A 1,023,790-nucleotide genomic window follows, 5' to 3' on the forward strand; every position below is an offset into this window, starting at 1 on the left:
AGAATAAGGATAATGGTATCTTGACACTCCAAGTCTGTCTTTAATTGAAAGAAGTACTCTTGTTACTTCGAATTAACAACCATTTTCCAGTATCTTAGAGAGAGAGATACTGAGGCTTGGTGTCAGCAATGCCTGAATTGGGATGCTGGATGCGATCCCTCCCAATTGGATGTGCACCAAGAGTCAGCGAGCTGTGTGATTCAATTGCTGTTGTGCACGATGGAAAAAAAATAGCTGCCCATGCAACTGAATTTCCAGGCAAGTAATTTGTCTAAATGATGGAGACAGTGGAAGGAAAACTTCATACTGTCTTTTAGCAGATAAACCAGAACAGATTAAAGTAAAGATGTTATTCCATCCCATTGATCACAAGGAGAGAGAATTATACCATATCACAAAGCCATCAAATGAGCCCCTGGAGAAGGCACTGGATGCACTACAAGCACATTTCAACCTGCCTAGAAATGAAACAGTTGACTGTTACCAATTCTTTAGTCATAATCAGTAGTAGGGAGCATCCTTTGATGCTTTCTTAAAGAAGATGAAACTGTTGGCAGATAATTGGAAGGCCTTGCTCATCAAAGATCAGATTGTTTGTAGAATCTGGGAATTCAGCCTAGGAACATTTGGGAAAGAGTGTGTGTGATATGGATTGGAAAACCATTTCCACAAACAATGAATAATGAAAGGAACATTGAAATCTTATGCAGGAACAGAAAAGTCTCAGATTCAGGGCATCAGTTTAAGGATAATATAGCAGGTGCCAAAGTCAATTCTGTGAATGGAAGACCTACTCAATGTACCTATGCAAAGGTGTTGGTGCAAGGAGCAACCCTTAACATTTCAGCTTGACTCCAAAGCAACATGTAATTTCCCCATGAAGCAAGCGATTGATCTCAAGGAGGTGCAGTTAAAACCAAAGTCAAAGTCAAGTTTATTGTCATATACACAAGTACATGTATGCACAGGTGCAATGAAAAACTTACTTGCAGCAGCATCACAGGCACATAGTATTGCAGACACAATACTCACAAGACATACATAAATTATACAAAAATTATACCAGAAAGAAAACAATTAGAACAAAAAAAAGCAAAGTCCATTGTAGTGCAAAGTGGTCAGAGTGTTGTTATACTAGGGTTGTGCAGGTTGGTTCAAGAACCGAGTGGTTGAAGGGAAGTAGCTGTTCTTGAACTTGGTGGTGTGGGTCTTCAGGCTTCTGTACCTCCTGCCCGATAGGAGCTACGAGAAGTTGGCATGGCCCGGATGGTGGGGATCTTTGACGATAGATGATGCCTTCTTGAGGCAGCGCCTCATGTAGATACTTATGGTGGGGAGGGATGTGTCAGTGATGCATTGGGAAGAGCCCACTGCTCTCTGCAGCTTTTTATGTTTGTGCATTTGAATTACCGTACCAGACCATGGTGCGACCAGTCAGGACACTTTCAGCAGTACATCTGTAGAAGTTTGTCAGAGTGTTTGGTGACAAGCTGAACCTCTTTAACCTTCTAAGATAGTAAAGATGCTGGTGCACTTTCCTTGTGATTGCATCTATGTGCTGGACCCAGGTCATCCAATATGTAAACATCCAGGAATTTAAAGCTGCTGACTCTCTCCACCACCCATCCCGCAATGTAGACTGGCTCATGTTTGTCCTCCTTCCCCTTCCTGAAGTTAATGATCAGTTCTTTAGCTTTACCAACATTGAGCAAGAGGTTGTTGTTGCAGCACCACTCAACCAGGAGTCCTATCTCGCTCCTAGACGCTGACTCATCACCACCTGTGATTCGTCCAACAACAGTGGTGTTGTCGGGGAATTTGTTTATGGCTTTGGAGCTGGTCTTAGTCACACGGTCACGTGTGTATAGGGAGTAGAGCAGGGGGCTAAGCACACAGCCTTGAGGTGCACCCATGTTGATGGTCACTGAGGATCACAGGTGTCACATGCTGTCTACGTGCAACAAGACTCCACCAAGGCTGTCTGGTAGATGGTGAACCCAAAGTATCAAGAGGGACATGATGTCAATTTCATCACAGTTATCATGCCCAACTTGAAATCATAATCATCTGCATTGTACATGCGTCTGTCAACCCTCATTGCTTCAGCTCATTTGCAAATAACGGCCACTGGGTGAGTGAATGGGCATGACCTGGATGAAAATGGAACTCTATCCAAGGAGGCTGACAGTAGGTTCAGCAGAAGAGGGGACAACTACTGAGGGAAAAGGGAGGTGGAAGGGTAGAGGTGAACGTGAACCAGAATGGTGTACTGGTAAGAAAGTGGCCAACGTAATGTTTACAATATGACCCTACCAGAAAGAAATTTAAGTTACTTTTACCCGTGTTGTAAAGGTAAATTACTAAATTTAAAAAAAAATAACTTATACTGACATGTCATCTTTACACAGTGAAATGTTCCTCAGGTACTTCTCAGCAGCTTAATCAAACTGAATTTGGTGCCCTCCCAGAAGTGAAACAAAGACCTGGTTAAAGAGGTACGTTCTAAGGAGGGTCTTGAAGGAAAGGAGATGGGGGTGAATTCCAAAACCTAGGGCCAAGCTGATAGAGCTGCTGCCTCACCGCTCCAGCAAGCTGGATTCTATCCTGAGCTCTGGACTGCCTGTATGGAGCTTGTGTGTTCTCTCAGATTTCCTCCTACATCCCAAAGACATGTGGGTTGGTAGGTTAATTGGCCACTGTAAATTACCCCTAGTGTGAGGGTGAGTTGGGGCGGGGGGCGGGGGGTGGGGGGGGTGGGGAGTTAACGAGAAACTTTGGAGACTAGAATGGAGTTAATGCAGGTGTGTGCTTGATGACTGGCATGGATACAATGGGCCGAAGGGCCTGTTTCCATGCTGTAGGACTCTGTAAAGGAAGTATAGAGGCCAAATGTGCAACACAAATTTCTCTGACAGAATTGTGATCTGTGAATCCATATTTTTAAAGATGATCAGAGATTAGTTGAGAACAGGATTGAATTCAGCTTTAGTGGAGCATCACATACAATGATTGGGTGTCAAGTAGGACATAAGAGTGGGTGTCGTTGACGGGATGGGGTGGGGTGGTATACGTGGTGAAAGTGCCTCTGTAGGTAACGCAGCCCAGGATGAATTGGTCTCACACTCTGCAATGTAAGTGAGATTAAAAAATTTTGCTTTTGAGGCTTACTTTTCTACTCCAATGAAAGATCCTATGATTTATAGAGCCTGCACCGAGCTGTTGAATTTTGGCCTCCTGGACAGAGTATTGATTGTGACATAATTTCCTGTGCACGGGAGCTTTTATTATGTAATCTTCTGCACTGTTTTTGTGGGCTTTTCTCCAGCTTTTCATATGGCAATTTATGTTTATATAGTTTGCTTTTTCAGCCCACAGATTTACAAAAATTTCTTATATTATTACCTCAGGGAAGCCTAAAAATATTAGAAATGCCAATGCTCCCCTATCTGGGGAGATCTGATAGAAGTTTATAAAATTATGAGAGGCATAGATAGAGTAGACAGATAGTATCTTTTTCCTAGTGTCAAAGTATCTGATATTAGAGGGCATGCACTTAAGGTGAGAGGGGAAAAGTTCAAAGGAGATGTGCGGGGCAAGTTTTTTTGACACAGAGAGTGGTGGGTGCCTGGAGTGTGCTGCCAGGGGTGGTGGTGGAGGCAGGTACAACAGAGGCATTTAAGAGGCTCTTAATAGGCACATGAACGTGCAGAGAATGAAGGGATATGGGCATCGTGTAGGCGGAAAAGATTAGATGTCATTAGCTTAATTAGTTTGGCACAACATTGTGGGCTGAAGGGCCTGTTAAGTGTCTCTTAAGTATTCTACTTAGGAACTTGATTTTACATCAGATACATTCTTTCCTTTGAAAGTTCTCCTCTCCTCCCATTGGTTTTTTCCTCCTGGTTCTTTCTCCACTCCCATCTCCTCCTCCAGTTCCTCCTCTACTCTCTCCTGTCATCTGTCCTTTCCACTTTCCATTCATCTGCAGCTCACGCTGCACGTAGTTGTTTTGGGTGAGATGTTACACCTTTTCCCTCTCTCAGCCCAACGTAAAAAAAACTCCCATGTCACCACCCTTAAGAAAATGCAGGATGCCAGGTAAACAATAATCCCTCAGGCAGCAATCACACTGACAGATTACCCCCGGCCATTATCACAGAATGTTTTGGGGGAATCTGCAAATTGGCTATCATGTCTTCTACGTTGAAACAGTGACTATAAATGAAAATTACTTCATTGGCTGTAGAATGCTTTAGGCCTTCCTGCAGATTTTAATAAAAACTTCTTTTATCAGCTATTATTTTTATTCACTTGCCACAGCCTGCGACAGCAAGAGTTTAGGTACTTTCCTTGAGGATGTGAGGGTATGTGGAGGTAAAGTCCCTCCTCTATATTAAGGCACACTGCTTGCCTACCTACTTTTATCTCACCTCAAACCCATTCAGCCATCAAAATATTGGTTTATCAAAAACACTGGCCCTACATTTTTCTCTCACAATTTCCCCCTGGATATTGCTATTTTCAAGGAGAAATGGTAACCATTTTCATTTTGATCAGCTGGTGTCAGTGTGAAGCCTTCCCCTATCAGGTTGTGCAGGCTTTGTAAACCTAACCATCTAAACTCTGCTATTCTTCTCCTAATCCATGCCAAATCCTGTTCTCGCTGACTTTGAGGGGGTACATCTCAAATTTTAAAATTCTTATTTTCAAATCACTTCATCCTTTTTTAATCTCCAGTCTTATGACCCTGAAATGTTTCTGTGTTTCTCCAATTCTATCCTCTTGAATTCCCAGAATTGAACAGTTCTGTCGTTGGCTGGGGCTTCACTGCTGAGGCTCTAAGCTCTGCAATTTCCTCCCTAATTTCCACCTCATTTTCCTTTTTAAAAAAGGTACTCCTTGCCGTCTCCTTCTATGACCAAACCTTTGGTCATCTGTTATCTTCTCATGTGGGAAGTATCACATTTTATTTGCCAGAACAACTGTCTATTTACCACATAGAGGTGCTTTAAAAATGGAAGTTTAATGTTACTTTACCTGCAGAGGGAAGCTCCCAGTACTGTCTCAGAATGTGCCATAATTCCAATGTCAATAGAGCACCCTCTACTGCAGTATTCTCAACAACAGCCATCTGGAGTAAAGCGGACAACTTTGTGTCAGTTTTATTTCCCAGTCCCTCACTACAGGATAGATACAGGACTTTGAAGCCATTTTGACAGGTCTCCCAATAGCTATTGGACTGTGCTGGATTCAGACTCCAGAGGCTTGCTTATAAATACCTGTTTCTCCCTCCAAATTCCCTGCAATGAATAAAAATGCCAAATAAGCGATTTCCTTTCAAACATACTAAAAAAATTTAGTGCAAAAGCCTATTAAAAAGTATAGTTATTTACATATAATATCCAGGGCACACAACACATTGCAGCTCTCGTTCGAATCAATTAGTTCAATATTTTAAGGGCTATCAATTCTAACGAAACTATAAACGCCGATTGCCGGTGCAGACAAAATGCAGAACAGTTGAAAATATGACCTTTCAATCTCGGGCCGGAAATTCATTTCGCGTTGGATTGAGGCACCTTGTAGCTTTCGAGCGTGCGTTTTATTTAACATACCGGCATAAGATTTTCATTTTAGTGAAGCAGTGTATTTATTTCAGGAGCGGAGAAATTTGCCTGGGATTTTGTTTCAACCAGCCTGGCGCTCTGACCTACAGAACGTCAGCGCAGATATTGGGGAGGAGATTGCATTGAATTTGCGGAAGTGTTAGTGGGTGTGGTTTTAAAAGACACACACACATACACATATAGCCAGCCAGGGTATTTTATGAAGATTTTGTTTTTTGCCTTGTGTGTCGCTGCAGAATGCTCGGTCCCGGGACGTGGGGAGAGACGGCAGCCTAAGGAGAAAGCGATGGAAAGGGCTGGTGGAGGCGGATAAATAGTTAATGCAATAATCAGGCAGCACAGAGAGAGAGACACACACACACAGAGACAGACGGAGAGCGGGCAGCGTGCGGCGGCTCTGCCAGGATGAATCCGCAGGCTGCAGCGGGGTTTGTGCTGCTGCACGTCGTGGCTCCGGACCTGCAGGAGGGAGAGGCGGCGGCGGCGGTGGGCTCGGGGCTGGGGTTGGGGCTGAAGCCGCTGCCCTTCGACGTGAGCCGCCGCCCGGCCAGGTTGCTGCAGGATGCCGCCTGCAGGCTGCAGCACCTGGAGCTGCCCGCAACAAAGGGCTCCCGGCCGCAGCTGATGGTCTTCCGCAACCTGGCGCCGGCCGCCGAGCCCGCTGCCCGGGCGGTGGGGGGCGGCAGCGGCGGCGGGGGGCCGGAGCGGCCCAAGCGGGCGGCCTCCCCTCGCCTCTGCCCGCGGCACCGCCGCTGCTCGGGCCGGGCCCGCAACCGGCGCGACGAGCGGGGGGTCTCCGACCTGGCGCGGGACTTCGGCGACTTCACGGTGGGGCCGGGCCGGGAGGAATGTCCCGGCGACGGCCCGGGTCCGGGCCCGGGCTGCGAGTGCTCGGGCCTGGGGCTGGCGGGGCCTCGGCCTCCCGCCGAGGAGACCAGCGACGCGGTGCTGGTGCTGGGGGCGATGGAGGAAGCCGGCGCCGAGCTGGAGGCCGAGGCCGGGCCCGGGGCCGACTGCCCCCTCCGCATCCTGTGCCGGAGCCTGGGCGAGGAGCCGCCCGCCGCCTGCCCGCTGCACCAGGAGCCGCAGCCGGGCCCCGGCCCACCCTCCGCCGCCCCCCCGGCCGAGCCCGACGACCCGCTGGCCGGCCGCTCCCGCAAGACCTCGCTGAGAAGCCGCCTCACCAAACTCTTCCGAGCCCGGAGCTGCAACGGCGCGCCGGAGCCCGGAGCCAAGCGACACTCGGTGCAGCTGCAGGGCCCGGCCGGCTGCCCGCTGGACGGGGCCGCGCCGGCGGAGGGCCCGGACACCAGGTACCGCTCGCTGCCGCCGTCCGCTCGTTCACCCGCAGACCCTTCGGGCCGTCGGGGCGCTGCTTGCCGCTGAGCTCCTTCTATCCCTTCCACTGCCTTGTATGATTTATGTTGTGTGTGTTGTCTGAACCCACGATGCTGCTGCAAGCAAGTTCTTCGTTGTACCTGTACTTGTGCACATGACAGTAAACTCAACTTAATTTGACATGATCCACCCCTGAAACCACTGGGCTGAGACGCTCAAGTCCCGACCCATCACCAGGCAGTGCAGTGGGAGTGCAGCACTATTGGTGGCGGAGCTCTTGAACCAAGTTGGTTTATTATTGTCGCATGTACTGAGATACAGTGGAACGCTTTTGTTTGCCTGCTATCCAGGCATCAGTACAATCGAGGTAGTATGAAAGGAGAGCAAGTAACGGGACGCAGGATGTAGTGTCAGAGAGAAAGTGCGTTGCAGGTAGACAAATAAGGGTCATGAACAGATCCCCATCCGATGGACGTAGAGGATGACAGGTATTCCTTGTAGTGTCAACTGTTCATTCCCATTGTGTGGTTATTTAATAGTTGTTTCTTGTCTGTACATCAACTGTTGTGTTTACCACTACATCTCATTGTACGTTGAGGCATTCGGAATGAGGTGGGACAGGTTCCACATAAATGCAAGCCCTTTTTTTAATGGAGGCATTCCTTTGAGTTGTAGTGCTTGTTGGGCCATCACCGGAGGTGGTATTGGTAGCAGGTCACGAATTGAAAGTTATCACAAAGGCTGTGACGGCATTGTAACAATGCCCCAAATCTGTTCAAAAGCATCAGTGGTTACAGTGCAGTTAATAAGGAGAAATTGCTTCCTGTGGCAGAAGAGTCGATAATGAGAGGAAGCAAGTTTAAGGTGTCTGGCAAAGGAAATATCTTTACGTAGTGAGTTGTAATTTGGAACACAGTGCATGAAAGGAAAATAAATGTCGATTGAATATCATTCAGAAGAGAGCAGGATAAAAGTTGAAGGGGAAAAAATGGAAGTGTGGAGAAAGAGCAGGAGGTGGGATTAATTGACACTCTATCAAAGAGCCAGTAGGCTGGGCAGAATGGCTATCCCTGCTGTACATTTCAGTAATTCTCTGGCAAGCCCTGTGGAACAGCTGTGTTGTCATGATGAGTAGTGATCTCATACACTGTCTGCTCGCCAAACAAGCCTGTCACCTGCAGGAATGCTGTAAGATTTCGGCAACGAGGTTTTCGTCTTTAATTCAGCAGAAACTTCTCAGGCTGCTTTTCACAGGATGAAATGCTGGATATACTCAGCAGGTCAGGCAGTGTCTTTGAAGAGACAGAAGTAATGTTTTTGGTTGAGATCTTATTCTGATAAAAGGTCTTGGGATAGTTATCAAACATTTAATGTTAAGTCTGATGACCAAAAACATGACCAAGGAGGAAGGTGTTAAAGCTGGAGAGAGGTGAGGGTTTGGGGATACAATTCCCGGACTTGGCTAAGGACAGAAGAGAGTTGCTCTATTGCCCACAGTTCTTTAAAATCAATAAGTGAAAAACAGAAACTGCATATACTGGAAACACTCCACAGGTCAGGCTGCAAGAGCCTTCGATCTGAAATGTTAACTCTTTCTCTTCCCACAGATGCAGCCTGACCAGCTGAATGTTGGTAAATTTATTATTGTCACATGTACAAAGATACAGCGAAAAACATTGTTTTGAATGTCATCCATACAGATTGTTTCATTACAACAATGCATTGAGGTAGTACAAAGGAAAACGATAACAGGATGCAGAATAAAGTGTCACAGTTACAGAGAAAATACAGTGCAGGCAGACAATAAAGGTGCAAGGTCATAAATGAGGTAGATTGTGAGGTCGAGTCCATCTTTTCGTACTAGGGGACCATTCAATAGTCTTATAACAGCGGGATAGAAGCTGTCCTTGAGCCTGGTGGTACGTGCTTTCAGGCTTTTGTATCTTCTGCCTGATGGGAGGTGGGGGGAGAAGAGAGAATGTCTGGGGTGGGTGGGGTCTTTGATCATGTTGGCTGCTTTACTGAGGCAGCGAGAAGTGTAGACAGAGTCCATGGAGGGGAGGCTGGTGTCCGTGATGCGCTGGGCTGTGTCAACAACTCTCTGCAGTTTCTGGTCACGGGCAGAGAAGTTGCCATACCAAGCTGTGAACCTTTCTAGCATTTTCTGTCTTTAAAATTGGTGGTGAACGAGGCCATGGTTGTAGCATTGTGGAGAGTTGCATAGGTCGGACGTGGGGTGAAGGAGAGGAGAAAAAGAGGGATGAGGTCATAAAAGGGATTTGAAAATGAGAATGGATGTTTTTTGTTAGGCTGCTTTTGTAGAAACTATTTCGGCATCCCAGCTGTGATAATATCAATGAATTGGATTTTTTGTTTGGAAGGGAGTGAATGAAAGAGATTAATGTATCCATTCTCACCCATTTTTGTTAGAAATACAAACTGGTAAACCACCCGGAGACAACTTTCTCTTGAAAGCTGGGTACGTGCTAAGTTGTTAATTAGTTCCCCAGAGGTGGGCAGCAATGGCACCTTGGCATTTATTACCCTAACCAGGTTTGGTGAAAACTGTGTAGTGTGGTACTGGCATCACACATAGGGCACTGTATAGCAGTGGCCTTGGGCTCTTTTTCTTAAGGACATTAGTGAACACTGCTGTATTTTTGCAACAGCTTCTGTACTTGTTTCCTGTAGTGTCAGCTCACCAAGGAGCAGGTTCGTGGAATCTAATTTCATTGCCAGAGCAAGGGTTTTATTAAATTTGATTTTGGAACTGCTCCTGGAATGAGAACTTTTTTAAGGGGTTGGCCACGGTAAAAGTGAGCACAAAGCTGTTGAATTGTAACAATCTACCTGATTTATTAACATCCTCTGAAAACAGAAATCTGTTACATCTTACCTGGTTGAGTCACTGTGCAATTCCAGTGTCAATGGGTTGACTTTTAACTGCCCAATGGTATAATCAAGCAAGCCTGACAGATGCATTCTTCTTCTAAGTCTTAAGGTAATATGGAGAGGGTCCATTTCAACCCATTGTGTCTATGCTAGTTTACTGAGCAATCCCATTTTCCCTCTAACTTGTTCTCCCCACATTCCACCACTCTTCTATATGCTAGGGACAGGTTTATAGTTGCCAATTACCCTACCAACCTGGGAGGAATTAGGACTACCTGGGGGATATCACCACAATCACAACAACACCAGAGGTCAGGATCGAACCTGAGTCACTGGAGTTCTGAGGCACGATCTCTTTTATCAGGGATAAAAGAGGAAACGTGTGCCTGGAGTCAGAAGAGGTAGGGGAGGTCCTTAATGAATACTTTGCTTCAGTATTCACCAGTGAGAGAGATCTTGACATTTGTGAGGATATGAACAACAGGCTGATGCATGTTGATGTGAAGAAAGAGGATGTGCTAGAACTTTTGAAAAACAATAGGATAGATAAGTCATGGGATATATCCCAGACGGGATATATCCAAGGCTATTAAGGGAAGCGAGGGAAGAGATTGTTGCGCCTTTGGTGATGAGGATGCAAAGATCACTGGCCACAGGAGTAGTGCCAGATGATTGGAGGGTGGCAAATGTTTCTTTGTTCATGAAAGGGAGTAGGGATAACCCTGGGAATTATAGATCAGTGAGTCTTGCATCAGTGGTGGGCAAGTTACTGAAGAAGATTCTTAGAGACGGGATTTATGGGCATTTGGAGAAGCGTAGGCTAATTAGGGACAGTCAGCATGGCTTTGTGAGGGGCAGGTCGTGCCTCATGAGCCTGATTGAATTCTTTGAGGATGTGACAAAGCACATTGAAGGTAGAGCAGTGGATGTGGTGCACATGGATTTTGGTAAGGCGTTTGATAAGGTTCCACATGAAGGCTCATTCAGGAAGTCAGGAGGTATGGGATCCAGGGTAACTTGGCTGTGTGGATTCAGAATTGGCTTGCCCATAGAAGACAGAGGGTGGTGGTAGGTGGAGCGTATTCTGCCTGGAGGTTGGTGATCAGTGGTGTTCCACAGGTTCTGCGACCCCTGTTCTTCGTGATTTTTTTTATTTATATATATATATAAATGACTTGGATGAGGATGTGGAAGGGTGGGTTAGTAAGTTTGCAGATGATACAAAGGTTGGTGGTGGTGTGGATAGTGTAAAACTTTGCTGTAGGTTACAATAGGACATTGATGGAATGCAGAGCTGGGCTGAGAAGTGGCAGATGAAGTTCAACCTGGAAAAGTGTGAAATGATACATGATGGAAGATCGAATTTGAAGGCAGAATACAAGGTTATGGCAGGACTGTTGGCAATGTGGAGGTACAGAGGGATCTTGGGGTCCACGTCCATAAATCCCTCAAGGTTGCTGCACAGGTTGATTGGGGTTGTTAAGAAGGCGTTTGGTGTGTTGGCCTTCATAAGTCAGGGTATTGAGTTCAAGAGCTGCAAGGTAATGTTGCAGCTCTATAGAACTCTGGTTAGACCACACTTGGAGTATTGTGTTCAGTTCTGGTCGCCTCATTATAGGAAGGACGTGGAAGCTTTAGAGAGGGTACAGAGGAGATTTACCAGGACGCTGCCTGGATTGGAGAGCATGTCCTATGAGGATGAGTTGAGCAAGCTAGGGCTTTTTCTCTTTGGAATGAAGGAGGATGAGAGGTGACTTTGTAGAGGTGAACAAGATGATAAGAGGTGTAGATCAAGTGGACAGTCAGAGACTTTTTTTTTTCCCATGGCGAAAGTGGCTAACATGAGAGGGCATAATTTTAATGTGATTGGAGGAAGGTACAGGGGGATGTCAGAGGTAAGTTTTTTTTTTACAGAGTAGTGGGTGTGTGGAACACACTGCCGGCAGGGGTGGTGGGGGCAGATACATTAGGGACATTGAAGAGACTCTTAGGCACATGAATGATAGAAAAATGGAAGGCTATGTGGGAGGGAAGCTTTTTGATCTGTATGATTCAGAACCTGGGAAGATTGTAATTTAAAGTTTGGGTGGTTTAAGTGTTGAGTTCTTGTTAGGGCAATGATTACTTCGGCTGAGGTAAAAAGAACTGGCCCATCCTTCTCTTGATAGTTCAGAGATTTGCACAGGAAAGGAAAGCAGAATAAACCTTGCCAAAATAACTGGTAGGGACACGTTATCTTGTTGCTGTGGAAATATAGATTCTCAAATATTTTACAAAATATGAAAGTTAATTAGCCCCATAGCTCATTGGGTATGTTATTTACAGAACTATCAGATACAAGTTGGATTTGGCTAGGTTGATCCCTTCCCCTACAGCCCCACCTTGCTGTCCGTGATCTGCAACCTGTCAACGTTCCACAATTCGGTCTGCCTCTTATGAATCCAGACTCCATGGTGAACCAATGGTCATCCAGCAACACTTTGACATTATCTACTATGGGGAGAGTGGGAAGACAAGGAGGTTTGTTCATACAGCACTGAGCAGGCTCAAATATTAACATCATAATGTTGTCCAAAGAGATTATTTCCAGGTGACAATAAATTGGGTGGCGTTATCATTGAACTGGCCAAGCTGAGTGAATTAGCAAGAAGGATTCCATACGGACAATTGTACAGCCTCGATCGAATGACAGTGTGGAGTAGATATCAACCAGCAAAGTAAACTGGGCATTGCTAGGTCTGCACTCATGGGATACCACTAGTGATGTGCATTACAGCTCCAAGGGGGGTGATTTTTGAAAATCTCAGGCCTTAGTATCACAAGACAAGGGAGCAGAAGCAGGCCATTCGGCCCATCAAGTCTGCTCCAAGGAAGGGGAAATAGAAATGAGAAATGGGGAATGGGGGAAGAAGAAGAAAAAAAAAACTATTCTAATCCCAATTACCGGCCTTATCCCCATATCCCTTGATATCCTGACTATTTAGATATCTATCTATCTATCTCCTCCTTGAACGCCCCCACTGATCTGGCTTCCACTGCTGTACGTGGCAAGGAGTTCCACAACTTCACCACCCTCTGGCTAAAGAAATTTTTCGTCATCTCTGTTTTGAAACTGTACCCTCTAATTCTAAGATTGTGCCCTCTGGTCCTGGACTCTCCCACCAAGGGAAACAGCCTAGCCACATTTACTCTGTCCTTTCCTATCAATATTTTAAATGTCACTATGAGGTCCCCTCTCATTCTTCTGTACTCCAGCGAGTACAGTCCAAGAGCCGACAAATGCTCCTCATACTTAAGCCCTTTCATTCCTGGAATCATCCTCGTAAAGTATGGCTGTTTATATTGTAACAGGGCTTGTCACTTTGTTTTAGTGGCTTTGTGGGACTGAGTGTCAGGAACCATTGTACACATTGGGATTTAGTACAATGAGGAAGGATGATGAGCAGTGAGGTTTGACATTTCGCTACTTTGGGAACCCTTGGCATGTCCTAACTTGCTGGGTCCTGTTCATCTGTATCACCTATGACCAGACCAGCAAAGCTTTGGTTTTTAATCTTCATCAATTTCCAGTCCTTCATATCTTTGTTTTATCTCAGGCCTTCTCCATTACTGTAAACTTTCCTGAAGGATGCTGCTGGCCTCTTGAGGATCCCCCGCTTCCTTCGCTGCACTATTGGGTGCTGTGGTGTTAGAAATCCAAAACTTCCCTGGTAGACTTCCCCATACAAAAAAAAACCTCTGCCTTGGAAACTCTAATTAAACTTGACCTTACTAAGAATTTGGTTACTTGGTCTAACATCTCCTTCACTGGTTTCGTGTCAACTTTTTGTCTAATTAAGTGTCATGAAGGGCTTTGGAAGCTTTAGTGTTTCCAAATACAAGATGTTCTTTATCAGCCACAGAATTCAAGAACTTGGCAACAGATTAAGTGTTTAAAGAAAAGTAGAATATTTTGATAATGTATTTGGGAGGGTGAGCTAGATGGAGCAGGGGTCTAAAACATTGTGGTACTTGTTAATTTAAACCTTTTGTTTCCATATCACCTTTTGAATTGGTAAAACACTCCATTGGTCAATTTTGTATCCATTTATTGGGATCTTGCTGTGTGCATAAATTAGCTGTTTCCCGCCCCACCCCCTGCCACCCCATAGTGACTCATCTTTTGATGGTTGTGAAGTGCTTGGGTGTATCTGAGTGTCACAGAAGGGAAAATGTGTTATAATGTTTCAGGAACATGTGGGGCAATTGCCATTTGACCTCTTTATTTATGTCTGATGGAGTTTTGTATGTGTCCAGATTGACTGCAGTGGGGAAGGAATAGTGGTTAAACAGGATGCATAACTTAGAACATCAGACTTTTCTAAAATAGAAAATATAGGCTGTGGATTTGGGCAACAGCCTTTCCTGCTCGATGAAGGGACCCACCCAGATTCCTCTTGCAGACACTGCCTAACCTGTTATCCATTTCTAGCCTAATGGTTGTCAGAGCCAGCAATCGCCTCAGCATGACAGCAGCTATTGATTACTATTATTACAAATAGTCTCTGCTGGTTATGAAGTTATTGCAAAGTAAAGTGTGAATTGGAAGAAAGGAGAGAGAGCCAGCAGCAAGGTAGTTTTCTCAGATAATTGGCAGCATAACCAGGGGGGTGAAACAAGAATATTTCTCTTCATGAAGCAAGTTATTTGGATGTGGAAAACCTGCAGTAGATGGGAACTCAATAGTAGCTTTCAAAATAGAATTCATAAATACGTGCAGAGGGTAAATTTGCAAGGCTATGGTGCAGGAGCAGGGGATTGGGTCTAATTGGAGAATTGTAGAGAGGGCAGGCACAGCCACACTGAGACAAATGGCTCCTTTCTGTGCTGTGTGATCCCTGAGCAGAATCTAAAGGTTGAATTTTACACAGAGCATTTCTAAATTGGCGGCAGTGTCCTCCCTTGCTCTAGTTCCTGATCCTTCGAAGCCCCAGGGAAATTAATTGGGGAGGAGGCAGTTGCTTCAGACATTTTGCAGCTTAATATGATTTAATTCAGGGTAAAGTGTAGTGAAATGATACAAATATCTCCCATGTAATCACCCTGGAGTTTGACATGGGTCAAACCGAGTTGGTTATGGAGTGGATAATGTAGTCAGCAGGAATTTACAGATTTATACAAACAGTGATGGACTGGTACAGACCCTCTGTTCTATGTGGCCTGACTCTCTCAATTTACAGAATTGTATTGTAGCACGGAGGAGGTGAATTGGTCTCTCTGATGTGCACTGCCTGTTTCAAAAAGAGCAAGCTCGCTAATTTTTTTAAGGAGTTTGTGCCGGATACTTGTCTCAGGACTCTGAGAGTGTACTGATTGGAAAGACCTACAGTGTTTAGTGCAGACCAATAGCCAATGAAAGGTGTAGCCAATAATTGCACATTGTACTGCAGCCAGTTTTGAGATGTGAGGCAAATTTAAATCTTTTGAATATATACAGAACGACTAGAATTGCTGAGAATCAAATTGCCAATACTATTCGATCAGTGGTTTATGCCTGTAGAGTGCTCCCTTTAACCAGTAATCTTTCAGTAAGACCTTGTAATATTCCAGTGCTGCCTTCATTACTAATTGCCCATGAATTTCCAATGATTTGGAAAGGAAATAAAGACTCTCATTATTTATTGTCTTTCATATCCTTGGGGCATTGCAAATGTTTCCTTTTGTATCCTAACATGCCCCACGATGTCCAAAATCAGTTGATACCCAGAGAGCAGCAAGAAACCATATTTAAAAAAAAACCAAGCTGGTTTGGGAGGAGAAAATTATGGGAAATTTTTTTATCCCAACTTGCTGGCACACAACCTAGTCTAGTAGATTGTCTGGTTGATAATCCTATGCATAACCTACTGCCTCAGTGCTGGTCTCCACCCTAGCTAGAAATGTTTGAAGGAATTCAATGACTCAGCTTTCAGACACAGCATTATGCATCCCTTTCAAATCTTTCTTGGTCAGGAGTGATGATTGAGACGTTGTCTATCATTAGTTTCCTTGGGTTGTGATTCTTTTTTTCTCTCTGGCGTGTTCATAATCACTTGAATGGGGAGGAAAAGGGGAGGAAAAGGGAAGGTGGCATTTCTTCATCAAGCCATTTCTTACCCCGAAAGTTGAATGGAGAGCCTGTAGAAGAAAGAATGAGCTGATATTTGTATAAAATTGGATTATAGACCAAGCACAATAGAAATCAGCTATTTCACTCAAGCTAGTCCTGTGCTTGTTTTTGTTGTCTTGCCTTAATAGAACATAGAACACTACAGCACAGTACAGGCCCTTCGGACCACAATGTTGTGCTCACGTTTCATCCTGCTATAAGATCTATCTAACACTTCCCTCCCACATAGCCCCCTATCTTTTCTATCATTCATGAGTCTATCTAAGAGTCTCTTAAATTCTCTCCAGTCAGAGTAAAGTTTCCATTTAACCACGTTTGCATCTGTTGTCTCTGCTACTCCATCCAGTACCCAGTTCCAAATTCATGGCACACTCTGGGGAAAGAAGCTTCTCCTATTTTTGCACCTTGCACAAGTTCGTAATGCCCAAAGTCCTTGTCATCGGCACCTCCCTGGCTGTGGTGTAGTTTCTGTTGCTATCAGTAAACATTAAGTTTGATCACAGGACTGACTGAGAGATAAGCCACCTGGCCTCCCTGAATGAATTTTCTTTGGCACTGATAATTTGCATGTCTTTGCTATCTCCTAGTTTGTAAGGGTGGGTGGAAAAAAACACTTGTAATTCTTAGCTGCCAATATTTGGATCTTGCTGCTAAATCAAAAATAAGCATTTGGAATGTGGTGTTGATGTTAAGTCTGTGTTTGCCCTTCACTGGTCATGGATTAGTTGGAAGCATTCTTGCTGCTTGAGTGAGAATGTCATGGGTATGTCAGCTTCCAGCAACTCTAATCCAACAATCCAGATGGATGGTGTGGTGTGATACTGAGGGAGTGCTGCATTGCCACGGGTGCAGTCTTTTGGGTGAGCTGTTAACCTGAGACCCTGCTTAATAAGTCGGGAAAAAGTAAGTGATCTCATGACTCTATTTCAAAGAACATAGAACAGTTCAGCCCACGATATTGTGCTGACCTATATAAACCAACTCCACGATCGATCTAACCCTTCCTTCCTACACAGCTCATAACCCTCCATTTTTCTTACATTCATGTGCCTATCTAAGAGTCTCTTGAATGTCCCTATTGTATTAGCCTTCCCCACCACCCCTGGCAGTGTGTTCTAGGCACCCACCACTCTGTATTTTTAAAAAAAAAACCTACTTCTGACATCTCCCCTAAACTTCCCTCCACTCACCTTGAGCTGATGTCCTCTGCTATTGGCCATTGCTGCCCTAGGCAAAAGGTGCTGTCTATCTATGCCTCTCATAATCTTGTACATCTCTATCAAGTCACTTCTCATCCTCCTCTGCTTTAAAGAGAAAAGCCCTAGCTTGCTCAACCTTTCCTCATAAGACATGTTCTCTAATCCAGGCAGCATCCTGGTAAATCTCCTCTGCACCCTCTGTAAAGTTTCCACATCCTTCCTATAATGAGGTGAGCTTCCATGTCCCTCCTATAAGAGTAGGGAGTCATTCCTAGTGTTCTGGCCATTTGTCTGTTTTTCCTTCGCCACCAGAAATTATCATGATTGCAATGTTTCTATCTCATCTTCCAGATCGGACTGTGAATTGGTGTCTGATGTTTTCTTCTGCAGTTTTAGCACTTATTTGTTTTTTTGCGATCTGGGTGTTGCTGGCAACACCAGAATTTATTGTCCATCTGCAATTACCCTTGAAAGCAGTATTAAGCTGCTTTGAATTGCTCTAGTTCTTCTGATGAAGAAACTCCCACAGTATTGTTGGGTAGGAACTTCTCAGAATTTAAATCCGATAGTGATGTGTTTTCAAGTCAGCATGGTGTGCAATTTGGAGGTGGTGGCCTGCTGCCCTTGTACTTGCAGAGATCAAGTTTGGAAGGTGCTGTTGGCTCAGCCTGGGCAAGTAACTGCAGTGCATTTGATACATGTGCATTTGCTGTGTGTCATTGTTAGAAATGAATGCTCATGGTGGTGGATGGGGTGCCAATAGGTCACCTTCTCCTGAACAGACACCATCTACTTCAGAAGCCTTGTTTGTTACATGGCCTTTTCAATTGATCTTGTTGGCCTGGGGCAGTGTGGGACTGGACTAGATAATGTGCCATGGGATGGAGATGAGAATTAAGCCTCATCTGAGGATTTCCTCGTCAAGAGGTGTCTAGGGAGTCGTGTTCTTGAACAGTCTCAAAGCCTCCTGGCCATCCGTGGCTGAGTCTGAGAGTCCCACATTTTCTTCACTGGCCAACTCGGAACCTGTAGAACTGAAGTAGAAACAAGTCCTCTGTGGGGGACTGGCTAAGAAAAAAAGTTCAGAAGGATTTCAGTACTGTGAAAACATTGTAGGTTGTCTTGATGTCATGAGAAGTGATTTTTAAGTAAAGTATGTCCTTTTTTTTGCACCCACACTCTCTCTGAAGCACTCTATTAACCTTTCACAATCCCTTTTGTCTGTCCACCCACCTTAGTTTTAAAAACAAAAGGGTGGGGTGGGTGGGAAAATTGTAAATGCTGGATTTCCATAGCTGGCCAATGGTTGTGTTGAGAAACTGGTTTTGTGTGTTGGGCAAGTGTTTACTACTTCCTCACCAGATCTGATTTTTTTTTTGTTTAGAAATGTGGACTCGCTGTTAACTTTTTGATCACAGGCTAACCCATGTTGTCATCATTCTGGAGGTGAATGTTGGGAATTGAAGATCCAACTGCAGTAGTCCAGGAATATTGTAGAATCTTGTAATCCAGAAACAAGTCATTCAACCCATTGGGCAGATGCTGGCCTTTTGAAAACTCCATGCAATTAGTCTGAATTCCTTGCCCTTTTTCCCCATATCTCTGCAGAATTTTTCTCTTGCTATATGTTACTGTTAATCATGCTGCTAACATCCTTGGCAAGTGTTCTATATGATCAGAAATTGTTTTGCATCATTTCCTTTAAAATCTGGCTTTTGGTTACTAAACTTCCTAACGCGGTAAACAATTTTGCTTTTTTTTAAACTCTATAATAAAACCCAATTGTGATTTTTGAAGCCTCTTTTAATCCTCTATCTCGCTGAGGAGTCCCTCATTTCTGGAATTCCTACGCATTTTGTCCATGACCTCTTCCTAAAGTGTGTGGGGCAGATTTGGAAATTGAGACATAATCAGAGATTTATAAAGGTTTGCCCAAATTATGCAGTATGTCATACCCATGTCACCAAGGAGTGGCGGCTAAGTGGGATAAATGATGATAGGATTCTTGCCAAACAGTCTACAGATTCTACTTAGTTGCTAATAGATGAAAGTAAACAAATCTTGTAAGGAAAAACTATGGCAGAATCACTTAATTTAAAACCAGAGAGATTTCAAATGCACCATATGAAGGAGGGTGTGTACAAGTGTATAATATCAATCCTAATCTCTTGCAGCTCTGTTGTTTTCAGGCATGATTGACAGGGGAAATTACCTAATCTCCATCCTGGCCAGGAGTAATGGTGTCATGGTTCACAGTTTAAAATGTATGGGAAACCTGATAAACTGCAGATGGCACAATGACACTAATGATGACTGCCTGCAGTGGCAAGAGCTTGTTTAGAGATTTCGGAAGGCAGACAGTTAGCTAATTGTAAATATCTGCAGTGCATCTCTCTGCGTTTGACATTTTGAGTGGCTACAGGGATGGGTAAAATTTAATTGGGACACGTGTTTGCCTTGCAGTGCCTGCCTCTGGGGAACTTTATTGGCACAATGTCTTCGAGTTAGTGCTGAGCGTAGAATTAAAGGTGGCCTTGGTCACGCAGTATTTTTTTTAATTTTTTTTTTCTGTATTGACCTTGAATGGGCTTTAATTCCAGGGTTGTATACTGTCTTCAATACATCTTCTGTCGGTTATTCTAACTTGGTGACCTTGGATAAAGCTTTCACCTATAAGGGACCTTCCAGATGAAAGTGAGAAACACTTTCAGTTTGTGTAGTGCCTTTTGCAGCTTCAACATTCCTTAAATCCTGTGAAGTGTTTTATTGAAGTGCAGCCACTCTGGTGCTGTAGGAAATGCAGGTGCCAATTTACTCATAGCAAGAGCCCACAAACAGCAGCACGATCACCAGATAATCTTTTTAACAAAGTTGGTCAAGGGATAAGTATCGGCCCTGAACTGAGTGGTGCTGCTACCTCACCACTATAGTGACCTGGGTTTGAACCTACCCTCTAGTGCTCTCTGTGTGGAGTTTGCATGTTCTCCCAATCGTTTTCCTTTGGGATGCTCTGGCTTTCTCCCACATCCTAGAGATGCTGGTGGATTAATTGGATTCTGTAAATTATCCTTAATGTAGATACCTACCATTGGGCAGGAGGTACAGAAGCCTGAAGTCCCACACCACCAGACTCAAGAACAGCTACTTCCCTTCAACCATTTGGTTCTTGAACCAACTGGCACATCCCTAATCACTAGTTTAGCAACACTGTGACCACTTTAATCACTTTGCACTAAATGAACTCTGGTTTTTGTTCTAACTGTGCTCTTTCAGTAGACAGAAACACTCTATACCAGGAGTTTGTCAGTTGAGGTCCTAGCTAGGGCAATGAGCTCAAAAAATCAGTGCTGAGACTGCACTGCACTGTCAGAAGGTTCCATCTTTGGGATGTGATGTTTAACTGAGACTTCATCTGCTGTCTCGTATGCCAGTGGCTCTACTCTTTAGTACTGGGAAGTTATCCGCGATCAACATCACACAGATCTGATTATCTGGGCGGTCATCTGGAACTCTGTGTACAAATTGGCTGCATGTCTGCTGCATTACAACCTTGACTGCACTTAAAGTGTACATCATCAACTGTGTAAGTGGTACAGATCCATCACCAAATATTGCCTGCTTCCTGCATCCTTTTAACATGGGTCTGGTCAGGTCAGAGATGGATTTATTGAAGCAGTGAGCATACACAGAACAGTAGCAGCAGGAGTTTGTTTGGGTAAGTGCTGTCTGCTGTTGGTGAAGGAACTGTCTGTTATTTAAGATAATACCTCGAGCACTGCCACTATTGATTCATTATGGCTTGACCAGTGGTGGGGAGTAAGACCACCACCCAAGAAATGGGATACTATCAAAATGCCAAGAGGCTGACGTGTTCACCATGGAGTAAAACAAATTGGGCAGCATCCCTGAAGAGAGAGAGTTAACACCCCCAGTCTTTTCAGAACTTTTCTGATGAGAGGACATTGACCTGCAATGTTAACTGTTCCACTCTGCACAGATGCTGCCCGACCTGTTGAGCACTTTCCAGCATTTTTTTGTATTGTTTATCTCCAGAATCTTCGATCTTTTTATTCCCCCTTTTGAGTCGACGGCAAACACTAATCCAATCATTTGGAACTCCCCATCTTAGGGCTACGTTGCCTGTGCTTGTAAGGCACAAATCCTATAGTGTGCACAGTGACACTAAACCACATTCTGGGATTTGAAGTCTTTTAACCATTTCAAATTTCTTTAAATGCAGGCCATAAGCACAAAGAAACTGACTTCAGTAGTGAGATTCAACCAAGCACTAATTTATTTTTTGTTCATGGTATCGTTCCCTGAACGGAGTAGTTTGCTGGGCTGTTGTCTGGAGTCTCGCATGGGCCAGACTGGGTAAGGACAGCATATTCCCTTCCCTAAAGGACATTAGTAAACCAAATAAGTTTTGACAACAGTCCAATGGTTTCACAATTGCCATTGGTGATGCTTAAGTTTAATTTCCCTGGTTGTGATCTGTACTAGTGTATAAGGGGATATCTTTATGCTTTTCCTTTGGTTGTGAAAATGCTCCATAATATGGATCTTTCCTTCAGTTGATTGTTACTAAAACCACCTTCAGTCCCTAATTTAGGTCAGTAATGTGTCCCAGCACATGGTTCTAATAGTTGCTGGAATCTTTTGAGAACTGGATGTATCAGAAAGGAAATAGCTTGGCAATGAAAGAGTTAAGGAGTCAATGTAATACCATGTACCAGTCTGTTGGTAATGCTGCATTTTGCAGTCCAAATGAATCAGTAAGTAGCTTTGTGTTCTGAAGTTGCATTGGAGGGAGCCATGCTTGACCTCAACTGGGCCTTTGAGCTGTTTGAAATCTCACTGTAACAAAAAGCTGTCCTCTGCTTTTGCATTGATTGCCTGCTCACTCACTTATTCATCAATTCAGCTGAGAGATCTGAAAGGACTCACTTTCACTCTGAGATGCTCAAATTGCAATCTGAGGATCTAATACACTCAACCATTTTGAATATTGCATTTTTTTAAACAAAGAACTCTGAATTGCAAATGAGAGCAAAGGAATAGTAAGAACAATGTGTAATTTTTTTTACCTTAAATTTATATTCCAAAATGACCACCAGGTGTGTCCAGAATATAAAATGGCTCTCTGCTGTTGCAGAGTGTTTTGAAATGATGTAAGATGTTTAAGCACATTATTTCCTTTCTGTTCTCCAAGGTAGCATTCATAGGATCATAGAGCATGGAAATGGGCCATTCAGCACAACTGGTGCACACTGACCAGTGGGCACCCTTCTGTATTAATCCTATGGCCCAGCACTTGGTCGACAACCCTCTGTGCCCAGAAAAGCTTAAGGGTTTTGTGTTTGAAGCTTTGACTTTTTTTCAGAATCAGTTGAAGCTAAATGCCAAGCTCTTTACTGGCTGAAACCTTAATCACACTTGCAATCGGTAGCCAGCTAGTGAGAGAATTCTAGTGACCTTTGTGGTCACTGCAATGACTTCACTGGTGGGAAGAAAGCTCTGAATTGTAACCTGTCACCAGCATCTGAACAGGTTTGTGTGTTACTGAAAATACGGGCAGCACTCAGCAGGCCAAGCTGCATCTGTGGAGATTGTTGACCGGAAACACTAATTGTTGCGCTCTCTGCAAATGGAGTACAAGCATTTCCAGAGCTTTCTGTTTTTGCCTCAGAATTGCAGTGCATAAATGTTTTACCTTTTTATAATCTTTATAGTTTTAGTGAAGTGCTTGGGAACTCCCTCATTAACTGTGCCAACTGTGGATTAATACATAGCACTCTCCCTGGGGTCAGATTTCTCCACCTGTGCCCCCCCCCCCCCCCCCCCCCCCAAAATTTCCCTCGCGATCTCTGTAACTTCCCACAACCCTCTGAGCTTTCTTTACTCCTCCTTTGACATACCCATGATTTTAATCACTCCACCTTCAGCTGCCTACTTCCTGAACACGTGAATTTGTCTCCTAAAACTGCCTGCTCCCCACCTCTTTTTCCATCCTTTAAAAGACCCTTTAAAATTTGCACATCTTCCCTTTGTCACCTCAGATCCCCACAAGATGGATCGGTGTTTGGTGATGCACCATGGAATGTTTTTCCCAGAGTAAAAGTTAAAAATACAATCTTTGCTAGGATTGTGTTAAAAGGCAACAGGATAAATTCTGAAACTAGGTAGATGCAGAAAGTGTTTGCTAATTATCAGGATGCATTTGAACATCCTCAGGACATTCAAAAGCACTGCCTAACCCAATTTTTTGGTGTGTGGTCTGAGTTGCAACGTGGCAATCAGTTTGTGCTCATCAATGTTCCACAAATGGCAATGACTAGATAATCTGCTTCAGATGTTGGTTGTAAATATCACCCAGCACTTGGGGAGAACTCCCGTGTTATTGAAATTGTGTGGCAGGATATTTTACTTTCTCCTGAGGAGACCAAATGACATCTCCATCAGTACTCCAGTCCCTCAGTACCTCATGAAATGCTTGAACATATGTCTCAGTATACTGAGAGAACACATTGTCTCAGTATCAAGGGTCCCTCCACTGACAGCTGGCTTTTCTGTGGTTTGGAAGTAGGAGGTTTTTATGTAAATCTTTTCCTTGAAAAGTTAAATGGTGGCAGAGAGTCCACAGTAAATTCCACCTCTGCCATTTGTGTGGCATTTTGAACAACTATCCAACGTCAGTGACTTGAGTGCCAATTCCACAATGGATTTGGCTGAAATATTTCTACCTTTTAAAAGTGCAGACGATGGCTGGGCATTACTGGTCACACAAAGGACAAATGTGACTTAAGTTGACCTGACTTTGAATGCAGTTCAAAGAATCAAACTGCGATTGGCAAGGTGGAGCAGTTCAAGCAAACCAAGTCAATCTCCAGTTTGGAGAGAAATGAAAATATAAAGAAAGCCAAGGAGAAATTGATGGAGCATTTGGTTTTTTCATTGGTAGGAGGGTATAGGACAAGAGGATGTATCCTTAGAAATGAAGCCAAGCTGTTCTGGAGGGGAGTGAGGGAACATCGCACAGGGCACTCGACCACAAAAGATGGTTGGCAGCAACTCAATCAACCCAAGATTTACTTTGAATTAAAGTTTAAGTTTAAAAATTTGAGATGATGCAAAAGTAGCTCCATTTGTAATTAGATCACAAGGAGTAGAAGAGGTGGCTTGATTAGGGAAAGCCAGTATGGCTTTGTGCGGGGCAAGTCGTGTCTTACTAACCTGGTTGAGTTTTTGGACAAGGTGATGAAAAAGATTGATGAAGGTAGAGCTGTGGATGTCATCTATATAGACTTCAGTAAGGCATTTGACAAGGTCCCACATAAATAGGTTAATCAAGAAAGTTCAGATGTATGGGTTCAGTGGAGAATTGGCTGTGTGGATCCAGAACTGGCTTGCCTATAGAAGATGGATGGTGGTGGTTGAAGGGACTTATTAGGGCTGGAGACCTGTGAGTAGTGGTGTTCTGCAGGGATCTGTGCTGGGACCTCTGCAGTTTGTGATGTACATAAATGACCTGGATGAGAATGTTGATGGGTGGGTTAGTAAGTTTGCAGACGATACCAAGCTTGGTGGAGTTGTGAATAGTGTAGAAGACTGAGGACTGATACAGCGTGATGTAGATCAGTTGCAGACATGGGCAGAGAAATGGCAGATGGAGTTTAACCTGGATAAATGTGAGGTGTTGCACCTTGGTAGGACTGACATCAAGAGGCAGTACACTCGTAAGGGCAAGACCCTTAACAGCATTGAAGAGCAGAGACCTTGGGGTTCAAGTCCATGGCGAATTGAAAGTAATTACTCAGGATGATTAAGAAGGCTTATGGAATGCTTGCATTTATTAATCTGGGTATTGAGTATAGGAGTCAAGCAGTTATGATGCATCTTTATAGAACTCTGGTTAGGCTGCATTTAGAATATTGCGTGCGGTTCTGGTCACCTCACTCTGGGGGGGATTGTTGAAGCTTTAGAGAGGGTGCAGAGGAGGTTTGCTAGAATGCTGCCTGGATTAGAGTGCATGTGCTAATAGGAGAGGCTGGACAAACTTGGGTTCTTTACTCTGGAGTGGCTGATGGGTGATCTGTTGGAAGTGTATAAAGTTATGAGGGGCATAGACGGGTGGACAAGCAATATCTTTTCCCATTATTGAGCGACCCAATACCAGAGGGCATATATTTAAGGTGAGAGGGGGTAGGTTCGGAAGAGACGTGAGAGCTAAGTTTTTTACTCAGCGAGTGGTGGATGCTTGGAATGTGTTGCCTGATAGGGTGGTGGAGGCAAATTCATTGGGAGCTTTTAAGAGGGGCTTGGATGGGCACATGGATGAGAGGAAAATGGAGGGATATGGGCATTCTGTAGGTAGGATGGATTAGCTATGTCAGCACAACATTGTGGGCCGAAGGGCCTGTTCTGTGCTGTACTGTTCTATGTTAAAGGGGCTGAATGATTTCTCTGCATGTAATGATTATCTAAATCTACAAAAAATGTAAATGCAAGTCTTTTTCACTGCTGTGTGTCCAAGGGAGGTGGTCACTCCACTGATGTTTACTTTCTTACGTGGTTTATATCCATGCTCCCCTGCACCATCTGGTATCGGTTGCAGTAAGGGATTGAGTCTGCAGGTCTTGCAGCAATACACAGTGCTGTTAGAGAGAGACTAGAGACTGCAGATGCTGGAATCTATCACAACAAACAATCTGCTGGAAGAACTTGGTTGGGCAGCATCCATGGGAGGAAAGGAATTGTTGGGTTGAAACCCTGCATGAGTCCTGATGCAGGGTTTTGAACTGAAATGTTAGCAATTCCTCCACAGATGCTGCTCGACCCACTGAGTTCTTCCAGCAGATTGTTTATTGATGTAGTGCTATTACATCTGCAACTCCCTGTTCCCCAGCTCAGCAGTAATAAAAACTTCCTTGTCCTATTTCCTCCCCCTCCCAGCATTCATACTCGAAATTGCCACTGGTAGGAAGAGGTTCTATTGTGGTTTGGGTGTCTCATGGGACCTTTATTTAATAAACTTTCCTGTAACCTGGCTCTTGCTGCGATTGGAGTCCTGCGGACTCTAATCCTGGAATGGAAAGACTTTTTAATGTAAATTTAATGAGAAATCTTTTCTCTGATGGATGTCAGGTGTGTAATTATATGCAGCAGTGAGCTACCAGTTTCTATCATTTGGCTATTGGAATGTGCACATCGATGCCAAGGCAGTGCTAATTACACACTGCTGTCAGGAGGTGAACGTCGGCTGTGGTCACCCAGCAGTGCCGATGCTGATTGGTCTGCCATGATTGTCAGCTCCCAGGATTTTACCTTCTACACTCTTCAGATAATATTAGCTACCTTAAACCAAAGTTCCTTGCCTTAGTGAAGCATGGGGATTTTCCCCCACCTTGTGTTCTATAAGTTTTGAAAGAAAGTTAAGGTTTTTTTTTATAAAAAAACAAATACTTTGGATTCTCTGAGTCCCCTGATGGTCTCTGACCATCACAAATAACTGGTGAAGAAGCCCATTTGCAGAATGAGCTTACACAGAACAATGGACTGTTGATTTTGATTGAGCAATAGATTTTGGCCAGGGCAGTGGAGTATAACTTCCAATTTCTTTCTAAAAAGAGTGCCACAGGCTATTTTAAGATCTTTTGATGAATCAGGTAGGCCCTTGGCTTAAAAGTTTCTCCCAAAAGAGTTCAGCAGTAATGGTTCCATTAGTGCTGCACTCCCTTGGGACTGCAGTTGGTGCAGAAGTAGTCTCATTTCTGTTGTGTCTTTCATAGGACAATCCATTCACGTTTCACATCTAAAAACCACTTCTTGGAATGTTGTTGCCATTGTAATATGTGGAATCGAGGTAGCCAGCGTGTATCCAACAAGATCTTGTGGACAATTGGACAAATGGTTGACGCATCAGTCGGTGATTTGGTTGAGGGACAGAGGTTGGTCAGACTGGGAGGAGAGCTCTTGTGCTCATCATTAGAGAGCTGCACTGGAAATTCTGTCTAGGTATAGAGAAGTCTCCTGAATAGAGCTTGAGCCTACCTTCAGCAATGTGCTGCCTCCTGGAGCTGTAGCTTTCTCATAAGATGTTGAATGTTTACAGATTGGACCGTGGGATTGCACACTCCGTAACATCCAATTTTCTAAAACCAGAGTCCTGTTGTCTTTGGTTGAGATGTTAAATCAATTCATTTAGTTACCCTTTAAAGAATGCCCCAGACCATTTCAAAGAATCGCAACAATTTCTGATCTCCCTCACCAATTTATTTCCTCTATCGTCACAAGAATTGGGTTGAATGGGTTTCTGCCATTTTGTCATTTGTGGAGCCTTCGTGTGTGCAAAAGTTTTGCTCGTGTCGTCAATATAGCAATAATCCTTCGCAAATTGATCATAGGACAGTTCAAACTTGCTCTACCCAATGTGAAACTGACCAGACTGAGGGCAGTACTGGTTCTACATCCATGCAGAATTATACTCTTAAATCAGTGGAGATTAATATTGGGCAGGACTAGGGTTGTATCACATAATTTTGTGGCTTATCATCCAGCAGTAAGGGTTAAATATGCCCCCATTACACGTAGAAGTGTTTTTGATTACTGTATAGCAAGGGCAAGTTGATCACCTACAAGTAAGTGTAAGTTCCATTTTGATCAATAAAATAACTTTACAAGCCTCTGTCATGGATGAACAAACTTACAAACCTATTGGTCATGCACATAATTATTGTTTACACTGTAGAAGTTGTCACAGATCAATGTACAAGGGAATAATGCATGATTGGCCATTGATGAATTAAGGAGATGGACTGAGTATGTGTAATGGCATTTCATTTTAGCAATATTTAGTCTGTATGAGATGAGGCAGATCAAAATCTATCTAGCAATTTAAAAACCTTATTTTGACTTTGTGTAGATTCCACTAGTCGGACCACAAGTGGAATATTGTCATGTTCTGAGTGACTAACCTTCTTCAAAAGGGCATTCTTGAAATGGAAATGCTTTGGCACTTGTTAGTGTGTTGAGCATGAGGGAGACTGTGATGAAAATGGAATGGATAGGGGCACCTTCCAAAGATGAGGACAGCAGATCTAGTCTCCAGGAGTGTGGCGTTGTGTGGAACTGTCCTTGGATGCTAGCTTTTCAATTAGAGGATTTGTCGTTTTTAAATCCATTTGAGAGGCATCCAAAGCTAGAAGCCTTTGACATGAGGTGGACACCAAATCCAGCATAGAATTTGGAAGAAGCATATTTGCTGAAAAAGTGGTTAGAATGTGGAATTTTGTTCCTCTGGGAGAGGTTGCAGGAGATAGCATCAATGTACTTGAGAGAAAGCTGAATAAGCACCTAGGGGCGAAAGAAATGGAAAGATGTGTTACTTGGGTGGAGGAAGCTCATGCAGAACACAAATGTCATCATGGATCAACAGAGGTGAATGATCGGTGTAATCTGTGGAGCTGAACTGTTCCTGTGCAGCAAGAACCCTTGCTCTGTGGGTTCTAGGCTTCCCAGCTGGTGAGTGAGCTTGTATGAAGGTGAGAGTGTCCTTTAAGCAAAGACTGACCTCTGGCTGATGGTTCCCTTCACTCTCCTGCTGTTGGGGGCCAATTTTTGAATAAGAGTCAGCTTAACTAATAACTGCAGTGAAATTTGAAATAGAAATGGGTGCATCAAAGCAGAGATTGGGATAAATGCCGGTTTTTGGGAAGTCTTATAGGGAAAGGGGAAGAGCTAATCAGACTGGAGACGCTGTGACTGGAAGAGTTCTGTAAATGTGTGATTGCCTGACATCTGTGTCAGTAATCTGCTGTCTCGAAACGCCTTTAAAATGCAACCAGACAGCTAGCTGATTAGAATCAAGATTGATGGATATCGGAACAAGAATGGACACTGAAATACAAATACTGTGCAGGAAATTGTTTCCTATCCTGCTGGCTCCATGAGAATACTATTTGATTGGGGCTGAGCACTACATCTTACTCGGGGACTGTATTTTTGTTCTGTTATCTTCACAGCTTGGGGATATAGAGTGATCATTGCTGCTGTTTGGCCTTTGCTACCTCTGGAAGATTTAAGGGTAGTGGGATGGGTAAATGTCTTTTAACATCCCTTGTATGACTAAGCCAAGGCTTGGAATTTGAGCAGCTGTTTAGAGCTGAAAGGAGAATGCAACAACCATTGCATTTTAGTAGCATCCTTCACAGCTTTGGCATTATAAAATGCTAAACAGCTAATGAAATACTTTCTGAAGTGCTGTTAGTGATGCAGTTGGATGGATTGGGAGGAGGTGTTAAATCAGAACTGTCCACAAGTGGATGCAAACGTTGTTATGATGATTATTCCAAGGAAGAACAGAGGAACAGGTTACCCCTATTTCCCTGGCTAGTATTGTCCCCTCAGTCAGTATCCTCCCTGGGACATCTTGAGACTGGTGCAAGGTGCTATATAAATGTTTTTTTTAAAATGCAGGATGTGTGGCAGTGATCATACCCAGCAGGAATACAACAACCACGTCACCTGTTTCTCAGTAATGTTCTTTGGTGTGGGATTTTGTACTGCTAGCATGTTTCATGTGTTTCTCAATACTTCATTGGCTGTGATGTGGGTGGTGATAGGTGCCACAACAATGCCACACACTTGGATGATGTGGGGCTCTTTGTCAGGGAAGGCTGAACAGGATGGGCCTTGACCTAATCAAAGGTCTCTTAAAATGAAAGTGCTTTGGAGCATACGTGCTAGTGGATAAGAGTGACTCCAGAGGCCATTAATGTAAGAACATTGAGGTCAATGGAGAATTTGCAAGAAACCTCTACCAGTAAAATGCTGAGAAAGTAGAATTTGCTCCCTTGGGAGTAGCTGAAAGGAACAATGAAGGAGCATTTAAGGAGCAGCTGGGGAAAGACACGAGAGAGAACGTTATTGTGATGGGAGGAAATGCCAGCAATGCTTAAATCAGGGACTGCCTTTACCCTGGTGATCAGTAATACATGCACAGAAAACTCATTCAAATGGCTAAAACACAAGCAAGCACATCTGTCTTGCAGTCCCCTGAGACCCCCCCCCAGATGTTGGTTCCAGCAGGAGGGGTGGGTCCTAGATTTTGGGAAGCGGGGTAGAGGTGGGGATATGTAGACATAGGTAGGACCAAGGGGCAGGGATAAGAGGACCAGGATTCCAGCAGGAATAGGGTCCTGACAATAGTGCAAGGTCCAAAATGAACAATCTGCAGTGGTCTTGGGCTGTGTGGAACGATCGAGGGGAGACTGGAATTACTATGGCTGGGGATATTAGAGGATGTTGGGAGTGAGCGGAGAGTAGCACTAGACTAGGAACTAGATGTAGACCAGCTTGAAAATGCAACTTATGCAATGGTATGATTCCAAAATATTAAAGACTTTGGTAAGTGCTGATACAGACAAGTTGGGCAGAATGGCCTGATTCTGGGTTGTAAAGATTGTAGTTGGGGGGTGGCAGGGGGGGGGGGGGCGCGGGGTGGATGTTGGAATGTGGCCCAAGAGAAGCAGGAGGGGCACACGGGGTGAGGCTGCTGGCCGTCACATTGTAGATGCCTCCTCCCAAGCCTTGGGTCAGACACCCTTGAATGCACCACGCATGTAGTAACTCCACACACCAACACCAACCGCGCAGCCTGGTCTGTAAATTATTTATAGCCTTGCTAAGTGTTCTGAGCTAATGTTTCTTGCTGTTTCTGTACTGTGAGTCATGCAGCCTGCACATGCCTCACTGTCAGGGGGGCTGTTCATCACAGCACTTCAGACTCTGGACCGGGCAGAGCATTTCTAGGTGAGCTATTTATAAACTTAATTTTAATAGCTGTGCTTTGAGTAGTAAACCAGTTAATTCTTTAAATGTAGGCTAGCTGATGGATGTGGGCACATTTCCTATTTAACTGATAATTGCAAAAGGCCCATCTGCTGTAAACGATAAACCAAGTGACTTATGCAGGTTTTGATTCTGGTAACTGCCCATCTTTCTTGAAGTTGATGGGCATGTTGCCAGCATTTGTTTAGCACCCAAGACGTTCCCTGTGGTTTTCTGTGTCTCCAACCTGTCCCAGGGAGCATTCTGTGGCTCTGACCCATTTCCCCACGTGGTAGGGGGAAGTCATTCTGTCTGTTCTGTCCTTGCTCACTGTTCAAGAGTGTCCTGTGCTCCCTGCTCATTCCCTGCAGTCATTTTTGGAAGACCATCCCCATCCGTTCCTCCCACTGTGGGGGAAAGTGACAGGAGGGTGCAGAATGGTCCTCGTGCTGAAGGTAGAATGTGTAGCTAAGTGGGCTGGAGATCCAGAGTCTGCTTCTAGGACCTCAGAGCATGAAGACTTGCCACCACTGAGAGGAGGCAAGAGAGTGAGTATGGATTCAGCAATCACAGGCAGGCTCCTGTGTTGGGGAGTTAAAGGTTTACTGACTTCAGGTATTAACTAGCTGCGTGTGTCTATGGGATGTTCCCCTCCCTGATGTTTCTTCTGTTCCTTTGCAGCAAACCCAGACTGACTCGGACACAAAGTGCCTTCACTCCGGTGTCTTTAGCGCCACCTTTCACAGGTAAGAAGTTCTCAAAAGCAAAATCCTCCAAATGTCGGAAAGTATAAATTCTGGCAATAGCTGGCAGGTCAGGCAGCATGTGTGAGTGTAGAATGTAGAACAGTATGGCTTAGGAACAGGCCCTTCAGCTCATGATGTCTGTGCCAACCATGATGCCAAACTTAACTGAACCTATCTGCTTGCATGTGATCCATTCCCTGCATGTTCATGCGCCTGTCTAAATATCTCTTAAACCCCACTGAGTCTGCTTCCCACCACTGCGGCAGTGTGTTCCAGGCATCTACCACTCTGTTTATTTAAAAAAAACACATCTGCTTTAAATTCCCCCTCTCACCTTAAAGCTATGTCTTCTAGTACTTGTGTGGAGAGAGAAACTGTTAATGTTTTAGGATGATGACCTTTTAAAACTCTGAACAATCACTGACATGAAGGATTAACTGTTTCTCTCTCTGTGGATGTTGTCTGATCTACTGAGTGTTTCCAGCACTTTCTCCTTTTTGTTTTATATTGCGGAGCTTTCAAACTCTGGTCACTTGTCTTGCATCACATCCACGGCCATTGCTTCCTTCTCCACTTCTGTGTCCTCTTCCTCCACCTTGTTTGTTCTCTCCTGCTTTCTTTCCCTCCACTCCTGTCACCAATTAAACAGACACTGTTCCTACATTGATCTGACACAGTGTAATGTCCTGTCCTGAAGTCCATTGACTTCTAACTCCTGTTGTTCAAAGTGTGACTTGCTGTTTTTAAAACTTGCTTCGCTTCTTTCCAAAAAGAAGTTTTCCCATGCTTATGCCATTCTTGGCCTCTGAGTGAATCACTTTGCCCAACCTGGGCAGGGCAGGAGCACACTCTATCTAAAGGTTGCACGGGGCTGTTTATTGAAGGAGTACATATCCCATAAGGATGGAGCTTTGTGAGAAGGAACCGTTGACCTATTGAAGGAGTTGGAGAATGTGCCGCATTTTAAGATGTATGGAGAAAAGAGCCTTCCCTTTCCTTTTTGTGATCTCAAAATTCTTTATACCTCAACAGCATTTAATTGGCTGTAGTCACTGTTATGTTGGAAACAAGATGACTAGTTGTGTGCACAGCAGGGTCCCACAAATTGTAATACAATGATGTGCAGTGATGTGATGTGGTGTTATCTGAGGAATAAACATTGTCAGAGAGAACTCCCCAGCTCTAGTTAAATCATAGTTTTTAAATCTCCATGTATTGTCTTATCCAGATTTGGTACTGCATTGGCATTTTGATCTGTTTTGTGCTTAAAATCTTGGGCTAGAACCCACAATCTTTTGGCTTCTAGGACTTATCAGACTAGACTGACCAAGGGAATGTTGGAAAGTGACTCCCGGCCTATCACTATATTATTGCTGTTGTTCTGGAATTTTTAAAAGGAATGTGGCATTGGCTATTTTCTAAGTTGGTATTTAAAATGCTGGGTTAATAATGAGATGGTACCAGATTGTAATGAAGCAAAAGGATTGTGGAAGAAGGAAGAGGAGCCAGAACACTTGTCACGTGCAATGATCATGTGAGTGGAAAATTGTAGGATTGTTTTAGAAGATTCGGGTGTTTAATCTGCTGACTCTTCCCCGTTACTGGTTCTGCAGTGGAATCATCACGGATAGATGAGCAAATCCCAGGGTTGCTGTCTTTGAATTATTTCACTGTTGCTTTGGGGATGAGGGATGCTTTGGATCCCCAGAAATGGGGGAAGACTTTTGTTCAAAAACCCTTAACTCAAACCAATTAAGTTCTGTCTCTCTATTATTTACTCCTTTGCCTCTCCCAAAGATCCAACTAATTGCCTCCTCCATTTGTTTTTCCCTGACAACTTCATTATTGTCTTGGTCTCACTCCAGGTTCTTTACTTATAAGGTACTACTAGTATCTGTGAGCTGTTTTCTGTGACCTCTGTACCTGTTACACTTGATTCCAATGTTTTCCTGGTGGACCTCATTCCACCCTCCGTTAACTTAAGATATTCAAAACTAGTCACTGGCCTAAGCTCATTCCGGCCTCTCAGGGCTGCACTGCCATTCAACAGGATCATTGATCTTTTACCTCAGCCTCACTTTCCTGCTCTAACCCATTGATTCCCTTAATATCTAAAAATGATCTCTTCGAAATCATGAATATACTTTGAGTCTCTGCTGCCCCCTGGAATAGAAAATTCCAAAGATTCATTTCCCTGTGGTTGAAGAAATTTCTTCTCATCTCTATCCTAAAAGATTGTCCCCTATTTTGAGATTGTGATTCTGGACCTAGATTGCCCCAGCCAGGGGAATCATCAACCCTGAATCCACTCTATCAACACCTGTAGGAATTGTTTCAATGAGATCACCACTCATTCTTCCAAACTCGTGTGTGGTGTGGGTCCACTCAGATTTACCTACCCTTGTAGGCATTTCCCCCATCCCAGGACTCTTTGTTGTACTCCTTATTGCAAGCATAAACTTCCTTGGGTAGGGAGATCAGTTCTGTACACGCCATTCTAAGTATGGTCTTGCCAGAGCTCCATGTAATTTTAAATAAGATGTCTTTGCACACACTCAAATTTTCTTGCAATAACATCCAAAATACCTTGCCTTCCTAATTGCTGCTGTACCCCATATATTAACTTCCAGTGATTCACGTACGAGGAACCCAACTCCACCTGAATGCCCACAGCTTCCATTCTCATTTAAAAAAACTTCCTGCCTTTTCTATTTTTATTGTTATTTGTTGACTGAGTATTTGTTCTATCTGCTGTATATTCACCCATTCTTTTATCATGTCTGTCTCCCCTGAAGGCTCTCTGTGCTCTCCTCACTGCTTTATATCCTCAACAAACTTAGATATATTGCACACGATCCCCTCGTCCATCTCCTTGATAGTGAACAACTGGGCCCCAGCAACGATGCCTGTGGTACTCCCATGGTCAACCCTTCCAACCTGAAAATGACCTGTTTAGTTCAAATCTGTTAACAAATCCTCCATCCACGACAGTATGATGTCCCCAATATCAGTCTTGTTTATCAAAGGCCTTCAGAATGTCCACCCGTGTCTATTTTGCTAGCTGCAGCCTCAAAAAAAAAAATTTCCAACATCTGTCAAGCCTGATTTCCCTCTTGTTCTGCCCAGTCCTATTACTATTTTCTAAGTTCCCTGTTACCACTTCCTTAATAGTTTCTAGCATTTTCCTTACCACTGATGTGAGGCTAACTGGTCTGTAGTTATGTTTATTCTCTCCCTCTTTTTTTTGTTAAACAGCAGGGTTACATTTGTGACCTTCCAATCTGTGGGGACAATTCTCAAATCTATGAAATTATGCAAGATAACCTGAGGTTCCACCTCTCCTTGCCCACTTGCTTCAGAACCTCATTCCCTCTAGACCTGTAGTTCTCCATTATTTCTGGGTGTTTTTTTTTCATTGTCATCTTGTTCTGTGATGAACCATTGTGACTCCAATGGGTGCTCTGGAGATAATTAGAGAGATGAGCAATTTAGAGGTTGTACCCAGCAAGCCAGTGGGAGTTTTGTTTAAAAAATCAATAGGCCTCTTCAAACTTGAGTCCTTCCATATTCTTAGACAATGAGGCAGGTTTGTGCTTGTCTGTCATATTAACTCTGTCTGGGCAGAGTATTTATAACCACAGGGACGTGGATGGTAATTATCACATCATAAAAGACAAAAACAGGGCACTTGGTCTGTCACTAGTGTCAGTCCTTTGAAAGAACTCTGTCTAGTTTTGCACCCCTACTTTTACCCACATAGCTCTGCAAATTTTTCCACTGAGTTCAGCATACTGTCGATGCTGATGGAGAAATCCACGCAATCAGTATTTCCACTTCCCATTGGCAAGTTGCCTTTGAATCAGTTTCTAGTGCACTTGCAGGCACCATGCCCCATTTAACAAAGATCCTGTTCTTTTATCTTCTCTCCTTCTCTGAGTTCTTTTGCCAAAATGTCTTGAGTCTCAGTCCTTTTGTTATTTAGTGAAGGGAGGAAGGGAAAGTGGGGGCGATCTTTAACTCTTCAAAGATGGAATTTGCAGATGCTGGGGGTGCTAGTATTTTAGTGGGACACAACAGATTGTGGGGGTGAGGGAGAAACTGATTCTCATGGGGATGGGGGAATAAAAGGGTTAATTCTCTTCACTGATCTTCACTTCCATCTGTAACCAACAGGAGAAACTGTGTCACTGGTCGACCTGGATATTTCTCGTCGTGGACCACCATCTCCTCATCCTCCGACACCACCACCCCCCCCTCGCAGAAGTCTCAGTCTTCTAGGTACAGTATGTAGATGTCTGTGTCACAATAGCAACTAGTAGCTGTACGTGGGAATTACATTGTTACAGGCAGCTGTTTACATCCGGAATCCCCAATGTAAATGTTAGAATTGATCGCAGATTTTTGGATTGAAACTTTTGACGTGTAACCAACTATTGTGACAGCAGATACTCAGACGTATGTATACAGAACTTGTAAATGTATTTGCATACTTGGTTAGGCAATCTTACCAAACTAAACCCAGTGAATATTCTGGAGACCCAAGAGACTGCAGATGCTGGGAATCTGGAGCAACAAACAAGATGTTGGAGGAACTCAGCGGTCGAACAGCATCTGTGGGGCGAAATGGACAGTTGATGTTTTGAGTTGAGAAATGTTGGCTGTCCATTTCCTTCCACAGATGTTGCCTGACCTGCTGAGTTCCTCCAGCATCTTGTTTGTTGCTCCAGTGTATATTCTGCCTTCCAAGGGTTGCCATTCCCCAGTGTCCTGGTTTGACTGTAGCACTGTTGTAAATCTGTGGTTGTGGTTCTGAAGGAACTTGCATTTCTAAAGAACCTTGCACAATCTCAGGATGACTCTGAGAAATTTACAATCAATCAAGTACTGAAGTTTAGTTATTGATGGCAGGAAAGGAAGCAAGAAAGGAAGCAGAAAATGTGTGCACAGCAAGACCACACAACAGCAGTTTTGCAATGACTACATCAGTTTCATTATATTGATTGTAGTATGAATGTCATCCCAGACACCAGGGAGAGCTTCCCTGTTCGTCAGAATTGTGCCACAGTATCTGTTGCATCCACCTAAGTGGACAGACAGGCCTTGGTTTTATTCAGGACAGTGCATATCTGACAAAGTAGTACCACATCGGTTCTGCATTGAAGTGCCAGCCTTAGTATTGCGTTGATTCTCTGGTGAGAGTGCTACAACAGTGACAGCTGATGTCCTGTTCTACATACTGCTGTGAGGTCTACCCAGATACCAGCTGAGTTGCCACCACTTTTTTTTGGAGAGCTTGGTGTATTTGTAGTGAAACAGTTTCTATTCTGATGATTCTACTGGGAATGAGGAAAGTCTGTTGTCAGTCGTGTGTATCACTGGTGTGTGCTCCTACTGTGTGACCATGTAGTGTTTTACACCAGCATGCATGTAGAGGGTCCATAAGTATGACTGAGGGACATGCCAATTCTTAACTCCTGTGGTCACATTGTGACAATTATCTGTCAACATCTATCGAGTTTCGTTTGGGAACCAGGTGGTTTATTTGAGGTAGGGTCCATCTGTTGCATATGCCGTGTTTTCCAACACTTGTACCTCCGTCCCATATTGCACCAACTAACACCAGACGAGCAGCCTCCACCTGTGCTCCAGGAATGGCACAAAGAGTCCAGGTGCTGTGAGGTTGAGATCACTGCCTTTCAGGGGTGTGAATCTGGTGTTTGTCCCACCCCAGCCACTTCTGTACATCCTCCTCCACTGGAGGCCCTGCCTTCAGCAGTTTGGGCTCTGAACTCTAGTTCTGTAAACCTTTCTGCCCCCTCCTCCTCTTCCATTGACGCTACAGCTCTGACCAAGCTTTCGGTCACCTGTCCTACGGTTGGCTTATGTAGGTCAGTGAATGTGCTGCTGTGGAATCTGTCAGGCTATCCATGGTTTTGGTGAATTGAGAATATATTAATGATCTGGTTGACCATGGAGACCTGAGAGTGCAGGTGCGGGAATCTGGAGCAACGATCCGCTGGAGGAACTCAGCGGGTCGATCAGCATCAGTGGGAGGGAAAGGAATTGTCACCATTTTGGGTTGAAATCCTACATCTAGTCCTGATGAAGGTTTCAACCCAAAATGTCACTTGTTCCTTTCCCTCCCACAGCTGCTGCCCAACCCACTGAGGTCTCCCAGCAGATTGATGCAGTACTCTCCACTTGCCTGGTTGGGTGCTGCTCCAATGATTCTCAAAGCCTGATGCCATCCTGGGTGCAGCAGCTGACCCGTGAGTAGACATGTGCTCCTTCCAACTCTAGCAGCACCTCCCAACATTCTCTCTCTTCTCCCATCAGGCAGAAGATGCAAAAGCCCGAAAGCATGTACCACCAGGATCAAGGACAGCTTCTATCCCGCTGTTGTAAAACTATTGAACAGTTCCCTAGTAGATGGACTCTTGACCTCACAATCTACCTCATGATGGGCTTGTGCCTTATTGTCTGCCTGCACTGCACTTTCTCTGTAACTGTAACACTTTATTCTGCATTCTGTTATTGTTTTACCTTGTACTGCCTCAATGCACTGTGTAATGAATTGATCTGTATGAACAGTATGCAAGGCAAGTTTTTCACTGTACCTCGGTACATGTGACAATGATAAACCAAAAAATCCTCCCCCATTGTTGGGGGGGGGGGGGGTGGTCAAGTGCAGCAGATGGTCTACACGGCAACAGCACCACCCCATGAATCACGGTTTGCTGACTAGTTCCATCCCTGGGCCCGTATCCTGGAACTCATGACCCAACACCACTGGGAGTTTCTTCACCGGAGGTACTGCAGCAGTTTGGGGGCACAGCTCTGCATCACTAACCCCCAGGGCAGTTGTAGGAAGGTGGATACAGCCAGGGATAAGAATGACTGTATCAAAATGTTTCCCCCACCACAGCTTCCATCCCACTGTTCTAAGACTTTTGGACAGACCTCTTGTATGTTAAAGATGACCTCTAATTGGTATTGGTTTATTATTGACCTTGTCTTGCATACTGTTCGTACAGATCAATTCATTACACAGTGCATTGAGGCAGTACAGGGTAAGAACAATAACAGAATACAGAGTAAAGTGTCACAGCTACAAGGAAGTGCATTTCAGGTAGACAATAAGGTACAAGGTCATAAGGTATATTGTGAGGTCAAGAGTCCATCTCATCATATAAGGGAACTGTTCAATAGTCTTATCGTCGTGGGATAGAAGCTGTCCTTGAGCCTGGTGGTACGTGCCCTCAGGCTCCTGTATCTTCTACCTGATGGGAGAGGGGAGAAGAGAGAGTGACCCAGGTGGGTGGGGTCTTTGATTATGCTGGCTGCTTCACCAAGGCAGCAAGAGGTACAAACATCTGCATTGCACTTTCTTTGTAACTGTAACATTATGTTCTGCCTTCTGTCCTTGATTTTGCCTTGTACGACCTTAAAGTACTTGTGTTTTGAAATGATCTGTATGGATGGCTTGCAAAACTAAACTTTTCACTTCACCTTGGTACATGTGACAATAATAAACCAATATGGATACCAATCCAGCTGCAGCATGTGCTTCAATGTTGGTTTTTGCATCATTTGGGGGAGCCTGTAGATCTTAATCTTGTTGCCCTGGAGTTACCTGGAGAGGGGTGGAGCAAGACCATAAGTTATCGGAGCAGAATTAGGCCATTCAACCCATCAAGTCTACTCTGCCATTCGATCATGGCTGATTTTATTTTTCCTTCTCAACCCCATTTTCCTACCTTCTCCCTGTATCCTTTGATGCCCTTACCAATCAAGAACCTATCAACCTCTGCTTTAAATATACCCAATGACTTGACCTCCACAGCTGCCTGTGGCAATGAATTCCACTGATTCTCCACACTCTGCTTGAAGAAATTCCTCCTCATCTTTGTTCTAAAGGGACATCCTTCTATTCTGAGGCTGTGCCCTCTGGTCCTGGACTCTCCCACTACTGGAAACATCCTCTCCACGTCCATTCTATCCAGGCATTTCAAGGAGATCCCCCCCCCCCCCCCCATCCTTCTAAACTCCAGCGAGTACAGGTCCAGGGCCACCAAATGCTCCTCGTGTGTTAACCCTTTCATTCCCAGGATCATTCTTGTAAATCTCCTCTGGACCCTCTCCAACCCATCCTTCCTTCGGTATGGGGCCCAAAACTGCTCTCAATACTCCAAGTGTGGTCTGACCATTGCCTTGTAAAGCCTCAGCATTACATCCTTGCAGCACCTCTCCTTGGAGCAGTTGATGGCTAGGAGCCATACAGCACGGAAACAGGCCCTTTGGCCTAACTCATCCATGCTGACCAAGTTGCTCATCTTAGCAAGTTCCATTTGCCTGCACCTGACACGTTCCCTCCAACCGTTCCTATCCCGGTACCCGTCTAAGTGTCTGTTTAAGAGACATTTCTAGCATCTAAAAAAGTCTTTTTGAGACACTTAAGTTGCAGTATTTAATTAGATATTTTGAACACCATTTTTCAGCACTATTTTTACTGGAAGATTGTGTTTTCTGTCCTAGAAACAATATAAATGTTAGAAGTGAAATTTTATTGTTAAATCTCATTCCCTTTTGGGATACAAGGATCAGAAGCGAGGGAAATCTGAGAATTATATTGTCACAGCAGAAGCTGCTGGAGAATGGGTTCAGTGGGCTGGGTCTCCCTCTTGGGGATCTAGTTCAGTTTAACCTGTCTGCCTCTTGCTTGCTGTGTCCCTCCTTTTCCCTCTCCAACAGTGTATCCAGTGTAGTAGTTGAACCGGAAGGTAGAGGTTGAGGGTTGTGAGGAATGGCAGGTACCATTTCATTGCATGAAGAATGCAGGGGCATGAGGTTGGCTCCTGGCCTGACCAAGGCCAATTCAGCACCAGCCTGTCGGACAAAAACACTGCAGATGCTAGAAATTTGAAATAAAAACAAAATGCTGAAAGCACTCACTCATCAGAACCTGATGAAGGACCTTTTAACCTGAAATGTTAACTATTTCTCTTTCAGCAGATGCTGACTGACCTGTTGTGTGTTTCCTGCACTTTGTTTTTATTCCAGTCTGACTCTCTTCTCTCTTCATGCCTTCTCCTGCTGCTCTCTGCTTACACATTATGGCACGACCCAAATGGTTCATGGGAAAACACACCCAGCCTGACGCAGTTTAGCCCCGTTGGGCTCGGGTTGCGTAACTAGGATCCGGGGAAATCAAAGGCTGTTGAGCTGGGAACCCTGGATTTGTCTGGGAATTTGCTGTGTTTTCTGTATTAGAATAGTGACTGCACTTCAAGAGTTACATCATTGATTTGAGAAATCCTGACATTATTGGTACTGGTTTATTATTGTCATTTGTACTGAGGTACAGTGGAAAAACTTGTCTTACAAACCGATCGCACAGATCAATTCATTACAAAGTACAGTTACATTGAGTTAGTACAGAGTGCATTGATGTAGTACAGGTAAAAACAATAACAGTACAGAGTAAAGTGTCACAGCTACAGAGAAAGTGCAGTGTAATAAGCTGTAAGGTCACAACAAGGTAGATTGAGGTCAGCGTCCATCTCATCGTATAAGGGAACTGTTCAATAGTCTTATCACAGTGGGGTAGAAGCTGTCCTTAAGCCTGGTGGTATGTGCCCTCAGGCTCCTGTATGTTCTACCCGATGGAAGAGGAGAGAAGAGAGAATGACCCGGGTGGGTGGGGTCTTTGATTATGCTGGCTGCTTCACCAAGACAACGAGAAGTAAAGACAGAGTCCAAGGAGGAGAGGCTGGTATCTGTGACGCGCTGGGCTGTGTCCACAACTCTAGTTTCTTGAGGTCCTGGGCAAAGTAGTTGCTGTACCAAGCCGTGATGCATCCAGATAGGATGCTTTCTATGGTGCATCGATAAAAGTTGGTGAGCATCAAAGGGGACAAACCGAATTTCTTTCGCCTCCTGAGGAAGTCAAGGTGCTGGGGAGCTTTCTGGGCTGTGGCATCTACGTGATTTGACCAGGGCAGGCTCTTGGTGATGTTCACTCCCAGGAACTTGAAGCTCTCGACCTCAGCACATAATAAACCAATACCAATTATTGAAAAGTTGGTCTTTTACCAAGAGTTCGTTGCAACTGATGGACACCCTTGTGTGAATAAAAATATTGATGTTGGATCTAAATAACATGGGGGTAACTTTGACCAGACAATCATGTGAAGCAGGTAATTTTGGCGCTGCCTTCCCTGCCTCTTTACCGCAGCCCCATTAGACATCCCTTCCATTTGTTATCCTAAATCCACCCAGGCTGAGTTTGAAGTTGCGACCCAGATTCATCAGTGCACGAGCACTTGTACTCCAGCATTCTCTACTTTTGAGCAGCCTATAGCAGGAGAAGCAGCAAAGGGGGAATTCACCTCATTTTAAAAATAAATGCTCTGCTCTCTGAATGATTGGTTGATGTAGTTTGCCCTGCTGTTCTCTCCTGTTGAAACATCCTGCAGGTATCAACAGCAAGCATTTGTGGAGCCACATTATTGTTTTCAGTCCCAATATGTCTGTCCAGTGCAAGGTGTCCAAAGACTGCTCTCCAGGCATGACTTTGACATTTGTAGTGAGTAACCTGCACTCCCCAGTGTCCATTTTTTTAACCACTATTGCAGGGGAGTTTCAGTACTCCTGAGGGAGGGGTGATGTGGTTGGGGCTTGGCTAGGGGTGTTTGTAACATCTCATAGATCTCATCGGAAGAGGGGAAGTTTAACCCAGGCACAGTAAGAAATGGGTTATCTGACACTTGCTGGATTTGACTGCAGTCATTCCATTATGCCAGTTAACCAGATGCTGGCATTACTGAGGTGCCAGGTTAACAAGCTTCCACTACTGTGACTGGGAGCCCTGCTGCTGGGGATTGGTTCCTGCCCAGTCCTCACCCAGGAGTCGTCATTCTAATCCTAAGCCTCCTTGTGTTGTTTTTCAGATGATATTGGTGGGCCTCAGCCTCCGTCTTACCCAGTCAGCCCGGCCGCTGCCAGCTTACAGTCGCTACCTTTGCCACCTCCACCTCCACCTCCACCTCACACCTCCATCCAGCTCAGTCTCAGCTTGAGCGGTAAGAACCTGCCCTCACCTTCTGAGAAAACTGTTTAGTAAAGGATTACAAGCTGGCATTATTTCTGACCTGTAATATTTGGCATCAAGATCCTTCAGGCAAATAACTTGTTCTACCAACACTGACTTTGATTTTTTTTTTGCGTCAAGTTTCTTTCACCCCAACTGCCAATCGGCATCAACGTAACAGCAGGGAAACTAACAGCAAGGCTTGAGGCCAAACCACTGGTTATCTTCCTAATTTAAGACGAAACTGAGAGATCAGTTGCTTCACTCTGCAGAGGTTTCCTCCCGCACAGGGAAATTTGTGGCAGCTTTAGTGCACTTAGAATTGTGAGGGTGGTATGAAGGGAGAAGGGGGCACTCTGTCGAGTGAGGGGGGAAAGGGCTGTTTCGCAGAGGACCTACAATGTGCTGCCTGAAAGAGCGTGAGAAGCAGCTTCAGCAATAACTTTCATAAAAGAATTGGATTAGTACCTAAAGGGGAAGCATTTTCTGGAGTGTATAACCAACAGGTTAACTTTTAAAGAGTGTGTTGGCCTGAAAGGTCTCCAGTGCCACCAGAATCTGATTCTCAACGACTTGATAAAGAATTCTCCTCGTAAGTTGAGCACTTTAAGGCGAAGCCTTGTTGAATTGTTAATTGCTAACAAAGGCTGATGCTTTCTCACTACTTTTGTGAAAGGAAATGATGCTGTTCCAGTTGTACAAGTCGTTGGTGCGGCCATACTGTGTATAGTTTTGGTCACCCCTGTTGTAGGAAAGACGTGGTTAAACTGGAAAGAGTGCAGAAAAAAAAATTGAGGATGTTGCCAGGACTAGAGGGTGTCCATTATAGGGAGAGGCTAGGTCTTTATTCCTTGGAACATAGGAGAATAAGGGGTGACTTTGTAGAAATGTTTAGAATTATGAGGCATAGATAAGGTAGATGGTAACAGTCTTTTCCCCAGGGTAGGGGAGTCCAAAACTAGGTGGGTATAGATTTAGGGAAAAGTTTTAAAAGGGACCTGAGAGGCAACTTTTTCACGCAGAGGGTGGTGAGTATGTGGAAAAAGCTGCCAGAGGAAGTGGTTGAGATGGGTACAATAGCATTATTTAAGCACTTGGATAGGTACATGGAGGGGTGGGGGTGAGAGGGATATGGGCTGAACAGAGGAAATTGGGACTAACTGGGTGTGTACCGTGGTTGGTGTGGACTTGTTGGGCTGAAGGGACTGTATCTGTGCTGTATTGCTCTGGACTCTAATTCAAACCAGTTCCATGTTTGGTGGTTGTAAATTCTGCCGCACAACAATTTGTATTTATAAAGTATTAACTGAGTAAAATTTCCCCATGTATCCAACAAGAGCATTGACACCCAGTTTATATTAAGACAGGCAGCCAAAGGCTTGGTGAAAAAGTTTTAAGTAGCATCGTGAAGGATGAGAGAAGTGTAGAAGAAAAATTAGTGACAGCATCACAATGATCAGTTTTAAACACTGCTGCTAATGGTTGCACCATGGAAACTGGAGATTCGGAGGAGGTGTGGTGTTTGAGGGTTGTAGGATGATAAATGTTAGAGGGAGTGGTGAGCCCAGGGAGAGAGGGGAAACCACAGTGAGGATTCAGAGCATTGTTGAGACTGGTAACCAGTGTAGTCATAGAGTTGAATGGCATTTGCCGTAAGCTGGAACGTGGCCAGTAGAGTTTTGAACCATTTCGGTGGGAATGATTCCTCAATGACCCTTGGACATGTTCTGCAGCCACCATCTGTCCTGAAGCTCCTCTGTGAAAGAGTGAAATTGTTTATTCCTCTTGCCCTGCAATGAGAATATTGCCTTGCTCTCTCTCTCTGTCTGCTGTCTCAGGCGCTAATTAGGATTCTTCTTCTCTTGCCCAGACACTTTGCAGAGGAACTTGCCCCAAATCCGACCGATGACTCTGCAGCCTCAGCACTGCCCATTGACCAGGAGAGACTCCAACAGCTTTGCAGCCAGCTTACGGGAACTTGAAAAGGTACAAAACTTCACTGGTGCAAATTCTCTCTGACGGTAGAAAGTAGTCGCAGGGGGGTGGGGGGAGAGAGGTGGACAAAGAAAGAAAACAGTTGCAATCTGTTGGTCCAAGTCAAAAGAAACCGTGGCTTCAAGTCCCTCCTCAGACAGCTGAGCAAATAATCATTTTAACAACACGAAAACAATCATTTTGGTTTATTGGGGAGTAGAGGCTTATGGGGATGGGGCAGGAAAGCGGAGCTGAGACCAAGATCAGTTCAGCTACGACATCCCTCGTGTGGTGTTGAGGGAGTGCTGCTCTTCCAGATGAGACGTCTGCCCTCCAAGATGGATGAAGCTAATCCCAGGTCAGTATTTCCAAGAAGAGGCAGGAAAATTCCTCCCAGCCAGTAGTTACCCTCGAGCAAGATGGTCTGGTTATTGCATTTGGCGGGAGCTTGCTCTGCACCAGTTGGTTGCAGCATTCCCTACATCACAGTACACATCATTAGTGGTGAAGCATCCTGGGGGTGAGAGGGGTTGTGGAAATTTTGGCTGTGTGTGTGTGTGCCCTGCCCAACGGTCTGATGCCTCCTGCAGTGCGGCTGGTACTGGGGTCCAATGAACTGGGACGACGCAGAAATGAAGTTGAAAGGAAAGCCGGATGGTTCGTTCCTGGTGAGGGACAGCTCAGACCCCCGCTACATCCTCAGCCTCAGCTTCCGCTCCCAGGGGATCACCCACCACACCAGGATGGAGCACTATCGAGGTGAGGACATTGAGTTTCTGCCACGTGGCCCCAGTAAGGGAGAGGGGGGTTCTAATCGAGGACAGTGGGAGGTGCTGTTTCTTGCTGAACAAGGACCCTTTTAATCCGAGGTACGGGTGCTGATTTTGGGGCTATGATGCTGGATGAAATGGGAAGGGTCCGATTGGACAATAGGAAAGTGAATTTAAAAAAAACTGAGGCAGCATGGGTCAATGAGTGCAGGAAGATGAGTGCACGGCACTTGTCCTGTCAGCTTGGAGTAGAAAGTGAGGGAGAGTGGCAGGAGGACACCTGGAGGTGTTCAGTCCAGGGGTAGTGGATGGGTCAATAATGTCACAAAGTGTGGGTGACATTCAACAAGTGAGCACCAGCCTTGCCTTAAAATTGGCTTCCATTGTGTTGGGCAGTGGACTGGGGCACAGCTCGGCCCCCACCATGGGACTGGACCCAGATTCCAGTTCCCTCGTAAGGGAACTCCACCGCTACACATTGGGGGCAATGGGGAGGGTAAAATGGAGGAGCTGGTTGGGCTTTGCCACTTCAGCCAGCCTGTTGTCAGGAGTGGGTGTGGTTCTTGTTTCCTGAACCAGGATCCCACCTATCAAACTGAAGGGTTAATAATCGGAGGGTCTATTTCTGCAGATACATTCCGAATAAGCTGACGCCCCAGCACTGAGAGTATGCGTGGAACATAGAACAGTACAGCACAGGAACAGGCCCTTTGGCCCACAATGTCTGCACCGAACACGATGCCAAATTAAACTAAATTTCTCCTGTCTGCACATGACCCATACCCCTCCATTCCCTGCATATCTGTGTGTCTATCTAAAAGCCTCTTAAAATGCTGCTATTATATTTGCTTCCACTGCTACACCTGGCAGTCTGTTCTAGGCACCTTCTGCTATCTGTTTAAAACTTGCCCCACACAGCTCCTTTCAATTGACATCCCTCCCCCCCCACCCCCACATTAAATGTATGTCCTCTAGTATGTGACTTTTCTACCCTGGGTGGGGTGGGGGCTAAGATTGGGATCTATCTAATTGCACTGGGACTTTATTTCAAAAAGGGGTGTTAAACACTCCTTTGGTGATGTAGTGGAACGTCTCATTGTTTGAAGAGGAGTAGGACAGCTCTTCCAGTGACTAGTAAATTTTTATTCTCCACCTACCATTAAAGACAGATTTCTAGGCTGATATCACATCGATATTTATGGCAACTTGCTGTGAAGGTTGAGCCTGTTGCATTTCATATGTTCCAGTGATGCCTACATTTATAAAGCATTTGGTTAGTTGGAGCATCCTGAGAGCTGTCATTAATTTCAAGCTCTTCGATTTTACAAACCTTGTGAAAGATGAGTTCGTTGGCAGGGGTCAGTCTTGGTTTCCATTTCCGAAGCGGATGAATTTTTCATCTCCACTCCTGTGCAGCAGCCTGCTGGGTGTGTGTGGAGGCTGCAATGTGTAGGTGACAGGGTAGCAGATGGTACTGACAGTCTTTGTACTCTGGTGTTGTGATTGATAAGACACTATTACCGGGATTGTTTTCAGCAGCAGGAAGCCATCTGTGCTCTCTGTATTCCATCGTGATGTTATTTATGCTTTCTGGAAAGGTCTGCATTCAGTGCCTGTCACTAGTTGCCATGGGAAAGCCATGATGGTCTATCTCCTTTATGAGCACTGTAGTCCTTGTGATATTTCAGTGCCTTAATATAATTGGATGGTTACATGATAGCCATCATGTTGCTGTGGGGACTGGTGCTGTGTATAACCAGACCAGGCAGGGACGGCAGGTTCCCTGACCTGAAGCATATTAGTGACTGCTGAGTTATCTTGCCAGGCTTCTATCACTTCTACAAATGTTTTGAAAAGCATTTGTATTCTCAACTTGTCAAGGTGAGATTTGAACTCTTGGCATGAGGATTATTACTCCAGTAACACTGCCATTGCACCACCTTATCATGTGCATCATTTATTGCAAGGAATGTGAGCACTTCATCTTCCTGGCAATGTCCCAGTCCTCCACAATAATGTCTGCAGGAAATCCGTAGAAATCACAAGGTGAAATAGTGGGTGTGGGGTCGGGGGGAGGGGGGGGGGGGGGCGCAGGAGAAATCAGAATATTCCCATGGGAATTGATCTATGCATTTTAAGCCAAAAGCTTGTAGGAACACCCAAGTCTCTTGAGCCCTCCAACCTGTTCTTCCAGTCAGTTCAACAATGGCTCCTCTGTCTACGTCTACCCATCGTGGTTTCATGATCATTTTCTTTATTTGTATTTTGGGATCTGGGTGTCACCGGTGAGGCGAGCATTTGTTGCCCTTCTCGGATTGCGTGCCAGGTGGTGGTGAGCTGCCATCTTGACCTGCTGTATCTCTTCCAGTGAGGGTGGCCCCATGATGCTTTTGGGGATGGCGTTCCAGGATTTAGACCTGTAGACAATGAAAGGATGGCTGACATGTTTTCAAGTTCACTGCTCAGAAGGAAAGGGAAGAGAAGAGGGCAGTAGTGATAGGGGACTCTATAGTCTGGGAAACAGGAGGTTCTGTGGAAGTGAGCATGAATCCCAGATGGTATGTTGCCTCCCAGGTGCCAGGATCCGGGATGTCTCTGATCGGGTCCACAGTATTCTTGAGCGGGAGGGAGAACAGCCATAAGTCGTGGTACATGTTGGTACCAATGACATAGGTAGGAAGAGGGATGAGGTCCTGAAAAGTGAGTTTAGGGAGCTAGGCAGAAGGCTGAAGAACAGGACCTCAAGGGTAGCAATCTCGGGACTGTTGCCAGTGCCACGTGATAGTGGAGGTAGGAATAGGAGGAGATGGCAGATGAAGGCGTGGCTGAGGAGTTGGTGCAGGAGGGAAGGTTTTAGATTTTTGGATCATTGGTATCTCTTCTGGGGAAGGTGGGACCTGTACAGAGAGGATGGGTTACACCTGAACCAGAGGGGGGCCAATATCCTTGCAGATTTGCTAGGGTGGTTTGGGAGGGTTTAAACTAGTTTGCGAAGGGGATGGGAACCAGAGGGGTAGGTCAGAGGAAGAAGTGGATCTGGAAAAGTCAGCTCTAACATGCAGAGAGGGAGGAGAAGCAGAGGACAGGGTATAAAAGTAGTAAGGTGGATGGGCTAAAGTGCATTTACTTAAATGCAAGAAGTGTCAGGAATAAGGGTGATGAACTGAGGGCTTGGATAAGTACATGAGACTATGATATTGTGGCTCTTGCAGAGACTTGGCTGTCACCAGGGCAGGAATGGCTATTGAATATTCCTGGATTTCAGTGTTTTAAAAGGGATAGGGAGGGGGGGGAGTGGTGGCGTTACTGATCAGTGATACTATTACAGCTGCAGAAAGGGTGGATAATGTAGAAGGATCCTCTCTAGAGTCAGTATGGGCGGAAGTTAGGAACAAGAAGGGAGCAGTTACTGTACTGGGAGTATTCTATAGCCCCCCCCCCCCCCCCCCCCGGTAGTAGCAGGGATACAGAGGAGCAGATTGGGAGGCAGATTTTGGAAAGGTGCAAGAATAGCAGGGTTGTTATCATGGGAGACTTCAACTTCCCAAATATTGATTGGCACCTGCTTAGTGCCAAAGGTTTAGACAGGGCAGAGTTTAAGAGTGTCCAGGACGGATTCCTGTCACGGTATGTTGTCAGGCCGACTAAAGGGAGTGCCATATTGGATCTAGTATTTGGTCACCTGACCCGGTTCATTACCTATCTCTTGGTGGGTGAGCATTTGGGGGAAGTGACCACCGATCCCTAACCTTTAGCATTGTCATGGACAAGGATAGGAGCAAAGAGGATGGGAAGATATTTAATTGGGGAAGGGCAAATTGAGGCTATAAGGCTAGAATTTGAGAGTGTAAATTGGGATGATGTTTTTGAAGGGAAATGTACTATGGAGATGTGGTTGTTGTTCAGGGATCTCTTGCAGGATGTTAGGGATAAATTTGTCCCGGTGAGGCAGAGAAAGAATGGCAGGATGAAGGAACCATGGGTGACGAGAGGTGGAACATCTAGTTAGGAAGAAGGCAGCATACATAAGGTGTAAGCGGCAAGGATCAGACAGGGCTCATGTGGAATATAGGGTAGCAAGGAAGGAACTTAAGGTGCTGAGGAGAGCAAGAAGGGGACATGAAAAGGCTTTGGCGAGTAGGGTTAAGGAGAATCCCAAGGCTTTTTTCACATATGTGAAGAGCAGAAGGATGGCTAGAGTAAAGGTAGGACCGACTAAAGACAAAGGTGGGAAGCTGGGCCTGGAAGCTGTGGAAGTGGGTGAGGTTCTCAATGAATACTTCTCTTCAGTATTCACCAAGGAGAGGGGCCTTGATGACGCCGAGGACAGTGTTGGTAAGCATGTAGATATCAAGAGAGGATGTGTTGGAGCTGTTAGAGACTATTAGGACAGATAAGTCCCCGGGGCCTGACGGAATATTCCCCAGGCTGCTCTGTGAGGCGAGGGAGGAGATTGCTGAACCATTGGCTAGGATCTTTGAGTCCTTGTTGTCTATGGGAATGGTACTGGAGGATTGGAGGGTGGCGAATGTTGTCCCCTTATTCAAAAAAGGTAGTAGGGATAGTCCAGGGAATTGCAGACCAGTGAGCCTTGCGTCTGTGGTGGGTAAGCTGTTGGAAAGGGTTCTAAGAGAGGATCTATGAGCATTTAGAGAATCATGGACTAATTGGGGACAGCCAGCATGGCTTTGTGAAGGGAAGATCATGTCTCACAAGCCTGATAGGGTTCTTTGAGGAGGTGACCAGGAAGATTGAGGGTAGAGCAGTAGATGTGGTCTACATGGATTTTAGTAAGGCGTTTGACAAGGTTCCTCATGGTAGGCTTCTTCAGAAGGTCAGAGGCCAAGGGATCCAGGGAGGCTTGGCTGTGTGGATTCAGAATTGGCTTGCCTGTAGAAAGCAGAGGGTTGTGGTGGAGGGAGTGCATTCAGATTGGAGGGCTGTGACTAGTGGTGTCCCACAAGGATCGGTTCTGGGATATTTATTAATGACTTAGATGAGGGGGTGGAAGGGTGAGTTAGCAAGTTTGCAGATGACCTAAAGATCAGTGGTGGTGTGGATAGTGTGGAGGACTGTCAAAGCTTGCAGAGGGATATTGATAGGATGCAGAGCTGGGCTGACAAGTGGCAGATGGAGTTCAATCCGGAGAAGTGTGAGGTGGTACACTTTGGAGTATAAGGTTAATGGCAGGATTCTGGGTAGTGTGGAGGAGCAGAGGGATCTGGGGGTTCGTATCCACAGATCACTGAAAGTTGCCTCACAGGAGGATAGGGTAGTTATGAAAGCTAATATCCCCCAAGCTTTCTTAAGTCGTGGGATCGAGTTTAAGAGCCGTGAGGTACTGATGCAGCTCTACAAAACTCTGGGTAGACCACACTTGGAGTACTGTGTCCAGTTCTGGTCGCCTCATTATAGGAAGGATGTGGAAGCGTTGGAAAGGGTGCAGAGGAGATTTACCAGGATGCTGCCTGGATTGGAGAGTATGGATTATGAGGAGAGACTAAGAGAGCTAAGGCTTTACTCTTTGGAGAGAAGGAGGATGAGGGGAGACATGATAGAGGTGTACAAAATATTAAGAGGAATAGATAGAGTGGACAGCCAGCGCCTCTTTCCCAGGTCACCAATGCTCAACACAAGAGAGCATGGCTTTAAAGTAATGGGTGGGAAGTTCAAGGGAAATATCAGAGGGGAGGTTTTTCACCCAGAGAGTGGTGCATGGAATGCGCTGCCTGGGGTGGTGGTGGAGGTAGGTACTTTGGTCAAGTTCAAGAAATTGTTAGCTAAGCATATGGAGGAAGTTAAAATAGGGGGATATGTGAGAGGAAGGGGTTAGATAGTCTTAGGCGTGGTTTAAAGGTTGGTACAACATGGTGGGCCAAAGGGCCTGTATTGTGCTGTATTGTTCTATGGTTTAAGTCAGGAATATGCATGAGGTGGAAGGGAACCTGCATGTGGAGGTGCTGCCGGTGTCTTTGGAGCTAAAGGTGGTTTGGGAAGCATTGTCATCTGAGAAGCTCGGGTGAATAACTGCGGTACATTCTACTAATTCAGCATTGTGGTAGGGGGAGTGAATGTTTGGGGTGATGGACTGGGTGTCAGTCAAGCAGGCTGCTTTGTCCTGGGTGCTGTTGAGATTCCCGAGTTTAGATGGAAACATTTCATACCCTTCGTTGCCCAAAAAAAGGTGTCACTCAACTTTGTTTCTGAGTGAGTTGGTGGTTTGGGGGTAGGGGTATCTGACTGGAGTTGGAAGATGAGCTGTGGTGTTGAATGTTGGAGCAGGGATAAGGGACTTTCTCTGGCCAATCTGCTCCTTGTACTTTCCTCTGGTCTCTGGATGCCTTCATTCTGCAGCCTGATTCTAATTTGTAGTCAGTATCTTGTGTAACTTGGTAAGCTCCCACCTCCCGAGGAGATGAAGACCCCATTCCGACCCTTGAATATGCTTGTCATTCTGTTCAATCGTGGGTGATCTATTACCTTAACATCATCTACTTGCTTTGGTACCAAAACCCTTAGTGCTCTTGCCTAATGAATCCTGCACTCCGTGTTGACATTTTCATGGATGCTCTGTTTTGGCAGGTTATTATCACACATTTTCAGTGTTCTACCTGTACATCACTTTTGACTTTAATTTCAAGATGGTTTTCTCCATCTAGTGTATTAATCACAAACTCGTCACTCTGTGATTTTCTACAAATGAGGGAGTAGTGCAAAGTGATCACTCCAGTCAATTAAACATCAAACTTTCAACAAAGTTTTATACTATGACAATTTAAAGTATAAAGGTTGGGTAGTTATGCTGTAAATTTACAAAACATTATTTTAGACCACATTTGGAGTAGAATCTTCAGTTCTGGTTGCCACACTACAGGGGGAATGCAGTTGCGCTGGACTACTCTGTTCACCAGGACGGTCACTTCTAGGCCCAGGGTAAAATGGCTGGCTGCCTTGAAGCCTGTTGGTGTGGCTAACGTGACAGATGGAGACCTTGCCTGAAGTAAATTAGCAAGAGCAGGCTGTGAGTGATGCAACTGTGTACAAGCTGTAAATGTGGGTGCTGTCAGTAAGATTTGGTTTGAGTTTCCTCATCCTGCCCTATTTGGTACGGGTTGTCCATTAACTTGACTGCTGCTTGAACAAAGGCCTGTCCTGCCCACTGCCTGTTTGGACCCTGTCCCCTGTCACATCCGAGGAGAGCCTGTGGTTTGTGGCTTCCTGGCAGTGCTGAGGGGGGGTGGGGGGGGAGGGGAGGTGGGGAGCGAAGATGAGAAATGTAGATGTGGTTGGCCTGTTGCATTGAGGGAGAGCAGGGCGAGTACTTTGGGTGGTCAGACTTTGCTCATCCTCTGCAGTGGCTGGCGCCAGCTTCAAACCATAAAGGAAGGTCTTCACTTGAGTCTGAGCTTGTGGGTTGAAGCCTTGCTCTGACGTGTCACTGCAGTGCTAACAGGCACTGGTCATCCAGATGGCTTCCAGCAAGTTCCCTGAAGGTTAGATGCAGGAACTTGGGCTGATTTTCCCCAAACAAGGAACCAGCTGTACATAAGTTACTGACACCCAGGGAGTTGAAACCCTTGTCTGCCTAGTTTGCTACTGGTGGGGGTTAAGGCTTCAGTTTCTGTGGCCTTTTTGAAACTCAGGATGCCCCAAATGGTTTACAACTGGGGAAGAATTTTAAGGTGTGGTACCAACTGCAGTGAACAAGGCAGCCAAAGGAGGAGCTGAAAATGTTGGGAAAACTCAACAGATCAGGCAGCATCTGTGGAAAGAGAACAGTTCATGTTTCAGAGACTTTTCATCAGAACTGTAGTCTGGCTTGCTGGGCACAACCCAGTAGGTCAGGCAAGACAACATTAGGTAAGATTTCTTTATTAGTCACATGTACGTCGAAACACACAGTGGAATGCGACTTCTGCGTTGAGTGTTCTGGGGGCAGCCTGCACGTGTCGCCACGCTTCTGGTGCCAACATAGCATGCCCAAAAATTTCTTAGCTGTACGTCTTTTGGAACGTGGGAGGAATCCGGAGCATCCGGAGGAAACCCACAGACACGAGGAGAATGTACCAACTCCTTACAGCAGCCAGAATTGAACCTGCGTCGCTGGTGTTGTAATAGCGTTATGCTAGACTTTACAACATTAGCAACTCAGTACACAGACAAGGGAGCTTAACTGCCCCTTAAAAGCTGCATTATTTCAACTTGGCAGAGAAAGTCTCATTGTCCTCAAATTCTCTGTTGTATCGAATAACTTATTTTTCCTCGTAGTTCTGATGAAGGGTTGTGGAAGCACTGTTTCTCTCCACCGACGCTGCCCAATCTGTTGGGTTTTTTGGTGGTACTTGTTTTTATTTCAGATTTCCAACATCTGCAGGATTTTTGATCTTCACCTCCTGGAACAATGTGGCAGAGACCTGATTTAATCAGGTTCTGAGCAAGTTGGGTTTGGGGGGGGGGGGGGGTGTGGTTTTGAAGAACTTGTTCCTCTTCAAAATCATGCCATGTTTTTTGTGTTAATGTTCACCCAAATGAGCAATGCTGTCATTGGTTTAACATCAGTACTGAAAGGTTGTGTGGTAGTTTCAGAACTCTGTACCACACTGTAGTCTTCGCTCAGATTTTATTCTCAGATTGCAGTAAATGCAAAACTTCACAATACCTGGAATTAACAAACTGATGCATTTCAAAAACAGCCATTATGACTTTGGTGTTTCAGGTTGATTGGCAGTAAATGGGCTCTCTGCCTGTGGCTGTTGAGACTTCTGACCAACTTTGTGAAAGTTGAGGTTTTAAACACTTAGAACAATATGGCTCAGGAAGAGGCCATTTGGGGGCAGGCATGGTAGTGTAATGGTTAGCATAACGCTATTACAGCACCAGTGACCCGGGTTCAATTCCCGCCACTGTCTATAAGGAATTTGTACGTTCTCCCCGTGTCTGCGTGGGTTTCCTCTGGGTGCTCTGGTTTCCTCCCACATTCCAAAGACATACGAGTTGGAAGTTGTGGGCATGCTATGTTGGCGCTGGAAGCGTGGTGACACTTGTGGGCTGCCCCCAGAACACTCTACGCAAAAGATGCATTTCACTGTGTGTTTTGATGTGCATGTGACTAATAAAGAAATCTTGTATCTCTTATGTCTGTGCTGGCTCTGAGAGAGCTCTCCAATTACTCCTAACACCTTGCTTTTACCCCTTGGGCAGATGGTGTTTTTTCTTTCCCCCTTTGTCCAAACATTTACCAGTTGTGTAATTTGGAAATTCCTGTTAAGTCACCTTCCATTGTCCAATCAGATAGTGCTTTCCAGTTCATTGCAACTCACTGTGTGAAAACCTTCCCTCGCCCCCAGCTCTGGCTCTTCACTCTGCCACCTTGGCCTCTGGTTACCAACCCATCTGTCACTGCAAATGGTTTCTCCTTATTTACAATTGAAAAGGAGTGTTCAAAATAATCAGTCTGCTCTGGGCTTTCTCTCTTAAAGAGAACAACTGTTCCAGTTAAATGGAGTCTTTCATCTGGTACTATTCAAGTAAATCTTCCTGTTCCCTCTTCAAGGTCTTGGACGTTAAAGGCTTTAAGAGCTGAAATGAACAGCATGCCATAATCATTGAGCCTACCGGCCTAACTTAGCTGTGTTGGGGAACAGTGCACAGTTGTGTTGGGGTTATCTACAAAGTCTCCTGAATTGTCTTAGTGGGTTTAATTGTGTGTAACTGGGGAAGAGAAACTTGACCTTCCCTTGAGGTGGTGATACAGTAGCCTTGGAAAATGGCTGGATTGCATCTTGGGTGGTGTACACACTGCACCTACAGTGCACTGGTTGTGGAGGGAGTGAACGTTCTGGGCAGTGGATGGAGAGCTGATCATTCAGGCTATTTTGGAGGGAGCTGAGCTTTAAGCAATGCTGTTGCTGCACTTCGGGTAATTGGAGAGTATTCCATCACACCCCAAACTTGGGCTGAATGAAAATAGCTGAAAGGATTTGGGGAGCTGAGAGGAGAGTCCCTCACCTAGCTGCACAGTCTGTTTCTCTGGTTTAGTGTTGATGCTGTGGTCAAGAGTTTGTGTACAGTTGGGAGTTTTGAAGGATAGAAACAGGAAGGGAAACTGTTTCAACACCAGAGTACTGGGGAGTTGGGAGATATTTGCCTTGTTAACGTTTGCAACAAATTGCCCTGGATTATTAAAATGGCTGTGACCCCACTGAACTGCTCGAACAGTACTGATTCAGTTCACTGGCCTTGCGTTCACTTGTCTCTGCTCACTTTGCCCTTTCTTTCACTTGCAGGTACCTTCAGCTTATGGTGCCACCCAAAATTTGAAGACCGTTGCCAATCCGTGGTTGAGTTCATTGAGAGGGCCATCATGCATTCCAAAAATGGGAAATTCCTCTATTTTCTGCGTTCCCGAGTTCCTGGTAAATTCATCCTTCCCACCTTTTGTGGCTTGGATTTTTATTTTTTTATATATAGCACATGCTTTGTGTAACTTCTGACCTCCAGGTCCGTCCTGGGCTGTGCCTGAGTGGAGCCTGTGAGGGAGACCGTGTCTGGGATCCGAGTGTGCTGCGCACACCCTGTGCAGTGTTTGCTTGTGCACATCTCTCATCTCCCAACGTTTTGCACTGGTGTTCACGCACACACTTATCTGTGTGCGTACTCTTAACTCTGCCTCAACTTGTTATTGTCACTTTGGCATTTTCTTTTGCACTACAACCTTTGCATCATTCTGTTGTATTGGTTTACTGTTGTACATGGAACAGTGAAAATCTTGTTTCGTAAGCCATCCACACAGGTCACTTCAGAACATAAGTATGTACGTCAGGGTAGTACAGGAAAAGCAATAACAATGCAGACTATAGTGTTACAATCAGAGTGCAGTGTAGGTAGACAATAAGGTGCAAGGCCATGATGAGAGAGATCGTGAGATCAAGAACTCTTGTCACTATTTATTATTACCACATATTGTTTACTCTGAGCTTCATGTGAACAAGGAATTTCATTGTGTGACAATAGTCTAATCACATGCCGTGAAGCCCATGCGCTGCGGTCTCTCCACATCCTGCTGCCAGTGCAGCTCCCTTATCTGCCTGTGTTTCAGCCCCGTGTTGAGTCAGGGTTGGAGCCGGTCACCCTTTGCTCTGACTGGTGGCACAGCTGGTTGAGCTGCTAACTTGCTGGGTCAGAGACCCAGGTTCAATCCTGATCTTGAGTACTGGCTGCTTGGAATTTTCCTGTGACTATGCAGCTTCCCTCACAGATGCTCTGGTTTCCTCCCACATACCAAAGACGCGGAGGCTGGTAGGTTAATTGCCCTCTGTCAATTGTGCCTAGTGTGTGGGTGAGTGGTAGAATCTGGGGAGAGTTGACAGCAATATGGTGAGAATAAAAGTGTAGGATTAGTATAAATGGATGGCTATTGGTTAGTGTGGACTCACTGGGCTGAGGAGCCTGTTTCTCAGTAGTAACTCTCGAGCTCTGGCTGATTTGAATGGTTGCAGCTCCTTAGAGGCAGATAAGGAGCAATTCTTGCCCCCTCCAGTGGCTCCAGCAGAACTCTGGGAGCTTAAACTAGCTGGGGATTGGAGGCCACTGAGAGGCATCCTAAGCCGTCACTCCCACAATACTTGACTCCCTAACATGCCCCAACTGAGGCTCTGCACTCTGAGCTGGTCAAAGGCTTGAGGTTTAATCTTTGAGGAAAGCTCCCATTTTATCTTTGGGGTTTCACTAGGTCATTGGACACTGTCTTATTAAAGCTTCACCTCAACACTCATTTTGCATGGCTGCTGGGCAGGAGAAGGCCGCTGTATCATAGTTAAATTTGGGAAAGATTGCATCATCCACTTAGCACTTTGTGACACAGATGTATGTTGCCATGGGGAAAAGGAATTGGTCTTTCATCTATCTAAAGTCTGTTCCATATTTGCAGCTTGTGGCTGATCATCTTACTCCAACAACCAACTCAATTCACTGACACCTCTCCTCGTATAAGTTTAGGTGTTAATTCATTTAATTAACCAGATTTCCAATGCCCTCTACGTGAAGCAGTTTGCTGACAAGCCCTCCACAGTCTAGGTAATAACCCATTCCCTCCCCACAGTGAGGAAATGGATTCTCTGCAGCTTTTCCCAGGGAAAAACAGTTCAGGTCTCTGTTCAAAATTTTTTTTGTTCCAGTTTAATCTTTAATCAGGCTCCGAGACTGAAGCTTCAGCTGACTGGGCTGCATCTGGAGGTGAAGGAAGAGATTGTCCTCGCTCAAGTGTTTGGTGATTTTCAATGAGGAAGGGGAGGTTGATTCCTGGTTTGACCCTTTGTCATTAAGTTGAACCTGAGCAAACAGCACTGTCAAGCGCAGCTTCTTTTCTATATTTTTAGACGTGTCCTTTTTGTTGAGGTCAGTGTTGATTTGATTGATTTTTGACTGGCTGAGTTCCTGCCCAGTGTATGACCTGAGGTTTTGGAAAAGCTTATTTGTATTTTCCCAGTCCCGACTTCATTAGATGGAGTTGTGTGTTCCAGGAGTGCAGTGTCTTCACGAAGGCTGCCAGTCAACTCAGCGCAAGGCTTTAATTGTGCTGCGGACTGACCTTGTGGTCTGCTCTCCTGCCACGCTGAGCTGGGCGCTGACAGAAGGTGCAGAGAGGAACCTGTGGGAGGCAGGTTTGATGGGCTGCTGTGACCTGACGATTGCCTGCAGCATTTTGCTTCCGTTTCTTCCCCCTCCACTTGTTTTGGGGAAGATGCTGTAAATGAACTTAAGATGAAACTTGATCAAACAAAAAACCTTGGAAATTGGGTGAATTTTACAATCTTTGATGCCAAGTAGAGCAGACACTCTTGGGTGGGAACTCTTGCCACTGGGCTATTCTTGGCTGTAATTTCATCCCTCCCTTGTCCTCTGGACCAGGCGTCACTTGCTTCTAGACTGTTCATGATACGTGACCCCGGAGCAGGGAGGATGTTGACATCTGGTGATGGGTCTGCAAAGACACTTCACACCAAAGATAGGGGCAAAAAAAATCAGGATAACTTCAAATTAGGGACTGAACCATTTGCTTCCCCTTGTACAATTATTTCCCCATAGGGATTGGGAACGGGCTGTTTAGTTCCTCAAACCCACTTGGCTATTCAATTACATCATGGCTGCCCTGTCTCTCAGCTTCATATCCCTCCATCCTTACCCAAGGACAATATATTGATCTCGGTCTCGTCAATTCCAGTTGACCTCTGCATCCCTTCCTTAGGGTTCACCCTGAAGGTTGCAATCAAGTATGACTCCTTGTAGTTTGTTGATTTTCAGTGTTTGGGCATTGGCTGCTGAGGGGCAGGCAGCCTTTGCACCATAGCAGTGCCAGGCAATGACCTATCGAACAAGAGAAGGTCTACCCTTGACATTCAATGGCATAACCATTTGACCAATCCTCCTCCGTCAGTATTCTGAGGGTTACCATTGACCAGAATCTCAACTGGATCAGCCATGTAAATACTAAAGCAGGTCAGAGGCTGGATATCCTGTGGTGAATGACTCACCTCCTGACATCCCAAAACCCTTCCCATCACCCACAAGGCACCATTCAGGAGCATGATGGAATACTGTTGACTTGCCCGAGTTGGGGGAACTGATGAGTTCACCAAATGTCAAGAGGTTTGACACCACCTGGAACACAGCCCACTCAGTCAGCACCCCTTCCACCCCAAGTCTTCACTTCCCCCACCCCTGGCACACAGTGGATTTGGTGGGTACCATCGATGAAAGTTGATGCATTTATTTGCCCAGTCAGTTCCCAGACCCATGACCTTGTCCACCAGGGACGACAGGTGAGCTGGCAGATGGAACACCACCAGCACCTGCAGTTCCAAACTATTGTTTGGAAATATCCCTAGTGGGTCTTCACCATGGGGTCCAAATCCCTCCCAATAGCATGGTGGGAGTACCTTCACTAGACAGACGCAGCAGTTCAAGAGGGCAGCTCACCACACCACCTTGAGGGCAGAGAGGAGGGCAAGAAATGCCCAGATCCTGGAAAATGAATGAGTTTTAAGGTCATTGGTAGGTGCTATCTGACCTGTAAGGACCAGAAACATCAACTTTTTGATTTATCCAGTTTTTATTTGTGGTGTTAATTAAGGAATAGGCCATTTGAGTGAGAGGGCCACAGTTGATCTGTGTACACGGAGAGGAGTAGGTTACCTGTGGTTGAGTACAGTGCAGTGATCCCAGCAGTGGGCAAGGATCTGGTTCACTGGTGTCTTATGAAGAGAGGTTGGATGGTCTGGTTAAAAGTAACTGGGATCCGTGGATTCCTTGCTGTAGGGGGTCCAGACCTTCAGAGAAGGGATGACAGGAAAAGACCTTTGTGATGTATTTAGAAGCAAGCTAACTGTGCAGTAAAGTCTGGTGACCTGGTGACCACAGACCTGCAGGAAGGTATCACTGCCTCATCTCCAATTCTGTCTTCAGTGCTGCACCTTCAACTGAAACTTTTTAAGCAGCCTTCAGTGAATACAGGTAGTTTTTTGCCCAGTCTGAGGCTATTTGGATTTCTTCTAATCTCCTTAATATACTAGTAATGCTCACCTTGCCTTCTCCATTGATGTTAGTCTTGCTCCCTGAGCTGAACTCGCACTGTTTACTCTGAAATGGTTTAGGGTGAATGTGGTAGCAGAACAGACAGCAAGGAGGGGGGAGTAACTCATTCACTCCACTGAATTACCTAACAGGCTGAACATAAGAGCAAAATAAGAATGTTATGTTCTCCCCACCCTGTTGCACTCTCTCTCAAGTGTACCATCGCGCAACTCTCTGGTATTCATGTCCCTCCAATTCTGGCCCCTTGTGTATCTCCTAATGGTAATCAAGCAGCAGTGCTGCCTTCTGCTGAGGTCCTGTGCCCTGGAATTCCCCCCCCACCCCCCTCGCACCAGACTTCATGTCACCTGCCCCAATATCACTTTGCGTGTGTTGGTGTCCAGGTTGGTAATGCCCCTGTGATGTGCCACAGAATTTTTAACTACATTAAAGGCACTGGGTAAATGTACACTGTTATTGGGTTCTGTGGTACATCAGAGTGGGATTGGGGGTTGTTGGAAAAAGACCTTGGATCTCGCCATTTATAATCCCTATCCCCGCCCCCACTAGCACCAATGAAATGGAGATCCCAAATTTTGGCCAACCTTCAGTGGGATCCCACCAAATGGTGTGTTGTTCCCTCACCCAAATGTACAGCACTCTCCTGCCCAAACCCCTCCCCCCACCCCCCCCCCCAGGTCTCTACCAGATCCACAAAGACGTGAGAAATTGTAATAACACTTCCTTACCGCACGTGAATCTCCCCCACACCCCCAGGGCAGGGGCCAGCTGAGCCAAGAAAGCACGTGAGAGGAGTGTGCCGCTCTCCAGGGTATGACTCCCTCCACAGCAAGGGACAACTGGGAGCAGGCAAGGTTTGTTCCACATTCCATCAAATCTTGTCTATTGAATGAGGAAAATGAATTTAATTTTTGGATCAAAAAATTAGCCTTGGAAGTTGAATCATAGACAGTTTATAAATATTCAGACTTATCCTACTTGTAATTTTTAATAGAGGTTTTAGCCCTAGGGGACTAGATATATTGAGCTTCAGTGTTCAGACGTTATATTTCAGACCCTTAATGATTCAATTCTTTTAAATCATTGAGGATTAATCCTTTAAGTAAATGAACACAGTGTTGGGGGCAGAGGTGAGAAATGGGAGAGGTTGTTGCTGGACCAAAGGACACAAGAAAGTAAGAGCAGGAGAAGGTCGCCATCCCCTCCCAGTTTGCCTATCATTTAATGATTATGGATGAACAACTCTTTGGGGCCAGGTCCCCTTAACTGTCAATTCCTCAATCTTTCAAATCTTTAGATGTACTCAAGGTGGAGATAGATAATGATATGGCCTCCACCAGCCTCGTGGACAGAATTCCAGAGATACACTGCTCCCTGAGAGAAGAAAGTTCTACATATCTCTGTTTTAAATGACCAGCTCCTTATTTTGTAGCCATGTCCCCTTGTTCATGACTCTCCATTAGTGAAGACATCCCAACACCTACCCAGTCAAGTCCCCTTAGCATCTTGTGTGCTTAAATAAGATCACTGCTCATTCTTCTAAACCCCAAAGACTATAGATCCAAACTGTCCAGCCTCTTTTGATAAGACAAGCCTCCTCCTAGGAATTAGCCTGGTAAATATCCTTTGGACTACCTCTTTTTTTTAAAGTAAGGGGATCAAAACTATGCCGAGTATTTCAGGTGTGATCTCACAGATACCTGGAACAACTGCAACAAAGCCTCCCTATTCTTAAGTTCAATCCCTTTGCAATAAAGGCCCACGTGCCGTTTGCCGACTTAACTACTTGTTGGACCCGCCTGGTAACGTGATTCATGCATTGGCACACCTAGATCCCTCTGAACTTCACTTCCTAATTCCAGTCCAGATGAAGGGTTTTGACTCAATGCTGACTGTCCATTTCCCTCCATAGATGCTGCCTGACCTGCTGAGTTCCTCCAACATTTTGTCCGTTGCTCTTTCTAATTCCTCTTACCGAAGTGCATGACCTCACACTTCTTCACTGAAGTACTAGGTCAAAAAGTGGCCTTTTGTGGATGATAAACACTCTACCTTTTAAAGTAGCCCATTCGGTCCATCTAGTCCATGATATTGTTTATCCTCCAATTGAGCTCCACACCCCTCACTGTCTTCCATAATTACACCTTGTAATAAACATCTGTCTCAGAGAGCAGATGAAGGGAGCAGCATGAACTGAAGTGGTTATCCCTGAGTATAGCCTGTAATTGAAGCAGATCTGAAAAAGGATTGACAGTCAGACAGGTTGATTCCTCCACTGATCCCTGGCCACAGCTGCCCACAGAGTGTCACCAGAGATCAAGATGAGGGACGGTAGGTCCCTGTGGTGAGTTTGCCTCAGCAGTTCCTGGTTCCTCTCTCCACAAGCAGCCATTAGCAGTTTTAAGGTGTGATTGCCCATGCTGGCTTCCAAGCTGCTGACCTATTCCTGTCAGAATTTCATCAACCGGTAATGAGTTCCTGTGAATTTATTTTGCTGAGCTTCTGTCATCTCAGCCACATGGGGCCAGCACACTGGGGTCAACGTGTGTGAATGCTGTTTTTTCCCCCAAGTGCCTACTGTAATTTAGGCTGGAACAGCATACAGTCTGACACAGCTCAAACCTGACCCTCAGTTAAACACCGCACAGACTCCAAGCAGCATTGCTGACACAGCAGTAGAACAAGCCCGTGGTTTCTTCAAACCTGCTCTGCCCAAGAGCTCATACCTTTTCTTGTACTTGGTTTAACCCTTAATGATCCTGTGGATGTTTTATCCATTGTGATGCTTGTCAAATGCATTCCCCTTGATGGAATAAAAGCAGAAAATGCTGGAAACACTCAGTAGGTCAGGCAGCATCTGTGGAAGGAGAAGCAGAATTAACATTTCAGATCCAAGGCCCTTCATCAGAACTTTATTTCAGATCTCCAGCATCTGTGGTCTTATTGGATTCTCCCCTTGACCACAGCAGGAGCTGTGCAGTCTGCTTGACTGGCAGCCCATCTACCATTCTGATCATTAACTCCCTCTATCACTAGGGCACCTGGGTTGCATTGTCTACACTCCGCAGAATATACTGCAGTATGACGCACAGCTACTCTGACAGCACCTCCTGCCCCATGCTCTTACCACCTACAAGGGCAAGGGAAGCTGTGCAGGCAGTCCTTGCATTACAGCAGTTTGGGTAACTGAAATTTGCCCTCCTGGATTTCTCAGATCACTACCAAAACATCTGAGAGACAGAATAAAAATTCACTCTCGCAGTATTTGTGTGTCAATTTTTACTTTACCTCTCATTTCTTGATGCATGCATGGATGATGTGGCTTTGTCTTACAGAAAATCACGATGTGGATTGTTTTCTGGGAACACAGTTCCCCCCCACCCCACCCCATAACACACGGGTCTCCTGTGCGTGGGAAAAAACTAACTCCTGCAAGTTGAATATCATCCTGACTTAGAAATGTACCATCATTCCTTCAGTGTTGTCAGGTCTAGATGCTGGGACTCCATCCCCAAAAGCACTGAGGAGGAAGCTCTTCACCAGGAGGTCTGCTGCTAAACATCACCTTCTCTCGGGCATTGAAGGAGAGACTTTACATCTGGGCTATTCCTGCTGGCAGTGTTGGACTATTCCCACCCTATCCACCTCCACATCCCCATATTGGTTTAGTACTGAGATACATTGAAAAACTTCTGTTTGGGTGCCATCCAGGCAGATCATGCCATACATAAGTACATTGTCATAGTAAAAAGAAAAACAGAATGAAGAATAGTGTTAAGGTTGCAGAGAAGGTGCAGTGCAGGTAGACAATAAGGTGCAGGGTCATGACAAAGTAGACAGAAGTTCATCCTTAGTGTACGAGAGGTCCATTCAAGAGTCTGATATCAGTGGGATAGAAGCTGTCCTCTAGTCTTGTGTTACGTGCTTTCCAGCTTTAGCATCTCCCTAAGGGGAGGGGTCCTTGATTATGTTGGCTGCTTTGTTGAGGCAGCGGGAGGTGTAGCCTGAGTCAGTGGAGGGGAGACATCTCATTACAGAGTCCATGTGATTATTGTGGGCATTGAAAATGGGGGGCACTGTGTAATAATCATCTGAGGGATCATCCAAATGAAACTCACCTTGACGTGACGTGGTATCCATTGTATGAAGTAATCAGCCACGATCAATCAAAATGCACTCAAAATTCCTTCACCTAGATTGGATGGTGGGATTTGGAAACCAGAAAGAACTCTAAGATCAGCTCTTGCTGTGTCAGGAGACAGAACAAAACTCCATCCAGAGGGTTGAGCGCACAATTGCGGCTTCTTCCCCTGCAGTGTTGAGGGAGTCCAGGATACTCTGCGCAGAGCAGCAGCTCACAGAAGCCCCACTCTAGGCTGATGCTCTCTGTGTTTCTTTGCTTGACTGCAGGTCTCCCTCCCACCCCAGTCCAGCTCCTCTATCCAGTCTCTCGCTTCAGCAACGTGAAGTCTCTGCAGCACCTGTGCCGCTTCCGGATCCGGCAGCTTGTCCGGATAGACCACATTCCCGAGCTCCCGCTGCCAAAGTGAGTAGACGTCAGTCCGAAATGGGGAGGGGCAGCTGGGCAGGCGTGAGTGTGCACTGGCCTGTGTGTGTGCATGCAAACTGACCGGGTGTGGGGGTGCAGTCTGGAACTAGAGACGCAAGACCGCACGTGCTGGAGTCTGGAGAAGAGACAAACTGCTGGAGGAACTCAGCGGGTCAGGCAGCATCTGTGGAGGGAAATGAACAGTCGACGTTTTGGGTCGAGACCCTTTGAGTCCAGATCCATCTCCCCTCAACAGGTGTTGCCCGACCTTCTGAGTTCCCCTAGCAGTTTGTTTTTAAGCCTGAATTAGTGAGGCCTGACTGATGGATCCTTTAGACCTCAGCAGCAGCTGGGACCTGGTGCACAGCCCGACAGCTGTGGGATCAGAAGGCTGTTGGGTACATTCATAGGGCTCCAGGGAAGGAGCTGTGGGTACTGGGAATAAATTGGATTGGTCAACTAGCAAGCCTGCAGAGCTGGACTGAATGGCCTCCCTCTGCCTACTGAGCTGCAGATTCTCTGTGCTTGGCTCCCACTGACTCTCTCACTCATCTTGTTCAGACCCCTCATTTCGTATCTGCGCAAGTTCTACTACTACGATCCCGAGGAGGAGACGTACCTGTCTCTGAGGGAAGCTCGTCTCAGCGTGGCCCCTGAACAGGATATGGACACCCAGACGTAGCTGGTCGAGAGTTGCCGCTTGAATCGTCTACAGTAAGTGAGCGGGGGGTATTGGCCGGGGGGCTTTTGTTGAAGGTTGTTTTGCCTTGATTCTACGTTGTTTCCTTCTAGTTTAGGATAGGTTGGCTTTTGCTTGGTGTGTAATAATGTGGGACTGTCTAAAGCATGCTGTGTAAGATGATTTACATCCATTGTAATGTCATAGCCACATCAGGCTAGTATGGGTTTATTTGTCTCATTCGAGGAATGGAGGATCAAGGAACCAGTCTGGGCTTGGGGAGAAGCTTGCAACCAAATCAAGAAAGGTCATGCTGGGCTTGTACTGGTCTGCAGTGCAATGGGGTGTCCTGGGCAGTGGGTACAGCAAGGAGAGTAGACAGAGCTTCGGCTGGCGTCTCTGACAATGCAGCACTCCCTCTGTTGCTACATGGGGAGCAGTCTGGGTTTCATGCTTAACCCTCAGAAGGTGACTTGCTCCCTGCTCTGTAGCTGGGAGATCAGTCGACCAAGCCAAAGATCACTCCAAGTCCCATTTTGGAAAAATTGACAAATCTGGAGGGTTTTTGAGGTTATAACAAGTAGAATAGATAAGGCAAGTGGTTTGATATGTTATACTTCAGCAAGAAATATGGTATTGGGGTTAGTATACTGGAGTGGAGTGACTGTTGGTTATTCTAGGAAACAGTGGGAACAATCGGGTCACTTTCAAGTAAGGAGGCTGTGACCAGTGAGATGTTGCAGGGATTCGTGCTGGCGACCCATCTGTTCACAAGCTATGTCGGTGATTGGAATGATATATGGAGTGTAATATATCCGAGTTTACTGATACAAAGCTGGGTGGGAATGTGAGCAGTCAGGAGGAAGCAGAAACATCTCAGGGCTATGGACAGGTTAAGTGAACGGGTCAGCACGTGGAAGGTGGAGAATGACACGGGAAAGTGTGAGGTCACCCGTTTTGGTAAAAAGGAATAGTTTCTGAAACAATGAGGGACTGAAGGTTGATGGTTTTCAAAGGGATCTGACTGTGCTTGTACACAAACCAATGAAAGTTAACCAGCAAGTTCAGCAAATACCTGGCAGGGCAAACGGCGTGCTGGCTTTCATTATGAGAGTTCGTGAGTACAAGATTAGAGATGGCTGGCTCCAACTATACAGGGCCTGGGGAGATGAGACCTGGGTTTTTGTGCACATCTGGTCACCCTATCTAAGGAAGGATATTCTTGTGGTAGAGGAGGTACAGCAAAGCTTCACCAGGATTAAGCAGACTGGGCCTAGGTTCTCTAAAGTTTAGAAGAACGAGAGGTGTTGAAGTGTAGCTTGACGGGATGGATCGAGGAATATTTTCCCCAGCTGGGGTGTGTAAAACCAGGGGTCACAATCTCAGAGTAAGGAGTCAGAGGTTCAGGGCAGATGAGAAGAAATTTCTTCAGTCAAAGGGTAGTAAATCTTTGTAATTCTCTACCAAGAGGGTTGTGGAGGCTCAGAACATATGATTGAGAATAAAAGAATTTTAGATATTGAGGGATATGGGAAGGTGAGGTGAAAGATCAGCCATTAAAGTGGCATCACAGGTAGACAGGGTGGTGAAGAAGGTTTTTGGCACCCTGGCCTTCATCAGTCAGGACACTTGAGTTTAGAAGTTGGGATGTTGCGATTGTACAAGACATTGAGGCCATACTTGAAGTAATGTGTTCAGTTTTGGTCACCCTGCTATAGGAAAGATGCCTTTAAGCTGGAAAGAGTGCAGAAAATACTTACAAGGGTGTTGCCAGGACTTGAGGGACTGAGTTATAGAGAGAGGTTGAGCAGGCTAGGACCTTATTCCTTGGAGGTAAGAGACTGAGGGGTGATTTTACAGAAGTGTATAAAATAATGAGGGGCATAGAGTGAATGCACAGTCTTTTTCCCAAGGTTGAGGAATCAAGAACTAGAGGGCATAGGTTTAAGGTGAGAGGGGAGAGAGTTAATAGGAACCTGAGGGGCAACTCTTTCACACAGAGGGTGGTCTGTATATGGAACAAGCTGCCAGAGGAAGTGGTTGGATGGCAGTTACAATAACATTTAAAAGATATTTTTACAGGTACATGGATTGGAAAGGTTTAAAGGGATATGGGCCAAACATGGTAAATGGGACTAGCTTATATGGGCATCTTGGTCAGTATGGACGAGTTGGGCCGAAGGGCCTGTTTCCGTGCTGCATGATTCTGACTATGATGGTGGAGCAGAAGTTGGGGCCTTCTCCTGCTTGTGTTTCTTGCATTCTTTAACTGATTTGCTCCAATTTATATTAAACTCTGCTCCTCTCTGAAGAGGGGGTTTCTCTGCGGAAACCTCTGTGGAGCGCGGAGGTCTGTGTGTAACCTGCTCGTCGTTTTAAGATGTGTTTGAACTGAGATGGGGAACAAAGGGCTCACCCTGCCTCTCTGCTTCGTAACAGGTTGGATCATTACTGTGGGCAGTGGGCACAGCAAAGTCTGACGGGACTACTACGCCAGGACTGAGGGGGCTCATCGATTTCCCGGAAATGCTCCTTATTCCCGATGCTAATATAGACCCATCGTAAAGGTGGTGCAAGGGGTTGGTGGTGTGGAACAGGGGCTGGAGTATGACCGAATTCCTCCCTGGATGGTGAAGATGGAACAGGACAATCAAACGTTTGATGATGGATTTGCACTTTCTACCAAGAAAGACTGGTGTTGGTAACTAACAGCTTTATACTGGAAGGAGAGAGAGAGAGAGACAGACAGTGTTCTCCCTCTTTCAGAGACATTCTCAATGCTGAGATTCCTGATTTGGAATGAATGCCTGGAAGGGTTATATTGCACAATGTTTTTGTTTTGTTAATTCATGGATTAAACTACTGGTTATATTTGCAGGCTATTTAACTTGGTAATTTAAAGAAATCATTTATAAGTAACTCCTTTATCTGGCTGGATTTCAGTATTGCTGCAGGAGGTTCTCCCTGTGTCATATTCCACAGAAGCTGAGGGTAAATGCAAGCAAACTCTTCCCACAGCAGAGTGCAGCACCAAGCCACAGTGTGTGCAGTGACTTGCCCTCGTGTTTTGCTCCTGGTTTTCTGGGTGCCCAGTGTCCTCTGGACCCACAGCCATTGGTGTGAGGAGGGTTGGGGTAGAATTCCTGAATTCCCTGGTTGAATGTATTCATTGAGGTTTCTTCATGTGACCTTTCAGCTGCCCCGCCTCCTTCACCTTGCTATTGGTCACTTGGCACATCCATCCTCTCAATGGCCAACTAATCAGAGAATAAGACTTGTGCAATTGGATTATTTCTGATGCAATTAAAACAGTTGTTTGACTAGTCATTACAATCTTCTGTTTGAGGAAGTGTTCAAAAAAAGGAAATAAATCTGTTTTGAGATTTTTGAGCCCCATAGCTTTTCACCAGAGTGTTGTTCAGAGGGCCCTGGACATTACTCCCAGGAGATTCCAGGACATTACTGGAGTGTTAGTAACCCCAGTGGCAGTGAGTGCACAGTGTACCAGCAAACTGGCTTACTTCCTCCCTCCTCTTTTCCCCCCACCCCCGGCACTGGCATACTCTGGGTCGCTAGATCAGATCCAACTGATTTTGTAGAATTCCAGCAACCTTTTGGAAAATCCCCCAGTTGGTCAGTGTGACTACAAGGTGCTCATTTTTTTTTTTGGAGTGGTCTTGCTTGAACCATGAAAAACTGGCATCAAATTTATACTGTGTGGACCCCCAACCTCCTCCTCCACTCCCCAACTAACTGGACCCATGGCCTACCTGTTGTACAGTATGCATGTGTGTGCATTAATTGGATCAGGCTGATTCTAATGACATGAAACACCAGGACCTTCGTGTGCAGTGGCAGTTATTGATTTGTTGACGTGCTCTGCACAGCCAGTTTTTAGCCTTTGCAGGCACTGAAGAATTTCTAGACCTCTGTTATAGAGTCTTATTGATATTAGTCTTGAATATATCCAATGACTGAGCACTTACAACCCTACAGGGTCAAAGTTGAGTTTAAGTACATGTGTGCACAGATGCAATGAAAAACTTACTTGCAGCAGCATCACAGGCACATAGCATCAGATAAGCAGCGTTCACAAGAAAAAAACATAAATTAAACAATTTTTACAAGAAGAACACAATTAGAACAAGAAAGAAGGCAGACTCCATTTTAGTTCAAACTGATCGTGTAGAGGATTCCCAAGACTTTCAAACCTTTGAGTGAAGAAATTTCTCATCATCTCATTCCCAAGCACTTGACTCCTCATTGTAAGACACGGTGATCCCCTGCTCTGGAAGTCCAGCTGTCGCACTCTGTTTCCATAGGTCACCAACTCTGCAGCTTTTCCAGGCTGTTGGGGGCTCCCACTCTTCCTGAATTGCCCTGGAGTCGACTGGAATTGAAGACTGTTCCCTCAAGTAATGCAGCGCCCTGCTCCTGGGGGAAATACTGGGAGGAGGGACTTTTTTTTTTGATGTCAGGAAAGACACTATTTCTTCCCCAGGGTTGATTCTGTAAAGGGGTGGAACCAGCAAAAATCTCAGCTCATTGTGGAACCAAGTTTAACCCTTTCAGTCAGCCTGTAAGAGGCTTCTAACCCTTGTGACTTCAACCTTGTTTCACAGTGAAGCTCTATGGTTAAATCATTGATCAATAGCTTCCAAGCTGCACCCAAGAGTTTGAGTGGTGTAGATCTGTGACCCAGGACATCCTGTCAGTGGGCATGTGTCCCACGGAAGGTCAGCGACAAGAACGACTGCTTGCCAGGTCTCCAGGACTCTGCTGTGCTCTCCAGGGATTAAAGATTAACCTACCAATGTTCCACCAATCAGCACATTTAAATCGCCTCCAACACCTGCTCCTGTAACAGAGTATAAGCCTCTCTGTATTCCTGGGAATTCACCGCACTGTGCCAACCTCTCATCCACACACTGAAAGCTGCTTCCAGTAACCAGCGATTCAGTGAGATTCTTGCACACAGACTAGTCGACTGGAATTTCAGATCATCAAACTGCATAAACACCAAGACAATTATTTACAGGCAACCCCCTCCCCTGTGTGATGGGGGTGGGGGTTATACTCCCGGCAAATGGTCCATATCGCAATTTTCTGTAACACTATCGGGTTTCTTGACACACGCACAGGTGACTCGAGTTGGGTGGGGGTAGAAAAATAATTTTTGTTTTTTTTTCTTTCTCAAATTCCGAGAGGGAAAATTTTATTTCGTTTCATAAATTCCTGGGTAGTGAATTGTGCAAGGGCAAATTTTCGTTACCCAAATGGGCATTGCACAGGGGTTACCTGTACTACTGTTACTAAAAGTTACCCCTGTGGTCCATTTGTCAGTTATCTTAAATCTGTGCCTTCTGGTTAGAAGCAGCGCAAAGGTCCCTCGAGCACCCTGCTCTGTCCTAGAATCCTACTTGTAGCATATAGAAGTTTTTTTCCATAGCCCACACTGAGTTGGAATGGGAAAGCACCTCCAACGCATCCTCGCCAAGCTGTTTGGGTACCAGTTGGTTGATGCATTAGGTGGGCGTTGGGTTTTGTACTGAGACATAGTACAGGGGGAGCTGTGGTAGATGCTGCAGTGAGTCCACCAGCACTGCCAAGGAGGACATTGTTCCACCAATCCAGGCAAGAAATCCGTAACCCAGATCAAAGGACAAGTTCTGCTACAAAATACTGTTCAGTGTTTGTGTGACTGGTTGACCTTTTTTCTAGTGTGAAAATTAGTCCCGGTCAAGCCTCAAAACAAAAAGCTGTACCCGTTTAAGAATGGCCTTGCCTGTTAAATGGAGATATATTTTGTGATTGTTGCAAAACCAATGCAGACGGATGGTAGCTGTCCAGTCTACTGTATCTTGTACATACTCTGTTAATACGCATGTATGTTCTTTCTCAGTATATACAGGACCATGGAACAATCAGTGCTAATGTCAGGGGGAGTCGAGTGTAAATGTTTCAACCCATGTTTTGTAAATGTTGAACAAAGGCGGTTGATTATTGTATTGTGTATTTGTATGGAATTTCTATTCTTGAAACTACTGGCATAAAAAAATTACTTGTACAGATTGGAGTCAGAGTAAAACTTCACTGAATTATAAACCAGTTGATTTAAAGTTGTGTTGGGATCTGTGTGTGTGTTTTTTTTGTAAACACCCAGAATTAGTCTTTTGGTTTTTCTTTTTTAATGTTTCTTTATTAAATCTCTCAGAAGGCTTGGACATGGGGTACACTGGACACCAGCCTCCCTGTTCCATTCATTTTAATGTGAGTACAGCTTCTGTCTCTTTTTACCTTGTTCAACTTCCTCTTTTTAAATTCATCATTCCTACTTGCTTCCTCTACTTGCTTGTGGCGGTGAGTTCTAAAACAACAAATTTTACGTCATGTAAGTCAGTCATAATAATTCTGATTTTATATATATAAATATAAAAAAAAATCACCAACATTCCTTTGATTTATCAGAGATTCTCTTATTGTAGAGGAACAAAGGACTGCAGATGCTGGAACCTAGATGAAAAACACGACGATGCTGGAGGAACTCAGCAGGCCAGGCAGCATCCGTGGAGAAAAGCAGGTGGTCAACGTTTCAGGTCAGGACCCTTCTTCAGGACCTGAGGAAGGGTTCTGACCCAAGACGTTGACCGCCTGCTTTTCTCCACAGGTGCTGCCTGGCCTGCTGAGTTCCTCCAGCATCATCGTGTTTTTCGTCTCTAGTAATTGTTTCCACTTAGGTGGGGGAACACTTTCTGTTTATCCCATCAAACTCTTTCCTATTGGTTCGCTGTTATTAGGCTCCAACTGCCTGTATTCTCTCCCTGCCTTCCCCAAATTATCAGGATGATTCCCAGGATGGGTAAGTTTATCCAATGAGTAGAGTCTGCAGACTGCGATACTCTGCGGAATACTGAGGTGTGGTCTCACTGAATGGGGCAAAATACTTACAGGGCTTACGGAGCACGTAAGGATGGCAGCAGGTCTCTCCTTCTGTTAATAGGAACCAGACAGCAATCTGGTAGTTTTCAAATCTGACTTGATTTTTGTTTCCCGCCACCCCTAAATCCCAGATTGTAAAGCAGCAAACAATCTGCTGGAGGAACTCTGGGTCGAGCAACATCACTGGGGGTGACTTCTGTCATGAAATGTGTTGTTTTGCAGCAGCAGTACAGTGCAAAGACACAAAAATTACTATAATTTACAAAAATAAATATAGTGTAAAAGAGGAATAACTAGGTTGGGTTCATGGGTTCAGAAACCTGATGGCAGAGGGGAAGAAGCTGTTCCTAAAACGTTGAGTGTGGGTCTTGTCAATGTTTCAGGTTGAAACCCCACGTCAGCAGTCCCTTCATCCCTCCCTGTGTTTTCTGCATCTTAAATGTTAATTTAACTATAACAAGTCTGATGAAACATTAACTCTATTTCTCTTTCCACAGATGCTGCCTGACTTGCTGAGTGTTTCTAGCACTTTTGGTTTATATTAAAGATTTTCCAGCATCCATGCGATATTCCTTTTACCCTTCATTTATCACCAGCAGTAGAGGAAATAATGTTAGAGAGTCTGTGGAAAGCCCAGACTGTCCAAACCAATTAAACCCAGGGCAGGAAGGTAAGAGTCCAGTTGGAGTGTGAGCTTGGAGCCTGTTAGTGTCCAGTTTATAAGCAGAAATTGTTTGATGGAAACAGCGGGGCAAAGTTTTTCTTCCTGGACAGGCTCTGAGTGCTGTCACTGAGTACTGGGGCTGTGGTTTGCTACTGAATGTGACACTTCTTCCCATTTACAGATATCATGGAAGTGATAGATGATATAGATCTAAAGTTGTTGATTTGCAGAAGGAGGTGACTAATGCCTTTATTTAAGTTGCAGAAGTCACACTAGTCAATGCCAACCAATCAGAATAAAACTAAGAGCAAAGGATTGGATTGGACTTCTGAGTCTATCTCTTCATTGGCAACTTGTAACATGGAGCCTGGAAGCCTGAGCTTCAACTAAAACTGGACCTCAGGATACCCCAGTACATTGGTGACAAGCTGTGCACTGCACTTTGGATGACCAAGGACAGTACAAGGGTTCTGTGAAGACAATATCCTGCTGACAGCAGGGGACAGGTTAGTCTGAGGATGAGGAGGAGAGGGGGGCAGGGTTAAGCTGGGGTCTCCCAGCAAAATGGAACAAAGTGTGGGTTGGGGTGAGCTGATTCCTGGGATAACAGGGTTGCCTTATCAAGAAAGGCAAGGCAGTTTGCATTTGTATTCCTTGGAGTTTGGAAGAACAAGAGGTGACGCTCCCTGTCCTTGGGCTCAGGAGAGGTTCAGATGGGCTGTGGTTCAGTTCATTTCTGGTTTTAAGCTTGGACATGAGCAGATTTGCAGGATAAACATAAAGTGATCCTCACTATAAAATGTTGTAGATCACGACACTGCTAAAAAGTCTTCATTGGCTGTAAAACATGATGTGAGACTGCGAAAATGGTTTTACAAGATGGTCTTTTTTTTAAAAACATCCAATGACCAAAGGTTACTCTGAATTTTGAGATTTCTAAGTATTGCGATGGTTTGGACTATACAGACCTGAAAGTTCTGGGTGGGGTTGGACTGGACCATGTACTGTGTCGAAGTAGTCCCTAATTGTCCTCGAGGAGGGGCTGGCGGTCTGCCTTTAGGTGAAGACACTCCCATCATGCTGTCGCAAAGGGAGTTCCAGGACTTGGACCCAACCATGGTGAGGAGTGCAGAAGGTTATGCCAGAAACAACACCAGGCATCCTTAAAAAATGATCAGGGGCAGCCAGGTGACGTGGCATCCAAGAGTATTCCCGACCTCAACGATGTCGGGGTCCAGCATAGAACTGCTCGAGACATGGCTGAAGCATTTGCAACCAAGTTGAGCCAGAAGTACTGAACAGATGATCCATCTTGGCCACCACTACAGAAGCCAGTCTTCTGCCAGTTTGATCCATTCCACGTTATATCAAGGAACAGCAGAGAGCACAGGATGCACCAAAGGCCATGAAATCACAGTGCATGAAGACCTGAGCAAAACTGGCTGCATCTCTAGTACAGGGGTTTCAATTCAGTAACAACACCGGCACCTGAAATATTGACCAGGTGTGTCCTGGTTGCAAAAATCAAGACAAATATAATCCAGCTAATTACCACCCTATCTTCAGCGAAGTGACGGAAGGTGTTGAAGGTGGTATTTCACCAATAACCTGATCACAGATGCCCAGCTTGGGTTTTGCCAGGATCACTCGGCTCCAGCCTTGGCCCAAACATGACCCAAGGAGCTGAACTCTGGAGGTGAGCTGGGAGTGACCGCCCCTGACTGCAAGGTGGGAGTTGACTGAATGTGGTGCTGTGGTGGTGGATTTTCTGCGCTGACAGATGTTCATGCCCCTGAGCCTTTTTCAGTCACTCTTCTTTAGATGTTACGCAGTGTGTTATAATTTCCCAGTGAACTCAGCAAGTTTAAAGGGAGTCCTGGTCAATTTAAGGAGAATGGGGAGGAAACCAGGGCTCCAGTGAGTGGAAAAAGAGTGTGGCAGATTTCACATTAGTTTATTGTCACGTACACCAGGGTGCAATAAAACTCCTTGGTCACGTAAAGCTCACAGAGTAAACAATGTATATACAGCAACGAGTGCAAAACAACAGAATGGTGTAAAGATTGTAGTGCAAAAAGAAATGCTGAAGTGTCAGTAACAGACTAACAGAGAGAGGTAGAGTTAAGAGTCTGTGAATGTGGCAGAACCACTGGTAAGGGGGTGTGAAAGAGGTGATTGTGAGCTGGATGCCAGACCATCAATATTTCCAAATATTTCGATAGCAGGTGATCAGAGTTTTGCTGTACCACTTTAGGGTGTTGTGTGATATGATGTATTGTTGGGGTTCCATCGGTGGGTGCTTGCTGCCAGCAGCTCAGCTCTCTGAGATCTCCCCGCACCCATGGAGCATCACGTTTTCCTATTTCATTCACCGCCTCTCCCCTCACACAGATGTTTGTGGTTTCCTGGTCTGTTTTATTATTGGAACTGCAGTCACTTTGAGACTGTCCTGACTGAGTGTTACCCAGTGAGACTCTTCATTCTATTGTACACTTCAAACTGTTCTGGATGTCAATCAAACCTCAGTAAGATCATAAAAATAAGTTGTGTCAGGAGAAAGAAACTTGAATTTCTAAAGCAACTTTCCTAACCTCCTAAAGACTCCTACAGCCAATAAATTACTTGCTGAAGTGTGGTCAACATTGTAATTTTGGGAACACACTGGGCCATATCTACACCTACACAGAAAGATCCCACAAATAGCCGCAAGAAGGCTAGATAATTTGTTTCATTGATATTGGTTTAAGGATAAGTGTTTTAGCGTTATACTAGGCAAAGCTTTCAGTTATAAGTTTAACGAAAAATCCCCCATCCTATTTGCATGTGCCTCTTCAAAGCATCACTCAGTGTTGGGCAAAACGGTTGATCACGGAGCTCAATGTTATTCAGGCACTTTAGCAGGAGAAACTGTGCCTGTCTCCGTGTGTATATTAAATAGTTACCACTGTACAGTTGAAGCTACATGAACAGAGCTGTTCACAGTAGATGAGTCTTAGGAGTGACATTTACAACTCACAAAGATGGCACATATTACTAACCCACTTAAAGATGGAGAGCTGTGTTTATTTTTAATAATAAAATACATCAAAATTGGTGACAGTTTTAAATGAAGCTGAATATTGTAACTTCTATTGAGTGACACTTGTCAAATCTGGTTAGATGCTCATGGGGATTGAGAGATTTCTGCATTGATGTTTGATCCCATTCTGCCTGTTCATCTTGTGTTCCTGTGAGTGCTGTCAAGCTAAATGTCAAGGAACAAATATTGATCATTCATTTTATTTATCGCTCCATTCTTTTGAAGCATAATGGAGAGGTGTCTAGACTATAATTCACAGTCAGCCCACGATTTATCTATATTTAAAGGACTAATGCTGAGAATGGGAAGGTTGTCTAATGAGCAAAGGTTGGACTGGATTGGTTTGTATCTGCTGGAGTTTAAAAGGGGGAAACATAATTTAATTGAAATTTATAAGATCTTGAGGGGTCGTTACAGGGAGGATATGAAGAAAATGTTTCCTCTTGTGGGAGAATCTAGAACTTGGGGTGACTGTTTAAAAATAAGGGATCATCCATCATCTGACTTAAGACGTGAAATTTGTTGTTTTGCAGTAGCAGTACAGTGCAAAGACATAAAATGACTATAAATTACGAAGATAAATAGTGCAAAAAAAAAGAGGAATAACGAGGTAGTGTTCATGGGTTCATGGACCGTTCGGGAATCTGATGGCAGAGGGGAAGAAGCTGTTCCTGAAACATTGAGTGTAGGTCTTCAGGCTCCTGTACCTCAATGTCGTCAGTCTTCAGAACTCTTTTCCTCAAAGGACGATGGAAGCAGAGTTTTTGAATATTTTTAAGGCAGGTGCTTATAAATTCTTGATAAGCAAAGGGGAGAAAGGTTACTGTGGGCATATGGGAATGTGGGATTGAGCTCCCAACCATACCAGCCATGATTTTACGAAATCGTGGAGCCAGTTTAAGGAGCTGAGTGGCCAACTCCTAATCCGTATATTGCGTGTGCTTGCAGAGTGATTAATTCTCCCAACAGGCCAACCTTAAACCAGAGCAGCTGCTCTGCGATTTACTGTGGGGCTGAGAGGTGGCATTAAACTGCGTTACTTGAGTTGGTTGTTTAGTGCGATGTAGCCATGGATCTTGGGTGACCGTGGTCCAGGACCGGCCTCGGATCACTAGAAACAACTGAGCCACCCAGCAAGAAACAACTTAAAAACATTACAGAAGTGTTTTTTTTAAAGAATTTTTGAGCACTTTGGTTGCTAGTAATAATGATATTAGAACGTGGAACATAGAACAGTACAGCACAGGAACAGGCCCTTCAGCCCACAATGTTGTGCCGAACTAATTAAGCTGGTGACACCTAATCCCATTTGCCTGCATGTGGTCCACATCCCTCCATTCCCTGCACATCCATGTGCCTATCTAAGAGTCTCGTAAACACCTCTATCGTATCTATCTCCACCACCACCACCCCTGGCAGCACATTCCAGGCACCCACCACTCTCTGCGTAATAAAAACAACTTGCCCCACACATCTCATTTGAACTCTTTTCCACCCCCTCTAGTATTAGGCATTGCAACACTGGGGAAAAATGTAACGGCAGTCTACTCTCTCTGTGCCTCTTATAATTTTATAAACAAATTATTAAGGCAACTTGAATCGTCCAGTTGAGGAATTAACTCAGTTGGTGCAGGAAGGGAGGGAACCACAAGCATTGACACATCAAGCAAGTGAGAGCAGGGCAGTTGGCAGCAGGAACCTGTCCAACCATTGCTGGTGAGGGTCCTTGGGAGTGAATGGTGTGAGTCTGGGCATCCCAGCAGAAATTACTGGAGGAGTTCACTGTACTTCACTTTAATCATAATGATGGGGGGACTGATCAATGCCAGTAACCTAAAATAAGGTGACAGTGATTAGCTAATGACATCATTCAATATCATTTAACCCAATATTATACAACTCTCTTGTTTTTTAGACAGTGGGGGAATGGGCCACAGTTTAGAGGTAAGCAAAATTCAGACTGAAAACCCTGAAACTTGGTTTGTTTGTTTGAATGTAGAAAATTGCATTTACATAGCCCTTTTTACAGCCTCCTGATGTTCAAAGTACTTAATCAATTGACTACAGTTACCTCTGTAATATCTATTAAGTGGCCAATTTGTGTGCATTAAACTCCCATTAGCAGTGAGATAATTATCTAATAAATCTTTTTTTTACTGTGACGTTGGTTGAGGGATAAACACGCCCATAACTCCTGGTTCCTCTTTGAAATACTGCAATGGGATCTTTTGCAAAGTAAAAAAAAATAGACACAGAATGAATTTAATGTGAGCAAAGTAAAGATTTCTTGATTATTTCAGGTGGATTCAGCTGGGGCTGAAATGGGTGTATCAGATAAATCGGTGCCTTTGCAGCACGAAGCTGTCGCTAGGTGCATTCGTTAGGCAGGTTTTATAATGTGTCCACATTGGGAGAAATGTAATTGTTATCAAAGGGAAACTACTTCCAAAGATCATTTGTTTCAATAAATGGTGAGGACCTGCCAACACGAGTTTTAATTGGCTTTTTATTAAAACTCATTTTTCTACTTTGAAATCAAGTCTCAGCTGTTTCTGTTGATAGTTCTGTCTTATTTCAGCAGGTGGAGATGGATCCAGGGCACCAGTGTCTGAAACCTTCAGTGAAACTGAACGGGGCCTGCCACCTAGTGGACTCACTTAACCATTACAACTCAGAGATGAAATTGATCGACCCTAACCTAAACCAATTAGGATCAAGGGGAATCTGTTTTATGCCACACTCTTCTTTCATTTGGAGGTTGTGTAAAATAGGCTGCCAACTGTTTGTCAGTCATTAGTCAACAGGATCACTCTCATCTCTGAGTGAGAAGGTTGCTAGGTCACTGGAAGCCACCAAGCAGGTACAAGAAGCCATGGTGCATTGGCCTTTATCGTGAGCAGATTTGAGTACAGGAGTAAAGTTGCCTTACTGCAATTATACAGGGCTTTTCTGAGAATGCACCTGGTGTATTGTGTATAGTCTTGGTCTCCTTACCTAAAAAAGGATGTGCTAATCTTTGAGGAAGTGCAGCATTGAGGAAAAGCAGGTTCCTGGGATGGTGGGTTTGCAGTTTGAAGAGTAGACTGGGTATTTCTTCGGTGTTTAGCAAATGAGAGGAGATCCCATTGAAACTTGTAAAATATTACAGCTTGAAGGCAGAATGGAGGGTGAGTATTTCTCTGGTTGAGGAGTCTGGAACCAGGGGTCACAGTCTCAGAATAAGTAGAAGTCTATTTAGGATGGAGCTGTGGAGGAAGTTCTTCACACAGAGGGTGGTGAAACTTTGGAACTCTCTACCCTGGAGGACCGTGCAGTCTCAGTCAGAACAGAGATCAACAGATTACTGGATGTTAAGGGATATCCAGAATGGGGATATGGGGTCACTGCAGGAAAATGACATTGACATAAAGGATTGACCATGATCTTGATGAATGACAGAGTAGGCTCAAAGGACCAAGTGGCTTACACTTGCTCCCCATGCTTGTGTTCAAATCCTGCTTCAGACTATGGGCTGGTACCCCCAAGGCAGTGGTGACGCAGTGCTATATTGTTAGTTGTCTTTTGAGATTTTGAACACAATAACAACCTACTTCATTAGGAGTTTGAGGAGATTTGGTATGTCACCAAAGACTTTTGCAAAGTCCTATAGATAGAGAGTATTCTAACTGGTTGCATCACCGCCTGGTACGGAGGCTCCAATGCACAGGATTGCAAAATGCTGCGGAAGGTTGTAGACTCAGCCAGCTCCATCATGGGCACAACCCTCCCCACCTACGAGAACATGGTCAAGAGGCGGTGCCTCAAGAAGGCAGCATCCATCACTAAGGACCCTCACCATCCAGGACATGCCTTCTTCACGGCACTACCATCAGGGAGGAGGTACAGGAGCCTGAAGACCCACAGTCAATGATTCAGGAACAGCTTCTTCCCCTCTGCCATCAAATTTCTGAACGGTCCATGAACCCTACCTCATTACCTTTTTTTTTGCACTATTTACTTATTTTGTAATTTATAGTAATTTTACGGCTTGCACTGTACTGCTGCCGCAAAACAACAACCTTAATGTCGTACAAGTCAGTGATAACAAACCTGATTCTGATTTTGGAAGAAGTGTTAAACCTGAGACCTTGCCTGGCATCAGTTATCCCACAACACCATTTTCAGAGACTAAAGGATTTATCCCTTGTGTCCTGGCCAATATTTATCCCTCAACCAAATTCATTTGTACAGATTATTTGGTCATCAAAACATGCTGTTTGTGGGAGTTTCCTGTGCACAAATTGGTTGCAACATTTCATGTATGATAAAACTGAGTTCAAAGGTACTTTGTTAGAAGCACGTTGGGACATCCTGAGACTAAAAGGAAATATTTCTTTCCTGTTCATTATATCTCTTTCCACAGTACTGGGAAAGGTTGACTTCACCTTGCTACTCTTTTCCATTTCATTTAGAGTCTATTTTAGGATATCCCAAGGTACCTCCTGAGTTGCACTTGAAGGACTGCCACTGTTCTTTCTTCACCAGCCTGTACTAGGTCTCTCTTCTCTGACTGAAGCCCTATTGAACTGATTTGAAGACAAAATCTACCCTGAGTGAGAGACATTGCCCACACATTTTGTGAAGAATAGTGTGGTGCTCTCTCCAGGGGCCATGAGAAAACACCATTTGTCGTAAAGGTCACTTGGTGTAACTTGCTCCTCTGTTTTATTGTTCAGGAGAGCACAGGGTGCTGCCGGAGGTAATGTAGGCAGCTCCAGGTGAGGACACAATGGACAGAATTCTGATGGCACTGCTGGGAACATGGAAGGTTCCAATTTTGTTTCCGGATCCGGTGTGGAGGGAGACCTGACTGTGTATGAATCGACTCTCCTCCAACACTGAGGTGAAGATGGTAAGCTAAACAAAGGTTAATATTTAATTCCTAGGCTAATTGATAAATTTAAGACTCAAGGTATGCAGGAAGATGAAAGGAGACAAAGACGTTCCCTTCAGTTTTGCTTGATTTTTTTATTTGGAAGATGTGCACATGATCAGCAAGGTCAGCCTTTGTGTCCCATCCCTAACTGCTCTTGAGAAGGTGGTGGTGAGCTGCCATCTTCTTGCATAGTGCAGCTTGTGAGTTGAAGGAACTTGCCCGGTGCTGTGGAGCCAGGAGTTCCATCAACAATGAGGGAACAGCGATATCATTCTAAATTAGGGTCGGTGGGAACCTGCATGGTGTTTCCACACACCTACTGCCCTTCTTCTTCCTGATAGTATTTTGTCATGTCTAGAACCTTGGTCACTGGTGGGGAGTCCGTCAACTTTTGCTGGTAATAATCAATTCATTTGATTATTGCTGACAACTCTAATTTATCCATTGATGGAGATGACCTTCCAGCTCCAAACGCCTCATCCAGTCAAGTGGCCTTCCTCCCTCTCCAGTTGTCTTTGGCCAAGAAACAGAGGTGTTCAAAGAAACTTAAAAGAAAACACAATCTTTTTGGCAACTCTCTTTAAAAAAAAATCTAAGGTTTTAATAAACTTGTCAAAAAGCCCAAGAAATCTGTGTCTTTGAGGTGAACAGAGATTTTTCTAACTCTCTGTAATATTTAAAATGTCCAGGTATACTTGCCATTCAATATTAGACATATTGTACATTTAAAAAGTAATTTTAACTACAAATGCGATTCTACACATCTGATGAAAGGACTTTGTCCTGATTCTTTTTCTTGTTCTCCACAGATGCTGCCTGACCTACTGAGTATTTCAAGCACTTCTTGCTATTATTTTATATTCCCAGCAATTGCAACCTCTACCAATCCTGCAACTGTAGTCTTCAGTTTCATTCCCTCCTGTCTAATCCATCTTTCACACTCCCATCAACCTGAAACATTAACTGTTTCTCTCTCCACAGATGCTGCCTGACCTGCTGAGTGTTTCCAGCAATTTGTTTTTATTTCTAATCCCCTCACTATCGACACCTTCATCTACTTCTCATACAATCTGCAGAGGGGAGCAAGTTTTTGGAGGAGCCATCTTTCATTTCCTGATCAAGGTCAGCCTATTAATCAGCCGGTGGCCTGGATTTATAACTCTGGCTCATATCGTTGCATACTTTAGAAGTCAAACCAAGATCAAAGAATATTTTCACCATACGATCGTAGTTACCAGCTCTACAAATTTGTCCTGAAACCTCCAGGAATTAAAATCAAATCTCCAGGAAACTGCAGTAAAGACCCAGGACAAAAGTAACAAAGTTTATTAAATGAAACTTCTCACGTTTCCTTTGAATGTTTATGTTCATTAGTCATACAAAAATGCAGGAAAAGACCTTACAGAAATAGCCAATGAGCTCAAGATGGCGCTGGAGTGTGGTGACTCGTTGCAAGCTGCTCTCTGCAGATCTACTCATTATTTATGATGATCATTCTACTCTTTCAAATTTAAATTCTATGTCACTAAGTATTAATAATCTGTTATTGTTATTACCCAATCACTTAGTGACTGCCTGTGAGAAAGTTGGGTGTTGTGAAGATAGATGTGTAAGGAGACCAGTAGGGGAGTGTGAGGGGCATACAGTTGGAGGCAGGGGATGCTGTGGTGAAATCTCTTTGGGAATATATCCAACCAGAGTTGTTAACTTACTGCGCTGCAAAACTATATTCAGGCAGTGGTTGACAATACATGAGAAATGGAGGAACAGTCAACTGTTAGGTGTATGCCTGAGCCATAAAACATGAAGAGAGAGAAAGGGGCCAGGCAAATCTAGCAGCAGATGGATCACTGAGGTTTGCTCCATCTCGTGGTTCTAGGCTTCTGATATTCATCTTCTGAGACAGCCCCTGTGAATGAGAATGACTTTGATCATCCTGGTGCTGAGTTGGTCCAAGTGGAGTCAACCCGGTGCAGTGCCGACCTTGTGGCCTCAGTGAACGATGTCAGATGGAGATAGGTTTGGATATGGAATTGGAACCCAATCCAACCACAGCCATTTCAAGCCCATCACTGGCCTCGACTGGGCATATTTTGATACCTGACATGGGGAAGTGGGGTTGTGTTACAAAACCTGTTGGTGGCGAGAGGCATGGTGTGCAACACCTTTTGGTCTTCCCACTGTTCAACAGCAGCTCAGGCACAGTTCAGGATTTAGCCAAGACCAACTCATGGGCTTTGCATTGTATGGAAGATAAATGACTGATGGATGGACACATGACTGGTGTCAGCATACTGCAAGGTACTACAAGATTTTCTGTCCATTAAATATCAGTCTATTGTTGAATACAATCACCTGCCAGCGGTGGACTGCCACATCCCTGCTAACTTCCTGACTGAAGCTTCCCCTTATCTCATCAACAAGGCCTTGTGTGTTGGCAGGGAGCCACACGTCAACATTGTCATGGAGATGTGGTGGACCCATCAGAAAATTGGTGAACAAGCTTTGAAGGTGGGTGAAGTCATGACCCCTGACCATTGCACGTTACTTAATCTGTCAGAAACTGAAAGTAAAACTTTTACTTTTCCTCCGCAGTCGTTCCTTTCCATTCCATTCGTGATGCGGCTCCTACGCCAGGTTGAACCTGCTGTCGATTCTGTGGATGGATTCCCCAGTGTGATTGCTGGAGAGTTACTGCTATCTTGCACTCCGCTATCGGTCTACGTTGGAGTGCAGCTGGGAAATGCTGATGAAGTGTGGCCTGAAAATTCGGGACTTGTGCCTTCGCATCCCCATCTGTTGGAATCCCAAACCTGGCAACAGTTACACAGGAAATGCTGGCAGATCCATGTGGAGATCCCAGCATTTCCCCCACAACAAAATCTGGACCAATATTGACATCTGGTGGCAGAAAATAAATCTCACCACATCTTTTATTTTTATTTGATTAACAGAAGTGGCTTTGAGGTTTTAATCTTTTCTATGGCATCTGGCAGAGCGTTAATCATTGAATGTGCGTTCTCAGATCTAACAAAGTTTGTTAACGCCCTCAGCAAAGCTGCCTTGCTATTCCCTCTTGACCAAGGAATATGAACCATATTTGTGCAAATCTTGCGTTGTTGATTATAAGGAGGGCTGGATTCTATTACTGCCTCACAAAACCACAGGGCAAGCTCTTGTATCCAAAGAAACACAGAATCACAGATGCAGCCCATTTAGCTCAATGGGTAAATGCTACTCATGAGCCTCTGCCCACCCTACATCATCTCAACTTGTCAAGATAACCTTCTGTTCTTATCTTCCTCGTGCACTCATCCAACTTCCCCTGAAGCACAGCTGCAGGAGTGGCCTCAACCATTCCATGTGGAAGTGAGAGCTACAATTTAAGCACTAAGTGATGAAGTTTTTTGTTCTGTGAAAACTTATTCACAATTTCTTTTATTTATACTGTATAATTTTAGATGTCCCCATAACAGACACCCTTTCCCTCCATGCCATCTATCAAGCCATGGTGTCTTTTAAAAGACATATATTACAACACCTATCAGAACATTTTTTATATATTAAAGAGCCACGGTCTGCTTAGCCATTCCTGAGTTATAACATATTTGTTCTACTATCTTTCCAGTAAATCTGATTTTGCATTCACAATCTATACCACCTTTTATAATATCTATGCAAATGCTGTATTTTTGTCTATCATTCTGACTCAGTTTCCTGCATTGATCTTGGTGTGGCTGTTAGGAGAATTTCAAGAGTGGTCTGAGATGTCCTGCAATTATTTACTTTTTTTTGCTATGGAGGTGAGCTAAGAGGGATTCTCTTGGCACTTCTCCCAATAGAACGGCTGTAATAAGAGGAAAAAGATATCAGAATCAGGTTTATTATCACTGACTTATATGATATGAAATTTGTTTTTTGGCAGCAGTACAGTGCAAAGACACAAAAATTACCATAAATTACATAAATAAATAAATTATGCAGGAATAACAAGGTAGTGTTCATGTGTTCATGGACTGTTCAGAAATCTGATGGCAGAGGGGAAGAAGCTGTTCCCAAATCATTGAGTGTAGCTCTTCAGGCTCCTGTACCTCCTCCCCGATGGTAGTAACGAGAAGAAGGCATGTCCCAGGTGGTGAGGGTCCCTAGTGATGGATGCCGCCTTCTTGAGGCACCGCCTCTTGAAGATGTCCTCAATGGTGGGAAGGGTTGTGTCCATGATGGAGCTGGCTGAGTCTACAACCCTCCGCAGCCTCTTAATAGCACCTATGATACTGTTAGCCCTGATTGTGTGTACTGCTTTCGTCTGTATCAGACCTCGAATCCCACTACAAGTATTTAAGTATATAACCACGGCTGACCCTTCCAGTGCAATGCTGAGGAACTACTTCTCTGTTTGTATACCTTAAACATAAGGTTTGTATAAGATCTCAGAGCACAGATGAGAGAAGAGCAGACGTGTTTGCCCTTTCTCTCCAAGGTCCTGGAATTTTTTCTTATTATTCAGTATCACTAAAACAAAAGATCTGGTCTTCATTTCATTGCTATTTGTGAGAGCTTGCTGAGCTCACACTGAAGTGGAACCACATCAGAAGCAGTCAGTCGGTTGTAGAGAACTTTGGGACACCTTGAGATTATGTAAGGTGCAACGTAAATTAAACTTTCACCTTGTTTTCCTCTTTTGGGAGTCCCACTGCTCTTTAGCAGCCAGTGAACTATTTTTTTAGAGAACTTGTATCAAAGTCTTATCAGGAATTCATAGCATGAAAATTCAGAAGCTCAGGTCTCTTTGTTGCTGGCCGGACTTCCTTTTGCTGTTCTTCAGTATGTAGATTATTGTGTAGAAATTGTGAATTCTCAATGAATGGATTAATTGGTTCATTGATGACCTTCCTTCTGTCAAAATGTCGCAACTGGGGATGTTTGCTGATCATCGCAACGTGTTCAACTCAATTTGCAACTCCTGTCGGTGAAGCAGCCCCTGCCTGCGTGCAGCAAGATCTGGATAATGGTCGTGCATGGGATTTATAAATGACAGGTAACATTTGCACCACAAAAGTGACAGGCGATGGCCATCTTCATGAAAAGAGAGTCTAACCATTTACTCTTGACATTCAATGGCACTGCCATCTCCCAGCCTCTAACCTGGGGATCACCATTGACAAATTTACCTTGAGATAATATAAGGTGAAACATCAATTAAACTTCTTTGTTTTCCTCTTTTGAGTGTCCCACTGTTCTTTAGCAGCCAGTGCCAGTTGCAAGAAACTGCAGAGAGTTGTGGACACAGCTCAGCACATCATGAAAACCAGCCTCTCCTCCATAGACACTTCTCGCTGCCTCGGTAAAGCAGCCAGCATAGTCAAAGACCCCACCCACCCCAATCATTCTCAAAATGTCCAGGGTGGGTGGGTGACTTCTAATCCCTTCCATTGGGCAGAAGATACAAATGCCTGAAAGCACGTACCACCAGGCTCAAGGACAGGATCTATCCTGCTGTTATAAGACTATTGAACAGACCCCTAGTATAAGATGGACCCTTGACCTCAAATCTATCTCATTATGACCTTGCACCTCACTGTCTGCCGGCACTCCACTTTCTCTGTAACTGTAACACTTTATTCTGCATTCTGTTATTAGTTTCCCTTGTACTATCTAAATGCACTGTTGTAATGAAATGATCTATATGGATGGCATGCAAAACAAAGTTTTTCACTACGTGACAATAATAAACCAATTTACCAATTTTTATTTAATTTAACAGTGAACTTTTTTTTAAGAGTAGTTGCATCAAGGTCTTTTCAGGAATTCATAGCATGGAGAATTCAGAACATTAATTCTCTTTTTTACTGATCAGACTTTCTTTTGCTGTTCTTCAGTATGTAGATTATTCATGAAACTGTATTCTCAATGAATGGATTACTTGCTTCATCAATATAGCAGCTGGGAAAGCAGGTCAGAGGCTGAGAATTCTACATTGAGTGAATCACTTCCAGAACCCCAAAGCCTTTCCACAATCCACAACAAACAAGTCAGGAATATGATGCAACACACTTCACTTGCATGGATGAGTGCAGCCCCAACTACAAAAAGCATAACACCATCCAGTACCTGTACCTGCTGCCTTGTTCCTCTTGGTGGTAAATGTCATGGATATGGGGGGGGGGGGGGGTGCTGTCATTAGTCTAGGTGAATAACTCAGAGTGACAGTGCATGAAAACAGGCCCTTTAGCCCATCGAGTCCACACAGACCATCAAGCACCCATTTACACTAATCCCATGTTATTCTTCTCACATTCCCATCATTCACCTACACGGGAGGGACAACTTATAGTAGCCAATTAATCTACCAATCCTGTTGTGCGTTTTGTGGACGGTACCTACTGCAGCATGGTGCCTGGGTGGAGCAGGCAATGAAGGTTTAAGTAGTGGATGAGGTGCCAGTCAAGCAGACTACTTTTTCCTGGATGGTGTTAAGCTTTTTGTTGTTGCAAAAGAATGATTTGGTTTCTCTGATCTAGAGAGCTTTGCTGCTCAGTCATTAAGTATCTCCAAGACTGAAAGTGGTGTACTTTTTGGACACTAAAGGAATCCAGTGATATAGCAAGCGGGAGAGCGAGATGAGTTGGGATAGATTACCAGCCATGAATTTATTAAATGGCACAGCAGGCTCGAGGAGTCTTGTAGTTATTTTCTAGTTATTCAAGTTATTTCCTTCAAGTTATTTTCCTTCTTAGAAAGATGACAATATGACAATATGACTGTAATAAGGGATTTACAAAACATTTAGAAAAACTCACTTGGTAACTAATGTTTGTTACATTTTATGACGGAATAAGAAGAGGACGGGTTGGCATGCTTCTGTCTACCTGAGATGATGGATGTGCAGTAATTGAACCTTGGTGAGGCTGTGACACGTACTGCATTTCTGCTGGTGATTAAGTACACCAATTCTGGAAAGATGCAGTCTGCCACATTTGCCGCAGTTTGGTTGATGGCACAGGTTGATCTATGATTTCACAGTCTTGCTTATGGTACTGGTACATACTGTGTTCTAACAGGGAATAAGGAGAGTCTGTTACCAAACCTCTCCACATAAAACCACTTGAAAGCCAGACTTTGGAGTTGAGGAACTGATGCTTCACCTTTCAGCTACCTCAGATTTATTTTAATAATTACACTGTCACTACGTTAATAGAATATGCCCTGTACTAAAATATAATTTGAATAGCATTAATGACAAAATGTAATTATCCAGAGATAATTTCAATGTGCTCTCACTGTGCAGGAAATTAGAGACCTGTGTACTTGTAGTTCTTGAGCTGTTATCAATATAACCCAGAACAATAGAGTGTCTCCAGTAATAACACAGTGCTGTTGAAAATCAAATGTTCATGCATGCGCCAAAGACAGTGGAACTAATGGCTACTCAAAACATTTTCATTTCAGGTTATCTATTTTTATCTTCCAAAAACATGGATATAAATTGAAACCCAAACAGCACAATTAACCTTTAAGACCAAGGAAAGGGTCGTCGAGCTGTCACACTGGGAGCGGGGAGGGGGTGGCATTAACTGACTTACCGCTGCTCATTGAGTGTAAAAAGATCAGTACATCAGTGAAAGGATACTTGAATAGAAAAGCTAAAGCACAAGGGAGTTTATACAATGCAATAGTGCATTTAACCATCTTCTTAATTATTCCACATGAATCGATGATTACTTTTGCATCCTTTTATGTTATTTCTCAGTGCATCGTATTTTCCATTTAATAGAGAGGTTTAATTAAATAGTTGTGCAGCAGTACATATGACGTTATTAATTTATATTTATTGGGAGTATTTCATGGGCAGTAATTACATTTCAAATATAAGAAATCATTGTGCATTTCTTCAGAATAACAATGTGGATTTAGATTCTTCAATTTAAATCCCTAGATATCATTGTGTTGGATGTGTTTGCATATTTTAATTATAATTTCTGAGCACACTGAGTGCAATTAATAAAATCAATTGCTCTTTCTGGTGCAATCTTGTGTAGTGGTGCAGAGTGACACCAAGGGGAATGTGCCCAAAGTGCTTTCCCATTACATGATGGAAGAATCAAAGAGAGTGTCAGGCAGTGTGGCTACTCATGCAACTTCTCATGTATCTTCTAAAAGACTCTTTTTTAGAACAGCATTTGTTATGGAGAGATACATACATCATAATAGCAATAACTTAGTGATGTATTTCCAGAAAATACTGACGCATACTCCTCTAGAAAACTTTGAAACCTCAGAAGAATAATGTTCCATTCTTATTCATTTTAAGCAGTTTTATTTCAAGAACAGGGAGTTGTCCCATACTTGTCCTGTCCCAGAAACACCGCACATCTAAAAACAGATATACTGGTTATTATAAAATATTTGTTTGTAGGAGTCTGTTGTGTACAAATTAGTTACCATCTTTTCCTCCGTTACAGTAGTGAATACAATTTAAAATTTCTTCATAAACATTAAAGTACCTGGAAACATCTTGAGGTCATGAGATACTATTGAAATACAACTGATTTGAAAGAAGTGATATTGGATTGCAAAACTGCCAATGTGACACCCCTCTTCTAAAAAAGGAAGGCAAAAAATGGGTAACTACAGGCTTATTAGTCTGACATCTGTTCTTGGAAAAATGTTAGACTTGACTAATAAGGAAGTAATAACAGCACATTTGGAAATTTTTAATCTAATTAAGCAGAATCACATAGCTTCATGAAGGGGAAGTCATGTCTGACAAATTTATTGGTTTTTTTGGAGGAAGTCTCAACCAGAATGAATAGAAAGAACCAGTAGACGTGTTGAATTTGGGCTTCCAAAAGGCATTTGACAAGGTGCTTCACAAAGGTAAGAGTCTATATTGGTAGAGATAACATATCAGCATTGATAGAAGATTGGCCAACAGACAGGTAGGGATGAGCGGATCATTTTCAGGTTGGCAACCTGTGATTAGTGAAGTACAAGAAATAGTGCTGGGACCACAACTGCTTATAATATTTATCAACAACTTGGAAGATAGATATAAATGCACAGCAGGTAAATTTCCAGATGGCATAGAAATAGGTAGAAAGGCATTTTGTGTTGTGGATGCAAACAGTTTACAAAGAGATATTGATAGATTACGGAATGGGCAAAAAGTTGGCAAATTGAGTGTAATGAGGGAAGATAGGAAGTTGTTCATTTTGGAAGGAAGAACATAATATTATAGAACTGGAGAAAAACTGCAGAAAGCTGCAGCACAAAGGGATTTGGGGTTCATTGTGCTAAAATCAGAAAACTCATGCACAAATACTGCAGGCATTGGGGAGGGCAATTGGATGTTGGCCCTTATCTTTTTGGGGGTTGGGGTATAAAAGTAGGGAAGTCTAACTGCAACTGTACAAGACAGTAGTGAGACCACATCTGGAGTATTGTGGACAATTTTGGTCCCCCATTTAATGAAAGATATTGTTTCATTAGGGGCAGTTCACTAGGATGATCTGAGACATGGCAGGTCTGTCCTTAGAAGAAGAGCGAAATAGGTTTGGACTCTACTCCTTGGCATTTATAAGGATGAAAGGTGCCCTTAGGGAAGTATGATTCTTAGGAGACAAAGCAGGGTAAATGTTGAGAGGATGTCTCCTCTCATTGGATCAGAGGGCTAGTCTCAAAATAAAGGGGCCCCCATTTAAGACTTAGATGAGGAATAATTTCTGTTCCTGCAGGGTTGAAGCCACTTGCCACAGAGAATTGTGGGGCAGAGCCCGTAGCTACCTTTAAGGCTGAGATAGATAGATTTTCAATTAGCAAAGGTAATCAAGGATTACGGGGAAAGCCCAGGAATGTAGACTTGAGGGTTGTGGGATCAGCAAAGTAGGCTTGAGGCACTGAGTGGCCTACTCCTGCTCCCACTCCTTGTGGTTTTATTCTTTAAGAACAAAAATCTTGCCTTTAAAAGCTCCTTTCAACACTGCCAACAATCCACTAGGGTGGAAAACTTCTGGTATGTCCTGGGAGCAGGATGAATCCAATTCAGCTAATTAGTATCTCATCAGTTTTGGCTCAATAACCAGCTTACTGAAGAATAGTCTGGCTTTTGCCAGAACCATCCAGACCTCCTTACATCCTTTGTCCAAAAACAGACAAAAGAGCTGAATTCCAGTTACTGCCAAAAAATTAGTATAGGTTTATTGCATAAATGCTATGCCCCCTCACCCACAAGTAATCATAGACTTTCACTTTCACACGTGTAAATGGGATATTGGCACTACCTGTCGATTTCCATCCCACCCTTTAAGACCATTGATACAGCCATCTTTAGGACTAACTCTATTGGTGAGCATTTAACAGAATGTGGCATTAAGGGACCCTTATAAACCTTAGGTCAATGGAAATCAGGGAGACACTCTTCACTGCCTGGAGTAACACCCAGCACAAAGGACGATGGCTGTGGTTGTTGGTGGTTAATCATCTCAGCCACAGGTCCAACCATCTTCAACCACCTCATCATTGGCTTTCCTATCATCGTAAAGTGAGTAGAGATGTTTGCTAATGATTGTATAATGTTCAAGTCTTTACTTCCTTGGAAACTGAAGCAAACCATGCCTGCATTTAGCAAGAATGGGACAACATTCAGGTATGGATTGATGAATGGCACGTGACAATCACACCACACCGGTGCCAATTAATGACCAGTCAACAAGAGAGCCTCATCAACAGCTTTGCCACTGAGGAGTTCCTCCACTATCAACAATCTGAGAGTCAACAATGAAAAGAAACATAAATGGACCAGCCACACAAATGCTGTAGTTACAAGATTAGGTCAGGGGCTAGGTATCCTATGTGGAGTAACTTACCTCTTCACTCCCCAAAGTTTTTCTTCCATCAACCCATCACGTATGAGGAATTTGATGGAATACTCTCCACTTGGAATGGATGAATGCATCTGCAAAGGTTTGACACCATCCAGGTCAACATAGACCATAAACAGCACCCTGAAAATTTAGTTTTTGCATGATGGGTACATTGCAATACACAGTATATTGTCGACAAGGGTATTGCTGCAATCCACTCAGACTGCTTTATCAGCATCCCCCACAAAAGACAACAGCAGCAGGCACATGGGAACACAACCACCAAAGGTTTCCCTCCAAACTTCCACACTATTGACTATCTATTCCTTTAACTCCAAGTCAAAATAAAACAACAAGTAAGGAAGGAAAACAAATTTAACATTTTAGGTTGATAAACTTTCATCAGAAATCTACTTGCAGGGTCTAAATACTTAATTTCTTATTTATTAACACTATAGGAGTACCTTCAACACTTGGACTACAGAATTTCAAGATGCCTCACCACCATATTGTCAAAATGACCATTAAAAGCTAGTTATGCCCAAATTCTTTGATAGAAAATACTCTTGCTATCACTGCTGATTTTGCAATGAGATGAACTGGATTTGTTATGCTTTTTGTGGACATGACATAACTAGTCAATTTGCCAACGCTGTTGTTTTACTGGAACAGCCTGATTATAGGTGCAGCTAATTTGAAGCAGCAGTCCTCAGCCCTATAGTTTATTGGTTTATTATTATCACTTGTCCAAGATGCATTGAAAAACTTGTCTTGCATGCTGTTCATACAGATCAATTCATTACACAATGCATTGAGGTGGTACAAGATAAAACAATAGCAGAATGCAGAATAAAGTGTAACAGCTGCAGAGAAAGTGCAGTGCAGGTAGACAATAAGGTGCAAGGTCATAACAAAGTAGATTGTGGGTTCAAGAGTCCATCTTACCGTACTACCGAACTGTTCAATAGTCTTATAACAGCAGGATAGAAGCTGTCCTCGAGCCTGGTGGTATGTGCTTTAAGGCTTTTGTATCTTCTGCCCAAAGGGAGAGAATGTCTGAGGTGGGTGGGGTTTTTGGTTATGCTATCTGCTTTATTGAGGCAGTGAGACGTCTAGACAGAGTCCACGGAGGAGAGTCAGGATGCTGTTGGGGCCTATTGTTTCTCTTGTAACAAATGCATTTAACCGTTTCTTGGTATCAGAGTGAACTGAATTGATTGAAGACTGGCTTCTGTGGTAATGGTGTTTATAGAAGGGAACTGAGAATTCCTGTTTGGTGATGGTCATCATGTTCTTCAGTTTATTTTTACTAATCCATTGGACAATCCCACAACCAGCTGAACTAGAGAGTGCTACCATCAACTTGAATTCACAACAAATATGCATTTACAGAACACTATTAATATTAGAAAAATGGCCCAAAAATCAACATATTGGTTAGTGGGGTTAACCAAATGAGTCATTCCAAGATACAACCTTAACAGATGGGATGGAAATGGAAAGGTAATGCCAATATCCCAAACATGGGTGTTTTAAGTGAATCACTATAATCATCTTGCATGTGGGCGAGAATGCAAAGCATTTATGCAATAAATCGACACGACTTTTGGCAGTCATAGGCAAAATCTCAAGCAGGTCTAAACCAGTAATGTGCAGGCTTAGACAGTTTCTTCTGCAAAAGCTAAATACCACAAATGCTATAAATTTGAAATAAAAACAGAAAATGCCGATAATATTTATCGAGTCAGAGAGCACCTGCACAGAAATGTATCAAAATCAACATTCAGGTCAATGACCCAAAGGTTTTCGCACTGTTTTTTTTCCCCTTGGTAAATACTGCCTATTATTCAGTAAAATGCTAAGCTTCTTCCTTCTACGGGAAAATTAAAACTGTGTTCTGGGGGAACTCACAACACACCAGCCTCACACATGGCGTGACTTGGAACAAGCGCTCTATTGTTGTTTCACGTTTTATTGTGTACAGAGGGTGCCGCCCATCCCAAACTCTCAAACTCTATTGGATGAACTGAATGTTCATCAAAAGCCATTTGTCGCTTAATGCCCGCCCAACCTTAATCCTTCATTGTGATTTGCTAACTGAACCATCAATCACTCTCAGCTTCTTAACTCTAACCTGTGCAACAAACTTTTAAAGGATGATGAACACCCATTTTCGCGGATTCTACATTATTTCCTCTAATTTACCATTTGCATTTCTTTAATTTTAGCTTTTTATATCAAGGACCATTGCAAATCTTTATCCTCTGCTCGCAGCCCGCTGTGCAACGATTGGGCCATACGATTACCCAATCAGAATGAAAAGTTGCTCACGCCCACCGCCGCAGGGAAAATCCCCGGTCGTCATTGGTCAGTTGGCCCGTCGGTCATCTAGCACCGCCAGCCCGCCGAGTTCAATTGGTTGGCCTGAGCTGGCGGTCGGGGCGGTCCGTGAGCCTGGGCGGCGAGCGGAGGTGTTCGAGGGAGTGGTGGGGCGGTCGGTGAGGCGCTGCCGCGGGAAAAAAAGGACGGAGCTTCTCACCGGGGCTCTCGGCGCTGTTCATGACAGAAACTTGCACCGTAGCACCGGATGTCTGAGGCTGATTGGGCTCCGGGAAGGGGTTAAACCCGGGCGTGCGAGGTGGGGTGGGGTGCGATTCGGTGTCGGCCGTCGACTGACAGCTCGGGCGCTGCCTGCCTCCCCCCCCTCAGCTCCCGCCGCGGCACAAAGGCGACGTGAGTGGTCAAACTTTACTACCGTTCAACGCACGGGGTCTGCCCGACTGCAGACGTGGGTGCTGGGCGCGTTGAGGCGACTTTGTGAGGGGATCGGGTGCGATCGAGTGAGTGACAGCTGCCAAATGCTGGCGCCAAAACAACAAGAAGGGAAAGTTGCGCCCTGGGCTGAACGGCCGGCTCATCCCCCCCCCCCCCCCCCCCCCCACTCTCATGCCCTGCACTCACTCTCACTCCCTCCTCCCCTGGGCAGCCCCTCGGAAGGATCACTTCCTTCCACCTCCCCAGCTGGGACAGGGGTTGGTGAGGAGGTGTGACCCTACCCTCGCATTGGGCACACCTCCTCACAGACCTGGGGACTCCAGGTTCTCAGTACTGTCCTGAATGCCCCTTCCCCACCTTGTGGGCCGGTCAGTGGGAGTGCTGCATTCCTGCATTGGAGGTTTTGAGCACATCCTTGACTCTTTGCTTCTGTCTGCCTCTCTTCACTGAGCAGAGCGTGGCATAGTGTGTCCTCCTCGGCAGGCTGGTGTTGGGCATGTGAGTGATGTTGAATGTCCAACAGAGCTGACTGAGTTGGGGATCTTGGCCTGGGGGAGGATGCTTCTCCTTCTTTATTATTGGTTTATTATTGTCATATGTACCAAGACATAGTGCAAGGCTTATGTTTTGTGTGTAATCCAGACAGATCATGCGGCACATAATTACGTCAAGGTAGTAAAAATATTGGAGGATTTCGCAGAGAAAGTGCTGTGGTATCATTCCAGTACTTTGGGTCCTGTAGGTAGACTAGCTCTCAGAGGGCATGGAACAGTGTTGCCTGGTAGACCATGAGTTTTGTGCCAAGTTTGAGGTCTTTTCACTTTTCCGCAATTGACTGAAGGCTGTGCTGCCGCATTGCAATGATGGTGAGGTTTATCATCAATGTCTGCTTTCATCGAGTGGCTCTTGAAATATGACATGAGATATAAGTTTTCCAGGGTCTTGCCACAAATGTCTATTGTCAGAGGGCAGTGTTGTATGATAGGGGCAGGTTGGCAGATGACATTTGTTTTGAGTGTAGAGCCCATCCTTTCCATGTGCTTCAGTGAGTGAATTGACAATTGCTTGGAGCTCTGCATGTGTCATATGTATACTGCCGCTTGATGACTAAGGTTGAGATTGCTTCTGGTTTGGGGTTGAGTCGCTTCCTACTGGCCATCACCAGGTAACGAATGGGTTCCATTTTTGCAGCTGTCCATAAGTCATTTTTGTCCATAAGCCAGGAAATATACAAAATTAATTCAATATGGTAACCATACCTCCACAGTGTTGTAATGAATGGCATCAAAAGCACTGATAAGAAAGAATAATTGCTAAAAGTGGAGAGAGGAAACTAGTTCTGCTGTTAATAGGAACGAACATTTGTACATACTTTTGATTTTTGAATTTAATAATCGTAGGGGAACTTGTTCGTATGCAGGGGTGTTCATAAATCGGGTGTTTGTAACCTGGGGACAGCCTGTAGTTCTGAAGATCAGCTCCACTCTCATGGTGAGTTTGTTGGAGGTGAGGTGCAGCATTGCGATGATAAAGATTGAAAAAAGTGCTGGAGCAACGGTGTATGTTTGTTACGTTTGTTTTTACTGAGCTCATTCAGGATCACTGCATGCCATCATGAAGCAAATGTAAGATGGAGGTGAATTTGTGTGGGCAGTTGAATTTGAGGAGAGAGCTCCATAGTCTCTCTGCAGTTGATCGAGTCAAAGCCTTTAGTGCATTTCTTTAATAAGCATACACAAACAAATTAGGCTCACGTTTCATACTTCCTTCTGAAACAATTCGCTGGTGAAATACCTTTTGTGTTTTAACTTTAGGTTTACCTGATTTGATCATTTGTTAAGTGCACCCTTGTAGTTCTGTCATTTAATTGGCAATTGTTCAGTGACTAAATACCATTACATGAACCTAAAAGGAAAAAAATGAATCTTCTGTGATGGTGAATTTGCTGTCTTGTAGCCTAACTCCTGACAAATTACATTAATGCTTTGATAATCAATGTTGGTTTGTTAAATCTAGTGTTGAGTGACTGAACCATTTTATTCTTATCTTCTAGAATCCCTTATTTTCAGATGATGAACGATTGTGCTGACTGGCAACAAAGAAGGACTTTCAGCAGACGGAGGAAATAATACACAGACGTTAATAACCAATAATAAATTGCTTTCAATGACAATCAAGTTATTGTTTCAAAGAAAAAAAATAAACTTATTTCAAGAGGTGACCTTGGGTTGATTGTCCATTTTATTTGGTGTTTTTAAAAAAAAACACAAGCTGAGGATGAAGGTGGTGAGAATTACAGAAATTACTGAGCTCATTGCGATTGAAAAATGATGGCTACTGGAACAGAACTATCACCAAACTTCAATCAAGCAGGAACATCGAACCTGACTGGAACAGTTAATATGGTATGAGAAATCAAGTGTAAAGTATTTTTGTTTTGCTTTATTCTTTGTTCGTGGCGTTAATTTGAAAGGTTGGAGGAATCTCTTTGCATCATTGTTGGACTCTTGTAGATTAGACTTCTCCATTCTTTATAATATCAACTAATATACAGCAAATGCACCATAATTAAGTGCACCAAATTATATAACAGGGTTGTCAACAGACTAAAGTTTGACACTAAATTACAGATATCAGGGGTGACACTGGTGCAAAGCAAGTGTTGTTTCTCCATAGCTGCAGGGACCCAGGTTTGATCCTGTCCTGGAGTGTGGGGTTTGGATATCCTCCAGTGACATGTGGGTTTCCTCTTCCAAATCCCAAAAATGTGCTGATAGGTTAATTGAGTAATGTATATTACTCCTCAGTTTTGGTTAATGGCAAGGCAAAACAAATCAAACAAGGGATTGAAAAACACGGTGACGCTAGAGGAACTCGGCAGGCCAGGCAGCATCTGTGGAGAAAAGCAGGCAGTCACATGTTTTGGGTCAGGACCCTTCTCCAGGACTGAAGATATGAAAAGGGAAGCCCAATATATAGGAGGGGAAAGCAGAGCAGTGATAGGTGGACAAAAGAGGGGAGGCGGGGCGGGCACAAGGTGGTGGTAGGTAGATGCAATTAAGAGATAGTGATAGGCAGGTGCGGGAGAGGAGGGGAGAGCAGATCCACCGGGGGATGGATCAGAGGTAAGGAGAGAAAAAAAAGTGGGTAGAAAAATGAGAGAGAGGCTAGGAGAGGGAAGAAATGAAGAGGCATGGTTGGGGTGGGGGGATTACTTAAAGTAGGAGAATTCAATGTTCATGCTGTTAGGCTGCAAGGTTCCAAGACAGAAAATGAGGTGCTGTTCCAAACAAGGGATTGTTTGGATTTGATATAATTTCATTTTGATACATGAAATTAAATGTATGGTTCATTTTGATATATTAGGACAAGGGATGATGGGGAGGGATGATGGGGGGGGGTGTGGGGGGGAGGTCCTGTATCATTATAAGATAAAAATCTTATTCAAAGTACTTGATGATAATTCAAAGACGATGAAAAAGGTGGATTTTTAAGGAGCGTGTTAAAAGAGAGAAAGAAGAGACAGAAAGGCAGAGAGTTAAAGGAGGGAATTCCAGTGGTTGAGGCATTGGCCGCTGAAATCAGGAGAAAGATTTGGTGGAATGCAGAGATTTTGGTGGGTTGTAGGGGTGGAAAAGATTACAGAGGTGGTGTGGAATTTAAACTTAGTTAGTTTGGAACCAAAGTGAAAGCTAGTATTACTAATTATAATTATAAAACTACTGAAATGTTGAGAAATTTCAATTGGTTCGCTAATGTAGTTCAGGGGAGAAAAGCCATCCTTTGCTATATTTTTAGCAAAGGGTGAAATTTAAGCTAAAAATTGAATTAGCTGATTACATTTCTCTAGACTGAGATTATCTTGTCAAATCATCAGGTTTGCAACACTATTTTGTGAATTATTCTTGAGTTCACAAAGCGTCTTTTAATTTGATTAAAATTAAGGATTCAGTAGGAATGAAGTTGGATAAAAATTTGAAATGGAACCAGAAGTCGTAATATTAGGCTGGTGACTAAAAGCTTAGTCAAGGAGAGAGATCTAAGAAGTAGAGAATTCTGTTCCATTTGGAATATTTTATTTGTGGAGAGAACGAAGGTGAGTAGTATTTTGCTGTATTCTTTATATTTTGGGGAACTTTGAAAGCTTGCCTATTGGTATTTACTATTTATTACATGGAAGAATTTTGCATGTGGTAAAAGTATCTTGAATTTTTGTTGTCCATTTAGACAGTGCCATTGACTTGTGGGAGGAGAGTTTCAGATCTGGATTAGTGGCAATCTTATTCCCTTCAGAGGAATTTTGCAACATTGTCATATATTGTACGAAACTGGTTATTTGCATTTCTGTAAATTTGCTGAACTATGGCTGATCTTTTTTTCTTCTCCCACCCTAACTTAGAGACATTGAGGCCAATTGTAGTGTCTTTTATTATTATTCTCCTTCTTGGGCAGTCCCCTGTGGTTGACTCCATCCAGTTCTGTGGCTTCTGAAAAGTCCTATGTGGGCTCTGCAGATCCTGACACAGATGGTGCAGTTGGGTAGCTTGGGATATTGGGTCCTCCTTCCACTGTTTGCATCTGGTTTTTGAATGGTCCTGTCATTGTGCCTTGATGTACGCATTTCTGTCCAAGATGCTACCTCTCCATTTTGATATTAGGGGCTAAGGATTCCAGTGAGCAAGTAAGGATGTTACTTTTTTCTGGAAGAATTTGAAAACGTCTTCAAAATATTTTCTCTGTGCTATTGGAAATCTTTTCCCTTGACGGAATGCAGAGTGCTCGTTTTAGGACTCTGGTACTGGCCATGTAGATAGTGTGGCCTGTACAGTTGAGTTGGTTGAGTGTGATCAGAGCTGGGATAATGGCCTGAGAGTGGATGCTGATATTGATATAATCTATCGTGATGATCAGTTTGGAGGATTTTGAGGGTATTTTTGGTATTTTTCTGATGTATTGAGGTTGTCCATAAGTCACAGAGAATTGAGAGTATCACCTGCTCAGCAGTGTTTTGAGGTCTTGGTTTTTGAACACCCTTTTTCATTGTCAATAGGCTGTGCTGGAGTATAGGTAGTGGTGATGAATTTTGTCATCGATGCCTCCTTTTATTGAGCGATAACTGAGGTATCAAAAGTGATTCAGGTTTTTTAGGTCTTGCTTGACTGTGATTGTCAGAAGGCAGAGCTATGTGGCGGGGATATGTTGGTAGACAATTTTTTGCTCTCCAGCTATTTAACTGTAAGACCAATTCTTTTCCTATACTTTAATGAAGGATTCAATAACACATTGGACTTCAGTCTCTGAGCATGCTTATACGTAAGTATTGTCTGCTTACTGTGATCTGATGATTGGTCCTAGAGTGGAGATGATGAAGGTTTACAGTTGACTCTTGTAAATTAATTCCACTCCAGCTGGAAGATTGTTGGGGTGATGGGAAGTGCACTGATGTCAGGTCTTTAGTGAACCTATTATAGTTTGCATGTTGTCATGTAGCAGGTATAGAGTGGAAATGATTGTCTGAGGATAGGCATAATTGAGGAGGCTTCTCCATAATTCCTCTTGGTTGCTGGAACAGCTAAGTTGGGATGACTGGAAATTAAACCTGGAACTTTTACACACTTTATGGCTGTTAACATAAAGGCATAGGGAATGTGTTCATGAAAAGAATGAAGTTTCCCAGCACTGAGCATTTGACTATCAGCTTATAGCATGACAGATTGGAGTGGCATAAGTTTGATATCCTTACTCATGAGTTACTGATCTCAGTTTGCTGCATAGGAAGTGCTTCTCCACAAGTGGAAAACAGTCCTTGTTCAATTTTTGGTAGCCAGGCAAATAGTCCTTCGAACATTCCTGGTCACTTATCTATTTTTGTTTTAGGTCTCATTTGATATGGATGCCAAGATCTTAGAAAGATGAAATAACACAGTGGTTATGTATACTTACTAAAATGGGATGCTTTCATTAATGTTTTGGTGCCCTTGTAAATCAGATTTAAAAAACATAAAAAACTGAATTGAAATTCCATTTTGTAGCATTTGATAATTTGGCATTGTGTGAATGCAAGTATAAAGCTAGCAGCAAAAACAACGTAAACTAATTGGTCTAGATTGCTTAATTGCAACTTCATACTTTGTTTTATGGTGATATGTATGCAGATAAGAATAATACTTCATACTGTTCAAATAATCTAGATTTAAATTTATACCATACAATAATATTCTATTTGTGAGAATCCACTGTCTTGCTCTGTGGAGAAGCTGTTTTGTTGTACTTAGTGAAAATAAGTAAGTTGGCTCTGAACTGTCACACATAGCTAAATTAAATCAAATGGGTTCTAACTTAAGTATTGCCCAAGTGCAAATAGATAGAATTATGTATATTGTGAAGGTTCTGGTTAGAAATGTCACATTTTCAGAATGAATGGAAATCTCCATTATTTATATTCTGCAGTGAAATTTAATCAAATTCAGAAGCAGTTTTAAATTAACCTTTTTATTTTGACATCTAGGATTTGATCATATGCTGTACATGCTTTTATTTTTTCCATAAATCCTGCTGAAGGTACCAAGACAAAATTATTCTATAATCATGTCAAAAATTAATTGTACACTGCAATAGAAATTGCTAGACTACAACCACAAGAAGATGCCTAGTATCCTAGCACAAGTTTTGAAAATAAAGTAAGTTGAATAAAGTAAAAGAAATATCTTTTTAAAAAATATGTCACTAGTAAGAATTCTGTATTATCAATTGCTAGCATGGTTGATTTTGTAGAACCACAGGTTGTAAAGGACACGAATAGCTGAGGGCTGTAAACAACATTTATCTGTCATTTCTATTTAAACATCTCCAGTGCTTGGACAATGTAATGGAAAGGACAACAAATGTATTAATAATTTTTTTTGTTGAATTTGCAAAAGATATTTTGAAAGAGTGGATAATTGTTTACATTTATATTTGAACTAGTGGTTAGATACAGACTATAAAGTTCCTGTTTCAATTCAATTCACCTGACAGTATTGTTCAGCTCTAACTAGTGGACATGAATTTCTAAGTAACCTTCAATTCTGCAACAATATTAAGAGAACCAATAGCAATTTACAACTGATAGGCAGATATCTGAATGTTATTGAGCTAAAAGACACCAGTTAGGTTGGAGGAGCATTTCTTACTCTACAGTATTTAATACCTTGCAACTTTCTTAAAAACAAAATGTCATTCTACTTATAAAAATAAAATTTAACTTATTTAAATCATCTATTTTAATACTGGCTACTGTTTTTGCACTTTTAAAGACAGCAGAGTAAATAATCCTCAATATGAGGTATCACCATGATTTTGAATAAGATGTACTTTGGATTGAAAGGAGCTTGAGAGAAGAGTTTCCTTCAAACTGTTGTGAAACATGGAAAGGGTGGAAACATTTTTATTTCAAGTTAACAGCATTGGCAAAAACACATGATTCAGACAGCACATTCAGCAACATTCCATTCTGATGTTGACTCATTCTCTAATGTGGAATACACCTATATGTAAATCCTAAGATACTTTTACTCTGTTACTGGTACTGAAGGGATACAGCACTTGAGTGTTGACTTAAGGCCCATGCTTATTGTTTGTGACTGATCTCAACTCTGAGGATATTTGTTAAAATAATAATTGGATTCCTGGCTTCTCAAAGACAACAAAAACGACTCCAGGTTGATTTTTTTTTATGGTTTTGCCTGGTGTTCACAGCCTCAAAATGAGATGGGTAGGCTTCTTCCCTTGTTACCAACTGCAATGAAATGGGCATTATTTTGAAAGATATCTGGAGCACTGAATGGTTCACATAGTAGTCTTGACACATTTTAAATATAGAGATTAGGATGCTCTGATGTAAGATCACAATTGCCATTTTAGGTCAGAACTGGGAGGAGACTGCATGCTTACACTGACATTCTTCATGGGCTTTGTAACTGAAAGAAATGCATCAAATGTAACCACTAAACTGTTTATTTGGATCCTGAGTAGCAGGAATTTATTTTAATATTTAATATCTCTCCTATAAGGCAATGTCAGTTGCCTCTTCAATAAAGTGCCAATTATTTTCTTGGTAATATTAATGGCAGTTAAAATATGTTAAAATGAGAACTCAGCTTGAAACATTAAATAGTGTTTAAAATTACACCATGATGATAAGGTGATAGGTGAGCTAAAATTAGATAAAGAAAAAAAATCCAATTTAATTTCTAATTTAATGCCTCATATATATAAAAAAAATTCCAAAAATGATTTCATGTGATAAGTTCATTGTAAAACTTGAGTTCAAGGTCAGTGGTTATGGAAGCAAATGAATTTGTATATTTATTATTACCATTTGGGAGTAGAATTAGTTCTCAAGTTTGGTTTTAAATTGGTTTTAAAGTAGTTGGTTTGCTGTTACAGTCTAGGTAATGTCTTGTTACCTTAGACTTTGTTAATTCTCAAAATTTGTCTTCCATTTAGACCATTCTTTGCATGTTCCATTATTGGTTTTCGTCAATTTGCAGTGGGACAGGAGTGAGTCTTGCAGTCAGCAAGTTTTGATGTCTTCAGTTAACATGTTTTATCATCAGCTCTGAAAGAAATCCTGTAGTTCTGTTGATCCTTTATTTTAAGCTGCCGCTGCAAAATCTGTTCATGTATATTTAAGAAGGAAGTTGCCTTAACTGTCCATGGAGTTGTGGAGTGGTGTTAATTTACTTTGATTCAGAACCTGGGATAAGTAGTGGACTTTTGCTGCCATTGCTCGAAGGACTACTAAGATTTCATAGGGATTAGTTTGGAACTTCCGTAGCGCAGTAAAGATGCCTCCATTTTACGATCTTATTTGAAATGTGTAATGCCCTTATTTTGTTATTATAATGATTACGTCGCTGACGCTGACACTGACAAATGGTTTCAACTATTTTGAATAACATTATTTCATTCACAACTTTATGACGTTTTATTGGTAGTTATGCATGGATTCTTAATTTTCATTCTGGTAGATCTGATTATGTTTTTAGTAATATGAATTCTAACAGTAGTGCAGTGACATTGTCTGTTACAAATTGCATGATGAGATATTATTTTTGTAAAAGAAAAGACCATGACACGATAATATACAATGTGTAAGGTAAGGCCATATTTTGATCAGGTCGTAGTCTCGGATGTAAGTTATAAGCAGACTGGCAATTGAAGAGAATTTAGGAGATTGAAACATGTTTGTACACTTCAAACACTGAGCATTTTTTAAAAAAGGATAATTTATTGCATCATCAAAAATATTGCAGTTGGTGTCTTGTGACAAAAATAATAATGAAATTTTGATAAAATATGATGCTTTGATAATGAGGGATATAAGGCTTATGATTTATGTAAGTGTCCTGTCGTTTTCATTTTGTGGGTTCTGAGGTGGCTAATGAGGCCATGTGGGAACTGCAGATTCTCCCTTGAATGGGGCAGGAAATGTCTGACGTGCTGAATGGCTGAGTAGTATGTTCTTTCCGCCACTCGTGCAGAGCTTCTGTTCCTGATCCGAGGCCTTCGTTCTCAATACTATTCTGAATGCTGCTTCTCCACTTTGTGCAGTCATGGGCCAAAGTTTCCCAGGAGTCCATGTGCATCTTGGATTTCTTTGAGGAGGCTATAAGCATATCCTTGAATCTTTTCCTCTGTGTGTCTAGGAGTCTCTTTCTCATTACAGAGCTTAGAATAGTTTTGGGAGTTTGATGTTCGGCGAGCAAATGATGTAGCCTGCCTAACATGGCCAACTGAGTGTAACTAGGGCTTCAATGCTAGGGATGTTGGCCTGGGACAGGACACTGTAGTTGGTTTGCTTATCCTTCCACTGAATTGAGCATTTTGCAGAGACAGTGTTGATAGTATTTTTCTAGTGCCTGGAGGTGCTTGCTGTAGGTGGTCCAGGTCTCAAGCATGAGGAGGGCAGGGATCACTGACACCTGGTAGACCTTGGGTTTTATATCAGGTCTGAAGTCTTGCTCTTCAAGTACCTTTCTCCTCAATTAACCAAGGTGATGGAATTTTGTTATTAATCTGTGCCTTACCGAGAGACTGTTCCCAAGATGGGGGAAGCAGTCTATGTTTTCTAGCATCTTGCTATGAACCTTTGTTGTCAGAGGGTAGTGTGGTGGAGCAGGGGCAGGTAGCATTTGAAATCACATGTGTAGCTGCATCAATATGATTGGTATCTATAAAGTTGACAGCAGCTCTGTGTTAACATAGTTGCCTTGAAACTGTAGATTACAGCCAATAGATAAAGTAGTTTCTATAACATAATCGGTTGTTGAAGCTATTCATAGTATTTACAAATACTATTTACAATCATGGAAATAGAACCCTATATGCTGTAATAGAAGTGCAGTGTGGGAAACCTCTAGCTCTGAGTATGTATAACTATTCACTACTATATTCAAAATAGACCTCTATTGGTTGCAGCAAAATGTTAGCTCTGGAAGTACATAAAGTGTTGTGAAGTGATGTTATAATGGAGAGAATGGATTAAGCATGTGGTTAGGAGATCAGTATAAATAACTTATGTCTCTGATTTTGATGATGATCCAGGAAAAAGTGGTATCATTATAGCAAGAAGGTGAGGAGGTTGATGAATCTTCTGAAAGTGCCGATTCACTTAAAGGCAGTCATGGCTGGTTTGAATATTTCAAAAAGAATACAAGCCTGCATAATATTTGTCTTGTGGGATTGGCAGGAAGTGGAGATACCGTGGTGGCAGAAAATTTTCCCAAGAAGCCAAAGGGAATCATCGAGGAATGTGGTTACTCTCCTAAATAAGTATTTAATGTGGATGAGATGGACCCCATTTGGAAGAGGATGTTCCTGTACACATTCATCTTGAGGGATGAGAAAACTGCACCAGGCTTCAAGGCAGCTTTAATCTTTTCCTTGGAGACAATGCCAAGGGTAATTGTAAGCTTAAGCCTTTCTTAAAGTACTACTTTTGGAGTACCCCTGGGGTCTAAAGGGATATTCCAGTGGTCAGGTGAAAAAGTCTGGATGATGGCACTTCTCTTCTGAGATTGTTTCTCTTCCACATTGTTTCTCCTCCCCAGTTGTGAGAGGAATAACTTGAATGACAGAACCATACACATTGAAAATGCCCCTGGACATCTTGTGAATATCAAGATGTGGTTGACAAAATACATGTAGATTTTGTGTCATCTAACACCACTTCATTGTTGCAACTAATAGACCAGGCTGCTAATGCTACATTCAAGGCTTACTATCTGCAATGTGTAGTGAGATGTGTCATTTTGGAATTCGGGGTCAATTGACAACCCATCATTTCAGGAAAAAAATGGGAGATGTACAGTGCCTCTTGGGATGATGTAAATCCTGCATCAACGAATGGTAAATGGGGAAAATTGCGCACCACTCTCATGTGATTATGAACCTGAAAAATTGCCAAGAGGACATTGTTAAATTGGTAAATGGCCTGGATTTGACATGGAAGAGTTATTGAAGGAACATGAAGGACTCACAAGTGAGGAGCTATTGGAGTTTGAACAATGTGGTCACAAAAGGAATAAGTAGCCACTGACCAGCACCACCACAACCACAAAAGACTTTTGAGGCATTCTGCTAATCAGGGAAAGTAACAGCCATCTGTAATCCTAGTATGGAGCAAAGTTTTAGATAAGGTGGCTGGATAGAAGATAACATGCTTGCTGTAAGGAGCATTATCAGATCAAAAAGGGAGCCGAAATAAAAACACATATTGCTGTTCAGGCAGCACCTATGGAAAGAAAAGTGGAGTTAATATTTTCGATTGAAGCCCCTTTATCAGAACTGGGAAAGAAAGAAAAACAAGTTGGGTTCGTTCCAGAGAAGTGTGGGGGTGGGGGATAGATTAAGGAAAAGGAATGTGCCCATCCTGTCAAGATACCCAAGGATCTTCCATGCTTAATTTGGTGAGTACCCTTAAAGGATGCACTATATATGTTTCTATTATCTTGATTTAAGTTTTGATTGTTAATAAATTGATATTTCATTCAATTAGATACTTATATATTTTTAAGTGGTGAGTTTTTTGACGAGATTATTGAGCTTTGGAGTACAACCAGAATTTTTACATTGAAATGAATGGGAAATAACTTAGTGATTTATGAATTTTTGCTTTACATAACATTTTCCTGGAATGTAATGCTATGCAAATCAGTATACAATTTTTTTTTAACATGAACACCATACTGTGAAGTTCCTTGTTCAACTAACAAAAATTCTGTAAAGCAGTAGTTCCACTGTGTTCACAAAATAATATCATTGGGTACTGTAGTGATCATGAATTTAGGACTTTGGTTCACTTCATGGTTTAATTTTTCAGTCTTCTGCATGTTTGTAAGAAACCGAGCAGTGTATGAATAGCTTTGTACAGGAAGAAAAGTGAAAAGTTGAGGAGCATGAAATTATTTTCTGATGATTTCTTGTGTATAAATAGAGATTAACAAAAAGTTAGGAGCAGGGTCTTAGTTTGGACACTGGATTGTGGCAGTACAAGGGGAAGAGGTAATGTCACAAGAAGACAAATCAGATTGCCTTATCTATAGAGAGATCCTCCTGTGGTTTGCCACTGGGAAAATCATTACATGGGTTTTCCTTGTGTATTTCCTCCAAGTGACTGAGAAGTCATTCCCTGAATTGCAGTGTGGATTCCTTCCATCTAGAGGCATAAAGGACATGATCTTTACTGTGTGATGTTTCCAAGAGAAAGGCAAGGAGCAGCACCAACTACGTGACCTTTGTTGACTTCACTAAAACCTTGATCAATTGAGAAGGATTGGAGTATCCTTCTCAAATTTGTCTGCTGCCAGAAATTCATCTCCGTTCTATGTCTGACAAAATGGGATGCAAAATATGATTTTAATGAATGGGTCCATGTCAGACTCCATCTTAGCTTAGTTTGGCTTTAAGAAAGGTTGCATTATTGCCCTATCACTTTTCTCAAGCTTTCTTGCAGCAATAATGTCTCCCCTCAAACAGGCTTCCTGCTGGAGCTAATCTAAAGGACAGATAAAGAAGTTTTTCAATGTACGTTGCCTCCGGACCAGAACCAAGAGTAACTTGAACTTTGGTTATTGAGTTGCAATATGCAGATAATCCTGGGTATGCATACAAGCTTCATGTCATTGTTGACTCTGTCACTGAGTATGGGCCTTGAAGTAAACACCTTCAAAACAAAGGCCCTCTATTAACCTAGGGGCAGTACAGTGATGCAGCAAACCTCAGAGTTCCAATGATCCAGCTTTGATCCTGATCTCTGCTACTGTCCGTTTGGAATTTGCATATTCTTCCTGAAACTGTGTGGGTTTCCTCCTGTTGCTTTGGTTTCCTCTATTGCCTCAAAGGTTAATTGGCTACTGTATATTAACCCTTGTGTGCAGGTGAGTGCTAGAATCTGAGGGGGGGGGGGGTGGAGGGGGGAGTTGATGGAACTGTGGTGAGAATAAAATGGGATAAGTGCTGAATTAGAGTGATTGATGCTGGTGTGGTCGAAGAGCCCATTTCCATGTTATGTGATCCTTTGACTTTAACCTGCACCTGCAGTACAACACCACTCTGATAAAGATTTGAAGCAGGAACGTTAAGAAAATGTGGATCTTTAGCTGGTAAGCCATGTCGCAACATAAGTAGTTGTTGATTTTGAAATGCATGGTCACTTTCAGTACACCAGCACAGCATTTGGCCATCTGAACAGAAGAGAATTTGAAGGTGACAACTTCAAATTTATTACAAGGCTCATGTCTAACAGGCAGCAGTGCTGTTTATCCTCCTGCTTACTTCTGATACACGGGCCATCTCCAACAGTCGTCTTCACAAAATCCTCCAAGTGCTCTGGCAGGATAAGTGAGCTAATGTAGGCATCCTCTTGTAGGCCAACATCCCCCAGCATTTGAGGCTCTAATTACACTTGGATGGCTCCAATGTATAGGCCATGTTCTTCACATGCCTGAGACCAGACTTCTGAAACAAGTGCTCTACTCTGAGCTCCATCACGTTATCAGGAAGACAGAGGAAACATTTGAGGATGTTATCAAAAATTCAGGTGGGGAGGGGTGCGTTAAGTGTAACACCTGCTTGTGGGGCTCTTTAGCCCATGACCACGTAAAATGGAGAAAGACCGTTTGGTGATGACACTGAGAATCTTGAATCACTTTTGGGAGCATGCAGAAGTCCAGCTTAAATAATGAAAATACCACTTCCTGTGCTACCTACCCACCTATTCTGTCAAGCACTTCTTGTCCCACCTGTGGCAGAGTGTGGATGTTACATTGTACTCGGCTACCTTGTAACCCCCTGAATTGGAGTGGAAGCAAGTCATCTTTGACCCAAAAGACTACCTCAGAAGATAGCATAAATCCAGTCTTCAAATACTCATTATGATGTGTTATATGTATTTTGATTTGCATGGATATTTGCTTTGTAAATTGTGGTAGGTTCAATGCAGTCTTCCTCCTCCATCTGGAAGCAGCGGTAACTTTGCCTTTTGTGGCTTCAGCTAATCCTAATGGAGAATAACTTAACAGGAGACGGTGGTTTCTTTTCCTCTTCTTTCTGCTTTCTTCCCGAAAATGGTGTGCTAGTTTGACAGCAGGGATCTAATGACCCTTTTCACGTGCTTGTCGTTTATTTTTGAGTTAGAACTTTACTAGATTTACAGGCTACATTCTACAGCCTTTGGTCAGAAGGCAAGTATCCTATTCCATGCCCTACTTCTGTTTGTCGCTCTGATTTATGTTAATTTTATGAACAAAGAAATTAGAAATAAGAGTAGGCCATTCAGTCCCTTGAGCCTGAAGTGCTGCTTGGCAGGAATGCAGAAGTATCAATGCAGCCCCACAAAAAAATATAGGCATACTCAACACTTAATTCTGGAAAATTAACAATAAAATGTTCATAAGTAATCTCTGGTTTTTAGGAGAACAAGACAAAACACTTCTTGGGTCTTATTATTTAATTCTGAACCTCTGCCACATGACAAGAGATAAAGATATATCTCCTTGTGCTGCTTATAAATGAGTATTACCTCCCTCGGGTGGCATACCTTGCAGCCATTTCCAGAAAACAAAAGCTGCATCCCACATGCTTGCAAATTTGCTGGAGCTCTAACTTAAAAGGAATGACTTGCAGTTCTGATACAACTACAAAAAAAGGTCATTAGATCCCTGCTGCAATGTCAAACTGGCATACCTACCTTAGATTGTGACAGGTTTCATTTTTCTTATGTATAATATTTCTATGACCAGTAGATATAAAATTTGGATTTTAGACTGCAATGAAATATAAACATTCTTATATTGAATTCATACATTAAAAATTGGGGGCTGGATGCTAAAAGCTCTGCTGATGTCTTTTTCCTCTAAATAATTGACACTGAAAGAGCCAATTAAATTTGGTGGGTTGTATTGCTTTCCTAAAGTATCCAGGTACACGGAAAGATTAAGTACATTGCTAAAATTCTCAGATGAGGAGAATGCAAAATAAATATTTCCTTGTAGTCCTGCAGTTAGTGGAGTTTGCTGATCACCATCTGCTGACAGAAATTCCGCATGACGTAATTTGTTCTGAATTACCTTGTCTTTGAAGATAAACTTGATGCCCTGGAAATTCCACTGCATTCAAATGGGTGTGCTAGTTATACTTCACAGAAGAGCTCTCGTGACCTTTTGGTTGTGGGATCCTGGCTGTAAGTTTCAGTTTTATGTTTTTGTAGTTAAAGTTGTTTTGCCTGGGAATGAGGCTGAGCTTGGGAACTAGGATGTGTTAGAAAATGAGTATGTTTTAAGTTGCAGAGAAAGGGTGAGTTCTCTTTCTAATTCTGACAGAAGGTCATTAACTCAGTTTGTCTCTTCACAGATGCAATCTGATGTGCTGAGTATTTCCAATTTTCTGTTTTTATTTCAGATTTCTGACAGCCTTTTGTTGGAAATTTGCCTTTTCTAATTTGGAGTTTGTGTTTGTTTGCTCTTGGCCTTGCTGACAAATTCTGGTTATTATTATCCATTTTGCTACTCTGCACTATCATATTGTCATTACTCCTTAATTTCTTTAATTTATCATAAGGCATTTATTTTCCTCTTTGTGCCCTCACACACCCTAAGCTACTTAGTTTAAAACCTTATCTGGAGCCTTAAATTACTCAATTTGCTGGGACACTGGTCCCAGCCTAATTCACTCGAAGCCTATCCCAATAGAAGAGCTCTCTCATTGTGTTGTACATGAATTGAAACTCCTTTCTTTCACCAATTATTCAACCATACATTTGATTCTCTGGTCTTATTGGTGGTATGTGAATTTGTATGTGGCTCAGGTAGTAATCCAAAATTGTTACCTTTTGTGCTTTTGCTTTTTAATTTAGACCCTAGCTACTTGTACTTCTTCAGCAGAACCTTCTTCCTTAACCTATGTCAGTGGTTCCCACATGGACCTTGACAGCTGGATCTTTCCCCTTCCACTCCCAAGTTGCTCTTCAGCCCCAAGGTGTCCTTAACCCTGGCACCGCGCAGGCAATGCAGCCTTCTGGGCTGTTTGTAGCTGTAGGAAACAGTACCTATCCCCTAAATATACCGTCCCTTAGTAGCACTACATTGCTTTTCAGTCCCCCAAATTGAGTGCCCTGCCATCCATCCACCACAGTGCTGTTTGCCATTTGTTCATCCTTCCTGTGGTCTTTGTGCTTGTTCACATCAGTTGCAAGAACTTTGTACCTGGCGAACAAATGCAACAGCTGAGGACATAAAGCAAAATTGATACCAAGTAACTGAGTTGTAGGCTAATACAGAGATGTAGAAGACAGCATAAAAATCCATCCAAAATTTGGGAGAATTTGAGGGAGGGTGAGTGGTAATATTGGACTCCATATGAACCATGTCTTAGGAGATTCACAGTTCTTAATGTAATAAATTATCTTCATGCTTTTCTTGAAAAGAAAGCATGCCATTTCAAAGGAAACAAAACTTGGACCTAAATAGATTTCCATGCCAACCCTCTTGAGTACAAGATGTTCATGCTGTTTGTACTTGTGTATTCTCTAGAAAATTACAGTGTTGCTTTGAAAGATAATAGAGCTTTCAGATATACTGAGGCAACTGAGCCTATCATCAACACAAGCATATAATCAGGTTCAACAGAACTGCTGACAGAATTGTAACAAAAATTCAGATGAAAACTGTTTTCCTATTATTGTGCAATATATTAGTTAAATTGTAACTAGTTGGGCAACTCATAGTTTTATCTTTTTGCCAACTAATTTAAATACCATAAATTTTTTGGTAAATTATGTGATCTTTCCCTTTTATTCTACCCTCCTGAAGGTTTCCTTCTATCACATACATTTCACATTTTTAAAGGATATACTTGAGACCCATTTTCAAGCTTCCCCAAATACCAGTGTGCTATCGTTCATAAGGAAGTTCATAACATTGCTTGGGAAGGGCAACCCTTTCACTTTTTTTATTCACCTTTCTCCCTTTAAATCTTGTTCTGAGATTTCATTTCCTGATGGGCTGTGCTTGGAGGATGCTCACTGTCAAGAGAGGAACACTTAGTTGAACAAATGTGCTTTATCTGTGGCAGCTCAGGGATGCACACTGGGAGACTAAGATGGAAATGATAAGTTGTCTTGTTCAAATTGAGATATAAGCGACTGTAGATGCTGGAATCTGGAGCAAAAAGCAAGCTGCTGAAGGAACACAGGAGGGTCAGGCAGCATCTATGAAGGGTAAGGGATAGTCGATGTTTTGGGTCAAGACCCTTCACCTGGGCTGGTCATTTGCCCCTTTGGTCTGCATTCAGATGAAGGGTCTCAAATCCAAAATGTCAACTGTCTATTTCCCTCCACAGATGCTGCCTGACCCCATTGAGTTCCTCCAGCAGCTCATTTTTTTGGCTTATACAAATGACTTGTCACTGTAAAGATAACTGTAGGTGTAGAAGGTACTATGGCTGGAACAGTGATAGGAATTGTCCTTTGGAAGCATTACTTTGCAAATCCCTTCACAATATTAACTTTCGGGAATACTTCAGTTTCCCAAGGCTCAGAATGGAAAAGCACATTCTTTGAAACATCTCTCTAGAACCCATTCATTAATTACCAGCATAAATATGGCTACAGGTGATGGGAGATGTATTCCATTAAAATGTTTGTGTCATTGGTATTTGAAAATAATTTTTTAAAAAAACTGCAAATGCTGAAAATCTGAATTAGAAAATGCTGGAAACACTCAGTGGGTGTTTTGATGAAGAGCCTTTGACCTGAGATATTAAATCTGTTTCTCTTTCCACTGCTGCCTGACCTATTGAGTGTTTCCAGCATTTTCTGTTTGTTATTTCACTATTGGTGAGGCCGCTAGATTCGAGGAGCAGCATAAGGTCCAACCCACATTATAGTCAGGTCACCCACTTCCCATTTGGCCTTGGAAATAAGTTCCAGTAATAGAGGTAGCTTAACTGCTAGCCATTTGGTATTGGTTTATTATTGTCACTTGTACCGAGGTACAGTGAAAAACTTTTCTTGCATACTGATCGTACAGGTCAATTCATTACACAGTGCAGTTACATTGAGTTAGTACAGAGTGCATTGAAGTAGCACAGGTTTGCCACCTGTTATCAAAATTTGCCTTTATTTCTTTGCACATTTCCACATTTTCACCTTCAGTGGGCCTAACATCACTTTAGGTGGGATTGCCAGTGTTGTCCACAAACATCCTGTTTCCGTTCCATTCAATAGGAGATGTAATGTCCAAACGAGTGATGCTGACGTCTTCTTCACTGACAAATGCATTGCCTGCCTTGAATGCTTCAACTATAATGCTGATGAAACACTAATTGTGTCAAGGCTCAGCTGTTCCAGTATTCTTCTATCTGTTTTTCCACACCTGCAAACAAGCCCATGTACAATTTCACTTCCTTTATCCAATCCTACATATATTGGTTCCCAGTTCCTCAGTGTTGTAATTTTAAATTCTTATTCTCATACATAAATTCCCTCATAACCTTACTCTGAAGGAGTTGCATTACTCCCTGAACTATTCAGCCTGGCTTTGGTCTGCATCCTCTGCTTGACCTGCATCTTAGGGACACTTGCCTATCACTTCTGAGGCTTTAAACTCTAGAATTCCCTCCTTAACTCTCTCCACCTCTTCCTTTAAAACTCTCCTCTGTGACCAAGCTTTGTTATGGCTCTGGTATGTTTGGTTAGGTATCTTTTTATAATTCTGTGAAGCAGCTCGCAATGCTTTTCTGCAGTGGGAATATTACATAAGTACACAGTTGCTTGGCTTTCATTTTTTTTTAAAATAGCAAAACTGTGAAAATGCTGATGAATCACAGTTAAGTCCCAGCATTAGCAATGGCACATGGCAGAAGATTTCTTCAGTGGCTGGAATCTTAGCGCAAGAAGATGATTGCAGTTTCCACAGGCCAGTCATCATAGCCCAGTACATCACTGCAGGAGTACCTCAGAGAGACAAATCAGACTCGAGTTTTATTTATAGAGGGAAGGTTCAGTACTTTTTGTTTAAATAAGCCTTGGCCTGTTGCAAAAAATTGGCAATAACGTTGGTTTTGTTGTATCACAGCTTGTATTAATGTAGCAGCTTTTAGTGTAATAAAATGTTCCAGTGGCACTTTGCAGGAATATTATTAACATGTGTGATGATCTCCTTCCATGAACTTCATGCTCTGCCCTACCACCCCCAATCCTTTTCCACTGCAGGGTCTTCCACAATGTTGATAGACATTTGCTAGTGGTATTCCTGGTGAATGCTGTTGGACTTCCGACTTGTTGGAGATGGTGGTTGATTTCCATTTGAGTGCCCTGATTGTAACTTGTCACAAGTCAAACCTTGTCTAGTCTTGCTTCATTTTCTGAGGAATTGTGAGTGGAATTGAACATTTGTGTAATCATTCATGATTGTTTACTCTTCAAATCTTCTGGCATGAAGGTTGTTGAAAGAGTTGGAAGACTTGGGTCTCTGCAGCAATGATGATTGGCCTGCAGCCACTGCAATCTCATTTTTATGCTAGGTAAAATTCCAACCAGTGTAGATTCCCTTGATCCCCATTGACTTTGACCTTGGGTAATTTGAGAAAGCTCTGCTGTGAAAATAGGACTGATCTGATGCCCAGCTCCATTAACTGTGTATCCCTGTGGAAGTACTAGTTTCCTGCACTGGTGTCAGCCTAACCTAGCACCAGCATTGTACACTTAGCTGCCACTGGCTATGGCTGCCAGTGCTGCTGTGGTTGATTTCTCTTGAAGTTGAAAAGGGCAATGTGATCTTCCACAAGCTTTCTAACTCTTATGCTGAGTTAATCCAGTGCAAGCTTTTCTCCCTGAAGCTGACAGCTCCCATTTATTTGAAAACTTAAAAAAAAATGCGGATGCTGGAAATCTAAAATAAAATCAGAAAATTTGGAAATACTTGGGTCGGGCCACATATGTGGGTAGAGAAACAGATTTATTGTTTCAGGTTGAAGACCCTTTGTCAGAACTGGGAAGGAGACAAATGAAGCTCATTAAGCTATAGGAGGTGGGATGTCTCTGACAGGGTAAAACTGGAGTCACCATGGGGATAAGCAGTAAACAAGGTTATCTGGTCAATGAGTGAATGGAAGTCAGTAGAGAGTGAGAAGGTAGACAAAAGAATGTAGGAGTTGCAAAATGCAGAGCAGGAAGACATGCCTGGTGGATCAGGCTGGGTGTGTTCTTCACTTTCAGAGGGGGAAAAAAGGCAAAAACAAACTAAATTGATATCACAGATGGATGACTGATACAGGCCCATGACTGTCTGGAAGACTATGGCCTTGTGTTCGATGATGGAGTCAGGGTCCATACAGAGGTATGAGGAGGTACCCGAGAGCTGATATTTGGCTTCTGTGAGATAGTCAGTCAGTTTGCCAGACCACAACAGAACCACACTTGTCAATGGGCTTGATGACAATCTCAGGGTTGGTTCTTTGTGGATGGAGTGCTGGAAGTTCAGAAGAGGGTAGGTTGGAGCATGAGAGGGGAGTGGAAAAGTCAAGATGGTTATGTCGAATAGATCTAGAAAGGTTAAGTAGCCAGAGGGAGGGATCCAGGTGGATCTGTACTGAAGATGAGGGAAAGGGTCCATGGTTTGGGGTGAAGGTTCCTGGCCAAAGAAATTGGCACAGAAGTGGAGGTGGCAGAAGAAGAGTTTGGTGTCATGTTGAGCTTGGAATCCATTGAGATGGGGACATGGGGGAAGCTGAGGCCTCTGTCGGGGATCAGAGAGGGGAAGGTGAGAAGGGATGGTGAAAACACAACAGGGGCTGGGGCTGGGACTGGGGGGAGAGACGAGTTTCGAGGAATGTGAAAGGGGAGAAAGATCTGGAAAAATATTGGAATGTAAGAGCTGTTGGAATTTATGATCTTTGACATGTGAAGGGAAGGAAAAAAGTCACCTGTTGTAGCACCAAATGTGATGAAGAATAAAGTGGAACTGCAGATGACATCTCTGAGAGAGTCAGTCAAAGATGCTAAGAAAGAGGTGTGGCTGTCAAAGCAGGTTTTGGTCAACACCTTATCAAAGACGAGAAGGAAAACCGATATCAGAGGGTGAACAAGGTTACACATTCCTGGAAGTGGCAGTGATTTCAACAAGTTAATGAAAATCAAAAAAAAAACTGCAGATGCGGGAAATCTTTTTTAAAAAAAACAGGCTGGAAATACTCAGCAGGTCAGGTCGCATCTCTGGGAAGTAAGACAGAGTTAATGTTTCAGGTCAAAAGTGGGAAGGAGAGAAATAAAGCTCATTGAACTGCAGGGAGGATGGTGAACGGGGCTGTCTATGATGGGGGAGAGGAATGTCTCCTGTTTATTTGAACAGGGACTCTGTGCAGTAGTTTTTTTACATGTTACTTGTTAGTTTAAATGATCTTTAGTTGGATTTTAGTATGTGAATGTGTTTTAATGTTTTAAATGTAAAAAGAACATTTAATATTTTTCCATTCTTTTATCGGTATGTTAATGTTTCTATATGCTGTAACTGAATATTTAAATGTCAAAGACCTTTATAAATATTCAATTGTCCTCTCCACACTGAGAGCTTTGACAGCAATGAGTTTGGGTGGGCAGAGAATTGGTGGCTTTCAAAGTGATTCTGAGAGTCCTAAACTTGGCTGCTTTTACTGAGATAGCCCCAATGCATTCAGCCATACTGAAACTGTTGGAGCTGAACACCCAGAGGAAAACTCTACTGGATGCCAGGCTGAAACAAGTAGTGTAACATGGGCAGTTGGTCAAATATTACAGTACAGTGGAATATCTATCCCTTTTACTTTGAAAGGGCAAGAAAATGAAAGAGAAATGCCAAATAAAAAGTAGTTACAGGAAATAGCTGGTCAGCATCTTTGGAGAGAAAAAAACAGTTAATGATTCAGGTCAATGACTGAACATTTACAGAAGCTATCTTTACCAGTTGGGTAATTCCAGTATTTTATGTTTATATTTAATATTTATAGCATCAGTAATTGCTTTCAGTGAATAAACATTGACTGATTACAGATCATGAAGGCAGAAACTGGTGGGCTCAATACATCGTTAGTTAAGAAAAGGTTTAAAGCTGAGACTTTTCATGGAGATGGGATATTGATGGGGATGCCATTGAGCACTAGAAATTGAACACAAGAACAAGCTAAGCTTGACTAAGCACTGCTCAAACACCATCTATAAATTTGCCGATGACACCACTGTTATTGGTAGAATCTCTGATTGCAATGAGGAGGCTTACAGGAGTGAGATTGATTGGCTGGTTGAGTGCTGTCACCGCAACAACCTCCTATTCAACGTCAGTAAGACCATGGAACTGATTGTGGACTTCAGGAAGGGGAAGTTGGGAGAACACACACCTGTCCTCATTGAGGGTCAGCGGTGGAAAGGGTGAGCAGCTTCAAGTTCCTGGGCGTCAACATCTCAGAGGATTTATCCTGGGCCCAACACATTGATGCAGTCACGATGAAGGCATGCCAGCGGCTCTTGTTTATTAGGAGTTTGAGGAGATTTAGTATGTCATCAAAGATGCTTACAAATTTCTATAGATGTAAGGTGGAGAGCATTCTGACTTGTTGCATCACAGCCTGGTGTGGAGGCTCCAATGCATGGGATCGCAAGAGGTTGCAGAGGGTTATAGACTCAGGCAGCTCCATCATGGCACAACCCTCCCCACCACTGAGGACATCTTCAAGAGGCAGTGCCTCAAGAAGGCGGCATCCATCACTAAGGACCATCACCATCCGGGACATGCCCTCTTCTTGTTACTACCATCAGGGAGGAGATACAGGAGCCTAAGACCCACACTCAACAATTCAGGAACAGCTTCTTCCCCTCCGCCATCAGATTTCTGAACAATCCATGAACACTACCTCGTTATTCCTTTTATTTTTGCACTATTTATTTATTTTTGTAATTTATAGATTTTTATGTCTTTACACTGTACTACTGCCACAAAATAATAAATTTCATGTCATATATCAGTGATAATAGATCTGATTCTGAAGAATTAGCTAAAATGACAAGAAATCCTCAGCCAAAAACTCAATGAAACTTATTGCTTTTTTGTTTCAGAAACGTACTTTCATTGTTGAAGTAGGTCAATACAATCGTTCCCCTGAGTACTAGTGAATAGATTTTTGAATGCTTACATTCAAAGTGTTTAATTGTATTTTGATTCCTTGTTTTTTTAAACGTATTATCCTTTATGGGTTTTTTTTGTGTACTATCTCCTTGAACTTATTACCTGCAGGTTCAGAATTTTATATAACTGAACCATTGTGTTCCCAGGTGACGTCAATTTGGGTGAACAGACATTCTTAAAGTTATGGCTTTAATTTCTTAGCAAGATGCTCTGTTCAGCAACAATGTTTGGTTGAGAGCTCACACTTCCTAGAAGAACCACTTGAGAACAATCTAGTATGCAAAAGTGGACGAATCTCCTGTTCCAGAATGAAATTTGAGTGTGCTTCATTATTTTTGTAAACTATTTAAATGTGAGATTCTTTTGAACAGATTGTTAAACTGTGTAATCTCATTTCCATGTAGGGGAACTGAAATGTTAAACAGTGATGTTAGTGGATTTTCTTTGTTGCAGCACTTTCAAGAAGTAACTTGGTAATTCATGGTCTAGATTTTGCAGCAAAATGATTAAATTAATAAATTTGAACAGTTGTTAGAAAGAGTAGATAGAAACTAACTGAAGGATCTAAAATAAAGGTATATTAAAGTATGAGATTTAGGGTGGAGAGCACAAGAAACTTTGCATTGAAGGTTTCAGGAAATGTACTATTATAGCTAGATTTGAACTGGGGCAATATTAGATGATTGAAGGAAATGGGAATGAAGAGAAATGGCCACTCAGTAAGCAGATGGCAGAAGCAAAACAACTGATGTGGAAGGTAAACACCAACATGAACTGGTTAGATAAACTGCTAGTATAATAGAAAGTTAAAGTAATAGCAATCTTCTTTCTTTTTCAATCTTTTTATTAGTTTTCAAATTAATACAGAAGTAATAGCAATCTTGACCACACCCTTGGTTCCTGCCTGTAGGATTGTGAAAGTACGTGTCGGTTAATATTGACAGTCAAAGCTTGAATCTTTGATCCATGAATATTTGTTTGGATTGGCCTTCTGAGTTGAGTTGTCTATAGCTATTCTCTTTATAGATATATAATACACACACACACACACACACACACACACACACACACACACACACACACACACACACACACACACACACACAGTGGTGGGAACCATCTGTCCTTTGCAAAAAAAAATGTCAATCTTTTTAATTGCCAACCTTTATATAACAGATAATTTAAAATAAGTAAGCCTAGTTTTGAGCTGTTTTGCAGAAGTAGGTCATTCAGAATAATTGAAGTCTGAAAATAGGAACTGAGGCAAAAGCTGACAACCTTGGCTTGGGTAGTGGCATTTATGGCCTATTTTTCTCTATGCACTTGACATTGTTCAATAATAGATTACTGATGTCATTGTGACTGGAATAAACTGGTCAAGGAGAGCAAAATGGTAAAATTGTCTTTGTTTTCTGTTTGAGCACCCATCACTTAGACTAATTTTTAGAATTGATCCAAATGTAATTCAAAAATATTTACATCTGTGATTTGACTTCTAACCAGTTGGTATTTTAAAATGTCACTGATTTAAATAATGATTTAGAGTTTAGTAATTTTACCACTAAGGAGAATGTTACAAGTGAATTAGAACATAAGAATTAGGAGCAAAAGTAGGCTATCTGGCTCCTGAAGCTTGCTCTGCCTTTCCACTTTTTACTGCACTATCCCCATATCCCTTGACTCACTTGATATTTGGAAAATTGATCAATTGCTGCTGTGAATGATCTTGGTGATTGAGCTCCCACAGCCCTTTGGGATAGGGACTCCAAGGGATTTACCACCCTGAGTGAAGAAGACTAAATTGTCTGTTTGTGAGCAGAAAATGGGAATTAAAAGAAAATGTTTTAACAGAATCTTCTGATGGTTCATTTGCTACTATAGATACTTCCCAGCTGAGAGTTGTGATCAGACACTGTGTTCATTGCTCAGTGTTGAGTGAGTTGATCTTTGCTGAGTTGATAACATAAGTAGTTCAAGTGCTTTTGATTGATTACTTTATTTGATCAGGTTTACTTGTTCTGATGATTAACTTGTGAATGTTAGATGAAGATAATGTCTCTTCATGGTCTATCCCCTGACACACCGGCTTGGCAACTTGCAGAGTTGTGGTAAAGTGGGGTGGTTAGTGAATGTGCAATTATCCCAGTCTTTTGCCCTGTAAAAAGAGAAACTGAGGCTGAAGACCTTTGTCAGAACACAAGTTAGTTTTATGTTGCAGAGAGGTTCGTGGAGGGATGAATCTGATAGGGTGAGGTCAGAATTGCTGTGGGGATAATCTGTTGGTGAAACAATCTGCTTGAGAGATTAATGAAAGCAGTTAGAGCAGAACTGGCCAGCTCTGATACAAACTGAAAGAGCAAGTTACCTAAAAATGTTGAATTTGATATTGAGTTTGCAGTGTGTACAGATGGAAGATGAAGCTCGCATTGGGTCTCAGTAAACTGGTGCTGGAGGCTACAGATAGGTCAGGATGGGAGTGGTATCTTTGCAGGAGTTGGAAATTTGATAGCTAAGAATGGAACCAAACAAAGGTAGTTCCACCCAGCTGGATAACAGGGAGGTGTTAGACAATGATGTGTGGAAGGGGCAATTTACTTCTGTTATAGACAAAAAGAATGATGCTGGTAATTCTTGCAAGGGTTAAATCACTTAAGTGGCAAGATCTGAAACTTGGAGGAATTCAAAAATATGTTTTTGGAAAAGAGGGATGCACACTGGGAAATGATGCTTTCAAGGACTTTGGACATTAAAAGGGAGGTTGGAGATAAGGGAGCAGGATGCAAGGGTGGAGAGGGTCAGAGTGTGTTTTGTTTTATAGTGAAGAGTATGCATGGTAGTTAAGAATCTGGTTCTGTTCCGGTACACTGCATGGCAGCTGGATGTTGAAAGTTTATTGAGCTGATTTTATGACCGGATGGCTTTCCTATGTCTAGAAAAAAAAAGCACTTTTCTCAATCATAAAACACCCCAAAGTGGTTTAGTTAAAGACATTACTTTGAGGTATAGTTTTGTAATGTAGGAATACAGCTGCTAATGCACGCCCAAGATCTCACTGTTAACGACTGTCAATCAGTTCTGACATTGATGGGAGGATAAGTATTGGCCAATGCATTTGCTCCTCTTTTAGGTATCATCATGATGCCATTTTTTATTCATCTGAGATGGCAGAGAGGATCCTGGTTTAGAATCTCATCTGAAGGAAGCACTTGTCATTTTGCAACACTCCTTGAGTAGAGCACTGAAGTATCAACTTAGATTTTATGCTTATTTCTCTGGAGACCAACTCAAAGCTACTTCTGAATCAATGGTGTGAATACTGCCAATGGCCATGGCTAATATTTAAGTATGTTTGTAGCACTTTTCATGTGCGTGCCAGATTAGGTTACTGAGGCAGTATATGTTACTTGCTATTGATCACCCTGTTATAGTAATTCTGTTATTTTAGTGGAGATACCTGATTAGGATAATCCTGACAAATTATCACTAGCTTCCTGTGCTTTTGAACTTTAACTGTTCTGCTAATAGAGAAAAGAGGATTTTGGTTATTTACAGTTAACCATAATAGTTTCTAAAGTTATCATAACTGTGTTAGGCCAAGAGGCCTGTTTCCATGTTGTATGACCTGTAATGTGTAAATATTGGTAGTGTGTGTGATTCAAAGAGTTCTGCTTTGAAATATCCTGAAATTTGCAGTTATTGACCAAACAAGAAGCAGGGAAATTGTTTTTGTTTCAAATCACTACTTTGACGTCCATTAAGATTCCTTTTTGGAGGTGTAAGCGATTGTAGAATGTTTGCCACAAAATGATATGAGTATGATGTCCATAGAGTGTGAGCTTTTGTGAAAATAGGACAGCAGAATGAATTTGTACAGCTAACTTTCCAGTAGGTTGGAGTCCACAAAGAAATACTCCTGTGGGAGTGAAATTGCAAGTGTTATGATTACTTCCAAGTGCTTTTTAAAAATTATTTATTTTGAAAGAAGCTATTAAGGCTGTGTGAATTTATCTAGTTGCTCAATTAGTGCTTGGTTATGAACATTGATCAGAAGGGTGTTGAGTTCATCCACTGGCAATTGTAGTGAAGAATTATTATTTTGAGGAACTTGTTCAGCTATAAAAATGTGCTTAGTTAAGAAATTTCAATCAATATTTCTCACCAATTAAGTCAAAGCGATACAGTAATCCCTTTAATGTGGATCTTATTTAAGCCTGTACTTTCTCTAGACTATTATTGCTAATACATTATCCTCTGGATTTACATGTTAATACTTACCGCAATTTGTAAAAACAGATAATGGCTTATTCACAATTTGTAGTTGAAACTCTATAACGTAATACATCCTTGGTTGAATTCATAAGTACCAATTGAAAAGGGAGGGCACCTTTCAGGTTGTGGTACGTGAGAATGAACTCCTAGTTGGAATGAACACCTGAAACTCTGGTGCATTAATAAACTGCATTTAAAATAGTGCTTGTGCATGGGTCCAAAATTTTATTCCTGTTGTGTCAGCTTTTCAATGTAAATTCCTAAATTTACTTTTACAATAGAAACTTCCTCCTCTAACTTTTTGTACTGAAATTGCACAGATTTCTGCTTGTGGCATTTAGTTGGCGTTATTAGGTAGCTTTTGAACCATGAAGTTTGTCTGACTAATCATGGACAACTTGAAGCTTAACTTATTTGCTGCATTGGCTTTGAAGCTAGGTTTTGCCACATCAGAACTATGGTATTCATTTGTTGAATCACCTAACAGTCAATTTTGGGTCAGATTAAATTTGGTAGTTTTTAAAAAATTGGTACTTAAATGTAAGATGCTATAATAATTAAACATGAAATTAGAAACCAGTAGCTTTTAAATGAGAAACACTGGGGATTAAAAATGTAAATGTAATAGTAACTTGTTCATTGTTTTGGGTACAAGGTTGTCTGGGGAAAATGCCTGAGCAAGCATGAGGCTGTGTTCACTCAAGTAACCAGATAGCACACAGTTATTGAAGATTCTATATAATCTATGGTTATGGAGTCGTAAAGGGATGCAGCATGGAAATAGGCCCTTTGGCCCATCAAGCCATACACCAGCCATCAAGCACTCATTTTTACACTAATCCTACCTTAATCCATTTTTATCCTTTCCACATTCCCATCAACTCGCCACAGATTCTAACACTCACCCACACACTTTTTACTGTGTCCAATTACCCTACCAACCTACATATTTTTGGGATGTGGGAGGAAACTGGAGGAATCCCATGTGGCTTTCTGGAGCAGGTATAGACTCCACACAGGCGGCACTGGAGGTCAGGACTGAACCCAGGTTGCTTTAGCTGTGAGGCAGCAGGCTCTACTAACTGCACCACTTGCACCACTGTCATGTGAAGTCTAATTTTGGCAGATTTCTCTGCACCTTCTCCAGAACCTTCTAATCGTTTCTGAAGTGTGGCACCTAGAACTGGATCCAGTACTCCACATGTGACGTAATCAGTGCTTTATAAAAATTCATTATGACTTCAATGTTTTTATACTATGTATATAAAGCCTAGGATACTGTATATGCTTTTTAACTTTTTTTCTCAGCATGTCCTGCAACTTTCAATGAGCTATAGCCTAGAATATACCTTGTATAAGCCCTTTATAGGATTGTGCCCTCTAGTTTATATTGGCTCTTATTCTTACCGCCAAAATGTATAAACACTTCATATTTTTCAGCAATGTTGCATCTTTTACCTGTCCACATCTTCTTGAGTCTATTGCTCTTAAAAGATCACTCCAAACATATACTGTAATTCCTCTGGATTGTTGCGAGTATTATAAAGCAGACATTTATAAGTGCTACATTTCTTTTAACAAAATAATGCATTATTTTATTTGTGAATTGTAATTGGATTTCCTGTTAATAGCCTTGCAACATTATTTTGGTTTTGTACAGATTTTAATTGTTATTGTGCTACAAGTACAAGTGTTCCTTTTAGAGCTGTGTATCATGTGGTATGACCTTGGATAAATTCTCTACTAGATACCAGCCAGTAGTTGAGAGTTACTGCCTATGTAAAAGGATGTTCTGTTGATTAGTTACATTTCTGTTACTTTTGCAAGCTGGATAAAGAATTAGCTTAAGGTGAGATATCGCAAGTTTCTCCAACCAGGCCAGTGAATGACCATCCATTGTGGGAACCCAAATAAAAGGCATCTCCTTGATTGTGACTTAGCATTTTATGATGGAACTTTATACAAACCTCAGTGATAATCACTTCAGGGAAATTGTTCTTAACTGTATACCAGACCAATAACCAATACCAGAGGGCATGCATTTAAGGTGAGATAGGGTAGGTTCAGAACAGACGTGAGGGGTACGTTTTTTACTGAGAGAATGGTGGCTACCTGGAACACGTTGCCTGATAGGGTCGTGGAGGCAAATTCATTGGGGGCTTTTAAGAGGGGCTTGGATGGGCACATGAATGAGAGGAACATAGAGGGATATGGGCATTATGTAGGTAGGAGGGAATAGCTATGTCGGCACAACGTTGTGGGCCGAAGGGCCTGTTCTGTGCTGTACTGTTCTTTGCTGTATATGAGAGAGAGCTAGGTCAGAGGTTTTTGTACAATAGCTGTGTCATAACGTGTGTTCACAAATAAGGTGAAAAGCAAAAGGCTCAGCATAAGATTCTGTATTGAGGTAATATTGATCTGAGTCTGGAATAGATCCATACTGATGGAGAAAAGAAGGCAGTATAAGTTTTGTGGAAGAGCTTGGTCTTTGCAAGACTCTTACTAACACAATTGCTGAATGGCCTGAATTGTGCAGGTTAGGTTGTACATTTTAAGAAAGGGCTGCATTGCAATACGGAGGCAATTCAAAAACTCTGCAGCATGTCACAGCAGGTATGGTTTTACTACTGTTAGCACATTATATTGTAGCCAGAGCACAGCAAGATGGACTGAAGTGGTGATGGCAGAGTTGAAATTCTTGGAAATGATGTAGAAGGTCTTCAAAAAGGATGGTAGAAAGGAAACGTCTGGTGTCTGCAGGAAATCAGAATGGAGAACCATTTAAAAAGCAATTTGAATTTAAAAAAAAGTTGCAATTAAGTTTGTGGTATTCAGTAATTGATTGCATACAATGAGTTGAAATGAGTCATTAACTTCTGTGTTACATTTTATGTGGACAATTTAGTGTATACAGGTCAAACCATGAAAATGGTGGTCAAGAACATGTCATAACTGAATAGATTGTATTATGACAACGTTGGAGCAACAATTACAGAACAGGATGTGAGGCCAGATGTGTATTAGGCCTGGAGAAGAGATCCATTTGAATTAATAGCACTTGCATGGATAATTCGGAGAATGACAAGACCAAGAAATTGAGTGAATTTAGACTGGTAGAATTTACACCTGTATATTGATGTAAATAGTTAAGTATATAATTTCATGTATTTAAGTAGCTGATATTTATGGGTTTCCTACTTGTGTTAAAGGGGAAGTAGTGTAATGTATAGAAGTGTCAATGTACCTCTTCAGGCTTTGATTGTATCTTGATACACTGCCGTTGGTTGTTTTATTTGACTTGGCAAAGAGTAAAATGAAAGACCCCACAGGCACTATGCTAATAGTTTGTTTCTAACCTTCTTTGCAACCTTTCTCTTTGCTGACAATGTTGGTACTATTTCTGTAGGTTGAGTCTGGTGCTGCCTGACCTGTTGAGTTCCTCCAGCACTTTGTGTGTTGCTGAAAGTATTCATATTGGGTTTGCCAGAGTTGTCAATTAAACATTTATTATTATAACTAAGAAAGCCTGTGTGGGAGAAATCAACTTAACTGCAGTGTATCTAAGTTTTTTTTACTGTCATTAATGGGATAGCATTTGTCAATATTTCTCACCATTCTATATGGAGGAAGTGATCCTCAATGTGCAACCTGATGTTGTGCTCACCAACCATGGAAGTTTTCTTCTATGAAACTGTGCATTGAAGCTAAGATTTTGGTACTTCAGGGCAGTTTTTTTACAGTTGATATTTAAATGTCTAAAGGTTCTGCTTTGTTCTTTTGAAGGTTTAAATTGCTTTACATTTTGTATGACTAAGCTACTAAATGTCACTGAAGGTGTCTGCTACCTTGGGCATTCTGGTTCTACAAATGTTAGTCTGGATTTTGGATCTCTTCAGAGGCTATTATGTTAAATGTGCTTTTTGAGGGGGGTAACACATAAATCCTATAATATATATGAGGGCTGGTTGAGTCTACAGTGATTTAGTCGTTCTTTTGTAATCAACATCAGGACTTCCCCAGAAGTAATTCCTGGCTGCAGTGATTTGAAAGAGAGTAACTGGAGGTATTGGGATTTGGCTGATTTGAGTTCATGGTTTTATCAATCCACTTTAATTAAAAGTACTTTTTGGACCTGATTCTTCTTGATCAAATTTTTCTGTTTTGTAAGTTGGACTTAACCACACCCTCCCTTTGTTAACTCTGTTTCACTTCCCATAGATACGGCCTGACCTGCTGAGTATCTCCAGTATTTTATATTCTTATTTTAGATTTCCTGTGTCTGCAGCTTTTTTAATTTTCACTCCCTTCCTCCTCCTCCTTCTCCATGCCATTCCCCCTTTCCACTCCTTTCTACTGCTGTGGTAGTCATACTTTTGGTTTCAGCTGCCATTGTAAATAGAGCTTTTTGATTTTGTGAGGAAAACCCTAAACGTGAAAATACTGTGTTCTTTACTCCTCTGAAACACACGTAAGGTTTTCTGTCCAGTGCTGCTAATAGCTCAAGACAAAAGTGATCCTGTTTTTTCTGAAATCTTGACATAGCAATTAATTCTTCACTGTTAAAACTATTTATATCGTGATTCTACCCACATTTGCCTTTTAAGAATTTTTCTATATTTCTACACATTAATTCCAAGAAACGTTTAGATAGAATATTCTAGTTTATTTATAACTTAGTTAGAAGATGTGTCAGAAAATGAAAGCCAGCACAGAAAGATAAAATCCTCAATTATTTTTTTAAAAATTCAGTAAGATGTTTAATTTTATACTTTTAAGACCAAATACCCATTGTTACAAAATTGCTGCACTCATTTGCAAGATATGCAAGAAATTCCATGCTATAAATAGCAGTTGCTAAACAGCAAAGTGTTTTGTGTTGGATTTAATGTTATTGACCTTCCCCTTTGCCCCACGTCGTGCTGAATGTGATCTTTGCCTTGTAGATTTACTGGGTACTTCAGTTTTGAGATCATGTGAATGGAAAGTGGTACTTCACTGCTGAAATGGCACAGTGGGTGTTAAACGATAAATTGTCTATTTAGTGATGGCAGCCTTTTCCCATGTGGTATTTGCAACTGTTTTTAAAGAAAAATCTTTGTTTTAGCCTTCGTGAATTGAAGATTATGGTATCTTATTTAAGCTGTTCCACATTGTGTTACTCTGCCTTTACAGTGAACTCAAGAGCTTCTTTGTCACATCAGATACAGCAGTTCCATCACTGAATGCAAGCAGCAACAAATATCTCTACTGTCAAAACTGTTACAGCCGCCTTCTGTAAAACAGATCACCTATTAACCCGGGAAGTCTGTGTGCTTGCTATAATCAGAGTAGACAATCAGATTCTATAATTTATACAATAATAAAAAGTAATTGAATTAATTATGCATGACTCATCATCCATTTAATCAATTATTTACTCTGAAGCTACTCCATGCTTTTTCTTAATAGGTGACTGCAGTTATCCAGTCTAAGGACAGTTCTTCCGGCTTTGAAAGACCATGGCTGTTATTTTGGTCTCACTGCAAACTCCCATTTGCTTGTCATTGACTTCATCCCACTCCCTACTCATTCAGTTGGACTGAACTATTAGTTAAGTAAAGTTTTGTTGATGTGTTTCATTTTAAACTGGGTCACAAATTCATTTCCAACATATGTATTCACATGATGTCTGTAATTGTTTGTCTGTTATCCTAATAAATTGTATCATTTGTGAACTCTTCTTCAATGTCCATCCTTCATAAACTTTAAGTGATCCCAAATACAAGTTGCCTGTATCCTGCCTCCAAGCATTTAAATTTTGAATTCTTTTGTAAATGCCCATTTAACTGCCTAGCCACCTTGAGCTTTTTCTGTACCCATTGATCCTCCAGTTTGGGATTTTGTGTATTTCCCTCTGAAAATTTGGCAGTCTTTAGACACCTCAATTCTGGAACTCATCCATTAACTGCTCCACTTCTCTACACTTTCAAAAATCTCAAAACTCATCTTTGGGCAGTCCTTTTAATTTTCTCCTGCATGGCTTGATATCCATCATTTGGCCTCTAAGATACATTGGAACTTGTTTTACTTTTGAAGTATTGTATAACTGATTGTAATTTTCATATCAAAATATCATAATAACTTGAGTATTGTGAAGCAACGTGAGTGGTGTTATTCTTGTGAATGTGGAATGGGATTAGTTTAAAAGCAAGTAAAACTCTGATAATCCAGCACCCTCTAGACTTTGGTGCCTGACTAGCAGATTTACTGGACTGTTGGATTTTACTTTCATTGATATGTCAACACACTTTTAATTTACTTTTTTTATAAAAAGATATTATATAACAGTATAAAAAATTTTTCATTAAACTAGGTGAGTTTAAAGGAAATGTGGGAAACAGGGCCCCTGGTGAATTTAAAGGAAGAGCTGGAAATGGGGCTTCAGTGAGGTTAAAAGGAGCCGGGGAACAGGACCCCAATGAGATTAAAGGGAGTGTAGGATAGGGCCTGGGTGAGGTTAAAGGGAGTGCTTGAAAAAGAACTAGGTGAGGCAGATGCTGAAGCACTGGGATTTCTGAGCAATGGGACAGTGGATTATCAGATTTAACTATAGTTAGTCATTGACCATTTAACAAGTGATAGAAACAGAAACTCGAGAACTGCTTGTATGAGGGAACTATGGTCATGCTGCTGAGACAAATAAACAGTTACTGATTTGGTTTTATGATGATGTCAAACATTTTTTTAAGGAGGGCAGAATTAAAATGTCATGAATGTTTAAAGGTACTCATTCTATTTAGTTCACCAAAGTGAACAGGATTAATTATTTAAATACTCATGACTTTTTAATCCGACCTGAAGTGACAAAAATTTTTTTCTATATCACTGGGGAAAAATAGAATGGATTTTATTTGGCTTTTGTTTGTTTATGCAGTGATGGTGACTCTCACCATTACTGCAGCATTGTTAAATACTTGACCCTACCTTAAAAAGTATGTATCTCTAGCCCACTTAACCTTAAAGTTTTTTTTCTCCCCAGAGGAATTTGACCTGAAATATGAAGTGGCTTTCTGCATTATGGGAAAATATAATGATAATCAGAGTATAGTGTTTGTTAATTTCAAGTTGCCGGTACAATGTTAATTGTATAGTGCAAAAGAGATGATTATATTTTCAGGAAGACTTGCAATCATTATCAATAATTTATAATTACTGAAATAAGGTGTTACATAGTGAATTGACATCACCAAAGATGTGAGGCTTTGCACTTTTATTTCCTCTAGCCTTAAAATCCCTCAATAGAATATTACTGTTCTCATATCTGCAAAATAATGTTTGATGTCTATTATAGATGTTTCTTGATTTGATTTTTGAAATAAGCTATAGGCTAAGAGGCGAGATTCTAATTTCTTTTCCTTCCCTCATCTCTGAGACATTATTTACAATACTGTTCTGTAAGTTCCATTTCAAAAACAAAACCATAGAACAATACAGCACAAAACAGGCCCTTTGGCCCACCATGTTGTGCTGACCTTTAAACCACACCTAAGGTTATCTAACCCCTTCCTCCCACATATCCCTCTATTTTAAATTCCTCCATATGCTTATCTAACAATCTCTTGAACTTGACCAATATATCAGCCTCCGCCTCCACCACCACCCCAGGCAGCGTATTCCATGGCACCAACCACTCTCTGGGTGAAAAACCTCCCCTCTGATATCTCCCTTGAACTTCCCACCCATTACCTTAAAGCCATGCCCTCTTGTATTGAGCATTGGTGCCCTGGGAAAGAGGCGCTGGCTGTCCACTCTATCTATTCCTCTTAATATTTTGAATACCTCTATCAGGTCTCCCCTCATCCTCCTTCTCTCCAATGACCCTCTTCTCTTCCCTGTCCTTTGTCTTAACATCCCTATAGCACCATATGTCAATATTAAAGTTAAAGGAACTTGCGTATAGAGATGTCCATTTATCACCAAAAGTACTTAATCAGCAAAATCCTGATGAATTGTTAGGTTGTAGAGAAATGTGATGTTTTCAAGTGGGTTCAAACACATTTGAGTTGCATATAGTCTACGTAAGTAGTGCTACAAATGTAATTAGTGAGTTAGAGGGGCTGTGAAGCTTCAAGGTATAATTACACAGCTCTTTAAAAGTAGGTGGAATGGTTGATAAAGATATATAAAAATAATCTTATATTCTATATGCTTTATAATTAGGTGCAAGGAGTGCAAAACCAAGGTTGGAATATTTATGTCCATTTTTTCCTGCCCTACTTTAGAAAGTACATCAAGATCATGGAGTGGACATTGAAGTGATTTACTTATGATTCCAGTGATGAAGGTCTTTAATTTTGAGGAATAATTAGAGAAATTGCAGCAAATTTTATTAGAATTGAATAGTATAGGAGGTAATATAAAAGTTTAGGATCTTGATAAGAGAGGGATGGAAATCTTTTAGTTTATCAGTTACTAGAAGGCATATATTTAAACATAACTTAATGGAAATGTTAGGCAAATCTTACTTTACAAACAAGGTTTGTAGGATGTTAATTGTTCCATGTGAAATAGTGATGGAAAAAAATCCATGTTTTCTATTTAGGAATTGAAATATAGAAATAGGGAATAGAGCTTAGTGGGCAGTTACAACAAAGTATATGCGTTTGCTTTTTTTTCTTGCCAGAGTTTGCATAAGAGATGTTTATGCTGATCCAAGATTAAACTGTTGACTGTCTTTTGATAGCAAGGATGATGTCCAAAATATTCCCTCAACTTTTGCAGTGAATCCTTTAATGCCCTACAAGATCAGTTATTGCTCAGAACGAAATTGTTATACATTTCACACTGCACAGTGGATTCCAAAAAACAACAGGTTGGGAATTGTCTTTTTTCTGCCAAGTAATTATTCGGCTGGTTGAACTTGTATTTTGCGTCATAAATTCAATAGTCTGCGCAGAAGACAATGACTTTGTGAATGTTTTTTTGCTGTTTTCTTGCAAAGTAGGCAGTGATCTCATGAATAGTTTCTAGCCATTCCACATTGTTGTCAATGAACATGTATAGTTTTAAGCCATGCTTTCTTACCTTGAACAAAGTGTCCGCACTAAGATGTTGTATTTTGCACCGTTTGTGTCACTTTTGAAGGATTTTCATATCCTTTTGTTCGTAATAAAATTGCTTCCCAGTCATGAATTTTCAAAAAAATGTTTTGGATTTGTTCATCAGATGGTTGCATCAAATCCAGGCTACATAATAGTAATGCCTTCCAGATCAAAGGATCCTTAAAACTGAGTTTTGCTTTTTGAATTATTGTAGTTGCAGATAGTTCAGGAGACAATGATTTAGTTTCCTAATGTAGTAGGACTTAAAGCAGATAGAACATAGGAAAGTACAGTACAGGAACAGCCATTTGGCCCACCACATCCATGCTGATCACAATGCCAAATTAAACTAATATCATCTGCCAACACATGGTCCATATCCCTCTGTTCCCTGCACATTCATATGTCTGTCTAAATGTTGCTATCGAATTTACTTCTACCACCTTCCATGGCAGTATGTTCCAGGCATCTACCACTTCCTGTGGGTGTGGGTGGGGGGGGGGGGGGGGTGTAGGGGAACTTGCCTCTCAAATCTTCTTTAAACCTTCCCCCTCTCACCTTAAACCTATGCCCTGTAGTATTTGACATTCCCGCCCTGGGGGAAGAAAAGACTCTGACTGTCTACCCTATCTATGCCTCTCATAATTTTACATACTTCTACCAGGGATGTCCATTTTTTTTGATTACTTAGCATTTTTTTTTAGCATTGCACTATTTAAAATTGACTTCACTCAGAATGAAACTTGAACTGCCACTTCCAGTTCTTTCTGTGACTAGGCATTTCCTGGAGTGATTCACCCTAATGACCTTGACCTGATTACTGTTATTTGCATAACATCATTCCTTGCAATGTACCTTTGCTCCCATAATGCATGAGATTTGTCATTAAATGCTCACTAGAACAGTTAGATTTCAATAATACAACTTGTTATTTATTAATCTTCAGGCCACCTTGCCCTCTCCCTCTACCCACTGTTTTCTCTTCCTCCGTTCAGCCACTGATCATGGTTGCTGATCCAAACCTAGACTCTGATCTAGGCCTATGGCCGATGGCCCTCACTGCCCATTGGCCACTCGAGGCTTTTTGCTCTGGCAGCACATTTTCATGATTGCCCCTCCCTGCCCTCATAACCTGCCCATCACCCACAACTTCCTCCTCTGGTTCCTGATGTCCTTCCCTTTATTCCATGATTTACTGTCCTCTCCTATCAGATTCCATCTTGTTCAGCTCTTTGCCTCTTCCACCTATCACCTCCCAGCTTCTCACATCATTCCTACTTCACCCCTGCTGCTGCCCCTCCCCCCACCTACCTACCTACCTTCTCCCCTTCACCTGGATTCACCATCAGCTCGTGCTTCTTCCCCTCCACATCCTCTCATCATTTTATTCTGGCTTCTGTCCTCTTTCTTTCCAATCCGGAATAAGGGTCTCGGCTTGAAATGTTGACTGTTAATTTCCCTCCGTAGATGCTGCCTGACCTGCTGAGTTCCTCCAGCATTTTGTGTATGTTGCTACAGTCATCCAGTGATTCCATTTGAGTTCAGTGATTCCATTTCTATTTCGATTTCTAAACCAGGGTTTTTAAGAATGGCAGCAAATACTTTTTGATTGTCAACAGAAATACTCACTGAGTCTACTATAGGCTAAGCTGACTTTGATGATTCTGCAGGAAGGCTCTGCACTGACATTTACTTTGCTAGACTGGGTGTTACCTTGTAGATGAATCCATTTGAAAGCCAGCTGCATGTGATCACCAATTAGCATTGACAGGTGAAGTATAAACCTTGCCTCGACAAGTTGGAAGAGAGCCATTGTCTTTTCAAAACCTCTAATAATACAAGCGAGTTGGTCCAAGATTTAAAAATGTATGGTGTGTGAAAGAAAATGGGGCAATTAATTTTCAAATCCTACCTCGGCAGAAGTTGCCAGCTTCTGCTGCTACTTTCCATTTTTGCTTTATTAGGTTTATGACAACTGTCAACTTGCATTTCATCATTCTAAAAAAAACCTAGCAGGTTATATAACGCATTAGCTGAGCCATTCAGTGCTATTAAATATCACTGTTTACACCAGTTCATTGAATGATACAGGTTGCTGAAAGTATAGTTGGTTTGTCTATTCAGCTGTGCATAGTAAGTAATGAAAGAGTTCTGGAAGAGCTCTACTTAAAAGTGCACCACTGTCTAAAATGAGTTGATGATTTATATGTTACATAACCATACATCAGTGTAAAAGAATAATTGGAAAATAAAATTCAAGGTTAGTTAAAATTCATAACCTGGATGTGGTTGTTACTTGTTGGTGCTTATTGATCATTTCATAATTATCCTTGAGAAAATTTTGATCAGTCGTCTTGAACCACTCCAGCCTGTGTGATGAGGAGGCTTCCAAAATTTGCAGGTAGGTTGTTCTATTTGGAAAAAGTGGAACTGCAACTTCCTATGACTCAACTTTTTATAAAATAAAAGCAATAAGATTAGAGAAAGAACTAAAGATGCAAAGTATGAGTAAAAAATAAAATCAAAATAAATTAATGCATTGGAATATATTGCTGAAATACCCAAAGCTCTTTAGGACCACTTTGGATAGAGTTCAGATACCAAAGCTCCCTCCAATGGAGAAGCTGATATTTTCTGGCCCTTGGTCAGAGCAGTGTAAACCTGAAGTAGCAGTTTGTCTTTTTCCAAACCCTGATCTTTTGAAAGACAGTACACCTGCTGGGATCAAAAAACTTCATCTATTGTCACCCTTTCATTTTTTTTTTACAAATTACTTTAACATCTACCCATCACTGAATATATTAATTCATGGAAAAGATAAAACTTCAACATCACTTTGTTAACATGGGATATAGAACTGTACAGCACAAGAACAGACCCTTTGACCTGAGTTAATCCTGTAAACATATTTGGTAGCTGATCAAGTAGAGGGGAGATTATCAGATGGATCTCATTAATCAGCATTCCTTGGTAAAAGTTATTGTATACTTGTCTATTGAAGAGCCAAAACAATTTAATTTGGAACTTAAAAGTTTGTTAACTCAGACATTATTTTATGGAGCATAAGCAAACAAAAAATTACACTGGGCTAAAGAAAAGTATTATAAACTGATATATGTGAAGATATGAAAAGAGCCAGAGGAAGCCACTTGGCCCATCCTGCCTGCTCTATCACTTAAAAAGATCAAGGCTGATTTGATTTTAACCCCAACTCTGTATTTATGTCAATGTCTGGTAAGCTTTTGCTGTTTGTTTATCATGAACCTGTTCCTTTCCAACTTGATATTTAAAGGCTGCTTCTGCTGCCTTTTGGGGAAGAGAATTAAAAAGACTGACAACCCTCAGAAGGAGACCACTTGGCCCATGGTGCCTTTAAAAGAGCTCTTTTGGTTAGTCCCATTTCCCGTTTCTCATTGCTCAAAGGGTTTTTCATTTTCAAATACATTTCAGATATCCCTTTTGGCTGTTACGGTCAAAGCTGCTGCCACATTTTTTTTTGTTACCCTTCTGATTATTTTACCAATCAGCTTACATTTCCATGCTCTGGTTGCCAACCTTTCTGCTGGTGGTAATGAATTTTCCTTGCCTTCTCTATCAGAATTTCCACACAAGGCTCACACCTCTAACCCCACTTAGGATACAATGTAAAATTATTTAAAAGACTGAAAACTTTAAATTAATATGCATAACACTATCACATGGTCATTGGAAGCAAATTTTATCGACAAGGTTGCATTTGATAAGGATCCTCATCAAGGATTATAGTGGGCAATGAAAACCTGTGGTGTAAGATATAATATATTGGTGCGGAAAGAAGATTTAACTGGCTAACAGGAATTGCAAAGTAGGAACAAATAGATTGGCAAGATGTACCACAGGAATTGATCTTAAGACCTGGACTTCTTACAATTCATATAAATGACTTGGTTGAAGGGGCAAATGTATGGTTGCTAAACTTGCTGATGATATGAAGATGGGTAGAAAAGTAAATTGTGAGGAGGGCATGAAGCTTTATTAAGGGATAAAGGTAGGTCACATGAATGGGAATGAACTGATGAATGGTGTATAATGTGAAAAATGTGAAACTGCCCATTCTGTCAGGACAAATATAAAATGCGTATTTTCTAGGTGGTGAGTGATTATAAAGCTCTAAGTTGCAAAAGGCAACTGAGTGTCCTAGTGCATATTTACAAAGGGTTTGTATGTAGGTACAGCAAGTAATTAGGAAAGATATCAATGTTATTATTTATATCTAGGGCAATTGAATACAGAAGTAGGAAGGTTACGCTTTGGTTATTTAAGACATTGCTGAGTCCATCTGAAGGATTGTGAACAGTAGTAGTCTTATTGAAGGAAGGATGCAAATACTTTGGAAGCAGTTCAGTGAAGGTTTATGAAACTAATACCTGGTATGAGCAGGTTATTTCATTAGGAAAGATTAGGAAGGCTAGGCTTGTATCTGTTGGAGTTTATAAGACTGAGAGAGAACTTGATTGAAACACATTAGGTACATGAGGGATCTTGACAGGGTGAATGTAGAAGGGGAGTATGCTAATAAGGGGTCATTGTTTAAAAAGATGAAATCATCAATTAAGGTAGAGATGAGGTGAATTTTTTTCTGATTGTTGTGAGTCTTTGAAATTCTTTTCAAAGGCTGGTGGAAGCAGAGTCTTTGAATTTTGTTTAGTTATTAATGAATGGATTTCTGAAGCAAGAGGGTGAAAGGTTACCTTGGGTAGATGGGAATGTGGATTTGAGGTTACAGTAAGATTAGCTGTGATCTTATTAAATTGTGGAGCAGGCTTGAGGGACCAAGTGGCCTACTATTGCTGCTAAATTCTATGATTAAGATGGGTAACTTAAAGGTGGTAGAAATTAAAGGGATTGAAGCAATTCCAGAGTTAAATGAATGAGGCTATGTTTCAAGTGATAGGCTAGTGAAATTATAGCAGGAATGTGGATGCACAGGAGACCAAACTAAATGGATTGCAGAATTTTTGAGGACGTAGTAGAGCAGGAAGTGGAACAAGAATGGAGGATTTATTACGAAGATGAACATTTGAAATTTGTGATATTGGTAGACAGGAGCCAATAAGGTTAGTAAGCAAATTGGTGATTTTTTTTTTAAGTCGTTCATTCTACATTCATATGATGTGCATGTCACTGGAAATGCTGGAACCTATTGTCCATCCTTAATTGCCCCTGCCTTGAGAAGGAACATACTACATGTGAGTTAGGATAGAGACAGCAAAGCTTTGGATGAGCACAGCTCAACAGGGATGGAGCTCTCAAAAACAGCTTTGGAATTTCTGTGGTTGGAAGAATTAAAAGCATGGATGAAGATCCTGGAAACAGATAAACCCATCGAGGGAAAAGAACAATCTTCAACCTATTTGGGATAGAGAGTGATGTTTTGTTGGTGAAAGCAGGTGATTTTTGTGTTGGGGAGATATTAGATTTAGAACCTTAGCTTGGGGTAATATAGAAGCAGAAATTTTGCAGTTTTGTTAGTCTGAAGGGGTTGCTCAGAGATGTAATAGAATATGTAATTGGGTTTTGAGGCAGGGGTCAAAGGTGATGGCTTTGATCTTCCTGTTTTTGGAGGAAATTATGGCTTGCCCAGGACTTTGTTGGACAGGCAATCCGATAACCCAGAGGAAATGAAAGGTTAAGAAATACAGTGTTGAGGTGGATGTTTCTGAGAACAGCATACATATTGTCAGCATAAATAGATCTTGGGAGTGGTGAGAAGCCAGTGTAGGAGATTCTCGAGACATCAGAAGCATCAATAACTGCAAAATCATCTTGGGCTGATGCTAGCTTTTGTCAGAAATGCTTAAAGATATGTGATTCTTCAAGGAAAGCCTATTGGGTCCAGCAAAGCTGTATCATTTTCATAGATCAACGTGGCTTTTTGCCATATCCTTCAGACTGTCCTCTAAGGATGCTGTGAACCTCTGTAGTCTGCTTTAATTTTAAGAAATCATTCAATGTTGTTCAATGCAAAGGGATAGTACTACTTGAAACATTTTCTGGCTGTGTGGAAGGAGGCTGCTATGTGAGGCATGCAGTGTATTTGGCAACAGTGCTGAAGCTTGACATAGTGTGGATTGTTTTCAGAGAAGGTACTTCATCTGCTGTGGTTGGTAAAGGACAGTAGGTAAAAGTAATATGACACAAAGAAAAGCTGAAATTCTTAATAGAATGTGCTGAAATTGTCCCAACTCCTCCATCCATCGGCCAGTGGGCACCCTTCTATATTAAGCCCATCTTCCAGCACTTGGCCCATAGACTTGTATGCCTGAGCGATTCAAGTACTCACCTAGACGCTTGTTAAATGTTGTCAGCAACCCAGCTTCAACCACTGTCTCCAGCAGTGCATTCCAGGTACTTACCATTCTGTGGGTGGACATTTTTTAGCAATAGTCTTGGCACATACTTTATAGTGTGCTACAATCTAATTCCTAAATTCAGTTATAACATTTATTTGTAGTTTTGTCACTTGTTAATCTAATCAAATCTCCCGCTTCTTTGATATGAAATACCTTACCTTTACCTTTTTGAGACGTGAAGTTAATAAAAATTCATATCTAACTAACTTCTAAGCAATGATTTTTTTTAAACTCCCATCTTTGGTACAATTCATTAATGTGCCAACAAAATGCACCACTAATTTTAGGAATACTGGAAACTTTCAACATCGGGCACTTGAATTTCATCTAAGAAATGAAAGACTGGTAGAGGAATATCAGTGGGGGACTGTTTCTCACCCGACTCGTTCTTCTGACAGGCCTTGAAATGTTGGGCACTTGCACTAAAGATTTTCATCCTGAAGATGAAAATCAGGAGAGATCATGCATGTGCCGTATGTGCGCGCGCGCAATATATTGTAATTTTAACATTGCGTCAAGGGTTGCTGTCAGATTATTGCTGCTGTCAATTCAACCTAGTTCAATTTTCATTAATATATTTTAGTTCATGTGGTCCTAGTGGTTTTCTGTGAATCAGTAATTCCTAGTAGGCAGCCGTGGTTCTATGTCTTCAGTTTCAAGCTTCTAATTTCAATTCTTGGAACTTTCCTACACGCTCTCTGTGAGCTCCCCAACCTTTCTTGCCCTCCCCATCACAGATATTGTCCAAAATGATGAGTGGAATATGAGATTTCAAATCAGTGATACTTATTTTGAGAAGTTCAACCCTTGATTCAGGAATTCTGTTCTTGGTGTGCGATTCCACTTGACAATGTGATGCCATGACACTAATAACAAAGGATCACTGTAAACTGTATGGTTGCTAAATGCAGCCTATTGCTTTGTGGTGAATAGTTGTACTTGTGGCTGTCTGCCTCATGAAGTTGTATCCCTCCTGTGAGGGAAAACAAGCATTCTACTCAGTAGTTGGAATTCCACTAACTACCCTTGAATTAGACTCAAATTTTGTTTTTAAAGGAGTACATTCATGTGATCGTAAATTTGGTCTGGAATGTCTTTGCTATCCTGTGGGAAACCATTGTGGTGGGGTCAGGCTGGACAAAGTAGGGAGTTTGCTGAGTTCACGTGAAAAATTAGACCATAGTACAATAATTGTTCAGTATGAATGTAGAAGACAGTGGTGATTAGGATTGGGGAGGGGGGAGGGTGGGGAGTTTTTTTTATCCAGTCATCTGTAGAGATTGTTCACATTGATGATTATGAGCTGAGTAGCTCGGAATACTCTTTGCAGAGAAGACCAGATAATATTTGTATCTTGCTTGGTAAGAGTATCATTGGTGAAAGTTGTCCAGGAATGTGTCTGAAGAAATCGAGGTATGACCTTCGAAAAGCTATCAGGGATGCCAAGAGGTAATACCAACTCAAAATAGAGTCCTTGACCAGCTGCCAGTTATGGCAGGGCTTACATGCCATAACAGGCTACAAGGCAAAGTCGGGCTGCATAGCTAACAACAACGCATCCCTTCCTGATAAACTTAAAGCATTCTATGCGTGTTTTGAACAAAAGGGAAGTGGATTCTCACCATCCACCCTGACAGCCACCAACGCAGCTGAACCTGTGATCACAGTGGAGGACGTAAGATCAGTCTTCCGGAGAGTGAACACGAGGAAAGCACCTGGCCCAGATGGTGTCCCGGGCCACGTGCTCAGATCTTGTGCTGATCAGCTGGCAGAAGTATTTGCGGACATATTTCAACCTCTCCCTGCTTCAGTCTCAGGTTCCCTCCTGTTTTAAGAAGACCACTATCATCCCAGTACCAAAGAAAAGCAAGGTAACATGCCTCAATGACTACCGACCAGTGGCTCTGACATCCACCATCATGAAGTGCTTTGAGAGGTTGGTCATGGCATGCATCAACTCCAGACAACCTGGACCCATTGCAATTCGCCTATTGCCGAAACAGGTCTACAGCGGATGCCATCTCCTTGGTCCTACACTCAGCTCTGGAGCATCGGAACAGTAAAGACACATACTTTAGACTATTGTTTATTGACTACAGCTCTGCCTTCAATACAATAATTCCAAGCAAGCTTGTCACCAAACTCCGAGACCTAGGACTCAACACCTCCCTCTGTAACTGGATCCTTGACTTTCTAACAAACAGACCGCAATCAGTGAGGATAGGCAGCAATACCTCCGACATGATTATTCTCAACACTGGTGCCCCACAAGGCTGCGTCCTCAGCCCTCTACTCTACTCCCTATACACTCATGACTGTGTGGCCAGATTCTGCTCTAACTCCATCTACAAGTTTGCAGATGATACCACCGTTGTAGGCCGTATCTCAAGCAGTGATGAGTCGGAGTACAGGAAGGAGATAGAGCTTAGTGGAATGGTGTCATGACAACAACCTTTCCCTCAAAACAAAAGAGCTGGTCATTGACTTCAGGAAAGGGGGTGGTGTACATGCACCTGTCTACATCAATGGTGCTGAGGTCGAGAGGGTTGACAGCTTCAAGTTCCTGGGAGTGAACATCACCAACAGCCTGTCCTGGTCAAATCACGTAGATGCCATGGCCAAGAAAGCTTACCAGCCTCTACTTCCTCAGGAGGCTAAAGAAATTTGGTTTGTCCCCTTTGACTCTCACTAACTTTTACCGCTGCACCATAGAAAGCATCCTATCTGGATGTATCATGGCTTGGTACGGCACTGTTCTGCCCAGGACCGCAAGAAGCTGCAGAGAGTTGTGGACACAGCCCAGCGCATCACGGACACCAGCCTCCCCTCCTTGGACTCTTGTCTTTAACTCTCGTTGTCTTGGTGTAGCAGCCAGCATAATCAAAGACCCTATCCACCCGGGACATTCTCTCCTCTCCTCTTCCATCGGGTAGAAGATACAGGAGCCTGAGGGCACATACCACCAGACTTAAGGACAGCTTCTACCCCACTGTGATAAGACTATTGAATGGTTCCCTTATACAATGAGATGGACTATGACCTCACGATCTACCTTGTTGTGATCTTGCACCTTATTGCACTGCACTTTCTCTGTAGCTGTGACACTTTACTGTTATTGTTTTTACCTGTACCACATCAATGCACTCTGTACTAACTCGGTGTAACTGCACTGTGTAATGAATTGACCTGTATGATCGGATTGTAAGACAAGCTTTTCACTGTACCTTAGTACAAGTGACGATAATATACCGATACTCTGAAAATTAAAAAGCATTTCTGTGAGACCCTCTCCCGTGGGGTTCCTCCAGCAGTTTTTTTGCTCCAGATTCCAGCATCTGCCATCTCTTTTCGTCTCCAAAGCATTTTCAATATTGGATTCTGAATTGGTCTTGAGGATATCTTCTGCTCAGCAGATCTTTGATGAACAAATGCTTTCTCTTATTGAATTTTACCATCCATTTGTGTCACTGCAGTGACTGATTATTTTTAAATATTTAACATTTAAGTTAACCAGTGAATGGATCATTTTCCCTTGTGTGCTAGTTGGTAACTTTACCTTGTACAATTACTTGTAGTAATATATCACTTCGATATATCACTTAGCTACTCTGTGAATGTTACTTCAGTTAGTATACTTTTATTTGTGGCAGGAAGGAATAAGAAGGGCTTTATAGCTTGTGGATAGAAAATGTGGTAATATCATAAGTGAATGTTCATTAAAATGGGTTGCTGTTTTATTTTTTCACTCCTTTAAAATCTTGGTGTATTCAATTTTTTTTAGAAAACAATTCACCAGCATGATTGCTCATGCAACCATGCATTTCAGTTTGACAGTTTCCCTGAAATGGCTTGAATAAAAGGTGACAGCCTTTAGTCCTCTGGGAATCTGGTGTAATTTGGAAGTTGTATCCTCCTTAGATTGAGTTTCCATCTCAGCAAGGAAGAAGATGAAAACCTCCTAGAATGCAGCAGCTTTCAAAAAGAATAGGTTTAATTCTGAATTGGGTTAATTTTGCGGTGGCTAATATGTTTGTGCGTTTTTTTTAAATGTTAGATTTTGTTCAGAGGGAATAATTTTACAGGTCTGTGGGAGCTGAATGGGATGACAGAATTGCTAGCTTTGAAGGATGGATTAGGTAAACTGAATGACCATCCTTTATGCCATGATAATTCTGTGAGATGAATATAATAAGATTGTGATTGGAAAAAGTTTTCTGTTTTCATTAAGCTTCTTGGCTTCCTTGGATGATTTCTTCAGATGTGTAAATGTTCTATAATTCTCTGTTTAAGTCTTTATTCCTTTAGGCTAGAATTCGTTCTAATTTTATTATGTTCCCATAAAGCATATGAGATAGTTCACTAACCTAAAGGTAATGATTAGCTGTTTATCAGGAACAATAGTTCAAATGCACTACTTCTATAAATTCAATTAAAATATTGCCTTGGAATCAATTTGTAAGGTTTAAGGGTATTATCTAATGGGGCAAGTTTTAATTTGTTTAAGGTCATTTTTGTTTATTTATTTAAACCTTGTGGCTTTATAAATTGGCAAACAGTACACTGAAGGGAAAAGTTTCTTCTTCTGTGCTCCTGGCAAAGTCCGTGAACACATTCGGAAATTATGCTCCAGGGGCTTGTGATTTTTCCATCCATTAGTTTTAAGGACAGAAAGTTTACTTTTAAATCCTTTGAGTCAAGAAAATAAAAATAGGATATGGCTGACTGCAAATGTTATTGTCTAACTAAGGCTGTTCCCTTTTAAAAAAAAATACCCAAAGCTTTGGAAGTGCCATGGAAAAGTGTGTGATACACAGGATCGTGGTGATGACTTTAAGGAAGCTCAAGGCTTCCACCCAGAAGACAGTCAGACAGCATGAAAACAGGCCATTCAGCTCGCCATAGATGCCTATCCATGATAATCTCATTTTCCAGCATTCCATGACATTTTGGGTGTTCATCCAAGTACTTAATTGTGAGAGTACCATAAGCACTGTGTTTCAAATTTCAAACCGCCCCCAAGGTGGGGAAAGAAAATCTTCCTCGGATCCTCTTTAAATCCCCTCCCCCTTATCTTAAACCTATGACCTTTGGTTAGAGATACCTCTGCTACGGGGAAAAGTTTCTCAGCATCTACCCTATCTAGAAGACACAACAGATGCTGGAATCTGGAGCAACAAACAATCTGCTGGAAGAACTCAGTGGGTCAAGCAGCATCTGTGGGAGGAAAGGAATTATCAAGGTTTTGGGTCAAAACCCTGCATCAGGACCTTGCATCATCTACCCTATCTATGTCTTTCATGATTTTGTATACCTCAGTCGGGTCCCCCTCAGCATTATGCACTTCAATGAAAACAAATCCAATCTATCCTCTAAGCTGAAATGTTCCCTCCCAGGCAACATTCTGTTGAACCTCCTCTTGACCTTCTCCAGTGCAGTCACCTCCTTCTTAGTGTCGCAACCAGAACTATACAGTATTCCAGCTGTGGCCTAACTAATATTTTGCATAGTTGTCGATAACCTCCCTGCTCTTATATTCTATGCCCTGGCTAATGGAGGCAAAGTATATCATATGTTACCTTCATCATCTTATCTACTTGTGCTTCAAGGATCCATGTAAGTATACACCAAATTCTCTCTGTTCTTCACTACTCTGCAGGGTCCCACCATTTTAAAAATTTTGACCTTTCTAGACTTTTCAAACTGAGGTAATCTCACTTAATGCTGGGGAGTTGAAATTTCCTACTACTATTAACCTATTACCTTTACACCTCTGAGATTTGTCTGAATATCTGCTCCCCTATCTCCCACTGACTGTATGGAGGCCTATATTGCAGCCCCAGAAATGTGATCACACCCTTTTTGTTTCTGGGCTTCACCCATGTGCCTCATTTGAAGAACCTTCTATGATATTCTCTTTCCGTATTGCATTAATAGACTCCTTTTATTACAATACCACTTCTTTTATGCTCCTGTCACACCTGAAGATTTAATATTGTTTAATATTTAACATTAATAAGATTTAATAATGTTGAGTTTTCTGTCCCGCCCATTTTTTTCAACCAATATTGTGAGAGTAGCAGTGTCATATTCCTATATTTTAATCAGCATCCTTAGTTTGCCTGTCTTGCTGTTGGACTGCTTGCATTAATTAGGTGCAGTCCAGCCTTGTATTCTTCCCATGTGCCTTATCAAGTCTATGTATACTCTGCAGACCAGACTGACTTAATTTGCCTTCTGTTAGTTGGCCCCTACTTTCACTCTGTGTCCTATTCCCCTGCCTACTGGACTGAATTAGTTTTCCTTCTATATTTGTCAAATTAGTTTAAATCCACCCCAACAGCACCAGCAAAACCCTCTATTAGGACCTTTACAACTTCAGATGCAACCCACATTCTTCACCAGAAACCGTCCCAGTGATCCAGAAATCTAAAGCCTTTCCTCCAGCTAAGCATTCATCTGACTTATCCTCCTATTCCTAAACTGCTAGCACATGGCACTAGAACGAATCTAGCAGTTACAACTTTAGAGATCCTGCTTTTAATCTGCTACCTAGCAGATTCAGGCTGCAGGACCTCATCCCTCATTTTACCAATGTGCACTACAAGCTTTGACTGTTTAGAATGACCTGCAATCATTGACATCTTTAACCCTGGTACAACATACCATCCTGGATTTGCATTTATGGAGTGCCTGTCTATTCCCCTCATGCTCGAGTCTCCTACCTCTTATGCCCTTGGAATCTTGCTCATCCCCCCAAGTGCAGCTGAATCAACCACAGTACAGTGAACTAGACTCTGGTTGCATTTCCCAGAAGAACATTCACCTCCACCATTTTCCAACATGAGTAAACAGTTCTGGAGTGAGATGTACATATCTGTCTCCCTTTTATAATTTCCTTTTTCATCACCTAGCTTCCCCTGCCCCCTTCCCCCAAATAGGTTTTACTCCAGCAATTCTAAACGCTCACTCTGACTTTACCAATTCTGGAACCTAATTAGTCTAATCTACACTCACGGAGCTCTGAGAACAGTAGGCTACAATACCATTCTTCTTGACCCTAGATTGCCCTTCCTTCCCCCACTGTAGTACTCTTTTCTGACTGATGCCAGTCCTTTGCAGTGTTTCAGGAGCCCTGTAGAACTCTTCTCTGTTATGGCCTGGCAGATCCTGCATTCCTCTCCACACCCACCTCCTCCTTGCAACCCACCCATGTTCCCAGCTCCAAGCTATGCTCCAGTCTAGCCCCTGATCTTGGCTGCACAACTGGTTCATGTTCCTGACCCCATCTCCAGCTACGCACCCAATTCCCACTGTTGCCACCCTCCAGACTCCTGGCTCTGGCCGCACTCTTACCTAGTTTCCCAAACCCTGGCTCCTCCTGCTTACTGATCCTGGACTCTGGCCACATACCTGGCATGCCATTGTGATCCCTGCCTTCTGCAGTATACTTACCCATGTTCCCAACTCCTCCCTCTGGCTGCACAACCACCCAAGTTCCTGAGCCCTGGTTTATAAGGCCTGCAGGGTAGTAGAGTTGGAGAGGGATGGGACAATATAGGGGTTTGAAACCAAGACAGTAATTTTAAAACTGAGTTTTACCAGAACCCATTACAGAGTAACAAGTATGGGGTGATGAGTGAATGGGACTTGAAGTGAGTTTGGACAGGGGCTGCAGGGTTTTTGAAGATCTCATGTTTATGTAGGAAGAATGAGAGGTAGTGGGGTGGTGGATTTACTTGATGAATGACAATCAATATGGTAAAAGATTCTGTTAGGTGTTGACATAAGTTTTTTCGATATATATTTTGTAACATTATGTGCCAAGTTAAAAATAATGAAAATGCTTCTATATAATCCTCATTCCTTGTAATCTTTTGGAAACTATTAAAAGCAAACAGAACATGCAATCATCATGTTAATCATAACAGCCATCTCTGAAATCATAAATTACTGAAGTTAACTCTATCCTTGTGTTTAACAAAATTAACAAATGGGCAGTTGTAAGTTGTGGAGCAAGCTTTGAGTCTGTAGTTGGAGCACAGGAATTAAGAATTCTTCCAGAGTAGTGTTAATTTGCAACCGTTTCTAACTCGGCACATTCTTAAAATGATTCTTTTGTATAGTGAAATGTATCTTAGAAAGCATCACTTTGTTCTGGGAAGCAAAAGCAGTGGGTATACTTGGCACTATAAACAAAACATTTCTAGGCTTGACTGTGGTTGACCCAAGGACTATTAAATCAGAACTTTTGCAGCTGGGGTTATAAAGAAGAGAATTCTGTTTCTACATAATGGAAATATACAAAGATAGAAAATGGAAGCAGGAGTAGGCCATTCAGCCCTTTGAACCTGGTCCACCATTGAATACAATCATGTCCAATCATCCGCTTCACCCTTTTCCTGCCTTCTCCATTTATCCTTTGGTTCATTTTGCATTAAGAAATACATCTACCTCCACCTTGAATATACTTAATAACTTGGCCTCCACTGTCTTCTGTGGTAGAGAATTCCACATGTTCACCATCCTCTGGGTAAAGAAATTCTCTGATCTTTGTTCTAAATGGCATACTCTGTATCCAGAGGCTGTGACCCTTAGTTCTGGACTATTTAGCCATCAAGAACATCCTCCCTGTATCTAATCTGTTTGTCCATTAAGAATTTAACAGGTTTCCATGAGGTCCCTTCTCATTCTTTTATACAGCAGTGAATAAAGGCCTTAACGACCCAATCTGTCTCCAGGAATCAGTCGAGTAAACCTTCATTGCACTTGCTCCATGGCAAGAATATCCTTCCTCGTATAAGGAAACAAAACTTCACACAAAATTCCAATTGGTGTCTCAGCAAGGCCCATTTGCAGCACGGTGTGACTCTACATTCAATGATTCAATACTTGCAGTTTCTGCCACCTTCAATGGACATCAGTCACATCTACCTTTCCCCTCCCCTTTCAGCATTCCTTTCTCTTCACAACTTCCTGATCTGCTCTTCAGTCTGCACCAACTGCTCGCCTTCTCACACCACTTTCCCATGCGACCTATCCTTTTACCCCTTCCCTTCCCACCATCTAAGGATCAAAACAGTCCTTGTAGATGAGGAGTGCACTTGCACTTTTTTCAGAATAGTGTCATGTGTTTGGTGTTGATGATTTAGTCACCTCTGCATTGGAGAAATCAAATGTTGATTGGTTAACTGTTTTGTGGAGGATCAGTGTTCAATCTGCATGGTTCTTGTTGCTTGCCACTTTAAGGTTCCATTCCACTCCCCCTCTTCACCTACTTTGTCTGTGTTCTCATGGTGTCCAATGTAAGCTTGAGAGCACCTCTTCTTCCATTTGGATGTCTTGCATACTTGGTATTAAATTCTGCAACCTAATGTAATTCACTTTCTTTGTTTGTATCAGAACTGGCCAGTTCTGCTGTAGGTAATCCCTCTGTAATGTTGGCTCAGTTTTTCTTTCTCCATTAGCACTGCCTGATCTGATGCATATTTCTACAGCTCTGAATTTCACAGCTTTTGTATGTTCCTTTACTAATGCTCTCTTTCTAAATGCCCTCATTAACCTGTCGACTGGATGATTCCATCTATGGCAACCCTGACTATCAGAGCTATTCCCTTTGTCCTGTCCATCCTATCCCCACCATCTCTGCAACTAAGACTATCTTGGTTCCTCTCTTTCTCAGTTCTGATGAAAGGTCTTCGACCTGGAACATTAACTCTGTATCTTTTTCTATGGATACTGACTGACCTGTTGAATGTTTCCAGCATTGTTTTTATTTCAGATTTCCAAAATCTGCAGCCTTTTTGATTTTCTTTTGCAACAAGACATTTTTGTGCCTGTAATCAAATCCTCTTGTAAGAAAATATACCATTTGCCTACCTAACTGTGAGTTGCATTTAAACATATGCTTTCAGCCACTAATGTGCAAGGGCACTTGGGTCTCTTTACACCACCTTTTCCCAATCTATTTCCATTTCTCACACCACAGTGGATAACCTTGCATTTATCCACGTTAAACTGCATCTGCTGTGCATTTATTTGATAACCTAACTTTTCTAAATCACAGTAGTCTCCTTGTATCCTCCTCACAGCTCACATTTTGTTCTTTCCTCCCCCAATCCTCATTTCTCCCCAGATTTGTGTTATCTGTAGAAAGATTAAATTTAGATCCCTCAACAAAATCGCAGTTATATATTGTGAATAGCTGGGACCCAAGCACTAATCCTTGTGGTATCTCATTAGTCACTGCTTGCCACCTGAAAAAAATATTTATTTCTACTCTGTTTCCTGTCTGTGAACTATTTCTCAATCTATGCCAGTACATTGCCCTCAATTCCATGTGTGTTCATTTTTCACAGTAACCTCTTGGGTAAGTGCTTATCAAAAGCCTTCTGAAAATCCAAATATATGACATCCACTGGTTTTCCCTTATCTATTCGATTAGTTACATTCTCAAAAAAAGCTTCAGTAATTTTGTCAAGCATGATTTCCCTTCATAACCTCATGCTAACTTTGTCCAATCCCAATAATGCTTTCCAGGTTTTCTGTTATTGCATCTTTTATAAATAGCATTTCCTGCACCTACTGATGTTAGGTTCACTGTTCTGTAATTCCATGTCTTTTTCTCTTCCTCCTTTAAATAGTGGGGTTACTTTTGTTACCCTCTAATCTGTAGAAACTGCGTCAGAGTCTAAAGAATTGTGGAAGATATTCACCAATGTATGATAGTTCATGTCAAGGATCTTTTTAAGTTGAAAATTCTCAAAAACCACATTTGAGTCTTTCCCCTATATCCTATTATACTTCAAAGAAAAATACAAATAGATTTTAAGAGGCAAATTATTTTATTCTGAATTGACCCAATATTTTAAAATGTGGAATTAATTTAGCCAACACAGTAAGCAAACTCATTTTTGAAGATTCTTAAAAACTCCCCTGGGGGTCAGTGGTTGTTGTCTAACATTCCTTAACATGATACTGTTACTGCAAATAAAAATGTATTATCTCATTGTGAAAACTCCTTGTTTTTTATTTTTCATTGGTAGTAAAGGAAGAAGCTGTTATTATAAAATGTGTGCAGTCAGCATTGTGCCACCCTAAGATAAGTACATAAAACCTGAGGGCTACATTAATTCTTGTATGTGGAATGACTGTAGATTTAGATATAAATAGCGTGGAACTTTGAGGCAGCCAGTTCAGAGCCAGTTAGCCCACTCAGGTTTCGGTTCATGGATTACAGAAGTTAAAGATAGTCTTTTCATTGCATTTAATACTTACTGCTTTTTCTAGCAAATGTGTAAGTGTGAGGATTGGGAGTTCTTCAGAATTCAGCAAAGGATAGCCGAGTAATTGATAAAAGGAAAATAAAATATGAAAATGAACTAGCAAGAAACATAAAAGCAGACTTTAAGAGCTTTGTGGGAAAAGATAAGAGGACAAATGTGGTTCCTTATAGATAGAACTTATAATGAGGAAATGGAAGAAGAACAAAATACCTCTCAGAACTATACTGGAGAACCAAGAGTCCAGTGCAAATGATGCAATAAAATAACTATCAGTAAAGAAATATGACAAAATAAATTAATGAGCCTGAAAACTGAGATCTGATAAAGTATAACAGAGAAAGAATCTGAAGATCTAGATGCCGGAGCTTTGAAAGAGATGGCTATAGAGCTGGTGATTGTTCTTAGCATCTTCCAAAAGAATGTAGGATGGCAAATATGATCCCATTACTTAACAAAGGAGGGAAATAGTAAACTGGGAACTACCAACCTCTTTGCCAGACATGGCGATGGAAAATGCTGAAATCTATATTAAAAGATGTAACATCATAATATATTCCCCCGAATCTTGAGGCTGTGTCCCCTAGTTCTAGTCTCACCTACCAGTGGCAACAACCTTCCTGCCTCTATTTCATCTATCCCTTTCATAATTTTAGATCCCCCTCTCATTCTTCTGAATCCCAGCAAGCATAGTCCCAGGTGACTCAATCTCTCCTCATAGGCTACGAAGAAGATCAACCTGTCTCTCTCCTGATAAAGATTTACTCCTTTGTTTTCAGGAACTGAACTCTCCAATAGTCCCTGCTTGACCTTCCAATGATACGATATAGAATTTGCAACTGATCCCGAACTCTACTCTTTTGTATGCTGAACTCCACGAAGTGTTACTTATCTATCACAATTTTTTTTTGGTCTCCACTTGCTCTTCCACCGTCAGAAAAGTTGAATGCCAGAGGAGCAGTAGGAGTGGCATCACCACAGCATTTGGCATTTGACCAAATATGGTAACAAGAGATTATTAACAAAACAAGGAATGGAAGTTAAAGGGGGAAACGTCCAGTGGTCAGAGTTCCAAAATAATGCTTGGTATTTTGAGGAGCCAGTCATTGCACCCACAGCAAGTTACTGTAAGATAAAAATTTCACTTTTTTAAAAATTTTTTTTAATATTTTATTTACAGCGTGGTAACAGGCCCTTCCAGCCCAACGAGTCTGCGCCACCCATTTCAAACCCAAATTAACCTACCTGTACGTCTTTGGAATGTGGGAGGAAACCAGAGCACCCAGAGGAAACCCACGCAGACACGGGAGAAAGTACAAACTCCTTACAGACAGCGACAGGAATCGAACCCTCATTAACAATCTTTCTCATTTCTTAAAATGAAACAAATTACAGGTAGTTCTCCTGTAATGTGTTTTCCATTACACAAATTGATGATAATGCGATTGATGGACGTGGGAACACATTTTGAATTACATGGGCAGCATTGGTTATAGCGTGATTGGGAAACCTATTTAAATTTGTGCATTAAAGGCAACTACATCCTGTTCTGCTATACTGTGACTTCCTATAACGCAAGATTTCATAGGAACATGGCTATTGCATTATAGCAGAACTATCTGTATTCCAACCAATTAGAGGATCTGGACAACGAACAGACTTATCCCATATACAATGATATATTATCTTCACTGTATATTGTCAGATTTATGCTTAATTTGGGAGCTGACCCTGTCCTACCTAAAACCTGTGCACTGTCTGAGGAAATAATCTATAACTACATGCTGTGGTCTTATTCTACCTAGTTGTTGTCTCACAGCATTGGTTGTGAACATTTTGAGATTTTTAGACAAGAATACTTGGATTTCTTTTTTTTTAATATACTTTTTTCCCTGAAGGATGTAGTATTTGTATTCCCAACTTGCATAGCACTACGTTCCGAAGTTAAACGTCATTTTCTAACTATAAAACCAATTCCCCTGTGATGCTTACCTCAAAGAATCAGATCAGCAATGTCGTGGAACAACATCACATTCAAATTTCCTTCTGAGTTGCATGTCATCCTGTTTTGACCAAATGCCACTGTTTCTTCATGGCTACTGGGTCAGAATTCTGGAATTTTCAAGATGATATCATTTGTGAGAGTACCATCACCACGAGAACTACAGCTTTTAAGGCTCAGCTTGCCGTTGTCTTTTTTGACCAATTAAGGTTGGCCAATAATTCCATCCTTTCCATATCCCAATAAGAAGTCAGACAAAAACTAAAGTCAAACATCTTGATTTAAAAGTTCTGTTGTCACGTTATCTTGAACTTTCTCTTCACTATCCTTTAGCATTTCTTTCTTCCCAAGTTATGTCATAGGGGAAGATCATCAGCTGCGCCAAAGATCACTGACTGTTGCTTTATATTATGCTGTTTCAGCATGCCCAAGTGCAATCTTCCACTGGGAACCTAGCTCCCAGCGGCACAGTGCAGCAGAGAGACTGTCTTACTACAGGCATCTGGCTGCATTTACAGAACCACTTTGACAGCTGGTGACGCCCTGCCCCCAGACTTAAAGATTGTTATAGCTCTCCTTGTGGTCTGGGCTATTACCTGTAAATCTCTCTGATAGTCAAAAAACAAATATAAATAAAAGAACTGTTAAAATTTAAGGTATTAATTTTTCCTTATAAAATTGAAAGCACACCCACTATCTAAAACTCAATTAAAATCGTTAAAAGTAACTTAAGTAAAAAAAAACATGTCTTTCTCCTGTGAGCTGATGCCTCCCATTTCATTGAATGCTGACTGCTATGCTTGCGTTAAGTTTAGTGCAGCACAGGTTCGAGCATGTTTTCCAGCTGAGAGCTAAGAAATCTGTGGAAGAATGTACTACCTGTTGCAGTCCATAAGGCATTTATGTTGCCATTAGGGCAGAAGATTTGCTCAATTCTGATTCTGGCTTACCTATCAACTTCAATCAGTTGGATATTCAATTTCTCCACCATCGGGAAATCCCTTGAGCATTTTCATTTTATTAAAATCTATGCATTAATGCATGCATTGGTCATTGCTTCTAACTTCTGAGTCTGCATCTTCTAAAATAGTCACTTAATATGTTTAATTATGCATGTAGTGCTATTCACCAGGCTAATTCCTAGGATGAGAGGATTGCCCTACCAAGGGAGGCTAAACAGGTTGGGTCTGATTTCTTTAGAGTTTAGAAGATGTGGAGTGATATTATTGAAACATATAAGATCGTAAGAGAACATGACAGGGTAGATTTTGAGATGTTTTCACTAGTGGGAGAATCTTGAATAAGGGCCCAGTTATTTAAAACTGAGGTATGTAGAAACTTATTGCAAAGAGTGGAGAATCTCTGGAATTCTCTGCCCCAGAGAGTTGTGGTGCCTGACTCATTAGAAGAATTGTGAACTAGTGGTAGACTAATTTTTGTATAATCAGGGAATTATGACTATGGGGATCTGGCACAGAGAAAAGGATGAGGCCGAGGGTAGATCAGCCATGATCATATTGAATGGGTGGGACAGGCTTAATAGGCTAGGTGGCCTACTGATGCTCCTGTTTTCTTGATGACAAAGGGAGATGTTGTCAAAGTAGCCTGGATAAGTAACTGTGCTTTTTGTAAATGATACATATGGCATTCTTGGTGCGGTGGAGATGGAGGGAAAGAATGTTCAGGATGGTTGATGGGGTGCCAGTCAAGCAGGCTGCTTTGTTCTGGATGATGTTGAGCTTCTCGAGAGCTATTGGCAATGCACTCATTGACACAACTGTAGAGTATTCCATGGCACCCCTGACTTGTTCTTTGGTATCTCTTCTCAGGATACCTAGCCTCTGACCTATAGCACAGTATTAATGTGGCTGATCTAGTTGAGTCTTTGGTCAATGGTGACTCCCAGGATATTGATGGTGGGGGACTCAGTGATGCTAACGCCATTGAAAATCAGGGTAGGTATTGGAACTTGTTGGTCCCTGGCACTTCTCTGGTGTGAATGCTGCTTGTCACATATCTGCCCATGCCTGAATGTTGTCCAGGTCTTGCTGCATGTAGGTATGGGCTGGTTCATTGGCTAAGGAATTGTGAACAGAATTGAATATTATGCAATCATTAGTGAACACCCTCACTTCTGACACTATGATGGAAAGAAGGTCATTGATGAAGCAACTGAAGATGTTGGGCCTGAGGAACTTCTATAGTGGTGTCCACTTCACAACCACAGCGATCTTCCTTTGTGCAAGGTATAACTCCTTCGATGTTGATTGATTTCTGTTCTACCAGGGCACTTTGATGGGACAGTCAAATGCTGCCTTGATGTTAGGACAGTCACTCTCGCTTCTCCTCTTGAATTCGTCTCGTAGGTCCATGTTTGGGCCAAACTATGATGAGGCCTGGAGCAAAGTGCTTCTGGTACAACTGAAACTGGACATTGATGAGCAGGCTGTAGGTGACTAAGTGCCACTTGATAGCGCTGTTGATGACAGTTTCCATCACTTTGATGGTAATTTGACAGATTGTATTTTCCTGGTTTTTGTGAACAGGACATAGCTGAGCAACTTTCCGCAACTTTCCACACTGTGATTTAGATACTAACCAACTGAGACAATGGCTGAGTATTCCACAATACAATGAAGTAGAACATTCCAAAGATTTACAAATCTCTGAGTTAGTAATTTTTTTCCCTCCTCTCTGTACTAAATGGTTTCTTGTTTATGATTTGTCTGATTTGTTGCTCAAGTAAATAGGACGCCAAGGAATGTAACTAACTTTTGACTGTGATAAATGAGCAGTGCCTATGGATGAATTTACTCATCGGCTAAGTTTGGCATTCCTTATGTATTCATTGTCAACCTAGTAATGTTTTTTCAGTGTAGTATATTAATAATAAATATTTGCATTTGTAATCTGATCATTATAAAGTTTGTTTGAGTGAACCTTTTGTTGTTCTTGTTCTATTTGCTGCTTTATATGATACATTCTTAAGAATGTTCACAAAGGACAAACCCTTTAAGTTCCTATTATCAGTTTAATTTTTTTTAAACAGCAAGTAAGGTTTTTTTCATGCACACGCACTTGGTTATTACTAATTCTGCCTTCTAAATGTCCAGGATTTAATTTGGCTTGAGGTTTTCAAGCACATGTATTGAACTTGGGAATTAATTTCTAAGCAAAATGAATTCTCTGGATTGTTTGGCATTTATGAGGTTAAATTTATTAAAATTTCCAGGCTAAAGCTAGAATGGGGGCGGTAGGCAGAGGAGAAATAGTTTACTGAGTAACAAAAGACCGACAGATTTTAGGGGCTTTAATCGTGTTTTATTTTGAGTGAACTTGGCAGTATTTGGGAAGAATACACAGACCAAATGAATCTGTGGAAGACCTTGCAGCTAAAGGATCTTTCCTTCCCACGTAAGCAGCTGTCATGGTTTAGAAATGATGGGCACATCATATGACCTTCATTACACAGCTGGGGGGAGGGGAGGGGAGGGGGTGGCTGGAGCAGCGAATGTTGCCTTGTGATTTCAAGAGGCTGTATGAGCCATGTATTTGTTGAAATGAATCTGTTGTGTCCAGGCAGAGAAGTCCCATGGAGAGTGCAGTTGTATTTTTCGGTTTGTTGCAAGTTGTATGGTAAAAGTGATGGGACCTTAAGGCTTCAACCTGGATAAACAGGATGGCACAGGTAAGTGGCATTATATTTGCATGTTCTTAAGTTTGTTATAAAAGTAAAAGATGTTTTAACCTGTGGTGTTGCTGTTGGGTGTTGCCTTTAGCTAGACAAATGCATGCTGATCCAAGATAATTGAAAGTTAAATGTGTGTACATAGATTCCAAGTACATTTACCTCCCTCCCCCACATCTATAAGCTGACAACTGTAAAATTAACTATGTGAATAATGTGCAAAAGCTGTCAAGTCCTGTTTTATTTGATGTTCCCAGAGGAATGAAACTGCCTACTCATACCCTGCTGCATGTTGTTCAACTGCAAGAAGTTCATTCTAAAAAGCAAAAAACTGCAGATGCTGGAAATTGAATTAAAAACAGAAAATGCTGGAAATAATCAACAGATCAGGCAGCATTTGAGAAACAGAATAAAGGTTTCAGGTCAATAGTGAATGGTTGTCTGGACTGTGGTTTGGAGTAGGAAGATCTGAAAAATTGGAACCTGGGAAAGAGAGGGTGGGGAAAGTTGTGAAAGAATCATGGTTGCAGGAAGAAGTATAATCTGAATTGAATGGGTCCTGTGATTTGGGTGAGGATGGAATGAGTGGAAGGATCAGTGGGGAAAGGGTTGTGAGGAACTTATGGGTTAATTGGGGCCTTTGGTTGTGGACTGATTGTCTAGCTTAGCAACGCTCTACGATTGGGGAGTGATGAAGAGGAAGTGGTCAGAGTTCAACGAGGACACCTGGAAGTCCTTCTACAGTTGTCTTGGGGCATTAAAGATAAGTAAAGGAATAATCTAGAGGTCACTCCTGCTTGGCTTTACTAAAATTTGGTTGCTCTGAGAGTGTGAATGATGATTATTCCTAAAAGAGCATTGCACAAGGACTGACTTCACCCCGTGTACAACAGATGTGGGAATTGAATTGGGGCTTTTTGACTCGTGCATGGAAATGCCTGGTTAAATTTCTAGAGAGAGGCAAATTGACACTGAAATGGCCATAATCACAATTCACTCCCTGAAAATTTGATTTTTTTCAATTACATAGTACTGATAACCAACAGTAATGCAATTAAATTGCTAGGTGATTGACTTGTATAGCTTTAGTTTCTTAAATTTCCTTTTTGCCATTTCGATGGCCAGCTGTATTGAGACATGAGTGATCTGCTCCTAGGGATGTGCCAAAATTTCTGCATAATTTTGTGTGAATAGCCTACATTGACTGCCCTTGGATCTTGCATTCTTGTGATAACTATTTAAAAAGCAACAGGCCCCTAAAATGAATTAATTTGTTTACCCCAATGATTTTCTATTGCCTGTTTAACATATGTTTTGATTGTAAGATTACTTGATAAATTTTGTGGATAATGGTCTGCATCTCAAACATTTTGTGGGTGGCAGAGCTATAGAGTGTTGCAAGTGGTATTTGATTTTTTCAATTTCTCTTTGGCTTGGTATGTAATTTGACTTAATGATTTGTAAAAAGCCTAGATTTATCAGCCAAATTTATTCTTTGGATTTAAGTATTGAGCTTTGATGCAAATCTTTCATTTTAATTATGAGATGGTATCACTGATAAGTGCTTGGTGCAGTAATACCTTTGCTTTCAAATTCAGTAGATTCTGGGTTCAAGTCCGACTCCAGAACTGCCTTTTCAGTACACAACTGAGGAGGCAATGTCAGAGGTGTCAACATTTGGAAAGAATGGTAAACAAAACATTCTCTTGGCTGGATGTAAAAGATTTCATGATGTTATTTTGAAGAAGACCAGGGAGTTCTCCCTAGCCTCTCAGCCAATTTTAAATTTTCCAACAGCATCACTGAAACAGGAATGTGCTGAGGACGAGAGAATCTGTTTCTGGAACTTCACTGCATGTAATTTAGCCACCCCTTTCCTCCAATACAACAGTAACTGGCAGCAGCAGATAATTCTTGAGGGGAGAGTAATAATGGGAAACTCAAAAGAAAGAGGTTCTAGATAATTATTTTGGACTAGTCCTTATGGTAGAAGGCACACAAAAGGTTCCAGTAACAATAATCCAAAGAGCTTTAGGGAGGGAGGAGATTAAAGACTGACAAGTTCCCAAGACATAATGGCTGGCATCCTATGTTGTTAAAGGAAGTACTAAAGAGATAATGGATGTGTTGATTGTACTTTTCCAAAATTACTTGGATCCTGGAGAGGTCTCCAGAGGATTAGAAGACTGCAAATGTAACATTACTATTCAAGAAAAGAGGGAGACAGAAGCAGTTGGCTGAATATCCATTATAAGGAAAATAATTCATTATTAAGGAGGTAATTTAGAAAATCATGTCAATCAAGCAGAGTCAGCATGGTGAAAATCAACAAAACTGCAGATGCTGGAAATCTGAAATAAAAAAAACAGAAAATGCTGGAAGTGCTCAGCAGGTCAGGTAGTATAGAAAGAAAAATAGGGTTCATGTTTCAACTTGGAGACCTTCAGAAGAACCAGGACCCAAATCCTTGCAGGAAGGTTTGGTCATGCTATGGTAGGGAATTTAAGCTAATTTGGCAGGGGTTGGGCTCAGAAAAGGAGAAAATGTACAAAAAGGATTGGGAGAGATAAATAGCACCAAATAGGAAATTGAAAGGTTTAGACAGGGCAACGTGGATAAATGCAAGAAGTGTATTAAAGGAGATTGGTGAGCTTCTTGTGCAGATTATAATGTTTGGTAATAACTGAGACCTGAGTGGAAAAGAGCAGGAATGAGTTTTAAATATTCCTGGATACAGGTTGTTCAGGAAAGGTAGGGAAGGAAAGAAAGGGTCGAGCAAATAGCTGTATTACAGTGGAATATTAGTGATGGAAAGAGGGAATGACTTAAAACAATCAAAGATAAAATCTATTTGTCTAGTTTTAAGAAACAACAAGGGTGTAATTTCATTTCTGGGATTACCCTGCAGGCTGCCAAATAGTGAAAAGGATATCAAAGTGCAAATTTGGGGGGAATTTGGAGAGATGTACAAAAGCTATAGAATAATGATAATTGGAAAACTTTGACTATCTAAATATAGACTGGGAGGGTAACGATATAGTGTGGGGGAAAAGGGAGGGAGGAATTTCTAAAATATGTTGGGAGAACCTTATTGATCAGTTTTTTTAGCCCAGCAAGAAAGGTGGCTGTGACTGACTTGGTTCTGGGAAGTAAGCCAGCCCAAATGGAGCAAGGTTTGGAGCAGTTACAGAAAACAAAAGAGACCACTCCTAGGTAAAGGAAAGCCTATAGGTAAGACTGACTTAATAATGGGAGGCCATTATGGTGGAGTTTTTTCACCAGCTTTCACGATGTATTCCCATGAGGAAGAAGGGTAGTGTTGCTAAAGCCTTGACTCTCTGAATGAGCAAAACAAAATAGAGAGTAAAATAGCATAGGCCAATTCCAAACTTGGTACCTGTTATATTACAGAAAATTCAGGGGGGAGGTAGAAAAAGAAATGAGAGAGTAAAAGAAAATACCTGGCCCAGTTGGAATGCATCCTAGGGTTTCTAAGGAAAGTAAAAGAGAAATGGTAGAAACCCTGCTCATCATATTTTTAAACATATATTGATTCAGGGGTAGTGCCTGAGAACTGGAAAACTGCAATTATAGAACCATAGAACAGTACAGGTCCTTCGGCCCACCATGTTATGCCGACCTTTAAACCTCTCCTAAGACTATCTAACCCCTTCCTCCCACATATCCCCCATTTTAAATTCCTCCATATGCTTATCTAACAATCTCTTGAACTTGACCAACATACCTGCCTCCACCACTGCCCCAGGCAGCGCATTCCATGCCCCAACCACTCTCTGGGTAAAAAACCTCCCTCCGATATCTCCATTGAACTTCCCACCCTTACTTTGAAGCCATACCCTCTTGTATTGAGCATTAGTGCCCTGGGATAGAGGTGCTGGCTGTCTATTTATTCCTCATAATATTTTGTATACCTCTATCATGTCTCCCCTCATCCTCCTCCTCTCCAAAGTGTAAAGCCCTAGCTAGCTCCCTTAGTCTCTCCTCATAATCCATACTCTCCAAACCAGGCAGTATCCTGGTAAATCTCCTCTGCATCCTTTCCAACACTTCCACATCCTTCCTATAATGATGTGACCAGAACTGGACACAGTACTCCAAGTATGGTCTAACCAGAGTTTTGTAGAGCTGCATCATTACCTCACGGCTCTTAAACTTGATCCCACGAATTATGAAAGCTAACATCCCATAGGCTTTCTTAACTACCCTATCCACCTGTGAGGCAACTTTCAGTGATCTGTGGATATGAACCCCCAGATCCCTCCGCTCCTCCACACTACCCAGAATCCTGCCATTAACCTTGTACTGTACCCATTTCAAAAAAGGATGTTGGAATAAATCCAGTAACTACAGACAGGTCATTTTAATCTTAGTGGTGGGGAAGAGTTTGAGAAACCATGGCAATCACTTGAACAAATATATATTGATTAGAGAAGGTGAGCAAGGATTTTTTTTAAAAGGCACATCATGTCCAACTAATTTGATACTTTTTCTTTGAAGTGACGGAGAAGCTGTTGTGGGAAGAGGTTCTTTTGGGTCTCAGAGGCAGAGGAATCCGGACACAGTCTATGGATTTTAAAAAGAATTTATTTACAAAGACAAATGTGGGAACAGAATGAACGGGAACGGATGCACACTCACACACATGCACTCGGGTAATCGCAGAACGTGAGGGGAGTCACAACAGGGGTGAAGTACACACACACACACACACACACACACACACACACACACACACACACACACACACACACACACACACACACACACAGAGAACTAGTTTGAACTAGTTACAAATAGTCAGGTAAAAATGCAATGCGGTGCCTGAACCCCCTGCTTCTGGACAAGCAACAGCTCTACGCTACTGGGAATCTACTTAAAAACTCCCCTAAACCCCTGTGGATGCGCACACTCTTACCAGCGGTCCTTCGACGTGGTTTCGACCCTGGCAACAATCAAAAGAGGAAGAGCCACGCACATGTGGCATCCTTTGTGGTGCTGGAGAGCTGGGTGGAGCTAGCTCAAGTAATTCAACAGGTCCAGTGGGTCATGGCCAGGTATGAGAGGTGTGCACAGGGATCGATGGCCAGCAGTGTGCTGCTAATGGCTGGGTGGAGCTAGACCCTGATTGACAGTGGTGTCACTTTCGATCAGTACTCAGTGGTGTCACATGACAGCCATGACCTTTCACATTACAGAAGCTAGATGTGGAAAGTACAGACACTATTTATAAATATATGATCTTCCAAAATGAAGAAGTGCTTTTTCAAGATTGAAGTCTGTGGATTAAAAAGGTCTGAAGCAGCATAGATAGAAAATTGACTAACAGGAACCAGTAATAGTGAAATGGTGTTTTCTTGGCTATAGTGCAGTTGAATTCGTCAGTGTCAGTAGAGGTGGGTATTAGTGACTTGGATTTGGCTGTGCAAGGCACAATTCCCAAATCTGGCAGGTGGGACAAAATATGGAGGTATAGTAAACTGAGGGGGATATAGAGTTTAAAGAGATTTAGATAGGCTTTTGGCATGGGTGAATAGGTGGTAGGTGAAATTTATTGCTGAGAAATGTGAAATGTTACATATAAACTAGAAGACACAATTCTAAAAAGGACACAAGAACACACGTCTGGGGGTATATGTGCCTAGTTTGTTGAATGTAGCAGCACAGGGTGAGAGTGGATAAGTTGGAATATAATATCCTTTGCTTTATAGGGACATAGAATACAAGGGAAAGGAAGTCAAACCTTTTATAAAACACTGTTTTGACCACAGCAAGAATGTTGTGTTCAATTCTGGACACCTCATTATAGGAAGGATGTAAAGACTTGAGAGAGTGCACAGAAGAGATTTACTCCAGGAGTGTGGGACTTCATTTATGTGGATGGATTGGAGGAGCTGCGGTTGAACTCTTTGGAGCAGAGGAGGTTGTGAGGGATCTGATGGAGGTATTTAAAATCACAAAAGTTATAGATAGCATAGATAGATGGAAACTGTCCCCATTGGCAGAAGGTACATCGAATAAAGTTGATAGGCAAAAAATGTGAGGGGAGAAAAACCTTTTTATGTAATGAGTGGTTAGTTTCTGGTGCAACTATGAGGAAAAGATGGGGCAATGAGATCAACTGGCTTGCTCTTGCATGGAGCTGCTTTGATCTTGAGAGGCCAGATGGCTTCCTTCCTTACTGCAACTATTTTGGTGACTATTCTGTTTACTGTATTTTATTGGCTGTAAAGCTGCTTTGGATATCCTGAGGTCTTGAACATTGCTAAATAAGGAGTTTTTTTAATGAAAATTATTTTTGGGTATTCTAGCAACTCAAAATCCAATAAGTGTTTTTGTTAATCAATAAAACTCCTTTGTCAGCAATAAGTATCAGCCATGCAGGTTTTACATTTTCATTGGTCTTGCTTTAAGAATGCTGCAAGTAGCTTTTAAATTGTACATATAAACTACTGACCAATACACCTGTTTGTTGAAAATGCTGATCAGTGACTTGAACTAGTAGACGCCAGCAAATTTTAGTTTATCTTTGAGTATGCATGTTTTATTATTCCCAATTTGAATTTTGTTGTCCTTTAGAGAGACCGTTGATGAATCTCTTAACTGCATATTACTAATAGCTGAAAATACCTGTTTACCAAAATGTGAAGTATCACCTTGAATTAAACCATGAAGAAAAACTGAAAATTTCAAGCCCTGACCATAACATGTTATCACACTGAATCTGGAAGACAGGCGAAATATACAAATTGTCCAGTTCCAGTTCATGACTTACTCAAGCTCTGCAAAGCAAAGAAATTCATGATCAGTGGAGTTAGAATTTTCAAGTATTGTATAATGATAAAAGGTTGCCTCAAATTACTAGATTCTTTGTTTCAAGTATATTAAATTTGCTAGTATTCTGGCAAGACTGCAGTGAATACATTTTGATAGTCCTGCTTTATGGTCATTGCTTGATTTGTGCATGAGCTCAGTTAGGATAGTACTATTGAGGATTACTGCTGATCTTCCACTATTTTCCAGTACTATCCCTGTATCCCTCAACTCCCTTAATTATAGAATAGAATCATGGAATGGTACAGCATAGGAATGGGCCCTTTTGGCCCAGCTCATCCATGCTGATTATGATGCCCATCTACGCTAATCTTATTTGTCTGCATTAGGCCCATATTCCTATCCAAGTACCTGTTCAAACATTGTAATTGTGCCTGCCTCCACCACCTCCTCTGACAGCTTGTTCCAGATATTCATTACCCTCTGTGTGGAAAAACTCACCCCTCAGATCTCCTTTAAATTTCTTACCTCACATTTTAAAACTTTGCCCTCCAGTTCTAGGCTCCTCTGCCCTGGGGGCAGAAAATCGATTCTGGCTATTTATCATAAGCTTCTATAAGGTCACCTCTCAGCCTGCTATGTTCTAGTGACAATAAACCCAGTTTATCCAATCTCTCCTTTATAATTACAGCCCTCCATTCCAGGCAATGTCCTGGTGAACCTCCTCTGCACTCTTTATTGCTATGCATCCTTCCTCTAGTGTGGCAACCAGAACTGTACACAATGCTCCAAGTGCAGACTAACCAATGTTTTGTACAGCTGCAACATCATGAACCAACTCAGTGCCTTGGCCTATGAAGGCAAGTATACCAAATGTCTTTTTCACTGCCATATTCACCTGTTTGGCCACTTTTAGGGAGCTATGGATGTGTACTCCAAGGTGTCTCTGTACATCAGTGCTCTTAATGTCCTTGCCATTTACTCTATATGTTCTACCAGAATTTGACTTCCCAAAGTGTCTCACGCTTTTCTGGATTAAATTCTATCTGCCATTGCTCCACCTGACTTTCTAGCCAATCTATGTCCTGCTGTATCCTTAGACACATTCTTTGCCTTCAATGACTCCACCAATTTTAATGTTGTCTGCAAATTTACTAATCAGACCACCTACATTCTGAACCAAGTCATGTGTATATGTGTGTGCCCAAGCACCAAAGAGAATTACCCATCAACCTTTCCCTTATCACCAAGCCAATTGTGAATTCAGTTTGTCATCATGCCTTCTGGATCAGCCTACCATTTGGGACCTTGTCAAAAGCCTTACTAAAGTTCATGTAAACCACATCTACCACTCTGCCTTCATCAAGTTTCTTAATTATCTCCTCAAATAGCTCTATCAGATTTTTGAGGCATGATCTCCCCTGCATAAGACCATGCTGACTCCTCCTAATCAGTCCCTGCTTTTCCAAGTGAACATAAATCTTGTCTCTCAGAATCCTCTCCTACAACTTCCCTACCACGCCAATGTAAGGCTAGCTGACCTGTAATTTCCAGGCTTATCCCTGATGCTCATTTTGAACAAGGGGACAGCGTTAGCTATCTTCAAGTCTTTTGGTACCTCACCCATGGCTAACGAAGCTGTAAACATCTCCATCAGAACCCCAGCATCTCCTCCTTGCTTTCCTTTGCATCCTGAGATGGATCCTGTCAGGTCCTAATGTTCTCCAACATTTCTACCACTTCCTCCTTTCTGATGCAGACATGCTTCAGCCTCCATGTCCTCCCTGTTGAATACCAAGGACAAGTATTCATTTAGGATCTTGCTCATATCCCCTTGCTTCACACATAGATTTCTTCACTACCCTCTTGCTTCTATTATACTTATAAAAGCTTTTAGGATTCTCCTTAATCCTACTTGCCAAGGCCACTTTATGGCCCCTTTTTGGTCTCCTAATTTCTTTCTTAAATTCTCTCCTATATTCCCTATAAACCTTCAGTGTCTTGTTTGATACCAATTTCCTATACCTGACATACACTTCTTTCTTTTCCTTGATCAATGTCCAGAAAACTATCGATTTCTATTTTGAATAAAGACAATGGCTGAGCCTCCAGAGCCCTCTGGGGTTGTGCATTCCAAAAGTTCATCAGCCTCTATATGAAGCTATGCTTCCTCAGCCAGGTGAAATATCATGGCTGCCTTTGGCCTGTGAAACCCTTTTTGTATGTTTCAATGAGATCTCCTCTCATTTTTCTGAACTCTAGAGAATACTGTCCCAGTCTAATCGATCTTTCCTTGTACCTGCATCGCTGGAACTGGTCTAGTGAATCCCTACTCCACTCCCTCTATCCCTCTCTGTCAGGTAAGTCCTTAGATTGGGAGATCAAAAATATACACAGTACTCCAGGTAGTATCTCACCAAACCATATACAATTGCAGTAAGACTTTCATCTCCAGGATATTACAAGTTGGAGTTGCAGTAATCTTCAACAGCTTCATCAGTGACCTTGCATTCATTATTTCAGATGTGGGGATGTTCACTTCACAATTGCACCTCATTCAATTTCATTCACAACATCTCAAAAAATGAAGCAGATAATGTCTACATCAAGACCTTGACAATGTATAGGCATAGGCTGATAAGTGGCAAGTAGCATTTGCACCATCATGCCAGACAATAACCATTTCTAATACGAATTCAACCATCTCAGCTTGACAATCAATGGCATCATTGTCATGGAGTCCTCCACCATCAACATTCTGGGAATTGCCATTGACTAGAAACTCATTTGGGCCAGTTATGAGAATTATGTGGCTGTGAAAGCAGGTCAGAGGCTGGGTGTATTCTACTGCTCCAAATCCTTTCCATCATCTACATGATACAAGTTTTGGATGCATGCATCTTCAATAACACTCATTCAGAAAAGCAGTTTGCCATCACCCTAAATATTTACTTGCCATCTGGAAAATAATCTGCATTTACTTATCTAGTTTACCACAACTCCACCTCCCAATCCATGAACTCACCTTCCAAGAAAGATGAAGATAGTAGGCACATGAGAACCCCACTGCCTACAGGTTCTCACCAAGCTGCACAACATCTAGACTTGGAAATATATTATCTTTCTACAATGATGGGTGTACTTTTGCCAGGAAGATTGAAATTAAAGATGATGGTTTGACACCATTTTCTCAAGACTGTTTAGGGATGTACAGTAATTGCAGGCTTTAGCAGTATGCCAACATCCCGTAAATGAATTAAAAATAATGTGAACCATAATCATCTCAAAACTTAATGATGATCATTCTTTGTATTGTTTGAAAAGAAAAAAACTCAGAGCATAGACATACAGAATTTGAATTTGCATTTGCTTGTTTGTAAAACACAATGTGTAAAATATAGAAAACGCATTTCTGAAATAACCTTGGTGTTAAACAAAGAAAAGTTACACTGAGCCACATAGGAAGATTAAGGAGGTGATTAAAAAGCTTATTGCACTGGGCAAGTTTCAAGGAATCTTTTAAAGGCAATTAGAGAGGCTTAGGAGTGGCTTAAAGGAGGAAAGAAAGGTTTGGGGTAAACCAGAGCACAAGCCCTGGGTAGCTTAAGATGTCACTATCAATGATGGAGAAAAGGTAGTTGGGAGTGTCCGATCTTCAAAGTGGGTTCACTCATCATGTGATACATTACATCATTTTAATAAATAACAGTTTGCATAATACGTAAATTCATTCAGGCTTTCCAACAGTATTTGACTGATTTAATAGGTTATTGCCAGGCAAAAGGAACAGATAGCTATGGCACCACATTTTTTGCTGTAAAATCATAGCCAGCATTGACTTTGAATATTAACATCAGAAATTAAAATATTGACTCTAAATGAATTAAAAGTAGTGGGATATCTTCCTAATTCACTTTCTATAGTGGGGGACACAGGGTGAAATTGGTCAGATGAAGTCAGATCAGAGGTGAAAGTAGGCTGGTACAGGGTATTGGTAAGAAAGTGGCCAATGTGATGCTTGCAATATGAACATACTTGTATGCAATTTACATGACTGTACCAGGAAGAAATTAAGTTACTCAACCCCAGATGAAATCCTAAAATAGATATTTAACATCCCACATTTTGTAGTTTCAATGCTTTATATTTTATGTACCATCAAATCTGCTGTACCTTGTGAAGTGTCGAACATCAATCCAGCATCGGACATTGCATACCTTTCAAAAGTAGGAATTCTAGCCAGTAATTGATCCCATTTCCTGCTTTGACAGCAACCTCACCCACCCTCAGCTCCATCCCATGTAAGATTGTGGTCTGAAGCATGAAAGGAAGAATCTTTAAGTGACTTTAACTTTCACCTCTACTTTTGCTTTCAGCTCCCCAGCCCCAGCCCTATCACCATCACCACACCCAACCTGCAATACGAAGAGTTTTCCAGAAAATATCGACTATAATGCTATGCTCCTGTTTGTAATTCAAGGAATGTAACTAAAAATAGCACAGGATATGCCTTTTTTTTCCCCCAAGTAATTTTAATAAAAAGGTACTCATTGTTCATGACTGCATGTGGTTGACCAAATCAAGTTGAAAAAACATAATATTATGGAAACAATGTTTTTATGCCACTTTAAAATGGCATTTATGAGTTATGTTGTTGATGGGATCTCTAATCATACATTTAATTAACTTTAATACAGGGATTTTCTTCATATTGAAGATTGTGATCTAAAGCAACATGAAAAGTAGAATCTTTAAGTGGCTTTAATTCTCATCTCTATTTTTGCTTTTATCTCCCTTCATGGCCTTGCTGAGTTCATCTTGTCAGTGATACTTGCCTTCCTCTTTAGCTGGCTAGGATTGTAAATTGTGTCCTGCTCCACAGGTATTTATTTTAAAATAAAGTACCCCTTGGCTCCTCATCCCTGATAATTGTGTCCTTGCAAACTATTGCCCATCCCTACCTTCCCTATGTCCATAAACACATTGTCTCCCTATTGTTGGTTCTCTTCCTCTACACAAAGCCTGTGGTGATGTAATCCACCGATATAAGCTCAGCTACCAAATTCACGATAATCAGCCCCCTCTCTCTACCATCTGTCTTGACCCCTTCATGGCCAGTTTGCTGGCATCAAGTTGTTGATAAATCATAGATTCTACCACATTAAAAATGGGAAGACCTAAACTGTTGTTTTTTGCCCTGCTTCCTTTATAAAGTGTGTATCCTGTGACTTGTTCCATCCACTTTCATGTTCACTATCTTGGCTGAACTGGACAATTGTTTCCCACAACTTCTTTCCCTGTCCTTTTTCTCATCATTAGCGTATTGCCTTCAGTTATCTGACTGCTTCACTGAAATTCCATCATTCCATCTCTCTTTGCTTTTCCAGTTTTAAGGTCCAACGTAAAACCAACCTTTTTGACCAAACTTTTGGTCACCTCTTCTAATACTTCTTTCCTTCTTTGATATCCAGTTTTTATCTGGGCTATACTTCTGTGATCCTCTTGTTTTATTTTACATTAAAACTGCTGAAAAAAAATTGGAAATTTTCTTCATTGTCAGTTGAAGAACCAGTTTAAATCCATTTCCTTCATCTTATAAAGAAAAAAATATATTTAGTTGACTGACATGTTGAGCAAAGTGAATTGTCATTTTAATCAGCATTGGATGATTTATTTTTCTTTAAATATGTTGCTCCTTGACACTATAACTTAAACTTTGAATCTCATTCTCCACATTTCAGTATTCAACTGTTGCATTTTTATCTTGGTCAGTGTAACCTTGGTTTAGTTAATCCAATATTGCCACTGACTGATACAGGTAGAGCAGCATAAGATTTACAACTTATGGAGCAAAAATAATAAACAAGGACTTATGCTTCAGGACTTGTAATCATTTCATGCCATTTTTCATCAAAATAAAAGTAGCCACAATGCCAGCATATACTAATAAATTACTCAAAACCTGGTTTGGGAGAAACTGCTCTGTCATTAGCAGACTTTTCAGCATTTCATTGTTGCTTCTATCGTGCCCATTAGGGGGAGTCATTCTGCTTCATAATGCAAAGACTAAATGGTAAACATCAATTGTTTTGTTGCAAATTCCAGAATAGACTTGTTGCTTTCCAAAGTTACAAAAGCAAGATTGATGTGTGTTTTCTTTTTGCATGAAGTTGGCTAATTTCAGAATAACGAATTGTGTATGTCGTTGTTAATATATTTACCAAAGTGGAGCTTCAGAGGTAAAAGGGGGGAAAAAATACTGGATCACAAATAGATTTTGGGGAATGGGAGAAGCAAGTGAATATTAGGTAAAGGGAAATGAGCGTGATAGAGCGGTTTATAGAGTAAATGCCAGAGGATAAGGCTGAAATAGCTGAAGGCATTTCCATCACTAATGAATGAAGAGGTAGGACGCACACAAACTGAAGATGTTAGCTAAAGGGGGGATGGAATCATTTGCAGGGTGGGCATATTGTTGTAGGAGGTGGAGCCAAAGGCTATGGCATATTCCTGCCCAGTGTTTAGCTGGAAGAAACCTTGGCCTATTCAAGAGAGGAACTCAGATGAGCAGAGATTTGCTGAGAAAAGCATCGGATAGTTTATTTTTCTTTAAATATGTTGCTCCTTGGCACAACTAATTTCAATTTGTAGACTTGGTCTCCACATTCTAGTATTCAGCTGTTGCATTGTAATCCAAAATGTCATAGGGAAGCTATGACACTTTGGATTACAATTTATATCTAACAATCTTGTTGAATATTTGAATTAATAATTATAGGGCATAACTTTAACATTATCAAAAACAAAGGGAGGGGTTTGGAGTTTTTTTCTTATGTTGGCAGAAGGTTTTAAGGTTTTGAAATGCTCTGACAAAATTTAATTTGACCATCCGAACAGCGACATACCTTTATATACAAAGAGGCCTTTCTAAAAAAAAGCAGTATAATGTATGACAATTCTAATTATTCTGTATGCCAAAGTATACAAGTTGTAGGTTTGTTGGCAGACTACATAATAATTTAGTATCATTGAAGTTTGGAGTGAAGGTTAGTTGCTTAATAAACTTTCACTATGGGGACCCAGATCATGCATTGGGTATTTTTCTGATGCTTTTTGTTGTTGGCTTAGGTTATTTATATTATGAAATATGTGCACCAATTTTCTTTGATTGAAGCTTAGTTTAGAAAATTAGGGCAGAGTGTCCCCAGGAGTGCTGATCTTTGCAGTGCCCACACAGTTTGAAGTTTCTGAATGCAGCAGAAAGTTAAAAGTTATCTTTTCTATCTATTGCAGTGACAGTGGCTTAAAATAATATCTTCCATGAAACCTTCAGGAGGGAGAAATATTACAATGAAGACTTATGGGCTGAATGACCATGTTGTTATATTTTGACTCTCTGTTAATTATGAGACCTCATAGATGAATGAAGACAAGTTATCCATTTGTAGAATGGTTATAGGTCAGAAGGAAGCCATTCAGCCCAACATGTCCACACTAGCTATCTCTCAGAGCAACATGTAGATCCAGCCACTTGCCCCATTTGCTGTAGCCTTGCAAATTTTTCTCTATCATGTATTGATCCAATTCCCCCTTGAAGGCTACAGTGGAACAGCCTTCTGCTATCCACCCTTTCCAGACTTCTCATTGCTTTATATACTTCTTTCAAGTCTTACCTCAGTTTTTTTCAAAAGAAACCGTTCTTGCCTCTCACATCTCTATTTGTAACAGTCATCCCTCATCCCAGCAACAATTCTCACAAATTTTTGCAGGACCTTCTCGAATGCCTTCATGTCCTTCCTATAAAATGATGACCAGAAATGAACACAATACGATAGTTGAGGCCAGGCCAATGTTTTACAAAGGTGTAGCATGACTTCCCTGCTTTTGTACTCTGTGCCTCTATTGATAAACCCCAGAATCATGTATGTCATGTTAACTGCTTTTTCAACTTGCCATGCCACTTTCAATGATTTGTGCATATACACCTCCAGTTCCCCTTTAGAATAGTATCCTTTATTCTATATTGCCTCTCCTCATTCATCTTAACAAAATGTATTACCTCATATTCCTTCACATTAAACTCCTTCTGCCACTCATCTGCCCATTCCACCTTCCTGTTTATATCCTGCTGTAATCTATCACTCTGCTCTTCATAGTTCACAATACTGTTTTTTGTATCGCCTGCAAATTTAGAAACTATGGCTTACATCCGCAACTCTAACTCGTTAATGTAATTTTTAAAAAAAATGGATTTAACACACATCCCTGGGGAATACCACTGTATACTTGCCTCCAGTCTGAAAAATGACTATTCACCACGACCCTATGTTGTCTTTTACTTAACCAACTCCATATCCATGCTAAACTCAATTTGCCCTCAACAAATCTGTGCTGGCTTGCCTTAATTAATCCATTGATCCAGATCAATGTTTCTAAAAGCTTTTCTGTGACTGAGGTTAAACTAACTGGCCTTTATTTGCTGGGCTTATCCTTGCTCCTGATTTTTAACAAGAGGAACCGTATCCAAGGAACATTGGTCAGTTATGGTCAGGGCTGGTGTGATTTCCTCCCATACTTCCCTCAAAATATAAGAACATAGGCATAAAGAGCAGGAGTAAGTCACTTGGCCCCTCAAGCCTGCTCTGCCATTCTCTGTGATTGTAGCTGATCAGACTATAACCTTGGCTCTACATTCTTACCTACCTCATGTAAACTTATGCCCCTTGTTTATCAAAGTCTATTTACCTCTGCCTTAAAAATATTCTGACTCTGCTTCCACCACTCTTTGATGAAGAGAGTTCTAAAGCCACTTGATCCTTAGGAAAACAAAAATCACTTCATCTTTGTCTTAAATCGGTGACCTTTTATTTTTAAATAATGATCCCTTAATACATTCTACTTCAAGAGAAAAACATCTCTCCACCCTGTCAAGACTCCTCAGGATCTTCTACATTTCATTCAAGTCACTTCTTACTCTTCTAAGCTCCAGCTCCAGCTCCAACTCCAAGCCTGGCCAACCTTTCCTCACAATAAGACTGTCCATTATATGTATCAGTTCAGGAGACCTTCTATGAACTGCTTGCAACATGTTGACGTGCACTTCAAATAAGAAAACAATACTATACTGTACACAGTACTTTAGTTGTGCTATCACAAATGCCTTGTAGAACTGAAGCATAACCACCATACTTTCGTATTCATTTCCCCTGGCAATAAACAATTACATTTTGTTAGCTTTCCTAATTACTTGCTGTACCTGTATACTAGCCTTTTGTGCATCATGCAGCAGGACATAAATCCCTCTGCATCTCGGAACTCTTTAATCTCTCACCATTTAGATTTTGTATTTTATTCCACATTTTCCCCGATCATTGCCAAATCACTTAACCTTTCTATATCTCTTTGAAGCCTCCTGTGTCCTCTTCACAACTTTATTTCCTACCTGCCTTTGTGTCATCAGCAAATTTAGCAATCATACCTTTGGTGTCTTCATCCAGGTTATTGATATATATTGGAAGAACGAATTGTACATTGTGAAAACAATCTTGGAACCTAAATTTGACAAACCTTTTCCGAAGCCTTCTCTCACTAAGATTTGGCTACGAATCATTTTAAAATCCAACACTGTACAGCTTTGAAGCACACTAACCCTGAGGCAGAAGTCACATTCAAATCGTTAAAAGTTTAAGCTTTACTACCAATCCCTGTGGCACACCACTAGTTACGACTTGCCAACCAGAAAAAGACCAATTTATGTCTATACTGTTTTCTGTTGGCAGCTAATCTTCTATCCACCCTAATGTTATCTTCTACACCATGGCTTTTATTTTCTGTAATATCCTTTGATGCAGCATCTTATCAGATGCATTATACAATTCTAAATATGGCATACCACCGGTTCTCTTTTATGCACAACACAAATCACCTCTTCTAGGAACTTTAATAAATTGGTCAAACATGGTTTCCTTTTCAAAAAAGCATGTTCACTTTGACTGATTACCTAGAATTTTTTCTAAGTGCCCTGCAGTGATGTATTTAATAATAGCTTCTAACTGGCCTGTGGTTTCCTGCTTTCTGCCTCCATTTTTGAATAGAGAAGTTACATTTGCTATTTCCAATCTAATGAATAAAACAAAATCACACACTTAGAATGTAGTCAATAAAAGGATGACAAAAGAGATATGAAAAGATTAGGAAATCAAGTCAAATATATTGTTGAAAGGAAAGAGAATGAATCTGAAATAGTACAAATGATTTATAGTTACTTAGGGCTCTATTAATGTTGCACAGCAGATTTGAGCAGGGCAATGCTGGGCTAAGTATCAAGATTTGTATAATTAAACCCACCCCGTCTCATAGCCAGCTGCTGCCATTTAATGGTGGCTATTCTCAGGGCATTTGAATGTCCCACAGCTGTTGTGAGAGGTAGGAGGTTCACGAACATATTTAAATCAAATGTAAATTGAAATTAACTGCTGTGTTTCTGGTTTCCTAGGGGTCAGGAAATTCAATTGTGCAAGGAAGGTGGGATAATTTCCCATTTTATCAGAGGGAGCAGTAGGCAGGAGAAGCAAAGTGAATAAAGATTTTAGTGTGATTGGAAGATTATGGAGAACGGACAGGAAATTGGAGTTGAGACTAAGATCAGATCAGCCATGTTCTTAATAAATCTCAGAGCAGGCTTGAGAAGTGATATGGCTACTCTTGTTCCTTTTCGTGGTATTAAAGGTTCAGAACCCATTTCCTTGTGGCTGTTGGTTTTGAGAGTACATGTTGTGAGAAATTGAGAATTTTGTGGAGAGAATTTTCAGAGAGCTCATGATTTTTAGTATCAAGAATGGAATCTAGTGCAACTATCCTATATTTCTGACTGGTATGGCAGATTGACCTAGTTATGGAATATGCATGCATTTAGTACTTGGTAGTGGTTATCTGAATTGACTATTATAAATATTTAAAGATTTGTTTGTGGAAATGGTCCTAGTTGTTAAGTTTTCACTTTAAACCAAAGTTTTCCTTTACTTCTTGGGCTAATAGAGAAAGGAGAGTTGATTCATCTGACAACTGCAGGAAAATATTCTATGACCTTAATGCTTAATAAATAACTAACTGGCAGAATTATTTCACTGCTTAAATTTCAGTATCCTAAAACAGATCCAGTATTGAAGTAATGCAATTGTGCATTAAAAGTAATGCAATTATTTATTCAACGGTTGGCCTGTACTGTACCTCTACAATAGTGTAAATTAACAACAAAAGCATATTTTACTTTCTCCTTTTTTTTAGGCATATTTATCTTCTTCCTTGGGTAAAGTTTATTGAGCATTGGCATAGTGCATTTTTTCTAAATGGCTATTATTCATCCACAGTGGATGGAAACTGGTCTGACCTGACATGTGGAATTAATACAAGGGGCAATATCTTGCTAGATGGCACTGCATCCATACCCAGAATAACTTTCCATAGTTCCCACCATGTTGGCACTTGTCTGTATGCAAATAGAGGGCCCATCTTGCTGGCCCTCTGCCTCCTGAAGTCCAGAAGGTGGCAAGGCAGGTGACAGAATTCTGGGACAAAGACAGGAGGCTCTACCCTGAAATGATTTTAACATATTGGATGTACAAGTTCCAATTAACCTTAATAGTTTTAAAATGACTTCAGTATTAAAAGACAAATACAAAAGATTAAAATTGAGGTAAATAATTAAACAAAATTGTTTAAAATTACAAAGATAAAGATAGTCAACTAAAACATAATTAATAAATTATTTAAAAAAACACTTACTTTAAAGTAAACATCCCTTTTGCCTCCTTGAAATTGGTGGGGTCTGGGATTCTGTGCTGGTTCGATAACAAGATAACGATGAAAATATTTCACTTGTGCATTATCTACACTTAGCAGAGAATTGCAAGAGGGTGCAATGGAACCAGAGCAAAAATGGATGGTTCAGTAACTAAAAAAATGGCTTTGGGCCAGTGGTGGAATGAGCAGGGAGTTAATTAATTAATTCCATTAAATTTCAAGTAGAAGTAGATAAAGTTGTAGAATAGGCCATTAAATTCTGTTTTCATCAAATCAGAGTAGAATAAGTTGTTTATTTGGTTGTTAGTGTGTTTTAACTTGAATTCTTTTTAAAGTATGTGACGTTATATCCTCTAAAGGTAGACTAGAAACTTAACATTCCTAAATCAAAAATGCCTGTTGCTGAATGTATTTAATTCCACAGAAACCAAACTGAGTGCCTGCAATTAGAGAATCCTCCTGAACAACAACTATTGACTCGTAGAATCTCTCAAATTTCAAACATGAATAACTGCAATTCTTTCAGATGATATACAGGAATCAAAGGAATAGCTTAGCTGGTACTATTCTAAGATTACTTTTTTTTTCATAATACAGATTTGATATTCCTTGAAGGCAGAGAGAGCAACTCTCTCTTGGAAATACTAGCTTTGTTCCTTTTTTTAATCACAAAACCACCACTTCACGTGACTTGGCAATAAAATGGCATCAAACCACCAAACTACTACTTAAGTAATAACCTGGCAATATAACTACATTTATACCTGGGAGCTGTTTATATATAGTAGCAGGGGAAAAGAAAAAAAATCTATTATAAAGCTCTATATCTAGATTGAAAAGTAGTGCCAGGAAAAATTGCAACTGGGTCAAAATGTGACTTGGAAGTGTTGCGACTTGAAAAATGTGTCGTGAAGGCGGTGCTATTCCGAGATTGCTGATTTTTTTTTTAAAAAGATTGGAATAAAGATGGCAGTTCCTAGAGAAAGTAATGAGCTTAGCTCTAATAATTTTATCTTTAAAGTTCCTGGAATAAATGAACTATCATAATTATCAGTTTTTAACATTGTATGAATTCATAGTCAAAACATATTTTGTGTAAAATGCTAACCATACAAAACAATTTAAAGTCTTCCAAAGCCACATACTTTTTACCATTCCATTGTTGAAATATTCCCTGATAGCTGGGAATCCGTTATTCCTTTGCAGTGATGGGACAGGCAATATAGCTACAAAGGATCAGAGGTTAAAATGATAATTTCTTTTAAACTGTGTAGCAGCACTATTAAATTAAGTTCTAAAACTATTATAACTACAATAAAGAACTGAAGCTGCTGAAAAACTCTTATTTTTGTTTCTGTATGTAATGTTTTAACTGTGGTGTGGAACTCCAATTTCATTTTGGTATATAAACATAACATTATGTCATATATACAGATATAGTCTTTGATTTCAGTAAATTTGCCAATTCCATTCACTGCAAGTCATGATTTGTTTAGGAATCACATTTTTACAACTTCTTGTATGTATAAGATTTTAGTATGGATAATATACATTGTTCTTTTGGCTGAAGTTGGTAAATGAGACTGACCATGATGAAGGATCAAGGACAGTGAGTGGTTGTAGACAGGAATGTAGAGCTGGATGAAAGCCAATGACTTAGCTAGGCCTCTAGGAATTTGGAAGTGAGTCTAATTATGGACAGACGTAGAGCCTAGGATGTAATGGGTGGTGATGTTGGATAGTGGAACGAGTGTGTTCACACAGCAGTTAAAATAGTAATGTCTGGAGGGCTTGCCCTAACAGTTGGTGAAGGCAGTATTTCATATGAGCACAGAAACTGATGGTGAAATGTCTGTGGGTGTAGCTGAGGTTGTAAACTGATTGAAGATCCTGGGTTAATTTGGGTAGGCCATTATTGAATGACTCAATAAAATGATAGGAAATTCTGCATCATAACTTGCTTACGTATGGTAATTTTGCAGGAGGTGGGTGATGGGGTGGTGTCTGTACACTTAATGAACAAAAAAGAAACAATAGAATTCAACCTTGTTTATTCCTGTTTCATTCTTGTAAAAAAAAAATCCTTTCATATAAACAGTGATAACATTGCTGTGGGAGCTGGTTTAGCTGAGTTATTAAACCTAACTGTGAAACTTAAATGAATTAACATACCATCTATTGTTGATACAAGCTGTGTATAACTTAGATAAGTCCCTTGAAATTAGATTCAAGCATTGTGTTTTGAGTCTTGCATTTGGCTCCATTATAACAGTGGTATAAAGCAAAGTTTAAAGTCTTCCACTGAATTGGCCTATTGACCATTTCAAAGGTTAATTTAAAACTAGTGATCTCTGCCTAGGAAGGGTGGATGGACAGTTCTCATTAACAGGGAGCATAATCATAACATAATAAGAATTAGGTGAAGGAGTTGCAGCATCTGGACCTCTGTACTTGCTCTGCCATTTATCAAGAACAGAGCTGATCTTCTGCCTCAGCAGCATTTCCCTATTCCTTTACTACTCAGAAGTCTATTGATCTCTGTTTTGAATGAATGAACATCTACAGCCCTCGGGGATTGAGAATTCCAAAGATTTACCATCTGCCCATCTCTTACATTGCCTATCCTTTTTCCTGATACTGTGACCTCTAGTTCTTGATTCCTTAGGTAGGGAAAGCTTCATCCCTACCTCCAATCCTTCCTGGCTGTCCAAGAATTTTATAAGGTTTCAGTGAGCTCTCATTCTTTTAAACTCTAGAGAATTTATTTGACTTGAACCCACCATTCCAGGAACCAACATCAGCATTTTTGCTGCACCCCCTCTAGGGCAAGTATATTCTTTTTCAGATAAGGAGACCAAAACTGTCCACAGTACTTTAGGTGTAGCCTTACCCAGGCCCTTTATAATTGCAGTTAGATTTGTTAACAGTTGCACTCAAACTCCCTCATAGTGAAACACAATACAACACTTCAACAACCTTTCCCAATATGCAATCGATTAATACAATAATGAGGGAACTTCTGTACTCAGACAGGCGAGGTTCATTTCCATGGATAGAGAACAGCAGGCAGTGTGTGCATGGTGAATTGTCAACATTGCATGCTAGGTGCCTGATTATACCCAAGTTGGTTTTTGGGATTCGCCTTGTAGCTTGTGGGGATTTCATTCTGGAAATGTTCAGTTACTTTAACCACTTTGAGAAAATGCTAATAGCCAATGCCAGACTATCAAGCAGCTCACAGGACACCTACACGTTACCCTCTTGAGCCACTCCACCAACTGGTGGCTACTTGCGTTGAAGCGCTATCTGCTGAACCCCTAGTCCTTGACTCCAGTGAGGGTTCCATGCACAAGTGCATAATTTTCTCATCGTGGAAGTCTTGCAGTCATGTTCAGTTACTGAAGTGGTGGTACTGTACTCCTGACTTGATTGTTCTGCAAATCTGTTTCAATGAACTGCATAGAGCATTTCTTAATCTGTGATGGCTTGCTACATCGTGAGCAGCGAAGCAATTCTGTACATGAAACTTTACCATCACCTGAGGAGGAATTGGAGGTGGCAGCACTGACTGACGTCCTCTCTGCTGTACTGCCAGGAAGAAACTTAGTACCTTCTGACTCCAGTGAGGAGAAACCTAAGCTTATATTTGAAGCAGTCTGTACACTCACCGGTCTGGACAATGTTCAAGCTTGAGCTGATAAGTACAAATTAACATTTACATTGCACAAAGGAGAGGCAATGAGCATTTCCAACGAGAGTGTAAATGCCTCCTTTGACATTTAGTAACATTGCATGGTTTATTGTGTATATGCGTGTAGAGGAAGCATTACTAACAGTGATTGGTTATACTTGTTTCTCAATCAACTTCAAAGTAAAAGCAGAAAATACCAGAATTACTCAGCAAGTCGAGAAGCATCTGTGGAGAGAGAAAAGTGGAATCAATGTGGGCCAGTGACCCTTCACAGAGTCAACTCTCAGAACAAAGGATAAGCCATTTAGGGCAGATGAGGAGAGATTTCTTTACCCGGAAAGTGGTGAATCTTTGGAATTTTTTTGCCCTAGAAGGCTGAGGAGGCTTGCTTATTGAGTTAATTCAAAACAGAGGTCAATTGATTGCTGAATATGAAAGGAATTGTAGGATCTAGGGATAGTGCCGGTAATTAGCTCTAATAAAGAAGATCATCCATGATGTTGAATGGAAAAGTGGAGTCAAACAGCCAGTTAGTCTACCCCTGCTTCTAATTCTTACATCCTTATTATGATGTGAGATATATGGACTTCCAAAAGGTGTTTGATAAGGTGCCATGTAATAAATGTAATCAAGGTCAGTAAGATTGAAAGAGTGCAGAGAAGATTTACTAGAATGTTGCGGGGTCTTCAGGAGTTGAGTTACAGGGAAAGATTGAATAGGTTAGGACTTTATTCCTTGGAGAATGAGGGGGGATTTGATAGAGGTTTACAAAATTATGAAGGGTATAGACAGAGTAAATGTGAGTAGGCTCTTTCCACTTAGATTAGGAGAGATAAGTATGAGAGGACATGGCTTTAGGGTGAAAGGGGAGAGGTTTAGGGGGAACATTAGAGGGAACTTCTTCACTAAGATCAGTGGGAGTGTGGAACGGGCTGCCATCTAATGTGGTAAATGCGGGCTCACTCTTAAATTTTAAGAATAAATTGGATAGATACATGAATGGGAGAGGTCTGGAGGGTTATGGACTGGGTGCAGGTCAATGGGACTAGCGGAGTAAAGGTTTGGCACAGACTAGAAGGGCCGAATGGCCTGTTTTCTGTGCTGTAGTGTTCTATGGTTCTGAGACAAAAGCCATGGAATAAAAGGGAATATTGAAGCATGGACAGAAGATTAGTTAAGCAACAGAAATCGACCACAGCTCTGCCTTCAATACTATAATTCCAAGCAAACTCATCACCAAAATCCGAGACCTGGGACTCGACACCTCCCTCTGCAACTGGATCCTTGACTTCCTGACCAACAGACAGCAATCAATAAGGATAGACAACAACACCTCCGGCATGATTATTCTCAACACTGGTGCCCCACAAGGCTGTGTCTTCAGCCCCCTACTCTACTCCCTATACACTCATGACTGCGTGGCCAGATTCTGCTCTAACACCATCTATAAGTTTGCAGATGATACCACCGTAGTGGGCCGTATCCCAAATAATGATGAGTTGGAGTACAGGAAGGAGATGGAGAGCTTAGTGACATGGTGTCATGACAACAACCTTTCCCTCAATGTCAACAAAACAAAAGAGCTGGTCATTGACCAGGGGGATAGTGCACATACAGCTGTCTACATCAACGGTGCTGAGGTCGAGAGGGTTGAGAGCTTCAAGTTCTTAAGAGCGAACATCACCAACAGCCTGTCCTGGTCCAACTGTGTAAATGCCATAGCCAAGAAGGCTCACCAGTGCCTCTAATTCCTCTGGAGGCTAAAGAAATTTGGCACGTACCACCAGGCTCAAGGATGGCTTCTATTCCGCTGTTATAAATTATTGAATGGTTCCCTAGTACAAAAAAATAAGATTCTCAACCTCACAATGTACCTCGGTATGACCTTGCACCCTATTGCTTACCTGCACTGCACTTTCTCTGTAGCTGCGACACTTTATTATTCATTCTGTATTGTTTTACCTTGTACTACCTCAATGCACTGTGTAATGAATTGATCTTTATGAACAGTATGCAACAAATTTTTCACTACCTCAGTACAAGTGACAATAATATTCCAATTCCAGAATGGTTGTTATTCACACTGAATGGAAGTGTATAGTGGAGTTCCCAATGGGTTGGTAATAGACCTTGGCTATTTTGCCACATGTATCAACTACTTGGTACACAGGGCACAATTTTCTAGTTTGCACATGACATAAAACCTGGAGGTGCAGTGAACTATGAGGATGGTAGTAAAAAGTTCAATCAGAGAGAGAGAGAAGTGTTACATTTTGCTAGGAAGAATGAGAAGGCAATAAAAATTTGAGGGAACAGTACTCTAAGTGGCACATAAACAAACAGGTCTGGGGATGTGTATAGTTTGTTGAATGTAACTGGGCAGATTGAGAATGTATTTTAAACAAAAAAGATATGAGATCTGAGCTTTATGAATAGAGGCACAGAATTCAAGAGCAAAGAGGTCATGATGAAACTTTTATCAAACATTGGTTGAGCCATAACTAGAGTATTGTGTCCAGTTCTGAACACTCCACTTGAAACATAAAGGCTATTGAAAGTGTGGAGACGAGACTTGCTGCTTCTGTGAAATACCAGTTTTATAAGGAGCAAATACTTAAACATTTGAGATGCAATTGCACTCTGACACAGAATTATTAACTCATTTTCAGAGAAATATAGATTCAAATGTGCACCAAATCGCAGACATGTTAGCCCAGTTACATCGGTATGTTATTTTTACTTCCATTTTCACTGCTATCCTTGTTATAGTAAACTGTTAATGTTATTGTTTTACAATTTTTATTATCCTTGTAAACTGGGTTGCAAACAAGATACAAACACATCCCATTACATTTCCACTCCTATTTTCTCCATATATTTCAGAGCAAAGATTTTTCCATTTAATGTAATTTTGCAATAATAATAAGGTAATAAGTGAAGCTTGTAATAAGCTATTTTATCATGAGCCTTCTAAAACCCTCTGAAGAAGTCAGTTAATTTCTTCAGTCCTCGTTCCAAATAATCGAATCATCAGGAGTCTCTTACTTGGTGAAAGGGAATCAGAAAGGCCTGTAGGTCTGCGACACTCCCATTCTGGCACCTGTTGGGGTTAGACAGGTCCAGACCTGCGAAAGTACTGGGTTATGTATCTATATTTTCTGCAAGCAGAATGGCAATGGGCAGAGATCAGCAATTGGCAACCCAGCTCGCTGTTTAATGTGGATTACAGGATTCTATCCAAGATCATTGCCTTTGCAATTAGGTTCTTCTCTGTAACTGGAGATACACCTGGATCAAACCTAATCCTTATCTGGCAGAAAGGTTTCTAACAGCCTTGCTTAAGAGATATAATAGCTTATGTGCAGGATTGTGGGGTGTACACTTGCTTAACCAGCTTAGAGCAGGAGAAGGCCTTTGCCAGAATATAGAACCTCAGCAATGGAACACTGTGGGCCACCTCTTGCACTACAATGGACTTGTCTCTGATTGTGACTTTATTTTTGCACTTGGGTCTTGTTTTTACAGTGTTTTTTCTTTCTTGTATAATTTATGTATAATTTGTATTCTGTGTGTTGACTGTACCTATGTGCTAGTGATGCTGTTGCAGGCAAGTTTTTCATTGTACCTGTACCTTGCTGTACCTGTGCACATGGCAATAAACTTGACTTGAATGATTGAGATGCAGAAAGAGTCCATTTGATTCATCATGTCTACAAATTGAAAAAGAGTTACCTTGTTTAATGCTACCATTCAGCGTTAGGTCTGTGGTCCTGCACTTTACAGCTCTTGATGGACACATCAAAGTACTTTTTATTGGCAGATTCCTATCAACCTTTGGGTGAAAATATGTTTCCACATCTCCCCACTAATCCTTCTCACAGTTCTTTTAAAACTATGTGCTCTTACTTTTGAACCTTCTGGTAAGGAAAAAAAAGTTTTTTTTTATTTATTTCATCTGGACCCCTCATAATTTTACATACCTCATATAAGTCTCCCCTCTGTCTCCTTTGTTCCAAAGAAAACAGTCCTAGCTTACCCAATCTTTCCTTGTTGCTGTAACTTCCTAGTGCTGGCAACATCCTTGTAAATCTCATCTGGACCCCAACCAGTAGGGTCACACTCTTCCAGTAATCTGATTAGAACTGTAGCAGTACTCAGTAGTCTTACTAGTGTTGTATGTTGTACTAGTTTAACTTGCATGTTCTTATTCTCTATGCTTAGTGCAATGAAGGAAAGCATCCACTATGTTCATTAACTTGCCCAACCTCCTGTAAGAACCTGTAAATGTATGGTCCAAGGTTCCTTTATTCCTGCACACCACTCATTATCCTCCATCTGCTGTACATTGTTTTGCCTTATTGCACCTTTCCAAATGCATTACCTCTCACTTCTCTGGATTAAATTCCTTTTGCCACTTTTCAGCCCAACTGACTAATTCCTTCATACTAAGTTATAGTTGGAAACAACTGCTTTACACCATCACCAGCAGCATAGCCCTAATTACTATAGAAAGAATGGACCTTGCATTGAATGTAAATAAAGCAAAGATCCTCTCCAATATGTCCCTGCTGCACAATGTCCCATGACAAAATAAAGGTCCATGACAAGAGCCTGTTTAAAACAAAAAGGGTCATTTTTCATGTCTTGGCCCATCTCTCAGCAAAGACAGATGTTGGTGATGAAAGTCGCCGTTGCCTTCGCACACCTTGCTGCTGTTTGAAGAGTTTGAGGAACAGGACCTTAAAGCTGGCCCTAAGCTTAGAGTTTCCCGGGCAGCAATGGTCCCCTCCCTCCTGTGCGCATTGGAGACATGGGTATTCTACAGCAAAGCACCTCAGAACACTGGACTTCATTTTCACAAGATCCTCTAAGATATTCACTGGGGCAGGAGATTTATATGAAACTATGAAATACTGAAAGGATCCTAATTAAAATTTTTAAATTTCTCTTTTCACATTTAGTATTCTGGACCTAACACCACTTATAGGAATAATGTTCAGCAATAGCAGCAGAAAAACAGATCTGGATTCCAAATCATTGCTACTTCATCTACAGCACTGAAGTTCATGGAATAAGTTTGATCTTACATTTGGTCAAGAAGGAATACTAGATGTCTAGACTGCATCTGCAGGTCGAGGTTTTAGTGATTAAAAATAAATGAACAATACGTTCATGACTAAGGCTGTGATATAGTTACGCATTCAAAGAGCGTTGACTCTGATGGTTAGTTGGCATATTAGCATTGGGGCAGAACTGGCTGACGCAAGAGGGAAATTTGCTGCAACAACGTCAGAATTGCAAGAAGCAAAACTGATAAAATGGAAATTGTGAGTGGATACAGTATTGTAACAGATGTTTGTGAGCAATGCAATGCATTTTTCTCTTGGGCAATGTAATTAGCTGTACGTTACAGGCAAAGCTGATTATTTTTTTGCCTTGGTTTTACTGAAACTATGGTATTTCAGAAGAGCATTGCTTGAACTTGTAAAATTACAGGGGGTGTAGTTCAAAAAAGTCATTTGGAGAATTGTTTTTTCTTGCAGTCAAACATTTTTAATGGCACAGTATTTTATGGGAGGGTTAGAAGAAGAATAAAGTCCGGAAGTGAGGAACTCAGCAAGGCTGTTTCCTTAGCTTCTGCAGTCAGCAAACACAGGAAAGCAGTAACCTGTTACAGACGGAAAACATTGCTTTATTACAGTAAAATGTGGTCGAAAATTACCAGATTGGAGATAAGTCACCAAATGCAGAGCTATTTTAAGAAGGCGCCATTCAATTTTAAAACCAGCAGATTATGTTATTGAGGTAGATGAAGTAAGTAGCAATAAATTGGAATCCAGATCTATTTTTCTACTGCTGTTCCTGAACACCATTCTTATAAGTGCTGTTAAATCCAGAATATTTATTATTAAACAGCTTTTAGAACTTCATTTAATGTATTTTGTTTAAAGTCAAACCCCACATGAAGATATCCCCATATATACAGAATAAAGTATTGAGTAGTTCTAATAGTGACCTGGAGAATTATCCGACAACCTTTCTACATTTTAAATAAGTTTTATCATCAGGGTAGGAATTCCTCCTTAGTTAGTTAGATTGAGCATTATAAGTTAACTCCTTCTGCGTGGAATTTATGATGTTCTTTTACTATATCTATAATTAGGGTAAAAATATTGAATAATAAAATGCTCACAAATGAGTTTATGATATCACTACAAATAATGACAAGAGCAATTATTTCCCCCAGCTCTATTTAGCATAATAAATAATGAACGCTTTGGTTTGAAACATTATTTTAAATTATTCCATTTTCAGTTTATTTTTACTCTGTAATTTGATTGTAGTATTAGTCATGTTGAATACAGCAACTGAGTTTTCAAGTTGAAGGAATGAATTGTGAACTCAATGGATTTCATTCAATGAGTTGGCCCATAAATGAATTTAAGATTTTATTTTGCCTGATTTTCTGGTGTATGTGGAAGAAATAATACTTGAACATATATGAAAACAGGGATGTTTTGAAGAAGTCAAATGAAAGTCTTCTTGTCCCACCCAGCCTGTTTGCTCGTAACATATTAATGGTGTTATAGTTTTTAAGTTAATCTAGTTTATTAAAGGAAAGCTGCTCTCTAGTCACGGAGATACAATGATAACAATTGCTATGTTGAATTTTTAGCTTTCTCTTCAAACAGGAGCAATGGAATGTAGGGATCATGCATGTGGCATATTGCACTGGTGTGGCTAGAAAAAAAACCTCAAACCAGTTGTTCATCTATAATTCTAGGGAATGTTTATGGGTGGGTATGGAGAACATTGAACACTGACACGAACGTTAATTGTAGATAAGTTTTTCCTCTGTTAACTCATTTAATCATAATTTATATCTCCGATGGGGATTTTTATGTGCTGAGATATGGAAGGGCATGGGAATCCTTAACGGTTTGTGTACTCCATCCAATATGTAACATTTGACTGCTATGTCTAAAATCTGAGTACGGACCATTTGTTTCCAGATTCTTTTTATTTTAGCCTCTGGCAATTGCTTTAATAGACAAAATTCAGTTCACATGATTAAAGATAATCATGTGTTTGGAAAACATTTTGTTTACAGAGATTTTGTTTTTGGCAGTTAGCAAAGGCCTTGGGAAGAAGCTATCCAGTAATGAAAACACAAGATCAGGGTTATAATGAATTCACTAGTACCATATGTAGAATTACCTGCTTTTCTAGTCTGGAGAGAAAATATTTGAGAAGGAATAATGTATTAAATGTAGTTTTCAATTGTATGATATTTAGAAGAACTTTTTGCACAAAACATTCTTAATTTTTTGGAATGTTTTCCAAGACAAAATACTGGACACTTTTGAAATAGAGCTTCAAGAAAATTACATGACCAAAGAGACATGCTTCATTAGGCCAAATGGTCTTTTGTCATCCTAGGTTTTCCTCGCGTTATTGTGGCTTGTCAGAATAATCTCCTCACTTTCACTAGTCCCCTGCATCTATTGGTCTGTTGGACTAGTGGTCTATTGGAATAGTGCTTGTTGTGTCAGCCTTTAGTGGAAAGTAAACCTGTATGATTTGTTTAGAATAAGACATTAATGACAAACTAGGAAAACAATATGATGTTTCTTGATATCATGTGCAGTTTACTGGAACAGAAGATAAATATATTTAATAAGATGAACAACTCATTCTATTTGTAAATTTAATCCCATAGTAATGATAGTGGATAATATCTTTGCTTGAGAACTTGGTGCCAAGCAGAAGATGATCTTGCACAAAATTACTGTTGAAGTGGAATCACTTGTAATGCATGGAATTAATTGCAACTTCATAATTTGCATAAGTTATTATAAAGTTCAATATAAATATAGTTTTTTTACCCTGAAAAAATCCTTAAAGATTTGTCTGTGTACTTTATTTTTCCATTGATTCATCTTCTAGATTATTGTGTGATTGTGTTTATTTGATATGACAGTGCGGGGCTAGTAATCTAGAGTCTTGGACTAATATTTTAGGGAACGTAGGATCATAGTCATCATGGCCGTTTGCAAGTTTGACATTTGTAACGCAAAATAAATCTGAAACAAAGAACCTGCTATCAGTAAAAGTGGCAATAAAGCTGCTGGACTGTTCAGACCAATTGATTGACTAATGTCCTTTGTTGAAGGAAATCTGACTCTAGTTCATGCCAAAGTGGATGTCTGTCCTTGGAAGTGGCCAAGAAAGATGAATCAAACAGCTGTGAAAAAAACAGCATTCTGGAAGTGACTTCCCCCATTCTGACTTCAGCAATTCAAGAATATCAATCACGATTTTCTCAGAGCAATTAGGCTTGGACAATTAATTCCAGATACCAGATGAGTTTTTAAAAGCATATTTTTCCATCATAAAATTTGTACATTTCCTTTAGAACTTTATTAGCTGAAGGAGCATAGTTGAAAATAACATTGTGGAATTGTTGCATCAAATGTGAATGTACTGGTAGAATTTGAACTGATGAATGTGACGCTGAGGGAATACTGCAGTTCTCAGTTTGCCGCCTTGCCTGGAATGCCTGCTGTTCTGGCAGATGCATTGTGGGAGAATTTTCCAGTGTTTGCACAAAATAACCAGAGAAGCAATGTTTGTGAACCAGTAACTGTGTTTTGGTCAGAATGTTAAATTGTGTAATCTTAATCTGAAGACCACTCAAAATTGTATCTAAAATTCCTTGATTTAAAAGTAGCCATCTTTGTTAAATTTAGTGGGGTTGTCAAACACAACAACAAGCTACAACTGGGGCATTGATGACCACAAGGATTGAGTTGGGGTGTAGTCCTGCTTCTAGTTATATCGGAATGCTGAGAACATAGTCTTTGGCCCAAGATGTCTGTGCTGACCATGATGCTAATTTTAACTGCACATCTCCCTCACATGGTCTATATCCTCTATTCCCTGCTTGTTCATGTGCCTGTCTAAATGCTGCTTAAATGTTGCTATTGCATCTGCTTCCTCCACCTCCCCCGGCAGTGCGTTCCAAGCACCTACCACTCTCTGTGTAAAAAAAAAGTGCCTCGTAAATCTCCTTTAAAGTTTCCCCCTCTCATCTTAAAGGTATAATATTTGACAGTTCCACCCTGGGGAAAAAAGACCCTGACTATTGTTACAAACCAGCAACAAGAGAAACACTCCACGTCATGTATAAGTGTTTAAAACTACTTTATTAATAACTACTTATGATAATAAGAAAAATAAAAGTAAAAGTGTTAGAATGTTAGAAGTAAAAAAATGTTAAATCTTAAACATTAACCCCAAAAACTAAACTCGTAGTGTGTGTGTGGCAAATTCCCAAACTCCAAGTCCAGGAATGGTTCTTAAAGTTCAGTTCAGCAAGCCATAAGGTAAAACGTGAGCAAAGGCTTCTTCAACAACCACCATTGACTGAAGACAAAACGTAGATGTAGAGAGAAAATAGAGAGTAATTACGAAATCCAAATGTTCCACGATGGAACCCAAACGACACCTCAGTGTTTACTCAGCAGTGACCACCCAACTGCTTTGTTCCGAAGCACCTGCCACCCCGAAAGGCACTGGAATTGTGGCCGTCCACACAAATAGCTGTTTCCTTCTACAGGTTAACGACAAAAGTGGACTCAACTGCTTTGTTCCGAAGTATCTGCCACCCTGAAAGGCATCTGAGATGTCGCCGTCCACACAAATACCTGTTTCCCTCTACAGGTTAATGACAAGGTGGACTCCACTGGATTACTCCGAAAGTTCATACGTGGATTGTAGTGACAGACACAATTACTGTTTTTCATCCATCGATAGAGACTAGTAGGCTGGTCTCTCTCTCTCTCCCTCTCTTCCTTCTGACTGACTCCAACTGTCTGCCCCAAAAACATCATTACGTCCTTATCTTCTGTTGTCGTAACCACGCCAACACACACACACACACACACACACACACACACACACACACACACACACACACACACACACACACACACACACACACACACACCACTATGCTCTATCTTAAAGGGACATTCACCAATAGTAACCCAGTCCATAACACTATCTACCCTATCTATGCCTCTCATAATTTTATATACTTCTATCAGGTTAACCCTCAGCCTCTGTGCACCAAAGAAAACAATCGGTTTGTCCAACCTCGTTTTATATCTCATGCTGTCCAATCCAGGCAACATCCTGGTAAACCATTTCTGCACTCTCTCAAAAGCCTCCACATCCTTTTTGTAATATGGTGACAACAACAGCACACGATACTCCAGATGTGGCCTAATCAAAGTTTTATACAGCTGCAACATAACTTCCCAGCTTTTATACTCAGTGCCCTGACCGATGAAAGCAAGTATCTCGTATGCTGCCTTTACCACCTTATCTACTTGTGTTGCCACTTTCAGGGAACTATGGTCTTGCATCCCAAGATCGCTTTATACATCATTGTTCCTAAGGGTCCTGCCATTTACTGTATACTTTCCTCTTACATTTGACCTCCCAATGTGCCAACACCTCACTCTTGTCTGGATTAAACTCCATCTGTCATTTCTCTGATTATATTTCCCACTGGTCTATATCCTGCAACTGCTCTGCCCAGGACCGCAAGAAACTGCAGAGAGTTGTGGACACAGCCCAGCGCATCACAGACACCAGCCTCCCCTCCTTGGACTCTGTCTTTACCTCTCGTTGTCTTGGCGAAGCAGCCAGCATAATCAAAGACCCCACCCACCCAGGACATTCTCTCTTCTCTCCTCTTCCATCGGGTAGGAGCCTGAGGGCACATACCACCAGGCTTAAGGACAGCTTCTACCCCACTGTGATAAGACTATTGAACGGTTCCCTTATACAATGAGATGGACTATGACTTCATGATCTACCTTGTTGTGACCTTATTGCACTGCACTTTCTCTGTAGCTGTGACACTTTGTACTGTTATTGTTTTTACCTATACTACTTCAATGCACTCTGTACTAACTCAATGTAACTGCACTGTGTAATGAATTGACCTGTACGATTGGTATGCAAATCAAGTTTTTCACTGTACCTCGGTACAAGTGACAATAATAAACCGATACCAATACCTTTTGAACTATCCACAACTACACCAATTTTATGTGGCTTGCAAACTCACTAATCAGCCCACCTACATTTTTGTCCAAATCGTTTATCTATATCATAAACAACAGAGGCCTTGGCACTTATCCCTGCGAAACAGCACTGACCTCCAGTCAGAAGAACACCCCTCCACCACTGCCTCTGTCTTCTATTATCAAGCCAATGTTGAGTCCAATCTACTAGGTCACCATGGATCCTGTGTGCTTTAATCTTTTGGATCAGCCTACCATGAGCGACCTTGTTGAATGCTTTACTAAAGTCCATATGTACAACATCCACTGCACTACTCTCATCAATCAATTTTGCCACCTCCTTAAAAAAACCCTAAAGTTTGTAAGACATGATCTCCCCCTGCACATGCATGCTGGTTATCAGTAATAAGTCTATGCTTTTCCAAATGTGAGTAGCTCCTAACCTTAAGAATCTTCTGCATTAATCTCTTTACCACTGATGTAAGGCTTACTGGCCTATAATATGCTGGTTTGTCCCTCCTACGCTTCTTAAACAAAGGTAGAACGTAGGCTATTCTCTAGTAGTCTGGGACCTCACCTGTTCCTAAAGAGGATACAAAGATCTCTGTCAAGGCCCCAGCAATCTCTTCTCTTGCCTCTCTCAATAACCTGGGATAGATCCTATCAGGTGCTGGGGACTTAATCATCTTTTGTTCTTCAAGAGAAAATGTAAAAATGTGGCCTGACTTGAAAATAGACCTAACCAGAACCAATTTTGTTTGCAGGGTTTTTTCTTCCCTCATTCCTTGATTAAGTGATTTTGCACTATTCTGTTTAGCTAACCACCTTTGCCACATATTCCGAATAGTTAATTTAATTTCTTGTCATGTTGATTTGGATTTCAAAACATGATTCTGGTTTCAGTTAACATCTAGCATGTTTAGTTGAATATTTTTGCTGACTTGATTGCTACCTTGAGTTAAATCTAGAATAATAATTATGTATGGAACCCATCTATTAAATTACTACATTTGTCATGTTGTAGTAAGGAAAATTATTCTGGAGCATTACAGATCACATTTAAAACATTTTAACCAGCTTGCCATCTTTAAATTGCACTTACTAACAATGATCTTTTTAGATTTTAGTGCAATTAATTGCAAGCTCTCTTGCTTATGATGCCAGATTATTATCTATTGAAATCTCTCTGTGGAATGTCAGCTGGAGAGTTTATTTTAGGGGTTATTTTGATAATTGCTTACAGTGAGATAAAGCAGATATCTTGAGTTTATAACAAGATAGCAATTAATTTTGTACTTTATATGATGTCTTACCATTTGGGTACTTCTAACAGATTAGTTGTGGCTCAAATGGTGATACTCCTGTTTCTGTCTCAGTAGGTTGTGGGTTCAAATCCCACCATATACATTTAAGCACAAAAATCTAGATTCATGCTCCAGTGTAATGCTGGGGTTGCTCAACTGTTAGAATTGTTATCTCTTAGGTGCCAACATTAAACCAAAACACACTGTACTAGATATAAAAGATACTCATGGCATTCTTTCAAGGAAAAGCAGTGAGTTTTCCTTGATGTCCTTACCAATATTTATCTCAGAATTTGCATTGCTGAAATTTAGTCACATCGGATCTCTGCATGAGGTATTTGATCTCTATAGATTGCATTGTTTCCTAAATTACAACAGCACTGGAAATGAGAAAGACATTACATGAATGTAGTTTCTCTTTCAGCATTTATCTTAATTGCGAGTTTTAATTTCCTCATGGGCAAGTGTCTCCCTAAGTCTGTATCCTCCTCCAGTTAGACAGCCTCCCTTTCCTTAACCCCCTTCCAACCTCTGCCCCAGAATTCCTTTGTGTTTGGCATTTTGTGCATTTCCCCATCCTTCATATAGAGGCACTTGTTTTGACTACTCTGTAATTTTCTGGGCTACTTGACATTTCACATGATAGAAGAAAGAAAAGAATGTGGGGTAAACCTGTTAAGTAGGAATAAGATCAGAACAGTTGTGAGAATTGAACGTGGAATCAGTTTGGGTGGAGATAAGAGAATGCAAGAGGAAGAAGTCAATGGTAGGAATAGTCTGCAGGCCTCCTAACAGTAGTTATATCAGAGTATAAGTTAAGAAATAATGGGGGGCTTGTAAGAAAGGTGCTGCATTTATTGTAGATAACTTTAATTTTTTGTAGATTGGACACATCAAATGAACAAAGTTGGTCTTGAAGATAAGCTTGTAGACTTGAATATGCAGGGCCTTATTTTGAACAATGTGTTGTGGGACCAACCAGGGACTAGGCTATTCTAGATCTCGTCATGTGTAATGATTAATGATCTTGTAATAAAAGATCCTCTGGGGAAGAGGGATCATAATATAGATCTTCACATGCAGTTTAAGATTGAAAAGCTTAAATCTGAAACAATTGTTTTAAATTTTAATAAAGACATTAACAAAAGTATTCCATAATTCTCAATGAAAATATATTCCATTGAGATTCTAAGAAAATGATGATCTGTTCATGCTAATGAAGGAAGTTAAAAGTAGTATCAAAGTGAAAGGAAAGAAATAAAATGTTGATCAGATTAGGTGTAGGTCAGAAAATACCAAAAAAAAGGATAAAACAGATTGAGAGTAAATAAGCAAGCAATATAAAGACCGTAACTGTTACTCTGAGAATGTAAAAAAGGAAGAGTATCTAAAGCAAATGTTACTTTGAGAATGAGTGGGAAATTAATTATGGGGAATAAGGGAATGGGAAACATGATGAACTAATATTTTGTATCTGTGTTCATAGAGGAATACACTAAAAGCATCCCAATATAAAAGAAAATCTGGGGCAAAAGGGAGGGAGGGACTTAAAACTATTATTATCAATGGAAAGAAAGTATGAATTAAACTAATAGAACTGAAAGTCCCCAGACTGATTCCAAGAGTCTTAAAAGAAGTAGCAGTAGCTGCAGAGATGGTGGATGTAATGGTTGTTCCAAAATTTAGAAGATTCTCGAAAGGTCTTAGCAGAATGGAAAACGCTAAACATTTTCAAGACTAATTTTTCTTGCATCTGTTGTTGAGAAATGCTTTTATTAAGAAAGTGGTAGTTGGATATTGGGAAAACAAAAATACAATTCAGCAGAGTCAGTGTGGTTTTATGAAAGGAAAATCATGTTTGATAAATTATTAGAGTTCATTGAGGATGTGACTAGCGTGGTGGCTAAAAGGAAACCTGTGGATGTTATATATGTATTTGTGTTTCCAAAATTGCTTCAGTAAGATGCTCCACAGGATCACTGTATAAGATTAGAGCTCATGAGGTTGGGGTAATATCTTCACATTGTCTTGTCTAAATAGCAGGGAACAATGTTGGGATTTTTAGATTGATAAACTAGGCTGATGGATGCTATGGGGATCATTAATATTTCAACTATTTATATTCTACATTCGTAATTTGGGTGAGGGGCCAAGCATATATAACCAGATTTCTGAGGATACAAAGACTGCTAGTGTTGTGCCTTGTTTAAGAGGCTTTTAGACAAGCACATGAACAGGCAGGGAATTGAGGGCTATAGACCATGTCTCGGCAGGTGTGCAGTTTAAATTAGTGCTATGGTTGGCACAGACATCGTGGGCTGAAGAGCCTCTTCCTGTGCTGTACTGCTCTATGTTCTATGTTTGGAGGCCACAAGGAGCCTACATAGAGATATCATTGGAGCAAAAATGCTTCAGGTCAAGGACCCTTCATCAGAACTGGAAACACAAGGAAACAAGTGTGTTAAATTGTAGTGAGGAAAGGAGTGACAAGAACAGAGGAAATGGTTGTGGTAAGATACGTACCGAAGTTGTCAAGTTATGGACCGAAGTTATCAAGGTAACAATTACTATAAAACCTGGCAGATGGAGACAGAAAAGAAAAAAGAAACACATTAGAATAGAGAGGTGCAACCATATCTGTAGAGCACAAAAAAATGAGCTAACTGAAATTGTTAAAATCAGTGTCAGGTCCCAGGGGCTTCAAAGCACCCAGTTATCTCGCCCTCACCTCCTCCCACCCTGTTTCCTATAAGGAAATTTGGCAGATGCAGTACAATGTCGGGAAATGTGAGGTTATCCAATTCGGTAGGAAAAAAGGAAAATGAAAATATTCTTTAAATAGGGAGGGACTACAGAATATCGCTGAACAGAGATCTGGATGTCCTTAAAGTTAGTGTTCAGGAACATGAAGAAATTAGGAATACAGATGGAAAATTGCCCTTTATTGCAAGGTCATTCATTATTACAACTGTACAGAGTGTTGGTGAGACTGACTCTGGACTACTGTGTACAATTTTGGTTTCTTTTTCTTTTAAAAGGGAAGATATAGTTGCATTGCAGGCAGTTCAGAGAAGGTTAACCAAATTAATTCCTGGATGAAGGGTGTTTATTTTATGGGGATAGGTTGAGCAGGTTAGGCCTGTGCTCACTGGAGTTTAGAATAAAGAAAAATGATCAAAAAGTTATTAATCAAAATTAAATTGGGGGTAATAAATTGGTGTGGCTCAATGATTCATAAGAGACAGGAAATGGAGTACAGGAATAAATAGGTCATTTTCGGGATGGGAGGATGTGACTGGTAGAGTATTCCCAGTATTGGCGCTGAGGGTTCAGCTGTTCCTTTACATTGGTGGTTTTGATGAGGGGACCCAACATGACAGCCAATTATCTGAGTTTGCTGATGAGATAGAGCTGTGTGACGTTGTGGGTTGTGACAAGGATGCATAGAGGCTTCAGAGGTATGGGTTAGGACATGGAATGTGATGTGGAAAAATGTGAGATCATTGACTTTGATGGGAAAATTAGAAAAGCAGAGTATTTTTCAGATTGAAAGGTGTTAGTGTTCATGGGAACCTGGGTGTCTTTGTACATGAATCATTGGGAGTTAATACACAGTACAGTAACAATGAAGAGGGTAAACCAGACGTTGGTTTTTATTGCTATAAGATACAAGTATCAGATTGAAGACACCTTACTGCAATTAGAAAATACTTTGAATTTTCACCTGGAATTTTTATTTAAAGATCTGGTCCCTCTTCCTAAGGAAGGATATACCTATCTAAGTATACCTATCTAATTCCGTTTATGCAATGACAGTTCATCAGGTTTATTCCTAGCTTTGTGGGTTTGCCCTATGAGGAAAGATTAAGCAAACTGGGCCTTTACTAAGTTTACAAGAACAAAAGGTGATCTCCGTGAAACATACAAAATTCTGAAGGGGCTTGACAAGATAGAAGCAGGGCTGTTGTTTCCCTTGGCTGGGGTGTCTAAAACCTGGTTCAGGCTAAGAGTTTTAACATTTAGGACAGAGATAAGAACACATTTCTTCAACCAAAGGAAAGCGAATCTTAGGAATTCACTACCCGGCAGAGCTGTGGAGGCCGAGTCAATTAGTATATTCAAGACTGAGATCAATAGATATTTGGCTGATAACAGAATCAAGAGAGAAGTTAATGCAGGAAGGTGGCACTGAGGTAAAAGGTTGTCCATGATTTTATTAAATGACAATAAAAGTGGGGGGTGAAATAGCCTACTTATTCCATTTTATATGTTCTTAAATACGTTCTGAAGCTGATAGAATTCTGAGGAAAATTGACTGAGTATAGGTTGATGGGGTATTGAGAACAAAGGGGCTTACATTTAGTATAAAGGTTTGCCATTTAAAACTGAACTGGGAAGGAGTTTCTTCAACCAAAGGGATGTGAATTTTTTGAATTTTCTTTCTCAGAGAACTGAGGAGGCTGAGTAATTGAATATATTCAAGGCTGAAATAGATTTTTGAACCATAGGGGTGTCATGGGTTGTGCAGCTTAGACAGAAAAGTGGATTTGAGGCCAAGATCAGATCAGCCATGGTCTTATTGTGAAAGAAGAAACTGAATGCTGGAAATAGGAGACATAAGACTGATTAGCTGATTATCTGAAATTGTTGAGTTCACTGTTGTGTCTCAGATTCAATAATTGAATTCAGAAAGTTCATTTATTTCAACAATTTTGGACGATCAGCCATTTTGATCATGCATCTCACATTTCCAGTGTTGTTTTTTTCTCTCTCTTTTGGCAATTTCAGATTTTGTTTGACCCCTGCTACTTGCACCTCTGCACGCACCTCTTTCTACTGGCTCTTCTGTCATTCAGCTTATCTGCTTGTCACATCACAGACCTTCCATTATGTTACCTCTGCTCCCTCCCACATTTCTCTGCAACTTAAAACTTTCTACTTTTTCTACCTTTTCCAAGTTCTGCTGAAATGCCATGGACATGAATGGGTTAACTCCATTTTTTTTTTCTCTCTCTTCCCCCCCCCTCTCTCTCTCTCTCTCCCCCCCTCTCCCTCTCCAAATGCGAACTGACCTGCTGAGTATTTCCAACACTTTCTGTCCTATTTTGGATGCATTGAAGAATTACCTTTTATCTACGCCGTTGTGTATTTTCAGTCCCTGCAAAAGCAATATCTTTTCTATACTTATCCCATTGAACCTTTTCACTATTTTATCACATTGACCCTCCCTTCTCTTTTTCTAGAGCAAACAGTCGTAGCATGTTCATTCTTTCCTGATAGTTGTAAACTCTGTTCCAGTATCATTCTTGTAAATCATTTTGCATCTTTTCCAGAGATTTATAAACATTATGTAATATAGAGGTCAGAACTGTGCACAGTATTTTAAATGTGGCCCAACATGTAAAGGTTCACAGACAGAAGTCTTATTATGATTACTAATTTGCATGCTGAATTGATTGCTTAGACCTTAGTAATTCTTGCAAAGCTGTTTCCCTGATGTCACCAGAATTCAGTTATAAACAAAACTATCAGAAAATCAGTTGATTGATTTTTTTTACATACAATCTAAATACTTTAACAAATATGTTTTTAGGGGTATTGATGATGAGACTTTTAAAGAAACATTTGGTTGAGCAGTGTTATTTTTCTACTTGTGTTTTGCCTGCTCAGAAATGGTGCTGTTTATATTAAAATTGTATATTTTTCCAGTAGTTTTTTTCTGTTTAAAAAAAAATGGGCTTTATTTTCTCTCTTGAAAGAGAGTTCTTGTCCTGTGGTTAGTCCATTAGAGCCTGGTACAAATCTCCATGTATGTGGTCAGTATAACTGTTTGATTGCTTCAACAGGAAACCAGCATGAGAACTATAACCATAGGTTCCTCCAGGTCAGTTTATTTTTGCCTACAGTCTGGGTACAAAATACCTTGAGAGCAAGTCACAGACTTGAATAACAGGAATTTCAAATCTCTTTTCTAAGCAATAAAGTTTCCAGAAGAAGGTTCAAATTATTTGTGATAAACATAGCATTTCCACTTAGCATGGGAGGATCAGAGATTGCTCTGGGCAGTAAGTTTTCAAGTTTCCATGTTCCACCTACTCCAACAGTTGAATGCTAAAGTGTACTTGGTGGGTGTGCTGACATTTCGAACTTCCTTAGTAACTCCACAAGGAAATGGCAGTTGCTCTGGGAAGGGAAATGACAATTTTGAGCAAAATAACACCCGGCACAGGGAAGAGTGTGATGGTGGACTTGAAGGAAGTTGTGGCATGTACAGCTACGGTTGTAGGGCTGATTGAAAGGACGAGTTTTGACATAATATGCTCTTTTTACTAATTTACTTAGATGTTCACAAAGTAGTTATAATGATTTAATCATTGGTTGTTGTCAATATTTAAAAAAAGATGTATCTAATAATCTTCATCAGTCTATTGTGACCATTCTGCTGTTATTGATTCTATTAGTATGTTGTCTCTGTCACATCATAAGCTTCTTCATGGTGTCTTGTGCCTTCACGGTTTCAATAATTCATCTTAAAGCCCTGTTGTTTTTCTGGCCAGTCTTAAGCTCTGCTTATTGATTGCACATTGTGACTTTCAGCAGTTGGTATAAGGCCTGATTTTTTTTTTAATTGAAGCCTCATTTTTTACCAATAGTTTGTCCAGATCCAGCTGTGTGACTGTCTCTACTCTGGTTCCCCCCCCCCCCCCACCCATAAAGTAACTGAGATTGCTCTGCTATTCAGCAATATCATGCTGATTTGATACTTAATCACTCTGCCATCCGATTCCCATAATTCTTGATGCCCTATTGTTCAAAAAAATCTGTCACTCTCTAATTTATTTTGTATCTACAGCCCTATGGAGTAGAATATTGCAAAAATTCACAAGCCTCAGAGGATTTGAGCCCTTTTATTTCAGTTTAAGTGGCCAACCAATTATCTTCAGATGATGCTCCTAATTCTGGATTTCTCCTATTACCACCTATGTTAATTAAACTCCTTCTGAATCTTCCAGGGATTGCCTCCTATTTTTCTGGACTAATTTTGCTCAGCTTTTCTTCATAGGTCAGTCCCCTCAACACAAGAAGCAATGTAGTGAATTCTGGCTGCACTCTCTCTAAGACAAGTATGTCCTTCCTCATAAAGAGACCAAAACTTTATGCTGTACTCCATGCGTGTTCTCATCAAAGCCCTTCACTCTTGAATCCTATTACTCTTATAGTAACGAGAACAATTCTGTTTTCTTTCCTAATTAGTTGCTTTATTTGCTAGTTTTGTATTTCTTGTAGGATCTCCCTATTAGATGTGGATTTAAGTTTCTGCATTTCTGTTCTTTTGGCCAAAATGGATATCTGCACGCCTCCCATTTGACATTTCTTTTGTCACTCATTTTAACCATCCTCTGCTATTCTTCAGCTGAACATTTGGGCGGCACGGTAGCGTAGCAGTTAGCACGATGCTATTACAGCGCCAGCGATCGGGGTGCAATTCCCGTCGCTGTTTGTAAGGAGTTTGTATGTTCTCCCGTGTCTGCGTGTCTCCACATTGCAAAGACGTATGGGTAGGTTAATTTGGGTTTAAAATTGGCGGCGCGGGCTCGTTGGGCCAGAAGGGCCTGTTACCACGCTGTAAATAAAATTTAAAATTTAAATTGAAAACTTGCGTATACCCTTGTGTTCTACACTTCCTTTGTTCTGTCAGCAAACCTAGGCTTGTTTCCTTCATCTAAGGTGTGGATATAGATTACAAATAACTAAGCCCAGCACACAGACACCCTATTAATTACAACTTGCCATATTGAAAATATCTCTTTAACCGTACTGATCAGAGAAACAAAGGATTGCAGATGCTGAAATCTAGATGAAAAAAAACAAGAAGATGCTGGAGGAACTCAGCAAGCCGGGCAGCATTCGTGGAGAAAAACAGACGGTCAATGTTTCAAGTCAGGACCCTTCTTCAGGACAGGAGAAGGGTCCTGACCCGAAACGTTTACTGTTTTTCTCCACGGATGCTGCCTGGCCTGCTGAGTTCCTCCAGCATCTTCTTGTTTTTTTTTAACCCTACTGATATCTGCTTGTCATTCTGAACCCCATGAACCCTTATTTTGTGCAGTAACTTTCTTGCGTGGATTGCATGGTTTTTTGAATCATTCGTACCAGGATTTCTTTGAAACACTGATTTTTGATTCATCTGTTTTTCTGTCCTTAGTTAGAACTACATGTCCATACTCCAAAGGTTCGTTTGACATTAGACATGGTAAGTTGGACATAATGCTTTATTCTGTGGTACATTTAGTATCTAAATAAAGGATTAGGACTACTTTGGTTCCTGATGCTTGAATAATGTTGTTATTTTGTTGTAAGGAACAGCAAAAAAGCTCAGAATGAAATTAATTGAAAAGATGAAATGATCTATAGGAAGCTCGCATGTTATACAACTTAAAAAAATTTTGTACATGTACAGCTTTTTAAATTAAAAGGCAGCTTAGGATTTGGGAGCATTGTATATTTTAATTATGTTAGTGTTTGGTATGGACGGCTGATAAGCAAGTTCTTTATCTGTTTCTGATCACTCTTCTCCTTTACCATCTCCTCAATCTCATATCTGTGACCACCTGACGCCCGGATTCTGACTCTGATTTCCTGAAGTTTACAGTGCTACTGTCCCTTTGGTCTACTTTGAGGCCATGATCTCCCCCTCCCCACAACCCCCAATCACCATCTGAATTCCTGCCAAACATACAACCAATCAGCCTGTGCCCTATATTGTTTCCAGTTTAAAGGCAGCTGTTAAGCTTACTATTTTCTGCCCTAATATTTTATGTGGCTCAATGTACGAATTTTCTTTCACACCATACCTGAAAAATATTGTACCCTGATGTCAGAGATTTCTCTTGATGGAGACTCCAATCTCCACACCTGCCCTCCTGTGCCACTTCCCTCCCCACTGATTCCAGACCCCGATCCTCAGCAAATACTCTTCTTGACCCCAATATTTCTTTAAGGCACCATCCCACTCTTGGGGACTTATCTCACTTGGTGACCTAACCTGAGAATTTCTTGATATCTGCTTCCTATAAATAGATTGATAACTTATAGGTATATTGTGTCTTCAACATAGCACATTGACCCACAATATTTTTCAGGTATGGTGTCAAAGAAAATTCTTACATTGAGCCACATAGGAAAATATTAGGACAGAAAATAGTAAGCTTAACAGCTGCCTTTAAACTGGAAACAATATAGAGAGCATCAGTGAGGGATTTCCACTGTACAATCACTGGCAATTAAAGGAGTTGTTATTGAGGGAAGTGTTAAAATTAATGGCACTTAAGAGACTAAAACTGGATAACTTTGGAAGGTATGGGTTTGTAGTTACAGAGAGAGAGAGGTAGGGTTAAGGCTATGGATAGATTTGAAAACAAGGATGAGAATTTTAAAATCAAATTATGGCCAGAGTCATGGTAACTGGTAAATACAGATGTGATGGATAAACTGGTCTGGGTGTGAGCTAGAAAATGGACACACATTTTGGATAAATGCTTATGGAGTGTGGAAGACAGGAGGCTGATCGTGACTAGTTGTAGTGAATAAATAAAGGTCTTTGCATTTTGAGAATGCTAGATTGTGGAGGAACTGAAGTACTCTTTTTTTGGACTTTTGTATGAAAGATGACGAGCAAATAATTTAAGATTAAGTTTTAATAAACAGTAAAACATTATTCTGGCATACTTGGGACTGGTGCCAGAATATTGGATGATATTCCAATTAAATCTTCTACTACTTTTAATTCACTTTTTTGTTAGGTGTTGTACTGTAATATAAGCTTTCCAGTGAACTTGGTAGTTTTAAAGGGAGTGTGGGAAATGGAGCCCTGGTGAGTTTTGAGGGAGCACGAGAAACTGAACCTGGTGAGTTTCAAGGGAGTAGGTGACAGAAGCTCAGTAAGTTCAAAGGGAGCGTGGGAAACATAATCAACTGAGTTTAAGGGGTGCACGGGGAAATGGGCCTGATTAAGTTTAAAGAGAGCAGGGGGAAACGGACCTGGATGAGTTTTAAGGGAATGTGGGAACTGGACCCTCGCTGTATTTCAAGAGAGTGCAGGAATGAGCATCCAATGAATCAGATGCTGAACCACTGGGATTTCTGAACAATCGGATAGTGGATTATTGGAGTTTTACTATAGTTATGGAACATGTCAGCAGTATTTAGTTACCAAATTTACATAATTGATTATGAATTTTATATAGATTTTGCTAGTTATTGACTTGACATGTCAATATTTTAACTATGATATGGATAAACTAAATATAAGCATGGCTATGTCTCTTTAATTCAGTTCATTTTTGACCAACTTGAGTTAGGATAAACTATGTTCATCCTCTGTTACGAGACTGGATTAAAGCAATGTAACTTCAATACTTTCAATACTTTGAATAGGAATCTGTATGATGAACATCCTAATTTACAATGTGCATCACATTACATTTTCCTTGAGGTGTATTTTGTTGTTACTATGGCATATAATGGAAAGTATCTGAAAATACAGAAGAATATTAACATTATTCGTATTGGATGATAGGAATTTGTTCATTGGGATTGATAACTTTAAATGGTGGTTTTGCAATTATTTAGATGGCGTGATTTATAAAGCACATGAAATGATCCGACTAGGAAGTGAACTCTTGATTCTTACTGAAATGTTGAAATCTGTTTAGTATTATATTTTAAAAGCTTTCTGAAGATTATTTTTTATCATTTAAACTAAAAGCCAAATGCCATATTAAGCACTCTTGTTATTGTAAAACAGAATATACAGAATATGAGAGCATATATAATAAGGAAGCAATATTAACTGGAATGACATATGCTGTACATCTACCCTAAGCTAAGCTGGCAAAATGACATCAAAAATACAAGTAAACATTATCATCGTTTCTAACATATTACTACCTTTTTGTAAAATAGGCATTTGGTTAAGTGTGATATGTGTGTGTATACATAGCTTGAAATTCCAATAGACCATACCTGGACACTCTGCTGTTAGTTTATTCATGTGGTATATGTTAACATTCTATAACAAATGGACTACTGATTTGGAGGGAAGTGTTTATATGGCACCAACCACACAGGCCATATATTTTACAGTGTACTTAATAGAGATTATGGAGTCAGTTCTGTTCTTTGATTCCCAAGCAGCTGATGGATGGAATACCTTTGACAAAAGGCAGATGGGATGTGGAGTGATAGTTTGTAAGTACAGTGTTTTTTATTGAATAAGGTGGTAATGGCTATTAGGAAAGTGTTCGGGTGGGAGGAGAACATTGCCTCAGAAATAAATGTCACGTGGTAAATTGGATGATTAGTAGCTTCAACAAATGCATAGGGAAATTTGAAGTGGTTTGGATGGGAAAGTGGATTTGAGGCATAGGATCATCCATGATCTTAATGAATGAAGAACAGCCATGACGAGCTCTATGGTCTACTCCTTAACTTGTTAGAAGCTCAGTGAGGATATTGACAGAGAAGGGAGAGGAGTGAATTCAGAACAATGGAAGGAGCTGGTGGGCAAGCCCTTGGGGTAAAGCGTTGGCTTGGTGAAAATGGGGAAAGCAGCTGAGGCACTTGTTGAAAGTGAGATTAAAAAACAGGTAGTAGAAAAGAGAAAGATAGTGGGAGCAAAGAAACTAGAATTGCAGGATCATTGTAACATAGAAGGTAGCCATTTGGCCCATAAATATTAGTGCCAGCCCTCTGAATCAAGTACATCCTCCAGAGGGCTGAAGATTTTCATACCTTTAAATATTTATCCAAATCCATTTTAAAAACTACAGTTAAAGATTTTCACCCAGTACACTTCAGAGAGTAACCACTTGCTGCATGAAACAAAAGCTTTTCCAAACATCATCCTTGGATCTTTGGCCAATCACTTTAAATCTCAAATCTTCTGGTCTGTAATGTTTTTACTAATGGGAAAAGTTTCTTCTCCATTTGCTCTATCTAACCCCATCAGGATTTGGTCCTCTCTCCTGTGGACCATTTCTTCTCCAATGAGGAGCAACTGCAGTTTCTCTAGTCTATCTTCATAATTGAAATCTCTCATTTATAGAAACACGCACAAAATGCTGGAGGAACTCAGCGGGTCAGGCAGCATCTAAGGAGGGAAATGAACAGTCGACGTTTTGGGTTGAGACCCTTCGCCAGTCCTGATGGCTCGCGACCTGAAACGTCGACTGTCCATTAGCTTCCTGACCTACTGAGTTCCTCCAGCATTTTGTGTATGTTGCTACAGATTTCCAGCATCTGCAGTCTCTCTTGTGTGTCCTCATTTATAGATCTATTCTAGTATATCTAATCTGAATGCTCTCTAAGGTCTTCACCCTAAAGTGCAGTGACCAGAATTTTAAGCAGTACTCTAATTGTGGCTCATCTTTGTCCAAAAGACCAACAAATTGTGAAGTTTTTTGTTGCTCAAGGCCCCTTATGCTTTTTTAACTGTTAAATTCAATGCTCTTACAATCACTGAAAGTTATCTTTGGTTTCCAGAATGTTCCTTTACAATAGCACTCAAGGCCCTGGAATAACAAAAAATTATATTTATTTTCAAGAAATGAGCACTGCAATGAACCTTGCATGTATTACCCAACCCTGAATGCCATTGGTATGGGGTGCTAAAGTTTTATTGACAGTGATGAAGGAATGATGCTAGGTTTACAAGTCAGGATGATGGGAGGATTTTCAGATCATGAGTTGGCTGTTGCTGCTAAGGAAGCTTAGGTGAGCTGCTGCAGTGCACCTGCAGTTGGTTTAAAGTTTGTAACTTTAGAACTATGTAATCATGCTGTACATCAGGCCATTTGGCCCTTTATTTGTCCCATATACGTACATTTCTGCCATTTATTTTAAATCTGCACCCTCTTGTCACTTATTTGATAATCAAAACACTTTCCCTCTTTGCAGCTGACAAAACCTCTCAGTTTTGAATGTCTTTATTAAAATCCTTCCATACTTTTCCTCAAGGAGAACAGCCTTTCCTTGCCTCTCTGTCAAGTTTCTCATCCCCAGTACCATTCTGTTTAATCATCTTTAAACCCTTTCCAGGGTCATATCCTTCCTAAAATTTCATGCTCTGAATTAGATACAGTTCTCCATCTCAGACTTGCCAGTGAATTATAAAGCTTTCTTACTTTGTAAATTATTCCTCCATTGGTAAAGCCCAAGGATTCTGTGCTATTTTCAATTTCTCCTGCCATCTTTAAATTATGTGCCTTTTAGTATCAAGAAGATAACTATTTTGCTTGAATCAGATATCAGATTAACTTTAATCAGTTATGGGAATATATTTTCTTTTTTAATTACAAAACTAAAGATCCATATAGTATTTTCAAACATTTTAAATTTTCTATTTTCAACAATAATGTGAGACATGATTCTAAATGTGTCAATATTCAGCATCTTTATTTTGGAGATTGCTGTCTAGATTTGATTGATAGTGAAAAGAAGTATCTATGCGTCGTCTACATTGCAGAATGTAGTGCTTAGGACAGATGGAACTGAACATGTGATTATTAATTTGTTGATGTCATCATGCGACACCAAAAGCATTTGACCTATTTTTAATCAGTATGCTATCCCTTAGAATTCTATATATTGTGATGCTTTATTCCACATCTGCTGTAAAAATGCATTAACTAGCCAGCTGAAATCCAATTGACATTGAATGCATAAAAAAGCTAGTAATATTAAAGTATAGACTGCAAATGGTGGACTGTAGTAACTAATAAAACAAGTTTATAATACATTTTATTGCAGATGCTGATTTATATTTTCACTTTGCAATGATATTAAAATAGGAGTAAAAACTGGATCAGTCTACATTGGTGCTTTTATAGGCTAATTGTAATGTTTCACCCCACAGGAAGTAAAGCTGATGGAACATTATAAGAAAATAAGACTAAAATTATGTTACAGGACCACTTTTGTACTGATAATAAGTGTAACAGGAGGAACATATAAATTTATATAGTCTTCCTGATCTCTGAACACTTTAATGTTCTGTAAAACCAGTTAACAACTTCTGAAGAGTAATCATTGTTGTAATGTAGGAAACGCAAATCAATTTTCATGCAGAAAAATTCCACAAAAATGTAATGTAGTAAATTCCAGTAAACACTTTTTTTTTGGATATGTTTATTGAGGGATAAATGTTGACCAGGACACTGGGGATGACTCTCCTACTCATCAAGATAGTATTTGTGTATTTTATGTTCCCATGAGAAGAGGGCTTTGGTTTAACACAGCATTCCCACATTCCACAATGGAGTAGTGCATCAGCATAATTTTTTTTGTTGTAATTTCTTGAGTGAGATTTGTGCTCACAACTTTATAAACCTGGGCTAGAATGTTACCAACTGAGCCACAACTGATATATTGTGATTCCATTCTGGTTATTCTTTTACTTGTAACCTATATATAGAAAAATCCACTGTATGTGTGATTTTGTTTCAGATGATTGACACCATTAGTTCAATACATCTTCATATATCTTCTGTCTTTCTGTAAAATAGAGAGCAAATTGTCAAAAGTTTTCTATCTTTTCCAGCTTTAACCATTACTTGTATTAGTGACAAAGTTGGCAGTTATGTACTTCATATTTGTTTCTGAACTTTTTCTTTTCAGATGATATGATTTTGATCCTAACAGAAAAAAGTAATTAGTCTGCTTGCATTCTTTGGTACTATGTAGACAGGATTTGGGAGCAGTCTCTGTAGCCCATGTGCTGTTCCAGCATTTCCGTCACATGTTTCCCCTGTCAGTTGGAATGTTTACTGGCAGGGAGCCTCCTCTTCTTCCCATTTTAGCCTGCTGTTTAAATCGCAGCAGTAATGTTTTCAATCTGATTTAGAAAAAAGAGGCTCCTGCTAACACCACTGCTTTGTGTTAGGGAAAGCGGATAAAAGGAACAAGCGTGGTAACATGCTGCTGCTTTTAAATGTTTTATTTGGCTGGTACATTTCAACTTTGTGTTCACAGTAATGCTCTGACAGATTCCCTGGTGCAGAGTACTGGAAGTTGATTTTGCTTTCCCCTTTGGCTGTGGATGGGATGATAATTAGAGGACCAATGTACGCTCTTCCGCAGAGCAGATAGACGGCTTTAGCCTGGGGAGGGGGGAGGCTACTAACTGACTTCAAATTAAAAGCTGTGTAGGGATATAGGTTTGTGAGGCTTGGTACTACACTCTGAAAACTCGGAGGCATCTTTCTCACAGATGAATGGCGTGGCTTTCTATCTCGTTGGAATTCCACCCTACGTGGAGGCACAAGTAAGTAATAAATACAGAATGCTGGGCCCTACTCTGCCGTCTGCATAGTCTTAACTCGGGCTGCAGTATTTCTTTTAATTATAATGCATTTGTGACTAAGAGGATTAACATAGGGGAATGCAAGGCCTTTGAGATAGAACATAAGCAGGAAAAATAAAGGCAAATTGATTGTGGCTCTGAGATAGCTTTTCACAGAATGTTGCTGTGAAGTTGTGAGTTCTCTTAGCAGGATTTCAGTCTTTTAACTCTTGCCTTTAGGTAAGTGAATTTCTGCTTTAAACACTGTTGCTGTTCATTTGGTTTTGGTATGGTAGTAATGTTTTCTGTTTGTGAGTGGGTGCAAGCACAGCCGTGTCCACTTACTTAAAATCAGCAGCGCCTTTCTCTTTGAACAATGCTGCTTTGTAATAGGCACTAGATCGTTCAAGCTTTCTCTTGTTTCCCCTTCTCTCTCTATTCAGAGTTAAAAGAGCAGAAAACAAAACCACGTGTTTTGTGACAAGGATAGGCATTCATCAATCTTTATATCCTTGAAACATTAGTTCTCAAATATAGTTACTCATATTGTAACAATTTGAAGTGACAATCTAGAAATTCATTGGTGGGTATATGGAAATTATTACTGATGTTAAAGTGACCATTCTTGATAGCAATATACTATTTACATTGTTCCTTTATCCTCTAAAATCTTTAGTCAAATGTTACATTGTGCATTTTGAAGTGGTTGATGACGAATCTTCTATGAGGCCATCTGTGTGACTGAAGGTATTAAAAATTCTGAAATTTTTTATAATTATGTAGAAGAGTTAAATTCTTGATCTAAATGTTTTTTGCTTTGTTTTGTTGATTAGACGGTCTTTATCTATGTTATGTTTTCTCCATGAAAACTGTACAGAGTTAAAGAATGGCATATGGCATAGAAAGTGGCTATTCAGCCCTTTGAACCAATTGAAAGCCATAATTAAATCTGCTTCCACCACCCTTTGAGATCGTGCATTCCAGATCATAACTATTTGCTGCATGAAACTTAATGTCCTGTAGTCTTATTTGGTTCTTTTACTGGTCTTAAATCCATATCCTATAGTTCTAGACATTTCTGACAATGGAAACAGTTTCTCTTCCTTTACTTTGTCTGGACCCTTTATGATATTGAGCATGTTTGTCAAATCTCCTTCAACCTAGTATGGCCTAAGCGAGAACCCTTCTCCAGTCTATCCATGTAATTGAATTCCTCATTCCTGGACCTATACGAGTAAGCATGTGTGAAAATCATTCTGCTTTTCATCTTGTATCTCATTGCTGTTATGTAAATTTAATTTATTTATTGTGGGGTTTAAAAAACATTTACCCATGTCAGAAGATACAAAGCAAAGTCTGGTGTTGTAAATGAGATCTGCCTAACTCAAAGCTTGAGTATTGATAGATGCATGAATTGCTAGTCAGTACAATTTTCTGTTCTTAACCTTGATTACATTAAATAGTATAACTTCTCCAAAGTGAATTTTCTGATGCTTTACACTTTTATATTCAGAGCTTGTTTGAGTAACTCCCTTGAGGTTGCATCTGTTTAGTGCCAGATAAGTAACCATTTTGATTCTTGAAATGGTGAACAGTTTTGTCTTTTGATGGCTTTCCTGTAAATATTCACTTGACTTAGCAGTTGTGACCAAGGTGCCCTAGATACTGCTAATTGCAGTAGATGCCGTGAGCTTTACAAAAATGCCAAAAAGAATAGCACTTGTTCTGCTTTTTTTCCCCTCCTCCCCAGGGTGACTTGACTGGCTCAGTCTTAATCCACTCCCCAACAATAAACTCAAGCCTGCAAAATTGATGGTTTTGAGGAATTACTTGGTGCAGCATGTCAGTGATTTTAACTTGCCGTACCATCTGTGCCACTTCTAGTGTTGTAGATTTGTGCTAGTAAATTTGTTAAATTTTTTACTCCTGTTTAGAGCTTTGAACTTATTTTTTTACAATGGAAACATCTGATGTAAGTGCTAATTGCAGGGGAACATGCCAAGTATTCGGAACAGAGCTGTCTGCAAAGAAGCAAGGATATATATCATGAATATTTAATCAAAGTTGCACAGTGAATTATATTCATGTACATCTTGTAACATCTTAATGTGTATGTCTTGGTTTTTTAAAGACCTTTTACATTGATACAGGTATATTGAGTTAGTTTTAAAGGGATTAAAATGTTGTTCTGTATATGGAATCTTTGGGATACACTATATAAAGGACATAGGTGTAGATAATGTCAAAAGATGATCTCACTTTGAAAGTCTTTGAAGTTCTATTGGTCTGTCTGGCCAGTATTCCCATATGGTGGTAATTATTCTTTGGAAAAAGTCCATTTAAGAGGTGTCTGGGTCTACTAAAATACAGTATTAACAGGATGCATGTCAAAATTGTATTGAACCACAAGTGACTATATTACATTGGTGGCATAGTGGTTAATTTACTAGATTAATAATACTAATTATTATTGACTAATGATCCAAAGGTGAGGGTTCAAATCCTGCTATAGCAGTTGGGGAATTTAAATTTAGCTAACTAAATAACCTAGAGTAAAAATCTAGTGTCAACAATTGTGACCATGAACCGCATTTTCCTGAAGACCCACCTGCTTCATTAGTATGCTTTTGAAGAAGGAGGTCAGCAGCATTTTCTGGTAACGTCTGCATGTGACTTTAAATGCCCAGAAATGTAGTTCACCGTTCATTACTCTGCTGAATGCTTCAGCAAGCCACTCATTTGCATCAAATACACTACATTAAAACACAGTAAGAAAGATATGAACCATCTGGAATAGATGTAAGCACTGGATTTGGACACACCAAAGGCACACCTTGTCCACTTAATCCTGCAAGATCGTCCTCACTAATGTCTGGGGACTGGTGCCTAAATTGGCAAAGCTGCTCCACAGATTAATGAAAGAAAAGCTTGACATAATTGCACTCACAGATTTGTACGTTTCAGCCAATGTCCCAGATTTCTCCATCATGATCACTGGAGATGTTTTGTCCCATTGGCAACACAGAATGTGATGAGGCACTTTCTCTTACTTAGAGAAGTTAAAATCCAAAAATACTTCAAACTTGACACCATTCAGGACAAATCAGCCTGCTTGATTGATACCCCATCCACCCCAGTCTAACCATTTACTCTCTCTTTCTTGATCCATCGTCACACTGCAATGTATACCATTTACAAAATGCACTGCAGCAGTTTGCCAAGCCCTTTTCAACAGCACATGGATTTAGGTGAGATTTTACTTGGGTACAGTGTGTACTTTTGGTCATTGTACCAAAGAAAGGATATATTTCCCTTGGTGGTGGTTCAGGATTGACTCACTGGATCAGTCTATAAATACTGGAATTTAGAAAAATGAGAGATTCTCAATGATATAAGATTTTGAGAAGGATTGATAGGGAAGACTGAAAGGCTGTTTACTCAGGCTAGACAATCTATAACTCGAGTGTATAGTCACAGAAAAAGGATTTTCTTCTAGAATAGAGATAAGAAAATTCTTGTTCAGGTGTAAATCTTTGGAGTTTACTATCCCAGAGGGAAGTGGATGCTTGGTTGCTGAGTATATTCAAGACTTTTTGAAAGATTTTAGGCAATGTGGCGATCGGGTGGGAAAGTTGATTTGAGGTACAGAATCAGCCACTATCGGGTTAAATGACACAGCAGTTTCAAGGCAGCTGAATGTTCTATGTTTTCCCAAAACTGCAGTCTCTACCACCAAGAGGACAAAACAAGAGCATCATATAGAACCATGGCCATCATCTCCATGTTATTCTTAAATTTGCACATTATCCTCACTTGGAAATAGAATATTATTTCTAAATCTTTGCTCACTAGCCAATAGCACTGAGAGAATACCTTTACCATATTTTGACTGCAGAAATTCAAAATGATGAAAATTAGGGAGCAATAAATTATAACATTAATAAAAAGGGCATTTCAATATTTTACATTTTTTGTCTTTATTTCACTCAATGTAGATAGTGTATGCTGTTTTTTTTATCCCTTTGTTTCATGGATAAAACCTTGAATTGTCGAAGAATTATATTCGGTATATACTGGGGAAGGGACGTGACTGCTTCTTGGAGCAAATGGTTCAGGTGACTGATGCCTTGCAGTGTCTGTATCTCTGCTCCAGCTCTTAAACATAGAGCTGAAGTTGGTCAAGAAGCAGACATTTATTACAGTTGTTTCCCGGACAAAATTGTCCGCAAACTACCATGTGTTATAGCAGCAACACATTGGTCCTCCCATTCTTATGCTAATATAATTAATCTTAGTGATTACTTAATTAATTATTTTAATGGTAATTTATTAATTGTGTTTATTAAATTGATATTGGTTGTTAAAAATTTGAATGGTACATCTAAACTTGGCTTGTCACTGTGACCGTACACTCACTTGCCTCATCTGCCACATCACACAGCCAATTTCTCATATTGCAGTGGTCACTCTCCAGACCTTTCCCAGACTCTTGCACTTTATTCAGTGGGCCAGTGACTGTCTGCTCTCCTAGACTCCTGATCTTTATTCACTGGATCTGTGTCTCTGCCCTCCCAGACTCCTGCTGTTTGCTCATTTGGCCTGCGTCTCTCCACTCTCCTGGTCTCTTAAATATCGTACTTACCCTTTTTCACTGAGTCTCTATTGTGGCAGAAGAATAATGAGATGACATTATTAATGAAAATTACTTTTTTTCTCAGCATGATGAAATGTTAGCACAAAAGTTTCATAAACTGCATTGATTTGTATGACATATATTCACAGTTCTGTTAAGTCAGCATGATGTTTTGTTGTTTCCATTTTACTATATGTACATAGTTTGTTACCTTGAGATGCATGAACATTTGCAAAGTCTATGCTTTTTGGAAACAAGAATACAGGAATCAGTTATTTTCAGAAACTTGAAGCAATGTATCTAACATTTTTAAAATCCTAGCATTCTTGCATAAAAAACATTGTTAATTCATTATGAATGATAAAATAATAATTATTTTCTCTTTTGTACATCTTGTTGCAACTTATCCAAAACTTAACATTTGATTCAGATGCCTAGCACCGGCAATAGACTTGAGCTGATGGATTTAGCAAAAAAATGGAGACTTGAGGTGATATGCTCCATTATTTGTGCTGAATGACCACAGTCACATACTTGAAGAGGGTTTGGCCATGGTTCCCATGAGATATCCTGATGTGTTCCAGTCTCTCCAATGTTAATCAGAATCTGCTAGCTTCTCAATTGGATAAACAATGAGATGTTTGCTTCTAGCTGTTGAAATGCTCCACCGGGTGCTCCAATGTGATGAAGCAGCAAGGATGGTTGTGAGGACCTGCATCTGGTATTATATAGGGTTGCAGAATTATACTTTTGCCTTTGGTGAGATCCTCAAGTCACTGTGCAGTGGAGTCCTTGCATTTACATTGACATAGTTGAGGATAAGCGATGTCTGAAGGCTCTTCTGGTTTGTGAAGGCAAGAATCAGGAATCAGTTGACTGGAGTTGAATTGAGTTTCCTGACATTCTGTGCATATGGTTATTGAGTTTTCAACTTAGAACCATAGAACAATACGGCACAATACAGGCCCTTCGGCCCACCATGTTGTGCCGCCCTTCAAACCACACCTAAGACTATCTAACCCCTTCCTCCAACATATTCCTCTAACTTAAATTCCTCCATATGCTTATCTAACAATCTCTTGAACTTGTCCAATGTATCAGCCTCCACCACCACCCCAGGCAGCGCATTCCATGCACCAACCACTCTCTGGGTGGAAAACCTCCCTCTGACATCTCCCTTGAACTTCCCACCCAATACCTTAAAGCCATGTCCTCTTGTTTTGAGCATTGGCACCCTGGGAAAGAGGCACTGGCTGTCCACTCTATCTATTCCTCTCAATATCTTGTATACCTCTATCATGTCTCCCCTCATCTTCCTTCTCTCCAGTGAGAACAGCCCTAGCTCCTTTAGTCTCTCCTCATAATCCATACTCTCTAATCCAGGCAGCGTCCTGGTAAATCTCCTCTTCACCCTTTCCAACGCCTCCACATCCTTCCTATAATGAGGCGACCAGAACTGGACACAGTACTCTAAGTGTGGCCTAACCAGAGTTTTGTAAAGCTGCATCATCACTTCGCGGCTCTTAAACTCGATCCCCCGACTTATGAAAGCTAACATCCCAAAGCTTTCTTAACTACCCTATCCACCTGTGAGGCAACTTTCAGTGATCTGTGGATATGAACCCCCAGATCCCTCTGCTCCTCTACACTGCCCAGAATCCTGCCATTTACCTTGTACTCCACCTTGGAGTTTGTCCTTCCAAAGTGTACCACCTCACACTTCTCTGGATTGAACTCCATCTGCCACTTGTCAGCCGAGCGCTGCATCCTATCAATATCCCTCTGCAAGCTTTGACAGTCCTCCACACTATCTACAACACCACCAATCTTTGTGTCATCTGCAAACTTGCTAACCCACCCTTCCACCCCCTCATCTAAGTCATTAATAAATGTCACAAAAAGTAGAGGTCCCTGAACCAATCCTTGTGGGACACTACTAGTCACAGCCCTCCAATCCGAATGCACTCCCTCCACCACAACCCTCTGCTTTCTACAGGCAAGCCAATTTTGAATCCACACGGCCAAGCTTCCCCGGATCCCTAGGCTTCTGACCTTCTGAAGAAGCCTACCATGCAGAACCTTGTCAAACGCCTTACTAAAATCCATGTAGACCACATCCACTGCACTACCCTCATCAATCTTCCTGGTCACCTCCTCAAAGAACCCTATCAGGCTTGTGAGGCATGCTGTGTGTCCCTAATCAGTCCATGTTTCTCCAAATGCTCATAGATCCTATCTCTTAGAATCCTTTCCAACAGCTTACCCACCACAGACGTAAGGCTCACTGGTCTGTAATTCCCTGGACTATCCCTACTACCTTTTTTGAATAAGGGGACAACATTCGCCACCCTCCAATCCTTTGGTACTATCCCCATTGACAACAAGGACTCAAAGATCCTAACCAACGGTTCAACAATCCACTCCCTCACCTCAGGAAGCAGCCTGGGGAATATTCCGTCAGGCCCCGGGGACTTATCTGTCCTAATATTTTCTAACAACTCCAACATATCCTCTCTCTTAATATTTACATACTCTAGAACATTACTCTCACCTACACTGTACTCAGCATCATCAAGACCCCTCTCCCTGGTGAATACTGAAGAGAAGTATTCATTGAGAACCTCACCCACTTCCATAGCTTCCAGGCACATCCTCCCACCTTTGTCTTTAATTGGACCTACCTTTACCCTAGCCATCCTTCTGCTCTTTACGTACGTGAAAAAAGCCTTGGGATTCTCCTTAATCCTACTCGCCAAAGCCTTTTCATGTCCTCTTCTCGCTCTCCTCAGCCCTTTCTTAAGCTCCTTCCTTGCTACTCTATATTCCTTACACCTTATGTATGCTGCCCTCTTCTTCCTAACCAGTTGTTCCACCTCTCTCGTCACCCATGGTTCCTTCACCCTGCCATTCTTTCTCTGCCTCACCGGGACAAATTTATCCCTAACATCCTGCAAAAGATCCCTGAACATCGACCACATCTCCATAGTACGTTTCCCTTCAAAAATGTCACCCCAGTTTACACTCCACATCTCCATAGTACATTTCCCTTCAAAAATGTCACCCCAATTTACACTCCCAAGTTCTCACCTTATAGCCTCATAATTCGCCTTCCCCCAATTAAATATCTTCCCATCCTCTTTGCTCCTATCCCTGTCCACGACGATTCTAAAGGTTATGGAGCAATGGTCACTGTCCCCCAAATGCTCACCCACCGATAGATCTGTCACCTGACCCGGTTCATTACCTAAAACTAGATCTAATATGGCATTCCACCTAGTTGGCCTGTCAACATACTGCGTCAGGAATCCGTCCTGGACACACTTAACAAACTGCGCCCCGTCTAAACCTTTGGCACTAAGTAGGTGCCAATCAACATTTGGATAGTTGAAGTCACCTATTATAATAACCCTGTTATTTTCGCATCCCTCCAAAAACTGCCTCCCAGTCTGCTCCTCAGTATGCCTACTGCTACCGGGGAGCCTATAGAATACTCCCAGGAGGGTAACTGCCCCTTTCTTATTCCTAACTTCCACCCATATTGACTCTAGGGAGGATCCTTCTACATTATCTACCCTTTCTGCAGCTGTAACTTTGTCCCTGACCAGTATCGCCACCCCTCCTCCTCTTCTCCCCCCATCCCTATCCCTTTTAAAACACTGAAAACCAGGAATATTCAATATCCATTCCTGCCCCGATGTCAGCCATGTCTCTGTAATAGCCACAATATCATAGTCCCATGTACTTATCCAAGCTCTCAGTTCATCTCCCTTATTTCTGATGCTTCTTTTAAAACACTGAAAACCAGGAATATTCAATATCCATTCCTGCCCCGATGTCAGCCATGTCTCTGTAATAGCCACAATATCATAGTCCCATGTACTTATCCAAGCTCTCAGTTCATCTCCCTTATTTCTGATGCTTCTTGCATTCAAGTAAATGCTCTTTAGCCCATCCACCTTACTACTTTCATACCCTGTACTCTGGTTCTCCTTCCTCAAAGCCTCTCTACCTGTCAGATCTGACTTTTCCCCATCCCCTTCTTCCTCTGACCTACTCTTCTGGTTCCCTTCCCCCTCGCAATCCAGTTTAAACCCTCCTGAACCACCCTAGCAAACCTGGCCGCAAGGATATTGGCCCTCCTCAAGTTCGGGTGTAACCCATCCTCTCTGTACAGGTCCCACCTTCCCCAGAAGAGATTCCAGTGATCCAAAAATCTAAAACCCTCCATCCTGCACCAACTTCTCAACCACGCATTTATGTGCCATCTCCTCCTATTCCTACCTTCACTATCACGTGGCACTGGCAACAATCCCGAGATCGCTACCCTCGAGGTCCTGTCCTCCAGCCTTCTGCTTAACTGTAGGTACCAGCATATTTCTGTATAACGTCTATAGTAAGAGTATTGAAAATCCTCTTTCATTGGCAATTTTTCATTTTGATTATATTGTTGTCACTGCATTTTGTATAAACTACATGGGAGAATCTAGTAATGGTTAAATTTTACCTAGAGAGATGCCAAGTTCAACCTTTCTGTTTTTAAAGTGGTGTAAATACCCATTGAAAATTTTGGGCAGATATTTACAACACTCAAGTAAAGAAATTTCTTCTCATCCTAACTCTAAATGACTAAGCCAGGATTTGCATAGAATTTCCACAATTTTCTATTTTGAATACTTTATTTACTTGTGAACAAATGTATCAGATGGCAGAAGTAACAAGTCTGCAACTTTGTTATAGGAAAGTGTTTTCTGCATTGTCCACTAAAATTTCAGAGTGGGTAAAGGCCAAAATTTAAACTCATTGAAGGTTTCCTCTTGTGCTTTTACCCTTCCTTGTTTCCCTCTCCTTTGTGTGGTCCCACTGATTCCGGAGGTTTGCTGAAGTAGCAAGTGCTGACCTCGCAGCATATCCTGAGGAACTGACGATTCCCGGTGCATGAAAACTAACCTTACTAGGCTTGACAAAGGTATAATATCTTGTGATGATAAGCACAAAATGTCTTCTCCACTTCTTTTACTGGACCAGTATATTTTCATTCCTGTCTGTTCTTGTGTGGTTTGTAGTAAAGTTGCCATCAAAATATGAATTATCATTAATCAGTTTATCAGACAATGTCTGGCTTTGTTGAGTAAATTTCCTGTTATGCATATTATAATGCAACAATTGCTGCTGCTTTCTGTAATACAGTAATAGAAACGGGACATGTAAACAGGATTTCACTTGGGTCACTTTCATTTCCTGTTTTTGGTCACTTTTTACACTGATTTCCAGATTTGTCCTACTCTGAGATTTTCCACTATTGATTGCGACTGACATTGAAAATTTATATTCAATGAAATATTTCATATATAGATGTGTAATTCAGATGATCAACAAGAATTTTAATCTTTGAATCACAAACTAACAAATACACACATTTCATTTAACTCAATCAAGATTTAATATCTTAAAGAGATAACAGATCATGGCTTTTGCTTTTGTATAGAATCAGTAAGGCATAGAAACAGTTCAGTAAGGAACATAGCAATTAAATTACTAGACAAGGAATTCAGAGGCCTGAGCTCAATTCCCATCGTGAGAGTTATGGAAGTTAAATTCAGTTAATAATCTGGAATTCTTGTAAAAACCCAACTGGTTGTTTAGTGACCTTCAGGGGAGAAAATTTATTGTCATTACTTGTTCTAATACTTTGTTTTGTCAGCCCCCTACCCCTGTATTATCTTATGTAATCAAGAGTTTTGTTTTCAAACCCCGCAACCCCTCCCCAGAGGGGTAAAGCACGATTAGTAACATTTCTGGGTCAATTTGTCATTTCAGAAATTTGACTGGGTACTTCCAGGTATCACTCGCCCTTGCATGCCTGACTTCATTTCTGCATAATTTATGCAGGAGGTGACTTTGTTTCCTGTGAGGCATTCCTTTGGGAACATATCAGGGGAAATTTGACTAAGTTGTCCCGGGAGTGCCCACCATTGAAACTAGATCATCACAATTCTCTTCAACTTCACCAGAACTTACCTTTCCAAAGCTTGTCTGCCATATTAAGGCTTTGAAAATATTTTGAAAAATCAGTCTTGGCTTGGTTTCTTGGTATTTAGCATTAAAATGATATGGAAAATGGCATTCTTGTATTGTCCTCAAGTTTCAAGCTGCAAAAGCAATTCAGTTCAGCAAATTTTGATTGTATTGTGGATGGACTGATGTGGGGGGTGCAGCAGGATTATGTTAATTATATACGTTCTACATGTGTTCTCATTGTAGGTCAGCAACTACTGGACTAAATTACCACATCATTTTAGAGGATGAATGATTGCTTTGGAATATGTAATTTAACAAAATTTAATTGAATTGTACTTTCAGATCAGTTGACTTGTGCATGAAAGCTGATCATTAAATGACAAAATAATTCCAGACAAATCATTAAAGTGTAGATTGTGAAATCAGTTACAGTGTTGTGTTGTTGATTTAAAAATTCAGAATTCAAGATGTGGCCTTCTATCAGGAACACATTGGTTTTGAGACTATGTTGAGTCTCTGTACATAAATTGCTTTCTTTTGAGGAAAGATGTGATTTTTGAACTGAGCAGTGAAGGATATTTCTGCATGGAATTGGAACACTTTCCTTTTCAGATATCTCAAGTCTGGCATTGTGTGAATTAGACCGTAAGACATAAGAGCAGAATTAGGCCATTCGGCCCGTCGCGTCTGCTCTGCCATTCAATTGTGACTGATTTATTTTTCCTTCTTAACACCATTCTCCTGCCTTCTTCCTGTAACCTTTGACACCCTTACTAATCAAGAACCTATCAACCTCTGCTTTAAATATATCTAATGACTTGGGATACACAGCTATCTGTGGCAATGGATTCCACATATTCACCACTCGCTGGCTAAAGAAATTCCTCCTCATCTCTGTTCTAAAGGGACACCCTTCTATTTTGAGGCTGTGCCCTCTGGTCCTAGACTCTCCCACTACTGGAAACATCCTCTCCACATCCACTCTATCCAGGCCTTTCAACATTTGGTAGGTTTCAATGGGATACCCCCTGATCCTTCTAATCTTCAGTGAGTAAAGGCCCAGAGCATCAAACGTTCCTCATATTTTAACCCTTTCATTCCTGGGATCATTCTTGTAAACCTCGTCTGGACCCTCTCCAATGCCAGCACATCCTTCCTTAGATATGGGGCCCAAAACTGCTCACAATACTCCAAATGTGGTCTGACCATTACATATAAAGCCTCAGCATTACATCCTTGCTTTTATATTCTAGTCCTCTTGAAGTGAATGCTAACATTGCATTTGCCTTCCTTCTACCGACTCAACCTGCAAGTTAACCTTTAGGGAATCCTGCACTAAGACTCCCAAGTCCCTTTGCACCTCCGATTTCTGAATTCACTCTCTGTTTAGAAAATAGTCTCTACGCCTTGATTCCTTCTACCAAAATGCATGACCATACACTTCCCTATGCTGTATTCCATCTGCCACTTCTTTGCCCATTCTCCCAACCTGTCCAAGTCCTTCTGCAGACACCCTGATTCCTCAACACTACCTGCCCCTCCACCTATCTTTGTATCATCCGCAAACTTGGCCACAAAGCCATCAATTCTGTCATCTAGATCATTAACATATAACGTGAAAAGTAGCGGACCCAGCACCAACCACTGCGGAACACCTTTAGTCATCAGCAGCCAACTAGAAAAGGCCCCCTTTATTCCCACTCTTTGCCTTCTGCCAGTCAGCCAATCTTCTGTCCATGCTGGTACCTTTCCTGTAACACCATGGGCTCCTATCTTGTTTAGCAGCCTCATGTGTGGCACCTTGTCAAAGGCCTTCTGAAAATCCAAGTGAACAATATCCACTGACTCTCCTTTGTCTGTCCCGCCTGTTACTTCCTCAAAGAATTCCAACAGATTTGTCAGGCAAGATTTCCCCTTAAGGAAACCATGCTGACTTTGGCCAATTTTATCATGAGCTTCCAAGTACCCCGAAACCTCATCCTTAATAATGGACTCTAACACCTTACCAACCACTGAAGTCAGGCTAACTGGCCTATAATTTCCTGTCTTCTGCCTCTCTCCCTTCTTAAAGAGTGGAGTGACATTTATGATTTTCCAGTCCTCCGGAGCTATTCCGGACTCTAGTGATCCTTGAAAGATCACTACTAATGCCTCCACAATCTCTTCAGCTACCTCTTTCAGAACCCTGGGGTGTAGTCCATCTGGTCCAGGTGACTTATCTACCTTCAGCCCTTTCAGTTTCCCTTAGTAATAGCAACTACGCTCACTTCTGCCCCCTGACTCTCTTGAATTTCTGGCATGTTGCTGGTGTCTTCCACAGTGAACACTGACGCAAAACACTCATTTAGTTCGTCTGCCATTTCTTTGTTCCCCATTCAAACCTCTCCAGGGTCATTTTCCAAAGAGTCCAATGTCCACTCTCGCCTCTCTTTTACTCTTTGTGTTTCTGAAAAAAACTTTTGGTACCCTCTTTTATATTATTGGCTAGCTTACCTTCAGGTTTCATCTTTACTCCCATTGCTTTTTTAGTTGCCTTCTGTTGGTTTTTAAAAGCTTTCTAATCCTCGAGTTTCCCACTAATTTTTGCAATATTGTATGCCCTCTCTTTTGCTTTTATGCTGTCTTTGACTTCCCTTGTCAGCCACGGTTGGCTTTAGAATGTTTCTTCTTCTTTGGGATGAACTGATTCTGCGTCTTTCGAATTACTCCCAAAAACTCCTGCCATTGCTGCTGTACTGTAATCCCTGCTAGGGTCCCCTTCCTACCAACTTTGGCCAGCTCCTCTTTCATGCCTCTGTAGTTACCTTTGCTCAACTATAACACTGATGCATCTGATTTTAGCTTCTCCCTCTCAAACTACAGGATGAATTCTGTCATATTATGATCACTGCCTCCTAAGGGTTCCTTTACCTTAAGCTTCCTCATCAAATCTGGTTTATTACACAGTGCCAAATCCAGAATTGCCTTCTCCCTAGTGGGCTTGACCACAAGCTGATCTAAAAAGCCATCTCATAGGCATTCTACAAATTTCTTCTCTTGGGATCCAGTACCAACCTGATTTTCCCAATCTACCTACATATTGAACTCCCCCATGACATACTTGACTGTAACATTGCCCTTTTTACATGCCTTTTCTATTTCCTGTTGTAATTTGTACCCCACATTTTGGCTACTATTCAGAGTCCTGTATATAATTCCCATCAGGGTCTTTTTACCCTTGCAGTTTCTTAACTCTACCTACAAGGATTGTACATCTTCTGATCCTATATCACTTCTTGCTAAGGATTTGATTTCTTTTTTTTGCCAACAGAGCCACCCCACCCCCTCTGCTTACCTGTCTGTCTTTTCGATAAGATGTATATCCTTGGATGTTTAGCTCCCAGCTATGATCTTCTTTCAACCACGACTCTGTGATGCCCACAGCGTCATACCTGCCAATTTCTAACTGCGCTATGAGTTCATCTACCTTATTTCGTATGCTGCGTGCATTCAAATATAACACCTTCAGTCCTGTATTAACCGCCCTTCTTCTCAAATTTGTCTCCATGTTGCCTGAAGTTAATTCTTATCCCTTTTTAAATTCTGTTTTTATTTTATTCTGGAGACTTCAGTAACCTCTTCTACACCCTCCTACTTTATCCGTACTTTTCCAATCTGTTGAACCCACTCCCCTTCAATGCAATGTAAAGCTGCCTCCACGCATTGCCAACATTGTGCTCCAACTGAGTTTCTAAAGACTTCTCCCTGCTGTGTTACTGGGAATTTTGTTTTAATCATCACACCTGCCTCCTTGTAAAGACGGGAAACAACCAGACTGATTTTAAAAGATCTTACGGGCATGCAAAGCTGTGTAAATAATAAAAAGCTATGTTATGGCGATTAAGTTGAAGTGGCTTAGGACATTGTCATTATTCATCTCTTATTTTAATATTTATTTTAGTAATACTCTTAAAAGTGCTCTGCTCACTTCGATTTAAATAATGATTGATTTTATGGAAGTATGACATTCCTCCATTGAATTGTACTATAACAATGTTGTCAAAGGTATGGTCTGAAAATCTAACCCTAAGAAACAACATATACTTTTTATTCGCACACACCTTGTTAATGTAAAAATTCACAATTTTATTCAATTTTGTTTTTGGTAAGACATGAGCAGTATCAGAATTTAAGATCAGAACTATCGTTGGTTGGATTCTCCTCTGCTATATATTTGAATCAGAACAGTCATAAGCTTCTATATTAAAGGACTGAGAAGTTATTACCACCCAATTTGTTTTCAGCAGCACTGGTACTAATCAATCCTTGTCACTTTGGCCTATACAGACTCTATGGGGACACAAAAACAAAAAGCGCTGGAAGCTGGAATCGGGTCAGGCACTGTCTGTGGAAAGAAAATCAGTGTTAATATATTCAACTTGAAACGTTAAGTCTGTTTCTCTTTTCACAAATGTTGCCTGACCTGCTGAGTGTTTTCAGTATTTTATTTTCAGATTTCTAGCAACTGCAGTTTTTACTTTGATTTTCATCTATGCGGCTACAGATGAGCTAAAAAGAAATGATGCAAAAATAAAAGCCACATTTTAGTGCTGATTAATGAGATCTGTACTTGTGTGCTAAAGATCTGTACTTTTAGAATTGAAGTGAAGCAGCCAAAAATTTTGCTTCAAAATTTCTTCTCTGTGTACATATTTCTTAAAACATTTTTCTAGTTGCAGTGCCATTGATGTGTGCTATAAATTTTTTATTTTACATATTTTTTATGTTTTCCAATCAGGGAGAAAAGTATTTTGTGAAAGTGAGTACAATTTGGGTTTGTATATTCTTTTGGGAATCTTTTAATTTTTGAACAGTTTAAGAAGTTCACATTTAGATTTTAAGTTTGAATAAAAAGAACAACTTCTGTTCTTCAGAATAAAACTAAGATTATGAATACAATTTTTAGAAAACCTATAATGATGATGTGTGCACAGATAGTGTAAAATTGGTATGATGACTGGAATAGAGACCTGCCTGTTGGTTTGTTTCCATCTATGAGCCAGGTGAACAGTCTTAAAAGAAACGTAAAGGAAACTGGGTAGGGAGTTCCAGGATTTAGATCCAGAAATGATTATATATTGTGTGATTTGGAGGCAACTTCCACATGGTTGTGTTCTCTTGGGAAGGATGTGGAAGCTTTAGTGAGGGTGCAGAGGAGATTTGCTAGGATGCTGCCTGGATTGGAAAGTATGTCTTACGAGGATAGGTTGAGAAAGCTAGGGCTTTTCTCTTTGGAGTGATGGAGGATGAGCGATGACTTGATAGATGTGTACAAGATGATAAGAGGCATAGATTGAGTGGACAGTTAGAGACTTTTTCTCAGGGCAAAAATGGCTCACACAAGGGGGCATTACTTTAAGGTGATTGGAGAAAGGTATAGGGGGGATGTCTGAGGCAAGTTTTTACAACACAGGAAGTGGTGGGTGCGTGGAATGCACTGGCAGCAGAGGTGGTTGGGGGGCAGATACATTAGGGACATTTAAAAGACTCTTAGATAGCCACATGAATGATAGAAAAATGGTGGGTTATGTGGGAGGGAAGGGTTAGATAGATCCTAGAGCAGGATAAAATGTCGGCACAACATCGTGGGCTGAAGGGCTTGTACTGTGCTATTATGTCCTATGTGTGTGCTGGTTCTATGTGTTTGCTGCCCATGACCTTGGTAGTAGAAGTCGCGAGTTTGGGAGGTTCTATCAGAAGTCAACCAATTAGAAAATCAGATGGTGGATTTGTGGTCATCATTTAAAATGACAATTTTTTAAATTCCATAGCTATCATGCTGTGAATTGAACTCTGATATCTGGATTGTTAGCCCAGGCCTCTAGATTACTAGTCTGCCAATTCAACTGCCACACCACCACCATGCCCTAATGATCCTGGATATCCTTGCTATCTTTTCTTTCCTCTTTTTCCCATTTTGGATTTTAAAAGTTGATAACTTTGCTCCAGAAGAAGGGCTACAAAGATATGTAGCTTAATCTCTGCGTTTTATGTAAGTAATGTATGATTTGCAGTAAGTATACATGCCTTGCAGATACAATATTAAAAGAATAACTGCAGTCCCAAAAGTGGATTACGGAAAAAAATATAAAGCTTAAGATTTCTAAACTTGCCAGAAAAAGCAGCAAACCTGAGGATTGACCGGCAATTTAGAATTCAGCAAAAGATGAGCAAAAAATGATAAAGGGAAAATAGAATATCAGAGTAAACTAACAAGGAACATAAAAACCATACTATGAAAGAACTTACAGGTTTATTTAGAGGAAAGATTAGAGAGGGCAAATATGGATTCCTTGCAAACAGAGAGGGGAGAACTTATAATGGGAATAAAGACAGGGCAGTGCTGTTATATAAATAGTGTTTGTCTTCATGGAAGACACAAAAGCCTTCGGGAAAACTGAAGGTGCAATGGTCTAATGCAAATAAAAAAACTAAAAGAAACATGTATTAGTATAGAATATGACTAGAGAGGTTGATGAGATTTAAAACTGATAAATCCCAAGGACCCTGACGATCTATGTTCCAGAGTTTTGAAAGATGTGGCTTTTAGAAATAATGCATGTTCTGGTTATCATCTTCCAACATTTATATGTTCTGGAGTATTTTCACTAGATTCGAGGGTAGCAAATGTGACCCTACTAGTCAAGATAGAAAGAGAAAGAAAACAGGCTATGCTGACTTGTTGGCCTGCCATTGGTAGTGGGGAAACTGTTGGAATCTGTAGTATAAGATTTTTTTAATTTAGAAAATAATAATAGGATTGAGTAGAGTCTATGAAGAAAATCATGTTTGACTAAGCTATTGGACTTCATTGAAGAAGTGCCTAGTTGAATAGATGAGGAGACACCTGCAGATTTCAGAGGGCTATTGATAAGGCCCCACACAGGAGGTTGATGATCAAAGTTAGAGCATGTGGAATATACTAGGATTGAAAGTTGGTTAACTGATGGAAAACAAAGATTAAGAGTTAACAGGTTGTTCTTGGGCTGGCAGGCTGTAAACTAATGGGGTTACTGTAGGAATTAGTTACTATTTTGGGATCTATCCTTGGACCCCATCGCAATCCATATCACTGATTTGGCTGAGGGGATTCATATATAATATTTCCAAGTTTGCTGATGACATAAAATTAAGTGTAATTGAGTACTAATGAGGATGCAAAGGGGCATCAACAAAAACAGATGGAGTACAACTTGGAAATGTGAAATTATCCACTTTAATAAAAAAGACAAAAGTGCTGAGTATTTTTAAAAGGTGAGTGATTGGGCCATGTTGATTTTGAAGGGAACCTGGGTGCTCTTGTGTACATGTCATTGAAAGTTCCCATGCAGATGCAGCAGGCAGTTAGGGAAGGCAAATGTTATATTGGTCTTAATTGCAATAGGATCTGAGTGCCAGAGCAAAGATGTTTAACTACAGTTAAGTTAATCTTGGAGAAACAACCATGAATTATTGTGTACAATTTAGGTCTCTTTATCTTAAAACAAAATTCTATCGAAGAGTGCAGTGAAGATTCGCCAGACTGATTTCTGGATGGAGAATCTGTTACATGAGAAGAGGATGAGCAGGCTAGGCCTTTATTCTCCAGAGTTTATTCAGAGTGAATTCTTAAAAGGCTCAACAGGATAGATGCAGGAAGGATGCTCTCACAATTTGAAATGAGATTTTTTTTTCACGCAGAGAATTGTAAATCTTTGGAATTTTCTACCCTGAATGGCTGTAGAGGCTAAGTCGCTGATCACATTCAAAGTGGAGATCAGTAGATTTTTGGATATTAAGATATCTTTATTAGTCACATGTACATCGAAACACAGTGAAATGTATCTTTTGCGTAGAGGGTTCTGGGGGCAGCCCACAAGTGTCGCTATGCTTCCGGTGCAACATAGCATGCCCACAACCATACGTCCTTTGGAATGTGGGAGGAAACCAGAGCACCCAGAGGAAACTCATGCAGACACGGGGAGAATGTACAAACTTCTTACAGACAGCTGGTTGCTGGCGCTGTAATTGCGTTACGCTAACCGCTATACTACTGTACCTGCCTTACAACTGAATGAAGATAGGGCAGAAAGTAATGTTTGAGAAGGAGGGTCATCCAAAATCTTTTTTGAAAGGTGGCTAAGTAGCCTATTCCTACTCCTGTTTCTTATGTTTGAAAGCTATTTTTGAGAAAAGATTATGATGTGATGCAGAGTCAACAGAATATCATTGTTGCAGGTTAACATTCAGAAATTTTGCAGAGATTATCAGTGGCACATCACTGTTGTTTAATTTTTCTGTTTGAGCTGAGCTCCACTCCTGCAATCTCTAATTCTCACACGATTGGCAACATCACCTGCCCTTCTGTCTCATCTCTTCCCCCCATCCTGTGTGCACGGTGTTGATCTTCTTCCACTCCCTGCAATCTGTTCTTCATGACTCCTGAGCAAAACTCAGTCATCCCCCGATCTATTCAAAACTTGGAAAGTATATGTGTCTTAATATAACATCATACACTTGAGTTTCTAGATAATCTTTCTTTGGTATCTGCATTCTTCAATATGATAATGCATCACAGTGCGTGCTAGCCTTTAATGTGCGGAGTGTTGAGTTATTTAATAGTATAACTGTGAATATTATTGTAAATAATCTGCATAATATGTCTCCTCAGATCTAATATCACTGGTACATAACCTATTCAAAGCTGTTGGTTTATTCTTTGTAATGTAGAATAGCAAATGAATATGATTTATAAATCATCATTTAATTCTGGACACCTCAATTTGTACACATAGTTTAATCAGTTCCTTTCACCCTTGGATTAAGTGAGTTTTGGACATTTTCTGCACTTGGAATGTATGTTAGGCAATATAGTGATGCAGCTGTTTTGGACATTATTATTTAGTGATTACTTTATAGGTTACTCCCTTCAGTCTTTTAATAAAACTGTTGACTTCAAGTATTTAAATTTGTGCCTTTCTACTGGTACGTGCATTGGATATAGATTTTTTTGGATAATTTTATTGTCTTTCCATTGAGTATCCACTTGGAAAAGATGCATGAGGAGTCCTTTTTCACTTAGTTGTGTCACCCTTTCATGATGCAAAGGGAAGAGGAAGTAATTGAGTGATGCTTGATTTGGCTGTTATGTCTGATTGTAGGTTGTTTTAATGTACTTGCTTATTTAGTAGGCAAATTGTTAGGGAATGCATTGCAGAAGTGTCATTTTTAGACTCCTCCCACTCTTGTTGTGCTTTCTAAAGCAAATCCTCAGTAATACTTGTTGCTAGGCAGGCCTTTATTGGGTTTCTGTCTGCTTGGTGGAATTGTAGGAAAAGTGATGTGGTTGTGGCAGTTAAATAAACTTTGATTCTTTAAATTTTTTTACTGGCTACTACCATAGCAACCACTAAAATACAAGGATTGCTAAACCTATAATCTGTTGAAAAAGTAGAGCGTTTATCATCTTTGATTATATGATACTAATTTGGAGAAACAAGGCTCATGGATGAGTCATGTAGCTGGACAAACCGTCCCTCCTCAGTACAGCAGTTCTGCCAGCAATCCATTCCATGGTGTATTCTGGATTTTATTTTGTGATGCATTGAAAGTAACTTTGTAAAGGGTGGGATGGCTAACGGTTGGGCATCAAAGATGTAAAGAGGTCAAAAAAGCAAAAATTGGAGATGTTGGAAATCTGAAATTAAAACAAAATGCTAGAAATGCTCTAAGTCAGGTAACATCTGTGGGGAGAGAAACAGGCGCAGTGTTTGGGTGATCTCTATCAGAACTAGGAACATTTTATTTGATTTTTTTTAGTTGATTGATTACTGTTTAATTGATTACTTTTTAATTGATTACTTTTGGGAGTTGAAAAATGTACATAGAGGACTCTGGAAGAGATGAAATACTTGGAAGAGAGTCTGTGAAAGAGTTACATAGTACATGGTACAACAGGAAAGACTCATCATTTGAGTGTGTGTTTCTGCTGCCCTCTATCTTGTATGATAGGCATCTTCCTCTTTGTGTGTGTGTGTGTGTGTGTGTGTGTGTGTGTGTGTGTGTGTGTGTGTGTGTGTGTGTGTGTGTGTGTGTGTGTGTGTGTGGTGTGTGTGAGATGTCAGACTGCATGGAAACAAGTGTTTCAAGAGTTTGTTCTTACTACGACAGAACAGGAAAAGATCTCATTCAAGGTTAGATAGTATTTATAACTTTGGTGTTTCCCAATCATGATCAGTCTTTTCCTGTAAACCATGCACTCTTTTCCTGTCGTTTAGCGATATCATCATCTGGGAATTGTTAGGAGTGACCAGTGTTTAAAAGCTCCAAAAGGAATGCACTGTAAAGTGACAGCTTTGTTGAGAAATCTTATTTTATCTACTTTTGGTGGGTTAAACAATCTTGTGCTTAGTACCAGTGCCAAACTGGGCCATCCTCAAATGATCATGAAATTGGTCAGAAAGATATTTGGAACAGTGTTAGGCTGGTTTACATTCAGATAAGAAGCTTTACAATAGTACCCACAAATTCTGAGGAGACCACACTCAATTCAGCATTGCTGTTGACACTCTTCATTGCTGTTGACACTCTTCATTGCAGCCAGAGGACAACAATATACAGTATATTAAAGTGGCTTCAGGTCAGAGAGAGTCTGCTTCAGGGGAGAGCTCCCAGATTCACCAAAAGGGATATAGTTATTCTGGTCAATGCGAAATATAGTAGGATGGAGGTCCAGTGCACACATACAAGTCTATTAAGGCTTATACGCGCACACAGAGGGAGGCTACACAAAGTCTTTCAGCTTTGCATTCATAATCACACCTAGTCCAGGTCTAGGCTCTGCCACAAGAGAGCAGCTTGAAGTGAACAGTGATATGTTACGAGGAGGAGCTTAATGTCCTCATATGTGAACAGATTATTTCTCTCAGTGGACACAGGTATGCAACCATGAGCAGCCTGCGGTTCTAAAGGAGAAGCGGGTGCTACACATGAGGAGCTAACTGTTTCTCCTTGAACAGAAAGGTATTGTATGTCAGCTGATGCCTTCCTGCATTAGTAGATGGCTGGCACACTTGAACAAATCTCTTGGCTTCAGACACACTGGAGAGCAAAAGAAGCATGAGGAAACTCATTTCACTTTTGCAGGAGCATTTGCATGCTCCCACAACTGAAACACTCCCTTCCAAACCACTCTCACCACATTTTCCTACCCACTCACATGCATCCTCTTACTCAATTGTACAGAGAGCTCTGATGAGAAATGCAAAGAGAGCTGGATCCATGCACCTGTGATTCAGGATCTATCATTTGGGTTGTTCTGCATCTTAATGTTAAAAAAAATGGTAGAGTAGTCTGTGCCAGCAGTTCATTATACCATTAGCTACCATGTCCTTGAGAGGTTGCCTTGGTATGCAGGTCCAGGAAGTGATATCCCTATGGCACCACTTTGCTTCCCACCATAATCTCTTGTGGACCACATAAATTTGTGCCTTGCAGCTAGTTATCCCACACTGCTTCTTCATTTGTCTTAGGCAGTAGTGTGCAGCTGGCCCATCTAAAGCAAGAGCTTCTTGTGGATCACCAAGGATATCTGTATGGAGTCGAAGTGAATGGGACCAGCCAGATTGCAGCCCCTGAGGGAAACACTGCAGCATAATCTAGGACATCAAAATACACCTACCAGGTTATTAAATTAAAAAGACACTGTTATATGAGTTTATGGAAAAAATATTATGATTTTCCACTACCATGTCATTTGCTGTGACTTTGCTACAAATGTTCTTCAGGTGTTCTCATTTGTCAAATAACATACTTAGTTGTGCAGAGTTAAGTCACTGTGCTGCTATCATTACCGAATAACTTGCCATTCCTCACTTACAAAGATTGCTAAGTGTCATGTGTGTCATGTGAATGTTCAAACTAAACACTGATTGTGGCCAAAAATTGAATGATGATTTTCACTCAAAAATTACAGCTTCATTGCAGCAAATGATAACTGCGAAACATTTAGATGTGCCACATCTGCCAAGTAATTCTAGTGAATGATGGCACAAAATTCTCAGTGCAAAGTTGATTATTTTTTCTAGCTTGTTCTGCTTTTACAATATTTATCATGGCCATGCAATGAGATGCAGAGAAATATGAGAGAGGTCCATGGTGAGAAGAAACATCTGCTCTGTGTTGCCCTTTTCTACCAGTCTCCTTTTGCTTGGGGATTGTGAGGTGATGGGATTAGGTGAGAAAGTATTACATATGAATTGGGATAAGGGGCATGAAGAGGGTTGATCTGATCGTAACATCAACTCTGCATTTCTCTTCTCCCAGTAATCTTTTACTCCATTGCTTACCAAAGAATGTCTATTATTGCCTTCAAAATATATAAAGGCTCTGCTTTCACTGCCTATTGAGGAAGAGAGTTCCAATGATTACCATTCCAGGTCAGATGATAGGGCCTTGAGTACAGAGGTCATAGTTGTTTAAGCAAGATGTCAGTCATTGGGAAACACACATGTTTATAACAGGCCATTTAAATTGCAGGATGCAGGAATCTATCTTAATGTGTAAAATTCAGTGCTGTTGGATCTGCATTGCAAGAATTGAGGGATTTTGTGTATCGTCTAAGCTCTGCTGATTGCTGATTATTTGTTTACTAGGTTGGTGTTAAGGATTGTAGTGGGAGAGGTTTGTACCTAGGAATATAATTCTGCAGGCTTCTTCTGAAAATAGTCAATCTATCGTGGTCCCTTGAAGTCCTGCAGGATTCCCCAAGGTTGAACACATGATTTGCAGAAATGTGGAACATGTGGTAAATATATTCAAAGCTGAGAGAGATTTTTGATCAGCAAGGGAATCAAGAGTTATGGGAATAGAGCAGGAAAGTGGACTTGAGGAAAGCTGGATCAAACATGATCATATTGAATGGTGGAGCAGACTCGAGGGCTGAGTGGTTTACTCTTGTTCATATTTATTATGGGCTAATAAACTTTGCAAACTATTCAGACACCTTCTAAAATGTTATGAAGCTGCCCATTGGGGTGTCTCATTGTCAAGAAGTGAAGGATCACTGCTTCCTGGTACAACATGAGCTTTATGAGCTGGCACACTGAAGGTGACGGTGGTGAGTACCTGGAATACACTGGCCGTGGGAGTGGTGGAAGCGGGGTTGCTGACAGCATTTAAGTCTCTGGAGGAGCTCTTGAACTGTTTAGGCATAGAAGGAGATGGGATTAGTGCAGATGGATGCTCGCTGGTCAGGATGAATATGGTTGGCCGAATGGCCTGTTTTCATGCTGTACGCCTCTGTTAATGAATTGCTGAATCCTATGGGCAGAACATACATTAACTCCAATGTACTGCTGGTGGGAAGTAGTAATGTGGTACTTCGGAATTCCAGGGGAGGATGGTGAAACTTAATGTGCTGTGAATATTTGCTGTTTATCAGCCTGAGCATGGATGTTCAGAGTGTAGAGTATCACTCTAGTAATGTAGTATTAGTATAATATAGTAATAAATCATTGAGTAATGCAATAACAACTTGTTGATCGAGTTGGCATTCAGTGGATAGGTCAATGCATTGAAGGGCTAATATTTCAAACCAATGAAGTTCACCGTTATTAAAAAAAATATATAGACTAACGTGTTAATTTTTTTGTCAGATAAAATGAAAATGGAGCTAACAACAAACAAGCAGCTTTATTCTTTACTCTTGTAACAATGAGCAATTCTTCACTTAAGCAGCTGCAGATGATATGGCCAAGGATGTCATTCTGAGGAACTCTTGCTACAATGTCCTGGGCTCTGATGATTAGCCATAGTGCCTTGATTTTGAGTTATTACCTTCCTTTTTGTCTTCTTCTCTGGTGTCATCTATTTTGACCAGGACTGTGATAAGGTCATCAGTATCCTAATATTGACGGGACCTAAACTGGGACCAACGAATGAGTTAATGATGATCAAGAAGGCTTAATGGTACTCTCTTCATTACTGTGGTGGTAATTGGCTGGACTAGATTTTACCACAACTTTGTGGTTAGGACAATCTGGTCAATTTTCCATAACTAAGTAAGTACAATTGCACTAGAGCAGTTTGGCTATTCCAGTGGCTGTTTCTAATAGTCACTGGCACTACAGCCAGGATTGTTAACTTCCACCATGTAATGTGAACCTGAATGACTTATGAACCAACAGGAATTGAGTGAATTAACTAAACAATATTTGCTAAACCATTGCACAGGTGAGACTATTTGGCTGATTGTGGCTATGATGGCTTTTTGGAGACTATCACATTAGACTAGCTCTCCAGTCCTTTCTTCATAGTCCTACATTTTTTTCTTTAAAATTACCTAAAATATTAGTTTTGAGAATACTATTAATTCTGCTTCCTCTACCCTAACCCTACAAGTAGTTCAGATCATATTAACTAACCGTGTAAAAATAAAATTCCATTCATAGAGTCATAGTCATAAAGCACTACAGCACAGAATAGGCCTTTCGGCCCATCTAGTCCATACCAACCTGGTTTTCTGCCTAGTCCCATCCACCTGCAGCTGGACCATAGCCTTCCGTACCTCTTTCATTCATGTGCCTATCCAAACTTCTCTTAAATGTTACGATTGAACCTGCATCACCACTTCCACTAGCAGCTCATTCCATACTCGCACCACTCTCTGAGTGAAGTAGTTCCCCCTCAGATTCCCCTTAAATATTTCACCTTTCACCCTAAACCTATGTCCTCTAGTTCTAGTCTCATCCAAGCTGAGGGGAGAAAGCCTGCATGCATTCACCCTAACTATATCCCTCATTATTTTGTATACTTCTATAAGATCTCCCCTCATTCTCCTCTGCTCCAGGAAATAAAGTCCTAACCTATTCAACCTATCCCTGTAACTCAGGTCCTCAAGTCCCAGCAAACATCTGTGCAAATTTTCTCAGCAGTCTTTCAAGTTTATTGACATCTTTCTTGTAAGTAGGTGTCCAGAACTGCACACAATACTCTAAGTTTGGCATCACCAATGTCAATATACAACTTCAGCATAACATCTCAACTCCTGTACTCAATGCCTTGATTTATGAAGGCCAAAGTGCCAAAAGCTCTCTTTACAACGCTATCTACCTACAATGCCACTTTCAAGGAATTATGGATCTGTATTCCCAGGTCCCTTTGTCCTACCGCACACCTCAGAGCCCTACCATTCACTGTGTAAGTCTTACCCTGGTTTGTCCTCCCAAAGTGCAGCACCTCACATTTGTCTGCATTAAATTCCATCAGCCATTTTTTCAGCCATTTTACTAACTGATCAAGATCACACTGCAAGCTTTGATAGCCTTCCTCACTATCCACTATGCCCCCAGTCTTGGTGTCATTCGCACATTGCTGATCCAGTTTACCACATTAATGTAGGTGATGAATAACAATGGACCCAGTACTGATTCCTGCAGTGGACCACAAGTCACAGGCCTCCAATCAGTGAGGCACCATTTACTACCACTCTCTAGCTTCTCTCGCTAAGCCAACGTTGAATCCAATTGACTACTTCATCCTGAATGCCAAGCGACTTAACCTTAGATTAGTTAGATATGACCTGCCAACATAAAGCCATGTTGACAATTCCTAATCAGGTCCAGTCTATCTAAATACTTATATATCCTGTCCCTCAGAATACCTTACAATAATTTACCCACGATTGACATCAGGCTCACTGGCCTATAAATTCCCGGCTTATTCCTAGAGCCTTTCTTAAACAATGGAACAACATTAGCTATCCTGCAGTCCTCCAGCACCTCACCCATGGCTAAGACGTTTTCAATAATCTCTGCCAGGGCACCTGCAATTTCTGCACTAGCCTCCCACAAGGTCCAAGGCAACCCTTGTCAGGCCCTGGGGATTTATCCACCCTAATTTGCCTCAAGACAGCAAGCACCTCCTCTTCTGTAATCCAGATACGGTCCATGACCTCACTACTCTTTTTCCTCAGTTCAATAGACTCTGTGCTGTCTCCCGAATAAATACAGATGCAAAAAGTCCATTTAAAATCTCCCGCCCATCTCTTTCGGCTCCACATATAGATGACCACTGGGCCAATTTGTCCTTGCTATCCTTTTCCTCTTAATATAGCTGTAGAAACCCTTGTGATTCTCTTTCACCTTGTCTGCCAGAGCAACCTCATGTCCTCTTTTAGCCCTCCTGATTTCTCTCTTAAGTGTTCTCTTGCATTTCTTATACTCAAGCACGTCAAATTATCCTAAATGCCTATACCTGATATGCACCTCCTTTTCTTTGCCAGGGCCTCAATATCCCTTGATAACCAAGGTTCCCTAAACTTGTTAGCCTTGCCTTTTATTGTAACAGGAACATACAGATTCCGTACTCTTAATATTTCACTCTTGAAGGCCTCCCACTTACCAAGCACCTCTTTGCCAGATAACAAGCTATCCCAATCAATGTCTGCCAGATCCCTTCTGATGCCATCAAAATTGGCCTTCCTCCAGTTTAGAATCTTAACCCTCAGACCAGTCCTATTCTTTTCCATAATTATCTTGAAACTAATGGAATTATGATCACTAGATCCAAAGTGTTCCCATACACTCACTTTTGTCACCTGCCCTGTCTCATTCCCTAAGAGGAGATCCAGTATTGCATTCATCTTACCCCAAGTTCTTCTGACACCCTCGAAACCCCTAATATTCCAAATCCCTATATTAAATCTTTCCTTAACCTAACTTTGAAAGAACAGTTCCAGTTTCTCCACTCTCTCTAACTGAACATCTTCAGCACTGGATATCCTGCTGGTAAAGATGTTCTGCATCTAAGGTATGACACCCAGAATTAGATACATTAGCTGAGGTCTAACCAATAATAAGGAGGGTTGCTACAATTAAAAGTTGACTCACCTGACCCTACTAAAAGTACAGAGTGTGATTCTCTGATGGACATAAATGTTACAAATGAGGTGATGCTGAGAAGTGCAATGCAATAACTGTGCAGTGTGCAAGTATATTTACATAGATGGGTATGAAGTATTGCCTGCCATCTGTAAATGAGTTCTGAAGCCTGTTTGGTGTCCAACTCAGTGCTGTGCTATCGCTTTATTACTCTCAAAAATGTAAATTTGGAGCAAACCAGCTGAGTAAGGAGCACACGTGTGACAGTGGAATGACTTTCCATCAATTGACATGACAGCCTCGTGTCTTAAGACGCCTTAATAAGCTTCAACAAATGGTGGTGGTGCCCATGTGCTGAGATTCAGCCCATGCCCTTTAACTCTGAAAATTTATCTCAGTACATTGATGTGAGAATTTCCATCCTAAACTATATTCACACAAATAAGTCGTCTTTAACATGTGGGAATATATTTCTTGTGTGCTTCTACCACCTACAAGCCAAAGAATTTGCAGGGACTGGAATAATTACTGCAGCTCATGCACATGGTTTCTTTGATCTCATCCTGGCTGGAGAACAGTGATTACAGAACCTTCCCAGGGCAGAATTTTTGTCATTAAAGTGTAGAGAGCAGGAGTTTGCTCGTCCTTTGCTTCCTAATTGTATTTTCAGGAAAAAAAATTTTCAAAAAATTTTTTCTCGTCTTCTACTGGTCACATTTCATCCAATATCCTGTGTTCTATTTTTGTTTGCTAGCATGTACTTTCTTCTCCAGAACAATATACAGAGTGCTTCTATTTGTATGAAGGGCAACCTTTACAATGCAAATATTTTCTTAGTTCATTGTTTGCCTTGTAACTAGAGAGGCTTGTTACATGAGCAACTGTAAATGCAAACTTTCCATCTACCCCTTGTTAAGGTATGTGCTTTGGACACCAGTAAACTGCTGCACTACAATAAAGAATGGGCTATAATGGAACCTGTTCAGATGGACAGATTTGAAGTACGTGCAAACATAAAAAAACATATTGTAAAGAAATCGAAAATTATAATTGATTAAATATGTATTTTTGTGTATTTGAGGGTTTGTTTTAAAAAGAGCACTTACGGTAGCTGTCCTAAATAAATTTTACATGAACATATGAATTAGGAGAAGAAGAAACTTCTTAGCAGAGCTTTCTCTGTCATTTAATAAGATCAGACTACAACTTAACTCTGCATTCCTTTTATATGTGTTAATCTTTCAACTCCCTTACTCATTAAGTGTGTATCTACCTTTGTGTTATCAATATTCAAAGACTCTGCTCCTACCAAGTAAGAGACTTCCAAAGACCCTCAAATATTTGGGAGGAAAATTTTCTCGTGAAGATGATCTTTTATTTATTCTAATTATGATGCTTGCACTGATCCTTTGACAGAATTTCAATCCCATATTCTTTAAAAAGAAATAATATTTTTAAAGTTATTTTGGATTCTGCTTCCCAAATGATTTCTGGCAATACAGTATCCTATAAGGTCATCTGAATAGTTAACCTGTCACTTCTTTCTTTTGGTGATGAACTTTTGTCCCTCAGTTGCTGATTCACTAACCAGAGGAAAATGGTTTTCCATATTTGTTTCTTAATCTCTGTTCTAATGAAAAGAGCTCCTTTTTAATAAAGGCACATAGCTCAGTAAATCTTTTCTCTACCCTTAGTTTTGACTGTGATGAGTGTTGAAATGACATAGCCTTGAGAATGAATTGGTTAAAATGCTATGTAAATTAGAAGTAACGAAACAAGAACTAAATACAAGCCATTACCATACAATAATATCTATATAGATACTATGTGCTGCACTTACACCTCTCAATATTTATAATATTTATACTCCATGAAAGGGACATTGAGAAATGAACAACACATTATATTGAAATGTGTTTGTCAATCCCACAGCACTGTTGGGGAGGAATTTATTACAAGTACATATAAGGAAACAACAGGCTTTATTCTTGTTATCTTTAGCAGTTTCAAGGAATTCTATCAGCATCCAAGGGAAAAGCAGATCCAAGTTTGAGCTAAAACATAAATGCTGAATTTCAAATTGCTGGAGTTCATTTTTATACCTGTGGTAAAAGGTCTAGGCTGGTATTTGATGAGTCACTGTTAGAAAGGCTTCAAGACCTATTCCCATCATTGGCAGCACCTAGTGTAATGCACAATATATTAAGAAAGGAAATTTGCTATTTGGGGCTAAGTTTCATCATTACCCTCTTATTAGAGAAGTTGTATTGGCTTCCTGTTTTAAAAGTCAATTAATATTCCTTATTTTATAGAGAATTATATGATGGGGAGTCTGTATCATATTAAATTTGATCTTTATTTGCATTTAGGTGATTTCTAAACCATCACCTTAATCACTAGGAATATTGTTCTGTGGTCAGAATAATTCCTTAAGCAATTCTTATGGAATTCATTTAGATATATTTATGAATTGAGTTAATTCACTAGGCTGGTACAATGTTTTGAGTGCCCATGCATGTCCCTTTAACATGGATAGATTTAGATTTGTACTGAGTTTATTATTGTATCACAGAGGTGCAGGTTTGTCATCGTATAACATTGGGATAGGTACTGCTGGATACAGGTCTGTCACTGTATAACATGAGTACAGTATTGATAGATCTGTGCTTGTGCTACACAGGAAAATCCTGTAATGCTCTGCAAAAGACATCAAGTAGAAAGGCAATTGATGGAGAGGTGCTGTTGTCAATGCAATTCAGTGTGGCATTAGTTGAATTTATTGTGTTTACCTTCCTTCCTGAAATGTATCCCCTATAGTCACAACTATATATTGTCTTTTTTTAAAAAAATAATGGGTTTTGCCTTTGTTTCAGTTAAAGCATAAGCACTCCAAATTACTGCAGTTTGTATGATTCGGGTCTGTACGTCCACACAAATCTAATGGATGCCCGAATGTCTTGCTTCGTCAAAATAAGTTCCTTTTCCATCTTTGCATTTATTAAGTTACTATGTTTACGCATTGTTGATAGATGACAGTTACAAAATGCCCCAGGAAAGAGATGCGCTCATGTGGAGACCACTTCCATTTTCATCTCAAAAACAGCAGAATTTAGTTAGTGGTAACAGCAAACAAACAACGACTTCAGTCTGGTATCCAGAAATACAAGTATGATATTTTGCTGGAAAATGGAAAGTAATACCAATGAATAAGACACTCCAGACAACTTCGGAAATGCCACTTTACATGCAAATCTCAAGCTACATTAGCAAAAATTATGAGTACATTAGTTTCTTGCTCTCTATCATAAAAACAGATTCTACAGGAAGAGAGCTTATAATTAGGTTTTAAAATGAGTCAATAATAAAGTCTTCCCTCTTGACTGGAACAGTAACTGTTCCTTTGCAACACCCTCTTAGTCTTACCAGTTTTACTGTTGACTGAATCCCAAGTTCCCAAAAGAGGGCCCCGGTTCTCCACTAACTAATTCTTGGTTAATTTACAATGAGATGCTCTAAATGTATATGAGACTTTAATTTTAATGTTTATGCATTTAAGATTTAAAAAATACCCAGATTACCTTAGAGTTGCAATCATAAGTAAAGTAGGTCAGCAGAGATGGTTTTAATGGGGTATTAAAAGGAGAGGGAGCTGGAGGGAGAAAGGAGGAGAATATGCATAGATTTTCATTTTTTAAAATTCTAAATAAAAATTGACCCCAGTGATATTATGGAAAAATGGCTGATATAATTAATGTCAAAATCAGTAAACAATAATGATCTTTATTTATGGTGCTAAACACATTGTAAAAGTTCAAAGCAAATACAATATGGAATCCTTTTGCAGACCATTCCTGCAGAACCTCTGTTTGTTCCTCCTACTTTAAGATGGTCCTTGACATCTACTTCTGATGAAATCAGTGGCTATCTGTCCTGATCGTTTTTCAATCACTGCTGCAGTGTCTAATTTTGTTAACTGTTCTATAAAGTGCCTTGAAATGATTTATTGCATTAAATGTGGTATTATTAATTTAAGTTGATGTTGTTTAAATGTATTGCCTCAAAAAATGCAGTGCTTCAGGCTGGATAGTTTTGAAAAAAGGTAATTGTCATAATAATTTCAGTAACGCATGTGATTAAAATATCAAAGCATTTTCAGAGGAGATTTTATTTTTATAGGTGGTTGATGCAACATTAGCTGGATTTGATGTGAATCAATTCCTCAAGTTCTCCACATGTGGACAAATTTTCTTAAATTTTTTATGTTTGCAATTTATTGATATATATATTTTGTACTTTTATGCTCTTTATTTTCAGAGCCTAAGTGAAATAACTCATTGAAATCCACATTTATTCATTCTTTTTATTAATTCAAGCACCAGTGTGATGTGCATTTAAAAAAAACATAACGTTCCACCATGAAAAGTAATCAATTTGCTGAATCACTTCTTGTAACTTGAAACCCTAAATCCTGGAATTCTTACCACTGTTGTCTTGCTCCAGTCCATTAGTTCCATTTGTAGATGTAGTGCTCATAATTGCTTTTAATTATTTTACTTGTGGTCTTATCAGTGTCTTTTACTTTTGATGTTCATCTGTAGTATTTGACTAACTTTTAAATTTGCTGCTTTAAATTGATTCCATGCTTCCTGTGGCCCATAATCATAGCCCATCCTCTTCCCATTGCATTTAAGATCATGAAAATTATCTTATTATCATGAATATCTCTTGTTCAGGTGTGTGCCGTATTAAGTTTACTGCTTTTTGTCAACTAAAATTGCTTGGGATGTCTGAATGTTTCAAGACGTTGCATGGTATGAATGACTAGGGAAAGAACGAATCCAGTGGGTGAACAAGAACAGAGACAGATTAATGCATGGGCCTGCACTAATCAGCGGTCCCTGTCACTGTATGACCTGCGTACATACTGCCAGCAGTCTCTCATTATGTTACATGGATACATTACTGGGGGGAAGAGGGGTGCAGGTCTGTTTGTAAAATCCTGGGGTACAGTATTAGTGGGCACAGGACTATCCCTTTATAAACCTGGCGTTTAGCCCTGATGGATACAGGCCTGTCACTGTAAAACATTGGATTCAGTACTGATGGCAAAATCCATTCATTGTTTTTCACTGGAGTACAATGCAGGTACACGTGTCTCTCTGACACTAAGTGCAATTTTAAAGAACTCTTTTGAAAAACTGACATAGCCGCAATGGACTGTGGTTCTTTGAATTACCATCCCTGTCATATGCTCACTTCCAAGTTTTACCCTTGTTAGAGAAAGGGTGGATGAGCAGGAAATGTGACCAGCTTCCTGACTTGAGGAAGTGGAAAATGTTGGTCCTGTGAGAGGAAGGAGGAAGGTGTTAAAACCTAGCTTTAAAAAAGATGCACACTTAGCTTTTACTTTTTTTTTCTGAATGCACTGCACTTTTAACTTCAGCATTTACCTCTGAATATAACTACGTATACTTTGAGTTCTGTTGGTACTTTGAAAAAGTGGTTAGGTTTTAGAAATGAGTAACCAACAGCTCCTATATTTTTATTTTCTTCTTTCACTTATTAAATATTATTCCATACAGTGTCTTCAGTTATGGGATTCAGTTTGCCCATTGTGTCTATATTGTCCCCAGAACTTCTTGTTAGAGTGGTGTGCGTGGCCTCCAATTTGTTCTTTGCCTAGGGCCATAGTAAATCTTAATATAACTCTGAACAACAGCAAGGGGATCTCAGAATAAATATTTACACTTTGACAGTACCATTCACCTCCCTTTCAGGATATTACAAACTGCTTGAAATTAATAAAGTAGTTTTGTTGTGGTGGTTGTTGCTGTAATGTAGGAAACAAAGCAGTCAGTTGTGCACAGAAAGCTCCCACAAATGCACTGTGATAGTCACCAGGTAATCTGACATTGCATGAGGGATGAATATTATCTCAAATACAGATAATAACTCCCTTGCTTTTCTTTGAAATAGTGCGAGGGGATTTTCTGTTTCCACTTTAGAGAGCAGATAGGGTGTCATTTAAATTTACATTTGGAACACTGATTATAAGTAGACAGTAATCTAAACGATTACTGTGTTTACCATAGCAGCTAATGATTTGGAATGCTACTTATTCTGGCCTGCCACCTAAAGCGATGTAAATCACAGCTGAAAATAAATTCAGTTACACTGTTAGTGAACAAGTTTCAGAATCTGGAGCAAGGTCAACAAGGCTTGGATTAAGACCAAGTATTCTGATTAATTTAGTCCTCAAGTACTCCAGTGCTAAAAAGTTTGAGTACTGAGTTATAATGTTGGACAATATTATTGTAATGTTGAAGCAAGTCTATATCAAAATCGAAAAACTCACCAACTATATGTGTATATGAAATATCATCAACTTGAAACATTAACTCTGTTTCTCTCTGTTGATGCTGTCTGACCTGCTGAGTATTTACAATATTTTCTATTTTAATTTCCAACTGCATATGTTAGTTTAAAAATAGAAAAGAAAAAAGAATGCATGATCAATTCTCATTCCAAATATTATCTTGTTACAACTCAAAGCTGTACAAAGCAGTTTCTAATGAAGTTAAGAACACACAAGAACAGGAATAGGCCATCCAGTCCTTCAAGCTTTCCTTGCCATCAATATGATCAAGGCTGATTAAAGAAATTTTATATATTTTTTGAAAAAGAGAATTTCTAGATGATCTGGTGACAGTTGATCACAAAGTCTGTTGACTATAAGCTCTGCAGTGGAGAACACACTTTCTGCTGGAACTGACATTACAAACATATGGATGTCATTTGCCATTTGATTAAATTTCTTGTAATGTTCGTTGTCGACCATACAAAAGGATTCTGATCAGGCTGCATTGTGTTTTGTTTCCATTTGACTTGTTTCTGGAGGAATCCTCTCCAAAGAGTGTGCTTTTGGTCATTTCTGTGTTTGTGTGGTGAATTGTCATTGTTACATCTGTGATTGTGACCACCTTCTTAGCATCACTAAACTGATCTCACAAATTCTGAATGGTTGCTTCATTTTCATATAAATCATTCAGTTTTTCTTTCATGGCTTACTCTTAAGTGATAGAGAAACTTCAGATATTTGTGTCTGCATTCCAAGGCTGAAGCTATAAGGCATTACATTTCCTGCTGACCCCATGCTGGCAGGAGGCATCCACCTCTGCAAAGATTTGTAAACATTGTCTTAAATTCTATCTCTTTATTGGACTCCTCTTCGGTTGATTTAAGATATTTAGAAATCATCATACTGTTAACAGAGATTTACTACCCAAAGCTGTTGTGTTACACTTCAGGGACTGCAATGCCAGCAATAATTCTCCAGTGTTTGCCAGCTTTCATCTATTAATTCCAGTGTTTTAGTGGTGATCAGTTTTTTAATTAATCTGCCAGATAATGTGGCAGCCACAACCCAACTTGGTTCTTGCAATCAATCAATGAAATATATTTCACGCAGCATTCCAATGTATTTGCCAATACTAGAAAAGCTATTGGTCTGGTATATGTTAATATTATTTATGTACCAAATAATATGTTTATTATTTATAGTGAATATGCAACATCGATAAGCAGGAACCATCCTGTCAGTGTTTGTCAGCTGAAGAAAACGAGTGATGTGTAGGACTGACCCCTATTCAAGTAAATTGTGTTGTCTAAGACAAGGTTGTTGACATTCATTCCATAATTTGACCTTTAGGCTTCTAAGAATTGGCAGCTGCATTTAACATACCTGCTATGTTCTGGGCATTGGGTTGCTCTACAAATCTCCGACTCTGCAAAACAATTAAATGAACTTAATGAGTTTAAAAGCAGTGCAAGACACACACAAGTTTATAGAGAGCATAGAAGGCAAGAGGCCTTGGGAGTTTAGGGGTAATGTGGGAAATAGTCCTGGGAATTTAGTCATTATATATCCTGAATAATGATGGTAGCTGGGTGAGATGCTCCTATTGCAGGTTGAATCCACCTCCAAAATCACTTGCTGTGCCCCAGGGCTCTGTGAAACTGTTCTTTAGGAATTAGGCAACCCAGGGTTGACGGTGAATGTTCTTTTGATGTTCAGGCATAGGCTTCAGGCAGCATGTTTGCTGGGATGGGGATGGTGTGTACGGAGAAGTGTAGACAGAGGTGATTGGGGGTGGGGGTGGGGAGGTGGTGAGTGCTGGCAGTCAGGGACGGGCAACTTCACTTTAGGAGAGACCGAACAGCTGGAGTTAGTGGGGAGAGAGGTCGTGGTTGATGGAGAGCGGAGAAGCTGAGGGGGAAGAGACTAAGAGGCAAGGGGCTGAATGAAAGCAGACCTGAGAGGGAGAGAGATTAAAGGAAAGGGAGGGTTGAGGGTGGAAGTTAGGCAATTGAGGGAGACGAAGGTAGTGAATCTGAGGGTGGTGCCACTGAAGCCCAGAAGGGATCAAGGTGGGGTGAAGAAGGGTTGCTGCGTGTTTTTTATGTGTGAGGGAGTGAAACTTGGGTGTGTCTGTCCACATAATGTATGTTTGCTAAGTCTATGCAGCAGACCCTGATCTCCAATTTTCTCGGACCTCATTGCAGTTTAACTATGACCTGCTCTGCTAAGTTTACTTGGTAGCTGGTCTGCAATGGCTAGCCCACATTAAAAGAATACATGAACAAATATCCATCGCTCCTTGGAATTGGAGAGGAACCAAGTAATTCTCAACCACAAAAGAGATGAAGTATCATAAAATCCAGTGTGTAATTTGTACCAATATAGAAGTTACCAACCCAACTCGCCACCCCCCCCCCCAAATGGGGACTTAAATTTTAGAAAAAACAGTGTTCCTGGACTTCAGATATATTTAGCTTTTACCCTATTAGCTTTAGATAAATAATGAAGAAAACTTAATTCAATTTCTACAAGTAATGTACTGCATTATGTTTTATACTTCCATTGTTTCAAAATAAGGATCACTGTTTAAAAATAAAGGTTTGCCCATTTAAGGCCAAAATGGAAAAATAATGTTTTTCTCTGAAGTTCCTGAATCTTTGGAATTCTCCTTCTCCAAGGGTGGTGGAAGCAGAGTCTTTGGATATTCTTAAAACAAGAGTTAAATGGATTATTGGTAAACTAGTGAGTGAATGTTTATTGGAGGTAGGTGAGAATGTGAAGTTGATGTTACAATCAGAGTACCAATGATCTCGTTGAATGGTGGAGCATGCTTGAGGGGTTGAGTAGCCTGATCCTTTTTTGGATCTTCATAAGGAAAACTTTTTTTTAAAAAAGAACAGAAGTGTATATAAACTGTAGTGTATTGTAAAATCAGTGTTGGTATTTACCAGTCATAATTTAGTTAGACAAACTGGTGTACAAATGTCTCCTCTCGCTTCCATTTATTCCTTTCAGGATTACCCAGACAAAAGACCCATGCATCAGATCTTCCAGTGATTGCATCCTATTCATGATGACAATAGCAGCTTGAGTCAACATAGCACTTCTATAGAGTAAATGAGTCAAATTGCTTCATATCTATTGTTATCAGATAGAATTTGCTTTTAGGGTGAATGACCAAAATGAAATAAGCATGTTTTAAGAAGTGTTGTAATCCATAAAGGAAAGGTTCAGGAAGGGATGATAAAGCCCAGGATGTTGATGTAAGGGAAAATGCAAAAATGGTTTTTGAATGCTTGATGATGCTTTGGTATTCTGTGTTTGTATTTGTTGTATGTTTTCTTTCAGAATTGTGGTGCATATTCTTAAATAGAATTGTTCTGCATATTCTACTAGGAACACCCACAAGGTGGCAATGTAATCACTGGTATTTTCATAAACCACAGTGCTAGTTAGTAAATAACTTGACAATAATTGCATTCATTTGATAAGCAGAGCTAATGTGAAGCAAAACAAAACTCATAGCTGGATAGTGAGGTGACTACTGAGGTTTGGAGATACCTAGCTGCACATCTTAAATATTGCTGCTGATAAGCAAATATGAAACATTCAGCATTATAGTTCTTATATATTTAAGCCTTGATTCCCATGCATTTCCCTTTGAAGGTTAGCTAATACAGCTTTTAGTCACTAAGCTACTGTGAAGAGTTATATAAATGCAGACTGTACAGCTTCATCAAAGGTAAATTTTGGATGATGGGGGAGTGGTGGTTAGGGAGAGAAGGACACTATTATTGTGTGTGTTTGATTTAAAAATCTAAACATTCTAATGATTTTAAAACTGTTTTGTGCAAAAGGAGCTCAGATTTTGGGTTAACCAATTTACTGTATATTTTTGTCAAATATATTTTGGCACTGACTTTTCATTCACTGTGTCACTCTTTCCTAATGTTTTACTTCCAAACATAACAGTTTTGTCTTGGGTCGTGCTTTTGTTTCTTCTGTCAGAAGGTTAGCTATTAAACTCTTATTTCAGATACTTGAGCAAATATAACAAAGGTTAACATATAAGTGCAGTACTGAAAAGTGTTGCATCACCAGAGCTGCTAACTTTTGGAGGAGATTTTAAATGGATGTTTGCCTTCTGCAATAGTTTGCATGGTTCAACCCAAAGAGTAAGGAATGATCTTACACCTGTCTTGAACAATGTTTGCCCCATTACATATTTTAAAAAAACAGAATATCTGGATTTTAAGGTGTTTGTAGGAGCTTGCTGTGTGCAGAACTTGGCTGTCATATTTCCCACATTACAGCAGTTTCTTTAGCTTACTGAAATATTATCCAGATGGCTGGATTATTAAAAATACAAGCAGAAAATACTGGAAATACTCAGTACGTCATGCTGTGTCTGTGGCAAGAGAAACAGAGTTAACGTTTCAGGTTAAACATGAACAAAAGGTCTTCGGCCTGAAATGTTAACTCAGTTTCCCCTTCAAACGTGAGTTTGAATCCTGGCATGACGCCTGGAGAATTTGAATTCAACTAATTAATGCTATAGTTTTAAAAAAAGATCAATGATAGTGACCATGAAGCCACTGGATTGTTGTAAAAAGCCATCAAGCTCAGGAAAGGAAATCTGCCATTCTTACCAGGTCTGCCTTTCTCTGACTCTTAACTCACCAGTGCCATACCCTTGGCCTAACTTGTCCAAGTCAACCAAGGTGCTTTCCTGAGCTAATCCCATTTGCTTGCGTTTGCCCCATATCCCTCTGAATGTTTCCTATCCATGAACCTGTCTAAATGCCTTTTAAACATTGTAATTGTACTCGCCTCTACCTCTTCTTCTGGCAGTTCGTTTAATGTACCCATTACACTCAGTGTGGGGGAAAATCTGTCCCTCAGGTCCCCTTTAGATCTTTCTCCCCTCTAGTTTTAGACCAGCCTACCCTGGGAAAAAGACTGTGGCAGTCTATCTATGCCCCTCATGATTTTGTATACCTCTTATAAGGTCGCACCTCAGCCTCCTTCACTCCAGGGAAAACATCCAGCCTATCCAGTCTCTCCTAACCCAAGCCTCCAGTCCAGGCAGCATCCCTGTCAATCTTTTCCGCACCCTCTCTAGCTTAATCACATTCTTCCTATAGTATGACGACCTGGACTGCACACAATATTCCAGGGATGATCTCACGAACATCTTGTACAGCCATAACGTGACATTCCAACTCATTGACCCATCCATTGAAGGTACTCCTTACCTTCCTGTGTCGCCACTCTCAGGGAACTATGTACTTGTACCCAAGGTCTCTGTTCTATAACACTCCCTAATGCCCATTTTATTCACTGTGTTTGTCCTGGTTCTTTTTTTGTGGTTGACTTTTAACTAACCTCTGAAATTGTGTTTAATTCATGGGCTAAGCAGGGACAGACAGTAAACAATGAAGTGTGCAGGAAAAAAATGCATTGTCTGTTGAAATATTTATATAAGAGAATTACAGTACATTTAACTAGTGTATTAGAATCAGAGTTTGTTAAGCAATAATTACGGCTTTTATTATGTCATTGAAAACTCACTTGTACATCAGGTGTATGATTTTCAGGGTATTTCACCATCTGGCTAGTTCGTAAACAGATTGTTCATATAATTTCCACTTACTTATTCACTTTATTCAGGTCATGGTGACCTGCCTCCTTAAACTACTGCAGTACTTCTGGTGAAGGTTCATGGGTATGGAGTTCCAGGATTTAAACATAGCAACAGTGAAGGAAACTTCCAAGTCGCAAAGTATCCTGACTTGGATGCATTTTGCAGCTCAGGATGGTATTTGATTCAGAAGGAAATCCAGAGGTGGTGGTGCTCCCATGGCACTTGCTACCCTTGTCTTTCCTAATAGTAGAAATTGCGGAGTTGGGAGGGACTGTTGATGTATACCACAAATGGTGGAGGTAATTAAATGCTTAAGGTGGTGGATGTGATCCAAATCAAATGAGTTGCTTTGCTGATCCAGACAAACAGAAGAATGCAAACCTCATGTGTTCATTTCATAGGGTAAGCAGGGATAGTAAATGATGGGTGTTGGGAGCAAAGTCATTCGCAACAGCATACTCAGTCTCTGACCTACTCTTGTGACAACAGTAATTATGTGGCTGGCTTCTTGTCTGTGCTAAGCCCCCAGGATGTTGATGACAGGATCTTGGTGGTGCTTGTCAAGGGTAGGTAGTTCCAACCCCCTCTTGTTGGAGATGGTCATGGCCTGGTTTGGTATGGCACAGATGTTGCTTGATCACTCACCAACTTGTCTGAACATTGCCTAGGTTTCATAACATGTGGGCATGAGATCTTGTTTTTGATACCCTTACCATAGGAAAGAGATTTTGATTATCTATACTTTCTATGTCTCATAATTTTGTATACTTCTATCAGGTCACCATTCAGTCTCCTTCACTCATGGGAAAACAAACCCAGCCTATCCAGTCTCTCCCCATAATTAAAGTCCTCCAGTCCAAGCAACATTGTGGTGAATCGCCTCTGTAATCTCTCCAGTGAAATCACATTCTTCCTATGCAAACAACACAACTGCTGGGAGTAACTTAGTGGGTCAAGCAGCGTCTGTAGATGCAGAATGATAGGTGACATTTCAGGTTGAAACCCTGCATCGCATCTTTCCTCTAGTCTGTACATAGAAGTGTACACAATACCCCAAATGTGGCTTAACCCATTTGTAAAATTGCAGTGTAATGTGCCAACTCTTATTTTCTGTTCCCCAACCTATGAAGGCAAGCATGCCATATGCCTTCTTCACCATCCTATTTACCTATGTTGCCACTTTCAGGAAACTATGGAGTTGAACCCCAAGGTTCCACCGTTTATCAACATTCCTTAGCTTCCCACCATTTACTGTATATGCCCTCCCTCTAGTTAACTTCCCAAAACGAATCACTTTGCAGTTGTTGGGGTTAAATTCCATCTGCCAATGCTACACCCAACTTTCCATCTGATCTATATCCTGATGTAGCCTTAGACAATCTACTTCACTATCTAGAACACCACCAATTTTCGTGACATCTACAAATTTACTAATCATACCTCCTATGTTCACATTCAAGTCATTAATATATATCACAAAGAGCAAAGTTCCCAGCACCAATCCCTGTGATGTACCACTGGTCACAGACTTCCAATCAGAAAAACATCCTTACGCCACTACCCTCTGCCACCCATCACCAAGCCAATTTTAGATCCAATCAGCCAACTCATCTTGGATCCCGGGCACCTTAACCTTCTGGATTAGCCTACCATGTGGAACTTTGCTAAATACCTTACAAAGTTCACATAGACAACATCTACTGCCCTGCCTTCATCAATTTCCTTTGTTACCTTTTCAGAAAAAGTCAAACAAATTAGTGACACAGGATTTCCCCAGCACAAAGCCATGCTGAGTCTCCCTGATCAGTTCCTGCCTTTAAAAATGTACATAAATCCTGTCCTTTAGAATTTTCTCCACTAATTTCCCTGCCATTGATGTAAGGCTCACTGGCCTGTACTTACCTGATTGTTGAGTTATTGTGTTTGAACTCTGGAAAAAGTGGGCATTTTTGGAAGCAGTGAGTCTTTCTGGAGTTGTGGAGGAGAGGAAATTCAAAATAACACATTGAGAGGGACATTTAAAAAAATAAATCTTTTCAGTGATAACTACATGGAAGTTGTCAGCCATATCTGAAAAACAGAGAAAAAATGAAAATTATTTCCAGTGAAAGTTGCCTGCCAAAATGTTCATTTTTCAATTGCTGACTTAGCTGCTGTATATCTGTAATTTCCTTTTATTTGTAGCTTTGTTTTTATTTCACTGAAGATATTATGCATTTACAGCAGCATATTTTTCTCTTCCTTTCCCTGTCACTTGATGCTTTCATTATAGTATGCTTTAGATTCAATTTGTTGAAGGTTTAACAGAGCTAGGCTGTTGCCAGTATTTTCAAATTGCAACAAATAAAGAAACATTGTACTCCTTTATTTTAACAACAGTAAAATTATAACTTCAGATGACTGATCTCATGAGTGGCGAGTTCAGTTCAAGGTTGAAACTTGAAGTAAAATGTTTCCAAGAAAGCACAGTGATCAGTTCCCTCATTTCCAATCCCACCCTCTGGGAATGAGTTTACCTTTGTTTGCTTTTGATTTTATTTGTTGGGAAGCATTTAAGGTATGCTGTTCAGTCAATATCTATAATCTTAGCTTGGACTAATGTAACTGAGACAATGCTGAAATAAATGGATAGCAGTTCAGAACTACAAGTTTTCTGAACATTCCAAATGCAGTAATTCATCCCATTTACGATGGGTTTGTGTTCAGATAGTGAAATTTCTGCTTTATCTTCAGTTCTAGTTGATTTCTCTCTTGTGGAGAGAATTAATGATTTTTACCAATTAAATACAAGAGCATGGCTTTGAATGGTTTAAACTTTTGAAAGAAAGGTCAGTAATAAAGCACAACTTAAAAAAAAATAAAAGTAAAACTGGAAATTGCTTCAAATTCACAGTAGCCATTCAGCACCTAAAACCTAACATAGATATGCATTCTGATGATGATGCTCATCTGGAAATGCACAAATAACTGCAGTCAGACTGTGCAAAAAATGTGTTGTCTGAACTTCCCCACTATTCATTTAATCAGGTGAGAACTACTGTATGGCTCTCCTGAAACGTGAACAATCTTACAGATATACAAGCTATGCAATTGGACCAGATCTACATTTTGGTCATTTTCTGTTTTGTTTCATAATTTCAAATTTCTGAGTTATGAAAGTTTTTTTCTTTTGATCTAACCCGGAAACTTGAGTGGGATTATATTTATTTGATCCTGTAAAACAGACCTGGTTACTCACTTCCCTGAATGCACGCAACTGATACTCCACTGGAAAAGGGGAAAAAAATGGATCTTGTCTGCCCACATAACAGATGGTGCCTCAGGAAACAAAAGTGTTATTCTTGTTTTAAACTTCAAAAGATGAAGCCTGCCTCAGCACATCCTGAGCTGAATCAAATGAAATCTATTCAGAGATGTAACATCTGGAAACCTTGGAACGTTGCAGAATAATTCTGTTTGAGCAATATTTCCATTTTGTTTCTTGTATCATTTAGTCTCTAAATTACAGGCTTTCTTAGAGGAATATGCAAGTCTAGATTTAAGAAGGCAAATGGTTATTATTAAAGTGGTATTGATAACTAAATTATGACAAATATTGAAAATGTATTAGCTATAATATAAATTGTTGATTTCAAAATCTTATTTATTTTTTGCTGTCTGCTCTCATCATTTTGCTACATTATTACTATGTACAGGGAGAGATGCCATGGTCTGGTGTTAAAGGTCTTTTTGCTGCAAATTAGTATGAATTGCTTGTCATCGGTTCATGATTTGTGCTAAATAACTAAATAGATTGAGTATAATCAAGTGTATGCTGTGATTTTACCCCTCAAAATGCAAATATTATAGGATGGCATGGCTCATCTGGTTAAGTAAATAATTGTGCCATATGGGGAAATTGTCTAATAGTCGACATAGTGATAGGAATGCTGCAGTTTGTCTATGTACTCATTGATTATTAAGCAATGTAATGGACAAGACTTTACTCCCTTTTGTTGTTCACCAATTGTTATTTGGTGTGTGCAGGTGAGAACAAGATTGGCTCAGCTCTCACACCCATGGTAAAATAGTATGCAGGCAAACAACACAAAGAACTACTTGGGCAAAATACAGGAGCTTACCTACTCCTGGTGAGCTGAATCTACCTTGGAGTTAATTCTTAAAGGAAAAGAAATTATCAGAAAAAGTAAAAAAAACTTAATATGAGTTTAAAATCAGAATACAACTGAAATAGGTTACTTAATTTATTTAGTGCCCTTTGCCATACTTGAACAGTCCTAATGTTGTATTCACCCTGTCTGGGTTAATTGTATTGAATATTTAGCATTCATTAAATTTGGAAGTTATGTAGCCACAGACATTTATGGTACAGAAGCAGGCCCTTTGGCCCACGGAGTCTACACTGGCTGTCAATCAACCATTTACAATAATCCTACGTTAATCCAATTTTTAAAAATTCTCCCTACATTCTCATCAACTCTCCCCAGATTCTACCACTCACCTACACACTTGGGGCAATTTAGAGTAGCTAATTAACCTACGAACCAGCCAGTGCATCTTTGGGTTGTGGGAAGAAACTGGAGCACCCAGAGGAAACCCACGTGGTAACAGGGAGAACATGCAAACTCCACATAGACAGCAACCAAGATCGGGACTGAATCTGGATTTATGGCACAGTGAGGCAGCGGCTCGAGTAGCTGTGTCACTGTGCTGCTCTGTAATGAAGTTAAAACTTTAAAAAACTCTATTTATACAGTGAGGTAACAGGTCCTTCTGGCCCAATGAGCCCGCACAGCCCAATTACATCCATGTTAACCTACTAATCCATACATCTTTGGAATGTGGGAGGAAACCAGAGCACCTGGAGGAAACCCACGCAGTTACGGGGAGAACATACAAGCTCCTTACGGACAGCGGCGAGAATTGAACCCCGATCATTACTATAGTTATTATTTTATTACAGAGATACATTCTAAATCTACTGTTCACTCATTTACATTATTTTGTTGGGCGGCCTATGTCCTGTTTTAGCATGAATAATAATTTGGATTAATTTCTTCCAAATATTGGTTAATACTTTTAATGATGTTTCTCCTTATTTGTCAATCTTCATATCAAGGTTCAGTCTTGCTCTTTCTCCATGTAACCTTTAACGCAGAGTATGGTTGTGCTGGGTTGTGTAGCTTTTTTTCTGTTTGAGCAATGTGAAACACTTCTGGTTTTATATGTGGCCAGGTACTTTATCAACCTTTTGATGAGGAAATGCTTTAAAGCTATTCTGAAGCAAATCTACCTTAATTGACAGGCCTTCTAAGGCTTAGCTAAAGATCACGTTGTGCAGAATGTCACATTGTACACTTGGATATTGGGTTAATAGTGGAACAATATAGTCAATCAGTCAATTCTCATTGTGTGATAGTTTCATATCCGATGCTGAATATAGCTTCATATTCTGAATATGTGTGTTGCAATTTTTCTTTAACTGACTTAAACTATCTTAAAATGTGCAGCTGTTACAACAACCAGGTCTAACATATTCCTGTAACTAATCACTATTTTCTTGCCTGCATGTAAGAAGATAAACAACACAGGACCTTTAAATACATAAGAATGGCAAAGACGTTCAGAATTGAAAGGACCACTCAGAATCAAGTAAACAATAGTTATAATGGTGAAAGCTACAATATTATAGTGTTGGAACTGCAATAGGATGTGAGGGATTGGATTACCTCAACTGGAATTCACATATAGATTTTCCCTAGATGGCAGATTGACCATGAATGACCTTGTCTGTGTCAAAGCTCTGTCGATAAACCTGCTTCCTAATATTGAGAAAAATATCACAAATTCTTAAGAGAGTTGAAATGAAGAGTGGTTAAGAAAAGGAAAGATTCCAACTTGTAAAAATAGAAATAACTCTGTGGTGGCTTATTTGGTGCCCAGATTGGAAATGAGCCATGCAAACCTAGAAGGCTTTGCTAAATACCTAGAGATTGCTTTAGAGTTGCAAAAAAAGAAAAATAAAGACATTAATTGCTCTGATGTAATTTCCATCAAAATATGCAGATATTGGTATTGTATGAGGGGATTAGGTTTTTTCTGATGTTTTTTGTTAGGATAACCTGCTAATTTTATGGTCTTGTAAATAGTAACTAGAGAGATGCAGTACTGGAGGATTGCCGATGTGTAAAACTGGACTTCAACAGGAACACCACCACCTGGAAGTTGCCCTCCAAGCAACACAGCATCCTGACTTGGATATATATTGCCGTTCCCTCACCCTCGTTGGGTCAAAATCTTGGAGCTCTCTCCCTAACAGCAATATGGCTTTACCTACACCTCGAGGATGCAGCAGTTCAAGAAGACAGCTCACTGCCATCTTCTTGAGCAACTTTGGATAGGCAATTAAATGCTGGCTCATGCTGCGAAATCCACTTTCCTTGAAAGAATTTTAAACAAAGTAATTGTATTCAGAAATGGAGAAGAGAAAATTTTGTTGGGTGGGGGGAGTGGTAACAGCTTTGGTGCTGTACATGTGGTCTTTGCACATCTAGGCTAGGAATGATCTCTGATTTTTGATCCAGCAGTATCTGAACCTGCAAGTTCTGGCCAGGTAGTTGATCAGCCATATACTATAAAATGATAATTCATTTATTTTGTTACTTACCACATGTTAATCTTTGAAAACTCTTACTTTTATACTAATTATTTTACTTTTGATGAATGCTAAATTGTGATCTTGACCAGTATATAAAGCCGTGTTGAGAATATTGTTGATTATTGACAACTGCGGCATCCAGCCAAGTATTTGAATTTGCTGAATGGTCTGCCATTACTCTTACTTAGTTCTTGTTAGGATCTGATGGGCTGTTCCAAGGAGGTAAACTAGAAAGCGATTGTATTCATTAAGATTGTAGTTCTTGATCTTACAGAATTACAGAATTCATATTCTTAATAATTGCTTATGAAGAGCCAATCAGTTTACTGCACCTCTGAGGGGATGACTTTGTGCACTGGAAGACAATGGCAAAGTAGTACTTTAAAATTGAATGAGTTGGAAATCTTGCCTCACCCCCTAACCTAATCCTCCCTGTGACCAGAGAGGTTCAGGGGTTGATTAAACATTTTAAAAATGGGTAATGTGAGCACAACCCACAATGTTCCTACTCATTGTGGTTTATATATTAATGCGGCTTAGTGTTTGACTATATCAATGTAGACGCAAAGTGCTGCAGTAAAGTTTTCACACTTGCCATGTGGGATTCTCAGGGGTTGGGAAACATGGGTGTGAGAGGGAAGTGGAAACTCCTCCATTCCTCTGTGGGTTTCTGCTGGATGATTAGCAGAAGTAGCAGACAAGTAGTCATACTACTTTGTTTAATATTCCCTGCTTCTGATTTTACATCATTAAGTAATGATTTAATATTAACAATAACAAATTAAATGTTTTGTTAATTTTTACATCATGATGGGATGGATTGTTGGGACATTGACTAACTTGCTTCTCATTTGCACAGCAGTTAATTCTCCTGCTCCTTCTGTTCAACTTAGGACAGGAAAGAACTGTTTTAGAAAGAAGCGTTATGGGAACTAGAAGCAGCAAGTGTAGGCTGTTGATTCCTTGGTGCATAACAATGCTAAAAATGATTTTTACTCTTGTTCCTATTAGGATGTGAAAGTTCTTGTTGTGAAAGGTGCTACTTAAATACAATCATTAGATGGGTGTGAACTTTCTGTGGGTAAGTGTGTTTGAGTCAAGGGGTGGGGAGATGAAATTTTGAGAGGTGTGGAAAGCAAGCTTGTCAGGAATTTGTTGACTTCTGCATTTAATTGGAGTGTGTGAAAATGAATTGTTGGTTTCAGCGTATCGCTTAATTACAGTAATATTAATGTGAATATTGTTGTTAAGCATCAGAATCATAGGTTTCTTGCAACTTGCAGCTGAAAGCAAGGCAAAAAACAAACAAAAGCAAAATATTTAGTACTAAGGATTCAAATATTTTCTTACCAGCCTCTGGGAAACAGTTTGTTCACATTACTTGTGCTAAGAGACTATTTTACTTGTGCTGTGCAAATTTTATAAGTCTGGTCTAGACTTTGGAGCCCTGATCTAAAATATCACCATGGAGGCCATTTACGCTGAGTTGTGTTGATCTTGCATTAGAATTAAGGTGATCACAAACAGCCGCAAGACCTGTGCTATCAATTGCCCATTCCCCACATTCCATGAAAAGAGGGTACTAGAAGAAGGATCATAAACAGCACATAGTGTCCACAGCCATCTTTGGTAGAGAATATACCAAAGGTTCTTCACAGGTGAAGAAATTTCTTCTCATCTTAGACCTGAATGGCTGATCCCATGGTTGAGACTGTGACCCATGGTTCTAGACATCCTTCACATCTGGAAGCAGAATTACTGGCTGGCAGCATAGTGATGGGTCTTACCCACTTAAAAAATGGATGGTGACATTTTCTTGCAACCAGTGGACTAAGTCATGGGAACAATATGTGTGGCTGCCAGATAAACCAACAAACGAGTCATTGACATTCTGAAGATGCACTCCTCATGCCTGGTCAGATTAGGAGACACACATTTCAGTAAGCAACTTGAGCACCATCTAGGGTTTTCAGAATAGTTATAATTTGCTATGCTTTGATCGACCTTGAGCACTTGCAATTTTTGAACCTGCAGGGTCAAAAAGATGCAGAATGTAGTCTTCCTCAGATGATTCTCAAGGGAAAGAATGGGGTGAAATGTCATTGACATGAGGTGTTAACTCTGTGTCTTTCTGTCCATTGATGCTACCTGATCTTGTGAGTATATCCAACATTTCTATTGTACTTCAGGAGGAGATTGTAATATGGGCAAAGGATCATCAAAGGCATACATTGCCAAGTGGGCTGACCTCAATATTGTGAGGTGTACTTGGGTTCCAGAATTACATCATTTTGTAGCCTTGATGCAGGTGCCACTTTTGCTCACTCCTTTCAATTTTACTTGGTCGATTACACAGCACAAGTAAAATAATGGCCCAGCAGGCTACTAAGCCACCACCACACCCCACTCATTGCTCGTTGCCAGTCCATTTCTTCCCATTCATCAATGTCCAACTGAAATGGCCAGTTGTCATCTACCAACCAACAGTGGGAAAGTAATAGAATGGATATTTAAGTGGCTAACGTATAAAACAGAAACTTAACAATGTTCAATTCCGGCCACTGTCTGTAAGGAGTTTGTACGTTCTCCCCGTGTCTGTGTGGCTTTCCTCCAGATGCTCCGGTTTCCTCCCACATTCCAAAGATGTACGGATTAGGGAGTTGTGGGCATGCTATGTTGGTGCCGGAAGCGAGGCAACACTTGTGGGCTGCCCCAGAACACTCTGAGCAAAAGATGCATTTCACTGTGTGTTTCGATGTACATGTGCCTAATAAAGAGATCTTATCTTAATAATGTGAAACTAACTTATGTGAATCCTTGTGTGACTACAGATCTTTATTCTTCCTTCTCCTACCACTTTACCTAGTGAAACTCTAGCTCCGCCATGCTGCTCTGACTCCTGCATTGACAGCTGAGATGCTCTTTGCCAACATCATCTGGGTTTTGAGATTTAGACAGCCTGCCCTATCTGCATTTGTGCAGTCACACTATTGGGAGATTAGGTAATATGGACTACTAATTAAGGGTGCTGGAGTAGGATGGGAAGTAGAAGTCAGCAATAGTGAAGAACAATAGTAGGTTATAAACCAGACCTTTGTTCACAGCTGTATAGGATATAAATTATGAATTTTTAATACTTTAAATATGTGTATTTTATGCCTAATTTTGTATTTTTTATTCTTAAATATGTAATTTATTTTTCTTTGAAGGCAACATAGAGGTATATGTTTCAGATAATAAATGGTTAACAGAAAACTTGATGGAGCTAGAAGTCGGGTCTGATTGTCTTTCGACCAATTAGCTCATCTCAGCTGTAAAAGGGAACTTTGTGCAGCAACGTGACATCATGTGTTTATTTAAAAGAAAGCAGCCAAGCTCACAGAAGATTAAAAAAATAGTTGAGCATATCTCATTTGTTTGACTGTTTAGTTTACTCACTTTGCTCTGGCATGTGACGGAATTTACAGCAATGTGAAACTTCCAATAGTCTTCTGCAAATGTCAGCTGGTGACTTGGGTCGGAGGTCAGGGGCTGGGGCTAACAGCCCAGAACAGCTGCTGGTTCACAGCATGCTGTGTATAGGGAGGTGGCTGCTCTTTCAGTTTGTGTTGGAGTGTCTGACATTCCAGTTAAAGATTTTGTGCCTGGCAGTCTGCAGTTATGCCCTGCAGCGTAACTTTTAACCATCTTTGGAATATATTTGGGTTCATTGTTCAAAATGAATGAAAGGAATGAGGAAGAGTAAAAAATGTTGATTTATGCATTGTCTCAGATACGAGATGTACTTTCACTGTGATATATGAAGAGTAACTTGTTGTGAATGGATACTGGAATGCAACAAGCGTCTTGGACTAATGACAGCCAGATCTGAAAAGATTACCTTGAAGTGGGTTGGGAGTTGTTCTTCAAACTGGATTAAAGTAAACTGAGAAACAGGCACAGAGTGATCTGTGAAAGCATGTCCAGTGCTGGAAAAACTGCCTGCAGCCCAGGCTTGATCTACAGACACTGGAATTGGGAAAGACCAGTGGGGATTGACTGCAGTTCTCCTGAGCCCCGTTGTATTTGGCTGGCTGCACTGAGAAATGTGACCTTGGAGGTAAACCCCAGGAAGGAGAGGGACAATGATATCTCAGCTGTCAAAAGAAAGCACAGTTTTCCTGTTTGGGAAGAGGAGGAAGAGTTGCTGGTAAAGTGTTTGATTTGAAAACTGTGAACTCTTTGCTTGTATGTGTATTGTGTAGGAGAAAAAGTGGATGCAGCCGGATTTAATTTCCTGGATTCTGCATTACCTCAGGAAATCTTTAATAGATGATAAATGCAGACAAATCCTTGTCTGTACAAACATATTGGAATAACAATGCTTCATGAAACTTCCTTGAATTTTGGTTTTACAGCTGCTCTCAAGTGTTATTGGCATCTCATTTCATGGAGAGTTAACACCAATCAGATTTACACAATTCAGATGCATAAAATAAATTTTGAATTGCTCACCTAAACTTCAGTGGATATAAACCTGTTGCTGTCTTTTATTTGTGAGACGTAGACATTGGTTAGAGAAGTCCAGCTGGTTGTTTTAAAAATTCTTAGCTGTTGATTTCTTCTTGTCTATTAACATGTCACATCATAGAATCCTTTAGTCTACTTTTTACAGAAAATGCAGCTAATTTTTTCCCAATAAAACTAGTATGTAAAACAGACCTGTTAATATATTATTGGAAATTATGTTTATTTATTAAAACTGATACTGATATACGCTGAGCTCTGCTTTTTATATCAGGTACTGCCTTCATCACTGGTAGGAATCCAAAGTATAAATCACATTTTTAAAATTAGATTTTGTCGTATCTTAAAATAATATGTAGTTTCGCAGAAATGTTTGCTAATGGGTGCACTTTCTATTCTGTTTGTTATAAGGTAAAAGTCTTTGTCTGGCCAATAATCTTGAAGATTCATGCTACCAAGAATGTGAATTCAAATTCCACAATGACAATTTGGGATTTTAAATTCAGTTTAAATTCAGTTCAATAAAAGCCAGGAGTTTTTTTTTATGGCTTTTGGACTGTCATAAAAGCTCAACTTGCTCATGAATGCCTTTAAGAGATGGAGGCTTGCCACCTTTACCAGGTGTGGTCAGGGTGTTACTTCTGGCCTAAACCACATTTGTTGATCCTTAACTGACCTCTGGCCAGCAAAGGTGATTGCAGTGATTTCAGGCAAAGGAACTCAAAACATTTTCTGAGGGTACACAGGGTCTGGAAATAAATGACAGCCTTATCAAGTAGCACCCCCCCCCCCCCCCCAAGAACTTCATGTCATGAGAATGAATGTTAAAACTTGAAACTTTATTTATATAGCACGGTAACAGGCCCTTTCGGCCCAATGGGTCCGCTCTGCTTATTTAAACCCATGTTACCCTACCCGTATGTCTTTGGAATGTGGGAGGAATTTTTTTTAAATAATCATGAAGATATTGTATAGTATCACAACTTACTGATGCCAATTTCTGTTTCTAGATTTTCTGAACTGAACTTAGTTTTCTCAAACTGCATGGTAGAATTTGCACTCATTCTCTGAATAGTCTAGGCCTCTGTATTACTACTACAACAACAACCATTGTAACTCAATTTTACAAAATGGTGTGAAAAGACTGTTTCACAATGGCATTAAGAATAGCGGTCTGCAGTCCGGTAACCATATTTTACTTGCTAAATTGTTTTCTTATATTTTATGTTTTTGCCCTCTTCATATTAATGAATTAAAAATAAAGTATCTGTGAAATATATCAGTCTGATAGTAGCTATGCATTTTGGTTAAAAAAAACTTATTTAGTTTGCTTGTCCATAGATCTGAAAGCAGATGGTGCTTGTGATCTGGAATCTGCCTTTTACTTCTATTTCTTTGCTTTCCAGAAATATCATATCCCAGAGCTATCACTTTACACTAATTGCATTAACTTGCTTAATTGAATTTACATTGGATTTTCACTACAATGGCTACTAAGATGGAATTTTCACTACTAAGATGGAAATCCTTGATGGAAAACCAAGTTCATAAGGCTTAAATGGCCAGCTGAATTTATTTTCAATCTCATTTACTGGAAAATTTACTGGGCAAAATTAGTTCCTTTAATGCTACTTGCAGTATATTAAAATAGCTTAATTTAGTATTAGTACTTCTATAGGGGATATTTAAGTTCTGTCTTACATTTCAACTGTAAGACAGAACTTATACTTCAAAAATATTTAATTGTTTTGAGCCGTCTTGAAGTTGTGACTGTCCTAGCATGAATCAATCTCTCTCGCTAAATAACTAAAAAGTACAAAAGACCTTCTGGCTTTAAATTCTTAATTGCTTTGCAGATGAGCATTGCAATCAATTTGTGATCAAAGCAACAATCTTAGGATGGTATTTAGTCTAAAGTATAGATTTTTGTACTCTTTCTTTTGAGGTTAGATCACAAAAATGACCTTGCTGAATACTGGTGGAATGCAAACATGCACTGTGGAGTCTCAGCTGGTTTATTTATTAGTTTCAGAAGAACAGTAATGGTTCATTCAGCACCTTGAGCTTACCATTCACTTGGACCATGTATGATCTGTATCTTCTATCTATCTTTGCACCATAAACATTGGTGCCTCTATCTAACAAAAATCTATAAATCACAATTTTGAACATTTTAATTGTCCTAAATCCACAGCCTTATGGAGGAGAGTATTTGAGATTTCCATTATCCTTCATGTAAGAGGTAAAAGTCCTTCCTGATTTCACTCTGCAATGGCATTGTTTTAATTTAAAGATGGTGCCTTCCTGTTCTTTATCAACATTCCCTTTCCCTTCCTAACTAGAGGAAATAACTTCTCTATATCTATTCTACTAAATTTATTTAATCTTATAAACAGTTGGATTATCTCTCAACCTTCTGAACTAAAATATAATAAGATTTTTGAAACAAAATTTATTTCTTTATGTTTTTTTTCTGATGAATCTCTGCAGTGTGCAAACTGAATGCAGTATTCAATTTTGAGCAAGACTCAATTGACAATATTTGATTTTGATGAAATTGATATATATTTCAAGATTCTGCAGTTAATGACAACATCAATTTACAAAGGAGCAACTCTTTGACAAATGTACCTCACAGGATTGTGTAAGCACTAAGCATGTGAACTAACTGAGCCGAAAAAGAAAAAAAATATACTTACACTACTTGACTAACTGATGTTGTTAAAGGATTGTTGATCAATCCACTTGTAAATTCATGTGGCATCATATTCAATATCTGTCACTTTGCACTATCAATTTGGTGCTGGCACTCAATTGAATGTTAGACTTGGGACCTAAATTAAATGCTGTAGAGTTTTCAGCATTTTCTTTCTATTCTGACTGAGTCTCCAAAAAATTCGTGAGAAAGAAGGTCAGATGTATAATTTTCCAATTTAAAAATAAAATCCAAATCACAGGACTGTAAATGGTCAGTGGGCTGATGCAGTATACTGTGCAATTTTAAATCATAGTGATTAACGGGAAACTTTTCAACCTGTGGTGACTGCAGTCTAAAACCAATGACACCCAAACCATCATATTCAAGCTCCTGTATGCAGATTACGCTAGTGCTTGTCCTAGCATGGAGGCCGGGCTTCAAGAGATTGCCACCTCATTCACCAAGACATACACATAATGTCTGCAAGACCAAGGTCCTTTACTAATCTCATCCTGTTCAGTGATGAGACCCCAGAAAAAATGAACCATTTCCCATATCTTGGGCACTACTTCTTGGTGAATGCAGATATTAATGATGAAACTCATCTGTTCCTTCAATGAAGCCTTTGATCAATTAAGGAAAAGGATATTTGAAGATCAAGATCTCAGACCTGGTGCGTAATTCATGATCTACCAAGTAGCAATGATCCCTATTACATGCTTCTAAGGCCATGTTGACTACTTATTTCAAGGCATGGAAAAATGCTGCCTTCGCAAAATTCTCCAAATTTACTGGAAGAATGGGCAAACCAATGTCAGCATGCTCTCCCAGGCCAGCATCCTAAACATTGAAGACCTGGTTACTCTCAGTTAGGTATGTTGGGCAGATAATGCCAACCTCTTGAAACAGGCGCTCTTGAGGGAGGACATTATCAGGTGAACAGCGAAAAAGGTTCAAGAATGTGTTCAAAGCTTCCTTGAACAAGTGCATCATTCCTATCGACGCCTGGCTGATGACCACTCAAAATGGAGAAGCAGCGTTGGGGATGATATTAAGAATCCGAAGAAATGTTCCACCTCACAAACTACTTGCCCACCTATCCCATCAGCCACCTCCTGCCCCAACTGTGGAAGTGTATGGTTCCCATATTGACTTCATAAATCATCTCAGAACTTCCACCAGAGTGGAAGCAAGTCATCCTTGATTCTGGGAGATTGTTGAAGGAAGACGAGGGAACAATGTCCACAATAACAATGATCCATCTTATTCATTAAATCCCTTTTGGGAAGGGAAAACGCTGTCCTACCAAGTCTGGGATTCACAGATGTGACTCCACAGTCCTAACCAAATACCGTCAGCCCACAATTGGTAGCTTTTCCAGTTCCTTCCACATCCAATGAATGAGTAAGAAATATGCTGAAATGGTGGACGCTTCATATGTAATGAAGTTGCAGGGGAAGTTTGGAGTACAGGCAACAGATCGAGAGTCCCACTGAAATATGGAGAAATGGTGAAAATGTAATGGCCAATTAAAACTGAGAGCTGTGAAAGCAAACTACTGTGGATGTTGGAAAGGTATTTAAAACAGAAATTTATTAAAGCACTCAACAGGTCAAGCAGCTAGTGATCCTTCATTGAACTTCATAATGTTAGAAATGTAAAAGTATTTAAGAAAATACAGAAGCAATTCAAGAGGGAAGGAAGATCAAAAGAGTCTGCAAAGGTGATCCAGCATGTCCATTTTCTTGTTGCTTTAATTCTCCATCCCACAGCCATGCTGACCTCTTTCCCTTCGGCCTATTAGAAGGTTCTAACAAAGCCCAGTGTAAGCTTGAAGAAGAGCATCTCAATTTCTGATTGGGCAAGTTACAGTCCTCAGCACTGAACTTTGAATTCAACAGCTTTGGATTACCAGCCTTTCCGGGTTGTATTGGAACTGGCTAGTTCCCATGAAAGTGCATTAAACTGTAATTGTCACTCTGTTTTTCTCTCTCCCCGAGTTTCAGGGTGTTTCCAGATTCTCTTTCATTTAGAATTACAGCAACTGCTGTTTTTCTCCCAGTTCTAGTTTTTACATTATTATCTCTTTGATTATTCCTGGTTCTACATAAACTCAAGTTTATTTTTGTTCCTGAGCAGCACTGGTCTCCAGTCTATCACACACGTTGTGTTTGTCCTCTCCCCTCCTCTCTGCAACTTAAAAAATATTTGATTTGTAACTTCTACTAGTTCTGACGAAAGCTTGTCAACCTGAAACAACCTATCACCACCTTGTGCCACCCCACCTCCCCTCTTTTGTCCACCTATCATTGCTCTGTTTCTCCCCCTATATATTGGGCTTCCCCTTTTCCTATCTTCAATCCTGAAGAAGGGTCCTCATCTGAAGCGTTAACTGCCTGCTTTTCTCCATTGATGCTGCCTGACCTGCTAAGTTCTTCCAGCAGCTTGTTTTTTCGTAATGTCATTACTGTCTCCATAGATGCTGTCTGACCTGCTAAATATTTCTGCCATTTTCTATTTCTGTTTCAGATTTCCAGTATCAGCAAGTTTTTGTGGTTTAGGAACAAAAGGAAAGTTGTGTTTATGTAGAACCAGGAATAATTAAAGAGATAATAGTGTAATGCAAAAGGGGTGATAATGGGTTGCTCATTAAATCATCTTTTAAAGAGGTTCAGTGATTTGCCTTTGCTACAGCTGAACTTTTCCAGGCTTTGATCATCAACTTAAAGGAACAGCTTTGTGTTTCTATTATTAATTAAAATTGTTTGCCATGTTTATTATTCAGTGGTTACTGTTTTTTTTTAAACCCCAGGTTTTAAAACAGTTGAAACTGAATCTTAATTGTTAATGAATCAATAATATTTTTATACAGATATCTGTAATTTTTTTGCACATAATCAGAGAGATAAGATACTATTCAGTAGAATTTGGTTATCATTGAAAATGTAGATATCTGCAACAGCGGAGAAAAGTTGATCCACAATAAACTTTCTGTAAACCTTAATCTGATAACTATTTTACTTTTAATTGGGAATGTGACAGTTGTAAGAAGTTTCAAATGAGTTTATTTAAGTTTCTTTTTCCTCTTTGTTGCAGTTGTAACATCCTTTACATGCCGTTCCTTTACATAGCATTCCTTTACATGCCATTCCTTTACATGTATTCACTGTATGTTCTGAATATGACAGCCTCACTTTTGCCAAGTTTCTGTGGCAGTGATGATATTTACTTTGAGTTTATTGAAGTGTAAGGGACCAAAGAAAGAGTTCAGAGTGGGAGCCATGACATTTCCTTCCCCACTAATTTAAACTGAATGTTTTTGGTGAATGAAATGAAGTATCATCAGGAGAAATATAAATTCATGTTTTCTACTTGGAGGATTCTTGTCCTTCTTTAAAAGGACACCTTAAGGTTTTTTTCTGCAAATTACACATGAGCGTGCAACAGTCTGGAAGTTTTGATCCTCTCTTTTGTTTTTGCTGGTTAATTTTTTTAAAATTTTTAGTGAAAGTAGGCACATAAAGCAACTTGCCACAAATTTTAAATATACAAATGACGGATAACATGGTACACAACTTGTATCGCCAATTTGTTCTCATTCAGTGTTGCCTGGTGTTGCTGAGGATCTGTTGGTGTGAGGGTTCTTTCTTTTTGTATGTTTCCTATCTGGCCGTTACTTTAATTGGAGGTTATGAGGGTTATAGGACTTTTTGATTACTCTATTTGACAAGGAAGTATCATGGAAAATGCATTGCACAGATGGAAGCCATTTTGTCAATTGTGTTTGTGTTGGTGAAGAAGCACCTTCCTGTGCTAGGCCCATAGTGCTGCAGGGCACAGCTGTTCAAGTTCACAGGTCTGAAGTTCATGACCTCAGATCCAACACAGAGCTGATGGTCTGCCGATGATCCCTTCCCACCAGAATGCTTCTGCTTGTCTGAGAATTGAACCACTTACACCAGGCATATCAAAGCATTGGATAGATACCACCAATATTGTTTCTACAAAATCATCTAATTGCACTGGCATGATAAAGGAACCAACATAAATATGCTCTCCAGGGTCAATGTTCCCAGCCTTGAGCTCCTAATAACACTCAAGTTGGCAGGCTACACTGCTTTTATACCTGAACCTCAAAGCAGACACTCTCAAAACAGAGTCCATTCCAAAATAACCAGGTGGACAGAAGAAACAATTTAAAGGTGTTCTCAAAACCTCCTTGTGAAAGTGCGACATCCCTACCAACTCCTGGGAATTGTTAGACTACTACCACTGAAAATAGCATTGGAGATGGCACTGGAATCATCAGGAGCACACTGAAGCTCAGCATAAACAGCGGAAGGCACTCATCCCCTCCCAAACTACACAACCGCCCACCCTGCCACTCGTAGCAGAGTCTGTGTGTCCCACATTTGTCTCATCGATCACATCAGAACCCACACAACTGGAGTGAGAACAGGTTATCCTCAATCTCGAGGGACCACCAAAGAAGATGATGAACTTTAGTCCTGTGTCAGCCAGTGATTTCCAGATCTCTAATGCCATCTGGATGAGAGGTTTCCTCATCTCCCCTCTAATTTTTATAACATTACTTTAAATCTATGCCACCACCAGTTAGGGAAATAATTTGTTCCTGTTTACTCTGTCCAAACTCATAATTTTATGAACCTTCATTAAATCTCCCCTCTGCCTCCACTGTTCCAAAGAAACCACTATTCCAATGATCCTAGCTTATCCTCATGGATACACTTTTCTACTTCTGATGATATCCTTGTCAATCTCTGCTGTATCCTCTCTAGTGAAATCATATATTTCCTGTATTTTAGTGACCAGACAAAATGCTTTATTCAAACTGTGATCTTGCTAGTGTTGTCTACATCTCCCCTAGCATATCCCCTTTGCCTCCTGTGCCTTGTTTAATAAGGAAAATATCCTGTATGCTTTTAAAACCACTTTACTGATCTTTTCTGCTGTCTTTTAGGACCTGTGTAAGTACACTCCAAAGATCTTTTTTTCCTCCATAATACCCATTTTCCTGCCACTTATTGTACATATCTTATTGCATCTCCCTAAATATATTAACGCGACTAGATTAACTGGATTAAATTATATTTGCCACTTGCCTCCCCAACTGAGCAGATCATCTCTACCTGTTTTATGAAGCTGGCTTCCTGTCTGACTACTGTGCAGCAACTTTCATATCATATATTTATTATTGTGTCCCCGCAGTTGGGTCTAAACCACGAATATATATCACAAAAGTCAAGGGACTGAATTCTGAGTCTGGTGAAACCCCGGTGGCAGCAGCCTTCTAAATACAAAAAAAATCAACAATTACTCTGTTTCCTGCCACTGAGCCATTTTTGGATCCAATTTTCTGCTCTCCCTTAGATCCTAAGGATTTTACTTTATGACTAGACTACCATTTGGGACCTTGTCAAAAGCCTTGCTGAAGTCCTTGCAGACTGCATCAAATGTACTGACTGTCCTTATTGACCCTCCTAGTCACCACCTCAAAAAATGTTTTCAAGTTAATTGGTTTCCTTCAGTTCTTATGTACCACTCCTGTAAGCAGTGAGGAATGAAAAATTATAGTCAGAGCCTCTGAAAATTTCTCTTTCATCTTTTAACAGTTTGAAATAGATTTCATTTAGGTTTGGTGATTTGTCTACTTTCAAAAATGTTAAATTCCTTAATCTTTTATTGTTTTTATCCCTTCCAATATTTCACACATGCCCTGTTTTATGAAGACAACAGTAAATATAAGAACCATACCTACATCCTTTGCTTCACACATTGGTCACTCTTTTAACCCCTTTAGCCCTACCTTTTCCTTTCTATTTTTGTGCTCAAAACACATTTGGATTTTCACATGTCAGTATTTTTTCATACATTCCTTTTAATTTCACTTTTACCTATCCTCTTCTCTTCAAGGCATTTTTCTGTATCGTGCTCTCTGTGTCAACACCAACTTCTGTTTTCTTCCTATCACACCCTCTATGCAATTGGTCATCCACAGGGCACCGGATTTAGCATCCCATTCTTTTTATGTAAGGAACATATTTATTTTGAACTTCTTGAATATCCTTTAATGCTCAGAGATTGATTTATCTTCACGTAGTCTACTTTGCAAAACTACTCAGTCTACTATAATTGATTGTAATGGGATATAGACAGGATGCAGAGCCGGGCGGAGAAGTGGCAGATGGAGTTCAATCAGGAGAAGTTTGGTGATACACTTTGGAAAATCGAACTGGAAGGCAGAGTACAAGATTAATGGCAGGATTCTTAGCAGTGTGGTGGAACAGAGGGATCTTGGGGTCCAAGTACGTAGATCCCTCAAACTTGCCACACGTGGATAGGGTGGTTAAGAAGGCATATGGTGTTGGACCTTCATTAGCTGGGAGATTGAGTTCAAGAGCCAAGAGGTAATGTTGGTTAGACCACACTAAGAATATTATGTTCAGTTTTGGCCACCACATTATAGTAAGGATGTGGAAGCTTTGGAGAGGGTGCAGAGGAGATCTACAAGGATGCTGCCTGGATTAGAGAACGTGTTTTAGGAGGAGAGGTTGAGCAAGTTAGGGCTTTTCTCTTTGGAGTGACGAAGGATGAGAGGTGACTTGATCGAGGTATATAAGATTATGAGAGACAGAGTGGACAGCCAACACCTTTTCCCCCAGAGCAGTGACGGCTAATACTAGAGGTCATCTATTTAAGGTGTGTGGAGGAAAGTTCAGGGTAGATATCAGAAGTAGGTTTTTTTTACACAGAGTGTGGGTGCTTGGAATGCACTGCTGGGAGTGGTGGTCAGGGCGATACAATAGGGTTATTTAAGAGACTCTTAGATAGGCACATGGATGAAAGAAAAATAGAGGGTTATAGGAGGTGAAGGAGAGAGCGGGATAGATTGAATGTGGGTAAGGTTTATATAGGTCAGCACAACATTGTGGGCTGAAGGGCCTGTACTGTGTTGTACTGTTTTATGTTCTTTTTTTTTGGTATTACCTGAATTTAGAGCATATGTTAACTTTAAGGTGGTGGGCAATGTCCCATGTGTTGTGGTAAGGAAGGAGTGGTGGTGGAGTTGGTGGGCAGCAGGGCCACCAGAATAAAGGCAAGATTAGGACTGAATCTTGCAGGAGTCCCAATCCAACACTTCATTATTAAGCCAAATGCAGATTGTGTGACCACTGCCATTCAGCCTGCAGTGGTGAACCCGAGCTGCTAGTTGCCAGTCATTTTAATTGTCCATCCAACTCCCACTCTGACACCTCTCTCTGTGGCCTCTTACACAGTTCTAACCAAGCTCAAGGAACAGTGTTTTAACTTATGACTGGATATGTTAACCCTCAGAATTCAATATTAAATTCAACAATTTCGGATAATCAACTTTTCCCATTTGCATTAGAGCTAGCCATTTCTGTTGAAAGGTCATCAACCTGTACTGTTGATTCAGTTTTTCTTTCTCCATAGATGCTGCCTGTGCTGCTGGGTATTTCCAGAATTCTTTTGTTTTTAATTTAGATTTCCCACAACTGCAGTGTTTTCTGTCACATGGTTCCAGCAGTTTATTTTCACCCTGTCCTCTGTTCTCATTCATTTACCATATAATTTACATCTCCTCCAATTTTGCATCTCCTCTAGACAGTTCAGCTGTGACTAATAAATCTTCAGACCCATGTTCAGTTAATGGAGCCCTCCTCCATTAAAAACCTCCGGCAGTTTGTTTTTAGCAGCACCACCATTTGTGTTGGTCTCTCCTATCACAGACATTTGCTTTGTTCTCCCCCATCCTGCACATCTTAAAGAAAGTTTATCTTCTGACATTTTCTATTTTCGATAAAGGGTTATTGATTTCTCTACTGATGTTGTCTGCTTTGCTATGTACTTCCATTCTTTTCTGTTATTAAAACCGTGTGATCCTGGGATTGCCCAATGATGGTTGATCCTACAACAGTGTTGTCTACTTTTCTCCGCATTACACATGGAGCATTGCATGAGGAATGACAACATCCTCTGCATGACTGATGCAGAAATTATGTCAGGCATGCAATGGATGAATCACACTGAGAACTGACTGATCAGATTTCCGAAGTGGTGTGAAATAACTCATTCACTGTTTCTCCAGCCTAAGTAATTGATTATTGTTCTGAACTTATTTCGTAAACTCTTAGAGCCTTCTACGGTGCACTGCCTTGAATGGGTGAATCTGTATGGTGTATACTTGCTGAAGTTACCTGGCCCGAATGCATGTACTGAACTTTTCTGCTTTGAAAGACATTTGTCACACATGTCCTCATTGTCACACATTCGCAAATGCATTTAGATCTACTCTCCAGACTATTTTGTCTAGAATACTCATTCATGCATTTTTATGGCGATCAGCAAACCTGCTTTAATCCAGATTGTTAATAACGATCACGAAGATCTTGCATAAATCCTTGGTTGCAGTGGTGACTGACCTCCAAGTGCAACTGGAGCTGTTAGTGATTTTGCTCTGTTTACATTCAAATACAACAAATTCTCTATCAAACCTGAAACTTGCTGCCTAGCACATAAAATGCAACATTTGCTCGGTAGTCTTTTGTACAGCACGCCACTGAAGGCCTTTTGAAAATCAAGCTATATTTGGTCAATCAGCCTACATCACTGACTGACCTTGAAACCTCAATACGTTCCAAAAGTAGCTAAGTCAAGACTCCTTCTGCAGAAACCTTGCTAACATTCTCTGATATTCTCTGTTCTTTCTGGATGATCAGACATCCATGTTATCTTCCAGCAAGCTGCCTGTAACTGAAATTGCTCTGAGTAATTTATATTTTTAGGAAGTTTTTCACATAGGAAGTGATGAGCATTCAATGTTAGCAGAACAGTGCATGTGAAAACAATTGAATCATTTAAGAAACAGCTAACAATGGGGGAAAAATTCTGAATGGCCATATGAAGTTGGATAGAGTGGTCTTCCACATGAGTGAAAGTTAAATGAACATTGAATTCCCATGATTTTTCTCCCAAAAGAAAAAGACTAAAGTTTATGTCAAAAAAAGGGAGTGGCAGCTGAAATGCTTTCCAAATATGTAAGCAGAACCTTTTCTGACTCCCAGTGGAATTTTTACATGTTCTAACATGGTTAATAATACTGGAGATATGTATCAAGATATGTTACCGCAGCTGTGAGGTTAATTGTAAATGCATGAATTTTAAACTCAGTAGAAATGTTTAAAACTGACTGTTTGAAATCAGTATCCATCAGGATCCAACAAATGAATTGTTGTAATTTTTTAAGCCATTGGGTTAAACGAGCTGCATTTGTTTGAGATTTCTCTAAACTCTTTGAGTTTAGTTATTGGAGGGAAATACTATAAATTTATGAGACATCTATGCAAAGTTTTCAGTCTTCAGCTGCCTCTAATTGGAATTATAAAAATATTAACTACGTTCATAGTAAAATAAACAGATAGCAAACATGCTAGTTGTGAGAAGTAGATTAGTCAGGTGATTCTATTTTTCTCAAGTGATCTCTAGAACTTTGTTTTGCAAGGCATTAATGTTTCATAATAATGCTTATTAGTCATTCATTGCACCAATAAGGAAAAGGCATTGTTTTTCTATAGATCCATTCATGATCTGAGGTCATCTTTAAAAACACTCCTCAGCCAGCAAAGTACTTTTGAAAAGATTGGTCACTGATGTAATGCAGGATTGTTTCTCGCAAGGGGTAAGTACATAACATTCCATAATAAGCAGGGTAGGCAGGTAGAAATAATGTTGTTTAAATTGTCAAAATTTCTTTGCAGTTACATCAACGATCAGTAAGCAGCAGAGACTAGAGTTTGTCCTGCTATTGTATATATTGAGCATTTCTGGGTGGAGATCTGATAACCTGAATGAAATCCTAGTAAATGATGTTGCTCATGTCATTAAGAATCAGGTAATGACAGTGAAAGCCATTTATTATTTGGCTGCAACAGATAATTTATTGGTTCCATCAGATTCAAAGCAGTGGTGCAGATTCTTCTGAATTGCAACGCTGGCATTCTTTCAGATGCCTGGGTTAAAAGATTTTCCCTTCACTAATATTTAAAAAAAATACTTTGCATTAACTAGTATGCAACCAATATCCCAAAAACATGAAACATTTTCTTTCTCTTTAGATGTAGTAGATGAGTGTGATAATCATTGAAGACTTTTCTTTCTATTCATTGCAGTAAGTATCCTTGCTGTGTTTATCATATTGTTAAGTTGAGCATATAGTTGAGAAATTCTTGCCAGATGACCAGTGTAAATTCAGGATCGATTCCATATTTCAAGCTTCCTTCAGTTGCAGCAGATCTAAGCTTGCTCTGTTTGTATAGTTAATTGCGTTCCTGAAAGCTTTTATTTTATTGTAAATCTGCTTTCAAGCAATCTGAGGAATTTAACAGATGTTCTTCACATTTTTCTGTTGAGGTCCAGGGACCTTAGCTAGCAAATGATAACAGTTGTTGTTGTTTAACGTCTTAGAGAAAGATAACATTGGGAGAAAAAGAGTTACACAGCTTTTGGAATCATCTGCATATTTTCTCTGGACCCTTTGCCTACATTAGCACGTAGTAGATACAATGCATAAGGCCTCTAGTTCTGCCCTGTAGAAACAACCAAAAGATGATACGGATATATTCAGTCGTGCTTGGTCCTTTAAAATGTCTCTGGAAACAATGGTTTGGAAAGGGGAAGTTTCCATACCAACTTTGCATCAGATTCCTGGTAGCAAAGTTCACTAGAAAATCGCAGTATTGAGTGTTGCCTTCACAAAGTTGCTGTCACCGATTAACTGAATGAATTGTCTTAGCTATTGAAATGCTGCCATGACTACACTGCCAGCAAAAGAAATATAGCAGTGGAGAAAGAAATTAAACTATATTTGTCCTTAACAAATTATATGGGAGATGTCCTCTGTAGTATATAAAAAAAAATAGAAACAGGAATAGACCACTTATTTCCTCAATCTGCTCCATCATTCATTAAGATCATGGCTGATCTTTTACCTCCAAGTCACTTTCCTGCGCTAGTTCCATTTCCCTCAATATTTAGACTAATATCGATCTCTTTCTTGAATTTAGTAGGTGACTGAGTCCTCACAGCCCCCTTGGGTAGAGAATTCCAAAGATTGCTACTCCTGAGTCAAGAAATTTCTTCTCATTTCTGTCCTGAATGACTGGCCTCTTATTCTGGGACTATAACCTCTTGGTTTTAAACACCCCACCCAAGGGAAGCATTACCCCTGAATCTACCCTGTCAAACTTCATCAGAATTTTGTATAATTTAATTGATATTACTTCCCTTTTCTAAACTCAAGAAAGCAAAGGCTTGGCCTGCTTTATTTCTCCTCATATGACAAACTGCCATCCCAGGAATCATCTGGTGAATCTTCATTGCACTCCCTTGATCACATGAATGGGGATGCGATATCTGTGCTCCGTATTCCAGATGTTGTCTCACCAGGGCTTTATGTAATTGGGGCAAGATGTCTCATCTCAAATCCTCTTGCAAGGAGGCCAGCCTACCATTTGTATTCCTAACTGCTAACTGTTCTGTGTGTTAACTTTCAGTGATTCATGTACAAGAACATCCAGGTCCTTTTCAACATCAACATTCTACTCTTTGCCTTTTTTATTTTTTCTACAAAAACGGATAACCTCACATTTTCCTTGTCTAATCATTATTCCCTGTTAACTCATAGTATAGAAGATACCATTTGGGTGTGGATAGAAGATTGACTTGTTAACAGAAAACTGAGAGTAGGCATAAGTGGGTCTTTTTTGGTTCGCTAAATGCAATAAGTGGTGAACCACAAAAATCAATTCTGGGGTCTCAATTGTTTATAATTGTTACTTGGATGAAGATTAAAAAAAATGTGATTGCCAAATTTGCTGTGACACAAAGAAGAGCTTTAAAAAATAAGTTGTGAAGAGAGCGTAAGAAAGCTACAAAGGGATTATAGATACAGTGAGTGGCAAAGATCTGGTGAATGGACTGCAGTATGGGGAAAATATGACATTACCCACTTTGGCAGGAAAATAAAAAAAGAGAAAGATATAAATGGTGAAAGAATGCAAATCTCTGAGATGCAGAGGGATCTGGGTGTCTTTGTGTATGATTCACAAAAGGCTACTTTGTAACTGCAGTAAGTTATTGGGAAGTTAAGAGAATGTTATAATGCAATTAGAATTGAAGACAAATCTAAGAGTGTTATGTTTCAGTTATAAAGTGCTTTGTTAAGTTCATATCTGGAATTGGAAGCAGTTCAGAAAAGTTTGAAACCTGGAAAGGTGGGTGTCTTATGAGGAAAGGTTGGATGGGCTAGTTTTATATTTTCTAGAGTTAGAAGGGTGAGAAACAATTTAATTGAAACACACAAGGTACTAAGAGATGACAGGATGGTTGTGGAGAGAATGTTTCCTCTTGTAGGAGAATCTAGGTCACTGTTTAGAAACAAAAGGACTGCTCATTTAAGACAGAGATGAGGCAATTTCTTTTTCTCTGAGGGTTGAGTGTTTCAGGAATTTCTCAAAGTCCCAATGCCCTCCATCAACTTGCTTGCCTTTATCTGTCCTGCTGGTTACAACTTGAAAAAAATTCAATAGTTTTGTCGAATATAAATTCCCTTTCATAAATCTGTATAACTTTATAACTATTTTGTAATACTCTGTTACCATTTCCGTAATTATAGATTTTAGCATTGTCCCTGTCTCTGATGACAGATTCACTTCTCTGTAATGCCCCGGTGTTCTCTCCTTTTTTAAACAATGGGGTTATACTTATTATTATCATTATTATTATTTCTTTATTTGTCATTGTACTGTTGCAACAACAACGCAACGAGATTACGATGGCACTCCCTTGCCTAATAAAAACCAAAACAGTAAATTGATAAGAGAATTATAACTATAAAAATAAAAACAAACATACTTACACAAATATAAAGTATAAAAAAGAATTAAAAAGCAGTGTGCAAATGAACCATGATAATATTAATGATAATCAGCAGCATATCAATATATTAAATAACACCATGATGAATCCAGCCGGTAAAGGTGATCACAAAATGACTTGCTGCGAAGGTGATCACAAATATTTGTCCAATTTTATTGTCGTAGATGATGTCACTTATTGGGGAAAAAATATTGGCCCAGATGAGAGCATTGAGACCAATGCAAAAATGATAGCCTCCCCGTACATTTCCAAAGCTTCGACAGCCTGTTTATATTTGACAAACTACCAATAGTTTGATTTTTCCTGTTAACACTTCTGAAGAATTTCTAGGTTATAGTGCTTGTATCAGTTGAAGCTGATTTGTAATGCTGCTTTCAAATGTCAATATTATTATTGAGGAAATCCATGAGTGAGGTCCAGATCTTTTGTTGATGATCCTCTTCCTATTTCTCCTGTTTTAGCTTACTGTTTCGGTGTGTTTTTGCATTCCAGACTTTTCCATGCAGATGGCATGTTGTGATGATGTATCTGCGCTTAGAAAGAACAATAGAGAATCTCTTAATTTTAACCTGACACTCGATTTATGAAATGGACTTCAGTTATTGAAGTTAGAACTTTGAGAAGCTGATGAATGTGACTATACCTTATTCTACTGCTGGTTACAGAAACAGAAGTATTTTTTGATATTGATGCTTGAGTAAATTTCAGTATTGATTAAATATCAAAATGAATTGAATCTGTGGCTTATTATTGGTGGCTGAAGCTTTGTAAAACTTATTAATTGGGAAACCTGGATGAAGTGCCTTAGAAAAGGTAACCATCAAAATTAAAGAGAGTAGGGCAAAGTACAAGCTAGCAGCAAACTTAGGTTTTTTTAATGTAAAGAATTCACTTTTGTAATAGATGGAGAGAAGGATCAGAGAGATGGGTTAACAGTTTTGAATTCTTGGGAAATATTGTATTGATTTAAATAACATTAGGTTCTTTTCGTTATGCTTTGTGGGTTAGAGTAGGAGTAAGTTAAAAGAAATGAGAAGATGAAGCAAAAAGAAAACAATTTATAAACAGTCATAGTTGGTCCTTTGTTTTTCAAGTCTTTGATGTTGTAACCCTGCTCTGTATTTCTTACTCTATGGATGTTGTTTATATAGACTTTCAGAAGACAATAAATGAAATCCCTCAAAAGAAAATGTTGAAGTTTGTGTAATTGAGGCCAGATTATTAATGTGGTTAGGAAACTGTTTCAATAGTAAGAGATAGAAAGTGGTGGTAATTGGCAGGTTCTTTAATTGACAGGATGCGATTGGGGTTGACATCAAAAATGTGTTTTCTCACTGGAATTTAGAAGGTCGAGGGTTGATTTGATTACAGAAATATTAAACAGAATTGATGGAGCAGTTAGAGAGAAAGTATTTCCACTATTAATGACTGAATTTAAAAATCAGAGCTAGGCCTTTCAGGGAAATACTTCCATGTTACTACTGTTCCTTCCTCCACCGCCTCCTCTAGTAGCTCATTCCAGATAACAATTACTCTTCGTGTAAAATAAAATGTACTCCTCGGATCCCCTTTAAACCTCCTTCCTCTCATCTTAAACTTATGCCCTCTAGTTTTACACACCCCTACCGTGAAAAACAGACACTGCCTATCTCTGCCTCTCATAATTTTGTATACCGCTATCTTGTCACATCTCAACCTCCATTACTCCAGGGAAAGGAAGACCAGACTATCCAATCTCTGCTTATAATTCAAGCCTTGAAATCAAAGCAAATCCTTGGGACTGTTTTCTGCACCCTCTCTAGCTTAATCACATCCTTCCTATAGTGCGGCAACCAGAACTACACACAATATTCCAAGTGCAACATATGGTGGAAGTTTGAAATGCTCTTCTGCACGATTAAGTTGATGCTGGGCCAGTTGATTGGTGGAATTGAGAGAAATAGGGCAAAGGTATATGGAATTACCGCAGATTAAGCATGATTTCATTTAATGTGGAATAAGTTTGAATGGTGAATGGCCTACTTCCGTTCCTTTGTGGCAACTCTAAAGCACTCTAGTGCATTCATTGCAGACATAATATGTGCAATAACACAAATCCAGCCAAAGAATAATTAATTTTTGGTCTTTCTGAGCTGTTTCCTGCTATTGATGGATGTTATTGTAATTGGGGAAGTAGCTTTAAATTGGTGTGTTTTCATTAGAAAATGAAGCAGCATAAATTAGCTTTTCTGACCAAGTAAGCTAATTGACCGTGCATTTAGCTGCACAGAAACCAATGTTATCATAAACATTGGTAAGTAATAGGCTTCTAATTAGAATTGGGGTTAAAGACAGAAACTGATCAGGAGACTAAAGGAAAAATTGGGAATAACAGGAAACTGTACCTGATGGGGAAATTACTCAAGTGTTTGAAATATTGGATTGTCTTCGGTACAGCGTTGTTCATTTAAATTTACCATAAGCTTATTTGCTGTACTATTTGTACAATGCATGAGGTGCTTTAGTAATTTATGTATAATTTTTGTGGAGATATTAATTTCTTTATGATAGACTTCAGATTGACCTCCTAATGTGGATGCCTGTGAAGTGATATCAAACTTTGTACTTAAGTTATTGTGGTTATTATCCAAGATTTAAATGATTAAATTCAATGCACAGCATCTTTTGCAAACTACTTCAAAGTCCCCTAGTTAAAGCTGTTTAAAATCTGTCGAACAGATGAGGTACTTGCAAATGACTTTGATTATAACACAAGCATGACAATAAACTTCAAATAAATTGAAAGTTTTTGGAAGTAGCTGCCACTTAATAGACTGCTGCACAATAAGCAGTAAGTTCACATCAAGAACAATTCAGTTCCTGGGCATTTTGAACTGAATGTTAAAGTCTTTAATGTTCGTTGGGTCCAGCTCAGATGAGTGATTTTAAACAGCTTGCAGTTGTGCATATTAACAACATGCTAAGGGGGAGCTGGAAGGATGGGCTTGAGATGGGGGATACCTCTGAGTTGGATTGCAAGTGCTCAATCTGCGCACTGCCTATACTTGCTCTCCTTTTGTTGCTGCAGCTATTCATCAAGATAGAGCAGTCCATGAGCATGAATTAGAGTTCAGATGGAGGTTCCTGGGGTCTTGCCCACAGATCGCCCTGATGGTCTTTTTTCAACTTGTTTTTACACGTGCAGGATGGCTGGTGTTTGTGCTCTACTCTGGACTCTGGACTCTGGTACTTGATCGAGTGGCAGAGCAGGAGGTCCCTTGTGCTGACTTCTGACCTTCAGATTGTTTCTGACTGATGTGTCACAACGTGCAGGTGCAGAGGTCAGGAACAAGCTAACCACTACAGCTTTCTTTATAGTTCTTTATGAATCTACCAACTGAAGAGCAGCACAATCTGACCCATCATGCCATAGAGTTGTACAGCATGGCAACAGGCCCTTCAACCTATCTTGTCCATGCTGGCCATCAAATATAGTTTTCATTTGTTTTCCATAAATTCAAATTTGGTTTGGGAATATTGTGGTCGGGTATTGCAAGGGCCTAAAAAAATCTTTATTGTCTTTTATCTATTAAATTGTATCTCTTTTATAAATTTCATTTTTGCAATTGCTAGTATTTAATTAAGAAAAGCAGTTGTTGCTTTTCTATAGGAACATCTTCCAAATGGCCAAATGATTGGTTGAAGAAATGGATTTCTTTGACTCTTCTCATTTGGTAAAATAGTTGGCGCCTCCGTATTATCCATTCTCTTCTGATCATGTGTTTTTGTGTGATGATGAGCCCTCAGCTGGCTCAGTAACTGTCTGGTTAGATAGTGGACTTCAATCGGTCTATACTGAGTTAACTGATCTAAGTCAGGACTTAAGTTGTGATAGAACTAACCTTCAGTGAGCTTGTGCTGCTTTCAATCAGTATGTCCTGCTGAGGACTGTTGCATCAACACCTGGGTTAACCCCCTGTGAGTTGGTGACTTGACTGTTGTCTTTCTGAAGTCACTTATGAAGTATGATGACTTAGGCAAGATTACCAGATAAATGTACCCAACCTGGTTTGAAGCCTTCAGCAAAGAAACTAGAAGACATGTTGTTTGGCAAGTGTGCATTTCAATTTATTTCACACCTGTACAATTAATGAGACTTGTTGAGCCAGTTTTGAGCTTCTCCACTGCCAGTCAGATCCAGTCCCTTATTTTTTCACTGCAATCTGATGCTATTTAGTTCTAAAATGACTGCATTCTGTGCAAAATCTTTGTATAATGGTTTTGGACCTAAGCTAGCAAGTCATTCCCATGGGAAGTTTTATTTCCATTGATGTAAAAAGAAATTGTATATTTAAGTTAGTATATTGTTGATTGTTTGTTTGCATTTTAACAGATCAGCATGAGAACCTGGGGTTTGAACATTTCTATAATCTGATTACAACAGTATGTAGGGCAGTTTAAGTGTTAAATTACATTTATCTGAGATTTTCCTGTGGACAAAAGCTGAGGTAAAATAAGACAGGCTTAAATGTCAGTGGGGAAAATATTGTCAACAGGAAAGTTGATAAGCTACTTTAGTTGTTGAGCTTTAATTTAGTTGTGTGCAGTTAGATTTAAGCATTCTCTGTGCATGCTATATTTGTGAGTTGCATACCACTTTGTTATTAAATGTATGCTTTTGCTATTGAAAATGCTCAACTGAGGATTTTTTAAATTATTGCTTGAAGGCTATATATTTCCAGAAACCTATTTAAATAGAAGAGCAAGGTGATTCTGAGTGAATCAAAAGGTGAACAGAATGTGGGTCAGGTTTCTAGCTGGAAATTTTCCTTTTTTTTAGAATGCAGCCAAGAAAGGACAGAACCAATATGGCGAAGATGAAAGCTTTATGGAGTTTGAGGATAGGACGATTAACAGTTTAATTATTAATGCCAAGAAATGAAATGTTCACAAAATCCAATCCAGGTTTTATTGAATTTTTGACCACAGTGGTTGACAAATGGTATATTTTTCTAAAAATCTATATAAGTTATGGTATTTTCACATCTTTTTGTATTGTCCTGAAGAGTGTGACATTTGTGTATCTGGCTCACCTAATAGTTTCAGCTGGTTTCAGTTTGATATATTCGGAAGAACTATTTAATCCCTTCCATCCACTTAACCAAGATGTATGTGCATTAGGAAGAGGGGCCATTAGATGTACTGAGTATCTCTTTACAGAATGGTAAAATAATTCAACACAGAAGGAGGCCACTTACCCATCAAGTCTGCACTGGCTCTTTCAAAGCAATCCAATTAGTCCTACTCCTTTATTCTTTTCCACATCCTATAATCTTCAAGGATCCATTCAATCCCTTTTGTAGGTTGTTAATGCATTTTTGCTGGCCACTCCATCAGGCAGTGCATTCCAAATCCTAACCATTATTTGCCTTAAAAGAAAAATTCCTCCTCACAGTGTTTCTGGTACTTTTTTCTTAATTATCTTAAATCTATTTCGGTTAGAACAAAGAACTTTACGGCACAGTACACGCCCTTCGGCCCACGATGTTGTACTGACCTTCTTGTAGTATTGACAACTATTAGAAACACTTTCCCTTCAATTCATACCCTTAATCACATGTAATCTCTGCTCTAAGGAGAGCAAATCCAGCTTCCCCAGACTACCATATCAATAAAATCCATCAGTCTACTGTGCCATCTCCAAGATGTTACATTCTGTGGTGCCCAGAATGGGACAAAGTATTCTGACTGGGATTGACTGGTTTCTGTATAGGTTACTGTAAATTTCTGGCTATTGTATTCATTATCTCTGTTTTTTCCCCCTGTGATCAAAGAGATAGTGGCTTAATTTGTCTGTTTTTGGAGGGTGGGGGTGTTTGTTCATATCCATATTAACATCAACTCGCATTTTCATAGTACCTCTGAAGCCCTAAGGACCTTCACAAATGGGTGATGTTTGACAACATTTCAACTTGTACCAACATTTATTTCCTAACTCTTTCCATCATGTAAAGCAAGACAAGAAAAATACTTGTTATCATGAGATTATATCAGGAGGAACTCCTGTGCTTTTTTAAATGAAAGAGAAAAAGATCCTTAAAAATGCTGTTTCACCTTCCACCAGCAAGTAATGTTTTACCCAGAGCAGTTTTTGCAAATGTATTATCGTATTTCATACCAAAATTTAAACTGGTCTGTTTTAAATAATGCTACATTATACCCAAATTATTATCACAGAGTTTTGTGTTCTATGGGAGATCTTAGCCTTCTACAGAACAACACCTAAATGACCAGATCAGTGTAATATATGAACAGTACTGTTACTTAACAATCCATCTCCAATTGGCAACAGTAATTGGCCTATAGAGTAGCAGTCATGTGTTACACTTACGACATTTATTCCTTTGAAATTAAAGTCCAAAGTGCTCACATTACCACTGAGAGATAAAGTTCTAGGGAATTGTATTTTCAAGGATCAACTCTGCTCTAGTGTGAACAGTGCTCCCTTTTATAAATAACTTCTATTAAGTTATTTGTTGAACATTTTAAAAAAGTTTCTATAAAAAAAGTATCTCATTTCAAAAAAAACAGTTTGCTTGTATTTTTAAATAATTTTACTCTGTTTTCCTTGACAGACTAAAAGCCAGCGAGATGAGAGATCCCCCAGTGAAAATGCTAACACGGTGCAGGATGAAATATTTTCATGGCCTGGCCCAAAGACTGTGCTGCTCCACAAGAACTCTCAAGGTTTTGGTTTTACGTTGAGACACTTCATTGTCTACCCTCCAGAGTCAGCTGTGCATCCGAGCTTTAAGGTAGAATTGGCCCTTATAGATAAAAATGCATCTCCTTTTATATAAGAATAAGAATGTTTAACTAACAATGGACTATCTGGTTTAGTACTTTTTTTTTAATCAATCATTCATTGTTTCCTGATAAAGCCCACAAAGGTTAACATTTGTAGGAGATACAAGAGACTGCAAATGCTGAAATCTGGAGCAACAAACAAGATGCTGGAGGAACTCATTTGTAGGGTTTGACTATCTGTATGTGGGAGGCACTTTCATCAATAATTCTGTTCTTAATGAAAACTGCTTTTATTGTGCAGACTGATTGCTTGGGGGGTCAAGGATAATTCGCTTCCACTCCAGTTCTCTGGGTTTAAAGGCGATTGATAAGGCAGACTCTGTCACAGTTGGTGCAGAAATTGCTTCACAGGATGGATGGGTGGGTAGTTTGGGAGGTGATGTGTTCCTTCCACTGTTATCACGAGGCTTGTATGTGCTCCAGATAAAGAGGCTCAAGGTTTTCAATGCCATCTTGGGTGCTCCTCCATTTTAAGTCATTTGCATGACTGACATCAGACTCCCAAAGCAGACACATATTTCATGGGAAGAGATTACCAGGCAGACAGCAGAAACTAAGGATGTTCTCAAAGGCTCCTTGAAAAAATACATCATCCTTGCTGACTCCTGGGAATCCATTGCCCATGGTCACTCATAGTAGAGAGGTGTATTTGGGATGGCACTGAGAACCTCAAGTCTGCATTGGGAACACACTAAAGCTCAGTGTAGGTGATGGAAGGAGTGCACCACTTCCCAAACTACACACCCACCTATCCTACCAAGTACCTCCTGCCCCACCTGTGGCAGAGTCTGCTTGTCCCCATTTTCCTCACCAGAATTCTCAGAACCAGAGTGGAAGTAAATCATTCTCAATCCCTAGGGACTGCCTAGGAAGATTATTAAGGGCCTCAATACCAAGGATATTGGCCCACGAGGAATGCTGATGTTGGCTCACTTCTCCTACCAATGGATTTGGAGGATTTTGGGACATCATCATTGGTTGTACCTCTCCACTACTTTGAGATGCCTCTTGTAAACTCAAGTCTTTGAAGTGAACAGAAAGGCAGGGATCATGATTGTTGGGTAGACCTTCAGGTTTATACAGAGTTTTGAGGTTTTGATTCCCAAGCACTCTTTTCCTCGGACAGCCAAAGGCTGTGCTAGCACACAGGAGAAAGTGGTTTAATCAAGTAGACACCATCCCCACAAACATTTCTTTCTTTTTCTCTGCTAATTTGCAGTCTTCAGGGTGCAGCATTCAATAGTGCAATCATTCTAGTCCAACGAGTGCTCAGAGGGATCAATATCCTTGATCTTTCATTATTTGATTATTGCTAGCCCAGTGTCTAAAGTCAAATAGCTCTGCTTAATAGATTAACACTAGAACTATTTGTGAAGTAATATAACTGGTATTATGCTGCAGCTCACTTGTTTCTAACTATTGATGGGGTTTTCAAAGTATTTTTGTGGTTTCAAAATTACATATATGATTTAACTCGTACCTTGGGAATTTTCATCTTTGCATTGCTTATATTTATATGGAATAAAGTCCAACTTCAGATACTTCAGGCTGAAACCTGAATTCCGTGGAGAAAACTTCGAGTGTGTTTCATGATTAGGAATAAGACTCAGGTCAATATGCTCTAATGCTGTATAAATTTGGATTATTTTTATTAAATCTCCTTTTCAGTGCCAAAAATAGTGGCATGTTGGTTTCCATAAGAGTTGCTAGTCCTGCACTAATTGCAGTTGAGGGAGTGCAGCAAAGGTTCACCAAGCTGATTCCTTGGATGGCAGGATAGTAGTATGAGAAGAGATGGAAGATGGAAGACTTGGCTAATGTCCCCCAGACAGGCTAATTTCGAATAATGCCGTAAAGCTTACAAAAATCCCATTACGAGGGATAAAGTATTGGAGAAACTCATAAAGGTGGACAAGTCACCAGGACCTAATGAACTGCACACTAGAGTTTTAAAGGAAATGGCTGCAGAGATAGTGAACCCACTGATTGAAATTTTTCATAACTTGCTGAATTCCAAGAGGATACCAGAAGATAGCAAAAGAGCCAAAGTGACTCCCTTGTTCAAAAATGGAGAAAGACAGAAGGCAGAGAACTATAGGGTGGTTAGTTTAACATCCATTATTGACAAGATGCTAGAGTCAATAATTGAAGAGGAAATAGCTAATCATTTGTGAAAGCTGAATATAATTAAATCTAGTCAACATGTTTTAAGAAAGGTAAACCATGTTTAACAAATTTGCTGGAATTCTTTCAGGATTTAACATGGAGAGTTGTTAGATCATAACCTATAGAAGTAGTGTATTTGGATTTCCAAAAGGCATTTGACAGGATGCCACTTAAGAAACCAGTGCATAAATTAAGAGCCCATGGTATCGGAGGAAGTGTGTTAGAATGGATTGAAAACTTGGGTGTCTCTTAGAAAACAGAGTTGGAATAAGTGGGTCCCTTTCAGACTGGAAGGAGGTAACCAGTGGAGTACTGCAGGGATCAGATCTTGGGCTGCAATTGTTCACCAGTTACATTAATGACCTGGAGGAAGGAACTCCACCTACTGATGCTGTAGGTGGAACTGCACCTTGTGATAAGGATACTGTGATTCTGCAACGGGATATATATAGATTGAGTGGACACAAGACTGGCACATGGAGTTTAATATGGGGAAGTGTAAGATCATGTACACCAGTAAGAGAAATCAAAAGGTAGATTATTATCTAAATGGAAGGAGACTGCAAGTGAATGAAATACAGAGGGTGTTCTAATGCATGAATCACAAATAGCTAGCTGGCAGGTCCAACAATTAATTAAGAAGGCAAATGGTATTTTGGCTTTCATAGCAAAGGGGTTGGAGATCAAAATTGGGGAGGTTTTGTTGTAATTGTACAGGGTGTTGTTGCGGCCTCACCTGGAACACTGCGTACAGTTTTGGTCCCTTTACCTAAAAAAGTAGTAACATTGGAGATGTATAAAGGAGCTTCACCAGGCTATTTCCTAGAGTGAGATTGTTGTCCCACCAAGTTTGGGCCTGTATTCCTTGGAGTTTAGAAGAATGAGGGGTGACCTTATTTAAACATGGGATTTTAAGGTGCCTTGAAAGGATAGATGTTGGGATGCTTTTGCTGGTGGGACAGTCTTGAAGAAGGGATCATAACTATAAGTTAAGGGATCTGTCATTTAAAACTGACATACATAGAAATTTCTTCTTGCAGAGGGTCGTTCTCTGGAATTCTTTGCCCAATGGGTACTTGATGCTGGATCATTAGAGATATTTAAAGTGGAGGTGGATAAATTTATGATAGATAGAGGGATGTGGAGAAATGGCACAGAAGAGGAGTTGAAGCCAGCATTGATCAGCCATGATCATATTAAATGGCAGGGCAAGTTTGAAGGGCTTGATGGCCTACTCCTGGCTCTGCTTTCTTGTGTTCTTGTGTCTGGTAATAAAGTTAACTAAAAATATTGTCAGTGTACTGACCTGCTCAGTAAAAGTTCATGACTAAGGTTGAGAATATTTGCTGACAGAATAGGTGTTTAGATTAGACTGTAGAGTCTGAAGTGCTGGCCAAGCAGGGTATAGGGTGAACCAGAGTGCAAAGCAAGCTGCTGGCTCTCACTGCTCACAATAGTTACAGCTTTGTGAATTCAGGACAAATGAATTGGTTTTGTCAGCTGAGTTAAAAGCTTAAGAGGTTCATTTAAAATATTTTTACATTTGTTTTGTAGTCTAGCCTTTGGGTCTTCTAAGTTAGAATGGTGACTATGAAGCCTTGGTCTCCAGTGAAACCTTTGTTGGATCAGCCCCTTCTTTTAGTTCCCTGAAGTTTAAAGGGTATAGACTTGTGTACTTTCAGCAGCAATTGTGTAGCCATCCATCACCAGATCTGGCTGGACTGCATTTCAGTTTCTCATCCATTCAGTACTGCTGGATCATTTCATTGAACAAAGATAGCTCATGTTTTCTGTAATCCACTACTGACTCCTGCTGTAATCCCATGTACTGTCCGTATCTTCCTGTTTAACAACAAGCATGAAGAAATTCTTTGTCATCTGTCTATTCTCTGTTGCCTTGTCTATTAAATCAGGCCTCTGTTCAGACATACTCATTTCCTTGACCTGAACTTGCATCTTTCCCTAGTTTCTGTCCTGTCACCCTCATACAATTGCAGAACTCAGCTTGTCCACAAAATTCTGCTTTGAACCCTTTCCCAATAAACTGCTGGACAATTTTCTTCACTTTTTGTTCCCTATGCTGGCAGATGTTACAAAAGTATACTTGAGGCACTAGTCCTTGCCCCTTCCCTTCACTCCATTCAAACATCAGTTATTTCTAACTCGGGACTATTTCTTTGCTGTGACAGGATTGGAAACCTGATAGAGTTTAAAAGATACAGAGTTTAGATTAGTTGGTTGTCATATACACCAGAGTGCAATGAAATTCCTTGTTCACATGAAGCTCACAGAGTAAACAGTATACACGGTAATAATAAATAAAACAATACATTTTAGTAAGGCATTTGATAAGGTTCCTCATTCAGAAAGTCAGGAGGCATGGCATCCAGGGAAACTTGGCTGTGTGGATTCAGAATTGGCTCACCCATAGAAGAAAGAGGGTGGTAGTGGATGGAATGTATGCTGCCTGGATTTCAGTGACCAGTGGTTTTCCGCAGGGATCTGTTCTGAAACCCCTGCTCTTTGTGATTTTTATAAATGTCTTGGATGAGGCTGTGGAAGGGTGGGTTAGTAAGTTTTCTGATGACATGAAGGTTGGTGGTGTTATGGATAGTGTAGAAGGTTCTGTAGATTACAACAGGACATCGATAGGATGCAGAACTGGGCTGCAAAGTGGCAATGGAGTTCAACCCGCAGAAGTGTGAAGTGATACAGTGGACGGATCCAGTGGACAGTCAAGAGACTTTTTCCCAGGGCGAAAATGGCTCACATGAGGGGGCATAATTTTAAGGTGATTGGAGGAAGGTATAAGGGGGAAGTCAGAGCTAAGTTTTTTTTACACCGAGAGTGGTGGGTGTGTGGAACGCACTGCCGGCAGCGGTTGTGGGGGCCGATACATTAGGGACATTTAAGAGACTCTTAGATAGACACATGAATAATAGAAAAATGGAGGGCTATGTGGGAGGAAAGGGTTAGATAGATATTAGAACAGGATAAAATGTCGGCACAACATCGTGGGCTGAAGGGCCTGTACTGTGCTGTAATGTTCTATGTTCTGTAATAAATACAATGACAAGTGCAAAATAGCAGAATGGTGCAAAGATTGCAGTGCAATCTGAAGTTGTGCAAAAAAAAATGACTTACGTGACAATAGTGGAATAACTAAGAGAATTAAGAGTCCAAGAACATGGCAGAACCACCGGGAAGGGAATGTGAAAGGGGTGATTGGTTCAGGAGTCTGATAGCAGTGGGGAAGAAGCTGTTCTTAAGTCTGGTCGTCCAGACTTTCAAGCTCCTTATTCTTCTCCCAGAAGGTAGAAGAGAGAAAAGGGAATGGCCAGGGTGGCCGGCACCCTTAACGGTACTACTAGTCTTCTTGATGCAACGCACCATGGAGATGGACTGGATGGAAGGAAATGATGAGCCTAAGATGGACTGGGTTGTGTTTACCACTATCTGTGGGTGCTGTCGGTCAAGAGCAAAGCAGTTGCTATATCAGTTGTATCATCAGTGAACTTAAAGATCGAGTTGGCACTGTACCTGGCTACACAGTCATGGGTATAGAGGGACTGAGCACATAACCCTGAGGAGTACCAGTGTTGAGGGTCAGAGTGGATAAAATCTTCCAACTGACAGGTCTGCCAGTCAGAAAGTCTAGAATCCAGTTACAGATGGGGGCCCTAAGGCCATGGTCCAGGAGTTTAAAGGTGATCTTATTTGGTATTATGGTGTTGAAGGCTGAGCTGCAGTCAATGAATAATATTCTGACATATATATTCTTATTGTTGAGGTGATCCAGAGCTGAATGTATTGCAAGGGCGATGGTGTCCTCCTTAATGGAATTTTTCCTGTACACAAATTGCAAGGGGCCTAGATTGTCTGGAAGATTGACACTGATGTAGGCCATTACTAATTTTTCAAAGCACTTCATTATGGTTGATATTATAGTTACTGGTCAGTAGTCATTGAGCCAAGACACTTTACTTTTCTTGGGGACTGGAATGGTGGAATCAGATGGGGACAGTAGACTGTTGAAGTGAGAGGTTGAAGATGCCAACGAAGACAGCGGCCAGTTGATTGGTGCGCAATTTCAAAACTAGTCCAGGGACTGCATCTGCGCAGACCGCTTTCTGAGAGTTTACCCTTATGAAAGCAGATCTGACTTCTGCCACCGAGATGATTGGGACAGAGCCAGCAGGGGATGGGGGAATGTGCCTGATCAAAAGGGGCATAAAAAGCATTGAGTTCATCCAGTAGAGAGGCACCGTTGTCAGAGATCGCCTCCGATTTCAGTAAAGGACAATTTCCATCACCCCCTTGTACTCAGTGACCAACATTGGCTCCTGTTCTTCAGCAATTCTTGGTTAAAATTTTCATATCTAAATATTTTCATGTCCCCCCCCCCCCCCCCCCGCATATCCCTGTAATTGCTTCAGCCTTGTACCCTACCCTAAAAAAACAATCAGTGTTTCTCTGCTGGCCTCTTGTGCAGTTACTAACTGACAACCTGCATTTAGCCTCCAGAACTTTTGAAGTTCCACCTCTTACCTCACCTGTTGCTCTATCTCCCTCCTACTTTGATCTCCTTAAACCTTTCTGCTGATTAAACTTTTGCCAGCTTCTGTCTTTTTTTAGAGCTGAGCATCCATTTTAGCTATATTACATGTCTTAAAAAAATCTTTGGTTGTTCTTTTGTGTTAGTAATAGCAAATGAATGCTAGTTATTGTAGTTTTGCCATGTCAGCTCAGCCTGTACAATGGAGGACTTTGTTTTAGCAAGCATTGGTACTGTTCTGTGTCTCTGCTGACATAAGCAGGAATGGAACTTGAGTCTTAGGCATTTATTAGAACCCCATTGTTTCAAGTCTGTTAAATGATGTCCATTGTATTTGCTGTTTGCTCCTATTGTATCCTATCAGTGTATGGTAGTTCTAGTATGAAGATATACTAACTGCTGGATATAGGTTCATATGTGCATAATCTGATTATAAACCATAAAAGTTTTTGTCTGAATCACAGGATCTGATTCTGACATTCATCAACACTTCCAGGTATTCACTATAAGAAATTGTTTGTGATAAACGTAAACTCCTCTAAAGATTGGTCCATGAAGCCTCCTAGCGGCCCGAATTTGCAATTACACCTTAGATGTTAAGGTAGCAAAATTGAATAGGAACTTGAAATGAAAACATGAAATGCTGGTAAAACTCAGAACTCAGCATCTGTGGAAAGAGGAACATTTAATGTTTTGGGTCTGGAACCCTTCAACAGAACTGAGAAAGAGAAAAACAAGTTAGTCTAGGTAGCCGAGAAGGTTGGAAGAGCAATAGGTGGAACAAAGGAGATTTCTCTGATGGGGTAAAATAATGAGGCAGTTAAAATGTGATTAAGCTTCTTTTGTCTATGTAATGTGTTGCTAGTGTTGTATAGTCCAATTATACTTAAAAACGGAAAAGATGAAAGGATGACAGGCAAAAATGACTAGTTCTCATACCAACAGAAATAAAGGATGAGATAAAAGGAAATGAACAGGAACTGTGTGCAGTTATCAAAAGGGAATGTTAACAGCAAAATATAATTTAAAACAAGGGGAAGTAAGAATTGTGGATGTAGTGTGTACTCAAAAACAAAGTTTTTAATGCGTAGGTGAGCTTCTATTCATTACTAAAGGAAAATAATATTGTTGAACTATTTAAATGTGAATTCATTCTTTCTGACACACCTTGGAATTTTTAAAAACATTTATTAGGTAAAACCTTATTAATTAATTTTCTGCAGTTGTAAGGAAGTGGAATGCATTGAATTAAGAATTTATTGAAGTCCCTTAGCAGGGACAAATATTTATTTGATTATTGTAATATCGCACTAAGAAGTGGAGTGCGGGCATTTTAGCATAACGATGTTTAATCGTAAAGATATTTGGCAGTCAAGCAATATTGTCAGCATGTCAACATTGTCATACTCATGAACTCTGTATGTTCTTTGTAAGGGGCTTGGCATTGTCTCAGTGGTGGTTCTGGTTGAGAAAAAACAGCATGGAATTTTGTCCTAATTCCATTATATTGATTTTGCATAACCTGAATCCAATTTCATTTATTCCAAGAAAATTTTTTTGTTAACTCTCGTTTATCAGTGATTGAATATTGATTTCATAATACAGATGGGTGTTGCACTTTAACATGTTGGTGAGACAGGATCAAAGGTAGATGCCTGTCCAGACAGTTACTACCATTGGATAGATTGATAAAATTATTTCTATGAACAAGATTGTCTTGAATCACAAAATGGAAGAAAAGCTCCTTACACAACACGTGGGGCAGTTTCAAATGAGTTTCTCTTGATTTAGTTACATGAAGAAATCTCAATGGTTTGGCCAAATATTAGTCTCTGAATCTTACTGGGCAGGATATATAATTGTTTTGCTCAGTGCTCAACCTGACTATGCAAGCAATCCACCTCTATTTTGTACTGTTTTCTCATTACCCCATTGCCTTCTACTGTATGTGGAAAGCTGGGAACTCATTAATAAATTATAAAGCTTTCTTGCAATTCTTTGCAGACTCTTGCTTTTTTTTAGTTCTGAGTACAATTATTTTGAAATTACACTGATAATCAGTAAACTCCTCAAAACATTATTATCATTCACTTTTGAAGTTTCCACATGCATGGCCTTTAAAGAATTTCTTTAATTTTTCATTTCTTTTCTCATTGGACCCTTTTCTCACTGTTTTATTAAGGTTGTATTCCTCCAGCCCACCTGACAACTCCCCCCCCCACCCCCCCCCCCCCAATGGTGAAACTGAGGGTCATGTGCTGTCTGGAAAAATTGGGTCTCCAGAGTCTACAAACAAGAATTACATGAGGATATATATAGATATATAGCATATTTTCCTTTGCTACAGATTGCCTGGTGAAATTAAGGACTTCCTATTATGGGGAAAAGTATTTCTTTTTTTATTTGACTTTCAAAAGGTGTTTTAATTTTATTAATTTAAGTGGTATATATTCTATCTCCCCTTTCTCTTAAACGGCATGTTCTCTTAAATGTGAGTCATTCCTAGTAACTCCACACTTGAGAGCTTGGCTTTTCTTATGCCCTAATCTGTTTTTAAAGAGTTTTTTTTTGTATACCTGAAGCTAAATTCACTTGAGATAATTTTTAATTCTCACTAAATATTATATTTAACTCGCAATTAATAATGCACCAAAACAATTTTTTTAAAGTTGTTTTTATTAATTTGCTTTTTCTCCCTAATTGGGAATTTTCTCTGGAGCTTGTCCAAACAAAAGTTTCCCTCAGAGGGTCAACAAAGTTGTCCAGTGTGTAACCCATTCTTAATGCTTCTGTGAAGAATGCTGACTTTGTTGCCAAATATTCTGGTTTTGATTTTATACAGGGGTGTAACTAGCCCTGAAGTAAAAAGCATTAGCATTCAAATAGTCCAGGAAATTAAACAATTTTTAACTGGAGTGGTTGAAATTTATTAATGAATTTCATTATGCTATCTTCAAATATGTTTAATAATAGCTCAGAAATAAACAATCAGTTTAATCATTGCTCATGAGCATTAATTGTATTCATAAAAGTGTGGTGCATTGTGTGACTCACACTTTCCATTATTGCCATATTTCAAATACAGAGGAAGAGAAAATAATGGAATCATCCATTAAATGTGCAAGTTTGAATGAGTTTTTTGCCAGGAGGTATTTTAACAATATTTTTAGAAATGAAGTTTTATAGAGTCATAGAGTTATACAGCACAGAACCAGGCCATACGGCCCTACTGGTCCATGCCGACCAAGATGCCCCATCCTAACTAGTCCCATTTGCCAGCATTTGGCTCATAACCTTCTAAACCTTTCCCATCCATGTACTTGTCCAACTGTCTTTTAAAAGTTGTTATTGTACCTGCCTCAACCACTTCCTCTGGCAGCTCATTCCACATAGGTACCACCCTTTGTGTAAAAAAAAGTTGCCCCTCAAGTTCCTTTTAAATCTTTCCCCTCTCACCTTAAACCTATGCCCTCTAGTTTTTGATTCCCCAACTCTGGGTAAGAGACTAAGGGCATTCACCCTATCTATGCCCCTCATGATTATATACACCTCTATAAGATCACCTCTCAGTCTCCTTTGCTCTGAGGAACAAAATCCTAACCTGTCCAACCTCTCCCTATAACTCAGTCCTTCAAGTCAAGGCAATATCCTTGTAAATCTTTTCTGTACTCTTTCCAGTTTAGTAACAAAATTCCTTTAGAAGGGTGACCAAAACTGAACGCAATACTCCAAGTGTGGCCTCACCAGCATCCTGTACAACTGCACTGTGACCTCCCAACTTTCATGCTCAATGCCCCGACATATGAAGGCCAGCATGCCAAAAGCCTTCTTCACCACCCTGTGTACCTGTGCCTCCACTTTCAGTGAACCATGTACTTCTATTCCAAGGTCCCTCTGTTCTACAACACTCCCTAGGGCCCTACTGTTCACAGTGAAAGTCCTACCTAGATTTAACTTTCCAAAATGCAACACCTCGCATTTATCTGAATTATACTCCATTTGCCATTCCTCAGCCCACTTACTCAGCTGATCAAGATCCCCCCTGTAATTTTTGATAACCACCTTCATTGTCCACTATACCACTTATTCTAGTGTCATCTGCAAACTAACTAATCGTGCCCTGTACATTCTTATTCAAATCGTTGACAAACAACAATGGGCCCAGCACCGACCCCTGAGGCACACCACTAGTCACGAGCCTCCAGTCCGAGAAACAACCTTCCACTGTCACCCTCTGCTTTCTACCATTAAGCTAATTGTGTATCCAATTCACCAGCTATTCCCTGGATTCCGTGTGATCTAACCTTGTAGAGCAGCCCACCATGTGCAACCTTGTCAAAGGCCTTACTGAAGTCCATATAAACCGCACCTACTGCCCTGCCCTCATCAACTTTCTTGGTCACATCATCAAAAAACTCAATTGATTGTAAGACATGATCTCCCATGCACAAAGCCATGCTGACTACCTCTAATCAACTCCTGCCTTTCCAGTTGTCTGTATATTTATTCTTCAGAATTGTCTCTAGTAACTTACAGATGTTAGACTTACTGGTCTCTAGTTCCCAGATTTTTCTTTGCCGCCCTTGTTAAATAAAGGCACGACATTCGCTACCCTCCAGTCTACTGGCACCTCACCCGTAGTTAACGATGATGCAAATATCTCAGCCAGGGATCCCGCAATTTCTTCTCTTGCATCCCACAGTGTTCTTGGATTTACATGGTCAGGCTCCAGAGATTTGTCTACCTTCATACCTTTTAAGACATCCAGCACCTCCTTTACTGTTATGCAGACTCTCCCCAAGACCTGCCCATTTACTTTCCTAGTTCCAAAGTCTTCATGTCTTACTCCATGGTAAAAACAGAGGAGAAATATTCACTAAGGACCTTGCCCATCTTCTGTGGCTCCACACAAAGATGTCCCCTTTGGTCTTTGAGGGGCCCTATTCTGTCTCTAGTTACTCTTTTTCCCTTAATATATTTATAAAATCGCTTTGGATTTTCTTTAATTTTCTCTGTCAAAGCTATCTCATGCCCCTATTTGCACACCTGGTTTCCTTCTTGAGTACACTCCTGCATCCCCTATACTCCTCCAGGGATTCACTTGATCTTAACTGCCTGTACCTGACAATTCTGAACGATCCACGAACCCATGAACAGTACCTCATTATTCCTTTTTTCTGCACTATTTATTTATTTTTGTAATTTATATCAATTTTATGTCATTGCACTGTATTGCTGCTGCAAAACAAGAAATTTCAAGTTATAAGTTGGTGATAATAAATCTGATTCTGATTTTGATTCTTTGTGTGTGTCATTCTATGCCCAGCTCCACTATGTCAAGAAAAAAGTGACAAAACTTCACTCTGGTTAAAAGTTTATTTGTAAATTGCGGTCAATGTAAAGCAGGGAGCCAAAAAACCTCGTTTTGAAAGCAGTGCAGTTCTCCATGTCTTAGTCAACATTCCTCCCTTAAACAAAAATAAACTGCTTTTCATTTATCCCACCACTACTTTTTTGGACACTGTTGGCTGCTTACTGCCATTTTCTATCACAAAACCGTGGCTATTTTGGTTGTAAATGTGTTCAACATAAACAGGACAAGCATATTTCCTTTTATATATTCTCATGAGTTAGACAGGATATCCTACATGTGAGCACAGAAAAAACTTTAAATTTGTTGAAATTAATAGCAAAAACTGTTACTGTCACATTTACTAGCATGTTTTTATATGAAATACTCAGAATCTTTTGTCTCCCTCCTGGTATTTCTGTATTTCTCTACTTCTAGCATCTTTCTCTCTCTTATCTTTAAACTTCTATCCTTGTTCCTTTTTCTTGCACGTAGTCTTCTTGGTATGAGTCCCTCACATCTGTTTCATTATTCATGGTTTTTCACATCTTCTGTCTACTATTTAACTCTTGTAAGTTAGATTTTTTTCTCATTGCTGTTCATTGTGCTTCACTTCAACCAACACAAGAAAAAACTCAGTGGCATTGTTAAAATATTTGATGAATCACACGACAGTGGGAGTAGTTGATGGTTAAATTCTGTTGTCAAACGTGCAACTATTCACATTACGTAAATACGTGTTTAAAATTGTGAGCAGTCAATTCCAAGAATAGCTCAGTAATCAAGAAAATTGCATTTTTGGCAGAAGTCAACTTCTTAAATCTTTCCAGACCTTAGCAGCAATATTTCATTTACTGGCCAACAAAACAGTTGATGGAATCAAGGCCACTTCTATTTTACTTTCCATATACGAATCACAATTAGAATCAGATTTATTATCACCGACTTAGATGATGTGAAATTTGCAGCAGCAGTACAGTAAACAGTGCAAAAAGAAGGGAATAACAAGATATAGCATTCATGTGTTCATGGACCGTTCAAAAATCTGATGGCAGAGGGGAAGAAGCTGTTTCTGATTCATTGAGTGTAGGTTTTCAGGCTCCTGTACCTCCCCCCCGATGGTAGTAACGAGAAGAGGGCATATCCCGGACGGTGAGGGTTCTTAGTGACGGATGTCGTCTTCTTGAGGCACCACCTCTTGAAAATGTCCTCGACGGTGGGGAGGGTTATGTCTGTGATGGAGCTGCTGAGTCGACAACTCTCTGCAGCCTCTTGCGATCCTGTGCATTGGAGCCTCCATACCGGGCTATGATGCAACCAGTAGGAACGCTCTTCATTGAACACCTATAGAAATTTGTAAGAATCTTTGGTGACATTCCGAATCTCTTCAAACTCCTCACAAAGTAGAGCTGCTGGTGTGCCTTCTTTGTGATTGCATCAATATGTTGGGCACAGGATAGATGTTCTGAGAAGTTGACACCCAGGTACTTGAAGCTGCTCACCTTTTCCACGCTGACCCCTCAATGAGGACTGGTGTGTGTCCTCCCGACTTGCCCTTCTTGAAGTCCACAATCAATTCCTTGGTCTTCCTGGTGTTGAGTGTGAGGTTGTTATTGCGACACCACCCAACCAGCCCATCTGTCTCACTCCTGTACACTTCCTCATTTCCATCTGAGATTCTACCAACAACAGTGGTGTCATCGGCGAATTCATAGATGGTGTTTGAGCTGTGCTTAGCCACGCAGTTTGAGTATAGAGCAGTGGTCTTACGCACACATCCTTGAGGTGCACGTGTTGATTGTCAGTGAGGAGGAGATGTTATTACCGATCTGCACTGACTGTGTTCTCCCGATATGGAAGTCGAGGATCCAGTTGCAGAGGGAGGTACAGAGATTCAGGTTTTGAAGCTTGGTGATTAGTACTGAGGGGATGATGGTGTTGAACGCTGAGCTGTAATCGATAAACAGCAGCCTGACAAATGTTATGTGGTTGGCTAGGTGCTCCAAAGTAGAGTGGAAAGCCAGTGAGATTGCGTCTACTGTGGCGGTAGGCAAATTGCAGCAGGTTCAGGCAGAAGTTAGTTCCAGCCATAATCAACATCTCAAAGCACTTCATTATGGTAGATATGAGTGCAACTGGGTGATAGTTGTTGAGGTAGCTCATCCTGCTCCTCTTGGGCACCGGTATGAATGCTGCCCTTTTGAAGCAGGTGGGAACCTCAGACCACAGCAGTGAGAGGTTGAAGATGTCCTTGAGCACTTCAACCAGTTGGTCGGCACATGTCTTCAGTACCCACCCAGGTACACCGTTGGGGCCTGACACCTTGTGAGGGTTCACCCTCTTGAAGGATGTTCTGACATTGGCCTCTGAGACAGAGATCACAGGACTGCTGGATGCTATGGGATTTGCACAGGTGTAATGTTATTCTCCCTTTCAAAGTGTAAATCTATTTTCGAAGAACCATTTTGTGAAAGTATATTTGAGTGATTTTTTCCTTTTTGAGTTCAGTTCAGTTCTACTCCCTGAACGTCTCTTAACTGTATTTCATGAGCAGGTTGCCTTAATTTCAATAAGTACTCTATGAAAACAATTGTATTTAAAATATAGTTGTCCCAGGTTTTAATATTTCCAATGTAAACTGTTATTTCCATTGAAATTCACCTCATACAAATCTAACCACAATGCCTGGACCTCATATTGTCTTTTGACTGTTTCGTTCAGAAGGAAAATCATTTTAATTCTGTTCAAATTAATAGGTACCATTGCTTTATAGTTCCAGTAAAGTTTTTTCAACAGTCTTATTTAAAGTGTCAGTATGTGACATACCATGCTCGAACTTAAAAAGAATTTTTATAATGTGTTGCCTTTATGTGACCCAAACATAATATCACCTTCATCCTATCATGTTTCTTCACAAGCCTCACTGTCTGTTCATATTTCCTATGCACAAGGAACACACAGATAACTGTTGTATAAATCAAGGAAAGAAAAATAATGTGGTTAAAAGTAAGAATATTCTGGCTATCTAACTTTTTTAAGCATGTACACTCGTGCTTTTTATAATAATGTGAATTTTGAGGGACTGTAGAAATGTTTTACAGATTGAGTCACAGAAACACCTAGGAAAGTTTAATTTCTTAGGATCTTTTAGGACAAATGAATTTGTGGTGTAGAATTTGTCATGGTGTAAGACACCTACATGTTACAAGGTTCCACAAACAGAAGTGATGTAATAATAATTTGTATTTAATGATATTGGTTGAAGAATAATAGCAAGGCCACAGTAGGTTATTTTCCCAGTTCTTGAACTTTAACAGTTGCATTGTTTCCTTGTGCCTTACATTAAGGGACATTGCTCACTCATATGTGATTCATTTATCAGAAGGCGACTTTTTTTATTGGAATTTGACATTACAGGTTGAAACTCTGTAGTCTGGCATTCTGTGATCCGCAACTCCCATGGTCTGGCAAGTTTTGGGTCTGTAGTACAGATCTGTTCTAATTAACTAATTCTAATCTGTACTAGTCTGTAGCTAATTAACCTACCAGTGCAACTTTTGCAATCTCAGCCAACAGTTTCCAATTTATGGCAACTTTGGGTTATGGACAGTTCTTGGAACCCTTACATGACCCAGGGAGTATCCTGCTCAGAGGGAGATGACCATGGGGCAATTTCTGGGGTCTGGATTTTCTGTAGTTCAGCATCAGTCAGATACCAAGGGTCAGAGAGTTTCAACCTGTATTAATGGTTATGTACTCTAAAGCCAATTCAATGGAGAGTAAAGATAAATAGAAATAATATTTAATTTTCCTAATATTTCAGGTCCTTAAGGACAGCTGTAGGTAGCAAGACAATTTTATTAGCAGTTGTTTGAGTGCAGCAAGTATTCCATAACATGTATAAAAGATGATATTTTACTTAAGTGAGAAAGAGGTGGTACTCTTTATTTGCAACTGACATTTTGAAGGCATTTAAAAGCAAATGAATTGCTATAAAGCAGATGAGAATACTTGGTAAAGGAGTTAGCATGGCAACCTATATACAGTTATATCAACTACACAAAAAACCTGGAGTAATAATAGTCTCTTTTTCACAGGGGCTTTAACCAGAATGTTTGCAGTGTAGCCAGCACTAGGTTTCTACCACTAGAAGGAGCTTCAGCTTTCATTAAACCAAAGGAATTTACATTTTGAAATAACTTCAAAGTTCTTGGGTATATGAGAATTTTTTACACTATCAGGTATTAGACAGCAATAATGTAAGAATGAATGAGTTTTTGGACTCAATATCCGTGCCATTATGGGAACCTATATTTGCACCTCCATGACAGTGCCGCACTCTTTGCCTTAGCTTCTCCTGAATTCTTCATCTGGTCATTGTTGTTTCGAAACTTGACTATTTTAATTTACTGCTGAATGGCCTCTCTTGTTCTTCCATTCATAAATTTGAGGGTATCCAAACTTTCCTTTGGATTAAATAAAAGGACTTGGTGGGCATTAAGGTTGCCCATAGAGTATGAAAGGCCTTGGCATATAAAATATATTTTCACTGCAATTCCTTTTTAAGCAGTTTTCTTCATAGTTTTTTAGGGATTCATGTAAGATAATATAACAATACCACATTTCAGATAAAAGTTTATGAAGAAAAAGCATACAAGACATCTGTAATGCTTTCAATGTCTATTGAAGTACATTGAAACCAAATAAAACTGCAGATGCTGGAATGTGAAACAAAATAGAAATCTGGAGGAACTCAGCCAGTCAAATAGTGTCTGTGGAAAGAGAAACCAGTTAACGTTTCAGATTGGAGACTCTTCATCAGAACTGAGAGAGAAAGCAAGTTGGTCTAAGTGGCAGAGAAGGTGGGAAAAGGAAATGGGTGGAACAAGGGGAATGGCTGTAATAAGGTGAAATGACGTAGCCATTGAATGGACAGTTAAGCTCTTTTGTCTGTGTTAATGTGTTGCTAATGTTATATACAGTAGTCTGGTCTACTTGGTTCTCTTTGAGCAGGCCAGAATATACAAACGAAATTACAAAAGGGGGGAAGAGGAATGGCAAGCACGAATAGGCCAGACTATAGATGTTTATGATGTTACTTGCATCGTGCAGGATTTTGCATCATTGTCATTGTGCATTTATACATTTTAGCTTTGCTAAACATTTGAACACTTGTTATTTCACATGAGTAACATGTGAATTGGCCCATGTACATAGCTTTAATGTGACATTTCATTATCTCATTCATTAGAAATCTGTGGACCATTTAGTGCAGTTGCTTCACTTCGCTATTCTCAACATTGTTTTGAATTGATCTGGTGGCTGGTGTTTTATTTATGAAATAAAGTAGTAATTGCATCTTTATATTTTTTGCATCAACTTTGCTTTGGTAAAGTTAATAACATGATGTCCCACCTCTAAACCAATTATTTGTATCTTTTGGGGAGGAGGGACTGACATTGTTAGGGTTGCATTTTCTAACACATTTCTGTGCCCTGAGTTCAAATTTCTGTGTTAAGAAATTGTGAGGGGTAATATTGATGGTCAGAAACTTAACCTATTCTCAAGAGTGCAAGTGAAGACTTATGTGGTGATGCTGAATGAAACTGTTTAAATCATGACTAGCAGACTGTGGACTAAACTGATCTGTTTGCTTAGTGCTGGTCTTGATTGCCAGTGCTGGTATTTAAAGTAAAAGCATAAACAGAGTTTATTGGTGCTGAAAGTTGTTTGCACTTGTGCTTTCAAAGTAGTGGAGTAACATGATACTGTTTCAGCCCCATTTTTACCATTCAATTCAAGCTGTGGTAGCAGAATTGATAGAAAATTGGTTAAGTAACAGGAAATGGAGAGTAGTGGTGAAAGTCTGTACTTTGAATCGAAGAAAGAGTTCCCCAGGGATTGGTATATTGCTTTATTTTGATATTGGACTTGGGTATATAGTACATAGAACATGATGGGAGATGTGAAGCATTATGTTTTGGTGGAAGAATGAGAAGAGACAATATAAACTAGAGGGGGCAATTCTAGAAAGAGTGCAAACACACTGATCTGAGGATGTATGTGCATAATTCATTGACTGTGGCAGGGTAGGTAGAGAATGTGTAAAGAAAAAAGCATACAGATACTGGGATTTATAAATAGGGGCGTTGATTTCAAGAGCAAAGAAGTCATGATGAACCTTTTATAAAACAATGGTTTGACCACAACTGGAGTATTGTATCCATTTCTAAACCTGGACACCACGCTTTAAGAGAGCTCTAAAGTTTTTAAGAGAAGGTACAGAAGAGATTTTCAAGGGTTGAGGGACCTCAGTTACGTGGATCGAGTGGAGAAGTCAGACTTGTTTTCCTTGGAATAGAGGAGGTTGCAAAGAAGTCTGATGAAGGTATTTAAAATTATGAAGAGTATAGAGGGACTAGGTAGAGATAAATTGTTATGATTGGCAGAGGTTAAGAGCTAGGAGACATTGAATGAAGGTGATTGGCAAAAAAAAAGTGAAAGTAAGGAAAATATATTTTACCACAGTGAGTGTTAGCGTCTGGACTGCTCTGGGATACTAGTGGAAGCAAATTCAATTATAGCAATCAAAAAGGAGCTGGATAAGTTTCTTACAGGGAAGTAATAGCAGAAAGAGACGGTGAAGTGGGGCCAGCTGGGTCATCAACATAGAGGTTTTTTTATTCACAAGGGATGTGGGCTTTACAGGCTGAACCAGCATTTAATTGCCCATCTCTAATTGCCTTTGAGAAGGGAGTTGGCACTAACTCAGTGGGCTGAATGGCCTCCTATGTTGCAACTTGATGGTTCAAATTGTTTTGTTCAGCTGCATCTAATTAAGTTGCCATAGTTCTGCAGTGCAGAATGTGATTACTCAGAATCTCCAATTATTTGTAACAAATACATCAAGGTCACTGGCTAAAGGAGGACACTCGATTATATAGGTTAAGACTTATGTTAAAATAGCAGAGTAGGTATTTGGATAGAAATGATTTAAAATTTTATAGCCTCTACAATCTGTTTACTGTCCTGTTTCCTTATGTCTTGCTGTCGATGCTTTAAATGAAGATTGGGAGACTTCCGTATTCCATAATTTGTTAGGGATGAGCTCTGAGGAAATATTTCTTGGAAATATGTGCTTATATTTTAGGTGCTTTTTTTGAAGATATGATATACAGGAGACCTATCAGCTAAGATTCCATCCTCAAAAGAACCGGATAGAAATAAAAGATTTAATTTTCTTGACATGAAAAGGATGGAACCTCCCATTTTACATAAAGTGTTTAAAGTTAGGTTGACAGGCTGCAGACTTAACAACACAGAAATGTACATGAGAAAATGGAGAAAGGATTTATATTTTTATAACGTCTCCCATGAATTATCTTTAAGAAGTGTAGTCATTTTTGGATTATAGGAAGTAATCCTCCCCCACCCTAGTCCCACCACCTGAGGCCCATGGCCAAGTCCAGACCTTCCAAACCTCCCCCCAGTAAATCTTGGAGAATTTCAACTGATGTTAGAACACTGTGTTTTATCTATGATCTTCTGTCTTTTGGTTATTTGTGACATGAGTTCAATACTGCCAAAGTTCTGGGGGAATTAATTTTTTAGATAAATAATCTAGAATTATAAAACCAGTGTCATTATTGGTCACCATGAAACTACTGGGTTGTTGTAAAGATTCAGGGAAATAAATCTTCCATTCTTTCCCTGTCCGATCTTTGTGCATCTCTAGATTTATGGCTCTTAATGGCCTTGTGAAATGGCCACTCAAAGATACGTAATAAATGCTGGCCGTGCTACCAATGCCAATATCCCATGAATGAATTAAATAAAAATCACTACTCTCTTTCAAAATCATTTAGGATCATCTTGAAAAATGACACTAACTACCAGCTTAGGAAACCTACCAATAACCTTCTTAAACCCCCAATCCACTTTGGAAGTATTTCTCTGAAAGGCAGTAAGTTGTTGACATTGACATGCAGTGAAATGCAAAGCTGCTTCTGTACGTTTGAAGATTTTTTAACTGGATTGTGGGGTTTTCCATTGGAGCCTATGCAACAATAATATTTAACCGCAACAGGAATCCTGAATTATGTCAATGTAGGGTTTGGTTATTAAGTACCAGATGTGGTAAACTCAGGTGGACTATAGTTATGCAAAGTTCACTTTCTGTTCAGTGTATAAACTTATAAACCAAGAGCTGGAATACATAAAAGAAATGTATGTTTTGCCATGATAAATAGTGTTTCCTTTTTCAGCAGTTTCAATGTTTAATCTTTTGGTTTAAATTTTCCATTTTATTTACTGTGAAGTCTGTAGTGACTTCATAAAAATAATTCACAAAATCACTTAGATGCTCATTCAAAAGCAATGAAAGGAATAAATTGCTCAGACTGTTAGAATCAAAAGAGTGCTGTAGTTGTATTTAACAGAGTATTATTTTCATTCTTTTGCAGGATGAAGAAAATGGGAATGGAAGAGGTGAGTCTTGCTTTAATTATTGTTACAGAATATGATCATACATATGTTATCAATAAATCAGCAGATACCATTCATCTGGAGAACACTTTGGATTGGTTTGTTTTGATTGCTGTGTTGATCTCAAACCCAGTGAATTTTGCGATTGCCTAAGAGTTCTTGTCAATACTTGCAACGGAAACTGAGCAACATCACCCATTTGATTGATGGCTATGTATTTTTAAGGACAGAACCTATAATCAGATAACGCTACTTGTTGAAAATGATTATTTGCACAAAGCTGCCTTATGCATGCGGCAAGACTTGACCTGAATAAACCAAACAAAATAAATTTGAGTTTGACATCTGTTTCAATACGCTGAGATAGATTTTCAACTTGCCAGCTGACATTGCAAATCAGCCTTTAACAAATCAGGTGATTTCTGCAAAGGGTAGCAGGGCTAGTTGAAATTCTACCTCAATATAGCAGCACTTCAGAAGCTTCCCAGATTTTTAGAATAAGGTAGTATCAATCAATTCAAAAGATAAGTAGATCTGGTAAGGGAGAAATCCTTGATCCTAAAATGATTGGATATAAATCAGAAGTCACACAATTTCAAATTTAAGTTTAGTTTCTCTTGTACAATACAGAATATAATTGTCCAGATTTCCAAAGAAAAATCAGTCTGCACTGCTCATTATTCCTCAAATGTTGATGTTCAGAGAAGCATTTCAGAATATTGCTAATTTATATAACAAGTCATCATTCAGTAATGAAAATGTTAGGGACACTGTTGTTCATTGTGGCTGGATCATCACTTGAATTAAGCAGACTGGTTTAAATCATTTTGGACTGAATATTAATCTATGCTGTAAACAAAAATGTTGTTGAAAATAGTCTTGAACCTCGATTACAATGAATAGATCTGCAGCGAGCAGTTTGCTATGAGTTTCCACACTCCAGTGCCATGTTCTGTGAACTGTTCAGTGAACTGTATATATCCAGTATTTTAGAATTCTTTTCAGATTTCCAACATTGCCAGTTCTTATTTCTGTTCCTTTCTTAAATACTGCTTTCTTAAAAAATCCACACTTAAGTCTTCTATTTTCTCACGTTGCTGCCATTTTACTAACCTGTCATTTCTCTCCATTTATGACTTTTGCTATTGATTATGTGCCACCTGTTTTCACTCCATTTCATGTTTCTCCAAGTAATTTTGAATGCATTTATAATGGAGCTATTTTTGTTCTAAGGAAGGAAGCAAGAACACTGCTGGATTTGTTTGAGTCACATGAATCATTGTGCTACCTTGCATGCTATTGCTCAGACCATTTTCCTTCACTGATAATTACCTTTGTATCTCTATTCTGATTTAATTGCTACAATATCACCAGATTTTTTGCAATAATTATCTCATATTCGTGTGGTCATCTTTGTGCTGTGACATCAGCATTAATGGAAGTATTGCTGCAGGGATATTAATGCTCAAGCTCTCAAGGACCCCACAAAGGCAACTCTTTTCGGACAGCACCGCACAACCTGTCACCTCGTAGCTTACAGGAACTGCAAAGTGTCCACAGCCTAAAGTCTGCCATAATTGGCACCTGTGAAGAGGCATTTGGCTTCTCAACCAGGAAGAATCGGGACTAGTTTGGTTAAAATGGTAGGAAAATTAATGAGCTAATCAGCCACAAAGGTACTTCTGGAATGGAAGCTCCAGCTTTATTCAAGGGAAATGAAACAGTTCTACAGGCACCTGAAGGCAGAGGGCCAGCAGTAAATTATGAGTGAAAGAACTGATGATGGATGGGGAGAGCACAGGAAGATCAGCAATTTGCTGACTGCCGTGACTTCAGTGCTGTAAAAGCCATCTATGGCCCAGACATCTAAGCCTCTATCCCACTGAGAGCCAAGAACAGGGGTGAACTCATGATGGAAAGAAAGGTAGTCAACAGCCTCTAGAAGGAGCACTTCGAAGATCTCCGTCGCAACTCTCTCCTTGGTGTGAGCGCCCTGGGCCTCATCCCATAGCAACTTATTCCATCCACGCCGACCAACAATAAGTCAAGAAGGCCATATCTCAACTCAGAAATAACAATGGACAAGTTGAGCTGAAGATCCTATTCCTGTGCTGTATAACTCTATGAATCTATGAATAATTACAAATAAAACAGAAGTTTATGCCTTGAGTCCTTCTCCATATTAACTGCTACATACTTATCACTTTTGTTTTTGCCATTGCACCCTATACCCTGCAAATTGACTGAAAGATCATTGTCTTCACATTCTTCCATTGTGAAATCTTCTGTAACAAATTTTTCTACCAAATCTTCATTTCCTTTGACTCTAGGTTGCTGCTGAAGTTTCACCCTTTTCCACCATTGGATAAATCCTTGCACTTCTGAATTCTGCTCCAAATTCATTTCATTTTATAGCCACTTAAAATTCTGAAAAATAGAACTCAGGTTTTCCTCCTTCTCTTCCTCCCCCTCGGGAAGAAATGATGCTAGAATTTGCCATTCACGGGTCACAAAGGTAGCACTAGAAATTCTTATTTTTAAGCAATGATTTTTATCTTATTCCTCTGAATATTTGGTACAATAATTTATTTCAAGCGTGGCTTAAATCCTGATGAAAAGTTGTGAAGTTGGCTTCTAGCATGCTAAAAACACTGAAACAAATATCTCCCTGGTGGATGAAAGTTTCACTGGAGATCCATTCTATCAGAAAATCTGGTTGATTGGTTATTGTTTTGAAAAGAATCATTATCAAAAGTTATCCTAAGGATATAACATTACAGAATTCTTTTATTTCACAGGGCGTCAGAAAGGTCAAACAGAGCCTATGGATACCATTTTTGTTAAAAGTGTAAAGGAAGGGGGAGCAGCACATCAAGCTGGGCTTTGTACAGGTAATATGAAATAGCTTGAATTTGAGTTGTTTCTTTACCTTTCTCAATAGGATTAAGCCAATGGCACCAGAAAATGTATGTTAATAGTTTAATTTGACCAAGCTACTGAAATTCTTAGCATCATCAGTTGGCAGTGGACCTAGAAAAAAAAATACATGTTTGTTAATTTAACATTAACTTAATTTTTTTTTCCCTGATGATATGTTTTCATTGTGTAACTATAATAGCAATTTCTTCTCATACAACACCAAATAGTTGTATAACTATTTTTGAATTTGATTGCTCTTATGAGTGGAATCCCCTGTTGGAAAGTGGCAGTTGAGTGCTGATCAAGAGTCATTTTTGCTTGATCTTCTCCTTGGCCAGAAGTGCAGAGATTTAATGCTTTATTCTTCTGCTTTTTCAGACACTATTGGCATATAGTAGCTCTAATATTAATGTATATAATGTACATATATTGCATTTTTATTAAGTCGCTCATGACTGAATATTTGTTTCACACCTTATAGGTGGTGTAATGTTAACTCCATATTGTTCATTTAAAAGAAGCTGTTTAACATTTAAGATAATATAGTATATCTGGATTAATGAATTTGTCATTTTTAACTCCAGTTGGTACTGAAGTACTCAAAGCTAGGTTCTTGGGTTTGATCCCTTCTGTGTGCTAAGGTTGCTGATCTAGGTTTATGTGATGTTAAGGAAGGACCACAGTGGTGTTATTACCCTTGGGATGATGGAGAGGTGAGAAGCATAGGTAATTTTTCGGTGACCTTGGATGAAACTACACTGGATTAGGATAGAGATGTTGTTGTGCATGAAATTTCCCAATTTCATATAGCTCAGTCACAGAGATTGAACTTGTAAGTGAAGGATGCATCAGGCACCTTAGGCATGATAATGCCTATTATGTCATGACCAGTCCAGAATAAAAAAAGTGCTCAAATCATGGTTCTGTTCAAATGCTTTGTACAAGAGCGATAATCTGTAAATTGATGTCACTGGAGCATAATAAAAAAAATTGACAAAGCAAATAAATAGTAGGTCAGATGGAGGTAGGTCTTATTAAAAGTCTTACAGAACATAGCGAGGCCGTGAGGTTTACAGAGGTAATTCCAGAGCCTAGGTGCTTGACAATTAAATGTGGGGCAGCCAATGGAGGCATCATTAGAATTGAGGATGCTCAAGGCCAAAACTGGAGAAGTGCAAAGAGTTTTGGTGCTGAAGGAAGTCTCTGTGATGGGAAGAGATAAAATCATGGAAGGAATAGAAACAAATATGAGAATTTTAATATTTTAAACAGTGAGAACTTTTTTATCAGAATAAAATTAGTTATCAATATTTTCTTTGAAATAGACTTTATGATAAATTGAAGCGAATCTGGAAAACACCTACAGAAAATATGCACTCTGTTTTTGAGGGTTTTTTCACTGTGGTTGGATTGGATCCAGCACGACTAATCTTTAATGTTGTTCGGTGGCAATGTAGACTTTGGTTCAGTTCTACATTAATAGTGGATGTTTTGGCAAATTCCCAGCAGACATATTGTACCAGGATGATGATTAACTGGATAGAAAGGTAGTAAAGCTAATTTATCTTTAAAGTGAAGTTTTTTTTATAATCTGGTTTTGGCTGTTACATTATGCAGATATTTTTATTTGTACATTTTTTAGCAAATGGGGATCGCTGGCAAGATCAACATTTATTGCCCATCCATAATTGTTATTGGGAAGGTGGTGGTGAGCTGCCACCTTGAACTGTTGTAGTCTTCTTAGTGAATGTACTCCCACAGTGCTTTTGGGAGGGAGTTCCAGGATTTAGACAGAGTGATGATAAGGATTGACGATATATTTCCAAAATACAATGGTGTGAGACTTGGAAGGAAACCTGCAGGTGGGGGTTTTGCCATGTGCCTGCTGCCCTTATCCTTCTTGGTGGTAGAGGTTAACAGTTTGGTTGATGATGTTGGAGTAGCCAAGGTGAGCAGCTGTTGTGCATTTTGTAAATGATACACACTGCAGTACACTGAATGTCTTACTGAATGCAGACATGAACTGGTTCATTTACTGAAGAATTGTGAATGGAATTGAACCTTGTACAAACATCAACGAGCATCCCCATTTTTGACCTTGTGATGGAAGGAATGTCATTAAAGTGGCAGAGAAGATGGTTGGACAGAAGGCACTACACTGAGGAACTCCTGTAGTCATGTCTGAATTGCAACAACCATAATTATCTTCATGTGAAATATGGCTCCAATCATTAGAATGTTTTCCTCTTGGTGCCCATTGACGTCAGTTTTACCTGGGCTCCTTGGCACCATACACTTCAGCCATGCTTGGACTAATGCTGTGAGGAGGTGTCGTAAAACTAGACATCACCATGAAGAAAATAATATCAAAAAAAGAGGGAATGTACAGCTGACTACATTTACTTCAGATATTCACTGTACCAATATCCATGAAACTCCAGGATTTTTTGAGAATGAAAAATGAAAGGTGACGGAAAGATCAGCCAAGTCCAATTTGCAAAGGGGGTTAGGGGATAATATTGTGAGTAATTACACATTTTAAATTTGTGATCCCTCTGTCTAAGGAAGTATTGGGAAGTAATGTACAACCCTTAAAGGGGGAGGTTACATGTTGATCAAGAAAATTTCATAATGTGTCTATGACCTAGATATAACTGCACCATGAAGCATTGGGAATATTAAGTTTTAATTATGAAAATTCCAATAAAGAAGCTTTTTAATTACATATTCACTTTCATGAAATCAGCATCATATTGTTACCACCTTGAATTTCAGTTTATAAATAATTTTGCTTTATCAAATATTGTTGGGGATGCATTTTAAACTTCACAAGATTTAAAAGCAATTTTGTTTTTGCAGGAGATCGGATTGTAAAGGTGAATGCGGAGAGTATAATTGGCAAAACATATTCTCAAGTGATAGCTCTAATTCAAAACAGGTCAGTTAACATGTAGACTAAAAGTAGCTTCTTGATTCATCCTATATAAATGATACAAGCTTCTTGGTATACATTAGTTGACAGACAACAAAGATGTCATTCATGTAAGCACAGAAAATGCTGGAAACCCTCAGCAGGTCTCAGCTTCACTTTGATCTGCTGAGAGTTTCCAGCATTTTCTGTTTCTATTTCAGATATCCAGCATCTATACTTTTTTTGATTTTCTTACCATTAATATAGGTATTTTCCTGTCTGACTAAAGGAACTGTTGTGATATGGTTCCAGTACAAAGGGTATCATTTTATTGCCATTCCTTCAATTGTCTGTTGATCAAAATCCTGGAACTTTCTCCTGAACAACATTGTGGTTATACCCACACCTCAATGACTGCAGTGGTTCAAGAAGGCAGCTCACCACCACCTTCTTAAGGGCAACTAGGGGTGGGCAATTAAGTGCTGGCTCAGCCTGTGAAGCCCACATTCCTTGGAATGATTATAAAGCATATCTCAAGTGCCTTAGAGAACTTCAATAGAATGGGTAAGTTGGAGGACAAGGCAATACACCCGTCCTTCATTTTGTTGACATTGATCACTTGGCTGGAAACACATGCCAGGGATTAGCCTAGTGACTCTCTTTTGAACTGCCTCCTATGCCAGTATATCCTTTCTTAAATAAGGGAACAAAACCTTGCATTTTTCCAGGTGTGGCCGCACCACTGTACTGAACAATTGTACTTCCCTATTTCTAAACTTCAACCCTGCTGCAATAAAGACCAAAGGTACTACTGGTGCATTTTGGGTAGGACCACTAATCCAGAATATTTTAGGGCCCTGAATGAAGCTAATGAAAAGTTAGCATGCAGACTATCAGAATCCTTTCTGCTGATGGGCTACATTGGGTATGCTAGGTGTTCCTTTTTTGCCTCAAGACTTCAGCATCTGACAAATGATGAACAATAGATTGCTGTCACTTTTTAACCTTCCCAATAATCACAACAATTTCCCTTCATAGATGTAGACAATTTATTTTCGAAAATAAACAGATAGAGGTTGTATGATTTTGCTGGAACTGTTCCTTTGAATACCAAGTTGGCGGGCAAATATTTGTTTTATTCTTTGGTATGTTTCCTTTTTATGAGACCATGAACTCACTAATATAATTTTTTTTTACATAGTCCCATAGATTGAATGAGAAAATGTTATTAATGAAACTTTATGTCAGTATTTTATAAACCATTGCTTTGTTATCTTCTCTGTATTTAGTGAGGATGTATTGGAACTCTCAGTTATGCCCAAAGATGAAGACATTTTGCAGGTGGTAAGTTACAACCCCTTAATTTTTCTTCATGCTCTATACTAGGTCAATTGAATGAATTTTGATTCATTGGAATTAACCCAGAGTTACTGGTGGGAATACTGTTGCTGTTGGTCGTATTAAACTCTTGAAATGGAAAACAAGTATATTAGAAAACTGGTATTTGGATGAGATCCAAAGTGTTTTATACCAATGAGAGTGTTGAGCTCACATAAGGCATTGTTAATGTGTTTGTAACTAAAATTTCAGATTATGTGATCAATCAGCAAACCTCAGTTTCCTTTTAGATTGTTTTTGAATCTTACAAACATACCAATGGAGGCCTCTATTTTCTTACCTCATTATTTCAGAAAATTGCTTGTAAAAAGATACCATCTCACTTCTGGTAGCCAAACACGTCTGTATTGGTAAATCAACATCTTTAGTATAAATTTAGTCATGGCTGTTTGACCTGGAGGCATTCTTCATATCCAGAGAACAAATTATAAAAAGGTTTTAACAGACTCGATATCTGATGAACTGAGCTGTAAATTTCCAAAGAAAACATTTTCAAATGGCTTCAGCTCAAGATAGACAAAGTAGATTGTCTCCAGATGCCTGTTTAGATGTGTGGCAGAGTATGCTGATAGCTCAAGACTCACTTCCTTTTGCATGTTTGAACTTGACGTTGAGTTTCACTTTGGTCTCAGACAGACCTTAAACATTTTAAGGTTGTTTTCTTAGTTGTTTTGTGTTCTGTGCACTGCCTAGTTAAAAATCTGCTTTGATACAAAATTAATACCCAACCTGATGTCAAGCTGACTGCAGACAATCTGAACCTGATCCAAGCCCAAGGAATTATAATTTATCTCTACACTTGACCCAATCATAGTTGTAAATATAACAATCTCAAATATACTATTCACATGCAGTAAAATTAAACAAATTATTCTGAACTGTTAAAGTACTGAACCAGGCTGTTAGGGCACAGCCCAACCCAACCTGAACCAAACTGTTTTATCAGAATATACACCCAACCCGACCTGAACTGAAGACATGCAGTTGGGTCCCATTGGACTTGGGTTATGCAGCCAGGCTCTCTACCAAGTGTTCCTTCTTTTCAGTCCAGATTTTGATTTTTGTTAAATTACTCTCTGAATCTTTGAAGTTGGAATTTCATGCACAGTGGCCAAGTAACTGCGAGCAAGGTCCTGCATCTGATTTCTGCTTAGGTACTTTTAGATGAGATGGCTTAGAAATTCTCTCATGTAGTACAAGTTTTATGTGCTTCGCAACACAATTTCAAGAAATCTCTAACCACAAGATATTACTTGTGTACTTAGTGTGTCGATCGTGTATTTCTGGAATTTTCTTCTGTTACTTTGTTCTGATGGTGTGAATGAACTCAGAGACCACTGTGAATATGATGTGACATCAGTTACAGGCAGCGTTTGCTTTGATGTCACTTATGCAAAATTGTTCTGTGTATAAGAGAAATCCAGATATTGCAGGCCTCAAATACTGCTGCTAGCTCTAAGTAGAGGTTTGAGTTCTGCTTCATTTCTTAAATAACAATCTAATCTTACTGGGACCACTGCTTTGGACCCCAAGGCACCCTCATAGATTTTCCTGTGAGCATTTTGAATGGCTAATCCTATTCTAGGCCACTTGCCCTACTTGCTTGGTGCTGATAACCTCAAGCTCCACCCAATCCTTGCTCTGACTGTAATATATGTATGTTTGCCACTCACATAAAGGTGGATGGTAATGTGAACTGCGAGAAGTATGCAGAGATGCTTTAGGAGGATGTTGACAGGGACATGAAATGGAATTTTTAAAAAATGTAAGGTCACCCACAGATAGAGAAAAAATAGAAAGGCACTATTTTTTTTAAATAGTGAATGTTTGAAACAGATTGTGTTCGGAGAGACCTAGGTGTCTTTCTACAGGAATCACCAAATTTCAACATGCAAGTATATAAGTGATTAGGAAGGAAAATTATGTGTTGGCCTTTAATGCAAAAGGATTTGACTACAAGAATAGTTATATGATGCAATTGTAGAAGGCTGTAGTGAGACCAAATCTGGAATATCTGGTCTTCTTCCCTAAGGAAGGATGTACTTGCAGTTAGGGGAGTGCAGGAAAGGTTCACCAGATTGAATCCTGAGGTGGCATGTTTGTTACATGTGGAAAGATTACGCAGACTGAGCCTATACTCTCCTGAGTTTAGAAGAATGTAATGTACAAAATTGACAGGGTAAATACAGATGATGTTTCCTCTGTCTGAGTTGTCGAGGACCAGGGGTCACAATCTGAAAATAAGAGTTTGCACATTCAGTACAGAGTTGAGAAGAAGTTTCTACACCCAGAGGTTAATGAATCTTTGGAATTCCTTACCCGCAAGAGTTATGGAAACTCAGCCTTGAATATATTCAGACAGAGATTGATAGATTCTTAGATCTGAAGGTAATCAAAGGATATGGGACTAATGCAGGAAAGTGGTAATGAAGTAAAGGTCAACCATGATCTGATCCTTTAGTTACCTTTATGATTCCACAGCATTTGCAGTTGAATAGTTTCTAACAAGAACAATGCAGGAGGTTGAATATTAAAACTGGGATCTTATGCAGAAGAGCTGAATATTCCTACAATACTGGAATAAATTACATCAATTTTAATCTGATGTATTTTTTATTTGAATGTTCTAGTGAAAAAATAATGATACTAGACTTGTTAAATGTTTCCACACTGGAGTTTGAAAAGGGAAAAGGGATGTTGGATATAGGAAACAGAATCAAAGAATGCTGCAAGTTCACAAAAGGTCAGCATTTGTGGAGAGAGAAATAGAGTTAAAGTTTTAGGTTGGGTGTTTAAAAAGGTAAATTAATCACTGGTGTAAATTTTAGCAAAAGAGACCATACATGATTGAGTGCAGATGTTAAATATGGAAACATTCCAGGTCTGTCGAATCCAACTTCAACCCACCAACTTTGCTTTTTAAGATTAGAAAAGGGAATGGGCAGCCAACCCTCTCTCAGGAGGCAGTTTGGCATTTTCAACTTGTTACTAAGGCTGGATTGAGTTATATTCTGATTGGAATGTTGGGTGATATTTCATTCTCCCTCTGTTAAGTCACTTTTTAATAAATTATTAACTCAAAGGCTCCTGAGACCGTATTATTGTTGTTGAGATTAATGTGCATTGATCTTGTTCACAGTTGGTTGTCTTGTGATCTTATAATTATAGGATTAAAATAACACAGGAAGTATATGATAGGCTATGAGCTGTGCATCATATGGACTCCTATCAAAATTTTAATCCTGAGAAAATATTGTGTCACTGTAAAGTTGTTTGAGAAAAGTCACTCGAGCACATTTTAGAAGCAGGGTATTAAAAAAATTGCTTTTAAGAAAATATACTGTCACATGCTCTGAAGTGAGAGTCAAAAGGAGAGATTGGGGGAAACTCTGTGTACAAATCTCATGCCGAAATTTGGAGTATAACTGTATTTTTGAAAGTCCTTAGCAACTTTTTCCAAATAAATCTGTATGATTTTCTGGCGAAGCTAATGAAGGGTGTGACTACAACACCAGCCAAGGTGAACTGCCAATGAATTGCGTATGTAGCTGCGCTTGTCCAGATCCGACGTCACTTTGCAAATTCTGAGAAAGCTCTGATGGAATGATCATTAAGGGAAACTGCTGCTAGTCAGTTCCAGTACAGGAAGATAAGCTTGAACGGTGACAAACTAACACTGGCGATTTACTTCACTCCAGTTTACAAATCTGATTTAGCAACGGGATTTTGTAAGAGCTGGTACAGTTAAAGCGAGGAGGAAAAATTGACTTGAAGTGAAGAGAAATTAACCAAGGTAATCAAAACCGCTTTGGTACTGTTTTGTGATCCTTAGTGTACTAGACGCACTGTAGCTTAGCAGTTAGCATGACGCTACTACCGCCCCAGCTGTCGGGTTCAATTCCCGCCGTCTGTAAGGAGTTTGGACGTTCTCCCTGTGTCTACGTGGGTTTGCTCCGGTTTCCTCTCACATTCCAAAGACGTACGGGTAGGTTAACGTAGGTTTAAGTGGGCAGCGCGGGTTCGTTGGGCCGGAAGGGCCTAATGTTAAAAAAAAAGTTTCAATAAACGATTAGCATTTACGTTTTGTAACTTTATAGAATCAACAGCATGGGCTAGTTCCAGGTAGTTCTAAAGTACTTGGTTAAAAAGATCATGAGAGTTTTTGATCTATTCTGAACAATATGCTTCGTGATATTAAAACAGGGTGTAATAATTTATAAGTGGTTGTAAACAGTGGGCAATCCATGGCTGTATTGTACCCCATTGGTTTTATAGCAAGTGTTAAACAAGCCCGTTGAGAGATGTTGAACGGATAGCAGAGGCTTTTACTTTCTTAGCAGGCAGGAAGGTCACAAAGCTTTCCCATGCTTGCAGTTCTCGTGGGTTTCTAGGCTGCTAATTTCGGAGTGGATTTGGAAGGTCAGGGAGGAGATCACCCTTTTAAAGAAGAGTGATTTATGAATAGCAGCAGGGATGAAAGGAAGTTTTTAAAGAACGATTTTTTAATCCTTTTGTTCTTCTTTTTGTATGGCTAACAATTCCTACGTGTTATTTTATTGCTTTTTTTTAGTAATTGTGATATGGTGCTACTTCTGATTAACTAAGTCTCTTTTTAGAAAAAAAACAAGTTTAATTTTATAAATATCATTATAGTTTTGTGATGAACTTGTTTTTCCTTTTAAAATAATCCCAAAAAATCAAGAGAGGACAATATTTAGTGCTGCATGGTATATATTTTGTTTAATTTTTACATGCATATAATTTGGTTAATTAGTAAATATTTGGTTTTATTTAGCCCTTTACATTTGTACTGCCTTTTTTCAAAGTATGAGGGATAAGCAGATTTATATACTTCTATTCTTAAGTACCCACAAAATGTTTAAGGAGGATGGATATTTCCTGTTTGTGTGAAAACGAACCTTTCCTATGCATCAGGGATGAGGATAGATCACATGCTTAGGATCAAGGACAGTATGATCCCTACTATAAACCATCAGGGATTCCAAAAAAAGCTTTGCAGGTATACTGCAGTGGTTTGTAAAACAGTAGACCTTGTAGTTCCAGTACAAATATCTTTCTTTTGGATATGAAATACAGTTATTCATGTAAAAATTGTTCAGAAGCAATTATCAGAGAAAATGATGAAAACACAATGTTTGACTTTGCATATTCATGGCACAGTTTTTTTTTGTCCTTTGCTATTTTCATAGTTCAGTGATAGCGAATGAATGAACATATTATATCTCCCACTCTGCTGTCTTAGTTGAATATATCACATTATAAACCTGTAATTTGCAACATGTGCCTGGCTTCAACTACAAAATTTTAAATATTAAACTTGGATCTAAGGATCAAAGTTCGTTTTGCTACCTTCCCTTTTAAACAGTGAAAATCTTGAATTTTCTTGATTAATTCTTTAAAATATGATATTCTTCCTGTGATTGAATCTTTGACATCACTGTTTATGTGCCATGGTATGATGTGAGCTTGTTTTATATTTTTCAGTGTTTCTTTAAAGCTTTTTGATTTGTTTTGATGTGGATAATGCAGGATACATATTCTTATTTTAAAATATTTTTGATTGGGAGTCACCCTATAGACTGGTCAGAAAAGTGGCAAATAGAATTCAATTCAGATGATAGTGAATAAGGCAAGCTAGGCAGGGAAATACATGTTAAACGACAGTGTACTGGGAAATGTTGACTGACAAAGGGATATAAGTGCGTGTATCCACAAATCCTTGAAGGTAGTAGGACAAGTAGGTGAGGTGGTTTGGAAGGCATACCAGATCCTTGCCTTTATTGGCAGAGCAAGGAAGTCATAAAATAGTAACAATGCCGCAGTCAGAAGTCTGCATACAGTTTTGGTCACTACTTAGCAGGAATGTCATGAAGGCAGTAGAGAGGGCGCAAAGAGGATATACAGGGTGTTGCCAGATGTTTTACATAGTGGAGAGATTGTCTATGTTTGCTTAGTAGAGTGGGGATTTAATCAGTGTATAAAATCAAGAAGCTGAGATAGGTTCTTTAACCTATTTATCTAAGCAGAGGGTTCAGAAAAGTGAATGAGTGTAAATATAAGGTGATTGGTGTCAGGATTAGAGAGTGGCTGGGTAAATAGTTTCTTGCACTCAAAGAGTTGTGGGGTCTAGAATTCACCACTTAAAATGAGGCAGAAGCCCACGTAACATTTAAAGCATACCTGAATGTGCCATGCCCTATTTGACTGTGAGCTAAGCTGGCATGGACTTGATAGGCCAAATAGTCAAAGTCTGTGTTACAAATTTCCATAATACTCTATCAGGATCAAGATTTTTTTTATTTTTCAGCCCGTTTCAGTTAATTTTCTATAAAATTATAACACATTGACATTATTGAATGAAATAGCTTCTTTGAAAGCTTTTCTAAGTGATTTTCAATATACTTAGTCGTTCTGAAGTGCAGTAACTGATATAATGTGGCACGTGGCTTGGATGATTGAGGCAGCAGAAACATCTAGAGATATTTGTTCCTTTAATATCATTGATCTGCTGCCTCTATATTCTCGATGTTTCATTGATGCTACAATTCAATGCTAAAATATATCAATTAAAATTAATATTTTCTCTATGTTATAGGTATTGTTTTTCAGTTGTGAAATTATATTTTGTGTATGTGATTTTCAAATAAATTTGTATTAACTGATTTCTGTTTTGCTTACAATTCAATATGAAATCCTTGCTTTTGTCTTTTTTCCTTGCACCTCATGCTTGTCGTGTTGTTTCTTTTCAATCATAACTGCCCTCAGAAAGCTGAATGTTTCAGGGGTATTCTTTAATTGTTTCCCATTGTTTCTCCTCCTTCTTGCCTCTATGCAGCCTCCTTCTATTGGGAGGGCAGGCGAGCAAGCTGTGTACTTCTGCCTGACTTCAACACCTATGCCATCCCATGCTCAGCTGACAATAGACAATTGTGAGGTGAGATGATGAGAGAGCCCTTAATTTCAACTAATGCTTTCCATTTCATCTTTACTACCAGAGGTTTCCCCCATTCACCTCCAACCCATCCACCTCCACAAAGTGTCCTGACCTAGAAATGAAGAATCACATCACAAGAAAATGTAATTCGTTTTTGTTACCAAGCCAATACATTTAGCAAAATAACAATAGACTGATGCTTTAACAGGCAATATTTTCTGCAAAGAAATAAACATGTTTATGGCAGTCTTTTTTTTAACATTTCATATGCCTAAGGCATAACAATAAGTATTTTTGATGGAATGTGCTGCTTCTGTTTCTGCTACAGTTGTTCCACTGTAACCACTGGTTAAAACGGAATGGGGAAAAATTAGGGTAAAGTATAGGGCTTGTTATACTCATGGCACACTGAAATAAATGGGACATGTTCTGATATCTACATTCCAACAGCTTATAACATTCACTTCCTTTGTAACCATCAGTTTGTGTGAGAGTAATGTGTGGAAATTGTTTTGTTGGTGAAATCTAACGATCTAACTGCCTGGTCAGTTACAAAGCCTTACAGTATATGTTGGTGCTTAAACCTCAATAATAACATGTTTGTATGTATGTGAGCGTTTGTATCTAGTAATAATTATATTTTCTCATCTCTTTGGGTGAAGTTTTCAATTAATGGAAATAATTCAAAGTAAAAAGAAAACATGTTAGACCAAAGGCCTGTCAGCATCGACAAAGTGAGAGAGGGAACATAATAATATTTTAGGAGTTTATTTTTCTTAAGAACTGAAAGTAAAATTGAAGACCATTATAGCTATTTAATCAAAAGAGAGTTATAGAATCACAGTGGGTCTGAATCTATTAAAATGTAATTGGTTTACCAAGTACACTGGCTTGCCTGAGTGAATGCCTCTGTCTTAGTCAATAGTAATGTTTCATGTTAAGTTTATGAAGCTGTTAACATAATTATAAGATTTCGAAAGATTTTTTAAGATAGCATAACTGCTGGTGTTATTAATTCTCACTCAGTTATTGTAAGCTAAATTTTTAGTGAGTTTAACTATCTATACTTAAATGAGTTTTCCCCCTAAATCTTTGAACATACAGTGATACCAGGTTCTGGGATTTTATAACCTTAATTGTTTTGTAAACATGAGATTTAAGCTTGGAGCTTTTGTTGATGGTGTCTAATAATCTAACCATTTTAAATAATATTTTATGGTATAAATGAGAACATGAAATTATCAGTTACCATGTACACAACCATCATTTTTTAAAACATAATCACATTTGTTTTCTTTAATTTTACAGGCATACTCTCAGGATGCTTACTTGAAGGGTAATGATCCTTATTCCGGTAGTGCTCGCCACATACCAGAGCCGCCACCTGTATGCTACCCTAGACATTTGGCTACGACCCAGACCAAGGAACCTTTACTGACAGATTCTTCCCGGGGAATGCTAGTGGACAATAGGAATTACAATGCCGGCTCAGGTTCTGACAGGGGATTCTATTCTGATCCATCTTCGCCATTGGATATTAGTGCCACAACTAGTCCACCTGCTAGCATATGGAATGAAGGACGAGGTAGAGCACGATCATCAGATCTGTTGGCTGAGATTGGAATAAGTCAGTCAAGCCCCATGCACCACGTGGAGGAGGTGCAATATGGAATAAAACCAAGATCAGTTCTAGCGAGAGAAATGACTGTGTCTTCTTCAAATTCTGTTGTACAGGGTCCAATAAGCAATAAATATGGTTCAGGTTCAGCTGCTATGCAAGATAGGTATAGGGGACGTTCTAACCAAATTCCTTTTTCATCAGTCTCAAACCACAATGTTTACTCGGGTCCTAAGAACAACATGGGTCAGAGAAATTACACTAGTTCTATGAACAACAGAGAAAATGACTATTTTCATTCCGATATTAGGACATCATGGGAACGACTTGGCAGCATTAATACAAGCAGACATCAGTATAAGCCACCTAGTTGGCAATCTACACAGTTACCACGTCGAAGCTCATCTGAAGATCGTTGTTACACTGCTATGCCCCCAAAATACAGGAGTTACTCTCAGGACAGACTTGAGGAGACTTCATTACACAAACATTGGCATCATAGTGCTTCCCAAGACACTTTACTTGCACCTATGAATGAGCCGTGGAGTTACAGGACTCGTTCAGAAGATTATCTGGGAAAATGTGACCGATCTTTGGAGAATTTAACACATAATGCCTTTACAACAGGTGGGGACAGGTTTTTATGGACACATTCAAAGACTGGTACAACAACTGGTGGTTTTTCTAAGTCTGGTGGGCAAGAACATTTGTTTTGGCAGCATAGACCAGCAGGATACTCTTCAGGTGATCCTGTAATGCATGGTCAGAAACACTCATCCCATCAGAACTCTAGCAATAGGAGTGCATTTTATAAAAACATGAACTCCAGAATATCTATTCCTCCTCAGCAGCAGTGCAGAAATGAAGCTGCTCCTTCTCATTCTGTAAAGAGAACAGATATTGCACATGTAGGGCAACAGACTACCAATGTTTCTCAAAGTAAAATATCTCATCTTTCAGATAGATCAGTGTATGTTTCTAGTTTGAATGCCAGTGAGTCCAAGGCTGAACGTTGTGCACCCTATCAAGTTAAGAGAATTGATGTGCCCGTTGTTCGAGACCAAAGACTGACCAATCATGATCGGCAGGGTGGCTTGTACCCAAAACAGACAGACAGAAACTCTGGTAAGGAGGCAGTCTTTCAACAAGACATTCAACCATTTCCTACTGCAAAGTCTGGAATTTCCCAAACCTCCGAATGTGAGATACAGAAGGAACAAGAAGTGCAACAAACAAACAAAGCTGCCTTTTTGAGGCAAAAGCCTCCCACTGGCCGTAGAGTACCACACCCTCTCAGGCACCCAGCTTGTATAGATATGTTGGAACAAACACCTGCAGTTTCACCACCAGCTGCCACATCTGAAAATGCATCTTCGGAACAAACAATTGAAAAACTGGAAGGGACAGCTGTAAAATCTCCAGAAGACTCCTTGGCCTCAATTCCATATATTGGTATGTAAAACAGCCAAAAGTGAATTGGGGAAATGAAAATACTATGCTCAGATACAGATTAGTTTATTGTCACATGCAACAGGGTGAAATGATTGTATTGTAGAAAATGTAGAACTTGTAAGGTTAGTGTTATGAAGAGAGCAACGTGAAATCATGCCTTTGAGCATTTCTGGCTGTGTTCAGAAGCAACACGTAAGGCATGCTGGTACCTTAAAGGAGCCTCTGAGAAGGGGGTATCTCTGACTTCAAAATCTTAACTATGTTCGGGTGGGCTTCCCAATCCACCCCCAATCTCCCCTAACTGCAACTTGTCTCCGACTCCACACGATCACATTCCCAACAGCCATCTCTCCTACTGCTGATTGCCCTTTCCTTGTCCTGATGCCCTAATTTGATCAAGTATATTTAATTGTTTTACTACTGCATATGTCTTGGTCTGTGCTCAAGTTTGGTTTCTATCTAACTAATGTAAGCTTTGTAAATGGAGTGAGAAAATTGTACAAAAGTCACTTGTGTAAGTTTTGATTCAAACAGCAAGAAACTTGTAATTATTCAAACGGACTACAAGATGTAAGTTATTCCATCATATAACATTTACAAAATGTTCACTAAATACAAATATTATTAAAAATAATTCTAAAGAGCGCAATAGATTGAGCCATGTTTGATCTTGGAAACAATTCAGGTGGCACAGTGGCACTGCAGGTAGTGCAGTTGTCTTACAGCTTCAGCAACTTGGTTTGATTCTGACATCCAGTGCTGTCCGTGTGGAGGTTGCATGTTCTCCCTGTAAGCACGTGGGTTTCCCACGGGTACACTGGTTTCCTCCTATATCCCAAAAATGTGTTGGCTATTCGGTTCATAGGCTCCTGTGAATTACCCCAAGTACAAGGGGCTGGCGGGTGTGTTAATGGGTGTATGTGAGAGAGTGAGTTACAGGAAGATAAGAGGGGGGATGAGATTGTTGGAATTGTTCTGAGAGCCAACATAGACTTGATGGACCAAATGGCTGCTTTATGTCATAAAGAAATAGTTGTTCAAGTAGAATTCCTTGTGCTTAAAGAAATTACAGAGGAACATGAATGGGCTGTAAAACCCCTTGAACTTGTACTACTACTCAGTGAAATTATGATTGATTTTTGACTTAACTTTGTATCTGCCTTTTACCTATACTGTTTATTACCTTTGGATAACAAAAAAAGTCTATCAATCTGACACTTAAAATTAACAGTTGATCAGTCATTGATTGTCATTTGCTGAAGGGATTTCCAAATTTCTGCCATCTGCTTGTAGAATGTTTTCTATGTTTAATAGCTTTACTCTTAGAACATAGAACAGTACAGCACAGGAACAGGCCCTTTGGCCCACCATGTCTGCACAGACCATGATGCAACACTGACTAATGCATCTGTCTGCCCATGGTGTGTATCCTATTATCTGTCTCTTCATGTATCTGTCCAAATACCTCCTAAATGTTGCTTTTATACCTGCTTCTACCACCTCCCTTGGCAGCATTACACATCTCCTTTAAACCTTCCCCCTCTCACATTAAATGCATGCCCCCCTCTAGTATTAGACATTTTGACCCAGGTAAAAAGATACCAGCTATCTACTCTATCTGTGCCTTTTATTAGGTTACCGCTTAGTCTCCGACGCTCCAGAGAAAACAATTCAAGTTTGTCCAACTTCTCCTTATAACTAATACTCTCTAATCCAGACAACATCCTTGTGATGCTCTTTTGCACCCTCTCTTAAGTTCTCCACATCCTTCCTATAATGTGGTGACCAGTATTGTGCACAATACTCCAAATACTTCCTGCTGGTTCTTGCTCCCTTTATAAAGGGAAATAGATCCTTCCTATTTACTCTCAGTTCTCTCATAATTTTATCCATAATTAAGTTTCCTCTCAGTCTCCTCTGTTCTGAGGAAAACAACAACAACCTATCAAATCTTCACTCAACTCATAAATTAGCCCTGCCCCCTCTCCAGTGCAATCACACATTTCCTGTAATGTGTTGACTAAAGCTGTACGCAAACTGTGGTCTGAATAATGTATAAAATACCAGCATAACCTCCCTTTTCTTATATTCTGTCCCTTGGCTCAAAAAAGCACACCCTGAAAGCCTTTGTATCCACTTTATTGACTTGACCTGCTACGTTTAAAGACCTGTGGATATATACTTCATGGTTACTTTGCCACCAAAGCCCGATCATAAAAAGGGGAAAAAAAAATTGAGAGGCAAAGTCCTGTGCTCTGCTGAACTCATTCAGCCCTCCAGTCATCAAAATGTCAGTTACCATTTTCCCTTGGATCCACTGCGCTTTTACTTTCTTGATTATTCTTCTATGTGAGACTTTGTTAAGCGCTTTGCTATAATCCATGTATACTACATCAATGCTCCAACTAAATCAACATCCCTTATTGCTACCTTGTTAAAAAAAATAAGTTAATCAGACACAATTTTTCCTTAACAAATCTATGTTGACTGCTCTTGATAAATGTATACCACTCTAATTATCAATGTGTGCTGTCCCTTGGAATATTTTTCTAACAAACTGCCCGTAACTGACTTGACTTGCCTATACTTGCTCAGTCTATCTCCCTTTCCTTCTTTAAACATTAGCAGCCTTCCAGTCCTCCAGCACTCTGCCAAAGACAAAGAGCATTGGAAAATTATAGTCAGAGTCTGTTCTATTTCTCTCTATGCTTCTTTTAAAAGTCTGGGATACATTCTACTCCTTTCTCATGAAGAGTCATTGACATCGCTCCAGAGATGTTGCCTGACTGCTAGTATTTCCACCATTGTCTGTTTTCATTTAATATTTTATCAGAGCCTGGAGTTTTATTCATTTTTAAAGATGCTACACCCCTTAATAAGTCCGCGTTCTTTATGTCTATAATTTTAATACATCACATTCTTCTTCCTCAATATCAATGACCACACCATCATCCTCAAAATATCGATTTGGAACTTTGCAAAATATTTTTAACCTCCATCCTCAGGCTGCCATTTTGGTCTCTATTAGGACTCACTTTCTGATCCTGTTTCTCTTGAAGAATTTTTAGACCATTTTAGGTTTTTTTCGGTTTTCTTTGATATTATCTGTAATGCTTTTCCAAGCACCCTCTTTTCCTTTGTCATTTCCTTTCTAATTTCACCTTCTACAATTCTTCAAACTTTCTGCTATGTTGAATTCTCAATATCAGAGTCATTGGCAAAGTTGGATCTCCTTAGGAAGACCCAAGAAATTCTGCAAATGCTGGAATCTGGAGCAATACACAAAAAGTGCTGGAGGAACTCAGCAGGTCAGGCAGCATCTATGGAGGGAAATAAGTAGTCGATGTTTCAGGCCGAGACCCTTCATCAGGACTGGAAAGAAGAGGGCAGAAGCCAGAATAAGAAGGTGGGGGGAGGGGGAGGAGCACACGCAGGCAGGGGATAGGTGAGTTCAGGTGATAGGTGAGTCCAGGTGAGAGGGGGAAGGTAGGTGGGTGGGGGAGGGAGGGAGATGTAATAAGCTGAGATGTGATAGGTAGAGGAGGCAAAGGGCTGAAGAAGAAGGAATCTGGTAGGAGAGGGCAGTGGACCATGGAATAAAGGATGGAGGAGAGGAGATGGGCAGGTCATCAAGGCAGGGGAAGGGAGCCACAGGAATAAGGGAGGGTAAAGGAGTTGGGGGGGGGGGGCGAAGAAAAAGAAAGGGTGAAGTTACAGGAAGTTTGAGAAATCGATGTTGAGGCCATCAGGTTGGAGACTCCCAAGGTGGAATATGAGGTGTTGTTCGTCCAACCTGCGTCTGGCCTCAACGTGGCAGTAGAGGAGGCCGTGGATAGACATGTCAGTATGGGAGTGAGATGTGGAATTGAAGTGGATGGCCATCGGGAGGTTCTGGCTGTGCGGCAGACGGAGCGAAGGTGCTCGACGAAATGGTCACCCAATCTGTGTCGGGTCTCACCGATGCACAGGAGGCCACACCGGATGCAATAAATGACACCCTTGGACTTGTAGGTGAAGCACTGCCTCACCTGGAAGGATTGTCTGGGACCCTGAATAGTGGTGAGGGAAGAGGTGTAGGGATAGGTGTAGCACTGGTGCGGTTGCAGACATAAGTGCCAGGGGGGCTATTAATGGAAAGGGACGAGTGGACAAGGCGGTCGTGGAGAGAGTGGTCCCTGCGGAAGGCAGGGAGAGGGGGTGAGGGGAAGATGTGCCTGGTGGTAGGATCCCGTTGGAGGTGGCAGAAGTTGCGGAGAATGATGTGTTGGATGTGGAGGCTCGTGGGTGGTAGGTGAGGGCAAGGGGAACCCTGTCCCTGTTATGTCGGGGGAGGAGAGGGGGTGAGGGCAGGCGTGCGGGAAGTGGAGGGGATATGGGTAAAGGCAGCGTTGATGGTGAAGGAAGGGAAACCCTGGTTACTGGAAAAGGAGGACATCTCTGATGTCCTGGAATGGAAAGCCTCATCATGGGAACAGATGCAACAGAAGTGGAGGAACTGGGAGAAGGAGATGGCATCCTTACAAGTGACAGGGTGGGAAGAGGTGTAGTCAAGGTAACTGTGGGAGTCAGTGGGTTTGTAGAAGATGTCTGTGGTTAATCTGTCTCTGGAGATGGAGAGAGATCCAGAAAGGGGAGAGAAGTGACGGAGATGGACCAAGTGAATCTGAGGGCAGGGTGGAAGTTGGAGGCAAAGTTGATGAAATTGATGAGCTCAGCACGAGTGCAGGAAGCAGCTCCAATGCAGTCATCAATGTAGCAGAGAAAGAGTTGGGGAGCGTTACTGATCTAGGCTTGGAACATGGACTGTTCCACATAGTGGACAAAGAGTCAGGCGTAACTGGGGCCCATGCGAGTACCCATGGCTACACCTTTAGTTTGGAGGAAGTGGGAGGAGCTGAAAGAGAAGTTGTTAAGGGTGAGTACCAGTTCCACAAGACAGAGGAGGGTGGTGGTGGAGGGGAGCTGGTTGGGTCTGTTATCAAGAAGGAAACGGAGAGCACTTAAAGCCTTCCTGATGGGGGATGGAAGTGTACAGAGATTCAACGAGCATAGTGAAAATGAGGCGGTCAGGGCCGGGGGACTGTAAGTTGTTGAAGTGATGGAGAGCATGCCAAGTGTCATGGACATAGGAAGGAAGAGACTGAACCAAAGGGGATAAAATGGGGTCAGGATATGAGGACGCAAGTTCAGTGGGGCAGGAGTAGGCAGAAACAATGGGTCTACCAAGGCAGTTGGGTTTGTGAATCTTGGGTAGGAGGTAGAAACAGGCAGTGCGGGGTAAGGGAACTGAGGTTTGAGGCTGTAGAGGGGAGGTCTCCGTAGGTATGTTAGTAAAACTGCTTTACAAGATTCTGCACTCTTGTGACAGAAGCTTATAAAAGCCATTTTTTTGGTGACTGTAACTGTTTATTAGAATTACTTCTATTTATGGTAATATCAGAAGCAGAATGAAATTCCCAATGTGCACTACATGCTTTTTAATGAAAGGCATGGACAGAGTGTTTTTCCAGAAGTCCGTGCAGCAATATTGCACCATCTATGGAAAAAAAGCAGATTTGTACTGTCAATAAAATAGGAAACACTGTAAAATAATTTTTTCTGAGTGAAAATGTTTGTAGATATAGTAAATGGCAGAATAATTATAGCTGAAAGAATTGGAAATGGGGCTGAGGGAAAGAGAGAAGAGAAATTATTTTCATTTTGACAGCACTTTCCATATCCTCTCAAATTAATCCAATGAATTTGAAGTGGTTTCTGTTATGTGAAAAGACGTTGCATATTTGTGTAAAGCTAGGTTCTGCAAAATCAGAAGATATTTATAACTAGTTTGTTATCTGAGGAAGAATATTATCTTGAGGTACTTTCACAACATAAAATCTCTTATCCCCACTATAAAAAGGAAAACTGAGCTTCAGTTAAACTTCAGGTCCAAAATAGAACAGCTCGGTCACTCTCTTCAGCTGAAATTACCAGACTAGGTTGTGTGCTAGTGTCTGAGGCTGTACTTTAAAGCTCCAACCTTCTGTTTTAGAAGGAGCAGTTTGACATCAGAATCAGAATGACACATGCAGTAATGTTCTGATTTTTTTCTTGTTGATCCTGAACTTAGAATCCAAGACACATTACAGTTAATAAATTGTAAATTTTATCTGGGTTGTTCTCATTTATCAATAATAGAAAGTATAGAAACTAAGATAATTTTCTTCTGTAATCACTGCACCAGAGACAGACCAAGTCAATTTATCAAAGTGTAGTGTTTGTTTTGCCAGTCTGGAGATTGGAAACAAGGTTTGCAAAAATAATTAAAGCTATTCACTTCAGAGTTTAGTAATTGTGGTACAAAATATGTGTTAGTTTGAGGCTGTTAATTTTATTTATAGGTACTAAATAACAATCCGATCTGGCTGGGCTTAAATAAACCACAAGGTTGTACTGCAACAATTTGAAAGATAGAGTAGGTAGGATTTTATTACATACTTTACAAATTTCTATTTGTCCAGCTTGATTCCTTGTGCTGGCTGTGGTAAAACTCATGATTGCAGCTTTACTGGCCTGAGTCAGGCAACACAAGAATTAGGTTGACATATGTAATCCAGGATCCTTGTAAGGCATATTTTTAGTTTTGCGATAATCTTATGTGCCATGCTGACAGGCTGATTTATTTTCTGAAGTGGTATGTTTTGTTTGATGAAACATTTTACCAATCCCTTTTTGTGTACTTCGAGTGATGCATGTTGCAACATACTAGCTCTTCCATTTTATTAAAAAATAGCTGCACTTTAATAGGAAGCTCTTGAGTTGGAGATTGTTTTAATACCCATGTTTCTACTTCCACTGAAATTTAATCTATCAGATGGTGAAGGTAACACAAAATGAGTCTTTGCTTCACATTTCTGTTCACGTATCTTTGAAAAAACAATGAGTCACAGTGAAACATTGCACAATTCCGTCATGGCAGGTCACCACCAGTGTAGGATGTAAAATCTGAATTTGTCTCTTCAGTAAAATTATATGGTGTATATTCTGGTGAAGTTCTTCAGTGATATAAAGTACAGAATCAAGCACTGATGCAATGAATCTATGTAGGTTTAATACCTTCATCTGAGGGAGTAGGAGAAGTTCATTGCAGACTTCACAAGGCTAGTGCGCATTGTTCAAAATGCTTTTATCTGTTTCTCACATAAACAAGTTAAGAAACAACCTGCATTTATGTAGTGCCTTTCAACTTGAGGGCTAACAGGTCCACTTCAAGGTAGCTCCAGGGTTTGTTACGTAGTATTTACATCACAGGAGCTGGTCATTTTACATAGTGCCTTCAACCTTGCGAATGGTATATCCATTTCAAGAGCACTGTAGGGCAAATTACATAGCATTTATAGCACAGACATTGGTCATTTAGTTGACCTTATTGCTTTTGTTCATGCTGCCTCACATCTCCCAAAATACTTCATTTCAAGTATTCAACAGACTAAAATAAACTATTAAAATGATAAAAGGAAAATCCTCCCAACATAGAGAGATGAAATTTATGTCTGTATTTGCTTAGCTACTTGCTTAAGAAGCTGGTCTATGTAGTGTGGTGTTAAATTACAGGTGATTTTTAGGTTTGCAGCAGGTAGTGCTGCTTCCTCATAGCTCCAGCAACCAGTTTTCGATCCTGAGCTCTGTTTATGTTTGCACCTGCTCCCTGTGACCACGTGGGTTTTTTCTGGGCGCTTGGGTTTCCTTCCACATTCCCAAAGGTATGCTGGTTGGTAAGTTAATTGGGTATTGTGGATGTCCCCTCAATATAGGTGGCTGGGAGTTGATGGTCACGTGAGGGAATAGGTTACAGGGAAGTAAGTGGGGGAATAGGATCATTCTGAGAGTTGACGTAGACTTGATGGGTTGAATGGTCTCCATCTATGTCATAAGTATTATGAGATTTGCATGGCCCAGTGGTGGTGTTGGTGCCTTGCAACTCCAGTGACCCAGGTTCAGTCCAGACCCTGCATGCTGCCTGTGTGGAGTTTGCATGTTTTCCCTGTGACTATGTGGATCTCCCTGGGTTCTTCAGTTTCCTTCCACATCCCAAGGCCTGCAGATAATTTGCTACAGTAAATATCCCCTAATATTAGTTGATGACAAATGAATGAAAAGGGAGTTGATGAACATGTGAGAGAGAATTATTTGAAGGGTTAAAGGACATTAAGTAAGGGAATGAGATGGAAGGACTGCTCTGCTTGTAGCTGGCATGGATCTGTTGGATTGAGTGACCACCTTCTGTGTTGTAATAAGTAAATTACAATATGTGTCCATTTAAAATTAATTGGGAAATTTGATTCTTGAGATGCCACTCCCATCAAGATCTTCAGTTTTAGCTCATGGCATTTTTAAAAATATGCATATTGGGCTGCAATGAAGTCATTGTGCCTGGGCTGTTATTTTAATAACAGGATGCTTCCAGGTAAAAAAACAAAGTAGAGTAATAGAGTCATACAGAACAGAAATATGCACTTCAACCTACCATGTCTGTGTTGACCATCAAGTACCTTATTAATGCCATTTATCAGCAGTGGTCTGCAGCCTTCCATGCCATAGTGATTCAAGTGCTCGTCTAAATACTACTTAAGCATTATGAGTAGCTGTCACCATCTTCACTCCAGGAATGCGTTCAGATTCTACCCACACTCTCAACCCCTCTAAATCTTTTACTTTGTTTCAACTTAGAGTCTTACAGCACAGAAACAGGCCCTTCAGCCCAACTTGTCCATGCTGACCAAGATGCCTACCTACACTAATCCCATTTTCTTGCATTTGGCCTATATCCCTCGATTGCTTTCTTATCCATGTACCTGTCCTAGTACTTTTTAAATTCTGATAATACCTGCCTCTACCACCTCCTCTGGCAGCTTGTTCAATAAAACCATCATCCTCTGTGTGAAAAATTGGTCCCTCAGATCTCCTTTAAATATTTCCCCTCTGACTTTAAACCTCTGCCTCTAAGTTTAAGATTCCCCTACCCTGGGAGAAATACTGTTACTATCTACCCGAATGTAAGTCCCTCATAATGTTATAAATCTCTACAAGTCACCCCTCAGCCTCCTGCACTCCAATGAGAATAATCCCAGCCTATCTAATCTCTCCTTGTAACTAAAGCCCTCCATTCCAGGCAACATCCTGGTGAATCTCTTCTACACTTTTTCTAGTGTTACCACATCCTATTTATAGTGGGTGACCAGAACAGCACACAATATTCCAAGTATGGCTTAACTAATGTCTTGTACAGCTGCAACGTGATGTCCTAACTCTTAGACTCATTACCCCTACCTATGAAGGCAAGCAAGCTCAACTACCCTACCCATCTGTGTCACAATATTCAGCTATGAATTTTCAACCCAAGGTCCCTTGGTATATCAACACTTCTAAGGTCCCGGCAGTTTACTGTATATATCCCAAAATACATTACCTCGCACTTGTCTGGATTAAATTCCATCTGCCACCACTCTACCCAACTTGCCTATCTATGCAGTGACAATATGTCCTCAGTGCTGCTTGGAAAATTGTTTCAAGATTTTGACCAAGGAATCATAGATGAAATGTTATACTTCCATGTAAGGATGGTGAGTGACTTGGAAGAGCCTTCTGTGTGGTGCGTCCATACAGCTGCTGCCCATGACATTATAGGTGGGACAAGTTGTGGGTCTGGATAGCACTGTCAAAGAAGTTTTTGCAAGATACCACAATGAATCTTGTCAGTGGTGCACACTGCAACCAGAATGTGTCAGCAATAAAGGATGTACATGGTGGTGGATGGGGTGGGTATAGGTCAGGTTGGCTGCTTTGTTATGAAATTTTTTGTATAGCTGGAGCTACATTGGTTGAGGCAACTGGAGACCATTCTATCAAATTCCTAACATGCCGTGTGGATGGTGCAATAACTGTGGAGTCAGGAGATGTGTGTCTTGGCATTGGATACCCAGCTTTTGACCTGCTCTTACAGCCAGATATTTATGCATTTGTTGGAGTGGAGTTAACTTTCCTTTATTCTAAACCTATGCCCTATAGTTAAAGATACATCTGCTGAAGGGAAAGTTTCCTACTATCTTCTCTCTCCAGCCCCCTCAAAATTTTGTATACTTCTATCTGGTCTCTCCTCAGCATCTTCTTCAATGAAAACAAACCTAGCAAATCCTATCTCTCCTCATTACAGAGATGCTCCGTCCCAGGCAACATCTGCCGAATTTCCTCTGCACCTGTTCCAGTGTAATCGTATCCTTCCTATAGTGCAGCAACCAAAACTGCAACAATAGCCTAACCAATGTTTTATGAAGTTATACCATAATCTCCCTGCTGTTACATTCTGTGCCCCGTCTAATGAAGCCAGGTATCCCAAATACCTTCTTTACCACCTTATCCACCTGCACTACCACCTTCAGGATCCTTTAAAGTGAGGTCCCTCTGCATCAGTACTCCCCAGGCCTTACTATTCATGATATATTAGTCCTCCCAAAGTACATCACCTTATATTTATCATGATTAAATTCTGTCTGCCAATGCTCTGCCCATCTTATCAACTGATCACTATCATCCTCTAGCTATGACTACCCTTCTCGCTGTCAACAACACTACTAATTTTTATGTCACCTGCAAACTTACTAATCATACCTCCTACCTCACATCCAAGTTGTTAATGTATATAATAAACAGCAAGGATCCCAGCATTAATCCCTGTGGTACATCCCCAGGCACAGGGGATTGTATTTTGAAATACAAAAAAAATCCTCCATCTTGCTCCCTGCCTCTTATTACCAAGCCAATTTTGGATCCAATTTGCCCATGGGTTCTAACCTTTCGAACGAATCTCCGGAGAGGGACCTTGTCAAATGCCTTACTGAAGACAATGTAGACTACATCTACTACACAATGCATTCTGTTATCTCTTCAAAAAATGCAGTCAAATTGATCAGACAGGATCTTGCCTCTTACAAAATTACACTATGTTTGATTAATCACTGTCTTTCCATATGCAATTTAATTCTTTCCCTCAGAATTTTTCCAATAACTTCTCTACCACTGAGGTTAGACTCACAGGCTTGTAATTACCCTGTTTTATCCTTGCTGCCGTTCTTGAATAGGGGTGTTGCATATGCTGACCTCTATTCATTTGGCACCTCACCTGAGGATGGCAAAGACTTATGAATATCTGTCAGGATCCCAGCGATCTCCTCCCTTCCCATAGCAGCCTGGGATACATCTCATCAGGTCCTGGGGATTTATCCACCTAGAAGCCCACTAAGACATCTAATGCCTCCAATTTTTATGATTGCGTATTGAATTTCGCTGAGTTTTCCAGACATTGTAGTCTTTCTTCTTAGTGTATACAGATAAAAAATATTCTTTTAAGATTTCACCCACATCCTCTGGCTCTACACAAAGTAAAATTAAACATGGAGTTCATGACTTTAAAATAAGAACAGGTTTAATTTGATATGCCCAAGCCCTACTGACATGATTTAACATGCATTGTTAATTGCCTTGAAAGATTTTCTGTTGTTCTTAAATGTTCCTAAATGTAGATGACTTCATACTCTCTTAGAGCTAGGCCAGGTTACCCAAAACCTTTAAGTGTTTGTGATCGTATTCCCACTTAAATGTCCGACAATCTACCCACATGCAATAGAAATCATTTATGTTGATTGAGAAATGTTTGGAATTTCTTCAGGGTGCCACTTGCCAATTGAAGCAGGTTCCCTTTTGTATTGAGCTGTCAAAAGCTACCTGTGCAAGATACAATTATTGCAACTTTTGTCTGTTATTAATTATCAGCTAAAGCCTATTTCCAAATGACTGCAATGAAACAGGAGTGTAGAAATATGTTGACGAAAATAGCTGATCAGCAGGCACAGTGATTAAAAAAAGCTTTTAACTGACCCTCTCAGTGAGAAATTGATAGAATAAGATTTTGTTTTGGACAGAATCTCAAATTGGCAATCAGGCCAATCCAACCCTATCTGCTTTCTCTTGGATGATCATTAACATGATCTACTTTGTTATTTTGGTTTCAAAGGGCAGATTTGAAATAATTTGAAAACGTTTATTGTAATTTGTTTCTCTGATTACTATAATTTAACATATTTACTGTTTTTTAACACGCATTGTATATCCTGTCAGTGGGATATTTTTCATCTTTTGTAATGATCAGCAGATTGCCAAATTGATTTGTATTTCCAGATGCATAAAAACATTGTTAATCCTGATGTAAATCCATTTGATGCTAAAATTTGAATTTCAGTTTGTCAGAAATGTGTCTTTGCCTGTGGAGCAGCCTTTAGGGATGATCATACAGAAATAACTTGAGGAGAAGCCTAAAACTTAGACTTTGGACTGGTGCAAAACATCTAAAAAATGTTAAATGAAGGTAGTTCACATTGAATTACATTTAGATTTGTGCATTGCCGTCTTTTACAGGGACATCAATATTAGTGTTTATCCCGTGTCAGCTGTTTAATTATAAGAACATAATATGTATAAGTTTACTTAAATGATGAGTAAAGCCCCAAGAATATCTCTTATTGCAATAGTCTACCATTTTATTACTTTGTGTGCCACCTATTCTCAAGGTGAAATGGCCAGTCATGATGTATTTTATTGTATGCATTTTTCCAAGAGTTATCGGACTAGGGCTAGAGGGATAATTATTTAAACAATAAAGGGACAGTGAAAAACCTTATTGTTTAAACTTACCCAGTAGAGAATTTTAAATAAGAAACTTCAGAGGTAGTAAGAGAGGCCCTTAAGGATGCAAACTTGTTGATTTAATAGAGAGAAAATGTACTTAGAGGCAGCGATCTTTAAACAGTTTGATCGAATAAATAAGGAAGGATTGGTAGTGAGCGAATTACATGCGAGTTAAATATCTTTCTGATAGTGAGAGAGGAAGCTGAAGAATAAAAGTTTATTTGACAGTAAATGCAACAATTAAGAGGATAAGCAGCAAAGTGTACTAGAACTCTCTCTCTCAAAGTGCACAAGTTGTGAATATTTAGTAAAATTGTGACCTGCTTAGAAGTGTACAGCCCACTTTTGCCTTCTGTGGTGTAGCTTCCAACAGTCTCTGCCCCTACCTCCAACATCTGCTCTACACTTCTTGCATGCACATTTTATGCTATGTAGAAAATCTATTTAAACGTCATTGTCAATGCTGAATTTTTCATTGAAAAACATTAAACGTAAACTAGAGGAAGAGCACCTCGTATTCCACCTGGGTAGTCTACAACCTGATAGCATAAATGTTGATTTCTCTAATTTCAGGTTATCCACTCCCCTTCTGTCCCTTTTGCTCTACCCAGGTCCTCTTACACACACCCAAATCCTCCTCCCAGCCCCCTATCACCTGGTTTCTTTCCCCTCCCTCACCTATTCCATCTGCTCATCAAACACACACTCCTCCCACTGGGTCCCCTCCCCCCAACCCATCTTTATTTGGTTCCATTCTCCGCCTTCCTTTGTTGTCAGATTCCATCAATGCAGCCCTTTGTTGCCTCCACCCATCACCTCCCAACCTCTCTCGCTATTTCCACTCTTCCCTCCTCTATCTGCCGATTACTCCTCCCACCTATCGCTTGCCAGCTCTTGCTCCACTCCTCCCCCTCACCTGTTTATACTGGCTATCTTCCCTCTTCTTTCAGTTCACATGAAAGGTCTCAACCTGAAACTTCAAGGACCCATTTCCCTCCACAGATACTGCCTGACTTGCTGAGTTCCTACAGCAGTTTGTTTTTTCTGCATTAAACTGCCGTTGCTGGAAATCAGAAATAAAATCAGGAAATGCTGGAAATATTCAGCAGGTTAGGCAACAGCTGTGGAGAAGGAGCAACATTTAATATTTTGAGTCAGAATGACCTTTCATCAGAATGGGAAAAGTCAGAAGCAAGCATATTTTTAATTGTGGGGAAGGAGAGGTGTAGAGGGAACAAAGGGGACATGTGAGATAGGGTGGAGACCAAGAGAAACTAAATGACACACAAGCTGTTGGTGCCAGGTGAGAGAGGGCGGTAAATTCTGTTAATTTTTTTTATTGTTGTCCGACATAATAAAATGCTTTTATTTATCTTGCTGCTACATGTCATCTACTGTCACCATCATTACTCTGGAGCTGTACAAAACAGAAGGAAAGATAACTCCTGATGTCATTAGTATGAGTAATGGTTAACCACATCCATTAGCCAATATCTGTATGTCTGTTTCATATATTCCCATTGAATGACTCATGCCAACTTTATCTGAAGGCTGTCTGGAAATGTCTAAATAAATTACTCAGTACAAGTAATGTTGAAAGAAAAATTAGAATAATATTACCATTCTATATGTGCCTTTTAAATAATTAATTAGAGTTTCATTTCTATTTAAATGTTTAGGGTGGCAACACAACATTTTTCAGGTACATTTAACTTATTAGATGACCTTCAGTGTTCCATATAGGAAAATAGAAGCACCAAGTTTCTGTAAAAGGGTACAGAGAGCTGACTAAAAACGCAGTCAGAAACAATTTCTATTTCTTCTGCAGTCCCTCAGGATCAAGGATGACTTGCTTCCATTGTGGTTCTGGGGTAGCTAATGAGGCCAATATGGAAACCTTGAACTCTTCCACAGATGGGGCAGGAGGTGGCTGATAGGCAGTCATTTAGATTATTTATGAGGTGTTGTACTCCTTCTTTCACTTACATAGGGTGTTCCCAATGCATGTCTTGGATTCTCAGCCTCTGTTGTCAGAACTATACTGAACATCCTACTGAAATACATTCTACTGTGTGTGGTCATGGGCCAGAGGTTTCAGACTTTCTGAACTTCATGGGGAATCAAGAAGGCCAGGAGGTTTAGAAAGTGAGTCACAATGAATAATGGTTAAGGAAGCTACAAGCCTTGCCGCAAATGAAGGGATGCTGAGCTGGGTTTGCACAGAGTCCACAACTGAAGGACAAAATGAAGGCTGCAAGGTTAAGGAACAGTGTTGTTTGTCTTGTGGTCTGGACTGCTGCAGTGGTTAGGACTGTTCACTGGAGATGTTCAAAGAGACCTAAATAATTGAGCAACTGTTTCCTTCCCTCAAAAAGAAGTGAAACAGTAGGAGGCAGAATGGAAGAACTAAAAGACACAGAGGAAGTGGGAATACTCAAACAATTTCAGATTAAGCTGGTAAAGAGGAAATCGTGGAAAAACTGGAAAATTGGAGCAGCCCACAGAGGCCCAGGGGTCAGACGGAAGAGTTAGTCAACGTCAAAGGTGCAGTAAATTGTTCTAATGGAGGAGATTCCCACCCTTAACACTAATCTGCTCCTGTAACGTTCACTATTTTCCTTAGGGCTTTGTATTCTGGCCAGCATTATTGTTTTAGTTAGAACTTTGGTAACTTTACAGTTATTTTCTATGAATTTTATACAATAAAATTACTTATATTAACATAGACCTGAATACTTTTTTTTGAAGACAATAAATAATGTTAGGTCAGGCCAAGCATGAATACTGTATCTAGGGTACCTATTTTAATTGTTCTGGTTACCATCTTGTGTTCCCTAATGATTCCGATCTTTGATTGCATATCTTTGTGAATTTTTAAATTTATTTTTGAGAATGGGGCATTGCTGACAAGGCAGCATTGATTGCCTGTCCTGCATTGGGAAGATGGTGGTGGCCACCTGGAGCTGCTGCTGGTCTTCTGGTGAAGGTGCTCCTATATTGGTGTGGGGGAAGGAGTTCCGGGATTTGGACACAGTGACAAGAAGGTTATTAATACTTCCAAGTTAGGATGGTTTTGTGACTTGGAAATATAATAAGTGGTCATGTTCCCATGCAGCTTTTACCCTCATCTTTCTGGTGGTAGCATTTGAAGGTTTAGGAGATACTGTCAGAGTAATGAGGACAGTAACTGCAGTATATTTTGTAGATGGTACAGACTGCAGGCACGGTGAAGGGAAGAAATGCCCAGGGTGGTGTACGTAGTACTCATCAAGCTTTGTACTGGATGGTACTGAGCTTCATCAAGGCTATAGGAAATGCGCTCTTACAGACAAGTGCAGAGTATTCCATCACACTTCTGATTTGTCCCTTGTGGACGGTGGAAGGACCTTGGGGTGACAGGAGGTGAGTCTCTTGCTGTAGGAGCCACAATGTGCGTGACTAGTCCTGTTGGTCAGTGTGGAGCCCCTAGAATGTTAATGGTAGGGGTCTTGGAGATGGAAATCAAGGATAGGTGGCTATAATCTTTTGGTAAAGGTGACCATTGTATAGCATTCTGTGGTGCAATTGTTACTTGCCATTTATCAACCGCCTTGTGAATGTTGTCTGGCTGCTACCATATGCAGGTATTATAAACTGGTTCATTTGTTAAGGAGTTGCAAATGGAATTGAGCTTTGTGCAATCAGTGAATATCCGGACCTGACTTTAAGATGGAAAGAAAGTCATTCATGAAGCAGCTGATGATTTCTGCATTTAGGGTACCTATTCTAATTTGTTGAGCCTAGGACACTGTCATGAGGAACTGATGCAGTGATTCCTGGGATGGGATAATTAACATCCAGAAGCCTCTGCCATCTTGTCTTGCACAAGGAATGATCCCAATCATTGGAGCATTTTCCTCATGATATCCATTGACTTCTGTTTTACCGGTGCACCAAAATGCCACATTGGATGGAATGCTAGCTTGATGTCAAGGGCAGTCACTTTCGCCTCACCATAGGAATTCAGTTCTTAGGTGCATGTTAAGACCAAGGCTGTAATGAAGTCTGTTGCCAAGTGGTCCTCATGAAACCCAAAACAGGGCATCACTGAATACGCATCGTTCTTGCTGTCCATTGACTTACCATCCGTTGATCTGTGTACTGTATGTACTGGCAAGGTCTGTCCAAGACTCCACTTCAAACTTGTTCTGGAGACACCAAAGGAGCATGAATGTACCCATGAGATTGGTCCAGAGCATGGGCTGAGTGTGAGGCCGGAGCCAGGGTCTGGAGTGTGGGTCTGGTGTGCGGCAGTAGCTGGGGTTCAGAGTATGCAGTAGAATTCGGGGTCTGGAGTGTGTGACCAGGTATGCAGAAGGAGTCAGGATCCAGAGTGCTTGTATATTTCTGTTTGTTTTGAGTGGTCATTGTCAGTGGTATCGTGTTTTGTTTTTATTATACATGGGAAGTCTGTACCCCCATCCCTCGCAAATAATGAGGACTCCATGAGGGTTACTGGTGAGTAAATGGTGTTTAACAGTGATACCTGCCATCACTTTGCTGAAGATTTGGAGTACACTGCTTAGGCACTAGTTAGCTGGATTGCATTTGTGCAACTTTTTCTGTTCAGGACACAACTAGGCAATTTTTGTCATTGTTGGATAGATGCCGGTGTTGTAACTGAACTGGAGCCACTTGGCTAGAAAAGCATCTAGTTCTGGAGCACAGAACTTCAATGCTACAGCTGGGATTTTGTCTGCTCCCATGGCCTCTGCTCTATTTGGTGCTCTCAGCCATTTCGTAATGTCACAATGAGATTAATAAAACAGGGCTTGGTACTGCTGTACACAGCCTTTTATTTGCAACTGTTTATTTATGTCAGGGATGCTGCACACAAATACAGACATTGATATGTTGTGAATTAAGTACATGGTACACACTAGCTTCCATTATAACTGAAAAGGAGTGTTTCATTAGATTTGGGTCTTGTGATGAAGCACTTCGTATCCATTCATTCATTCATTCATTCATTCATACATTCATTAAGTCATTGTTGTTCCAAATAGTGTTTTAATAATACAAATTTATCACTCCAGACCTTTATAAGTGCAAATGTAGCCTGACATGTTCCTTCTAAGTACTTCTTCCCCTCTCTATCTCATCCTACTTATGTTTTGAACATTCCTTCATCACTTTCTTAACTTCTGCTGACTCCTGTTTGTATTCATTCAAGTATTCATGTTTGTTACTGTTGAGTATAACATATTGTAAGTAGCAGACACCCAATCTGTGTTTACCAATGAACAGCTTGCTGGTCTGATAGAGTGGGAAACCTGGGTCTAAACAGATTATCTGATTGGAAATGTGGATTTCTGATCATTAATCTGGCCATAAATTCCCCCAGAATGTAGATTGAAAGGAAGATGTGCCTTTTCTATGTAAGTTAATAAACTATGCAACTTAGAATTAGATGACATAATGTGTTATTAATTCCACATTTTCTATCTATCTTCTATCTAATTGTGTACCATGAATATGTAGGCTTGTCATTGAGCAGTAGATGTGGAAAGCCAATAAGAGCTGCTTAAAATTGAGGAGTGATGTCCTACTATGGAATAATCACAAATTTACTTAAGTTACAGCCTCAAACATAAAGGACATACAACAAACTTAAGTCTCAAAAGATGTTGATTTTTTGGGAATTCAGGAAAATAAATAAGAACATTCCAAAATGAGTTTCCAGGAGAGAATTCCACTCTTAAACATGGAACAAAATGGAGAAGCCAACCTGGAAGACCAAGGTCATGAGCGCCATGGAAGATCTAAACCCTCCTGAAGATATGCAGCCACATGTGCATAGTCTCAGAAATGTATTGAACAATGTATCCATTGGGTTACATACTGGGAAGTCTGTATACCAAGGGACATGTACAAAGGCTCCCAGAGCCACTCAAATACACTCTACATTGTTGATCTATTCAGCATGTCTTCTTTTCAACTAACTGTTCCTAATACCGTGGTCATTGTAATTTCTGTGCATCTGTTGGATCCATTTAACAACTATTCATTGAACAGACAGGGCAAATAGATCAGCAATCCTGAGTATGCTTGAGTGGCTCCAGAAACCTGTACATGCCCCTTGGAATACAACTTCTCCAGTGCATAACTGATTAGAAACCCATGAAGCACAGCCATCAGTTGGAAGAGAAACATTGGTGTTCAGCTGCTCCCACACAAGTTCTGGACTTACTGCAACTTACTGAGTATTGCTGGAATTCTCCCACATTATATTACAGAATTCACCTCTCCAATCCTGTGCAAGTCATCCCTGGACACATCAGAGGCAGCATACAAGATCCTTTGACGCTATTTCAAAGAAGAGTATGTGAATCTTCTCCACTGTCCTGGCTAGTATTATCCTCAGTCAACATCACAAAAGCAGATTATCTAACAGTTATCATTGATACTTGGAGGCACTTGCTGTGCACGAATTAACTGCTGTATTTTCCCAATGTGGCTGCTCTTCAAATGTATTTCAAAGGCTATGAAGCTTTTTGGAAAGTCTTGACATCATAGAAAGTGCTATATAAATGCAAATCTTTTCTTTCTTTGAAACTTATTTGTAAAAGATTTAGGAGTTTTTTTTAAATCATGAAGTTAATAGACAAGGTAATTAGAACAAAGACATGTCTAGAAATTGGATTGAAAGTGGCTTGTTTTTGTGTGATTAACTTTCTGTGAGCAATCAATTATAACGGAAAACCAGACATTTACTGTAGGTTTTATGAAGTCCACAATTTTCCTAATTTTCAGTTGTGTACGCATGTTCCATGAATGGTGTTGGCCTTGCATGCAGAGCAGGCCCCCATAACACTTATGAGACATGCTTCCATGTAATGTAAAGACAGCCTGCCTGAGCAGCTCTCATCTGTGCAATATGGTGCTGGGAACTCTCCTTTGGTTTGGTTTTGTTTCAGTAGAACACTTAACTCTTGTACTCTTGTGACAGCTATCCCTCTACCCTCCCCTCTTTCTGCCCCTTCATGAATCTTGTGCCTCTCTATCAATCTGCTGATTTTCCCACACTGCTCCTTGCCTCTTCCACTGACTACTGATCCATTGGTGACATCCCATCCTTGATTGTGAATCCATCAGTCACCGCAATACCCATCCCAGATTACTGATCTCCACCCGCCACTCTTTGTGCCTCTGAGTTTCTCTGATTCACACCTTGGTCCATTTGATTATTTTTCTGTGTGTACCCTGTGAAGGTGGAATGCACAAAGGAAATTCCTTTGATTGTGTAAGTACTCTGAGACCTCATGTCCTATCCAATTTTTGCAATGGCAGACCCTCAAAACATTAGTTGGTCTGCCATGCACTGACAAACTTAGTATGTCTTTATTGGCACTGATCGTTGAGTCAGTGAAAAGGCAAAAATCAATTTAAAATTGCCATTGAGTGTGAATGAAGGTTACCTGTTTTGAATCACGTGGAATTGTTGGAACCTGGAAGATGTGCAGCAAGGAGTGGTTGAAACAAAGACCCTTGAGTCTTTTAAAGGAGATTAGATAAATATTTGATGCTGCTGAGCATGCACAGCCATGGGAGGAACTTGGACTAGATTGATTTTGTTTAGATTGCGTTTTTCTGTGCTGTAAAATCTGATGATTTTATCCTGTTACAGTTGCAACTGAACACATGGTATTATAGATAACCCCAGTTTTATATGGCAGTCCTTTTAAAATATGTTTTGAGTTCTATTAAGGTTTTATGAAAATGTGCTAGGTATTAATGAACAGTTCTCTTTTTCATAGATGTTGTAAAACATTTCTCTGGAATTAAATGCTAAAATTTTGCCAATTCTATTTCTAAGCATCATATAGTGTTGTGTCAGGAAATGATAAAACTGTTGATACCCACATTTATGACAGTTGATATCCACATTTGCAACAGTTGATATCCACATTTGCAAATGTTATTTTTGTTGATAATTGGTCCAAGATGTTCAGGGTTTTCCTGTTGTAGTACAATAAATGGTCCCATTATTGCAGATTGGTAGGGCATTTGATTCACAATTGACAGACTATAAAATCAGCTATGCATCTGTTGTAACAAAATCCATCTGGCTTAAGTTCAAATGGTTTGTGGATTACATCTTCATAAGGAGTAAACCTAATTGTAGAATTTTCAGTAAAAATATTTCAACTCTTAAAATTATACAGGTGATCCCTGTGTTACGGGTGTTCCATGTTCAGGTCATGGAAATTCACCCTTATGGAATTTACAAATCACTACCCTAAAATTTGATGTACGGAAGAAAATACCCACACAGAATTTACGGGGAGGGGGTGGGGGTGGAGGGGAAGTAAACACAAAATGCCAGTGGAACAACAAGTTCTGTCAGTTTTTATTTTCAGTCACTCAGTACTGTAAGGCAATAAGAGTCGGAAGTGATGTCACCCCAGGTTTGCAATCACAGCCAAGTCCTTCCTTTGGCAGCCCCCTCCAGTCTGCCGTGCTCTTCATTTACAAGGCATTTTCTCTGATGCTCTGCATTGTGGGGAACCGCAGCAGCCATAGTTAACTCCTTAAAGCAATCCCTGGGCCTTAACTCTACTTCCACCAAATCACTAAGGTTTAACCCACAACCCCCCTGAACTTCTACATCACCTTTCTCCCTTGAATCCCATCCCCTTCCCCACTTCCTAAACCCTTTCCTAATCCACAGGGTCAGTCAGAGAAAATGCCTCACAGATGACGAGCACGTCAGCACTGTACTCTTAGATGTCTGTTCACGTGTCCTTGGACTGGAGAAGGCGTGGCAAAGGAGGGATTCGACTGTGACGGCCACCCCAATCGACGTGGTGACATCATACCCAACTCTTATTGCCACGCAGTATTGAGTGACTAAAAATAAAGATTGACAGAATTTGTTATTTCTTTCACACGAGACATCCATCCCCCAAGTCTAATGTTGACCTCAGCTGTTAAATAACGGCGGTGGGCCACTTTGTCATCGCTCATAAAATGGCTTAATGTGAGATAGAAACATCCCATGGAACATATCTCCACTTGAAACATGGGAGGTAATAGGAAAAGGGAGTTCACATTACAGTAAATCACAATAAGGATGGTTTTCTAGGACCGCAACCCCTCCGTAATGTAGAGTTTGTCTGCGTTATTCAGGCTTCAACCTTAACCGTAACTTTGTATTGAGTATGACCAGACTTGAACAGGATACTATTTAATACGGTTTGATCTGAGTTGATCTTAAATAAACGAAACAGCATTGTAATCATCTGTATTTCATTGACTCTTAAAGCACTTTGGGACATCTAGATGTTGTAATGTAAATGCAAGTCTTTTTTTTGTGTACAGAACTTCTGAATAATTAATATTTTATTCGCCTGATTACAAACAAACCTTTATTACATGAATACTGACAGTTAATTTATTACTTATCTTCGCTCCCTCTTACCTTTATAGATGAGCCAACGAGCCCAAGTATTGACCTGGTGGCAGGTCACATTCCTGCCTCAGCTGTTGTTTCCAGTGGCCAGAATTCAGCACCAACTATCATCACTAGCCCTGCTTCTCCAACCTTCACCTACCCCCTCATTCATCCACGACATTACTCTCAGGACTGTAGTAAGTTTCCATTTCTTTTAATAGTGCCAATATTTTCCTTAAGTCTGCAAACAAATACTAACAAAGCACTATGGCTTTATGTAATGTAATGTAGTGTAAAATAGTCTATGTATTTAAAAAATAAAACCTGGAATGTGTGTTAAACATAATGATGAATTTCTGCCCCAGAATAAGAACTAGGATTTTAGGTAAGTGATGGTGTGATTTTTTGTTGTGTTATAAGATTGATCATGTGGATTTCTGGAAGGATTCAAACCACTCTCACCTTTCCTATAGTTTCGAAAAGGAAAAATAATAACAACATAGCTTCGTCTGAGCTGGGGATAGTTTCAGAATAAGGCAGTTGAAGGATTTAACATTCTAAAATCTTGTTTATGAGGAAAGTGAAAATTGGTGCAATACAGTGCCTAGTCTTCTAATAAACCTTAAAATGTTAGAGCACAGTTGTATTTACATAGAGCCTTACTGAGTTTCATAATATATTGTATAAACATTTCACGCCAATGAATACTTTGAAATGCTGCCATCGTTGTTTTGTTGGCTAATAGAAACAAATATAACAAAAGCAAAATGCTGTAGATGCTGGAAGTCTGAAATGAAAGCAAAGGACTTATCAGGTCTGATCACATCTGTGGAGAGACAAATGTCAACCTGAAATAGTAACATTAACACTTTTTCTGGGTCCATAAATGCATTGATCTGCTGAGTACAGCTTGCACCTTCCATCTCACTGAGTACAGCATGCATCTTCCATCTCACTGAGTTTTAAACTCTTCCATTTTTAAAACATTATTGTTGTAAAATAATATATTTTTGTAAATTTAGAATGTGTATAAAAACAGTTGGTGGTGCAATGAATTGGTAAAGAATATGTTGTTTAATCACCACATTACAAAATTAGTTTTGGTGTTTAGAATTGAACTGAACTTTTTAGTCGATGCAATTGTGAAGTACACAGTAGTTCTAATTTGCAGGCATGAAAGAGTAGGAAATGGATCCCTGGTTCAGTATGTTTTATCATTATGTACATTTCTTTAAGGAAAAGTCTGAGAGTTCTGGAAGCATGTTTTCAATAGGGATCCAACATAGAATCAAAAGTCTTAATCAATACATTACTAAGTTATAGGAAATTGATGCAAGCTGTTTGCAAAACAAAATTATAGATTTCAAGTTTCTCATAATACCTGAAAAATAATATCCATTGCTAACATTGAAAAACAATTACAGTAAATAGCTAATAATATTGGAATCGTATAATATTGAAATAGTAACAGGCAAATTAATGTGTATTGTAATTTTTTTTTCTAAGTGCCTTGATTTGACTTTTATATTGTTGCTTTTATTAGGCAGCATCAAAGCTAGTCGACGGTCATCTTACCTTCTTGCTATCACAACAGAGAGGTCAAAATCTTGTGATGAAGGATTGAATACATATCATGATGAGGCAAAAGTGTACTCGTAAGATTTTTTTTTATAATTTAAATTGTTTCATTAGATAATACACATAAAAGGCATGATAGCCTAGAAATTGTATCTATTTGTGCTCATTTTCCATGTGCCATTCATACAAAGAAGCAGAAATTAGCAATCATTTCTAGGCGAAAACACAGCCATTGGGAAATTGGCCCAGACACTTCTGTGCGTGGTCCATCTCAGTGTGTCTGACATTTTTCTGACATCACTTACACATTTAGTGACTTCACAAATCGTTAAACACAACTTTCGTATTAAAAAATTTACAATAATTCGATCTTATAGCTCACATTAATGAGTCCACGCCCACAAGACTATTATGTTATGGCATGGGGTAAGAGCATCGACATCATTTAAAAAAAAATCAAGTGTCAAGCATGATGTAAAAATATATTTGACAAATTAGCAATTTATTTCCAGTGTCTTAATTGCCCTATTATTAATGAGGTCTGTTAAAGCGTAAATTCTATTAGGATAAAAGGTGCCCTGACCATATTTCACACTCTAACATTTCCTTGTACTTAGTACAAACTGTATTCTGTATAGTAATTCTTCACTGTAGCTATCTACTACCTTGCAGAGAGAATTAAATATTAGTGGGCATTAAAACAGTGCTCTTACACAATAATACTGCTTTTAAGACACCATAAACACAGCGATCTTCAATTGTAAGGTTCTTAAAGCAACATTGTCCAGTTTCCTTGTGCCATGCTATGCCACATTCAGCATTTGCCAATCTATTTACCTGTCTTGCAATGTCTGCAATTTTCCGTCTGCAAAACATGGCAGCCAGATGTTAAAAGGACAAACTGCAATACAAGTAGCATTCTTCCAGCTACAAGAGGGTGGTGGAGTTCCCCTGGGGTCAGAGGGATCTGTGAGGGCTGGGTATGAATAGTACCTGCAGGAGGTGTGTTCTTTTTACAAGGGGACCACTGAGACCTTTCAGGGCTATCCTGACAAGAGGATCTCTGCAAGGATTAATAGTATATGAGTGCAGTCTGTGAATGCTAGCATTTTGGGGTCCCCTGTAATTAATGCAAATTCCTAAATCTGCATTATCTTTTCCATTGGGCTGAGGGCAAAGTACCTTGAGTATGAGGTTTGGATGATGTCTCTGATGCAACAGTGAGCAGATAGCTAAGGTATGGCATGAATTAGCAGGAGCAAACTGGATTGAGCATGAGGCTGGGAAACTTTGACCTCCACAAACAATGGAGCCTTTGAGCCTGTGTTTGAGGTCACACCAGGTTACAGTTTTCAGTGAGAACAAAGAATGCAGTTTGATCGTTGGCTCTTACATAAAATGGATTTAGAGAAAACTGGGTTGGTAGAAGCTGACTGTTCAGTGAGTAAATGAGGACTTTCATTTTTCAAACTAGTAAGGTTGAAAATCATTCTGGAGATGTTTTGAGCATTATATTGATCTTGACCTCATTTGGAGGATTTTTATGCTGGAGATAAAGGTGCCAGCATAAGCAAAATTCCCACCAAAATGTCAGGGGTCAATTATCCTATGAACAATAAGATACCCAGAAATGGATAGAACATTGCGATATTCTGGATTAAGCTTATTTTCAGCTGCACAGCACTGTTTATTTTATCCAGAGATCTGTACAGTGATTGCATAGATTTTCTTTACATTGGGTCAGTTCTTTAAGTAAAAATCATTATATGAAGGTTAATAATAAAAACATTTTTAAAAAAAAGATCAATGTGTGTGGCAGAGGCAATTATAGTTGAAATTAAAACAAAATTCTTGATGTATATAGCATCTATAAAGACAAAAGGTATTTGGTCTTTCTGATAGGATTGCTTATGAGAATCTTGCATTTAAAGGTTGTTAACCTCAGTGAAAGCTTAGATATAACAGCTAACACAGCACTATTTCACATTTTCATACTTATAACTTATGGATATAACCAAACCTTATTTATTTTAGAGATCCAAAACATTTGACCTTATAACAATTTATACTTTTTAATTTAAATCCCAGCTTTAAATTTGGCATGCTTTGTAGCTTATAACCACATTCTATGATAAGTAGATGCAGATATGTCTGGCAAGTTGATGTATTTTGATCCTTGTTCCCATTGATTATTTTCAGGAAATTGCCAATCAGAGTTCCCAGTCTGAAGATGCTGAGAAACTTTTTCACGGAAGGGGTAAGGATTGATTTAGAAATAAGAGTGGAGAGGAATTAGTAGCTGACAATTGTTTGCCAATGAAGTTTCACAGCCAAATGAATACCTGACATTTTAGGTTTTTATTCTTATCAATGGATAGAAGCCCACACATCTGAGAATGTTCTCGTTAATTGCAGGGTTATACCTATTGGTGAGAAATGTGATCATTTTCAGATTAGTTCAGTACTTGAAATGGGGAGCCAAGATTAGGTGCTGCTTTCTGGTGAAGAAGTAAAAGAGTGTGAGGCACACTGATCTAATTCTTCATTCACAGATCAGTCTTCATTGCAAAGCCACATATTGTTCTTTTATTTTTGCTTTATATATAATTTCAATTTCAAATATCTAGGTCGGCACAACATTGTGGGCTGAAGGGCCTGTATTGTGCTGTACTGTTCTATGTGTGCACAGGTGCCATGAAAAACTTATTTGCAGCAGCATCACAGACACATAGCATCAGATAAGCAGCATTCACAAGAAAAAACATAAATCAAACATAAATTATACACAATTTTTACAAGAAAGATCACAATTGGAACAAAAGAAGTCCATTTTAATGCCAAGTGATCAGAGTGGTCGTAGTGTTGCTGAACTGTAGTGATTAGGGTTGTGCCGGTTGGTTCAAGAACCGAATGGTTGAAGGGAAGTAGCTGTTCCTGAACCTGGTGGTGTGGGACTTCAGGCTTCTGTACCTCCTGCCTGATGGTAGCTATGAGAAGATGGCACGGCCCAGATGGTGGAGATCTTTGTGATGGATGTTGCCTTCTTGAGGGAGAGCCTCAGGTAGATACTCAAGGTGGGAGGGATATGGGCCAAACACAGGCAAATGGGACCAACACTGGTAGATAACTTGGTCGGCATGGATGTTGGGCCGAAGGGCCTGTTTCCGTGCTGCCTGACTCTATATATGAATCAATTAAGTAGGAGAACCTCGGGCAAATTTGTGAATTAGAGTTGGTTGGGGCTTAGGAATATCTCTGATTGAAAGGTCAGTATACTCAGTCATCACAGCATGCACTGCAGTTGTGACAGTATTAAACGTGTAGGGTTCATTACAAATATAGACATATGAATGTTGTGGGGTGAAGGTGATATCAAGCATGACAATATTTGCAGATGTATCTACCTGGAAATTCATCCCTGATTTGTATCACCAAGTGCACCATATATTTGCATTAGTACCATTAAAGTGAATGAAATGTGCTGCTACCACTATGCATTTCAAACATTTTTAACGATAATTTTTAATAGCAGTGCACTTTAAACAAATATCTCTTCCATACCTTCTCTCATTTAATGATTTGCATTACACAATAGGGTATCTCTTCCACCTCCAGTTGACTATGGGCTACTCCAGAATAAGCATCTAGTGTGCATGAAACCATTATGTTGTTGTTGAAATTCAACTGATTCACTGATGTCATTTAAAGAAGGATGTCTGCTAGCCTAACCCTGTCTGGCCTTGGTGTGATTCTAGCCCCTCAGGAATATAGTTAACTCATAATTGCCCTCTGAAATGACCTCAGAAGCCACTGTGATCAAGGGCATCTGAAGATGGGCAATAAATCTTGGCCTTCACTGCAATGCCTACCTCCTTTGATAAATGATGAAGAAAATCTCTGAATCTGTAAGATAACATTCTGTGGTCATGTTCCTTATTTGTCACTTTGGTGTCTGGTTGGGGAGTGGGAAGTGAGTGCAGAGATTTCAGGGGTTTTTGCTGTGAATGGTTGACAGATGGGTTGGAGGATTTGAGGACCTATGTTTTAAGTAGAAGGTTGAGGTGTGTTCAGGGATTAGGCCAAGGATGAGGTAATTAGCAGGGGTAGCTTTTGGAGATTAACACTTCTATCAGGAACCTTGCTAAATCAGGAGGGAGATTAGGCAATGTGGGGCATTACATTGGTTATGTGGTGGTGGGGGTTGGACAAGTACATTGGATGGATGAAAGCGAGGCATTTGCCTATTAGAGCTCCCAGTCCAACAATACATTATTAGTAGTCCCAGCAGTGCCTAATGTTGGTTGCTTCTGGACAATGTGTCTTGAGTTCTCCTGCAATACTTCAGAAGGAATATTGCACAGGGAACACTGTCATCTCATTAACTTCTTGTGGAGATCTTGTCAAATTATCTGATTGATGTGAAACAACCCATAAGTCATAATTACTGCCTTTCTCTACAGAAAACATGAATTCATTTGGATAATCCTGAGAAAGCAGTGTTATTTTATTGAATTTTTAGGTATAAATATTTTAGTAGGCATGCCACATTGCAGCAACTGATAATGGTCTCTGTTCACAATTCAGTTTACAAGTTTTGAAAGGAGAATATTAACTAGACAGTGGACAAAATGAGACCAAAAACAAACAGCTGGAGAAGCTCAGTGGGTCAAGCGGCATCTGTGGAGGAAAATGAATAGTCAATATTTATTTATTGCTCCAGATTCCAGCATCTGCAGTCTCTTGTGTCTCTGTTAAAATGAGGCTGCTGCACTGTTTGAAGAAGTTTGGAAAGCCATTATATCCATCAATGAATAAAGCACCTCAAAAGGTTAAGTTTGCTTTCTTGAGAAGAGTTCTGTTTCATGGATGTAATGAGAAATTGATTGAAAAGCAAGTGGTGTTCTAGTATGATATCCTGTGAGATATGGTTTTCCTGACAGTTAAATGTGACATGGACAAAACAACTTGGCCTTTACTGCTGGTTGCAGGAAGTGTGTGGCGTAGAGGTCGTACAAGGAGAGATGATGGGGAGAGAACAAAATAGATGCTATAAATGTAAAAAAAATAATAAAATTGATTTGAATAAAGTGGTGTCCAATAAAGGACTACTGCAACAGAGTGCTAAACTTTCTGTATCATGATTCATTTTGTTGCATACCTCACTGAAGATGCCATATTTAGACCTAAACTCTAAGTTATAAATTTGTTCTTAAACTCCAATACTTCCCATGGTTAGTAAGGTACAGAAGTTCAGCCATCAAAGGAATAACCTGCAGTGTCTGAATAATTTGCATGTTGGTTCTTTGTGCTATTAAGTGAGAGGTTCAGGCTTTTGGATAGGGCAATAATCTACTGGGTGACTGGTCTCTCCGGAACCACCATTGGCAACCCAAGCAATTTTAATTGTCAGGCCTCATGGGCATATCAGTGATTAACTAAAATGGTCAGGAAATCTGTGAAACTCAGTCAGTGAAACCTAGTTGAGTCCAAAGACAGAGAATAGATTCCGCAACCTGAGTTCCTGGATGGTCAGCAGTTTGGGTATCCAGCTAGGAGAGATCGATTCTTCCATCTACAGCCCACTATTGCACTCCATTCCTCCTGGCCTTTGATGATCTAGTTAGGTTCCTGCTGTTGAACTGTCCCCACTGATTTTCTGTTTAAAGTGTTGGGATCTATTTCCTTCAGTAAAACTCAGATCATCTGTCATCCTTGGGACATTGGTAGTGCTGGATTAGCAGATTTTCCAACCTAGTGGATGTTACTGACTTTTTCTTACATGTTACACAGGATAATAAATTTTCTAGTGAACCCAGTGAATTTAAAGGGAGCAAAAATTAAATAAGCATTCTGGACCCCATCTCTGGCAACATTCCTGACCTTTGGTGTTCCAGATCCTAATCCTGGGTCCAGCCACGCCCCTGGCTCTGGCTGCACAGCCTGCTTGCACCCTGGGTGCCTGGCTTGCACTAATCAGTAAGCCAGATGCTGAACCAGATTTCGAAATAGCTGGATGCCAGAGTATTGGAGCTTTAATGTAAATGGATGAGGTGTCCATTTGTCTTAACTAAAAAGGCATTTTAAAGTTATACTGATTTGGGCACAAAATGGAAATTTAGAAATGTTGGTTTCATACTCTTTAAAGAATGATTATTCACAATTGTGTTATTTATCATTTAGTCCTTAGAAAGCTTGGATGTATCTGAAAACAACAGATCTAAACGCCATTCTACATCTGACCTCTGTGATGTGACCTTCAGTGATGTCAGGAAAGAGGGCTGGTTATACTTTCGACAGCTTGTCACGGAGAAGGGAAAGGCAAGTTCTAAGTCTGCATCAAAGCTTTTGTTAGACAGATCACTTAATAATTTAGAAAGAGAACATGTATTTGTGTAATATTTTATAACATCACAAAGTATTTTAGTTTTGATGTGGATTCACTGTTACAACTTAGGGAAACTTTTAAATTTATTATTGTATACCATTAACCTTCATTGCATTATACATGTGGAGTCAGAACACAAGGTATTCAAGGGAAGTCAAGTAAAAGATGGTGGGAACCAGGGCATACAGTAATAATTTGGCTGCTAATTTAATGTAACACGTAAAGTTTTAGATATCATTAAAATTAAATAATTTGGAAAGAAGGAGGATAGAGTTGGGTGGGCTTTAATAATTTCAGAATAGTATGCACTGAGGAATTAGGAGAGAACTGGTGTTTATAAAACACCATTCATGACTTTGGATACCTAAAAGCACTTAGTGGTCATTAAGTATTTCTGAAATATTGCATAAGCCTTTGTTGCGGGCAAGATAGATAGGTCCAACAAACATATGGAATACATGACCAGATAATGTCATAGAGAGTCATAGAGTCGTGCACGCTTTGGCCCATCATGCCCATGCCAACCCATTTGTCCATCCACAGTAATCCCATTTTACCCACGTTGGGTCCATATCCTTTTATCCCTTGCCTATTCAAGTGCTTATCTAAATGTCTCTTAAACATAGTGATTGTATCTGATTCCACCACCTCCTCTGGCAGCATGTTCCAGATGTCAACCACTCTCTATGTAAAAACAAAAAGCCCCTCAGGTCCCCTTTTAAGCTTCTTCCTCTTACCTTAAACCTTTGCTCCATTGTGTTGTAGCCTTGTTAGTTGAAACATTTATATTAATCAAGCCACCACTTCATTGCTTCTCTTACAATAGTGCCATGTGTTAAAGAGGGCCTTGCTTTGCCTGTTTACTGAAATTGTACTTAACAGTATCATCTGGACTGGCCAGTTCTGTGAAACCCCAATAATATATTTCAGAGTGATGTTGGAGGAACTCAGCAGGCCAGGTAGCATCTGTGGAGAAAAGCAGGTGGTCGACGTTTCGGGTCAGGACCCTTCTTCGGTGTCCTGAAGGAGGGTCTTGACCCGAAATGTTGACCACCTGCTTTTCACCATGGATGCTGCCTGACCTGCTGAGTTCCTCCAGCATCATAGTGTTTTTCTTCTAGATTCCAGCATCTGCAGTCCTTTGTTTCTCAAATATATTTCAGAATGTTGCTATTACAATGTTCTATATTTCCTTGGTTGCACATGCCATTCATGATGACCTAACATGTTCCTGAATAAAAATCTATTATTACATTTTACTGGGAATGATAAATCATCCTAATGAAAATAAAATACATTAAATTAAAAACATGGAAATATCATTGTATCAAAAATATTCATGATCAGAAAACATTGAAATTCTTCACTGTGTCTATGTTCTTTGCTATACTTTCCAAAAATGGAATGTAAGCAAGAGGTGTCTGTAATTCAAGGAAAGTATTCCCATGTTCTTTATGAACTTTACATTTATGGGTGATGTGTCTTAAAACACGAAAATATATGATTCTTTTCAAGCAAAAATACAAAGCTTTATGTAACCATTTTCTCCTAAGGAAGCACCCCCTTCAATCAGGAGTAAGGCTTTCTTCAACTCTTATTAATTCCGTTCCATAATTGGCTCAAACCATTTAAAAAAAATTAGCAAGCTTAGGGTTGTTGTTAGGAAGTTGTTCTTCACACTGTGAGTGAGTAAAACACGAAACAAGCTCTTTAAAAACTTACTGACGGAACCCTTGCTGTTTTATCTATTTCCACAATTTTGACTCAACATTTAAGTACTGGTTTCACTGTAGTAAATGTTATTTTCGCAAAAGCATTATTAATTAATTCAACAAACTACAGTGATCTACTTTTGTTTTTTTTCCATTTTGCTGAAAAGAACTAGAGCTACGGCTATCGATTTACTTTGTATGATGTACAGCATGATCCAGAATTTGAGGTGAATGTTGAATAATTAATTAGGAATATGCTCTGGGGATGTTTAATGTGAGGTAATTCAATACTGAGGTATCAAAGTGGTCTGATCTGATTCTCTGCATATTCCATATAACCAAAAAGTAGTGCTGGAATAAGTATCAGTTAAAAGCCTGCATCAGACTTGGTTCCTTTGTCAAGACCCAGAAGTTTAAATGTAAGTACAAAATGAAATGATATCTTGATGTTTTATAAATATCATATTAGAAAGGATCCATACCAAGCATAGCTTGTAATTGCTTATGAGCCTGTATAAAATTTATTGGCTTTAAAATTTTTCCTGCAGTATTAATGAAATCAAGTGCTTCCTTTTAAAATCTTGTTTACTTGATATCATATTGATATCATGAATGCTGTTAATTAATTAATTATCTGCCATGCATGCTTCATTAGCCAAGCACAACTGGAAATCATAACTTACGAGAAAAAAATACCTAAAACTGAATGTGTCAGAATAAATAATTCCATTTTATTAGAGCACCAAAGCATATTGATTCCAAAGGTCTATAACCTAATAGATCTTTTGGAACTAACTTTGAGATTCTGCTCTTCTATTACTAATAAGACTTGTATCTGTGTATTTATGTTTGATATATGGAATTCTTACAATTTAAATATTTGCATCCATAGTAATTTGCATTACAAATGGTCTGTTGACATGGGTATATTAAAAACAAATGCTGAAGCTAAAAACAAGACCGGTATCCGAACTGTGCATAATATAACTGATATGTACTTTTCGGGCTCAAGAGAATTAATTCTGAATAGAATCGTTTGTCTTTTTATTTTTGTTTGAAAATAGATAATTCAATTAACCAGAAAATATTACTCACAGTAAGTAAATATTTCAAAGAAAAAGGCAAATTAACACCTTGGAAGAGTAACTTTCATCAAGTATCTGGTGAAGAGGCCCTTTGCTCCCATCCCACCAAAAATATACCCTGTTCCAACTGTTTATTTCTAGCATTTCCTGTTTTGATAAATGCTGGTTATGCATGAGAATTATTTTTCTTTCCTCCCCTTTGCCATGGTGGGTACATCCAAACACTTCCAGAGTGACAATTAGATCTGAGTTTATAGCAGAATACTACTATATAACTAAATTTCTAATAATTAAATAAACTAATAATTTAGTTTCCACAGGGAAGAAAAAATAACTAAGATCACAGAAGTATTTTGTGCATACACGTACTGGCACTCCATTTTCTTGAAGGATTCTGCATGTTGCTTTGGCTACTATTATCATTTGCTCAGATGAACATACTTGCACTAAAGGATCCAAACCCATTGTGGTAGAAGAAGATAAAAGAAATCCTACATAAGAAAAATAACCTGATCACTAATTGGTGATATTTTCAAACCTTAAATTTTATTGCTCTAATTTATTAAGAATGCAGTTTGTCTGTTGGTTAGGAATAATTGAAATAGACAAAAGGGTTCTTAGAATAAAGGTAGTCTGGTTTTACATGAATGTCTTCACTTCTCTAGTTATTTTCTTAGAAGTTGTGATGATTTATTCATTTACTTCTTTACTTACTCATAGTTTTGCTGGTTGGCTGATGCCCTATTGATTTATTTGCTTATTCAATTATTCATGTATTTCCATCAAGGTCAAAGCTTTCCATAATTTTAGAGAATTTATTTCCCTTGGTTTACTGTTTGTCTGTACATGGAGCTTGCTTACCTTTAAAATATTAAAATTAACAGATATTCAGTTGATGTTACCTTTAAGTCTTATTTTAAGTATTGTCTTGTGTCTTTTTTCAGAGGGTTGTGAGCAGCATTCGCTCTTGGAAAAGGGTGTATGCCCTCCTGCGATCACATTCCCTATATCTGCACAAGGACAAAAGGGACGCAGTGACCTATGTTTCTTCGCCGGCTGAGGATGAACAGCCCATTTGTGTTAAAGCCTGTTTGATTGATATTTCGTACAGTGACACTAAAAGGAAGAATGTTTTTAGACTGACTACTTCGGATTTCTGTGAATACCTGTTTCAGGCTGAGGATAGAGATGATATGTTGAACTGGATTAAAATTATCCAAGAGAACAGTAAAACAGAGGGAGAGGTAAGCACAATACAGGCTGTCCCGGGTTACAAATGCCCGACTTATAGACACCCCTAAATACAAACAAGTTTCCATAATACTTTCAAAAGTCTTGCATATATACATACATTCGTTCCTCTTTCTCTCCACTTTTAGTAGTTGTCCATTCTTTTCAGTCTTGTGTTCTTTTGATCCCATTCATTACAATACTGTGGAGGTATGGTGACCATATCAAGTGATTTTTGTGTGTTTTTCAACTTGTGGACAAAATCAACTTGAGGAGGTCTGTAAAAACAGAGCCTGTTTGTTGCCCGTGGATGACCTATACTACTTCAATTTCAACTGTGTTTGAAAATTCTGTAAAATACTCAAAGTCAGGTAGCGTCTGTGGAGAGAGAAACATTGTTAACATTTCAGGTCAGTGACCTTTGATCAGAACTGCTCTTGGACTACTTTGACCACAGCCATTTCTATTGACAGTTGGAAGGAGGACAAGCTATTTTTCTGAACTGGAAAGCTCCCTGTGTGGTTTGAAATATCATTTTAAGGTAGCACATAGCGGCACAGTAGTTGCATTTTTTGCTTGCAAGATAACATTGATCATTTTGATACTCCTTCAATTTCAACTGTAAAAGGATGAAAACTGATTATGTGAAATGTCATATATTTATGTGCTGTATTGATCTTTCCACCTTCATTAATGGATTATTTTCCATGCCCTACTACAGAGTAAACTTGTTTTATGATATGTTGCTATAGCAATACAATGGATTTCTTTGACTGAGAACAGGTCTTGCATTTAATCTGATAAAAGTCTGTTGAGCCCTGCAGATGGTGCAGATGTTGGCTCAGTACTTTATAAAATAGATGCACTAGTACATCTTAGCAATAATTGCTGACATGTATTAGTGCATTAATTTATAACGTAGCTGACGTAGCCCAGACACAATCGGTGGTATCCCATTAGTCAGAAACTGCCAACCCAAGGAGGACCATTTATTCATTCTATTTGTTTTCTGTGAAGCAACTCTCAGTTCATGTTAGTATATTACCACCCAATTCCATGTGCTGTAACCTTGTTCAGCACTTTTATTGAAAGCCTTCCAAAAGACCAATATACCACACCCACTGGTTTAACCCTGATCTATAGTCAATAAAATCCTCAAAAGACTAATAGATTCATCAAATATGATTTTTCCCTTCATAAAGTCCTGTTGACTCTGTTTCCTTCCTGCCCTCTTGATGGGAGGTTTTGTTTGACTATATTAAATGACTATAGTATCTAAAGTATGGTCTTTTTCATTATTAGGACACAAGTGCCAGATTGATAGAAGTCAAATTAAAGGAGTACAGAAACCAGAGGTAATGAAACCAATTAGATTCTGAATTATTTCTTAATGCCATGTTATTTATGATACAAGTGATCAGTACTTTATTCTCATTTGTCATGAGTTAGAAATGTTCGTACAGTCAGCAGTCTGGAATGAAAAGGATTCTGATCTTTGTTGATACAAACTCTTGTTGACTGAACTCTTCATTCTTGTTAGCTGAGGATATTTTGGAAATGCTATTTGTCCTCAAGGACGTGAATGGTGTTACATATCATTTCTCCCAATAGAAGGGATTTTTTATATCAATGTTAGACCAGATGGCTTTCCTTCTGTTAATTTGTGATCTGGTGCAGGTTTTTTTAACACTCTGCAGACCGACAAAGGGGTTTTCTTTCAGCTTCTTTTTAATTGAAGTGTTAAGTGCACCTTAAAAAAAATTGAAGATGCTGGGTGATGCATTGTACTTTGTCCAAATTCTACTTTTGTTTTCTTGAAACTTGGTTGTTATCTGGTTGGCAAGTAGATTGTCATGAGAAATGAGTGACTCATTTCATGGAAAAACTTTGCTGTTTAAAAAAAGAAATTCCAAAGGGGAAAACGCTATGAATATTTATCAAAACTTGGCAAACTTCCTTTGGTATGCAAACCTTATATAGTACTATATAAGGTCTAACAATGCAAGTGTTGATACTGGAGCTGGTAGCAGTGCCAAAATGTTAGAAGCGAGTCCTTCCCAGGACTGCTTAAACTACTTAACTGAAGTGAGATGCTTTTGGTTTTGTGAGAGTACATTGCCGATTTAATTTTCCCTTCCCTCCTCCATCATCTAAAAATATGGATTCCATTTGGGGTATGGAGTCACAAGCATTAAATACTGTGCAGCACACTACCCAGACACACTTTTTTGAACCTGGGTATAACATGTTGGCAAAACTTTGCCTGAAAGCAATCTTTGGGAATGATCCAGTATTCTGAAATTCAGACGTCCATTTACAGCACAGTGGCACAGCTCGTGGAGACACTGCCTCACAGCACCAGAGACCTGGGTCTAATCCTGGTTTCGGGTGATGTCTGGGTGAAGTTTGCACATTCTCCCTCTGATGGAATGGGTTTCCTCCAGGTGCTCCAGTTTCCTCCCACATCCGAAAAATGTGCAGGTTGGTGGGTTAATTGGCCATTGTAAATGCCCCTAGTATGTAGGTGGGTGGTAGAATCTGGTGGGAATTGATCAGAACCTGAGGAGAATAAAAATGATATTAAAGTAGGATAACTAGAGATAACTACATAACTAGAGGCTGGACAAACCTTGGTTGTTTCCTCTGGAGCAGCGGAGGCTGAGGGGAGACCTGATAGAAGTTTATAAGATAATGAGAGGCATAGGTAGACAGCTGGTATCTTTTTCCCAGGGTTGAAATGTCTAATACCAGAGGGGGTAAGTTCAAAGGAGATGTGCAGGGCAATTTTTTTACACAGAGGGTGGTGGGTGCCTGGAATGCGCTGCCTGGGGTGATGGTGGAGGCAGATACGATAGGGGCATTCAAGAGGCTCTTAGAAAGGCACGTGAATGTGCCGGAAATGGAAGGATATGGACATTGTGCAGGCAGAAGGGATTAGTTTAGTTGGGCATTTGATTACTAAGTTAGTTTGGCACAAAATTGTGGGCTGAAGGGCCTGTTCCTGTGCTGTACTGTTCTATGTTCTAATAGTAAATAGGTGTTTGATGGTCAGTGCAGACCCACTGGGCTGATGGACATGCCTCTAAGCTTGATGGAAAGAAATCAGGACCCTAACAAAATGAGTATGATGGTCAACTCTAGAAGCCTTTTCTGCTATACCAGTTGAGATTAAATATTGACTCAACTGAGAAATAATATAGGGGCTTTCCTTAACCAAATAAAGCACTGGATCATCAAGAATATATTATTTTTATATCAATGTTTCATAGTAATTAGCCTATAAATTGTAGAGTGATGTTATTACTGCACAATTGCCATCCATTAAGTTCACCTATAGCAAGTGTAAATGGTGGTACTTTGTAACTACCCTCATACACAAAGAAAATGGTCAGATTTACAACATCACTACTTTGATACTGTAATCACATTTATTTGGAATTTTGTAAACTTTTTTTTTAAAACCTCTCAGTCCAAATCACTCACTGTCTGCATTTGCTAACATAAACCAGATTTTTGATCATCAACTAGATGGCTGCTTTAATATTGCATGGAAAAGCAAACCTCTGACTTATTAATTTTGCTTCTAGTTACCATTTCCTATGTGTTATATACACAACTGCTCCATGATCGTACTTTGATTAGGTAACATGGAGGGTAACTGTGTTTGGAGTCTGTCAGCAAGGATGAAGTTTGTGGAATGAAAGGAGCTGTTGCAGCATGGATCAGAAATTGGTTTAGCGATACAAAAAGGAGATCTGCTGTCAGAACAAGTTAAATCATGGAATCGCTTGACATCGGAGGAGGTCATTCAGACCATAAAGTCTGTGCTGGCACTTTGTAGAGAAATTCAGTCAGTTCCATGGCCCTGCTTTTTTTTCCTGTACTTTTGTAAATTATTTTTCCTCAAGTGCCTCTCCAATCCCCATTTGAGAACCTTGATTGACTTTGGTTTCCCTACCCTTACAGTGTGTGTTCCACATCATAACGACTCCCTGGGTAAAACAAAAAAAAATTACAAAACACTCCATCCCTTCCCAACACCCCTTCACTTTAAACCTGTCCCACCTGGTTGTTGAATCACCAGTAATTGTAACGGATTCTCTCTTATCCCACCTAAACCCAATTTCTTCTGTTTTATGTTAGTTAAGTCTTCTGCACCTCTATTTGATTGAGAAAGCCAGAACAAAGCATATGGGTTTCTGGAAATCATAAATAGACTACAAAAGTGAGGAAGTTATGACAAACCTTTGTGAAACAGTGGTTAAACCATAAGTGGAATATTTTGTCCAACTTCAATCACCACAATTTATGAAGGATGAAAGATTGCATAAAAGATTTACTAGAATGGTTCCCAGTTTGAATTAGATGTAGGCCGAAGATGAGGGTGAGCAGGAAGCTGCTGGGTGTCAACACCTCAGAGGACCTATCCTGGGCCCAACACATTAATGCAATCATGAAGAAGGTATGCCGGCGGCTCTACTTTGTTAGGTGTTTGAGGAGACTTGGTACGTCACCCAAGACTCTTGCAAACTTCTATAGATGTACGGTGGAGAGCATCCTGACAGGTTGCCTCACAGCCTGGTACGGATGCTCCAATGTGCAGGATCGCAAGAGGCTGCAGAGAGCTGTAGACTCAGCCAGCTACATCACTGGCACAACCCTTCTCACCATCGAGGATATCTTCAAGAGGCGGTGCCTCAAGAAGGCAGCATCCATAACGAAGGACTCTCATCATCCTGGACATGCCCTCTTATTACCATCAGGGAGGAGATACAGGAGCCTGGACCCAAACTCAATGATTCAGGAACAGCTTCTTCCCCTCTGCAATCAGATTTCTGAACAGTCTATAAACCCATGAACACTTCCTTGTTATTCTTTTTATCTTCGCACTATTTATTTATTTTTGTAATTTATGGTAATTTTATGTCTTTGCACCATACTGCTGCCGCAAAATGACAAATTTCACGACATATGTCAGTGATAATAATTCTGATTCTGATAAACAGTATATTTCCTTCTCTCAAGGACATTAATGTACCAAGGGGATTGCAGGACCAGAGGAGGTTGGAGATGGGAAGGGCTGAAGCCATGGAGGGATTTGAAAACAAGAAAGACAATCTGAAATTGAGACTGCTTCACCAGGCTCATTGTAGGACATAGAATATAGGGGTGAACAGGATGGTGCAAGCTAGGACGTGGGAAACAATTTTGGATAATCTCAAGTCTATAAAAAGTGGTGGCTAGCCAAGAGTACATTGCAAAGACTTGAAAGAGGTTTCAATAGTGAGTGGGTTGAGGCTGGATCTGAGTAGGATGATACCATGGAAATGAGCTGACTCAGTGATGGGCATGAAACTATGTTTGGCTTTTTTTTATCTGTTACAGCCCTGCAAATAATAAGTCCGATTCTTCTCCAAAAGGATCACGTCACCATGTCATCCGACGACCGCGATCTCCCAGACAAGATAATGCAAACAAAGGTAAATCACTTAACACCCGTGGTATCACTGCCACAACCATGACTTACCTTACAACCTACCTTATAAAGACTCTCATCAGTATCTGTTTGCTTCACTGATTCACCCCATCTCCAGTCATTGAATCTTAAAGCAAAACTTGGAGTAACAGAAGGTAGATTATGAATTGTTCAAACTAATTCAGATTTTTATACAGTGGAGTTCAGTTTGTTCAGTTGTGGTATAAGTCACTAGTAATCATCCTTTTAAAGTTAACATAGTTTTGATAGGAATTTTGCATCTTCTTTTGGCTGGGAAATATTCGTTGAGATATCTAGGTTAAGAATAGTGGTTCGAATGGAAATCACTGCAAAGACCAGGAGAAAACAGAAGTAAATAGTTTAAAAATAAAAACAGAAAATGCTGGAAGTACTCTGCAGGTCAGGCTGCATCTATGGGAAGAGAAGAGTTAATGTTTCAGGTTGGAGACCCTTCATCAGAACCGGGAAGAAGAAAAAGAAGCTTGCTAAACTGTAGGGACGGTGGGGGCAAATTGGGATGTCTCTGAAGCGGTAAACCAGGGTGACCATGGAGGTAAGCTGTAAACAGGGTTATCTGGTTTGTGAGTGAATGGGAGCAGTTAGGGAGTGAAAGCATAGACAAAGGAACATTAACAAAAGAATGTAGGAGTTTCAAAATGCATGGCGTGAAGACATGCCCGGTAGGTAAGGCTGGGCATGTTCTACACTCCCAAAGAAAAACAAGGATTTTAAAAAAAAACAAGCTGAGCTAATATCACAGGTGGATGACTGATACAGAGATACAAACTAAGTTCTCTGAAGTTGTAGAATTTAATATTGAGTCCAGAAGGATAATCTAGTGTACTGCATTCAGCATTCACAATGTGGTCTCCTCTCTGTTGGAGAAACCAAACACAGAATGGGTGACTGCTTCGAGGAGCACCTGTGTTTCGTCTGCAAGGTTGACCATGAGCTTCCCGTTGCCTGCCCCTTTAATTCTCCATCCCACTCCCACTCTGACCGTCGGTCTTCACCTTCATCTACTGACACAGTGAGGCCTAGCACAAGCTTGAGGAGCACCACCTCATCTACCATCAAGGCACATTGCAACCTTCTGAGTTATTCCAGCATTTTCTATTTTCATATTAGGTTTCCAGCAATTGTAGCTTTATTTTTGATTTTCAAATAAATAATTTGATTGCATTTAGTTAGATCCAAAGCTGAGTCTTGAAAACCTATAGATTGCAGGAGGATAGAATGACTGAATGAAGCAATCACTTGGATAGCACCTCCCGGCATCAGCAAGGAGGAGGACAGGGCTTTGGACTTATGGGAACATCAACACTTACATGTTCCTCTCCCAAGATGCATCCATCCTAACCTGGAAACATATCTCTGGGTCTAAATCCTGGAACTCCATGCCTAACAATAATGTGGGAATACCTTCACCAAAATGTTATGGTGGTTCACCACCACCTTCTCATGGGCCATTAGAGATGGGGACTAATTGCTGGCTCTGCCAGCGAAGCCCAGGTCTCAAAATGTTTCTTTAAAAAAAAGTGGTGAGACCTACAATTTTGTCTTAGAAAAAAGAAACATTTATTGAAGCCTGAATTCTCTTTTATTCAAGTATTGTTCAGTAAGGGATTGTTTTGCTTGAATTTCTATGAGAAAAACTTGCATTGGAACAATTTTAGTGGGTCTGTATCTTTATCTTAAAGTCTATAAGTGAGGACATATGCTTCCAAAAAGGAATTAATGAATGCACCAGAGGGCAGTCTTGTTTCAAAAGGAATTGTACTTCCAAGTAGATAGCAGTGAGAGAGGTAAATTGGAAGAATTCTGTTGCATTACAGGCTGTTCCTACATAAAGGCTTGGCAGCTGGTCTCCTCCCAGATTTCAGGTATTAGTCTAGAAAGCAGAAAATGTGTAAAATGCCTGCTAAAATATACTTTTTAAAGAAAATATAAATGTAGAAATCCTTCATTGACAATTATTTTAGGTTGGGCAAAAAATGTGTAACTGAGTTTGGGGAATACATTTATTTGTTTTATCCCCTTTCATTCTGAAAATTGTTTAAAAATCCAGAATGGATGAACTTGGCAACAGAGTGCCACCAGCTTGGTGAGGGACTGGACACCAGTTTGGTTAGGGGGTTGGACGTCATGCTGGTTGAGGACTAGATTAGTTATGCTCTTTCAATAACTTGTTTAGAAATAAGTTGTATTTAACACATCTGTTTGTAAATCCATCCCCCCCCCCCCCCCCCACACACACACACACACACTTTTAAATTTCAGGTGAGTTTTCATAAATCAGAGAAGTGATAAGCACAGAAACAGGTGCTTCAGCTTACTGAGTCTGCCCAAGACCATTGGAAAAAGGCATCATTGAAAATTTATGATGCTGAAGCCAATTCTGTTCTAGTTGCGAAAAAGAAACTACTCGGCCTAATCACACGTTATAGGACTAACTCCTCAAGGTCACTTTTGTTCAAGTGCATGTACACATTTTGGAATTTGATGAGGGTCTCTGCCATGAGCATCATTTCAAGTGAAGAGTTCCAAATGTCTCCTATTTTTTGGGTGTAAACAAAAATACTTCCTTCCCCTCCAATTCCTTTCACTAGTTACCTTAAATCTGTGCCCCCTGGTTTTTGGCCTCTCTGCCAAAAGAAGTAGGTATTTCCTTTTTAAATCTAGGCCCCCATAATTTTATGTAATTCAGTCTTTCTTCAGCTGCCTCTGCTCCAAAGACACTTATCCAATTTTTCCTCAAAATTGAAACTTTCCAGTCCTGGCAATATTCACGTAAATCTCCTCTGCACCCTCTCCAGCATAATTGTTCTTGTAAGACAGTGACCAAAACTGCACATTGTACTTAAGTAGTTGTCTAAGCAATGTTGTCCATAGTTCATTTGCTGAAGCATAAAATATAAGAGCAGGGAGGTCTTTGTACAACTGTATAAAACACAGGTTGGGCCACAGCTGGAATATTGTGTTCCGTTCTGGTTGCCACACTATCAGTTGATTGCACTGGAGAGAGTGCAGAGGAGATTCACCAGGATATTGCCTAGGATGGAACATTTAATAAGGTTTGTTTTCCTTGGAGCAGAGGAGGCTTTCTTGAATATGGTATATACTGATTAAAGAATTACACCTGAATGCAGTTTTTGAAATTTGATAATCCCTATCTGTACCTTTCACACTGACCAATTAATGTCAGTGCAATTGAAATGCCCCACCATTATTGGCTTTTACAATTGTCAGAAATGTGCTACTAAATTTTCTTTTCTTTCTCACACTGTTTAGTGGTCTATAACACACTCTCAATAGTATGACCATCTCTTTTATTTGTGCTTTCATTCAATCGATAGAGGTTCATGATCCTTATAAAATATTATCCCTTCTTGGAACTGATAATTTTTTTCTTTAATCATATTGCCACACTCCCTCCATTTGCCCCTATTTCTTTCCTTTCAGTTAAACAGTGTAACTAAGAACATTATACTTCCAGTCCTGCCTCTCCTTAAGCCATGTTTCAATAATATACTTTGATGCGTCATTTAGTGCCATCTCATCTAACACCTTGTTTAAGATGAGATATCTTTATTAGTCACATTTACATCGAAACACACAGTGAAATGCATCTTTTGTGTAGAGTGTTCTGGGGGCAGCCCGCAAGTGTCGCCACACTTCTTGCACCAACACAGCATGCCCACAACTCCCTAACCTGTACGTCTTTGGAATGTGGGAGGAAACGGAGCACCCGGAGGAAACCCATGCAGACATGGGGAGAACATACAAATCCTTACAGACATTGGCTGGAATTGAACCCCGGTTGCTGGCGCTGTAATAACATTACGCTAACCGTTATGCTACTGCACCATTAAGCCCAGCCAGATTTCATTTCTGTCTATTTTTTAGCTTTTGTTTTCTCTGCATTCCAAACTTCAACACTAATTTCCTGCCTTCCATTTCCAGTTCTCCTTTCTGAATCCTTGCTCAGCTTCCTGTTCTCCTGCTAACTCTCCCCAATAGCAACTGCAAACCTACCACAAGGACATTGGTCCCAGCCCTGATGAAGTATAATCCATGTGGCCTGTACATCCCATCTTCTCCAGAACTGCTTCTATGCTCCCAAGAATCTGAAGGTCTCCCTTCTGACCACCTCTCTATCCATGCATTCACTCATCCTCCTATTTCTAAACTCGCTGCTGCATGATGCCAGCATTGATTCAAAGATTAACACCTTTGAGGTCCTACTTCTTAATAGTTTCCTAACATTAAATTCTGCTTGCAGGTCCTCAGTCTTTCTCCTATGTCATTGGCACTGATGTGGACCACACGCTCTGGTTGTTCATCCTTTCCTCCAAGATGACCTAAGCCTCTCAGTGATAACTGAACTTGCATCTGCAGCTACAAACAAAAACAAAACTTGTCTGTTCCCTTCCCCCCCCCCCCCCCCCCACCAACTATAGAATCTCCTATAAACTAGTGTTGTTTTGAACTTCCTCCTCCCTGCCTTATGGCTGAGCTATTTATGGTGCTATGATAATAGCTCTGGCTGCACTCCCAAAGCAACCCTCTTCCCCATTAGTAATGGGATTGGATTAGGGAGGAAGATGCCTTCAGAATTCTCCTGAGCTATCAGTTTGCTTTTTTGTTTGTTTGATTGGCAGTCTCTGCGCTCCCTTGAACTGCAGGGTGAACACTTCCTGAATGTGCCATGTGGATTGTTGGCAGAGATGCCTGCTCCTATTTATGCTCCAAAACCCTGTGTTCAAACTCCTCAAGCTGATAACCTGTCCTGCACCTGTGGTTCTTCAGCAAGTGGAATGTGTCCTGGAGTTCCTACATGGTGCCTGATGTGCGCAGCAGAGATTTGAAGTGTCATGCCGTGCTTCTGTTTAGTAGACTATTTCCTTAAGCAGAAACTAGATCAGCACCTCTTCACCTCACTGCACTGGGAACCTCCACGCACCAAAATTGCAGAAGAAGGCCATTTAGCTCATTGGGATTTATGTCAGTTCCAGTAGAAAAATTCAGTCAATCCCACTTCCCTGCTCTTTCCCCACGGCCCTGCAAATTATTTTCTTTAGACTAATTGAAAGTAGATGCATGAATTCCTATCCTTCTAGAATTCCTGCTTCATATATTCAACACTTTCCAACTTTCTGCAGGAGAAAGGGCTTCCTGAGTTAACAATTCATATTCTAATCAGAGAAACAATCTCCATTGCAGAATTCAATGTAGTCTCTCCTTTCTCACCCAAATGAGATCGCCAGTGCTCACAATGCAGCACAAGCTTCCTAACCTTTGCCATAAAATAGTAAATAACTTAAAGGAAAATGTTGATAGTTTTGCTGTAAATAGCAATTGGAAGAAATCTTTCCATTCTGAACACATAGTGATAAGGAAAGATATCACGCTTTTTCAGAATGCAGAATCTCAAGTGCAAATGTGTTTTGTGTATCATATAGCAGTGTATATATGTAGTGTACCACACTACTGTATAAACTATTTCATTTTGAAATGATGGCATTCATTCTATTTGATGTGAGAATTCAATTACAAAAAGAAAATTATTTGGTAATCGCTAATTCAGATTTTCTTGTGAAGGAAAGTCGCATGGTAAGCAAAGACAAGCATAGTATTCAGATGGATTAAAAAGATGGAAGATATTTCCCAAGACATACTTAGCTTACTAAGGAGAGTTCTGATATTGCATTCAGTCATTCTCCATTAGTAACTAATCTCTTCAAATCTGCAGGTCTGAGTGACTGAAGGATAATGACAACGCGTTACTCAACCTGCTGTTTACCATGACGTGTTTAGAAGTTATTACTAAGGAGACGGTGCTTGGGAAATTGAAAGGTCTGAAGGCAGATAAGTTACCTGGACTGGATGGACTGTACCTCAGGGTTCTGAAAAAGGTAGTTGAAGAGAATATGGAGGCATTAGTAGTGATCTTTCAAGAATCACTAGAGTCAGAAATGGTTCCAGAGGACTGGAAGATCGCAAATGTCACTCCAGAAGGGAGGGAGGCAAAAGACTGGAAATTATAGGCCTGTTAGCCTGACTTCAGTGGTTGGTAAGATGTTGGAGTCCATTATTAAGGATGAGGTTTCGGGCTACTTGGAAGCTCAAGATAAAATAGGCTGAAGTCAGCATGGTTTCCTTAAGGGGAAATCTTGCCTGACAAATCTGTTGGAATTCTTCAAGGAAGTAACAGGCAGAATAGACAAAGGAGAGTCAGTGGATGTTGTTTACTTGGATTTTCAGAAGGCCTTTGACAAGGTGTCACACACATGAGGCTGCTAAACAAGATAGGAGCCCATGGTATTACAGGAAAGGTACCAGCATGGACAGAAGATTGGCTGACTGGCAGAAGGCAAAGAGTGGGAATAAAGGGGGCCTTCTCTGGTTGGCTGCCAGTGACTAGTGGTGTTCTGCAGGGGTCAGTGTTGGGTCCGCTACTTTTCATGTTATATGATAATGATCTGGATGACAAAATTGTTGGCTTTGTGGCCAATTTTGTGTATGATACAAAGATAGGTGGAGGGGCAGGTAGTGTTGAGGAATCAGGGAGTCTGCAGAAGGACTCAGAAATCGGAGGTGCAAAGGCACTTGGGAGTCTTAGTGCAGGATTCCCTAAAGGTTAACTTGCAGATTGAGTAGATAGTAAGGAAGTCAAATGCAACGTTAGCATTTATTCCAAGAGACTAGAATATAAAAGCAAGGATGTAATGCTGAGGCTTTATAAGCTGTTGGTCAGACCATATTTGGAGTGTTGTGAGCAGTTTTGGGCCCCATATCTAAGGATGGATGTGCTGGCATTGGAGAGGGTCCAGAGGAGGTTTACAAGAATGATCCCAGGAATGAAAGGGTTAACATGAGTAGTGTTTGATGGTTCTGCGCCTGTACTCACTGGAGTTTAGAAGGATCAGGGGGAATCTCATTGAAACCTACCGAATATTGAAAGGCCTGGGTAGAGTGGACATGGAGAGGATGTTTCCAGTAGTGAGAGAGTCTAGGACCAGAGGGCACAGCCTCAGAATCAAAGGACGTCCCTTTAGAACAGAGATGAGGAGGAATTTCTTTAGCCAGGGGGTGATGAATCTGTGGAATTGAGTGCCACAGACGGCTGTGGAGGCCAAGCCATTGTGTATATTTAAAGCGGAGGTTGATAGGTTCTTGATTAGTAAGGGTGTCAAAGGTTATGGGGAGAAGGCAGGAGAATGGGGTTGAGAGGGAAAAATAAATCAGTCATGATCGAATGGCGGAGCAGACTCAAAGGGCCGAATGGCCGAATTCTGCTCCTATGTCTTGTGGTCTTACGAGTTTAGAGGGGTTGTTTGATGGCAAAATAGTTCCAAATGTGCTTTTAAAAGCAGTTCAGCTGTGAAATAATTGCTAGGAAAAAGAGAACTTTGTTGTCCTATGCAGACACTAACTGAACTGCCCCATAAAAAATATATAATGTCTAGGTTTTGTGATTTTTTTTTCTTGTTAAGTTATGAACATTTTTACCCAACAACAATGCAGAGGAACTTCTCCTAGAACTGCAGTGGTTGAAGAAAGTGCTCACCACCACCTTTAACAAATGCTGTTAGGAATGGGCAAGAAATGCTGATATTGCCAGTAACACCCATGTATCAAACATGAATAAACTAAAAAGCAATTAAACTTTTAATGCCTGTTTCTTTTTCCAGATGAAAGTAGCCCTCCTAAGGACAAGAGCTCTTGGTTGAACATAATGAAGAAGACTAAAAAAAATGTTTCTGGAGCAGCTTTTGGGGTTCGACTAGAGGAATGTCAGCCTGGTGTAAATAACAAGGTATCGGTAGTGTGTGTTTGCCATTGCTAGGTTGGAAATGTGTGTGTATGTATGTAGCTTAAAAACATGATACAGACAAGTGGCTTTTATTTAAATTGAATTTTACTTAAATCCCCTCCCCTCCTAACTCCCCTATTCATTTCACATCTCCATCTGTCCATTGTTTAAGACATTCCTGAAATCTACCTCTGACCAAGTGTTAGGTAGCCTATCCTTATAACTCAGGGAATATACGCTATTCCACATTTTGTTAAATAAAGATCCTATAAAATACCTTGGGACTTTTTGCAGTGTTTGGATTTGTAAACAGATATTTTGTTGCCTCCTTCTTCTGAAGAAATGTTTCATCTGTTTTATATATCTCTTTGAAACTTAAATACTGGAGTACTGTATATTGTCCCCATGTTGATCAGATATTGATATGTGTTTATTTTTTCAGTTTATTCCATTGATAGTGGAGATTTGTTGTAAACTGGTGGAGGAGAAGGGTTTGGAGTACACAGGGATCTACAGGGTACCAGGGAATAATGCCATGGTCTCCAGCCTACAGGAGCAACTGAATAAGGGAATGACTGATCTAAATACCTCAGATGAAGTAAGCCTCTAGTTCTACAAACTTATTACCACCCTCTTCTCTGCTTTCCAATTGTATGAGTTATGAAAGTCTTGTTTTGCAATGAAATATCTGAATGTCATCTTAGTTTTTTGATGTACTTGTTTGGACAGCTCATTCTCAGTTTCCAGCAACAATTTTAAGATAAGGTGAACAAAATTTTTGGCCTTTCTAATTAGTGATTTGTAAGAAACATTGGATTTGATCCAATGCCTCATAAAGGCACCTTTGGTCCTTTGCCTTGACTCTGCTGCAGATTTCATGGTTCATCAAATAATGGTTAACTGTAGGGATTTGTATTGAAGTGGTATCCTCTATGATGCATGTAATGGCTACTTATGAGATTATTGTGTCTTTGCAGAAATGGCAGGACCTGAATGTGATCAGCAGTTTGCTTAAGCTGTTCTTTAGAAAGCTTCCTCAGCCTCTCTTCACAGATGGTAAGTAAAACGTCTTAATGATTAATTGGATGCTGTGTGAAAAAGTGAATCACATATAATTTGGTGACATTTTACAACTCATTATATTAAAATAATTGTGAAAAATCTCCATTTAGGGAAATCATGAACTTCTATTTAGACGTGTTGTAAAATGCTCATAAAAAAATAAGGACGACAAACCTTTAGAGTTATTGGTACCCTTCACATCTATACAGCGTCAAAGTGCCTCGTACAAAGAATGACGGAACTGCTAAAACAGATTTAGATGAATTAACTAATCCGTGCATTAAGAAGATCACAAATAGCATTTTGATGAATTCTTTTTGCGGGCACTGACTAAGGAAATACCTATGACCTCGTGACTTCCCTTGCCTCACTTCTTCAGCATCCCTACATATTGATGATGACTTGCTTCCCCTTAGGTTTTGATGGGTTTTGCGGTGGCTGTTGAGGCCAGTGTGTACTCTCTTCCACAGATGGGACAGGAGATACTTGATGGGCTGGGTGGATGGTAGTTCATAAACCGGTGTGCTCCTTCCTCCTCTTAAGCAGATGTTCTGTGAACTCCCAATGCATGGACTCAAGGTTCTCAGAACCATTCTAAATATTCCTTCTTCTCAACGATTCAGGAACAGCTTCTTCCCCTCCGCTATCAGATTTCTGAATGATCCATGAACCCATGAACACTACCTCATTATTCCTTTTGTTTTTGCACTATTTATTTATGTTTGTAATTCATAGATTTTATGCCTTTGCACTGTACTGCTGCCGCAAAACAACAAATACGGCAAATGTAGCTAACTGAGTCTAACTCCTATCCAAGTTTCTTGAACATATTGTCACATCTTAAATTCAATCTTGTTTTCCCTGTGTCTCCACATTTGAATCTTTCCATTCTGCCGTGGAACAGAAATGGCTGTAGACAAGGCTAGAAATGGCATCCTCTGCTCCATTCCTCCTCAGCTTTTTGCATTGCTAAACCACCCTCCTCCAATTCCTCTTCTTCCTTGTCAAGCTGAGTGTGACTGCCCTCATTAATTTGAATATTTATATAAATTTCTGCATTGGTTTCTCTACTTGTCCCCTTACTGTTATCTCTGGAATCCCTGGTATCCTCTGGAATTCCTTGACCCCCATTTTATCTCCCATATATAAGCTGCCTGTCCATGATATTCAAAGCCCAGGCAAATTTCACTTCAACTGATGACACTGCATTACTGATCACCACCAACTCTTTCAATCTCTTCACTGCTTCTGAGTAATCAAATAGTTTGTTTAACAACTAGTTCTTTAATTAGACTTCTCTGGCATCCCAACAGATTGATGATAGCTTGCTTCCACTCAGGTTTTTATGGGTTTTGTGGTAGCTGTTGAGCGAATGTGGGACAGGACGTACTTGATGGGCTGAGTTGACAGTAGTTCATGAAGTGATACGCTCCTTGCCTTTGGCCTCCATTACAAAATTTGTCCTCCAACCAGTAATTTTGGACACAACCCAGCTATTTGTTCAGGCTTACAAGACTGTCCTCAACCTTGGCATCCTATTTGATATTGACCTGAGTTTCCAACTCCAGAATCTCTGTTTCAATATAATTGGCTGACTTTTACCACAAACTAACTTGTATTATTGTTTTCTGTGCTTTACAGATAAATACAATGATTTCATTGAAGCCAACAGACTGGAGGACGCAGCAAAGAGACTTCAAACATTTAAGAAACTGGTAAATTGTACTATATTACATATCTGATACTCTGAATATATTCAAACGTCAAATCACTTTTGCATTCTCAGTTCATGCCAAAAATGATATTATCAACATCTACTGCAAATATATTTAAAAGAGAAGCTCGTTCCTCCTGCTCATTTAAATCCATCCTTTAAATCTCCTCTTAACCTTCTTTGCTGCAAGGAGAAAATTCTGTTTTCTCTGCTCTCACTATGTAATTTATTTCTGGAAGCATTCCAATGAATCCCTCATACGCTTTCTCCAAAGTGTTGACGTAATTTCAAAATAAAAGTCTCCAGTGATTTATAAAGCTATATCATCACTTTCTTGCTTTTGCACTCTATTTCTGTGAAACCAGATACCTTTATGTTTTTTTTATATAGCATAATGAATTTGCCTTGCCCCCATCAAAAACTCATGTAAACTTCCTGGTCTCACTTTTCCTGTACCTCTTTAACATTGCAACATTTCACTTAGCCCTAATTCTGCCACCTTTTGTTTCCAAAATGTATCACTTCATACCTTGGGAATAAGTATGATCTGCCATGTGTCCCCGTCCCCCCCGTCCCCCAGTTTCACCAGTCTACATCCTTCTGGGTTACAAATGTCCTCACTATTCATAACGTTAAACACATTTACAAGTTTCTACCATCTACAACTCTAAAGTTATGCTTTCTATATCCAAGAGATTAAAGTATATCCAAAAATGCAATAATCCCATATTTCCCCTAATCGGTAAAATGATCATTCACTAAAGCCCTAAGTCTATCAGGTTATGCCTTTATAAAAGATTAGACTGAAGCTGTGGTGTTTAATATTTAGATGCAATTTCTGTAACATTGGAATTTGTGGTAAATGAACATGAATGTCCAGCTTTATGCTAATACATATTATATTATTTCAGCTTTGGAATTTGCCAGAATATTATTTTGAAACCCTGAAGTTCCTCACGGGTCATCTGAAGACCGTGGCAGATCACTCTGAAAAGAATAAGGTGCCGTCTATTCTTTCAATCTGTAATATTAACTCTTCACCAGTGACTAGGCGACAAAAATAATACTGCTCTTTCCACAGATTTTCCCACATAAAATTATTAAATCCAATATACTGCAGCTTGCATTGCAAAGCAATGGTAGGAAAAGCAAACTGGTTATAAATGTGTATTAGAAGCTGCTTTGAAAAAGAAATAGGAAAGTCAAGTTTTTGGCATGAGAGCTCCAGAGTCTGGTCAAGTGACAGAGATAAAGATTACAATCCTGAAAAGCACACAGTAGAAGAGTAGGAATGGGTAGAATTTTGAAGCAAATTGTAAATGATGCAAGGAATTTTGAATTCTGTGTGTTGGGAGGGGCATCCAATTCATTATCAACCCAAGGATACTTTGGTCAATATGTGAGGTCAATCTCCTTAAGAGTCTGCAGAATTATAGAAAGCACAGATTTACAATACCACATCTCTAGAGTTTAAATTTACTGTATGTGAATACAAATTGGAAATTGAGCTGTATCAACTTAGTTTTAATTCTCCATCCCAAGTTCTTCTTTGGAAACACTGGCATCATTTCAATTCTTTCAGCATTATGCAACTGAATATCTTTTTCTCCTGCAGAGAAACATAACAGTAATAATTTCCAGGATGTTTCATGACCCTCTAGAAATTTGACCATCCCTACATGTTCTTTGTCTGATCTGTGTGATTTGACATCATTCCCCATGCAGTGCTCCTGTTGGAGCATTGTGGGAGAGCTAGACTTACTAGACTAATGTGGGGTTCAAGCCCAGGTGGGAAAAGGGAAAAAATTCCATGGCTTTATGGAAAGTGTCAGGGAGTTGAAATAATTGGATAGCATTTCAAAGATCCCACACAAGCAGGATGAACTGAATAGTCTCTTCATGCTCTATTTCATTCTGAGAGTCATCTTTCCCCAATAAACCTGTCTCCTGTGCTGTTATCCACCCACCATGCTCAATATCATGTATTGGATTAGGTAAGAGGAACATTTTGTAAGGAATACTGTTTGTATAATATTTAGCTATCCACTTTGAAGCTTCAATAAACCCTATCATTTTCAATTATTAAATTCACCAATAAATTTACTCATTACCCATTATTCCTCTGAATATGAATTTATTTTCCAACCTGTCATTGCCTTTTGTTTTCTCCCTCTTAGATGGAACCACGGAATTTGGCACTGGTGTTTGGCCCAACACTTGTCAGGACATCAGAGGACAAAATGATTGACATGGTGACACACATGCAAGATCGGTACAAAATCATTGAAACCTTAATACAACATGTACGTTTAAAATTTCTCCTTATGATTGAATAAATTAATGATTTATTGAGAAGAATCAACAGTGATGAGGAAGACAGAACCCCGTGATGGAGTAATCATAAATAAACACTACACAGCGTAAATTGGCAGAGCCAAATGGCCATTTTCCCTCCAGACTTTCTTAAAGCTGATTTAGAACAGACTTTTAAGATGGATTTCGACTTGAAACGTTGACAATTCCTCACCCCATGCCTCCTCCCCCCACCCCCAACCCCCCCCCCCCCCCAAAGCTTGACCTGCTGAGCTCCTCCAGCAGCTTGTTGCTCTTGACTTTTAAGATGTTCTCATTTACTAGCCTGAACTGCCACATCAGTGAGCTGTAGAGGAAATGTGGCCTTTTATTGGACATTCAACAGCCGTTTATAGAGATATATTAACAGAGGCACAAGATCTAAAACATATCTTGCAGCAAACATTAAAAGTGAACCGGAATGTATGTTCCTAATCAAGATTTTGTGATGTCATGAACACAGTAAATGGGAATACTTTAGGTTCTGTTCTTATTATTCGTTTTCACATTTTTGTTTCTTTATCTCTATCCTGATTATTTATAATAAATCTGCATTGCTTTTTATCTCAGAACTTTAAACCAGTTTGGTTTTCTAATTGATCTGTATTGCCCAAATTCATTTGTCCAGATCCTATTGTTCAATTTTCTTTGGGAGCAAGGTTTCCTTGGAAAAGTTGGTAAGACTGAAAGCCCCTAAATCCCAAGGACTCAATGATCTGCATCCCAGAGTTTTGAAAGAGCTGGCTACAGAGATAGTCGATGCATTGGTTTTAATCCTTCAGAATACTACAGATTCTGAAATGGTTTATGCAGATTGGAGGGTAGTTATTGTGACACCACTATTTTTTTAAAAAAGGGAAAGAGAACAGAAAACCTCCAGCCTGTTTAGTCTAATGTAGGTAGGATGAAATAATCTCTAACAATTGATGTAATAACAGAACACCTAGAAAAGAATAATAGGATTAAGCAGAGTCAGCGTGGATTTATGAAAAGAAAATCCTTTTGGAGGATGTGTCTGGAAGAGTAGAGGAGGGGGAAGCACTGTAGTGTATTTAGTTTTTTAGAACCTTTTGGTAAGGTCCCATCCAGGAGATTGGTCAACAGTTTTAGAGCACATAGAATTAATTTGTTCACATTCAGAAAGCAAAGTGTGGGAATCAATGGATCCTTTTTGGATTAACAGACTGTGACTAGTGGCTAATGTGGGAATCAGTACTTGGCCCCCAGCTATTCACAAACAATGTCAGTGATTTGACTGAGGGGAACAAATGTTGTATTTCCATGTTTGCTGGTGATACAAAACTAAGTGGATTGTATGGAGTGATGAGGATGTACAGGTTCTTCCTGGGGACGTAGACGATCAAAATGAATGGGAGAGAACATGACAGGTGGAATATAACGTGGAAAAATGTGAAAAAAACAGAAATAGAGAGGTGCTTTATAAATGGTGACAGACTGAGAAGTATTGATGTCCAGAGGGGCCTGTGTGTTTATACACCAGAAACTGAAAGCCACAGCAGGTGCAGCAAGTAATTTGAAAGGCAAATTATACGTTGGTCTTTATTATAAGAGGATTTGAGTACAGGAGTGCTTTACTGCAATTAGATAGGGTCTTGGTGAGATTGCACCTGAAGCATTGTGTATGGTTTTGGTCTTCATACCTAATAAAGGATGCCTTCAAGGGAATCCACAGAGAAATGCCTTGGAGGTAATCCGCAGAGATTCACTAGGCTCGCTCCTGGAATGGCAGGTTTGCCATATGAAGTGAGATTGTGTAGACTCAGCTCATATTCTCCAGAAGGTAGAAGGAGAGGTAATGGAATTGGAACTCAAAAGGAGAATGTTTCCCTGGCTGAGGAGTCCAGGCCCAACAAACACAATCTCAGAATAAGGATAGACCATTTAGGACAAAGTCAAGGAGAAATTTCTTCACTCAGAGGGCAGTGATTGTTTGGTGGCTCAGTTATTCATTCAAAACAGAATGATGGATTGCTGGGGAAACAAGTGATATGGAGTCAATGCAGTAAAATAGAGCTGAGGCAGAAGGTCAGCCATGGTTTTGCTCAGTGACAGAGCAGGCTTGTGGGCCAAATGCCCTGCTCCTGCTCCTAGCTCTTATGTTCTTACGTTGTTTTGAATTCCTGGTTCAAAGAGTTAACCAAGCACAGAATTAGATAGCTTGGAGAACAATAATAGGAAATAAATGAACAGAAGCAGAAGCATCTGCTCAAGTTTAGGAGAATTCTGTGATCAAGAAATGTAAATGGGAGAAAATGTATAACCTACATATAAAGGAAATGCTCAGCAGCATCTATGGAAGGAGAAAGTATCAATGTTTTTCTAGAATTTTCCATTTTTGTTTCAGATTTTCAGCATCTGTCTTTTTTATTCTCATATCAAGGCCAAGCTTTAATGTGCTGAATGCTATTAATATCTGTTAGGATCTGTGGAATGTTATGTCCCTTTGAAAAAGTGATTCTTTTTTTGAGACAGTAATTAATGAGCTTTACAGCAATTTTTTAAGATTAACTAATTTACTGTGTCCTGAATCTATATTAGTTTCCCTGTTTTATCATTACCAATATACGGTGACTGCTTTACTCTCCAGTGTAACAAATTTTGATATAATTTGCATCATCGAAGATTATTATACTGTGACTGCAATCATAGATGGGCCAGATGTCTTACATAAATTTCAAATTTTGCATCGAAACCTAATAAGGCTTAAACAAAAGAATAATAAGATAACAAGACTACTCTAATATAAAACCAGAAAATGCTGTAAATGCTCATCGGGTCAGGCTGCTGAGCATTTACAGCATTTTCTGTTTTTATTTTAGATTTCCAACATCTGTAGTTTTTTTTTGTTTTCATTAGCAAGACTGCTCCCCCTTTACTATAAGATGGTGGGATGGTTTGGAGCTGGCAGCATGTGTCTGTCCTTCTAGTAGCCCCACACTTTAGTATATCACCATAGAATGTTTTTCTATATTGATGGTGCTTTCAAACTGTTATTCTAGCACACAAACCCCTTTTATTCTCTATTGTACATGTTCTCTAGTGTTAGCAGGTTATTTGGATTTCTTTTGAAACCAATTTGCATTTTCTTTTAGTATGACTGGTTTTTCAATGAAGACCGGGACATGGATGAGAAAGTAAGTACAGTTCTTGAAGACATTGGACAAAATTTAAAGTTAAAGAAAATAAATTGTATGGCATAAGTTGCAAGAGAATATATTAGGAATTATACCTACAAGAAAGACTCTAATGGAATGTACTTGAAGAAATAATTGACTTTAATTTAAAAATAGAGCATTAACAAAATAATTGGTGTAATTCCTAATAGAGAGAAACTGGTATTAGAACATAGAACACTACAGCACAGTACAGGCCCTTCGGCCCACAATGTTGTGCCGACATTTTATCCTGCTCTAAGATCTATCTAACCCTTCCCTCCTACATAGCTCCCCATTTTGCTATCATTCATGTGGCTATCTAAGAGTCTCTTAAATGTCCCTAATGTATCTGCCTCCACAACGTCTGCTGGCAGTGCGTTCCATGCACCCACCACCCTCTGTGTAAAAAAAAAACTTATCCCTGACATCCCTTTATACCTTCCTCCAGTCACCTTAAAATTATGTCCCCTCGTGTTAGCCATTGTTGCCCTGGGGAAAAAGTCTCTGACTGTCCACTAGATCTATGCCTCTTATCATCTTGTACACCTCCATCAAGTCACCTCTCATCCTCCTCCTCTCCAAAGAGAAAAGCCCTAGCTCACTCAACCTATCCTCATTGGTATTAGCAATGGTGTAATTTTGATGAAAATAGTTTAATTTTGATGAAAATGGTCTGAACAGTTCTAGCGCATGAACCCAAGAAGCCTGTCAGTAAAATTAACAAGAAAAACTCAAGAAGAACAAACTAATTAAAAATAGACAGTTCCAGATTAGAAGATACCCCCATTAGAAATGTTCTGATATTTAAGAATCAAACGTTTGCACACAGAAAGAAAAAGATCATTGTATCAGTGCTGCTGTTTTTTTAAAGAATTGGGGTTGCTCAGGCAAGGTCAGCATTTTTCCCTTGAGAAGGTGGTAGTAGGCTGTATTGAACCACACTGCAGTCCTTCTGGTGAATGTACTCCCACAATGCTGTTGGGGGGTGGGAGTTGCAGGATTTAGACTCAATGATGTTGAAGGAACGGTGCTACATTTCCAAGTCAGGATGGTATGATTTGGAAGGGAATGTACAGGTAGTGGTGTTTCCATGCAACTTCCCTTGACTTCCTTGGTGGTGGAGTTTGTGGGGTGTTGTTGGATTACCCTGATGAATGACTGCAATGCATTCTGTATGTGGTACACACTGTAGCCACTATGTACTGATGGTGAAAGAATGAATATATGGGGTGGTATATAGGGCATTAAACAAGTGTGTTGCTTTGCTATACAATACAACAATTCAAAATTAATCTCTTTCCTTGCAGTCTCCCCATATCTTAATTTTTTAATTAATTTATATTACAACCACGCTTTTAAGAAAATTTATGGGTTTTTTTAAGTTATTTGAATTCTTTTGAATTGTCTTTAAATGTCTCTGATGAAGAGACAAAACAACAAATTTCACAACATATGTCAGTGATGATAAACCTGATTCTGATTCTGAAATAAATAAAAGCAATTCAGAGGCCTTTGATAGCAGCAAGCTATCAAAAGGTCAGCAGGACACTCAGGAGGAGCAGGGCCTCAGGATCCACCACCTGAGGCCTCGATGTCACTGGTGGACCACTCCACCTTGCAGTCCTGCTGGGGCAGTGAAGCCTAGTGTACGTTTGCCCCTTGGGACCACAAAAAATCAGTCTGGCCATAGAAAGGACATAGTAACAGCAAACAGCAGACTGGATAAACAAAGTTTATTCATCTAACATTGAAGTTTAAGTTTTAATTTTCAAGTTGGGTGTTGTCGGATTACCATCAACATCAGTAGCTGTTTCGTAGTTAAAAATATTTTAATGATTGAAAAAATGTTCTTCAGGTAGATCAGAGAAGTGCTGGCTTCATCTCTCCCCTCTGGTCAACACTCAAGGGATAAATAACTGTTCTCATGAAGAAATCTATATCTAACGTAACTATTTGGAGTGACTGAAGATATCTGAATGCAAGAACCTTTATAAAATAGGTGTAATTATTTGTAACCAATAAATGATTTTGGAAACAATATTGAAATAAAAATAAGCTTTTTGAATGTATTTTGATGTTTTAGGCTCCAGTTGACCATGGAGGTAATACAGAGTTACAACCAGTACCAAACATAGATCACCTCCTATTAAACATTGGGAGAACAGGAGGAGCACCAGGGGATATCTCAGGTAACAAAAAAGTTCCAATACTCTATAATGTTGGTTCATCCAAAATGATTTAATATGTCAAACTGTCAATAGATAGTACAGTTCCAGTTTTAGTAGTTTCAAACTATTTTTAACTTGAGCAACAACAAGAACCGCAGGAAACACACAACAGATCAGGCAGCATCTGTGGAAAGAGAAACAGAATTAACATTTTGGATCAAAGACCCTTTGTCAGACCCTCCTTTATCTAGATGACCTCCACAGCTTCTCTCCATGGCAACCGATCTGACCCTATCAGGGATGTTCCCTTTGTTCTGTTCGTCCCTCCCTCTACATCTTAAAATTAACTTATTTTTTCTCTTTCCCAGTTTTGTCAAAGGGTCTTAAACATTAACTCTGTTTCCCTTTCACAGATGCTGACTGACCTGCCTCGGCTGCATCTTTTGTTTTAATTTCAGGTTTTTGGCATCTGCAGTTTTTTAAAAAATCTTTTTTATTGCTTTTAATTCTTTGTTTTGTTTCAATGATACTAACAGAGTTGCTGAATTTGAGATTGTCGGATCAATGTAATTGGTTGGTTGATTACAAGCAAACTATTGGCTTGAGTTCTTGAGTGGGATCTTGCTATTAGTGCTGAATAATTTGTATAATTCACAAATATCTGTGGGAAATTCCATTTGGATTTTGGTAGCAAAATACAATGTTCACATCCAAGTATGTTGTAGGGATTTGTTTTCTTTCATACCTGAACTTATTTTCATTACGTTTTCAAATTAACAAGATGTTTTAGCAGCGTATGAAGTCACTTGACAAGAGCACACTATTTTCTTTAAATGTTTATTTTGGCACATGATTTGGCATGGCATGCCAAATGTCTGTACCCATTGTGTAATCTAACTTGCTGTCTTTGTACTTGCATAGCTGAGCATAAACCAAATGTTCCTGAAGTCATAGGAAAAGGGTTAAGCAATCAACATTAAAGTGCATTTACCAATGTATGCCTGATGACTTTGATCGGTTCCCAATCTCTGGATTGGTATCAGGCTCTCTGATGAATCTGAAGGCTATTTAACATTCCTTTCAATACCATCATTATCTGGAGAAACTGGGAGGGATGAAAAGTCTTTTTGTTTTTTGGATCTGATGTGATCAGGATTCCAGATATTAACAGCAATAGGTAACATGCTTGCAGAGAGTTCAGAGTTTTCCTACTGTTCCCAACTACTTGTTCAAACTTCACTCATAAGCATGCATTTTTTTTCTCACTGATGAAATTATAATGGTTCAGCTGCAAGAGCAGTCACAATTTCACTTGTGAAGCATGTACTGCCACTTGTAATTTTTGTAGAGCCAGGAAAGTCTCCTTACATGATTTATAAGCAAGTTGGTTGGTGGCCCAACTATTAGTGCTAGCTGAAGCAGTCAGATTCAAATCCCAGCCTTGGTTGACATTTACTGTTGGACTTTCCTCGTGCTGTCAATCATTATAGCCTGTGGAATGCAGGATTGAGAATTAGATTAATGCATAGCAAATGGGCAAACTGATCTTGTAAAGAGGCTTAATGTTGTTGATCAAAATTCCTCTGTTATTTTAATGTGGGCTTTAGATTGTTTGCAACAAGTGAGTCAATACCCAAATCAAAATTGTGCAGAGAAGAAATTCAAATGAGCACGCTAAGCATTCATTAGAATTGTGGCTTGCATTACTTTTCAGCCCACATTAACATTATCTAGTTGTAGGATTCAGGTTACTGATGATGCTCTTAATCATTATCAAGAGTATATTTTTAAGAGAAAGTACCTCTGGATACACTATGATGTTTGCATGAAGTATGATTTATGGTAACAGCATTGCATGTGTTGTGCTATAATTTATATCAGAATGTGAGTGTTTTTTTAAACTCATTTATTCATTTAAATAATTTGAATAATTCAAACCAATAATTTACATTTTCAGCAGGATCTGGTACGGCGGCTGATGAGCATTCAGGCTGTCCAGGGATGGGTTAAGCAATAATTTGAAAACTGCATCAAAACAAGCGCCTTTCTTTCTTTTGTGTGTGTTCCTTTCAGGTTTTTCCTACATGTGCTCTTCTTGTAGCTTTACTGGTCTATCTTTGCCTATCACCATAATTGTCATTGTCACTGAGTGAAGGAAAGTACCATTTGTGAATTTATAAACATCCTTAATTGTTGTAATAAGCTGCAGTAATATTTGGAAGGAATATCTTGGCATGCAAATTTTTTTAGACATCAAAAACTTTGGAGTGTGGTTGAAGTTGAAGCTGTTTTGCTAACAAAGTAAACAAGAAGTTAATTCCAGCAACATTTAAAATCCAGCATCTTAATAACAAATAAATAGTTCTAAATTCGTTGCAGGCTAGTAGTCATAAGAACGTTGTCCCTTTACAGTAAAATCCAGGTGTTTTTTTTAATGTGTGTTTTGAACAACTTGCATTTGTATAGCCTTTTAACATAGTAAAATATCCTAAAGCTCTACAAGTGTAGGGTCCTGCCTGTGCTATCTTCATATAAGAGATCAGTATGCCATGGATAGCTTTTGTTATGGAGATCTTAATGGCAGGAGATAAGGCAGGAAATTCTGTAATTTTTATTCATTCTCTGTATGAGGCCATAAGTGACAAAACCAGCATTTATTGTTCACCGCTAGATAGAACTGAGGCGCTTACTGGGCCACAACAATGGATCATTAAGAATTACCAAGTTGATGTGGATTTGCACGAAATCCAGACTGGGTAAGGTGAACATGCTTCCCTCCCAAAAGAACATCATTGACCAGTTGGGCATTTACAACAATGCTGACAATCTCATGTTTCACTTTACAGATTTTTTTATGTACTCTCAAGTGACCACAATGAATTTTAACAGTTCTCTGGAACATTAGCCCAAGGCTCTGGATCACTAGTGTAACATGGCCACTATAATATTGTATTCCCATTTTCTGTCTGTCATAGAACATTTACAGCACCAATAAAGACCATTTGGCCTGTTGAGTCCATACCAGATCTAAGTAAGAGTACTTGAGCTGCTTGCACCTTTTCAGTCTTGCTGCTTAGCCCTGCACATTCATCCCTTTCAGAAACATATCCAGCTTCCTTTTTAATTGCTACAATTAAATATCCCTAATCTCTGGGCTGTGCATTCATTCATTATATGAAAATAAGTTCTTCCTTATGTCACTTGGTCTTCTTTTGCCAAGAGCCTTCATTCCATGTCCCCTAGTTCTTAACAGTTCCACTAATGGTAATAGTTTCTCTCTATCTACTCTGTCTGTATCTTCAATCACACCCCTTTGCAGCCTCCCCTTTTCCAAGGAGAACAACACCAGCTTCTCCCATTTATCCACATAACTAACACCCTTCATTCGTGGAATCAATTTGGTTAATTTTTTTTTAAACCTCTGCATCGTTCCTAAAGGGTGGTGCCGAGAACTGGATATAAATCTCAATTTGCAGCCAAAGCAATGTTTATGTTTTTCATGACTTCCTTGCTGTTGTGCTCTAAGCCCCTATAAATAAAGCCCTGGATCCTGTATGCTTTTTTTTAAACACTAACCTGTCCTGTCACTTTCAAAGAATTATATATAAATCGTTATATTCTTGCAGCCTTTTAGAATTGCCCTCTCTGTTTATTTATAAATCTGACATTTTAAAATAAAATAAAATTACAAAGTTTTGTTGGTAAATATAGAATTTTTGACAAAGAAATAGGACACTATAGATGAAGCCAAAATTACTCAGCGTGGTGATGTCACAGCCATGGTGAGGGATCAAATGTAGATGCTAACGACTGCATCGGGATTATGGGAAAAGCAACAGGTATTTCAAACCGGAGTACTCCTCTACCCATTTCACAGTGTATTATTAGAAAGTTCTCCTACCCCATGTCAGGAAGCAAGTAGGCAAACCTAAATAGGAATCTAATTATTTTTAATAAACTATAAATAATCTGTAAAGACATAGCTGCAGTATCTTAAGCTACACTTAAGTGATAGGGATGGTGACGTTAAGGTCTTAGTTTTTTTTGCTTTTTTTTTCCAATTTCCTCTCTGTACTGGGTGTTTCCTTACAATCTTTCTACTATTTCTTGTTCCTAAAGCGGACGTCGTGGAGAAATAAAACTGGGTATGATCTAGCTCCTCTATTGTAATGCTCTGTTAAAAAGAAGCGTTTGTTGATCATGAAGAGAGAGTGGAGGAGACTTGGGTCTGTGCATCAGCTGCAATATTGTTTACATGCCCAGAGAGCAAAAAGACAAAATTAATAAAGAGCATGAACTAGCAGGTTCTTAAACCCGATCTAAAGCAAATGCAAAATTGCATCTATATTTTTTCACCAGAATTTACTTTTGAATAGCTGGTTACACCAAGTTGATGCCCACTAAAGTATTGTTTTCTTTTGTATGTGTAAGATATTAACTCAGCTTTGAATATATTCCAACTCTTAAGTAATTCATGTAAATATTTTATGCATTGGCTGATTCAGAGTTTGCCCCAGCTGGAAATGTTTACCTGCGTCTAATAAGTTCTGTTAACTTTATATAGCCCCTGCATGCATGCAGCTGAAGTAAGAGGTAGTTCACAGGAATCTACCCATTGTGCACAAAAATAGTAAAATGAAACTTACCATTGTCCATGTAACTTAGGCTATGATTTCCACGTAATACATATAATCATATAATTTTATGTGCAATTTTAGCAGACACAAAATTAAATACTGCAATTTGACATCCCCACTGACCTCCTGCCCAACTCATCACATTGTAAATTTAAAACTTTTAAATTCCGATGTCTGTTTTGCCATTTGAAAATACTTTACCCAGTCATCCACAAATTTTAATAATTGGAACAATCCTCTTGTTGCTCTTATAGTTTGTAAGCTTCTGGTGGTGTACCAGATTGTATTCCAAGACCCACATCACCTCCACTCTTCCTTACGATTGCAGCTATGGTTACCATCTCATGCAGAGTGTAAGCTATAGTATCCGAGTTGGAGGATTATTTATTCTTGAAGTTCTGACAAAGTGCTCTTTCCTACATCTTGGATCAAATCAGAACTAAGGGGATATCTGTGCACTGCATTATTCATAATACATTAGCTGGAGATAATTGTGCTTAGAATCATTTATACCACAAGATTAACACCTGAGAGAAGCCATTTGTTTCTGAGCCATGGTCCAGGCTGATGTAATTTTCATTATGAGGCCAGTTACACTTCCTGTAAATTGTTTTAATTTGGTCCATGGAATCAGTGGAAGTAGAGACAGTGAGATTCTACCCTTTATCTGTGAGGGTTTCTGATAGGTCGATGACAGGGGCTTTTGGAAGTCATTGATATTGACTCTTCAATTCTATAGAAAACTACCATAGCAGTTTTTTTTTCCCATGTCCAAGGTCGGATTTTTTTATATCAGAGTGGGGATTGCTTTTTGTCCTTCATGTTTCTTTCACTACGAATCAAGCTTTGTGGAACATTGTTAAGAAGCAAAATTAAGGTCATTTTTTGGTAGTGAATTTCTGACAAACCCTATCTGCTCGTCCCAGTAAATTTATATAATGTTCAGTGAGGGTGATGAACGGGCAATCTGTTCATTACTTTAGCAAGGACAAATCTTGCTGCAACAAGTTGCAGACTTGGAAAGTTCCTAGGCTCCAAATGGCTGCATGAGATGTCAATATGGGAGTAGTTACATTCTACTGCTGTGTCAGTACATTATTTCCAGCATGTTATTTTAAATAATTGACTTAAAAGTGAGAGATTTTACCTGTCATCACAGGTGTCAATCTGTAGTGTTGGATCAGTTGCTTGCTGAGCATCCTGCCTGATTTTCCTCTTCCAGAAAAGAGGATGAACAGGATTCCCTACGGTGGCCAGTCCAATATGTTATGTGAATGTTAAAATCCACCTTAAATATGATTCTTTTCCCATAACCTAAAATATATTGGTATATTTTAAATGACATTTTCATTGAAAAATACATCAGATGCTATTTTTCTGACAACCTTAACTTCAGGCATTGTGTTTGAGTATTGACCCTCCTGTAATATTTTTCTTATCCAAGATACCTAACATGAAGTAGACAAAAAATGATAGAGCAGAATATTACACTCTGCTGAGGTGGGAGGATTAAAAGTGTAATTTATTGTTCAATTACTTGGACCAAATATTTGTTTTTAATATTTGTGGAATTTCAGTGATTTTTTTAAGAATATAGTTTGCACTCTGCCTTAATTCCATCATTTCTTCATGTTTCATACTCCACTCTAATTCTGTCTTTCTTGCCTGCTGTGTGGAGTCCAAATATTAACAGTTTTACTTGAGAGCAGCTTTGCTTTGTGTAAACAACATTTCATTGTCTGAACTTGAATCCTCTAACCCTGAAACACTATTTGCATCGTGATAAATGAGCATCTTAAGAAAACAACTTGTTGGCAGATATATTCTTCTACTCAAAATAAGTCTTTGAACTTTCTTACTCTAGGTAAGATTTTAAAATACATTGGTTGGTGTCTAATTCTGGTTAGTCCATTGAGGAAACACAGCAGACCATGGAGGTCCTAACAAATAAGGGATCATCAGCAGATGAATTGCCCTGGTTTTTTGTACCAGCACCTTGGGATTTGTACTCAATAGAATTCAACTGATTGGAATCTTTCCATGCCACTCGCACATGCCCTCCCTTGGCACTATGTTGACATGCCTTTGCCGCTATGGAAGAATTTCTAAGCCTTTTTACTGTGCAGAGGGAACGCGTCACTTCCTGTTCACTTCTACTTTGCTTACTTCATGTTTCATGGCCAGGGAACATCCCAAAATGGCAATTAAACTGGAATGCTATGGCCCTGAAGGAGCATCCCATGGGTTTCTCTCCTATCACTCCCCTCCCTGTATAGCAATGAGCTCTTAACTCAATAAAATTTCTGTTAACCTTACAGATAATTCCTCTGTTATGGAGCTCATTTTCAAGCTCCACTCTTTGCTAATAAATTACTCAGTTATACTCTTGTTGTACATTTTAAAAGGGGTATGTATTCTGAGGTATGTCAACTAAAGCTATAATATTGTAATATAAATTATTAAGGAATTTTAAATATACATTAATATTAAAAGCTAAGAGGCCAGGTGATTGTGAACTTAAGACATTGTTTACCTCCCAGGACCTGAATTTGTATCTGTTTTTGTCTATTAGTTGAGGCTGCCATGTAAAGTGAGTTTTGGGGCAATTCCAATCCAGTGCGTGGGTATGGGCCACAGCACAGAGCCGCAATCTCTGCATTAAATGGTCTTGATGTGGAAAATAGAAAATTTTGTATTGGGTAACGTGATTGGGGCTGATAGGTAGTTAGTGTGAAGTATGAGGCTGATACATTGGTCAAGTTCAAGAGATTGTTAGATAAGCATATGGAGGGATTTAAGATAGAGGGATATGTGGGAGAAAGGGGTTAGATTGTCTTAGGTGTGGTTTGAAGGTTGGCACAACATGGTGGGCCGAAGGGCCTGTATTGTGCTGTATCGTTCTATGGTTCTATAATAGAGATTCTCTATTTAGCTATCAATCTTGGCACAATTGGTTGCTGATGGTTGGTGCCAAAATAAAACACATCCAATTATCCAATGTAAAAATTACATGAAAAGTGTGTAAGTGCATTCTTAGAGATTTATCTTTCTGAATGTGTAGCTTATACTGATGCAAGTCACTGGATTATTAATATTCTGACTTATGAATGATTCTTCTGAATAATTGGTTTTAAACAATGTCCAGCAGATGGCTAGGTTTTGCACAGAACAGAGAAGATCAGTAATACTTGACACGCTTCTTAGTTTGTCCATATATTAGTTGGACCAGTTTAGGGAGATGCAACAAAGAATATTTCTTAACAGTTGATGTCGATCTCTTAAACATAGAGATCTGACTACTTGCGTTGCCCCTTTCGTAATCTTGGGGCACCCCAAAGCACTTTGCAGCCAATGATGTACTTTTGCGATTGGATGCCTGTGATTGGTGGTGTTGCACAAGGATCGGTGCTGGGACCATTGCTGTTTGTAATACAGTGAATGATTTGGATGTGGATGCAGAAGGCATGATCAGTAAGTAACAAAGATTGGTGAAGTTGTGGCCAGTATGGAGTGTAGTGTTAAGCTACAGGGTGACATTGATGTGTTCAGGAAATGGCAGACAGAGTTTAATCCCGATAAATGGTTGGTGTTGCATCTTTGGAGTACCAATGAGGCTAGGACATACCCCATGAATAGCAGGGTCCTTGGGAGTATGAACCAACAGAGGGACCTTCGTGTACAAATCCAAAGATCCTCGAAGGTGGCAGAGCAGGTCGATAATGTTAAGGTGACATATGGGTTGCCGGCCTTCATTAGTCAGGGCATTTGAGGTTATCCTCCAACTTTATAAAACATTGATTAGACCTCAGCTGGAGTACTGCTTGCAGTTCTGGTCACCACACTATAGGAAAGATGTGATGGTGCTGGAGAGGATATTCACCAGGATGCTGTCTGGGACGGCGTGTTTCAGTTATGAGGAGAAACTGGAGAATCTGAGTCTGTTGTCCCTGGAATGGAGGAGGTTCAGAGGGGACATGATTGAAGTATATAAAATTATGAGTGGTATAGATAGGCTAGATTGCAGGAAACCATTCCCCATATCAGAGCTAAATAAGCTAGAGAGCATAGATTTAGGGATAAGAAATTTAGAAGGGATATGAAGGGGACCTTTTACACCTAGAAAGTGGTGAGTATCTGGAATGTGCTGCCTGAGAGAGCAGTGGAAGCAGAGTCACCGACAGCATTCAAGAAGTGTCTAGATGAGCACTTGAATCGCCTACGCATTAAAGGCTATGGGCCAAATGCTGGAAGATGGAATTAATACGGATGGGTGCCCACTGGCTGGTGCAGTCACGGTGGGCTGAATGGCCTGTTCTCATGCTATGTGACTGTGTGAACACAGTAATTCAGTTAATGAGATTTAGAACCACGTGTACTTATTCACCTGTACGAGTTCTGTATGGCATGGGTTCCACTGCACATTCTGATCTTGGGAATACAGAGTAATTATTGGAGTGAATTGGTTGGATGCAGAATTTAGCAGCTGATTAAGCCTGTCCCTTGATCAAAAGTTAGGAATCTTGTGGTTAGTAATATAGAAACCTCACCTATCATTGCTGAAGAGGACAGCATACAATACTGTATTGGGTTTACTCATCTCGTGACTAAGTGGGAGGGTAAATATTTTGTGCTTCACTGGCAAGCTTCTGATTTATGATGAAGGATAAAGGCCTCCTGGAAGCCCAATATTTCCCCATAGAAGGAGACAGAAAGAGGAAAGGGTAGATAAATCCAATAAAGCTGAACCTTACTAACTTGAGTGACGTTAGCAGAGCCTGGGCTAAGATTGTGTGTTATTCTGCAAGGACTGGTGCATGTAAGAAGTCATGGCAGAAATAGAATAGATGTCTAACCAACAATTATAGATTCTGAGGAAGCACTCAGTCCGGCTTCACTTCAGCTGGAAGGTAATGTGTTGCTGCTCACTAAAAGTGAAGTGTTGCATTGATGCCTGTCACCTTCAATGTGCAAAGATCCAGCAAATTCCTCCCCTGCAGAATCAGTGAATGAGCAGGATCTGTATTAACAATTAATTGTAGTTAGTTCCTGATGGGCTTGGCTGAATGTTTGTTTTGGATTTAATAATATCAGTGCCTGTTGAACAAATTCACTTACATATAATCAGAGATTTGCATTTTCAGGTTTTGCACATCTGTGATTAACTATTTTGTAAAAGAATTGAAGGAGGTTATAAAATCTGGTGCATCCAAATTGCTTTAATCTATGGATGCCCTATGTTCAAATGCTTATATCATCTGGTTTCTTCCTTTCTACCAGCCTTGGTGACTTAAATTACATCTTTTGCTAGTTATAATAATATACAAAGTCCAGATCCTCATGGTCATGTGTCTGTGGTCAGTTGCTTTTATTTCATTTTCCAGTTTTAAGCAGAAAATCCTCAATTCTTTTAGAATGACCAAAAATGTCAATAAATGCTGAAAATGCAAATAGATACTTATAATTTTGAAGTTCATTGCCATGTTGTGATCATGTTACAAAGAACGCTGCTTTATTTGTGGCCTGTTACGTTGGCTGTGTTTTGTCATGTTAATCCTAACCCTTACCATTAATAACATTGCAGTGGTAACTAATAAACTGAGTCGCTCCTAATTGGCGCTTTTTTTGTTGAACTTGCAGATTCAACCACTAGTGATTCAGCAAAGTCTAAGGTAAGGATTAAAATATTTGGAGACTTCCATAATTCAACTATTTTGCCAACAACTGCACACATTGTTTCTGATCATTGTACTTTTTCCTAAGCTCCAAGTGTGTCAACCGAGATGGTGTGTGTGTTTTCCATGTATCCTAACCGCACTAAGATAAAGACGAATCTCACTACTACTAACTAACTCATTCAAGAAGATCAAAGCTAGAACATGTTTTAATGACTTCATTCCTTCCTATAAACTGCAGGTTTCTAAAATGCAATGTTACTGTTGCCCTACTTAAATAATGTTTGTGTCTCTTACCAGTCATGCCAGTGTCCAGAACATACCTCATATTTAAAAACAAGTAGTCTGCATTGATAATTGCATTAAATAAGTTCTGTTGAGAAAGAATCAATCATTTTTACTTAAATATTTTCTTAGATTTTTAATATTGCGACTCTATTTATCCAAATTGATTCATGCTGAAAATGAGCCCTTGATTGGTGATAAATTGGACATCATCCACATAAGCATCAGCCAGCTGGAATCTCATATTAGTAATCTAATTGGACCAAATAAATGTTTACACAAATTAAACACTACGTTGTTTAATGGTCTTTTAATCCATTGAAGTTAAAGAAGTACTATTCCTGGTCAGACACAAGTCCATCAGATAACTACAGATGAGGGAAGTCATTCATCTCATCATGACTTATCCATTCAAAAACCTTCCCATTTACCCCTTAATACTCAACAATAAATGCTATATTCTTTAGTACAGATATATGTGGGTGGTAGAAATTTAGAATTTTATTTCACAAAAAGCTGTAGATACATAGACAATTGGAGCCTCACATCAGAGAGAGATTTTTTGACGGATGAGAACACGCACAACTATGAAAGAAAGGGAAAGAGCCCCAGATCAGTCATAATCCAATTAAATGGTGAAGTAGTCTCAAGGAACTAATTGGCCTGTTCCTACTCCTATGTTTTTAAATGGTAGATATCAAATAAAAATCAAATTTCACAAATAAAAATCAGATTTACTTTCAACTCCAAGAAAGACATGAGAATATCACAGTGTTGTTTGCAGCAGTATTCTCAAAATAGAAATTGCTGATGAGGTATTTATATGGGTTAAAGAATTAAGGCAAATGTTGGTGCATGTATTTTGAACTTAAAGTTCCAATACCATTTTAGTAACCTTTTTCTGAATCGATGTAAGTATGCTGTGGTTTGCTTCATGGACTAGAACACAGGTATCAGCTTCGATTCTGGTCAGTGCTGAGTTACATTTTCCATCCTATTTTGTTTTGATTAATTGGAGTTAACTTGTTGTAGTGCTGCTAATAACTGGCTAAGCAAATGGTTTCCATTTGTGTTCCATCAGAAGTGCAAGCACAGGTTTAACTGTTTGCTCCGCCTCAGATGTGACTGGTGAAATTATTACTACTCTGTAATCATTTCCCTGCTCGTCTGAAACGTAATCAATTGTTACAGGACTACAAGTAAAATGTGTAATGCAAAAGAACTGGGAATGAAGGAATAAAGCAATGAGAGCACTTCTCGAACCATCTGAATGCTCAAAAGAACCCCTGAAGCTTGTTTCACCTTTCAGTGAGATCATAGCTGATCTGTAACCTAACTCTATATGTTTGTCTTGTCCCCATATTCCTTAAAACCTTTGGTTAATTAAAATCTATCAATCTCAGATTTAAAATTAATGATGAACCTGGTACCCATTGCATTTTGTAGGAGAGTTCCAAATTTCTATCAGCCTGTGTGTCTATTAGTGTTTACTGACTTCATTCTTGAAAGGCCTTGCTACAATTTATAGATTTGCCCATCAGTGTTGGAGTCTTCAAGCAGTGGAAATAATTTCTCTCTCCTTATCCTATCACTCTCCTTAATATCGATCTAATCATGCCTCACCTCCAGGCTTACAACTACTGCCTGTACTCTCCATGTAGTTTAAATCTTGCAGTCTAGATAGCACTTGGGTAAATCAATGCTAAACTCCCTGAAGAACTTGTATGTAAAAGGAGAACCAAACGAAGTTCTAGATAAACTGCATTATCAGCTCCGTCCAAGAGATTTTCTGAAAATCCCTGATTTTCACAATATATAGTGAGATTTGCTGGATCCATTCAATAACCTGTTGAAAGACATTGCTGTACACAAATGTTGTTTTCAAACTGCAGAATAATTAGCTAAAAGGAAGGGGAATCCACTTTAAGAGGTTGTATGATGGAATCCATCAGGTCAGTTTAGATATTGGATTAAGATTTTTAAAACATACATATAGACAGCCCCATGTTATGGCCATTCACATTACAGAAATTCACTCTTCTGGAATTCACAAATCACTACCCAAAAATCCGCAATATGGAATAAAATTCACTCCTGTGGAATATGTTTGTGTGTGGGGAGGGGTGGGGGGAGTTAAATAAATAAACACAAAACAAGTGAAACAACAAATTTTATCTTTTTTTTCAACACATTTCTTGATGTGTGTGCAGATAGTGTGGCGGGCATTTTTTTTCGTACAGTAGGTTTGTTTCACTGTCTAGCAGTTTAATTTTCAAAAGTTTTCCACATAATTTATGCTCAAGATGTCTGAAACGGGACCAGCAAGTTTAAGTGCAAATTGTAAATCTAAATTCAAGGCTCAAAGGTGATAAGTGCTGCAGATACTGGAATCTGATAAGCAAGGAAGGTGATAAGTGGAACCAGTGACTTGTGAATTCCTTATCTCTAAACACAGCAGCTGGCTACTTAAGAGATCTGCTTTGGATACTGACAAGACAATCTCTTAAGTGCCTCCCCCACCGCCCTCGGCCCCCATCCCATGAGCAGTACTATCACTACTGTTGAAAGAAATACATCCCTTAGGATCTCCACTTATAACATGGGATTTAATAGGAAATAGGATTTCGCAATAGAACATCGTGATATGGATAGTTTTCTAGGAACACAACCTCTCTGTGACGCGGGTGTCGCCTGTGTCCAGATAGTATACATAAATTAACTGCAAGTATGATTACATAATTAATAGTGGTAGATTTTTTTTAACAGTAGGCTAGTTCATATCTTTGATTTTTTGGAAGTGTCACTGTACCCAGTATGGCTACAGGCCCTTGGAGCTTGTGTGTTTGCTTTTTTGTCTTTACAAGTGGAAGCAAATCTTCAGTATTAAGCAACCATAAAATTAAATGTCGAAAATTAAGAGATGGTCATTCAACTGCTGAAAGTTAACATTTTCAGGGAAACTCTTTAGCAATCCAACTCCTTTTGTTGTTCAGATGTAGAGTATCTACTTGAAAAAATGTTTCTTTGATACAGACAGACAAGATGTTATATTCTTTTATTTCAGGTTGCCAGTATGTTCATTTTTTATTCTTGTGATACAAATTTCTTTTGATCACAGTTAGTTAAATCATCTTCATGGAACTAATTTTATTCTGTTTAATTACAGGGATCGTGGGGATCCAGGAAGGATCTATACAACAGGGAGCTTGTGATGTCAATCTTTGCAGCGGCCAATCGTAAGAGGAAGAAAAAAGAGGCGAAAATGCTTGAAAGTAGCACAGATGATGATTCAGAACATGAACCTATTAAGGCTATTAATAAAGAGCGATTATTAGACAAGAAGGAAACAGACAGAAAGAAGGATGTAGCAGGACAGAAAGAGAGGGAGCTGGGAAATAGCAGGAACAGAGGGGTGGAACCAATTCACCAGCCCATTGCTAGTAAAGAAATCCGGAAGAAAGCAGGAGAATCTAATCATTCCAACCAGCACTGCAATCAGACATCTCAGTGGGAGAGTGAGGAAGCTAAATTGGACTCTTCGTGTAAACCACATCTCAGCCCATCTTCAACTGGCACTGAGCATTCCTTCAAAGAAGGGACCTCCCTCAAACTTCTAGATTCGGATAGAAGAAGAAAATGCACAGGCGATGAGACAACTATTACTGGTCCTCAGTGTCAAAATAATAGTGAACAGTTTTCCAAAAGCCCCAAGCTGAAGATGTGGCGTACACCTGAGATGGAGCACAGGGAGCTGATACCCACCGATGCCAGCTCAGTTGTTTCAGGATATTCCACCATTTCATCCATAATGACAACCCTAGATCACAACTTGTGTTCTGAGGTGCAATCAATTGCAGAAAGTAGGGGCGATGAAGCTGATGATGAAAGAAGTGAGCTCATCAGTGAGTGCGGAGGTCAGATTGAAACAGACAATGAAAGTGGCTACCTTACACGCACGCTGCCAGGCAGGTCTTCGAACTCGCAGCAGACTAAAGGAAGGTTTTCTCGCCGTGGGTCAGATAGTAATACAAGCTCTGACAAAGAAGGGATCACAACACAAAAGTTAAGCAGTATCCCATCTTTTAATTCCCACAGGTTAATTCAGTGCGACACTTTGGCTAGAAAGAAATTAACCAAACCAAAAGGAACAAATGAACTTAGTGCAAAGATCAATGAAGATAAAGAGCCTTCAGTGGTTACAAATCTGTTTGATAATTCGAATCAACCCAATTCCACCAAAAAACACAACTTCCTCAAGACCGATTCTAACAAAGAAGATCTAACCAAAGCATCAAAACGAATACTGACTGATCAAACAAAAGTTCGGCTCAAAACCTCGGCAGATGATATGTTTGGAGTAGGGTTGAGAAAACAGAGCTCCCCAGAGACCCGGCGAAAGAAGAACATTAGAAGGAGACACACAGTGGTGGTACAGAATGATTTATCAGAGTTTCACTTTAGAGAATGGAAAGAAAATCAACTGGAGAGCAAGGAGAGCTACAAGGGGGGAAAACCATCTAACATGAGCCAGTTAAGGCAGAAATTTGATGCCTGGGAGGCTTCAGATCCAGGAGCAAATGTGCAGCTGGATTTAGAACCTAAACCCAAGGAAATATCCAGATCAGATGATCCAGACCCGCAGTATTGTTCCAGTCATCTAGGTGGAAATCTACAACCTGAACAGCCAGCATCCAAGAATTTGAGTAGCAATACAAGCTCGGGACTTTGTCAGCCATCTTTACCGTCTTCACCATCAGCTAGCTCGACATCAGGTCAATTTAGAGACAGTGACTCAAATTCATCCAAGTCCACAAGCATAAAGGCTCAAAAACATCCGACTTCCTCTCGATTCCATCAGTACCTTTGATGGAAATTGGTTAGGGCTAAAACATTCAGGAGCTAGGCCAACATATGGGTTTACTTCCCCTCACCCCCAGTAACAGGCGGAAAACTCCCGATTGTTGGAGACAAAAAAAACTTTTCTTTAAAGATGTTTAACAATAGAATCTGGTGGTCCCAGCAGTAATGACTTTTTTAAAAACTATTTTCTATCAATTTTCCTCCACTTAACCATTTTATAGAAAATAGAAAGGCTCTGCTGCTTTGTATTTTTGGGTGCTCATTCATTTCTTGCAAGATGGACATTAAAAGATACACTTGGATTTTTTAAGAAAAGAATAAACAAGTAATTGCCAGGAAATAATATTTGAAATAATATCCCATTCATTAACAAAAACACCTAGACCTTGAACTCTATGCATATTTGACTGATTTCCCATAGGAGTAGCCAAATTTGTGGACAATGGTCTTTTAGGCTACTTCATCATTTCTCTGAAAATTCCTTTGGCCTCTCTCAACAGTGTACCTGGTGTCCTGGTGAAATTCCCACAACAAGCACTTGTCCCAGGAAGTGTGGCTGATTGGAATTTTTTATTTTTAAATGGCATTTGCTGGAAATGCAAACTAAATCAGAACCTGCTTCAAAGATAAGGTCTCAGTACCTGAAAGACACAGATTGTCAGAATATTGTTTTAGTGAAGGGTCTGCCCCCATTGATTTTCTCTTTACATTTGCTGATGCATCAAGTGTATTTGGAGTATTTATGTTTATTTCATGGGGTTTTTAATAGCATGGGGCTGGTCAGAGTGGATGTGGGCTAAAGGGAATGATATCAAAAGGGCTATAATTAGTCACTAGAGAGTATAGTTGCAGAATTAGAAGGGCTTTGTTGGCTACTAATATGCTGCTGCTGGTTTTGCAGTTGTCATAAGAGCAACTGGTTTTGAAGTGGCTTTGCTAACCATTCATGTTTTGGTGCGGTTTAACCTTGGTTAGCTGGACTTCCCCGCCACAACTTAGAGTATGATGGTCAACAGAATTTCTCTTCAACCCTGTTTGCACAGAGAACATGTTTCAGTTACCCAAAAGAAAGGGAAGGATTTGTGATAAATGGAGCACTTAAGCCCACTTATATTTAGGAAGTTATTTAAAATACTATGTACATACTGTTAGGTACTGCAGTATTCCTTTTCACTGACCCGTAGCAGCATGATGTTGTCCCATAATGAATCTTCATTACTTTGACCTCTGATTCCTTATTTTGTTAATTTGAGTTGATATCGTTCCTTACTGACTAATTAAAATAGGGAGCACATTCAACAAAATGCCATTTTAGTAGAGTTTTTAAACAAATTTCATTCTTGTTTTACAAATGTATTTTAATTTTTCCACCTTTCCCTCCTTGAACTTTATCTGTCTTAATTAACACAATTGTTAATTAAGAATGAGCACAGGTGACTTGCTTTTTAGCCCTGTGCTGTGACGTGAACATTTGTTGTGAGGAACAAGATTAGGCAAGGTATTTTTCTAGTATTAGAAATTAATCTTGATTGCAGATCCACTGTGTCCTATGCCTCCTGTGATAGCACATGTTGGATTTTAATTCATGGTCCTAATTTTGAGAGAATCCCAATTAAAAGGATAAAGAGAATAAAATCTTTCTCTGATTGGCCTCAATCTCTTTCACCTCAGATATCAAGCCAAACAGAAATGAATCTCTCTAAAGGGTATTAACTGTCAATTAACATGCTGTGTGACTGTGATCTGTGGGCATCTCAGCAGCCATTGATTTCAGTGTCTTAAAATGAAAGATAATAGATCGCAGGTGGCTTAGAGGGAGTGAAGCACTTGGGCTGCAAATATCCTCACAGCTGTTCTCATCCGACTTCCACAGCCTCACTGGAACTGAAGTAGAAATCCTGATTGTTCATTTAAATTTTGGTTTTGCTGCACTTCAGCCTTACAATGGTGAAACAGGAGCAGTTAGGAGGAAATTCTCAGCACATCATTTCAGAGATGAGTAAATGAAAATCCAAAAAAAACTACAGATAAATTAAAAACAAAATGCTGGAAATACTCAGCAAGCCTGGCTGCATCTGATGGGGCTTGACATGAGTAGTTCCAGTGTTTTCTGTTTTTACTTTGGAGATGAGGTTCCAGACAGTTGAAGCCTTCCTTTGACCTTTGGAATATGCTGTGACTTGCTAGCAGTTGTTGTTGTTGCCATATCGGTCTGCATTAAATATTTTCTATGGGATTGAATTACCTAGGTGATTAAAGGTTTCTACCTAGTCATAAGCAACTTTTGTTCAATGCATACTGTATAAGCTTTATGCTGTTTAACAACAGGTTTAATTTTAATTATTAAGAGATCAGTTTGTAAATAGGATAAATCTATTTTTTTTAAAGTAGCTATGCTTTACTACAACTAATGCACTAATCACTAAAGTATTTATATTTTATACTTATTAACAGAAAGATTAGATAGCCAAACTAACAAGTTAAAATTTGCACCTGTGTCAAAATATTTCGTAACTCATTTTATTGGTGACGGGTGAATCTGGAGAATTGTATATCATTTTTAACCAGACAACATTATAACCCTAAAATGTGCTGATGGATTTTGATGGAATTTAATGGAGCAGCACAGTGGTAGGAATACATCTTAAAATCTTTGCCAGACAATTTATCTTGAACACAGATTTTTACAGGCTTTATTTTTAAAATGTAAAATGAGGTAGAACTTCATTTTCATTTTAATCACAGTGAGAGATATTTATTGAAGGGGCATTGTGGTTTTACAGACTTCAAACTATTCTGCATCCTGTCTGTATTGCCACACCAAGTAAAGCAATACAAGTCCTTCCCGCAGTTGTTCAATTGGCTAAAGCAATACAAAATGTCCTCTTTGAATCTCATCTTTGCTGAGTTAACTGATTTCAGTTAGGCCATGATTCTCTGTTAACACTGACTCACACGTAAGCAATGACCAGAAAGAGTATCCACTATCCATGGAATAATCTAAACCTATGGGAGAGAGTCAGTGCTTTCTACAAAGTGAGCTCGGAAGATAGTTGATGTTGTGAAGTGAGAAGTTGAGAAATTATAATTGTTGTCAATGTGGAAAGATTAAAAATCATTTTAGGATATTTTATTTACTCAATTTCTTTTCTATTTATTCCCATGTCTGTCATCAGTGTGCACTTTTCTTCCAGATATAATAGCTAACACATCTTTCCTATCCAGCAACTAGTTATGACTAGCATTAGTTTTCTTGTGCTTTTAACTCTGAAGTTATCCTGTTGTCTCTTAGATATCACAGAGCATCACTAAATAACTATTATTATGCTGATTCATGAGGGATATTGGGGAGTGGGTTCTGACTCACCATCTCAGATTCTCAAGTAAACACCATGAAATTTACAGATGTTTTAACTTAGCTGATGGGAGGAGACCTCAGTGTTCTGGTTCAGGATTTATCCACCAATAAGCAAACAAGAGCAGATTTTTCTAAACATCCAATCCAGAAAGTTCATGCACTATTCATCCTGAGCGTAAAAAGGGAAATTTATGGAATCACCTGACTATCCATCATTTGATTAGTCATGTTCAAAGGATATGACAAAGAAGTAATAGGGGGTTGCAATTGTTACATAATAATAATTGCCAAATATATAATTAGGGGATCAAGGCACATCAAGTGTGACTTCAGATGCAAAGCAAGGGAAGTTAATTTCGTCCCATGCCATTTGTTCGATGTTTCTGATGGTTTTGTGTTTATCTCCATTCTATATGTGGGCATGTTTTTTGGTACACTTTGGCTAAGTTGGAACACAATTTAAAATTGTTTATTCCATTTTAAGTAATCTGTAAAGCACATTTGATAATAGGATGATAATATTGCCGCAGGCTCACAGCTAAAGGTAGGTAGTTTAGAAAGACTATGCAGTTCCAAACTCCTGTCAGCGCAGCTCTTTCAAATTGTGATTCGAACATTCAGTAACTCCTTATCTTTCACTTTCCTGTTCCAGGCTGACTTGTGTGTGACAGTTAGGTTTGGCCTTACTGTGTCTCTCACTTCAGGTTTTTTTTATATAATGTATTAATTTGTTTCTTCTCAAAAATGGACATTTTCTTTAACTGAGACCCACTGTTCATTATTTTACTCACCTTGGAAAAGAGTTTGCATTTCCTCACTTGTAGCTCACTGCCTCTTCACTTCTAATGCAGCATCCAGTTGTTTCTTAATAATTCAGTTATAGGAATACATTCCCCTAAATCAGAAGGATGCGTAAACCCCACAGCAATAAGGAGGGCACAAGTGCTATATCGATGAAGGTACCATTTGGCATATGTATTAAATTCCACAGCAGCATTCAACATGTAGGGAGTTCTCTGCCCTGGTCATCTTTTATCCTTCACCCAGCACGACCAACTTTGATCATCTAGCTCAGTGCTGTTGCGACGGCAGTGTTAATGCTCAGTAGTGTCCAATGATTTTTGTATGCTTTGGGATGTCCTGAGAAAAAAGCATCATACATGTGCACACTGTTTCTTTTGCCTTTGCCTCTTGCCCAGAGTCCATTTTCAGTTGGATTTCTTGCATGACAAAGAACTGTCTGGCATTAGTCCTACACAAATGTTTTTCACTAGTTAAACCAATGTCTCCTGACCTGTCCATCACCATCTGATTTGAAGAGATATTCTAGATCTGTTTGCTTGCTTGCTTCTGTAATGCTCCAATGGGAAAAACTTGTGTGTTTAAATATCCAAGAATATAAAATAAGAATTTATGGTCAGTTTAGAGAGCCCATTGAAGATAGGGTTATAAACCAGAGCACTGATTGCCAAGTTAATATTTTCTAGCCACAAGGAATAAGTATATCAGAATACATCTTCCTTAATAATTCTATTTAAGAAGAAAGATTGACTCCTTAAAAATGCATATGATGTCATTCATCCACAGTTTATAGCAAAGAATAGATTTTGTTCTCTATTCTTTATTGTTCTCTATATCTAAAACAGCATCATATCCAAATATTGAGTTTCTATATACAACTACAATCTGGGGGAAATAGAGAGAGGGTGTTGGGGATAAGAGAGGCGAGAAAGAGACACTCTACTTATTTCGATGTTTTAAAAAAAAGTACTACTGCACTCTTTTTGGCATTCTCTTTAAAGCTAATATATTCTACTGAGATATCAGATAATGATAAAACATTCTGGTATATAGAGGGTTGTAGTTTATATGCTAGCCAATAACTGCTTCTATTTACATGCAGCATTCTGTTTGCCACAATAATTAGTTCTAGTGATAGTATCTTTTCTAAGTTCCCATTTTTGGAAACATTCGTATAAAACCCCAGTGAGGAGGGAATGAGCAGTCACTTTTATAGGTTTGTGATTACCCTGATTTTGACCCGAAGTGTTCAAGCCTTTCACTTTTTGTGGCCATCTGAATCTCTGTTGTTTGCGCTGTTACTGTTTAACACAAGGTGGTGAATCTAAATTCATAGGGACAACTTTGTAGACAATGCTAAAGAGTTAGCTGGGGAGAGAATACCAAACACTGGCTCCTGATGTTTTTGTTTTGCTGATGCAGTTGTGGCTATTTGATTTTCTATGGTTTTGTATTAAAAGTTGCGCATTTAACCTCAGTGTGTGTTTGTGTACATATAAATATATAATATATTTTTGTTGCATTGTTTACATTAGTGCTTCTGTGCACATTTTTTTTGTTTCCACTGTTACTTGAATTTTTAATTTTCGATACTTTTGCTCCATGGCTTGCTCAGGTCGAATTAAAAACTCGGTAACATGCATATCCTTAAAAATGCATTAAAAAAATTATTTAACCAGAGCCAGAGGTGGTCACGCTATACTGCCACGATTCTGTATTAAAAAATATTTAGTTACACATTGGGTAAGGTCTAGGAAAAGTTACATCACAATTCAAATTGTTTTTGAAGATTATGAAAAAAGAAAAAAAATGATATTGTGCTTTGGAAGTATTGTCCAATATTAATTTTATAAATGACTTCTCAGGATTTTGCTTAATAATTCATCTATGAGCCCAGTTAAAACTGCTATTTTATCACTTACTGTGCAAAAAACATGATGATTCCTTACTTGTTTCTTTGCCCCATAATACCTGTGATTTTATTACATCTTTAAAACAGCATGGGGTTAATTCCAATCTGAAATTCCAGTATTGTGAGCCACAATTCGTTCTCAAGCATTGGTGTGTATAAGGGAGCAAATAGACAACACTGTATGGGTTATTTGTGTGGAAATTCCTTGAAGTTTAGATCATGAGCAGCAACTCCTTTTCAGTTTTAAATCTGTAAAGTCAAGTTGTGGTTCATTGCTGTCAAAACGTGGCTTTAAAGTAGGGATTGCATTGCTAATCAGTGGTGTAAGATATAAGAACATCCTATTGAACCATTGTTCTAAGGTGTTAAGACCAAGGTTTTTCTAAAACTACCAAGGTTTGCCAAAAATTATCTTAACAAAATATGCATATTTCTTACTCATTATATTATTTTTAAATACTTGCAAATGTTTAGTGGTTTGTGAAAATATTTTCATCACATTTCTGAAATTCATCATTATCACACAATGTGCAACTGCACCTTAAAACAAGCCAAGTAGTTTAACAGCTTTAGATGAGTTGTAGACTGCAGTTGTATTTAGCCATGTCTGCTTTATTTACCTATTCATGAAAAATGCCTCATTTTTGCAAGTCATTTTTTCACGTCTCGATTCCAGACAGCACTGGGATTTATGTTAACATTTAACAATTTTTTAATTTAACTACAAATTTTTCCTAGTTATAAACCAATTTTTTGTATATATTTCATTTTGTTTTTCTCGACCTAAGCTGGAAAGGTCGAGAGAGAGAATTGGTGTGGGTCACATCTGTTGTGGTGTTCTGCGTCTTACACATGCCAGTGACTGGATGCTGTTTGGCTTTTTCCTGAATATTTCAAAACCTGGTGCCAAACTTAACAACCTTAATTCTGAGCATCTTGTTTAAATCTGAGGAGGGGATGTGGGATGAGCACAAGAGAGTTTTGTCTGAAAGACAACACTGAGGTGGGGATTTCAGTATTAACAGCCAACGCTGTGGATAAAGGAGAAACATGCTGTCAAAGAAACAATTGTACCACTTCAAGAAAATTAGTAAGACATGATGTCTAAATGGAGATGCTTCATGCCACATTTTTCCAGCTTTGTTACTTGTTTTGTGTTGCTGTTTACCTGCAGTATTGAGAGAGATTGTTTGGCAAGCAAGCATTTCAGTGCTTCCATTTTAATAACAAAAAAAATCAGGCATTCCAATGGAGCATTGAACAATGCTGTCAACATGACCTTCCAATTTACAATGTGCTGTTTATTAAAATACGCAAATTTGCTGTAAAGTTAACTGCTTATTTTGTAAATATGTTCAAGTGTCAACTCTGACAAAAGCTGTGTAACATAGATATATAAATAGTGTTTAATTAAAACAAGTTTCTTTTGCCTCTTTGCCAATTGGTTGTAAAAGAACAATGTGATATTGTTAAATTCTGCATGGACTCCTGGAGTTTACAACTGCAAATGTACATGCAAACAGCGATGCTTTAAAATAATGCACCATCCTATTTTATAATAATGAAAATAAACTGACGTCCCCTCCAATAAAACTAGTTTGCCATTTATTTAATTATTACTTGAATGCTGGTGTTGCACATGGGGCAAGAATGTTATTCTGCAAAGATGGGCATGTGACACACTGAGGCCACGAAGTATTATGGTCAAGGTACAGGCCAGTTAGAGTTTAATTATTCAGTTAGGGAACCTTGGAGAATTAGTAATTGGATTTCCTATAAAGTATTTTCCCTTTTTCTTCAATGATAGTGCTGTGATTCATGTTTCACCCCATTCAACTTGGAGGAAGCTGAGGCAACTTGTTTGACCTAGTGTTGGGGGGATTTTGCAGAGTTACACTTGTTCCGGTGATCCTCATGGCCAGAAGGTAGTTGTTACATTATGCCAAATTTGTCAAGTAAACTTCAAGTGTCTTCTCAACCAACATAACTTGAAACACTTATAGCCCATTTGTCCATGGGGTTTGGAGAGATGATTTGCACATGAGAATGAATAGGTTACCAGGAAATGATTGGGTGGGTGGGGGGGTTTCTTGGTTTGCCAGGTTGTAGACAGTCTATGCAAGCCATAAGCACAGGAAAATTTTAATTACTTACTACAGATGAGACAGCAAAGTCTGAAATAGATGCAAACCCTTGAAGGTAGTTATGATGGAGGATTACTGATCAAGGCACCAAGAAGGGAGATTTAAGACAGGGGGGGACCAGGCTGATCCAGGGACACCCAGGTTTTCTGCCCTTGTGTTGAAGGGCAGAAGGAAGTTTAATGAAAAACTCCCATCATTGAAGCGCTCCATCACATATCGATGATACTCGAGAGGACTTCAGAAAGAATACATTTCACAAAAGAAGTGATAAAATGAATTAAGACTTAGCAATTTCATTCATAATTTTGGCAAAGGGAGAACATGCCCAAGGCAGCTCACTGGTCCTCTGTGTGCTGTAGCCCAGCAAAATAAGACTACCTTGCAGATTTTAGTGGAGGTGCCAATAGGCCTCAAAAGAGGTGGTGGATGGATCCAGGGCAAAGGGAAGAGGAACTGACGTACAGGAATTGGAGAACAGAGGCAGAAGATGTTTCAAAAAAGAAAGCAACCAAAGTGGAAACCATTACGATCGAGTTAGTACATTGTTTTACCTTTAATGATATTAGATACTGACCTTTATGTAAACAGTCCACTGCATACAGTCTCTCAAGTTGTGGAGAAGGATACCAGGTCAAATACATCTTAAACACGCGTAGAGATGGGTAACTGGGATCACTGGGGCCTGAAGTGAAGACTTGTTAAGCACAACTTGCAAGAAACAATTTTGTAGATGAGACGACTAAGTGAGTAAGTTTGAGTTTGGCTAAATTTAGAACCATTTAATAAATCTCTCTTTAAATAATTGATCACTTGTCTAATTTAATGGTGAGTTGCATGGATTTATTTTTGAAAGGAAAGCAGTGTAGTGTGGGTGTACCATATGGTCTGGCATTCATACAGTGTTGTAGTTTAGTTTGAGAACATCCAGCTTCAAAGGATATTCTGTTGGAGACACAGACTGCAGATGCTGGAATCTAGAGCAAAACACAAACCGCTAGAGGAACTCAGCGAGTGAGGCAGCATCTGTGGAGGGAAATGGACAGTCAGTGTTTCAGATCGAGAACCTTTATCTGTTTGTACCTGCAGCAACACCAAAGCCATCACTTAGATTAAACAATGAAATCCACAGCCATTACAGTGATAGAGAAACTCTATTAAATGAGCTGGCTTGTTATATGGAAAACTGCTCCAATGGTGCAGATTGTTGAAGCCAGAATCAAAGACAAAACTTGAAAGTATGTTAAGTGCTTTACGAGAATAAACACTAGACAATGAGGAAAAATCCAAAATACCTTTACAAAAATGCAATCCCTTTATTTCATCTTTTCACAGAAACCACATTAATTACAGATTGTCATGGCATCAACTCTCAGTACACATCTCACTACTCTACAAATGGAAGGTCTCCTCTTACAAAAACTCTGTCGATATGTTCAATACAATAACCAATCACAGCTCTTACTGATAAAATCAGTAACGCTCCATGCATCAGGAGAAAAAAATAAGCACAGTCTATAAACAAAAATGTTCCTATTGTATCCAGATTTTCACATTCTTTATTTCTTTAGATTAGAAGATTCACAAACAGACACTAATCTAGATGCATCGTGCAGTTTCTTAGCAAATACATGCATATTATTCAGAACCTTTTTATTATTTTAAAGCAGGAATAATGTGGAGTTTGCAATGTTTTATATGATTGCTGACACATTGTTCAGGAAACTATGAAAAATGTCACATTCATGTAAAAAAAAATTAATGCATAAAAAAGGCAAAAAAAAGGCATTTTATATTTTTTCACTTTTACATTTTGCTTAAATAGAATTTTTTAAACTTTTTCTTCTAAACACACACTTTATATACATCTTGAAACAATCATTGCCTTTTAATCAAATGAGGAAGGGTAAAGTCCCGAGCAGACAGACGTTCCCAGCATATTCAGTCTTAAACAATTTAAGCAGCAAGTGTGAAGATACCATGTGATGTCCTCACATTTCATTGGCTTGTGATTGTGCTAAGGTTTGAATTTACTGTCTCTGTCTCAGCGAAGGAAGAGAACGTTCAAAAATATAATTTTTGACTAGTTTTCCTTTGACTGTGATTTTAAATGATTTTAAATATTCTCAGGGTGAAGTGAATTTCTTATGTTCAAACTAGGAAATATCAGTGCAGGGAAACAGTGCGCCGTATATTTTTGAATCCAGAATCAGCAATCAGATTTGTGCCATGAGGAATCCCCTTGTCTCTAGTTATTTCTGTAGTTCTACTGGTGCTGCTATTGACACAACACTGACAAACAGGGCTGCCTGACACTCCAGGAAGCACATCTTGCTGGAATAAAGCCGAGAGAGTTTTCAGTGGGAGAGAGCCCATACTGCTTCTCCAGTGTTGGATATTTAGAATGAAAAACCTCCTCAACTTGAACTGCCCTGTTTACCTTCTGCATTAGTCATAACCAGTCAATTTCCAATTGTAAGCTATTGCAGTGTGGTTTGAACAGCTTGGTAATGTAATGATTGTTAAAGTGGAAGCAGCCATCTCTCTGTCCCTACACCCTTCCCCTGAGCAATCATTAGCAGTTGTTTGAAAAGATAAAAAGATCTAATCTTTTGGGCTAACATTTCAGAACTGCTATATATCATTTAATTATTCCATCATAGTACAATTTTAATAAAGATGCTTTATTTTCCCTGGTACTAAATGCTCTTTTCTCCCCAGGATAAAGGTTTGCAAGCATTTGGTGAAGGAACCAAACCTTGCAGAAACCATGGAACTCCCACTGAGCTAAGCAGATCCATGAATGAATTGATTAGGGCTAATGGATCGAATTTTAATCAGTAAATACTCGGCCACCTGGTAGGATTGTGTTATCTTTCACTCGCACGGTTGAACACATTTCACAAGGGTTGTAGGCACAGAGAATAACAAGTAAAACAGATATTGCATTAATTCTCATTTGGAATATGGAAGAGGAAATGCTTCTCTCATCAGCAGGACCTTGTTATCACCAGTCACAGGGACAGTGAGTGAGGGGACTGTTCATCCCTGCATTGCATGCCTGGGAATATAAAACAGTCAACAAGGGACACAGTCTTCAATTAATTCTCCATCTCCTGAAGTATAGACAGAAGACAGTCAATTGATTTTCCATTGACAAAGCAAATATTGGAACTGAAAATATAAGTCCCACTCCCAGACTTGGAGCAGAAAAACCTTTCAATTAAAGTTCATCACAGAAAGATCTTTCTCAGCTCTAAGAGGAGGTTTTGTTTTAACAGAATCAGCGAGGGGAGCATGTGCTGGTCCCTGTGAGTTTGTCCGGAGAAAGTCCAGCTGTGAGTGAGAACTCAGTGGTGCAAGTCCACAGAACCATACCCTTCCTCACAAGCCACATTCAAACAGGAATAGTCTTACACAAAAGCAGTCGGATACAATTCACACAAACTCAATACAAAGTGTTAAAAGACTTCACTTAAAATGTAAAGAAACTTACTGCAATTCCAATTAATTGCTTTGTGAATACGATTCTTTGTACAAAAACTATTTAAGACAATATACAAAAAGAATAAGTGAATACATTGACTCTGCCAGTGATAAATACTCTGCACTCTAGATATTGATTTAACAGAAATAAATCATTCTTCATACTCTATTTTTTTTAAATCCTGTGCTTTTGTAAATATTGTTTTTGTGTTTTTTTAAAACTATTTTACGGTAAAGTTATCCAGTTTTATGTGCTTCAGCCACTATACAAATACAACCACTGAGCAGGACTGGAAGTCACTGTGGGCTGGTTTTAAATCAACATCAAGATACAAACTGCATTTCAGAGCCATAATGTGTTATACCAGCTGAAAACGGGGGAGAGTGTGTGAGCAGGGCGGGAAGCAGGAAGACAGAATAAGGGCAGGAGAGAATGGGTAAAAGGCTTTGAACGAGTGAAAATATTAGGAAGAATGAAAACGACAGGAAGACAGGGAGAAAGGCAAATTAAAGAGCCCTCAATTATTTTACACTGTACATTCTAGATCTGAGTGGTTCATTAGAGTTATTACCATATTGTGCTAAATCTTTAATTTACAAAATAAATTTCATCCTAATACAGACACTAGTGATGAGGGGGCAACTTGTGCAAACTTGAGAGATTGAGGGCAGCTGTGGGAAGAGGCCGGCTACAGCTCGCTCACACAACAAGTGCAGGTGCTCTCAAACCAGCGGCAGGAGGGCTCCTGATTCATTAAAACGAAAGTGCGTTCAGACTCTGAGGCAGGGCAACTAAAGACTGGGTTCCACCCCTCCACTTCCACAAGTACATCATAACCTGCCCAATGTTCTGGAACACAGTAGAAAGCTAAAGCTGACAATTCTGCCCTCTAGTGAAGAGTGCGGATGAAGTGAAGGCTCGGCTGTGCACCTTTATTAAATGGTGGAACCAACAACAACCATCTCCCAGAACTGATCACCATGCAACAGATAACAAATACAAGATAAAATGCAAGAGATATACTTATACTTATTCAGAAGCTAAAGTCAAATCATTAGAACATGTTAAGTGATGAGAATTTTATGCAAAGTTTTGGTTACGTGTCAAATATTTAATATTTTTCACATCTATTGTTGTGATGTACTTGTAAACTGCTTGTGCTGTTCTCAATATTAATGGACAAGTTAACACACTACAGCTCTGACAGCACTCGGCATCCTGGAGTGAAAGAAGGTGACTGGCTGGTAAGTGCTGACGCAGAAGTGCCACAGCACACATTCTCGGTGAATCGATCTTCCTCTTCGCACAGTCCCCTTGACTGGTATGGCTGGGAAGGCGCAGGAGAGCGAGGAAGGGGAGAGAGAAGTGAGGGCGGGGGTTATGGGGAGCAGAGTGTGCGAGGAGAGAAGGGGCAGGGAGGAGAGAGCAGGGAGGAGAGAGCAAAAGAAGGGATGGTGGAGCGTGAGGGGAGGTGGGAAAGCGCAGGGATGGGGAGAAGGGAGGGGAGAGAGGTGGGGGAGAGGGGAGAGAGGTGGGGGAGAAGGGAGAGGGGAGAGAGGGCGGGGGGCGGGGGGGAGAGACTGCAGAGAAGATCACATTGCTTGAAGCTATCGAAATTGATGCTCCTTTAAGTCTCTTCCGAGTCACAGGGATTCAGAAAAAGGGGCAGGAACAGAAGAATTTTGGGGAGGAATAGGGAGGGGGGGGGGGGGAGGGATGCAGGAATGGAAAGGGTTAATAGGGGCTTTTGGTTAGTGACTGCTCCTATATGCATTGCACTGGCTGTGGGTATGGAAGCAAACAGCACTGGGAGACTGGACAATGGGCAGGAGCAATGGCACATTTTAGGTAAGGTCAGGTCAACAACATTGCTTGGGAGAATTTTGGGACAGACAGCAGAAGGAGAAATGGGAGGTGTACCAGGATCTGGAGTCAAGCTCCTTAGCAGCAGTAATGGCAGAACCCCAACCCACTAGACTGAGGTCATCTACAAGGATTCAGAGAGACGAACAGTCTTGTCAGAGAGGCTGACCCTGGCAAGCCTTCTGAGCCTTGCGCACAAAAAGTCCCATCATCATTACAGAGTGAGGAGGGAAGAGCGTTGGACTTTACTACATCAAGCAGAGGACAGCCACAACAGGGAACAGAAAGTGGGCAAAGCAGGAGAAGTGAGGAGAGGGAGGAGAACAAGAAATTGACAATTAGAATCTTCATAGGTTGTAACACCGATTACATCAGGCAACAAACCAACACAGAACATCAATAACCAAAGACAACTGAATGGTACAGAAAAGGAAGTGGGTCAATGACTTACTACACAGGCATGGGGACATCTGGGAGGCTTCTGAGTAAGGGAACTGTTTCTGTGCTGTTTAATTCTATGAATTTAATCTAAATGGTCCAAAAGCATTTTGCAATACATTTAGAATGTCGAAACTCTACACATATCTGTGCCTTTTCATACAGTCAGGCCTGAACATGACCTCAGTCCACTCCAACTGCACTGACCTACCTCAGGCTGAAATCCAGTATTCCAAGAACTGACCCGATTCACCAGCTCCCTGTGAACTAACTGCTGAATGATGTGGAATTGACCCACAGCTCCACCATCTCACACAGCAATGGATGCATCCATGGTGGAACTCAGTTATCTGTGAGACGTCGAAATGGTGCGTCAGAGCCCAACAGGGTTCTCCTGGCATGGGAGTTGGGGAGGTGGGAGGGAAGTTCCAACCAGAGTTACTGATCAGTGACCACCCACCCCTCCTCCTGAAGAATGTGCTGCTGCATGTGGAGGTCATGTGAATATCGGGCTTGGCATGAAGCTCCCACAACCCAAGGGCTCAGAAGCGTGTACCATCAGTCCGAGCATGAGCGACGGGCAAGTGGCAAGGTGCTATTGGCCCAGGGAGTCGTTGGGAGACAGAGAAAGGGGAGGTGGGGAAGGGCGTGAGGGGGAGGAGAGGAGGGGGGGGGAGGGGAGGGGGAGGAGGGGAGGGAAGGAGGGGAGGGGAGGAGGGGAGGGGAGGAGGGGAGGGGTAGAGGGGAAGAACGATCGTCATTTGGGGGTGTCCAATGCTTTCCTCTCTCTGTAATATTAGCTTCACACAAACAATTCCCCCCTTGCCCCTCTGTAACTCTAGAACTGGGGAGTGTGGATATTGAGGACTGAGATGCAGAGAAACGTCTCTCCCACAGGGGACTGTGAAGCTGTAGTGTCCCCACATTCAAAAGACCGGCTTTTGGGAGGGATCGAGACTAGGCAGAGCAGCCACCATCTCTTCACCTCCTCTCCCCTCCTGGCTGTCTCCTGCTCCCATTTTCTCTGGGATAGTGTGTCTGTTGCGTGGAGAGGTTGGGACCATCAGGCCTGGGTTGACTTGGGTGTAGGAGAGTAAGAAGGAATCTCATTGAAATGTACAGGGGTGGACAGAGAAGACATGGGGAGAATGTTTCCCCTGGCTGGGAGGTTTAGTCGAGTAAGACGAGACGAGGTGAAAGTCCCTCACTCTGAGGGTGGTGAACCTGTGGCGTTCTCTACCACAGGGAGAAGTGGAGGCCAAGTCTCTGAATATATTTGAGGAGGTAGCTGGATTCGTTGACACAAATGGCATCACAGGATACGAGGAGAGAGCAGGAATACGTTAACGAGGTAGAGGACCAACACTTTGAATGGTGAAGTGATCTCGAAGGGATAGAGGCATAAAAACTACTGGAAGGGCTCAGCAGGTCAGGCAGCATCTGTGGAGGCGGAGGGACGGTTGACATCTCGGGTCGAGACCCTGCATCAGGACTGAGAGTGCAGAGGGGAGATGGCTGGTATAAAGAGGTGAGAGGAGGAGGTGGGTGAGAGGTGGGAACACAAGGGAGAAACCCAGGTGGATGGGTGATGGACAGATGGAATCAGGTGGGGAGGGTGACAAGTCTTGGTGATGGGGGGGGGGGTGGGGGTGGGGGGGGAAGAGATGGAAAAGGTGAATAAACGGAGGGAGGCCACGGGCAGACTGGTGGGTGTGGGGAAGGCACAGTGGTGACTCTTCAATGTTCACACCGTCGAGTTGTGACTGCCCAGGCGGAATCCATGGTGCTGCTCTTCTAATTTGTGTTTAGCCTCACCGTGGCTAAACATAAATTAGGTCGGTGTGGGGATGGGGAGGGAGGGGGTCCTCATGGCTCCTAGTTTCTATGTTTTATGGTCTTAGCTTTGCACTCAGGTACTGTGCTGCCATCATGTGGCAGAACCAACATCAGCAGGAAGAGAGGTTCTCGGCAGAAATTTCACAGTCTTCTCGTGTGTGTGTGTGTGTGAGTGTGTGTGTGAGTGTGTGTGTGAGTGTGTGTGTGTGTGTGTGTGTGTGAGTGTGTGAGTGTGAGTGTGAGTGTGAGTGTGTGTGTGTGTGAGTGTGTGTGTGAGTGTGTGAGTGTGAGTGTGAGTGTGAGTGTGAGTGTGTGTGTGTGTGTGTGTACGTACGTACGTGTACACATGTACACCACCATGCATCTTCTGCTAGCTGGGCCTGCATTTGACAGCTGCCCATGGCATCCCTCAGTACCTGCCCCTTGGGCTGGGGCCCCCATGCCCTGATCAGTAACAGGCCCTCCTCCCACTGCGACCCTGATTGACCCCTCGGTCTAGCCCACCACCAGCTACTGCTGCCCCCACCCAGACTCCCTCCCCCACTGGATGTTCCCGGCCTGGAGGGAGGGGGATGGGTCTCCCTCCCTCCCTCCCTCCCTCCCTGGAAATACATCCCTGCTGACAGTGATGGGAGTGGCAGGGGGAGGGAGGACTTCCCCCAGCGACAGTGAGGGGGATGTGTTGGGGGGGGGGGGGGGTGGGTGGGTGTTGGGCGGGAGGGGAGGGGATCGTAGGGGGAGGGAGCAGGGGAAGGGACAGTCACCAGTCTCAGTGCCCAGGTGTGCTACAAGTGAACTACCTGCTGGGTGCTGGGCTGGTTCTGCAGCTTCAGGAACTCTTCTCGCTGCTTGCTGTGTTTCAGCTTCTCGCAGCTCTGCTGTTGCTTCAGTTTCGGGGCGGGTGGGATGGGCAGTCGGCCCCCGCTCTGGGAATAGGCAGAGAGAGAGAAGGAGACACACACACTCAGCACAGCTTCACCCAGAGACCCGGGTAACACCCCCCACCCCACCAGACCCCTCCACTGGGGAACGCTCCTCCCAACCACTGCCCCGTCTCCAAGACCTCTCCCCCGCCATCAAACCCCAACCCCAACTTGGACAAATGGACCAAAGTCAGCACTGGCTGGGGTGGGGGTGGGGGTGGGGGTGGGAGGGGCGGGTCTGTGTAGGACACTTGGGTGCAGACCTGGGGGGCGTGGGGGGGAGGCGGGGAGAAGTGGGACAGGGACCGTCCACTGTTGGCTCCCAGCCTCAGCCACCACGAACCTGGTCTGCAGAGCCCAGACCCATCCAGCCCCACCTCCTGGGAATCCCCCGCAGCCTGAGGGAACCTTGTTCTTGCCCCAGTAGAGAATTAATATCTTCCATAACTTGGCAAGGCCAGGCACTTGGCTTCGGAGTATTTAATTCCTGACAACATCAACCCCTTCCAGGAGAGCACAGCAGCCTGTCCGAGACTCTGTGGAAAGAAGCCTTTGAGTATTTCCATAGCAATCGCTCAAAGACCAACAAAGGGTTAAAACCCTCAGGAACCCACCTCCCCCCCAGCCTGGTTTACCTCTGGTTAGCTGGTGGCAACTCAGCTACAGAGGTCATTGAGCAAGCAGGACTGTTTCCCCAATCCCAGGAAGTCTGAGAACATCCTCAGGGTAGGTGTGGTGACACCTGACATACACGTGGTCAGGCCCCACACGTGATGATACCTGACATACACAAGGTCAAGGCCCAGACATGGTGACACCTGACATACACGTAGTCACACCCCACACGTGGTGATACCTGACATACATGAGGTCAAGGCCCAGACGTGGTGACACCTGACATACACGTTGTCACCCCCATACATGGTGACACCCAACATACATGTGGTCACCCCCACACGTGATGACACGTGGTCATGGCATCAATCGGACCACCTGGAGTTGGCCGCAGACAGCACCGACTCTGCCGTGGTTTCCCCTCAGCCTCGGGGACAACTGCCCACTTGGTGGAGGTACAGAGTGGCCAATTTCCACACATCAACGTAGGAACACAGCCCAAATCTGAAGCACCGCAGCTCCCCCACACACGGCCCAGCCCCACCCTTGGTTCCCCCCTGCAGGGTCAGTGTCACTTTAAATCACACAGCAAGAATAAAGTTGCAGACAAGATTAAACGGCAGAGTTCAGTCTGAGACAAAATCAGAAAATCAGCCATTCTGAAAGGATCTTCAGATTGGTGCAGAGAGCTGGGTCTGTTGGAAAGAAGCAGAGGAGGAGGAGGTATCCCTCAGGAGCCCAGGAAGGACTGGATGAGGTGGACTGAGGGATCCGGGAGAAGCTCCAGGGCAGATTCGTCGGGTCACACAAGATTCAGAAGGAAACAAAGTGAAATCCAGACTGGAAAAAGCAGCAAATGGTTTGAACATTGTGATAGAGCCATGAACTTCAGAGAGAGTGTTGACGCGTGATTCAGCCTGAACTGGTCAAGTGTGAAGCAAGGAGTCAGGAGGTCACAGCAGAGGCCCAGAGGGCGGGCAAGAGGCCCAGAGGGCGGGCAAGAGGCCCAGAGGGCGGGCAAGAGGCCCAGAGGGCGGGCAAGAGGCTCAGAGGGCGGGCAAGAGGCCCAGAGGGCGGGCAAGAGGCCCAGGCGAGAGCAGGGTAGACAATTGAAAATGGAACCTTTGGATCCGGAGGCAGCAGCTGGGGTTTGGGGAGGAGGCTGGGCTTGACCCTGGAGGTCGGAGATGTGCTCGGTCTGGAATTGGAGGGCACGAGGGACGGCTGTTCCTCGGGACAAGCGTCATCAGCATCCTCTGCCCTTCCTCTCTCAGCGGCTGGGTCGCAGGCTGCGCAATCACTGGATGCGTCCGCCAGCTCCTTCTTCAGCTCACAGATGTCTGGGATGCGGAGAAACTCTTTGGGAAACAGAAACTCAGTGCATGGGTGTTGGCTGATCTGGGAGATGGTTGATTCCAGCTCCCTGATGGTCTCCTCAAGGCTGTCCATGGTCTTGTAGGTGCTGATCTTGATCTCCTCGGTTCTGGCAAAAGCTGCAGCACCAGCCTGGTCTCTCGATGTCCTGCTCCTGGCCTGCTCGATCTCGTTGATCTTTAACTTCTTCACTTCTGTTTGCTTTTGGCCTGTCACTTTGTCAATTTTCTCCTCCTCTTCATAGACAACAACTTGCAAGGACTTCCTTCCCGCCTCTGCCCTCGACTCAAAGGCTTTTGCCAACACCTTTGGCTGCTGCTTGGGAAGACAGGCCACGACATCCTTCAAGTTCCCATCTTTCAGCTCTGTATCCTCTGGAATGCCGGATTCTGGCATGGATTGTCCAGGGTTCTCCTCGGAAGCAGCACCAGTTTCAGGAGTTGAGCCCTCCGGCTTCCCCGGGGAGATGCAGTCACTTGTTTTGCCGACTACTTCAGAGACACAGGATTCCGCCGGGACAGAAAAAGGGGTCATTTCCGGAATGGAATCTTTCTCTCCAGTCATGGTCTGTAACTCTTCACTGTGATCTTCAAATACAGTGGAAAGCCTCTTGTGGGCTGTTTTGATATCCAAACGCTCTCCAAAGATGGCAATAACTGGCTTCACGTCCAGCGATGAGACGATCACCCCCTTCCCGCTCTGTTGCCTTCCAGACAGAGTCAGATTCTCTGAATTTTCTTCCTTTGAGGAAGAAACATCTGAGGTCTGGATATTTTCACTTTTCTCACACACGATTCCCTGAACTTCCTGCCCGCATAAAGCTTGGATCTGGTTTTCCATAAAAGCCACATTTTCTTCAGCGTCAGATGGTGCTGCTTCCATGTGATTGGAGGAAAGCTCCGAAGGAGACAAGGACGAGATTGTCAGGAGGTTCTCCTGGGCTTCTGAGGGAGCCTGGTCCAGTGAAGGGGAGTCCATCCCAGTCTGGATGTCCTGGATCAAATCAGCTTCAAGCAGTGCAAATTCCTCCAACACTATTCCGGCTGGGATGCCCCGTGTCCAGGTTTCAGATATGGACAAGTTCTGTTGACTCCAGGCAGGGAATGAACCTGTCCCCACTCTGGTTGGTTCACTACTCCCCACCGGCCCGTCGAGAGTCTCCACCGTTTCTCCAGCGAGAACAGGCTCTGTCACGTCAGAGATAGAAGAGCTTGAGGAGTCAGGTTTCCACTCAGTCAGCACAATGTGAGGGAGCTGGGCAGAGCCCAGGGAACTCGGGACTTGCATCTCCTACAGACGGTAGACGTGGATAACACACAAGGAAATAAGTGAGAGTTTAGTCAGTGTGAATCACCGCGAGCTTCACGCCCCAGTACCTGAACCATAGCTGAGGCGATCTCCGAAACCAGACACAACTTCCCAGCTGCCCTACAAGAAGGACCCTAGCGGTGACTCCTGGCGGCTTATGGAGAAGCACAACCCTTCTCGCCCCTGCTCAACGTTTGGCAGAAGATCCGCCCTAGTGCAATGGGCATAGAAACCACAAACAGAGCAACCATCCTGACCAGTTTGGAGTCACACATAGGCCAGGCTGGGAAAGGACGTCATATATCCTCCCCGCAGGTGGGTTTTCACAACAGTAACCCTCTGGTTTCGTTCTCATCGTCACTGTTTTAATTCCAGATTTCGTTGGTTGCTTGACTTTAAGATCACGATGGGATTTGAACTCGCGTCTCTGGGTCAATGGTCCGCAGCTCTGGATGCTAGTCCTGTCATTTAACCATTAAGCTACCATACCCTCTCTTAGACCATATCCTAGTCACAGCCATTGGACAATCAGGGTGGAAGTTAGAGGAATTGTTTATGGACAAAAAATCCAGTTTTAACTTTTCTAAATGTTGCTTTTGCGTGGCAACACTTGCGGGCTGCCCCCAGCACATTCTCAGTAATGCAAAAAGACGCATTTCACTGTGTGTTTCGATGTACACGTGACTAATAAATAAATATCTTATCTTATCTTATGCGCCCACGATGTTTCCCAGTGGATGACTGACAGCTCAGTGTGGTTGAGAGTTTTACTGGGGGCGACACAGTGACACAGCCGCTGCCTCACAGCTCCAGAGACCCGAGTTCAATCATAACCTCCGGTGCTGTCTGTGTGGAGTTTGCACGTTTGATGTGAGCAGGTGGGTTTCCTCCCACATCCCAAAGACGCGCGGGTTGGTGGGTGAAGTGGCCGCTGTAAATTGCCCCAAGTGTGTGGGTGAGGGCGAGAATCCAGGAGGAGGTAATGAGAATGGGGGGAGAATAAAACACAGGATGAAAGCTGGATTGGGATAAATGGGTAGCTGATGGTCAGTATGGACTCGGAGGGCTGAAGGGCCTGTTTCTGTGCTGTCTCTCTCTATGACAGGTACATGGATAGGGAAAGTTGAGAGAGACATTGGCTAAACACAACAAGTGAGACTGGCTCAGGTAGACAACTTGTTGTGTGTGGACGAATTGGGCCAAAGGGCCTGTTTCTGTATAACTCTATGACTAGGACTCTAGAACAGAAATTCTTCAATGGATGGATGTGCCGTTTTCTTCATTTTGGGTAACCGTGGATACTGTGGGTTAGGGTTAGTTGAAGCAGATTGTTAACTCCCAAGGGCTACTAATGTTGATATACATTCCCCCACCAGCCTCAAAGCCACCCCAACCTGCTTCCTGCTGTTGAATCTGCTTCCCCCCCCCCCCGATCCCCCGCGCCCCCCCCCCCCCCCGACCCCCCGCGCCCCCCCCCCCCCCCCCCACCGTGAGCTGATCCTCAGAGGTTCTCACATGGAATGAGATTGGATAGGATTGGCTGAAGCTCACTGGAGATTGGAAGAACGAGCAGCGACTTCACTGGGATAAATGAGGGATGGACAAGATGGATGCGGGAGTCTAAAGCTGGGGGAAACATCTCATAACAAGGGTTTGGACATTCAATAAGGAGATGGGAAAGATCGGGTTGTGAATTTTGGCATTCACTACACCAGGATCTTTTGGGTCGTCTGTCACTGACAATGTTGAATGCGGAAGGAATCGTTATTTATTCATTTGTCAGGATCTGCATATTCGGGACACCCTTTTAAGATGCTTTTTGAAATCAGCCTCTCGGATCAGGCACCATTTTGCCTGACATAAGAGATCGCAGATGCTGGAATCTGGAGCAGCACACGATCTGCTGGAGGAACTCTGGGTCGAGCAGCATCTGTGGGGGGGGGGGGGTGAAGGAATTGTCGAAGTTTCGGGTCATAATTTTACCAGACGTAGTTTGGTGACAGCTTTTGTCTGATAAATGCTGCTGGGTTCTGCCTGACTAAATGCACTATATAAATGAAGAGTGTTAATGTGAGGTGGTTGATGTTGATTATTTGCAAGTTTGCCTTCAAATTGGTGCATCGTCAGAAAGTTTTAAAGGATATTTCTAACTCCAGTCCTGGCATTGATCTCAGGTTGACTGTCAGCAAAGCGACTTGTGTTAGGCAGAGGCGAACAGCGTGCGTGATCCACATTCAACACTCACTGCAAGGCCGACAGGAGACAATGTGTGAAAACAACAATGAAACAGCGGGACAAAATAAATTGCCTGTTGTTGAATCACCTGAATACAGGAGTGAGAGTGAGTCCTGGACGGTTTAATTAAATGGTTTTGAATTGTTACAACAGAATCATGAAAAAAAATTCTCCAGCATTTTTTATTGATCTGCATTGATTCCAAACGTAATTTGTAGGAAATTCAATAGAATCTCACGGATTAAAACCAATCAAATTCATCATAATGTGACAGAACCAATTCCACTGGGGAGGAAATCACACACTCCAGTGGTTTTGAAAGCTCATTCTCCCCGTATACATTCTGATCAATGAGGACCATTTATTGCCAAACCTCGACACAAGACGCTGGAATCTGGAGCAACACACACAAAATGCTGGAGGAACTCAGCAGGTCAGGCAGCATCCATGGAGGGAAACAAACAGTTGACATTTCTGTTTATTTCCCTCCATAGATGCTGCCTGACCTGCTGAGTTCCTCCAACATTTTGTGTGGATTGCCAAACCTGTGCCTCATTCCAGAGGCTGTTCGAGAGAGGCAGGGCCATGAACAGCAATTTCTTTACATAAAAAAAGGAAATAGTGTGTTCACCTTGAACATTTACGATTAACGTGTGAAATACCTGAAACACATGCACCAGCGCAGCTTCATAAACCAGCACTCCAATGCAATTCCCCAAACACATGCACCAAATGCATTTCCTGCAAACATGCACTAAATATAATTCCCCAAACACAAGCATCAAATCCTGTCCCAAAACACTTGCACAAATGCTGAGCCCAAACGTGTACATTGACGAAAACTGCTGCACTGATGCATTGCCCAAACTGCTGCACCGACGATATCTTTAAAAATAGGAACCAATCCCCTTATAAAATGGCTGAGATGAATGCAATCAGCAAACATGTGCCATAGCTCAATCCCCAAATTCCTGCAGCAATCTATGCCTAAAATGATTGCTCCAATGCAATCGCCAAACACTTGCACCAGCCTATTCCCTGAAACATTTGTACCCATGCATCCTTCGCAAATTCTTGCACTGGTGCATTCCCCTAAACGTATCCCTGCCTCAAACACATGCAGCAATCCATTCCCTGAACAAATGCCTCATTCTGCCTCCCACTAATGCCTCTATTCCTCGCTCGAAATACATCCCTAATCCAGTTGGGCCGGACCCCGTCCTAAAGAGCTCAACCGATCGTCCTGGGCTGGTTCCACAAACACCATTTTGTTTTAAAGAAAATGCTGTGACCAGTCTGGACATTTGCTGCCAGTGTTTCTGTTTCCCGGGACCCAATGCCTGAAGGTCCCGGAGTTTTAATTCAACACTGAACCAGAACCAGGCCACTCGTAAAAATCAACAGCCTTAGAGTCAGAGAGTCACACAGCACAGAAACAGTGCCTTCGACCCAACTGGTCCAGCTGACAAGATTCCCATCTAAGCTAGTTCCATTTGTCTATGTTTGGCCCATATCCCCCGAAACCTTTCCTATCCATGTACTTGTTCAAGTTCCTTTGAAACGTTGATATTGTACCTGCCTCAACCACTTCCTCTGGCAGCTCATTCCACATACAGACCAACTTCTGGGTGAAAATGTTGCCCCTCAGGTTCCTATTAAACTCTCCCCTCTCACCTTAAACTTATCTCCCCTAGTTCTTGATTCCCAAACCCTGGGAAAAAGACTGTGTGCGTTCACCCTATCTATGCCCCTCATTATTTTATACACCTCTGTAGGATCACCCTTTATTCTCCTACGCTCCAGTGAAAAAAAGTCCAAACCTGCTCAACCTCTCTCCATAACTCAGTCCCTTGAGTCCCAACAAGATCCTTATAAATCTCCTCTGCACTCTTTCCAGCTTAATGGCATCTTTCCTACACCAAAACCGAACACAATATTCCAAATGCAGACTCATCAACATTTTGTACAACTGCAACATCACGGAATCCAGCCTCCCCTCCATGTAGATCATGGAAACCAGCCTCCCCTCCTAGATTCTGCCTATACCTCTCGCTGCCTAGATGAAGCAGCCATCATAATCAAAGACCCCAGCCACCTGGGTCATTCTCTCCTCTCCTATCAGGCAGAAGAGACAGGAGCCTGAGGGCATGTACCACCAGGCTCAAGGACAGCTTCTATCCCACTGTGGTAAGACTATTAAACGGTTCTATTATACGATGAGATGGACTCTTGACCTCACAATCTACCTTGTTATGACTTTGCACCTTATTGTCTACCTGCAGTGCACTTCCCTGTAGCTGTGACACTTTACTCTGTATTCTGTTGTTGTTTTTACCATGTACTACCTCAATGCACTGTGCAATGAATTGACCTGTACGAACAGTATGCAAGACAAGTTTTTCACTGTACCTCGGTACAAGTGACAATAATAAACCAATACATAACATCCTGACTTCTATACTCAGTGCCCTGACTGAGGTCGTTCCCACTGCGAGGATTTGGAAGTGAAGTTGACTGGTTCCTTGCATCTCAACCAAATTGCCAGCAGCACTCCTCTTGCCTTTCTAAGCTGCCTTGTGACTTACTGACACTGGGGCCAGGTTAATGGGAAGGGTGCACTCCAAGACTCCTCACCATCTGGGATTCCATCTGAATTCTGACAAGACATGCATGCATGATCATAGGATTGCCTTAACAATGAGCATCAGCAGAGTGAGGGGGAACAACTCAGTCACCCTCAGCTTCACTCTCTAGGAACAGGAACCAGGGACAGTTTGTCCTTGCACCAGCCTGGAGGTCCTGAGGCCAATTATGTCCTACCCTCTCCGAGCCTGGTCAACTGGCTCAAGGTTTATTGAACTTGTCCAGGTCTGTGAACTTTACAGCTGAGCCAATGAGCAGGCTGTTCAATTGGATTCTGGCCAAACCGAATACATTTTTTTCCCCATTTCAGGCTTCACCGTTTCACTCTCAGTGCCTGATGACCATTGGCTCCAAAGTCATTGTTTGCAAATCCTTCCTCTTCACCCCACTCCCCTTTGCAATCCTGCCACCCCCAAAACCCCCAAGCTTTCTCAACTCCATGCACCCTTCCTCTGCTCCGGTATTGGAACCTGCACCTGGGCCTTACCCTCCAGAACTCCCGCCCTAAACCACAGTTCCTCCTCTCTCCTCCTTGAAGATGCTTCCAAATCTTATCACTTTGATCAGACTCTCTCACAACCTACACGGCTCTCTGTGAAACTTTGCCTGATGGCCCTTCAGTGAGGTACCGGCAGACATTTTTCAGGCTTAACTATAAATGCAAGTTGCTCTGTGATAAAGTCCCAGTCGTTTCCCCCTCCGCCTTCTGTGGCCCAACTTATGTTTTGGTGGACGTGTTCAGATTGTGTGACTGGGGTACAGATCCGGGAAGCCCACTGTGAGGGAAGCGAGAGTTTCTACCTTCACCTATTTCTGGGGATGTGATAGAACTAGCTTGTTTTTTTATTGGGTTAATCACCAACAGATCTTTGCTAGAATCCACTTTCTCTCCCATGGATTTACGTTGTAACCTGTTCCTGAAATTTATTCCAAGTGTCAGGAACAGAAGCAGCAACACATATGTATGATGGCCAAGGAAAAACCTTTATCCCCAGATCCCTGATTTCCAAATTAAAAAATCAGAATCAATCTCTTCATTTCAATATTTTAAGAAGGTTAATACTGGCACCACTGACTGACCCAATGAACTGGACGGAGGCAGCAGGTGAGAGTTTAACTGAGAACCTCTAGACTCATGAGCAAATTACGGCAAAGTCTCCTGATAACAGCAGGGTCATTGCTGCCACTACATGGAGGGTTGTTACACAGTACAAATAGGGAGTGTAACATCAGTCCATTCACTGAGAACTCTGTTTGTCAGGACTATAATCCACTCATGTAGGCACAAGAGGCTGCAGATGCTGGGATCTGGAGTGACAAACAATCTGCTGGAGGAACTCAGTGGGTCGAGCAGCATCTGTGGGGGGAGAGGAATTGTTGGAAGGATCTGATGCAGGTTTCGACCCGAAATGTCGACAATAATCTAATCCAATCCTGATGAAGGGTCTCGACCCAAAACGTCGACTGTTTATTTCCCTCCATAGATGCTGCCTGACCTGCTGAGTTCCTCCAGCTGTGTGTGTGTGTGTGTGTGTGTGTGTGTGTGTGTGTGTGTGTGTGTTGCTCCAGATTCCAGCATCTGCAGAATCTCGTGTCTCCGTAATAATCTAATCCTCCCTGCTCTGACCCTCCAGAACTTGTGTCATTGCCTGCAGCCAATTTTAAGAGCTATGACACAGGTTTCCTATGGTTACAGCCCAGTCCTGCACTTGGAACAGTTCCAAGCAGCAATAACATGGTCAGTTCACTGCCAAATACCCATTTCCTTGTCAACCCTAGGTCTCACTTGACCATATCTCATACCAACAGCTGGTCCAACATCACATGTCTGGTGATTGGACTGTATGACAGTCAACCAGAGAGGCAAACAAAACAGCAAAAGACATGAATCAAACAGTAGTGAAAAGATTAGTAATTTAAACTATTTAATTAGGAGGGAAGTATGTTAAATGGAACCACTTTAAGTATCTTCAGTTCCATTGACCCACAAGCACAGATGCCCTTAATTATAAGCAAAGAATTTTTTTTTAGTAAGTTAGTTGCAGGTAACTACTGATAGTGTGGAGACAGAACACAGAGAGAACGTGTTAATGCCCGAACCTTGGGAAAAGGGGACAGGATAATGAAGATCACTACATGTAATTTAGGAAGAGCAAAAATTGGAGAGAGTGTGGGTAGCAATTCCAAAAACATTCCATTTGGGCACCTTTTGGGGAAGGTGGCACATGAGCATGGCATCATGCTGTGCCATCAAGCGTCAAGGCTCATGCCTGCCCCTCCTGGTTTTACACGGTGCGTTTCCATTCCCCATCTGCTCATTGGGAGCATAGGAAGAATGAAAAGGGAGTCCCCTGGTTAGTTTCTTGCAGGGCCACCAGCTGTGGTGACTATCTGCCAATTACTGACCCCCGGCTCCATCTGCTTCTCCTGCCCAAGAGCCCTCGAGGGTGTTGCTGGGTTAATAAGAAGGAGTGCAAAACGTCACAGGCAGGGAAACACTATTTGGGGAAACTTTTACTTTTTCATCTTTACTGATACAAGATGACGTGGGACTGAAGGTAACTGTGGCGTCAAAACTGGGCACAAGATTGGAGCTCCTTCCCACCCAGGAGGTGCCGCTGGGAGGGAGGGCACCACGTTGAGGCTTGAGCATCCTGAAGGCTGCAAGGGTGAGTCTAGCACCTACAGCCCCTGCTGAGGGCTGAGTTGTAACATAGAATGGAGTTTACTTGCTTCGTGACAGATGCAATGGAAATCATGCATAGTGCAAAAGGGCTGAACAGTCATCTTCCTATACTTCTCACATTGCCTTGAGTTCTCTCCAATAGTTTGGGGTTCAATCCCAATGCTTGGCTGAACAAGCAGGGGCTTTATTTGCCAAAGCCTATTCCGAGGAGGTAAATGAGTGAGTTTGGCAGTAAACATCCCTTCCCTCCCTGAGGGACAACTCACCGCCTTTGGCCCTGCCCCTAGTTCGGGGTGGGTGGGCGGGCCAGATCATCCCATACTATACAGATGGCGGTTCAACACCGCGGGCATACATTGGTAGCTCTCATCGACTTCAGGCACTGCCTGGTGGCACATGCTGGGAATTAGTGAACAGGAAAGGTTCTGTCCCAGTGTACGGGATGATGTGCCGTGCCAGATTCCGAGTGCGCAGTGGTCTCCAAAGCCCAGAGCTTGCCCACAGTGAGGGAGCAGAGGAGTTACAGAAGTGAGCGGAAATGCAGGCATCAGCAGTTAGTCGGGAGGTGGAAGCAGGCGAGTTAGAGTCGTGCTCAGAAGAAGTTTGAAGCCACGAGGCTTTACCTTCCGTCCTCCAGCTGGTTGGCAAAGCCTGCAAGACCTGGGATCTGTGGTGGGTAAAGCTGCCAAGCCCTGTTCACTTACTGCTCTCGAACCAGAAACTGGCACAGGGCTTCTCTGAAACACCTGACGGACCAGAAATTGGGAAGAAAGACACAAAAAAAATAAATGCATAGAGTCCACACTTCCGTTCTGCTCTTCTGAAGAGATGTGCTTGAACAGTAAACCAATCCAAGGTCTGAACAACCTGCAAACTGAAACCTTTATACACTTGCCCACATGGGGACCACGGAGAGAAAGACCTACAGAGGAGCAAGGAATTGATAAAGTAAAGGAAAGATTACTTGAACAGGCTGGTGAGAAACAGAAACACAGTAAAAGCTTCAACAAACACGTGAAGGGAAAAAGATTAACAAAAGGTAATACAGACCCTTTATAGACTTAGGAGTGATTACATTGGAGAATAAGGACATGTAGGGAAATTAAACAAATGTTCTGTGTCTATCTCCATGGAAGGGGGATCCAGAAAACCTCAAGGAAATGGTGGAATGATCTAGAGTGACTGGGGAGCTGAACGCAATTATGATTGGTTAAAGAAGGTATTGGAGAAATGAATGGCGGGTGCAAGGTGATAAAAGTTGTGAAGGACGTAGCTGTGAGGAGAGTGGATGCACTGGTTGACACCTTCCAAAATGTCACAGGTTCTAGACGGTTCCCACAGACTGGAAAGCAGGAAAGGAAAATCAGGGAACAACAGACCAGTTACGCTGTGACCAGTTGCTGGGGAAAGGTTAGAATTTATTAGATAGGGTAAAGTCAACACAGATTTACAAAAGGAAAATCCCTTTTGACAAATCAGTTTTATTTTGAGGTTACAGCTGTCAAAATAGATAAGGGCGAACCAGTAGATATGGTGCATTGGATATTCGGCATTGGAAAGCTGTCCATGCAAGAGACAAAAAGAGGACAGGGGATTGGGGGTAAACATACAGGAGTGGACTGAGGATTGGTTGATGGACCGAGGGCAGAGGATGGGAATAAATGGGTCATTTTTGGTTCGGGACACTCTGGCATGTGGAGTGCTGGACTGAACTGAGCAGGTTGGGCCTTTTTCATTGGTGCGTCAAAGAATAATGGGTGATCTTATCGAGGTGTATAGAATTATGAGGAGCATAGATAGAGTGAATGTGCACAATCTTTTTCCCTAGGGTTGGGGAATCAAGAACTAGAGGGCATAGGTTTAAGGTGAGAGGGGAAAGATTTAATAGGAACCTGAGGGGCAACTTTTTCACCCAGAGAGTGCTCAGTATATGGAATGAGCTGCCAGAGGAAGTGGGTGAGAACATTTAGAAGTTACTTGGACAGGTACATGGATAGGAAAGGTTTAGAGGGATTTGGGCCAAACACGGGCAAATGGGAATCTTGGTTGACATAGGCTAGTTGGGCCGAAGGGCCTATTTCTATGCTGCATGATTCTAGGACTCTATTGGTGCAGGAGCCTTGGTGTGTCCCTGATCCATATCAATGATGACAGGACTAGTGTGACATATCCACGTATCCCGAGAGCTGGGTGGCAGGTGAAATAAAAAATGTCAGGGGAACCTGTGCGTCCTGCACTTCAGTCACTGAAGTCTGATGTGCAGGTACAGCAAGCAGATAGGGTTTGTTGACCTTTAGAGCAAGAGGATAGAGTACGAAAGTTAAGGAGTAAAGGCACCTTGCTGCAGTTACATAGGCCCCAGTGGCACACATCTGAAATATCATGGACAGATCTCAACCACCTAATGGAGGACGTATGTGCAGCGGTGGGAGTGGAGTGAAGGTTCGGGGTCAGGGCAGTTTGGTGCACAAGGTTAAACAGTCTGGGCCCGCACTCTTCCGAAAACGAGAGGTGATCTCATCGAAGTATACAAAGTTCTTAACGGGTGGGACATGTAGATGCAGGGGTGATGTTCCCACTGGCTGAGACATCTCCAAGAGGGGGTGGGGGGGGGGGGTTGGTGTCACAGTCTCAGGATGAAAGGTTGGTCACTGAGGGACGGGAAGAGAATTTCTTCATTCAGAGGCAGGTGAATCTTTGGAATTCACTAGCCCAGGGGGTTATTGGGGGTCAGGACAGGGATCGATCGATTTTTGGATACTTAGCCAATTCTATGATATGGGGTTTGTGTAGGGAGGTGGTATGGATGTAAAAGATCAGCCTTCATTTTAGTGATGACTTCTGTTCTTACGTCAGTTTTTTATGCACTGACACAGAGTGGACACACTCTTTCACCATAATGAGGGCATTACCCAGATAACCTCCACATGTACGAACACCAGGATTTTGATGGATGATCTGTGCCTGACCTACGGGAGAGACTTTCACTGGGCATCCACTTGCTTTGACCTTCAGGTGGAGATACCCAGGATCTGGGATGCCTAAGTTAGGGCAGACACAATCCTAGGTGGAAACACAGCCAACACAGACACCTGGCCCACCACACTTACCGAGATGATGCCTTCAGTGGGCATGACTAATCTGATGGCTGTTGTGGGCATTTGACACCAGTGTACCACCCTGGATGTTAACTTGAAGGAAGAAGTGGCAGCTTAGAACACAAACAAGAACCAGGTTTGGAGCATAAAATGGGGCTGAGAGTTTCACACCTTGGTGAACACATTGGTTTGGGATGACCCAGTGCCAATCCTATACTCTGGCCCTAGGGCCAGAAACACCAACCTCCAACTCTGCCATGATCCTGTCCTCTTCATCCTCGTCATCTCGAACAGCCGAGGCCACGACTGGCGGCGGGGTCGATGGCGGTTTCGCCTCCGACATGGTTCTCCGGAGCTTGACGTGTGGTCTCTGCGTGTCGGTCTCGTCAGAGTCGGCTTTCTGACAAGGGCAGAAAGGAAGGGCCTTCACCAACATGACCTCCTCCCACCACTCAACCCAGCCTCAACCGTACCTTTTCCTAAACCCCTTCACAACATGCATTTAGATAAACCTGTAATGGCATGGTAGTGTAGCAGTTAGCGCAACACTATTACAGTGCCAGTGACCCGGGTTCAATTCCAGTTTGAAGAAGTTTGTACGTTCTCTCCGTGTCTGCATGGGTTTCCTCCAGGTGCTCTGGTTTCCTCCCACATTCCAAAGACGTATGGGTTAGGAAGTTGTGGGCGTGCTATGTTGGCGTCGGAAGTGTGGCGACACTTGCAGGCAGCCCCCAGAACACTATGCAAAAGATGCATTTCACTGTGTGTTTCGATGTACACGTGACTAATAAAGATATCTTATATATATGTAGTCAAAGCTCCCAAAGGGCTTCACTGAAGTGATTATCACACAATGAGGTCTGAGGCCCTGAAAGGCCGCTATGGAAATGCAAACCGCTTCATCAGGCTGGATTTGAGGGAGGACCCTCAGATCATCCTGCACGTCGGTTGGCTGCGCACCCCTCGGTCTCAGTGACGGTCCAACGCGTCAGCTCTCTCGCTCTCTTCCTTTAGCCGTGACAAGTTCCCGCTCCTACACACTGAGCTTCATCAACCACTTACCCACTGGGAGTGTGATGGGGCTGGGGGAGTGGACCTGGTGGGCGGGGAGGAGATGCAGGGACAGAAAGGCAGAGAGGGGAAAGAGGTGCAGGAGCAGAGGGGTGGGGGGATGGTAAAGGAGTGAGGTGAGTGGAGTGGGAGGGGTGGCGGACGAAGGAGAGGGGTTGTGGGGGCAGGGGAAGGGGTGGGATCTGGGGTGGTGGTGAGCTGAGTCATACGGCACTGAAAGAGGGCCTTCAGCCCAATTTGTCCGTGCTGACCAAGTTACCTAACTAAGCCAGTCCCATTTGCCAGTGTTTGGCGCATATCCCTCTGAACATTTCCTATCCATGTAACTGTCCAAATGCCTCTTAAATGTTGTAACTGTACCTGCCTCAACCACTTCCTCTGGCAGCTCGTTCCATATACCCACCACCCTCTGGGTGAAAAACTTGCCCCTCAGAACCCTTTTAAATCTTTCCCCTCTCACTTTCAACCTGTGCCCTCTAGTTTTGGACTCCCCTACCCTGGGGAAAAGACTTTGTCCATTCACCCTCATGATTTTATAAACCTCAGCCTCCTACACTCCAGGGAATGAAGTCCCAGCCTATCCAGCCTCTCCTGATAACCCAAGCCCTCCAGCCCTGGTAAATCCTTGTAAATCATTTCTGCCCCCTCTCCAGTTTACTGACATCCTTCCTACAGCAGGGCGACCAGAACTGTATGCATTGCTCCAAATGTGGCCTTACCAACGTCTGGTGCAGCTGTAACATGACGTCCCAACTCCTGAACTCAACATTCTGACTGATGAAGGCAAGCGCGCCTTACCTTCATCAAAGAGATTGAAGATGGACGGGAAGGACGGTGGGACAGGGTCACGTGGTTGAGTCGACCCTCAACGGTTCTGAGCCATCGGCCGAGGTCAGCAACATTCACAGCCGTCAGCACGGGTGAAGATCAGACTAAGTGATGCACTCGACAAGACAGTACTGTCCTATTAGGTCTGGGCCTGCCTCACAGTGGAACCTACTCACTGGGGGAGTGTTAAACATCAGTGTTGCAGAGTCTGTTCATCTACAGCACTTTATCCTCACCTCCTACCCAGCCCGGATGAAGGGTCTCAGCCCGAAACGTGGACCATCCCTCTGCCTCTACAGATGCTGCCTGACCTGTTGAGTTCCTCCAGCTGTTTGTTTTTTGCTCCTACCCAGTACTCATAGTTTATATTGAATTACACAGAACCCAACCAGTTGGGCCATCCTGCTCATGCTGGTGTTTGTTTATCCCACGACAACCATGGCAACAGATCCAAGGTAGCTCACTGGTTGTAAAGCATCCTGAAGTAATGGAAGATGTTGCTGTGGTGCAAGTCTCCTCCATCCAGTCTTCTACCCTTCTATTCTCATTCATTTGTCTAATTCTCCCTTGAAAATCTCCAAACTCTTCCCTGGGAGTGAGTTCCACATTCTGAGGAAAGAGTTTTGTTATTATTTCTCTACTGAATCAATCAGAGGCTACCATGTATTTACAATCTGTATTTCCATCATGAGCACCGTTTAGCCGGTGCTGTGTTGGGAAGACATCACTCCCTTGGGCAGCCTTGTGCAGCATGGTTGAGAACTTCATGTTCCTCAGTGTAAATATCACCAACAATTTGTCCTGGTCCAACCACGACAACTGGCCAAGAAAGCACACTAACGTCTCTAAGAAGCAGAGGAAGAACCATCCTCAGAAGGCTAAGGAAATTCAGCTTGTACCTGATGACCCATACCAATTTTTTACAGATGCACCATAAAAAGCATCCCTATCCACATGCATCACAGCTTGGTACGGCACTGCTCTGTCCAAGACCACAAGAAATTGCAGAGAGCTGTGAACACAGCCCAGTCTATCACAAATAACCAGCCTCCCCTCCAATGAAAGGACCCAAACAGTCCTTTCAGGTGAGACAGAGATTCACCTGCACCTCCCTTAATATCATCCACTGCATCCGGTGCTCCAAGTGTGGCCTCCTCTACATTGGTGAGACCAAACGCAGACCAGGTGACTGTTTTGCAGAACACATGCGCTCTGTCCATAACCGCGATCTGCATCTCCCCGTTGCCGGTCACTTCAGCTCCCCCTCCCACTCCAACATTGATATAACAGTCCTCGGCCTCCTCCACTGCCAGGAGAAGTCCAAGCGCAAACTGGAAGAACAGCGCCTCATTTCCCATCTTGGAACCTTGCAGCCTAACGGCATGGACGTTGAATTCTCCCACTTGAGGTAATCCCCACCGTCCTTCTCCGCACCACCCCACCCCCCCACCATGTTTCTTCTCTTCTTCCCTTTCCTCACCCCTTCTTTTCTACATTATTTTCCCCCTCTCTCTCCTCACCTTTGACCAATCCCCCCCCCCCCCCCCGTGGATCTGCTCTCCCCTCCTCCCCCGCACCTGCCTATCACTATCTCTTACCTGCATCTACCTACCACCACCTTGTGCCCACCCCGCCTCTCCTCTTTTGTCCACCTATCACTGCTCTGCTTTTCCCTCCTACATATTGGGCTTCCCCCTTTTCCTATCTTCAGTCCTGACCCGAAACGTTGACCGCCTGCTTTTCTCCACAGACGCTGCTGAGTTCCTCCAGCTTCATCGTGTTTTTCATCTAGATTCCAGCATCTGTTTTGCTCCCCTCCAGTGACTCCGTCTACACTTCCCATTGCTCCCAGAAAGCAACCAACATTATCAAGGACCCCTCCCACCTCGGTCATTCCCTCTTCTCCCCTCTCCTATTGGGCGGAAGATACAAAAGCTTGAAAGCTTGTACCACCAGGCTGAAAGAGAGCTTCTATACTACCTCGTCATGCCCCTTGCACCTTATTGTCTGCCTGCACTGCACTTTCTCTGTAACTGTAACACTATATTCTGCATTCTGTTATTGTTTTTCCCTTCGTACGACCTCGATGGACTGACGTATGGAATGATCTGTCTGGATGGCATGCAAACAAAGCTTTTCACTGTATCTCGGTACATGTGACAATAATAAACCAATTACCTTGAGTGTGACTTCCTTTTTGTTTGTGACTATCACCTCCCCAGTGCGGCCTGTGGTCAGTCCATGGGTCGAGGGGAAGCTACGTCGCGGAGGTGGTGGAGGTGGTGACTTGGAGGGTTTCTCGGTCCTGTACCTGTGGACCGTCAGCTCCTCTGTAAAACAACAGGGCCCATTAATCAGACCAATGTCTCTTCGCTTCAGCCTATCCTAAACCCTGCTGCCTCGGATGGTGAAGTGAAGCCTTGAGGCTGGTGACTGGGTTTTCGTTACTCCTTCACAGAACCATACCATTGCCTTGGCATGGAAGGAGGCCATTTGGTCCATTGAGACCATGCTGGCTCTCTGTAGACTAAATCCATCAGTCCCATTTGCCTAGAAAATTATTCTTCAGTTCCCTTTGGAAAACACTGATTGATTCTGTTTACACTGCCCCTACAGGCAGTGAGCTCCAGATAATCATCATTCTCCACATAAAAATAAAATTGTTACGTGGAGAATGGTTATCGTCACATTGTACTTTTGCCCAATGTGCCCATCTGTGTTTGCAAGTCCTTGAACTATCCACAAATTGGAACAGTTTCTCCTAATTTATCCTGTTTAAACCAGTCAGCTTGTCCACCTCTGCCAGACCTCCTCTCGAGTAGACTGGGGCTGGATGCTCAGGTTTAGGGATTTCACGGAAACACACAAAGTATCTCAAGGGTTTGATGGGCTGGATGGAGGGAAGATGTCTCCTTGGCCAAGGAGTCCAGGACCAGACGGCCGGTTTGAGAGTGGGGACGAAGCTGTTTAGGACTGAGATGAGGAGAATTTTTTTTCCACCCTGGAGGGCTGTGGAAGTTCAGTGATGGAGCTCATTCAAAGCAAAGATCAATAGATTTCCAGATATTAATGGGATCAACGGACACAGGGAAAGTGCTGGAAGATGCTGCTGAGGTGGAAGACGGGCCATGACCTGGATGAACGGTGGAGCAGGCCCGACTCCTGCTGCCATTTATGTTTTTATCTGCCCATTCTGTTGGTGACGGCTCCTTCAGACTCTCAGTCCCACATTTTAAGTCCAGGCCTGTAGTTCTGATCTTTAAGAGACTGCCCATTTCTCCCCAAAGCTGCTCACAAAATCACCCCCTCTGCTACCACTTTAGGAGGAAGCTTCCAGAACCTTAGAACCCATTGAAAGAAGAAAAAAATCCCAAAAATTCCATTTAAACCTTAAGTCAGGGCTTGGATATTGATCCTTAACCAGAGGGAATGGGTTTCGTTCCCTACTTCAAGACTCAAGGACAGCTTCTACCCCACTGTATTCAGACTCCAGAATAGACCTCTCATACACTGAAGATGAATTCCTGATCTCCCAATCTACCTCGTAACAGCCCTTGCACTTTATTTGTCTACCTGCACTGCATTTTCTCCATAGCTGCTACACTATATTCTGCATTCTATTTTTCTTTTACTACTTCAATTTTCTTTTACTACCTCATTATAAGAAGGATGTGGAAGCTTTAGAGAGGATGCAGAGGAAATTTACCAGGATGCTACCTGGATTGGAGAGCATGTCTTATGAGGATAGGTTGAGTGAGCTAGGGCTTTTCTCTTTGGAGAGGAGGAGGATGAGAGGTGACTTGATAGAGGTGGACAAGATGATAAGAGGCATAGATCGAGTGGACAGTCAGGGACTTTTTCCCAGTGCAACAACGGCCAACACAAGGGGCATAATTTTAAGGTGATTGGATGAAGATATAAGGGGGATGTCAGGGGTAAGTTTTTTTTTTACACAGAGAGTGGTGGGTGCGTGGAACGCACTGCCCGCAGAGGTTGTGGGGGCAGATGCATTAGGGACATTTAAGAGACTCTTAGATAGACACAAGAATAATAGAGAAATGGAAGGCTATGTGGGAGGGAAGGGTTAGATAGATCTTGGAGCAGGATAAAATGTCGGCACAACATTGTGGGCCGAAGGGCCTGTACTGTGCTGTAATGTTCTATATATCTACATATGACAGGATCTGCCTGGATGGCACCCAAGCAAAATATTTTCACTGTACACATAACAATAATAAACCAATGGTAAACCTACTTGATCAGAAGTTCCCACACTTTGGTAAACCTCTCTCAGCTCACCTAACCTAATGCTTCAAAGAGAAGAGTCTCAACTCTTGCAACCTTGTGTTGTAGCTGAGTTCTTGTGTCCCTGGGTAGCCCACTTTGTACCCTGTCCAAACCCTTCCCGAAGGGTGGTGTTCAGAGTACACACCATCATCCAGTGAAACCTAACCAATGATTTAGAAAGTTCTGGAGGGTCTGTGATGGAGGTTTTACGATGGGACATGCACCTGAGTGTCGGCGACCATTGGTTTCTGCCTTGGTGACTGCTTTCTGGACGTGTTGCGGCTTTGCCTGTTTCTGCTCGGCTGTGGGCATGGCGGCCATTTTTGGTTTGTTGGCGAACCCGAGGTCGGGGATGGCCTTCATCAGCTCAGCTTGGGTCTCCTCCAGGAGCCGGTTAATGTCCCTGTTGCTGAACGGAGGCAGACTGCCTCGCTTCTCTTCCCAGTCCCTCTCCGCCGCCTGGAAACAGGAAGGGGAACAGATAAACATCCGGGAATTCCACAACGTTCCCAGTGGGAGCCAGCTCCCAGGCACACAGGAGGCCCAACTCCTCTCTGATCACCAGCTTCAATTCACGTGGGAATGCGGAAGGATAGGGAGAGGGTAGAGAGGGGGATGCGGAGTAAAGAAGAGGGAAGAAGGGGGATCAGGGGATGAAACAGAAGGACAAGAGGGGGAGAACGGAGGGGAGGGGGAGAAGGGAGCGATACAGCACAGACACGGGCCCTTCAGCCCAATTTGTCCGTGCCAACCAAGTTGCCCGTCGAAACTAGTCCCATTGGCCTGCGTTTGACCCATAAACCTTTCCTATCCACGCACCTGTCCAAATGTCTTTTGTACCTGCCTCAACCACTTCCTGTGGCAGCTCGTTCCACATCCTCACCACCCGCTGTGTGAAGAACTTGCCCCTCAGGTCCCCTCTAGATTATTCCCCTCACAACTTAATCCTACGCCCTCCCACCCTGGGGAAAAGACTGCGTGCATTCACCATATCGATGCCCCTCATGCTTTTATACACCTCTACAAGGTCATGGTGGGGGGGGGGGGAATAGAGGGAGGTCGGAGGACAGAGGGAGGTTGGAGGACAGAGAGGGAGGTCGGAGGACAGAGAGAGGGAGGGGGGAGGAAAGAGGGGAGGGGAGGGGGAGAGGGAGGGGGAGGACAGAGAGAGGGAGGGGGGAGGAAAGAGGGGAGGGGAGGGGGAGAGGGAGGGGGGAGGACAGAGAGAGGGAGGGGGGAGGAAAGAGGGGAGGGGAGGGGGAGAGGGAGGGGGAGGACAGAGAGAGGGAGGGGGAGGAGAGGGGAGGGGGAGGAGAGGGGATAATGGAATTGTACACTGATGATATCGGTCAAGCCCAGACAGACAGGAGGTGAGGATCCCCCTGTGGAGGAACCTCTTGCCCCTCTGAAGTGCCACAGCTGCCCATCGCTGGGTCTCTGGACGGGAGGCCAGTGTGAATTCCCGTACCAGCCAGGCCAACACATTCTGCAGCGTGAAGCTGTTAAGTTTCAAAGGTTTACCTCCACGGAGATGGTCCGATCCGAGTTCCTCTTGCTCGGAGCTGGGGTCTCCTCCCCCGAGCTGTTTTGGCCGGTTGCTCCCTGTCCCAGCCCCACAGAATTCTGAGGAGGAGCGGCATGAACCGGGGAATTCTGGGAGAACTGGGCCAGGGTGGAATTGTGGCTCTGCCAGCTTTTTGCTGAGGTTCCGTGCGTTTCCTGGAAATTCAAGGGAGGGCTGGTGGGAATTTCAAATTCCAAGTTCCTGGAGTGGGTGTCCGTGCTCGTGTGCTTTGGTGACGGGGCAGTGGATTCCTCAGCTCCTTTCATCAGCACCTCGTTTGGTTGTCTGTGGAATAAGTCCAAACTCAACATGAATGCCAGTTCCCCACCTGATGATCTCAATGACATTTCTCCTATTAAGAGCAAAAGCAAACATTTTTATGTTAAAACCTGTTCCTTCTTTTTGGCCTGATACTCCCAAGGCAGTTCTGAGGAAGTCTTGTGCTGTTAGATGCACCTCCTTTCAGGTGAGTTGCTAACCTGGGAGCCCCTGTCTGCTCCCTGAAGATCTGTGTTGTCGTGGTACTACAGAGTGGGTGCACTAACATAGTATTAAGAAATCTGTGTGCATTTCCCTTTTGTGTGCAATGGATTGTAAGACAGTAAAGTAGAAAAATGGGCTTCAGTTTGTGTGCATCACTAATCACCATATTTCCTTACGACACAGAACACCATTTCAGCCCATTGCGTATCTGCCAGTTGACAGCACTGTTCCCTTCCCCACTGGTTTTCCCTGTAACCTGATCTCCCAACAACTCCGCCACCCCCCCCGCCACCCAAATTTTACCACTCACCTACACCCCAGGGGCAATTCAGCGGCCAATTAACCTACCAACCCGCACGTCTTTGGGACGTGGGAGGAAATCGGAGCACCCGGGGGAAATCCACACGCGGTCACACAGGGGAGAACGTGCAAACTCCACACAGACAGCGCCCGAGGTCAGATCGAAGCTGGGTCACTTGAGCTGCAAGGCAGCAGTTCTGGCTGCCACCATGTCATCCTTAATATAGGGGCTGAAATCAACAGAGTTTATAGTGCAAGAAACGTTGGAATTCCCTGGATCCTGGACTAACACATAGCTCTCACACAGAAATTTTCTGCAAATAAATTGCTGCCAACTTTGCTACATTGTGCTGGTGACTACAGGTTAAAAGTTCTTCACTGTAAAGGCCTGAGGTTGTGACAGGCGTTATAATAATGCAGGTATTCCTTTCTTTACACAGGCTGTAACTGTAGAAACAACAAACAGACATGAAAGCAAATAAGCCTGATTAACTCAAGAGTTCATACCAAGACTAGGGGTTTCAACCACTACAGGGTTTAAAGTACAACTATGCCAAAAGAAACAAACTGACAACATTCAGCTGCACGAGGAAGGGGAGAAAGGGGTTGTCCAGAGGTGGGTGTGCAGAACTCAGGGGGAGCAAGTCCCAGAGACACACATGACAGACAGTTAGAAACATCTGGGAAGGTGGGAGGGACAGACAAGAATCTCCAGGGTGAAAATGGGCTGAAATTACCTGCTGAACCGTCTTGGGTAGACCTCCCCAGGATAGGTTGAAGCAGAGGGCGAGCAACTAAATAACAAAACAGAAAGACAGCCAACAAATCACCAAGGCGAGTTCCTTGGGCAGAACTCTAATTACAGTGACCATATCTCAGAGCAAACAGCGCTGCTCAGTCAGAGCCCCAGCAGTGAGTTAAACAGCCCAGAACAAGACAGCTTTAAATGAAGGATGAGTACTGAGGTGGCTTGAAATCTGAAATAAAAACAGAAAATGCTGGAAATACTCAGCAACTCAGGCAGCATCAGAGATCTGTGGAATGAGGAAGTTTTTTTTTAATTCATACATGAATTGCAGGCGTCACTGAAATGCATCTATTGCCCACTGTTATGTGCCTTTGAGAAGGTGTGGTGAGCTGCCAACTTGAACCGCTGCAGTCTTTCTGGTGAAGGTGCTCCCACGGTGTCGTCAGGAGTTCCAGGACTTAGACCCGGTGACGACAAAGGACCAGCGATAACTTCCAAACCAGGCTGGTGTGCAACTAGGAGACCTTGAGTGTCAAGTGTCCCTCTGTGCCTTCTGCTCTTGCCCTGTTATGTTGTAGAGGACAGGGGTTTGAGAGGTCCTGTGCGTTTCTGAGCTGCACTTTGTAGATGGTGCACAGTGCTCTGGTGGTGGAGGCAATGAAAGTCTAGGACAACGGATGGGGTATCCACCAAACAGGCTGCTTTGTCCTGGATGGAGTCAAGCTTCTTGAACGTTGTCGGAGCTGCACTTATCCAGGCAAGTGACGAGTATTCCGCCACATTTTTGGAAAAGTTCTGGGGAGGCAGGCATGATTTGCTCTTGTATTTATAGTGTTGGTGGAGCTAAGCTGCTGGTCAGTGGTGACTGCCAGACTGAATGTCTCAGTGGTGAGACTCTCACATGATGGACGTGGTCATTGCCTGACAAGCACAAACCACCAGACCTGAGGACAGCTTCTCTCCCTGTGAACAGACTCTTGAACAGACCTCTCATACGCTAAAGATGAATTTCGATCTCCCAATCTACCTCGTTGTAGTCCTTGCACTTTATTTGTCTGCCTGCACTGCATTTTCTCTGTAGCTGCTACACTAGATTCTCCATTCTGTTTTTCTTTTTACTACCTCAAAGTACTTGTGTATGGCATGCAGACAAAAATCTTTTCACTGTATCTCAGTATGTGACAATAATTAACCAATACTTGAGGCAGAAACATTACTTGCCACCTATCAGCCCATGCCAGAATGTTGCCCACATCTCAAAACACCCAGTTATGGACTGGTTCACTTGTGCCATCAGTGAACATCCCAACCTCTGATCTCCCAATGGACAGAAGACCTTTGATATTCTGGGGTTGGGATGATTGAACTCAACAATAGTTCTCCCCCCTTATCAGAATCTTGGGTCTAAAGGTCTGATATTCTGATGAAGGGTCCTCGACCTGAAACCTTAACACCCTCTTTCCACAGACGCTGTCTGACCTGCAGTGTGTTTCCAAAATGTTCTGTTTTATTCCCAAGCGATAAGCTTGACTCCAGATAATGGACAGTTTTCCCCTCGATTCCCATTGATCTCAAGTTTACTTGATGCTCCTTGATGCCACACTCAGTCAAATGCTATCTTGATATCACCTCAATGTTTAGACCATAGCTGTGAGGTCTGGAAGCCGGGTGATCATGGAGAAAGTGGGCATCGATGAGCAGATGACACTGTTGACACAACTTCCATCACTTTGCTGATGATGAATAGACTGGTTGGCTGTAACGAGCCAGACCGGATTTCTTCTGCTTTATGTGGACAGTAGATACCTGGATAATTTTCAACGTCGTTGTGTAGGCCCCAGTGTTATTGCTCGACTGGAACAACTTGGCTGGAGGAAGGGCTAAATTCAGCAGCAAAGATCTTAACACTGTAACCATGACAATGTTGGAGCCCACAGCCTCTGTTTCGTCTAGTGCTCTCAGCCATTTGTCGATGTTACACAAACACATAAGACATAAGAAAATGGGACCAAACCCAGATAAAACATTAATAATCCAGAATAATTTCTTCAGAGGGATCGAGAGAACCCTAACTCAGAATCCCAGTGGTAAAGGGGAGATAGAAGCCTACTTGCAAAGGTGTATCAAATGATATGGAGAAAAATTTATGTGGAAATTAGAGAGAACTCAGTTAACAGAGTGGTGCAGTAAGGTTATTAGGGGAATGGCCTGACTCAACTGGTCCAGACATGGTGAATCCACAGGGTGAGCTGGTTTAATGACTGACGTCACGGGCTGGTCCAAGCGTTCCAAGGTGCAGCCAGTGTCTTCTTCACTTGGAGGATGCCCAGATTCCAGTAATCCCTAGCGAGGGTTAGACGCATTGGTGGAAGTTTCAGGGCTGACACACACCCCCCTCCTACAACCCCAGCTCTGCTAACTCTGACTGCTTGGTCACCTAATCCACCCCACCTCACTGCATGACAGGATGACTCTCTACACTCATTGTTACAGCCGAACCCAACTCTGATCAGTAATGTGCAGAAGTGTTCGGGGAAAATTGGTTACTAATACATTCAATGGTTTTAATTCTTTTCCACCACAATCATGCTGTGTCAGGATATGCCCAAGGCAAACCAGAGGCTTGGCCACCCTATTTTATCCACAGGTGAGTGGAACAAATGACTGACTAGACGTAGATCAACCAATTTCAATTCAGTTCTAGGTTCCAATTACTCCAAGCAGGGGGCAGTCAGTAGAAACCACTTTGGACCCAAAGCACTAACACCATTGACATCAATGTGCCACAAGACCAATCACTGGTATCTGAATGAATGTGGGGGGATTGTTATCATCCCAGGAGAAGGATGTCCTCATTGACCCTCACCAATTTTTACAGATGCACCACAGAAAGTGTCCTACACTGGATGCATCCTGGCTTGGTACAGCAACTGCTCTGCCCAAGACTGCAAGAAACCGCAGAGTTGTGAACGCAGCCCAGTCTATCACGGAAACCAGCCTCCCCTCCGTGGGCTCTGTCTACACTTCCCACTGCCTTGGGAAAGCAGCCGACATAATCAGGGACCCCTCTCACCCCGATCATTCTCTCTTCTCCCCCCTCCCATCGGGCAGAAGATATAAAAGCCTGAAAGCACGTACCACCAGGGTCAAGAACAGCTTCTATCCTGCTGTTATAAGACTCTTGAATAGACCTCTTGTATTATAAAGATAGACTCTTGACCTCGTGATCTACCTCGTTGTGGCCCTTCCACCTTATTGTCCACCTGCACTGCACTTTCTTTGTAACTGTAACATTATATTCTGCATTCTGTTATTGCTTTTCCCTTGTACAACCTCGATGTACTGACGTATGGAATGATCTGTACAGATGGCATGCAAAGAAAGTTTTTCACTGCATCTCAGTACGTGTGACAATAATGAACCACTTGCCTCCTCAGTGTGGCCAGGGCATCAGTGATGGTCTTGCACCGTTTCAGCAGCACGTCCAGTCTGTGAGGCTCCTCCTTCAGGAACTTCACTGCCTCCACCTCCACTCGCAGGATCACCCGCATCTTACTCTGCAGACTCGGGAACTGAGCTGAGGGCACAGAAACCAAATCAGTGCCACAGGCCATTCCCCAACATGGATCCACCCCTCATTCCCAGGATCTGCGCTTTAACCGGGGGATCTGAACACCAGCGCCAGTTCTGGAGTGTAGGGGATCAGGACGAAAGTGGGGGAGAGAGGGGGAGAGAGAGAGAGAGAGAGAGAGAGGGAGAGCGGGAGCAGGAGGGGGAGGGGGAGAGAGAGCGAGAGGGAGAGTGAGCGGGAGGGAGCACAAGCAAGAGAGAGGGGGAGGGAATGTAAGCAAGAGAGAAAGCACAAGCAAGAGAACTTAAGAGCAAAAGAGAGAGAACAGGAGTTGGAGACAGAGAGCGGAGGTTAGAGAGGCAGAGAGAGAATGGGAGAAGACAGATGGAATGGGGGTGGGTCAACAGAGAGTTGGGGGGGGGGGGTGGTAACAAGAGCCCAGCAGTCCAGAGGCAATGATTCCCAGCCTTGTCTGTGATGCCCACGTCCCAAAAAATGAATAACAAAAAGCACCATGTTGATTACCAGTGGATGTTTCTGATCCAAGTTCAACTGCTGGAGGGACCAACACTTGGTAAAACTGGGAAAATTCTGGGAAAATTCAGCGGAAAGGGAAACAGTTAACATTTGCGATCAAAGGGTCTGAGGCTGGAAACATTACAATTTATCTTTCCATGGGAATTGCCTGACCTGCTGAGAGTTTTTCCTGCAATTTTTTGTTTCTATTTCAGATTTCCAGCATCTGCAGATTGTTGTTTCGTTTTTGTTCACTATACTTGGTGAAACTGATTTTGGGTCACAAAGCTCTGAGAGACACCACTATGTGATCCAAGTACTAAACTCGAGAGCAAAAATGCAGTGAACAACGTCAAATCTTTCATCAGAATACAAAAAGCATTTCTAATAAAGCAGAGAAATTAATGGAAGATAAAGGTTAATGGGTTTGATCTCCAGCCATTTCATTGACCAAGATTGGAAACTCAATATTCTTGGTTACTTGACCTTCAGAAAGGACGGATCAAATGGAACTGGGTGGGTGATGGGGTAGGCTGCCCTGATAATAAAGGATGAAAGAAGGGCAATTGCGAGGAATAGTCCTGGCCCAGGAGATCAGAAGCAACATCAGGGACACAATAGTTAAGTTACTGGACAAGGATCTAGAGGATTTCCCTGTTGAACTAGAGGCATGAGGTTTAATCTCACACTGGTATTGGCAATGACAGCTGCCTTTTGAAAGGGCATTGTGTGTCACACAGTTAGTTCAGGACGGACAATAAACACTCAAATCCCATGAATAATGAGAGGGAGGTGGAGGGAAGGAGAATAAAAGGTAATAAGGTAGAAAAATACTACAGGAGTAGTTCATAAACCCTTAACAGCATCGACCTTGTATTAATCAAAAAATAAAGGAACTTTGCAGCTAAGGTAAAGCATTAATCATGGGGATGTTAATCTTCAATTAAACCAGCAAAAGTAGATTGGGACTCTTTCCTGGGACATCCATCATGGAAACTGATAGGTTACTGGCCACGTTAGTGTATTAAGAAGTTACTGCCTCCATGTTTCATTGTCTCTCCCATTCAGATCTGACTGCGATGGACAACCCTCCCTCTCCTGTTGGCTAATGTCCGTGGCCCCTCACCCTTCAGGTCAGTGAGGGTTTCACTCAGCTGCCGCAAGACCAGTGCCTTCTCCTCCAGTTCCGGCCCCGTAATCAGTCGCTGACTCAAGGTCGCATCCCGTTGTAAATCGTCCACCGACTTCTCTAAATCGCTGCCGACAGAAACACAAATTAGACTCTGACCTCCTTGGATAAAGAACAAATGGAGGCTAAATGCGTCGACTGAACTGTCAGCTTTGGAATTACACTCTAGAAGGAACATAAATCTAGGTGGACCTTTCCCTGCTATCAACCAATGTCGGTACATTTCAATTTATGCGTTGGTCCTTCTGTTAAACCGTTTCAGACATCGGGATCCAGTTAGTACATTATGTTTAAAAAGTTTCCTTTGTTCGTAAAATGAACCATACCTGTTGTAAGACAAGTTCGTGAGGTCTCAAAGGGCAAGGACTTTGGACACAGTCTTTGGAGTTAAAATGATTTATTTATAAAAGACAAACATGGGACAGGATAACAGGAGCAATACACACATATACACACGCGCACGGGTGATCGCAAACGTAGAGGGGGAATCGCAACAAGGGAGAGATGCACGCACACACAACAAACTGGGTACAAACAAATCAAGGAAGAAACAATACAACACCTGCCACCCTCCTTGACGCAGTGCAAGCATCGGTTCCATGCTAGAGGGATATTCTAACTAACTACTCTTAAGCAGTGCACAGCTTACCTCAGCGTCCCTCAGAGACAACAAAGCGAGGGAACCAAGCACATGCAGCACTCTTTATACTGCTGGAGGGCTGGGTGGTCCAGCCCAGGTCATTCAAAAGGGCCAATGGCCCGGTGCCAGCAAGGACAAAGGTGTTTAAAAGGACCAATGGTTCAGGTGTGCACTTGATGGGTGGGGTGGAGCTAAACCTTGATTGACAGTGGTGGTGTGTCTTCCGACCAGGTAGGAGCAGTGTTGTCAGGTGACAGCCACGACCTCCACAACACAATACCTCTCTCGTGTTACCTGGTCAGGTGCCTGTACGTGACTCCAAACCCAAACTAACCTGGTTTTGCCCCTCTGAAGAGGCAATGAAACTGCCAGGACAACAAAGAATGCCAGAACAAATAGGTTGGAGCAAATCCCAGTCTGAATCCTGTACAATCAGTTGTGGCTCAATGGGTAGATCTGTAGTCTTGTGGGTTCACGCCCTACTCTAGTGATGAGCACTAAAGACTAGGTGTCACTCTGGAGCAGTATCGAGGAAGTGCCATAGTGTGAGGTCTGTTGCCTTGCAGAGGAGATGTTAAAACAAGGCTCCATCTGGGCTTAAAGAACCTTTGGCACGATTTCACAGGAGAGTTTTCTCCAATGTCCTGGGCCCATTTTTTTTTCCCTCAACCGACACCACTAAGACAAATAAAGATTGAAAAATGTTGGAAGCATTTCAGTAGGTCAACCAGTGTCTGTGGAGAGAGAAACAGAGTTAACATTGCAGGTCAAGGACCTTTCATCAGAACTGGGAAAATAAAAAAACAAATTAGTTTAAGTTGCAGAGAGGGCAGGGAAGGGAAGGATGGGCTAGGGTGATGTCACCGTTGCTGAGGTGATCCCGATGTTTATGATGTCTGGTTAATAGATTAATGAAGGCGGGGGTGGGGTGGTTAGTGAGAGAGAAAACTACCAAAGGAAGATATTAAAGCAGTGAAATGCAGGTCAGAGCAGTTGTTGAAGCCTGAGATTACAAGGAAAATACCTGGCAGATAGGGGAGTCAAGGTGGAGAGAGGAAAACTCCAGTTACAATTGCAGATGGATAACCTGCAGCAGAGCTGCCCAGTTCTGACACAAATGGGAGAAGTATGTTCTTTGAAAATATTGAATGCCAAAGACTGCAACACCCCTAGATGGAAGATGAGGTGCTGTTCCTCAAGTTTACTCCGGGCTTCATTGCAACAGTGTTGAAAGCCACAGATAGATGGGTGAGAGTGAGGCAGAACGGAGAATTAATTGGAAGCTCTGGGTCGCCCTTGCGGACTGAACGAAGGTCTTCTGCAAAGTGGTCACCCGATGTGTGCTTGGTTTCTCCAGTGTAGAGCAGACCACTTCACGAGCACCGAATGCATCTCTTAGATCAGAAGTACAAATGAATCACTGCTTCACCTGGCAGCAACGTCCAGGTCCCTGGATGGTGGGAAGGGAAGAGGTGAAAGGGCAGGTGGTGAATCTCCTGCCACTGCATGGGGAAGTGCAGGAGAAGGGAAGTGATTGGTGGAGGTGTTGAAGGAGAGGAGCGAACCACAAGGGAACGGTCCCCTCGGGCTGCTGAAAGGGGAGGGGATGGAAAGATGTGTCAAAGTCGTAGATTATTGCATCCCACCGAGTCTGCACTGGCCATCATGTCCCCATCAGGTATCTGGTGGCAGAATCTCATTAAAGGCAGCAGAAATGGTGAAGGATGATCCGTTGAGGGAGACAAGAAATGGAAAAATCAAAGTGGGTTGAGGGAAGGAGACAGGACACAGCCGTGGGCTGGTTGGATGTTGGGCACTAACCTATCCTCTGAGCTGGAGGCAGAGAAAGGGATGGGAAGAAGCAGAAATGGATCATTTGTTGAGAACAGGTTGGAAATTGGAGGCAAAAGTAATGAAATTTGACAGTTCTGTTCGAGTGCAGCAGGGAAAGAGTTGAGAGAGTGGGCCAGAGCAGGACCAAAACAAGGACTGTTCCATTAATCGCACAAAGAGGCAGGTGAGACTGGGGGCCATATGGGTTCCCATAGCTGCACCTTTGATCTGGAGAAAGTGAATTGAGTTGGAGAAACTGTTCAATCTGAGAACGAGTTCAGCTGGGTGAATGAGTGTGGTGGAGGGGAAGTAATTGGACTCTGTCACAGAAGAAGTGGAGGACCCTCACACCATCCAGATATAGGATGGGAGTTTATAAAGACTGTATGTCTAGGTGTACGTAGAGATGTAAAAGGACCAGGAAACAGGAGCCTCTCCTGTGGCAGAAGGCCTCAGAGGTGCCATGGATGCAAGTGGGAAGGGACTGGGGCAGGGAAGAAAGGACAGAGTCACGGCAGGAAGAGACAAGTTTTGTGGGACAAGAGCAGGCTGAAACAGTGGGTCAATCTGGACAGACAGACAAGATGCTGGAGGAACTCAGCAGGTCAGGCAGCATCTGTGGAGCAAAATGGACAGTTGATATTTTGGGTCAAGATCCTTCTCCTGCCCATTTCCCTCCAGAGATGCTGCCTGACCAGTGGGTTCCTCCAGCATCTTGCTTGTTGCTCCAGATTCCAGCATCTGCAATCTCTCGGGTCTTCGATCTACCTGGATAGTGCTGAGTGTTTTCAGCATTTTCCATCTTTATTTCTGATGTGCAGCATCTGCAATATTTGTTCTGGTTTTCAACTACTACAACATTGGGTCATGATCATACTGGTGGCTGCGGGAGCTTTCTGTGCACAAGACAGTTGCTGCGTTTCCTCTGGTACTTCATTGACTGTAAAGTGCTTTGGGATGTCCCAAGGACAGGAAAGCAGTTGTCCTTCCTGCTGCAGCCAGTTGGGGGCAGTAGACCTTCACTCAAGCAGCTGCAGGTCAGGACACTATAGAAAGTCTCCTCACCTTCAGATTAACAGGATGGTCGTTTCAAGGTAGCGTTCATCGTCGCCTTCCAAAGCAGAACTGATTAAAATGAATAGTCGTAGTTATGGATGGCTGGGGGAGTTTTCACCAAGGTCAAACGGGATAAAATAAGAGTGGGCTCACAGAAGCCTGGGCTATAGACAGGGGAGCAGTGGGCACAGTGGTACAGAGGTTACATCACCCACTAACAGTCCTGAGAATGTATTTCTAATGCCATCAGACAGCCTGAGATTTTGAATTCAGTTTTAAAAACCCGACATTGCCAATGTAACAGTGTAGCTGTTATCCGGACAAGCAAAATCTCCAAGTGCTGTAAATCTGGAAAAAAAAACAGAAAATGCTGGAAATACTCAACAGGTCGAGCAGCATCTGTGGAGAGAGAGCGTTAATGTTTCATGTTGACGAACTGTCATCAGATCAGGTTTAGGGTCCAGACCCCGCTTTCATTCCAAGCACAAACTGAAGGAATAGCACCCCATTTTCCGTCTTGGAACCTTGCAGCCTAACGGCATGAACATTGAATTCTCCCACTTTAAGTGATCCCCAAAACCCCCCACCAGGCCTTTTCTTTTCTTCCCTTTCCCAGCCTCTCTCTCCTTTTTCTACCTCCCCTTTTTCCTCCTTACCTCTGACCCATCCCCCCCTGGATCTGCTCTCCCCTCCTCCCCGCATCTGCCCATCACTATCTCTTACCTGCATCTACCTGTCACCACCCTGTGCCCACCCCACCTCCCCTCTTTTGTCCACCTATCACTGCTCTGCTTTTCCCTCCTATATATTGGGCTTCCCCTTTTCCTTTCTTCAGTCCAGAGGAAGGGTCCTGATCCGAAACATTGACCGCCTGCTTTCCTCCACCGATGCTGCCTGGCCTGCTGAGTTCCTCCAGCGTCATCGTGTTTTTCATCTAGATTCCAGCATCTGCAGTCCTTTGTTTCTCCCACTTTGGTCTCAATGATCTTGATTGTCAGTTCCAGTGCAATGCTCTGGTTCTCTCTCCACAGATACTGTTTGGCCTGCTAAATATTTCTGGTCTTTTCTGTTTTTAGATCTGTGAAAGTCAATTCCTTTCACAATGGAAATCTGACATCCCCATCTAGTCCAGACTACTTGTGACTCCAGTCCCTCTGACATGGCCAGGTAAACCACTCGACCCACTACGACTGGTCAGTAAATGCTGGCCTTGCCTGCAATAATGCACTTGGAAAATGAGAATATAAAACAGATCTAAAGTGCCAAGAAACATCGGTGCACCCTTCAATCCCATTTCCCGCTCTGTGACTGGCCCACACACACACAAAGCACGCGTGTTCGCCGGAGGAGGAAGATGGGATCTGGGTTCACCATCAAGCCTCAGCTGTCAGTCCCAGTGCAACGGTCTTGTAGATCATAGAGGCTAAGGCAGGATTTTGTAATCCAGAGTGAGGATTCTGGCCATTGACCCAGACTGTAATTACTACAATCAAAGCCTTTGGTTTATCTTTTACTGAATTAAATGTAAATAAGTGGTCATGATCAGCGAGAAGAAACAAAAAAAGATCCCTCAAGGTTGCTGTGCAGGTCGATAGGGTTGTTAAGAAGGTATATGGTGTGTTGGCCTTCATTAGTCGGGGTATTAAGTTCAAGAGCCATGAGGTAATCTTGCAGCTGTATAGAACTCTGGTTAGACCACATTTGGAGTTCGATTCTGGTCGCCTCATTATGGGAAGGATGTGGAAGCTTTAGAGAGGATGCAGAGGAGATTTACCAGGATGCTGCCTGGATTGGAGAGCACGTCTTATGAGGATAGGTTGAGTGAGCCAGGGCTTTTCTCTTTGGAGAGGAGGAGGATGAGAGGTGACTTGATAGAGGGTGTACAAGATGATAAGAGGCATAGATCGAGTGGACAGTCAGAGATATTTTCCCAGGGCGACAATGGCTAACACGAGGGGGCATAATTTTAAGGTGATTGGAGGAAGGTATAAGGGGGATATCAGAGGTAAGTTTTTTTACCCAGAGAGTGGAGGGTGCATGGAACGCACTGCCTGCAGAGGTTGTGGGGGCAGATACATTAAAGACATTTAAGAGACTCTCAGATAGCCACATGAATGATAGAAAAATGGAGGGCTATGTGGTAGGGAAGGGTTAGATAGATTTTAGAGCAGGATAAAATGTCAGCACAACATTGTGGGCCGAAGGGCCTATACTGCGCTGTAATGTTCTATCTTCTAAAACTAGAATGCTGGAAGAACTCAATGGGTCAAGCAGCATCCGTGGAGGCAAAAGGAGCACGTCAACATCTCAGCTCGAGACCCCGCATCAGGACTGAGAGGAAAGAGCGAAGATAGCCAGTATGTAGCAGTACATGGGGGGGGGGGGGGGGGGGTGACAGAGGCTGGAAGGTGAAAGGTGAAGCCATATGAGGAGGTGGGGGACGATGGGCAGGTGGGACCAGGTCGGAGGGGATGGGCAAAGTGAACAAAAAAGGTGATCGGTGAGCAGTTCACTCCCAACTGGACCAAACTGGGCAATGTGATGACGGAGGACCACCCCAAAAACCCATCTCCACCAGCTCACCACCGGTCTAACACCTTACACATCCTGAACATCAAGGCGATGTTACCTGAAGGAAAGCTCGGCCACAATATTTGGTGCTTTTTTTTCCACTGATCCAACCAAGCCGTGAATTCTGTGCCTGGATCCCATGGGATAAATCTCAGGCCCAATTAAAGACCAACTTTCAGTGGACCCCATGGAAAGCCCATATCTGTTTTGGACATCAACCTGGTTTTATTTTGCCAGTGACATGTCTAAGGTGCCAGGGCAGATGCAAGATGCACTGCTGTTGCTTGGTTAGAGAACGTGGTCAGAGGAAACGAAGCTTGTCCACCACTGAGAGCAAATGAACCCCATTGCCAGACCTGGCCTCTCAGCTAACTGCTCAGTGCTACCAGACACCAGCAACAATGGGACTTGTTGGACAACATAGTGGAACTGCAAGCTTGCAAAGACTTTTTCCCCCCACTTATTTCATTTTCCAAGAAAATGGTGCAATCATCCAATTGCCTAATGTTCAATTCCATTCACAACTCCACAGGAGTTGTGAACATCCCCACATCAGCAAACACCACCACCTCTGACTTTATGATGGAGGGAAGGTTATCAATGAAGCAGCTGGGTCTAGAACACAGCCCTGTGCACAGTAGTGTAGCGGTTAGCGTAATGCTTTACAGCGCCAGTGACCCAGATTCAATTCCGGCCACTGTCTGTAAAGAGTTTGTACGTTCTCCCCGTGTCTGCGTGGGTTTCCTCCGGGTGCTCCGGTTTCCTCCACATTCCAAAGAAGTATGGGTTAGGAAGTCGTGGGCATGCTATGTTGGCACCGGAAGCGTGGCGACACTTATGGGCTGCCCCCAAAACACTCTACGCAAAAGTATTTCACTGTGTGTTTCGATGTACATGTGACTAATAAGATATCTTATCCTGTGGTGATATCCAGGGGGTGGGGGGGGGGGGGGGGGGGGAGGGGCGGCAGGTGGGAGTGCTAGGGTGAGTGATTTCCACAATCACAACCATCTTCCTTTGTGTGAGGAAGGAACCCAACCACTGAAGCATTTTCTCCTTGTTCTACCAAGGCTCCTTGGTGCCACACTCAGTCAAATCCCACACTGACATCAAGGACAGTCACTCTCACCTCACCTCTGGAACTCAGGTCTTTGATCCAAGTTTGGACCAGGGCTGTGATGAGGTAGATGCTAGTGTTGTAACCATACTGGAGAGTTCGGAACCCATCACCCAGTGTTCCTGACCTCTGGTGAGCAGTCCACCATTACAGCATTATCTTCATGTTCAGATCATTCCTTGACCTTTCCCTTCATGACATCCTCCAGCCTGACCCCTCCCCCCTCTCCTTCCTGGTACTCTACACTCCTCCAGTCCTGGCCCCTGATGGCCGTCTCAAATTCCTTCACCCCATCAACTGATGTTCTGGAATTCTTTCCCTAATCCTCTCCCTCCTTCAAGATGCTGAACGAAGCCTCTCTTTGATGAAGCTTTTAATCAACTGTCATTGCCTTTGACTCAGTTTATTTTAATCACATCTTTTACTGCGTTAAGGTCACTGTTTAACTGGTAGTTGCTGTTGTCTGACGACACTGTTGTATCTACACACAATATTAATTTTAATGAATCTCCTTTTTGTTTGCACTACTGATCCTAACTTCACTATACAAACACAGGATCAAAGATTGGAGTGACCCGGTGCCCGACACTGAGTGCTTGACACCATTATCAGCCATTCGGACACCTCTCCCATTTAATTACATCTGTGATTAGCAAAGATATTTCCCGCCAGCATCAAGTGGATTGGCTCAGCTGACACGATGTTCTGTACTGGGAGTCAGTTCTGTAAATCCACCTGAAGATGATGAGAAAAAGACGCAGGAGGAGGCTTTTCACCTGTTCGTGCCATCCAAAGAGATTATGGATGATCCTTTACCTCAGTGCCACCTCCTTGTACTAACCCCAAATTCCTTGATTCCCTTCACATCTAAAAGTCCATCCAGTTTTGAAGATACTCAGGAACTGAGCCTCCACCGCCCTTTGAGGTAGAGAATTCCCTCTCTCCCCTTATCTTTGTCCTGAAGGGCCGACACCTTACTTTGAGACTGATGCTTGATTTCAGACACTCCTTCATCTGCCCTGCCAAGCCCAGTAAGAATTTTGTACATTTCAATGAGATCACCTCTCATACTTCAAAACTAGAGTTTAGCACCAATCTGCTTAATCTCTATTGTATGTGCAGTAAGACATCTTTACTCCTGTTCTCAAATCTGTCTACAATAATAGCTAACACACCATTTGCTTTCCTCGTTGCTCACTATACCAGCATACAGGCCATTCCCAGGTTACAACCAGGTTGTTTTTACAGATGTCCATTAGTCAATTTTGTCCATAAGTCGGAAAATACACAAAATCACTCGATACAATAACCATACCTCCACAGTAATGTAATGAATGGTGTTGATGAGGTCCAATTAACATGAACATTTATTTATGGGATTCCCCTACAAAGGTACAGAATCAAGATGCCCCATGCTCAATGACTGGTTTCAATGTGCTTTAAGTATCAGTGGGTGTTACACTGTTATTCTGGAGTATCATTATACAAGCATCAATAGAAGTGGTTACTTGTCAATTTCCAAAGCAACTCTCTTAAGCGGCCTCCCATGGTGAAGCTGGCAGCCTGCGTTCTTAGGAGACAATGGTGTCTGATTACCAGAGAGGTTACATGTAAATAGTTTTTTTTCAAGCCTAGTTCTTATTTGAATTTAATAATATTTATGGGAGCTCATTTTTATGTATAGGTGTCCATAAGTTGGGCGTTCATAACTTGGGGAGGGCCTGTATTAACTTTAGCAATTTGTGAACATGGATATCCAACTCTCTCTTAAATACTAACACCATTCTATCTCTCACCACTTAAAAGCTACTTTGCCTTTTTACTTTATACCAAATGGATGACTATACATTTTCCTACATTCTATCACGTTCTCACCTATTCATTTATCCCGCTGAAGCTGCTCTACATTCTCTCAATAGCACACACTGCCTTAGATATAGTACACTTGGTTTCTGATGCAAATCTGTGATACATGCTGTGAACAGTTAGATCTTTAGCACCAATTCCTTTGTTCCCACTTTGTTTCCTGCCCAGTATCCAATCCTCACCCTTCTGGGCATGGTCTGGCTTTGGGAAAAGGAGAACACTTACTTCAGTTGTTGTACAATCATTTCCTCTTCATTCAAGTACTTTTGCCTCTCCTCCTCGACCAGAGCACGCTGACGGTGGAGAGGGTCTTCTTGCTTCCGCAGAGCTTCTGACACTCTGACACTTATCTCCGACTCCAAGCGCTTCATCATGTGCTTCATGGTGTCCTGGCTTTGCAGCTGTGGGAAAGGGGAACAGACAAGAATTTCACACCAGAACTGGGGAATGGTGTCCATCAGGGATGTGATGGGTAGGTTTCAGAAGCAACGGATGGGGGAGATGCCTTTTGTTGTCCAAAGTCCCAGATCTAGGGGCCAGTAACATCATAAATCCCATCAGGAATTCCAGAGAAACTTCCCCTACTCAGAGTGGGGAGAATATGGAACTCACTATCGGGGAGAAGTTAAGGGGAACAGCAGAGGAAGTTGGGGAAACATGAGGGAGAGAGGAATAGAAGGGTGTGGTGAAGGGGGGCAGATGAGAGGATGGCAGGGATTTAGTGTGGAGCATCGACACCAGCACTGAACAAGTAGGCCCAATGGTTTTTATTTGAGGTGTTAATGTTGTAAAGCACCCCAATAGATGAAACTACCAGACATTCTCTCTTCCCTCTCCCATCGGGCAGAAGGTACAAAAGTCTGAAAGCACGTACCACCAGGCTCAAGGACAACTTCTATTTTGCTGTTATAAGCCTCTCGAACGGTCCCCTAATACGATAAGATGGGACTCTTGACCTCACCATCTACCTCATTATGACCTTGCACTCTATTATCTGTCTGCACTGCACTTTCTCTGTAACTGTAACACTTCAACACTTCGGCACAGCTTTGTGGGCCGAAGGGCCTGAATTGTGCTGTAATTGTTCTATGTCCTATGTTTATTCTGCATTCTGTTATTGTTTTCCCTTGTACTACCTCAATGCACTGATGTAATGAAATGATCTGTATGGACGGCATGCTGAACAAAGTTTTGCACTGTACCTCAGTACATGACAATAACAAACCAATTCCAATTCCAAACTATGAAACTATGTTGCTGTTAGCTGCCAGCAAGTTTCACCTCTCTCCGACACAATCTTTTTTTTTCCCAAAATGCAAGAAGCTGCAGAGAGTAGTGGACTCAGCCTAATACATCACAGGCACATCCCTCCCCACCATCAGTGGTATCTACAGAGGGCAACATCTATCATCAAAGGTCCCCACCATCCGGGCCATGCCATCTTCTTGCAGCTACCATTGGGCAGGAGGTACAGAAGCCTGAAGTCCCACACCACCAGGTTCAAGAACAGCTACCTCCCTTCAACCAATCTGTTTTTTGAACTAACTGGCACAACCCTAATCACTACAGTTCAGCAACACTATGATCACTTTGATAACTTTGCATTGAAGTGGACTTTGTTTTTTTTTGTTCTATTTGCGTTCTTTCTTGTAAAAGTTGTGTATAATTTATGTTTAATTTATGTTTTTCTTGTGAATGCTGCTATGTGCCTGTGATGCTGCTGCAAGTAAGTTTTTCATTGCACCTGTGCACACATGTACTTGGCAGATGACAATAAACTCAACTTTGACTTTAGATTCTTAGGTCTTTCTGTGTCCACCACTGGAGACTGAGGAGGAATTAGATGTTCCTGGGAACACAAAGCTATGCTAATGATCATGGTATTATTAAAGCACATGTTACCAGCAAGCTCAGGGGACAATGAGATTTAGTGCAAGCTACCCAAAGCTCAATTTGTGTAGCTCCACTTTACTTAACAGAGTCTCACTCTCTCGGTAACTTCCATGAATGAGTTGGATTTGGGCATAAATTTTCCATTAAACTCACAGCAGTAAGTGAAGGCTCCTACTGAACAGCACAAGAACCCCTTTGGTGGTGTGATCATTGTCAGTGCAGTGTCAATCAATGCCTCCAGATCAGAAAAGAACAATTTAAACCGTTCAATCTCATTCCTCTAGGTGGTGAATTGTTACAGATTTTTTAAACATATCAATTTTTAGCTTTCCCTTTTGTTCCCTCCCCCCCCCCCCCCCCCCCCCCCCAATCCAATTTCTCTCTCTGTGAACGTGATTTGGCACGAATTTATTCTACTTCCTTTCTCCGTGGCTCCTGTGGATCATTCACTGTTCTTGCACCTCATTGGCCTGGGCAAAAAGCATTGGTCCCATTGTTCAGACACTCCCCGAGACCCCACCATCAGCTCACGTTCACAGAGCACTGCAACATGGACCGAAGCACCAAGGATTCTCCCCAGTAACGTACATGGCACATACCAACTTCAGCAAAATCTGAATACCATTCTTCAGCATTACTCTCAGTAATAAGATATCTTTATTAGTCACATGTACATCCAAACACACAGTGAAATGCATCTTTTTGCGCAGAGTGTTCTGGGGGCAGCCCGCAAGTGTGGCCACCCTTCCGGCGCCAATATAGCATGCCCACAACTTCCTAACCTGTACGTCTTTGGAATGTGGGAGGTAACCAGAACATCTGGAGGAAACCCACACAGTCACAGGGAGAACGTACAAACTCCTTACAGACAGCGGCCAGAATTGAACCCGAGTCACTCGCGCTGTAATAGAGTCACGAAAACCGCTACACTACCGTGCCTACTCCCAAAACGACTGGATTGTCATAAAACCCATCTGGCTCCCTGTCCTCATGGAAGCAAACCTGCCATCCTTACCCAACCTGTCCTATACACAACTTCTGACCCACCAATGTGGTTGAACATTACCGACTTCCTCCATTCAGCAAGGGCCAATCAATGCTGGCTTTACCACTGCCATCTACATTCCATGAATAAATAAAATTTATTAAAAAAGTCTGTAAATGTCTTGTTTTATTTTTAATTTTAATATTTAAAAAAATGTAAATAGATCTTTAATTTTTGATGGCTTTAAATGTTTAGAAATATCAGAGACATTCACAAACAGTGGGATCAGCTGGGGGTCGTGCACCAGAAAGGTTTGGAGCTTTTGTGTGTGATTTGTGGGCAGAAGGTCTGGTGTCACTCACCTACCAACCGGAGCTAGGATTCCCACTGGGAAGGTTTCCACAGACCCTCACCAAGCGATTGTGCACCTCGTGGCAAGAATGGGTGGGTGACTCACCAGTGGCAGAAAACTCGGGGCCAATATTCTTGCCTTCCTTCAGTACTGAAGTTAACTTGGCGCAAATATGCAAGGGCAGCAACTGAGACAGTCGGCAGAATCATCGAGAACAGCTTTCATTCACAGAACAGAAAACATGACAGAGGAGGCTGCTATTCGGCCCATTGGTCTTCACCTGTTGAGAAAGGCTACCTTGCCTAATCCCACCTTCCAGCTCTGGGCCTGCAGCTCGTGTCTCTCCATCCACATCCACCAACTGTTTAAATGTGGTGAGGGTTTCTGTCTCCCCCATCGTTTGAGGCAGTGAGTTCCACATCCCTCCCTCCACCAACACCCTCTGGGTGAAAATATTTTTTCCTCAGCTTCCATGTAATCCTTCCACCAATTACTTTAAATCTTTGCACTCTGGCTTTTGACTCTTCTGCAAAGGGATTAAGGTTCTTCCTGTTTACCCCATCTCAGCCTCAATTAAGTCTCTCCTCATCCACCTCCGTTTCAAAGAAAACAATCCTGGCTTATCCAATCTTTCATCATTGCTTCAGCTTTTCCAGTCCTGGCAACATCCTCTGAAATCTCCTCTGCAGTTGCTCCAATCACTTTGATCTTGCAATGTGGTGATCTTAACTGCAAAGATACCTCTGACACTGTCTCCAAAAATGTTCCCAATTCATCAGAAGGATAAACAAACTGACATCAGCGTCCTCTCCCAAACTAATGCCCCAGCACCAAGGCTCTGGTTACACTCAGTCTGTTCCACTGCACAAGGCCACGTTACGTATGCCAGACACCAGGCTCCTGGAACAGACGCCATTCCAAAAACTGCCATGAGGGGATATCACTGGCGGTCAGAGGAAAAGATTCAATGATGTGCTCCAGACCCCCTTGAACTAATCCAACCTCCCCACTGACTTCTGGGAGTCTCTGGACCTTGACCACTCAAAGTGGAGGATGAGCATTAGGGATGGTATTGAGAACCTCGGGAGCACAGAAGAGCCCAGCATAAATGGCAGAAGGCGCACACCAGCTCCAAAGCCACATGCCTACCTACCCGGTCACGTGCATCCTGCCCCATCTGTGGGAGAGTGCGCGGTTCCTACATTGACATCTCAGAGCCCACTAAACCAGAGTAGAAGCAGGAGGGAAAGGAGGGAAGGGCACATACTCAAGCTGTAATCAAACGCACTGCATACAGGTCTAACACAGCCTCTTGTATTCTGTTCCAGGGCCAATAAAGGAAAGCATCCCATACGCCCATAAATCCAATTTACCAGCCCGTCCTGCTACCTCCAAGCATCTGTAGACATACACTCCAAGGTCCCTCTGTTCCTTCACACCGCTCAATATCCTTCCTTTAACTGTGTATTCCCTTGCCTTTTTGCCTCATTTTATTTGCCATTTTCTGTTCAAGTGACCAACTCCAAGCTCCCCTCCAAGTCATGTATCATCCTGACTTGGAAATACTTCTGTTATCCCTTCAATGTCGCTGGATCCAAATCTTGAGGCTCCCTCTCCAGCAGCAGTGAGAGAGCACCATCCCCTGAAGGACTGCAGAGCTTCAAGGTGACTCACCCTCACTGCCTCGCAAACAGATGGGAATGGGCATTAAGCCTTGCAGAACATAGAACATTAAAGCACAGTACAGCCCTTTGGCCCACAATATTGTGCTGACATTTTATCCTGCTCTAAGATCTACCTAACTCTTCCCTCCCACATAGCCCTCCATTTTTCTATCATTCATGTGGCTAAGAGTCTCTTAAATGTCTTTAATGTGTCTGCCCCCACCACCTCTGCTGGCAGTGAGTTCCACGCACCCACCACTCTCTGTGTAAAAGAACTTACCCCTGACATCCCCCTTATACCTTCCTCCAATCACCTTAAAATTATGTCCTCTCGTGTTAGCCATTGCCACCCTAGGAAAAAGTCTCTGACTGTCCACTCGATCTATGTCTCTTATTATCTTGTACAGCTCTATCAAGTCACCTCTCATCCTCCTGCTCTCCAAAGAGAAAAGCCCTAGCTCGCTCAACATCTTCTGTGGCTCCTGGACCTTCTGTATTAATTATAAAGCACTGAAACTGGATGAAACCTCCCCTCCCTGCGTGGTTATCAGTTCACCTTTAAACTTGCTCCCTTTCTCTTCATAGGGTGTGTGACTGCATTTCTTAACCCATTCTTGGTGCCTCAGTCACCACCAGGAATACACAAGGATTCATGGATCAAAACACGTTCGGGGCTGACGACCAGATACCTGGAGTTTCCGCAGCTGCTGGAGTTGGGTTCGGAGGTCGCTGGCGTTCTGCTGGAGGTCGTGTAGATGGAGCTGCATCTGGAGCCTGGTGATGGCAGTGGGATGGCTGACGGACGTGGCGGCGGCTGCTGCTGAGCTGGGAACGGTGCTGCGCACAGAGGGGCTGAGAGCTGACCACGGTGACAGAGAGAGAGAGAGAGAGAGAGAGAGAGAGGCACACATAGTGAGAGTGGGCCAGAGTGAGGCACAGTAGAAGGAGCAGCACCTCTGGGCACCTCAAACACAGCATCATGTACCCACAGTAATACAGCACAGAAGCAGGCCCTTCGGCCCAACTGGTCCATGCCGACCATGGTGCCCACCAAGCTAGTCCCATTTGCCCATACCCCTCTAAACCCCTCCTGTACATGTACTTGTCCAAATGTTGTTATTGTACCTGCCTCAACCACTTTCTCTGGCAGCTCGTTCCATGTACACACCACCCTCTGCATGAAGAAGTTGCCCCTCAGGTCCCTTTTAAATCTTTCCCCTCTCATCTTCAACCTATGCCCTCTAGTTTTTAGATCCCCTTCCCCAGGAAAAATATTCTGTATTCGTTCACCCTCTCTATACCCCTCATGACTTTATACACCTCTATAAGGTCACCCCTCAATCTTCCTACTTAGATTTATTTCGTCTTAAGTGCCCCGCATAGCACGAATATCACATAGCAGTCTGTGTCAACAGGAACAGCAGCAGAGGGGTTGAGACTAGAGCTGAGGTACGACCATAACCGAAAATCATTGCAGCTCAGAAACCCTTGGGGTTGGGGCTGCACAGTGCGAGTTCACAGCTCGCACTCCTCGAAATAAATTGATGCTGAACGAGTTTTCATTTGCTACTCAGACTGCAGCACTCAGCGGGATATCCTGCCAGTTTACCTGTCCAGCAAGGGTGGAATGCACTCTATCCAAAGTCCGGTCCTGTAGATAGTACACAGGATCAACATGGCAGCCTCTGTGATTTCCACACACAAACACGTAAGGTGTTCTGATCAAGTTCCTGTCCTTCAATTAACCCACCTTTTATCCAGATGTTCTTGGATTTCAACATGGAATAAAAAAAAGATCTGGATAAAAATAAACTGGTTAACATGACACCACTGGTAAAACGTTCTTTACTAGACACAATGGAGTGTCCCGAGAAAGACACTTGGGCAGGTACATGGATAGGAATGGTTTAGAGGGATATGGGCCAGACGGGGGCAAATGAGACTCGCCTAGATGATGTCTTGGTCGGCATGCACGAGTTGGGCCGAAGGGCCTGTCTCCGTGCTGTATGCCTCTATGGCTCTGAGAAGGTGCTGGAGCCACTTCTTCCCCTGCTCAACTCATTTCTCCTGAGCAATTTAAGACACGGAGCCAGGAGAAAGGGTCAGCCATTTCAGACTAAGTTGAGGAAAACTTATTTTCCCCAGAGGGTTGTTAACCTCTGGAATTTCCTGCCCCAGAGGACAGTGGATGCTCACCTGTTGACCATATTGAAGACCAAGATCAATGGATTTTTGAGACCTACTCAAGGTGTAAAGGGACCAGATGAGAAAGTGGATGGGGCACAGGTCCAGCCATGATCTTCTTGAGCCTCAATGGGCCAAAGGACTTAATCCTGCTCACATTTCCTATGGTCTTACTTCTGAGAGCTGTTAAATGCCAACCACAGAGTCATATACAGCCTGAAGTTTCCTTCCCCAGAGGAGAGCATATGGGTTCTACTTCCAGATTTTTAAAATGGAACTCAAATTGTCACAATAGGATTTGAACTTTTGTTCTTTGGTTTGTCATTTCAGGCCACAATATAACCACTAAGCTCCCACACTCTGAAAACATGGAGATCATTTTCCATGTTTGCTCGGCTGTGAAGGATTTGGTTAATCCTAATTTGGGAATCTTTTAGTGGAAAGTGCGCAGGGGGAGATGGTGACCTCAGATGCTTGGTGTGGTAGATGGATATATGGAACAGAGATCTGGGGGCACAAGTCCATAGTTCCCTGAAAGTGGCAGCACACGTAGACAGGGTGGTGACAAAGGCATCTGGCATGCTTGCCTTCATCAGTTAGGGCACTGGGTCTGAGAGCTGGGATGTTATGTTACAGCTGTACAAGATATTGGTGAGACCGCACCTGGAGTATTGTGTGCAGTTCTGGTTGCCCAGCTATAGGAAGGATGTCATTAGGCTGGAAAGGGTACAGGATGTTGCAGGGATCGGAGGGCTTGAGTTATAAGGAGAGACTGGACAGGCTGGGTCTATTTTCCCTGGAGTGAAGGAGTTGAGATATATAAAATCATGAGGGGCATAGATAGGGTGGATGGCCACAGTCTTTTTCCCAGGGTAGAGGGGTCTAAAACTAGAGGGCAGAGGTTTAAGGTGTGAAGGGAAAAATTTAAAGGGGACCTGAGGGGCAGGCTTCTTACACGGAGGGTGGTGGGTAAGATGGAATGAGCTGCCTGAGGAAGTGGTAGAGGTGGGTACAATTACAATGTTTAAAAGACACTTAGTCAGGTACGTGGATAGGAAAGGTTTAGAGGGACATGGGCCAAACGCAAGCAGATGGGATGGCATGGGCACGTTGGGCCGAAGGGCCTGTTTCCGTGCTGTATGATTCTATGACATTGAATGGTGGAGCAGGCTTTGAGGAGCCGCATGGCTGATTCGTGCTCCTATTTTGTTGTGTTCTGTTCTTATATCAGAAACAAATGATCTCCTGGGAGACTCTGCAGCAGCACAAGGCAGCCCTAGACTTGGCATCACCAGCACCTGCAGAGGGGCCCGTGTGCAGAATACTGGGAGCAAACTGTATCGAAGGGTCGGACTGGAGACTGCACAGAGGAACATTCAACCCTCTTGTGAGGCGTGGTCATTGGGATCCATCATCAAATGGTGCTCGATGGAGACAGTGAACCGGTCAGCCATTCTCCGGTTCCAGGAGCACGTGTTGCACTCTGTATGAGATTTAATCCTCGGACACATCTGCTTTTGTTTGGAACCTTGTTCCAGGACGGAATCTCAGCAGACAAAAGTCAGGACTGCATCCTTCCTGAACCTTTACTTTCATCCTGAGAGTCAGGGTCCCTAACAGTGAGGAGATTGTTCTGAAACCATCTCATATCTAACAGTCACCTGAAGGAGAGCTTTGTAAAATATTTCATTATATGAAAATGGAATATAGAACAGTACAGCTGGTTGAAATGGTGAATTATTGACTAAAGTTCATGCACATCAAATCCTTCCCCTTGTGATTTCGAGATGGATGCGTGGCGAGGGTGAAATTACTGATACAAGAATAGTAAAGGTAATGAGGAATACTTACTTCCAGTGCCTGAGCTGTCATTTACCGATTCAGATTTATCGCTGTGGGAAAAATGAAAATGTAATTGAAAATAAACGCTGCCTGTAGGCTGCTTTGCATTGAAGGAAACAACACGTGCCCTCCTGTCATATTGGACAGCAATACTGCAAAGTAAAATGCCCATGGCATTTCAAGAAGAGTTATCAGGTAAAATCTGATCAATTGACATAAGGAAATCACAGAGGTAGGTTTAAAGAACTTCTTAAAGGAGGAAAGAAAAGCAGCGAGGTACAGGAAGCGAATTCCAGAAGTCAGGCCCCAGGTAGCTGAAGGAACAGGTGCCAATTACGTGTGTCCCCAATTAAATCAGAGGATACATGCGAGGGCAGGATTGGAGGAGCACAGAACCTCAGAGGGTTGTAGGGCTGGAGGAGGTTATGGAGATAAACAGGGATAAAGATTTGGAAGTGGTTGCAGAGATAGGGAGGGTTTGGGAACTGGAGGAAGCTGCAGAGATGGGCAATTTGTTGGGCTGGAGATGATTACAGAGATAGGAATTTTTAGGATGGAATAGTTTAGGGATGGCGTTATTGTTGTCTCTGCCACTAAGGTACAGGGAAGCAGGGCTCGAGATGGAAACTAAAAAGATTCAACACTATGGAGACACAAAAAATTTTGCAGATGCTAGAATCTGGAACAATACACAAAAAGTGCTAGGGGTACTCAGCAGGTCAGGCAGCATCCATGGAGGGAAATAAACAGTTGGCGTTTCAGGCCGAGACCCTTCAACACTATACCTTGCAGACTCTCCATCATTCCCTCGTAAAAGTGCATTTTGTACTAGTCCTGTCAAACTAGCGATCTGCTTCTCCATGGCCTCCATTCGTTCCCTGTGAAAAGGCACCAAAATACAGTCAAACATCACAACAAACCCAGGACAGAATCACTCAATTACCACACAGGAAGTCAGTATACAACCATCCTCTATTCACTGCACTTTGCAAGATAAATATTGCATTTATTGGGAGATGTTGCTGGAATTTTGATGATGATTTCTTTTTGCTATAGTTTGTGGAAACCCTCAGAATTAAACCCTGTATACTGTTGCATTGCACTGTTTGCTGAATAAACAGGCCAGACAAGGATGATAGATTTCCTTCCTTAAAAGTCATAAGTGAACCAGATGGGTTTTTACAACAATCCATGAGTTTGATGGTCACTGTTACTCAGAACAGAACTTGTATTAAAATTCCAGATTCATTTGGTTAGTTGAATTTAAATTCCCAGCCACCACAATGGGACTCCTCGAGTAACTCAACCACCACGTCACCATACTCTGCATCAGATGTCAAGTCGGAGTGGCAGGGGTATGGCTCACACATTGCCCCGTCATCTCTCGCAATGGGTTAGGCTTTCATCATTTGGAACCAAAGTTTGGAACACTGGAAATACAGACCTTAAAGATGGAACAGTCCTCACAGTGAAGGTAGTCCGAAGGTGTGGTTAGATAGGAGGGCCAAGGAGCTTGACGCTAGCAACGAGTGAAGAAGACCAACACACCTTTAACTTGGGCAGGTGGACAAACGTAGGTGAACTGGGAGGTGGTGATGTTCTGTGCACCTACTGTTCTTGTCCCTGGGGTAGGGGTCAGAAGACAACCTGGCAAATGACTGCAGTGTGCCATGTAGATAACACACGTGCTGGTGGACAATGGAATAAATGCTAAGGATGGTAACTGGAGGGGTAATCAAGTGACCTGTTTTGCCCTGAATATTATCAGTCTTCTTCAATGTTAAATTAGGGAAGGTTCAGAAGGAGACCTTTAGCCCACAGTTTCTGAGCCAGCCACTGTTAGAGCTCCACTCAAGTAAGTTGGAGACAAAAACTGACCAGTACCATAGCAGAGCAATCAGGGATGCACTGCTAATGTGGCCACACCAGCAACTCCCACATCAAAAAAGAAAATTTAACAGCTCAGGTTAAATCTAGAATCTTGTGAAGACCAAACATTGAATTCCTGAACTTGGTAGCAGTTAAATTAATCCATTTGTTTCAGAGCCACCTGATGGGAAGACGGTAGACATTACGGCTGCCGATGTACTTTAAGCTGGAAAGCCTTCCGCCACTTCCCTTGCCTCTCTCTGTGTTTGCTGAGACTTACAGCTGCAGACTGATTGCAATGGGGTTATTATCATTGCATCATCTCACACACAGAATGTCAGAAGGAAAATGAACATGGCCTGGGTTTTCTTTGCACTCGTATTGATTCTCCTTAGTTAGAGAGAAGTTGCTGGCGGAAAAATACGTTGTCCAATTCAATGAACATAATGAAAAGTAATGGGTTAGGAAAAAACTGGTTGTCGCACGGACCTGTGCCCAAGCACAATGGCTGAAGGATTAAGATTAAACTCCCTTTCCCTTCCTTCACACCACTCCAACCAACAACAGCAGTGCAGAAATCACTGGAATCTATTTATTAAGTAAATGGTAACAGCATGAATAATAAGTGTTTGGCAGAGTCAAAAGGAAACCATGTTTAACAAATCTTTTGGATTTTTTTGAGGTTGTAGCTGGCATAACAAATAAAAGTGAACCAGCTGATGTGATGTATTTGGATTTTCAGAAGGCCTCTGATAATGTGCCAAATTATTGAACAAAATTCAAACGCATGGCACTGGGGGAAAATATACTGATGTGAACTAAGGCCTGGTTAATGGAGAGAAAACAGAATGGGAATAAACAGGTCGTTTTCAGGTTAGGAGGCTGAGGCATGTGGGGTTCACAGGTATCAGTGCTGGGCCCCACCGCTCATAATCTATACCAATTATTTGATGAGGAGATCAAGTGTAAGATATTCAAGTTTGCTAATGATACCAAATAAGCTTAAGAAATCATGGCGGCATAGAAAAGATAGATTGTTGCAGTCTTTTTCCCAGGGTAGGGGCATCTAAAACGAGAGGCTGAAGGTGAGAGGGATCTGAGAGGCAAGTTTTCCCACACAGAGGGCAGTGGGTACATGGAACAAGCTGCCAGAGGAAGTGCTACAGGCAAGTGGAATTAGACTGTATATAATAAAAACATTTGGACAGGTAGATGACAGGAAAGATTTCGAGGGACATGGGCCAAGCTGGACTCCCTCAGGCAGGCACCTTGGTTGGCGTGGACGATTCGGCTGAAGGGCTTCTCTCTGTGCTGTGTAACTCTATAAGCAGGCAATGTGAGCCGTGAGGATGTGGGGAGGCTGTCCATATCCCCAAGGCTGTGACATCTGACAAAACCAAGGGGAAAGAATGAGGAACTAGGGGGGAGATGTAGGGGTGGAGGAAAGTCAGAGAGCGAGAGTGCGAGAGAGCGCGAGAGAGAGAGAGAGCGAGCGAGAGAGAGAGCGCGCGAGAGAGAGAGAGAGAGCGCAAGAGAGAGAGAGCGCAAGAGAGAGAGAGAGAGCGCAAGAGAGAGAGCGCAAGAGAGAGAGAGAGCGCAAGAGAGAGAGCGCGAGAGAGAGAGCGCAAGAGAGAGAGAGCGCAAGAGAGAGAGAGCGCAAGAGAGAGAGAGCGCAAGAGAGAGAGAGCGCAAGAGAGAGAGAGCGCAAGAGAGAGAGAGCGCAAGAGAGAGAGAGCGCAAGAGAGAGAGAGCGCAAGAGAGAGAGAGAGCGCAAGAGAGAGAGAGAGCGCAAGGGAGAGAGAGCGCAAGGGAGAGAGAGCGCAAGGGAGAGAGAGCGCAAGGGAGAGAGAGCGCAAGGGAGGGGGCAGATAAAAATTCAGAGACAAAGATTGCAAGAGAGACGGACAGAGAACGAGGCAGACAATTAGACAAAAGTCAGAGGGGCAGAAATTGGAAGAAAGTGAGAGAAATTAAATTAGAATGAGATGAAGTGACATAGAATCAAGGATTGAAAAGAGGTTGGTGAGACAGAGGAATTGAGTAAAAGATTGAAATAAGAGGGACAGAGATTGAGCGACTGAGTGAGAAACAGAGAGAAAGGTATCAAGGAATGAATGACCAGCTGAGGGTGCAGAGATCAGACAGAGATACTGATACAATGACTGAGAGAGAGAGGTAGCAAATGAGAGAGGCAACTCTACAAACAAAAGAAACTGAACAGAGATAAAGTGAGTTTGGGGAGGAGGCTGTGAGACCAAGGGGTGGGGTGGGGTGGGGTGGGGTGAGGTGAGGTGGGGTGGGAGGTGGGGTTGGGATGGGGTGGCGGGAGGTGGGGGGAGGTGAGGTGAGGTGGGGGCGAGGTGTGAGGTGGGGGCGAGGTGTGAGGTGGGGGCGAGGTGTGAGGTGGGGGCGAGGTGTGATGTGGGGTGACGAGGTGGGGGGAGGAGGCAGATGAACCTATACTCCCACAACAAGTCACACAGAACAGGACAAAACTGGGAGAGGAAGCAGCAGGAAGGGCTGAGAAAGTGGCAAATTCCAATAAACCTGCAGATCCCTGAAAGGCCGTGCGGTGCACAGCATTTTCCCTCAGGCAAGCACTAAAGGCTCCTTAAATACTGATAACCCAGAGCACTGTGCAGGAGGCTTTCTTTAGTTCCGCCCTGCCACTGGGGATCATCGATATAAATTAGTGCTGCTGCACTCATTCAGGTGAATCGGTTCCCGGTCCCACTCAGTGGGAAATTAATCTGAAGCTGCACGTGGTGGAGGTCGTGCTTCACAGCCCAACCTTGTGATTACATTCTCTTTTTTTATATAAAAAAATAAGATGCAACTTTCACTGCTCGAGGTGATCCTCGTAATGCTGACAGCTGGAGGGATTGCACAGTGCAGACAAGTCATGCAATGGAGCTGGCAGCAAATGGGGTGGAAGGGAGGCTTTGCAAGACACATAACTCATGCAATGTGACCTCTGAAAAGTGCGCAGCCCTGAGTCAATCAGCCTCTGGTTTCGTGCACTTCAACAGGAGCATTAAAATAAAAGCAGAAGTAGGCCATTTGGCCCCACACACCTGTTCTGCCGTTCAGTAAGATCACGGCTAATCTTTCATCTCAGGGCTACCTCCTACACTAACACCATGTCCCTTGATTCTCTTCGTACCTGATATGTGCTGATCTCCATCATGAACAAGCTCAGCAACTGAGCCAACAGTATCTTGGAGTGATGTGTAAAGGGTAAAATGACTCTCAGGTGATATGTTTGGAGCTTGTCAACGCTGAGGTAAAAGTCACAAAATTCAGGTGATTATTCTTAACCCGTGGCCACAAGGGTACAAGTTAGGGGTGCGGCGGAACACTCCCCACTTGCCTGGAAGAATGCAGTGACAACAACACTCAAGAAGTTTGGTACCATCACTGGAGCGATGAGACACTTGTGGAGGGCAAACAGTTATTCTAATTCCCCATGCCAGCCAACAAATTAGAGAAACAAAGGAGTGCAGACACTGGAATCTAGATGAAAAACACTACGATGCTGGAGGAACTCAGCAGGCCAGGCAGCATCTGCGGAGAAATGATGCTGTTTTGATGCTGCCTGGCCTGCTGAGTTCCTCCAGCATCATAACAAGTTAGGGAAGGTTGGCACCAGGAACTGACTCTGTAAGTAATGCATGGTGGCTGCAGTGAGTGGTCTCTCGGACATGAGCTGCAGAACCTTGTCAAGGACACCATGTGACCAGGAGATTGTCCACCAGTTACCTGGTATCCTTGTCCTTCTGGGTAATGGAGGGGCAGGTTTGGGAGATGCTCCCAATACTAACATGATGCTGTTTTGTTGCTACGGTGACACTGCAATTCAATAATCTCCACCTCTCTTATTGGCCATAACCACCACAATTTAGCTCCCACTGTGTTAAACGGGTGCTTTAAGTGCCAGTTACTTGCTGTGTTACCTTGTCTCAGGGTCGTTGACAGCCAGTGGGGAGCTGTAGCCAGATGCCGGCCGTTCAGTTGCCCCTGTCCTCTCCGTGGGCCCTGGAAGAACATCTACTGCAACGGCAGAGTTGGCATTCCGGGATTTTGTCCCCGCGCTCTCGGTGACTGCGGTCGCTGTATCCTTCCGGAATGACTGGCGTACTGGAGGGGACCTGCTGGATGGTCCCGAGTACGGACTGTGTGGACTCTGGCCTTGCTGAACGTCCACCATTCTGCTGTCAGGGATCTTCTGGGGCGAAGAGGGAGCCATTCTGTAGCCCAGGCCAGTGCCGTAACCGTCACTGTAAATCTGCGGGCTCGGCTTGTAAAAGGAGTCCTCAAGGTCACTGTGCAACCCTGCGGCTGAGTAAGTGCTAAGTGACCTCATGGAACCACGTCGGTAAAGACCACTGGGGTAAGAGAAGGGGTCCTGCAGCCCAGCCAGTGACTGTGTCGACGCGATGCTCAAGCGCCCATCATGCACCATGTTGTAGGGGTCCGCATACAAGCTCTCGTGCTTCATCAGGACCACGTTCTTGTTGCTCATGTCTTCGTCCGGTTTTACGTCCCTGCGCTCCAAGATGGCACTGGGGCTAGGTGAGACGGGCTGGGAAGAGGGCAGACCACCCAGCCGCTCGGCGTGGTGAACGGGGCTCCCGGTGTAGGAGGGGGGGCGCCCGCCGCTGTACGACATCCGGGACCGGGAGGGGGATGAGGACTGCAGCCCAGCCGTGGGCGAGGCCGATACCAGATGGGGGGAGCTGGACGCGACGCTGCTGAGGCGGCGAGTAGGCGAGGACTCCCTCGAAGTGTAAACCATCTCTCTCTGTTCAACGGAGAGAACATCGACTGTTAGACCAGGCGTTAAAACAGAACCCGGCAGAGGCCAGGGAGCAACACAAGTTGGTTCTCGGATGGTAACTAATCAAACCATTAGTAGATGAGAAAGAATATTGGACTCCGCGCTTTATCCACTTGGGAAGTTCTATTCAGACTTCCCTCAATGATTCCCAGGACTTCACTTCCACTACAGCCCATCCCTAGGAAACAAACAGGCTCTCTCTTTACAGACGTTCTTAAGTTGATTTTGTTCAGTTGGAAAATGCGCAAAGATCACATTGATAATTGTGATAATTGAGATCAAATCAATTTTGATATCAATTACACCTCCACAGTGTTGTAATGAATGGCATTAAAAATACATAACACTGATTAGCAAGAACAATTATTAAAAGTGGAGAGAGAGAGAAGAAACTAGTTCTGCTGTTTGTAGGAACGAATAACACTGATTAGCAAGAACAATTATTAAAAGTGGAGAGAGAGAGAAGAAACTAGTTCTGCTGTTTGTAGGAACGAATGTGTGTATGTATGTTGGACTTCTAAATTTAATAACATCATGGGAGCTTGTTCCTATATTCGGTGCCTGTTAGTCAGGTTCCCATAACCCGCAAATAGCCTGAATACTGTTGCAGCCCAATCCACATGCGGTTAGCCTGTAAGTACGATTGTTAACTTCTGGTGCTTACCTTAACCTGACTGCGAATTGAAGCTGTTTCTCCTGCACACTTTCTCACCCAGGTTTACCAAACTTTATCCCTGTTGGGTCCTCTTAGACAACTCAAGGCTGCGATGAAAATCCCTGCAGGGGGAGAATTTCCTCGTCCACATCTTTACTAAATGTGTCAAATGGTGTACTCTCCTTCTGGAATTCAGGTCCACCAAGCTGAACTTCAGAATTGAGTACAATGTTTGATGGGCATCTGGGTCATGTTTCCTCTCTCTCTCTCCATTCATCATCTGAGCATTCACTCTTTGGATTACAAGTCCTTCCTCTGGATTTCGAGTCCAGAATGCAACCACCATTTAACCAACATTCAGCAACAATGGAATGAAAGCATTCTCCAGTGCAGCAGTGAGATACTGAACCCCTCTGATGGTACTTTACCACAAGAGAGGTTTGGAGAAAAAGTAATGGAAGAGGTAATGGAAAACAGAACATTTGGCATCATCGCTCAGTCACACTTACTTGCAGGAAAATAAACTTCAAAAGGCTACAACACTTCATTAAGTCACATCCCTACTGTACTGATTAACACCCTTGAGTAACTGCAGGCACTTCAATATGCAAATAATAACCTTTCCTCTCAGATGCCTCAGCGGTGCCTTTAATGTTCAAGCTCCCCTGAATCTCACGTGCAGCCGACTTTAGATCATCAGGTTCCTTCCAGTCACTATTGATGTGACTCTCGACATCACTGCAAGTGACCTGTGCATGTTCAAGCCTGTGCTAGTTTTTTTTGGACACAGGTTGGGACAATGGAAGCAGGAGACCCGAGATTGTTGAAACTACGATCTGATGGCGTGATAAAACAGTGAAGATATTGCAGCAGGCAGGTAGGATTTGATGGAGCAGGTGGCCTTTATCTGATCTCAATGTTCCTTAAAGAAGTGGCTGCCTAGCAAATGGCTGCAAGGATTTCCTTAAGTCTTACCCTTAGATCTCCATTCGCAATATGGGAAGCTGGATACGGTGCATAGATGGGATCTTTCCTGAATATTTTTATTATACTTCGATCTTGGATATCTCTAGAAAGAGATGAAAAAAAAACAGGAAATGAAGTATTCTGGAGCTGGACAGACCCCACAGATCCTGGTAACAAAAGGACAGAAACAAACATTTACTGTTTCTGCAGTCTCTTGTGTCTCCATTTTCTGGCCTTTCACACTTCCACTTCTGAGCAGAACAACTTAGCCTCAGGTTTCTGGGTACCCCCGAAGTTCAGTTACAAATGGGCACCAGAAAGGGCTGAGAATGTTCAAAGTTCTTTCCAACGTCACTACAGAATGGGTCTCGGTGAGCTCCCTCCACAGTGGTGAAATTTATGACCAATTCCTGTGTTAGATAAATGTGTAACTAGTTTGTTTAATGGAAGGCTTGGTTTAATGGAAGTATCAGTGGAACACTGCCTTCCCTTCTCCTTCCTGCAGACTTGTTCCATGCTAAGTCACTGTTGTGATATCATTTCTATCTTCACCCTTCCAAGCTCTGTAATGCCCTCCGGTGCTAAGATACTCAGGATCACTATGCTCCTCAATTTAAGCCTCTTGATTCCCAATATTGTGCCCCTTCCTTGATCTAGTTGGGGCTTAATAGAGTCATGGGGTCAAAGAGCAGGGACACAGGCTTTCAGCCGCAAGTCTACACCGACCATCAAACTTGCTAAATGCTGGTGCCAATCCCATTTTATTCTCCCCATGTTCCCATCAACTGCCCCTCAGACTCTATATCACACAACTACACAGTGGCCTGTTGTGGACACTAGAGTACACGGAAGAAACTTATGTGGTCACAGGAATGTGCAAACTCCGCCGGAGGTCAGGATCGAACCTGGGTCGGTGGAGCTCGGAAGCAGCGGCTCTACCAGCTGTGCCACCAAGTTCCCTCCCTAAACTGCTCTGTTCCTCACTTAAGATTTTCCTACCTCTTTGACCAAGCTTTTAGTCACTTGTCCCACTATTTGCTTCCATGTGAAATTTTAGTGACCAATTGTCCTGTAACATGCCCTCGCATATTTTACTTAAGACTGCTATTTAAATGTTGGCACAAGAGATTCTGCAGGTGCTGAAATCTGGAGCAACACACACAAAATGCTGGAGGAACTCAGCAGGTCAGGCAGCATCCATGGAGGGACATGAACAGTCGACATTTCGAGTCGAGACCCTTCATCGGGACTTGAAAGGAAGAGGGTAGAAACCAGAATAAGGCGGCCAGAGGACGGGGAGAAGCACACACGGGTAGGGGATAGGTGAGTTCAGGTGAGGGGGGAAGGTCAGATGTAAGAAGCTGAGAGGTGATAGGTAGAAGAGGCAAAGGGCTGGAGGAGGAGGAATCTGGTAGGAGAGGGCAGTGGACCATGGAACGAAGGGAAGGAGGTGGGGAATAGATGGGCTAGTGATGAGGGTGAGGGTGAGGGAAGGGGAAAGGGAAGGGAGTCACAGGAATGAGGGAAGACAAAGGGGGTAGAGAAGAAGGGAGAAAACTGAGGGGAGAAGACGGGAGAGGTTACCAGAAGTTAGAGAAATCAATGTTGAAGCTGTCATGTTGGAGATGAACAAGGCAGAATATGAGGTGTCGTTCCTCCGACCCACGCCTGGCCTCAACGTGGCAGCAGAGGAGGCCATGGATAGGCATGTCAGTATGGGAGTGGGATGTGGAATTGGAGGGGGTGGCCACTGGAAAATCCTTTCTCTTCTGCGGCAGACGGAGCGAAGGTGCTCAATGAAGCACCCAATCTGCAGTGGGTCTCACCGATGTAGAGGAGGCTGCACCAGATGCAATAAATGACACCCTCGGACTCACAGGTAGAGCACTGCCTCACCTGGAAGGACTGTCCAGGGCCCTGAATGGGAGGAGGTGTAGGGACAGGTGTAGCACTTAGTGCTGTTTGGCCCTCTCAGTGGCCTCCTCTACATCGGTGACACCCGACACAGATTGGGGGACTGCTTCATTGAGCACCTTTGCTTCGTCCGCCACAAAAGAGAAAGAATCTCCCAGTGGCCGGCCATTTCAATTCTACATCCCACTCTCATACTGACGTGTCTATCCGTGGTCTCCTCTACTGGCACATCAAGGCCAGATGTAGGTTGGAGGAACAACGCCTCAAATTTAGCCTTGGGAGTCTCCAACCCGACGGCCTCAACATCGATTTCTCGAACTTCCGGTAGCCCCAGCCCTCTTCTACCCTTCTTCTCCCGCTTTCCTTTGTTTCCCCTCACTCCTGTGGCCCCCTCCCCCCTTCTGTTTCTGATGAAGGGTCTTGACCCAAAATCTCAACTGTTTATTTCCCTTCGGAGATGCTGCCTGACCTGCTGAGTTCCTCAAGTACTTTTTGTGTGTGTCATTTAAATGTTGGCACTTGTTGTAATCCATTAATGATGCATCGCCCTCAGCTGAACTACAGAACATCAAACTGCACCGAGCTTCCTTCTCTATTCTGGACACCTTGGAGAACATCCCTGACATCTGTTTGGAAAGGTGTGTGGGAGACAATGGTTTGACAGACCACAGGTGAGATGTACCACTCAGTAACAGAGTAGAACCCTACACTGGAAACAGTAGAGACTGCAGATGCTGGAATCTGGAGCAACAAACAACACACTGGAGGAACTCAGCAGGTCAGGCAGCATCTATGGAGGGAATTGGACAGTCGACGTTTCGGGTCGAGACCCTTCACCTGGACTTCAGCAGTTTGTCTTCCATCCTCCAGTGTTTTGTGCAGAACTTTTTTTTTGTTAAATTGTTGACCATTTGATCAAGGACAGCCATCTCCAGTGTTGCTCCTCTTACCTCACGTCTTCCAGCTCATAAAAGATGTTTCTTGTCTCGTCCTTGATGAGGATTGCAGTATTCGGAGACTTTAGCATGCCCATTGTGAGCTTCTGCGGGAACATGTGGACGATCAGGGCGTGCAGGGTGTCCATGCTGCTGATTTCATGAGTGATGTGGACCCTCCGGGTTTCATCACCAAACTGGAGGAACAGCACTCCTGTCACAACCACACAAAAGACTCACAGTCAGAAATGCCCCACTGGTATAATCATAAACCCCTACCCTGGGCAACAGGGATCTGCTTCATATTAAGAATACTCAATACTGGTCTCCTCATTTGATTGCACTGGGTACAATTCCTTGGTTTCACAACCTTCTCCCTGGTGATTCCTCTTCCAGTGAAAACCCAGACTAAGTGCCCGAGAGTCATACAGCATGGAAACAGACCCTTCAGCCCAACTCGTCCGTGCTGACCAAATTGGCTACCTGAGCTAGTCTGACGTCTGAGTTTGGCCCATATCCCTCTAAACCTTTCCTATCCATGCAACTGTCCAAATGTCTTTTAAATGTACCTGCCTCTACCACTTCCTCTGGCAGCTCGGTTCACATACCCATCACCCTCTGGGTGAAGAAGTTGCCCCTCAGGTCCTCTTCAACTCTTTCCCCTCTCACTTTAAACATATGGTCTCTAGTTTTGGACTCTCCTACCCTGGGGAAAAGATTTTGACTACTTACTTTATCTAGGTCCCTCATGAGTGGTGGATCACTAAATCATTGCAAAGGAATTGTAGCCCAGCCAGACAACATTGTCATCTAATGTCAGGTTCCCTTCTCCTCAAGTCATTTTTATGGTCTGATGCACCCTTGCATCACCTGACCCATGGCCTTCATAATATAGCTAACCTATGCCATTTCTAACAAAGGCCATCATTGGTTTTAACTCATTGTATCAGCAATGACCATTATCATTGGTTTTAACCTGTTGAACTATGGAAGAAGGTTAGTAGCTTTACTCAACTGAGCATTTGAAGATCATTTATTTTAGCCTTGAGTTTGCTTTGATTAATTCACATTGTTTTTAACCTGTTGAGTTCTGAATTAGACCATCAATGACAAGCTACTCTTTACTCTTCCCCCTTTCAAGTTTTCTGCTGTAGCTTTAGGCTACAATGCACAAGGACATCCTCTCCCAGGTCTCCTTGAATAAAACTTCATAACAAGGGTCACAATCACAGCAGGAGCCATCCTACCATCAAGACTTTGCTGCACACTGTACCAGCCTCTCTTGCTGACACTGGAATAGATATCTAACACTCAATGCAGTTGCCCCAGAGACCTTAACCCATGGAATGAATTTCTGGGTGAATCAACTTATCACCCAGCACCACCCTCTGTGTGAAGAAGTTGCCCCTCAGGTCCCTTTTAAATCTTTCCCCTCTCACCTTCAACCTATGCCCTCTAGTTTTTGAGTCCCTTTCCCTGGGAAAAAGACTGTGCGCGTTCACACTATCTATGCCTCCCATGATTTTACATGCCTCTATAAGATCACCCCTTAGTCTCCTCTGCTCCAAGTCCTAGCCTGCCCAACCTCTCCCGATAACTCAGTCCCTGAAGTCCAGGCAACATTCTTGGAAATCCCCTTTGCCCTCTTCCCGGCTCGATGGCGTCCTTCCTGTGTGTCCTACCTGGCGATCGGAGCTTGGCCTGACTGGTGGACCTGGACAGAGGCAGGCTCTGTCGGAAGCGGTTCGACCGGGTGAAACCGATCGGGACTTCGGCCTCCGACATGGTTTCCAACGACTCTGCCGACGCGAATGGTAGTTTGGCTGCCTGGTCCGCCAATCCCGACTGCTGGCTCTGGGAATGCCTGGGACTCCGAGTCTGTGTGTGGCAGAGAAAAGGAAAGAGAGGGAGATTACACTGGGCAGGTTTCACTTCACCAGCCCTTTTTGTAGGTTGCTCCAATGAGCTTTCGGCCTTGTTGTACTTCACCCAACACCTTGTCCAAATTAAGCAGTAACCGCAAGTCACATTCCCGCCTTTCCATTTGGATTGGGGCTGTTTCCAGAGAGAATCAGTTACATTTAAGGGACTGGTGTACCCAGGAGGAATGAGAGTAATTGTAACCCAAGGCACATCCTCATGGTTAGCTGGGAAGGTGGGGTTGGAGAGGATGAGCTACCATTGTGTTCAGTGGAGGGTGTGTTTTGTAAAATCTAAACATTACTTGCTGTTACAAGAATGTAAGGAATAGGAGGAGAAAGAGGCCATTCAGCCCTCATGCCTGCTTCACCATTCAAGGAAGTCATGGCTGATCTTTTATCTCTTCGCCATATACCATATCCTTTTGATTGCTTTAATATCAAAAATTTTGATGAAATATAAAATCCTCAGAATCTCCGTTGCAAGGTCGTTGACCGGAAACATTCATTCTGCTTCACTCTCCACAGATGCTGCCTGACATGCTTAAGGCTTCATGTACAAGTAACAAAGAAATAGAAGTCACCAACCACTGCCTGGACCCAACACTCCATGCTGGTGTCAATACTGACCCTCAACATTATTCCCAACAGCAGAGACTGATCTTCCACTGACTACTGAATTCGCTAAATTTATTTCACCTTCCAACCTGTCTTCTTGCCTGCCTGATTTTCATTACTTTGACCATACACAGGACTGCTCCATAACTCCCTCTTTCCTGCTCAGTATCCACCACCTTGTGAAGTGCTTGGATATCTTGTGAAGAACCTGAAAGAAGAGTGTAGAAACTTGTCTAATATTGCGCACACTAAACGTTTCTTGGACCATTGTGACCTCGTATCCTGCTTCAGAAGTTCAGAGTCCATTGACATCAATGGCATCTAGCAGAAGTTGTTCAGATAAGATTTCTTTATTAGTCACATGTACATCGAAACACACAGTGAAATGCATCTTTTGTGTAGGGTGTTCTGGGGGCAGCCCACAAGTGTCGCCACGCTTCCAGTGCCAACATAGCATGCCCACAACTTCCTAACCCGTACGTCTTTGGAATGTGGGAGGAAACTGGAGCACCCGGAGGAAACCCACGCAGTCACAGGGAGAACGTACAAACTCCTTACAGACAACAGCCGGAATTGAACCCGGTTCGCTGGTGCTGTAATAGCATTATGCTAACCGCTACACTACCATGTAAGTTGTACCACAAACTTAGGTAGCACCTTAAAGCAAAGGATGACCCATAGCACTAGTTGCAGTAAACACATCAACCAATTTCCATACAGACAAGCAGTAATTATTTTATGGACGTGGGCTTCGCAGGCTGAGCCAGAATTTAATTGCCCTTCCCTAGTTGCCACTGAGAAGGTGGTGATGATCTGCTGCAGTCCTTGGTGTGGGTGTACCCACAACGCTGTTCGGGAGAGAGTCCCAGGGTTTTGACATGTAATGTATTATTGCCATTCAGTCAATAATGTACGAGACATGAGCATTGCTGGTGAGGCCAACACTTGCTACCCACGAGAAGATGGTGGTGAGCAGCCTTCGTGAACCATTGCAGTCCTTCAGATGAAGATTCTCCCACAGTGCTGACTCATCTCTCTTTATCCTGAACCAATGAACCCAAAGTCTCAACTTGAGAATTAAACAAAATAAATAAATCATTCAGGTCTGGAATGCCTAAATAGAGAGAAAAAAAACGTCAAGGCTTTGTGCACTTGAGGCATAGAGGTAGAAGGGTGTGAGCTGTCTATGTTCTGTCCACACACAGCTCCAGAATCCTGAAGCAGGTTACCAATAATTTATGATTCAATTATAGAACTTCAGATAACGTAGCTGATGGATGCAAATTATTTTTTTAATATTTTAAGTCATGCTCGGATGTAGTTTCTGGCTGAAAGACCTTCCTGTCTCCTGTGTGTGATGCACTGTTTGGATTTTACATAACTCAGCCTCCACCGAACACGGGGGTAGCTCAGCCTCTCTATAATCACATTACCGCTTAAAGCACGGATGTACACGCACAACTAACCTGCCTGTCACTCCAGATTGATTTCACCTGCTTCCCAATGTTCACAAACTTGCATCCTTGTCTGTACACATCCGTCAAATCCGCAGCTCATTTCCCTATTCCTCCTCCATCATCCCACCTCACCTTGAATCCCCTCTCCTGCCAGGTTCCCCCTCCCCTCTCCTCCTCTGTCACTCCACTTAACTCAAGTTCTGTTTCATCACCAATGTCCTAGAGTATAGACAGTATAGAAACAGTCCATTCGGCCCACTGTGTTAATGCTGACCATCAAGCACCCATTGACAGTAATCACATTTTCATTCTCCCCACGTTCCCATCAACTTCCTCCTGATTCTACTGCTCACCTACACGCCAGGGGCAATTTACTGTGGCCAAGTAATCTACCAACCCAAACGTTTTTGGGAAGCAGGAGGAAACCAGAGCATCAGGGGGAAGCCCATGCAGTCGCAGGGAGATCTTTATAAATTCTGAGGTCAGGATAGAACTGGGGTCGCTGGAGCTTTGAGGCAACAGCTCTACCAACTACGCCAACTCAAATCCTGCTGGTCCTCTTATTAAACACGTGTAACAGTGTGCTTAGAAAAGCATAACCTGATCAGGCAGCAATCATATTGTCAGTGTCTCCAATTACTTGCTCTACCTGCATGCCAGCATGTTAGGAATCGCACTAGGACTCCCAGATCGCTCCACAGTTCAGAGCTCTGCAACCTCTCACCATTTCGAGAAGAGGCTTTTTTTTACTCTTCCTGACGTTTCATCTGCCTCTTAATGCCAGATAGCAGAGCCAGATAGCAGAGCCAGATCTTTTATGCCCATCTAAGACAGCAAACGGGGCCAGGGTTTAATATCTCCCAAGGGAGGGCACCTCCAACAGTGCAACACTCCTTCAGCGCTGCACTGGAGCATCAGACTATACTTCTGTCTCTGAACTGGTGTTCAAGTCCTGATTCAAAGGCAAAGGTGCCAGGTTTGATCCGAGCTCCATATACAAGTGCCCCAATCCACATCAATGTGAAACATACACCTGAGCACGGGAACTAAAGGTGACACATACTCAGGATGCCTCAGCTTTCTCTATGCTGAAGAAGAGTTAGTGAAGTGCTGAGGCTAAAAAGCCCATCAATCAGCACTTTTCACACCGAGTCACTGTTATGTGTAATATTTACACTGACTATAAACTATTCCTGGCTTCACCGTCAAAACAGATCTTGTTCGTTTTTTCTCCTTTGGCTTAACCCCCTGCAGAACCAAAAAGCAGAAATGTAACTTCTATCATTCCTTCAAAGACCTGGATTTCTGCAGAGCAGTTAACAGAGAGCCCCCCAAGCTCCACAACCAATGAGGACCTTTGTGACATATAATAATGAAGGAAACATGGTAGCCAATTAGTTCACATCAAGTTCCTAGACATAACAATCAGGTAATCTGGTTTTTGTTTAATTTGTTTAATAAAGGGGTAAACATTACCCAGGTCACCATGGAGAAATCAGTGCTATGGGATACTTTACATCCACCCCAGAGGGAAAGTGGGGCCTCAGTTTAACTGAAGGATGGCACCTCCAACAGTGCAGCACCCCCTCAGCAGTGCATTATAGAGGGGACATTAACCTGTTCCCAAATCCAAGGCAGGTCTGCTACCCATTCTGTAAATATCATCAACCGAATTAGTGCACATATTTGCGCACATGATCCATAGTTGGCTACACTGGAATCAGATATTTCCTACGGTGAACAAACCCAGGAAAACTGCAGAGAGTTGTGGACACAGCCCAGCACATCACGGGCACCAGCCTCCCCTCCATGGACTCTGTCTACACCTCTCGCCGCTTTGTTAAAGCAGCCAAAATAATCAAGGATCCCACCCACCCACCCTAGTCATTCTCTCTTCTCCCCTCTCCCATCGGGAAGAAGATACAAAAGCCTGAAAGCACGTACCACCAGGCTTCTATCCCGCTGTTATAAGACTATTGAATGGTTCCCTAGTACGATAAGATGGACTCTTGACCCCACAATCTACCTCATTATGACCTTGCACCTTATTGTCTGCCTGCACTGCACTTTCTCTGTAACTAACACTTTATTCAGCATTCTGTATTGTTTTACCCTGTACTACCTCAACGCACTGTGTAATGAATTGATCTGTATGAACGGTATGCAAGACAAGTTTTTCGCTGTACCTTGGTACATGTGACAACAATAAATCAATTTGGTAATATAGTGAGAAAGGCTGAAACAACCTGATCTGATGACCTCTCTCTCAGAATTGTTCAGTCACCTGTTCACACACCGACCTGCACAACCCTAACCCTACCTCAGCAACGGAACACTACGGACCACCTCTTGCACTACCGTGGACTTGTCTCTGATGGTGTTTCATTTTTGCACTAATGTCTTGTTTTGCAGTTTTTTTCTCTTCACCATCTTGTATAATTTACGTCCTATTGTTTGAACCTATGTGCCTGTGATGCTGCTGTAAGTTTCTCATTGTATGTGTAACCTCACCGCACTTGTGCACATGACAATAAACTCGACTTGACAACACTTCTCACTGCTGCTTGTGTCACAGATTCATACAACACAGGAGGCAGGTCCATTGTATGCGAGTTGGCTCCTTCGGAGCACCAGCCAGTTAGTCCTGCTCCCAGGGATGGATAAACCCTTCCCCCGACTGCTCACCCAATTCCTTTGCCAAAGTTACCATTGATTCCTGTTGGGCTGCCTGGTCAAGGCTTAAAAATCCTCATGGATGGGAATGTGGGGAGAAAAAAAAGGATTGGTGTAGGATTATAATAAATGGTGATCGGTGCAAATTTAGTGGATCAAACAGCCTGTCCTCTGCTCTATGACTCTAGAGCAGGATATACCACACATGCCTCTGATTCTTTTGAAAATCTTTCCTCCCTAGTGTTGCCTCTACTTCCCCACATGTATCATACCCCTTCCTTCTCATTTATGTAGCTCCAACACCTCCCAAACACTCCACATCTCACACTGTAGGCACACTCCACACAGCCCCTCCTCTACAAGGCTCACACATTCCCTGGACCCCGCCCACAGCCCCACACCCTATGCGTACACACTCGGGACACACTGCATCCCACACACATCGCCCCCAGAACCTCACAGCACCGCACGCCACACGCACACAGCCCACACACACCAAGACAGATACAGATGCTCACTCACACACCACACGCTGAGTAGGGCTCCCTCGCGCTGACTCCCTGCAACCAGAATCAGGGAGCCAGTGCAAGGGAGCCTCTGCCTGATAGACAAGCATGGTGTTCACACACACCGGTGGATGTACAAAACTCTTCCAGCAGTCAGGGTCAACAGATTAAGTGCAATAATGAGAGGGTGATTGTGTGATGGGACAAAATTCTCTCTCTACAACTCCTTGCAGATAATCCAGCTTGTGCCAAGTAAGCAGAATTTCATTTGGAAACTTGTAAAAACTTCCATTTGAGGGATGTAATGTGTGCTGTGCTTCAGTGGGAAGGCAGAGACCTCAGCATTTTGTTGCATCACTGATAGACACCTTTGCTCATCTGAGACAATCCCAGCTCTTTGAATAAAACTTTTGTGTTTGAGCACTCAGTGGATAATCACTCAACCAATCCTCTGAAGATCACATAATACAGGCTTTGTTTGAAGCTACAACAAATCTGTGGGAATCTCGATAACGTTAAGATTGCAACAGCTGAACTGACAGCTGGAGGGTACGAGGTCTACATACGTGGAGGCCATCGTCAGAGAGAATCACTCAAAAGGTGGAGACTGAAGACAAAACCCTACAGAAACAAACAGTTTCACACCCAGAACCTTCCCTCCTCAGCTGAGGGCAGGCTATGATTTTTCAATTGTGCTTCTGTGCTGTGAGCAAGGCTCTGTGACGTAAAGCAGGTTTTTTTTGTCTGGTCAGTGTCGAAATGCTTCACACACATGAACAAAAACAAGCAGGGACCTAGTTGACAGCACTGGACAGCACAATAGGCCATTCAGCCCATCATGCTTCTGCTAGTTCTTCGAAAGTACATATTCAGTTGGATTCACTTGTCCTGCTCTTACTTCAGAACTCTAAACATTTTCCCTTCATTTATCCAATTCCCTTCTGAAAATTCCCATTGGATCTCCTTCCAGATCGCAATATGGACATCAATAGCATTCTCGACATTCCTCTGTGCTTTTTTTTAAACCAAATAACTCACTCCAGAGTTCTCTGGTTACTGCCTGTCCTCCAGTGCAATGAGTTTCTTCTCATTCACTCTTGGAGCTGTGAAGCTATAAGTCCCTTTTTCATTTCAATTTTTAATTGTCCTTTTGGAAATAGTACTGGTCACCTCAGGATTGTGTTCCCAATGTCTAGGGGATCAAGATACAATACCGTCAGCTATGAAGAAGTGGAAAGTTTCACACGTGCCAAGGGGATGCTTGAAATATACCCGAGGCCAAGTTGGAGAGGGCTGCCCCATGCAAAGACTGGGCAATTGCTCCTCTTACCCAATGCCATGAGGGCCCTCGTTTCTCCAGCCTCACTGTTGAAAATGTTGGAAGAAGCCTTTGGTAGAAGACCCACCTAAATTTGCAATGGGACTAATCAAATCATTCAGAAATATCTTAAAGGACACAACAAAGCGGCTTTGCACATAATGCCCATTGTCATAAGGTAAGATATCTTTATTAGTCACATGTACATCGAAACACACAGTGAAATGAACCTTTTGCGTAGAGTGTTCTGGGGGCAGCCCGCAAGTGTCGCCACGCTTCCGGCGCCAACATAGCATGCCCACAACTTTCTAACCCGCACGTCTTTGGAATGTGGGAGGAAACCAAAGCACCCGGAGGAAACCCACACAGACACGGGGAGATCGTACAAACTCCTTACAGACAGCGGCCAGAATTGAACCCAGGTCACTGGCGCTGTAATAGCATTACACTAACCGCTACACTACCGTGCCTGCCCATATTAATAACAGTGTTATATTCATTCTGCATTCCATGGCCAGATAAAATCTGATTGATGCAGTCAGTTGAGGCAAGAATCTTGGGCTATCCCTGAATAGATTGGCCAAATGCAGCGTCTGTGCACTAAGCTCCACATTAAATGGCGGGAAAGGGAGGTTTAATTACATTGAAAAGAGAGAACAATTTCTGGGAAAAAGATGCAACGTACCACGAGAGAGATGAAATTAGTGGGGAGAAACACAGAGGGATGAATATATAAAAAGAAGTACGTTAACCCCAAAATTAACAGGCAAGTCAAAAGTAACATTCCCAGAAGGTTTAGCTATAGGGTGAGAATGGTTAAATGGATCACAGATGGAATATTTTCCCATGCTTTGTCAAACTTCTGGCACCATTTCAAAGATTCCTAGGGTGTACCAGGCAGCTCCACTTTTGATGTCAAATCAATGAAATTGCCCCCAAAAATATGCAACTTCGATTTGGTGCTTTAAAGCTTTCACCACAGATCTGTGGGGCTGAGATTAGTGTGGGGCTGTGGAGCAGTGAGAACAAGTGCAGAGAGTCAATGCCTGGAGAATGAGAGTGGTTAAACCTTCAGCAATGACACATTACCCATGTGCAGCTGCTTGGCAGGCGACTAACAGTAACACCCAGCTATAGATTACAGCTCTCATGCTGACCTAGTTTTAAGGTTTTTGAGGGCCTCAAGATTAAATGAAAAAAAAGATTTAAAGCAACCTGGTAGTGCTGAAGCCACAAGCTCAAAGTTGCAAAAACTTGCATTTATATGACGTCTTTAACATGGTAAAAACCAGGCAGGTGTGGGGATCAGACAATGAGTCTTAGGAGCAGTTATTAGGATAGAACATAGAACAATGTTGTGCTGAACTAATTAAGCTAATGACATCTAGTCCCTTCTACCTCCACATGGTCCATATCCCTCCATTCTCTGCACATTGATGTGCCTATCTAAGAGCCTCTTAAACACCTCTATCGTATCTGCCTCCACCACCACCCCTGGCAGTGCATTCCAGGCACCCACCACTCTCTGTGTAAAAAAAACTTGCCCCGCACATCTCCTTTAAACTTTCCCCCTCTCACCTTAAATGCACGTCCTCTAGTGTCAGAGATTTTGACCCTGGGGTAAAGATACCGGCTGTCTACTTGGTCTATGCCTCTCATAATCTTATAAACCTCTATCAGGTCTCCCCTCAGCCTCCACCACTCCAGAGAAAACAGCCCTAGTTTGTCCAACCTCTCCTTATAACACATGCCCTCTAATCCAGGCAGCATCCTGGTAAACCTCTTCTCTATGACCTCCACATCTTTCCTATAATGGGACGACCAGAACTGAATGCAATACTCCAGATATGGCCTTTGCACGTGTGACTAGAAGACTTTGTCAATTAAGGAGGTTTGAGAGAGAGAGCGCACGCGAGAGAGAGAGCGCACGCGAGAGAGAGAGCGCGCACAACCTGGGTGGCTAAAGACATAGCTTCTTTCTAAAGGCAGGGTATTGGAAATCAGCAGGAGCACCAGAAGCTCAGAAGAATACGAGGCTGGAGGATGTTCGAGGTTGGGAGGTCTATGTTATATGAGAAAATGAGGAGAATTTTAAAACTGAAGTGCTTGGATTAGGAGCCAATGAAAGTTGACAAGCATGGGGGGCAATGGATGATCAGGGGTTGGGGTGTGGGCAGCAGAGTTTTGGATGTTCCTGTCCACAGTGGATGGGAAGTGGCTCCTAGTCATGGCCGTGTGGATGGAAACAACTCTCTCAGTTGTAGCATGTGCTGAACTTACAGGAGTCAAACAAATAGCTTACATCCTGCACACCGAGCGAAGTGAATTGGGTGAAGACTGTGTCTGAGCTTCCACTTAGGACTCCTGACTGGAGCCTTTTGTCCACCACCATTCACAATGAGATGAGGCAGGACTGCAGACCATTGACCTGATGTAATAGTTGAAGAACCACTTAGCTCATGCTACTCCTGGTTTTGATATTTAGCACAACGTAATCCTGTGTGGGGGCGATACATTGGCACAGCTAGTAAAGCTGTTGCTTCACAGCTCCAGCAACCCAGGTTCAATCCTGACCTCCGGTGCTGTCTGTGTGGAGTTCACACATTCTGCGTGGATTTCCTCTGAATGCTCTGGTTTTCTCCCCACATCCCGAGGTGTGGCAGGTGGTAGGCTGATGGTTGGCGTGGAACCTGTGGGCCAGAGGATCCGTTTCCATGCTGTACGATTCCAGCTTCACCAGGTTCGCAATGCCTGAAAGTGCTCCTCATGGATCTTTACATTAGAGATAGGAAGTAACAGGCCAGTCAGCCCTTCGAGCCATTCAACAAGATCGTGCACAATCCAGTCATGGCCCTAACACCACTTTCCCCACATTCCCCATACCCTGTCCGTATCAAATTGACCCAGTGTTGGTCCCCAGGCTTGGCTTTAAAGGTGGTGGGAGATATGGTGGGTCACAAGGTTACAGCTGCTGATGATGGCTAACAACACCTCACTGATCCCCAGTTTCCAGCTGTTTGCCCTGCTCTGAATTCCAAAATTATTTAATTAACTGACTTTAAGTTCCATCATTGAATTTGAAGTCAACATTTGACCAGTCTTCTGAATTACTAGCTCAGTAACATAACTGCTGTACTTAGAATCATAGAAAGCATCTTATCTGGATGCATCACGGCTTGGTATGGCAACTGCTCTGCCCGGGACCGCAAGAAACTGCAGAGAGTTGTGGACGTAGCCCAGCACATCACGGAAACCAGCCACCCCTCCATGGACTCTGTCTAAACCTCTCGCTGCCTGAGTGAAGCAGCCAGCATAATCAAAGACCCCACCCACCCGGGTCATTCTCTCGTCTCCCATCAGGCAGAAGATACAGAAGCCTGAGGGCACATACCACCAGGCTTAAGGATAGTTTCTATCCCACTGTGATAAGACTATTGAACAGTTCCCTTACACGATGAGGTGGACTCTTGACCTCACAATCTACCTTGTTATGACCTTGCACCTTATTGTCTAACTGCAATGCACTTCCCTGTAGCTGTGACACTTTACTCTACATTCTGTTATTGTTTTTACCCTGTACTATCTCAATGCACTGTGTAATGAATTGATCTGTATGAATGGTTTGCAGGACAAGTTTTCCACTGTACCTCGGTATAAGTGACAATAATAAATCAATACTTGTAAGGGATCAGTTGAATAGCTCTACAAATGAGCTGACATGAGCTCAAAGGGCTAATGATTCTGTAAACTTAATGAATCCTTCAGGTTCAATGTTTATCACTTTGCTGGTCTGAAGTAGACACTCAAAGTAACATAAAAAATAAATGCCTGCTAATGTTAATCTTTGCACTGGGGAACGGTCCACGAGAGGGGAAAATGCCTGAGAACATCAACAGAGAGGCACATTGGTGGGCAGTTTGCACGACTGCTTCACAGCTCCATAGACCAGGGTCCAATCCTGAGGTTGGGTGCTGTCTGTGTGGAGGTTGCATCCCACAGTGGTTGGGAACAGCAGTATCTGCACTATGGTCATTGGTGCAGACTGACTATCAATCCCAATTCACCCAGCAAACTCAAAGTGTAAACATGAAGAAATCAGTCCTGTCTGCAAAAATAAGTTGGTATAAAAACTGGTGCATCATAGAACTCATTGTGACGATGCAATATTAAAATGCATCGCAGCAACATTTGTTCCCTTACTCACTGAATAAGCATCATTTAGTCCATGATAGTTCTCACTGAAGGACAAGTCCAGCCATTCCATCAGGTATGTCCACCAGGTACCAGCTCTATTGTGTACTTTACCCAATCTTCCTTACCTTCTAGGGAAACTTCTTGCCAAATCTCACTCTGCCCCTCCCCTTCCATGTGACCTAACAACCACTAAAGCTCATGGAGTTAACTTTCTTTCCCAAAAGACATCCCATTGATTGCTACGTTCAAAGCCCGGTAGACAAAAGGATCTAAGAAAATCCTCAACAGACTCAAAGAGACTAGCTCAGACAGAGATGTGGTAACCTGAGTAGTCTCAATCTATGACACTATAGCAATCCAGAAGGTTAAGTTGGCAGCAGATAGAAAGTTGATGAATTATGGAGTTGCATGATTTGATTTAAAATTATTTTTCAAAGCATGTTTGTCTGAAAGCATAATTCAAATTTTGCTCAGAGTACCAGCCAACATGAAGCATGAAATTCGACTCGTATGCCTTGTGTATTTTCAGTTCACTTTGAGTACAATTAATAGATTTCACCAGCTAAAAGAATATCAATTGCTGAAATCCAATATCTCTTCTATTTATCCAATTAAATGCTACTTCATTGATCAAACCAACCCTCCTGCCTCATGACTGCAAGCTCTAAAAGCAAATCTTCTTATATTTGTTTTCATTAGTTCAACAGAACCTTTGCCATCCACATTAGGTGGGGATTGCAATTAACGGTTTGGTTTCTCCCAGCACATCTCTGTACAGAACAGGTCAGTGAGAAGGCTGGTGATCCATATTTCTCAAAGGATCATCACACGATTTGCACATCCAGCTGCCCAACCTGCACTCTCCATTAACTGGTTCCCTGACAAGTCCATTTTCTCTATGACCAATTAAAAAGCAGACACACTTCACATTAACCAAATGGGTAGTTCTGTCTCTGATGTAACCAATAGTCACTGTGAAACTACAAGATCACTGATGCCCTTCAGGGAAGGAATCTGTTGGTCTGGACCACGTGCGATTCCAGATCCTCAGAATGGTCTAGGAGACACTCAGGACGACAATGTACAAGGTGTACAGGATATTAAATTTGATCAGATGGGAGCATTGAATACATGAGCAGGGAGGTCATGGACAGTTTTATAAAACGTTGGTCAGGCCACAACTGGAGCACTGTGATGATAGGAAGGCTGTGTTTGTACTGGAGAGGGGGCAGAGGAGATTCATCAGGATGTTGCCTGGGGTGGAGAGTTTCAGTCATGGGGAGAAACTGGAGAGGCTGCGTTTGTATTCCCTGGAACAGCTGAAGCTGGGGGACGGGGACCTGACTGAGGCATACGAGGGGATCGACAGAATGGATAGCCAGAAATCTTTCTCCGTAATACGTGCATCACAAGCTGGAGGATATAGGCTTAGGATAAGGGATGAGAGAGGAAGAGGATATCTGCAGAAGAATATTTCACCCAGAGGGTAATTGGAATCTTGAACGTGTGACCCAAGTGGGTGGTGGAAGCAGGTGCTTACAAAACATTAAAAAAAAATCAATATAAGCACTTGAACCACCGAGGCGTGGGAGGCGATGCACTATGTGCTGGCAAATGGATTAGTGTTATGGTCCATTGATGGCCAACATGGACATGATGGGCCAAAGGGCCTGTTTCCGTGTTGTAGGATTGTATGACTCTAACTGCCAGCTTTGCCTGCAAGGTCCACACATCTGAATAAATACGGCAAAGGAAGTTCTCTAATCTGTTCTGATCCAACCACTGCCAGCTCTTTCCAATCCTCTGGCTGCCTACGACTGGCAGCACTAGTCCCATGGTACGACAGGCCATCCTCCCCATCCACAACAAGTGCGCCAACACACAAACAGATGAACCAAGTGAGATACCAAGACCTCCTCTAGTACCTGTCAATCCAGTACCTTCAAGGGAAGGAGGTGGGGGTGTGGTCTGAGTATTGTTCCCCGGGGAGAGAAGAAAATCAAAGAAGAGAGGCCAACACAAATAGGGCTTTGACAGATGGCTTTGCTTCCTGTTTCAGTCAGATGAAGGAGTCCAGCCATCAGTGCACGGCAGCCCGTCGAATGCAACGTCCCCTGTGTGGCGTCAGTCTTTTGATGGACTTCACCAGCAGACGTTGGATTAATTATTCATTGCAGCAGATGTAAGGCACTTCTCATCATTTATAAGGTACACTGAGCTGAGTGCTGCAGGAACTCACTCCTCAGGGAGTACCACAGACAAACATTCCCCAACAGGACCATGAGTGGCTGAACCAAACAAATAAACGGAGAAACACCAAAGTGAAAGGGACACTGTTTTCAGTGATGTTAATGAAAATGGATCAAGTTACTGCTCCTGAATACATCAGGACTTGTTTTACCACATGAAAAAAAATGATGTTCTATTACAATGGTTAACAAAGTTATTATAGGTTCGTCACACTGAAAAGACCTTTGAGGAGAAAATTGGGCCATAATTCCACTTTGGAAAACTAAACAATTTCAAACACAATTTGAGAGTGCAGCCAGGGAGGAAACTCTACCCCAATGATCCTGTGCAGCTAGACGAGAGAGAGAGCAAGACAAGACAAGTGAGCGAGAGAAAATGAAGAGACAGCATACAGGAGAGCGAGGTGGCTAGATTGTCCCAATAACTTTCCCAAGCATGAGGAAGCACTGCTGAAGCACACCATGTCAGAGGGCTTTAAATTACCTGTCACTGAACACACTGAGCTTGAGACTGGTAGATATTTAGGTAGAGAGGGGATCAGGAGGCACAGCAAGGATATGGGAAAGTGGACAAACCAGAGGACCAGCCAGGATCTTCTAGAATGACAGGACAGGCTCGTGGGACCACATTACAGGCTCCTGCTCCTATTTCTTATATTGTGTTCCACACTCTAGTTAATTCATACCTCGTACATTCAGATCCAACACTGTGTTTTAACTCTGATTCAGCTGGGGCTCAGTGTCCAGGTGCATACATGTGCTAAAAGCACACATGCAGATGGTATTGGAAGGCAGCTAACATGTGAAAGACTGTACCTCAGCAAAGAATGAACCCAGACTGCTTTCTCTGCTTCTATTTTACAAGTGTGCACAGGCAGGAGTGTACATGTGGAACTGTGAACGAGTGCATGCATGCAAAGATGCATGTGCTTTTGCATCCGTGCATGAATGCAAGTATGAATGAATGAGTGTGTGTGTGTGTGTGTGTGTGTGTGTGTGTGTGTGTGTGTGTGTGTGTGTGTGTGTGTGTGAGAGAGTGAGTGCGCGCACACATGCGCGCAAAACACTAAGTAATCCATTGGAGAGATATTGTTTTGGATGGATATTACAAAGGTGGTCATATTTCAGAGAGTGTAGTCTCCCTGGTAATATCGTCCTTCTCTGGTGCTGGTGGAAGATTTTCAAGAACCCATTAACATCGAGCTGAAGTGACACTTTCCCAGATAATTCTTTGTGCTGAATTTACATTACTTATTAAAAAGAACCATCAAAATGTCCAACCAGCTTTTATTATTTCAAAAATCATGAATGTTTAAAATCTCAATCATTCTCACTTTAGCACAGAGAGAAATTAATTTGACTCCAGGAAGGAACTGGTCCCATGACAGTGATAAATGAGGGCGAGGCATCAGGAAGTATCCCATTTCCCCAAGTTGGGGTGACTTCACTGAGGTTTTATTATTGGTTTATTATTGTCACATGTACTGAGACACAGTGAAAAAGCTTTTGTTTGGTGTGCCATCCAGGCAGATCATGCCAAACATCAGTATATTGAGGTAATAAAAGAAAAGAGAATGCAGAATATAGTGTTGCAGCTACAGAGAAACTGCAGTGCAGGTAATCAAATTCATGCAAGTGTTCAACTATCAGTACACGGATAAACTATAAGCAAGTTATCTCGGGTATGGAGTGCTGCAATAGACAGGCTGACCTCATCCACAGCGAGAGGGGAGAGCAGCATACTCAGAAAGAAAAGGACATCTTCCTTCTCCTTGACAAAGCTGGTACAGATAATGGATATGTACAAGGTACATATAATTTGTACAGTGTAACCCAAGGATGCAAGTACTAATCTTGCCCTGAAAATCTGGCCCAATTCTTGAGAACGAGCCAGACGAGATTCAGTCATTTGCTGCTCGTGGAAAATGGAAAATACACCAATCAGACCAAGGCTCTGGTTCTAAAGGGTACACAACAGCCTCCGGCCATAGAGCGTCAACTGAAGCCACTGAGTGGACTCACAACGTAAGAACATGAAGTGAGCAGCAGTGGGATATTCACCCCCCTCCCCCCACCAGTCTCCTCTGCCATTCCACAAGATCACGGCTGATTATCTCAACATCATTTTCCTGCCTTATCCCCGTAGCTTCAGTATCCAATCATAACCTGTTGCTCATGCTGCCGACAGACAGGAGAATGTGCCCCTTAAATGCTGCTCCTGATCAAAAGGCACCACAATGGTTCTTGTTAGTCTGAGATCCAACTTTTCCACTCTGCACTTTCCAGATAGAACACAGAATAGAACAGCACAGCACAGGAACAGGCCCTCCGGTACACGATGTGCCAAACTAATTAAGCTAATGACACCTAATCCTTCTGTCTGCACAAGGTCCATATCCTCCATTCTCTGCATATTCAAGTGCTCATTTAAGAGCCTCTTAAACGCCTCTATTGAAACTGCCTCCACCCCTGGCAGCACATTCCAAACACCCACCACTCTGTGTAAAAAAAAACTTGCCCCGCACATCTCCTTTGAACTTTCCCCCTTTTGCCTTAAATGCATGCCCTCTAGTTATAGATATTTTGACCATGGGAAAAAGATACCAGCTCTTTACTTTCTCTCGTGGTTTTATAAACTTCTGTCAGGTCTCCCCTCATCCTCCTCCACTCCAGAGAGAACAACCCAAGTTTGTCCAACCTCTCCTTATAGCACATGCCCTTTAATCCAGGCAGCATCCTGGTGAACCTCTTCTGAACCCTCTCCAAAGCCTCCACATCCTTCCTGTAATGGAGCGACCAGAACTGAAATACTCCAAAAGAGACACAAGAGACTGCAGATGCTGGAATCTGGAGCAACAAACAATCTGTGGGAGGAACTCAGCGGGTCGAGCAGCATCTGTGAGGGGAAAGGAACTGTTGACGTTTCGGGTTGAAACCCTGCATCAGGACTGATAATCAGGACTCAAAATGTCGACAATTCCTTTTCTCCCACAGATGCTGCTTGATCTGCTGAGTTCCTCCAGCAGATTGCTTGTTCATTGAAATACTCCAGATGAGTTTTATAAAGCTGCAACATAACTGCCTGACTCTTCAACTCAATGGCTCGACTAATAAAGGCAAGCATGCCGTATGCCTTCTTTACCACCCTATTGACTTGTGCAGCCACTTTCAGGGAGCTATGGACTTAAACCCCAAGATCCCTCTGAACATCAACACCGTTAAGGGCTCTGTCATTAACTGTGTACTGTCCCCTTACATCTGATCTCCCAAAGTGCAACACCTCACACTTGCCTGGATTAAACTCCAGCTCTGCCCATATCTGCAACTGATCTATACCCCACTGTATCCTTTGGCAACCTTCTACACTATCCACAAAGCCACAAGTCTTTGTGTCACCTGCAAACTTACTAACCCACCCATCCACATTTATCATAAGCAGCAGAGGTCCCAGTATGGATCCTTGTGGAACATCACTAGTCACAGACTAGCAATTCAGAATTAGCTCAGAATCAGCAATTCAGTTTTAGATGTGGCTGTACTGGCACAGATAGGATGAGCTGAGTGGCCTGACATTGAATAACTCTGGGAATTCAATGGGTTGAAAACCTTGCACCTGTGAAGGATGGCAGTTCTTAGTATGAGCAGCAGGAAACTGCGTGCAGGGAGGGCAGTCTCTACACGGGTTCCACTCTAAGTGCCACCACTAGTCTACACTTACACTTCCTATCATGCCTTTCTGAACTGCCCAGCTCAGACCAAGCAGTTCCACTCTTGGGACTTTTGTTTACTCGCTTTGCCCATTCTGGAAAGCAGACTTACATTGCCCAGGTTCACTGACCACTGGACCCCTAACACACATTCGGTCCCTCACCCCAACCCTTTGTAGGGTTTGGATTTGAATGCCATAGGCTAGAATCCAGGTGTCCTCACCTGCCAGTCCCTTCCCAGATCCTGTCTTCTCTTTGATGGACTTGGAATTTAACCAGAATGCGGAGAAAAAAAAACGCTCACCGCGCTTGCTGTCTCTTTAAGCATCAGAGTGTGGGAGGTGGCAAGTTTCTTACGTTTGCTTTCCCCAAGGGCACATTGCTGAGGCAGAGTTTTACTGCTTGGGGTGTACTCGGCAATGCCAGCGTATACCTCCCGCAGCTTATGGGGTCTTTTGTCTACTTGCAATGGCAGACACAGCATTGGTGACAGAAAGCCTTCTGGAGTTAAATTCACAGGAATAAGGGAAACTACTATTAGATGAGATATCCTACCCAACCATGTGGGAACACTGGAACAGGAGGAAGTTATCAGCCCTTTGCCCATGCTCTGGCATTTAATGAGATTATGGCTGTTCAGTATCATAACTCTATCCATCCAACCTGGCTCCTTGAACATTAAAAATCTTACCTCACAAAAATCGATCTGAGTTTTGGCATTTCTTATTGATGTCCAATGAGAGGAGCTTCAGAGAGAGGAAGATCCTGACTCTAATCTTGTTAATATCTCCTTGTCCTGGACTCCTTCGCCACAGCAAATAATTTCTCTCTCGCCACCTATTTCTATAAGTAGATATGAGCTAAAGATCACAGAGCCAGGCCACCCAACCTGAGCCCAACTGGACCCAACAGGGTCAAAGTCCTCAGACTCATGACAAGTTGGATTATGCCAGGCCTGTACCCTTGACCCAACCAAACCCTACGCTGGCTCTTTATAGGACTCAGTACTGTGGGCTGACTGCTCACACACAGCCAGGAGAGGCAGGGAGCACAGGAAGTGGCTCCTATTTCTCAATGTAGAGGTTCACCACAGAGCTCAACTACCCCACAACGTGTGTTGGGTTTGGTTGGGTCAAGGGTACATTCTGATAGAACACCTGGGCTTGGATCAGTTGGGTTGACCCAGTTCAGTACCACATTCAGGTTGGGACGATATGCTTAGTATTTCCACGTGTGCCCTTCTCTAGATTAATATTTGCTGATTCAACCTCAAATAGATCAATGTTTGATATTGTTATATTTCCAACATATTGGATATGAATAAGTGATAAGTCCTCAGGTTTGGGTCGGGTCAGGATCGGCTGTGGATTGGCTGGGTTTTTAATATTCAAGCAGACCTCCAGAGGACCGATCGTGATATTGATAAGTAGAGACATAAGAGCTATAAAGGAAGCAGAATATTGATTGAGAGAGAAGATGGGCAAGTAATATCAAATCAAACAGCAAGGGCTTTGTGGATATATAGAAAGGAAGAGGGTCGCAAAGCTAAGTGTAGCCTATCTACACTATGAGATAGGGGAATTAATAACGGGCAACAAGGAAATGGTCAGTAACTTAAACCAATACTTTGCACCAGTCTTCATTAGAAATATCCCAAAGATAACAGATGTGGTGTTTTCCAAAAAGAGTACAGAAGAACTTGTACAAGGTATTGGAAAATCTAATAAGAATAAAAAATGGACAAGTCACCAGGACTCAATGACCTGCCTCCAGGGGTTTTTAAGGAAGTAGCTCCACCACCCCCTGCATTCTAGGACCCAACACCCTCCAGGTGAAAACATAATTCTCACCTCAAATCTACTCCTCCTGCTCTCGACTGCCTCCAACTCGTTAATACACCAGCTCAACAGACACCACCTCCTGTTGTCCGCCTGCACTGCACTCTCTCTGCAATTGTAACACCCCACTCTGCATTCTGTTATTGCAGGAAGCTATAGGTCAGTTAGCCTAACATCTGTTGTGGGCAAGATGCCGGAGTTCATAGTCGAGAATAAACATGGGAAGTCACTTGGAGAAGCTTCATGCAATCAATCCAATTCAACATGGTTTTATGAAAGGAAATCATGTTTGCCAGAGTTCTTTGAGGATGTAATAAGCAGAGTTGATGGAAGGGAACCTGTAGATGTGGTGTACTTGGATTTCCAAAAGGCAATTTACAAAGTACCGTGTCAAAGGCTGGTGCACAAGATGAAAGCTCACTGCTTCGGGGGAAGTGTGTTAACATGGATTGAAGAGTATTGTCACATAGAAGACAGAGAATTAGAATAAAGAATCTTTTTTGGGCTGGAAGGATACAACAGTGGATTGCCTTAAGAGTCAGTTCTTGGCCCTCAGTTATTCACTATCTACATTAGTGACTTGGAGGGAGAAGAGTGTGAGGTATCCAAGTTTGCCAATAACTTTGAAAATTGTGTAAGGGCATGCTGTGAAGAAGATATTTGGACTCTGCAGCATGATATAGATAGGTTGTGTGAGTGGGTGAAAACTTGGCAAACGGAGTTTAATGTGGGAAAGTACAAGGTCATGAACTTCATTAAGAGGAATCAAAGGCAGACTCTTATCTAAGTGGAGAGAGATTGCAAATGAGTGGAGTACAGAGCTATCTAGGTGTCCTTGTGAATGAATCACAAAATATCAGCAGGCAGATGCAGCAAGAATGTAGGAGGGCAAATGAGTCATTGGTCTTTATTACAAGATGGCTGGCGGTTTAGAAAGAGAAAAGTACTTTTACGACTGTAAAGGTCTTTGGCAAAGTTGCACCTGGAGTACTGTGCATAGTCAGAAAGGATATACTAATATTGGAGACAATCCAGAAGATATTTACTAGGTGAATCCTGGGACAAGAGCTATCCTATCACAAATGGCTAATTTTTTCTTTGGAGTTTAGAAGAATGATGATTGGTCTTATGAAACTTAAGCTCCTAAGGGGGTAATGACAATGTTTCCACTAGTGGGAGAGTCTCAAACGAGGTGACACAGTTATAAGGGGGTGAGATGTCTCAGTATTTTTTCTTGGAGAGTGTGGCGAACCTCTGGAATTCTCCACCTCGGAGAGTCGTGGAGTCTAGATTACTGGAGGCATCTCAGGAGGAGGTAGATATATTTATGAAAGGTCAGGGAATTAAGGGTTAAGAGGAACAGGCACCGAAAGAGAGTTGTGGCCTGGGACAGTACAGCCATGGTCATTAGCCATACAGACCTGAGGGACTGAATAGGCTATTTATGCTCCTATTACCTACGCTCTTATAAATAAAACCTGCATCAGTGCAGGGTGCTGCAGTAGAATTCTCTCTTAAATGAGGCATTAGATGAAATGAATGGGTGAAAGCTATGCTCATAATCTGAAAAACCATTAAGTCAAATGATGTCACAAATAATTACAATGCAGATTTAAAACTGCTTTTTAAACACAAACAATTCAATTGTTAATCTTGTATTTTCCCATTGTGCATTCTCTCTGTCACATCAAATGGATTAAATAAAGCCTGATTTTTCAAATAAAATCTATGACATTAAATGTTTAAATCTCCACTGGCTGGTGGTATACACACAACTGGAAGTAACTCCTTATCCTGGACACTGGGTGCCTTTGTTCTGGACAATCACATACATACACTCCACATTCACCCTTAGCCAGGGATGCTAAAGATTTTGTATGTTTATGTTGAGCAACAATATACAAAAAAAATGCACAGCCGCAGTTAACAATACAAAATGTCTGCAGTTAGGATCCAAGAGTCTTTCAAAGGAGATTTCAAAGGAGGTAGTATTAAAATGGGGTGGCATCATGGATACAAGTAGTTGGTCCCGTAGAGAGCTGATATCGTGGGAGTTTAGTAATATTTGAACTCAGTACTGCAATGAAATAAAGTAATTAGAAACTTCAGGAGACAGTAGAGACTTTATTGGAAACTCTGTAGTATAGGACATTGGTGAGACTGACTCAGGACCATGAACACTTGTTGGTCTTATTTCAGGAAGGATGTTAAAACTTTGGAAGCAATTGAGAGGTCAACTATGCTGCTACGTGCAATGGAAGGACTGTCCTTTGAGGAAAGGATGAACAAGCAAGGCTTGTATCCACTGGAGTTCAGAAGAGTGAGAGAACATTTGATTGATACAAGTTTCTGAGGGGTCTTGACAGGGATGGCTAGAGGATATTTCCTCTTGTGGGAGAATATAGAACAAGGGTCACTGTCTAAAAAAATAAGGGCTAGCCCTCAGGGGTGATGCTTTTACTTCTTCCAGGGTCACGTCTCTTTAGAACTCCCTTCCTCAAAGAGCAGTGGAAGCAGAGTCTTTGAGTAATGTTAAGGCAGAGGTAGATTGATTCTTGATATGCAATGGCGTGAAAGGTTACCATGGGACAGGAATTCAGAGTCAAGGTTACAGTAACATTATCACCTCATTAAATAGCAGAGCAGCCTTGAGGAGCTGAATGACCTACTCCTACTCTTAATTCATATGTTTGTACGTTCACATTTGCCAGTCTCACCCGTCTCATCCCAGCTGTCATTCTTGAAGGTGACAGTGAACTGGATTAAAACTACAGGTCCTCCCCGGGTTACGAACACCCGACTTACGTACAGCCCGTACATACGGACGAGCTTTTGGGACACCAACGGGATGGATTTGCCGGCTGCTGCTGGGCTACAGACATCTTCTGCTACCTGGGAACTTGGTATGTGGTCACATTTCCAACTTGCGAACTGTTCGGATTACGGACAGTTCACAGGAACAGAACCCTGCGGCAACCTGGAGAGGCCCTGAACTTCAGTTCACAGTCGGAAGCCAATATAACTCATTTACCAGAGTCAAAGTATAATTTGAGGAGCTTGGAATGATAGTCAGCAGGGTCTCATTCCCAATGCAGTAAATCTGTGGAGCAGTGACAGATGGGGACCAAATCATCTCCCTTTTCTGGCCACCCAGCTGAGATCTGTGTCCACACATAGGAAGAACATACACAAGAAATGCTAATATTTGTGCACTGATTTGTCAAGTTACTCTGGTGCTGTTCAATGTCCACGTCACATCGAACAGCACTTACATTGAGGGAGACACTTGAGAGAACAGTATAGTCAATGGTAGCACAGTAGTTAAGTTACTAGACTAACATCCTGATGCTGGAGTATTGATCCAGGGTCATGAGTTCAAATCCCACCACAGTAAATGAAAAATGTAAATTCAAGTAATTAATTAAAAAAAAATCAGTTAACAGTAATGTGGACTATGAAATTACCAACTGTTGCAATGATCTGTGTGGTTCACAAGGTTCCTCAGAGGGGAAAATCTGCCATCACGACCCAATCTGGCCCCTACTTCCATCAATGTGGTGACACTTAACTGCTCTCTGAAGGGGCAGAGAAAGCCTCTCAGGTCAGGGGTCAGTTAGGGGACAATAATTGCTGACCTTGCCAGCGACTTTCATGTTTTGTCAAAGAATAAATCAGTGGCTAGTGAAGGTCACCAGCTGTAGCACCACCGAGGCTCTGCCAGGCACAGTCCTAACAAGAATCCCAGCCACCCACAAGGAATGGCATCCTGAACCACACTCACCTTGCTTACTCTGGTTTACCACAAAGGCTAGATGACCTGTCCTGGACTCTCTACTTCTTCTGACCACGACTGTAGCCAGTACAAGCAGCTTGAGGTGGTAATAAACTCCCCCCTCTCACTGTGGTTACCGGCAGAATCTGCGCTGATGCAAAGTATCTGTTAAATTTGATTAGTACAATGCACCCAAAATAAGGCCAAAACAGTGAGAGTTTGCAGGAGTTGTAGGGCGATGCACACAGGGTGCGCACTTTCAATGTGGGAATAGAATGTGGGAAAACATTGATTTGAACTTGACCCTGCCCATAATACTGGCAACAAACATAGAACAGTACAGTACAGGGAAGAGGCCCTGCGGCCCACCATGATGCCAATCTAAACTAATCCCATCTGCATGTACATGGTCTGTATTCCTCCATTCCCTATCTATTCATGTGTCTGTCTAAATGCCGATTAAACATTGCTATCGTACCTGCTCTACCACCTCCCCTAGCAGCATGTTCCAGGCACCTACCACTCGCTGTAAAAAAGCTTCCCTCGCAAATCTCCTTTGAACTATCCCCCTCTCACCTTAAACCCATGCCCTCTAGTATTTGATATTTCCACACTGGGGGAGAAACTCTCTATCCATCCTGTCAATGCCTCTCATTATTTTATAAACTTCTATCAGGTCTCCCCTCAGCCTCTGATGCTCCAGAGAAAACAACCCAAGTTTGTCCAATCCCTCCTTATAGCAAATCTAGGCCACATGCTGGTGACCCTCTCCAAAACCTCCACATCCTTCCTATAGTGTGGTGACCAGAACTTCACACGACAAAGGTTGACTAACCAAAGTTTTAAGCAGCTGTATCATGACTTCCAACCTTTGATACTCAATGCCCTGACCGATGAAGGCAAACATGCCATCTGCCTTCTTTAGCACCCTATCCATGTGTGTTGCCACTCTCAAAGAGCTTTGTACTTACACCCCAAGATTCCAGTGTACCTCAATGCTCCTCAGGGTCCTGCCATTTACTGTATACTTTCCTCTTGCCCTCTACCTCCGAAAAGACCTTCCTCTCTTTAATCAAGTATCCATTTTGGGAGCAATTGGTAATCTGGACCCAAAGTGTGTCAGAAATTGCCATTTTCTGTTGAAATTTGAGATGCTGCTTAAACTCTTCTGGGTAACCAAATGTAATGTCAACTGAGACAGAAGAAATTATATATTCTTCCCTGCATTAGAAGGTACTTTAATGTATTTAAAGGCAGTAATCTGCTGCTGTTTTATTGCACAGCTGAAAATGGGTTTAATCACAAAAAATAATTTTTAATAAATGTGAAATTCTACAAACTGAGCCCTCATTTTAATAATGGAAATTGACTTTAATAACTATACTGAACTATTTGCTAAATTTATTAGTTTACTCTCTTCAGTTCTCTTACCGGGTTATATTTTAAAAATATTTAAAACCTATAAATTACGCCAATAAGTACCTGTGCTTCTAAGAAGTGGAAGCTCAGTCAGAGGAACCTGTTGACTGTGCGGCAGTTGGTGAACAGGTTTCCGGGTACACTTATTTGGAGATGAGTTACAATCAGACTCACTGAGGCAAAATGGTCCATTTGGAAATAAAATGAAGGCGATATTCATCCTTGCCAAAGAACTGTGGTGAAAAGCCAGTGAGTTCATAGATAAAATAAGTCTCATTACCCAGCAATCACATTGGTTCCTTATCTGCCTCCTTGGTGCACAACATTTAATCCATTGCTTTCACAGGAATACTGCTTTTGGCCAACTGTGGGCACTTAACAGTTGGTATTCCTAAACTTAGTAGCTTAGAGGAAGAACCTCTAAAAGACAATTGGACAGATACATGGATAGGAAAGATTTAAAGGGAAATGGACCAAACATGGACAAATGGGACTAGCTTAGATGGAAATTTTGGTTGGCATGGATCAGATGGGCTGAATGGCCTGTTTCCTTGCTATGCGACTCTAACCTGCAATTATGAAACATAAAACAGGATATAGGAATGTTGGAAACAGGAGCAGAGTATAGTCCCATCAGCTTCCTTAACCTGCTGCCTTATTAAATAAGATCATTGCCGGTCCAGTCTTGGCCTCAACACCAGTTTCCTTTATCTCCCTCAAAAATTTTTACAGATGCATCATAGAAAGCATCCTATCCAGATGCATCACAGCTTGGTATGGCAACTGCTCTGCCTGACACCGCAAGAAACTGCAGAGAGTTGTGGACACAGCTCAGCACATCACGGAAACCAGCCTCCACTCCATGGACTCTGTCTACAGCCTTGCTGCCTTGGTACAGCAGCCAATGTAATCAAAGACCCCACCCACCCCAGTCATTCTCTCTTCTCCCTTCTCCTATACAAAAGATACAAAAGCCTAAAAGCATCTACCACCAGGATCAAGTACAGCTTCTACCCTGTAATAAGACTATTGAATGGATCTCTTGTACAATAAGATGGACTCTTGGCCTCACAATCTACTTCATCATGGCCTTGCACCTTATTGTCTGCCTACACTGCACTTCCTCTGCAACTGTAACACTATATTCTGCATCCTGTTATTGCTTTTCCCTTGTACTACCTCGATGTACTGACGTGATGAAATAATCTGTATGGACTGCATGTAAAACAAACTTTTTCACTGTATCTCAGTACATGTGACAATGATGAACCAATGTAGCAACTTATATGGGTGACTCCTCATTCTGAAACTATGTTCCTTGTTCTAGAAATGTAGAAGTTCGTGGTTAGACCAACAATATAACACTGATAACTGATGTAATGAGATGATTGTAATGGGAAGCCAGAAGTATTTCACCTCAGGCTGCCTAAAAGGCAATCTCTTCTTAATGACTGTTAGCAAACTTCACAGTAGCAGTTTGTGTTTTGGAAGTTTCACAATTGAATAAATACATTTCCTTCCTTTAAGCTGTTTTATTTCATCAGAAACCTACACAAATAGTTAAAGCAAAAAATTATTAGTAGGATAATATGTAGCAATGAGAGTAAATAAGGTTCACTTCCCTGAGAACCTTCTCTCTGGATAAAACACCTTCAACATGAGACAGAGGTTTCTTCAGCAGCTGAGCAGAAGGAATCTTGTTCGATGAATCATAAGCCAAGGCAGTTGACCAGTGCACTTGAGGGCAATGGAACAGGGTAGGGCTCAAATGGTGCTTAGTTCAGCAATCTGTTGCTAACCCAAAGGTCATAAAATTGCCAACAAAAGTTAAATGCAAGTTACCACAGGCAATTAAGCAAAATGTGGAAGCCACAGATCTAACCAACAGTTGCAGAATGAAAGGACATTCAACAAGGGTTAAAACCTGTATGACAGGAGATCAGGGAAACATTGGTAGAACTAAAAACTCTGAAGTTATGGTTGATTACTGCTTGTTTTAGAATTTTCAACATTTCTGATGTAAGGTTGATATAAAATACTAACTCTCCTCTCTCTCCCCCTCAATAGATGTGGCCTCATCTGCATTCGGAGAGATCTGATGCACTCTTGTCAAAACGTCTGTCAAGAAGTGGAATCCAAGGCATACAACTAGATGCCACTGCACATCTGGACTCCATCCATTTCCACATTTGATACATGGAGGACCTGCTGCCTCACAGCTTCAGCAGCCCAGGTTCGATCCTGACCTCGAGTGCTGTCTGCGTGGAGTTTGCACGTTCTCCTTGTGACTGCGTGGGTTTCAGTTTTCTCCCTCATCCGCCAGATGTGCGCGTTGGTAGGTTAATTGGCCACTGTAAATTGCTCCCAGCGTGTTGATTACTGGAAGAATCTGAGGGGTGCTTGATGCTTGGTGCAGATTCAGTGGTCTGAAGGGCCTGATTCCTCGCTGACTCTGTGACACAGGTCTCCATAACAGCCTGACCAATTAACTGAAGCAACACAAGTTCATTAGGACGGAAACCGAACAGCAGTCGATGGGCAGGGAACATTGATTGCAGGGTTAAGCAGGGTGAACGGGCAGCGTGGTTTGGATCCTCCTGGACTTCAACGACTGGCGACGCAGCCTACTTTCCAAAGATGGGGGAAGGGAAGGCTAGCTACAGACCGCAGGAGACAACGCTGAAAGGAATGAGCAGCACAGAGCGCGAGGGCACAGACCAGGGAACTGAACACTTGACCTTGGGGCAGATCACCTGAAGCAACCTCCGCCCACCACTCTCAAGGTGTGCAGGTAGGGGAGGGAGATAGGGGGAGGAGGGTGAAGGTTCCTTTGGAGGGATCATCTCCCACCCACAACAATGATGTTCCTTTCACCTGTATTTACCTGTCAGCTCGTACAAGAGGTTGAAAAAACATAAAACAACTTCTATGCAAAGCTGCACAGGAAGTTTAAAGATGCATTCTGTTTTCTTTTTACCACCTCAATGTACTTATGTATGGCATGATCTGTCTGGATGGCACGCAAACAGATTTTCTCGGTACACGTGACAATAATAAAGCAATCTATCAATCTATCTAACTTCGCACTCTCCTTTGGATGCACCAGGAGTCTTTTACCTCCTGAAGTCAGTGGCATTACCATATTGTGACTGGATTCCCCTCACTTTCAACACGTGTGTAATGATCTTGGATGGATGAAGTGGACAGGGATTTTGAAGCAATGCTTAACACCACAGTGAAGCTGTGTCTGTACTATTCTGCCACCACCCACTGTATTCAAGCACAAGCAGGCATTTTGTTTTGCATGCCATCCATACAGATCATTTCAGTACAACCTCAGTGCACTGATGTGATGAAATGATCTGCATGGACGGCATGCAAAACAAAGTTTTTCACTGTACCTCGGTACATGTGACAATAATAAACCAACTTACCAATTTGTTTCAGTAAATTTACTCCAACAGACATAAAATACACATGCTTGGTATTGTTAGAAAGGGTGGGTTTTCTTCAGGCAAGATTGTTTACCCATATCCTGGTTACTCCTATTGGGAATGTTACCTATATGTATAAACCAACATCAAACTGCTGCTTTCTAAAAGGAAATGCACACATTACACATGCACCGTTCCAGCTAATAAACATTACTTGTTCTTGATCTACAGGAGCAAGTTCAGTTGATGGGTAAACACTTTCCAAATCCAGCAAGTTCTCCAAGGTAAATTAACTTTTACCGGCTCAATAAATAAGTATAAAAGGAAGATTTAGGTTGACACAAGGGACTTTTGTTCCCTGCTTTTTAAGAGTGATAAGCAATTGTTAAGTAACCACCCTCTTAAATTATAGGCAGTTGAACCCCTAGCCCACCCACTGATCCATGGACCCCAGGCAGGGCTGGAGACTCCCATCTTGCCCAGGATTTCACAGCCATTCGCCACCCACCATTCAGTGCTTCATCTGCTTTGAAGAATTCGTGGTGGACAATGAGCACAGGAAGAAGAGGCAGCCAGTTGATGTGAAGGCTGGGTGATTCAGCTCCCAGTCACGCAGTGGGTGGGCGGATGGACGGTGGTGGGGAGATGAAAGATCACTGGTTACCGAGGGACAATCCGCCCTCTGTGGGACAATCCGCCCTCTGTGGGACAGACATCGTCTGACCTTCACAGGATGTTATTTCATTGCTTGTAAAGAGTTTAGGTTATCAAAGGAACTGTATAAATGCAAGTTCTCTCTTTCCGGTCTGTGCATTGTAATATTCTACCACTTGTACTCTCAACTATGGAAAATGGAATGCTAGGTTTTATAAGGATGCTGCCAGGACTCAAGGGCCTGAGTTACAGGGAGAGGTTGGGCAAGCTAGGACTTTATTCCTTGGAACATAGGAGATTGAGGGGTGACCTAATAGAGGTGTCCAAGATCACGAAGGGTATAGATAGGGTGAATGCACATAGTCTTTTTCCCCTAGGGAAGGGAAACTAAAAACTAGAGGGCATAGGGTTAAGGTGAGAGGTGAAGGATTTTTAAGGGACCCGGGGGGGCAACATCTTCACAAAGAGGGTGGTGCGTATATGGAATGAGCTACCAGAGAAAGTGGTTGAGACAGGTACAATAACAACATTTAAGAGACATTTGGATAAGTACATGGATAGGAGGGGTTTAGAGGGATATGGGCCAAATGCAGACAACTGGGATTAGCTTGGTGGGCACCATGGTTGGTATGGACAGGTTGGGCCAAAGGGTCTGCTTCCATACTCTACAACTCTATGATTCTAAAACATAGAAATATTGCAAGAAAAATCACATTAAAATGGATTGCACTGGGCATTAGTGAATGGTTCAGTATTCACTGTCTCACTGCAGACCCTACCCATCTCATTGAGAGATCTCTTCCTTCTTGTAAGGGCTTAGCCTGAAGAAATAATGAATACTGACTGCATTTGAACATGTTAGAATTGAAGTATAGCCCCGGTGGGCAGGCAAATGAACCTCAGCCCTGTAACATCATGCAATTAGAATACACTTCCCATTACTTCAGTGGCCCAAGGGCTGATGGATTGATATTTGGCAAATTAGCCCTTTATTAGTCACAGAGCATTCCAGGGATGACAGATGCTTGCTTCAGAGAATGCAATATTCAGGTTATGTGGGTGGCAGAACAGTTAATCTTTTCCGAATACATTATTTGGTTATTTAGCTTTCATTTTTAGCAAGACAACAATGAAAACCAAGACAGATGCTTCTTGTTACGTTGCCCTTTGTATAAGAACGATCTTTGCAGCATTCTGCTTCAGGCAGCTGAGCATGACTGCGAAGAAACACTTGAATACAGAGAATGCACACTCACCAAACTTTTGATCTGGAATTCACTGAACAATTTGCTGAGCCATGAGGCTGTAGACAGTCCCAGGTTCTAACACTGGTTTGGACTGAACATGGCGCTCTACACTGGAGAGACCGAGCACAGACTAGGTGGCCATTTTGTGGATCACCTGCACAGCCATTTTGAGCTTTGGTTACATGTTATTTTAGTTATCCTTCCCAATCCCATACCAACCCATCAGTCCTCTGCCTTCTCCATTGCTACAGTGAGGTCAAACACAAATTAGAAGAACACCATCATATTTTCCACTCGGATAGCTTACAACCCAATGGTACAAACAGTGAATTTCCCAATTTCAGGTAACCCACACTCCCAGTTTTCTTCTCCCACACACACACCTGTCTACCTGGATTTCTTCTCCTTTTGTTCACCTTTCGCATCCCCTCTCCCTCCTGGTTCATTCTGCCCATCATCCTTTCGCCATCTGGTTCCACCCATCACCTACCTACCTCTATCCCATCCCTCCCTCGTACTGCTCTATACTGGCAACTTTTTCTCTGCGTCCTGCTGCAAGGTCTCGACCTGATACACTGACGGACACCTTTTGCCTCCACGGATGCTGCTCAGCTCAGCCAGCTGACTTCTTCCAGTGTTTTTTTTAAACTGAACATATTGATCAATGCCATGATGTCACCTGGTTCCTGTGAGCTTGGTTAGGGAGAATATTAGCCTGCCTAATAGTGCCATCTCATGTTCCACTAATGAACTTGGCAGAAAAAAGTTGTGACAGGCACAGGGTAAATAAAGGATCAAAAATTAAGAAAATCAACAGACTTGGACAGATGCAAGGGATCTTTATTGATCTGGAGCCAGCCTCCAGGGATCTGGAGATAGAGACAGCAGTGAATTAAGTTAATAAGGACATTAAAAAGCAAATTAAGCACTCAGGGGTAAAGGGTTAGAACTGAAATTTGAATTGAACTTTAGTTAGAACACACTTGGAGTACAGTGAATGGATCCAACCTGTTTTTTATAATGGGAATATAGAGAGACCAGAATAAACTGCAAGAAAAGTTTATGGGAATGATACCAGAAATGAGAATTTCTATTTATCAGGAAAGTTTGAGCAGGCCAATATACTCTTTTTCAGTGAAAGGAAGAGAGAGAAGACTTTATGGAGTCATAAATATAAGATGGACACCAACTGACCCAGAAGGGAACGGAAAGAAACTTCTACATCCAAAGTGTGGTGAGGAAATGGAAGATAAAGTGAAGAGCCAGGGCTGGGGTGAGCTTGGTAGGGACCTGCATGTTATGCTGAAGGGGTGAGGCAAGTTGGGCGACGTATAGCCAACAGCAGAGACCCATTGGGCTGAATGGTCCGTCTCTGTTATCGCTATCTAATTATAACTACACCGACTGAAAACAGACAAACCTCTCTGAGCAGAGGATGCCAAAGGTGCTCAGCTGTGGATGAGCAGTGCTGGAGAACATAAAGCAACATCAGGAATTAAAGAAAAGGACAGAGCCAAGCTCTTCGCTTGGAATACACTGAACTGGGGAGAATGTTAGTGGCAACAAAGCTTGCTAAACAACATTAAGACTGCAGGGAAAGACTAACATTTCTATAGCACCTTTCACAACCTCAGGACAACCTTCTGTAGTCCTGGTTGTAATGTTGGAACCGTCCAAAGACTATATGCGTACAACAAATTCCCACCAACTGCATAAACAACAATTGGCTAGGACCCCAGGGGGAATTCCATTGCTTTGCCTGCAACATCCTCTGTTCCCCTGAGTGGGTAAATGGGGTCCAGGTTTAATGTCTCATTCAAAAGATGGCACCTCTGACAGTGTAGCACTCCCTCAATACCGCATGCAGTGTCAGCATAGGTTTTTGTGCCAAATTCTCTGGAATGGGATTCAAACCCACCACTTTATGCCAATAACAATAACACTTTGTTCGTAGTTCATTGGTTGTAGTGTGGCTTGATATGTCCTGAGGTCAAGAAAAATTCCTTCAATATGTTTGCTGTCATTTTGGAACTGGAACTCCCATCAGTACGATCCCTTTAAGGAAGTGAAGGTGAGCAGAGATGGTCAGTATAATTGATAAAGCCGTGGTGAATTTCTGCAGCCTGTTCACCTCTCTGATGGCAGGTTTGTTCGGTTGCTGTCAGTGTGTGTGAGAGAGATGTGGTTGGAAGGTGCAATGAACAGTGTTCCACCTTCCTGTTCTTCTGTTATTCTTCCAGCAGGCAGATCAAGACAGTAACCATATCAAACACCCTCATATCCTATCTGGATGCATCACGGCTCGGTATGGCAACTGCTCTGCCCAGGACCGCAAGAAACTGCAGAGTTGTGGACACAGCCCAGCGCATCACGGAAACCTTCCTCCCCACCATGGACTCTCGCTGTCTTGATGAAGCAGCCAGCATAATCAAAGACCCCACCCACCCCAGACATTCCCTCTTCTCCCCTCTCCCATCAGGCAGAAGATACAGGAGCCTGAGGGCATGTACCACCAGGCTCAAGGACGGGTTCTACCCCACTGTTATATGACTATAGAAATGTCCCCTTATACGATGAGATGGACTCTTGACCTCACAATCTACCTTGTTATGACCTTGCACCTTATTGTCTACCTGCACTGCACTTCCTCTGTAGCTGTGACATTTTGCTCTGTATTCAGTTATTGTTTTTACCCTGTACTATCTTAATGCACTCTGTACTAACTCAATCTATCTGTACTGTGTAATGAATTGATTTGTACAAACGGTATGTAAGACAAGTTTTTCACTGTACCTCAGTACAAGTGACAATAATAAACCAATACCAATATAACCAGAGGGCTCACATTAATTAAACCTGCCTGTAGAGGTTTAAAAACGCCAGATGAAGCTGGAACCATAAAGTGGGTCGAGGGATATCTCAAAGGGAAGAGTGAGGTGAGCACTTCACATGGGATCCTTTCCTGAGGACCGTATCAGTCTTCACCCCTTTAATAAATGCTGACTAATCTGCTGGGTATTCCCACTGTTTCTCTCTCAAGTTCACATTTCCAACATTGAAGAACTTTAAATTTCTGAAAGGGGCCGGCGTGTAACCCCCCCCCCCCCCCCCCCCCCCCCCCCGTATCAGGACACTTTATAAACTCTTGTACTCGACAACATTTACAACAATATTAAACAAAGAACATGACTGTGATCTTGTTCTATGTTGGGCTGCAGTCCCTTGGTGTGTCAGTATACACTCTGCCTAGCTTGGTACTGAGGGGATTGACGTATTGCCTTTTGAAGAAGGTAGTGGTTAAGTGGCTGGACTAACAACCAGTGTTTAGGACCTTTCCTCCAGAGAAGAGTTCAAATCCCATGGTAGTTGGAGAATTCAAGTCAAGTAATAAAGTGTCCAGAATCTAAGACAAAATAAGTAAAACTCCAATCATTCAGCATGCAATAGGTTTCTCCAGTGCCCATAGTATTAGAATGGGGAGCGGCTGGAATTAGTGTAGGTTGCAACACTTGTGCACAGAGCATTCTCGATGTTGCTGGGCAAGGCTCCACATCTGTAGCCTTCTGGACGCCAAACTATCATGTATAGGGCCATGGACATTCTGATGGGTTGGCATCTGGGTCATTCGTTAGTCTGGAATGCCAGCCAGATGTGATCACAAGATCACAAGACAAGGGAGCAGTAGGCCATTCAGCCCATCGAGTCTGCTCCAAAGAAAAGAAAGGGAAAAAGGAAAAAGAAATGAGAAATGGGGGGGGGGGGGGGAGGGGTGGAACATCTGCTCCATGAGCAGAAAAAAAACTATTCTAACCCCAATTTCTGGCCTTATCCCCATATCCCTTGATACCTTGACTAACTAGATATCTATCTCTTCCTTAAACGCCTCCAATGATCTGGCCTCCACTGCTGTACCTGGCAAGGAATTCCATAAATTCACCACCCTCTGGCTAAAGAAATTTCTCCTCATTTCTGTTTTAAACCAGTACCCTCTAATTCTAAGATTGTGCCCTCTAGTCCTGGACTCACCCACCAAGGGAAACAGCTTGACCACATCTACTCTGTCCAGTCCTTTCAACGTTTTAAATGTCTCTATGAGGTCCCCTCTCATTCTTCTGTACTCCAGTGAGTACAGTCCAAGAGCCGACAAACGCTCATCGTATGTAAGCCCTTTCATTCCAGGAATCATCCTCGTAAATCTCCTCTGAACCCTCTCCAACATCAGCACATCCTTCCTAAGATAAGGGGCCCAAAACTGCACACAGTATTCCAAATGAGGCCTCACTAGTGCCCTTCATCAACACTTCCTTACTTTTATACACTATACCTCTTGAAATGAATGCCAACATAGCATTCGCTTTCCTTACTGCTGATCCAATCTGGTGGTTAACCTTAAGGGTATCCTGCACGAGTACCCCCAAGTCCCTTTGTACTTCCGTACTTTGAATTTTCTCCCCTTCTAGATAATAATCTGCCTGTTTATTTCTGTTTCCAAAGTGTACAACTGCACATTTCTCAACATTGAATCTCATCTACCATTTCCTTGCCCATTCTCCTAAACTATCTAGGTCTCTCTGCAACCTTCCTGTCTCCTCAATACTCCCTACTCCTCCACCTATCTTGGTGTCATCCGCAAACTTAGCCACAAAACCATTTACTTCATCATCCAAATCATTAATGTACAGGGTAAAAAGAAGTGGCCCCAACACTGACCCCTGCGGAACACCACTAGTAACTGGTAGCCAGCCAGAACAGGATCCTTTTATTCCCACCCTTTGCTTTCTGCCAACCAGCCAATGCCCCACCCATTCTGTTATCCTACCTGTAATTCCATGAGCTTATTAATCAGTCTCTTGTGCGGCACCTTGTCGAAGGCCTTTTGAAAGTCTAAATACACAACATCTACCGCCTCTCCCTTATCCACCCTACCTGAGATTTCCTCAAAAAACTCCAATATGTTGGTCAGGCAGGATCTTCCCTTCACCAAACCATGTTGGCTTGGACCTATCTTGCCCTGCACCTCTAGGTATTCCATAACCTCATCCTTGAGGATCGATTCTAATAACTTTCCCACCACTGACGTCAGACTAATAGGTCTGTAATTTCCTTTATGCTGCCTCCCACCTTTCTCATACAGCAAAACTACATTTGCGACCCTCCAGTCCTCTGGAACCATGCCGGAGTCTATCGATTCCTGGAAAATTATCACCAGAGCCTCCGCTATCTCTAAAGCCACCTCCTTCAGAACCCGGGGATGCACCTCATCCGGTCCGGGAGACTTATCAGTCTTTAGTCCATTTAGCTTTCCTAGCACCTTCTCTCTAGTAATCTTAACTGAACTCAGTCCCATTCCTTGAGACCCCTGACTCTCAGGTATATTGCTGATGTCCTCCACAGTGAAGGCCGATGCAAAATACTCATTTAGTTCCTCTGCCATCTCTTTATCATCCATTATAATCTCTCCCGCACCGTTATCAATTGGTCCGATATCAACTTGTGTCTCTCTTTTACTCCTTATATATTTAAAAAAGCTCTTAGTATCCTTTCGAATGTTATCTGCCAACTTCCTTTCATAATTCATCTTTTCTTTCCTAATGACCTTCCTAGTTTCTTTCTGCAGGTTTTTAAAAGTTTCCCAGTCTTCTGTTTTCCCACTAATTTTTGCTTCCTTGTATGCCCTCCCTTTTGCTTTTATTTTAGCCTTCACCTCTCCTGTTATCCACATTTGTGCTTCTTTTCCATTCAAAACCTTTTTTCTTGGAATATATCTATCCTGCATTTTCCTTATTTCTTATAGAAATTCCATCCATTTCTGCTCCGCCATCCCTCCAGCTAGCTTACTCTTCCAATCAATTTGGGCCAGCTCGTCTCTCATGCCACTGTAATTTCCTTTATTCCACTGAATTATCAATACACCAGTTCTCAGCTTCTCCTCCTCAAATTTGAAACTGAATTCAATCATATTGTGATCACTAGTTCCTAATGGTTCCTTTACCTTTAGTTCCCTAATCACCTCCGGTTCGTTACACAGCACCCAATCCAAAACAGCCAATCCCCTGGTGGGCTCATCAACAAGTTGCTCCAAAAAGCCATCCTGTAGACATTCCACGTGTGGCCAGGGTCTCCAGATGTTGGGCTGGGTTTGCAGTTGGAGCTGAGGTCAAGGATGGGAACTGACAAGCTGAAACTCACTGGGTTTGGGTTGACTGAAAAATTCATTATATTACTGTCTAATGTAAAAGAAAGTCAACTAAAAATGCATTGGGATAATGATACGAGTCACATCCAACACTCCAAAAAAACCATTAGACTGACACCATCAAAGTTCCAAGGGCATTAGATGATCGGAGTTTTACTGTAATTAGTTTCAGTCACTGTAACCAGGAAAATGTTAAATTGTTTTAAAAACCCATCTCGTTCACTAACATCCTTCAGCAAAGGACTTCAGCTGTCCTTGCCCATTCTGGGTTGTGTGCGCGGTCACAGTGATCCCCTCAGTACCAAGCTGGGCAGAGCGTATACCAACTCACCCAGGGGGACTGCAGCACAGAACCCCCAACACTAACCCACAACCATCTCTTCAGTTCAGAGGTAGGTATGGATTGGCAACAAACGGCATCCACATCCCATGAGTGAATTAATTAAGAAAAAAATATTTAAATTAACGTCCTTAATGCATTGAAACAGAATGCCTTACATTTGCATGTTAAAAACACCACAAAGAAGGAATTAACCCTGCTGCTGACTTATAACTTTGCATCTGTTTTGGGAGAGTCAGTGATGCTGCAAAATCTATTGTTAATAAAATCCTATAAATAGCCCCCACCTTGTAAAAATCTGATAAAGGTACACTGACAGGTCAGTAGAAGCACTCTCATCTCAGAGGCTAATTTATGGGTTCAAGCCCCACTTCAGGGCTTCCCCTAGCTGAGCTGACACTCATGCTTGGTACTGATGGGAGTGTTGTATTATCTCTTTAATAAGACAATAAATTTCAGGCTCCCAGGTCTGGATTGGAATTCACCCAAGATTTACCTCTCAGCTGTCAAGCTGGTTGTCAAAATTTCAAATGCAATGAAGCTCTGAGAAGAATGTTGGGCTGGGAACAGAATGATAAATATACAGGCCCCTTGAGCTGTGAAAAATATGTTCATCTAGTCAGACCCACACCTCCAGCACACCTGGGCAAAGGTAGGGTAGTGTGGATACACACTGCCTCGTCTCCCTTCCACAGCTTACTCAAACCAGGGCTGTACCCCCTGTAACATTGGTTAATGAGGGATCTGGTCAAAGCTTTCAGGTTTTCAAAGGAAATTGATGGGGTAGAAAATGAGGAACTACTCCCATTGGCACAAAAGTCCGGTTCAAGGGCCATCGTCTAAAACTGAGCCACATCTTTCAAGAGCAAAGTTGAGAAACAATTTTAAACACAATGTGTGGTAGAGGTTGGTAATTCCTTACTTTAATTCTCAGATTGATTGTGAACTTACCGAATTGTCGTATAGGTTCGAGGGGTGAATGGACTACTCCCCACTGACGTGGTCTCTCTGCTCCTCTCCCCGCCCTGCCTCCACCCCGATACACTTCCTCCTCTCGCCCTCCCCTTACACATAGACACACACTCACCCCCCACCTATCCCCTCTTCTCCCTGACAATCTCTCCTCTTTGTGCCCACTCCATAGACACACTGCCCCAGTTCTGATCCCTCTTGGGCATTTTAATCCTTCCTTCACTCGGTTCCCAAACTGGTATTGATTAAGGAAATGCATTCATACAAGTCCCTCCACAGACCCTTCTGATCCCTATTTCCTGCACGCCTCAGCTCTTGCTTCTTTTAGTGTCTTGCCAAGCTCCTTCCTCTGCTTCCAAAGCTCCCAGCTACAGCCTTTCCAGTTCCCCCAACATATCCCAAATTTCCCTTGGTTCACTTCCGACCCAGTGTATCCAGTGGATTCTCTCCTCTAATTACCAGACAGCATGGTCTTGGATGCCCTCAGTGGCAGGTGCTGTACGTGGGATGACTCTGCCGATGTGTTAACAGGCTGATCGCACTGAAGTCAAAGTTCCAGTGGTCTGAGTTACCATAAGAATGCAAGAAATAGGAGCAGGAGTAGACCATTCAGCCCTTCATCGACGTTCTCCCACTCAGTAAGATCATGACTGATCTTTCATTCTCATTACCTAAAAATCGATCGATCTCTGTCCTGAACATACTCAGTGACTGATCCTCCACAACTTTCTTGGGTAGACAACTCCAAAGATTCACATCCCCTGGGTGAAGAGGTTTCTTCTCATCCCTGTCCTCAATGGCTGACCCCTTATTTTGAGACTCTGACCCCAGCTTCGAAACACCACAGGCAGTGGAAGTATAGTCTTACACCTACCCTGTCAAGTCCCGAAGGAATTTTGTACGTTTCAATGAGATCACTTATCATTCTTCCAAACTCAACACAGATCCAGTCTGTTTACAACAAACAACCCATCCCTAGAATCAATCTGGTGAACCTTTGGAACATTTCCTCGATCAGAAATATATCAATGAGGAGATGAGTGCAGGACACAACACAGTCATTGATGGACTACAGTACCTTATTAATGACTGATCATATGTTTTTGATGGGAAAATTATAACTTTACAGATGAGTATTTCTGAGATGCATCTCACAGATGTGAAGTCAGGTTCTATTCACTGACTTGACCTTTCGATGTACTTCGTCCATTGCCTCAACTAAAGTCCCAGCTATAAATACATAGGCTGTCAATTTCAAAAGTGACCAGGAACCCTCATTACAGGGCGAATCATAAAGAACAGTTTAACTGATGGGTTGGAGTGATTTTGCATTTAAACTGAAATCCAACAGCACGTTTCTATTGGACAATACCCCGACAGTAACCCTGTCCATCTGCCTGATAGCATACAGTGCAAAATCCAAATTACAGACACAATACATTAATCCCTAGAAATTCTACGGCACCCTAACAGCTAATAGAGAGTCACAGAGCACAGAAGCAGGCTCTTCGGCCCACTAAATCCATGCTGACCATGAAGTACACATTTAAACTATTCCCATTTTGTTCTCCCCATGTTCCATCACTCAGCTACACCCAGGGGCAATTTAAATTGGCTAATTAACTTAGCAATTGCACGTTATTGGGATGTGGAAGGAAATCAGAGCAACCAGTGGAAGTACCTGATCATGGGTAAATCCAAACTCCAGCGAGGGAGTGCTGGAAATCAGGATTGAACCTGGGGTCGCTGGAACTGTGAGGCAGCAGCTCTACCAGCTGTACCACTGTGCTAACTGGGTACAGGACCAATGACCAAAGTTCTTCACACCCCAGGGCGACTTGCTGGTTCATCAGAATGATACGTTCCTGCAAACGTCTGCTTCAGGATGACTAGTGACCAGAGCTTGATCAGGAGGTGGAGGGGGTGAGAGGAGAGGGTGTGTCAGAGCACGGGGATGGATGGTAGAACTGTTACCAGTGTAACAGTAGGGCTTGGGATGGTGGGAGCAGGGAACTACAGGGCTCTGGGATCATTGCACAACAGACCAAGGGCCTGAAGGGCAAAGGTAAGTTGACCTTCAGGCCTTTGGTTTGTTGTCCCCTGTTGGGATGATCACGTTGCTATGGGTGTGTCCAGCAATGGGCACTCCCAGGATGATACGATCCAAGTTATAGAGTCATAAAAAAATACAACAAAGAAACAGGCCCGCCAGCACCGAGTCTTCACCAACCATCAAACGCCCTTTACACTAATCCTACATTGACACCACTTTCTCTCTATCCTCCTCACATTCTCATCAACTGCCCCTAGATGCTATCACTAGGGGCAATTTACAGGGCTAATTAACCTGACCAGCCTGCATGTCTTTAGAATTTGGAAGGAAACCAGAGCACCCGAGGAATATCCACACGGTCACAGGGAGAACGTGCAAACTCCACACAGACAACACCCGAGGTCAGGATTGAACCCGGGTCTCCGGTGGTGTGAGGCAGCGGCTTTACCAGCTGTGCCACTGTGGCGTTATTCATTTTCCAGCAATAGGGCAGCATTGTAGCATAGCGGTTAGCGTAACACTATTACATTGCCAGTGACCTGGCTTCGATTCCGGCCGCTGTAAGGAGTTTGTACGTTCTCCCCGTATCTGCGTGGGTTTCCTCCGGGTGCTCCGGTTTCCTCCCACATTCCAAGGATGCACGGGTTAGGAGCTGTGGGGATGCTATGTTGGCGCCGGAAGCCGGGTGACACTTGCGGGCTGCCCCTAGAACATTCTACGCAAAAAAGATGCATTTCACTGTGTGTTTCGATGTACATGTGACTAATAAAGAAATCTTATTAGAGAGGAAGTGGTTGGTGGAAATGACATCATCCTGTGTACTCCCAACACTGAAACCCCTGGGTGAGTTTCAGAACAGCAACAAACAAACTGAAATTATTGTAATTAATGCTCATGCTTGGCAGAAAAACATTTTCAGAGGCATAATGTTGAAAATATGATATGCAATTGAATTTCTAGGCATATGTTGTCTGCCGTGTCATAATCTGGCAGTCAGAACATGCTGCAATTATGCCTGTTAAATGGTTTAGGTTCCATTAACTGAAAGATTGGTTGAAATCTTTGTCTCGTCACGTTGCCAGAATTGTCTCAAAGTATTCAACTCTAGTGAATTGCTGTCTGAAGAGCAGCCACACTTGTAAACTGGACAAAACCGCACCGTCAGGGTCCTTAATCAACAAATTAGATTAGCTGGTCTGTATTTAGATGGTGCTGATTTGGGGAAGAAAACAAAAATCAGCCTAGACACGGTAAAAATTCCACATCCGTTTTTCAACGATGGGATCTTTATCACCTTCTGCACAATTCCCTCAGCACAGCAACAAACTGTTAACTCAGCCTGTGCTCAGACACTGGAACGGGATACAAGCTCAGCACCTGGACTTAATATGTCAAGTTGCAAAACCATATTGGAAGCGTCCTGTGCCTCAGTGATGCCTCACCTGGTGTCCTTCCCAATGCATGCATCCTGCAATTGGCACCATAAAAGCAAAACAAAAACCAAAAGAGCTGGTCATTGACTTCAGGGAGCGGGGCAGAGTGCACGCCCCTGTATGTATCAGTGGAGATGGTTGAGAGCTTCAGGTTCCTCGGTGTAAATATCACCAACAATTTATCCTGGTCCAGCCACAGCAAGAAAGCACACCAGCACCTCTACTTCTTCAGAAGGCTAAGGAAATTCAGCATGTCCCCATTGACCCTCACCAATTTTCACAGATGCACCATATAAAGCATCTTATTCAGATGCATCACAGCTTGGTATGGCAACTGCTCTGCCCAAGACTGCAAGAAATTGCAGAGAGTTTAGAACACAGCCCAGTCCATCATGTAAACCAGCCTCCCCACCATCGACTCTGTCTACACTTCCTGCTGCCTCAGGAAAGCAGCCAACATAATCAGGGACCCTTCCTACCCCAATCATTCTCTCTTGTCCCCTCTCCAATTGGGCTGAAGATACAAAAGCTTGAGAACAAGTACCATCAGGTTCACGGACAACTTCTATACCGCTGTTATAAGATTCTTGAATGGACCTCTTATATGGTAAAGAATTCCTCTCAGTCTATCTCGTCACGGCCCTTGCACTTTATCTGAACTTTCTCTGTAACTCTGTAAATCATATCCTGCATTTTTTTAAAATTCCTTTCTGTACTACCCCTTGTGTTTAGGATGGTCTGTCTGGATAGCACGTAAATTGCATCTTGGTAAGTGTGACAATAATAACCAAGTTAACTGGGCACCAGTACAATGAAAATCAAAATTCTGCAGATTCTGGAAATCAGAAATAGAAACAGAAAATGGAAATGCTCAGCAGGTTAGGAAGGATCATCCATCTGAAATTTTAAACACCGTTTCTCTTTCCACAGATGCTGCCTGACCGCTGGGTGCGTCCAGCATTCCTTGTTCTTCGCCCAGCACTCTGACTGGTTCCTGAGTGTCACCACAACACCCCTTAAAAATCCATTTCCTCCTTTGCAATTAGAAACCCTGGCAGAGTGTTCCACCCCAAGTTATTGCACAATGAATGAATGGCATTCAGCACACACTTTCAGAAGACTTGGGAAAGCAGTAAGCCATTTGTACCTACTCCATCGTTCAATAAGATCACAGCTTCTTCCTTGTTCATTTTGCCACCCAATCCACGTGTCCCTCAATTCCCTAACTGTCCAACTATCTTGTAATCTCCATCTTGAATATCCTTAACCACAACTGTTATGACAGATAAATCCAAAGCTTCACTAATCATGTGAAGAATTTTCTCAACTCAGTTGCCACAGATCACATCCCTTGGATCCTGCCACTAATGGCCTGTTATACTCCCCCTTCCATTCGTCAGGCACAAGCCACGAGAGGAATTTTTCTTAAACCCTTTATTTTTTATCCCTTTTATTTTCTACCCTATGTTCTCTAAAGAAGTTCTCTCTCTTACAGGGATACAAATCTAGTCGCCCCTTACAGGAAGGACGTGGAGGCTTTGGAGGGTGCTCAGAAGAGGTTCTCCGGGATGCTGCCTGGATTAGAGAGTACTAGGGACAAGGAGAGGTTAGACAAACTTGGATTATTTTCTCTGGAGTGTCGGAGACTGGGTGACCTGATAGAAGTTTATAAAATTATTAGGGGCATAGATAAGGTAGATTGTCAGAGTCTTTTCCCCCAGGGTAGAAATGTCAAATAATAGAGGGCGTAGCTCTAAGGTGAGAGGGAGAAAGTTTAAAGATGTGCAGGCAAGTTTCTTTAAACAGAAAGTAGTAGGTGACTGGAACGAGCTGCCAGGGGCAGTGGTGAAAGCAGACACAATAGTGGTGTTCAAGAGGCATTTAGACAGGCACATGAACATGCAGGGAATGAAAGAATATGGCTCACGTGCAGGCAGATGGGATTAGTTTAATTTAGCATTGTGGTGCGCACAGACATGGTGGGCTGAAGGGCCTGTTCCTGTGCTGTACTGTTTGGTGAAAATGCACAGGTAACAGAAGCAGTAACCTTCCATAGTGTAATGACACAACCTGTGGGCTCTGGAAGACTCTCCCTCCATGGTGAATATCACATCCACAGTAGATCCTGCCCTGGTCTATTCTCCACACTAGCCACTTACAGCAGTGGTCACCGAATAATGTGGGCATCCATTCAGCTGCTCAACCTGTACCACATTGATTTAGATCACGGCTAATCTGTACCTCACCTCCATCTGCTCTCATTGGTTCTAATAGCCCCACAACACCCTACATAACAAAAATGCATTCATTCAAAATCCATAATTTCAACTGATGCACAGCCTCATCAGCTTTTCAATGCAGGATTTTCCAGATTTCTGTTGCCCTCTCTGTCACCTTGACAGCACTCCGGAGCAGCCTGGATCTCACCTTCGCTTCTAGCTCCTTGTCCTCTATTCTCTCCCAGCCTGAAGGAACAGTTTGTCAATCTCCCTTCATCTAAAATGGCAGCACAAAGTGACAAGCCCATTTTGTTTTCCATGCCTCAGTGCAGTCACTCAGGCATAGCTGAGGATCCCACTGTTACCCTTCTGGTGAAGGGAAAACCAGACAGCCCAGGCATCAAACACAAGACCTTCCAGGTCCATGGGACAGAGTGATGCACAAAACCTACAAAGCCTAACATTAAAGAACAAAAAATGTAAGCACTGGAGGTCTGAAATAAAAACAGATAATCCTACAAATACTCAGGTTGGAAAGCACCTGGATGGGTGGGGGTGCGGGGGGTGTGGGGGTGGGAAAGAGGAGGGGATGCGGGGGGGGGGGAGAAGGGGGAGGAAAGAGGGGAGAGATCTAGTGTTTCAGCTTCATGTGCATCAGAACTGGTGAAAGTTCGAAATCAAACCTGTTTTAAATTGAGGGGGGAGTGGTGGAGAGAATGAAGGGAGTGATGGACATTCCTTATCACAGACATTACCTTTGTTCTCTCTTCCCTCTCTTCTCTGCAACTTAAAACATGTTTCATTTCTAACCTTTCTGAGCTCTGATGAAAGACTGTGATATGACCTGAAACACTAACCCTGTTCCTCCCTCCACACGTGCTGTCTGATCTCCCATGAACCCGTTCCCACCACAGAGGAACTGACAACGTTCATGGTCATCAAGGTCCGACAGAACAAACTGTGTAAAGTCTGTAAGGAGGCAGAGCGTTGGCAAGGAACGGCACAACATCGTGGGTTGAATGGTCTGGCCAGTGCTGTACTGTTCGATGTAAATCAACAAAAGGAAAACTGACACACATGGGAAGAGTAAATGAGTAGAACAAGCACTCAATGAACTGCCAAATCTCTCTGGACCTCTCATGGGATTTCATCACAACCTCCACTACTAAGTGCCCGACCTCCAACTGTTGTCATTGGTCAATCAACATCCATCCTCCTGACACTTCAATTTCCCCAGAAGATTGGCAAGGAAAGGTCCTTCATTGCCCAAATGGAATCACATGTCAATCTACTATCTTTCTTATAACCAGCATAGCAACGGCATTCAATGAGAACGCCTCCATCATTTATCCTCTCAAATTGCACATTGCCACTACCAGGAGTTTAATCTTTAATTTATGGATATTCCAGAATAATCCTGAAGGATTAACAACCCCAAATCAAGTACCAGTTTGACGGAGATGTAATGGTGCATGAGACATCCTAATTTTAAGGCTCTGCCTCTTGTTCTAGACTCCCCACGTCTTCTCATCCCAGAGGAAATAGTTTCTGTCGATTCTGTTAATTTGTATCATAATCTTCAACAACCATTTGATCAGTGGTAATATTTAATTCTGGAAGAAATCAGTACCAAGTCTGTCAGCTCCAGGCCATTTTGTTACTGTGGGGAAGGAAACAGATTTGTTTTTTGTTTTGTACAGGGGCTCCTCCTTGGAATCCCGTTATTCATGGTTGCTGAATGACATAACTCACATCTGCACAATACCTTTCTTACAGATCGTGTGATGATGAAAATGACTTACTGCATCTCACCCTGCCCCAAACATTCATTTTATCCTACAGAAGGCAACAGCCTTTTAACTTCTGTGAAACTGAGTCTGCATTTACGACTCACTTCTGGTGTCGAAAAAGAATTTCAAAAATCTGTGCAGAGTACAGCATCAATGTGCTATAGTGTCAGTTGCTCACTCTATGCCATACAGGATTAATTAATCATGGAGCAGTCTCTCTCACTGATCTGCTCCATGGGTTATCTACTGGGGCCCTCACTGAGGCTGGCACGCGTGTGGCTGTTAATGAGAAGCTGATGCTGCCCCTGTGTGCGATGTATTAGTGTGTGATATGCACAGACATGCAACTGCAGCTGTAACCCTGCTGCAACCCCCAAACTGCGCACCCACGTCACCTTTCACATCCATCAGTCGGCAGGCTGCTTCAACTCCCTCTAATGATCACTGGCAATTCACCCGATTCAGTTGCATTGCATCAGGGCTGGGTCTGTAGCATGGGATGAATCCAAGTTCCCTCTCCCCACCTCCCCCGCACAAGGGTTTGAAATACTCATAGCCAATATTTCTGGTAGCTCCCGTGATGAAAGGGTGCTTCCGGTGGACACGTGAATGAAGACTCAGCTGTCAATCACTGTGAAGTTAGCAGTGCCCTGTTTCCACAAAGCCAATGCAGGGCAGCTCTGTTCAATTCAGTGGAGTCGTAATCTCCCTGTAACACAACCCAGTACCTCAGCAATCGCTCTGCATCACATTAGAGGTACTATATAAATGCAAATTGTAACACAGATCGGGCATTCAAAGGGACTGCAATCTGAACAACACAGCCCTGTTCAATTCAGTCTTTCTAATCAATCCCACCATAATACAGTTCCATTCAACAGGGTTGCAATTCTCACTGTGATACAGTTCCATTTGGATGAAAGGTCCTGTGGTTTTATCACATCACTCACATCGAGGGGATTGTGATCTGTGTTTCTGTAACATGGGTCCATTCAATTCAATAGATTTGAAACCTGTCACACTACAACACCCCCACAATCGATACAACAGCTGGCAAACCATCCCACTACAGTCAAAGAAACAGCGGATGCCAGAGCTGCTTAGCAGCCGATCAAGTATGAATAGTCAGATCGGAAAAATGTCAATGAAAGTTAGCTGCTGTAAGGAGGTGGTGAGAAGGGGCTGGGCTGAGTGATGGATTGAGCGCACTGCCGCAGAGTCACACTGACCATTCCTACACCTCCATCCCATGGAGGGTCGAACCCATGTTCTCCTACATGTCCCACTGGGGCCACTACTCATGGCATTAATTCAGTGGATTAATGGTACTGCATTTCAATAACACCTCTCATGAGCCCAGTGCGACTCAAAACAGTGTAAAGTAGGAAACGTGACCGGCAGCTTTTGCATGGCTAGATCCCGGAAATGCCAATCTTATACTGAGCAGGTCATGTTTCTTAGGAGAGTCAACGGATGACAGATGCTGGAATCTGGAGCAACAAAAAAAGTGGTAGATGGAGCGAGGTGGGGGGAGGGGGCGACGGAAAGAAAAAAATCAGATTTCCAGTTTTAGGTAACCTTTTCTCCAATGGGTTCTCCCACGCCCCTTCCGATCCTCCCAGGTTTGTCCCCTTTCCTACCACCACCCCCCACCCATCCTGCCCCCCCAGGACACCCACTACACACAGTTCATCCACTGGATCCCCCCTCCCCACCCCACCCATCTGGTTCTGGTTCCACCTGTCGTCCACCTCTCCCCCAGTGGTTCCCACTCTCACCTCCTTCACTTATCAGAGTCCAGCACTGGCTGCCCTTTGTGTTCCTGCTTATCTCCCTCCAGCAGCCGTCTCCAACCTTCACCCTCCTCCCCCCACCGCGATCCATCTTCCTCGTTGTTTTTCCTCTCCATCTGCCTCCATCTATCATCCACCTTCTCATCCCTACCTGGCGCAATCTGCCCATTATCCTTCACCCCTCCTCAGTCTGCCAATCACCTTGGACTCCTGTCACACCAACCCGTCCCTCTTTATACTGGCCATCTCGCCTCTCAGTCCTGATGCAGGGTTTCCACCCAAAACATCAATTCTTTCCCCTCCACCCCCCCACCCCACAGATGCTGTTCGACTCGCTGAGTTCCTCCAGCAGGTTGTTTGTTAATTTACTTCTTAAACATTAATGAGGAATAGGCATTGATCCCTTCTTCAAAATAGTGTTGCAGCATCTTTTACAGTCGGGGAGTTGGCAGGCTGCAGTTTTACAGTGTATCTGAAAGATGGAACTGCCAACCATGTGGCACCACCTTTACGTTGCACCTTGGTGGTAGCCCGTGCTTTTGTCCACAAGTCTCTGGAATGGGACCTGACTCAGAAGCAAAGAAGAACTATCCACTGGCCCACACCCTGGCCAACTCCGGAGCAGCCTATCCACGTACTGTGGTGGGTTAAAAACTCAGTCTTGGTCCAAGTCCAGTAGCGTAGTGGTTAGCGTAATGCTATTACAGCACCAGCGACCTAGGTTCAATTCCCACTGCTGCCTGTAAGGAGTTTGTACGTTCTCCCCGTGTCTGCGTGGGTTTACTCTGGATGGTCTGGTTTCCTCCCACATTCCAAAGACGTACGGGTTAGGAAGTTGTGGGCATGCTACGTTGGCGCCAGAAGCACGGTGACACTTACAGGCTGCCCCCAGCACATTCTTAGCAACGCAAAAAGATGTATTTCACTGTGTGTTTTGATGTACATGTGACTAATAAACAAATATTTTATCTTATCTTAAAAGGGCAGGGAAGGCATTAGCTTAAATTTTCACATGGAAGGGTGTTCCTCAGACAGTGTAACACGCCATCTGTACCACACTGGAAACATTAGGATGCATTTTGAGCTCAAGTGGGATTAGAAGCCATAATTTCTGATTTAGGTAAGCGTCAAATTTGACAGCATAAATTGCTCCAGAATATGGTGCGATCAATACTTGGGCTTGGACATCAGATGAGGCCAGGACTGGGCTTGGCTGATGCCCATGCCTCTATAACTCCTAATGGTTTTTGCCCAGGGTCGCACATAATGAATGGCCTCTGGTTCCAGGCAACAGCCAGCCTGTGAACACAACCCCAGGGTGGGGCAAACAGAGCAAGCACTTCCAACTGAGAATCAAAAGACGTGTAAGCTGGTGGTGGTTAAAACAATCCTCAGGCCTCTGAGCTGTCGGGAAACAGGAAAGGAGAGCTTGGAACGTGCAAAGTCATACGGATTGCTGCACTCCCTCCTCCTGCCTGCAGTCTGTCCCTCACCTCAAGAACTCAATGTTCAGCCAATATTCTGTTACATCTCATTAGTGTACAGTCAACACACACTTTGATCCAGACAGCTCTGCACTGATGCAATTTACATCAGACCATAAACTGAAGCTGAGGAATTCAGATCAACACAACCCACTGTGCAGAAGCTGTTCCATTTCCCATACAGGTTTCCACTCCAACACCCCAACCTTCATCACTGTTCCTCTGCTCACCCAGCACTGACTGAGCTGCTCCCATTCAGATCAGGTTGATCCAAACTACCATCTGCCTTCCAGTGGATGTAAGAATCTCAATGCACCACTTCAGACACTAATGGATGTGCTTGGTGTCCTGACCAACACTAAACCCTCAACTCAACATCACTTAAAGAAAAAAAATGATCTCGCAAAGGGTGATGAACCTCTGATATTCTCTGCCCTGGAGGATTGTGGATACTGGATCACTGGGGGTATTTAAAGAGCAAGTAGATAAAACGTTGAAAGATTAGGGAATTGAGGGCTATGGGGAACTGGCACAGAAGAGGAGATGAGGCCTGGGGCAGACACGAGGGGCGGAGTGGCCTACTCTGATGATGGATCTTGCTGTGCACCAACTGGCTGCCGAGTTCAGTGCTATACAACAGCGCTCACTCCGCCCAGGGTTCAGCGTGAAGGGCATAATGTGGCAGGAGAAGGTGTAAAACATCTGGCTTCACACACCAGTCCTCACTGATGGGTCAGCAGTGGAAAGGGTGAGCAGCTGGGTGTCAACATCTCAGAGGATCTATCCTGGGCCCAGCACATTGATGCAGTCATAAAGAAGGCATGCCAGCGGCTCTACTTCATTAGGAGTTTGAGCAGATTCGGTACGTCACCAAAGACTCTTGCAAATTTCTACAGATGTGCGGTGGAGAGCATCCTGACTGGTTGCATCACCGCCTGGTATGGAGGCTCCAATGCACAGGATCACAAGAGGCTGCAGAGGGTTGTAGACTCAGCCAGCTCCACCATGGGCACAACCCTTCCCACCATCGAGGACATCTTCAAGAGGCGGTGTCATCCATCATGAAGGACCCTCACCACCCAGGACATGCCCTCTTCTCGTTACTACCATTGGGGAGGAGGTACAGGAGCCTGAAGACCCACACTCAACAACTCAGGAACAGCTTCTTCCCCTCTGTCATCAGATTTCTGAATGGTCCATGAACCCATGAACACTACTTCATTATTCTGATTTTTGCACTGTTTATTTTGTAATTTATAGTAATTTTATGTCTTTGCACTGTACTGCTGCCACAAAACAACAAATTTCATGACATACAAGTCAGTGATAATAAACTTGATTCTAAGGATTCTAGGTGTGTGCCATCAACTGGCGGGTGAACCAGTAATCACCAGAAGTCCTCCGGGCTACACAGAGTTACGGGGACAGGAGGAGGCCATGAACCCCTTCAACAATACCTGGTATTTTCCTGTCATGGGATGGGGAAGTTCTGGCAATGTCGGCATTTATTGTCGATCTCTGATTACCCGAGCTGAAAGCTGGAGCAGGGTCACGTACAGTCCAAGGTGGCTAAGCATGGCAGATTTCTTCTCTCCAAGGATTTCAGTGAACCAGATGGGTTGTCATGACAATTAGTTTTGTGGTCGTCATTACTAAAACTAGATTATTACAGATTATTCACTGAATTTAAATTCCACAGCTGTCATGGTGGGATTTGAACTCACCTTTTGATTTTCACTGAAGCCTCTGGGTTATTAGTCTGGTAACTTAATTGCTATATCATGATCACACCATATTTATTCACCAGATACTTATACCTCTGGCGAAGCCAGTATCGGCTGTCTATTATTAAGACATTTGTTAAACCAATTACCCCTAAATTTTGAGAGATGTTTCAGAGGGGCAATAAAAATCAACCAAAATGTTGGGTCTGGTTTCGCATATACCATGGAATCCTGCCATGAAGAATACTTCTATGATAGAGCTCTAGTTTAATATCAACTTTTTATTCCAGATTTATTTAATTACATGACTTTATATCCCCCAGTAAACAAAAAATTGCAAATGACAAAAATCATCAAAATAAAACCAGAAAACACTGGAGAAACTCAGCAGGTCAGGCAGCATCTGTGAAGAGAGTGTTAACATTCCTGTTTGACAATCTGAAACATAACTGTTTGTCTCCACAGATGCTGCCTGACCTGCTGAGAGCTCTCGTACTTTCTGTTCCGTTCCCCAGCTACTGTGGTGGGATTCAGACTGGTGTTGAAATCCACCATATATTGGTCCAATAACTTAACTACGATACTCAATACCGTATGTTCTGTACAGTGAGACTATAAGTGGGCAAAGTTAACACTGAAATGTAAACAACGTTGTCACAGGTTCGACATAACAGTGTCTGAGAAACCCAGAGGGGAGGCAGAATGGAGAAAGAACAAGGCAGGAGCGAGGTTGAGATAAATCAAAAATATGCAAGCAGCTTGGACTTTAGAAGCCCAGCAATTCCTTCATTTGGAGCAATGTTTTTGTGGGTGAAGTAGTAACAGCCAAATGCCCAATTACATTTACTAACTATGCAATTCAGATCCGTTATAAAACCTGTCTGGGTCCCTCGTGCAAGGTGGAGTCTAGAGTTTGGCAGTGTTGCCAACAATTAAAAGACACTTGGACAGGTACACGGATAGGAAGGGTTTAGAGGCGTGTTGGTCAAATGGAACTGGCTTACATGGATATCTCAGTTAGCATGGATGAGTTGGGCCAAAGGGTCAGTTTCCATGCTGCGTCACTATGTCTTGTAAATTGCCATGGGTCCTGCTTCAGTCGAGTTTCAAGGTACCAGTTCCAGGACGTGGAGTCAGGTGCATGGATCCTACTTCAAAATGTCTACCAACCACTCACACCCATCCACCCACACCCCACCCTTCTCCCCATTACCCCACACTACAGGACTCCAGCCTGATCGCATCCCGAGCCCTCATCCCCAACAGCCAATCACAACTCCTCCCAGTACCTGACCCAACCCAACCCTCAAGGTCACAAACCACAGCCAAAGCTCCGGCCCCCTTCACCTCTGCCTGCAGAACTCACTCGCCCACACCCCTCCCCTCCCCTCCCATTGAACCATGTTCTGCAACACTGGGGCAGGCCGGCACTGTTACCCATAACACTCCAGTCTTCTCGCACACAGAAAATTGTGCTGGGGGCCCACACTTGGACTGTGTCTCGGTGGATCCGCGCACAGACTGTGTGCTGGCATCCTCTGCCTCTGCATCACTGGTTTGATGCACCTTTCAAAGGCTAGCAATCTCCAGGCCTATAGATTGTAAACATGACAGCAATGAGAAGAGTTCCAATGGTGCTGCTTCCTTCAGCTTGGTTGGGTGGGTGAGTTCTCTCAACCTTCTGCTGGCGGAGGCTGCACTGAGGGAGCCTACATGGTGATTGTAGAGAACAGGCCTCACGCATCTCTATAGCCCCTTTCGGCACCCAGTCTGGATGTTCCAAGGCGCTTACCTCTGACGTGCAGTTACCACTCTAAAATAGGAAACCCTGCAACCAATTTGCACACAGCAAGATCCCACAAACAGCAACATGATAATGAACAGGTCATCCCCCTTTTTACTAATACTGTATGAGGGGTTAATATTGGTAATTGGTTTATTATTGTTAGGAAGTTGTGGGCATGCTATGTTGGCACCAGAAGCGTGGCGACACTTATGGGCTGCCCCCAGAACACTCTATGCAAAAGATGCATTTCACTGTGTGTCTTGATGTACGTGACTAATAAAGATATCTTATCTTGACACATGTACCGAGACAGTGAAAAGATTTGGTTTGCATGCCATCCAGACAGATCATTCCATACAAAAATACATCGAGGTAGTATAAAAGGGAAAAAACAGAATGCAGAATATAACGTTACAGTTACAGAGAAAGTGCAGTGCAGGTAGGCAAATAAAGTGCAAGGGCCATGATGAGGTAGATTGGGAGATCAGGAGTTCATCTTAGCCAGGAGCCCAGAGAAAGCCCCATGTTCTGATCTAGTGAGATCCTTTAAGTTCATCTCAAGGCTTGGGACTTTAACGCCTCACCTGAAAGGCGGCTCCTCCAACAATGCGGCACTTCCCCTGTACTGCACTGGAGCACCGGCTGAACTGCTTACTGCAGGAGTGCAGGGAGGAGAACGAGCAGTGTGGAGGAGGAGATGGAAGTGGTAACTAGACCAGCCAGAACAGTGCTGCCTCTTGGCTGTTGGCAGGCCAGCAGATGGTTGCCATGGAGAATTTCATGACCCTCGCGTTTCCTCCTCGGTGACTGGGTTCTTCACTTGCCGGATGTGCCAAAGTAAATGAGGTTTAAAAACAAAAACAGAAGCTACTGGCAAATTGAGCTGCAGGGTGAAATCCAAGGCACTGCCTGGTCAAACTGACTGCTTGAGACAGGGTAGATAGAGAAAAGCTGTTCTCACCATCAGATGCTTCAAGGATCAGGAACACAGAACTTCGGGTAAAATATATTTATGTGGAACAGCTTTTTATTTAATAAACAGCTGCGACTGGTAATGACCACCAGGATGTTGCCTGGGATGGAGCATTTGTAATGAGCAGAGACTGCAGAGGTTGGGTCTGTTCTCCCTGGAGCAGAGGAGATTAAGAGGGGACATAGGGTATAGATAGGGTAGACTGCAGGAATCTTCCCTCTCCCCACCCCCATCAGAGGTGAATAAAACATATATTTAGGGTAAGGGGTAGAGATTTAGAGGAGACCTTTTACACTCAGAGAGGGGTGGGTACCTGGAATGCACTGAGAGTGATGCAGAGTCAGTGACAGCATTTAAGAGGTGTCTGCATGATCACAAGCTGCCAAGGCACAGAAAGCTGTGGACCAAATGCTGGAAGATGGGATTAACACGTATGGGTGCCCAATAGTTGGCATAAATGTGTTGGGCTGAATGGCCTGTGTCCACGCTGTATGACTCTGTCCATCAGGTTTGGAAACAGTGTCAATCAATGCCAAAGGCACTTGAGAAAATAATTTGTGACTGTGAGAAATGTATGGGAATGGGACTGATAGGATTCCCCCAATAGCAGCCAGGATAGATTCAAGGGGTTGAATGACTTCATCCTGAATGGTACTGATTATCTCATTCACAGACACTTCCCTGACGGCTCTCTGAAATGTCAAATCAGAAATTCAGGACAAAAGTGCCAACACTGGCACGGCTTGGCTCCGAACCCCAAGGGTTTCCTGGCAGAGAGCCAGAGGCAGATCCTCAGAGGATGAACACTCTGTCTGCAGTAGATGGTGCAGCCAGTCCCTGGGCCAAGGCAACTAGCAGGTGGAGCAGTGGAGCGCTGGGGACTGGCACCAATGAAGGGCCAGTGAATCAGTCTGGCTCTGAAGGGCTGGGCCCCTCACAACCCTCCAGTAACACAAGGACTGATATAGGTGAGATATTGTACAAAGGTCTAGAGGGTCAACTTGATTTCTAGTGGGTGCAGGAGACTGAGGAGTGATCTGATGGAGATCTTTTCTGACTGAAAGTTTTAAGACATTATTTTCCAATATTTTGCATTCTTCCTACAACATGGGGAAGGACTTCAGCCCATCCTGTGCATGCTAGCTCTCATCAGTCCCATTCCCCACTGATTCCAATTCTCCCTCACATGCTCCTCAGCTCCCCACCTTGGCTAGGGTTTAAAGGGAAATTACTTCCTCTGGCAGCAGAGTCCAGAACAGGGTTACAGCCTCAGAACTGAGGCTTGAAGGACCTGACTCAGTGAATCATATAACGGCATGCTCAAGAACATCAATATATTGAGCGATTTCTGTAATGCGACTGGCCTGGAAGTTAATGTGAAGAAGACGAAAGGTTTTCACTTCTTGAGTGGTCGAAAAACCCATGTGTACAACTCGAGAGAGCCATGTCCATATCCTTCAGAACAACAGGTCTGAAGTAGTGGGTGAGCTGGAGTGAGAGGGCGGGGGAAAGGGTAAGAGGGAAGTGGGAGTTGCAACTGAAGAGGATGATGGAATTAGGGCAAATGAGAACAAAGTCCTGGAAGAGTTTCATGTGACAACTGCACCGTGAGCAGTTCCAGCAGGAATGATAAGGCTGGGAACTTGGGGGATGTGTTAACCATTGAGAGGAACAAGGGTAAGGTCAGTCAGGTCCCATTCTCAGTGAGGTACCTGAAATACCTCACCAAAACGTACCTCAAAAAGAACAACTGGCTTTGTGTAGTTGCAAACATTAAAGAGAGTTCTGAAGACACTGGAGGTTGCAGATTCCGGAATCCAGAGCAACAAGCAACTTACTGGAGGAGCTCAGTGGGTCAGGCAGCATGTGGGGGGGGGGGGGGGGGGGGGGTTGGGGAACATCCTGCATCAGGACTATGAGCTCTGTTACTTCCAGGTTAACCAGGGTGAAGAGGAAGATAAAACCCAAGCCTGGTCTGGACTTTCGTACAAATTATATTCAATACAATTGGTTAAAAGGAAAATAAAATTACAGGTTAACAAACCAGTGACCACTCCCATAAGCCCTGCATCTTCACATCCCAGTCCTGCTTCATTCAACACTGGACTTTGCCCTGCTAACAATTCCCTACAAAATACTCTCAGATCGATTGCTTTGTTAATACGTGCTCTTGTTTCCCTTCAGAGAGTAAATTCCCACTGTGTTGTGCTAAACTTTCTCCAGTAGGTTTCTGCTGAATACAGGCTGAAATCAATTTATTTCGCACATTCCCATGTAATGAAAGCAGCAGCTGCAGTGCGATGAGCTGACCCAGTACCAGTGTGAGTGCGGAACTACATGGATATTGTGCTTTCAGGCCATACTTGCTAGATAACATGGCTGCAAGAAAGACAACTTTACTGTTGTCCAGCATGTCAGCTGTGCTCTTGGGAATGACTGATTTTATTTAGGATTCAATTACTGCTGCTCTGGAGCAAAATGCATTTGGTGCACACACAGACTCCACCAACAAAGAGTGATTGGTCGGTCCACTTTTTCTTTAACATTCTGCTGCAAGCTGCTCTCTACAGATCTACTCATTACCCTTACTATAATCGTTCTATACTTTACTCTGTACTGTTATTGTTTTTACCTGTACTACCTCAATGCAGTCTGTACTGACTCAATGTAACTGCACTGTGTAATGAATTGACCTGTACGATTGGTTTGCAAGACAAGTTTTCCACTGTACCTCGGTACAAGTGACAATAATAAACCAATACCCTATTGCACCAATTCCCAATCCCTCTCCACCCTCATCCCATGCTTGCCGACCTCCAATCATTCCCACTCCAGGTTAAGATTTGCACTCATGTTCAAATCCCCTCACCACCATCTCCCTCATCACCCTGATTCCCAGCTTGACTCCCTCCAACTCTGGCCTCCAGTACATCCCTGACTTTGGGAGCCATGCCTTCAGCTGCAGGGTCCTCAGGAATTCCCTCCCTAATCCTTTCCACCTCTCACTCCTCCTGTACAACGCTTTGACTAATCACCGATCACCAGTGGCAATGGCCTCACTTGGCTCAATCTTTTTTTTCCCCCCAATGAAGCATCAAGACATTCTGCTACATTAAAGGTGCTCTGTAAAGGCCTTGTCGTAGTTTTCTGGGAGGTCTCTGGATACGCCCCACCCACATTCCAGTGTTGACATATGGAAATGGGAAGGGACAGCTGGCATCCCGTCTATGCATCCAGTGCAGGCCTCTCCTGGGTCAGCTGCATTGTGGAGGGAAAGAGGCCACAGACAAACTGCTGGAGGAACTCAGCAGATCAAGCAGCATCTGCAGAGGGAAAGGAATTGTCGACGTTTCAAGTCGAAGTCTGATGCAGTTCTTGAAGCCAAAATGTCAACAATTCCTCTTCCCCCGTAGATGCTGCTCGATCCATTGGGTTCCTCCAGCATTTTGTTTGCTGTTCCAGATTCCAGTCTCGTGTTTCCGTGGAGAACAGTAAGGAAGTGTTGATGAGGTTCTACAGGGCACTGGTGAGGCCTCATTTGGAATACTGTGTGCAGTTTTGGGCCCCTTATCTTAGGAAAGATGTACTGATGTTGGAGAGGGTTCAGAAAAGATTTACAAGGATGATTCCCAGAATGAAAGGACTTACGTACGATGAGCGTTTGTCGACTCTTGGACTGTACTCACTGGAGTACAGAAGAATGAGAGGGGACCTCATAGAAACATTTCGAATGTTGAAAGGACTGGACAGAGTAGATGTGGCTAAGCTGTTTCCCTTGGTGGGTGAGTCCAGGACTAGAGGGCACAGTCTTAGAATTAGAGGGTACTGGTTTAAAACAGAAATGAGGAGAAATTTCTTTAGCCGGAGGGTAGTGAATTTATGGAATTCTTTGCCACATACAACTGTGGAGGCCCGATCATTGGGGGTGTTTAAGGAGGAGATTGATAGGTATTTAATTAGTCAAGGTATCAAGGGATATGGGGATAAGGCCAGAAACTGGGGCTAGATAGGAATAGTTTTAGTTTAGCTCATGGAGCTGACTTGATGGGCCGAATGGCCTACTTCTGCTCCTTTGTCTTGTGATCTTGTGAGATGGTAATGGAGAGATACCCACCCTGACCCTTACACCCACTAAATACTTTGCCCTTCAGCCCCATCACATCCCTCATCCCCACACTGTTGAGGTCAGAAACCACAGGTGCAGGCAGCCCTTCTCCACTCTCATCCGTCTCCCAACAAGCTTTGGCAGCCCAGACTTTGATCATCTCCGGGCCTGGCTACCAGGACAGCCAAAGGTCTTCCAGAACCAGACCAATGTGTCTCAGGTTACAAAGAAGAAAAGTTTCTTTTGAAATGATGGGGATGAGGGAATTAGTCCCACATGGAGTGCGATGAAAATTCCAGCGATACGTTAAAGGGGAAGCTAAGTATGTACAAGAGGAAGGAAAGAATAGATGGACATGTGGTTAGAGTAAGGAAGAGTTACCCAAACAGTCTGATTCTGTGCAGCCATCTCTGGGCAATTCTGTGTAATAAGGCAAATCCTCTCCAACAACACTGCAACAACTGTAAATGGAAAGACCATCCCTCGTGCAATACACAAGAATTTGGTTCTGTCTTTCAATAGCCAAGGCCACAATGAATGGAACTTCCCAGAGCATCAATGGCACATTCACATTAAAACCAATCATCTTTATGCTTCATGATTTTTTTGTGCACAACGTGATGGTGCAGTTTTGACAATTGCTCAGTAGCAATATAACGTCAGTGTCTCAAACAACAGGAGGAATAATTCCTCTGCCTTTAATAAGACCCGGAGGTTTCATTTAATGCAAACTAGTTGTTGGCTGTTTTCAGTAAACGACTAATCATCCAAATGAAACGAAGCATTGTCATTTATTCAATGGCCATTACACTAATCTGCCTGCCCTCTGCAGAATAATTCCACACACTGAATTGTCACTTAACTGAACTGATGACAAGACCCACAATTTATTTTAAGTACATGGTTTCTTTTCTAACCTTCCTGCCTAGGCCACACAACCTTCCATGCTTGCTGGGAAGGCCTTTCCTTGTGTGACACATGCACGGACAGAACTGGGGTCACGTGAACATTAAGAAACGGGTACAGATATCTGCAGTGACCAGCCAGCCCCACACAATGTGATGCATTATGCTGCACCACATACTTTCCTCACCCCACTGAGACCACATGATCCCGATTTCTCTATTTCGTCAATGTAGGACGTCCATTCAGCCCATAAAGTCTATGCTAGCTCACAGGCCATCTCATTCCCCCCCCCCCCCCCCATTAATTTTCCCTGTGGCCTGTTAGAACATAGAACAGTACATCACAGAACAGGCCCTTCGGCCCACAATGTTGTGCCGACATAGCTATTCCCTCCTACCTACAGGATGCCCATATCCCTCTATGTTCCTCTCATTCCCCACAATCTGACCATCCACCTACTCGAGGGACAATTTACAGCAGCTAATTAACCTGCACGTCTTTGGGATGAGAAGAGAAACTGGAGCGTCCGGGGAAACCCATGTGGTCAGAGTCCACACAGACAACACCGGACGTCAGGATCGAACCCAGGTCCCTGGAGCTGTAGGGCAGCAGCTCTACCAGCTGCACCTTTGTATCACCCACACTGGTGAAACAGGATGCTCCCTGGTGAGACATACCCAGACTGATCTGGGGGATCTTCCTCTGACCCACCAGGTCCAGGAGAGTTCTGCCCTGCCGTCCCTCAGTGGAACCATTTCCTGTCTTGTTGTTAGCAGCAGACATTTAAACCGATCTAATTGTTCTGGGGCTGCTCTCCACTAATTCAATCACAGGGAATGGACTGAGCTCAAGATCTTCCAGTTGGTTATGTCAAGTCGAGTCGAGTTCATTGTCATATGCACGTCCATGTGTGCACAGGTGCAATGAAAAACTTACTTGCAGCAGCATCACAGGCACACAGCGTCATATAAGCAGCATTCACAAGAAAAACAAATTAAACATAGATTATACACAATTTTTACAGGAAAGAACACAACTAGGACAAAAAAATTCCATTTTAGTGCAAAGTGGTCATAGTGCTGCAGTGATTTGGGTTGTACCGGATGGTTCAAGAACCGAATGGTTGAAGGGAAGTAGCTGTTCCTAAACCTGGTGGTGTGGGACTTCAGGCTTCTGTACCTCCTGCCCGATGGTAGCTGCGAGAAGATGGCACGGCCCGGATGGTGGGGATCTTTGATGATGAATTTAACCAATTAGCCTGATAAATTATTGGGTGGGGGGGGGGGGGGTCACACAGAACTTTATGAGAACAGGTGTCATGGGAGGGGGTGCAGGACGGGGTGGGGTAGAAGCAGAGACAACATCTCTCTCCTCCCAAGAGTTCGGCTGGAAGGATATTCTGATCATGACTCACAGAGCAGGAAAATTTCAGTGGTGTAAACCTAAATCTTCATCCCCAGGAAACTCCAGCTGCTGGGACGTTAGAGATTTCAGTAATGGGATGGACACCAGACTGTACTTTGCAGAATGGAAGGTCATTGGTCCCAATCTAGAATCAGATGGCAAAGTAACAGGCCCTTCAGCCCTTCGAGTCTGTACAGCATCAAGCCCCATTTACACAAATCCCTTTTTTATCATCTCCATACTCCCATCAACTCCTCCCAGAATCTACCACTCACCTACACACTAGGGGCAATTCACAGTGGCTTGTTAACCTACCAGCGCATCTTTGGGATGTGGGAGGAAACTGGAGCAGCCAGAGGAAACCCATACAGTCACAGGGAGAACGTGCAAGCTCCACACGGACAGCACCCAAGGTCAGGATTGAACCCGGTTCACGAGAGCTGAGGGACAGAAGCTCCACTCAATACACCACTGTGCTGCCCCTGTTGATAACTCTGGTTTGATGCTGCCCCTGTGGACTACCTTGTGAGCGTTTACTATGTCACAGGCGCCCTTTTAGTTGTCATTGATGTGTCCAGGTTTAACTTTCAGCAGGGATTCCTGGACAAATCAAATCGCCACAGTGGGATCACCTGCACCACACGCATTGCCATGGATCAAGGCAGAAGCTCATCACCACCTTCTTGGGGCAATTGGGGATGGACAGTAAATGCTGGCTCTGCCAGAGACAACCACATTCTGAGGGAGAATTGGAAAGGCATCCAACACAATATTACCTTTCTTACCCATCAGATTCCAGCACTGGTCACCGTTGTGTTCCTGGTCGTCACCCTCCTCACCATCTCCACCTTCACCCTCCCCTCTCCCGAGCTGGCTCTTTCTGCCTCCACTTATCACCCACCATCCTTCACCCTTCCTCAGTCCACCAATCACCTCTGGCCCGACTCACCGCTCCGCCCTCTCCTCTTTATACTGGCATCGCCCCCTCCACTCCCAATGCAGGGTCTCAACCCGAAAAGTCGACAATTCCTTTCCCTCCACAGATGCTGTTCGACCCACCGAGTTCCTCCAGCAAGTTGACCATTGCATCCCCCCAATACACTCCACGATCAGTCATGCGCATCGCCGTCTCCACATTCAGTCAAATGGGCGAGAGACTCTGCCAAGTAGCGTGGAGCCAGCTGCAGCTCAGAAACTATGACAGGTCACAGCTGCACTGCTCCCCAAACATGCACGATTCATCACTGCACATTCCCATCCTACTTGTGGTGAGCCCAGATGGTGATGCGTCACACACTGGAATGAAATGTAGACACCATATCTAATCAGAGTGTGAAGTGTAGAAAGATGAGCCCTGTGCAAGTTCTATTGTTCATTAACTTAAGTGGTGAATGGTTTTATTAACCATGGGATGTGTTCAGCACTGACAACGTTAGCATCTATTGGCCACTCCTCATTTCCCCACCTCTGAATTGAATGGCTTGCAAGGCCACTTCAGAGATAGTTATACAAAACCAACATTACTTTCGGACTAGAGTCACATTATATGCCAGATCAAATGAGTGTATTTAGAGTTATACAGCACAGAAACAGGCCCTTCAGACCAACTCATCCATGCCAACCATAGTGACTTCATTAATTAGTTCAATTTGCCTGCATTTGGCCCGTATCCTTCTACACCTTTCCTATCCATGAACCTGTCCAAATGTCTTTTAGAAGTTGCAATTGTACCCACCTCTATCACTTCCTCAGGCAGCTTGTTCCATACACCCTCTGTGTGAGAAATTTGTCCTCAAGTCCCTTTTAAATCTTTCCTCTCACACCTTAAACCTTTGCCTCCTAGGTCTAGACTTCTCAAGCCCTCCAGTCCCGGTAACATCCTTGTGAATTGCTTCTGCACCCTCTCTAGTTTTATCACATCCTTCCCATAGCCGGATGACCGGAACTGCACCCAATACTCCAAGTGTGGTCTGACCAACATCTTGTACAGTTGTAAATGACATCCCAACCCTCGTACTCAATGTCCAGTCTATCGAAGGCAAGCATGCCAAACGCCTCCTTCACCACCCTGTCTACCTGTGTTGCCACTTTCAGGGAACTATGTCCTTGTACCCAAGGTCTCTCTGCTCTACAACACTCCCCAGGGCAGGATACACACGGTGAATAACTGTCTTCTGAATCAGATGGTTTTAATGATAATCTGGTAGTTTTGTGGCCATCATTACTTATGCTAGCTTTTTTAAAAAGAAAATTCCAGATTTCTTTCATGAATTGTTAATGATTTACTACTGAATACAAGTCCAGGAAAGCAACCTGTCTGCTACCATAACCCCCCCACGGAATGAGTCCCTACAACTCACTGTTGGTTGAAAACAGATCAGCTGCTAAATACTTCACTCATGATGGCCCACAGAAGAGACTGTGCAGCCTGAAATATGTGGCTATCTGTTGTAAGATGTGTTATCTGAACAACACCCTACTCGATAACAGGTTTTGTGGTGGAGTCTACATACTGGAGGTTTCTAGTTTTAATTCTGCAAGGTGAAATTGCAAAAAGCAAAGTGAAATAGCAGCCACAGCAAACCCCTTTGGACCTCCACATCAGAAACCCAACAGATGGGCTGGGAGATACTGGAAATGGGACAAAACCATGGATGGTAGAACAATTCTGCATTCACTATGTATTCTGCTCCGTAAAGGTAAGCATAAGGGAGTTTTTAATTGTATGGTTAATATTAATGTAATTAAGTATTTTCTAATGTGTGCTTGAAATTTTGATTTTCATCTCAAGGATTTTCCAACATTTTAAAAGCAAGTTTAATTGTTTTTTTTTAGATATTTGTGAATGTTACGGTGTGGCAGAGCATTGACAATTGGAAAGGGCTATTGTTGGGCTATGCCAGGGGGCTGGGAGCAGGCTCACTGGGGGAAGGTCTGGCTGGGCACCCTGCCGAGCTAAGAGTGAGTTCAGGGAGGAGGGGAATTGTGAGTTGACTTGCTGAAGATCAGGTACCCAATTATGATCTGGATGACGGAATTGATGGCTTTGTGGCCAAGCTTGTGGATGATACAAAGGCAGGTGGGGGGGGGGGGGGGGGGGGGGGGGGGGCAGGTAGTGCTGAGGAAGCAGGGAGTCTGCAGAAGGACTTGGACAGGTTGGGAGAATGGGCAAAGAAGTAGCAGATGGAATACAGCGTAGGGAAGTCCATGGTCATGCACTTTGGTAGAAGGAATAAAGACATAGTCTATTTTCTAAACAGGGAGAGAATTCAGAAGGTACAAAGGGATTTGGGAGTCTTAGTGCAGGATTCCCCAAAGGTTAACTTGCAGGTTGAGTCAGTAGTAAGGAAGGCTAATGCAATGTTAGTATTCATTTCAAGAGGACTAGAATATAAAAGCAAGGATGCAATGCTGAGGCTTTATGAGGGATTGATCAGACCACAGTTGGAGTATTGTGAGCAGTTTTGGGCCCCATATCCAAGGAGGGATGCGCTGGCATTGGAGAGGGTCCAGAGGTGAGTTATGAGAATGATCCCAGGGATGAAAGGGTTAACATATGAGGAGTGTTTGATGGCTCTGGGCCTGTACTCACTGGAGTTCAGAAAGATGAGGGGGGATTCTCATTGAAACCTACCGAATATTGAAAGGCCTGGATAGAGTGGATGTGGAGAGGATGTTTCCAGTGGTGGGAGAGTCTCGGACCAGAGGGCACAGCCTCAGAATGAAAGGACGTCCCTTTAGAACATAGCAGGAATTTCTTTAGCCAGAGGGTGGTGAATCTGTGGAATTCATTGCCACAGACGGCTGTGGAGGCCAAGTCATTGGGTGCTGTATATTTAGAGCGGAGGTTGATATGTTCTTGATTAGTAGGAACAGGGTTGAGACGGAAAAATAAATCAGCCATGATCAAATGGTGGAGCAGATGATGGGCTGAATGGCCTAATTCTGCTCCTACATCTTATGGTTTTACAGGCATTGCATAAGGAACACAGGTACATCCCTCCCCACCATCAGTAGCATCTACATGAGATGCTGCCTCAAGGCGGCAACGTCTATCATCAAAGATCCCCACCATCCGGGCCATGCCATCTTCTCACAGCTACCATCAGGCAGGAGGTACAGAAGCCTGAAGTCCCACACCACCAGGTTCAAGGACAGCTGCTTCCCTTCAACCATTTGGTTCTTGAACCATCCGGCACAACCCTAATCACTACAGAGACACAAAATTCTGCAGTCCTGATGAAGGATCTCAGCCCGAAATGTCAACAGTTTATTTTCCTCCATGGATGCTGCCTGTCCTGCTGAGTTCCTACAGCACCTTTTGTGTACTAACACTAAGCACTACCTCAGTACACCAACACCATGACCACTTTGCACTAAATGGACTTCTTTCTTTTTGTTCTATTTGTGTTCTTTCTTGTATCATTTTGTGTTTCTTGTGAATGCTGTGTATCTGATGCTCTGTGCCTGTGATGCTGCTGCAAGTAAGTTTTTCATTGCACCTGTGCACACATGGACTTGTGCAGATGACAATAAACTCAACTTTGACTTTGATCTGATTGAGCGGTTTAACCTGCTAGAAACGATTCATTGAGTTGGGTGCAAAGAAACTATTTTCTCTGCCGAGAACATGGGATATAATCTTCAAATCAATAGTGTAATCAGGTAGCAAAAAACAAGCTGAACTCGGCAGGTCAGGCAGCATCTGTGGAGGGAAATGGACCATCTACGTATTGGGTTAGGATCCTTCATCTGGAGTCCAGATGTACAGTCACGACCCGAAATGTCGACTGTCCGTTTCCTTCCATGGATGCTGTCTGACCTGCTGAGTTCATCCACAGCAGCTTGTTTTTGCTCCAGATTCCAGTTTCGTGTCTCTAGTGTAATCGGGTACACCTTTACACACACAAAGGGCAGTGGAAATCTGGGATTGTCTCTCCCCTAAAAGGCCATGGATACCAGAAGGACAATTGGAGCTTTGAAGACTGGGATCAATGCATATTGACTTGGGAAGAGTCGTGAAGTGGGTGAATGGACCATAGGTATGGACCAGGCATGGCCTAATCTACTGGGGAAGCAAGCATGAGGGAGTAAACAGATGTACACTCCAATAATACACCTAAGCACATTTAATGGCACAGCTTGAGGCGAGGATAGCAGGAGACACTGTTCCCAAGGACACAATGTAATCAGGTGTACTGCAGGATAATGGCTGGCTCTTGAAGCAACACTCAATTTTTGCATCCCAACCAACAGCATAAAGTCACCCTTTTTTAATTTACAGCCTGCAAAGAAAGATTGCACAATTCACAATAAGTGGTGAATGATAAACGGTTGTATCCTAGCCTCTGATGCACTGGATTAAAGCTATTCAAAGATATTTGCCACTGTATGTCATTGAGTGTGTTATCACAATGCTACGGGCTGGTGGGAAATGCATCTCGTGCATGCAGCAAGAGGCTACAACCTGCCCACCTGCAACCTCACAAAGCACTGCCAAACAGATTACACAATGTCCACCCACATAAAGAAAGGCTACACTTCAATAGCACTCTACACCTCCTTTGGAAGTTGAGACACTTTACAGCCAATGGAGCACTTTGCAAATTTAACTATCCTTGCAGAGTACTGTTATATCAGCAGCCAATTTGTTCAGAGCAAGCTCCCAGAAAAAAAAACTAGATTCACTTCAGTGGTTAGGTGAGTGATAAATACAAGTCCAGAATGTTGGAAGAATTTCAATTCTCCTTCTCAAAATAGCTCAGTTGGAAATTTTAGTGAAGGTATGGAATGGAAGAAGTTTTGCTTCACTAGTCTGTCCAGAGGACAGCATATCCCTCAGCTCTGGCGTTTCTGATTGCTACTCGAGTGACTGGAGCGAGACTTGAACCTGCGACCAGCTGACTTAGAGCACTACCCTTGGACCTACACTGTCACCCACACAATGCCCAGAGAAAACAGTGGTGGTGTGAAAGAAACAGCAGGTCAATGATCAAAGCATGAAAGATTACTTGGAACCTCTTACTCCCCCAGAAACTAGACTGAGTACTGCCATGTCCAAACAAGCGTTCTGGTTAAATCTGTTGGTAAATCTCTCTCAATCTTCGCTGACACCAGGAAGTAACGCAACATCTGGGCACATTAGAATGCTGAATATTTCAAAGTTGGGCATCCATCCATGTCCCCTGTTTAAACGTTTACAGACTGGTAAACAAGCTGATGAAATCAAACATCTGTCATTTAATTTGAATTCCCATTGAATTGATAGATAACAACTCATGAAGTAACAGAGATCCACTGGGCCAGAAGCACTGTGTAAATGTTGCAGGAAGCCGAGAATTAAAACCTCAAACCCCCCCCCCCCCCCCCCCCATTGTGACAGAACCTCTCAGTGCCTCTGGGCGTCCGACAGCACATTAAAGCCAATGTAGTTAACAGAAAACAGTACAGCACAGGAACAGGCCCTTCTGCCCACGACGTTGTGCTGAACTAATTAAACTAGTAATTAAATGCCTACCTAAACTAATCCCTTCTGCCTACACAATGGGCACATGCTTCCATTCTCTGTACATTCATGTGCCTATCTACGAGCCTCTTGAACGCCTCTATCGTATTTGCCTCCACCACCACTCCTAGCAGTGCATTCCAGGCACCCACCACTCTCATGTGAAAAACTTCTCCCGTACATCTCCTTTGAACTTACCCCCTTTCACCTTAAATGCATGCCCTCTAGTATTAGATATTTCACCCCCAGGAAAAAGATACCACCTATCTACCATATCTATGCTTCTCATAATTTTATAAACCTCTATCAGACCTCCCTCAGCCGCTGCTGCTCCAGAGAAAACAACCCAAGTTTGTCCAAACTTTCCTCATAGCACATACTATGTGGATCCAGAACTGGCTGGCCCACAGAAGGCAAAGAGTGATTGTTGAAGGGTCGTATTCTGAGTGGAAGTCAGTGACCAGTGGTGTACCTCAGGGGTCTGTACTGGGACCCTTACTCTTCGTGATTTTTATAAACGACCTGGAAGACGAAGTGGAGGGGTGGGTTAGTAAATTTGCAGATGACACGAAGGTTGGGGGTGTTGTGGATAGTTTGGAGGGCTGTCAGAGGTTACAGAGGGACATAGATAGGATGCAAAGTTGGGCTGAGAAGTGGCAGATACAGTTCAACCCAGATAAGTGTGAAGTGGTTCATTTTGGTAGGTCAATTATGTTGGCAGTATATAGTCTTAATGGTAGGACTCTTGGCAGTGTGGAAGATCAGAAGGATCTTGGGGTCCGAGTCCATAGGACGCTCAAAGCGGCTGCACAGGTTGACTCTGTCATGAGGAAGGCATATGGTGTATTGTCCTTCATCAATCGGGGAACTGAATTTAGAAGCCAAGAGATATTGTTGCAGCTATATAGGTCCCTGGTCAGACCCCACTTGGAGTATTGTGCTCAGTTCTGGTCGCCTCACTACAGGAAAGATGTGGAAGCCATAGAGAGGGTACAGAAGAGATTTACAAGGATGCTGCCTGGAATGTGGAGCATGCCTTATGAAAGCAGGCTGGGAACTCAGCCTTTTCTCCTTGGAGAGACGGAGGATGAGGGGGGACCTGATAGAGGTGTATAAGATGATGAGAGGTATTGATCGGGTAGATAGTCAGAGGCTTTTCCCCAGGGCTGAAATGGTGGCCACAAGAGAACATAGGTTTAAAGGTGCTGGGGAGCAGATATAGAGGAGATGTCAGGGGTAAGTTCTTTACTCAGAGTGGTGAGTGTGTGGAATGGGCTGCCGGAAATGATGGTGAAGGTGGATACGATAGGGTCTTTCAAGAGACTGTTAGATAGGTACATGGAACTGGGTAAAATAGAGGGCTATGGGTAAGCCTAGTAATTTCTAGGGTAGGGACATGTTCGGCACAGCTTTGTGGGCCAAAGGGCCTGAATTGTGCTGTAGTTTTTCTATGTTTCTATACTCTCTAATCCAGGCAGCATCCTGGTAAACCTCTTCTGCATCCTCTCTAAAGCCTCGACATCCTTCCTATAATGGGGTGACCAGAATTGAATGCAGTACCCCAGGTGTGGCCTAATCAGAGTTTTATAAAGCTACAATAGAGTGCCTTGATATTGTTGCCATGGTTGTGCAGTAGGAAACACAGCAACCAATGTGGGCATAGCAAGATCCCACAATCAGCATTATGAAAGTGAACAGGCAAGCTGTTTACAGTGATGTTGGATAAGTGAGAGTCTATGGTAAACTATCCCCCCACATTGTCTAACTCCACCTGTCTTTGGTGTGGGTCACCTTACCATCCCTTCCCATCTGCTGGGTCAAACTGCACTTACCTAGTTCCATTCTTGATTCATCCACCACTCCCCTCCCCACTTCCCAAGCATTCATTCACTCAACCACTGCTGCAATGTGCACTGTCTACAAAGTACACTGCAGTTACTCACCCAGGTTACTCCAGCAGCACCTCCCAAACCTGCCACCACCAAGGAGGACTTGTAGGGAACACCACCACCACATTCCCTCGAAGCCACACTGAAATACATCGCTGTTCCTTCATCGTCACTGGGTTAAGATCCTGGAATTCCCTCCCTAACATCACAGTGAGAGCACCTTCAACAGAAAGTCTGCAGCGGTTTGACAAGGTGACTCATTGACACCTCAAGGCTACCTAGTGATGGTCAATAAACAGCCTTGCCAGCAACAGAAAAATGTAATGATCCAGTTACAACCAGAGGATCACCAGCAATGGTTTTCTTCCTGAACACTCACCGTTAGCCATGGATCCATCCTTGCCCCCTTCCCCATTTCCCAACTGTACACTGTCCCCGAGCAACAACATCCAGAACACGGCATCCGTTTCCTCACACAGTGCTTCACCAGCCCTCAACTTGCTCAATGCTGACACTTATCCAATATTCCATGGTGAATGAGCAGAAATTCCTTGAAACTCAGCCACTTTCAGTCGTTTACATGAACTCACTGGACAGTAGGAAACAGATAACACAGACCTGGCAGCCTAAAACTGTCACTTAAACAAGGCGAAGCAAGACAATGCTGGTTTTATGCTTCATATCAGCCTTCTCCCTCTCTCACTGTGGTTTCAGAAAAAGAGAAACCTCACTGACCCATATAAAAATTCTGAGGAGGATTGACAAGGTGGATGTTGTGTGGATGTGTCTCCTAGATGGGGTATCTGGAACTATGGGGGCATAGTTTCAGAATATGGGGGTGTTCATTTCATACTGAGATGAGGAGGAATTGGTGTGGCAACTGCTCTGCCCAAGACTGTGAAAAATTGCAGAGAGTTGTGAACACAGCCCAGTCCATCAGACAAACCAGCCACCCCACCCGTTCACACTTTCCGATGCCTCCATATATCAGGGACTCCTCTCACTCAGACATTCTCTTTTCTTCCTTGTCCCATCAGGCAGAAGATACAAATGCATGATGAGAGCATGAACCACTAGACTCAAGGACAACTGTTATCAGACTCTTGAACAGACCTCTCATATGCTAAAGGTGAACTCTTGATCTCCCAGTCTACCTTGAGGTGGTCGTTGCACTTTGACTACCTGCACCACTTTCTCTGTAACTGTAACACCATATTTTGCATTGTTTCCTTTTGACTACCTCGATGTAATTATGGATGGCACACCAAAGAAAAGCTTTTCACTGTATCTCAATACATGCGACAATAATAAATCAACACCAATTTCTTCTTGGAGTCACTACTCTTTGGATTCTGTACCTGCAGGTGGAGTTATTGAATATATACAGACATTTAAACCACGAGGCGTACTGCGTGAGAGTGGGAAAGTAGTGCTGAGGCCAAGATTGGTTCAGCCTTGACCTTACTGAACACTGGGGAAGGTTCGAAGGGCTGAGTGGCCTCTTCCTGCTCCTGTTTGCCCTTCCAACCTCCAAAACACTGCACCAGTTCCTGCACACATTCTTTCACCCCCCCGTCCTGACCCCTCCACTGTCTCAATACGGACAGACTTGTCATCGAACATTCAGTATTGAACGAGCAGAAATTCCTCCGACCAAATACAGCCGAAGTTTTCAGCTATTCACACACTGTCATTGGACAGTGGGAAACAGATAACACAGACCCAGTGGTCTAAAGCCATCACTTTATACTTGCAAATATACAATATGAAGCAAGACAATGTTGTTTTTCCACTTCACATTAGCCCTCTCCCCCCTCCCTCGGTTTTTCCTTAAACCCCATTTGTCCAAGCTGCTCCCTGTGATCACGTCCACAATGTACCCACTGAGTGAGTGGCTCTCGACCCTATCGTGGATTTATCAGTGAGCTTCCGCCACCAGCACTCCCACCCTGCTGCCAAAGTTTGCCAAAGGAGACTGTGACCTTGTTCCTACAATTGCAGAAACCATGAAATATTCATGTGGAAAGCGCTCCTCACACTTACTGATCTGTCAGGCAGCTGTCACATTTACTACCAGTGTTTCTTTCTTAATCTTTATTTTCTTTAAATGAAATCCACCTCTCAACTTGATCGGTAACTTCAGTGTTTTGGATTTAAACATTTCAGATCTTAATTGTCAGACTGCCTGTAGCAATCCAATTACTTCCAGCTCTCGGGCACTGTGGTCTTATAAATGGGACTGAAGATCAGACTGAGCAAGAGACAGTCGTACAATCCCTCCCAAAAGTTCACTTGCATCCCTTGTGTGGTCAGCTAATGACAGCATAGTGGTACAGCTGGTGCTTCATCTCAGCTCCAGTCACCCCTATTCAAACCTGATCTCTGGTGTTGTTGTGTAGACTTTGCATGGTCTCTGTGTTCCTCCTCCAGATGCTCTGGAATCATCCCAAATCTCAAAAACAAGCAACTCAGTAGATTAATTGGCCTCTGTAAATGGCCTATAGTGTGCAGATGAGTAGTGGTAGTTGATGGGAACATGGGGAGGATAAACTGGGTTAGGGTAGATGCTTGTAAAACTGCGTACTTGTTGGTTGGCATGGACTCAGTGGGTCCTGTTTGCATGCTGTGTCTGTCTATGAGCAATGCATCTGCACCCTGCTGTGAAAGGGCTGAGCTCCGGGGAAAGACTGCGACGTGTGGGAAGGTTATATTCAGACTTGAAAGTGCAGAGGATTGCACAGGTAAATAAGGAAGGAAGTGGGGCAGGAAAAGAACATTGGGAAGGTCTACTTCAAATGAGATACAACAAGACGACAACGTGGTGAAAAGCCTCTTCCGGTAACCACCGTCAAATCTCAGTCCACCCAGAGCGCCACCAACATGCAGACCAGCCAGAACACAGAAGTCCTGGAATTCCTTGAGAAAATCCTGGCATTGTAACTGTACATTGATGAGTTCAAGGGATCTGGATAATCCTGCTCATCTCCCGACCCTGTGAATCCTAGAAATTTTACAGTACAGGAGGAGCCTATTCAGCCAATCTATCCTGGCTCCTAGAAGGGCAATTCTATCAGACCCACTCTCTTATATTTTCTCCACAGTGCTGTGATTATTCTGCCCGAACTATCAATCCCATTCCCTTTCCAACACTGATTAATTCCACCAGCTGACTGGCAGTGAATTCCAAGAGATTACACAGCTCTGTGATACAGAGAAGTTGGGTATCCTATCACATGATTCACAAAGGACAAGTCTGCAGGTACCAGAAGTAATTAGGAAAACTGACAGGATGTTGTTGTTTATTACATGGGAAATCACAGGTTACTGAAGCAGTGAGACAGCAGACGACCACTGTGCCACCCCACAGGATCTTCCTCCCACCTTAATTAGAGTAACTTCATCACCATATTCCTCTAGAAAGTAGCATCCATCACTAAGGACCCTCACCATCCGGGACATGCCCTCTTCACATTACTACCATCAGGGAGGCGATACAGGAGCCTGAAGACCCACACTCAACAATTCAGAAACTGCTCCTTCCCCTCTGCCATGAGGTTTCTGAACAATCCATGAAAACTACCTCATTATTCATTTCTTTTGCACTATTTAAGTTTGTAATTTATAGTAATTTTATGTTTTTGCACTGTACCGCGGCAGACACGGTAGTGTAGCGGTTAGCATAACGCTATTACAGAGCCAGCGACCCAGGTTCAATTCCAGCCACTGTCTGTAAGGAGTTTGTACATTCCCCCCGTGTCTGCGTGGGTTTCCTCCGGGTGCTCCAGTTTCCTCCCACATTACAAAGACGTACGGGTTAGGAAGTTGTGGGCATGCTATGTTGGCGCCAGAAGCATGGCGACACTTGCGGGCTGCCCCCAGAACACTCAACGCAAAAGATGCATTTCATTGTGTGTTTCCATGTACATGTGACTAATAAACACATCTTATATCTTAAAACAAGTTTCACATCATAAGTCAGTGATAATAAATCTGATTCTTATATATTCAGCTTCTCCTAAATGCATCAGTGCCTTTGTCTCAATATCTCTATGAAGGAGTTCTCCTTCTCACTGTGCCTGGGTAAGAAAGTATCACCTGAATTTGGTGACAAACATATATTTACCAACCCTCACCTTGGACTTCACCTGCTTGGAAATGCCTCCTCTGCACCATAATCTGAAGGAGATCTATTAGGTCAACCTCACTACTGTCATCCCTAAAGAAACACCTGTTCAGTTTTCCTTTGCTGAGTGAAACTAAAACAAAACTAAAATTGAGAAAAGTCTGTCGCAGACAAAACCAACACGTGATCACAAGTTCCAGGGCACCTGGGGTAGCATTTTGGTAAGCTCTCCTTTGGAAGTGAGGTGAGAGCACGGAGTAACTATTACAGGCATTTGGGGAAGGATTTGTTCTACATTTCCAACAACAAAAATAATAATTTAAACCAGAGATATAAAGCAGAGATTATTAAAGCCTTCTGCAAACAGAAATTCAAAAAGTTAAAGTATGCTTGTCCTTGTGGAGTGTAAACACTGACGTGGACTAGTTGGCTTGTTTGTATACAACACATTACTTTTTCTTTTAAACACACGCATGGGTAAAGATTTGCGGTGGGCAATTCCTGGGAACTGGTGCCACTCTGCTGGCACTGCCTCACTTCTGTAGAGGAGAATCTCAATGCACAATTGAAAGGATCAGGCATTCAGGAATACTGAACAGTATTTCAGCATTGATGAAATGCGATTCTCACCTCATCACAGGTTGTCGAAGGATGCAGCCGGTTTGGGACTTGGTTGAGGTAGCAGCAAGAAAATGGGTAAATAGAGAGAGAGAGCGGACCTGTTTTGAAGAGAAGTGGGGAAGTTCTCCTGGTGAATTGGCCAATAATTATCCCTCATTCAATATCAGTAAAGTTGATCACCTTGCTCTTTGTGGAAGCTTGCTGTGCATAAAACATCTGATAAAGATATCTAATAAAGATATCTTATCAGATTCCCTCCACAACATTAGCAACCTACGTTAAAATTACTTGCCTCAAAACCTTTTAAATCCAACTGCAGCCCAAGAGGTCAGAGTTTCAAAATTGCAAAGGCAGTGGACAGATATTTAATGATAGGTTGATTGTTGGAGGAGCAAGGCTGAGCGAAGTGGAGGAAAAGCCCCAGTTGTATTGATCAGCATTGGTACAGGATCTAGTCCACCAATAGATGGGTTGAACAGCTTCCTTAATCCAGATACAATGAACACCTGACTCCATTTGCCAATCAACCTCTCCTCACCTGGATCCACCAATCACCGGCCAGCTCTTGCCCGACCCCTCTCACCTCTACGCTGGTCATCTCCCCTCTGCTCTTTCAGTCCAGATGAAGGACCTTGACCCAAAACATCGACTGCCCATTTCCCTCCACAGATGCTGCCCGACCTGCTGAGTTCCTTCAGCAGCTTGTTGAATGCCTGCTTGTTTGAAAAATTATCTAAGGACACATCAGTTAGAAATCTCAGATTGCATTTAAACTTGCCCAGTGAAGCTTGGTTTTGGATCAAATTTTAAAGGCAGAAGTCTTTATTCCTGACAGAACGGAGTTTTCCAAATCCAAGCAGACGAGAGTGAACTTCTACAGGATGGGAGAAGCCAAAGGTGCACTTGGTATCTCCAGAGAGGTGGCCAAGGTCAGACAGCCAAAGTCCGCACTCTCACCCGCACGGACTCTGTCTACACTTCTCGCTGCCTCAGAAAAGCAGCCATCATAATCAAAGGTGAAGACACAAGAAATTCTGCAGATGCTGGAATCTGGAGCAATACACAGAAAGTGCTGGAGGAACTCAGCAGGTCAGGCAGCATCCATGGAGGGAAATGAACAGTCGATGTTTCGGCCCGAGACCCTTCATCAGGACATAATCAAAGACATCTCCTACCCCGGACATTCTCTCTTCTCCCCTCTCCCATCAGGCAGAAGATACAAAAGCCTGAAAGCACGTACCACCAGGCTCAAGGACAGCTTCTATCCCACTGTTGCAAGACTATTGAATGATCCCCGGTACAATAAGATGGAATCTTGACCTCACAATCTACCTCGTTGTGACCTTGCACCTTACTGTCTGCCTGCACTGCACTTTCTCCGTAACATTATATTCTGAGTTCTGATATTGCTTTTCCCTTGTACTTTTCAGTGTACTGACGTGGTGAAATTATCTGTATGGATGGCATGCAAAACAAGTACCTTAGTATATGTGACAATAATAAACCAATTACCAATTAAATGTCTGAAGTTGAGCGAAACAGCAGTATGATTTTATTTTTTGTCTTGGCCAATGTTTATCAGAGGGAACTGGTTCCATTTCCCTCCTGTGTCTCTGTGTCATGTGCAAGGTGTGGTTGAGCTACTGGTGTTTTCTGCCCTGGCTGCAGACTTGACTCACAGTGACAGACAGTGACTACACATGACGGAGAAGGAAAAGGCCATGTACCCAGGGGATTAGAAACTGCACTAGTGTGCAGAATATCAGAAAAGCTGAGCTCAACCACGTCTGGTCTCTGTTATTCTGCACACCACAGTTCAAACTGTGTTCTGGATTGGTGTTCACTGGGAAACACAAAATTGGAAAGTTAGAGGAGTTAGTTGAGTGGATTTGGGTTATGAACCTTTAGGTTACTGAAGCAGGGAGGACGATTGGCTTCTGTAATGTTAGTTGAGCAGTAAGAGTCTCACCCTCCAACGTGGGATCATCCCAGCCTTGGATGCATGGGCAGACTTGACCATAGGACTCTGCAATGAGAAACAGTATGTCCAGTCTTGAAAAGATCCAATCCAACCATGGAGTAGGGTTGTACTGCCTTAAGTATGAAATATTAAGGGGTTTCTTAAAAAATTAATGAGGGAGAGTGAGCGAGAAGTCCATCTTCTCATCCACAGGTGGTGAAAATCTAGAGCTCCCTCTCCCTTGAACATTTTCACAAGTGAGATGTATCTGTGTCAGGACTGGTTGACATTGGCAGATGCTATTAGAAATTCAGAGAGAAGGTTGAGAGGAATTGTATGTAGATGCAAGGTTTTTAACATAGTAAGGGACGATGATCTTGATGCAGACATTAATCAATCCATGACATTTGTGAGTGATGCAGAAGTATATACAAGTGAGGCAGGTCAAGACATGTTAAAGGAATGAACTCATTAATAGTAGATGTTGTGGATGTGCGCTGTTTACGTAGCCTGTCAACTGAAGGCCCCTCCGTCCTCTGCACGGCTGCCCTCAAAGATAACACTTTGGGAAAGACGAGGATAAATCTTAGCAAAGGGAGCTGACACCAGGGCAAACAAGTGAGGCAATTTAAGGTATTGTCTGGGTAATGAAGTACAAATTAAAGAACATTAAACCCTAGTACAAGACAAACCATACCCAGACTATTGTATAGAGCTCAACTCTCGATGGTTACGGAGTTTCCTGCAATTAGGACTCAGCCGAGTCTGGGGTAGTTTGGATGTGGGAGCTGGTGCTCAACTGAAATGCCATCAGGCACTATGTCCAGCGTTGGGTGTAGAAGGGCCTGAGAACACCTTCTCCATCTCCACCCACGTCTGTGCAGGGACAAAGGAATGGTGGTAACCCATTCAGCCCATCGAGACTGCCGGCTGATTTGCTCACTCTCCAGTTATCTGCCATTTCCACTAATGGCAGATAATTTCCACGAATTTTGTTCACCAATCCCAAATTTAAAGTTAATAACTGGCCTGGCGTTAACTGGCGTTTTTAAATGAGTATTGCAAATTTCTACCACTCTGGGTAGGTGAAAGGTCAGACTCTGCCTCAGTCCTAGCCTCTCTGACCAGCAGCTGTAGCTCCCAGCCAGCCTATCAGCTCCCCTTTATGTCTTAAAAGTATTAACCAAAGCACCAGTAACATTGTGAATTCCAGGGAATACACCCTTAACCCAAGGAATCCAGATATCATTCTGGTATTGAGGTGCCTGAAGACAATATTATTCTTCCTAACCTGGGGAGTGATCCAACTGGGGCTTGCTCCTTCACATAGCATCTTTCAATTATATGCAAAAAGAGAGAGGAAGGCAAATGATCAGATCACGTAATCTTCAACCATCATACTGATTTCACTGCACAGAGGAAGCATCAAGTCCCAAGGTGCTGCAACCTCTGGCCCAGTGTTCTCAGCACCAGTCTGTGTGTGACTAAAGAATTCACTGCAGAACAAAGATCTCAGCTACAGAGTCATCTTAGCTCACAGGTTGTTGAGTTGGTTATTGTGCCAAACCAATTACATTAGTAATAAAATGCTCCACTAAACTAATCCCTTCTGCCTACACAATGCTCATGTCCTACCATTTCCCTCACATCCATGTGCCCAGCTAAGAGCTTCTTGAATGCCTCCATCATATTTGTCTCCACCACCACCCCAGGCAGCGCATTCCAGGCACCCACCACTCTCTGTGTAAAAAAAACCTTGCCCTGCATATCTCCTTTGAACTTTGATCATTAACGTCCACCATGAGCACAATTCCACACAATCCCCCAACTACACTCCATCCCCGAATGCATGAATAACCTGCTCTCGGTGCATTGGTAACGTGTAATTCAATCGGGTCTGAGAAATGAAACAGATCCAGGCAGACCAGTAGCATTGGACTGTCAGTGAAGACACAAGAAATGCTGGAATCTGGAGCAAACAAACAATCTGCTGGAGGAACTCAGCGGCTTGAGCAGCATCTGTGGGAGGAAGGGAATTGTCGATGTTTGGGTCGAAACCTGCATCAGGACACTGCCTGCCAGCTCACACATCATTCGTACAGTGAAGTAGCCAATTAAATACTATGTACACAAATGTGCTCCTTCTCTGTTCATCTTGTAGTGAACCTGTTTGATATGCAAATATTGTTAGCCAGAACCACATTAACTAGCATAGACAAGTGTCCTTTCGTTAAATATCCTTTGAATTGAAGAGAATGAAGGTGTTTCAGTTGACTTTGCCTCGAGAATGCTCACTCTTCTTCTGCACAGCTCAGCTCCTTAACAGCAAGTCCGTTCTATAAATGGAACACTCAGGATCCGCCCAAAGATCTCGTAAATTGGCAATTTCCACACTCTGGGGAAGAAGTCGCTCCTGAATTCTGCACTGAATTATTACAGACCATCTTGTATTGTGTCCGAGTTTTATTTCCTTTCCACAAGAGTAAAACTCAGTTTCACTTGCAATGGGGAAATGAGAGAGGTGGCCAATGACATGATGCAAGGTTTAAAACCAAAGCTTCTTTTCCATTCTAAGATTTGAACATAGAACATTGCAGCACAGTACAGGCCCTTCAGCCCACAATGTTGTGCCGACATTTTATCCTGCTCTAAGATCTATCTAACCCTTCCCTCCCGCATAGCCCCCCATTTCTCTATCATTCATGTGTCTACCTAAGAGTTTCTTAAATGTCCCTAATGTATCTGCCCCCACAACCTCTGCCAGCAGTGCGTTCCACACACCCACCACTCTCTGCGTAAAAAAAAACTTACCCCTGACATCCCCCTTATACCTTCCTCCAATCACCTTAAAATTACGTCCCCTTGTGTTAGCCATTGCCACATTTCACTCTGGAGAGTTTCAACTCATGTTTAGCATCAAAGGAGACAACTACAGCTGTGATTGCCCCAATCACACCCTATCCTGATTCAGAAGTGTATCATCACTCCCTTGTTCTTCTTGTCTAAATCCTGGAACTCCCCACACATGCGTGCACCTCGCTGCAGTCGTTCTAACCGGCAGCTCACCACCATCACCTTCTCAAGGGCAATAAGTACCAGCTTTGCCAGTGGAGGGCCCACATCCCAACAATGAATCCTAACTCTTATTAAACTGGGCAAAGTGTGGCCTTTCTAACAGGGAGCAGAACCCTGATCTAGGACTGCTTTACCTGTACTACATCAATGCACTCTGTACTGACTCATTGTAACTGCACTGTGTAATGAATTGACCTGTACGATCGGTACGCAAGACAAGTTTTTCACTGTACCTTGGTACAAGTGACAATAATAAACCAATACCAATAAACAACCAGAGGCTGAGGCGGCAAAGGATAATGTCCGATGATGATAAGTACTGGGATTTCTGGATTACTAAAATAACGCACGAGGCACTTGTACCAAAATAAGTACAATGGAACAGGAAGGAGTGTGGCGAACGATGGTGGTGCCTTGAGGAAGCTCCACTGAGAATGAGCAACACAAGGACAAATATATTGAACACATGAACACGGGAGGCACAGGAGTTGGCCATAGACCTTCCAGCGCTCTCTGCCATTCAATAAGATCATGGCTCCTCCTACCTTCGCCTCAACTTCACCCGTCCTCCATAATCTTCGACTCTCCTACAGGTCAAGTATCTGTGTCTCAGTCTTCAATGCATTCAAGGGTTTGTAAAGAGACATGGCACCCCCGGCAGCTTTGCCTTGTAGAAGTTAGATGGACAGTAATTACATACACAACACAGCCTATAAGCAGTTTCACTTCCACAAGTGCGTCCTCCTCTGTTAATGCAAGATGTGGGTGGGCAGTCTCCACACACAACAGCATGCCTCCTGAGAGGAGGTGCAGACTCGAGCTGCACAGATGGCTGGGACAGATGGCACCAAGATATCCTCATTCTGTCACACTGGCTCCTTCTCCCAGCTCAACTTGTAGCTTCACTTCCTCGTTCCCCCAACTGCTTCCTGCATCAACATCAATAACTCTCGGATCCACGAGCAAGCACGACTTGAATAAATACTTCCCACTCCTTTTTCTTCACCACCCCCCCCCCCCCGACCTTTGCCTTTCCTTATTCCTGTGGCTCCCTTCCCCTGCCTTGATGACCTGCCTATCTCCTCTCCTCCCTCATCCTTTATTCCATGGTCCTCTGCCCTCTCCTACCGGATTCCTTCTTCTTCAGCCCTTTCCCTCTTCCACCCATCACCTCTCAGCTTATTACATCTCCCCCACTCCCCCCCCCCTCACCTGGACTCACCTATCGCCTGCCTGCATGTGCTCCTCCCCCTCCCCCCACATTCTGGCTTCTGCCCTCTTCCTTTCCAGTCCGGTCTTGACCCAAAACGTCAACTGTTTATTTCCCTCCACAGATTCTCCCTGACCCGCTGAGTTCCCCCAGTGTGTATTACCACCAATCACATCCAACTTTAACCTCAAAGCAGGCGCATCGATTTCACATGCTGCAAGTGAACAAACACTGAAGCCTCCTGCCCACCAGCAACTGAGGTGCAAACTGCTCACAAACTATTTCATGTACAGAGGGGGGAGAGAGCACAGTGTGACCAAAACCCGTGACGGAGATGAAACAGATAATGCGACCATTGCACTGCTGGTGCCCGAACATCTACTGAACAAGCCGCTGACTCGCTCTATTCAAATTCCGATGGGAGCTGGGGAATGTGTAGGACTCACTCTTTCTCTGGGTGAGAGGGAATTGGTTCAGTGTTGAGAGGGGGATGTATGCAGATCCAGCTTCAGTGACCATGTGCCAAGTACATTGGAGAAACCTACAGGTCAAATGGAAGCAGTCCATTCAGTCCACTATTGTCATGCTGGCCCACAGGTGAGCTTGCAGTGCCTGGGAGTATATCCCTGCACTTGGTAGGATCAGACTCTGTCATTGTGCCATCCAGCCATAGAGTAGAACAGTACAGGAGCAGGCCCTTCAGGCCAGGATGTCTGTGCCAACCATGATGCCAATTTAAACTGTACATTTGCCTGCAAATGGTCTGTACCTCCTCCATTCCCTGCCTGTTCAGGTGTCCAAATGCCTCTTACACATTGGTTTTGTACCTGCCTCCACCACCACCCCTGGCAGCACGTTCCAGGCACCCACCACTCTATGCATATAAAAAAAACTTGCCAGGTAAATTTCCTTTAATTTTCTCCCTCTCACTTTAAAGCTATGCCCTCTATATCTGACATTTGGAAAAAGACCAACTACCTACTCTGTCTATTCCGCTCATAATTTTATGTACTTCAACCAGATCACCCCTCAGCCTCCAACACTCCAGAGAAAACAATCCAAGTTTGTCCCACCTCACCCTGATCTCGCTATCCTCCACTTTAAGATTAAAATTAAGATATCTTTATTAGTCACATGTACATCGAAACACACAGTGAAATGCATCTTTTGCATAGAATGTTCTGGGGGCAGCCCGCAAGTGTCGCCACACTTCCGGCACCAACATAGCATGCCCGCAACTTCCTAACCCGTACATCTTTGGAATGTGGAAGGAAACCGGAGCACCCGGAGGAAACCCACACAGACACAGGGAGAATGTACAACCTCCTTACAGACAGCGGTGCAAATTGAACCCAGGTCGCTGGCGCTGTAATGGTGTTTTCCTTCTTGGTGAATACTGATGAGAAGCACTCATTTAGTACCTTACCTACTTCCTTTGGCTCCGGGTATAAATTTCCTCCTTTGTCCTTGAGTGGTCCTAGCATCTCCTGAGTTACCCTTTTGTTTTTAAATGCATGTTCAAAATGCTTTAGGATTCCCTTTAATTCTACTCACCAAGGACATCTCACGGCCCCTTTTACCCCTGTAGATTCTCTATCTATGTTCTCTCCTGCTTCCACGTGAGAGTTGACCAGGTGAGCCTGCAAGTGACCATCCGCACTGGGTTGTTGTCTACCGATGCTATATTTTGATGAAAGTCTTGGGATTGAGACATCATCTAGTTTTTTTATGAATAATCTGCTTTGCAATGGTCTTTATTATTAAAGTCTGCGCACACATGTACACAGTCAAAAATATGTACATCTTATATGCACGGACACAACACAAAAACAGTCACTGCTGAAGGAACAACTGAAGTGTTTAATCAGAAATGAAGGGACACAGAATCTCACCAACCTTCTCAGTGGCAAGCACCCAGCTCTCAGCAATGCCTGACACTGTAAAATTAAGTCACTGATTTCAAGCAGAAAGTGAAATGCATTCGAAGTAAATAGATGTAAACTGGCAGCCTGCTTGATACATCCAGAACATGACATTGAATGGTGAGCTTGGTGATTTGCAGGGAGAGAGTCACAGAGACAGGGAACTGGGAGATGGCACTGATTGAACTGTGGGGAATTATGCAACAGTGCCATTGGTGAATGATGCTTCTAAGATTTACAGCAAACATTTTGCCAGATGGAGGGATGGATTACTTTGAATTGGCAGGATTTGTTTGCTGTGTGCTGTTCAATGCCGTTACTATATCATGGATAAATAGTGATGTTCCAGTCCTTCGGTTACATAGAACATAGAAAAACTACAGCATAATTCAGGCCCTTCGGCCCACAAAGCTGTGCCGAACATGTCCCTATCCTAGAAATTACTAGGCTTACCCACAGCCCTCTATTTTTCTCAGCTCCATGTACCTATCCAACAGTCTCTTAAAAGACCCCATCGTATCCGCCTCTACCACCGTTGCCGGCAGCCCATTCCACATACTCATCACTCTGAGTAAAAAAACTTACCCCTGACATCTCCTCTATACCTACTCCCCAGCACCTTAAACCTGTGTCCTCTTGTGGCCACCATTTCAGCCCTGGGGAAAAGCCTCTGACTATCTACCCGATCAATACCTCTCATCATCTTATACACCTCTATCAGGTCCCCCCTCATCCTCTGTCGCTCCAAGGAGAAAAGGCCGAGTTCCCTCAACCTGCTTTCATAAGGCATGCTCCGCATTCCAGGCAGCATCCTTGTAAATCGCCTCTGCACCCTTTCTATGGCTTCCACATCCTTCCTGTAGTGAGGGGACCAGAACTGAGCACAGTACTCCAAGTGGGGTCTGACTAGGGACCTATATAGCTGCAACAATACCTCTCGGCTCCTAAATTCAATTCCCCGATTGACGAAGGACAATACACCATGTGCCTTCTTAACCACAGAGTCAACCTGCGCAGCCACTTTGAGCATCCTATGGACTCAGACCCCAAGTTCCCTCTGATCCTCCACACAGCCAAGAGTCCTACCATTAAGACTATATTCTGCCATCATTTTTGACCTACCAAAATGAACCACTTCACACTTATCTGGGTTGAACTGCATCTGCCACTTCTCAGCCCAACTTTGCATCCTATCTATGTCCCTCTGTAACCTCTGACAGCCCTCCAAACTATCCACAACACCCCCAACCTTTGTGTCATCCGCAAACTTACTAACCCATCCCTCCACTTCCTCATCCAGGTCGTTTATAAAAATCACAAAGAGTAAGGGTCCCAGAACAGACCCCTGAGGTACGCCACTGGTCACCGACCTCCACGCAGAATTACGATCCTTCAACAACCACTTTGCCTTCTCTGAAGTGTTCTCACATTTATGTCACCACCTGTTCACCAACTTTCTCAGTTTGCAGATCCAGCTCTGGTGAGTCACCCTCAGCGCGGGGCTCTGGAAGATTATGTCTGAAAGGAGCACGGGGAACCCTCACTATCTGAAAGGTACCTGGATAGACACTTGTGCTACAGGTCTGCACATCGAGAGCTGGGAACAGGGAGCAGATCTAAATGACTCCACGGTGGGCTAGCAGGGACACAACAGGCCAAATGGTGATTTCTCCACTGGAAGGTTTTACCTGCCCCTCTCCAGTCATGCTTTTATTATTTCAACAGCCTCCATTTTAACAACTGAAACATCCTTTGGGATTTATGTTCTTTCTGGTTTCCCATGTGTTGATTTCCCGGACTGGCCTGGAGTCAACTCCCAAAGGTCCCCTTTCTTCACCAGGAATCCCCGGCCAATCAAGCAGCCCAGATGGAGCCCTCCTCAGCTACAATTCACTCCTTTATCCTCCACCCACTGGGATTTTTGGATTGCCAACACACTTCAATGGCTCAGCAAAAGCAACAGATGATTCCTAGCACGATACCATGAACCTGCAGTCAAACCAGCTCAGGGACGTTCACAAGACAAAGTCTTTCTCAGGAATCACTCCATTCACCAGCTGCCTAACCTTGCCCGAACAAATGCTCAAGTGTCAGATTAATGACCGTCCTCTGAGCTCTTAGATTCCCCTGCCTCCTGCAATTACATCGAGTGTTCAGCAGCAACCCTTCTCTACGTGACTCTGTGAATTATCAGTGGCAGCTGCATTGGATGGACGGACAGGCTTGGGGGAGCCCACTCGCACCCAGCACCACGGCCTCCAAGCCAACTGCAGAAACAAGCGCAGGCATCCTGAACCAGCGGGATCACACTCACCCTCGTCTGCTTCACTGGGTTGACGGGGCGGGGTTCTCCTCCCCTCATTGGCTCTACGGGGTGTCCGCACACAGAGCAAGTCTGGGCCAGGAGAAGCTGGTTACTGGGCACGTGACACCACAAGACTGCTAAATGACAGAGCCTTCACAGCAGTGGTCTCAGACCCAGCCCCAGACACACCACTGGGGTGCTTCATCACTGAAGCTCACTGGTCACCACATTAGTCCATTCACCCGGCTCCTTCCCCACAACCCTGCATCTAGTTCCCCTAAAGTCTGCCTGGTTTCCTTTTGAAAGCTCCTGCTGAATCACCATCCACCACTCAGATTGCAGGACCTCTCCCTCAATCCTCACCCACCAGGAGCAGAGTTAGTGATAGGTGATGACTCGGACGTTGAACGATTTCAGGCCGATGGATGTCGGGGATATTAAATGCTGGCACTGAGGCCTAGAGCTCTCCTTCCCCGGGGAAGATGATGCCCAGATGCTGTGTGTATGGGGCCACTGCTACAAAGTTCTACTTCACAAGTCCTAGGCATTATGGACAATACAACAGGCCTTGCACAAGTGCAGAAAGGTCTCCTCTCCATTCACAGAGCAAACAGAGGACTTCAGGTGCATGGCTTGTTCTCTAGAGGTAGTTGTGGAGCAGAGGTAAAGGGAGGGGAGTATGGTCACAGGAGATGGGAGGAGGTAGGTAGAGGGAGGGCAGTGAAATTGTTCTTGAAGATCAGGTTGGGACGATGAGGTGAGCCGTTTGTTATTGGTTGCTGGTGGGATAGTGGGATGTTGCGGTCGGGTCATGATTTGGTCAGGGAACAGAGTGGGTATCTGAGGGAGACCTGTAGACAGGGCAACTATTTACCCTAAAGAGAACTCCCCCGTTGCTTGTTCCAAGTGCCGACTCACAGTATCAGACCCCCTTTAAATCAGTCACATTGAAGTGGCTTTCACATTCATTGTGAAAACTTGTGCCACTGAATGGAAGTGCACCTGGTACATTAGCACACCCGTAAACACAGCTTGGTGGAACCTCTAGCCCTGCATGTAGGAGAGGAAAAGAAAGACTTGAATTTCTATAGCACCTTTGACATCCGATTAAGATGACCCCAGGCACGCAAAAAAAAACTTCCTTGGCCATCAAGTGGAAGATGGAAAATGGAGCAGCCAACAAGTTCCCATAATCAGCAGTCCAAATTGTTTCAGTATTGTCCACTGACGGACGAATATTGGCCAGGACACTCTCCTGCACGTCTTTGAAACAGTCCCAGGGGATCTTGTGTTCACTTTAGGCAGCAGACCTGACCTGACAGAAGCCACCCCTAGCTGTACAACACTATACTGCACTGGAAGTGCCGGTCAAGATTGTGGCATGAGATTTGACTCCACCACCTCCTGATTCAGGGTTGAATGTGTGACCCACTGAGCAACAACTGGACCTTCATCATACACTGGGGAATACATTGAAGCAATGTTCTAAGAGAGGATGGAAAGGACCAGGATTCGTGATCACTACCAGAGTTACCATCAAACTCTTGCAACGCCTGATACAGTTCTGGCTCTTTGATCATAGCCTGGTCACAGGTCAGTACACACTCTGCGTTGGCAACTCTTTTGAGAGGTTATTCACTTGGATTAGAAAAGACTAGTTAGTGAAATATTCCTGTTAAACTAGACAAGAGTCCAGTTCCCAAATAATGACTTGACCCAGTCAGCACAATTGATAGCAGGAGGGGAAAATCACAGCCAGGTGTCTTGACATTCAACTGGTGTTGTTCACATCCTATAAGGTTGTTGAGAATGGTTCGATGAGAAATCATTGCAATGCCAGTTAATGTCCCAGCTCCTGCAACAAATCATTGGTCAGTGTCCCACCACACTGAGCCAATTTTACTCAATTCCATTGCACGGACAGACTTGTTGGGAGTGAGCTGTAAAGATACTGTTTAATCAATCAATTCAGATGACATTCAGGAGCAAAGCTCCAGCAGTTTATGAGCATTTGCTTCCCATGATTACATTTCCTAGGACTATTCTGCACTGTAATCAAACTAAATGAGCACTAATGACAGCAGAGGAAGTGAAATGGGCACATTGATGCTCCTGTGACTATTGCTGTGTCACAGTGGAGTACACCTGACTAACAGAGAAGCCCAGGGGAATGGGAGGCAATAATGTGAGGATTTCCAGCTAATTAACTGAGCTGTTATAAAGTGCTATTTCACTTCATGATCTTGTGTTTTAAAAGGGTATTCTGGATGAAGCAACTTGAAATGACACTATTTGATTTGTAAGTGAATACAGTGAAGGCGATAAGGATAGAAATCAACCATTAATTCAATGAATGACAGGATATGGGGACAGAATGGCCTCAGTACTACCAATAGGAGTCCCAGAAATATTTCCTCAATTGGATAAACTGTTTGACTTCTCAGTGAGATTCACAACTCTCACCTTTTGCATTAATTGATGTCGTTAATCCATGCAGTCAATCACCCCAGATTCAGTTATTTCCTCTTTTGATAAACCAGTTTGAGTGATAAAAAACAAGGTTGTGCAGAATAATGTCCAATTTCACAGATACCTCTTGGAACATAGATATTTCACAAAGTATTGTGCCAGATTTTGTGTCATACACACACAATCCTCTCCAGACCATGCTGATTATTTCTACAGACCAACATTCCTGGACATTGGCAATACGAGGATACAGGTCAGCAGGTGGACACTGCTCACTGACACCTCTGCCAAACCGCCTAACATCAAATTCAAAGTGGGTGCCAGAAGGAAATTCAGCTACAGAGGCATCACAGCTAGACCCGATCCCCATCCATCCACCCCACCTCCCCCAAGCAGGACCTGCATACAAGCTGGATGTCAGGAGCTAAAACCTTGGCTGACTTTTTCTTGGGATGTCAAACCCCTACACTGGTGGCAGGAGAGTGATCCCATCACTCAATAGGTTTTGAAACCAATAGGTTCCTCCTCCTGAACCCGTCAGCAGCTCCCATACCAAAAATGCTTCATGCTTCTCTCTCATGAACGAACCCAAGATTTGCTCACAAGAGGTTCTGCAGTTGCTCAGCAGAAGGACAAATCTCTAGGCTCCTCCAACCCATTCCTTCTAACATCTCTTGGGGTCTCCACTGACCCAGGATTCATGACCTGTACACATCGTGGACAGAATTGCGAAGACTGGCGTGCATCAGAACATGTTTCGCATAGTCTGGAAGCCTCACCTTGCACAAAACCCGCACAGGACAAACACTAAACCAAGGCAAAAATCTGCCTGGATCTTACTTCAGGTCCGGCTATTTGAAAAACAGCAATAGCTCAACCATCTGTGTGTGTGATGAACAACTGCCCCAGTACAGTCCTGCCCCCATATACTTCTGACCTCTCAGGAGGGCAGCTCCAGTTCTTGAGGTGCAAGGAAAGTGTCAATGTAAACACTGGCCATCGTACGTAGAGAAAAATTTCAACTTGCTTTTAAATCTTCCTTTAGCCCAATAGGTTCCTCTCCATCGCATACGATGCTGTGATTGGAATCCATTGTTAATTGCACATTGTGTATGACTTGGTCAAGCACACCGTCCCAACTTTAGTTTCTGACGAGTGCTCTGTGGGGAAGGGCAATGCTCCCAGGAGTTTTATTGAGAGCAGAGGTAATAGAACAGGAAAAGATGGGTGGAAAGTAGGGTGAGATGTGGTGTTGGGGGAGATAGAATGGGGGGGGGGGGTGAGGGAAGGAGGTCAGGTGGCAGGGAGAAAGGGAAATGGGGTGGCAAGCACTCCGACCAGCTCCTAATGGTGGAGCTGTAACAGCTGTGCTCCCATCAACCAATGGGATCGAGTAGAACAGTTGAACTGTTTGTAACTATTGGTTATCATGCCACTTATAATAGGAATTGCTAATTGTCTTTCTGGGGCACCAGCCAAGGTGGACCTCCTCCTTGCTCTGATGGTCATGGTTTGGGCTTTCTCTCCTCTGCGAACTGCAGTGCATTGCTCTTCCAAGTGTAGCTGAGTAATACCGCTCCAACTAACAACCGCTTTCTCTCTTCCCTGCTTTCCCAAAGGCACTGGTGTTTGTTGAAATGTTCGGCATTTGCTCCCCGATGCCATTTCCCTTGTACTAACATGAGGAGCAGATGAAGGCCACTCGGCCCTTCAAACCTCTCCCACCATTCAATATCATGGCTGACCTGCCCCAGGCCTCATCTCCTCTTCTGTGCCAGTTCCCCATTGCACTCAAGTTCCTGATCCTTCAAAAATGTATCTCCATGCTCTTTAATTCCCAAGGTAGGGTCATTCAGAGTTTCACCACCCTGTGCAAGGGTGCCCTTGTTACACACACCATATCTACTGAAGAAAGCACATCCCAAGAAACTGCACCGGGGCAGAGATCATTGAGGAGAGACTCCAGAATGCTGTGCACGTGCTCTGGAATCCCACCCAGCACTCCAGGCCTGTTGTCCGATACCAACACTTATCCTGTTTTATCCCAACAAGTGAATCCAACTGCTCCACCATTGTGACTACATTTTGGGATATCATGAAGAGTCCATCATCAGTTTATCCCGATAATGCACTGTTTCTAACCTGTATGTAATTGACTTGAGACCTGTGGTGTGAATGCATTCTCTAAGTGATCTGTGAAACATACACATGAACTGATTGTAGGAAAAAGAAATATTCATCTAATGTCAGTTGTACTTGAATATCTAAACCACAATCTATCACTACCTCTGGCCATCATTTTTTTTGCTAGTTTCTACTGGCTTATGTTCCATTACATTCCGATACAAGTCAAGCAGGTCCTCATGTGATGTAATTTATTGCCAAAACTAAACAAAATGTTATCAACTTTTCAGGATTCATGAGTGAGCATCTCCGAGGTCAATGTTTAGTTGAAGGTTTTTTTTTGCAGAGTTGCAAAATACCCCAACCCAAAGTTATTTAACACTTCTTCAAAAATAGATAATATGTTGCGACACACCCATTATGTACACAAGGCAGAATTCTTGAATTCCAGAGCAGTGTGGTTTATGTTGGATGTTGCTTCTCAATACAAAAAGTCTAATTCGACAGCTGCTCCATTGGTAGGTGCCTGGTGCGGTTACATAGAGTTTACAAAACATTTTATCAAGTTGCTGTGAGAAAAGCATTACCTCACACTTGGGTTGGCAGAAGTGGCAGACAATTTGTACTCAGCAAGATCTCACAACGGGAGAGCAGTTGAGCAACATTTACCTTTCAAACATTGGTTGAGCACCTGGCTACCTAAAAGATTCCGGGGAATCTTTTCTGCCCCTCATGCAAGCTGAGAAGGTCTGACCTTCTATCGAGGACAACACCAACAGCCCTGAGAATTGCCTTAGAATTGCACACCGGTTCCCAGGTTAAATTACAGGGGCATAGATGGTGTCCCCTCTATTACACAAGACAGAGTGGTGACAAAATCAAGGTGTTTAAGATAATGATAGTATTTGAGAAGGCAGTTAAAGGCAAGAGGGTAATTGAAGGCATAATGGCCAGTGATGGTGTGGTTCAAGTTGGGAATGATCAAGAGGCCAAAGTTGGAAGAGGAGCAAAGTTATCTGAGCGGATGGTAGAGTAAGAGAAGGTTACAGAGATATGGCGGAGTGTGAGAGAGGTTTGGGGAGGCTACAGGAGAGATGCAAAAACAAAACTGGAGGTTCTAAAATCGAGGCATTGTTTAACCTGGATACAATGCGAGTCAATGAGCATGGGAGTGATGGCGATAAATGGGAAATTACCTTTAGTTTCTCCCCCTTCTCTCTCTCAACTCCAACTCTGCATGGTGTCTGTTAACTTCTATTTTGTCCAAACAAATATTCCTTGCAAGTGAACCCAGATGTTAACACATAGCCAGGTTTCATACAACAGCATTGCTCCCTCTGTGACCCACTAGGTCATGGAATGAAGCTCTGATTAAGACCTTTAGTAAAGGTTTAGCAAGTAAAGCAAAACCTTTAGGATTATTGAAGAGGCAGCTGGTGTCCATTGTGGTGGTGGGATCTGTTGGCTTGGTCCACACACAACTTTTGATTTTTTGAACCAAAACCATCAAGGACACAACACAAACATCTGGTCATCGGAAAAACATCTGGTCATCGGAAAAACACTACTCATCAGTCCAGCCCATTGAGAAGGGTGACCAAACAGAGGCCCTCAACATTACGCAAAGTTGATAAGACAATCTTGGGGAAGATGTTGGAAATATAAGATGGTAACTAATAAACCCAAAAGGAAATTCAGGAGACACTTCCTGACGTTGAGAGTGGTTGGAATCTGGATACAATGGAGTAATTGAGACCAAGTCATAGATATACTTAAAATCAAGTTACAAAGGAGGAAAAAAAAGATACTTATTAGTCACATGTACATCGAAACACACAGTGAAATGCATCTTTTTGCATTACTGAGAATGTGCTGGGGGCAGCCCGCAAGTGTCACCACTCTTCCAGCGCCAACATAGCATGCCCACAGCTCCTAACCTGTACGTCTTTGGAATGTGGGAGGAAACCGGAGCACCCGAAGGAAACCCACGCAGACATGGGGAGAACATACAAACTCCTTACAGACGGCGGCAGAATTGAACCCAGGTTGCTGGCACTGTAATTACATTACACTCTTTGCCCCAAGACCGAGACCTTTCTATGAATTTATTATGTGAATTGGAATTGGTTTATTATTGTCATTTGTACCAAGGTACAATGAAAAACTTGTCTTGCATACCGTTCATACAGATCAATTCATTACAAAGTGCGTTGAGGCAGTACGAGGAAAAACAATACAGAATAAAGTGTCACAGCTACAGAGAAAGTGCAGTGCAGGTAGACAATACAGTGCAAGGTCAGTAGTATTTTGGCCTTCAAAGTTTTCATGGTCTGTATGTTTCGTTAGGACTAGCAGTGAATGTCAAAGGAAATCACAAATAGTGACTTTGCAGGTCAGTCTCAGCAGGGACCAAGCTCAGAATCCTCTTGGATATGAGTATATTGTGAACAGCACCCAGTAAGTGGTAGAGAAGTGAACAAGAATATAAAGTCTGACCCTTAAAACAGTTTATATCACACCAGTTTGAACGGTGCAGAATGCACAGCAAGTGTCCTCACAAGGGTTTAACAAACTTGGTATAGTTCAATATTATGAGACCAAGATCTTGTTAGTTACTACAGATAAGTTCCCTCACATGCAATGCCCATTATTTTATTTACAATAGATTTGCAATAATGATCTATAAAAATACTTTGTGTTTCAAAGGAAAGGTTCCTTTGCCAACTGTCCTGTGGTAAAAGAGGAGCCTTCAATTTTCTGCTGTGTTTTCCTGACAGCTTGCACTGCAGAAGTGGAGAGTGAGACAATTGATGACAAAAGTGGAGCGGATCTCAAACAATGATGAGGTGGCGTACAGGAAGGAGATAAAGAGCCTAGTAGCGTGGTGTCAAGACAAAAACCTCTCCCTCAATGTCAGCAAACGAGGGAGCTGGTCATCGACCAAAGGAAGCAGAGTGGAGTACACGCCCTGTCTGGATCAGTGGTGCTGCGATGGAGATGGTTGAGAGCTTCAAGTTCCTAGGTGTAAATGTCACCAACAATTTGTCCTAGTCCAGCCACATTTACACTACGGTCAAGAAAGCACACTAATTTCTCAGAAAGCTAAGGAAACTCAGCACATCCCCAATGACTCTGATTGATTTTTACAGATGCACCATAGAAAGCATCCTTTCCAGATGCATCACAACCTGGTACAGCAACTGCTCTGCCCAAGACTGCAAGAAATTGTAGAAAGTTGTGAACACAGCCCAGTCCATCACGCAAACCAGTCTCCCTCCCATTGACTCTGTCTACACTTCCTACTGCCTTGGGAAAGCAGCCGACATAATCAAGGACCCCTCTCACCCCGGTCATTCTCTCATACCACCAGACTCAAGGGCAGCTTTTATCAGACTCTCAAAAGGACCTCTCGCGTGTTAAACATGATCTCCCATTCTACCTTGTCATGGCCTTGCACTTTACTTGTCTACCTGCACTTTCTCTGTAACTACAACTATATTCTGCATTGTTTTTCTTTCCACTACCTTGATGTACTTGTGTATGGTTGGATAGCACACAAAGGTTTTACACTATCTTGGTACACACATGACAATAATAAACCAATTCCAATATCAGATTGTGGGGAGACCTGGAAAGAAGGAGGAATGGATGACTCTGTGTGTATGCATACACAATCACACCGGATTGAACCGACAAGTGAGAGAATTGATCATCATTAATCCTGAGGCTGATTCAACAATGTCACATGAAGGTGAGTGGGCAGAACCCTCATTTCTGGAATCAGAATGCTGTGGGTCCAAGGATCCACGCAGAGACCTTTGATGTTTGTGATATAGATTAACAACTTGGATGTGAATATCGGAGGTACGATATGCAAGTTTCAGATAATACGAAAATTGGTGGTGTCATAGATAATAAAGGAGGTTGTCTAAGGCTACAGCATGATGTAGATCAGCTGGAAAATTGGGCAGAGCAACGGCAGATGGAATTTAATTCGAACAACTGCAAGCTAATGAATTTTGGGAGGGCAAACAAGGACAGGACGTACAGAGTAAATGTTACGGCCCTAGGGAGTGTTGATGAACAGAGGGACCTTGAATACAAGTCCATACATCCCTGAAAGAGGCAGCACAGATGGATAAGGTGGCAAATGGGTTGCTTGCTTTCATCAGCCATGGCATAGAGCTGGGATGTCATGTCACCACTTTATAAAACATTGCCTCAACCGCACTTGGAGTACTGTGTGTAGTTCTGGTTGCCACACTACAGGACGGATGTGACTGTGCTGGGGAGAGTGCAGAGGAGATTCACCAAGACTTTGCCCAGGTTGGTGCATTTCAATAAGTAGAGACTGGATAGGATGAGGTTTGTTTTCCCTGGAGAGGAGAAGGCTGATGGGGTGGCCTGATAGAGGTATATAAAATTACGAGGGGGATGGATAGGGTAAATAGTAAAAATCTTTCTCCTACGGTGGGGGTGTGGGTTTAAGGTGAGAGATAGGTTTAGAGGGAAACTCAGGAGGATTCGTTTTTCTTCTAAAAACATAGAGTGGTTGGAGTGTGGGTCGTGCTGCCTGAAGAGGTGGTGAAGCAGATACTCTCATAACAATAAGAAGCATCTTGATAAGTACGAGGCAAGGAAGGTTATGGACCTAATGCAGGTAAATGTTATCTGTGTAGACAGCTACAGTGGATGGCATGGCCATAGTGGGCCAAAGGGCCTGTTTCTGTGACTGATTCACTGACTGGGAGTTGTACAGCACAGGCACGGGCCCTTGGACCCCCTCGCCTTTGCTGATTGTGATTCCTATTTAAACTAATCCCATTTGTCTGCATTAGGCCCGTTTCCCCCCTCTTCCTTTCTCATCCAAGTACCTCTCCAAATGCCTTTTAAATGTTGTCATTGTATCTGCCTTTACCACATCATTCCAGATAACCACCATCCTTTGTGTGATTAACTTACCCCTCAGATATCCTTTACGCACCATAGAAAGCAACCTATCTGGATGCATCACGACTTGGTATGATAACTGCTCTGCCCAGGACTGCAGGAAACTGCAGAGAGTTGCGGACACAGCTCAGCACATCACGGAAACCAGCCTCCCCACCATGTACTCTGTCTTTACCTCACTGCCTTGGGGAAGCAGCCAGCATAATCAAAGACCCCACCCGCACAGGTCATTCTCTCTCCTCTCCTATCAAGCAGAAGATACAGGAGCCTGAGGGCACGTACCACCAGGCTCAAGGACAGCTTCTATCCCACGGTGATAGGACTATTGAACAGTTCCCTTATACGATGAGATGGACTCTGACCTCACGATCTACGTTGTTGTGACCTTGCACCTTATTGCACTGCACTTTCTCTGTAGCTGTGACACTTTACTCTGGACTGTTATTGTTTTACCTGTACTGCCTCAATGCGCTCTGTACTAACTCAATGTAACTCCACTGTGTAATGAATTGACCTGTACAATCGGTATGCAAGACAAGTTTTTCACTGTACCTTGGTACAAGTGACAATAATAATCCAATACCAATAAATTGCTGCTCTTTCACCTTAAACCTGTGCCCTCTAGTTTTAGACTACCCCTACCCTAGGAGAAAGATTCCGACTACCTACCCTATCTATGCCCCTCATAACTTTATAAACCTCCATCACGTCACCCCCTTAGCCTCCCATGTTCCTGTGAGAATAAACCCAGCCTGTCTAATCTTTCCTCATTAGTAAAGTGCTTCATTCCAGGTAACATCCTGGTGAATCTCTTCTCAACTGTTTCTAATGCTTCAAAATCCTTCCTATAGTGTGATGACCAGGACTGTACACAATCCTCCAAACATGGCCTCACCAATATTCTGTACAGCTGCAACGTGACATCCCAACTCTTATACTCAGTGCCTCGGCCTATGAAGGCAAGCGTACCTCCTTCACCAGCCTATGTACTCTCTCCATTTTCAGGGAGTTATGAACTTGTACCCAAAGGTTCCCAACAACACTCCTGAGGTCTCTGTCATTTACTGTACATGTGCTGTTAGCGTACAATGTCCCAAAAAACATTACCTCACACTTGTCTGGATTAAATTTCATCTGCTACTGCCCTGCCCAAATTTCAAACTAATCTCTGTCCCTCAGTATCTTTCTACAACTTATCTACTACTCCACCAATCTTTGTGTCATCAGCAAACTTACTAATCAGTCCACCTGCATTCTCATCCAAGTCATTTATATGTATGACAAGCAACAATGGTCCCAGTACTACACCACTGGTTACAGACTTATGGTCAGAGAAACAACCCCTCCATCTTTTATCACCAAGCCAATTTTGGATCTAATTTGCCAACCTTGGATCCCACGTACCCTAGCCATCTGGACAAACCTACTGTGTGGGACTTTGTCCAAAGCCTCATTAAAGTCCATGTAAAGCACATCTACCATCCTGCCTTCATTAATTTTCTTAGTTACCTCCTCAAAAATATTCAAATCAGCCTTGAGACAATTTCCCCTGCTGACTCCACGTAATCAGTCCCCACCTTTCCAAGTGAACACACGTCCTGTTCCTCAGAACACTTACCAATAATTTCCCAACCAATGATGCAAGGCCCACCAGACTGTCGTTTCCTGACTTATTCAAACTGCCCTTTGTGAATAAGGGAACAAGATTAGTTACCCTCCAAATTTCAGGTACCTCACCCGTCACTAACAAAGATGCAAAAAATCTGTTAGAGTTCCAGCAACCTCCTCCCTCGCTTCCCCATGGGAAGATCCCGTCAGGCTCTTGGGATTGATCCACCTTAAAGTGTGCCAACAACTTTAACACTTCCTCTTTCCTGACACAGACATGTTCCAGAATATCATCACACCCTCCCCATGGTGAAAACCGATGAGAAGTATTCATGAGATTTAAATCGAGCGTGAATCTCATACTATTATTCCACCAAGGGCATGGGAGATCTGCCTCCTCAAATAACCAAGATTTTCACACTGACGTTTACGGGATCTTGCTGTATGCAAATTGGCAGGTGCATTTCTGACATTACAGCAGTGACTACCAATAAAAATACTTCATTGGTTGTGAAGTGGTTTGGGATATCCTGAAGCTGTGAACAACGTGTTTTAGTGCAAGTTTGCAATTTCCTATGACCTCTCCTTGTGGTTGGGTTGGTAGATTCAAAAATGCAAGATTGCCTTGTGAAACACATTTTCTGAAAGCTTCGCACACCACTCGGAATGGGATAATCCAACCCCTGGATCCCTGAACGTAGAAAGTCAAGGAGTGACCTCTTAAATTGATTAACAATGATAGAACAGATAAAGAAGAATTCTTTCCCCTGGCAAGGGGTATTGAGCCAAGGTGTAAAACCTTAAAATGGGAGACACGCCATTCTGGGCCAACGTCAGGATGCAGCTTCACAGCTGGTGGGGGTGGGAAAGGGGGAGGTGTCTTTAAATTCTCTCTCCCCACCACCAAAGATGCCATCAAGCCCAAGGAGACATCTCAAAACAGATTGACAGAATTATTTTTAGGTTACGGTATTATAGAAGACTAGTATTTGAAATAAAGATCCCTTGCATTTGTCCAACTGAAATGGCAAACTAAGAGACTGAAAGTCCTCTTTGTTATCTGCCAGCAAAACTGGGGCTGTATCATCTGTGGCTCCAACTGGTCAGATGTGAATGACAGCTCAATTCAGATGCTTCAGTTCTAACCACTGAGGTTCAATAAAAATCTTATCTTTGTGCAGTTTGAGTTTGCTCAACATTCATCTCCCTTGATCTTCACAAAGCATTAACACATTTCTTCCATCTATGCGTAGTAGGCAATTCCCCTGGTAACATACTGCACCAGTTTAAGGTCACTGCTACTTGGCAATATCACCAGAGCTGACACTTTCACAAGGTGCTGCACACATCTGTTTATGAGCCTTCGCCTCAGAGGGGTATAATTAACCAGAGATGAGTGACTACGAGTCAGCAAAGATCGTAAAATTAAGAGTTTTTAAATCAAGGTCTTGCAATCACATGCAAATTTACTCTGACTGTTAAATCTAATCATCGCCAGTTCAGATGAAAGAGCCAGGATGAACTTTAAACACTGACTGTATTTAATTAGAAATTAATGGGCCACGTAGTGCAAGAATGTATTTAAAAGCTAGGCAATCAAACAGAACGTAGCCCAGCTCACAAGGTGCCAGACCACCTTTCGCAGTTGTGAAATTAGCATCAGTGATGCGCAGTCCATTTTGATCTTGCACGTTGCTGATGTACGTTCATTAAGGTGTGAGATGTTCACAAACATTTGGGAGGCACAGTGGCGCAGCTGGTAGAGCCGCTGCCTCACAGCGCCAGAGACACGGGTTCGATCCCGACCTCAAGTGCTATCTGTGTGGAGTTTGCACGTTCTCCCTATGACCGCGTGGGTTTTCCCCGGGTGCTTCGGTTTCCTCCCACATCCCAGAGGTGTGGGATGATAGGTTAATTGAGCACTGTAGATTGCCCCAAATGTGTGGGTTAGTGGAAGAATCTGTAGAAAGTTGATGTGAATGTGGGGAGAATAAAATGGAATTGGTGTGGGAATAACGTAAATAGTGTGTTTCCATGCTGTATGATTCTAATGGGGGCACAATAGCAAAGCTAGCGGGAACATTTATAAATCCCAAGTGGAGCCTCAGATTTCAATTGCATTCAGCACACCTCAGCAAGGACATCAAGGAGTTGCAGTAGAAATGACACTGGGGTCGACCAATGCTGTGGAGAAGGGTTTGGTGAGGTTTGCAAGGAGCATTCAAAATTATGCAGAGGTTTTGTTTGGAGTAGGTGGAGATAAAGTAATTCCACAGTCAGTATGCCTGGCCGCCAGAGGACACAGATACATGATGGCAGGTGAAGAACTGAAGACGGGGGCACATTTTTATGCAGTGAAAAGTTATGGTCTGCAGCTCACTGTGTGGAAATGTTGTGCAAACAGTTTCAGTGGGGCTTTTGGAAAGGAACCGGCAAAATACAAGAAAAGGAAAAATTCTAGGAAATAGCACAGAGTGCAACCAACCTAATTGCCCTTCTGAAGAGTTAGCACAGACACATGGAATGAATGGCTCATTTTAGTTCTTTAGGATGTTGTGATGTTAAAATAAGGAGTACTTGCTATAACTCACCTGAACCCCGCTGCACTGGAACTTAAATAATATTTGAATGTAACCCATTTCACAAACCTCTTCCAAAACATGGTTAAGTGATTATTATCTCTGGAGCCTTTGGACTTTGCATCACATAACTTGCCAAAATCTTAATATACTGCATTTATAAAATACACCAACTAGAAGTGAGCAGCGTAACATCACGAGGCAGCAGGGAGGCTTCATGGGGTGATGGAAGGGAGACATACTACCAAACCCCATAAACTTCAAGCCTTCCATCAATCAGTCCCTACACTTTGCCTCTCCCAAAGGAAAGAGCCCCAGGCACTTCAATCTGTCAGATGACAGTTACCAGAGGAACGAGATTCAAATTACATGTAGTTTTGTTTTACAATGTGAAGATCATCAGTTCCCCTCAGAACCTTGGCTAATTACAAAAGACATACTTACTTATGATACAAGAGGCCATTTGGCCCACTGAATCCATGCCAGCTCTGAGCAGAACGATCCCATCAGTCCCATTGCTCCTTTCGTATCCCTGTAGGCCTGGAATTTATTCCCACTCACATACCCTTCAACTCCTTTTTGATTCTTTTGCCCCTTACTCAAGTTGGTAAAATTGGTAAATTGGTCTATTATTGTCATGTGTACCGAGGTACAGTGAAAAGCTTTGTTTTGCATTCCATCCAGACAGATCATTTAATTACAACAGTGCATTGAGGTAGTGTAAAGGAAAACAATAACAGAATGCAGAATAAAGTGTCACAGCTACAGAGAAAGTGCAATGCAGGCAGACAATAAGGTGCAAGGTTATGATGAGTTAGATTGTGAGATCAAGAGTCCATCTTATTATACTAGGGAACTGTTCAATAGTCTTATAACAGCAGGATAGAAGCTGTCCTTGAGCATGGTGGTACATGCTTTCAGGCTTTTGTATCTTCTGCTCACTGGAAGAGGGGAGAAGAGTAAATGTCCAGGGTGGGACAGGTCTTTGATTATGATGGCTGCGTTACCAAGGCAGTGAGAAGTGTTTATGGAGGAGAGGCTGGTTTCCGTGACGTGATGAGCTGTGTCTATAACCCTCTGCGGTTTCTTGTTGTCACAGGCAGAGCAGTAGACAAGGGGTAATTTACAGTGCTCAATCAACCTACCACCAGATCTTCAGGATGTGGGAAGAAACTGGAGAACCCGAAGGAAACCCATGCATCATAGAGAGAACATCCACACAGAGAGGACCCGAGGTCAGGATTGAACCCGAGTTGCTGGAACGATGAGGCAGCGGCTCTACTGGCTGTGTCACAGTGCCACACAAAGCAATGAGATTACATATCAGGGGGAATAAGGGCCATGGGATTTGTGCAGGAAAAGGATTTTGAGGTAAAGGATTAGTCATGATCCTATGTCAGAGCAAGCACAACAGGCAGAATGGCCTCTCTTTGCTTCTATTTCTGACGTTGACAGCTCTATTGTGTCCAAGAGTGCGAGGCCCCACACTTCTTGGGGAAAACCAAGGACAAGGGTAGGTACATGATCCGACAATGGACTAGACTGGTCTGAAAATACTCAGTCGTAATCATTTTGACAGTCTTAAGTAGATAATAATCTGCACTTTGTGACATCAGCAAGAGCATATTTATCATGCATCACTGATGTTCAAAAACAGCAACTGCCAGAACCTTCACTCCAACACAAGGATATACTGCCAATCAGGGTTGTTATTCACGTCTGAACAGGTTTATTTAGAGATTGTTTAAAATTAACAGGCCTAGTTTTCTCTGTTAATATGTTAACAATTATAAAATGTTAACTGAACTGGTCAAAGATAGCAGGCTGGGGGAGGGTGGTGGCCAAAGTAACATTTGTTCACAGCTCTTATGCGTCCATTCTAGGAGAATTCTCAAAATCCAGCCGTGACCAGACTACACATCACAATGCAGCCAATAGACAGTGAGAATCCAAGCAGAGATTTGGACCGGTTCCCCAAAGGATTGTCAAGGACCAAGATTACGTAAAACCTAGAAAATTATATCCATACCCTGACCAGCACTGGGTGAAGCCAGCAATAAAGATTTGAGAGTAGCTTTAAAGAACAAGGCAATTTAAAGATGCCTCTTCAAACTGTGAGCACCCAAATGTTTTAACCAGGCTGCAGGTTCTGAATGAAGAGTGGACTACAGTCACCCAGCGCGCATTGCCACTTCCAGTATTAATTCACGGAAAAGACAGTTAAAATAGGACCATCTATTGAAGACACAAGAGACTGCAGATGCTGGAATCTGGAGCAAAAAATAAAATGCTGGAGGAACAAAGGAATAATGAAGAAATATACAGTGGCATGCAAAAGTTTGGGCACCCCGGTCAAAATTTCTGTTACTGTGAATAGCTAAGCGAGTAAAAGATGACCTGATTTCCAAAAGGCATAAAGTTAAAGATGACACATTTCTTTAATATTTTAAGCAAGATTACTTTTTTTATTTCCATCTTTTATAGCTTCAAAATAACAAGAAAGGAAAAGGGCCCGAAGCAAAAGTTTGGGCACCCTGCATGGTCAGTATTTAGTAACACCCCCTTTGGCAAGTATCACAGCTTATAAACACTTTCTGTAGCCAGCTAAGAGTCATTCAATTCTTGTTTGGGGGATTTTCGCCCATTCTTCCTTGCAAAAGGCTTCTAGTTCTGTGAGATTCTTGGGCTGTCTTGCAGGCACTGCTCTTTTGAGGTCTATCCACAGATTTTCGATGATGTTTAGGTCGGGGGACTGTGAGGGCCATGGCAAAACCTTCAGCTTGTGCCTCTTGAGGTAGTCCATTGTGGATTTTGAGGTGTGTTTAGGATTGTTATCCTGTTGTGGAAGCCGTCATCTTTTCATCTTCAGCTTCTTTTTTACAGACGGTGTGATATTTGCTTCCAGAATTTGCTGGTATTTAATTGAATTCATTCTTCCCTCTACCAGAGGAATGTTCCCCGTGCCACTGGTTGCAACACAAGCCCAAAGGATAATCAATCCACCCCCGTGTTTAACAGTTGGAGAGGTGTTCTTTTCATCGGAAATCTGCACCCTTTTTTCTCCAAACATACCTTTGCTCATTGTGGCCAAAAAGTTCTATTTTAACTTCATCAGTCCACAGAACTTGTTTCCAAAATGCATCAGGCTTGTTTAGATGTTCCTCTGCAAACTTCTGACGCTGAATTTTGTGGTGAGGACGCAGGAAAGTTTGGAGAAAAAAGGGTGCAGAATTTCATGAAAAGAACACCTCTCCGACTGTTATGCACGGGGGTGGATCAATCATGCTTTGGGCTTGTGTTGCAGCCAGTGGCACGGGGAACATTCCTCTGGTAGAGGGAAGAATGAATTCAATTAAATACCAGCAAATTCTGGAAGCAAACATCACACCATCTGTAAAAAAGCTGAAGATGAAAAGAGGATGGCTTCCACAACAGGATAACGATCCTAAACACGCCTCAAAATCCACAATGGACTACCTCAAGAGGCACAAGCTGAAGGTTTTGCCATGGCCCTCACAGTCCCACGACCTAAACATCATCGAAAATCTGTGGATAGACCTCAAAAGAACAGTGCATGCAAGACGGCCCAAGAATCTCACAGAACTAGAAGCCTTTTACCAGGAAGAATGGGCGAAAATCCTCCAAACAAGAATTGAAAGACTCTTAGCTGGCTACAGAAAGTGTTTACAAGCTGTGATACTTGCCAAAGGGGGTGTTACCAAGTACTGACTATGCAGGGTGCCCAAACTTTTGCTTCGGGCCCTTTTCCTTTCTTGTTATTTTGAAACTGTAAAAGATGGAAATAAAAGAGTAATCTTGCTTAAAATATTAAAGAAATGTGTCATCTTTAACTTTATGCTTTTTGGAAATCAGGTCATCTTTTACTCGCTTATCTATTCACAGTAACAGAAATTTTAACCAGGGGTGCCCAAACTTTTGCATGCCACTGTACGTTTCCCCTGATCCCACCGACCCCTATACCCCTTCCCTGCCCTCTATCTGCCCCTCCCCACCTCCTTCCCTTTATTCCATGGTCCACTGTTCTCCCCTATCAGATTCCATCTTCTTCAGCTCTGTCACTTCCACCTATCACCTCCCAGCTTCTTACTCTCACTCCACTCCCTCCCCTCCATCCTCCTATACTCTCCCCTTTCTTTCCAGACCTGAGGAAGGGTCTCAGCCTCAAACGTCCACTGTCCATTTCCCTACATAGATGCTGCCTGACCCGTTGAGTTCCTCCAGCATTTTGTGCGTTGCTCCAGAGTTCTTCAATTAATTTGTTTTTTTGCATCATGTATTGAAGATTTTGGTCAATGCTTACATACTGTAGTTATATTGTCCTCCAATAGAATGGTTTCACACACACCTGGATTGAGTGACCCTTCCTGTTCAAACTGATCAGACCCCAACACACTGCTTTCCTGCAACAGCAGAGACATTCACTGACATCCATGTGGATTAAGCAGTCAGTCAAATTGGCCTTTTCATCCTTTCTAATCTGAGGGCTGGTTTGAACAGGGATGTTCAGGAACTTCCTTTTGTTAATAGTTCATGGCATATGGACGTCACAGGGAAGATCAGCATTTATTGCTCATTCCTAACTCCCCCTCGATGCTGGATCAGTTCAAAGGGATTTGAGTCCAGCACCCGCCTGTGAGCCTGTAATCGCAAGTCAGCGAGACAGGGCAGATTTCCGTCTGCAGGGACACTAAAGGACCAGCCCAGGTTTTACAATAATCTGATAGTTTCACAGTCTCTACTGCTGTTTCCCAGATTATTTAGTCACTTGAATTTAAAGGTCCTGCATTCCTGGTGGGATTCACTTCACGTCCCCAGATCGATAAACTAGACTCCCAAATACTAATCCAGTAATTTAACCATGTTCCCATTTCCCATAATAATTTTATATTATAACACAGGATCCATTCAGCCTACTGCTGGATCTTAAAACACCATGTCCTAATTGGTTTCACTGCATCACCTATTTCCCACAGATCTATTCTCTCGTATGCCCAACAACTCGTCCTCATTCTCCTGCCACTCACCTACACGAGGGTCATTTACAGCGGCCAATTAACTTACCAGCACATCTTTGAGACACGGAAGGAAAGTGGAGACCCGGTCACGGGGAGAAACCTGTAAATTCTACATGGAGAGGATCCGGGGGGGGGGTGGTGGGACTTGAAACTGGGTCGCTGGAGATGTGAGAAGGCTGCACGAGCTACAGTGTCACCTTAATTTCTGGGAAATTGCGTGCTACATGTTGAGCATCAAATGCAACAGGGTTCATTTTTATTTTTACAAAATAAAGAATATTTTCAGAGCAGGAGGCTACCTTTGGTCCATAATGCCCACACCGACCAAAAAGAACTATTGAAATTAATCTCGGGTGAGAAAGGATGGAACAGAGTTTAGCTGACTGATGAAACCACATGGGCACCAGAGAGTCTGCTCCATTCCCAACAGTTGCAGGGAGGCAGCACTTCAGGAGGAAGGGCCTTCGGCAGAGATTACGGGCTCCTATGATTCACAGCACCACTGCCAATGGGATTGGAATGCTATCAGCTATTCACACACAGGAGAGGAGCAGGAATGGAATCAGAAGTAGATGCCAACACTCGCAGAGTGGCAAAAGATAACTCCACCATCAAGGAATGGTCTCCATGTAGAATGGAGCAGTTCTGCCAGTGGATAGGTGTAGACCTATGGAGGCATTGAATTACAATGGACACGTAATCCACTACTTCCAAAATATTACCTACTGGAGAATTCGGTCAGCAAGATACAACCAGACACTGAGACCCATGTCCTCTACCATCTCAAAGGACAAAGGCAGCGAGAACAAGGGAACACCACGCCCTGCAGGTTCCCCTCCAGCTCAATCGTCCTGTCCTGGAAATATATCCTCGTGCCTTCTTCATTGCCGGGGCTAAATCCTGAAATCCCTATTCCACAGCACTGTGGGAGCACCTGCAGTAACAGGGGACTGCAGTAGTTTAAATAGATGGTTCACTGCCATCTCCTCAAGGGAAGTTAGGGCTGGGCAGGGGCCTGTGCAGGAATTCATCTCTGATGGTTTTGGATGTGCAGTGGTGGGACAAGTCCTAAACACTACACGTGTCAACAGGCACTCGCTTTTACATGATTACTTGGAGGAGCCCATTGTGCCTCCTTGCCCTTCTCTTCCCTTTGTGTACATCCAGGTTTGGCACTAAATGTTCACGTCAATAAAAACTAAGCCAGAGACACATACCAGTTGCTACCACCGCAGTTACAGTAAGCAAAAAAAAGAGGGACACAAAGTATATCGATTCTGGGCAGTGATGCACTCAAATCTTTAGAGAGGTGTTATCTGCATCTGACCCTCCCTCCACCACAAAGTGCCTTTCCCCACGAGAGGAACATGTGTAACAGATCTTCTTTCATGCACTCATACAGACACGGTGGCCTGATTCACCTTGTTGTGTGCTGCATTTGTTGGCTACTTTGGGAATCCAGCCCCAATTGTGTTGTTTTGTCAACACACTGAGAAGAACAAGACCCTGAACTTGGCCCTCCGGTTGAACCCAGGCCTGAGGAGAGAAGACAGGCTCTGCCGAGCTTTAGGCAGCCCCACCCAACTCAGAAGGAGTCGCCAGCTTTACAGAAAGTCAAGAACAATAAACAAAGGCACTAAGCACCCAGACACTATCGTGTTGCTTGTAACCTGTGCTATACTATCCAAGTAACAGAATCATTCATGTGTTTTCTGGAAATTAGACATTTTTCTTTGGAAGATTTCCATTTAGTAACAAACAAGTTGTCGTAGAACCGTTTTAAACGTTGTCTCAACATTATTCTCCAGTCACATGGAGAGAGAGGTCTAGGAACAGACCATTCAGCCCATCCTCATGTTTGTGCTCCACACCAGCCTCCTCCCATTCTTTTACATAGAACAGTACAGCACAGAACAGGCCCTTCGGCCCACAATTTTGTGCTGACATAGCTATTCCCTCCTACCTACAGAATGCCCATATCGCTCTCATTCATGTGCCCATCCAAGCCCCTCTTAAAAGCCCCCAATAAATTTGCCTCCACCACCCTATCAGGCAACACATCCACCACTCTGAGTAAAAAACATACCCCTCACGTCTGTTCTGAACCTACCCCCTCTCACCTTAAATGCACGCCCTCTGGTATTAGATCGCTCAATAATGGGAAAAAGATATTGCTTGTCCACCCTATCTATGCTTCTCATAATTTTATACACGTCCAACAGATCACCCTTCAGCCCCTGCCGCTCCAGAGAAAAGAGTCAAGTTTGTCCAGCCTCTCTTGAAAGCACATCCCCTCTAATCCAGGCAGCGCCCTGGTATAACTCCTCTGCACCCTCTCTTTTCTCTCATATATCTTTATCCAGCTTCCCCTCAAAACAATTATTGCTATTTGTCTAAATGATTCCATGTGCTGATAGGTTCTACAACCACCTGGGTAAAGAAGTTTCTCCCAAATTCTTTATTGAATGCATTACTGACCATCTTACATTTACAAACCTAATTTTAGTTTTCCTCTCTCTACAACAGAAGGAACATCTGTGTCTGCACTATCGAACCCTTTCACAATTTTAAAGAGCTCTGTTAGGTAACTCACCAGATTTCTGTTTGAGGGAAGAGAGACCCAGTAAACTACTGATGGTTGTAACCTCTGTATCATCCAGTGAACCTTTCTTGTAGCTTCCCCCTTTGCCTCTTGCTGTTGTATTTTTGCTCATACAGGAGTTTGCTTTGGCAGAGCTTCTGGTCTTTTTATGGGTTCTGTTGTGAATGATTTAGTTTGTAGTGAATCCTGTCATTAGCCCCAAGCTGCTTTCCCACACGCTGCCCGAGACTGAGCAAGTAACTAAACACCATTAGCTGTTAGGGCTCGGGGAACAATGCAAAACAGTCTTCTTGGTTAGTTCAAATGTTCTTGCCCTGTGCTACTGGATAAAAAAAACATACAGAATTCTTCGACACAAGAGAGACTGCAGATGCTGGAAACCTGGAGCAACACACACAAAATGCCGGAGGAACTCAACGGGTCAGGCAGCGTCCATGGAGGGCAATGGACAGTTGACAGTCAAACATCGACTGTCTATTTCCCACCAATAGATACAGAATTCCTAGTTGGGATAAAGGCAGCACGAACAGGACAGACTGCTTGGCATTTTGTACTTTCAACACATCCTCCCAGACCCATCCGACACAAGGACAGCCAGGAGGAAAGAGGGCTCGAGCAGGCTCCCTGCAACGCTTGTTCCTCAGCTTCTGCTGTACCTGCTTCCTGGAAAAGCCGAGAATGTTCTGCCTTTGTTGACTGAAATAATATAGGGAAATAGTGCCCCCGCTCCCTCGAGCTGCCAGCCTGCTGGGATTACCCAGGAACCTCCAGGTAGCTGCCTCTTGCTAACCAAACTAGAAATGATAGAGGGGCATCAACATGTGTTTTATCCGACTTCATCAAAGTCTCATCAGGTAGGTGAAAGAATATTGGGGTGGGGCAGGAAAGATGGTCCTGCCTACCATCTTGGAATGCCTCGTTACCATCTGTGTCACTTCCGGGGTACAGTTTCATTTCCAGGAGGGTGAAGCATGCTCGACTTTATGGGAAGCACAAACTTTGAAGACAGCCTCTCTCAGTGCCACCTCCCACAAGGGTTTGGGATTGAAAGGCGAAGAATCCCTGTATTCTTATTCGAAACCTCTACTTCCTCAGGAGGCTACAGAAAGTTGGCATGCCCCATCGACCCTCATCAATTTTTATCAGTGCACCATAGAAAGCATCCTATCCGGATGCATCACGGCTTGGTATGGCAACTGCTCTGTCCATCACCGCAAGAAACTGCAGCATTGTGGACACGGCCCAGCACATCATGGAAACCAGCCTCCCCTCCATGGGCTCTGTCTACACTTCTTGCTGCCTCAGTAAAGCAGCTGGCATAATCAAAAACCCCACCTATCCCGGACATTCTCTCTTCTACCCTCTCCCATCGGGCAGAAGATACAAAAGCCCGAAAGCACATACCACCAAGCTCAAGGACAGCTTCTATCCCGCTGTTATAAGGCTACTAAATGGCTCCCTGGTACAATAAGACGGACTCTTGATCTCACAATCTACCTCGTTATGACCTTGCACCTTATTGTCTGCCTGCACTTTCTCTGGAACCAAAACACTTTATTCTGCATTCTGCTATTGTTTTCCCCTGTATGACCTTAATGCACTGTTGTAATGAAATGATCTGTATGGACGGCATGCAAGACAAGTTTTTCCACATGTGACAATAATAAACCAATTTAAATTTATCAATTTAAAATGGAGCTGGATGTGCTCATTGAGAGTGTATCCTCATGAGGCCCAGTGACATGAAATATGCCTTGGCCTGGAATAGTTTATATAATTTTTAGGATAAGATCCATCCACGTCTGTTACATCTCCTCCACCGTGCGATGTGTGAGAAGGTGAGAAGACCAAACTTAGGCTCAGCTGGTGCCATCTACTGCAACCCAGCAAGAATTTACAGTGGGCATTAAGATGTTCTGCAGTGTCCTGGTGTGTATCCATCCCAGGCACTGACCTCCCCACCAAGGCACCGTCTTGGGCTGTTGTTCCTCAATATACCAATCCGCTTTATCATCAAGGAACATTGTCAACTCCCTAGGCTTGTGCGGGAGGTTTCTGTATCAAAGGTTAATCTCTGCAACATTCGTGCAAACATTGGGAAGGTTCTGAGGTTCCATAACAGCGGTTTTTTTTTAAATCTGCCACAGCTTAAAATTTTTCTCTCAATAAAACATGTCAGTTGATGCAGTAATTCAGTGGATTAGTGTTATTGCAGCATTCAGAATTCTCTTGCTGTTACTTCAGCAGTTCTGTGGGTGCTCTGTCATTAATAAAGGCACACTGTGCCCATCTTTCTCAACGTCCATCGCCCTACCAGACAACTCTTCACGTATAACAACCATTTTTCCTTTCGACAGTGCCCCATGCCAAGAGCTTCAAGGGAGATTTGCGGTACATCTCATAGCTTTCTCTATTTTGAGAGGGTGTTGAACAAGTACTGCTCAGCAATCAAAATAAAACCAGCTCTGGCCTGATTATTCAAGTACCACCAAAAATCAGGTGACCTCAACCTTTTGCTTTGCAGAGTCACAAAAAACCGACGTTGCACTCCAGGTGACTGGCAACTTGAGGCAGAGACTCAAGACTCACCCATGGAGTCAGCTGGCAAATTGTATTTAAGTGACGGGTGAGAAGGCTACCACAGCTCAGCAGGAACTCGGCACATTAAACCCACACAACACACTGCCCATACTTCATGCAAATGATCATAAAAGACAATTCTTGTCAAAACCCTTGAGGACTAGTTTCTTTTACTTCTAAAGGGATGAGATACTTGAAGCACAATTTTTCTACCTGATATGGTGTTTTGGACAATATTTACTGGCAATGTGGAATCAGACAGTGCAACATAACAATAGTGACTGGTTTTATGGGTCCAATGGTGCCCTCTGTGATAGCGAGACAAATGGTCAGTCGTCATGAGGGAGCCGAGGACAATAAGTGAGGCAATTCAGGCAGGAGGGGCATCGTTGAGCCCTGTGCTCACAAGGCGCACACACACATACAAATGCACTCAGGCACACACACACATACGCACACAAACACAACTAGAACACATGCAGTCGCACACACATTCACAGTCATGTATATGCACACACTGATATCCATCTGTGTACACAGGTAAGCACGCACCACCTGGGAAAAGTGACTTCATACTGATCTGGAGCAGAATGTTGAGAGTCCTTCTTCAATGCAATCCAGAGGCCAAAAAGAATGCACTACCTGCCAATCCAGGTGAGACGCACTGAGAGAGCAGAGACCACACTGTGCCAGCCTGCCCACTGCACCTTATCCACTGGGGTATCAGAATGCAATGCTGGGAGATATGAAAAGGGTCCCCCATCTACAGAAACCCACCTCCAGTCCTCAAATGGTTTCTTTCTCAGCAAGAATTGACAAATGAGGCTTGTGCTCCAAGATCAAGTCCCTCAGAGATACCATGCTGGAAGACGAGAGGTATTGCAGTACAAAAATCCCACCCCACTGTCATCCCTTGCAAACCTACGTTTACCTCATGCAGCAAGAGTGCCCCAGCCACAGCACCACCTCCTGTCACACATTGCAGTATCATCCCTCAGCGCTGCATCTCTGAACCAGCAATGCACATTCAGGGAGAAGGGGTTGAAGTGCACCAATGAAACCCCCCCCCCCCGCCCCCCAGCTAGGGATATGGTTTTGTGTGGATTTCACCACTCCCTCAAGAGCCCGTGGGAGCTGCAGCAGAGCAACAAAGGGGTGGGGTACCGATGATGGAACCACAAAGGGGAGGGGCACGGAGGGGGTAATCGCGTCAGAAGGGGGAGGTGGGGTCACAGAACTGTGGGGGGGGCGGGTGTGGTGGCAGACTTGAGGAATTTGGGCTGCAGACAAATTCAAAGGACCGAGACAGATGAGAGTGAATCGAAGATGTGTTCATCCAGCTGTAACATGACACAGACACAAGAGAGACTGCAGATGCTGGAAATCTGGAGCAACGCACACGAAATGCTGGAGGGTCTCAGCCCAAAACATCGATTCTTCACTCCCCTCCATGGATGCTGCCCGACCCGCTGAGTTCCTCCAGCATTTTGTGTGCACCCTGTAACACTAACTCTGTTTCTCTTCCCACAGATGCTGCCTGACCTGCTGAGTGTTTTCAGCATTCTTTGCTTTCATTTCTAGTTGAGAGACTAGTTTCAACAGGAGGTGGAGTTAAAGCAATTGATTACTGGGACACAGTCATCTGTGGCCAGGCCTGTCCGTCCTGAGTTAGACACCCCTCAAGGGGGTGGTGCTGAGCTGCTTTATTGAATCTCTGCAATCCCTTTGGTGGAAGTGACCCTACAGCAGTTCTGAGGAGAGAGTTCTAGGATTTAGATTCAGTGACAATGAAGGAAAAGTGACATTTCCAAATCAGACCATCTGTAACTTGGAGGGATTCCTGAGGTGGTGGTGTTCTCAAGCACAGACTGACCTTGCCCTTGATGGCAGAGGTTGTAAGTTGGGAAGATTTAGCAAAGTTGTATGCTTTAGGGAAGGGTTCCAGGCTGCAGGGTCACAAGGGCGGGTGTCTGGTTCAAAGGCATTTAGTAAGTTACATGTAGTGTGGGGCCGTGTCACGAATCCTACTTTTGCTTTCTGCACCAACTCTCACCCAGCCACTTGCTTAATTATACATCAGTTTCATCAATTCATGATTAATCAGCAGGAGCTTAGAATGAGTGCAGAGTGTGAACACAAAGATGACAGCAAGAAAACATTGGAATAAGCTCACAGGGATAAGAAATCAATGGAATAAATAAAGGCTTGATTACAGCATGGCTCAGTTCAGTCAAACTGGTGGCAAAGTCACAGGAACAGGATTGGAAAGATCCGCAGCGTCTGTTAATATCTGCTTACATTATTGATTTGAGCTTCAGTGGCAGATTGACCATGTAAACTAAAGCCCTCAGTGGGCAACACACCACACACAATGCCAAAATATAAACAACTCACAGGGGCAAAAGAAAGGACCTGCAATTCTGTAGCACCCACCACAACTAGGGCTTTACAACCAATTTATTATTTTTTGCAAGTTCACTCATTGCTCACGTGGAGGGAGGGAGGCCACGTTGTTAACAGCAAGCTCCCACAAACAATGTCACAAGGAGCAGATAACCTGCTTTTGGGTATTGGTTGGGATACTAGGGAGAATTAAAGCTTAACTAGAGGGCACAGGTTTAAGGTGAGAGGGGAAAGATTTAAAGCGGACCTGAAGGGCAAGTTTTTCCACACAGAGGGTGGTGAGTATAAGCAACGAGCTGCCAGAGGAAGTGGTTGAGACAGGTACAATTACAATGCTTAGAAGGCATTTGGACAGGTACATGGATAGGAGACACTTAGAGGGATGTGGGCCAGATGCAGGCACATGAGACGAGCTTAGGAAGGCTCCTTGGTTGGTATGGATGAGTTGGGCCAACAGGCCTTATTCTGCGCTGTATAACTCTGACCCTTGGTCAATGAATTAAATTTTAGGGGAATTCCAATGAATGGAAGTAGGGATGGATCCAGCTCAATAGGAACATTGGGATAGGAATAGGCCATTCAGCCCCTCAAACCTCCTGTGGCTGATAAATTTTCTAACTCCATTTATCTGGTTTGCCTCAATCTCCATTAATACCTTTGTAAAGCAAAAATCTTTTGATCTTACTTGCATAGGTCTTAATTGAGCCAATGTCTTACATCTTGCCACAGATGTGTGTGGGGAAATGGAATTTAATCAAGAGTAAACGGTAGTGATGTTTTCAGAGAGTTGGAACAAGGCCAGTGAACACAATAAGTGGAGAAATAGAGGGATCTTGAAGGATGGGTCTACAAGCTCCTTAAAGGTAACAGGAACCCAATAAAGAGATTAAGGGCCACGTGGGATGCTTTATTTCATTAGCTGTGTACATTAGAGTGGGGAGGTCATGTCTGAACTGTGCACAATGTCATTGAGTCTGAAGTGTACAGACTGGTTGAATGAGTTAATAAGAACATATTTCCTTTAGCAGAGAGTGAGGAAACTGATTTAGAGAGGTGATGTACTTTGGGAGATCAAACGTAAAGGGAAATTACACAGTTAAGGGCAGGACCCTTAGCGGCACTGATGTACAGAGGGATCTTGGGGTCCAAGTCCATAACTCCCTGAAAGTGGCACAAGTCAATAAGGTGTTAAAGTGGCAAATGACATGCTTACCTTTATCAGTCGAGGCATTGAGTTCAAGAGTCAGTAAGTTACGTTGCAGCTTTATAAAACTCTGGTTAGGCCACATCTGGAGTATTGCATTCAGTTCTGATCGCCCCATTATAGGAAGGATGTGGAGACTATGGAGAGGGCTCAGAAGAGGTTTATCAGGATGCTGCCTAGATGAGAGGGCATGTAACATTAGGAGAGATTGGACAAACTTTGGTTGTTTTCTCTGGAACAGCAGAGGCTGAGGAGAGACCTGGCAGAAATTTGTAAAATTATGGGAGGCATATATCAAGTAGACAGCCAGTACCTCCACACCACCCCACCCCCCCACAAAGTCTAATGCTTGAGGTCATGTTTTAAAGGTGAGAGGGGGCAAGTTCAAAAGAGATGTGCGAGGCAAGTTTTTGTTTTACACAGAGAGTGGTGGGTGCCTGGAATGCGCTGCCAGGGGTGGTGGTGGAGGCAGAATTGACAGAAGTGCTTAAGAGATCCTTAGATAGGCACATGAACGTGCAGAAAATGAAGGGATAGGGACACTGTGCAGGCAGAGGAATCAGGTGTCATTAGCTAAATTACTTTGTCACAACATTGTGGGCTGAAGGGCCTGTTCCTGTGCTGTAGTGTTCTATGTTCAAAATAACATTCCCACCCAGGGGTCTGGAACCCACTGCTTGAAAGTAAGGTAGGGTCGGAACACTCATCACGTAAAAAGTACCTTGACATGCACTGGAAAAGCTGTGACCCAATGAAGTGCAATACGTTCTCCAGCAGAGCAGTGAATGCAGATTCAATCATCACTTTCAAAAGGAAATGAGAAGTAATTGGGAGGCAAGGGGAAAGGATGGTGGTATCCTCTGCCTCCTCTTTCCCAAGAGCAGGCAGAGTCACAATGGACCATAGGCCCCCTCCTGTGCTGGATCATTTCCTAGTTCCAGGATCTCAGCAAGAACTGAATGTCTTCAGGAGATGTGGAACAGACTCCAAACATTAATTAAAATAAAATTTATAACAACCCACCCTTTCCCATTGAAGTTTGAGGTCTAATAATTAGCTGATTAAAATCTCCAAAGGCAAAGTTCCCTCCAATATCTTGCAGGAGAGCCTGTTCACGACGCAAACTTATAGAGTAATTATTCAGTAAGATACAGTTGAAATGGGCAAGAGCTCAGCAGAAGGGATATTGCTGTTATCAGTGATATACTGCTGCATTGCTTTTTCATAAGCAACAGAGTAATAACGAGGATGAGAAACAGGTCAGGAATGAAACGCTGTGAACTTGCATCACTGATCCATCATGTACCCCAGATAGAGCAAAAAAAATTAATCTCAAACCAGTAATGGTCAATAACAAATATGATCTTGCATAGAACAAACTTGCATTTCTCTAGCATGTTTGGTGACCTCAGGACGTCCCAAAGCACTCTACAGTTAATGATGTAGTTTCTCAAGTGCAGTTATAAAACAGAACAGCACAGCACAGGAAAAGGCCCTTTGACCCACGATATCTGTGCCAAACTAAACTAAATGTCTTCTGCCTGCACATGATCCACATCCCTCTGTTCCCTGCATATCTGTGTCTATCTAAAAGCCTCTTAAATGCTGCTATTGTATCTGCTTCCAGCACTACCCTTGGCAGCCCATTCCGGCCACCCACCACTGTGTGTGTATATAAAAACTTGCCCTGACAATCTCCTTCAAACTTTCTTCCTCTCATTTTAAATGCACGTCTTCTTGTATTTGAGAACTCTACCCTAAGAAAAAGATTCTGACCACCTACCTTATCTGCGCCTCTCTAATTTTATAAGGTCTCCCCTCAGCCTCTGCTGCTCCAGAGAAAACAACCCAAGTTTGTCCAACCTCTCCTGATAGCTCACACCCTCTATTTCAGGCAGCATCCTGGTAAACCTCTTCTGTACTCTTTCCAAAACCTCCACATCCTTCCTATAATGGGGTAACTAGAATTGAATTCAATATTCCAGGTGCGGCCTAACCAGAGTTTTATATAGCTGCAACGTGACTTCCTTGCTCTTATACTCAATGCCCTGACCAATGAAGGCAAGCATTTACAATTGTACTGAAGGGTGGTACTCAATGTGCAGACAGCAATCCTGAGGTCAGGATTGAACACAGGTTACAGGATCTGTGAGGCAGCATCTCTACTAGCTGCACCACTGTGACGTTGAATGTGGAGTGTTTAGGACGAGACATTAAACCAGAGCAACCTGATCATCTTTAACAGTATTGGGAAGGAATAAATATTGACCGGGACTCGAGGGAAAATGCCCGTTTTCTAATAGCGCAGTTCTCCCTTGGCACTGAACTGGAGTTTGGCCCTGGATCATGTGCTCAAGTATACTGAGTGGGATTTGAACCCGTCACCTTGCGACTCAGCTTGGAGAGCAACACCCACAGGTCACAATGGAAATGGCTCCTGCTCTATAACCCGTCGCAAGTGCCGTACAAGTCGCAAGAACCTACTCAAAACAAGACCCATCTCAAACCAGGAACAAGCAGAAAGATTAATCAACTTAATTTAGCTCTTATTCCCTTATCTGTGTCACTGTCATGGAAAGGTTACAGCGGGGAAGAAGGCCATTCAGCCCATTGAGTCTGTGAAGACAGTCACATGTGCCTCAGTAAAATGCTGATTTGTTTTCACCAGTTTGCTCCCACCGGTACATGCACGTTTTCACGTTGACAGAGATGGGACTATTTTTAAATGATGATGCTATTTTGAGGCACAGATTTCCTACATTATTAAATGACTCCTCCACAGTACTACACGGACGTGTTAAGCTGGAACTAGCTACTCACATCTCTGGAGTGGGACTTGAGCCCACAACCTTCTGACTCAGAGGGAAGCTCTCTGCTGACTTAGCACTGCTATAGATACAGTTCCTCCAAACCCCACGGGCCTAGATGGGAGCTCTGGAATCGTCAGACAGGATTTCAATGGTGGCTCCCGCTGGCAACACTCTTACCCACAGTCAGAAGATCTGTTGGTTCAAGTCCCACATTGGTTTATTATCCAGGCTAGCACTGGGGTGCTGCTGCACTGTTGGAGATTTATGGCACAGTAACAGGCCCTTCAGCCCACACCAATTATCAAACACCCATCTACAGCAATCATGCACGATTCCCATTTTATTCTCGCCAAATTCCCATCAAAACCCCCCCAGATTCCACCTCTCACCAGGAGCAATTTACAGTGGCCAATCAACCCACCAATCTGTGCGTCATAGGGATGTGGGAGGAAACTGGAGCACCCGGTGGAAACCTACACGGCCACAGGGAGAATGTGCAAACTCCACACAAACAGCACCTGAGGTCAGGATTGAACCCAGGTCACTGGCGCAGTGAGGCAGCGGCTCTACCCGCTTCGCCACCATGGCATTGAATGCGGAGTGTTTCGGATGAGAATACCCTTTCAGGTGGATGCATCCAGATCAGCAGGACACATCTGGATGAACATTGGCCGGGACACGACTGATTGGCCAAACCTTCACATAAACCCACGTCACTGAAACAGCTCATTGCCGCTCCCTGCGGGATCTTGCTGTGTGCAGATCGCGCATTGTTACAATAGTGACGACAAGAAAATGAGCTGATGTTCATCCTGCTGTTCTGGGAACAGTGACAATGAGATCTTCTGCGACCAACTGAAAGGGTATTGCAATTGGTTGTAAGGAGCTTTGGAAGACCAAAGGTGCCATGGAAACAGTAGCCCACCTTTCTCTTTAACCAGCCGACTTTGACCCCATGTATTTCAACACAGTCATGGTGGTGCAATTATCCTGTGAAGTTCCTATCAAACCCGGGCTTCATCCACATTCCAAGGAAGCTTTTTTTATTGCATAGAATAAAAGATAAGGCGAAAGCATAGCAGGGGAGCGCTATGTTTCTGGGGCAAATCATTGCCTAGAAGGAAGTGATTACAAGTACTCAGAAGCTAATTAGATCATAAATTCCCTCATGTCTTTGAGACGTTAAATGGATGTAAAATGAACAGGCATCACTCTCAGAGACTGTCCTCCAGCACAATTGATGGAGAAGTCAGGAGTCAGAAGCAATACTCATCCCATCGGGAATACCCAGGATTATGTTGTTCCTATCTATCTGAGTGACAAATTTAACAACAACAACATGGTTGCTTGCCTCAAGATGAAACATCAATATTTTTCTGACTGACAGCTACCAGCTCATCAAATTAAAGAATCATATCTGGGCCCAGGCTCCATGAAGTTCATTTCAGTGTTTACCTACACATTTCCGCTGTGGTTTTCGGACAGTTTTGAAACACCCTACCTGTCATTCATTGAAAACTCATCTGAAAGATGCTGCGAAGTCACCAAGATCTTCAACTTTTTGTTTGGGAGAAGATGACACAGCTGTTAATTCAGTCCCTTGAGCTCGTTATCCAGTTTGGTCACAGTGGCCCTGTATATCTCAAGTCTTTGCTCCAGATCTCGTCTGATAAAACTCCGTTGACCTCCGTAGCCACAGCTTTTCCCTGATTGCCACCATTCCAACATGAAAAACTGCTCCCCGATTTCACTCATCAATGGCTTTGTTCTAATTTTGTGACCAGTTTGACATGTAGTCAACTATTGTGTTTCTTATTTTACTGCTGGATAACAATTAAATGCAATTGTTTCTGTGATTACAATTTTGCAAATTAACTCGACTACTGGTTTTAACCTTAATAACTGGTGTGTGAGATTTTCCACTTTGTGGCATGGTAAAAAAAATAACTGAGTCCCTCACAATCTATAGTGCAAAACTAAAATCATATTTTGTAGCCCTTCAGAAATACTGCCAGTCATTACATGCAATCAGAAATGATGTGGGTCTGCTCATGGAAGCTGTTGTCTCCCCTGATCACGAACAACAAGACTTGGGTGTGTCCTTGGATTGAAATCTACAATTGACAGCAATCACAAACAGAAATCCAGCGAGTTTTTAACCCCTAACTAAGGATTACAGAGGCCATCTGTAACTTCCACTACTGCTGCCAAAAAATGAAAGGATTCGATATAGATGGGGAAAAAGACACTAAAACAAAATGAGAAAGAACTCGAGGCCTTCCTCTGCATGTGTCGGAGAGCTACTAATATTATGCAACATGGAGCGGATTGGGGAGTGCAGTGATCAGAATGTCTGCATTGCATCATTCATCGCTGAAATGGCAGTTGGGGCCAGGATTGGGAGCAGGACTTAGATTACAATGGGGCAGTACCTGAATTCACTTCTTCAATAATCTACCATCCAGTATACATCCACCAGCACAAGTATATTTCCAACCCATCAACGGTTATAATTAGATGACTGAAGACGTTCTAACACCCTCAGTTAGAAGGCACGCCACAACAATTATAACTTCATCTGCATCTCAATTCACCGGATGGACCATACAGAGTCCTCAGGCAAAGAAAGGGGCGGAGGGGTTTGCTTTCTAACCAACTCCTCCTGGTGCTTGGACGTGACGGTCCTGGTGAGTTCCTGCTCACCTGACTTGGAATATCTAACAGTGAAGTGCCATCCATTTTACCTGCCAGGGGAGTTCACTTCAGCTATCCTGACAGCAGTCTACATCCCGCCCCAGGCAGATGTGAAGCCTGTGCTCCGCGATCAACAGCCACGAAATGGGATACCTCAAAGCGCTCTTCATCATTGCTGATGACTTCAACCAGGCCAACTTCAAGAGTGTGTTACCAAAATAATACCAGCATGTCTCCTGTCCCACCATGGGCCCAAACACCCTTGACCATTGCTACACAACCAAAGATGACTGCCGAGCCACCCCCCGCTCATATTTTGGTAAAATCAGACCACCAGGCTGTGTTCCTTCTCCCTGCATACAAACAGAAACAAACGGGAGGATCCAGCACTGAAAGTCATACAGTGCTGGTCTGAGGAAATAGTGGAGATTCTACTCGACTGCTTTGAGTCAGTAGACTGGTCCATGTTCAAAGACTAGATGAGTATGTCACCACCATCACAGACTTCATCAGCAAGTGTATAGAGGACTGTGTACCAAAGAGGTCAATCCGAGTGTTCCCAAACTGGAAACCATGGAATCCACTCCCTATTGAAGTCCAGGTCTTCGGCGTTCAAATCAGGTGACACTGACTTATACAAGAAGTCGATATGATCTTCGTAAAGGTATCAGGGATGGTAAGAGACAATACCAGTTCCAAGTTAGAGTCAGCCATCAGTCGTGGCAGGGCTTACATATTATCATGGGCCACAAAACTAAGTTGGGCAGGATTGCCAACAACAACGCATCCCTTCCTGATGAGCTTAACGCATTCTTTGCACGTTTAGAACAGAAGGGGAATGGAATGCCACCACCTGCTCCGACAGCCTCCAATGCACCTGAACCTACAGTCACCATTGTAGACATCAGTTCAGTCTTCTGGAGAGTGAACCCATGGAAAGCATCTGACCCGAATGGTGTCCCTGGCCATGTCCTCAGATATTGTGCTGATCAGCTAGCAGAGGTATTTGCAGACAGTTTCACACTCTCCCCACTTCAATCTGAGGTCCCCACCTGCTTTAAGAAGACCACTATCATCCCGGTACCTGAGAAAAATAAGGTAACATGCCTTCATGACTACCGTCTGGTGACTCTGACATCCACCATCATGAAGTGCTTCGGGAGGCTGGTCATGGCATGCATTAACTCCAGCCTCCCAGAAAACCTCGACGCACTGCAATTCGCCTACCACTGAAACAGGTCTACAGTGGACACCACCTTCCTGGCCCTACACTCATCTCTGAAACATCTGGACAGTAAAGACATGTATGTTAGACTATTGTTTATTGACTACAGCTCTGCCTTCAATACCATAATTCCAAGCAAACTCATCTCCAAACTCCTAGATCTGGGACTCAACACCTCCCTTTGCAACTGAATCCTTGACTTCCTAACCAACAGACCACAATTAGTAAGGATAGGCAGCAACACCTCTGGCACAATTATTCTCAACACTGATGCCCCACAAGGCTACGTCTTCAGTCCCCTACTCTACTCCCTATCCACTCACAATTGCATGGCTAAGCTGTGCTCTAACACTCCATCTACAAGTTTCCAGATGATACCACCATAGTGGGTCAAATCTCAAATAACGTGAGTCGGAGTACAGGAAGGAGATAGAGAGGCTAGTGACATGGTGCCATGACAACAACTCTTCCTTCACTGTCAGCAAAATAAAAGAGTTGGTCATTGACTTCAGGAAGGGAGGCAGTGCATATGCTTCTGTTTACATCAATGGTGCTGAGGTCAAGAATCAAGAGCTTCAAGTTCCTAGGAGTGAATATCACCAATAGCCTGTCCTGGTCCAACCACATGGCCAAGAAAGCTCACCAGCACCTCTACTTCCTCAGGAAGCTAAAGAAATTTAGCATGTTCCCGTTGACCTTCACCAATTTTTAATCAATGCACCATAGAAAGCATCCTACCTGGATGCATCACTGCTTGGTATGGCAACTGCTCTGCCCGAGACTGCAAGAAACTGCTGAGAGTTGTGGACACAGCTCAGCACATCACGGAAAGCAGCCTCCCCTCCATGTACTCTGCCAACATATCTTGCTGCCTCAGTAAAGCAGTCAACATAATCAAAGACCCCACACGCCCCAGACATTCTCTCTTCTCCCCCCTCCCATCAGGCGGAAGACACAAAAGCCTGAAAGCATGTACCACCAGGCTCAAGGACAGCTTCTATCCTGCTGTTACAAGACTATTGAACGGTCCCCTAGCGCAACAAAATAGACTCTTGACTTCACAATCTACCTCTTTATGACCTTGCACCTTATTGTCTGCCTGCAATGCACTCTCTCTGTAGCTACGACACTTTATTCTGCATTGTTCTTGCTTTTCCCTTGTACTACCTCAATGCACTGATGTGATGAAACAATCCATATGGATGGCATGCAAAACAAAGCATTTCACTGACCCTTGGTACATGTGGCAATAATAAAACAATTTAATCTCTTCTTATTCTATCTACCTGTCATCAACTGCCTGGGCACAAGTTCTGGAATTCCTTCCTTAAACCTCTGTCTCTTCCTCAAAGCCACTGACCCTCCCTAATATGTGACTCAGTAGCCAATTGTGTCTCATCGTGCTCTTGTGAAGCACTTTGGGAAGTTTACCACATTAAGGGCAAGATATAATGCAAGTCTTCGTTACAAATCTCAGAGCAGGTAGAACAAAATAAAAACTGCAGGAAGTTATATAAAAGCAGAAAACAGAAAGCATCTGTGGGGAGGGAGGGGGTGGAATTGCAACCAACACCTGTAACTCCAGCTCCTTCTGCTTTTTTGTTGGAAACTATGTCTATAACTGGATTTATCCCATTCAATCTATTGGGGCTGGGGCCACGTAATAACATCCCCATTCCTGCATTGGTTCGATTTAATTGTTCACAGGTCGTGGATGTCATTCGTAAGGTCAGCACTTAATTCCATTCTTGAAGTGATTGGCTTGCTGGGCAATTTCAGAGATTCAGGGACGTCATGTTGCAACTGTACTAGTCGTTGGTGAGACCACACTTGGAGTATTGCGCACACTCCGGTTGCACAGCTATAGGAAAGATGTCATTAAGCTGGAAAGAGTGCAGAAAAAGGTGGATAGGCTGGGACTTTTTATCCCGCTGGAGTTTAGGAGGCTGAGGGGTGACTTTATGGAGGCATATAAAATCATGAGGGGCGCAGATAAGGTGGATGTTCACAGGGTAGGGGAGCCTGAAACAAGTTAACGTAGATTTAAAGAGAGAGGGGAGAGATTCAAAAAGTGACCTGAGGGGAACTTTTTCCACACAGAGGGTATATGGAATGAGCTGCCAGACAAAGATGTAGAGGTGGGTACAATTATAGTGTTTAAAAGATATTTGGACAGGTACATGGATAGGAAATTTTAGAGGGATATGGGCCAAACGCAGGTAAATGGGACTAGCTCGGATTGGTCAGCATGGACGAGTTGGGCTGTAGTTATCTGTATAACTGAGATATAGACAAGGTCAGCTAAGAACAGGTTTCCCTGCAGAACATTAGTGATCTAATAAGCAATCTAAAGGCTTTATAATGACTGTATCAGACACCAGCTGCTATTGCGTGGTTTGAACTTCTGCAACTGGATCATTAACCCTGATTTATGTGAACAGTTGGGGGATCATGGATTCTGGACCCCACCTATTTACAATGGGCTGGTATGTGGTTTCTTGTTCTTGGTGCCAATTCACCTAAATTTTTAAACAACCAAGCCATCAATTCAAACCTTCTTTTCTAAAAAAAAATGACAATTTCACTTTAAGCACAAACTAAGTACCAGCATCTAATCCTGGTGGAATCTTTGCACTTAATGCATTACATAAATGGCATAAACTAACTCTAACCAGCAGTGTTTCAGTCAATATTGTACTGAAATCAATATTTTCTCTAAAATGGAAAGCAGGTGGTTGGGTGGGAGGGGAGGGGGGGGAGGTGGCAAAAGAGGCTAGCGGGGAGGTGGGGTGTGCCAGGTGTGGGACAACCTTGGAAAGGAAGACAGAGCAGCAGGTATGCAGGCAGCAAAAGAACATCAAAGTAGATAAGAACCTTGCCTCAAGCCCCATTTGTATGAACACAGAACACAATTGTTTGGCAATATCAGTGGCTGACCAGACCCACAGAACTCATGCAGAGCGCATGCAGAAATGGCTGCTTAGAAGCGGTACTGACCTTGAAACTCCAGTAGTTTGACTGCAATGATAAAATTAATAGATGAGTTATTGGTTATGCTTTATCAGCACTGTATTTTAAAGGCATGAATTTCTGAAACCAACCCCATTTAAAAGTTTTTTAAAAGTTTCGCAAGAGAGGAAAACCACCATTACTTGGGTCTTCCTCCAACTTTTTGCCTATATTGACTCCTACTGGCTACGGCACTGGCCACCATTTACTTTGGAGGCCATTGTGTGCGAGAGGACAGGGCAAATACAGCGGCAACTTAACCGTGCAATGCTGCCTCTCCTAATGCCTGAAAACATGAGGGCCCTTCTACAGGGAATCACTTCACAGCAATCAGGAGCAGAAGCCGTGTGGGTGATCTCCCCAGTACAAAGGCACTGAGACAAACAAGCTGAAGCTGCCCCTTCTGAGAGCACAGAACTCAGCACTAGCTGAGGTTGGTCAAAGCTCCCAACCAGGTCTGTGCACAATGCAATAGCCACCAGGAGAGTTCCTGTCCCTTATATTTGCAATCATGCTGGACAAACTCTTGGGGTACTGCCCTTCAGTGGTTGTAGGAAGCGTTTGCAACACAAGACAGACTGGTATATGGTTTTAGACAAACACAGTGCCCCTTTAAATAAGGTTCCTCAATTTTCTCTTGAAGGTTTCAGCTGAAGTTCTGCTATGGCATCCACCTGACTCAGAAAACACAAGGGATAAACAAGCTCCGCCTCCTTTCCATGGCTGCCAATCAAAGTGAAAGCAACTTTGTGCTAACCGATCCCCTCTTTATTCAGAATCCTGAAATCTTCCTGTTTTGCGGATTAGAATGAATTTCTCAGATTTCCTCAATCTCCCATGTTAGTCTGGATTTGAGCAAGATAACAAAGAAAGAACTTTTAAACTAAGTATCAACTTACTAATAAAGTTTGACGTGAACTTGGTCAGAGATACGCATGATCTGATTGGATGGGAGAACAGGCTTGGGGGCTGAATGGCCCACACTGGTCTTCCTCCTTCCCCGCACACCACCCCCCTCCCACCCACCCGTGTTCTCATTAAATTAAATAACTGCAGCGTAAGACTGAAGCATAAATCTGACTTCACTTGGCATGGATTTGACACGCTCCTGCTAAAGTGGCAGGAGCACTCAATCCTCTGCTACCCAGTTATGGTTGAACAGTTTGCGAGTCCTGTTCAGCATAACTTAACCTTCAGTTGAATAGCTTATAGATACAAAGTTCAGTGTCTCTGATGAACACAGAGTTCTTAACACTGTTGCCTTCTGACCCTGTTCATGTAATCTTTTGAGCCACAGTTCAGTGAATCACAGAAAATCACAGAAACATCAGAGTCAAAAGTGGGATTGAACCTCAATCCTTCAATCCCTTGTTCAGGGTGACCCCTCAGTGAAGTACTGAGGGGGCCCCACACTGTCAAAGGTGCTACCTTTTGGTTGAGATCTGCCTCTCAAGTGGATGAGAAAGATTCAAATGGCTCTATTCAAAAAAAATCTTACCTACTACTACTCCTCCCACAAAGGAAAACACTAAAGCAGATAACCCAGTCATTATCACAGTGCCAGTCTGCTGTACACAAATTGATTTCTCCACCTCCTTGACCACAACAATGACTATACATCAAAGTACCTTGGCTGCAAAGTGCTTTAAGGGTGTGAAAGGCACTATAGAAATTCATCTTTATTTTAAATACTCCTTCACAAGGCCTTGGATTCTGATCTGACATGCGAACTGTGACACTGCGAACCCGCTCTGCACAGTGGGTTTACTCCAGCAGGGGGCACATCAAACCTCGACCCGTGCTGAAGTCCAATCTAGCTCCCAACATGGCAGCAGAGACCGAGTGGTTCTGGGAATCAGGAAATACTCAAAAACCACATGCTGGTGGGGCTGGTGTTGGGCAAGAACCTCACAAAGGGCACGGACTCAATGGCCAACTTCAAGAAAACTAGCTTACTCCTTAACAGGTGCAGGTGGGTGATGGAGGGATAGGGAATGTAAACAGGGTCAAAGTGACCCCTTGAGCTGCTTTTGATCCTCTTTAAGCCTTGAAGTGGCATTTTCACTTCTTCATCTGCCCTTTATTTTTAAATAAAAGGAAAAAAACCTTTCCCAGATTACACAGGTTGGGGAGGGAAATGGAATTTCACGGAGAGTGTGGCCTTGATCTGGAACATTGCAGTGGAAGCAGATTCAATTGTCAGGTTGATAGAAAAACTGGAGATAACATGAAAAAGGGAAGAATTGCGGGTGCCTTTTGACTTTCACAAAGGATTTCTAGTGTGAACACAGTTGTTTTGAAGGCAGAACAAAATACCCTCAGATTCCCACATCAGATCCCCTCAAAGCTGGAGCTTGGTCACAAGAAATCACTGGCAGACAGGATTGAGGTAAACCCTGAAGGCATTCTGTAAGTATATCAAGGGCAAAGAATAACCAAGGAAAAAACAGGGCCCATTAAGGACAAAAGGGACAGTACGTGTGCGAAGCAGAAGGTATAGTTGAGGTCCTAAATGAATATTCTTCCATCAGTATTCAAAAAGGAAACGGACGTTGTGGTTGGAGAATTCAGTGAAGTGATAGGTGAAAGTCTGGGAGACACAAAGACTGCAGATGCTGGAATCTGGAGCAACAAACAATCTGAAGGAACTTAGCAGGTCGAGCAGCATCCATGGGAGGAAAGGAATTAACAGCGTTTTGGGTCGAAACCCTGCATCAGGACTGATGCAGGGTTTCAAACCAAAGCAACTTCAAGAGACGGTGCCTCAAGAAGGCAGCATCAATCACTAAGGACCCTCACCACCCGGGACATGCCCTCTTCTCGTTACTACCATCAGGGAGGAGGTACAGGAGCCTGAAGATGCACACTCAACAATTCAGGAACAGCTTCTTCTCCTCTGCCATCAGATTTCTGAATGGTCCATGAACACTACCTCATTATTCCTCTTTTGCACTATTTATTTTTGTAACATAGTAGTTTTTAATATCTTCATGTCTTGCACTGTACTGCTGCTGCAAAACAACAAACTTCACGACATATGTCAGTGATAATAGACCTGATTCTGATTCAATTCTTTTCCTCCCACAGATGTGCTAGGTGAAAGTCTAGTGAAGGTCTTCATAAATAAAGAAGGTACTCGATGACTTGCCAAGCTTAAAAGTGGATAAATCCCTTGGACCAGATGGGATCTACCCCAGGCTGCTGCGAGAGGCAAGGGAAGAGATTGCTTGCCATCTGGCTGAGATTTTTAAATCATCCTGGACAGAAGTGAGGTACCAGATGACTGGAGGACAGCAAATGTGGCCGCCCTTTTTTCAAGAAACCAGCAGGGAAAAGTATGGTAACTATAGACCTGTGAGCCTAACATGAGTGGTAGGGAAGATACTGGATTCTGAGGGAGATTACTGATCACTTGGAAAGGTAGGGATTAATCAGAGGTAACCAACGTGGCTTTGTTAGGGGCAGATCCTGTCTGACCAATTTGATTGAATTATTTGAAAGAGGTAACAAAGTGTATCGATGAGGGCAGGGCAGTAGATGTGATTTACATGAACTTCAGTAGAGCCTTTGACAAAGTCCCACATGGGAAACCGGTTCAAAAGGTTAGAGTCTATGGGATCCAGGGCAAGTTGGCAAAATTGGATCAAAAATTGGCTTGGCAATAGGAGACAGAAGGGGATGGTAGAGGGTTTATTTTGTGATTGGATGCCTGTGACTAGCGGTATCCCAGAAGGATCAGTATTGGGCCCCTTGTTATTTGTAATATACATGGATTAATCAGATGTGCATGCAGGAGACAACATCAGTAAGTCTGCGGATGACATGAAGACTGCAGAGTACAGAAGGTAGTCTTAGGCTGCAGACAGATATTGATATTTTGGTGAAAAGGGTTGAAAAATGGCAGATGGTATTTAATCCAGGCAAATGTGAGATGATGCATTTTGGAAGCACTAATGAGACTAGGAAATATACCACGAATGACAGGGTCTTGGAGTACAAAGGAACCTCAGAGTACAAGTCCATAGATCCTTTAAGGTGGCAATGCAGGCAGACAAGGCAGTTAGGAAGGCACATGGGATACTGGCTTTCATTAGTCGGGGCAATGAATACAGAAGTAGGGAGGTTATGCTCCAACTTTACAAAACCTCTGCTGGAGTACTGCATACGCTTCTGGTCAAGGTATAGGAAGGATTTGATAGTGCTGGAGAGGGTACAGAGGAGATTCACCGGGATGTTGCCTGGGATGGAGCAGTTCAGTTATGAGAGACTGGAGAGGCTAGATCTGTTCTCCCTGGAGTGGAGAAGGTTAAGAGGGGACATGCTTGAGGTACTTAAATTTGTGACGGGTATAGATAGGGTAAACTGCAGGAAAGTTTTTCCCATATCAGAGGTAGAGAAAACTAGTTATAGGTAAGGGGGAAAAGAGATTAAGAAGGGATATGACGGGTACCTTCTTCACCCAGAGATAAATACCTGGAATACACTGCCTGAGAGAATGGTTGAAGCTGGGTCACTGACAGCATTTAAGTGTCTAGATAAATATTCAAATTGCTTAGGCATGGGGTCTATGGACCAAGTGCTGGGCGATGGGGGTAACTCGGAAGGGTGCCGACTAGTCTGTGTAGACAAAATGGGCTGAATGGCCTGCTTCCATACTGTACTATTCGAAGGTTTCTGGAGCTTCCGGAAGTAATCATGCAGGCACACAGTCCCCAAACACTCTGCATGCCAGCACGTCCACATCCTCGGGTTCCAAAGGCACACCATCGACAGCTGCGCCTTCATCTGCCAGGGCACCAAGCTCTGGATTCCCTCGCTGAATCTCTCCACCCATTTAGCTCTCTCTGCTCCTGACAACATACCTCTTTGCCAAGTTTTTGATCATTTATTGCAATATCTCATGTGGCTCAGTGCCAAATCAATTCTATCCAATTACACTGCATTAAAACACCTTTGGATATTTTACAGCACTAAGAGGACTACAGAACTGATTGGATTTGAGGAGAGGGACAGGATAATCTGAGTACACTCCTTCTAACATTCCGTTGATAAGGAGTTCCGTGTCTCTCTCAGATTTTATCCTGGCGTCTTTCCAAGGACTTGCTCTAAAATTCTCCCTCATTGCAATAAAATTTTTTTAAAAAGCTTTCCTTTAAAATAATAAAACTACTGAGAATAATTGGTTGGGAGTGTATACTTTCACCAGTGGAAAGAGATAGTTGTAGGATTTATCACATTTGAATTTCAGATATATTCCTTTAATCAGCAATTTAAAACAATGGTCGCCACGGTTTTACACGATATATCTGACCAAAGAGACCTTTCCACTTATCAACACACTGCTGGCTCCTTGCTAAACCCAATCTGTAACCAATTACACTCTGCCCTGCAAAACACCTTTCTTCAAAACCTGATCAGCCAGATTCTCCTTAACAGTAGTATCAAGACAAGCGGCACTTTCCTTGAAAATGTTCTTATCCCAAACAATCTCAGGACAAAAGATTGCTTAGACCATGCTGCTTGTAATGAAGGCTGTCGTCAGTGGAGCTCCACAGAAGCTTACAAGTGAAGAGGTGCTTATCTGCAGTGACCTGGATGGAACCACAACAAATGACTAGCAGTTCACCACCAGATATTCAAACCAGTGTCTGAAACCAGATGACACAGCCCGCCTGTGACTTCATCACTGGGGAGTAGTGTTACAATCGCCACAAGGATAGACGCTTGGCTGATAAGAAAGTAAAAGGTGTCCCAAAGTCAGAGTCAAAGTAATTTCTGTCTCTGTTAGTAAGCAACTGGGGAGCGGGGGGGGGGAGAGGGCGGGAGGAAAGAGGTAGAAAGAGAAAGCAAGAGGGAAAGAAAGAAAGAGATAAGAGAAGGAAGGAGAAGGGAAAGAATAAAAAGAGAACAAAGAGAGGAAGAAGCTTTCCTTCCCCCCCTCTAATGATGCATCTCTACAGAACTCTGGTTAGGCCGCATTTAGAGTATTGCGTGCAGTTCTGGTCACCTCACTACAGGAAGGATGTCGAGGCTTCAGAGAGGGTGCAGAGGAGGTTTACTAGGATGCTGCCTGAATTAGAGGGCATGTGCTATCAGGAGAGGCTGGACAAACTTGGTCTCTTCTCTCTGGAACAGCGGAGGCTGAGGGGTGATCTGTTGGAAGTGTATAAAAATTCTGAGGGACGTGGATAGGGTGGACAAACAATATCTTTTTCCCATTATTGAGAGATCCAATGCCAGAGGGCATGCATTTAAGGTGAGGGGGGGGGGGGTAGGTTCAGAACAGACGTCTTTTACTGAGAGAGTGGTGGATGCCTGGAACATGTTGTCTTTTAGGGTGGTGGAGGCAAATTCATTGGGGGCTTTTAAGAGGGGCTTGGATGAGCACATGAATGAGAGGAAAATAGAGGGATATGGGATTTCTGCAGGTAGGAGGGAATAGATATGTCGGCACAACATCATGGGCCAAAGGGCCTGTTCTGTGCTGTTCAATGTTCTATAATGTATTGGTATTGGTCACGCTTTTGGGGAATGGGAGGCCATTTCCTTTAACTGTGCTTGTATCATACCTGCAGGTTATCTCTTCTCCATGAAACCTTGAGCTGTTTGTAGTTACTCCAGGCTCTTCCCTCTCCATCTCACGCCTGACAGCTGTGGCTCAGGGTTAATGTTCTCTCTTGGATTGTGGGTTCAAGACGCATCTTTAAGGACGTGGCTTCAGTGGAGTAACTGAGGCAGCATGTGGGGTGGCTGAGCGCTGATTCACTGCTATAACTTTAATCCAAGACACCTTTGCTCTCTCAGACAAAAGACTGAATGCCAGTGTTTGGGAGAGTGGGGTGGAGGTGTGAAGCAGGAGCCAACACTCAGGAGAAACCCCAAGGTAAAACAACACTGGAGTTTAAAAAAAGGGTTTCCAATCTTTAAAGGCATTAAACCACAGGGAAATAGGGAGTTCTTAAAACAGTGAAATTTGATTGGGGAGTGATGCTGAATGTTATACATTTACTTTTCAAATATCAATTTGATGGGAAGCAGAAATCAGCTAAATCTACAAGTCTGTTGCCTGGACAACTGACAGCCGGGAACCTTTGGGAGGAGTTTCACTTCATTGTTTGGCTATCAACATTTCGCTCCTACCCACACACACATTTTCCTGAAACCAAGGGCGCTGAGGTCAATTCCTTACAGCCGCAATGGTATCTGGTTACCTCTGACCACCTAAAGGCAGGGATCAGTCTATGTGACTCTTCATCACTTCATAGAATATTTAGCTGCTAATTATATGGACTTTGCACCATACAGACCAGTAAAGCCCAACTATTTGATTCCTCACTCATGCTTCCTTCCAATTCGCATCTCATTCTGAACCTTTCCCCATCACATCAGAACTGGACCTCTTCAGGTGTGACCCAGAGCTTCTGGTAATCCATGGTGTGCACTGGATCCTAGCTCCCCCACCACTGGAAATTGCATGAGTACTCCTGCAGTGCATATCTCTTACAACCCTTTGAACTGAAAGGTTTCAGGGGCAGCTAACTGCAAAAGTTCCCAGGTTTGCAAGTGTCCGGATTCCCCTGCGATGCGATACATTTTGCCAAACACAAAAAGCAAACTGCAGCAGAAACTCAGCAGGTCGAGCAGCCTCTGTGGAGGCAGAGGGATGGTCGGCATTTCGGGTCAAGACCCTGCATCAGGAGTCATGCAGGGTCTTGACCCAAAACATCAACCATCCCTCTGCCTCCACAGATGCTGCCTGACACAGAGTTCCTCCAGCAGTTTGTTTGTTGCATTTGCAGTGTGTCTTCAGATGAATATCTCCTGAGAATTACAGGGTCCCTGTCATTTAGTGTTGGTGGAGCAATAGGGAATAGGATCATCAAACAACAGTGCTAAAAGAACAGAGTATCTGGTCATTATTAGATGGCAGTGAGTAGGAGCTTGCTGTGCTGAATTTGTCCACCACATTTCCTAGATGCCTGCAGCAACTAACTTTAAAGCACCACTTTGGCCACAAAATGCATTGGGACATCCTGAGGTTATGAAAGGTGCCTAAGAATTAAACCATTAGAGGGGCAATATTTAATCATAGCAATTGCTGTTGTTATACATTGACTCAACTCATAGGGTTTTTATTCATTTGTCTTCAAAGTCTAGGTAATGGGCCTTAGATTGGGAAAATGATGAGAATGGTAGTTAAAAGTAAACTGTGGGAATAGGAGGGAACTGGGTGGGATCAATGGCCTTCTCTTGAACCTTGCATTGTACTCTCACTGATTGAGCTCAGAACTCAAGTCGCACAATGGACAAATAAGAATCTGAAATGTCAAGTTTGGCATAAAAACACCTACCTAAATAATGTTGGGAGACAAGGAAATAAAGACAGATTTCAGATGTTATCACACTTAGGAGCCACTGAACATGAGCAGACACCATGCACCTTTGATTTACTCCCTTAACTCATTCTCAGCCAATTTATTCTTGCAGCAGACAGACATTCCATTGCAACCCTCACTACACAAGTGGCTCCCCACGTCAAACCCACCCCCCCCCCACCTCTGTTTCCCTTCCCCACATCAGCAGCCATTCCCCAGCTAAGTAAATTATTCGTTCCTGAGTGTTAGTCAAGATCACTTGGCATCTGACATTCAAACTCGACTCAAATCTGACCTGCCCTCAATCGAGCCATGGGAATTTGTTCTGCCATTCCATTTGATCATCGTTGCTTTCTGTCTCAGCTCTATTTACCCAGCTTACAACTGCGCCCAGACTCAACAATATCTGATGGAGAGGGCTCCACACTGCAAGCTCTCTCTGTGTGAAGTGCTTACCAGCATCTCCTGCCACTGTCCTGGCACTACGTTGGGGCTGTACCTCACCACCTAAAAAAATTAAATTTCTATTCTTTGGACTTTAGAGTAATGAGATATGATCTTATTGAAACATAGACTATCCTGACAGGAGAGAAGTTGAGATGCTTCCACCAGTGGGAAAACCTCAGAAAAGTGGGCTGGTTACAAGATTAGAGGGTGGTCATTGAAAACTGAGGTGCACAGGAACAACTTCTTGCAGAGGATGTGGAATTCTTTCCCTCAGAGGATTGTGGAGGCTGGATCATTAATGAAAAGTAGATAAATTTTTCACAGATCAAGGAATTGAGGGCTATGGTAAACTGGCCTGGGGGCAGTTGAATAACAGGAAAGGTTTAGAGGGAAATGGGTCACACAGGTGGGCAAGTGGGACTAGCTTAGATGGGCATCTTGGTCGGCATGGACAAGTTGGGCTGAAAGGCCTGTTTCCATGCTGTATAAACCTAGGAATGGCAGGGCAGACTTGAGGATCCCAATGGCCTGCTCCTACTTTCTTACGTTCTTAATATTCTGGATTCATTCACTGGACGAAGTGGTTCCTCATTATCGACCTGATCAAGTATGTGCTGGCTCAGTGACCAATTAGGCCCACTCCTCTGCTCCTTCCCCATTGCACTGTTTGTCTTCCTCTGGCAGTTATCCATTTTCCTTCTGAAGTTCTCTGTGTTGAATCTGCTTCCACAGCTTATTCATTCTGCACCTTCCAGATCACAAGAAGTTGTGTTGAAAAACAGGTTTTATATCTGCCGATCACTTTCAGTCCCTCTCCTGGTTAAGATAAAAGATCTCTTTATAAATCACATGTATATCGAAACACACAGTGAAATGCATCTTTTGTGTAGTGTTCTGGGGGCAGCCCGCAAGTGTCACCACGTTTCTGGCGCCAACATAGCATGCCCACAACTTCCTAACCCGTACGCCTTTTGGAATGTGGGAGGAAACCGGAGCACCCGGAGGAAACCCATGCAGACACAGGGAGAACGTACAAACTCCTTACAGACTCAGCTCCCAGTTCCTCTCTAACCACCACATCAAAACCATTCATCATTTTCAATACCTCAGGTTTTTTTCCCTCACTTTCTCCCATACAGAGACCAAGCCCAAACCCACTGCCCTCTCTACATCAATGAAGGCCCTTTTCAAAGGATCCAATCAACAAGAGAATGTTTGTAACTCGAAGCTGATCAATGGAGACAAGTTTTACAAGTTTAATACATGTGCCCCTTTGACACTCAACTCATCAACTAAATTACTGCATTTGTCCCCAGATGCCTGGGCTACGGATCTGGAGATCAAATCCCAACACAGCATTTAAAATTGTCATTAAGTAAATCTAGACCAAAAAGCTAGTATTGGTAATCGTAACCTGGCCAATATTTATTCTCTATACTAAAAATTATACACATTATCCAGGCACGCAACATACAGCTGTTTGTGGGAGCCTTCTGCGCACAAATTGGCTGCCACATTTCCTACAGTACAACAGTGAGAAGACTTCAAAAAGTATTCCAGAACCAGCTTTGAACATTCTGAGCAGCAGGTGGATTCAACGAGTGGCCGCCAGCAGCTCTCTGATCCCCACTCCCTCCCCAATTATTTCCCCCATCCCACATCTCCCCTTCACTCTTCCCAACGCAGAGGCGAATCGTTGATGTATTTCTGAGCAGTGGGCGAAACCAAGATGGAGAAAAGCAAAAAGGGAAATCTAATAAATTAAAATTACTTCAGCTCTGACTTTCAAAGGTCAGTGGCATGGAGTTTATTATTAACTGGCTTTTTTTAAAAAAAGATTCAATACTTCTATTATATTAACACAGTTATAGATTAGAGATCCAGGTGAGATGAACCAGACAATAATACTTTGCAAAAGAACAATCTGCTGGAGGAACTCAGTGGGTCGAGCAGCACCTGTGGGAGGAAAGGAATTGTTGACGAGTTGGGTCAAAACCCTGCATCAGGACAGAGTGGAGAGGGGAAATAGATGGCAGAAAGAGAAGAGGGGGAGACAGGGGCCAGTAGATGACTGGTGGACCCAGGAGGGGTGAAGGATGATAGGCAGACGAGGAAGGGGGAAGGGTGGTACCGCCCTTGAGTGATAGGAAGCAGACAAGGGCAGATGGAAGAGGGTAATACCTACTGACCCCCGTGTCACCCATCCCCTTTTCCTCTCTATACCAACTATACACCCCTCCCCCTTTCCTGTCTATACTGGGTCTTGGGCTGAAAGGCTTCCCCTCCTCTCACAGATGTTTCTCAGCCCATTGAGTTCCTCCAGAAGATTGTTTTTTGCTTCAGATTTCAGCATGTGCGGTCTCATGCCTCCGACAATATTTTGCAGTTATAGATGGTATTGATTTATTATTGTCACTTGTACCGAGGTACAGTGAAAAGCTTGTCTTACAAACTGATCGTACAGGTCAATTCATTACACAGTGCAGTTACATTGAGTTAGTACAGAGTGCATTGATGTAGTACAGGTAAAGAACAATAACAACACAGAGTAAAGTGTCACAGCTACAGAGAAGGTGCAGTGCAGGTAGACAATAAGGCGCAAGGTCACAACAAGGTAGATCGTGAGGTCATAGTCCATCTCATTGTATAAGGGAACCGTTCAATAGTCTTATCACAGTGGGATAGAAGCTGCCCTTAAGTCTGGTGGTACGTGCCCTCAGGCTCCTGTATCTTCTACCCGATAGTGCCTTTAATGCAGCAAAACATCTCAACTGCTTCACAGGAGAATTAAGAGGCAAAAATTGACATCGTGACCATTATGGAGATATTCAGTTATCAAAAGCTTGATTGTGGAAGTGAGTTTTAAGGAAGGAAGCAAGAGAGGAAGAGAAAGGAGGAGGGAGTTCCAAGGTTAAGCTGACAACAGCCAACTGGTGGTGGAGCAGTGGAAATTGGCGACGTGGTGGGTGTAGGAAGTTTAGGCCAGAATTAGGTGAGCACATTAACTGTAAGGGGATAGGGTCTGAGGCGGCTACTGGGAGGAGGAGGGAACAAAGCCAGAATGCCAAACCCGTTGTGTGATGCACTGTGAAAAGAATGAGTATCATCAAGTGCCACCAAGGAAATCTCTGAGGGACAACCCTTGTGATGCTGATTTTGTAAACGCAAAGAGGTTTCCTCAGCACATTTCGAGCTGGTGTACAATGTGAGCCCATGAGACATTGACAGGAAACTGAGAAAGAACACTGCTCCTATCCAGAGTCCCTCAAATGTGGCACATTGTAACACAGTGCAATGTCCAACAGGAACGTGGAGGCACCAGAGACTGCAGATGCTGGAATCTGGAGCAACACACAAAGTGCTAGAGGAACTCAGCAGGTCAGGCAGCATCTGTGGGGGGGAAGTAGACAGTCGATATTTCGGGTCGAGACCCTTCACCTGAACTTCCCAGCTTCTGACACCATTCCCACTCTGCCTATCACCCCTTCACCTGGATCCACCTGCCAGCTCTTGCTCCACCCTCCCCACCACCTTTTTACACTGGATGTCTCCCCTCTTTCTTTCAGTTCAGATGAAGGGTCTCAACCTGAAATTTCAACTGTCCATTTCCCTCCATAGATGCTGCCTGACCCGCTGAGTTCCTCCACCTCCTTTGTGTGTTGCTCCAAATAGTAATGTGACTGGACAAAAACTTTAGACAAGCCAATGAAGGGGATGGTAGGAGGTGGCCATAGCTTGGTCATTGAGGCTGCTTTATGTGAGGACCCAGAGGTGAAGGAGAGAAGTTGAGGGAGGAAACTCGAGTGTAGTCGTTAATGGCAGTGGAGGGTGTGGGCTGAAGCACCAGCAACATACAAGAGGCCACTGTCAGAGATCACAGAATTCTCAACACGGTAGTGTGGCGGTTAGCATAACACTTTACAGCACCAGCAACCCGGGCTCAATTCCAGCCGCTGTCTGTAAGGAGTTTGTGTGGTCTCCCCGTGTCTGCGTGGGTTTCCTCCCACATTCCAAAGACTTACGGGTTAGGAAGTTATGGGCATGCTGTGTTGGCGCCGGAAGTGTGGCGACACTTGCGGGCTGCCCCCAGAACACTCTACGCAAAAAGATGCTTTTCACTGTGTGTTTCGATGTATACGTGACTAATAAAGATATCTATCTAGGGATGGGACAATTAAACTCTCTAAAGGCAGCAATGACCTTGTAAGCATTGATAGGTGTGGAATTTTCTGTTACATCTGTTCATTCCAACAACAGACTGCATAATCCAACAGCTCCTGGGAATCAGACACACAAGGCCAGGCCTTCAAAGGCAGTGTGACATAGAAAACCTACAGCACAATTCAGGCCCTTGGGCCCACAAAGCCCTACCTTAGAAATTACTAGCCCTCTTACCCATAGTCCTCTATTTTTCTAAGCTCCATGTACCTCTCCAAAAGCCTCTTAAAAGACCCTATCATATCCGTCTCCACCACTGTTGCTGGCAGCCCATTCTACGCACTCACCACTCTGCGTAAAACACTTACCCCTGACATCTCCTCTGTACCTACTCCCCAGCACCTTAAACCTGTGTCCTCTTGTGGCAGATTTATTAATAAATCAGATTTGTTATCACTGACATATGATGTGAAATTTGTTGTTTTGTGGCAGCAGTACAGTGCAAAGACATAAAAATCCATACATTTCAAAAATAAATAAATAGTGCAAAAAAAAGGAATAACGAGGCAGTGTTCATGGACTGTTCAGAAATCTGATGGCGGAGGGGAAGAAGCTGGTCCTGAATATTTGAATGTGGGTCTTCAGGCTCCTGCACCTCCTCCCTGATGCAAGACTTGGATTTTGCCTTATTATATTAGATCCATGGTGTCATATAGTCATACAGCACAGAAACAGGTTCTCCAGCCCACTGAGTCCACACTGACCACCTGGTTACACCAATCTCACATCAATCCCAAATTTAATCTCCTCACATTCTCACCAACAGTCCCCAGATTCTACCACTCACCCGCACGTTAGGGACGATTTACGATGGCCTATTCACCTACCAACCTCCGTGTTTTAGGATGTGGGGGGAAACCAGAGCACCTGGGAGCAACCCACAGGATCACAGGGAGAACCTGCAAACTCTACACAGACAGTACTGGATTGAACCTGGGTCACTGGAGCTATGAGGCACCACCTTTACCAGACACTTTGCAACATATTAGTAAGTCTCCAGTGGCCTTGTTCATGGTGAATCAAAGGGCGTGCATTGACAAAATAAAGGGATTGAGCCATAGAAAACATTTTGTATCGTCAGTTCCACTGATTTATACCAATGAGTCAAATGGAGCTGGAGGGAAAGTACTGCAGGAAGTGTGTACAATAAACTAGACTGTTTGCATCTCCAGTGTTATTGCTCATGGTGAACGTTCTGTTACAAGTGTCAGCCTGTTACAGGAAGTACAAGGGAATGATGCCAGCATTACACTTACAGGGTGTGTACAACATACCGGCTACTAATCAGTAATGTGCCACTCAGCATAATGAATACAGAGCTTATCATCAACACACCTGGTGCCTACACGACACAGAATGGAGTGTGGCACCCACCACAACAGGGCAGTTCCCAGGAAGCAATTCTTGCAGAGATACACAAGATAATCAGCACAGCCTCAAAATATAAACCCAAAAACCAGGTCAAGTCTTGGTAAAGTTAAATAATGAGCTGAAGTGAACTCAGGTCATTTCCTTACACATAGAAATGAGATTGTTTGAGGGTCAGCCTGCTGATGTGTGGTCCACAGAGAGGGGGTGGGAAGAAACAAGCACCCTTGCATCACATACAGTTCGCATTTTCAGAGCAGTCTGAACATTGCAAAACCAAAAGGACCATAAGATATAGGAGCAGAATTAGGCCATTCAGCCCATCGAGTCTGTTCCACTATTCATGGCTGATTCTTTTCTCCCCCCTCAACTCCATTGTCCTGCCTTCTCCCTGTAACCCTTGACCCCTGTATCAAAACATCCCAAAATGTATCACTGGAGCAATGTTTAAAAAAAACTGACAGCGAGGCAATTAAGGAGATAGTAAGGCAGGGGCTTTGAGGAGTATCTTAACAAGGGGAAAGGACAATGAAGAAGCCGCTAGAGTCTAAAGGATTGGTCAAATGAAGGAACAGATTTCTATGTGGAAGCGATAAAAACTGGGGATGCATCGGAGGTTTAATAGGAATGACAGCGGGTATTTCAGAGAGTGGGGGACCTTTGCACCCAGTACAGAGGGTTGGAGGTCAAACGTGAAAGCTTTGTCCTCTGGTCTACGGTGACCAATCCCCTTAACACTGCATTTTCATTTGTTGTCCATCCCAAAATGCCCTCGAGAAGGTGGTGGTGAACTGGAACCACTGCAGTCCTTCGGATGAAAGCTCCCATAGAGTCACTGGGGACGAAGTTCTAGGAATTAGACGCAGCAATGATGAGGACCAGCAATACATTTCCAAGTCAGGATGGGATGCGACTTGGGAACCTGCAGGTGGTGGTGCTGCCCTTGGCCCTCTTGGTGGTAAAGTTCGTGAGAAACTATAGTGCATTTTGTAAATGGTACACAGTGCAACTAATATTACCTATGGCCAGATTTGTAAGGGAACCATCTATGTTTGAAAAAAAATTGCGTTGAGTTGGACTTAGTATTTTTGTTGGAAGGGAGGCTACTTATTTTGGCTTAGGAATTGGAAACAGGAGTCACAGGATAAAAACTCTTGGAATATGGTGAACTCCCCTGTGGCTGTGAATGTGAATACTCATTGAGAGACAAGTGGACTGAAGTCTCAACAGGACTATCCATTTATTTTTCAAGAACTTTTCAAAATACTATTCATGACCAATTTTGGATTAGTTCAGAAAGTAGACCAAAACTTCAATCAGCCACACTGAAGGTTGTTTAAACCTGTGTGCTGGCCAGTGGCTATTACTACAGGCAATGTCAAACACAAAGGTGAGTAAGTTGTCTCTCCGAGGAGCTTCACACAGCCAAGGTTACCAGAACACAATCCAACACCAGTTGTTTTTTCTAATTTTCCATTCCACTAACTCTCTTATGTGGATGAATTTCCCAGTCCTGGCAATATCCTTGTAAATGCCCTCTGCACCCTTCACAGCATCATCACAGCTTTCCTTAATGTGGTGACCAGAAATGGACACAGTAGTCACACAGTGGCCTAACTAGCATTGCACACTGTTCCGGCATAAACTCCCTGCTCTTATATTCTATGCTTTGGTTTATAAAGGAAAGGATTCATTTCTTTATTTTAACCACCTTTACCCATCTGCTTCCTTAAGGATCTGTGGATGGATATTCTTTGTTCTACTTCCACAATGTTTGCTCCCTTGGCTTGCCATACCTCCCAAATGCATTACATCACATTTCATTACATTAAATTCCATTTGCCAATTCTATGCCAAACTAACCAGACCATTTATATATTCCTGCAGTCTAAAGCTCTCCTCTGTCAAAGCTTGTATGATCGGCACATTTCTTTAAGAGTTATGAAGTCATACACACAGAAATAGGCCCTTTGGCCGACAAATCTACTCCAAGCACACATTTACAGTAATCCCAATTTATTCCTATGTTCCCATCAACCCCAGATTCTACCATCGCCTACACACAAAGAGCAATTTACAGCTGCCAATTAACCTACCAGCACGTGAGAGAAAACCAGAAGACCCAGAGGTAATGTACGCAGTCGCAGGGAGAATGTGCAAACTCCTCTCAGACAGCTCCGGAGGTCAGGATTGAACTTGGGTCACTGGAGCCGTGAGGCAGCAGTTCTACAAGAGGTGCCACTGAGCCAAGCAAATATGAAATACCCAATGGCATATTTATCAATGCAGCACTTCTTCAATTTGACTGGAAAATATTGGGAGTCCAGCAAAATTGTTTAAAGCCACATGCTACTGTGATCTGGAACGTGCTGCCGAACAAGGTGACAGCAACAGTTTCAACTGCAACCTTCAAAGGGGAACTGGATGAATAATTGAGAAGGACACATTGTCATGAGTGTGGGCAAAGAGTAGGAAAACTAGACAAATTGGAAATCTCTTTCCAAGACCCAGCACAGGTCAAATTGACAGCTTTGGTGCAACATAATTTAGTAGCTACAAACAAGATGCTGGAGGCACTCAGCAGGTCGGGGAGGGAAATCACTGATCGATGTTTCAGGCTGAGACCCTTCATCTCGATCTGACATGACAACTGTCCATTTCCCTCCACACATGCTGTCTGAGTTCCTTCAGCACCTTGTTTGATGCTCGAGATTACAGCATCGGCAGATTATTGTGTCTCCATAATTAAGTAGCTTCCGTATCTCAGTGAACAGTAATGGATCAGGCAAAGAAATGGGACCTAATTAAACACAGACTTAGAAATAGGCTGCCATTCCTTCATCATCAATGGATCCAAATCCTGGAAAATCCTCCCCTAAAAAAGTTGTGGGAATGCTTTCACTAAAGGACCGCAGCAATTCAAGAAGTTAGCTCACCACCACCTCCTCTCGACGACAATACACGCAGTCCATGCCTTCAACTTCTAGATCCCATAAAACGAATTGATTAAAAAAAATTGCAAAATTATCTTGAACTGCATTTCAAACGGGGCAGCAAGGACACAAGAGGAACCATGGAGACACAAAAGACTGGAGTTGCTGGAATCAGGAGCAACAAACTGCTGGAGGAACTCAGTGCGTCAAACGGCATCTGTGGAGGTACAGGGACAGTCAAATGTTTCGGGCTGCAGCCTCCACAGATGCTGCTCGACCTGCTGAGTTCCTCCAGCAGTTTGTTTGTGCACCGGAATAAACTTGCTCTGCGAATTAGCCTGCATTTCACAAAGGGAGAATAGAAACACCAAGGCAAAGTTCTCGGTAGTTAATGAGCACTCGCTCGCTCTCTCGAGCAAGTGGCAGCAGCTCACATTCTGCACAAATCCCCACTGCTCCCAAACACTGAGGCAGGATTAAACTCCAGAGCTTAACTGGGACATAATTAAACATGCGGCATTTGACAGGAACAACCCTCTGAAGGCTGCAGTTTTTTTAAAAGAAAACGTTGTTTGCAGGAGACAAATTTCAACACTTTTAGAGGATATAAAGTTCTTCTGTATCCAAAATAAATTTATCAAGGGAATGGCCAAGTGAACTGCAACAAAGCCTGAAATTGAAGGCTACATATTTTAGTGAGAAAACACTTAGCTTCAAGTGATATATTTGAAATACCATTAACTTATTTACCATTGTGTGTGGTGTGCTTGAGCAGTGAAGAATCCTGCCTGCACAAGGTGGATGGGACATGATGTTATCTGGGCCTCAGCATGGCTGTGACAATAGATGTTGTTGATGCTGGAACCCACTGGAGATAAACCGAGGGAAGAAAATGGGAATAAAACACAACTGGCTGGGTTACCAAACTTTGCCAATTTAGCAACACTTGGACACAAGGAAGCTTGAGAGTGGAGACAATTTGGAGGTGCCTGCAGCAGCTCCCTAACCCATGAACATCACCAGCGAGGAGGATAAACAAGCTCATAAGAACATCATCACTTGCAGGTCCCACCCAAAAGAAAATTTGGACAATGTTCTGCCTTAGAAAAACACACTTCTTCTATCGTCACTTGGAAAATAGAACAATGAGAGCAAATTCACCAGAAGGACTGTACCGGATTTCGAGCACCTTCCTAAGAGCGATTGGGGATGGGCAACAAATGTTGGGCTTGTCAGCAACACCCCAATCCCGCAAGGAGAATTAAAAAAAGTGCTCTCTCCTGCAGGGGCCTGCAGAAAATTAGCCTCAAATGTCACAGGACCCCAAAAGGAACTGAAACCCACCTCACCAGTCCAGTGTTACAATGCCCACACTGGAGATGGGACTTTGGCAAGCTCGCTGCATGAGGGAGTTGGCAAACATCCCCAGTACCAATCTGTCACCGCTCTGTCAGTTGGGAGGCTGCTGCCATGGCCAGGAGATCATGTTCACCGTCACGTTCAGCAGCAGTGGATCATTACTCCACTCCCTGGAATTCCACAGTGAGACCAGGTAGTTGCCCAGTGCAAGGCCAGCTGAATGCTTAAGCATTAATACACCGTATCAAACACACGATTGCATCAACTGTGCATGATGTCATGAGTGTGACAAGAACAAGAAAAGCAACTTAAGTTTATATAGTGGCCTACAGGAAGAACTTGACTGACTGCCAGGGTCCGAGAAGGTCAAAGGCTCAGGAACAAAGGATAAGTGAGATGTGATGAATCATAGAGTTATGCTAAGGGAATGTTAACTGGGAGGCCGAGAACTGATAAGAGCTAAGCTTTGAGTCACTGGGAGTGGAGATGAGAGCCGTAGGGCCCTTTGTTTTTTTTCCACAAGTCAGCTCTCCTTTAAAGGGAGTACAGAACTGGAACACAGCACTGCCACCCCCACCCCTTCCTCTCCAGTCCAAGTGGAGAAAGTTCCACTCCCTCCCTCCCTGATCTGCGGTTCGCACTGTGCCATCCAACTGCCCAACATCTTCTCAACTCCAGGATGTGCTTGCAACAGGGGACATTGTGGACTCTGCCCATCCAGGGAACTCAGAGAAGGAAAATGTTACTGCTGTGATAGTCCCCGCATTTTCATCTTGTACTAAATGACTAATTCAAAGGCGATTTGTTTTAATTTGAAATTATGTTTTGAATGAGTTGAACTGAATGCTGCCCAAACTGGAGAAGACCTTTCAATGCCTCCCATCTTTCTTGTAAAAGGCATGCAATACGATCTTTCAAAAACATGTCTGATAAATCTTACAAAGGATGTCGCAAAGTGACCACTCATTGCCCCAATGGGCCAAAGGAACTCCCTTCCTTCCCACACTCCCACCGATAAACCATTGTTCCATGTTTGAGGAACAGCTGCCACTGTGACTGAAATCGATTTTACTTTAATCCCAAAATTGCACAAAGGCCAGGGGTCACTCATTCCAACAAGAAATTTTTACTGAAAATGTCACGGAATGCAGTAACCAGGAGGGACTCAATAACATAGAGAGGGTTAACATATGAGGAACGATTGATGGTTCTTGGGCTGTACTCCTTGGAGTTCAGAAGAACGGGGGGACCTCATAGAAACATTTTGAATGTTAAGAGGCCTGGACAGAGTAGATGTGGCAAAGTTGTTTCCCACGGTAGGGGAGTCTAGTAAAAAGGGGCACGACTTCAGGATTGAAGGGCGCCCATTCAGAACAGAGATGCGGAGAAATTTCTTTAGCCAGGGAGTGGTGAATCTGTGGAATTTGTTGCCACAGGTGGCTGCAGAGGCAAAGTCATTGGGTGTATTTAATGCAGAGATTGATAGGTATCTGAGTAGCCAGGGCATCAAAGGTTATGGTGAGAAGGCGGAGGAGTGGGGCTAAATGGGAGAATGGATCAGCTCATGATAGAATGGCGGAGCAGGCTCGATGGGCCGAATGGCCGACTTCTGCTCCTTTGCCTTATGGTCTAATACAAGAGAGTGTCAGATGCCATGTGATCAGACAGAAACTGCATCATCCGATATTACCAGTAAAATCCAAGAGCAAGGAAGCTTCTCATACAAGCAGGTTAATTTAAAATATCCTTAAATTAGCACGCCCATCAAACTAGCCTGACCCACACAGAGAATCCAACCATTTACATTTTAAGTATTAAATGAGCCAAGCTTAAAAACAGTTGTAAAATCAAACAGGTTTCAGGTCATGAGTTCAAGTCCCACTTCAGAGGCACAAGCACAAAACCCCAGGCTGACACTCCGTACAGTATGAAGGAGTGCTGCACAGTCAAAAGTGCCAACATTTTGATTAAACATGCTCTAATTAACCATGGCCCTGTCTGCTCCCCTAGACATAAAAGATCCCACTTTCAAAGAGCAAGACAGTTTCCCCACATCCTGGCCAATATTTATCACTCAGTCAAAATCACCTGGTTACCCAATCACTTGCATAGGAAGCAGGAGTGAAGGTATGTCGTCAATCACAACATGTAGATTACCATCACATTTCAACAGTGATTAAACTTTGCACGTAGTTTATTGGCTGCAAAGTGCTTTGATAGGGACCCAAAAGATGTCTGATGTCTCTTTTCTGTTTTCTCAATGGAACTTAACCCATCTCAGTGTGTCTTTGAGGAGATTCCTCAGTCAAAGGGTTTCCTCATCACTTACAGTTCTGTTGTTGCCGCATTTGGGAGGACTTTCAAGACACTCCCTCAGTGCTCAACGAGATACATCAATGTGCCAGGTCCCACTGCAAGAGGGCATCTCGAGGAGCTCCTCCATTAGACTGCCCACTGCACACTCCCCTCAAAACTTGTACCTTGTAACGATGCAAGGATGAGAGCTGAAAACAGTGAGACAATGGAATCTGGGACCATCGTGAGTGGTCGCTCCGCAACCAAAAAAGCTCAAGGATAGAGAAGGAAATAGAGGAATGATGGAGGAAGAAATTGAACAACATCAAATCTGGCGCAGGAAGTGAAACAAAGATTGGATTAAGAAAGAAGGGTAAAGCAAGAAAACAAATTTAAACAAAATAAAGGTTTTTAAACTACTACCAAGGTTTCACTTAACAAAGAAAACAGGAGGAGCGGGCTGTTGTGCTGTGTCTTTTCCAGCATTCAATACAATCACGGCTGATCATCTGTCTCAATGCTATAGTCCCATTCTCCCCACACACCCCCAAAGCCTTTTTTGAGTCTAGAAATGTGTATTTCCTTCCTAAATACATTCAGCGACTTGGCCTCCAGGTAAAGAGATCTTTTCTCATCTGATTCCTAGATGTCTTACCCTGTATCCTGAGATGGCGACCACAGTGCAGACACCCCAGTCGGAGGAATCATCCTCGCAACATCAATCTACTGGCCCTGTCAGAATTGTGTATGTTTCAATGAGATCCTCTCTCATTCTTCCAAACACTAGTGAATACAGACCTAATCGACCCAATCCACCCTCACACGACAGTCCCGCTATCCCAGGAATCAGTCTGCTGAACCTTTGCTGCACTCCCTCTGTGGTGAGTGTACTCTTTCTTAGGTAAGGAGAACAAAACTGCACACATTGCTCCAGGTGTGTTTTCATCAAAGTTCTGCATAAATGAAGCAAGACATCCTTGCTCCCACATTGAAGACTTTGTACAATGAAGGCCAACATTGATTTGCCTTCTTAACTCTCTGCTGCATCTGCATGCTTGTTTTTAGGGACTGGTGTTCAAGGATACCCATTTCCCTTGGTACATCAACATTTCCCAATCTCTCACCATTTAACTAATGCTCTGCCTCTCTCTTTTCTTATCAGAGTGGATAACCTGATATTTATCCACATTCGACCGCATCTGCCACATTCCATCAACTTGCCTAAATCACCTTGAAGCCTCTTTGCATCCTCCTCACAGTTCTGAGTTGTTGATAAAGTTAGAAATTGGTATTGGTATTGGTTTATTATTGTCACTTGTACCGAGGTACAGTGAAAAACTTGTCTTGCATACCGATCATACAGGTCAATTCATTACACAGTGCAGTCACATTGGGTTAGTACAGAGTCCATTGATGTAGTACAGGTAAAAACAATAACAGTATAGAGTAAAGTGTCACAGCTACAGAGGAAGGGCAGTGCAGGTAGACAATAAGGGGCAAGGTCACAACAAGGTTGATTGTGAGGTCAGAGTCCATCTCATCGTATGAGGGAACTGTTCAATAGTCTTATTACATTTGATTCCCCCGTTCAAGTCAACGATACTGATTGAGGATAGGTGGGGCCCAAGCACTGATCCTTGATGAACCCCACTCCTCACTGTCTGCCACCCCAAAGTTATTCTAGTTATTCTAACTCTATTCCTTGCCCATCAACCGATTTTCAACATACACAAGTCACATGATGAATACACACAAACAGACAACCATACAGCCCAGTGTTCCAAACAGAACTGTTCCTTTGAGATCGTCTCTCCACCTCTCAGTAAGTCCTGCCTTGACCATCTGGACTAAGCACAGCCCTACAAGGTGTCCCAGTGTTGCCTCCTGAATTGGAACTTGCCTAATTCCTCACACTGCAAAATCCCAAAGCTTATCCAACTCAACATGCTCAGCACTCACTCAAACATTACTCAATGTTTCTGTATGTCCATGAGTGCGATGTGTATGTGAGAGAAGTTTTGCCAACTACCGTCCTTTAATTGTTCACTATTTTACAACTATGATTTCCATGTTTTAATTTTATAATTTATTTTATATTTTAAATCTGTATTTTCATAAAACTCCCCAAAATCATTTCATGGACAACACCCTTCAAGCTGGAGAAGGCCAAATTTTTCCAGTCATTTGACACAACAAATTTTTAACCTGGGAGGCTTCTTATTCAGCTTCTCTGATCTCTCGCCAACATTTAAATGATCCCTTAAATGTTGGCTTTTATCCCCAGGATGCTTTCTGAATAAAGCCCCACACCGGCTGATGAACTATTTTTCTTTCTCCTGTCACCCGAGACTACGTTTGAGGGTCAAAACGCCCTCAGCACCCAAACATCTCCTCTGGTTTGCCCTTGCCAGGTCGTGACCTGAGGGATCTGGCAGCCTCGCTACATGAAGAATGTTCCTGCTGTTGATGGAACTTCCCCGGTACCTCCCTGTTGTCATCACTCCACTGCAGAGCTCCAGCTGGAAGTTCAGACACAGGTCAGGCACCTCGAAACTAAGTGCGTTCCCCTCCAATCCACAGCAATGTTGAGATGGCCGACTTTAAAAACCAAGGCAAGGTTGCTTCGGAAACCTTTCCAAGATATCTACAGGGCTCCAATTCCGGTCGAAGGTACGCACTCTACCACTGGTGGCTATGCCTTCAACCACCTCCGGCTCCAGGCTCTGAAACTCCCACTACAAAACCTCACTCTGTGACCCTATGACTCTGCGCAGCAATACAACAGGGAAACAGGCCCTTCAGCCCAACTTGTCCATGCCAACCAAGATGCCTATCTAAGCTGGTCCCATATCCCTCTACACCTTACCAATCTATGTACTTGTCCAAGTGTCTTTTAAATGTTGTTATTGTACCTGCCTCAACCACTTCCTCTGGCAACCCGTTCCATGAATGATAGAAAAATAGGGGGCTATGTGGGAGGGAAGGGTTAGATAGATCTTAGAGCAGGATAAAATGTCGGCACAACATTGTGGCCTGTACTGTGATGTAGAGTTCTATGTATGCACCATCCTCTGCTTCCCCTTTAAGACCCTCTTTAAAACCTCCATCTTTAATCAAGCTTTTGGTCACCTGATACCTCCTCATGGTTTGACATCCAGTTTAGTTTGCTAATGCTCCTCTAATGTGCTTTGTGAGCTTTTGCTGTGTTGAAGGCACTTCACTGAAGTTGATAGGTGAACATATTTTCTAACACCGTCCCTTCCTTCAATAGAAACAAGGACCTGGCAGAAACTCGTCAGCTGGAAGGTCCACAGTGACCTTTCCCAGAAGCACAGACAGACATTTTCCATTCACCTAACACTCCTGGGAAAAGTCACAGTCAACTCCCAGCAATATGTTTTCAGATGTAAATCAGCTCAGACAAGGCCTTAGGGTCACAGGTGTTAAGAGCATTGTCAATGCACCAGTTTGATACTACAAAGCCTCAAAGGTGAGGAACCACTATAATGGTTGCCCAACAGTCAGACTCCGGGTATTGTGGACCCAACACCTTCTGTAATCCAATGCAACAGAGGAAGCAGTCTGAATTTCTGTAGCGACTTCCATAAACCTTCAAGGATGTTGCACTGCATATTACAGCCAATGAAATGCTTTCAGTGTGTAGCCACTGTTGACAATCCGTACTGCTGTTATAGATTGCTAAGTGATACTGCACAGGTAACCAGTGAGACTGACTGAAGCATTGACCAGGGCACTACTCTTCTTCTATGAAATAGTGCCATGGGGTTTTCTGCACCCACCTGAGACAGCACACAGGCCATTGGTTTACATTTTGTCCAGAAGACTCCAATAGCCAGACTGTGGGTGAGAAGGGGTAAGGGTTAAAGAGCAGTGTTTGCCATCACTAATGTTATGGCAGTAGGGAGACCAGGGGCCCTGGAGAGCTGGAAGATTCAGTGACGTTCAGGTGTCCAACTTTGGCACTGGGAGTTGATCTGCTTGAAGCCACTGGCTCTGAGGTAAAGGGACGAACCAGCACTCCTTCTGGGTTAAAAGGAGGAGGAATCCTTTCCCTCAAAGAGACCTCTGGTTCCCCCTTCACCCCCAACCTGCCCCTCTGCAAATTTCCACCAATGCACACCACCCCCCCCCCCCCAATTCCACAACAATTGGTCTCCTTGCAAAGAAAAACTCCACCCTTCCCCAAACTCACCCCGTCGCCACCCTTCCAACTGCATCTTCCCCCCCCCCGCCCCATCTCCAGCCCTTCCCCATCTATAAATCCCTGTTCCTCAGTTTTACCCAACTCCATTACTGCCAATCACTGCCTCCCAATGTCAGCGACCATCTCCGAGAATCCATCGGTGTTCACTCCTACCTACCCACCCGCTGTCCATCTGTCCCTGAGCTTCCAAGTTACCTGTCACATTAATTCTCCACCCCACACTCACTCTGGCCTCTCTCCCTTTGCTCTCTTACACTGTTTGTGAACCCCAATGCAAACTCAAGGAACAGCACCTCATCTTCTGACCAGACAAGTTACAGCCAACGGCATTCAACAGTTTCAGGTGAGCAGCCTATCCAGTTTGCATCAGAAGTAGCCAGTTCTGGTGAAAAATCAATAGATGTCACCGAGGTCATTTAGATGAGAAACACTTGCTGGCTGCATCAATTTAAAGAGGAATTGGCATATCAAGACTTTGTATTACTAGTTTTATTGTTGAGGCCACACGGTTAACCCACAGGTAAAAGAAACAAGATCATCTGCTGGATTCCTTAACTGTTCACAGCCTCTCCGTAAATAATTGAGGCTAATGTGTCAATGGTTAGGCAGGCTGAACTTGAAGCACCTCCCACCTTATGGAATCCATCAATTAGATTCCACCCTGTAAACTGCCCCAGGCTATTCATTATTCTACATTTCTTATTCAGCCCTCCCAGTGAGATACAATCTTTAATATGCTTTGGTTGTCCATTATCTGATGAACCTAAATTAATCCCCACAACTGGATTCCAGCCCAGGTATCTCTTGCTCAATATGGAACCTTGCTGAATTGTGTGATTTGAACAAGTTTGCAACTCTCTCCCTGGTACCTACTTTCTTGCATGACTAAAGGAATTTTCCTGGATTAGGTTCAACCATTATGAGGAGAGACTAAGGGAAGCTAAGGCTTTACTCTTTGGAGAGGAGGAGGATGAGAAGAGACATGATAGAGGTGCACAAAATATTAAGAGGAATAGATAGAGTGGACAGCCAGCACCTCTTTCCCAGGGCACCAATGCTCAATACAAGAGGGCATGGCTTTAAAATAATGGGTGGGAAGTTCAAGGGAGATATCAGAGGGAGGTTTTTTACCCAGAGAGTGGTTGGGGCATGGAATGCGCTGCCTGAGGCGGTGGTGGAGGCAGGTACAATGGTCAAATTCAAGAGATTACTAGCTAAGCATATGGAGGAATTTAAAATAGAGGGATCTGTGGGAGGAAGGGGTTAGATAGTATTAGGCGAAGTTTAAAGTCAGCACAACATTGTGGGCCGAAGGGCCTGTACTGTGCTGTACTGTTGTATGTACCTCTTACTCTAGACTACCCATTAGCCTCTTAAATTGTAACCTCTGAGTTTCAGACTCTGATTGATTCATAATCAAATAGAACTTTGGCAATGGTTTTCTCTACTAATTCAAGTCTCCAGGACCAACATTTGGAGACTCAGGCAGTCTCAAAGACAGCACTCAGCTTCCCCCTCATACTAACTACCTTCCAGATACTTGAGCACAAAAACTTGCCCAACTGTGGTTCTGAGGGAGTGCGGCACTGTCACAGGTGCTGACTTTCAAATGAGATGTCAAAACAGGAAACACTGTCTCTTTCGCAGGGGATGCAAAAGATCCCACAGGAATTTTCCAACTAAGAGAGGGAGAGCACCCCCAAATACTTATCCCTCACTCAACCCATCATAGAGTCGTAGAGCAATACAGCACAGATACAGGCCCTTTGGCCCAATGCCCAAACCGACCACAGTGCCCACCCAGCTAGTCCCAATTTCCTGCATTCAGCCCATATCTCTCCAAGCCCCGCCCCTCCATGTACCTATCCAAGTGCTCCTTAAATGATACTGTTTGTACCTGCTTCACCCACTTCCTCTGGCAGCTCGTTCCATACACTCACTGCCCTCTGCGTGAAGAAGTTGCCTCTCAGATCGCTTTTAACTCTTTCCCCTCTCACCCTAAACATATGCCCCCTAGTTTTGGACTCTCCTACCCTGGGGAAAAGACTGTTATTGCCCACCTTATTCATGCCCTCATAATTTAAACACTTCTATAAGGTCGCCCCTCATTCTCCTGCATTCCAAAGAATAAAGACCCAGCCTGGCCAACCTCTCCCTATAACTCAGCCCTCTCGTCCTGACAACATCCTTGTAAATCTTTCCTGCACTCTTTCCAGTTTAACCATGTCTCTCCTGTAACAGGGTGACCGGACACAGTACTCCAAGTGCAGATCACCAACAACTTATACAACTGCAACATAATGTCCCAACTCCTGTACTCAATGCCCTGACTGATGAAGGCCAGTGTGCTAAACATCTTTCACATCACCCTGTCACATTACTGTTTGTGGCAGTTTGCTGTGCACAAACTGACTGTCATTTCCTTCTCCACTATAGTGGCCACACTTCAACTACACTTCACGGGCTGTAAAATGCTTCTGACATCCTGAAAGAAACATAAAAGGAGATATACAAATGCATATCTATTTTGTTAATAATTCCCTTAAATCAAGAGTTGCCAAATTAGTCAGAAGATCAAAACCCATCTCTTAAATCCTGCTGCTGGGGTTAACAGTGTGTACACAATCTGAGAGTCCACAGACCGAGATACAGTTGCAACCAAGCGTGAAAGACTGATTGTTCCGACAAAACTCTCACCAAGTTCAGGTGAGCCCAGCCCTTACCTGGGGTGTAGCGGATTAAATAGTAATCAACGATCTCCACTCAGCCATCGTCAGTGACAACGATCCCTCCAGCACCACACCATTGTTTCCGCCAGACAGTGGGATAAAAAAATCTCCAGAAGTGTTTTATCCTTTACACAGTTTCTCCCTCTGTTGTTGAACTGAGCTAACAGCACAACCGGGAACACGGCGCTGAACGCCTTTCACAATGCTGACCTTTGCAACGTGATATCACTGCATTCCTTAAAGAGGAAGTGAGACTCGCCATGGTTACCTCCACTCCACCTGTACTCTCCCTCGCACCGTGCACGATGCCGGGTGTTGCATTTCTCTCCGATTCCAGAACAGGGTCTACCTGCCTCCTGCTCCCACTCTAACCCCAGCCTCTTTAATTAGACCCTCTGCTTATTCCTGCTCGGTTTGTAATTATTGACCAACTTTCACTTTTCTCCTCCCCTCTGATTTGTATCATTGCTACCAGTGGTGAACCCTGCAGACGTCACCGTCGAGATGGGTCAGGAGGAGTGACTGAAGGATTTCTCACAGTGTCTCGCTGCTGACTCACAGAACAAACCACGGCCCCTCCAGTCGACTGTCTGGGCGGAGGCTTCTCCCTCTTTCCTCAACAGCTCTCTCTCCCTCTGCTGCTGAAAGCACTTGCACGGTGGCACGGATCAAGATCATTTTAATCTTACACATTTAAAGCACAGACCGAGGTCTTTCAGTCCACATGGCCAAAGAACTAATGCCACATCTCATCTTAGTCTTTAGCCCTGTAAATTAGTGTTTCTTGTTTCTAATCCTTCCAGGATTTCGTCTGAAACTTGCAGATTTACTTTGAGACACTGCTACATTCTGCATTCTCTTTAAAATTAAACCTTTGCCCCATATTTGTGCATCCTGTATTCTGTGCAACCGAGGAGGTGAACGATCTTCCCGGCATGTGTGTCCCTCGCGTCCTCCTGACTCGGAAGGCGCGGTGCCACAGTTAGTGGAGCTGGTCCCTCACAGCTCCAGCAAGTCCGGTTCAATCCTGACCTCGGGTGCTGTCTGTGTGGAGTTTGCACGTTCTCCCTCTGCCCGGTTTCCAAGACATGCAAGTTAGTTGGTTACTTGGCCACTGTTAATTATCCTGAACGGGTCGGTGGGTGGTGGAGAATTGATGACAATGTTGGGAGAATAAAAATGAGATTAGTGTTAATGGGTGCTTGATGGTCGACATGGGCCGAAGGGTCCACTTCCTTGCTGCGTAACTGTGACTGAGGTGGAGGCCTGGGGCAGAGGTTGGAGTGATGTGGTGTATGTATCCAGTTGGTGTCAAATAACCAGCATTACAGACATTGCCAAGGAACCTACAGAAACAAACAAGTCAGAGAAATAATGGACTGCAGATGCTGGAATCTAGATAAAAAACACTATGATGCTGGAGGAACAGCAGGCCAGGCAGCATCCGTGGAGAAAAGCAGGTGGTCAACGTTTCAGGTCAGGACCCTTCCTCAGGACTGAAGATAGGAAAAGGGGAAGCCCAATATATAGGAGGGAAAAGCAGAGCAGTGATAGGTGGACAAAAGAGGGGAGGCGGGGTGGGCACAGGGTGGTGATAGGTAGATGCAGGTAAGAGATAGTGATAGGCAGGTGTGGGGGAGGAGGGGAGAGCAGATCCACCGGGGGATGGGTCATAGGTAAGAAGACCATCATCTCCAGTCGTCCTCAGCTCCAGAATTGCCAGTCCCTCCTATCAGCGATTCCACCGTCAGCAGGTCCTGCCTGTTCCCAAGCCCAGCACAAATTCTCCTCTCTCCTCCCACCAATACCAGACCCTCTTCCTTTCTAACTTCACCTCTTCATTCAGGTAACAGCAAGGGACGCCACTCCTGACTACCTCACCTCTGCCACGCTTGAATGTGATCAGTTTAATCCATTGCAGATCTAAGCGAGTCCTCGGCAGAGGGGGAGTGGGACATTGATGACTCTACACCCAAAGAGAATGAGTACACTATTAAGATCCAGTAAAGCTATCCTTTGGGGCGGCATTGTAATGTAGCAGTTAGCACGACGCTATTACAGCGCCAGCGATCGGGGTTCGATTCCCGTCGCTGTCTGTAAGGAGTTTGTACGTTCTCCCGTGTCTGCATGGGTTTCCTCCGGGTGCTCCGGTTTCCTCCCACATTGCAAAGACGTAGGCGTAGGTTAATTTGGGTTTTAAATGGGCGGCGCGGACTCGTTGGGCTGGAAGGGCCTATTACCACGCTGTAAATAAAAATTTTTTTTAAATTTTAAAAAAATTTGGCTTCAAGGTATAAGTGAGAGACAAAGATAGACAGCTGGTATCTTTATCCCAGGATCAAAATGTCTAATACTAGAGGGCATACATTTAAGGTGAGAGGGGGAAAGTTCAAAGGAGATGTGTGGGGCAATTTTTTTTTGAAACAGAGTGGTGGGTGCCTGGAATGCGCTGCCGGGGGTGGGGGTGGAGGCAGATACAATCGAGGTTTTTAAAGAGGTTCTTAGATAGGCACATGAATGTGCAGAGAATGGAGGGATGTGAACATTATGTGGGCAGAAGGGATTAGTTTAGTTAGGCATTTAATTACTCGTTTAATCAGTTTGGCACAACATCGTGGGCCGAAGGGCCTGTTCCTGTGTTCTCGGGTATATACGATGCCAACATGGTCTTTGGGAGCCCATGCAATTTAGTTGACATACACAGAGAAAGGTGACCTGTTCTGAGATTGGTGCACATTGATTCTGGAGATGGTCTCTCAAACCTGGCCCAGTGTGACAGATGGACAAAGTCAACAGCAGGCTGGCACACCTAAAATGGGTGATCTTTAATTTCCAGGTAGGGCAGCCCATAACTGCTGACCGTGGGTGCAGACAGCAGTCCTGTACCCACACCAGTGGAGAGGGAAGGAGTGCCATTAAGTGCCAATGCCTGTCATTGAAGGAATGGCCACACAAACTTCACAAGTTACAAGCATTCCTGCCCTCATGAGGGGCTGGGCAGCCCTGGTTAAAGTACTCGAGACCCCAGCCAGCCCCCGCAACCTTCATCCTCCCTCACATGAACACAACTAGCTGTCCAACTTCACCAGATAGCCGAATGCTCCTCACTCCTTGGTGTTTCAAGAGAAGTCACTCAGCCAACAGACAGAAAGAGCTTTCACTCCTGTTCCCATGGAAATCAAGTTGTCAGAGCTCAGAGCAGTGACTGAATCTGGGTCTATTCTGGTCGGTTGGCTCAAAATAACACCAACTGGACCACTCTCTCTGATGTCAGGGATCAAAGATCCTGGGCAAAGCAATAGGGATCACAAGGTTGACTTTCACTGAGAAATTTTGGGGAAGTATAAACATCCTGCAATTTATTCTATTCTCGTGCAAGAGATTAAACTGGTGGAAATGACAAAAGGGATCAGGATTTATGGTGGGATGGGGAAGGGAAGGGAGAATAAGGTACATCAAGGAGTTGAAGTGTTGGCTAAAGTTACTGTAGCTCAAGGGGAGTCAAGGTTCAGTTATTGTCATCTGCACAAGTACATGTGTGCAGAGGTGCAATGAAAATCTTACTTGCAGCAGCATCACAGGCACATAGCATCACATAAGCAGCATTCACAAGAAAAAACATAAATTAAATATAATTTTTACAAGAAAGAACACAATTAGAACAAAAAAATGTCTATTTTAGTGCAAAGTGATCATAGTAGTCATAATGTTTGCTAAACTCTAGTGATTAGGGTTGCGCTGGTTGGTTCAAGAACTGAATGCAAGGACATTTTGACAAAGCACACACACCTGAGATTTAGCATGTGAATCAGCAAGACAGCCCTGGGAAGAAGGAAGAGATTGGACAGACAATAACAGTTCACAGGATTAGGAGGGAGTTTGGTCCAGCCAGTGATATCTACATTGTTCACCCAGAGGACCAATGATGCTGGGGGTTCGACCCCCCCCCCCCACACCCCCCCACTTACCCACATTCTGGTGCAGGTTAGGTGGTATCTACTGACATCTGTTTTAGCCTTGACTTTCCCCAGTCTCAACCTGTGCCCTTCAATCCTAATCCTACAGTACAAGCACAAGGGATCTCCTGGATGCAACACCCCTCATCTGATAACCCATACACAATATTCCAATGGAATACCATCCACTCCAGGACAGAGTAGGCAGTGTTAGGACAGATGAGACAGGCTTACAGCGGTTTAATTAAGGGAGAGATAAGGAAAGTGAGAGAATTTACTCTAATTACATGGGGTTCTGACAGAGCACACCTGGAATATAATATACAGGTCTGGTCTTCCTACCAAAGGAAGGCCATGCTTGTGATAAGGGGAGCTGCAACAAACATTCACCAGATTGATTCCTGGAAGGGAGGGTTTTAAGCAGACTTGGCCTATACTCCTGAGATTTTAGAAGAATGAGAGGTGATCTCATTGAGATTTGCAGAATTTACAGGGCTTGACAGGGTAAATGAAGGGATGATGTTTGCCAAGGCTGGAGGGTCTCGAACCTGGGTTCAGTCACAAAATAAAGGGTTAGCCATTCGGAACAGGGATGAGAAGAAATATCTTCACCCAGAGGGTGGTGAATCTGAAATTCTCTATCCAGCAGGACTTGTGAAGGCTCAGTCACTGAATACAGTCCAGACAAAGATCAATAGATTTTTGAATATTAAGGGAATCGAGAGATATGGGGGAATTGAGGAAGACCAGAGATTAACTATAGGTTTTTTTTTAAATAGCAAAGCAGATGCTGCTTCTTGTATCCTTATGAAGTGGTGGAGATATTGTAATGAAATTCCAGTGCCTGGAACCTTGCCACCCAAAGGCTCAGCAGCCAGTGGTGAGGTGAAGGAAGTCAGGCATTAAGCAATGGCAGAACTGGGGAGTTACAAGGTTGGAATGGGAGAGGTGGAGATGGGGAGGATTCCGAGGGACCGCAGACACACTGATGGGAACTTTCAGATAATTCAGTCACTTTGTCACTGCATCCATAACTGAATAGTCTTAGTTTTTCTTTTCCTTCCCAGAAGTCCAAGAGCTTTCTGACAAGAGATGTCAGGCAAGGTTAAGAACATTCCAAAATCATAAACTTGATCAACAACACCTCATCTTCTGATTGGACACATGGCAGCTCTCAGAACTCAATGCCAAATTCAACAATTTCAGGCAAGCCACGTGTGTCAGATTTGGCCAGTTTTGTGCAAGGTCATCCACCTGTAACATTAACTCGGTCCTTCCTCTCCACAGATGCTGACTGGCCTCCTGGGTATTTCCAGAATTCACTTTAATTTCAGATTTCCAACATCTGCTGTGAACAGCATCTCACAGCAATGTTTTCTCTCTCTGCTGCCCTAATTTATCTCCCTCTGTTTACACCTCATCCAGTGAGATCGGTTGTGATTAACGAGCATTCATTGCCCTGGCTTAGGTGGCATCAACAGTATTGGCGTCACCCTTTCAATTTTGTCTCCACCCTGTCACAGACAATCCCTTCATCTTCTCCATGCCTCACCATAACTTAAAACACACGTAGACACCATGGCCAAGAAAGCTCAACAGCGCCTCTACTACCTCAGGAGGCTAAAGAAATTTGGCATGTCCCCATCGACCCTCACCAATATTTATCGATGCACCATAGAAAGCATCCTATCCAGATGCATCATGGCTTGGTATGGCAACTGCTTTGCCCGTGACCACAAGAAACTGCACATCAGGGAAACCAGCCTTCCCTCCATGGACTCTGTCTATACTTCTCACTGCCTTGGTAAAGCAGCCAGCATAGTCAAAGACCCTACCCACCCCGGACATTCTCTCTTCTCCCCCCTCCCACTGGGCAGAAGATACAAAAGCCTGAAAGCACGTACCACCAGGCTCAACAGCTTCTATTTCACTGTTATAAGACTATTGAATGGTTCCCAAGTACAATAAAATGGACTTGACCTCAATCTACCTCGTTATGACCTTGCACCTTATTGTATACCTGTACTTTCTCTGTAAATATAACACTTTATTCTGCATTGTCATTGTTTTACCTTGTATGACCTCAATGCACCGTGTAATGAATTGACGTGTACGAACTGTATGCAAGACACCTTTTTCGCTGTATCTCGGTACACACGACAATAATAAACCAATTCCAAACTTGTCTTTTTTATGCTTTTCCAGTTCTGATAAAAGGTCATTGAGCTGAAACATCAACTGTTTCTCTCTCTAGAGTTCCTGCCTGACCTGCTGAATATTTCCAGCATTTTTCAATTTTTATATTGAAAATCATTTCTGGTTATGTTTTCAAAGAGTTATTATCCTTCAACTTATTAAAAGATCTCAAAGATGTGACTGGTCCCAAGGCTGCCAAAGAGATTAAGTAATACCTGAAACAATGTTAGTTCCGTCAGCTTGTGTGGTGAACAGTTGAAATTGTTGTGCTGAGAAGCTGGAGCTTCAGATTGACAACGATAGGAGGTTGGTTAATATTGCAAAGAGATGAGCCAGGGCAGATAGAATCAAACTGTTTCCAGTAATGGAGAGGTTTATAACAAGAAACATGGATGGAAGATTAAATCCAAGAGATTTAGGAGAGCAGAGCAGAACCGAACCATTTTATTACAACAAGGCTGTGGAACATATAACCAGATGGAGGGTGAGATTGAAGCGAGATCAGTTCAACTGGTTAAAAATAGATTGGGTATATGGTTGAAGGGAAGGGTGAGAGAAGGAAGGACAAGGGATATGACAGGTACATGAGATCATTGTCACTGCTCGCAAGCGCAGTCAGAACCAGATGGATGATAAAATAAATGATTCCTTGTAACATTCATCCTATAGAAGCAAGACTCATTCTTCATAATACTTTGCCTCTGATTTTGATAATGGCCACTCTATTCCTGGGGTGCAGAACAGGAGAAATATCCCTCTGGGCTACCTATTGTCAATGAATAAGCTACCTATCGTCCCACTGAATTTTCTTCGATTTTATCCTAAGAAGAATATCTGGCTGGTGCCAGGAACTTAATTCGTAGGAGAGGAAGATGTCAGGGATCATACTTGTTTGTGCTGGCAAAATCAGTCAGGGAAAATGAGGAAAGAGGAACCATAATAAGAAACCATGGGGGATAAAATGAATCTAAAACTGGCAAGGGAAAGCAAAACAAAATGTGCTGGAAATCCAAAATAGAAAATGCTAGAAATACCCAGTGTATTAGGTAGCATCTGTGGAGAGAGAAATAATGAACTGAAGATATCAACTTCTTCAGTATCCAAAGTTATCCGACCTACTGAGTACTTCAAGCAGTTTCTGTTTTTATTTCTTATGTGGTGAGACGTGGTGTGTTCCGATAATTGGTCTACACTCACTCATTGCAATGTCACTCTGCAGACACAATTCATTAGTTCATTGTGTCAATGAACCAGCTAGGACTGAGAAACATATTGGTGTTTGCATAGGTTGTTAGACAGGTCTGACAGACGACCAATGGCTTAATAAACAATAGATTAAAAACCAAAAGACACAGCAAACTTCAACCAGCCAGGCTTCTGCCCATTTCAAAAGCTCTGCTTTAATGCTGGCCTTTGCCTCTTTTAGCCATGCAACAGAGTTGGGAGAGACTCCAAGTCTGGGGTGTAATGGAACATTCTGGATGGATAGATCTTGCAAAAGACTCCGGGAAACTTGACACAGCAGTTCCCATCTTCAGTGTTCCTGCTGCTGAATTCAACATCCACCCCAGCCACTCTTGTTACAACGAGGATACAGTGCATCCAGTTCTACAAGATGTACAGCAGCAATTCAACAAAGTCCTTCAAATGTTTCTCCCTGCCCCACAAACTCTACTGCTGAACAAAATAAGAACTGGCAGCATCGAGGGAACACTGTCAACTCCAAGGACACACTTGTTCCTGACTGGACACTCAGTCGGCATTCCTGGGATCCCCAGGTAAACATCACTGGGAATGCCAACTCCAGAAGAACTGTACCACTTCAAGACGACCCACTTCAATCAATCTGTTACAACCATCAGAAGCAGACAACAAAAGCCACCTTGCCACAGCATGAAATCTTGTGGAATTTCAGCAGGTTAGAAATTCAGGAGGCCTTCCTTAATTGGAGGCTAACCCTAATGCAATCGGTGTAAATATTTAACAAAATACTTAATGGAAACTGCATGAGGCAAAATATTTCAAGTTTGGGAAGGAGCTCTCCCAAATGGTTTCTCTGGAGCAAATTTGAATCCTAATAAAGTATCATGGTGCACTGATGGTTTTTAATCCAAGTATACCTAACACAGAAAAACTCATGGAGATCGGAATACACTGTGGCCAATGGACTTCAAAACTAATTCCACAAACTTTGGAACACTGAATGTTTGGAAAAGAGAGTCAAAATTTTCTGCTGATATTTCTGCTTCAAAAACATGGGATACCATCCTGACGTTTCTTCACTGGGTTTGTTAACCTTTCCTCAAATATCTTTAGTGTTCCCTGTGACTTTAATCTTGGTTGAGGTTGAATATTTGCTGCTGTGGAGCTTTTCCCCAACCCTCTTCCCCAGCTTGGCCTCAAGCCGATCCCTCCAACCTTCCATCCAATTTCCATTGGCAAGCCATCTCACTTACCTTGGCCTCGATCTTGTTCGCTCCATCCCTGAACTCACAGGCACTCCAAGCCTCGAAGCCCTGCTGTAAGAAATATTCAAAACTTTGAAGCAGAAGATCTCGCTGACATTGCAACTTAACGCATCAGTAGCTAGCACCAGTCACTTTTTGTTCTAGACACGTAGCACACTTTATCATTAAAACAGCCACATCTTTGAATTACCTCCAAATGGGGTGGGATTGACCACATTAAAAAAGGACAAATCAAAGGTCTCCCCAGACTGTTCCTCTGAATGGTTCCATACGGCATCCTCCTTTCTCCAGTGAGATTCCCAACAAACCTCATGGTAATTCAGAACACTTAGACGGGTTTTAGTGCTCCCAAGAGATTTGGACATGAAATCTAAATTCTCAGGGCAATGTATAAATGTACCAATAGGCATTAATGCTTTGATTTTGCTCTTATCCAGGCAGAAGAGACAATGTTAAGAAGAGGGCTCACACAAACCTCTTGTAAAATTCAGTCTGACTGACCGAGAAGTAAAAGCACAAATCGACCCAAGTTCCTTGAACCTTTGGGGTGTGGACTGGGATTGTTTGCTGTTGCTGGGACCCAGTTTGGCCACCCTGGACAAAAAGGAACTAATTGCCTCTGGAACATCAACTTCAGATTTCCTGCAGCTTCATGTTTTTCCACTCCAAGTCCTGAACAAAGGAACGAGGCTCCTCAATAATTCCATACAACTACGTAGCTCTTTTGTGCAAAAGACATTCAGATTCTCAAAAATATGCATTCCCTACCATCCCCCCCCCCCAACTCTCCACCTCCTGAAAGCGTCATTTAATCCGCATTGCGGCAATGCTTCTTGGAGCCAGTGTGACAAGTGACAGTGGCGCAGCTGCCTCACACCCTGAGCAACACAGTTCGATTCTGACCTCTGGTGCTGTCTGGGTGGAGTCAGTGTCATGGAGAGATACAGCATGGAAGTAGACCATCAGGTCCAAGGTGACCATCAACCACCCATTTCCAATAATCCTGGTTTTTAAAAAAAATTCTCCCCACATTCTCAGCAACACCTCCCCAGATTCTACCACTCACCTACACACTATGGACAATTTACAGTGGCCAATTAACCCAACGAGCTGCACATCTATGGGATGCAAGGGGAAACCCGAGCACCTGAAGGAAACTCACAGTCACAGAGAGAACATGGAAACTTCACACAGACAGCACCTGAGGTCAGGATTGAGCCCGGGTCTCCGACACTGTGAGGCAGCAGCTCTACCATTGTGTGCTTGCCGCATGTTCTCACTGTAATTGCATGGGATTCTCCCCAGGTGATCTGGTTCCGTCCCACATCCCAAAGTCGTGTGTTGTTTGTTAGGTAATTATCTACTGCAAATTACCCCTGGTGTAGGTGGTGATAAGAGAATCAGGGGTGTATTAGTGGGCATGTGTCAGAGAATAGGTTACAGGCAAATAGGATCGATGGGAATATTCTGAGACCCTGTAGAGACTCGATGGACTGAATGGCCTCCTTCAATGTCAGAAGGAAGTACATAACACGATGCATGAAATTCAAGGTCAATTTACAGCCAATGGTGCATTCACTAGACCACAAGATATTGAAGCGGAATTAGGCCATTTGGCCCATTGAGTCTGCTCTGTCAATCGTGGCTGATTTTTTTCCTCCCCCAACCCCATTCTCCTGCCTTCTCCCTGTAACCCTCAACCCACTAGATGCCAAACAGATGAGGTCCATGGGAACAAGACCAGAAGCACTGAGCGACCACAAGGGCACGCTGATACTCAGCCCAATGCATCAGGTCTGACACTGGCTAAATGCAATGAGATTCAACTGATGTACAGTGATGACACTGACAAAGGATCATCAATACCTTCTCCAGAATATTTTATCCAGAAATCTTTGAGGACAGAAAATGAGGCTTCTCGGTGCTGCAAGGAGCAACATTGAAGACAAAAAAAAAGCAAGGATCTGGGGGATTGCATATCGCAGTGACACTGCGAGCAACTCAAACATAATATTCAGCCACACATCAACACTAAATAGCAGTGTGGAGGACACAAAGAGGCTTCAGGGCATAGAGATGGGTGAAGTGAATGGGCTAGGATATTACAGGCAGATTATAATGGACATAAATGTAACATTATCCACCTTAGTAATGAAAGTAGAAAGACAGTCTTTTATTTTAAAAATATAGTGAAAGGATGAGAAATGTTGGGGTTATATCAGGACCCACATGTTCTTGTACAAGAATTACTGTTTGCTGGTATGGAAAGCAGTTAAGAAGTAAAAAGGTTAGTTGAGTAAAAGAGTAAAGACATCTTGTTCCAGTTACAGAGAGCCTTGGTGAGACTGCATTGAAATATTGTGCATAACTCTGGTCTCCCTGTCCACACAATGACATACGTGCAAGACAGAATGCAGCAAAAGTTGACTGGACTGATTCTGGGGAGGGACGGGTGGGTGGGTTTGCCATACAAGGAGAGATTAAGCAGAATGGACTAAACTCCCCTAGAGTTTAGAAAAATGAGAGGTGACAATGAGGGACAAAGATGTGGTGAATGCACTGAGTCATTTTCCCCAATGTTGGGGAATCGAGAATGAGAGGTACAATAATAAATTTTAAAAGACAGTTGGATAGGAAAGGTTTAGAAGGATATGGGCCAGACACAGGCAAATGGGATCACTTTAGATGAGCATCTTTGTCAGCATAGACCAGTTGGTCTGAAGGGCCTGTTTCCGTGTTTTATGACTCTACCTTATTGAAATGTACAGGGTTTGACAGGGTAGCTGTTGTACAGATGTTTCCACATGCTGGGGTGTCCAGAGCCAGGTTCATGCTGTCAAAGTTGGGGGTTAACTCAGATCAAAAGAAAAATCATTCAGAGAAAACTTTGTAAATGTCTACCTACATTATCAGTGGAGGCTCAATCACTGGTGGATGATTTTTTAAGATGTTAATGTAATCAAGGCACAGGAAGATGGCACTGAGCTAAAAGATCAGCCCTGATCTTACTGTTTGGTGTAGGTAAGAGGGGCTGAATGGCCTACCCCTCCTTCCATTTCTTTTGGTATTATCCTTTGCAATAACAGCATCTAATGTGGGGCCATCATCAAATACCTCAGCCCCTTTCCTAGTAGTTCAGCATTTCGAGGGCATTGGTCCATGCAGATTCCTCTCCCTCCGCCCAACCATCACTCCCCATTTACCCACAATGTTCCTCCAGGTAAACCTTGGTCCTTCTATTGAATAGGATTTGGCCATTCAGTCATGGCTGATTGTATCTTAACTCACCATGATTCCATAATCCCTCACTAGCTCATTTAAAAGAAAATGTATTCTCAGTTTTGGTAGTTTCCATTGTGCCTAAACCCAACAGCTTTACAGAGTTATACAGCACAGAAGTAGGCCCTTCAGTTCTCTGTGCTCATACTACCTATCTATACTAATCCCAATTATCAGCAATGGGTCCAAAGCCTTCTACATGTTGGCAATTCAAGTGCTTGTCCAGAATAGTTCTTAAATGTTATGAGTATCTGCTTCCACTGCCCACTTGTACTTCAGATTTCCACCATCTCGGCAATGAATCGATTGGGTCCCTTCTGTAGGGAGAAGGTGGTGAGGAATGGCCTGCTGGAGATCCTGAAAATTATGAAAGGGTTTGATAGGAATGTGGAGAGGTGTGGGAAAGCATGACTGGTGGCCAGCAATACAAGATGGTCAACAGGAAATCCTGCAGCACATTCAGGAGAAACTGTTTTAACCCAAGAGCAATGGGAATGTGAAACCTGATACCAGAGAGAGTGGTTGCAGCAAAACAGATCAATGTACGTGGTGTACTGGACAGCACATAAGGGAGAGGGTCATGCTGGTAGATTTAATTGAGGAGGGATATGAGGGGGTATGGGCAGAGTGTAAATGGCAGCATGGAATGGTGGGGCCAGATAGCCCTCTCTGTGCAGTATATCCTGTACTTCCTCATGTCCACACCCTTCCCTTCCAGTAAACAGCCCAGCTTCAGAAGCGAGAGTAAGGCATAGTAAGGAAGGTTGATCTGTCACTTAAGCTCTAACACACATCCACTTGTCCCCAGCACCAACAATTATTCTTAATTATCCATTACCTTTCCTGCCTGTCACCGTATCGCAGATGTTCCCTCCCCGTATTCTCTCCTGATCCCCTCTTCCTCTACATGTTACAACTTGTTTCATCTGTTCAACTTGTTTCATCCAATTTGGATGAAACATCTAAGCCCCAATATGTTAATTCAGTTCCTTGCTCCATAGATGCTGTCAGGCCACTGAATATATCCAACATATTCTGTTTTTATTTCTTATTTTCAGGATCTGCAGAATTTTGCTTTAAACAAGTGGATCTCCAAGTGACCTAGCAGCCCTGACCTTGCAGCGAGAATGGCAGCAGATTTCTAATGTGGAAAAAATTGCTTTCCAATCTCACTCTTGATGAGCACAGTCGAATTTTAAGACCGTAACATTTTGTTCTCCATTGACCCAGTGGAGGATATTGTTCCTTCACGTCCATCCAGTAAAATCCCTCCAGCATTGCAAACATCTCGACTACTGCCTGTGTCATGAGGCTGCCCTCAAAATCTAACCTCCTCGTAGTTGGCATCACTCACGTTCATCTCATGACTGACCTCAGCCACACGCCTCACACGCAACATCACTGGAAAGTGGTTTAGTGCTGGGAAAATATCCCTCGACTGAGTTAGACTGATAGAGGGGTTGTTGGAGTCACTGAAGCTTTTCTCTGACTGCAGTCCTACTCTTCGAAACACAGTTGCCATAACACCACAACTGTGGATGATGGGATGAAGTTAAATGGACCATGGGCACCTGATATACAATGAAGTGATTGCACAGATCAGCTCAATACCCTCAAGGTCTTTTACTGTGTTGACTGACCAACATATCCATTGACTCTAAAGGTCCTTCACTGTTAATGGCCCATGTTTAATGAAAATTTCATTTAAAGCACATTTTTTTTTGAGATCCAAGCTTTAATCTGGAGGTTCAGCAGTGATAAACAATCCACCATACATTAATGATCTTGGTATTTTGCATTTCCACTTGTTTGGAAGGATGAAGGAATAAATTATAGTAACATTAACTAGATAGGCATAGTCCCTTGCGGTGAAAAGATCATGAAGTGATCCAGTTGGGTTTAGATGATTAAGGGAGGTTAGCAGGGCAGATCAATGTTTCCTCTGGAAGGGGAGGTGCAGACAAAGGGGAAATTCTTGGGATTGATGTTCAGAAGCACCTCCTCACTCAAAGGGCAGTGGACCAAAATCATGGTTATCCACAAGGATGGAGTTAAAAGTGCAGATGGGATACAATCCCGTTAAAAAGCAGAGTTGATTCAGGAGCTGGAATGGTCTACTTTTGCTCCAGCCCTCTCAGGAACAACAAATTCCAGAGGCATTTGAACTGACACAGGAATCAGGACTGTGGATCCATGGTTAACTAAAACTAAAGTCAGATGGATAGGTTCATGTTAAACTGAAGTGTATGGAAGAGAGATGAGTAAATGGAGCTGAGATACAGACTTGCCACGAGCAGAATAAATAGTGGAAACATCAGTTCTTACATTTCAGGTTGCCCATTGGGTGGAATCTGGGGATTTACCCTTAACTGATTGGGATAGTTTATTCTCCTGGCTACAAAACCAAAGGTCCACAAACTTTTCTACTCTCGTTGTTTTTGTCATATTTCCATGCCAACAATTACCATTGCAACACCAACAACAACAACTCCAAGTGAGGCCAAGCATGGGTTTGATGCCAACTGAAGCTTGACATAAACAGTGGAGGTTGTCAGCAGAGAAGCAGCTGAATGCCTTTAATTCTGGTGAAACGATTCAGCCTGATCACTTCTAGAAAGATTGCCAACTTGTTCTTGTGGCAATCTTCCCGGTGGATTTATGACTTAAACGAGCAGAGGAAGTTACCATTCCCCCTTTCCCACCCTTCAGGTGTCCAAACACCAGAAGGCAACTAATGTACCAGTGTTCCCTGAACTAAACACAATGATGCTGGAGGAACTCAGCAGGCCAGGCAGCATCTGTGGAGAAAAAGCAGGCGGTCAACATTTTAGGTCCTGACCCAAAACATTGACCGCCTGTTTTTCTCCATAGATGCTGCCTGCCTGCGGAATTCCTCCAGCATCAGCGTGTTTCTCATCTAGATTCCAGCATCTGCAGTCCTATATTTCTCTGTTCCCTGAAATAACTATGGTCAAATTTAGAACCTAATTACACCTTGATACACATCCAGCAGTTAACTGACCTTTTATGCAAGATAACTTGAATATATAAATTAATACAACCCCTTTGAAACCAATTCTGGAATATTAGTTACAGGTTTGTTCTCCCCACCTGGGGAAGTTATACTTATGATGGACAGACTACAGCATAGATTCACCAGATCGATTCCTGAGATAACGGGATTGCCCTTCGAAGAGAAATTAAACAGACCGAGTTTAAACTCTTTTCAGTGCAGAAGAGTGAGAGGTGACCTCATTGAAACATGCAAAATTCTAATGGGGCTTGATAGTGTAGATGCAAATCAAAAACTGCAGATTCTAGAAATACTAAATAAAAACAGAAAATACTGGAAAATTCAGCAGGTCAGGCAGCATCTGAGAGAGAGAAAACAGAGTTAATGTTTCAAGTAAATGGTCGACAACCTGCAAAGTTAACTCAGCTCCTGTGGTCAAAGTCACAAAATAAGAAATAAGAGGAGGAAATGGTGGAACTTAACAAGTCCGGCAGCATCTAGGGAGAAAGAAACATGAATTAAACATTTCAAGTCAGGGACAGAAGTTCAGGCTATGGGGAAAAAGTCTTCGACCAGAAATGCCATGTTTCTCTCTCCACACAGGTTACCTGATGACCTGAATACTTCCAGCATTTTCTGTTTTTAATCCTAAATTTTCTGTATCTGCAGATCTTTGCTTCTTAAAATAAGGGGGTCGGCCTTACAGAATTGAAATGAAAATAAATATCTGCATCCAGAGGGTAATGAATCCTTGGAAGTCTATATCTAGAAGTGCTGGAGATGAGCTGTGCAGCATTTCCAAGACAGAACTTGATAGATTCTTGAATATTAAGGGAATCGAGAGTTTATGGAGTTTGAACTGAAAGTGCTACTGAGATAAAAGATTAATCATCTCACGGAAGAGCAGGCATGAGGGGCCAAATGGCCTTCTATTTCTTATTGCGAAGAGAATTAGAAAAACTAAGGGAAAAATAATTGTGGGCTGTGTAGAAAGAAAGGAGGAAAACTAGGGAAAACAAAACGGAACAAAGAAATTTATATAGATCTTTTTAAATTCCTTTCCAAATGTCTGAAAGTGTTTTGCAGCCAATGAAAACTTTTGAAGAGTAGTCATTCAATGCAAGGAACACAGCAGCCAATTTGTACACAGCAGCTCCAGATAACGACCAGATAAAGTGTTCCTGACGGTGATTACGTTACAAGTGTTATTCAGGAGCAAAGCAGCAGAGCAGAAGGAAAAATTGGATGGCTCTATCAAGTCATGTCAGGTCCATTGTCATATGCAGAAGTGCAATGAAAAATTTACTTGCAGCAGCATCACAGACACCATGCATTAGAGATTCCAACATTCACAAGAAAAATAAATTAAACACAAGTTATACAAAATTATACAAGAAAGAATGCAATTAGAACAAAAATAAACATAGTCCATTGTAGTGCAAAGCTGTCAAAGTGGTCATAGTTTACTACTCTGAGTCTGTGATTAGGGTTGTGCAGGTTGGTTCAAGAACTGAACGGTTGAAGGGAAGTAGCTGTTCTTGAACCTGGTGGTGTGGGACTTCAGGCTTCTGTACCTCCTGCCCGATGGTAGCTGCAAGATGGCAGCATGGCCCGGATGGTGGGGATCTTTGATGACAGGTGCTGCCTTCTTGAGGCAGCAGCTCCTGTAGATACCACCGATGGTGGGGAGGGATGTGCCTGTGAAGTATTAGGCTGAGTCCACTACTCTCTGCAGCTTCTTACATTCCTGTGCATTCGAATTGCAACCAGTCAGGACATTTTCAACAGTACATCTATAGAAGTTTGTCAGAGTGTTCGGTGACAAGCTGAACTTCCTTAGCCTTCTTAGGAAGCAGAGACACTGGCACATCTTCCTTGTGATTGCATCTATGTGCTGGGCCCAGGACAGGTCATCCGATATGTTAACAACCCAGGAACTTAAAGCTGCTGACGTCACCACCGCCAATCCCCCAACATAGAATGGAGCACGTTTGCCCTCCTTCCCCTTCCTGATGTCAACGATCAGTTCTTTATTTTTACTGACGTTGAGTGAGAGGTTGTTGTTGTGGCTCCACTCAACCAGGTGTCCTACCTCGCTCCTGTACACCACCTGCGATTTGCCCAGGTATCGTCAGTGAATTTGTATATGGTTCCATTTAAGAGCTGGCACAAGTAAAATGGGCCGAATGTTCCTCCTCCTCAGCAGAGTCATGTAATGAATCTACTGATGAAGGGGCTGAATTGTGGCCACTGGTGTACCTAGTTGAGAATTTTAGTGGTGCATATGATTTTCACGTCCCCGCCCCCGCTATTCCTGGCTCAGTGCAGCATTTGGGAGAACCAATCAGACTGCTGCCATCTTCACACTGCAGATGATGTCTCAGACCCCAGCTGAGCTCACGTCATCACAGCATGTCAACAGCCACTATGCTTCAATGTGCAACACCAAGGATGCCTGCTTGCTGAATACATCAGACACTCAGCAAAGATATCTGTACTCAGCCTGGTAGGTTTCAGGGACCACACCTGCGCTGCACAGACGGCAGATGGAGACATGCAAAGTCTCACCTTTATTTTTGGAGTCAGATGCACAGGCATTTCTCAGAAGGATTTGTGTAATAACCCAGGCTCTGGATTTTCAATGCAAGGCACAAATATTCCACCAAGCTCAAAACAGATTGAACAAAGTCAGCAATACATGAATGACATACAAGCCCAAAGATGGGCTTCAGGCCTGAAGCCATTGGTCCTTTCCTGGTAAATGTTTCTTCTGGGCTCAGTTGGAAAGCACCCTCTTCTCCGAGTTGGCCAATTGTGGGTTACCCCCCTCCCCCCCCACACTTCTGGTTGCCCCATTTTAGGAAGGATGTGGAGGCTTTGGAGAGGGTGCAGAAGAGGTTCATCAGGATGCTGCCTGGATTAGAGACTGGTGCTAGAAGGAGAGGTTGGACAAACCTGGGTTGTTTTCTCTGGAGCAGCAGAGGCTGTGGGGAGATCTGATAGAGGTTTATAAGATTATGAGAGGCAGAGAGAGAGTAGACAGCTGGTATCTTTTCCCCAGGGTTGAAATGTCTAATACCAGAGGGCATGCATTCAAGGTGAGAGGGGGCAAGTTCAAAGGAGATGTGCAGGGCACGTTTTTAACTTATAGGCACAGAGTGTGGTGGGTGCCTGGAATGTGCTGCCAGGGGTGGTGATGGAGGCAGATACAATAGGGGCGTTCAAGAGGCTCAGACAATGGAAGGGTATGAAGACAGAAGGGATTCGTTTAGCCGGGCATTGATTCACAACATTCTGGGCCGAAGGGCCTCTTCCAGTACTGTACCGTTCTATGTTCAGGGACACGAGATGAAATCCAGGCTGGTGAGTCCAGAGCAGCACCGAGGGAGAGCTACGAGGTTGGAGCCGGCAGCTTTGTTCACCTGCTGCCCTCCGCAGTGCATGAAGACCCCACTGAAGTTAAGGAAGAGAAGTAGGATCCTGACTAGTGTCCTAGCCAAGGTTGATTCCAGAGACAACTGGTCACTTATCTGATCTGGTGATCAATTCATTGCTGTTTGTGGGAGCTTGCTGTGCACAAAATGGCTCACCAGTTTCCTACATTATGAGCACTCTCAGATTACAACATTCACCTTCTTTCAAAAAGCCCTTCAGAGTCCTAAAGTATGTTATAACCAGAGTTCTGAAAAGAGCCACTTAAGCAATGTTCTTTCACTTCACTCACGTGTTCATGGGGAATGATTTTGAACAAAGCTTCTTTTTTTAAAAATAGCTGACGTCTTGTGTGAGTGGCTGATGCGAGGTAGGTGTGGGAGGGTGATAAAGTATCAAAGTGAACACTTATGGCTGGAAATTAAAACAGAATGCCAGAAATTCTCAGCAGGTCAGGCAGTGTCTACGGAGAGAAAAATAGTGTTAACTTAAAAGGTCTCAACACAATTCACAGCTTCTCACCCTCCATCCATAATTCTAGTTGAAGTCCCACCAACTCTGGAATACAAAGCAAACTGCTGGAGGAAATCAGCCGGTCGAGCAGCATCTGTGGAGGTAGAGGGACGGTTGACGTTTCGGGTCGAGACCCTGCATCAGGGTTGTGAGTGTAGAGGGGAGATAGAGGGGTGAGAGGGAGGGACTGGCGGGTGAGAGTGGTACCAGGTGAGCAGAGGGATGATGGACGGATGAAGCCAGAGAGGGTGGAATTGAGACACAGAGGCAGGTGGGAGATGGGGGGGGGATGAGGAAAGAGAACAAAAGTGGAACCATGTAGGGGGGGGGGGGGGGGGGGGGGGGGAGGTCAAGACAGAGGCTGGAAGGTGTTAAGTGGATTCAAGAGGCTGCAGACAGTAGAACCTGATCAACAAAGAAGGTGACGTGAAACCAGGGATGGATGACAGGCAGATGGAAGCAGGTGAGGGAGGGGAAGGACACTGGGTGACAGAACGCTGGGAGAATATGTGTGGATCAAAAGAGAGAAAGGAGTACAGGGAGAGTGGGCTACCTGAAGATGGATAATTCAACGTTCGTACCATGGGGTTGTAGACCACCCATGCAGAATGTCTTCAGAACAACACCTCACCCATCTCTACCCATCATTGATTTGCCCAGCACAATACAACCACCTGCAATTCACCAACACAAAGGCTGAACTGAAGATTGAAGCTGCCTGGGTCTTATTCCCACTGCCTGCACAAGTGGTGCTCTCACTCTCTCTCTGCTGCTAATGTCCTCCTCATGTAAAAAAAAACCCAGCCTGACCCTACCAACACTCCCCCTTCCCATCACAGTCACTCTCAACCCTCGGGTTTCTTCCACATCCCAGAGTTTCCTGTTCATTGGTGTGTTATGGAAGTTCCCCAAGTCCCATACTCAAGGAGAGGAGAATTCATCTTCAGCCCGAGAAAGCAGGGAGAATGCCTACGTCACAGCCTTCCCTATCGTACAGGCATTCAGATATTAAACCCATGCTATCCCCAGCAAATTCCAGACAGCAGCACTTGGCTGAAACCCTGGAGACCATCAATGAGACCATCAATGACACTACCCCACCTCCCCCACCCAAGCACACACATAGAACATACCTCCCGTGGGTCCTGTTCTTCACCAACCTATCCAAGTCCCTCTAACCCCATTTGAGCGCTCTCCCAATCCCCTCTCATAACCCATTCATTCGGTAGCAACACTCCCCAAGTGCAGGAAGAGGGCTGCTTGTATTGTAGCATGTCTCTTTAAGAGGTGACCACAAAGACCACACCTACTACCTACATGCTGGGAACTTGCAAATGGTCACGAGGGAACTCCGTGCAGAAATGGACAACGTCAGGAAAACCTGGGAATAGAGTTGTGGAAAGTTTGCAATTGGATTTCTCACTCATTATGTGACTTTCACAACGTTCGGAATGATCCACAAATACCATTGTCACCAAATACAAAAGTAGTGGAGCAATTTCCAGGTCCAGGTACTTCTAAGCTAATCCTATTGTAAACTACCCCAAAAACAGCAAGGCTTGTTGCAATGGTTTGTTTAAATGATAATTAACTGGTTCAGGCCCTTGAGAAGTTGGTGGTGAATCATCTGCTTGAATGTCTCTAGTTCTTCTTGTGAAAGAGTGAGTTTCTAAACAGCACAAAGTCATTACCATGTTAACATCTCTGGCACTAAAAACCTAATTTTATAGATGTGTATTCTGATTTAAGAGACCTAATGATTATATACACTTTCTTATACTGTGAGCAACTTTGGGCCCTGTATCTACTAGGAAAGATGTGCTTGCCTGTAGAGGGTCCAGAGGAGGTTCACAAGAATGATCCCGGGAATTAAAGGCTTAATGAACGGACAAGCGTTTGATGGCTCTGGGCCTGCACGTCGGTGGAGTTCAGAAGGCTGGGGGGGGGGGGGGGGGGGGGGGGGGGGGGGCCCCGGGGGGGGGGGGGGGGGGGGGGGGGGGGGGGGGTGGTGGAGGGGTTGAATCTCATAACCTACCAAATATTGGAAGGCCTGAATAGAGGTGGACATGGATATTTCCATCAGTGGAGAGTCTAGGATCTGAGGGCACAGCCTCAGAATAAAGGGAAGTCTGTTTCAAACTGAGATGAGGAGGAATTTCTTCAGCCAGAGGAGGGCGGTGAATCTGTGGAATTTGTTGCCACGGACGGCGGTGGAGGCCAAGTCATTGGGTGTACTTAAGGCAGAGATTGATAGGTTCTTGATTGGTAAGGGGGTTAAGGGAAGAAGGTGGGAGAATGGGGTTGGGGGAGAAAAGAAATCAGCCATGATTGAATGACAGACCAGACTCGATGGGCCAAATGGCCTAATTCTGCTCCGATATCTTATGGTCTTAAGGGTCTACATTTCTGCTTCCACTTCAGGTTCAGGTTCATGATTTTGTTCCAACCTTTGTTGAACTTTCTATAAAATGTTTAATATTTTAATTATTCCTGGTTTATTGAGAGAATTTTTCAGTGTGATGGGCTGCTCAGTAGCTTGACAACATCAGTGCTGCTGGAAGCCAGATGGCTATTGGAGAATGGGAGATCCACACCGGATCATTGGAAGCTCGTGGGCAGAGGGAGCTTCAGCACTGACACCAAGATCGAGGCCTTTATTGCGAGGGACATTACTGCACCTACATTAGGTACAACAGGAGTCACACCAGGATGAAGTGAGCATTCCGATATCATTGAAGTGTCCAGCACAATGCGAACACTCGTGATGCTTCAACAAAAAGGGTGGAACTGAAGACTGAAGCTGCTGCCTGGGTCTTACTCCCACAGCCAGTACAAGTGCTGTTCACTCTGCTGTTACAGTCTCCTTTTACAAAAATTCCATAACCACTGCCATCCGAAAACCCAGCCTTCTTTTCTTCCCAGTTCCCACCATGATCATTCTCAACATCCCACCTCGAGCTACTGATCTCTGCCACATCTCAAGAGTTTCCTGCTCTCAGCTGCATTGCAGATGTCACTCATGTCCCCTGCTCAAGAGGAGACATCACCTACATTTGCTTCAGCCCGCAGGAGCAGGGAGAGTGGGCACAGGTATTTGCCTGCATTGTACAGGCATTCGGATATTACACCCATGTCCTTCCTATGCCGATCCCACAGCAGTGCCCAACCGTGCGACTTAATGGATGCTCTTCTCAAGATATCCATTAACTCACCAGTTTTCCCAAACCACAGAAGCCTTGCATTTCTATAGTGCCTTTAGATCCCTTTCAAGATATCCTTAAGGATTTTACAACTATTGAAGTACTTTGCAAGTGTGTAATGTGGAGAACACACAGGAATCCCCAATGTGCACCAATGAAAAGATAATCGATCTTTGAATAACACTGCCCAGGACATAGGGGATAACGCCCCCCACTTCGAAGCAGTGCAATGGGAGCCTTCACATCCACCTCAAAAGGAGGCCACATCTCTGAAGGAAGCCACCAGTGACAGTACACACGAGCCACTGAGAGTCAGCCTAGACTTTTCCACTTGAGGCTTCAGTGGGACTTGAACCCATAATATTCTGGCTGAAAAGCAAGAGTGTCACAGATATCAATTGGCCTTCATGGAGAATTTAGGACCCAGCATGAATCAGTTTTAAACTCAGGTCTCAAATGAAAGAACAGAACACAGCTCCCTGGGACATCCAAATCCAATTTAAGGCATTTAAAACTGAATCAGTCTTTAAGCTACAAGGTTCATATCTGCTATTGCAACACTACTGCTCCCCTACGACGCAATGGGAGGTAATATTCTTGAGGTACCTGTTCCCTGAGGCGTTCCTGTTGCCCGCGAATCGCAGTGGCGTGGTGAGGATACTTGTGCTTCAGGTGATCCAGGAAGGCTTCCCTCTTCCTTTCCATGTCCGACTTCTGCATGCCAGTGAGCGCCTCCAGGCTCTGCGCGGCGATCACCGTGTGCCGCCGCTCGGAGGTGTGGACCAGGCCGACGTTGGAGAAGCGCCGGGTTCCGTTCCCCAGGGTCCTGTACTCCCTGGGGTACTCGGCATCATCGGCGGAGATCATGTGCGAGCTGGACTTGTCCGAATCTGGAGGGGGGACGAGAAGGGGCTGTTACCGACAACGGTTGCATCGTCGCAAATCACTGGACACCTCCCAGATGGAGCACTGTGCCCAACTCCAGACACCGCGCTTTAGGAAAAATGATGGGGCTGTGGCCAGAATGGTCACAGGGACAAGGTCAGGTTGGACCGATTGACCAACTGCAATGCAGTCAAGAACATGAAAGGTTTCCAGTCTCAAATACTTCTATTTTGGGGGCAAATAGGACTAGCTTAGATGGGCACGTTGGCTGGCATGGACCAGTTGTGCCGAAGGGCCTGTTTCCATGCTTAGTGACTCAGGCAACGAGCACAAGCTCCACCCGTCCTCAGTGGACTGGGAGACAAATGTGTTCACCATGGAAAGTATATTCCATTACCCTTCAGCCAGCAGGTGACCCCCTAGTCCCCAGAGAAACACCCTGATGTACAGCAGTTTCAACATCACTCAGAAGTACCTTCCCAACTTCATCATCCAACCAATTCCCACTGATACTTTGCCTCAAGCTAAGTGGATTTTTTCATAAGTTATATATAATTCTAGCCAAGAACCACTGACTAAATATAGACATCCCTTCGAGCGACTAACTCCTATAGTACCACTTGCTAGCACATTTCCCTCTTTTACTCTATCCACTCCTGGTCTAATATTAAACCAGCCACAAACGCAGCAAGTATCTCTGCTCTCTAATTGCCACGCAACACCCTCCTTCATTGAAGTTAGGTGCTGTTAAAAGTGGTTCCAGCTGCAAGATTCATACTACCATTGCCAGAGTAACAAGTTGCTTCCAAATGGATAAGCTCACAATTCTGACAGGAAACAAAAATTGTTTTTTGCCTCAGCTCAATCAGTGCAGCTGCGGAGATAAGCAAGGGTCCTGACACAGGGCTGGGCTGTATCAGCTCTGGTTTATGTCTGCTTTTATCTCAGCAGTTAAAAAAACATTAAGAAACAACAAGGAAGACAGAAGATAAGATCATAAAAGTGCCAAAAGTAAATAGTATTTGAAAAGAGAAAAGGCAGTCAAGCATAAATACATTTCCTAAAACTCAGTACATAGAATGTACTTGAAATATTGGTCTCTCCTTCAATTGCCAGAGCTATTCATTGGTTTACTCAGTCTACTTGTACAGAGCCAGGTCACAGCTGCCTTCAGCACTCACCAGAGTCGGCTAATGCAGCTCCATCACACAGTTCAGACCATAACTTTGTCAAGACAGTCAAACAGTTAACAAAATCCATTATATCTGCAAGAGCATTTTTTTCAACCAAAATAGAAGTATTTGACAGACCATTACTGCTTGCTGAAGATTTCTCTCTTCGTACAAGTGGACAGATACAAAAATAATGAGAGAGGGTGTCAGTAAGGGAAGGCATTAGGGATTACAAGGACACAGCCTCTTATCAGCAAGCAGAAAGAGCTGATTCACCAAACAGACCCAGAGAATGTACAAGATAATAGAGTGCTGAATGGAGCAACTTTTGATTAATTTTGAACAAATGAAACACATCATTCACAGCCAATTACAGTGACGGGGTCTGTGCAATAACAACTTACATTTCTGTAGTATCCATCTTTGAGAGAGTAACATGTCTGGGTATTTTGTGGCTGAATGGATATCAAACATTTGAGGCCTGGGGTGGTGGGGGGGGGGGGGGAGTTGTTGTTGGGGAAGGGGGAAAGAAGGAAATTTAAAGGAAACAGCCAAGGAGACTTGTAAACACAGGACAGTGAGGCAGGGGCACTATGGAAAAGATTTGCAGAGGAAAAGATAAAACTGCTGAAAAGAATAAGTGGAAAAAGACTGCAGTGATAAGCAGAGGCACTGACGCTCTGTAAAGTTTGACGGAGTAGGTTAATTGTCACAAGATAACAGAGAAATTTGAATAGACATTTTCCAGCCAACTCCTTATTCTCTCCTCACACCCTGCAGGCCAGTCTTCCAGCTGATGGAAAGTCATCACATGACCCTATGCCTTAACCCTTTGCTATTGGTCACCCAAAATGTCAATCATCTTGCTGCCCCAGCTTCCCATACCAATCAGAAAGCCAACAGACTCATCAATACTCACTGGGTATTTCCTGCCTACCAGCTAAACAGCTGATTTCTTCCTCCCAGATTCATTATTTCTACAATTATTAAACAATAGTATTCAAAAGTTGAAATAAAAACATTGTGTTTTTCTTCTCTAAATTGCTCATTTAATTCCCAGAAACTAGAGCCTCCAACCCAGTAATACTGGTCCTGGGGGGTATCAGCTGGTCACTGTGCATTGTGGAATTGGGCTTGAACAGTATTGATTAAAGAACAACAATCACCTCCTTTCCACCAATGGCTTCATTGAGCAACAGTGATCTAACCATGGTACTTGGGCTCAACCAGGATTGGTGGAATTACCTCCAGGTCTGGCCTCCCTCTGCAGTCACACTGTGGGGTCTTAATTCAGGAATGTAATTGGTAATTGGTCTACTATTGTCACATGGAAGCGAGATACAGTAAAAAGCTTTGTTTTGCATGCCATCCACTCAGATCATGTTACTTTGAGGTAGTACAAATGGAAAAGCAATAACAGAATGCAGAATAAAGTGTTACAGGAAGTGCAGTGCAGGCAGACAATAAGGTGCAAGAGCCACAACGAGGTAGATTGTGAGGTCAAGAGTTGGTCTTTATTGTACACTGTCGGTGCATACATAGGAGCGTTGGACAGAAGAATTCCGATTAGTCCTTTGATCTTCATCTACCATTCAATGTTATTGTGTTTGATCAGAGACCTAATTCCAAGTATCCCTTAACAACTAGGTTTATTAAAAATCTATCCATTTTAATTTAAACCTGAGAACTGACCTAGCTTTGTGTGTGGTCGCTCTGTCTTTAACCACTCAGACAAGCCATTTGGCCCACAGATCTATGCTGATGTGTATTTCCTAATACAAGACCCTTACCATCTTTCCTCCTCTAATTCCATGAATAAATCCTTTCACTCCCATCTCATCCAGCTTCCCCCTCTTGTTATTTGCCTCTACTCATAGAAGCCAGTTCCACGTCGCAGCAAGCTCTGGGTGGAGATTTTCCCAAATTTCCTCCTGGACTTATTGGTTATAAACTTATATCTGCGACTTTCCAAAATCTGCCTGCCCACAATTTAAAACATTGCCACATCTACCCTGTCAAACCATTTCGTCATTTTAAAGGTGTCTCTCGGACCACTCAGACTACTCTTTTCTAGAGATCAGTCAGGCAGGTAGTCAGGCAGTCAGTCAGGCACGGTAGTGTAGCGGTTAGTGCAACACTTTACAGCGCCAGCGACCCAGGTTCAATTCCGGCCACTGTCTGTAAGGAGTTTGTACGTTTTCCCCATGTCTGCGTGGGTTTCCTCCGGGTGCTCCAGTTTCCTCCCACATTCCAAAGACGTACGAGTTAGAAAGTTGTGGGCATGCTATGCTGGTGCCAGAAGTGTGGTGACACTTGCGGGCTGCCCCCAGAACACTCTACGCAAAAGATGCATTTCGCTATGTGTTTCAATGTGCATGTGACTAGTAAAGATATCTGATCTTATTAGAGATGTTACCTCCAGCCTGAACAATCTGTCCCATCAGGTTTAATCTTCAGTTCTAGAGAAACGTTTTTTGTTCTTGCTCTGTTGGCTTGAAGCTCTTCTTATAACATGGAGACCAGCGCTCCACTTGTGGTCTGGCCATGGTGTCCAAGCATGTTGGGGCATTCCTTTACAGGCTACAATGGTAATGAATTCAGCTTTCTTGGTCATTAATGTAAACTTATTGATGACTACACATATTGATGTTCTGACTTACAATTCAGTCAGCAAAACAATATGCACCAAGTGGCAATAACATCCTGATACCTGTTGCTATTGACTGAAGTGAACCACCCAGCACAGAGGCAGGAACAGAGCATGAAATGCCAACCACATCAGGCGTGATTCAGTAATATATGCCAACTGGACAGTCCCCTCTTGTCTCCCACAATCCTTCCCACAAATCTCCTGTGCCTCACACCCCCACCACCCAACCACACAGGTCACTGGGTCGAGCTTCCTCCAATATGGTTAACCTGGAAAAACCCGGTTAACGCCGAAAACAGTGCTTGCCTCTGGCCACTGAATCCGGCAAATTATGGTTGGCAACTCTCCAGGAATAACCTGGAGTCTCTAAGAATTGAAGGTTAATCTCCATATGCAGAACAATCAGCGTTGAATATTTTTTTTATTTTCTTTGACGATTTTCTTTATTTTCCATGTCATTTTCATTGATTGGTTGTAAAAATATTGGTGAAGGGGAAGACAAGTCATTTGAGTAACAAAGAATTTATTTTTTAATTGGTCAGAGTGCTCAGAGGTAGGACCAATGGCAGGAGTGAGATGGAGGGAGGCGAACAGTTATCGCACGAAGGTCACATGATGAAGTCTCCATGGAATGGACCCAGAGTTGGCAAAACAAGCAAAAAGATCACATCTGTCCAGCTGATTTCTTACACTCCCTGGTTATAAACATCATCAGGGTCAAAGGACAACTGGACGTTAAAATGTTCATTGAAGAAATAAGCTTGATAAGCTTTGCAGGTCACAAGTTAGCCTTAAATTTAAGTATTACATCCAACTTTGAGCCCTAGGTATAGGAAAGAAGTAATAGTGTTGAAGGGGTACAGAGGACTACAAGGGCTCAGCAACTTTGGTTTGTGAAGAAGGTGGAGAAGTTGCAATCGTTCTCCCTAAGATCAAAGAAGATTTAAGTTATAAATGAAAAAGAGGTTCAGAATGCTTTGGGGCTTTGATGAGAGCAAGAAGGGTGAGAGTGTTTCCTCTGATCAATGAGTGAGTAACCAGGTCAAAGGTGGGAAATAATTGGCAATGAGCTGGAGGTTAAGTGAGGAGAATTTTTCTCATATTGGTGTGGACAGAGTTTCAAGATAAGGGGCCAGTGAGTTAAAACCAAGAAATATCTTCTCACAGAAGGAGGTGAATCTCTGGAATTCTTTACCCTGGAGAGTTGTGGAGGATAGCTCATGAGAAGTATTTAAAGAGGACGTAGATACATTTTTGAAAGATGGGGAGACTGAGAACATTGGGGATGTGGTACAGAGGAGGAACTGAGGCCTGGGATCATGTTGAATGGCGGGGAAGGCTTGATGAACCAGGCTGATCTCTCCTGCTCCTACTTACTTGTATCCTTGTGTGATGATTGCAATGATCCACAATGCACCGCCTGACACGTTGTTGAAGTCAGATTGCACTGGAACTTCCAAAGGACAATTGGATGTTTGTTTGAAGAGGATTACTTTGGAAGATTCTTGCAAAAAAAAGCTGGGGGTGCAATTTGACTGGAGAGTTCTTTCAAAGAGCCAGGACTGGGAGAGTGGGCACTCTCTGCACCATAAACTTCTACACAATGAAAAGGCAAACAACATAGCTTCATAGCAACTTCTGCTGGGAGGTGATAAGGTACAAAGTGAGGATTTAGATTTCTACATGGCTGACAGCATCACCCACGCAGCTCTGGCTGCTGCTGATATAGAACCACAGATAGATCCAAGAAAGGACGGGCACTCAGGGTTCACATATTGTTTAAATTGGGCTGTTTTCTCATACATTGGTAAAACATTTAGTTTGACCCCAGATTTCACTAAGAGCCACGACGAATCATTTTTCCCTTGCTCCTTATTTTTTAGTGTGTGCAGAATTGCAAATCAGATGTCCTGGCAATAGACATGCAGTGCAAGGGGCTGAAAAGCACTGATTTTCACTCACTTGGCTCCCAGAACTTTAGACTTGCCAACCCGAGGGTAGAAACTTCATCACATGACTGCCAACCCGAGACCCTTCTCACCCAACATTCTGACATTGCCAATGCTCTTATAATGAATTAAGCCAAGGAAAATGAAGTACATACTTTTGCACCTTTTTTGCACTACAATCTTTGCACCATTCTGCTGTTTTGCACTTCTTGTTGTATTTATTATTACCACATACATTGTGTACTCTGTGAGCTTCACTCAAGCAAGGAATTTCATTGTACTCTGGTGTATATGACAACAAACTAATCTGAATTATCTTTCACCCTTGTTTTTGTGTCCAGCAAGTTAATCTTTAATTCCTGAAAACTACTGAGCACTTCTCCAGTGTTGGAAACCCCACGGAATCCTAACACTGCAAAACTCCTGGGAGAATTAACTTGCGGGGACCAATCCCACCACTCAAACAATGATCTGGCTTCCAATATCAACATGCATTGGGGAGTGAGGGTGGCGGGGTTGGTGTGGGAATGGTTTGGGTATCACCTATCTATAATTACCACCAGACAACCCACATTGTTGCCAATCCCAATGGACTTTCTCCCTATCTTGTTTCTGTCCCTGATCCCCCAGTTGGGCTGAAGGCCGCTGACAGTTAGGGTTTGACCTGTCATCAGAGTTAAGTTTGGTTTAAGCTTAATGTTGCAATTGTTAAAGGATCCTGGTGAAATTATTTCAGAGAATTTATTTTTGTTAAAGGAGGTTTCACGTTTCCACAGGTAAGCCTCTGTACTGGATTGGCTGAAATACTGGAACATATCGATTCTACTGTAGATATGGAGTCATAGATTCAGAGAGTAATACAGCCCAGAAACAAGCCCTTCAGCCCAATTCGTCCATGCTGACCAAGATGCTCATCTAACCTAGTCCCATTTGCCCGTGTTTGGCCCATATCTCTCTAAACCTTTCCTGTCCATTTACCCATCCAAGTGTCTTTTAAATGTTGTTAATGTACCTGCCTCAATCACTTCCTCTGGCAGCTCGTTCCATATACTCACCACCCTCTGCTTGAAGGAGTTGCCCCTCAGGTCCCTTTTAAATCTTTCCCTCCTCACCTTCGACCTTTGATTCCCTTTCCCTGGGAAAAGACTGCGTGCATTCACCTTATCTATGCTCCTCATGATTTTATACACCTCTATAAGGTGTATAAGATAAAATAAGATTTCTTTACTAGTCACATGTACACCAAAACACACAGTGAAAGGCATCTTTCTGCGTAGAGTGTTCTGGGGGCAGCCTACAAGTGTCGCCACACTTCCAGCGTCAACATAGCATGCCCACAACTTCCTAACCCGTACGTCTTTGGAATGTGGGAGGAAACCGGAGCACCCGGGAGAAACCCACGCAGACACGGGGAGAATGTACAAACTCCTTACAGACAGTGGTCGGAATTGAACCCGAGTCGCTGGCGATGTAATAGCGTTATGCTAACTGCTACACCACCAAACCCTTCAGTCTCCCTCGCTCCAAGGAACAAAGTCCTAACCTGCCCAAACTCTCCATATAACTCAGGCTCTTGAGTTCTGGCAACATTTTCGTAAATATCTCAAGTACTACTTTTAATGGCCACGCTACTGACCAATTGCAGAGGTCAAAGGTTATGGGGAAAACATCAAGTGCTGTGGGTTAAAGAGAAAATGTCAACTGTTACAAAGGTAAGGACAAGGCTACAACTAGGAGCCTGAACTAACAATTAGTTTGGGAACTATCCCATACAGAACTTCTGGAATGGTGAGAGAGATATTAGACTAAAGTTCCCTTTGCAGTCATTCTATCTGGTTGAAAATGGGATTTATTTCGGGATTAGTCATCAAATTGGTCTACATCAGTGATTTGGAATCATGTGTTCAAAACCCACCACGTCGGCTGAGGTATTTAAACACAGTTAAGCCTGGACTTTTAAAGAAAACTTTACATTGGTAATGGTGATCATGAAATTACAGAATTATAAAAAGTGAGACACAAGAGACTGCAGACGCTGGAATCTGTAGCAACAAACGAGATGCTGCAGGAACTCAGCGGGTCAGGCAGCATCCGTGGAAGGAAATGGACGGTCGATGTTTCAGGTCGAGACCCTTCATCTGTACTGAAAGCTAGAGGGGAGAATAGCCGGTATAAGGAGGAGAGGGGAAAGGGTGAAGCAAGAGCTGGCAAGCGATAGGTGGATCCAGGTGAGGAGGGGAGAGTGGGAACAGCAACAGAGGCTGGGAGGCTGGGAGGCTGGGAGGTGGGAGGCTGGGAGGCTGGGAGGTGGGAGGTGGGAGGTGGGAGGCTGGGAGGCTGGGAGGTGGGAGGCTGGGAGGCTGGGAGGCTGGGAGGCTGGGAGGCTGGGAGGCTGGGATGTGGGAGGTGGGAGGTGGGAGGCTGGGAGGCTGGGAGGTGGGAGGCTGGGAGGCTGGGAGGTGGGAGGTGGAGGCAACAAAGGGCTGCAGATGGTGGGATCTGATAGGAGAGGAAGGTGGATCCTGGAACCAAGTGAGGGAGGTGGGACGAGGGGAACCAGTGGGAGGAGCGTGTGGGTGACGGGCGGACGGAAAGGGTTGGGGGGAGGGGAAAAAAACGGTGATGGGGGACTGAGGTGAGCGTAGAAAGAACTGGGTAGATCAGGAGGAAAGAGAAGGAAAGAGGGGGAGCTGTGCACCTGAAACTGGAGAATTCAATGGTCAGTGAAAACCGTTCATTAGTGCCTCTTAAGGATGGAAGTTGGCTCGTCCTGACCCGGGCTTGCCAGGTGTGACCTGACCCACAGCAAGGTGGGTAACTCTCAGCAACTCTCTGAAAGGCACTCAGTTCAAGGGGTGGTTTTACATGCCAGCTTTCAGAGCAAAATCCACAACCTACCAACGAATACAAAACCTGCATTGTGTTGTGAGCAGTTTTGGGCCCCATATCTAAGGAAGGATGTGCTGGCATTGGAGAGGGTCCAGAGGAGGTTTATGAGAACGATCCTGGAGATGAAGGGGTTAATGTACGAGCAGCGTTTGATGGCCCTGGGCCTGTACTCACTGGAGTTTAGAAGGATGAGGGGGGATCTCATTGAAACCTACTGACTATTGAAAGGCCTGGATAGAGTGGACGTGGAGAGGATGTTTCCAGTAGTGGGAGAGTCTAGGACCAGAGGTTACAGCCTCAGAATAGAAGGACGTTCCTTTAGAATAGAGATGAGGAGGAATTTCTTTAGCCAGCGGGTGGCGAATCTGTGGAATTCATTGCCACGGACGGCTGTGGAAGCCAAGTCATTGGGTGTGTTTAAAGCGGAAATTGATAGGTTCTTGATTAGTAAGGTCATCAAAGGTTACGGGGAGGAGGCAGGAGAATGGGGTTGAGAGGGAAAAATAAATCAGCCATGGTCGAATGGCGGAGCAGACTCGATAGGCTGAATGGCCTAATTCTGCTCCTCTGTCTTATGGTCTACCTGGAAGGGCAATGCCGGCTTCAGCAGTGAGGCCTCCATGTCGAACAGCCTGTTACTCAGTGGAAACACAAGAGTCATGGAGTCACCGAGTCATAGAGCAATACAGAACGGATACAGGCCCTTCGGCCCAACCAGTCCATGCTGACCACAGTGCCCACATAGCTAATCCCAATTTCCTGCGTTCAGCCCATATCCCTCCAAGCCCTGCCCCTCCATGTGCTTCTTAAATGATAATATTATACCTGCCTCTACCATTTCCTCTGGCAGCTCGTTCCATATACTCACCACCCACTGCGTGGAAACAGTTGCCCCTCAGGTCCCTTTTAAATCTTTCCCCTCTCACCCTAAACCTATGCCCTGTAGTTTTGGACTCCCCTACCCTGGGGAAAAGACTGTTACCATCCACCTTATCTATGCCGCAGATGCTGGAATCTGGAGCAACAGACAAAAAACATTGGAGGAACTCAGGAGGTCAGGCTGCATGAAGGGTCTCGACCTGAAACGTCGACTGTCAATTTCCCTCCACAGATGCTGCCTGACCCGCTGAATTCCTCCTGCAGTTTGTCTGTTGCTCAGGTGCTATCTGAAGACTGGGCATTTTGGGAAGATTCCCCGATACCTGTTGGAAGTTTGAGGCTCTCCCACTTATGGGATAAGCTGTTGTGATCCAGACTGCAATAACTGAAGGAGCAGTGGAAGCAGATTCAATCTTAGCTTTCGAAAGGGAATTGTCGTAAAGGTAAAATTAGCTGGGCAGTGGAAAATCTGTGGGAGTGGAACCTGGGCTGAAGACTTAGGAGATGTAATGGCTCATTCACAGCTGTAACATCCTAAATTTTCTGCTAGGGAGCACAGTGACTGTTTAACAAGCACAGGTTTGATAGCTGATTGTCTAATTGTAGATCAGACCTGCTTACACCAAGACATTATTTAGTTCCAGTGCACCATTGATCACTCAGAGAGTTCCTTGTGTAAAAAATCGATTGAAATTTTGTTACATCTCAGTGCTGTTCACAGCATTTTAAGACGCTGTAAAACCTGGTGTATAAACAACAGCTCCAACCAAGTACTTAGCAACTCTAGAGCAGAGGATGTGACTTATATTCTGCTGCGTGAACATTTATCCAATGTTGGAGCAATGGGACCTCTTGGTATTTTTAGAGATGAAATTCTAATGCATCTGCTCTGATAAACTCCCCAAACCAGACAGCTTACACCTGGACCTGTATTTACTCTTCCCCCACTGCTGATGACTCTCTTGCCTTCTTCAGTATGTCCTTCCAAGTTGACCTCGTCATAGGTAGGAACATCCTCACCAGTGATGAGCTCTGTTACCTCTGTGACGGAAGGGCAGAGAATAAAGTTCATGATCCACACTTCCCCTCCCAAGTGCGGATACCAGAGTCTAGAACCATGATCAGGGGATAAGGGCTCGGTCATTTGGGGTTGGGATGAGGAGAAGCTCCTTCGCTCTTCAGAATTCTTCATCCCAGGGGATCGTGGATGTTCAGGGTGCGTTCAAGATTGGGGCATATAGATCTTTGGGAACGGAGACAGTCCAGGAATATAAAGGTTGGGGAAGTGGACGGTGCGGAATTTCAGCCACTATTAACAGTGCTTTGATGGAGCGATTCCAAGGTTTTGACTGCAATGATAAAGGAACAGTGACATATTTTCAAGTCAAGGTGGTACGTGGCTTGGAGGGGAACCTACAGGTGGTGGCACACCCTTGCACTTGTCCTTCGAGGCGTTGGGGTTGTGGGTTTGGGAAGTGTTGACAAGGAGGTCTTTAGATGCTGTTGTGTACTCTGTAGATGCCAATGTTACTCCTTGCATGAGGAGCTCAAGAAGTGTAACTCATTGACCTGTGAAAGGCTGTAGTGAAATCAATAGCACATTAGATAACATTTCTGGTCCATTAGCTTCCTTCTCGCTGGAGGGCCTCAAATTATCCTGGTTTTAGGTTCCAGCATGACTGGCATCTGCCGCCACTATCTCATCCAATAGGCCATGCATCCGCCAATCTGCCTATCACAAGTAAATTGGAGCCCAGCCCAATTATGCCTGCTCACTCTTACCATTGACAATTTTGCAGGCTTGAATTCATTTTTTTTTTAATCCTTTTCTTAGCTCAGCAGTCCTGAGGCCAACTACAGCAGTACCAACCCTTCTCTGGCCCAGAGCCGACACGGAGTTCCTAGTCTTCATTCTAACACACAGACAATAATTTTATCCACTCTTACATGCTTTATTGTAAGGCAAACAGGATTATATAAGGCTTCTCAAATGTGATTAAAGTGAAATTTAATTGCGATGCAATGCAGTGAATTAAATCTGCATCTTTTATACTCATTATCCAAGATCACAAGGCACCGTTTTAATTTCTCAGGGAATTGGACTGGACAGGAGGAGACTATTTGTTTCATTGGTCCTATGCCAGCACTTTGAAAGTGGTCCAGATTGTTCCAGACCCCTGCTCTTCACCATCGTCCTGAAAATTACTGAACCCAATTATTTCTGAAGTCTTTCAAAATGACATTCTCAGAAATTCGGAAAATGCAAATACCAATTTAATTTTCCCGAGAGAGGGATTTTGACGTAATGGTTTGGACATCACTGGAGATAAATAACGTATAGACGAGTGGAACAGCTTTTCCCACTCCAGAGGGGAATCTCCGTGGATTTGAGAGCAGTGCAGGAAGATCTCACAGGAATAACATTTGGGGTTGAAGATTACAATACAACCCTAAATCTCCTTGGGCATCTATTGAAAGCTTTCCCACCATTTTTCATTGCATCAACGATGTTTTTCCCCCACATCCCAAAGGTTTAATTGGCCACTGTACATTGTCCCCACTGTGTGATAGCATCAGGGGTGGGGTGGGGATGGGAATGTGGAGAGAATAAAAGTGGGTTCGGTGTAACATTAGTGTAAATGGGAGCTTGAAGGTCAGCATGGACTTGATGGGCCGAAGGGTCCGTTTCTGTCCTGAATGACCATGTGCTTCCATGATTCTATAACCAGTCAGATAGCATTAGCTAAACTCAAAGGAAGGTTTGATAATCCAGAGAGGTACCAAGCCTTGGCTGGGCAGTGGTCAGAGATGGCATGCAGTTGAATTCACTGAAGAAGAGGAAGAACAAGATAGCCTGGATGCACAGTGGCATCTGTTGGCACAGGATGGTGCCTCAGTGTGAGTTAGTGCTTTGGGAAAGGACAGAGACGTGTGTGGGTGGTGAGGGGGAGCAGGTAAGTACTCTTGCAATGTAGATTATTGTACAGATACCTTCCTAATTACACCACCCTGTGAAATCTGGATAAATGATCTTGAAGTAATGTGCAGGGTTTGACAACCCTGGCATTGCCCTCTCTGGCCATGCCACTTTAAGGAGGAGATGATGTTCTAGCAGAGGGCACAGATGAGATCTGGCAAGATGGTACAAGGTTTGAGGAACTTCAGTACATGGACCTAGAGGAACCAAGATTGTTCCAAAAACCAGAAGAGAAAGTTCAGTCAAAATCATGAGGCTTTGTTCAGGTAAACAGGGCAAAACAAAGGGTCACAGGTCAGAGGGCATGGAGCAAAGGTAATTGGCAATAGATGCCGAGGGGAAATGAGCAGAATCTTTTGAACACAGTTAGTTGTAGAAGTCTGGTATCTCTTACCTGAAAAGGTAAAGGAAGAGGGTAAAGTCACATCCTTCAGGAAGGATTAGCAAGGCAGTGTGAGAAAGCAGAGGAGTGGGATTAATGAGTAATTCTTTCAAGTAAGTTGGTACAGGAGTGATGGGCCAAGTGATCATCTTCTTTGCTGTATAATACCGTGACTTCCCTCCTGTTTACGTGAGGAAGCAGTAAAAGGATATCTAAATTATGGAACAAGTAAAGAATTGTTTAGGAATGTAGTGCTCTGGACCAAGTGCTGGGAGATAGGATTTATGTGGAAGGGTGTCCGCTGGTCGGCATGGACAAGTTGGGCCGAATGGCCCGTTTCCCTGCTGTATGATTCGATGATTCTGAAGGTCTCTCTCAACAATCCCAGAATATTCATCCAGGTCTCATATCTTTACCATGCAATGCTGGCCTGACCTCTATCACCCAATCACTACCACCCCTGGGCTAGCAACCAGTCCATCCCACAGAGAACGTCTCCCCCTTCCTGCCTCAACACTGGAGGAGAACAGACACAAGAGGTTTCCTGCTGTCAACTGCTTACCTTCACCGGAATTCCTAGAGATCTGTGAAATCCACTGGCCATCGGAGTAGGTTGTGGGTCTCAGCAATGCAAACACAGCCTCGTGTTTTCACTGTAGTCTTGGTGGAGATCATCAGCAGAGCAACAGATGCTCTAGCCCATCTACTCAACTTCCAGAAATAGTCCACTCCCCCGCCCCCACCCACCATCCCCCACACTCCACCCACCACAGGTCTGTCTCGTGAACAAAGCCAAGGGTTTTGAAATATTCCATTAGAGTCCCTAGAATCTCTGACCACATTGTCCAATAGATGTATATCCAGTTCCTTTTTGCATGGTGTACATATTTCAACATTGACTTATTTTGAAGTGAATGAGTTTCAACTATTGACTATTACACAGGAAGTATTCTGGGAATGACAACTTAAAGCAGGCCAGCCAGCCCAACTGATGTTGATACTCCACACAAAGCTCTAACTTAATTCAGAACATCGGCTCATTCTTCAGTTCCTTTCTTCCCAGCCACACGCTCTTCAATTCTCCATAATAACAACAATAATCTTGTGATAATGATTATAATAATATAATAATAATAACCCTTAATTACCCTGATGAAAACAAACCCAGTCCTATGATCAAAAATCAAAAAATTGCAGAAGCTGAAAAACAGGAGATACCCAGCAGGTCAGGCAGCATCTGTGGAAAGAGAAACAGAGTTCATGTTCAAGTTGAAGACCCTTCACCTGATAAAATGTCATCAACCTGAAAGTTTCTCCACAGATACTGCCTGGCCTGCCGAGTATTTTAACCATTTTCTGTTTTCACCTTCAACCTATAACTCCTTTTCTCCAGAAATATCCCTGTCTCTCTTATTGAACTGCTCTGCCTTATGTGACTTGGGGATGAGATGTTAAACCAGTATCTGTTCTCTATCAGTGTGGAAGATCGTATGGCACTCTCCTTAAGAAGAACAAGTAACTCATCCAGTGTGTCCTGGCCAATATTTAAACCAAATCATTTAAGCAAATTATTGGGTGATTTTCACATGGCTTTTTCTGGGAGCTTGCTCTGTGCAAATTGGGCATCTCATTTCTTACATTGTAATAGTAGCCATACTTGGTTGTAAAGTGCTTCGGAATGAGGTGAAAGATGTTCCACGTGGGTAAGACTTCTCCTCATTATCACGGAATAGCCAATTTCCTGTTTGGAAATATGTGCAAATTCTGCCAAATCTTTCCAAAGAAGTTTCCTCCTGTGACAAATGAAAATCATTTTCTGAAACTTCCAATTAATAAACACTTATTAACTTCAAGGCATTCCACTAAGAATTATAAGCATAATTAAGTTATCAACAGATGTTAGAAATACGTCAATGTGTTTCACAGATATACATTCAGAGAAATATTCACAAATTGCCTCATTGCTATATTTACCATTGAGGTGTTGGACGGCTCAGCTGGAAACTCCCATCTCTCTGAGTCAGAAGGTCATGATTCTCAGCAGCAGTTCAAACACCACAGCCAGCTCAACATTCCCAGCACAGTGCTGTGGAAGTGCTGTACTGTTGGAAGTGCTGTCTTTTGGAAGGGGACATTAAATAGAGGCCCCTTCCACCCATTCAGTGGATGTAAAAGGTTACAAGTAAATTAACGTACGAACTAGGAGCGGGAGTAGGTCACAGCCTCTCAAGCCTGCTCTGCTATTCAATAAGATAACGGATGAACTGCTTGTAACTTCAATTCCAGATTCCCGTCTACCCTTTGGTAAACTCTCACCCTCTTGTGTATCAAGATTCTGTCTACCTCTCCCTTAAAAACATTCAGACTCTGCTTTCACCAGCAAAAGAGTTCCAAAGGTTCACGTCCCTCTGTGAACAAAAAATGTTGCCTTAATTCTTTCCTAACTAGGCTCATTTTTAGACCACCTGTTTGAGATTCTCCCACAAGAGTAAACATCCTCTACACATTCACCCTAATGGGACCTCTCTGAATTGTATGTTTCAAGTAAGTCCGCTTCTAAACTCTGATAGATACAAACCTTCCTCATAAGAAAGTCCAAACTTTCCTCATAAGAACGTGCAACCATTCCAAGAATTAGCCTAGTAACCCTTCTCTAAACTGCCTCCAAAGCAAGAGCACCTTTCCTCCAATACTGTACACAGTACTCCAGACCGATAAGACCAATACCTAAAACAGTACTGCAGATGTGGGCTCACTAATGCCCTATATAACTACTGCACAACCTCCCTACCTTTGTATTCAATTCCTCGTGCAATAAACAATAACATTCTGTTAGTTTTCCCAATTACTTGCTGCATTTGCATTGCAGCCTTTGGACCAAGACACCCAGGTCCTTCTGCACCTCAGAGCTCTACAAACTCTCATTGTTTTGAGAGCTGGGGTGTGGGATTTCAAATGTAAGAAATAGGAACAGGGGTAGGGTGCTTGTCCCATTACAGCCATTCAGGGCTGTTGAAATATCCAATACCAATCCTCAGAATCTCTCACCACATTGCCCAATAGACGTACATCCACTTCCTTTTTGCATGGCGTACATACTTCAATATTGACTTATCCGTCCTTAATTAAGGCGATTGAAACTCTACACATTGTCCTGGAGTGGTCTCACAAAGCATAGTACGTTGTGCCACACCAGAATTTATCCATTATTTATGGATCACATCAGGTGCTATAGAAATGCAAGTTTTCTTCAAATGTGTCACCAGGAGTTAGTTCCAACAGGAGCCCTGATTCCACCTTACTGTACAAGAAAGAAGACCAGGGGATGTCATTTGACCCCTGAAGCAAGCTCTACCATTCAATCAGAAACATCATCTTCCCCCTTTTTGTTTCTTCTGATATTGTTTCTGAGGGACCGCTGTGTGCAAATTGGCTATCCTGACTACACTACAAAAGTATTTCATTGGTTGTGATGCAATGTTGGGGTGTTCTGTGGTTGGGAAAGGCTCTTTAAAAATGCAAACACAAGAGACTGCACATGTTGGAATGTGGAGCAGCTAACAATCTGCTGGAGGAACAAAACGGGCTGGAGGAACTCAGCGGGTCAGGCAGCATCTATGGAGGGAAATGGACAGTCGACGTTTCAGGTCGAGGCCCTTCATCTGGATGGAAAGAAAGGGGGAGACCGCCAGTATAAAAAAGGTGAGGGGAAGGGATGGAGCAGGAGCTGGCGGCTGATTAGTGGATCCAGGTGAGGATGTTGATAGGCAGATGAGGGCTGGAGTGACGTCAAAAGCTGGGAGGTGATAAGTGGGAAGGGCTGAAGATGACGGAATATGATGGGACAGTGGAGCATGGAATAAAGGGACGGAGGCAGGGAGGGGAATCTGCGGGAAGATTGTATGAGTGATGGGCAGATGGAAGGGGAAAGGAATAAGGTGACGGGGGACAGTTGGATCAGGATGAGAGGAAAAAACAGTAGAAAAAAAAGAAAATAGGGGAAGCTGTAGAGAGGGGAGCAGTTACTGGAAGTTTGAGAATTCGATGTTCATGCAGCCAGGTTGGAGACTGCCCAGGTGCAATGTGAGGTGTTGTTCCTCTGATTTTCCATTGGCTGCGACCTGGCAGTGGAGGAGGCCAATGATCCAGATGCGTTGCTCCAGATTCCAGCATCTGCAGTCTCTTGTGTCTCCATTTTGCTGGAGGAACTCAGTGGGTCAAGCAGAATCTTTGTGTGGGGTTGGGTGGGTGGGGAGGAATTGTCGGCACTTCAGGTCAAAACCCTGCATCCGCCGACAATTCCTTTCGCCACACAGATGCTGCTCAGCCCGCTGAGTCCCTCCAGCAGATTGTTTGCTGCGCTATATCAATGCAAGTTCTTTCCAGCACTATGAAGCAATGTCGATTCCAACAGCACCAATGTATTAGGAAAGACTTGCATTTTCCGGCATCATTCATGACATCACAATATCACAAAACATTGAAAAACATTTGAAGTGTTGACATTCACTAAGGTAATGTCACAACCTATTTACGCACACCAAAATCTCTGAAGCAGCAATGAGATAAGGAGTAGACAAACTATTTTAATGATGTTGACCATGGGCTAAACATTAGCAGAGCACTGGGGAAACGGCCCTTGTTCCCCTTGGAAATGGAGCCTTGAGATCTTTTTGCAGCCCAAGTACTGACGGGGCCTTAATTTAACATCTCATCTGAATGGCGTCACTTCCATGTGATAAAATGCATATTAATTCCCCTTCTCCACCATGAATGGCTTAAGAGATCTTAGAGGTAAAGAATCGATATCCAATTCAATGAAAGGAACAGATTGGAATTGATTTTTCAGCCCTCTTATCTTATTATTTTATTACTGGTACATTATTTTCCAGTTTCTTGCAACTCAGCACAGATGTTTGGAATAATTTTGCTGCCCACAGTTCTCTGTGAGACAAGAAACATTGTCAGTTCCTCTGGGCAGCTCAGCAGTAGCTCAGACGTCTGCGTGCAGTCAGGATGGGACTTCAAATCTCAAGGCTGTCTGTCTCTCAAACCCCGTCGGTCTCGCCTGGATGAGCTGCAGCAGTTTGTAGTGAACACAGGAAGGAAGGGGGATGGAGAGACACCTGACAGCAGATGGGGTTAGGATCTGTCCGGTCCCAATCACCTCTCATCTCTCCACACTTCAATGGGTGGTTGAGCCATCCAGGAGTTCTCGCAAATAAGCGACCTCTGGTTGTGCTGAGCTGGCTGAGTTCAGCCAGGGGTATATGGGATATTGGGGGCTGGGGGTGTAGGATGTGTTACAATTGACATCAAGAGCCCTGGTTTCATCATGATCATCCAATCACGATCCTCAAAAAGTCATCAAAATTAGCCTTGACATTCTATAAGCTTTCCTATTTACTTGCTGTACCTGCATACTAAGCCTTTTGCCAATTATGTACTCATAGAACATAGAACAGTACAGCACAATACAGGCCCTTTGGCCCACAATGCTGTGCTGACCTTTAAACCTCGCCTAAGACTATCTAACCCCTTCCTCCCACAGATCCCTCTATTTTAAATTCCTCCATATGCTTATCTCTTGAACTTGACCAACGTATCAGCCTCCACCACCACCCCAGGCAGCGCATTCCATGCCCCAACCACTCTCTGGGTAAAAAAAACCTTCCTCTGATATCTCCCTTGAACTTCCCACCCATTACTTTAAAGCCATGCCCTCTTGTACTGAGCATCAGTGCCCTGAGAAAGAAGTGCTGGCTGTCCACTCTATCTATTCCTCTTAATATTTTGTACACCTCTATCATGTCTCCTCTCATCCTCCTTCTCTCCAAAGAGTAAAGCCCTAGCTCCCTTAGTCTCTCCTCATAACGCATACTCTCTAAACCAGGCAGCATCCTGGTAAATGTCCTCTGCACCCTTTCCAACTCTTCCACATCCTTCTTATAATGAGGTGACCAGAGCTGGACACAGTACTCTAAGTGTGGTCTAACCAGAACCAAAACTCAGAATCAGAATCAGGTTTATTATCACTGACACATGTTGTGAAATTTGTTGTTTGGCTCTCGTTATGAGGCAGCTAGGGTGGAGGTGGTGGGGGGAGGAATTCTCAATGCTGCAGTGTGGTTGGAATTTACAGCTGCTCCCTTGGGAACTGAAGGGGACAAGGCTGGATTTACTGCCCCTCCCTCAGGAACTGTGGGGCCAAGGCCGGGTATACTGCCCTTTCTTAAGGAAGAATGGGGCAAGGTTAGATTTACTGCCCCTCCCTCAGAAAAGCAAAACAAAAGAGCTGGTCATTGACTTCAGAAAAGGGGGCAGTGTACATGCACCTGTCTACATCAATGATGCTGAGGTCGAGAGGGTTGAGAGCTTCAAGTTCCTGGGAGTGAACATCACCAATAGCCTGTCCTGGTCCAACCACGTAGATGCCACGGCCAAGAAAGCTCACCAGCGCCTCTACTTCCTCAGGAGGCTAAAGAAATTTGGCATGTCCTCTTTGACACTCACCAACTTTTATCGATGCACCATAGAAAGCATCCTATCTGGATACATGACAGCCCGGTATGGCATCTGCTCTGCCCGGGACCGCAAGAAACTGCAGAGAGTTGTGGACACAGCCCACAGGAACTAGCCTCCCCTCCATGGACTCTGTCTATACCTCTTGCTGCCTTGTTGAAGCAGCCAGCATAATCAAAGATATCCACCCGGGTCATTGTCTCTTCTCCCCTCTCCCATGAGGCAGAAGATACAGGAGCCTGATGGCTCAAGGACACTGTGATAAGACTATTGAACAGTTCCCTTGTATGATGAGATGGATTCTTGACCTCACAATCTACCTTGTTATGATCTTGCACCTTATTGTCTACCTGCAATACACTTCCCTGTAGCTGTGACACTTTACTCTGTATTCTGTTATTGTTTTTACCCTGTACTACCTCAAAGCACTGTGTAACGAATTGATCTGTGCGAACAGTATGCAAGACAAGGTTTTCACTGTACCTCGGTACAAGTGACAATGATAAACCAATACCAATACCCATACCAAAACTGTTGGGAAAGGCTGGATTTACTGCCCCTCCCTCAGGAACTGTTGGGGCAAGGCTGGATTTACTGTCCCTCCCTCAGGAACTATGGGGCAAGGTTCTTCCTGGGATTGGAACTCACGACCTTCTGTCTCAGAGTCGAGCCCGCTGTCAACTGTGCCACAGGCGACAGGATTGTGTCTGTAGAGGGTGGAAGTCTGTGTTGGGGAAGTTAGGTTCCACTCACCCCACAGGACCATCAGCAAGTCAATGTTGTGTTTGTCCTCCCATACACCAGGCCAATTTTCAGGATTCAGCCTCTGCTGTACTTTGTCAGTGGAATGAGGAGGAATCCGAGGGAAAGTCCGAAGCACAAAGCCGGCTGGTGAATGGTGCCAACGGTAATGGCTCTGTGTTAGTCCAGACGAGGCTCCCTTCATCCCGACTAAAGCAGAGAGCACGGTGAAGCCCTGGGATCTGATCAGCTGCTCTCTGACCCTCTGAAAACTCAGTAAAAACTTTAATCATTAATAATCTTGGCATGCCAAAGTGTACAGAGGTTGTCCCAGAACAAAATCCAAGCATTTTAATCACCTGAGCAAGGTTACAGGATCTTACTGGCTATGTCACTGGATTAATAATCCAGAGGAGTTAAAATCCCTATCATAATGTTTTGATTAGTTTACAAAAATGGAAATAAAAATCTGTCAGATTAACAGCCTCATTCACACCCTTTGTTTTGAGATCTTGCTGTGTGTTTCCTTCAATAAAACAATGACTCCAAAAGCAATTCATTGGCTGTTAAACTCATTGGAATTTCCCGAAGTTGTGAATTCTGATGGAAATTCTCTTCCACGTTTTCAATTGATTCTCTGCCTGGATGGCACTGCGCCCACGCACCACTGCAAAGTCGGGAGAGGGGGAGAACTGAGGAGAGAGAAACTGGAGAGAGGGTGGGACAGAGAGAAAGGGGGATAGGTAGAGAGAGAGAAAGGGAGAGGGGAAGGGGGGAGACAGAGTGGAGGGGAAGAGAGAGGTGGGAGGAGAGAGAGGGAAGAGACAGAGAGCGATGGGAATAAGAGGGGGGGAGAGAAAGAGTGAGGGAGAAAGAGCAGAGGAATGGGAGAGAAAATGGGGAGAGGAGAGACGGGGAGAGAAAGAGAGAAACTGGAGAGAGGGTCAGGGGGACAGAGAGGGAGAGAGAGAGGAGAAAGGGTGGAACAGGGATAGAGGGAAGAGAGAGAGGAGAGAGAGAGGGAAATGAGAGAGAGGAGAGCGAGAGGGAAATGAGAGAGAGATGGTGGAACAGTGGGATCTGGAGAGAGAGAAACTGGAGGGGGGATAGAGAGAGAAATGGAGAGAGGGATGGAGATAGAGTGAGTGAGATGGAGAGAGAGCTGAGAAAAGAGAGCAGGAGTGAGAGAGAGGGAAGAGTCCACTCTCAGTGCAGTCCCATCGATCCCATTACCCACATTACCCTGCAGCCTATTCTCTCTCACATGCCCATTAACATCCGCCTGAATACCCCTCTGTTCACCTGTACTAAGGGTAATTTGAAGCAACCAATTAACCTACCAAGCAACAAGTGTTTGGGATAATGGTGGTGGGAGGGGAGGGGGGCAGAGGAGAAACTAGAGCACACCAGGGGAAACCCACACCATCAAGGGAGACTTTGGATCAAACCTGGATCACCGGAGCTGTGAGGAAGCAGCACTACCTGCTGAACCACGATCCTGTTTCGTAACCTTCTGACATGCCACGAGCATGCTAATCTTCAGTGTACATGCCCCAACCCTGCAAACTATGGATGATGCCAATGAGGATTTCTCCTCCAATCTTGAGGAAGCCCTGGCCTGCATCCCAAAAGGAGGCAAATTGATCCTCCTGGGTGACCTCAGTGGGTAAGAATGCATGCAATCCTCTGGAAGGATGTGATTGGTTAGGACAGAGTAGGGAAAGTGAATACCTATGTAACCCTCTTCCTGATAAAATGCTGGGAGCACAGACTTGTCATAACTTGTATAGGGGGGACGTCAGAGGTAAGTGGTGGGTCTGTGGAGGTTGCGGAGGCAGATATATTTAGGGACATTTAAGAGACTCTTAGGTAGCCACATGAATGATAGAAAAATGGAGGGCTATGTGGGAGGGAAGGGTTAGATAGATCTTAGAGTAGGATAAAATGTCGGCACAACATCGTGGGCCTAAGGGCCTGTGCTGTGCTGTAATGTTCTATGTTCTATAACGAACACCCAGTTTCACCAGAAACACAAGCACAAGAGCTCATAGCAAGCATCCTCACGCCAGGCACTGTCACCTGTTCGATTGTGTCCTCATCCGAGGGAGAGGCAGCCAGCATGTACGGTTGATGTTCCTCCTACCCAATCCACTCCTTTACCTCCATCAGCCTGGCTCAGAACAACATCAACAGAAACATTGGTGCAAGAAACTCAGTGTTGAAGGCTCCAAGAACCCCGCAGTGATAGCGCCTCGCAGACAACCTGACAACTCCCGTCCAAAAGGAACTCAAGTCGTGTCCACAGGACCTAGACTGCCCCGAGGTCCACCATTATTGGCTTTTGTCAAGAGATTCTCGGCCTCTCTTCCAGGACTAGTTTGATAAGGATGACCAGGAGATAGAAGAGCTAAATAACCATATACCGAAGATGTTTTTCAACTGCCACCTCCACCTCACCTCAGGATATGCAGGGCATCCCCAGGTAATGAACAGTTCTGTTTTTACCAATCTCTACGTCGATTTTGTTCATAGTCGGAAAATACACAAAAATCACTCGATACGGAACCACCCCTCACAGTATTGTAATGAGTCATAGAAATAACACAGCACAGAAACAGGGCCTTCGGCCTAACTCGCCCATGCTGACCAAGATGCCCACCTGAGCTGGTCCTATTTGCCTGCATTTGGCCCGATAATCCTCCAACCCTTTCCTATCCATGTACCTGTCCACACGTCTTTTAAATGTTAATAAATGGCATCAAAAGCACGTACGACTGACAAGAAAGAACAATTATTAAAAGTGGAGAGAGAGAGGAAACTAGTTCTGCCATTTGTAGGAACAAACATATGTACATGCACTGGACTTTTGAATTTAACAATACTATGGGAGCTTGTTTGTATGTTGGGGTGTCTGTAAGTTGGACCCTCGTAACCCGGGGACAGCCTGCGGAAATAGCTGGAGGCTGAGGTGCAGTAGATAATTTGTGAAGAACAGATGGTAGATGGAAAGGGAGCCCTAGCCAGCACCTCTCTAATAACCATGGCATACCTGCATTCCGCACTGTACAACATGCCCCAAACATCACAGAGGCAAACCGCACTCACTGAAAGGAGCAATCAAACTCTCCAAATGCAAAACTGTTCCAGATGCAAGTGTCCTTAACTGTAACCCACAGCAAATTATCTGGCCCACTTTCACAAGAGACTGCAGATGTTGGAATCTGGAACAAAACTCAAACGGCTGGAGGAACTGCTGCAGTGTCCCGACCAACATGGGGATCATCCCTTTGCCTCCACTGATGCTGCTTGACACACTGAGTTCCCCCAGTGGTTTATTTTGGTCCATTTTCATGCCATCTCAGTCTGACAAGAAGTCATTTAAAAAATCAAAATTCTGCAGATGTTGGAAATCTGAAATAAAAATAGGAAACACTGGAAACATTCAGCTAGTCACTCAGCATCTGTTGAAAAAGAAACTTAGTTAATATTTCAATTTGAAGACCCTTCTTCCTAAACTGAGAACAGCTGCTGTCTTGTCTAGTAGGTGTTTCCAGCATTTTGTGTTTCTATATAAGCCAAATGTCAACTGAAAAGTTTCAGCAGCAGACGGTGAGATCATCTGGTGAAGATCTAAAATCTAACTTTTGGTGGAGAGCATTTTCAGACATGGCATTTGCACAGTCTAATCCCCCCCACTTGGGAAGGTGAGGACATGCCAGGGGAACTCAAAGATGCCGTAACTGTGCCTATCTCGAATAAACAAGATAAATCCATGTCCAGTAATTACATAGGCGTTGTCTGCCACTGGGAAAGTCATTGCCTGGGTCCTCCTCAACTGCCCTTCCAACAGAGACCAACCAGCAGCTTCCCAAACCACAGAGTGTAGATTCTGTCTGTCTAGAGACACAGGGAACATGATCATTACCTCAGGTCGACTCCAAGGGAAATGCAGAGGGCAACACGAGCCACCATATCTAACCTTTTTTGGCCTCGCAGTAGTCTTTGACTCCTTTAAATGAGACCTTCCATGCATCTCCATTCTATGTCTGACACGTGATTGTATGTCAGCTTTGATTTTAACTAACGGGTTCACACAGTGCAGACTGATGTCAAACAAGGCTGCTTCATTGCCCCAACATTTCTCTGGGCTCTCCATTCCAGAGAATCCATGGGGAAGCTGGGGTCATTCTCCATCAGTTAAAGAAGTTAGAGGGGAGATTTGATTGAGGTGCACAGGACTGTGGTTGGTTTACACCAAACAGGTAGAAGGGAGCTGTCCCCATCAGCAGATGGTTGAAGGGCTGGGGCTCCAGAGTCAAAGTGATGGGGAGATGTGTAGGAAAACATTTATTAAGCATAGAGTGGTGATGATCTGCAACTCATTGTCTGTCAGGGTGGTGGTAACCATCAATCAGGACTCTAAAGAGGGAAATGGATGGATATTTGAGGGGAAATAATTACAGGGCTATAGGGATGAGGAAGTGCTCTGGCAGGGGCTCAATAGGCTGATGCTGTAGTAGTTCTATGATATTGGATCTTTCTCATTGACCCAAGAGAGCAGACCTCATTGCAACACTTCATCTACAAAATTGCACCTCCAACAGTGCAGCACTGCATTGGGATATTCTTTTGTGCTCAAGTCCCTAGTGTGGGACTTGGACCTAAGCCCAGAACCCTTGTCTCAGCACTGCCAACTCCCCCACAGCTGCTGCAGAAAATGAGAGACAATTGCCAGAGGAGTCATTTGGTTGTAGGATCAGAATGATGTAACCAAGCACACTGGTCAAAAAAGCTTCAGCTTGTCTTGGAAGGTTTAACCTTTCTGGAAATCAAACCACCAATTTATTTTTCTTTAATCTTATGGAGAAAAGATGTGTCTGTGTTATTCTGCATTGTCATCACGTGCTAGTTAATTAATGTGATTTCAACTCTTTTAACTGTCATTGATGATGATTGCATTTGATTATTTCCAAGGTAGAGTTAATAAAAAATTACAGATGGCTTGGTAAGACAGGCCAATAATTTAAATCAAAGGGTTCAGCTGATTCTTGTAAACTCCTCTGATGGTTTTAAGGATAATTCCCCATCAAATGATCAAAAGGCACTTCATTCCTCAGTCTCTGCCATCCCCTCTAACGTGAAAACATCAAGACAGTGACACAAGAGACGGCAGATGCTGGGATCTGGAGCAACACACAATCTGCTGGAGGAACTCAGTGGGTCGAGCAGCATCTGTGGGGGGAAAGAAATTGTCGATGTTTCGGGTCAAAACCCCGCATCAGAACTGAGAATAACACTATATTCTGCTTTCCGTTATTGTTTCTCCTTTTGTATTACCTCAATGTATGGAATGCTCCATCCGGATGGCACACAAACAAAGTTTTTCACTGTATCTTGGTACACGTGACAATAATAAATGAATTACCAAGAGTGGAGAGGGGAGATGATCAGCATAAAGAGGAGAGGGGGGAGTGGTGGGACAGGAGCCCAAGGTGATTGGTGGACTGAGGAAGGGGTGAAGAATGGTTTATTCTTGGGGGTGGTTGCACCAGGAACGAGAACGGACCCGAGCTGGGACACGGGAGGCCAGTGACGTGTACCGAATGGCTTAGAAACAGGACCAATTCTCCGAGGCGAGGGTGTGAATGGGCAGTGTCTGAGTCACCAGGACAACGAGGAGAAGGTGCTGCTGATGGGATGTGATGGCGATTGGAGCGGTGGGGCAGTGAGGGAGGAGTGGGTGGAGGGGGGATAGGGTGAAGGATGTACGAGGGTTAGGGGAGTGGCAATGGGGAGGTGAGGGTGCGGAGGTGGTGCAGTGAAGGGGACATGGGCATGTGGGTGGGTGAGAGGGTGAGGGAGGGTGTGAGGGAGCTTGTTGATGAAGGTGGTTACAGGAGATGGAACATAGAACAGTACAGAACAGGAACAGGCCCTTCGGCCCACAATGTGGTGCCAAACCAATTACATTAGTAATAAAATGCCCAACTAAACTAATCCCTTCTGCCTAAACGATGTCTATATCCTACCATTTCCCTCACATCCATGTGCCAAATTCAGGTACATGAATGAGGCAGGGGTGTGGGGAGGGGTGGGCCTATCAGGGGTAGTGCAGGAGCATGTGGAGTTATGGGATGAGGGAGAGGAAGTGAGGGAGGATGCAGTGCATGGAACAGTTTTGGGCAGCGAGCTGGGCTGTGGGTGTGTTGAGCAGTGCAGTGGGAGCTGCTGGGAGAGGAACTTTACCCTTATTTGGCATTGGATTATTGTCACGCGTACCGAGATACAGTGAAAAGCTTTTGTTTTGCATGCCACCCAGGCCAATCATGCCAAACATAATTACACCACGGTGGTAAAAGGAAAACAATGCAGAATATAGTGCTGCAGTTACAGAGAAGTGTAGTGCAGGTAGGCAGATAAAGTGCAAGGGCCATGACGCGGTAGATTGGGAGATCAAGAGTTCATCTTTCAGTGTATGGGAGGTCCGTTCAAGAGTCTGAAACAGCGAGGTAGAAGCTGTCCTTGAGACTGGTTCATGTTTTTTAATCTTTTGCCTGATTGGAGAGGGGAGAAGAGAGAATGACTGGGGTGGGGAGGGTCCTTGATTGTATTAGCTGCTTTCCTGAGGCAGTGGGAAGTGTAGACAGAGTCAATGGAGGGGAGGCTGGTTTGCATGCTCTCTTCCAATTACAACTCTCTGGAAGCAGCTGGGCTAATATGTGGTAAACAGGCAAGAGGGGGAAGATCAAGGGGCTTGAGATGATTCATTGCGGAGCGACTGCAAGTGTCTGATGCCCAGGTACAGGGGCAGGAGCAAGAATTTTGAAACACAGATCAATCCAACACCTGATAATCCACTCCCCTGATCCACCCAGAGACCTTTGTTTCAAGTATTTTCAAACTTGGCCACTGTAAATTGTCCCTAGTGTGTTGGTGAGGGGTAGAATCTCCGGGGGGGGGGGGGGGTTGGGGGAGCTGATGACAATGTGGGGAGAATAAAAAATGGAATTAATGTGGGATTAACGGAAAAGGGTGGTTGATGGTCGGCATGGACTCAGTGGGCTGAAGGGCCTGTTTCTGTGCTGTACCTTCCTATGATTCTATTCTTCCACTTTCCTTTGCAATGTTACTATCAGAATCATGAATATTTAACAACTCAGGGTGGAGGACGTTCAGCCTGTGGTCTGCTGGTTCTCTGAGAGCCGGGCACTAAATCCCATTCTCCTGGTTTTTCTTCATGTCATCCGCAAATTGAATCTGCTTCTAAGGAATGGCAGGTGAGGGTTTGTCGAGATTTGATGCATTAATACTTATGATAATATAAACACTCTGTGCGGAGTAACTGCAGCAAGATTACCTTGCGTGAACAGCTATAATCTGTATTTAGAATCCAGTCAGAGCCCACTCATTAACACTCCAGTCAGGTAGAGACTTGGAGGCAGAATGTTAATTATTTCCCCGTCTTATCACCGTTACTTGTCTCTCGAGACTCGTCCTTCCTGAGGCAGAGTGAGCAGGTACTAAGGTGTCTTTATGATTCATCATAAACTTGACTAAAAGATCTGAATGACCAAAAGTGTTTTTGCAAAACTGTATCTCCTGACCTCAATATTTAATGCAGGGTTTAACGGAATGAAGGGTTTTTAATCAGATAACTAAAAATAGCGTCAAAATTCCAAGGAGGTGGAGTGATTTTGGTTGTGCTGCATTGCTATAATTTACAGTAAATTCCTGGGAGACGGGTTCTAAACACAATCAGAAACTTCAGCTGGTTCTGCAGAGAATCTTTGATTCAGGAGAAACACAAAACTGTCCTTGGTTTCTATCACAGTGTTGCATCAGGATGGAACTCACTGCCTTGCCCGCCTCCACATTCATGGGTATTGGTATTGGTATTGGTTTATTATTGTCACTTGTACCGAGGTACAGTGAAAAGCTTGTCTTACAAACCGATCGTACAGGTCACTTCATTACACAGTGCAGTTACATTGAGTCAGTACAGAGTGCATTGAAGTAGTACAGGTAAAAACAATAACAGTACAGAGTAAAGTGTCATAGCTACAGAGAAAGTGCAGTGCAATAAAGTGCGAGGTCACAACAAGGTAGATCGTGAGGCCATAGTCCATCTCATTGTATAAGGGAATCGTTCAATAGTCTTATCACAGTGGGGTAGAAGCTGTCCTTAAGTCTGGTGGTATGTGCTCTCAGGCTCCTGTATCTTCTACCCGATGGAAGAGGAGAGAAGAGAGAGTGTCCCGGGTGGGTGGGGTCTTTCATTATGCCGGCTGCTTCACCAAGACAGCAGGAGGTAAAGACAGAGTCCAAGGAGGGCACACTTAGTGCTGTCTGATGTTCGTGAGTTCAACAGGGTGAGGCTGCCACTCTCACTGCTGCACTGTCAGGGGTCCCATCGCCGGGCTGCCCTCTTGGGTAAAGTACCCCACAGCAATATTTTGAAGATGACCAAGGGAATTCTCCCCTGCCTCAGCCGATATTTAGTGATCCAACAACAACACAAAGTAGATTATCCAGTCATTATCACAAAAGTCATGCTGTGTACATACTGCCTGCTTAATTTATTTAATTCAGAAGTGTCAGGTGCAGAGGTGAGGTATAGTTGAGTGGCAGAGCATTTGACTGCAGATTGAGAAGTCGTAGTCTGCAGAGGAGTCTCGGGAGAGCAGGGTGGAACTTGTATGCTGAAGCGACATTCTGCCAGCCTCTCTTCATCTTACTGATATTGCAGTATAGAAGACATTGTTGAGGCTGCATTTGGAATATTGTGTTCAGTTTTGGTCACCCTGCTATAGGAAAATTGCCATTAAGCTGGAAAAGAATTCAGAGGAGATTTACGAGGATGTAGCCAGGGCTCAAGGGACTGAGTTATGGAGGGAGGTTGAGCAGGTTGGGACTTTATTCAGTGGAGTGAAGGAAAATGAGGGGTGATCTTATAGAGGTGTATAAAATCATGAGGAGCATAGATGGGGTGAATACGCACAGTTTCCCAGGGTTGGGGAATCAAGAACTAGAGGTCATGGGTTTAGGGTGAGAGGGGAGAGATTCAATAGGAACCTGAGGGGCAACTTTTTCACCCAGAGGGTAGTTGTATATGGAATGAGCTGCCAGAGGAAGTGGTTGATGCGGGTACATTAACAACATTTAAAAGGTGCATAGCACATAGAAAACTACAGCACAGTACAGGCCCTTCAGCCCACAATGTTGTACCGACATTTTATCCTGCTCTAAGATCTATCTAACCCTTCCCTCCCCTCTATTTTTCCATCAGTTGGACAGGTACATGGATAGAAGATACTTAGAGGGATATGGGCCAAACACAGGCAAATGAGACTAGCTTAGATGGGAATCTTGGTCAGCATGGACTAGCTGGGCTGAAGGGCCATCATGTTACTACCATCAGCGAGGAGGTACAGGAGCCTGAAGACACAGTCTCAACAATTCAGGAACAGCTTCTTCCCCTCCACCATCAGATTTCTGAATGATCGACGAACCCATGAACACTATCTCGTTATTCCTTTTTTTTGCACTATTTATTTATTTTTGTAATTTATAGATTTTTATGTCTTTGCACTGTACTACTGCCACAAAATAACAAATTTCACGTCATATGTCAGTGATAATAAATCTGATTCTTATTCTGTGCTCTATGATTCTATGACTCGAGGTCCCTGGTTTAAATCAAGGTACCCCCTTCTTAAGTTTTGGCCATCATGGGACATTTGGATCTGGAGGGATTAAAGTGGACTTGAGTTAGAGGATTGGATAGTGAAGCAGATGTGACAGCTTTGAGGCTTACTCCTGCTCCTATTTCTTACATTGCAAAGTCCTGGCTTTGGTGTAACTTCCTTTGTAATATCCTGAGGTTGTGAAAGGTGCTCTATAAATGTAAACTTTTATCCTTTTTCTTCTCTTCTATTATTCAATGGGGGTAACCTTGTCCAGTCAATGAACAAACCATTAATGCCATCTCAGCTATCACTGGCACTACCTTTATCCCACGGCCCATCTCCAGTCTTTATGGGCCTCCACCCTTCCCACCATTAGTGTATCCAACAGCTAATGTTCCTGGAAAAAAAACATTTCAGCATAAATGTTCCATCACTTAAAAGTAATGAATGGAAGATCATGGCCTGGGGTTATGCCTGTCACTTTCATTGAGATGGTACAAATGTGTCTTTGATTAGGAGCAAATGGCGCCAGAGCGTGGCAACTCGTTGCAAGCTGCTTTCTACAGATCAACTCATTACCCTTACTATAACCGTTCTACACTTTTAAACTTAAATTCTATGTCACTCTGTCTTTACCTCTCGCTGCTCTGGTGAAGCAGCCAGCATAATCAAAGACCCCACCCACCCAGGTCATTCTCTCTTCTCTCCTCTTCCATCGGGTAGAAGATACAGGAGCCTGAGGGCACGTACCATCAGACTTAAGGACAGCTTCTATCGCACTGTGATAAGACTATTGAACGGTTCCCTTATACGATGAGGTGGACTATGACCTCACGATCTACCTTGTTAGGACCTTGTACCTTATTGCACTGCACTTTCTCTGTAGCTGTGACACTTTACTCTGTACTGGTATTGTTTTTACCCTGTACTACCTCAATGCACTCTGTACTAACTCAATATAACTGCACTGTGTAATGAATTGACCTGTATTATCAGTATGCAAGACAAGTTTTTCACTGTACCTCCGTACAAGTGACAATAATAAACCAACACCAATACCTAAGCACGTGCAAATGTCCCAGCTACTGATTTACTCATGTCCTTATACTGAGGTTAACGGGTGTGGGGGTGGGTGTCACCAACACTCCCCAGGCTTAACCCCTGTGACCAATGTCTAATTTCTCCCACATCTGGTCCTAATAAGCATGAATTTCAATAAACAAACACATATACAGTTGCATACATTCCACACTTTCAGCAGCGCCAGTAACCTGGGTTCAATTCCAGCCGCTGCCTGTAAAGAATTTGTACGTTCTCCCCGTGTGTCTGCGTGGGTTTCCTCCGAGTGCTCCGGTTTCCTCCCACATTCCAAAGACGTATGGGTTAGGAGTTGTGGGCATGCTATGTTGGCGCCGGAAGCGTGGCGACACTTGCGGGCTGCCCCCAGAACACTCTACACAAAAGGTGTATTTCACTGTGTGTTCCGATGTACATGTAACTAATAAAGGAATCTTAATCTTAAATTCGTCAAACCTACGAACTTCTTTAATGAGTGAATTTTTAAGTGAAGATATACAACTGAAATTAAAAGGAATAGAATCCAGAGAGTTTATAAAAACCGTTTGTCTCCCTTGCTAATCACCAACAGATACCAAAATAGTAATGGCCACTGTCCACACATCAGTCTAACATGGAACTGCTTGTGATAGAAAGCATATAAATTTACAGGTCGCCAGCAATAAAACTTTGAGAATTCAATCTCCAATTCCCTTTGGTCTCCTCTCTGAGGAGAGAAAGCAGGAAGCTCATACACTGGGGTGACACTGTGTCAGGCTCTCTTCCTCTTATTGATTGCATTTTAGAAATTGTGTTCTCAGAATGCAAAGATACAATTGAAACTCTTTACCTGCTCTGAGGTTAAGTTATCTGGCTTCAAGAAACAGGCTGGAGCCTTGATGCACAGTGAAATGTTACCTTGAGCAAATTTTTTAAAAGAACATTTTTGCACCATTAAATTGGTTCAACAACAATGAAAGAGCAAACAGACAGATCCCAAGAAGAGAAGGATATCAGTACAAGATAAACTGTTGGCAAATAATAGTGTCATATTTAAGAATCTTAGCAGGATGTCTGTGTTTAACCTACCTTCCTTCCCCTGCTCCCATTCTGAAGATGCGTGAGGACAAGCATTTCATGCATAAAAAAAGGACTGCTTTAAAGACTGACCAAGGGAATGAGTCTGAAGATTGATAGGATCCTGCCATACATCCTGTCTTAATATTAACGAGCGTGCCTGCAACCGTCGGACACCATAACCCATTCTTTCTGTGAGTGTTGGAGGATATCAGTTGCCATCCCTGGATGGGGGATTTGCCTGTTTTCCTTGTATGTCTGGGGGAAATTATCCATCTGATCTGGATATCTCATATCTTCGGAGAAATGAAACAACAAATCCAAGAACTCTTGGATAATCTAGGTTTTCTTGTTCATAGAAAACAGGGGTGATTAATAGGTTCCTGGGGTTCAGTTCATCTTGTCTTTTGCTTCATTTGTACACCAGTGGTGGTTGTGTCTTCAGCTGCAGTGACTCCAAGCTCTGGAATTCCATCCCTTGCCTTGCTCCTCCTTTGAGATATCCCTGAAACCTGCCTCTGACTAAGATTATAGTCATCTGTCCTCACACTTGGTGTGGCATCAGGTTTTCTTTGATAATGTTGTTGTGAAACACCTCAGGATGCTTTGCTACATTAAATCAGAACCTACTCCTCCTCAGCTATTCCCCTCTCCCCTCTCCTCATCCTCCACATTCTCCCAACCTGAAGTTGGTGACTCACAGACTGGTCTCGAGAAACTCTCAGGTTCCTGGAAGTTAATGGGATACCTCCACCCCCATACATCGTTCCCCAATTTCCCCGCAGCCCTCCTTCACCACCCCACAACTCAGGAACAACAGGGAATATTTCCAGAGGTTGGCATTGAAGGTGGTTGTCATGGTAACACACTGGGCACCCCGGAGTAAGTTGGCGCATCAATGGAGCTGCTTGATAAAAACTGTCTCCATTCCTTTCGAACTTCACCTGTCAAAATGCATAAAGTAATAAAGAGAGAAAGAAAGAGCGAGAGAATGTAGTGGAGTGATTTCCCCTCCAGATTGAGAAATACCTTGTGTAACAGGTGGGTGGTTATAGGTGGTTTTGTAGTTGTATGATCCATGTTTCATAGGAGTCATGGAGAAATCTATGGAAGACAGAAAAAGGTATGAAATTTAATATACCCAAAACATGTACTCAAAGCAGAAAATATGGATGGAGTTGTCCAAAAATGACAGAATTAGTGGTGACGTTAAGGGGGGCTGGGGAAATCTTTGCCCCAGTTTTGCTGCCCATCTCTCTGCCTTCTATGCTGTTTAGTGGACTGATTGGGAAAAGTTGGTATGGGGAGGGGTGTTCCAAGAGGACCAATTGACAATCCATATACCAACATTGTTTAGCCTGATCTCTTCCAATGCTACACCCACCCCTCCCACCACCTCACCTTAACACCAACTCATCCCTATCATGATTAGAAGTTCTTGTGCTGAGCTATATAGGAACAGCAACACATGGCTTGCTGTCTCTATACATTATCACTGCCATGCCAATAGCAAACATGAGAGAGCAGCATTGATATAATGGTCAAGGCATAGCCCTTACACAATGGATTCCTGCAGTGCTATCTCATTTGTGACCTCTGATATGTAAGGCAAAAATTCTATTTGCTGCAATCTTTACACGGCAATTGGAATTCTTGTTCAGACAATTGCTAATGTCAGACACAAAATGTGGATGGCATCAATAAACTAAACTGGTACCAGAAACAAAACATGGAATGGATCGATATGCTACTATTGTGTCAGATACAAACATGGAGTGAATCAATCAACGAGGCTGGAATCAGGTGCAATATGTGGAGCGAGAAATTTCCATGAAGGTACTTGAAAATTCTCTGATCAACCTCTGATAGCCAAGGCTATAAGTTGGCTTTTTTTTTCTGTTTGGCCGAGGATGCTAATCTTCACAGCAACCAAAGGCATCACAAGCAAACACTGTGACTGCGTGGGTTCCTCCAGGTGCTCTGGATTCCTCCCACATCCCTAGGCTATGTAGTTAATTGGCCAGTGTACATTGCTCCTGGAATAGATGCATGGTGGAACTGATGGGAATGTGGGGAGAATAGGTTCCAGGGATAATTAGTGGAGATTGCTCCGAGAACCAGAATAGGTTCCAGGGATAATTAGTGGAGATTGCTCCGAGAACCAGAATAGGTTCCAGGGATAATTAGTGGAGATTGCTCCGAGAACCAGCATAGAATTGATGGACTGAATGGCCTCCTTCTCTGTCACAAGGAATTTCCATATGACTTACCCAGTGTTCAACCGATACTGACTACCCAGCATTGTCTTACTGAAAGTGATTTGGGTTAGGGCGCTCAGGGGAGGGAGGGAATACTACACTCTGTTGTGCAGTCTTGGTCATGAAAGTCAAGAGGAGTGCGTAACGTTGAAACAGGCCATTCAGCCCAACATTTCCAGACAAATGTTTTATTCCTCAGTAGCCAACTGCAATTAAGTATTCATTGCTTGAAGGATACAGCCAGACAGCATCCTCTTACACATCTCACTGTCATTAGGTTCTCTGGTAGTCAGGGATACAAATCAACGTTCTGAATATAGCCAACGTCCAAACATCCCAGCATCTCCCAAACCTGCAACATCTACCAGCGAGCAGGACAAAGACAGCAGGTGGATGGGAACACCACCGGCATCTGCAAGGCTCTCCTCCAAGTCATATCCTGACTTGCAAATGTAACCCTGTTCATCGCCGCTGGGTCCAAATCCAGGAACAAAGGTTTAATCCAGATTTAAAGAGGACTTGAGGGGCAACTTCTTCACGCAGAGGGTGGTGCATCTAGGGAACGAGCTGCCCGGGAAAGTAGTTGAGGCAGGTACAATAACAACATTTGGATAAGTACATGGGTAGGAGGGGTTTAGAGGGATATGGGCCAAATGCGGGCAGATGAGACTGCCTTACTGGGCACCATGGTCAGCATGGCCTAGTTGGGCTGAAGGGCCTGTTTCCATGCCGTATTACTCCATGACTATAATTCCCTACCAAACAGCGTAATGGAAGTACCTTCAGTAGAAGCACTTCAGTGGTTCAAGAAGGTGGCACGCCACTCCTTCTCAAGGGAAGTTAGGAAGGGTAGCTATTGCTGGACTTGCCAGTGATGCCCCAATCCCAAAAATGAATCTTATAAAAAACGTTTGGGTGGAGAATTCCAAAGATTCACAACCCTTTGAGAAAAAAATTTCTTTTCACTCAGTCCCACGAGACCCACTCCTTATCCTTGTCTATGATCCCTCATCCCATACTCTCCAGCCAGAGGAAGCTGCCTCTCTACATCTACCTGTCAATTCTCCTCAGAATCTGATAGGTTGGAAATATCACTCTATCTTACTGGTTTTAAGGTCAAGTGCATGAAATGCTTCCTGTTTCAAAAAGCCCTGGGCAGCTGAAACTTCCATCTGCCGAGTGCCAGTGTGGGGAAACCAGGGCCACAATATATTTACTTCTGAAGTCTGAGAGGAGAAGGAGGTGATATCAGACAGAAAAGTGACTATGGGGACCCCTCTCGTATTAACTGGCCCCTTCCGAATTTTCTCACTACTCTCTTAACTCCAGTTGACAGGTGTTCTCTGGGGCCTAATCACCTTCCAAGGTTGCAACTCAATGGTCAGGATATTCCACTGTAAGGGCACCACACTGAACTCCGATCTTGCCCACTCACTGGCAATTTCTGAGCAAAAGTCACCAGAGCTAATTCAAAGGGGAAACATGAGTTCAGTCTGACTTTCCCAGCTGCACTGAGTGACACCTTGAAGTAAGGATTATCTAGCCAATATCACACTGCTTTTTGTGAGAGCTAGCTGTTCACAGATTTCCACATTGCAACAGAGTCTATACTTCACTGACTATCAAGTGCTTTGGGATGCCCTGGTGTTGTTAAGAGTGCAGGAGGCAAAGACTTGCCCATCAGCAAAGAGTCTACTCCCACAGAGTCTTCAGGGTCACGACATCTCATCTGAACCTCTCTGGACAATGTTTACACAAGTTCAGGCTTTCCAAGGCTGCCATCACTGACACATGTGGCATCCTGAGCAAAGGCCTTTGGCCAAGCCCTTATGGCTGGACTGCCCTGTTTGTGGAGGTCCAGACCACAGTGACTCTTAACTTCCTCATGGCATGATCTTTCCAACTGACCACAGCAGGTCTCCCAATTTGGCTTTTGTAGGGAAATGACGTCAGTGGGGAGCAGGTGGTGCCTGGAGCTCTGGGATTTGCAGGCAGCCTCTAATTGTACTCATGTCCTCACCAGACTCTACAAGGTGAACTTAATCTGAACCTGAAAAGTTTCCACTCTTTAATGTACAGTGTTTGTGGGTCCCAAGAAGAATTTCCTCAGAGTTTAAGGCCCTAACTAAATGGCAGCATGAACATAAAGAAGTTTCAGTTGCATTGCACCAAAAGTAATATTCACTTTTATTAATTGTGGCAATTTGCAAAGGTTAGAGGGTGAGGGAGAAACAGCTTAAATTGCATAGACATATTTTATACTTCATTAAAACATCTAGATCATGTCATTAAATCATGTCTGTGAGGTTTTTTTAATTGAGAAATTATTGTTTTCTTTTCCTCAATACCTATCCTTTGGTGCACTGTAGTTCATTGCTCAGTCCAGAGACATTACAGGTTGGTGCAGACACTGGTGCGTCTGGGGTCTGGGATGAGTGACCACATAGCAGGGCTCTGGAAATAGCTCCGATAGAAGTTGTAGACCCTGGGAAGGAGCTGGGAGCAGGAGCAGGTTGGAAGATTTGGTCCATTGCAGCAGAAGCTATAAATTGCAGAATCTGCAATTTCCACAGTATGTCCATTTATGAAGTGCCTTACTCAAGGTGGTTATGTTTCCAGGAAGCATATACTGTATGTGAGGCTGCCCTTGGAATATTGTGTTAAGTTCTGATCACCCTGCTAAAGGAAAGATGCCATTAAGCTGGAAAGAGTGCAGAAAAGGTTTACAAGAATGTTGCCAGGACTTGAGAGACTTGAGTTATAGAGATTGAGCAGGCTAGGACTTGATTCATTGGAGTGCATGAGAACGAGGGGTGATCTTATAGAGGTGTATAAAATCATGAGGGGAATAGAGAACGTGAATGCACACAGTCTTTTCCCAGGGTTGGGGGATCAAGAATTAGAGGGTATAGGTTTAAGGTGAGAGGGGAGAGATTTAATAGGAACCTGAGGGGCAACGTTTTCACACAGAGAGTGGTCCATCTACGGAATGAGCTGCCAGAGGAAGTGGTTGAGGCAGGTACATTAACAGCATTTAAAAGACACTGGGGCAGGTACATGGATAGGAAAGGTTTAGAGGGATATGGGCCAAACACGGGCAAATGGGATTAATTTAGATGGGAATCTTGGTTGGCATGGACTGGTTGGGCTGAAGGGCCTGTTTTTGTGCTGTACTACTCTGTATGTGATTCCTCAATAATGAGATGGTCTGTTCTATGCAGCATTGGATGGGTCAAGGAAGATGAGAGCAATTCTCTACCTTGTTGGCTAGTGCACTCTCCAACCCCGGCAGCAAGGCACGAATACAACGAGAGCATTGCCGGCAATAGGACAGTAGTGGAGAATGCCGTTGGTCTGACAGAGATGAGATGTTGATGCCTGCTTCAGGCTGAGGCTGCCCTGCAGTACACGCTAAGCAGATATGGAGACATCGTGGTGGTGTCCTGCACGCTGGCCCATCTGATGAGCTGTCGAACTCAGCCAGGAAGGGCAGGAGCCTGTGGAACGTGAGCCAGAGCCTGAAGAGCAGCAGGAGGAAGAAGGTACCTACCTGGGGGATGTCCCTGCTGAGCATCCCCCACAGCGGAGGAGAGGCAGGCACTCGCCACATGAGACATAAGGGACTCCATAGAGAGAGGTGCCTGCAAAATGAAATTCCCCGGTGCAAACTAATTGAGTCCTTAATACCAATACGGTGCAAATAATCAGCTGGAGAAACCAAATGACGCATAAAATCCCCCAGATCTAACTGTGCAGGTCCATCTGGACTGCATAGAACACGTGAATGAATAATCCCTGTGCCAATTACTTCACTAGCCTGTGACATCTCTGTATTTTTTGATGAGTCTCATTTAAAGAACTCAGACCTCCGCATAAAATATGTTCCTGTGAGGATTCCACTCTGCCAGGGTGCACAGAGCTGTCCTGATCACCCTGTGATAAGTTATCCTTCTCTCAATCTCCATTGTGTGGGAATTCTTGTTCCTAGAGGAAGCAAGCCGTACCGAAGCATCCGAGCCAGAACTACTAGGCTGTACAACAGTTTTTCCCCCCAGGCTGTCAGGCTCCTGAATACCCTGGAGGCAGTTTCAGACAAATGCTGTGTCAAAAGCCCTGGTTTGCACAACTGCCTATAAGAACACTGGCTGCTGCTGAACACGTTAATACGTTTAGTGCAACACACTGAGTTCTGTATTTTCTTCGTCCAACTCGGTTCTGCACCAACCCTGCACTAATTTTGTATTCTGTATATACCATTTTTTGCACTATTTGTACTTGTAAATATTTTTTTGTCTTCGTTTATTGTATGTCCGCTGTTCTATGTATGTTGTGAGAGTCTGGGGGAAACGACATTTCATTCCTCCATGTGTTTTTATAGCATATGGGTGAATGACAATAAGGTATAACTTGACTTCACTTGACTATTGTCGTCACCTCATTACAGACTCTTCTTATGGTGGGCTGGAGGGTCCCCTGTCCTCCTGAAGCACAGGAACCCTCAAGCCACATATCTCATTAGCCGGGACATGCGTGTGACAGCGGAGGTTCTCCTCTTTTGGTCTGCAGCTTCTGTCTCTGTGTCAGACAGAGTGTGTGTTGCTGCTGGAGACACAAGAGACTGCAGATGCCGGAGTCCGGAGGAAAAAACTGCTGGACGACCTCAGCGGGTCGGGCAGCATCTGTGGGGGGAAATGGACAGTCGACGCTCTGGGCCGAGACCCTTCATCTGGACTGCGTCGCTGGTGTGTGCTTGCCATGGGAGTGCGTCTTTAAAGACTGACAACCTTCTCTGAACGTTGTGCAGAAAAGTGACGGGAATTGTCCAAAATTGGGTGAGGTCCCTCCGGGAACTGCACAAGTTCCACTTCAGCACTCGTTTCTGTGTGCAAGCGGTTTCCAAGTCAAGCCAAGTTTATTGTTATGTGCTCAAGTATGGTGAGGATCGGGAAAACTTACTTGCAGCAACATCACAGGCACATAGGAAAAGACAACACACAGAACATAAATTGTACATAAATTATACCAGACAGAGAAAAAAACAAAACAACACATTCGCACAAAAAAAAACACAATTAGAGACAAGTCCATGGTAGTGCAAGAGGTGGTCTGTAGTGTTCCATTGCTGAGGTAGGGTTAGGGTCGTGCAGGTCTGTTCAAGAACCTGATGCTTGTAGGAAAGTAGCTGTTCAACTGGATTTTGGCCGATGCTGTGTTTTCTTTGCAGGGAACCTGATCGGGTATTAGCATTAAACACAGCCACATATCAGTGCATCAAAAATGGGTGCAATCCTAATCCTAGGCAAGGACATACTAAACACCCTGGCAGTCACTCTGCTGCTGGGCATTCTCTGCCAAGCAGCACACAAGGTGTGTGTGGAGGGGGAGCTGTGTGGGGGGAGCTGGTATGGGATTTGAGTTAGTATTGTAACCAGCAGGGAGCGGGAAAACCTGCTTCATAATAACACTGAAGCAATAATGAATGCACTGGTTCTATAAACTATGATAACAAGGAAGCCACTGAATATTTTTGCAGGTTGAGCAATTGGTTGAAAGCAGAGACCTCAGAAATATGCAGAGAAGATGCACACTCCAGTGACACAGGGAGGCAGCGAAGAGGGAAAGTCATTGCCAGGTGAGTGATACTGGTCACTGGGATACTCGTGGAGGTAGACAACTGATCACTGGGATCCTCCTGGAGACGGACAAGTGGTCACCAGGACTTTCAGGGAGGTGGACACCGCAAATGTGGGCCCAAGGAATCTATCCAGTGCCCGGCTGCACTGAGTGAAGGGTCGGGAGCAGCTGAGTTGGTAACTCATTCCATCTGTGACTCAGGAGGTTGTGGGTTCAAACTTTGGGGCTTGAGTATAGAAGTTCAGGGTAACGCTGCAGTGCAGTGGCGTGGGATTGCTGCACAGTTGGAGGTGTAGTCTTTTAGGTTGAGATGCTGAGCTGAGCTGAGCCTGCTTACCCCACTGGATGTAAGTAATCCTCTCAGCACTGCACGGTTCAAGGAGCGCAGTACACTTCTCCCTGGCGCCCTGGCCAAATTTATCCCTCAATAAATATCACTATACACAGATTACCTCTTCATTCTTACATCACTGCTTGTGGGATCTTGCTGTGCATAAGTGAATTGCTGTGTGTCCCACATTACAATAACGACCACACTTCTGAAATACTTCAGTGGCGGCAAACTGGTTTGCGGTGTACCAAGGTGGGAAAGGTGCTGTACAAATCTGTTTACTGCAGTCGTTCCATTGGGAAAATTTCACCAAAGCCACACTAAAGGAATCATTGCATGAACTAGGATTCATTCCCCACTAAGATTGCAACCATCACCAAGCGCTGAACACGGATTATAGAATCGCCTTAAACAAAAAAACAAGAAGTAATGATGCAGTTTGCAGGCACGGTAGTGTAGCGGTTAGCATAACGCTATTACAGCGCCAGCAACCCAGGTTCAATTCTGGCTGCTGTCTGTGAGGAGTCCGCGTGGGTTTCCTCCGGGTGCTCCGGTTTCCTCCCACATTCCAAAGACGTACGGGTTAGGAGGTTGTGGGCGTGCTATGTTGGTGCCGGAAGTGTGGTGACACTTGCGGGCTGCCCTCAGAACACTCTGTGCAAAAGATGCATTTCACTGTGTGTTTTGACGTACATGTGACTAATAAAGAAATCTTATCTTATATTGTGTTGCGCATTCCCACTGAGCAGTCAGTCACCAGCCTCTACTCCCTCTGCTTTCTGTGGCACTGCCAGCACTGAAAGGCAGCAGGCACAACTTCCGGAGGCAGAGGTTAACGTGACAGAGGCCTGGGACATTATTGGGTGTTGGTGAGGCCAGGGATAGGTTTGAGGAGGGGGTGGGGATAGTGAGCTGGTCTGACCTGAACGGTGTATGTTGTGAATTAATCCCACCAGCAGATCACCAGAAATGAAACTACATTCTATTCCCCGAACTGTTTGGTCGTTGGTTTTGTGATTGTAATGTCTAATAGCTGTTACAGGTCGGTAAAGGCAGTGCAATGTGGGGTCTGACTGAAAGGAAGGCTGTGATTATACGACTTGACAAAAACCTAACATCACAGACTTGGGTCACCTTGAAAATGCTTTTTAGGATGGAATAACTGACAGCAGGCACTTTACAGCACAGTTGTGGACAGAAATTGTGAGAATTATAGACCGCAAGGATGAGGAACCACTGAACTGTAAGATCAGTAGTGATGGGAGTAGGGAGCGCAGTGTCGAATCAGCAAGCCATAGAAAATGTACAATGCACAAAGGAGCTATTCATCCTCTCCATGTGCTGGTCAAAAAGGAGCTACCCAGCCTCATCCCACCTTCCAGCACGGTGTCTGTAGCCCTGCACGTGACAGCTCTTCAAGTACACACCCAGATACTGTGTGAGTGTGAAAGGAGTTTCTGCCTCCATCACCCTTCCAGAGTTCCAGCAAAACTTTCCCTCAACTCCCATCTCCCTTCCTTCCCAGGCCTGCTTATTTCTCCTGTTCAAGCACTCACCCAACTTTCCTCAGAACATTGCTGTTGCATTTACTTCTGCTGCCCCTTTCATCTGCTAATTATCTCACACTTGCATCTTCTGGTTATAGTGAAAACTGTTTGCCATTATCTAGTCTACAGGAAGCCCCTCATCACACTGAATGCCTTTGTTAAGTTTCCACTTAACCTCCCCTGCTGTGAGGTAATAAATCCAGCTATTCCCTCATCTACAGGAGGCATTGCCTCGAGATGGCAGCATCTATCATCAAGGATCCCAACCATCTAGGTCATGCTCCCTTCTTGCTGCTACCATCGGGCAGGAGGTACGGAAGCCTGAAGTCCCACACCGCCAGGTTCAGGAACAGCTACTTTCCTACAACTATCAAGTTCTTAACCAACCTGCACAACTCTAACCCTAATCCTACCTTGGCACTAGAACACAACAGAACACCTCTTGTACTACTATGGACTTAGAGTCATAGAGTCATACAGCACGGAAACAGGCCCTTCGGTCTAACTTATCCATGCCGACTGTGTTGCCCAGCGAGCTATTCCCATCTGCCCATGTTTGGACCATAGCCCTCTAAACCTCTCCTACCCATGTACTTATTTAGATGGCTTTTAAATGTTGCTAATGTGCCCACTATTTCTGGCAGCTCATTCCAAATACCCACCACCCTTTGCGTGAAGAAGCTGCCCCTGATGTCCCTTTTAAATCTCTCACCTCTGATCTTAAACCTCTGCCCTCTTGTTTTTATCACCCCCTCCCTGGGAAAAAGACTATGTGTTTTCACCCTGTCTATGCTCCTCATGATCTTATATACCTCTATCAGGTCACCCCTCAATCTCCTACGTTCTAGGGAATAAAGTCCTAGTCTACACAACCTCTCCTTGTAACTTAGGCTCCCATGTCCAGGCAACATCCTGGTTAATCTTTTTTGAACTCTTTCTAGCTTAGTAACATTGTTCCTATAGCAGGGTGACCAAAGCAATACTCCAAGTGCATCCTCATCAATTGTCTTATATAACTGCAACATAACTTCCCAATTCCTATACTCAGTGCCCCGGCGATGAAGGCCAGTGTGCCAAATGCTTTCTTCATCACCCTGTCTACGTGTGATACTGCTTTCAGCAAACTATGCACTTGCACTCCTAGGTCCCTCTGTTCCATAACACTCCCCAGACTTATCACCGATTGTGTCTTTTTTTGCACTAAGGTCTTGTTATTGCACAGTATTTTTCTCTCTCTCTCTCTTCACTGTCTTGTATAACGTATATTCTGTGTTGTCTGTACTCATGTGCCTGTGATGCTGCTGCAAGCAGGTTTTTCATTGTATCTGTACCTCACCGTATTTGTGCACATGACAACAAACTTGACTTTACTTGACTATCTCCCGACTAAAATGAAGTCCCTCATCCTAGTGCCATTCTGGTCAATCCCCTCAACACCATCCCCCAAGACCTTGACATCCTAAAGTGCAGGGTCCAAAAGTGGAAGCAGTTTTCCAGTGGAGACTTAACTAGTGAGTTAGAAAGGTTTACCCTAACTGCTGTGCTTTCAAATGTGGAATTTAAAAATATCTTCACGACATAACTTTGCACTCCTGTTTTCATTAACATTTAAAACTGAGACTGCATTGGGGAGAGGTCAAATTATTGGATGCTGAATAAAATTCACAGTTAGTGGTTTGATTGACCTGGTGGAGAAGACGATGGAGGTAATTTCATTCACAGCCCAGGCTTTATCAGGCTGGGTCCAGCACTGCAGTGAAATAGGAAGGGGCTCCATCCTTACAGCCTGCAATAAAATCTAAATCATGTTCTGGCTGTCAGAGGTTCTCTTGGCTATTATTCAACCGTTCCCAATTATTTCAGGCCTCCAAACCAGCCTTCCTGAAATTTCCAGGTGCTGATAAGACAGAAAAACCAGTGGCTTAATTTGAAAAAATAAAACATTCAAGGACATTAATTTCCTGTGCAATATAGGACACGGCTGCACACCAACTGAGCAATGCAGATCAGAAAAACTTCAAGGTTTACAATATCATGTATCTATGTGGCACATTTGACAAGTTGAAATGTCACTTCTTGAGAGGTGGGTAGACAGGGCGTAACGTATGGGATCAGAGACCACACACCTGATCACAAAGCAAGGTTTCAATGGCTTCATAAAGGAGGAGAGAGGCATGGAGAAACTTAGAGGGTTCATGGCAGGTTTGGGTGCCAACAGTGGATTGACTCTCAGCAAGGCACAAGAGGCTGGAACTGAAGGATCAGGACTTTGTCAAAGAGTCTGTGATAGGCTGCAAGGACAAGGCTTTGGAGGGATTAGAATGTTGAAAGTCAAGGTGCCTCTGGTCTGTGAGTCAATGGAAACACATGAACAGGTTTTAGGATGTGGTCAGTGGTGTTTGAGAGCTCGGTGGATGGGAGATTGGCCGGGAGAGGATTGGAATCATCAGTCTTTGCTGAGGGAGCTGCTCTCATCTCAGGAAGATTGGAAGTTGGTTTGAAAGGATTGAGAAGAGAACCATTAAGTGCAGCTCCCCTCAATACTGCACTGGGGCCAACCTGGATAACGTGAGCAAGCAATTAGAATCCTGACACTTAGTGCTCCTCATTGAGCCAGGGCTGGCTAGGACTTTATCGGAGTATAGGAGGCTGACGGGTGACCTTATGGAGGTTTATAAAATCATGAGGGGTGTAGGCAAGATGTGGCCATACAACGTTTTTTCCAGGGACAGGGAATCAAACGATAGAGGGCATAGGTTTAAGGTGGAAGGGGGAAGATTTAACTTTCCCCTCCCACCTTAGGGATTTTACTGAGGGGCAACTTCTTCATGCAGGGGGCGGTGCGTATGGAACGAGCTGCTGGGAGAAGTGGTTGAGGAAGGTACAATAAAGATACTTAAAAGACACTTGGACAGGTACATGGACAGGAAGGATTTAGAGGGATATGGGATAAACACAGGCAAATGAGCATTAGCTTAGATGGGCATCTTGGTCGGCATGGATGAGTTGGGCCGAAGGGCCTGTTTCAGTGCTGTTTTACTCGATTACTCTATGACTCTCTAGCTGACAGAGGTTGGGTGGGAGACAGTTGAGGTGGATGGAATGGGATGATTGTACAGAACAATGGGATAAGACCTTAAAGCAAGGGATGTCAGGAAACACTTGGCCACACAAAGGAGAGTGGACATTGGGATCTCCCTCTGAAAAATGCTGTTGAGGCCAAGACTTCAAAACTTAGATTGCTGGGCATTGAGAGTCACTGAACTAATTGCAAGATAAAGTACGGCCACCATCTAATTCAAGTGAGGGACGGGCCTGATGGGCTGAATGGTCTCCTTTTCCTACTTCCCCCGATATTTCAGAATCACTCATGGATTTAGGCAGGTTTTCCATGTGTGTGATTTCTCTGGGCTGAAATCTCCTTCAGTATGACACGAGGCTTTGTTTTCCAGAGGTGCTGGAGAGCAAATGCTTGGCAGGTGCCTCAATACAGGCTCATAGCGGATGGTCTCTTGGGGAGCTTGGCACACAATCAGAATCCTGCCTGAGATGAATGACTAATCATCTTCTGATAGAAAGATACGCACAGTCTCAACTTCAACAGATCTCGTTTTATATTCTGATCAGAAGCTTTGATCAGCTCATAACTAAAAACTGAATTAAGCCACTGCCACTTGACTAAAAGTAAGCAAATAAATAAAACCTCTTTGGCAAAATCAAGGTCTTGGCAAGGAATGGCACAGCTCACTCAAGCTCTGCCCATTAAAACCCAGCAGATCCAAAAACGTGAAGATGTTTCTCAGCCCGTAGATCCCCCTCTTTCACAACGCCCAGCGTTCCCATTTTGAACCGAGTCCATTTTCCCACCTTCCGAACAACTAGCTGCTCACAGAACAGAAAAGGAAAGTTGGAAGAAGACCGTTTGGACCTTTCTGCTCATCCTAGCCAAAGCTAACCAGTTAATCCCATATCCTGGCTCTTGGTCCCGGAGTGCGGTGACTCGTTGCAAACTGCTCTCTACAGACACGGTAGTGTAGTGGTTAGCATGATGCTATTACAGCGCCAGTGACCCGGGTTCAATTCTGGCCACTGTCTGTAAGGAGTTTGTACGTTCTCCTCATGTCTGCGTAGGTTTCCTCCGGGTGCTCTGGTTTCCTCCCACATTCCTAAAACATACAGGTTAGGAAGTCGTGGGCATGCTATGTTGGCGCCGGAAGTGTGGTGACACTTGCGGGCTGCCCCCCAGAACACTTTACGCAAAGATGTATTTCACTGTTTCAATGAACATTTGAGTAAAAAAGAAATCTTATCTTATCTAGGTCTACTCATTACCCTTACTATAATCGTTCTGCACCTCAATGCACTCTGTACTAACTCAATGTAACTGCACTGTGTAGTGAATTAACCTGTACGAACGGTATGCAAGACAAGTTTTTCACTGTACCTCGATACAAGTGACAATAATCAACCAATAACAATACCAATACCAATATCAATATCAATCAGTAGGGTAGGTGTCCTGTCCAGTACTTTTTCAATTCCTTTGAAGGTTACTGCCTCCACAACCCCTTCAGGCAATGGGTTCCAGACCCTCACCACTCGCCGAGTGAAAATATATTCTCCTCATCCTCTATCCTTCTACCAATTAGTTTAAATCCTTGTCTTCAAGTTATTGATCTTCCTGCTAAGGAAAACAGATCTTTCCCACCAGCTCTTTCAAGAGCCCAAATAATTTTAAAAAGCTAAATTCACACGCCTTTCTCCAATTCCTGTCAACCCATCGTTCTCCAGTCCTATAACTTCCTCGTCAATCTCCTTTGCAATGTGATCACAGCTTTGCTGCAATGTGGTGACCAACACTGGACACAGTACCCTAGATGTGTCCCAACCAGTGGTTTATACACTTCTAACTTCTCGACTCTTAAATCTGATGCCTCAGTAATAATGGAGGGTATTATCCATGCATTCACACCCACTTTATCCACTTTTTATTCTCTAACTTCCAGTTCCAACCTGACGGCCTCAACATCGATTTCTCTAACTTCCGGTAACCCCGCCTCTCTTCCCACCCCCCCCACCCCATTTTTTCTCCCTCCTCCCCCCCTTTCTTTGTCTTCCCTCATTCCTGTGGCCCCCTCCCCCTTCTTTCGCCTCCCCCACCCTCAAGACCGGCCCATCTATTCCCCTCTTCCTTCCCTTTATTCCATGGTCTGCTGCCCTCTCCTACCGGATTCCTTCTTCTTCAGCCCTTCTACCTATCACCTTTCAGCTTCTTACATCTCCCCCCTCCTTCACTCACCTACCTTCCCCCTCTCACCTGGACTCACCTATCACCTGGACTCACCTATCACCTGCCTGCATGTGCTCCTCCCCCTCACCCGACCTTCTTATTCTGGCTTCTGCCCTCTTCCTTTCCAGTCTTGATGAAGTGTCTCAACCCGAAACGTTGACTGTTTATTTCTCTCCACAGATGCTGCCTGACCTGTTTAGTTCCTCCAGCATTTTGCGTGTGTTGCTCCAGATTCCAGCATCTGCAAAATCTCTTGTGTTTCCACTTTATCCACTGTCATGATCCCTTCAGAGATCTGTGGCCATGCATTCCAAGACCCCTCTGTTGTACTACACTTCTCAGTCCAGCATTTATTTTGCCCTCCCTTGCCTTATGTGTCTGCCCCAAATGCCCCTAATTTTTCTGGTTTTAATTCTGCTTGCCACACTTCTGTCTTTAACTTTCAAATCTTTCTAAAATTGACTCCTCACAACTCTAACCCTGAATCTGGAGCGACATCCCCCTGCTTGGAATTATAGAGTCACGGAGTAATACGGCATGGAAACAGGCCCTTCGGCCCAACTCTCCCATGCCGACCATGGTGCCCACCAAGCTAGTCCCATATCCCTCTAAACCTCTCCTATCCATGTACTTATCCAGAGCAACTACAGGAGCCTGAGCGCACATACCACCAGGCGCAAGGACAGCTTCTATCCCACTGTGATAAGACTATTGAACGGTTCCCTTATACGATGAGATGGACTCTTTGACCTCACAATCTACCTTGTGACCTTGCACCTTATTGTCTACCTGCACTGCACTTCCTCTGTAGCTGTGACACTTTGCTCAGTACTGTTGTTGTTTTTACCTGTACTACATCAATGTACTCTGTACTAACTCAATGTAACTGCACTGTGTAATGAATTGACCTGTACGATCGGTACGCAAGACAAGTTTTTCACTGTACCTCGGTACAAGTGACAATAATAAACCAATACCAATACCAAAATGCTGAAGGAACTCAGCAGGTCAGGCAGCATGGAGGGAAGTGGACAGTCATCTCCCGTCTTTCTTTCCAGTCCTGATGAAGGGTCTTGACCCAGAACATCAACTGTCCATTTCCCTCTGTAGATGCTGCCCGACCTGCTGAGTTCTTCCAGCTCTTTGTGTGTTGCTCCAGATTTCCAGTATCTGCAGAATCTCTTGTACTTATCCGAATGTCTTTTGAATGTTGTTATTGTACCTGCCTCAAACCACTTTCTCCGGCGGCTTATTCCACAATAGTACCACTGTCTGTGTGAAGAACTTGCCCCTCAGGTCCCTTTCAAATCTTTCACCTCCCACCTTAAACCTATGCCCTCTCGTTTTTAGTACGACTTCCCTGGGAAAAAGACTGCCTGAAACTACCTGGAATTACCTGAACCTATTTATGCATTCATTTTCTCTATTCCATTGAGCACCATTAACACCTTCATAAACCTTCCCCTGGAAACAAACTGAGTTCGCCGTTTGTGGGTGAGCTCAGGGCACAGACCTCAGCCTCACTTCTTCCTGGGTACAGAGGGGGAGAGCTTCATCTATTGCTTACCCCTCACCACCCTGAGAAAGTGAGGACAGGTCTTCTCATTGATCGTTGTATCCTTGGGCCGATTAGGAATGCTAACTCTGACTGGACACGTTTCTGGAGATGTCATCACATGACCTCCTGCCTTCAACTGTTCCCGTCATTGGCCCCCAAACTCACGAATCCTCACTGAGTCCTGTCACCTCATGACCAAATGGTAGGCGAATAGAGCCTCTGACTGGCTGATTCACGACCATCAGGCACCTTAGTTCCTGTGTTAAATATTCCAACAACCCAACAAAATTTCAGGGCAAATTTTCAAAAATCAGTCATTGTCCCTTTTAACCTTTCTTCGGGGAGCTAGACATAGCAGTGTCTATCAGAATAATGCAACTTGTGGAGAACTGGGAAGATCACTGGCAGGTTGACAGCCGACTGCAGATGCTGCTTTGCACTGCGTTTAGATAGCTCCCTTGCTTTGCAATGGCCAGCACTCTGAGAACAACCTAAGCAGCACACTGCTGCTTTCATCATGAATTTCAATTCATTTGCTTTTCTTGTCACATTCACTTGTGCTGGTCACACACGGGAAGTAAGTTAACACCGCTGGAGATATTTCCTAACTTTACCTTCCAAGTACTGTCACATCACTCTGCTCTTGACACTAAAATTGGCAACACCTTCTGTTTGTTAGGTCAGAATTGACCCTCATATATACCGAACAAGGAAAATTAATCACAGGATAAAATTAGCAGATGTGCACCGATCACTCTGGTCCACTCTTTGAATGTATATCTCTGAAATATATATTCCTTTAACAACAGCAATGTGCATTTATCCGAATATTTTAAAATACCTCAAGGAGCTCCACACAGGGAATATCAAACAAACTTTGACATTGAAAATTCTATTCATGCTGCAAATTTGAAATAAAATAGACACAGAATTAATGACCTTTGACCTGGCCTTTCATCAATATCTGAAACGTTAACTGTTCCTCTCCCCACAGATGCTGCCTGACCTGAGTATTCCCAGCGTTTTCTACCTTGAAAATCTGACACCATGTCTGTATGAGATATCAGGGCGGGTTGGTCAAAGAGGTAGCTTTTCAACGTCTCTTAAGAAATGAAAGGGAAGTACCAGGGAGAGAGAGGAAATTCCAGACTTTGGCATCAGGCAACTGAATGTATGGGCATCAACACTGCAGTTTTTTACATGCTGATAGACCCATCAGTCAAAATGGTCAGACAGAGAGCACCTCCAATAGACTCCACCTTCAAACAACTGCACTCTTGACCAAGAGCACCTTCAACAGAGTGGAACCCCAACAGAGTGCGCCTTCAATCAAATACACCTTCCTCTGAGCGGACATTCAGCAGATTGCACTTCAACAGAGTGCATCTTCAACCTAGTGACCCTTCAAATATGGAAATATGGAGAACAGAGTAAAATAGATATAAATATTTAGGTTAAATTAAGTAAAAACAAAAACCTATTATTTAATTAAATAAATTCGTAAGGCAACCGGATTAAATTACAATTTACTACAGAAAGTGTATAGTTAAAATCAAGAACAACAAAGATTATTAACTGGACCAAAAATGTATAAAAAGCCAATTGAAGGATAACAGTTTGGAAACAGAGAGGTAAGGAAAGAATGGCAATAATATGTTGGGGCAGTTTGGTCAGATAACAAGTTGGTGGGAAACACATCCTAAAGGGAATAGAGAAGAAATATAAAGTTTCTCAGAACCACAGTTAGGGGCCATACAGTCATCTCATGCCCACACCATGAGTGCCACATGGTTTGTTACCACCCCAATGCCCACACCCCCAAAAGTGTTAGGGTGGGGACATCTCAGAATCTGAATCAGAATTCGGTTTATCACGAACTGTCATGAAATTTGTTGCAGCAGTAAAGTGCAAGACATCGAAATTACTGTAAGTTACAAAAATAAATAAATAGTGTAAAAAAGGAATAACGAGGTGGTGTTCATTGGTTCATGGACAGTCCAGAAATCTGATGGCAGAGGAGAAGAAGCTGTTCCTGAAGAGCTGTTCTTGGAAGAGTACAGGGAACATTTGGGAAAAGGGGGTGATCCTGACCTTGTGGTACAAGTCAGCACCAATGATGTGGGAATGGCATAAGGTGAGGCTTTGCTGTTAGACTTTCAAGAGCTGGGAAGGAAGTCAGACGTAGGAGAGTAAAGGACAGCTTCCAAAACAACGGAAGTAGGAGAACAGTTCAGATTAATGTGTGCAGAGGGAGGGCTTCAGCTTCTCGGGGCATTGGGACCAGTTCGGGCCAGGAGGGATCAGTTCAAGATCAAGAGGTTGCACCTTAACGGGACTGGGACCAATATTCTTGTGGGAATGCGCACTAATGTGGTTGGAGATGGTTTAAGCTAAACTGGTGGGAGCTTTGGCATGTTTCAGCTGAGTAGAGGAATAGGAGAGGGAAAGGTGGAAGGTGGGACTAGAGGAGGACAATTTGGGGTGGGAGCAGACCAAGCGAGGCTGCAAGAAAAAAAAGACAAGTTTAGAATGAATGTTTGTAAATGCACAAGTCTAGTTAATAAAGTTGGTGAACTGCGGGTGACAAAAATTAATAGAAGGGCAAATTATTCAAGAGAACCCCCTTAAGCAATATGTTTTGGCCAATGAGGAAAAAGGGATTGTCTGATTTGGTTCTAGGGAATGAAGTTGGCAGGTCAGTCATGTGTCAGTGGGAGAAGACCGAAGGAACACTGTATCATAAGGATTAATGGAGAAGGACATGGAGCAACGTGATTGGAGGAGGGTTAACTTCAATGGGATGAGAGGGAATGTGGCCAGGATAGGGAAGTGCAGTGGAAGGGAATATAAGGCAGGCAAAAGCGAGAGTGGAGGTGTGCATTAAAGGGAGTTCAAAAGCCTTTTACAGGAGTAGATAATAGTTGGTCAGACAAAAGAGCAAGAGGAGGGGAGCAGGAGTACCCACGTCTCAAGGCAGAGGGCAATGCTGCAGTACTTTGTCTAGGAAGAGACTGATGCCAAAATCTGAGTTGAAGGAGAAGATAATGGATGGGGTGAAAACTAAAAGGAAGTAGTATTGGGATTGGTTTATTATTGTCACTTGTACTGAGGTACAGTGAAAAACTTGTCTTGCATACCGATCGTACAGGTCAATTCATTACACAGTGCATTGAGGTAGTACAGGGTAAAAAGAATAACAGAATACAGAGTAGTGTCACAGCTACAGGGAAGTGCATTGCAGGTAGACAATAAGGTGCAAGGTCATAACAAGGTAGATTGTGAGGTCATGACCATAGTAAAGATGCTAGCCATATTTTAAGTCGTCTGGTCTAGATGGGATGCATCCTATTTGTTGAGGGAGGTGGGGTTGGAGATTTTTAAATCTTCACTGGCCACAAGTGAGGTACCAGGTGACTGGAGGACAGCAAATGTGGCCCCTCCCTTTTCAAGAAGGGCAGCGGGGAAAAGTCTGGTACTTACAGGCCTGTGAGCCTGACATCAATAGTCGCAAGGTTATTGGGGGAAAATAATCTGAGGGACAGGACTAATGATCACTTGGAAAGACAGGGACTGACCAGAGACAGCCGGCATGGCTTTGTCAAGGGCAGATCTTGTCTGACCAAACTGACTGAATTATTTGAGGAAGTAACCGAGTGTATTGATGAGAACAGTGAAGTAGATATGGTTTACATGGACTGCAATAAGGCCTTCGACAAGGTCCCACATGGGAGACGGGTCCAAAAGGTTAGGGCCCATGGGATCCAGGGCATATTGGCAAAATTGGATCCAAAGTTGGCTTGGCAATAGGAGAGAGAGGGTGATGGTAGAGGGTTGTTTTTGTGATTAGTGGTATTCCACAGGGATCATTGCTGGGATCCTCTGCTGTTGGTGATATGTGAATGATCAGTAAGTTCGCAGATGGCATGAAGATTGGTGGGCTTGTTGACCGTGAAGGGCAGTCTTAGGCTACAGGGTGAGATCGATGTGCTGGTGAAATGGTCTGAAAAATGGCAGATGGAGTTTAATCCTGATGAATTAACTGTGTGATAATTTTTTGTATCTGTCTCCTCTTTGTAACTGTCCCTGACCTCTGATTTGCAGGGAGTTTATGAATCCAGTACATCACAGTCCTTTATATGGAATTGGACATTGAAGTGAAATGTGGCCCCAAAGCTTGTAATTTTTTGGTATTTTTACTGCCCGTTGAATTGAGTTTCATAACTGGCTGGTGTGGGATTGGGATATAACCACTGGGTTGTAGGCCAGTGGCATCACCACAACACCACCACATGCCAGCGCACTTTGTGGACTGGTAACGAGGTGACTGGTGCCTTGGGAGGGGAATGGGATTGCAGCGGAGATACATGTGGGTCATTGACACCCAGAGGGCAGTTGTGCCTCAGGAGGGTAGTGTGGGTTTCTAAAGCCATTGAAATCTGCTGTGGAATAGATCCAGGATCGTGACCCTGCCAAGGATCCATCATCTGAAGCCAGTGATTACAGGCAAGCTATTCAACTGTGTGGGGGTCACTTCTACATCCTGTCCATATGTGTCACTTACTGGGTCTGGGAACCTGAGGGGCAACTTTTTCACCCAGAGAGTGGTCAGTATATGGAATGAGCTGCCAAAGGAAGTGGTTGAGGCAGGTACATTAACATGTAACGGTACTTGGACAGGTACATGGATAGGAAAGGTTTAGAGGGATATGGACCAAATGCAGGCAAATGGGACTAGCTTAGGTGAGGATCTGGGTCAGCATGGACCATTTGGAAAATGGGCCTTTTGTTATGCTGTATGACATCCAGAGGAAACTCATGCAGTCGCAGAGAGAACATGCAAGCTCCACACAGACAGCACCCTAGGTCAGGATTGAACCCAGGTCTCTGGTGCTACAAGACCATGGCTCTACTAGCTGTACCACTGTGCCACCGCACAACCTTTTAATTCCGAGGACTTTCAATGCGGCTTCACTACATAAGAGCCAGAATCTGGACTAATAGTATGTTAATTTGGAAGAACTAAACACAAAAATGATTTGCAGCATTTTCTACTGGAGAACAAAGAATTTAATTAACATTTCAAAGTGAGAGACCTTGATATTCTTTTTTCGAAAGCTTTTACGTCCACTGCTGACTTTGGACTTACTGCAGTGTAAGGTAGTCAGAACCACGGCTTCTCAGAGGACACACTGGGATTTGCCAATGTCAAATAAATATCAAACAAGCCCCTGAGGGGCTGCAAACAGGGCAGTGAGATTTTTCTGCCTGTGAGGAAGCCATGGAAATGAGGGGAAGGGTAGAGTTTGCCTGAATAGGCAGACAGATCCCCTGCTGCTGTGTCTATCATCTCTTCAGTTCAGTTGTCAGATCACCGAAGTGCTGGCAGTCGTGGAACTGATGGGGTCGAAGGCCAGTCAGCACAAATTTTTTGCTCCTGTTGACCCTCACGTCTGGCAAATCTACAGGATGGCAGGGCCCATATTTACCGACTGTGGTCCCAGTGCAGAGTTTAGCACAGCAACTGGCCTTCAGGAACACACGCTCAGAAAGAACGTCTGATCATCACATGGAGCTACAAATAATTCATTAATCATTGTCAGACAGAATACCAATGCAGGGCTCACATTTAAGCTCTTGTTGTGGAGAATTGTACAGCAAAAAAGAAAGTTATTGAATCAATCAGAAATATGCTGGCCCTTTGAAACTGCTCTCCAATGATTCTCACCACCCCAACTCCTTCCGTACACTTTGTCCTTCTCCTGTATTTACCCAGCTCCCTTCTGAAAGTGAAAATCGAATTATAGGGATATAAGCAAGCTATTACACAGATATAAATGGGAGGCTCATCCAGAAGATTAAGATGCATGGGATCCACAGTGACTTGGCTGATTGGATTCAGAATTGGCTTGCAGTGCAGCCACTTTCAGGGAGCTATGGACTTGGACCCCAAAAGACAGAGGGTAGTGGTCGATGGGACTTATTCTGGATGGATGTCTGTGACTAGTTGTGTTCCGCAGGGATCCGTACTGGGACCTCTGCTGTTTGTGATATATACAAATGACCTGGATGAAAATGTAGACGAATGGGTTAGTAAGTTCGCAGACGATACAAAGATTGGTGGTGTTGTGGATAGTGTAGAAGATTGCCGAAGGATACAGCAGGATACAGATCAGCTGCAGATATGGGCAGAGAAATGGCAGATAGAGTTTAATCCGGATAAATGTGAGGTGTCACACACAAAATTCTGGAGGAACTCAGCAGGTCAGGTAGCATCTACGGAGGGAAAGAAACAGTCGACGTTTCGGGTCGAGACCCTTCATTAGGACTGGAAAGGAAGAGGCCAGAAGCCAGAATAAGAAGATTGGGGGAGGGGGAGGAGCACAGGCTGGCAGGTGGTAGGTGAGTCCAGGTGAGAGGGGGAAGGTAGGTGGATGGGGGATGAAAGGGAGTGATGTGAGAAGCTGAGAGGTGATAGGTGGAAGGGGCAAAGGGCTGAAGAAGAAGGAATCCTGTAGAAGAGGACAGTATCACCTTTTAGCTTCTCACATCATTCCCTTTCACCCACCCTCCTGATAGAAGTTTATAAGATTATGAGAGGCAGGTAGAGTAGACAGATGGTATCTTTTTCCCAGGATTGTAATGTCTAATACTAGAGGGCATGCATTTAAGCTGAGAGGGGGAAAGTTCAAAGGAGATGTGCGGGGCAAGTTTTTTACACAGAGAGTGGTGGGTGCCTGGAATGCGCTGCCAGGGGTGGTGGTGGTGGAGACAGGTACAAACGAGGCATTTAAGAGGTTCCTAGATAGGCACACGACTGTGCAGAGAATGGAGGGATATGGACCTTGTGTAGGCAGAAGGGATTAGTTTAGTTAAGCGTTTAATTACTAGATTAATTAGTTCGGCACAACATCGTGGGCTAAAGGGGCTGTTCCTGTGCTGTACTGTTCTATGTTTTACAAATCAAGATTACACATCACCCAGACTTCACAACATGAGCAACACATTACACAGACAATGTACCACATCATTCAAACCAATACCAGACAGTCCCGTTGTTCCACCCACTGGCCTCACCCACCTTCTCTGCTACTCAACCAATTTGCTTTCTCTCTGTGTCAGTCTGACGAAGGGTCTTCCACCTTGAAACGTGAACTGTTTCTCTTTCTCTGTTTGCTGCCTGACCTGTTGAGTATTTCCAGCATTTTTTGATTTTGTCCCTTCTGAAAGTTTCTGTTGAATCTGCTCCCATTGCCCAGATTCGGGCAGCACTTTCCACACCACTACTTGGTGAGTTTAACGCAATGTTCCGCTCAGCACTGTGTACTATCTGAAATTCAATGCAATCAAATTTCTGAAGTAAAGGTTAAGGCTCTTGTGCTGGTTCTAAATTGCACGTTTATTGCCTACAGCAGGGGATGAATTCCAGCCGCTAAGTGCTGTCAGGGATGGGGGTCTGCACCTACAGTGCCGTGGCTAATGGAAGGATTTGGAATGACACATTTAGGGTGTGGTGGGGGAATTGGGATCTCACAAGCCCACCTCCTCCCCCGGCACATCTCTGAGGGGTGATGGGGCATAACTGGTATGAAGGTACTGTATGTGGGGAAGAGGTGGGGTAGAGCTTTTTGATGGTGTACTGAGCAACAGTGATGCCCACCTCCATCAGCACTGACCACGGAATTGCTGCTGATTCTTGCTGTCAGATGAGATGTTAAACCAAGCCACGTGCCACCCGTCGTGAAAAGCTGTGAATTCCCGTGGCATTCTTGCCAACATTCCACATTCCCTCAAAAAATGTGAAAACGTGCCACATGTTTTATCTGACAGATGGTGTGATCTTGCACATCCAGCCCAGGTAGTTTGTAGGACTTGTGTTTGATCCCTGAATGTCTTGCTCAGTGGCAAGGGTGCTGCCAACAAACAGCAGTGAATGTGCTGGGAGACCCACTGCAAATGTGATCACCCCTCGTGCCCCATCACAAAACCTCACCAGGAATGTTTTGGGTGAGGCAACATTGGGAAAGAAATTAAATGAAACGTTCCAAAGATATACGGGTTAGGAAGTTGTGGGCGTGCTATGTTGGCGCCGGAAGCGTGGCGACACTTGCGGGCTGCCCCCAGAATACCCTACACAAAAGATGCATTTCACTGTGTGTTTCAATGTACATGTGACTAATAAAGATATCTTATCTTAAATGGGAAGAGCCATTGGAACTGTGACACGGATAGTTCCAAGAGATGTACCTTCATGGTTATTAAAAAGCAATAGTATTTGGAATAGGTGACTTTTTAATGGCTTGTTCTACACTAGTCAATCCAATAAGATCTAATTAATTATTGCAGCACTCTTGAATTCAGCTTGGCTAGTTTTTTGCCTGCTTGCTGCTTTCTTGCCCTATGCTCCCTACGTCCCCTATTACAATACCATGGTGTCTCAGAAGGAGGTAGCTGGCCCCTTGAACCTGCAACTAAATGTTGTAAGAGTAATTCAGTCCATTCCATTCCTTGGTTCTTTCCTGAAAATTCTTTACTTTCAAGTATTTATCCAATTCCTTTTTGAAAACTACAATTAAATCTGCTCCCACTACCTTTCTGCCAATGAATTCCATGTCACGACTGCTTGCTGCATGAAAAAGGGTTTGCCCACATTTACTTTGTTCCTTCTCACTTTAAATCTTTGCCCTCTGATTTTTGGTTCTTCCTTCACTGGGAATAGTTTTCCTTTTATTCACTTCCTCTACCCCTCTTCATGATGTTGAACACTTCTCTCGATCCTCAGACACAGGAGACTGCAGATGCTGGAATCTGGAGCAACTCTCAAAACGCTGAAGGAACAGTTGACATTTTAGGGCAGTGCAAATGAAAGGTTTCAACCTGAAATGTTGACTGTCCATTTCCCTCCATAGATGCTGCCAGACCCACTGAGTTCCTCTGGAGTTTTTTTTAGATTTAGATTTTATTTAGATTTTATTTACAGCGTGGTAACAGGCCCTTCCGGCCCAATGAGTCCGCGCCGCCCACTTTAAACCCCCAAATTAACCTACCCGTACATCTTTAGAATGTGGGAGGAAACTGGAGCACCCGGAGGAAACCCATGCAGACACGGGAGAACGTTACAAACTCCTTACAGACAGCGACGGGAATCGAACCCCGATCGCTGGCGCTGTAATAGCGTCGTGCTAACCGCTACGCTACCGTTTCTCTCAATTTTGTCTGCTCTAAGGTCAACAATGCCAGCTTTCCCAGTCTCATCAAGTTAAAGAAAATTCTCATCCCTGGATCTGTCCTAGAGGACTTGCACTTCTCCAAGGCCTTGCTATCATTTCTAAAGCCTGGTGCCCAGATTTGGACACAACTCAAATGGAAACAAAAAATCTGCAGTTGCTTGAAACCTAAAGCAAAAGAGAGTGTTGGCAATGCCCAGCAGATCGTTGTTCCGTGAGTCTGTGGACACTGCCTGATCTGTAGGGCTTTTCCAGCAGTCTCTTTTGTTTCAGATTTCTGCAGCTCACATTTCCAGGAGGCACAGTTTTTTTTTCTCTCTAACTAGAACACCAAAATCTCCCATTCTCACTTCCTTTACATCCCAGATTCCAGCATTGGAAGCCCTTTGTGTTCCTGCTTATCTCCCCCCAGCAGCCGTCTCCAACCCTCACCCTCCCCTCCTCCAACCTCGCTCCAGCTGCCTCTCATTTCTTTCCTCTTTGTCTGCCTCCATCTATCATTCCCCTGCCGCTGTCTCCTAACCCCACCCTCACCTCACCTCCCCTGCCTGGTGCAACCTACCCATCATCTTTCACCCCTCCGTAACTAATCGCGTCACCACTCCCCCACTCGTCTTTATGCTGCCCATCTCCCCTCTCCACTCTCAGTCTTGATGAACGTTGACAAATCCTCCCCCCACCCCGCAGATGTTTCTTGACCTGCTGAGTTACTCCAGCAGATTGTTTGAGGCAACAAAAGTAATGTTACCTTGGCAACTATGGCCACCATCTGATCACAGGTCGTCTCTCTATTCTCTCCACGTGAATGCAATTTAGCATTTGTTTTCCCATTTAACCAATTCTGATGAAGTGTCATTGACTTGAAACATTAACTCTGTTCCCTGCTCCACAAATGCTGCCTGACCTGCTGAGTATTCTGCCAATTTCTCTTTTTGTTTTGGAGACCACTCTTCAACCGGGTCCTGTTGATTCAACATAAGATAAGATAAGGTATCTTTATTAGTCACATGTACATCGAAACACACAGTGAAGTGCATCTTTTGCGTAGTGTTTGGGGGCAGCCCGCAAGTGTCACCACGCTTCCGGCACCAACATAGCATGCCTACAACTTCCTAACCCACGCGTCTTTAGAGCGTGGGAGGAAACCGGAGCACCCGGAGGAAACCCACGCAGACACGGGGAGAACGTACAAACTCCTTACAGACAGCGGCCAGAATTGAACCCGGATCGCTGGCGCTGTAGAGTGTTACGCTAACCACTACACTAACGTACATAACCTCTAGGCCTCTACTTACTTACTCCAGGAACTCATTTTGTGTTTGCTGCTTTCTTGTTCTTAGACTGGGAGGGGAAAGAAGTAATTGGAATGAAAGATCTATACAACTCCTTTCCCAGCCTTAATATTTTGAGATGAGATTTACAGTTAATGAAAATGGTCATCACGTCTCCAAACCCTGCCTGCTTGACTTCTGCATCAATTTAAGGACTGAAGCTCATTTCCCCCTTTCTTCTGAATGGTCAGGCCTCTGGAGGAGGTCAGAAGATAAGGTAAGATAAGATAAGATCTTTATTAGTCACATGTACATCAAAACACACAGTGAAATACATCTTTTGCGTAGTGATTTTGGGGGGCAGCCCGCAAGTGTCGCCACGCTTCCGCCGCCAACATAGCATGTCCACAACTGCGTAACCCGTACGTCTTTGGAATGTGGGAGGAAACCGGAGCACCCGGAGGAAACCCACGCAGACACAGGGAGAACGTATAAACTCCTTACAGACAGTGGCCGGATTTGAACCCGGGTCACTGGCGCTGTAAAGCATTGTGCTAACCACTATGCTACCGTGCCGTCACAGAAGCAGCCTACAGTGGCACAATCATCACTCACTCATCACCAGCTTGTTCCACTGGTTGCCACTGTTATTGTTAATAGTATGTTCAGTCTGGGCATTTTTTTCCCTGCCAGGCCCAATAATACAAGTAACCATGTGAATCTCAGCATTTTCTGTACCCTTAATACACTCCTCATTAAATATTAAAGCATCCTTCCTGTAATTCCTACTAAACCCAGCACAGCACCGTCATGTTTAACATGTAACCCAGGGGATAGTTTAATGCAACAGCAGGCAGATGATTTCTTTTGTGAAAAGATCGCTGCTGAAACCTGCTTGCTTCCAATCCACAATATGGAGACTTAAAAAGGAAATGAGAGACTTGCATTTATGTAGCACCTGTCACCACCTCAGGACATCCTACAGCCAATTAAACGCCTTCTTTGGTAGAAATATTGTTGCAATGTTGAACATGCAGCAGCCAATCAGGGCACAGCAAACTGCACAGACTGCAACCTATCATTGGATGACCTGCTGTAATGAAGTTTATGCAGAGATAAAAATTGGCGCAGGTTTTAATGGGTGAATTCTGTACTTTTTCAAGCATAGAATGGCTCTGGTACAGATGCAGGTCATTTTAATGTCAGTACATGTCAGTTCCTGTAGAGCAAACCTGTCAATCCCTTTCCCTCTCTCTTGTTGCCCTGTAAACTATTCTCTGGCAGATGCCTATCCAATTCTTTTTTTTAAAACCCCTGATTAATTCTGCCTCCATCATGCTTATAATGAATTCCAGATCATCTGCATAAAAATGTTTTTTCTTACACTCCATCCTTTGTATCTTTTGCCCTTAACTTTAAAACTTTAAACTAATGAAGGACGTAGACAGTGTAGATAGAGAGAAACTGTCCTCTTGATTCAGGGATCAAGAACCAGAGGACATGGAATGAAGGTAGTTGAGTAACATGAGGAGAGGTCATTTTACACAGTGACTGGTTGGGGTCTGTAACACACTACTAAGGATAGTGATGGAGGCAGATTCAATCATAGTGCTTGAAATGGAGCCGGGTAAGAATCTGAGAAGAAAGAATTTGCAGGGAGAGGGTGCAGAATTGTGGCTAACTAAATCGCCCTAACAAGGAGCTGGCATGGACTCAATGGGCCAAATGGCCTCCTTCTGTGCTGTTACAATTCTGTAATTCCATGATTGTGTTGGTACAAACACCATATCTCTTGATGGCCTGACCCAGTAAAATTCTATTGACAGTTATAAAAATTCCATTTGTCCCCCACAGTCCACATCATACAGACCAGTGAGACTGCCACTGGAAATAGACTACCTTTACCCTGTCAAAAACTGTAAACGCTTTAAACACCCTGATCTCTGAGAAAATGACTTGCGATGTTGCTGGTGCCAAACCGAGCAGATTTAGGGTGTGAAGTCCTTGCAGACGTTCAAGGAACAGGTTTCTTTCTAGCCATAGAGGGTGAAATCTTTTATTAGCTCACACAATGATGCATCAAGAATGGGTTAACAAGAAGATTTTGATTCCTCTTGTCAATGACGTTCTCTCCTCAACCCCTTCAATTAAGCAAACTATTAGATCTTTTCTTCAAATGGTTCTTAACTGATCAGGCATTATCTTGACTGACACAGAGGCTTAGAGGTCATTTCCTTTTTGAAATGGCTCCTTGTTAGTCTTGACAGAGACAAACTGTGTCCTTGAGAGATTTGCTCTGAGGGAATATGGCTCAAGAGAGAAGCCCTTCAAGTTTACAGTTTCTTCTCTGATTCCAGGCCCACCTCTCCTGAGCGATGTGACTCTGCAGCTGATGATCCACAACTGCTTCTCCTAACGTGCTCTTGGTGAGCACGCCTTCGTGAGAATCATCAGCCGTTTTACCATGGAATATACACAGGCGCATCTCTCCTTACTCAAGTTCTACTTCAAAAGCAGCTACTGCAATTGAGGAGCAGGAACTATGGGTTAACTCCATGCTTCCCTCACTCGAGGACTTGTACATGTCAGGGAACTGAACCCAGGGCTGGCCTCCTATATCCCAGGGCTTCACATGGGCTGTATGTATGACTCCCATCACGATACTGAACGACTCACAACACTTTAAATCAAGCAAAGAGTGAGGCAGAGAGAGAGAGAGAGAGCAAGAGAGAGCGAGAGGGAGAGTGAGAGAGGGGAGAGAGAGTGAGATCAAGCAATAAAGCAAAAAAAAGAGGAAAAGATGGGTAGAATGGGAAAACAAGGAAAGAGGGGATAGAGAGAGAGAGGGGGAACCAAAAGAGTGGGAAGGAAAAACGTAGAAGAGGGAAAAATGGGAAAAGAAGGAAGGGATAGAGAAAAAGAAGAGAGGTAAAAGGGAGAGAGGGGCAAAAGAAGAGAAAGAGTGGAAATAGAGAAAGAAAGCAACACAGGAGTGACAGAGAAATTAAGAAACATAAATATAGATGGTTTCATTAATGAGCCTCCAGTTCATTATGCAGCTGAAGGTGTTATGAATCTAATGCCATGGAACACCACACTTGGGTACCATTAACCTTTCTGCATACTGACAAATTCGAAAGACTGCAGTGCTTTTAATTCTGTTATTCCCTTTTTCAGAAAACTGATGGAAGTTGCTGTTCAAATATTGATGTTTCTCCATTCATGGGGATCGAAGTGTTCCTGGCAAGGGAAAGGGAGCCTCTCTGTGAATGTTCTGTGACCAACCAGCAGACTGGATTAACCTCTGCTCATGATTCATTAAGGCAAAGCTGCCTTTCTCGGGAGTGGACTAACAAGCATCAACAAGTATCTCCTGGCAGAACATCTCCCATTCTACAGCCAGATCTGGGATGTTTTAAAATGGGGGTCATGAATAACTTCAGTGGAGTGAAGAGAAACAAATCCCAGAGAGCACCGTCCTTGGTGGCTCTACGTCTGGTGAAGTCTGGTGAAAGAAACACTTGTGGAAGAGAGTGTTAACTTTCGAGGAGCCCAACACCATCTGGTCTCACCAGTCCTTCCCACAGATGTCCCTACTATCTGACTCATTAGGCTTAAGACACACAAATGTGGTAGGTGTTGGTATTGGGGTTGGGTGGGACTGTGGGTGGGGAAAGGGAAATCTGTGAGCCAGAATAGGTAGAGATTAGCCTAAAGTTCTAAGTTTATTTCCAGGATTTATTTACCCACTCATTATCCACCCAATCCTTCACCAACAATTCATTAATGTTCCTCAAAAACGTCGCCTCTTATCCCTGTAGCCCCTTCCATCAGGGAGCACAGCAACTGCAATTCTGTGTGAAAACCATCAGCTCCACATTCTCCAATGACCTGTTGTAGTTATCCTGACATTAAGTGCAGGTAACGGTTTTTTTGCTGAAGGAAGTTTGCAAGATGCCCCTCTCTTATACATTTCCAATCCAGGCCAATCTAAAATTGGTCCTCAGCAACAGCAATTAACCTGAACTGACCTTGGCACAAATTATCTCTTTATTTTTCAATACTTGGTATTTAATGTCTCAGATGTGATGGATGGTCTCAGGTTGATAACATAGTAGGCTAAAGAGCCTCCAGTGCCACAGATATCTCAAGTTTCTGAGGCCATTCATAAGATATCTCCATAGGGTAACTGGTAGAGGAAACAGATTCTGAATAAGTGTTTCTATGAAAATGCACAAATCTATCTTCACCATACATCACTGCTTTATGCTTCTCTCTTTTCCTTTCCATGGTGAGGGTTTACAAGCATATGAATAAATAACTTTGCAGGATGTTCCTACTGGCCAGATCACTTTTTATTGGGCAGGCACGGTAGTGTAGCGGTTAACGTAATGCTTTTACAGCACCAGCGACCCGGGTTCGATTCCGGCCGCTGTCTGTAAGGAGTTTGTACGTTCTCCCCATGTCTGCGTGGGTTTCCCCCGGGTGCTCCGGTTTCCTCCCACATTCCAAAGACGTACAGGTTAGGAAGTTGTGGGCATGCTATGTTGGCGCGGCGACACTTGCGGGCTGCCCCCAGAACACTCTACGCAAAAGATGCATTTCACTGTGTGTTTCGATGTACATGTGAGTAATAAAGAAATCTTATCTTATCTTATTTCCTGTCCCTGGCTGCCTGACAAACTGACGCGAGCCTGAACTCTTGCAACACAGGTAGCCGGTTAATAAAAATGTGGGTGTTGATGGGATAGAGGAATGGGAGGACATTGGGAACGAGCAAGGAAAGAAAATTGTTTTTCAAGAATTCAGATGCTACGGTTTCGGCATATCACAAGGTGCAAATCCCTGTGACCACGCACTGGGAATTCAGGAGGGTGACATCACCAGAATGCCAGCCGCATCCAAGGGATGACATCACACAAACTAGGATTGCATTCCCTGGGGACATAAGAGACTGCGGATGCTGGAATCTAGAACAGAAACAGAACGCTGGAAAACCCCAGTGGGTCACCAGCATCTGTGGAGACAAAAGGAGAAAGTCAATGTTTTGGTCTGGGACCCTGCTTCAGGAACTAAGAGGGAACAGGAAAAATTGCCTCTATATCGCGGAACACAGGGTTGGAGAGAGGCTGGGGGGGGGGGGGGTGAAATCACATGGGGGAGGGGATGATAGGCAGATGGAACCAGGTAGGGGGATGGTGAACAAAGGGAGGAGAAAACTACATGGACAGGAGAGAGTGTGTGTGGGGTGTGTGTGGGGTGTGTGTGGGGTGTGTGTGGGGTGTGTGTGTGGGGTGTGTGTGTGGGGTGTGTTTGGGGTGTGTGTGTGGGGTGTGTGTGGGGTGTGTGTGGGGGGTGTGGGGGGTGTGTGGGGGGTGTGTGTGGGGGGTGTGTGTGGGGGGTGTGTGTGTGTGGGGTGTGTGTGTGGGGTGTGTGTGGGGTGTGTGTGCGGGGTGTGTGTGTGGGGTGTGTGTGTGGAGTGTGTGTGTGGAATGTGTGTGCGGGGTGTGTGTGGTGTGTGTGTGGGGTGTGTGCGGGGTGTGTGTGGGGTGTGTGTGGGGGGTGTGTGTGTGTGTGGGGTGTGTGTGTGGGGTGTGTGCGGGGTGTGTGTGGGGTGTGTGTGGGGAGTGTGTGGGGTGTGTGCGGGGTGTGTGTGGGGTGTGTGTGGGGGGTGTGTGTGGGGGGTGTGTGTGTGGGGGGTGTGTGTGGGGTGTGTGTGTGTGTGGGGTGTGTGTGTGTGTGGGGTGTGTGTGGGGTGTGTGTGCGGGGTGTGTGTGTGGGGTGTGTGTGTGGAGTGTGTGTGTGGAATGTGTGTGCGGGGTGTGTGTGGTGTGTGTGTGCAGGGTGTGTGTGGGGTGTGTGTGCAGGGTGTGTGTTGGGGGGTGTGTGTGGGGGTGTGTGTGTGTGGTGTGTGTGTGGGGAGTGTGTGGGGTGTGTGTGGGGAGTGTGTGTGCGGGGTGTGTGTGTGGGGAGTGTGTGGGGTGTGTGTGGGGAGTGTGTGTGCGGGGTGTGTGTGTGGGGAGTGTGTGGGGTGTGTGTGGGGAGTGTGTGTGGGGAGTGTGTGGTGTGTGTGTGGGGGTGTGTGTGGGGTGTGTGTGTGGGGAGTGTGTGGTGTGTGTGTGGGGGTGTGTGTGGGGTGTGTGTGTGGGGAGTGTGTGGGGAGTGTGTGTGGAGGTGTGTGCGGGGTGTGTGTGTGGGGGTGTGTGCGGGGTGTGTGTGTGGGGGTGTGTGTGTGTGTTGTGTGTGTGTGTGTGTGTGTGCGGGGTCTACGTGGGGTGTGTGTGCGGGGTGTGTCTGGAGTGTGTGTGGGGTGTGTGCGCGAAGTGTGCGTGTGGACACTCTCCTGTCCACCTCAGTTCCTTCTCCCCCCACCTGGTTCCATCTGCCTTACGTCCCCCCCACCCCCCATCCGGTCCCAGCGATCATCTCCCAGCCTCTGTCCCACCTGCTACGTACTGCTATACACTGGCAATCTTCCCTCTTCCCTCTCCGTTCCTGATGCAGGGTCTCACCTTACACCTTTTGCCTCCTCAGATGCTGCTTGACCAGCTGAGTGTTTCCAGTGTTCTGTTTTTGTTCTTGTACTCCCCGGAATTTAGAAAGTTAAGGGATGATTTGACTCAAGATATTAAAGGAAATTGAGAAGGTCGGAACAATTTCCACTGGTAGGGAGGCACGGAGTTTGAGGCATAGTCTAAACATTTGAGTAAGGTCTTTCAGAAATAGTTAGGGAATACCTCCACATACAGAGAGCAGTAGAAACTGGGAATTTCTACTCCAAAAAATGCCAATAAACACTGAGTCAATCATTAATTTTGCATCTGATATTGATAAGTTTATCTTTTCACCAAAGGCATTGAGCAACATGAGGCAACAGCAAGTGCATGGAGTTGGATCTCACTGAATAGCAGACAAGGTTTGAGGGCCTGAATAGGGTCCTCCTTTAGGGTAGTGCAGACAGGGTGGTGAGGAAGATGTGTGGCACACTTGCCTTCATCGGTCAGGGCATTGAGTACAAGAGTTGGGACACCATATTACAGCTGTACAAGACGTTGGTGAGACTGCACTTGGAGTATTGTGTGCAGTTCTGGCTGCCATAATATAGGAAAGATGTGATTCAGCAAGAAAGGGTACAGAAAAGATTCCTGAGGGTGTTACCAGGACTGGAGGGCTTGAGCTATAAGAAGAGACTGGACAGGCTGGGGCTTTTTTCTCTGGAGGTAAGAGGCTGAGGTGTGGCCTTGTAGAGGTTTATAAAAACATGAGGGACAGAGCTAAGGTAAATGATCCCAGGGTGGGAGTCTAAAACTAGATAAGAAAAGGTAAGATCTCTTTATTAGTCACAAGTATATCGAAACACAAAGTGAAATGCATCTTTTTTGCAGAGTGTTCTGGGGGCAGCCCGCAAGTGTCGCCATGCTTCTGGCGCCAACATAACATGCCCACAACTTCCCAACCCGTACGTCTTTGGAATGTGGGAGGAAACCGGAGCACCCAGAGGAAACCCACGCAGTCACGGGGAGAATGTACAAACTCCTTACAGACAGTGGCCGGAATTGAACCCGTGTCGCTGGCGTTGTAATAGCGTTACACTAACCGCTACACTACCGTGCCTGCTTAGAGGGCATGGGTTTACGGTAAGAGGGTGAAGATTTAAAGGGAACCTGAGGGGCAACTAGGGGGTGGTACGTATATAAAGTGAGCTGCCAGAGGAAGGTACAATTACATTTGAAAGACATTTAGACATGTTCATGGATAAGAAATGTTCAGAGGGATATGGGTCAAATGCAAGGATTCGCTTAGGTAAGTAACTTGGTCAGCATGGATGAGTTGGGCTGAAGGGCCTGTTCCCATGCTGTAAAACTCTATGACTCCTGTTCTTCTGTTCTGAAGGGTATTTGATGGAACCCTTTCACATTTAAACACATTTTTGCAATAGTAATGGCTAACAGGACACTGGTGATCGGTGAATGGCTGTTTGAACTTATCCGATTAGCAAGGCGCTCAAAATTGGATTGGGAATTGATCAGGACTAATTGTAGGAGGCACACTCCCACACAAAGAGCATTGGAAGCTTGGAATACCTTTCCCCAAAAATGTTATTGAGGCTGGAGGTCAATTGAAAATGCCAAATCTAAGAGTGCTTGAGTTTTGGAGACACAAGACTGCAGATGCTGGAATCTGGAGCAAGAAACAATCTGCTGGAGGAACTCAGTGGGTTAAGCAGCATCGGTGGGGAGCTGGGAAGGAATTGTTGATGTTTCTGGACATCAGGATTGCTTGATTTTTTTGCCTGGCTGATGCAAATATAATTGTACCTTCCTCTAACAGCTCGTTTTATATACATACCATCCTCTAGTTGCCCCTCAGGTTCCCTTTAAATCTTTACCCTCTTACCGTAATAATATGATGGATGGAGGATAGTGTGGGGAAACGTGAGGTTATCTGCTTTGGTGGATGGGTAGATGAGTAAAATGTTGTTTAAATGGAACGTTATAGAGACAGGTACAGATGGATCTGGGTGTCCCTAACGCACAAAACACCAAAGGTCTGAGCTTCTGAATGGACTACAGCAGCTCCCTACATTACTACTTTACACCCACCACTCACCCTGCTTTTGTTCACCTGCCTTAATAGCTCTGCATAGAATGGAGTCAAATCTGGATTGATAACACTCCAGTAAAATGACTTGGAATGCTTCACTGCTTTAGTACAATCTGTTGTCAGTGTTCTAATTTGAAAAGATGTTAGTGATCTATTGTCTTTTGTTTAATGTAACTACAAATTCCTCCAAACTCACTGGAAGGATCAGCAAACCAATGGCAATGTCCTCTCCCATAGAAACAGGCCAATTGACCACCCTGAGGTCCACCTTCAGGTCCATATCCTTCCACATGGACCTCAAGCATCCATCCACACCAATCCCATTTTATTCTCTTCACATTCCCATCAACTTCCTCCAGATTCCGCCACTCACCTACACACCGAGGGCAATTTATGGAGGCCAATTAACCTACTAGCTCATCGGTGAGGAAACCAGAGCATGGAGGAGAACATATGTTGGTCACAGGGAGAACATGCAAACTCCACGCATACATCACCACAGGTCAGGATCGAACCCAGGTCGCTGGAGTTGTGAGTCAGCAGCTCTACTAGCTGCTCCACTGTGCCACCATCCCTGGCATTAAGGCCCTTGTTGCACTCTGTCAGCTACATTAGGTAGGCCATGTCCTTCACATTCCTGACATAAGATGCCATAAACAGACTCTCTATTCTAAGCTCTGTCACAGATTACCAGGCAAACAGAACGTTTTCAAGGATGTGCTCAAACCTTCCTTGAAGAAATGCAACCTCTCTACTGGGAATCTCTATCCCATGACTGTTCAAAGTGGAGAAGAAGCATTCGGGATGATGTTAAGAACCTCGAGTCCATGTATCAGTAGCACTCTGAAGCCCTGTGTAAGCAGCAGAAGGAGTGCATCACCTCACAAACGACCCACCCACCAACTCCATCAGACACCACTAGTCCATTTGTAGAATAGTCTGCCGTTCCCACATTGGCCTCATCAGTCACCTCAGAACTCACAAAACCAGAGAAGAAGTAAGTCTCAAAACCAGAGAGACTGCCGAAGGAAAAGAAATAACTGCAAAAGATTTGTTTTCTGCTTTATCTGAGTGTCAGTGTTGTAGTGTTGCTCCCAACAGCTACAGAGCTTTGTGCTTTCAGTTTTTGTGGCTAATTAGCAGAAATTCAGACAAACTGAAGCAGTAAGTATGTGTCAGTGTGAAGACTAGGTTTAGTACGTGGTGTTTTGTTCTTTTACTCATTGAGGGGAGTGGAGTGAAAAGCAATTCATTGTGATTTGTCGTTCCCTATTCATTCATTATTTCTCTGTTGAGGCTACTTGTTTGGTTCAAGGGTCTGGTTAGGTGAGGGGACATATTCAGCCCCCTATCAAAGAGGGAAGAATCTCATGGTGCACATCGCTGTCTCCAATAGTTACTCTATAACTTGTCATTATTTCAAAAGGACGGCACTGTTTGTGAAGTGTTTTCACATGCCTTGAAATCTCAAAAAGTTTCACGTAAATCCTAAATATTTTCCTTTTAGTGTACAGTTTATATTAAGGATGCAATATTATTATCTCTGGTTCCTCTCCTCACCTCCTTCCATGGTCCACTGTCCTCTCCTATCAGATTCCATCTTCTTCAGCCCTTTGTTACTTCCATCTATCATCTCCCAGTTTCTTACATCAATTCCCACACTCCCCCTCCTTCACCTGTCTATCACTCCCCCCCTGTATTGTGGAGGGCCGGGGCTGTCACGTGACAGCACTGCCCAGTACCTGGTTGAAAGACACACCACTGACAATCAAGGCCTGGCTCCACTCCACCCATCAGTGCACACCTGACTATTGGCCCCTTTAAGCACCTTTGTACCTGGCCTCAGGCCATTGGCCTCTGGTAATCGACTAATCCTTGCTAGCACCGGGCCATTGGCCCCTTTGAACTACCTGGGCTGGACCCCCCAGCCCTCCAGCACTATAAAGAGTGCCACATGTGCTGGGTCCGGTCTCTTTGTTTGCCCAGAGAAATGGTGAAATGATGCTGGAGAGTCCGCTGGCAAGCCGTGCACTTCGACAGGGTTAGAAGTGTCAAGTTAGTATTCTCAGTGGTGTGGAGCCATGCCTGCACTGTCAAGGCGTGGCAGGTAGTGTATTGCATTTCCTTGATTGTTTGTACCCAGTTTGGTGTGTGTGTGTGGTGGGGGGGGGGGGGGCCCATTACCCTTTCCCTGTGTTTGCCTTTGTAAATAAATCATTTAACTCTAAGGTTGTGTTCAGAGTCCTTGTCCTTCGAGACCTCGAACTTGTTTCACAACAACCCCCCCCCATCCATCTGATCCACCTATCAACTGCCAGCTCTTGCTCCATCCCTCTCCCCCTACCTTTTTACACCAGCCATCTCCCCTCTTTCTTCCAAGTCCTGAGGAAGGGTCTCAACCCGAAACGTTGACCGTCCATTTCCCTCCATAGGTGCTGCCCGACCTGCTGAGCTCCTCCAGCTCCTTTGATTATTATCTCTGGGTCTTTCCACTGTTCGGCTAAATGTTGTTAGGCCATGAAGGACAGAAGATGTTACGCAGATGTAGCGAATGATGCTGAATCTGAGAGAATATTAGACTTAAAATATGTGAATGTGGTGGGTGGTGGGATTGGGGTTGGGTGGGACTGTGGGGAGGGGAAGAGAAACCTGTGAACCAGAATAGTAGAGATGGACCTGAAGTTCTCATTTTATTTCCTGGATTTATTTACTGACTTTGCCATTAATGGGTCCCATTTCCCACTTTCCCATTCCAGCCATGATCATCCACTAAATTTTCACCGACTACTGTTTCGATTTAAGCCCTTGTTTTCTGGATGATTAGTTCCTTTGATGTTTTATTAACTTCCCAGAATAGGAACATTCACTTTCTGTGTTAGGTTCCACCTGAATGCACCAACTGAACAAGGAAAGGAAGTACCTCTAATTTAATCTATCCAGACACCACTGAGCTTCCTACACACTGCAATGTAAAAGGAATGGTTCCTACACTCAAACTATAAAGAAATGAGGTGTTACCGCACGTCAGACTACAAACACAGTATTAGACACATATATAACCTCTTAAAACTGCCTTTCCCAAGGGTTTTATGCACATAGACTTCTCCTGAAGACTTGTGTACAGAAATGGACAACTGCCACAACTAGCACTTGCTCTTTAACATCCTGAAATGCCTCACAGAAGTGAGAAACCAAATTTGACATTGGACTGCGTAGGGAGATATGAGGACCCAGTGATGATAAGTTTGAAAGAGAGTCTTCAGAGAAGGTGGGAAGGGGTTAGGGAGGGAATTTGGGAACCTAGAAATAAAGCAGGCTTCGATGGGGTGAACAGAATCAGGGAGATGAAAGAGGCAGAGTCTGGAGGGAAGGAGAGTTCTCAAAGGATTGTGATGCTGGGTACCCAATCTATCACCATCAATAGCCCTCACCCATTATGAGACGAATGACCAAACAAACTAGTTGGTGTTGACTGAGAGGTGAATGTAGCCTGGAATCCTCTGCTCTTCTGAAGGTGATGTTATAGGACCTTTACCAACCAACCCAGCATGTCAATGGAGCCTGAGTGCAACAGGTCAACCAAAGAAAGGCACCTCTGTTCATGCCGTGGAAATGCCAGCCTAGATAACTGTGGGGCTGCAATTTGAGGCCTAACCTTTGCACCTAGAGCCAATTCAGCTCAATGGCTCTGATAAGCACTTTGCAGCATCAGTAACGATTCCGCAAGTAACCAATAAAGTGGGGAGAGTTCTAAAGGGAGTGAAGTTATCTGACACGAATTAAGTTACACCACACAAGAGAGAATAAGATCTCCTGCAGTGAAGAAATGCTGCCTGCTACGTTGAAGAGGTGAAAAGGGAAAACGTACAAATCTGAATAGAATCCCCATTTCTGGATGTGGTGTTACAGATCTTTACAGAAGCCGGGGTAAGCTGTCGAATTGGCTCACCTCCATCAGCATTCTGCACCTTGACGGGGCTGTTCATAATATCAACTGCATTACTGCCAGTCATCTCACTTCCAATAACGACAGCAGAACCTGTCTTCTGGAATAAAGGAGTCAATGACCACTCTCTGTTTAATTGTTCCCCTTACAAGTCAGCCTTCATTTCTAGGTCTGGAGTGTGTGCAGACACACTTCCAGTAGATTTTTTGCTGTTTTTGTACAGTTATCACAATTTCATAATCGCATATGATTGGCAGGGAAATCAGAGATTAACTGGTAAATTATTTTGAACTAACTGCTGTTAATGAGACGTATACTTTTCCTTATACTTATAATGACACAGAAGCAGGCCATCAGCCCCACTGGGTCTATGCCGGCTTCCCACAGCCACATTCCTCCACTCTTTATTTTCCAGTACACCTGCACCTTATCCTGATGAAGGGTCTCGACCCGAAACGTCGACTGTTTATTTCCTTCCATAGATGCTGCCTGACCTGCTGAGTTCCTCCAGCATTGTGTGTGCGTTACTCATCAACTCCCTTTGATTCTTTATGCTATATATCGACATCTGGGGGTAATTTACAGGAACCAAATGAACCTGCCCTCGGGATGCAGGAGGGACATGGAGCATCTGGAGGAGCCCCATGAGATCATATGGATGTTACAATAAACTTTTTTTCACCCATCCTATCACAACCACAGCTGTGTGAAACTTTGGTTAGGCTGCACTTGGAGTATTGTGTGCAGTTCTGGTCACCCCATTACAGGAAGGACATGTTGGCTTTGGAGAGGGTGCAGAGGAAGTTTACCAGGATGCTGCCTGGATTCGAGGGTGCTATGAGGAGAGGTTCGACTAACTTGGATTGTTTACTCTGGAGCATTGGAGACATTGGGAGACCTGATAGAAGTTTAAAAACTTATGAGAGACATAGATATGGTAGACAGTCGGAACCCTTCTCCCAAGTTAGAAATGTCAAATACTAGAGGGGATGGCTTTAAGGTGAGAGGGGGGAAGTTTAAAGGAGATGTACGGGGCAATTTTTTTAATACAGAGAGTAAGGGTAGGTGCCTGGAACATTCTGCTGGGGATAGTGGTGGAAGCAAATAGGATAGTGGCATTTAAGAGGTTTTTAGACAGGCACAGGGAATGGAGGAATATGGATCATGTGCAGACATCATGGTTGGCACAGATATCATAGGCTGAAGGGCCTGTTCCTGTGCTGTATTGTTCCTATTTGCAAGTGTCTGCTAGCTGGAAGTACATTCACAGCTTCCAAGCCCACCTAATCTGTGTCCTGTGTTCTAACCAGCCCACTTCATAAGCCCTTGATGATGTGTGTGCTGACCATGCCTAGGACGTAGCAGTCTCACCTCTGGACCTGAGGCACATGGGTTCAGATCTCACTGATCTTGGGCACAAAGGTCCGGACTGGTGCTTCACTGCTGGGCTGATGGATGACTGTACTACAGTGGTACGCTGGACTGAGGCCCCTCCTTACCCTCTCTGTTCAGGGGTCCCAGACTGTCTTTCCAAGAAACAGCACCTACAGCAAGGGATTAGGAAGACAAGTGGCTCATTGGCCTTTATTACAAAGGGGTGGGAGCACTAATGTCGGGAAGTCTTGCTGCAGTTGTACCAGGCTTTGGGTTAGACCGCTGCTGGAGCTTGTCTGCATTTCTCATCTCTGTATCTGGGGAAGGATGTACTTGCCTTGGAGCCAATGTAGTGCATACTCAGTCGATTGTTTACTGGAATGAGGTGGTTGTCTGTGAGCTGAAATTAAGTAGGATGGGCCCTACTTACTGGAGTTTAGATGAATTGAAGCATAAAAAGTTTTAAGACAGTTGATGGTGAGAGGCAATTTGGAATAACCCATCGAGAGTTAGTCTTTCTTTACACCTGTCCTGCATGACTGCATGTATTAGGCACCTGTTATTCATCTGAACAACATACAGCCCTTCACCTCTTTTATCACACCACTTTCATTGAAGGAAAGCTTTAGATAAATTTGAAGAGCAACTAAAATTGAAAGACCACTTCACAAGTCAATTTAACACAAATACAGCAGATGTAAGCAAGCCGAGGCAATGCATATGGGACTGAGCCAACTGAATAAATTTGTGCTGGCTAGCTCTCATTTGTGTAATTTATTCAGTAGCCAGAGCCAGAGCTCGTTTTCTGTGGCATACTTTGATAATGTGTCCTTGTATTAATCACTCACTCCCTCTCTCTCAGATTTATCTCTCTCACTCTCTCTCCCCCCCTCACTCTTTCTCTGTATCTTTCTCTCTCTATCAGTGAATCTGTGTCATCCTTTCACAGTCTGTCTCTTTGTTTGTCACTCCCTCTCAAATCCTTTCATTCCCACTCTCTCTCTCTCTCTCTCTCTCTCTCTCTCTCTCTGTCTCTCATTTTCTCTTTCTCTATCTCACCCATTACCATGCTAAGGAACAGCTGGACATTTTCCTGTTACTGGTTGTTGGTTGTGAGGCAAACAAAGCATTGGGGATGTGGAACCTGTTACCTCATGGCTTGGTAAAGGCAAAGGGGCAAGTTCCATTTCAGGTGAAGCTGATTAAACTTATGACAGAGAAACACAGAGCTCATGGTGAGTTGAAGGGAGGTGGGAAGAGGCTCACGTGGAACACAGTCGCCAGTGTGGACCACTGGTTGGTTCTGATGCTGCAGACAGGGTATCGAGTGTTAAATCTTTCGCATACAGAAAGTTTCAAAAAGGCAAGGAGCTTGTTTCTTGACAAAAACATATATCCTGGCATGGAATATCTTTGTAATTCTTATATCTGATTTTCCGTGATATAATCCTCAAGATGAATGTGAAGACTGGAGACTTGCTTCAGGAATAATGGACTAAACCGCTCTCTGCATTTATAACCATCCAGCAACAATGCGTTATCACCACTACTGAGAAAGCTGACGAATGTAAAAATGTACTGTATCTACGTAAGTGGGGCAGTCACAGCTCATTCATCTCTGAGCTTTCATGATCTATTAGATTCCTTCATGACATCTCTTCACTTGTGTCCTATCTGATGGAATGCTGTGCAGCTTTGCAAATCCTCCACAGGCCCCAAACTGACTGAATCAATTCCAGACTTTGCTGCAATACCTGTCCATGACCAGTCGTGAAATTCTCTACAAATAACAGCTGAACTTACTAAAGGTGTGTGTCTGAGCCATGGGCATGGTCGAGACATGTGATTGCAGCAATGCTCATTTCAGCCAGGAACCCACTAGCAGCACAGTGCCAAGATCCCCACTGTCACTAAATCCAACAGTACCCAGGACGTGCCCTGCACAACAAACCCCCTTCACCCTGTCCACACACACTGCCACCCCACACACGCAGACATACAGACACACAAACACACACATGTATACGCACACACCAACATTCACACAGACACAAATGCACGCATGCATACACACATACACACACAGACACATAAACACACGCACACACATGTATATGACATATCGCCCCATACACTATATTAACCAGAATTTGTTCACCTATATTTTGGAGAAGACTGTTATCTTTTTGACCAGGAAGTCCAAAATTTTCCAAAATGAAATGATTGAAGCTGACAGATCAGCTTGTGGTGGATCAGAGGATCTCAATATTACACTCCAATCCTCTTTCTTGACCGTAATCCCTCAACATCCCAACCTTTTCTCATAGGTCACCCCTATTGCAGCAGGGACTATTCTTGAACATACAGATCACAGTACAGAAAGATGCAATTCAGCCCATTGAGTCCATACCAGCCCCCAGCAGAGAATTCCCATCAGTCTTAATAACCTGTAGCCCTGCAATTTATACTCTGTCAGGTTCCCCTGAACTTTTCCTTTCGGATTCTTTGCCTGTTTACCAACACTAAGGAGCAATGTAGAGTAGCCAATTAACTCACCAGCACATCTTTGTGATGTGGGAAGAGACCAGAGCAACAATAGGTGTCACAACATTTGAGTGACACCTTTGTTTGCAAACACACATAAAAGGAGCAGTTTTCTTTCTTGAGACTTTTTTTTGTCTGTTTTAAAGAAAATTAAGTTGGTTCTTTGTGATCATATTTTTATTACCAAGATAGGTAGGAAATACGTTGTGAAAAGAATGAGAGGATCGCCAAAGGAACGTAGTTTCTCATTGATCTTCCTCCTGCCACACCCAACACTTGGCTATCACCTTGCCCATAAATAGGAGGAGGAAGAGAAGGATGAAGACAAGCATGAGCAGCTTCCTCGGCCATTTCAGAGAGCAGATAAGAATCAACCACACTGCCAGACAGATCAGATAAGGATGGATGATTCACCTTCTATTGGAGAACTAGATCAGATTTTGACCACAATCACACACCCTGGACATTCTCTCTTCTCCCCCCTCCCATTGGGCAGAAGATACAAAGCCTGAAAGCACGTACCACCAGGCTCAAGACAGCTTCTCTCTTGCTGTTATAAGACTATTGAACGGTCCCCTAGCACGATAACATGGACTCTTGACCTCACAATCTACCTCATCATGACCTTGCACCTTATTGTCTGCCTGCACTGCACTTTCTCTGTAACTGTAACACGTTATTCTGCATTCTGTTATTGGTTTCCCTTGTACTACCTCAATGCACTGTTGTGATGAAATGATCTGCATGGATGGCATGCAAAATAAAGTTTTTCACTGTTCCTCGGTACATGTGACAATAAGCCAATTTACCAATTTAGTCTTCACAGATACTATTACGGATTCCAAGGTTTTTTTTATTCCCACCTCAGTTTGCGTAACGCTATTACAGTGCTAGAGACCTGGGTTCAATTCCGGCTGCTGTCTGTAAGGAGCTTGTACGTTCTCCCCGTGTCTGCGTGGGTTTCCTCCGGGTCCTCCGGTTTCCTCCCACATTTCAAAGACATACGGGCCAGGAAGTTATGGGCATGCTATGTTGGCACCGGAAGCATGGCGACACTTGCGGGCTGCCCCCAGAACACTCTATGCAAAAGATGCATTTCACTGTGTGTTTTGATGTACGTGACTAATAAACATATCTTATCTTATCTTTGTTTTGTGAGTTTAGTCCCCCCAAAATATCGTGATGCGGTTCTAACCCACAACCCTGGGGCACTAGTCAGGGCTCAGGAATAATAATGGAGATGCAGGACGAAACTGCAGGGATGGTCTCAGACTGTGAAGCCCCTTCACGCAGTAAAACATTTCCTGGGGCAAGTTACCCCTTCTCCCTCCTTGTGGCCAGCTGGGAGAACCAGGGTTTGAAGGTTGCTCCTGGTAGCACAGCTCTGAATGGGGGTGAAGCCTGCCTGGGAACTCAACAGCATGGAAACACATGATTGCAACTCAAGCCCATGTTAACAAAAAAAAGTAGCTCCATGCAGTGGACAGGACACACTGTCCCACCGTCTTTCTCACTAATGAACCTGGTGACTCTCCAGGGGTTGGCCAGACAAGCCTGCTTGTTGTATAACAGAACAATTCAAAGACGTGCTCTATTAAACCCATAAGAGGGTAACACACAACCAATTACTGTACAGATTGTACTCACTGTCTGCTTAACTAACGGGCTCCTGCAACATGCTGAGAAGGCTCCATGTCCAACACAACACTGTCGTCAAAGAGCTTCTTCAAAGAAATTGTTTCCAAATTCCTTCTCTCTTGCTCTGCCAGTTATCATCTGCCCTTCCACTCCCCCCCTCTCTCCCTCTGTCTCACACACACACACACACACACACACACACACACACACACACACACACACACACACACACACACACACACACACACACAATGAGCTCGATGTGCTGCTGCTGTTTATAGCACTGGGTGCCATGGAGCAATACCCAACTGGCTGAGTGCCAGGAACTATTCAGGAGCTCTCCCACTGGGGCAGCTGAGGGGAGGTGGTGAACGGGGGAGAAGACAATTCAGATACAAATAACTGCAATGTCCAATCATGATAAGCCAACAGGCGACATCATGAAATGACAAACCTTGGATCATTGATGAAACGTACTCACAGCTGTCCTAATGACTGAATCCGGGCAGAACTGTTACACCTTGATGACTACAACTGTAAACAACATTAAAGGAAGGGTTAAGCATGGAACAATTTCCTGAAAAAGTCGCGCAAAGCTCAGCTCTGTACCCTCACAGTGAAATAATTACCATTTCATTCATCCCCAATCGGAAACTGAAAATGAAATGCTTCAATAAATCATGATTCAAAATAAAAACCAGCTTTGCAAACTCCCAGATCAGGAACATCACAAGCGAGATGTAGAGCTCCCACTGCACTTACCAACCTACCAACTGAGATGCACCATCCCAAAAATGTGCCTTAATCCTAATCACCAAAGAGCATCCGCTAAAGAAATCCAAGAGACATGTCCGTGTCCCGCACTGGCTTCTCCAAAATCCAAAAAATGGTAAAGAACAGTGATGTAGGCTGGTTCACGAAGGTAGCTTTTGGACCAATTTGGCCCACCATCCGGACCATGCCCTCTTCTCACAGCTACCATCAGGCAGGAGGTACAGAATCCTGAGGTCCCACACCATTAGGTTCAGGAACAGCTACTTTCCTACAACCATCAGGTACTTGAACCGACCTGCACAACCCTAACCCTACCTCAGCAACAGAACACTATGGACCACCTTTTGCACTACCATGGACTTGTCTCTGATTGTGTTTTTTTTGAACTAATGTCTTGTTTTTGCACAGTCTTTTTTTTCTCTCTGTTCACTGTCTTGTATAATTTATGTTTGGTGTGTTGTCTGTACCTACGTACCTGAGATGCAGCTGCAAGCAAGTTTTTCATTGTACCTGTACCTCACTGTACTTGTGCACATGACAATAAACTCAGCTTGACTTCACTTGAATCCTAAAATGACCACTGACCCATTTAATTGCGTTGCAGCATCTAAAGTTCTGGTCTCCATCTCAGGTAAGAGGCCTGTTTCTCTGCTGTATGATTCTATGACTTTACACTCAAGTGTCAGGCAATGGCCATCTCTAACAAGAAAAGGTCTAAAAGTGTGTGGTGAACCCCTAGATAGGAAGAGTGGAAGAGGAGTAGAGAGCAAGAGGAGAGAAAAAAGGAGAAAAGGTGAGTGAAAGATCAAACACAACTGGGGAGTTGTTCACAGTGTGAAGAAATCTGTGTGAAAAATGAGAAAAAACTGATGCCAGTCCTCCCATATTGGATTCAGATTGACACTCTTACTCTTGGAAGGTCAGCTAAAGATAACAAACATATTGACCATGATCTCATTGAAGGGCTGAATTGCTGTCTCCTGCTGCTATTTCTTTATGTTCTCGCACTCTTAAATAGACACAGGGGACACCGGATGTGAAAGGCGCCATTGCAAGGGAACACTTTTCACTGCAGCCCTCTGAAAACTCTGCATTCCTCCAACGGCAGAGCCCTTTCTGTAAACCACGCTCACTTCAGTGCACCTAACGTCTTTTTTTTCTGCAATTCCCTCCTTCCTTCCCTTCTGTTCTAAAACTTCCCTCTTCAATTAAGCTTTTTGAGTACTATTCCCAATCTCCTTGGGAGCTTAAAAGAATGAGAGGTGATCTTGTTACGGACTCAGTGAAAGTCCCTTTAAGATAGAGAGTGTGTGTGTATGTGTGTGTGGGGCGTGCTTACATCAATAGAAGATAACGGACGTAATGACGTTGTTGAAGAAGGCAGAAGAAGAAGGAGAGAGAGAAGGGAGAGAGACACCAGCCTGCTTGTTTTCTCTATCGATGGATGAGAAACAATAACTGTGTTTGCCACTGAAATCCATGTATGGAAGTTGGAAGTAATCCGGTGGAGTTCACTTTGTTGCTGACCTGTAGAAGGAAACAGGTATTTGTGTGTGGACGACCACGGTTCGGATGCTTTTCGGGGTGAGGAAGTCACTACCGAGTAAACACTGGAGTGTCTTTTGGGTTCCATCATGGAACATTTGGATTTCGTATTTACTCTCCCTATGTTTTTCTACATCTACATCTTATCTTCAGACAACGGTGGTTGTTGAAGAAGCCCTTGCTCATGTTTCACCTTATGGCTTGCGGAACTGAACTTTAAGAACCATTCAGGAACTGGGAGTTTTGGACTTTGTCACACACACACACGACGAGTTTAGTTTTGGGGTTAACGTTTGAGGTTTAACATTTTTGAATTCTAACATACTAACATTTTTACTTTTATTTTACGTATTATCATAAGTAGTGATTAATAAAATAGCTTTTAACACTAAATCATGCTCAGTGTGTTTCTTTTGTTGCTGGTTCGTGACAGGTGGTTGTTGAAGAAGCCCTTGCTCATGTTTCACCTTATGGCTTGTGGAACTGAACTTTAAGAACCATTCAGGAACTGGGAGTTTTGGACTTTGTCACACACACACACGACGAGTTTAGTTTTGGGGTTAACGTTTGAGGTTTAACATTTTTGAATTCTAACATACTAACATTTTTACTTTTATTTTACGTATTATCATAAGTAGTGATTAATAAAATAGCTTTTAACACTAAATCATGCTCAGTGTGTTTCTTTTGTTGCTGGTTCGTGACAAAATTGGGGGCTCGTCCGGGATTTGAACCCGGGACCTCTCGCACCCCACTGAAATATGTAAAATTCTTAGAGGGCTTGACACATTCCCTTCTAGAGGTCTATTCTCCCTGACTGGAGCGTCACATTCTCAGAGCATGGACTGTTGGGACTGAGATGAGGAGATGCTTCTTCAGTTGGAGAGCTGAGGATCTAAAGAATTCTCTGTGTTAAAGGGCTATGAATGCTCAAAGACCAAGCCAGAGATCGACAGATCTTTGGCATGGTGGGGGGGGGAGGGGGGTGCGGAATGGAGGGATATGGGGAAAGGTTGAGATAATGAACTTTGTAGATGATTGGGAATGATCTTATTAACTGGCAACTGTAAATTGCTTCTAGTGTGTGATGAGTTGTAGAATTTGGGTGAGGGACTGTCAGTGGGAATGTGGGGACAATAAAATTTTAAGATTTTTAAGATATCTTTATTAGTCACATGCACATCGAAACACACAGTGAAGTGCATCTTCACGTAGAGTGTTCTGGGGGCAGCCCGCAAGTGTCGCCACGCTTCCAGCGCCAACAAAGCATGCCCACAACTTCCTAACCCGTACGTCTTTGGAATGTGGGAAGAAACCCACGCAGACACGGGGAGAACATACAAACTCCTTACAGACAGCGGCCGGAATTGAACCTGGGTCACTGGCACTGAAACAGCATTACGCCAACTGCTACACTACCGTGCCTGCCCCCACACTACCGTGCCTGTGTAAAAATGGGTGCTTGATGGTCAGTGCAGACTTGGTGGACCGAGGACCTCTCTCCGTGTTATATTTCCCTAAGACTCTATGACATGCCCGATGGGCTGAATGGCCTCTCCTGCTCCTCATTCTAATGGATCGTACTTTTCTCTGCCTTGCCCGCTGGATCAGCATCAAATATTGTCCAATCAGCCTCCTGCGAAATGCCTTGTGACTCTGCTCTGCATGAATGCCAATTTATAAATACAAGTTGTGGTGATCTTTGATTACTTTTAATATTCTGCTGCTTTTGAAAGTATGAACAAATAAAAAGGAATTTTTAAGACTTTGCATTTCAAGAGAGCAAATGATGCTTCAGGGAAAGGGTTTACTGGAATACTTCGAAGTATCATGCTGCGGTTAATTTGAGGAAAATCTCCTCAAGTACATTGCTAGGGAGATTATAAACCCCTTACTGTTTCCGTAAGCCAGAAAAGCCAACTAGAAAAATATCCTTATGCATTTTCATCTCTGCAAAGTGTGACACAATTATAATGAAGTCAAAAAAAGAACCACGTCCCTTATTCCATTTTACAAAACTGAGATAATAGAATAAAAATGAATTGTTCAGTGCTTTTCAGTTTGAAATTCCATGCTAGAATTTCCCAGGATATCTTCCCGTCCTTACCATGAGTTACATTTATTTCCTTATCCTCGAACTCAAGACTATTTTGTGTTACAGTCACTAGAAGTGTGAAGTGATAGCAGAGGTCAACATCACATCTGGGATCCGGATAAACAATAGGACAACAGTCTGTCTCATTAACTGGTTCAATGCTACTGAGTGTGAGTTCCACCAGGACTCCAGAACTAATTGCGGTGTTGGTTCAAACATGGATCAAAATCTGAGGTGGGCGTGACTGCCTTTGACAATAAGGCAGCTTCAGACGGAATGTGGAATCGAGGAGCCCCGGTAAAACTGGTTAATGGGAACTGGGGGAAATCTCTTCTGTGGCAGGAATTTTCATATTTCCTGATGACATAGAGAGAGGCTGTATGACCCACTGAGCCCATGAGTCTCAGAGCAATCCCTTCAATCCCATTTCCAATTTATATCCCAATAAATTCTTCCCTCACGTGCCCATCGATTAGAATCTACAACCATCCACTTACACAAGGGGTAACTTACAGCGACCAATTAACCTACCAACCTGCACGTCTTTGAGGTCTTGGAGAATACCAGAGCACTCAAAGCAAAACCCACGTGGTCACAGGGAGAACAAGCAAACTCCACACTGCTAACACCACAGGTCAGGATCGAACCCAGGTCACTGGAGTGGTGAAGCAGCATCTCTACCTGTTGTGACACTGTGTCACCCCATCGTACTCAGCACAATAAAGAAGGCCGTGGTTGTTTGATTTCAATCACCTCAACCCTAAAACATCGCTGTAGAAGTTCCTCAAGTCAAACCCAACCATCTTCAGCTGCCTCAGCAGTGACCTTCCCTTCATTGTAAGGTCAGAACTGGGATGTTCTGAGATGATTATATAATTTTCAGTTGCATTTAAAACTCCTCCTTTAATGGAACAGCCTGTGCCTGATGCATAACGATATTCAGGCATCGGCTGATGACTTGGAATTAAATTTTTTGTCACACAAGTGCAGAGCGATGACAAGAATCAGAGAGTCTAACCACCAACACTTGACACTCAAAGGCATTACCATCACCAAATCCTTCACCATCAACATCCTGGAGGTCACCAGAAATTTAACTGGACCAGCCACGTAAATACTACTGTCTAACAGCGGGTAGGCAGCTGGGTGTTCTGCGGTGTGTAACTCACCTCTCAAATCCCCAGAGCCTTTCCACCATCTACCAGGCAAAAGTCAGGAATGTGATGGAACAGTGCCCACTTCCCTGAGGAAAGCAGCTCCAACAACAGTCAGAAAACTTGGCACCATCTAGAGAGAGTCTCACCCCTCCACCACTGGCACACTCTGCTATCTACAAATGCTCACGTCAAGACTACTCTGATAGCTCCTCCCCACAGCAGTTCAGCCTCTACCACCGAGAAGGTGGTAGCATCAGGGGCAGGAGAACACCGCCACCGGCAGATTCCCCTCTACATTGCACAACTTCCTGATTTGGAAATATATATCACCGTATCTTCACCCTCACTGGGTCTAAATCCTGGAATTCCTTCCCCAGCAGAACTGCAGAAGCACCTTCACCAGAAGTTCCACCGCAGTTCAAGGAGGGTTGCCTTCTCAGGAGAAATTAAATTGGCTAGCACCAATAAGGAAATGCACTCCAGCCAACCACAGATGAGAGGTCTTGGCCACAGCCCGTGGTTCCTGAGCCTGCACTCCCTGGGGGCTCCGCTGGTGGATTTGGCCATTGTACTGATCTTTCATTCATGACTTGGCTCTCCCATCGACCTTCCCAGCTTCTGTCCACTGCTGACATTTGCTCACTCTCTGCACGATGCTCAAGAGGGAAATTCAATCACCTGTACGTGTATCCACCTGTGACCTTCAATAATAATTAGCTGGTTAGGAGCTAGCTGACACAGCACCAACTTGTTAATGAGAGTCAACTCAATGTGTGTTCTGCTCACTGAGGGGGAAAAATTAAATTATCTCGTTTTTTTTAGCCTTGTTAACTTTCGCCTCATGTCCTCTAGTCCTTCCAAGTTAAATAACTTGCATACATCTCCATTATCCAGCACTCTAATGATTATGCGCCTTAATTTATTTAGAAACAACGCAAAATACTTCTGACTTTGTAACTTAGAGAACTAAATACTAAATCTCCTTCGACCCCATTGCCCCACTCTCTTCTTCCACTCAGGCTCCAGAATATAGAAGCACATATATGCAGACTTTGCCAGTCATGTCCGCATCTCAAGAGAGAATAATTGTCACAAATTCCTTTAGGAAAAGAGGTGGGTGAAACTTTTACACAGTGCTCCAAATGTCAGCTCACTAATAAGATTAGAAGACAAGGCCCAAATTTTAATTTAAATTCAATCCCAGTCCCTGATCGGCCAGTCTTCACATCAAAGCTTCACATCAAAGAATCATAAACTCATTAAAGCATGGGAGGAGGCCATTCAACCCATGGAATCTGTGCCATCTAGTTGGTCTCATTCTCTATTTCCTATTTTAACCATCCACTGCTGATCCCTTCTCTTTGCAGTTCCATGCAGTGCATTCCAGGTCAGGTATACTCACCAGTCAGATAGCTACTCCCCAAGGTCTTTTGCGAATCACTTTAATTCCGTATCCCTTGGTCCTTGAGCCCACTGCTAAAGGGAACCATTTCTCTATTTACCTTACCTAAACCTTCTATAATTTTGACTGAAGCTCTTTCAAATCTCCTCTCAACTGTCTCTGCTCCAAGGAGAACAAAGTCAGTTTCTCTAATGCATCTTCGTAACTAAAATCTCTTCCTTATGATCATTCCTTTAATCTTACCTGCTCCTTCCCTGGAGGCTTCACATCCTACTTAAGATGCACTGACCAAAATTGGGCACAAGTTGGAACACAACCAGCATTTTATCGATGCACCATAGAAAGCATCCTATCCAGATGCATCACAGCTTGGTACAGCAACTGCTCTGACTGTGACTGCAAGAAACTGCAGAGAGTTGTGGACACAGCTCAGCACATCACGAAAACCAGCCTCCCTTCCATGGACTCTCTCTATACTTCTTGCTGCCTCGGTGAAACAGCCAGCATAATCAAAGACCCCTCCCACCCTGGACATTCTCTCTTCTTCCCTCTCCCATTGGGCAGGAGATACAAAAGCCTGAAAGCACGCACCACCAGGCTCAAGGACAGCTTCTATCCCACTAAGACTATTGAATGGTTCCCTTGTATGATAAGATGGACTTGTGACCTCACAATCTACTTCGTTATGACCTTGCACCTTATTGTCTGCCTGCACTGCACTTTCTCTGCAACTGTAACACTTTATTCTTCATTCTGTTATTGTTTACCTTGTTCTACTTCAAGGCACTGTCGTAATGAATCGATCTGTATGAACAGTATGCAAAACAAAGTTTTTCACTGTACCTCGGTACATGTAACAATAATAAACCAATTTACCAATATAATTTATCAATTTATTTTGATAAGCTTCAACATCACTTTCTTTCCTGTACACTACCAGGCATTAGTTTCTGTAAGGCTTGCCTCTATCTACCTTGGTATGCACCATGCTCCACTGAACACATACTATAATGCTCTAACTTTTCACTTCAGAGACAGGAGAATCAGCTTGCTAGAACATTAGGAGCTGGAAAAAGACATTTGGTCCCTCAACCTTTCTCTGCCAGTCAACAAAATCATGACTGATCCTCAGCCTCAGCACTATTTCTCTGTCTATCCACACATCCTGGAATCCTGCACTATCCAAAAACCTACCAATCTCTGTTCTGAACGCAATCAATGACTGAGCCTCCCTGGCCATTTAGGGTAGAGAATTCAAAAACTTTTTAACCCCCTGAATAAGGAAATTTCTCCTCATTTCAGTCCTAAATGGCCAACTCCATATTTTAAGACTGGGACCCCTAATTTCCTTCAGTCATGGGAAACATCCTTCCCACATCTACCTTGTAGAGCCCTCTAATGATTCTGGACTTTTCAATGAGGTTACTGCTCATTTTTCTAAGCTCTATAGAATGGAATCAATCTCTCCTCTCACAACAGACCTGCCATCCCAGGAACCATCTGCTGAATCTTCCTTGCATTCACTGCATTAACCTTGTACTCTAGGCAGAGTACAAGTTTAATGGCAGGATTCTCAGCAGTGTGGAAGAACAGAGGGATCTTGAGGTCCAAGTCCATAGATCCCTCAAAGTTACCGCATGTTGATAGGATGGTTTAAAAAGGCGTATGATGTGCTGGCCTTCATTAGTCGGGGGATTGAGTTCAAGAGCCGTGAGGTAATGTTGCAGCTCTATAAAACTCTGGTTGGACCACACTTACTGTTCTCAGTTCTGGTCACCTCATTATAGGAAGGATGTGGAAGCTTTAGAGAGGGTGCAGAGGAAATTTACCAGGATGCTGCCTGGATTAGAGAACATGTCTTATGAGGGAAGGACGAGCGAGCTAGGGCTTTTTTCTTCAGACCGATGCAGGATGAGAGGCAACTTGCTAGAGGTATACAAGATGATGAGAGGCATAGGTAGAGTGGACAGCCGGCGCCTTTTCCCCAGGGGGGCAATGGCCAATACCAGAGGGCATCCGTTTAAGGTGAGTGGGGGAAAGTTTAGGGGAGATGTCAGAGGTAGGTTCTTTACACAGAGAGTGGTGGGTGCCTGGAACGCTCTGCCGGGGGTGGTGATAGAGGCTGATACAATAGGGACATTTAAAAGATTCTTAGATAGGCAGATGGATGTAAGAAAAATGGAGGGTTATGGGCTGTGTAGGAGGGAAGGGTTAGATCGATCATGGGGTAGGTTTATATTGGTCAGCACAAAATCGTGGGCTGAAGGGCCTGTACTGTACTGTACTGTTCTACGTTCTATGTCTTCTTTAGCAAGTATATACGCTTCTTTGGATAAAGTAACAAAAATGATGTAATTGATGTTAGACCCTTATTCTTGTACTCAGATCTTGTACTCAGATCCTCTTATGTTAAATGCCGACAAACCATTTGCCTTCCTAACTGCCTGCTACACCAGTGTGTCAGCTTCCACTGACTTGTGCACAAGGACAATCAGCTCCTTTGAATGTCTACAATTCCCAATCACTCACCGGTTTAAAATACTCAGCATTTCTGTTTTTTCGATTGAAGTCGATAATCTTACATCTTCCACATTGTCATCAGCAAACTTATATTTGCTCCCGTCAGACAGACAGACAGTTGATGTAGACTGTAGAGTTGGGCCCAAGCTTTGATCCCTTCACCTCCCAACTCATTACAGCCTGTCAGCTGAGACAGATCCTTTTATTCACACTCTTTATTATCCGTTAACCAACTAGCAATCTATTTAAGTAATTTACACCCAATTCTATGCGTCCATCAACTGCCTGTGTGGAACCTTACTGAAACCCCTCGAAAAATCCAAATACTTCACATCCAGTGGTTCTCCTTCATCTACTCTACCAGATACTTCCTCAACAAGCTCTGACAGATTAATGAAACATGGTTTCTCTTTCATAAATCCATTCTGACTTTACTCAATCATATTATTACTATCTAAATGTCGTGGTACAGATTCCAGTATTTCCTCAACTACCAATGTCAGGCCAACAGGTCAGTTCTCTGCTTTTTTCTCTCCCTCCTTTCTTAAATAGCAGAGTCACGTCCATTAACCTCATATCTGTGTTGGATTTAGAAGTAAATGGGGAGTTTGTGGAGCCTCATTCCTTGTAGAAGTGCATTATCCTTTCATTCGATGCCTCCTCTGTGTTTGGAACAGCCTTTGCCTTCCGTGCCCCTGGAACGTAATCTTGATTCTTGATTCTTCAATACCACCCACCTCCCCCCCCCCTCCAAACTTTACCCTCAAGTTGTAACCACTCACCTCTGCTCCATGTGCTCCAGCCTGGTAAGTGGGCGAGTGGGTCACACACTCCTTCACAGCTTCCAATAGCAAGGCTGCTCTGTGGCTCAGCAGGCAGGAGGCACGTTTCTACGGGGCAAGGCAGACAGTGACAGTTTGTGCCAAGAGCTGGGGCGGGCCAACTGGTTGCTTGGCTGAGCACTCGCTGAATGAACACAAGGACATCACAACAGTGACGGTGCGCTGCTGGGGTCTGATCACACGTATGAAATCATTGTAATTAATACATGGTGGAGAAGGGGGAGGTCCTTCATATGAGTGACCAAAGCAGAGTAACACACCATCAATGATGCAATGTTCTACTTATTCTATGGGTTCCATAGGTCCATTAATATTACACGTTATCTATGGTCATATCATTACAATTTCACACTTAGAATTACTCTCGATTCCCATAGAATAACGATTCTTTGTACAAAGGTCTATTCTGCCATGTGAACAAACCATTTAGAGTTCACTTTGAACAGTTGCTCTCACTACAAGACGTATCATGAGGAAAGCAGGGTTTAATATTAGCATTGTCCAATCCAACTCTGCCCAATTCTATGGAACATGCTCCCTTTGTAAAATCAGTGAATCCTAGCAGCTTTGGAGAAGCTTTCTGGCATTACTGAGCTGACAGGACAAGGGAGCAGAATGAACTGATTGAATGCACAGAGTCACGTAACCCTTGGGTTAGAGACCGACATCAGTACAGTTCACTCTTTGTGTCAATCAGAGCAAGACCACCAGCTAAACTCACCAAGCCATGAGAGCAGGAATCCTGTGCTTTTTTCCCTTGTAGGACCTTTCCCCCACTGGAGCCCACTCAGGTCAACCCTAGTGGGCCACTGAGAGCAGCCCCATTGTGATACATTGTCCACACCCCCCACCCTTTGCCTGTACACCACAATAAAGTGAATGCTCATCACCTCAACACCAGTGGTTGGCAAAATTGCTCTGGAATTGGTCTGATCTACCTTGCTCGTGATCCCACTGCATTATCTAATTAAGGATGAAACAAAATAGAAAATGAGCCCCTTTGTGGGGAAGTGGTTTCCTGTGAAGCTGGGGAGTGAACCATGGCAAAACTGGTAGAGCTGCTGCCTTACAGCTCCAGTCAACCTGGTTCAACCCTGACTGTGCTGCCTGTGTGGAGTTTGCACCTTCTCCCTGTGACTGCGTGGGTTGCCCTGGGTGCTGAAGTTTCCTCCCACATCCCTAAGACGTGCCGGTTGGTAGGGGGTAATTGGCCACTGTGAATTATCCCTAGCGTGTAGGTGAGTGGCGGAACACGAGGGAGTGGCGAATGGGAATGTGGGGAGAATAAAATAGGATTAGCGTAAAAAAAGTGTGCTCGATGGTCGGTGTGAACTTAGTGGGTTGAAGGACTTGCTGCTGTCCTGTATGATCTTTGATTCCAACCTCACTGACTCAGAGTATCTCAGGGTTGATATCCAGTGTGAGATAGCTACCCTCAGATTACCACGTCCAGCAAAGAGTCGTGACCAGGGATGAGTAATAAATACTGACCTTGAAACTGGCAATCACATTCCATGAACGAATAAAAGAAAGTTAGCTGGTGAATTGCTAAAACTGGGCTCAGTGATTGTTGGTGAAAGGAATTGCAGCAAGGGTAAGGGAGCAATCAGCCACTGATACTGTTTTCAGGGGTTAAGTACTGACTTGTTGGAATTGACATCAGCAAAGATAGAACTTTGGGCACAACCAGCTTGGACCACTGGACTGAGATGTTTGGAAGGAACTGGCCAATGAGCTAATTCATGCATATATTCTGATTATTATTGACTCATTGAAGTCAGCGAAGGATATTTGAGCAAGTGGTTTTTGATATTCAAACAGAATTTGTGATAAGTTGGGGCAGAAGTATCACAAAGTAAACATATTTCTCTTGAATAAAGAAAGAATTTTGAGCCAAATCCAACAACAGGGAGTAAAGGGAAATGATGATTCGTTTCAAGTAGGCTTTGTAGAGTCAGAAGTTGTGACGTTGAATTCCCAGTGGATTTTTGCACTGTCAGTGAGTTTCTCCCTCGAATTCAAGAGCAGAACAAGACAAACAGTGTGTGATCAACCACCAATTTTCCTGGGATCCTCAGCTGAGACAGGCAGCTGATTGACTTTTGTCAGTTTTACATTCTCAAAGCCTGATTCTACCCCTGTGAAGTCGAATGGATGGAACACCAAGTGGGCTAATTGTCCCTACCTTGTAAACAATGCAAATAATTTTAATGAATCAGCAAGGATTGGAAATCAGGCTGACGCTGAAGGAACACAGAGGATAAAGGAATTTGGAACCCATTCCCCCAAACCTTGCTCAGGGTGGACAGCATTGAAAGTGTTGAGAAGGAGTTTTTTAATAGCCTAGGGGATTGAAGGACATGGAACCATGTTGGACAAACTGAGTTAAGATATGGGTCGACCACAATCTCACTGAAGAATAGAAGAGGTTCAAGGGCTGAAGGGCCTCCTGCTGTTCTTACTGCTGGTTGATGGCAGTCAGTCTGGTGTAAAACCTTTGCCGAGAGAATGGCTGCCTTTTGGTGTACGAAACAGTTGCTGTTTACATCACTAACGCCCACTCCAAACTCTCTGAGGAACAGAGGAACAGTACATTGAAGGCTGCATCTTGCAGATGTATCGGACAGGGATCAGCGCAGTTCCTCTTGGGAGCTGCATGCAGGTGTGTTAGCTGCACCGAGCACTGGGAATCTAAAGTTGGCAGAACCCACACCAATGCAGCCTCCTTGAAGGTGAAGGAAAAAGTGGAGCAGAGGGGACACAGTGGTTGGCAAAGGCTGCAGGTCCCCCTAAAGCTCCAGCACCTAGCCCAGTGCAGGAAATGCACTTGGTGCAACCTGTGACATTACTAGGTATGCAAATGACACCAGGCAAATGTCAGCACAGAAGTGCATGAGCTAATTTCCCAAGGGTCACTAATCCACTTGAAAATGATTGTACAGCAATCTACCTTGGGCAAAATTACTGAGTGATCTGTGCAAAACAAACTCATAAAAGGGTTCAATTTCCAGGCAAGTTTCAAACATTATTATGAGTAACACCTGAGGCGTGACATTCAAGGTGTGCAGACGGCTGGATTAGTTAAGGTAAATAGAAGAATGTTCCCAATGGCAGAGGGTTGAAGGGCCAGGAACACAAGCATTTCAAGTGAGGAGCAAAAGATACAAGGGGGTGTGCTCAACTGAAGGGGTGGTAGGAGTCTGAAACTATCGGGGTGTTATCTGGAACTGCAGGGGTAATGGAAACAGAATTAATCAGAGCTTCCAAAAGAGAATTGGACAGCCAATTGAAGTGAGTAATTTGCAGGGCTCAGGAGACCCATCCAGAACATGGAAGCAATGGGGTAGTTCTACTGAGAGCCAGCGTAGATTTGATCGACCGAGTGGCCACTTTCTGTGATGTAGTAACTCAGCTATTGTTATGAGTCTGTGGTTAAGTGCAGCGATATTGCAGACACAGCACTTTGGTCATCATTTGGATTCTTCACAATTTCCAGCTTTTTCACCTTCAGCAGCTTGACTATTGATTTGGATGTGATTGGATCTTCAGGTGTGAGAGAAGGGACAAAGCCTTGGGGACTTAATCCATAGTCAGTGGGTTAAGATAAGAGACATTGAGATGACCATCCATTAGACACAGTGTCCACTGCAGTCAAAAGAATTAACAATCAGGTACTACGAATAACAAACCATTCATCTGGTTAACCATTGACTGGGATGAATTTCTACCCTAAATTTTACTTCAACAGACAGAGAATATAAATCGTAAGAAATAAAGCAGGAAAACAATTAACTCAGGACCAATGACAGTATTATTCTCAGGTAAGGGAGAGTGGTGGGGTGGGTGGGGGAGTAGGGTGAAGGTTTCAATCCAATGGAATTCCCAATGGACTAGGAAAAATAAGAGGCAAAAGTAATCCAAAGGCTACAATTCCAAAGGCTGTGCAGGAACAGGGATCCAAAGTGAATGTGGACAAATCTTTGAGTTGCTTAAAAAGAAGTGAAGGCTGTGTTACTTAAGTTACAGAGTACAGAAACAATAAAGATGAACCTATGTGAACCATTGCTTCAGCTGTGCATCCAATTCTGGGCAACATTCTTTGGGAAGGATAGGAAGGCCTCAGGGAGAATGCAGAAAAGATTTACCAGAATGGCTACAGAGATGAGAGATTTCAGCTACCAGCAGACAGTAGAGAGCCTGAGATTACTCTCCTTAGGGCAGTGTGGAGAGTTATAGCAGCCTTCGGATTGTGAAGGATCTAAACAAAGTGAATATAGAGAAACCATTGCCTTTGGCAGAAGAGTTGAGACCACAGCACACACACACTTAATGTGACTGGAATAATTTTCATGCAGCTTGGAGATAGGATCAGGAATGAACTGCTTGGGAAGGTGGTGGACGTGGATTCAGTGGTGGCTTTCAAAAATGAGATGGGTAAGTACTTGAATATGAAAAAACAGGGCCACAGGGAAAGAGCCAACGCATGGATCTGAGTAGATTGCTCCTTACAAAGCACAGTCGTGGGCTTTGGGTCAAATGGCCTCCTTCTCTACTGTAATTGTTCTGTGATTCTATTAGACTAAGTAGTGGTAGTCTGCAGGCTTGTCTGTAACTAATAAAGAACAGAATGGGCTGTGGGTTGTATCTGACTTCCTTCCATCTTACTCCCATCTCACCTCAGCATTCCCTGCCCTAACCCACACTGCTGCATTCCTTTATAGTTTTGTTTTCACAGGATTGGCAGCTCGCTACATTTGGCAGCTTCAAAACTTGAAAGCACATTCATTAATTTTGAAAACAAGGATAACTTCTGCAAGAGTAGTTCCAACTCTTCTACTTCTCCCAATTTCATCTAGAACAGAGCAAACAGGTACATTAAACGTCTCTCACTTTCAACAATCTTTCAGTTCAAATAGCCGGCACCTATTTAGTGTCCACACCACACAAACGTTGCTGGCAATATCAAAAAGCCATGTTTCGCCGCATATTCCAATTTCCCCAGTCAATTCCACAAGGCATAGATGCTCACGAATCAAAAAGCACCAGCTCAGAGAAAGCACGTTGCTGTTGAATCTGGAGTATAGGTCACCTTTTTAGTTCTCCACTTACAAACCAGTGTCTGATACACAGGTGTGGCTTAAAGTCCAGATCTGACAGTAACTGGTACAGTGATGACTACAGCTGTGTCTGTTGGACTTAGAAGGTGTTGGTTTCTCCTCACCACAACTCCCCATGCATGAACCGACTTTACCAGCCCACGTGTCAAGGGCGACTCAGCAGAAGATTTTACACTTCAGTTGAATAGCCCACAGTTTGTGCAGGACTGGGTCTAATAAGAAATCATGAATTAGAGAGCTTTGACTCCAAATTGTTTCTGAACCAGTCTGAGGCCAAGGAAGATTTCAAATGTTGAAGAGCAACTTATGACTCCTAAGCCCATTCCCAACGCAAACATAACTGCAAAGAATCATCACTGTATCAAAGCTGAAAATAAACCAAACCCCAGGGGCTCCAGTCAACACACACACAAACACATACACCAATTAACAACCCAACTGAATACAAACAGGAGGCCTCCAGCATTACAGAGCAGAGTGACAATGAGAAAGCAAAGGTCTGGCAACATATAACACAGAAACCTTTGAGAGCTTCTCTCAAAATGCAAGTTTGCAACAAACATAAACAGCAAGCGACCAAAGGTTACCAATTCTAAATAAATAATAATTTCGATTATGCGAAGTTCAGCTGTAAAAATACAGTAGTTATTTCCATGTCAGTACAGCAAACAAGGTCTCTAATCAGTAGCAATGAACCAACTCGCCTTCCAATACCCAAGTGTAAAGGGTCATGGATCATCTACTTCCCAGATGTTGCAGTGGCTACCCAGGCAACAGAGAAGTGCTATGTGAGATTTGGAACTCAACGGTGCAGAGCAGGAAAGCAATTTAAAATGAGCTGCAGCAGGGTAAAGGGTCCCACACCTTGTGCATGTTGAAAAGAGGTTTAATTTTTGGAATTACCCAGTTGGTCACTCCTAGACTTGCATGGCATTTACTGCCTGCAGTAAGGCCACACTACCCACTACACTGAGGCTCGAGCCTCCTTGCAGGTGGGTGTAAATGGCACAATTTTGGAGAAACACTATGACCACTTTGCACTAAAATGGTTGTTTTTTTTTGTTCTAATTGTGTTCTTCCTTGTAAAAATTGTGTATAATTTATGCTTAGAACATAGAACAGTCCAGCACAGGAACAAGACCTTCGGCCCACAATGTTGTGCCAAACTAATTAAACTAGTAATTAAATGCTGAGTTAAACTAATCCCTTCTGCCTACAAAATGTCCATATCCCTCCATTCTCTGCACATTCACGTGCCTATCTAAGAATCTCTTAAACGCCTCTATTGTATTTCTTCACCACCATCCCTCGCAGCACATTCCAGGCACCCACCATTCTCTATGTAAATAACCTAACCCGCACACCTTCTTTGAACTTACCCCCTCTCACCTTAAATGCATGCCCTCTAGTATTAGACATTTCAAACCTGCGAAAAAGATACCATCTGTCTACTCTGTCTATGCCTCTCATAATCTTATAAACCTCTATCAGGTCTTCCCTCAGCCTCCTCCACTCCAGAGAAAACAACCCAAGTTTGTCCAACCTCTTTTTATAGCACAGGCCCTCTAATCCAGGCAGCATTTATGTTTTTCCTGTAAAGGTTGCATAATTGATGCTCTGTGCCTGTGATGCTGCTGCAAGTAAGTTTTTCATTGCACTTGTGCACACATGTACCTGTGCATTTGACAATAAACTCAACTTTGACTTTGACGAACAGGGGTGTTCTCCCAGGTGATATTGTCCCATACTTATCATACAATCGACACCATCTGGTCATAATCACATTGTTAATACTAGGTGCTGGAAGCAAATTAGTTTCTATATTTCCTACAGTACAATTGTGACTACATTTTGTTGGTATTGGTATTGGTTTATTATTGTCACTTGTACCGAGGTACAGTGGAAAGCTTGTCTTACAAACTGATCGTACAGGTCAATTCATTACACAGTGCAGTTACATTGAGTTAGTACAAAAAGCATTGATATAGTACAGGTAAAAACAGTAACAGTACAGAGTAAAGTGTCACAGCTACAGAGAAAGTGCAGTGCAATAAGGTGCAAGGTCACAACAAGGTAGATCGTGAACAAGGTAGATCATGAAGATCTGCAAGGTAGAGGTACTTTGCAATGAACTCAACAAATGGCAGCTCCAGGGCTCTCCTCTGATGGGACTTCAATCTCCTAACTCAACAAGCGAGAATGCCTTCCACTGAGCCAGGTCACAGAATGCCTGTGATACCCATGATACAGCACCATTAATCCCCAACCATCCAGAGGAACAAACAGGAAGGAAGATCAATTTAGCTCATCTTCCTTCCTGTTTGTTCTAACACTTCAGTCAGTTTAGAATTGAATTCTTTGCCCTCTCTGTACTTCAATTGACCTTTCATTCATTACATTTTTGAGTAGTTGTGTTTACAGCACTTGAAAGAGTGGAAAAATGTGTAAAGGTTACATGGATGTCAGCTCCAAGCTTTATACTTTGAACGTCATTGTCCTGAGGAAGGAGAATTCTTTTCCCTTAGGGGTCACTGGTGTGGCTGCAAGCACAGGGCCAGTCTTTATGAAAAGCTCACACTCTGTGCTACAAAAGACATCAGCCAATACTACAGGCCAGTGTCCGACATAAATAGGTGTTGAAAAGCTTTAATTAGTGCAGAAGCTCTCCAATAACTCAGAGGGTGGAGGACTGGGAACATGACAAAGGAACACAAAATGAAGAGAGAGGAAAATAAATTGCTTTTTGTTAAAATAATGATTGGATAATTAATACTGTCTGTACATTGGAAGAAAGGAACAATTTTTAATTATTCTCTTTTGAAAGCAGCAATGAATAGTAATTTAAATGACAAGAAACCTCGGCTGTATTAAACAGAGCTGGAAGTTTTTTTTTGCCTTACAAGGTCAGTCTCCCATAACATCTACAAAGGCTGTCAAAGCACATAACACATAAGTGTAAAGGAAGAAAGAACGAGAGGAAAAAGAGCTTGCATTTATTTGTGGTTCTTGTGTCCTCTAGATGTCCCAAGGTAAAGTCACAGAATCATAGAATCTTACAGCACAGGAACAGGCCCATAACCACCATACCCCTGACTCGAGCACCTCCCACCATACCCCTGACTCGAGCACCTCCCACCATACCCCTGACTCAAGCACCTCCCACCATACCCGACTCAAGCACCTCCAAATCTCACCAGCCTCCCTCAGTGGCACCACCATACCGTGTGTCATTCCCTGGAACTCCAACCTATCAGACACTTTGTACTCTCCACCCTTCCGACTTCTCAGTAACTTCGAACATGCTTGGTTTTTAAAATGTTTACTTCTGAAGAAAGGTCTTCAAGCTAAGACATTAACTCTGAAAATCAAAATAAAAACTGCAGATGTTGGCAATCTGAAATAAAATCAGAAAGTGCTGGAAATACTCAGCAGGTCAGGCAGCATCTGTGGGAAGGGAAACAGAGTCAACGTTTCAGGACATTGCTCTGGCAGATCCGTCGTTTCAGCCTGCTCTTGCCCCAGTAAACTTATTCCTTCCTACCTTGGCTCTATCCTTTCTCCTCTGGTCTGGTCCCTTCCCAATTATATCCGTGACACCTCCGATTCCCTCCTGCCACTTTGTTCCCAATTCCCTGGTCCCAACAGGCTCATCTTTCCCATGGACGTACAACCTCTTTACACCTCGGTCCCACATCAGCATGGACTGAGGGCCCTCCACTTCTTCCTGGAGAAGAGGCCCAACCTGTTCCCCTCCACCAACAGACTCCTTCACCTGTCACATTAAACAACTTCTCCTTCAACTCCAGCTCAAAGGTGTAGCAATGGGCGCTCACATGGACCCAAGCTATGTCTGTCTCTCCGTGGATATGTGGAACAGTCTTTGTTTCAGTCCTCCCCAGGTTGACTTCCTCAACACTCTTTCTGGAATATCAAAGACTGCACTGGTGTATTTGGGTGCGAACCGATCCCCTACGGTTGAGAAATGGAGAAAGAGAAGGCAAGAGTCAAAGTCTGCAACTTTAAACGTGCTTGATTTCTAACTTTGCCTAATTCTTAGTGAACCTTCCTAGTGAAAGTTCATCAGCTGTAAACAATAACTCTGTTTCTCTCTCTGCCTCCTGACCTTCTCAGTAATTCCAGAACTTTCTGTTCTTACTTCAGATTTCCAACACCTTCAGTGGTTTGCTTTCCACCATCCAGCTGTTGGTGTCCGAACACATTCCGTGGACATCCCTGTGCTCCCTGACGTACAGTGCCTGTCAGTCCGGGAAGGGCACCTTTTCTAAACTCAAATCCCTCCATGGGATTGGGCTCCCCACCCCAATTCCCCTCTCTGTAACCTCCTCCAGCCCAAACCTCTACTTCTCCCACCCTGCTAGCCTGCTGGCTTCTGGCTTAAATCGCTCTACAGTCAGTGGCGGCTGTCACAGCTCAGGAAGTACCTCCATAAACCTCTCCATCTTCCCCTTAAGATACGTCTTAATGCCTGGTTTTTATGGGCCAGCTGCCCTAAGTTAGCCACGTGGCTCCATCTAGCTATGTACCTGTGAAGGACATCGGAACCAACGCACAATGCACATTACACGGTGTGCAATGTGATGTATAGGATGGAGTTTTAAGCCACAAGTTAGATACTCAATACACAATTATTTTAACAATTGAATAACGCATAATTATTAAATTACATAATTATCCTTTGGTTTATTATCTGCGTGCTATTTAATTATTTAATTGTTAATTATTGCTCAATATTTAATTTACATGTTTATCATTTATTATTTATTATAGTATTGTTCATTTAATTATCCAATTATTTAATTACTTAGTTGTTTGCTCATTTGGTTGTTTGATTATTTAATTATTTTAGCTTTGCACAATTATTTTTATACTTTCACCTCAAGTCCTTTTTCATTTAATGCTGGGTTATTGGAAAATGAACGGCGTGGACACGGTGGACCTAATGGCCTGTTTCATGCTGAACGATCCTCCTGACTTTCTCATGGAAACAGCTGGCAGGCAGGCTCAATTCCAGCTTTCTCCGTGATTGAATAGTCTTCAAAGAGCACCTGCTAGGAACTGGTTGCTTCCATGAACGTAGAATATAGAACAGTACAGTACAGCACAGAACAGACCCTTCAGCCCACAATGTTGTGCCGACATTGCTAATCCCTCCTGTCTACAGAATGTCCATATATCTCTGTTTTCCTCTCATTCACGTGCCCATCCAAGCCCCCAATGAGTTTGCCTCATTGTTTGTGTCCATATGACTCTAGTATGAGGTAACTCCTAACTGTGAAAAGCAACTCAAGGCTGCTGCCTAACGTGGGGTCAAAACTGTCCTGCAAGAATCCCTGAAGATGGCCGGGTGGGGTGGGTGGTTGGGGGGATTAATGCTGAACATTGGACAAAGCCAGAACTCTACAGGGTTTTGAACCGCCAAACCAAAGCATCTCCTCCTGGGTGAGAAACTAAACAGAAAATGCTAGAAACACTCAGCAGGTCAGGTAGTGTCTCTGGAGGAAGAAACAGAGTCAACGTTTCAAGTTGATAACTTGTCATCAGAATGAGGAGCAAGTTTTAAGTTGCAGAAGAAGTGGTGGGTTGCTATGGGGAAGGGAAGTGTGAACTATAGGGAATGTCTGTGATAAGCTGGTGGGTGGGAGATACCGAATAACACAACCGGTGATGAACCGACTGAGTTTAAATGAGGTACCAACTGAGCAAGTTTTTCAAGAAGGTGAGATTGATGGAGCCAGGGCATTGCAGGATTACCTTCATCTTGTGGAGAAAGATTCTCCCATTTGGCTGAAGATCTTATCCTCTGATTTAAGATTGGACGTAGAGCAGGTGATTTAGTGGAGAGAGAGATCTTGTTACCAATTCTATAGATTTCTGTATTCGTAGCCTGTGGGGCAATTTGCCACTTCAGTGACACGCTTATGCATGAAGGGCTACAGAGATATCGGCTTCTGGTGAAGTTAAGTGATAACAATTTAGTTACTGTGACTAATCACTCGTTCCAGGAGTGAGGATGGTTCTTGTGGGTTGAACATAGTCGTCACTTTAGACCTAGGAGATGTCAGTGGAAAGTTCAGAGCCTGCCCCACAATCCAGCCACAGAGGCAGCAGCCAGAGAGGCACATTGCCAGAGTTACTACCAGTGTTATGTACTCACTGCCTCTGAGAAGGAGTACTGTGCTGCTCATTCATACATTGTCGTTGAGAAGCTACCTTCATGTCCCTCCCCGTGCTCCCACTGCCCTAAGCTGCCCCAGCTTTAGATTTTTACACTTAACTTATTCTGGTCTCTTTCACTTCTGTGATTTTCCTCCCTCCAGTGGTTTGTGCCCCAACCTCTGGAATTCTCTCCCTAAACCTCACTGCCTCTCTTCTTTAAGAGTTTCCTTAAAGTTGACCACTGACCAAACTTTTGGTCACCTATCATAAGATCTGGTCTGGCTCAGTGTTATATTTTGCCTGATAAGTTATATGCCTCCTGTGAAGTGTCTTGGGATTCTATTAGAGGTGCAATAAATATGAAAGCTGTTGTCTGTAAAAATTGATTTCACCTTTTTCTCGAAAGACCTGTAGCAGCAGATGAATACTGAGGTACTTACACATCCCAAAGTTAGTCCTTAACTTCTACTGACACTTTGGAGATGGGTGCTTCGATTAGGAAGCTCTGTAGTGGTAGTAATCGTGTGACATCCTATAGTATAGCTCGGAAGATCCCTAAACTTAGCACTTTCTGCCTGGTTTGGTGATTTAAATACAGAAAATGCTGGAAAGGATCTGAAATGTTAACCCTGTTTCTCTTTCCACAGATGCTGCCTGACCCACTGAGTGTTTCCAGCATTTTCTGTTTTTATTTCAGCTTTTTCAAACATCTGCAGTTTTTTGATTTTCATGATTTGCTGATTTGGTCAATGTCTTCACATAACATGACCGAGTTTCATATTCAATGGAAGAACGTAAGAAACAGGCCAGGGATAAGCCCTATGGCCCCTATTGGCAGCATGGTCGGCACAGACATGGTGGGCTGAAGGGCCTGTTCCTCTGCTGCACTCTTCTATTGTCTATTCTGCCACTCAGTAAGATCATGGCTGATCCTGTGTCTCACTGTCTGTTTTGAAGGAGTCACCCTTGTCAATCCCTCTCAGAATCTGGTGCAGACTCTTTCTTAACCAGTCATTGAATTCAAACTCCATGCATGTGACAAGTTTTGAACAGATCATGAGAAGAGAAATGGATGATATTCACTATGTCTCCGTCTCACATCTGTCCCAACCCCCAATGTCCTCCCAAGCATATATAAAGTATCTTAACATTATCTTGCAAACAAGATGAAGCTTTATGAAAATGTATCTTTGTTGATTTTTTTCGAACCTTTGAGAATCTTCTGACTGATAAACGTGAAACTGTTGAAATATTCTGGAAAGCAGATGTTGTTTTCATTAAAATTCCTTGAAAATGTGACCAACTGCAGTCTCTGAAGCAGAACAATGACAGCCTGCCAATCTATCCTGTGCTATAGTGCAAGAGGGAGTTGCTGCAAAATCCCCTTTTTCCACTAAATCGGCAATTTGCTTCAGTGAATGAAGCTGAGATGATGCCAAGCCTGGACTGAAGTAATGGTACAATTTGCAAAACTGCCTGTCGTTTATCCACAACTGAGCAACTCCAAAGGATTGTGCCTCATGGAGTCGTGTTTCCAGCTCCAGTTGCTGTGTTCATGAGAATTCTGAAGGATTTTAAAATTTGCATCCTCGTTTTCAAATCTTTGCTTGCTCTCAGCCCTCCCAGTCATAGAGTCATAGAGCACGGAAACAGGCCCTTCAGCCCATCTGGTTCATGCCAACCAAAATGCCCATCTAAGCTCGTCCCATTTGCCCTCATTTGGCCCATATGCCCCTAAACCTTTCCTATCCACGTACCTGTCCAAGTGTCTTTTAAATGTTGATGTACCAGCCTCAACCACTTCCTCTGGCAGCTCATTCCATATACAGACTCTGTTAAAAAGTAGCCCCTCAAGTTCCTATTAAATCTCTCCCCTCTCTCCTTAAACCTATGCCCTCTAGTTCTCGATTCCTCAATCCTGGGAAAAAGACTGAGTGCATTCACCCTATCCACGCCCCTCATGATTTTATATACCTCTATAAGATCACCTCTCATTCTCCTGTGCTCTAATGAATAAAGTCCTAACCTGCTCAACCTCTCTCTATAACACAGTCCCTTGAGTCCTGGCAACATCAGTCTCTGTAACATCCCCCAGCTTGACAACCCTATGAGCTAGTAAGGGAAAATAGAAAACCTGAAGATGCTAGAAAGTTGAGACAAAAACAGAAAACGTTTAAATACTCAATAGCTTAGGCAGCATCCGTGGAAAGAGAAACAGTCTTTTCCAGTTCTAGTGAAGGGCCTTTAGCCTTAAACATTAACTCTGTTTCTCTTCCCACAGATGCTGGCTGTCTACTGAGTATTTCCAACAGTTTCTGTTCTCACTAAGGTATTCGTACTCCTCCCATTCAGATTGTCAGTACAATTTTGATTTTGACCACTTAGTGGCCAAGACCCTAAGCTCTTGAATTCCCTTAAGACCGTGCTGTCTGTGCACTTTGCTTGCTATCAGTATTACGTAAAATCTGGCTCTTTGTGCAAGAGTTTGGTCGCCTGTCTTAATGTCTCCTTTTGTATGATGAGGCAAATAGAAAATGTGGACCAAATGTGCCCCAGCAGAATGTTGGGTCCCTTGGACACTGTCTACACTTCTCGTTGCCTTGGTAAAGCAGCCAGCATACTCAAAGAACCCCCCACCCACCTCGGACATTCTCTCTTCTCCCCCCTCCCGTCAGGCAGAAGATACAAAAGCCCGAAAGCACGTACTACCAGGCTCAAGGACAGCTTCTATCCCGCTGTTATGACTAGTATGATAAGATGTTCTCTTGACCTTACAATCTACTTCATTATGACCTTGCACCTTATTTCCTGCCTGCACTGCACTTCCTCTGTAACTGTAACACTTTATTCTCCAATCTGTTATTGCTTTTCCCTTGTACTACCTCGATGCACTGTTGTAATGAAATGATCTGTATGGAAGGCATGCAAAACAAAGTTTTTCACTGTACCTCATTATATGTGACAATAATAAACCAATTTACCAATTTTTTGTCCATTATCATGATGCTTAATTCTTGATCATTTTATTATTTGCTTTTACACTGCTGATTGCAGATGAATGTTTGCGAGAGTGTATGCCCATGGACTGGATTCCAGATTGGGTGGGATTGTGTAGGTGGCAACAAGTGTTTGCTTGTACTCTTGGGTGATCTACAGGAGAGGTGGGCTTATCTATTATCCCCTCCCCAACTTCCCAATGTAATGGCAAATAGACCTCACCTCAAGGAATCATTGAAACTTGACAGGCAAGTAGCAAGAGCCAATCAGGCATCCTGAAGCTGTTCAAGTCCACTCTCCCGCTCTTCTCCCCATGGTCTTGTGAACATTCTCCTTCAAGGTATTTGTCTGATTCTTTTTTAAAACTGCTACTGAACCTTATTACAGATCACAACACGCACGTAAAGAGTGCTTTCCTCCTGCTGCCTCAGGCTCTTCTGTCAATCACCTTCAATTTGTATCATCTGGTTACTGTTACCAATACTCCTGAGCTACTGCTTCCTGGAGGATGGTTGGTAACCAGAGGACATGGACTGAAGGTGACTGGCAAAAAAAAATACGGGAAACAGGAGCAGCATAATTTTACAAAATAAGTTGTTGTGATCTGGATGTGCTGCCTGGAAGGGTTGAAAATTTGATTCAGTAATGACTTTCAAAGGGAATTGCATAAGTAATTGTAAGAGAGATGTTAGCAGGGCACTGGGGAAAGATCAGGGGGAGTGGGACTAATTGCAGAGCTCTTTCAAAGAACAGGCATGGGCATAATGGGCCAAATGGCCTCATTCTGTGCTTTGCCTTTCAATAGTCAAAGTCAGCAATAACTCTCTCTGACATTGATTGTAAAGAAGAAAGTTCAGAGCTGCAGGAAAATATCAGTTGACTGGTTAGGTGAGCACAAAGTAACACATGGACTACTGTTTGAGAAGTGTAAGGCAATGTATTTGGGGAAGGCAAACATGGCAAGGAACACAATAAACGGTAGAATGTTAAATATTCTATGGGGACAGAAGGATCCTGGTGTACAAACAAAAAGCTGGAGGAACTCAGCGGGTCAGGCAGCATCTATGGAGGGAAATGGACAGTCGACATTTCAGGCCGACACCCTTCACCTGGCCTGACCCACTGAGATCCCCCAGCTTTTTGTGTGTTGCTCCAGATTCCAACATCTGTGTACATGTCCACAGTTCCCTAAAGGCAGTCAGTCCCACAGGAAGAAAGGGTTAAGAAGAAATACAAGATTTGCCTCTACTGATTGAAACATATTACCCAAGACCAGGAGGTTATGCTGGAACTGTATAAAATGGAATGCGGTGTCCTATTCTGCAATGATGCTGTAGCATTGATAAGATATCTTTTATTAGTCACATGTACATCGAAACACACAGTGAAATGCATCTTTTGTGTAGAGTGTTCTGGGGCCAGCCCGCAAGTGTCACCACACTTCCGGCGCCAACATAGCATGCCCACAATTTCCTACCTGTACGTCCTTGGAATGTGGGAGAAAACCGGAGCACCCGGAGTAAACCCACACAGACATGGGGAGAACGTACAAACTCTTTAAGGACAGCGGCCGGAATTGAACCTGGGTCGTTGGCGCTGTAAAGCTTTATGCTAACCGCTACACTACCGTGCCTGCAGAGGAGATATATAAGGACTGGAGGATTATTGTTAAAAGGCGAGAGTGTCTAGACTGGAGTTGTTTTATCTGAAACAAAGAAAACTGAACAGAGACTTAGCTGCTTAAAATTATGAAAGAGTGACAGGGTGAACCTATTAACCTTGGCAGAGAGATCGCTAACCAGGGGATTTAGATTGAGGTTAATTGGCTGCAGCATTGGAGAGGAGTGAGCATCTGGGCCTCACTGGGTGGTGACAGAGGATGAGCATTTGAAGAGCCATAACAGATAGGGCCCAGGACCAGGGGAAATCGGGCCAATGTCCTCACTGAGTGGCCTCCATATGTGCTGATAATGTCTATGATGCTGTGATTCAATGAGGGCCAGCCAAATGACAGGGCAACAGGTTAATATTTTCACCACTTTCTTTGAGCAGTGGATTGCAGCCTGGAGCACCATCACGTGGCCAGATGTGTTCAGGTGCCTCCTCAGGTCCATCACCTGGAAGGGGACCTTTGGCCAAATTGCTCTTCCATTCTCAGTCAGAGTTACAGTGACTACCCCTTGACGTGATCTCACCACTGAAGAATACTGGAAGTCAGGCTTGATTTCCATCTCAGAACTATCAGTTAATGGTACACACTTGATTCGGGAGGGTGAAAAAGTGTAAAACAGAGGCAGCAGTTATATAGAAAACTGGCATTCTACCACTGCAGCAGAGAAGTTTAAAGGGAAATTTAACAGAGGCATTCAAAGTCATCCCTAATTGGTCATGCTAAGTGCACGGTACAGTGGTGGCTGTGTACTGTACACCACGTCTGAAGATGACTTTAAGATGGAAGGAATATGTGAATGTCAGAGACAAGCTACAATGCCCTGACGTTATTATGTACGTGTTTAGTGCCATCTACCAGGGATGAATTTCCAAAGCTGTTTGGATAGGAAGTGTAAACTAACAGAAGGGCCATCAACCAGATGAGACACTTAAAGGTGATTGGTAGAGAACCAGAAGCAAGGCAATACTTTGCAGTGAGTTGCTGATTTGGAGCATTCTGCTGGAATGGTCGGTGGGAGCAGATTCATCAGGGTTTCCAAAAGGGAACTGGATAAACATTTTCAAGGGAAAATTTTGCAGAACATGTTGGGAAATGCAACAAAGTGAGATTAAATGGTTTGCTCCAACCAAGAGTTGGCACAGGCGTGATGGGCTGAATGGCCTCTTTCCATGCTGTAAGTCAGAATGTTAGTGAGATAAACCGGCAATCATCTGCCTCTCCACATCCTGACCCTGTTGCAATTAAATCTCCTCCCAGCTTGTCTCTTAGCACTCTCTGCTTTCCTTCGCTCTGATTTCCTCCTACAAATCTATAAGCTTTTAAAGTTAAACCTTGACCTCGTCACTCCCCCTCGACTTCCCGTCCCTTCACACAGATCTCAGAATTCGCAACAAACAGAGAGGGGTGGGGCAGGGTGCTCTCCCGTCTTGATATTTCTCTCGAGCTCAGCTCCAAGAACAAGGATGAAACAAATTCCATGTGGCATCTTCGTGTATCAGCCTGCCAAGACAGCAGAACAAAGATGCAGGTTGTTTTGTTGGATGTAATAGCTGCGATGCTGATTGAATTGGATGCATTGTATTGTGACAACGGCAGTTCTGAAGCATTTATAAAGCCATGGTGTTGATTCAGTCTTTTAACTCTTCAGGGACATTATACAGATTGCATCGTAATTTCTGAATGGTGCTGTGTTGGCAAAGCCCCCATGCACTAGGCTAACACAACCTGAACTTTCTGTAGTTTGGTGCATTTTTAAGTCTCCTTGACCCCCCCCCCCCCCAATGAAGTTTAACATCATCATGAGGAACCGTTTCTCACCTTTTGATTCGGCACTTAATGCCTTCCTGACTCAACCATTTCAGATGATCACTGTTCCCACTTACACCACAATTTTAGCTCCATTCCTTATCCTATTTCCCCTGTTCTCACCCTATTCCAACATCCCTCATTCACCTGTCCTGGTCTCCAATCTGTCACTGGCCTTCCCTTTAGTTTTCTCCCACCTACTTCTCTGCATCTTAAAACGTCTTCCACCTGAAAATGCTCTCAGTACTGATGAAAGGCCATTGACTTGAAACATTAAATCTGTTTCTCTCAGCATAGGCACTGACTGACCTGCTGAGTTTTTCCAGCATTTTCAGTTTTATTTCCAATTTCAAGCATTTAACTTTCCCAGCAAAGTATTTAAATAGTTGTAATGTTAATCCAGAGGCTTGGACTCTGAATCAGAGACATAAAGTTCAAATGTAGCTGACAGGTAGCTGAAGTTGGTATTGGCATTGGTATTGGTTTTGGTTTATTATTGTCACTTTTCCTGAGGTACAGTGAAGGACTTGTCTTACAAACCAATCGTACAGGTCAATTCATTACACAGTGCAGTTACATTGAGTTAGTACAGAGTGCATTGATATAGTATAGGTAAAAACAATAACAGTACAGAGTAAAGTGTCACAGCTACAGAGCAAATGCAGTGCAATAAGGTGCAAGGTCACAACAAGGTAGATCGTGAGGTCATAGTCTCATTGTATAAGGGAACCGTTCAATAGTCTTATCACAGTGGGGTAGAAGCTGTCCTTAAGTCTGGTGGTACGTGCCCTCAGTATCCTGTATCTTCTACCTGATGGAAGAGGAGAGAAGAGAGCATGTCCTGGGTGGGTGGGGTCTTTGATTATGCTGGCTGCTACACCAAGACAACGAGAGGTAAAGACAGAGTCCAAGGAGGGGAGGCTGGCGTCTGTGATGCGCTGGTATAAGTATAAAGGTAGTTGAAAGTTTCAAGCAACAAACAATCTGCTGAAAGAACTCAGCAGGTCAAACAACATCTGTGGGAGGAAAGGAATTAGAGTCTTAGAGTCATAGAGCACTACAGCACAGAAACAGGCTGTTCAGCCCATCTAGTCCATGCCAACCTGATCTTCTGCCTATCCCATCTAACTGCACCCAGACCATAGCCCTCCATACTTCTCTCATTCATGTACCTATCCAAACCTCTCTAAAATGTTACAATTCAACCCGCATCTACCACTTCCGCTGGCAGCTCGTTCCACACTCGCACCACCCTCTGAGTGAAGAAGTTTCCCCTCAGATTTCCCTTATATATTTCACCTTTCATCCTGAACCTACATCCTCCAGTTCCAACCACACTCAACCTTGGGGGAGAAAAAGCCTGTATGCTTTTACCCTATCTATACCCCTCATAATTTTGTATAATCTATACAAATTATACAGAAACAGCCTGTTCTCTATAAGATCTCCCCTCATTCTCCTGCGGTCCAGGGAATAAAGTCCTAACCTATTCAACCTGTCTCTATAACTCAGGTCCTCAAGTCCCGGCAACATCCTTGTAAATTTTCTCTGCACTCTTGTTGATATCTTTCCTGTAGGTAGGTGACCAGAACACAATACTCTAAATCTGGCCTCACCAACATCTTGTACAACTCTAACATAACATCTCAACTCCTGTACTCAATGCCCTGATTTATGAACCCTCCTGATGCAGGGTTTTGACCCGAAACGTCGACAATTCCTTTCCTTCTACAGATGCTGCTCGACCCACTGAGTTCCTCCAGCAGATTGTTTCTTACTCCAGATTCCAGCATCTGCGGTCTCTTGTGTCTCTGCTGAAAATGTCAGTTCAGTTAATTAAATAAAAACTGAACTTAAAAGCTCGGATAAGTAACGGTGACCATGAAACTCCATGATTGTCATTAGAAAATATCAATCTGGTCCACCAATTCCCTCCTTACCTGGTCTGGCCCATACGTGACTCAGACCAGGACAACATGGTTGACTCTGAACTACCTGCTGAAATGGCCCTACAGGTTACTCAGTTCAGAAGCAACCACAGACAGACAAGCAAACGTTGGCCTTGACAAAAAACACTTACCACCCTTGAATGAATAAAATGACCCTTCTAGCACTACACTGCCCCAACAGATTTGGTTCTATCAGTCCTTTTGCAACATAGCCTTGAACACATTAGTTAGTAGACTGGAACTGTCCACAGTGAAGTACACTGAGGGCAGTCATTTGGTTCAGCCTATCCATGCTAATGGTATTATGCGCAACACACTCATCCTCGCACCTCTTTTCAATGAACGGAATTATATTTTATTGCCTTCTCCCATTCTTCACATCTTCCATGTTCCCACTCTATGGTTTTTGACCCTGGAGTATTCTCTGAACTCTTCACTGGATCTGTTTGTAATTCATTTCTCCTGATCTTGAACTCTCCCATGGTGGAACCATGTTCCCCACATCAACATTAGCAAACCCTTTCGAAGACCTCTAAAGGTCACACCTCTTGGCTGGAGGAGAGATCCCCACCCTGTTTAATTTTTCCATGTGGGTATAACCATTCCACATCAGTGCTCTGATCTGCCACGTCTCTCTTAGAGCCCTTTGATGCTTCACTCAATGACGAAAAAAAGAAGAAACATTTAGTCCTGGCCTCAGTCATTAATTTTTTAAATGCTGGTGGCTTTGCTTTGATTTGATGTGACACAGTGGCTGAAAAATGGCCAGCTGAGCAGTTGAGTGCAATGGGTTTGTTCACAATACAGACATCATTTGTTCTGTCCTTTCATACAACACAGAAAGTGATGGATGAAATAGACTAATATGTTATGACCTGTACTTATATGGGACTAGCAAGGTAAAACAATCCAGAGTGGTGCAGTGGAAGTTATCTAACACAATTTCTTGCCCAGACATAAAAGGAAATATTAGAACAGATGGTCAAAAATTGGTCCAAGAGGTAGGTTAAAGGATCACAGGTAGACAGAGAAGGAGAATAGCTTAGAGAGGAAAATCCTGGCCTTAGACACCAGAAGCCATGGCAGCTAATGGCGTGTCAAGAGAATATGGGGAAGTCAAAGAGGCAGTGTTGGAGGAACAGAAGAGCTCCAGGTTAGAACAGGGCAAAAACTGTGGAAGGACCTGAAAACAAGGATGGAAATTTAGACACTCAGACAGGTACATGGATAGGAAAGGTTTGGAGTGATATGGGCCAAACATGGGTGAATGGGACTAGCTTAGATGGACATCTTGATCAGCATGGAAAAGTTGGGCCAAAGGGCCTGTTTCTGTGCTGTATTACACTTGGCATTCTACACGCTTTGTGTAATAATTGCCACATGGAAGGAAATGACCTTTTCTGTTCCCCAGGCAACGCTTTGAGATCCATCTGTTCCAGGAACACCATTGTGGTGACATCTCGTGCATTCTTCCTCGATGGAAAGTGGGATTGGTTACACAATCTACAAATCAAATTCTTTCTTTCCTCGGAATCGGAAGCTCACACATCTCTACTCTCATCTTCCCATCTATATATAATTTACAAATGGTTCTAATCATTCCACAGTCAGCAGGTTAAGCCCATTTTGTCTCTGAACCTCAGTACAGTTCCTGAGTAAGTGCTGCACTGTTGGAGGTACTGTCTTTCAGATGTTAAGTCAAATGGAGGCTTTTCTGTCATCAACAGAACAGACTATCCACTCAGGGTTGATGCAGAGCTCCCTGTGCACAGATAGACTGCTACATTTCCTGTACCACCGCAGATCTGCCCTTCCTTGGCTGCAGTGTGCTTTGGGATGCATAAGGTCATGAAATGACACCAAAGAAATGCAAGTGTCTGTTTTTCCTCCCATTAAGAATGTGCTTTAAAGGCAAAAACTGCAAGCCCCAGCATCATATCTGAGAGATTTTACTGAAGATCATTGGAACAAAACCAGAACCTCATTGACTCATCCTTTTCAACCTTCATTGGTTTCCTTTTCCCAAAATATAAAACTCATTTAACATACAAACTATCCATTTTACAGGATGTGGATGTCGTTGGCAAGGCCAGCATTTATTTCCCATCCTTAATTGCCCATGAGAATGTGACGGTGAGCTGCCTTCTTGAATCCTGTAGCCCTTCTAATGAAGGTGTTCCAACTGTGCTGTTGGGCAGAGTTCCTGGATTTATGCCAAGCCACTGTGAAAGAACAGTGAACGTATTTCCAAGTTGGGATGGGACGGTGTGTGGGTCAGAGTGGAACCTTGGGGGAGGCGGCGGATTGGTGGTGTTCCCATTCCACTGTTGCCCTTGGTGGTAAAGTTCATGGCTTTAACATAGAACATGGAACAGTACAGCACAGAACAGGCCTTTCAGCCCACGATGGTCTGTGCTGAGCAGGATGCCAAAATTTAAACTAACCCCTTCCACCTGCACATGATCCATATTGCTCCATCCCTGCATATCCATGTGGATATCTAAAAGCCTCTTGAACGCCACTCTTGTATCCACTACCACACCTGGCAGCACGTTTCAGGCAACCTGTGTAAAAATCTTGCCCCGCACATCCCCTTTAAACTTTCCCCCTCTCACCTTAAGGGATGCCCTTTATACTCAACATTTCTACACGGGAAAAAGATTTGGGAGATGGAGTGGGAGGGCTTTGGTAAGAAACTGCAGTGCATTTCATAGATGGTGCAGTGCACTGGTGGTGAGATGAATGTTCAGAGAGGTGGATAGGGAGACATAATCATCGATCCAATAGCAGGACAGGAGAAGAACTACAATCACGTTCACCCACCTCCCTCTGTGCTTGCCAGACTAGATTGGTTCCCAGTCCCTTGTTGCCTCCATTATGGATTATCATCCTTCTATTTAATTTCCTCCATGGCTTCCCAACTCCCTCGGCCCCTCCTTCTCTCTGCACCCTCCTGCAGCTCTGGAATGCTCCAGTTCTGGCATCCAACATCTCCCCACTCTCCTCAGATGCAGGGACAGTAAACAACCATGAGCAACATTTAATTGTTTAGGAGTGTGAAAAACACCATGAAGCTGGAGGAACTCAGCAGGCCAGGCAGCATCCGTGGAGAAAAGCAGGTGGTCAACGTTTTGGGTCAGGACCCTTAGATAGGAAAAGGGGAAGCCCAATATACAGGAGGGCAAAGCAGAGCAGTGCTAGGTGGACAAAAGAGGGGAGTGGGGGTGGGCACAGGGTGGTGATAGGTAGATGCAGGTAAGAGATAGTGATAGGCAAGTGCGGGGGAGGAGGGGAGAGCAGATCCACCGGGGGATGGGTCAAAGGTAGGGAGAGAAAAAAACAGGGGGTTAGAAAAAAGAGAGACAGGCTAGAAAAGAGAAAAGAAGAAGCATGGGTTGGGGGGGTGGAGGTGGTGGGGAAGGGGTGTGGGGATTACTTAAAGTGGGAGAATTCAATGTTCATGCCATTGTTGGGAGTGTGTCAGTTCTCAACAGCCACTTAACAGTCAATTATTAATGGACCAAGCAATCGACTGCTCATCAAGGAGTCACACGGAGGACTTCAGTAAACTACTTGTCATACTGATATTGTGTGTTGTCAGCCTAAAAACTGATGGATGATGGGCTGTGCAAAGTCTTTCTGTCGCCAGCAGGCTTTACACTGAATGACTGGAGTGCTTGATGGTAACACTGGTTGACTGGAATGGGAAGAGTCAACTCTCCAGAACTAACCTTAAAGATCCCCTCCAAGCCACACTCTGCCTTGACTAGGAAGTATATGGTCTTTCTATCATCCTTGCAGGGGGCCACATACTGCAGCTCCCTGCTCAATAACAACTGTGGGAGAGCCTTCACCACATGGACCGCAGTGGTTCGAGAATGCTGTTCTAGTTGCCAAAGACAGTTAGTACTGGACAATTAAAGCTGATCTCGGCAAACAGCACCCACTCCCCATGAATGATTTTGTTCTAAGTTCTCAGCTTGAGAAATTCAAAGATGAAAAAATCAGTAACAATGGTATTGGGAAATGTCCTCGCTTGGCAGCCACTCTTCACAAACACTGATCCAATGAATCATAGTTATACAGCACAGAAACAGGCCCTTCAGCCCACTCTATCCATACCAACCACCAAATACCTATCTATACTAATCCCATTTACGAGCACTTGGTCCATAGCCTTCTCTCCGCTACTGGTCCCTGTGCCTTCAGCTGCTGGGTCCTGGAACTCTGGAATTTTCTCTATAAATCTCGAAAATCTACATAGTCTTAAGCAAGGTTTAAAGGCACAACACTGTGGGCCGAAGGGCCTGTATTGTGCTGTACAGTTTCTATGATTCCATCTCTCCATCTCTCTCTCTCTCTCTTCCCTTTAGGACATTTATTAAGAATCTACTTCTTTGACTAAACTTTGCAGGAATGCTCTCACCACTTGGACCGCTGCTTACTTGACCTAATAAATCCCACTGTGGCTTGTGTCAAGTGTTGTTTGGTGACACGACTGTGTAATACTTAGAGAAAATTGACCAAGTTAAATGCGCTACATGAATGAACGTTGTTGAAGACTGCAGCAGCAATACTCGGCGGAGGGGAAGCCAGCGGCAGTGTTAAACAGATTGCTTACATTTCAATTTCCTTTCAATCCAATAGATAGAGATCAAGAGACAAATAGCTGGAATGTTGTGACAAGGAGATCACGTGGTACAGCTCCAGGCATAAGCCAATCAGAACTGGCAACCTAATCCCTACTCTCCCCATAGTGGAAGCCCACCCTGGTGCATCGGCCCCACTGATGCACCTCTCCCAAGTATCTATACAGGCTTTCCAGCAGGCCATTCAACCACAGCAGCCTCACAATACAGTCTGAGATACTGCCTCCCATAGAAACACTCCTTGTTTTATGGAGAGTGGGCAGCATAAAGGGATAATATGTGGCACTGCTGATTTATGACAATCCAGCCGAAACAGAGACAATAAAACCCTGGGTATGAGCTGCACCTTGTTCATGTTTGTCGATAGGGTTATAATGTGACTCTTCGTCAATACTTAGAGTCATGGATACAGCACAGAAACAGGCCCTTTGGCCCACTGTGTCTGCCTGACTACCAGTCACCCATTGACAACTAATCCTATGTCAATCCCATTTTTTATTCTCCCCACTTTCCCGTCACTCCCTCCAGATCTCACCACTCACCTAACACGAGGGGCAATTTACAGTGGGCAATTAACCTACCCACCGGCGTGACTTTGGAATGTGGGAGAAAACCGGAGCACCTGCAGGAAGCACACAAGGTCACAGGGAGAACGTACGAACTCCACACAGACAGCTCCGGAGGTCAGGATTGATCCCCAGGTCTCTGGCGCCGTGAAGCAGTAAGTCTACTAGCTGCGTCACTGTGCAAGACTCTCTTTGGACATTTTATATGTATTGATTGCAGTTTGATTATCAAGTCTTATGTAAAGGAAGGTTTGTTTATGGCTTGTAGATTGGGCGTGCTATGTTGGCGCCAGAACAATGGCGACACTTACGGGCTGCCCCCAGAACACCCTACGCAAAGGATGCAATTCGCTGTGCGTTTCAATGTACATGTGACGAATAAAGATACCTTATCTCATGTTGCTTTAGTTGTCTCTGGGTACCATAGTGCTGCATTGATTGGGTATTGAGAACTTTGAGTCTGTGTATCGGTAGCACATGGAAGCACTACATAGGATTGTTAGGAGTGCGAGGGTCCTGAGGGTATGGGAAGGGTGGTGTGGGTCTGGAAGAGGCTGTTCCGGAGAGGAGATAATGATCTGGTTAATCGTCAATTCCAGGAGACTTCAGAACAATCCTGGAGAGTTACAAACACTTACCAGACCAATCTTATTGTGCTATACTGCAAAGGGGAATCACAACAGACAAACAGAATCATGTCGACAAGTGAGCCAGACTGTAATGGCCTTGTACACCACTCACAGAGCAATGCCTGGTGGCCACAGCTTAGGGAGGAGTGCCTCTGCCTGGAGGGATGTGAGAGAAGCACCACATTAAAATGATTTTCATCCAAATCAATCCGAGTGTGCAACAAAGGCAAGAAACTAGCTCCAGGCATTGCATCATCCAGCCAGGCTACGAGCTAAGAGCTGGACTGATGCAACTTGTGCATCAGAGCCAGCAATCAAGCTGCCAAGCATGAAAGCCATTAAGTGCCACTTGCTCCTTTGTGACGCACTGCCTTTCCTGAGCTGGTGCGTGCACTGAATAACAGGCTGCCTGGCCGACTGCAGGACACCAGCTCGCTTCTCATCACAGCCAATCTGGCGCAAAGCACCTCATTATTCAAAACCATAGAGGAACCTCTGGTGATTTTTTTTACACTGTCTCCCCTACCACATCCAACTAATTTGTAATACAGTAGCATGTTCTCAAAGCTTCCTTGAAAAGATGAAAACATCCCACAGATTCCTGGGACTGTATAAAATGGAGAAGGGGCACTAGGGATGGTCCTGAGAACCTGGAGTCTGTGCATCAGGAGCACACAGAAGCCCTGCCTAAGTGAGGGAGGAGCACACCATCTCAAGAACTAAGCACCTGCCCGCCCCATCAGGTACCTCCTGCCCTGTCGGCAGTTCCCAGTTCATCAGTGTGAGCAGAACCCACAGAACAGGAGTGGTAACTAATCAGCCTCGATCCTGAGGGACTGCCTCAGAGCAAAAAGGGAAGACAAGGGCACGTGTTTCCGCTGTATGGCAGTAACCATTTTGGAGAAAGTCAGATAGTGGGAGGATGGGGCAGTCACTAACAGGACAGGTTGTGAAGGATGCAGGGTAGTTATGAATGTTGCAAATAGGGTAACCTTTTCCTTTCTATTTCCTTACACCGAGGAGCTGAGCAATGGCAATAATTCAGCTCAATTCTTAATTATAAAGAGGACAAGGTGATTGGGTCTGGGTAACCGCATTGCCATCTTTCTATCTCTGCTGGCTGTGTGCAGGACGTGCCTCACAGTTCAATCTCGCCCAACCCAGCAGCAACAACCGGGAATAATAGTGTGGTTAACCCAGCATAACTTCCCAAAGTTTCACACCGAACCACAGAAGGAGGCGTTAGGACAAGTGTACAATACTGTATTGTACAATATTGTACAAGGCAGGTACAATAACATCTTCTAACAACTTTAACAGATAGTTAGACGGGTACGTAGATTGGAAAGGGTTAGAAGGTTATGGGCCCCCAAACACTGGCAAATGGGACTAGCTTGGATGGGGCATCTTGGTCAGCATGGACCACTTGGGGTGAAGGGCCTGTTTCCGTGCTGTATGACTCTATGACTATTATTCTATGAAGTGGCCAAAAGGCTGGTCAAGGAGGCAAGATAACGAGCGTTGCAGGGAGAGGTGAAGAGGCAGAGAGCTTTAGGGAGGGAACTCTAGAGCTAAGCGACCAGGCAGATGGTGAAGAACAAGGGTGTCACATTTGCCATTCTCCAGTGCTCGGGCATTATCAATGAGGGTTGGAAGATTGTGCAAAGCCCTTTCGTACTATCCCATCTCCTCTGGAACTTGCTGGAAAACGAATCTGTGTGAGTGCCAATGCATGAATCTGCTCTGAGCCCCCTGTCATACGGTGAACTCACGCTATCTGGTCTTAAACATGAAAAAATGAGCCACTTGGCAGCAGCTCCAGAGCCTTCAGAGCCCAGGTCCAGAGTTAGCCTCAATTTCCCCTCTCTGGATTGGATGCCAATGGTTCCAGCCTTGTACCCTCACTTCAGTAAGGTCCACAGCTGGCTTTGCAGCACAGTTACAGAGGAGATGTTACTGAACTAATCCCGCAGTCTCCTTGAGTCTGAGAAGACAGACAGGGGCTACACAGCCAACTGTACCACTTAGTCCAAACCCCCCAGCCCCGCACTCGCCCCTTAGATCAGTACATGTTTACCTCTAATATAAAATATACTTCAAAAGGGATCGAGGAGAACGTTAATGATCATATGACATTATATAAAGCACAGGGCACTCTCCCTGGTGACTTGTCTCCCAAACAACCCAAACTCTCACTATTGTTGGTTCAGTGAGTCTTCAGCTCTATTGTTCCACTCCTGCTCTGAACCAGAGTGCAGGGTCAAACCATACTCCAGAGGAGGCTCCAGACAGTCCTGGGGAGATGGGAATGGAGTGCTGAAGCCTCACAGCTCCAGAGACCCAGGTTCAATCCTGACCCCAGGTGCTGTCTGTGTGGAGTTTGTACGTTCTCCCTGTGACTGTGTGGGTTTCCTCTGGGTGCTCCGGTTTCCTCCCACATCCCAAAGTGGGTGATTGGTGGTCAGTACAGACTCGGTGGGCCGAAGGGGCCTGCTTCCATGCTGTTTCTCTCGAAAGACTCCATGAGAATGTCCTGGGATGGAAATTACAGGAAGTACCAAGGGGACAAGCGCCACAGATAGTGTCAGGGAGTTCAAAACTCCAAACCATCCTAGAGATGGGAGCTCCATACAGTCTCAGGGAGACAGGGGCTCCATAGGGTTCTGGATAGATGGAAGCTCCAGAGACTGCCACGGAGATCAGTATTCCAGACTGGAATATTGGGGGATACAGTGGGGGGACTGGAACACCAGTCAGTGTCGGGGAAGGCCAGAGAAATTAATGGCTAGGAAAACGAAGGTGATGACCGTGGGTGGATTTTACTCATCAGAACAGCAAGACCACAGGGCAGCCCCGTGAATCCTTCACACCACTGTCTTGGGAAAGAGGTGAAATTTAGTATTGCTGTGGTGAGATCTTGCCACGCACAGAATGACCATCTCATTTGCGACACAAGAGGTTGCAGATGCTGATATCTGGAGCAGAACAATCTGCTGGAGGAACCCAGCAGGTCGAGCAGCATCTGTGGGGGGTGGTCGAAAAGAAATGTCGATGATTCAGGTCGAGCCCTGCACTAAGTTAACAACGTCTGCAAAATCCACAGCTGACACTGGCCCAGGCTGCTCTGACAGAATGTCCCAAACCTGTAGCCTCTCCCACCAAGGAGGACAAGGGAGCAGGCAGTGGTACATTGCCACCTAAATTGGGCCAAAGGGTCTGTTTCTGTGCTGTGTGGCTCCATGCCTCAAAAGCTAAACTCCATGCTGACCTGGAATATCTTGTTGTTCCTTAGTCATCATTAAATCCTGGACCACCCTCCCGAACATCACTGTGGGAATATCCTCACCGGGACTGAGATCTGCCTACTACCTTCTCCAGGACAACCACTGAAGGGAAAGAAGTGTTCCATAGCTTCAACATCAAGAACAACATCAATAAACATGAAGATTCGTCAAACTGGAATCTAAAAAATAATCTCCACTTTTGGGTCAATCTTGTCATTCGAAAGGAGTGCCGGGAAACAGCACAACATTCTAAGGAGCTTTGAAATCTGAAATAAAACAGAAAATGCTGGAAATACTCAGGCAGGTCAGGCAGCATCTGCTGAGAAAGAAACAGAGTTAATATTTTGGATCAATGACTTGTCACCAGAACAGGAAACAACACTTGACGGAATACCACAGGGGAAAGCACCATCTCACAACAAAAAGAAATCAGTCAGATTTAAACACATTGTGTCTGCTCTCAGTGGGCTGCTTCACAAGGCCATTTCCAGGATTGTTGTCTGTAATAAACATGCCTCCAGTGCCTTACACTATGTCCCTGCATCTCATCAGCACAGGAGCCACGCATTGCTTTGTACATCCCAGACAATTGGAAGCTCTTGTTTAAATAAAGAAACTGCAATGAATGAACACCCACTCAATCTTCACAATAATTTCCATTCAGGAAAGATACAGAAACTCAAAATAGAGCAGAGTGAGGGAGTGCAAATGGATAAGTCACTCTGAAAGGTAGTTACAGAATTATACAACTTGGAAACAGGCCCTTCAGCCCAGTTTGTCCATCTGAGCTAGTCCCATTCGTCTGCGTTTGGCCCATATCCCGCTAAACTTTTCCTATCCATCTCCCTGTCTAGATGTCTTTTAAACATGTTATTGTACCCGTCTCTACCACTTCCTGAGGAAGCTCGTTCCGTACACCCATCACCCTCTGTGTGGAAAAGTTGCTCTCAGATCCCCTTGAAATCTTTCCCCTCTCACCTTAAACCTATGCCCTCTTGCTTTAGACTCCCCGACTTGGGAAAAAGACTTTGACCTTATCTATACCCACCATGATTTTATAAACCCCCATAAGGTCTCCCCTCAACTTCCTTGGCTCCAGGATAAACAGCCCCAGTTTATCCAGTCTCTCGATGACAATTATTTCACAAAGTGGAAAAACCTGTCACTTAAAATCATTGCGGCACATTGCAATGTTACTGGACCTATCTAGGATGTAAATTATAACATAACTTCCCCTCACAAGACCGAGATTTGTTTTATTTCTCCTTCCAGTGTCCTTTCTCCATTCCTGAAGGTGACAACCAACTCTACGTACAGCTTAATGTGAAATGGGGGCTGTGATGTCTCTAAGTCATATTCCCAAGCACACAGCTTGAATAGTAGGTGTGCACATATGTGGAGGAGTGGGAACAAAAAGCCAGAAACAGAATTAGGACCAAATCTGCACTTAATCAATGTATGAAACTCCCACATTATTCATCAACCACCCTGGCATTTCTTACCCAAGGACCTCTGGAACTTTCTATGTTCCTCAAAGCATTCAATTATCTGGTACAGTGCAACGGCACAAAGATAAAACATCTTAGATGCCTGGAAATAGAATTGGCTTGAGGCCTTTATTTTATAGGCCAAAATCTGCAGCTCTATAAGCAATGAATTCATCAAAAAAAACAAACCGAGGAAGCTGAAAAAAAACTGGCATCAAATGTGTGTTGTTTAATGTTTGGAAATGGGAACAAGCGGCTCGAAAACCCAAGGGTTCGGTGAGGTCCGGTAATGGAGTCAAAAGTCTTTTCTGCTCTGTATTATAGAGAGGGGATTTTTATGGAAAGGTCTATCTCAACTCCAGGGCTGGCTTCTCCAGTTCACTGATTCGGGTGCAAGAATGTCATTAAAAATATTTTTAATTTCTTATCAAAGCAAACCTAAGGACTTGTCATGGTCCCTATTTACTCTTCCTCTCAGCCAATACCAGAAGTGACCAGATATTCCCTGTTAATATTGGAAATGACAATCAGAAATTATCATCAATCTCTACAGACAATCGGGAATGACAATCCATGCCTACTAACAACCCAAAGTGATTGACAACCTCTGTCATCAATCAGAAGTGACAGGCAAACCTCACCAATAAACAGAAATGGCTGACAGCAGTACAAAAATCAGAAATGACAAGCCAACCCTGGTATAATAATTTGTAACGGGCAAACCCAATGACAATCCCAAAAATGGCTGATAATCCTTACCAACAACCAAAAAGGTCAGGGAAACTCTATCACCAATTGAAAACAACACACCAACCCTTGATTGAAAGCATCGGGGAACAATTGGAGACACAAGAGAGACTGCAGACCTGGAAATCTGGAGCAACACACACAAAATGCTGAGGAACTCAGCAGGTCAGGCAGCATCCACAGAGGGAAATGAACAGTCAATGTTTCGGGCCGAGACCCTTCATCAGGACTGGAAAGGAAGAGAGCAGAATAAAAGGGTAGGGGAGGGGAAGGAGTACGAGCTGGCAGGTGATAGGTGAGTCCAATTGGAACAATTGGAAACAGTGTGATGAACCCACCAACACTTGAAATGACTGACAAAACCTAGCAACATCTGAAAGGACAGGCAGCCCTCCCATCAAGCTGATGAGAGAGAGAACAGGCAAGGGAGGAAATAGTGCCAGTGCACTTTAAAACGATTATTCACAGATAACAGTGGCTGAGTAGAAACTAACAATCACAAGGAACCAGGTGGCTATTGGGCTAGAGTGAGGGGTACAAGAGGTGGCTTGGGGTAACCTTCCAAAGCCAGAACAGGCCGAATGGATTCCGACACTCTCATCTAGCCTTCACTTCACTCTGTTCCGACCAGGTTTTGCTCTTTTTGAAGTCTCCACGTGATCCCAGCCTCCCAGCCACGGACTTTGATCAATTTGCTTCGCTCTGTAATTTGTACTACCTGCTTGTCCAGTGCCCGAGGGGTTTGTTCAAATTTGACCAGCTTGATGACAGATGGCAGAACATAATTCCGTGGCTGGCACCATCCTCTGCCTTCCAGCAATGCCAGAGATGCACAAGAATTAACAAGGCTGCAGCCCCCCCCCCCCCCCCCCCCCCGTAAAACCAAGAAGTTTCTAAAGGTTTGAACTCCTTTCCAGCTGTGTGGGCAACATTTGACTAATGCAAATGAAAGGCTTCCAATAACTTTGCATTTTGCATACTGCAGCCTGATTTATTTCTCAAACATCAGAGAAAACATTACCCTATCACCAGTTTCTTTCACACCATGGAATCATCACGGCACAGAAAGCAGCCATTCAGCCTGCTGAGTCCACATTGACTCCTATCCCCTGATCTTTCGTTAGAGCCCTCGAAATTATTCTCATTCAAATACTCATTTGAATGGGCAGGCATGGTAGTGTAGTGGTTAGCATAACACTATTACAGCACAAGTGACCCGGGTTCAATTCCGGCTGCTGTGTGTAAGGAGTTTGTACGTTCTCCCCCGTGACTGTGTGGGTTTCCTCCGGGTGCTCTGGTTTCCTCCCACATTCCAAAGACGTACGGGTTAGGAAGTTGTGGGCATGCCTATGTTGGCACCGGAGCGTGGCGACACTTGCAGGCTGTCCCAAAACATTCTACGCAAACATGTATTTCACTGTATGTTTCGATGATATAGATATCATAAAGATAAAAATAAAGATAAAGATATCTCCAATTCCTTTCTGAAGGCACTGATTAATTCTGTTTCTTCCATCCCTACAGACAGTGAGATCATAATGACTCTCTACATAAAAATAAATTTTTCCTCACATCCCCACCCACTGTATATTTTTGCCCAACATTTTAAACGGTCAGTGTTTTTTTGCCACCAATTTCTCTTCCCCCTCTCTACAATCACCAATAGCTTGCCCTGGTCCAACCACACAGATAATCTCCAAGAAAGTGCACCAGTGCCTCTACTTCCTCAGGAGGCTAAAGAAATTTGGCATGTCCCCCTTCAACCCTCACCAATTTTTATTGATGCACCACAGAAAGCATCTTATATGGATGGATCACAGCTTGGTACGGCAACTGCTCTGTCCATGACTGCAAGAAACTGCAGGGATTGTGGACACAGCTCAGCACGGCACAGAAACCAGCCTCCTCTCCATGGACTCTTGTCTACACTTCTTACTGACTCAGTAAAGCAGCCGACATAATCAAGGACCCCACCCACCCTGAACATTCTCTCTTCTTCCCCCTCCCATTGGGCAAAAGATACAAAAGCCTGAAAGCACATACTACCAGGCTCAAGGACAGCTTCTATCCCGCTGTTATAAGACTATTGATAAGATGTTCTCTTGACCTCACAACCTACCTTGTTATGGCCTTACATCTTATTGTCTACCTGCACTGCACTCTCTCTGTAACTATAACACTTTATTCTGCATTCTGTTATTGCTTTTCCCTTGTACTACCTCAATGCACTGTTGTAATGAAATGATTTGTATGGAAGGCATGCTAAACAAAGTTTTTCACAGTACCTTGGTACATGTGACAATAATAAACCAAGTTAACAATTTGCAATGGCAAGAGGGACAGAGGTCTCCCTGGGACACAGTTCCACACTGCCGGTCATTTTCTGGTACACCATCAAATTGGCTATTAATCGCTATGCAAATCTTAGTGGGGCAATGCATCAGACGACCCAGTGTTAAAGGGCAATCCTGGCATCATAAACCAGCCCAATCCAACTCTACAACACTGACATTTGTAGACCTTCATTCGTAATCTTTAGTATAGTGAAAATCCCAAGGCACTTCACAGGTTTCAAATAAAATTCGACATCAGTACGCCAAAGGAAAGTAATCAAATGTTTGTTTAAAGAGGTAGGTTTCAAGGAAGTAGCTTGGAGCAGGGAGAGATGGAAAGGTTCAGGAAAAGCATGTCAGAGCTCAGACCCTCGGCAGTCAATGACGGAGCATCAATATATGGGGATGCATAGGAGCCCAGAAATGGAGGAATAGAGACCTAGGAGGATTGCAAGGCCGGAGGAGGCTGCAAGAATAGGAGACCATGAAAGATTTAAAAACAGGATAAGGGACCTCACAGATTCTTCCAAGGGAGTATTGAATGTTGTGAGGGTTTCTGCTGGTGTGTGGGCTGACTGTTCCTCCCCAGACCACAGGCACTGAGCCCAAATGAGGCACCTTAATGTTGCACTGGCTGACGTCAACTCACTTGAACCTGAGCAGAGATGCAGCAATAATGTTTCAGTCATTCCTGAACACACCAGCTACGCTGTACCACTGATATTACAGGGACATTAATTAATAAACAATGTGGACAGGATAAACCCAGAATGTATTTTTCAAAGTCACAGTTGAGTTTATTGTCACACGCACAAGTACATGTGTGCACAAGTGCAATGAAAAACTTGCAGCAGCATCACAGGCACACAGCATCAGATAAGCAGCATTCACAAGAAACACAAACATAAATTACACACAATTTTTACAAGAAAGAACAAGTAAGTAATGATTAAAAAGCTGGTATGGAGATGGAATTGCTTCTTCAGAGAGTAGAATAAGCTATGATATTACTAAGACATTATTAAGCTATGATATGAGCTATGAGTTAGCTACCATAATGGAGGAATCATTATAAGAGAGGAATGGCTTTTTGCTTTCACCGCTGACTGCTCATAGAAGCATAGAAAATTGACAACACGGGAGGCCAGTTGACCTTCCATGTTCATGCTGGTAGCCAGACTAATCCACCTACCAGCACTTGAATCTTAACCCTGCACATCACAGATCTTCAAGTATACACCTGGGCACATTTTAACTATGATGATGTGTTCTGCCTGAACCATGTTTTCAGGTAGAGAGTTTCCAGACCCTTGTAGCACACTGCAGAATCTTCCCTCTAACCTTCCACCATCAACCTTAAAATCTATGTTCCCTCTTCTTATATCTTCAAGTAGCAAACCATCACCTCTTTGAACAACCAATTTTAAAAGAGAACGACAATTTTTTAAAAATTGCAATGCTTTAAATCTAAAAATAAAACAGAAATTTCTGAAAACACTCAGCAGGACAGAAACAGAACAGAGAAACCAAAAAAAAACAGGGTCTGTTTCTCTTTCCACAGAGACTACCTGCCCGATGAGTTTTTCTAGAATTTTCTATTTTTACTTCAGTTTGAAAAGATAATTTGGGGTTGACTAAATATTGTACTTTAATGAGATGGAGCGATAACATTGGCTTACCACTTCTGGGAGCCAGAATGTCACCCAAACTGACTCATCAAAGCCTCACCCTGTTGCTTTCATTACTCAACACAATTGCCTCATTCCAGTGTCTGGCTACAGGGAATGGGAAGAATCACATTGGGTTGGTAAAGGGTTGGAGCATTATTGGCTGAGAACACCAGCAACTATACTCTTCCAATAGCAACATTTGTCCAGTGGAGGTCTGCCTGAAACCTGTTATTGAAGGTTAGAAACAATGTACGTCTCCCAATGTTTGGATCCCTCATGAATTGACATAGTTTTCGAGGTGATCTCCAGGAAGGGGAAGTCAGGCGAACACACACCAGTCCTCATTGAGGGGTCTGCAGTGGAAATGGTGGACAACTTCAAGTTCCTGGGTGTCAGCATCTCGGAGGACCTATCCTGGGCCCAGCACATAGATGCCACCATGAAGAAGATGTGCCAGCGTCTCTGCTTCTTAGAAGTTTAAGGAAGTTCAGCACGTCATTGAAAACTTTGACAAACTTCTACAGATGTACAGTGGAAAGCATTCTGACTGGTTGCAACCCCAACCAACTGGTTGAAACTCCAGTGCACAGGAACACAAGAGGCTACAGAGAGCGGGGGACTCAGCCAGTTCCATCACGGGTACAGCTCTCCCCACCATCGAGGACATCTACAAGAGGCAATGTCTCAGGAAGGTGACATCCATCATCAGGGACCCCCATCATCCGGGCCGTGCCCTCCTCTCGATGCTGCCATCAGGCAGGAGGTACAGGAGCCTGAAGACCCACACCTCAAGGTTCAACAACAGCTTCTTCCCCACTGCCATCAGGTTCTTGAACCCACCTGAAAAACCCTAACACTATCTCAGACTGTATTTCTTTCTCTCACCCTCAACTTGCAATAGTGTCGTTACGTTTATTTTGTTGTTTATTCTTTGTGCAAGTGTAAGTTGTGGATAATTTATGTTAACTGAAGTTTACGTTAACTTATGTTGTCACGTCTGTAAAGAACTGTGCTGCTGCTGCAAAAAGCTAATTCTCATGGTATTTATACTCTGGGTATGTATGCCTCTGACAATAAACTTGGACTTTCCAAACAAATCTGGGTTCTGCTCTGTTTCCAGGAGGTCTAAATTAGAAACAAAAACTCTTTTTCTGGCCACTGGACAGTTGAGATGTGGAATACACTCTTGGGGAAGGTGATTGATAGGGGCTCAATCACTGGCCTAAAATGTGGGCAAGCAGAAGGGGCACTGAAGGATATTACAAAGCTGCAAAGGGTGACCCCACTACTCTCAGTGGGAATGGAGTATTGGGTAGTGACACTGCGAATCACTGCTGGAGACAACACAGTTATAAGGGATTAGGATTGATTTTCTGTGATCAAATATAAGTACTACGCATTGCAGGGAAAATTGCTCTGCTTTTATCGAAAAAATGTTGCCATTTCAGTCACAAGTATTCTTTGCTCTCGTTTATACAGACTCTGTTTTAAATTAGAGACTGTTTGCTGTATTGTTTAATTTAAATAACCTTTATTTTGCTGACCAAACTGATACAGTTTACTGCAAAATCGACAGTTTGCTGTAATCCCTGCTCCAAAATTTTGCCTTATTTGGAATTCATTGTCCAACACAATCACTGGGTAGTACAAGGACTTTCATGAACAGTGGAATATCAAAGAGCCCTGATTAAGTTTTCTTTAAAGACAGCGGAAAATTGCAGAGAATTGTGAACACAGCCCAGTCCGTCACACAAAGCAGCCTCCCCTCCACTGACTTTGTTTACAATTCCCGCTGCCTCAGGAAAGCAGCCAACCTAATCAAAGACCCCTCCCACCCTGGGCATTCTCTCTCCTCCCTGTTCCCATCAGGCAGAAGACACAAAAGCTTGAGAGGACGTACCACCAGTCCCAAGGACAGGTTCTATCCCGCCGTTATCAGACTCTTGAACGGACCTCTCACATGCTAAAAGATGAACTCTTGATCTCCCAACCTACTTTGTCGTGGCCCTTGCACTTTATTGGTCTGCCTGCACGGCACTTTCATTGTAACTGCAACACTATATTCTGCATTCTGTTTTCCTTTTTACTACCTCAATGAACTGATGTATGGAATGATCTCTCTGAATGGGCACACAAACAAAAGCTTTTCACTGTATGTGTACTGTACATTTCACTGTACATTTCACTGTACATGTGACAACAGTAACCAGTTCCAATATGACATGAAGGGTCCATGATGGGGTAATTGTGAACTGACTCTGCAGGACTTATGGGCTGAATGGCCTTTCCCTTCAGACCGCTTATTCAAAGAGCCCAAATCAACATAAATTGCCACCAGGCTGACACAGTTAATTAGAAAACAAATCAATTATGGCACATAGTGCAGACCTTACAATTTATTCTGTCTGATAGTACCAGAGTTTCAGTAAAAGGTCCCAGCAGGGGATTCATTCAGTGAGAGCCAGAATCCCATGGGCAAAGCTCTTCCACTCGATTCATTCCAGATTAATTTGATGCCATCACAATTGAACCTCTGTATCTGTATTAAAAGGCACTTAAAAACTCTGCTCAGCTTGAACACAGCTCTGGTGCAATGCACATTTCTAAAGTTTCAATCTGTGGTTTGCATTTCACCCATGAATTCTCAGGGGCCAGCACACAGCGGGTTGGAGAAGGCCAATCCTGACATCTCCCAGTTCAACGCATTACTTCCCATGCTGCTCTTCTGCATCAGATCTGTGCAGTCTTGTCACATTTTGAGGTGAAATACATGGTAAAGTGCCAATATAGTCTGGGATCTTGATTGGTTGGGCAACTGAACCTTTGATCTCATTGTAGCTATTAGAAACATGTTCAAAATGGAAGCAAAATGCAAACTACTTCAAAACTCAATTTTTCATTTAATGAAGAGGCAAATCAGATCTGGTCAAAATATATGACGGAAAAGACAATCGTAAAAACGAGGAATGACACCAGCAGAAAGGACAAGGAAACCTAAATTCTATTTTAGTTCAGTTCTATAGATTGTTATTGTAATTAAGAAGCTGCACTGCTTGCATTATTTTAAGTGTTGCGTTCTCTTTCCCATCATTGTAAGGGACTGCCAGCTTGAGTGTCACACCAAAGCTCTCACACCCACCTTCAACTTTGGTAGCTGCAGTACCTTCCTCAAAGTGTCACCAAAACGTCTGTTCTTTCATCTCCTCCCCATCTACCATCCAGGAGCCCCTTTCCAGGTGAAACATGTACAATACGTAATTCAAGTTAGTGTAGCTGCTCCTCAGGATGTGCTCTCCTCTACAATGTGGAGACCAAATGCAGATCTAGTGACTACACTGAAACATTATCCCTGAGCTTCCAGCTCTCCATCCCATCTGACTCTGATTTCTCTGTCCATAACCTCCTGAACTGTTTCCAGTGAAGCTCAATATAAGCTCAAGAAACGACTCCTCATTTTTTTGACATGAGAGCCTTTTCAGACTCAACATTGTTGAAAATTCTCAGACAATGATTCTGTACTCCCATTTATTTCCTCTGGACGCAAACTTTTATTCCTTCAGTTTAATCTTTCCATCTCCCCCTGCCCTCCATCCCTATGACAGACCTTCCCTTTGAAACTCTCCTTCCCTTCCCCACTTTCCCAGAATCTTAGAACTTGTTTTATCACTAACTTTTTCCCATTCTCAAACACGGTTTCCCTGTCTATAAAACATTGCTTGATCTGTTTAGCAGTTCCAGCATTCTCCGTCTTTAAGCTGAAAACCTCCTCACTGCTCTGCCACCTCTCCTCCTTCTTCAATCTTTAATCTTAATTATTCATTTTCAGGACCTGGCATCATTGACAAGAACCGTATTTATTCCCATCCCTAATTGTCCTGAGCTGAGTGGCTTTCTTGTAGATTCACAGTTATAGTTGCGCGAGAAACAGGCCCTTCAGCTCAACTCATCCATGCCAACCAAGATGACTAATCTATTTCGCCTGCATTTGGCCCATATCCTTCTCTGTATTACCCCTCAGCCTCCTTCACTCCGGGAAAACAGCTCAGCCCCCCTTCGAGTCTCTCCTTTATAACTCAAGCCCTAAAGAACATTATGATCCAGATTTGGTTTTTTACCAAAAAAACGTAGTTTTTTTGTAGGTTTTGAATTGTAGTCACTGCTGTATTGTTGGAAATGCAACAGAATATGCTCCTACAACAATAATGGGATAACAATTATTGGGCATTTGGAAGCAAGTTTCAAGTTTCAAGTTAAGTTTTTTTGTCATAGGCATAGATACCCTGGGTATAATGCAATGAAAATTAGCTTTTGCAGCAGCAGCACAGTACGTTACAAGCACGACATCAGTTAACATTGACGTGTATCTTGTATATTTTTAGAACACAGAGTCATAGGGAGACGCAGCATGGAAATAGGCCCTTCAGCCCATCAAGTCTGCACTGACCATCAACCACTCATTTACATTAATTCCATGCTCCCCGTGTTGTACCAATCGCCTCCAAGATTCTACCACTAGTCTCTGCAGACTCTAGAGGCAGTGGCTTTACAGGCTGTATCACTGTGTTTACCAATTGTAAAGTACTGGAGATGGGGAGAAATAGGCAGTGGTTGAGATCCCAGGTTGGTTAATCCAGAGAGCTGAATTTACAATCCCTAGTTCAAATCCCACCATAGCTGTGGAGAATATATTCAGTCAACATTATGGAACTTAAAGATATAATTATTAGTAAGGGAAACTTGCAATAAACACAGTTTTTTTTTGTAAAAACCCATCTGGATCACTAAAGTCCTTCAGGGCTTGAGTTATAGGGAGAGACTGGAAGGGCCAGGACTGTTTTCCCTGGAGCGAAGGAGGTTGAGGGGTGACCTTATGAGGTTTATAAAATCATGAGGGCCATAGATAGGGTAGATAGTCACAATCTTTCCCCAATGTAGGGGAGCCTAAAAAGGCATAAGGTGAGAAGGTAAAGATTTACAGGAGATCTGAAGGGCAAGTTTTTCACGCAGACGGTGGCGGGTAGATGGGAACGAGCTGCCAGAGGAAGTGGTAGAGGCGGGTACAATTACAACATTTAAAAAAAACATTTGGACAGGTAAATGGATAGGAAAGGTTTAGGAGGCATATGGGCCAAACGTAGGCAAATGGATTAGTGTAATAGGTGTCTTGGTTAGCATGAATGAGTTGGGCTGAAGGGACCTGTTTCCACACCGATATAAACTCTGTGAATCTATTATTTGTTGCCAGGATATGAACGTCCACTGGGATTTGTTACCTATCCCTCAATGTCCCATCAGTGGAGGAGGAAGTTGGGTGGTAATCACATTGCTTTGGAGTCACATACAGGCCAGACTGGCCAAGGACAGTAGATTTTTGTTACTAAAGGTCACCATTACCAAAACCAGATTCATTTAATTACCAGAATTTAAATTTCCCAGCTCTGGTTGGATTTGAACTCATGTCACTGGATTAATGGTCTGGGCCTCTGGGTTCTACTGCAGTGTTCTAGCACAGTGTTGAAGTTACTAACTAGCAGGCCAGAGCTCTGGACCATCGAGACAGGAATTGTGAATTCCACCGTGGCATCTGGGAAACTTGCATTCAAAAAACGTAGTCTTTAAATAAAAGGGATTGGAAGTTTAGTCTCAGTAATGGACGTCAAGCCCCACTACACTGTCATAAAAAACGATGAGGTTTACTGATGCCCTTTAGCTAGACACATGAACTCGATTCAAGGGCAGTTAGGGATTATAATAAATGCCAGCAATGCAAGTGACATCCACATCCTGTGAATAAAGAAATAAATTCAGTGCTCCCTTGGTACTTCAGCAGTTTGTCGAATGCACTATATAATGCAAGTCTTTTTAATGTTGAGTGCTTGTTTCCATATTCCTCTGAGCTGTCAGCAAGGCGCGACACAATTAAACCATTTGCATGCTATTCACAGAGACAGTTTCCCACCTACTGCCAACACACACTGCATCCCAATGGCAGTCCTGACAGAGACACTTCAACCAGAAGCAAAACATATTGATATTGTTTCCTAGACAACCATGCAGGGCAGAATCAGCCATGGCACTGCAGTTGAGGACATTGATAAACTGCTCTTTCCCTGTCTCACCTCATCCCAATCCTGCTCCTCCACCAGACAGCAACCGTAGCCCATTGTAACACCGTCCAGAGTCTTTCAAAGTGCCAGGGAGGGAAACAAGCAGAGGCATCAACAAAACTTAGCTGTTAACTTTTCCACTGCCGCCATATCGGGAGCATGGCATAGATGACAAGAGAGCCTGAAAACTGTGCAAATAATCGTGTTAACAGTCCTGCTGTCACATCACCAGAAGTGCAGGAGCTCCTCCAGTTTTGAGTTGGTGTCTCTTGCCTGGTGATACCGAGTCCAACTTCCCACCTCTATACTCCTTTGAACATCCAAGATCTCTGAACTGCTGGATCCTTGTTTCTAAATAACTCCTGGTATAAACAAAGGTAAGAGGGACTAAATTGCCCCTAGCTCTAAGAAAGCCGCCTAACTTCCCTCTTAATGGGGATCTGGGTAGCCAAATTAGAAACACTCAATCCCCACCACAGGCCCCTAGATACCACAGACCACTGTCACACAAGCGTAAAACCCTGCTAACAAATTTTCTAATAGTCTCATCCATAGTTGTTAAAACATTCAACAATATCATCAATAGAACACAGAAGAGTACAGCATTGGAAAAGGCCCTTCAGCCCCCAATATCTGTGCCAACCATGATGGCAAACCAAACTAATCCTATCTGCCTGTGCATGATCCGTATCCCTCCATTCCCTGCATGTTCTTGAGTCTGTCTAAATGCCTCTCAAACTCCACTATCGTATCTGCTTCCACCACTACCCTGGCAGCATGTCCCAGGCTGCCTTTCTGTGTACAAAACTTAACCCCACACATCTCCTTTAAACCACACACCCCCCCCCCCCAACCACCTTAAAGCTATGCCCTGTAGTATTAAACATTTCCACCCTAGGAAAATGACTCTGATTATCTACCTTATCTATGCCTCTCATAATTTTATAAGCTTCTGTCAGATCTCCCCTCCAGCCTCTGAGGCTTGATCAAGGTGATAGTCTAAGAGATGGAGGGTGGGAGAAGCTTCAGCCTCAGCACCTTGTGATCAAGCCACCAGCATTTCTAAACGGTATTCAGGAGGAAAGAGTGTGTACTAATTTAGCCCTTCCCTCATCCAAGGTCAATTGTAGGTTCCTGTCATACAACACAGGGCAAGGATTGACCCTTAATCCTTATATGTAGTTTAGTATAACAGCAGTCATTGTAATTATCTGGGCAATTCCCTACCAACAAGTGAGAAAACATGAGTGTTCAAATGGACCTGGACACTAGTATACAAAAGCACAGAAAGTTAACAGGTATGTACATCAAGCAACTCTGGAAATAGAACAGGTCATCGACCTGAAACATTAAATCTGTTTCTCTCTCCACAGATGTGGCCTGGCCTGCTGAGTATTTCTAGCATTCTATGTTTGTTTTTAATTTCAGATTTCCAGCCTCTGCAGTTTTATTTTGCTTTTCAGTTAGGAAGGTAAATTGTATGTTGCCTTATTGTAAGGAGCTTGGAGTGTGAATGCAAGGAACACTTTCTTCAGCTGCAGGGCTTAGTTATACCACACTTGGAGTGCTCAATATAATTTGGTCCCCACACCCAGAAGCAGTGCAGCACTGACTCACTGGGTTGATCCCTGGGACGAGAATTGGTTCTTCGAGGAGGGGAAGGTTGGTTCATACTTAACGGTCCAGACGAATGAGAGGTAAGCTCAGAGGGGACACATAGCATTCTCAGAGTGATTGGCATGCTGGATGCTGAGAGGCTGCTTGCTCAGGCTGAAGGTTCTAGAATCAGGGAACATAGTCTCAAAATAATGGATGGGTCAGTCATCGAGAAATGAGATGTGGAGAAATTACTTTCCTCAGAGGTTGTGAATCTTTGGAAATTCTGCACCTTGGTGGGTATGGGTACTCAGTCATTGAGTTTATTCAAGACCAAGGTGGATAGATTTTCATTTCAGATGTTAAGGGAATCAGAGGATATTGGGATCAAGCAGGGACACGGATTGAGATAGAGGGCCAACCACCGTCCTATTGAATATCTTATATTCCTACATACAGATCGTGCAGGTTACAATGTGAGAGAGCTGGCAGCTAATCCACTCCTGCCCTGTTTATCAACGCCATCTTAAATCAGAAGATGGGCGGGATGACCGAGACCCTTGGCGTGCCGCCCACTGCCTGATTTCTTCTTCAAGCCGCAGGTGACAACAGGCCCCAAGATCAGAATCTCAACACCTTCAGAATTGCTCGACCGAAACGTACCTCCTTCTTCACTGCTGACTTAGGTTTATGAAAAATACAACAGTACACCCTTCTTCTTCCACTTTCCCATTCTGGTTAACAGTACAGTTACACCACACTTTGATTGAATTTTTGTCCGTAATAACAAACTATTTGCGAGATGTGATTTGAAACAGCAGTCTCAGCAAGAATGATCAATGCATCACATTTTCTCAATGTTCCTTTTAATAAATTTGATCTTCCCTCCTACAGTCTTCTTAATGTAGACAAATACACACCCAATTTACACATGGGAATGGGAAAAAAGTCAAGCTGATCACTTTTTGGTGTTAGTAGTAGCAGATAAATATTGGCCAGAGAGCTGGGAGGACTTGCACCTCCCAGTGGAATAATTCACCAGCAAACAGGATCTATTCCAAAACATGGCCCTCCGTTGTGCAGCACTTCCCCCATCCCACACCAGGTCCATCCACTTGGATTTTTGTGGTCTGATCTCCACAGTGTTGCTAGGACTTCAAAAACCTTCCGATTTACATTGGGATGCTGAATCTAAGCACAGCCAATGGACGCAAAAGGTACCACAACACTATATTGAAGAAAGGGAGGGGAGTCACAGAATTATAGAAAGTTTACTACATTGAAGGAGACCATTTGGTGCATTGTGTCTTTGCAGTTGAAACAACTACCCAACTTAATCCTACATTTGCACTAGGTCCATATTCCTTCAGATCAGAGTCACCGAACATCCTGATCAATATTTATTGAAGATTATCTGGTCACTATCACATTGCTTTTTAAGAGACCCGGCTGTGTAATTTAGCTGCCCAATTCATGATATTAAAACAACAGTGTGAAAGATACTAAATAAAATGCTGGCCTTACTTTAATTGTGCCTGATTAACATGCAGACATATGTGTTCGACAATAGTGACTAGTTAATAATTACTGGGATTTATTCCAGTGAACATCGTTAAGATCACATCCAACGTGTGAATGGCAAGAATGACTTAAATATGTGAACTCACCCAGTCTTTAAGTGCAGACGTTTAACTCACTGAGGGCTCTCATAGGTATATTGCACCAAGGCCACAGATACAGGACTTGTAGTGAATGCTCTTCACAGTGAATACATTTTGTTGGTCTCTCACATTCTCCCTCTGAATTATTGCTCAGAAAGCTTATTCACTAAATGGTAACTCTGTTCCTCTCTCTGTGGATGCTACCTGACCTGCTGAGCAGTTATAGCACTTTCTGTTTTATTTCTAGTATTTCTTTTGGTTTCAGCTCAGAAATGACTTTGATTTGCATCAAATGGTTGTCATGTGCATCACAGCAGCTCTATCTCAGTGCTGTAATGGACTAGACAATCTCTAGCCAAAGGTCCCAGAGTAGATCTTGACCTGTAACTCCCCTGCACTGGCAGTAAGAGACTAGCAAACAATCCAAGTTGAACCTTTGAAGATGCCTTGAAGAAAAGAGATTAAGGAACCGCATCTTGAAAAAATTGTGGCAACTGAGAACTAATCCTTTTTTTCACTGTAGGATCATGTTGTTAAAAGTGTGGCATTGCTCAAAAATTCTAGTAGGCTCTTCACACGGAGGATTTTTGTCTGCGATGCATCAATCCCCAGGTTAATTAGGGGAGGAATCTGAACAAGAAACCTAGTTTGTTCTGGTCTAGTTCTGTCAAGTTCTGTAAGAAATAGGACCCCATTATGCTCTTCCCAAAATCTTAATTTTTTTTTTCTCAACTGTTTTTGGCGTGAGTTGTTACTAGACCAAGAGACATAGATGCCTTCAACAAAGTTGGAATTACCCACACTTATTGAGTTTTGCTACTTGACCTTTTTCACTGGGGAGATGCTGCTTGGAGAGAGCTGTGCTCATGATGGAGCTAGTTCCATCATGGGTACAGATCTCCCTACCAGCTCTCCCTACCATCGATGACATCTACAAGAGGTGATGTCTCAGGGAGGCAACATCCATTATTAAGGACCCCCACCATCCGGGCCATGGCCTCTTCCTGATGCTGCCATCAGGCAGGAGGTACAGGAGCCTGAAGACCCACACCTCAAGGTCTTCCCCACTGCTTTTGGGTTCTTGAAACCAATCTGAAAAACCCTAACACTACCTAGAACTATATTTCTCTTTCTCATTCTCCACTTGCACTAATGTTATGTTTATTTTGTTTATATCAAACAGACCTCTTGTACGATAAGATGGACTCATGACCTCACAATCTATCTTGTCGTGACCTTGCACCTTATTGTCTGCCTGTACGCATTTTCTCTGCAACTGTAACACTTTATTTCTGTATTCTGTTATTGCTTTTCCCTTGTACTACCTCAATGTACTGAAGTGGTGAAGTGATTTGTATGGATGGGATGCAAAACAAAGTTTTCACTGTACCTCGGTACATGTGACAATAATAAACCAATTAAAACTGTCCGCGTAAGGTATGTATAATGTATGTTACATTTAAGTTTATGTTTACTTATGTTTGGCATGTTTGTCATGTACTGTGCTGCTGCTGCAAAAAGCTAATTTTCATGGCGTTCATACCCTGGGTATGTATGGTTATGACAATAAACTTGGACTTGAATAGAACTAGGTGAGGAAAACTAAAGGGAGAATGCTACTTGCAGTATCTGGGCAGCTGGTCACCAACACAGGAAGACCGGTGGGAAGGTTCACAGCAGGAAGAGCGAATGCCAGTCCTACCCTTTAGCTAGAGAGCATTATGTGGTGTACGTCGCACTCAAATGTGGGCTGAGAAAGCAGTAGGATTCACCAGAGTCCTTAGCCTGGGTTCCATGCTAACATAGTTGTCACTCCAAACAGCTTTCTTGGCTACCTGCAATGGCAGAATCTGTGACAATCACGGCTTTCTCCTGATAATTCAAGGTTGTTAAAAGGAAATTGAATTATTTAATGATTCAATTCAAGTGACATAAATAACATGACTAAGTGGGAATTTAATGCTAAAAAATTGAATTATCAAATTGGAGTTTAAATGGCTTTGAACTTATTCAAGTCTGAAAAATAGGCCCCTGTGCACTGTGCTTAATGCCAGGTGTCATGAAGACACTTTACAGATCCCCTTTATTAATACGCACAGTTATTGAAGAAGTATCTCTAATGTCTCTGTTCCATATCATTTACTCTCACTGTAGGTGATAAGTTTATCAATTTATTTTTATTTCCTTTACTGAGCAGAGAGAAACTAATTTACATCCCGCCTGACTCTCCCTGAGCCCCTGATATAAACAATCTCAATGAAATGGAAATGGGGAGCAGGTAAGATGCCTTTTCAATAAGGCAATTATTTGCAAGTCATTCTTTCTGCCTCTGGTAGATATTAAAGTGCTATTCTCCCTTTGATCTGCAAGGTGGCACATGATATCTTTACTACTAATCTGGTTGTGAGTCTGGCATGTCTGTTTGACAGGATAAAACTGCAAGTGGATTGACATATGACAACAGCTGTCTCTTCCTTCATTTAAAGCCAATTGAAGGCATAGTGTTACTCACTTCTCGAGAGGAGATTAGCTGACTATAAAGTCCAATGCACGGGCAGCAGAGGATCTGCTTCACATTGTAATGGTTGCAAAGAATGGAAGAGGTTGGTTTTACAGTCAAATCATGGCAAGCTATGGTTTCATCTGATTGACTTCTCAGATAGCTGTGGATTTCCATGGCATTTTTCACATTCCTTTCAGGTATTCCAAAATGTTCTACAGTGTCAATTGCTGACTTGTGAAGTGTGATCTCTGCAGTAATTTGTGGATTGTAAACTCCCACAAACAGCAATCAGGTAATGTCTAATTTCGTTGATGTTGGTTGAGGGATACTGTATATAATCAGGGCATCATCGGTAGTATCTACACAAGGCACTGCCTCAAGAAGGCAACATCCACCATCTGGGCCATCGGGAAGAAGGTACAGAAGCCTGAAGCCCTACACTACCAGGTTCAAGAACAGGTATAAACCATTCCGTTCTTGAACCAACCGGCACAACCCTAATCATTAGAGTTCAGCAACACCATGACCACTTAGATCACTTTGCACTAAAATGGACTTTGTTTTTTATTGTTTTAATTGTGTTCTCTCTTGTAAAAGTTGTGTTTAATTTATGCTTTTCTTGAGAATGCTGCTTATATGATGCTATGTGCCTGTGATGCTGCTGCAAGTAAGTTTTTCATTGCACCTGGGCACGCATGTACTTATGTATATGACAATAAACTCGACTTATCTTCAATATCTTATCTTAGACTTCGACATCAAGGGGAACTCCTCTGTTCCTCTTTCAAAGTGCCATGATATTTTTATTGCCCACACAAGAGTCCCAAATTACTCTCTCCACCCAAATGATGGCATCTCTGCCAGTGCAGAGTACCTGCAATGGAGTATCAGGCTGGACCTCTGCACTGAAGTCTCTAGAGTTGATCTGGTTTACTCAATCCTCTGCTTCTGAAGTGAGTGAGATGCCACCTTCCGCAGGCAACAGAAGATGTCTTATGTGATATCTTCCAATGTGAAGATACCTTGTGGTTAGCAGGAAGGTTGAAGGCATGTGGATGGATCATGAGCTCCTCCATGAGCAAGGGAAGACTCCCCCAGCAAGGCTCCAGGCTCTTTTTTGAATTCAAATGGAAGAAATACTCTGCCACCTACCATGCACAGGAATCAATTTAGAATCAAACCAGGATTCCACTGAAGGAATCATCTAACACAGGAAGGTCCCACCAGCTGAAGTCTGGAGGGAGCACTAATAATGACCACAGATGGGCTTGTGCATTAGTAAGATAAGATAAGATTTCTTTATTAGTCACATGCACATCAAAACACACAGTGAAATACATCTTTTGCATAGAATATTCTGGGGGGCAGGCCCGCAAATGTCGCCACGCTTCCGGCGCCAAACATAGCATGCCCACAACTTCCTAACCCGTACATCTTTGGAATGTGGGAGGAAACCGGAGCACCCGGAGGAAACCCACGCAGACATGGGGGGAACGTACAAACTCCTTACAGACAGTGGAGGGGAATTGAACCCGGGTCGCTGGCACTGTAATAGCATTACGCTAACTGCTACACTACTGTAAAGGACAACTGCACCATCAGAAGTGCCAGCTCACAGATGAGATGTTAAATCAAGGACGAGTCTGCTCTCCATGGTGAATTCAACAGACACCATGCCCACTATTTACAGCAGGACCAAGGAATTCTCGCTCCATGACCTGCACAAAATGCAATTGTTCAAACCTCAATGCTAAACCAGATTATCATCTCATTTATGACACTGGTGAGAGCTACTGTGGTATTATGTGGGCAGTATTCCCTGCATTATAATGGCATCTATGCCTCAAAGGCTCACCATTATATGTAAAACAAGCTTGGGAATTCAAAAGGTGCTGTGGAAACATGGTGTATACATGGTGACACTGATTACAGCATCGTATTTTGCAGAAGCAGGCCATTCAGCCAACCAAGCTTGTGTTGGCCCTTTTTAAAGAAACTCTCCATAACTGGACCAGGCCACAAAAGTATCTCTCCTTCAACCAGTAATCTAATTCCCATTTGAGAGTAGTTATTGAATCCTCCTTTCAGGTGGTGAAATGCAGCCCATAGCACTCAGCACAGAGGTGAAGCAAGCAACACTCTGGGTCAATTCCACACTGTAGCTGCTGTGACTACAATGCAGAGAAATTGCAGAGAACTGTGGACACAGCTCAGTCCATCATGGTAACCAGCCTCCCCTCCATGGACTCTGTCTACTCTTCTCACTACCTTGGAAAAGCAGCCAAAGTTATCAAAGACCCCTCCCCACTCCAGACATTCTCTCTTCTCCCCCCTTCCATCAGCAGAAGATACAAAAGTTTGAAATCACGAACCACCAGGCTCAAGGGACAGGTTCTATCCTGCTGTTATAAAACTCTTGAATGGACCTCTTGCATGTTAAAGATGAACTCTTGGTCTTACAATCTACCTCATCATGGCCCTTGCACCTTATATAGAAAATGCAGTGCAGGTAGAACAATAACTGTAAAACTACATTCTGTATACTCTGTAGATTTCTATAATATAACATACATTTCTGTAGATGTACGATGGAGAGAATTCTGACGTTGCCTCACAGCTTGGTGTGGAGCCTCCAATGCACAGTATTGCAAGAGGTTGCAGAAGGTTGTAGAGTCAGCCAGCTCATCATGGGCCCAACCCTCCCCACCATTGAGGATATCTTCAATATGTGGTGCCACAAGAAGACGGCATCCATCACTATCGGGGACATGCCCTCTTCTCATTACTGCCATCAGGGAGGAGGTACAGGAACTTAAAGACCAACAACTCAATGATTCAGAGCAGCTTCTTCCCTCCGCCATCAGATTTCTGAATGGTCCATGAACCCATGAACACTACCTTGTTATTCCTTATTTTTTGAACTATTTGCTTATTTTTGTAATTTATAGTAATTTGCTGCCACAAAACAACAAATTTCATGCCATACAAGTCAGTAATAATAAATCTGATTCTGATTCTGCATTCTGTTTATTGCTTTTCCCTTGTACTACCTCAGAGTACTTATGTTTTGAAATGATCTGTATGGATGGCTTGCAAAACTAAGTCTTTCACTGTATCTTGGTACATGGCCCATACTTCTCACTGCTCGGTAAAGCAGGCAAAATAATTGAAGAACCCACCCACCCCAGACATTCTCTCTTCTCCCCTCTCCCATCAGGCAGCAGATACAAAAGCCTGAAAGCACGTACCACCAGGCTCAAGGACAGCTTCTATCTCACTATTATAAGACTATTGAACGGTCCCCTAATACAAGAAGATGGACTCCCAACCTCACAATCGACCTCATTATGGCCTTACACCTTATTGTCTACCTGCACTGCACGTTCTCTGTAACTGTAACACTTTATTCTGCATTCTGTTATTGTTTTCCCTTTTACTACCTCGATGCACTGATGTGATGAAATGATCTGTATGGATGGCATGCAAAACAAAATTTTTCACTGTACTTCAGTACATGAGATAACATTAAACCAATTTACCAATCATATGACAATAATAAACCAATACAATGCAGAGTGCCAACCTCAGCACTACACATTAGCATAGTAATAGAACACCAACCATAATTTGGCAATTATGCTCAACACTGTTTTTCTGTAAGTTCCTTTTTTGCTTAAATAATCGCTCTCTGATAAATGGTCACATTATTGAAGAGACTGCGAGATGTGAGTGTTGAATGATGAGATGCAGCCTGTTCAATATGACTCTTTCTTCATCTCCCTATCAATTATACGGCTCAAACAGTACTTGCCCTTAAAAAATAAGTTTCCAATTACTGCACAGATTGTTCAGACACTGGAAGAGAGTGAGAGTAGTTGGTGTGAGAGGGAAGCTTTAGAACTTTCACTGAACCTCTTTATACTTCAGGAATGTGACCACAAGCTCGTCTCTCCATTTTGATAATGCTCAAGCACTTTTACTTTCTGTGTTATTTTCATAACTGTTCGTGTCAAATAACCAATGGAAATTCCTCTGCTCACGTTGTAAGGCTTCTGGCATTTGGAACTGGTTTCAAAGATTTACAAAGCTTTTCGATCAAGCTCTGTTTAAAATAATAGGTGTGGGCTGGGTTTGTATTCCATGACCTCACCAAAATGTTCAGAATCGCTTCTATCAGTGCTGTAGCTGCAAAGACAGTACCCGTAGGATCGGGATTGTTCCATTTGACCCTTTAAAGAGGCTACTTATAGGAAACATCATTCCATCTGCACAATGATTCATTCTCAGCAGCAGTTCACAGCTATTGGTGGCCAACAGTTTCAACTAAATCATAAAATAAATATGTTCATCAAACGTAATTTAGTGCGGCTGCAGAACTGAAAACTAATGGAGTCTCTTCTTATCAAATGACTGGAAATATATATCAAATATAGGAACAGAACCTGCCTTTTCACCTCCAAAGCCTTTTCCACCATGTTCTCCAACTCTAGTTACCTCTCTTGGTTCCATCATCCTAATATTTTTACCTAACAATTTCCATCCTGGCCAATATTTATCCCTCAATGATAAAGCATAGTACAACGATTTTTTTGTGTAGGAGCCTGCTGAGTGAAAATTGGCTACTGCATGGAATTACAGAATCGCTATGGCATAAAAGGAGGCCTTTCAGCCCTTCTGTGCGTGTGCCTGCTCTTTGTACAGCAATCAATCAGTCCTGTCTTCCTGCTCTTTCCCCATGGCCCTGAAACTTATTTTCCCTCAAGTGCCTGTCCAGTTTCCTTTCTCTACAACACTGAGAATGTATCGAAAAGCACTTCAATGGCTACAAAAGCAGTTTAGGACATGCCGAGGTGAGGAAAGATGTTGCAGAAATGCACATTTTACTTTGTGTTAATAACTGAAGGAGAATGCTGGTCTTATTTCCACACTTCGATTGCAAGAAGGAAATTGGAAGGGAACATTGATCTGGAACGGTGAGTGGTTCGGGCAGCTGGAGATGAATCTTGCTAAACATGGGAGATTGAGGGAACAGGAATGACATCAGCGGCGATACGAGACAGGGCCATAAACTATCTGTGATAATAAAGCTTCTCACATCACAGAGCTCAGGAACACCTTCCAAGGTCAGTTCCATACAGTTACCGATTGATTGTGCTCTTAATAATAAAAGCACCTTACAGAATCTTGAAAAACACAGCAAACAAAATGACTGCTGCTGCTTAGGCATAACAGATCACTTTACAGCCAATTAAGTGGTTTTGAGACGTGGTCCTTGTTGTACTGTAAGATTTGCATCAGCCAACCTTTGCACAGCAAGATGCCACAAAAGCAGAACAAAAAAATGGCAAAATCATCTGCATTTTTTCACATCAAGTTAAGGAATAAATATTGATGAAACTGCAAGTGAGCTCTCTCAATCTGCTTATAATACAATTGGTTCTGTGACGTTGCTTGGAAGGGTCCTGAAGTTAACACCTTATGTGTGAAGGCAGCTGGACACTACACTGGGAGCCTTGGTCACAGCTCAAGTCTCTAAAATGGGACAGGAACAAGCTCCTTACAAGGTAGTGATTCACCTGTTGACCCTTGGACAAAAACAGGAGCAGAGTGAAAAACCTTCTACCCCGTCATGAGATATTGAAGCTACGACCGCAAGCAACAGATATAAACAACAACTGTTCACATCTGAATCAAAATCAATCTTATCTCAATATCCTTTCAAGTAGTTTATTTGAGAAAACTTAACCACTTTAAATTATTGCTTTAGTCTCTGCCTCTATAGCCACTATTGTGGTTACAGCAGACCTCCGTGTAAATGTTGTATTCTTAACTCCCCCTATCTTCCTGAAAAATCCTCTATTATATTGTTGACCCCAATGTAACCTTTCCTTCCAGAGGTACTACATCCCTAAATTTCTTATTTCCTTAAAAAAAAACCTCCAAGATCTCAAGCCTCCCTTCAATCTCTCATACCTAGTCCCAGTGTGGTGGATAATCACTAGGAGAGCATGAAATGCAGGAGGTATGGTTTAATTATTCTCTCCTCCCCCAAGACACCTTTTGTTATTGATTTGTCTTTCCCATCACTACTAATGTCTGTCACTCTCTCCTGGTCTCCACCCTTTCACACCCATTCCCTTTTGTTCTGATGAAGGGTCCCGACCTGAAATGTCGACTGTTTATTTCCCTCCTGTCCTGCTGAGTTCCTCCAGCATTTTGTGTGTGTTGCTCCAGATTCCAGCATCTGCAGAATCTTGTGTCTACCTTTCGTTCTCTCCTTTTTTCCCTTTCTCTGCAATTTGAAACTTAAAACTTGTTTTAAGTCTGCCTTTTCCCAGTCCTTATGGAAGGTCATCGACCTGAAGTGTTAATTCTGATTTCCTCTCCACAGATGCTGCCTGACCCATAGAGTATTTCCAGCATTTCTGTCTCTAATGCTAAAACATCCGATCATTTTTCTTTGCTTAAGTATCTGCTTGTCAAGGCCATCTTGATGATGGGTAATAGAGTGTTGCTTCCAGCGACAATATTGATGACCTTCAAATTAGATGTTGCATGTGTCGGGCACACAGCCAGAACTCCCCGTGATGCTGTGTCAAAGCTTGTTAGAAGCCCTTCTACTGTGCAATGTGACATCTCCACCAGTCACCCTGTGCCCTTGCCCAGTGACTTTGATAATTTTTGCGCCAAACTGCGCACAGTTTTTTTGTTTCTGCTCTGAACGTCACTTGCAGCCAAGTATACATGAACAAAATCTCTGCCAGCACAGCTGACTCAGCTGGAGGGAATTAATCATGGCGTTAGAACCCAAAATTACCATGAGGTTATCTTCTGAGAGCCGACATTACTGAGTGATGGAGTCTGTATTTAATCCAGTGATGTGTCAGCGCAGTGTGAATATCAATGAGAGAAGGCTTTTTACCATCTGACAGCCTAGTTTATGCATCACGGGGCGAGAGACCATAACTCAGTGCCCAGGTTGATGAGAAGCACACCATTTAGCTTCAGAGACTAAAAAATGGTTGAAGCCCTGGCCACGACTACTTGCTTAATTGGAAGCAAGGAAATGCATGACGGTGTACAGCCCACTGCAGCCACTCCTGACTGCCTCCCAAACCCGCAGTTCTTTCACCTCCCCACCCTATACAGATGGTGAGAGGCAGCTAAAACTTGAAACCTAACATAAAGTATCATTCCGGAGACACGAGAGACTGCAGATGCTGTAAAGCATCATTCCTTCCTTTTCTCACTTATTCTTGGGCCCAACTGCACAAATAACAACAGCTTCCTCCACATAGTACAGCAAAACTACCCAAGCATTTCACAAGGGTGTTATCATTTATAAGACTCTTGAACAGACCTCTTGTACGATAAAATGAATCTTGATCACTCAGACTATCACGTCGTGGCCCTTGCATTTTATTTGTCTGCCTGCACTGCACTTTCTTTGTAACTGAAACACTATATTCTGCATTCTGTTTCATTTTCCTTCTGTGCTACCTTGATGTCCGTTTGTATAGAATGATCTGTCTGGGTGGCATGCAAACAGAAGCTTTTCACTATATCTCGGTACATGTGACAATAATAAACTAATTACTAATTACCTTGGTACAGTTTTATTCTTAATTCAGCGGGGTATTGGCAATTAATGAGCTCTGTCCTTCCTCCAAGTCCCTTCAGGTTTGTTTCCCTGAAATTTCTCTCCTGAGAGTGCCTGCTCTTAGTATGGATGGTAAAGGGACACCTTTCCACCTCAACCTGTCATCACAGTGTGATAAACCTCCACTTGTGTAACAGAGCAAAACATTTCAAGTCGCTCCATAAAAATTATCCACGCAAGGAGATGTTGAGACAAGTGCTCAATAGCTTGGTCATTCAGGTCAGTATTAGGAGCCCATTAAAGCAGAGAGGTGCAGAGAGAGGCAGAGAGGTTTCGGGAGGGAGTTCCAGAGCACAGGTCTGAACTGAAGGAAACAGTGCACTGATCAAAGCCAGTAAGGCTTAAATGATTGGGAATGGAGGAGTGCAGAGATCGTGGCAAGCTTTAAGGAAGGTGGAGCAAAGGGATGGGTGATGGAGAATTCTGAACACAAATATGAGAATTTGAAATCAGGTGTTGATAGACTGATGCACCAAAATCATAAAAAATAGGAAGAGTGGGCCATTCAGTCCATCAAACCTCCTCTGCTACTCAATAAGATCATAGCTGATCTAACTTTCTTCAGGTCTGCTTTCCTGCCCTCCCTCCATAACCCTGAATTCCCTCACTGATCCATCTCAGCTTTGAATATATTCATGGATTCAACCTTCACTGCTTTCTGGGACAAGGAATTCCCAAGACTCACAATCCATTGAGAGAAGAAATTCTACCTTGCGCTTGTCTTAGGTGGTGTCTCCCTTATCCTGAGATTATGCCCACTGATCTTGGACTGTCCCACAAGGAGACAACTCTCCAGTATTTACTCTAAAAATCTTCCATGATTCAATGAATCACTTTTGGTTCTTCTGAACTCCAATGAATATTGACCCAACCAGTTCAACCTCCCCTCATAAGGCAATATCTCCATACCCAGGATCATCCTAAAGAACCTTCCGTAAACTGCTTCCATTGACAACATGTCTTTCCTAAATAAGCAAACCAAAACTGTACAGGTCCTCCCCAGCTTATGAACGCCTGACTAACGTACAGCCCGTACATAGAACCGAGCATTTGGGAGACCGGTGGGATGGATTTACCAACTGCTGCGGGGCTACAGGCATCTTCTGCCGGGTGGGAACTCGGTCCACGGTCACATTTCTGACTTGAGAGCTTTTCGGGTTACAAACAGTTTACAGGACCCTGCTGTAACCTGTACCCATACTCTAGATGTGGTCTCTTTAGTGCCTTGTGCAGTTTTAGTAAGATTTGTCTACTTTCATAGCCCCATATCCCTTGATTTCCTTAATATTCCAAAGTCTGAACTTATTCAGCAACTGAGGCTCTACAATCCTCTTGGATAGAGAATTCCAAATATTCACAACCCTCTGGATGTGGAAACTTCTCATTTCAGCCCTGAATGGCTAATTCCTTATTTTCAGACTGCAACCCTTGGTTCCGGCCACCCCAGGTGGGGAAAACATCATCCCTGCATCTACCCTATTGAGCTGCATAAGAATTTTGTTGTGTTTCAATAGGATTGCCTCTCATTCATCTAATCGTAACAGTATGTATACAGGCTCAGCTTACTTAATCTTTCCTCACAGGACAACACCAACACACTCCACTCCCACCTATCACCCATTCCAGGAATTAATCTGGTGAAACTTTACTGCATTCCCTCTATCAAATATACCTTTCCTTAGGTATGGAGACAGGAGACTAGACCTGCTCACAATAATCCTGGTCCAGTCTCACTGTGGCCCTATTAAATTGCAAATGGTATGTTGGTCTTTATTGCAAGAGAATTTGAGTATAAGATCAGAGACATGTTACATTCTCTTGCAATAAAGACCAACATACCATTTGCCTTTCTCATTGCTTGTTGTACCTTCACATGAAGGGTCTTTGACCTGAGACATTGACTCTGTTTCTCTCCCCTCGGGCACTGCCTGACCTGCTGAGTGTTTCCAAGATCTTGTGCTTTTATTTTAGGTTTCCAGCATTAGATTTCCATTTTCCTCTGAATGCTCCAGTTTCTTCCCACATCGCAAAGACGTGCAGGTTGGCCACTGTAAGTTGTGCGCAGGTGAATGGTGGAATCTGGAGGGAGCTGATAGGAATATGGAGAAAATAAAACTGGATGAATGTAAATGGGTGCTTGATGGTCAGTGCAGATTCAATGGGCCGAAGGGTCTGTTTCCATGCTGTGTGACTTGATGACTCTACGACTTCCCTTTCATAAACCTATGTGGACTCTGCCCAGTTCTAATATTATTTTCTAGGTGCCCTGTTACCATTTCTTTGACAACAGATGCCAGCCAGCATTCTGACATCAGGCTACCTTGGATGACTTTATCTTCTAGGCCAGCAGTTCTTGATGTTCATCACACACTCACAGCTCACGGGTGGCATTGGAAAAGCAGCTGGAGCTCCCGGCAGGTTTCTCAGCAGGAGAGCTTGGGGGAGGAAGTTTGCGTAAGGCCACGGGCTTCGGGTGGGTGAGAGGGTGATTGGTGGTGGGGGGGGGGGGGGGGGGGTGAAATGAGGAAGGATGGTCACCTCCCCGAGAGGGAGAGGAGGAAAGGAGGTGATGATGGGTGGGTAGTTAGAGTTAGAAGGGAGAGAGGGGGACCAGATGCAAAGGGGGAAGGGGGGAGTGAAGAGAGGGGTGGAGAGGGGGTGGGGGCAGTGGGACTGGAAAGGAGAGAGGGAGAAGGATGGAGTGAGGAAAGAGCTTGGGGGAGGGGGGACAGAGGGAGAGCGGAGGAGAGGGCTGGAAAGACTGTACATGTGTGCAGCCGTGTGCGTGTGCGTGCGGGAACATGTACACCACTGCCCTGACACCAGTCTTTTCACAATCCGACATTTGCTTCTTCCACACTTCACACATTTCCTTTCCTGGGTTCCCCAACCTACTCTCGCTGATTCGCAATGACTGCGTGTGTCTTTTTCAGACAGAATCCTTATCTTAAATTGATCCCTGAACAGAATTGTCTCCAGCAGTTAAAGTGCTAAACACAGCTAACATGTCAAATAATTGATTGCATCATTAATGCAACCCATGGTAAGTAATTCATAGAAGCTTTGAAAGACAACCGAGGGACTCAGTATATTTCCAGGAATAGGAATGGGTAATGCTGTCATGGTCAAACGTAAGATGGGCCTTGAGAAGGCCGTGAGCCACTGATTTGGCACCCTGATATTAAAAAGTTTAAGAACACCATTGTTCTAGGAAGAATGTTAAAAAATGGTTGGCTTGTGTGCAGTATATACAGTACATTGACGTGTATATATATATATGTGTCTATGTATGTACAGTAGCCTGAAGTCCCACTCCACCTGGTTCAAAAACAGCTACTTCCCTTCAACCATTCAGTTCTTGAACCAACCGGCACAACCCTAATCACTACAGTTTAGCAACACTACGACCACTCTGATCACTTTGCACTAAATAGACTTTGTTTTCTTCTAATTGTATTCTTTCTTGTAAAATTGTGAATAATTTATGTTTAATTCATGTTTTTCTTGTGAATGCTGATTATCTGATGCTATGTGCCTGTGATGCTGCTGCAAGTAAGGTTTTTATTGCACCTGTGCACACATGGACTTGTGCAGATGACAATAAACTCGACTTTGACTTTCATAAACTCACGGTATAGGCTGGTAAGTGACATATAATATTTGCGCCACAAAAGTACAAGGCAATGACTCCAAGACCACAAGAAATTGCAAAGAGTTGTGAACACAACCCAGTCTATCACGAAACCAGCCTCCTCTCCATTGACCCCATCTACACTACCGCTGCCTCGGGAAAGCAGCCAACTTAATCAAAGACCCCTCCCACCCCGGTCATTCTCTCTTCTCCCCCATTTCCAGCAGGTAGAAGATCCAAAAACTTGAGAACATGGACCACCAGGCTCAAGGACAGCTTCTATCCCGCTGTTATCAGACTCTTGAACGGACCTCTTGTACGATAAAGATAAACTCTTGATCTCTCAGTCTACCTCGTCATGGTCCTTTCACCTTAACAGTCTACCTCCACTGCACTTTCTCTGTAAATGTGACACTATATTCTGCATTTGTTACTGTTTTTCCTTTTGTACTACCTCGATATACTTATGTATGGGATGATCTGTCTGGATGGCATGCAAGCAAAGCTTTTCACTGTCTCTTGGTATATGTGACAATAATAAACCAATTACCAATCCAAAAGACAGAACCTAACCACCTACCCTTGACATTCAATTGCAATCACCACAGCCAAGTCCCCCACCATCAATATCCTGGAAGTCACATTGATCAGAAACTCAGCTGGACCAGTCACATAAATACCACGGCTACAAGAACAGTTCAGAGGCTGGGTATCCTGTGACAAGTGAGTCATCTCCAACCACCTGTAATGTATAAGTCAGGAGTGTGATAGAATACTCTGCATTTACCTAGATGAGTGCAGGGCCAACAATTCTTCAGAAGTTTGACACCACCAGGACATAGAATTCCAGTTGATTGGACCCCATCCATCACCATAAACATTAATTCCTGCCACCAGTGGTGCACAGTGGCTACAGTGTACATCATACACAAAATGTATTGTAGTTTTCTCCCAGGATATCCCTACAACACCTCCCAAGCCTGGTCGCAGTCCAGATGAAGGGTCTCAACCCAAAACGTCAACTGACCATTTCCCTCCACGGATGCTGCCTGACCTGCTGAGTTCCTCCAGCAGTTTATTTTTCCTCCCAAGTGATCTCTACCACCAAGGAGGACAAGGGGAGCAGGAACATGGGAACACCACCACTTGCAGATTTGCCCCCCAAGTCACACACCATTGTGACTGGGAAAGAAATGGTCAGTCCTTCATCGCTACTGGCCTCAAATCTTGACACTTCTTCCCCCATGGTGCTGTGCAGGACTGTAGTGGTTCAAGGTGGTGAGATGGTGACCCACCACTACCCTCTCAAGGACATTTTGGAATGAGCAACAAGTGCTGTCCTTACCAGCGAAATCCAGATCCCGGAAAACAAATAAATAGAAAAGTAACAAAGTTCTTTGCAATCCATGAAATCAGACCCCTGTGGCACAATAGGAGGCCATTTGGCCCTTTATGCTTGTGCAGCCTCTTTGGAAGGGTTCTCAATTTCCAGTACAGAAGGCTAATATTTGGCCCGTCAAGTCCACACTAGTTCTACGTAAGAGCAATCTAACTGCCCCACCTTCCCCCCCTTCCCTCCCCCTGACGTGGCAAATTCTTTCTCTTCTGAATGCAGCATTTGAGTCATCCTCCACTGCCACACAAGGCAGTGCATTCCAGACCCTAACCACCTCCTGCACATCAGCACCGTCCCACTCCCATCCACTATTAACCAAAACCCGAGAAATATTTCCTTTTCAATACATCCAACACCCTTTGAAGGTTACTGTTAAATCTGCTCCCAGAGTCCCTTCAGGATCGGGGATCACAGTAACTCAGTCCCTCTATAATGCGGGAAGACTGGCAGCCAGTTTGCACGTAACAAGGTCCCACAAACAGCAAAAGACTGCAGGTGATGGTAATCTGAAAAAAAAAGAGGAAATGCTGGAAACAACCAGCTGATCAGGCAGTATCTGTGCAGAAAGGAATGGCATTTCACTAGTACTGCTCTGATGAAAGGTTTAAGATGTCAGTTGAGGATAAACATTGGCCAGTTTCACTAGGGAGAACAAAATAGTGCTTTGGAACCACCTAGAAGGACAGGGAGAGCAATGTAGAGGGACACCACCACCTCTAGGTCCCCCTCCAAGTTACATACCATTCATCTTGACTTGGAAATACATTGTCATTCCTTCATCATCACAGGGTCTGGATCATGGATCTCCCTCCCCGACTGCACTGTGGGGAGCACTTTCACCAGAAGGCCGGCAGTGGTTCAAGAAGGCAGCTCATCAGCACCTTCACAACAGCATTAAATGTTAGCCCTGCCAGCAATGCCCACACCTTCAAAAATGAATGAAGCAAAATGGGGCTTGGATTTAATGCCTCATCAGACTGGGCACCTCCTCACCACTCAGTCTGGGATTGGTAAACTCTGAAACATTCATTTCTTTTTGATCACCTGCATCGAGCAAAGCGAGACTGGCGCAGATAGTTAATGTCACCATCTGTTTTACATCACTCCAATTGCACCTCAATTAAATGATGAAATTCCTCATTCTCTTGGGAATCAGACATAAAGAGTGCCCTCATTACACCCGCCTCTGGTTCATACTGTGCTGATGCAAATAAAAAAAAATATTTGTTTGTGCACTCCACTCTTTTAATGTTAGTGCAGTCATGAAGAGAGATAAGCAAGATTTCTAGTTTCTAAGCTAGCAGTCCAGAGGCATAGTCATATACAGTATGTCCCAACTCATCCATGCCGACCAAGGTGTTTTCCTGAGCCGGTCCCATTTTCCTGCATTTGGCCCATCTCCCTCTACACCTTTCCTGTCTATGTACCAGTCCAAATGTCTTTTAAATGTTGTAATTTTACCTACTCCACCACTTCAGCTTGTTCCACATACTGTACAACCACCCTCTATGAATTTTATTCCTGTGTCCATTTTAACTCATTTTTCTGTGACTTTGCTATGAAGTCATTAGTTATTAAAGTATCAATGAATTTTCATCAGCAGGTCAAAACAACACAAGTTGCATTTACAAAATAACTTTACTAACAAAATGCCCCATTATGCCTAAAAGGAGACAGAAGAGACTATTAGAATCTGGAGCAACAAAAATTCTGCTGGGGGAGCTCAGCAGTTGAACAGCATCTGTGGGGGGGGAAAGGAAGTGTCAACGTTTCAGGTTGAAACACTGCATCAGGATTCAAAGGCGTATTATTGAACATAAATTGACTGCAGTCAATTTTTTTTTACACAAAAAGATAGGTTTGAAGGTGTGTCATAAAGTGCCAGAGAAATAAGATATCTTCATTAGTCACATGTACATCGAAACACACAGTGAAATGCATCTTTTGCGCAGAGTGTTCTGGGGCAGCCCACAAGTGTCGCCACAATTCCGGCGCCAACATAGCACGCCCACAACTTCCTAACCCGTACGTCTTTGGAATGTGGGAGGAAACCGGAGCACCCAGAGGAAACCCACGCAGACACAGGGAGAATGTACAAACTCCTTACAGACAGTGGCCGGAATTGAACCCGGGTCACTGGCACTGTAATAGCATTACGCTAACTGCTACACTACCATGAAAGCCATAGAATAGTGGATTCTGGAGCCTGGGGCTTGGGGACTGAAGACATAGATAAAAGTAGTGGAGCAATGAAACTCAGTCATAAAATGGAGGCTGGAATTGGAGGACAGCAGTGATTTTGAAGCAAGAAACAAGCTGCTGGATGATCTCAGCGGGTGAAGCACGCTGGAGAAACGGCGTTTGCAGTGATTTTAAGGTTTGTCAATCTGCAATCATTCTAGATATAGGGAGTGGTGGGGCCAGGAGGAAATTGAAAACAAGAATGAGAATCTTGAAATGAAGATGTTGCTGGACTGGAGCCAATGTAGAGCTCAAGCACAGGGTGACGGGTGAATGAGATCTGCTACATAAGGTACAGGCAGCAAAGGTTTGGATGAGTTCAAGGGTGGCAGTCGAGAGCTTTGGAACAGTCAGGTTGCAGATAACACAGGCACAGATGTGGGTTTTGGCAGCAATTTGAGACTGAGGTACAATCAGATGATGCTACAGAGGTAGAAATGATTAGACATGGCAATGAAGTGGAGACTCAAGAGGCTGCAGATGCTGGAATCTGGAGCAACAAGCAATCTGCTGGAGGAACTCAGCGGGTCGAGCAGCATCTGTGGGGGTGGGGGGGGGGGGAAAGGGGATTGTCAATGTTGTGTGCAGTTCTGGTCACCCTGTTACAGGAAGGATGTGGAGGCTTTGAAGAAGGTGCAGAAGATGTTTACCAGGATGCTGCCTGGATTAGAGGGTATGAGCTATAAGGAAAGGTTAGACACACTGGAGCATTGGAGGCTGAGGGAAGACCTTCATCATTTATAAAATTATAAGAGGCATAGATAGGGTAGACAGTCAGAATCTTCTACCCCCAGCATAGAAATGTCAACTAGGAGAGAACATGCACTTCAGGTGAAAGGGGGAAAGTTTAAAGATGTGCGGGGCAAATTTTTTTATATGTAGTTGCAGTGGTAGGTGCCTGGAACGGGCTGCCAGGAGTAGTGGTGGAAGTAGATATGATAGTGGTGTTTAAGAGGCTGTTAGACCCATGAATATGCAGGGATTGAAGGGATATAGATCATATACAGGCAGAAGAGATCTAGTTCAGTTTGACATTGTGTTCGGTGCACACATTGTGGGCCGAAAGGTCTGTTCCTGTGCTGTACTGTTCCATGTTCTATTTCTTGGGTCAAAAATCTGCATCAGGTCTTTCCCCCCCACAGATGCTGCTTGACCAGTTGTTGTGGCAATGAAGTGGATAATTGCCTTGTCTCAGTGTTAATTATAACATTGTCGCAAACAATCAGGGAAAAACAAGTAAAACTAAAGAAGCTGGAATCTGAAACAAAAACAAGAACTAAGTCAGCCAGGCAGCATCTGTGAAAGGAGAAACCAGTTAATGTTTCAGGTTGACAAGCCTTCATCAGAACCTTCAGTTTGTGTTGCAACCAATGGTTGAACCAATGCTAGTTGCCAAAGACAGATGGTCTCAGAGATGATGCGGGCTTTGGAACGTAGGCTTGGGCATTGCAGGGATCTGAATTTGGGGCAGTGCAGAAAGGCGAGCTCCTAATTAGCAAGTCTTCCCCCTCCTTCACACCCCTACCCCCCCCACCCCCAAACCCCAATTCCTGACCACCATTGCTGGAGGTTCTGGTAACTTTAATTCAGGTTTTTGTAACTGTAGAGATGGTAAATCAGCCTTGGTTCTGATACAACACCAGGCTGCCCTGAAAAGCGCCTTCACCATGCCAGTGGTTGTAAGTCTTGTGGCACATTTGGTTACACTTCTGAGCAGTTCTAGCAACCAACTGAATTAATTCAGCCAAGCAATCTATCATTTTAACTATAACTCTGACAGTGCACCCATGGTTGAGACAATATTGTGTGCTGAAACTCTTTATCAGTAGACCTGCCGTACAGTCATTAAACACTGCTAGTTGCTACTACAACAGAAAATGTTAGAAATGCTCAATGCAGAGAGAAAAAAACACAGTTGATATCTCAGGTTGATGACTTTCATCAGAACTGACATCAACCTGAAACTTTAACTTAATTTCACTCTCCACAGAGGCTGCATAACCTGCTGAGTATTTACAAAATGTTTTGTTCTTCATCCAGATTTCCAACATCTGCGTTATGTTGGATTAGAATTAGACTGCTAAGTGGCAAGCTGGGATCACTGGTAGCTCTCTGACCTCCGAGTGAGAAATGGCAGATCCAAATCCCACTACCGTACAACATCTAGACTGACGTTCCTGGTGCATTACTTAAGGATTACTGTATCGTCTGAGGTGATGTATTTTAGGTGAAACATTGAATGAGTATCCTGCCTGTCCTCTCAGTGAAAGATCTCCATGGTGCTAGTTAAAAGAATAACAGGGATTTCCCTTTAACATCCTCAACAATAATAGTCATAATTTACACATGGTTGTGGTGCAACAGTTAAAATGGAGAACTAGTCATCCAGGAGCTGGGGCTAATAATGCGAAGACAACATTTCAAGTCCCACCATGACAGTTGTGAAAGTTACATTCAGTTAATAATTTGGAATTTTCGAGAGAAAAAACTAATCATTAATAATAACTGCAAAAGCTACTTGAAAAAGTCCATTGGGTTCAGTAAGGTCCTCCAGAAGAGGAAGTCTGCTGTCATTACCTAGTCAGGTCTACATGCGTCTCCAGACCTTCAATGCGGTTCATTCTGAAATGGCCCAGCAAGCCACTTAGTTTAAGGGCAGTTAGGGATAGTCAATAAATGCTGGTCTTGACAGCAATGCACAGATCTCATAAAAAGAATCAACTTAGGCAACATTACCAAAAGGAATTAGTCTGGAAATCCATTGGTGCTGCGGGAGATGCATAAAAGGGTTCTTAGAAGGGCCAAGACACCGGCATTATTGAGTGGCCCTCATGTACAAGTTACCACACTGCAGGGGAAGGAGGGCATGGTAGAAATAGCAGATAAATCTGGGAGTGGAGCCAAATCCAGAGTGGTTGCAGAGGAAAGAAGCCAGGGATCGGGATCAGATTGAGGTTGGGGTGGGTGTTCACGAGTGGGTGCTTGGTGGTACCTGAGAGGGGCCCAGTATTGGGAGCCGTGCTGTTAACACATAATTATTTTGAGAGTGTACAATAGCAGTGTAATTCAGACCAATGTGACCAAATTTCCCTAGCAACATCCCAAAGGAGAAACGCATGGGGAGTTATGTCATCCCATGCATGCCTGGTTTCATTGGTGCAGATGGGAAGTGCCACGTTGAATTCCCAGGTCATATGTGATATAATATGATATTTATTTATTAGTCACATGTACATCAAAACACGCAGCGAAATGCATCTTTTTGCATTACTGAGAATGTGCTGGGGGCAGCCCGCAAGTGTTGCCACTCTTCCAGCGCCAACGTAGCATGCCCAGAGCTCCAAACCTGCAAGTCTTTGGAATGTGGGAGGAAACTGTGGAGCGCCCAGAGGAAACCCACGCAGACACAGGGAGAACGTACAAACTCCTTACAGACAGTGGCTGGAACCCGGGTCGCTGGCGCTGTAACAGCTTTATCCTAACCGCCACACGAGGGAGGTTTGGGAAACAACTTTCATAACAAGCAGAGTGGAAATTTAGAATTTTCTGCCACAAAGCCTGGTGTAGCTGGGGTTGATTGAAACTGATCAAAAGATTTTTGTTAGCTGTGGTTATCAGAGTTTGGAGAGGCAAGGCAAATAGATAAGGAACAGACCAGTGATGAACAAATTGGAATTCGGTGCAGACTCACTGGGTTGAATAGCCCATTTCTGTCCCCATGTAACTGCACAAGCTTCTGACCTAGAATTTATCTCTCTCTGAGGTGTGAACACATTGACCTAAAAGAAATGCCCTTGAAACACCCTCTCAATTCTTTTTTCTAATGCTCAGCCTTGAAGAAACTAAAGCATGAAAATAACAGCTTCACTGATGTCTACAGGAGCCGAGGCTGGCTGTTTCTTTGTTCCCTTTCTTTGATGCCGACACATTCTCTGGTCCTAATTGTAGTTGCTCTTTATGAATCAAAAAGGAATGTCAGTGAGATCATATCGGGATTGTTACTGATGGCCTGAATGGGATCTCAAGCAGGGGTGCGGGAATCAACCCACCAGGGGTGGGGGAGCAGGCAGGGAGATGGAGAAAGAATACAGTTTGCCTGCCTCAGAGTCATAGAGTCATACAGCACGGGAACAGGCCCTTCGGCCCAACTCATCCATGCTGATTGTGTTGCCCATCAAGCTAGTCCCATCTGCCTTTGTTTGGCCCATAGCCCTCTAAACCTCTCCTATCCATGTACTTATCTAGATGGCTTTTAAGTGTTGATAATGTGCCCACCTCAACCACTATTTCTGGCAGCTCATTCCAAAAACGCACCATCCTTTGCGTGAAGAAACTGCCCCTGATGTCCCTTTTAAATCTCTCACCTCTGCTCTTAAACCTATGCTTTGCCCCTTCCGTTTCTTCCCACTGACACAGAAGCGGACTATTTGGCTCATCAACTCTATGCTGGTTCACAGAACACAGCCAACAGTCCCATTCCCCTACTTATTTCTATGAGTTATGTGCGATTATCTACCTATTGGCATTCTCCAGCACCACCCCACAGTTACAACATCCACCACTTTGGACAGCTTCTATCCCTCTGTTATCAGACTCTTGAACGGACCTCTCATACACTAGAAGACAAACTCTTGATCTCCCAATCTACCTTGTTATGGCCCTTGCACTTTCTCTGCCTACCTGCACCGCACTTTCTCTGTAACTGCAACACTATATTCTGCATTCTGTTTCTCTTTTCACTTCCTCGATGTACTTATGCATGGCATTACCTGTCTGGATGGCATGCAAGTAAAAGCTTTTCACTGTTTCTCACTTCATGTGATAATTATAAACCAATACCTTTTAGAATGCTTGCATTTACATAGCACCATGAGAAATGCCAAACTGTTTGACATTCAATAAAGGACATTTTGAAGCAAAACCACTATCATATTATGGGGAACACAGCAACTAAACTGTGCATTGCAAATTCCCACAAAATTCAACATGATAGTGACCAAGAAATCAATTTGAATGCCAATGGCTGAGAGATAAATAGTGACCAGGATGCCAGAACTCCCTGCTCACCACTGAAGCAAACTGAAAGGATATTTTATGTCCACCTGAGGCAGCAGCAGGGACCTCAGGTTAATATTGCTCTGATAGATGGAACCCCTAACCATGCAGCACTCCCTCAACACTAGATGAGATTGTCAGCCTGGCTTGTGAGCTGAATGGGACATTGTTCAAGTTTATTGTCATAAGCATACATACAAAAGGGTATAAATGCAATGAAAATCAGCTTTTTGCAGCAGCAGCACAGTACATGACAAACATAAGTTATAAGTTGAACGGTAACTTTCTGATAGCACGGGGCAGAGATTGAAACCAGCTTCAAACGTTAATGTTGATCTCGTGATCACTGAAAAGGTAAAATAGCTCTGTCCAAAACCACACTGGATTATTGATCACTCACTGTAGAAGGCATAAAATCAACACCTTTGCCTCTTTTGGATGTGCCCCATCCTGCAAACCTACATGCCTGCCCCACCCTCCAAAACTAAATTCCAGTTCACATCCTCTGGACCTCTACCTTTGTTTCTCTTGACCTGCAACCCTTCCCTTCTTTCCACCCCCATCAACAGTGGGACGGCCTCCAACCTCTGGTCCACATCTGCTCTTGTTGTAGACCGACCAATCGTGATCAATACTCGTTATGAGTCATTAACTCCATTATTATTGCTGCTTGGTTGTGGGAAGGAGACTAGTGGTGGAAGGGGAGAGATGGATGCAGCAAATATGCATTGAAAGTAGTAGGGTTTACAAGAGTTATACTTGGAATGGGTGTGTTGTCTTGTGAGCAAAGGTCAGACAAGTTGCCTTGTACCTGCTGAGGTTTACAAGAGTGAAAGGGAACTTGATCTGAACATGAGGGATCTTGACAGGGTGGATGTGGAGAGGGTGCTTCCTCCTGTGGGAGAATCTAGAACTAGGGATCACTGCTTAGCAACAAGGCATCACCCACTTAAGACAGGCAATAGGTGAAGTCTTTTCTCTCAGATGGTCACCAGGCGTCGGGACTCTCTTCCTCAAAGGGAGGTGGAAGCAGAGTCTTTGAATATTGTTAAGGCAGAGGTAGGTAGATTCTTGATAAGAGCTGCAAGGTCATGGACGGGCCAAAATTTGGAGTTGAAGTTACAATCAGATCACCCTCAATCATATAGAATGGCAGAACAGTCTCAAGGGACTGAACAGCTATTCCTGCTCCTGATATCCACATGTTCAGAAGCATTGCTGCTGATGTTTTTCTCCTCCAATGGCATGCTGCCCACTCCCGAGGTGCTGCCAGTAGTGGGCTCACCACTCGGTACGTACCAGGGAGACCTCACCGGATGTTCAATGGAGCTCATGGCCCATCCACTCACCCTTACCATCTCCACCAAATCTCAACCATCAATGTGTGGTTCTGAGAAATGGAAGAGGGGTGTTGGAAGAAAAGCCTATTCGACCTCCTTCCCCAAACCCGATTAAGATCCCACAGAGATAAGGGAAAACACAGAAACCAAAATACATGGTTCCCTCCTGACAAAACTGCACCAATTCTGCCCCTCAAAATAGGATGTATTTTCATATCACTGATGCCCTGACACCTATTCAGGTAGAAGAGCTTCTCCTGAACTCCCACTTGGATTAATTAGTAACGATAATATAGTTGAGGCCTCTGATTTTGGTCTCCCTTGTGAGTGGGAAATAATTACTCTACTTTTGCTATCCTATCAAGTCCTTTGTAATCTTAAAGGTTTCTATAGGGTCCCTTCTGAGTTTCCCCTCTTCGATCTTTCCCGATAGTTCTTCTCTTACCTACTTACAGCAGTTCTGGCTTGAGTCACCCAAATGCTGCTGACTACATTTGGGGAGATTGCATCTACATCATCCATACAGTAGGTTCCAAGGGCAGTAATTCCACACTGGATTTACGTTGGTGTTTACACAGAGAAAGTTTCACTTTTGTCAGTGTAACAGCAAGAAACAAATTTTACACTCACTCACCAGGTCTTAATACACAGAATGGAATACATTTAAACTGAATTGAAAACTAACAGACCTGACTGAGGAAGTGAAAGTATCAACTAAACCATCTCCTCCTCCAGGGTATGAGAAGCAGTCATAAGTTCTCCGCCACTGTGTGTGTGACTGTAGAATGATTAACATAAGCAACAGGCTATAAAAACAGGAGTTATCCAGAGATCCAAACCTATGGCATAAATTGGAATACCATCTCATGAAAACTGATCCAAGCCACTAGGGATGATGTTCAATGTCCACTGTAGATGTAAATCACACAGATGATAACAATGGTTATAAATTATATAGCTTCCCTACTGTCACATAAACATCTCAAGGGACCTCACAGGAAACAAAACAAAGTAAGTAACTAGGGAAAAAAGGGGGATATTGGGGCCAATGAGAGTCTGGCCAGAAAGATGGGTTTTAAGGAATATTTTCCAGAATGGAAGAAAGCCACAGTGTCAGAGAAGGTTAAGGAGGTTTACCAGAACTTAGCACTCAGGCAGCTAAACACTCAACTGCCAATGATGAGGCTGATCGGGAGGCTAGAATAAGGAGATTGTAGGTCTTGGAGAGTTATAGATTGCAGAAAGGGGAAGAGAATTTTTAAAAAAATCAAGCCATTGTTCTCTCAGGAGCCAGTGTGGCTGGAGTGTTGCGAGTTAGGACATGAGCAGCAGAATTTTGGATACAGTGAGTAGACTGTGGGAGACCTTCCAGGAATGCAATGGAATCATCAAGTCTTTGAGATAAGAAAGGCATGGATGAGCTGGGCAAAGGGGTGGAGTTGGGGGATGTTGTAGAAATGTAAATAGGCAGCCTTAGTGATGCCACTCCTGTCTGTAACCATATCACCCAATGCATCAGAAAGCTTTGGTCCATGAAACATATTCCCAATCACTTACTGGTTGTCTCAAAGGATGTGGTTTCTAGGGACATAATAGGACATCTGGATCTCAAGCCTGCTGTTCATTTAATAAGATCATGTTTGATCATTAATCTCAAGCCCCACATTCCTACCCAATCCCCAAATCCCTTGAATCTCTTAGACACTAAATATCTATCAATCTAATTGTTGTTACACTCACTGTCCGAGGTTCCACAGCACTCTATAGTGGAGAATTCCTCTGAGGGAAGGTATTTCTCTCCCTCTTGGTCTGAACTGCTAAACCTTTACTGAAACCCTGCAACCTGGTTCCACACTCCTCTATTTCAGTCTCAGCTGTGACGACACCCACAATTGAACCAAGGGTTGACAATCACTAGCTAGGCTCACAGTGCAGAAGGATGGATTGGTTGACCCAGGTAGAACTGTACTGGGACCCAGAAGGACCAATCTGTAAGTTCTTCACTGTCCTAATTGGTGGATCTGCCTCTCTTGGTTTCAAAGAGGTAAAAAAGACTTGAAGATTACAGACCAAGTATGTTCCATAGAGCTGCAGCCTTTGCTACCCCTAGCACTCTCTAATCTCTTATAGTCATAGAGTGATAGAGTTATACAGCACGGGAAACGGGTCCTTCAGCCCAACTCGTCCATGCTGAACGGTTGCCTATCTGAGCTAGTTCCATTTGTCTGCATTTAGCCCATATCCCTCTAAACCTTTCCTATCCATGTACATGTCCAAATGTCTTTCAAACATCATATATGTACCTGCCTCTCGCACTTCCTCTGACAGCTTGTCCCTCTTTGTGAAAAATATGCCGCTCAGGTCCCCTTTGAATCTTTCCCCTCTCACCTTAAACCTACGCCCTTTAGTTTTTAACTCCTTTACCCTGTGAAAAAGACTGACCATTCACCTTATCTCTGCCCTCATCATTTTATATACAACTATATGGTCATCCTCAGCCTCCTATGCTCCAGGAAAAACAGTTCCAGCCTATCCAGTCTCTCCTTATAACTCAATCCTTCCAGTCATGGTAATATCCTCAAGGATCTTTTCTGCACCCTTTCCAGCTTAATTACATCCTTCCTACAGCTAGACAACCAGAACTGCACACAATATTCCAAATGTGGTCTTGTCAGCATCTTGTACAGTTGTAACACGATGTCCCAACTCTTGTACTCAGTGCCCTGACTGCTGAAGACAAGTGTGCCAAATACCTTCTTCACCACCCCGTCTACTTGTGTCACCACTTTCAGGGAATTACATACTTGTACCCCTGGGTCTCTGTTCTACAATGCTCCCTGCCATTTACTGTGCAAGTCCTGCCCCGTTTTATCTACCAAAATGCAACACCTCGCACTTGTCCGAGGTAAGTTTCATCTGCCCTCTCCCCCACTTGATCTAGATCCTGTTATAATCTTAAATAACCTTCTTCACTGTCCACTACACTACATATTTTGGTGTCATCTGCAAACTTACTAATGATGCCAACCATATTCTCATCCAAATCATTAATATCAATGATGAGCAGCAGGGGACCCAGCACCGATCCCTGCGGCACATCATTGGTCACAGGCTTCCAATCTGAAAAACACTACTCCGCTACCACCCCCTGGCTCCTTCCTCCAACTCCAGCCTCCCTTGCACATTCTCCTATCTTTGCCACATTAGTGCCGTCAACCACCTGAACTCGAAGCTCTGGAATTTCTCCCTATGCCCCTCCAGCTCTCTCAACTCCTTTAGAGTTTTCCCTTCCCGACTGGTCAATCTGTTGGTCACTTGCCTTAATATTTCCCTCTTTGCCCCAACCCAAACGATGTCCAATTTCACCGCTGAGAAGTGAACGGTGCCATTTTACTAATTCAACTCTTGCACTTTTGGCTGCTTGTTGTCCCCATGAAACACAAGTGCTGAGTACAGAGGAGAACATAAAAGACAAAAGTAAAGTTCGGGATTGTCATCAGAACTATGGAGCTGTAACTGCATCACACAATTCCCTCTGTCCGGATGATGGTCTTCCATAACATATAGCAGTAAATGCTGGTGCTAGTGGACAGAGCTATAAATTTCCTTGTTTGGTACTTACAGAACTGAAATTATAATCTTCAAAACAAAAACATTGCAGTTATGCTACAGGATGAGATGTGGTGGAAATGTCAGCACCTATGTCATGATGCAGCTTTATAAAAACTCTAATTAGGCCACATCAGGAGAATTGCATTCAATTCTGGTCGCCCCATTATAGGAAGGACATGGAGGCTTTGGAGAGGGTGCATAAGAGGTTTAAACGGATGCTGCCTGGATTAGAGGGCATGTGCAAAGAGGAGAGGTTAGACAAACTTGGATTGTTTACTCTGGAGCAGCAGAGGCTGAGAGGAGACCTGATAGAGATTTATAAGATTATGAGAGGCATAGATAGAGTAGACAGCCGGTATCTTTTTCCCAGGGCTGAAATGTCTAATACCAGAGGGCATGCATTTAAGGTGAGAGGGGTTAAGTTCAAAGGAGTTGTGTGGGGCAGTTTTCCTACACAGAGATTGGTGGGTGCCTGAATGCACTGCCTGGGGTGGCAGTGGAGGCAGATATGATAGAGGCGTTTAAGAGGCTTTTAGATAGGCACATGAGTGTGCAGAGAATGGAGGGATATGGACATTGTGTGGGCAGAAGGGATTAGTTTAGTTAGGCATTTATTTACTAGTTTAATTGCTTCGCCACAACATTGTGGGCCGAAGGGCCTGTTCCTGTGCTGTACAGTTCTATGTTCTGTCTACCTATATACCTTTTGGAATATTGCAGGTGCCACTGGTAATAAAGGGAATAATCCAAAGCTGTGATATGGGCAAAAATATACAGTAATGACCACCCTTGTACATTATGCAGCAATTACACTGTACATAATAGAGATCTTATAGCTTAATTGATCATTCACCTGAGTGCACTCTTTAGCACCTTACTGCATGTAAATTGGCTGTCATTTTTCCGACATTACAACAGTGACTGCACTCCAAAAATATTTTGTTGGTTTAAAGCACTTTCTACATCCTGAGGTCAAGAAAGGTGCTATGTAAGTACAAGGTGTTCCTTGCAAGTTGTTGTTTTTGATTTTGAAAGAAATGACCTTTATCCACAAGAGTCCTCCTTAGCTAAAGAAAACAAATTTGCTGGGTAAATTCATATCTGAAATGTTTTGCAGCAAACTGCAGCCATCTCATGCTTTCTTGCTAACTGCCACAAGGAGTGACATCCACATCTTTGCTTCCTTCCCCAAATACGTCTGACAGTACAACAAAATTTAAACAAGCTGCCATATTCTCTGGGCAGCCTGTGCAAATATTCAAGTCTAAATATATCTTCAAGAATACATTCCTTTCCCAAAGTGGTTCAGATTGCTCACTCATCTGTCACTTTTATTCATGCTCTTCATTTATATTCAACGGCAGAACTTTCATAGATTTCCATCGCCCATTTGGTAGTCTTCAGCAACGGTACATCATTATATGCATCTTCTCTCAATGGCTCTAGTGATGAATTAGAGTTCTATAAAATCCAATTGAAAACTGAGAAAAACCCAAGGCGTCAAATTGGAACACCCTGTTCACATATGTTGAGATATACATGCTAAAAATTCATCCTCAGTAGTGTTTAAAACAAAACAAGATATTCTCATGGCTGCACATTCTACTTTATTCCAAAATTCGACTTCATATCAATAGGCTTAATTACCTACCCCTTGTAGGTAATGTTTCTATGTTCATCAAAGATGATAGTGACACTTAACCCTGTACCTAATGTTTTATGATAACCGTTTAGAACAACAGTAGTCACATTAAGCAATTACAGAGAAAGCAGACAAGGCTTGGCAGGTCAGGTGTCATTAGTGGTGGGGAGGGGGAGAATAGATTTGACGTTTCAGGTCAAGCACACTTCATCAGAACAAGAGATCCTTGGCCTGACACATTGACTGTGTTTTTCTCTCTGCTTGGATGCTGCCTGACCTGCTGAGTGCTTTCAGCATTTTCTGTTTTATTTTGGATTTCCAGCATCTGAAGATCTTTACTTCAAGAGCTGAAATAAACATGGAATCGGCAGAACATTAAAAAAATCTGACTTATCTACTGTCAACTATATGGAGTCAAATAGTTCAATGTTTCAGCATGATAAGTGTTAAACTCGTTAGGAGAACTGGCTACCTAGCAGTATCCCAGGGTGATATAATTCTAGGTGTTTAACAGGAAACATTAACGTGCTTAATCAAAAGATGTGCAGCTATATAAAAATCAAAGCAGTATTACAAACATTGCAATCATTGGTCTGTGGATAACAGGCATCATTAGCTTGTCAGAACCCCTTAACATACAAGAGAATGAAAGCATTGCCAGCAACAAAAGATAAAATTTCAAAGAGGCTTCACTGAAGACAATCCACTCTCTGCCTATTGCAGACTGATTCAATAGCCTTCCACACATTACATGTGACCACAGCATAAATCCATTCCCAATATGTCAACTGAGGCATTGGGGCTCTTACTTGCTCTTGTCAGAAGTTATACTGGGGAACCTTTTCATTGAACATGGGCTAAGACTTGACCCGCATGCGACTGGTAAGTCATTCGTTTACACTGAGGGGCTGAGACTCTTCTGTTCTTTCAGGCTGACATTAATGATGCTATAGGACACTTTTGAAGAACAGCGGGGAAGCTCTCTTGATATCCTGACCAATATCTAACCCTTGACAAACATCACTGACGTAGATTACCTGGTCATTGCAACATTGCTGTTTGTAGGGGCTTGCTGTTCTCAAATTGGCTTCTACCTTTCCTACAGTACAACAATGACTACACTTCAAATGTACATCACTGAATATAAAGAACCTTGGGACATCTAAAGGGAACATGGAAGTCTATGCAAGTCTGTATTTGTGGAGCAGGATTAATACCATGAGGCCCTCAAATCAAACCTTGCTTCCATTTTATAACACTTCCTGCTGCTTGTTTTAGTCCTGTCCTCTCTTAAAACCCGCCATGTTTTCCAAAATACCAACTAAAATATTTTAAACGTTCCTTTTGACATTGTAAGTTTAGGCTGGGTCACCTCATCAACTCTGGGTCTGCATTTGAGATATTTATTAAAACATTACTCCTTACAAATAGTAGTAAAGGTTCTTGGGCTATTGGGTCATGGAAGAATCACACAAAAAAGGAGGTAACTGGTTAACAATGATAAGGTTTGATGTGAGGTTATTGTAATCCACAAATTTCTGAAGGGCAGTGGCAGGGAAGATGCTGAGAGGAAGCTTCCTCCAGTGGGAGAAAACAGAACTGGGGACAGAGTCTCTGGAGGAGCAGTCATGCATTTAAGAGAGGAGAATTTTTCTCTCCCTCAGAGAGTTGTGAATCTTTGGAATTCTTTATCCCACATAGTTGTGGAGGCCAAATATATTCAAGGCTAAAATAGACTTTTCGGACTTAGACATCAACCTTTTTAGACAAGGGGAAATCAAGGTTTATGGGAATTAGGGAAGAAAGTAAACTTGAGATAATGATCAATTCAGCCATGATATTATTGAACGGTAGAGCAAAGTCGAGAGACTGTGTTCTTATATATGTGGAATAATCTAGAATTTAACTTTCATGGGTAGATACAAATACATTTATTGAACCTTACCTGGGTCATTTTCTTCATAAATAGGCTGTGATGGGGAAAACAGTAATCGGAAGGAACAGGGTGCATTTTGATTGAATTAGGAAGAAGCTGCTTCCACTATTGAAAGTCAATAACCACAGACAAGGAGCAAAGACAGAGGTGTGTTGAATAAACTTGGTTTAATGTGGATTTCACAATGGTTTAGAATGCATTGCCCGAAAGGTCAGTGGAAGCAGATTCAAGAAGAACTTTCAAATGGGATCCGGACAAATAATTGAAAGAAAAAAATATTATAGGCCTTGCAGGGAAGTAAGACTAAGTGAAGGTTCAACACAGGCATAATAGGTTGATTGGAATGGGGCTTCCTAATTCTGATTAGTGAGTATATCCAGTTGGTGACCAGCAATTGAGTCTGGGAGAGGGAGGGTAGGAGGGAGAACTCTGCTTTCTGTTCACCCTAGAAGTTACAAAACACAAGTTCCTTTAAATAGTGCCTTTCACTACTACGGACATTGCTTTGGATTTTCTTTTTGGACGTTAAGTCAGGATTGGAACCTTGCAACCGTAGCATCCGACATGCACACACCAAGCTCCCTCAAAAGGCAGAAAGAAAAAGGAATAGATCATCTATTTTAAGGTGGAGACACAAGAGACTGCAGATGCTGAGAAAAACAAACTACTGGAGGAACTCAGTGGGTGAGGCAGCGCTTGTAGAGGGAAATGGAAGGTTGACGTTTCAGGTTGGGACCCTTCATCTGGACTGAAGGAGTAGAGGGGAGATAGCCAGTATAAAGAGGTGAGGGTGAAGTGTGGAGCAAGAGCTGGCAAGCGATAGATGGATCCAGGTGAGGAGGGATGATTGGCAGATGGAGGTGGGAGGGGTGGAAATAGCGACAGAGGCCGGGGGGGCGATAGACGGAGGCAACAAAGGCATGTAGATGATGGAATCTGATAGGAAAGGAAGGTGGAGCACGGAACCAAATAAGGAAGGTGGGCTGGTCAGATGGGAAGATAAATTTTGTCCAAACCAATGGGGAGAGCTCCCATAACTTTCAAATTCTGCTAGGGAAACGTTAATGTCTATCCAAGAGAACACTTCAACATCTCACTTAAAAATTACACACCTAATGAGGCACTCCCTCAGTACAGAAGAATGCTCTCCTAGACTGGGTACTCAACTTTCCAGGGTGGGACTCAGAGGCCAGAGTGTTCTACACTGCGTCACACTGCTGATGATTCATCCCTCACAAATGATTCTTGGGACAAGATGGGTTTGAAGCATAAGTTCTGCAGTTACTTTTTTCTACCATTGTAAGGAGGGCAGCCCCAACAGCCCCCATTCAATACACAGCCTGAATCCCAATGTCTATTGTGTGAGTGCTGACTGAACAAAAAAAAATGTAAATACTTAATGTACAGCACCACTGAGTGAACCGTGCAGACAGATCTTATTGCTATTTTATGAAAGATCTTGTAATTATTGACTGTACCCCACAACTGACACTAGAATATGACAGGGAAGATGTGTTTAAACTCTTATCTACAAAATGTTGTCTGTATGATGAATGTCTGCCTTCGCTCCAAACTTCATTCAGTGGGTTGTTTAATTATAGTCAGGGTAAATTCGCTGTGCTGAAATCAGCAACACGCATTCCTGTGAGCCATGTTAGAAACAGTTTGTCCACAATTTTAGGAACGCTTTTCTGGTGACTGCCACTTTCCACTAGGAAATTAATTAACAATTTTTAAAAACAGCATATTCAACACTTTGTCTCCTGGGATACAGGACCTGAAGGCACTGTATGAAAAGACTCAAGCAGGCAAAAATGACTAGAAGAGGCCACATGCTATATCCTAGGACATTCACACTATGGATATGGAAAACCAACTTGCTTTCTTTGAGTGACTACATTACTTTGTCAATTGGTCACAGTAGGGAGAATAGTTTACAGAAGGAGAGAGATCATCAACAAATAGTTAGCACCGGAGTCAATATGTAATTTCAACTTCCAACTCATTGGATATGAGCAGAGGGTTCTCCCAATGGAAGGCTGGTTTTAATGGGCCAACCATTGTATTATATCATAAATACCTTTGCAACAATTTAACTCCTGGGATTAAAGCACATGGACAAACATAAAGCACCTCTTTTCCCCAAAGTAGGTTCTTTCCCAAGATTGGAAATTGCAGTTCCTTTTCCCCTACCCACGACTTTCATTCTCTACATCTCCTACCATCCAGCAGTCTGCTTGTCACTCAGACCTTTTACCTATTCTTTTAGCCCATTGTGAGAGTTTCACCATAATACATGCACATGAAGACAATTGGTATCACATGAAGATAATTGGTATCACATGAGCCCTTTGAGGTTTATAGGGAATGCAGGGGAGAACTTAAGGAAAATTAGGAGGGCAAAAAGGGGCCATGAAATGACCTTGGCAAGTAGGTTTAAGGACAGTCCTAAAACCATTTACAAGTATATTAGAAGCAAAGGGTAGCTAAGGAAAGAATGAGTCCCATCTATGTGTGGAGCCAGGGGATATGAGTGAGGTCCTGTATGAATGTTTCTCATCAGTATTCAACAGGGAGAAGGATGTGGAGGCTGGAGAGTTAAGGGAGGGGTTCACTGCTATACTGGAGCACGTCAGTATGAGGAAGGAGAAAGCGTTGGAAACATTGGAGCACATTAAGGTGGATAAGTCCACAAGGCCAGACAGGATCTATCCCAGGATGCGATGGGAAGCAAGGAAAGAGATCGCTGGAGCTCTGACAGAGATTTTTTGCATCTTCATTAGCCACAGATTAAGTACCAGAAGACTGGAGGTTAGCTAATGTTGTCCCCATATTCAAAAAAAAACAACAGCAATAAACCTGGAAACTACAGGCCTGACAGTGAGCCTTACGTCAGTGGTAGGGAAGTTGTTGGAGGTGATTCACATGGGTCAGCATAGTTTTGTGCAGGGGAGAGCATGTCTCACAAATCTGAGTTTTTTGAGCAGATAACTAAGAAAACTGATGAAGGCAGAGCAGTAGACATGGTTTACATTGGTCATGACTAGGCTTTTGACAAAGTCCTGCATGTAGGCTTGTCCAGAAGGTTAAGAAGATCGGAGGCATGTCATCAAACTGGAATCAAAATTGGCTTGGTGATAGGAGACAAGGGGATGTGTTGGGTGGCTGTTTTCCTGACTGGTAATCTGTTACAAGTGGTGTACCTCAGTGATTGGTGCTGGGACCTTTCGTCGCTTGTAATATGTATATATAAATGACTTGGATGAGAATGCAGGTGGCCTGATTTGTAAGTTTGCCAATGACATCGACATTGGTAGAGTTGTAGATAACAAACCAGGTTGTCTAAGGATACAGAGGGTATAGATCATCTGGAAAATTGGGCAGAGTGGTGACAGGTGGAATTTAATCCAGACAAGTATGGGGTAATGCACTTTGGGAAGTCAAATTCTGGTAGGACATATGGAGTAAATAGCAGGGAGCTTAGGAATGCTGATGTAGAGATGGGCTTGGGGTGCTAGTTAGTAGCTCCCTGAAAGTAGCCACACAGATGGAGAAGGTAGAGAAGGCATGTGGTATACTTGCCTTCATAGGCCGAGGCATTGAGTATAAGGAATGGGATATCATGTTGCAGCTATACAGAGCATTGGTTGGAGGATTGTATACTCTTCTGGGTGCCACACTACAGAAAGGATTTGGTAGCAATAGAGTGAGTGCAGAAGAGATTCACCAGAATGTTGCCTGGAATAGAGGGGTGTAGTTATAAGGAGAGAATGGATGGATTGGATTTATTCTCATTGGAACATGGGAGGCTGAGGGGTGACCTTACTGGGGTTTGTAAAATTATGAGGAGCAGAGGATAGACAGAGTCTTTTTTTCCTGGGGCAGGGGAGTCTAGAACTAGAGGGCACAGGTTTAAGGTGAGTGGGAAGAAGTTTAAAGTAGTTCTGAGAGGTAAGTTTCTCCACACAGATGGTTGTGGTTATCTGAAATGAGCTGTCAGAACAGTTGGTAGAAGCATATGCAATTACAAGTTTAAAAGGCATTTGGACAGGTACATTGATAGGAAAGTCATGCAGGGAGAAGGGACTAATGTAGACAGAGTTCACAGTCGGCATGGGTGAGCTGGGCCGAAAGGACCTGTTTCTGTGCTGTATCATTCTATCATGCAATGATCTAGGTCCTAATTCCAGGCAGCATATTTGCAGACATACAAAACGCTCAGCCCTGTGAAAATGGAACATCTTTGGAGTGACAATCTTGTTGATCAGAGACTCTTCACAATTTGACTGGAAAAACAAGCTGTGGTATTTGGAGGCCTTCAACTACGCCACTCTCCATCATTACTGTACTGCAACAAACTCGGGATATTAAAACAAAAATACATTTTTTTCCTATTTTCTTTGAACATTTATTAATTCTGAAAATATTGTGGGCAACAATTATAAAAGCTGTTGGACTGACTGTAAAATGCCATCCAATCAGTTAATTAAGAACCTTCTTATATCTCCAATCAGCCAAGGCAAGGCAGGGCTAGAGGTTATGGATGAATCAGATGACCAATAGCAAGAGTGTGGAGGCGGGAGGGTCGGAGGAAGGTCACATGATAAAACCTCCCTGAATATACTGGCTACTCTGCCCTGTGCCATCCCCTCAATTCATAACATTACTGCAGTCATGAGAGTACGTCCGTAGACCTCAACTATATCAATATTTCAGGCAGAAAAAGCTCATGACATTTTTAAACAGTAGCCATCAGATCATATACACTGCCTAATGGCTCTGAGACTTGGCACGAGCTATTTGCTGATTCCCATGCACTGGAAGTGTAGTCATGTCATACATCTATGTTCAAAGAGGAAATATTCCTTTCGCATTATATCTTTGCAGAGAAAGTGTGCTGCCTTTACTTCCATGCCATTGACAGTACTTGGAAATGGAGGCTTGTTGGCTGCTAAAACGGATTCACCTGGAGATAGTATGCATTAGTTCAATCATGGCATAATTTTGCTGCCTGTTAAAGGGCAAGGCAGAATTTTGCTGAAGAGGTTCCATTTCATTTTCCCCCACGCTACTATCCTCTTCATTTCAATATCACTTCAGTATTTCACAATATCCCAAAGCATATTACAGCTAATTAAATAGTTCCTGAAGTGTAGTCAATGTTGTAATGTAGGTGTATTAACACACAAGCACTTATTCTTCATGTGCAGGGCTTGAAGTTTCCTATTTTTATTTCTAATTCAGTATAGGGTTATTTTTCCTTCACTTATTATCATTATTTGGAAAAAACTGAGTAATTTCGGTTAGTGAAAAAAAATCTTTTGGCTGATGCATTAAATTTTGGTTTCTACAATAAATTGCATCCAAGTTGGTAATAGCAATAAATAGCACTTGGAAATTCAGAATCATCTATTGCATCTGTAGCTTTACCAAATCAGAGATACCACCATCACCTTCCCATCCAAGCCCCAAATCAGATCACCACATTCATACAGATCAACAAAATTAATCAAGAGTCTGTACACAATAACCACATTTTGTAAGCCACATTCTCGCATGATTGCCATTACAAAATGTTTTGCTGACACAGAATTTTATAATGAGAAAAGGGGGGAAAAAAACAGTATTTTCTAAATAGATCTTCACACTTGATTTTTCAATTACTATGGGTTAAAATAAAATATTCAAGGCTTAATTACGTGTCAACAACACCTATTTATATACAACTGCAACAACCTTGGTATTTAGCCCACCTTCAGCATTTCACAGAGGGCCATCAAGCAAAATTTGACACCAAGCCAAACAAGGATTGATGACTAATGAGCAGATATTCGTTTGATCAAATAAGACGTTCCAGGTAATGATGTAAAGGAAAGGGAAGTTCACAGGCGGAAAAGCATAGAGAAGGAATTCTAGAATTTACGCCCTAGTCAACCTAAAGTCAATAGTGAAGCAATCGAGATACGAGAAGTGGAAGAGGTCAGATCTTTTGGGGAATCTGAATCTCAGTGGGCTTGGGGAAAGCTACAAGGGCAGGGAGATTGAGGCCAGTGGAGGTAGCTGAAAATTAAGATGAAGATTTTAGATGGATCTGCCAGACTGGGAGCCAACTTAGGTCAGTGTGATGGGTGACCAGGATGATGCAAGTTAGGACACAGTCAGCATTGACATGGACGTTCTGAAGTCTCTCAAGGATGGTGGATGGGAGACTGCCCAGGAGAGCGTTGGAATGGGGAGAAGGTGAGGGTTATAGTCGGATAGTCACACTCAGAGGTAAAAAAAGGCCTGGATGAGAGTCTCAGCAGCAAATGAGATGAGGCAGGGCCGGAGACAGAGGTGGAAGTTGGCAGTATTGGTGATGGGAAGGATGATAGGTCAGACACTAACTATCATGGTCACAACAGCAAGTTTAGCTCAGTGGAGGTATGGGTCAGATAATTTGTGCTTTGGTGTTGACCTTACCAGTGAATCACTCTCCCTTCAAGCATGTGATCAATGAAGCTGTGCAATTTATAAAACAAAAGATAAGTAGAATATAAGAAAGGGAGATAAATTGGCCATTTGGACCCTTTAGTCTGTTCTATCTTTCAATATGATCACCTACCCCAAATTCACTTTCCCATCTGAACCCCACTTCCTCTGATTTCCCTAAAATTCAAAACCTCATCGGTCTCAATTTTGAATAAACTTAGCATGTTTAATGTCTCATTCAAAAGGCAGTACCTCCAACCGGGCAGTCCTCCCTCAGTACCACATAAGGTGTGCACAGTGGTTATCTCTGAGACTCCACAGGGGTCAGGATAGAGAAGGCCAAAGAGAATTCTGCTCATCTCTTCCCCCTAGTTCTGGACTCCACAATCTGAGTAACAGCCTCTCAGAACCCACCCTGTCAACCCTTCCAAGAGCTTCTCATGTCTCAAGGAGAAATTCAATGAGAATTAACATTTCAATATTACCCAACCAGGTTACCTGAGCAAACAGGAAAGCATTTGCAATTCACCCCATTTTCTAAATTATTTTAATTCCATGCAATTTCGTCTTGATGTTAAAGAAGGGCTTGAGGTTCCATACTGCCTCTTGCAACCTTAGCACACGCATTCGCTTTACAAACAATGAAGTATAGACACTTCTGAGATAGAGGGAACACAACAATATGTGAACAACAAGCTCCCACAAACAGGAAAATGATAGTAAATAGATCAACAGTTTTTTGTTGAGTGATTGTTAATGTGTAAACCTCTTAGAAATACAAGACAGATGTAAATGGAGACGAATATTGGACTGTAGACTGAGACCTTGTTTCAAAGTGCTGCACTGGGTTTCATGATATGCTTTAGGGAGAATCCATATGGTCATATAGATTCGTATCTCTATAGATTCATGGAGAGAATGCTTACTCTATTGATGTTTTGCCCCTCTGTTGCCTGGTGATCAGTATCACATATTATTTAACACTGTCTGGAGCATGCACTGATCAATCTGTTCCCAGTCACCCTTGGCCAAATGGCTGGGTTTTCATCCCAACCAGCAAGTGCCAGCACACCATGGTAAAAGCAAAAGAAATAGGAGCAGGAAGATGCCATCTGGCTCTTTGACCTTGCTCTGCCATTTATCAAGTACATGGTTGATCATCTACTTCAAAGCTATTTTCCTGCACTAATCCCCTAATATCCAGAAATCTTCTAAGCTCTTTTCTGAATGTGCTCAACAACTGAGTCTCCACAGCTCCCCGGGGTAGATAACTCTAAAGATTCAGCACCCACTGTGTGAAGAAATTTCTCCTAATCTCAGTCCTCAATGGACTGGACTACTCCCTGCTTCCATCCTGTTGAGCCCTGTAAACATCTTGTGAACATCAAAGTATGAACTATCCAGCACTCACCTACAGTCCACCCACCTTTCCTTTCAGTAAAGCTTACTGACCAGGCACAAACATGACATTCCCCGCCAGCGTAATCATATGGCTCAGAACATCTCACCTGCAACTCTAGCTGAGATCACCTGGGACCTTCTGGTGTGGGTGGTTCAGTTAGCTTCACATCGGCTATTTCACAGTGGGTTGAATTCTTGCCTCAGTCATATAGTGTGGGGTCAAGTCCAAAAATCTAGACTGACACTGCAGTGCCACAATGAAGCAGAGTCATACAGTTAGAAGTGGCATTTTCTCCCTGTGACTGTGTGGGTTTCCTCCGGGTGCTCCAGTTTCCTCCCACATTCCAAAGACATACGGGTTAGAAAGTTGTGGGTATGCTATGTTGGCGTCAGAAGCACGGCGACACTTGTGGGCTGCCCCCAGAACACTGCGCAAAAGATGCATTTCACTTTGTGTTTCAATGTACATGTGATTAATGTACATCTTTGATTATGTCTCAACTAAGATATCTTACCTTAGTTGAGACATAATCAAAGACCCCTCCTCTCTTCTCCCACCTTCCATCAGGCAGAAGATACAAAAGCTTGAGAACACTTACCACAAGGCTCAAGGACAGCTTCTATCCCACTGTTATAAGACTCTTGAACAGACCTCTTGTACAATAAAGAACTCTTGATCTCTCAATCTACCTCATCATGGCTCTTGCACCTTATTGTCTGCCTGCACTGCCCTTTCTCTGTAACTGTAACACTATATTCTGCATTCTGTTATTGTTTTTCCTTTTGTACTACCTCAATGTATGGAATGATCTGTCTGGATGGCGTGCAAACAAAAGCTTTTCACTGTGTCTCAGTACATGTGACAATAATAAATCAATTACCTAAACTGAGCTCCAACTTCCAGTAAGATCCCATGGCACTGTTTGAAGACAAGTAGGGGAGGTGTGCCAGTGGTGTCCAGTACATTGTTTAACCCTCAATCAACAACATAAAAAATGACTTTTATATCATTACCATTTTATTGTTCATGGGAGCTTGCTGTGCACAAATTGACAGGCATGTTCATCACATTACACAGTGCACAATATTGCACTTGTGATGACCTGCAGTGAAAGATGTCAAAGAGGTGCACATTGCCTCCTGTCATTGAACCTTTAAGGTAGAACGCTGAGAGGCTTCTCACTACTACCTCTCAAATGGCAAATAACCGAGCCCTGTTTAGTCATTCCTGGTGCAGTGTAAGAAGTTCTACTCTCCCAAAGGCCATCAGATAATTTGACTTAATGCTGCACCCAAGAAGGTGCATCTTCAACACTGCAGTGCTGCACAGGTGCTGGCTCTGGCGACACTCAGACTTCAGAGTTCAGAGTTCAGAGGTGGTTGACTGGAGTCCCAGTGCAGAGAGAACCATTGTGCACACCTTATGTGGTACTCAGGGACAACTGCCCGGTTGGAGGTACTGCCTTTCAAATGAGACATTAAACAAAGATACCCTCTGCCTTCTTATGTGGAAGGAAGATCCCATGTGGATAATCAAAGAGAAAAAGGAAAGTTCTCTCAGGGACTCTGGCGGGTGTGGATGAGATAGCCACATTTCAGGGAGGACACAGTTTAGCCAACCATGCCTGAGTAGATTGATGCATTGCATCCTGCTTGGAACTGAAGACAAAGTTTCTATGTCAACGGGGTGTGCTGTGGGGAGCACGTTAGGACGTCCCAAGAAATTCTTCTCCTTGTATCCTTGAAAGGCCCTTGTGGAAGTCCTCAGTCTGGGCCTAAAATGTTACCTGACCACATTATTGATCCTGGACGGGATCGATTGCCTCGTTTGGTGACTGGGCGTCTCTTTTTACAATAAAGACAGAGAAGAGATAAATGGACCCCAGCTGGAAGTTGTGGGCTGTGGCTGCCAGCTGTCAGCTGCTCCGTCACTGCAAACAACCCTATTCCATATGAATCCCACCCTGCCGGGGATTTGGGATGAAACCTTTGGCCAGTGACCAAGACTGATGATGATTCCGTTACACTGCTCTTACCCTGTGATCCAGACAGCCCAGGAACTGAACATTTCACCCCTGCGGTTTTGTTTTTCTGATGTTTCCAAAAACTTGTATTTTGTTGTCATGATTTGTTACTCAGGATGGAAAAACGAGCGGACAAGATCCCTGCAGCTTGAGAGCCGGTGAGATTTGTGGAATATCTCAGTCCAATTAACAGCCTTGACAAACTCCCCGGGTTACAATTCATGAGAAGCTTCACCGTCTGTGAGCAGTGCTTGTTTGGAACTGCACAACTCCCTCTGGAACTGTACAGCAGCTGGAAACCCTGCCTACAACATGCAGGCACCACCATGCATAATAAACAGAAACTTTGTGATTTCTACATTTCATCAGGTAGTGTGGCTTGTGGTTGGACTCTGGTGTAGATTTAACTGGCATCTCAACTCTAGCTCAATGTTTTACACTCTCATCTCATCCAGAGGATCATAACATCACCTTCTGATCTAAAATGACATGAACACTGAATCTAAGCCGGCATTCCCAACAGAAGTACTGAGAGAGTGCAGCACTGCCTTAAAAAATCCCACAGGTCCAATTTCAAAGTGCAGCAGTTATCCCCAGTGTTCTGGCCAACGTTTGACCTCAACTGACATCAAATAACATCACGTGGCTGTTAGTGGGAGCTTGCTGTGCACTTATGGCAGCTACATTTCCTGAATTATAACAATGGCTGGACGACAACAAAGAGGCTGTAATGTGGTTTGGAATGTTGCTGAAGACCCAATAGAAGTGCAAGCAACAGCTGAAGGAATTCAGAGGATGGGGATGCAGATGCATATGTTTCTAACCTAAGGAAAATGCATTTACCAACTATTAATCACACCGGTGCATTTACACGGACACTGCTCAAATTCACATGAAACTCCAAAAAGCAAGATCTTATTTCAGTGTCAATAATGCCTAGCCAATATTCTGTGATCTGTGATTATTGCCATATAAATGAGTCTGATCTACAAGTCCATATAAAGCAACAACTGTCCTCATCAAGTAGCTACATGATGCTAATGAATACAATTTTGCTATTTTTTCTGGGTTCATTTTCCACCAACAGCGACATGAATTATTAATCCCATTCTGCACTGATTAGTAGAATGGTGAACTGGCACAGGCTACATGGGCCACTTGGGCCATTGTGCACGCATTGGTTCTTCGGTAACGATGTCCAATTAGTCCCCCTCCTCTGCTCCTTCCCACATCCGTCACTTTCACACCTCAATCATTTATCCAAGTCTCTCTCGAAAGTTATAAATGAATTTGTGTCGCCCATCCTTTTAGGACAGTGTCTTCCTGATCAACACAACCCGCGGTGTGGAAACAATGTGACCTCTGGCCCTTCGGCCAATTATCCTACATCAGTTTCTCCTCATCTGGCTCATTGGTTCCCTGTGTGACTTGCAACCCCTCTATCAGACCCTTCCTGAAGCCCAGACATTGCTGGTGGCACCTCCCTCTTGCTTAGGTTATGAGAGGAAGCCGAAACTGTAACCTCGTTTCAACACCGCTTGCAGGTGTCCTGGATAATGACAACACAAATCAAGAAGCAACTTTATTTATGAATTGTTTCCCTGAGGTGCGTCCTGTCTTATAAAACTCTCCACAGCACGGAACAACGCCCCCTTAAAACCTGGCCATTGTACACGCCCTGGGCACCCCAGCATACATTCCCAACGTCTCCGTCCATTTTCACAAGGAAAATAAAACGGGATAAACGGGAAAAACAACCGTTCCAGTGGAGACTTCTCGGCGCCGGGAGGGTGAAGAGAATCAGTCAGTATTGTTATTGCCACCTACCCACCTCTGTCCTTTATGACAACCTCTCTCTTACCCCCACAGACACCAGTGTACCCCCCCCCCCCCCCCCCGCCTCGCCCACCTAACCTCCACTACCAATCCCAGTACCGGAGCGACGGCTGGACACACCTTGTTGGCTGGACTGAAGCGAGTGCTCGCAGCTTTAAGATAAGCCAGTTCTCCAGCAGGCAGCGCACACACACACACACCCTTGCAGCCAGTTACTGTACACGCACACGTGCACCTCATACAAAATAAAACGTTCAATTTTTGCAAAATGAAAAAAAAATTGCAATTCATGAAAACAACTGCAAAATATATTTAATTCCAGCAAAGCAAGAATTATTGCTGGGGAAGCCAAAGCATCCTCAGACCCTCATACTTTGCTTTGGTCTCGTATGGAACATGTCAGTTAAAATCGTCTGGCAATAGAACCGGTGATCATATACACCTAGCAAATAGACAGAACCAGTAAACGTACCGAGCGTGCCCAGAGCCATAACAGACATTCCCACCGTGTTTGGCAGCTGTGAGAATCAGTCTTTGCCATTGTGATCGGGGAACAGCACCACAAATAGTGAGACAGACACAGCGGAAAGGAGAGAGAAGCGGCCAGACCCTTCTGCACTGAGTAACCCAGACACCTCTCATCCAGTTTCAGAGATACCACGAGAAAAAAAAACGACATTGTACATTAACAAGATCAGTACCCTTCGGGCATGCAGTACACACAGAAGAAATAGTGAGCTGAGGCAAAATAAAAATGCTTTTTGCAAGAGCTTGCCTATCCTACTTACCTGAAAGGGAGTTGGAAAAACCCCTTTCATTCCTCTCTCTCTATCGTCAACAGAGCCAGTCAGTCCCCTGTCAGGATTAACAGATTGCCCCCATTACAAGTCACCAGCAACGCTGCATTTGAGAACACAAATAAATACCTGCTATTTAACAATGCATGGAGATTTGGATGACATGCCTTGAGAAGGAGTATTTCCCATCTTGTAACACCACTCTGTGTGGGCTCAGATCCGGCAGACCATTGGCGACGTTCAGTTGTGTGTGTGAGAGCGTGTGTGTGTGTGTGACAGCGCACAGAAAAGCAAATCAGGAATGAAGGGGGGAAAAAATCAGCCCATGACAGATTAATGTGTTCTGCACTTAAAGGACCCTCACTCCTTGCTGCTATAGGTGTCTGTGATTGTGCCAGCCCCTGCAGCTGATATTACAATGAACCAGCAGCCACTCCTCCCGCTATTGTGGAGGCAGGCTTGCTGCTAGGGACACAGCCCTTGTACAAAGCCGCCCAGCGACCCTCCCGCACCATTTACGCTGCGCCCTGTTGTCAGCCATTCGATGTTGGCGATAAGGGGCTGTGTCTCAGAGCAGGACGATGTAAAGCTGCTGATCCCGGGGAGTGCTACAGTCAACCAGCACAACACACGATGCCCGTCCACCACACTTGGTAAAGCCGAGCATTGGTGAATCCTACATTGACGAGCATTGTCCGCTGCACTGGGGACGGTCAACTCAGCATCGCACTCGCCATCCAATGTTCATGGTGGAACAAGGCTTCCCCTTCAGCCTATTGCCTGTGATGGTGCGCGGGGCTAACAGGAGTCTGCCGACATTAAACCTCAAGAAACGGCTGCAGGCAGCATTGGACTGGGGTCCCAATAAAATGGAATGGGATTTTTGTATGGAGACACAGGCTACTGCAGATGCTGGAATGTGGAGATGCAGGAGAACCTCAGCCGGTCAGGCAGCATCTGTGGAGGGAGATGGGCAATCGACGTTTCGGGTCGAGACCCTTCACCAGGGCTGAAAGAGTAGAGTGGAGACAGCCAGCATAAAGAGATGAGGGGGAGGGGTGGAGCAAGATCTGACAAGAGATGGGTGGATCCAGGAGTAACACACACATTGCTGGAGGAACTCAGCGGGTCAGGCAGCATCTGTGGAGGGAGATGGACAGTCGACGTTTTGGGTCAGGACCCTTCCTCTGGACTCAAAGATCCAGGATCTGGATCCAGGTGATGTTTCTATTTCCCTTTGAAGGCTTTAGTTTGATGAGTTGGCGTTCGCCCCCACCGCCAGCTCACAGGGAGACTTTCACACTGCACCCAGGAGGGAGGATGGGTGATGAGTGCAGCTATCCCTGAAGCTTCCCTCGCACAGCTGTGGCCTGCCCTCTGAACAGGGGGTTGTAGGTTCAAATCCAACTCCAGTGAGTTCACGATAAAATCCAGGCAGACTCTCCACCGGAGGCAAAAACAGAAAATACTGGAAAACCTCAGCAAGTCAGGCAGCATCTGTGGAGGGGAGAAGGAAACAGTTAACGCTTCGGGTCCGTGACCATTCAGCAGAACTGGCGGAAACCTCCCCGGAGAGCAGAGGGGGACTTCTTCAATGTTGACAAAGACCTGAAACATTGATGTTTCTCTCCACAGGTGCTGCCTGAGCTGCTGAGGTTTTCCAGCACTTTCTGTTTTTGTTTCAGATTTCTAGCATCTGCAGTATTTTTGATCTCCATCTGAGGCATTGTCTTTGTGATGTGGTTCAAAGAGGGTGCAGTCCTCTCTCTCAGATGGAGACAATGGGTGCCAGTGTCCTGGATAATGCTATCCCCTCTCTCAACATCACCTGAAATAGATCATCTGATCCTAATTACATGAGATCGTGCTGTGTGCAGGCTGTCAGCTTTGATTTCAACATTATAACTATGACAACACTTCAAGAGTCCTGTGTGGGCTTTGGGAGGACGTGAACATTATGTGAGAAATAGAACCAAGTGTAGGCCATTCGTCCCCTCATCCCTGCTCTGCCATTCAATAACATCAGGGGTGATCAAAGCCAAAGTCGAGTTTATGGTACATGTGTGCACAGGTGCAATGAAAAACTTACTTGCAGCAGCATTACAGGCACAGAGCATCAGATACATGACATTCACAAGAAAAAACATGAATTATACAAGATTATACATGAAAGAACACAATTAGAATAAAAAATCCATTGTAGTGCAAAGTGGTCCAAGTGGTCATAGTGTTGCTATACTGATCTTGGACCTGAGAGCAACTTTCCCTCTATCCATCTTGAATATATTCGATCACTGACTCTCCATAGCCCTCTTGAGTCAAGAATTCCAAAGATTGGCTATGCTCGGGTGAAGACATTTCTCTTTGCTGAATAGTCAACCATTTATCGTGGGATTGTTGTGACCTTGGGATTGTTCCAGATACCCAAACCATGGAAAATATCAACTTCACATCTACCCTGTCAAACCCCTCAGAATTCTGCATATTTCAGTGAGACCAGGTCTAAATCCTAGAGAATGGAGATCAAGTCTGCTTAAGTTCTCGCAGGTGAAACCCCCAATATCAGGAAACTATCTGGTTTTAGAAATGAAAGATCTCTTTTTTCTTCATCACAACTCTTCTCTCCTGCGCACCAAATGCAGCAGGTGATGTGGCCACGAGAGTCAAGGCACCGAGAAACTGCTGAACACTCTGAGGGAATCAGAAACAACAATAAACCCAAGCAACACTGAAGCTACAGTTCTTCCACATATATAAGAAACACTCGCTTGTCAAACAAATAATATTCTTCGTATTCTCAGTGCTCACAGACTCAATTTCAGACCTTGTGCAATCAACACTATTAAAGAACTTACAATGCACAGAATTAAATAAAACTTCCACTGCAGGAACAGCCCACAGCTGGTCTTTGCTGGTGTCACTCTCTCCATGGTGGAAATGGTTTTAAAATAATTATTTTATATAAAGAAATCAAGTGTTCTTACTTCAGTGAATCCGATGTTGGCACATTATTGGCCCATCATCATTGCAGCCTTAAGTTCTTCGTTCAGTAGTTATTGAGTCTGTTAATTGTCCATTGATTCCAACACAAGGAGAGGTGCTGTACAACGTCTCCCACTTGTGAGGCTGGTGTTCTGGCAGAATCCATCTACTGTATGGGCATGGTACCAAAGTAGTCTCTTGTCACACATTCAGGAGGGAGCCTTACCCTGGAACGGTATACATTCTGTAAACACTGCTCCCACTGCCTTGTCTCCACATCTTCCGCTGTCCCCAGCTGAAGTCCAGCACAGAGTCCCTTGTATTAAATCACCCCCACAAAGGCAGAGTGTTTCATGTGTCTCGCCTTTTGCTCAGTCTTGGAATTCACAGACTCCTCACTCCAGGTGTCACTTCATATCCTCAGCTCCTCTTCCTCTCTTTACCAACTTGGTGAATGGGTTCCCTGTATGTGCCCCTTGACTCTTCACCATGGATTCTGAACAAGACACCTGTGCACAAGTAAAACAGAGAGAGACAGAGAGAGCCTTCACCTTCTAGAGAGAACGTAATGGATTCCTCCCATTGAATTTCAAAGCAGTAATTCCATCTGAGGGATTGCATGACATCACAAACTGTCTTAAATTCACTTGTCTGTATCTGCTCTCATTAATAATACAAATCAGAGAATGAATTTCAATTTCAAATAATCTTCCCAACTGTTACCGTGCAATCCTTGCCGATATTGTTGAGCTTTCCTGAAGCTACTTAAATCTGAAAGGATTGCTGTGTCAGGAGCAGGATCAATGAAAGTGTTTTTATGATGTTTTGTCTAAAGATTTTGTGTGACAGCTGGATCACTGTGAGAAGGGATACCGGTTTCACACTGGGATACAGGTAATAACAGTGTTCAAGCTAATGTGATTGCAACACTTTTTAAATTAAGGTTTCCTTGGTTTTCTCCCCCCCCTTCTTTTGGTATGAGCTGACTTGGGGAAGGATTTGACCATTACACTGTGAGCCATTCATGAATGAACAGAGAGGGGGTGTTATCGAGCACAGACATGAGGAGAAGGATCATCATTGTGGTTAAACACAATCCTGTCTGCACACTACTAACAGGATTGTACCTTCAGCAAGTGTACAGGACACCAGCACTACATGGCAGTTCCCTACTTTCATTGAGAAATTCATTTGCTTTTCAGAATTCAGGACATCTCAGAGCACTTCACGGCTCTTTCTGAAGTGCAGTCACTGCTGCAATGTAGGAAAAGAGGTTACCAGTTTGCACACAGCAAACTCCCACAAAGAGCAATGTGATAAAAACAACGTAATCTGTGATTCTAGTGATGTTATTGAGGAATCGATATTGGCCAGGACGCTGGAATGAAATCGTCTGTTCGTCTACAAAATAGTATGCTTTTTGTTTACACCCCACCAAATGGCACTCTGAACTCTAGTTTCATGGCTCATACAAAAGATGGCACCTCACGCAGTTCAGCATCCCTTCAGTATGACATCAAGACTGAAGACCATAAGCACTTTTCTCCTGGAAATACCATCTCACATCATGAACACAGGGATATAAAATAGGGATGGTAAGTTACAATGATGTTCAGGTCTTTAAATAAAAGGTTTCCAGGATAGTCCTTGATACTATCTTGTCCAAACTATGTGCAGATTAAAGTCCCCCTTGATTACTATATTACCACTGTTACATCACACTCTATTTTCCTGATTTATTTTGTCCTCAGTATGTTGGGGAGGTGGCAAATTGGTTGATTTGGGCTTGGGTGGTGGCCTGGTCTGGCATAACCACCCATGAATATATCAGACAGAGGGGGACCCTGGATGAATTTTGCTCAAAACATTAATTTGTCTTAATCCTTACCCAGCATGCAAATGTAATAAACAATGGATATGATAAGGTTAGATTAATTCAGTGGTACAAACTCTACATAATATAAAAATACATCGAATTAACACAATACATTGACTAATGTTAGTGGCTTATCTGATTTGATGACAGTAAATTAATTTCTAGTTACTCTCCCACACCCTAATATATTGAGAAGGTGACTATTCTAGAAGCCTTTTGTTTAAAGAACTGAACAGTATAATCACTTACCACCCCTATTTTATCTAATATGTAGTGGGTAGGTTCAGAACAGACGTGAGGGGTATGTCTTTTACTGAGAGAGTGGTGGATGCCTGGAATGTCTAATAGGGTGGTGGAGGCAAACACACTGAGGGCTTTTAAGAGGGGCTTGGATGGGCACATGAATGAGAGGAAAATAGAGGGATATGGGCATTCTGTAGGTAGGAGGGAATAGCTATGTCGGCACAACGTTGTGGGCCAAAGGGCCTGTTCTGTGCTCTACTGTTCTATGTTCTATTGTTCTATCTCAAGGAGAAAGATTATGTATGGAGACACAATAGATTCTGCAGTTGCTGAAATCTGGAGCAACACACACAAAGTGCTGGAGGAACTCAGCAGGTCAGGCAGCATCTATGGAGGGAAATGAACAGTTGACGTTTCAGGTCGGACCCTTCATCGGGACTGGAAAGGAAGAGGGCAGAAGCCAGAATAAGGTCGGGGGAGGGGGTGTACAGGCTGGCAGGTGACAGGTGAATTCAGGTGAGGGGAGGAAGGTAGGTGGATGGGGGTGGGGGTGGGGGTGAAAGGGAGTGCTATAAGAAGCTGAGGCAAAGGGCTGAAGAAGAAGGAATCCAGTAGGAGAGGGCAGTGGACCATGGAATAAAGGGAAGGAGGAGGGGAATAGATGGTCAGGTCATGAGGGCGGGGGGAAAGAGAAGGGGTTAGGGGGCCACAGGAATGAGGGAAAACGAAGGGGGGGAAGGGTAAAAAAGTGAGGGAAGAGGGGAGGGGTTACCAGACGTAAGAAAAATCGATGTGTGAATCAATGAAGATTATATATGACCTTGATGAGGCCAACACTTGGAGCATTGTGTCAAGATTTAGTCTCCTTGCCTAAAAACAAAAGGACATACTTGCCAAGGAGAAAGTACAGCAGAGGTTTACTGGCCTAGCTCCAGGGATGATGGATTTGTTGTATGAGGAGGGATTGGGTAGCCGTAGCCTGGATTCTTTAGAGTGAGAGAAAATCATACCAAAACTTACAAAATTCTTACAGGGCTCAACAGGCTGGATGCAGGGAGGATGTTGCCATTTACTGAGGTGTCTGGAACTCAGGCTAATCTATTTAGGACTCAGATGAGGAAAAATTTCTTCACACAGCGGGTGGTGAACCTTTGGAATTCTCTATCCCAGAGGGAGATGGAGGCTCAGCTGTTAAATTCATTCAAAACAGATGTTGACAGACTTCTGGATATAAAGGGAATCAAGGGATATGGGGATAGTGCAGGAAAATGGCGCTGAGATGGAAAATCAACCATGATCTTGATGAATGGTGAGACAGGCTCAAAGGGTCAAGTAGCCTCCTTCTGCTCCAATACCTTATGTTCTCATGGAACTCTTCCTTCTCAGCCAATGTAGATGGGATGGGATAGGATCTCTTTATTGGTCATATGTACATGGAAACACACAGTGAAATGCACCTTTTGCATAGAGTGTTCTGGGGGCAGCCTGCAAGTGTCGCCGCACTTCCAGCACCAACATAGCATGCCCACAACTTCCTAACCTGTACGTCTTTGGAATGTGGGAGGAAACCGGAACACCCGGAGGAAACCCACGCAGACACACGGGGAGAACGTACAAACTCCTTACAGACAGCGGGTGGAGTTGAACCCGGGTCGCTGGTGCTGTAATGGTGTTACGCTAACCGCTACACTACCGTGCCTGCCCACTACGCTACCATGCCTGTCCAGAAAGGAAGAATCTCCAACCTCCACAATTGGATTCATATTGACCGTTGGTGAATTTCTTTTTTATGAGACTGCCAATATTTTTATAACTAATAAATGAAAATTAGAACAACAACAGTATGATTAAATTGCTGCATTAGTATTTAAAAGCCTGGACTATTGATCCGGACACATGAGTTCAAATCTCGCAATAGCAGCTGGGGAATTTAAATTCAATTAATTAAAATAATCCAGAATTAATAAATGCTCATTAATAGTGGCCATTAATCTAATGGTAATGGAAAAGTAGGCTAGAAATTCGTCTACACGAGACTGAAAATAGTGGTGTTGTGAAGTTGAAATTCGTATTCATATTTGCATTAACACAAATTAAAGCAATTTTGCATATGTTTATCGATGCCTTAATGACAAATTGCTACCCTTGTAGGATCACTTCTAAGCAAGATTTTCCTGTGGATTAGCACAAAAAGTGGAAAAAAAACTAATTTGCACACAGCAAGATCCCACAAATATCAATATCCCAAACATGGGATCCCACAAATATCCCAAACATGGGATAGGAGGTAATATTGGCCACATCACCTGGAGATCCACCTGCAGACAATGAGCTGGCATCTCCAATAACCATCCAAGATGACGGGCCTCTTTTTGACAACTCTCCTGTAACAATGCAGCACTCCCATAGTAAGGCACTGGAGTGTGAGCCAAGTGCAACTGGGAATATCTGACATTTGGGAATAGACCACTATCTTATGGTTCAGGTACCAATGCCAGCTATTAAGCCACAACAAACACATAAAAGCAGAGCTGTAATGTAAAATGCTTCCCTTTTTGAATAACAAAACCCATCGTCAAAAAATGGGACCAATCTGATATGAGAGTTGATTGCAAGCTAACTTTGCATTGAGGGAGTTATTAATAATTTAGATCCTCTGCAGTGTTTACACCTGTTATTCAAGGGATCATCTGACTGCATGAGTCAGAATAAGTATTTGGAACATTCTCCTGAACCCTGTGGGAATCTGAAATATAAACACGCCCAGCATACCCTGAGAAGCAATCTTTTCTTCCGTTCAGTCAGTTGATGCGGACATCATGAGCAAGACCAGCATTCAGTGCCTATCTCTTCTTGCCCTTCAAATGAGTGACCTTTTCTGAGGTCAATTTAGTGTCACTGTGGTCCTGGAGTGACGTATCAGCTGGACTGGGTAAGGAGGCTGATTTCAACTCCAAAAGTACATCAGTGAACCAAATTAATTTTTATAGCAAACCAGTAATTTCATGACCCTCAGTACTAATGCTAGTTTTTAATTCCAGATTTATTTAGTTACCTGAATTTAAATTCCCCAATTGCTATGGTGGAATTTAAACTCATTACCTGACTATAATGGTGCAAGACCATAACAAGGAAGATTGTGAGGTCAAGAGTCCTTGTTAGTGCACTTGAGGACCATTCAATAGTCTTATAACAGCTTCTATCCCATTGTTATAAAACTATTGAATGGTCCCCTAGTACGATAAGGTCAAAATCAGGTTTATTATCACTGACTTAGATGTTGTGAAACTTATTGTTTTGTGGCAGCAGTACAGTGCAAAGACATAAAATTGTTATAAATTACAAAATAAATAAATTGTGCAAAAAAAAAGTAATAACAAAGTAGTGTTCATGGGTTCATGGACCATTCAGAAGACTGATGGCAGAGGGGAAGAAGCTGTTCCTAAATCATTGAGTGTGGGTCTTCAGGCTCCTGTACCTCCTCCCTGATGGCAGTAATGAGAAGATGGCATATCCTGGATGGTGTGGGTCCTTAGTGATGGATGCTGCCTTCTTGAGGCCCCAGTTCTTGAAGATGTCCTTGATGGTGGGAGGGTTGTGCCCGTGATGGAGCTGTCTGAGTCTACAGATGGACTCAGGTAGACCTTGCAATCTACCTTGTTATGGCCTTGCACCTTATTGTCTGCCTGCACTGCATTTTCTCTGCAACTGTAACACTTTATTCTGCATTCTGTTATTGCTTTTCCCTTGTACTACCTCAATGCACTGTTGTAATGAAATGATCTGTGTGGATGGAAACAAAGTTTTTCACTGTACCTCGGTACATGTGACAATAATAAACCAATTTACCAATTTAGTGAGCCTCATAAGTCATTTCTGGGGAAGATTTTCAGGTGAGCAAGCAATGTGTTTTCGGAGTCCAATGAAAAAAGTGGGGAAAAAAGCCAGCCAATTTTCACACAGCAACACACAAAGCACTGGAGGAACTCAGCAGGTCAGACAGCATCTGTAGAGGGAAATGGACAGTCGATGTTTTGGGTCAAGATCCTTCATATGGACTGGAAAGAAAGAGGGGAGATAGCCAGTATACCCTTTAACGTTGCTCCAGATTCCAGCATCTTCAGCCTCTTGTGTCTCCAATTTTCACACAGTAAGGCCCAGTAAATATCGGTGTGACAAATAACCAGGTAATATGGGCCTGAGATAATGTTGGCCACATCATCTAGAGATCTTCCTGCAAACAATGAGCTGGCATCTCCAATGCCCACCCAAGAACATTCTCATCAGCCAAAGGGGAAAAAAGATTTTTCTGTTGAATTCCATGACACTTTTATTCAGGAATTCATTTTGGTCTTCTTCACAGGGGAGCATTGATTTCATCCACATCCTGCAGAATCCTGCATAAAGATGTCCATCAGGTCAGTTCTCAGTGTTCTCTCTCCTAGAGATAAGAGTCCTTGTCCGAATCGTCCAACCTGATGTCATGCATCTTTTACCAATGCCTCTATATCCTCTTTAACTATGCCATTCCCTTCAACAATGCATTGGCTATTGAAGGGGAAAGGAGGGAATGTAAGCCCTCAGAACACAATGAGGCTGCCACTGGACAGAATCTCTGCTAGAACAAAAATAGAATTTAACTGAGCTGGGTTTCTGCCCCAAGCAGATTGCCAATGTGAAATGTTTACCTACCTTCTGGGGGTTTAAGATCTTTCATTATCTTCAAATTTGAGGCACTGAAGTGCCATTTTAAAGCATTACCTTACATTTAATTACCACAAGGCCTAGGGCTAAGTGTTCATTTTCCTTTAAAAATGGCACTGTGCAACTCACAATCTATTTTTATCTCCTTGAAGTTCAACGCAGGCTATGGATTAATGAAGTGCTTGCTTTGATGCATTGCTGCAATGCAGCTCTTGCCTTGCAGTGATGTTGAATTTACAATAAAGTTGCACCTAAAACTGCAGTGATTCCAGGTTTTGGCCCTGGTTTGGAGGGACAATTGCGGAGGTGAAGGCTTGAATTTCTCCCCTGGCAAAGAAAGGAGCCAGTCAGCGTCATTCTTGAGTGGCTGGCAATTAAATGTTGATATACTGCTCCATGAGCGCATGTGGCTGGAGGATGGAAGTTATGTCATGGAGTATGCAGCCAAAGTTGGCAGGGAGGTCACTAACTAGGGGACATAGATTGAAATTAATTAATAGAAGGTTTCAGAAAAAATGGTCAATGAGTGATGGGAGTCACCAATGACCCATCTGTGTTTTACAGTCGCCCAGACCCTGGCTGACCTATGCTTCGTTTGGCAGCTACAGATTCATGTTTCCCAATGCCTCTACCTAAAATAAAATCTGTCAACACCAGTTGAGAAATTTCAATTGATGCTCCACCTCACCACTTTTTGAGGGGTAGAATTCTAAATGGCAGTCAAAGTGTTTAGAACAAAAAAAAGTCCATTTTAGTGCAAAGTGATCAAGGTGGTCACAGTGTTGCTCAACTGTAGTGATAAGGGTTGTGTCGGTTGGTTCAAGAACCGAATGGTTGAAGGGAAGTAGCTGTTCCTGAACCTGGTGGTGTGGGACTTCAGGCTTCTGTACCTCCTGCCCAATGGTAGCTGTGAAAAGATGGCATGGCCCAGATGGTGGGGATCTTTGATAATGGATGTTGCCTTCTTGAGGCAGCACCTCCTGTAGATACTGGGTAGATTGCTATGTAATTAGTTTATTATTGTCACATATACCGTGAAAAGCTTTTGCCTGCATGTCATCCAGACAGATCACTCCATACATAAGACTTCCAAAAGGACAGTATTTCACAAATGTTGAAGTTCCTTCCCCAAATGTTTAAATGTGCTTTGATCCAGTGATGCATATGAGGGTTAGCTCATGTAGGCAAATTAATGAAATAGAACTAAATGTAATCTCTCAGTGATAGCAGTATGTACCACGAAAGGGACATAATTTTCCTTATACAAATTGATGGGTTACCTTTAATTCTTGTCTGCAGATGATTCTTGAGCAGATAAGCAGCATTCACAAGAAAAACATTAATTAAACATAAATGATACACAATTTTTATGAGAAAGAACACAATTAGAACCAAATAAAGCAAAGTTCATTTTAGTGCAAAGTGGTCATAGTGTTGCTAAACTATAGTGATTAGGGTTGTGCTAGTTGGTTCAAGAACTGAATGGTTGAAGGGAAGTCGCTGTTCTTAAGCCTGGTGGTGTGGGACTTCAGGCTTCTGTACCTCCTGCTTTTAGTCCTTATCACGATGATTTTTGTGAGACCCTGCTGAGCATAACTGATGACCTGTGATCAGGAGAGATTAAATGACAGAAGGTTTGGTGGTGGGAGACAAAAGTGGGGTAACAGGGCAAGTGAAGAATTAAAAGATGGGTCTATAGGAGGCATCTTTGGCAACAGCTGAGCCACTCCCAACAACTGCAGTCCAAAGCAAGGGAGAAATGGTTATAATCTGAAAGTGATGTTGAATCAAGGAGGCCGACTATTCCTCCAGCTTTGATTGTGTTTCATTGGATCGGTGTCAGAGCACCATGAAATTACTCAAAAGAGACCGAGAAGGGGACGGAAAATTAAAGTTTGAGGATTGAACAGGTAGGGTACAGCAATACATTCAGCCAAGCTGAGTTTGGTATCACCAGTGTAGACCATCTCATAACATGAGGAGCAGGCAAAGTACACTAAATCGAAAGAAGCACAAGTTATCTGTTTTGGATGTTGGTTACGAAATTAATGTTGGAGACCAGGAGAACTTCCCTTCTCTTCATGGCAGAGTCACAGAATGATTATTTCATGGCGACGTTTCTTTGGAACCAGTCATTAAGCTATCGATCATCTTGATGATCTTGTAAGGATAGGCAAACCTTGGCATAATTTTCCATACTCCCTAATGGCTTAGATTACCCGAGATACTACATAACTCAGGTGTAGTTCTTTGCAACAAAAGATTTGGTCAGCAATATTTTATATGTATTTAAATTTATATTAGATCTCAGGAAGAACATATGTTGTTCTTCTTCAAGGAAGAAAGGAAATGAAAAATAGTATTTATATAGCCACCTACACACACATTGTGTCACTATTGTGGCAGGAAATATGGCAGCCACGTTGTGCACAGCAAGGTCTCACAGAAATCATTGGTAACGACTGGATAATCTATTTTTAGCTGTAGTGTGAGTGATGAACATTGGCCAGGACACTGGAGAGAGCTCATCTGCTCCTCTTCATAACAGCACCATGAAATTATTCAAAAGCTGGCAGCTTCCATTGTGCAGCATTCCTTTACTGGTACGCTGGAGCCCAGGATGTCTCCAACGTAGGATACTTTGGTGCAAGATTGATACTGCAATGTTTTCCTAGTCAGAATGTTCATTGTATTATGCAATCTACCCAGATCGGTAGGGAAGGAAAAAGGCGAAGAGTAATTTTGCTCATGGATGAGCCACCATACTCAAACCTTTGGCCAGAATTCCATATGGACATCCTTGGCTCTGTGACAGTGTGTCCAAAAGTGATAGTAAATCCAGAAGGTGTTGAATTGGTGCTGCTCAATCAAATTATGGAGGAATCAATTGAACTCTTTACACGCTGAAGCCAAGAATTTCTTTCTTAGATTTTTTTCAGGAACTATAACTCTGTCATTGTTTAGCTTCAGTTGTGGGATATGGATGTTGCTAACAAAGCCAGCATTTATTACCCATCCCTAAATGCCTTTGAAAAAAAAATGTTGGTGAGCCATCTCCCTGGGACTTGAGTAGCTTGCTAGGCCCTCTCAGAGGGCAATTAAGTTCACCATATTGCCGTGGGTTTGGGGGATACCATGGAACATTAGAAAATTTCCTTCCATGAAGTTATGAAGAAACAATCAGTTCCCATTACTACTTCAAGCTTCTTATTCCAAACTTGTTTAATGAACTAAATTTAAATTTCCCTGGTGGGATTCCAACTTACAATCCAACAGTCAATGTTAATAAGAAGAGGACCCAAGTCTTGCAGCATGAGCACGATGCCGTCATGCTGTGTAAAATACTTACTATGGAAGCATGAGCAAGAGTAGGACATAACATCCTCAATTGTAGGAGAAGTCTTGCCACCTCAGGTCATTGATCCCTTCAATAGCACTTTCCGGTCTGCTCCAAAGGTTCGATGAGATGTCAAGGCCAACCACCCTAAACCTGCTTTCAAAAGAAGGTATAACCACTGTCATCCTTAGAATCAGCTCATCTGAGTCAAGTCAAGTTTATTGTAGTCTGCACAAGTACATGTACTGTATGCACAGGTGCAATGAGAAACTTGTTTACAGCAACATCACAGGCACATAGCATCATATAAACAGGATTTAAAAGAAAAATATTCATTAAACATAAATTATACACAATTTTTTACAAGAAAGAACGCAATTAGAACAAAAATACCAAAGTCCATTTTAGTGCAAAGTGATCATAGTGTTGCTGAACTGTAGTGATTAGGGACTGACTCTCTGCCCGTGACTTTAATCAGGGGACTGTGACCTGTCCGTTAGGATGAAGAGATTTCATCATGCAGAGGCAAATAATACTTTTCTGCAATTGCTTCAACAGTTCGGTAGATAACATGAATGCCTCTATTTCTTTTTAATGTTTTGGACAGCATGCAGCACCATTTCTAAATTTGCAGATAACGCAAAACCTGTAGGTGCAGCAAACTGTGACGAGAATAATAGCAATCAATGGAGATGTAGATGGATTGGTGAAATGAATGGATCAGTGGCAGATGAAGTTTAATGCTGAGGGGAAATGTTATGCTTTGATAGGAAGACTGAGGATTGAAGTGCACAATTCCAAAATGTGCACAAAAGAGGTTCACCAGGATGCTGCCTGGACTAGAGGGCATGTGCTATAAGGAGAGGTTGGAAAAACTTGGGCTGTTTTCTGTGGAACAGCAGAGACTGAGGAGAGACCTAACAGAAGTTTATAAGATTATGAGAGACATGAGATTATGAGTAGACAGCCGGTATCTTTTTCACGCGGTCGAAATGTCCAATACAAGAGGACGTGCATTTAAGGTGAGAGCGGGGAAGTTCAAAGGAAATGTGCAGAGCAAGTTTTTTACACAGAGAGCGGTGGGTGCTTGAAATGCGCTGCCAGGGATTGCCAGATACAATAGAGGAGTTTAAGAGGGATATGGACATTGTGTGGGCAGAAGGGATTAGTTTAGCTCGGCATTTAATTACTAGATTAATTAGTTTGGCACAACATTGTGGGCCAAAGGGCCTGTTCCTGTGTTGTACTGTTCTATGTTCTATAAAATCAGAGATCAGAAGACTTAGATCCATAGTTTTTTTTGTAAATGACAGAGCAGGTTGAGAAAGTTGTTAAAAAAAGATGTTTGGACTTGACTTTATAAATAGGGGCACAGAGTACAACAGCAACGTAGTCATGATGAACCTTTCTAAAACTCTGGTTTGGTCACATGGGGTCTTTTATCCATTTCTGAGACCCACAGCTTAGGAAAGAAGTGAAGGCTTTTCTGAAGAGGCAAAAGAGATTTACCAAAATGACTCCATGGTTGAGGGATTTTGGATATCCAGAGACACTTGGAGAAACTGGGATTGTTCTCCTTGGAACGGAGGTGTTAATGAGATCTGGTAGAGGTATTTAAAAACATGAAGGTATGAACAGAGTAGAAAGAGACCAACTGTTCCCAGAAGTGGAGGAGTCTAGAATGAGAGGACAAAGAACGAAGGCAATAGGCAACAGAACAAAAAGTGACGTGAGGGTTTTTTTTTGACACAGCAGGCATTCAGGGTCTTGAATGCATTGCCAGGATTAGCAGTGGTGGCAGATTCAATTTTGGTGATCAGGAGGGAGCTGGAGAAGTATCTGAAAGTAAAAAAAAATTGTAGGGCTATGAGGATGGAGCAGTGGGACTAGCTAGATTGCTCTTTTATAGAGCTAGTAGGGACTTGGCAGGCTGAATGGCCTATGTTGCAAACTTCCTGCAAATGTTTGAATCGAAAACATCTGCAATTAAGTAAGCCTGGCTGTAAAAGATATCTGTTCTTCCTGCGATGGACGCTATGGTTACTAGTACTACTTTATTGATTTGGTGCCGATTTACACTTGGCTCAGCAAAGGCTCGTTCATTAATGAACTCCTATCCTTCCTCCCCCGGGTTTCCTATCGAATCACTTCCCCGAAACTCCTCTCCTGAGAGTGCCAGCTCATGCTGTGTGTCCGTTCACTGCAGCTCCTCCAGCTCAACCTGCCATCACCATAGTTGGTGACGTCCACTGTGTGGCCCCTCTGACAGAGCAAAACCATGCAAACCATAACAGTAAATCAGCGGCACAAGAGACTGCTGATGCTGGAACCTGGAGCAACAAACAAACCACTGGAGAACTCAGCTGGTCAAGCAGCATCTGTAGAGGGAAGTGAACAGTCAACATCTAGGGGTTGTGACCAGTCATAAGTCACATGGGAACATTGATGAACAGAAGCCCGGTTGAAGAGAGATATTTAAGAGGAATAAGAGATAGAGAGACAGAGGCTTATAGAGGGGCTTCTAGAAGATAGGGCCTTGGCAACAGATGCCACAGTCACCGAGCAATGGAAATTAAGGATCAGAATGGGTGCAGCACGGCGATCCTGGAGAGCTGAGTTTGAGGAATTACAGAGGCGCATTGGAGTGGGAGGGATTGGAAGAGAATCTTGAGACCGAATGCAAATGTAGGTCAAAGTCGATGGCGTTTGGTCTGAATTATGGGCCGCAGGGTTCCGGGCAACCTGACGTTAATGCAGGAGATGAGCCCGCACCAAACTGGTTGGAATGGAAAGTCTGCCTCGGGAATACTAGGAGCCATCAGGAATGGAAGCAGGACTGAGAACATAAAACAAGTGCTGTGGAGCCTTTTGTTTTAATGTTATGAGATCGGAAAGCAGCAAAAGACATTTAATGACCAGCACTTAATTAAAGACAATGTATAAATTGCCCTTCCTCCGCTATGCTTATGACAGTAACTCAAGTTAAACAAGCAATTAACTTTCGCAGAATTAATAAATTGGTTGAGATGTGGTGATGAGGCACTCTGGTGCTCATCGTGTGCACTGGAAATAGGAAGCAGTTTCAAAATCACTTTAAGGCAACTTCTGTGAGCCATTAAACTCCTCACCAAGAGGATACTTAGAATGTAGGGCTCACTATCACAGTAGTCCAGGCACATAGGTGTATTTAAGAGGAAGCTGGATAAAGATGTGAGGAAAAAAAGGAACAGAGGGAGGTGGAGGTAGGGGTCAATGAAGAGGAGACCTATGCAGACATCAATACCAGTGTGAGCCAGAAGAGTTAAATGGCCTTTCCTGTACAGTAAATTCAATGTTATTCAATTCACTAATCATTACATTGCCCGCTTTTCAAATTTGCAATCCCAAAATGTGCAGAACACATGCCATTGGTTGGTATTTGACAATGTTGATGGATGTGAGAAGACAAAAATATCAAGATTTAGATAACAATATCGCCTTAAGACAGAGTGATCTGTATGAGTGGAGATGGAATTTTAAATTCAAAGCCTAAAACAGTGGAGACACAAGAGACTGCAGATGCCAGAATATGGAGCACTAAAAAACTGCTGGAGGAACTCAGCGGGTCAGGCAGCATCCGTGGAGGAAATGGACAGTCGACATTTTGGGTCAAGACCCTTGATCACCTGAAACGTCGACTGTCCATTTCCCCCCACAGAAGCTGCCTGACCCGCTGAGTTCCTCCAGCAGTTTGTTTTTTGAGCTCCAGTGTGAGTTCTGTGTGTGCAACATTGAAATGACGCCGGAACAGAAGACCATCAGAAAGGCTGGCCTTCACACCTGGAGGACGATAATGCAGGACTCCAATGCAAGGCATTAGAAGTTGTGCAGCAACTGTACAAAGCTCTAGTTAGACCACATCCACTCTTGTAAACAGCTCTGGGTTCCACACCTTGGGAAGGACATCTTGGCTTTGGAAGGGGACCTGCTACATTTATCCAAATGATTTCTAAGCTCCAAGGGTTCTGTTACAGGGAATGATCACACAGCCTTGTATTCCCTGGAATTTAGAAGGGTAAAGAGTAAATAAAAAATATCTTCAAGATTCTGACTGATAAGGGAGATACACAAAAAATACTCCTGCCTGTTGGGAAGCCAAGGATAAGGAATTAGCCTAAAAAATCAGAGTCCGGTTTTTCAGAAGTGAAGTTATGAAGCATTTCTGCTGACTCGTCTGTGCCCAATTATGTTTGTTTATTTATTTATGGGACGTGAGCCAGCATTTCATGGGCTGCTGCACTTCCCACATTGTTGGGGTACCTCAGGCTGGGACTCGCCCTGGAATTTCTTTGTGCTGCTGGGGAGGGAGCTCCAGCGTTTGGATCCAATGATGATGAATGCACGTCGACATACTCCCAGGTCAAAACGGTGCGCAGCTGGGAAGAGAAGCTGCAGCCATGTGCCTGCTGTTCTTCCCCCTCTTGATCGGTTCGTCGAAGTCGAGTTGATTGTCATAGGCACAAGTATAGGTGCAATGAAAAACTTAATTGCAGCAGCATCACAGGCACATAGCATCAGATGAGGAACATTCGCAAAAACTTAAACATAAATTATACACAATTTTTACAAGAAAGAACACAATTAGAACAAACAAAAGTCCATTGTAGTGCAAAGTGGTCATAGTTTTGCTGTACTGAAGTAATGATTAGGGTTGTGCCGGTTGGTTTAAGAACCAAATGGTTGAAGGGAAGTAGCTGTTCTTGAACCTGGTGGTGCGGGACTTCAGGCTTCTGTACCTCCTGCCCGATGGTAGCTGCAAGAAGATGGCATGGCCCGGATGTACATGCCATCTGTAGCTGGAGGAGGCTGTGGGTTTGTAGTTGCTGGCGGTGGTCCAGGTGGGTAACTGTAGTGCATTTTGTAGACGGTGCACACTGGTGTTTCAGCACTGGAGAGTGTGAATGGTCAGGAGGGGGAGTGGGAATGGGGTTCTAAAGAGGGAGGCCACTAATGACAATTGATTAAAAGTCAGTTGTTAATGACAAAAAGACTGATTGATAACTGGTAACCAATTGTATTAAGGGGTCTGGGAAAAGGTGAATATATGGAGTTAGATCACAGATTAGCTATGATATTATTGAATGGCAGAACAGAGTCCAGCGTACGAATAACCCTTCCTGTCCCCATTATCCTACATAAGGTACCACACAGTCAGTCATCAGCCTGAGGTACTTCAACAATGTAAGCAACCTTTATCATTGCCCATCAGTTGCAATGTTGGCCATCTGTTCCTGTGACTTTTTAAATATCCGTTGGGAGAACTGTGTCTATAAGTGTGAGATCGAATAAACCAAGGCTATTCTGAATCTATGTCTCTAACCGTGTGATTTAATTCATCAGTTGCCATTCATTGTATGGCTTCTCATTGTTAGCTTACACACCTACAGTGTGCGCACACAGGCACACAATCTATAAAGTAAGGAGGTCAATCTTCATTTTCCAATAGTAAGTTTGTTTTTACTACAGTGATCTGGACTGTGTGTGAATTAGAGTGGAATTACACAGTGAAGCAATCTCGCTCCATATTTGTGAATGAGGGAGTGCTTTGATGAATTAATGGAGTAATCCCTGGTCAGTCGGTGGGAATGCTACAGGAGGTCTGTGAAGACCCATTGGACATAATCAGACCTGGGTACAGTGGCACCGAGTCACTACCTGTGGCTTGAATGGACCAGGCTACACATGAAAGACATGATTACAGCAATTTCAGAGCCAATCTGGCATCTGCTTTGCTGCATAATCAGGAAAGGCAATAAATCAAACTACATTCAGTGCTCTGATTGAGTTACTGCTAATTAGCCTTTAAATGCATTCATAAATTTTACATATTAAGAAAATCATTTGGAGACTGAAAAAATTAAATGAGCTCTCTCATCATTAACCAGTTTCAACTGAGAGCAGGAATGATATTGTTTTCCCCGAGGAGGATTCCTCTTTAGGAGTCTGGTGGGTTTTTTTGGAAGTGGAATTCCCAGAGGATTGGTCTGAAATTGTACATAGTTCAACAGAGTGTGTGCACATTGAGTAACACCACACAGATCAAACTATATCCTTCTGCCTTTCACTGGCCTCTGTGTTGTCCAGTTGGACCTAAGATTACATGCCAGAGTTGTAAACTATTACCAATATTTCTATTAAATCCATTCCTGAGAATATTACCATTTCAAAAATTATAACTAATACTTCCACTAATTGCCACTGTTGTGAAAAACAGTGTATTAGCCACACCAGTGTGTAAGTCACTCCTCCTATCAGGGCCTTCAACCTTAGGAAACTTTCTCAGGTTTAAGACATATTTTGCTTTTTCCTTTCAAGCTTTAGATCAATAATGAAAATAAGTTTAAATAAACTTTAATAAAATATGAACAAAAATGGAAAGTAAATGCCAAATTCCAGAAAGCCAACTTTTCTTTTGGCATGCTCATATCCAAGTTGCACTAATGAACGACAAACAATCTCCTGGAGGAACTCAGCAGGTCAGGCAGCATTGGTGGGAGGAAAGGAATTATCAACATTTTGGATTGAAACCCTGCCTCAGATGCAGGGTCCTGATGCAGGGTTTTGACCCGAAACATTGACAATTCCTTTCCTCCTACAGATGCTGCCTGACCCGCTGGGTTTCTCCATCAGATTGTTTGTTAAGATAAGATATCTTTATTAGTCACATGTACATCAAAACACACAGTGAAATGCATCTTTTGCGTAGAGTGTTCTGGGGGCAGCCCGCAAGTGTCGCCATGCTTCTAGCACCAACATAGCATGCCCATAACCTCCTAACCTGTACGTCTTTGGAATGTGGGAGGAAACCGGAGCACCCGGAGGAAACCCACGCAGACACGGGGAGAACATACAAACTCCTTACAGACAATGACCAGAATTGAACCCGGGTCGCTGGCACTGTAAAGTGTTACGCTAACCGCTACACTACCGTGCCTGCCAGATTGTTGCTCCAGATTCCAGCATCTACAGTCTCTTGTGTCTCCGTGGCACCAATTAGCGAGTTTCCCTACCCCCCCCCCCCAACTTTTGTTTTAACCTTCCCAAAAATACTCAGAAAGTAGATAACTACATAATATTTTACTTCACATTAAGACACATCCACCCATATGCCATTGAGTGCTGGACTGTCAGAGATATCATCCTTTGATTAGGATGTTGTTATAATTTTCTGCTTTTTCTCTCAGATAAGTGTAAAAGATTCCTTATGTTGCAGTAGTACAAGGCATTGGTGAGACTACCCTTGGAGTATTGTGTACAGGTTTGGTCACCCTGTTATAGGAAAGACATCATTAAACTGGAAAGAGTACAGAGATGATTTACGAGAATGCTGCCAGGACTCAAGGTTCTGGGTTATAGGGAGAGGTTGGGCAGGCTAGGACTTTATTCCTTGAAACATAGGAGTTTGAGGGGTGACCTGGTAGAGATGTATAATGTCATGAATGGTATAGGTAGGGTGAATGCACATCATCTTTTTCTGAGGAAAGGGGAACTAAAATCTATAGGGTATAGGTTTAAGGTAAGAGGAGAAAGATTTAAAAGGAACCTGAGGGGCAACTTCTTCACGCAGAGGGTGGTCTGTCTATAGAATGACCTGCCAGAGAATGTGGTTGAGGCCGGTACAATAACAGCATTTAAAAGACATTTGGATAAGTACACGGATAGGATGGTTTAGAGGGATATGGGCCAAATGCATGCAAATGGAATTAGCTTGGTGGGTGCCATGGTCAGCATGGATGAGCTGGGCTGAAGGGCCTGTATTACTCTATGAGTATTATTATGAAGAGCAAGAAAGTTATCCTTCAACAATCGTCTCTTAGCCAAAAACATCAAAGTTCCGTGTGCGGAGCTTGCTGTGTGCAAATTGTCCGCCTTATTTCCTACGTTACAATAGTGACTACACTGTCCACTTTATGCACGCTCCACTTCAGCATGCAAACCACAATGTTAACCAGTGGGTCTACAGCAGATCCATTCTCAGTGAAGATCGGCGTCAAGCAAAGCTGCACTGTTAGTAATGCCCACCCCCCTTCCCCACAAACCCGCCCCCCCACCACTCTTCTTCCCTTTCCTAGCCCCTTTCCTTCTACCTTTTTTCCCTCTCTCTCCTTACCTTTGCCCCATCCCCCGGTGGATCTGCTCTCCCCTCCTCCCCCACACCTGCCTATCACTATCTCTTACCTGCATCTACCTATCACCACCTTAATGCCCACCCTGCCTCCCCTCTTTGTCCACCTATCACTGCTCTGTTTTTCCCTCCTATATATTGGGCTTCCCCTTTTCCTATCTTCAGTCCTGAAGAAGGGTCCTGACCTGAAACGTTGACCGCCTGCTTTCTCCAAGGATGCTGCCTGGCCTGTGTTTTTCATCTGCACTGTTAGACCTTTTCTCACCTTTTTGTTGAAATAGCACATAGAAACATAGAACATTACAACACAGTACAGGCCCTTCAGCCCACAATGTTGTGCTAATATTTTATCCTGCTCTAAGATCTATCTAACCCTTCCCTCCCACATAGCTCCCCCATTTCTCTATTATTCATGTGTCTATCTAAGAATCTCTTAAGTGTCCCAAATGCATCTGCCCCAAAACCTCTGCCGGCAGTGTGTTCCATGCACACACCACTCTCTGTGTAAAAAAACTTACCCCTGACATCCCTGTTCCTCCAATCACCTTAAAATTATGTCCCCTTGTGTTAGCCATTGTCGCCCTGGGAAAAAGTCTCTGACTGTCCACTCGATCTATGCCTCTTATCATCTTGTACACCTCTATCAAGTCACCTCTCATCCTCCTTCTGTCCCAAAGAGAAAAGCCCTAGCTCACTCAACCTATCCTCATAAGACATGCTCTCCAATCCAGGCAACATCCTGGTAAATCTCCTCTGTACCCTCTCTAAAGCTTCCACATCCTTCCTATAATGAAGCGACCAGAAATGAACATAATACTCCAGGTGTGGTCTGAACCAGAGTTCAATAGAGCTGCAACATCACCTTATGGCTCTTGACTTAATACCCCGACTAATGAAAGCCAACACACCACATGCCTCCTTAACAACCCTATCGACCTGCGTGGCAACCTTGAGGGATCTATGGATGTGGAAGGGATCTATGTTGCATCTCACCTCCAACAAACTTCCCACAGTGGTGGAAACCAATCTTTAGACTAATGGCAAGTCGCTCAACCTATGCAACATCACTCCATAACCAAGGTTACCCAACCTCGGTAGTCGAACTGCAGTCTGCAGACAATTCTTGTATTTACACACACCCTTCACCACCATCATCCACTGAGGAAAATGCTATTGCAGACCCTGCACACAATTCAAAGTTATTGGTCAGCAGTGATTTCTGTCCTCCCTGGACACTTCTGAGACCTGGACTAGCTAGAGCAGGCATCTCAACACACTGGAAAAAATCTACGTCTACAAGATCCTCCAAGTTCACTGGAAGGACTACTCCCACCTGCCCCTCAGCCATCATGTGCCCCATCATCCGTGGAAGAGTTTGAGATTCCCACCTTAACCTTGTTAGCCGTTCAGAACCCAGAAAACCAAAGTGGAAGTAAGTGATCCTTGATCCCATGGGGAAGAAGACCACACAGAGGGCACGATCTTAGTTGTAACACTGGGACGTCCAGTGGTTCTGAAAGGTGCTATAGAAATGCAAACTTTTAAATTTGTTTGTAAAGCTACAGTCACCTTCAGATTAAATTGGCATTGCGAACAACTGTTTTCTAATTGACTTTGTCTCTTGGATATACACAGCTCCAGGCTCTCCAGCTGAAGGGAGGGAGGAACTGGTTAGCCCTACAAGCCTAGAGGGTAATGATCCTCGCAAGGACATGGGAGAAAGGTGCGCTGGGCTGCACTGCTGCCATGTGCAGTTTACTGGTTCAGGCAAGCAGCCAAAGATAGGAAAGGGCATCAGACGGCAGCAGCTGCTTTCAGTCAAAGACCTCAGCTGCGGATCCCCCTTTGTGGGGGGAGTGGGAGGGGGTTGCAGTGATGACAGCAGGAATAACACTTGCTCCAAACCCTCTGGGAAATTACATTCTGTAACAATTTGAAATGATCTGCCAGTAGCAGTTTCATAAAAAATGACTCTTATTATCTCCTCTTTTAGCACTCAGATGGTTAAGGCAATCATGTCATGTTAATCTGCTGTTTTTATTAGTCCCTTTCAGGGTCCTCAAAAGATTAATCCTGATAGAAAATGCATAGGCTGAGCTCTGTGAAATGTGACTTTGATGTGCTCAGGACATTATTATGCCAACAGTGTAGTGTAATTTACAGCACAGTACTCTCGTTATTTTAAGTCTGTCATACCTGATATATGGCACAACATGGAGCTTCCTCGTGGATTAATGGGGAAAAGCTGATGTTGTGCTAATGCTATGGTGAACTGAACAGCTGATGTAACACCAACTTCAGACAGACCTGTAGCACTCACTACGTACCGACCTGGCCAAATGATGTAGCATCAACTCCATATAGTTCTGGTCAAACCATGTTGCATAAGTTCTGTACAGACCTAGTCACCCAGCATTAACTCCATACCCAACAGCCCTGATGGAGTAGCTTCATCACATGGACTGCAGTTTCCACCACAATCTCGAGGGTAATTTGGGATGGGCTATCGAAGCTTGACTTGTGAGTGTTGCAGTCTCACAGAGCAGAAATGTTACAGAGCTGGGCACCTGGTGTTGAGCTTATGCCACATATACCTGCATACCTACTGTAGAGAGAGCAAATACTGTACGCACCTGGATACCTAGTGTAGAGTTAACACCATACACACCTGGACACCTAATGTAGAGCTAACACTGTGCACACACTTGGACACCTAGTGTAGAACTAAAACTATACACACCTGGGCACCTAGAAAGAGCAAACACTGTACACATCTGGACACCTAGTATAGAGCTAACGCTGTACAGACCTGGTATAGTGCTAACACCATTACAGACTGGGAACCTAATGTAAATGATGAGACTGTAAAGAGCAAAGCACCAATCATAGATGCCATTGCGAATAATGTTAAACTGAAACTGTGTTGAACAGGACTGTCAGGCAGATGTTCCTGATATCAAGGATATCCATCTCTGCTCACCTTGGTGAAATGGGTCTTGGGTCTTTTAATCCAGTTTTGGGTATAGTTATGACTGCAACAATAAACAGTCTGTACAACTGTGTCAGTTGACCACAGGGCTGTGCTTGGTGGAACTGGATTTATCCTTGGCGTGAGAGGGAAGGCATTTCATATCTGGACACAAGGGTCATTGCTGGGACAGTGTAACACAACCTCACACTGAACCTTGCTCATCCTGACCTGGGAGTGTCACATGCAGCTCTCTACCCTATGCTGGAACAGAATCTGCTAATGTTATTGATTCTGGTCTAGTGAAAGATCTATGCAGCCACAGCTGAGGCAGGGAAAGAGTTACAATAAAAGAATGGGATGTGAAAACTCAAATTATAGCATGTCAGAGCTGCAACAGTTATGGTTGCTGTTTACAACTGCGAGAGTCACATTGGAAGTATCCCCAATTACAATACAAGGTTCCCGATCTATCTGTGGGCATGGTGTTATCTGTCCTGGAGGTGCCAACCTCCAACTGCTGATACTGCATGTGAACCAATGACTCCAATCCATGTGGATCTAAGCCCGCTGCTTCCCTTCACTCCTTGGGGAGGTTGATGGAAGTGTTTCCTCTGCCAGGATTGATCTGAATCCAAGAGGGAACTGTAGGTTTATCAGCGTTGCTGACTCACCAACAGCGAAAGATAGAAAGAAGTGCATTTGGATAGAACATCCTTTATGCAGATTGTTCTACCAAGTTTTACATTCATTGAGGTACTTTCTGAGTGTGGCCAACCGCATAATCAAAGACCCCATCCACCCGGGTCATTCTCTCTTCTCTCCTCTTCCATCAGGTAGAAGATACAGGAGCCTGAGGGCACATACCACCAGGCTTAAGGACAGCTTCTATCCTACTGTGATAAGACTATTGAATGGTTCCCTTATACAATGAGATGGACTCTGACCTCACGATCTACCTTGTGACCTTGCACCTTATTGTCTACCTGCACTGCACTTTCTCTGTAGCTGTGACACTTTACTCTGTACTGTTATTGTTTTTACCTGTACTACCTCAATGTACTCTGTACTAACCCAATGTAACTGCACTGTGTAATGAATTGATCTGTACGATCAGTATGCAAGGCAAGTTTTTCACTGTATCTCAGTACGTGACAATACCAATACCAATGTAAATAATGCAACAGGCAATGTGCGTACAATCAGCCCCAGTACTGATTGAGAGAGAAATATTGAGCCGAAGTAAAGGCCAATTGGGATGAAGTGACCTTGATGGGAGCAGGAATTTGTTGATGAAACTTGTAGAAGTACATAGCAAGAGGTCACACAACTCAGTGACACTCTCCCTGGAAAAGTGCAGGTGTAAACCGGGAGAAGTTGAAAAGTCGGTAGGGGGTAAACCATGAGGGTGAAAAATCAGACCGTTTGTAGGTCATGAGTGGAGCCTAGGCACCCAACTCACGTCTTGCTAATTTTCCACCCAGCAGGTTCAGGGTGGAGTATACACACAATCACACAAAGGTAGAGAGACTTCTTAAACCCTTCAACCCAGAACACAAACGACTTGCTCAGTCACCTGAGTGAGTTCTCAGATTAGTGCAGCTCACTTGCATTCAGCCCAATGACGTCAGGAACTCAGTCACTGAAACAAGCCATTCAATGATGTCCAATCATTAGTGTAGTCCCATGAACGCTAAACGACACTATTTTTGAAGCTGCACTGAATAACTCAGTCAAGTCACTGAAGCCAAAACGCTGTTGGGTGCTCTAAGGAAGGAGTAATTGTGACTCGCCTGCCTGATTTTCACAACCCTGCACATTCACCCTATACCCACTACGTATACACTCTCCTGATGGCCATCTTCCTGATCTCATTCTCTTTTAACTTCCCTGGGGAGGGACAACTGACCAAATAAGCCAAGGGAGGTTGAGTTAAAATTGCTCTTCTTCTCACAACTCTGTGCTCGGCACTGAGAAGGGGCTGGGAGGATGGTGTGGAGCGCACAGTTGATTGAGGTGTGACAGAAACCACAAACACCCCTTCAGGGAGAACCTGTAAACGGAGAGCAGGCACTTGTGTCAGTGCCCAGATTTACAAATTACTGATCTGTCATTTTCATGTATTCCTGAACTGAATATAATGGCAGCAGTTTGTACCATAATTCTGCTAAATTGATGAGTATATTTTAATTTATAACATACATATTGTATTGGAAGATAGGCTGACTGTCTCCAATCTTCAGCCTCCCCTTCCCCACCTTGTTCCACCTACCTCTCAATATATTTCTCTCTCTTTGTCTGCCTCCATCTATCATTCACCTGCCACTGTCTCCCAACTCAATCCCTGCTTCCCTCTCCTACCTGGCACCACCTGCCTGTCATCTTACACCCCTCCACAGTCCACCAATCACCTCGGGCTCCTGTCTCAACACTCCCCTTCCCATCTTTATACCGGCCATCTTCCCACTCCACTCTCAGTCCTGACGCAGGGCGTCGGCCTGAATTGTCAACAATTCCTTTCCTCCCACAGACACTGCATGCCCCGCAGATTTCCTCCGGCAGATTTTTTGTTGCTTGACATTGATTAAAGCTGCCCTGGTTCAGCAATGCTGATTGCCCCTCACGGAATGGGACCTCCTCAGTAGGACGAGGTGCAGCACCCACCCTCTGACCCCTACCACTGCCAGGGTCCTGCCGAAGGTACTGCAATTAGACCTCCCTTGCATAGACTTCTCTGGAAGCTCTTGCATATTCCCTGCTCCCAAATGCTATCCATAAAACCCTAGAGAAATACCACATCATTGAGCCCATCGTGCCTGCCTTTGGTGGAGATATGCGATTAATCCCACAGCTCTTTCCCCAGAGCCCTGCACACATTTTCTCTCTAAGTATGTATCCAACTCCCTCTCCACTTCGCCCACCCTTTCATTCCAAGTCACAACAATTGAATCTGTAAAACAAAATCCTCAGTACCTTTGGTTCTTTAGCCAAGCTTTACTTGGGATGGAGGGAGTGAGGCAAAGGTTCACCAGACTGACTCCTGGGATGGCGGGCTTGTCATAATGAGGAGGGTTGAAGCAGGCAAGGCCGGTACTCTTGAATTTAGAGCCATGACATAACAGCACAAACTGCCATGCCACAACGTAACACCATTCTTTGTTCATGTGTTAATATGCTTTAATTATTTAGATCCAGTCAAATAGGTTTTAAATGTCACTGATTATTAGAATCTTTAAATATGGTTCAAAGGCCTTTGGCAGTTGAGCGACTGTCAAAGGTTGCTAGGGCATTGTGGGGCAGGACCTTTGGACACTCTGCCTGAGACCTAGCTGTCGCTCAGCACCAGCTCTCTCGCATCTGAACAATGCAAGTGTGAACGGGTGTGTAACGTGAGCAGTGAGCTGTGCGCCCAGTACGACCAGGCGCTTCGCTGAACGCCTTTGCTGTGTCCGCCGTACCAGCCAGGATCTTCCGGTGGCCAGCCATTTTAACCCCACTTCCTATTCCCACACCGACGTGTCTGTCCTCGGCCTCCTCCACTGCCAGGTCAGGGCCAAACGCAAATTAGAGGAACAGCACTTCACCTTCTGCCTGAGCAGTCTCCAACCCTGCCGGCATGAACATCGAATTCTCAAACTTTCGGTAATCGCTCCCCCTCTGTCATTTTCCCGCTTTCTCTTTTCTCTCTTCTGATTATCCACCTGGCCCCCACCACCCGACCTCCTTCCCCTTCCATCTGCCCGTCACCCACACACTCCTCCCAGTGGCTCCCTTCCCCACGTCCCTCCCTTTATTCCAAGCTCCACCTTCCTCTCCTATCAGATTCGATCATCTTCAGCCCCTTGTCACCTCCATCTGTCACCTCTCAGCTTCTGATACTGTTCCCACTCTCCCCTCCCCCCTCTGCCTATCACCCCCTTCACCTGGATCCACCTATCACCTGCCAGCTCCTACTCCACCCCTTCCCCCCACCTTATAATACTGGCTATTTCCCCTTCTCCTTACAGCCCAGATGAAGGCTCTCGACCCAAAACGTCAACTGTCCCTTTCCCTTCATAGATGCTGCCTGACCCGTTGAATTCCTCCAGCATTTTATGTGTTGCTCCAGGTTCCAGCATCTGTAGTCTCTTGTGTCTCCAATGCTCAGCCAGTGTCTAACAGGTGATCTATAACTGTGGGTCTATTGATAGATATTTAATGTTGGGATACTCCTTCACCCATACCCCACCTCTCTCTTCACAAAACAGCCTCCAATACTCATGGGCCTGATTCCCGCTATAGTAATCCAAGCATTTTCCCATTTTGTGCTCCAGGAATTGGGAATTTCAGTGGTTATCTGACCCAGAGGGATTCTAGGCAGTGAGCCACAGTCTACCTCTAGGCTCATACATGACTGAGGCTCCAAATGCTCAACTGTATCTCGTATAGTGCAGGACACCCTCCCAACCTCCTGCCCCCTACAGTAACCTGGAAGTACCAGGACATAGGGGCCTGAGTTACAAGGAGAAGTTACGTAGACTAGGACTTCATTCCCTGGAACGTAAGAGATTGAGGGGTGACCTGATGGAGATTTATAAAATCATGAGGGGCATAGACTTTTTCCCAGGGAGGGAATGCTAAAAACAAGAGGGCATAGGTTTAAGATCTGAGGTGAGAGATTTAAAAGGGACATCAGGGGCAGCTTCTTCACGCAAAGGGTGATGCGTATTTGGAACGAGCTGCCAGAAACAGTGGTTGAGGCGGGCACATTAGCAACATTTAAAAGCCATCTAGATAGTACATGGATAGGAGAGGTTTAGAGGGCTATGGGCCAAATGTGGGCAGATAGGACTAGCTCACTGGGCAACACAATCGGCATGGACGAGTTGGGCCGAAGGGCCTGTTTCCGTGCTATAGGACTCTATGACTCTAATTCACTTTGAGGAATCTGGAGCCCCAGGAATTTTCACAAGTAACTGGGGACTCCAGTGGGATCCAGAGAGCTCCAAGGAAAGCTGGAAAATTGCCTGTCGAAGGAATGATGGCCAACAGAATGTAGCACCAGCCTGAGGAGATGAGCTTTGCGCTACTGCAACATGCTCAAAGTAACAAACACTGGGACATTATTTGAATACGAGCTGGATTTGTGTTTGAACAGGAAGATGTAAAGGATTATCGGGATGGAGCAGGGAAAGAGTCAAGTTGCACTGCAATGCCAGGCCAATTGGATTATATTAAACAGGTAGGAGGGAGCTCAGGGAATGAAGCATCTCTGCTTCCCACACTGCCTTCCAGGAAGGCAAGTTCATTTATTCCAGTCTCCACACAGCGAGGACGTTGTGCCCCAGTACCAGCTGTTCCCGGCATGAGCAGCTCCAACAGCGAAAACAAATTCCCAGCATCAACAGAATTGACGTCTCACTCTTAGGATTGCACAGTGTGTTTACTGAATGTTCGAATAATGATTTATTAACGAAGAAAGCAACTGATGCAGACAAAGAAGCAGCTCGCTGCCAGTCACTGATACACTAAGGACCTCAGGAGATATCACAAGTCCTTTTAGCAAAAAGCTAAGACAATACATCAATGTTTCCTCCCATACTATCAGATGATTGCTTCTCGACAACAAAATTAGCATCTTATATAAAGTGACATTAACACACCCTGGTGTCCCCAAGGATTTTACAGATGAGGTTATTGGGTCCAGGTACAACTGGGAACGTGAAGTGTTGGAACAATTGAAGAGGGAGGTTTGGGACAATGGACAACAATGTTGCAAAGCTTTAGAGAGAGTGAGTGATAGTGAGATAAGATAAGATTTCTTTATTAGTCACATGTACATCGAAACACACAGTGAAATGCATCTTTTGCATAGAGTGTCCTGGGGGCAGCCCGCAAGTGTCGCCGCGCTTCCGGCGCCAACGTAGCGTGCCCACAACTTCCTAACCCGTACATCTTCGGAATGTGGGAGGAAACCAGAGCATCTGGAGGAAACCCACGCAGACACGGGGAGAACGTACAAACTCCTCGCAGACAGCGGCCGGAATTGAACCCGGGTTGCTGGTGCTGTAATAGCGTTACGCTAACCGCTACACTGCCGTGAGAATGAGAGTGAGAGTGAGTGAGAGAGTGAGAATGGAGGAATGTGAGAGAGTGAGAGAGTGAGAGTGAAAGAGTGAGAGAGTGAGAGAGACACATGCTATGGGTATAAAATAGCCAATGGCCTCATCACTAATGGTGAAGCAGGTGGGGTGCGGAAAGGGTTGGGGGAGGAAAGTTGCAAGACTTCATTTTCAGGGTGTAAAACCTCTTCTGCAGTTGTGGCCTCTGTAGCTTCCCATTTGAATTGCTCTTCCATTACAGAGTGTGCCTACAGCTGCTTCTGCTTTAGCTCTAAAATTCCTTCCCCAAACCTAAGTCTCCCTGCCTCCTTCTCCCCTTCACTTTTAAAATGCTTCCTTGTACCTGCCTCTTTGGCCATGCATTCGGTTACCTAATGTCACTTGGTGTAAGAGCTTGATTGTGAATCACTCCTGGGGAATTGCTTTAGGACATTTCTACAATCTTAAAAGGTGCTATGTAAATACACATTTAATGCCATAATATTGAAGGGTTATCTAAGGGCAGGTGCTCAGATCCATTAAAAACAAACATATCCTGACTTTTTGGTTCAGATTGCAGCCAACACAACTAATCAACACCTTCCTAACCCACCACCTCTACCAGCTAAAAGGACAAGTGCAGCAAGAGCACGAGGAACACCACCCCCAGAAGTTGCCCTCCAAGCCACACACCATCCTGACATGAAAATATATCACTGTTCCTTCACCGTCACTGGGTCAAAATCCTGGAACTCTCTCCCTAACAGCACTGTGGTTTTATCCACACCTCACAGACTGCAGCAGTTCAAGAAAGCAGCTCACCACCACCTTCTCAAGGGGAACTAGGGATGGGCAATTAAATGCACGAATATGTATAAAATAAATCCAAGTTAGTACCTCTAGTCTGTTGTGTTTTCTCCACAAGTAAATATTAATTTTAAAAGACCATAAAATCAGAATGCTGGAAGAACGAGCAGGTCAGGCAGCATACATAGGGAGAGAAACAGATTCAGGTTTCAGACCAGATCCTTCATCAGAACAGGAAAAGTGAGAAAACAGGTCCAATAAATTGCAGCGAGGGGTGGGAATAAAGAGAACACAGGAAATTCTGTTCCGTTCTGGTCCTCCAGCTATAGGAAGGATGTCGTTAAGCTGGAATGAACGCAGAAAAGATTCACGAGGATGTTATCCGTGCTGGAGGGCTTGAGTTATAAGGAGAGACTAGATAGGCTGGTTTCCCTGGAGCGTAGGAGACTGAGGGGTGACCTTTCAGAGGTTTATAAATTCATGAGGGGAGTAGATCAGGTGGACGGCCACAGTCTTTTTCCCCAGAGAGGGGGGGGTCTAAAACTAGAGGGCAGAGGTTTAAGCTGAGAAAGGAAAGATTTCGGAGGGACTTGAGGGGTAAGCTTTTCACTCAGAGGGCACTGGGTATACAGAACAAGCTGCCAGAGGAAGTGGTAGAGACCATAATATTGACAATTCAGACAGTTAAAACACATTTGGACGGGTACATGGATAGATAAGATTTAGAAGGATATGGGCCAAACACGGGCAAATGGGATTAGCTCAGATAGACATCCTGGTCAGCATGGATGAATTGGGCCGAAGGGCCTGTTTCTGTGCTGTATGACTCTATGACTCTATAAATGTCTGTGATGGGTGCAGACCAAAGTTGTCAAGGTATCAATCTTCCTCTCTACAACTTAACACACTTGTTATTTTTTTTCATTTTTCCAGTTCTGCTGAAGGGTTCCTGACCTAAAGCATCAAATCTGTTTCTCTCCCCTTTGATGCTGCCCGACCTGCTGAGTCCTACAACCATTCTCTGTTTGTTTTGGGTTTGAGTTTGTTCCTACAATAAAATCACACCTGGGTGCTTGGCTGAGTGGGGATGTAATGCGGACATGGCAGGAGCAAGAATAAAACCAGAACTTTGGAAACACTCAGCAGGTCAGGCAGCATCTGTGGCAGGAGAAACAGTTAACATTTCAGGTCTCAGAACTGTTACTGAGGCACCAGACTACATTTAGAAAGGCACGAAAAGACTTCTACCTCCCCGAGGTTCAAGACTCCCAAACCTGTATCTGGTAATGACCTCAGCAGCTTGCTCCTGTCTCTCCTACACATGCTGCAGTGTCTAGATAGAGACAATGGCTGATCATTGCTATAGGGTTTAGGGACACCATCCAGAGACACCCCATTAAATTAATCCTGTGCAATAAACCACTGAAAGGAGAGGCAGTCCCTTGTGTTGAGTCCAAGATGCTGTGTAATTGAGTCATTCTGTGGAGAATTATAGACTGCTCGAGCTTTGCTTTCATGGTTTCGGGATGGATCTGAACCTTTGAGATTAGATTGCTTTTCTCTGTGTGGTCAGATAACACTGCGGCCTCTGCAGAGATAGTGCCAGCTTCTGCATGAATGCTCGATTTCTCGGTGGCAGTGTTCTGCGTCACTCTGCTACTTATGTGGGGAGATTGCTTTGCCCAAGCTTCATACACGCAGCACACAGAGGGAAATCTCCCTGAAGTAAAATTTGTAAAACTTGATAACAGAGAGTGGCTAAGGATTAAAGGCAGGCTCCTTAAACAGCATGCTGATAAGTGAAGTACGAAAGGTGGAGAGGGCAGGTCACAGAAATCTCGACTGAGTGCTGAATCAGGTCAATAACCACAGGGCTTGCCTCCATCCTCATGCTTAGGCCAAGGGTGGGCACAGGGAGAAATTCATCCTTGGTGGCTGGGATCAGATGGGTGTGTTGTTGAGGTTGAAGTCACCGGTAGATTATCGATTGTCTTGACTGCAGCGAGTGGAAGATGGATGCAGCCTGTGGCAGTTCCTCTGACAACGGTGCCGAGCAAGTAACTGAGGATGAATTCCTCCCTCTGGGCATTTCCATTCTCGGTCACCCACAACTCAAATGTAGAAGTCTTTAGCTGGAAGAACAAGGGTCTGGAGCTGACTATCACGAGGAATAGAAGCTGGTGATGATAGGGTGAGATGATGGGAGCTGTAACATGGTCCATGGGGTCGAATGGACTATTTCTGTGCTGCAAATTCAAGAGGGTGGGTGATGCTGGACCCTCCTTGCTGCCTGTGGTCCATGTCTGTCCCCCACGCAGAGTCATAGAGCGTGGAATGAGATCTTTTGGCCCATTGTGGACATACTGACTATCAAGTACCTATCTATACTAATCTGATTTACCAGCACTTGGTTCGCAGCCTTCTATCCTGAATGATTTAAATGCTTCGCTGGATACTTCTTAAAAGTTGTAAGAGTATCTGCATCAATCACCCACTCAGGCAGTGCATTCCAGGTTCAAAGCACTGTCTGGGTGAAAACGCTCTTCCTTCGATCCCCTCCGAACCTCTCATCTCTGACCATAAACCTATACCTAGGTTTAAACAAAGGACTGCAGATGCTAGAACCTAGATGAAAAACACGATGATGCTGGAGGAACTCAGCAGGCCAGGCAGCATCCGTGGAGAAAAGCAGGCAGTCAATGTTTCGGGTCAGGACCCTTCTTCAGGACTGAAGATGGGAAAAGGGGAAGCCCAATATATAGGAAGGAAAAGCAGAGCAGTGATAGGTGGACAAAAGAGGGGAGGTGGGGTGGGCATAAGGTGGTGATAGGTAGATGCAGGGGAGGAGAGGAGAGCAGATCCACCGGGAGATGAGTCAAAGGTAACGAGGAAAAAAGTGGGGGAGGTAGAAAAAAAAGAGGCTAGAAAAGGGAAGAAAAGAAGAGGCATGGTTGGGGGGAGCATGGGGGTTGGGGGGGGGGGGTTGTGGGGATTACTTAAAGTGGGAGAATTCAATATTCATGCCATTAGGCTGCAAGGTTCCAAGACAGAAAGTGAGGAGCTGTTCCTCCAGTTTGCGCTTGGAATTCTCCTGGCAGTGGAGGAGGCCGAGGACTGACATATCTGTGATGGAATGGGAGGGGGGAGTTGAAGTGACTGGTGACAGGGAGATGCAGATCGCGGTTACGGACGGAGCGCAGGTGTTCTGTGAAACGGTCACCTAGTCTGCGTTTGGTCTCGCCAATGCAGAGGAAGCCACACTTGGAGCATTGAATGCAGTAGATGATATTAAGGGATGTGCAGGTAAATCTCTGTCTCACCTGAAAGGACTGCTTGCTTTCCTCCACGGATGCTGCCTGGCCTGCTGAGTTCCTCCAGCATCATAGTGTTTCTCATCATAAACCTATACCTTCTAGGTTTTAGATACCTCTGCTGCAGGGAAAGGTTTTGAATATCTACCCTACCTACTCCCCTCTTAATTTTGTATACCTCACCTGCTCTGGATGGATACTGGATATTGAAAGGCGTAGATAGAGTGGACATGGAGAGGATGTTTCCAGTAGTGGGAGAGTCTAGGACCAGAGGGCACAGCCTCAGAATAAAAGGACGTCCCTTTAGAACTGAGATGAGGAGGAATTTCTTTAGCCAGAGGATGGTGAATCTGTGGAATTCATTGCCACAGACAGCTATGGAGGTCAAGTCATTGGGTATATTTAAGGAGGAGGTTGATAGGTTCTTGATTAGTAAGGGTGTCAAAGGTTAGGGGAGAAGGCAGGAGAATTGAGTTGAAAAGGAAAAATAAAAAATCAGCCATGATCAAATGGCAGACCAGATTCGATGGGCCGAAAGGCTTAATTCTGCTCCTATGTCTTCTGGTCTTATGGGAGGACCAACCTTGTTAACTCCATGCCACCCTGAAGCAAGGTCTCTGCAGCAAAAACTGGCCTCAGTTGGTGAAGTGAGGAGCCCCACCCCTTGATAGGTTTGACAGGAGGCAAATCTGGGGATGGAGCTTTGGCTCTTGTCAAAACCTCCAATTGACCAACAATTTTTAAAGTGTATAAAACCGATGCAAGGAATTAAAAAAACAAAACATATTTAAAATTAACATAAAAATATTTAATTGAAAACACCGATTAAAAGCATTTAACTAAATAGAAATAATTTAGAAGAATATTTTTCTGCTCTGCAGGATATGAATCCAAATTGAAATGGGGACTCTGATCATACTGTGATGGAGCAGGGTGACAGGCCATTGTCAGAGAAGCATTTAAATGTAATAAAAGCCATGTAGTAATTTGCATTTATATATTTTTATGAATAAAAATTATTTTTGAAATAAAAATAAGTGAACCTCTACATGCTACCTGTCTCTGGCGCTGCGAAGGATGGGCCTGGCCTCCTTGCTGAACAATGTTCCATTCAGATGGACCTCGCCGCACTACCTATCCTGCATAGAAAACCTCTTGCGAAAAAACACCTTTGACTACCAGTCCATCAGGCACGGAATGTCGTGCAGGCATTGCGGGAGACGGACACGATGGATCCTGTGGGATTGTTTCCAAGCAGACTGTCAGTGCCATTTGGCAGAATGCCTCATCACCAGGCCTCACCAACCAGCACTAAGGCCTCACTTGGCTGGCAGTGAGAGGACCCTTCCCCATTAGAACCTTCCTGTACAAGTTAGTCTCACTGCCAATGCAGGCTGCCCCTGAGATGGCTGGGATATGGATGAGATCATCAACCATCTCTTTGTGGATGGTGGATTTGCCAAGAGGATCTGGAAAAGGATGCTAGGGTTCTTGTTGAGGATCTTCCCAAGCAGCTGTATAACAGAGGACTCCCAAGGACACCTACAAGGATAAACATCAATTGCTGCTGAAAAATCGTCAACTCAGTGAAAGTTACACTTTGGTCCGCCTGAAGTTTGCTGGTCTTTCAGAACATTGAGATGTTTGCAAGTGAATGCTGCTGACTGGCACATTCCAGACTGCAGGAGTGGTAAAATGGAATATCATCTATCCCTCTGCCTCCACAGATGCTGCTCGACCCGCTGAGTTACTCCAGCAGTTTGTTGTTGCAGGAGTATGTGCTAAAGGGGTGCAATGAAGGCTGGTGCAACCAAATGCAAAGGCTTTGTGGGAATGGACTTCAGTCTAAGGTCCTGTTGCCACTGGACACTGAGGGCCTATGGAACAGCTGCTCAAATGATTGATGGGTGGATTGTTCAAAGAGGCCACGAGTGGCAGTGGTGCTTTGTAAATAAAATGTATTGGTTTGATGATACAATAAATATATTGACCTAATGACACTATGAATGTAAAGAACAACATGTACTGCTTGTATTGTACTTCTTGTATATATCATTGAATAAAGTTTATTTTTTGAAATATAAAAGAGAATGCATTCATTTGATGATGCAATGAATGTAGGAAAAGATGTGTACCAGTTGTATTTCCTCTAAGTATTATGAATACAGTATATTTTTGAAAAAATGTCATTCCATTTGAAGTGCAGCCTGGATAGCAACATTTAGGCTCATGAACAGGTGGAGAATGGAGGGATATGGATCACGTGCAGGCAGATGGGATTGGTTTGGATTGGTGTCATGGTTGGCACAGACATGGTCAGGCACGGTAGCGTAGCGGTTAGCGTAACACTATTACAGCGCCAGCGACCCGGGTTCAATTCTGGCCGCTGTCTGTAAGGAGTTTATACATTCTCACTGTGTCTGCGTGGGTCTCCACCGGGTGCTCTGGTTTCCTCCCACATTCCAAAGACGTACGGGTTAGGAAGTTGTGGGCACGCTACGTTGGCGCCGGAAGCGTGGCGACACTCGCGGGCTGTCCCCAGAACACTCTCCGCAAAAGGTGCATTTCACTGTGTGTTTCGATGTACATGTGACTAATAAAGATATCTTATCTTATCTCACATCATGGGTTAAAGGGCCTGTTCCTGTGCTGTACTGTTCTATGTTCGATGATCTAATTGAATGATCAATTATTTTCTGCAGGAACTTAGAGTATTTTGAGTCATAGAGTGGTACATTTAGAGTTGGGTTCTCTGCTGTTTGATAAAAGGTACTCAGTTTTAAGTATAGCTAACATGAAGACATTGTAGTGCAAAGTGATCAAAGTGGTCACAGTGTAGTTATACTGAGGTAGTGATTAGAGTTGTGCAGGTTAGTTCAAGAACTGAATGCATGAAGGGAAATTGCTGTTCCTGAACCTGGTGGTGTGGGACTTCAGGCTTCTGTACCTCCTGCCCGATGGTAGCTGTGAGAAGACAAGCCTTGAGTAGGTAAGGTGGGTGGGGGAGATGTGGGGGCAGCCTAACTGGTGGTGCTGAAGGAAACCTGCACCTTCTGGCATTCCCCACACAAGACAGACCAAGACTTACAAGAACCTTCTGTATGTCTGGGGCTCATACAGAAGACAAGCCAGCAAGCCGAGTTTCTGGTCTGTATCCAGTGGTATAGCCCGTTCTTGCTGGGAATCCTTCTCCATAAGGTTGCAGACCCTGCCTCCAGAGAATCTGCCTTCTCCAATGGGGAATGCTCTTTTATTGCTAATGGGGAGTAACAGAGCTGAGGATAGTTGCAGGGGGAGAGGCCGGCCAGACCCCTCACAACCTTCCCACTAACCTCACTGTTTCCTCCACCAGACCTGGCACTTGATTGGAGATGCCAATCATTTCAGTGGGGAGTACGTGAACTTTAAACGTACTTTTAGTTTAATGTTCATGCTGATTGAAGTGTTATTACAAAAAGTGTATATTTTTAAGTGTCAATGAGATATTTAAGATCTATAAAAAAGCTGGCCTTTGATAGGCTCCAATCCCACTGCTCTGCTCTGTGAATGTGCAATAATGTAAGAAGCTGCAGAGAGTAGTGGACTCAGCCCAGTACATCACGGGCACATCCCTCCCCACCATTGGTAGTATCTATATGAGGCGCTGCCTCAAGAAGGCAACGTCCATCATCAAAGATCCCACCATCCAGGCCATGCATCTTCTCACAACTACCATCGGGCAGGAGGTACAGAATCCTGAGGAACCACACCATCAGGTTCGAGAACAGCTACTTCCCTTCAACCATTCGGTTCTTGAACCAACCTGCACAACCCTAATCACTACTGTTTAGCAGCACAATGACCACTTTGATCACCTTGCTCTACAATGGACCTTGTTTTTTTTAGATTCTTATTGTGTTCTTTCATATAAAAATTTTGTATATTTTATGTTTAATTTCTGTTTTTTTCTTGTGAATGCTGCTTATCTGATGCTATGTGCCTGTGATGCTGCTGCAAGTAAGTTTTTCATTGCCCCTGTCTGTGCACACATGTACTTGTGCAGATGACAAAAAAAATGACTTTGACTTTGATTTACCAGCACATTAAACTCTGAAGCAAATTAAATGTAACAGATTTAAGGCAGAAATGTTTGTCAGAACCTGATGTTTGCAAGTTCTTCATTGGCTGTGGAGTGTTTCTTGGAACATCTGGAAAATTCAAGTCTCCTGTCTATTCAAAGGATACCTTCAATTCTTTACCCATGGAAGTCTCCAATTACCCTCTGGATAATCTGCAGTGTTTTATTTTGTCCAGTCTGTAATCCAGAGCCTAGATTATGTTGCACGCGTCAGCCCATACTTTAACAGTGTGCCGGCAAGCAACAGTTCTTGTGGAGGTGGCTTTGTGTAGACTGCTTGTCTTTGACTAGATGCCCTGCCAGCACTGTGCATCAATCATCCGGTGCCTAGCTCTTTAAGAGATTGTTAGCAGACACATTTTTTGTGCATTGAACATGCAAATTCCTGCATTGATCTTAAATTAACTGTTGACAAGGGATTTTCATTCTCAATCAAGTGTTACAGTATCCATCATAAACCACATGTTTTCCCAGTTGACCAGTCTGGCTATCACAGCGGCTGCTTCAGCCTAGACCTTCTGAGGCAGTAAATATTTTCTGCATTAACAACTACTGACTAGCATTGTGCTCTGCTGGAGCACTATGGAAGATATCTCTTTAACCCCTTTTTAGAAACTGCATAGCCATAACTCTTCTCTTAGATAGACACATGAATGATAGAGAAATGGAGGCCTACAGTGTATGTGGGAGGGAAGGGTTAGATAGATCTTAGAGCAGGATAAAATGTCGGCACAACATCATGGGCTGAAGGGCCTGTACTGTGCTGGAATGTACTATGTTCTATAACCCAAGAAATTGGATAACTTGTCCAACAAGTTCACAATTCATTGTTAAGTTAAAGAGAGAACAACCTGAGGCAGAGGGATTAAAAACCAGGGGGAAGAGCTTTGAAGTAATCTGTAGAAGGATCAGAAAGAAGATGTGGGAAAGTTCTTTTTTACCCAGAGGCAGGTGAGGTTCTGGACTCACTCGCTGAAAGGATGAAACCTTCATCATACTATGATGTGTACTTGAAGAACTATAACATGCAGGGCTACGGACCGAGTGCTGGGAGGTTAGATTGGACTGGTAGGTTTTTTTTTAAAGCAGCAAACACACTATAGTCTGAGTGGCCTCCTTATGTTATGTACATTTCCTGTGTTACGACAGTATACAGTTCTGTTTAGGCTACAGTTTGAGTACGGAGTTTAGTTTTAATCACTACATCACACAAAAAATATGTCATAGCCCTGGAGAGGGTGCGGAAGAGATTTACAAGGATGTTGTCAGCTCAGGAAATCGTAGCCATCAGGAAAGATTGGATAAACTGGGCTTGTTTTCTTTGGAGCAGAAGAGGCTAAAGGAAAGTTGTAATTGATAAAGTTAAGATGGACTTAGATAGAGTAAGTATGAAGGGCTTATTTCCCTGAGCAAAGGGGTTAAAAATGGGGGTGCAGATATTTAAAGTGAGGCTGCATTTAGAATGTTGTGCAGAGTTTTGGTCACCCCATTATGGGAGAGATGTCATTAAGCTGGAAAGAGTGCAAAGAAGATTTATGAGAATGTTGCCAAGACTCGAGGGCCTGAGTATCGGAGGAAGTTGAGCAGGCAAGGACTTTATTCCTTGGACGTAGGAGACTGAGCAGTGACCCATATACAGGTGAACAAGATCATGAGGGTGAATGCACATAGTCTGTTCCTAGGGAAAGGGAACCAAAAGCTACAGGGCATAGATTTAAGATGAGAGGGGAAAGAATTAAAAGGAACGTGAGGGGCAACTTCTTCACACAAGAGGGTGGTGCATATATGGAATGAGCTGCCAGAGGAAGTATTTGAGGCAGGTACAATAACAACATTTAAAAGACGCTTGGACAGGTCCATAGACAGGAAAGGTTTAGAGGGATATGGACCAAACGCAGGCAACAGGACGAGCTTAGGTCGGCACCTGGGTTGGCATGGATGAATTGGGCCAAAGGGCGTGTTCCTGTGATCTATTACTCTATGACTCTAAGTAGTAGAAGAATTAGAAGATGAATGAGGAAGGCTTGTTTCACTCTGAGAGATGTGGGGGGTCAGGAACTTGCATCTGAAGGGCAGGGACCACATCATATTTAAACATAGAACATTACAACATAGTACAGGCCCTTCGGCCCACATTGTGCTGAGGTTTTAGCCTGCTCTAAGATCTATCTAACACTTCCCTCCCACATAGCCCCCCCCCCCTATTTTTCTACCATTCATGTGTCTATCTAAGAGTCTCTTAAATGTCCCTAATGTATCTGCCCCCACAACCTCTGCAGGCAGTGCGTTCCACGTACCCACCACTCTCTGTGTAAAAAGCTTCCCCCTGACTTCCCCCTTAGACCTTCCTCCAATCACCTTAAAATTATGTACCCTTGTGTTAGTCATTGTCACACTGGAAAAAGCCTCTGACTGTTCACTCAATCTATATCTCTTATCATCTTGTACACCTCTATCAAGTCACCTCTCATCTTCCTTCTCTCCAAAGAGAAAAGCCCTAGCTCACTCAACCTATCCTCATACGACATGCTCTCCAATCCAGGCAACATCCTGGTAAATCTCCTCTGCACTGTCTCTAAAGCTTCCACATCCTTTCTATAATGAGGCGACCAGAAATGAACACAAGTACTAAAAAGTACTTAATTATGCATCTGAAGAGCTGTGACCAGCAAGGCTATAAGACCTCCTGCTCTGGGGTGGGATCAGGCTGGGTAGCTATTTTTCAACCAGAGTAGATTTGATGGGCTGAAACTCTTGTTTCATGAATTTTCTTTAATTATTGAAAATTGAGGCTAAGGGGAGATTTGATAGAAGTTTATAAAATTATTGCGAGGCATAGATAGAATAGACAGCCAGTATCTTTTTCCCAGGATTGAAATGTCTAGTATAAGAGGGCAGTATAAGGTGAGAAGGGGAAATTACAAAGAAGATGTGTAGGGCAAGTTTCTTTACACAGAGAGTGGTGGGTGCCTGGAATGCACTGTCAGGGGTGGTGGTAGAGGCAGATAGCGTGGGAGGATTTAAGACACTCTTAGATAGGCACGTGAATATGTAGAGATGAGAGGGATATGGTCAATGTGCAGGGAAGTGGAATTAGATTAATCAGGAGTCATTGGTTTAATTAGTTTGGCACAACATGGTGGGCCGAAGGGCCTGTTCCTCAGCTGTATTGTTCTATGATCTATGTTCCATGAGGAAATATATTCATTTCAGTTTATAACTGTTCGTGAAAGAAAACAAAAAAAGGCTGAACGATCTGAAGAAAAACCCCAGTCCATAAATAACTGGTTTAAACAAGGGATCAGTCTACTGAAAGTTAATTCCATATCATCTGATTTTATAACTTGTTTTGACAATAGACAACCCTGTGGTGTGGTGTGATCAACCATGTGGTTCCAGTGATATAGGAAGCCATTTGCTTGTGCATCATTCTCCATTTATCAGTGCTTAGTTATCTGGCTTTTAATATTGTATTAAGTGCTGTAATCACTGTCAGACTGAAATCCTTCTCTGGCCGGTGAATCAGGCAATTCTTTAATTTTATGGATCTCTCTGCATCAAGTTATGAGGACGTGTCCAGAATGAAAAATTGGGAGAAAAAAGGTGCTGTTGCTTTAACCCCCTGCTGACTGGATATGTATCAAAGCTAATTAATGTGATACTTCAAACTTCCTAATTGAATGCATTCTTGTTAATTGGAGATCTGTGGATTGTACACAATGTGTAGAATAGTGTGACATTGCATTTAAATCAGCCAGAGCTCCCACACCGGCATGTTGAAACCGACAACAAAATAGACTTGCATTTCTATAGCGCCTTTTGCATCCTCTTCAGGGCATCCCAAGTACATTACAGCCAATGAAATACTTATGAAGTATGCTTACTATTATAGTGTAGGAAACATGGCAGGCAGCTTATGCACAGCAAGCTCCCACAAACAGCCATGTGATACTGAGGAATCAATTGCCTAAAATTGGAACTTATTTTCTTCCAGAGTCCAAACCATACGCTGTGTGTAGCACCATTGTCTACGCCAATCTCCTGAAACAAAACTGTGAAGTTAGCCAAAAATACATTAAAAAATGAACACCAAGGTGTTTGCACCACAGATTTATTAAAATGATAGCTCAGTGCTTCTTATTAGGTACTGCACTGATCAGTGGGAGGGAGTCACCATGAAAGGAAACCTTCCCATAATAGGCACAGTACAGCGACAGGGAAGCATTCCATGGAGGTGAGGGAAAACCCACTGGAGAATGCACTAGACACTCTCGGGCTCCGCTTCCATGCAATGAACTAGATTGACTGAATGGCCGCCACCACTTCAAGCTGTGGGCCAATCAACAGGTTTACTGATCATTGCGTGCAGCTCACAAATGATTGCAGGAGGAAAGACTGTGGTCGGTGAAGGGAGCTCCAGTGAATGACGTAACATTATGATAGCCATAGTCACACAATCATAGAGTCATACAGCACAGAAAGAGGCCCTTCTGGCAACTTGTCCATGCTGACCATGACGTCCATCTAAGCTAGTTCCATTTGCCTGCATTTGGTCTACATCCCTCTAAACCTTTCCTATCCATGTACCTGTCCAAATGTCTTGTAAATGTTGTTAATGTACCTGCCTCAACCACTTCCTCTGGCAGCTCGTTCCATATACAACCACCTTTACAACAACCAGGCACGGTAGTGTAGCGGTTAGTGTAACGCTATTACAGCGCCAGGGACCCGGGTTCAATTCTGGCTGCTGCCTGTAAAGAGTTTGTACATTCTCCCCGTGACTGCGTGGATTTCCTCTGGGTGCTCTGGTTTTCTCTCACATTCCAAAGACGTATGGGTTAGGAAGTTGTGGGCATGCTGTGTTGGCGCCGGAAACATGGCGACGCTTGCGGGCTGCCACCAGAACACTCTACGCAAAAGGATGTACTTCACTGCACATGTGACTAATAAAGAAATCTATCTAATCTATCTGTCTATCTTTATATTTCTCCCCTCTCACCTTAAACCTATGCCCTCTAGTTCTCAATTCCCCAAGCCTGTGAAAAAGACTGTGTGCATTTACTCTATCTATACCCTCATGATCTATCACACCCCTATAAGATCATCCCTCAGTCTCCTACACAGTAAGGAATAAAGCCTTCCTAGCCCAACCTCTTCCTATAACCCAGTCCCTCATGTCCTGGCAACATCCTCATAAATCTAATTCTATTCTCATTGACTCACTGTAGTTCAACCACTGCCTTGAATATACTCAGTGATATTACTTGGTCAGAGAATTCAAGAGATTCACACCCTCTGAGAAAAGAAATTCCACCTCATCTCTGTCCTTAATGGGGGAACACCTTATTGTGAAACTATTCCTCCCCTCACCTCTTGTTCTATAGAAACCCCCAGCAGGGGAAAACATTCTCTTGACATCCATGCTGTCAAACCTATGAGAACCTTTTCTGTTTCAGTAAGACCACCTCTCATTCTTCTAAATTCCAATGAGCCATTGAGAAATGAGGTAGCACAATGTTCTGTGCATTGATATCTCCCCACAGTCGCAGGCAAGGTAGTGTAGCAGTTAGCGTAATACTATTACAGCGTCAGCGACCCGGGTCCAATTCCAGCCACTGTCTGTAAAGAGTTTGTACGTTCTCCCCGTGTCTGCATGGGTTTCCTCCAGGTGCTCCAGTTTCCTCTCACATTCCAAAGATGTACGGGTTAGGAAGTTGTGGGCATGCTGTGTTGGCGCCGGAAGCGTGGCAACACTTGCGGACTACCCCAGAACACTCTACACAAAAGATGTATTTCACTGTGTGTTTCGATGTACATGTGACTAATAAAGATATATAAATCTAATAGACATCTCATTCCCAAAGCCTGCACAATGTCAATTTTGTAAATTAATAATGAAGGTGGTTCCTGCAGGCTGTGGCAGAAATGGGTGCTATGCGACCATTGAGGTCAGTAGCTGTACGTATGTCACAATGGACGGACATCAGCTGCACTGTGGTAGATGCTCCCTGGAGGTGGCCAAACCAATTTCCCAGTGGTCACTGAACCTGGCATGATCTAGCGCACACTGTGTTGTTTCGCTGCTCTATTTACACACAAAAGATTTGTTCAAATAGCAAATCTGTTTCAATGGTATTGATCAGTCAGGACACTGAGGATAATTCCCATGCTCCCAGCTCTATCTGTGGAAGAGTTTCCCCACTGGCCTCAGGAGCCACCACAGAATCCACAAAGCCAGAGTTGAAGCAAATCATCGGACTCTGGACTAGCTAAGAAGAAGATACACACATGGACACAGACACATGAATGTGCCCACACTCTTTTCCTTGGCCTTGTCCCTTACAGCCTCCCATCCCTGGTACCCTCCTTCCATCTGGCACTTCTCCTTCAGCCTCCCCACCCTTGTGTCCCATAAAACCATAAGATATAGGAGCAGAACTAGGGCATTTGGCCCATCGAGGCCGCTCCACCGTTCAATCATAGCTGACTTTTTTTATTCCCCATTCTCCTGCCTTCTCCCCATAACCGTTAACCTCACACCAATCAAGAACCCATCAATCTCTGCCTTAAATACACCCAATATCTTGGCCTCCATAGCCCTCCGTGGCATAGATTCGCCACCCTCTGGCTGAAGAAATTCCTCTCTTTATTTTGAGGCTGTGCCCTCGGATCCTAGACTCTCCTACCGATGGAGACATTCTCTCGACATCCACTCGATCCAGGCCTTTCCGTGTCTGGTTGATTTCAATGAGATTCCCCCCTCATCCTTCTGAACTCCATCGAGTACAGGCCCAGAGACATCAAACATTCCTCATATATCAAGACTTCCATTCCTGGGATCATTCTTGTGAACCTCCTTGGGACGTATCTTTCCCCTCCCCTATCTTCCTCCCTCAGTCTCCCCCTCCCTCTCAGTTTCCCCCTTTGCCACTTCCTTCTTCCTTTCCTTCTCATCCCCCGTCTCCTACCCACCGGTCTATCAGCTGTTGTATCTCCGGAGCGTGTCTGCCCACAATCGCCACCACTCACCCTCTTCAGCACAGCTCCCCTCGGCTTCCGACCCCCAGTGTGAGCAGCCGCGCTACCCGAGGCCTGACAAACAACTTGACCCGGGTACTTTGTCCGATATTCAGAAGACACCATGGAAAAAATCGATTATAGCAAACAACTAATGACTCCAAAAACAAAATCACTTGTTCTTTTCCAGAAGGACATCAAGCAAGTGATTCACCGACATTAAAAGTCTAGAACTTCATTATACTTAATAGGTGTTGCTGTCTTCTCACTCCCCAACTACCAGACCATAGAACCATAGAACCATAGAACCATAGAACCATACAGCACAAAACAGGCCCTTCGGCCCACCATATTGTGCCGTCCATCAAACCACCCTCACACTACCTAACCCCTTCCTCCCGCATATCCCTCTATCTCACGTTCCTCGATGTGCCTATCCAACAAACTCTTGAACCTGTCCAATGTATCTGCCTCCACCACCACCCCAGGCAGTGCATTCCATGCACCAACCACTCTCTGGGTGAAAAACCTCCCCCTGACATCTCCCCTGAACCTCCTACCCATAACCTTAAAGCCATGCCCTCTTGACTTGAGCATTGGTGCCCTGGGAAGGAGGCGCTGACTGTCTACTCTAGCTATTCCTCTCAATATTTTATATACCTCTATCATGTGTCCTCTCATCCTCCTCCTTTCCAGTGAATAAAGCCCTAGCACCTTAAGCCTCTCCTCATATTCCATACGCTCTAATCCAGGCAGCATCCTGGTAAATCTCCTCTGCACCCTCTCCAACGCCTCCACATCCTTCCTATAATGCGGTGACCAGAACTGGACACAGTACTCCAAGTGTGGTCTAACTAGAGTTTTGTAAAGCTGCATCATCACTTCGCGGCTCTTAAACTCAATCCCACGATTTATGAAAGCTAACATCCCATAGGCCTTCTTAACTGCTCTATCCACCTGTGAGGCAACTTTCTGTGAACTGTGAATATGAACCCCCAGATCCCTCTGCTCCTCTACTTTATTAGGTAGACCATTAGCTTGTAATCAGCAATCAGGCAACAAGTAACTAGGACAACAGGCATTTTGTTGTCAATTGAAAAAAAAATGACAGGACTATTATATGCAAAACACAAAGAACGATAGCAAAAAAAGAATTTGTACAGTGCAAATTTGCAATGGCATTTAAATGAAAGAGCAAATCAGAAAATAAGGAAATCAGTTGCCAAGATAGGAATTGGATATGACAAATGTACTTGGCATGTTGTGGTCATGTGTGCTTTTCCTGTAATAGGAGGAGAGTTGTAATTAAAAGAAAATGTAATGATTCATTGAAAGGAAAAATAAGTAAAGAGTTATGGAGAAGTAACAGGATGTAGGATGATTGGAAAGCTCTTATAATGATCTGGCACAATACATTTGGCTCAAGAAACACCTACTTTATTGTCTCATTATGATTCTTGAACTGTAGGTAATTCTGTTTGCAGCCTTCATTTTGTAAAATAGCATTACTTTTTGGTAATTCCCCATTTAGTCTTTGTTAGTATTAATTTAATCAAAAATCTTAATGAGTTATGTCTTCCTTGATTCCTTCTGGGATAGGGGGATATTTTTAATTTAGTGAAGTGTCTGTCTTCTCTTCAATGGGTGTCTGTAGGAAATCCTTTGTTACCCCAATGTCTTTGACTCACTATTGTATTGTTGCAATTAAAATACCAATTTGCTTTCGTAAACTGTCTTCTGTAATCCAACGTCAAAAAGAGTCATTAAACTGGAGAGTGTGCAAAAAAAGATTTATGAATATGTTAATGGAACCAGGGGGCTTGGGTTAATAAGGAGAGGCTGGATAGGCTAGGACTTTTTTCCATAGGAGGCAGAGGTTTATAAAATCACAAGGGGCATAGATATGGTGAATGGTCACAATGTTTTTCCGCAGGGTAGGGGAGTCCAGAACTAGAGGGCATAGGTTTAAAGAGAAAGATTTAAAAGGGATCTGAGGGGCAAGCTTTACACACAGAGGGTGGTGAGTATATGGAACGAGTTGCCAGAGGGCATGGCGGGTACAATTACAACATTTAAAAGGCATTTGGACAGTTACGTGGATGGGAAAGGTTTAGAGGGATATGGGCCAAACTCGGGCAAGTGGGACTAGCTCAGTCAGGCAACTCGGTCGACATAGATGAGTTGGGCTGAAGGGCCTGCTTCCATGACGCATTGCTCTGTAAGTCCCATATCTGGTCATTTGTGTCATGTTCACAAGTGATGCAATGACATCATCATACATGGGATGGAAGCACACATGTTAGCTGTCCGCAGTAAAGTTCAGACTATTCCAAAGCTTCTGGTGTTGCATAGAAAATATTATAGCTGGTGTTTACCAATACTGGATCACAGACCAACTCCAAATGCACCACAGCAGGTGACAAGTATATTCACAACCACTAAATTGTATCAGCTCTGACAAAAGCAAAAAACATAGTTCAAAGAAACTCTTAGAAGTAGCTACTGAGCATCGCTGATTGACAGCACTGACCACAGGACTTCAGCACTCCACAGCCTAGGTGAGAAAGCAGCCCAAGCATCAAAGTTTCTTGGGTGCACAGTGAGTCAGTAATAATGCACAGGCAGAGGCAATCTTTTTCAGAATCATATGTGAAAGGCAGCGGTAGTCTGATGTGGAGGGGAATGCTGATTACAGGAGAGTTAAACTTGCACAGGAGAAGTGAGCATAGGGCCACAGTGGCCCAGTAGGTAATATTACAGGCTCTGGGCTCCAGCACTTCCCCCAACCCCCCCACCCCACCCCACATTCACTTCTGACCTCCGGTGCTGTTTGTGTTGAGTTTGCACATTGACAACATGAGTTTCCCCCTGGTTTTCAGGTTTCCTCCCACATCCCAAAGGTAAGAGGCATCTAGAGCCATTTAGACAGACGCATGAATGGGTAAGGAATGGAGGGATATGGACCATGTGCAGGTAGATGCCCAGTTTAAATTGGCATGATGGTTGGCACAGACATCGTGGGCCAAAGGGCCTGTTTGTGTTCTATGTTGGTTAGTAGATTAAATGGCCACTGTCAATTGCTCCTAATGTAAGGGTGGTACAAGAATCAGGAGGGTGGGCAGACGTTGGTGAGCATGTGAGTTTCCAGAAAATAAGTTGGGGGGAATGGGGTTGATAGGATTGCACTGAGAGCTGGCATTGATTTACGGCCTGAATGGCCTCCTTCTCTGTCAAAATAGAATCGGAGAATTCTCAAGTGCGGCAGTATCCTTATTCAGGTTGGAAATGAGACAAATTAGGATATAGGTGTGGGATATAGAGGTAGCTTAGGAGAGTACAATCCAGTATTTAAGCCTACAGTCAATATCCTTAAGTTGGAGCAACATGTCGAAAAAGTGCATGCACTCTGTTGGAGATTGTCAGACTTATTGAGGGAGATTGGCTCTGAGACCTATTGCATCCTTACTAATCTGATAGCCCCACAGAAAAGCAAAGATGTTCCTTTCACAGAAAGTGGAGGATTATTTCAATCCATGGCAGACTGTCACAAGTTTGGTATGAGGAATCACAGAGCAAGAGGAACAGACAGTGACTACATTGTTGCAGTAAAGGATTTATCCAGACATTGGAACTTCAGTGAATTGTTAAACTGTCTGCTGTGGGATGAGTTTGTACGTGGCTTCAATGACGAATAGATTCAGTACAAATTGTTAAATACCCAGAGTCTTATACTTAACCAGGCTTGCAAAATTGCAATCTCAGTGGAGCTGACAGCAAAAAATGCCAAGAAATTTCATCCTTCACCAGAGATGAGAATGACAGTAGCAAAAGGGAACAGCAAAACTCCAGTCCAGAACCAGATGTGTGTAGGTGGCAGGGATTCTTGCCACAGATGCAGCAGTAATCGGTTCCTTTAAGGAGGCAAAATATTAAATGTGTCACAAGAAGGGATATCCAATGATAGCATGGAATCCAAACCCAGAGAAATTATGCAGAGCGGCGCTGTCAATGTGACTCTTCATAGAAGGAAAATTTCTCCAACAGGAATATGCAGAGGGAGTCTGCATTAAAGGCAAAATCAGACAATGCAGACCTGGACCTTCACAAGCATCTGCACCACTCATGAATGACACGAAGCAGCAGGATTTCAATATAAAAGTACAAGTCCATGACTGGGACGTGAAAATGAATATTGGTGCCACAGGGGATTATTCTATCATGAGTAGAGATATCTGCAACAGGAAATTCAGCCTTTGTCAGAAAAAGCAGTTAAACTCAAGACATACCTGAGTGAAATATTGAAATACTGGATTAGATACAGTGCACTGTGTGTTACATTGGCCAAAGATTAAATTGCTGACAGTCATAATTAACTAAACAGAGTGGCCAAGGAGACCACAGATCTATTGGGCAGATGTGTTTAATGTTCAAGCAGATGCTTTATCCAGGCAAATGAGTTGTTAGCTAAAAGATTCTGACATAGGTAGCAGGAGCACAATTTTTACCTTGCAACAAGCCAGTGGTGACTTTCTCGTCACAGCTGCAGAAATTGCTGAGCCAACACAGCGAGATTCTGATGCAAGTCTCAGAGTACGCTTTCAAAGACTGGACCAGTTCAGACAATGTGCAAAGATTTTACAAGAGATTTAAATTGTTCACTGATCATGGATGTCTGAACAGTCAACCCCAGTGTCCGATAAGACAGAACTTCGATGAATTACACTCAGAGCGCATTGGCAATGGAAATATGAATGTTCTTGCCTGAGGTTTGGTATATTGGCCACATATTGACAAAGAACTTGAAAATTTGGTGTCAAGATGTGCATCTGATCAGACTTAAGATAAAAACTAGCAAAGGTTCTCCTACCGACATGGAGGTAGCCGATGTGATTGCTTCAGAGAGTTCATGTTGATCTTCAACAGAAAAGAAACAAGTTTCTGGTTCTTTACTGATGCTCATTTGATGACATTTAGACTGGTAGCATTATGAGCAACAGAACAGAGCATTCTATTAAGGGGATAGGATTGATTTTTGCAACACTTAAAGCACCTGAAGAGTTGGTTCCAGTTAATGGACGTCAATTCACTTCACATTCCTTTGAACACTTCACAAGGTGCAAAGGTATCCAAGCATTCATTAATTCCCCATCAACGTCTCATGTTACAGCTGAAAGGTCTGTGCACCTTCTGAAGGGAATCTTGAAGGACAAGTTTTCCATGAATGATTGTTTGCTACTTCTTGTTCAAGTATCCTACTATACACATTCTATGGCTGAATTCAGCCCAGAAGACCTGTTAATGCATTACAGAGTTTGAAGGTGTTTGAATTTCATACAGTCCTTCTTGAAGGGGGCAGTGGAGAGAATGCAACTGAAACAAAAGCAAAAGCATGGTGTGTGGGGGAATGAGATAGCTCTGAGAACCAGCATAGACTAATGGCCAGAATGGTCTCATTCTGTGTCATAAGGAAATATCAAATTTCTGGTGCAAAGTTGAGTCAAATGAATCACATATATCAGTCAAGAAGTAACTATAACACTAGAGGCCCAAACACAACTAAGCATCTGAAAAAAAGTTAACAGACTGAACCTGCAATGACTGTGTGAGATGCATTTTGAAAGACAGAAAACAGCACGATATGTTTGTAAGTAAACAGTTTGTGTATAAGTGATGTGTTGCCATCATCATTTGTGTAATGCCAGTCCGCAGTAAAGTCAAAGTCGAGTTTATTGTCATGTACACAAGTATATGTCTGCACAGGTGCAATGAAAGCCTTACTTGCAGCAGCATCACAGGCACAGAGTATCGGATAAGCAGCAGTCACAAGAAAAATGTAAATTAAACATAAATTAAACATATTTTTTACAAGAAAGAACACAATTAGAACCAAAAAAAACAAAGAAAAATCAAGTCCAAAGTAGTCCAAAGTGATGTTGCCAAACTCCAGCGGTTAGGGTTGTGCCAGTTGGTTCAGGAACCAAATGGTTGAAGGGAAGTTGAACCTGGTGATGTGGGACTTCAGGTTTCCGTACCTCCTGCCCAATGGTAGCTGCGAGAAGATAGCATGGCCCGGATGGTGGGGGGGTCTTTGATGATGGATGTTGCCTTCTTGTGGCAGCACCTCCTGTAGTTCTGAAGTTCGTGGTGTCTTCAGTCACAGAGAGTACTTCACAGCGCTACAAGATGGGCACACTACAGTCTATCTAATAATGCGATTTCTGTGAATTCTTAGCTAACAAGCTCATTTACACCATCTTTCATTTCAGAATTTTTCCTTTTAACATACTCAGAATAGGGAAAGGAACTTTAGAATGATTGAAGAACAGTTTCCCCATTGAGATTAGGATTGTTCATCAGTTTAATTAAGTATCAAAGCAATAATTCAATTTTGACCCATGACAAAGGCATGGATTCTCTTCATATTGCTCTTATATTAAAATACAATATTGCACAGATTAATTGCCAGGAAAGATTGAAGCGTATTTCTCCAGATAAAAGGTGAAGAGTTCAACTAGCAGTGGTCAACAAAGTTGTGAAGGGGCTCAACCTCAGAGATGGAGAAGTGATTTTTCTACTTTTGGAATGAGTCAAAGCAATGGGTCTTAAATATAATTTAATGTAACTAGCTTAACCAACTCTTCAGCTAATAAATCCAAAAGGGAAATCAGGAGAAACTCTACCTAAATGAACATGAAATTATCACATATCTCCCTGTAACTTATTCTCTCTCACATGCCCATTAAGTTCGAGCATCTTCGACCTTAAGCACCTTCGCTCCGCCTGCTGCAACAGCCAGGACCTCCCAGTGGCCACCCACTTCAATTCCACATCTCACTCCCATACTGACATGTCTTTCCACGGCCTCCTCTACTGTCAAGTTGAGGCCAGGCGCGGGTTGGAGGAACAACACCTCATATTCCGCCTTGGGAGTCTCCAACCTGATGGCCTCAACATCGATTAACTTCCTGTAACTTCACCCCTTCTGTTTCTTTTCCCCCCCCCCCACCACTCCTTTGCCTTCGCTTACTCCGATGGTTCCCTTCCCCCACCTCAATGACCTGCCTATCTCCTCTACTCCCTTCCCCCATCCTTTATTCCATGGTCCACTGCCCTCTCCTACTGGATTCCTTCTTCTTCAGCCCTTTGCCTCCTCTACCTATCACATCTCAGCTTATTACATCTCCCCCTCCCCCACCCACCTACCATCCCCCCTCACCTGAACTCACCTGTCACCTGAACTCACCTATAGCTGAACTCACCCATCCCCTGCCTGCGTGTGCTCCTCCCCCTCCCCCCACCTTCTTATTCTGGCTCCTGCCCTCTTCCTTTCCAGTCCTGATGAAGGGTCGACTGTTTATTCCCCTCCATGGATGCTGCCTGACCTGCTGAGTTCCTCAAGCATTTTGAGTGTATTGCTCCAGATTCCAGCATCTACAGAATTTTTTGTGTCCCCATTAACTCTCCCCTGATTCTCCTACCATCCACACACACTTGGGCAATTTGATTTGGGAGGGGGAAATAGAGGTAACACACATCACATTAGCCTCCTCCTACCCATCTTCTCATCCCATGGCTGTGTTTTCCTGTCTATTTTCTATTAATTGCATCTTTGTTATTCACCTCAGTTACCCTTTTTGGTAACTAGTTCCATCTGGTAACTTTATTCCACTTAATGAATGAGTGGCCACCCATTTAAGATGGAGGGGAGGAGGAATTTCTACTCTGGGGATCATGCATCATTGGAATTTTCTACCCTAAAGAGGATTAGAGATGGCGTCATTGAATAAACGAGGCTGGGATGGACAGATTTTTGCACTATGGGGGAGTCAAGGACTATGGATTCAGGCAGAAATGAGGAGTTGAAGTCAAGATCAGATCAGCTATGAGCTCATTTAACAAGAGAGCGCACTTGAGGAGCCATATGGTCCACTTCTCCTCCTATTTCTTGTTCTGTTGTAAAGAAGATTCCTCAGGGTTCAAGGTTGACATTTCAGCTCTCAATAATTCTCAAATAGAACGATGTTATGGACTTACAAACCAATGCTGTATTGAGTGTAGATAGAGCAGAAGAGAGAGAGAAATCACAGATGCGGAGTCTCAAACATGGGAACAAAGTTAAAATGTGAGGGGAAAGCCCTTCAGGGGAACAATTGGGAAACACTTCTACATTGCAGGAATAAGACGTTGGTGATAAGATAGTTATTTATTAGTCACATGTACATCGAAACACACAGTCAAATGCATCTTTTTGCGTTACTGAGAACGTGCTGGGGGCAGCCCGCAAGTGTCACCACTCTTCCGGCGCCAACAGAGCATGCCCACAGCTCCTAACCTGTACATCTTTGGAATATGGGAGGAAACCAGAGCACCTGGAGGAAACCCATGCAGACACGGGGAGATCGTACAAACTCCTTACAGACAATGGCTGGAATCGAACCTGTGCTGGCACTATAATAGCATTACACTAACCGCTACACTACCATGCCGCCCTTGGAGCCACACTTGGAGTATTGTATACAGTTTTGGTCACCCTATTATAAGCAAGATGTTATTAAACTAGAATGCAGAAAAGATTTACCAATTGCCTGGACTTGAGGGGCTGAGTTACAAGGAGAGATTGCGTAGACTTGGACTTTGTTTAGGAGCAGACGATATGGGAAAGTTTTTAATTGGGGGAGGGCTAGTTACGACGGTATTAGGCAGGACCTTGGGAGCGTAAATTGGGAATGGATGTTCTCAGGGAAATACACAGAAGAAATGTGGAGGCTGTTTAGGCAACACTAAACAGAAAATGTTGAGGTAATGTTGCAGCTCTATAAAACTCTGGTTAGACCACACTTAGAGTATTGTGTTCAGTTCTGGTCACCTCATTATAGGAAGGATGTGGAAGCTTTAGAGAGGATGCAGAGGAGATTTACCAGGATCCTGCCTGGATTAGAGAACACGTCTTATGAGGAAAGGTTGAGCAAGCTAGGGCTTTTCTCTTTGGAACAACGCAGGATGAGAGACAACTTGATAGAGGTGTATATGAGGGGCATAGGTAGAGTGGACAGCCAGCACCTCTTCCCCAGGGTGGAAATGGCCAATACCAGAGGACATCCATTTAAGGTCAGAGGAGGAGTGTTCAGGGGAGATGTCAGAAGTAGTTTCTTTACACAGAGAGTGGTGGGTGCCTGGAATGCACGGCCGGGGGTGGTTGTAGAGGCTGATACAATAGGAGTATTTAAAAGGCTCTTAGATAGGCACATGGAAGTAAGAAAATTGGAGGGATATGGGCCGTGCAGGAGGGAAAGGTTAGATTGATCATGGAGTAGGTGTTCATACAGTTCGGCGCAGCATCGTGGGCTGAAGGGCCTGTACTGTGCTGTACTCTTCTATGTCCTATATTTATTCCCTGGAACGCAGGAGATTGAGGGGTGACCTAATAGAGGTATATAAGGTCATGAAGGGCACAGGCAGGGTGAAAGCAAACAGTCTTTTTCCCAGGGAGGGGGTGCGAAAAGCAAGATGGTATAGGTTTAAGATCAGAGGTGAGAGATTTAAAAGGGACATCAGGGGCAGCTTCTTCACACAAAGGGTGGTGTGTATTTGGAATGAGCTGCCAGAAACAGTGGTTGAGGCGGGCACATTAGCAACATTTAAAAGCCATCTAGATAAGTACATGGGTAGGAGAGGTTTAGAGGGTTATGGGCCAAACTCGGCAGATAGGACTAGCTCGCTGGGCAACACAGGCAGCATGGATCAGTTGGGCCAAAGGGCCTGTTCCATGCTGTATGACGCTATGAATAACAGAATTTTTCAATGCTTTTTTCTATAAACGCAATTGATGGTAATCAAATAGGAGGTGAGTGGACTTCTGTGGACCAAAGGCATTAAGCTAATGGGGAAAAATGGATCTGTTGGGTTAGGTCACTGATCAGCCATGATCTTATTGAGTAGCAGGACAGGCTTGAGGAGTTAAACACCGTCTTTCTGTTCCTATGTTGGTAAATTGGTTTATTATTGTCACATGTACCGAGGTACAGTGAAAAACTTTGTTTTACATGCTATTCATACAGATCATTTCATTACATTGGTACATTGAGGTAGTACAAGGTAAAACAATAACAGAATGCACAATAAAGTGTTAAAGTTACAGAGAAAGTGCAGTGCAGGCAGACAATAAGCTGCAAGGTCATAATGAGGTAGATTGTGAGGTCAAGAATCCATCTTATCATATAAAGGGACCATTCAATAGTCTTATAATAACAAGATAGAAGCTGTCCTTGAGCCTGGACGTACATGCTTTCAGGCTTTTGTATCTTCTGCCCGATAGGAGGAGGGAGAAGAGAGAATGTCCAGGGTGAGTGGGGTCTTCCATTATGTTTGGCTGCTTTACCATGCAGTGAGAAGTGTAGACAGAGTCACATGGAGGCTGGTTTCTGTGATGTGCTGAGCTGTGTCCACAGCTCTCTGCAGTTTCTTGCCATACCAAGCTGTGATGCATCTGGATACAATGCTTTCTATGGTGCATCTATCAAAATTGGTGAGGGTCAAAAGGGACATGCCAAATTTCTTAAACCTCCTGAGGAAGTAGAAGCACTGGTGCACCACAGCCATCGTGTCTATGTGGTTGGACCAGGACAGGCTATTGGTGATGTTCACTCCAAGAAACTTGAAACTCTCAACCCTCTCGACTTCGGCACCATTGAATGTAAACAGGAGTGTATGCACCATTCCCCTTCCTGACCAGCTCTTTTGTTTTGCTGACATTGAGGGAAAAGTTGTTGTCGTGACACCATGTCACTAGGCTCTGTATCTCTCTCCTGTAATCTGACTCATCATTATTTGAGATTTGGCCCACTACGGTGGTGTCATCTGCAAACTTGTAGATGGAGTTAGAGCAGAACCTGGCCATGCAGTCATGATTGAATAAGGAATAAAGTAGGGGGCTGAGGACTCAGCCTTGTAGGGCCAGGGAGATGTGTCTGCCATGGACCTGCTTCGGCGGTAGGTGAATTGCAGTAGATCGAGGTTGTCTGGGAGGCTGGAGTCGATGTGTGCCAGTCTCTTGAGACACATCATGATGATGGATGTCAGAGCCACCAGGCAATGTTGGATGATATTGTTATGGCTCAGTCCTGGAATGTGGTTTCCTCTGAAGCTGCTTCTCACTTAGAAGGAAGAGCTTATACTGGAGAATAGAATGGATGATCCTCACCTTCCCTCTCCACAAAAGATGTTCAATCTCCCTTTATCCAGAATATTTCCAGATTAAAATCCCAAGAAATGTTTCTGCAGAGTTTTTCATTGTGTCAGTCTCCAAGGCCAATCAAGCTAACAAGGATTCAATTGGTACTCAACATTATTGATTAATGAGAGTGGAATGCCTTTGCACCTGTAATTTGCAAAGGCATTCCACTCTCATTATTCTATCAGCCATAGAACCAGACTCTTCCTTAGGGTATTTCCTCACTTCTGTCTCCATGGGTGTTTTTCTAACTTTCAGATTCATCACACTCAGTAACTTCTTTGGCTCCTTGAGGCTATTTCATCTCACCATTTAGTAAAATTTTGATCTCCAATTTAGGTTTAATCCTGTTAATTTAGTATTGCACATCAAGAGTAATTTGCTCGTTGTGAAGGAGAGCCTGGAATGCCTGGAAAGCACTTAGTTGCAAAGCTCCAACTGGTGCACGGACTAAGCACAAAGGTCTGTTTGGTCAAAGTCAAGTTCATTGTCACACGCACAAGCACATGTGTGCACAGGTGCAATGAAAAACTTGCAGCAGCATCACAGGCACATGGCATCAGATAAGCAGCATTCACAAGAAAAAACATAAATTAAAAATAAATTACATGCAATTTTTACAAGAAAGAACACAATTAGAACAAAAAAAGTGAAGAGAAACAATGTCCATTGCCGTGCAAAGTGATCAAAGTGGTCACGGTGTTGCTTTACTGAGGTAGTGATTAGGGTTGTACTGGTTGGTTCAGGAGATGAATGGTTGAAGGGAAGTAGCTGTCCTTGTCCTTTGTGACCTTTTGTTTTCTGATGCTTGGTTAGACAATGGTTTGGCGAAGAGGATTCCAGAATGTGAAGTCAAGAGGCTTGAATGCCCTCAAACAGCAGGAAGGCAAATGGCTTACAGTCTTCAAAATCATCTCCTATATTACAATCAAGCTCAGTTACGCAGGGACTCAGTTGGCTGATTGCCCTGCCTGCTGTGATTAGATTTAATCCTGATGTTTGAACTAAATAAAAGCAATTGCAGATGCACAGAAATCTTTGATAAATTGCCTGATGAAGCATCTGTAATGGTAAATATTGACCAGTTGTGGGCAAATGTCTTTTCATTAACCATATTAGGATTCAAAAATGCACATTAGCGATCTGTAACCTGCACAGTTTGAATTAATCCCATGATTACTAGTGCTGAAGGAATAGAGCATGGAGGTAGCATAATATGTGACCACATCAATAACTCTTCTGCATGAGTTTAGCGAGATATAATGGCTGGGAGATTCAATAAGTGACAATGCTTAACTAGAAGATGCAAAATGGGGCCATTTTGATGAGACTGCTAATGGTTTGCATCTGGACTGATGAAGGGTCTCGACTCAAAGTGTCGACTGTCCATTTTCCTCTATAGGTGCTGCCTGACCTGCTGAGTTCCTCCAACATCTTGTGTGTTGTTTGGTCAAGAGTTGTGTTTTGGCCAGATTGAGAAGAGAGCAGACACCTTTCCCTGTAGGACTTTCCTGAATCAAATAGACTTTTACACAATCCAGTGGCTTCCAGTTTGTGGTTACTGAAGCCAGCTTCTTTTAAAATTCCAGATGGTTTAATTAGCTGAATTGAAATTCCCCAGCTGTCAAGGTGGGATTTTAACAAGGCCCCAGTCAATCCTCTCAGATGAATGCACAAAATCCTTTCCACTTTCAGCTCTCCCTGGTGTTTTGTCCTCGACCAAAACATATCATCTCATCAATATCTTATTGAATACGTAGGAACTTGCTGTGTGCAAATTGGCTGATGAGTTTCCTTGTAACAAGGAGGAGTGTTTTAAAAAATACAAATGTATAGTTAATTGCCTTTTCTTTACAAATGCTAGTCACAGGTCTTATTCCTTCCTTCCTGGATTTTTATAACTGTTGTCTCAGTTCAAAGGCCACTGCACAAAATATATTCTGCTTGAACATGTGAACATATAAGATGTAGAAGCAGGAAGAGGGGATTCAGCCCCTCGTGGCTGCTCTGTCATTCGATACGGTCACAGCTGATCTTTTACCTCAGCACCACTTTACTTCAGACACTAACCCCATGTCCTTTGATCTCTGACTTGAATATATTCAGTGACTGAACCTCCACAGACCTCTCGGGAAGACAATTCCAAAGATTCGTCAGCCTCAGGGTGAAGCAATTCCTCCTCACTTTTGTCTTGAACAGCTGGCCCCCTGTTGTGAAACTGTGTCCCTTGGTCGAGGCACCACAGTCAGGAAAACATTAATTCCACACCTCTCCTGTATGTTTCAATGAAATTTCCCCTCGTTCTTCGAAATGCTAGTCCACGTAATCTCTCCTGATAGGATCATCATCGTGCCTCTCTCCTGCTTTCCTGTATCCCTGGAATTCATCTGGTGAATCTTCATTGCACTCCCTGTATCGTGTGTATCCTTCCATAGGTAGGGAGGACAGAGCTGTATAGAATATTCCAGGATCAATCACACCAAGCCCCTGTATAATTGCAGGTAGATAACTTGGCTCTTGTACAAAAATGATCTTGCAACACAACCCACCATACACCATCTCCTAATATGCTTGCAGTACCTGCACAGTTACTTTCAATGATTATGTACAAAGTGTACAGAAGTGAGATAGATCGGCTGGTTCAGTGGTGTCGCAACAACAACCTTGCATTCTGCGTCAGCAAGAGCAAGGAATTAATTGTGGACTTCAGGAAGGGGAAGTCGGAAGAACATACACCAGTCCTCATTGAGGGGTCAGTGGTGGAAAGGGTGAGCAGCTTCAAGTTTCTGGGTATCAACATCTCAGAGATCTATCCTGGGCCCAACACATTGATGCCATCACGAAGAAGGTGTGCCAATGGCTCTACCTTGTTTGGAGTTTGAGTAGATTTGGTATGTTACCAAAGACTTTTGCAGATTTCTATAAATATGCGGTGGAGAACATTCTGACTGGTTACATACAGCCTGGTATGGAACCTCCACAGGATCACAAGAGGCTGCAGAGGGTTGTAGACTCAGCCAGCTCCATCACAGCCACAATCCTCCCCGCCATCGAGGACATTTTCAAGAGGCAGTGCCTCAAGAAGGTGGCATCCATCACTGAGGACCCTCACCACCCGGGACGTGCCCTCTTCTTGTTACCAAGGAGGAGGTACAGGAGCCTGAAGACCCACACTCAATGGCTTAGGAGCAATTTCCCCTCCGCCATCAGATTTCTGAATGGTCCATGAACCCACGAACACTACTTTGTTATTCCTTTGTTTTTGCACTATTTATTTATTTTGTAATTTATGGTAATTTTATGTCTTTGCACTGTACTGCTGCCACAAAACAACAAGTTTGATGATATAAATCTAATTTTATTTTATGTATGTATATATATAAAATAATAAAACAGTAATAATAAACCTGATTCTGATTCTGAACAATCTCTCATCATTTAAGAAATAAATACATTTTTTTCTATTTTTCAACCAAAATAGATGCATTCACATTTCTGTCTGCCCTGTCCTTGCCTCTGTACTTAGCCTGTTTATATCCCTCTGAATACTTCTTACGTCCTCCTAACAACCCATAGGAGCACTCACCTTTGCATCTTGGATATATTGTACTTGGTTCTCTCATCTAAATCAATTGTGACTCGGCTCCTCCTGAATAGTTTTCATAATTACCTGTGTATCCTGGCAATACCTGCATTGAGCCTCATATTCACTTTAGTTTACCTTTACGGTCTACGCCAGCCGCCATTCACTCCAGCCATGCTTCTAATGATTTAATGTAACTGCTGATGGAGTGATCAGATGGAACAGACTTAATTACCACACAAAGAGTAGTGGAAATTTAGAACTCTGCCCTGCTAAGAAATGTTGAAGACACCAGAGAGACTGCAGATGTTGGGATCTGGAGCAACACACAACCTACTGGAGGAACTCTGTGGGTCGAGCAACATCTGTGCAGGGAGTCAGACTGGCGTGATGCAGGGTTTCGACCCGAAACATCAACAATTCCTTCCCTCCTCACAGATGCTGCTCAACCTGCTGAGTTCCTCCAGCAGATTGTAAGAGCTACTGAGACTGGGGGAGAGAAGGGATGGGATTTGGAGCACCTTTCAATTGAAGATGAGACTAATAGATTTTTGCGAAGCAAGTACATTAAGAGCTATGAGATTGAGAAACTAAAGCTATAGTCTTACACAAGGGGATGAATGGCCTCCTCCATTATCTCTGGGACCTTAGTAAGGTTTTGCACAGATGAAAGGTCTTGACCTGAAAACTTGACTGTCCATTTCCCTCCGCAGATGCTGCCTGACCCACTGAGTTCCTCCAATATCTTGTGTGTTGCTCCAGATTCCAGCATCTGCAGTCTCTTCTGTCTCCAGACCACTGCAACATGGTTGTCTCTGAACTGTCCTCCAAAGTAGGCCAGCAAGCCTCACAGTTCAAACACAATTGGGTCTGGGCAGTAAATCTCAGCCATGTCAGGAACATCCATGTCCTCTAAAGAACTGAAAAGAGATTCCAATGGGGAATTCAGGAGAAACTTCATTAGCTGGAGAATGGGAGGGAATTGCAGAAATAATTACAACTGGAAATAGTCAAGGCAAATGGCATAGTTTAAGGGGAAGCTGGATAAACACATGAGGAGGAGCGGGTTAGGGTTAGAAGGAGATGGTCATGGGGTGAGATGAGGGTGAGAGGAGGCTTGAGTGTGACGTAAATGCCAGCATGGATCTGTTGGGCTGAATGGTCTGTTTATGTGCTATCACTTTGATGCTATGTAAATGCAGGATTTTGTTGTGGCTCTGTGATTGGGTGAGATTGTCAACCAAAGGCAGCAAGATGAAACTTTTATACCTTAAGGACTTACTTGATCAATTTAACTACCAGACAATATTGTTATTGCCTCAGTAAAAATATACATCTCCAGTATTTTGAATGGTTATTTCCCAGTGGACGTTGTTTTTCTCTCCTTCCCCACCTGCAGACACAGACAAAAACTTTTCAATTATTCCCAGTCTGTAATCCAAATGGCCCTAAGAATTGTTGAATTCAGGAGAATTATGAGGCGTTGCCATGTTGGGGAGAATGAAGTGATTTTGCAGAACTCGAGAAGCTGCCTCAAGCATCGAAAGACAGATGTAAATCCCTGAGATCAGATAAGTGCCTGAATCTGATTCTCTCGTGCATTGGCTGTCTTTACGAGCTTATCCTATGTCTTTATTCCAAAGTTTCATCTATATGTACCTCAGCTGTATCACAGACAAGAACCTCATCGAATTAACGAACCACTGGCCTTGTGAAGATACCTCTCAGCATTTAGTGTGGATGTAACTGAGACATAACAAGGAAGCAAACTTAAACTCATCTACATATCCAAACAGAGAATAGCAATAACTTTAACCTTAGAGCCAGAATCAGGTTTATTATCACTGACATATGATGTGAAATTTGTTGTTTTGTGGCAGCAGTACAGTGCAAGACATAAAAATCTATAAATTACAAAAATAAATAAAAAAGTGCAAAAAAAAAAGGAATAACAAGGTAGTGTTCTTGGACCGTTCAGAAATCTGATGGTGGAGGGGAAGGAAGCTGTTCCTGAATCGTTGAGTGTGGGTCTTCAGGCTCCTGTACCTCCTCCCGGTGGTAGTAATGAGAAGAGGGCATGTCCCAGGTGGTGAGGGTCCTTAATGGCTCATTCCACACACTGCCTAATATTATAAAATCTTAACAGAAGGGAGGATTTGCATTTATACAGCGTCTTTCATACATTCAGCTGATCCCGAGCTGCTTCACATCCAAAGAAGTGCTTTTGCTGCAGACCAAACAATCAGTGCACAGCAAGATCCCACAGCCACCACTGTCTTGAAGCACCCAGTGCCTTTAAAGCTTGAGCCTGGGAGCTGGAATGTGGACTAGTCTTCTTTGGCCTGGAGTGAAGACAATGGCTGAATAGCCTCATTGTATGCTGGGAAGTTTGAATATGCAACATGAACCTACAGAACAGAGGGAGGCTGTTTGGCTCCTCATGTAAGTGTTGGCTCCTTGCATGAGCGGTGCAATGGACCCGCTTCCCAGCTCATCCCTGCGGCCCTAACAGATTTTGTTTGCAAATTCATGTCCAAGTCACTTCTGAATGTTTTCATTGAATCTGCTTCCATGACATTCCCACATAGTGTACACTGCAAGAACAAAGTCCCCTTCAATTCCTCCCAGGTATTTTGTTATTTATCTCCAGTATGTAATTATTGAACCCCTGGCAAGTGGAAACTGTTCCTCCATATTTTAAACACCACTGTTAAATCATCCCTGAACCTTCTCTGCTTTAGAGCAAACAACGCTTCCTATCCAGTCTTCCCACAAGACTGTTCCAGGTCAATACGTTTACCCTGCCCTTTCTCTAAGACCTTGACGTACTCCCTAAATGCCATGAATGCATGGTTCCATCTCATTCTGAGTTCACTCCTGTAAATTGGAATCACGTGGATTAGCTTTGATGCTGAAAGGAAAAGGATAAAATCTACCAAGGAACAAACTTCCCACCCCCATTCCCATGGATTATGAATCTCAGAGAAACAGGATCAGGCTGGACAATGATGCACCACATGGTTGACTAGTCTGATGAAGGTCCACCTTTGAGATAGCAGAGGAGAAAGTACGAGCAGGAAGGAGATTTATCCGGCTTCCAAAGAACCTGCTGATGGAACCCAAGCATCATCACACAGGGTGTGGGAAAACACAAGAGCAGGATCTGTTGAAGGATGTCTCCCACTGTCAGGTTTCACTGCCTGCTAAAGCTACTTCCTCATGGAGATTAAACCCAAATGAAAGAATTTTACAGCTCAGGTCAATTAGCCTTTTGACACAACATCACAGGCCTGTTCCTGTGCTGTACTGTTCTATATTCATATCTAAGTTTAAGATGATGCTTCAATTTTGTGTCAATGTATCCTTGTACTCCTTACTCTGTCTTGTATTCAACTTTCCAACAAGAAGTAAAACCAAGGTCCTGACTGCTCTCTCCAGCAGGTTAAACATCCTACAGCACTATTTCAAAGAAGAGCTGTGAAGTTATCCCTGCTGTCTAGGCAAAATATTTGCTCATCCACAGACACCTAAAAACAGATCATCTACAGGTACTTTGCACTTTGTAGCTGCTTGCTGTGCATAAGGGTCACACTTCCTACATGAAAACACCAACTCCAGTTTAAAAGTCTTTCATCTTCTGGAGAGCACCTTGGGATGTCTTAAGGTCATGGGGTTTCTGGCATTGAGATTGTTCCGTCATCCACCCTGAAAAAGTGAGTCTCACGAGGATGGCTCCCCATGTGTCCAATGCTAGCAGGTGCCTGCTCTTAACACCTAGATTTGAATTCCCCACACATGGAAATATATCCACCCAATCGAACTTCTTTGTAATTTTAAAGACTACCGCTAGTCAGCAATTTTTGCTCCAATCAAATCAGTTCAGCTTTTCCAGATAGATAATGCCTGTGATACTATATTTTAAATTTAGGACAATATTAAGAGTCTATACTATTGTCTTGGGTCCAAATGCATAACAAGTGGGGCAATTCTATTGTCAAAGGGGAAACTGTCTTTGAAGCAAAACTGTGTCTAAACTTCAAAAGCTTGCCCTGAGGGCAAGAAAGGGTCAAGATAAAAGCAGATCTTTATGTCCACTGATCCACCTTTCCCTTAAATACTTCATCATTTCCAAGTTGCATTTTGCCACCAATTAATGAGACTTGTCGGCTGAGCATCTTCCGTGAAGGTTACTGTCGCAAGCTGTTTCTGTGCATGAGCGTTCCTTGTTATGTTATATTGCTGACACCCGCCTTCTATTAAAACTTGCTGCTCTTTTCTTTTATTCCAGCTCAGTGGGTCTGACTGCAGGATAGCAATCAATGGGTCTGACTTACTTGATTTCATTTTTGACCGTGGGTTGGTTTGAAGTTCTGTTTGTGACTCAAGGTGCAGAATTACAGTTGGAAGTAATGGGGAGCACTCTGCTGTAATTGTCCTGACTTCCTTCTGCTTCACAAAGGCCCTTCCTTCTACTTTGCACACTTCATGGAACTGAAGACCTTACTTACCAGCCATATCCTGAAGATCATCAGAGATCCTGGTGTTGGGCACCTGATGCATTCATTAATTCTGATTCTGCTCCACTCCTATCTACAGAAAAATTGCACTTTGGAAGGTGAAAATGATTCTACCCCATTGTGTTCATACTGGCTCCGTATTTGGTATTGGTATTGGTTTATTATTGTCACTTGTACCGACATACAGTGAAAAACTTGTCTTGCATACCATTCGTACAGGTCAATTCATTACACAGTGTAGTTACATTGAGTTAGTACAGAGTGCTTTGAAGTAGTACAGGTAAAACCAATAACAGTACAGAGTAAAGTGTCACCGCTACAGGGAAGTGTAGTGCAGGTAGACAATAAGGTGCAAGGTCGCAACAAGGTAGATTGTGAGGTCAGAGTCCATTTCATCGTATAGGGAACCATTCAATAGTCTTATCACAGTAGGATAGAAGCTGTCCTTGAGCCTGGAGTACATGCCCAGACCTCCTGTAATCTTCTGCCTGATGGGAGAGGGGAGAAGAGAGAATGACCCAGGTGGGTGGGGTCTTTGATTATGCTGGCTGCTTCACCAAGGCAGCGAGAGGTAAAGACTCCCCATGGAGGGGAGGCTGGTTTCTGTGAGGCGCTTGGCTGTGTCCACAACTCTCTGCAGTTTCTTGTGGTCCTGGGCAGAGCAGTTGCCATACCAAGCCGTAATGCATCCAGATAGGATGCTTCCTATGGTGCATCAATAAAGTTTGGTGAGTGTCAAAGGGGAGATACCAAATTCTTTAACCTGCTGAGGAAGTAGAGGCACTGGTGAGCTTTCTTGGCCATGGCGTTTACGTGGTTAGACCAGGACAGGCTATTGGTGACGTTCACTCCTAGGAACTTGAGGCTCTCACCCTCTCGGCTTCAGCACCATTGATGTAGATAGGTGCATGTACACCACCCACCCTTTCCTGAAGTCAATAACCAGCTCTTTGTTTTGTTGACATTGAGGGAAAGGTTGTTGTCATGACACCATGTCACTAAGCTATTTTTGTAGGAGCAATTGAGCCAGTTCCATTCATCTGCCTTCATACTGCAAAGTTGTTTTTTTCAGATTCCTATCCAGCTCCCCTTTGAAAGCTGCAACTGTACCCACCTCCACTACTCCCCAGCAGTGCATCCTGACCTGACCTATATCCTCATGGCACTTCTAATTCTATTGCTAATCACTGTCATTCTATGTGCCCAAGTTCTTCACCCTCTTGCCAATGGAAACCCTACTCCATTCATCCCGTCTACACTCATCAGTATACCCTTCATGATGTTACACGCATCTATCAGATCTCCTCCCCTGTTCCAAGGAGTGGCCAACCAGTGTTTTATAAAAGGTTCAAAACCTTGACTTCCTTGCTCGCGTACAATCCTGTACTTAGAAAACTCCTGTATGGATTTTTACCACTTTCCTTCGGTTTGCACTGCCATGTACAACAAACTATGCACACACGTCCCCAGATCTCAGTGGGTCAGGCAGAGATGATGGAGGGAAATGGACAGTCAACGTTTCGGGTCGAGACCCTTCATCGGGAAGAAGGGTCTCACCTCCAAACGTCGACCGCCCATTTCCCTCCACAGATGCTGCCTGACCTACTGAGTTCCTCCAGCAGTTTGTTTTTGCTCCAGATTCCAGCATCTGCAGTCCCTTGTACCTCCAGATCTCTCTGTTCTTGTGCCCCTTTTAGAATTGTGCCCTCTAGTTTACGCTGCTTCTTCTCATTCTTCTGACAAAATATAGAACTTCAAATTTCTCAGCATTAAATTTCATCTGCCACCTCTCCGCCCATTCCACTAGTCTGTTTATATCTCACTTTAAGTCTCCTAATAACCTCCACATGGTTCACCAGCTGAAGAGCTTGTAACTGTGCTGTATTACACTATGAAATCCAAAAATTGTGTCCTGTACACCCAAGTACAAGTCACTGTTATTTATCATGAAAAGCAGTTGCCTCGTACCAACGTCTGGGAAACTCCTCTATACACTTCCCTCCTGTACAAACAACCTTTCGCTCAGCCAGTTTTCTATCAATGCTCCTACAGATCTTTCTCTCCAGTGGCTTCAGTCTCGATGACAAGGCCATTACGTAACAGCTTAACAAATAACTTTTGGAACTCCACATATCCCACATCAACCCCATTTCCATCAAAACACTTTCGATTTAGTTAATTAAACACAATTTGCCTTTAACAAATCCGTGCTGGATTTCTCTAATCAATCCACACATACACATTTCTGTTCCTGATTATCATTTCCAAAATTCCCCATCACCAAGGTTAAGTTGACTCATCTGTGGTTAGTAGGGTTATGCCTACACTGGAACGTTACAGTTTTCCAGTCCTCTGTTACCTCACCTACAGATGTTTGTGAGATTATGGTCAGTGCCTCTTCAATTTCCTCCTATTTGGACCAGGTTATTTATCCACTTCAAGTATATAAAACACCCTACCATCAGCAGTTTATCACAAGACAAGGGAGCAGAAGTAGGCCATTTGGCCCATCGAGTCTGCTCCAAAGAAAAGGGAAAAAAGAAAAAGAAATGAGAAACGGGGGGGGGGGGGGGTGGGAAACACTATTCTAACCCCAATTTCTGGCCTTATCCCCATATCCCTTGATATCCCGACTATTTAGATATCTATCTATCTTTTCCTTAAACGCCTCCAATGATCTGGCCTCCACTGCTGTATATGGCAAGGAATTCCACAAATTCACCACCCTCTGGCTAAAGAAATTTCTCCTCATCTCTTTTTTAAACCTGTACCCTCGAGTTCTAAGATTGTTCCCTCTGGTCCTGGACTCACCCACCAAAGGAAACAGCTTGACCACATCTACTCTGACTTATTCGTCGGGAGAGAGTTAATCACATTTTGTGTGAAGATGTGATCTCTGTGACCTAATTCCAATGTTAAGGTCTGCTTGTTCAGACTCCACCAGGGGAAACGGCTCCTAACTACTCTGCAAAATGGTTGTGAAATCTATTTTGGTTCTTACCGCAGAATTTGTCATTAGCCATAACCTGAGCGGAAACATCTTTGAATCCTTTGAAAATCAATGCAGTTGTGTTAAGAAACCATTACTCTTAAATCCCCCTTTCCCTCTCTTACACATGATTGCTCTCAACAGATGTCCCCTGAAGACAGTCAATTATTAATGAGGGAAGTATTGATGTATCTACTCAATAAATCTCTTCAGAAAATAAAAAAAATATGCCCAATATTCTCGGAGCTCTTTCTGTTCTGTGTTGACGGGATATAGCCCAGTGGTAGTACTGATCCTCTGTGTCCAAGATGGCTTAGAAATTCACCCCCAAATGTTATGTAAACATGCTAAATTAAAGTGAGTGTGTGTTGTATTTGTGCTCTGAAATTCAGCTCTATTGGAGTCGAACACACGTCCACTACGATTTAATTTGTTCCATGCTACCATCTCATAGAGTCATACAGCTCAGAAAGAGGCCCTTCAGCCCAACTGGTCCATGGCGACCAAGGTGCCCATCTAAGTTAGTCCCATTTGCCTGCACTTGGCCCATAACCTTCACAACTTTTCCTATCCATGTACCTGTCCAACTGTCTTTTAAAAGCTGTTATTGTACCTGCCTCAACCACTTCCTCTGGCAGCTCATTCCATATATGCACCACCCTCTGTATAAAAAAGTTGCCCAAGTTCCTATTAAATCTTTCCCCTCTCACCTAAAACCTATGCTCTCTAGTTCTTGATTCCCCCAACTCTGGGAAAAAGACTGCGTGGGTTAATCCTACCTTTGCCCCTCGATTTTTATGCACCTCTATAAGATCTCCTCAGTCTCTCACTGAGGGGAGGGGGTGAATTTTTAGCCAACTTCCTCACACAATGTGAGGATTTGTGGAATAGAAGGGAAGAAGAAGTCTCCTCAGGTCATTCCTCTTACACTGTGTTTATATCCCTATCCAATGAAATAGTCACCATTGTAGTACCTGGCAGCCAACTTGCACACAGCAAGATCCTGTGAGCAATAATGTGAAAATAATTAGGTAATCTGCTTTACTGAGGAATAAATTTTGGGATAATAATGCTTTGCACTTATAGAATAGAATTTCAGAATAATATATCATCTGAAAGTTGACTCCTGTTCAATAATGTATTGTAGAGTCAGCATGATTTTTGTGTTCAAGTCTCTTGTGGGACTCAAATCCTAACGTCTTTAGAGATATTAAGATTGATAAGAGGTGCAACTCCCTTGTACCATGCATTTGTAGCCAGTGACTCTGTGTGCAAGACCTACACAAAGTGTGTCTTTGTGAGACCTTGCTGTGTGCAAATTGGTCTCTGCATTTCCAACATGAAAACAATATATGCACGTCAGAAGTCCTTCATCAGCTGTAAAGCATTTCAGGAGTTCCTGAGGTTTTCAAAGGCACAAGAGAAATGCTCTCCTTGTTTGACTTAACTGCTTGTAACCTGCAAGAAGAACCTTGTACACTGCATTGAAGGATCTCCTACCTTGAAAACAGCTGTACTCCTGCTCCATTCTCTTGCTTTGCGCTTGTTGCCGTATTTATTATCACCATGTATACGGTTTGCTCTGTGAGCCTCACGCATGCAAGGAATTTCATTGCACCCTGGTTGACATGACAATAAACTAACCTAATCTATCTAACCTAATCTGAGTTTGGAACAACTGCTGGAACCAATTATTTATTCATTCCAGGATGAGAACACTGCCAGCAAGGTTAGCATTTATTGTCCAAACCTAATTGCTTCTGTTCTGAGTATTCTTAAGAATCAACCTCATTGATAGGTCTGGAGTCACATTTAGCCAGACTAGTCAAGGAATGGCAGATTTCCTGACATCAGTGATTCTGGTGAGTTTCTATGACAAACTAATAGTTTCAAGATGACCTATTATGAATTTAAGTTTTTAATCCAGTTTCCAAATGATGAGATTTGACCATGTCTTCAAGTCGATAGTCCAGGCCTCTGGATATATGTAGTCACCAGTCCTTATACTTGGAGTTTCTGGGACAGTGAACTCAGATTCACCGTCTCAGGAATTCCTGCCTACTTCGATCTGTTGCCACCTCTTCAGCTCAATATGCTTAGAGACAATTTGTTTATTTATGTAGTTCAGTCAGAGAATACAGCAGGAAACTAGCTGGTAACAATTAGCTGATACCATCAATAAATCAAGCCCGTAACTCATGGGATTTTTATCATGTAATAATCTTATCATGTTGACTGATGAAAGATTCAGCATATTATATCGATAGTTCCTGCAGTTCAGGTCAAACCTGCAAATTCTAGTCTACCTGATTAATATAAAGATCAATAGGGAGATCAGTGCATTGCCTTGCCTGTGGAGTCCAGGTGGTATATTGCTTTTGCAATATCCATATCATTGGATTTCTGTAATTATATCAATCCCCATATAGAATGGAATTGGTACTCTAGCTGAATCAGTTGATTGTCAACCGCAAGGTTAGAAGTTCAATTTCTGATCTGATTTCTTGGACAAGTACTATAACTAGGGGGCAAAGATTTAAGTTAAGGATTAGAGGGGATTTGAGTAAGAGAAAGACATTCTTTCTGTTCATATAGTTCAGGCCTCTCATAATTTTGTACACCTCAATTAAATCTCCAAAGGAAACAAACCAACCGAAGCCAGTCTCTCCAGAATTAACAGCATCCCTGTGAAGCCCACCCCCGCTGCGCACTATAGAGTGCTTTCTCATGCTTCCTGTGCTGTGGATACTGTGAGAGAGAATAATTTGCAGAGCTATGTGATAAGTACAGGGGAGCGGGAAGGCTCCTTAAGAAAATGCAGCATCTTGTGGGATTCCCTGGCCCTTCACCATGCAGAATGGAGACGGAGTAGGGGGACTGAGATCTTGAGTCCCTTTGAAGGGAGCATGCAAAGCACAAATGAAGGCGAGCAGAACCTCCCAAACTGCGCCAATGAGCCCCATCTGAGTGCTTCACCTTTTACTGTTTTGTTATTGTGTGATCCAGCCCCCAATACTCATTGAGTGAGACTTCTTCACCAATCCTTCCATCAATAAGTTCATGCCCCCTTGTTACTGGCCTCTCTGTTGGGGGAAAATGTGTCCTTACTGTTGACTCTGCCTAGACCTCTAGTAATTTGATTTAACCCAATTAAATCTCCCCACAATCTTCTTGCTTCTGAGGAAAACAAACCAGCCTGCTCAGTGTCTTCGACCCAAAACATTAACTGTTTAGTCTTTCCACGGATGCTGTTTGAAGTGCTGAGTGTTTCCAGCAATTTTCTGCTTTTATTCCAGGTTGGTCAATCTCTCTGCATAACTGTATTCTCCAAACCTGCAACATCCTAGTAAATTCTACTCTTAGGCCATTGGACAGTCAGATCTGACTGAAGAAAAGGTTTCTGCCATCCCTTTCACATTCCTGGAGCATGGAGAGTCAAAGAGTTATGGAGTTATACAGCACGGAAACAGGCCCTTTGGCCCAACTGGTCCATGCTAACCAAGATGCCCCATTTTCCAGCATTTGGCCCATAACCTTCTAAACCTTTCCAATCCATGTACCTGTCCAACTGTCTTTTAGAAGTTATTGTACCTGCCACTTCCTCTGGCAGCTCATTCCATATACAAACCACTCTTTGTGTAAAAGTTCCTATGAAATATTTCCCCTCCCACCTTAAACCTACGCCCTCTAGTTCTTGATTCCCCCAACTCTGGGAAAAAGACTGTACATTCACCCTATCTATGCCCCTTTTGTGTAAAAAAAGTTGCCCCTTATGTTCCCCGTATATCTTTTCCCCCTCAACTTAAACCTACGCCCTCTAGTTCTTGATTTCCCAGCTCTTAGAAAAAGACTGTATGCATTCACCCTATCTATGCCCCTCATGATTTTACACACCTCCATAAAATCACTTCTCAGTCTCCTATGCTCCAAAGAACCCCAGAAGCTTTGCTGCCGATGAAGTATTCTTAAAGTGCAGTTATAATCCAGGAAATGCGGCAGCAGTGAGAGGAAAGGCCACTTTGACAGTCTTTAATGATGATGATCAATGCGTAAGTAGTGGAAGAGTTAACAGATTCCCAGGAACCACGATGCCTGGATTTAGAAAGGCATGGAGGTCACACTGGAACTGTATTAAACGCTTGGTAGATCACAGCCAGAGTACTGTGCACAGTTCTGGCCACTACAGAGTCACAGTGGTGCAGACCTCAGCCACTTAGCCCTTCAAATCTACACCAGCTCCTTGTCAGATGATCACGCACCATCTGCGGAAGGAGAAGCAGAGCTAATCTTCGACAGCCTGACCTGCTGAGGGTTTCCAGCATTCTCTGTCTTTATTGCAGATTTCCAGCATCTACAGTTCCTTTTTTGATGTTTGAGCTGAGCTGTAGGAATAGTAAAGAAGAATGCAGTTATTTTAATATTAATTTTATTCTTATTCACGGAGAGGCCTGTTAGCAGTACAGAACTCCTTTGGGATCTGTGTAGGTGAAACAGTGAAGGAATAGGCAGACACCCTCATTGCTTTCAAACAGTTACCTGGATGAGCACCAGAAGGACTGTAACCCACGGAACTATGGATCAAAAACTGGGAAGTGGGATTAAACCCATAGAAACTGAGGGAGCAAGTGGCCTTAGTCTGTGCTGTGAGTGTCTATCAACCTGTTCATCCATCACAGACTGGGGAGATAAATAGACACACAAACACACAAGATAAATATTGCACTGATGTAACAACATTGAGCCCTGTGCCAAGTAATTAGATTCTGAAAGATTAAGTTTTGAACTGGTGCCAGGTCTGACCTGCGTAAACGCACAGCCCGGCCCAATACTGAGGCACAGACATCTCCTGGACTCGGTTCCTGCATGTGATCTGTGAGTAGGTGGTCACAGCCAGGAAGCAGAGAGATGCTGCAGTTAGCCCCAGCAACTCTAAGTCTAAGTCAGGGGAGAGAGACAAGCTGGAGAAAAAGCTGGAGATACTCAGCAGGTCAAGCAGCAACTGTGGGGAGAGAACTAAGCTAATGTTTCAGGTCATTTCAAGTCACATGTTCAGTTTCTACCTTCTCTCATTTTTAATGAGAGGTCTTCAGCCTGAAACGTTAACATTACTTCTCCCTTCACGGATGCTGGCTGACTTACTGAGCATTTCCAGCAGCTTCTGTTTTTATTTCAGATCTCTCACATCTGCAGTTGTTTATTTTTCAAACAAATGGGTTTCCTTTGTTCCTGAGGCACGTGCTGCAGTTTCTTCCAGAAGAGAGACCCCTTCAGAGGCCAGGATTGTGTCCATGTATGATGCCTGCAGGAGTCGAATAGCTGATGCTGAAGCAACCCAGTGAGGGGTCAACTTCAGGGAGGAGAGGAGAAGGTACGAAGGAAAGTATAAATCCAGAACCTCGCAGTCATACTCAGTTCCTAGAGAGTTAGCAGTTGCTTGGCTATTGATGCTTCTGTTCCACTGGTATTCAGTCCCATTCCTTTGCTGTTTCATGTACACAAGATCCCAAGAGAGTTCTGCACTGCCAAAAGGCTCTCCATGAATAAAAATCAATTCAAATTAATACTAAAATAATTGCGTTCCTCTTTGATGCTCCTACAGTTCAGCTCAAGCATCAAAGCACAAACTCCGCGCCTACTGCACCTCAATGTGGCTTTCCTCATTGTTGGAGAGGAGAAACGACTGCCCCTGGATGGCCTGATGCAGCTTACGAAGGGAGGGAGTGCCGGATTACTTTGCTTTTCTGTTTTGTGACCTCACACTTTTCCACATTATGTTCCACCTCCCAGCTTCTCACCCGTTCAATGACCTCATCTAAATCTGCAGCACGGCTTGGTACGGCAACTGCTCTGCCCAGGACCGCAAGAAACTGCAGAGAGTTGTGGACACAGCCCAGCGCATCACGGACACCAGCCTGCACTCCTTGGACTCTTGCCTTTACCTCTTGCTGTCTTGGTGAAGCAGCCAGCATAATCGAAGACCCCACCCCCCCCCCCCCCCCAGACATTCTCTCTTCTCTCCTCTTCCATCAAGTAGAAGATACAAGAGCCTGAGGGCATGTACCACCAAAGTTAAGGACAGCTTCTACCCCACTGTGATAAGACTATTGAACAGTTCCCTTATACAATGAGATGGACTATGACCTCACGATCTACCTTGTTGTGACCTTGCACCTTATTGCATTGCACCCCCTCTGTAGCTGTGACACTTTACTCTGTAATGTTATTGTTTTTACCTGAACTACCTCAATGCACTGTGTACTAACTCAATGTAACTGCACTGTGTAATGAATTGACCTGTACGATCAGTACGCAAGACAAGTTTTTCACTGTACCTCGGAGCAAGTGACAATAATAAACCAATACCTTCACACTCCTTCACACCTCATTCCTGTTTACAATCCTTTACCAGCAGTGTCGCTCACAGCAGGTGTTCTGGGCATTAATTCTCTCTTCCAGGAGCCTCTGGGGTCAGTCCTAGAAGGGATGGCAACCCTGACTGCTAGACAGAGACAAGCCCGCATGGAATACAAAGACACATTCTTCACACCAGATAGACCTGTCCCTTCTTCCCTGGTCCCCTTCCACCAGGGACAGGTGAACCAGAAGGAGCTTGCTGTTTATTTAAGTGCTGAGGTTGACACTTTGGGAGGGAAGGGATTGGATAAGGTGCGGCAACACCGAGTGTTGATTGGATGAGGGTAAGGAGTCCTTGGCAGTGTGTTGTACATTTACTAGAAGATGTACAACATGAACAATGTGCATTTACATAGCATTCTTGCCACCATAAAATGCCTTGGAGTGTTGCACAGGCATGTATTGAATGCAATGACACGAGAAATATTGGGACAAGCCCAAAGGGTTAAAGGAGAAAAAGGGAAGAAAGAATAGGAGGCAAGAACTAGGGAGGGAATTCCAGAGCTCACAGGCCAGGCAGCTAAAGGCAAGGGAAACTGGGAATCTGCAAGAGTCGGGAACCGGGAGAGCACAGAGCTCTGGAGATGGTTTACAGAAAGGAGCGAGAGGCTTGGGTAAAAGAATGAAAGCTTTGAATCTGAGGCCCTGCTCTATCACTGAGCACAGCACAAGGAGACCTGTTGGCTGAGGCGATTGGTAACGAATTGAGAGTTTGCCAAACTTTTTTTTTTGCAAGAACGGCACCCAATTAAACCACAGAGGAAGCGTCGAGCCCAAATCCGTCACTGCCTCCCACACGTACAGAGGAGATCTAATAGATTTAATTAAAGCCTCTCCGGTAATTAAAATTCTCTTCCATAAGCTAAGGAAACGATTGAATGATTGAGCTGTATCATACAGTAATCAGGAACAGGTTGCAACAGGACAGAATTCCTGAATTATATTTGAACCATGATCTCTCTGAAAATGGTGCTTTGTTTATTAGTAACTGGTTCAAAGTTGAAGGAGGGAAAGGAAAAGTAAAGGAGAGAAAGGACAAAAGTGAAGGACGAGTGGTTGGAAGGGAGGGAAGGAGTTGGACAGATGGAAGTAAGGTGAAAAGGAAAAGGAGGAATGAATGGAGGAAGGCAACTGTGAGGAAAAGTAAGTGAAAATGAAGTGAGAGGGTGGCAGGAGAGAGGGAGGCTGGCTGGGAAACAGGAGAGAGGCGAGTGATAAATCAGAGGAGGAGATCATCACAGAACTGTTCCTCACACAAAGGGGCATAGACAGGGTCAACGTGCACACAGTCTTTACCCCAGAGTTGGAGAATCCAGAACTAGAGGGCATAGGTTTAAGGTGAGAGGTGAAAGATTTAATTAGAACCTGAGGGGCATCTTTTTTTTTAATTATTATTATAGACACAAAGGGTGGTATGTATGTGGAATGAGCTGCCAGAGGAAGTGGTTGAGGCAGGTACTACAACAACAACTTCTAAAAAGACAGTTGGACAGGTGCAGGGATTGGAAAGGTTTGGAAGGTTATGGGGCCAAAAGCTGGCAAATGGGGCTAGCTTGGATGGGGCATCTTGGTCAGCATGGTCCAGTCAGGCCGAAGGGCCTGTTTCCACACTGTATAACTCAATGACAAAGAATAGTGGAGACCTGGAATGGTCTACATAGTATACTTGACATAAGAATAGATAACAGGAGCTGAGCCTTAACTGAGGGACCATAGAATACGGCAATGATCTATGGCACTATTGCACTGTCTCAGAGTGAGACCAAACCAATCCATGACTCAGCCCACCCCATCCTCACTTCCTCCCCACTCCAGGGATATTGATATTCCACCCAGCAGCTCCAAAAGAAAATGACTGAAGTAGGGTATCGATTGAAAATTCCAAAACCTGGGATTCTTGGGCAATGGGTTAAGGGTTATTGAAGCAACCCTGGTAGATGGAGCTATGGGACAGATCAGTCATGATCTCACCGTATGGCAGAACTGGCTCAAGGGGCTGAGTGGCTTCCTTCTGTTCCAACATCCTCACCTGGAGGACAGCCCGTTCCTACGGAGGACAATGGCAGAAAGAAATAAAGAGGCTTGCTAATTCAGATCGGGCAAGCACTTGCCAAGTTCCACCTTGCAGGATAAAGCCTGCTCCACATGACACCCAGCACTGCTCCAGTATCCCCAGCAGAGTAAAGAATGAATGAGGGAATTCAGTTCTACGGTGCCTTTTACAACTTCAAGCCATCCCAAGGTACTGTCCAGTGTTATAATTTGCATTCAGCAATCTCCCACAAACAGCCATAGTGACCGAATTGAGATGAAAAACACGATGATGCTGGAGGAACTCAGCAGGCCAGGCAGCATTCGTGGAGAAAAGCAGGAGGTCAACATTTCAGGTCAGGACCCTTCTTGACAGAAGAAGACCCATCCTTAAGAAGGGTCCTGACCCGAGATGTTGACCGCCTGCTTTTCTCCACGGATGCTGCCTGGCCTGCTGAGTTCCTCCAGCATCAGAGTGTTTTTCATCTCGATTCCAGCATCCTCAGTTTCTCCATAATGACTAAATTAATTGGTTTCAGTGATCGTGTAGGAGAACCAAACATTGGTCAGGGTGCTGGAAATAATTCCCATGCACTTGGTGCCCTGAGCCATCTCCTATTCACCTGAGAGTACAGATAGGGCCTGGAGTTGACATCTCATCCAAAAGCAGGCACCTCCAACAATATAGCACTCCCTTGGTACTGCATTGGATTCGGGACAATGACTTGTACCAGCAAAGCAGGGAGAAAAATGAAATAGTCAGCAGGCTATCTCATTAACACTCATGTTGCAACTGCTGGAAAAACACTGACAGAGTACATACCAACAAGATAATTGATAAAGATGAACTCTTGATCTCTCAATATACTTCATCATGGCCCTTGCACCTTATTTGTCTGCCTGCATTGCACTTTCTCTGCAACTGTAACACTATATCCTGCATTGCTTTTCCCTTTGTACCACCTCGATATACTTATGTATGGAATGCTCTGTCTGGATAGCATGCAAATGAAGCTTTTCTCTGTATCTCAGTACATGTGACAATAATGAACCAATCAAACCAATTTAATTGTCCCTCACCTGATTTAGAAAGGTTGGGTGAATATTTAAAATCCTTGATTTCTAAACCATAAGGCTTCAGTATATTTAACCCTAGAATAGGCAACAGAAGATAAGAAGCTCGCTAATCCTTAACTGAGGGATCCACACCAAAGAATGCAAGAAAAATCCTGCCCCGCACTGCAGCACTGCCCGAAAGCCAGAACCAAACTCAGAACTGCTCTGCCACCTCGTGGTTTAGACTGGCAACGGCAATTGAAATGCTGGGCAGGCAATAGACTCAATAAAGTGTTTTAATATCTGAAGCAGAAACATCAGACTTTTTTAGAAAATGTTCCTGGTAAATGTCCCACATAATGCAAGCATCTGGAGTTAGAATACCAATCAACCATCAGCTAACCAAAATGTTCTGGGAATTAAATGTCATACTGCTGGGCCTATTTATAGCAGTGCCTTACAGACCTGAAGTGAATTGACCTGGCTGCAGATGTCTAATTCAGGTCAGGTCCTGGAACTTATTTGAAAGAATAATTTGGGATTGTGTCAACTGGGTTTAAATTCTAATAGCATATCTGTGTTGGTGTTGTGTCAGCCCAGCTCTGCACTCCATCCAGGATGGGATTTGCTTAGTGTTACTGATGTGTTCTCTGTTTTTGATCAATGTCTGTGCAGTGGATCAGGGCTTTTTATCCCACTTTTTATCACGGAGTATTGGGTGCGATTCTGGTTGCCCCAGTACAGGAAGGATGTGGAGGGTTTGGAGAGGTTTACCAGGATGCTGCCTGGATTAGAAAGTATTAACTATCAGGAGAGATTGGACAAACTTGGATTGTCTCCTTTGGAGGCTAAGGGAAGACCCAATAGAAGTTTATAAAGTTATGAAAGGCATGGATAGAGTAGACAGCTGGTATCTTTTTCCCAGGATCAAAATATCTAATACTAGAGGGCATGCATTTGTGAGAGGGGGAAGGTTTAAGGGAGATGTGTGGGGCAGTTGTGTTACATGGAGAGTGGTGGGTGTCTGGAATGGGCTGCTAGGGGTGGTGGTGGAATTATATATGATCGTGGCATTTAAGAGGCTGTTAAATAGACATGTGAATATGCAGGGAGTGGAGGGATATGGATCATGTACAGAAAGAAGAGATTTAGTTTAATTCGGCATCATGTTCAGCACAGACATTGTGGGCTGAAGGGCCTGTTCCTGAGCTATACATTTCTATGTTCCATGTTCTGAGTTCTATGTTCTTCAAATGCCTTTGGTTGGTTTGGGTTCGGGTCAGGTTATAATTTTACACTGAACAAACCTCAAGTTCCCACTTCTGGGTATGGTAGCAATAACAGTTCCTTTACTAGATTTAGTGATGGAAAATCTAGAACCATGGGTCCAAAGTCTTCCTGTGGAGTTGGTTAATTTGGAATGCAGCACTCAGCCGTGACCCTGAAACTGCTTCATTCTTGGGTGAACCCCTTTAGTTCACTAACATCCTTCAGCGGCTTACCACAGAAAGCCAGGCTGACACTTTCTAGGCCAGTCTGAGGTGGTGCGGCCTTCTCAAGGTGGACAGAGTAAACCCTTCCACAAAATTCAAAGGGGAGCAGGAAGTCACCTCTGATGCCTTGGCTAATACTTTTTCGTCAATCAAATTCTTCAAAAGCCAGGTTCTCCGGCTATGATCACATTACTTTTGTGGGAGCTTGCTGTGAAAAGCATCATATGGAGTCACATAACTGGTCGATATAATAGTTATATAGAGTCATAGTCATGGCCCAACTCATCCGTGGTGACCAAGTTGCCTACCTGAGCTAGTCCCATTTTCCTGTGTTTAACCTGTATCCATCTAAACCTTTCCTGTCCATGTACTTGTCTAAATGCCTTTTAAACATTGTAATTGTAATTAGAAATCTCTGTCCTTTAATGAAGGAATCCGGCATATATTTAAATCCAGGTCCACAACAGTGTGACTGACTCTTAACTGGCCTGTTACATGGCAAGGAAGCCGCAGTTGTTAGGAGATTATGTTGGCCTTACCAGTGACGTCAACATCCTGTGATTGATGTACAAGGGGAAGTCCCGCAGAGAGCAAGGTGAGGAATCCTGGCCGATTGCTTTATTCCATGGGAGCCATATGCATGTCCCTGCTGCCTCTCAGAGATGGGTTAACATGACATAGCCTGAAAAGGAATCCTGGGATCTTCCTGTTCCATTTGATTCTTTTCCATGCAGGCAGCACACCAACCAGCCGAGGTCTCTGCACGGACCTGGCTGAATCTTTTGCACCTCTTTGGGTTTGTGGCAATGCTGATGAAATACAAGGAATAAGAAAAGTTTCTGCCTTCCTGCAGCCTTCACACACGATGCTTGCTCCCACTCGTATGTTGGGATGAATCAATAGAGGTGGTGTGATCATCATTCACACTGAGAACCACCCATTCCCCGGTTTTGCTAATGAAATTGCACTTGATTGATGTGCAGTGATTGTGGTGTGTGAGGTCAGTACCAGTCATTCACACGTCAATTTGCTCAGCTCCGTCACTCAGCAATCTCTTCGCGGTTTATTAAAATTACATATCAGAAACGAACTAGACCTGGATCTGTCCAGCCCCCATCCTCTGATCCACACTGATCCAGAGACTCCTCTTTGGGCTGAATCCTGACTTATTAGAACCTCTTCTCCCATTCCTTCCAATTCTGTCCCTAATGGTAAATTGGTTTATTATTGTCACATGTACCGAGGTACAGTGAAAAACTTTGTTTTGCATGCCATCCATGCAGATCATTTCATCACATCCACATCAAGGTAGTGCAAGGTAAAATAATAACAGAATGCAGAATATAGTGTTACAGTTACAGAGAAAGTGCAGTGCAGGCAGACAATAAGATGCAAGGTCACAATGAGGTAGATTATGAGGTCAAGAGTCCATCTTATTGTACTAGGGGACCACTCAATAGTCTTTTAACAGTGGGATAGAAGCTGTCATTGAGCCTGGTGGTACGTGCTTTCAGGCTTTTGTATCTTCTGCCCAATGGGAGGGGGGAAGAAGAGAGAATGTCCAGGCAACAGGAAATTCAGGAAGGTTTGAACACACTCCTTTCCCTTCCATCCCCAAAGCAGTGTTTCTCACTGGGATATTGTCCATGGGCATCCATTGCCTTTTATCCTGCACTGAGCCTAATGGTAGCCATATGCAGGCAATTCTACAACAGCAGCAGCAGAACCAAGCCTGATGCTGTGTTTTCCTATCTCTGTCAAGTCACTGGCACTTTCAGCCGGGGCTCAGCAGACAACAATTCAAAGTGGGAAGCTACACCTCAAAAGTTTAAGGATGTCTTATGGGAAGTGTCTTCAACTCCGGCCAAAACCTGTCGACTTAACGTAGACCAGAGATCAGATCTAAACATTGCCTGTCCACAGCAGCTCATTCCAGTAGCTCTGGGCCACTCAGAGTTATTACCTGGTCTTTGGAGTCCAGCCGTGGATCATGTCAGGGAATGGAACACGTTGCAGTGTCCGGCATTCCCGACTCGGGTATAATTCTTGGAATGGAATTCCCTCAGTTTGGTTATCTGCCAGCCTCCACCTGCAAAGTTGCTGCTCGACCCGCCGAGCTCCTCCAGCAGTTTTTTTGTTGCTCCAGATTCTGGCATCTGCAGCCTCTTGTGTCTCCAGCTGTATTATTGTTTGGTTCCCCAGCTAAATGCCCTTGGATAACTAATATTAAGTTAGGAATAATCTTATATAGGCTAATACCAAAGTAAAGGTCGAATTTATTGTCATCTGCACAGTACATGTGTGCACAGGTGCAATGAAAAACTTACTTGCAGCAGCATCACAGGCACATAGCATCATATGAGCAGCATTCACAAGAAAAACATAAATTAAACACAATTTTTAGAAGAAAGAACACTATTAGAACAAAAAGAAACAAAGTCCATTTTAGTGCAAAGTGGTCATTGTGTTGCTAAACTGTAGTGATTAGGGTCGTGCCGGTTGGTTCAAGAACCGAATGGTTGAAGGGAAGTAGCTGTTCCTGAACCTGGTGGGGTGGGACTTCAGGCTTCTGTACCTCCTGCCCGATGATAGCTGCAAGAAGATGGCATGGCCTGGATGGTGGGGATCTTTGATGGATGTTGCCTTCTTGAGGCAGTGATGGCAGAGTGGGATGTGCCAGTTGCAAGAGGATTGAGATTGCCAGACTTATTCCATGTATGACCCCTACACAAAGTGAACAAAGGACATTAGCACCCCTCAGGCTGGGTTGGATCTGGACTTGGACATAATGGGCTGAAAGTCCAGTGTCCACCTCACTGACCAGTCTCCAGCCGTCTCTTCTGCCGGGTTCTCTCAAACTATCCAATTCTGAACAAATGACTCACGAATGTTAACTAAACTCACTATAGGTTCAGTTTTATCCACTCTCTATAATTATAATATAACAGAGTGCAGCTTTGAGGAGTGCTCTTTCTTTGGGGTTAATTTCCTCATTAACCCTTTAGTTACAGGGAAAGGCAGTTAGACTCTGGGAGAATGAAGTGGGTGGTTGTGCTTTAGCCATTTCACTGTCAAACACCCTACTCCTTATAAAACGGATACTTATTCCTGATTTGACATAAATTGTCCTCAGATGAGGGTGCGATAACATGCATCACTCAAACTGACAATTGAAGCATCCTAATAAAACACTACAGCACAGTACAGGCCCTTCAGCCCAAGATGTTGTGCCGACATTTTATCCTGCTCTAAGATCTATCTAACCCTTCCCTCCCACATAGCCCTCCATTTACATAGCCTCCCCCCATTTTCTATCATTCATGTGCCTATCTAGGAGTCTCATAAATGTCCCTAATGTATCTGCCCCCACAACCTCTGCCGGCAGCGCATTCCACACACCCACCACTCTGTGTAAAAACAACTTACCCCTGACATCCCCCTTATATCTTCCTCCAATCACCATAAAGTTATGTCCCCTCGTGTTAGCCATTGTCACCCTGGGGAACAAAGTCTCTATTCATTGAATCGATGCCTCTTATCAGTTTGTTCACCTCTATCAAGTTACCTCTCATCCTCCTTCTCTCCAAAGAGAAAAGCCCCAGTGCATTCAACTTATCCTCATAAGACATGCTCTCCAATCCAGGCAGCATCCTGGTAAATCTCCATTGCACTCTCTCTAAAGCTTCCACATCTTTCCTATAATGAGGTGACCAGAACTGAACACAATACTCCAAGTGTGGTCGAACCAGCGTTCTATAGAGCTGCAACATTACCTCCTGGCTCTGCCCTAATAATGAATGACATTATTATAAGCAAAGGCAATACTGGCCTTTTGTAGACAGTCAGCATTATCTTTTCAGACTATTCATTCCTTTTTTATCCATTCACAGGATATGGACATCCGTAACTGCTCCTGAGAAGGAAGTGGTGAGCAGCCTTCTAAACCACTGTAGTCCACCTGGTGCTCCCTTCAGTGATGTTGGTTAGGGAGCTCCAGGGTTTAGATGATGAAAGAACAGTGTTATATTTGCCAAGTCTGAATGGTGTGCAAATTGGTGTTCCCATGTAACCGCCGCCCTCGTCCTTCGTGGTGGTAGAGGTTGTGGGTTCGGAAGGTCTGTGGCGAGTAACTGCGGCGCAATTTGTAGACGTAACACACTGTAGCCATGGTGGATGGGGAGCCAACCAAGTGGGATGCTCTGTGCAAGAAATAGGTTCAGTTATAGAGAATCATATGTAGCACACAAAGAACTTTACAACTGATGAATTACCTTTGAAATGACTATTTGTAACATAGAAAGTACAGCTGTCAAACTGCACCCGGTAAGCTCCCACAATAAGTGATGTGTTAACAGCAGGATAATTTGTCTCAGTTGTGTTGGTTGATATTGGCCAGCACACCAGGGAAAATGGCCCTCATCTGCTTTGAGCCGGTACCATGGGGATCCTTTGAAGTCTACCTTTGAATTAATAAGATATCTTTATTAATCACATGTACATTGAAACACACCGTGAAATACATCTTTTGTGTAGCATGTTCTGGGGGCAGCCCGCAAGTTTTGCCACACTTCCAGCGCTAACATAGTATGCCCACAACTTCCTAACCCGTACATCTTTGGAATGCGGGAGGAAACCGGAGCACCCAGAGGAAACCCATGCAGACACGGGGAGAATGTACGAACTCCTTACAGACAGCGGCCAGAATTGAACCCGGGTTGCTGGCGCTGAAATAGCGTTATGCTAACCGCTGCACTACCATGCCTGCCCCCCTGTGATTAATCACAACCTGTGATTAACATCTCACATGGAAACTGGGACCTCCGAGAATGTAGCACTCCCTCATTACTCTGCTGAGGACATCTTCCAGGAGGGAAATATCAAATACTAGAGGGCATAGCCTTAAGGTGAGAAGAGGAAAGTTGAAAGGAGATTTACATGGCAAGTTTTTATACAGAGAGTGCATGTGCTTGGAACGCACTTCCAAAGGTGGTGGTGGGAGCAGACATGATTGCAACATTTAAGAGGCTTTTAGGTAGGCACATGGAGGGGAAGAGAACGGAGGGATATGGACCACATGGAGGCAGATATGCAGTTTAAATTGGTGTCATGGTCAGCACAAACAATGTGGGCCAAACGGCCTGTTCCTGTGCTGTACTGTTCTATGTTACATCAGCCTGGAGTTCATGCTCAAGTCTCTGGTGTGGACCCTGAGCCCACAACCTACACACAGTGCCAGGTTTTAGGTTAGGAGGCATCCCTGTGGACCAATTTAAGATTGCCAACTTTCCTGGAGCTGGGTTGTGATGTGGTTTTCCAGAATGAGTTGAAAGCAGTAGTTCTAGCTTTAACGCATCCACACTTTGAAGTATCTGACCAGAGTGCCTGCATGGTTGTTCCATGTTGATTACACCACGCGCGTGTGGCAGTCTCCTCACCAGACTCCTGAAACAGATATTCTACTTGGAACACTGTCATGGGAAGAGATTGCCAGGCAGAGGAAAAAACTCAAGGATGTGCTCAACGTCTCCCTGAAGAAATGCAACATCTGCACTGACTCCTGGAAATCTCTGGCTCATGACTGCTTAACTGGAAGAGGAGCGTTTGGGATGGCATTGAAGGTCATGTATCAGGAGCACACAGATTCCCTGCAAAAGTAGCAGAAGGAGAGGATCACCATCTACATAAAACCCACATTGGGCTCATTTGGAACCAGGTTCAAGTTACTTTACTGTCATTCACCCAGATGCTATAAGAACACATGGAGGAATGAAATGTCGTTTCCCCCAGACTCTCACAACAGAGGACATACATAGAACAGAGAACATACAATAAGCGCAGACATAAAAATTATGCAAGCACAAGTAGTGTAAAAAATGGTATATACAGGATACAAAATTAGTGCAGGGTTGGTGCAAAACCGAGTTGGACGAAGAAAATACAGAACTCAGTGTGTTGCACTAAATGTATTAACGTGTTCAGCAGCAGCCAGTGTTCTTATACGTCGTTGTACAAACCAGGGCTTTTGACGTGGCATGTATCTGAAACTATCCCCAGGGTATTCAGGAGCCTGACAGCCTGGGGGAAAAACTGTTGTACTGTCTAGTAGTTCTGGCCCGGATGCTCTGGTACCACTTGCCAGTCAGCAGTGGGACAAATAGGTTGTGGGAGGGATGAGAAGAGTCATCTATGATTCTGCACAGAATCAGAGCAGAAGTAAGTCCCCCTCAGTTCTGAGGAATTACTTGAGAAGAAGGATGCAAGCAGAAAAAACATTCACTCCTCCAGAAAGTGTTCATCAAACCCAAGGAAGTGTCCTCAGAGAGCTGGCCGAAGATTGCAGCAATGGCACAAGTCACTCTGCCAGGAGTTGTTGTCTTCAGTGTGAAACTTACGCCGGTTTGCTGATGTTTTGCTGTTTTGAAAGTAATGCAGTTCATCAGCTGTGCTTCAGCTGGCAACACTGCAGCCACTGAGTTGGAAGGCTGTGGTGTCAAGAACCACTCCTGCAACTTGAGCACCGCGGTCCAGATGGCAGTCCAGCACACTATTGATGGAGTGTGGCATTGCTGGCGGTGCTACCTATTACACAGTGCAACCCTGGTTATTGTTTTGGTGAAGGGGGTGGTAGGAGGAGGAGGAATTGATGGGATTTCTCTGAGAACCAGCATGGACTTGATGGGCTGATTGGGCTCCTTCTATGCCACAAGGAAAAATGTATAGAAAAAAATGAAATATAAAGGGTCCAGGGTTGAAATGTCTAAAACCAGAGGGCATGCATTTAAGGTGGGAGGGGGTAAATTCAAAGGAGATGTGCAGGGAAAGTTTCTGACAGGGAGAGTGGTGGGTGTCTGGAAAGCACCACCAGGGGTGGGGGTGGAGGCAAATACAATAGAGACGTTTAAGAAGCTCTTAGATGGGCACATGAACATGCAGAGAATGGAGGGATGTGGACATTGTGTAGGCAGAAGGGATTAGTTTGGTAAACTTTTAATTACCAGTTTAATTAGTTCGGCACAACATTGTGGGCCGAAGGGCCTGTTCCTGTGCTGTACAGTTTTATGTTCTTTGTTCTAAAAGATGAAAATATTGAAATAAAAAATTTTAAAAAGTAAAACATGGTACCATTTTGAAAAGATCAACGGAGATGGTGAGCTGATCAATGTTTATTCCTCATCAACAGCACCCACTTGTCGTGGCAGCTTGCTGTACAATTATTGTAACACGCCCTCAGCACAGCACCAGGATTGACAACTGCGATGTTACACTCAGACGGGCAGAGTTAGGCTTGAACCCTTCACCTGCTGGTTCGGTGACTGCATTTTCTATGTAATCTAGTTGTTAAAATGCCACTCCCTCTTTTTGCAGAGTCTCGCTGCGTCTTGGCTGGGAATCGCCTGCAATGTCACTTCTCGCCAGAACGTGGAGCAGGAGGCACATATTGCGCAAGGGTCCACAGAGAGCGCTTCGGAAGCGAAGGATTAATTTCAACATTCACATAACCGACCAGAAATCTGTTGCAGATGCACCGGATCTTTGCTATTTGAAAAAAAGAACGTGAAATACTTTTTTTTTGAGGCGGGTTGCCCGGCGTTAAATCTTTCTATCTCATTTACCAGTTTTGGCAAGTTTAAAGTCACCTTTAACACTAGGTTTGCAAATCACTTTGAAGTCCTTGAGAGATGAGAGGAACCTCTGGGATTAGTTTCAGAACTCAACAGCCCGTGGAGCAAGATATGCTGGTTATTCGTGGGGAATTGAAATCTTGCAATAAAGCTCGTCTTCTGCATCCCAAACCCTGGAAAGCGACTTTCAAACATCCTGGTTAACCCCGGGCGAGAGGTCCTGCGGTAGACCATGGGATGTAAACCAACAAAGTCAGATGCGCTTTGTTTCTTTGTCCGTTGCTGTTGGTTTCAAGTTGAACCCACTAGTCCAAAGGAAGTTTTGAGTTGACAAGTGTTTATATCTGGGTTAGTGCCGCGGTTGGAGGCGCACACTGCGTGAATGGCAGACGTTCCAGCGACTGACTTGATTGCAGGTCAATCCGTCCGCTCTGACACTGTGGAAATTCAGGCATTATTCTTTCAGCTACACACACCAACAATCGGCGCAGATTCTCCCGGTCCCCGGATTCGGCCACAGAATTAACTTTCACTCTTGTTCTACTTCAGCCAGGTCTGCGTCTCCCTCTGGAGCAGGGCGGGTTTCAATGGAAGTTAAACCAAAGCCACCTCGAACTACTCGGGCAAGGGTGGGAGTCCCGCCGCGCCACTGGAAGGACGGAGGCGATTGCCCTGCCTCCTCGCCGCCGACACCGCTGGGAGCGCGGATTACTGAGTTGTGTGAAAAACACGGTAATTCTGGAGGAACTCAGCAGGCCGGGCGGCATCCGTGGAGAAAAGCAGGCGGTCAACGTTTCGGGTCAGGACCCTTCTTCAGAACTGCAGATAGGAAAAGGGGAAGCCCAATATATAGGAGGGAAAAGCAGAGCAGTGATAGGTGGACAAAAGAGGGGAGGCCGGGTGGGCACAGGGTGGTCCTGACCGTAGATACCGTAGGACAGATTTCCTTGGTGAACCAAGTGGGTGCCTACGACAGTCCGGCAGTTCCATGGTCACTGTTACCCGCACCCGCCGTCTATTCCAGACGTAGTTAATTACCTGAATGTAATTCCTCAGATACCAACCTCCGGACCACTGAAATGAAAACGGAAAACTCTGGAAACACTCAGCAGGTCGGGCAGCATCTGTGGGAAGAGAAGTAGTTCAACCTTCAGGTGCGGGACTCGTCCCCAGAACTGGGAGAGTGAGAAACCGGTTAGTCAGTTCCCCTCCGTCTGATCTCATCCCTGTTCAACTGCCAGCTGCCGCGGAACGTTTTCCGCCCTGATTTTTTCCACTGGTCTGCGCAACCGTTTCTCCCTCCACAGACGCTGCCCGGACTGCTGAGTGTTTTCCAGCATTTTCGGGGTGTATTTCAATTTCCAGCATCTGCAGCATTTTTATTTTTGGTGACTGCCCCAAGTTAGTATAAACGCTATCTTCTGCACTGCGCCCTGCCCTGCAGGTGCATTAGATTTAAAGCAGGTTTCACTTCTCCCTGTTGTTTCTTTCGCCCGAGAACCGACTGTTGATCTATTAACGTGCAATCCATCCCGGCCTAACAATTCAATTCTGGAGGAGGATGTACCTCTGTACCATTTTCATATGTTTATCCTGACCTGTTTGTATCAATGAACCTGATTATTAGTTTAGAGCCTGTTTCACTAATCCTGGTGGTCATCAGCGGATCATCTCCTAACACAGAGGATCTCAGACCTGTAACGTTAATTGTTCTTCTCGCCACAGATGCTGCCTGTGTGTCTCCAGTCTCTTCGGTTTTTATTTCAGATTTTCAGCATCTGCATTTTTTTATTTCAAGTTTGTCGCTTTCTGTGGGTTGACACGGAAGCCAGTAATCGTGAACGTTTAGTCCCAAAAGTAAAACAAAACCATGCCAGAAGTACCGAGTTGGGTGGTACACCGAGTGTGGAGAGGACTGGTTAATGACACAGGCTCAGTGACCCTCCGTCAGATCAGAGTAGTTTGTTATCTCGAAGCTCCACACCCGTGTGTAACTCGGACACCCCTGGAGAAACGATGTAATTGGTCTGTAAATATTGCCACGCCCTTTTCAATTGTGGAAAACTCGTCTTCTAGCTGGGAATCACCCTGCGCGCTTTTATTATAACGCGTGTACAACTTTTTGAGGTAAACTTGCGCGTTACTAAGGGAAGGATCTTACTTGGGATCTGAGGGGACAGCCTCAGAATAAAGGGACATCCCTTTAAAACTGAGATGAGGAGGAATTTCTTCAACCAGAGTGTGGTGAATCTGTGGAATTCATTGCTACAGAGGGCTGTGGAGGCCAAGCCATTGGGTGTATTTAAGGCAGAGATTGGTAGGTTCTTGAATTGGTTAAGGGGGTTACAGGGAGAGGGCAGGAGAATGGGGTTGAAAAAAAGCCAGGATTGAATGGCAGAACAGACTCGATGGGCTGAATGGCTGAATTCTGCTCCTATATCTTATGGAAGTTGATGTACTTACACAGAGCCCTAAGGTGACACACAGTCACTTCCTTTCTCCAAGCCCCACCAGACATCAGAATCAGGTTTATTATCACTGACATATGTTGTGAAAATCGTTGCTTTGCGGCAGCAGTACAGTGCAAGACATAAACATTCCTATAAGTTACAAAAAAATAAATAGTGCAAAAAGAGGAGTAACAAGGCAGTGTTCATGCGTTCATGGACCGTTCAGAAATCTGATGGCAGAGGGGAAGAAGCTGTTCCTGAAACATTGAGTGTGGGTCTTCAGGCTCCTGTACCTTCTCCCTGATGGTAGTAACGAGAAGAGGGTGTGTCCCGGGTGGACATCCTGTAAGACATTAACAACATGATTCTGTCCCACACACATTCCCTCAATCAGGATCTCCGAAGTTGAGCCCCACCCCAACCGTAACATGTTCCTCTTCCTCACCATCCACCAGAATTGGGTGAGCGTTTCAGAGACAGAGGCTGTGGAACGCAGCTGGTTTTACTCTGAACAAAAGGCAAGATACAGTGATGTATCAATGTGCTGAAATCAGCTCAGCCGTCCTGGAACGCTTCCTTTCAAAACTAGACTGACGTAAACCTGCTTTTTTTTTCATATCATTGCGCTTCTACCATTTCAATCTAAACTAATCTGAGCACCGGCGAACGTCACAGGTTGGAATGGGTTTAGTGGAGTCTACAAGCTAATGGCCTCAACATCGATTTCTCTAACTTCTGGTAACCCCACCCCTTCTTTTTCTCCCCCCCCCCACTCCTTTGTCTTCCCTTATTCCCGTGGCTCCCTTCCCCCACCTTGATGACCTGCCCATCTCCTCTCCTCCCCTCCCCCATCCTTTATTCCACGGTCTACCGCCCTGCCCTACTGGATTCCTCCTTCTTTACACCGTGGCCTCTTCCAAGATAAGATAAGATGATACTTTTGGTAGTTACATGTACATCGAAACACAGTGAAATGCATCACCTCTCAGCTTATTACATCTTCTCCCTCTCCCCCACCCACCTACCATCCCCCTCTCACCTGGACTCACCTACTACCTGAACCATCCCCTGCCTGCGTGTGCTCCTCCCCCTCCCCCACCTTCTTATTCTGGCTTCTGCCCTCTTCCTTTCCAGTCCTGATGAGGGGTCTCGGCCCGAAACGTCGACTGTTCATTTCCCTCCGTGGATGCTGCCTGACCTGCTGAGTTCCTCCAGCATTTTGTGTGTGTTGCTCCAGATTCCAGCATCTGCAGAATCTCTTGTGTCTATGGTTAAATGTTTGCCCCTCACAGCTGGGGCTGCGAGGACCGAGGGATCTGCTGAGTTCCTCCAGCATCATCATGTTTTTCATCCAGATTCCAGCATTGAGTGGACAGTCAGAGACTTTTTCCCAGGGCGACAATGGCTAACGTGAGGGGACATAATTTGATTGGAGGAAGGTATAAGGGGGATGTCCAGGGTATGCTTTTTACACAGAGAGTGGTGGGTGTGTGGAACGCACTGCCTGCAGAGGTTGTGGGGGCAGATACATTAGGGACATTTAAGAGACTCTTAGATAGACACATGAATGATAGAGAAATAGAGGGCTATTGTGGGAGGGAAGGGTTAGATAGATCTTGGAGCAGGATAAAATGTAGGCACAACATTGTGGCCGAAAGGCCTGTACTGTGCTGCAGTGTTATTCTATGTTCATCAGCAGTCCTTTGTTTCTCCAGTATTTCTTCCAATAATCGTTCGCCTGAAGACACAGGAGACTGGCATCTGGAACAACAAACAATCTGCTGGAGGAACTCAGCGGGTCAGGCAGCGTCTGTGGAGGGAAAGGGACGGTCGATGTTTCGGGTTGAGACCCGACATCGTTCGCTTGTTCCTGGTGTGGTGTTGGCCCGTTATCCTTCTGAAAGCTCCACACAATCCAGCCATTGATGATCAGCGTAAATGCCCCTCGCCACGGGAACATTGTCAGAAAGGGTATGCGGGCAATGGAACGCAATGCCCAACGTGGACTGCACTCGATCGCCGCACTATCCGCACCCTCGGCTAATCCGGCGTCACATGCACCCACTCAATGCTGACTAGCTGGGGTCTTGTGCATTTCCAACCTGTCAGTTATGATCCCAAGACCTATGACGGCAGAGGCTGAGACTGGGGTTGCCGCTGTGATGCTGGGAGAGTTGGATCTGGGCAAGAGTAATTATAGGAACAACATAACCCGGAGATAATCGGAGATTCTGCTGGATGTGAACCTTGCTCCCCGCCTTATTGTCGCCCAAATCCGTCAACGGATCACTCGGCATCGAATGCACAGCTTCCTAGACAGAATTTGGAGCCGGACGTTGAATTGGGCCCCAGAGGCAACACAGGACACTGCAGACGTCGGACCCGAAACGTCGACAATTCCTTTCCTCCCACAGACGCTGCTCGACCCGCCGGGTTCCTCCAGCAGATTACGGGTTGCTCCGGTCGACACCAGTACAGGGGCGATCCAGGTGGAGTGCAGAGAGTTTCCCATCCGCTCGCGTCCTCCCAGAGAGCTTTCTCCTTACTGTGCATCCATCGGTGTGTCGACTCCGCTGTGTGTCGTGTTGCGGGGGAGCCGGTGGGGGCGGACGGGACCGGGGTAGCGGACCGGGAGAGTGAATTAAGCCAAACAGGAGTCCACGCAAAACACCAAACCAATTCTAAACACAGGGCATCGTACCACACCGAGAGGCACAGGAGACGGCAGATGCTGGACTGTGGAGCAACTAACAATCTGCTTGAGGAACTCAGCGGGTCGAGCAGCGTCTGCGGAGCGGAAAGGGATTGTCGAGGTTTCAGGTCGAGACCCTGTATCGTCCGCTTGTTGCCGGTGTGGCCCTGGTTCGCATCCTTCTGAAACCTCCACACAGCCCAGGAATTGATCAATGATGCAGGGTTTTGACCCGAAAGGTCGACAATTCCTTCCACCCTCACAGACGCTGCTCGACCCGGAGTTCATCCAGCTGACTGCTCGTTGGACCACGGTGACACTGAAGGCGAGAGCGGGCAGGAGGGAGAAAACCAGAAGCATTACAGCTGATGATTTCATTCTCTGCTGAGTGATGCCTCGGGCGTTGGAAAGGAAAGCGCTGCGTTATGCAACTGAGTTTTACATTGTGCAGAAAGAATTTTTTTTCCCTCTGGAGAACAGGTTTGTGAGCTGTGGTTTCCAGTTTCAGCAGCTGGTGAGACGAATAGGTCTCAACCAGCGACACTCGGAGCCTCCCATCCCATCGCCGCGGCGCTCTCATCATCCCCCCTCCCTCCCGGGACATCCGAAGAGCGGGTGGAGTTTTAGAACATAGAACATTACAGCACAGTACAGACCCTTCGGCCCACAGTGTTGTGCCGACATTTTATCCTCTTTTAAGATCTATCTAACCCTTCCCGCCCACATAGCCCTCCATTTCTCTATCATTCATATGGCTATCTAAGAGTCTCTTAAATATCCCTAACGTACCTGCCCCCACAACCTCTGCAGGCAGTGCGTTCCACGCACCCACCACTCTCTGTGTAAAAACACTTACCCCGACATCCCCCTTATACCTTCCTCCAATCACCTTAAGATTATGTCCCCTCGTGTTAGCCATTGTCGCCCTGGGAAAAAGTCTCTATGACTGTCCACTCAATCTTTGCCTCTGGTCATCTTGTACACCTTCATTTGAAGACAAGTTTTCTCCAGTGAAGGGACAGCTGTAATCCGGTTTGGATGAATTTCCCGAGCTAAACAGCGCGGTAATCATGACCTTGTCGCGCACAGGAAGATCCAACAAAACCCAGTGAGACAAGTGAGCTAGAAGATGCAATTGGAGAGGATGCTTGCTTTTGGCTTGTAGCTTGAGAGTAATCGTGCAATTTATCTCCTTATTTTTGAAAACTGCTTTTCCCCTTGAGGGAAAAAAGTGAAACAGGTTTATTATGCGTCGGAGGTAAAATGTGAATCTCATTAAATTATGACGTTTTGAAGAACATTTTTAACAACCGTCTCACATCTTTTTGCTTCCTTTGTCTAAATGTCCATCGTTGCCAAATCCCGGCGGCAGAAATCTGCTCCCAACCCGGTGCAAGGTGTCGCCTAACGGCGGCGCCTCTGGGGAGGGACCAGGTGAAGAGGATATTTGGAAGCTCCGAGTCGCTTTAAACTGCAACGCTCACAGGGAAGGAAAAAAGAGCTTCCTGGGGACTTTGGACGGAAAGGCCGTTATTAAAGTCTACTTAAAATCATAAAATGATTCATCTCAAATGTGGTTTGCTGTAACCGCAATGAAAACGTCCGGGTTTCAGCAGAGAGCTTGGAAACCGCAGTTTAACTTATCTTTCGCGAAAAGGACAGAAAGAAACGCACACTCAGAATCATAGACGATACCGAAGGTAATTCGGCCCATCATGGCTGTGCCGGCACATTGGTACAGTTGTCGACTAAAGCTCAGTCCCTTGTTCAGCTAACTGAAACAATTATGAGAAGATTCTCAGAATGAAATGGTCCCTTTTGAACATTGTGCTTCAAGGTCTCTGTCAGCACGCATTTATATCACATGGTTTGATAACAGTACACAACTGCAGGTCGTGTAGAAGGGAATGAGACTGAGGACATTACAGTACAGGCCCTTCAGCCCACAATGTTGTGCCAACATTTTATCCTGCTCTAAGATCTATCTAACCCTTCCCTCCCACATAGCCCTCCATTTCTCTATCATTCATGTGGCTATCTGAGAGTCTCTAATGCATCTGCCCCCACAACCTCTGCCAGCAGTGCATTCCCCACACCCCACTCTCTGTGTAAAACTCTTACCTCTGACATCCCCCTTGTACCTTCCTCCAATCACCTTAAAGCTATCTCTCCTCATGTTAGCCATTGTTGCCATGAGAAAATCTCTGACGCTCCATTGGATATATGCCTCTTATCATCCTGGACACCTCTATCAACTCACCTCTCACCCTCCTTCCCTCCAAAGAGAAAAGCCCTCGCATACTCAACCTATCCTCATAAGACATGCTCTCCAATCTAGGCAGCATCCTGGTGAATCTCCTCTGCACCCTCTCTACAGCTTCCACATCCTTCCTATAATGAGGCAACCAGAAGTGAACACAGTACTCCAAGTGTGGTCTAACAAGAGTTATATAGAGTTGTAACATTACCTCGTGGCTCTTGAACTCAATCCCCCGACTAATATAGGCCAACACCTCATACGGCTTCTTAACAACCCTATCGACCTGGATGGCAAACATGAGGGATCAATAGACGTGGACCCCAAGATCCCTCTGTTCCTCCACACTGCTTAGAGTCCTGCCATTAACCTTGTAACCTTGTACTTCTCAAGCCTTCTGACCATGCCTATATTTTGGTACAACAATCCAATCCATACCATATTGCTCTCAGCACAATTATTGTTCCATAATGATCCAATTCTCCTTTGAATGTGATTGTTTTATTGTTTTTCAGTTTCCTTTAGGACCAGGCATTTGAGTGGTTAAAGAGATGAACCCCTTCATGTCACAATAAAGTAGATTGGTGGTGGGATGGATTCAGAACTCAACCCAAGAAGATATGAAATTGATAAAGAAGAAGAAAATGAGAGAAAACCAGCAACAAACATAAAAAGGGACTTCAAGAGCTTCTGTAAGTTTGCAAAAGGGAAAAGACGAGTGAGGAAAAGGGTAGGTCCTACAGAGAGAAAGAGTGAGAGAGACAGGAGAGTTTATAATGGGGAATGAGAAAATGCACAAGGAATTAAACAAAAAAGAGAGACACAAGAGACAGCAGACACTGGAATCTGGAGAAACAATCTGCTGGAGGAACTCATTGGGCCAAGGAACAGTCGAAGTTCCAACCTGATTTGGTCCTGATGCAGGGTTTTGAGCTGAAACGTTGACAATTCCTTTTCTCCCACAGATGCTGCTCGACCTGCTGAGTTCCTCCAGCAGATGGTTTGTTGAGTTAAACAAAAACTTTGCCTTCATGGAGGAAAACCCAAAAAAACTCCCAGAAATCCTGCAGAACCAGCAGTCCACTCCATGTACGGAAATATAAGAAATTAATATTCATTAGAAAAAGCTACTAATGTACCTGAAAATATAAGATCCATAAACCTCACCAAAATGTTGGAAATTGGTTACTATAGAGATAGTGGATATTCTGGAGACCATCTTCTAAAATTCTGTAGATTGCTGGGTGGTAAATATAACCCCACTATTTAAGATAAATTATCAGGATTGGAGAGCTTGAGTTATAAGGAGAGGCTGGATAAGCTGGGACTGTTCTCCTTGGAGTGAAGGAGGCTGAGTTGTGACCTTATAGAGGTTTATATAACCATGAGGGGTGTAGGTAAGGTGGATGATCACAGTCTTTTCCCCAGGGCAGGGGAGTCTAAAATTAGAGGATAGAAATGGAAGTTGAGAGGTGAAAGATTTAAAAGGGACCTGAGGGGCGACTTTTTCATGCAGAGTGCGGTGGGTATATAGAATGATCTGCCAGAGGAAGCTGTAGAAGTGGGTACAATAACAACGTTTATGGATAGAAAAGGTTTAAGATAAGATTTCTTTATTAGTCACTTGTACATTGAAACACACAGTGAAATGCATCTTTTGCGTAGAATGTTCTGGGGGCAGCCCGCAAGTGTCGCCACGCTTCGGGTGCCAACATAGCATGCCCACAACTTCCTAACCCGTACGTCTTTGGGATGTGGGAGGAAACCGGAGCACCCGGAGGAAACCCACACAGACACGGGGAGAACGTACAAACTCCTTACAGACAGTGGCTGGAATTGAACCCGGGTCACTGGCACTGTAGTAGTGTTATGTTAACTGCTATGCTACCGTGCCTGAGGATAAGGGCCAAATTCAGGCAAGTGGGACAAATTCAGATAGACATTGTGGTTGGCATAGGTGAGTTGGGCTGAAAGGCCTGTTTCTGTGCTGCACAACTATGACTGTGTAGAAGGGAGAGAGAAAACAGGGAACTACTGAAATCTGTAACAAAGCATGTGATATCAAGACACTTGAAAAATAGTGACATGACTAAGCAGAGTCAAATGGATCTATGAAAAGGAAGTCATGCTTGACTAATGTATTGGAGTACGTTGAGAATGTAGCTAAGAGTGTGGATGAGGAGGTACCAATTTTCAGAAGATGAAGTCCCTTATGGGAGATGTTGGATAAAGTTGGAACATACAGATTTGGAGGTAATATACTAATTTTGATTGAGAGTTGGTTAATGGATATGAAACCAAGAATAGGGGTGAGTGGGCCCTTCTCTGGTCAGCAGGCTGTTGGGATTGGGCTAGCACAGAGATTGGTGCTTGGGTTTCAACTATTTACAGTCTGTATCCGTGATTTAATGGACGGAATTAAATCTAACATTTCCTCATTTGCTGAAGACACAAATCCACATGGGAATGTAGAAGCCTCTAGTGGATGTACGTGCACTGTGAGTGGGCAAGAACATAGCAGATAGAGTGCAGAAAAGATTTACCAGGCTGTTGCCTGCACTTGGGGGTCTGAGTTACAAGGAAAGGTTACACAGACTAGGACTTTATTCCCTGGAATGTAGGAGATTGATGAGTGACCTGATAGAGGTGTCATGAGCAGCATAGACACGGTGAAAGCACATAGTCTTTTTACCAGGGAGGGGGAGCTAAAAACAAGAGGGTATAGGTTTAAGATCAGAGGCGAGAGATTTATAAGGGACATCAGCGGCAGCTTCTTCATGAAAAGGGTGGTGCATATTTGGAATGAGCTGCCAGAAACAGTGGTTGAGGTGGGCACATTAACAACATTTAAAAGCCATCTAGATAAGTACATGGATAGGAGAGATTTAAAGGGCCATGGGCCAAATGCAGGCAGATGGGACCAGTTCGCTGGGCAACACAGTCAGCATGGACCACTTGGTAAAAAAATACTACCAGAGAAAATAACGTGCTAGAAAATTGATAAATCCAATGGACCTGATGAGCCACAACCAGGAGCTTTGAGGCTAGTGACTATAGAGCTTTGGGGACATCTTCCAAAGTTATGTAGATTCTGGAATGATTGCTGGGTGGCAAATGTGACCCCACTATCTGTGTAAGGAGGTGGAGAGAAAACAGGGAACCACTGTGAGGAAAATGCTGGAATGTATGATAAAGCGCGTGATATCAAGAAGCTTTCCAAATAATATGATTGATCGGAGTCAACATGGGTTTATGAAAGGCAAATCACATTTTATTATTGTTTTTTGAGGGTGTGTCTGGCAGAGTAGATGAGGAGGAACTAAGAGGAGTGATGCATTAGATTTTCAGAAGGGTTTTGATAAGATCTGACACAGCAGTATAGTGAACAAGGTTAACAAACATGGAATTGGGGGTAATATACTGGTGTGGACTGTGAGTTGATTATTGGATAGGAAACCAAGAATAAAAATATGTGGGTCATTCTCAAGTTCACAGACTGTCATCAATAAGATAGTGCAGGGGTTGGTGCTTGAGCCCCAACTATTCACAGTCTGATTCAATGATTAACTAAGGGGACCAAATGTAACATTTCCAAGTTTGCTAATGACACAAAATCAGTAGGGGTGTGAGTATTGATGAGGATGTAAATAGGCCTCCAGTGGACACATAGCCCTCCAGCTCATGCATACAAAGTCGCTAAGAGTAGTGGGAAACTGGAAGATTGGGAAAACCTTAAAAAACAACAAAGAACCACTGAGCAAGCAATAAGGAAAGGGAAGATAGATTATGGAAGTAAACTAGCACAAAATAGAAAAACAGATAGTAAAAGTTTTTATAATTATATAAAGTGGGGAAAAGGTGGCTAAAGTGAGCATAGGTCCCTTGGAAGATGAGAAGGGGGTGTTAATATTGGGTAATGTGGAAATGGCCAAGGCTTTAAATGACTGTTTTGTGTTGGTCTTCATGGCGGAGGATATGTCTAACATGCCAAGGAGAGAGGTTATGGATTTGATGGGAGGTGAGGACCTGGATACAATCACTGTCACTAAAGAGGTAGTGATAAGCAAACTAGTGGGCCCAAAGGTAGACAAGTCCTCTGGTCCTGATGGGATGCATCCCAGGGTACTGAAAGAAATGGTGGAAGTTATAATAGAGGCGTTTGTGATAATTTACCAAAACTATCTGGACTCTAGGCAGGTCCCAACGGATTGGAAGATGTTGTTTAAAAAAGGATGTAGGCAAAAAGCAGGTAACTAAAGGCCAGTTAGCTTAATGTCTGTAGTCAGGATAATGCTTGAAGCTATCATTAAGGAATAAATAGCAAGACATCTGGATAGAGATGGTTCCATCAGGCAGACACACGCATGGATTCAGGAAGGGCAGGTCCTGTTTAATAAACTTACTGGAGTTCTTTGAGGATATAATAAGTGCAGTGGATAGAGGGGAACAGGTGGGTGTTGTATACTTGGATTTCCAGAAGGCATTCGAAAAGGGTGCTGTATAAAAGATTTATCCATAAGATAAGGATGCATGGAGTTGGGGGTAATGTATTAGCATGGATAGAGGATTGGTTAACCAATAGAAGGCAGAGAGTTGAGATAAATGGGTGTTTCTCTGGTTGGCAATCAGTGGTGAGCGGGGTGCCGCAGGGGTTGGTGCTAGGCCTGCAACTGTTCACAATATACATTAACAATTTGGAAGAGGGGACCGAGTGTAGCATACCTAAGTTTGCTGATGACACTAAATTGAGTAGAAAAACAAATTGTGTAGTGGATGCGGAGAGTCTGCAGAGAGATATAGATAGGTTAAGTGAATGGGCAAGGGTCTGGCAGATAGAGTACAATGTTGGTAAATGCGAGGTCATCCACTTTAGAAGGAAAAATAGATCAGATTATTATTTAAATGGAGAAAGATTGCAGCATGCTGTTGTGCAGAGGGACTTGGGAGTGCTTGTTCATGAATCACAAAAGGTTGGTTTTCAGGTGCAATAGGTTATCAAGGAGGCAAATGGAGTGTTGGCCTTCATTGCTGGAGGGATTGAATTTAAGAGCAGGGAGGTTATGCTGCAACTGTACAGGGTACTGGTGAGGTCACACCTGGAGCACTGCGTGCAGTTCTGTTCTCCTTACTTGAGGACAGATATACTGGCTTTGGAGGTGGTGCAGAGGAGGTTCACCAGCTTGATTCCAGAGATGAGGGGTTAGCCTATGAAGAGAGATTGAGTCACCTGGGACTATACTCGCTGGAATTCAGAAGAATGAGAGGGGATCTAATAGAAACATATAAAATAATGAAAGGGATAGATAAGGCAGAGGCAGGAAAGTTGTTTCCACTGGTAGGTGAGATTAGAACTAGGGGACATAGTCTCAAGATTCGGGGGAGTAGATTTAGGATGGAGAGTAGTGAATCTGTGGAATTCTCTGCACAAAGAAGCAGAAGAGGCTAGCTCATTAAATATATTTAAGACACAGTTAGATTTTTGCATAGCAGGGGAATTAAGGATTATGGGGAAAAGGCAGGTAGGTTGATCTGAGTCCACGTCCAGATGATTATTTAATGGCAGAGCAGGCTCGACAGGCCAGATGGCCTCCTCCTGCCCTTCCTATTCCTTATGTTCTTATGTTCTAATATACACGTGCTAAGTGGGTGGACAACAAAATGGTAAAATCTGGAGCACTTTGGTTTCACAAAGTTCCATTTTGGTAGAAGAAAGAGAATTGGTGAGTAGTTTTTAAATGGTGAAAGACCAAGGAATGTTGGTCAAATGGACACGGATGTTCTTGTACACAAGTCACTGAAAGTTAACATGTGCATTCAGCAGGCAGTTAGGAAAGCATTTTTTGGCATTTATTGCATGAGGATTTGAGTGCAAGGTTAGGGGCATCTCACTGTTATTAAACAGAACTTTGGTGAGACCACACCTGGAGTATTATACAATTTTTGGTCTCCTTACTTCGTTATGGAGGATGTGCAACAAATATTCACCAGTCTTTTTTCTGGGGTGACAGGGCTATAAAATGAGGAGAGTCTGAGCAGTTAGGAATATTTTTCCCAAAGTTTGGAAGAATGAGAGGTAACTCATTGAAGCATAGAGTGCCCAGCATGATAAATACAGGGAGGATATTTCCCTTGGCCAAAGAGTGTAGAAATGGGATCACAGTCTTAAAATATATCATAGGCCATTTAAGACTGAAGCAAAGAGAAAATTCTTCAGTCAGAATACAGTGAATCATTGGGTTTCTGTGCCCAGGAGGATTGAGGAGTGGCCATTGATTGCATTCCAATGACTATTGAATGACCAACTGCTGCTCGTATTTCTTCCCTTCCTACATTCTTCTGCTAATCTCTTGACAACCTACGTAATAGTGCTGATGGTGCATAGTGTTTAATTTACTTTGAAGAAAAACTTAAAATATGTGAGGGGGGTATAGCTCAGTGGAAGAGCATTTGACTGCAGATCAACAGGTCCCTGGTTCAAATCCAGGTGCCCCCTGTATAAGCTTTAGGTTTTCCCAGGCAAGTTTGAATGTCTTATTCTGGCTCTTAAGTTTGGTTATGATTAGTGTTCAGTTTTCTACATGGGAAGTATACCTCTGGTGGGAACTGTCCTTCATGAACATTTCCCAGCCGATATCTTTCCTTCCTGGGTTTGAAATTTGTTGACCTGGCGGCTAAGCATAGCAAGATTCCACAAGTTCCAATAATGTAACTAAAGCAAGCATACAATTATTTGCCTGTGCTCTTGGGATAAATGTAAGCCATCTGTTCTTCTAGTGTTTGAGTGCTGGAGGGGAGTAAGAGGGTTATAGATCTGTGACTGCAGATCATGAGATCCCTGGCTGAAATCCATGGGCCCTGTTCTTGAGTTTATTAATCGAGTGGAGGCTGTTTATATTTATAATGGTGCAGCCAGGTGGAAGTTAATTGATTAAGTTACGACATTGGAACAGATGAATTAAGAGTCTGAAATCAATAATAAAGAATGTGATATCAACATATGCAGAAAAGGACAATATGATTGAGCTTATGAAAGGGAAATTGTTTACGACTAATAGAGTTCTTTGAGGATGTGGTTTATGGGGTAAGTGAGGAGGAACCAATGGATGTGGTGTATTTGGATTTTAATAGGTTTTACAACAGTATCTCACGCAGGAGGCTTGTGACCCAGGTTAAAGGACATAGATGTGAAAGTAAACATAATCAGTTAGAGCAGCCAGTATGATCAAAGACCTCACCCATCCTTGACATTCTCTCTTCTTCCCCCACCAATGGGGCAGAAGATACAAAAGCCTGAAAGCACATACCACCAGGCTCAAGGACAGCTTCTATCCTGCTGTTATAAGACTATTGAACGGTCCCCTAGTATGAAGATGGACTCTTGACCTAACAATCTACCTCGTTATGGCCTTGCACCTTATTGTATGCCTGCACTGCATATTCATTGTAACTGTAACACTTTATTCTGCATCCTGTTATTGTTTTACTTTGTACCACCTGAATGCACTGACAGGACAAAATGATCTGTATGGATGGCATGCAGAACAAAGTTTTTCATTGTACCTTGGTACATGTGACAATAATAAACCAATTTGCCAATATACAAGAGTTGGGTAATGCACAGGAAACCAAGAGTAGGAATGAACGAGCCCTTCTGAGGTTGGCAGGCTGAGATGATTGAGTTCGTGCAGGGATTGGTACTTGACCTGACAACTCACAATCTGTATCAAAAATTTGGCCGATCAAACCAAATGTAACACTTGCAAGTTTGATGATGACAGAAACTTAGTTGGGAAAGTAAATATTGATAAAGAGGCTTCAAGTGGATGTCCAACTCTGTGGATGAGTGGACATGAATAGAACATGTGGAAAATATGGAAAAATGTGAGGTTGTCTAGTTTGGTAAAAAAGAGAATTTCAGAACAGTTTTTCTACGATGAGTGTAAGGCTGCTGGTCACAGGGACCTGGGTGTCCTTGTACACAAATTCCTGGAAACTAACATGCAGGTGCAGCAGTCAATTAGGAAGGCAAATGATTCATTGTCATTTAATGCTAGAGGATTTGAATTCAAGATTAGAGAAGTCTTACTGTAATTAAATGGAATGTTAGTGTGATCAGTCTTGGAGTATTGTGTACAACTTCTGGTCTCCTTGTCTACAAATGATATTTGCTACAGAGGGAGTGCAGTGAAGTTTCACCAAACTATTTCCTGAGATGGGGGTTCTGTCAAATGAAGACAAGCTTGAGCAGGTTAAGAAGAATGAAAGGTGAAATTATTGAAGCATACAAACTTCTCAGAGAGCTCAAATAGTTTGACGTTTTCCATGGCTGAAGAGTCTAGAAATACAGGCACCGTCTTAAAATAAGTGTTCAATGATTTGAGGACTGGAAGGAGGATACAGTTCTTCATACAGAAAATGATGAATCATCAGAATTCTCTGTCCTGGAGTGAATGCTCAGTCATTGAGTGCATTCAAAGCAGATATTATAAAGGAATCAAGGGATATGGGGACAGGACAGGAAAGTGACCATTGAGGTAGATCAATCATGAATGGTGGAGCAGGCTTGACTGGCCAACAACTGCTCCTATTTCTTCTGTTCTTACACTTTTTGTTTGTCTCTTGCCAATTTACAGAATAATCCTGATGGTGCATAATGTTCATTTATTTTTAAAACAGAGCTGAGATGTATGAGGGGGTGTAGCTCAGTGGAAGAGCATTTGACTGCAGATCAGCTGGTCCCTGGTTCAAATCCAGGTGCCCCCTGTGTAAGCTTTAGGTTTTCCCAGGAAAAGTTAAAGGTCTCATTCTGGCTCCTGAGTTGTGCCATGATTGTGACCAGTGTTCATGATTCTTCATAACAAAGCACACCACTGGCATGTTCTTCATGAAAATTTCCCATCCGATATCGTTCCTTTCTGGGTTTGTGTGGAGGCTGCATTCAGTAGGATCCCACAACAACCAAGCACACACAAGGAAGTGAAAATCAAAAAAAAACTTCAGATGCTGGAACTTTGAAAATAAAAAGCACAAAATGCTGGAAACACCCATCAGTCAGGCTGCATCTATGGGAAGAGAAACTGCGTTAAAGTTTCAGGTCAAAGCTACTTCATCAGAACTGGGAAGAAGACATGCTTGTTAAGCTGCAGCAAGGGAGGAGGGCAGATGTCTTCCCCTGATTTTACTCCATCAGAGACATACCCCCTTCCACACCCTCCCTGCAGCTTAACAAGCTAAGTTTGTCCCCTTGCCGGTTGTGACAAAGGGTCTTCAACCCGAAACATTAACTCTCTTTCTCTACCCACAGAAGCGGCTGAATATTTCCAGTATTTTCTGTTTTATTTCATGATCTCTCTGTGTTCTTGGAATAGAAGTAAGCCATTTTCCTCCTAGTGTGTGAGTACTGAAGGTATAGCTCAATGGAAGAGCATTTGGTTGCAGGTTGTGAGATCCCTGGTTCAAATCCCAGCTCCCATCTTAGGTTTATGGGTAGAGTGGAAGTTCTGCTGATTATATTCAGAATGGCATTGCCATTGGTGTTATTGCCTTAAGTTAAGACAGGAGAACATAAGAATTAGAACCTAGAGGAGGCCAGCTGGTCTACCAGCCTGCTCAGCTATTGCTGATGGCTGTGGTTTAACTTCTTCTGCAATCTCCTCTGACTCAAGTGAGAAGACTGACCGTGTGCACATTGTTTGTCTGCAACACTCCCTCAACTCTTTGATGGAGAAACTACCATACTTCTATTGTCATAAGTTGATTTAGATTCTGTTCCACTGCTCCTGGGCCCTTGTTTCAAGACTAAATTATCTTTTTGCAGTACAATGCACTCACCTCACCTCCATCTCTGCCCCAGCAGTTCTCTCCCTCTCTCCCTCTCTCTCTGTTTCTCTCTCTCTCTGCTTGTTTCTCTCTCTCTCTCTCACTTCTCTCATTCACACTCTCTCTCCGTCTTGTCAATAGTGTCTACATATTAAAGCAATTTTGAGAAGAATCCAAAAATGTATTGAAATGATCCCAGCTTTAAGAAGTAAATAGAGAGGGTCTAGGGAGGGCAGATGTTGGACACTTACAGAGACAGGTGAATTTACAATAGTGAATGAGGAAATGGTAGGGGAATTTTTTAAAAACTTCATCTCCGTCTTCATCTTTTATCCCAGTTACACTTCTGGACTGAGTTGGTGTAAGTGACAAGTCTGGTGTTATGTCCATAATGTGTATGTAACTATCCTCCGCTTTCTGAAGCTTCCCTACTATTGCAATAAATTGCTATAAATTCCATTTCTCTGCTGTTTTTTCTTGACTAAATTGACTTCCTTTGCCAAACAATAGTCTAATTCCCACCAACTGCAAGGCTGATGTGGTCTTGTCAACAGCTTCTATGCATTTATTAGAACAATGTAGGAAATAATTCAGAAATATCTTGAAGCGAGCCTACTTTTGTTCCAAGCCCCTTTTATCTCTTCCTCGTTTTCTTGCGACCAAGTTTTCCAGCTACTTTCTCCCACTCTCTGCCCCAGCAGCTCCCTCTCTCTCTCTCTGCTTGTTTCTCTCTCTCTCTCTCTCTCTCTCTCTCTCTCTCTCTCTCTGCTTGTTTCTCTCTCTCTCTCTCTCTCTCTCTCTCTGCTTGTTTCTCTCTCTCACCTCTCATTTACACTCTCTCTGCATCTGAACCTCACTCTTGCACACTCACTCACTCTCTCACCTCTCCCACTCCATCTCTCTGTCTCTGACAGATTGGATGTTTTGAACTGGAAGGTGTTTGGTTGATGTTAGGTAGGGTTTCACCCTTGCAGCTAGCTCCGTGGGTTCTGGTGCACATTGATCCTCAGGGGAGTGCCCCTGGTCGACGATGCGGGCCTGCGGATTGGTCCGGAAATGGAGGCGGGTTTGTCTGACCGGTTTCTGGTCCCCGTTTTCGATGTTTCCCCATCCCTAGCTCGGAACCAAACCCTCAAATCATAAAGTAAATCGACCCCTCCATTGTCCTTCAAATGTCTACTTTACAAATATTTATTCAATTCCCCTTTAAAGACTACCACTGAATTTATCAGGGAAGGCCTTCCAGATTGGAAGCGTGTATAAAAGGAATCCTAATTTCCCTGCAACGACCCTCACCCGCCACCGTGACACTCAACCTCACACCCAATCTGCATTTTTTTTGCCAGCTCTATTTAACCTTGCCCCTCTTCAGAACCTCCTGTCAGTTACTTTTTTCCCTTCTGCCTTTTGAACGGCTCTGTCAAATCTTCATTTAACCTTCTTCGCTGCTCTTAGGAGAATCAGCCCACCCTCTCCGCTTTCACCAGAAAAACCTTAAAGAGTTCTAGATTAAGAATTGTTGAAACAAAGGCAGGACAGTAGATCAGTTAAAGTTCCAGCGCTCCCACATTATATTCTCCCGCCCAGAAAATCACTGCAGGACAAGGACTTTTAATCCTTTGACATTTCTGGACTGGAAATGTGTCCAACGTCAGGGGACTAATCTTTCAAATCTACACACTTTTTAAATGTTGTTCTTTGTATCGTGTTTAAACTAAACCATGTCACAAAATAAATAACATTAATTTGACAACGAGAAATAAATGTACCAATTATCATTTACAGTTCCACCCCTGTATTTACTTAACTTTTCGTACAAATCAATAAATGGAGATGGACCTGCCAGGACTGATCCTAGCGCCCAACAACCTCATTCTAATCTGTACGCATATATTTAAAGAGATGTTATTGATCTGCCTCAGGATAACCCGAAAGCACAACACACAGTGGTCTCAAGTCTCATAAATTACCCACCGCAACGGCAGACCTGTCAGGGATTGCCATATTCATTAAACGCGTTGCCCCGCTGATGTCATTAAAAGAAATCTAATTCAAACGTGTAACTCCTTTGGCATTGCACTTCTAGATTATAAAAGGATCCACAATTCTCTCTGCCACCCTTTTACCGTGAATGTGGGGGCAGGAATTCGGAGGGGATTTTTTGTTTGCTCTCTGTTTATACATCTAATGAAGGATGCCATCAACATACATGCGAGTTAACGCGGGCCCCTTTACTTTGCGCTTCTTTCCTCCGAATTTATCTTTGGGGAAAGTTACCAACATCGGCAGCGGCACATCAATGCGATCTTGCGGTACTTACATTTGGCAGCTGCAACGTAATACAACAAGGCATCGGCTGCATTTAAAAATGCAACTCATTGGCAGTAAAAGTGAAAATCACAAAACTAAGGTGTCCCGGAAGAAAGAGATTTCCCTCAAACTCAGCGCCTCCTGTGTGGAAAGATTCACTGTGATTTAAGAAAGAGGTTGAAGAACACACACCATCAAGTAAACGTTACTGCTGTAATTCGAAATCAGAGTCCCGCAGAACTTACTTCCTCTATATCCTGCACGCTTTCCACAAATGGTTAATGGCATCATTTACGCTTCAGCACATTTGTGATAAAAGATGTTGGAAAAAAAAAGCTTCGGCGGCTCCAATGATTCGTAATTATGGACATTTGGTCCGCAGAGATTTGTGCCGTAATTATTCAGTAGGCAAAGGACCGGAGTCTCCCAGAGTGTGGGAGTGAGTGGTATAGTTGTGATACCAGCTTCAAAGACATGCCAAAAGATTACCGCTTTGAAAGCAATACTGATGGCGGGATTAGAGTCACTGGCTAAACTGCAAGCAGCTGCTCGATTGTCAGGCCAAAGCTTCATCTCTGTTGCTAAGATGATGACGTCACGGGACATGCTGACCTGATTGGACCTTTGCTGGTTTGCCACAATCGGTCCATTGTATGTTGCTGCGGCGGTGGCATTCCGCTGACGTCGTCTGTCGGTTCCAACGAGATGTTGCGAAGGGACATGACGTCACAATGAGCGATTGTTGCCTCTGATGTGACGTCATCGGGGATCTCCCCTGTTGCTCCGAGCAGGACGTCATACAGGGATATTGGCTGACGTAGTCTCATGATAGGATTTCCCCGCTGCCGTGGAAATGATGCCATCGCAACCATTATTTTTAGTGTTACCACAACCATACTAACCATTGAGCTGGTTCGGTTGCTACGAACACCGGAATATTCTGCATTGATGCAGTGACACTCCTTGTTACTGTGCTAAAGGTGCCTTAACTCGAAGTAATTCACATGACAATCTGGAATAGACTGAAGATCAAGATTAGGTGACCCCTCGTTTAATTTTTGAAAATGAGATTGAGGAGGAAATTATAAGTGACAATGATAAAGAGTTTGCATAATTCTTAACATAAAAGTCACTTACCTGTGCTGTCTGAAAATTATATTTTGAATATTAACATCGTCTTATTTCTTTAAAATTTAATTAGGCATTTCTTCTATATTCAATCTCGCCCACCAATTTCCATCACTTGTTTGAGATACAGGATCAGTTACCAATTTCGGCTGCAGAGGAAGGCGCGAAGGGAGTGTTGCGCGGTGATACTGTTATGGTCAATCAATTGGGAAAAAATTACCAATGTAATAAAGACTCCAGGTGAAACAATCGAGGCGAAGGTACTCAGAGTCGGCTACGATTTAAATGTTAATTTTATTTCGGTCAGGAGACGATCCTTCAAATAAAGCTGGATAAAGGCGAGGTTGTATGTCGGGTTGTTACTGTGACCTATGAAATGGAGTTTTGCGGTTTCCGCTGTTTCGTCATCACACCCAGCCGATCATTGGAGTCTGGCGGATGATATTGTGTCAACATTGCATCGTTAGTGAAGAGTCCTTGCCATTGCACACTCTAATAAACGCGTTAACAGAGTAGATAAGTTCCGGTGCAATGTAAAACCGTGCCAGGATCACAAAGACAACATAAGCGTCAGGCGGGCAGTCGCTGAGTTATTCTTGGCAGAATGGAGAACAGCAAAGTATTTTCACTAAAACTTCACACAGGCTCCAACAACTATTGATAAGTGCGGCTCCAACAACACCGAAGGTCGACCTCATCCAGGACAAGACAATTCGCTGGACTGGCTCTCCATCCATTGTCTGAAGCATCTCCTCCCTCCACCACCGTCCACGTCGCGGGTCACAACACTCATCAGTCCAGATGAAGGGTCTCGACCCGAAACATTGACTGTCCATTTCCCTCCACAGATGCTGCCTGACCCGCTGAGGTTCTCCTGCATCTTGTTTGTCTCTCCTGGATTCCAGCGTCTGAAGTCTTGTATCTCCATTCAGCAACAACCATTAGGTTTCTGTGGCTAAAGATTGAGCTGTAGCTCAGTGACGCCACTGCCGCCTCTGATGGATAAGATTCAAGTCTCACACCAGAAACTCAAGCACAGGATCGTGGGTGTTGTTCGTTCCGGGATGTTGTTGCCATGAAACGCCACCTACCTTGTTAGGTTCACAGCAACGGATCTCACAGCGAACCCCAAACAACATCGCTGAAAAAATCGTTTGACTTTGGCTGTACTGGTGCTTTGCGAGAATTTGATGTGCTAAAGCTGGCTCTGCATTCCTACATTACAGCGGAGATCCTACCAATGCAAATATGCATGAAATTCCTGATATAACAGCTTCGCTGCCACATCAATTAAACCCATCCTTTATTACAGCTGCATCCAATACCAGGAACAACTGTGAATGATCCATATGTACCGCACGTGTCTGGAGCTTCCGATGTGTGTGCGCCTGGTGCGGCCCCTCTGGAATTCATCACAGCAATTAACTTGTAACGTCTTTTCCCTGTGCCGGTCGGTAAAACTTACCTTCAACTTTAACTTCCTCAGTCCGCCTGTTCAAACCCTTCCACAACCTCCTCGCCCCCGTCACCTCCATCGTATTTCTCCAAACTACGTTCGGCTCCACTGCTCTTGTTTGGAGTTACATGTGGTCTTGCAACACACAACACGCTGGAAGAACTCCTCTGGGGAGGGATAGTTACAGTCGACGGTTCGGGTCGGGGCCCTTCATCTGGACTGGCTTTCCTTCCTGCAGCCAGAACCTGACCTCTAGCACCCTATTTCCAGATCACTCCAACTCTCAACCTCTGTTGCCTATGGAATGGAACCAAGGTACGTGAGGAAAGGGCATGAAATGGGGTGTAAAGATCACTATGATTGTAGAGGATGGCGGAGCGATTTGGAGGATTCATATTACCTGCTGCGTCTCCTATTCCTCATACTTCTGTGGTTCTTAACACAGTTCATGAAACCAACCTCTTTAACCTTTGGCCGCGGATGTCCTTTCTCAAGTATTGGCACTGTGGTTCTCTTCTTCGCCGCTCCTCAGAATCAGAACCCGATTTTAAGTGCAATGTGTTGTTCTGCGGTAGCAGTCCGGTGCAAAAAGGCACAAAACTACTGAAAATTACAAAATCAAATAGTGTTAAAAAAAGGGAATAACGAGGTAGTGTTCATGGGTTCAGAAATCTGATGGCGGAGGGGAAGAAGCTGTTCCTGAATTATTGAGTGTGGGTCTTCAGGATCCTGTACCACCTCAACCATGGTAGTAACGAGAAGAGGGCATGTCCCAGATGGTGTGGGTCATAGTAATGGATGCCGCCTTCTTGAGGCATCGCTTCTTGAAGATGTCCTCGATGGTGGGGAGGGTTGTGCCCGTGATGGAGCTGGCTGAGTCTACAACCCTCTGCAGCCTCTTGCGATCCTGTGCATTGGAGCCTCCGTACCAGGCGGTGATGCAACCAGTCAGAATGCTCTCCACCGTACATCTGTAGAAATGTTCTAAGAGTCTTTGGTGAAGTAGACCCGCTGGCGTGCCTTCTTCGTGATTACACCAATGTTCCAGGGAAGTGGGCAATGCCAAAGGAGAAAGCAATGAGCGCACGTAAGCACTTGTATCAGCTTGATTTGTTGGTGCACATTTGGCTCACAGGCGGGGCAGCAGTAAACGGAATTGGCTTGGAGGCATCACTGCGACTGATGGGATACAGGAGCCGAGCTGACATCATGAGAAGTGAAGTCATTAAACCGAAGTTCTTTGAACGGTCCCATAATTTAAAGTGCGTATGTTGATTCAGCTCCCTGACGCAGTGGGATTCTGGACTCCTCCAGCTCCCTGAGATAACATCAGCCCTCACTGTAAAAACAAAACAACTGCGGGAAAATGGCGCATTGACAGTTACTCTGGCCTTTAATTGTGTTTGAAAGAAAGTCCGCCTGGTTGAGAATTTCCATTTAAACGGCTGCCTGGCGCATATTTTTCAGGTTGTTATGGAAACTATTAGGTGGGAATGAAACACTAACAGTGTAAGTTATTCAACCTTTATTTTAAAAAAGGCAAGATTTCAGCTAATACCTGGGTATCGTGTGACACTCACACAACAGCTGCATTGAGATAAAACGACCACACAGATCTCCTTCCATTCGCCTCTAAGCCCCATTCACGAAGACGCCATCTCCGCCACTTTCAGATATATACTATGCCGTGTCAAAGCGCACGCACAAAACTTAACCCAATTTACAAACCGCTTGGAAAACGCCGCCTGATTCCAGCGACGCGTGTTTGGACACAGCTGTTCCCAATGCTAAAGGACTTTAAAAGGAAGACTGCAAAATGTTGGTGTTTCTTTACACCAAAGGCAGGCCCTTCTTGGTTTAATGAGGTGCTACGCTTCTTGGGATATTGAGGTTTTTTTTCTGGGTCTTCATTGATGCCGGAGCATTTTTTCTTTATAAATGTGTGCATGCACTTCGCAGGGGGGGCCCTTCCTGTCTGCTTTCAATAAACTTCAAAGCTCCGCGGCTCCCTTTTCAATATCAATATCATTTTTGAGTGTATATTTTTTTAGAATCAAGTAGCAAGCAAGGGCCCAGCATGTCAATAACCTCATTTCACCTGGTATATATATACTTACCTGAAAAAGTCGGTGGGGTGCGGCAAGGGGGCAGGAGTTGGGCTTAGATCCTGAGGACAGGGAAAGGTGCCAGAGTAATCGAGTTATTTCCAAACCATTCACGTCTGACTGAATGGTCTCATTCCGTGCTGTTTCAATCTATGACCCCATGACCCCACGAGGTATGACCCTTGATGGATGGGGGGGGGGGGGAGTTTACATTAGAGGGAACAGAATACCACATGTGTGCACAATTTGGGCTCGATTTATTGTAACCTTTCTGCTTATAGTAGCAGTCCAGGGAGTTTAGCAGAGAAAGAATCTAGGTTGATATCCCAGTGCAGTACCGAGGGGGTTGTGCCGTGTTTTGGATGAAACATTAAAGCATTTACAAACTACAAAATGCTGGATTTATTCAGCAGGCCAGGCAGCACCTGAGGGGAGAGAAGCAGGGTTAACATTTCCAGTTGATGAACTCGATTCAAATCTATTCCCTGTCCACTCTCTTAAGTGAATGTGAAACACTATGGGTACTATCTATTTTCAGATGAAGACTTGGGGGGCTTTATTCATGGAACGTCTAACCTAGAACAGTACAGCATAGAACAGGCCCTTCGGCCCACAATATCTGTGCTGACCATGGTGCCAATTTAAACTAACCCTATCTGCCTGCACATGGTCTGTATCCCTCCTTTCCCTGCCTGTTCACATGTCTGTCTGAATGCATCTTAAATGATTAAATGATGCATCTTATCTGCTTCCACTACTTGCCCTGGCAGTGCACGCCAGGCACCTAACCATGCTGTGTGTAAAAACACTTGCCTCGCTAATCTCCTTACAATGTTCCCCCCCCCCCACCCAGCTTAAATCCGTGCCCTCTAATATTTGACATTTTTATCCTGGGAAAGGGGGTCAGATGATCTACCTTATCCCTTTTTTCTTATAATTTTATAAACTTCGATCAGGTCTCCCCTCAGCCTTCGATGCACCAGAGAAAACAACCCAAGTTTGTCCAACAGCTCTTTACAGCTAATACTCTCTAATCCAGCCAACATCTTGGTGAACCTCTTCTGCACTGTCTCCAAAGCCTCCACATCCTTCCTGTAATTCCCAGTGTGTTTGGCAATATTTATTTTTCAATTGCTATCACAACCATAGATTATCAGATCATTTATCTTATCAATTTGTGGGAGCTTGCTATCCATTGGTTAGCCACCATATTGCTTGCATCAAAACAGAGGGCATTTCAACATACTTAATTTGGGGGCTTCAGAGATGGTGAAAGGTACCATAGGAATGCAAGCCTTCTTTATCCTTTTCTACTACAGTATGAAACACACTAACACTTGGATCACAAGGACTGATCAAATGAATGACAAATGATAAGAATTTACTCTCCTCCAATTCAAGTTCTTAAGTACCCCCATGTTTAATTCTTTCACCATTGACAAACATGCCCTCAGATCCCAAAGTCACAAGTCTCTTTGATTTCCTTCCACTTTAGCAACACTCAATAAAACCTTGCTCTTCACTCATTTCTGGTTGCCTTTCCCAATATTTCCTTTTTAATTTCAGTAAAAAGAGAAAGAAGATGAAGGAAAATATGGACACATGAAGGCATCTTCCTGGCATGTCAACCTTATCATAGACCCCACCCACCCGGGTCATTCTCTCTCCTCTCCCATCAGGCAGAAGATACAGGAGCCTGAGGGCACATACCACCAGGCTCAAGGACAGCTTCTATCCCACTGTGATAAGACTATTGAACGGGTCCCTTATATGATAAGATGGACTCTTGACCTCACAATCTACCTTGTTATGACCTTGCACCTTATTGTCTACCTGCAATGCACTTCCCTGTAGCTGTGACACTTTACTCTGTATTCTGTTATTGTTTTTACCCTGTATTACCTCAATGCACTGTGGAATGAATTGGTCTGTATGAACAGTATGCAAGACAAGTTTTTCATTGTACAAGTGACAATAATAAACCAATACCAATTAGCATCCCACGTAGATAGAGTGTAAAACAGCATGCAACATGAGAAAAGGATTGAGAGAAGATAAAGTAAGATATTTTTCCTGCAGTTATAAAGTAGCATTAACTCTGCAAAGTGCTTCAGGGGAGCAGTAAAACAAAAACATGGCAAGGAGCTACAAAAGGAAGTATGACTAAAATCTTAATCAAAGAGATAGGTTTTATTGTACATCACTAGACAGGAAAATAGAAAGAGAAGGGGGTGAATTGAAGATCTTAGGGTTTAGGCATCTGAAGATATGTCTGCTAATGGTGGAGCAATTCAGAAATGCTCAAGAGATCAGAATAAATATCTTCATGAGATTGGAATGAAAGGGAAGGCATAATAAATGAAGGCAAGGTTAAGCTGCTTGGGCTCTCACATTTGCTCTACCACTCAGTAAGACCCTAGCTGATCTTTTAACCCAGTGTCATTTTCCTATACTAACTCCATATCTCTTAATATCCAAAAATCTATCATATCGCTCTTAAGTATATTCTGCAACTGAGTAGAGAGTTCCAGAGATTCATTACTATGTCGGTGAAGAAAATTCTTCTCATATCAACCTTAAATAGTCAATGTTCTATTCTGAATCTGTGATTGCTGGTTTAGAACTCCATCCACGTGAAGCATTATCTCTGCTTTTACCCTGTTAACCCTTGTGAAAATGTTATGTTTCAACAAGATTACATCTCATTCTCTAAACAGAGTGCAGGCCCAGATTGAATAATCTCTCTTTATATGACAATTATCCCAAACCAGAAATCAACCTTGTGAACCTTTGCAAAACTTACATCTATTGCAGGTATATTCTTCACTAGATTGAGCGCTCCGACCAGTAAACAATACTCCAGGTGTAGCCTCACTGGGCCATGTACAATTGCAGTAAGCCATCTTTACTCTTGTACTCGAATCATCTTGCAGTAAAGGCTCACATATCATTTGCTATCCAAATTACTTGATGTACCTGAAAATTAATGTTCAGTAATTTGTTTAAAAGGTTCGCCAGTCACCAAAACCTTTCAACATTCACCAGGTAAAAAAGTCTATTTTTATATTTTTCTGCCAAAGTAGATGCCTTCAGATTTTCCACATTCCACTCCCTATGTCCCCACACATTCAGTTAGTCTCTTTGTCCCTTTGAAGCCTCTCTCAACTTATCCTGCTCCCAACTTACACTGCCACCCAGGTTTGTATCATCAGCAAACTTGGATCTATTACACTTGCTCCCCTCATCCAAATCATTGATATAGATTGCAAATAGAGATATGAGATCATGGAGGTGTCTACAAAAATAATAAAATTGAGGAGCAAACTTAATGAGCATGGAGGTAATGTGTGAATTAAGTGGTGCAGGCTGAAAATCGGGTAGCGGAATGTGGAAGGTTAGTCAGGAATGCATTGGATAAGCCATGTGCAGAGATAACAAAGTCATAGATAAGGTGCATTTGGGCCTGGGCAAATTAGGCCAATGTAGGTAATTTGGATGACAGACCAGTTATGTGGCTAGATTCTGATCTCTGACCATTTCCAGACAATCTGATCAACTTCAGACAGCTGCCAGATGTGATATAAGGGATAAAGTTTGTGGTGGGAACCCAAGCCTTTGGTCTTTCTCATGTTTACATGGAGGAACTTCCATAGCGGGCATTGGTCAACCAATCTGATGATTTACTGACAGTAGAGGGGTTGGGAGAGATGATAATAAAGGGACTACTGCCTTTCAGTGTATGTGTGGAAATTCCTACCTTGGCTTCACATGATGTCATCAAGGGTGGCATACGGATGAGAGGGAGACAACCAGTGATAGATCCTTGGGGCAACAGAGAGGGAGCAAGCAGAGAAGCAATAACAGGGGGTTTCCTTCTGTGATTAGATAAGAATGGTTCCATCAACTGGACAACTCTGGGGAAATCTTAGAGAAAAATGATGTAAAAATAACAAGTGATACAGACAGATCAAAAAGGATGAGAAGGGATAGATTATCTTTTTCACAGTCAGAGAGTATGTTAATTGTGATTCTATTTGGAGCAGGTGTGACATTGTGGCAAGGTTGGTAATGTATAAGAATGGAGGGATTTAGTAAGGTATCCGGGAATAAAAAATTAACAGTAGGGTAGAAAATTAACATTTAAAAAGTATAAACATCAAGGAAATTGAGTAAAACTGGACCCAAATTCCCTGTGACTTAGAGGAAGACGAAAAGAAACAAGAATACACGAATGTACATGCGGGGACGAGGCAGTTTACAAACCAAATGCTCCTGGGAAAATGAAGTAGGAAAAGAATCCAAGCCCAGGCCTGGTCCTGCGAGGATTTACAACAGCAACACATTTGTAAATGTACACAGTTCTCCCTCTCACACGCATACACACCTGCAGACATAACATACAACGTCTTTATTGTGTATTTCTGACATGGTTCAACTTTTTAAAGGGACAGACAGGAAGACGTTTAATATACAAATTAGCGAACGAACTCAAATTTTAACACTACAAAATGCAATGATGGAAAAGGCGAGGGTTAGGGATAAGTAAGAGTTTCAGGGTACCGCCTCAAGTCTGAAGGAAAAGGAAGTTAAATTTAACTATTCGACCAATCGACATTCACTCAAAGTTCAGCTTCTCCAAAGACACAAATACCCGTATTCATTTGAGTGAAGTGTTTATCACCAGGAGAATTTGCAATCATCGGCACGGTACATAAAAAGGTGCGCTTTCACACCGCACACTGAAATTTTAGACAATAATCCCAAACAGCCTGACACATTCACACATAAACAAGCATAACCAGTCACCGGCGCACAATCACGGCCCATCACACTCATTGTATCTCATGATGCATAATCACAGATCTATTCGCGAAAAAAAACATAACTTCAACAACCTTAAGCAAAGTTTCACACAGTTATTGACCCAAGGACACAACCAGTTTTGGACTAAAAGCGCCCGAAAAGGAGAAGATTAAGTGCCATGCAGACATCGCTTTGCATCATCGGCCGAGATACTGACATTTTAAATGCATTTCCCAAAACGTCTTCAATCCAATAATGCCATTCACTCGAGACAATAATAGCTTAAACAAATTATCTTAAGCATTAATTCAAAATCGAGTCCCCACAACTCCCAAATTTTACCTCCCTTTCTTCCTAGGGCTTTCATTGTTACGATTCAGTAACTGTACTTACCACCCAATTTCCCCCCACCCCTTCTCCACTGCACCCCACATCCGTCAGCTGAAGCACGTAACATTCTTCGGTTGGCGGCTGGCTTCATGAATCTGAAACAAATACAGATGGATAGGAAAAGGATATCAGGAAATCGCGCCGTTTCTTCCCGGTCTCCAGCACAAAGTGCTTCTGCTCTGTTCCCTTTCCGGCGGCGAGGAATTTTGCTGTGGGGTCGGTGGACTTTGAAACAACTGGGCCTGCGCTTCTCAGCTCTGAACTCACATCTGGAGAGGGCGGGGGGTGGGGGGGGTGGGTATTCCCGGATAAACTTTCCGCTTGGAGCCCTTCAATTGATTCCCACGTGTTTTGTGTGTCCCTTATTGTTCCCCGTCTTCCAGGAAATTGCAGCTGTCAATCATCTCGCCCCCACACATTATTTTGGAATTGAAGAGAAGGTTGACCCTTTTTGCAAATTCAGCCAACCCTTGCTTAATTTTGGACACCAGCTTCTACATTACAAGAATATATCCCAGTTAAGTTTTATTCTTGTTTGGAATTCCAGCACGGTTGTGATAATGTTAGGACTCAATATTTATCTGATGCCTTTATTTGTGAATCCCGGTTCGTCCTTTTGCTACTCATTAAAGTGCTTAGAAATTGCAGCCAGCCTCATTTTCCGATGGAGCGTTTTATAAATTGCAATATTTCACAAGAGTTTTACTTAATCTCTTCAACACCACATTCTTTTTATGCCCAGACAGAAATGCCAGAGAATGTTAGCGCGATGATTTACTGTATTTTTACGGCAAACAAGCTTTTCTTCATGTTTGCCTTTAGCGGGCCAGTGTGTTTATATTTGTAATCCCGCATTCTGTTAATGAAGAACAATAACCCGGGCTTTGTTTGCACGTCCCTTCCCCTTTAATGGTGGATTGAGTTCGCCCAGTGTCAGGGGTCAGCCAGGGGTCAGATGGGTCATTGTATTGTGATCATGGGTCAATAAGCAACCGCACAGCCACTAAATCCACATCATTACCTAAATAGCCAGGAATGCGCGGGGCCATTCAACGCACAGTGACCGTATTCTTTTTAAAAAAAGATCAATATTTCGAATAATTCTGGGTTCATTTTGTGCCTCTGTGTTAGTGTGTGTGTGTGTGTAGTGTGTGTGTGCTGATGTGCGTGTGTAAATTTGCGATCTGTGTTCATGTGTGTGTTAGTTTAATCTGTAGGTGGGTGTGTTGCTGTATCTACGTGTGCTTATTAATGTGTGTGTGTTAATGTACGTGTGTGTTTTACTGTGCGTGGTGGTTTGTGCGCGTGTAAATTTGTGATGTGTGTTCACGTGTGTATTAGCTTAGTCTGCTAGGTGGGTGCGCTGGTTTTTCTACGTGTGCGTATTATTGTTTTTAAACCAACGAAGCGACAGTGAGATATACAGGGGTGCGTTTACATATCACAGCCCCACATGATTTTAAATTCAGTGGTCGTAGGAATTAATATTTTAGACTTTGGTGTAGTAAATTAAGGCACAGAAACACACTATGCCTCCCATTAGCTAGGATTGTTTAAACTAAACTGCACGCTCAAGCTCTCTTTCAATTGTTATATTTATTTTTGTGCGAATATGCGTCAGATTCCTTATGGGCAGCTTTTACTTGTGTGTGTCTGGGGCGAGGGGAGGGGGCGGTATTCTTTAGGGTTGGGGTTGGAGTGGGCGGAGCCCTTTCCCAGAAGAACAAGCAGAGGTTAACCCGCTTCTGAAAATTAAAGGCGAGAGCAAGGCGCTGTCAAATTATTTACCTGGTCCTCCGAGCAACGTTTGAACAGAAAGGTTTGTTATATTGAACAGCTGGATGGATCTCTCTGAGTCCGAACTGAAATCCCTAGGCGCTATTAAACCGTTAAGAGTTGCTCCAGTCTTTAGAAATGGGCTTCCTTAGAAGAAAATTAAATGAATCAATAATTTGAATTAAATAACACAAGTAACACAACAGGGAGGTTAGTGTTAAAAAACTAAATGGTTAGATAATTCTTAATCATAATGAGCAGGTTTCATATATTTGTGTAGCTGCTTAGGAACACAAAATATGATTCCAACCAAAACGTTCTGCCGTGAAGTGTCATTCTCTGTGAGGAATGGAACGTGCGACAGTGTTACGATAACGATCTATGTAGTTGGTTGCCCGTATTATCAGCCAGCACCATATACAAATGCAAACTTATTTTGACAGAGCATTCATCTTTAGCAATTAACATTACCAAGCAGTGGAGGATTGGCATTCGCTAATGGACGCGGAAATATATTAAAGTATAACATTCTGAAAATTCATTAAAGGTGTAATTACTTTAAGGATGCAGTTAGTTTTAGAGCAGTATAGTATTCTACGAAGGAGTGCGATCTTTGAGCCCAATAAAAAAAAGACTTGCTTAGGCTCTCTTGCTTATCGTTGTTGAAATGTCCAAGTATGCAAAATATCTGTATTATTGTAACTGACGCACTTAACACTACTGATCGATCGATGTTCTCCACAACCTTTCAGGTAACATGACCAAATTGAGGATGCTCGATCAATTCTGCTTTAGTTCGGCACCAGTGAATCACAGCAATCCTGGCAGTAAAGCCACGCCAAGTAGAAGGAATCAAACAAAACTAATGCGTTGCTAGAATAGTTTATTTTCCCAGTTTTTGCTAAGGATATACTTACACACAATATAACAAAAACTTCTGCCGCGGTTGAATAGGTTCAAAATGTAGATGCGATGGCGTCTGAAAATAATAATCCTTGCTGCAACTTATCAAATGAAATATATCTGCTGTCTGCTATTATTGAATAACCGTATTCTTAAGGTCCAAAATCTCACTCTCTTACCCTCCTCGTTCTCCTGGGAAGAGATTCCTTTCTTCCTTCGTGCTTTCTTCCTTATCATTTTCATCCAGGACCACGGCGATTCTGTGTTTACAGGACAGAACATGTTGATCAACCACATCACAACAAAGGTTCACAACAATGAAGTTACATTCGGAGACGAGGAAGCGGACCTTCGTAATTGTGTAAATGCACAGATTTAAGGCAGTATATCCTCTGGTGCAGGTTGACTTTGCAATTTCAAATTTACTTGAGAATTTACAATGCTGGTTAATAAAGACACAACGACCATTTCCACTTATATAGCGACTTTGACGTAGTAACACTTCCAAAGACTCCTCGCACATGCAGACTACGTAGTATTAGGATCTGACCAACATCTTAGTGAAAAGGACAGGTTTTCTGGAGTACTTAAAGGGTAGAAAAAGAGAGATCGCGTTAGAAAGAGTGAGGAGTCTGCAAAACAGAGTCTAGGCGAAACATTGTAAATGGTGCAAGTGCCAATTTTTTTTAGCCTGGTCTTTCAGAATGCTTATAGATAAACCCCTGAATATGGAACATATATCGCAATATACACTCCGTGAAAAGGCAACGTTTAGGCCAACAGCATTGAATATGAGATACAGATAAAGGAGAGTTCATTTTCCGTGCTGTGAATCTTACTCTTTAAAAAAAACGATTCATCCTGTTTCAATTAGAGGTGTGAGACGATAAAAGAGTATTGTTTTGAACAGAATGCCTTCCGTACTGACTGTCACGGATGTTAACGTCAATGCACACAGACTGATTCCGGAAGGATTTTTACAGGTTATTTGAATGATATGAAATATTGAATGTAGGAATATAGAATTGATTTATTTGGTGTATCATATAAGATTTGCAATGCAGGAATACTTAGCCGCATCTGTATCAGGTAATCAATTAATGAGACCCGGATTAGATTAACTTTATAATATTCTACTTTTATGATGTGCTTTTACAAGTGTCACCGCCTTCACTAAATCTCCTTCAAGAGGTTGGAGATTCTGTTACTGTCTTTCATCGACCTTTTTTAAACTCAAACAAGAAAAGTTACAGAAACCTTTCTAGACGTAACATTGCCTGAAAGTCAAAACAATGCTGTTCCATTTTGGAGATGAAGTGAGATTGTAAATGTTTTGCCGTGTGCCTCATTGCCGAGAAACCGCTGCGAAACTTTACTTTTAAATGGCTTGCAAACAGGACACAAAGTGGGGCTTCCAAGGAAGAGATTTGTCAGTGCCTACCTGAGATCTTAAAGCAACGCGGATGAGCAACTAACCTTATAAACTCTTCCTGGTGAAAGAAACAAAAAGACTTACTGAATGCCTAAACTCAGAGTAATGTTTAACGCATATTAAAGATGCGAGTAAGAATCTCAATGCCTGCAAAATGTATTTTTAGATAATATGTTCATTCAATGTACGACCAGATAATCTAGAAATAATTACAGCATTGTTGCAGAAAGTGCTTGTTCGTGCACCTAAATCCAAAAGGTACTTCTTGTAACGTTGCACTGTTGCACGAAAAGAGAATCATTATAACAGATGGTAAGACAGTGGCCCTGAATGATTATGAGATTTGCAGGGAATCTCTTTAATGAACAAAAAGAATGACAAAGGTTTCAATATTGGTTTGGCCTGGATGTGGAAAAGAATCCGAGCAAAAAATGCGAGGTATGTGTGTGACTAGTGCTCCGCAATGACTCCGTAAAGCAGTACTTTGTCTTAGCAGAGTGCTGACAAAGGATTCTTTCTTTTGTTTTTGTTTCCGCGATTAGGTTGAGGGGCGAACGTTCCCATTTTAGTGGCAATGTCTGAAGTCAGCCCCTAATTCTGCCAGGGGACTAGCAAAAGACTGAAAAAGATTTTTTTTAAAAAAATTGCGAAGTTAAATTCTGCTGCTCTGTCACTGAAATCTCCACAATGCCGTTAGTGTGTTGGCAGAAGGCAGGATGTCGGTGTGTGTTACATGCATAAGAAAGTGTGTGCCCCTTTGTGCGCGCATAACACGTATATATGTGAGAACATACATGGTTATAGGAGCGAATGAGTGCTCGTGTGTCTCAAGGAGAGTTGTATATAAATACACGTGTGTGTTGTGCGTGTGAAATACTTGTCGGCGATGAAGGGGTGTGGATGTGTGAGAGGTTTAAAGTGTTAATACGGACGGGTGTGTGAGAGAGCATAATGTTTGCAGGGATGAATATCTTTTGCAGAATGAGAAAGAAGGGATGTGTTTGTGTGTTATAGGTATGATTATCCGTGAGAATGTACACATGAATGTGAAGGTATGTGAATGAGAGAACGTATATAAATAATACGTGTATTTGGAGCAGAGTGCCGTGTGTTTGCAAGAAAGAATGCAATTGTTTGTAGACGTGAATGTGTGCCTGCGAAAGATTTCCAGTGAAGAAGAAGTTGTGGTAGTTGGGAAACTGCACAAGTAAACTCTAGTGTTTAATTGCAGACTTTGCCTGACTGGTCCACGAGGTGTTCCGCGAAATTGATAAATAGCACACTGAAGAGAGAACGCCGGAGTTCACCATATCCACATGCAGAATGTATTTTTGCATTGTACTTTTTGGGTGGGGTCAGTCTGGTGAAATCGTAGCAAAAGTAATATTTCTCAATCCAACCCTAGCAGGTTCGTTGATTCCTTTAAGGTGAAAATATAATGCAAGATGTGACCCCTTTCAATACGAGAATTAAGAAATATGTGGCGCCGGGATCTTAATGAGGGGATGATTGACATTGAACACGAAACAAAATAAGCATAGGTTTATATTAGCTCTGTATAAGAGGAGTGTCCTGTAAGGGTGAGATTACATGTCTCGAATGCTTCTTTTGTTCGCAAACAATATGTACCTAAGAATGTTTGTACACATCTGTGTGTTTGTGTGCAGTTGTGCATATTTTAGAGAGATCGGGTAAGATTACCATATTGTGTCTGCGCCCCTGATTAACAATCAGTCTAATCTCAAGACTTTAGAAGAGCTACCGAGTAAATATTAGCACACAAGTAACAATGAGAAAGTATTAAAAGGGGCTTAATTTTTGATTGCACTCATCAATTAACGATGAAGGAATATCAATGTCTGCACAATAGAAGTAGGCGGTGACTCTAAAGGTTGTTAATTTCCAGTTTCACTCTGAGCCAAGTCAAGCCCCGTTCTAACTACACAGTGGCTGTGGAATGAATCCGTTCAGCAACATCTACTGGAGTGCAGTGAGGTTCCATATTCAAGGTACTTGCACTATCATCTGGCACAGGATCTTTCCTGAGTGCTTCTGACATCTGCATCCTGTTACTGGGGGATCATTGTGACAGAAACTGATTTTCTTTTCATTATTTAAAGGGGCTGGTTGTCCAGTGAGACGTTGCATTTGCTGGGTGGATTTTAAAGGTTTTCCTAACAAAATGGCTGATGCCCGTTTCATATATTCGAAAAACAGCTCACATAGGTGGTGTGCCTTGAGCCCGAGAGGTTATATTTTTCCTCAAAAGGCACGTACACACAAACATGCATGGACTATGTAAATACATATCATTCACATATGTGTTTGTCGACCCATGAATATGTAGTGTATGATACAAAGCACATATGTGGATACTCGCACACAATCTACAAATAGGTACAAACACATACACACACACACACACACAAAGTGCATTGTATTTGAGTGTTTGCATCGGTACATGTGTGTGTGTGTGTGTGTGTGTGTGTGTGTGTGTGTGTGTGTGCGCGCGCATTATATGTGCATGATTGGTTTTGTATTTGTACTCAAATATGTGTAGGTGGAAATACGTATTGATGAATGCGGACACAGACAAACATACCTATTGTATATACCAAAAACAGAAGTATACCCACACACACTTGTGTGTGTGGGTATACTTCTGTGTATGTGTGTGCGTGTGTGTGCGCGCACTTGGGTTTTATGTATATACAATAGGTACGATATATATAAAGTGCATATATAAATGTACAACCTTATGCATATATATGCACACTTATATAAGAAAATATACATTAAAAAACAGAAACATATAAATATAAACTTTTAGATACAGGTACATGCCATACATTTGTATAAACACATCTGTCAACACTACATACTCATGTTTACATATACACATGCAGTCATGCAGTGTGCGTGTGGAGAGAGATGGCAGCAAAGGTTGATAAACAGATAGATCGATCTATGTGTCGATAGATAGATAGATAGATAGATAGATAGATAGATAGATAGATAGATAGATAGATAGATAGATAGATAGATAGATAGATAGATACATACATACATACATACATACATACATACATACATACATACATGGAAACACAGATCTGTATGGAGTCAGCCGAGCTTCGAGGTGGCTCACCCTGTTGTGTTATTCAACAGGGACTCCGACTGAGTCCCAGGGTTTTCTCCGTGCAGCGTAGGGAATCCAGAGATCGAAGCTACATCTCAAACCTACTCAGTGTCTGCCAGCCTGACCTCCGGCTCTGATATGGCATATTTACTCTGGTCACTGAGCCAGATTGGATTATTTCTCCCCCCGCCTCCGTATCCACCCCCACACACCCCATACCTATTTACTTCCCGATAAGGCTCGGATCGATCACGTTGAAGTCTATTTTGTTTTAAGTTTAAGGAATCCGTTTGAACGTGAAGACTCAGGGGTAACCTGATCTAAAATAAACCATGGCCTGAGAGAGAGGGGCAGCGCAGCGAATGCATTAGAAAATTGCATGTATTTAATAGAATAGTTCAGCCAATGTTTGAACTGCAGTCTGCCTCTTGCAGAGAGACGCAGCAGCGATCACCTGGTTTAAAACCGACAGTAATAACTAACAATAATCGAGCTCTCGTTATGACTTCGTACTGAAAATATTTTGAGTAGAGAAATAGCATATGCTGGAATAGATTTTTTTTAAACGACGGGGTTGTAGCGACTTCCTGCCTATAAAACAAACATGCTGTATGTATGAGTGAGAGAGGGAAACACCACTCTTTCCTGAGAGTGTTGCAAAAATAGTATCTTTAATTAAGTCTGACAGCAGCATTTTTCGTGGTTGTAAGAATACAACGAAGGACGATATCTGGGTCACACAATCGCCTCTAAATTGGCTTCTGCTTTAATTGTGAAGGCGGTGTTTGACTTCAGAACAAAAAAATAGGTTGGAATATTGAAAAATAACGCTTGAAACGCCCGCAATAAGTATATGTAAGAAAGTGCGATGGAGCAAAGAAATTTTGCTTTAACGGGTGTATTGGGAGCTCTCAGGGTTGATCAACGTGGGGAAAGGAATAGCAATATCTATATGTTGATAACTTAGGTTTATGTAACGTGGATCCTAATGGGTTCTTTCGAATTTTAATGCCTGCTTTAATGTTAAAGTGATAAGGGCAAATCAATTACATTTCCTGTTGTATCACTGTTAAATGAAATAAATGGAAGATGATCAGCTTTGGGTCACCCTTGTCAGGAGGAGTAAACAGTAAGGAAATGGTCAGCTCAACTTTGTAAAATGTGAAGCCTCTTCTTGTTTTGCAGTCAATGAAGTAAATAAATGATTTAGCGAACTTGTTCCCTTTATGAATGCAGAAGTGTGTTTAATCTGGAGTCGGAGACCCGGCGCTGTTGTGTGTTTGTCCTTAACTGGTGCTGGTAATGATTACAGGAACTCGATCAATAGTTTAGTAAGCCTGGAGATTTTCTTGCCAGCATGAATTTCTGTCTGATGTCTATGAATAAAGTTTGCATGTAATTGTAAAAGATAGACTGGATCAGAAATGGAAGAAACAGGAAAGCGAATAACAAATGCAAATGGTTTGTAAAGGTGAATTTCAGCTACTTTACCAGCGAGAGAAGCCATATCAACCCTATAAGGAAACGCTTAACCCGCGCTCTAACCAGCAATTAATACCACTTGAATTAATCTCGAGTTTAATAAATCCAGATGGAGCGAAAAAGGTCTTCCTCTTCAGACAGGATTTCTAAGGCTAACGTTGGACTGGGATCTTTGTGCTATTTTTCGGTTTGAAAGTAATATACCAAATTCGGAATTGCAATCAGTTGTACATATGTACTGGAAGATGTGGAATTCAGTTTTATTTCCTTGAACGTATCATCCAGGTGGTCCTATTTAAACAATGGATCAAACTCAGACACAGCACGTGGTTCCAAGGGACATTGGAATATATTCACTAGAATATTAAAATACCACTGATCTGATTTTCTTTTCTCTGGTAAAATCAAATAGTTCACGATAATACAAGGAAGTTCAATTAAAAAGAACATTCGACACATAATCCACTTTAACAGCAAAGAAAATGTCTTCCACATTTCGGGGAAGTATTAAGTTGCAAAATTTCTGAAATTGGGACCAGAGAGAATTATTCTGCCGTCGTCTTAATTACTTAAGCCTTTAATAACTGTCCAGATGAAGCTTTTTTTAAAAGAACGTTCCAAATTAAAATGAAAGATTAAATTTAAGTTTAGAATCTCTCAAAATGCGTAAATTCACAAATCGCGGGGTTCTGTGATTTACACACTATTCCTCCAAGCCCTTGATAAATATACGCATTGCGTGATTAGGAGCTGTTCAAATTTATTAGCATACGGTTTGATTTACGATTGTGGAAGAATATAAGGTTCAAACGTCACAGAACATGCATGTTGCATTGGTCGTTTAAAGATTCCTGGTACCTCAGATAATAAAGAAAACTCGCTTTAACAGCGGAAATGCATGCGGGATATATTTAATGTGATGTCTACTTGCTGCTCAGGCGGTTATGAGTGTTTGGGGTGGGGGGGGGTGGAGGTGGAGTTGGAGGTTGGGGGGGGGGGGGTTGAATATCGGCTTTTATTGCATCACATGTAGAAAGGGTCCAATCAGCTTTGAGTTGAAGGAAATTATTTGGTGGAGTGTCTCTGGACAAGTGTGCTTGTATTGAGAACTTTACTCTTGGAACGAAGCGGAATGGAGTTGGAAAAACCATCTTAAATATCTCGTCTAATCGGGGTTTAGTTACATCTTAAATTAAACAGGCGCCAAAATGCTGCGATTAAATGCAGAATTTATGCAAACATTATTTATTTCAACCTTTGTGTCGCTGTGTGTGCCATTTATTTCTATTTACAAAATTTAATTAATGGCAGAGCCAGTCTCATTCTTTTTCGTATGGCGAATACAATGGTTGGGATTATTCCAAGATGCGTGGATTATATCTCAAATGTTACACTGGAAGGGTTTCAATTCGGGCATCTGGAGATGTTCGGGGTTAAATTGGGTTACCTGCGAGTCAACGGGAAGCAAATGTTCGCCTTGTCTCAAGTGCTGGCGGATCTATTCAAGCACGTCCCCAGAACCACGATCCGAAAAAGAATGGAGTACCTGAAAATCAAGAGGCGTCGCTGCGATTTGCAAGAACTGCGGACTCTCAAAGCCATAAAATCCGTGCCAACGCGGGCAGTCAAATGCACACTCATTTCCAAAGAAGACCTGGAGGCTTTGTATACGGTTTACAAAGCCCCCGAGTGCACCAAGAAGAAACTCAAGGTAAAGGTGAGAGAGAGGGGGCAGTTCCCCAACCGCTCGGACCCCGGTTACTTCTCGGGCTTCTGCAGAGAGAGGACGGTGTTCTTGCGGACTCGGAACCCTGCCGAGCGCTGCGAAGAGGAATCCAAGACAGCGGTCGAATCAACTGACAACAGCGGCCTGTTCGAGCGGCCCGGCTGCCGATCCATCACCGACCCCAACGGACAAGGCTTTACAAACTATGAAAATGTTGGAAAATCCAGTTTCTGTCCGGTGTACCGAGAGCGGGATGGGTTTTACCAGGGCGTGGGCTGCCGTTATTCCAGAACTGTTCAACCCGCCATCGCAGTTCGATTCAATGGGGCGGGCGGTCCCGTTCATTTCAGGACGAAATATTCCTGCTGCAATCAGAGCAAAAATGCGGGAAGTGGATTTATCGGAAACTATAATTCATCCTTACCGCCGCCAGCTTTGAAGTCTGTGAAAAGGATGGTGCTTTCCGGAGATATAAAGGCTTTGAGTGAAACTCGCTCTGCGCAGACGGATCAGGGCGCCTCTCTCGGATGCTCCAGCGACTCGGATTGCAGCTTGGATCCGGAGAACGACTCGGATTGCGGGTCGACGGACGAAGACGAAGAGTCGCTACTTTCCGGCTGCAGCAGCGACGACCAGAGCTCTTCGGCCTCTGATTCCAGCTCGGCTTTCAGCGGCGCCTCGCTGCACAGCATCCGCTTCAGGCGAGCCACCTTACCCAGTCTCTGTCACAAGACTCCTGGTGTCCCGGGGCAGCCCGGACCGGAGGAGAGACTGGAGCTCACGGCGGGGGAACGCCAATCACTTTACGCTGGAGGTGCGCCTCACTCGCGCCCGTTCTGCCGCCAGCCGGGTCACGGGCCCTCGATTAACGCCGGGGACGAGAGGACCGGCGACGAGAACGCTCTTTGGACTTCAGCCAAAGGGGTCGCAGTGTCACAGCCAGACCCTGCGAGAAATCCCACTCAACCGCCACATCTGACCCCAAACAACTTTGCAAAGCGTGGGGCCTCTCTATCCAGCTTCAAAGAAAGCTGGCGGCCCTCACAACAAAGGGATTTATTGCATTCAGATGCACGGTCCGGTGCATCCGCTGCACCCTGCCTCGGCGAGAACTATTTGAAAAACTTCGGGAGGGACCAAGGAACTTCACCAGCTCTCAACGCCCAGGCAGAGGGAAGGATTAAACAAACTTTTAAGGGTTCTGATTTAAACCAGAGTTCTGCAGTCACCAACGCTACCCGGACTCACCTTCGAGCCCAGCAGAGTGACCAGAGCGTCTTCGATCCAATCCACAAATTGGGCCTCTGGAACTCTGGAGAGAGCGAGGGTCCGGGCAACTATGACCTCAAGAGGAAGCGGCGGAAAGCGAAACTAACCTCGGGAATCCACCCCAATGAAAACGGTGGAGTACAGTCTGTGGGAGGCCATAATGGCTCCATCCACCGACCCAAACATTCTACCTCAAAAGGAGTACAAAACCGCAGCACTTTACAAAGCAAGGCTTCGGCCATTGGTAGCTGGGACAGTGGTACAAAAAAGAAACAGGTTTCTTCCAGGCGTGACAAACAGCTTACCTCCAAAAGGTGCCCTGCAAAGACGCCCGACAGAATTCAACCCTGGGTAACCGCAACAGGCAGAAGGGCGAATTTGCTGAAAGACTCGTCGAGGTGCAAGCGTGTCACTTGCGGATTAGCAACGCCAGTAAAGAAAGCTTTTAGTCTAATGGGCAATTTCCCCTCGCCGCCTTCGCTGGTTGTGGGGGATGATGGAGATTTGTGCCCTGCCTATTCGTTTTGCTCCGACCATTCTTGCTCAATGCAGAAAGCTCACCCAGTGTGGAGATGGCAGATCGGGGGCACCGCAATCCCTCTTCCACCGAGCCATAAATTCAGGGGCTTCAGCATTTAACCCTTTAACAGGCAACAGGCCACGTTTGGGGCTGAACACAAATTGGCTGCGAATAAGATTCTGCAGGGCTGGTGCTAATGGAAATGATCCTAAAAGTTATTCTATTTATGGCATCTCCAAAAACAATCAAATATCGGGAAATATGGTTTACAACACTGAATGAGAGTATCTCTTGATCACTTCATCCCAACTGAACCTCATCCACAATCCCAACAGAAATCCGTCACATTTAAGGAAAATAAATTTGAGAAATATACAAGGTTTCTTTCGAGACAACTGTATAATACTGATGGGGAAAAGGAAATCAATCAGAATTTAGTCCCAGGATTGTACAAACCTTTCTGTAGCTTTGCACTATTTATTTCCCTTGTGCAATCGACCTATATACATGGGAGTCTCGCTGGGTGAACGTTCAGCTTGCCCAGCGAGCACATTTTCAGACAATGCGTTAAAAAGACAAAAGAATAACACATTTCAATTGTACCCTCAAAGTAATCAGAATGCAATTTGGAACCTGAAAAGGATGAATGGGATTTTTGTTATTTTTTTCTGGATAATATTCTTTAAACGTTAGATAATCCCAAATGCAACAATCTTTTTTTTCACTTATTTCAGTTCCCTCGTTCTGCTCAGTAGGCCTTAATTAAAAGTAGGCAGAAAATAGTAGTGACAAGTCAAGAGCAGGGAGCATCTGTCATCTTTTATAATGGGCGAAGCGTTCTCATAAAATTTTACCGCATTTCTTTATTTTTAAAATGTTTATTTTCTCTTAAAGTCGTGAAGTATTGACAAACTATTCTGAAATTTAATTTAAGACACAGTTTAGTTGAAATTCCACTGAAGAAGGAGAAAAGCGGGAGTGTCTGTGTGTGTGTGTGTGTGTGTGTGTGTGTGTCTGTGTCTGTGTGTGCGTGCGTGTGTGTGTGTCTGTGTGTGTGTCTGTGTGTGTGTGTCTGTGTGTGTGTGTGTGTGTGTGTCTGTGTGTGTGTGTCTGTGTGTGTGTGTGTGTGTGTGTGTGTGTCTGTGTGTGTGTGTGTGTCTGTGTGTGTGTGTGTATACACGTGTTGGGATGGGGGTCTATTTGACTGTGTATGTGGACGAACGAGTAAAATCCTATTCTCTCTATGTTACTTCTATCTCCTTGAAAATCGGATGTGGAATTTGCAGGGGAAACACAGGAACCTTCCGTTTAGATGCAAATCAGTTGGACTCCGGAGCAAGAGAGGTTAATACACCAAGGCACGCATTACTGATCAAACCCCCACGCAATGTTCCAATCAATAGTTCCTTTCAGACTGATTCTTGAGCTGAAATGCGATTGTAATACCTTTTGGAAATTAAAATTTATTCCTCAGTTGTTGTAAGCGTTATTTATTTAGTGTTCTTTATAGGGCCAGAGAAAATAAAGAGAAGTTTGGCACCTAAGTTTCTTTCTCTCCTTTGCCGTAGCCGGGGCTAGTTAGGTTTCAACAGAGAGCCTTATTCCGTGTGCTTTCGGCGTTAGGAGTTTGAACGATGCTTAGTTTTTTTCACGTGAGAGTCCATGGAAAAATATGGCGATGGTCTGGCGCGTTTGTAAAGGGTTATTTAGACAGTGTTTCAATAACGGCGCTAGGTAGATCCGCTGAGGGTCAGTTTTGAATTAGCATGATGCAGAACACATTGAGCAGAAGTAGTTGTAAGAGCGGCCTTGAGCATTTCTCAAAAGATTTTAAATCTATTTCCCCACCCACCCCCACTCCCAGCGCACATAGACAATTGCATTTCTGCCAAGATGGTGGTCGTTTATTTACATAATGCAGAGTCCAGAGTGAAGGTATCAGCTCAAATTACTCTCACCCTTTGGGTCAGAGGAACTGCTACATGTCACGGGAGCAATGCTGGCTGTGGACAAAAAAAGGTTGAAATGTTGCACACATTCGCTTAGTGTCATGAAAGTTAGATGAAAAATTGGACTTAACTGGACGATTTTTTTTAAAGCAGCCCCTGAAGCAGGAGCGACAGAGAGACTGCTGTTCTTTGTCGGCGAGGGAGAGAGGGGTGGCTGCACTAGATGGACGCCTGGAGGAGTCAGGCAGCGCCTTTAAAGATTAAACGAAAACAATCACTAGAAAAAAGACGAAATATAAGATGCAGCATGTGTCGCAATCCCGTGCGTTTTAAACCCAAGTCTCGCGGTGTTAAGAAAAAAACAATTCATGAGGTCGAACATTTTACACAATCTAAGAAGATCGGAATGGGTAAAATGAGCCCTTTACAGGGGAAGTTGTAATCTGAACTCGAGTGGCCGACACGGTCTCCAAATCTCGCTTGACGCTACTGCCAGTTGTCCACAAGGAACAGATTCTAAGGATTCTCATTTTCACTCAGAAGAAAATATCTTAGCTGTGAAAGGGAGGTGGGTGTGGGGAAGGAAGGATTTTCAACTGCATGAAGAAAATAAAGTTGATGCCAAAAGAGGCAATTTCCCCATCAGTTGCCGAGTCCCACACTTAAAACGCAGGAAACGGCGTTATAAAGTACGGCTGTAAAGATGAATTACTATCTAAGCTTTGTCACCGGCCTGTGAGCCGCGCTCATGTGGCAGGCTAAATTTTAATTTTAATTATGTTTCGATTCAATTAATTGCAGTAGCTTAAGGCAGAGGCTATCAGAATGAGATATGCAACGGAAGGTTCTGGTCGTGGACTAACCGTTGGGAAAAACAAACTTATGTGAAGAAAAGTATAAGTTGATCAGAAGGCGCTCAATGTACATACTGTCTGGGGGTATACAGTGTGAATTTGTAAGATGGATGTTTGGGTGGATGGATGGATAAAGCAAAAGATAGATAGATACATACATACATGCATACAAACATAGAGACAGACAGACAGACAGACAGACAGACAGACAGACAGACAGACAGATAGATAGATAGATAGATAGATAGATAGATAGATAGATAGATAGATAGATAGATAGATAGATAGATAGTTTGTCGACGGAAAGGCTCTCTCTATCTCATTACAATAGTTACCTTAAGGGTTTTAATGATGCCCAAAGAGTCTTCTTTCATGTCGATCTCTCTACTTGCTTACCTTGCCATTTTCGAGTGTGCTTCTACTGTTGGCCCATCTTGTTCTTGTATGCACCTGCCTGCCTTATTTTCAGACTGAAAGTGAAAATGTATGCCCCCGTGGGCTTCTAAAGAGAAGGTAGCGCAAGACATTTCATCAAACTGCAACTTCGAATGTGATCCCAAATCTACGACAGGATGCTGATTAATCCAACCCATTAGTCTAACCATTCTTAAAAGAGGAGCCGTTGTTTTATTTTTTGTCAGGATATTACAGGGAGCCCCGAATTTAGAGTCAGACTTTGATCAATAGTAACAGGATCACTGGATTCTGGCAAGGCAATCGGTTTTTCCTACCAGGTTGAAATTGGAGCTGTGTTCTGGAGACAGGGTGCTGACTTCAACACTTATTGTATTATGTAAGCGGATTAAAATTAATATTTGGGGTGAACACTCCGGCAGATATTGGATATAACCTCAAAGACTACACCAGGAACCCTTACAGAGTCGATTTGTTGATTGTTAATAATTAGAGACGGATATTATTTGTGATTTAAAGAAATATGAACCATTCTGCACTTCGATAATTCCCAGATTGTATTTACGATCGACCAACTAATGTCTAAACCAAAGCAGTCCGTTAAGCTGAAAATCCCCCTCACCCTTCCTGTCCCCCAAGTACAACGTCACTTTGAACCTTTGCCATGATTTCCAAGGCCATTCTCTGTTTCCATTGCAAATACTTTAAGGCCACTTGCATGAACCCGGCTTCCTAGCGGATCAGGGGCTAAGTTAGTTATCCAGCATCTGCAGAATTTCTTGTGTCTAAATTAGATGTTGACTACTTCTCAGTTGAGAAATATATACAAAGACATAGCTGCTGCAAACCACACAGATTAGGGGCAGTCGACACATTAGGCACTCCGAGTTTGGACTGTGGAATGAAGGAACATCCTAGCGGAGAGATTCTGGGAAAGAACGAGTCATAGTATTTATACGGTAAAGAATCGATTTCATCGCGTCGTGGAAAGGGGGAAGGGCCAGCGGCGTTGGGGAGAGGGGGAGTGTGATTGGAGGAATATTCCAGACAAGGCATTAAACTGGTGCCATAGAGGTGTCACCTTTGACTCAGAGGACATCACCCCTGGTTCATGGAGGTTGTGCGTTCAAGACCCACTCCAGAGCCATGATCACAAAAATTTTAGTCAAAGCCCCAGTTCCATATTAAGGGAGTGCTGCACAGTTGGAAGTACTGTATTTGGCACAAGACTTTAAACCGACTCTCGCTGCTCTTTCTGGTAGATGTAAAAGATCTCACGGCAGTGTTTCAAAGTAATTTAAAATCACGAGACAACAAAGCTCATAATCACATTGCTGTGTGTGGGCGCTTGCTGTGCTCAAACTGGTCGCCACCTTTCCTACTTCACCACAGTTAAAACACTCCAAAAGTATTTAACTGACTGTAAATTGCATGGGGCTGTAAAAGGCCTTTTTAAGAATCCAATTAATTTAGTAAAAAACCAACAACTCCTGGTCGTCCCAAACGCGTTTACGACCAATGAACTGGTTTTGAAGTGAAGAAGTTTAAATGTGGACATTCGGGATATTTTGTTTATGTGGCTATCTTAACTACATATCTATTTCAGTACGAACCACAACCGTAGTTCACCAGTAAGCGTTGTAATCGAAGACAACTTCGTAGTCAGCCAGGTGAATTCAAACTTTGAGACGACACATACCAGAAAATTTCACCGGCTCTTAGTCATGATCTCATCTCACTTAACACGAACTAAAGTTGCCCCGATTTTCTTCTGCTACAGTTGAATTCTTTTAATTATATTCCACATTCGTATCGTAAAGGAATGATCAATGAATATAGTTGTCTTGAAAACTAAAGCTGAAACTCTCTACCTCGAAGAAACAACGAAACATAGGAGTGAATTTGTTAACGATTAGCGGATTGGATAATCTCTCACATTTAATGTGGAACATTCGAATTGCGGGTTTCTACGGTACAGGGCTCGCCTGTCCTTTAATCCAGACCAATCGCACAAATACAATTGCGTTCGGTCCCTTTCTTCTACGTTAGAATGTGTGCCCCTATATACGTAAAAGTGCCCTAACTTGGCCTATTATTCAATGCATTTCAAAATATATTAGCTATTCTGGATTGTCCATTCAGGGTTGGACCACTGATTCAAAGGAACTAGCTCTGCTAAAAGAGCAAACGTGCCTTTGGAACATTATCATTATCAAGGTGGAAGGGGAGCTACAAACTTCATGTAACACGTTAGTACGTGTGGGTCTACATGTAATTTAAATTCACCACAATATTGCAGTAGAATCTTTATTCAGATCAAAATGAAGCGTCTTTCAATTTCAGTAGGTATGTTATTATATCAGTATATTAGGATATTTAATACCTTTTGGCAATATTTAATACTGTATCTATTCATCATACCCAATGAGCCAAATAATTCTAACGTGCATCCATCCAATGGGCAATTCATTCTTCTCACATTTCAGAATGTGAAGTTATGTTACACCAACTAACCAAGTAAACACAGTGCAGTTGGCAAATACTGTTCCGCTATAAACAGAGCAGAACTCGAATTAAGTCGGTGTGTTCGGTTCTATTCACTTCATTGGAATTATAAATCTTCACCCTCTGGTTTTAAAAACGATTATCTATTGCCGAGATGTTAAAGATTGTGAGCCAAATGGACAATTGACAAACGTACAGTTGATAAAAGCACATCAATTCCCTAATGTGGTCCATCCATTAGTTTCCTTTTATGTTGAACACCAGCATAAATTCTATTGACTAATTAGCTTTTGTGTTTGCCGGGATTTAAGTGTATCGCATTAAAGCCAGGGCTGAACTGAACCAATAATGCCTGCAGAAGTATGAATGGCCGGAGCAACATTTCCCAATTGTCTTCTGTTACTTCGCGCTCTGGTGGCTGCCGATACAAAGGAGGTTTCAAAAACTGCTCTTCGGATTTACAAAAAGCTCTCCGTGAAATAAGATGGCATGTGAAAACAGTTTGGATCCTCTAATTAAGCGCATTGAACGTTCTTTTTAGATAGGATTTCTCCAGCCGGTGCTGAGCGTTCTGGCAAGGCGTTACTAATGTACGCTGTAAATTCTCTGTTTCCGGGATGAAAGGAGCATCAAAAGACAAATGAAATAATCGTTTTTTTTAAGTCCTCTGCTACAATGTCACTTCGAAAACGTCCGTCCACTCTGAACGTTAATGTTGGACGGGGATGGGGGGGCTAAAGTTGACACACTGACCTCAACGAAAAGTTAGGCAGTGTTTATTGCATTTGCTGTGAAATATGATCTGCACACAGCGAAGTTTTAATTCTTGCACGTGAATCATTAACAGTCTAAAATTCTCTTAGATATAATGAACTTAAATCTTCCCTCAGCGTATCAAAACCAGGGACTCAATAGTACGCCAACTACAAGAAGAAAATAGAACTAAAATCGTTAATATTTTTTCTTGTTCAGTCAGAAAGTTGACTTGAATACAAAAAAAATTAGGCCATCACTCCAGGCAGCGCGGAGCTACCACCACATTGTAGGGGACCTTCTCTTTTGGTTGCGAAATTAATTCAGGAGAACGTTAAGTATCCCAGGGCGCTGAGGGGGGAGAGAAGAGCTATCCCCAGAGTCCTGGCCAATTTAGCCCGCAACAAACATCAGTTAAAACATTATCGCCCTCTTGTTTGTAAGATCTTATTCTGCATAAAATTAGCTGCAGTATTTCCAGTGTTAAGGTAGCAACTTACTTCACTGGTGGTAAAGCTCTTTCGGGCGCCGTAGAGGACATTTTATAAATAAGAGATTTTTTTCTTGAAAAGGGCATGCAATCTATCTATCTATCTATCTATCTATCTATCTATCTATCTATCTATCTATCTATCTATCTATCTATCTATCTATCTATCTATCTATCTATCTATCTATCTATCTATCTATCTATCTATCTATCTATCTATCTATCTATCTATCTATCTATCTATCTATCTATCTATCTATCTATCTATCTATCTATCTATCTATCTATCTATCTATTCCACCTGAATGCATTTTATGTCGATATTTCATGTATCTGTTTACGCATAATATATCCACTCTCATCAACTACCTACCAACCCTCCTATTCACAGGATTTTAATTCATGGTAAAACGCAATTGAAACAACCACCTTTTTGAGCTGTAAAGATTATCTATTATCTTTCGTCTACCGTCAGTTTATCTATAACTATCGGCCCATCAGTCTATCTATCCGTCCTTAAATACATCAAGGAATATACAACTTTAAATGAATGGTTACCTAGTTAGATAGTTAACAGAAATGGCTAAATATTAAGCCAATTTCACCAAGGTAAGTTTTTTAGTCTTTGGTTAGCAGCAATTCAGACTTTTCAATCGTCTTTCGGAGAACACGATGAAATTTATACCATCCGAGGCAACGATTGTATTTCGTGCGTCCTTATGGAGAAGTGGGTCTTTATACGATGCTGAAAGTTTCAGACACAATAATGTGCAATAGGGAAGGGTTGGAAGAACGGGTAACTTAGAGTGGGTAATAGGGTAAATAATATTCACGGGAAATGAAATTAATAATTATTTGCCGGTTTAAGCATATATACGAAACCCTTGAGCTCGGAGTTTATTTGAATGTTTTAAAGCTGGCTATTTGCCAGCGGAACCGCATTGTTTTGGGGGTCGAGAAAAAGCAGATGTGTCTGAGGAATTCAACGCTGTATTTAAATAGCGGGTGGGGGTGGTGAGGGGGGCGGTGGGTGTGAATGGGGAAGAGGAAGGGAAACCTTGGGCCGGGCCGAGGCAAGATCTCGGTCTCCAGCGACCTCTTAATCCGTCATTACACAAACATTGACACCAGAGTTGCAAAAGGACATGAGATTATGTTGTTTCGAGACTTGAAGCAAGGCTTGAAATTCCTTTTAGTAACTCACTTACACCCAACCAGCCAACACACGCCAGTGCATCAAGTGTTAAACAATGGTCGTGAGGACATGGAGACTTACGTTTCCAATGTAATAACCTAACTCAAATGAAATGAACTTCCTGAACTGCAACAACAACATTGTTAACTTATGACTGAAGGACATTTCTCTGCAAATTGAAAATGCAAAACAAAAATAAACGGCCCAGTTCGATCTGCTTCTCTATCACTTTATCACTGGTTTGCCATTATACACCTGGTCTACCGACGGTTTTCTATGTGGCTCCCCTTCCACCATTATGTGAGTTTCGGGCCGTTTCCAACTCATGTCTCCAGTTCTGTCTAACCATAACTCTTGTCTCTTTTTGTCCGAGCCACCATTTACGTCTCATATTATCTTCGCCTTTCTCCAGCGCCCCTCCAACTTTGGGCTCCTGCCCATCTCCGATAGTCATTGCCCAACAATCTCTGGTTGCTCGTTCGCCTGCCTAGGTCTCGAGTTGAGGTCCCATCCGCCTCTTTACCACACTTTACCTCCTTATCACTATCCATATGGTACATCTTTATCTGGATCGGTGTGAATTATTCTTCGATAATTGCTACTGGGGCGAGTGTCTGATGAACGCAGATCGTCAGCGTTTCCCATTCATTTTCTATCTGTCTCCCTGTTTCTCTTTCTGTCTATCCAAGGCTTTGCCTCTCTACTTGTCTCCCTACTTCAGCTGACTTCGCACGTTGCTGTCTCTCCGTGCTTAATTTTTTACAGTTCGTGTCTCTGAATCTCTGTGCGTATTGACAAATCTCATTAACTTTCCGACCGATTCCCTTCCAAATAAATTGCAGTGGTGAGTTGTGCCTTAATGATAAGTAGTTCAATTGGGTAATGTAGAAACACACTTCTGTGGCTAAGGACTAAAATTGCTGATGCATAATAATTCCAGCGAGCCTTTCCTGTGATAGTCGTGGCAGTCGGAGTGTTTTACTACAGAACAAGAGCAATAAATAACTGATTTCCATTTTGTTTTATATTCGGAAGCGCCGCACTAATCGCACGAAGGGGTCTCTCCGCTGCAGGATGCGGATGGCCTGGTTTGTATTTTCCGGAGCTTCCTACCCCACAAAAAAAATCCCTAATGCACTTTAAGGAAACACAGAAGTATTAAAGGAACTGATTATTATGCGGTCACTGTGGCAGCAACTAGTCAATAGGGACATTTTGTATATCTAATGATCAGTTTAAAGAAGACCTTCAGATGTGTGAAATGGTCAAGTACAGCTATATGAATGTGTATCTTTTTTACATCAAAGAGCTGTTCTCGATCTTTAATTCACTATTTATTTTCCATTCCGGGCCTTTGTGTTGCTGCTCTGTGGCTCAAAGCGGAGTTTCCGGTCTCTTGAGGTTATTTTTCCGAGCACTTTTATTGAATATTGTCACAGATCTTCCGATTACCGATACGTGCTGTGTCGCCTTAGGCAGAGCGGGGGTGAAATAAATACCTTCAGAGCATACAAATCCTTGATGGTTCATTTATACAAACCCAGCAGCCTCACACCTGGACTATTCCATGTCTTCCTTGTTACAGAGAACAATCAGTGAACTTCATTTTGTTCTGAGTCGCTTCCGACAGATGTGACCCTGAAGGCGCAGTATAATTGCAACCCTTTCCCATTCGATCTTGTACCGCATTCAACTTCAATGCACGTTTATATACGTTAATATTAGGGGATAAATTAATATCATTGTTTTTTATTTTGAAGTAGGCTCAAAGAACTCTGTCGCTATTAGATATCCGAGTCAGCAAATGAGGGCTTTAATTATAAACTGGAGAAGCGAACTTGCTAAATAGCACACACACCTTAAAAAAAACAGAAATTGGTGTTAATTGTCGCCACTTTATTCCCTTCTTTCGCGAGCGATTTACTATAGGTTACTACGAACATCTGTCTAACTTTAGGAAAGATATCAAGATCAAAGTTGTATAACTAATGATGTGGCGGGGGAATAATGACAAACAATCTGATGAAGCCTGAAGCTCTTCTTTCTCCGCAGATGCTGTCCGATCTGTCGAGTATTTCCAGCATTTTCTGTTTGTATTTCAGATGCCCAGTATCCGCTGTGGTTTGCCTTTTGTCAACAGAACTCACAATATTTCTTTAAAACAGTTAACTATAGGCGGAACATGTATGCACGAAGTGCTTTCGTGTTGGGAAGAAAGTGGGAAGATGCAAAGTGCCTTGTAAATATGGATGATTCCGCCTGCCCTTTGTTGTCCAAACTTCACCCTCCCTGAATAACACGCAATGGGGCTCGCCCTATTTGAGGAGAGAGACGTCGGCTTGCGAGACGCGCAGTCTTATCCCCATTTCATGAGCTGATTTTATGGGGAGAGCCATCATGTTCGGGCTATTGAATTTGAATCCCCCCCCCCAACTCTTTTTCTATCTCTCCTCTACCCTATCTCTTCCCATTCCTCTCTTGATCCTGTGGTTGTGTCGTGTTCCAGCCCCTCTCCGTGTTCCGCTCAATCGCACACTCCCTCTGTCCGTGTCTACCTACCCCCGATTCTCTTCATGTCTCTCTCCCGTGTTCGCCCTGCACAGGCCTCAGAGTTGTGTTGCGTCCTCTTCAAGCCGCAGCCATTCACATTAAATTGTACATTTAAACCCCCGAGCCTGTCGTTAAACAAGAAAGAGGGAGAGGCTTGCGGAGGGAGTCGTTCGGTTTCAGAAGCGGTCGGCCCCAATTAAGGATTGATTATCATTAAGGACTCAACCCTTGCAATAGGAATATCTGTAACACAACACAAACGCGAATAAGCCACACGCGCTTTAACCTATTATTAAGAGTTCCATTCAAAATAAGACGTGAAAACCGAATGATTACGAGTGTACTTTCACTCACCAGTATGGGCGACGCTGTCTAATTCCGGGTTGGTAAATCCATTTTACAGAACTCAGCTAATAAGTGACATTTCTACAAACATTATCAACATCGTGTCGATTGCGGAAGGACAGATGCCTAACGGGGGTCAAAAAAAAAGTTAACGCAACTTGTTTCCTATTTCCATTAGTTTGATGAAGTTAAGTCAGAGAAGTTGGTTTGTTCATGAAAACTGCAGCCAAGTCTTACTCCAGACACAAAAGCAGTTAAAACACTCTAAATGACAAATAGATTGTTGATTTCGAGCAGAAAACAACGTTACACACACAGACTGTTCATTAGCGTCACATAATCTGAAATCACAGAACACTGCAGCACAGGAGGAGGTCTTACGGCCCATCGTTCTTGTACTAACTCTTCAAAATAGCTCTCCAATTAGTCCCACGACCCAAGCAATTTCCTACAAGTTTCACCCTTTTCGGGTTATGAATACAATACAGAGTGGGAACCACCTTATAAATTCAAATTATATGCCTCCCCAGTAACTATCGTCAGTGACTACAACTTGGAGTATTTTAATCATTTGTTACAATTACAACACATAAAACGCTCATATCGACGAAGGAAGCACAGAGGTATTACTTAAACCCAACGCTGCAAGGAAAACACTTTTATAGTTGGGAGGAAACACGTGTTTTTATTTTGTAATTTATACACAGCAGTGGCGAAGGAGATCGTAACAAGATCCAGGCAGCGAATAGCTGTCGAATGCTCCCTCCCATTACTTTACACCGAGGACTGAGTATCACAAGGGAGGCTTGTCTGGTATACCATAGATGCCATAGAGAGATGATTTTATAATCCAATCGTATTTCAAACACAAATCTACCGATGGTGACGGCAAAACAAGTCAGAGTTTGGCGGAGACGGTTCTGACCAAAACTAAAATGCAAATGTGACTGATGATTGAATGAATGCAATAATTTCACAGGTGTCGATTTATAAAGCGTGGATTTCCCATTAAATGTGACACAATAATAATTATTTTAACACTTTAACGCTATTCAGGTTCTTACAGTTGCTTTTAAATACAAACGCTGCGATTTCACACCTCGCAGGCTCCAGATTGTTAACTAGGAATCTGAGTAATAATTGGGATAGGAAAGCAAGTAAAAAACTGCAGATGCTGATATGTTGAAACAGAAACGGAAACTGGAAACACTCATCGGGTCAGACGGCATCTGTGGCGAGTGCGATAGTGGACGGAAGACCTGATTATTCTTGGAAATCAACATCGTTTTCATTTAGAGTTGCAAAACCTTCCTCTCCCCGCCGACGTTACAGACCGATTTTAAGAACATAGAACCAGTACAGCACAGAACAGGCCCTTCGGCCCACAATGTTGTGCCGACGTAGCTATTCCCTCCTACCTACAGAATGCCCATATCCCTTCATTTTCCTCTCATTCATGTGCCCATCCAAGCCCCTCGTAGAAGCCCCCAATGAATTTGCCGAATTTTCATGTTGGACGGAAATCAAATCATAATTTCATATTACAGTGTACGGGAATCCGTGGCTATTGGAGAGAGGCGCAGATGTCACTCGCACTGCTATGCTTGAGTTAGTTTTACCTCTACAACGTGTTGAAATTCACCTGATTCTGCAATATTTTGGCGTATTCATTATTTATTTATTTATTAAAATGATTTTAATGCATTTTCGTTCGTGGGCCAAAGGCTGTATTTTTTTACTCTTTTGTATTTCATTCAAAACAAAGTAGAGCTTATTTCAAAATTTGGGTGCATGCTGCTATTTTATGTCAGTTGCATATTAAGAGCGCGGCATTAAGTTGCATTTAAGTCTCTGTTTGTGTGTCTTATACATAATTGTAGTCTGCATATGTTATTATCTGGGGTGTTTGATGATGTTTTTGTGTCCACGGCGTAATCACGTGTGCGTGCGTGTGCTGGTATTTGGATGTGTGTACATGATTATGATTCTTTTTTAAAAAAGACAATACTTAAGGAAAAGAAGAAAAGCTGAACTAGAAACAGTGCCTTTATCTTTTTGATCAGACCCGACGCGTTGACAGCATCATTTATAACCGATTCTCCCAGTCTGTCCATGCCAGAGCAGTCGGGGTTATTCCTTACACCCAGGGCACTGGTGCGGGGTCCCCACTTTGTACCTGTCGCGCTATCCTTGTGCCTCTGTGTGTACCTCTGGGGAGATACACTGAGCTCCCCGGGAAGCCACCAAGGCCTAAACGCACATAATTACTGCTCACCCCGTGTAATCTGAATAAAAGACGCAGACTGATAAACGGTTTCTATCTCCTCGACACACAGGTTTATTTGAATGTGCACAGTAGGGGTGCAGATTGACGATATATCGCACTCGTCGTTTGAGGAGAGCGACCTGCGAGGCTTTATTCATGAACTTAGTTGTCCAGTTGCGACCAATTCAGAGATATCACAGCAAAACGCCACGCTTCAAATGCTTCTTTTATCCGCCTTTGTTACATTTTATGGATTTTAGAAATTCTCATGTATATTTTTTGGAAATTATTCCGGGGAAGGTGTCTCACCAATGACCGGCAATCCGCAAGGATTGCGAAATCTCTGATGGTTTGACAGTTGCATATTTCTACAATGCAAATGCTTTACGTGTTGAGTCTGTCTGTTTATTTCGGGTTGTTCTTGTTGTGTCTGGGTTAGAAAAGGGCCCTGCAGTCCGGTTTCCTGGGACCTGCTGCATGTTTACTGAATGCTGATCGATCAGAGATCGAAGACACCCGCTCCGACAAGGCCGAAATTAAGTGGTGGCGATGTGATTTCTGAAACCTCTCCCTTTTATAATGTAAAATCTAACCTCACGTGGAAAGACTCACAGAGATCCTTAACATTCAAGCCATGTCGATTAATAATTCTAACTCCCAGTTCAGAGCCTGCCGTTTGTGAACGGTTTATTAAGATCGATCTCAGGCACCTTAATAAACCGATCAGGAAAGAAATAAAATGTGCAAGTGAGCACAAGACCAAAATGTTATTTTGGAAAATTTGAGACCCAGTTGTGTGTGCGAGCGCTGCCGGGAAACATTCACCCAAAATATTAATTCCTCTTGTCAGCCGAATTCGTTCTCTGCTAAATTCTTAGTTTGCAACGTGATCGATCAGTTTGGATTTATTTCAGGGAGCTTTGGTGGGAAGTGCTATCCAAAATACTCGGGGGTCTTTGCATGAGTTTTAATCTGCCGGCCCTTCGCTCGCAGCCGCTCAGCCTTTGTGTGCCTCTCCGCAGCCGCCATTTTTCCACATTGCAAAGCTCAGCGATCGCCTCGCCACCGGCTCTTTTGTTAACACGTTTCCCTTCTTTCTGCAATTAGAACTGCAGTTTAAAACACACAACACTGCCAAATAAATAGCAGCATAATTACAGAACGTTATAGAACGTTACTGGAAATAAATAAATGCATTTTCACAGGAGAAATCGAAAGTTGATGATTTGGTAAGTGGCGTGACTGTAAAGATCCAAGCAACTCGCTCCTACAGACATTCTCTGTTCTAATACCGGCTTGACGCTGTTCGAACACTGAATCGTTATTTTTTCATTATTTCTGATTAGGAGCTTCACATTCTCCGTTTATATTTAAGGATCGAAGTCTCTGAAACAAAAGTAGTTTGAATTTATTTAATATAACATTTGCAAACTGCAGACTTTGGGAGAAAATAGATTCCGAAGTTAAGAATGAATTATATTCCAGAGGTGTTTTGCGTTTGCTTTCCCAAAATATTTTAACATCCATTAAGGTAAAGCGATAGGCAGTGACAATGTGAATGTATCTAGATGCGTATAATCGTTTTAAGAATGGATAAAAATCCCATCTGGAAACCCCAGTAGGACATGTTTAGATTGTTTTTATCGCGGGAACTTTGGCCCGATATGATTTTCACATATTGTAACTCACGCAGATTTGTGTCAATAGTAAAAAAAGTACCAGAAATTAAAAATAAATATTCAAAAAATCTGCACAGCAGATATATAACTCAAAACACGTGCATTGAAGGCAGAATCCCTTCCACAGAAGCACTTGCAAATCAAAACAAAACGAAGTGATTGTCTGATTGTTTTGTACGACAAGATTGTTGGAGCATTTTAACCTTACATTGAGTAAAATTATCAGCTTTGGGGAGTGGGGGCAGGAACAAGCTTTGGAAATTTATTCTTGAAATAAAAAAAACTTTTGTCTAGTTAGTTACGGGAAGATCCAAAGTAAAAAGAGCGGATGTGATCGGGACAACTCTGGATTGTATCATCGGTACCGCCTGCTCCATGTTGGCGAGGATTTCTTTGTGCCTTTAGCTCTGCAGATGTAGGGAACTCACTGTAGGCAGCAGATACCAGCGAAATACATGTCATGTTGGATCAGAAATAATAGGGTTCCCCCTAACTAGACTCAGAGTTTTCAGCGTGAGCAACAGCCTTGTATAATCCAATCTAAAAAGCACTCTTGTTTGTAACCTCACGCTTAACAGGAACGCGACCCTGTAAGGGAAAAGGGTTTTCAATAATTGGCGAGGCAGTAAAAGAAAAACAATTGGAGAGCGTACGTTTCCATATTATCCCTAAATATGTTCCTCGGCCAGGAGTTTCATGTCGATAGGAGTAAACCATAATTCTAACTCACTCAAATTCATATGAAATTCTTGGTCAAAATGGTAACATCTGCTGCATATTTTTCATTTATCTGGACCCTGTTTATGTGACAGCTCCTAATTCGTTAGAGGTTTATTGCAGTCGCCAACAATCCTTCTTTTAGGAGATGCTTTTTGTTGTAGTTTTTGCGATAAGCATGCGGGCGATCCAGAGTTAAGTGGTTTCTCCGCCACGCCTATTGATTAATTATTGAATCCGCAGTGTTTTGCTTTTCGTACTTCGTCTAAAACATTCCATTCTGACACGGGTTCTTGACATTGCCTGATCAACGATATTCTGCGAAAAAAAAACAGTTGTTGCAAACACTAGAACTATTTCAGTCGCAATTGGGTAAAAAAAACTAGATGGAATTTTACAGTTTGTTTAATCCACTGGTCAGATCGTCACGCCTCATAACGTATAAACAATGATTGTTAATCGTCTGTACTTTGCATCCCGGATGAATTTGCGCCCTGCCTTCCTAAAATCAGAACTGTCTAATTGTATATCGTTTTGATTTCTGTACTTAATGGTGATTCCCGATTGACTGCAATATTTAGAAGGCACTGGAGCTAAATAAGCTTAATTGATTTTCTTTTACCAACTTAAGCGTGTGTTTGCAGCCAAATAAACACCCGGGATTTTACAAGAGTAAACAACACATTATGTAACCTGCCTCCTATATTTTTTTAACAGCCTCTTCTAGTTGAGTCTATCCAAAAATCTCAACGTAATATTTTAGTTCTTACTCAGCCCTGTCTTTCAGATTCGGTTACAGTCTAATGCAGATTTGGATGATCCCTCACGTCTCGCCTGGTTCATGAGATGCTTTCCTGTTTCCGTGACCCACTAGACCACCGTTCTCCCAAAACCTCTTCCTGGCTCATATGTAGTTGATGGTGCTCCCTGATTGTGTCCTGTCTCCCACTTCAAATCTTCTGCCATCCCTCTCCTCCATCATTCCACCCAAATGGACTATCACTCCATCTCTAACCCTTGAACATGTGGTCACTTCCCTAATCAGTGCCCAACTGTCCAGCAACTCCATCATCTCTTTAATCGGGTTTCTATTCCTGGCAACATAATAAAATGTCTCCTATCAAAGCCCCAGTGGCTTCCAATGTGATCTTGAGAAAGGCAGACCTCTTGACACCAACCTCCCCACAACTGTCCAGCAGGGTGGCACTGCACTAATCTGGTTCCATTCTTATCTAACAGCGATAGCTAAAGAACCGCCAGCAAAGTGTTCTCTTCTTGCCCCATTACTTTCAATCCATCCTCGGCATTATCGCATTATTGCCTTTCTCAACCACTCCACTGTCTGTAAATTGTCATACTGCTTATACAGTACTGGATGAGTAAAAGTTGACTCAAACTAAGAAAAGGGAAGACTATTGCCATTGGATTAAGTCTCTGCTAAAAACTTTTGTTTTTTACCCAGCTAACTGACTCCACCTGGCGACCTCATAACTCTGTGAAACTGAACCAGACTGCCTAAAACTTCTGTGTCATATTCGACCCCAAGATAAGCATCCGACCTGATACTCATTTCATCCCTAAGACAACCTGTTTCTGCCTTTTCACATTGCCTGACCACGCCTGAGCCAATTCACCCGCTCCTGGTTCCATCATCCATACATTTGATATGACCTGCCAAACTCTACAGATCCAAAATCTGAGAAAATCTACAACGTTGCTCACTCCTGGTAAAGAATGTTTGCTGGCCTACAGTGGATCCCACCTAACAACGCATTTCTAAAACTTCTCATCTTTATTTGCAACCCGTCCATGTACTCATTCTTCCAAATCTCTGTCATCTCCTGCACCCCAGATATCTGCTTTATTCCACTTCAGAAGTTCCCCTGAGCTTGATGGTCTAACCATTGCTGCCAAACCCCTACACTCTGAAATTTGCTTCAAACCATCTCCACTTCTCCTTCCTTTTGAAGGTGTTCCTTAAAGCAGGCGATTTTGGTAAGTGGCAAGTTTATGTAAATGCTACGAACCCCCATTCATGGGCAATTATGATAAAAATAAGTGTCGCTAAATGCGATGTGATACCTCCTTCTGTTTAAAAGTTTTAGTTGTCTCCTCTAAAGTAACATATCGTCCCAAAGACCCTTAACAAAGACAAATGTGATCGCATGCCCCATAAGATCTCCCAGGGCTGAGCCACAACAGGGACAGAGGGGACGGCCCAATTGCATTATTCCACATTTAATTTTGGTCACAATTCCCCATTAAATGGGCGTTGCTACAATGAGATAAACCCAATATCTTAAATTAAGTGCAACACAGACAAAATGCTGGAGGCCAGGCAGCCTGACCTGCTGAGTTCCTCCTGCGTTGTGTGTGTGTGTTGCTCCAGATTCCAGCATCTGCAGAATCTCCTGTGTCTCTATCTTAAATTAAGTAAACAAAACACACATGGACACTCTTATTTTTAGCAGGGGTTGAGCCATTTAATCCGCAGTTTTCTTGATATTGAAATCGACAGAAGATTACGGCATCCGGGAGTTTCCCAGTTCCATTTTACAGACTTCTTATAACTCTTCCTGTCAAAAAATAAGTAAGATTTCTTGGAGGGGAAAAGGATTTATCGACACAAACCGTTTTCTACGTTGCTGTGCCCTGTGTACCAGGGAAATCCTTAATCCCACAGCTCAAGCGACCAGCATAATGCAGCCTTAAAGATAATGTGCATTCCATTATCATTCTAACGTAGCATTTTGATATCTCCAACACCAACCTTTGGCGCAACACAGCCCAGATGGAAACACTATAACAATAAGGTTGATTAATAATTCCGGTGATCGATGGGTCTACTCATGGAAGCTCTTGTCCGGTCTGCATCTACTCCCCTTGATTTTCATCAGCAGGGAGTAAACGGACACTGTTTATATTAGTTCCCTGTTCGATGTTGTGTTCACATTTTACTTGTCTTGGCTTCACACACTCATGGGTTGTGGAGGTCACTGGTAAGCAACAAACATCTCAGTGACGGGCATGCGGCATTGTGAAGGATAGGTTCCAACTCCTGCAGGGAAGTGTTACCAGTTTTATAATTCACTAAAATCGCCGACTCGTGGAGAGAACGTCATCAATTTACACCTCTCGAATCCGTAGGTTACATGCCACTCCAAACCTTATTAAACATTCAGTAAGACGTTTACTCATTATCCGTCACCAGAGGGAAGAGCCAGTCCTGATGCAGGCTCTCGACCATCCCTGTGCCTCCACCAGACGCTGCTCGACCAAATGAGTCCTTCCAGCAGTTTTATTGCTTTGCTCCACCACACCGTAGCGATTGGATCTGAAGCTCGAACGGAACCGCGGAGATTTTCCAGCATTTTTTTTCCAATTATTATTCACAGTAATTACCGCGACCTTTTTTGTACTTAATCTAAGAAATACAAAAGAAATAACAGGAGGCAACTTGGCCCATCCAGCCTAACCCGTCCTTCAGTAAGATCATGCTTCATCTGATGGTTGGACTGGGCTCCAGTTCCCTGCCCAATGGTCCTTCCCTCCAGTGCAAACAATACATCTAACCCGCTGGTTTGCTCTAAAAACAGTGCGGGTTTAAATCGAAATAATTGACATATCCCTGAATATATTTAATGTATTAGAACATCCTGAAACATTTAATCAATCTCTGCACTTCGGGGTGAAGACTTTCAGATCAAGTCCCCGCAATAAGATGTGGGAGTGTTTGCAGATTGGAGCACACAGCATCAGGTAGGATAGACTGTTATTTTAATGTTTCTGTGGGGGAGTTTTATCTTCAATGTCTCTACCCTGGGCTAACATTCCCCTGGGTAAATCTCAATTCTTTCACCAAAATTCAACGTATAATTTATTTTAGCTAAAAAGAAAAACACAACTCCTAAGAGTTCCGCACAAACTTTACAGAATAAGCGACTTCTAGACTTCGGGCAGAGATGAACTAGTTATTCATTCGGATATTGATTGTCACCGCATTTATAAAGGGGTAAAATTGCAACAGGCAGTGATAACATAAAGGAAACCATTTAAAGAGAAAATGGACCATATAATGGGGATGTTTTCTCCTGCGCTTCAGAGAACTCTTCTTAACTGAGACTGGAAATGGATTTTATACATTGAGGAGAAAGTGGCTTGTCCCTTTAAATTACTGCTTCAATGCTACAACACTTAAGGTGTTCTACTCATTTGGCTCCCGTTCTGCGCAAAATAATGATCAAATGGGTTTAAATATGCAACTGAGCCCCCCGGGCACTTGGGGAGGCTGGTAGGGGTAGTTACGATGTGGATGTCGTGCAGAAACTTCACGCCGTTTACCTTGATTTATCTTGTAGGCTTGGTTGAACTGCACAAGTTGACTCGTTGTACAAGTTGAGTACTGCGTACAGTTCGGTCACCGCGGGAAATGAGTGATTGCGCCTCAGAAGATTGCAGAGATTTACCAGGGCGTTGCTAGGATTGGAAAGAGTGGATTATAGTAAAAAACTGGATTAGAACAGAGGATGGACATCATTGAGGTGCATAAAATCACGAAGGGCATGGTTAGCAGCTATTTCTCTCAGCTGAGTGCCCAGAAAGCAGGAGGCAGAGTAAAATAATTAGGAAAAAAATAGAGGGGAAATGAGGACAGCCTTTTTTTTCATCCAGAGAGTGGTGGGGGCTCTGAAACTTTGCCTTACTACAGATATCTGAATCGACCTGGGAGGGGGTGGGGCAGGCGGTCAATTAAATGAATGTATGGGAAGATCCCACTTTAGGTCTCCCATCAGTCAGAACTCAACGCTACAACCCACAGGGAGGATCTGTCCCGTATAAAGCAGGCTAAGGTGGACAATTTATCGCTGTCCTGGATTCACATATCAGGAAGGACATTGAGGACATCTCCAAGAGGCGATGGCTCAAGAAGGTGGCTTCCATCACTAAGGACCCTCACCATCCGGGACATGCCCTCTTCTCGTTACTACCATCGGGGAGTAGGTACAGGAACCTGAAGACCCACACTCAACGACTCAGGAAGGGCTTCTTCCCCTCTCAGATTTCTGAACGGCCCATGAACCCAGAAACACTTTTTTTGCACTATTTATTTATTTTGTAATTTATAGTAATGTTATGTCTTTGCGCTGTACTGCTGCCACAAAACAAGTTACAAGTCATATGTCAATGATAATAAATCTGATTCTGATTCTGAACCATGGCCACAATTGGATGTGTGCTTGAGAAACTGTGACATTCGGGACTGGGGACTCAATGGGATTAGCTGAGGAGCACAGACGCGGTGGTCTGAATGAACTTTTCTGTAACTTGTCTCCACGTCCATAATTACAGTCTATAAAGATTGGGAGGGGCGCACCTATTGGAATGTAACAAGTCAATGGCTGAGCTCACCTGAGTTTCAGGTAATCTCAGGTGTTGGTGCAGAGAACCAAATTGCCCTGGCACACAGATCAACGGCCATTGACTAGAATAACTCCGCTTCTCTTTCTCTCCCTCCGCAGATGCTGTTCGACCTGCTGAACGCTTCCAACGAGATGCGGCGTTTTGCAGACTCCACCGATGGGCGCGATGGTGCCGAGAGATGTGGAGTGTATTTTAACGCCTGATCTGTGAATTGTAGCTTTGTGCTCGGAGTGAGGGGACGCTCAAAATGGGATCTTCCCATGCATCTATCTCCCATGCACCCATTCATCCCCATTCAACGGAAGCCCCCCAAGGCTGAATGTACACACGTAGACGCCAGTCACCGAATTCACGATCAGTATTACAACTTTCTGTTTCTCTAAAGTCCCAGTTTTACGTTTGAAGGAAATCCTCCTTTAATACAATTCAGGACTGCCTGTCATTGAGTAGCTTGGAGCGTTTTAGCCTCTGTTCAACTGATTTGCATTAATAAACGGCTCCGCACAGTCCCCTCCTGGAACACGCATTTTTCTCATTAAGACCCACTTTCAGTAGATAAGAGGCTCTCCCCGCCATTTGTTTTCACAGTTAATCCCGCTGACAAGTGTTCGCTAAAACAGTAAATCACAGGAGTGTGGGAACTCAATTAGATAAAAATAGAACGAGTTGTGTTTAAAGAACACCGCTACAAGTGCGTCATAACAGAATAGTAAGGTCGATGTGTATGTATATGTGTTTGTGTTTGTGTTTATGTTCTACACAGTAAAGTGACAAAATGCAACAACAGTAATGCCCAAGATTTTAAGTTTCCACCAAACCTTCTTGACTTCTTTCAGGGGCTGTCACTCCCACGATGGGATTCCAACCAATTATCTTTTTTCCATTTTAGATTTCCAGGTTTTGCAGTCTCCTCTGTCCGCATCTCCGTCCTTTGCCGCTTTGAAACGTGTTTTCCTTATTGCCTCCGAAATCTAGGCGCTGAGATATTAACATACCAACGCCTCACACACTGGTGATCAAAGCCAAGCTGAATTGCCCCAGGTCCTCTACCGGATGGGGGCTGGGGGCTGGGGGGAGGGGGGGGCAAATTCCAATCGGCAAATCCATAATCCCATTTGCGTTGGTTGGGGATTTGTTACCAAGGTGAATTCATGACATCACAACACTTGCAAACTACAGCAGCAACCTGTGTTTGTGTGATTTTTGTGGAGGATCTGATGGTCCTTCTCCATACCACTCTCAGAGAAAATATGAGCCAAGGGAATGGGAATTAGCGAAGATGACCCAAAGCTTGGCCAGAGGGAGGGGGAAGAGTTTAGGGAGAGAACTCCAGAGTTGAGGGCTGAGGCAGGTGAAGATTTGGGAGGTCAAATGAAAGGACAAAGCATACAGTTAATGGTAGGCCCCTTAACAGCATTGAAGTACTGAAGGGATCTTGGGGTCCAAGTCCATAGTTCAGTGAAAGTGACTACACAAGTGGATAATGTGGTAAAGAAGGTGTACGGCGTGCTTGCCTTCATTGGTAGGGGTGTTGAGTGTAAGGATAAGGAAGTCATGCTGCAGCTGTGCAAAACTTTAGTCAGACTGCACTTGGAGTATTGCGTGCGATTCTGGTTGGCCCATTATGTGAAGGATGTTGAGACTGGAGAGTGTGCAGGAAGTTTACCAGGATGCTGCCTGGATTAGAGGGTATGACCTATAAGGAAAGGTTGGACAAACTTGGGTTGTTCTCCCTAGAGAATCGGAGGCTGAGGGGAGACCTGGTGGAGGTTTTTAAAATTATGAGAGGCAGAGCTAGTGTAGACAGTCAGAATCTTTTCCCCGAGGTAGAAATGTTAAACACCAGAGGACAGGCTTCTAAGGTTAGAGGTTAAAGGCAATGTGAGGGCCACGTTTTTTACACAGAGTAGTAGTAGGTGCCCGGAATGGGTTACCGGGGTAGTAGTGACAGTATGCTTTTAGATAGACATATGAATATGAAGGGAATGGAAGGATATGGGTGTTACATGGGAAGAGGACATTTAGTATAAATTGGCATCGAGATCAGTACAACATAGTGGGCTGAATGGCCTGTTCAGGACTGTACTATGTTCTATGAGATTGTCAGTGTTGGAGCGATATCACGTACATACCGGAATTCCTTCCATTGTGGGAAGGAGTGTAGATTTTATACAGGTCTGGGTTCTTGAATCTATTCCACAATTCATTGGGATCAGGGCTGATTTCAGTACGGCGATTCCCTTTCATGGACACATCCACTGTTATTAAGAATAAATAAATCTCAGTATTGGATTCGCCAAGTGAATCAACAATCACAACCTTCTGAGAAGAATCTCTGATTTCAAGTAAAACAAAAAAAATCTGCAGATGCTGAAAATCTGCTCTAAGACCATTAACGTGAAAAAAAAGTTAACTTTGATTTGGTCTTTACATAAGAACACAAGAAAATAGGAGCAGAAAGAAGCCCACTCGGCCCCTCAAGCCGATCCTGTCATTCATTATGACAATTGCTGATCTGCCCCAGGCCTCAACTCCTTCTCTGCACCAGTTCCCCAATCCTTCAAAAGTATATCAACCTCCACTTTAAATACTTCCAGTGATGCAGCCTCCACAACTCTCATTCCAGGGATTCTCCACTCCTTGTGAGAAGAATTTTCTATGTACCTCAGTTTTAAATGACCGGCCCCTTGACTTGAAACAATGTCCCCTTGTTCAAGATTCTACCACTAGTGAAAACACCTCAACATCCACTCTGTCATAGAACATAGAACACCACAGCATAGTACAGGCCCTTCGGCCCGCAATGTTGTGCCGACATTTTATCCTGCTCTAAGATCTATCTAACCCTTCCCTCCCCCATAGCCCCCGATTTTTCTATCATTCATGTGTCTATCTAAGAGTCTCTTAAATGTCCCGAATGTATCTGCACCCACAACCTCTGCCGGCAGTGCGTTCCATGCACCCACCACTCTCTGTATAAAAAACTTACCCCTGACATCCCCCTTATACCTTCCTCCAATCACCTTAAAATTATGTCCCTTCATGTTAGCCCTTGTCACACTGGGAAAAAGTCTCTAACTGTCCACTGGATCTATGCCTCTTATCACCTTGTACACCTCTATCAAGTCACCTCTCATCCTCCTTTCTCTCCAAAGAGAAAAACCCTAGCTTGCTCAACCTATCTACACCTCTCATAGACACTGCTGGCAGAGGTTGTGGGTGCAGATACATTAGGGACATTTAAGAGACTCTTAGATAGATACATGAATGATAGAAAAATCGGGGGCTATGGGGGAGGGAAGGGTTAGATAGATCTTAAAATCTTATATATTTCAATAAGATCACCACTCATTTTTATAAATTCCAAAGAATACAGACCCTGGCAGTGCATTCCAGGCACCCACCACTCTCTGTGTAAAAAAAACCTACCTCTGACATGTCCCCTGAACTTTCCTCCATGCACCTTAAACCGGTGACCTCTAGTATAGGCCATTGCCACTCTTGGGAAAAGACGCTGGCTGTCCACTCTGTCTATGCCTCTCATAAACTTATATACCTCTATCAAGTTGCCTCCCGTCCTCCGTCACTCCAAAGAGAAAAGCCCTAACTCGCTCAACCTCTCCTCATAAGACATGTTCTCCAACCCAGGTAGCATCCTTGTAAATCTCCTCTGCACCCTGTCCAAAGCTTCCACATCCTTCCTGTAATGTGGTGATCAGAACTGAACACATTATTCCAAGTGTGGTCTAACCAGAGTCTTATAGAGCTGCAACATTACCTCTTGGCTCTTGATCTCAATCCCTCGGCTAATGAAGGCCAGCACACCATATGTCTACTTAACTGCCCTATCCACTTGTGAGGCAATTTTGAAGGATCTATGTTCTTGGACCCCAGGTCTCTCTGTTCCTCCACACTGCTAAGAATCCTGCCATTAATCATGTACACTGCCTTCAAGTTCATTTTTCCAAAGTGTAGCACTTCACACTTCTCCGGATTGAACTCCATCTGCCACTTCTCTGCCCAGCTCTGCATCCTGTCTAAATCCCATTGCAACCTACAACAATTTTCTTCACTATCTACTACACCACCAACCTTTGTGTCATCTGCGAACTTACCAACCCATCCTTCCACTTCCTCATCCAAATCATTTATAAAAATCACAAAGAGCAGGGGTCCCAGAACAGATCCCTACGGAACACCACTAGTCACTGATCTGCAGGTTGAATACTCCCCTTCTACAACCACCCTCTGCCTTCTGTGAGCAAGCCAATTTCAAATCCACACCGCCAATTTCCATGGATCCCATACCTCATGACTTTCTGAATGAGCCTACCATGGGGAACCTTGTCAAACACCTTACTAAAATCCATATATACCACATCCACTGCACTACCTTCATCAATTTGTCTTGTCACTCCCTCAACAAACTCTATTAAGCTCGTAAGGCATGACCTGCCCTTCACAAAGCCATGTTGACTATCCCTAATAAGACTATGTTTCTCCAAAGGCTCATAAATTCTGTCCCTAAGAATACTTTTCAATAGTTTGCCCTCCACTGACGTAAGACTCACTGGTCTATAATTCCCGGGATTATCCCTTTTACCATTCTTGAACAATGGAACAATGTTTGCCATCCTCCAATCCACCGGTATCACTCCTGTGGCCAGGGAGCACTCAAAGATCATCATTAACGCTCCAGCAATCTCTTCCCTCGCTTCTCATAGTAACCTGGGGTATATCCTTTCCGACCCTGGGGACCTCTATCCTAATGCTTTTTAGCACCTCCAACACTGCTTCTTTCAATCTTGTCATGCTCCAACACATTTGCCTGTTCTACACGAACTTCACATACATCTAAGTCCCTCTGCCTGATGAAAACTGAAGCAAAATATTCATTTAGGACCTCCCCTACCTCTTTCACTTCCAGAAACATTTTTCCCCCCTTATCTCTGAGCAGTCCTAACCTCACCCTAGTCATCCTCTTGTTCCTCACATACGTGTAGAATGCCTCAGGGTCTTCCTTAACCCGACTTGCCAAGGCCTTCTCATGTCCCCTTCTAGCCCTCTTCTTAAGCTCCTTTCTGGCTACCTTATAACTCTCAAGAGCCCTATCTGATTTTTGCTTCCAAAACCTTAAATATGCTTCCTTCTTCTTCTTGACTAAACCTTCCACCTCTCCTGTTAACTATGGTTCCTTCGCCCTACCATCCTCTCCTTGTCTCAGCGGGACAAACCTATCTAGAACCCCATGCAAGTGGTCCCTAAACAAGCTCCACATTTCTGCGGTGCATTTACCAGAAAACATCTGTTCCCAGTTTATGCTCCCAATTGTAATTTGCTCTCTGCCAATTAAATACTTTACCATAATAATTTCCTGCTAACCTTTTTGCGATTCATGCACAAGAACATCTAGATCTCTCTGTACTTCACCCATTTGCAGTCTTTCTTCCAGCACGAAACTCTATCTCACTCCTGGAAATGACTGAAGTCACAACCTTCTTAAAATTACATTGTCATATTTGTCACTGATGTGAGTTCCCATCCATAAATCCAGATCATCACAACATCATCTACTTTGACCCCTGTAACATTGCCCAGCTACAGCTCATCGACACCGCTGTCTGTATCCTAACTCACACTATTTACTTATTACCTTTGTTCTGGCAGTAACTCAATTAACATGTTTATATCCCTCCCTGGACTCACCCTTCAATGTATATACTAATTTTTAAAAAAATTTTTAAAATTTTATTTACAGCGTGGTAACAGGCCCTTCCGGCCCAACGAGTCTGTGCCGCCCATTTTAAACCCCCAAGTTAACCTACCTGTACGTCTTTTAGAATGTGGGAGGAAACCAGAGCACCCGGAGGAAACCCACGCAGACACGGGAGAACGTACAAACTCCTTACAGACAGCGACGGGAATCGAACCCCGATCACTGGCGCTGTAATAGCGTTGCGCTAACTGCTACGCTATCGTGCCGCCCCAATCTCCACCACTACAACACCCTCCAAGATCCCCACGTTTTTCCATTTCTGGCCTCTAATCTATCCCATTTTGTAATTGTCCTACTACTTTTGCCCCGTGCCTTCAGCTGCCTACCATAAAACCTGGTACTGCACCTCTAAACCCCCAACTCTCTCTCAATATAACTTCCCTGTTTGACCATCCCTTTGATCTTCCATCCCTCACCCTCTCTGCAGCGTAAAACTAACTTGTTTTCTCTCTTTCCCAATTCTGACAAAAGGCCTTTGACCCTGAAACGTTAACTGTTTCTCTTTCCATAAATTCCTCAGCATTTACAGCATTCCTGTTTTGATTTCAAATTTGCAACATCTGCGTGTTTTTTATTTTTCATTTACTCTTATAACACCTTCATATGCGGCTTCGTGTTATAATTTACGTGGATAATGCTGCTTGAGATCTTTACTATGTGAAAGGTGCTATATAAATGAAATTGTGTTTCCCAGACCTACCGTTCATTCCCTTTTTTTTATCCTGAAATTTTGCTACCCATTCAGAGACAATAAATTTCATTCCCAATTCTAGTTTTATAACTATGACCCTCTCTTTCAAATTCCCCTACCAGAGAGAGCATATAGCTTCTCTATCAAAACCCTTTCTCATAAAGAGTTGGATTACTGGGATTCCATAAGTGAAGTGTTTGTAACACAGGGAGAGGCCCAATCCCCAGCAGCTTGGTGTCCTCCTCATACCTCAATACTGAGCCTTCACTTTTATAAGGCAACCCTAGTTTGGAAGCTCTCTCCACTCCAGTGGCTGTGTTTATCATCCAACAGTTCTAAAATATGTATCCAGAGAGCACTCTGCAGTTGCAGGTCATAAATTGCATCTTTTTATGGAGGTGGTTGTATGTAAAAGGGTCAGGAAGTTCAAAGTTTTATCCTTACACCATCTGCAGCAGCTCATCAAGAGTCAGCCAATATCCTTAATCCAGTCACGCAGTTTATGCTAAAAATATAAAGTATATTTTTAATTCCACTTGAGAGAACACCGTAATTAAAAGTTACAAAATGTGATTAAGTAGTTGGACTGTTAGTGTGAAACTGGTAGCAGTGATTTTGGTTGTTGAGAAGCCAGTAAAATGAAAAGTGTTCTCTTCTCTCCTCCATGCACAGCACACAGTGAGCTGGGCAGTCCTTTCACCAATCACACCGACGGCTGCAACTCCAAGGACAACTTTTCGATAGACGATGCAGTTTGCTTGGTTTCACTTGAGTGGAACAGTGTCCAAAAACAATCAACAATTTATGACAAGTGCACCACGAGATACATGAGGCAGCAGTCAAACAAATGATGGAATGTAAGGTGACATTCATCTTCTTGAGCCTTCTCCACTACTCAAGTGGATTGTGGCTGCTCTGCACCCACTTTGGGTACATATCCATCAATACCTCTAACTTAATTAAGGTCAATTGGCTCATGTCTAACTAAAAATGTATGAGTTTGAGGGGGATATTTTGTTGTATTTTGTTGTGTCTGGCAGTCGCCACCTCTCTCTAGATACTTGAGGCAAACTGGTGGGTATACATTTAGTGCACCTCCAGGGTCACCTGGGTGCACACAAGTTTGCAGAAGGGAACAAGGATCTGCAGGACATACACATGACCAAGAATCTCCACCATCCAGGTGATGCACTCCTCTCGCTGCTACCATCGGGCAGGAGGTCCAGAAGCCTGAGGTCCCACACCACCAGGTTCAGGAACGGTTACTGTCCCACATTGATCAGGTTCTTGAACTGACCTGCACAACCCTAACCCTGCCTCAGCAACGGAACACTACAGACCACCTTTTGCACGACCATGGACTTGTCTCTGTTTGTGTCTTTTATTGTGTACTAATGTGTTGTTTGTATACTTTTTTTCCTTCACTGTCTTGTATGATTTATCTCTAAGTTATATTCTGCGTGTTGTCTGTACCTGTGATGCTGCTGCAAGCAAGTTTTTCACTGTACCTGTACCTCACCACACTTGAGCATATGACAATAAAGTCGACTTCACTTCACTTCACTTCACTTGACTTAAAAACAAAGCAAAAACTGGTAACTCTTTGAAAAGAATGATCTGCCCAAGTTAAGATCCAAATGGACTTCGAAAATCTTAGATTAATTTCTTAACCTGCATGGAATTAGTAGGTTTCTCATCGTGGATACTCCTGAACTTGAGAGAAGGTGACCCGACAGACTAGTTAGCCATACTTCCAATTAATGTTTATGGTCATGCATCTCTACTGAGGATTATTGAGTGATGATTCTGGGAAGAGAAGTGAGGTCCTTTGTGAATCCTCTTGCACTACTCCATCAGTAGAACCATTGAATCAATCGATGTTGAGGCAAAGAAGAACCACTGAGTCCGTCCCAGATTCTTGCTCAGCAGTTTAATGAGTTCCATTTGCCAATCCAATTCCCTTTCGAAGGCTCGGATTTTCTCCTTTTCTACCATCCTTGTAAACAGTGATATCTGGAACACAACAGCTCTCTGAATAAGATAAAATTTTGCCTCCTGAATTCTTCTGCCAATTACTTTGAATCTGTATTCCCTGGTCCTTGTTCCCGTGGTAATGGGAACAGTTCCTCTCCATCTTCCCTGTCCCAAAACACTGTAAGCTTGTACAACTATCAAAAGTCCTCTCAATCTTATATGCTCCCGGGAGAACAGCTCCATCTTCTCCTTGTAGCTGAAATCCCTCACCTCTGGAACTGTTCTCAACAACTCTTTCAAGGACCTTCATATCCTTCCTGATGCCCAGAACTGCAGACAAGAGTCCAGTTGCAGGCTTTCCAGGGTTTTATAAAGAACAACAAATTCAGAAAACACTGGGAAATGAATCTGGGTAGTTCTATTTTGTATCACACCCTTCGTCTCTAAGTCACGAGGGTAACTTAGAGGTGATTTTATGCCACAATTTGCACCAAATAAATCAGGGAGAGCAACATTCATGCAAGGATCCAGAAGAAGACTGCCTGTTCTCCACCCAGTTTGATCTACCAGCATGTCCTATTAACCTGCTTAAGATGAATTAATGTCTATATAAAAGACTTAATCACAGGAGCAGTACAAATGATATTGAAATTTACTGAGAAGTGGCAAGCTGTGAGGATCAATGCGGATATTGTGAAAGGACACAGACTGGTTAGAGAAAGGGGGCAGATCAAAAGCAGATACAGTTCAATTCAGAGAAATTGTGCATTTTGGGGAAATGAATAGTGAAAGGAAATGTACTCCAGATGGTAAAATCCTTTCAGAGAAAGACTCAAATGGAGAGATATTGAGGTCTAGATAAAAAGCTTATCAAAAGGCAACAGTATTCTGAGTTCAATAGACACAGCACTGAAAAGGAAAAAGTAATGTAGTATTTGTGCAAAGTATTGATGAGGCCATGTTTCATATTTAATGAATACTCCATCCTGGATTTCAGAGTGAGAAAAAAAATCACTGCTACAATACTACAGATGATGCAAACCATTTGGTTGATTCTCCGAATGTGTTGACTACGCAAGGTGAATTGGATGAGGTACAAGCTCTCTGTTAGCCAAGCATGTCAAAATTGACTATGGTTAAAAAAAGTCTTCATTCCTTGTATCTCCAATAATTGTAGAATTAATTACTTGAAACATCCAAAGAAAATGCACACAACTTTGTTTAAGATCCCTCAGATTTTTCTTTAGGTCGTGGTATTTAGCAGAGTGCTGGATATTAATTCACGGACAGTCCCTGAAGAGTGCTAACCTATGTTCAGTAGGCACAAAGTCATTCTGTGATCTTATCAATGAGAGTTCTGTGCTCCTGACAGCCACAATAAAAGTGCTTTAGAAGGCTTCTCCTTTACTGCTTTGGTGCCACTCATCTCATTAATCAAGGCATTACTGGGTTGTTTGTGGTTGCAATTAGAACCTTTTTTAAAAAGAATAGCCTACACATTCTAATTCGCTCCATTCTAATCTCTCTGGGTGGTCAGGACCAATTCAGGCTTCTTGCAAAAAAGTAAACAGAGAATGGTCGGAAGTGGCCTTCATGGGTTTTTGCGAACAGCTGATTTTGGTCAACAACAGATGTTCCTGCTCTTTAATAATGATGCTGGAAGGACAGATTTATCAACAGTGAAGCTTCAACTGGTCCTGTTCTGAGGGCTTGATGTGAGCCTTGTGTTTATTGGAAGTCAATGTTCATGCTCAGGAATGTTTAGATTTCTTTCACTCTTCACGCCAGACGTCCTTGTGTTAGGTGTAGCTCTCTTCATTTCTTTATTTGTTTGTGCCATTGGGCCGAGGTCATTTATTGCCATCCCTATTCATCCTTTAAAAAGCAGTGATGACAACAAATGCCCTGCTGGGTCATCTTGGAGGGCAATTAAGAATTAAGCACATCTTCAAGGGGATTTTGTTTTCCAAAATATACTTTACTCATTACATGGAGAGTCATAGAACCGTAAAGCACAGAAACAGGCCCTTCGACCTAACTGGTCCCTGCCGACTGAGATTCCCACCTAAGCTAGCCCCATTTGCTGACGTTTGGCTCATATCCCTCTAAACCCTCTAACCCATGTACCTGGCCAAGTCTCTTTTAAATGTTGTTAATGTACCTGTCTCAACCACTTCCTCTGGCAACTCATTCTATACCCTGACCACCCACTGGGTGAAAAAGTTGTCCCTCAGGTTCCTATTACATCTTTCCTCTCTCACCTTAAACCTATGCCCTTTAGTTCTTGATTCCCTAAACCTGGGGAAAAGACTGTGCGCATTCACCTTATCTATTCCCCTCGTGATTTTATACACCTCTGTAAGATCACCCCTCATTCTCCTACGCTCCAATGAAAAAAGTCCCAACCTGCTCAGCCTCTCTCCATAACTCATTCCCTCAAGTCGCGGCAACATCCTCATAAATGTCCTCTGCACTCATTCCAACAATGACATCTTTCCTATAGCAGGATGACCAAAACTGAACACATTATTCCAAATGCAGCCTCACCAACTTCTTATACTATGGTAACAGAATATTACCATATAGTGTAAAATCAACAAATGTCATTTTAATTCATTACACCAAGCAATTTAATGAATTTGTTTGCAATAAAATATGAATGGTGACAACTCTTCAAGAAGGTATGTAGAAGTTGAGTGAGTGGGCTAGAACATAACAGATGGAATATAGTGCGGAAAAATGTGAGGTCATCCACTAATGTGCACTTAACAGTAAAGCAGTATATCAGGTAAATGGTGAGAGATTGGGTAGTGCTGATATTCAAAGGGATGAAGGTGTACTTGTGCCCAAGTCATTGCAGGTGCAGCAAGTGAGTAAGAAAATAAATGACATGTCAGCATTTACTTAGAAAGATTGTGAATACAGCAGTAAGAAAGACCATCCAATTGTATGGGGCATGGTGAGATTGCACCTGGAGTATTGCGTGCAGTTTTGGTCTCCTTATTTACGAAAGGATCTACATGCTATGGGAGGAAGGGCAGCAAGGCCTCATTAGGTTGTCTCCTGAGATGGGGGATTTGCCATATCAGGAGACTAAGTCGACTGGGACAGTATTCTGTAGAGTTCAGAAGAACGAGAGATCTTATGGGACTCACGAAATTCATAGAAGGCTTGACAGTCTAAATGCAGAGAAGATGTTTCCCCTGTCTGAAGAATCTAGGTCTAGGTGCACAGTTTCAGAACAAGTGGTAAGCAGTTTAGGACAGAGATGAGGAGAAATTTCTTCATGCAGAGGCTGGTGAGCCTTTGGAATTCTCTACCATGGAGAACTATGGAGGCTCAGTCATTGTGTTCATTCAAGATAGAGTCATAGAGTTGTATAGCACAGAAATGGACCCTTCAGCCCCACCATATCCATACTGACCATTTTGGCCATCTACATTAATCCTATTTTCCTCCATTAGGACCACATCTTTTGGTAGCTTTCTGAATGTGACCATAATACTAAGTTACAATCCTACAACAAGAACATTCTACACTTATGTAGTTCAGTTAATGTTAAAAAAGTCCATAAGGATTAACTTACTCCTTACCCCAAGCACCACCACCCTCCACCTCTACTACCCAAAACTAAGTTATACCAAGTGACCGGAAACACAAGTGACTGCAGACATTGGAATCTGGAGCAAAAAAAATCAGGATTATGATGCAAGTATTATTATTTAGTCAAAACCTTTCCACTATCTATAAAACACAATTCAAGCACGTGGTGGAATACTTGCCAGTTTGCAGTGCCAACAACAGTCAAGAATCTTGATGCCATTGAGAATAAAGCTTCTCACTTGATTGGCATCCCACACACCATGAGAACTATTCACTCTCTCCTCCACTGGTGTGTTGCTTCTACATAAGCATATAAGAAATAGAAGCAGGGATAGTCCATTTGACCCCTTGTGCCTGATTCACCGTTCAATGAGATCATGACTGATCTTTTCCCTTAGAACCTCTTTCCTACACTAACCCCATATTCCTTGATCCCCTTAACATCTAACACTCAGCTGATCTCCTTCCAGAAGACATTCAGCGACTGAGTCCTCTGGGGTAGAGAATTACAGAGATTCACTACCCTCTGGGTGAAGATACTTCTTCGCACCTCTTTACTGAATGGCTGTCCCTTTGTTTCAAGACTCTGATCCTCGGCTCTAGACACCCCAGTCAAGGGAAATATCATCCCTGCATCTGCCCTTTCCAGCCCCCTTCAATGAGATCACTTCTCATTCTTCTAAATAGTATAGGCCTAGCCTGCTCAATCTCTCCACATAGCACTAACCCTATCACAGGAATCAATCTGATGAACATTCATTGAACACCCTCTGTCATAAGTATATCCTTTCTTGGGTAGGGAGACCCAATATTCTCAGTGCAGTCTCACCATGGTTCTATGTAATTGAAGTAAGGCATTTTACTCTTGTACTCAAATTCTCTTATTAACAAATAAAACAAAAGACTCTTTGTCTTCACAATTGCTTGTTGTACACCTAGGTCCCATTTAACACCAACACCAATCTCTTACAAGTAAGAAACACACTACCTTTCTATTTTTTCTACCAAAGTGGAACAACACTGTGGGAACACCTTCGTTACATAGACTGAAGTGATTCAAGGATCGTCCAGTGGTGTCTGTGCCACTGTAATGTTATTATTTGGTGGTCTATAGACAACTCCCACCAGTTATTTTTCCCTTTACTATTCCTAAGGGCAGGCATGGTAGTGTAGCGGTTAGCGTAACGCTTTTACAGCGCCAGAGACCTGGGTTCAATTCCGGCCACCATCTGTAAGGAGTTTGTATGTTCTCCCCATGGTGCTCCGGTTTCCTCCCACATTCCAAAGACATACGGGTTAGGAAGTTGTGGGCATGCTATGTTGGTGCTGGAAGAGTGTCGACACTTGCAGGCTGCCCCCAGAACACTACGCAAAAGAAGCATTTTACTGTGTGTTTCGATGTACATGTGACTAATAAAGAAATCTTATCTTGTCTTGTCTTATCTTGTCGTTATGGCAATGGAAAAAAAAACTTTCACAATATTAACATCTCAAACTTTTCTAGTTTCCTTCTAGCTTGCTGCGGCCAAATTGGTTCCTCATTTTCTGCATTACAACACCTTCTCTATATTACAACATCCACATCATTCCCAACAACCCATCAAGATCAATATCTATGTCTCTATTTATAAAGCCAAATATCCCTTATGCCTTTTCTAAGTGCCTTCCCAATGTCCACCATTTTCTAAATGTCATGTAAATTCAATCCCTAGGTCTCTCTTGTCTGGCTTTCCTTCAAATTATGCCGCTATTCCATTTTTTTTAGCTTACCTAACTTGATCATGAAGTCCTATCATACACAACAAAGTGATGGGTTGTCTCAGTAGTAATTCCCTTGAGTCTGAATTTGATGGGTTTATGTTGGTTTTCTGTTCTGAGCACAAAATCAAGGCCAATTAATAGATGCAGTACTGAGACTATCAGAGCTGGTGTGTTTTAGATGAAGTGTTAAACTGTGATATTTTCTGATCTCTCAGGTTAACATAAAATACAATTATTACAAGAACAAGGAAATTCTCCCAAAGTCCTGTCCAATATTTTCCTCTCAACCAACACCACTTAAAACACAAACAGACTATCAAGACATGCAAGACTGCCTAAGACCGCAAGGAATTGCAGAGAGTTGTGAATGCAGCCCAGTCCATCATGCAAACCAGCCTCCCCTCCATTGACTCTGTCTATAATTCCCACTGCCTCGGTAAAGCAGCCAACATAATCAAGGACCCCTCCCACCCTGGTCATTCTCTCTTCTCCCCCTCCCGTCAGGCAGAAGATACAAAAGCTCCAAAGCATGTACTACCAGACTAAATGACAGCTTCTATCCTGCCGTTATCAGACTCTTCAACAGACCTCTCATATGCTAAAGATGAACTCTTGATCTCCCAATCTACTCTGTTGTGGCCCTTGCACTTCATTTGGTTACCTGCACTGCACTTTCTCTGTAACTGCAACACTATATTCTACATTGTTTTTCTTTTTACTACCTTGATGTATTATGTATGACATGATCTGACTGGATGGCACCCTTTTCACTGTATCTTGGTACATATGATGATAATAAAACCAATGAAACCATTATTACTTTGCTGTTTGTGGGAGCTTGCTGTGTGAAGAATGCCTGCTGCACTTTCTACATTACAACAGTGACTCCACTTCATTGGGTCCCGAGCTCGTAAAATTTCCTTCTTCCTCTTTCCTAAATTTGTTAATACAATGCAAAGATTTATTTTGATAATAAATGCATAACTGCCAATCTTAACTTCTTGGCAGGGGTGATTGCCATCACAAAATAGGGTCTTCAGCTGGAATAGTATCTACAGCATTATCTGGGATTGGTGAATGGAAAACTCCACAGACTCTTTAATGATGGAGAAATTTGCAAAGGTTAAAACCCAATGCACTTAGTGAGCGTTGAACAACATCAGTGAGAGCTGCCCTGTTCTCATCAATTCACAATCTGTAGCACAGTAGACAGGAATTCAGTCAGCACTAAGTAGTTCTTGAGTTTGATCTTTTGACATTTGATAACAATAATAAGCAAATAAATCCTGGAGGTTGTGTCTTCAGTGCAGTAGAGGCACAATGGAGATTGTTCAAGGCTGCATCTTCAGTAATGAAGGGCAGGCAGGTACAATATACATACCATTGGCATAATCCATTCACAATCCATTCAGGCTAAGTGCATGAGTTTTACAAGCTAATTTTGCCTTTGCAAAAGGGGAAACTAGAATAAGAAGTTGCAAGAATCTAAAAATAACACTGCCTCTCCAATCAGCTCTTATTTGCTGTGTTGAAATTATATGCAAATGGCATTTATAGAGTCCCCCTAATGCACTAAAAGTCTCCAAAGCTTTTCACAAGAGCGTTTGTTATCAGATTAAAATTGACACAGATCCTAAGAAGGAGACATTAAGGCATGTTAATAAATGCTTGGTCAAAGAAGCAGGTTTGAAGCAGGGTCTCAAGGAAAGGGAGAGAGAAAGTAAGAGAGGCGGAGAGGTTTCAGAGAGAATGGTGGAGCTCAGGACTCGTGGCACAGCTAGCAGTGATGAAACAAAACTTCCCTTGCATGTGGATGGACCAACATTTGCAAATTGACTGTGAGGTTTGCAAGGCACTGTATACTTTTTCAGAGAGGGAGTTGGTGGTGTTTTAGATAGCAAGGAATGTTACCTGAGGCAACAGCCTGATATAGATCAGCTGGAAAGTTGGGTGAAACAATGACAGATAGAAGTGCAAGGTTATGTATTTTGGGAGGACAAACAAGGTACCATACACAGTAAATAGTGGCATTCTAGGGAGTGTTGGGAAACAGATGGACCTTGGGATACAAGTCCTTAATCCCTGAAAGTGGCAACACAGATGGAGAGGGTGGTGAAGTCATACTGAACGTTGTCTTCAAGGAATTGCCTTCTGGAAGGGGAAGTCGGGAGAACGCACACCAGTCCCCATTGAGGGGTCAGTGTTGGAAAGGGTGAGCAGCTTCAAGTTCCTGGGCGTCAACATTTTGGAGGATCTATCCTGGGCCCAACACATTGATGTAATCATAAAGAAAGTACGCCAGCATTTCTACCTCGTTAGGAGTTTGAGGAGATTCGGTACATCACCAAAGACTCTTGCAAATTTCTATAGATGTGCGGTGGAGAGCATTCTGACTGGTTGCATCACAGCCTGGTATGGAGGATCCATTGCACAGGATTGCAAGAGGCTGCAGGAGGTTGTAGACTCAGCCAGCTCCATCACGGGCACAACCCTCCCCGCCATCAAGGACATCTTCCTGAGACGGTGCCTCAAGAAGGCGGCATCCATCACCAAGGACCATCACCACCCAGGACATGCCCTCTTCTCGTTACTACCATCAGGGAGGAGGTACAGGAGACTGAAGACCCACACTCAATGTTTCAGGAACAGCTTCTTCCCCTCCACCATCAGATTTCTGAACGGTCCATGAACCCATGAACGCTTCCTTGTTATTCCTCTTTTTTGCACTATTTATTTATTATGTAATTTATAGTAATTTTTATGTCTTTGCACTGTACTGTTGCCACAAAACAACAAATTTCACGCCATATAAGTCAGTGATAATAAACCTGATTCTGATTCATTGGTCATGGCATAGAATATAAGAGCTGGGATATCATGTTATAACTTTATAAAACCTCTGTTAGCTGGAGTACTGTGTGTAGTTCTGGTCACCACATAATAGGAAGGACATGATTACACTGGAGAGGATGCAGAGATTCACTGGAATGTTGCCTGGATTGGAGCATTTCAATTATAAAGAGATATTGGACAGGCTGGGCTTGTTTTCCCTGCAGTGAGGGATGCGGAGCAGTGACCTGATAGAAGTATACAAAATTATAGGGAGGGTAGATAAGATAGAGAGCACAAATCTTTTTCTAAGGTGGGACATCCAAGATAAGAGGGCACAGGTTAAAGGTGAGAGGTTTAGGGGGAAATTGAGCGGAAGCTTTTTCACACAGAGAACGGTAGATGTTTGGAATGCACTGCCTGAGCAGGTGGTGCAGGCAGGTACTCTCACAAGCACTTGAATTGCCAAGGCATGGAAGGCTATGGACCTAAAGCAGATAAATGGGATTAGTGTAGATGGGTGCAATAGTCAGTATGGATGTGTTGGGCTGAAGGGCCTGCTTCTGTGGTGTATGACTTTGTGACTCGAAAGTCACTAGATTGTGATCAGCACAGCAACTTGTTTCATTAATGTGTCTCTACCCCACACTTTTGGACCAAGCAAACTAGTTGATGCAGGTGATACCACCTCCAAAGCGTAACAAATAATTATAAGATATGCCTTTGCTGGAATAGATCAGATATTTTAATCAGATATTCTTTCTTCTTCCCCCTCCCATTGGGCAGAAGATACAAAAGGCTGAAGTACGACCAGGCTCAAGGACATCTTCTATCCTGGAGAATAGATCAGCTCATGATTAAATGGCGGAGCAGACTCGATGGGCTGAATGGCCGACTTCTGCTCCTTTGTCTTATGGTCTTATGTTATAAGGCTATTGAATGGTTCCCCAGTATGATAAGATGGACTCTCGACCTCACAATCTACTTTGTTATGGCCTTGCACCTTATTGCCTGCCTGCACTGCACTTTCTCTGTAACTGTAACATATTCTGCATTCTGTTATTGTTTTCCCTTGTACTACCTCAATGCACTGATGTGATGAAATGATCCATATGGATGGCATGCAAAACAGTTTTTCACTGTGCCTTGGTACGTGTGACAATAATAAACCAATTTACCAATTTAAAATGTAATGCTGACAAATTACAAACTGCAAAAGAGCAAAGGAATTTGTGTGTTCTTTTGCAGATTTTATTAAAAGCCACTGCACTGGTATAGGAAGTCATCAAAAAGGCAATGCAATTCAGGAACTTCATGAGGGGAGCACTCTCAGAGAGAGTATACAATAATGAAGAAAAGTTGTATAAACTTGGCATGTATTTTCTTGAGCTGTTAAGGTTCATTGGTGATCAGGCTGAGGTATTTGAAATGATCAGGGGATTCAATGCAAAGAACATTTTTACTCTGATGGAGAAAATCCAGAATAAATTTCATCGTCTTAAAATTAGAGTCGGGGCATTTGGGACTGAAATCAGGAAGCACATTTTCAGAAAAAGAGAAGTGGAATTTTAGAATTCTCCCCTCCAAAAGATGGTGAATGCTGGGTCAATTAGTGCTATCCAGATTGAAATTAAGATGATTTTAATTAAGTATAGAGGGATTTGGGCCAATCAACATAATCTAATTGAATGCTGCTTTTTTCTCTTCATTGCTTTTTGAATACTAATGCTACACTGGCAGTCTTCCAATCCAAATAACAGGAACATCGATTATGTTCCCTATTTCTTTAATCTAGAGGTGTTGGAACCAATTGGAAAGGGGGAAGCTAAGAGGAGATTTCACAGAGGACTTCATTAGAGTAAAATGGAAGGACCTACTCCTTGCAGCAGAAGATTCGAAAACCACAAGGCATAAGGTGACTGGTAGAAGGACTTGAAGGGTGGTAGGGTGACACAGCAGTTAGTGCTGGTGCCACACAGCTCCAGGGACCTTGGTTCGATCCTGACCACAGGTCTTATCTGTGTGGAGATTTTACATTCTCCTTGTGACCATGTGGGTTTCCCCTGGGTACTCCAGTTTCTTCACACCTCCCAAAGATGTGCTGGTAGGTTAATTAGCTAGTGTACATTACCCCCTAATGCAGCTGAGGGGCAAAAGAAAAGCAAAGGGGAGTTGATGGGTGAGAGAATAACTTGCACAGCTACAGCAGGAATAAGAAGAGGGAAGGGAACTGATGCGTTTCCTCTGCTGGGAGCCAGCATGGACCTACTGTGTTGTAGTAAGTAGTGGAAGATGAGGATATTGTTTTTAACCCAAAATATGGTGAAGTCTGGAACTCACTGCCTGAAGAGAAAGGCAAAAATCCTCACTGCATTTAAAGGGTGCCTGGATGTGCGCTTGAAGAGCTGTAACCCATAGATCTATGGACCTGTTACTGGGAGGTGCCTCTTTTCCAACTGCGTGGACACAATGGTCTGAATAGCTTTCTGCATTGTAAATGTTCAATGTTAGCACAGATGTGTCTTGGATGAGATCAGTCCATGAGCTGAATTTAGGAACTTCCTGACCCGTATAGTCCCAACAACCGATCAAAGGATGCATTTACAAACTGCACCCATGAGAGGGGGCAATGTTGTTCATTCTTGAATTCGCTTTTTAGGGAGGTAACAGTAAATTCTGGGGCATGAATACTTCCAGGTTCCTTTCAGATGGTTGATGTGAGTGTGGGTTTAGTTACATTGTTAGCAAATACTATCTGGACAGGAGAGTTTGAAACCTCACCATGGCAATTGGACAACTTAAGTAAATCTGAAATGATATGTCTTACCAACAACCGTGACCAAGAAACTACAGGATTGTTGTTAAAAAGATAACTTTCTGGTTAACTAATGTCCTTCAGGAAAGGATATCTGGCTTCCTTACTAGCAGGAACTGTATGTGACTCTGGACTAGAGAGAGTTTCTGACCTTGGCAATTGGCCAAATGAACCACTCATGCTCAAGGACAATGGGAGATGGACAATAGTCCCTCAGTTCACAAGTGGCATCCAGAGCCTTTTGAATACATATGTGAGTGATCTTACAAATGAATAACATTACAACGTTGGAATTAAAGACATAACATCCAGCAGAGTAAATGAACTGGTTGGAAAGAGCAAGTCCAATAATAGAGAACATGAAACAAGAACAGATGTTTCTGGAAATGCACAATGACATAGCAAACATTCTTGTGGAGTTGCTCTGAATTAAAGAGTTCACAAAGGGTTCCATCAGAGAATTAACCTAGGGCATAGTAGCAGAATGGTTAAGTTAAGGGACTAGACTTTGGATCCAAGGCACAAGTTCAAACCCAACCTGGCCAAATGGGGGAAATTTAAATACAATTAATTAAATTTAAAAAGATTCTGGGATTAGGGAACAAAGGACCACAGGTGCTGGAACCTAGATGAAAAACCAACAAGATGCTGGAGGAACTCAGCAGGTCAGGCAGCATCCGTGGAGAAAAGCAGACGGTCAACATTTTGGGTCAGGACCCTTCTTCACGACTGAGGATAGGAAAAGGGGATGTGAGACTACTGCTTTATGTAAAATCCCATCTGGTTCACGATGTCCTTCAGGGAAGGAAACCCACCATCCTTAGAAAGTCTCCAAACCTAGCAATGTGACACCTAACTGACTCAGTTCAGACACAACTAAAAATGAATAATAACTTCTGCAGTGGCAGTATTGGTATTGGTTTATTATTGTCACTTGTACCGAGGTACAGTGGAAAACTTGTCTTGCATACCGTTTGTACAGGTCAATTCATTACACAGTGCAGTTACATTGGGTTAGTACAGAGGGCATTGGTGTAGTACAGTTAAAAACAATAACGGTACAGAGTAAACTGTCACAGCTACAGAGAAAGTGCAGTGCAATAAGGTGCAAGGTCACAACAAGGTAGGTCGTGAGGTTATAGTCCATCTCAACGTATAAGGGAACCATTCAATAGTCTTATCACAGTGGGGTAGAAGCTGTCCTTAAGCCTGGTGGTACGTGCCCTCAGGCACCTGTATCTTCGGCCTGATGGAAGAGGAGAGAAGAGAGAATGAACTCTTACAAAAGGATTAATTGTCACACTGAGGGGTGATCTGTTGGAAGTGTATGAAATTATGAGGGGCATAGACAGGGTGGACAAGCAATATCTTTTTCCCATTATTGAGCAAGGCACGCATTTAAGGTGAGAGGGGGTTGGATCAGAACAGATGTCAGGGGTACGTTTTTTACTCAGAGAGTGGTGGATGCCTGGAATGCACTGTCTGATAGGGTGATGGAGGCAAATTCATTGGGGGCTTTTAAGAGGGGCTTGGATAGGCACAAGAATGAGAGGAAAATGGAGGAATATGGGATTTCTGCAGGTAGAAGGGATTAGCTATGTCGGCACAACATTGTGGGCCGAAGGGCCTGTTCTGTGCTGTACTGTTCTATGTTCTATTAACATTGGTAGACCCTGACAAATAGGTCTACAAAGCTTGGGCCTACAACAGTGGACGGTCATATTCCAAAAGTTTTAAATCACTTGATCTCCCGCCTCCATCTTCCTTCTACTGAAATCCCATCTGGCATGGCCACCCACTCTCAATCAGAAAACAATGAAACCTTCATCAGTAAAACTAAATGTACAATACTGCAGTGACTACAGTGGACTCCACTGCCAACATTTTATTGAAGTCAATAAATTTCTGAAGAAGAGCGATACTTTATAATGTTAGGGGGAATCATATTGATGGCACTGAGCCCAGAGACCCTCACTGGCCTGATATCAACTGGACCACTTTTGTTTCCATTCTATGTCTGTAGAACAACCTGAACTAATGTGGTGTATGATTGCCATGAAGGGTATTTTAGCAACAAAGGTTTATTTAAAAATTAAAAGTGGAGATGGTTGTTGATGATGGCAAAATTTTCAAATCTATTTGCTACTCCTCAGCAAATGAGAAGCTGGTGCCTGAATACAGCAAGACCTGGTGTGAAAGGATAGGTGGCAAGTTACATCATACAACTCAACTGGAGATGGTCAGGGAATGACCATCTCCAATAAGAGAGAGTCGAACCACCTACCCTGGATATTCATTGGCATTACCAACACTGGGTCTAAGTCACAATTAGGCTTGGATGAGTTGGGCCAAAGGGCCTGTTTTCATGCTGTATAGCTCTATGACTCTGTCCACGTCATCACCATCCTGGGAGTCACTATTGATTGTACCAGCCACATAAATACGGTGGCTGGAAGAGTAAGTCAGAAGCTGGGCATGCTGTGATTACCTCCTAATACCCCAGAGGCTTTCCACCTACAAGGCAGAAGTCAGCAGTATGATCAAATACTCTCCACTTGCCGGGGTGAGTTCAGCTCCAATGACTGTCAAGAAACTCAACACCATTCAGAACAAAATGTCCTACTTGATTGGTTTCCAGTCCACCGCCCGAATCACTTGTTCTCTCCATCACCATCGGCCACAACTGCAGTGAGTACCACCTCTGACTCTATCTACGTTTGCAGATGATACGACTGTATCTCAAATAACAATGAGTCAGAGTACAGCAAGAAGATAGAGAGCTTAGTCACATGGTGTCATGACAACAACCTTTCTCTCAATGTCAGCAAAACAAAAGAGCTGATCATTGACTTCAGGAAAGGGGGCGGTGTACATCAATGGTGCTGAGGTCGAGAGGGTTGAGAGCTTCAAGTTCCTTGGAGTGAACATCACCAATAGCCTGTCCTGGTCCAAACACATAGATGCCACAGCCAAGGAAGCTCGCCAATGGCTCTACTCCCTCAGGAGGCTAAGGAAATTTGGCATGTCCCCTTTGACACTCACCAATTTTTATCAATGCACCATAGAAAGCATCCTATCTGGATGTATCATGGCTTGGTATGGCAACTGCTCTGCCCGTAGCTGCAAGAAACTGCAGAGAGTCGTGGACACAGCCCAGCACATCATGGAAACCAGCTTCCCCTCCATGGACTCTGACTATACCTCTTGCTGCCTTGGTGAAGCAGCCAGCATAATCAAAGACCCCACCCACCCGGGTCACTCTCTCTTCCATACCACTAGGCTCAAGGACAGCTTCTATCCCAAGGCGATAAGACTATTGAATGGCTCCATTTTATGATGAGATGGACTCCTGACCTCACAATCTACCTTGTTATGACCTTGCACCTTATTGTCTACCTGCAATGCACTTCCCTGTAGCTGTGACACTTTACTCTGTATTCTGTTATTGCTTTTACCCTGTACTACCTCAATCCACTCTGTAGTGAATTGATCTGTACGATCAGTATGCAAGACAAGTTCTTCACTGTACCTCAGTACAAGTGACAATAATAAACCAATACCAATACCAATACCTGCACAGTACAATGCAGTTACTTGCGTGGCCTATTCCAACAGTACCTCCCAAACCTGCGACCCCTCCCACCAAGAAGAATAAAGGTAGTAGGCGCATGAGAACACCACCACCTGCAGGTTCCCCCCAAGCCACACACCACCCTGACTTGGAAATGTTTTGCACTCCCTCCACTGCAGCTGGGTCTATGTTAGGGAACTCCTTCCATGTTGTGGGATCACCTTCACCACAATGCCTGCATTTTGAAAGAATTTTTTTTTAAGTACTCTAAGGTGCTTTAAAAATAAATTGGACAAAAAGCACACAGAAAAGGCCTGTGAGCAGAAGTTTTGGTTTTAAAGAATTTCCCCAATAAGGAAAGAAAGATGAGTAGAAACAAAGAGAAAAAGCTGGAAGTTCTCAGCAGTCTGTTTAGTTTTTTCCCTCCACCTTAGCACACCCTGACCTGCTATTTGCAACATATCGCACCTCTTTGTCACCATCTAATTCCCACAGCAACCCCTGATTTCACCCTATCATTGATGTTCCTTTGTCCTATCCATCCCTTTCTCTTTTTCCCCAGTTCTGATGAAGGGTCTTTGAACTGAAATGTTGATTCTGTTTCTCTCTCCATAGAAGCTGCCAGACCTGCTGTGTATTTCCAGTATTTTCTAGTTTTGTTTCAGGTTTCTAGCATCTGCCATTTTTTTTGTGTATCATTTTCAAGAAAGACACTGGTGCTGGGAGGAGCCCTGGGCCCAGGCAGCTGAAAGGACGGTTCCCAAAGGTGAGAAGACTAAGTGAATTTTTTTTGAAACTGCAGATGCTGGAAATCTGAACTAAAAACAGGAAATGCTGGGAAGACTCCGCAGATCAGGCAGCGTCTGTGGAGAGAGATTAATGCTTCTTGTCCGAGACCCTTCGTAAAATGGTTAGGTTGAAGGATCCCAAAAAGTTAGCGCTGTTCCTCTCTCTACGGGTGCTGCCCGACCCTCTGAGATCAGATTCTGGGTACAAGCGACCAGAGGTCTGGTAAGGTGAGGAGACTGGAGGAGATAGCAGAGCAGGGAGGGACGAGACAATGGAGTAAATACAAAACAAGAATGAGATTAAAATCGAGGAACTAGGCAATATTCCGTAATGAACAAATATTACATTTTTACTAAAACAACTTTCAACAGAAAACTTCCGCTGGATCAGTACGTTTTTCATACTGATGACACAAGCTGTTTTATGGTATCTGGTTTCGAAACTCGATGCTGGCGAACGTTATCACAGACTTTCTCCGAACCCTGGTCCTATTTTCATCCGGTTAATGTAATCCGACAACCCAGGCTGGGGATCGGAGTTAAAGCAAGCAAGTGGTTTTAAAACTAACCAGACATCCACCCCAGCCCCGGGGAGAGATTAACAAAAGACAGGAAAAGATAGGGCGGAACTTTAAATAAAACACTTCTTTAATATAGAGAGATGTTTGAAACTTTGGGCTTGTTTCCCCCAGCAGAAGGGACAGTGATTTTTTTTTAAAAATGCATTTAATTCTTATCAAATGCTTCCTGCAAATGAAAGAGCGGAGGTATTTAACACAAGGAAAGCGGATAAAAGTTTAGAGACGTTTTCATTTCAGCAAGCGAGCCTAAACAAAAGGGAATTGAAACAGACGTGCAGCCTGAAATAGACGTTCAACTTAAAATAGCCACCTAATTCTTGTAAATAAATGGTTTCTTTTAAAAGATGAGAAGGGAAAAACTGCCCCGTCCCCACGAACAGAACCGGACACAGGATTAAAATCCCCACCTCATTAAAACTCAGAAGTAACAAGAAAATGGCAACATTTCAAGTCTACACTGACAGCTTCCGGCTCACCCACTTGTTTACCCACAATCCTCTTCCAAAGAATTTATATCTAAAAAAAAATTTTTAGTTTCTAAGATCTTCCCTAGCATTTTTCAAGCGTCCCCAGATCACTCGGTGTGGTCGTTCGCCCACGCTTACACACCGTGTCTTTCTCTTGTCCGAATAATCAGCCTGTTTGGGGCTGAGATGTCACAAGGAAAGCTGGCGTTTGGTGCATTTGCCAGTGACACTATCCCCTTGTCTCTGACACCGTAGATGTTTTTAACTTAAATAGTCCAAGCTATTTCTGTAAACGCTCCCTTAGGGCATTGTCTGCCTGGCCAGGGCACTGCTAGGGAGGGAGGGATTTATATCTTGACAGTGGGTATGTATTAAATCAACAAAAAACAGTTCCTAGAGCTAAAAAACCCACACAATTCCATCGACCTCTGGATTCAACAGGATCCTCTCAACGATGGGAACTGCCCCCAAATCTCTTCCCACACCCGTGAGGGGTAATTTAGTAATTTTTTTTTAAAAAAAGATAATCTCGTATTAAGAGCAAGTTTGAGCACAGATTTGAAATTTATCTGCTGCCCCACAAACTCTCTCAAGTTCACCACTGAGAGACTGAAAGCTCAGAGGTCGACCAGACTGGGGCTCTGACGTTGCAGCCTCTGGATAAACACTGTGACCTCACCATGGCTCAGCTGTGAAGGGTTTTCTAAGGAGAGGTTGGACAAACTTTGGCTGATTTCTCTGCAGCGTCGGAGGCTGAAGGGAGACTTGATAGTTTGTCAAATTATGAGAGGTACAGATAGGGTAAGCAGTCAGCGCCTTTTTCCCAGGGTAGAAACGTCAAGTACTAGAGGACATGCATTTAAGGTGAGGGGGAAAGTTTAAAGATGTGCAGGGCAAGTTTTTAGCACAGAGAGTGATGGGTGCCTGGAACGGGCTGCCAGGGATGGTGGTGGAAGCAGATACAATTGTGGCGTTTAAGAGGCTGTTCGACAGACACATGAACATGCAGGGAATGGAGAGATGTGGATCATGTACAGGCAGATGAGATTTAGTTTAATTCAGCACCGTGTTCGGCACAGACATCGTGGGCCGAAGGGCCTGTTCCTGTGCTGCACTGTTCTATGTTCTATGTACATGGGAGATGTATGGTGTCTTTTCCCTGACTCTATTTTGGACAGGTACTTGGATAGGAAAAGGCGTAGAGGGATGCAGACCTCATGCAGGCAAATGGGATTAGCATAGATTGGCATCACGGTCGGCATGGATGGATAGGCTGACGGGCCTGTTCCTGTGCTGTACAGCTCTCTCTATGAATCTATGGAGAACATTTTGGGTGGAATGAGTGTTCAGCATCTATAATTTTGGACCTGCCTACTTTTGGCATTGTCTCCACCCTAGGCTCTGAGAATGGATGTGCTATACAGTGGCTCAGAACCAGAGGAACACCGACGAGCTGAAGGGTCCAGATGAAGGGTCTCAATCCAAAATGTCGCCTGTCCATTTCCCTCCACAGACGCTGCCTGACCCGTTGAGTTCCTCCAGCACCCTGTTCATTGCTATCAACAGACTGCGTCTGGCTCACCTGCAGTTACACAAGAGGGCAGGGCTGGTGAGAGAGGTGAAGCTCATTGGAGCTGTGTCCAATACACTTGAGTGTGCAGGCAGAGAACCCGCATCCTCAGTACATTGGAACGGCAATGTGGTAGAAGGAGGGGTTACACAGGAGCATAAAACAAATGAATCTAATACACAAACGTGCATCTTTAACGTGGTGAATGATTATTGGGAATCCCAATAACACGGAGACTCCAACTATCAAGTTGAAGTTCAAGTTTATTGTCATGTGCACAAGTACGGTGAAATAAAGGTAGAATGAGAAATTTGCTTGCAGCAGCGTCACAGGCACGTAGATTCAGAGAACACACAGAATATAAATTATACATAAATCGTACATAAATTATACAGGACAGTGACGAGAGAGAAAAAAGAATACTGCAAAAACAAGACTGCAGTGCAAGAGAAGACACAACCAGAGACAAGTCCACGGCAGTGCAAGAGGTGGTCCGTAGTGTTCCGTTGCTGAGGTAGGGTTAGTTCAAGTTGTGCAGGTCTGTTCAAGAACCTGATGGTTGTCGGAATGTAGCTGTTCCTGAACCTGGTGGTGTGGGACTTCAGGCTTCCGTACCTCCTGCCTGACAGGAGCAGCAAGCCAGTGAGAACAGATCTCTGCAGCCTTCTTGAACAAAAATCCCCTCCCCCAGGTAGGTAGACTGATTGTGACTGTCGAAGTGCCCTCCACTTCCACATTTCAGGATCTTCCCCGGGGCTCCTGGGGAACGTGCCAGGACTTTGACAGCACACACACAAGTGTATGAGGCAGGTAACAAATGTCCGTACACCTACTTCACCCAGAATAAGAGGGCAGTTGTACAGTGGAAAGCATTCTAACTGGTTGCATCACGACCTGGGGTGGAAACTCCAATCCACAGGAATGCAAGGGGCTGCAGAGAGACGTGGGACTCAGCCAGTTCCATCGTGGGTACAGCTCTCCCCACCATCGAGGGCACCTACAAGAGGTGATGTCTCAGGAAGGCGACATCCATCATTAAGGACCCCACCTGTAAAAGGACCCCACATTGAACCGACCTGTAAAATTCAATCTCAAATTATATTTCCCTCAACTTGCACCGTTGTTGTTATGTTTGTCGTGTAAGTTATATATAATTTATGTTAATTTAAATTTATGTGATTAATGTTTGTCATGTTTATAACGTACTGTGCTGCTGCTGCAAAAAGGTGATTTTCGTGTCACTTATACCCTGGGTGTGTATGCCTATAACAATAAGCTTGAATTTGATTTTCAGTTGCAGTTGGATCTGTCCTGGTGGGGTTTGGGTGGGGGGGGTGGCAGTGGGTGATGGACTGCACAAGGTCCCCTGGAGCAGTGGGGTGGGGGGGGGGGGTGGGGGGATTCCAGTCCACTCCTGTGCATCTAGTCCTCTACTACAGGAAGATGTTGCTGCATGTGTGTGTACAAGGCAGCCAGGCAGGCTTTGTTTCTCCTGCTGCACTTCCCACTCCCCGATCTATTCAGACTACCAAGCTGAAACAGGCTGGTTGCTGGGGGGACGAAGGCTGCCCGCTGCAGATTTGGCACATGTTCCCTGAGAGAGTGCCAACCAACAGAGCAGAGAAGCACTCCAACCCAAGGCACCTCTCCAACTGAGATAAACCAGTGGAATGTTGGAAATCCATTTTAGAGTCATAGAGCACTACAGCACCGAAACAGGCCCTTCGGCCCATCTAGTCCATGCTGACCTGATCTTCTGCCTCGTCCCATCTACCTGCACCCGGACCATAGCCCTCCAATCTCCTCCCATCCATGCACCTGTCCAAACTTCTCTTAAATGTTACAACTGAACCCGCATCCACCACTTCCTCTGGCAGCTCGTTCCACACTCGCACCACCCTCTGAGTGAAGAAGTTCCCCCTCAGATTCCCCTTAAATATTTCACCTTTCACCCTTAACCTATGACCTCTAATTCCAGTTTCACCCAACCTGAGGGGAAAAGCCTGCATGAATTCACCCTATCTATACCCCTCATAATTTTGTATACCTCTATAAGATCTCCCCTCATTCTCCTGCGCTCCAGGGAATTAAGTCCTAACCTATTCAACCTTTCCCTATAACTCAGATCCTCAAGTCCTGGCAACATGCTTGTAAATTTTCTCTGCACTCTTAAGCTTATTGATATCGTTCCTGTACTGTAGGTAGGTGACCAGAACTGCACACAATACTCTGAGTTTGGCCTCACCAACATCTTGTACAACTTAAACATAACATCCCAACTCCTGTACTCAAGTGCCATGATTTATGAAGGCCAATGTGCCAAAAGCTCTCTTTACAACCCTATCTACCTGTGATGCCACTTTCAAGGAATAATGGATCTGTATTCCCAGGTCCCTTTGTTCGACTGCACACCTCAGTGCCCTACCATGGTGTGTCAAAGATGGTGAGATCTGCAGTGCTCTCCATACAACAGGGAGTTGATGGACCTTTGGAATTTTCTACCCCAGAGAACTCTGGATACTGAGTCACCGTAGGGGAATCAGAAAGAAAATGGAGGAGATATTCAGTGGATCAGGCAGCATCTGTGGAGAAAGAAACCTTTCAGTTTGATGTCCTTTCATCAAAACTTGAAAAGTGAGGAAACAGATGTGTGTTTTAAGTTGCAGTGGGAGGGAGGTGTGGACAGAACAAGGAAATGCCTGGGTTAAAACCAAGATCCCCCCACACACCTCATTCTTTTCAATTTCCACCCTAATCACTACAGTTTAGCAACACTATAACCACTTTGATCACTTTGCACTGAAGTGGACATTTTATTGTTCTGATTTTGTTCTTCCTTGTAAAAAACTGTGTTTAATTTGTGCTTTATTTATGTTTTTCTTCTGAATGCTTCTCACATGACGCTATGTGCCTGTGATGCTGCTGTAAGTTTTTCATTGCACTTGTGCAAACATGTGCTTGCGCAGATGACAATAAACTCGACTTTGACTTTAATCACCCAGGTTCTTTCCCCACCCTCGGCTACTCCGTCTTCCCGTCACCCACACTCTCTTCCCACTGGGTCCCCTATCCCATGCCCCTACAGTTCCCATCTTTTATTTGGTTCCAGTCTTCACCTTCCCGTCTTATCGGATTCCATCATCTGCAGCTCCTTGTTGTGTCCACCAATCACTTCCCAGCCTCTGTCGCTATCTGCATCCTTCCCTCCCCCACCTGACTCCATCCGCCAATCAACCCCTCCTCACCTGGATCCACCTATCACTTGGGAGCTCCTGCCCCACCCCTTCCCGTCACCTTTTTATACCCGCTATCTTCCCTCTATTCTGTCAGTACAGACTAAACATTAACCGTCCATTTCCCCCCACAGATGGAGACACAAGAGATTCTGCAGATTCTGGAATCCGGAGCAATACACGTAAAATGCTGGAGGAACTCAGCAGGTCAGGCTGCATCTATGGAGGGAAATAAACAGTCGACATCGTGGATCGAGACCCTTCATCGGGATATGATGAAGGGTCAAGACCCTGAAACATCGACTGTTTATTTCCCTCCATAGATGCAGCCTGACCTGCTGAGTTCCTCCAGCACTTTGTGTGTGTGTGTGTGTGTGTGTGTGTGTGTGTGTGTGTGTGTGTGTGTGTGTGTGTGTGTGTGTCCCTCCACAGATGCTTCTTCCCCCACTGATTTCCTCCAGTAGTTTGTCTTTTTGCTCCAGATCCCGGTATCTGCAGTCTCTTGTGCCTCCATTCAAAACAAGGTTGTCCAGGTGACACAAGTGTGGCCAATGCCATCTAAGAGAGGATGATGAATGCTTGTTAACCACAATTAATCTATCTGACCAAGATGGCGCTGGAGCATGGCCACTCATTGCAAGCTGCTCTCTGCAGATCCACTCATTACTTCTATTATAACCAGTCTCCTCTTTTAAATCTAAATTCTATGTCTTCTTGTATTACCTCGATGCACTGTGTAATGAAATGATCTGTATGAACGGTATGCAAGACAAGTTCTTCACTATACCTCGGTACATGTGACAATAATAACTCAATTCCAATGCTAGACATGTAAATACAGAGAGGTGAATTAGGGCAACTGAAAGGGAAAAACAAAGCTATGCTGAGCTGTGAGATGAAAGGTCACGACAGTTGTGATGGAGTGCAAATAGGAAATTGAAACTGAGGCCAAGAATAGATCAGACATTATTGAAAGGCAGAGCAGACCTGTGAGGAATTAAGGTTGTGCTTGCTCTTGCTTTTCATGTTCTTATGTCGATTTGTCCACAGCACAGTTCTTTTATCTCTCAGAGAGTTGTGAGTCGTTGGAACTCTCTTCCTGAAAGAGTGGTGGAAGCAGACCCAATGAATATTCTTAAGGTGGAGGTACCACAGGAATGCAGAAAGGAGGCTACAATCAGATGGGTCTTAATCATATATAGGGCAGGCACGGTAGTGTAGCGGTTAGCGTAACATTTTACAGTGCCAGCGACCCGGGTTCAAATCTGGGTCTGCAAGGAGTTCTCCCCATGACTGCGTGGGTTTCCTCCGGGTGCTCCAGTTTCCTCCCACGTTCCAAAGACATACGGGTTAGGAAGTTGTGGGCACGCTATGTTGGCGCCAGAAGCGTGGTGACACTTGTGGGCTGCCCCCAGAACACTCTCCGCAAAGATGCATTTCACTGTGTGTTTCGATGTACATGTGACTAATAAAGATATCTAAAGTCTAAAAATCTATCAATGCCAGAGCTATACCTGCCCCTAATTTGAGGTTTCTTCTTTGAATCTTTCCTGAGGATATCAAAGATATGTGCTCTTCTGTTTGCTGGTGATTCATCCCCACTAACAGCCTCACCCCAGCACCTCCTCTCCTAACACATCACAAGGTCAGAATCCCTCCTGCAGTGGGTTCTAGCTACACGTGTCTCCCTACTGCTTTCCAGGATTCACAGGCAAGCCCCACTCCCAATTCCCACACACTTACACGTTCCATCAAAGATCATAGACTCATAGAGTCACACAGCACAGAAACAGCCCTTCAACCCAGCTCGCCCATGCCGACCTAGATGCCCATCTAAGCTAGTCCCATTTGCCCACATTTGACCCATAACTCTCCTGTCCATAGTGCTGGAGGAATAAATCAGTGGTGATTTATTTCATTGCAATGAAACAGAATTTCCCTTTCACCCTGAAGTGTTGTACTGGTGAAACATCAGCCAGGAAATGGTGGGGAAAACATGGCATTATCAGTTAGTTGTCGAAAGAACATTTCATTGTTTCAACTCGCAAACTTTGCCCACACTGCGACTGCATCAATCATAGCATGCACTGTGTGTTGCTTTCACACTGCACCACATCACTGATACAAATGAGCTTGTTATTCCATATTGCACCGAAACAGTTATTTGCATAACTTGCCTCCCACAGAGCTCCACTTACTGGCATATGTTGCATGGTATCAAGAGACAAGTTGACCTGTGATGCTCATTCCCACAATTCTATTAATTTATTTGCAGTCAAACAGAATTGGTAGGTTAAATATTTTTCATATATACAGTAAAACAACAACAAGGCAGCTTGCAGCAGCAGTGCTCAACACAAGACACACCAGGAGGTAGTGGAGCAGAAGGCCCAAACTTTAGCTGGACTGTGGAAAGAGATAGGCAGAGGTTTAAGAAGGAAATTTTGGAGTTTAGGTACTCGGGAGTTGAAAACGGAGCAGCCAACTGCAGAGCCATTAAGTTTGGGGATGATAAAGGGGTCCAAATTGAAGAAGCAAAGGTAGATGGCATGTTCATAGGGCTGGAGGAGATTATAGAAACAGAAAGGCTGGGAACATGGTGGGGTTTGAGTGCCAGGAATTGTTAATCGGGCAGCATAGTCAGTCAGGACACACAGTGTTATGTGTGATCTGGTCTTTGCAAAAGTCAGGTCGTATGCAGCAGTGATCTGGATGACCTGATAGTACAATGAGGGAAATCCAGCTAAGGCTGCATTAGAATAGTCAACTCTAAAAGAGACAAAGGCACAGGATTCTGAGCATCAGCAAATCTGTGGATGAAGTGGAAATGGACAGTGCAATGGAGGTGGAAATGGGCAATCAGTGATGGGATGGATTCCTGGTCCAAAGCTTGAGCATGAAATCTGACAACAAGTTTCCAAATGTCTGGTTCATTTTCACACAGATTCCAAGGCGAAGGATCTTTTCAGTGTCTTGGGAAGAGAATTCCTGATGATGACTGAAGACAATTGACCTGGCCTTGCAAACCTAAGATGCAGGAGGTTTTGGCTCACTCTGTACAGCGGTCAGACAGACAATCTGGAAATAAAGAGGCAGTGGAGGAGTCAAGAGGCATGGTTGTGGAGTAGAGCCTGGTGTCATCAGCATGCACATTGAAATGGATTCATGCATGATGTTGTCAAGAGGCAGCTTGGAGTTGAACTTCATAGTCATTATGGGACACCAGAGGTTGTGGTATGGGTTCAGTAAAGAAGCCTTCCCTGTGATTCGCTGGCCTTGAACGGTTGGACAGAAGGAAAGCAGCTGAGTGCATCTCACCCAGCCAGGGCAACAATGGACGGGTGCAGGAGGACAGTGGAGTGGCCAACCATACCAAAGGGTGGAAAGGGTGAATAGAGATTGACTTCTTTTGACACAATTGCTCGGGATAAGAAGACTGAGAGTGACAGCGAAAGGAAATGGAGATCGGAAGCCACAATTAATTGCCAGCATCCGCAACCATTTGGGGTAATTTTCCCTTTTCTGACTCAAAGATACTGAGGCAAATTTTTGTCCTACTTTCATATTTCCCTTGCATGTTTAATTTTATTTGAGATGTATCACATCTGTTGAAATATTTGAGCTGCCAACTTACTGGCCATCATCACAACTCAATCTGTTGTACAACCAAGAAGACAGAATGAGCTCTACCATCTTAGATCCAATGGCCAACATACCTGATAGTTAGTTGGAAGCAACCAACAAAACAAAGCAAACATTGTACCGGCTATCGGAGCATTCTCAGGAACTTACACATGATGGTTTTCTGATACCAGCCTCTTTATTTCAGATTTATTTAATTACTTGAACTTTAATTCCCCAGATGTCATGACCTGAACACAAATCAGGTTTGGAGAGGAAGCTTAAAAATGACATACAGTACATATGCACACACATCAATAACATGCTTATTGGGGTTGCTTAACATGCTTATAGGTCACGGTGGAACAACAATACACCTCCTGGTACTCCTTTGCGCAGGTCCCTGACCTATGGAGATCTCTCTCTAAGCCATACTCTTGGCCAGCTTTCTTAATATCTTCTTATGTGGATAGGGGGTATTAAGTTTTGTCCAATAGCCTGCAAAACATCTTGGAGAAGCTATCTGAATAACATAGGATATCACAGCATAGCAGTTGACGGCTATCCTGAGGCCTGGACTATTGACCTGGAGAATTATGTTCAGGTCATGACATCTGGGGAATTTGAGTACAAGTAATTAAATAAATCTGGAATAAAGAGGCTGGTGTCAGAAATGGTGACCATGACACCACCAAGGTTGTCGCAGGGTCTCAAACCTAATGTTGACGATTGCCTTTTCCCCACAGATGCTGCTCGACCTGTTGAGTTCCTCCAGCAGTTTGTGTGTTTGTTGTAATAATCCATCTGGTTCACGAACAACCTTCAGGGAAGGAAATCTGCCATCCTTCCCCAACCTGGCTAAACCCTCCAACATGGCTGACCCTCAGTGCAGGGTGGACAATAAATGTTGACTGTGTGGGTGATGTCCAGATCCTGTGAGGAAATGATTACAAAGAAAACACAGGATTATTGTTACACCTCTCTGCTCCCTTGTCATTCCTGGACACCTACCTCTTTGGCCAAGCTTCACTCCTCCTGTCCTGGTTCTGCCTCAAAATTCATGATCAGGTTGCTGTGAAGCAACTTGGGATGTTAAAGGTGCTACATAAATGTAAGTTGTTGTTTAGGGCAGACATAGTAGAGTACAAACCAGGGGAAGTCTTGCTCAAACAATTTAAATGCTTAAACTGCACAACGCTTGTCAGATCATATATTAAGCATTCCATCCATTTCAGGCTAAGGGGTCACAATGCAGCCACATGCTGATGGGAGTCAGCGTTGTGTGGAGTTACAAAGTGATCCCTTGTGTCTGAGAACCAAAATACAAGGAAAAAATTAAGGAGTTTTTCGGCCTTTTCAGTGTTGGTTATGGGGAGCTATACTCCAATGCAATATTGTCTATTCATTCACCACGTACGTGAAAATCTACGTTTGGCTCATATTATTTCTGATTAATAACTGAAGAATGAGTAATCAGTGCCGTTGTAGAGCAAGTGACCTTAAGATCCATATTCATACAAAGTAATTTTGTGAATGTTTCTTGGTCAAATGACAAAAAGAAAATTGTGCGCTTTATGTTTGTTGTGTGTGCTTTATGGTAATGGAACAATAGATAATTGTGAGTAAGTATACCTATGTGAATTACATTTCCTGTTTAATGTGAATGTGTGCAAAATATGTTCTGCACATGGCAAAAGGCTGTGTCACCGCAGCCATGCCTGTGTCTAATCATCAGTTTCTATTGGATGACACCAGTACAGAGCAAAAAAATACAGTGTGGCAAAGTTTAATGCAGAAAATTACTTCAGTCTTGATTGAGTGACTAGGACAGGGGGTCATGGAATCAACCTTCTGAAATCTAAGCTTGGGGCTGAAATCAGGAAGGTCTTTTTCATGCAATGAACAACCAAAAACATAGCACCTTTAATATGATAAAATGTTTAGGCTGATTTAAAGGATCACCAAGTATAATTTCACACTGAGACACATATTAAGATGGACGGATAAAAGTATGGTTAAAAGGATAATTCACACAAAACCCTAGTCACCCGTCATTCCCTGAGCTTGAAGACCCAAACTCAATGATTCAGGAACAGCTTCTTCCCCTCCATCAGATTTCCAAGCGGTCCATGAACCCACGAACACTACCTCTTTATTCCTTTTTTTTGCACTGTTTACTTACTTTTGTAGTTTATAGATTTTTATGTCTTTGCACTATACTGCCGCCGCAAAACAGCAAATTTCACATCATATGTCAGTGATAATAAATCTGCTTCTGATTCTGATTCCCAGTGCACCAATCTCTCCTTTTATCCTTATTTTCCACTCCCAGTATGGTTCTGCCTCCAGCTATCACTGTAACTAACCCTGCGAGCTCTCTGCACTTTTCCAATTTTCAATTCTTACGTATCTCCAGTTTATATCACACTTGGCAACTTTGCCTTCTGGTCTCTACAGCCTATTCTCTTGAATTTTCTTCTTAAAGCTTTCTGCCTCTCTACCTTTTTCCATCCTTCAAGGATCTCGTTAAAACCTAACATTTGATCAAACTGACATCTGAGCTAATTTCAGTTTCACTGTGAGATTTTGTTTGATTAACAGCCAGTGCAGCACTTTGGGCATTTAACCACATTGAACGTGCGATATGAATGTAATTTGTTATGCTGTAATTTTTGCTGTAATTTCCAGGGAAACTTTGGGCAGCTGAGGTGAAGTGATTGGCACAATGTGGGTGGCTAGTTTCTTCACTATTTTTTTCTGGCTGGTTTCCCTTGTCGCTACAAGTCTGTCTGGCTCCCACTTACTGAGTGGGAGTGTTTACATCCAAACTTTTTTGGGGTTTTACAATTATAGAATCTTACAGCACGGAAGGTGGCCAACAAGCCCATTGTGACTGCATCGGTTCTTCGAGACAAGGCAATTATCCTCATTCCCTTGTTCTTTTCCAAGAACCCTACAATCTTTCCTTTTCAGGAACATAGCCAACATCCCATGAGTTTGCTTCTAACATCTGTTCAATAACAAATAATTCTCTGTGCAAAATATGTTATCTTCTTTGTTTCATTTGCTAACCTAATCCTCTCTCCTTAACTCCCTCTATTCTGAGAATTATCCCATTGTCACCGGTACTCTCTGTAACTGAAGTCCTTCACCACTGCTACCACTGGTGAAGCTTTAACATTAATCCTAAGATATGTGGTGTCCAAAATTTCTTGTAGCTGAGGCCTATCAGAGATCTAGCAGAACTTTAAGTCCAAACAAATTTAGGAATTTTATGTAGCAAAAATGTCATGATGGGATGTTGAGTGTGTGCTTGTGGATTTCAAAGATCTCCCATGGCAGAGAAATAAAGCAAAGAGGAAGACACAAGAGACTGGAAATACTGGAATCTGGAGCATCAAACAGTCTGCTGGAGGAATTCAGTGGGTCGAACAGCATCTGTGAGGGCAAAGGAATTATCGATGAGAAAGCACAGAGTTATTCTTGCAGTTCCTCACTACCACATTGAATGTTGGAGCAACATTGCCTCTGCAACAGGTTGGGCCAGAGTGGTGGGGAATTGACAGTGATGGCTTTGGGCTGATGGACACACTACAGTGTTCCGGGCCACACAACAAGCTCCAGCAAGGAGATTACCAAGTGGACACTTGAAAAGATCAAGGATGTTATCAAAGCCTCACCAGCTCCTGGGAATCCCTGGCATATGACCACTCAAAGTAGAGAAGAGCCTTCCACTAGCATAATCAGTGGAAGGGACACACCACCTCACAAACTACCCTCACATTTTCACCCCATCAAGCATCTCCTGCCCCATCTGTGGAAGAGTCTGAGGGTCCTATATTAGCCTCATCAGTCATTTCAAAACCTACAGAACTGGAGTGGAAACAAGACATCTGTGATTTTGCAGGACTGCCTAAGAAAAGCTCAGTGGTAGTGAGCAAAGATTAATAGTTGAGGTGTGTGTTTGTGGCTGTTATCAGTACGGTTTCACATGGTCAGTACCTGTTCCCATGTTTTCTGTAATGTATCCAGACTTAAACACAGGAACATGATGAAGAAGTTTGCAGATGATACAGAAATTGACATTGTAGTTGACAGTGAGAAGGAAAGTTTTTGTCAATTGGCCAGAAAAGAGGCAAATGGATTCCAATTTGGAACAAAATTTGGAGAACTAGAGGACACAGGTTTAAGGTGAGAGGGGGGAGATCTAATAGGAACCTGAGGGGGAACTTTTTCACCCAGAGGGTGGTCAGTATATGGAATGAGCTGCCGGAGGAAGTGGTTGAGGCAGGTACATTAAGAACAATTAAAAGGCACTTGGACAGGTACACAGATAAGAAAGGTTAGAGGGATATGAGCCAAATGGGATGAGCTTAGATGGGCATTTTGGTCAGCATGGACTAGTTGGGCTGAAGAGCCTGTTTTCATGCTGTATGACTCTATGAGTCTAAATGAAGTAATGCCTTTGAGTAATGCAACAATGTGAGGGAATATGTAATATATTGGAGGAACAAAAGGGCCTTGGAGTGCACATTTTTACATCCTTAAAAGTAGCAGGACAAGTAAGGGAGATGGTTCAAAAGACACACGGGATGCTTTGTCTAATTAGCTGAGGCAGAGAATATAACAACAGAGAGGTTATGTTAGAATTGTGTGCATCACTAGTTAGACCACAGCTTGAGTACTGCGTGAGCTTCCAGTCATCTCATTAGCTGGCACAGCAGCAGCACAGTGGCACAGCTGGTGGAGCCACTGCCTCACAGTGCCAGAGACATGGGTTCAATCCTGACCTCTGGTGCCGTCTGTGTGAAATTTGCACATTCTCCCTGTGACTGTGTGGGTTTCCTCTGGGTGATCTGGTTTCCTCCCACATCCTAAAGACATGCAGATTGGTAGGTTAACTGGCTGCTGTAAATTGCCCCTGGTGTATAGGTGAGTGGTACAATCTGGGGGGAGATGGGGATATGGGAAGAATTAAAAGATGGGATTGATGTCAGATCAGTGTTAATGGGGGGCTGATAGTCAGCACAGACTTGGTGGGCCGAAGGGCCTGTTCCATGCTCTAACTCTCCATGACTCTGGATACACTTGGGATATTGTGCACAGTTTTGGTCACCCTGTTATAGAAAAGATGTTATTAAACTAGAAAGAGCGCAGAAAAGATTTACCAGGATGTTGCCTGGACTTGGGGGCCTGAGTTACAAGAGAGGTTGCGTAGACTAGAACTTTATTCCCTGGAAAGTAGGAGATTTGAGGGGTGACCCGATGGAGGTGTATAAGATCATGAGGGGCATAGACAGGGTGAAAGCACATAGTCTTTTTCCCAGAGGGCATTGGTTTAAGATCAGAGGCGAGAGATTTAAAAGGGACATCAGGGGCAGCTTCTTCACGCAAAGGGTGATGTGTATTTGGAACGAGCTGCCAGAAATAGTGGTTGAGGCGGGCACATTAGCAACATTTAAAAACCATCTAGATAAGTACATGGATAGGAGAGGTTTAAGAGGGCTATGGGCCAAGTGCAGGCAGATGGGACTAGCTCACTGGGCAACACAGTCAGCGTGGATGAGTTAGACCAAAGGGCCTGTTCCCATGCTGTGTGGCTCTATGACTTTAAATTAAAGTCTCTCTTTAGCTCCCTGAAGGTGCTGAAGTGGGATTGTGAGCAACAACTACACCCAGACCCCCAGTAAATATGGTGATGACCGTGAACCTTCCTGGTGCACACACACACACCCCGATGTACATATACACATATTATGACCAAATGCCGGCAGATGGGACCAGCTCACCGGGCAACACAGTCAGCATAGACGAGTTGGGCCAAAGGGCCTGTTTCCATGCTGTATGACTCAAAGAAGAAGGAATGTTAGAGCACTCTCAAAGGGCTGAATGGTCTGCTCTTGTTCCTATTGTTAGAATTTAGTCAAATCGATTTCTCAATCAGAGCTTTCAAAACCATAGAGCTTTTTCTCCTGACACAGTGAATGATTAACCACCCAACAATGAAAACTAAGCAGGTAGACAAATACCCTGAAGGACATCATCAAATTCCATACAATTCTATTGAATTGAGTTATCAGTAGTGATTACACAGCTGAATGAAAGGGCTGCAAGTATGTGACCAACATTCAAGAAGATTGTTATCTAATGCAACAGTTTGTCTCTCGCCTCCAGCCTGACACACCCTGTCACGTTATACTTCACTGATCTTCTCTTCTTAGGCAGTCCCTCAGGATCGAGGATAACGTTGTTCCACTCTGGCCTGTGGCTTCTGGTGTGGTTTATGAGGCTAATCTGGGAACCAGCACCTCTACTTCTTCAGGAGGCTAAAGGAATTTGGCATGTCTCCTTCCACCCTCACTAATTTTTTTAAAATCGATGCACCATAGAAAGCAGCCCATCCGGATGCATCACGGCTTGGTATGGTAACTGTTCTGCTGATAACAGAGAGTTGTGGACACAGCTCAGTACATCACAGAAACCAGCCTCCCCTCCATGGAATCTGTCCTGTGAAGCAGCCAGCATAATCAAAGACCCCACCCACCCAGGTCATTCTCTCTTCTCCCCTCTCCCCCATCAGGCAGAAGATAAGGGAACCTGAAAGCATGTACCACCAGGCTCAAAGACAGCTTCTATCCCATTGTTATAAGACTACTGAACAGTTCCCTAGTACAATAAGATGGACCTTTGACCTCAATCTACCTCATTATGGCCTTGCACCTTACTGTTTGTCTGCACTGCACTTTCTCTGTAACTGTAACACTTTATTCTTTTCCCTTGTTGCTTTTCCCTTGTACAATGTCAAGCAAAGAGCAAGCTCGCAAAGAATCCAAATGCAGCACACCAGTACAAGACTGGAGTCAGGATGCTTCCTCAGAACCAAAGGCAGCGACCAGAAGGAATCTTGCCTCTGAGGCAGAGTCCCGACACAGAAACTGGATATCCTAGGGGAAACAGTAAAACCAGGACTGCTCTAGAGTAGACAGCTCTAAGCAGCCAGGAGACAAAATATACCCAAAGGTTGACCAATACTCTGGCAACTAGTGCTAGTGAAACCAGGGTTCTTGTGCAATTCTCCTGATGGGGCTCAGGTGTGTGTCATTATGCGATTAGTAGTACATGGAGTCCATATACTGCACAACAAGGCGCCATCAATGGAGCCGAATCGAGGGCCAGCACAAGGAACCATGACACATACTACCTTAATGCACTGTTGTAGTGAAATGATCTGTCTGGATGGCATGCAAAACAAAGTTTTTCACTGTACCTCGGTACATGTGACAATAATAAACCAATCTACCAATTTAATTTACCAGTAGGTGCCTCTTGGGGTAGGTGGGTGGGTAATCTGTGAGATGGTGCTCTCCTTCAACTGCGTACACAGGGCCATGTGTGCTCCTGATGAGCCTTGAGATTCTCAACACTATTCCAAGTGCTGCTTCTCTCCTTTTGAGTGGTCATGGCTCAGAGCCTCCCAGGAGTCAGTGGGGATGTACACTACTTCAAGCAGTCTTAGAGCACATCCTTGAATTTATGGCTGCTTCTTTGTTCAACCACTCTCTCTTGCTTCTCCTAAGCTCCAGATATGGTGCCTTCCTGGAGTTTTGTCCAACCTTCATCGATCCGGGAGAGGTCTGGAGGGTTATGGACTGGGTGCAGGTAAATGGGACTAGCGGAATAATGTTTCAGCACAGACTAGAAGGGCCGAATGGCCTGTTTTCTGTGCTGTAGTGTTCTATGGTTCTAACTGTTTTAAAACTGAGACAAACCTCTCTATCTGCAGGCTATTATTACCAAGGTATTAATTGACTGTGCACCCTCAAACTCCTTCAAACCTGCAACCTTCTAAAACTCAGACTTGACATTGCCTTGTTTTAACATTTTACTTAAACTGAACTCTCCCAGCTTTTACAAATATCAGTGGTTCTGTTGGAAACAGCACATTGTAATGAGAACCATTTTGCATGAGTGTGCTTTAAGCATAATTGCCCATTCATCCAGAAGTGTGTAATAGTAGGCATCTGCCATCAGCTCCCAGGGAATAGTTTGTGATTCATCTTTCTTCTTGCCTTAAAACAGTAATTTATGCTGTAGCAGTTTCACAAGCATGCTAACCTTCTGAGAACTCTATATTCTTCCCTCATGCATTCCTGTTTTTGTTGGCAGCATCATGGTAGCTGTGCCTCAGCTGCGAAGACCCCAAGCTCTGGAATTCCCATCCTAAACCTCTCACTTCCTCCCACCTCTGAAATGTTCCTTAAGCCTACCTTTGGACTTTGGCTTTTTGGTCCTCTGGACTGAAGTGGCTTTATTTGGCTCCGTGTAATCTTTCCCCATCTGGTTATACTTCTATCCTTCCGTGATGGGGTCAAAGTCAAGTTTATTGTCATATGCACAAGTACATGAATGCACAGGTGCAATGAAAGATGTACTTGCAGAAGAACCACAGGCACATAGCATCATTTAAGCAGCATTCACAAGAAAAACATAAACATAAATCATACACAAGAAAGAACACAAATAGAACAAAAAAATACAAAGTCCGTTTTAGTGCAAAGTGATCAGAGTGGTCATTGTGTTGCTAAACTGTAGCGATTAGGGTTGTGCTGGTTGGTTCAAGGACCGAATGGTTGAAAGGAAGTAGCTGTTCTTGAACCCAGTGGTATGGGACTTCAGGCTTCAGTACCTCCTGCCCAATGGCAGTTGCGACAAGGTGGAATGGCCTGAATGGTGGGGATCTTTGATGTTGCCTCCTTGAGGCAGCGCCTCCTGTAGTTACTACCGACAGTGGGGAGGGATGTACCCGTGATGTAATGGGTTGAGGCCACCACTCTCTGCAGCTTCTTACACTCCTGCGCATTCAAATTGCCACACTAGACCATGATGCAACCAGTCTGGATACATCTGTAGCAGTTTGGGGTTGCTCTTGAGGAGAGATTCATTAGGATGGCCCAGTGCTCACTGGGTTTTAGAAGAATGAAAGGTGATCTCAGAATCAGAATCAGGTTTGTTATCACTGACATATGTCATGAAATTTGTTGTTTTGCGGCAGCAGTACAATGCAAGAATTGAAAGGAGAGAGAAAGGTAAAAAAGGGGAGGCATTTTGGCTGAAATCAGAGAATTCAATGTTCATACCATTGGGTTGTAGATGACCCAGGCGGAATACGAGGTGCTGTCCCTCTAGCTTGTGTTTGGCTTCGCCTTGGCAGGCTAACTGATGCTCAGCTAGACTGCCATGATACCTCAGATTCTGATTTGCCTTTCATTGAGAAGGCTTGAGTTGAGAAGGCTTGACCTCAGATTCTGATTTGCCTTTCACTAAAGGCTGAGAATATTGGAAGATCCCAGGTCCCAGTCCTGCTGCACCCTTGCACACTTCCAGAATCACCAGGACTGAATCCCTTTAATAGTGCAAAGCTCTCAGCCAGAACATGATCTTCAAGCGAGCTACCCTTTGGTTTGGAAAACTGATGTGAATTCAAGATTAATCCCCTGGACACTGCTGTCAGCAAACTGGGAAACACTCAATAAAATATGGTGTGTTTTTATTTTGCTGGTTACATGCAGCTGATATCATTTGTTATCCAGATGGTCTAAGTCATGGATGCATGTAGAATAAAGCACCAACACCTCATCACTAATCCAATAGTAGGGGTTGTGTCTCAACCACTCTGGGAGACGGGGACCTGTGCTTCATCAGATCAGGGACATTGCAGCCACTTGCTTCACAAGTGGAAGAGAGGGACACAGTGCAACTGTGGCCATGCCTCTCAGACCACAGAACACACTACACGAGCGAGCTCACTAAAGTCTGGTGTGAAAGGCACCCCTTTGCCTCACATTATCACAAGATTCCATCAAATCTACTGCTAAACTAAGCAATCCCAGTGTCTTATACAGTCTCTTAGGACCAAGGATGACTTGAATCCAATCCAGTTCTGTGGCTGTTGAGGTAGCTAATGGGAATGTAAAACTCTTCTACAGATGGGGCAGGAGTGTCTGAGGGGGCCAGCAGGTGGGTAGCTTGTGAGGTGATGCACTCCTTCTGCTGTTTTGTTTGCCTTCTGTGTGCACCTGATACTTGGATTCGAGGTTCTCAATATCACCTCGAATGCTCATCCTGCACATTGATCAGTCATGGGCAAGATTCCCATTGTAAGCTTTCAAGTTCAAGTTCCTGTTCAATTTTAAGTTTATTATCATGTGATTTATATCCAGGGTATAAATACCATAACAATTAGCTTTTTTCAGCACCAGTACAGTACACAGCAAGCATGACACACAGCTCCAACGCCATCTTCAAATTCGCCGACGACACTACTGTTGTTGGACGAATCCCAGGTGGCGATGAGTCAGCGTACTGGAACAAGACAGGACACCTGGGCGACTGGTGCCTCAACAACAACCTCTCGCTCAACGTCAGCAAAACTAAAGCGCTGATTGTTGACTTCAGGAAGGGGAAGGAGGGCGAACACGCGCCAGTCTACATTGGGGGATCGGCGGTGGAGAGAGTCAGCAGCTTTAAATTTCTGGGTGTTTAACATATCAGATGACCTATCCTGGGCCCAACATCTAGATGCAATCAGAAGGAAAGTGTGCCAGCGTCTTTACTTTCTTAGGTTAAGGAGGTTCAGCTTATCACCAAACACTCTTACAGACTTCTACAAATGTACTGTTGAAAGTATCCTGACTGGTTGAATCATGGTCTGGTACGGCAATTCGAATGCACAGGAATGTAAGAAGTTGCAGAGAGTAGTGGACTCTGCCCAATACATCACGGGCACATTCCTCCCCACCATCAGTAGTATCTACAGGAGGTGCTGCCTCAAGAAGGCAACATCTATCATCAAAGATCTCCACCATCTGGGCCATGCCATCTTCTCGCAGCTACCATCGGGCAGGAGGTAAAGAAGCCTGAAGTCCCACATCACCAGGTTCAAGGACAGCCACTTCAACCATTCAGTTCTTGAACCAACCGGCACAACCCTAATCACTACAGTTTAGCAACACTATGATCACTTTGATCACTGCACTAAAATAGACATTTTTTTGTTCAAATTGTGTTCTTGTGTAAGTCGTGTATAATTTATGTTTAATTTATGCTTTTTCTTGTGAATACTGTTCATACGATGCTATGTGCCTGGATGCTGCTGCAAGTGTTTTTCTTTGCATCTGTGCACACATGTACTTGTGCAAATGACAATAAACTCGACGAACATATATTAACATAAACTTAAATTAACATAAATTATACATAATTCACATGACAAAATAAACACAAATAAACATAACATTGAGGGAGAGAGAAAAGAAACATAGATCGAGATAGTGTTAGGGTTTTTCAAGTTGGTTCAAGAACCTGAGGTCAGTGGGGAAGAAGCTGTTGTTGAACCTTGAGGTGTGGGTCTTCAGGCTCCTGTACCTCCTGCCTGATGGCAGCATCGAGAAGAAGGCATCGCCGGGATGGTGGGGTTCCTGAATGATGGATGTTGCCTTCCTGAGACATTGCCTCTTGTAGATGTTGTCGATGGTGGGGAGAGCTGTACCCTTGATAGAAATGGTAGTTTACTTCCATCTAAAAGTACAGCAGCATTTATTATAAAGAAATAATAGAAGTGGAGAGAAAAGTGCTGTTGGATTAACAGTCAAAGATTGTCCAATGAACTATGGAAAAGGCTGTTCACTTTTTTGTTAATGGGGAAAGTGGGCACTGTGCAGATGGATGTGTGAGATGACCAATGGGTGAGAGTGTTAGGGAAGGACAACTGGAGGCAGGAGGTGCGTGATGGAATCTCCTGGTTTATTCCCAACCGGAACTGGCAAACATTAACAGAGCCAAATCTTCAGGTGCGGAGGAGGGTGAGGACGGCAGGAAAAACAAGCTACGACTGATTTAGCAATTCTCATGTAACCAGTTGTACTGGGAATTAAGGTCATGGGAATGGGATGGATGTGTTTTTTTTTCTGGGAAAACAAACAGGTTTATAAGAAATAAAGGCTAGGAGGAAAATGTTCACAAGAGATTCTGCAGCTGCTGGAATCTGGAGCAACACACACAAAGTGCTGGAGGAACTCAGCAGGTCAGGCAGCATCTATGGAGGGAAATAAACAGTCGACGTTTTGGGTCGAGACCCTTCATCAGGAAATGTTCAGCAATCTTTGTGTCTGGGATTCATATCATTTGACTCGTTCTGAAATGATGGAGCCTTTCGATAATGGATGCCTGTTTTGGAATTAGTTCACTGGAGGCTGACTTTCAGGTGTTGTCCGTGGGCTAACACTCCAGATCAATCAAGTCCAGATGAAGGCTCTCGACACGAAACGTCGACTGTCCATTTTCCTCCATGGATGCTGCCTGACCTGCTAAGTTCCTCCAGCTTTTTGTGTGTTGCTCTAGATTCCAGCATCTGAAGTCTCTTTGTGTCTCCAAGTCCTCCTTCCACTGGAAAGAGTTAATTCACATGTTTGCTAAGCACAGAGTAATATAATGAAGATTCAGGAGGCACATCTCTGCACAGTGTAAATAAAGAAGTTTATATCCTGTGCCTTTAATCTGAATTGAAACTGAACTATTTATAATAATGGCTTTCAAGTTTTATTTAGACAGTCGGTGCAGACCAAGCGGGGTGGGGGAGTGTAGCTGCTTTTTCTCACCTTGATCTTCCTCTTTACAGAAGGTTGTTTATTTTTAACCAAGGGACTGTAATCTGGTTGCATCATGGTCTGGTATAGCAGTTCAAAAGTGCAGGAATGTAAGAAGCTGCAGAGTAGTGGACTCAGCCCATTACATCACGGGCATATCCCTCCCCACCATCGGTAGTATCTATATGAGGTGCTGCCTCAAGAAGGCAACATCTATCATCAAAGATCCCCACCATCTGAGCCATGCCATCTTCTCACAGCTACCATTGGGCAGGAGGTACAGATGCCTGAAGTCCCACACCACCAGGTTCAAGAACAGCTACTTCCAGTTCTGGTCGCCTCATTATAGGAAGGATGTGGAAGCATTGGAAAGGGTACAGAGGAGATTTACCAGGATGCTGCCCGGTTTAGAGAGTATGCATTATGAGGAGAGACTAAGGGAGCTAGGGCTTTACTCTTTGGAGAGGAGGAGGATGAGAGGAGACATGATAGAGGTGTACAAAATATTAAGAGGAATAGATAGAGTGGACAGCCAGCGCCTCTTTCCCAGGGCACCAATGCTCAGTACAAGAGGGCATGGCTTTAAAGTAATGGGTGGGAAGTTCAAGGGAGATATCAGAGGGAGGTTTTTTACCCAGAGAGTGGTTGGGGCACGGAATGCGCTGCCTGGGGTGGTGGTGGAGGCAGGTACATTGGTCAAATTCAAGAGATTGTTAGATAAGCATATGGAGGAATTTAAAGTAGAGGGATATGTGGGAGGAAGGGGTTAGATAGTCTTAGGCGAGGCTTAAAGGTTGGCACAACATTGTGGGCTGAAGAGCCTGTATTGTGCTGTACTGTTCCATGGTTCTATGGTTCTATGGTTCATTTGGTTCTTGAACCAACCAGCACATCACTAATCACTACTTCAGTATAGCAACACTATGACCCCTTTAACTGCTTTGCACTAGAATTGACTTTGTTTTCTTTTTTTTGTTCCAATTATGTTCTTTCTTGTATAATTTTGTATAATTTAAGTTGTTATTTTATGTTTTTCTTCTAAATGTTGTATAACTGATGCTGTGTGCCTGTGATGCTGCAGCAAGTAAGTTTTTCATTACACCTGTGCACACATGTACTTGTGCAGATGACAATAAACTCAACTTTTGACTTTCTATAGACAAGAACTTTCTTTGTTAGAAGGAAAATTTACTCCAATCAATCAGTTGATCCTGGGATTCATATCCTCCCTTTCCCATGGTACCCACTGGTAAGGGAAGGCTGTGACTGTGCATACTGTGGACATTGCATACTCCCTTTAAAGGGACTTCCGGGTCCAAATAACATCACAGAAGAGGGGTTGAACAAACCAGTGGTGGGTCTCCAGATGGCCTCCGTGACCAGGCTCAAGAGCAGCCTTAGATATAAGTCTACCTGATGCACTCAGTCTTCTCCACACGGAGTGACCCAGAATCAGATGGGGGCTTTGGTGAGATGGTTAAGTAGAAGAGGGGACATCTTTCCAACCTTTGTCCCTGACCTGTCCATCTTCTTGTATTCATAAATTGATTTTGCAGTCCGTAAACCACTGCATGGCCTTCTCACAAGAGTTTATTCTGAAGGTATCTCCATTGAAACGCTATGGGGGCATGTGAGGATGTGCTCCATTGTACAATCTGGATGGCTGCATTCACAGTCGATGGAGGGATTGATTTGCCACTCATGCCACCGTTGTCACATTGCCTGTGTGCCATTTGGATCCTGTCTGGAGGCGTCCACACCCTTTGAGGCTGGTGAAACCAGGAAGTGAGGTGGCAGCACGGTAGCATAGCGGTTAGCGCAAGGCTATTACAGCACCAGTGGTCAGGGTTCAATTCTGGCCACTGTCTGTAAGGAGTTTGTACATTCTCCCCGTGTCTGCGTGGTTTCCTCCTGGTACTCCGGTTTCCTCCCACGTTCCAAAGGCGTACGGGTTGGCAGGTTAACATGGGAGTAACTGCGCGGCGCAGGCTCGTTGGGCTGGAAGGGCCTGTTACCTTGCTGTATAAATAGTTTTTTTTAGAGTTTTTTAAAAAGCCTTGCCATCAGGCTCTGAATATATTCCTTGTTTCAGATGTCTTTTCTTTTTATCATTGGATCAATGACGCAACAGTGGTGGGACCAGAGGCAGTTCCTTGAAACCACGCAGCAAGTTGGTATGGGGTGAGTCAAAGAGGACCAGGGAATGGTTGGTGCAGGTTGGAACATGGCAGCTCTCTTGCAATATCCCATGTCGGGTGGAACCACAGAATCAACATCATCAAATTGGTAATCAAACGTCCACAGAAGGACCCCACTGTCAATAAAGCAGCTCCTGAATTCCTGTTTGGACCATCCATAGACATAGATGGGACTCAGTCCAAGGTACGGCTACAATAGTAAGTTCACTGACTGATGAAACAGCCAGAGTGGCCCAGGAGGGGAGACGTTATTTTTATTTTAATGTTTCCCTGTGGTCAGGAGTAACAGGAGATCATCTGTGTATAAAAGTAACACCTGGCTGTAATCCAAACCAATCACAGACAATCCAAACCAATCATAGATAATCCAAACCCAATCCAAAGCCAAAGATGTATTTTTGTTTTGCCATATCTGACCTGACCTGACCAGGAGACAGTTTTCTGCAGAACATTGTGTCAGAACACTGACTCTGAATCAGACTTGACTCCAAAAATCCCTTTTGGAATTTATCATTAAATCTGCTCCCACTGTATTTCCAGACATCATGTTCCAGATCATAACTTAGAACAAAAGTTCGTCTCACCCTTGATACTTTTGCCAGTTTCCTTAAATCCTTCTCGTCTGCTCATTGGCCTTTTTCCCACTTGGAAACAAGTTTGTTTGTTTGTCCCAGCTAAAAACTTCATAGCAGTGATACTTTCACCAGTAAAGTCCCAAAGCACTCTACAGTGTGACGTATTTTCAAAGTGTAGTCTCTGCTTGTCTTGTAACTTGTGCAAGATCCAATGAACAGTACTGATTGGATAATCTGTTTTTCATGAGGCTGAGTAAGGGATATTCTGAGATCATAAAAGTGTGATGAAAATGTGAAATTTCCTTTCTTTACTTGACTCATTACATTCCTGTCAGGTGCCTTGGGATGTTCTTAGCCACATGAAAGTAACTATACAAATGCACATTGTGGTTAAGTGCTTGAGTAGAGGGAAGTCAGCAAATTGATGGATCAGCCAGCAACTTCCTTCCCCCCCTCACACACTCACACACCAGGAGTCTCAATTTTAATTATTTATTTCTGCTTAAGTAAGGTATAGACATGATAATGGGTTCTGTTCACGCTCAACAACTGTCAAGGGGCAGTAATTTAAAATTTAACCATTGGTAATTAGCAGAGGCTTTCACAGTGGTTGTAAGTATTTCCCATCCACATGTAATGGCATCAGAAAGGACGCAGTCTAAAAATATCACCAACACTGCACCTATAAGCTGTTTATTCTTCACAGCTGTTATTGCCCAAGGATCCTAGTCCTGTGCCTGTACCTATTTACATTGTGGTGTTGTCTCCATAGCAGCTCACATGATGTGAGAAAGCAACTGTGAAGTATGAAAAATCATGTTTCATAATTTTCCCTTGTGACTTACTAAGTAAAAACATAAATGGCCCTGTGTCATAGGATTTAGTCTGCAGCATCAATAGTGTCCAATTCTGGGCACCAACTTTTCAAAGGATGTCAACAATAACAACTCTCTCTTTAGTTGTACCTTTATGGCATTATAGGATCTCTAAGGCACAGACAGAAGATGTTCGCCCATGTAATCTATTTCGACTCTCTGTAGAGGAATGCAATCACTCCCATTGTCCTGCTTTTTCTCATAGTCCTGCAAAGTATTTTCCCTCAAGTGCTTCTCCCACTCCTCTTTGAAAGCCCTGATTGACTCTGTTTTCATTACCCCAACTCTCAGTGAGTTCCAGATCACAGCGACTCTTTGCAAATCACACATCACATCATTTCTGTAGCTAATGTCCATCACTTTAAACCTGTGTCCCCCGGTGCTTGAACCATCGGCTTATCAGAACAACTTTCTTTATTTATCTGTCACGTCCATAGATCCCTCAAGGTTGCCGTGCAGGTCGATAGGGTTGTTAAGAAGGCGTATGGAGTGTTGGCCTTCATTAGTCGAGGTATTGAGTTCAAGAGCTGCGAGGTAATGTTGCAGCTCTATAGAACTCTGGTTAGACCACACTTAGAGTATTGTGTTCAGTTCTGGTCACCTCATTATAGGAAGGATAAGAAAGCTTTAGAGAGGGTGCAGAGGAGATTTACCAGGATGCTGCCTGGAATGGAGAGCATGTCTTATGAGGATAGGTTGAGTGAGCCAGGGCTTTTCTCTTCGGAGAGAAGGAGGATGAGATGTGACTTGATAGAGGTGTACAAGATGATAAGGGGCATAGATCGAGTGGACAGTCAGAGACTTTTTCCCAGGGTGACAATGGCTAATATGAGGGGACATAATTTTAAGGTGATTGGAGGAAGATATAAGGGGGATGTCAGGGGTAAGTTTTTTTACACAGAGAGTGGTAGGTGTGTGGAATGCACTGCCGGCAGAGGTTGTGGCAGCAGATACATTAAGGACATTTATGAGACTCTTATATAGAGAAATGGGGGGTTATGTGGGAGGGAAAGGTTAGATAGATATTAGAGCAGGATAAAATGTCGGCACAACATTGTGGGCTGAAGGACCTGTACTGTGCTGTGATGTTCCGTGTTCTAACCCTGTGTGCCTCCATCAAATCTCCTGTCAATTTTCTTTGCTTTAAGAGGAACAACCCTGTCCTCTCCAGTCTAACCAAACATCCTTTCCTGGACGTTCACATCATTTGTAAAGTGTGGTGACCAAAATAGGGAGCAATACTGAAGATGACAGCTCTCTTACAAAATCCCATGTTAGATGGAAAAACAGAATCAATGTCATCAATTTGGTCATCAAATGTCTACAGAAGGGCCCCACTATGCAAGACAAGATTTTCACTGTACCTCGGCACAAGTGACAATAATAAGCCAATACCAATACCAATATTACTGTCAATAAGGCAGCTCCTGAATTCCTGTTTGGACCAAATGTAGATGTACATGGGGCCCAGGCCAGATGAAGGGTCTCGACCCCGTATCATCGACTGTCCATTTCTCTCCACAGGTGCTGCCTGACCTGCTGAGTCCCTCCAGTATCTTGTTTGTTGCTCCAGATTCCAGCATCTGCAGTCTCTTGTGTCTGCAATACTCCAGGTGTGTCTTACGCATGCTTTATTAAGATCAACCCTGCTCTAACATAGCAATACCGAGACAAACATCAGCTGCTGCTGGAAGATCATCAACTCGGTGAAAGATGCACCTTGATCTGCCAAAACTTGCTTGTCTTCCAGTGTAAGGAGATGTCCATAAGTGAATGCTGCTGACTGGCACATTCCAAGGTGCAGGAGTACGAACTGAGGGACACACTGAAGCTTGCTGCAGAAGGACCTCAGTCTGGGGTCCTAACACCACTGGACACTGCCAACCTGTGACAGCCTCCAAACACTTCATGGGTGCACTGTACAAAGAGGAACCATAAACGGCATTGATGCATTGTAGGATAATTATTGATTGAAAGCACAATGACTGTAAACAAAGATGTATACCATTTGTATTTCCTGTAAATCTTTTTATGAATAAAGTATATTTTCCAAAGTGTCCCAAGGTGATTTAAAACCTGATGCTGAGCCATAAATTAGAAAATCTTTGTCAAGGAAGTAGTTTCAAGCAGCATAATAAATGTAATGAAAAGATCTGCTGAGAGCAGCTTGCAAAGAGTCGCCATGCCCCGGCACCATCTTGCCAAAGATCTTGCCTACCTGCACTGCATTTTCTTTATAACTGTATATTCTGCATTCTGTTTTCCTTTTTACTACTTTGATGTACTTATGTATGGAATGATCTGTCTGGATGGCGTGCAAACAAAAGCTTTTCACTGTACCTCAGTACATGTGACAATAATAAACCAATTCAAATTCCGATTCCAGCACCTTCAAAAGGAGGAGAATGAGGTGAAATTTAGAGTGGTAAATCCAGATTTTGGGAGCTTGACAGCAGAAAGCAAATTCACCAAAGGTGAAACAATTAAATTTGGGATGATCAAGAGGCAAGAACTGGAAGAGTCTGGGTGTCTCAGAGTGTTATTGGGTAGCATTACATCAATATCAAAGTCAAAGTCGAGTTTATTGTCATATGCACAAATACATGTGTGCACAGGTGCAATGAAAAACTTACTTACAGCAGCATCACAGGCACATAGCATCACGTAAGCAGCATTTACAAGAAAAACATTAATTAAACACATTTTTTACAGGAAAGGACAGAATTAGAACTAAAAAACAAAGTCCATTTTAGTGCAATGTGATCAAGGTGGTCATAGTGTTGCAAAACTCCAGTGATTAGGGCTGTGCTGGTTGTTTCAAGAACGGAATGATTGGAGGGAAGTAGCTGTTCTTGAACCTTACAGGGATAGGGAGCGATGAAAACAAATGATTTGAAATCAAGGGTGAGAATTTTAAAACCAAGGCACTACTGAACAGGGAAGTGTCAGAGAGCCCTAACCTTCAAATTGCTTTAGAGATTTACTAAAATGTACCAAAGGTGAAGCGCTTAAGCAATGGAGAGAGGCTGAAGAAGCTGGGGTTGTTCTCATGGCTGAGATAATTAAGGGGGAATGTGGCAGGGATGGTGAAAATTATAAAGGTTTTAGTGGGGTAAAGATGGGAACGTTTCCTTGTGTGAGAAGGGTCAGTGGCTCAACAACACAGATTTAAGCAAATTGACAGGTATCAAGGAGGAGATGAGCTTTTCTTTAAAGTTATACTCCAGAACATGTCTGAAAGTGCGGTGGAAGCAGAATCAAAAATAAATTCAAAGGGGAATTGTGAAAATACTTGAAAGGAAAACATTTGCAGAGTGATGGAGAAGGAATGTGGGTTGTAGTAACAGACAGATGCTTCAATGGGGTAGTATGAGCGTGATGACCCAAATGGCCTCCTCTCGTATTGCAGAATTATATAATTCTAAACTGGTACAGTACCAGAGCCTGTTCTACAGCAGCAGGTAGATTCAAAGAATCACAGATAATTATGGCATAGAATGAGGCCCTTTGGCCCATTAAGTCCTTGCCGCCCTAAACTGGACCTGAGACTAATCCTACTTCCCAGCTCTTGATCCATCATTCTGTGGCTCTCCAAATGCTCATCCTGGTATTTTTTTAAATGCGGTGAGAATTTCTTCCTCCAGCACTCTTTCAGGTAGCAAACTCCACCACATACTGAGTAATTCATTCTTAATTCTCTTCTTTTTCTACCAAATAATTTAACTCCTTGCCCTCTAGTTACTGACCTCTCTCCTAAGATTCCAGATCTTCTCCTCCTTGGTGTTGTCCTCTGTCACTTGGAGCTTTGTACACAGTATTATTCTCTGAGTTTAGAAGCAAGTAGAAGTAACCACAGAAAATATAACAAAAAATACCCAGGCTTACAAAGATGAAACCAAGCCGAGGGGTTAGAGCTTTCAGGAAATGCTGAAGAGACAAGGGGTTGCTCCTTTGGAGAAAATAGAGAGATGAACTACACTCTGTCAAAACTCTGAAGGGCTTCAAAAAGATAAATGTTTCCACTTATACAGGAGTTCAGAAATAGAAACATAAGTATAAGAAAGTCACTAATGGGATGCAGGCCATTTCCTAATTTCCTTAAGATGGTGAACTGTCTTCTGAACCCCTGCAGTCTGTATATAGAAGGTACTCCAACTATGCAGTTCCAGAATTTTGATCAAGCAATTACTAATGATCAGTGATATATTTCCAACTCAGGACAGCATGAGACTTGGGAGTGGAATTTACAAGTGACGGTTTTCCCTCGCAACTGCTCCCCTTGCCCTTCTAGCTCTCATCAAACTTGCCCTGGTGCTTTGTGGTACAGAAACCAAGAACCTCTACACAGGTGCCAAATTATGGTGGAACTTGGGACAGCTCCGATGCTGTGGACACTGCCCTGCTGGCTGGGATTTGACAGTAAGGCATGTCCGAAAAGAACTTCCTTTCTGGTACCTTGTGACCTTCAACATTAATCTTCTGGCAGCAATGTTTTAGTCCCCACTATTGTATGGGGGGGGGGGGGGGTCAGGCTGATGGAGATAAAGGAATGGATGAGAGTGACTTGGAGACCTAGGAGCCAACTAATCACAAAGACGGGCATTTTTGGATTGGAAACTGCACCACACATCAACTCTACAGGCAGCTCACCTCCAACAAACCTTTCACTAATCTACAGCACACATAGGAAACTGGTCAACCTACATCATTTAGGTCACCCCAAAGTCAGCCAATGAGCTACAGCAGCAGAAGACAAATGCTCAGCTATGTGTGTTAAACCCACCTCTGATATGCTTTTGGTGAAACTACAGGATTGTTGTAAAAACCCATCCAGCTCACTAATATGGACAACTGCTCTCTGATATGGTCATAATGCAGTCCTTGCCACTGGCAGCCACATAGCCTGAATGAATAAAGACGATCTCCTTCTACTCCAATACCTGACATTTTCTGTGGTGTGGGAGTCCACAGGTCAGGAGTCATTCCAATGGCTAAAGGAGAGGGAGGAACCTGGCAAAAAACTTCTGGTTGGTGATAAAACTTCTGTTTACATCAAACTCACACCAAACTGCTGAAGATTAACAAGCAGGTACAGTGGCTGCCCAGGTTACGAATGACCTGACTTAAGGAAATCTGACTTTATGCAGATTCTCCTGATAAATTTTTAAAGTATTTTTCAAACTGGCAATAAAAATAAAAAAGTGTTTCATGGCATTCATTAATACGTAGAACGTAGAACTGTACAGCACAGGAACAGGCCCTTCGGCCCATGATATTGTGCTGAACTAATTAAACTAGTAATTAAATGCCTAACTAAATGAGTGCATTCTGCTGAGTTTCTCCAGCATCTTGTTTTCTTCATCTAGATTTCAGCATCTGCGGTCTTTTATTTCTCCAGTCCCTTCTGCCTACACAAGGTCCATATCCCTCCATTGTCTGCACATTCATGTGCCAATCTAAGAGCCTCTCGAATGCCTCTATTGTATTTACCTCCACCACCGCTCCTGGCAGTGCATTCCAGGCACCCACCACTCTCTGTGTAAAAAAATTTCCCTGCACATCTCCTTTGAACCTTCCCCCTCTCACCTTAAATGCACGCCCTCTGGTATTAGACATTTTGACCCTTGGAAAACAATACCAGTTGTCTATCTATGACTCTCATAATCTTATAAACTTCTATCAGTTCTCCCCTCAGCCTCCACTGCTCCAGAGAAAACAACCCAAGTTTGTTCAACCTCTCCTTATAGCACATGCCCTCTAATCCAGGCAGAATCCTGGTGAACCTCTTCTGCACATCCTTCTTGTAATGGGGTGACCAGAACTGAATGCAATATTCCAGATGCAGCCTAACCAGAGTTTTATAAAGCTGCACATGACTAGATATGGTATATTTTCCACTAGTGTTAGAATGATTATTCAATGAAATGAAAGAGTTAACGCAAGTGTATGTAGAGTGATACCATATGGGTTACGAAACAAAATGAACCTTGCTGATTTACGGCGATATTGACTTGTGGACAGTTCTCAGGAACAACACCCTAATGTAACCCGGGGACTGTCTGTATTTAAATCACAAACTATGCCTGGATTTTCCCTCTTTGAACCATAGTAAGGATCCTTGTAAAAGCCTCGTGGTGACGAGAGCAGGCTGCTCCTGATGGCTTTTTCAGTGGCTGGGTGTCTCCATGAGATTACAGGACTCTTAAGTCTATTCAGGTTCAAAGGACGGCAATCTTTCCTCTGATTTAGAAGGTTCTGAGTTCAAGTCCCAGTCAAGAAACTTGAGGGAAAATATCTGGTTTGATGCTTCACTGCTGCACTGTGAGTGGAGCCAGTGGCTTTCAAACAAGATGTTAAACAGTCTGCTCTCTCAGGTGGATGGAAAATACAATCCCATGGTTATTACTTCAGGGTAGAGGAGCAGAATTTTCTGTTGTGTCCTGGCCAATACTTATGTCTGACACCAGACTTCCAAGACAGACGCTTTGCTTCAAGTTCCGTCATGACAAGAGATTCTGAGAAAGGCAGAGGAAATACTTCAAGGGTGTTCTGAAAGCCTCCTCCAAAAATGGCAACATCCTCATTGATTCCCTGGTCTTTGATCATTTGAAATGACGGACGAGGATCTGCAGAGGCACTGATCACCTCAAGGTTCTTTGGGAGCTCACAGAAGCCAGAGAGAAAGGGGGCAGGGGCACAGATCCTCCCAAATAACATCGACCTGCCCTGTCTCAGACTCCGCCACAGGTTTTCAGTTCAGTTTTAATTTCAATTTTATTGTCATGGGCATTCACACCCTGGGTATAAATGCCATAAAAATGAGCTTTTTGCAGCAGTAGCACAGTACATTATAAACATGACGGCATAAATTACATAAACTTAAATGAACATAAACTATATTCAAGTTACACGACAGAATAAACAAAACTAAACCTAACAACATTAGTGCAAGTTGGGGAAAATACAGTCCAGGGTAGAATTAGGGTTTTTCAGGTCGGTTCAAGAACCAGAGGGCAGTGGGGAAGAAGCTGTTGTCGAACCTTGAGGTGTGGGTCTTCGGTCTCCTGTACCTCCTGCCTGATGGCAACATCGAGAAGAGGGCACATCTCGGATGGTGGGTGTCCTTAATGATGGATGTGGCCTCCCTGAGATATCGCCTCTTGTAGATGTCCTCGATGGTGGGGAGAGCTGTACCCAAGATGGAACTGGCTGAGTCCACTGGTCTCTGCAGCCTCAAGCGTTCCTGTGCACTGGAGTTCCCTACCATTCCATATTGCAACCAGTCAGAATGCTTTCCACTGTACAACTGTAGAAGTTGTGAGAGTCTTTGATGACCTGCCGAATCTTCTTGAACTTCTAGGAAAGTAGAGCCACTGGCGCATCTCCTTCATGGTTTCATAGATCCTCCTTGATGTTGACACCCAGGAACTTGAAGCTGCTCACTCTTTCCACTGCAGACCCTTCAATGAGGACTGGTGTGTGTTCACCTGGCTTCACCTTCCTGAAGTCCACAGTCAGTTCCTTTGTTTTGCTGACGTTGAACGCAAGATTGTTTGTGGAGCAGGAGGTGCTCGACAGCAGTTCAGGACTCACAGAACTGAAGAGGGAGTAAGTTGCCTTCAATACCAGTGGTCTGCCTCAGCAGAAGAAGCTTTATGTGTGGAGTTTGCTGCATGTAAATTGGCACTGTATTCCCTTCTTTACAGAAGTGATTACATTTCCACTGTACTTCAATGACTGTCAACATTTTGTGGTTTTCCGAAGAGGATGTGAGAGGTGGCAGATGAATTCACATCTTTCTTTCTCTGAAAACTCTTTCGATTTACCAGTGGAAGGAACTGAATATGGGGGAGGGTAAGGTTGTGGTTTATGATTGAATGTGTTTTAAGTCAAAATGGCTGAAGACATCACATTAATGAGTTAAATTCATATGATTCAGAAAGATTTCAGGTTGAATTGCTTCCCTGAGGGAAATCAGCTGCTCCCAGCACAAATGAGACTTGTGGTTATCAATTGGTCTAGGAAATAAGGCGGCAGGTAGTGTAGCGGTTAGCGCGAGCGATCGGGGTTCGATTCCCGTCGCTGTCTGTAAGGAGTTTGTACATTCTCCCCGTGTCTGCGTGGGTTTCCTCCGGGTGCTCCGGTTTCCTCCCACATTCCAAAGACGTACGGGTAGGTTAATTTGGGTTTAAAATGGGCGGCGCGGACTTGTTGGGCCGGAAGGGCCTGTTAGCATGTTGTAAATAAAAATTTTAAAATTTAAATTTAAATTTAATTTAAAGATTCTGGAAGCAGGTCAGGCAGCATCTGTGGAAAGAGAAACAGAGAATATGTTTCAGGTCAAAGACCCTTCCTCAGACTTTAATCTAGGGAATGTTCATTAAGCATAACTGCTGCATGGCTATGTCTGTCGCACCTGTGGATACAGGCCGAACTCGTGGCCGAAAACTCAGCGGAGACACAAGAGACTCAGATGTTGGAATCTGGAGCAACACACAAAACGCTGGAGGAACTCAGCGGGTCAGGCAGAGTCTATGGAGGGAGATGGACAGTCAACATTTTGGGTCGAGAGCCTTTATCTGGACTGGAAGAGTAGTGGGGAGAATAGCCGGTATAAAATAGGGTGGAGGGAAGGGGCAGAGCAAGAGCTGGCAGGTGATAGGTGGATTCAGGTGAGGGGGGGGTGATAGGCTGATGGAGAAGGGGACAGTGGGAACGGTACTGGAAACTGAGAGGTGAAAGGTGGAGGTGACAAAGGGCTGAAGACAATGGAATCTGATAGGAGAGGAAGATGGAGCCTGGAATAAGGGGAGGGAGATGGGGAGGACAGGACATGGGCAGAATGGCAATCCCTCAGGGCTGAACATCAGTAGTGGGGGAAGGGAACCAGTGGGAGAAGTATGTGGGTGATGGGCAGATAGAGAGGGTGGAGGAGGGGATAGAAACAGGGTGATGGGGAGGATGGAGAAAATGGACAGGGGGAAGCAGTTACCAGAAGTTGGAGAATTCAATGTTCATGCATTGGGTTGTAAGCTACCAAGACAGAATATGAGGTTCCTCCAATTTGCTTTTAGCCTCATCTTGGCAGTAGAGGACAGACGTGTCGGTGTGGGAATGGGGAGAAGAATTAAAATGGCTGGCATCCGGGAGATCAATACAGCCATGGCGGATGGAGCGAAGGTGCTCGGCGAAGTGGTCTCTCCTCTCATTTTGGGTGAAAGCTCAACGTCTGTCAAAAGGCTGTCGTCCAAGACCTGCTCCAGAGATCTGTGCACAAAAGTCCAAGCTGACAACACAGTAGAGTGTTGCCCAGCTGGAGTTCCCATCTTTTGTGAAGTATGTCAGACTGAGGCCGAGTCTGCTCCCTCAGATGGATATAGAAGATTCCACAACTTTGTTTTGAAGAAGAGCAGATGAATTCTCCCTGGTGTACCAACCAATATTTGTCCCTCTCACCATGTCACTAAAGCAGACGATCCCATGATTGTGGGAGCTTGCTGTGTACAAATTGGCTTCTGCACGACAACAGTCATCATCAGTGATTCATTGCGGTCAAGGATAATCTTTTCTTGTAGGTTTTATTTTTGATGGGTCCTCAGAGGACATCTTCAAGAGGTGGTGCCTCAAGAAGGTGGCATCCATCACTCAGGACCCTCACCACCCGGGACATGCCCTCTTCTCTTTACCACCACCAGGGAGGAGGTACAGGAGCCTGAAGACCCACACTCAGTGATTCAGGAACAGCTCCTTCCCCTCCGTCATCAGATTTCTGAACGGTCCATGAACCACGAACACTAACTCATTATTCCTTTTTTTTGCACTATTTGTTTTTGTAATTTATAGTAATTTTATGTCCTTGCACTGTACTGCTGCCACAAAACAACAAATTTCACGTCATTTAAGTCAGTGATAATAAATCTGATTCTGATTCTGATTCCATTGCATAGATATGTTGGTATATGTTACAAGTGGTGTTATAAGTCAGGCTTATTAGTTATGGGACAGTTGCTTCTCCTTTTTTTTTGCTATTTATCTCTGACCAGAGCAAAAGGATTTTCCCCAAACATGGTCACTCCTTCTCTGACAAGTATTCGGCAGGTAGCCTCGTCTGGATTACTACCTCACGTTGTGTGATGATGAAGCCATTGTGGGCATCGCTGAAGTGTTCGTTCTGGCCTCCTCTTTTCTTCCTCCCACCACCAACTCCACCCTCTTAACAACAACTCTCCTTCTCCAGAAGAAGGATGCGTACCTCAATTGTAAGTGCCCCTATATTTACCTGATACCCCCATATGGGCAGGCACAGTAGCGTAGTGGTTAGCATAACACTTTACAGCGCCAGCGACCCGGGTTCAATTCCGGCCACTGCCTGTAAGGAGTTTGTACATTCTCCTCATGTGTCTGCGTGGGTTTCCTCTGGGTGCTCCGGTTTCCTCCCACATTCCAAGGACGTGCGGGTTAGGAAGTTGTGGGCATGCTACGTTGGCGGCAGAAGCGTGGTGACACTTGCGGGCTGTCCCCAGAACGCGCTACGCAAAAGATGCATTTCACTGTGTGTTTCGATGTACATGTGACTAATAAAAGAAATCTCTATCTGTATTTGTACTGAAAGCAGGGCTCCATGGAATAGCAACCTGGTCAGAAAGTTAAGCTGGTCCTCTCCTTACCTCTCTGTGAGTTCTGCCCTCAGTGCACCATTTCACAATAGTCACAGACTCATGGAGAGATACAGTGTGGGAACAAGTCCTTCGATCCACTGATACAGAAAAATACGTATAACATTGGTAGTTATACACGTAATAGAACCATAGAACACCATAGAACCATACAGCACAAAACAGGCCCTTCGGCCCACCATGTTGTGCTGTCCATCAAACCACTCTCACATTATCTAACCCTTTCCTCCCGCATATCCCTCTATCCCACATTCCTCCATATGCCTATCCAACAAACTCTTGAACCTGTCCAATGTATCTGCCTCCACCACCACCCCAGGCGGTGCATTCCATGCACCAACCACTCTCTGGGTGAAAAATCTCCCCCTGACATCTCCCCTGAACCTCCCACCCATAACCTTAAAGCCATGCCCTCTTGTCTTGAGCATTGGTGCCCTGGAAAGGAGGCGCTGACTGTCTACTCTATCTATTCCTCTCAATATTTTATATATCTCTATCATGTCTCCTCTCATCCTCCTCCTTTCCAGTGAATAAAGCCCTAGCACCTTAAGCCTCTCCTCATATTCCATACGCTCTAATCCAGGCAGCATCCTGGTAAATCTCCTCTGCACCCTCTCCAACGCCTCCACATCCTTCCTATAATGCGGCGACCAGAACTGAACAAAGAGATCGGGAGGACAATCATGACATATATAGCTATAAAGAGTAAAAAAAGATATATTCTAAGCCCCACGGTTTCTTAGCAAACAAATATATTACAAAAAAAATCAAAACGAGAAAGAAAAAGATTTATTATATTTAAAAAACCCAGATTGAAAAAAGAATTATATGTAATAAAATGAAACAAACCAGAAATAAATTTCAGAAGAAAAAAACTGGACTGACGTTTCTCGATAATCAAAGAGCATTATTATGTCGTCAACTCTGCTCCTCTAAATTCAAAGATTATTGAAAAGGGATCTACTGAGTCGCTGTCAACAACCCATTAACACTATTCCGACATTAATTCCATCTTTTAAATTCTCCCCACATTCTCATCAACTCCCCCTAGATTCTACCACTCACCTACACACTAGGTGCAAATTACAGTGGCCAATTAACCCACCAGCCCTCATGTCTTAGGGATGTGGTAGGAAACCAGAGCACCCGAGGGAAACCCACGCAGGCATAGTGAGAACGTGCTAACTCCATACAGACAGCACTTGAGGTCAGGATTGAACCAGCGTCTCTAATGCATCAAGGAAGCCACACTACTCGATGATCCATTATGTGGCACTCATGAATATGCTCCAAACTTTGCCTCATGTTTACGTGAAACTTGCGAGTAAATTTGCAATGGCAATCCCTCAAGTAGATTCTCCTGAGGAACTTACTAAATTTTCTGCAGAATGGTGGAATTGTGTCATCAGTGAAGAGTGTGAGGCTACTCGAGTTATTTTTGACAAGCTCATCCTTTTCAATGAAACCATATCTTCTTGGCATGATAGAGAGTGGTCAGGAACCAAAGGGCCAATTCCATTCATACAATACTCATCCAGTCCTGCTGAACATCAGTACCAAATTGGAACCTGAAGCCAGGATGATACTTCAGTGTAAATACTGGAGAAGCTGGATTTTTAAGAAAATTATTCATTCTCATGTTGCAGACATCACTGGCAAGGCCGGCATTTATTTTCCATCCCAAATCATTGTGAATTTAAAGGGTGATTATGAGTCAACTCCATTATTGGATTTGGATACACCTATTAAAATCGCAATCAAAGTCGAGTTTATTGTCATATGCATAAGTAGTGATGCACAGACTGGGTGAGAGTGGCAGGTCTTCTTCACTGAAGGACATTAGATAAGAACAGAAAAGGGTAAAGATGACCAAATTATGGAGGGCATTGATAGAAAATTGTGGGATCCATTTCACTGGAAGGACTGCTGTGGTCCAAGGCAGCTCATCACCACCTTCTGATGGACAATTGGGAAAGAACACTAAATGGTGGCATTGCCAATGATAAAAGATGGATAGATAAATAAATAAATAGATAATAGGCCAGGCATAGATGGCAGGTATCCTTTCTTGAAGGCCATTACTTTATAACAATCGCACATTTCCATTGCCAGGACATCAAGACTCAAGGACACCTAGACTCAAGAACATCATCTTCCCCACTCCTATCGGACTTCTAAACCAATCACCTCTTTCACACTCCCCAGTGGTGCTGCCACATTCTTGGACTCTTAACTATACCTCTCTTGGTTACTCAGTTATTGTTATTTCTTTTTGCACTTCTTCATATTGCACTACAATCTTTGCACCATTCTGCTGTTTTTGCCCTTGTCGTATTATTGTTGTATTTGTATTTATTATTATCATGAACACTGAGCTTCATGCAAACAAGGAATTTCATTGCACCCTAGTGTGTATGAGAATGAACTAATCTAATTTAATTTTTTAACTCCAGATTTATTTCAATACTTGAATTTAAATTCACCAGATGATTTGAACTCACGTCTTTGAATCAATGATTTAGAATCTTTCTTTCTTTTTCAATCTTTTTATTAGTTTTCAAATTAATACAGATTGTTATATCAATGTTTATACATGTAATACAAAGAGATCAGGAGAACAATCATAACATGGATAATCATAAAGAACAATAAAGTATAAAAAAAATCTGTAGATCCAACGATCTGCTAGAATGAATATAATATAAAAGAAAAAGATTTATTATAAAA

General features: G+C 43.0%; 4 protein-coding genes and 2 non-coding genes across 18 annotated transcripts; 5 read left to right on the plus strand and 1 right to left on the minus strand.

Annotated features, from left to right (window-relative positions):
- Positions 1–5,893: 5,893 nt before the first annotated feature.
- Positions 5,894–71,553, plus strand: socs7 (suppressor of cytokine signaling 7). Of its 2 annotated transcripts, XM_052038734.1 has the most exons (10): positions 5,894–6,940; positions 31,713–31,777; positions 35,951–36,055; positions 42,727–42,858; positions 44,737–44,852; positions 45,431–45,599; positions 55,897–56,025; positions 64,613–64,748; positions 65,313–65,465; positions 67,870–71,553. In XM_052038734.1, exons 1-9 carry the CDS (start codon positions 6,033–6,035, stop codon positions 65,431–65,433), a joined length of 1,881 nt encoding a protein of 626 aa, XP_051894694.1. In that variant the 5' UTR covers positions 5,894–6,032; the 3' UTR covers positions 65,434–65,465; positions 67,870–71,553. The 2 variants fall into 2 exon arrangements, with proteins under 2 accessions (XP_051894694.1, XP_051894695.1); XM_052038735.1 differs by lacking the exon at positions 42,727–42,858.
- Positions 71,554–94,330: 22,777 nt separating this feature from the next.
- On the plus strand, positions 94,331–397,169 carry LOC127582867 (rho GTPase-activating protein 21-like). Of its 6 annotated transcripts, XM_052038469.1 has the most exons (27): positions 94,331–94,622; positions 96,718–97,069; positions 197,962–198,009; positions 278,101–278,280; positions 298,866–298,890; positions 301,686–301,778; positions 304,666–304,744; positions 306,007–306,061; positions 312,972–313,070; positions 314,379–316,140; positions 338,329–338,490; positions 339,837–339,948; positions 342,071–342,128; positions 346,052–346,189; positions 349,998–350,297; positions 351,586–351,638; positions 355,669–355,763; positions 363,475–363,599; positions 364,039–364,194; positions 364,574–364,652; positions 366,300–366,373; positions 367,284–367,373; positions 368,550–368,675; positions 371,838–371,879; positions 373,984–374,089; positions 384,343–384,374; positions 387,829–397,169. In XM_052038469.1, the coding sequence occupies exons 2-27, from the start codon at positions 96,992–96,994 to the stop codon at positions 389,527–389,529; spliced, it is 5,868 nt and encodes a 1,955-aa protein (XP_051894429.1). In that variant the 5' UTR covers positions 94,331–94,622; positions 96,718–96,991; the 3' UTR covers positions 389,530–397,169. The 6 variants fall into 6 exon arrangements, with proteins under 6 accessions (XP_051894429.1, XP_051894432.1, XP_051894430.1 ...); XM_052038472.1 differs by lacking the exon at positions 312,972–313,070; XM_052038470.1 differs by lacking the exon at positions 197,962–198,009.
- Positions 397,170–399,026: 1,857 nt separating this feature from the next.
- Positions 399,027–811,752, minus strand: srcin1a (SRC kinase signaling inhibitor 1a). Of its 7 annotated transcripts, XM_052038886.1 has the most exons (25): positions 811,647–811,752; positions 723,428–723,535; positions 668,963–669,037; positions 635,675–635,958; positions 621,620–621,682; positions 585,051–585,071; positions 465,659–465,854; positions 463,992–464,190; positions 461,137–461,230; positions 458,623–459,470; positions 453,586–453,678; positions 452,810–452,850; positions 449,464–449,633; positions 444,106–444,281; positions 434,735–434,865; positions 432,951–433,098; positions 429,511–429,567; positions 427,948–428,275; positions 426,651–426,885; positions 424,318–424,469; positions 420,485–420,640; positions 417,766–417,888; positions 408,019–409,560; positions 406,159–406,284; positions 403,975–404,117 (listed from the first exon to the last, which is right to left on the minus strand). In XM_052038886.1, the coding sequence occupies exons 1-25, from the start codon at positions 811,666–811,668 to the stop codon at positions 404,019–404,021; spliced, it is 5,487 nt and encodes a 1,828-aa protein (XP_051894846.1). In that variant the 5' UTR covers positions 811,669–811,752; the 3' UTR covers positions 403,975–404,018. The 7 variants fall into 7 exon arrangements, with proteins under 7 accessions (XP_051894852.1, XP_051894846.1, XP_051894849.1 ...); XM_052038890.1 differs by lacking the exon at positions 408,019–409,560 and having other exon boundaries at positions 403,978–404,117; XM_052038892.1 differs by lacking the exons at positions 403,975–404,117; positions 408,019–409,560; positions 417,766–417,888 and adding an exon at positions 399,027–403,332.
- Positions 811,753–911,840: 100,088 nt separating this feature from the next.
- Positions 911,841–911,912, plus strand: trnac-gca (transfer RNA cysteine (anticodon GCA)). Its single transcript has one exon. It is a non-coding gene; the product is annotated as a tRNA-Cys (tRNA).
- Positions 911,913–914,110: 2,198 nt separating this feature from the next.
- Positions 914,111–914,182, plus strand: trnac-gca (transfer RNA cysteine (anticodon GCA)). The gene has a single exon. It is a non-coding gene; the product is annotated as a tRNA-Cys (tRNA).
- Positions 914,183–937,495: 23,313 nt separating this feature from the next.
- Positions 937,496–941,150, plus strand: LOC127582804 (SKI/DACH domain-containing protein 1-like). The gene has a single exon (XM_052038370.1). It carries the CDS (start codon positions 937,496–937,498, stop codon positions 939,794–939,796), a length of 2,301 nt encoding a protein of 766 aa, XP_051894330.1. The 3' UTR covers positions 939,797–941,150.
- Positions 941,151–1,023,790: the final 82,640 nt, after the last annotated feature.

The sequence above is a fragment of the Pristis pectinata genome, chromosome 25 (assembly GCF_009764475.1).
Source record: "Pristis pectinata isolate sPriPec2 chromosome 25, sPriPec2.1.pri, whole genome shotgun sequence".
NCBI classification, from domain to species: Eukaryota; Metazoa; Chordata; class Chondrichthyes; order Rhinopristiformes; family Pristidae; genus Pristis; species Pristis pectinata.

What these genes read in the sequence shown, in the direction of transcription:
- LOC127582804 (XM_052038370.1), top strand. Translation starts at nt 937,496, where the DNA reads ATGGCGAATACAATGGTTGGGATTATTCCAAGATGCGTGGATTATATC.
- LOC127582867 (XM_052038469.1), top strand. Translation starts at nt 96,992, where the DNA reads ATGATGGCTACTGGAACAGAACTATCACCAAACTTCAATCAAGCAGGA. An exon ending in GGCCTCAATTCCATATATTG is followed by an intron (nt 316,141 to 338,328) that starts GTATGTAAAACA and finishes TTACCTTTATAG; the next exon opens with ATGAGCCAACGAGCCCAAGT. An exon ending in GAAACTTTTTCACGGAAGGG is followed by an intron (nt 342,129 to 346,051) that starts GTAAGGATTGAT and finishes TTTATCATTTAG; the next exon opens with TCCTTAGAAAGCTTGGATGT.
- socs7 (XM_052038734.1), top strand. Translation starts at nt 6,033, where the DNA reads ATGAATCCGCAGGCTGCAGCGGGGTTTGTGCTGCTGCACGTCGTGGCT. An exon ending in CAGAAGTCTCAGTCTTCTAG is followed by an intron (nt 36,056 to 42,726) that starts GTACAGTATGTA and finishes GTTGTTTTTCAG; the next exon opens with ATGATATTGGTGGGCCTCAG. An exon ending in TCTGCGTTCCCGAGTTCCTG is followed by an intron (nt 56,026 to 64,612) that starts GTAAATTCATCC and finishes GCTTGACTGCAG; the next exon opens with GTCTCCCTCCCACCCCAGTC.
- srcin1a (XM_052038886.1), bottom strand. Translation starts at nt 811,668, where the DNA reads ATGGGAAATACTCCTTCTCAAG. An exon ending in CGAACAAGATCGAGGCCAAG is followed by an intron (nt 585,072 to 621,619) that starts GTAAGTGAGATG and finishes TTATCATTGCAG; the next exon opens with TCAAACTACTGGAGTTTCAA. An exon ending in AAAAGGAAGTCACACTCAAG is followed by an intron (nt 420,641 to 424,317) that starts GTAATTGGTTTA and finishes TGCCCTTGTCAG; the next exon opens with AAAGCCGACTCTGACGAGAC.